General features: G+C 41.9%; 7 protein-coding genes and 2 pseudogenes across 20 annotated transcripts; 4 read left to right on the top strand and 5 right to left on the bottom strand.

The window, feature by feature from the left end:
* Window positions 1-6488: 6488 nt before the first annotated feature.
* Window positions 6489-57217, top strand: ANLN (anillin actin binding protein). 3 transcript variants are annotated; one of them, XM_046021526.1, is made up of 24 exons: window positions 6489-6694; window positions 12410-12563; window positions 15872-16186; window positions 19934-20319; window positions 21537-21765; window positions 23664-23854; window positions 24136-24243; window positions 29280-29406; window positions 32953-33063; window positions 33667-33875; window positions 35580-35725; window positions 35941-36088; window positions 36980-37115; window positions 37718-37900; window positions 39878-40004; window positions 40919-40967; window positions 41059-41115; window positions 41565-41603; window positions 41865-41886; window positions 42662-42774; window positions 48345-48431; window positions 53163-53270; window positions 54329-54501; window positions 55903-57217. In XM_046021526.1, the coding sequence occupies exons 1-24, from the start codon at window positions 6677-6679 to the stop codon at window positions 56024-56026; spliced, it is 3360 nt and encodes a 1119-aa protein (XP_045877482.1). In that variant the 5' UTR covers window positions 6489-6676; the 3' UTR covers window positions 56027-57217. The 3 variants fall into 3 exon arrangements, with proteins under 3 accessions (XP_045877482.1, XP_045877481.1, XP_045877483.1); XM_046021525.1 differs by having other exon boundaries at window positions 33667-33887; XM_046021527.1 differs by lacking the exons at window positions 48345-48431; window positions 53163-53270; window positions 54329-54501; window positions 55903-57217 and adding an exon at window positions 44010-44198 and having other exon boundaries at window positions 33667-33887.
* A 37823-nt stretch (window positions 57218-95040) lies between these two features.
* On the bottom strand, window positions 95041-261142 carry AOAH (acyloxyacyl hydrolase). 2 transcript variants are annotated; one of them, XM_046021072.1, is made up of 22 exons: window positions 260897-261142; window positions 260440-260595; window positions 241765-241860; window positions 228002-228068; window positions 220264-220363; window positions 201940-201999; window positions 196404-196474; window positions 190875-190935; window positions 189737-189807; window positions 188859-188907; window positions 187608-187656; window positions 185798-185892; window positions 165562-165653; window positions 145766-145848; window positions 128702-128738; window positions 127856-127930; window positions 119475-119647; window positions 112455-112513; window positions 112307-112366; window positions 110871-110967; window positions 104981-105057; window positions 95041-95412 (listed from the first exon to the last, which is right to left on the bottom strand). In XM_046021072.1, exons 2-22 carry the CDS (start codon window positions 260564-260566, stop codon window positions 95284-95286), a joined length of 1728 nt encoding a protein of 575 aa, XP_045877028.1. In that variant the 5' UTR covers window positions 260567-260595; window positions 260897-261142; the 3' UTR covers window positions 95041-95283. The 2 variants fall into 2 exon arrangements, with proteins under 2 accessions (XP_045877028.1, XP_045877027.1); XM_046021071.1 differs by having other exon boundaries at window positions 260939-261142.
* Window positions 261143-367850: 106708 nt separating this feature from the next.
* Window positions 367851-901356, bottom strand: ELMO1 (engulfment and cell motility 1). Of its 8 annotated transcripts, none has more exons than XM_046020712.1 (23): window positions 900925-901095; window positions 876705-876789; window positions 801953-802100; window positions 777645-777685; window positions 776383-776455; window positions 733939-733989; window positions 729809-729978; window positions 718185-718220; window positions 710836-710935; window positions 702943-703094; window positions 700744-700822; window positions 695328-695378; window positions 692230-692352; window positions 690405-690536; window positions 639230-639334; window positions 605106-605214; window positions 523920-524056; window positions 407809-407972; window positions 399903-400015; window positions 390682-390789; window positions 383812-383894; window positions 374817-374894; window positions 367851-369277 (listed from the first exon to the last, which is right to left on the bottom strand). In XM_046020712.1, the coding sequence occupies exons 3-23, from the start codon at window positions 802028-802030 to the stop codon at window positions 369077-369079; spliced, it is 2184 nt and encodes a 727-aa protein (XP_045876668.1). In that variant the 5' UTR covers window positions 802031-802100; window positions 876705-876789; window positions 900925-901095; the 3' UTR covers window positions 367851-369076. The 8 variants fall into 8 exon arrangements, with proteins under 8 accessions (XP_045876668.1, XP_045876675.1, XP_045876669.1 ...); XM_046020719.1 differs by lacking the exon at window positions 876705-876789 and adding an exon at window positions 696379-696423; XM_046020713.1 differs by lacking the exons at window positions 876705-876789; window positions 900925-901095 and adding an exon at window positions 901102-901356.
* On the bottom strand, window positions 683432-684960 carry LOC123952099 (annotated as a pseudogene).
* On the top strand, window positions 835970-836218 carry LOC123951745 (40S ribosomal protein S21-like). Its single transcript, XM_046020720.1, has one exon. It carries the CDS (start codon window positions 835970-835972, stop codon window positions 836216-836218), a length of 249 nt encoding a protein of 82 aa, XP_045876676.1.
* Window positions 901357-1042902: 141546 nt separating the features above from the next.
* Window positions 1042903-1062841, bottom strand: LOC123951509 (annotated as a pseudogene).
* On the top strand, window positions 1048078-1086622 carry GPR141 (G protein-coupled receptor 141). Of its 3 annotated transcripts, none has more exons than XM_046019988.1 (3): window positions 1048078-1048189; window positions 1054188-1054228; window positions 1082779-1086622. In XM_046019988.1, exon 3 carries the CDS (start codon window positions 1082793-1082795, stop codon window positions 1083696-1083698), a length of 906 nt encoding a protein of 301 aa, XP_045875944.1. In that variant the 5' UTR covers window positions 1048078-1048189; window positions 1054188-1054228; window positions 1082779-1082792; the 3' UTR covers window positions 1083699-1086622. The 3 variants fall into 3 exon arrangements, with proteins under 3 accessions (XP_045875944.1, XP_045875942.1, XP_045875943.1); XM_046019987.1 differs by lacking the exons at window positions 1048078-1048189; window positions 1054188-1054228 and adding exons at window positions 1077632-1077742; window positions 1078489-1078594; XM_046019986.1 differs by lacking the exon at window positions 1054188-1054228 and having other exon boundaries at window positions 1048088-1048189; window positions 1082779-1086621.
* Window positions 1086623-1110298: 23676 nt separating this feature from the next.
* Window positions 1110299-1117031, bottom strand: THAP5 (THAP domain containing 5). Its single transcript, XM_046021363.1, has 3 exons — window positions 1116834-1117031; window positions 1112807-1112999; window positions 1110299-1112318 (listed from the first exon to the last, which is right to left on the bottom strand). The coding sequence occupies exons 1-3, from the start codon at window positions 1116911-1116913 to the stop codon at window positions 1111407-1111409; spliced, it is 1185 nt and encodes a 394-aa protein (XP_045877319.1). The 5' UTR covers window positions 1116914-1117031; the 3' UTR covers window positions 1110299-1111406.
* Window positions 1117032-1117191: 160 nt separating this feature from the next.
* On the top strand, window positions 1117192-1122689 carry DNAJB9 (DnaJ heat shock protein family (Hsp40) member B9). Of its 2 annotated transcripts, none has more exons than XM_046021428.1 (3): window positions 1117192-1117298; window positions 1119981-1120207; window positions 1121180-1122689. In XM_046021428.1, the coding sequence occupies exons 2-3, from the start codon at window positions 1119991-1119993 to the stop codon at window positions 1121629-1121631; spliced, it is 669 nt and encodes a 222-aa protein (XP_045877384.1). In that variant the 5' UTR covers window positions 1117192-1117298; window positions 1119981-1119990; the 3' UTR covers window positions 1121632-1122689. The 2 variants fall into 2 exon arrangements, with proteins under 2 accessions (XP_045877384.1, XP_045877383.1); XM_046021427.1 differs by lacking the exon at window positions 1117192-1117298 and adding an exon at window positions 1117302-1117433.
* Window positions 1122690-1139203: the final 16514 nt, after the last annotated feature.

Genomic DNA, 1139203 nt, shown 5'->3' with positions numbered 1-1139203 from the left:
AGTAATAAATAAAACAGTGCTTTTCCATAACATGTATAAGACATTCTTTGATGGTTCTTATTTCTTCATTATAATAAATGTGTAAAAGAAGTGGCCTTTCAGCCAGATAACCTGAGGTAGAGAACTTGACTTTAATCCTTTTTGCCACTGCCTTGTTGTTAGACCTTGGACTTTTCTCTCCCTATAAAAATAAGAATATTGACATCATTATATTATTTTGTGAATGAAATGAGAATTAGTATGAATGTATTTTGAAAAATTAACTGTAAATATGTAACATTTGGAGTGTCTTTATTGAGTAAATGCTTTCAAATTCTTGTGTTTTTAGCCCTCCATTAATTTAATCTGTGAAAGATATGATTATTATTTCCTTTTTTGAAAAGTAAGGATCTTAGAAGCAGCAAATACTCATTTGTAAGTGTCACCTTTAATCTACATAGCCTTGATTCTATTCTTAAGTTAATGTAATAAACTGTGGTCTTTACCTAAATAACTTGAGAGGTTGTGATTTCCATTTAAAAAACAGGGAAGACAGGGGCACCTGGGTGGCTCAGTGGTTAAAGACTCTGCCTTCATGGAGCCTCGCATTGGGCTCTCTGCTTGGCAGTGGGCTTGCTTCCTCCTCTCTCTCTCTCTGCCTGCCTCTCTGTCTACTTGTGATCTCTGTCTGTCAAATAAATAAACAAAATCTTTAAAAAAAAAACAAACAGGGAAGACAATTCTGATAACATCATTTAAGTCAAAGGGCACAGTCTAACTACTAATAATCATGTGATTTCAGCATATATTTCTTTTCAACAGTTAAAAAAGAACTTTAAGAAAGCAATTCCAAGAGAAAAGCATGGTTGCCATTTTTCAGGCCTTTGGATGTAGCTCAAGGGCATATTTAGATCATTATTGTGTCTTTGGTGATCCAAATAAATAAATTGAAATGTCAAAAGTATAAACAGTCTAGGTTTGAAGTCAGGCAGATTTGATTCAAATTGTTAGGTGATGGTCTGATCACTTAGCCTCTTTGTATCTTGGTTTGTATCTAAAATAGGAATAATACTTATTTTATACTCATTCATTCAACAAACATCTACCGAACTTATGTTCCCAGAAGGTGCTGAGTTACAGCTATAAATTAGACATGTTCCTGCCATTCAATAGCTTACACTCTAGTAGGAGGGACAGATAATAAACATAAATACATAACAAAACTAATTCCACATAGGGACATCTGGGTGACTCAGTTGGTGGAGCATCTGCTTTGGGCTCAGGTCATGATCCTAAGGTCCAGGGATCAAGTCCTACATGGGACTCCTTGCTCAGTGGGGAGCCTGCTTCTCCTTCTGCCTGCCACTCACCCTGCTTGTGCTCTCCCTCCATCTCTGACAAATAAGTGAATAAAATCTTTAAAAAATAATAATAATTCCACATAAGTGGTAAATGCAATGAAAAGAATAAATCAGTATAAAAGGATAGAAACTGATGGAGAGGGGGCAGAGAGCAAGGGAGTGGCCACCCAAAGAGGGAAATCTTTGAGGAGATAGTACATTCCATCTCACACTCAATTAATGAGGAGCCAGACATGTATAGATCTAGAGGAGCATCTAGGAGGTAGAAAATTCTTGAAGAAAAAGGAATTTGGCCTTTTTTTTGCCCAGGAGAAAAGCCCATGAGGCCGGAGCCTTGTGAAAAAAAGGGAGAGTATTGTAGAGGAAAACAGAATCTGGATCATTTAGGGCCCTGTAGGTATGAAAAAGAATTTGGATATTATTCTAATTGCAATGAAAGACATGAACTAGCTCTGAATAAAGAACTGACACTGTATAATTTACATTTTAAATCCTTCTCTATAAATAAATTACTAAACTAATAAGATAGTTGAGTAAGTTTGCAATAATCATTTATGTTCCTACATACCAGTGATGATTTAAAAACAAATAAAAAGATATCATATGTAAAAGTAGCAACAAAAGAGTACAAAGGAATAAATCAGTTTAAAGATTTGTAGGGAAGCACATTATAAGCATTTTTGGAAAATATTAAAATAGGCCTAAATTAATGAAGATCTACCACATTCACAAATGGAAAGGCTCAATATCACAAAGATGTCAACTCTCCAAATGGTGTGATAAATTCAGTACAATCCCAATAAAAATTTCAAGAGGATTTTTTTTCTCTTTGTGGAGTTTGACAATCTAACCATAAATTAGAAAAACAAGGAGCCAAATGAGCCAAGTCATTTCGCCAAGCCAATTTAATTTTTAACTTGCCTACAAGATATCAACACTTAAAATTAAGACAGTTTGATATTAGGAGTAGAATAGAAAAACGAACCACTTGAACAGAATAAAGAGCTCCAAAATAGACTTACATGTACATAAAAAGTTGATATATTACAAAAGTGGCATTACAGGTTGGGGGGAAAGAATGGACAAATAAGTGCTGCTAAGACATTTGCTTTCCAAATTAAAAAAAAATCAATCCAGGTAATTTAAAGACAAAATGATGAAAACAATACTTTTTAGTAAAAATATGGGAGAACGTCTTTATAACCTCAGAGTAGGGAAGGATTTCTTGAAACATAAAAAGCACAATCCCTAAAGAAAAATATACATATATCTAATTATATTTATATTAAACATTTCGGTATATCCAAGACATCCTAAGGTGAAAAGATAAACCATAAACTAAGAAAAGATAATTACAAGCTAAAAAGTTATTTTTCCAGAAAATACTAAATAAACAACAAAAAGTCTATGAATCAATAAGAAAAAATGAAGTGCATGGAAAAATAGGCAAAGCATATAGAGTTGACATTCACAGAAAAGGAAAACTGGAAGACCAATAAACACATGAAATGATACTCAAGTTCAGGAGTAAGAGAAGTACACCCAGACAGGAATGGCAAAATCTAAAAAGTATCCAGGTGCTAGGGAGGCACTGAAGTAGCCGGCAAGCTCATGCCCTGCTGACTAAAGTAAAACTTATGACAATCATTTCAAAGAGTAAATTTATTTTTAATATCTGGTAATAACATTGAAATATATTTATCAAAATAATTCCTAGGTACATTAATGTAAATAAAATTTTGCATGTGTATAAAGGAGACATAAAAATATTTATAGCATCACCTCACGACCCAGCAATTGCACTACTGGGTATAGCCAAACTATGGAAAGAACCTAGATGTCCCTCAACAGATGAATGGATAAAGAAGAAGTGGTATATATACACAATGGAATACTATGCAGCCATCAAAAGAAATGAAATCTTGCCATTTGTGACGACATGGATGGAACTAGAGAGTATCATGCTTAGCGAAATAAGTCAATCAGAGAAAGACAACTATCATATGATCTCCCTGATATGAGGAAGTGGAGATGCAACATAGGGGGTTGAGGGGTAGGAAAAGAATAAATGAAACAAGATGGGATCGAGGGAGACAAACCATAAGAGACTCGTACTGTCACAAAACAAACTGAGGGTGACTGGGGGAAGGGGGGTAGGGAGAGGGTGGTGGGGTTATGGACCTTGGGGAGAGTATGTGATATGGTGAGTGCTGTGAAGTGTGTAAACCTGGCGATTCACAGACCTATACCCTGGGGCTAATAATACATTATGTGTTTATAAAAAAATTTTAAAAATATCTATAGCATCGTGGAATCTTTGGAATGAAATATTGTTAATGAGCTAAACATCCACGAACAGGATAATGGATACATAAATTGCAAATATATTCATATAATATAATATAGTCCTGAAAATGAATGAAATGCAACTATTAGTGCGGATGAATCTCATAAAAATAATATGGAGCAGAAAAATAAACAATTGCAGAAAAATATATACAATAAAAAAATTTTATGTAGATCACAATGTATTGTTAAGGATACATACGTAGATGTAATGAAAGTACATAAATTTCATGGGAATTATAAGCATTAAAATCAGGATAGTTTTAACCTTTGGGAGCAGAAGGTGAATGGAATTAAGAGACTCACAGTAGACTTCAAGTATAAATTAAATATCTCTTTAAGCTAGGTGGTGGGTACATGGTTATGTTTTATTCATTACTTTTTTGTAAACCAGAAATATTTTATAACACAAATTTTAAAAGGAGAAAACTTATCTCCAGCTTATAGACTGAAGAATGAAGTACCAGGGGGTAAGAATGGAAAAAAAGGAGACATGGTAGGTGACAATGGCTGAAATTCAAATTTGAGCGGCTGTAGGAGGCCGACTCTGATACTGATACTCTTTTAGAGGAAGAGTAGACTTGAGTATCTAGCACAGTTTCTGGCCGCTGGGAGGTGTTTAACATGTTGCAGCTACTGTTTTGGTGGTTGCTATCATCTTCACCGTCGTCATTATCAGTGTAAAGACTAAAGACATAAGGCGATTGTGAAGCAAGATAAACTAAATATTAGGAGTAGTTCTATTGTTCTATGTGCTTCATGTATCTCTTTTAGTCTTGATTAGAATCTGGTCATAAAGAATCTAAGGCTTGGGGTGCCTGGGTGGCTCGGTGGGTTAAGCCTCTGCTTTTGGCTCAGGTCATAATCTCAGGGTCCTGGGATCAAGCCCCACATAAGGGGCCCCACATCAAGCCCCATCTCAGCTGCTGAGCAGAGAGCCTGCTTCCCCTTCTCTCTCTCCCTCTGTGTCAAATAAATAAAATCTTAATAAAAAAAAAAAAAAAGAATCTACGGCTCACAGATGCCAAGGCAGGAAGGCACACAGACTACATAAATTTCTAATGACTTCTTTCCCAATATTGTTTAAAACACTTTTCTTCCTCCACTCGAACACATATACTTTCCTGTCTAGCAAAAATGCAAACTTCTTTTCCTCATTGGTTCATAAGTAGCATATTTTGAGTTAAGTATTAATAATTTGATACACCAAACACTTCAGTAGTGGCTAATTACAGCGTACTTCTGGTTCTGTTTCAGTTTTTCATCTGATCCTCCTAATAACTCTGAGGAATTTAGGGCAATTCGTTATTCTTGTTTTATAGATGAGTAAGCTAAAATCTAGAGAGGCTAAACCTTTAGTATGTTGCTAACTTGGTGACCATGAATTTTATGAAATTCTGTATCAAATACTTTATGATTAAATGGGCATTTTTCTAGGTAGTGTCAGCTTCAACTGTATTTTCAAAAGGTTTTAAAAATAGTGGGTTGAAACGATTTGCCTAAGGTCACATGGTCCTTAGGGAGCCAAAATCCCAAGCAATTTCTTCCTGTTCCACACTCAGAATTCTTTTTTTTTTTTTTTTAAAGATTTTATTTATTTATTTGACAGACAGAGATCACAAGTAGGCAGAGAGGCAGGCAGAGAGAGAGAGGAGGAAGCAGGCTGTCCGCAAAGCAGAGAGCCTGATGTGGGGCTCGATCCCAGAACCCCGGGATCATGACCTGAGCTGAAGGCAGAGGCTTTAACCCACTGAGCCACCCAGGCGCCCCTCAGAATTCTTTTTATTACAACTTATACCATCAAATTTTAAGTTAGAGATATTATTAGTGAAACACTTTTTGTAATGTCTACTGACTGCTAAGATGGAAAGGTTATTAAATATACCAAAACATCTTACTTGGGAGAAACAGTTTTGGTTTGTTCAGCCCTTAGGCAGTCACTCCTTCATCTACATGGTGTTACGTTTCAACTGAACAAGCCAGCAACTGTTGTCTTTACAAGCCCTAATACAGACTTGTTGAAGAAGAAATGATTCTGATACAGTAATTACATAATGTATTTTGCAATTCTGAGTAATCCGTAAAGAGCAATCATGAGACACAGCTTGATTTCGTGGTGGAGAGGGGACCATGAGCTGAGAATGGGATTTTCATTTCTTCTGGACAAGACTGACTTGTTTTAGGGTCTCCCCGCTCTCGGCTGTAAAAGCACATAGGTGAATGGCTTCCTAATCCTTCCAGCTCTAACACTGTATAAATTTGGATGGATTTAAGATAGAAAGGCAGCACAGGAGTTTTGTGTATGAACTTTTCAGTCTGTTAATATTAGCCTTACTTCCCAATGAGAAAGGGTCTCTAGCGCCCGAGGTGGGCCATTAGCCTCAAATATCCGGGAACCCACTAGATGAACCTCTCATGAGGGTCAAGCCCACAGCCCCAATTAGGGCGACTTAGAGACGAGCAAGGCCACCAGGCCAGTGGGATTTCAAACATAAGGGCTGTTAATCCTATATAAAGGAATGAGGGAAGGCGGGAAGTTCCAAAGGATCAGCTTAAACAGGGTGCCTGTGCGAACGTTGGGGTGGGGCTTCGGGTCCCGGAGGCGGCTGGAGCGCCCGCAGAGCCTCACCTCCGCCGCACCCCGGCCTCCGGAGCTGGGGTGTGACCGAGAGAAGGTCTGCTACCCCCAGGAACCCCCGCCGCCCGGCACCGCCACGTGACCAAGAGCCGGGGCGGCCAGAGGCGTGTCCCGCTCCGCCCCGCGCGCAGGCGCGCTGTACAGGCGCTGAAATTCAAATTTGAACGGCCGCAGGAGACCAACTCTGACACTGGAGGCTGAGTGGGTAGAGGAGAGGAGTTTGGGAGAGTCCTCCCCACCCCGGCCTTCTGGTTTTCTCCAAGTGACACACTGAACCGAGACTCACTTTTCTTTTTCTGAATTTGAACCACCGTTTCCGTCGTCTCGCAACCGACAGGAGAAGCCCGGGGCGATGGACCCGTTTACCGAGGTGAGAAAACTTGCGGGGGTAGCTTGCCATCGCCACTGTGGGCTCCTACCCTAACTCTTCCCACCTTCTGCGACCTCTGAGCCCACCGGGCGGAGGGCGCGTGCGCGCGCGTGCGCAGCGTGTGTGTGCAGGGGGGTCCGCCTGGGGGAGCCGTAGGGAGAAGGGGGTGGAGGGAGGACGCCGCCGCTCCGCGGCTGCTGTGGGTCAGCGGTTGACGTATTGCGGTCCTGCCGCTGAAGCCTCGGGAGGAAAGTTTTGAGCCTGTCCTAAAGGGCGGTAGCGAAAAGCCTGCTGCCAGTCCCGATTATTGAAGCCCCTAGGTCGTACTGCCCTGTCTCCTCAGAGGGGGAGGTTGGGGCCTGGCGGAACTGGTCCTGCTGGAAGTGAAAGCCGGGATAAGGTGTAGGGTGGAGTCCGGAGCTTGAATGACTCAGTGCTGTGTGCACCCGCCGCCTGCGAATGGAATGTGATTTGCGGCGTTCAGGCGGCCCGCAGAATGCCCTGCATTTAAAGGGTGCTATTAACGAAATGACAGCAAAACGTTAAAATAAGCCAGTACCTGAAACCATTGCATCTGTTCCTATAGAGTCAATAGTTTCTTCAGGTCTGATTACTCAGTTAAGTAGGGAAAAGTTTCATCCCGGGATTGACACTCGAATGGAAAGGGAACAGTGCTAGCCGAATATATACAAACAAAATTAAAAGCCGACAATTAAAAAAAAAAAGCGGAGTAAAGAAATAGGAAACCTCTTTGTGTGTGTTTATGGAGCATATCATTACAGCAATACTTGTCTTTTGTCCTTTGGAAATTGAATATGGATTAATTACGTTGTTGTGTCAATTATTTTTCTATCACTGGCCAGTCTTGTTGAGAATGTGCATGGACTTGCTTGAGTTTTGTGTTGCCAGCTGTCTACTCCCTGTTTTTCCAGAACAGTTCCTGTTTCTGTAGGTTGTTGTGCAAGTTTCAAACTGTTACTTCTTGAGTTGTTGCAAAGTGGCCCTAAAAATATATGGACACTAGATTCAAAAACTTAAATGCTATGGAGAGTAGAAATACTTTTTTTGGGAGATGTAGTTTACAATTCCATAAGTCTAAGATTGTAAAAGTTTCAGCAGTTAGAGTTTACTTGGATTCAAACATAATATTTATTTTTGTTTCAAATTCTCAATCATTTAGGGGAAAACATTAGTTAACCTTAAGGACTCTGACAGAAAATGCAGAACACATTTTATATTAGCTTTAAAAAATAGGGCTGATCATGCAACATATATTTTTCACATACTTTGAAATTAAAAAGGATATTTTATGTTACTAAGCTAGGATAGGATTCCTTAAAACATTAGCCCTATGTCATGAATATTCTTTTTATTCTCCTAAGTAATGAACAGGAACAACACATTTTGAAACTTGGCTGAAAATCGTACTTCATTTTACTTGAAAATGTCATTCCGAAGCTAGTACAAATCTCCGTTGAAAGAAACTTTTATTTGAAGAAAGCTTTCACTTTATAGTGTGCTCAGAAATATGTATGGTTTACATTATAAAAAGTTAGATCAGTTGCAGTTGGAATAAACAGCTTTGAAATCTTTTCCTTAATTGGTAATGAGTGAATAATTTGGGTTGGTTCCAATGACTAGGTGCTTAATTATAGCATTCATGACATTTTTGCACAGGCAAGTGAACTGGTACAGATCTTTGTCTTAAAAGGACTGAAAATAAGTTAAAGTAGTTTTCTCAACTAGAGTTCTTTATCAGAACCACAGAAAATGATTTGAGAAACTATTTTGTTAATTTTTCCCAAATGTGATTCATCACCATGCGATCCTGCAAGCATAGGAGAGATGTTAATTCATTACATTAATGTCAGAGCATTAGGGCTAATTCTTTTGGTGACTCTGGGTGAAAAAGCTACAGCCATCCTAGACTCTCTTTTTCTCAAACAAGGCTGTTGTGCATTGCTTCTCCACCCTGGTGTCACTGGTGCTGTCTGGCACACTTTTCTCTCCCTGCCCCTTCTGCTTGATTTAACCTCCAGCTCTCACTTTGATATCCCTTCTTTAAAGGGCAGATCACCTTTCCCAGTGCTCATCTCACTTGCATTTACCTGTTGAATATATTTCCTCCAAATGTGAGTGTCATGAATGCAGGCCTGTTCTTTCCTACTCAGAGAGGTGTTTCCCTAACATCAAGCACATCCAATAACATTCTGTTGAAAAAATTTTTAAAAAGAGCCATTCAGTGCAAATTATTTTACAAACACATAATTATATACAACAGTAATTGTTAGAACCTTTTACCCGTGTTCTTTCCTTTATTGTAGAAAATTTCAAATTCTCAACTATAATAACTCCACATGGACTCATCACCCTGCAACACATGGCCATATTATTTCACTGTATTCCCCTCAAATCAATCCTACTGGATCATTTGGAAGAAAACTGTAGAGATCATATAATTTCATACATAAATACTTCAGTATTTATCATTAAACACTAAACACTTGAAAAAAATCATAGTGGTGTTATCACACCTAAAAATTTAATAGCAATTCCTTAATATCATCAAATATTCTGTCAATGTTCACATTTCCTTAAGTGTCTCATTGTTTTGCATTTTGAATAAGACTCTAGACAAGGTTCACAGGGCAGTGTCTTTCTATATTCTTCTTGGACTAACCAGAGTTAAGGAAGCCATCTTGATTCATGGACAAACAAGCAGTGAAGGCAGATGTTTATTATTATGACCAGCTGATAACATTTAAAAAGTTACGTTGATATGAAATTGTTTTTCCTGACAATAAGTTCTTAAAAAGAACAATTGGATTTAGCAAAAAGACAGTTTGGGTGTGGAGCCTAATGCAGGGCGTGAACTCATGACCTTGAACTGAAATTGAGAGTCTTATGTTTAATGATTGAGCCATTTAAAAGACAGTTTATAGCAAAGTGATTAAGAGCCCAAACTCGAGCCTGATTTTTGAATCCAGCCTTGCCATTTCTTTTTTTTTTTAATCTTTATTTTTTTTTTAAAGATTTCATTTATTTATTAGAGAGAGAGTCCGAGACTGACACTGCCATAGGGAACCCCTATGGGTTCCCATAGGGCCAGGTGTGCCAAATCAGAGCTTTCTGTGTAGGATCCTTAAAAGAGATAAGCCACAGTTAAAATAGTCTGTAAAGCATCTTTTGTAGAAGAAATAAACATGCTGTTACTGTGTGGAATGGACTTCCTCTTATTTTTGAAAAGTAAGTGAAAATCTCTGTATTGACATGGGAAAGAATGCTGGTAGAGTATATTGAAAATAATAAGTTAATTTATATTGAGTGTACTCTGTTTAAGAAAGGGGGGGGAAGAAGGTAGGGGAATCAGTAATACCTCCTAGAAAGATTTCTGTCAGAAATGATTTCAGACGTGTGTGTGGCAGAGATTGCTAAGACTGTAAGCTTCAGTTATTTTAGATTCATCCATGTGGAATGTCTTATTTCCCAGTTACATTAGTTACTGCAGTTTTTTTATGCCTCTATTATTTAAAGAAGGAGCTGTAATGTTTAAAGGAATGTATCATAAATAAAGAACCCTTGAATTTCTGATGCATTATTATAGAGGCTTAGACTTATTGAACTGTTGAGTTTATCTTCCTTAGATATATAATTTCTTTTAAATCAATCTTTTAGTCCTTATTTTGTAGATAAGGGAACTTTGGCTTATCTCTCTCAAATTTCTTAAAGTTTTGAAATCTTTGAATCTAATGTAGACAATAGAGTACTTGTGTATGTTTGAATGGCAAAGTCACATTCTTTTGTAACCAACTTCTTGTTCATAGTAACTGAAAATATACTGACTCACAAGTATTCTAACTGACCAGAGTGGAATGTTGGCAAGTCCATGAATGAATAAAATTAAGCTAGTTTTGTATCTGGGGAGTGATATATTTTATCATGGGGAAATTATATATATATATGAATTTATGTAACAGTACCACTTTTGAGTTTGTTGAAGACTTTTATTTAAAGGGTGAAGGACTTGTGTCTTGGGCAACATTTGGTTCATGGATTAACTCTTTCAGTGACATGGCATTTAGATTTAGCCTCACTTCTTTCAGTGAGGAAATCATTCCTAAGGGAAGAGAGTTGTACCTTCCGAATTTAGCTCATATTTCTTTTGCATACTCGGAGGAATTTTAAAGAATAATTATTCTATTTTAATTAAGAAAATTAAAAAGTTCAAATGGGAGTGTAATTCCTTAGTCTTCACTAACACTGTATCTGTGTGTGGGGCAGCATATAAACTCCAGCCAATAATTTGCATGCCTCTTTTAGTTGTGTACGTTTGAAAGAAAAGGAATTGTTTTACAGGGTCTTGTGTTTGTTCTGCCATGCTGGTTCAAATAGAAGCATTAGTTGATTCAGGGTAAGAACAGAGTAATCATGAGTTTATGGAATGGTTAAGATATCAACTTAAAGTTATTTTATTATATATTGATATTGAGTTAAATAAAACATGGGATTTTTTTTAGGGTTTTTTTTTCATCTTAGGAAATGTCATGTTTTCAAAAGACTAAATATGTTAGTTATCTCTTTCTGTTTACCATTATACCAAATCTTAGTCGCTGTATAGTTTCATTGCTAAAACAAATTACCACACGCTTAGTGGTTTAAAATCATAGATATTTATTACCTTCTGAAGGTCACAAGGCTGATGGATTTTACTGGGTTAAGATCAAGGTGTTGGCAAGATTGTGTTCTTTCTGAAGGCCCTCGAGGAGAATCTGTTTCCTCATCCTTTGTAGCTTCTGGAGGCCACCTGCATTTTTTGGCATGTTGCCCCCTCCTCCATCTTCAGAGCCACAATCCCATCTCTCTAAGCTCTGCTTCTGTTGTCACATTTCTGACCTTCCTGACTCTTGTCTCATAAGGACAACTGTGATTACATATTGCCCCCCCCCATATAATCCAGAATAATTTTTCCATCTCAAGACTCTAAATCATATCAGCAAAGTCCCTTTTGCCGAATAAAGTAACAGATTCACAGATTGATGAGATTAGGAAATGAACAGCTTTGAGAGACTATTATTCTTGCCCCCGAAGTGCTTAAAACCACCAATGCATTATTTCTTATAATTCAGTGGCTCAGTAATCTGCATTGGGCTCAGCGAGGCTCTTTTTCCAGTGGTGTCCCCTGGGGTCATGCCAGAGTCTGCAGGGATCTGGCAAATGATCTGGGACTGGATGGTCACAAGTCTGGTGGCTGATGCTAGCTCTCAGCTGGGCCAAGTGTCTCCAGCAGGCTTGACCTGGGCTGCTTCACCTGGTGTTCTAAGAGAGTGAGAAGAGAAACTGCAAGACTTCTGACACCTGGGTTTGGAAGTCACGCAGTATCACTTCTGCCACATTCTGTTGGTCAAGGTGAATCATAAGGCCAGCCCAACGCAAGGGTATGGAAATAGATTCTACCTTTGGATGGAAGCAGAAAAAACTTCTGGCCATTTTAAATCTCATACAACCAACCTAACCATTTTATTCATATTACATCTGTAATAATTTTGACACCGGGGTGCTTATTTAGTGAATTTTGACCTAACTTACATAGGATTTCACATTTGGAATGTATTTAACTATTATCTTATATGGTAACTCATGATTTTAGAAGGTACCTCAAGTTTTGCGAATTTGTGACTAAACTTGTGTTTTAACGCTGCTGTATTACATATATAGAAACTGCTGGAACGAACCCGTGCCAGACGAGAGAACCTCCAGAGAAAGATGGCTGAGAGGCCCACGGCAGCCGCAAGGTCTGTGACTCAGGCTAAGAGAGCCAGAGAGCCACTTTCGGAAGCAAGTAACCAACAACCCCTACCTGGTAGTGAAGGTAAAAGACTGTGGGGGGAAAATAAAATTGGCATCTTTTAAAAGAGATAAGCTCCATTTTATTGTGCATGTAGAAAAACCCAGGTCTTTGGGAGACAAATATAATAATAGCCTCTGGGAAAAGGTCAGCCTTCTAGTTCAGGCTGATTGTATTAAGCCTAGACCTACGAGACCAGAGCAGAGTATCCAATAAATACTTCAAATTAATTGGTCAAACATAATTTTCCTCAACCCAAAGTTACCCTTAAAAGTTATCCCAAAGTTACCCCAAGGGGAGAAAAGTAAAGAAATAGAGCCCAGGTCAAATTTACCCCAAGGGGAGAAAAGTAAAGGAACAGAGCACATACACGGTGGTGGTTTGGAGTTTATCTACCCCTACAGTGCAGGAACAGCTGACTACCAAGTTTTCAGATGGTCTCTGGCACAAGCAGGTTAACAAATGGCAGACCTGCTTGTGAGGCTTGAAATTTAATGTGCCTTTTCATTCTCTGTCAGTTGAACCAACTCTCTAGAGCTAGGCTCAAGGTATAGGTGGTTAATCTAAGACCTGGTGAAGGGCACCTGGGTGGCTCAGTGGGTTAAAGCCTCTGCCTTCGGCTCAGGTCATGATCCCAGCATCCTGGGATCGAGCCCCGCATCGGGCTCTCTGCTCAATGGAGAGCCTGCTTCCCTTCCTCTATCTCTGCCTGTCTCTCTGCCAACTTGTGATCTCTGTCTGTCAAATAAATAAATAAAATCTTAAAAAAAAAAAAAAAAAGACTAAGACCTGGTGAATTAGACAAAAATAAATAAATACACAAACAAACAAAACTAAACTCACCCAGAAACTTATTTTATTCTCTCCTAAATCCTGGCATCCCCAGCCTATATCAATAAGTTAGCTGCCTTAATCTTTTCCCTGAGTATGGAATTGTCTGAAGATAATCATTTTCCTTAGCATAAATTTTAAAAATGCATATAGAAAGAGAGCATCACAGAAGGCACAAGCAGTATTACAAAAGTGATAAGGGCATGGAGCGGGCTCACGATTATTTTGTAAGCTAACCATGGAATGGGAATTTATTTTCATATAGCTATACATTTTGAAGAGAGGGAATACCATATATATCACATATATTTGGTATATATTTTACATTTATGTGGTAAATATATCAGGCGTACATGGTATGTATATTACATATGTGGGTATATATATTATATACATATGGTAGTCGGTCAGGAAGACAGAGGCCTAGCTCTAGTCCAGGATCTTTTTCTGTTTTTGTTGTGACATAGGTTTATACAATGAAATGTGGAGTACCATGTACTTTAAAACTAGTGATTGGAACTATGTTTTGATGCTTCGGTGGAAATATTTACAGTTTTTTATATAAGAATATATTGAATTCTGTATTTCAAGTGGTGATGCATGTTAAAATAGGAACACTTTCAAAAAATCATTAGATGAGTTAATAGAAAATAGATCCATAAATGAATTATAGAAGATGAGAAAGTTTCAGAATGTCTATTTGATTAGATTGATGTCTGAGGGCAATCACCGCTCCCACTTAACAGAACTTTGGGTACTGCCAGAGCGAGAACACTGGGTCAGACAGCCAGGGATACTGGCCTCATATGCAATTTACATTCCTATATTCTAAAATGTTAATTTCCCAGGAGATATATTAAAACTCATTCTTGAGTAGAAATAATATGCCTCATGTTTGGGTATTTCCTTTTTATTTTAGGCCTTTTTATTTTATAGGTGTCCATGGCAGTTTAAAATATGAAATGTTATAAAAATATGAAAACATTTGTGCCAGTAACTTTGCTTGGTATTAACCAGATAATTGAGTTGCTTTTTTGGTTCCCTGCCTTTCCCAAACCTCAAGCAGGTTCTCTTCTAACCTTGCTTAATATTGTTCACGGAAGATTGTTTTAAAAAACAGGGGTGCCTGGGTGGCTCGGTGGGTTGAAGCCTCTGCCTTCAGCTCAGGTCATGATCTCAGGGTCCTGGGATCGAGCCCCGCATCAGGCTCTCTGCTCTACAGGGAGCCTGCTTCCTCCTCTCTCTCTGCCTGCCTCTACTGCCTACTTGTGGTCTCTGTCTGTCAAATAAATAAATAAAATATTAAAATATATATATATATATATTTAAAAAACAGAAAGCCTGTTTCGACCCTTAGCTGTGTCATTTAATGGAAGATAATGTAATTGCTCTGTGCTTGGTTTTCCTTATCTAAAAATGAGGTGATTGGGCTGTATGATCTTAAAAATCACTCAAAATGTTTGTTTATTCTATGCGTATGAACTTTTTATTTCCTAGTGTCTTTTTTTTTTAAGGTTTTATTTATTTATTTATTTGTCAGAGAGAGAGAGAGAGAGGGAGAGAAGCAGGCTCCCTGCTGAGCAAGGAGCCCGATGCAAGACTTAATCCCAGGACCCTGGGATCATGACCTGAGCTGAAGGCAGCAGGCAAACCAACTGAGCCACCCAGGCGTCCCTATTTCCTAGTGTCTTAAGACTACATAAAGTATTAGTTCTATACCTTGAGAATATTATTTGAATATCTTTTCATTCAGGGGTTTTATTTTAATTAATTAATTAATTTAATTAAATTTTAAAAGATTTTATTTGTCCAAGAGAAAGAGGGAGGGAGAGAGAGCACAAGCAGGGGGCATGGCAGAGACAGAGGAAGAAGCAGGCTCCCTGCTGAGCAAGGAGCCTGGTACAGGACTCCATCCCAGGGCCCTGGGATCATGACCTCAGCTGAAGACAGATGCTCAACCGGCTGGCCCTTCCAGGCATCCCCATTCGGGTGTTTTAAACCATAAATTATATGTTTGCTTAAAAAGAAATCTCTCGAGGTGCCTGGGTGGCTCAGTGGGTTGGGACCTCTGCCTTTGGCTCGGGTCGTGATCCCAGGGTCCTGGGATTGAGTCTGCGTCAGGCTCTCTGCTCAGTGGGGAGCCTGCCTCCCTTCCTCTCTCTCTGCCTGCGTCTCTACCTGCTTGTGATCTCTGTCAAATAAATTAAAAAAAAAAGAGAGAGAGAGAGAGAGAGAGAGAGAAAGAAAGAAAAATCTCTCATACCAGATTTCTAAGTTACTGTGTTTGCTTCGGCAGCACATATACTAAAATTGGTTTCTAAGGTTTCTAAGTTACTGAAAGTAGAATTTTACATATTTCTTGTTGTAAGGAAAATCATTTAAAGAGAACAGAGAAGCATCACGTTTTAGTAATTTGTTAAGTACCTACTCATGGTTTTTCAGGCTATGAGAAATTACAGAAATTTGAATTTTGGGGGGTGGGTGTCCTTCTTTTAATCTAGAGAAATCTTGTACAAAACCATCACCATCAAAAAAACGCTGTTCTGACACCACCGAAGTAGAAGTTTCTAACTTGGAAAATGAAAAACCAGCTGAGTCCACTTCTGCAAAACCCTGTCCTCCAAGTCCTCAGGCTCCCCAGGCGCAGCTGCAAGCACCTGCTCCTGTCAGCGCTGTGGAGGTGGCCCCGTCCCCAGTGCCCAGCGTGAGGAGGGGGCTCAACTCGAGATTGGAAGCAACTGCAGGGTCCTCAGTGAAAACACGAATGCAAAAGCTGGCAGAGCAGCGGCGCCATTGGGATAATAATGATCTGACAGGTATGAATGATACGGATAACACACGAAAGAGCACCGCTTCTGTTTTATCTATCTCCTCAGTATCCATCACTTACAAGTAGTTTGTATATCAATGGGATATTTATCAGTTGATTGTGTTCTCATTGAAGGAGATGTTGCTGAGTTTCTTAGAGCAGCTCACAGAAGTTTGGTCTCATAACAGAATTATATTTGCAATAAGACACAATAGAGAACAAACTATACGCTCGTCATTATTAGTATTGCTGACCTTTAGCTCTGTATGCAAGAAATCCTATTTCGTGGATTAACTAATTAAATAAATTTGAGTGGTTAAGGTATGTAATGCTATTTAATAGAGGGGAGAGAAAACGTAAACATTTACTGAACACCTGTGACACACATGTTTGTCGGGTGCTGGGAACCCATGAAGTGACCTGATCCTTGCCTCTCTGTTCTCATACTCAGATGGAGAGTCTAAGAGCAAATCAGCAGGGTTATGTGTTCTGTGATCAATTTTGTCTCCTATCTCGTTACAAAAAAAGCCTTGAGATGACTCACAAAAAGAACTATATTACAAAACAAAAATAAGGAAATTCTTGGGTGAAGAGAAGGATAAACAAAGAAGGGGAGGGTAAAATACAGGCATTCAGGTCCTCCTCACTTGCCAGAGTTATGAACTTGCTAGCAGCCAAGGCAAGGAGGTGATACACCATCAGTTATTTCACTACTATTTATAAGATTAAAGCAGAACTGTGGCTGGAACTAAGACCCAAGAGAACTTTCCTCCCTGGGTCCTCAAAGATGACTTTGTAGAAGGTAGTTCGTGTGTGAGGTTACTCAAGGTAGGCAGATGGCCTGGCTCCAAGCTCAGTTGGTGAACACAGTTCCAAAGAGAGCCAGCATTGTACAGTGACAGCTGGGCCTTACCCAAGGAAGTGTTCCTCAAGCTTTGGCTCTCAGCCTGACTTCTGTGTAACAGAAACATTTGGACCATTGGATTGTAATCTTGGGAGCATGCTGGAGTCCTGGGGTGTGCTTATGTCTTTTTTTTTTTTTTTTTTTAAATCTCTGTGTTTTACTCTGGTGCATAGCCAGAATTGAGACCAAGTGATCTGAACAAATGGATGGACAACATAAATTTTAGGCAGTCTTTCATAAATGTCAATTCTTTGGTCTGAAATTTGGTAAGTATTGGACAGCAGAGTGTTTTAAGATTATCCTTTTTGGCAGTGATAGTAATTTCAAGAGCCAGTACTTACTGTGTAAAGTGCTAGGCATTCTAAATATTTTTTTGTTCTAATATAGTATAACATTTAATTCTTATAAAATATTAGGACATACATACCACTTTTTTGTTCATGTTATAGAAGAGGAAACTGGGTTCTGAGAGGCCAAGACTCCTTACCAGAATCAGCAGCTAAAATTCCAACCTCAGTTGTTGGATTCTAGGACTCAACCCTTGCCTGCTGTGACCCACCTGATGTATGGATCAGGGTGCAGATATCCCATGCTGTCTCTTAGACGTAGTGATTTGGGTAGTGGACAGGGCTAACCGTGCTTCTTTACGATTCCTGGGGAGGCTAATCAGTAAATGTGCCTAAATACAAGGATGTTTCCTTTCTGTTTGGCAAGAGATCTCTATGGGAAGCAGAAAGAGTGTTTAATGATAAAATGCATGGTAAGAAGAACAGCCAAGGCCATAAATATTCTAGGGCAGAAAGCATTGCCACAGTGACTTTGAACATTTTGAAAACAAATGTTAACAAATGCCTACCTCAGCCTTGAAAGTAAATCTCATTAAGGGATCATAGCCTGTCTAATTTTAAGCACTGAAACTTGAAAATAAAGTGTTTGTGATGAATGAGTTAGTGTATGCTCTCCAGGACTGTGGGTATAAACCAGTTAAATGAGGGATTATACTAAAATATAACTTAACTGAAGCTTCTTTTCTGATAGAGAATAGTTAGAAGAGCTAGAGGTCTCTTAAGCCCATTCCTAAAATATGACAGTAAAGCTGTCATCTGCTTAGAGGACAGGTCTTATTCTCAGGGACGCAACAGAGATATGCAAAAGGGTATCACAGGGACGGTGGTGGTCAGGGAAGATTTTCTAGGGAAGGCAGACGCAATTGACCCAGACACTGAGGGACTACTGGCTTCAGACCATGGAGAAGGTCTCCTAGGCAGAAGTAACAGGATGCCTAAGAAGCACAGAGGTACGTAAACAGAGCACGGACATAAAGAGTAGATGTTTTCTGGTAGAAAAGCAAGAGATAAGTTTGAAGAAAGCAGCAGGGTTTAGAGCCTGTGGAATTTAACCAGGAGGTGATGGTGAGATACTGGGAGAGTTTAAAGAGACAAATGTTGTAGAGAGATCACTCTGGCATCAGAACTGAGAAGGGATTGAATAGGCCAGAGACTCGAGCAGAGGGAGCAGGAAGATCAGTTAGAAGGTTAATGTTATAATCATGGTGTGGAATGATGAAGGCCAGTGGGAGTGAAAAGGAGAGGTGGGGTCTGTAAGACTTAGGAGGGAGGATCTCTGGGCTAGATATCTGGGTGGTGGTGGAGGAGAAGGGAGAAGGAGAAAGAGCCACGATGAGGAGCATGTTTGGGGGAGTTTCAGCATCACATTCGTTATTTGGGGTGCCTGGGCCATAGCCAAATGGAGGTGGTTGGTAGGTAGGACCCCATGGAGGATATGGCCCAAGAGCAGAACTAGTAGAGATGCTGCCACCAATGGAAACACAAGGCCTGCAATGTGTAGTGGCATCTAGTGCCAGCAGCGGAGGCAACTTCAGGGCAGCCGGGGAGGCAGAGGTCAGTTCAGGTGTCTAGTCGTGAGAGAATATTTTGTGGCGCTAGAGGGACAGTAGCTAAAAAGAGGTGTATGTTGGTGAGAGGGTGTTTACGTTTAGCTTGAAGATAAGACAGAGCTAGAGACAGATGAGCATAATTTATGTGCAGAGAAGAAAAGAAGTTTTAGAGGGGTAGAATTGAGAATTTAGGCAGAGGTATAAGGCTTGGACAGTAGGAAGGATACCTCTTCCATTGACTGAATTTGTGGTAGAAAGTGCTGTGGAATTTTGATTTCCCTATATGTGCTTTATGCCTACAGGTCTTCATAAGTTAAGTATTACTATTTGAGATCTATCTCCACATGAAGTAACTGTGGGCAACATTTTAGTCTAACCCTGTGCTATCCAATACTGTAGACACTAGCCATATATAGTTTTTAAGATTTAAATTAATTGAAATGAAATGACATTTCTTAGTTGCCCTAGCCACATTTCAAGGGCTCACGAGCCACACGTGGCTAGTGGTTACTGTCCTGGATAGCATGGATCTAGAACATGTCCATCATTGCAGGAAGTTCTATTGTACAGCACTGGTCTCATCCATTTTAAAACAAAACATGCCTGTGGAATATGTAATCTTTAATTGCGTGGTGTTGTAACATCATGAATTAATTCTAAAATTATGACCTAAGTATACAGTATCTTCGAGCATTCATAACCCGTTAAGAATTAGAAAAAAATAGGTGTAAGAAGTTCATCTGTTTTTTTTCCAATTTGGATGAAGTATCATCTGATTTGAAAAGATATTGTCAAATTTAAGCAGCTTGGTAGTTTCATACAACCAAGAGCTTTTTATTAGTTCCTAAACCTCCTAACTCTTTTTCAAAAGTTCTGAGTGGAGTGATCTTGGTATTACACATATGCATAACTCTTGAGCACGGGTTTTAAGTCTTTTTCTGAAACATTTCCAGATGATATCCCCGAGTGCTCAGTCGTCTCCCCAATGCCATCAGAGGAAAGGGCTGCCTCCCCTCCCAAACCAGCCCTCTCGGATGCCTCGGCAACTCCAGTTGGAAGAAGGGGCCGTCTGGCCAACCTTGCAGCAACTATTTGCTCGTGGGAAGATGATGTAAATTACTCAACTGCAAAGCAACACAGTGCACAAGAACAGCCTGGTACCACTTGTTTATCCAAATTTTCCTCTGCAAGTGGAGCATCTGCTAGGATCAATAGCAGCAGTGTTAAGCAGGAAGCTACATGCTGTTCCCAAAGGGATGGCGAGGCCTCTTTGAATCAAGCTCCATCCTCGAGTGCTGTGGGTGTATCTCTGAATAATGCTGCAATTTCCAGCTCGGTGGTAAGCAATGCAATATTGGTCTTTGGAAATCATTTTTTTTCCTTATGAGTGATAATGTATGTATAGTATTTTATCACATATATATAGTGTGTTTGTATCTATTTTTAGAAATTGGTGTCATCGAAAGTAAAAATCCTAAATTTGGTAGCCTAGCCTAAGATAAATTAGTAGTTGACAAGTAAATTATACTAATTTCATATAATTCCAAGGTGTATAATAATGGAATGATGGCGCCTCTTAGTCATCAGAGAGAGCACTGAACATTACTCTCCCTGTAGAACGTTTTATGTATGTGTATAAATCTAAGATACGGAATTTCTCTGAAAAGACATGTAATAAACTAGTAGCTCAAGTTGCTTTCAAAAGGCAAATTGCTGAACAGGATTTTTAAGGGTGGTTATGATAATGTTACCATATATCCTTTTGAAATGTTTGAAAGTTTTACCTTGCACATGAATTACATCATCAACTTTCAAAAATAATCTTAAAAAAAAAAGTATGTTTCTGAGCATTGTTTTTTAATGTGGAGCCAGGTTTTGGAATTAGATAGACCTGCATTCAATCCTAGCCCTGCCACATAATTAAAAGTGTGGACAATTTACTTAATCTTGCAAAACCTTATTTTCCCATCTGTAAAATCTTGCAAAACCTTATTTTCCCATCTGTAAAATGGGAAAGAAGGGCTTATTAGGAGGATTAAATGAGATAATGTGCATAAAACCTTTAGCAAAGTGCTTGGCACATACCACTTAATAATATGTTATAGTTAGCCATCAAGTACATGATATGATTGCATTGAATTAATAATATTGACTTAATTAAAATACAAAAATATGCAGTGTGGTCTCATACAGTTAAAATTTATAAAGGTGCTAGTGAGATAATCTGAAAGAAATTGTTATTTAAAATAGGGAGTGACCCTACCCCTTATATGAAATTACTCCTCAGTGTATTATACATGCTAAACTACATATTATTATAATATGTATAATAATAGCATTTTAATAATAGCATTTATTATATTATAATAATGGCATTTTCAAAGTTGACTTTTTATCAAACCTTTCAAATTGGTTTGATCTATTAAGGAGAATTTTTTTTTTTTCGTAAGTTTACATAAAGGCTACTAAGCAAATAGAATTAGACTCATTTTGTTATAAGACTACCTTTCAATATTGTCAATATTGTAGTTTACCCTAAGTGTTATCATGTTTCAGAAAGCTGCTTCTTCCCCAGTGAAATCTTCTACTACAGCCATTACTGATGCTAAAAATTGTAAGAGACAAAATCCTGAGCTACTTCAGAAAACTCCTGTAAGTCCCCTGAAAACAGAGATATTAAAACCAATTGAAAAGTCAACTGTGTCCCAGACAGTTCGGCCCAAAGAAGAATTAAATAGAGAAACTTGTCGGCAGTCTCAATCTAAAGACAAAGCAGCAACATCAGGTTATGTATCTTTTTTTAAAAATCTAGTTAGTGCTGACTCTTTTCAGGGTGTCTGTTCTCAGCATTCTAATTATCCAGTTGTGACTTGCACAGTGTTGGTCTGCATGGCAAGCACGTGAATGTATAAAATGAGACTTCTTCAAATTCAGCCTTAATTTATTGAATGAATATTCATTAGTGGGGACTTGCCTATTTACTGGTCAAAGTATATAACTTGTTAACAGTTTAAACATGGTTTTTTTCTAGAATGACCATAGTAGATACTTTCTTCTATGCTTTTTGATGGGGACACAGGATATACACCTGGAAATCACATTGTAAGGGCATAATGAAGAAACATTTTTTGTAACCAAGAGTGCAGAGCGATGCTTTGCAAACTTCAATATGAAGGCACCCCTAATGGCAAAGGAGAGTGGGTGTGTATATAAATGACTCCACTCCCAATTATATTTGTATGTGTGTATATTGTGTGTGAGCATATACATGTGAAAATTTAAAATTAACCCCTGTAGTAAAATGATGCTCCTGGAAATCTGTATTCATCTTGTGGGGATTTACACCTTCTGGCTTACCCTACCCTCACATGCTATTGGTTGAGAAACACAGGACTAAAAAATAATGTTCAAATATATGGAAATATAGTTAATTTTAAACTATATTCTTTTTTCAATAGAATTGCTTTTGAAAGGACTTTTAATTCAAAATTTTAACTTCTTAAAAATATAATCTCTCTGGATACTGTAGTTCCTCATAAAAGAGAAGTAGACAGAGAAATGAGAGTGGGTATCCATTAGTTATGGCTAGGAAACCAGCAATCAGTTTCCAGATGAGCTGAAGTGAGAAATGACCTGGAGACAATAGCAACATCCCCACATGAACTAGGACTAGTTACTCTCAATTTTTCAAAGACTTATGGGATCGATAAGAAGGATTTTTTTTTTTTTTTTAATTCTTGGCTATTGGCTCTGCCCAGTATATGTTATTGGGACCTCAGAGATATTTAATATTTATGTTTCTTTGTATTCTTAATGCATTCTAGTTTGAGATATGGTATAAAGTGACATGCAGAGTCTTTAAACTATGCCTATAGGTCAAATTGTGCCCTTTACCTTTTTTAAATAAAGTTTTATTGGAACACAGCCATGCCCATTTATTTACACGCTGTCTGTGGCTGCTTTCATGCCTCAATGAAGAACTGAGTAGTTACAACAGTGGTCACATGGTTTGCAAAGCCCAAAATATTTACTGTCTGGCCTTCTGTGGGGAAAATGCTGATTTCGGATAGAGATAAACTTCTTTCTCTATGGTCTGTATCCCATTTGTTCTACTTTAAATGTACCTCATATTATTTCAAATGAATACTATTTTAAGACTTTGTAGAATCAAGATATCTCTTGATAAAGTCAATAATCTCTAATTTTTCTTTTGAGAGAGAAAAAGGATTTAATTCCTAGATTTTCTATTGAACTTCCTAAAACCAAGATAAAATAAATTGGGCTATAGAAACAGAAGTAGTTGGGTTATCATGGCTAGGACCCTTTGGTGATAAGGGAATACTGTTAATATACATACAGTCAATTTCCAGTCATTTAGGTTCTGCTTATTTAGTTGAAGGGATTTCTAATTTCCACTGTCCTCTCACTCTACCTTTTAAAAATTCTTGCTCTTCTTTTTTTAAAGAACTAAATCTAATAAATGAATTTTAAGGCATGGAATTACATAGGATAATATGGTAAATTTCTGTTTTAAAGTTGTTTTCATACTGTTTACTTTCTGAATGAGTAGTCTAAGTAGAATCAAAGCATTTTAGAGCCATACTGGATTTTAGAACCTTTTCAATACAAATTATAATTGCTACTTATTCTAAATAACCTCCAAAATGTGTGTGCTTTCTGTAGGAGGAGCAGGAATTAAGACTTTCCTGGAACGCTTTGGAGAGCGTTGTCAAGAGCACAGCAAACAAAGTCCCGCTCGGAGTACACCCCACAGAACCCCTGTTATCACTCCAAATACAAGGGCCATCCAAGAAAGATTATTCCAGCAAAATACATCTTCATCTACTACTCATTTAGCACAACAGCTCAAGCAGGTCTGGCTTACTGCTTTTAACATTATTCATTACAGTTCTCGGTGTAGAACCTAGAAATCAAATTGTGAGTTCCGATATCAGTCTTTCTGATAGAGATAAATAGCATCTTGGTTCCCTGTATCGCTTATTTCAAGTTAGAAATATTATTGTCTTATGTTCCATGCATATTGTGATTTTTTTTAATCTCAAACCTGAAGACAAGCAAAGTTTAGTAGTATCTGAATATTATTCTTAAACATACTATTGGCTCTTGTATAAAATAGAGCTTTTGGTGGTTTTAGGAACGTGAGAAAGAACTAGCATGTCTTCGTGGCCGATTTGACAAGGGCAATTTATGGAGTGCAGAAAAAGTCGAAACTTCAAGAAGCAAACAACTAGAAACCAAACAGGTAGTGTAAACAAGAAAAATGGGGGTGAACTTGGTATGGAAGTAGTGCGGGGATCTAACTTGTGGTCCTGCATTGTCAAACAGTTCTTTATCCTGTTTCTTTTAACTGTGCCATTTTGCATTCATAAACCCCTTCAATGTTCATACCCAGTCTGCTTTTCTCTTGTGATACTCTCCCATTCGGTATTCACTGATGACCTACTTGGAATCAAAATTTTAAAACATGTTCTCATCTTCAATTGATTTCGTATTTCTTTTAGTATTCTACTTAGTTGCTAGTTCTAAAATGTTTCTCGGAATCTACTTTTTTCATTAATGATGGTATACTCTCCCCAGATGCCATACTGTTAGACTATCCATAATCCTTCCAGGTTATCAAATATGTCCTAAATTTCTCTTTGTTTCTATATCACTTACTGTCAGATTTCATTAATCAGCTTTCAACAAAGTCCCTACTTGTAAACTACTTTGTGTTTCATTTACATGCCTACTATGTACCAAATACTGTATTAGGATATACTTTTAAGCTAAAAATAATAGAATTATATTTAAAGTGCGTGCCAGTTGAAATAGAAAAATACATTTAACCAGTATTCTCTAAGAAAGACCTATTTAATTGATTTTGGTTTTTATCAGATCTCTTGCTTAACAAATCATGTTTCCCAGGGTTCTGACCTAACCCTGTTTTCTTATTTGCACTGGGACATCTCTTCCTTGTCCTCATGAAATGCTAATGTACCTGGCTGTGTTGTATTCCTCTCTCCAGAACTCCAGGCCTGGTTGGCTGGTAGAGCTCTTTGTACTTCTCACCAGTATATTTTCTGTGTAGCCTCTGTCTTCACCTAGGGCTTCTTTCTCTACCTCACCATCTAAAACAGTCTGAGAGTTCTTCCTTGCCTCCTTCCTCTTATTACTGCATCTTCCCCTAGCACGCACTTGAACACATACACATCCAGTGTGTCCTCTGCCATTTCCTTATCACTTCCAGAGCTTTGTATTGAAAACCTTCCTTCTAGTCTGGCCACTCTCCTGTCAGAGCAATTTTATTTTTTTAAAGATTTTTTTATTCATTTATTTGACAGAGAGAGAGAGTGCGCTAAAGCAGTGGAGCAGCAGGGGGAGAGGGAGAGGGAAAAGTAGGCTCACCAAGCAGGAAGTCCGGTGTGGGGCTCGATCCCCAGACCCTGGGATCACAACCCCAGCTGAAGGCAGACGCTCAATGACTGAGACACCCAGGCACCGTAAGAAATATTTTTAAAAGGCATATATCGGTGTATTCCCTGCTTAAAGTCCTTAGAAAGCTCTCCCTAGCCAGCATCAGAAAACTGTCTAAAGTGCTTGGCTTGCTATCTAGAATCATCTGGAATCTGGCTTCTCACAGCTATTCCACATGTGTGCATCAGTCCGGTCATGCAGACTGTTTGCAGTTTCTCAAATGCACCCATGTTTTCAGATCGCTTTGTCTTTGCCTTGCTATTTCTCTCTGCAAAGAGTATCTCCATGGTGAGCACCTACTTCATTAGGAGTAGGTCAAACTTCCGTCCCCTCTGGAAACCCTTACCAGGCCCTTTTCCTCAGGGCCCCCTCTTTTCTCACCCTCATCCTGTTGTTTACCTCAGCTGGAATGTTTATCTTCTTGTAACTGTTTTACCTTTGCTTTCCACCACTGTCTAAAGAGCCTTATCTGACTTTATCTGTGTTCTTAGTGCTTGGCTCACAGGATGAGCTCCATAAATTCGTCCTTGAAGGAAGGAATGAATGAGCTAATCCTTCCCATCAGCATACAGCAAGCTGTTATCTGTCATCTTAAAATAAAAACTACTCTCTGGATCCCCTATTCCCTTCCCTTTCTTTACCTCCTTTTCATTCACTCTTCCAAAAGAGTTATGTCTTTCTGCTTACATTTTTTCCTCCCTTCTCTCTGGATCTCTCCACTTAGGCTGTCACCACTACTTACTCATCAAATTCACTGGGGCTCTTCAGTAATCAATTTTTAGTCATTTAACTTGACCTATTAGCAGCATTTGGCATTGTTGATTACTGTCTTCTGTTCGAAGCACCTTCCTCACTTGGTTGCCAGTGTATCATATCATGGCTTTTCTGCTTCATCCCTGGAAATGTGGGACAACAGTTCTTAAACTGTTTTGTGCTAAATAATTCCTGCTACACTTGCCAGATTCCTCCCCGGATGGCTGCACATTTGCATGTAAAGAACATTCTGAACACAGTAACAGAGTTTAGGGGTCTGGCTCTCTCAAAACTCATCCATGGTGCCCACAGAGGGAGCAAAGAGATGGGAGGAAAAAGTGATTGAGTGTGGTGTTGCTAGAGTCAAAGAGAGGGGATTGAAGTCTGACCTACTCCTAGTGAAGTAGGCGCTCACCACGGAGATACTCTTTGCAGAAAGGACCTTTCAGAAGGAAGGGATGGTTGCTATTGTCAAGTATCTGTTGTCAAATGTGGACTGGACCAAGACCACTGGGTTTTGGAAGAAAGAGCTTGTTTCTTGGCATGAGCAGTTTTATTGAAGTGGTGAGGGGAGAATGCCGGTGGTGGTGGGTGAGGAGCGGGGCCAGAGGGTGGAGGCAGTCCTCAGTTTAATTCTAAAAGGGAAGGGAGAAAGGAGGTGATGGCTGGAAGGGCATGAGGAAGTGAAGTACAGTTTGTTTTTGTGGTTGTGGTTGTGTTTGTTTTGTTCTTTCTGAAGAGACTTAAGTCAATTTTAATGTCAGAGTAAGAGGTTTATAGGGGGCCTGGGTGGCTCAGTCAGTGAAGCATCTCACTCGATTTTAGCTCAGATTGTCATCTTAGAGTCCTGGAATCCAGCCCCATGTCGGGCTGCATGCTCAGTATGGAGTCTGCGTGGGATTCTCTCTCTCCCTCTGTCCCTCCCCACTCGCACATGTACATGCACTCTCTCTAAATAAATAAATAACATCTTTTAAAAAAAGGAGGTTTATGATAGAGGAATAAGTGATGCTGATTGATAGGATCGGGTAAATCTTTCAGGAGGTTAAGACTGGATTGGATGAACTCCAGAGCACCAGGAAGGGAAAGAATTAAGACAGGTTCTGGCTGTGGTAAGAAGGAAGAAGGAAAGCAGTGTTTTGGGGGCAAGTGATTTTAGAACTGTGATGACAGAAAACTGGTAGAATTTCTATCTGGTTACCTCTGTTTCATTCATCCTTAGGGAAGGGAAGGTGACAGGTGTGATACTCTGGAGGATGGGAGAGAGAACTGACCCAGAAAGAGAAGGACTGAGGAGTAGTGTTGAGACTCAAGTGGGGGTATGAGAGCATACAGTCCTAGTCCTCTAGATTTGTCCAAAGAACCTGGATATAAACATGGAGAAGGTGGGTTGTTCCAGGGATAGAGTTTGCTAGACATGAGGAATGGAAGTATGTTGAGGTGAGGGAGTTGAAGGTATTGGTGAGATTATGGTTGAACTAAAGGCTCTAACCAGGATGGAGGTGTAAGAAAATAGGTGGGAGAGACAGGAAGAAAAGCATCAAATGGCCAGACGTTCCCATGAGGCCAAAGAGTAGGATCTGGAGGGAATTCCTGAGTATGAGAGCTAGAGAGATTGGAGGGTTTGAGGGAAGAGGCTGACTCTAGGGCACGGCTGAATTGGAGTGGTGGTGGTAGGGGTCTTTGAAGTGGAAGCGTTTATGCAGCTGAGGGGCCAGGATACTGGCGAGAAGGTACTTGTGGCTACGCAAACCACCCAGAGGATGGCAGGTCTGGGACTGCAGAAGCGGGGATGGCGTGAGCAGGAGGAGAGAATTACTAAGAGTGTGGAATTACTGTTAGGGGGCTGGGAGGGGCTGTCCCTCATGTTGTCAGGGTGTGTATCCCAGAAGATGGTAGGGAAGTTGTGCCTTCCCGGGACAGTCAGGCCTGCAGCGCAACATTCAGTAGTTTACTCTGTGTTCGGGCATCAAAAGCTCCTTCTAACTTGAGAGCCAAAATAGTTTGGAACTCACTGTGGAATGAGAATATGTGGGTTTGTAAACTGGCCCTCCCAGTTATTGGCCAAGTGTGCAAGTCAGGGGGTATAGCTCAGAAGTAGAGCATTTGACTGCAAGTGTGCAAGTCATTTAACTCCTGTGTCTCTCTATCTTCTCTTTGGTAGAATGAAGCAATAGCACCTAACTTGCAGGGTTATTGAGAGGATTGGGGAGGCAATAATGTCAAGTGCTTAGAAAGGTGACTGGTGCATATTAGGCTCTATTAAGCCTTAGTTGCTGTTCTTCTTACTCTTGTTTGATTATTTCTTCTACTGCTTTAATCACAACGCCCATGATTCAAAAACAATGAATGTTTGTCTCCCACGGCCTTGTCAATGATTAAGAAAGACTCAGATGGGGGCGCCTGGGTGGCTCAGTGGGTTAAGCCGCTGCCTTGGGCTCAGGTCATGATCTCAGGGTCCTGGGATCGAGTCCCGCATCAGGCTCTCTGCTCAGCAGGGACCCTGCTTCCCTCTCTCTCTCTCTCTCTGCCTGCCTCTCTGCCTTGTTGTGATTTCTCTCTGTCAAATAAATAAATAAAATCTTTAAAAAAAAAAAGAGAAAGACTCAGATGAGTGATTTTTTTTTCTTTTTCTTTCCTTTTTTTCCTTCCACATTCTGTTTTTGTTCTTGTTTTCTTTGCCTTTTACCCACTGAGTAAATGTTAAGGGGAATCTTGATGTAGGAACTGTCAGTAGATTTTGTAGGTTTGGGATGAGATAAGTGGCCTAGGGGAATTGCTTTTCTCTGCATGTGGCTTGCACTTTAATTGGTTTATCTAAAACTACTCCAATACAAATTTTCCTTCTTGCCTCCTAGTCTCTTAAAGTACATCCTGGGAATTACAGAGAATACTGAGCCAGCACCAATGGTTTCTTGTGTTCCAAACATGGCTGGCACCTTTAACATACATTATTTTGTTCTGAGGAAGTTTATATAGAATTATGACTCGTGTTTATTTCACTTGATAACATGCAGAAAGAAAAAAATCTGTAGTGCTGAGAAATAACATCTTGATTTGCTTTTTTAGGAAATTCACTGTCAGAACACCCCCCTCAAAAAACATCCAGCTGTTTCAAACACCCCATCGCTTCCAGTAACAGAAAAGGTGACAGAAAATCAGACACCAGGAAAACCTTCTGACACAGAACCTACAGGTCAGCATTTTTTACTTCTGCTCCACTTACAATGTAGCTTTCCATCTACCATAGTTTTGGAAATTGCATCGGAAAGCAGAAATACTGCTTTAATGTAAAAAGATAGATTAATTCTTTTATTGCTACTCATTCTTTCATTTCTAGCTGTACAGTATGCTTCTTCCTTAGTTCTCCTTGCAGACTCAGAATTCATGCTCTTCATGGGAGGATAACTCACTGTACAACTCTTTTTTTTTTTCCCGATAAAGATTCAGTAAGATCTGTTGAATATGGAGGGTGCATGCTCTTTAATTTATTTTCTTTATGTGTTTCTATAAGGTGAATTCTTAAAACTACTGCACAAAGATGTATATGCAAAGAAATGAATGGCAGCACTCTTTGTAATAGTAATAACGTATAAATGACCTCAATGTCCATCAGCAGAAAACTGTTAAAATAAATGGTGCTAAATCCATGTCCCCACATATTATGTAGCTGCTTAAAACAATAAGTGAGCTTTGTATGGAATGACATTTAATAGATCATAGACACTTAAACATTTTTTTGTTTTTTAAATTTATGGTAAAAAAACACGTTGCTAAAATTTACCATCTTAACAATTTTTAAGTGCATGGTTCAGTAGTGTTAAGTACATTCACATCATTGTGGAACAGAGCTCCAGAACTTATTCATCATTAGAACTGAAACTATACACATCAAGCAATAATTCCCCATTTCCTCCTCTCCTCAGCCCCTGGTAACTACCATTCTGCTTTCTGTTTCTATGAATTTGACCACTTTAGAAACCTCATATAAGTATAATCATATAGTATTTATCTTTCTGTAACTAGCTTTAAAAAAAAAAAAAAGGATTTTTTTATTTTAGAGAGAGAGACCTGGAGTGCAGTGGGGAGGGATGGAGAGAGAGGGAGAGAGAAACTTTAGCAGACTCTGCGCTGAACATGGAGCCCAACACGCGGCTCTATCTCATGACCCTGAGGTCGCAACCTGAGCCGAAATCAAGAGTTGGACGCTTAACTGACTGTGCCACCTAGGCATTCCCTAACTAGCTTATTTAATTTACCATAGTGTCCTCAAGGTTTATCCATGTCCTAGGATGTGACCGGAATTCCTTCCTTTTTAAGGCTTAATAATACTCCATCATGTATATATACATTTTGTTTAGCCAATGTCTATCAGTGGACATTTTGGTTGCTTCCATCTCTTGGTTATTGTGAGTAGTGCTACTAGGGACACAGGTATGCAAATATCTCTTTGAGACCCTGCTTTTAATTCTTGGCATAGACTCAGTAGTAGGGTTGCTATATCATACAGTGGATCTATTTTAAGTATTTTGAAGGAACCATTATACTATTTTCTGTAGCACTCATACCATTTTACCGTCTCATCAACACAGCACAAGGGTTCTAGTTTTTCCACATCCTTGCCAACACTTGTTACTTTCTCTTTTTTTGATAGTAGCCATCCTTAGGGGTATGAGGTGATAGCTCATTGTGATTTTGATTTCCGTTTCCTTTACAATTAGTGGTTTTGAGCATCTTTTCATATATTTGTTGGCTGTTTCTATATCATCTTTGGAGAAATGTCTATTCAAGTCCTTTGCCCATTTTCCAATCAGGATATTTTATTTTTGTCATTGAGTTTTAGGAGTTCTTTATATTAACCAAACATTAACCTCTTATCATATACACAATTTATAATATTGTCCTCCATTCTGTAGGTTGTCTTTGCAACTCTATTGAATATATGCTTTGATGCACCAAAGTTTAAAGTTTGATATTGCCCCATTTGTCTGTTTGTACTTTTGTGGCCTGTGCTTTTGATGTCACTCCCAAGAAATTGCCAAACCCATTGTCATGAAGCTTTCCCTCCATGTTTTCTTATAGGACCTTTATAGTTTTGAATCTTCTATTTGGGTCTTTAATCCATTGTGAGTTAATTTTTGTATATGGTATCAGATAAGGGTCCCACTTCATTTTTTGCATGTGAATATCCAGTTTTCCCAGCATCATTTGTTGAAGAGATTTTCCTTCCCCACCAAATCATCTTGGCAGCCTTGTCAAAGATCATTTGACCAAATATGTGAGGTTTTGTTTCATGGCTGTCTATTCTCTCTATTCCATTGGTCTATGGATCTGTGTTTGTGCCAAATGTGTTGATTACTGTAGCCTTGTAATATGTTCTGAAATATGGAAATGTCAGTCTTCTAATTTTGTTCTTTTACAAAATTATTTTGGATGTTCAAGGTCCCTTGAAGCGCCATATGAATTTTAGGATAGACTTTTCTGTTTCTCAAAAAAATGCTATTGATAAGAATGCACTGACTCTGTAGATTGCTTTGGGTAGTATTGACATCTTGACAATGTTAAGTCTTCCAATCCATGAACATGGGATGTCTTTCCAGCTATTTGTGTCTTATTTAATGTCTTTCAACAATGTTTTGTAGCTTTTGGCATATAAATCTATCACCTCCTTGGTTAGGTTTATTCCTAAGTATTTCACTTTTTTTTTTTTTCCTAAGTATGTTATTCTATGAACAGAGGTAATTTTAATTCTTTTCAAATCTGGATGCTTTTTTTTTTATGATTTTATTTATTTATTTATTTGAAAGAGAGAGATCACAAGTAGGCAGAGAGGCAGGCAGAGTGAGAGAAGGGAAGCAGGCTCCCTGCTGAGCAGAGAGCCTGATGTGGGGCTTGATCCCAGGACCCTGGGATCATGACCTGAGCTGAAGGCAAAGGCTTTAACCCACTGAGCCACCCAGGTGCCCCAATCTGGATGCTTTTTATTTCTTCTTCTTGCCCATTGCTCTTACTAGGATTTCCAAAGCTGTGTTGAATAGAAGAGGTAAGAGTGGCCATGCTTGCCTTGTTCCTGATCTTAGAGGAAAAACTTTGAGTCTTTAACTACTGAGTATCATGTTAGCTATGGGCTTTTCCTATGTGGCCTTTATTATGTTGAGGTAGTTTTCTTATATTGCTAATCTCTGAAGTGTTCTTATTGACACTTTTTTTTAAGTGAAAAACAAAATGCAGAACAATGCATAGTATGATTACTTTCTGATAAAACAAAAGGATGTTCACATTTGCATACATAGGGGCAAAACTGGAAGAACAAACAGTAACCTTGTAATATTGACAATTGCCTTTCTCTTTGGGGAGGAAGAGAGAAATGGGAATGTGAAGAGAGGACAGTTGTTTTGGGGGATTCTGTATACATTTCTAGATTTGAAATGCATAGTTTTATAATCGGAAAAAAGAATACATAAGATTCTTTCACTGAGGGGCGCCTGGGTGGCTCGGTGGGTTGAGGCCTCTGCCTTCGGCTCAGGTCATGATCTCAGGGTCCTGGGATCGAGCCCCGTATCCAGCTCTCTGCTCAGTGGGGAGCCTGCTTCCCTTCCTCTCTCTCTGCCTGCCTCTCTGTCTACTTGTGATCTCTGTCTGTCAAGTAAATGAATAAAATCTTTAAAAAAAAAATTCTTTCACTGAAAAATTCTAGGTTCTTAACATAAACTAATATGATTTTTCCTACAATTTTTTTTAGGTTTCACTGAATGTGAAATGACGAAGTCTAGCCCTTTGAAAATCACATTGTTTTTAGAAGAGGATAAGTCTTTAAAAGTAACATCAGAGCCAAAGGTCGAGCAGCAGACTGGTTGGTTTTTATGCTTTATTTCCTATTAATATATTGGTAGAAACACATATTCAAATATATATTGTCCTGTATTTCAGAATGTCTTCTGATTTTGTAATTTTCTCTGTCTCTCTCTTTAAACTAGGAAATACTCTAGCTTGCACAGAGAGATAGCACTGTTAACAGTTATATTTAGGTCATAGACCCCTGTGAAAATCTGATTAAGGCTATCACTCACTTTCACAGGGAAAGGAAATGTGTTGTCCTTCCACACTCTTAGAGGAATAAGTGGCTCTTGAAGACTATTTGGGACCCCTGCCTTAGGTGATGTTACTATTTCCCTATTATTCACTGCCATGTGAAAGGGAACTCCCCAACAATAGAAAAAGAGTGACTTGAGAGAACATTTTTTGTGAGTCTGAAGCCTTTGGCTGTTATCTTGCCATTTGCATTCTTCCTTAATATTCTTTCTTAAACCTGAAACATTGACTCCACTTTCGACAGTTCCAATCTTTATTGCTTTACTGTATATTTAGTAAGTGCATGAATGTGAGATCTGCTCTGCTGTCCTTTTAATTCTTAAAGATCTGAGTCACAGAATCTACTTACTGAAATCTTTTTCAGAAGTGGTACGTGAAACTGAGATGAGTGTGGATGATGATGATGATATCAATAGTTCAAAAGTAATTAATGACATCTTCAGTGATGTCCTGGTGGAAGGTGAGCTAGATATGGAAAAGAGCGAAGAGGAGATGGACCATGAAGAACAGGAAGATGCACTGAATATCTCCTCGATGTCTTTACTCGCTCCATTAGCACAGACAGTTGGTGTGGTAAGTCCAGAGGTAAGGAAAGACGGAATGTTAACAGGCCTGGGATACAAACTGTTAGAATGAGATCCCCTTTTGTTTTAGTTGGTACATGGGGATTTGGCCCTCTATAGCCAGGGGAATTCTCGAACTCTGATGTCAGTTCTCTTAAAAGAGAGCTTAAAATGCTTCAGTGATTTCCTGTGACCTTAGATAAAATCCACACCATGACATGGTTTGAAAGGCCAGATGTGTGGGCTCTGCCATTGGCTGTTTCTGGCTCAGGTTATTCAACCTCTTTACCACAGTTCTCTCACCTGTTAAAGGAGGTTAAAACTAGTTCAGGCTGATATAAATATTATATCATTAGTATATTAGTATTTGGCACCAGAGAACTAACATTTATGGACAGCGAACTATTATTATTATTTTTTTAAATTTATCTATTTTTTTTTTTTAATTTCTTTCCAGCGTAACAGTATTCATTGTTTTTGCACCACACCCAGTGCTCCATGCAATACGTGCCCTCCACAATACCCACCACCTGGTTCCCCCAACCTCCCACCCCCCGCCCCTTCAGAACCCTCACGTTGTTTTTTAGAGTCCATAGTCTCTCATGGTTCATCTCCCCTTCCAATTTCCCTCAACTCCCTTCTCCTCTCCATCTCCCCATGTCCTCCATGTTATTTGTTTTATTTGCTCCACAAATAAGTGAAACCATATGATACTTGACTCTCTCTGCTTGACTTATTTCACTCAGCATAATCTCTTCCAGCCCTGTCCATGTTACTACAAAAGTTGGGTATTCATCCTTTCTGATGGAGGCATAATACTCCATCGTGTATATGGACCACATCTTCCTTATCCATTCGTCCATTGAAGGGCATCTTGGTTCTTTCCACAGTTTGGTGACCGTGGCCATTGCTGCTATAAACATTGGGGTACAGATGGCCCTTCTTTTCACTACATCTGTATCTTTGGGGTAAATACCCAGCAGTGCAATTGCAGGGTCATAGGGAAGCTCTATTTTTAATTTCTTGAGGAATCTCCACACTGTTCTCCGAAGTGACTATACCAACTTGCATTCCCACCAACAGTTTAAGAGGGTTCCCCTTTCTCCACATCCTCTCCAACACATGTTGTTTCCTGTCTTGCTAATTTTGGCCATTCTAACTGGTGTAAGGTGGTATCTCAATGTGATTTTAATTTGAATCTCCCTGATGGACAGCCAACTATTATTATTAGCTATCACCATAAATTGAATAACTGCAGCTTGGGAAGTTGATGCAATTAGAAATATTTTTTAAGAGAGTTGCAGATGTAGGTTTTAGCTATTTTTTTTTAAATATTTTATTTATTTATTTGACAGAGAGAGAGAGATCACAAGTAGGCAGAGAGGCCTGCAGAAAGAGAGTGGGGGAAACAGGCTCCCTGCTGAGCAGAGAGCCTGATTCGGGGCTCGATCCCAGAACCCTGAGATCATGACCTGAGCCGAAGGCAGAGGCTTAACCCACTGAACCACCCAGGTGCCCCGGTTTTAGCTATCTTTGAACTTTTATTCTTTTACTATTTAGGAACTTATTTTAGTTGGCTTGGTTTTATGATGAATCAGTTGGCTCATGGGATATTTATTTCCTAATAATAGAGAATTTCTTCATTTCCTCAGAATTATCATTTAGAATCCATCTCATCCATAAAACCTACTAATACCTGTGTGTTTCACTGCAGAGTTTGGTTTCCTCACCGAGATTGGAATTGAAAGACAGCAGTGTAAGTGACGAAAGTCCAAAGCCGGGAAAATTCCAGAGAACCCGTGTCCCTCGAGCTGAGTCAGGTGATAGCATTGGTTCTGAAGATCGTGATCTTCTTTACAGGTAAGAATGTTTCAGAAGGGATTCAATCACTAAGGGTCATGGTTAGATATAGCAAGTTGTATTATAATGTTATTAATAATTCACCTATAAAACTTTGGAATGACTTTTGTCAGCCTCTATTTTACCAAATGGCATTTTGCATTCCACCTGTTCAGTAAAAGAGAGTGCTCAATGTGTTGCTGGATTTCTAATAGAGTATACCTTATTTCCTAAAGCATTGATGCATACAGATCTCAAAGATTCAAAGAAACAGAACGTCCTTCAATAAAGCAGGTGATTGTTCGGAAGGAAGATGTTACTTCCAAGTTAGATGAGAAAAAGAATGGCTTTCCTGGTCAAGTTAATATCAAACAGAAAATGCAGGTATGCACTTCTGTGGAAAGGAGCTTTGGAATATTTTTCTGTACAAGACTGTATACTCCTTAAGGACAAGGGCTCAGCCTTACTCATCTGTATACCCTGAGTGACTAGGGCATTGTCTGATACACTAGAGCTCAGTAAATTGCTCTTGAGTTCAGTGTAACCTGAGAAAGGAAGGGCTTCTCTGTTGGAAATGTTGCTTGTTTGGTATTGTTTGATCTTTCTGAAATATTTAAATGTTTGTCATAAATATCCTTAAAGTCCAACTATAAGTTGGATGGTAGTGAAGTGTGAAATTTATTTTGCTCTTAGAGATTCTTGTATGCTAGGGAAGGCATTTTTATTTTATTTTATTTTTTTTTTTTTTCAAAGATTTTATTTATTTATTTGACAGAGAGAGATACAAGTAGGCAGAGAGGCAGGCAGAGAGAGTGAGAGGGAAGCAGGCTCCCTGCCGAGCAGAGAGCCCGATGCGGGACTCGATCCCAGGACCCTGAGATCATGACCTGAGCCGAAGGCAGCGGCTTAAACCACTGAGCCACCCAGGCGCCCGGGAAGGCATTTTTAAAAGTATAAATATATATAATTTAAATAAAATGAATCAGATAATTTCTAAATCTTTATACTTTGTTGAACGTACCCCCAATTATAATTTTAATAAGTATGAGTAGAAAGTCTTTTCATGAGAAAGACTGTTTATAGTGTAATTATTACAGCGTGTTGAATATTTTTGGTGCATAGTGTAGACACTTGAATGGTGAGATAATAACACTTTGACTTAACTCTGGATATTTCAGAAATTATCCAACAGGCTTAGTTAGAACTGAAGTTTCAATAAAGTGAAAATGACGATTAAAAATGTGAGTTTTTTCTTCCTTTTGTTGGTTTCCCTAGGAACTCAACAATGAAATAAATTTGCAGCAGACAGTCATCTATCAAGCTAGCCAGGCCCTTAACTGTTGTGTTGACGAAGATCACGGAAAAGGGTCACTAGAAGAAGCTGAAGCGGAAAGACTTCTCCTCATTGCAAGTACGTGTGCTACACAAGAAACAAGACTCTTTTGTCTAGGATAGTTAGAAATCTCTATTTCAAAGAAAGGGCTTTTTCTATTTCAGTTGATCTGTGTTTTTGTGTGTTTCTTATGACATTTGTGAATGCTCTGCACATAAAATGGAGTTTGCACAAAAGGTGAAAGGAATTGGAATGCATTTGAAGAAATGCAGCTGTGAAGAGTATGCCAAAAATGAATATATGAACATATTTGTGTGTGTGTGTCTGTGTGTGTGTCTGTGTGTATTTGTATACACACATTCTGTCTCAGCACCTAACTATCTTCATGGAGCTAAAAAAAGTGCGTGAGTTTAGTTACGTATGTGTGTTGAGGGATGATAGGGCATGTTAGTGCACAGAGATTATATCATACGAGAAAACTGGCAAAAAGTTCAACCATTAAGTTATAAAGACATTGTAAAGAGATGAGCAGTCAAGGTTTTACCCAACTACATACCACCTGTTTGTATAAAGAAGCACTGATCTTGTCTTTGATCTTAATTAAGTACATTTTCTTGAGTTGGTCTCATGTAGAAACAGTTGCAGTTTTCATATTTGTTATATTGCATATTTTTATATAGCTGAGAAGAGAGCACTTTTGATTGATGAGTTGAATAAATTGAAGAATGAAGGGCCTCAGAAGAAGAATAAAGCTGGTCCCATTGCCCCAAGTGAATTTGTCCCATCCAAAGGATCAGTTACTTTGTCAGAAATCCGCTTGCCTCTAAAAGCAGATTTTGTCTGTGGTACGGTTCAGAAACCAGGTATGGTGATTTTTATTTGCATCACTTCTGGGTCCTAGGTTAAATTATGAGCCTTACCTAGATAGGAATTATGCAAATGGGAGCAAGTAGAGCATACAAAAAGATGCACAGCTTGTATCTTGGGCCTTTAGTTCCTTTAATGAAGATATATTCGTAAAAATAACCAAGGGAAAATTGCATATATGGGGTTGCTGATCTACACGGTAACAGACAGTGTTCTAACTGAAAGGAGGTGAGTTACACATAGGTGTTTTTTTGTTGTTTTTGTTTTTTTTAAAGATTTTATTTATTTGATAGAGAGAGAGGACACAAGTGATGGGGGAGGGACAGAGAGAGAAGCAGACTCCTACTGAGCAGAGAGCCTGATGCAGGGTGGATCCTTGGACTCTGGGATCATGACCTCAACTCAAGGCAGACACTTAACCAACTGAGCCACACAGGTGCCCCTAAACATAGTTTTGAGCATAAAATATTTTCCTAACATGAGATGTCTTGATACAGCAGATCATTCAACTTTCATTATTTAGTTTTATTGTGGAAAGTAATGGGACATTGAAGAGAATCTACTTTATTCTGTTTAAAATTCATTTCAGGGGTGCCTGGGTGGCTCAGTGGGTTAAAGCCTCTGCCTTCAGCTCAGGTCATGATCCCAGGGTCCTGGGATCAAGCCCTGCATCGGGCTCTCTACTTAGCAGGGAGCCTGCTTCCTCCTCTCTCTCTGCCTGCCTCTCTGCCTGCTTTTGATCTCTCTCTGTCAAATAAATAAATACAATCTTTAAATAAAATAAAATTCATTCCAAAAATCTTGAATTATTAGTTGTAGAGGTGAAGATGACCACCACAGTGAAGATGGTTCTATTGAAATTATTATTGCCTTTATCACTCTAGATTGAATAAGTAAACTTTCCTAAATGTGTGTGCTACGATAAATCATAGCAAAGTGGGCAAAGGAGAATATGGCACCAGGATCTGAAAAGAGGGTAGGGTAATTATAGCACACTTAATAAAAATCAAAGTTTCATTAAATTTGGTGTAGTTCTTTTAAGATTCTTTTATGTTTTCATTTGCATGGGCCATTCTATTTGAGGAGAGGGAGGGCTAGACATAGGTGAGGAGTGAATTTAAGCTACAAGGAAAATAAAGAATGGAATGTTCTTTAGGAACAAGGTAACATAGGCTCTGATTGTCGCTGTTGTCTGATTTTGGTGTGGTCTGGAAGAAATCTATTGGTACTACAATATGTACCTTGAAACGTGGGTATTTACTAACATGGTGAAGAAACACTCTTTTTTTTTTCCATTTTATTTATTTTTTCAGCGTAACAGTATTCATTCTTTTTGCACAACACCCAGTGCTCCATGCAAAACGTGCCCTCCCCATTACCCACCACCTGTTCCCCCAACCTCCCACCCCTGACCCTTCAAAACCCTCAGGTTGTTTTTCAGAGTCCATAGTCTCTTATGGTTCGAATCCCCTTCCAAATTTTTTTTTAATAAACATATAATGTATTTTTATCCCCAGGGGTACAGGTCTGTGAATCACCAGGTTTACACACTTCACAGAAGAAACACTCTTAACATTTCTATTAGAATTTATCTCCAAGGAACTTTCACAGAAATATAATATTTTAAGGAACATATTAAGGCCTATATTGTTGAACAATATATCGTCAGCTAAAGAATTAGGAATCAATAGGTAAAACTTGAAGTCAGCAGAAACTGAGGGATATGGAGTGATGTCATTTCAGTTCATGTAAATTATAGGAAGAGACCTTGATGAGGCCTATTGATGATGATTATGACTGTCTGCTTATGTGTCTTACTTAGCTTTTTGTATCTGGAAAGTTGATTTTAGTAATTTTTAGGTAAATTACATAAATCAGTCACAGTATTACTTTTTCCTTTGGTCTCCTGGAATGCTGATTAGTCAAATCTGACTTTGCTGGTGCTTATTACGTAATGTGATTACTTTTTGCAGATGCAGCAAATTACTATTTCTTAATTATACTAAAAGCAGGACCTGAAAATATGGTAGCCACACCATTAGCATGTACTTCAAATTCTCTTAATGGTGATGCTCTGACATTCACTACTACATTTACTCTGTAAGTAAATTAGGCTTTTGATGGTTTAAACACATTTTTCTTTTAATAGAGAATACAGATGGAATGTATAATCTTTGAAATGTGGTATCTACATTCTTCTATGGACAAATGACTCCTTTCCAGTTTGTTGATTTAAATCTTTTATATGTTTCTGATATTTCTTTCCAGTGAGTAGCACATTTCTTGCATGTGACTATAGGTACTTAATGATTTGGTAAATACATAAAACATAAATATATATTACATATGTACCATGAAAATAATTAAGGTCCACATTATATATTATATAAATATATGTAAATAAATATGTATATAAAATGTAGACCTTAATTTTTATGTATATATGTTTTAGATCGTAAATGTACTTAATATTCCAGCTCACTGAAAAGATGTATTCAGTCTTACAAATTTATTATGAAAATTCAGAATCAAAATCCAATTAGAAAAAAAGTACTTATATTGAGTTGTAAAACACCAAAGAAAAGATTTCGCTTGTATTATAGGAAAAATAGACTGTTTTACCAATTTTTATGTTCTTTTTTTTTTTTTTTAAAGATTTTATTTATTTATTTGACAGAGATCACAAGTAGATAGAGAGGCAGGCAGAGAGAGAGAGAGAGAAAGAGAGAGAGAGAGAGGGAAGCAGGCTCCCTGCTGAGCAGAGAGCCCGATGTCGGACTCGATCCCAGGACCCCGAGATCATGACCTGAGCCGAAGGCAGCGGCTTAACCCACTGAGCCACCCAGGCGCCCCAATTTTTATGTTCTTTGATGGTTTGTAACAACTGCCTGTAGTTAAAAACACTGTGAATTCCTTTACTCCCAAAATATTGCAACACTATTAGGTGGCATCATTTTTAATGGCATTAAGTCAATGTTTTCCTTACTGTTTTATTTAATGATTTATTTTTTCAGGCAAGATGTGTCCAATGACTTTGAAATAAATATTGAAGTTTACAGCTTGGTAAGTAGTGAAGCTTTCCCAAATAACCAATATTATGTTCTCCTTAAAGATCTTAACTCTTTAACTAATTATGCTTTGGGTTTGTGTGTAGGTACAAAAGAAAGATCTCTCAGGCCCTGATAAGAAGAAAAAGGCATATAAATCCAAGGTGAGAATGAAAAACATGGTAGAAGTATTATTATCAGAAACAATAGATGTCTCAGTTTTAATTGCTCTGCACTTACTTGACAACCAACTTTTATAGCCTGCTGAAAAGTGTCTCAGGCCTTTCTTCTGCACTCTTGCCTGCCATGTTCTCGGTTAACCAGCACTTGGGACTGACATGCAGGCAGAAACTGTAGTGTCTGCATGTCTATTTCCAGCTTTCCCAGTCTTGGCTCTGTTGTGCTTTTCCTAAGTCATCATCTAGCAAAATTTTATTTTAGTTCTAATAAAAACAGGAATGACAATATAGGGAAAGCCTTTAATGGAGGACTCAAGAATAATGTATTCATATTTCAGGATTATTTTCTATGTGAGAGTATCTCAAGGTTGGTTAGTTTTAAGCTCTGACTCATAATGTTTAGCAGGAAAGACACTGTTAATCTTTTCTTCTAGGCGATTACTCCAAAGCGACTTCTCACATCTATAACCACAGTAAGTAAATTCTTAAAAAATTTAGCTCCATTGAGAAATCTGCATCTTACACACAGGATTCTAAATTGGTTAGCCATTTCTAAACCCTTAGCACTGTAGAAATCTTTGAAATATACTACTGGGGAGAAAATCTGATACTTAAGTAGGGGAAAAATACTGTTTTCTGAAGTGCAGCCTTTGCAGTATTAATACTCAAATCTTTGTATCGAATAAAGGAAATAACTTATACTTCTTCTTTATACCGATTTTTTTTTCTTTTAGAAAAGCAGCCTTCATTCTTCAGGTGAGTGAATCTTGAACTATTTCAAACACCGGAATAAGGAATTGAGCTAAGCAGTGGCGCACATGCTTTGTACATACGGGCATCTTGATGAGTGTTCCCTTAGTCTCCTTTGAGTAATATTTTCTGTATGGTTTTTAGTAATATATGAGATTACTGGGCAGAATGGCATGCTGTCAGCTGTCGCCCGGCCTCACGTCTTTCAGGCCCTATCTAGCAGGCAGTAGCCCTGTGATACCCAGTCACCTGGCTACAGCTGCAGCCGCTGGCTCCCTTCTTCACCCCAACTTCTGTCATTGTGTAGATTTGTTTTGTGTTTTCCACACTGTGAACTTTACTTTTAACTTTGCTCATCATGACTCACATTGTATCACGTCAGAGAAGCATCCTTCTAGTTCACTGGGAGCCTGGGTGCCAGGAAGCCAGGAAAGGCATTTTCTAGAGTGGCTTTAGGCCCGAGTTTTCCGAAGGGAATTAGAATGGAGCTGGTTTCACTCACTTCCTTTGGGCTTCTGGTCTCTTCTTGGCATAAGAAGGTAACTAAGAAGAACTTTGCAGATATAGTGTCTGCTGTTAATTATGTCATCCTAGACCAGAGCAATGAAGCCTTTTCACATCTCTTTTAGGAAAACTTTTTCTCTCACTCTTCAGAGATGGAGGAAAATGAGACAGTTTTCTCTGTGACAACCTAATTTCTTTCCGTTGAGCTGTGGTGAAGAATTGTTATTTACACTCACAAAAGTCACTCTGAACTAAACTTCCTTTCCTTTCTCTGCAGTCATGGCCAGTCCAGGAGGTCTCAATGCTGTGCGCACCAGCAACTTTGCCCTGGTTGGATCTTATACGCTGTCATTGTCTTCAGTAGGAAACACTAAATTTGCTTTGGACAAGGTACTCCAAATTTATGTATTTATTTGCTTTTAGAAAAATTAGGTCAATGGAAATGACCCAGGACTTTTAAGTATTTGAAATCTTTGGGTGAGAATGTATGTTCTTAGAATTGTAAATTTTAACTAGGCGTGGGTGTCCCTACATTTTTGATGTTGGAAGTATTTCTTTCTTGTCTCTTAATAGTTAAATCTTCAAAGCAGTGTATACTGCTTTGTATACAGTATACAGTGTATAGTGATTTATTCTAAATGTTCCTTCTGACTATAGGAGTATTACTTCTTGCATGTAGATGTTAAGCTTACCGTTTTAAACATGATAACTTGCCCATTTGAACTGATTTTGAAATGAATATTAATAGATTTAGTTTTGATAATATAGGGAAGGATAGGTTACTTTCTTAGAAAGTACTCATGAATCGAAGGGATTTCTTTCCCATACTTCCCTCCCCAAATTAAAAGCTTCAAAGTTCAGATCTGTGTTCTGTCCCTATTGAGTGCTTTTTCACCATAATGTGATTTGACTAAACTTTTTTTTTTTTTTAAGATTTTTATTTATTTATTTGACAGACAGTGATCACAAGTAGGCAGAGAGGCAGGCAGAGAGAGAGAGAGAGAGAGAGAAGAGAAGCAGGCTTCCTCCTGAGCAGAGAGCCCAATGTGGGGCTTGATCCTAGGACCCTTGGGATCATGACCTGAGCCGAAGGCAGAGGCTTTAACCCACTGAGCCACCCAGGCACCCCTGACTAAACTTTTAATAGCCAATGAAACCATTCAAAGAGTGAGAGACCTGGTAGCAAATTTTGGTCCTTGGGCTGATTCCTGTGGTATAAAACAGGAATATTGTTAAATATTTTAAGAGATTTTCCTAGTCAGAATATGGAGGTGAGGAAGTATAAAAATTTGGAGGTCTGGTTTCTAGTACTGACCCTGTTAGTAATTTCCTTTTTAACATTGAGCAAATCACTTCATTTCTCTGAGATCTTGTTTTTCCAGTAGAGAATATAAGGTTAGATTAAAACAATCTACCTTTACATTTCTATGAAACATTTTTCTTTTAGTTAATAGGAAAAAAATAGACTACCTTTATTTTTATTATTGTTAATGCATAAATGTGTTTTATCTTAACATGCTAATTTAAAAATGTATATAACTTTTTATTTAATAATTCAGCTAGTTTAACAAATTGAGTGATCCTGGGTCTTTTTTTCTTTTTGTCTTTTATTTTGTTTGTTTTAGATAAATTATGATGTAAAAGAGCAAGAACTACTGGGCTATATGTTCCAGGAAAAGGTTGCTATATTTTCTTTGCTTAAAACTAATGAGCTTAAAAAAAATCAATCCTGAAGTTTTGGCTCATATGTGTTCATTTCACTAACCACTCTTATATGTTCTTGGTAATTTTAAATAATTAAGGACATAATATATGTTATTCTTTCTTTAGATTCTTGCAGGTGGAAATCTTTTTCTTTATTCTTATAGTTCTTTTAAGCTTTTTTTGACAGTCTTCTTGTTTTCATGCATGTTTGGTACTAGGGCTTTTCTTCTATATTTTTTTCACATTACAGTCCTTTAAGATTCTGTAGTCACTTTTATTTGATTTTCTGGCTACTGAAATACCAAATTAATAACTAACATTAAAATGTATTAAATTGTCTAAAAACTAAAATTTCAGTATTCAATATTGTTGACCCCCCCATATGGAAAGACCTATGGTAATGTTTCAGATAAAACTGGTCTCAGTTGGCTAATAGGTATATTTCTATGTAGATGATGCTTTGTTTAGTGATTTTGAAATTAAAATGCATTGAACACTAAAATTATAATAAATATAATCATATGTTTTAGGTTTTTTTTTTTTTAGGATTTTTTACTAGCCTTGCAAAAATCAGTTACAAGCATTCCCTGGGTATATATAAATGTACAAAATGCCAATTTCTGCATGTAAGAGATTTTGTTAATCTTTAAAATATGAAAGAGGTTTAATCTTTAAAATGAAAGAGGTTTCAATGATGTATGTTAAATAGACTCATTTTGAAAAATTGTTTGGGTGCCATTTTAATTCAAAATATCACACTTAAAATTTAAAAAATCTGGTATTTCCATTCTCAAATTTCTTTGAAATTGTAACTTGAATAGCCAACCACATGATTCAGTACAAAATCAAATCACTCAATTTAATGGTTGTGTCTAATACTCTAAAGTCTCTTTCTGAATCAAATACAATATAATCAGATATAAAATTTATCTCAAATGTGCTTTTATGAAAGACAGGAGGAAGCAAATATTTATTCTAATAGTTTATAATTGATGTAGGAGAATATTTAAAATAGTTAAGTTAGATGTACTTTCAGTTGGAGAGAAAAATGGAAGACGGTCTATACTCACTCAATAAACCCTGCTTCGTTGACTTTGAGAGAACACACAGTCACCCATATCCTACCAGATACCAGTGATATAAGCGAGTGTTTGCTTATTTTATTGGTGCTGTGACCAACAATACAACAGTCACAAAGGTTATCTCTTGAGATCACCTTCATAATGGAATTTCTGTTGAAGTTTTACCCAGACTGTTTGCTCTATGGATTTAGGATACCACTGATAGCGATTGCCTTCCTATTTGAGGTTAAATCTGGCATCCTGCAATTTAAGTTATGAATTGCCGTGAGTCACAGGCTCTCAGATCCTTTCTTGAATAGAGACTCCAAAATAGCCATAGGTTTTATTGTACTTTCACAGATAAAGAGAGAAGAATATCTTGAAGCCCATTTTTTGACTGAAAGAACCCTCGTAGGTATTTACACCTTACTGGAAATAGAGATGCCATTTCAAATAATAATAGGGCAAACAGTTGTGAAGTAAAACAACCAATTAGCATTGTCGAATTTCAAGGTTATAGGAAGAGTGATTATGTGTTCTGCTGTGCCCAAAACTATGCTGGTGTATGCCCATTGGCTTAATAATTATTAACAGTACGCACTTCTCTTAGAAATATCCCACTCTATGAAAAATTACAGCCATGCTGGTTATAGAGTTACATTTTATAGCTCTTAGCAATAATCTTAGAAGTGTGAATATCTTTAAGACCATTTTGTTAAACAGAAAACCTAACAGGCTCATACATTTTCCCATGTTCCTACACTCAGGAGGGGGTAGTGATATTGACCATCTTGTGAATATTGTCAACTCACCCCATAAGGACAAGCTTCTGACCCAGAATACTGTCAGCATTTCATAGCTGTAGAGTTAAGAGTGAACATTTTCTTCTCGTTTTTATGAGATTCTTTTTACCAGCAGCATTCCCTGGGTTCAACGTGGAAGTCTATTAATTAACATTGAGAGCCTGAGGAACTTAAAACTGACAACATGGAAAAGAAAAGAACAAGGGAATTTATAACAAGAAGGATAATGAGGAACATAATATTTTGATTTTATATTATGATACCTTTTAAATTCAGAAAGTTAGAGGTTTGTCTCATGGAATTAGTCTCTGGAAATCTACACTTTCTGGCCAAGATTTCCCCCTTTAAATTCTCTTTATTGTGTTGGAAGACTGAATTGTTGGAAACTAGCCTTATACCTAAAAAGTTTTTTCCACTCAAAAGTAACTTCTCTTAGTCTTTTCTGGTACCTTAAGACACATTTTGCTAACAGATGCACAGAACAAATGGAGACGAGGCACAGATGCTCACAGACACAGTTCAGAGTTCTGGTGGCTTCATGCTGAGGTGCTGAGTGTGGTCCCCAGGGAAAGAGCTGGGTGCCACTCTCGCTTTTTGGGGTGCGCGCTGCGTCTAGAACAGCTAGCTGCAAACACAAATGCTAAATGCTCGTTTTGCTTTTTGCCTCTTTTCATGAAAGTGAAAATCCTCTTCAGATTTCTTTCAGTTAGCAAAGACAGGTACTAACATAAGTCTTTTGTAAAAGTCAAGTGGGCAGATTTTTGAAAATCCAGGGGTTACCTATGTGCCACGTTTTCCTTTTTTTTTTTTTTTAATAGGAAAACTGGGTATTTATTTGGTCAAAGAATATCCTTTCAGCAACCGTTGGTTGAATGCCTGGATATAAGTTGGCAGTAGGCTATGAGAACAAACATGGAAAAGACACATAATTGCTCTCAAGAATCTGCTGTGCAAAGTGCAGGCTATGACCTCGGGCACCAAAGGGAAGGGCACATTCACAGGAGAGTCTGAGAGCCGGGAAGACGAGCTTCCTACTTGGAGAAGAATAGGCTCTGCATGGCCTAGAATAGTTTTCATACTCCGAAGTGGGGAGAAAGGGTTCTGTACCATATTGTCTGTATGTGTTGAGGGACATTTAGGTTGTTTGCCCCTCTTATTGTGAAGAATTCAATGAATGCTGGAGTGCCCATTCCTGGAGGCTCTGGTTTTAATTCTTTCGGATAAATACCTAGAAGTAAGATGTTTGACTATGTAGTAGTTCTATTTTTAAGTTTCTGAGACTCCTCACTGAAAAGGTTTCAGTTTTGCTAAGGCCTGATTTATCGATTTTGTTGTTTGCGTTGCTGCTCATGCTTTGGTGTCATATCTGAGACTCTAATGCTGAATCCATGATCATGAAGATTGACTCCTGTGTTTTCTTCTAAGAGTTTTGTGGGTTTAGGTCACCAATCCCTTTCAGTTAATTTTTGTATATGATGGAAGATAGGGAACCAACCCCCCTCTTGTAATGTAGAAATCCAGTTTTCCTAGCGCTGTTTGCTTACAGGAGTGCTCTCTCCTCATTGAATGACCTTGGCACTCCTATTGACCATAGCTGTATGGGTTTATTTCTGGGCTCTCCGTTCTGTTCCTTTGGTCTACAGATCTTCTTTTTTTTTTTTTTTTTTTTAAGATTTTATTTATTTATTTGACAGAGAGAGATCACAAGTAGACAGAGAGGCAGGCAGAGAGAGAGAGGGAAGCAGGCTTCCTGCTGAGCAGAGAGCCCGATGCGGGACTCAATCCCAGGACCCTGAGACCATGACCTGAGCCGAAGGCAGCGGCTTAACCCACTGAGCCACCCAGGCGCCCCTACAGATCTTCTTTATGCCCTTACCACACTGTGTTGATGACTGTAACTTTGGATTAAGTTTTGAAGTTAGGAAGTACGATTCCTCCAATTTTGTTCTTTTTCAAGATTGTTTTGGTTCTTAATAATGGGGACATTTTGCAATTCCATATGAATTTGGGGATCAGCTTTTCCATTTCTGCAGCTCACTATTCTTTACTACTGAGTATTAATGTATTAATTTACCAGTGGATTGTGTTCTATTGATGGAGAACGGATAAGGACATGTAATCTCTTCTTAAATCTGTATTTTCTCTATCACATTAACTTGGGACTTAGGGTTATGTTTTTATCAAACTCTACCTTGAATGAATTTATTCTTCAAAAGCATTTGTTGCTAAGGAACCAGTGGCCTTTCAGGCCACCTGTTTTACATTCCAGCTTTAGAAAATACTGTGCTTTCAAGGCATAATCTTCTTTATTCGTGATTTGTACATGTTATATCAAGAAAAAAAAATCACACTTTGAAACGGTTTTGCAAATAACTTACCCCTGTCTTCACAGGTGCCCTTTTTATCTCCTTTGGAAGGTCATATTTATTTAAAAATAAAATGTCAAGTGAATTCAAGTGTTGAAGAAAGAGGTTTCCTGGTAAGTAACATCGCTTAATCTATATTTTCCTTTATCCATGTTGTGATGTATAGACTTGGTTTCGCATAGAAATGACAACTTATGTGATTACACGATTCATTGGTTCAGTAAATGTATGAATGCATGTCCGCACTGTGCCAGTCACTGTGCTGGTACTGGAATCTAGCAGGCCACAAAAAATAAACCTTCCCCTCAGAAGCTTTTAGATTAGTAGGGAGAAAGCACAGGTAAACTGGCAAGTGCGATGCTGTGCTGTAATTGGTGGGAGCATAGAGTGCCGGGGGGTAACTGGAGGGGCATTAAAGAAAGTCACTGGAAGTAGCTTGTAAACTGGTGAGTAAGTTAGCCAGGTAGAAAGAGGGGAAGAAGTGTTCCAGACGAAGGGCAGAGCCTGTAAGCCAGCCTGGAGTGCCCTTCCCTCTCTCCCCCCACCAGAGATAAGAAGGGCACAGACAGTGAGTGGCCCTTGGTTCAGCCGGCGCTTAGGGCCTGGGTGTGTGTGGAGAGGAGGGACAGCGAGGAGAGCGACTGCACAGGACAGTGTACTTAGGGGAGACAGGGCTGAGGGCTAAAGGGCCTTTGAAAGAATTTGGACTATATCTGGAAGCCAGCAAGTACACTTGAAGGACTTCACGCAGAGGAATAACATCATATTTGGGGTTTAGAAAAGTCATTCTTCCTGCCATGCGGAGAAGAGTTTGGTGACTAGCGAGGAAATAGTCATTCCCTGAGAGGTGAAGGGGACTGTCCTGGAGAGATGAGCAGGAGGGAGGGCAGGCAGGGTGATTTGACTGCAGCAAAGGGGGTGGAAAAGTAGAAGTAAGGGTGTCACCTAGATCCCTGCCTCGTACAACTTGTTGGGTGGCATGATGCCACTGAGATAAGGGATCTTGGGGAAGGAGCAAGTGTGCGTGTTTGGAGAAAAAGTTTTTTGCTCCCTGAATTTTACTGTGGAAAATTGCAGATATACAGCAATGTTTGGTAGAATTTTACATCAAACACCCACATAGCCACCATCTAGATGGTGCCTTTAACATGTTTTACTCTCCTTGCTTTATCATGTATCTGCTACCTAGCCATTCTTCTAGCTACCCCTCTGGCCATTGCTGAAAATACCATATTTGGGGGGAAGAATTTTAAAAGTATACTGGAGACATTAGCGTGTTCCTCCAAATCTCAAGTGTACATCCCTGAGTTTGGACACAAGCATACATCTTTATAACAGAAATTTCTATTAAGATCTAGAACATTGCCCCAGAAAGTTCCTTCATGCCAGTTCCTTCATCCCCCAAGGTGGGAAGTTGGGATGAGTTAAGTTTAAATGATTTGTTTTAGATGACTCTAAAAGATCTTGAGTTTGAAGCTCAAGATGGGCATTTTGGTTGAGATGAAGATTTGGAAATCTGCATCATAGAGATAGTAATTGAAGTGCAGGGAGGGCTGAGCAAAGCAGAACCAGGAGGAACACTAACATTTAAGCCACAGACCTAGAAAGAGAAGCTCTCAAAGGGGCCTGCAGGGAGGGCACTGTGTGTGGCAAGAGAGAGACTCTGAAAGAAGGAGTGGTCAACTTAGATCAAGACTACTATCGGAGACAGTGGGACTTGTTTACAAGGCAGAGAACAAAGCTAGATTACAGATGGGACAGGGTAGGAGGTGAGGAATGAGAGTGCCCGCAGCTCTTTGAAACAAAGTTTGGCTGCAAAGGAGAGAGTGTGGTACCTGCAGAGCTATGTAGGGTGAAAGAAGGATTTGGCTGACATTTTAATAAGATCAGCGAGACTTGAGAATCTTTAAATTCAAATGGGTGGCTTCTAATAGGGCAGAGAGACTGAAGATGTGCTGGGGAACCTGCACTAGGTTTAAGGAGTGATATGCGGAACGAGGTCAGGAGAGTGAGAAGACATTCACGGGATTGATCTTACTCAGAAGAGCAGTTGACCCTTGAACAACACTTATGTGGGTCCATGTATACATGGATTTGTTTCAGTAAATACATACAGTACTGTGAATGTATTTGCTCTTCCTTATGATTTTCTTAACATTTCCATTTCTCTGACTAACTTTATCATAAGAACACAGTCTATAATACATGTAACATGCAAAATATGGGTTAATTGACTGCTTCTGTTATAGACATGGCTTCTGGCCAACAATAGGCTATTAATAGTTCAGTTCTGGTGGGGGTTGGGGAGAGTCAAAAGTTTTATGTGGATTTTCGGCACCCGTGACCTCTGTGCTGTTTCAAGGGTCAGCTATATACTTTTTCGATTTTCAGATGAGAAAATATGTATAGAGTGCATAGAAGATTGTGGGTACGGTACACAAAGTAGAGGAAATCTAATCTCTCGCTTTCTTTGTGAAGCGAGAATCTGAATGATACAGAGGATGGCACAGGTTGTCCTTGCTGTCAGGGCGCAGGAAGAAGAGCTCTGTGGCCAACGGATTGTAGACCAGACTGCCTTAGTTTGCTCACATGTACATCCAGTAGATGGCACTAGATGTTTTTGAAAAAGTGTTTTTATACATTTTCTGATGTGAAAGCAGTGTTTACCTACTGACTTTATTTAATGTAAATATTTTCATATTTTACTATAGATACCTTTAGCAACTGACAGACTGTTGTGGCCATTAGTTCATTTGCATATAATGTCTGATTGACTGAATTTTTGAGCTGGGCTCTCAACAAGTTAGTGTTAGTTAGCTCTCTTCAGGTTTGCTCTGTTTCAAACCCTGTAGCCCATTCTTATCACACCACACTGAGCAGTAAGAAACTGCTCAGAACTCCCCCAAATAAATTCTATCCCCTGCCAAACAGTGTCTTTTAATTACTTGTACCCTCTATAAAATAGAGCTAGCAATCAAAACTAAAGTTGCTTGGTTAGGTTTTCCTTCTTGGTATGCCAGGGACAGCTAGAAGGAAGGTGACTACCAACCAAAGAAACTTGCTAAGTGATTCTGAAATGGTGCTAGTCTAGTTCTGTCTTCACTGATGAACGGCAAGTTAGGAAGTTCCTGATTAGCTAGAAGGTTCCAGTTCTGCTTTGTGTTGTCATTTAGTTTCCTTGGCCTGAACGTTCCTCAGCTATAAAAACGAAAATGCTGTCCTCTACTTATTCTTCTCTGATTATAGTCGGGTATAATAATAATAATGTGCTCTTCTTACCTGTCAAATTTTTCCTTGTCTATTAGCTTTATGATGTAAAGGGTGAGCATAAACATAAGAGGGAGCTGGCGAGTCACTTATGCTAATTTTGTGCTTGAGATTGAAATAGCAACATTCTTGTCTTTTTTCCTTGAATGGTTGTGAGCCAGTGCTGCTTAAAAACATGTCTTGGGGAGGAAAGAGGATAAATTGGGGAAGAAGGAAGAAAGGTGGGTTAAAAGGATATATGGTTAGAGTAAGCTAATTAATTTGGGCTAATTAACTAAGCTAATAAATTTCAGGCTTCATTCTCTCATAAAAACATTTCTTCACACAAAGTAACTTTCCTCCATGGCTAGAGCTTGCACTCTTCTAACTTAAGTCAACTTTTGGCAAATTCACACAAATTAGTGAATCGAGAAGAGTGTACGTCTGCTATCCTTGGGTTTAGTTGATCCATGCGAAGGTGGAAAAGCCGAATGCATTCTGAAATCAGACACAAAGGTGCTTTGAGATTATCTACGATAGCTAGGGTAAACCAAGTGTGGCTTGCTGCTTGTTTTTATAAAGTTTTATTGGAACATGGGCTCATTTGTTTGCACACTGTCTGTGACTGCTTTAACGTTACTGTAGCAGAATTGAGTAATTGTGACAGACCCGATGGCCCACAGAGTCTAACATCTTTACTCTCTGGTGCTGCACAGAAAAAGTTTGCCAACCTCTGATCTCTAGCCCTGTTTCATTTTACCTTGCTTTGTTCTTTCAAATAGTATTTCCTAAAGGACGTCTTTTTCCTTTTTAAGTCCAAAGGAAAGACTTCTGTGTGATTAGGGCTCATTAGACTGCAAGTGAAGAATAGTGAGGTGGCGGGGAGCAGCTCCAGCTCACACTGTTTAAGCAGAAGTACTTCCATGGAAAAAAGCCCCATGTTAGTTACCTTTCCCAGAGTCCTGACCTTGATGGACTTGACTGCTTCACCTCTCTTTAGAATGTAGCTTGTGTGTCTAAGGCATGAGCCGGCAGCTGCCTGACTGCGCGCAGATGCTACTCGGGTGTGCTTCATGGCTCAGCAGTGGACGGGGAGCTCTGACGTTTATCAAAGTAATCCGTCAAGGCACAGAATCATGAGTTGGACTCTTTTCCAATCCTGTTTTGTTCTGAAAAAAGTTAAATGCCAGTCTTTTGTATAAAATAAGTCTAACTTAATAAGCTGTCATTGGTTTTGTCAACATATAAAGTATGATATTCTCATTCTATCCTACAACACTAAAAGCACTTTTCTCTTGTTTAAGGAGCATTTGGTTTGGGATATGATGCTTTAAAAAGGTCTAAATTAGATAGAAGTATTGATTTGGGGCTAATATCTGGAAATTCTTAAATGCTATATGCTTATAAATGATTTTGAAAATCTGGGTCAATTTCTGGATATTAGCAATCAATGAGTTTCATTAATAGGGTAAAGGAGATGCAAATCACGTAAGTTGATTTTGAGCTAGAAGTGTATCAATGTATTGAAGTTTAACATATAGATTTATCATTTAATCGATGCTCAAGTTTCTAAAATTAACATTTCATTGACTTTTCAGACCATATTTGAAGATGTTAGTGGTTTTGGTGCCTGGCATCGAAGATGGTGTGTTCTTTCTGGAAATTGTATCTCTTATTGGACTTACCCAGATGATGAGAAACGAAAGGTAATATTAATAGTTCTGGTCAGTGCTGAAAGCCCTGCATTTCATATCATGTTTCCTGCAGAGGTACCCGCTGGTGTCCACACCCACCTAGATGCCCCTTTGAGGATGTTTACTAAGCCATTAAAAATGTTTTTGTTGCGGGGCGCCTGGGTGGCTTAGTGGGTTAAAGCCTCTGCCTTCGGCTGAGGTCATGATCCCAGGGTCCTGGGATTGAGCCCCACATGGGGCTCTCTGCTCAGCAGGGAGCCTGCTTTCCCTCCTCTCTCTCTGCCTGCATCTCTGCCTACTTGTAATCTCTGTCTGTCAAATAAATAAATAAAATCTTTAAAAAAAAAAAAAGTTCTTGTTGCAAGATGCATGTGTGTGTGTGTGTGTGTGTAAAACTTTCATATCTTTTCCATTCCCTGTGATTTGATCACTCCTAAAATACCTTAAGGCATATATTTGTCTTTCTTTTCTCCTGGAATGTTTCATACTATTTTTAAATAACATTTTTAGCCAGAAATATGTTGAATTCACTTTTGTTTTATTAATAGTTGACTTACCTAAATCTGGGATAAAACAGTAATGGAAAACCATCACAGGAATATAGTGATTTTGTTTTGTTTCTAATATTTGATAATAGGATTTTATGATTAATAGTATCTCATTTTCAAAGAAATTAATATTATTGCTCAAGTATGATTATTTATTGCCCCCAAACTGGGAAATAGAAATAAACAGAATTACAAAGTAATCTGGGTTTCTAATTGTTGAAGCTGGTGGATGGGTACATGGAAAGTTTATTTTACTGTTCTTTTAATTCTGCATCTGTTTTGAGTATTCCATAACAAAGAGTTTATTTTTTAAGTTGGCTAAAAGCTCTAGTTGACACTTTCGGTTTCTGTTTTCCTAACAAGGTATAATAACAGATAATAAATATGTTTCTCTAAACCTATTATAATTAAGTTTTAACTTTTAATGACTTTTAAAATTTTTAGTTTGTACCAACTTAAATACTGCTTAATGCATATTGATGTAAATGGTCTTGTTTATTGTCTTTTAATTTGTTTTTAAAGAATCCCATAGGAAGAATAAATCTGGCCAATTGCACAAGCCATCAAATAGAACCGGCCAACAGAGAATTTTGTGCAAGACGCAATACATTTGAATTAATTACTGTCCGACCTCAGAGAGAAGATGACCGAGAGACTCTTGTCAGCCAATGCAGGGACACACTCTGTGTCACCAAGTATGTATTACACTATAAACAGAAATACTTCTGTCCAGTAAGTAATTGATTGCCCACTATGTTCTAACCACTTTAAGAAATATCCGAGATGGTCCTTGTCTTTGAAGAGAGTACAGTCTTAAAGAAGAAAGAAAACCCACACAATCACTAAGGGAACAATCTAACTAAACTAATATAGTTTAAAAAAGTCTAACATTCAAGCTATATTTTGGCTAATCCTGTTTTCCAGTATACTCACAGTATAGCCATTTTCAAGGCAATTAGCTAATGTACTTTAGGTTAAGTTTGATTTTGTGTATAATTGAGAAGGCAAGTATTATTTAAAGAGACTTTAGATGCCCCTTCCTTCCCATCCCCAAAATGCCCTCAGTGAAATCAGGTAATTTACAGAAACAATCTCAGGCTACTCTGCAAATTTCTGGCTGGAGATTAAGGGAATGAACTGTTACGAGTGAGGGCCAGCAAAGGTTGAGTGACTTGCCATGGTTACATTTGGTAATAAGACACTGAGTCAGGATGTAAACATCAGTTTCCACAGAGTGATGATAGAGATTGATGAGTAAACACATTTATCACAGTCTCGAGCTCATGGAATGAGCTCAGCAAATGGCCACTATTATTGTTGTACGTCTTGTGTTATCTCCGTCCACAAGATGATCAGATCACCGTTTATCCTACTTCTAGTACCAATGCGGGGAAATTACAGATGCAGAAGGAGTACACTATAAAAACCTGACTGTTCTCTAGAAGAATGATCTGGCTTGTGAGTTAGGGAATTCTCCTCTTGCTTACTCTGACCTGCCCCTATCAACTTGTTATTCAATTCGTGGCTAAATATGGGTGCAAAGAAGTGATTCCTGATATGGATGGAGAAGTTAGGGTACACAAAGTTAAAGTGATCTTCAGATCACTAATTGTAGATAACCATGTTCTACTAACACAAAAATAATGGGAAACAGTGCAAAATAGTATTACTTGTAGAGCCAAGGGAAGGTCCACGAGCTGGTGATTCCAGCTCTCAGGGAGCCCAGATCTGAGGATTTGGGAAGCTTCCAGATAAAGACCTGGTGTGCTAGCTCTTGTTAGGAAGTGGCCCACACTCAGTGGTTGTCCTGCAGGTCAGACCACCTGTATAAGACGGTGACTGTCTTTAGTGTGGAAACTCCATCATTAACCAAACAGGATCACTGTGAATTTTGATTCCGTGAACCAACCTATGGGGATTATTTTCCTTTATTGCAGCTGAAGAACCTCACAGGCTTTTGGTTAGCATCTGTTAAAAACTGGTAAAGAGTAACTCATTTTACCTGTTTGTTTAGCCTTTACTCCCCTCGCCCAGCAAGAGAACAGGGCGTTATGGAATGGGGGAAAGGATGCTGACTTTTTTGTTTGCTCCTGTAGGAACTGGCTGTCTGCAGATACCAAGGAAGAGCGGGATCTCTGGATGCAAAAACTCAATCAAATTCTTGTTGATATTCGCCTCTGGCAACCTGATGCTTGCTACAAACCCATTGGGAAGCCTTAGACTGTGGGCAGTTTCCAGGCCATGTAAAGGTTTTTTTTGAGCTGTGTCATAAATGTATCTTAAGAGCATCAGATTTGCTGATTGCATTTTATGCTTTAAATACAAAAGGGTATGTGCCAATATTCACTACATATAATGCAGTATTTGTATCTTTTGTATGTAAGATTTCAACTGGTTTCTGCCATTCATAAATGATTGGAGGAAAATTCATTATAGCCAGTTTTGCTAAATCTTAATTTAAAGGCCTCATTTTCCTAGAAATCTAATTATTCAGTTATTCATGACAAAGTATTTTTTTAAATGTAAGGAATTTTGAGTTGTCTCTTGGAGCTGTGGGTCTTGAAGTAAAAAGCTCTTCCAGGGGTTGGAGACAGAAACCTCTGACTTGGTCATCCTTTCCCTATCCTCAGTACGTCTTTCTAAAGTTTGTGATCGTTTATTGATCATGATATGTCTTGTTAGTGGAATACTGAAAAAACTTCCAAGGGACTTCACAGAAACATTTTTAGTAATGGAGGTAAGAATTTTTAATAACCGGTGCACATTAGTGTAAAGTTTAATAACCGATGCACAGACAAGAGATGTGAGTATGGGATATTATGTAAGATTTGGGGGTTAGTTTTCTTTAGAAGAGTTAATAATCATATGGTTTACATTTACCCCGTTTCCACAGATGCTGTGTGGTGCACATTTTCATAGAGTACCGGCTTTTTAAAATATTTTTGCTATCTAGCTGAGACTCCGCTTGGCATATCAGTACTTTCTGCTCCTGTAACAAGAACAAATGTAAATTGAGGAGCCTTTGTATAAAAGTAAACTCTACCAAGCTGCTACGGACTAATACTTTGCTTGCCAAAGTTCTTGTCTTTTTTTTTTCTTGCCCATGTATGACAGTGTCTAGGAGTACGTTATGAAATCTTTTGAAAAATTTAAGTCATGCATCACCTTTGAAAGCCTAATACTTTTTTATTGCAAAGTATTATAAAGCATGGTCACAACTTTTAAATACACTTTGAGTTTCTTTTCTGAATTGTTAAAGTTATTGATGATCTCATTTATAAACACTAAATTCTGTCACTTCCTGTCATTTAATTTTGTATTCATTCAAATGTGTTTTTTGTTATGTTATTTTAAAAATATATTTTATGATCTCTTACCCAAATAAATGCTTGCAAAAGACTTAAGGAATCAGTTATTCACAAAATGCTGTGTAAATGTGTGGTGTGGCTGCTGTGTCCCTAGGCTGTGGGACTTCCTGAGGGGATTGTATGGATAGGATCCCATTCATCTTTTTATCTCCAGCCCTGTGCTCAGCTTATTATGTGTCCTTAGGGTCTTTGTTGAGGGAGTAGGTGGATGAAGGATCCATTTTGGGGGTATTTCAACAGACCATGGTACTTAGATGTGCCTTCGAGGACATGCTTAGCAGAGGCTTAGCAGCAACAGGGTGGGTAAATGACATTATTCTCCGATACAGGGAGCGGGTTCGATGGGATTGATGAAAAGGTCCCTTTTATTTATTTATAGAATTATTTTTTTTTTTTTAAAGATTTTATTTATTTATTTGACAGAGAGAGATCACAAGTAGGCAGAGAGGCAGGCAGAGAGAGAGGAGGAAGCAGGCTCCCCGCGGAGCAGAGAGCCCGATGCGGGGCTCGATCCCAGGACTCTGTTTATTTGTAATTCCAGTGTATTTAACATACGATGTTATATTAGTTTCTGTATAATACCCGATTCAGCATTTCTCTACATTACTTTGTGCTCATTAAGATAAGTGTCTTATCTTATCCTTATCTCCATCCCCTTCACCTATTTCATCTCCCCCGCGACCAGCTTGTACTGTCTTTGAAGAGGCATTACTTATCATGGCATGAAATCCAGAAGGCACAAAGAAGTTCAAGTGAAACATAGGCCTTTTTCCCTTGTCATAACCATGTTTAAGTTCTTGTGTGTCCTGTTAGACTGATTCTAAGCATAATACATAGGCATAGTAATCGTCTCTTCTTCATTAAAAATATTCCACACATACTGTTTGTTCTAAGTTAAGACAAAAAAGCACAACAGATTGTCCCTTTTCAGTCATTGCTGCTTAAGTGTAGGGACGGTACGTGAAGTCTAGTTTTAGAAGAAATTTAATTTAAGATGGCTGTGGAACATCAAGTTAGAGGTACCTGGTGACAGCAAACACCACTGCTCTGTCAGCAGCCCGCAGTGTGTTGTTGGAACCATGAGAGTAGGTAAGATGATCTGAGGAGAGTGGTCCTGAAGGAGAAGCAAGAACAAACGGAATGTGTTCTTTCAGGGGAAAGAGAAAAAGGAGAGGCCCAGGAAAGAAAACCAGAGCGATGTCTTGAATTTCTTCTTTGAATTATTAGTTAATGATGATCTCATTTATAAACACTAAATCCCATCACGTCCTGTCATTTAATTTCGTAAGAGAGACCAATGTAGAGTGAGCCCAAAGAAGAATCTTCAGATTGGCCACAAGATCATAGGACAGGTTAAAGAAAATGGGAACTGGGGCGCCTGGGTGGCTCGGTGGTGGGTTGGGCCTCTGCCTTCAGCTCAGGTCAAAATCTTGGGGTCCTGGGATCGAGCCCCGCATTGGGCTCTCTGCTCGGCGGAGAGCCTGCTTTCCTCTCTCTTTCTCTGTCTGCCCCTCTGCCTACTTGTGATCCCTCTCTCTCTGTCAAATAAAATAATAATAATAATAAAAATCTTTAAAAAAAAAGAAAATGGAACTGAAATTTGGGGCAGTCACTTCAATAATAAAGTTTATTAAAAAAGTCAAGTTATGACAAAATCCGTAGAGGAAAAGAATGACAGAATTAGTTTGATAAAAAATTTTTCGGATAAATGTCTATAAAGTTTAAACACAAGCATCAAATTAGGAGAAAATATTTATGACATTTAATAATCAAAAAAATTAATGTGTAAAATTTAACAAAGAGCTCCAATGCCTAGCTATCACTGTCTGAGCATTTACTATGTACCAGCTGATGTTTTTGGAGTTTTGTACAGATTATCTCATATAATCTTCACCTGACCTTAGGAAATTTGCATTGAATGAGGACACTAAAGCTTAGATAACTTAGGTAATGAATAAACAGAAAAATATAACTTTAAACAGGTTTAACTGCTTCATTGGCCCCCAGATTGGGGAAACTGGAGTCAGTGTTGCTGAGAAACAAACTCAGACTCTTGGTGAGGATAGAAGTGCTAGAGCCTTCTTGGATGGCCACTTGGCCACCTCCAGCGATCTCCTGTCTCACACACAGGGTCAGACTCCCACACATCCGAGATCTCATCTACACAAAACTTGGCTTGTCATTTCAACCACAGAAGCAGTTATGGCCCCGGTGAAGCAGGGAAAAGTCTGCGTCACCGTGTGCACCTTCCAGGTCTTTTATCCTGACATTGGACACTGTCTTTGGCCCAGGGTTATAGGTAGGTTGTCACGTGGGGTCTGTGGAACAGCTTACAAAGGGATATGGTAGGGAGGAAGTGCTGCCATTTTAGACCCTATACAGTTATACAGCATGTGTGCCTTTGCTTTCCAGATCCATAAATTCTCAGTTTATTCACCACAAACTATCCCTAACTAGCCACATCCTTCTAAGAGCATTCCACAGATAAGAGATCTAGCAAATACTAGTCTATTAACCAGGAGGTCCCGTTTCTAGCACGTTTACAAGAATTTAGATGTGTCATCTGCCTTCTCTCTCTGGAACCGAGAGCCAGATACTTTAACTCCTTCCTTCCCGATGAACTTGCAGGTGAGGAAAAATACCCATAAAAGGATAATCATTATGATACTGTTTTAAAGGGAGAAAAAAAAAACAAACCTAAAATAACATGAAGATCCAACAGGGATGAAAATGAGAAAGAATCTACAAGCCCAATAATAGGAAATTATGGCAACAATTTCTACAAAACACCAAGCAGTGTTCAAGAAAAGCAATATGTATGTATATATATTTGGACCGATTTTCCAGAACACCTTCTGGGGAAAAGGGATACGCTGTGCAACGTGACATAACATAATATATATGCATGTGAATACCTATAAGAAAATGTGGAAGGAACCACGCGAAATTTTATATGGGGAAGGATAGCGCTGGGAGCAGTGCTGGGTAGAGGAATGCTTTGACTTTTGACTCTTCCTAGAACATTTGATAGGTTTACAACGAGAATATTTTCATATTGTTCATTCACAGGACCTACAAACACTTCAAAAATTAAAATTGGAAGGGAGCATGGAGTGAGCGCAAGACTGAGTAGAGACTACAGGCTATCGGGCTGGGAAGGGAGGGGCACCACTGTGATGATAGTATGGTGGGGCAATGTTGAGGGACGGGTGGTCTGGATGAGGAACTGAGTATGTTAGTCCCCTGCTGGGGAAGAGCAGAGGGAAGGTGGGATCTGAGGATAGTAGTAAACAGGAGTAGAAGAGATGAGGGAGAATGCATTGGACCCAGTTGATAGGTGGAGCGGAAACCCCCTCCCAGGAGTCAGCATTTAGGAAGGGAATATGAATCAGTATTGAACTAGGGTATCCGAACTAGGGGGTCATGCAGGACTAGGTGCTGGGGATGGGGGTGGGGGGATGGTGTTGGTGGAGTTGGTGACTCACAGGTCTTTCTCCTTGTTCAGGAAATATGCTGGCTGGTGGGAACCACATGCAATAATCACACAGGGGGTTCGAATGGGGAGCCAGAGCATGGCCAATCACAGCAGACGCAGAGTGTCTGCAAAGGCATAGGGGGCAGTGATCTCTAAACTCTCTGAGAGTTCATATCCTAAAGAGCCTAAACCTGGAGAAACTATATACACTCCTCCTATTTTCAAACCTAACATTTTTCATTAGGATTTTGGAAAGTGACAGGGGTTGTAATTTCTACCACATTAGAAATATTAACATTTCAGATTAAAACGTTTACATTTTTAAAAAAGGTTATTTAAGAGACAGAGAGCATGAGCAGAGGGAGGGGCAGAGGGAGAAGCAGACTCCCCAGGGAGCAGGGAACCCAATGTGGGACGCGATCCCATGACCCTGACATCATGACCTGAGTCAAAGGCAGATGCTTAACTGACTGAGCCACTAGGCGCCACATTACATTATTTTTAAAATCAAATCCAACAGAACCTAAATGCAAGTGCAATTTTATCCACTCCTTCACTGTCAATTTAAACATTCACAAGTAGGATATTTTTGGAGATTTTATAGCATTCTTTTTATCTCAGTTCTCTCTTAGTATAATTTTATACTAATGTAATTTATAGTTTGTGCTCGAGCAAAATGGAATTTTTAAAATGTTCTGTGACTATAAGATTTTTAATGTTAAATGATTATTTTGAGCTGTATTATCATTACATTTATTATTAGTTCACAAATGATCAAAACTATACAAGACATCTGAAAAATTTTAAGCATCAAGAGTAAAACCTTATACATGCATTTCTTAATGAAATGGGTGGACTTTTTATCAACTGGCTTATGTATCTGTGGATAAATATCATTTATTTTTGGAATCAGATGTGGTTCAGCATCGATCCTTTTTTTCCTTTCCATTTTTACAGAAAACCTAACTAGATGAAAATGAAAGCTTTGCTATTGCAAAATCACTCAATTCTATGGACTTTCAAGTGATCAATCAAAAATTATTTTTAATGATAAACTCAATTATTCTTACCTGACACAGTAGGCAGGACACATACTGTGCTACCATAAAAAACGGAAAATAACAAAAGTACAGTGGATCGAACAGAAATTTCGCTTTCTTATGCGAGTCTAGTAAGGGGGTCAGTCTGGGCACAGAGGTGAACTTATCGGGCATCCAGGGACCAAGGACCCTATACCAAGTGTAGCCTAGGATGTGGCCTTGCCCTCATAGTCGAAGTTAGCTCCCTTGCATCACATCCACCTTTCAGGAAAGGAGAGAGAGTGGAGCTCCTACTGGGCATTGTCAGATGAAGACATAGAACTAGCACACATCACTTCTCATGTCCCACCTGCAAGAACTTAATCACATAGCCATACCTCGTGGCTAGGAAAGGTAGTCTTCATTGAGCATCCTTCAAACCCTGCTGAGATGCATGAGCTTTCTATTATAAACATCACCAAGTGGCATTCGGGGGGCACCAGCAAGCCCTGCCACTGCTTCTAACTCTTTTGTTGAAAGCAAACGTATGAAAGCTACCCATCTCGCAAAGGATGTTATTCTGCCTTGAGAGTCCAGGAAACTACTATTTGAATTGTCAGTTTCTACTGATATTGGGAGGTTTTTATATCCCAGGAAAGTGACTGCAGGGAGAAGCAGGAAGTGTGTTTTTCCTTTGCAAAAAGGGAGAAAGGCAATTGCTCAAGGCATTCAGTCCAGATTACATCACATTAAAAGAAAGCATAGAGAACTCACCATCGTGCTATTCCTTGGGTCTCAAGTTCTCTGGATGAGCTTTCTTTTCCTTTTCACCTCTCAGAGTCTTCTGATGTTTGTTTTCTATAATGCCCAGGGCTTTCACTGCACATAGAGGGAGAAATAGGGAGAAATACATCTACTCCTTCTGGTTGCCACTGATTGAGTTTTAACAGTCTATAATTTCTAAAGTTCTCAAGCACATCTTGTGGGGTTTAATTATGCTAATTTAAATGATCCTCTCTATTATGGAATAAATTTTTTTTCTTTAATCAATTCTATCAAGAAGTGTCCCAAAGCTGATGAGTTCTTTTTAATTACTTAGGCAATTTTGGTAGATTCTAGTGAGACTGAATATCTTTCCATCTAACTTTTTTCAAACTACATGTGTTTACTGGTCCTATTCATTTGTGAATTTTTTTAAAGATTTTATTTATTTATTTATTTATTAGAGAGAGAGAAAGAGAAAACATGAGCGGGGAGGACGGGTGTAGGGAGGGGGGAGGGAGAAGCAGATTCCCCACAGAGCAGGGAGACCCATACAAGGCTTGATCCCACGACCCTGGGATCATGACCTGAGCTGAAGGCAGACATTTAACTGACTGAGCTACCCAGGTGCCCCCCTGCTTGTGAATTTCATGTTTGTATCTTTTATTTATTTTTCAGTTGTCCTTATTAACTGATTTATAAGGTTATATGTTAAGGATATTAATGCTTGGTTCTGTGTAGCTGGATCTATAATGAGCTCCTTTATTAGCTATGCAAACTACAAATTGGAGTTTCAAGCTACAAATTGGAAATCCCAGTAGCTACCACAAAATCTGCTGGGCACATTAAATAAGACAATCAATATTAAAGCCGCAGACCAGTAAAAAGGCAAAGAGTAACTTCCTACTAAGTGACAGTGATGGTTTATTGTGGAGTTAGCTACCCAAGAAGATCTGGACAGAGGCAAATATAAATCTGGCTGGGCTAGCTGTCTTCCCAACACCACGCTTTCTACTCCATCTGAAGTTAGAGATTACTGAAGTGGCTAGAAATTCACTTGGCAAAGAATCACACTTCGTGGCATTTATCGAAGTGTTGTCACAGAGAAGATAACCGTAATACTACAACTTTAGAATTGTGTACATGCAACACAACGTTTTTGTGCATGTTTCTAAGACTTCGAGAAGTTAAAACAACTTTTGCTTGTATAGAAGGATGTGTAAAAAAGAATTTGTTTTCTTCCAAAAGTTAGTTTTTTGGGGTTAAGTAATTTTTAAAAATAGCAGGTACTTTACAAGATTGTGTGGTTTGGGTGTAGTGTGCGAGGTTTAACAAACTGTGGGGCTCCAGGGTGGAAAGAGGAAGACTAGGAGGGCATAGAAAATTTACTATTATGGGCATATGTTAGAGGCTCCGTATTTCCTACTGTTTGGCTCGTAACATTTAGAAATGTTATGTGCCCCTTGAGACTGGTCCGCAATGTCCAGTCTACTTGACTCCGCTTCCCACAGTGCATTTGAAATAAACATTATAAGGGAAAGCATTTCCCCATCTTCTGGTTTCAGACTGTAGTGGAAAGCTTTTAATGCCATCTTAAAATATGAAACCTCAAACAATATCATCTCAATCAAAGCAAATATAAAAGTCGATGAGAAAGGAGGGCAAAAAGCTATAACTGTGCCAAACAAAAACTTGTAGAAATGCAGGAAATCTTATATAAGAACTCTTCTGAGAATAAAAACCAAAGGAAAAATACACGCTAATCCTACCATTCAGCCACTTTTTGGTTATTCAGCTGAGGAAGAAATAGTGTAATGAAAGAGCCCCTGTTGGCCCAGAGCACCAAACAAGGAATGTGAAGAAAGACTTGGGTATGAGCTCCTTTTCTATGCCTTAATTCCATGCTTAACTTTTTATAAACTACTCTGTTGCTCTGAAACTCTGGCTTCCTGATTTGTAAAATGCAAAAAGAAAAAAAAAAGCTCTGAAGGTTTTGTGATGTGAAAAATCCTTTGTGTCACTTCCTGACCGGGAACACGCAGCTGGGAGCCCCTTAATGGAAAGAACGAGGTATTGCTCACTAAGTGAGAAGAGAATTGCACTCCTCATGGTGTGTGGTGCACACACTGGTGCTCAATAAATGTTCACCAAATGAAGGTGTAGTAAACCAATTACAATCTACCACTGATTTGAATGTGGTCTTGGGTAAATCCCATTCTAAAGGTTTTATATAGCTTGCTTGGGAAAATTAGCAGATAGCACCAGACCTCCAAGGATCTTTACACAGAATTCTAGTGCAGCAAGATTCAAAAATGTGTTTAGCAGTGCTCAATCATCCCCTCCTTCCTTCTTTTTTTCTTTCCCCTTTCCTTCTGTGGATTAGGTAGGAATTAAGAAAAAGGGACTGAATTGTGCATCCAGGTCAACTAGGAGAAAAGCAAACAGAATTACATCACGTACAAAGAAAGGGAAATTGAGAGAGCCCAGCAAGGACAGGAAATTGGGTCATGGCTGCCCAGAAAATGGAAACCCCTGGAAATATACAGAAATCCTGAGAGCGTTGGAGGCACCAAGGATACCTAAATGAAGCCAGATTTATCTCAGTTTTACATGGTCTTCAAAGTACTGCTGACGTGCCCCTCTTACCCATGTCAGAGTCCTGAGCTCAACCCGAGTGATTCTGAGAATGTCAACACAAATCAGGAAAGAGGGGCGGGTAGAAACTGAAGCGAAAACAATTTCCACAGGGCAAAAAAGACTCAGAAGAGAGAATTTTCTTCCACTTAATCACAAATTGGCTTTTTTATTTTATTTTATTTTTTAAAGATTTTATTTATTTGTCAGAGAGAGAGAGCGTGCACAAGCAGGCAGAGCGGCAGGCAGAGGCAGAGAGAGAAGCAGGCTCCCCGCCAAGCAAGGAGCCTAATGTGGGACTCAATCCCAGGACCCTAGGATCAGGACCCAAGCCGAAGGCAGACGCTTAACCAACTGAGACACCCAGGTGTCCCTCAAATTGGCTTTTTAAAATTAGTGTTTTTTTTCCTGCTGCCTCTCTTTTCTGCCCTCAAACTCTTGCTAGCACCATCAAATCCCACAGCCCTGGCCCATGAGGGTCAGTCTGGAAGTGAGGAGTTTGGGGGGCATATTTGTAATGTGCTGGAGCCAATTCTTACTGGAAATTGCATGCTTTCGTTCCCAAATCCAAGTTCAAGGATGTCAGACTGGTAGCTTGAAATCCAGCATGGTGGGGGTCTTCAGAGCAGAGAAATGGGAGGACATTACGAATGAAAAAACATGTCCCCAGCCCCCTGCCATAATGTACCAACACACCAGTGGACCTGCCTTTACTCTGGATGGACAGTCATTTAAGATTGCTGTGCCTTCCTTCAAAATTAATTTTGTTGTGGGGCACCTGGGTGGCTCAGTGGTTACAGCCTCTGCCTTCGGCTCAGATTATGATCCTAGAGTCCTGGGATCAAGCTCCACATTGGCCTCTCTGCTCAGCGGGGAGCCTGCTTCTCCCCCTCTCTGCCTGCCTCTCTGCCTACTTGTGATCTCTGTCAAATAAATAAAAATAAAATAATAAAATAAAAGTAATTTTGTTACCATGGGAGAAGGAACACCAGGAGCCAGGATCAGGCCAGAAGAGAGATTTTTTTTTTTTTTTTTTAGCTGGGAAGTTGCCATTCCGGAGGCAGGTAAGTGGTTTGCATGAAACACCAAGGCTGCGGCCATGGAAGACATTCAGGAAAGAACCTGTGGACCTGACGGAAATGGGGTCGAGGCCTGCCCTGCTCGGAAGTGATACTGAAGACAGACGCACTGCAGACCTATGCGGAAAACATGCTGACTCCTAGAGAGTTCCAAGATTCTTTAGTCAGTTTGACCCAGTGGTTTCTGGCGCCCCAAGTGTAGACATTATGGGGTCACTTTTCTGCCCAACTGAAACATGCCAGCCTTAAAAATAATACAGCCTATTTAATCAGCAAATTCAGTTCATTTGAGAACAACAGAGAAATCTGCAATTCGCGACAAGCAAGCTGGGGTGAACCTTAGGCAAGTCCAAAGAAACTAAGGGAAGGTGAGATTTATTAGGTTTTAGGAGGAACTGGGGTGGGCTGCTGCGAACAAAAGGTCACTGGAGAACGAGAGTTCCAGGTGGCGGTGGTTGGTGCTTTGGTGCTGAGGCAGGCAGGATCTTCCTTACTTTTCTTAAAGGCAAGAGACAAATTCCTGTGTGAAAAGTGCCCTCCCTTCTCCAAGTGGTTCTTTTTTCTATCTGTTGGTTAGGCAGGCTGCAGGGAGTGGTACATGCATGTGAGCGCCCCCTTCAGGCCTTGCTGACTCCGTTCTAAGTGAGATTTCCTTAATTTTTACAAATGTAACCTCATGTTTGGAAGTGAGGTGATCAGCAATGCCATCTTCCTCTTCCCTATGACTCTGAAATTGCAGCCCTCTCCTACATGGGGCCCTGCGCCGTTCAACAGCAAGATTTAAGGATCCTTCTGTAGATTTCCGGGGACTTCCTCCAGCGGGGACCCAAACATGATTCCTTGGGTACATGTGATGCCCTAGGCTCGTTCCTCACCATGTATGCTTTCTGCTCCAGCTGTATATACCAGTGGCAACTGTTGTTATGATCTGAACTTCATGTTCTGTTGAGGCCTGCGATGCATCTTCTCTTTGAGATTCCAAAGTCTTCCCTTGGGACTTCCCCTCAAAACGGCCATGTGGCATTGCTCAGGACCACCCACTGCCGGGAGGCCGTTTCCACAGTTCTCTTGCATTTCTGCACAACTTACACTAATTTTGGAAAGGCACTGGCTACCTTTGTTCTAGACTTTCTTTTCAAGGATGTTACATAGTGAACAGCCTTGGAAGATAAAGCATTTGCCTCTGGAGTAAAGAGCAAGTTTGCCTACAACCTTGGAAGACAGAGACAGTGTCTCTCAAGTGCAGAAGGCAGACGTACTGTTTCTTACGCAAAGATGCAGTTTTTCGCAGCAAAGGGCTCCTCTCTTGTAACACACGCCAAGCCCTCATGGGTGTCACCCAGCCCTCTTTGCTCTGCCCAGGGAACCAGCACAGACGCTAATACTTTGACTACTGTTTTTTTTTTTTAAATTATTTATTTATTTATTTGACAGAGAGAGAGATCACAATTAGGCAGAGAGGCAGGCAGAGAGAGAGGGGGAAGCAGGCTCCCCGCTGAACAGAGAGCCCAATGTGGGGCTCGATCCCAGGACCCTGGGATCATGACCTGAGCTGAAGTCAGAGGCTTTAACCCACTGAGCCACCCAGGCGCCCCAACTACTGTTTTTGCTGTGAGTAATACAGTCCTTCGTTTCTGACCCAGGAGTCTTGTAGGTTCTGTCAGCATCCATCAAACTGTGGTGGACCACCTGGGAAGCCTGACAGCAGGACGAACCTCAGCCCCTTTACCTTCCTGAATTGGTCTGATCTGTCTCTTGTTTCTAACCAACATCTGAGATGGAAGGGGGGAAAAATGCCCAGGTTGTGAGAAGCAACGTTCATCGAGGACAGACTGTAGGACACCCATTTCTAAACATTACCCTTGGAACGTGTACTCTGGGACTTGTACTAAACTGTGTTTCCATTTTTTGCCATCTGCCTATTTTGATGGACATGATAAGAAAAAGCAATGTGAAATTTACTGTTGCAAACATTGTTGGGATAGCTTCAAGGACACCGACTGCAAGATTAAGCAGTGTCCTTTTTATGAGGGCCCATGGGAGAAATTTGTCTCAGGTATCAGGAAAAGCTGCATTTCAGCTGAGCATCTGTGGTGTGTTTGTTGATGGACATGATAAATCTTATAACTGATAGGGTACTTCTATTGTCTCAGCATCTTGGAAGAATGAAGCCAAATTTGTGACCCAGCTCTTCAATTAATTGAGGCCAGACAGCATGCATCTGAGGTACCAAGTTACCCCAGGTTATTTTCTTCACTTCATTTCCTCATGTCTTTCTTTTTTTATTTTTGCAATGTATGTATTAAAAAGTTATTTTGATAAAATTTTAAGGCTCTGACAACTTCCTAAAACTTATTATAAGACCAACACTTTCCTGCCCCCTTTTCCCCTTCCCATGGCCCCCACACCCTCTCTCTTCCTCATCCTTGAAGTGAATTCCGTTTTGGTGGCTCATCTGGGAAAGACCCTGGGAAACCCATTCAGTAGAGCTAAGTTGTCGGCCAAGGGCCTTACTCTACCGTCATACTCAGCTGGATTTGGTCATTTCTAGCTTAGACATAGTTTTACATAGACTTTTGAAGACTTGGCTCCATCAGCTTCTGGGTTCCAGCTTTTCACTTGTGAAGTCCAAAGCCATTCTGATTCTAGATCCTTTGATTTGACTTGTTTGTTTTTTTCCCTCTCTCTCTGGAAGCTCTATTGGGTCTTCTCTTTGCGCTCAGTGTTCTAAAATCTCGGGAACATGAAGTGACTTTGTGGGGTCTTTTTACATCCACTGAATTGGATTTGTAATGTGGGAACTCATGTCCTTCAAATGAGTTGTTCTTTTTTTTTATAATCTCCTCTCCTGCGTTTTCTAAGTCTCCCGTTTTTTAATCATTTTATTAGGTTCTGGATCTTCTGGTTCAATCTTCTCATGGCATCTCTTGACTCCAGCTTTCCTTCTCTTTACTCTCCAACTCTGTTTCTTGAATTATGTATCAATTTTCTATGGCTGCCATAACAAATTATCACAAACTGAGGAGTTTAAGAAATTAGCCATTTATTATCTCACAGTTTCTAGGAGTCAGAAATCTGGGCAAAATGTAGCCCAGTGGGGTCTTTGCTTAAAACCCCACAAGGTGTTGACTGAAGACTTGGGGAAGAATCTACCTCGAAGCTCATTCTGGTTGGTGGCAGAATCCAGTTTTTGTGGTTGTAGGGCAAAATCCCGGTTTCCTTGCTGGCTGTCAGTCAGGGGCTGATCTCCACTCCTAGAAGCTTCCCATATTCCTTCCTGTGCTTTCTGTGAGCACCCAGAGGCCTTTCTCAGGTAGCGTGCTTGCTCCAGGCCCCTACAGTGCAGACCCTCTTACACCTCAAATCTCTCACTCAATCTTTTGCATTCTTCTGCAATTACGGGCTCATGTGATTGCACCGGAGTCCCCTTGATAATCTGGGATCACCTCCCTCTTTTAAGACCAGATGATTAGTAACCTTACTTAGTCACTTGAAGTCCCTCCGAGGCCCTAGGTTAGCGTTTGTATCACTAGGGCATGGGGATCTTATCAGGACAATTTTTAGAAGTCTGTTCTTCCCACTCCCCAGCCCTACTGCAATGCCCTTGTTTCCTGAATATTTCTTTTTTATAGTGTTCTGTTCTTGGGACTTGTGGCCAGTATCGTCTCTTCCTTTGAGAGTCTTAGTGAGTTTTTCCAAAAGTTTTCTTCCCTTTGCATTTCCTGTTTCGCCCAGGTTTCTACGTAGTTTGTTAGCATGGGGCTCCCTTTTGCAGTGTGAAAGGCTTTGCCCCAGTGTTCGATGTCAACCCGCGGCTTTGTGACCATGTGGACACAGAGGGACTCTCTGCTCCATGCAAACTCCGTCCAGGAGGCTCCACGAGGCATCCTCAGGCCAGGTGTGTCACTGGGGAACCTATGATGTCAGTACATATGAGATTTTTTTCTAGAACCAGTTGGAATCTCCAGAAAAGAAAATCCCAGTCTCTTGGTGGGGGACCCGGCCACCAATGATGGAGGGGCTGTGGGGCCGTCTCTAGATTCAATGGACCACCTCCCCGAATCCCCGTTTGCTGAGTTCACCTCAAACCTCCACTCTGCCCAGTGGCCTGGGGCAGAGTCTCTGTGGCTTACCAATTTCTGAAAATAAACCTACACCATTTTGCTGAGGTTGGGGAGGGGATCCAGGGATCTGCTGCTTCTTACTAGATGTGCAAGCCCTCCTCTTGTTTTCAATTCTGATTTGATCCTCAGTTTTCAGGCCCCCAGCGCTGCTTGTCTCTGAGACTTTGTGAAGTTCTGTGAGATCACCTAGATTGCTTCTGGGCTTCCTTTCTGCTGGTTTGGGTTGGCCAAGTCAGCTGCGGCTTTTAACTCTCCACGTGCCACTGCTGCTCTTTCTTCTCTCATTCACTTCGACTCTGTAACCACCTGTCCCTTTACTACAATTTCATTACTGTCATTTGGTGGGCCTCCAGTGGATAGCAAAGGTGTGCCGTCGTGAATCAGAAATGCCACCATCGTAGGTAGGGATCTAGGGTTCTTTATTTACTCATCCATTTACTTATTTGTTTTAAAGATTTATTGATTCTAGAGAAAAAAGAGAGCACAGGAGTGGGAGGAGGGGCAGAGGGAGAGGGAGAATCCCAAGCAGTCCCTGCCTAGTGCAGAGCCCAATGTGGGGCTTGATCTCACAACAATGAGACCACGAATGGAACCAAAATCAAGAGTTGGACACTTAACTGAGTTAACCAGGCATCCCTGATTTACTAATTTATTCAACAGAATCCACTCCCAATGTGGGGCTTGAACTCATGACTCCAGAGATCAAGAGTTGCATGCTCTATCAACTGAGCCAGTCAGGCTCCCTGGGTTTTAATTTTATTTATTTATTTTTTAAAGATTTTATGTATTTATTAGAGATAGCACGAGCAAGGGAAAGAGGAACAAGCCTCTTCCCAGTGAGAAGCCCCAGTGAGCAGGGAGCCCGATGCGGGGCTCGATCCCAGGACCCTGAGATCATGACCTGAGCCAAAGGCAGATGCTTAACTGTCTGAGCCACCCAGGCGGCCCTGGGCTTTATTTTTAAATGAAAAGCCTTAAATCCCTTTTGGAATGTGGCAAGGGAAAAAAAATCACCTCATTAAAACAATTAATTAATCTTGTGTCTAGGAAGTTACTTAGCTTCTGAAATTAATTTCATTTTCTCATTTGTAAAAATCCAGCTAGGACGGCTATAAAGATACAATGTGATGATATTTGAGAGTACCTAGGATTGCACACGACACGCAGTTGACATTCACCTGATGTTTGTTGAATGAAGGAATAAAATGCATTCACCCAGAACTAAAAGAACACCAGGAGTGTGTATTATAAGTCAGGGCTGCGTGTAGACGTGTGGTGCCCGAGGCATGTTAGGAGTGCAGCTCTCCTCCAAACCAAAGGACCTCCCATGTTTGTTCCACATTCAGTTAGCTGGCGGCTGAAGGAAAGAAACGGATTTTCTCTTAAAAAAATTATATGTCTTGGGGCGCCTGGGTGGCTCAGCGGGTTAAAGCCTCTGCCTTCAGCTCAGGTCATGATCCCAGGGTCCTGGGATCGAGCCCCGCATCGGGCTCTCTGCTTGGCTGGGAGCCTGCTTCCTCCTCTCTCTCTCTCTCTGCCTGTCTCTCTGCCTACTTGTCAAATAAATAAATCTTTAAAAAAAAAAAAATTATATGTCTCTTTCTTCCAAGTTAAGGGCTTATGATTTACTATAAATGAAATATAATACTCCAACTTTCTTAGAAAGTTCTTTTGGTTCCCAATTTTCCTACCACTCATAACTCTAGAACATTCTTCATGCTTCCTCAAGATAAAGGATCACAAATGACTATAGTTGTAAAGTTGCATTAAAATATGTTAAAAAACTTCTTTTTGACTTTCACGACTGGCAAATATCTTCAATTTTGGGGTAGATTCTGGGGTTTCTTCAGTGTTATTTTTTTCTGAATCGGACAGTGTTTGGGGAGGCATGAGGTTACAATATATATAGCAAAACAGGTGCCAGAGCTCTGCCTCACTTCATCCTCATCAGACGACTGGGAGCCTGTTCATGTTCCATCAGTAACAGAGAGGCTGAGAATGCTGCCGTGTGACTGGCTTATGGGAGGATTGCCTTTCAAATGTCCACTTCTACTTTGAGGGAATCACTGAGAGCAGGACACAGCATAGTCTTCCAATAAAGCAAGGAACTGTAGGTGAAAATCTGAGCTACCTGGCACATTCCCTCCTACTCCCAGGATATCTGGGTTCCCGTTATGAGTTGGCACCCTAAGCAGCTGCCAGACAGGCTCGCCCCTCCATCTAGTTCCGCCTTCAACTGCTGCATTTGCTACCTTCCTTCCTCAGTGCTCAGGGTCATAATAATCTCTCCCCCACACTCCATGAACTAGTGCTTGATAACAGACCTATGATTTCTTAGGGAGTTTTGGACTTTAGTAAAGATCTGTACTTGCGGCCACACACATGGCGTTTAGAGGATAGGTTTTTGGTTATCAGCCCAGAGAAGAGCATCCAGCACCGTAACTATTCCCCATAGTCTTTGAAATGAATATTGCAGACCCTGTCTTCCAAATTCCTGGTTCTATGGCCTTCCTTTAAGTGGCACCATTTGCTAGAGAAATACTTAGACCACATGAAGCCAAAGCTCCAGGGTGCACTTACCATTTACGTTATGAACCATCTTTGACCACTTCCGAACTCCATATTCTACCCTTTGGCCAACCTTCCTGTTTTCGCTGCTTGCGAATCCTGCATCTTGGCTCTCTTTGGCTTTTGTGGGTATAGTACTTGGCTTTCTTTGGCTTTTGTGGGCTGTAATTCTGACTTGTTTTACTCTGGTTACGTTGCCTCAGATGAACATCCTTCTTAGTCCCACTTGACCTCCTACTTTCACTTCCCCAGGCCTTCTGAGTGGGGTCTGGGCAGCAGGTAAAGCTAGGCCAGGAAACAAACCAGAGAGCCCAAGCCATGCAGAGCACACTGCATGCAGGTTAATGCTTAGTCGGTCTGAGGGACCATTGGCTTATCTTCCTGGCAGCTTCCATGGTGGTCTATACTGCTAGATGCCTATGAACATTTATTCTTTCTCTCTCTTTTTTTTTTTTTAACATCAGAATCACTATATAACTGGGCAAGGTGTGGGAGTCAGAAAGGCAGGACAATGTGCTTAAATTTAAGACTACATTTCCCAATGTTCCTTGTATCTAGATGTGGTCATATAACTTAGTTTGGGTCAATGACATGTAAGGAAGATGCAAAAGGGACTGACAACCAGGGAATGTTTTTGTTTTTCCAGCTCCTTGGAATAAAGTCTTGATGACTGGAGCTTCAGCAGTCATATTGGATTAAGAGGATAGACGCCATATCCTGAGCATAGTGAAGCATAAATATAGAGTAAACATAGGTCCCTGATAGTTTAATGATGCCAACACATCTTCTTAGATTATTTCTGGATTTTCTATGGGAGACAATAAATCTTTTTTTTTTTTATAAATTTTTTTTTTTTTTTTTCAGTGTAACAGTATTCATTGTTGGGAGACAATAAATCTTTATGGGTTTAGGCCATTGTTACTTTGGGTTTTCTTGTTATACGTAGCCAAACCTAACCCAAACATATACCAAAAGTGTCCATTCCCCTACTTTTATCTTGTTGCCACCTATGAAAGGGAGAGGAGCACCTGTATTGATGGTGACAACGCTAGTATTGCTGCCATCACTGCTGAAGCAAAAGTAAAGTACATGGTTTGTTAAATGTTATAATATCCATGGCCACAGACTCTAAACCCCACATACTCAACACATTGGCTTCTACCAAAAATACTTACATGCCCTCCTTGACTCTACCTTTTACTTATGGAAGTGTGTCCTGCTTGGAAAATGTGCAGACAATCTTTGCATCTAAGCAAAGATTTGAAATCATTTTATCACAGTCAATGTAGGAGAGTAAGATCTTTACTGGGAATTCTTAGTGTTTGCTGAAAATGGCCTGTTGTCCAGGTTCACTCCTTCCCCAGCCTCCAACTTTTTAATAAAAACAACAACAACAAAAAACAACAACTTCAAACATGCAGAAAAGTTCAAAACATCACAATGAATTGTACTCATATCCCTGCTCCCAAGATTCAGTAGTTGTTAACATGTTGCCTTCTTGCTTTATCTATCTATCCCTTGATTTTTAGAGCTTAAATCTGTATCTAGAACAACATATTTTGCATGGCCATTTGAAAGTGAGTTGTAGATGTCCTTTTTCCACTCTTGACCTATTCTGAAATTTCCAAGTCTTACATGGTCCAGAGACTCAGAAAACTTACAAGCTTTACATGGGCCAGAGAGTACCATGGTCAAGACCTTTCCTAAGTGTTTTTAGCCCAAGAGTGCGTGTGGCTTAGAAGGAAGCTTTAGCATTGTTGTGGGACAGCTACGGAAGGAAGAACACCAGAGAACAGTGTTATACAGTGAGTATCAAGGATATCTGGACTTGTTGACTTAATGTAGGGAAATACTGACTTTGTTCCTAAAAATGCTGTAAATTTGACTAAATTCCACCAGATCCGTTCAAAAACATCTCAGCCATAATGTTGACTCCTGTATGTTACTGGAAAGCCTAAGGCAGGCTCACTGATTTGTCCAGGTTTATCTGGTACTTTCCTTGTAGTAGCATTAAACATCTTGGGGAGCCCTTGTCTTGGGCAAAACTGGGCCGTTGGTTTTCCTACTTAAAATAATTCTCTGACTCAACCTCCCTAGGGAAAGACTTCTTCATTCATGTAACAAACTCTCAGCAAACAGCTGGTAGATGTGGGCCCTGGGCTGGCAATGTGCTATTTACTACGACATAGCCTGAGCTCTCCAAGGCCTGCACCCAATCCTCTATCTTTGCCCTGGGAAGTTAAAGACAAACGTCTGTGTCTCAGAATTGAAATTTCTTTTCTCTTCAGAGTCCCACATAGAAGAAGGAATGAGAGAATCACCTGGATGCTTAAACACGCTTCATCCAATTGTGGAGGAATTGCGCTTTCTTTACTTTGTGTCTCCAGCTATGTGGTTCCTCAACATAGAAAAGTCACCGAGGAGGAGTCACTGTGGTCGCCCAAGAACCCTCAGGCTGTTCCGTTGCTCAGTGTCTTTTGAAATAAAACCCGATGGCTTTGCACAGCCTGGGAGTCTATTAGAAAAACAAAGCTGATGACAGATTCCTGGCAGGTGGCGCTTATAGCCGAGAATCAACGTCTCTGTCCCGGATGGAGAGAAGTGTTAGCAGCCATCAGGTCTGTGTTCTAAAATTCTGAACAGTGTCTGACTAGTGGCTGGAGGCTCCGGAAGGCCAGACGCTGGGCTTCTTCACGCCTGCTTCCGGCTCCAGCTCAGCATTGGGCTGAGAGAGGTCTCACGGTAGTTTGGCTAATTAATTTGCATAAGAAAGTGAAAAAAAAATTCCTATCATCTTACTAAGTGTAAAATACAATCCGAAAAATACAAGACACAAACATTTTAGTTACAGTATGGAATGGCTGCAGGCTGGAGAAATTGTAGGGGATAATCCTAATAGTTGTAGAGAATTGTAGGGAATAATCCAACAAATCCTGTTGGATTTGTCTTCTGCTCTGACTGGACTAGGTTTCCATTCAAGTTACTTATGATGCAAAGATTATGGGGCACTTGGGTGTTTCAGTTGCTTAAGCATCTGTCTTCATGTCAGGTCATGATCTCCATGTCCTGGGATGGAGCCCCAGCTTGGGCTCCCCGCTCAGTGGGGAGTCTGCTTCTACCCGCCCGCCCCCCAAGCATGCTCTCTCTGCCTCTCTCTCAAATAAATACATAAATGATAAAAATCTCTTGTAAAAGATGCAAAGATTACCGTTCTCTTGTTTAACCCGAAAACAAGCGCGCACACAAAAACTCCTAGGCAGAAATGTGGAGTATGAAGCCGCTCATGTTTACTTCCCCGGAGCTACCAAGCGTTTTGGGCGGGACTTATTTCCAAGGGTGAAAGGTCAGTTCTCAGCTTCAGTTCTCAAACTTAAGGCCTCTGTGGAATCCTATTACCGTTCCCCCCTTACCTGAAAGCAACAGCTTTTGTTAGGAAAGCTGAAAAGCTGTCCGTAAACACTCACCTAGGGACAAGGAGATTCCCTCTCGGAGTCTGGTCCAAGCTTCTTGTGACTCCCAACAGACCTGCGCAACGGCCGCCCTATTACACTCACTTAACAGGGGAACAAGCCGAATCTCCAGGAGCTTAAGTGGTTTGCTGAAGAACACGGTAGCTACCAAGTGATAGAATCTAGATGCTTCAGTTCCCTAATCAGCGGTCATTCCACTGACTTTCTCCCACTTTCCCCATGGTGACCCATAAAGTATATTTTCTAAAGAAGTAAAACCATGACTTTCTCATGACTATAAAATGAGCACATGTCAAAGGTTTTCTGTAACCGTCTAATTAATGAGGGAACCAGTACGGTACAAAAACCAGTTTAAAGAGCACTCAGGGAATAAGGTATTTAGACCTAGTGTTTGGGTAAGGTTGCTGGGTTAGATACAAAACAGGTTAATGTCCAACAGGGCAATAAACTATACCCCTTAGGGTTATCTGTTCTACTAAACAAATTATTTACATCTCCACTCGACAAAAATCTACAAATTAACCTCTGCCCTGAAAGATTTGTGAAATGGCTCATTTGCTAGGACGTCAAGCCCAACACGGCACACCACACAGGCACCCTGTAATCTTTTCTATTTCCAAGTCTCAGATAATTTCAGATGGTTTTTGAGACATGACTTTCAGTTGAAATTGACAGACACATAAGGAGAAGGCTAACGTTTTTTTTTCCTTTAAGGAAGAAGGCATGGGGACTGATAGCATTCTCTTTATGCACTATAGTTCCTTTTCTTAGACCGTATGTGATAAATTATTATTGCTGGAATACACATGCCAGTTCAAAACCTTCAGGAAATCTGTCATCAGCTTTTTTGTGTAAAGATAAAGCTGTGAAAAGCTTTCACGTTTGGTGAGAAAAATGCCTTTTGAAACACTATGTGATTACTACTCTAAATGTCTTGTATTCTCATAGTGACTTATTGAATTTCTACTTAATTGAAATTTTAAGGACAAAAAGCACATATTTTTCTATATTAGACAAATAGTAATTACCTGAACAGTTTTTTTCTGCACACTGGAAAGAGAGAACAGAGTTGGACTCACTGTCACTCATTCGGCAACTTCATTAACCTTAGTTTCATTATCTGTAAACTGGTAATAATATGGAACTAAATGCATTCTTCAGTTTAAAAGCATTATTAAGTGTCTCCTAATCTATGTTGTTAATTAGCAAAATATTTAACCAAAGTATAACTGGACCAATATCATGCTATTTTCTGGTAAGATCTCTTGGGGAATGTAACTTGCTTTGGCCAACTAGCCACAACTGATGAAGGTCCATCCATTTTAACTGCCTCATAAAGTTAGAGGTTAACTTAAACAAAGCTGATATGGTGTGTGTCTGTGTGTGTGGGGGGGGGGGGGCTGACCTGATAGAGGACAACCCCAAATATTGTATTGTACTGTATTATTGCTCTAGAGAAAGTTATTCAGTTTTACATCCAACTAGACTTTCTCATTTCTGCATTCATTTTCCCACTATTACATCCCCATGTTTCAAGTGCTCTTCTTGTGAGATCTTTTATTTATTGGTCTCCTCCTTAAAAATTTAAGTAAAACCTTGCCTTATATTTCTATTTGTAAAAGAAGTAGGTTTTTGTCAGTCTGAGACTTAAATGTTTAACCGACTAAACAAACAAAAGAAAATAAACCAAACCTGATCCCAAAATTTTTGAACGACAGTATAGATTTTTACTAAATACTCTCGGTGATGGAATAGAGGGGATTATCACACCAAATTGATAAAATGTTCTCTAGAAATTTCTTTGTGTCTCCCAGATCCCTGCCTAAATTCCCTGTCTCTCTCCCAACTCACTGCCTCCCAGGCCCTACCGTTTCCCAGGCTCTTCTGACCCTTCTCCCCTCCTGTGGCAGACACATCCAATGGTGACCCCCAGTGAATCAGACACATGGAAAATCTCCTCCCTGGGTGAATGAGGGGAGGCATCTGGGACTTGCTTCTAACCAATAGGATATGGCAAAGTTTATAGGGTGTTACTCCTTTAATCAGGTTCTATTATATGCCAAAGGTGATGGAAGGTCATTCCCAAGATTATGCTTCGTTATCTAAGACTCTGTTGTAGCAGATTCGAGGGACAGACTTTCCTACTGGTCTCTAAGAAGCAAGCTGTTCTCACATGAACTGTCTATAGAGAGGGACACATGGCAGGAAACTGCCGAGTCCTCTGGGAGCCAAGGGCCTCAATCCTGTAACCATAAGGAAGCGAATTCTGTTAACACCCATGTGCGCTTAGAAGAGGACCCCCAAGTTCCAGGAAGGAACATAACCTGGCTGGCCCCCTGATGTATCCTGTGAGACCCTAAGCCAGCTCGGCCAGCCTGGATCCCGCATCCACTGGAACTGCGAGATAATAAATGGATGTGGTTTTGAACTGCTTGGTTTGGGTTAATTTGTTACCCAGCAAAACCCTTTAACCCTCTTGGCTTCTTTCATTTGTATTCCTTAAACCACCATTTCCCATCAAAACATAAGGATTTTTAAAAATTATTATTATGTTCAGTTAGCCAACATATAGTACATTATTAGTTTTTGACATAGTGTTCAACGATTCATTAGTTGCATGCAACACCCAGTGCTCATCACAACACGACTCCTCTCTTAGGATCCACACTTGGGAGAAACCAGGGAGTATGTGTGTGTGTCTGTGTGTGTGCATATGTCATAAATGGGCCGTAAGTCTCATTTTACCCTGGGTAAAAATCTATTGACTAACAACCATCCAGGTGCCAGTAGGCTGCTCTCCAATGTGTGTATGCAACTCTGCTTCCACAAGCAAATGGCAGAAGAGTCATCGTGGTTTTTCCCCCAAGTCTGATCTTATCAGTTGTAAATGTTATTGTAAATGATAGAGTTAAATCTTGCATACACTGAAAGTCTGAAAAGAAAATTTTTTTCTATACGAACCATGAGAAGGTCAATAAAGAAACTGCTATTATATTAAGTAGAACAGGGGCAAATAATAGAAATCTAGAAAGACATTGCTCTGAGATTACTTCACAAGTATCTTTAAATTGGAGGGGTTTTTCTTTGTTGTTGTTGTTTGGGCATAGGGCACATTGGTTGTTTATGTAAGGAAAAAGCTGTATAATTCACTCTGCAGACTTCTGCTTAAAAAAAAAAAAAAAAGGCCCTGTCCTTATAATATGTTTGATGAATGAAAATGACTATTTGAAATGTGTGTGCAATCTTTTATAATGTGCTCCCACTTTAATTGGCTTTTTCAATTAATTGATTGTGTTAGATAAAAAGATTCCTTCTGAATTTTAATTTTAACATTTTTTCCTCTGTCACAATAAGATTGCATAAATTTCTATTCTGTTTTTAAGAAAAGGAATGTTTTGTGCTCACCGGTGGAAGTATTTTAGGAAAAGCTCTAAGGCCTTGTCATAAAGCTAACTCTTGAATTCTGTTTGTCTTAGAGCAGCAGCAAGAATAGTTGAAGGGTTAAATGATAGGTTTGGCAACAAAATAGGAAAGTGATCTCCAGAGAGCTCTCGGCATGTTTTCAAATGAATAACATAACAGGGTTGGAAGATACTCTCATTACAGACCTTAACAAAGAATTACTGGCTAGTGTGAATTAATTTATAAAAGGTAAATAACAAAGGACTCCCAGGAAGGATTTCCGTCATTCCTCCTTTCCTCCTTCCCTCCCTCCTCCTTTAATCTATATAACCCACATCTGCCTTAAGGCATAATGGAATCCTGATGGCCAATACAAACACATAAAATGATCCTATCCTTGGAACTAAAAATCCAGATAACTGGCTTACCAGTGGGGACAGACTATTTGGAACTGGGACATTCGCTTCACTTTTGCTGTGGATTTATATAAAGAAGGGCTTGTGACTGTGGCTAAGAGCATTAAGAATCTGAATTTGGACACTGTGTGAAGGGGTGCCTGTAAAATTTCTATTCTGTCCCTAGGCAGGCCTTTGGAGAAGACAGATATATCTCCCAGCCAAGGGAATATCCAAAATCCTGCTCCAGAATCTGCAGATAAGGGGAGGTTAGAAAGTGGGGAAAAGAACCTTGTAAGTGATTTACTTCTTTAGGAAGACTCAAGAAAAAGGCTCCCAGACAAGAGAGCCCCTTCCTTGGTCTTCAAGCTCTTGACACTTGTCCTTTATTGCCTTGACTCACCTCCAACCACGCACCCCCTCTGCAAGGCCCAGGGGACATGCCGGCCCACCCAGAACCTGCATCTCCCCTTCTAGGCCATGCTCCTGGCAAACGTGTCCTCAGAATCCCTTGCACAAGTGACTGGAGTCTGCTTCTAGAGACTGCGCGAGGCTTTCCCCCGGGCCGTCCTCCCAAGGGTCAGCTATGATGCCTGTGCTTCCCGACCCCTGAGAGGTGGCTGTGTATGGGTGGTGTGGAAAGAGCTCGGTGGGGTGAGCTAGGGTATTACATGTGTGAGCACAAGGCCCCCCGAGTATGGTACTGAGACAGCTGCGGAGAGAGGAGGTAGCAGCCGCAGGCCAAAGACTTCTCATCCTTTAATTTAATTTATTTATTTGAGAGAGAGACAGAGTGAGAGAGCATGAAAGGGGAGGTCAGAGGGAGAAACAGACTCCCCATGGAGCTGGGAGCCCGGGATCATGATCTTAGCCGAAGGCAGTTGCTTAACCAACTGAGCCACCCAGGTGCCTCTGCTCACCACATTTTGATGTAGGACTCAGAGGAATCCATGGTTCCTAAATTGAAATTTGGACATCCAGGTCCACAGGAAGATATATTTTTCATGGCATCAGAATAGGGCACACAGACCTTATTTAGCAGCTTGTTAGCTTAATATATAAGTTTTACATATACTTTTATGTAACAAGTATATAGGTCTTCACTGTACTTTGTCCCAGCCGTTGCTTAGAGCTGCATTGCTGGTAAAAATACAAAGCAGCATAACCTCGGTGGGGCAAGCTGGCGGTATCTGTCAAAATTATAAATGTGTCTTCTTTGGCTCAGGAAGTCCATTTCTGGGAATTTATTCTACAGGGTAGAACTCTGACCCACCATCTGTAGCAGTGAGCTGTAAAAACCCACTTAGTACCTACAGAAACCAGCCCAGCAAGTTAGCTTGCTGTCTACAAGTCATACTTGGAGAAAATTGGGTCACCATCCTCGTACCTGGTCCAGAAAGCCAAACAATGACCTCGGTAACAATTGGCTTGATCAGGCTTGATTTATCACTGACAGCTTCCCTAATTCTTGTCCCCAATCCAATTTAGGACCAACCTGAGAAACCAAAATATGTACCCCCATCCGGTCACACGGGACGCTATTCTTCTTGTTGGCCTGCCTACAGCTTGCCCATACCAACAGCCTCCAACCAGGGCACACCTAAGCCCTTCCTTCCTCCCACCACAGAGCTGTCCCATTCCTCTGCCAACACAAGTGATGGTGACCCCCTTGTGTTGGCCCTTTGCCTCTTCTCATTTGAGTGGTCTTTTATGTTTCCAGAATTGCCACTGCTTTTCTGATCTCCCTAGTTCTCACAGAACTCAAAGGCAACGTTTTCTTGCTAAAAATGATTACTCAAAATATTTGTGTCTTTATTATTTACTTACTATATTAAATATTATTTAAGGTTTTCTGAGGCAGAGTGAAAGGATTACAAGTATTGACTGTTGGGAACTAGGGAGTATATGTATGTAGATTTCAATTCTTGTGTATTCTTTTTTTAAATGATTTCCTTTATTTATTGGACAGAGAGAGAGGACAAGCAGGGGGAACAGCAGAGGGAGAGGGAGAGGCAGACTCCCCACTGAGCAGGGAGCCCGACGCAGGGCTCGATCCCAGGTCTCCGGGGATCATGACCTGAGCCCAAGGCAGATGCTTAACTGAAGGAGCCACCGGATGCCCCACAAATTAGTTCCTTATGGGACTTCTTTCATGTGAGTTTTCTTCTGGCCTGAACTGGACAGATATCTCAGTCCATGGGTGTGAATTTGCAGGGCTGATTATAGAGATTCTGGAAGGAGGGCAGCATTTGAAGAAGCAACACCAGCTGGTGGATCAATAGTCTCCTTGGTCTAAGGTCTGGGTTTGGAACAGCTGAAGGTCGTTCAAGTGCACGTGCAGTTTTCAGTTTTACCAGAGGATGGTGCCAACACCTCTCCAGTAGATTTGGCCAAGCTGCCTTGGGACCCTCCCCAACAGCACTGGAGAGACATGGAAAAGACTGGGTACTTAACTCTCTTCCCCAAACTGAGGGTTTATTATTATTATTACTAATTCAACTTTATATGTAGTTAAAAGTGAGTATACACGTGTAACATCTTTCAGAACTACTTACGCCCAAGAAATCAGACAGCCTGAAATGAATGGAGAGCTACTTATTTCCTCTAAATGTACTCACACTTTATATTTAATTTATACAACTTCCCAAAACCAGTTTTTACAAGTGAGATCTTTTGAAATTTCCATTTGCGTGCCATCTGCTGCACTGTAGACCAGCCATTTAATATTAAAAGTTGTTCAGAAGCTGTGCTCTTTAACGCAGTCCCAACTCAGCAGGGGGCTTGACTCTAAGCTGGGAGGCAAAACGCAAGTCTCTTGTCTGTCTTCTCAGTCTTCATGATGGAGCTGAGCCATGGGCATGGCCACTCTTTCACTTCCCCTTCTTTGACTCCACTCATTTGTTCAATGATGTCTTCTGAACAAAAGTGGTTGTAACACGCAGCCCGTGTCCAGGAGACTTGAGCTTGGTCTGGAGGTGGCAGACGGCTCAGAAACTTTTGGAAGATGACCCCAAACTCAAAAACAGACATAAGCAACTCACAAAGACTGTTTTGAGATAAACTGAATCCATACCTACTGAGTCCATAGTTGGTGCCAACAGCCCAACTCGAGAAGCACCTTGATGCGCTGGGACGTGCATTAGAGAGCAGACCTTCCAAACAACTCAGTAGGAGGTCTTAACCTGCCATGAAGTGGGAATAGGAAATTTATAAAGTAACAATAAAATAAGGATGTCAAGTGGTTTCACTATCCCTTATCTGAAATTCTTGGGGCCAGATGTGCTTTGGAATTCGGAATGTTTTGAATTTATAAAGCTCGTGTGCTATATATACCCTATATTATGCAATGCCCCAGAAGGGTCTAAGGCAACTCCCCATAATCCAAACATTAATATTTCTTCAGAGAAACATGAATATTCACATTAAGTCGGATAAATAAAGACTAACTGGCCTCTTGTCAGGGTATAGGTCAGGTTTTGTTATTCCAAATGAATTAGAAAACAAAGCTTTGGTTTGTTTAGGAGTTTTTGGATTTGGAGAGTGCAGATAAAATATATCTTATCGGCTGTGGAGCTGTAATGAGTGCTTTCCATGTGCTATTTCGTTTGACGCTCACAGATGGCCTATGTTAAATATATGGATATAAGAATGGGGGAATGTGAGTGTCAGAGTGGTTAAGTCACTTTCCCAAGGTCACACAGCAGAGCTAACATTCAAACTTCGGCCTGGCTCTTGCTTCCTACATTTAATAAAAATACTAAATAGTCTCAAATTATAAAAATACTCCAACTTCCTTGCCAACTTTTGGCCTTTCACCCATATTCTGCACTGTCCTCTATTTCCCTAGAGGCCCATGAAGAAGAAGAATATGGCATAATGAACTCTTCCACTGTCATGGATAGAAGTAAACCTGTCTGGCGTCTGCACAGAACAGGCTCCCCTGCTCAGGGAAAGAGCAGGGCTGCAGGGCTGTAGAGCAAACCATCAGTGCTCCAAACGTGAGATTTGCCAGTGGTTACAGATTCCTGCTGTGTACTTGGTCCGCACAGCTGATCAGGCCTGACGTCATCGGCAATGTGATCCAACATCTAATTAATGTCTGTGGCCTCCTTTGGCAGATTTTGCACCAGCCTGCCCTCCCATAAAGGATTCTGCTTCTTCGAATCAGTGTATCAGAAGTCACTTGGTTTAATAAAGTTGTCAGCGGGGAGGAATCTTCGGCTTTTTTTCTGTACATTTTCTCATGATGGGAATGAATTAAGATATTCGTATTTTAAAATTGTGCCTTCAAAGTAATTCATGAGCCATGTTCCTTTTTTTGCATTGTAATTATCCTTTTCCTCTCTTCCTTTATGTCCTTCTCTCTTCCAAATTATAATCCTATTTCTACTTTAAAGTTTAGAGGCATACTGTCTTTTCTCCCTCCCCGATGTTTCTTTCTTGTAATGCTTAGCAATTGCATGGACAGAAAACTCTTTTTATATTCTTGTAAAAATATTACAAGTCACAATAAACTGTGAAGCATTTTAATGGCTTGTTCCAGTGACCTTTTATAGACTTTCAAGATCTGTTAGAAAGATGATTCATCTATATAGATGTACATATATCTGTATGTCATGCTGAAGGTGATTAAAAAAATGCTTATTTTTATAAAGGAAGATAGCAAACACAGGCAGTCATGCATTTGCACACCTTGCTTCCCATCTGTCCGTAAAATTTCCATAAAATAAAGTGTGCAAATCCAAAATGTTTCATTATGCTAAGTGCATGCATCTGTGTCATAGAAACCTTTATTAAGATAGAACTATCCTTCCTGAAATTTCTTTGACGCTCTTCCTCAGTTCTCTCACTTCAGGCAAATGCTTTTCTGATTTTTTTCATCATAGATTCATTTTGCCTGCTTTCGAATTTCATAGGTATACACATACATACCAAGGATAAGGTGTATGCTCTTTGTGTAAGGCTTCTTGAATTCAGCATAATAATTGCAAGACTCATTCTTCCTGTCTGTGTCAGTAGTTTCTTTTATACTGATGGTGGTATTTCATGTGTTTATTCCATTTTCCTACTGATGGACATCTGGACAGTTTCCAGATTTTAGCAATTATGAATAGAACTGCTATGAACATTCTCATACAAGTCTTTTTGTGGACATATGCTGGTAAATAATTAGGAATAAACTTGCTGGGTCATAGGGTAGACTTATAATTAGTTTTATAAGAAACCTTTATTTTGACATTTTATTTTAATTCCAGTATAGTTAACATACAGTGTTATATTAGTTTTAGATGTATGATATGGTGATTTAACTATTTTCTCCATTACTCAGTGCTCATCAAGATAGCTGTACTCTTAACTCCCTTTGCCTATTTCCCCCATCCCCGACCTGTCTCCCCTCTGGTAGCCATCTGTTTGCTCTCTACAGTTAAGAGTCTGTTTTTCTGGGTTGTCTTTTTTCTTTGTTCATTTATTTTGTTTCTTAGAGTCCACATAAGAGTGAAATCATATGCTATTTGTCTTTCTCTGACTCACTTTAATTACTTAGCATTAGATTCTCCAGATTCATCCATGTTGTTGGAAATGGCAAGATATCATTATCTTTTTTATGGCTGAATAATATTCCATTGCTTGTATATGAATGGATACTTGGGCTGCTTCTGTAATTTGGTTATTATAAATAGTGCTGTAATAAACATAAGGGTGCATAACTCTTTTTGAATCAGTGTTTTATAAAGAACTTATTCAGAAGCACTTCTGTATGAGAGTTCCAGTTTCTCCACATCCTTGCTAACACTTGCTGCTGTCCGATCTTTTCATTTCTTGGCTATCCTGGCGAATGTGAGGTGGTTGTTTATTGTGGTTTCGATTTGCATTTCCGTGATGGTTAAGGATGTTGAGCACTTTCTCACATACTTGGCTCTTCACATACCTTCCTTTGTGAAGCATATTTTCAAATCTTTTGTTCACCAAAAAAATGGGTTGTCTTTTTATTATTTTAGTTGAATCGTAGGCGTTCTTTAAATATTCTGGAGTCATCTGTCAGATGTATATTTCGTGAATATTTTCTCCCTGTCTGTGGCGTTTCTGGATAAGCAGGAGTTTTAAACTTTGTGTAATTTAACAGAATAATGTTAATTCTGTCTAAAGTTTATCAGTTTTTTTTTTTTTTTGTCATTGTTTCTGTGTCTTGGCTAGCAAACCCTTACTTATCCCCAAACTGTGAAGATATTTTTAAAAATATTTTCTTCTAGAAGGGTTTCAGTTTTAACTTTTTTTTTTAATATTTTATTTATTTGACAGAGAGAAATCACAACTAGGCAGAGAGGCAGGCAGAGAGAGAGGAGGAAGCAGGCTCCCTGCCGAGCAGAGAGCCCGATGCGGGGCTCGATCCCAGGACCCTGGAATCACGACCTGAGCTGAAGGCAGAGGCTTTAATCCACTGAGCCACCCAGGCGCCCCTCAGTTTTAACTTTTACATTACATTAATCCATCTGAAATTAGTTTATATATATGGTATGCTATTGGGGTGGAGGGTCGTTAAAAACATATGATGTTCCAGTACTATTTATTAAAGACTTACATTTTCCCTTGTATTTCCTTCGCAACTTTGTAAAGAAATCAAATGACCATATATATTGAGGTTTTTTTCCCTAAGTACTATATTCTGTTCCATTTAGTTATTTATGTCTTGATGACAGTGACACACTATCTTGATTATTGTAGTTTTATAGTAAGTCAGGGAGTGAAACACCTTTAATGTTTTTTACTTTTCTTTCCAAAATTATTTTGGTTAATCTAAGTTCTTTGTATCTTCCTATAAGTTTTAGAATCAGCTTCAAATTGTATCCAAAATAAATCTCTGGGATTATGTTTAGGATTATGCTGAATCTGTAGATCCATTTAAGTAGAATTTACAAGTTAGTAATATTTTTTCTTCTTCTTCTTCTTCCTTTTTTTTTTTTCTTTTCTTGTTGGGAGCCTGCATGCAAGCAAGGGTGGGGAGGGGCAGAGGGAGAGAGAATTTCTCGCCAACTCCCTGCTAAGTTCAGGGCCCGACATGGGGCTCGATTCCACAACCTTGAGATCATGATCTGAGCTGAAATCAAGATACAGATGCTTAACTGACTAAGCCACCCAGGCTTCCCAATAATATTGAGTTTTCCATATTGAATAAGGTATATATTTCCATTTATTTAGACCTCTTAGCTTTTTTTCAGCAAAATATTGTTTTTGTATATATGTCTTTTGCTAGGCCTGCACCACCTATGACTGGATGTCTTTTATGTGAGAAATAATTCTCTCTCTTTTTAAAGCACTGTCATTTCTTTACTCATAAGCAGCTGAACCTAATCCTCGAGATTCTCGAGCAGACTGTGAGTGTGTCTGTATCTTCTCATCCGTGACAACAGTGGAGTGAGCTGGGTCTTGAAGACTGAATAAGAGTGTTCCAATCAAAGAAGGGTGTGCGGGCTAAGGAGATGGCCTGTGAAAGGACATGGAGCTGTGAGGGGGCTAGGCCTGTGTTTTGGTTCACTGTTGCTGTATAAAAATCTCCTCAAAAATGAGGAGGCTTGGGGCACCTTGGTGGCTCAGTGGGTTAAGCCTCTGCCTTCTGCTCAGGTCATGATCTCAGGGTCTCGGGATCGAGCCCCACGTTGGGCTCTCTGCTCAGCAGGGAGCCTGCTTCCCTTCCTCTCTCTCTGCCTGCTTATTTGCCTACTTGTGATCTTTCTCTCTCTGTCAAATAAATAAATAAATAAATCTTTAAAAAAACGAGGAGTCTTGGAATAAGAAGTGTATGATACCTCATGATTCTGTAGGTTGGTTGGGCCCCATGTGGTCTTGGCTGAGATTGTCTATTGGGCAACATCCAACTGGTGGAGGGCTGGGCTGGAAGGCCCAAGAAAGCCTCTCTCACACCTCCGAGATGTGGCTACTCTCTTCCACATGGCATCTCATTGCCCAGGGCCTCTCTCATGGCAGCATGGCCTCGACTTCCCTTCAGGGTGGCTCTATGACCCAAGAGGTAAAGAGGCAGCTCTGCCTCCTTGTGCTAACCTGGTGTAGAAGTCTCCCTGGACCAGGCCAACTTCAAGGGGTGGGAATCGTGCCATGTCTTTCCGTGGAAGGAGCAGCATGCACATGACTGGCTAGCCGCCATCTTCGGAGACCTCCCACTGCCCATGTTTTTGAGGACAAGTTTCCTGCGGCTGGGAGGTAGGATAAAAGACAGGACAGGAGAGGAGGGAGCGTGCAGGGGCATGGGCTGTATCAGTTGATGAGTTCTGGTTTTACTCCTCAGAAAAAGCCAACACCAGCGTGTGTGGTGGCCAAACTACACCCTGGTTGTAGAGACCATGAGACCATATGTTGTTTGATGACTTAGCCATCTTCTATAAATGTTATCTTATTTAATCAGAGCAATGTCACCTAGTGGTTGGCAGTGCAGAACCTGGAGCCAGAGGGCTTGGCTTCAAATCCTTGATTCATCATTTATCAGCCATGCAAACTCCAGCAAGTTACTCAATCGTTCACTGCCTCTGTTTCCTTACCTGTGAAAGCACATAATCACGGTAGACCTGCCCCCTGTGGTTGTGTAAGTGCAAAATATATGTCACTCAGCCCTCTGTGAGCATCGGCTCTTACCATTAATGTTCGCTATGGGGCCAGGAAGCAGATACTACCGCTCCCATTTTGAAGAAAAAGTGACTGAGGCACCAGCAGCTTCAACAACATTCAAACCCAGATGAGAACCTCCAAAGCCTGTTGCTTCACAAAGTCCCTACTCGTTGTGTTTTGATATATCCCTCAGCTCGCAAAGGCAAGCAGGACAGAATTGTGTTCCTGCCACAAGAGTTGTATGTGCCCAGAATTTCCACTTCTTATCCCTCAAAAGCTCTCTGCTTCTCCAGAAGCCTCGCTCGACGTCTGTGCTCCGGCTGATGTTTGCAGAACTGCAATGGGGAGGCTGCTGTAAAAATATTAACACCTGGTTTTTTCTGAGCCTGTGCAAAGAGCGCATCTCTGAGGACAGAGTCTTTGGCGAGACTGAAAGTCCCTGGGGTCTGAAGCTGCCTTAAGCCTTGCAGGCCCCAGAAGCCCTGGGTGCGCCCCTCCTACCCATCCTTCAGCTGCTGCTTATTGACCGAGGCTCTGTGAACCCGTGAGTTACATTTGTAGCACTCCGAGGCTGAAAAGCGTTCCTCTAAATGCTCCGCGTATTTAATTATAAACAAAGCAGCCAGCCAAGAGCCCAGGGCCCAGAGCAATCCTCAGCAAGCCTCATTGTGTGCTCTTTATTTCCCCTCTGCATTTCTATCCATCCAAGAGATTCAAAAGTGTAATCCTTCTTAACGACAGATTCGTGATGATGAAGCCATTATTTTTGGATACTGTGGTTTTAAGAAGCGACCCAGAAACAGCCTTTAAAAGAAACCTCTCCCCACCCCCCTTTACCCCAAGCAAAGGACCAGATTAAAAGAGACCTAGTTCGTATGAATATTTATGCTAGAACCTCTGCCAGATCAGATTAGAGGAGTTCATCCCACCGGGCAAACACGGATTCCGTACTCAGATTTAATGAGAAACTGACGTGTTAATAGCATATTGATGCATCCATTCATCAGGAAATCCATAAAGCACAGTGAATGTGCCCTGGGTCTCAGGGCCCTGGAGAGGTGCCACTTTGGTCATCTTAAGTTTGACCACGAAAGCTGTTGTTGCTACGAGAAGGATTCCAAAGACATTCTGCCTCACAGAGAAGCCGAGGTGTGGTGATTCGAGTCTAGATATACCTGGGAAATCGCCCTCTTGCACATCAGTGAGCACATTGGACAGACGCTCATTTCTCTAGGCAGGATCTCCCAAGGCAGTTCCATAGAGCACAGTACCTACAGCGTGTTAACAGCTATCGTATGGGAAAAAGGCTTTGGGTTGAAAATGTGGGGTAAATGGTGAGTGGGACACCCTTCTTCACTATAGAACTTCCGCCCTGTGACTTTTTGGGAAGCAGAGAAATTATACCATGCTTCCAGCTTTTTTGGACTGTGGGGTTCTTTGCCAAACATCACCTCCCAAAGCATACAACCTTTTGTTCATGAATCCCTTCGGCAGGCTGGGGAAGCCTGGAGCGTCCTTTTTCAGAATAACATTTTTAAATGCAAAAAATAGAACATACGGGATTACAAAGGAAACCAAGTATCACCCTACTAAAAATACTTCGAAATATCAAAAACAGGCATACATTAATACATGTGCTTCTTTTGCTTTTACTGTTTTATGTGCTTCCTTTGTAATGAATGGGTCTAATAACTGGAGTGATTTCAAAGTATTTATGGCCATAAATGATATTTTAAGAAATGGTCAATCCTCATTATTCAGGATTCTGTATTTGTGAATTTGCCTACGTGCTAAATTTATTTGTAACCCCCAAATAAATACCCATGGCACTTTTGCGGTCATTTGAATAGGGAAAATTTCAGTCCCCTGACCTGTATGTTTCCAGCTGAGGTTGAATAAAGCAGTGTTCCGTCTTCTTGTTTCAGCTTTTACATTGTTAAGTAACTCATGTTTTGGGAAGTTTTATGCTTTCTGTTGGTGCAGGTGCAGTGCTGAAGCGTCATGTGGGCTCCTGAGTGCAAGAAGGCTGTGACGTGCATTATAGAGAAAATAGATGTGCAGATAATCTTCATTCGGATGGGAGCTAAAGTGCCGTTGGCTATGAGTTCAATGTTAATTAATCGACTATAAATGAAATAGGTGTCTTTAACAAAAACCACACATGAAACAAAGTTATGTATTGATGGGCTGAATGATAAATGTTATGACCAGAGGCTCACAGGAACATAACCCTCTATGTCCCCTAGGAGCGATGGTTCATTATTTGCTAATTCAGTGTTCAGAATGACTTAATGGAACATAACTCCTATGAATAATGAGAATTGAATTGATTGTATCTGCAGCAAATGGAATGTGATATGTAAATATCTGTAACAAAAATACAGCTACTTTGTTGCCTACATTCATAATAAAAGGAAATGCCGTTTTAGAGGGTCTCGAATACAATTTTTCCTCCACTCAAGTTCATAGGCATTCTAAATTCTGGGGGGAGTAGGGTTCCCATAGTTAAGAATCCGTTTTCTAGTGGAGTTAACGGGGTGAGAAAGTGGGATGGGAAAGCAAGCCATGTCCCTGGGGCTTAGGTCCTGCTATCATGTGCCAATACAAGTAGCATACAAAGATTTTTAGCTGATCTACTCTGGCTAGGGGCCCTGGAAATTTTTCTTTCACCAAGGCCTGAGCCCAAAAGGCTCTATCCCAAATTAAAAATGCCCAGGAGTGGTGGTGGGAAGAATAGAAGTTCTTAATAATTGTTCACATAGAAAATGGGCAGATCTATTTCAATAGGAAAGGGCTAGACAGGTATTTAATCTAAAAGTAGGAGAAACCAATGAAAATAGAGAGCTGGGTGTTTAGATGAAGATTACATGGGAGCCCAAGCCTCCCCACCAATGGTCTCTGGGAGGAAGGCATCTTCTCATTAATTGCTTTTCTTTCTTGCCCTCTCAGTTCACAAGTGTGCTCCAGTGAGGCTAATTTAAATATGTCAAAAAACAGGCTCCTTCTTTTTTGTTTTGTTTTTGAATAGCAAGAAATAATGAAGTATGACTTGGAAGGCAACTGTAATGTCTCCTTCCTTCTTCATTCATTCACTCGTCCACTCACTTATCACTCGGTACTACTTACTGAGCACCTCTTGAGGGCCAGGCTTCTCGTAAGGCTGTGGATACGGGGGGGAACATGACTGTCCAGGTTCTCATCTCCTGGAGCCTCTCTTCCAGTGCATCTCATCAGGAGGCCACTGCAGGAATGGGGGAAGGAGATGGAGAGGGATGTGAGCCCCCCAGAAATGTCCTTCACGTGCCTCTCTGAGGCTAGCACTCGCACACTATGATTCTGAAAACATGGAGGCCGAAGACAGGATCCCAAGAGGCACCAGGGCAGAAATACAAGATCAAAGTTGCGCCCTGCAGGTATCTTGTAAATTCTGAACACTCAGAAGTTATGAGAAGTACACAAAGCACCCTATAGGGACAGAACATCTCTCAGTCAGAGAGAAAGATGTGATTGAATCTCGAAGAAGGAATGTGTTTGGATTGGTGGAGTATAAAGATAGAGGCAGAAGTGGACTTGCTTCACTCATGGGTCCCCAACCCCGGGCGAGGGCCTGGCCTTGGACTTCTTGAGGAGACAGTGGTGGTATTTAGCACTTACTTTGTGTAGTATTGGTGTTTTGTTAAAAAAAAAAAAAGTGAGATGGGAGTGCCATCTGTCTCACCCTTGGATTTTGGGATGTCATGCCCCAGGAGCGAGGAGGAAGGCCTGTCTTCCTCCACACCTGAACGTGTTCAAGTGGGGGAGGGGAAATATGGTCCTGGTGAAACTGTTCCCCAGTGTGGGGGCTTCTGCCCCTAAGAGAATTTGAACAGGGAAAAGTGGCCAGGCCAGAGGTGACTTCTAGGGTAGGAAAAAGGAGGTGGGTGGTCTTAGGATGTTTCAGTCTGGGAACCTCTTCTCTGTACTTTCCAAATCTCCCTATTCATTCCACACTTTTCAACAACTCTAGTCCTTCAGGGCCTTCTGGAAAATGGCTAGGCCTAAAATGAATTCTCTATCCTCCCAGCAACAGCAAAAGCAATATGAGATTATCAGCTTCACAAGTAGCCTGGGAAGTAGAAGTTAGAAGAGCAATAAAATAACTTGAAAGCATCTTAAACAGAGTGAGGATTAAATAGAATTCTTTCTAAAGGAATACAAAATTTTAGTGCGGTGTTCTCTGTGTATGTCTTGAGACCACCTGCTTAAGATTTCGGATTAAAAAAAAAAAAAAGAACCAAGAAAACAATGCTATGACAAGTATTGTTATCTCGGTCCTTAACATAACATGAGATGTTGGAACACCAAAACCAGTGATGGACTTACCAAGACGCTGTTAGTGGACACATGCCCCAGGAGGAGACAGGTAAGATTTCCGTAGTCTTACACCTCCACACCTCATATGCTCCGATTCACTTTCCTCATTTGTATTTCCTGCTGGAAGCAAGAGGTTTCCCGCTGGCATGTTGGTCCCCTGTTGATCCATCTCCCCAGGACATGTCCTGGTCAGGTTGAAGTAAGTGTTCTGTCCAGGGGACAGAAATTAATGGGTCGACAACATTTTAAGTATTTAGGCCCCTAAAACGGAACTCGCACACCATCTGGCAAATTAATTTTGTGAGGTGAGGTGGATTGATCGCGAGTCTAAAAGAGATTAAGTTTAGGGTCCCTTCCAAAGCCTCGGAAGGGGCCCAAGAAATGCGTTTGCATGGTTACCTGCTTGTAAAATTGGCAAAAGCAGGGTATTTTAAACACAATTGCTGCTTCTCTTTATACTTTCTTTTCCATCTGGTGGCTGTGGGCTAGCCATGGGAAATTTGGGGCAGCGGAAGTGGAGATCCATTTAGGGTGGGTGTACATGGAAATATTTATGTGGTTTGCAGTCATTTCTGGGCACAGCTGGGTGACTTTCAGATTCACCAGCCTGGTTATAAGGGTGCAAGGCCGATGGGCAGATCAGAGTATGAACATATCCTACAGCTCCCAGCGTGGGAAGTGGTGGATCATGGAGGAGAAACAGGTGTAAAAGGCACAAAGCCAGACGCTGGTCCACGGCAATGGACAGTGGACTGTAAGTAGATTTGGTTTGCGTTGATGTCTAGTTGAAAGAGAAGCATCTGCTTCTCAGGAATATATTCAGTAATAACGCATACACAATTCTGCACATACCATCATTTTAACTTTGTCTCTATTGAGACAAAGACTTAGGTGCAGGTGGTTTATTTGGGAAGCATCCCAGAGAGCAGGAATGAGGGGACGAGGAGAGTGACAGAGTAGGAGGAAGCACCATCGATGGCATTGTTGCAAGCACAAAGGGGCTGATTCTGCCCCTGAGAAGCACATGGAACGCCTCCCCAAACGGACCATGAAAGGAAGTGGCTGGTACATTTATTCCCTGGCTCCTGGGATCCCTGGAGTAGAACAGCCCCACATCTCTGGGCTGTGGCAAGCAAGATCCTGAGGGCAGAATGTAGGAAGACGTGCCCATGTGAAGTCGGGTGCTGGCAGTGCGATGTGGGTCTGGGTGTACACCTACACCCACTGACCCCCCAAAATCCGCGGCTGCATCGGAGATGGGCAAGGGAGGTGAGACACCAACAGGAATGGTGTCCAATAGAATTTACCAGAATTCCTGGGCTTATATGCACACAAAACATGAACAATACTCCAAATAGGGAGCACAGCTCTAACAGCGCTCACTCAACAGAAATTTGATCGAGATGCTCCCCATTTGACAACAATCCTAGAAATGTACATGACTTTACCAATGAGATTTGCAGCTGAAGGAAACTCCTCTAAATTATCAATAAAAGCAACGCATTTTTGCTTTTCTGTCCTTTCTGTAGACCACGATATCACCAAGTCATTGTCATAGGGAAAGATGATGAGATTATGCAGCCAACGAATGTAAGAAAACCTTTTAAAGAAAAAAAAATTGTCATTTTTTCAATCATCTGGATTTTGTGGGGCTTATGCCGTTTGTCAATTTAAAAAAAATTATCATTTGTTGTGATTTCTTTTCTTGTTCTAGATAAACATTCAAGTTTGTACCAAATCTTGTGTTTGTAGTCTTGTGTTCTCTTCTGAGAGTCCTTGGCAGCCAGCCAGCAGCCTTCCCAGGAGCCACCCCAGCTTGCCTGCCATCTCAGAGAAGCAGCAACAGACCGAGGTTCAGTCCTGGGGCACCAAGACCCCGGCTAAGTTGCTGAGCATCGCTGGACTTTTAATTTGTTTTTAGAACAATTAGCTATTAGAGGGCACAGATACTCTCTCTTGCTTGGAATGGCAGCCACAACACTTTATTAAAGGTGATTTGAGGGACAAATGGAGGGAACTGCTCCCTGAAACACTCAGCATCACACTGCCATTCAGATAGTCTCCAAAATGAGAGAAAAGCACTTTGCAGAGTTGCTGCGAAAGAGGGTCCTAGGGCCGGCAAAATGGCAGCCCCATAACCATCTGTTGAATGAATTCACCCAAGTTCTTGCTTCCCTGAGCTTTCCAAGAGTGTGTCTTCTAGAGGCACTCAGTGGCCCCCTTGGTCTCCAAACACCTGTTCGATCTGAGAGTTGAACGGATTCTCCTTTCCCAGAACCTGGGGCCACTGGAGCTGCACCTTCTTCCAGAAGCGATCTGCCAACAGATGGGAAGCCACCTGCAAGAGAGAACCCAAAGGAAGAACAAAAGGAAAATTATACTAAAGACAAGACTTTAGCAGCAGGAGTTACCATATTCTTTGTTGGTGGGCAGACTCTGGGATGGTCTCCCATGATTCCTTGCTTTGTGTGTTTGCAGAATCCTTTTTTCCCTTGCTGTGCGTGGGACCTATCACTTGGTTCTGATCAATGGAGTATGGCAAAGGTAAAAGGATGCCACTTCAGTGACTGTGGAACATTATCTAAGACTCTGCTTTGCTGGCAGACTTGCCTGGGAGACTCTGTGAGGCTGATGAAGGGAAAAGGCTTGTCGGGAAGCCTGCATGGTAGGGGGCTGACATCCAGCAAGAAGCTGGGTCCTCAGTCCTACAACCACAAGGAAATGAATTCTACCAACAACCTAAGTGAAGCTGGAAGCAATTCTTCCCTGTTGAGTCTCTGGATGAGGATGGGACTGGGATGACACACCTGGATTTTCACGTGAGACCCTAAGTAGACGCCCCAAACTGTCTGTCTCACAGAAACTATGACTTCTGCATTGTTTTGAGCGCTAACATTGAGGTGATTGATTTTTTATTTCGTAACAGACAGCAAATGCATGTTTTCATTTATCTGTGGACAGCTAACATCTAGTGCAGGCCTAAGGCCTAGGTTTTGGAGATTAACAGGGTAAGTCTTTCCTTCAAGGAACTCCAGACATGCAAAATGACGCCACCAAACCCACCCGGGGTTCTGTCGACGCTGGAAGAGGAGGAGGTGCCGGCTCTGCTGGGCAGGGGGAAGCGACAGGTCCTCCCTGAAGAGGGTCATGGCTGAGCTGTTTTCAAGGGGGGAGTTCCCCCAGATGGGTGATGTGGGAAACAGTGCACCTTGTGGAGGACACAGCCTGTGCAAAGGCACAGAGGTGTGGAAGAGAATGGCATGGTGGGAAACCAAGGATGCCTGGGAGACGAGGCTGCAGGGTCAGCAGCTGAAGGAGGCTATAAGCACAAAGAGAGTGGCTGGGGTTTAGGGTGAGCCCTGTCTCTGGCTTTTCCCGCTTAACATCCACCCTCTGGTTGCTTGGTTTTACAGCAGGTTTCCCTTTACTCATAGTGTTAGCAGGATCCAGTCTTGGTTCTCTAATCCTCTGGCTTGTCACTGACATGACTTCGTTGAGGACTCTTTCTCTGCAGATAATGCCCTTATTTAGCAGATGCGGCCCGGCCAGGCCCAGATGTCCTAACTTGGCTACACTGGCAAAGGGAATGCTGACAGAGAAATGGGACTGCTGAAGGCCTTTTGGGGGTACACACTGTTCAGAGCAGGTGCTCAGGGATGTCCCCAACTTTATTCAGAAGCACATGGACAATGTCCCCAAAGGGCAGGTCCTGTTCACCATTCCAACAGATAGTGCTGCGGGGTGTCTGAAGGATGTTAGGCAGCTCCCTTCTACTCTCTGGGCTGCAATTCTCTCACTTGCAAACTGAGTGGGCTAGAGTATATGGTTTAAAGACCCTTCTGGGTCTAAACTGCATGTAAGGTTTTAGCAGCTGTTAGAAAAAACGAGAACTGGTTAAGTTGCTACATTAAATACCCCCAGTATTTTAATATGTTCCTGAGCCTTCTGAGCTGGACCCAAATTCTGTGTATCCAGCACTGTAATCCTGATCATATCCACATGGCGTCTAACAGAACACACCCCGCCACCCCTCCCACATAGAACCATACCCCCAATACCACACCCCCAACAGCTCACCCTCCAAAACCACGCACCACATACCCCAGAGCCACCCTCCCCCATCACACACACACACACACACACACACACACACACTCAGGCCTATGCCCTTTCCCACCTCCTCTGCTCCCCCTCCACCTCCCTTCCTGCTCCCTTCCCGCCCCCAGGATAACTATTAAGCCCACAGGTTTCCAGGAAGGAGCTGCTCCTGTCTCGCACACCAAGTGATCAGCATCGTCTGAAGACAGAAGGCTAGTCTTGTGGCTGTTTTTCCTGCTATTTCTCAACAAGGGAGGCTGCCACCAGGTCCGTGGAAAATTACTGGTTCTCCTGTTTTGTTTTCTGCCCTTCTGCTACGTGGTACACCGAAGCTGTCTTCCTAACAATTATGTAAAACCAAGACATTTGTGGTTATTTATTTCCCAATCTAAATTAATAAAGGAGGAGATGGGGTGAGGATAAGAAGAGGAAAGTTAAAAGGAAAGAGCTCAGCTTTGTGCACGCGGTAACTCTTCGGTTTGAAAGCAATTAGTTGACTGTCACTCTAATGGAGATGAAAATATTTATGAGTATGCACTGCTAATACACTGGGTCTAAAGCCAGAGCGGCATGGTTATTATTAAACTAGAGATTTGGGGGAAGATGACCCACTCTCATCACTCACTCATGTGACAAGCGTTTACTGAGCATCTACTGTGGGCTTCTCTTGGGACCAGCCTCCTGTTGTAACTCCCATGATACCCAGGCACGGCACGGCCACTCTTTCCCCTCATTATTCTGGGTGAGCTATTCCCTGAATGCGAATATTCTTTTGTGCTTCCCTGGTCACGGTTTAAAATAGTAAAGCAATCCCTATTCATGTGAGAAAAATCTGACAAGACAATTAAGCAAAAGGAGAAAACAGAGTAAGTGAAAGTTATCTGTAATTATAATAGAGGGAGCCCACGTGCACACACGCATGAGCACACGCACACGGGCACACAGAGAGTGGATCCTTCTGTAAATATCATCTGACGGTCTGCTCTTTCCGAGGTATAATTTACACACAGTGGAATTAACTTCTTGCAGTAAACAGCCTCGTGAGTGTTGACAAATGCATACGGTTGAGTCATCGCCCCCACAGTCTGTAATACGCTTTTGTTTGCTTCGCCCTGTATTACGAACGTGTTTCTGTGTCGCTCAAGGTAGATCTGTATCACGGTTTTTTCAGGGCGCAAATTCCATCAGAGGCGCGCGAGCTCCTTCGGCTCACCGGCGGAGACTCCGGTCACCCATCTCCCTGGCGTTCGTCCTCAGGACAGGGAGCAGAGACAGAGCACCTGAGGGGGTTCCGAGGCTGCGGGGCTCGCCTGCCTCCCACGCAGGTGCGCGGGTGACCTCCCGCCTAGCGCAGTGCTGGCGAAGACGAGGTTCTGGTTCAGGGGGACTTCCTGGTTAACGCAGTCAGGCCCGTAAGTGTCTCTCCCTTTGCAGGTGACGCGGCGTGCAAGCTCTGGCAGCCCCCGCTGCGGGGCGTGCAGATCCCACTGCCAAGTCCAACAGGTGGGGCGGCTCCCTCGGGCTACCCTCTGAGGAGCCCTGCTGCCTTTTTGCAGGCATTCCTGCAACCCCAGTGGGGGATACGGCCACCCCCACCTGTCTGCCTGCAGGCCCTGCTGCTGCTCAGAAGCTCCCGGTGCCCATTCCACGCGGGGGTCCCTGGTCCACTCTGAAGTCTCCTCTTCGAAGTTCTCCCAGAAGGGGCAACAAAGCAGGGGGGCTTACCCCGCCACTGACTTAGGTGGGTCTAGCCAAACAGATCTTTCAGGGTTGATGTGCGGCCCTGGAATCGCCCAGGATGGAGGCAGGAGTCCCCGGAGAGGGGAAGGGGAGGGTGGGAACCTGGGGCAGTTTCTGGGAAGAGCCACCATAGGCCTTCGAGACTCTCTCTCCCTTCTGATGACAGCTTTTAAACAGAGCCACGCTTCTTCTCTTAACTATATTTGGACTACGCCAAGCTCCTCTCCAGGAGAGCGTCTGGTCCTCCCCGTGAACACAAGACGTTGGGTCCGCCCGGCACGTTCCTGAGACACACCTGCACACCACAGAGGCCCAGTGGGGCTCACAGCTGGATGCCATCCAGGATCCCTTCGCATTCTTACTTGATAAACTAATTTTATGTATTTTGCTACAAAAATAGAACTCATTAGTAAGACAACTATAAAATCAAACCCTGAACAGTAACTACCTTTTTATAATATTAAAAAAAAAATAAATGCAATTCAAAGCAAGACTGCATAGGTTTCACCAAAAACTTATCATCCCTGATCCCTTTAAAGTTGAACCCTTGCTAAATTTAACTCTTGGGTTTTATGAGACCAAAGTTAAAAATACACTCTGAATTTATTTTTCCTGTAGGAAGAACATTTCTGGGCTATCTTGCTTTTAAATGCCTGCAGGGAAGCCCTTACCACAGGGAAGGCATGGCTCTGCTTCCCTGGGCTCTTAATCTGCCCAGAAATATCGTCTATTGAACCCAATTAATTTAATTTTTATTTTGAGAGAGAGAGAGGGAGGGGGAGAGGGAGAGAGAGAATCTTAAGCAGGCTCCATGCCCAGGGCAGAACCTGACATTCAGCTCCATCCCAGGACCCTGCATACGGTTGAGCTGAAATCAAGAGTCAGACGCTCAACGGACTGAGCCATCCAGGCATTCCTGTCCCAATTAATCTTAAATTTGTAAAGCAACAACATGTCAGTGGTGTAAGATGTATTTAAACATTTATCTCTATGGGAAAATGGAAATTCCCAGCTCTACCCTCTCTGTGCTGACTCAGTGTGTCATTCCAGAGCCATTGTTGCTAGCTGGCTTTATGTCTGAAGCAGACTGAACAGCTAGAGTCCCCGATGCATGGGCAGGGCCAGCCCCAAATGTTTGAGGGTTCCTGGCCAGGGGGCCCTTCTCTCCACCCTCCCCACTGCCAGCGTCATTTTCTTCTTTGAGGGACTCCACAAGTCCACTCAGGACCTTGGATTCCCAGGGGCTTACATGCTGAGATAAAGACCTGGAGGCTTTAACACTTAATAACCAATTATATACATAATAAATATTAAAGCCAAAGATATAAATACAATTAAATACCAGTCCACTGATTAGTATCTTATGTCTGCTTCCAGTGATGCACAAGGTTCAGGGTTCAAAAGAAAGGAGGGGAGTTAATGTTCTGGAAAATTTATTGCTTGCGGGAAGAGTTTTAGGAGGCTGGTTGGAGCTTCTACTGGCATCATGAGGGAGAGGAGGTGGTCTTGCAGAGAGTTCTGTGGGGCAAAGCTGCTAAGGCAGGAGGTGTTAGGGATGGTGAGCTGAGTGGTCTCTGAGTAGCCAAGGACACTGGACTTGATGTATGTCTGTGGCTCTTCCAATATTTTCTGTTTACTGTTGTCTGACTGTAGGCCCAGAGGTCTTTTAAATACCAATTCAGAGGCCTAGCTTTGCAGATATTTTAAAATATTTTTAAATAGTAGAACTGCTGTGGCTTCTACAAGCCACAGATTTAGGTCTTGGGTCTTGGCCATATTATTTCTTTCATAGGTCGAACTTTCTCTGCATTTGGTCAGCAGTTTCTCAGTCAGCTGTTCTCCCCTCTCTGCTATACCTGCTCTTACTGGAGGTGTTAAATAGTCTCCTGGGTCTCCTCTCAGGTGGGTCCTTCTGTGATGGGCCATGGTCACAAGTTGAGCCCGTGGGCCAGTCTCAATCCTACAAGTGTATCTAGTTTTCAACTAGATACTAAGGATTTCCAAACTTGTGTCTCCAGGCCAGGCCCCTGTCCTCAGATCAGAACCCATCAATTTGACCCAATGGTGATTTAGACATTTCCATCTGGATATTGTGCAAGCACCCCAAATTCAGAATGCTCAGATCTGCCCCCTTCCTCTTTGGGGTTCCTTGTCTTGGTATTTTTTACTTCTGTTCATCCAGATGCCCAGTCCTGTGAGTCATCTCCTTTCCACCCACCAAATCTCATCAACTGTCAAGTCCGGCATTATAACCTACTTTCCCCCCTCCGATTGAAGAAGATATTTCTTAAAATTCTGGTTCTACATTTGGGGAGTGAGATGAAAAGGTAACACAGGTGCCTGGTTATTTTCCATTAAAGTATAAGCAAAGGGTTTAGATGGTTGATACCATTTGGTCAAAATATTTTAATGTATCAATCATAAATTTGAACTGTTCAACACAACTCATGTTTATACTTAATTAAACTTGCCTTCCTAAGAAAATTGGAGCAATTGAATCAACACTTCTAGTACTTCTCTTGTAGGGTTTTAGAAAAAAAAATGGGCCAATAGGATAAAGTCTGCTCCCTCCTTGGTGGTTACAGGCCAGCACCAACTGTTTTTGCTGTGATGTACAGGAATTGGTGGGCGGGCATGTGAATATGGCCAGAGTCTACGCCTTTGGTTGGTATTATGTCCATGCCATTAACGTGAGGCCCTTAGACCAACCTTGCCCGTCTGGATCTTTTAAGATGGAAAAGACGTGGACTCCCATAGCTCCCTTATTTTGTGGATCGTTTGCTTGTGTGTGTGTGTGTGTGTGTGTACACACATGTGTGGCAGTTTTAAGTTATTAGTTTTTAAATAATAACCTAAGGTTCTAAAAGGAGCCATCAGTCCTGCCCCTGCTGTAAGGGGCATCATCTGGAAGGGACCTTGCGGAAAGGCCGAGAGGCTCCTCTTTAAGGCTTTAAGTCACAATGTGCTCAGGGGCTCACATCTGTAGCTTCCGCCCAGACTCCTTCCTGAGCTTGAAGCTTGTATATTCTCTGCTAAAATGACACCCCCATTTTGGATGTCCTGCAGGCTCCTTTAATCCAATGTGCACCAAACTCCTCCTCAAACCACCCTACCCTCTGTGTTCTTCACCTCGGTGAGCAACAGAATCATCTCTCCAGTTTCCCATGTTATGCTTAGCTTCTCATTCTCTTTCATGCTCATGTCCAGTAAATGGCCATGTTCTGTTGATTCAACTGTGGGAATCTACCCAATGCACACCTTTCTCTCTCTCCCCACTCCCCTGGGCCACCACCTCTCACCTGCAGAAGCACCCTCCAGACCGTCTCCCTGTCTCTAGGATGGGCCCCACCACACTATTTTCCAGTTGCTACCACAAGTCTGGTTATTTTTCTTTCTTGCGTGAAAACCTTCAGTGGCTCCTCCATTCCCACAGGAAAAAGGTCAACCCCCCTACAGACCTTATGTGATCTGGTCCCTGAGTAAGTATGCTTGATTGCTCTCTCTCAACCCCATGCCTGTGCTCTATGACCCAGCCATACTGCAGCACTTTCATTTCCTCCACCGTGCCCTGCTGGCTTTTTTGACTTATTGATTTCATTTGCGTGCAAATCTGGGCCCCTGCAGTTTGCTCCTATCAGAACTTGGTGCAGCCCCTCCCTCTTCCCCTGCACCTGACTAGCTCCTGCTCTTAGCTCTGAGTGAGCTCCTCTGAAAACTTTTCCAAACCCTGCTCTCTGCCATCCCATCCCACAGAATACTCCCATAGCCTGGTGCTCACACGACGGGAGGCGTCGACAACACTGTATTTAATTGTCTGTTCACTTGTCATTCTTCCCCTCTAGATGGCAGGGGCAGCTTCCTGTTCACTCTTGAATTCTCACTGTGTTAGGCACTCATTAAACTTTTTTGCATGGCAAGTTGCAGTCTGGACTCTTCGGCTCAATATATGATAAACAGGCAGGTTTTATGCATGGCTACCCACTGTCACTCACTTTGGATGTGGCTTCAGCATGTCATCATGGACCACCAGCACAGGAACAAATCTCTCAGGAGTAATGTGCGATTATGGCACACACTGATTTTCTGCTTTTTTTTTTAAATTAACATATTAAATAAATAAAATAAAATAAAATAAATAAAAATAAACATATTAACATTTTTTTAAATTAACATATTAAAATAAAAAATAAAAATGCAGAGATAAATAAATAAAAATAAAAAAGCAGGAAAAATTAACTAATTAATTAATTAAAAGTAGGCTCTACGCCCTACGTGGGACTTGAACTCATGACCTTGAGATCAAGAGTCGCATCTTCTATCCAACTGAGCTAGCCTGGTGCCACCCCTTCCACCTCCACCCCGGTTTCAGCTTTTGACCCTGTTCTAAATGATCGGTTATAGGCAAAGCTGTTTCAGTGCAAGATGGAGCCCTAATGTGATAGACTTTGAACCTTAATATTATTTTAAGTGTCAGGAACAGGATGGTCTTTTGATGGATCAGAGAAGTATGTCTCAAAGGATAAAAATAAAGCCATTTTTGACCCTCTCCTTTTTAGTTTGTTCCTAATTAACTCCTTCTCTGACATTTCTTCATATCCACAATTCTCTCTAGAATGAGAAAAGTAAATGCAGGAATGACAAGAATCACTGCCTAATTATTGCCAGAAAGAAGGTCTCCATATTAAAAATCACCCTAAGACAAAAGTCATCATTCTATGGGGAGCAGACTTTAATATTTAACCAGCTTCTAGCCAATAATTCTGTTGGATCAGCTCATCCACACGGTACACAGGGAAGTTAGATATCCCGAGGTACATTGCCTAGATTTATTTTTTCAGTTGTTTAAAGTGGGAAATGGGCATTTGATGCTCACTTCCAATTTACCCATTTACGGGACTCCACTGTTTCTTCATCTGCAGACAGAGTGGCACTCTCTTTTGTTTCCTCTGCACAGTTCTTAGCCCTGCCTGGGCACTCAGCGAGCCTGCAGCTTGAAGGAAGGTGGGCTGCCATTCCATTCAGGCTCCTAAGGGGATGGTCAGCTCTCCCTGAGAGGATGAAAGGATGGCCTGGCTGACCACGAAGACCAAGGCCACTGGGAGAGCACCAGGACTGCTTCTCTGGTTTAGACCCTTGTCACGGCCATGCCATCCTTACCAAAACTAGGCAAGAAAGGCTAGAGTTGCAAAGGATTGCCAGCTTTTCAAAATTTGAAGAGTGGCAGGACTACTCCCATACTTCCTTCTTTCTTCCTTCCTTCCTTTTCTTTCTTTCTTTTCTTTTCTTCCTTCCTTTTCTTTCTTTTCTTTTCTTTTCCTTTCCTTTCCCTTTCTTTCTTCCTTTCTTTCTTTCTTTCTTTCTTTCTTTCTTTCTTTCTTTCTTTCTTTCTTTCTTTCTTTCTTTCTTTCTTCTTAAATGAAGAAATATCACAAGCAGGTCCAGTATGTATGACAGATAAAAGCAGAGCTTCTCTGGTTGAAGTCGGGATAATGAGTGGGGTGAGCGTTGGAAGGGGCAGAGTCCCAGCACCAGCTCCCCTAGCTCAGTGAGGAGGCCAGATTAGAATACTTTCCAGAACTGAACCTTGGAATTTTAGTTAAGAAACAGCTCTTACTGCAGGATATTGCTATGGACACTGTTTTTCTCTCATCCAGTGTCCTTTCTGGAAAGATCCATAGAAGAAATATCTCATAGGTCTCACTTCCAGGAATCCTTGTGATTTTTTTTTTTTGAGTATTTGATTTATTATTATTTTTTTTAATGGAGGCCATGACGTATGCCCCTTTTAACATCAGCCCCTAGAAAACAGAGCCGACGTTGTAGGCTCTCGCTGGCAGTCTGTCAGGACTGCCCCGCACACATGATAGGAAATGGAGGAAGCCAGGCATCATTTTGATCTCACTTGCCTTTTATTCTGATTTTCAGTTTGTTTTAATTAAATCGTCTATCTTTGACATGTGAGTACATCTTTCTGGAATAAAAGGGCATAAAGACAAACATATGGACGCCTGACTATATTTTACAAGGAACCTAATAGCCTTCAGCAACTGCCACGTGACCTCACTTACCTCATTGGGGTGGAATCCATCGACAGGTTCAATGAGCTGCCAGGGCTGCCCGCCTTGCTTCCGCCACTCCTCTGTGACTGCAGGGCACACACAACCAGAGGGTTAGTGACCCGCTTCTCTAATGACTGTCAGTGCCAGAGAGCAAGGACCACATGGAAAATGTCAGAGCTTCCCACGGCCTGCCTGGCTGATGCTTACTCAGTCGTGGCTGCTCTGGGCTGTTATCTCAGGCCGGAGGCTTTCTCAACAGAAATGACCTTCCCATTGTATGGTCTCTCTCTCTCTCTCTTTTTAAATTTTCTAACTCAGGAAGAAAATGTGTGAGGGTGTTGGGTAAATGTGGTTTGTGCAGGGAGGAGGGCGGTGGGAAAAGGTGAGCTTTGAAATATTCAACACCAATGTAAATTCATCTCACTTCTCAGTGGGAGTGTATCGTAAGAGAAGGGGGAAAATTAAACATTTTGTTAACATCTCTTTAGGTGGGCTGCCGTTCCCAGATACTGCCTGCATATGTCAAGCCGTCATCATTAAAAATCATACAGTTTCTCAGAAATACGATTACATGAAATGATCTCAACATCACATTTAGAGTGAGTATGGCTACAGAGGAAATATTGTGAGCCCCAAAGTGTCGAAAAGCAATAAAACTGCCCTTCAAACAGGAGTAAGAGACCCAAGACTGTCAGATGCTCTAAGGCAACGGCACCAGGAACTCTCTACTGTAATATTATACGGTCAGGAAGAACTCCTCAAGGAAATTTCGAAATCCCTAGAGAGCCTCCAGAAAGAGAGATTTGAAGCTGGCTGCTCCCAGCGTCACCCCTGCCCTCACTTCTTTGGCGCTCAGAGAGGGGAGCAGGCATGGCTGCAATTTTTCTAGCTCTTCCCTCTTCACCCCACGAAGACTCAAGAGCAGGAATGTGTGCCCTCTTGGTTCCCCCCATCTCACCCCAAAGGAAGGAATGGAAATTCTACTGGAAGCTTTGAATGTGCAAGTGAAGGCTGTCCCAGAGCTGAATCAGCACCATGCTGCTTTTGTAATTAGCGCTACTATCACAACATGCTACCCCTCCTTGCTACCCAATCCCTGTTCCCTGAGGGGCTGCAAATACTGCTGCCCTTCCCAAAGCTCAGAAAAGAAAAAATCCTGCTGCTAGTCTGAAGTCCTACACACAGGATCACCAATTCCTATTGGCTTCTTCTCCTGCAAAATGGCCACCACTGACTCACTCCTCCATATTTCATGTCTGGCTGTTACTGGGAGTCAGTGATAACATATTCCTTCCTGCCAGGAAACATGTTTCTGCTGCTGCACAAGTCCCTATCCCTCCTCACTACAAAGGAGTCCAGTCTTTAGAAGAACTGGCTTATCGTAGAGAATAATCCAACAGGCATTAAAAGAAATGCCACAGGTTACCAAGGCTACAATCAGTCTATTCAGAGTGAAAAACATCATTTTCCAACATGATTATTATGTCTGTGAGGGTTACCCGTCATTGCAAATCTGCAGACATCAGTATTATAACACTTAAAGGGAGAATCAGAAACTCACAGGCAAGAGTTTAAGGTTTTATCTGTATCTGTACTGTGACCACTGCTAGACAGAGTGACCCTTTTATATTTGTTGATCTCAGGGGGAAATTTTACTTTCTTAGAATAAATGCAATACCAGTGATCTCTATTTCTTCTCTGATTGATTTTATTTAACTTTAAAAAAGATTTTATTTATTTATTTGAGAGATAAAGAGAGAGCATTGAGGGAGGAGGAGGGGCAGAGGCAGAGGGAGAAGCAGACTCCCCACTGAGCAGGGAGCCCCACATGGGACTTGATCCCAGGACCCTAGGACCATGACCTGAGCCAAAGGCAGACGCTTAACTGACTGAGCCACCCAGGCACCCTCTGACTGATTTTAGAGGAGGAGATCCAAGCAGGGGCAGCATGGTAGGTTGGTCTGTTTTCTTCCTGCCTGGGACCACAATTAAAAATAGGTAAATAGGGCACCTGGTTGCCTCAGTCGGTTAAGCAGCTGCCTTCAGCTCAGGTCATGATCCTAGGGTCCTGGGATCAAGTCCTGCACTGGGCTCCCTGCTCAGCAGAGAGCCTGCTTCTCCCTCTCTCTCTGCCTACTTATGCTCTCTATCTCTCTGTCAAATAAATGAATAAAAATCTTTAAAAAAAAATAGGTAAATGAATTCCTGTTCCTTCAGAAGACCTGAATTAAACTTCTTGAATAATCACTAATGATCTCTTAGGATTTGATGCATAATGTATTTTCTGTATCTGTAAAGTCAAGGCAGCTCTGCAAATGACCAGCTTTTCAATAGAAGCCATTGAAGAAGAGTCACAAGCACTCGGAAGCTCCTGGACGAACAGCAACTCTAGCAGATACTTAAAATAAGAAACCTGAATTCGGGTCATCACCAGGAAGTCATTGGCTGTTTTACAAACAAACACGTGGGGAGAACTAAGAACCAAGTTTACTCCAATTGAGTTGTCTTGGAAACTGAGGACAGCTGGTATATTTAAACTGTCAGTGTAAAAATGGTCTTGTCAGCCAAGTGGCATTTTCCTTCCTCTATTTGGGAGGTGTGGTACAGACAAAGAAAAAAGGATATCACCTGCTCCAGCTGGGGTTTCCTGAAGGGAGGAAAGATTGCTGCCTCTGTTTAGCTCATAACCAGTTAGAGGATGAGTCAGCAGGAGACAAAAAAGAATCTTTGGAGATCAGCGATAGCCCTTCACTGTGGGACTGACGCTGTCAGAGTGGAGAACAGATAGGCTTATGCCTACCCTCAAGGGACAGCGGCCCTCAGTGGCAGTTTGCTCGGTCACAGGGGGTGGAACAGGCCATTTGCTATGAAAAATGGGGATGATTGTAAGGCAGTCGTCAGCTCAAATACAGCACTGAAATGAGAGGGGAGATTTCCATGTGACCTGAAGACTGCAGGTTTCAGGGGCAACTGGGTGGTTCAGCCGGTTAAGCATCTGCTTTGGCTCAGCTCATGATCCTAGTGTCCTGGGATCAAGTCCTGCATGGAGCTCCTTGTTCAGTGGAGAGCCTGCTTCTCCTTCTGCCTGCCGCTCCCCCTGCTTGTGTTCTGCCTCTCTCTTTGTCTCTCTGACAAATAAATAAATAAAAATCTTAAAAAAAAAAAAAGACTGCAGGTTTCATAAGTGGCTATGCGGTTTTTATGCCTGGTAACCTAAGACCACCACGGTGCGAATGAGATACATTTCCACATGGCTTCCTCTAGGGGACTCAAAGTCATCACAGGTATGATCGGTCATGGAAGGTGGGTTGGACATTGGAAGAGAATCAACATTTATTCTTCTATGATAAGCCCTAGAAGAACGTAGTAGAGCACACGCTGATGACACAGCGGTGGTGGGAGGACGTCAGCTAACAGGTTCTCACTACACTGCAGTGTTGTTTCAATCCTCACATAGCCCTGAGGATTACCACCTGCCCCCCCCCCCCAACTGCTCCCTGGCTTAGTTATTGTTATCCTACACAAAAGAGAGCAAAGCAGAGTAATTATTTAACTAGTCAAGGTTACGTAGTCATTCTGTGTCTGAGCTGAGATAGGGGCACTTTTCTCTCTGGTGCTGAATGCTGGGCTCTTTCTACAATAGCACATTGTACCTCCATGATTTCTGGGGTCATGTGCTTCGCAGGCATGGCAGTTACCCATGGAGCTGGATCTGGGAGTGAATGAACCCTCCTCTGTATCGGCTATTCAAGGGGGGCAGATCATGGGCTGCCACCTCCTCTGCCTGTAGGCTCCCTCCCGCTGGGCCTGGATGTCCTCCCTGGAGCAGTGTCCCTAACATCATGTGGAGAAGGCAAAGAAGGCCCTCTACGAACCTGAATCTTCAGGTTTTATTTTTAATAAATGTCTCTCAGGAAAGTCCCTGAACTGCTGATGATTGTTGCCAAGTAAGGACAAATATGGAGGAGGCTCTCAGTAAGATGACCCACTGCCATTTGGTGTAGAATGTTCCATTTCACTGAACTTTTAGCTTTTATCCTGCATTTGCTATTGCTGTGAGTACAAGAAGGGGCCAAAGAGCCTTTGCTTCACGCCTGTGAGGTCATCAGTGGGAAGTGGGTAGCACTGGGTCAAGGGTAAAGCTCTTCTTCCCCTATCCTTCGTGAGGATAAGGGCTGTTTTGTTTTTCTGATGGCGATATTACCAGCACCTACACAGAACATGGTAAGACTTAGTAAAAATCAGATGACTAAATCCTTAACCTTGGAGAATTACAGAGCCCCATTTATTAAATTGTAACGTGCATACTGGTCATCTGTGGATTATGTTAAAATGCAAATTCCAATTAGGTAGGCCCTCATTAGGGGTGGAGCCTGGGGTCTGCATTTATAACACCCCCAGGTCCCCTGCATTTATAACACCCCCTGCATTTATAACACAGGCAGGTCGGGGACGCTACCTGCCCTATGCCACATGTTGAGCAGCAAGGGTGTGAGGGGACCTTACTCCTTCCCGGCATCCTCTATGACCCAGGCAGAGCATTTAGGAGAATTACATATTTTTTCCATATAGTCATCACAAAGATTTGTTATGTAGATATGGTAGCCCCATTTCCAGGTTTGGAAAGGAGCATTTAGACATGTTCAGGGAATTGCCTACATTCTCAGAGACAATAAACAACAGAGCTAGGGTTTACTTGGGAAAAGGAAAAGTCCCATGTGAATGTTCGACTTTATTATATTTTTAATAACTTTATCTATATTCAAGGTTGATGATCATCAAAGATCACTTGGTGGTGCATTTGTTTACACCAGGAATTCATTAATGAGTCTTTAGCTCTGCATTTTAATGAGAGGTTATTTATCAAAACGTCTCTCCCCAGGAGACAATTATGTATCACCTAGGCAGGAAATCTAGTTAAGGGAGATCAGTCCTGTTGAAAGGCTGTTCAGGTTTGAAATACGAGGGTATGCAGTGCACAACGCGTCAGCTAATGCAAAATTCGATAATTCATGATGGCCATCTGCTTCATTCCAGCTGCTGGGGCTGGGGATGTTGGTGGCAGGGAGAGAGAGATGATAAACTCTGGATGAGACCTCTTCCATGGTTTGCATACACTGTAAAGCTTTCCATTAGCATCATCTCAGCTGGCAGTCAATCAACAGGAGGATTTTCTCTTGTATAACAAGTGCTTAGCCATGAAAATGAGGCTGGGAGGATTAAAGTCAATAAATAACCATTTTCCAGAGTTAAGACCTAAATGATAAATCAGTAGCTCTGATAATCACACCCATTTTTGCATTGGCCACTCCTCAATGACCCCCATTTTCTTACAGAATGCTAGAAAGAAACAGTGGCGTTCTTTCCAGAAAGCTGGGAGAATGGACACACTTTGCCACCGGCCAATCCAAGATCCCTTCCTTAAAGGTTCTGATAAGTTACACCATGTGTGGGGGCTGGGAATCTACACTACCGCTGAGTCTCAAGGTCATTCTGTGTCCACGCGGGGGAGGCACTGCCTTATCCCTCATTCCGTCCACACTCATCTTTAGCCCACAGGTAAGCAGAGCATTGGTAAACTGGCAAGAATGATCTAGGTGATTCCATTGATCTGCTGGCTCCCGGCCCAGACCTATCTCCAACTGGTCATTGGCTCTGTGGCTTCAGGGATTCCAAATTGATGGTGTAATGAGGTGATGGTAAGCTTCCCTCCTCCCTGAAAGGGCCTCACACTAGATCTTTCTTCAGTACTCGGAGCTGTGAGTGTGTCCGAATGTGTGGGAATCACGCTGCCCAATCCACTGCCCGTTGGCTTATAAAGGTTTTGCTCAATCAGGCTCTAAACTGTGGTGGCTGTCCACAGTCTGTACTGTCAGTACCAACTCCAAGCAAAACTTACCTTCTTGGAAGTCAAAATCCACATAGAGAAGATCGAAGTTCGTAAATTTCTGGCTGGCTGCAATTTTTTTCATTGTATTGGAGAGTTGTTTTGCTCTCTGAATACAAAAGAAACAGGGAGAATTCCATGAAACCTAGACTTTAGTGAGACAAGTCAGGCAGAACAAAGAAATGGATAGTCCCCACCCTCTCTTGGAGCCATCAGCAGAGGGATGCTGCCTGTGAAATTCTAGTCATGCACAAACAGCTAATGAACATACAAAACTGTTAACATTCGTTAGGAATCAATCAGCAAAAATTAAAGAAATAAAATACCCCTTCTTTCCCATGGGATTGGCAAATAAAAGATGGATAATCATGATAATATAGAATATTGCCATGGGAGAGGTGACTGAGAATGTCAATTTGTTTTGCCTTTCTAGAGAGCAATTTGGAAATGGGATCAAACCCTTAAACGTGGCATGCCCTTTGACCCAATAATTTTTCTAAGAATGTGTCTAAAGAAAATAGACACAGTATAGAAAGAAATATAGATCTGTGCACACACAGGTTCATTGTAGTGTTATTTTTCATCACGAAAAACTGGAAACAACCTATCTGTCCAACACTAAGTGGTGAAATAAATCATGGTACATTCATATGCTGTATGCTTTAAAATGATTACAAAATTATGATGTGGAGGAATCACTTATGAACATTGGAAGGCATAAGACAATATGTGTACTCTGATACTGTGTAGGCAAAAATCCCCCAAATATCTATGAAAATAATATAGGAAAGACATACATATATATTGACTTGGGTGATGGGATTTGTGGTAATATTTGTTATTATTCTTTGTGTCTCAGGTTTTTTTATATTCCCTAAGTTTTTTTTTTAATTGAAATATATTCCTTCTATAAAATATATATATATATATATATATATATATATATATATATATATGTATATATATATATATCAATAGGTCTCTTACAAAGAAATTACCTGCCATTCATGAAATTAGTACATGGACCATGGATCCCCTCAGAGAAGAGAGGAAGGTTACAGAGCACCTGGTCCTCATGTACCTTGGGGGGAATGCCCGTCGTCTGTGGGCCTAACCTTGCTCACTCCTCTGTCTGTCTACAAATACGCCTAGGACCAGCTTTAAACGGGGTATATGTGTGTCCACTTATGTGTGTGTGTACAAGAGAGGAAGGCACACCACAGAGACAGTGACTGAGAGACAGCCAGAGCCACAGACCCAGAGCATGGCAGAGAGGGACAGGGCAGCCCACGTGCTCTTGGCTTTTCAAACACCCTGGCAGTTGGATGTTTTTATTCATCAGCTTGGAGGCCATTGCCCTGCCCAGATCCCCTCCCCCATGGAAATGCTGCAGTAAACACGGGAAAGAATGATCAAGGATAGTATCAGAAGAGCTGTTACAGTCCCACCTCTGAAGTGAGAGTCCGGAGCGTCTTGTTGGAGGACATCCAGCTGTGGCAGGGGCTGACCTGAGAGTAAGAAAACACCGCTTTGATTACAGAGGAACCAGGCCAGTAGCAGGGAATGCGGCCTTGGAACAAGTCATTATGGGCTCACCTGGAGACAGTTCAGGAAGGAGTAGAAATGGGCATAGGTCACATCCTTATTGAGCTGGCCTGGAAGACACAAAGAACTGGTATGTTGTACTTGTTCAGATCTAGCAGCCAACTAGGGACACTTGTGGGTGACCCTGCCTTTCCTGAGAAGGGTGGCACTTCCAGGGACCTGCCCTGAGTTTTCATTCAGCTATTCCTCTTGAAGAAGCCCTGAGTGCCCTAGAAATCAGACCGAGCTGGAGAGGGGCCCTAAGAGCTTCTGCCCCTATCTGGACCCCAGGTAGAAGGATACAAAGGCCCCATGCAGACTGAAACACCATTAACGAAGGACTTGCAGATCAGTGGTTTTGTCCTGGCAATGGTATGAGATACCAAGTTCCTACGGGGTATGAAGAGCATTCAAGGTGGTCGTTGGCCAAACCCTCCTTTGTGACTTTATGTAACACTCAGATCTGCCCAGTTATCCCATGATGAGGATCTGCTGGGACATTCTGGGTGTCTGAAGTTCTGACCATGCACTTCCCTGATGTTTGGTAGACTGAAAGCCTCCAAAAGTGCATGGGTGGCTGTTGGATGGGAGAGGACAACACGTCCTATCCCTTCACAGCCCAGTGCATATCTTATTTGGGTCCTAACTACTAGCTCTAATTTATTTTTTGGTTCAGGTTAAGGGGTACATAAGAATAAAGGTGGGGGCACCCAGCTTGCACAGCTGGAAGAGCTCGGCACTCTTGATCTCAGGGTTGTGAGTTTGAGCCCAACGTTGGGCATAGAGATGACTACAAAAATAAAATAAAACTTGAAAAAAAAAAGAATAGAAGTGTTAAGTGCCATATGTGAGTTCATCCAGAGTATTTCCAAACATCAGTTGTAGACCCACAATCTGTGGGGGTTATTTCTTCTCTCTTTTCACACACCTCCCCACTTCCCTCACCTCCCAGCCTATCTACCCCTGGGGGCGATTTGACTTTCATGGTGTGGCTGAGACACAAAACCCAGGCCCTCCCAAATCTCAGGGGTGAATTACTGATGTCTTAACCATTAACACTTCTCTCACACTTGAAAAAATGAAGGAAAATAATAGGACCTATCTCGGAGTGAAAGGAAAGATTGAAGGTGATAGAACACAGTCTCATTTTTCACTTATACCTCAGATCAGTTAGACTGAAAGATAGATTCAATTTTCTTGTCATGGAGGAAATATGTGTTCTCTCTCTGTGTGGGTGAGTGAATCCCAAGCCTGGAAAACCACAGGGTTATTATCGCCATTAAAGTCACAATGACACACCAGGCCTCCTCTGTTCTCAAAGGTGTCTGCATCTTTGTATTTTGGATGAATCCCAAGCCACTGGCTTCTGTCTTTGCTTTCATTTTATGCTCAACATGAAGCCTTGAGCTCTCATCTTTCTCCAAGATCCTGCTTTCCACCACTGGGGCTTCTTTCCCTCTATTGTGTATGTGCATGTGTGTGCATGTGTGTGTGCGCACGCGCGTGTGTGTGTGTGTGTTGTAATTTACCTTTCTTTATGTGTCCCCGTCTGTCTCAGCCTAGCCAGCTGCAGTGACTAATAACCCCTACCTGCACTCCCATCCTCCATCCTGTGTCCCAATGACTTGGCTCTTGCCTCTGTTGGCACTGCCCCAGAGCTGCTGCTTTCCCTCTGCCATCTTGTTTTGTTGTGTTTGTTTTTGTTGGGTTGCAGCCTTGTAATTAACCTTAGGTAGCTTGGCTGGAGCCCTGTTGACATGCTTGGCCCTGATGACTCCCCTCTCCCTGAGAACTGGCCTCTCTTTCCCAGTGGCTGAAGTCTTTTTAACCCGTGTGTGGTGTCACCTAAGGCCTGACTATAAGGAACACTCTCACACTCTCTCCCTCCCCACCAGCAAGGCTGGATTGCTCTGCTATCCAGAGGGACCAGAGTTTGTCCTGCTACTGGATATTGGGGATTCATTGGCAGGCTCCCATCTAGGGGCTAAGTCCAGCCATAGCCTTGTCTATCCTGGTTTACTCCTCTCTCCCTGCTGTCCCACTGCTGAGGTCCCAGCACACCTTAGGATGAGACCACAAGGTATGTCCTCCTTCTGAGCCTTCTCTCCATTCCTGTCCCTTTTCCTCCATCTTCTTGCTCTTCTGGCACTAGCTCTAATTAGACAAAGTTGTTATAGGAAAAATCCTTAGTTGAGTAGATAGGTCTGTTGAATAAGATAAGGGCATGTTAGCTGCAGTTGGGAGGGAACTGGGAAAGGTATAATGAGTTGGTTTCCCTTCTCTCTGGGAGTTGGCCATGTGGAAGGTCAGCTGGGCTTGTAGTTTAAAGAAAGGGAGGAGGGAAAATAATTCTTATGCTTTTCTCCACCTATTGGTACTGTCAGTTGGTTATTCATGCTTTCCTTTTAGGTATTACTTTTCAATGGCATTCTTGCATATCGAGGAGCCTTAGTATAAAGATTGAGCTCACCTACATGTTGTACCTATAAAGAAGCAGTGTCTGCTACATTCTGGTCAGAAAATGAATCTGGTGAAGAAAGCTGGTCAAAAATTGCCCAGAACAGGGGCAAGGGGACTGGAATTATGAAGGCTGAGGCACTATAAGTGTGTGTGTGTGTGCGCGCTCATGAGCATGCACAGGCACAAGGAGTGGGGAGCCAGCGAGCTGGCCCAGTGGCCGCCATATTTCCCCTTGAAGATTAGAGGGCATGTTCTTCCCCAACTGGCTATAGTAGCAGCTCACGTCTCAGTCTTTATTAGTTCTTTAGGGCAGAGTCTTTGGCATTTACTTAATGCTGGTGGGACTGCAACTCAGATAAAAGCTTAGTACCAACAAAGATCAGCCACACCTCCATGAAATACCATCTGAAAGTATAAAGCCTTAGTAAAACCACATGAACTCAGACAGGAGGTAAGCCGGTAATAAAATAAGGTATGCTGCAAGGTACTTTAAAATATATTAGGTTTCAAGTTTAAGAGTGATTGGGGAAAAATTAAGTGGTTGATGTTCTGTGGCAGAGGCCTTTCAAGGAAGGCCTACATGCAGACTTATTTGTGGCAGCAATCCTGGACTTTTTGACTGTAGTCTTCTGGGAACTTCAGGTAGTTCCCAGAATGCCCAGGGCTTGTGCCAATGTCAGTGGCACAAGGTGATTTCACTGATAGGATGTATACAGTATTTTCCCCAGTGGAATTATCTTTTCTCTCTTTTTTGAGGACAAGGACACCATTTTAGTATCAACTTTATCCCCAAAGCACATAATAGGTCTCTCAGACATATTTATGGGAAGACTGACTTTCTGTGCACCTGAATGTTTATAGCAGCGACGTCCGCAATAGCCAAACTATGGAAAGAGCCTATTTTTTATATATATATATATATATAAAATATATACATACATATATAATGGAATACTATGCAGCCATCAAAAAACCAAAATCTTGCCATTTGCAAGGATGTGGATGGAACTAGAGGGTATTATGCTGAGCGAATAAGTCAATAGAGAAAGACAATTATCATATGATATCTGTGATATGAGGAATGTGAAAGGCAGGGTTGGGGGTCGTGGCAGGAAGGGAGGGAAAAATGGGAAAATGGGACCGGAGAGGGAGACAAACCATAAGAGACTCTTAATCTCAGAAAACAAACTGAGAGTTGGTGGAGGGGTGGGGAGGGAGGGATAAGTGGCTGGGTAATGGACACTGGGGAGTGTATGTGCTATGGTGAGGACTGTGAATTGTGTAAGCCTGATGATTCACAGACCTGTACCCTGGAGCAAATAATACATTATATGTTAATTTAAAAAAAAGTTTGCCTTTCTCATAGACTGTGTCTGAGAGCACTTATCCGTGGTCAAGCTTGAAAAGATCTATGTAAGTAGAATCCTAATGTGTGAGGCTTACTTTCTGGTAATTCCTCAAAAACACTATACATTCTCGCTAGGAATTTTAATTACTGGTAGAGACTGTGGGGCTGCTGCAGTCCTTGGCAGCCAGACTTGGATTGGGTAGTAACTCAAACATGGCTAAGAGATGCCAGGAGGGATTTATTACCCCCTCCTCCTTGGCAGGAGGGAGCTAGGAATCTGTTCTTGCCCTGGGCCTCCACTACCTGCTGATGCGACCCTGCAGCATTTAACCTTTTTTTAGATGAGCTCCTACCTGTTCTACTGAGGCAACAGAAAATGTATCATCGACCCAGGAGTTCTGTTTGGCTCTTTCTGCTTCCTAACCTCTTCCTTAATTCTTAATGGGTGGCTAAAGTCAAGTCTAAAGTGCATGGTCACCATGTTTCTAGGCTCAAAGACAGAAATAAATGGAAAACCCTGCTTATTTGCTTACACAATCCTTTGCACAGTGCCCTGGGAATCAGACTCTGTGTTTGGCTATTGATTAAGACAAGACCTACTCTAACCTAGGCAGAGCAGCCAAACCCTGAGACTGGCCTGGCATTAACCTGTTCTACCCTGGCCTTCGTTGGATGGGAACGAAGGTCCACAGGCTGGATTTGAAGCGTCAGCGGAGCTGAGATGTAGGGCAGCAGCCCTCCTCTCAAGCCTCTCATCTTATGTGAGTTATGTGCCAGCCAAAGGAGAAATGAGAAAGCTGGGTAAATCCCACCTACTTCCCCGGGCTGTCTAGGAAGGATACCATTGCTTCTTTGAGGAATTTATAATTTATTTCCCATGGCAACCAGGCAGCAGGGATAATTTCGGATATGAATAATAACTTAAAAACATTAAACAAATTTTAGATGGTTTCAACTTTGTTCCTAATTGGATTCTTTCTACCCCCCCACGCCCCAAACCAGGGTTGTTTATATAGAACAAACTCATTCTACCTTTTCCTTCTTCCTCTTTTGTGCTGTGAAATGCTGGTGCCTGATTAGTGGCTGCTGAAAGGGCCTTTGAGGACAAGGCCAAGCCTAAAGCAGGGTTTTTCAACCTTGGCTCTACTGATAGTCTCTGTTGTGGGGGGCGGTCCTGTGCATTTCAGGATGTTTAGGAGCATGTCTGGATTCTACCCACTGGATATTAGTAGCACCCCTTCTCCAGCTGTGATAATGAGTAGGGGTGATGTGAGAACTACTGGCCTGGAGAATCCAGCAAAGTGATTGGTGAGTCTCCCCACTCGCCCTCTTTCCCTCCCTTCCAAATTGTACCGTGTCATTATTATCTACTGTGGTTGAGTCAAGTGAAATGTGTGGCGTATCCGAGAGAAAGTATGGAGTTGTCTAACCAGAGTTCATGGAAAGAAAATGGGATTTGAAGTCAGAAAACCTGAAGTCCAGTCCCCATTGATGTGACAGAGTAAACTGGAAGCCCATCTCTCCTGTCCCGTTCTTAACTTCCCTTCCCCAAGCATTTCTTAGTAAGGGAGAAATCTAGGAATCTGAAAACATTTGTTGGGGGAACTGAAATTTTCAACCTCAATGGCTCAAAGAGACATTCTTGGCTCATGTGACTGTCCTTCCTATGTTAAGGCAACCTAGAGTGGAGTCATGTTCTCTGTGTGACTGTGATACTATTTCTAAGGGTCACAGTCAAAGCTGTGGAACAGAAGGAATATGCTTTCCTCTTGGGAGGTTGGACAGTATTTGGCCGGGATGATAATGATATTTGTGGTGCACTAAGTAACTGAAGGGGAAAAATGACTTCCACCTTATTGGTGGGAAGCCTAGAATGTGGGTATTTACTGTTGTCCCCCTGGTGAAGGCACCACAGTCCTTTGAGACCGGTTAAAGGGAACCTGTTCTTTTCATATGTTAGGAAGAGTCGAACTTCCTGAGGGAGGTGGTGGGGATTGGCTGAAGCAGAGACTACGGGAGGAGGAGAAAAGGAGACTGGAAAGGTACAGAGAAGTTATTAATGCAAGGAAAAGCACGCCACCCCCGTCCCCAAAGGTGAACACTGAGGAAGGAGTTGCAGGGTTTTCCCTTTGAATAGCTTATCTGACTCATTAGAAACTGCTTGGACCTCCAGAACACTTTAGCAGGGATCAGTCTAAGGAGGAGGCTATGGCCATTCCAGGGAAGGGGCCGCCTCTTTAATGAGACTGGCACACGTGTTGTTGACATGGGGCTGAGGGGAGGGAACCCAGGTCCCTCAATGCAGATGCCTGTCAGAGAGGCCTGAGGCCAGCACTTCCTAACCCCTTTCCTGCTCAATTTATCTAGTGATACTTACCATCCTCTGGCATACTCCTACTGTAATACAAGCCTATGTTGGCAGGGATTTTTGATTATTGTGCTCACTTTTGGTTACGCAGTGCCTAGAACAGTGTCTGGCACATAATAAATATTTTTTGAAAGGACATTCTCTCCCAAACAGAGAGAGCCCTACTACACCCAGATTACACATACAATAAGTCCTGCAACATTTGGAGCCTTGGGCTTTTCACCAATAAAATGGAATTAACAAAAATACTGTTAATTGGATTAACAGGATTGTTTTAAGGATCAGCATGGCAGCCCTTCCTGATGTGAATTACTACTACTTTTACAATGTTTAGAAAGAATCTCGAATGCTAGAGATGCTACTGAAAGTTTCTGGAGATCTTCGAATCATTTCAGAGTCAAGGACTCCAAGAGAGCGTAGAAGCCGGAAGCAAGCTCATGGGAGGATGCGTTGTGTAGAATTTTAACTGCCACCAGGGTCCACAGAATTTCTTAGAATTCTGGCCACCAGGGGGCACTCACCATTGAGGTTTGGAAAAACCCTCCTCTGACTTAAGCTCTTTCCACTTATTCTAGGTTTCACTTTTCCTTAAAGGAGTTTCCTGATTTTTACCCTTACCCTTCCGTTTGTCCTAATTCTACATTAAATATTTCTGCCCTTTCTGACTTTGGATCTGGTTCTGACCATCTCTGGATACTGACCTTTAGATGCGTACCTCAGGTCTCTTGCCTTCACCAGTTCTGACCTACGCCCTGTGGTGGCACTTTCAGTGTATTCCTACACGGTTTGAACTACACGTATTTGAATGATGTATAACTGACATTGTTAAAGAGTAAAAGTATCTTCAAACTAATACCGAGAGGATAATATCTGTTGTGCAAATTATCCCAGAGAAATGTTCCATCTGGTAAGCCGTATAAAATAACATGGCTGCCATTTGGCAGGTGGGAATTTAGATACTTCAGAGTCTGCATGATACTGGAGTATAGTTTCTCAGGAGTGGTCATTTCTGGGACGGGGTCAACTTTCCTGTTGGTGAAAGAAATAGAAAAGATCTTAGTAGATAAGGATAAATGCATACACATCCATTAACCCCCCACCCCCTCCTCTGCTTGCCCCCCACACACAATGTAGTCGTTATTGGTGTTATTTGCAAAATATGTTAGCCTTCCTGATTCTCTTGTGGTTGGGTGGGCCAGGCAACTGATCTAGCCTATCAGTTGTGAGCAGAAGTGACATGTGTCACGTTTGTTGATATGAGAACCTCTAGAATGCTCTCTGTCATGAGTCTGGGCAATGTTCTATATAGAAGCTACTTCCGTAATCTGAGTCCTGGAATAGAGTCCCGTGGTGATCCCTGGGTGACAATGTAGTAGAGTAAATGTTTGTTGCTTTAGGCTACTAAGATTTGAGGTTGTTTGTTCCTGCAGCAATGACCTTACCTGTCCTGACCGATAATAGAACCAAAGGAGTCTAGTGTTACTTATTCTTTGTTTGACCCTTTGAGATCTGTAACTTCATCTTTAAACTTTTCACATATATCACAGTCAGGAAAATACAATTTTACAGAGAAATAAAACGACATATTATGTATCCATACTACATCCTTCCTTTCTACATTGAATTCGAACTTACACACTTTCAGGAATACATTAAGTTTGAGCTAAGATACTAACCTGCATTAACCTGGGAATACATTGTAGAATTCACTAAGATTTTCAGCTACTCTGTAAAATGCCTTTTGTTAACCTAAATGGAATAAGTTGTTTTCTATTTTGAGTCCTTAAAATTCCAAATTTACATAATTATCCTACAGTGGGTTGAAGAATTTCCCTCAGAATGTGACCTTATTCGGAAATAAGGTTTTTGCAAATGTAAAGATAAGGTCATACTGGATTCGAGATGGCCCTAAATCCAAAAACAAGTGTCCTTCCAAAAAGAAGAGGTGTTATGCAGACTCACACACAGGAAAGAAGGTCATGGGAAGCTGAAAGCAGAGACTGGAATTATGTTGCTATAAACCAAGGAATTCTGAGGATTGCCGGGAGCCCTCCCTACACCCCCCACTCCCAACCAGAGGCAGAAAGGACAAGAAACAATTTTTCCCCTGGACCTCTCAGAAAAAGCAGAGCCCTGCTGACACCTTGATTTTGGACTTCTAGCCTCCGGAACTGTGAGAGTTATTTGAAGTCACCTAGTGTGTGGTGTTTTGTTATGGCAGCTTTGGGGATCTTAATACAGGTTCCAAACCAGAAAAAGTCAGTCTGCTACTCACAGGCTGGACCTGAGGCATAAGAGACAATGGAAAGAAGGGACAGAAAGAAGCCCCCAGGTATGGCCACTATTATCACTTTATTTTAAATTTAATTTTTCTTTTTAAGATTTTAAGTAAACTCTATACCCAACATGGGGCTCGAACTTACAACCCTGAGTCACGTGCTCTACCCACTGAGGCTGCCAAGTGCCCCTCCACTGTTATCCCTTCAAAGGGGGCTCCTAAATGGACATTGATGCTGCAATTTTGGAGGCAATTTTTCAAAATGTATCAACATTTGGGGCACCTGGGTGGCTCAGTTGGTTAAGTGTTTGGCCCTTGATTCTGGCTCAGGTTGTGATTTCAGGGTCATGATACTGAGCCTGAAGTTGGGCTCTGAGCACAGTGGGAGTCAGCTTGAGATTTTCTCTCCCCCTCTGCCCCACCCCCTTGCTTTCTTGTCTCTCTCTCAAAAAAAAAAAAAAAAAAAAAAGTATCAACATTTGAAGTTGGCTTAACTTTTGACCTTAAAATTTATAGTAACATTTCCACAAATGTGCAAAGACCTATATACAACAATGCAACACTGCGACATTGTGTAAAATGGTGTAAAGTCAGAAAAAGCCAAAAGCCTCGTTATATAAATTATAGTACATCCAAGAGGTAGAAGGCTATGCAGCCACTAAAAAGAAAAAAGTAACTAATACGGGTGATAGTTATACAACATTCTGAGTTACTAAATGCCACTGAATTGTTCACTTTAAAATGGTTAATTTTATATTATGTAAATTTCACCTCAATAAAATAAAAAAAATTAAAAATAATGAAGTAGTCTGTATGCATTAGCATGGAAAAGACTGCTAAAAAGTACTGTTGATTGAAAAGAACAAATTACAGAGCAGTAAGCATACTATTATTTCATTTCAATGAATATTAATCAGTCTGTAAGTTAGAATTTGCATAGAGAAAATCTGGATGCAGATACATTAAACTGTCTCTACTGGGTAGCTTGGAGCAGGCTGGTAGAGGGCTGGTAGGGAGTGAATATGGGGAAACTCACTTCCTACACCCTGTATTATTTGAACGTTTCACAACAGATGTTATTTTGTAATCAGAAAAATAATAAAAATAAAACAGATTCTCATATTATTTTTATTCTTTCTCAAGCAAAGGGGAAAAAACTGAACTCCACCAAAACTTTAATGGGAGGAGCAGAAAGCATTGTCATTCTATGTTATTTGTCCCCCACCTATTTCACTTAGCCAAATAAAATCACTGAATTGCTGCTCTCCAGAGGTGACAGGCTGACCACGGATGCAAAGAACACTTTGGCTCATTTGTGATGAGCAGGATATACCCACGAAGAGGAGAAGGCACAGCCAGGCTGATGGGTTGCCAGTAAGGTCTTAGTTGTGGGTGGGGTCCACACCTACACTATCTAATGGGTTGCTTAGAACTCCCCCATCCAGCCCTGGGAGGAGGGGGGAAAGAAAGTAAAGAAAGATGTCCTATTTTACAAAACCCCAGCATATAGAACAGAATGCTAAATTCATGCTTTTTGTTACCTTGGGAAAAATTATACTACTTTATGAGTAAAAATCTCTCTAACCTGAATAAAAAGATTTCATAAGGATATGAGTTTAAGGTGCCTACCTACTAAGGGCCGAAGGCTGGGTAGTGGCTTTGGCTTAACTTGTATATGTGCAGAAGGTGCTAGAAGGACCCCAGTTTGTGAAGAGGACTCAGACTGCCTTGTGGGTTTTCTCAGCCAGGGAGAACCCACCAGAGTCACAGCCTTGATATTCACTGTGTGTGTGTATATGTGTGTGTGTGTGTGTGTGTGTGTGTGTGTGCACGCATGTGTACTGTCACAGCAGGGCTGAAATGGATACCTTATCTTCCATCATCAGTAAGGCTAGCACATACTGCTTATTAACTTTTGCCTTGGCACTTCAGCTTCTTCTTCTTCTTCTTCTTCTTCTTTTTTTTTTTTTTGTTTTCTTTTCCTGCTGATACACTAGCGCTTTGGCACAAGGCAATTATGCTGAGCTATGGCTCTCCAATCACATAAAGCCAGGATGAGTTAAGATGGAGAAAAGTCTCCCAAACTCCCTATTTAATGATGATTTTTTGGCTAGAGACACAACCGTGATGATAACAAGTATTCTGAGCTACTTTGTGCTTTTGCAAAAGCACATAGTAACTGAAGCAAGCGTAACACAAATGGCTAACTATTAAGTGAAATCAAAATGGAAGCCTTGGTGCTGCTGGCAGAACATTCTCCAGTCATCTTTGGTCCATCGTGCACAGCTACATAATTTACACATGTGTGCTGTTAGATAAAACTCTTTATTTATTTTTAAAAAAGATTTTATTTATTTGATAGACAGAGATCACAAGTAGGCAGAGAGGCAGGCAGACAGAGGAGGAAGCAGGCTTCCCACTAAGCAGAGAGCCCGATGCGGGGCTCGATCCCAGAACCCTGGGATCATGACCTGAGCTGAAGGCAGAGGCTTTAACCCTCTGAGCCACCAGGCACCCCAATAAAACCCTTTAACGTGCATAGCAAAACTCACTGTTTTTTTTTTTTTTTTTTTTTAAAGTAAGCTCTAGGCTCAAGGTGGGGCTTGAACTCATGACCCCAAGATCAAGGGTTGCATGTTCTACCAATTAAGCTAGACAAGAGGCCCCAAATTGACTGATTCTTAGTCCAGGCAAGAGGGCAAATGGGTCTAAGTGACAGGAGGTGGGTCACTCCTTCTGGATGTATCCATAGGTACCTTCTGACTCTGTCCCTGAAAGATTCTCAATGCCATTTGGATCTGCCCACTCCTTCTTATGTGGTAGTTTCTGAGGAGAGTTAGCACTAGTATCTTGGAGACCCAAGTCCCAGGGGCTTGGGAAACATCTCTTAGGCCTTCCCTGATGTCCGCCGCAGGTTGAGCAGACTGAGCTGGAAGCGTCTAACCCTCTCCAGCCCACATGTCAGGTCTGCTTTGTAAGCCCAGGCTTACCTGCGTATGCTGGTGCCTACATCCCTCCGCACATACCGGTGAGCTCACACCGGCCTCTCAGAGAGGGGAGAAGTGAGGGGGTGCTGAGCTTACACAGGGCAAGCCTGGGGCACGTGATGCTGGTGGCAGGGAAATGATGAGGGAGCATTGGCATCCCGGGCTGGGCTCTCAGGTCAGGAGCACGTGGCCGGCCACAGAGAAAGATTTTCGCCCCTTGGGTGGCTCAGAGCCTGTCCTTATTCTCATGAATTGTGTCTGAACGTGAAAATAAGCCTCGTGACTTGGGTGCAGGGCCGGCTGTGACTCTCTCGTTACCCTGGCAGCCATTCCAGCCGGATTTCACCTGGCTGCTGCCAGAGAGCTGTGCCCCTTCTTAAGGAAGAAGGCAAACAGCCTCTGTGGAAAATATTTCCCAGAACCACAGCTGAAGCCCAGACAGGCGTCACGACTGAGTGCTCAGCATTCACTCAAGCTTGCACTTGAGTTCTCTCAGCGGCCAGGGAACGCAGGGAGCCCTTTTCTTCAAGTCAGCCTGCTGTAACTGCATCGCTGACCTCCCACCGACCCACCTGGAGGAGGCATCTTGACACAGACTGGCGAGGGCTCGGGACTCAGCCGGCCCACATTACCCCATGCATGGAGATCCTAGGTCCCCGAACGTGGGGGTGACCTGGAACATGCTGGCTGCTTGGGAACCTCCTTATCCTTCCTTTGGCTGCCCCTGCCTCCACGAGGAGGCTGGGAGAAAGAACTCCTCTGTGCACTCCCTTCCCTGCTGGTTTTTCTACCACTTGATTGGATGGAATGGAGTGTTTGCTGCCAGTGCAGGCTCCTTGGGGCCAGTGACCTATCAGCATGTTGGCTGGTTTCCTCTTTTTTATTTAAAATTTTTGGAAAAAATTTAAATTCAATTAATTAACATATAATATATGAATGGTTTCAGAGGTAGAGGTCAGTGATTCATGTCTTATAAAATACCCAGTGCTTATCACATCACGTGCCATCCTTAATGTCCAGCATCTAGTTACCCCTGCTGGTTTCCTCCTAATGCAGTGCTGATCGGCTGCCCTGGGTGACACTGGAAACACTGGCATTGAAAATGCCAGAAAAGGGGCACCTGGGTGGCTCAGTGGGCTAAAGCCTCTGCCTTTGGCTCAGGTCATGATCCCGGTGTCCTGGGATCGAGCCCTGCATTGGGCTCTCTGGTCGGCAGGGAGCCTGCTTCCTCCTTTCTCTCTCTTTCTGCCTGCCTCTCTGCCTACTTGTGATCTCTCTGTCAAATAAATAAATAAAATCTTAAAAAAAAAAAAAAAGAAAGAAAGAAAATACCGGGGGCGGGGGGGAACTTGGGTGCCAGGGGAAACAGACAACCTGTGTAGGGTGGTCCTGGCTCTTTCCATTAGGTGAGGAATGTACAATTAATTATTCCTGGGTCCACTATATAAAAACAAATAAAACTAAATCATGTCAGTATACGTGGCATGTCATATTGTGGAGTAGAGGAAGGACTTATGATTTGAGGCCCTTAAACCCATTCCTTTTCCCAGGCTGCCCGGGCTACTCAAGGTTCTGCTGCTCTAGCTCACTCAAATTTGCCCTATTTCCAGGCATTTTTCTCTTTTTGTATCACAGGCATTCCATCGCTTTCGAGGGCAGTGATAGGAAAAGCCAGGGGAAGCTGGATTAGGTTTGGCCAAACAGAGTCGAGTCGCGGGGGAAAGCTGTGTTTGTCTATGTGACCTTTCTTCTTAAATTCCAGACATTAAAAAGCTATCTTCCAATCATGACCTTCATTCATTCAGCATGTACTTACTGAATAACTGCGTGAGTTTGGAGAATTGAGAAAAAGCACAGGGCTGCATTATTTCAGTAAATGCTAGCATCATCATAAAAAAAAAGGAAAGAAAAAAGTCAAGCCAATATCCCCAAACTTGTTCCAGGGCGGACTTATTATGCAACTCATTGCTGGCTTGAGCTTTTTATGCGATCGCTCTGCTCATTTTGGGTTGTCTGCTCCACCTTGATGTGCTGGCAGATGGGGAGTTACAGCTGCCATCTGTCTTTATTTTTCTAACCCCACTGCAGGACATTGCAAAGTGGGCACTGCAGGGACATCCCACGCTGCCAACCCTGTTCTTTCACCCAAATGCTCGCTGCTTCTCTGTCCAGATCCCTGGCAGGGGGTTGGGGAGAGGCTGGCACAGGTCTCTGGCTGATGTCTGTCTGCCCTTTGGCTCCTTGGAAAAGGAAAAGCAGGCCTGGGCTGGAAGGGCCTCTGAGTAAGCAGGTTCTGCTGGAAAATGTAGTTGGAGAGGTTTGGGTTCTTGGAGTCAAAGCCTTTCTCTGCAGGTGTTCTGGGCTCATTAGCCGTGGTTTGCTCTGTGTCCCTTCCGGGAGAACTTGATCCGGAGGCTGGAGGGATGCTAGCTGATGTGACACAGGTTCGTTCTGTTCTGTGATGGGGCTGGGGTTGAAGCTCAGTGCTCCTCCTTCCGTAAGCTCCTTGTGGTCAAGCACTGTGGCCTCTTTATCATGATGTCCCAGAGCCTGGTTCGGCATTTGGCACACCATAGGTGGTCAGTACATATGTTTACAAAAGTGATTGCCTAAAGGAAAGCAGTTAAGGCAGGTGTGGACTATGAAAAGATCACAGAACTTCCTCAGAGAACCTGGTCTGCCTCTCAATCTTGCTACTTGTGGCAATATAAGCACGTTCCTTAACCTTGCAGAACCTGTTTGTTCATCTACAAAACAGGGACAATCATACTTTCCCCTAAGGCTGCTAGGGGATGGTGTGACTCTTGGTTCATGGAGAGTTTGGGGGGGTGTCTGCTATTTGTCAGAGAGTTCTATGTGGCTCATCACAGAAGTTGGGACTTGAGTCTTTCTTGGGAGCTTTGGGGTTCGGGGGAGGGTGGTAAACCAACCCAGGGGGTGCCAAGGTGGAGTTTGGCACATCAGTATCTCTGCATGGCAGTATGGTATCTCCGACCTGAACTCACTCACTAATTAGGTCTACACCTCCTTCACCGTGAGAGTTCCAGGGCTTTCCTACCTCATGGAGGTGTTGGGGAGGGCAAATATATTTTAGTAATATTGAACTGGGTTTTTAGCACAGCCTTAGAGAGCTTGGTGAGTGAAAGCAAAGGATGGGCAGTCAGTAGGATGACCTACTTCTAGTATCATTTGGGTTGGAGGCCAGCTCTGCCATTAATCAATTAATCAGGCAAGTCACATAATCTCTCTTGGCTTTACTTTTCTGTTTTCTAAGATGGTGGGTGGGTGGCTACTGGGGAGTTGTTCTAGATCTGATCTCACCTCCCCCCCCCTTTTTGGCCACAATCACAGGACAGATGGCATTCACATGTGCAGCATATTCTTAGGGGTACACACAATTTTTGAGAAAACTTCCAAAATGTTGTGGGAGACTAAGGCATTCAACATTTTGAAATCACTACTGATATTAGCAGTTTAGCAAAACTGCTTTCTTACTACGGGCCATGGGCATAAATAAGAGTGGCTGTAAGCTATACAGTTTATTGGCAAATGCTCCAAGTCTTTGCTTTCTCTCTACATGAACACCGACATCAGAATGTGAGTGAGGAAGCTATTCTTATGGGGTAGCTGTGATTCAGCCTTGTTTTATTTAAAAGGCCATGATATTCAGGCTTGGATTCTTGGCTAGTAGCAGCATATATCTTGTGATACAACTGAGAACTCATATCGTGACATACCCATCTGCTGGGAATCAGAGCAGAGAATTAATGGCTCAGATATTTTTTACAGGGTCTTCCAGCTTTACGGGTTGGTTCTATCAATTTCATATGTGTCTAGGACGTGCTAAGACAGAGAAATTCAACTCAATAGTAGGGTACTGTGACACAGTGGAGTGGAGAAGAGAAGACGGGGTCGGGGGGGGGGGCACCCAGAGTCCAAGCATTTTCAAAGCTTTCTTTCTCCGTAACTCACCCATTGCAGACATCGTTTCCGATCATGGCATATATGACGATGGCTGGATGGTCCAACAGTTGGTTCCTAGACAAACTGAGAAGCCAGAGATGGACTCTGAATGGCAAAACCTCAGAAACCAAACTTAGTCTTAGCTGATGTCATAGCCTGAGCCCATGAAAGGATTTTCATCTGCCCCACCCACTCCCCCTTTGGTAACTTTTTGCTATTTTTCTTTCCTTCCATGATCACTCTTCCTCCATCGCCTTCTTCTGTACAATCTGTAAATTACTTCCCCATGAAGGGAAGACCACTTAAGTGCATAGAATTGAAAAGGGTGGACTGAAGTCTCCAGGAGGCAGAAACATCACCGTCTTCTTAGGATTTTTCACAGCTTTTGTCCTCAAGTGTTACTGGCTTCCCTCTGTCCAGATTTGTAGGATAACTGGATAGCTGAGCTACAGTATGGAAATTTTGAAATTCCAGGGCTTCCCAATGTTTCCATTCTGGGCACCCAGGGCCTTGCTTCTGAATTTTAAGCTCAAAATGAGCACATAAAGTGGGAAAATGAAGTTGGGGTTTTTTTGCTTTTTTTTTTTTTTGCCTTTTTTCCAGCTACTTCGGCTAGACTTAAGTTTGACCCTCTTTGTATGCATTTTTATGATCCTTCTTTAAGGACATATGCACATTAATCACTTTCTATGTCCACTGGTCCAAGAAGCGATAATGTCCAGTGTGTGGGAGTCACTAGCAATGTACTGGAGCTCAGTACAAGTGATTACAGGGTGACAACAGAGGGTTTTCATTCTTTCCTCACAATGAGAAACCCAATTTAAAAACAACTTCGTATATCCCTCTTTCACTTACGTCTCTAGAAATTTCTCCAGGTTTTGGGAAGATGCACCTGAATAATTAAAATTGAGAAAATAATTAAAGTTAGTGAGTTCAATTTGACCCTATCAGTATGATAATCTGACTGATTGAAAGCATGGAGAAGCATCATTGTGCAGCCAGAGGTCATCCACCCCATCACAGGGACGGGAATGACTTCATCCTGGAACGCTCCTTAATGGGTTTTCTGTTTACTTGGTGTTATGCTAACATAATTCTAAATTCTTTGGATATTCAGATCTCAAGATATTTCCTAAGCATGGATGAGTAAACCTTCTACTGGATGTGAGAAAATGATATACATCTATCTCCAAGAGGAAACTACTACAAAGATTAAGGAATTGGATGAGGGGTAAGAAGAAGTAAAAAGGATTCTTTGAGAACTACCCATCACCCTAGAAATTCCCATTTAATCACCTGCTGGTATCCCAGCTCACCCCCAAGGCTTCTTCTGGTTGGCTGGCCTGTGCAAGGTTCTATATTTCAACTCCTATCATGACATGAGTGACCAACCTTTCTCTACCCATTATCACCTGTAATGTATCTCTTCCACAAAAATTGTATTCATTTGATACTATTTTACTGTGGCCATTTTGTTAGGCACTTACATTATTATTTCATTTAGGCCTTCACACAACTCTGTGAGGTAGGTACAGTCGTATTCCCATTTTATAGATGAGGAAACTGAGGTGTACTTAAGTGAGTTGCCTAAAGCCACACAAGTCATAATATGGAGAACTGAAGTTCAAATTCAGTCCCTTCTGTCTGCACTGCTGAGCTCTGGTATTGCTCCTCCTCTAGAAAGAGCGAACCCAAAGAGGTTTACTGCTAGTTTGTCCCTTGGAGGCTGGTCTGCAGTAACAAGTGAGTAATCATGAGGTTAACTCGTGGGTGGTACAACTCATGGGACAAGGCCGAGTCTCCTGTAATTTCCAGCCTTCAAAGCTTGGGGAAAGATGCATTCTATGCCAGACTCTGAATGTTTTTATGGAGCCAGGTGGGGAAAGGGGGCCTGTATAGCTGTGGAGGCCAGGAAGGTCCACATTCCCTGGAAGCAGTGTGGCCCCCTTCTTCACATACAGTTGGCATCAAACTATACAGGCAGCCCCGATGTTCCCCGGGTTGACTCAGAAATGTCAGTACATTAAATGAAGGTTGCTTTACTTCCTTTTTTATTGCAGTAGAATATACAGCCATAAACTTTACCATTCTCCCTTTTTTTGAGCGCACAGTTAAGTGGCATTAAGTACATTCACATTATGGTGTGACCATCAGCACTATCCACCTCCAGAACTTTTCCATCATGGCACACTGAATCCTTGTACTCATTAAGGAATAATCAGGTACCTCATAAACATGGGATCATAGAATATTTGTCTTTTTGTGCCTGGCTGATTTCATTTAGTCTTCATAGTTCATCAGCTTGTAGCATGTGTCAGAATATCCATTCTTCCAAAGGCTGACTAATTTTCCATTGTATGGATATACACTTCTGGACTGTCCACTCATCCAATTATCCATGGTGGATAGGCACTTGCTTGGTTTCTACCTTTTGGCTACTGTGACTAATGCTGCTATGAATAGAGGTGTACAAGTGTCTGTTTAGGTCCCTCCTTTCAATTCCCTTAGGTATATATTTTATTGAAATTGCTGGACCATATGGTAGTGCTATGTTTAATTTTTTTTTTTTGAAGAACCACCATATTGTTTTTTATTTCCTTTATGTAGCGAGGTGGGACATATTCAGTATGCACGCAAACACAGAAATCAAGAGCAGTCAGTTCATCTCAGCACGCATGTGTTCATTCACCCTCATTCACCGAACCTGCCACATACCTGACATACTACCACGTGCCTGTATGAAATTTACAGATGGGCTGGACATCGCCTCTATACCTGAGGAGCAGCGTTCACAGGGGAAAGGTTTAATGGGAACCCTAAGCCAATGCTTAAAAAGAGGAAAGCCCAATGTGATTTCAGCCTCTTCTCTCTGCTGAGAGAATGTGTCAGATTTTTACAACCCTGAGTCCTAAATGTAGAGACTCCAAGCATTCCTGGGTGTTAGATGGCTCCCTACTGTTGTCTAGAGGGAGGAGAAGGACAGCCAATGCCTTCTGACATGCCCTATGGGGACTCAGTCATCTTGGCTGGGCCTTTCATTCAGTTCCAGCCCCACGACTCTCAACTTCTCATTTTCAGTAGGATAACAATCAAGAGGTGTTTAATTCTCACTCTTTGATTTTTCTCTTAATGAGAAATGAAAACTAATGAAAGCTCAAACCATGAGTGGGAAAAAAATTAAAGGACCAGTTCAGGCCAATAATTTTCCTCATTATCCGGAGTACAGCTGGGAATTTGAGGTGCAGAGCACCCACAGAGCTTGAGGGAAATAAAAATGAGAAACTGTAATGGCTTGCCACATAAGCAGCCCCCTCCCCTGCCCACACCACCCACATCCCTTGGCTGCTCGGGACAAGGATGGCAGGCCAGCCGCCACTGGGTGTGGTGAGTTTAGAAACGGCCATCACAAACAACCACTCAATGAGAGAGGGGACGTGCCTACTCTTCTCTATCCAAATGCTTATTTTTTTTCTTCTGGTGAATATTTATATTATAAGCACAGAATTCTCTGTGCTCTAGAGTTGTTGCACCTTCCACAATTTCCATTCCCTTTTGGGAATCTTCCTTTGATGAGATTATGTAATTAGTTTAGGCAATTCCCACACCACTTTTTCTTCTTAATCCCTTCTTGCTGTCATTCTCTATTCTTTTTTTTTTTTACATTTATTTATTTTTATTTGTTTATTTACAGCATAACAGTGTTCATTGTTTTGGCATCACACCCAGTGCTCCATGCAGTATGTGCCCTCCCTATTACCCACCACCTGGTTCCTCAACCTCCCACCCCCCCCACCCCCCTGCCGCCCCTTCATAACCCTCTGGTTGTTTTTCAGAGTCCATAGTCTCTCATGGTTCATCTCCCCTTCCAGTTTCCCTCAACTCCCTCTCCTCTCCATCTCCCCACGTCCTCCATGTTATTTGTTATGCTCCACAAATAAGTGAGACCATATGATACTTGACTCTCTCTGCTTGACTTATTTCGCTCAGCATAATTTCTTCCAGTCCCATCCATGTTGCTACAAAAGTTGGGTATTCGTCCTTTCTGATGGAGGCATAATACTCCATTGTGTATATGGACCACATCTTCCTTATCCATTCATCCGTTGAAGGGCATCTTGGTTCTTTCCACAGTTTGGCGACCGTAGCCATTGCTGCAATAAACATTGGGGTACAAATGGCCCTTCTTTCCACTACATCTGTATCTTTGGGGTAAATACCCAGCAGTGCAATTGCAGGGTCATAGGGAAGCTCTATTTTTAATTTCTTCAGGAATCTCCACACTGTTCTCCAAAGTGGCTGCACTAATTTGCATTCCCACCAACAGTATAAGAGGGTTCCCCTTTCTCCACATCCTCTCCAACACATGTTGTTTCCTGTCTTGCTAATTTTGGCCATTCTAACTGGTGTTAGGTGGTATCTCAATGTTGTTTTAATTTGAATCTCCCTGATGGCTAGTGATGATGAACATTTTTTCATGTGTCTGATAGCCATTTGTATGTCGTCGTTGGAGAAGTGTCTGTTCATATCTTCTGCCCATTTTTTGATATGATTATCTGTTTTGTGTGTGTTGAGTTTGAGAAGTTCTTTATAGATCCTGGATATCAACCTTTTGTCTGTACTGTCATTTGCAAATATCTTCTCCCATTCCGTGGGTTGCCTCTTTGTTTTGTTGACTGTTTCCTTTGCTGTGCAGAAGCTTTTGGCTTTCTTATACACCAACAATGAAAATACAGAAAGGGAAATTAGAGAATTGATTCCATTTACTATAGCACCAAGAACCATAAGATACCTGGGCATAAACCTAACCAAAGAAGTAAAGGACCTATACTCGAGGAACTACAGAACACTCATGAAAGAAACTGAAGAAGACACAAAAAGATGGAAGACTGTTCCATGCTCTTGGATTGGAAGAATAAACATTGTTAAAATGTCTATACTGCCTAGAGCAATCTATACTTTTAATGCCATTCCGATCAAAATTCCACCAATATTTTTCAAAGAGCTGGAGCAAATAATCCTAAAATTTGTATGGAGCCAGAAGAGACCCCGAATTGCTAAGGAAATGTTGAAAAACAAAAACAAAACTGGCGGCATCACGTTACCCGATTTCAAGCTTTACTACAAAGCTGTGATCACCAAGACAGCGTGGTACTGGCAAAAAAACAGACACATAGACCAGTGGAACAGAGTGGAGAGCCCAGATATGGACCCTCAACTCTATGGTCAAATAATCTTCGACAAAACAGGAAAAAATATTCAATGGAAAAAAGACAGTCTCTTCAATAAATGGTGCTGAGAAAACTGGACAGCGATATGTAGAAGAATGAAACTCGACCATTCTCTTACACCGTACAAAGATAAACTCGAAATGGATAAAAGACCTCAATGTGAGACAGGAATCTATCAGAATCCTAGAGGAGAACATAGGCAATAACCTCTTCGATATCAGCCACAGCAACTTCTTTCAAGATATGTCTCCAAAGGCCAAGGAAACAAAAGCAAAAATGAACTTTTGGGACTTCATTCTCTATTCTTTTGAAGCCCCATCAACATTTGCCGTCTCTCTCCCTCCTGAGCTCTATTGCCTTTCTGCTCCTGGGTGAAGACTTCTCAACTGTGGATTTTGCTGCTGCCATTGTAGAAAATACTGAGCAGCTGGACCTATCTGGAAGATGTGAGCAGGAGAGAAAGGCAGTTCCTAGCCTGTGGGATGCAGCAAAACGAAGGGGGCATTTGAAGAACTGCCACCACCCCTGAGAGGTCCATAGTCTGGCCTCTACAATTCTAGTTCAGAGAAGTAGAAAAGATGTGACTACAAAAGAAGGGAATTTGATTTATTCATCAAAGTGGCCCAAGGGAGAATCCACCTGTCCACAATTAAGGGAAGAAGGGGGTCTTTTTGGCCATCAAAATCAAAATTCTGGTTCATTCAGTGCCTTTTAAATGAGGAATAGTGCATTGCTAAAAGAGAAAGAAGGGTTTCATATACTCTCAGCACTGGCTCTCCTTCCCAAATAAATTTCAGCTTACACTTCCACTGCTAGATCAGTGTTGACCACAGCAGGAAGTGCTCCATATCCTGGACATGCAAATCAATTGGTAACATACTTTCAATGGTCTTCTAGATGAGCTTGCGACTTTCTGCGCCTTGCCCAGAGTAGGAGTGCTCAGTCTCAAATTCTTCATGGAAAAGATAAGGTATATTTAAGTATAACAGGTCTTCATAAACTAATGCATTACCTTGATCGTGTTTACGGAGTAACTTACTCTGGGCCAGGCATTGCAAATGGATGCCAGGAACACATCAGCAAATAGAAAAGACATGGTCCCTACTCTTGTGAAGCTTATAGTCATGAAACAGACAATGACCATAAGGTGGTAAGGTTCTGAGAAGCCCTGAATAAGTCATGTGAGGCTGTGTACTGAAAGAAAAGTAGGTGTTTCCTTTCTTGAATTTCTAAGACAAGAACCTATTAATGAATTGCCAATAAAATACCTGTGGATTCTTACATCAGAATTCCTAGCTGAATGCCATCTTGGTTATAAGTATCTGAATAGGATGGGGGTAGATCCAGGTTTCAAGTTCTGAAGCTTATATAATCTGGGGGATCCTCTTTAAGGAAAAGGGCACAAAACATGAAAATGAGGCCTGACCTAAAGGGAAGCCACAGTGGAAGGAGACAAGGGTCTTAACCAATTGTGGTTCACTATTTTAAGTTGGCAAATTTTACAAACTCAAATGGTCACCAGGATTGAGGCTGGGGTGGTCCTTCAGCTGCAGCCTCATTAGTTTCCTAACTCTGCCTCTTGGTGCTCCTTAGAGACCATCCGCATTGGGCGTGACCTCCAAGAGCAAGTGATCAGGCAGCCCACTTTACAGAGGAGGCCCAGAGGTGGAAAGAGACTTGGTCAAGGTCCTACAGCTAGTAAGCAGTGATCCATTCCAGGTGCCAGTTTAACAACAGACATTAGTAACCACTGAGATAGATCAGACGGCCTTGTGTCTAGGTTGGGAGATATCAGAGGACAACAAAATGCTAACCTCACTGTTGGTTTGGTGGTACTCCTAATTCTGGTTTTCTTCTTCAATCGACCTGCTACTATTTACTTTTCACAGCCCTCCACTACCTGTTCCATATTTTCTGACCAGGTTTCACAGCTGTATTCCGTGGGCCAGACTGGGTGGAGTGTACTTACTCTACTGTACCCAGAACCAGAAACCTAAAAAAACTAAAAAAAAAAAAACCTATACAGACAGTATAAAATCTTCATGGAAAACATGTTGTAACACACAGACCTAAAGAAAATCTAATAATGGTTTTTAACTTTCATCAGATTTTAAATAATGGACATTTGGCTATATTTTTATAATTGAGGAAGGATTTTGAAGAGTATGGACTGTATAATTCTGGTTAAAAAAAAATCAGCCATAAGAAATTTAAACTCCTTCTTTTCTCTAAAAATGTTTGCTTGCGATAAGTAGAAACATTCAGACTAATACACTGACCTTGAGCTCAAAATAGTAGGCACTTAATAATTGTTTGTTGTGACAGTTTCTGATGGTGTTTCTACTACTGAAAATGCTTTCAAATTCACAAGAGTGGTTCTGAATTTCTGTGATGAACCAGATAAATGATTCCCCAAACATGTATTTTTAAAAGAAAGTAACAGCCTTCCCAGCATGGCTCTCACCTGACTCCTAGACTCAAAACTTGACAAAACTTCACAAACATCCTTCAGCCACGCTGAACTTCTCATCTTTCCCAAAGATTATTTTGCCCTTGGAGCCTCTTTGCACTGAGTCACCATCTCCCTCTGCTTTTTGGTTTCCTAATTTTTTTTTCCTGAAGGACACTCTGCTCAAATATACCTTGTTAGCGAGGTTTCTGTCCTTCTCCAGGCAGAGGTAAATAAATGCCTGTCATCTCCAACTAATTCCTCAGACTTCAACCTACCTCTCTTTTAGTGTCATTTCACAAGAACCATAGTGGTTCCCTTTTTTGTCCCTCTCCCCTTATTTTTCCCTCTTTATATGCTCTCCTTGAAGGCAGGGACTTTTTCCTGTTCATCTTTCTATTTCTAGCAGCTATTACAATACTGGAGAGGAAACAGAAGGAGTGGTGGGAGCAAAATCAAGTGGAAAATGAGAAAAAGGAAGTGAAAGAGAAGACCAAAGGTAAAGGCACATCCCAGCAAGATTTGGAGCTGATAAAAAACCCAGCAAGTTCATGTAAGTTACCAACACAAGTAGCAGTGAGCACCCCCCAACCCCCGATGTCCCTTATCTCAAACCCTAAACAAAAGGGATCTAGAAAGGAGACCCCCAGGACTTCAGGAGCACTTGCCATTGACAATGACATAAAATAGCAGAAGATATTTGCTTCTGTATTTGCCATCGGTAAGTGTGCAGACTCAAGAGGTACAGGCTGGAAATCTTGACCTAACAGAAGAATGGAAATCTCACATTCTTCACATTATGATCATGGTCAGATGTTCTGCCTCAGTGCATGAGCTGCCTGGAAAAAGGAGAAGCCTTAGGAAGGGCTGCAGAGATAAATCCTAAGAAATTGCTCCACTCGGATCACAATGTCTCCATTGTTTAATAGTTCTTGGAGACTGAAAGCCTTGAAAATATTAAAAAAGGGAATAAATCCCCCTAATTAAAAGGAGATTTCGAAATGTGTTCCTCTATAGGAAATGTGTCAGATTGAAATGTTTTTCTTTCAAAAGTTTCTGTTATAATCAAACATTGTATCTTGGAGATGCATTTGGCCCTTAGGAGAAATGGCGAGTTTTGATACCTGCGGGCACTGAGCCTATCTGCATTTATCTTTTAGATCAAAGCCTCTCGAAAATTGGTATTAAAATCGGGCTTTGTTGCTGTGAGCACACTGGATCGTGGCTCCCAGATAGAAATGTCCTAGTTGTCTTGTTATAAATAATTTCTGTCATCTCCTCTCGACATTTTGGGTTGAGACCAAAAATATGACCCAGGAGTTGTGTTCACTACTTTCCTGAAGGCCTACTTGCACTTGGGAGGGTAACTTCTTTGCTTCTTTCCAGCACTCTGTAGCTTTTAAAAAATTGTCTGAAATTTTTCATTTTGAGATCATTTCCAGAAGGTTGCAATAATTTACAAGGATTGAAATAATTTACAAAAAGTTGCAAAAACAGGGCGCCTGGGTGGCTCAGTGGGTTAAAGCCTCTGCCTTTGGCTCAGGTCATGATCCCTTAGTCCTGGAATCGAGCCCCACATTGGGCTCTCTGCTCAGTGGGGAGCCTGCTTCCTCCTCTCTCTCTCTGCCCACCTCTCTGCCTACTTGTGATCTCTGTCAAATAAATAAATAAAATCTTTAAAAAAATGCAAAAACAGAACAAAGGATTTTCACCTTCTCTTTACCCAGATTTTCTAGGTGGGAGCATCTCTCACAATCACAGTACTGTGATCAAAATCAGGAACTTCACACTGGCACCAGCCCAACTGTCTCCTCTATACACCTATTCAGATTGTCCCACTGGTGGGTCGGCCCAACTCAGACCCAACACTTTCTGGGTCAGACCAACTCAGGATCACATACTACATTCAGTCTCATGTCAGTTTAGTCTTCTTTAATTTGGACTAATTCCTCGGTGTTTTTTGACCTTGACACTTTTGAAGGGTACTAACCAATTATTTTATAGTGTGCCCTTCGAATTTAAGTTTGTCTTATGTTGCCTCCTGATTAAATTCATGTTATGCATTTTTGTCAAGAACACAAAAGCAGATGCTCAGTTAGCCAGTTACAGGTATAATAGACAGGTATAAATTTTGTTGGAGAACAGAGATCACGAGACGGGATGTAGTGGCGATGAAAATAAGTTCTTGTGTGTATCACCGAATTCAGCAAAGTCTTGATTAATACTCATTTATAGTTTGTTTCTTCATCCTTCTTTTACCTTTTTCCTTGCCTATCCTCTCAAAGAGGACCACTTGTGATAAAGAGGGGACACAGGCACAGAATGCTGGGTCAGGGCATCTAATTGTGATCGCCTACCTCTCCAGGTGTTGGTTGTTCTAGACAGTGAGGTGAAGATAGTAGAAATGTAGTAAAGATGCTGGCTTTAGAGGCCAGACTCTGAAAGGGGGACAGCACGGTGTGGCTGGGAGCAGGGACAGACATGCTCTGACAGGGCTGGGATAATTCAGACCCAGGCTTGAGCTCTACTGTTGACAAGATGATGGACCATTAATCACCTAACTTATTAAGTCTATCCAAGCCCCAGTGTCCTCACCTGTAGAACAGGGTGGTTTGTGGATTAAATGGGGATAGAATATGTAAATACAAGCATGGTGTCTGGGTGAGAGAAGGTACCTTTAATGAACTAAATACTTGTGTGCCTCCAAAATTCATTTTGAAATCTACCCCCATTGTGAAGGTCTTTGGAAGTGGGGCCTTTGAGAGGAAATCAGGTCCAAAGGAGAGAGTTCTCATGAGTAGAACTGGTGCCCTTTCAGAAGAGGTGGAGAGCTGGTGTGCTTCCTTTTTGCCACGTCACAAGTGGAGACGACCGGAAGTCCACAGTTCACAAGCCACGAGGGGGAGCCCACCCAGGACCCAGGTCTGCTGGCGTTATCCTCTCGGACTTCCAGTCTCTGACATCGTCAGAAATGCATTTCCATTGTTTATAAGCCACTCAGTCTGTGGGTTTTTTTTTGTTAAAACTGCCTGAACTAAGTCGGCAGGCAGGACTTAATAGCTAAAACCTATAAAATTAATAATAGCACTAGCAACCTCACACAACTCTCCAAAAGCATCCACCCATCGTGCTAACGGATGGTTCTGGAGACTCGCGCGCTGGCCAATGGTCCTGGATCGTATTCCCGGCTGGAATACATGATTAGCTGCCAAGGACCTGAGAGGACATCAGTGTGTTCTTTCTGGCTCGGAGGAAGGCCTGACTCATGTGAGGTGTTTCTGTGCCCCGGGCACGCTCCTTCCACAGTTCTGCTTGTTGAGGAAGCACACGCCTTTCTGCTACATCCAGCAGCAGGATGGATGGCTCCCCTATGTCCAGCCTTGATAGAACATCTCCCAGAGACATCTTCTCTCCTCCTGCTTCTCAGCCAGGGCCTGGTCACATAGCAGGAGCTCTTCCCCACTTTGGCACCTTCTGATTTGTTGTGTGTCCAAGTCTTAGTTCTACTTTTCCTTGAGCAGCTCCTGGCCCCTTAGACTTGGGGGAGGAGGGCGGAAGGCACAAACAGCCACAGGGGCCGTGTAGCTAAACCTGTAGTCCACCGGAGGGGGAGGCCACCCCTCCGCTCCAACAGACTCTCATCAGGCAGGAGTGTGGCTGTGTTGCCAGGGCTGCTGATTCTTGGAGAGAAATAAAAATTGGACTTTTATGTAAAAGCTCTTGAGTTTGAAAGATCAGCAACAAATCCAATTCAAAATGGAACACTTAAACATGGAGTGGGCCTGAAGATGGAGGTCTGATTTAGAATTTCAGAGTCATAGAGCTGGATGAACATTGAGATTATCTGGTTGAAGCCCTTTGTTTGACACCTAAGGAAACTGAGGCCCAGAATGGGGTGCGATTCCCTGAAGCTCTGGAGCCAACCAGGGAGAGATCAGGGCTTGAAGGTTTGTCCTGCATGCATTAATGTGTAGTCTTTTTATCTTCTGTGTCCATTAGGGCAACCGGTGCTCAGAAATATTAGTAGAGACAACGAAGGCATGGAGATGAATACAGGGCTGGTTTCTCCCCTAGCTTTTCACTGGAGAGCAAAAGAAATGAGTTGTACTGTCCTGCGGTACACAAATAAGGTGATTTCTTTTGCTGGTAATCTGGCTGGGTCCATCTCAGAGCAGTGATGTGGAGAAGCAACAGTTGAACAGCCGTCAAGGGAGAGCCCAGGGCTGAACTCACAGCCATCATGGACATGCAGTTCCCTGCTCTCCTCTTCCCTCCTCTCCCCTCCCTCTGCTTCTGCTCCAGGACCTCCTTCCTCGATCTGCTGAAAAATCTCTCCATTCACCTCTTCGTGCCACCCACCCCCACCTCCCACTTAGCCTTCCCAGCCCTCGATCATGGAGATGGCCTGAGTATAAATTCCATATGCTGCCCAGAATGTTGTCCCTTGTCTCTAGTTCTCCAGTCTGCTAGAGTCTCTCCCATTCTCCAGATGGTTTAATGCAAGCTAAAAGAAGGGGACCGGCAAGAAGTTCTTGGAGTGGGGGACCATGGGAGAAGTGGGGGTTCCAACTCACATCTGGCTTGCAGCCAAGGGATTGAGGCAGGGTCGGGGAGGTGAGGCTGGAACACATGCACTTTGGCCATGTGTTAGAATCCTCCATGTTTCTTATCCATACACTGCCGGCTACTCCCCTGCTCTACTCCTGGTGAGTGAGCGAGCACCCGGGTGTGCAGAAAGGGGTGGCCCCACACCATATAGGAGATTGGGCCTGGAGAAAAAAATTCCTGTGAGCACTTCTGAATTTCTGAAAACAAAACAACTCAAAAGGGGTGTTTACACTAAGGTTTTGCTACACCTGCAAAAACAGAAAGAGGAAGGCTGCCAGTGAAAAGGACATCCCACGCTAGTGAAGTGTCCCTTGGAGGCCACTAACCGGTCGGTCAGAGTGGCCTCCTCGGCAGACCATGATCTGCTTGACTTTTAAAGCAGATGAGTCTTGTTTATTTTAGAAGTGGGTGACTCGTGAATTTTTATTTACTTAAAAATACATATTGAATACCCCTTTAACATTTGTTTTTCTTCTACCCTTTATTTTAAAAATGAAGTGTAATCCTGCCAATGGTGGTTTTTGCCCACCGTGGAGATATTCAGGTTGGCAAAGGATTACTGTGTGTGCTTTTCCTCTCTTCAAAGGCCGAACATAACTCCTGAAAGGTATTTGGGCTTAAAAGAAAGTGTGTGTCGGGTTGGCAAGTCCCTACTACGCACAGCAGAGACTGACCTCAATGCCAGGAGTACAAATGTGGGTCCCCTGGGGCTCGTGCTCACTGTCACACTGGGGAGTCAGACTTGAAGCAAGAAAGTCAGCTACAAGCCAAGTAAAGGGTGAGAGCAGAGGCCACCACAAAGGGCTAGTGTGATGAGGCAGGAGGTTGGCTCTGCTGGACGTGTGAACGAGGGGGCAGGGACGTCAGGCAGGGACATGAGGGCTGAATAAATAGCATTCATTGAGCCTTCACTGAGCATGAGGCCCTGAGGCCCACTGCCAAGACCCTCCAAAGTGGGACATGTAGCATGGGTACGGGAGGTGGTTTTGGGGTCCATGATTGCCTCACCAGACTCCCCTCATCTGCTTCTCTTCCTTGTAGCATGTTCTAGAGCTCCCAGTGCAGCCAGTCAAGGCTTGGTCTGCAGCCTCTCCTACCCACAGCTTCCATCCCTTGCCCCGGCCATCCTCAGGTCTCCTCAGCTGCCCTACCCTCAGCTCTCACTCCCCTCCACCCCCATCATGCCCTCGCCCTGCTTTCCTCCAGCCTTGCTAGGGAAGTCCTCACCAGCCACCCAGGCCTCACCCAGCTCCCATTCCCCAGGGCTCCCTTGCGGTCCACCCATTTCTCCTCTGGCTCTGGCCCCAGCTCCCCTCGGTCATCTCAGACCTGCGATTTACCAGGCTTCATCTTTCCCACTCCTATTCTTGGCCCAGCTTTTCCTTCCACAGGGAGCTCTCTTTTTCTGTCAGATTCTCCAGGTCCAGCCAGCTGCCCCTCACCCAGTCCCATTACCTCCCTGCCCACTGCTGTCTCAAGGGGCCTGGAGACCCAACCCTAGGTGATCCCTCTTTCTGTCCTTGTACTCTGGGAGTAACAGGCCTTCCCATTACGGACATGTTCATTTTAAATGTATTTTTGTTTTCAAATCTACTTAGTTTTTTAAAGAAACCCTTTACACTGAAAAAGTGACTGATTTTTAAAATTGCTGCGGAAATAACAGGACAGGTGGTAGGTGGCGTTAGCAACGATGATGGACAGAGGGAACACTGCATTTTCCCATTCCACTTTATAATAGCCCTGTAAAGTTCAGGTATGGCCTGTTATCATCCCTACTGTGCAAAGCAGGCCCCATCTGGGGTTTGTGATGAATTCCACAACGTCATGTGATGTAGTTTAAAAATTGGCTTTATTGGAGAAGGGGCAAACTTACAAGGCAGGGTTTGTTCCTGGAACCCCATAATCAGACTGACTTTGGGTGCAGCCTTTCCTCCAGCAAAATAGGGAGTAGGCGGCCCACTGGAGCTAGCTTGTCGTCTAGGCAACCCAGGATGATAGCCCGGGTCACCGCTGGCAGTTGTGTTCATCGAAACATGACCTCCGTTTTATAGATGCAGAGACAGGCCCGAGAAATTAAAACATTTGTCCTAGTCACACACCCATTCCAGCGCCTACATTCAAAACTAGTCTACTGGTTTACACGGCAAGGAGACGATTTTATGAAGTAACAAGAAGGGGAAACCTCTGTGGTCTGTTCTCTGGGCCTTGCTTTGCATCTGAGTCGTGAGGTGACTTTGTGTGTGGAGCCAGCCAACTACGAGGGTTTCTGACCCTTTTCTGCTTCACTGCGTGAGTCCCTCCACTGGGGAACCTTGGGGAAAGCTGGAAGCTATAGGAGCCACTGTTAGCAGGAAGCTTGCTGTGCCTAACCCCGGTGCTGGAGAATTGGTACCCAAATTAAAGACGACTTTGACACTTTACATTTTGAAACGCTTTATCAGGGGCACCTGGGTGGCTCAGTGGGTTAAGCCTCTGCCTTCAGCTCAGGTCATGGTCTCAGGGTCTTGCGATTGAGCCCCACATGGTGCTCTCTGCTCAGCAGGGAGCCTGCTTCCCCCTCTCTCTCTGCCTGCCTTTCTGCCTAATTGTGATCTCTCTCTCTGTTAAATAAATCAATCTTAAAAACAAACAAACCAACGTTTTATCATCCCTGGCAATCACTAGAGCAGCTGTTCACAGTAGAGGGATCTACAGACGTTTTCCAGGTCTTGTGTATAAACACCAAGAGGAAAATAAGAGCTGTTTCTTTAATTCTTACTGTACAATTTTTAAGAAAGTCTTTAATATTCTATTCAACTCTTTCTTCTCTTTCTCCTTCCTGTCTCTCTCCACCCGCCCCTCTTTCCCTGGTTCTGAAACGTCAGTGTAGCCATAAATATGCAGGGCAGAGAAGGTTGACTCTTCCTATATCCAATAAACACCTTAGGGAGTAATTGAAATAACTTGGCAGGGTACACGCTGCATAATATCGAGAGAAAAGCCACAGTGAGGAAAAGCAACAGCAAATAGGAAGAAGGGCTGCAAATAAAACCAGAATGTTAAGTAATGAGTAATTATGAGAAACTAAAATGACAGCGACAATAGCAATAAAAACCTTCTTAGAATTACAGCCTTAGAAAACGAGTCAGGAAGCATCTTCGAAGAAGTTATACTAGACGAGGTATACATTCTAATTATTTCTAAGAATTGCAAATTTAAAAAGGAGGAAGGATCTCATTCCCCCCCCATTCTCCTGCACCTACTCATTAGAAGTATGTCTGACAGACGGCACAGGTTTTTGATCCTGTTCTGACATGCATGTTTTTTTCATGATTAGGCTTCCCTCCCATCTCCTTTCCCATTTTTATCTCCATGATCTGAATGTTAAAGGAATGCTGTCAACGCGGCATACTGCAAAAGGGAGAAACGTCTACTACAAATTGTACTTTGTACTTTTTGCAGTATCTTCCTTTGTTTTTTTTTGATTTTACAAAAGATCTCTGTATGCGTTGTGGGTGGAAAGTAATGTTGAGTTGACATGTCTGGGTCTTGGGCGGGAGGGAAATGCTGGTGTCCTAGGCACAGGGAGAAAGTAAATTCGAGCCTGTGTTTCCAGCAGAATCCTCTTTCTTCTTCTCACTCTCACCCAACACCCTCAGCTATGGGATCTTGGGCAAGCCCTTTGCTATTGCTACACTGTTTCTTTCTAGGTTATTTTTTTAAAAGGTTATTTCTATGTCAAAATAAAATCTTCAGAAAACAGAAAATTAAAAAAAAAGAAGTCTTCCATATTATCATCCATAATTTAGCAAACATCATGATTCTGGTCTATTTTCTATAGATCTTATATACGTCTAGTTTCTCCTTTTATTTTAAGACATATAGAATATTTTAGAAATTAAGCTATACCATCTAACTTTATATCCTGATTTTTTTTTTGGCAGTGTTTTGTCTTTCTAAATAAATACATATATAGACTCTGAACCTTCATTTTCTAGAGTTGCATGATATTCAACTCAGGCATTTTTGTTCTTTGTTTTTTACAGTCTACGTTGACAGAGAGCTTTTCATAGCACTGGGGCTGTTGGATTATCTCGCTAAAGGAAAAGAGAAAGTACAAGGGCTATAGTTCACTTTATATCTGTGATGATCTGTAGCCAGGTGCAATTTGAACTTCTCACCACATTGTCTGATACGTTCATCTGCAGAGAGGTGAGGCCAGTCTGTTTCTGTAGATCACCGCAGATCCCAGACCAGTGACTGGAGTACCTTTGCTGGTGTCTGATTGTAGTAAGACAAGCTGGCTACAAATTCCAGCCCTGCAACTTTCTGTCTGTGATCACAGGCAAGGTTCTTGGTCTCTGTATGTCTCTGTTTTCTCAGCTGTAACAGTGTGGATATCCTGATAATCCCTCAATTCTGAGAAATACATTTTAACACATTTGATAGGAGGTTGAGTGCTGCAATCAATGTGTATGTTGTAATTCTTCCTTGCTTTTTCCTCCCTCAACACTTCCCAGAGCTATTATCATCAGTGGTATCTTAGAACTGAAGAAATATAGTAATACTTTCCTTACAGTTTATTGAAAAAAAATCAGCTGAAATATTACACATAAAGTATTTTTAGCACTTGGTAAGAGAGCAATAAATAGCAGCTATTATTTTATTAGTAAGAAAACTTATATTGTTCTTAGAATAGTAGAACATTTATTCTGTGTTGAACATTTATTATAAGACATAAATTCTTTGCAGGTCATATATTTAGTTAAAACTTGAACTGCTTGGAAAATGCCTTAGCACTCTTGTTAATTAGAGATGGCACAGGGATGGCAAATAGGTCTAACTCTCTGTGCCAAGCCTAATCTGTTGATGATGATTGTCAGAAGTGCTGTGCTGTGTGAATTGCTGAGGCAGAATCTGGGTGTAGCAGACGAGAGCGCCAAGGCTGATTAGTAACATCCTAGGGAGATGGAGTGGCAACATACGCCCTAAGTGTCTGCCATGTCTGCATTACGTGGCCCGAAACATTACTTGGCAATTCATTCCGCATGAGCCAGACATTGGTTTCTCAATCAGGAGTTTCACTGAAATCCTGTGGCAATGGACTGCCTCTGGGTCCAAGGTGGGGGCTGAGAACCACACAGGTAAGAAGCAAGCCCAGAGGACACTGATATCCTGTGAAACACGGGAAGCTGATGGAGACCTGTAAGTCTCCATGACACTCTGAAAACGCATTCCTTTCCTTAACAACATTGGGGATTCCAGCCACAGTCACTTAGCCATTTTTCTTAAAATGCCAACCCCAGTAGAAATGTGGGAGACTTTGCACAGAGGGAGAGGTAGAGCCTTTGCAATTATTTTGATTTTGCTCGGCCCTTATTCTGCTAATGCTTCCTGAAGTCTTGCCTCCTGAGCTTTGAATGCCCTGCACCTTGGCCTTTCCAGAACCTGGCTGGGGAAGGATTGACCGCATCTTGTTCTTGTTCTCCTCTGCTGTGTGTAAGATGCTCAAATCCCAGGGCCCTTCTGTAGAAAGGAGATTACTCATTTTATTATGTGGTCCTGGTCATCGAACTCTCAGCTTTTGTGACACTTATGAAGCAAAATCAATCATTAAAGGCACACTGCTAAAGGCTTAAGTGGAAAGTTACATACCATTTCTTGAAATATTCTGGTAGTCTCTGTGATTGCAGTGGTTTCTTTTCCGTAATCGAAGGTAAACAGAGTTTTCTTTAATTCTGAAACAAATATATATGTGCATAATTAATACGAGGACAGTCACATGATGAAGTTCAAAAAACAGCATTTTGTTATGATTTTTCAAAATGGGTGGTTCAAATGAACTCAGAAAAAACAAATTTCTGCAGACATGTTTTTCTCTAAACTGTCAATACATTACTGAGTTGTTATAAGAAGAAATCCTATAAAATGGGTTGTAAGATTAAACTACTTCTTTTTGTGAAGACCTCCAGAATCATCCCCATTTTTTTTTTTTTTTTAAGTTTCAGGCTTTTGTCATGTCTATAAACCTCAATAATTATTTTACTAATATAAGAAACCAAACAAACCCAAAGATGCAGAATGAACTTTTCAAAGTTGAGTTTCTAGATCATCATAGAATTCAGTTAATGGGTGGCTAAAAATGTGATTTTGTTTAAACAACCCCATATGCAGAGTCACCCCTTTCTAAACTTTTTACCAAGAGCTGCTATAAGTTTCTTGAGCAATTGGTCATCTTTATAAAACGTGTTTTTTAACTAATTTTATTAAGTTTAAAATTTTAATTTCAGTAGAGTTAATAGACAGCGTTTATTAGTTTCAGGTGTGCAATACAGTGATTCGACAATTCTATACATTGTTCAGTGATTTTGAACATGACCTTATACCCTTTCTTCTTTTGATTGCTGCAAAGCTGTGGCAGCAGCTGATCTTCAGATCCATCCCTCCCTTCATCCATTTTAACAGAAGTTTTAGTAGGGAATGATGATGCCACATGACGACTGCTTTACCCAGCTTCTCTCGCAGCCACAAGTAGCCACTTCACTCATTTCTGGACAATTCCCAATTTCTGGGAATATTTCTTTTTTTTTTAAGATTTTATTTGACAGAGATCACAAGTATGCAGAAAGGCAGACAGAGATAGAGAGGAGGAAGCACGTTCCCTGCTGAGCAGAGAGCCCGATGGATGCGGGGCTCGATCCCAGGACCCTGAGATCATGACCTGAGCCGAAGGCAGAGGCTTTAACTCACTGAGCCACCCAGGGTGGGTGGCTAGGAATATTTCTTAGGAAACAATTGGCAAGTGACCTTTGCTCCTTCTTTGTCTTCTTTCTCCATTTTGCTGCCCAGAATAGGTAAAAAGCTGTCCTCTTGGACAGCGGGGATGACTTCTACATTGGGAAGGCAGAGGGGTGAGCTGGAAGGACCCTGGACTCTTGAGGACCAGGGGAGTTGCCATCCCAGACCAGAACTGGACCACACATCTCTGAAATTTTACGTGTGAAAGAAAGAAACTCAAATATGATCTTATTTTAACCACCCATATGTGGAGTCTCTTTGCTACTTGTAGCTGAATCTAATACTAATGGACACAGAGTTTAGAGACAAATTTGTGACCAGTATCAGGTTATAATTGCACACATACTTTAAGTCATTTTCTTGGCTTCTCTTGGTCCCATCTTTGATTTTCTATCTTCTTTTGCCAAGCCTTAAATTTAATTTAAATGTAATTTAATGTTATGTTCTTTATGCTTTTATAGGCTTTTATAAAATCCTTTTTGAAATAAGACCAGGTATAGACTAATGGATAATAATTAAACTTGGAAGTATTTGATTACTCTGCAAATGTATTGCATTTTCTCTTCATTACAATGACTTCATATCTCATGACCTTACATAAATCACCATTTACTTGTGTTACATGAGTCTCACTTACTGTATTAGAGTGCCTGCCAGCTGTCTTAGTGCTTCAGAAAGGTAAGCATGTATGAGGTTTGGGCACTTGGCATGCACTGAAAGTAGTCTTTTTGAAGTCTGAGAAAAACTAATGATAATATTTTCTGATAGAAGAGCATGATGTCTGAGCAATATTTTAAGTATGGGATTTTTGCTTTGTGGTGGAGTTTTGAGGTGAATAATTTATTTTATTTTTAAAAATCAAATCTACCTATGCACATAGTTTTAAAAAGTCAAATTGGTATTACTTGAGTGATGTTTAATGAGCCCTACTATGTTCCAGGCACTTCTGTAGGCACCTGGGTCGTATTGGTAAATGAGGAAGACAAAGACCCCTGCTCCGTATTGCTGACATTCTATCAGGAAAAGAAAAACCACTAAGCATCCTCAATGAAAAAGAAGAGGGGATGATAGAAGGTGGTTAAGTGCTCTGGAAAAAAAAAAAAAAAAGCAGATAGCAGAAATAGGGTTAGAGTGGTTGGAATAAGCTTCACTGAAAAGGTGAATGCAAACCAAGACAGTTGGACTCTTTATGTCCATAAGGCTTGTAGTGATAAAGAGCAATCCCATACTACCCTCCCTTCCCCATTTCTCCATTCCCAGAGCAACTAATTTCAGCCTTAACTTATTGATTCACTGAGCATTCCCTTTCTTATCTCTAAATAACATACCTTCAAGTCCACTTTGTAGTCTTTGGCATTATTTACTTCCCACCATCAAGAGGATGATTTAGCTATTCACAATTGATCTATGAACACTTTCTCTTCCATTCCAAATTCTTTTATTTCCCTGGAGTTAACAGCAGCCTTCTGTTTCTTTGCTTAATTTCCCAAGCATTTGTCATCAATTTATTCTCAAAACTTTTACAGTTGTTTGATACCCTTTCAATATGCTCTATCAGAAAGCTTATTTATTTTTTTATCTTATGGAAATCTCTTGACCCGATTACTCTGGACTTGCTACCCTGTGGATATCCTGGGAGCCCCCATCTTCTTCATCCTGGGGATTCTCTTTACCTCTTCCTGACTTAGCAGATCTATTTTCTAGAAGACATTTTTATTTATTTATTTATTTTATTTATTTATTTTTAAAGATTTTTATTTATTTGACAGAGGGAGATCATAAGTAGGCAGAGCAGCAGGCAGAGAGGGCTTTGCCTAGCAGAGAGCCCGATGCAGGGCTCGATTCCAGGACCCTGAGATCATGACCTGAGCCGAAGGCAGAGGCTTAACCCACTGAGCCACCCAGGTGCCCTAATTCTTATTTATTTTTTTATTTTATTAAAAAATTTTTTAAAAAATTTATTTGACAGAGATCACAAGTAGGCAGAGAGGCAGGCAGAGAGAGAGAGAGAGAGGAGGAAGCAGGCTCCATGCTGAGCAGAGAGCCCAATGTGGGGCTCAATCCCAGGACCCTGGGATCATGACCTGAGCTGAAGGCAGAGGCTTTAACCCACCGAGCCACCCAGGCGCCTCTTTTATTTTATTTTTTGATGGAGAATGTTTTTAAGTAACTTTTGAAGGATGTGGGAGAAGTAACCTTTTTTTTTTTTATCATTTGTACATCTAAAAAGTTTCTATTTTTTCATTTGCTGAAGTATAAGGTAGGCCCAGAAATGCAGCTTATATCATTAATATAAACATAAATATGGTTAATAAGGCTTGTTGGGGAAAAACTTCAAATAGAGAAGTAACAGTGCTTACTTGGTCCCTGAACTCTCATTACCTAATAGAAAGGTGTTTCAGATAGGGCATAGCTAGACTAGACACATCTAGGACACCCTACATATTTTTAGGGAAAGAGGGTTTTGGTGTTTATAAGCCACTATGTAACAATAACAGATTTATGGTATAGGTGATTTTGTTAAATAGGAGGAGTCCCAAACATGATGAATCAGCTTCTTGCTAAACCATCAATAGGAAGAAGGAAATAAGCCTCCTGGACCATCAGAGTTTGTCTCTCCTTGGCTGTTGTGGTAGATTAGAGATGGCCTCATTATCTTTTACACCCTTACCCTTAAATCTTGGCTGTTAATGTGACTTTTTCACAAACAGGGTATAGTAGAAGTGATTCTAAATCACTTATGGCCTGGTTTTTAAGATAGCTGGCAACTATGGTCTACTGAAGCCCTGATCCACCATATAAGAAGCCTGACTATCCTGCTGGAGATACCATGTAAAAAAACCCTACAATGGAAGTAGCCAAAATATCCTTCAAAGGGTGAATGGGTAAACAAACAGTGGTATGTCCATACAGTGGACTATTATTCAGCTGTAAAAAGAAAAGAGCTATCAAATCATGAAAAGACATGGTAGAACCTTAAATACATATTGCTGAGTGAAAGAAGCCAATATGAAAAGGCTATATTCTGTATGATTCCAGCCACATGACACTCTGGAAAAGGAAAAACCATGGAAACTATAAAAGATTAGTGGTTTCCAAGGATTTGGGGAGAGAGAGGAGAGATTAACAAGTGGAGCACAGGGTTTTTTGGGGGGAAGGGATTCAGTGAAACTCATCTATATGGAAATGTAATGGTGGTGGACACATGCCATTATGCATTTCTCAAAACCCATGGAAGGTTCTACATAAAGAATAAATCCTTAGGTAAACTAATGGACTTAAGTTAAGAATAATATGCAAATATTAGCTCTTCATTTAAAACAAATGTACCACACTAATACAAGATGTCAATAATAAGGGAAATTGAAGAGATGAAAGAGTATATAGGAATGCTGTATTTTCTGCTCAATTTTTCTGTAAACCTAAAATTGCTCAAAAATTAAAGTCTATTTTTAAAAAAAGGCACTATCTGGAAAGAAAGAGAGATCCAGCTAAACCAAGTCTTCTTACTGTCTTTCCCCAGGCACCAGTTATGTGAGTGAAGCCATCTTTTTTTTTTTTTTTTTAATTTTATTTATTTGACATAGAGAAATCACAACTAGGCAGAGAGGCAGGCAGAGAGAGAAGAAAGGAAGCAGGCTCCCTGCGGAGCAGAGAACCCGATGTGGGGCTCGATCCCAGGACCCTGAGATCATGACCTGAGCCGAAGGCAGAGGCTTTAACCCACTGAGCCACCCAGGCGCCCCGAGTGAAGCCATCTTGGACCCTCTAATCCAGCCACTAGGTGAATACCATCGAATAACTATGGTCAACATCACATGCAGAGTTAGAATTGGCCAGCCAAAATTTTCCTGAATTCCTGATACCCTAAACTGAGAGATATAATGAAAATGGTTGTTGTTTAAGCCACAGAAGTCTGAAGTACTTTTTTACACCGCAATAAATAACCAGAACAGATGGTTATAGAATTCTAGGTTAAAATCATATTCCCTCAGAAGTTTGAAGGAGGCAGTGCATTGGCTCCTAGCCTCCTAGTGTTGTTGTCTGAAACTTTTCTGTGCCTTGATCCTTTGAAAGCCTATGGTAGCTTTCAGCCTCCTCTGTTCCAAGAGTTCTAAAATGTTGTGATGACAGGATTGGCGTGGCTCTATTTCCATTCACAGTGTTAGTCACTAATGGACATTTTCAACCTGGACTCATGTCTGTCAGTTCTCAGAGATGCTCTTGAATTATTTCATTGATGATTTCTTCCTTGCTTCTTTTGCTTTTTTTTTTTTTTTTTTTTTTTTTTTTTGTATATTGGGTCAGTTGGGTTCTGGTCTTCTGATCTTCCTAGTTTTTCAGCCCCATTTTCCATATCTTTGTCTTTTGCTCTATTTTCTGAAGGATATCCTTAAATTTATCTTTCAATCCCTTGTCACTAGCATAACTTCCAAGTGACCTTTTTTGTTCTTTGAATATTTTAGCTTTAGCATAACCTTATTACATGAATGAAACCTCTTTATGTTTTTGAAAATATTAATTCTAGTTACTTTTTGTAAATAGGATATCAATTAGAATCTAAGAAAAACATTTTCTTAGAAAATAGAGCAATAGTTTGCTTTCTTGAAATTGCCTTTTCTCTTTTTGTGTTGTCATTCACATTCAAGGTTTCCCTCAGATGTCTGATGATCCTGGAATGTTTGTTGGCTTGTATTTAAAAGTGCTGAAAATGTAAAAGCTGATTGGAAAATGGACCCCTGCGTGTGGCTTGTTGACTATGGTCCTCACCGTAGCATGGGCCGACTTTCTTAGGGAACTCCTGCTGCCCGTGTCTGGAGCCTTCCTCCCTGGGATGTGCAGATTCCCCTGGGAAGGATCTTCTGGTCGTCAGCTGGCTTGCCAGCACTCTGGGGCTGGTTCTCTGCATTCAGCATGCATGTACTTTAGTGGGCTCCTCTCCTCACTTATGTCTGGTGTCCCTCAACCCAGAAGCCTTTGGTTTTAGCATCTCCAGAGAATAAAAACCTCTAGTCTTATACCAGAGTAAGGGGAGACAGCGGCCCACCTGTGTAAAGCTGGGCAAGGGTCGAAGTATCTAACTGCTTCTTCAGCAATCTTTCAACTGACACTTGTTTTTACCCTTGCCTTTCTAGAGCTGCCATATGTGGTTGATTGCCAAGACTTTGGGGGGCTGCAGTGTAAACTGTGCTGCTTCTTGACATTCCTACCTACTGGCTTGGGATGCAGCTTTCTGAGTCAACTAGGTCAGTTACCTTCTGGCCTGCTTTCTGGCTTCCAATGTTTTGTAGTGATGACTCTTTCTGTTCTCTTTGTCCTTGTAGACCAAATCATTTACTGTCATTTTCGTGGGGTTTCTCAAGGGAGAGAAGTAAATGCTTTGTTCAATCTGCTATCTTACCCAGAAGCCTGAAATGAATACTTTATACTCTGCATCATTTACACCATCTGCCTTGACTATTTTATTAAATTTTGAAAAAGCAGATGGGAAATGGACATTAGATCTGAGTTCAGTGCTAAAATAATTTCACGGTCAATAAAGAGGGGTTACTTTCCTTTGGGAAAGTAATTGTTACCAATATTTAGCCATATATGTATTTTTGATAATTCTAAAAATGAAATTTATGTACCAAAATACTGTTTGGCTCATGACCTGCTCATGGAGAGTAAATAGCATGGATATTAATATTATAGATACAGTTAGTTGCATCTTTCTTTATAAGAATACAAAATCTTTGCCAACCGGTGACAAGTTTCATTAACATTTCTGACCAGAAATAGTACATAGAATTTTGAGATCAAGGATTTGGATAGGCACTAGAAAACATTTCACATAATCAAAGATAATGTTTTCTTTCATCCCACCTCGAATACATAATCTGTCTTGTAAATTCTAGGGTTGAATTTCTCATGGAGTGCTCAAGAATCCAGAGAAGACAGAAAAATCAATACAATATTTTGTGAAGCCTATAGCATAGTATTTTTGAGATGCTAACAAACTGAGAAGAATGCTTGATAGAAAGTCATCTGTATACAAGGTCAGTTGGATTTGAATTCATAGGAGAAACCAAGGATACTGTAGATAGTAAGGTTAACTGTGATGACCTCTCTGGTTTCAAATCCCCACTTCTTGGGCTCCCCAACCCTACTTGGACTCAGGTTTCTCAGTGTGACCTTTCATTTCTCCCCTTTCCCTCTGTTGTATATTAAAACCAAGTCCAGTGGGCTGGTAGAAGAGGTATCAGTGTAGTTTGAGGGATGCAAAGGAGAAGTACTTGAAGTACTTGAGGGTTCTCTGCCTTCCACTTTCTCCAGTGCCTAAGATGCTGGTGTCCTCAACCTCCAGGGCTGGTTTGGAAGCACGCCATGTTGAAGTCCCACTTTGACCAGATCTGTCTACTGCAGGGCGTTTCATGTGAGGACACACTGTCAGCTTTCGATTTCTTTTCTTTCTCTCTTTTAAAGATTTTATTTATTTATTTGACAGGCAGAGATTACAAGTAGGCAGAGAGGCAGGCAGAGAGAGGAAGGGAAGCAGGCTCCCCACTGAGCAGAGAGCCCGATGTGGGCTCGATCCCAGGACCCTGGGATCATGACCTGAGCCGAAGGTAGAGGCTTTAACCCGCTGACCACTCAGGCGCCCCCAGCTTTCGATTTCTAACACCAAAATTCAAAATAGGTAAATCTCACACAGAGTATCTATTGGCTGCTCTCCCCAACATGGGTTCAGGGAGCAGAGAAAAAAAACACTTTCTCTGAGAGCCTTCTAGTAACCCACCACGCCCAAACCACTTCGCTATCAAGAAATGGAGAACAACAAAACAAAGAATAAAACCAAGAATGAACCTCAAGCATGATACAGACAAATGAAAGGGGCTGATTTTAAAACTAAACAAAATCATCACCTCCTATATTGAGTCAAAGTAGAACCTTTTTGGAGAGAGGCAACAGAATGCCTTCCCAATAGGCTTAGCATGTCAGAGGGTTTGGGGATAGACCAAGCGTGATATTATGCAAGCAACAATAGTGTATCTGGTGCCAGTGAAGTTTCTGGGGGCAATTTCTGACTTTCTGCAGAGCACTGCTAGTTTGGATATAAATTCTGACACCCTAATTAAGTTGCATCATAAAGAATAAGACACACAAAAAAGACCAGGGCGTGGTAGACTAGCAGCAGGGTCTGTGAGAGAAAAGTGGTAACATCTGATGTGAACGGTTAGGTCAGGGGAGTGAAGTGGGATAAAACTGAATAATTTAGAGACTGGAACAGCTTTATGCAAGGACTGTTATTGCTACGAATTTTAAGAAAAGGGTGGATAGTTTTCTTTCTGATGTGGGTGGAAGTCAGACCAGCATGGGACCAGGGAGACAGATTAAAGAACTTTCAGAATTCCTTCTAGTCCTTTGATACTAGATCCCTGTGTAACGTCTAATTCACCACATCACGGAACAACCAAGATTTCAGCCTCAGAGAGAACTAAATGTGCAGAATTCGACTCGTTGTGTATTCAGAGAGACCGGCAATGGGCTAATTATGCAGGGGTGTGTGCAGGGGTGAGAATGGCTAGAGAGGAGGTCCTAGGAGTTCAGACATGAAAAGATTAGTCAGACAGCATGAAAGATTTTGAATCTGGGGCAGCAAATAATACAGGGAAATAGACTTCATGGGCCTTGTGTTCAATAATTCATGAGCCTCTGTACTCAGACAAGGCTTCTTACCTGTTAAGTTAACCTCCCACTAAGATTCTTCCTTCTGTCCTTCTCAGAGCTTGGAGCAGTCATAACTGTTTCCCTCCTGGCATGTTTGGTCTCAGATTTGATTCTAGGCCACTGCATCAGCATAAACATTAAACTATGATAAAACTGAGAGATAGAAGGTATGGGCGCTTATAAAGGTTAAAAAGATCACTTGTGATGCACAAAAGATTGTTTTAATAATCTAAACAGCCTTTCTCAAAAGATGCTGTGAAACACTACTTTCTTGAGATGTATCTTTCTCATAAAATATACACACATACACACAGGGAAGGAGAGAGGGAGAGAGAGAGAGAGAAATTCTACATAGTTCTGTGGTCAAGTATGTAAATGAATTTAGGAACTGTTCCATATTAAACCTTGGAGATATGCAAAGTGTTTTTGCCTTATCAAAGGCTCTTATTAGTCTTATACTGGATAAATGTATTTCTCCTTATTCAAACTGGCATTTCCAAAACTTAGTTGACCCAGGAATCTTGTGAAAAATGTTTGTGACAGCCTGTGGAACTAGACCTTCCTGGAACAGTGTTTGGAGAATACTGATGAATTACTTCTATCTGTATGTGAGCATGGAGATGGCCTAAAATCTCAGGTTCCGTTGGTTATAGGAATCCTGTTAGAGAAATTTGGAGGTTCTCCTTTGCTTTGATCAATTTAGACTGCACAATTTATCGTTCTGGACAAAACTTTACAACGAGGCTTGACTCATCTATAATTGGCCAAATTCACTTGTAGCAGATCTCTCTCTCATTTGTTTTATTCCCTCTACCTGGCTACTGAATTGGTATTCTACTTGAAGTTCACTATTTCCAACTTGTTGACTGTGTGGTTATTTTAATATTTTAATGGATTGCACTAATCTCTTGCAGAATATTTATTTTGGAACACACTCAGAAGTCCGAGGGCTTACATAACGCTGATTTATTTTTACATGATCACATCATGCAGCTGGAGATTCGATTCATGCTGTTTCTATTCCTCCTCCCTTATCCCTAGCGTTTTTTTTTCAGAAATGTTAATTCCTACAAATCTGATTTGATTTAGGCAATCTGAGAAAATGCAAGGGAAGGAGGCCTGTAGATTGGAAAGCAATCTACAAATGTAAAGTGATATCGTTATGAATGTATTCAGTAATTCTTTTATTGAGCACCTCCTATGATGTCCCGTAATGTGTGTGTGGGGGGGGTGGTGCTGGGGCTTCTTGTACTCAAGAAGCCCAGGGTTTGGTGTGGGGCAGGTGGAGGGGAAAAGCCATAAAGAAACAGTTATGACCAGTGAGGTGACATTGCTATTGAAGAAGCACAGTGGGGAGTATGGGAGAGAATCATCCAGTTAGACGGGAATTGGCATGAGGAGGATGTCTGAAGGAACCATCTCCTGAGCGGTAAGTGTCAGAGCGTGAACAAGGGCTAAGTAGATAAGACGAAGGTGAATGTAAATGCTCCTGAAAAGATGCTCCAACTCACAAGTGACCAGGAGGCTACATATGAGAACAATAATAAAATACTGTTAGACGGAAAACATTAAGTAACTGGGCGATACTCAGTATTGGCCAGGTTGTGGGGAAACAAGTATTCTCATCTACTGTTTGTGGGAATGTAAAATGGAATAGCCTTTTTGGAGGGATGATGAAAAGTTAAGAATGTATACATTCAGATTTAGCCACTGTTCCCTAAAGAAATCCTCACGTGTGTTCATAAAGAGAACTGCTGAATGTTCATTACGGCATTATTGGGTGTAATGAGGATTTGGAATCGACTGTCTGTCGGTAGGGGAACAAAACAACCTTGCTACAAAATACCATGCAGAATTACACAAGAATAGAAGGCGCTTCAAGAAGAATTGTTAAAGCAAAGCATTAATTTACAGTATGTTATGCACAGTATAATGTTATTTATGGGAAAATCCCAATGAAATATTTATGTTTTATATACCGATATGCACATGTGATCACACAGAAGAGATCTGAACAAAATCACACTAAATTGATAACAGGGTTTTCTCTTGGGAAAGGGGATGAAATTGGGGGAAAGCTTTGGCTTTTTACTTTACATACCTCGGTATTCTTTTTTTTAAGATGAAAACATATTCATGATTTGAGTAGTTAAATTAAAAAGTGAAAATTTAGAAATGAGTAGAGTCAAGGGAGAAATTGTTGCAAGTGGAGAGACTTGCCAGGGTGTGGCAGGAAGAGTCCTTGGCTAGGAGCCATAGTGTCCATAGACAGTCCTTCCTAATCAAGGGATAGTGCCTCTCTCCCGTGCACTGCACCCTTTCTTGCCTTCTCCAGGACCCGGTTCCTTCCCTCATCCACCTTTCTCTCCTTATTGGATCGTCCTCTCACTAAAAGCATGCTATAGGAGTTCTCATCTAAAAATGTCTCCTTCACCTTTTATTCCCCACAAGCTATCACCCCCTTTCTCTGTTCCCTTTAATAGTGAAAACTGTTAAATGAGTTGTTGATGTTCACTTCCTTCATCGCCTCCTGGAAACTACTCTCAGCAGTCAGGCTCCCATCTCTGTCCACTGAGACGTTTCTGGCCAGTCTCTCCTGATCACCACCCTGCACACCCAGGACTCTTTCTTCATTCCCGTCCTCCTCTGCCTCTGGCAGTATGTGGCTGAAGGGCACCTGTCCTTTGTAAACACTTCTTTGGTCCTTAGGATGCTGAACCCTTCTAGTTTTCTCTCTGCTTCGAGAACTATTCCTCTATCTGCTCTTCTCAAACCTCTGCATATTGGCATTCCCCAGCAGCCTCTGTCCACAGCCACATCTCTCTTTCACACTCACTCCCTGGCACAGAAGTTCTCAATTTGTTGCTTTCAAACCATTTTATACTCTTAAAATTACTGAGAAACCCAGAGAGCTTTTATGTGAGTTACAGCTGTCAGAATTCATATTTTAGAAATTAAAGCTTAGAAATCTGAAAGAATATTTAATTATTCATTTAAAATAATAATAAACCCATTACATGTTAACTTGAATTTTGTTCTGAAAAATATATATTTTCCAACCCCTCCTCCAATTAGTGAGAAAAACAGCATCATTTTACAATTCTGTGAATCTCTTTAGTGTCTGACTTTAACAGAAGACAGCTCAGTTCTCATCTCTGGTTCTGCATTAAATCTGTTGTGATATGTTGTTTTGATGGAATTATATGGAATTATAATGGGAATATATGTTATATATTATACATATTATATATAATTCCACATATGGGATTATATGGAATTATATAATCATATTAAACACACATGTGGTTGGAAAAGGGAGTAACATTTTAATATCTTTTTTACATAAGTATGGATAGCCTTCTTTGATTCTATACCAAAACTCAAGATGTGGTATTTTCTTTTTTTTTTTTTCCATTTTATTTATTTTTTCAGCGTAACAGTATTCATTCTTTTTGCACAACACCCAGTGCTCCATGCAAAACGTGCCCTCCCCATTACCCACCACCTGTTCCCCCAACCTCCCACCCCTGACCCTTCAAAACCCTCAGGTTGTTTTTCAGAGTCCATAGTCTCTTATGGTTCGCCTCCCGTTCCAAATTTTTTTTTTTTTAATAAACATATAATGTATTTTTATCCCCAGGGGTACAGGTCTGTGAATCGCCAGGTTTACACACTTCACAGCACTCACGATAGCACTTACCCTCCCCAATGTCCATAGCCCCCTCCCCCTCTCCCAATCCCACCTCCCCACAGCAACCCCCAGTTTGTTTTGTGAGATTAAGAGTCATTTATGGTTTGTCTCCCTCCCAATCCCATCTTGTGGTATTTTCTTATAAAGATTGATTAGTTGCAATGTAGAAACTGAAATTACATCAATGAACTTTTTGCACCACATTACATTAAAATGCATGTGTCGGTCTTGTATTTTGAATGGGCCTTTCACCCATGCATTTTTTTAAAAAAGGATTTTATTTATCTATTTGACTCAGAGACAGAGAGAGAGAGCACAAGCAGGGGGAGTGGCAGGGAGAGGGAGAAGCAGGCTCCCCACAGAGCAAGGGGATGACCTGAACCAAAGGCAATGGCCTAACAAATGAGCCACCCAGGTGCCCTACCCATGCATGGTTTTATATATCATATACTGGCCATTTAGAAAATTTTGGCTCACTGAGTTGTGTGGATATTCTAAATGCTGATACATTTTATGATACAATATTGAGAAATCATACTTGTCGGTACCACTACATATCTAGTAGAAAGGTTTTGGGTATCAGGAAGCTGTCAAGTTCCTAATAGAAAATTCAAGTTTTCAAAAATTCAAAATTTTCTCTGAAAGCTCAAATTTTAATGATTAACAATCAATACTGTCAGTTGTTTTCCTTGAAGCTCCCTCATTTCGGATGCAATATCTGCCACATATCCAATCTGAATAACTATAACTTATTTTCTGGTTCTTTTCAATAAAACTGGTGTTCCATGAAAAACTGACTGGAGTGGAAGATAGCTCTCAACTCCCTTACACTCGTGTTTTTCCTTAAGACAATCGTATTTTGTTACACGGCAAAAGTGCTTTATGTGTATCTCCCATTTCGTCAGACGAAAATGTTAAAAAATCATGTGTATACTTTAATAAAGTTAATGATTTTTCTGCTTTTAAGTGAACTTTTTAGGGGAAGATGGCCCCCTCTTTTTCAAAACCAGGACTGGGAAGAGGTGAAGACCACAGTGACTACTAATATAGTTCGGTGCCACCGCTTTGATTTGTGCTCGGATGTCAGCACCTTCACCCACTGCTGCTCTTGCACGTCAGTCTAAAGGGCTGCAGGGTGCGAGAGGCAAATGCTGTTTAAATTCTGTTGTGAAAATGGCTTTTACCTAGTAGATCCTCTGAAAATGTCTGAGAGACCCACCTCCAAGCAGTCCACGGACCACACTCGGAAAAAATCACTGATGTAGACTATATACTCCGCTCCAATCAGCCCCAGCTAACTTCAAATGACCAATTCTCTGGTTAACTATTTGTTTTGCGAAGTATAATTATAAGACGGCTAATCATTGGCACTTACATCACATGTAATTTTTGAATAATGGATTTAATAAGGTTATTAAGCCCATTAGTGTTTAGTACTTGCATGTCTTTTTTTAAAACATGAAATTAGGTTAGCAAATCTTAGCTGCAAATCCCTTCTCTCCAATTTTCTGTTTTTAACACCCCAAGTGACTTGGTTTGGAATTATACACCACTTTTCAAAATTGTTCTCTCATATAGTGTCTGCTGGGTTGGAGAGAATAGATAACCTTTAACACTCAGATTCTAGGACACCTCTCATCAAAGATGTGTGTTTAAATGTCCTTGAATAGCATTACTGTGCCACTTTTCACAATAGCTTTGTCTATTTCTTTCTAAGCATGTGCTATGTTTCTGGCCCCATATAGCAAGTCTAAGCCAGAGGCAGAGGGAGCAACATTTACTCTAGAAAATTTCAAGTAGTTTGCATCCACTTATGCTGACCCACTGCTCTCATTCGTATTCCTCCTGCTTGATATGATAACTTTGGTAATTGCTCTTGGTTCTTTAGCTTTCTTGATTTTCTATGGCTGGCTTCACCTTCTTTTTAAAGCTCTTACTGGTACCTTATTTTTCCTCCCAGTCTCCTCTGCCCTCCAGCTCTGAAGGACTTCTCTACCATTTAGCCCTGGCCTGCAGAACTCTACTGACTGGACCACCCCTGGTTCCACGTTCAGAAGGGGATTTGGACAACGATAAACACTCAGGTTATACGCAGTTGGGTTCAAGTGGTCATTTTGTTAAGGGTTTGGTGTTATCTGTTTCTCTTGCCGAAATTTGCCTGGTGGAAATAGTACCCATGAAGGGCAATTATGGAGTGCCACTTAAATTAATAGCTGGTCCAGCACCCAGTATCACACAGTGCAGGGCTTACTATGTAGGGTTTCAAACTTTATGGCACAGCCATGCTGGCCCTAGAGAAACATGGTTCCTAGAATATTTCAAGCTCTGACCCATTAAATTAGCCAGGTCTTGTCTGAGGGCACAGCTACTTAAGGGATGGAGAAAACATATTTGGTGGGGAGAAGCAGGAGCATTGTTCCCCACCAGCTTCCTCCAGTGCTTCTAAACCTAGTAGCATCATGAGGTCAGTTGTGGACTTTAATAACACATTGCCCTGTAGCCACTAAACTTGAACACTGGGGAGAACTTCAGAGATGGCTAGGTACAACTCAGCTCGAACGTATAAATGAGGTCCAGGGATGCTCTCTCTATTCCACTGAGGGCCGTACAGAACCAGAACCTTTGTATGTGTAAACACTACTCCTCCACAAGACTCACAGGGCTCTGGAATTTTAGATACTGCTTTTAAACTAGAAGTCCTTCCTTCCTAAATTTTGGTATTATTCCCTGTATTTCCATATTTGTTACTGGACCTTGGATTCTTTACCTTAAATAGGATTTTTCTCTTCCACTAATTGCTTTTGAAGGTGATCTGAGCATGAAGTACTATTTTTAATCTTTAGGAAAAAATACCTTTTTCTTCTCACTCACAGTTATAGTTCTCCTTCCCAATGTTAGTTATTGTTGGGCTCCCAGCCTCCAAGCTACCAACCTCACAAGGTGGGCTTTTGTTTTATGTTTTTGCCTTTGAATCACTCAACTGCTTTCTGGATCACATTGGGAAGACAAAACACATGGTTTTACATGAAACTGCTTTTTGAATTTTCTGGAGCCTGAGAGTTAAGAGAACAGATTTTTGTTAATGTTGACTCAACTGAAGGATGTAAGGGTTTTTTTTTGTTTTTGTTTTTTGTTTTTGTTTTTGTTTTTGAGACAGAGAGAGAGCGAGAACCTTAAGCAGTTTCCACGCTCTCTCAACACAGAGCCTGAGCAGGGCTTCATCTCATGACTTTCAGATCATGACCCAAACCAAAAACCAAGAGTTAGATGCTTAACCAACTGGGCCACCCAGGTACCCCAGAATGTAAAGATTTGTAAAAGTAAGGACTTGTGTTTGTCTTTTAATACATGCATGTAATTTCAATTAGTTACATTTATCTTATAAAAAAGATACTAAATTTTGAGGGTTGAAGGGTATATTGGAAAAAGGAAAGCAACCATTTTCTCTCCCAAACTGCATTCTTTTGCTTTCAAAGGTACAATTACAAAGAACATTGTTAATACACAAAGCATGAGGCTGATCCCAGATAACAGGAAGCATTTTCTAGAGATCCAGTTAAACAGAGAAATCAATACATTCTATCCTGTGTTGATAAGTATTTGGACTCAAAAGGACATTTGCTTAAAATGCCTGTGGAAGCTGTCTACATGGCTCACAAATGCTGCCTCTGGGTCAACATTCTTTTCATTCTCCTGATTCCACTGGAAGAGGATCTTCATCATACGCTAATCTTTAATATTTTTTACACACTTTACAAATCTTCATTCTTTTAAGAAGGAGACTGGCTCAGCATAGATTATCTGCAGGTATAATTTGCATGAGATTACAGAGCTAGTTTAACAGGACCTACTGCTGGGTTGGGGGGACACATCCTGAATGGTGACACACGGTGGGTGTCATGCTCCATGTCTGCCTAATGGGGGAATCCACGGCAATTCACATTCTAGACAGAGAAGTTCCTTTTCTATCAAAAGGAACTGAATATATTTTTTCCCATTCCAGCTGGTGGCAGAGGACACAGCCAAAGCACACAGAAACAGGTAGCAAAAAGAAACAACTAGATAGCCTGGGGCCCCAGAAACACAGAGAGAGGAAAGCTCCAGAAGGGTAGGGGACCTGACAGCCCACCAGCGGGGGTGCGCACCTCCTTAGAAACAACAGATAAGGACAGCACTCAGAGTCACACTGAGGGATCTGTACAAGAAGACTGAGTTTTTGTAAATGGCAACACAGAGTCTCACACTGTGCAAAGTCAGCACGGACTAGCTCAGGATGCCCCCGTGTTCACATAACATGCACCTAGACAGTCGCTTCCTTTGTGAGATGAAGTCAGAATGTGTCTGCACAGCCCTTAGAAGGATTATAACCTATGAGTGTCTGAAGACTGGCAACTTTCCTCTCCCTTTCTCCCCACTGCCTTTCTCCTAAGGAAGATCTGGCTGCCCGCTGGGCTCTGATGGGATGACAGGGGACCCCCCCAAAAGCCCCACCCCCAGAAAAAAAACCCTAAAACAACTGAACAGTGTGCTCAGGAGCAGGAGCTATTTTGGGGTAGAGTTTGCGGGAAATTCAATGCAGGAGATGTGGGGCACCTGTTGGCGAGTGCGCGTTTTAAGTGGAAAGAAATGAGCAAATGAGTTTTCACTTCGGCTGGGCCTGCTGAGTGAAGTCTTTCATTCTTTGCATGAGTCCAGGGAAGATTTACGGTACTTGGCAATTAATTTTAAACATCAGACTGGTATTTCTTCAATGGCAACTCTGTGAGGCTTTAGGCCAAAAAGTGGCTGAATTTTACAGGGTTCAATTTAAAGTTAAGCTTCCATTAAAATTATAATAAATGATGTCCACTTCTCTCTCATAATGAATTCCTTTTGTTATTGTCATAAAAGCCTTAATACAGAGAAACTTCTAGGTAGTATTATACATGGCTGGATGGTGGAGGCCGACTTAAATATTATTTTCTCAGTTCTAATGTTGGCAGTGGGAGATCAGTAAGAGTCTTTCTTCCAGGAAGCTGCTCCAGCCTGGCCATCTCTAGATGTAGTCCAGGTGACAAAGCAACAGAAGGTGCAGCTAAGGACAGAAGGACCAAGGCTAGGGCATAAGGGGCCCCAGACCGCTGGCAGCATGGGTGCCCTAGCAAGGGGCACCCTGAATGACCTCTGAGGCAATGCATGCCACATCTCCCGGGGAAGGGCTCCTTTAGCTTTTAGTCATTTCTCCAGCCCGTAGCCACGCCCTCAGACAAACTGACAAAGACTCCAGAGAGCCACATTCCCGCAGCTGGAATGAAAGCACACACAAAGATTGGGAGCTGGGGGCTAGGAAGACCCACACCAAATCACTCTCTGAGACAACATGATGTCAGGTTCCACAACGAGAGATTGCAACACTTCTTATTAACATGGGACCCTGGTCAAGTTTCTTAACCTGTCTACTTAACCCTTAGATTCCTCAGCTGTGAAAGATGCATAGAGATGAAATGAGAAAAACTTCTATGTAACACTCAGGACAGTGACTGTTATATATTGAATGCCTCACAAAGGTTACTTCTTACTCTCCCTATCACTCTTAGTATTATTACACTAACCTAATTTTTCATATGATTAAACTTGAAAAACTACACCTAAACTTGAAAATGCCTCTCCTCTGCTTTCCCTACCTTCACAGATGATCCCTACATAATTATAAGTAATTATGGTTACCTTTCCTAGTTTCTTCTCTACCTTTCTCATTACCCCAATCTCATAAATCCTTCAGGGTTTGGGCCCCCTTGCCTAACATCCCCCAAAGAAGTGGCCGTTGATAAATTCTATGCATTATTTCTTCAATGAATCTGTAGCTCTGTGTTGAGAGTTGTATTTTGGCACATGTCTCTTCTACTATCATCATTTGTACCTTGCCTTATCTGCCCTACTCGGTTGTAAATTGGCTGTAGAGATCGGTCAAGCCCTACTTACCTTTGAAATATCTGTAGCTTCTGTGCCTGATGAGGTGGTATTTAATGAGTACTTAGATGAATGAGAGAAGATAGTAAGATAATAATCAACTGAATTCTTCATGATACACAATGTCCTCTATTAAATTAAAAAATAGGGTGCTAACCTATGAATGGCTGTTCCCACGTTCTGAGTCGGCACCCAATCGTACACAGCAAATTGGGATTGTGTGTCACTCAGATTTGCCATACATTGTCTCCATCTTCAAATCCAAAGCATTAAAGCCAGGGTGATTCTAGGACTTTGACTTGCCTGTTAATTTTAGCCGTTACCTTTATAAATATTAATTTCTGAGAGTGAATAATCATAAACATCCTTGTCCCCTGAGTAAGAAAAATTCAGTGATGTGTTTATGTATTTTCCATTAGAGGTCAACTCTAGTGCCCCTGCAGCAGGAATACTCCTTCCTTGCTAGCAGTGATAAAATACAATTTGCAGCAAGCTGGTGCAGCCACTCTGGAAATCAGCATGCAGGTTCTTCAAAAAGCTGAAAATAGAGCTACCCTATGACCCAGCAATTGTACAACTGGGTATTTACTCCAAAGATACAAATGTGATCCAAAGGGGCACGTACATCAGAATGTTTATAGCAGCAATGTCCACAATAGCCAAACTATGGAAAGAACCTAGATGTTCATCAGCAGATGAATGGACAAAGAAGATGTGGTATATATATGCAGCCATCAAAAAATGAAACATTGCCAATGATGTGGATGGAACTAGAGGTTATTATGCTAAGCGAAATAAGTCAATCAGAGAAAGACAATTATCATATGATCTCAATAATATGAGGAATTTGAGAAACAAAACAGAGGATCATAGGGGAAGGGAGGGAAAAAGGAAACAAGAGGAAACCAGAGAGGGAGGCAAATCATGGGAGACTCTTAATCTCAGGAAATAAACTGAGGTTTGCTGGAATGGAGGGGGTGGGAGGGATAGGGTGGCTGGGTGATGGACACTGGGGAGGTATGTGCTATGGTGAGCACTGTGAATTGTGTAAGACTGATGATTCACAGACCTGTACCCCCAAAACAAATAATACATTATATGTCAATAAAAAAATACAATTTGCATTATATCCCACTGCATAGTGCACTCTATGTCAGTGGTGGGTTTCTAGTAAGTATATTACTCATGTTCTAGAAGAAATTCCCAATAATTCCCATTTCAACATCTTGGGAACAAGCCCCATTTCTTGTTCTTTCCTTACATAGATACATTGAAAGTCTTAAATGTAGTCAAACATACATACCCACTAATGGAGTCCAGAAACCCAGTAACACCAGAGAGTTGGGGCCAGTCGAGCTCGTTGGTAAGAGCTACTGGTAAATCGATGAAGGATTTCTAAAGAAAAAATAAAGTGGTGATTATAAAAACGGTCATTTGCTTTTTATAGATAGTAAGATTATTGATTGCCTAGGCATTGTTCTCTATCTCTCTTACTCTCTTTTTCTTAATCCCTTTAAGAGACTTTGACATATATGAAGCAAATGCTTCTCTATCATGAGAAGCTTCGCAAAGACCAGCATCACTCATGAACTGGCTTCCATTCAGCTTCTGTGAAAGATGTGAAACGCATGGCAGCTTCCACTCATTCCTCATTTGAAAGGGATGCTTCAATAGATGGGTAAACTTTCCACTCGTTTAAATGTGCTGAATTTTCTTCATATTTTAGTTGAGATATTCAGGAAATCAACTGCCTAAGGAGTAATAATACCCAAGCCTCCAACAAAAATGTCTTCTCTGAGTTCAAAGCTATGCCCTCTGTCAATAAGATATGGTCTCTTGACCTCCTGAGGAGTCTCAGGCACCTGTGAGAATCTAATTTTGGCTCCTTTGCTCCCAAGGATGCACATATACTCAACGTGGTCTACGATTTCAAGGGGTTCACAGACCCCCGCCTCTCTAGCACAGACTCCAGTTCAAGAACTCCTGACACAGAGTGCTGACAAAACCAGGATTCATTTGAACCATGTTTCTATGGTTTGTGCAAAATCAACAGCCAAAAAATGATGTCAGCTATGTCCCCTTATTTTTTCTTTTATAAAGGCCTTCTGGGATCAACCTCTATTCTGGTCTAATTTCTAGAAGAAGCTTATCTAGACTGATGTGTTTAGAACAGGGTTGCCAAATTTAGCAGGTAAAAATAGAGGACGCCCAGTTAAACTTGAGTTTCAATACACAAACTGTGGTGTAGGCATACAATGGAATACTACTCAGCCTTTAAGAAGAAGGAGATTCTGACCCAGGCTATAACTTGGGTGAACCTTAAGGGCATTATGTTAAGTGAAATAAGCCAGTTTCACAAAAAAGATAAAATACTGTATGATTGCATGTATATAAGGTGTTTAGAGCTGTCAAACTCATACAAACAGAAAGTAGAAAGGTGGTTCCAGGGGCGGGGAGTGGATGTGGGGGAGGTGGATGAGGGCCCCATCCTTATACCTGTCCCAAGTGTGGTTTCCAGAACAGAGGAGGCTGAAAGTGGCAGAGAGGTGACTCAGAAGGATGGCTTCTTGGGACTGACTATGTTAATTCACAACAACAATGGTGTATTATCATTAATACTTATAATAATTATGTATTAATTATATAATAATACTAATGCATTAGTATTATTATATAATTAACGTGTCTTCATCAGAGGAGTAGAGACAAGGTCATGGAAAGAAGGCTCCTGATGAGTCTTGAAGCACCATGCAGTCCAGTGACTGGCACTTTGTCACACCCCCGCCCCCCCCCCCCTTTGTAGGAGGCACCCACTACTTTCTGCTCAAAACTCCACCATTATTGTGAGTCAGATAATCTCTTTTGGTTTTTCTTTCTGTTGCCAGCATAAATCAAATGCCTTCTCTCTCTTTTTTCTAATTTTATTTTTTCCCTAGGTCTTTCTGCTTACAAAGTGTGTTTGCTGTAGGATCTGAGAATATTCAATTCTTCCAGAGAAGACAAGGAAAACAAGCAGAATGGATGAAACTCGTAAGACGTGCTAAGCAGAGGTAACAAATAAGCAAGTGGCTTGTGAGATGAAGACAGAATTCATGCGCTGTGCTAAGTAAGCCAGCAGCCTGTAGAAGACGCTGGAAGTTAAAAGAAGGACACAACACTCCTGGCAACCATTCTCTGTCCTTTTTCTCAGTCATCTGCATAATGACCACCCCAGATTTGGGGAACTGGCAGGCAGCAAACTAGGCTTCTCATTCTGGGCAGCTGGCTTCACCTTTCCTAGGGAGTGAGACAGGAGCCGTGCTGGCACAGGGAGGCGAGTCTGATGCTCTCTGTAGCCTGGAGCCAGAGCAGAGGGGATGGCAGTTTGGAACTGTGCCAGCAAAGTAGGAGAAGACTTTAATTTACTTTAGAAATCCAGGAGCTCTGACTTCTGTGGCTGGCTCTCCCAGTACGGTAAAACGCCACAATTTGGACATGACACATTGACAGTGGTTCATATCCCATCCAGCCCCATTCTCAGGCGGGGGTGGCTGGTAAAGTATTTATCTTTGCAGCTGGGGAAGAGCAAATGGGGAGGGAGGGGTAGGACAGGTGAGGAAATGGCCGGTAACCTTCTCTTGGGAAGCGGGGTCTCTCAATTCAGTTAATTGATCAGTTGCTGGATCAATCTGAGGAAATGGACCTCAAACACGTGGGAGACTCTGGGACTTCTTGCTGCTCTCAAAGTAGCCCCAACCAGTCCTGGAAGCATCCCCTCCAAGATTTAAGCCGGAACAGATGGCAACTGATGCTGAATCACAAAGGGGACCAGGATGGGTCTGCATCTGGCTCCTGGAGCCCTGGAAGGCCCAGGAAGGCCAGCTGCATAGGTTTCTCCTTGTCACTTGACTAGCTCTGACATAACACACATCTGTGTTTTCCTGGTTAAGTGTTTAGACTTCACTTAACGGTGTTATAGTGAAGTTTTACTAATTCCTAGCTGTGCAAAATCAGGGAAGATGAACTTTACTATTGTGTCAGTTTTGATATCTCCGATGGCTATCGAATATTACTTTCTCTACTTCAACAGGAATGTCGGGAGGATCTAAGGACAGTGAGGAGAGCAGGTTGACAAGTAGAAGCCCTATACTATGTAAAGGATCATGCTTGGATGGTCACCTAGTGTCCCTTGCCAAGTGGATTGTCCCAGGTTTAAGAGAAGTGAAGTTTATTGCCAGATAATAGAACAGATTTGAGCAGACAAATGGAAGCCTCGACATACTTTTTCTTCCTTAGTAAATCTGGTAGATAAAAATGAGAAGTAATGGCCATTAATAGCAAAGGTTTTATAGACCCTGGAAAAAGAGAATGTTTAAGTCATATCACATTAAACACTAAAAGCCTTATTCACGCAACATTATACCCAAGATATTTCAGGCATTTAAGGCAGGAAAGATGCAAATTAAGATCCCCCTCATCAACTCCTGCTTATTCCTCTTGAGCATTTATGTTCTCAGGAAACTTGTCTTAAATGTACCTTAAATGTACATATGTGGAAAGACTTAATATTTACCAAGAAAAATTCCCCCAATTTGTAAAGAGCATCAGATGCTCAGTGAGCACTAAGTCAACTATAGCACTGCCTCAGATATTATTCTGATTTTATCAGTGAAATAAAATGTTTTTATGTCATAATCAGCATGTATATACTATATTCGTGTAATATTTTAACATTATTCTGTGTGTGTATGTGCACTGACTAAGCCCACTGGTTCTCATTTTTTTTTTTTTTTTTATTTGACAGAGATCACAAGTAGGCAGAGAGGCAGGCAGAGAGAGAGAGGAAGGGAAGCAGGCTCCCTGCTGAGCGGAGAGCCTGACGCGGGGCTCGATCCCAGAACCCTGAGATCACGACCTGAGCCGAAGGCAGAGGCTTTAACCCACTAAGCCACCCAGGCACCCCACTGGTTCTCATTTTTAATGCATATTCAGAAAACATAATACTTTGGATTTGGGTATATCTTAAGCCCTAACCTCAATGAACAACTTATATTTGGGTTTCTTAAAACCATCTTCAGTGAGAAGAAGAGAGTAATGGTATCGATCACACATTCATCTGGTCTTGCCAATCTTCCAATGATAAAGGGACCATATTCTTGATGCCTTTATTCCACTGTTTCCGCTCGAGCCCTCCCTATCCAGCAATGCTATGTATTCCCTTTTCCAATACTGCTAACTGGGTTAGATCTAAGTTGTTTATTTTCAAATAACAGAAAGTCACTTGACAGAATCTGCAGCTAATATTCTGTTGGAAAAAGAAATGTAAAACACCATCCTCAGTTAAATTAGTATTTTAAAATTTATCTCCCAGGATCTAAACTGTCAAAGCAGACAGGTTTTGTTGTCTTACCCAAAGAAGAAGATAGCTCTTAGGTTGGTCTTTTGATAATGGTGCAAGAATTACAAGGCCTGAGAATCAGAGGCTGCTATCTCTTTAGCTTTGGGAAGGTGAGTCTACCAGCTGGTCGGCCACTACTTCATCTGTCCTGCAGTTGGCGTAGATGAGGCTACCCTTCTGCTTTCTGCCTTTCAATCCCAAAGGCCGGCTCTATGACTTCCCCATTCAGCTTGCATCTCAATCTCATCACTCCCACCTCTCCTCCTCCTATGGCCGCCACTACCTTAATTAAAGCCCTTCCTTATAGGAATACCAACTCACGGAACTTGAATGGCCCTCCTTGAACTTCACACAAACTCTCCTGCTCTGGTCCCATTCCTTTAGACTTTGACATGTGAACAGATCCTATAAGTGAACGTATATCCATTCATGATGCTTGCATGTGCTATGTTTCCCAGATAACTTTTGCGTTTTAGGCCAGAGTAGGGAAGGGAACGAGTAATGAATTTCCCTTATGTGCCAGGCACTGAGACACGGAAACTTACACACCCTGTTCAACTTCATCAAACATCTCTGTGAGACAGGGACTCGCTTTTTCCTTCCTTCCACTCTCCCTCTTACAAACGCTTTTTGAGAAACTACCTGTATCAGATGCTGGACACTACCTCTTAAAAAAGCAATGAGTACCCAGGCCTCAGACAAACAGCAGTCAATTGAATGAGCATGCCTCAACCTACTTGAACCTACAGAAAAAAAACGTTCACCATGGCCCCTCCCATCACCGGTTCTGGGCCACAGAGGAGTCTATTTTCTGGGGAGGAACTGGGCAGCACGGGACCCAGGAAAACTATGGCGGACAGAATTCAGAAGGAGTTTGGGTGACTTGCCAAGGTCACAGAGCTCGTAGTAGGGGGTAGGGATTTGAACCCAGGTTCCGTTGGGGCTAGGAAGAGAGAGGCTTGGAGCACGCCAGAGTTCTAACGGTCCTTACTTGTCCCCTAAACTGCCAAATCTCACAGAATCACACACGTGACTAAGCTGGGTCTGCCAGTTGTTGAAAATGAGGCTTCCTGGGTGTCTACTGAGTGGATGGTCTCTTGGATACTGCTTTGGCTGAAAAGTTCGGAAAGCTACAGATAACCCAGGAGTGGCCGCCATTTTTCCTCTCTGTTTCTCTTCCTTGGAAGCCCTATGTAACTTATGAGGAATACAGCATGAGTATTTTGGGGATGCATACAGAAATGATCTGTGACCCTAAGCCGACACCTACATACACACCCCACTCACATATTCCCAGGGCCTGTTCTGTCCTCGCATCTGGGGAGAGGCCATCAGGGCACACAACACACACTGCTGACCCAAAGGTTTATCTTCCTGTGTGGCCTGGCAGATGAAGCTCTGGGAGAGCGGGGAAAGAGCATTTCATCTGGTTTCTGCCTCTGCAATCTCTTACTTAACTCGGTCTGGCAGCATCATTCACATAAGCTAATGCTTTGATATAGACAACCTCAAGAACACAATTTAACTCTGAATTTGAGTCTTCAAACTTTAGAATCCCATATGCAGTTGAGTGAGCCTCCTACTAAGGTCCCTGTGGCCCAGTAATTCATTAAACATACAGAGAAAGAGAGCAGAGAGGGAGGGACAGAAACGTCAATGCCAGCCCGTGCCAGGTGCTCTGTTGACCATCGTACCGGGCAGCCACAATTTCCTCCTTTTTGGAGCTCACAGGCTGGAAAATAAAGACTTCCAGCTGGGTAACCTTGAAGACTTGCTTTCACTCTTCTGTATCTCAGTTTCCTTGTCTGTACAATGGACTCACCACAGCACCTATCTCGTCAGGTGGTTGAGAGGATTGGAATGGAAAAACCATGCATAAAGTTCAGAATTACCGGGGCGCCTGGGTGGCTCAGTGGTTTAAGTCTCTGCCTTCGGCTCAGGTCATGATCCTAGGGTCCTGAGATCGAGTCCCACATCGGGCTCTCTGCTAGGCGGGGAGCCTGCTTCCTCCTCTCTCTCTCTGCCTGCCTCTCTGCCTACTTGTGGTCTCTCTCTGTCAAATAAATAAATGAAATCTTTAAAAAAAAATTCAGAATTATCAGTGTTCAATGAGAGTTAGCTGTTAGCAGGATTGATAGGGAAGCCTAGGATGCTAGAAAGGACACCCATCCCACATGTGGGGGTCAGGGAAGGAATCTCGAAAGAACTGTTATCCCATGTGAGTCCTGTGAGGTTGCTAAGAAGGAGCCAGGCAAAGAGGGGCAAGGGAAGAGAGAGTTAAAGTGTTGGCAATATCATATGCAAAATTCCAAGGCTGAATTCATCATATTATGTACAAGGAAGATGAACAAAGTCTCCTTCAAACAAATCCAAATAGCCAGTATGCCAGTTATCCACTGCCCTATCTGTTGTTATGACCAGTAACAAGAACTGCTCAGCTCCTGCAACGATGCCTACTGAAGGCACATTTAACTTTGGCCAGCGCTAAATAAGTAATTTTCAGGGAAAAGGAGTAGCATTTCATCTTTGACCCTATGCCAGTCCAAAAACTTATGGGGCAGTGAAGAAATAGTCAAATAAAGATTGCTAGCAAAATGTGACCAGGAAATATAAAGAGGACAGAATAGCGGGCAACAATCTTTCATCATTTTCCCTGAATATAGTTCTTTTTATTTATCTATTTTTTCACCTTGTCAGCTCCTCTTATTCTCTTTCTTTCCCCTTTTCTTTTATCTATTATTTAAGCTCTAACCCCATGATTTATTTATTCAATGAGTGAGTCAAGGGATGGTTTATCTAACTGCCCCATACCAAATGAAAATGCATCACACAGTTGGATTTCTTCCACAGAATTCAATTCCCTCCAACATTACTTCCAGAGTGATTGAAGAACTGCATCCAAATTCATAAAACTGAGAAAACAAGAGTTTCAAGTGTCCCGCTGCTATGCAGAAATAATCACAACTCAATTCTTACACGGAGCCTGGGAAACAAATTCTTCCACAAACAGAAAAAATGACTCTTCTAAGGGCCAGGAACAGGCAACAAAGCATGCATATCATATTATAAGAGTCCTCTCTTCAGATAGTTTCTTTTGATTTTGTAAAGGTTTGGTCATTTCTGAAGCAGCCAGGCTGTCACTTGCTCTGGCATGGAGTAGTTCTCTACTCTCTCTACTGGGAGGTAACATCCAGCTTAGACTCTAGAAGTCCAAAGTCCATAGCCAAGCTATAGAGGTGAGAAGAGGAGAAGTCATCATGGGGATACCTCATGACCAGGGCAGAACTGCAGTGTCACTCCCCACTATCTCGCTCATAAAGAATGATCTCATTTTCTTCTTCTCCCCTCTTTCACCTTCTACCAAGAAGCTGTCACAAACCTCACTGCTTGTAGTCTTCCAACCTGCACGTAGGATGGCCCTGGGTTACCACCAGAGCCTCTGGCCATCTCACGCTCCCCCTACCATCTTCACAGTGTATTCCAGAATCTTGTGGGAAGCTTCTTGAAGATATGGATCCTGTTTGAGTAGATTTGTGGTGGAGTCTTAGAATCCTTATTTTTAATAAGTACCCAAAATGGCTGTGGCGATCGGTCAGGTTTGGTAAACGCTGCTTTTAGAGCTAGTGTAGCTATTCAATATCCTTCACCACACCGCACCACCCCCTGTCCTAACCTCTTCTCACACCCCACACAACTATCAGTGGGCCACTCAGACCTCCAGGACTGTCTCAAGCTCTTCTTCCTACTCAACCGTCTTTACTGATTGATTGCTGCTCATTAGTCAAGGGTTAGCTAAATCCTGGCTTCCTTGACTGGCCCACCTCTTCTCTGTGAGGGGCTCTCCTCCAGCTCTCGTCACACCCTGTGCATGCCCAGCTAATTACTAATATAGTAAATATTTCATCTAATATAGTAAATATTTCAGGCTTTGAGGGCCATTTCGTTTCTGTTGTGACGACTCATTTCCCCCATGTAGTGGAAAAGCATCAACTGACAATATGTAAATGAATGCATGTTAAAACTTGATTTACAAAAAAAAAAACAAAACACACACACAAAAAACAACTGAAAGGCTGCATTAGGTTCAAGGGCCATAATTTGCTGACTTCTGCTCTAGGGTGTGACAGAATCAGTTTTTATTTGGGTTCCATGTTTAACTGCATTATCTTGGATAAGTTAGTTAACCTCTCTAAGTCTTCTTTTCTTCATCTATACAATATACATAATAACAGAGTCATTTTAGTATGACAGGAGGTAATGCTAAGTACAATGCCTAGCGTTTGGTAAACACATGGCAATATCTGCTTAGTGCTATAATTGTGAGTTTACTTGTCTATCCTCCCAGTAGACTTCAAACTCTTTGAGGTTAGAGCCTGCTTTTCACATCTAAAGCCCCACCTGTCCACCCTCATCTCTTTTTCTCTGCCTTTAATCGAATTCCCACAGTGTTTGTTGGGCACGCAGCTGCCCAGCCAGGGACTGCCTGTACTCCCCAGCCTCTGCTGTCGCCTGGTGTGGCCATGCGACTGGGTTCTTCACCGTGAAGTGTCTGAGAGAGTAATGTGTGCCACCTCTAAGTCAGATTCTCCCAGGGAATGTGTGTGTTCTCACTTGGTCGTTTTTCTTTCCTACAGGTGGGAGGTGGCAAAAGCAGGAGCAGCCCCCTTAGACCCAGGGGTAGAAGCTGCATGTTGAGGGTGATCTGGTCATCTTGCCAGCCCTAGACTGCTTCTCTCTGGATTATTATATGAAAGGAAAGCACATTTCCATCTTCAGTCACTAGATTTTGGGATTCTTTGTTACAGCAGCTAAGCCTATACCCTGCTGGATTAATAACTGGTCTTAAGAAAGGCTCTGCCCTTCTCCTTGCTCTACTTGCTGGCTCACAACTATGTTACCAACAAGAGAACATGACTTTTTGCTCCTTATTGATCTATTTTCCTATGGGCTCTTTCACAATCAGTCTTTAAATTCTTGGCTTAGCGTTGCTGTCCTTCATCTATCTGAAATCTTTGGACCTTGTGTTTCAGAATGTTCCCCTTGATTTTCCTCTAGAAGTTATGGTTTTGCTCACAACTCTTACCAATCTGCCAGCCACTGCCTTGAGTAGAAAAATCCCCAGGAAATCATTCAGAAACCCCACAATGGGCAAGGGCTGGGCTGGGCTATCTCTATTCTTTTTTTTTTTTTTTTTTTTAAGGATTTTATTTATTTATTTGATAGAGAGATCACAAGCAGGCAGACAGGCAAGCAGAGAGAAAGGAGGAAGCACGCTCCCCACTGAGCAGAGAGCCCAATGCGGGGCTCTATCCCAGCATCCTGGGATCATGACCTGAGCTGAAGGCAGAGGCTTAACCCACTGAGTCACCCAGGTGCCCCCTATCTCTATTTTTATTACTCCAAGGACTGGCATGGAAGAAATTAGCTAAATGAGCTAATGAATGAATGGGGTGTAGCAATCAATTCCAACCAGCCCAAATTTCCTCTTTCCACATCCCCACTGGTTCAAGATTCTAAGTGTTTTTCCTGTGATGAGTTAGTTCCCTGAGACCCATTTCATGGTTGAGGAACTTGAGGGAGAGCAAAGCAAAGTGGTAAAGATAATTAACTAGAGGGCAAGAGATTGCCTCGAGTCTTAGCAGCACACTGGCTCGCACAGGTGTTTACGGACTCATGCTGCCTGTCTCTGACGAAATCTCCATCTCGTGTGCTGGGAGAGCAGGCATGTGGGCTGGCTAATTATAAATGCCTTTCAGAAGTATGGAGCTTAAAATAATTTCCTCTTGTAGTTTTTCATAACAACGAGCGTTTGTCTTTTTAATTCTTGCAGAAACTGGTGAGGGCTAAGATCACAGACGTTTTTGGAAGAATGAGGCCCCAAGAACACCGTACTTTGCTGGCAGGTAAGAGCCCCGGATGCTCACCTTGAGCAGGGAGAAAAGGGCATTGCATTGATCAGGCTTCAAGGCAACAGCCCGTCTGGCCTGCGCCCATGAACAGGGAATGAGAATCGGAGAACATTCTGTCTCTTGTGGCCTGAGAGCTGCTGGAGAGGATTCACCAAGATGAACACAGGTCTCTTTTTCTGACAGAATAAATGAGAAGTAACTAGGATTGAGGCTTCTCTTCTCACCAGTTAGCATTCTTAATCTGCCAGCCTGCAAGATGTCTGAGGAGCAGAAAATGTAATCTTGTCCAGTTTTACAGAACTATGGCTTCTCCTCATCTGGAAAAACAATAATCAAGTATTCTAAACCTTAAGTATTTCTGGAGTCGACATGAAGTTAGCGGGGGTAGGATTTTCATATTTTACGTGCGCCATGAAAATCAGCCTTTATGCTTCGTGGAAGCTTCATGCTCACCATTAAATCCAGCCAGCGGGAAGCAGGGCAGGTTAGGGAAGGTCAGGTGTGAGCTCTGATAATACCCAGACTGTCTGTGGGCTAATAAAGGCAGCCAAATTTGACCTGTACACTCATCTCAAAGAAAGGAACGAAGCACATGTGAGCTTGAAAGACTGGAGCCGCTATGCTCTCGGGTGAATATGCATTTTCTGCAGCCAGATTAAGGATTCATTTTGTCCTTGACACAGTACGAAATTCAATCTGCGCCTACTTACCCTACAGACAACAGCCTGCCGGGGGTCGTGCTAAGATTTTATAATAGTACAGGCAACAGCCTTCGCTAGCAAAATAAACATTTGGAAAATTGTATTTCAGAATCTCGTCTCCCTCCTCTCTCCCCTAGCCCCAGCCCGTCATGCAATTCTGGTTCAGCGAAATGCAGCATTTAATATTTTGGAAATAATTTTCGAGCAGATGGGGAAGAGGCAGGAGGGCAGCATCTACTGCTGCCCTTGATGATCTCTCTGCCTCCCTTTCTTTCTCAACAAAACATCTCAAGCAGTGATTGTTTTTCCTTTGAAAGAAAAAAAAAAGCATGAAAGTGTTTTCAAATTTGCTCGTCGTTTTGCTTTGCAGTCTTTCTAAGCTGAGATCTTTCCTGTGGCATGGGAAGCTCCTTCTGCATCTGACGACTACGGATCTTTTGCAGAGAAGTGAGGCTTGTTTAGGGAGGGAGGGGGCAAAAACCTTTCTGTCCCCCCCAACTGGAACGAGACTCCTTGTTTCTGTGGAGCCAGTAGGGTGATTCTTCACACTCTCTTTATTGAACTACAAATATCTTTCCAGATGAACACACTCTTAATCTAATTAGCTGTAAACAGGCCTCTCGGGGGCCACACTGCTTAACGAGAGGACGGCAAGAAGGGGAGAGAAGAAGAGGCTGCAGCAGGAAAGATATCCCAGGCCGTGGAGTCTGTTTCATAGGCACAGTCGGGATGGGGCGATGTATTTGCGGCAGCATTTTCTGCTTTATAGGGAGACAGAGGCCAAGAAATGTTGAGTAGTCTCATAAAGGGCAGAATGGCCTATGATGACACAACGAATCACGGATTTTCTTTAGCACTCCCGGCTCTTTCCAGACGATATGATGTATGACTTAGAGCAGCAAATGCAGAGCACCAGACACGCTGGGGCCATCCTGACCGGTCTTTGTTGACCGTACCTACTCCCACTGGCAGACCCCAAGGGAGGCCACCACAGCTTGGGGGTTACTACGGTTCCTGCATGAAACCAGAGTTCGTGGAGGGCTTGCCAGGTGGCGTCAGGGGACGGTGGGTATTCTCTGGTGTCGAAGTCAATGCTACAGAATCAAATTCAGAACCCCTGTCACCCAAAGTCCTCAGAGAAAGATCCAGAAGTTTCCCTTCCAAAGATGATTCCTGTTTGTTCACCCTCTTCTGGTCATTTTGGGAAGGCTTCCTCAAAGGTAGTTCACAAGGATGATCTGGCATTTGGTGAAGAGTAGCCTTTACAGAACTCTAGGGATGAGACAGGTCCCAGCGTAGAAGGACATAAAGGGATGAGGCTCTAATTGGCTAAAACCCTGCAGACAGCCAACCAGGCCTCCCATTCCACTGATTGCCTCTGGGCTCTAAGCCCAAGCCTCCAGTCTCTGTTCTGCAGAAGGGGCTTGGACTCTGCAAACTACTCTTCCCAGGCTCCTTTGCATCCCTCAGCCAATGGGAGGCACAGGTGGGAGAGGGGCATATAGGAGAGGAACTATTTTGTGGTTTCCAGCTGAGGTCAGCAACCTTCAGCAGCCTTCAGCCTCCAACCTCCCGCTTCCTTTGCTACTTCCGGCTCATCTCCACATCCCACAGTGGTCCCAGTAGCAGCTGGTCTGTGTGCCCCTGGCAGTCAGTACAGGCTCTGCCCAGATTCAAGAGTCAGCCACACCCCTTGCTCTAGCTTCTGATAAACCCCCATCTTCCTTTTTGTTCACTAGCCTAGCATCAGCAATGATTAATCTCTTCAGAAACTCCCTTTTAGTTCTAATACCAATGTAATCAGTTGCTTGTATTAAATCCAACATTGTGTAGCCAATCTCCTGTATTAATTCCCCTCGTTGGAATGCTTTTATTTTCCTGATTGGTCCCTGATAACTGCTGACTCTGAAACTGACTAGAAACCCAGACTAAAAGGGGTTCCACCTGCTGAATTAGCCGAAAAGTTGGAGGTTCTCTTCCTTTGTGGTGACATTACTAAAAGGCTCTCAAATAGTAGAACCCAGGGGCTGAGGGAGGACTGAGGACACACAGCCTGGAAGAGTGATCGTTCTCGTGGACACTCTCTTGGGGAACCTCACATATCCCAATGTGCTCTGGGAATCTTGGGTTGAGAGGTTGGTCCACCGTGTACATGGTTTCCCATTTTGTCCTAAAACATTCTTAGAGTACCTCTTTTCTAGCATTTCTAGATGTAAATAATTTTGGAAACTACACTGTGGTACTCCACAACCACATCCTTCTTTTGTAAATCCTCAAAGTTTAGACATGGGAGGCAGCAGGAAAACTCTGTAACAGTGGTTCTCAAAATATGGTCTGGGGGGGGTTGCCTGGGTGGCTCGGTGGGTTAAAGCCTCTGCCTTCAGCTCAGGTCATGATCCCACGGTCCTGGGATCAAGCCCCACGTCGGGTTCTCTGCTCAGCGGGGAGCCTGCTTCCTCCTTTCTCTCTGCTTGCCTCTCTGCCTGCTTGTGATCTATCAAATAAATAAATAAAATCTTTAAAAAAAAATATGGTCTGGGGAACCCTGGGAATCTTTGGGACCCTCACAGAGAGTTTATGAGATCACTATTTTCCTCATACTTCTAAGACTTGATTTGCCTTTTCCATTTGCCTTTTTATTTCACCCATGAGGGTACAATGTAGTTTTCAAGAGGCTACATACATGCATATGAAAACAGATTGAAGAAGGAAGCAGGTATGGGGATCCCGCTGTCTTTAGTCAGATATCGAAGAGATTCACGACAATGGAAAAGAAAACTACCCTTCCAGCTTGTTTTTTGTTTGTTTGTTTTGGAAAATAAAGTTATAGGTCATAAAAATGTTACTTATATTGATTGTTTCTTATTGTTATTGTCAAATGAATGAATGAATAATTCACAGCTGAGGCTTTTGACCACAGGTGGTGCCGGGTGGAGGGAGAAGAGGTATAATCAGATGTGATTCTTCTGGCTGGGCTGATGTCCAAAGCTGGCTCTCTCTAATGGGGGCTCTGAGAGGCCCTGCTGGGAACACGTGACTTGCAGGTGCAGTCAGTGCATTCTCTTCACCCCCTCTAGTCTTTCAGTATTCATGCTCCAGTCCCTGGTCATCTGGTTTCCCTTCCGTGGTGCAGTCATCTCCAGGCAATCTTCTCCAAGATTTGTAATGATCCAGGCTGGCTCTCCCTTCCTGGGGTCTGGGTCCTTGCCCCCAGGACACACATTCGTTCTTTCCTCAGTCTCCACGCTTACATTTTTCATGAGAGTGTTGGACACCAACCCTTTTGACCCCAGTCTCCGGAGACATCTATCCAGGTCCGCTAGTGGTCGCCTACTCTGAGGGGGAAGCATGTCCACCCTTTCCCTGAGGGGAGAGCTGAGCCCCACTGCTATGCTGACGCCAGCCATGCCCTGCCTCAGCTCTTAGACCTTTGAGGTGGGCTTTCTGCTACAGGTAGCAGAAGTGATTTTCACTCCCTTCTTATGCATGTCCTGCTGAAGTCCTTCTGATATTTGACTGTGGAAGGTGGGAATTGTTGGTCCACATTGTCTTGGGGCCTCAGTTGAAACTTAGGTAGAAATAAATAGTCCATTTTAAAACATCCTCTTATAAAATCATCCCAAATTTCTGATGAGATAGCTATCATTACTTATATATTTCTAGGTGAAGAAATTAAGCTCAGAGAGGATTAGTACATGGCTAAGCTAGGATTTGAACCCAGCTCTGCTTAAAAGTCCAAGACTATTTTATAGAGAGATAATTTAGGGACTGGAAACTCTCCTCTGGGCACTGCTCTTGGCTCAAGGTGTCAATTTCCTACATGGCTGTCATGCTATCGGTTGGGTGGCCATACATCCTAGTTTGTCTGGGCCAGTCTAAGTTAATGCCTCTTATCCTCATATAATTACCAGTAGTGATCCCCCTTTCCTCAGGTTTAGACAATGAACTGTAAGTTCACTATAACTATTGGGAGTTAGGGGTATGATGCAGAAGAGCCAGAGGCATCAGAAGTTTCTCAGGGGGACAGACTCTTCCAGTAGCGTCTCCAAAAGCTGGTTCGACCCTGCAGGGAAGACCCGCATGAGGGGCATGCCATCAATGAGGCAGCCTCTCCTGATGTGAGGATGCCCTCACAGCCCCAGGGGAAGCCTGTCAGGTGGGACATCTGCCTCAGGGAGGTTGATCTCTTCAGGAATTGGTTGTAAAGTCCACAGGGTGGGAAGCATATGAGAAAAATACATGTCCACTGTGCATTCTAGATAACTGTTGAGTTTGCCCATTTCTATTCTTCCTCACTGTACTCTTCCAGGCTAGGGCACTTTCACTATAAAGAACCTAGCTGGTCTACTTTCCTGTCCCCCCACCCACCCACCCACCAGTCCAATCCATCTTGCCATTGCAATCAGGGTGATATTTCTAAAATTCAAATATGACTGCTGCTATTTCTCAGTTTAAAACCCCTTGGCGGCTTCCTACTGCCTTCAGGATAAACTCTGAATTCCTTAATGTGGCCTCAAGGACCCCTGAGATCTGGCTCCTATGCACATTTCTAGACTCTTCTCATACCTTCTCCACTTCATATTCTATTATCATCAATGCAGCCACACTAGACTTCTTCCCAGAATGCTGAACCCTCTTACTTCTGTGAGCCTTTGTGTGCTATTTCTGCGGCTAGGACACTCCTTCCTGTGAGGACCAGACTGCCGGAACTCCTTCTTTCCTTGAGCTCGGGGCATGCATATGCATTGCAGCAGCTATGGAATTTGCTGGTCTTCATTTGCCCATAAGGCCTGAAGCCTTCTGAAGGCCTGGTTCTTTGCACACCCTTTACTTCTGTCATTCGCTTCTATCACAGGGCTTGGTACACAGTTGGTCCCAGGTTAGTACTTGGCAATATTTTGTTTACATGCCACAGTATTAAAGCCAAACAATCAGAATATGAGACATCAGAGCTCAACATATGCCACGGATGTCTGCCAGGCATTGTAGTCATATATATGCGGACTCCCTGGCAAATGAAGAGAGTCTATAGATGATACGTTTGAAAAATTAGTTGTTGTTTTTTTTTTTTTTTTAAGGAGTATGATCCATAGTAGCCCAGAAATGAATCAGCTTAATATCCAGTCGTGGCCAGATGGTTTAGTAGATTATGGCTTGTATACTGAAAAAGATGCTAGAGAACACTGACAAGTATAATGGATACAAAGACTAAGAAGCAATGTGGAAAAATGATTATAATTAGTGCTAATTGAAAAAAAGGAGAATGGCCAATTGCATACTTGCTACTCTTATAACTACATAATGTGTGTGTGTGTGTGTGTGTGTGTATGCACAGTGGGAGTCGAGTTCTGGGAAAGAATGGAAAAATAATGAAAAAAGTTCAAGATGGTGGGGATTTTTTTTTTAACTCTCAAAATTGGTTCTAGTACTGACTTCATATCTTCTTTTTTCCCCCAATAAGAATATTAAGAGAATATTTTAAAACTAATCTGATACTCCCAAATGTTAAAATGATTCTCTCTAGGTGGTAGGATTAAAGAGAATTTTAATGATTTCTTACTAATTTCTGTATTGCTTATTTTTCTCCATTGAATATTTAACATTTATAATTAGATAAAAACAATAATGCAAATATTTACTTTCTTCCCTCTCTCACTTTGAGCAGATATACTTGCTTCCCCACTGATCTTGAGCATGGCTGTGTGAATTGCTTTGGCCAATGTATTGACTGTGGACATGACATAGCAAATGTATTTGTGTGGGGGCCCTTGTCCTCTTGCACTTCCACCATTACCATGAAAAGAATACTTTCTGGATAGACTGCCCAACCAAGGAAAATGAGAGACACGTGGTACAGACTTAGCTCCAACCTTTAGCTTGGAACCAAGACCAACAGGGTCTAGCTGACCCTAGACAACCCACAGATGTGTGAGTGAGAAGAAATGGGGACTGTTTTAAGTTCCTGAGACTTGGGGTAGTTTGTACAGCATTATTTTGATAATAACTTGGTGATATACCTTCTTTTCAATGCTAACTTTCTAAGCAAAATATTTCTCTATTATCCTTGTCTCATCTTCCTTCTTATAAATGGCACAACACAGAAGTGGCCCAGGCTTGGAGTGGCTGGATTGATCTATAGCTTGGAGACGTATGTTAACCTGGGGACACCCTTTGAGAACACTAGAACATCAAAGGCTTGAAATAGGTGACAGAATGCCACTAAATCTGTGGTGTTGTCCCTACCGCCAACAACATTATTAATATGTTGGTAAGATTCATGAACCCAATTACCATTATGCCCAGTTTGGCTTCCACATCAACTCTATGTTATTGCCCTTCTCGTGGCCATTTCTCAAGACTACAATTTACCGCCAAAAAATGACAGGGGAGTGGAGTGGGAAACACAGGTTTCCCCGGCTATCTAAACAGGGAGAGTTCTCAAGATTTGAGTTAGGCCATTCTGCTTTTCTGAAAGACCTACGTTAGCATGGTAACGGCTTTTTTTTTTTTTAAAGTGAACATCTTTAGATTTCTTTTGGTTGGGAAGAAAAGGGGCTAATATAGGTTTCTGTAAAAACAAAGTGGCATAAAACAAACTTTCAGCAACCAGGGGACTCCTGTAACCCAACCCAAACCAAGAATGCTGAGCTGCAGTATTTCACTTAATTTGTTGCTGCAAACAGCAGATTAAAAAGTGTTACCATTCAAATCCCAATTGTCAGGACTCCAGACTGCCAGGCTAGCTTCTCCGTGGATCTTTCTCTTCCCCAGAGATTTCGCACACTATAGAGTGAGCTGCTGGCTCTGGTGAGAGTTTCTGAGATGCCATTCTCTCCAGGAGAATCCTAAAGGGAGAGGTACCCTTCTCCTCAGCCTCCGGAGGCCCAGGTGTGGGATAAGAAGGACAAGCACAAGGACACGGGCCAGCCAGGTTAGCTGCCACCACTGCACTGCATGAGCTGTGAGTCAATCTACTTTTTGTCTAGTTTGAATCCAACATAGAGTCCAAAGCATTTTCACAGTCCTTAGATCATGAAACACATAGCCTTGCCCGAGATTGTTCCTACCAGTATTTACAGAGTTTCTGGGTAGGTGGCTTATTCAAGATGACAATGAAAGGAAGTGAATCTTCCACCCATTAGCTGCGTGACCTTACACAGTCTACCTAACCTCAATGAGTATCTGTGTGTACAGTGAAGCTATGTTGTAAAACACCTACCTTGGAGGGCTTTTACAAATATTAAGAAAAATAGCGCTTTGGTGTTTTTTAAGCTATTTGCTCAAAACGAAACAAAACAATGCCCCAGATCTTGGATTGCAATATTTGGTACCTACACAGTAGAAATTCACTGAAGAAAAATGAAGAAAATTTTACCCAGTGTTCTACAATCCAGACATACCAGTGTTCATGTACTGATCCATAACTTTCCAATTGTTTTCTTTGCTTGCACACACAGATGCATTTACATATTCACAAAACTGGTTTATATGTTATTACTTCATAACCTATTTTTGCCCCCTAACAAGTTATTATTTATATATTTCGTGCTAAGAAATATGTCTATGACATGTGTATTAGTGGTTGCATAACATTTCATTTTATGGATATATTTTTGCATGTCTAATCCCTGTTTTTTATTTTTAATTTCTTTTTTAATTTTTGCTCTTACAAGTAACTCTTTGATGAATACTCATGTACATAGATTCTTGAGCAAATGAATAATCAGTTTTAGAGGTAAACTTCCAGATGAAGAATTAATGATTAAAATCACCAACATTTTCATATCACTTTATATATTTTGTCAAATTGCCTTTCAGAGAAGTTCTACCAACTTAAACACTCTTGGTGGTGAAAGAACATGTCCATTTCACCATATCTTTGCTGAAAATATGTCTTTATCACTTCTTAAGCTTTATCTGTTTGACAGATGATAAATGATATTCCATTATTTTGTGTTTCTTTGATTATAATTAAAGATGAAACTATGTTTATATTTATTAGTTATGTTATTAAAACATTTAAAAATTTTATTTTTGACATGCAGGAACTGTTTGCTACTAGGGGATTTAAATATTGCCTTATATGTAATAAATCTTGTTCTCACTTTTATTTGTCTTTTAACTTTATGGATTTTTTTTGACATTGTTTACATTTGACAATGTTATATACTGAAATCTAGTAATATTTGGAATAGTTGGAATAGTAATCTGGAATACTTCTTAAAATAATCTTTCTCAGGAGGGCATGTGTCTGTTATGTTTTCTGAATCTCTGAAAATGGAGAATAAGTTTCTGGAAGAACAAACAATATCTTGGCAGCCTGAACAATTCTGACATACAACCCTCAAAATCCTGTCCAGGTTATTCTACTATTTTCTAAAAGTTAGCATTGAGAGGTGAGTCTGACGCTAAAATGGTTTTTGCCCCGTAGTTAAGTATCCTGGTGGCTTTGTTGTTGTTGTTGTTGTTGTTGGGCAAAATGACTGCAAGATTTTTCTTTATATTTGGAATAAAAAAAAAAAAAAAGGAAGACATGGTAAATAGAGTCTATTTTACACTTGGGCCTGTGCTCACTGCGGGTTTAGGATTGAAGCCAAGGATTCCCTCAACTCAATAACTGAGTTATCTTTTATTGCTTATTTGGTCAGCACTTCCTCTCTGCCTGATATGTTCTCTTTTCTGGTTTTCCTATTCAGTTTCCCAAACTCATCCTGCATGCCGGTTCTCTGAGTTCCAGAATTTTCCCAGCAGGAGGACTGGTTGGTTAATCTTGTTTTTTGCATCATCAACTTGCTTGTCAGTGTTGTCACTGGATTTTTACATCAGGTGATTATTGTTCTTTCTCCCCAAAGTAGTCTTTCCTGATGTCTGACTGCTCCTTTTTCATGGGTACAATCTCCTGTTGACCATTATTGAGGACCTGAATTTAATATTGTACAAAATGCCACTCTGTCTCCTACAGCAAGCTTTTGGCTTTTTTTTTTTTTTTTAAGAGCATTCCTCTTCTGAGATCATGAGCATTTTTTGTATGTCTAGATGTTTCCCTGCTTGCTCCTCTTTACAAAGGGAAGTCTATGTCTGTTCAGTTTTGGGACTTGGCACAGGTTCAGTTGAAATGTTTAGGTGTATGTTCAATTTCTCTGGTTTGAGAAGAAGGGGTCAAGGAAGAATTTATAATTCCTGTAGTTGGATTTCTCCAGATCAGAGTTTCAGGGTTCTTGGAGAGGGAGAAGGGAACCACGCCCGAGGTGGCCATCTGACCAGGGCTTCCCCATTGTGCCCAAGTCTCCTTTCCACCTGGCAGGGGCACTGTCCCCCTTCTCTAATGGATAGGACAGTTGCTGTGATAGGCTGGCTGTGACAATGCCCTCACATTTCTTATCACTTTGTTTGAAATGAACCAAGCTGGAATGGCTGCGCCTTTTTACAACAGATTTTGCTGAGGAGGGAGATTTGCACCTGTTTGGAGTTGGCATCGCATTTAGAGGGAGTAAGGGGGGACCAAACACAAAGGGCGGTACATCCGGGATGATTACTGCCAAAATTACTTACCAAAGACATCTGTGAAGCTGTGATCCATTTGGGAGGGATGTGAAAATGAGCCCCAGCTGAGTCTCCCAGCAGAATGATTCCCCTGGGCTGTGAACCTGGGAGGCACAATTTATTTGCATTATTTATGCACTCCAGTAGTTTGGAGCTTCTGGATTTGGTGGTCAGAAGAGGAGATACCCTGGTGTGTAACCCGCACACAGCCTCATAACAGTGATGCACTGCCGCTTTTCAAGCGTTGGGGAGAGAGGATCGCATTTGGGCGTTGACTGAGATTTCTAGGCCACTGAAACTGCTAGCTAAGCTGTACAGATGCAGGTGTGTTTCCTAGCTCAGCATAAAACAAAACTGCCGTGCAACCTCATGAGTGAATGATGGATGAATCAAGGAATCCAGACTTTATCTGAACTCAGAAATACACCCAGGGTTTTGGTATTGGAAATGACTCTTTTGAATTCTGTTGTAATTCACTATAAGCATTAGTGATCTCATGGAGCAATTTGGACTTTTCAAAGATGTTATGGTCTTTTAAAGCCCTTAATCCATATACAGAAAAGCACTGGGTGGACAATTCTGGCTGATAAAAGGGAGATGAACATAAAGGTCTCTGCAAAGCCCTATCTGGAGGTTAGGAATCTCTTAATCTGCCTCTGAGGCCCATCCACATGATTCGTCTACCCATGCGTGATGGATGTACTCTGTTTTTCTTTTAAAGATTTCATTTATTTATTTGACAGAGATCACACGTAGGCAGAGAGGCTGAGAGAGAGAGGAGGAAGCAGGCTCACTGCTGAGCACAGAGCCTGATGCAGGGCTTGATCCCAGGACCCTGGGATCATGACCTGAGCCGAGGCAGAGGCTTTAACCCATTGAGCCAGCCAGGTACCCCTGGATGTACTCTTCTAAATCCCTTAAGATCCTGAAAGAATCAACGGATCCCTCCCAGAGTCAGACAGAGGGGCGCCTCTTTCCCCTAGACAATCAGACTAAGTTGATTCAGGGGAAGGACTGTGTGGCATCTGCCCAGGACAACTCAGAACCAAGCATAGCCCTTGGTGCATAATAGGGATAGACATTCAGGAAATACCCGTCAAGTGGAGGAATGAATGAATGAATGACTGGAATGCTTTTCAGTGTTAGGGAAAAGCACTGCCCATATGTAAAAAGTACGGCTACCAGAGGGTCTTGTCTGAGACCCTTTGGGTATTACCAGGCACAAATTTTCAGTAGTATGTGGGTGATCATAGATTTTTCCTAACAATACTGGCAGCTCAGATGTCTGTGGCATTTGGGCATTTAGAACACAGAGCTTTTGCTCAGATTTTTGGGAACTCCCCAATGGCTATAACTTGGAGGTCTCCCTCAAGTCACCCAGATACAAATCTTTAGCCTAGTTGCCTGCCACAGGGATTCTGTCAGCACAAACCCAGATGTCTGACCTTGTCATGTATTGAGAAGGACATGGAAATGCCAGCACCTCTATTTGTTTTCTTATTTGGTAGAAGCGCTAGGTTTCTGTTACCTTGTGCTCTCTCCTGTTGCCTTTTCTGGCATCATCATTCAAGTTTCCAATCGTTTCCAGTCTCCACATAAAGGGGGCAGTTAGAAAAATTCAGTTGTGCTTTTTCTAGGTTCTGCCTCCATTTTCTACAAGTTTTTCATAGCTTTTTCTCATGAAAATAAATGGACATCGATCAACTTTAAGCTCTAGCACCAGGCACTTCCTCCCTTGGGTGGTCTGTGGCTTCAGTGTGACTCAGACTAGAAAAGAGTGTCCCTGTTGTGATAAGCACATTAACTCTACAATACATACCTTCACAGAACTTCTTCTCATATGGAATTCCATCTTTTGGATCAACACCCTTTAAAAGAGAAATGATGGGATTAGCAGTTTGTTTTTTAAATGTTTGAGAAACATACACTGAGGCGTTCCCTAATGGCTTTAAAAGTACAAAGGCAAGTCAGTGGATAAAACCCATTAAAGTCTCCTGAGCCCTTAATTCAACACAGTGACACTCTGTGTGAGCTGGGCTTTAGGGTTGGGGACAGGAATAAGGAGAGATCCAGACGGCCAACCATCTGGTCCAGAGGATGTCCCTCTGGCAGCGTCTGGAGGACGGGCAATGTCACCGCGAGAGAGCGCTCTGGGCCCACTAAGTGACCGAGACACAAGGTCAGTGTGTGTCCCTAGGTCTCTGAGCTGGAGCTCTCAGTGTGCTGACGTCTCCACTCCCTAAAAACGGATGCTTCCAGAGCAGTGATTCTCAGCGGGGCTGGCTTCCCCCCACCTCTGCCCCGAGGGACATTTGGCAAAGTCTAGTGACAACAGGGGGAGGGGGAGCGCCTGGCATCTAGTGGGTGGAGGCCAGGGATGCCGCTGCACATCCTACAATTTCCATGGGACTTGGATTTCCAAGACGCCAGGATTTTGTTGGGATTTCTTCTATTGTTCTAATTAACTATTTGCTCTCGTATTTGTAATTTGGTGTTCTTTTTGTTCAGGAGGATCCTCAGTCATGTATTAGCTCAAGACCCCACAAAATGGGGGTCTGCTGCCATTGTTGTCCTCAGAGAAGCATTTGGTTGGCTTCTTCCTTTCTTCCCTCTCTCTTCCTAAAAGCTTCAAATCTGCTATTCATGGAGAGCTGGAACACCAGCATTAAATGCCTCGAAAGGTGGATAGTGGGTAACTATGGGGTAATTTCCACCCTGACTGACTAGCTTTGTGGAATAGAAAGAAAATGGCTGCCTTGAAGAGTGGCAGTAAGAGCTTTTCTCCAACAGCTATTTGGGTCGCTGTAAAACTCTGCTAACAGAATTCGTCATTTAATTTCACCTGACTCAAGGTAGAAAAAAGGGGTTGGATGTGGGTGACTTCAAGGGGCTGTGACTGACAGACCCTCAACTCTCATTACATCCCTGCCATCCATCATGTGAGATCCGACTCTACACCCCTCTTCCAGTTTGCAGAGAAGGGTTGCTTTCATCTGTCATCTTCTTCCATAGAACTGACTAAAGCAAATGGGCTTTTAAGGTGGGACTAGGTTTGAATTTGGTTGCTTACCCAAATGCCATTACAGTTTGAATCCTCATGTATGTCCCAGTTGTCTGGCCTAAGAAGAAAACAGCAACATTGGCCTTCAGCATATACTTCTTGCCCCGTGAATGTCAGCTGAATGAATGAGTGAACGAGTGCTTTATGAAGGTCAGGGATGGACAACAGGCTTGTCAAGGAGGCGTGCCACGCAGGACTGTCAGTGGCACACAGAAACCTCCACTTGGCCTCTGCCAGCATCTCGGTTTGGGATATTTTCTGAGCACCGTGAACCAACTCCAGCGGCCTCTATTCCTGGACTGTGTTGTGGGACGGTGCTGATGGCAGAGTGAATGAGTCGGCAGCCCACGTTATTTAGATAGGTGAGGCATCACATGACGCTCTAGACTCCCAAACATCTGGTAAACGGAACACTGTGGCCCCATAGTCAAGAGGAAGATCACGTATCCACTTTCTGAAGTTCGAGATGTGGCCGGCTGAACATCAGCCCGGGACCGAAAGGCGACACGTGGTCCACTCACGGGAGCTCCAGCCTCACTCCTCAGTCCCACATGTGGACCTCGAGCAGGAGGCTGGACACAGACCCCCCTGTACCCTGAGGACTCGCATGTTCCTCCTACTAGACCAGAAGCTCCACAAAGGGAGGCCCTACCTCATTTCGTTAACCGCCTGACACGAGGCGGAGTGCTGGGCAACGAGCAGGTGCTCCAGGAGGGTTTCCTGACAAATGGTGGATGAATGCTATTCTTTCTTCACTGAGCTTTACTTTGCTGGGGACACGGAGGTCCCTTCTCTAAGTACAAATTCCCTAGGCTGGGGCTGGAATGACGCCTCCTGCCTCCTTTTTAGAAGGTAATTTCCCGAGTCAGTGACCAGTGGAGATGTACCTTCTGCCCGGGTATGCCATCCTGTTGCTGTCATTGCAGTCTCTCCCTCGCCAGTGGTAGCCCCTCAGCGTCTGGAATTGAAGAGCACACACAGGAGGGGTTCATTTCCGCCCCTTGTTATCCACGAGGAAGGGCAGTCAAAGCTGTCCCAGGGGTACCAACATGTGCAATTCTTAATTCCAGTACAATCTAGGAACACTAGAGGTTACTAAGAAAATTAAGATTAATATGCTGAGACATGCTGTGTGAGGGAAATGTAACAGAGTCCCAGCGCCAATGCCAGTTGGTAGCGTGTGTGCACGTGAGAGTGTGTGTGTGTGTGTGTGTGTGTGCTGTTGGGTGTGTGCCTGTCTGTGGGTGCACGACAGTGTATGCACACGGGCACATGTGCTTGCACAGGTGTGGTTATGTGCACGCCTGCTGTACGTACATGTGCACGTGTTCATCTGTGTATGTGTGTGTGTGTGTATACACTTCCATGGACAGCAGGACATCCAATTCTCTGAACTTCATTAGTTATCAATCTTCTTAGCCTCCAAAACAGTTGGTTTATTTGGTCAAATGAGTAATCGTTGTACTGGGTAATTTAAAAATCTCTAGCCAAGTTGGTTAACTTTGTGGATTTATTATATGATTGACCTGTCTTGTTCCTTGATTTGAAAGACTTAAGAGTCACAATAATATCAAACAACATCTTCATTTCCCCCATTCCCAGGTAGACTATCTGAGATTCCACCAACTTAGCGGAGTTACACATGCCTCCTGCTTGTTCACATTTGCAGAGAACATCCTGACATCCATACTGCTCTAAATCAAACACGTGGATACACATAAACACAACACACACACACTCTAAAAATGGGTTTAAGAATTTCCAAAATAATTCTCAGCACCTTTCAAGATAAATGAAACACCCAGCTGGGAATGCATCAAGAAAAAACAGTCCCGGCCTAAAGACCCACTCTGAGGGTTTGTGTGCTATTAAGATGCCAAAAAGTCCATAAAAATCAGGGGATGGTATATTATCAAATTTTTAACACATTCCAATGGAATTCAGTCTTGTCTTATTAAAGGTAGGATATTTGTAGAAAGCGATACAGTATTTAATGAACACCTGGTTACTCTTAACAATACTTACTGGGAAAACGCTGTGTTTGTCTGAATCTACATCTTTGAATGGCACAGAATTTTGTATCGTTCTAGAAAAAAAGAAAACAAAACAGCTGGTGAGCTAAGAAAAAAAGAAACTGTTTATGGAAACAAACAGGGACATTTCAGACTCGGCTGTGTTGAGTGTATGTGATAGAAGTCCATTCTAAAAATAAAATGAAGTGTCTCCATGGTATGGAAGAGTGCCAGCCCCACTTTGCCAATCTCTGCTCTCCACCTAATTAGAACTATTTTCTCTCTGATATTAATGTGGCCCATATGGGGAAGTGAAAGAATTACATCAACATTTTAGAGAAGACAGGATATTGATGTTGAGATGCCCAGAGAGGAAGGAACTGCATTTTTGGTCCAATGAGCTCAGGACTATAGATTGAATTTGTGCCATTTTACACATTCTGTGATGGAAGTTTTTTCTTAAAATCTACTCTTTTAAACCACTAACTCAAAGAATCTTGAGACATTGAGCTGGCATCGTTCACTCCCATTCATGAGCCTGGAAAACCAAAGACTCAGATGATTGATGACCAAGGAAATTCATGCTAAAGCCACAGACCCCTCAACCGAGGGAGGCTCTCCCTCTGTGTCCTCACTGCCAAACTTCTCCCAGCTCCTGCATGGCACGCACTGCTTTCCCTCTAGGAAAATTTCTTATGGGGTAGAAGGCTAGTGCCATCATATGGCAGGGTGAGGCTATTGGCAGAGCCTAGAATATAGAGAGTAACATGAGCCTTTACAGAATTTATTAAATGGTCCTTTGAATCAAGAGCATTCCAGCAGTTGTCAGAGCCTCACGGCAAATGGATTCAGCAAGAGCCAGCATGGAGCTTAACTGGTGTCTTGGAGTCTGTCTTACTAACTCGGGGATGGTGGACACACACACACACACACACACACACACACACACACAGATGGTGCAGACCCAAACAGTTATATTTTGTTAGCCTGGGAAAGATGCTAGGTGAAAGGTCCCGCTTAGTACTCCGAAGTTCTCCCCCACCCTTGCCATCCTGAGGATGGGAGTTTGAAGGAACAATGAGCTGTCTCTAGAACTGTGAGGTCATTAAATTAAAGAGCAAATGAAGCAGATGAATTAATGAACAGATGAAGCAAATTAATAAGCAGAAAGGCTCAAAGTAACTAACATAAACCATACATTCTAGACATAGTACGGAAGACTGCTCATCCAAAGTAGCATGAACTGCAATTTCCATAAACTCCACAATCCCTTATTCATAATCTCCAATCCAAAGAGTTCTGAAAACTGAGGTGTTTTGTTTTTTTTTTTAACTTTGCAGAAAATTCATTTGGTGGTAAAACTGGATCTGAACTGTACAAGGCAATTCATTAGCTTTATCCTACTTAGTGTGAATATTTATACGTTTCACTACTGGAATATAAATGTGTTTGATCAGAAGGTACTGAGAATGTTAGGTAACCTAGGGTCACCATATACTGATTTTCTTAAAATCTGGGAAATTCTGAATTCCAGATCACAGCTGGCTCCAAGGTTGTAGATAAGACACTGTTGTAGTTTACTAACATAACTTCTTAAAAACTGTATCTAGGGGTGCCTAGGTGGCTCAGTGGGTTAAGCCTCTGCCTTCGGCTCAGGTCATGATCTCAGGGTCCTGGGATTGAGCCCCACATCGGGCTCTCTGCTTGGCGGGGAGCCTGCTTCCCCTCGCTTTCTCTGCCTGCCTCTCTGCCTACTTGTGATTTTTGTCTGTCAAATAAATAAATAAAATCTTTAAAAAACAAAAAACTGTATCTAAATCTGATACTCATGTACCCTTATAGATGCCTGGTTGTAGGCTGAAACATACATTCATTCATTCCATAGATATTTTTAGAATCCCTGCTGTGTGCCAGACACCACGTTAGATATTAGGGATGAGTACAAGATATATTTCCAATGCTAGAGGAGCTTCATGGGGGCAAACAACTCATCAGTAGGCAACTACAATGCTATGGAAAAAATGTTAAAAAGGGTTGGGAACCAAGAGCAAAAACACTTCTAATGTGATACAGGGAAGAAGGTAATCTTAAGTTTAAATTTAAAGGACAACAAAGCATTTTCAAGGCATGTAATTGGGTGAAGAATGTTCTAGTAGGAACAAAGAGTCATGGGAAGTCTCTTAACATAGCTCTGGGTTCTGAAATTAGACTCTCAGGGTTTGAATCCCAGGTCTCCTATCTACTTGCTATGTAACCTTAGGCAGATTATTTAATCTTTTGTGCTTCTGTTTCCTCATTTGTAAAACAGGGGCCAATATTAGTACCTGCTTTCTAGGGCTGTTGTCAAGAGTGAGTGAGTTGCTCCATGGGAAGCATAAAGACCTGTGCCAAGTATGTGGAAAACACTCACAAAACATTGGCTTTTTATTATTTTGTGCAATGGTTACACTTATTCCAAGGATGATTTCTAGGGCTGGGCAAACAGGAGGCAGGGATCTGCTCCTATGGCATTGTAGTTTCTGGAGCCATCCCAAATCCAGCCCATGTACCCTCTTCAGATTTTCAGATTTCGAGGCACACGGTGTTCTACCCAGTTACCTTGTGGGCTGGGACCTTCTCAGGGATGAATATAAAATCTATTTCCAAGAGAGCCACTGCTCTATGACTGCCAGTTGTCGAGCTAGCGGGCTTGATCCAGTGAGCAATTGTAATGCAGGTGAATGTTATTCATTACGTAATAGAATAGCTATTCAAGTTCAAACTCCCTAAAATTATTTCATGAAACTGGGACACTACAACAAAAGAAAACTAGGGAGAATAAAGTTTCCATGTGTAGCTGTCTCACATTCGAGTCCCAGGCAGCACTCCAGGGCTGGGAATGGGTCTGTTCAATATGCATGCGATGTGTCAGATGCATCTCTGTAAGATGAAACGAGAGCCGAGAAAACCAGGAAAGAACACACCTGGGTTCACCTTGTGGCAGAGACAGGGACCTATGTGGTTGGGAGGAGTGGGCCATAGGGAAGAAGGAACCAGTAAAAAAAGAAAAGAAAAGGATGATGAACAAAGGTAATTAACATGGGCTAGGGTAGTCTGTACGCCTTTATGTGAAATGATCCATATGCAGGTTTGTGCATAGGGAAATTAAATAACAAGAAAAGATTATTAAGAGGGATCCTCTTGACTTACCACTGTTACAATAAAAAGTAGACAGTGCATAGGCACTGTGAATTCTGACCAGCACAAAACAAAACAAAAAAGAACAAAAAAACTTGACTGCCCCATGGTAGTAGCTTGGTATCCTACACATTGTTGTTCTAGTAAAATAGTGCCTTTTCTTTATTTACCCCTTGTTTCTTCAGTGAGTCCCTACTAATTGGAAGTAAAGTATCTAAGTACAAGAATAAAACGTTTACTAAGAGAGGGTGTCCCCGCCCTCTAAGAGCTGTGGTGGTATGGGAGCCTGCTGCGGAGAGGCCTAGAAGAATGGGGTGTATGAGCAGGCACTGGTGAGCTTGGGGTATGGAGGGCTAGCCAAATGCTGGGGAGCAGGGAGCTAGGAAACTGCCCACAGTGGGACACCGTCACTGTATTTTGAAGGCATTAGACCAAACAGGATGAGGCAGAGGAGGCACAGAACAGGAAAGGCAATATTCCTGGAAGGGATTTTACTGAAGGATTATGTAATAAAAGACAAGTAGGTCTTATCTCTACCATCTGCTGATTGTGCGTCAGGGTCAGATAACCAACACGGTAGAACCTACGTGCTCATCCAAAAGTGAGGTGAAAAGTGAAGGGACAGACAACTGCGTGGCTCTGAGTCTGGCCTTTGCAACCAGGCTGCTGGGTTCCAATGTCAGATTTATTGATTCCTAGCATCACAGCCTTGGGCAAAGGACTTTACCTCTTTAGAAAGGGGACAATGATGCCATCTGCCTTGTAGGGCTGCACTGACAAGAGTTCCTAGTGCATAGACCTTATCAGACAACCTTTAGTCATTGTTATTATTACTAAACCACAGGTTGCTTTGAAGAATAAATGAGGCTGCATTTAAATGTGCTTTGTAAATCATAAAGCACTGAATCAATTGTAATCTGGTGCAAGTTATATTAGAAGCACAATTATTTTTTAGAAAGAAGGAAAAAAACACACTGCTTTTGCTTTTTCATAAAAGAAAAATTTCCCTTTTAAATAGCGCCAGGAAAATCCCTAGTCACAGATGCTCTTGAATTCAATTTTTCGAAGTTGGTTCAATTGAAGAGTTGTCACTTTGGGTTCTGCTGGCCTATGTTTGACGTAGAAAATGCAATGACGCTTCAGGAAGGAAGGGACAGGGTGTCTCAATTTAGTAAGAGCTAGGCATGATGAAATGACTGGGGGCCTAGGGAGCTGCCTGCGTCTCAGCCTTCCAGCATCTTCTTTCCTGTCTATTTCTCCTCTGCTCCCCGTGTCATGGTAGTCTCTGCATCCAGCCCTCGTCATGAAAAGTGGGGCTGATCCTGTTTCCGGGTCCCAGGTCAGCACTTTGCACAGCTGGCCTATGGGAACTCATGTGGGCAGATGAGATGAACTAGGAAAAGTTTTTAAACTCTTGGATCGCTTTGAATGTAGGTCAGAAGATAGTCTCCTCCTCTCCTGAGAAGGTTTCACAGCAGACAGGAGATGTTTAGTGGATTGAAACTCATGAAACTCATGAGATAAAGGACAGAGGAATGTAGAAAAAGAGGAATGTAGAAAAATTCGTATGGGTTGAATTGTGTTCACAAGAAGCCATGTTGAAGTTCTAACCCCCAGGCCCTATGAATGTGACCTTTTTTGGAAACAGGGTCTTTGCTGCTGTTACAAAGTCAAGGAAAGTGGCCAAGCGCAAGGTAGAGCCTGTGCTATTTTGCCTCTTGGTCCAATGTCCCTCTCGGCACACCATTGCATCTTTTCATGCTGTGGACAGTGATTATGATGACACCCAGCATAACCCGACTCAGGTGAGAGCTGGGGTATGGGATTTAAATAGAGACAGGAGGTCCTAGGAATTGGGACCGTGTATCTGCATTGGCAACACTGTATATACATTTCTGAGCCAGAGCGTTTAGGTAATGGGTTGGGTTCTGTGAAATAAATTAGTCCCTTTCCAGCCTTGTGAGTGCCTTGGACTAAAGATGCTCAGAGTTCCTTTCATGATGAGGCGCCAACCTTGACCTTGTCTGTGTCTTACACAGCAAGAAGGGGCTGTCCCCATGTGTGGCAAGGATGTGCACCAAGCTGCCCAGAAGTTTCACCAGCAGGCTGCCTGCCAGCCCAGGGGATAAGTCAGATTTTTGGTTCAAAGATACTGTTATGCAGTGGATTTCCAAGATGATTTGTGCAGACCTCATTTGTCTTTTAGTTTCTGTACAAGTCATGGTATGAGACACGACCAACGCACACTTTCACCTTCAGGAAGGTGACTTTTGCATCTGACAATTATTTTAGTCATTGGAAAACAGGGACAACTAACAGTGCCATCTCATGCCAATACTCAGGGAGGTAGGAATAGTATACGTACGATTTAATCCTTTGACAGATCTTGGCCAAAAATGGGAGGGAACAAATATCAGAACTACTTCTGGAATGTTTCTGGAGAGGAAAACAAAAATAACAAAAAGAGTTGCTTAGTTCACGGAATAGCCCTGCAACTTATAAAGCTCCTTCTTCTCCTGCTGGCTCCATAGTCTGGATTTCGGGAGCCTCTTTCCTTTAGAACCTGGGCCATCTTGTTTAACTGAACTGACCTCTTGTTTCTGTCTCCACACTCCATCCTCACTCTGTCTCCATGCCTTTGATCTTGCTGGGGTCTCAGCCTTCAGCTCCCCCTTCCTCCTGCCACCTGCGACCCCCACCTTCACCTATGCTCCACTTCTTCTCCAAAAGGTCTGGCCCACCATGATCTGTTCCACTTGCGCAACAACATTCCTCTCCCTCCTTGTACCCAAGGACTTTGAGAAAAGGTTTGAAAAAAGAACATGTTCCAATAGAATAATCCCAGCCTATTATGAGAGAAAGACAAGACTAATTGGAGAGACATGCCAGGGCTTGGGAAGAAGGAAGGAGGAAGTCCCCCTTCCTAGGGGGTGCCGTGGGGGCAGGTGAGGTGGATGGATAAAGCTCCTGAAGCGTCACGAGCAAGGGATTTCAGAAAGCAGTTTCTGTAAGACTCTAGCTGTGTGACCGATGGAAAGCCCTGGCTTTTGACTAAGAGATACATTTACAATGATCGTGGTTTCCATGATATTTTCCTCAGATGAAAGAAAAAGATAACAGGGTTGAAAAAGTTAGAAACTAGCATTTATCGGTGAGTGGGGAGAGACGGGTGATTTTCACCAGCCAGAAGAGTCCTTCGGATGGCCATGAGTTGGGTCAGTAGCATTGGTGATACATTGACCCTGACAGAGGAGAACAAAGCAAACTCATTTTCATGCTATGAATCAAAGTTGAGCAAAACTTTGTGATGTTTGCTCAACTTTCTAGAATGAGAGGAGCAATCCTTATTGGTGCCCCATCCACGTGCAAGATACAGAGACAGAAGAGGCTGTCCTTGTCCTCATCAAGCTTACTGCTTAGGGGAGTGTAGGGGTGAGCATCTCAGCTCTTGGCATGCTTTGGGATGTCCGCAGTGGTCCTGGCATTGACACAGCTGCCTAGAAACCCAGGGGAGGAAGCGGGAGATGAGCGAGAAGTCCGTAGGAAGGATGCTGGCAGGAAGGGACAGATATTTTAGGCTTTGTGACCCCAAGTGTGGTCCAGACTTGCTACAGGTACAATTTGTGCACCCTCCCTGATCTACTGACTTGGAAAGCTTGGGATGGGTCCCGGGAATCAGTGTTTTCTGAGTCTTTAGGTCATTCTGATGGTTGCTAAAGTTTGAGAACCACTGATGAAAATGTGATCACAAACCCAGAAAATGTGCCTGGAAACTTCCAGAAATGCAGAGTTTTGGGCCCTACAGCAGACCTGTTGAATCAGTCTGTGTTTTATCAAGGTTCCAGGTTATTGAGGTGATTGCTGAAGTGGGGGAAGCCTGGGGCTTTGCAGAGGGAGCGCCCTGTGAGGGACGGTGGAAGTGTGAGTTGTGGCATCTCAGGGGACCACCGAATGTCTTGCCCTGGCTGGGGGATATCGAAGCACAAGGACGTGGTGAACCCCAGAGGCAAGGAGGCGCTGTGACCAGTCTGGGATGCCGCACTGTGTGCTCTCCCCCATGGAGTGATTACTGAAGGTGTTAGCCGGGGGATCCCATTTGTATTTCAGGAAGGTATCCTGGGGGTGAGAGGGTGACCCGGAGGAGGTGAGCTGGGGCAGAGACACCTGATCCTGGGGTTGCTAATCTCAGCAGGAGTGCTATTTTGGGCTGAATAAGTCTTTGTTGTGGGGCTGTGCGGTGCCTGGTGGGATGTTTAGCAGTGTATCTGGCACCTAGCCATTCAGACGCAAGCAGCCCCAAAATGTCACTAGACATTGCCAAATGTCCTCAGGGGAGAGGAGGGGAGGATCAAGTTGCTACTGACTGGGAACCACTGCTGTGAGGCGGGAGGAGGGAGATGGTCAGGCAAAGGAGGGGTGTTCAGAAGGTTGAGTCCAGAGACCTGGTAACTGAGAGAGACGAGCACTGCGGACACATCGTAAAGCAAACACCAGCATGAAATTATATGGCAACAAGGGTGGCAGTTTGGAAATACAGACACATTCTGAGACTCAGAGCTCAAAGTCGGGTTGCATTTGAATGTCTGAGCTCTGTCTTTGAATATTTACTTGAACCTAAAGGCCTCGGTCTAATTAACCTAACGACAAGGTAGATTTTAACACTGATGTAACCAATACATCAGAAAAATTTACATGGACAGCCTTATCATTACTGCACAAGACGTACAAAAGAATTAAATGTTATATCTGCACAGCTGTTCACTGTCAGAATTCAACTGAAGGCTGCCGCTGTCTCTGACATTCATTGTGCAGAAATGGGGTATAAGGTGTGTATAACAGATGATGAAGATTGCCCAGGGACCACCTTCCCCCCACCCTGAACTCCTCCTGTCCAGACAGAGGTTTTAATTACACGGTCTTTTCATCACATGGCATGGGAAGGACTAACCTCTCATCCTTTCCTTGCAAAGAGAAATGAGACAGACACAGAGTAATGTTGCAGAGCTCCTCCCTTGCATTTTGCCAGCCCTTTCCTTTCAATTTGAACTTTGCTAGACAGAGGCAAAATGAGGGCTGTTATTGATTCAGCAATGGTTTTAAAATATTGCACCTGGCGGCATGTAATCCCATTTAAATGAAAGTCTCAGTCTGGGCTGTCCCTGGGCACAGGAGCCATGCAGCATCTTCATTTAGCAATCTATTTGAACCAGTTTCTGCTTGTATCCTGAGCTTTCCCATGCACCAGGATGTTAAATGAAAACAGAACAATACACAGGGGTTGAATAAAGAAAAAAAAAATGTGGTGACTGGGGTAAACAGAAGGTCAAAGGGGAGAGAACAACTACTCTTCTATACACAGCCAAAATGAAGTTGGATTTCTGCATGGTGAAGTGCTTTTCAACCCCTGCTACATATTATTTTACCTGGTTTTAATTGCACTGGGGAAGATGATTCTATTAAGTAGGTAGGTTTTTGATGAGGGATGTCAAGTACAGTTGTACAGGTCATGCACTGCATAATTTTAACCTACATGGCCTGTGATGTGAAGTGAATGGTGCTTCTTGAAAGTTAGTGCTGAGGAGGTTGAGAGTTATTGGCATAGTGGAGAAGGTAGGAACTTGGAAGTAGCTAGATCTGGATTTAAATGATGGGTTTCTCCCTTACTAGCTATGAGGAATGAGTGTATTACTTAACATACCTGATCCTTAGTTCTCTCATCTATAAAACAGGGTTGATAACAAAAATATACTATTTTCTATGAGTTTTTGTGAGAATTCAACAAAATGATTCCACAACTCAGGTACTCTAAAACTTAGATGCTCAGTTTTCTGCTAGATCTATGAGGAGCCTCTCAGGGCCTCACTGAGAGACAGATATTTTCTGGAACATTCCCTTCCACAATACTTCACTTCTCCCCAGTCTGATAGGCTGTGCTGAAATGATATGCAACCTACTGTATGTGTCTTTCTACATCCCGGCCAGGTCTGCTGTTAGACCAGCTATCACAACGTAACTAATTGCAGCTGTTATCATCTGAGCAGTAACTCAAGAGACACTTATTGGCATTTTCTGATTATTTTTTCCTTGATAGCTTTGATCGAGAGCGTACATAAATTGGAGGAGGTTTTTGAGGAGTTTTGTATTATTGCTTGGTAGTTTGTTTGTTTTTTTTGTTCTTTTGATTTTGGCTTCTCACTAGGAATTATTGGAATCTGGCCCTATGAATTATGCTTGCCATTCTGATGACAGAAATGAAAAATCATAAAATCCTAATTAGCTTCTGAGCTAATGCCAAGACAGTTTGTACTGGTGGAGTTAACAATGCTCCTAGAAGAAGTTTTTAGATGCATGTGGAGAAGAAGGAAAGAAGGATCATATTGTTCTCCAGTTCTGTTTAGCTCTGAAGGTGGTCAAGGGTTTCCCATGATGTTTCAATTCCCTTTCTATGGCTTCAGCTGATTAGCTAACTCACTACTGTTGGTCTTTAATTATTCACAGAATTAAATAATGGTTGGCAACATTGTGATTGATTAACTGATTGCATAGAAATGCCTGAATAATGCCATTCCCTGCATCCCAGACTTGTACATCAAAACCCGTATGCCCCCCAAGAGTGGGGATGTCAGAAAAAATATGGCAATGAACATACTTACACTAAAAATTTATTCATTGTTTATCTGAAATTCAAATTTAACTGGTCTCCTCTATTTTTATTTGCTAAGCCTGGCAAGCTGAGCCATGAGGGCTTTTCCTCCTCCTTATTTCTGTGCTGCCAAATCAAGATTACCTTAAATGTACTGCATCAGGAGGAATGACGAGCAGGGTGATGAGGGAGAGGGCAGGGTGATGAGGGAGAGACCGAGGACGAAGGACATGCCCTCTCATCTCTGAGGAATGCTTCCTTATTGCCGGGATCTTTAGCATGGAGGGAGACTTGGTTCTTTGAAGGTTTACTTTTCTGCTTCCTATCCATTTGGGGCTCATTTGCATCCAGGGCCTAAGTCAAATACTTGACTCCATGATAATCGATTTGAACTAAACATGGTATTGATTGAGTGCTAGAGAAGCTCCAGGCATGACAGCAACACTTGACACACATCCGTTCTCTTAGTCCTCACAACCGTGCTTTGACAAAGGAGCACTACCACTGTCTCTATCTTGCTGATAGGGAAACTGAGGCTCAGCTTGAAGTCACATATTTAGAAAGTGGAGGGTCAGGGGCGCCTGGGTGGCTCAGTGGGTTAAAGCCTCTGCCTTTGGCTCAGGTCATGATCCCAGGGTCTTGGGATGGAGGCCCACATTGGGCTCTCTGCTCAGCGGGGAGCCTGCTTCCCCCCCCACCCCCGCCTGCCTCTTCACCTACTTGTGATCTCTGTCAAATAAATAAATAAAATCTTAAAAAAAAAAAAAAGAAAGAAAGAAAGTGGAAGGTCAGAAGGATAGATCCTCCTCCAAAATGGTCTACTGGAGAGTACGCATACAGCAGTACACATACGGCAGTAGTTGAGCAGTCCTCGACTACGCATACCAGAGGACATTTGGCAAAATCAGGAGCCATTCTTGGTTGTCACGACTGGGGAAGGGAGATGTGGCTGCGGGCATCTAGTGGGTAGAGGACAGGGATGTTGCTATACACCCTACAGTGGGCAGGACAATGCCCGCAACCAGGGAATAACTAGCCCCTAATGTCAGTACTGCCCAGTTTGAGAAACACTGGTGTTGGGAGAGAGGGAGGAGAAAAAAAAGGGTGGGGGGGGGCTCAGTTTCTTACTTCACTGCAGCTAAGGTGTGTTGTGGGCATTTATCTGGAGTAGCCCATGGCCTTAGGGGTGTAAGAGCAGGGGGAGGGGAAGATGAAGGCACCCAGCAGAACGCTGGTATTCTTCTCATCCACTGCTTACCAGAGTGGGGGATTTCTTCACAATCTGTCTCGCCTTCTCTAATGTAAATTTCCATGGCTCCTATAAAAAAAAAGTTAGACAACATTACAGCTTGCGCCTCATCTCTTCTTTGTAGGTCTTCTCTGAAGTTAGGGATTTTAAAGTCTGTAAGTTTGCAGTAAAGAAATGATTCCATAAAACTGTGAAAAAAAATTCGCAAGAAGGCGATTTCATGCTAATAACTCTTTATTAAGGGATTTACTCTGTGCCAGATGCCAGGCTAAGTACTTTGCAAACAGGATCTTATTTAATTTTCACAACAGCTCTGAGAGATACGACCTTTTTATAGATGAGGAAATTGAGATGCAGAAAAGCTAAGAAACTGGGTGAAGATCGCAGAGCCAGGGTCTGGCAGAGACCCAGTCTGAATTTCTACCTTCTCACCTGCTCTGCTATGTGAAGGCCTCTAGATACCTCCTCCTTGTGTCTGAAAGCCCCGTGGCACGAGGCGGCCAAAAGCTCACCTGAGTGGTGACTGCTCCCACACAAGGTAATACCCCATCTCCCATGCACAGACTCTTCTGGTTCCACACCCCTGTTCTTTCAGCCATGTCTACAGCAACCAGGTGTATCTTCTTAGTTCACATTCCACGTGTAAAGACGTAGGTGATTACAACCAATGACTATTGCTACATAATCCCGTATTTGTATACTTGTGGGCAGTTTGGGAGAAAAGTAACCCTGGGGGAAGGGGATGGGAGAATTTGCTCCCAGCAATGCTTCCCAAACCTTTTGTCCTCCCCACCTGTCTGGACCTAGGCACATTCATCCTCGTGCTGCTCTTTGTAAGACCTAGGAGAGCCTGGGTGATGGTTTGCACACGGGGGGTTCAAACCCTAGGTCTGCTGAGTATTAGCTGTGTGCCCTTCAGCAAGTTAAACACTGAGGCCTTCAGTATCTACAGATTTACTTCCTTAACATGTAAGAAAGCCCTATTTTTGTCATCTGTAGTATGGGGGTGATGTCTACCTCATAGGGGTGCCAGGAGGATGACAGGACATCATACATGTAAAGCCCTAGGCCAAGGCCTACCCCCATAATCCCAAGCTCAGTAATTGATGGGTTGGTTGGAAAATTTCTGTTTCAGCTCCGGATTTCCCCTCAAGCACATCAGTAGGGAAGCTGGGATTATGGGAGAGTGCCATAGTTCTCACTCCAGGAAACTGAGAACATTGCCCTTGCATTTTAGTAGAAAGAACAGGGACTGGAATGGGATTCTGGAGCTGGCTGACAGCAGGAGAGGCCTCCTGGGACATGTGGTCACTGCTGCTAATGGACGTTCAGGACTTGTGTCCCTGCTTGACTCCTTTGTGTTTTCTTCACCCCTGGGGAGATGCCTCCCTCCACTATGGAGCACCGTGCTATTCCAAAGACCTCAGCCATGCAGAGCGAACATGGGTGGAGGAGTGACCGCTGGTGTGAGCTTGGGTTGGAGCCAACTTTCCAGCAGGTGCTTTAGGAAGGAGGAGAACAAAGGTAGCCACAAGAGCTAGCCTGCCCTCCACGGGCTGGCTCTGAAACCCTCTCCCAGGCTTCTGCCCAACGTCACACTCCTCCAGCTCAAATTCAAAGGAGGGCAAACCAAGCCTCTTGTGTCAGAGGCAGCAGGCCCACTGGCATCTAAGAATGCATGTTAGCAACTTGAGAAGAGAAGCTGCTCTCCAGGTCAGTCTGGTCACCAGGACGCCCCTGTACAGTGTATGTTTCACAAAATACTGAGCCACGAATGTGCCAGTTGATGAACACCCACGTCTCTGAGCCCCTGAGTGTCCCCATCATGGATCTGGCCATACAGCCTCTACCTAGGACCCCCAGACTTCCTTATGATCCATCCACAAAGAGGCCAATGTCATGGTATAGCCTCAGGGGCCCCTGTAGACTGAGCTCCAACACCACACCCAGTGTCCGGTCTGATTGGCCGACAACAGCCCCAAAACAATTCATTATAATCCTCCCTTTAAAAACCTAGATGCGTGAATGCAATTTTGGTTTCTTCTGGAAATTCTCACAAATCCTGGAAGCTCTCGGGTAAGTAAACCTCTTGGGTAGGGTCATTATAAGAAACTAGATCTGGGCGCAAATTTCTGTCACAGTGCCCTTTTTGGCTGCTCTCATTAGCCTAAAACTCATTCTCTGTAATACCATAACGTGATGTTGGTGTCTCTCCACCTTAATTACGTGTCCCCTGCTTCTCTGCTTGGAAATACCCCTTTCATTCTAAAGCCCAGCTCAAGCACCCAAAGGGCCTAAAACTGTCCGTGTTACACACTAGATGCTCAACTGATATGTAAATAAAAAGAGAGAAAACCTGTAGGATATTATGTTAATCAAGAAAAAGAGGCTCCCAGATATTACACACAGAGAAAAGAAATCCTGCAGAGAAATATGCCATAATAATTGCAGGTGACACCTTTTTCCTTTTTGGTTCTTTCTTGCATTTTCTAAATTTTCGATAATGAGCACAAATTCAGCAATGCATGCTTTTGAAAAAGAACTCAATATATATTGCCCTGTTCCTTCCTGAAGAAACAAAAACATGATCACAGCATAGGGACGCAGTGAGAACCCTGGAGATCTGGTGGGAAGAGACATTCCTGCCCTCCCAGGATTTCCGGGTAGCAGAGAAGACAGATGAGGAAGGAGCACAGCAAGCAGAAGCAAGAGGGGCAGAAAGAGGCCTCAGCAGGGTCCTTGTAGGACAGGCCACTTGGGTCCCCCTGAGGGGGCTAATTTGTGTTTCATCCAGCTCGGTTCTCTGAGGGGACCGATGTGTAGTGAGGGATAAAGACAAGCAAGCAAAACAAACAAACCAAAAGCCCAGTGACAAGGGCTGCACCAAATACCTGCAGACCCCCATAGTGCCATGTGTGATGATGCTTCTGTCGACCTCCCTGGAAGGCCGAGGGCAGGATTGTCAGGACCTGGCTTGACTAGAGCGTCACTTGCTCCCACAGTTCAAGTGCACAAATGTCAATATAAAAAAAGAGAATATAGATACCAGGCCTGATCTCTGTCCCCCAAAAGAAAATGGATGTAAGGATTCAAAGATACTTGGAGGGGCAATTGGGTGGCTCAGTCAGTTAAGCATCTGCCTTGGGCTCAGGTCATGATCTCCCAGTCCTGGGATTGAGCCCCGGGTGGGGCTCCTTGCTCAGCGGGGAGCCTGCTTCTCCCTCTCCTGCTGCCTCTCTGTGTGCTCATACTCTCTGTATCTGTCTCAAATAAATAAAATTGTTTTAAAAATTTAAAAGAAAGATACTTGGAAAAGCTATTTTTTTTTGCTTGTTGTGATGACAAGCAAAAGGGCAAATTGTTAGCCATGAGCAAATGAAGATAATTACTATCTCTCCTGGGTCACATTTCACTGTTGGCAATCTGGTGCTTACAGCGCCGCTTCCAAAGTATGGGGACCGCTCTTGCATCCTCCAAAAAATTAAGACTTCAGAATGGAGGGGGCAACTGTAATCAGGGGTTGCAGAGAACATTTGGGGCTAGATGGTAAGCTGGATATGAACCCTTTCTGGTCGGAAGCTATACTGAGGCTTATGACTCAGAGCAATCATCTGAGGCATAAGCAGATTCTCCATCAACAACGAGGGGCTTGGTTCTGGAGTGTTCATTTGATCCTGCAACTCACTATGGTCGACCCTTTCCAGTTTCTCATTACTTTCTGCCTCTAGTTAGAGTGGCTCCTATTCCAGGCTCAAATCCTCTTCAGGGTCTCTTTAACATTCTCACGAGCGGCTTGCCAAGGAGGGCCCCACACAGGCTTACAGAGAAATAAGCTCTCAGCGTGGGAGCTCAAGAGTCCCAAGAACCATGGATACGTAGAGTGCATTTTTTACTCAAGAATTTGGAAAATTCCAAGGACAATATGGCACCGTGTCCCAGCAGGCTACAAGATGGGGAGAGGTAGACCTTTCGCTTGATCATCAGAGCATATAGTAACACATAGCCATGGTTGTTCACGGAAGACATCTGCCTAGAATGATTTAAGTGCTCATGCAGACCAGAGCCAGCCCAAAGTCTTTGGACAAGAGGAGAGGTTCGGTGACTCCCAATCTTCCATGGAAGGTACTTAAATGTTGTACCTATCACCAGGTCACGGTCTCCATCAACATCTTCTATTTAAAGTGAGTTTGGACTCCAGAGCACTTGCGGGTTTAAATCCTAGCTTTGCCATTCACTAACTGTGGGACCTTGGGCAAGTTACTTAAGCACTCCCAGACTCACTGTCCTCCACTGCAAAATGGGGATAATACTCTGTGTGTGTGTGTGTGTGTGTGTGTGTGTGTGTGTGTGTGTGTGTGTAATGAACAAGAAAGCCCTTGGCACAGTGCCTTGCATGTGGTAAACACAACATTAGTGTAATAACAACTGATGGTTTTGAATCGTTACGTCACTAATGCATAGCTGGAAAAATTACTGTAATTACAGCATCAGCCTACAAAAATGGATGCTGTATTTCAATGATTTTCAAAACCACCCTGAGTGGAAAGCGGTGAGGTTATATAATGTAAGCAGGGCCACTCAGCAAACTGAGCGGATAGTACTCAAGTCTCTAGACTCCTACACCTTTTCCACCACGACCACACTGTTTCCCGAGAATAAAGTAAGCCTGAAATTTTAACCAAGTGAGAAAATATGACTCCCAAGGTTTCACCAGGGCTTAAGGGAATTCAAGGGGAATTCATGTGTGGGGGGGCGGTTTCATGCAAAGGCTCACAGGGTCAGGGGAGAGAGATGTGGCTCTGTAAGCCAACAACCCATGTACCTGTGTGTGGAAATGCAAGTATAAACATGGTAGCCAGCATAGGACTGATCATGAGAGAGAAAGAGAGTCATTCAGTCAGTCATTTTGTTGGGCTGTCATTCACTCTATTCATTCATCCACAAACGCTTACTGATTATGCTGTGTGGCAAATTATGTATTAGGGATGTAATAGTGAATGAGACATGATCCTTCTCATCAAGGGTTTTATAACCTGGGAGAGATGATTGGCAATAAAATGTAATTAGAATACAATGTAGCAGTGTTAAGTAATGAGTACCATTATTCCTATTTTACAGATGAGGTAGACTGAGTCTTAGAGTGGCTAAAATCCAAAGTCACAGAGCCAGTGAGGGACACAGTCCAGATTCAGTTCATACCCCTGGGCACAAAACCTGTGCTTTTAACCTTCCTCTGGGATTAGGTTAATAGGTGTGCTAGAAAAGAAAACTGTTGTTTTAAGTTGAAGAAGTTGGGGAAATCTGCAAACTAAATGCTCCTCTGAGAGAGCCCTAACACACATTAGCATATTCAAGGCTTTCAGCCACTTTGTGTTAAGAAGCACTAGTTAGGAAAGCATTTCCAAACATTCAAATCTTTCAGCTAAAGCGTAGTGTACTGTATTGTCTACAATGGGGAAACACATAAAGAACACAGTGTAGGGGGAATGCTCCAGAACTCTATATCATTTCTCCCGACATTTTAGGAGTATTGGTGAATTGGACAAGACACATTCATTAACTGGGCCTTCTCAGGTTTTGTGATGTTAAATAATTAAATCCTGGTACACTCAGGAGTGAAGGAAGTAAAGAGAAATAGTATTTTTAGGCACAAGTTTCTACGGTGAACAATTTTTAACAATTGCATTCTCTACTATCAATTATAGCAGCAGGTAGATTTAAAAATTACAGAAAGTGCCTTTTGTTCACTTCACACTCCTGACAACAGTGACAGGTACCCACAAAGGAGAAAGCCCCTTGGGAAGTGAAATGATGATTTTAGATGTGAGATTTTTATTGTCGAAGAGCAGGCACGTACACGGGAGGGTTTGAGGGTGGGGGGATTCACTGATCTACTTGGATCTTTTCTAGAAGTTTATTAGGACAGGTTTTTTTCCCCCACACCCCCATACTTAATGGTATAAGTTGATTCACAAACGGAGCAAGACTTGAGAGACGCTATCTCCAGGGACTTGACCACTGGAGGCAGTAAGCACAGGATATCTCTAATGTAAGGCAGATTAGAAGAGCCAAGAGAAAGGAGGAAAAGCCCTTTGAGGCGACTTCTATTAAGTAGAAAGACAGAGTCGGGAAGTGCCTCTACTTGTAAGATTTTATGAAATCCTGGCATGTCGGGCCTTTGGGCGGGATCTGCTCATCTATTATTGTATCTATATTCCACTGTATCCTACAGTGGTGATTTTCCAATACGTAGGATGAGGTCTACCAAAGCCCAGTTTGATTTCCATGTTCAAACAAGGCCCAGCTCTAAAGGGCATTTAGGACTCTTAGCTGTGTAGAAAAAATGAAGTCAGTTCATGCCATCTTCTTCTTCCAGAGACACGAAGGAAGGGAGGGAGGGAGGAAGTGGGGGGACAGAAATATGAAAGAAAAAAGCCATTATCTTCAAATGGATTCCCTTTTATCACTGAATAGCTCTTCTTCATAGGTATTTTACCATTAGCTACATTTTCTTCTTTCCTTCTCCTGGGCTACTTCTGCATTGTAGAGCTATTAGTATCATTAATATATTTAATCGTACTATCCTTATCCTTTGCCCCAGACAGCATCTTTTTAAAAAGCATTGTTTTAAACAGCACTACTCCCATTCTGCTCTTCTGACATTGTCATCCACCAAGTTTCCCACCGTCACTGCACACATCTAGGGTTCTTTGATGCTTCCAGGTCTGTACCAGGCATTGTATATGCTGTAGCACTTCACGTTATACTGACAGCAGAGGGGTGGGGGGGATTAACAGTTCTTAATCCTGCTTTAGAGATGAGAAGTCCAAGAGCCAGTGCTGGAATTCTCCAAGGCTTCACAACCAACATTCTTCAATTATATTCTGACTGTTTCTTCCCTAGAGTCTGTGCGTGCACAGAAGTTCTCTAGTGCTAGACTCTATGGGCTGTTCTTATTACAGGTTATTGTCCTACTTTTTAAACACATGATTTCTGGCAAATGAGTGGGTTAGTTAGATGGTAAGTGTGGTTTGGTCATTGGGTTGTTTAGACCAACTGTTTTGCAGCATAATGTTCTATTTTTGTCACTGTTGTTATGATCTATTATTCCATTTGCATTCAGGTTGCTATATCAGTCTTGTCCAACGTTTCACAATTAACCTGTGTTAGTTTCCAATTGTGGCTGTAACAGATTACCACAAACATAGTGGCTTCAAACAACACCAATTTGTTATGTCACAGTTCCGGAGGAGGTCGGAAGTCTAAAATGAGTCTTAGGGGGCGCCTGGGTGGTTCAGTGGATTAAGCCGCTGCCTTCAGCTCAGGTCATGATCTCAGGGTCCTGGGATCGAGCCCCGCATCGGGCTCTCTGCTCAGCGGGGAGCCTGCTTCCTCCTCTCTCTCTGCCTGCCTCTCTGCCTACTTGTGATCTCTCTCTCTCTGTCAAATAAATAAATAAAATCTTAAAAATAAAATAAAATAAAATAAAATGAGTCTTAGGAGGCTAAAACCAGGTGTCAGCTGGGCTAACAGTTGTAGTCCCAGGGGGAATCCATTTCTTGCCTCTTTAGTGTCTCATGGCTGTACCCACTCCTTGGTCCATCTCTGTTGCCATATCGTCTTCTCACATTCTGATCCTCTTGCCTCTCCCTTATAAGGACCCTTTGGATTACGTGGGGCTCATCCAGATGATCCAGGAGAGTCTCCCCATCTACAGATTCCCTGCAAAGTCCCTTTTCCATATAAGGTAACATTCACAGGTTCTGGAGATTAGATGTGGACCTCTTTGGGTCCACTGTTCATTCAACAAATATTTATTGAGGGATTAATAAGTGCAGTGAATTGTGCTGGGCTCTGGGGAGATCACATATAACAGCATGTGCCTGGGGGATACAACAGCTGGGTTATCTGTTGCCATGGAATTTATACCTTAACAGAAGGAGCAGATGTTAAATAATAATTGTATAATTATTTAGCTTATTGTGCAATTGTTAATTATAATTGTAATACGTTCTGGAAGGAAGGGGTCTGATGAAAGGCAAGGAAGTTTGGGCTCCAGGAAAAGCTTCTTTGAGGAAATGACTTCAGAACTGAGTTCTGATGTGGGTGACTATTTAGGTGAAGGCAAGGGCCAAGAGTGGATATTGGGAGACCATTGATTAAAACTTTAGGGAAGCCTGGCTGGCTCAGATGATTAAGCGTCTGCCTTAGGCTCAGGTAATGATTCCAGGGTCCTGGGATTGAGTCCCATATTAGGCTCCTTGCTCGGTGAGGAGCCAGCTTCTCCCTCTCCCACTACCCCCGCTTGTGTTCCCTCTCTTGCTGTGTCTCTCTGTGTCAAATAAATAAATGAAAAAAAAATTATTTTAAGTCAGAATTTGAAGTATCTTTTTGAACTGCTCAAATTCACTAGAGTCATTAGCTTTTCCTGAGCTAAGGAAAGAAAAGAGCATATTATCAAGAAAAAAATAGTTATTTTTTAAAAACTTTTCTAAAGTAGGCAAGAAACATTTTTAAATCTTGAATACCATATAAGTACCTTTCTTGGAATCATTTGATTTCTTCTACTTAGCAGAAAGGGTAACTTAAATTTGCATCATTACTGCTGTATTTTGAAGCTTTTAAAGATCTTATGAGTTTAATGACCTCCAAATTTGTCTTTAAACAAGTCTAAATAGATAAATTCTCTAAGATTCCAAATACGGGCTTACACCAAAATAGAGGATGGTATTTCTGTCAAGATACTTCAAAATGCCCAGAGAAAAGACTGAACAGTAGTCTGTATATCTGAGTACGGGGCTTAATGCTTTCCTCAGTTCTGTTTGCGTTTTAAGCCTTCAAGTCTTCACGGAGCAATTTAATGTAGTAGTCTCTGATATTTACAACCTTCCTGTTTCTTCAATAATTTCTTGTCTAATGACCTTCAAAGAGTTTTGCGGAGGCAAAATACATAAGAGATAGTTGGCCTCTCATTTAATTTTCAATCTTTTTGTTATGAGAAGAAGATTGGTATTTCCCCCTTACATTTTTGGTCCTTTGATCTTCTTTCTCTGTTAACTAATTGTTTGTGACCTTTGCTCATTTTTCCTTTCTTTTTGATTTTATAAAAGCTCTTTGAATTGTGGAAAAATAATTCTTTGTGTGGCATATTACAAAAATATTCTCCCCATTTACTATTTTTTTGACTTTGTGTACAGCAGGTTTTTTATCAGTCAGATGTATTCGTATCTCCCTTTACGGCTTCTGTATCACAAATTACAATGAAAATTGCTCAGATTTTTCTTCTTTTAAGGTATCATTTTTAATGATTCAACCTTTAACTTATTTGGGATTTATTTTGCCATAAGAAATAGATAAACGTTTAGCTTAAATTTTATTTCCAAATGGCTAGTCTTTAGTCCCATCCATTTATTGAATAAGCCAGTGTTGTACCACTGATTTGAAATGCTGTTTTTATCAAAAACAAGAGTCTCCAATGCACCTGGGTTTATTTTTAGGCAGTATATTCTGTTTCCTTTTCAACTGACTTTGCACATCTAGAAGGCTATATCGCCCTGTCATTTATCTCATTGTTCAAAACTTCCTGAGATGTTTAAATAGGAACTTTACAAACATTATCAAATAAACAACTCTACAACCAGCAACTTGTTTGGATTTTGATTTCCCACCTGTAAAATTAGGATAACAGAATAAGCTTGCAATTGTGTGGAAGGACTTTAAATGCTGTATGATAAGTACATAGGCCAGCTTTTGGTACAGGTATAACAACTCAAATTGTGTTTACCATTGCCTTTTATCATTCCCCCCTAATGTGTGCCTGTCACACAAAAGCGGCCTAGAAAAGGTCTATTGTGAGAGTAAAGAATGACTGTCTCTGCCTTAAAAGCCTATCAATTTCACCCAAGACAATGTTATTCTAGTGCCATTTCTGGTCCCGGTTAAAAAAGATATGGTTACCTTCTAGGGACAAACATGGGTTTATAAAGTGGGAAACTTTATTAACTCTTCCAGAGTATTTTTTTCCAGAGTATTTTTTTTTAATTTATTTTCAGCGTAACAGTATTCATTGTTTTTGCACCATACCCAGTGCTCCATGCAATACATGCCCTCCCTATTACCCACCACCTGCTTCCCCAACCTCCCACCCCCCGCCCCTTCAAAACCCTCAGGTTGTTTTTCAGAGTCCATAGTCTCTCATGGTTCACCTCCCCTTCCAATTTCCCACAACTCCCTTCTCCTCTCCATCTCCCCATGTCTTCTATGCTTTTTGTTATGCTCCACAAATAAGTGAAACCATATGATACTTGACTCTCTCTGCTTGACTTATTTTGTTCAGCATAATCTCTTCCAGTCCTGTCCACGTTGCTACAAAAGTTGGGTATCATCCTTTCTGATGGAGGCATAATACTCCATCGTGTATATGGACCACATCTTCCTTATCCATTCGTCCGTTGAAGGGCATCTTGGTTCTTTCCACAGTTTGGCGACCGTGGCCATTGCTGCAATAAACATTGGGGTACAGATGGCCCTTCTTTTCACTACATCTGTATCTTTGGGGTAAATACCCAGCAGTGCAATTGCAGGGTCATAGGGAAGCTCTATTTTTAATTTCTTGAGGAATCTCCACACTGTTCTCCAAAGTGGCTGCACCAACTTGCATTCCCACCAACAGTGTAAGAGGGTTCCCCTTTCTCCACAACCTCTCCAACACACGTTGTTTCCTGTCTTGCTAATTTTGGCCATTCTAACTGGTGAAAGGTGATATCTCAATGTGGTTTTAATTTGAATCTCTCTGATGGCTAGTGATGATGAACATTTTTTCATGTCTCTCCAGCAACACATTAAAAAGATTATCCACCATGACCAGGTGGGATTCATCCTGGGTTACAAGGATGGTTCAACATTCGCAAATCAATCAGTGTGATAGAACAAATCACTAAGAGAAGAGAGAAGAGCCACATGGTCCTCTCAATTGATGCAGAAATAGCATTTGACAAAATCCAGCATCCGTTCCTGATGAAAACGCTTCAAGGTATAGGGATAGAGGGAACATTCCTGAACTTCATAAAATCTATCTATGAAAGACCCACAGCAAATATCATCCTCAATGGGAAAAAGCTTGCAGCCTTCCCGTTGAGATCAGGAACACGACAAGGATGCCCACTCTCACCACTCTTATTCAACATAGTATTAGAAGTCCTAGCAACGGCAATCAGACAACAAAGAGAAATAAAAGGTATCCAAATTGGCAAGGAAGAAGTCAAACTCTCTCTCTTTGCAGATGACATGATTCTTTATATGGAAAACCCCAAAGACTCCACCCCCAAACTTCTAGAACTCATACAGCAATTCAGTAACGTGGCAGGATACAAAGTCAATGTACAGAAATCAGTGGCTTTCTTATACACTAACAATGAAAATACAGAAAGGGAAATTAGAGAATCGATTCCATTTACTATAGCAACAAGAACCATAAGATACCTGGGAATAAACCTAACCAAAGAGGTAAAGGATCTGAACTCTTCCAGAATATTAAGGTAGTACACCAAAAAATGGTCCAAAATTGTAGGTTATTTTTCCTGGAATGTATGTTCCCTTCACAAGTAATACCTGATTTTTTAATAGTTTGCCAAGTCACAGTTGAAGATCAGCCATCATTCAAGAAGGAAATTTCCTTAACCTGAAACTCTGATGATCACAAAAATGGGTATTATGTAATGATTCGTTTCGCCCTAAACTTGAATGTGGGAGAAAACACTCACATACTGTACAGAGTTAGGGTGGAGAACAGGGGAAGAGCAAACACGAGCTGGAGAGGTTGACCAGATGACTAAATGGGAAGAGTGGTTTCTATTTAGTTTAGGTTTGAGCTACTACTTTGCTAGAATTGTCCATGACAGTAGCCACGGAGGCTCCAGTGTAGTGATGATGACAGAGGAAGTAATTTTTTTCTTCCATGTTTGAATAGAAATTCTGTTTAATGGAGAGCCCTGAATTCATTTTTATTTTCTCATAAAAAAGACAAGTCATCATTACAATGTTGAGAGGACAAAGGCAGACTTTAGAGACTTGGGTCTTATTAAACAGAGATGGAGCAGATAAATTTACTCCCATACACACACAAACACACACCATATTGGACAAAACAGTACTCAATGAAAAACCTTGGGGGAAGATTAGCTTTCACATCTGAAAGCATTGTGCACAGAGCTCAGCTCATCCTTTGGAACAGAAGGGCCCAGCTGACAGTCCAGAACAAAATGTAGTGATTCATGCATTTTAGAAAATGTTCAATTTCCTGTCCACTTGTAATTTTTCCTGAACTTTACTACCTGAGATATTCGAAGAGATGCTAGATATTTTATTTTACCCTTAATGTTTAAAAAACGAAAGTAAGTTCCTGAGATCAGCTTATTTATCTCTCAGCTGAACAGCAAGAATTTGTTGCGTGACATTTTCTCACAAAAAGAGTACAAACTTACTCCTTCCCAAGCCTTTTTATGTCAGCTTTGTGGTAATTTGGGACCCAAGAAAGCATGAGTTCCCCGTGTATGCATACACTCCACACACACAGCCTTGGAGAGCTTCGGGTTCCTGCAGCAATCAGACTCACTTGGGAAAAGCCACTTCAAAGTCTGGTATGCTTTCCTCAGGCAACGGGTCCCCTCACAGCAGTTTACTATTTTTCTGAATTACTTTTCAAAATTGGTATTAATAGGGTACCTGCATTAGAATCACCATTTATGTAAGATGAGATAAGAAGATGAAGACAAATGAGAAATAACTGGGAAGTTCTTCATAGCTCAAGGATGACCTCAATGCTAGACTAAGATGACTTAAAAGAAGATCATCATTTCATTTCATATTTAACCCCCATTATACTTTATTTTATGTAGTGCTTCTTTGAAGTAATTTTTATTTTATTTTTTTAAAGATTTTATTTATTTGACAGACAGAAATCACAGAGGCAGAGAGGCAGGCAGAGAGAGAAGGGGAGGCAGGCTCCCCACTGAGCAGAGAGCCTGATGCGGGGCTCAATCCCAGGACGCTGAGATCATGACCTGAGCTGAAGGCAGAGGCTTTAACCCACTGAGCCACCCACGTGCCCCAATTTTTATTTTTATATTAGAATGAATTTAAGGTATATTTCAGTATATTTGCATTTTACTTCTGTTTTATGAATTTTTGTATTTGAAATGTATTAAATAGTCTGTATGCTGAATTTTCACTCCAGTATTTGAATGACTCTTTAGTTTAGCACTGGAAGCCTTTCCAATCTGCCCCTTGTCTCCATTTCCAGGCTCCCTTGCATTCAGCCTCACCCAGTGATAAATATGTCTGTGTTTCCTTTCCCATATAGAATTCACATCTGGCTACTCTCTTCCTTTGCTTAAGGCCCCTTCTCCTACCGGTGATGTTTACACTGAATAAGCACAACTGGAAGAATAGGCTCTTAGAGCAAATTCATTCTCCACTCCCCCCTCCCTCTGCCTCCCAGCCCTTTAAATGGGTTGGAGGCCCCAGGGAAATGAGGAGAAACTATCTGCAGTAGAGCACATGCTCTGAATATAATTCTCTTTTAATGTGGATCAAAGTGGTGTCAAGTAGGTCTTGACTATGCCTTTGAGATGTCTGTGAATGTAGCATGTCCCTGCAGCTCGGGGGTGGTTAGGAAGGGCATCTGTTCCAAGTTATAGGGTGTGCCCAGAGGGAGACGCATAAAGCTGGGGAGGCTCCGCTCCTGGCCCGATGGGTGCTCTCTAGCACTGATCTAGTAAAGACACAGTACACGTGGAAGAACCACGTTCAATTTTCAGGGTCGGAGCGCTGCTCAGGCACACACGTGCACATTTGCAAGAGTGCGCGAGTGCATGCATTCACGCAGCAGGTGCTGCCTGGTTTTGTATGCAAATGAGATCAGAGCAGGGGTATAAACAATATCCTCAAAGTCGGTAACAAAAAACCACCTGGGTGGTCTTTACAATGCAGTCTGCAATTTTCTTCTTTCTGTTCCTTTCCTATTCTGTCTGGTCCTCCTTCCCCACCCCCGCAACCCCCGGCTGGTGCCAACTGAACACTGTAGACTGTTTCTCCCTTCAGTTAATCATGGATGACGCTCTGTCATTCTGAGCACACGGTAGGTAAGGATATGAGCTGCAGCTAAAAGATGGGCAAAAAGTTGGCTTGGAATGTCAACTGCTCCACAGGCAGTTTACTCAGGTCCCTAAATGTGCTTCCACTTTTACTTCTGTTCCTACTGCCGTCAGACCCCATTGCTCTGCACTGCTGGGTTCTGCCCACCAGAGCCCTGGAGCAGAAGGACCCCCTTCTTCTCTCCACCCTACAGCATGCATTTCACAGGGGCAATGGCTCGTGTCATATTATTCGTATTTTACCAGAATCGGAAACACATGCAAAGCAGGACACTGAGGGTGTAGAGTCCCATTTGTGAGGAATTACTGCCCCAGGATCGGTGGTTCAATTATAGAAGTAACCATAATGCAGGAGTAGCAAGTGAGGCCTAGAGCACAGTGGGGTAGAACTTGGGCTTTAAAGACAAATAGACTTGGGGCTGAATCCTCTTGTTGCCACTTACTAGCTTTGTAATCTCTTAACTTCTCCTAGTCTCAATTTCTTCCCCCATAAAATAACCCCCGCCTCCTAGGAGCACCGTTACATGAGATCAAACATGTCAAGGGCAGTGCTGGTGTATTATCTAGACACCAAACACATGCCTGGCACAATGGAGGCAACAAAGATGGCAAGACACAGACCTGTCACCTTGATAAACTTATATCTTAATAAGAAAATCTATGTAAACTTAATATTTTAATATCCCTGTGCTATACTTTCCTCACCTACAACATGTGGACAACAATAATACCTATTCATAAGATTAAATGATTCACGTACATAAAGCATTTAGAACAACACTGGCACATAATAGCACTTCAAAAGGTATTTAAGATGTTGGTGGAGAACAGAGTTAACATTTTGCGGAGAGGATTAGGAATTATTCTACAGAGAAAATGACAGAGATGTGAGCTCAAAGGGTGGGCCGGGTAATGACAGGGCACCCTGGGTGGAAGGAATGATTGAGAACAAGGGCACAGAGGTGGGAAGGTTAAGGTGAACTCAAGGAAGAGCCAATCACTCCATTTTGGCTGCAGCAGGGGGTACCCAAGTAGAACCATGGAAGTCCAGGAAGGCTTTCTGAGAATCCTAAAATGCTAAGTGAAAATGTATACCTAAATGGGTAGGGCATATAGAGATCATAAGCTGGGCACAGAGACAGGCACTGGGAAAACTAATGTGTCCATGAAATAAGGGGAATCAGAATTTCCATCAGTGATGCAAAGGATAAGCTAGAGGCACTTTATTCATTCAACAAATATGTCTTTGTTATGTGTGAGGCAACCTAGGCATTGTGTGTACAGTGGTGACCAAGGCCAAGTCCTCCTGGAGGTGACAGCATAGTGGGAGAGATGGACAGACAGACAATCGCCCGGGTCTATCATTTCAAACAAGGCAGGTTCCGTGGAGGGACCTACAAGAGCTTTGACAAGACGGGTTTATAGGACAAGTCAGGGATGCATTCCCTGAAGAAGCAACATGTGAGCTGAGATATGAAGGATGGGAAGCCCACCCAGCTGAAGGATGAGGGAGAAACTGATTTCCACATCAAGGCACTGAGGTGTAGTTCAAGATCAAATTCACCTTACAGAAAGGCCTTTCTGGCATCAGTGTGGAGAATTTTTTGGAAAGCAGGCAGGAGCAGAATTTGGTTGGACTAACTAGGAAGGTAGAGCAGGAGTGACAACAAAGGATGCTTGTGGGAATCCTTCATGTGGTGATAACGTCACACACACAAAACACAATGACCCTCACAGGCAAAAGAAGCCAGACATGGAGAAGACCACATTGTATGATTCCTTCTACGTGACATTCAAGAACAGAACTTTATATGCATGAACTAATCTGTGGTGATAGACTTGAGAACAGTGGCTACACTGAGGGGTAGGGGTAGGGAGAGTCGTAAGGGAGGCTTCTGGCAGACTGGAAATTATTTACATCTTTAGTAGGTAGGTAACTCTACCCACTAATTCACATCTGCTTTGCAGGTGTAATTTGTGTGCCACAGAAATGAAAAGAAGGTCTGATATATGCCATTAAAAAAATATATGATCAAGGTGTAATGTTAAGGGGGCAGAGTTGGGTAAAAAATTACATACACATTATTATCATAACTCAAAAAATCAATATAATAATAATTAATTTAAAAATTAAAAGGAAAACATCCAAGATTTTGACATTGGTTATTTGTGGTGGTGGGAATACAGCAGACTAATGCAAAGAAACATCCTGGGGAGGATTTTCAGAAACACTGACAACGGATAAGAGATTAACCAACTGCTCTCAGCAGGCTAGGGATACGAATCCCAGTTCTGTTCTCTCCTAAGGGAGTGACCTTCAGCAAGTTACATAACCCCTTTACCCCAGTTTCTGTGACATTAAAAAAGGGTTCATAATGAACAATGGTGCCTCCATCCTGGAGTTATCTGGGGGACTAAATAAGGTGACGGGTAAGCACAACACCATATGGGACAGTGAGTCCTCAGTAAGTATCAGTTGTTGCTATTAAAGAAATCTTGGAGGCAGGAGAGAGGGAAGCTGTCCATGTTTGCAGCTACTGCCCCTCCTGTCTGGGGCACTTGTAGGGAGGGAGGCTGATGATGGGGATTTGAGGAGGTGAGTGAAGGTCCAGAACAGCAACTGGGGGAACGTCAAGCTGAGCAGGGAGCATGGCCTGAACATTTCTAGGGTGAAATTTTCCCACCCGCTCCGAGTCCAGCTAGGACGGCTGGAGCCATTCTGAGTAGGGAACTGCAAAGGGTGTCATAATGGGAAAACAAGGAAATGGTATTCTGAGTATAAACTCCATAGGGTACGAAAATAAAGAAATGTCATTTTATGTGGGATAGTTTAAAGTTGAACTTTTTGTGACTATATATAACTGTGAGTGTGTTGTGTATATAACGTGATGTTATTTAAGGAAATGACAAAAAACCCCTATCACCGGCCGTTGTACATAGAGACACGTTTCCTCTGTGCGTTATCAAATAATGAATTATTATGATTACCATATTCACATGCTATTTGAACATATGAAAAAGAAATTTTTTAACTTAAAAATGCCTATCCCTTCTAGAAACTAGTAGATTCCAAAGCTTCTCAGGTAGATTTCGGGGACATGTAATTGGCACGTGGTCAGTCACTTAGGAAGCATGACATGTGTTCATACTCTTGGTATTTGCACCTTTTTCTTCCTTCTCTGGGGGACAGGCTGATGATGTTTAATGCTGTCAGTCGGCAGCATCATGTTCATTGGTTAAGCCACAAAGTGTTAAACTGAATTTATTTCAATGAGAGTAAAAAGGAAATTACATGTGAAACAGAAACCTATTGGGTCATACACAGAAAAACTACAATTCTGGAATAGGAGGCATAGAATATTCTTTTCTTTTATATTTTCTTTTATTTTTATAGGAAGCTTCCAAAAATTCAGTATTTTGAAGCCTAATTAGATCTAATATTATACTCTCACCCAGAATGTGAGCTGAGAATTTTGTCAACATTTGCAGTCTTGTCTGCTGCATTCCAATTGAAAATTGTCCAACGTGATACAATGCACACAAGGTGTTCTGAAGAGCTATCTCTGAATAATAATGATACTGATAATAATGATACTGACTACCGCTTTTATTCATACTTCTTTATGTAGCAGGTATTGTGCTGAGCATTTTGGGTGCATTAGCTCACTTACTTCCTACAGCAAACCTATGAAGGAGGTATTTTAGGCATTTTATTATACCCATTTTATTGGTGAGAACAGTAAAGGTCAGGCCAGAGTGACCAACAGCTCAGGTTTTCCCAGGATGTGGGACTTTCAGAACTTATCCCAAGAAAGTCCTGAGCAAACTGGATGAGTTTATCTTGCTATAAAAGTGACCTGCTTGATTTTTAAATGTCAGAGAGAAATTTAACCTCTTCTCTTCTTGGCTGATTAGATTTCCCACTTAATGCAAGCCCAGTTCTAGATGATAGTCTATGAGAGTTAAATAGAAAAGACATTCTTTGGCAGCATGGTGAAGAGGGGGGAAGGGTCCGGGTTAAAACGGGGCAATATTATTTGACACAATGTAATTGAAAATGTCATCTTGCCTCTCTCTGTTCCCAAACCACTGGGCCCGCGAAGCTGAACCTCCCTTTACGACATTTTCAAAGGGCTTGCATGTCATCATAATCTGACATTCAAAGTGAAAACCCACTCACCTTGGGAAGCGGGTAGAGATGACACAATGGTTGGCCGGGGTCCTGCTTACAAAACTCCAGGGTATGACACACCACATCAGCATTCGTATCTGCGCTAAGCCTGGAGGGAAATGGGACAAAACAAAGGCTATTTAAGATCTCTTGGGCATTAGGAAATAGAACCTATTTCAAAGGAAGGTAAACCCCAGAATGGATTCTAGCATGGTGTTTGAGTCCAGCCCCATGTAGCTGCCAGATCACAACCATCTCCTGCCGTGTTGTTCTCTCCTCTATGTAGAAGAAGGTCCTGGGGGTGGGAAGGGGGCACGGACAGCACTGAGCTGTGGTCAGCCTCTCACATGGGCACTGTGTTTCTTTTCAGGAGAAGCCACAAATAAAACTGGGAAAGGAAAAATGAACAGGGGTTATAATTTGGTGGAAATAATATTTTAAAGTTTGCTAGGACTTATAGCAAAAAATCATGTGTGATAAAGCCTTAAACACCTAAGATTATTTTTAGGCATAATCCAAATTTCTTTCCATTTAAAATAAATGTATTTCTTTTAGAATAAAATACAATATAGTTGACTTCCCCCCACCCAAGGTTAGTGTAAGGAAAGTGTTCTTCAAACATTTTGGATTATATCTAGTTTGAAGGGGCTAAAACAAACCTTCTATATCCATTTCCTACCTGACACTCCCAAACTCTTCTTACCAAGAATGAGAACAATGTGCTGTTTCAAACAAAGGAACAAATGGAGTATCATTTTCCAAGTAAATCACGGATTCGAGCCCAACCCAGCCCAAACCAAAACAATGAAAAGCATCCATAAATATAGGTTGCTCATACCTAGATACTAATCTCAGAGAAACAGATCTAGATTTTCTTCTCAGCTCACATGATCATTTAACTGTCCCCCTTCACCTTATAGGGGCAGGTTCCTGGCAACTGTGTTTTTACTCCCTATCTCTTGGCCAGTTGATTGAACTTCATTGGATGACATTGGACAAGCAGGATCAGTCAGATTCTCTCTCATGGAAATTTAGAATTAGTACTAAAGATTTCAACTTCATTCTGGGCTGTTCCCAGAATAACAGGAGCCATCGTGACTTGGGACTCTAATGTCATCTTCTGGCATGTGGAATGGCAGTTGGAAAGCTAATCTCTAGGATGGGGTTCAGGGGTCAGCACCCAGGAAATGCAGTGAGGAAACCTGGGAAGAATATTCCCCTGGTGTTCCTGGTGGCTTCCAAGTCCTGATGCCATCTCTGTCTGAGGCCTGGCAAGATGGTGTCTTAATTTTTTTGAGCAACTGAGTTAAGAGGGAAAAGGAGAGTCATCTGCTTGGTCCCAGGGCTCCTTCGTGAGAGGTGGAGGGAAAGGTAACTTAAAGTAGAAAAGGAGGCCATATCTTCCAAATTGTGGGGCAAGCTGTATATGGAAGATAAAGTCTATTAGCAAACTAATGTCTACTAAGTGTCAGTAAATCAGGAGAGGGTAGCTGTTTTCACACATCTGTTCTCAACTTAATGGTTCATTTATTTAACTGATGACTGCTGTCTTTATGGGGGTATAATATTTAGTGGGCTCAGGAGGGTGATAAATAGTGCTCTACTTAACCTTTTTTTTTTTTTTAACCTACAGCCCCTATCCCATCTGTGGTAATCCAGGACCACTAACTAATCATATGATATCCAAGACCTATTCATTTTCTCTGCAAGTAGAGCACAATTTCAAGTAAGTAAACTTGATCACTGGACTGGTAATGGGGTCCCCACAGTCAGAGAGTGAGGCTGATGGTCTCTATGCTGAGGAATAGGAGTAGAGAACTAGGTATGTGGTATTCTTCCCAGAGTCCTCTAAAGTCAGAGCTTCATCATCAAAAGACTGAAAGTGAGAAACAGTCCTTCAGACAAGAATAGAAAATGCTGAGCCTCATAAATCCAGAGAAGCGTAGGACCACTAGAATGTACAAGATGCAAAGAAGTGCCAATGTGTGGCAAAGAAGTAGCATGTGTGCTCTTCACCAGCATTGGGATAGAAAGCTCAAGTAACTCAGACAATGTGAAATCCTTAGGAAATCTCCAAATTCTTTTTTTTTTAAGATTTTATTTATTTATTTGACAGACAGAGATCACAAGTAGGCAGAGAGGCAGGCAGAGAGAGAGAGGAGGAAGCAGGCTCCCCGCTGAGGGGAGAGCCCGATGTAGGGCTCCATCCCAGGACCCTGGGATCATGACCTGAGCTGAAGGCAGAGGCTTTAACCCACTGAGACACCCAGGCGCCCCATTTAGGAAATCTCCAAATTCTTAATAACCATTCCCACCCAATATTGTTTTCCTATAGCAGCAAAAAGACCAAAATAGTCACATTTTAGTTCACTTCCTTTTACTACCCTTACTGGTACAGAGGTCTGCAGGAATGAGGCATGTGGTGGGGGAGCAGGGGTGGTGGGGAAGGAGGCGTTAACACATTTGGCAGAGCTAATTAACAAGTTTGATTAGGATCATAGTAGAATGAAGTCAATGAGGATGATCATCACCATAAATCAAAAGAAGGGAGCAAGGTCAGGGTTAACAGACAGTGAGAATAACAGCTTATGGCAGGGAGTAAGGACAGGACCTTCCACACATGAAAGCTCTCAAATTTAGACCTTGACAACACTTTCAAAGAAAGCTTAAATAGTAACTATAGTCACAGAGATATACTCACAGCACTGAAAGATGTTCCTCATGCAACTTAATACTTTTATCCCATTTCTGGACCACACCCATAGCATGTTATTAATTTATTAATTTCCCTAAATCTTGTATAGTAGTCTTCCTCTTATCTGTGATTTTGCTTTCCATACTTTCAGTGACCAGTGGTCAACTGTGGTCTGGAAGCTGATGGTTCTCTTTCTAACATATTCTCTGAAGGTCAAGAATAGTACAAGCACCCCAATATTTGTTTGCAGCAATGTCCACAATAGCCAAACTGTGGAAGGAACTGAGATACCCTTCAACAGACTAATGGATAATGAAGATATGGTACATATATACAATGGAATATTACTCAGCCATCAGGATTAATTAAAGGATTAATAACCACCATTTGCATTGACATGGATAGAACTGGAGGGGATTATGCTGAGTGAAATAAGTCAAACAGAGAAAGAAAATTATCATATGGTTTCACTCATATGTGGAACATAAGGAATAGCATGAAGGACCACAGGGGAAGGAAGGAAAAACCGAATGGGAAGAAATCAGAGAGGGAGACAAACCATAAGAGACTCTGGATTCCAGAAAACAAACTGAGGGTTGCAGAAGGGAAGGAGTGGGAGGGGGAGGGGTGACTGGGTGATAGATTTTTTTTTCCCAATGATTTTATTTATTTCTTTGTCAGAGAGACAGCATAAGCAGGGGGAGTGGCAGGCAGAGAGAGAAGCAGGCTCCTTGCTTATGGGATCATGACCTGAGCTGAAGGCAGATGCTTAACTGACTGAGCCACCCAGGCATCCCTGGGTGATGGGTATTAAGGAGGGCCTGTGTTGGGATGAGCACTGGGTGTTATATGCCACTAATGAATTGTTGAACACTACAACAAAAACGTGGTGTACTATATGCCGGATAACTGGACATAATGAAATAAAAAAGGAACTTAACTCTACATCACAGTGCCTTGTCATCCAGCTCCCTTCATTTCAACATTAGGCATTTCCTCTCACATCATCACAAGGGTGAGTACAGTGCAATAAATATTTTCAGAGAGAAAGAGACCACATTTATATAACTTATATTACAGTGTATTATTATAATTGCTCTATTTTTGTTAATTATTTCCTATGCCTAATTTATAAATTAAACTTTATCACAAGGATGTATGTATAGAAAACAATAGTATATATAGTTCAGTACTGTCTGGTTTCAGGCATCCACTGGGGGTCCTTGGAATGTACCCCTCTCTGGATAAGGGGGTACTGCTGTAATTATCTTGTGAATGGCACAGATATTGCTTTGTATTTTGGGTGTCCAAAAAATACATTAATTACATTTAAGGTGTATTATATTATAAACCCTGTTACACATTTTCTTCTAAAAAATGTTAGTAGTTTAGGCCTCTCCTGATCTCTGAGAGTTCCTAGGTTTGGAATACAAGGGCTTAAGATTTAGAGGCAAGCATAAATAAATCCCAGGAAGCAAGGTGAGATGTACAGAAGACAAGCATCAGCCTTGCTATGGCAACAAATGGCATGATGGAAGTCAAAACTGAGTAGAGGAGGACCTGGCACTGGCTAAGATTGGCTGCTGCTGGAAGTAGTCCCTCCCGGCACAACCCAGGTTCTTGGAGGAGTGCCTGAGTGCTCAGGTGTCCCGTTTCCCAAAAACATCCTGTGGCTTGCCAATGGGCAGGAAATGTAATTGCTGAATAATTAGTTCATGAATCATTGAGAATTGGCTGGTATGAAATAATGAGGAGGGCTGCCCTCTGGGTTAGGAAACACATTTAATACTGGAAGTCTGAAATTCAGGTAGAACTAAATCATAAGGTTGTCATTTTCAGCACCTATAACAACCCAAAACTATGTGTGATTGATTAAAACAAGTTGTAAGAAGGGCACACTCTAAGAGAAGAAATGTCTACCAGCAAACAACTAATATGAGTACTGGAAAATTACTCACAAATCAAGCTAATGGTGGACAGAACCACGAAGAGCGATGATTTACATTTGTCTTTCTTCAGATGGCCCAGCCCATACTAATGAGAATTTGTTGTCTTAGTACTTTGAGTCATCTCAAAGTAAAAAATGTCCTCCTCACCCCGACACCTACTCAGGGTGTGGTCCTCTTTTGGTGGTTTGCACGCACCATTCTTCTCTAACACCTTGTGTTCATTTGTTGTCATTTGAGGTGGGGACTGTCCCTTGTACAGTTCACATCTGCAGTACCTAGTATAGTGTCTGTTTGTCCTCTCTGATCCTTGTGCTTAAATGTCTCCTGCACTTGCCACTCTCCAGGCAGCTACAGAAGAGCAATGGGTTTCTCAACCAACCCAGGCCACAGCCCTTTTGCTCCCAGCACACGTGGCAACTAATCTCTGGCTCCCCCTTTTGGGTATCCGCATGCCCTGCCCTCTTTAGCTTCTGTGATTTTTTCCCACCTACTTTTCTGGTTCCCTGATCTAAGCCCAGCAGAACCTCTCTGGTCAAGCTGACATTTCCCCCAGAGCACTTGGCTTATACTAGGTATACAAGCAGATTCAATGAATAGGCTAAAAAGTTTTTCTTTTTCTCATTTAATATGTTCAATCTATTTCTTTGGAGCAGTCTAGCCATAGCTCATAGCTCATCTGTGGTGATACTTTTGTTCTTTTAAAATAATTAAGTAAACAAGCATTTATGGAAGGCCTTCAATATATTGAAGACTCAAATATAGCACCAAGCCCTGAAGATTCAAAGCCCTCTCTTTCTTCCCCTCCTTCCCTTCTTCCTTTCCTCCCTCCCTTCCTGTTTCCCTCCTTCCCTCCCTCCCTTTTCTTCCTTCTTTCCCTTCCTTCTACATATTCAGCATTTTGCTCTCAGAAGGCTTTCAATCTAGTTAGCGACTCAGAAAAGTCCACACTTTTACACAAAGGTGGGGTAAGTGCTGTGCCAGGGGTTTGCACGGGGTCCTAGGAGTGAGTGAGTGAGAGTGTGTGTATGTGTGTGTGTGTATGTGTGGTGGTGGTGGCAGCAGTTGACATGTCTGTCTTACTCTGCAGAGGGTCAGGAAAGCTTCCAGAGGAAGTGACCCTGGAGCTGAGGTCTAAAGAAATAGAATTTGTCTGGGGTAGAGGTTTCGTATACATCAAACAGGGCGAACATCTTATGCAAATGTCCTGAGGCCAAAACATTTGGTGTGTGTGTGGAGAATTACAAGTGGTTTGGAGTATGGAAGGATAAATCTGAAAATGTCCTCAGGGACTGATTTATAAATAGCCCTGTGTATGTCACTAAGGAATCCTGCAAAAGGCATGAAGACTGAAGAATTTCATGTTTGTGCTATATTAGTTTGGCATTTAAAAGATATTGGCCAGCTAGAATGTGGACTGTCAGCTTGCAGGCCAATGAGCAGACCTAGAAGCCTAGAATCCAGTTAGGAGGCAGGGACAGTAATAGAAGTAGGAGTTAAAAAGAAAGCGTTCCTGCCTTCCAAATACTCACAGATCTGGGGCCATTAGAAATCATTTACCATAACAGAGTGAGGTACATATTGATAGAGGCAGGTGCAGAGCATGACCAAGCACTCGTGACCACTGTGGACTGTATGATTTTAAGTTCCTCTTGTCCTTAAAATTCTGCCACTCTAGGCTACCTAGCTGTGGGGAATGATGCTTCCAAGACTCTCTGCTTTGAGGCTAATGACATATAAAAGAGGAATCACATAAGAATATTCATCATATCATTCACAAGAGAGAAAACCAGTAAACAACCCAAAAACCCATCAATGGAAGAGTGAAGGAACAGACTCTTGTAGAGGCACAATATTCTATATAGTCAGAGGGAATGAGCTACAGCAACAACACTAGGTTATGTTATGGTTGAAACTTAGACATATAAATCTAAGTGGTATGTCCCAGAAGATTATATACATTGTGATACCCCCTTCATAAATTAAAGAAATAACTAAAATATGGTTTAAAGCAATATATATATAATAAATGTAGTAAAATCTAATTATTTTATGTAATTATATTATCATTAATTATAATGATTAATCATTAAGATATCAATCCAATAATATTTGATTAAGATTAATTTTCTATATTTTATTGACATATTTCTTATATACTAATTATTGATATTGCATATATTTGTATATTACATATATTTATTATATTTATTGTTATTTATATATAAATATATATTACATATATTTATTGGCATAAATATATATAAATTTAACATAATATATATTAACATAAGTATATATACACATATACGAAAACTACAAGAAAGAAAGCAAGAGAAAGATGAACATGGAGATTATTACTTGGAAGGAGAAAAGCATGAGAATGACAGGGGAACTGGATTGTTAGAGTAAATTATAACTAAGGTCCTAGACTTAGTTTTTTGGGTGGTGGATTTGGAAGCTAATTACATTATTCAAAGTAACTAAGTAACTAAATAATAAATATAAGAAAGCCATGTATAGATCCTTGATGAGAAAATGCCATGAATAGGAAGGAATATCATTTATCTGATTCAGTGCCCCTGAGCTCAAAATAGAAAGAAACATAAGAGACAGAAGGAAACAGACTGATGATAATGACACGCATGCGGGAACCTGAGAAGCATGGGCTGGGGCTAGGGAAATGGAGAGGGCCAGGAAACCCACGAGGAAGGAGAGAGGAGAAGAGCCTAGGAAGAACACAGCCTGGGACTGGAGCTGGAAGAGAAGGGAAAGGCTGGGGCTCCTTGGGGAGCTCAGGAGAAAGGGTTAAATGCTTAGGTCCAGACAGTAGGATCTGGTTACTTGTTGGTAAAATTCCTTCTGAGATGCTCTTGAAGAGAAATCGAGCTAGGTGCCACACTGTAATTCAAGGGGGAGCCTTTGCCTCCAGTGACAACAGATGTGAGTCAGGTCTGAATGCTCCACTACTAACAAGAACAGGAACATAGCTCAAGCCCTTGTTCAGTGAGTACATCCTGCTGGAAGTGGAAGCAGCTGCCTGGCAGCTTTCCTGTTGCCCCCACGTCCCAACAACGGACCCAGGTTACTGTGCCGGCATACTCACAGTTTTATGAGGTCCGGTCCAAATATTCTTATCACTAAATAGCAGGTCGTCTTCAAGAACAGCTTGTCTAAGAAGAAATAAAGAAGGGGAAATAGATTATTTTTTATTCTGATGAATTTAACACATGAGTTAAAAATAATCATCTTTACTAGGAACTGATGCTGAATGATTAATTTAGCATTAATTCAAGTGATTAATTATAAGGGTTTAGGAAAAATGTTACAGTTAATGTATTCATTAAAACCTCATTTTAGGATTATGTGAATGCCACTTTATTTACCGTACATGATAAAGATCACCAGTTTATTATAAAAATACAGTTACATTTTTGGGTTTTATTTTACTTTTGTACAGCAAGGAACATCTGAATGTTGATGAAGTTCTCCTTTGTTGAAATAAAAGAAACAGAACTCACATTAAAGTAAGTAAGCTGAAATATAGCTTTGTTAAAAATACTCTTTTGTGTTCACTCAGGGAAAAAAAGATTGCATTTGGGCTATTTGGTTTTGGGTGTTGGTATTCCAGAGACAGGAGACTGTCAAGATCCCTGCACTGCTATCTACCCCAGAGAACACACAGACCCCCGACCCCCACCAACACACACACACATTAACAAGGCAATCTCTTTCGTCTCCACTGTGACAGTACAGGGATGCCTTGTGGGTTGATCTGCACAATAAGGCCTATGAACTCTTTGGACCTGTTTTTCCAGTTTGTGAGTCCGGTGTGAAACCCTGGGAATTAGAACCTTAGCACAATTAGGACAGACGGGCTTTCCTGGGAAAAGACGGGAATCTCTCCCGGATGAGAATTTATCGTGTCATGCTTATCTCAAACGGGGGGGGGGGCTACACACACCTTGCCTGGAGGGCAGGTTGTGAAAGAACAGCATAAATATGGGGAACTGTCGCTAGTGGTTCATTTTTACTCAGTAGTAAATAATGTAAATAGTACTTTTGTATTCCGATAGATCTATTGATAGGACTCTTTTTTTTCCTACAATAAAGCATGAACTTCAAACACACTGTGCTTTTAGAGTAGGAACTTAAAACCATATCCCCACACTGACCTTCCAGAAATGAAAAGAACCATCGGGGAATACTATGACATGTGATGACAGCAAATTAGGTAACTAGAGGAGATGAACAAATTTCTAGGAAGACAGGATGTCAAAACTGACTCAAGAATAAATAGACAATCTGGATAGATGTATAATAAGAGATTGAATTAGTAATCAAACGCTTCCCCCAAAGAAGAGCCCAGAACCAGGTGGCTTCACTGGAGAAAGGTACCAAACACTTAGGGAAAGATTTTCTGAATAGATTTTCTCCAAAAAGATATATGAATGGCCAATAAGCACATGCTCAACCTCTTTAGATATTCAGGAAATGCAAATCAAAACCACAGAAAGATACCACTTCACACCCACTATGATATGCTATAATAAACACAACAGATAATAGCAGGTACTGATGTGGAGAAATTAGAATCTTCATACACTGCAGGTGGGAACAGAATACGGTGCAACCCACCTTGGTTAATGGCCTTACAGTTCCTCACATAGTTCAACATATAATTACCATAAGATCCAACAAGTCCACTTATAGGTATATACCCAGAAGAATAAAAAATATACATCCACACAAAAATGTGTACATGAATGTTCATAGTGGCATTCTTTAAAATAGCTGAGAAGTGGAAACAACTCAACCCTAATGTCCATTCACAAATTAATGAATGAACTAAGTGGGTTATATCCATACAATAGAATGTTATTCACTTACGAAGAGTAATGAAACTCTGCTCCATGCCACAACATGGACAGTAAAACCATTATGCTAAGTGAAAAAGACATAATTGTATTTATATGAAATATACAGAAGAAACAAATGCGTGGAGGCAGAAAATAGATTCGTGGTTGCTTACATCTCTGAAGTATAGATATTTGGGGTGGTGAAGCTTAGAGGTGCGAGGATCCTTTTCGATATAATGAAAATGTTCTAAAATTTGTGGTGATGAAAAAGGAGAATTTCAGACCAATATCCCTGATATCCCTGATGAATATGGATGCTAAGATTCTCAACAAGATCCTAGCAAATAGGATCCAATAGCACATTAAAAAGATTATCTACCATGACCAGGTGGGATTCATCCCTGGGTTGCAGGGTGGTTCAATATTCGCAAATCAATCAATGTCACAGAACAAATCAATAAGAGAAGAGAGAAGTACCACATTGTCCTCTCAATTGATGCAGAAAAAGCATTTGACAAAATCCAGCATCCATTCTTGATTAAAATGCTTCAAAGTGTAGGGATAGAGGGAACATTCCTCAACTTCATAAAGTCTATCTATGAAAAACCTACAGCAAATATCATCCTCAATGGGAAAAAGCTCACAGCCTTCCCGTTGAGATCAGGAATACGACAAGGATGCCCACTCTCACCACTCTTGTTCAACATAGTATCAGAAGTCCTAGCAACAGCAATCAGACACCAAAGAGAAATAAAAAGTATTCAAATTTTAGAAGAATGAAACTCGACCATTCTCTTACACCACACACAAAGATAAACTCAAAATGGATAAAAGACCTCAACGCGAGGCAGGAATCCATTAGAATCATAGAGGAGAAGATAGGCAGTAAGCTCTTCAATATCAGCTACAGCAACTTCTTTCAAGATATGTCTCCAAAGACAACAGAAACAAAAGCGAAAATGAATTTTTGGGACTTCATCAAGATCAAAAGCTTCTGCACAGCAAAGGAAACAGTCAACAAAGCAAAGAGGCAACCCGCAGAATGGGAGAAGATATTTGCAAATTACAGAACAGACAAAAGGCTGATATCCAGGATCTATAAAGAACTCCTCAAACTCAACACACACAAAACATGTGAAAAAAATGGGCATAAGGCATGAGCAGACACTTCTCCAATGAAGACATACAAATGGCTAACAGACACATGAAAAAATGTTCATCATCACTAGCCATCAGGGAGATTCTAATCAAAACCACATTGAGATACGACCTTACACCAGTTAGAACGGCCAAAATTAACAAGAGAGTAAATAATGTGTGTTGGAGAGGATGTAGAGAAAGGGGAACCCTCTTACACTGTTGGTGGGAATGCAAGTTGGTACATACAGTAGCCACTTCGGAAAACAGTGTGGAGATTCCTTAAGAAATTAAAAATGGAGCTTCCCGGGGCGCCTGGGTGGCTCAGTGGGTTAAAGTCTCTGCCTTCGGCTCAGGTCATAATCTCAGGGTCCTGGGATCGAGCCCCGCCTCGGGCTCTCTGCTCCGCAGGGAGCCTGCTTCCCCCTCTCTCTGCCTGCTTCTCTGCCTACTTGTGATCTCTTTCAAATAAATAAATAAAATCTTAAAAAAAAAAAAAAGAGTAAAAATGGAGCTTCCCTATGACCCTGCAATTGCACTACTGGGTATTTACCCCAAAGATACAGATGTAGTGAAAAGAAGGACCATCTGTACCCCAGTGTTCACAGCAGCAATGGCCATGGTCACCAAACTGTGGATAGAACCAAGATGCCCTTCAACAGACGAATGGATAAGGAAGATGTGGCCCGTATATACTATGGAGTATTATGCCTCCATCAGAAAGGATGAATACCCAACTTTTGTATCAACATGGACAGGACTGGAAGAGATTATGCTGAGTGAAATAAGTCAAGCAGAGAGAGTCAATTATCATACGGTTTCACTTATTTGTGGAGCATAAGAAATAATACAGAGGACATGGGGAGATGGAGAGGAGAAGGGAGTTGGGGGAAATTGGAGGGGGAGATGAACCATGAGAGACTGTGGACTCTGAAAAACAATCTGAGGGTTTTGAAGGGGCAGAGGGTGAGAGGTTGGATGAGCCTGGTGGTGGGTATTACGGAGGGCATGTATTGCATGGAACACTGGGTATGGTACATAAACAATGAATTCTGGTACACTGAAATTTAAAAAATAAAAATAAAAAATAAATAAAATTTGTGGTGATAGATGCACATCTCTGGGAATACACTAAAAATCACTGAGTTATACATTTTAAATAGGTGAATTGCCTGGTATATGATTATACCTCAGTACACCTGTCTTAAAATAAAAACATCTCCCTTTTCCCCTTGGGAGCTCCTTGTTGGGGCACTGCAGTGCAGAGTGTCGAGAACCTCAGACGTCCTAGGACTCAGAGATCAGATTTCAGCACCTGTCCACCTGCCTCTGACCTTCGACTGCTTACCCTTCCTGGATTTTTTTTTTTTTAAAGATTTTATTTATTTATTTGACAGAGAGAGATCACAAGTAGGCAGAGAAGAAGGCAGAGAGAGTGAGAGGGAAGCAGGATCCCTGCCAAGCAGAGAGCCCAATGCGGGACTCGATCCCAGGACCCTGAGATCATGACCTGAGCCAAAGGCAGAGGCTTTAACCCACTGAGCCACCCAGGCGCCCCATGGATTTTTTTTTTTAAAGATTTTATTTATTTATTTGACAGAGATCACAAATAGGCAGAGAGGCAGGCAGAGAGAAAGAGAGGAGGAAGCAGGCTCCCTGTTGAGCAAAGAGCCCGATGCAGGGCTCGATCCCAGGACACTGGGACCATGACCTGAGCCGAAGGCAGAGGCTTTAACCCACTGAGCCACCCAGGCGCCCCCCCTTCCTGGATTTCAATTCCCTCATCTGAAAAAGGTGGGACAGGGATTCAGTCTTCTTCACTAGACCATCTAGGAACTTGGGAGAATCAGGTAACAGACATTCAGAATTACATGAATCAGCAAAGCACTCTGCCAACAAGTTTCAAGTACCCTGACACAGAAGTAGTTGAGCTGAGAGTTGGGCAATAGTTTGCTCTTGCAGTACGTCTCAGAAGAGAAAATCTGCTTTCTTTCTGGTAAAATAAAAGACGTTGGTGTGTGTGTGTGTGTGTGTGTGTGTTTTAGAACCTCGTTTTGCTCAACTTGAAATGAGTGGCTGCAAGTTTCCCCTCTCTCTCTGAGTCGGACCATCTGAATGACCTAGTTCTTGAACGGATTCTGTGATCATTTCTCAGATGGATTCTGAGATGCTTAAGAGTGAGGGGCTCCTGGAGCAATGGCTGGTCTGAAGCATGAGATAGCACCTTGACAGCTCAATTCTAGATCAGCACAGAAGGGTATAGAGTGGAGACATGAAAAGTCCCCAGAGCAAGCCAGATAGAGCCTAGTCAACCATGATCAGTTGTAACCTCACCATTAGTGATGGAAAACAAAGTTGCTCACATATTTCTAGTCACCTATCTGACTTAAAATGTATACAGTTAAACTCTCTGTGACCAGGAAGGTACAAGAGCATTTAATTTCTACAGAGTCAGACTTGGAACAGCATAGGAGAAAAAAAAAAAAATGTGGCCATTCCCAAGGGCAAAGAGGGTTAAAAAGGAGCCAGTGAGCAGTCATCGTACTTAGATATAAACATGTGTATGTAAATAACACCAAGCACATTCTAGGTTGTCATTCACCTTCACATTTACCGTGAAGAAGTTTCTCATAAGAATCTTTTGAGGGACTATTTATTCTTACCCTTGTTGGATAGGGAGGAACGTCCAGGTTTAAAGAGCTTAAGGCCCCAAGTCACAGATCGGCCACTGGTTCGGTAAGAGATTGTATTTTTTACTCCAAAAGCCCATGTTATTTGCAGCATGACTGTCAGGTGTACTTAGGACATTTTATTTGATGCTTCGTCAACTCCAAGTATGACAGGGTCTGTGACAGATGAAGTACTGGTGAGAAATTTGAAGCACAGGGAGATTAAGTGACCACACAGCTAGTTTTGAGGCTACGTGTTTTCTAGCTTGTTCATAGAATTTTCAGAATCTCCAGAACATGAGGAGAGTTGCCTTCCTCATTTTCAATCTACACGAGTTTTTAGCTCTCATATTCCATGACGATAAGATTTTGGCAGAGGTGACCCCAGAAGAGTAAATTTCTAGCAAGGAAGGGTCTCAGGGCATAGGAGTCTGCTCACCCCTAGAGAGAATGATTGCATTAATCATTTTTTCATTAACAATTCTGAGATTCTTCCAAGGTGTTTACTAATGAGAGCCAGAGGCAAAAGCAGCAGGTGAAACCGAAGGTCAGTAATGCTTTGCAAAATTCAAAAAAAAAAAAAAAAAAAAAAAAGGCTTCTCAGGCAAGGAAAGGCCAACATGATTTACTGAGTGATTATTCTCAAAATGTTGTTTACATGCTTTTGGTCTGAAAAAGTTATGTTTTCTGAGCTTGTGTTGCTTTGGAGGTAAAAGCAATAATATTTTAAAATAATTTTTAAAATAGTACCTGTATGTTGAAATCCATAATTTCACTTCCTCTGACCCCCCCTCTCTCAGCTCACCAGACAGGAGGCAATACTCTAGTTCAGGTAGGCACTCTGGTTCAGGCCTATTTTGATTGCAAGAAGGAAAAGTCCTGAGATAGGAGACAAACTGCCTTTGTCACCCTCTACCATCTACATGGCCATCCTGCGCCCTGGTTTCCACATCCGTAAAATGGAAACAGTAATGCCCGCCCTGACTTTATGTATGTCAAATGAAAGAGCCTTTACTGAACTGAGCACCTTATTTTTTTTTAATATTTTATTTATTTATTTGACAGAGAGAGAGAGATCACAAGCAGGCAGAGAGGCAGGCAGAGGGAGAGGAAGAAACAGGCTCCCCGCCGAGCAAAGAGCCCGACTTGGGGCTCTATCCCAGGACCCTGAGATCATGACCCAAGCCGAAGGCAGAGGCTCAACCCACTGAGCCACTCAAGGCACCCCTGAGCAGCTTATTTTTATCCAGAGGTAAAACATTAATTAATAAAATGAAAATAACCCCAAGCAACATTCTTAATGCTTTGAAATTCTTTCAATTGAAAGCTAACCCACCCCAGAAACTAAAATACCTACTTTGCTTCTTTTGGTAAAGTATCTTATTTTACCAGAATTTCATTTTACCAGAATCTGACTTTCTGCCTCTCATTTACCTCAGCAGACACTGAAACGTCCTGCGTTGAGTCAGAAGGAGCCCAGACCATACCCTGAAGACCAGCAATCTTGGTCCCTGTTGTGTTACATTTCGCTAGTACATTAGGACAGGGTCATCTAGGAAGGAGGATTTTTACTGAGCCTTTCATCTTTGAACAACACAACCTTGCCTAAAAAGAGAAAATCAAACGCCAGGTACAAATGGTGATTATGCATCAGTGTGGTCTATTACACGGAAATGACAAGCAATCAAAACAAATCTTAATGATAATTATGACTGTTTTTCATTTTTTTTTCCTGTTTTGTGAAATGGTAATAGTGTTTTCCTCTTCTTTCTCTAATTCAGGGATGTGAAAATGCAAAGTAAGGTTTATGATACACTGTAAACGTCCAGTCATAGGGAGATAGGTCAGGAAAATATGGGACATTTATATGGTGAAGAACTGTAGAGTAATTAAGGGGCCTGACCTAAGTCTCTACGTCTTAACATAGATCTACAGATCTCAAAAACATACTGTTGAGTGAAAAACAGAAGTTGCAGAGCTATACGTACAGTAGACATTACTATGAATGTAAAATCCCACATGGGGAGGATTCTGGAAAGGTAATGTTGAAGGCAAAGGAATTTTGGAATTTCTTTGAATTTCTACCTAAGAGGGGGAAAAAGAGCTCCTGGATAGAAAAACCCCAAATCCATGGACAATTGTTATAAGTAGGTATCCCCATGAGCCCAAAACACATTTAGGCAAGGATAAACCACTCACAGCCACAAGACCCATGGGTTATCAACATCCATGTGGCAGAAAGTAAAGGGAAGCAATGGAATGCCAGAGAAATCTGAGAGTAGGGGAATCCCCAGATAGCCCATAGGTATTGCTTAGAAAGTATGGTGGGCCAATTAAAGAACAGCACCTGAGACTGGGAGGGGTTTGGCTCACTGGGACAGATGAGTACAAGGGGCTCAAGGCAGAAGGACTAAGATGGCTGACTTGTCCAGGCATCTATACATTGCAGAAACTGACCTGCCAGAGCTCCCTAACAGAACAGTGTGCATACTGAGGAGAAACTGCTGGGTTTGGAAACAACACTGAGCTGGACAGAAGCAAAGGAAAGAGAAAATCCAGATAAAAGTGGGCAGGAAACAGTCAGAAACTCTCTCAGCAAGCAAGCTGCTGTGGTTTGTGTGTCTCTGTGTGTGTTTTAACACTACATAGGAATAACAGAAAAAGTTTTGTGCATTTAGAAAAGTACCCTGAACCACTTCTCTTTAAGAGTTTTAGGAAACTAATTTCACATAAAAATGAGCAACAGAAATGTATCTAGGTCAACTCCCATACAAAGTTATTATAAGAAAAAAAGAATGAGGAACAGAATCACATCCTTATAGACAGCAAAAGCATGCCAGAAAGTCAAGCCCAAAAAAGGATTAAAAAAATAACATAGTATTTCGTAATGAGCTAAGAAGCATTAATAAAATGTTATAAGTCGTGAAAGAACAACAGAAATCAGAATTAGAATAACTCAGACATGGAATAAAAGAACTCAGGGAAAAATACAAGATTATAAGAGAAATGAAGTCTGAACTAGAGTTCATTTCTTGTGAACACAATAGCTAATGTCTTAAGTAAAATACAAGGTGAAAAGGAGTAAAACTTTCAAGAGAAAAAAATAAAGGGATAGAAACTATTCAATAGCTAGGCAACATATTGAGGTTAGGCAAAGAAGATTTAAAATATGGATATTAGAAATCCCTGCAAAAGAAAACCAAATCAATGAAACTGAACAAGTAAACAACTTTTCTGAAATTATAAAAAAGTGTACTTGAGAACATTCTCCGTGCCTGACATCAACATACAACAACTAACACTAAGACACATTCTACTTAGATTACTGAATTTTGGAGAAGAAAGGAAAAAGCAATCTTTGAATTTCTAGGCAAAAACAGCAAGTGACTTACAAGAAAAAGGGAATTAGATTACCAGCAGGCTTTTTAAAGACACATTTAAGATACTTAGGGGAAAAAACTGTGTGCCAAGGATTTACATATCCAGAAAAACAACTGATTTTCAAGTGTAAAGGGCACAGAGAGCTAGCTATTGACATGCAAGAATTCAGGGAATATTGTTCCCATGAGTCCCTCCTGAGGAATGAACTTTAGGCAACAGCTCAGCTAGAGAGGCATCTTCATAAGGGCTGGTGGTGAACATCGACCAAATAGTTGCTGATGGGACTGAGACAAATTGAGGGTGGGCAGGGAATGGGTATCATCCATAATAGCTGTATGCTCAGGGCATATAGTACAATGACTACAAAGGGTGGAGAAACAGGAAAAGTATATGCAAAAGACAATGTTAACTGCTCTCAGTGATTACAAAGTATATTAATGGTAGCGGGACAAGGATTGACATTCTGAGACGTTATATATGTAATGAGGGATAGGAGAATGAGTAATTATGGGATATTTTATCCCTATGCCCTTGAGAATTAGGACTTCAAGTATGGAAAGAAGAGATACAGATATGATTCAGAAGAGATTAAGAAGAAAATCCTATTAAGAAAAGAATCCTGTAGTACTGAATTTGAAGTGTTAGTATGAACTCACTAGACATTTTGCCTTAAAACTATATGTAACATAGGTAAATGTATGTATATGTATATGTAAATATATGTGTTTTTTTCTAGCAATGTCTACTGAAGAGACCCAGAAAGAATGACCAACTCAGTAGCAATGAACGCCCAAATTGTGGTCTTAAAATACTATTTCCCACTAATGGAAACCAGAGCTTTTGAGAGAAATGATTGATTTCAAACCTGAGGCTGGAAATGCACAAGACAGGGCTGGAACATCTTGTCAATTAGTGAGGAAGCTATCAAAGGTTACTTAGGCTCGTGTCAAAGGGACTCAGGAACCAACCTGAAGTTCCCACTGGTCAAACATGAGACAGTTTGAGTTACAAAAGGATGGTAATTGAAAACAAAAGAAAACAAAACTCATGAAATACATATAAATTCAAGAGTTCATAATGATATTTTAAAGAAAAGTGATTGACTACTGTAGGATGATCATAGAAAGGCAATGAATTATTTCAAAACTGGCAAGCAGAGCAAAGGAATCAGGAATGTATCTGGACTTTCCTACTATAAACATTATCATAAGTGACTGTGGGGAACATGTCTTTAAAATATGATGAGGATGAGGGAAATGTCTCTAATGCATTTCCACCACTAAATATAATATGAATGCTATATTAGAATAGCACCATTTTGCAACTCCCAATGAACTAATAGATCGGGTTACTGAGCATCAACAACTTCTAATATCACAAAAAGGAAAAACCACATTTAATGGCCTCTCAATGAAAGAAAATATCACCACTTATAGTCTTGTCAAAGAAATCAAACTGGAGTCTAGACGATCAAGCTTCTGGATCTAGCTGCAAATTTTCACGAAATACAGAACACACAGCAACATATTCAACCATACCACAGGGAAGCAATCAGCAAAATCCAGACTGAAGGAAACTACAGAGCAAATTCCACTGTTAAATTACATGGCAAAGAAAGGGAAGAAAAGAAAACTTGTAGATTAAATAGACTTAAAACACATATCAAACATTTTAAATACATTTTGTTTTACCAGAAACAGATTAAAAAATTGTTCACTGAACAATACCATACATTGTTTATGAATTCATACAAGGGAATGTGAAAGTATAAAGCTCGACAAGAACACTACTCATCAAGTTCATATGAGTGGTTCCCTCTAAGGAGATTGGAGGAGAATGGAACTGGGGGCGAGGGGAAGCCAAAGGGTGTATCAAGTTTATCTGCCATATTCTAATTCCATAAAAGAAAGATGATATAAATATGTCAAAACCTTAGCAATGGTTAATCTGGGACATTGTAAACACATCTGTTTTATTCGCTCTTGATCTTTAGTTTAAATTCCAAGAAATTTAGCTTGTGAATGCACATTGTAACTGAATGCAGTAAATCTTCCAAAAATGCTTCTGTGCTGTTCGCACAACATGTTGTATAAACTCAAGACAGAGCCGCCATTAGTCTAGTTTCCTTACTTTGAGAAAATTCATCCTTGATGAATTTGTTTCTTAACGTTAAATCAATGACAATTTGACTCTCAAAGAAGTTTACCCATTGTGACTGTTCACTTAATAGTATTCTATAAAGGAAACAGAATCAGCATTTTCTCGATTTTGTTGAGATTGAAAGAGAAATACCAACTTGTGTATTTTTGTACCTAATCATTTTTATTCATTCTAGAAGATGGAGATAATGTTAAATTATGATTGAATCATCAAACATAATACCTATTCCACCCAAATCTGTAAATTCACTAATTATGCTTTCTATTTCTATTTCTTTTTATTTTTATTTAAAATTTAGATAGTTAACATATAATGCATATTGATTTCTGGAGTAGAACTCAGTGGTTCATCACTTACATACAACACCCAGTGCTCATCCTAACAAGCGCCCTCCTTAATACCCATCACCCATCTATCCCATCCCTCATTCACCTCCCTCCATTGACCTCCATCACCTCCCCCAGTTTGGTTTCTTATCAACAGTATCTTATGGCTTGTTTCCCTCTCTTTTTTTTCCTTTTCCCCCTTCCCATATGTTCATCTCTTTTCTTTCTTAAATTCCAGAGAGTGAATGAGATCATATATTTGTTTTTTTCTGACTTATTTCACTTAGCATAATACTCTAACTTTATCCATGTTGTTCCAAATGGCAAGATTTCATTCTTTTTGATGGCTGAGGAGTATTCCACTGTATATATACCACATCTTTATTCATTCATCTGTTGACGGACATTTGGGCTCTCTCCATAGTTGGGCTATTGTTGATAATGCTGCTATGAACATTGGGGTACATGTATCCCTTCGAATCTGTACCTGTGTATCCTTTGGGTAAATACCTAGTAGCATGATTGTTGGATCACAGGGCAATTATACTTTTAACATTTTGAAGAACCTCCATACTATTCTCCAGAGCGGCTGTACCAGTTTGCATTCCCACTAACAGTCCAAGAGGTTTCTCCTTTCTCCTCATCCTCACCAATATCTCGTTTCTTGTGTTATTAAATGAAAAAATAAGAAGAATAAAAGAAATATCGAATACAAGTAAAAAGGAAGCTCAATCCTATTTCCCCTAGAGCTGAAGCTTTGCAGCACTCTACGATAATAAACTTGGTGGGAGCTAGTTGTTTATGCTGGTCTGCTGCGAGAGCGTCCGCTGCACTGATTCTCAGGCTGACCTGTCTCTTGGAAACACCTCTCCAGGGCCCAGTGGGGTGAGGCTTGGTGGCCAGGGCTCCGGGCTCCACTAGGTGGCGCTGTTTTTGCTCCCTGAACTCTTATCAATGCGGATGTGCGGGATGAATATGGCGGCGCCCTGCTCTCCAGCCTCGGAGCTGAAAGTTCACACCCCCTACTCTTCTGTGAGCCCTCAAAGAAAAGCAAACAGCCACCCTAATTGTGTCCCCCGTGTATGCTAGAACCCTGCATTCACTCTGCCTGTGTACAAGCCTTTTTATTTCCGGCATGTGACTGAATTTCAAAACCAAATTTCGGGGTCGCCCACCCCTCAAACCACACTGGTCCTCTGGGAGAGATTCTCCCCACGCTTGCCTGCCCCTCCCAGAAAAGGGGTCCCCAGACCGACGGGGGGTCCACACTTTATAGCGGAAAGCCTGCACGAAGTCCTGCTGCTCTCTCGGGCCTCTGGCGTCTATGTCTGGGAATCCAGGCGCCCCTTGGTGCCAGACATTCTTCCTGAAACCCTGGGGATCGTCAGACTACCTTGTCACTCCTGGGATTCTGTCCCTCTTCGCCACCTACGCACCTTTAGTCCAGGCTCATCTGCCACCATAAGGAACTTAAACGTTCAGATTTTGCGTTCAGAGGCTCCCAAGCAGGCTCCCTCTCAGCCCCGTTTCCACAGCTCAGTCTCCCGCCAGTGAATTTCCGCACTTCCTACCTCCCAAAAGGTGGTCGCTTTTCTACTTGGAGACTTGCAGTTCTGTTCTTTCAGACCCCCGATGGACTTCTTGGGTGTTCAGAATAACTTGGTAACTATCTAGCTGTGTTTGGGGGGCAAGAGGACCTCGGGGTCCTCCTACTCCTCCGCCATCTTAACTCCTCCCCCACAACTTGTTTAAATCATCAATCAGCTCTTCTTTTTTTTTTTTGGAGGATGGGTAAATGATTTAATTGAGATCCTGTTCAAATCCATGGGCTGTTCCCAGATTATTTTCCCAGTTGGGGTTTTAGGATCAGCTGTCTTCTCAGCCTAAACAAAGCTCTGTGTTGGTAGGGCTCTGGGTGCCTCCGGGAATGTGCATGCGGTTAAACTAACAAAAATTACTGAAAATTATCCATTTTTTTCATTATTTTGACCTTCTTGGTACTTAAGGCAGTGAACCCCAGTTGGTGGGCAAATCCTTATAAATGTAACACATGAAACAAAAATTAGCCATTCTATGTTTTATTCCTTAAATGTCCACAGCAATCTTATCCTGCCATGATGGAAAATGAACATTGGGGAATACAACTGTACTAGAGTGGTTTTTGTGTGTGTATGTGTTTGTTTTAATTTCTATTAGTCTCATAAAAATATCAACTCATATAAACACCTCAATTACTTTCTCCTCCATAAGCAGGTGTGGGGTATAAACTCACTCATGATGACTCAAGAATCAAACGAAGCAGCAGACCCACAGCTGCATGACCCTTTCTGTACTTACCAGGCAGGTAGCTGCAGAGTCTCTCCATCGAGGCCTCCACCGTGGAGTTGTGAACTTGAGCAAGCTGTTCAATCACGGAAACTACTACCACGCAGGCTGCAAGGGGGGAGGGGGCAGAAGAAAACGTCAGCAGTGTGGTAAAGAAAACAGTGTTGGAGGGCCCGAGGAAAGGAAGGGATACGTGTGTGTCCTTAGGAACACCAACCTCCCCACAACACAGAATGTTTGTTTGTTAAGCCTTTTAAAATCTGCCATGTGCATAAAGGCACTGTGAGTTGTAATGAGGTGTGAAGTGTGCTAAGATGGTGCGTTTGAGGACCAGAAAGACTGGGTGTCAGTTCAGTTTTGCTACTTGGAAGCTATGTGACTTTGGGGAGCTAACGGAACCTTTGTTTATTTCTATTTTGATCACATGGGAGAAAGACATGGTATTTAAAGGAGATAGTGCAGAAATAAACCAACCAGCACAGAGTAGAAGCTTAGTAGACATTGGCTTCTTTCCCCTCTCCTTTTCTTCCTTTTTGTAGTAGATGGCTCCATTGTGACTAGGATCATTCCCACCCCATACATGCTCAACTGTGATCCAGGGTCAGTTTTTTAATTTTAGAAAAGTGGTGAAAATTGCTCAGCATTTGGAGTCAGAAGATCTGGTATTGAGTCTTGCCCTTGAATCTTGGACTCAGCATCCTGGCTTTCTAAGACTTGGTCTCCTCACTGCAAAGTAGGTAATAAGTTATCTACAGGGCTGCTGTAATGATTAAGGGAGATAACAGTGCAACCAAATGTGGCTTTGAAATCATAGCACTATTGTAAAATATCATTTTACCTCCCAGCTGTAAAGCACTCTGCTTGAAAGCATGTACCAATATAATAAGTGTCTAGAAGGAACCTCAGATTAAATTAAAAATATATTCCTTCAGCTACCTTGATATATAAGTGTGTAGGCCCAGAAGTACTAGGCTGGCACCCCTTAGAAGGTTCTATTACCAGCCTTGATCTCCTGAATGCCTGTGGAAGCCCAATCCTCCTTTTTCCAAAGGGAGGGGACTCTTTCTTCTATACACAAAGTATTGGTTGGCCAAAGATCAGTAAGTCTGTGCGAGGAAATTGGTAGGCCTTCTTGAGATAACAGGAGTGGCATTTATTAGCAGAGGTTGGTTTCTAAGGAGGCAAAAGAAGGCTTATACCCAAATGAAGAAGTTCCAGGGTGCCTGGTCCAGTAGTAAGCTTGCTATTGTCCATATGCTCAAGGAGCTGGGAACCCAAATTCACATGCAGTGTCATTAAAACCAGATTTCTACAAGGACCCCTTGAAGGAAGGTGGCTGATAACAGATGTGATAGTACAACCAAACATTTCTAGACAGATAAAACTGGACAAAGCTGGAGTCCCCTTATCTGAGAGAGCATGATCTTAAAAACCAGTCTTACTGTTCTGAGAGCACTGGCATGTTTATCAACGTCAACTATCAAGGTTGATTAGATGTGCTTTTAACCTAATCCATGCATTGAGAGTCTTATTACACCCAGTGAATTCAGTAGCTAATACTTATTAGCACTTTATAGTCTAAAAAGCATTTCCATATATTTTTTATTTTAAAAACATTTCAAAAATACAGATGCAATGCAATTTCAGTTTAGCAAACAAAAAATACAGAATACTGTAAATAAGATAAACATCCTTAAATCGCCCAGAGATAGACCAATTTCATTTTTATTTTAAATATATAAATATATTTAACATATGTGAATATATTCAGCATTTATAATATGCTTTTATACCTTAATATATGTCTCCGCCAATCACCTCTTAAGTTAGGTGAAGCCAAATAAATTTTAATAGCTGCAATTGAAAAAAATTATAAATAATTATATTGCAGTGTGGAAAGAAGATACAGTGGGGTATAGTTGAAAAGGGAGAGGCTTTGAATTAAAGAATAAACTTGGGTTCCAATACTGGATCAGTCCATTATAAATAGTGAAACTTGGCACAAGTTATCTACTCTTCTGGAACTTCTTTTCTAAGAGTTTAGAGTTGGACCTTATGTTCCTTGAGGGTGGGAGTGGGGTCTTAACTCTGACTTTGAGTGCCTGATTCAGGGTCTGGTTTGGAGTCAGGGGACAGCAAGGTTTTCTGACTTCAAGCAAGCTGATTGAGAAGCACTGAAGGGACATTTCAGTTGTCAGTTGCCAGGGGTCTCCACGAGAAAAGCTGAATGGGTGCACTCGAAGCTGTGTTCTGACTCGGTCATGATCCCCAACAACATTGCTTATAACTTTGTTTTGTCTTGTTGGAGGGCATAGGGCATGACGGTACTTCTCATTCTGGTGTGAAACAACCAAAGCCATCAGCTGAGTCAAACAGCAGATTCTATAGCAAATAGTCATGACGTGCAGCTCAGGATCAAAGAAGGCAGAGTAGGGCACCTGGGTGGCTCAGTTGAGTGTCTGACTCTTGGCTTTGGCTCAGGTCATGATCTCAAGGTCATGAGCTCAAGCTCCGAGTCAGGCTCCACGCTCAGTAGGGAGTCTGCTTGGGAGTCTCTTTCTCCCTCTCCCCTTCCCCTCACTTGTACGTACATGCATGCACTCTCTCTCTCAAATAAATAAATAAATCTTTAAAAACAAACAAAGAAGGTGGTGGAGATTGTGTTGAAAACTTGCATCACAGTCACTTCATCTGGCATTTCATCAATGAGCGGCTTCACCCAAAGTGGACTTGAAATACAAGTATGCCTTTGTTTTAATCCAGGGCTTGGAAGGATCAGTGCAAAGCGAATTGCGAATTGTGCTGCTCAAAACTATCCTGCTTCTTTGTACTTATAGATATGGGTTTTTCTTTTACGCAGAGGAATCCCATCAAGGACTCTCACGACTCTGGAGTCTCCTTAGCATGGCTTGCTAAAATTGGAAATCATTAGAAAAAAAGGAGCAAAAAAAAAAAAAAAAGTCAGCTGCCTCTGAAGATCGGGTGGATCTTGCCATTACCCTCACTCTGCCTGGTGAAGAGTTACAATCAAAAGAGCTCTGCAGGAAAGGGGGTAATAGGTTTGAAATATGTAAACGCCCAGGTTGGGCTCTGCTTTGATTTGAGTCCTGCCCACTTGAACATCCCTGCCCATTTCCAGGGGTGCTTGACTCCCCTTCCAGCTGTATTGTTAATTTAGGGTCTGCAGTGAGGTGTGTTCTGAATCCTTCAGTTGGCAAGAATAGAGAAATTGACTTTGCTGTAGTTTCTAATAAGAGGTTCCCCAGGCTTGACAAGCTAAAGAATGTTTTCCTTGGGAGAGATGCATGAGCAGAGTAATTTCTCCCATTACAGACCATTCTCTGGCTGCTAATAAAAGGCCTGGCTCCGCTCAAGTGAGTTTTTCCAAGCTACTGTTCATTTAGGAAGTGACGAGAGTCAGTGAGAGCTGTGCATTTAGCTCAGTGGTCACCATTTGAAACCTCACATATGGCAAATCTCTTCTCACATGGCATCTGAGACTAAGGAGTGTAATCGAAACAGACACTCCTGATATTGTAGGAGAAGATGAGAACGGGCCCAAATGAGAACACCTGCCAAAGGGATCTGCTTCTGGACACATACTGGAGATAGGTTGCGTACAATACCCAGAATCCTTTTGAAATGAAACAGGAGTCTTGCAACTCTCATTATAATCATATCCACGCTGGCTGGAAATGCATGCACTGTGGAGAGCAGACTAAAAGATTTCCCATTTGTCTGAAGTCCACACTTCATGGAAAAGCCTGGAAAGCACTTGGCACTTGTCTGAGCCAGGGTCAGCATGACTCTACTACCTTTTTGACCCTAAGTGGGGGCATAAATAATTCGTCACGTGGCTAGTGTGTGTCCTACAGGTGTATTTTTTTCAAGATTTTATTTATTTATCTGAGAGAGTGAGAGAGAGAAAGAAAGAGAGCGAGCATGAGTAGGGCGAGAGGCAAAGAGAGAAGCAGACTCTCCGTGGAGCAGGGAACTGACATCCCTGGACTGCAGATCATGAACTGAGTTGAAGGCAGACGCTTAACCAACTGAGCCACCCAGGTGTCCCTGCTCTACAGTTTTTGAAGTGTTTTGCATACATTATCATTTCATTCAAACTTTACAACAACTCCTAGATGTAGGAATTATTGCTCTCATTTTACAGACTAGTGGACAGAGGCTTGGAGAGGTTAGCATACCTTGCCAAGTAACCAGCTGGGACTGGAACATTGAGTTCAGTGAGTATGCAACAATGCATCAATGAGTATGCATCAATGAGTACGCATTGAGTTCCTTCTAGATGGAGGCACTGTGTTGGGCTCCTAGTACAGGCTGGAAACAAACTGACGGAGTTCCTGCCCTCTTAGAGATTATACTCTTTTAGACAACAGTGATTGTAAACAAGTAAACAAACACGGAATTATAAATAATTTTAGGTGCTAAAAAGAAAAAGAACAGGGTGAATTAGCAGAGGGTAATGAGGATGTGGGTGTTATAAACCTTAGCTAGAGCCAAGAGAGAAGGCTTCTTTGTAGAATACACACACACACACACACACAATGACTAATATAATGAAAGGATCATGAGGAGCTGGGACAAGTTTTGTAAGAGATGGGGGCTGCTGACGGCCATTTCATGGCATGAAACTAGGAAAGCCAGAACCCAGTGGTGAAAGATGAGGTTCAGGGAAAGGAAGGGGCCAGGTTCAAGGGATTTGTAGATTGCAAAAGAACCAGGGATTTTTCCAGAGAGTGATGGGGAGCCATGGCTGGGTTTTGTTTGAAGGGGCTGTTGCTATCTGATCTATGTCTTTAAATTACCATGCTGACTGTCATGGGGAGGAAGGACTTTATGGGACAAATGTGGGAGCAGAGAGATGAAGTAGGAGGCCATTTTGGTCCTGGAGAGAGATGACGGTGGATCACAGAGAGTAACAGGTGGCAGGGGAGACAGAGGAAAACAGAAAGATCTGGGAATCTACTGTGGAGGTTCACCTGATACAATTTATTAATGAAGTGATGTATGATGGAAAAAAGTGGGAGGAAAAGTGAGAATCAAAACTGACTCCTTTGTTCCTGGTTTGGGCCCAGGGAGGGGCCTGAATTCCTGTTGGACCCATGTGACCTTGTACATCCCACCTGCCCCCACAGTGCCCCTCAATTCTATTCTCCTCAGATTTCCCTGCTTGTGTGGGAGCAAAGGACATGGCCTTACATGTTTACATTATTTCTCATACTGGTCAAAAGAAAGGGAAATAAGAAAGAAGGGCATGAAAATGATCACTTACAATTATCCTACTCTCAGTCTAGTTTCCTTCAGCTATTAGTTACTAAGCCAGAGATGGTGGCACACCGCCCAGGGAGAGAGAGGCGGGCAGGGAAGAAAAGAGAATGGAAGAGAGGGAAGAGAAGGGAGAAGCTATGTACCAGGAGAGAGTAGAAGAACGTGGGGGGTCAGACAGACCTGGGCTCACATCCTGCTTTGACGACTTATGAACTGGTGTATTTGGTAGGACGGTTAATCTTTCTGAACCCAGATTTTGGCACCCACCAAATGGGATAATAACACCCATTTGTGCAGTACACGAAACATGGCTGCCACTGTTTTGCACTTCTTCCCATGAAGAGAGGTGACCTACTTCCCAGTCTTCCGAATGAACCTGGCCTTGTAACCTGCTTTGATCAGTGGACCATGGAGGAAATGACAGCATGTCAGGTCTGAATCCAGACCTTCAAAAGCCTTGCAGCTTCCACTTTTGCCCTCTTGGAACTGTCTAGCTGTGAGATGGAGCCAGCCTGCTGGAGAGGCCACAGGAAGGGAAATCAAGGTGCCCCAGCCAACAGCCAGCCAACTACTAGATTTGTGAATGAGGCCATTCTAGAACACGCAGCTCCCGTCATTTCCCCGTCTACCATCTGAATACAGCAGCAGGAGTGAGTTGAGGGGATACAAGTGGGAGGACCCCCCAGCTGTGCCCACCCCAAATTGCCAGCCCACAGAACTGTAAGCTAATGAACGACTGTTGTAGAAGTGTGGAGTGGTTTGCAAACTCAGCACAGGCTATCCGACACACCGGGCAAAAGTGTTGTGAGGTTTAAGCAAGCCAGCACATAAAAATGCACAGTTTCTATTCCAGCTGCTGAGACCATAGGGCAAAGACACATTCTCCGTGACTCTTTTTAAAATAGAAACTCAAAGGGGCGCCTGGGTGGCTTAGTGGGCTAAAGCCTCTGCCTTCAGCTTAGGTGATGATCCCAGGGTCCTGGGATCGAGCCCCGAATTGGGCTCTCTGTTCATTGGGGAGCCTGCTTCCCCGCCGCCCCTCTGTCTGCCTGCCTCTCTGCCTACTTGTGATCTCTGTCTGTCAAATAAAATAAAAAATCTTTAAAATAGAAACTCAGAAAAGTTCTTTTAAGAACATATTGCAGTATCAATAGCGTTTTTACTTTTCTATGGCCGAATTTTGCTTTTATTGCCGATAGCTAGTATTTTCACTCCATGTGCGCAGATCAGGCTCTGTGGCCTAACCTGACCATCACCTAGAACACCATCTTTATGAGAAAGTGATCAGTGAGTTCCAAACTTCTAACATTCACAAGAACATTGGCAATGAGAGAGGGCCATTTCCTGGTGAGAGGCTGAGCACACTCAAAGCTGAGCAGAGTGTAAGCAATGGTGAAGAGAAGAAACAAGCAAACAGCACTGAGAGATGCAGGACGGTGGGCTTGGCTACTGTAGAAATACATAAAAAGCTAATAATCAAGAAATGAGAGTACAGACACAGGAGCCATCCCATCTTGTTATTAACTCAATGAGTACTTAAGAGCACCTGCTATGTGCTCAGAGGCTTAGGATACAAACGTGAATAAGACAAATCATGGAGCAGGAGAGCAGCCCGATGACTAGAAAGACAGTCTAGTCCTGGCAGCCTGTAAGCACTACAGTTCATGGACCTGTTACTGCTTTGGAAGCACAGAGGAAGCACTCTGCCTTGAGGAACCGGGGACAGTTTCCTGGAGAAGTTGAGTGTTGGAAAATAGGGGGACTTCATTCAACAGAAAAAGGCAGGAAAGGGCTTCAAGGAGAGAGCTGTAGCCTTTATAAAGCCTTGGATGTGAGAAAGAGAAGAGTTGGGCGTTCCCAGGGTCCGTGGGAAAGACAGAGGAGAGAGACAGGAAGAGATCCCATCTTGAAGTGTTTTGAAGGGCACACTGCAGTGCATGGGCTCTGAATGCACTAGAATCTAGATGATACACCAATGGTGTCAAATGTTTTGCTTTGTAACCCCCCCCAAGGAAATTTGAAAAACTATGTACCCCTTCCACATTTTAATGGATGTTAAAATATTATTAATGGATATTAATTTACATAGTTGTAAAGAGTATAATTCTAGGCAGACTATAAATATTATAATAGAAATCATACATTAATCTCTATGTATCCAAAGGAATCTAAATACTATAGTGATTTATACCTACTCACAACCACTGGGAAAAAAAATAAGCTCAAACTCTTCTTTCACAGTGAGAAATTTATGTTGATAATCCCTCTCCTTGAATTCATATTTCAATAAAAAGTCTACTTCCTTGAATTTTTCTTCCACTATAGAATTTTATCCCAATGTAATATATTTTATGGTTGAAAGTATTTTATTGATCACACTGTTATACCTCTTAACACTAAAAATATGAATAAAATTTAAATGAAAAATTTAGTTTCCTGTGAATATAACTCTAAGTATTAAAAAAAAATCTTCTGGATAGAGTTTTCATTATTAGTAAAATTAGCTTTTCTAAGCAATATGTATTGCCAATTTGATAAACAATTCCTAAATAACAAAAGTAAAATTTTACTGGAATTGTACTTCTTAATGAGATGATTGGTCTTTTTGATTAGTACTTATATCTGTTGAAGAATGGCAAGACTCCGTATCATGTCTATGCCTATTTTTCATTAGTAAAGAGCTAGGTGCTGAGAAAACATGTTTACTTAAGTAAATGGAAATGGAAGGACTTTTGATAGAGTGATGTCCCTCAATTCTGTTACTTCTTCTGAGTTAAATGTCAAAAATCTTAAAGTGATCTATCATTGGAAATTATTCCAAATGATCGATCACCTAACAACTCCATTAACTACCCCTTCAATTGTGCTGAAAGCAAAGAACTAGAAACCACCTGACTTGCAAAAACAGTTGTTATCTGATCAATGGAGTCTTTCTTTTCTCAATTTCTGGAAAGTATATTAAAATAAGAAAATAGTTTTAGTAAGACTCTTCTTTTAATTATACCCATTACAATTCACCTAGAGAGAACTTGTTAGAACTGAATATACTCAGAAAGAATTGGGAAGTTGAAATATTATTCATTTCAATATACTTTTGCCTACATAATATTTTAAGTATAATCTTTTATCTTAATGCATACTTCATATACATCTTTGTTGAAGTTGGAGCTGTAGATTTAGTTCATCATGTTATGAGACATGTCCTCTGTGTAATCCAAAATGGCAAAGTCAGATCTTATCATTAATGCCAGGAACTAATCAGATTATCTTTCAGAAAACATATGGCTTCATTTTTCCTTTCACTTTTGTGTTTGAATTCTAAAATAGATACTTAGAGATAGAAGATAGATGAATAGAAAAATAGAGGGATGAAAGGGTGTGTGGGTGGGTAGGTGAATAGACGAATGGATGAGTGGAAAGAAGGACAGACTGATAATGGATGGAGGGATAGATAGGAAGATAGATGATGTTTGGATAGATAGAAATAATAGATCATCTTTGACCATGCCCAACAGTTTTTATTTACAAACCTACTTTTTAACTTGAAAAATTTCCACCTGCTAACAAAGACAACTACAAAAGTTCTTACAAATGTTTTGTTGAAAAAAAAAAAGTGTTTGATTTTAGATTGTCTTCTTAGCCATCCAGATTTAGAAATCGAACAATAAAATAAGATCCAAACCCCATAAATACATACCTAGATGATTTTGAAAGGAAATATAACAAAATATCAATTGTGTTCATATGGATTTTTGGCTTACAGTTGATTTTATTCTTTTTTTAAAGTGATTTTATTTATTCATTTGAGAGAGAGAGAGCATGAGAAGGGGAAGGGAGAGAGAGACAAGTAGGCTCTCTACTGAGTACAGAGCCGGACACAGGGCTCGACGCAGGGCTGGATCCCAGGACACTAAGATCATGACCTGCACTGAAGTCAGATGTTGAACCAACTGAGCCATCCATGCACCCCACAGATGATTTTATTATTTAAAAAACTTCTTCAGTATTTTCTAAAATATCTATAAAAGCCACATACTCCTCTACAATTAGAAAAAACAATAAATTGTATTTTATCAAATAATTTCTCATTGAATAAGCTTTTTAATAGTTGCCTTTTACCCTGCTAAGCTCTAGGAAAACATGAAATGACATTTTCTAGAATACCTTCAGCTCTCTGCTGGGTGTTTTTGCACACTGTATCTGTGTCTCAGTTAATCCTCTTCCTCATGAGATTGTTACTTTTTATGGATTGTTACATTTTATCTATGAGAACTATGAGGCTCAGAGAAGTTAAAGGACATATCTAAGGCCTTTTACACAAGCAGGAATTGTACTGTTAACTGGCTAAGTCATTCTAATCCAGACCAGTTGAACCCTGAAATCTATAGGCTTCTAAGTGTCACAGTGAATATATTAAAATATGGGATATTGAAAGTGAACATTGTTAATAACATTTATTAAAATAATCATTGCTATATTGTAGTCTATATTGTTTGTTCATTTTTCCCCACAGTATTCCTTTCACTTTCAAATGACATTTCCTGGAGAGCAAAAATGTTTAAATTTAATAAATTTGTAAATTTATTATTTTATTATGTATAGCTTATATATATTTATATATAACTTATATATGTTTATATATAACTTATGTATTTATTATAAGTTGAATTTTTATATAGCCCTTTTGATGTCATATTTAAGAATCTTTAAATCCAAAGTCACAAAGATTTTCTTTTACATTTTCTAGAAGTTTCATAGTCTTAACCCTTATCTTGAGACCTAAGATCTATTTTGAGTTATAATTGTGTGTGATTTTGAAATTAGATTTATCACTTCTCAGGAAATCAGATATATCACTTCTCCAACAGTGGTTTTCTAAATTTTTTGCTATTCTGGTTTCTTTGTGTTTTCATTAAATTTTAGGATTAGTTTGCCAATCTTTACCAAAAAAAGATGTTGGATTTTGATTGGAAGCGTGTTTAGTGTATAGGTCAGTTTGGGGAGTACTGCTATCTTAACACCACTGTCTTCCAATCCATTACATGATGCTGCTCTCCACTTCTGTAAAGCACACTTTCATTTCTCTCAGCAATGGTTTTTAGTTTTCAGTGTTGCATTCCTTTTGTTAAATTTATTCCTACATACTTTTTAGAATATCGTGAATGGAATTTTTTCCTTAGTTTCAATTCCTGAAAATTTGTTCTTAATATAAACAAATATAATTGGTTTTTATATTACTCTTAAATCCTGCGATCTTATTAAACTTTCCTACTCAATATAGTCATTTTATTTAGATACCTTAGGATTTTCTCTTCAGGATCATGCTGTCTGAAAATAAAGACAGTCTTACCCATTCCTTTCCAATTTGCAGACTTCTATTATTTTTATTTCTCTATTAAACTGATTAGAATTTTCAATAAAAATTGAAAGTGGTGAGAGTGGACATCCTTCCTACGTTCCTGATCTTAGGACGAGAGCATTCAGTCTTTTATCATTAAGTATGAAGCTGGCAGTAGGGTTCTCAAAGATGCCCTTTTTCAGGTTAAGAAAGTTCCTTTTTATAATTTATTGAGTGTTTCTGACATGGATAGGTGATAGATTTTGTCAAATCATGTTTCTCTTTCTTTTTGGGATGCTAATGTAGTTACAGCCTCTACTAATTCAGTATATTCCATTAATAGATTTTCAAATGTTAATACAATCATACATATCTAGGATAAATCCCAGTTGGTCACAGTGTATAATTCTTTTTATATGTTGCTGGATTCCGTCAGTCAACATTTTGTCAAATATTTTTGTCAATTTTGGATTTTTCTTGTAGCAGAAGTATTTAAAGTTTTAAATTTTCCTCTAAGCACCAGTATAGCTACATTCCATAAAATTTGGTATATTGTATTTTCTTTTAAGCCAAGCTATTTTCTAATTTCTCTGATTTCCTCTTTTACCTGTTTTTAAAAATTTGTGCACATTGTTTTTTCCCCAGATTTCTTCTTATTGTTGATTCTTAATTTAACTGCATAAATGTTTGTATGATTTCAGATTTTAAAAATGGATTGATACTTGTCTTATTGTCTAGTATATGGTCCATAGAGGACAATGTGCCATGTTTGGTTAAAAAATAATGTATACTTTTCTGTAGTTGAATGGAATGTTCTATAGATGTTAGTTGAGTCAAGTTAGTTGTTAAGTGTTGTTCAGGTCTTCTATATCCTTACTGACTTTTTGTCCCCTTGTTCTATCAGTTACAGAGGGAGGAGCATTGACATTTTCAACTGTATTGTTGAACTATCTGCTTTTCTTTTGAATTTTTTAATTAAATTTTTAAATTTTGGGGTTTTGGGGCTCTGTTATTAAATGTATGCACATTTACAATTGTTACTTCTTTCTTGATGTATTGACCTGTTTATCACTATGGAAGATACCTCTCTCTTTGTCTTAGGATTATTCCCTTTTTCTTTTCTTTTCTTTCTTTCTTTCTTTCTTTCTTTTTTTTTTTTTTTTTGAGAGAGAGAGAGAGACCATGAGCAGGGGAGGGACAGAGGGGGGAGGGAGAGAAAGAATCCCAGGCAGGTTCCACTTAGTACAGAGCCTGATGTAGGGCTTGATCCCATGACCCTGAGATCATGACCTGAGCCGAAATCAAGAATTGGATACCCCATTGACTGAGCCACCCAGGCACCCCAGGATTGTTTCATATCTTAAAGTATATTTTGTCTGATAATGTTTTATTTACTCCAACTATCTTACTTTCAACCTATTTGTCTTTGAATCTTAAAGTGCGTCTCCAGGAGACAGAATATAGTTGGGTCTTGTCTTGTTTATCTATTTGATCATCTTGTGTTTGGATTGGCAAGGGCAGGTCACCCACATACGTGGAAGCTAATAAACAGCTGTGCAGACTGACGGACACAGCATAACTTTACAGGGATTTTACTCCACTTAATGCTTTGTAACATTCTTTTCTTTCCTCTTTCCCGTAGTACATTTGATCTATGATCTAGTTTCATCCTCCTCCCCAAAATTTGTTCATAGTCCTCCTGAAGAAAAGCATACTGTTAACTTGAGTTCTTTCAGTTTTGCTCACTTGGTGACCTTTCCCCAAAGTTGCGGCTCTCTCTCTCTCTAGACTGTCTTTGTGGTCTTCTTCTTCAGAGTTGTGAGCCCAGAACAATCCAGGAAAAAAAATATAGACGGAGTGAAAGTTGAGATAATCAGAAACCTACCATTTGTGCTAAGGTTGGCGTTAAATTCTAGAATTTGAAAATAAAAATAGGGGAATTAAAGAGAGGAGAAGGTGTGAAAAGTGGGGGACAAAGTACGGGGGCTTCAGCAGGGATCCAGGGGGTGACCTGTTAGAGCAGCTCGGTCTGCAGGACCTGGGAAGGGGGATGTGAGCTGCGGGCCCTCCAAGAGTGACTTGACTGTGTTGCTTAGATAAGCCCTGGAGCTAAGCCAGCTGGGAGACCCCACAAGGGAGCTGTGGAACTGGGGACAGAGGCATGCCTTCAGAGGCTGAGAACTTAAATGACAGAGGGGTACATAAACCTGCCCTCAGAACTGAGACCAACCCTCAGAGAGGAAAGAAGAGAACCCTGGTGGGGGAAGGGAAGGGCGACTAAATGTAAACACAGAAAGCTAACATGAAGAGTTTTCTGTTAGCAGCAGTGGTGGTGGCTTAGCAACAAGTGTTCAGTTACAGAGAAAAAGGGAAAATGAAATTTCTGGATATAAGATTGTGATCATAAATTTTCAAACCTTTTGCCAGCTCTGTCTAAATCTTCCCTATTTTTGTCAGTGACCCCGTCATCTTACCACTCACCACTTTCTCTTCATCATTCAAACTAAAAAGTCATCTCTGACCACTCTGTGTGGAACGCCAGGGGTAGGGGGTGGAGAAACAGGGGTTAATGGACTCTGAAGATGTTCTGTATATTTAACCAAACATGGATGAGGGGGAAGAAAGGTGGTGTCTTTTTTGTTTTGTTTTTGTTCTTGTTTTTAACCTTTTAGAAGGTTTCCTGAGCACCACGTGGTGCTTTATAAAATAAAAATTTTAAAAAAACCCAAAACTCAATGAATTAATTTAAAATGTCAATGATTTAGAAACATAAAGATTATTTTGCCCCTAAATCACCCATGTAGAGAAATGATGTTTTGCAGAAATGAACATGGCTTATTATTGATTCCATAACATTTGGAAAGTGGCAGGAAGGAGCACTGCTTATTCAAGCGTGTTAGAAACAGCGTTTGCTTGGTGATCAAATGAGAGGTACAGTTCCGTGCCAACAAATCATGGTAAATTGGGAGGGGGCCACTGGGGCTTTGCACAGCTTGATTCCGCAATATGTTTAAGCCTATGCCCTCCACTTCTGCCCGTGGTCTCTACTGCAAAGGCTACTTCTGGGACTGATGATGAAGGTTTTTGTTTACATAGGGATATTGGCTTAATCTCTCAGTCACATCTGTGGTGGTTTCTTTTAGAGTTATCTCTCCAGTCACAGCACTCCCCACTTCCGTGAGAGCAGTCTTCTCACCCCACGGCTCTGACAAACACATCTGTGTAGTAGGCTCTCCTCATTGCCACCTGCCCCATACTCAGTGGCCTAAAACTTGGCCCAGATTCTTGGTTTAACAGCAAGAAGAAGAGTCCATCTCTGTGTGTGCTGAGAGATGGCAGGCAAACACTGGACTGTGGGAGCCCATAATCGGCCAAAGGGCCTAGAGCAATAAAACCAGCTGGTCTGTGGGGTCAGAGATGGAAGCAGTACCAAAAGGCCAAGGAAAACTCCCTGGGACCCTGGCAGCCACCATTTTTGGGATCCTGGCTCATTGTTTTTAGAAAAATGGAGTGAGCTCTGTTTTTCTGACTTTTGGTTCCAAAATTCATGCTTGGGATTCTCATAAGAAAACTCCTTCCTTTTTCTTTTTGCTTACCCTAGCTTAACTCAAGTTAATTCCTGCTACTTACAACCCCAGGAGTGATGATTGGGATTGCCAAAACCCAATGTCTAGGAAAGAAGATAAGGGGATGGGCACATGACAATAGGAAAACAATAGTTAAAACAATATTTTTTTAAAATATGGGATTAGATAGGACACAAAAAGCACAACAAGCAAAAGAAAAAAATAAACTATTTTTTATCTATCATCAAAATGTAATGTACTTCATCAAAATGTAAAACTTTTGCACTTCCAAGGATACCATCAAGAAAGTGAAGAAAACCCTACAAAATGGGGGGAAATATTTACAAATCATATATTTGATAAGGGATATATATCTAGATGATATAAATAACTTTTACAATTCAACAACAAAAAGTAACCCAATTTAAAAATGGGCAGATGAGGGGCGCCTGGGTGGTTCATTCAGTTAAGCATCTGACTTTGAATTTCAGCTCGGAGTATGATCTCAGTGTGTTGGGATTGAGCCCTGCGTCAGGCTCCAGCTCTGTGCGCAGTATCGAGTCTGCTAGAGATTCGCTCTCCCTCTCCCTCTGCCCTTCCCCTTAATCATGCTCTCTAAATAAATAAATAAAATCTTTAAAATAGAAGGGTAAATGGCTTGAATAGACATTTTGTTGAAGGAGATATGCAAATGGTCAATAAGCACGTGGAAAGATGTTCAACATTGTCATTATTTTGGGAAATTCACATCAAAACTAGAAGGAGGTATCCCTCCATATCTATCTCTAGGATGACTATAATAAGAGAGACGGTTAATAACAAGGGATTGGGGAGGTTATGGGGAATTCATACCCTCTTGTTCATGAGTGTAGAGATGTAAAGCAGTGCCGCAGCTCTAGAAAACAGTCTGGCAGATCCTCAAAACGTTAAACATTGAGTTACCATATGACCCGGAAATTCCACTTCTGGGTATATACCCAAAAGAAAACAAATGTCCACACAAAACCCTTGTATATGGATATCTGTAGCAGAATTATTCAGAATAGCTAAGAACTGGAAACGACCCATATGTCCATCAACAATGACTAGATAAACAATGTGGGGCATATGCAATATTATTCATTCATAAGAAGAAAGGAAGTTGGTGCATGCTACAGCACGGATGAACCTTGAAAACCTTATGCTAAGTCAAAGAAGCTGATGACGAAAGGCCGTGCATCCTTCCGTTCCATTTATAGGAAGTGTTCATTAGAGACATAAGGGAGACTAGTGATTTTCAAGGGCTAAAGGGACAAGGAGATGGGGAGTGACTGCTAATAAATACTGGGTTTCTCCTTAGCTTGATAAAAGTGCTTGAATTAAATATTGATGATCAAGGCACAGTTTATGAATATTCTAAATAAACATTATACTTTAAAAAGGTAAACTATCATATGTGAATTATATCTCGACAAAGCTAGAAAATAAAATTTTATTTAAAAAAATGTGGGGAAGAAATACTGTGTCCCAACCTAATCACTTAAAAACAAACAACAAGGGGCACCTGGGTGGCTCAGTGGGTTAAAGCCTCTGCCTTCAGCTCAGGTCATGATCTCAGGGTTCTAGGATCGAGCCCCGCATCAGGCCCTCTGCTCAGCAGGGAGCCTGCTTCCTCCTCTCTCTCTGCCTGCCTCTCTGCCTACTTGTGATCTCTCTTTCTGTCAAATAAATAAATGAAAAAAAAATTTAAAAAAAAACAACAAACAACAAACAAACATAATCACACTTGCAGTGACATCTAAGGCAAGTTTTTAACTGGCTGTGTAAACTTGGCCAAGTTGCTTGTTTCTCTGAGTCTCAATTGTTTCTCTTGCCCAGTGGAAATAATGATGATTTATAAACCATAAGGTCATTCTAATGATTAAATGAGATAGTTCATATAAATCTCTTAGAAGAATGTTAATTACACAATATGTGCCCAATAAATGTTGGCAGTATCACAGTTATTAATTTACAAATATAATTGCTATGGCTGAAGAGCCCTTCCTTTCCCCACGCACCACTCCAATTAGCCCAGATGCAACTCAGAGAAAAGATAGAGGGCAGCATTGAGAAATGCCAGGAAGCAGCAAGAATGGCTGCAGACCAGCAGCAAAAAAATTTCATGAGTAAGAAGCAATTACGGTCACCAAAAGTGCGTCTTCATCAAAATGGATGGAACCCAATTAATTCAATTGAACTGCATGAAAAATGGGAAAGCAGAACTACTTCCATGTGTTGAGAAGAGGACTCTAAATATTTTTATTTTATTAGGAGCTTATAAATCAAGGCCTGTGTATACTTTTATGAACAAGCATAAATTTATTTTGGAATGGTGATTAGGATATCACCAGCAGCTAACAAAGATGATTCCCTACCACTCAGTTGGATGATCAGAAATCCTTCTGGCTGCCCAACTTTTCTCAAGGTTTCCCAGCACCTTTAAACAGAGGTAATGACAAGGGAATCTCTGGGCCCCTGCGGCTTCCGTCTTTGGCAACACTTAGGTGGAAACACTTCTAGAATTCTAACACTTTGCCCTACTCCTCTTCCTTTTCACCCAGCTTATATTTTCACCTTCCTCTGGCGACTTTATGAATATGATGAGGTTCTTTTGGTCGGCAGTTATCTGCTTTGAAGTAGCTTGCCTTCGCTCTGTGCTTCTGGGCTTTCTGCTGGCCCTCCCAAGAACGCTGTGGTTTATAGGGTTCCTGGGAAGGCAGGTATCACCATGTGCACTAAGTGCCCAGTTTGTCTTTCATCTTAAAAACTGTAATCTTTATAGTCCAGATTCTCATTTTTTTTTTCTAAACTGGGTAGTAAATTCCTGAGGACAGAGACATTTTAAAAATTATTGGTATTCACCTTTGTGTCTCTCAGAGCACAGGGCCTGGCATGTGGTGGCCACTCAATGACCATGTGGGGGGTGGACACGAGGAAGGTGCCTTTGTGCTAGTGGACTTGAAGTCATATTGTCTTGCTTTTCATCAGAAAGGAGTGGAAGACTAGCCAGTATCCCTTCTCTTCTCCTGCCTCCTCCACGATGCTCCTCCTCTTACCACCAGCTTCCCTCACTGCTTCCTAAGACATGTCCCGCATTGGCCCTGTAAACCAGACCACCCCCAGATTCCCTTTAAGAAGATCCGCCCTCCCCTTGTTGCTGGGACTGTTGGTGTTAAGGGCTCACATCAAGTGCCTCTGAAGGCATTGCCTCCACCCAAGGGAGCTTCCCATGGGGTTGGTTCCTATCCAGTGACTGCTCAGTGTGGCAGTTCCAGAGTCTAGACCCATCTTAGACCACTCTGAAGAGCCATTTTGGCTCCAGAGTTCTCTGTGGGATTGACAGAGGGTGTGAGTGTGTGTGTGTGTGTGTGTGTGTGTGTGTGTGTCTACAGCACAGCCCATATTTTCCTCCTAACTACTCCTGCTGCTTCACCCTTCCTCGTGGTGATTGCCCCAAGAACACACCTCGATGGGACACCTGGGTGGCTCAGTGGGTTAAGTCTCTGCCTTCAGTTCAGGTCATGATCTCAGGGTCCTGGGATTGAGGCCCACATCGGGCTCTCTGCTCGGTGGGGAGCCTGCTTCTTCCTCTCTCTCTGCCTGCCTTTCTGCCTACTTGTGATCTCTGTGTGTCAAATAAATAAATAAATAAAATCTTTAAAAAAAAAAAGAAATAAAAGAACACACCTCGATAAACTCCCCTGTGTACAATTGTCTGAGCCTGTTTCTCCAAGGAGCCATCCAGACAGTGAGACCCCCAGCTGGGATGGCCGGCAGGCCCTGGCTCAGCAGAGTCAATAACGGGTCAATGTTGATAGCATGACCGACTCCTCTCGCCCTCGCCTTTCTTCTTACCATGAGGACAGGTGAACAACTCCAGGCAGAGTTAGCCAGAAGTTGTGAACTGGGAAAAAGGGGTGTTAAACCATCATCAAACCTAACCGGCAACAAACTCCCTGAGCTCTGGGGGCCATATTTGCATAGGAAACCAAATGAACCCCCATGGCTAAAAAGGAGGGCCACAAATTCCTCAACACTCCCCATGGAAAGGAGGGAACTTCGTCCTCTACCCTTGAGTCTGAGGGGAGGGATCAGGACCACCTTCAGCAATAGAAGATGATGCTGAGGTCACAGGACATTTTCCTTCTACTGGGCAATGCTGCCCACTATCCTTCTGACAGAGGTAAGAATTTCAGGCTCTTCTAAGGGTTGCCCACCCAAGAGAAAAGGAAGTGCCAATCACCAGCGAGGTGGACGACTTTCACAACTAATTCAAACTAGCAACTGGGTAGGGCACTTATGTGCAGCCGTGTGAAAGCTCAGTCTCAGGCTCAAAGGTTTTCTCTGTTGGTAAGGCTGCTGGCTCCCGACCTGGAACTCACAGCTATTGACGTCATTAGATAGGTGATTTACTACCCAAGTGGAGTATTTGACCCCATCGTTACATCCACTTGAAAAATAGAAAAAACCCTTACTTACCTACACAAGTGTGGGCCTTGGAGTGTCCAGTGCTGGGCTGGTCATCAGAGGCTGGAGAGGCCAATGTATGAAGGGTCAGGAGTAAGTACAGAGTTGTCGCCAAAAGGATATTCCAGAGGGACTTCATCTCAGGGCCGTGCACCGGGAGAGATCAGCCTGCGTAGAGAGGCCGCCCTCTGAGGGACGCTGAAGCTGGGGCCACAGAAGCTCTTTCTCAAGCTCCCCGTCTCTCGTGTCCTCTCTTGGAAACACTCCCCACCACACACTCCCCACACTCTCACATAGACACACTTTTCATAAGTGTGAAGGGAATAGAAAAACATACAAATGCTCACAGACCCCCTCGTTCCTCTTGCGGAACCCCTAGTGAGAACCAGAGGCCTGTGCCCGGTAAGAGCTGTGAAGGGCCTCTGGGAGGCAGGGTTTCTGAGTTAAAATCTGCAGCCAAAGGACCCACCCAGGTGGCCGTAGCAGCAACAATAGGCCCTTCTGTGCTCACCAGCTGAAGTCAGTCAGAAGCACGAGGAACCTCAAGGCTTGCCGAAATCATCCTGTGGGGTGGTTAGAAGGCCCTTCCCCTTTCGCTTGTGCAAAATGAAACAAAACTAAAACTGAAGGTTTGAAAAAAAAACCCACAAACAGGGGCGCCTGGGTGGCTCAGTGGGTTAAAGCCTCTGCCTTCAGCTCAGGTCATGATCTCAGGGTCCTGGGATAGGCCCGCATCAGGCTCTTTGCTCTATAGGGAGCCTGCTTCCTCCTCTCTCTCTGCCTGCCTCTCTGCCTACTTGTGGTCTCTGTCTGTCAAATAAATAGATAAAATCTTTAAAAAAAAAACAAAACCACAAACACACACCCTTTAGCAATGTGACCAGCAGTGTCTACACATTCTGGAGATTATAATTTGCTCTATTCAGAAGTTAATCTAGTTTCGCTCTAAATAATTTTGTATGGTGAGATTGAGCTCCTCATTCTGTTGCTGAAGAATATTCTGGTGAAGTCGTTCTTTTCCTCAAGCTTTCTCAGGGCCTTCAGTCCAGTACGCAGGGAAAAAGCAATATGGACAGGAATGAGCACTCAGCATGGCTGGATTTTAAATCTAATGAGAGAAAGGACGTGCTGGAATTAACCTCTTCATATTTACTTGACTGTGTGTGATGCATCTCTTTTCTCCAGAATTTCAAAGCATGTTTATATTCCCCACCTGTAGATGATTTGTTCACTTTTAAGAGACCAATTTTCTGTTTTGAAGATGAGAACCAAATACTGTTTTTCTGGGTTGTGGGGGAATGGAACCAGATCATAGATAGAGAAGAGACATATAATCTAAGTGCTTTGCTTTGAAATAGGATGCTGCAAAGTTATTGCCATTCTCAGGCAAGGTAAGGGGATTGGGCCCAAGTCCCACCATCTAGATAAGCCTGGGAAATCCTGCAGTTTTTATTCCCCTTTGTTTAGGCTCTGAGGAAAGCTTATTATAAAATGCGTGAAATATTATGAAAGCTATCAGACTTGGTAGAGAGCTTTCCTTCTCCTCTTCCTGCTTTTACTTAAGAAATAGCAATTAAGGGGCGCCTGGGTGGTTCAGAGGGTTAAAGTCTCTGCCTTTGGCTCAGGTCATGATCCCAGGGTCCTGGGATCGAGTCCCGCATCAGGCTCTCTTCTCAGCGGGGAGTCTGCTTCCTCCTCTCTCTCTCTCGGCCTGCCTCTCTGCCTACCTGAGATCTCAGTCTGTCAAATAAATAAAATCTTTCAAAAAAAAAAAAAAAAAGAATTAGCAATTAAAATAGTAGGCAGAATTTTAGAGTTGTATTCTTTCCAGGATGTAGGAAATACTAATTTTTATGGTTTCAAGATTTCTTTGTAAGCATTAGTTTAATAAATGCCAATTGGTCAAATCTCTGAATCTGCAGCAGAGACATCATACACCAGAATGTTCTCCTGTTTATGTCCCAGGACAGGTTGGACCAACAGATGCCATGGATGACCTTGGTCACCATGGAACTGTGATTTCCTTTGAGGCTTGTCCTCAAGGTCCCTGACCCTGTGACCAAGGAAAGCTCTGGAGGTCACCAGGCCATAGGTCACCACAGAGGGCAGGGCCTAGAGAAGTTCTAGAGACTTCCTGGAGAGGCCACATAATGGAATGATTAAGAGCTTATACTGCAAAGACAAAAAGACCTATGTCCAAATATAACCTTTAAATGCTTCAGTTTCCTCATTTATATTGGAATAGTAATAATATTTGTCCTACAGGGTTGCTGGAAGGACTAACATAGATGATGTAACCCAACTATAAAGCAGTGTACCTGGCAAGAAGACAGTGCTTAGTAAATCAAAGCTTTGGTTATGATTCCAGCAGGAGTGTGATGAAATCTGCACCCCAGGCCAGCCTTGGAGAGAGGGATAAGACACATGCACAAGGTGCAGGCCAAGGTGTGGGGAAACGGCATGGGTTGGAGAAGGCAGCATCTATTGAATGCCTTCTGTGTACTGGGCAGAACTCCAGGAATGCACAGTTTCATCTGCTAACCCATAGGTAGGTGAGGACTCTTCCGGCAGCTTCCAGAAGAGAACTTGGCATTGACTCTGGGCCTCCTGAGGTTCTTCTGGTCTAGATTTATAGCTGTGAGCAGGCTGTAAGCAGCCCTCTCGGGGTGAGAGGAATTTCTCAGCGTAATGCCGTATGCAAGTTTTCAGCCTTGGTCAATGTGTGTGTAATGCCTGCAGTTCTGCCTACAACCACCTCCCACCCCCCCCAGGCAGGAACAGTGAGCCCTGAGGCAACCTGGGGTGCTTGGGCTTCTGGGCTGGCCAAACTGGGAATTCCTGGCTTAGATGTACAGCACTGACCAAGTCCTTGACCGTTTCCAGGGGTGAGATTTCTCAGCTGTGCTGGTATGTCATAGTTATACTTGACACATAGTAGGTTTTCCACAGAGTGATTTTCATGCTTAAAGGTCAAATTCTTACTGGGCAGGGTCAAAAGAGGAACATAGAAACCAGGAAGTGATTTCTGCTAACTAATGTTAAAGCAAAAGTATGTGCCTGCTTTCCCCCAAACACAACCTTTCTGTCACCAAGTGGGAGGTTCCTCGAGGTGTCCCCCAGACTGGCTGCTCTCGTATCACCCCACGGGGCTGCCTTTGTTCATTGATCATTGAGTGCTCAAGACCTAGGATCTCTGCAAACTTGCTGAAAGGCCCTGGATCTGCCCGCGGCTTATAATAACTAGCTGGACCCTGGACAGTGTCCCTAGTGGACCCCCGCTGTCAGATGCTCCAATTCCGATTTTCTCAATATCTGCTTTGAGGAATGAGATTTCTTCCTTCCAACATTTTGTTATTTTACTCAGGGAGTTTCAAACCACAGTCCCTGTAGCAGAAGGCTGAGTGTTTCTGATTCCCAAATGCTGCACCTGTGGTTCTGGTTTGTTCTGTCTGAATATGCTTCCTGATTATTTTTTGACCTGCCTTGGCCTCAGCCATCTCATTCATAGCAAGTCCCTTAATCGGGGGGGAGGGGGGGGAAGACCTAGATGGCAGGAGATACTGTAGAAGCTGATGTTGTCACAAAAGCATATCTTCCCTTTGACTTTCTCCCCTTCCTGACACCAAGGGTCCTTCTCTTTGCTTCTGGCTTCCCAGGATTCTCTGCGATGGTGCTTGGTTCAGACCCACCAACCCCAGACGCTTTGCTGACACTCTCCTTCCCAATCAGAGCTTATTTATTCTAGCTTTAGCCAATCCTCTTTCTGTTCTGTGCTAGGGAAATAGTAAATTAATCCACAACAAGGCTGCACATCTGTTAATTAAAAGAGATAGGAATTTAGGAGGGAGGGCCTACATTTTCACAAGACCAGGAATGTCTCTCCCAAGGGTATGCTGGTAGCTTCCAGCAGGAAGAGCCATGCACCAAGAGATAAGCCAATGATCCTCTAGTGATGGGTGGCCAAGCAGCGGTGCAAAGTAACCTAGACACAAAACAGGCTGTGTGCTCCAACACTCTTCACAAACCCCACACCCTCATTCACACACTTCTAGGTTCTGAGATTTTTAGAGCTATGTATCTGGCAGGGATATGCAATATATAAACACAGCCTTCTAAGGAGGGTGCATTCTATTAGATACCACTGCTTTTGTCTGCTGGGCACCTGATCAAAGTTTGGAAAAAGGAGCTGTGTTGAGTGAACCACGTTTCATAAGCAAGGCAGAAGAATTTGGATATAATCTAGAAGGAATAATGTATGAGCAGAGAAATAAGAGTGAAGGGAGAAGCAGGACAGATGAGACACTAGGATCTCTCTGGCTAGAAATCAAGAGAGAAGTGTGGGGAAGTGGGGTGGCAAAAGACCGCGCTAATAGAAAAGTCTGATGTAGATTTGCAAGTTGTTTGCTATGCCATGTGTGAAATGGTCCTTGGCCCAGATCCTGAATGGATTTTTGTGGAAATCAATGAGAACCACTTTCCTGTTTGGATCAGAGCAAGAAGAGGCAGAGGCAGAAGGAAGTGCAGGGGCAGAAGGACCAAGAGAATACAAGCTCAGGAATTCACAGGTGTCTTGGGAAGGGCTTTGGGCTCTCATGTGCTATAGATTGGGGAGGGGGTAGTCTTCAATCACTTCGAGCAACATCTCCGAAGTGTAAAGTTTGAATGCACAGAGAAAAAAATCAAATAAACATCGTCAAAATAAACTTGAAGCTCATCCATTCATTTTTTTCATTCATTTTTAGATAAAAGAAGTCCAAGGTTAGGCCGTTCAGGGGGAGTCTGGCAGTCCCCTGATGTTTTCAGGGACATAAGCTCCTCATTTCCTTTTTTTAAAAATTTATTTTTAAGATTTTTATTTAGTTATTTAACAGAGAGAGAGAGAGCACAAGCAGGGGAATGAGAGAGGGAGAAGCAGGTTCCCCACTGACCAGAAAGCCTGATGTAGGGCTCCATCCCAAGACCCTGGGGTCATGACCCGAGCTGAAGGCAGACGCTCAACCAACTGAGACACCCAGGCGAACCTCCTCATTTTCTGTCCCACTATCCTAGAACTGATTTTCATCTTCAAGATCAGCAAAAGTCTAAAACGGCTGCTAGTGATCCAGCTCTTGTGTCTACATTCCAAGCCAACAGTAGAAGAAAGCAGAAGGCTAGTGGAACCCAAACCTACTCCTATAAAGGTATTTCTTCCCAAACCTCCCTCAACACCTTTGATTCCATCTCAGGTAAGCAAAATCCAGAGCTGGCTGCAAGGGATGCTGGGAAATAGGTTCATATTCCAAGTTGTAAGGGAAGCTGGAGCAGGTGGTCTTTATTCTGGTGGCAACGTGTCCAGCTTAAAACCAGGGTTCCGAAAAGAAAGGAGGAATTGAATTGGAGGCACTTGCCTACCATGTATATTACACATAAATGTATATTAACATTTTTCTTTCTGAATTGAATATGTTTGATTAGGTCATGTGAGTTTTTGGAAGATAAAATGAGCAGGTATACTGACCTGTCCTATTCTTCTTAGTGGGGTTTTCTTTGAATGCTGGGCAGACTGATGCTCCCCAAAGGCACTATCCCCTCCAACTCTTGTCATAGAGACTATGGGAAAATGAGCTGGCGAAAATCCTCATGAAAATCACAGCTGAGACCAAGACGAGTTGGGCCAACCTGCGATTGGGGGACCATCATGAGTAAGACAGGTCCCCGCTTTACTGGGGAGTTGGCCACTACGTAGAAAAGCAAAAACAAAAACATGTACTAAATCTCTTCTACAAATACTTTCTTGAAGGAACCCCAAGGAAAATGCAGTAAGGTACAAAAGTAATGTAAACAAAATGCTGAAAGCAGCTTCAAGTTTCACGGCACAGCACATATAGGATGCTGCAGTTGCAGAGGGCCCTAAGATTACGGGGTCGACCAGATGACCAGAGACAGCTCATGGTCAATGTTCTGGGTGATCAAGCTGCTACAGAAATGACAACCCTGTGAACTTGCCTCAACCGGAGGGAACTCTGTTCCGTGGCATGGGCCCCAGCTGCACACAGCAAGCTCAGACCACTCTGTCTCTTCAGGCTTCTCCAGAGCTCCTGCATCAAGACTGAAAGTCTCTCGCTGATTCGCTGAGTTATTGCATCAGGAGTCAGTGAAAGACAGTGAGGGGGGATTGCTTTGCTAGTGCCTGGCACAGAGCAGTGCGTCAAGCGTCGTCCCCAAACTCCTGCCAGTGTTTTCTTTGGGAGGATGGAGGGAGGAAGATGGGGTGGGTTTGAACATAGAGTTGGGGGGAAAATAAGCAGAATCAATATATCCCTGAATGACCTTATGTTAAGATTATATGGGCCTTCAGGAAAAAGAGAAAGATAATGGGGAGCTCAAATATAAAATCAGTGTTAAAGAAAAGTAGTAATTGGGCGCCTGGGTGGCTCAGCGGGTTAAGGCCTCTGCCTTCAGCTCAGGTCATGATCCCAGCATCCTGGGATCGAGCCCTGCATCTGGCTCCCTGCTCAGCAGGGAGCCTGCTTCCTCCTCTCTCTCTGCCTGCCTCTCTGCCTACTTGTGATCTCTGTCTGTCAAATAAATAAATAAAATCTTTAAAAAAAAAGTAGTAATCTTAGTCAAAACACAATAGATCATGTTATCCTGTTGCTTACAACTGCTCCAAACTTCTCAGGGCCACCAAATGAAAGGGTGAATTCCTGAGAAGATTCATAGGGATCTTCATCATCTGGAGATTGTTATCTCCCCAGCCAAGTTTCTAGACACTTTGCTATGTGCTCTGTGTTCTGGTGACACCAGATTACCAGTGATGTCCCCAGACATTCCCAGCTGTTCATGCCTCAGTGCCTTTGCATGAGCTTTCACTCTGCCTAGAGTGTTCTCCTTAGCTTTCAGGACAACTCCTCCTTTTCCATCAAGGCCACCTCACTGAAGACTACCTCGTCCTCTGCCAAGTACAAGTTGGCTCTGTCCACAGGGCTCCCAGGACAGTATAGGCAAGCCTCCCTAGCCCTCGCTTCTGCGGCATGGCCACGAGAGTAGGCATCTGACTCTCCCACCAGCGGGCGGTTCCTAGAGGGCAGCTTATTTAGTGCTGTCCCCACAGAACATGCACTGACTCATGGCAGGTACTCAGTCAATGTTCATGGGGGAAAAGAGGAGTGAGCCAGAAGAGAAAATATGTTAGCTATTACAGCAGAGAAGTGGAGCCCATGAGGATATTTTTCAAAAATGTCCTCAGGAGCATTATGTGAAAGGAAGAAACATTAAAGGCAGGCAGTATATTTGGGGTTCAGAACTCAACCCTAGTGCAAATACTTCTGAGTCAGATCAGGGAAGGGCTGAGCATCCAAGTCGGATTTGAGAGGCGGTCCCCGGGTACAGAGAAAACAAGAAGTGAGAGAGTCAGGGGGGGTAAAATCTAGAGTCATGCAATTTCCTCCTGGCTTTTCACAGTTTTTGTAATAAGGTGGTAAAGCTGATTTCCTGGGTGACTGTGGATCTGAGCCAACCAAGGGAAGTGGAGAAGGGAAGCACGGGGAGGGAAGGGTGTCATCTTGCCGAGGGCTGGAATGAGCTGCTCTGAGGAGCTGTGAGGAGGGTGACCTCACTGGCCACACTGACCCCCCCAGAGAAGGAGGACAGAAGGGTCTTTGTCTCTGCACCTGCAGCAGCAGATTCTCTTTGCCTCTTGGAGATGCCCAAACCATCTTTGCAAGTTACTTCTAGTGGTGATTTGGGGTGGGAGGAGGATGGCCAACTTAAACGGAGATCACAGAGGAGCAAAGTGAAGCGAGAGTGGTGGGCCTGGGTGCTCTGTCGCAGGGACCGACACCTAGAGTCGGTCTGAATTGACCTGCAGTTTTCTCCTCATCCCACATCCTAAATAATGCTTTTAAAATCACTCTCTCATAATTTTTTTTTTAATTTTGCAGAGTTTTAGTGTGTGTGCATGTGTCCATGTGTGCATATGTCTGTTGGAATGAGGATGGTCCCAAATTCTTTGACACTCTCACTATTGAGAGATGGGTCCGTTGGCCCTTCTTCTGAATCTGGGATGATGCATGACTGCTGACCAAGGCCGTCTGGAAGGAATGTTTCTGGGCTAGTGCCAGGCACAGACTTTCGGAGGACTGGCAGCCTCTGCTTTGGTTTCTTGGAGCTCTGAGCTTCCAGGTAAGAAGTCTGATGGTTCTGTTACGGAGATCACATGCAGACCCTAAGACAGTGTGGAGAGGGAGAAGTCCCCTTCTGACTCAGCCTTCCCGCTGTCACTCCAAACGCACCAGCCATGAGAGTGAGACCAACTTTGACCTTCCAAACAAGAGTGAAGCCATCCTGGACCCTCCAGACCAGCCCAACTTCCAGCTCAATGCCAACAAAGCTCTTCCCCCACCTCCAGTTGATATTCCTTGAAGCAAAAAAACCCATCAGTGGAACCCTGCCGGGAAAAGAGGTAATAAAACAGTTGTTGTTTTAAGCCCTTACATTAGGGGTCATTCGTTATGTAACAGTGGATAATCAGAACAGTGTGTGAGATTGGAGACTGAGGTATGGTTGGCCAGTCTGCATCAGCCAGGTGTTAAGGGTTTGGGCATATCTGCCCCATTTCTTTGGTGCTGTGCTTTTCAGAACACTAAGGTCCTTCATTTGAGATCAAACCAGCCCAAAAGCCCTGGACTTTTTAGTGATCAGAGGAGGTTGCTGCACGTCCCAAAGGGACAGTAACCCAGACTCAGAAGATGAAAGGACCATGTAAGACTTTCAAGGGCATGTATCTTCACCTTGAGAGCAAAAAGTCACATTTTCTGGCTCACACTTTTTAAGTCGCCCAAGAATACTTAACGTTGCTTGTTTGGGTATATCGGTTTTTATTGCAGGGAAGGTAAGGAGAAGAGGGTGAGGTGAAGGAAGAGAGGTTATCTGCCTGGAGCTTGTTAATATGTTGCAACTGGAATAAGGGCTTGGGCTGTAGAATCCTTTGTTAACATTTGCTACCTTTGCACTAGGTTGAGATAACACATGACCTGTTCTCAAGCACCACAAGGTTGATACAAATCTCAGAACCAGCAAACAAGGAGGAACTTTGCCTTGATTCTATTCTCCCCAGAGTTCAAGGGAGGCCGTGTCTCCTGAATCAAGTTAAGAGCAGGTAACACATGCAGAACGTTACACAAACTGAGCCCCAGAGAGGTCAAGATGACTTTTCTGGAATCAAAGCCCAGAATGGAAACCCCAAATACGATTTTGAATCCAGAATCCTTTCTGCTTCTTCCTTCCATATCCTTTCAAAGACTTGTTTCTTCTATTCTACTTTCAGGGGCCATCATTTTTATTTTATTTTATTTTAATTTATAATTTTATTCTATTTATGTATTTATTTGAGAGAGAGAGAGAGAGAGAACACACACAGGGGGGTGGGGCAGAGGGAGAGAGAGTCTTAAGCAGACTCCATGCTAAGCACAGAGCCTGATGTGGGGCTCCATCTCATGACCTGAGATCACGACTTGAGCTGAAACTAAGAGTTGGACTCTTAGTCCAACTGCACCACCCAGGTGCCCCTATTTTATTCTATTTTATTTTAGTAAATGTTTTACAGATGATGTAAAAGTTTAATGTATATGTATTTAATATATATTTAAATATTAAATATTTAATATATACTTAAATATACACACATATATATGCATAAAATTGTTAAATAGGAACCAAATGTCCTAATATAACCAGGATACAATAAATTTATTCTAGTATAACTACATACTTTTTTTTAATTCAACATTAAAAGAAATAATTGATGCAGAACGTTTTGCTTAAACGTTATCTCCTCTCTTTTACTCCATGTGTTTAGGCAGCAAGTCCCAAACAAAGACATTGCCATTGGGCAAAGTTTCAGGTGCAGGTGTAGTTTGCTTCAGCTCCTTGTGCCTTCCCTTAGACAGTCCGGATCTGTCTGAGACCTTGAGGGACACACAGACCCAAGTGAATTGCTCCAGGTTGATGGGGATGTGCGTTCCCTCCAAGTGTGTCAAATTTGCTTTCCCCGGCTTCTCCCTGAAAGGACAGTCCTCCCAGATCCTCACTAACTTATCCTAGAGCAGGAAGACAGCTAGTCGCAGCTGGAGAGGTCTGAAATTAAGACTAATATATGTCAAAGCTTTGTGTTTTGAGGTGAGCCCTTGTGCCACTGGTTCTCCAGGCTGCCTGCTATCTCAGTGTCTGAACTCGACATTGCTTCCATTCCCACTAAGCTCTCTAGGTGCCAAGCTGACCTGCATTTCGGTGAGGCTCCTGACACCAGTTGAGCTCTTGCCCCTCCTAATGGGGCTAGAAGGCCTCGTTTTCCCACCTTACAGATAGTTGCTGGAGTCTCACTGCGTTTGGCCTGACCTCTCAAACCACATCCCCTTTGCTCACATGACTATCTGTGTTATCTGTTGCCTGCATTTCCGTTTTCCATTGCCTCCTGGACTGTACCTCTTCTGGGTTCTTGGTGTCTGCCTAAAATAAGCTCACACTTTCTTTAAGCATTAGACCCTGAACTCTGGCCCCAATATCCACCTTGATAAGAGCCAGCTTCTTCAGTAGCGGGGGGCCACCTTCAGTTTGTCTGTCTTGGTCTTGCAAGTTTTTCCATTCTCACTGGTCTTCGAGGCTAAAGTCTAGTTGGTTTTGCACCCAAGGCCATCTGAGATACCTGAGTCTCAGTCTTGAAGCCACTCCAGGGTAGAACCAGAATTTTGAACCATTCCAAACCTCCTTCCCCACCCTTCCCCTGAAAAGTTGCCAATGTTCATGATGGTGGTCAGCCAACATCTCAGATATGACTCATTGCCCCTACACAGAGTGCATTTGCCAGTTTGCCCTGACCAACCCAGAGAGACCTTCAGACCCTCATCCCTCAATCTCCTGGGACTGGACTCTTGACAGCCATTCGTTAGACCAGCCACTCTCCCTGGAATTCACTGCTTTGCTGGAATATGTTTCAGGAGTGAGTTAGTGCCTCCAAAGCTACTCTGTCCTCACTGCTCTGTGGCACCAACATCTCTACTTTCCCAGAATTTAAGCCAAAAGAGAACGGGACCATCTAACCAAGTATTATTTGTAATCGGGCTCATTTGCAGTCATGTCCCTGCAAACTGACAAGTTCAGGGAAAACACCCAGCCAGCACCTTGCTTCAAAAGCTCTGGTGAGACTTTTGTCCTTGGATGGTCCGAACACGTCTTGGCTGCAAGCCACAATATAAGAAATCTACATAATTTCTGATTCAGAAACTTTCCTTACACTCTTTGATATGAGAAAGTGATCAGATTTCAACACAGACCTGAGGGTTTAGAAGGCTGCTGTTTGGTGGGTCTGACATAAGATACCCATGTGGAAGTGATCCATGCCTGGCTCATACCAACTCTGCCAAAGACAATCCAGCTAGCACAGGACAGCACGAATAATGCCCTTGAGTTCCACCATGCAGGGAAAGAGTTTATTTTCAATCAACAAAACCAGAAACCTTTCATCCTGTCACTGTTAGCTCTGAAACTTTGATCTTTTATCTCCATAGGGTCAGAAGTCCTAAATTATATGATTCCAAATGGAAAGCATCAGTTAGTGGTCTTGCCTCCCCCATTTTCTTTCATATGTGACTTTTTAATATAAATATAAGAAAATACTGCATTGATGAAAATCAAAATGTTTCAGGGAACAACTTTCAGACTTTCAGCATGAAAAAAATCATAAATAAAGTATTAAAATTTTCTATTCAAGGCCAATGTGCGGCTTTTAAATAAAATCAAATAAATTTCTTATTAGTGGTAGAGTACATTAAAAAGCCAGCCTAATTTAATCGGACCCACAGTCTTTGTAGGTTTTTAGAAACTGTTCGTTGATGGATTCATTCAGGGCGTGTTATTGATCACCTTCTAGTCAGACATTGTTGGAGGCATGAGAGTGAGAACTTACAAGACTTCTGCTCTCATTGAGTTCACATTGTTTGGACTCACAGTTGACTTGCTGTGCCCTCTGGCAAATAAATGTATTTAAGTATGTTTCAATTGCTTTTGCTTTTTATCATTATTCATCCACATGATCAGAGCATAAATGCTCCTTGAGACACTCAAAATCCCACAGTTTCTCCAGAGCAGAAAAACAGCTTTCTTCATTTGACTTTGGACTTTGAGTGGGTGCTGAGAATGGACTTTAGGGACACCATGTAGATTGGTCCCCATGTTCACTGTGAGCACATTTCACAGATAAAAGGAAACAACTTCTTATACCAGGAAACTAATGACACCAGCACTTTTTATCTTTTTCTATCGATCATATTATAGAAATACCTTATATTTTATAGAATCACAGACCCCTTTGATAATCTGATGAATGCTATGGATCCTCTTTCCAGGAAAACATACTCAATTTTATACCTGAACTTAGAATACTATGGACCCCCTGAAATCCAATTTTTTCTAGGGGTTCCTGGATCTGAAGTCAAGAACCTTTGTCTGGAAAGTCTTACTTTTCTCGCTGCCTTACTCTGTTTCCCATATACATGAAATTTCCACAAACTGGAGTTTTCCTCTTTAAATTTAGCCACTTGGGTTGAGAAATCGTACAAAGTTTGGGCAAACCTATTTCTAGATTAGCACTGTCATGTAAACTCTTCCTATTGAGCAAGGCACCAGAGCAGACACTCCCTGTCCTCTGGGATGGGAGCTGTTTTCATGAAGCAAAGTGTGGGGAACTCCAGCCCAAGGCCTGGTCTCCTTTCCCCAAGCCAGACACCATACAACAGCTTTCATTTCTTCTTTCCAGTTTATGGCAAAAAAAAAAACAAAACAAAACCCAAAATATACAAAGTTCCTTTGTATATTTACTTCACATATTTGAACAAGCTCTTTTATTTCAGTTTGTATTCCCCTTTTTGCATTTTGAAAAATCTGCTGAGCACCCTACTTTAGGCAATCAGAGAATGAACAGGCGGACACCCGCCAGCGCGGGCTGTCTCCTTTTCTGCTGCCATGAGAGAATGCTTTCAGAGGATAGAATGCTGACATGAATCTCGAATTGGTTATGAAATTCATTTGCCAGTGTGGAAGCTTGGTCAGTGGCCCTCCAAAGATGTTCATGTCTTAATCCTGGAATCTGTGAAAAAGGTTTTTCAGAAATGCTTAGAGATCTTGAATGAGAGAAATTACCCTCGACTATCTAGGTGGATCCAACATAATCATGAAGGGTCATAAAAGAGAGGCAAAAGAGGGGTGCCTGGGTGGCTCAGTTAGCTAAGCATCTGACTCATGATTCTGCTTCAGGTCCTGATCTCAGGGTGGGGAGATCAAGCCCCAGAGCTTGAGGAAGATTCTCTCTCCCCTTCTCCCTCTTCCCCTAACCTCTGTCCCTGCTCATATGCCCTCTCGCTTTCTCTCTCTCTCTCTAAGAAAGAGAGAAAGGCAAAAATATCAAAAAATAACAAAATATCAGACATAGGAGCTGGAGATATGACAATTGAAGGAGAGGTTGGAATATAAAGAAGGGGCCATGAGTCAAGAAAAGCAGGGAGCCTCTAGAAGCTGGGAAATCAAGGAAATGGATTTTTCCTTAGAGTACCCAGAAGGAATGCAGCTTTGCCAACTCTTTGAGTTAATCTGTAAGATCCAGTTTGGGTTTCTGACCTCCAGGATTGTACGATGATAGTTTGTGTGGTTTAAGCTACTAAGTTTGTTTGCAATTTATTATAGCACCAATAGGGAACTGATACAGTTATTAACTATTTTATTAAAAACAAACAAAGGGTCAAAGTAGAGGCAAGAAGCTACCTTCCTTAGGAGCCTACTTGTGTTCTGTCCCCTAGAACATCTGTAACATAAGATGTTCTAGAGTTCATTCAGGTGTTTGTGGTTGATTCTCCTCATTGACTCTAGATGCCTTCACACATCAGAATGGTTCAAATCAAAAGGACAAAGGAATAACAAGTGTTGGTGAAGATGTGGAGAAAAAGGAACCCTCGTGCGCTGTTGGTGGGAATGTAAATTGGTCCAGCCACTGTGGAAGAGAGTGTGGAGGTTCTGCAAAAGAATGAAAAGCAGAAATACCATATGTTCCAGTAATTCCACTACTTGAAAATGAAAGCATTAATTCAAGAAGGAAGATACATGTAGCACTGTTTATATGTTTATTGTAGTTATTTATAATAACCAAGGTATAGGAGCAACTTAAGTGCCCATCAATAGAAGAACAGATAAGGAAGATGTGTGTTATGTCTTTATCTATTTATATATCTATCTATCTAGACATATATTTTATATATACATAATGGAATATTACACAGTCATAAAAAGATGAGATTGTGTCATTTGTGACAACATGAAGGAACCTAAAGGGTCTTACGCTAAGTAAAAGAAGTCAGACTAAGACAAATACCAGATGATTTCATTTGTAAGTGGAATCTAAAAACAAATAAATGAAACTATTAGACCTATAAATACAGAGAGCAAACGGGTGATTGTCAGGGGGGAGGGCAGTGGGGGTAGCCAAGATGGGTGAAGGGGAGTGGGAGATACAGGCTTCCAGTTTGGGAATGACTAAGTCACAGGAATAAAAGGCACAGTGTAGGGCACATAATCAATAATATTGTACTAGCCATATACGGGGACAGGAGCCACACTTGTAAACGTAGAAACTTGCCAAATCACTCCATGATACACCTGAAACTATGTAATATTGTGTGTCAGCTATACTAAAAAATAGATGCAAACATTAAAAAAAATTAAGGCTAAGCTTTATGTGCATTATTCACAGGATGAAAGGATGATTCCATCATTAGCAGAAAAGAAGGAAGCTGTGTCTTCTTCACATGAACTAGCAGTGTGCACAGTTTTGGACCCCAGTTGACATGACAATGACAATGAGGAAGGAGGGGTCTGTAACGGGTGACCCAGCCCTTGCCCCTGAATAAGATGTCTTAGTACAGGCTTATGAGTGGCCACAGAATGAAGAGCTCAAGGCCACGACAGAATCATGTCCAGAGACTTGAGGATCACGGAGCCAAGAGTGGCTAACTCAGCTTAAGAGGCTGAAAGACCTCACGAAGGGCACTGGTACAGTCACTGGGCAGGGGAGGGGGATGAATGTATTCCCTTCTTCCAAAAGAGGCTCCCTCACACCAGGAAACTGACACCTTCCTCAGGCTCTTTTGATTGTAAGTTATAGGAACCCATGGGAATCAGCTTGAACAAAACCTTAATTTCAATAGAAGGATACTGCATAAGCTCCTGGATACCAAGAAAAGGAAAGCCATGGGTGGGGGTGCCTGGGTGGTTTAGCTGTTAAGCATCCGTCTTTGGCTCAGGCAGGTCATGATCCCAGGATCCTGGAATTGAGGCTCCTTGCTAACCAGGGAGGCTGCTTCTTCCTCTGCCTCTGCCTGCCACTCCCCCTGCTTGTGCTCTCTCTCACTATCTCTCTCTCTGTGTCAAATAAATACATAAAAATCTTTAAAAAATATTTCTAAAAAAGGAAGAAAGAAAAGCCATGAGGACTCAGGAGGCACAGGACCCTGCAATTCATTAGGAATCTGAATGGGTATCTTCTCTCTTTTTCTCTGAGCCTCCACCTCATTCCCTCCTTTGGTTTTGGGTTCTCTTCCCCTGTTTCCAGCCCGGAATGGCCACCAATACCTCCGGAGTCTGCAGGTAGCAAGGCCAAGCTTCTCTCTCTCAGGTGAAACTCTTCATTTGCCTCCTTCATATCCATCTACTCTGGCTAGGAGCGAGGGAGTGCAGGTATGAAAAACTGCTCCCAAAGCCACATTGTGTATGGGAAGGGAGGAACCAGGTATGAATAAGGGGTCTAGGCTCCTCCCTCCAGGCCACCAGGGAGGGTCTGGTCCTCTCTCCACCGAGTTAAGCAAATTCTTGAGGGAGAGGATTGGCAGCGGACAGAGGAGGAGAGCCCCTTCCAACTTCCTCCGGGCTTGGGAAAGCAGAGTCAGCTCTCTCCTGGCCAGAAACTGGGAAGCAATGGTGTAAGGGGGGTGGGCATAGGACCACTGACACATTTTATTTCACTTTTTCATGATGTCCCCTTAAAGAAATTAAATGAAACCTTCAGTAAAGGGAAAGAAAATTAATGGTGAGGAAGGTATCCGAGAAAATCTGTTAAACATTATACCGGAACTTCACAAGAGATTGATGTACTGATTTTCTCATGGCTCCTTAACGGGTCTTAGGGAAAAATCATGATATAACTTTAATGTGATTTCGATTGCTTTATTCTTAAGTCAACCTGATAAGTTTCTCATGATGCTAAATTATTCATTTTTATAAGAAGCTTGCATAAATAAAAGTATAAGGGCTGGGGTGTCCAGGAGTTTGGAGAAAGAGGTGGAGATAAGTATGGGAAGAAAGTGAGAGGTAGCCAGAAAGATCGGTTTTGCTCTTTTCCAGAATCATGACATCACAGAGAACTGGCTTTAGGCATTGTCTACAGCCTTTAAGAATTGCCCTGCAGCCCAAGACCACTGGAGTACACAGGTAGTGAACAAAATTAGGCTTATTAATTCTGCAGCAAGGGAGAATACATATCCTGGGGAGCTTAGGAGCCTCTCTAAAGGGAGGACTGGAAGGGAGGAAGGGGCACTTAACAAGGTGTTAGGGGCTGAAGTTAGTCATAGGAAGGTCTTGTCAGGATTGGATGGCATTTTGTAAACTCGGGAGTTCCTAGAGAAGCCAGCGAATGGTCCTCTCTTTGAGACACATGAGTCTATGGAGTTACTGTTAGATCAGTCTCTCTGTGGACTTGGTGCACACAGGTCTGAAGGAGACGGTGTTTCAAGAATTTGAGCTCAGATGGTCTGTGCTGCACACACGAGACAGTCTGGCATGACTGATCTATTTTATGAGGGAGGTTTATGTTTCACACGTGTCATTTCTGTTTCCCTTCTCGGGCCTCCCCCCTCCACTCTAGTCTGGGTGTTGGCTGGGTCTGGTTTCATTTCCGCCCTACTGTTCTGTGCCAGAGCCACAATTGTCCCCCCGCCCATACACATATGAGAGGAAAAGAGCTCTCCAGCTGCAGAACCTCCTGCCAGATGTCTCCTGTCATCTGCACCGGAGAAACAGCAACAGTGCTCAGCTCCCGGATCGAATACTCAGCGAATCATCTTGTTTGATTACTTCTTCCCCCTCCCCACAGGTCTACACCTTCACTGTGCATGACAGACATAGTATGTAGAGTTGACAAACAATTCAGCTCAACAAATTTCCATATTGGGAACTATTCTAGGAAGTGTCCTCTCTACCTCTCTGTTCAGACTCTTCCTTAGGAGGCCTGGCTGGGATGCTAGCACGGTAGGCCATTTCCTGGGGCTGGATCTTACGGTGGGTGTGCGGGTTAAGAAGTCCAGCAGAACCACAATGAAATACCACCTCACACCCACTAGGATCATTATTATCAAAAAAAAAAAAAAAGAGAGAGAAAGAAAGAAAGAAAAAAAAAACAAGTGTTGGCAAGAATGTGGAGAAACTGGAACACTCATACACTGTTGGTGGGAATGAAAAATGGTGCAGCTCCTGTGGAAAACAGCATGGCAGCACCTCAAAAAGTTAAAAATACAATTTTTATTATACATATGATCCAACAATTTGACTTCTCAGTATATACTACCTAAAGGGATTTCAAGCAGGGTCTCAAAGAGTTATTTATATACCTATGTTCATAACGGCATGATCTATGGCAGCCAAAAGGTAGAAACAACCCCAAATATCCATTGACAGAAGAATGGATAAACAAAATAGGATATACACATACTGGAATATTAGCTTTAAAAAGGAAGGAAATTCTGATACGTGCTACAGTGTGGATGAACCTCAAAGACATTATTCTAAGAGGTCAGTCACAAAAGGACAAATACTGTATGACTCCACTTATAGAGGTACCTAGTGTAGTCAGATTCATAAAACGAGGAGTTATTCAATGAATACAGAGTTTGGGCCAGAAGGGAGGCTTCTGGAATGCAAATGTTCTTAATCTGGGTGGTAAATACATGAATGCATTCACATTTTAAAAATTCAGGTCAAGACTTATGGACTTCATGATATACATATTACACATTAAGCTTTCAAAAAAAAAAAAAGGTGAAATAAACACAGACTTTTCTAGGGACCATCCACTGCCCACACTCAAAGCCATACACCAACACTGTCTATACTTGGCTTATCTGTGGTTTTCAGATGCACTAGGCCCCTCTTGATCATGAGTGAGATAAATGTGAGTGAGATGTTGGGCATTTGTCTCTGCCCTCTGTTTACCCACCTGTCATTGAGGTCATTGTCCCAAGTTCAGAGTCAGTCTAGGTTTCAGCTCAAGCATTGGTATTTTGATGCTTATCCTAACCCTTCTGAGGGAAGCATATGGTATATACCCGAAATGGGAATGACCAATATTATTAATAAAATTCTCTACTAGCAACAGCTGTGGGCCAGTTTTTTAAGCCAGGCGTATGCTTGGAACATATCCACCATACCCACATACACAGGTACTATATTAGGAAGTAGAACTTCCTGGATGCAAAGACTACCCAGTCTGATCTTTAGGAGGCGACACATGTATCTCAAAGGACACACATTTGCTAGCCATGCGAACAAAATAAGACTCAACAATGGAATGCATTCAATTTGTCTTTATTTGGGCGGTAAAGAAACAGCTTTTCACTTTTCTTCCTATGCGGTGTATACTCAGATGAGGTATGGATGTTCAGATAAGGATCACAAGCTGACTTACTCCTTTCAGTGACCAATACTCTCAGTATGGGCTGAGTGCAAATCAGACCTTTAGGAACATCAGCTCCTGAAAGGGTTTCACATACTTGCCTCACATGGGCCCAGGTTCCTGAGGTATTAATGGCTCATCGATTTTCTCTTGGATTGGCTGGGGTGACCGTGGCCTGGACTCTGAATGCCTAAGGGCTCTGGGTTGGATACACACGTTGAGCTGACTCACAGCTTTTAAAAATTGATAATAGTGTCCTTCCCCTAGGAAGCATCGTCAGATGCTCCTGAGCTAATGTCACAGCTGGCAATGTTTAATTGCTCAGAAAGGACCCGACATCATCAGACTGGTGTCTAAGCCATATTATAAATTACTGGTTGTAAATGGACTTCTAGCCTGTCTGTCCTGTGCCTTGGTCCTGGATTTGTGTCCATAACTCTCTGCTTCTCTAGATCCTCTGGGAATAAGGTCTACAATCATGTCATCTGTGAATAAGTGACACTTTTACATCTTTTTTCCAAGTCTTCCTGTTTCTAACCTTTCCTTTTCCCTTTTTTTGCATCAGCTAGGCCTTCTAGTTCAATGATAAAAATAAGTGGTGAAAGCAGATATATTCTTTTCTTACTCCCAGTCTCAGGGGAGAGTTTTCAGTATTTCCCTGGCAGATGTTATGTTTGCTCTGTGTTTGTTTTTTTGTTTGTTTGTTTTATTTTCTGGATCCCATCATTTCTGTTTAAAAATAGACTTAAGACTTTTTGTAGGCAATGTATCTTTTTTCTCTGACAGCTTTGAGGATGTTTGCCTTGTCTTTGGTTTTCAGCAACTTAATTATCTGTGCCTACGTGTGGTTTCCTTTGTATATCCAACGTAGGGCTCACTGAGTTTCTTGAACCTAGCTGCTGCCACTTTTTTTTTTTTAAATAAGTTTTGGAAATTTCTTTGCCGGTGTCTTCAAATATTATGTCTTACTTATTCTTTTCTTTTTTAAAGATTTTATTTATTTATTTGAGAGACAGTGAGAGAGCGAGCGAGCATAAGTGGGGGGTCAGGGGAGCAGCAGAGGGAGAAGCAGACTCCCTGCTGAGCAGGGAGCCTGATGCAGGTTTCCATCCCAGATCCTGGGATCATGACCTGAGCCAAAGGCAGATGTTTAAGTGACTGAGCCACCCAGGTGCCCTATTCTCATTCTTTTTTCCCCCATTTCTGAACATCAGTTATATACTCCCCGAGTCTCTTTTGCTCTTTTCTGTATTCTTATTTTCCATCTTTTTTTTTTTCCCCTCTCAATTGTTTCCTGTTTGTGGGTCAATCCAGATATATTTTGTTGGCCAACTTTCTGTTAAACTAGTTCATTGTTCTTTGATATCTAACATGCTGCTAAACCCATCTGTTGAATACTTAGTATCATTTACTACATTTTCCAGTTCTAGGATTTCCATTTGACTTTTTTCATAGATTCCAATTATCTGGTGAAATTCTTCATTTTCCATTAGTTTTCTTTTTGTAGGTATTGTAATTATCTTAAAGTTAGTATTTGATAACTCACATGTCTACAGGATTCTGGGTGTCATTCAATTTTCTGGGATTTTTGTCTTTTATTTTTCAATGATTTCTTTCTATTTCTTGTTATGCCTATCAATTTTTTATTGAACACCAAAATGTATGAAAAAGAAGAGAAGCTCCAGATGATATTATTTTCTTCCAGAAGATGTTGTTTACTTCTAGAAGGCAGACAGAGTGTTGGCATATCATCTGGGTCCAGTGGAGTCAAGTCTACTTCTGGTTTTCTCTACTTATAAGTTGGGTCCTTCAAGAGTTTCAACAAAAGCTTAGAGGTTTATCAGGGCTCCATCTTCTTTGTGTGTTCTCAACATTTCTCTCTCTCTTTCTCTCTCTCTCTCTCTAGTATTTGCAGAAATCAAAATATCTGCTTAGTTTTTCCCACTCCAAAGTTTCTTTCTTCTTTGTTTCTCAGTATCTAGCCCCAGGCAAACACAGCACAGGGGACAGAAAGTGCCTCAAGACGTGTTTGTGCACAGAATGCCTGGCTCCTGTTAATGCATTCCCTTCTCTATAGGATTTTCAGCTTGTGAGAACTGTGCTTTGTTAAGGAAATGTGGCTGCCTTAGTTCTTCCCTGAAGCCTTCAAATGGTTGTTGTTGTTGTATCCAGCTTCTGTAGTTGCTTTCAGTGGGAAGTTTGTCTGACACCAATGACTCCATCAGTCAGAAGAGGAAGTCCTCTTTGTTCAGCTTCTAATTGATTCAATATTAGAGACCCATTAAAAGCTCAAGACAAAAAAGGTGAAATATTTTATGTCATTTTTATGAATGTCTTTATTCTTCCGCCTTCATGTTTTAGAGGAATGCTTGCATACAGCAAAATGTGCCAATCTTAAATGCATGGGTCCATTGGTCTTGACATGTGTAGACTCGAGTAACTGTGTCATTTAAGTTTTAAAAGCATTTTCTTTATAGCACCTGACTTTGTCAACACTGAAAAAGCTTTGGCATGATTGTCAAAATTCATAAATCAAACAAATTTTTATAATTTGGAATTTAACAAGGTTTATTTAAGCAGCTGTGTGAATTACCATTTTAATGCAGTGCTCCCCACACCAGCATACAGCCATGCTGGCCTTTTAGATCAGTAAATGTCTTCTGCATTGAAGTAAATTGCTCACTTTATTTTAAAAAATAAGTTGCTCCAGTCTTTGCCTTCAACAATAAATAACTCTAAGTTTGGCAATTTTGTTTGAGTTATTTTTAAACAACTTCTTATTATAAAGATAAATCATTTTTACTCTTCAAAGATGGAAAAATGTAGAACAGTTTCCCCAAAATTTCCTCACCAGCAAGTTTATTCTAGATATAACCAGTATTTATAGTTTGGTATATACTCTCCCTGGCATTTTATTATTTTTTTTTAATTTTTAATTTATTTGAGAGAGAGAGAGCATGATAGAGAGATCTCCTGACATTCTATGCATGTACAGTTTTTAAATAAAAAACCCTGTCATATTTTTATAAACTCCTTTCTCTTAAAAATTTACCAATAAACATCTGTCTCTTGTTAACAGTTATGCTTCCATACTTCCCTTTTAAATAGATGCATACAGTGTATTGCATGAAATTTACTTAAAAAATACCCAATTGTTGGAACTTTGGATAATTTCCATATATTCTCCATTAAAAACCACACTGTTACACATTCCCAAAGTGAGAAAAATTCTCAATCTACTAAGTATTTCCTTAGGATAAATTTGTACCGGTGGAATTGCTTTGTCACTGTTACACACATTTTTTTAAAGACTTTTTTTTCACACAGCAAAGTTTCCCCACGAGAAATTTGCCAATTTGTACTTCTTCAGCTGCCTAGGAAGGATCTTCGTTCTCTCCTTCTTTCACCTACAAAGGCAGAAAATATGTCATTGTTTTAATTCATATTTCTTCTGTTACTATTGAGGTTGGGCTTTTCTCCCTTATGTTTTATTCTCCCTACACATATTATATTTTTCTTCTTTAGAATGCCTGTTTATATATATTTTTTTCTTTTTTTTTTTAAAAGATTTTATTTATTTATTTGACAGACAGGGATCACAAGTAGGCAAAGAGGCAGGCAGAGAGAGAGGAAGAAGCAGGCTCCCTGCTGAGCAGAGAGCCTGATGTGGGGCTTGATCCCAGGATCCTGGGATCATGACCTGAGCTGAAGGCAGAGGCTTTAACCCACTGAGCCACCCAGGCACCCCTATATATATTTTTTTTTCTTTTTGGACAGCTCATGCTCTGCTTCCTGACCTGTGATAGCTGTTTACATATATCACATGCATGAGAATTGTTGCATTTTCATATGTTACAGGTACTGTCCCGTTTGCCACTTGCCTGTGCTTACATTCCCTGCTGCAGTTCTGCTAGAGCCCCGCAGGCCAGCTGGCAGGGTCCCGAACATAAGTCAGACGGGGGTGTGAGAAGGCTGAGGCCAGAGAGCTAGGCACAGGCCAGGTTGCCCAGGGCTAGCTAGTCACACAACGGAACTGGAAGTTTCCACCGATGAAGGAAGGATTTAAGAATATCTAGGGAGTGAAGTCTTGAGGTTTTGAGGGAAGTGAGAGGGACAGAGGTGACAGTGACAAGACTCTAACTTCTGGGCTGGGCAATGAGAGGGAAAGCAGTGCCTTCAAGTGGCTGAGGGTCAGCAGGTGCAAGAGTGCCTGGAAGGAAGGAGATGAGCATTGGAGTTACTGCCCTGAGGTGTCTGCAACACTCAGATATTAGTGGCCTTCTGAGCCCCATAGCTAAGTACAGTCCCTGCACATGGTGGTTGCCCACTGGGTCAAGTTTATTTATTTATTTTTTAGATTTTATTTATTTGAGAGAGAGAGAGAGAGCAGGCATGAGTGAAGGGGGAGGGGACAGAGGAAGAAGCAAATTCCCCACTGAGCAAAGAGCCTGACATGGGGCTTGAGCCCAGGACCCTGGAATCATCATCTGATCCAAAGGCAGACGCTTAACTGACTGAGCCACTCAGGTGCCCCTCGGTCAAGTTTAATTAAGAGGAATTCATTGTCAGCCTCCATCAAGTATGATCCCCTCCTCTTTGGAGCCTCTTGAACTCTGTGCCTGGTGCCAGCAAACTCACAACTAAATTTAATAATCTCAGTTCTGCTTCTTTGAAACCCACAGATCCCAAAGAGAATAAAGCCCACAGGTGACTTTCCCTTTACATTCCAGCACTTTTCTAGAGGCCTTATTTATTTTCCTTCTCTACTCTGGAGTTTATGTGGTTAAGGTAAATGTTTCTAGAGTTCTGCATGGATTTCCTGGTGGAAGTCAACACATGATTCGCCCATTTCCCATCCTCAGCAAGCTTGGATGCTGGGCTGCTCCCATGGGCTCTCATTCAGCCTCTGGCGGCTCCATCCCTAGAGGAGGCACGGCCCCGAGCAACAGTGGCATGAAATGCTCTTGCCACAAGACAAGTCTGGGGAGCTGCAGGTCATCCCAGTGGGCTGGGGATGAGAGAAGTAGAGTCCTCGTACTAGGGCAAAGCAAAGGCAGTCATTAAATGCCTGGTGCGGAGTGGAAGGAGGGTGTGGAAGAGAGTGGGATCTGAACAGAAAAGATCGCAGGAGACGCAGAAGAAAACCTCACAGTTCAACAGTTCTCAATATTCACAGCTATTATAACGCTCGTATTTGGGCTCATTCTATAAGTCACTAATCATCTGCGACCAGGAGTACTAGGCCCGTGGTCATGTTAGAGTTCTAGGGGCATTTAAAACTTCTCCCTTGCATGCGGAATGGCCCAACAGTAAATCTGAGGAGGGTTAGTCTGCGCAGAAGAGGCAGCTGCATCAGCTCTGGGCCCAAGATAACTTGGAATGCACGGGTAGAGTGGACCTCTGTTCCACAAGCAGAGCCGAAGATTTTGCAGCCTGCTGGGCAGCTTTGTCCTGGGGGCTAGAGAGGGACTGGAGGCGGGGAGAGAAAGGAACATGGAGTATCCTGTAAGAAAATTGTGCTTCCCTCTGGTATTTCATCCTACCTCTTCTTTGTCTTTTATACTTAAAACACTCTCAGCCCCTACTTTGAGCCACACCATATTGGGGATGGAAAATTCAGAGAGAAATAAAACACAGCCTTTGTCCTGGAGAAGCCAATGGGCAGGGGGAGGCAATAGACATATGAAATTTAGAATTTGGGGTCACTCTTTCTGCACAACTGCACGAACAGAGTCCCAGGGGGCCATGAAAATTAATGCAAGTAGCTCCCTGGGTTTGGGATTCAGAAATGTTCATGCAACATGGACTTTGACAGGTAAGAGGGATTTTGGCACGAGGAATGCGTGGAGGGAGAAGCTGGGAAGCAGAGGGAGCAACAGTGTATGCAGAGGCATGAGGACTCCTGGACGGTGGCCAGAGTAGAGGCTGGCGAAGGGGGGCAGAGTCGAGAGTGTAAATGTGGGAAGGCTACGGCTGGCTGGGGAAGAGGCTGGAAACGTGGGTGTGCCTGTTCTGCTGATGAAGGGAGACCTGCCCTTTGGGTCATCCTAGATGGTGTGTACAGAAGGCTCTGGAAGACCGTGCAGAAGTGGACATGGCATTGAGGGCTACTCCCAGTCCTTTAACAGACAGTGGTAGTAGAAACTGGAGAGCTTGTCCTATTAGCTTTTCATTTCATTTCATTATCAACATCAAATATTTATGCAGCCTCTGTAGGGAAATGAGTCCCACAGACAGTGAAGGGTAGAAGATCTAGAGGTTAATCAAAGGATGCAGTCCTTGGGTCCTTATGTTTGCAATTTAAAATGGATACCCTGGGGTGGAAATGCCTGAGAAGAATTAATCGTGGGATAGATACAACATTTTTGCTAATCAAATGTTAGCTAGAAGACTTTGCTATGTTCCTTGATTTTGTTAGCATCTCAGCACAGTGGCTTGCAAACAGTTTTAACCATGGCCCAAGGGAAGAAATACATTTTATGTTGTGACCCAGGAACCCATACAAAAATCTCACCAAGTACTATTGCAATGTGCTCTGAAACTTTATACCCTATTTTACCATTTGATTTTACTATTTATTAAATGCTGGTCACTGACCCTCGAAATCAATTTCATGACACATTGCTGGATTATAACTTGCAGCTTAAAAATTGCTATCTTCCCATTTCGTGAGGAGGATATGTGTGTGAAGGGAAGAGAATGAGATCAGACTGGAGAGGGGTGGGTGGAAGAGGGAGCACGTCCCTGGTGAGGGAAGGGGTGACATGCACAATCGCTCCAGTAAATTCATGTGTCCCAAGAGGGGGACATGATCAGGGGCACTGCAACAGGAAGGGGGACTTACTTACTCCTAATAGATTGAAGGGAATTAATTGCTTGATACCCGATAAAGATGTGGAGTAGCACTGATGAACCTGTGTTGTGAGAAACACTAGGAAATAAACATAGTATTCCTTAAAAGGAATTACTGAGTGGTGGAACGAGTTTGGGAAGTGCTAAAATTTATCTCCCCAGTCTGGAAGGTCACAAATCATATTTAAAGATCAGAGAACATTTCCAGGAGCAAAATCATTTTATCCTTAAAAAAAAAAAAAACAAAAACCAACAAGTCAGGAAATGACAGATGCTGGCGAGGATGTGGAGAAAGGGGAACCCTCCTCCACTGTTGGTGGGAATGCAAGCTGGTGCAGCCACTCTGGAAAACAGCATGGAGGTTCCTCAAAATGTTGAAAATAGAATTACCCTATGACCCAGCAATTGCACTACTGGGTATTTACCCTAAAGATACAAACATAGTGATCCAAAGGGGTATGTGCACCCAAATGTTTATAGCAGCAATGTCTACAATAGCCAAACTATGGAAAGAACCTAGATGTCCATTAACAGATGAATGGATAAAGATGTGGTATATATACACAATGGAATACTATGCAGCCATCAAAAGAAATGAAATCTTGCCATTTGTGACGATGTGGATGGAACTAGAGGGTATGATGCTTAGTGAAATAAGTCAATCGGAGAAAGACAACTATCATATGATCTCCCTGATATGAGGACGTGGAGATGCAACATGGGGGTTTGGGGGGTAGGAGAAGAATAAATGAAACAAGATAGGATTGGGAGGGAAACAAACCATAAGTGACTCTTAATCTCACAAAACAAACAGGGTTGCTGGGGGGAGGTTGAGAGAGGGGGAGTGGGGTTATGGCCATTGGGGAGGGTATGTGCTATGGTGAGTGCTGTGAAGTGTGTAAACCTGGCGATTCACAGACCTGTACCCCTGGGGATAAAAATACATTATATGTTTATAAAAAAATAAAAATTAAAAAAACAAAAACCACATTTGATTTCTTACAGAACCTTTTCTGTTCCATGCAACACCTATCACTATCTCACAGAGCAGTTTGGGACACATACGTGTCCCAGGCATCATAGCAGAAGACAAAGCAAAGGGAGCACAGTCACATGGGGCAGGGTTAGTGTCCACTGGAGCCGCCCCGCTTGTGAAGGTTCTAAGCCAGGAAATTATTTTCTGTAGAGGGCCAGAAAGATTTTAGGCTTTGCTGGCCCCTGTTCTTTGTTGTAACTTCTCAGCTCTGCCCTTGTACCATGAAAGCAGCCACACACAATACATAGGAGAGTGCCTAGGCTGTGTTTCAACTCAACTGTATTTATAACCATTGAAATCTGAATTTCATATGATTTTCCTGTGTCAAGACATTTTAGTCTTTTTTTCTGTTTTCCCCCAACCATTTAAAAATGTAAATACCACTGCATACCTCCCAGTGGATTTGGTCTGCCAGCCACTGGTCTAAATCTTTGGTACTTGCCTCTCTGCAACGACAAGGGAGAGTCCAAGGTGGGTAGACTGTTCCCTTTCTCTCTGCTGAAGTAGCCCTACCCCCAGGAGAAGAAAGTTCCCACATGCCTAACTTGTTTGTGACCTAAAGGTTTCCACTGTCAGTTGTCAACTTGTTTCTCTCTCTCACACAGGTAAGAAACTGTGCATGTTAGCCTAGGGAGATTTTGGAAGCTTCTTTTCTTTCTTTCTTTCTTTCTTTCTTTCTTTCTTTCTTCCTTCCTTCCTTCCTTCCTTCCTTCCTTCCTTCCTTCCTTCCTTCCTTTATTTTTAAGATTTTATGTATTTCTTTGACAAAGAGAAAGATCCAAGTAGGCAGAGAGATAGAGGGAAGCAGTCTCCCTGCTGAGCAGAGAGCCAGATGCGGGACTCGATCCCAAGACCCTGAGATCATGACTTGAGCCGAAGGCAGAGGCTTAACCCACTGAGCCACCCAGGTGCCCCTGGAAGCTTCTTTGGTCCTAGAGCTGTTCGAAGGCCCTTCTTCTGTCCCCCATCCACCATGGGCATGTGTCTCTGGCTCCTCATGCCCCACACCTCCCTCTGGGATGGCTGCTCTGATCAACAGTGACTCAGGACTACTCCTTCTTGAAAATTTCCACCAGAGCAGGAGGAAAAATGATGTGCAGTCTCAAATCTTGAGAAAAATAAAGTTTAATTTTGCATTCTACTCCATGACTCTTCCTCTAATCTAAAAAATAATGTGTTTCCCTCCCAGGAAAGTATTCTAGTAAAACCAATGCTCCATGAAGGGCCTTGCTTACCTGGTTTGAATATCAACTCCTGGTACAGCACCCCTTACTCCATGGTTGGAAGCATAGGTTAGGTGGTAGATTTCAAAATCCTGGCACTTAACACCCAACAAAATCTGGTCCCAGCCTATCTTTGGGGACTCTCTTCCCACAAAATTTCTCCTGCCTACAGATGCCAGCCCAGGTGCACCCCTTTAGAAAATGTTCATGATCTCGTAAGCTGGTGTGATTGCTGTGGCCTAGAGATCATAATATTCCTATTTGTATTACTACGTATTTACTCATCTTGTTTGCTCAATTCAATGGAACGCTGCTTAAAGCCAGAAACTATAATTTATTATCTTTATATTATAAGCTCCTCTAGAAATAGATTCCAATGTTTTCTCCCATAATCCTTGACTCCTGATGTAAACCGTTTCGTGTGATCCCTTCCTTCAAGTGTAGACTCAAGCTGTGACTTGCTTCCAATCAACAGAGTATAGTAAATGTGATGGGATATTATAACCCCATGATAATTATCATCATCTTCATCATCATCATCGTCATCGCCACCACCACCACCTAAGATGTTGTCATGCTAGTAGACTCACCCTAGAGATGTTCCTTCTGGCTTGTTGAAGTATTGTGTGTGTGGGGTGGTGGGTCTACGTGGCAAAGACTGTAAGTGGCCTCCAACTGGCACCTGGGAGAAAGCCAGTGCCCCCAATCCTACATCTACAAGGTAATGACCTCTGCCAACAATCAAGTGAACTTGGAGAAGGATTTCCCCCAGAGCCTCTAGAAAGGATTGCAATCCACTGATACTTTGATGGTAGCCCCGGGACACCACAAGCCAGAGGACCTGGCTAAGGTGTGCTCAGATTCTACTCAGAAACTGTGAAATGAAGCATGTATGTCATTTTAAGCAGTTAAATCTGTGGCAGTTTGTTGTATAGCAATAGAAATGTAAGATACTTCCCTCCCCCACTGGACTCCCTGACAGTGGTGACTTGCACGGCGTGCATGCTCACTGAAGACCCACACCATGAATTCTTCACATATTAGCCTCTAGCACGCCACACGCATAGCAGGTACAATCAAGGTAATGTTTGAGGCAGAAACCTCAGCTCGTGCCAGCTATTTGTTCTTTTTCTGCCTCCCCTTCCTCGTCCTCATAGACACAACAATATAGTTATAGAAATAAGTGTAGGAAATGAAATTGCTAGAGAAAAAAAGGAACACCAGGGCTAGTACAGTTATTATGATCAACCATCTCCCTTCAACCTGAGAGTCCTGGGGCACCAGGGCGGCTCAATCAGTTAAGTGTGGGACTCTGGATTTCAGCTCAGGTTACGATCTCAGGGCTGTGGGATGGAACCCCACATCAGGCGCGGAGCTCAGTGCAGCATCTGCTTGAGTATCTCTCTCCTCTGCCCCCCCCCCCGATGTGCGTGTGCTCGCTCGCTCTCCCTTTCACTCAAATAAATAAATCTTAAAAAACAAAACAACAACAACAAAAACAACAACCACCAAGAAAAAAACTACCAGAGGGTCCTGGCAGCTCGGTGAAGAGGGAGGAACATGATTAATTACATGGCTCAGAGCTGGGGGATAGGTGGGCCATAGCAGCTCTTTCAAGGAGACAATGTTTTGTACCGGATCTGCATTTTACCCCTATTGTCCTTTGGGGTTAGAGCACGGCCTGTAAAATTGGACTTCCTCTAGGCAGAGTTGCCTCATGCCTGAGGTATGAGCCTATTTGGGAGTTCATGGAAAAAAAATAATGCATATGTGTTGGGTGTATACACATATGTGTAAACGTGCACATACATGTGCACTATGTGCATGAGTGCACATGCTCATGTGTGTGCACATGCACCCACACCATGCATATGTGTACATGGATGTGTATACACGCACACACATATGCATATGTGCACATTCGTGTACGTGTATACGCATGCACGCAGTGCACATGCGCACAAGTGTGTACATGTATGCATGTGTCTGTACGTGCATGTGTGTATGTGTGCACACAGGTGTGTGTGCATGTGTATGTGTGCATTTGTGTATATGCATGTGTGTGCATGTATGTGTATGCGTGTATATGTGTGTGCATGTGTGTGTATGTGTGCATGTATGAGTATTTGTGAAGAGCTGCCAAACTCCTCTGACACATCACGACTCCATCCAAAGCTCTTCCTTCACTAAGAGAAGGCCAAACTCCCACAAAGCTCCTAACAACGTTAAGGTCATGTCCCTAGGATGACCCCAGTTCTCCCTTCAATAATTTTTTGAGAAAGTTCAGTGCTGCTAATGCATTCAAGCACTGCTTGAACAATGCTTTATTCATGTGGAAAGAGGAGAGACAGAGATGGACTGGCTCCAAGAATGTGTGTTGGACCCCATGACTAGCAGCGGTGGCTGGCAGTCTAGGCAAGGCCGTTGGCCTGTGCTCACCCCTCTGGTGCCGCAGCAGAAGGACCTCTGCTCTCTCCCTGGGAGTCAGAAATACTAAAAGCTGAAGGTGTGTCATCGGACGACTGACACCCTTGCTTAAGTGGAACAAAGGAGCACAGCAGGCCCTGAACAGGGGAGGACATTCCCACACAAGGTGATAAGCCCAGTGCAGACTGAATGGGCTCCTTAGCTCCTGGTAAGGAATGTTCCAGACCCAGGACCCTTTCTTATGTAACTGAGAAGACTGTGCACAGGGGATGCCTTCCTCAGCAATTTACTACGAAGTTCTTACAGTTGAAAATACGCATCTCCGACAACTCAGAGGCATCTTTCTTAAGGACCTGAAGGCCATTCCTATGAAATGCAATCATCAGGAAGGATAGGGTCTCTGTCCCTCAGTTTTGACGTGAGGACAGAATCCTCATTTGGGCAATAACCAGCCAGCAGACACAGCTGACTTGGTTGCAAGGAACTGACCAACCCTTCATAATTTTTCACTTCCCTGACTACCGAGTCCCTGCTCACCCCTCTCCCTACTCCCTCGTTCCCCTTTTAAATTTCGGTCACCTCTGCACAAATTGGAAGGGAGCTCAGCTTTCCCCCAGCTTTCAATAGTTACTGAATAAAATCTGTCTTAACATTTTAATGCCTGGCTTTGTTGATGTTTGTCTCTGTGTGTGTAGTAAGTAATATAAATTTATATGCATGTGTAAACGTGAGATATGCACAGATTTTATAGGCAACCAAACGAAGACCTTCCGCACCCATCCAGGGAGGCAGGGGGCACTTCTGAGGATTTTAAAACCATGTCAAGAAGGACTGTTACTTGGGGCACCTGGGTGGCTCAGTGGGTTAAAAGCCTCTACCTTCGGCTCAGGTCATGATCCCAGGGTCCTGGGATGGAGCCCAGCTGTCAGGCTCTCTGCTCAAGTAGGGAGTCTGCTTCCTCCTCTCTCTGCCTGCCTCTCTGCCTACTTGTGATCTCTGTCTGTCAAATAAATAAATAAAATCTTAAAAAAAAAGAAGGTCTGTTACTAGAGTATCTAGAAGAAAAATAATTATGTAAACACTGGCAGCCAAATCCTTAAAGGAAATAAGCCATGTTTTTGCTTATTGTTTTGTTTTTGTTGTCTTAGACAATTAACTTGGTAGGATAATTTGGCCTATCAGTCAGGATCAATCAGAAGTGGAAATCGTTGCTTTGCAAATAAAGTAGAAAACTTCTGTATTTTTTTAAAAATTTTATATTTATTTGACAGAGAGAGAGAGAGATCACAAGTAGGCAGAGAGGCAGGCAGAGAGAGAGGAGGAAGCAGGCTCCCTGCTGAGCAGAGCCCGATTTGGAGCTGCATCCCAGGACCCCAGGATTACAACCTGAGCCGAAGGCAGAGGCTTTAACCCACTGAGCCACCCAGGCACCCCAAAAACTTTTGCGTTTTCAAAGTCAATGGTGGGGTTGGGCGTGGAGAGAAAAGTAGGGAGTGAGAGGACCCCGAGGACCCAGAGGACCACAAGGTGGGATTTGGAAGACTCCATGACAGAGAAAAACTCCCAGGAGAAGGTCAGGCAAAGGATGTTACAGAACAGGGATCAAATATTCAATTAAAGTTGTCTGTCATGGCTCATCCCCAGGCCCCAACTGCAGATGTAGCCTATGTCCAATGCCCAACTTTTTGGCTAGACCTTTATTCCACGAGAGGTCTGAACCCTGACGCAGCACTCAATTACATTCCGAAGAGGAAAAACCACTTCCCAAATATCATCACCGATGGTTTTGGGAGAAGAGTCAGAAGAGGGTTTTATATCATGCAGTCTGCCGCAGGTCCCCTCTGATCTGTCCCTTCTTCCCCAGACCTCACTCACCTGATCTGCCGGCCAGTGAGAGGAAGGACAGAAGAGGTGCCCTGCTCCAGGGCTAGATTCATAAGTCCATGCCCTGTGCCCAAGAGCCCATACGAGATATAATGCTCTGCTTTCATCCCTTTAAAATAGTTAATATTTTATCTGTGAACCTCTGTTTTGTAGTAGTTACACAGGACAACAGAGCCTGTGTCTAAGCCCAGGAGGGAGGTGTAAGGCATACCTTCACCTCCTCCCCATTCACAATCAGTATCCACAGTACCCCCTCAACACAGAATTTTGGAGGACCCTGGTGCGTGGGACTTCAGCAGGACTCAAAGAGAGAATAAGCCAATAATTCTCACGCCTTCCACTCAAACCAGAACACTCTTGGAACCCAGAAGGAAGACAATGGTCCTCTAAGAAACATGAAAGACCAAAGAACCTCATCATGTCCTTTTTTTTTTTAATTTTTTCATTAACATAGAATGTATTATTATCCCCAGGGGTACAGGTCTGTGAATCGCCAGGTTTATACTTCACAGCACTCACCATAGCACATACCTACCCCAATGTCCATAACCTCACCACCCTCTCCCTCCCCACTTCCCCCCCAGGCAACCCTCAGTTTGTTTTGTGAGATTGAGAGTCTCTTATGGTTTGTCTCCCTCCCAATCCCATCTTGTTCATTTATTCCTTTGCACGATGTGGATGGAACTAGAGGGTATTATGCTTAGCGAAATAAGTCAATCAGAGAAAGACAATTATCATATGATCTCCCTGATATGAGGAAGTTGAGAGGCAACATTGGGGGGTTCGGGGGTAGGAAAGGAATAAATGAAACATCATGTCCTTTCTTACTCGTGTGATATCAGAGCAAAATGTGATCAGGAGAAAGTAAGTCTTCCGGGAAACCCAGGAGATGTTGGTAGGGATGGAGGTGGGAGGAGGAGAGCCATGTCCCCCCACCTCCCCGATGAAGGAAATTCAGCCTTTAAATATCAAAGACTAGGGAGTTCCCAGCCAGCTGGAGGAAGTCTGAGCAGTTAACATCTGAGCTAGGAGTGTGGCTAAATCCCCAGGAAGAGGAAGACTATTATTGGAAGTCAGTTGTTATTGGTTATGGTAACCTCAGCTGCTGAAACAACCCTAAATATAATAAAAGCTCATTTCTCCTTTTCCAAAATAGGTATTCCCATTGATCAGGAGGTCGGATCCTCCGAGGGCTGTCCTCTAAGTGGAGATTACGGGACAGATCCTTTCTTTCTTCTGGCCCCACTACTTTTATCACACAGGTCTCCTGGAGCTGTGGTCCCTTCATTAGTCTGTATGGAGGAAAGAGGTCCTTTCGATCAGGCCTGCAAGTGACACAGATAATGTGCGCTCTCATTCGATTGGCTAGAATCCAGTCTCATGGCTATAGTTAATAGCAAAAGAGGCTGGGAAATGCAGTCTTCTCAATGTGTGAAGAAGAGGAAATAGATGGACACTGGTCAATGAAGATGGAGGAAAGGCATTCTGGTAAGTAAAGGCACAGAGGGCGGAATGCTATGGTGAGACAGGGAACTCTGAGCCACGGTGGTTGTCAGAATGCCTGTAGTGTAGCTCAGCCCTTCCCCACGCCACCCCTACTTGCCAAGGACTAGAGATGGCTGGAGTTTTAATGTGAAGAACATAAGTATTTGTAGAGGATGGCTGGGAGGCTCTCTTTTCTCTTCTCTTCCCTGCCTTCCAAGTAGTACAATCAGTAATAACGGAGCCTGCTAAGGTCCCACGATCACGTGCATCTTGAAAACCCACCATCCTACAGAGACTGGAAGTCAATGCTACAAGTATAAAGAACCCATGTTTGGTTGGTGTGTTCTTTGTCTTCTCTCCCCCATAAGCCTCAGATGCCTCAGTAGACGACAGGACATGGGATCTGGGGGCAGGGTCAGATTTCCACGGAGCTACTGGCCAGCACAGCACTAAACTATGGGTTCTCCCAGGCAGACCCACTTTATGCCAATGCTTCTCTCAGGCTTGAGCTGTGTTGTGCACAGCGCACCTCCTCCTCCAAATGCTGAGAGGAAGAGCACAGAGCCTTCCCGGGAGACTGTGACATCCTCCTGGAATATTACCCATGGCCAGGTTGAGGTATATTAAAGGGTGAAGGAGGCAGCCATCTGCATTAACTAAGTCCAGCCAAGAAAATTGTTTCGTCTGCAGGGGCTTGACAAATCAATTGATCTATCATGCTGCTCGCTGCGTTTCCTGAGTGCAAGGGCTTAGCTTTGCTGCACAAATACGTCCCGGTATTGAGCTCAAGTAATAGACAGAAGGTTATCAGTGATCATATGAGAAAAGAGCCTTTCTCTAACATCACTTCTCAGCACTAAATTGCAGAGAAATCTGTGCAGTTTAAAGGGATGAACCTGCCTCTTTACACTAAGCATGTCTCCTTAGTGATGTTGTCCCTGTCATTCCTGGAAAGTTGTACAAGGGGCAGTGCTACATGAAGATAGCTGATGCCACCACCTCCTTTCCAAACCCCTTTCTCCCTGCGTCCTCTCAGTGATGTTTGTGCAGCTTCTTGGCCTCACTGCTGCCTCCATCAGGTTACAACCAAAATGTCCTAAAGCCACTTGAATTGATGGCCTATGCAATCACAGGCAAGGCTGGCTACACAATTTGCAGGGCCCAGTACAAAATGAAAATGTGGGACCTCTTGTTCAAAAAGCAGGTAAAACATAGCATTAAAGGTCCAAAAATACAGACCTTGTTTTTTCTTCCACAGTTTCTTTCTTACCTTGTCATGGTGTTTTTAATTTTTTTGTTTAGTATTAGTAGAAGTGAAGAAAAATTAAATTTTACATTATTAGTTTGAATTTACCATTTGTATTCATATTGTGCAATACCAAGGTTAAATGCAAATATAAAAGCATTTAACTCTTATGTGAAATCACCAAAATTACACAATTCTTATTGCATATCTCATACATGCATATATATTTCATTTTTACGAAATACTGGAAATGTTGCAGAAGAAACCCTTCACTATTTTATGTCATTTCATATGTGTGATTCTACCAACACTCTCTACCTTTGGCTTCCTGATTTGGGAGAAAGGAGTGAAAGGAAAGGAACTATAGTGTGCCATCTCTTTTCCTTTTGTTCTATATGATCATTTTCAGTACATGGTTGGCTGCTTCAGGGAAGGAAGAAGGGTAAAAAAGAATATGACAGGATTCCTTGATCATTATTGTTTTTTTAGAATGCTACTGCCTTCTTTTTGTGTTCAAAGCAACTTCTGGCATGAACAGAGAGCCTGGGCTCTCAGGGCTGTCAGTACCTCCACTCACTGCATCATGGACACAACAGGCTTCCTCAGATTTGCTCTGAGTCTTGCTGAACTCCACGCATTATGGATCCTCTGGGATTTTCTGCTCATGGGCATCTCAAAGGCTAAATGTAAATGAGCCAGCAGCAGCCAGAAGCCCTGCATAGAGCACCTGTCACCTCTGCACATTGCTGGGGCCCAGCGGACTTTACTTATAAAATGCAAGTCAAAGATAAAATTATTAAGAATTTCAGAATGGGGGTGTCTGGGTGGCTCAGTTAGTTAAGGGTCTGACTCTTGATTTTGGCTCAGGTCATGATCTCGGCGTCGTGAGATCAAACCCCAGTGGGGCTCCATGCTCAGCACTGAGTCTGCTTAAGATTCTCTCTCTCCCTCTGCCCCTCCCCCTATTTTCTCTCAATCTATCTTTTTTTAAAAAAAAGAATTTCAAAATGACTACAGCAGAACATTAAACCAGGCTTGGGTTCTTCTGAACTTGACCCTGTGTTGCTGCATAGGTCACCCCTCTGTACAACCAGCCCTCATGAAAAAGCACAGCCCAACAAAGCCAAGCTGCAGTCTAATGGTCAGTCCTGCTTAATTTCCCTACCAGAACACTGACAACAATAGTCAAGGAAGGCATGGATATTTACATCTTACTTTACATGTGTAGATATCAAAAATTCTTGGATCTTGTAGAGACAATAAAATGTGAGAATTAAAAATCCTACAGAGTTATAATAGTGTTAACTCAGATGTCTTTACAATCAATAATCCCTAACGAACATTAGTGGGGTTCTCATATTAATTTCACCAAAAGAGTGGTAAAAAGCCTTGGCCTGGTATCTGGTCTGTCTCAGACTATAGTTTGGTGTTTAAAGACTTACTGCATTCTTGTTCCACAGCAATCCTTGCTGTAATGTCCAGAGAGCTTGATCCCCAGATTCTTCTTATAAACATGTGCAATGTCCTTATTTAATTGGTCTTGTTATCCCAGGATGAACATATTTTTGTTTTTTTTTTTCAGCTATAAAAATAAAACATATTTGTGGTTAAAAATTAAAATGACACAGAAGGTATAGAGAAGAAGTTAGAAATTTCCCATCTAGCAATCTGCAAACATAACCACCATTAACATTTTTGTTAGGTTCTTTCCTTATTTTTTCTATTTACACATACATGCACTCCTATAATTCTGGAACACACACACACATACACACACACACACACACACATTTTTGTTTGTTGTTTTTCCAAAATGGTAGCATTCTCGACGTACCATCCGCTGCTTCTGCTTTTCATTTCGATATTGTGATCATTTTCCTATAGATCTACAGATCTTCCCATTAATGCATAATTGTAATGCTGTTTCTTTATCCAACTATACTGCTAGATATTTAGGTTATTTAAAGTTTGTTGTTGTTTTGTTTTTATGTCTGCAAAATGAAATAAACATGTTCAGGGGTATAAAAAGAAGGAATGAAGGTCATCTGGGTGGCTTAGTCCACTAATCGTCTGCCTTAAACTCAGGTCATAATCCCAGGGTCCTCAGATCAAGACGTGTGTCAGGCTCCCTACTCAGTGGGGAGCCTGCTTTTCCCTCTCCTCCCTGCTCATGCTCTCTTTATCTCTCTCACTATCTCTCTCAAGTGAAATCTTTAAAAAAGAAGAAGAAGGAGGAGGAGGAGGAGGAATGAACTATCTCCTTGTTTGTCTTAGTATAGATGGACCATAATGTCTTAATTACCCTTCCAGTCACCACATGACCTGATGGCAAACACTTCAGTCACTCACTGGTGCACACTTGGAGCCCCTCCCTGGCCTTGCCCTACCTGGGTGCCTTCTCCTACTTGGACCCTGCAGCAAACTCCAGTCTGGTCCCTGCTCCAGTCTACCTCTCCTTCACCTGTAGCCAGAGTAATCCTTCTAAAAATAGTTCTGCTTGTCTCACCTCTATTTAAAAATCTTTGCACAAGCACAAGCTGGAGGGGGCCATGCTCGGAAGCTTCTGGTGTCTTTCCTTCAACAGAGTCTAGTCCAACCTCTTTCTGCTCACTCTATTGTTGATGTGAGTAGACTTGACTTATAACCTTCATGTCTTATTTTATAAATCATTGGGAGATGAAGTTCAGATCATTTTGTTTCCCTTGTCTTTTCTTTTGGCATATTGGCTCATCGTCCGGGATCCATCGCTTGAAACATACCCTATCTACAGAAATTGAGTTTGAATGGCAACATGAAGTGGAATTAATTCTTGGCCAGAAGTTAGATTTTGGGAGAAATATTTTCCATTTTTTGGCCACTTGAGAATTACATTGTAAATTATTGTTGGTATTAGAAATGGCTCTGGTGAATTTAAGCAAAAGAAAAAGAAAGAAAGGATCAGAGCAGGAGACAGGTTGCTCAATGAATTAAAAGAAGGCTGAACACCCTGAGTTTGGAAAGTAGGAGAACTCAAGCATTGTCGGTTTTGGACAGTGCCATTGCACAGTCTGCTACACAATCTCTCTTTCTAGAATTAAGATTTCCTGGAGAGAGAGAGAACTGGTCTACTTGGGATAGGGAGCCTGTTGGCTTTGGAGATCATGGCTTGGGAGTGGTATGTATTGATTTTGTCATGCCACGAAAAAGGGGGAAGAGCAGTCCCTTATTTTTAGTCTGCTAGGATGGCTATAAAAATACATCAGAGACTGGGAGGCTTAAAAAAGGAAATTTATCTTCTCACAGTTCTAGAGGCTGTAAGTCTAACATCAAGGTGCTGGCAAGTTTGTTTGCTCCTAATCATCTCTCTTTGACTTGTAGAGAACCACCTTCTCACTGTGTTCCTACATGGCCTATTCTCTGTGTGTGCCTCTCTAGTGTCTTTTCCTCTTCTTTGAAGGATACTCATCCTATAGGATTGGGGTCCCACCCTTACAACTTTATTTAATCTTAATTTCCTCTTTAAAGGCCCTGTCTCCAAACACAGTCACATTGTAAGACACTGGGCAATAGGGCTTCCCCCCAGGCATTCTTGGAGGTCAGAGTTTAGTCTGTAATACTGCTCAAGATAAAAGTGACACTGTCACCAAATGAAAGGAGAAGTGCTGCTGGGCAAGCAAGAACAGCAGATGGCCTCAGCCTTGCTCCTCTGGACCCTCATCATACAAACAAGCTTGTCTGATCTATATATATATTTTTTAACTGGTGCAATTCCGTTTTTTAATGGTATAAATATATTGACGTTCAAGGGAGGAGATTTAGGAGCCTAGAAGAGTGAAGGTTCTCAGTTAACCACAACTCCTTTTATCCCCTCCATTGCTATAATACTGCAGGCTGAGAGAAGGAAGGGAGACGCTGAGTAAGGTGGGGGAACAAAGGAATCTTGGGGGGAGCTCAGGATAATTAACTGGACTAGGTGGGCCCATTTCAAATGCTGATCACTTTCTCTTAAAAATCCTCAAGGTAAATAGTATATTGCACTTCTATGAGATGAACTAGAAATAACAATCAAACACATTCCTCCCAGGCTTTCTCTCCTTTTCTAACATAAATTAAATCTCTCCTGCTGTCTCCCTCTTTCTCTTTTCTTTCTATACCTTATCTTTTTTCCATCTCCTCTCTTTAAGATATCTGGAAGATTAGAGGTTCATCACTGGTATATCCGCTCTTAGGTTTGCCTTGTTCTCTGCCTAGCTCCTTCTTGTTATTCACAATCCGTTGTTTTTATTCATCTCTCTCTATATAGGTGAGTAAAAGAATATACAGAGAGATGAATATATATGTACCTACTATATATGTACCATTGTTCTGGGTAATTTGGAAGCATTAGGAAACAAAACAGATAAAGATGCCTGGGCCAGGAGGGCTTACTTTCCACTAGAGAGATAAAGTGCCATAAATACAATAAATAGGTAAATTACATATGGCAGATGATAATGGCACCAGGGAAAAAGAAAAAGCAGGGGCATGGCAAGGAAGATTCCAGGACCTGGGGACATACTGATACATTAGAGAGCTCAGGGTGGGTTTCTTGGTGGAGATATTATGCTGAGAGTCCCTCTTAGCCCCTCCAGGTCTACTCTTTGCCCTTTCTCCAGCTCTCTGCTGTGGTGGATGACCTATATGGGCTGCACCAATAGGCTCTCTTGTTGGTTGGCTTCACTTTGGGTTAGGCCTATCAGTGACACTGACAGGACACTGAGGGAAGTAGCACACTGAGGTCAGAGTATTAATTCTTCTGGCTCCCTCCTTGCTAAGCCAGAGTTTGGTAGTGGCTGCAATCTTTATTGGAGGTTACGGTTCTTTTTGGGTCTCCATAACTATTCTTTTTGAGTTCCAATTGTTACTCCCTGATGTTGTTAACCCCTTGGTACTTCTCTGTCCCTTATTGGTTTCTATTAAATCTACCCATACCTTTGTAAAATGTCCCTTTATTACACTCTTTAATGACCCTAATTTGGATGTACTACTTATTTCCTGCCAGAATCTTGAGTTACAGAATAATCAGTACTGGAAGAAGTGGGTCCAAGACATGGTCTCTCAAAACAAAACAAAACAAAACAAAAAAACCAAACCAAGATTCTATGATTAGATTGTTAGATAACCTCCTTTATGGGAGGAGAGAGAAAGGGATAAGATACTAGTAATCCTTGGCAAGCAGAAGTGTCTTCTCTGGTTATTTCCTCACTTCCAAAAAGTATAGTGAGAACTGATATACTCAACTGTCAGGATACTCACATTAGTTTTCTACTATGTGGAATGAAGATTGTATTGATAGGAAAAGCTAAGTGGAAACCCCAAAATAATAAGCTCAAGGCAATGTGGCATTCCTTGGAGGAACTGCAAAGATTAATGGCACCATCAGAGACTTGGGAGACACAGGGGTGATTATTCCTACCTAACTAGTCTTATTTGGCAGGTGCAGAAGCCAGATGGATCTTAGAGAATAATGGTAGATTTTTCCAGCCTTAATAAGGTGGTTATGGCAATCACAGTTGAGGTTTTGGATATGGTACCTTTATTAGAAAAAAAATCAATAACTACTCCTGGCACCTGGTTTCCAGCTATTGGCATCCAAATGCTCTCAAGAAACATGTGTGAAAAGTGGCTGTCAGTCACTCTCCTTCCTTGGCCACATTGGTGTTTATTCAATGAGCCTACGTAGAAAGTGGCAACAGAGGCAAAGATGGAGGCTTACAATGGATTTCTCATCCCCACTGCTAATTTGACCAGAGCCACTGATGATTGCCCAACTTTTCAGTAGCCATAATCAACTCTTGAGTCCCTAATAAAGCATAGAGAGAGCAAATAATTGTCTTCACAGGAATATATATATATATATATGATATATATAATATATATCAGATACACAGTTGCCTTCCTTTATTAGAATTTTTCTACTGGCATTCCTATTTGTGGACCTACAAATGCCTTACCCATTGACATGCTATCTCACAGAATGTCACAACTATTTGGTGACAGAGAGGTAAGGCAATCGGCTCCTTGATATTTACTATCTTCCTGTAACTTAGAAGCAGATGGCTTGATATATTATTGGAATGGCCTGGTGAAGAAAATCCTTTAAAAGCAGGTGCCTTAAACCAGTGGCCAATATCTTGTTGCCATCTTCTCTATAGGCAGAATGCATGGGCCTATGAACCAAGAAAGATGAGAGTAGCTGGAGTAATGTTTGATGTTATCTGCAGAATCTTAAGATCTGTACTCTAAGGAGGAATGTTTTAACAGAAAACAGTGTCATAGTTCAACTTAATTGGGAGCTGAGATTATTCCAAAGTCATTTTTGGGCTCATCATGTTACTGAACTAACAAAGAAGGTGGGGAGTGGTCACCATAGTGACTAGGGTAATTGATAAAGTGAACTTATCAAACTAACTTCTGAAAATACAGGAATAAATTCACAACCCACTGAAATAAATGTTTAAACAAACTGTACCACCAAAGGAAGTACATAAATGTAAAATATTCATCAAGGACTTCTTTCAAGAAGTAGAAAATAATGTCCCACAAGTCAGTAGTAATTACCCTATTCCCTCTCTTCCAAGGGAAGTATCTGCCAAGATGTTCTGCCGTTCTGGCACTTACGCCTTTGGATTCTGCAAGGCTTCCATGGCCATCTTTGTAATTTGTTCTTCATATTCTACATAATTTTTATTCATAGCCACATCAGGATTTGAAGATTGGCCCATAAAATAAATACCAAGCCAAAAATGTACAGGCTTTAGCCAAGACTAAAATAATTGCCGAAAATTCTTGTTTGGGAAGAAGGCAAGTTTTTTCTTATTGGCATCAATGTTTTACTGCTCTCTATTGCAAGAAGCTTTAAGAACAATGATTCTGCAAAAACCCTGCACTAATTTGACATCAGAGGGAATGATCACTATCACCCCCCAGATTCCTGGCCTTTTGGGTCTTGGTCTGCCAGACAGTTTGATTGAGAGTCAGTGGTATCAAGGTCATGGATCAGGAGTGGTAAAGCAGTATCGGTGAGACAATAGTATGGTCTGACATCTGGGTTGTTGTCCATCATTGGGGTTAAACAGCTTGGAAAAGGAAAGATCTGGCTGTCCTTTGTCTGAGGGTATACAATAGCATTCAGGGAATCTGCACAGCTGCATTAGGAACCATGGGCAACCAACACTTCTGATTATACCGGCTAGATGAGAGTCATGGCTATAATGGTTTCAGTAGTTACCTGGGGGTTACCGCCAAGTTTTAAGATGAAACTACCTGCTCAGCTCTGCCTTGCTTAATCAGATCCTACAAATTTAAATGGCCTTTGATTATGACCTCAATGTCCATGTCTTCTATCAATATCTTATTGCCAGTTGTTTGGAACTTGGGTTAAGGGTTTAAATTCTGACCTTAACGTCTACTGGTGTGGGCCCCAAGGCTAGTTACATAACATTTCCCAAATTCTCAGGTTTCTCATAAGAAAAATGGGAATCATATTTCACAGAACCAAAAAAATAATACCAAAATGTGTAAGAAAAAAAAGGGCATCATAATATTGACTTCATAAGGATGTTGTAAGGATTAGATGAAATCATGTTTGTAAAGCATCTTCAGTAATATCTCGTGCATATCAAGGCCCAATAAATGGTAAAGGTGTTTATCAGCATTATCATCACCATGAAGGCAGTTTCTCCAGAGTCCAGAGGGCAAGGAGATTCAAGCAGCCTTGGAACTGGTCTTCTTTTTGATGCATCTTTCATGAACTGTGCTGGGCAAGAGTTACACTAATAAAGCTTCTGAGAAGGTAAGAATGAGAGGAATGTATCTGAGTCATTGGTACTAAGTATAGTCAAGACCAAGAGGACTGAAGTCCACCTATATAAGAGAAGGAAGAGGTATAATATATGTCAAGAACACTCTTAGGAAAATGATCAAAGTTAAAGGAACAAGAGGAACCAGAACAGGAGAGAGAGAGATGGACTGGGAAGATAGCCTCAATGATAATTCTAAAACCAAAGGAGAAGCAATGTAAAGCGGAGATGTTGCTGAAGGCATCATGCAAAATGAGAACTAAGAATGTGTTTGAATTTGGCAGGAAGGAGGTCTGTCTCATCAAATGAGCAGTTTCCATGAAGTGGCACATGAATCAGTCAGGGTTCAATTAGGCAAAAGCTGTAGGATACATATATTGAATATAAATATTATGAATTATAATAATACTTATTATCAATCATATAAATTATAAATATTAATATAGATATTAATTATTGGTTAATAATATATATTAATGATAAATATAATACACTCATTCTTATTAATATATGATGGTATTTATCACAAGAAGTTGAGTGACATGATTACGGAGACTGGCTTAGCTACCCTAAAGTCCATAGTGCAGGCAGATGGGGGGAAAAGACCACGTACAGGCTAGAACCCCATAGACCCAAGCTGAAACTTACTGTCCACAGGCAGGCAGGCAGGCAGGCAGGAAGATCCAGAGCAAACGGAGAACCAAAAGCTAGCTGCTGTCTGTGGTCTCTAGCTCAGAAAAGGCCTAAGCTCTCTTTTAAAAGGTTTCCAATTAATTAAATAAGGCCATCCAGGGTAATGTACTTGGATGAACTTAAAGTCAACTGATTAGGCAATTTACAGTTTATAGTTTACATCTGTAAAATCCCTTCACTGTACCATCTACAACGGTATTTGTTTAGCTAGGAGAACATTAGAAAATAGTTGCTTCTGCCCTTCTGTCTTTCAACTCACACAAAGGAGTATTCCTTGAAGCCTGACCTAACTAGAAGTACTAGAAAGATAATTCTCTGGTAACTCAGCCTAGCCAAATTGACATATCACAAAGGCATCACACAGGAGCTATATGGTGGAGGCGCAAAGACAGTGTTTCTTTTTTTTTTTTTTTAAGATTTTATTTATCTTTTTGAGAGAGAGAGAGAGCACCAGCCGGAGGACGGGCAGAGGAGGAAGAAGTAGACTCTGTGCTGAGCAGGGAGCCAGATGTGAGGGCTCAATCCCAGGACCCTGAGATCATGACCTGAGCTGAAGGCAGACACTTAACTGAGTGAGCCACCTATGTGCCCAAGACAGTGTTTCTAAGAACTTCAGGAATTAAGTGGGAGACATCTGCAATAAGAAAGAGAAGGAGCTAGAAGAGATATAGGCAAGGGATGATTCCAAAAGAGAGCAAAGGAATGAAATTGCAGTTGGAAAGAATAATTAGGAACAAGACTTTATTTTTGCTTAGAGAAGGACTCAGTTCTGGAAGGGGCAATTCACCATGGGCCTTTAGCCTTCCTATACATTCTTGCTGGGTATGCCCAAAATGCAAGGCACAGTCTGCTACTTACCTAGGCCATTTCTCAGAGCTGTGTTTGCAAGTAGGCAATCTTGAGGGATGAGGTAACATCTTCCCCAGACATTGAATATGCTTGCCATCCCTTGCTATAAAAGCAATAAATCTCCAATTTTAGTGTTCCTCTCCTGTAATGCAACCCATACCATGTGTGGGCACTCACCACAGGCTCTCTTTGTCACCCTCATTGGCCTTAGTGGTTCATGAGGATTGGGAACAGACCAACATAAACCAACATAAAGCTCTGGCTATTACTTTTGTTGAGAATAATAAACCCCTTTGTCTCTGACCAAGAGTCTTATGCCTTCTGCCGGCATCTACAAAATAGTAACAGGCTAGTTAATTCATGTCTAAGTAGGGTAAAATCCCAGGCCCTTCACAATTATTGACATGCAGATGAGGAGACACAAATTTCTAGTAACTTCTGAAAGCACTAGACTTAAAATCTAACAAAAACCACTCACAACCAAAATTTAAATAAATTCTGGACTTCTTTAAAATACTGGTTGATTGGTCCTTGTAATCAGGAAAGAAAACTAAGCCTATTCTCATCAAAGTCCCAAAGTCTGGCTTCAAATGAATTTTCTGGGCAGTGGAATAGTCTAGTGATCCAGTTGTAGAATCTTAAGACCTGGGCTTTGAGCCTCATTTTCCTCAAATATAAACTGGGGACACTAATGGCTGACACTTGCAGTATTGCTTCATGGGTTACACCAGAGCCCGTGTGGTCGACAGCGAGATACTGTGGATACCTCACAAATGCTGGTTCTACTTTCTTCTCTTGCTTCTCGCTCCTATCCCATGCACGGCCTTAGAACTGTTTTCTAACAGTTCTTTTCTGTAGATTTTGCATATGATTTTACTCAGGCCAGTGACATTCGGTATTGTGTGTCCTTTAGATGCCTTATAAAAGATCCAATCATTAACTAGTTGGTCTCCCTATTCCTCTCTCAAGAGTTCAGCTACTCAGAGCCCAACTTTTCCTTTTTGGTCTCTGTTTCAGTCCAAAGTCTTCTTTTACTGTGCTTTCTATGTAATAAGTGCCATTTTAAAGCACTTAACATTTACAAAGAGTGCTCCTGTGTATCATCTCACGTGAGTGTCTCCCAGCACACCATGTTATACTGGCAGTGATATGATAGTCATCCACCCTGTAGACCATTAAGTGGAAATGTTATGCTGTTACCCATGGTTGCACCTTACCAAGGTCATTGGTAAATGGCAGAGCTGGATTATAAACCTTAGTGTTCTGACTCTAAGTCTTGTGCTCTTCTCTGTCTTATTGGCTGCTATAACCAGTCTTTTTTCTTCCTGTCCCTGTCTCGCCCACCCCTGGGTTGGTTTTTTCTGAGGTCTTGACGGTGTTTTTGCAATGATCCTGTGTATTATCCAGGGCTCTTTCAATTTCAAGTCCTAGAAATCCCACTTAAAAAAGATTTATTGGTTCATGTCCAGAGAAGGATGGGGAGTAAGTGGTGTCAGGCAATGCTGGGTCTGAGGGCTCAGAAATGTCATTAGGGTTTTTTTCTTCTCTCCATTTCTCAGCCCTGCCTCTTTCTGGTTTTTGGCCTCATTCACTTCCTGCTGATGTGTTCCCTTTCTGTGGTAGCAAATAAGACAGGCAATAGCTCTGACATACACCTCCACCGCTTGTGCTCCAGTGGAAAGAAAATCATGTTCTTCATCTCTCTGTATGAAATTGGATTCGTTTGGATCATGTACCTATTCATGTGACCAATCAATGGCCAGGTAAAGGGCTGCTGTAATTGGCTGGGCCAGTGGCACGTGTCTATTCCATCACCCGGAAGTTGGGGTTCTTGGTCTGGCAGTTCACCAGGGTCACCTGGTCAGAAGGGAGGCAGCAGGACTCAGAGGGAAAGAGTAGAGGAAGGGGACATCTGAGAGCAGAGGAAAACAAAACAAAACAAAACAGAAACAAAACCGTCCCGATGGCTACCAAACCATACGTTCCAGATTATCATGAATAATTTAAATTTCAAATATTATAAAAACCGGTCTATGTTTTCCCTGAAGTTTTGCTTGAGATTCGATTCTTCACAGTAAAGATTATCCACTAAATTTCATGTGATTTAATTTAATACCTGTGAAAACCTTTTCATAATGCTAAATTAAAACTCAGGAGCAAACGTGCTTGTCAGACCACACATCCTGATTTGGAGCTCATAGAACGTGGTTCTGCTAAGTAAGGACAGCAGAGTTTATGGGTGGCGGGGGTGAGGTTTTGGTGTCTGTCTTTCCTCCACCTACCCACCTACGGGACTCCATTTCTTGGCAGGGAAGCCAGCCTGCTTTAGCACTCATTGAATATATATTTAATGGTGCGACATTTACATGATGCCAAGGAGACTTTGAAATGACTAGATTTAAAATAGATTTTAATACCTAAAGCAAGAGAGAGAAAGCAGAAGGAAATGAAGCACATTCTGTGAGTTAAGAAGACACATTAGAAAAGAGCTAAAACCAAATATGCCTGGAGATTTCCAAAATAGACTTTTATTGTGTTATTTCCCATCTTTTTTCTCTGTCTCTTCCTTCTCCTCCACCCCAGATGTATTAGGCCAATTAGTGAACAACAACAATGATGATATTAAATTACTACTATTTATGGAGCACTTACTCTGTGCCAAGCACTTTACCAAGATTTTTAGATATAATATCTCATTTAATCCTCACAAGCACACAGTGAGTATGATTCCTATTAACAAGATGTGACAGGAGGCTTGGGAAGATTAAATGTCTTGTCCAAGTCCATTCAGTCGATAATACTTCTATTAGTTTCCTATTTCTATTGCAACAAATTACCACAAATTCAGTGTCTTAAAACAACATGTGTTTATTATCTTATAGTTCTGGAGGTCAGAAATGTGTCTCACTGGGCTAAAATCATGGTGTTAGCAAACTTGTCTTCTTTTCTGGAGGCTCTAGGGCAGAACCCACATTCTTGCCTTTTCTAGTGTCTAGAGGTTGCCCTCATTCTTTGGCTCATGGCCTCTCTTCACCACCCAAGCCAACAAGATTAGACTGAGTCCTTCTTACACAGCTGTCTCTCTGCTTCTCCATCTTTTGCCCCAATCTACCACTTTAAAGGTGATTACATTGGTCCCACTAGAATAATCCAGGATAATCTTATTTTAAGATCAATTGATTAGCAACCTAATGCCATCTGAATCACGAGTTCCCCTTTTCCATGTAGCCAAACATATTCACAGGTTCAGGGATTTGGGACATGGAATCTCTAAGGGCCATTATCCACCTATCTACAATACTGTCCTAGTTACACCACTCCTGATCTCCCTTGCTTCTGAGCCTTGGACTTGGCATTTGAACCCTAGCCTCGCTTGCTCCTTCGATGGTCTCTAAAGATGCTGGCTATACTCCCAGCCTCTGGCTGTTAGGCTCCTGGTACTTCAGTTAAGATGGCTCAGTCCCAGAAACATGTATATATAGTCACAGATACACACAGACTTCCTCTAGGGAAACTTTGAGCATATGGAGCTTCTCTGAATCCTCAGTTAGTACACATTTGCTGAGCCCCGACTATACGCCAGAGATACAAGACAGTCCCTGCCAGCAAGATGCTTACAATCAGAGAGAAGACACACAGGTAAACTAGGGACCACAAGACCTTGTGGTAGAATGGGTGGAGTGTTGTGGGGGCAGAGGAGGGATGTGGGGAGCATATTAGGGAAAGATTCAAATGGGAGCTGACATTTGACCGAAGTCCTAAGTCATGAACAGGAATACTCAGGCAGAGAAATAAAGGGGCAGACTCTAGACAGTGGGATCTGCATGGGCATAAACCTGGAGAATAAGTGAAATGGACCAACTAGCCTGGTTTAAATGGAACATAAGAGCCAATTCAAGATAAGGACCACAACGGCATGAGAAGGCCATTTAACGAGTTCAGGTAAAGACTAGGATAGAGTAATAAAGAACCCCAAAGAACAATACCCTAAATAAAATAGATTTTAATTTCCCTCTCACAGAACTATCTCGCTGGTGAATAGCTTTGCTAGATGAGTATGTTCCAGAGCCACATTTTTCCTCTACTTCTGTACAATCAAGGACATGTCGCTGCAGTGTCTGGTTCCAGCTTCAGGGAGTAGGAAGTGAAGACGTCTGGGCCAAGCAATTTCCTCTTAAGCAAATAAGGCAGAGCTGGTTAGGAGGATGTTATCAACCATGTGACAACATTTCAACTTTATCCTGAAAACAACAGGACATGGTTAAGGGCTGAAAGGTTTCATTACAAAAATGCAAATTCTAGCACTAAGGAAGGATAGTAGAGTAGACCAAGGCACGTCTAAGAAGTAGGAAGTCCATTTAAGATGCATTTAGCAGGAACCCAGGGGAGAAGGGATAAGAAAAGAGTAGATGGAATGGAGTTTGCAGAAGCAGATTCAGGTGAGTTTTAAAAGTGAGAATGTGGGGGCGCCTGGGTGGCTCAGTGGTTTAAGCCGCTGCCTTCGGCTCGGGTCATGATCTCAGGGTCCTGGGATCGAGTCCCACATCGGGCTCTCTGCTTGGCAGGGAGCCTGCTTCCCTCTCCCTCTCTCTGCCTGCCTCTCTGCCTACTTGTGATCTCTCTCTGTCAAATAAATAAATAAAATCTAAAAAAAAAAAAAGTGAGAATGTGGAGCACCTGGTTGGCTCAGTGGGTTAAGCCTCTGCCTTCAGCTTAGGTCATAATCTCAGGTCTTGGGATTATAGGGCTCTCTGCTCAGCAGGGATCCTGCTTCCCCTTGTCTCTCTCTCTCTGTCTGCCTCTGTGCCTGTCAACTAAATAAATAAAATCTTAAAAAAATAAAAGCGAGAATGTATTCAATTGTTATATGCTACAAAGATGTCAAGCAAAATAAGGACTGGGTTTGGCATTAGGGGGTCATTGGTCAGGATGCTGAGAGGACTTCCAGTGTAGCAGTGACACAGAAGGGGGTGGAGAATTGGAAATAAGGAATAGAGAAAATTGTCCAAGAATTTTGGCGATGACCGCATATATGAGGCAGCATTTTTTTTTTTTTTTAATAAAGAAGAGCCTGGAGATGGAAGCATTGAAGATAAATGTGAGCACAAGGTAATTAATGAACAGATATAGTTAGAAGGAGGGAAAGAACAGGATCCAGGGCCCCAGGGAGGAAATAAATTCAGGGATAGAAGATAGACCCAGAGCCATAAAAAAGCCCATTTTCCCCTTCTACTGAGACATTTAGAGAAAATGCCAGAGAGGCTGCCAACCATCAGCATAAAGATGGAAGACAGTGAGCCAAGGGCAGTAAGGTCCATCTGTGGTCTAAGGGTTTACCTCTGCTTCAGAAAGTTCGGACTAGATGCAGGACAATTTTCAGTGATTAGTAAATTTGACCACAAGGCAAAGATTACAGTAGGAGTTGAGTGTAAGTATTACTGTGAGATGTAATGAAGTCCCTGCAGCTACAACCAGAATTATCTTAACAGTCACAAAGAGATGCATTGGAGTGTCAATTCTCTTCCTCCCACTCCTCTTCTTCTCCCCATATCCCCAAGTGTTTCCCTCCGTACATAGATTCTGCACTAACTCATCTTAATGATGGGCCCTCCTTAACTTGGTTTGTTCTCCTGCCTGTGGCATCCATTTCTGCCTTCCTAACTCAACAAATTCCACTTTGTTATCTCAGCATTTCCCTGAGGATCTTTTAGGCATAGACATCCTAGTTTCATTTTAGTATCTTCACTGTGTCTTTTGCATTACATCCACAGTCTGTTAGTTTCAGACTTTGCCTTCTGGTACCAAGTCGATTAATATGCGATTTTGATCATGTAAATATGCATACATACAGCAAAGTGCACTGGACTCGAGAGAACAAAGAAGCAGTCAGTGTTGGCCTACAGGCTGCAAAACTGTGCAGCATAATGAGCCCTGAACCTATAAAGAGAAATTGGACTTGGTTTCTGCCCACCCAGATGATGTACGTGAATTTCCCAGTGGGGCTCACTGCAGGTACTCAACACTGATTTTCCTTCTCCTTTCACTCTCTCGCAGAGTACACTTTCAAAGGGAGGAGGCACAACTATGGCATAAGTACATATTTATAAAAGGAGGGGAAGGTAGGGGTGCCTGGTGGCTTGGTGGGTGGATAGAGCATCAGACGTGACTCAATTTCTGTTCCGGTCATCATCCCAGGGTCATGAAATGAAACCTGCATCAGGTTCCATTGAGTTTGGAGCCTGCTTGGGATTCTCTCTCCCCCTCTCCTTCTGCCACTCCCAGACCACTTGTGTGTGTGTGTGTGTGTGTGTGTGTGTGTGTGTGTGCGCGCGCGCATTCACTCTCTCTCTTTCTTAAAAAAAAAAAAAAAGGAAAAGGGAGGGGGTAAGGAACTATAGAGAGCTAAGAGTCCATACATGAAGGAACAAAGTCATGAAAAAGCACATATCACACAAAGAAAAATAAGTAGAAACAAGTCCACCTGCAATATTCTCCAAGACCTTGTTAACAACCATATTTAGATTTTGATAAATCACTTTTACTAAAATTTTTTTTGGGTCGGAGGAGGTACCTGGATTAAAGTTATTTTGGTTCATGAGATCACCAAATCTAGGTTATTAAATTACACAGAAAATGCCAATTTTCTTTTGTTTATTTATTGATGTAGACAGTCTGGATTTCATTTTGCAGTGTTTCTGGTGGCAAACCTGTTGTAGCATTTGAGAAACATGCTTTGGGATATGATAGTCATTACCCACTAGCCTTGTGAATCTGGTAAGTTATGAAATCTTTCTCCCTTAATAACCTCATTCTCATAAAGTTGTTAGGATTAAATAAGATAACCACAGAAAGTCCCTTGGCACATAGTAAGTGCTCAATAAGTTGTCACCACATTAGAGGAGGTAGTCAAGAGGATGTGACTGCCCCCTTGACTCGAGAGTTGGACCCAGGTAATCAGAGGCTCCTTCCTCCCAATCCTGTCCTTGGATTGTGCACTCTGCCTACCATTCCTACAGTAGGAGCTCTTCCAAGGACATAGCCTTGAGAGAGTAAGATGTGTTCATGACTGAACCCAGCAAAGACCTTTATACTAATTTGACGATAACTCCACAAAAGACAGCACCCCTGTCAGTAGGTTTTAGACAAGCCACTCTGTGAGCTTCCGGCGAGCTGTGTAATGGAAACTTTGCACCACCTAGAATACATCTGTGATTTGCTGGGTTGTAAGCAGAATAGTGGGATAAGTGGTCCAAAATGAATGATGCCCAAGAATTTCTTGCACAGAAATAGCGATGACAGCAGGAGCCATCAGTAGAAATACTCCACCATACACAGACCCACCCTCACACAAATTTGTGAAATGCATTATATTTAGTGTGCAGATGTGGGTATGTGAAAGCATGAGAGAAGAACGTGTGTTTCCTTCCATTTTGCTCCCTTATATTCTATAGAAAAAAAGAAATATTCAATAAAATGTTAAGTAATTCCCCAAGATTACCAGTGTGTGAGGGGAAAGGGCTATTGGTAGCAGAGAGCACTTGCAACAATGGCAACAACAGGTTGAAGATCTCTTTAAAACCAAGCTGATTCTCTGATTATTGTATTTTTCTGTAATCACAGCCATACTCCAGAAGTAAGACAGTAAGCAAAGCCCTTTGCTGTTACTCTAAAATGTGCAGAAAATAACAATAACCCTGCTATTGAAATAGCAAACAATCATAAGGATTATCTTTTATAGCATGGTTAAAAGTGGGGAACATAGGAACGAATTTAAATTTCCAACAGTTGGGTAAAGGAGTGGTGACAAATTCATACAAGAGAATATTTTTCAGCTGTAAAATGATGCTCTAGAAGGATAAGTAATAACTGGGAAAGATATTAAAATGCATTGTTAAGTGAAAACAAGTTCTAAAACATGTACCTTAGATTATTTTTTGCTAAGAAATACAGCCTATCATTTATTCACCTAGCTTGCCATCAATCACCCACCTACTGAAGTCTATGCAGCAAACTGCGAACACCAGTTATCTCAGTATAGAAAGATTACTGGTCATTTTATGTTTTATTTTCCTTTTTCTTATCTTTATTTCTATGGCATTTTTTTTCTATGTTGACTGTTTCATGCTTTTTAGAATAAGCAAAATAAATGCTATGTACTATAAGGAGAGAGTCAGAGCACAAGGGAGAAGCAGGGTGTGCTAGGGAGTGTGTCTATGGGAGAAGAAAGAGAACATGCATTCAGAGACAGACTGGTGTTTCCAGGCCCTAAACTCTAAATCTGGCTTTCAACCTGCCTTCTACATAAAGTAATTCAAGCCCGATTTTCTGATGGATAACTAGTCCTTTTGACTCTGAGATGCCTCCCTATGGCTCATACCTATAACCTGAAACTAACTCAAGTCTACATTTAAACCCCAGAGGATCCTGCCTCCTTAAATCTATGTACGTAGTTACAGTGTAAGAAGATTTTGCTCTAACTCAGGAGCTGGACCATAGATTACATACCAGGCTGTGTCAATTTTATGTTTGGTGGGGACTATCTGTAACACATACACAAACATAGATGAAGTAAACTTCCAGTCTACAGCGGAGGTAAACTAATTGCCAACTGTCATTTACTAAAGTTCTTAGCACTTCTTTTCTTGACACCCAGATCAATTTTCTCAATTATATTACCTACCCCTGTTCCCTGGCATATATTATATAAGCATGAGTGTAAGTTTTGTAGATTAAAACTTATTTTAGGTGAAATTTCAATACGTATTGGGAAGTGAATTTAATATTTATAGCTTTATTCCTTAATGTTAAAAATCATACATTCAAAATTACTTTAAAGCTGATTTTCCAAATCTTTTCATTTATCTATTTCATTTATTCACCATAATAGGGTAATGAAGTACAAAATGTAACTCATCTGGTTCGACTGAAGAGTTTAATGAAGGGATGGTGCTATGGGCTGAATGGGTCCCCTCAAATTCATATGTCGAAACCCTGACCCTCAGGACAGAGGTACCAGGAGGCAGGCTTTTGGAGGTGATTAGATCATGGAGGCAAAGCCCTCCTGAATGGGTTCAGTGAGTTTACCGCTAAGAGAGAGCTCTCATCCCTTCCATCAGATAAGTTGAGAGAAATACCCCAGCTGCCTTGTAAGTGGGTTCGCACCACAGAATCAGCCTATGCCTTCACCTTAGGTGTCTCAGTCTCCAGAACTGTGAGAAACAAATTTCTGTTTTTAAACCACCCAATTGATAGTATTTTGTTAGAGCAGCCCGAGTTTACTAAGACAAATGGTTTGCTGAGATGTGGGCAGGGTTGAAGGAACCAACAAGGGTATGGAGACGTCCAGGAACCAGCAGTGTAGGTGTTATCGGCCTCAGACCTAAAGGGGCAAGAGGAGAAAGGAGTGTTTCTGGAGCCCAGGAAGGGTTGGCACCATGGAGGAGAGGCCACCCCATGGGATGTGTGCTTGTGGACACAGCCATCCCAGAAGCAGAGTGCAGGAGAGGGGCAAGGGAAGAGGTACTTGCTGGGTCTCTCTTTCTACCTTCTACCCTCTTGTTTCCTGTAGCCAGCGGACAGTCACCTGGCAAGAATGCCTGGGTGATATTGTCTACAAGAGTCAGGACAGGAACCAGGAGAAGAGGGTGGAGAACAGAGAATGAATGGCAAAAGGGGAAAGCAAAACAGTATATTCATGCAACAACTTTTTTTTTTTTTTTAACTGATGGCTAATGTTCCAGACACTGGGCTAAGTGTATTCGATTCCCTAAACTTAATTTGGGATTTGTAAGTTGATTAGTTGGGTAAAATTTTGAAGGAAATCTCTGCTTTCTTGAATATTTTTTCTATTTACAGCATTTCAAGAGGGACAGCACATCATGGATTAGACTTCCAATGAGCTTCGCTACCTTTTGCTTCTGCTTGCTGTTCTACATAATGGTGCCATTTGAAAAGCCGTTAAGTATAGAACAGGCACGACTTCTCATAATTAAGCTCAGGAATAAAATACACAATTCAATTTTGGAATTTTACATAAGGGATGTTTCCAGGCTCTTTGTTGGCTTTTAAGAAAAAGGACAAATAAGGACATGGAACACAGGAGATAGGAGGCAGGAACAAAAGCAAATAACTTAATGAGCTATTCAAAGGGGAATTCACAAACTGTGCTTCCTGAGCCTTAATGAGAAATATGGAGGCATTTGGGTGAGGAGCTCATGTTATTATTACTGGAAACGTGTTGATTAGAGAAAGGTAATGGATTCTCAAAAAAAAAAAAAAAAAGCTTCTAATGAAAGTCAAAAATTATAGAACATGCTTCTTCATTCAGAGCTATAGAATCGTGGCTGTGGAGTACTGAATGAGCTTTCATTTCTCTCTTCTACCCTCTGGCAAGTTCAGAGTCCCAGTTCATTGCTTTTTAAGCACTACCCCTTCCTCTCCTTTCATAGAGGCCAAGCAGAAGAATTTGGATAGTACAAGTATATCTTATTTCACACAGTAGATTAGTTTCTTTGCTACTTTATATAGGTTAGTATTTCTGGTATAGGTTTTGAAATTCAGACTATCCACCTTCTGATTCAGGTTCTGTCACTGTGTAAACTTGGACAAGTCACTTGATTTTGCAGGGTCTCAATTTCCTCATCTGCAGAGATCATTTTGAAATTCAGACTATCCACCTTCTGATTCAGGTTCTGTCACTGTGTAAACTCGGACAAGTCACTTGATTTTGCAGGGTCTCAATTTCCTCATCTGCAGAGATCAACTGGAAGACAGAGGGTTTACCTGTGCTGTAGGAAGTTATTAAATGCATGCGTTGTAAGGACAGTTGTATCTGTACGTATCTGTGTGTGCATGTTCCCATTGGAGAATGGGGGATCAGTACCATTCACCAGATTCTCCAAGAACTTTGTGTTCCCTAAAAACAATTACACAAATCTAAACCAACAGTATTAGGCACGCCCTATTTTAAACTAAGAAATTCTACAACTTCAAAAAAATCTTTGGGTTAGATGGCAATTTCCTAGCTGTCAGGTCATTTTCTTGAGATTCAGTTGATAGCGGCTCTGCTAATTTAAGTTTCTACTCTCCTCCCAGTTTTAATGATCTGTAACTAAATAAATCAGACTTTAAACAAGGAGATAAGCCATCAAATATATTAGAAACATTCACATTTAAAAGATCATTTCTACAATATAAATAAATATGCCCTATTTTATCTGTTTTTAAAATCATCATTTTAATATTTGGTTTCTCATAACACTCAAGGAACTGGAGCTTGAGATATTTAATAGAATTTCACAGTAAAAGATCTTGCAGCAGTGCTATCCAAAAGAACTTTCTGAGAAAATGGAATGTTCTATAAATGTGTACTGTCTGATACACTGGCTACTAGTCATGTCTGGCCATTGAGCACTTGAAATGTGGTTAATGTGAATGAAGAATTACACTTTTAATTTTTTTAAATTTCTTTTTTTAAAAAATTAACATATAATGTATTGTTTCAGGGGTACAGGCCTGTGAATCATCAGTCTTACATAATTCACAGCACTCACCATAGCACATACCCTCCCCAGTGTCCATGACCCAGCCACCCTATCCTTCCCCTACCCCCAGCAACCCTCAGTTTGTTTCCCGAGATTAAGAGTCTCTTATGGTTTTTCTCCCTCCCCGGTCTCATCTTGTTTCATTTTTAATTTAATTTTAAAAGTCACACACAGTGAGTGACTACCATATTGGATAACACAATCTTGGAGAATGCTCCATGTAACCTGTACCAAGAGCTAAAAATCTCACAGCACCTCTTATCAAGCAGGATTACTCAACAGTAGCACTATCTGTCGAGGCAGGCCAGATAATTCTTTGAAGGGAGCTTGTCCTGTGCTCTGGAGGGTATTCAGCAACATCCCTGGCCTCTCCCCACTTGATGCCATTAGTACTTGATCTCCAGGTGTAACAGTGTCTTCAGACATTGCCAGTTGTCACCTGGAGGTTATAGTCATCCCAGGTTGAAAAGTAAGTGGTCCTTGAGCTTTTCTTCAAAAGTACCCAGGAAACAAGCACCTTACCAGATGGACTAATTCTGTATCAGATTCTTGAAATTATTAAGAGGTTATTCTGTATATAGGATGTCCCAAATTCTCTTCTCTAGTCTTTGTACTTCTTGGCAACTCTGGAAAACTATTTGTTGAGGAGGAAGGCAGAACTAAACAAACTAGTTGAAATGTATATTCACAGGAAGCTCAATACACCGTGATTAAGAGTGTGAGCTCTAGGGGCACCTGGGTGGCTCAGTGGGTTAAGCCGCTGCCTTTGGCTCAGGTCATGATCTCGGGGTCCTGGGATCGAGTCCCGCATCGGGCTCTCTGCTCAGCAGGGAGCCTGCTTCTCTCTCTCTCTCTCTCTGCCTGCCTCTCTATCTACTTGTGATCTCTCTCTGTCAAATAAATAAATAAAATCTTAAAAAAAAAAGTGTGAGCTCTAGGACTAGAGACAGACTCAGTTTCTGGTTTTGTCATGAACTAGTTGTGGGTCATTTGCAAGTTAATCGATTCTCTGTTCCTTAGTTTTTTTACTTATAAAATAGGGATGATAATAGTAACCAGAGTTGTTTTAGAATTAAATGAAATAATGCCAATAATATGCTTGGCTATTATTATTTTAAGTAATAATGACAGTAATATTCTATTATCTTGTTATTGGTACTTGTTATTGGTACTTGTTATTAAGTATTTTATCACATGACCTTCTGAATGATTTTATAGGTATTGGTATTCCCATTTGAAAAACATGGCAGCTTCCATAATTTAAGCACATGCTTGGTGAGTCCAGAAAGCTGGATTCAATTCCAGTTCATCCAGTTCCAATGTTGGCGTTCTTTCTGCCGTACACCAAGAATTCTGCCTGATCTCACCATCTTACATTCTGTGTCTGTGAGGGATCAGTCTATGTATACCAGGTATGGAGAATTTTATAGTCATCAGGAATGTGTGTAAACATTTGAAGGGCCCAGGTGTGAAAGTCAGAGAAGCCTGAAACACTAAACCAGAGAGGTTCTCAGGAACCGGTGGAAAGCTGCTGTGAACCTCCCCATGCATCTAGATACAATCACCTCTGCAGGATAAACTCCTCTGCTTGTCCTCTGCCTTCCAGATAGCTTACTGATACTCTCACCTGGAGCCTGCAGGGAATGGAATTCTGGGAAATGTAGTTCCTGCTCTGCTTCTGCAATGCAGTAGAGACCTAGAAGGGGATGGTAGTGATTCTAAGCCAACAACCAAGAATCCAGCACATAGCCAAGGGATTCATTCAGTCACCAGCAGATTATACAAGGCAGGGTGATATGTGGAAAGGACCATGGGTTCAAATTTTCCCTTTGGCAGCAATAGTTATCAGTGAATAATTCATTTCACCGCTCAGCCTCTTTGCCTGTCAGGATTAAGGAAAATAATGTCCTGAATGATTCTCACAGTCTGGAATACACTGAATGCTCAGTTAGTGTTGGTTCTTGCCTCTCCCAGCTTTATACAGACACGTGTATGCTGAAGCCTATTTGTCTTAAGTACTCTTACATAGTTGAAGGCAAATGTTCTTTGAGAAGAGATTATTGGTTGCCCCAATAGCCACTCTTCCTTTCTTCCATAGGGGTAGAAACCCATGATTGCCTGGATGAAGATCCTATTCCTGGCCTCACATGGGCAGCTGTGAGGGGGAGGTGCTGGTGGAACTTCCAGGTCTGGCCTCTGAAGGGAACTGGATCTACACTGTCTTCCTACCCCTCTTTCTGCAGGCTAGGATGCCACCATGTTGATGAGAACCAACAGTGGGCTGGCAGCCATGGAACAAAGGCAGCAGAGCAATAACCCAGAAGGAACTGGGCTCCTTGTCCCTCTGGGACTGCATGTCAGCAAAACAGCTTGGGCTCAGACTCCTATGTGAGTGAGAAATAAACTTCTGTCTTGTTGCCACCACTGAGCCTTCCCTGATGTAGCAGCTTGGCCTGTCTTCTAACTATACACCACTGAATGCAGACACTCCTACATAATTCTTCAATTATTACATGAAGGCAGCTTTCTGTAAGGGTGTGAATGCTCACTTGAGACAGATTTCAAGCCAGAATTGTCAATATCTCACTTAGCCAGCTAACTTTATTTGAAAGACAGATCTTGAAAGTGGTGGGTGAACAACAGAAATGCAAAACTGGGGAGAGGCAGAGAAGCATCTGGAACCAACACCAAGGGAGTTCAGATACCAAGCAGGGGAAGCAGGTAGCCCTTTCATACCACAAGGTGTCCTGTCCAAGATGACAGGAGGGATATAAAAAAATGCTCTCAATGCAGAAGTCAGTGACATTTCTTGGCTTTCAAGAATAGTGCTAGTATTAAAAACAAACAAACTTGACAAATAGAGCAATGCTTCCCTCAGCTGAATGACGGGGTGATCATCTGTGTTTAGCAGAGCAGCACGCATGCATCCAATAATCATAACTTAAAGATTCCATGTGATAAAAGCATCACATTGAAATATCTGGTGTCTTCATGCTGGCCTGGCTACACAGACACAAAGAACTGGAAAGTACTGCTAAGTCACTGGGATCGCAACTGGCACATTTATTGGGGCATTCACTACACTGTAACCTCATCAGTTGCATAGATGTCCTTTCTCTAGACTGCGAGCCCTCTATGAATTATTTGCCTTTGTACCATCTACTCCTAGGATGGTCAATAAATATTTAAGTGGATGAAACTGTTCAACCTCTTTACTTTGCAGTGACTCGTTCAAAGTCAAAATTAATAATAGAAAAAATCTGATTGCTTTTTTCGTTCTATGGGAATAGTTCCATTTTTTCCAGGGCATGAATGGCTAATACAAACCTCTTATTATGCATTCTATAACCCAGATGCACATATACACACAGACACGCAAAAAACCACACATGCGTGTACACACACAAACACAAAGATACGTAAGCGAACATAAAACACAAATAAACACAGAGACCCACACAACACACATGCAAATATACACACAAACACATGGGTTTTACATTTGAATTTCAGGCAAAGAATGAGTACTATTTTAGGATAAATAAGTTTTAAATATTGTATATGCAAACACAGGCATGGGACATATTTATCTTAGGAGAATTATTTGCCCATTTACTTGAAATTCAAATTTAACTATGTGCCCTGTATTTTTATTTGCTAAATATGGCAATTCCACCACAAACACACACACATAGGTATATGTGCAGAAACACATACAAAACCACGTAAGTACACACACAGACACATACACCCCAAGATTCTGTTCCTCCTAATATCCTGCCACTGCCAAATTGCTCACTAGATGACCTGTCCTAGTTTTCCTTAGAGAGCTGGGGAGATAACAAAGTGTCTTGGGAGGGAGGCAGAAGGCTGACAATTCTCCACTCATAGTGATCCTGTGTGGAGGAGGGGAAGGGGAGCCTTATTCTTCTGTGATATGAACAACTGCTTTAGAAAGGGCACACGTCCCTCCAAAGATTCTCTCTCTCTCCCTCTCTCTCTCTCTCTCACACATACACGCCCTCAGCATCTCCAATCACCACAGTCACCACTAGCAACTCCTTTTACATGATTTTATAAATAAATTCAAGCTCCAGATAGAAACTTCTATTCCCCAGAAATCTGATGTTGAGTTTACAAATAAGCTTGGCAATGAATGATAGGATGAGTTTGTACGGAATTCTACCTCTGTTTACGGTGCTCCAAGTATGCTTAATTTAGAGATCCTAAGTTAAGTTAAGGGGTAATTCTTGACACTCCTTCCCTTATTGCTCCCCTGACCCATAACCCTTCACCATTACACACCTACTAATGTCTATCTCAGAAGGGTCTTGGATATGCTTTTTGCCCTCCATTCCCACGGCCATTGGTCATTCTTTGCCTCTTGCCATCTCTCACCTGGATGTTGACCTCACCTCCTACTGCATCTCCCCAGCTTGTCAACTAATTCATCTTCTAAGAGGATATCAGAGTAGAGCTCCCAGTGTGCAAGTTTGATCATGATCCTCCCTTCCTTGAAATCCTTTGATGGAGCTCCGTTTTCTTCACCATGAATCCTGACCTCTCACATGGCCTGAAATGTCCTTCTCTGTCAGAAGCCATTCCAATCTCAGTTTCTACTTTCACCTCAGATATTCAGCCTGATTTTCCCAAAATCCAAATGATTTTGGGAAATCAAAATGAATGATTTTCCCTACAGTGACTCCCATTGCTCAGCCTCTATCCCATCATTCTCTGTGCATGAAGAGCTCTTCACCTCTTTCTCTGCCTACTGAATTAATTATCTGTCAGATTGCATTACATATCCTCTCCAACCCCATCTCACACTGCCTTCTACTCCTGTAGAATCCTGTGTAGCCACGATCTTCTACATATACTTCCATTTACCATTATAGTTATTTATTAACATTTGCAATCCATTCTTCCCACCACCCCCAAGCTTGTGAGGTGAACTTATTCATGTATGGACCATCAATATCTGGGATCATGCCTTCCACAGAAGAGGGTCTTAGGAAATTACATTCTTGGTAGAATGCTACTGGAAAGCAGTGTGGATTAGGCTTACTAGCAGAAGCTTTGGAATATAGAGACTAAGATTTGAATCAAGAAAATACCTCCATGGCCTGTAGAAAGTTATGTAATATTTCTGTGCAGGCAGAATAATGGCCCCTCCAAAGAGGTCCATATTGTCATCCTGAGAACCTGTAGATATGTTGCCTGCAGGACAGAGAGAAATTAAGATCACTAATCAGATGATCTTAAGACAGGGAGAGTATCCTGGATTATCTGGGTGGACCCAATGTTATCACAAGCATCCTTAAAAGTGAGAAAGCAGAAGAGTGACCAGAGTGATGTAATGAGAGAAGGGCTCAACTCACTATTGCTGGCTTTGAAAATGGAAGTGGGGTAGGAACCAAAAAACATGGGCACCCTCTAGAACCCTGGAAAGATAAAGAAGCATAGTCTCCCCTGGAACCTCCAGGGGGCATGCAGCTCTTCTAAGACCTTGGTTATAGCCCAGTGTGTTCCATTTCAGACTTCTGACCTTCAGAACTATAAGGTAATGATGTTGTGCTGTTTTAAGTCACTAAGTGTGAGATAATTGTTATAGCAACACTAGGAAACTCATTCAAGCACTAAGCCTGTTCCTTTTTTGGAAAATGAGTACAATAATAATCCCAATCACACTGGGTGATAGAGAGAACCAAAAAGCTAACTATGTGATGCATTGGCACGGTGCTTTGCACGGAATGGGTGCTAAAGAAAGGCAGTAGCCAAAGCAATAGCTACAGTACCAGTACTCCCACTAATATAATCCTGTTGTCATTTAAAGCGGGGTGGGGGTGGGGTGGTAAGTTGGGAGTTAAAAGAGATGCCCAGGGAGCAGCAGTCTCATCCAGCTGTTCATAACAGGGTAATGAGAAGAGGCTGAACCTGCTGCTGGGGAGATCCCCCAGGACCCTCTGTAATGACAACAAATGGGAACTGCCACCATCCCCCTTCCCATCTGAAATTCTACAATAATTACGACTGTGCATTTGTAGGATGTCATTAGCTACACAACTCTTCATACCAGCCTGTAGCCCATCAGGTAGAAAGTCACTCTTTATTTCTCAATGATTTTTCTTGCATAATCATTTTTATCAGAAAATTTCTCACCTTTTTCTTTTGAGAAATTTCAGAATCTTACACATGATATGTTTCAGGGCTGTCGTAAAGGTAGAAGAGCCAAAGTCTGCATTCATTTGAGGATGAAATACTGTGGAAGTTGAATAGTAATGAACTACATTACTACTACTGCTACTGCTACTGCTACTGCTACTACTACTACTATTCAGTAGGGAAAGAAATGTCTATACAGAGAAATAATCCAGATTCCAATAGCCAGATCATCCATTATGTATTTGATATGAACTTAGTGTGAATTGTTTCTAATTTGACTTTCAAGATTAGAGGTCTGTGTCAAAGTCAATGCCAGAGGACAACAAAGACTAAACACAACTCTTTAAGGATCTCTTCTCATTAGAGTTGGAACAAACACTTAGGGAACTTTTATTTTTGTTTTAATCCTGGCTCTATTGCCATCCTAACTTGTAAATCAGTAAATGCATGATGAGTCAACCCTCAAGCAAAACTTCACTGATGGTCAGAGATGTTTCTATTCTGGATAAACCTTGGCAGACTAGTTAGCTCCCAATCTCACCAGTACTTTAGTCTTTTTAACCATAGAAAGCTTTGTTAATGTGGATTTCCTGCCTCTTCCCATCATGGTTCCCAATCTCATTTGAAGGGGCTACTAAACAGCAGAGTGGCCACAGGAAGCAAGGAAATGAGGCAGTGGGGGAAGGGGTGGGGTAAAGGAAGGGGGTAATCATTGAGCCCCCACTCTATATCCAGCTCATATTTGGCAGACGTTAAACCCCTTGAAACTTTCTACGGTCCTGAAAGGTGGCCCCCTTCTCACACACACACAACCCTGCTGGACTGTAAGCTTCATGACTGTATCATTGCTGTATCTCCAGGGATTAGAATGTGCATTAATGCCTATTGGGGGGACTTAAATGAATTACAAGAGGTTGTACAGCTAGAGGCGTACAGCCAGATTTTGATCCCAGGCCTGTCTGCCCACACAACAGCTCACACTGACCACATTCTGGAATTCTGGACACTTTTGAGCTTCCCAGCCAAAACTTTACACAAAGCAGTCATGGGCACCTTTCTTGCAGTGTGAAGAGTTATGGCACGAGATGCTCCTTCTGACTTGCAACATCTTCACTCACAGTCTGTGTGTGTCTGTGTGTTTGTATGTAGGGAGGCTGACTGATCCTGGGAAAGAATGAAGATATATGGGAAGTGGAATCATGAGCCACACTCCTACGTAGCTGCCTCCTTCACCTGGGCACACATCTGTTCTTCAGTGTGTAGTTCTGTCACTCTAAGAGCATGTGACATTTCAGAACAATATTACCCAAATTGCTTTAATCCCTCTGCAAAGCAGGAAAAAGAACCAGCTTTTCCTATTTCCATTGAAGTCCCAAACTCCCATGTTAGTCTATTTCCCTTTTGTAAAAGGGGGACACAAGGAGTTTACCTTGACATTAGAGTCAATGTTGATGGGCTCTATGGGGTGGCTGGTTCTAAGAGGCTGGAGTTATTTCCCCTTTGATTATTTCTTCTGGGGTGGAATCAGAGGGCCTAAGGGTGACATCAAATCTTAATGCTATTAGATTTCAAATGTTAAGGGACAACCTTTGTTTTTCTTTTTCTCTAATAGAAGCATTAAACAACAAGTGAGTATCATTTCTAGACTTAGAGGGAGCAAGGGCTCAAAGGAATTCTGCAAACATCACACAGTCTCTCTGGGAAGGAATATGGAGCTTGGAAAAACTGCCACAGTTTATTAATTCCATTTGTTTTCAAAGAAAAGGATGGTTTTTCACATGGCAATGCTAGAGAGTCCTAGCCCATAAAAAGATTTTCCAAAGGTTTTCCTATACACATCTGATTGTTTTTCATGTCTTTTATCTATTTCTGGGCTGTGTTGTTTGACATGGAAAGTGCATACCTGCTGTATTGCCATTGACAACTGTATTCTTATCCATTACAAATAAGCTTCTTTCTTCTATTTAATCCCTTGCTGTAGGTTCTACATTGTCAGATAATATTACCACCTCAAATTTTTGTGTTTGTATGTACTTGGTAGATCTCTGTCTCTCTCTTTTATTTAAAATTTTCTGATTATTTGCTTTTGTTGCATTTCTTTCTCTCTTTTTTTGGTATTTAATTCTTGTACAGTGTGAAAATCTTTGTCTTATAGTAAGGGAAGCAATCTATTTATATTCACTATTTGATCTCTTTCCTGTCATCTCAAAGAATTTAATGTTTTTCTGTTTCTATAGTAATATATGCTTTTCCACACTTAATGTTGTAGATTGTTCTCTCTCCTCTATTTCTTTGCTGGCCTGCTCAGAGTAAAATCTACTTTATCAATTCCACCTCAAATTTATGAATTTCAGTTTATATGTTTATTATTCTTTTTCTGGGGTCAGTATTTGGTAACAGCGTAAGTCATGTATTTTTTTAAGAGAGAAAGCGTGCACACACATGCATTCATGTCCATGAATGGGGGTGGAAGCAGAGGGAGAAGAAAAGAGAATCTTAAGCAGATGCAAACCCAGTGCAGAGCCCACCTCTGGGCTCCTTCTCATGATGCTGAGATTATGACCTGAGCCAAAATCAAGAGTCAGATGCTCAATCCACTAAGCCACCCAGGAGCCTCCTTATTCTTTGTGAACGGTCTTTGAGATAGCTTTGCTCATACCCCTTTAAAATGAATTAACTCTAGTCATTAGAATCACTTTCTAAATCATCCCTAAAGGCAATTTTGAATTCTTCTTTGACTCCAGTAGAATTTTTTAAAAAGATTTTATTTATTTATTTGAGAGAGAGAGAGAGAGAGAGAGAACAGAAGCAAAGGGAGAAGCAGAAGGAGAAGCCAGCTCTCCACTGAGCAAGGAGTCTTATTCCGGGCTGGATCCCAGGATCCTGGGATCATGACCTGAGCCGAAGGCAGACACTTAACTGACTGAGCCACCCAGATGCTCCTCCAAGTAGAATTTTTAAAAAATATTTGCCATTAACTTTCTGTTTTATTGTACTGTACTGGAAAATCAGCTAGTATAATGTCTTTTTTGGAATTACTGAGATTTTCTTTGTGACTCAAGATACCAATTTTTATAAATGTACAATGAATAATTATAAGAGTAATTTATGATAGATAAAAATAGACATACAGGGGCACCTGGGTGTCTCAGTGGGTTAAGCCTCTGCCTTTGGCTCAGGTCATGGTCTCAGGGTCCTGGGATCGAGCCCCACATTGGGCTCTCTGCTCAGCGGGAAGCCTGCTCCCCCCTCTCTCTGCCTGCTGCTCTGCCTACTTCTGATCTCTCTCTGTCAAATAAATAAGATCTTTTTAAAAAAATCTTTAAAAAAATAGAGATACAAACATTGATTTTATCAGTTTTGTAAATCCTTAATAATTTTCTCTATTGCTCTCCAGATTCAGGGACAGGGACACTGAAATTTCCTATTGGATATATTTTTTGCCAATTTCTCCTTCTAATATATATATATATATATATATTTTAATTTATTTATTTGAGAGGGAGACAGTGAGAGAGAGCATGAGAAGGGAGAAGGTCAGAGGGAGAAGCAGACTCCCCATGGAGCTGGGAGCCCAATGTGGGTCTCGATCCCAGGACTCCGGGATCATGACCTGAGCCGAAGGCAGTTGTTTAACCAAATGAGCCACCCCGGTGCCCCTAATATATATTTTTTAACATTTTAATATTATGTGATTCAATGACTAGGTTTAGTCATCATTCATAACCATTAGTTTTTTATTGCAGTTATTATTCAAAAACATAAAACTATCTGCTTTGTCCCATTCAGCAATGGTTTCTTTATCTCAGCCTTACTTGATATTAATTATTGCCATCCCTACATTCTTTTTTGTCCACTAAGTCTTTATCCACCTTATTATTTTTAACATTAATTAGCTGCAATCAAGTTTCTGGAAAATCCTATGTAACTGAATTTAAAAAAAAAAGATTCTATTTGTTTATTTGAGGAAGAATGAGAGAGAGCACAAAGGGAATGGGGAGAGGGAGAAGCAGACTCCAGGCTGAGCAGAGAGCCTGATGCGGGACTCAATCCCAGGACCCTGTGATCATGACCGGAGGGGAAGGCAGACAACCAATTAAGCCACCCAGGCACCCCTATAATTGAATTTTTAAACTAAGTTTAAAGGTTTTCTTGTTTTTAATACTTCTACTTAATATATTTATATTCATTTTAATGATTAATTTCTGACTTTATCATCTTATTTTGTACTTTTAAAAAAAGATTTTATTTATTTATTTGATACACAGAGAGAGCAGAGGCAGGGGGAGTGGCAGGCAGAGGTTAGAAGCAGCTCCCCGTTGAGCAGAGAGCCAGATGTGGGCCTCGATCCCAGGACCCTGTGATCATGACCTGAGCCAAAGGCAGATGCTTAACCAACTTAGCTATCAAGACACCCCTTATTTTGTACTTTTAAACATATTTTCCTTATCTATTGCTTTTTTCTTTTCCTATTTTTTTTCTTCATAAGCCAAATGTTCCTAATTTTTTTCCATTTCTTTAGGAATCAGAAGTTATAATTTTGGTCTGCTAGTGTTAGTCTTTAAACTGAAAAAACATGTATTTCTCAATTAGCACCAAGGATAAAAATAATGTCTTTTCAAAATCTATATAAACATGGGAGATTTACTGCTATCATCCTCTCTTTCCTTTCTCCCTTCTTGCCTAGCATCTCTCCTTAGGTTTTGTTAATAAACAGCGGACTTTCCATTCAGATTAGTAATAATAGTAATGATTTTTTATGTTATGAACATTAAATAATTACTCTAGACATGTGCATTTTCTATTTTTTAGAATTTAGATTATTTCAAACTTCCACTTATTTTATTGCTCTTTAATTTCCTATCCAACTTCCAGATTCAAGTTCTTGGTTTGGAGCATTTGTGCATAAGTACTTCTTCAAGTAGTTTTTATTCAGGAAAATATGTGGATGCTATGCTTCCTAGTTCTTACATGTATGAGACGGTCTTCTGATGTGCGTACACATGTAAATATCACTTTACTAGATGCAAAACCCTTAGGTCACAATATTTCCATCCCAAATGCTGTGGTTATTCTCTGTTGACTTTCAGCATTTGGTATTTTTAAGAAGTCTGGTGCCAATTGAACTAATTTTATATTTGGAAGACGACTTGTTTTTAATCCCTGAATTCCCGTAAGATGTTTCTCTTTGTCATTTGAGTTTAAAAATTCTACCACATAGATGTGCATTCCTTTTCAGATATTTTGCCTGGAAACCATTTTGTAGGTCTTTTCAGATATTTGTAGAGACCCTTTTGCTCTGAAGCCTCCAGTCTTTTGAAATCAATGTATTTTTCTTCTATTTGTTTAATGATTACTTCTGCTCCTTGCTTCTGGAATCTCTCTTTTGGATGAAACACACGTACACACACTCACATAATCCTCTGGGTCTACTTTTCATCTCTTTTATAATTTTTCACATTGCACATTAGCTTTCCTTTCCTTTTTTTTTTTTTTTTTTTTTGGCCTGGATTTTTGGGAGCCTTAATCTCATCTTCTTATCCACTCACATGTGTCTATAGCTTCCCATCTGCTGAAGGGTGCTTCTATTTCGTGTTTAAAAAGAACCAATTGTTGACTTACTTTTTAGTAACGCAAGTAGCAGATTAATTCATCTTCTTGATAAAGGTTAAAGCAATTCAAGTGAAATGAAAAACTGCCCTTAACACCTTCCCAACTCGCTTCCTTTCTCCGAATTAGAAAGATGTATAGTAGGTAGATGTGAATTTGCCCACGGTTTTTCGTGTATCTACATCCATATAGATATGTATGCTTTTGAATTTTTTTTTTTATTACTTGCAAAGAAACTTTCTATTCATACTGTTTTGCAGTTTGTGTCTCTCATTCACTAACACATAGTCGAGGTCACTCCACGCTGGCTGAGGTCAGGTTTCCTGGGCAACGGAAGATGAGGGGGCGAGGTACATGTAGGGGGTTGATTGGCTACTGCTCTTAGGAATAACACCTGTGGTAGAGGAGAGGGATGGCATTGAACAGAAGAAGTTAAACTGCACTGCAGCCACAACAAAGCTCTCAGCCATCTCATGGAGAGCGTTAGAGCTTTCCAGACTTGTCTCAAATTGGAATAAGGGGCCCAGATGCGCTAGAAATTAGATGTGACCTGCCCTCGAAAGAGGCCATGACCTGGCGTGAGGCAGATCCCTTTGACAGCTCCTAGGGAGGGATTCGGCTTTCAGACATCGTCAGGGAGCCCTCTGTGCAGCTGAGGAAACAGTCTCTCTATCCTGAAGGTGGACATAGATGCGGCATCACAAGGCCCACCAGACACACCAATACCTACACATCTTAGAAAATTCATGTGTGGTGACTTTTGGAGGAAACAAGTCATTCAAAAACATCCTCTGTTCCAGAGGTTGCTCGTTTTGAATAATGGACCAAATGATGGACCAAATGATTGTCCATTTGGACTAAAATGTCACTGATATAAAAAAAACAAAAAACTTAACACGAACACTTTCAAACACACCAAAATGTATTGAGAACAACATAACAAACCCTCATATTAGCAGCAACCAGAGTCAACCATTATCAAGATATTGCAATATTTTCTTCTTTTTTTGAAAGGATGTAAAAGAGAATCCTATCTAATATACAGCATGGTGATTTTAATAAATACTTTATTATCTTCTTGATAATTGTTAAGGGAGCAGATTTTAAAAGCTATCACCATAAAAATGATAATTATGTGAGGGCATGAACAGGTTAATTAACCTTATTTTGGTCATCATTTCACCATATATTCATGTGTCAGATCGGTATGTTCCAGACCATTTCTTTTCTTTTTCTTTTTTTTAAAAGATTTTATTTATTTATTTGACAGCGAGATCACAAGTAGGCAGAGAGGCAGGGAGAGAGAGAGGTGGGGGGATGCAGGCTCCTCGCCAAGCAGAGAGCCGGATGCGGCGGGGCTCAATCTCAGGACCCTGAGATCTTGACCTGAGCTGAAAGCAGAGGCTTAACCCACTGAGCCACCAAGGTGCCCCATGTTATGGACCATTTCTTAATCTGGTTTATCTTTATCATGGAAATTGGGGAAGGAAGGGAGTTAAATATGGGATCTCCCATAGACCTCGTCAAACCTACCAATCCAAATAAGAAAACATTTATTTATACAAAGTCAACAGATTGGTGAGCTCTAACTTTTGCTTAAAAGCCATACAATGCTCCAGTTAGAATATGTGTCAAAAGAGTATAAATACGTTCTGTGTACTCTAAGTTTCGTTGCTCACTTAGCTGTTGAAGCTTTTCTTTTAAAATATTTGCTTATTCATCTTTCTCCTACGTGTGAGCTTCCCAGGGCTATTTCACAGCTTTTTGTCTCCTATAGCAAAATGAACTCTTACTGTGAAATAGACATGTTCATTATCTCCTTTACGCATTGTTTATTCTTCATATTGTTCATATTCTTCATATTGTTCCAAAGTCATCAAATGTTCTTCCTTTTTTCCCCTAAGAAACAAGAGCACCGCCTGAAGCTAGAAGGCTTATCTCTCTGGAGACTTTCTGGTCTTTTCCTCCATTGCCTTTAAACACCCTTTAATATGGTAATGCACAATGCATAATGTCTATCTCCACCTGCTCCTGATTTGGGTTCTTCCTCTAAGTAATTGATATAATCTCTCAATACAAAAGTCAGACCAATTATCTATGTATCTATCTATTTATCTAAGTACCCGGCACTGTCTATCTTAATATTTTGAAAATATTTGCAGAAATAAAACACAGATGTCACCCATTAATTTGGTATCCTAACTCATAGCCAATCATCACTGTGCCCGTGACTCCGAAATACTCCGTTCTGGGTCATGCTCTCTAGAGGATTAACCTAAACCGTTCAACTTCAACCCACTGACATCTTTACCTTTTCATAAGGTCCCACCATAATATTACCGCATGATGTAAATACGACCGTTGGCGCCATAAATCAGGGAGTCATGTGCTCACACACTCTGTTTTCATATGAGGGCCAAGATTACACGAACCCCCTAAGAGGGAGACATCTCCAAGAGAAACTTCTAAAAAAAATCATTCTAGAAGGGGAGCACAAGAAGTGGAAATAACATGGTATTAGGAGTTTGACTTCTTCCTCAAATTTCAGCATTGTTGGTCTCCGATTCCTCTTCCACAGAGTAGGAGTAACAGTATTGCCCGGGACAGGTCAGAGAAGAGCCTCGACTATACATCTGTCCAAACCCCCCACCCCTTGGCGGTTCTTAAATCATTTCCCGTGCAAATAGTTTATTGGAATCTGCCTTACCAATTTCCATTGTGAAATGAACAATTTTTTTTTTAAAAACAACCTATTTTTGTGAGCACCGAATATAAGCCAGGTTCTGCTTTAAGCCCTTGACTTGGGTTGCTCACATTTATCCTCATGGCCATCCTACAGAACCGGTGCTGTCGTTATCCCAGTGGAAATAAACAAAGCCCACCCAAATGAGAACAACCAGAAGCTGGTCATGATTTGCTACGAGAGGGGAGTCAGCACCAGCACTTGCCTTTGGTCAACTCAGAGGCCGTCAGGGCAGTGGGGAAGCTTGCCGTCTTCAGGTGTGCTCTCAAGGCTGTGGCCATGCAGAAGCAGGACGTGGGCTACCTTGCAGTGGGGCATCTGATGTGATTTGTTTGGAGAGAATATATTTGGCTTTCTCTGCTAGTGCTGACTTGGAAGGAAGGGCAACAAAACTAGAGAAGCTGGCAGTCATTGGTCACATCCTAACCATTCTGGACTGACGGCTGCAGACGATGGTGGCTTGGTTCCCTGGGCTGGTTGTTGCACAGGGAGAAGGTCGGGGTTTGTTTGACCTTCACACACAGTCTGGCCATTATCCATTTGAATGCTCAGTCTCTCATTCCCACCTTACAGTTGAGGACACCAAGGCACAGAGAGCACACTCGCTCAAAGCGTCGCCACCAGTAAGGGCCGAGCTGGGATTTGGACCCAACCAGGGGGCTGCAGAGCCAGAGGCTGAGCTCAGCTCAGCCCTGTTCACCTCCCCCAGCTTCTGCCCGTCCGCCCAGGGCCTCCCCCAGCTCAGCCCTTGCCCGGGTGTGACCCCAAGCAGCTTGCTTCTTCGCTCTTTTGACTGCTCTTTCCTCATCTGGAAGCTACTCAGAAAACTATAAAAGCCAACACTTTCACAGGGTTTGCATGAGAATTCACGGAGATATCTGCCTTCAAGTCATGGCCTAAGGTAGATGCTCGCAATGTGTGTCTTACTTTTGAAGAGTGAGCATGCCCTTGGTAAACATAGGCTAGTTTCTAAGTCCAATTGATAACTATCTATATCGTCAAGCTTTTTGTTTGTTTGTTTCTGATGAGGGGGTTGGGGAACTTTATTTGAAAAGTATTTCAGGCAGCTTTCTGCTAGAAAGAATAAGGTATTTTAGCTACACAGGCCCACTACTACTTTTAAGAAAATAAAATATTTAACAGCTTCCCCATCATTTCTTCAAATCCTTTTCACTGAAGCTTTCCCAGCCTGCAGCCATTTCTGGTTTTTTTCCTCCTCTGGTGACCCCCACAGCATCATCTGCTTTCTGTTTACAGAGCTGAACCCACAGGCCAGAGCCCCGAGCCGTGAGCCCCGCGCCGGTGTGATTAATTAGAAATTACCGCAGCGGGACACATGCCCATCCTGCCCTCCCCAAACACAGCGGTGCATCTTTTTTAATTCTCTCAAAAACAAGCTCATATCCCCCACCTTAAAGCAACTGGCCTTCACAGGTGTCTTGTTTCAGTCCCCATCAGAGGCCAGGGATTGGCCTGACCATATTCCTGGTGACCAGAGAGGCTGCCTGAGCTACGCTGGGGGAACAGATGGCTCCAACCAGACTTCTGAGAAGCTCAGGCAAGTGGGAGAACTGATAGACAGGAGGAACCTCTGTCTTCTCAAGGTGGTAGTACTCAGCTCATCGGGCCAGCAAGTGCAGGGCAATAAAGGTTGAATGAGACCCAGAGAGTTATTTAGAACCTCCTGTTCTGTGTACCTACTCCGTGTAATCTGTGCATGGATAATGACCTTGTAGAGAACAGCACTCCCCCTCCAGGGTCTCCATGAGGTTGACATGGACTAAGAGACACAAGAGAGAAATTCCACCCAGCCCAGGACCGGCATGGTATTTTTCCAAGTAAGCCATCTTCCCAAATGGTAAATGATTCTGCAGTTATAATTCACCAGTGCAGACTGATGTGCTTTGGAGCGGTGGGGTTCGGAGCCAACGGCCAAGAAAGAGTTCAGTGCCAAAAAGGTGGTTTTATTCAAACACCAGGACCGGACCCTTGGGCAGAAAGCAGCCCCAGGATTGTGAGGAGCAACTGATTATATCCTAAGGAGTTGTGGAGGAGGTCCGGCTGGAGAAGTTTCCAAAAGGATTATCGTATGCTAAGGAAGACCCAGAGGATACTGGAGGCCTTGCTATCCTCAAGCTAAGATTGCTTTTCCCTCTAGCAAGGCATTAACATTAAGATAGTGGGGAGTTTCCTGGAGGAACATTCTACTCTGTCTGCCTCAAGCATTTGTCAACCGGGTTGCAGGTTAGAAGGAAATTTAATTTTATCTACCTTGCCTTCTGCCTTTATCCCCCCACATCACAGACCACAGCCAGAGGCAGAGATTTGGCTAACGTTATAGTCAAAAGACTCTTTGATTTTCTAGAAAAGAAAAACGAGCATCTGGTTCTTTAACCTGGATCATTTAATGCTCAACCCCTTTCCACCGTGTACTCCACCTCCCCGGTGGATGGAGACCAGAAGCGAGAGAAGAGGAAGGGACTCGGAGTTTGTGTCTGACTCTGGGCCTGACACTATACAATTTCTGACACTGTCTCACTTAACACAATCACCCAAGCGTTTTAAAACCTATGCATTGCAGAAGAAAAAACTGACGTTCATAGTGGTTGAGTGAATTGCTTACGTTTACACAGGAAATAAATTTCAACTTGAACTTGTAACAAATTCCTCAAGCCCCTGAGCTAGGACAAGCTGATTCAGATAAGATTAGCAACCTGTTGTGTATGTGTGTGTGTTAATTTTCTCCTGTTCCTAGTCTATTCCAAGTACCTTTTCTCTGATCCTCAGCACGACCCTACAGGAAAAGTGCTTTCAATTAAGAACTGTTGCCAAGAGGGATTGACTTTCCCAGTGTTACACAATTAAATGGGAGAGACGGGATTTGACACCAGTTCTGTCTGCTTCCAAAGGAACTGCATCTTTTCACTACTTCACATGAAACAAGAAAGACTGAAAAGTGATACTCACTCTGCTCTAAGCCAAAGAATATCCTTTGAAGGCATTTCTCAGTGCTTGAACTCTTGGCCACAGCAGCTCCAGGTCAGGCAGAGAGGGGGTGGAGGGGTGGGTCGATTTTCTTGTCTGTAAGCTCTCATTTGGCCCTTCAGCGTACTGCCTTGTTCCCCTTCTGCTCTGCCATTCTCTCCTGCTATCTGCTTTGCACATATCCTTGTCCTTATGAGCCTGTGAGCTCATGAGCCCCAGAGTTTCCTTTTACTTCTCTGAGAATTTTAAATTCATGGTCAAGTACACAAAAATGCAAAGAGGGGGACGCTTGGGTGGCTCAGTTGGTTAAGCGGCTGCCTTTGGCTCAGGTCATGATCCTAGTGTCCTGGGATCGAGTCCCATATCGGGCTCCTTGCTCAGCAGGGAGCCTGCTTCTCCCTCTGCCTCTGCCTACTTGTGATCTTTCTCTCTCTGACAAATAAATAAATAAAATCTTTAAAAAAAAAAATGCAAAGAGGGCTGCCCCCAGAGGCAGGCCTGCAGACTGTCCCCTAAAAGGGCTCCGGGGGATGGGGGAGATGCTGGGAAGGAGGGGATTTAGGCCAGTCCTCAGCACTGGTGGTGGCTCGGAAACCTGCCCTAGCCAACACAGAGTGAGTGCGGCTTCATCCCTCGGAAGCTGAGTCACATTCATAACACGCAGAAGCTAATGCATTGGTATCTAACTACCAGTTTATTGACTTAATGAGAACTCACTGTTGCATTTCAAAAACACGTGATGCTTATTAAGGTTTTCTGTCCCCTGGATTGATCCAACATCTACTAGAGCTGTCCCTTGCTGTGGTTCCTTGCCAATTCATTTCCACCCTTGGATCTATGAATATGCTTTGCCAAGTAATTTCCAAGTCTTGCTGACCAGGATGCTATGTTTTTCTTTATAACTTGAAAGTTATTCTGTATATCTCCCATAGATCAATTAGGTGTTGATTTTATGGTTTATTTATTTTTTTATTTGGGAGAGAGAGACGGAGAGAGGAAGGGAATCTTAAGGTCAGAGCCTGACATGGGGCTCAATCTCAGGAGCCTGAGGTCATGACCTGAGCCCAAATCAAGAGTCAGGCTTAACCGACTGAGCCACCCAGGTGCCCCTAATTTTGTAGTTTAAATCTAAAAGTAACATTCCTTTCATTTATAAATTACTGGGGGAAAGGGCATCAAACCGCAATTTTTAGCTACTGACAACACTGAGCACTTGTTGCATGAATAAATGAATCAGATTCTAAATAGGTGTTCATTCCCCACATTCCAATGAAGCTATTCTTGGCAATATACCCAGTGACCGCCACACTGCTAAAATGTTGGTTAATTCTCAATCCTAAACTTAGCAGCTGCTCTCTCTTGTTCTTGATTTGATTTCTTCACTCAGTTTGTATCAATGGTTATCCCTCCGTAGCCTCTTTTACTGCTCCCTTCTCTTTTTCCCACTCTACATGGAATGCCCCAGAACTGTCTTCGGTTCTGGGTTCCTTTTTGTATAAGGGAATCTCATAATCTTATGGCTTTAAATATCATCTATATGCTGGTACGCCCGCATTTGTATCTCCAGCCTAGACTTCTCTCCTGAACACAAGGTTCATATATCCGTCTAATTATTTGACATTTCTATTTGGATACTTAATGAACACCTCCAACATACATATCCAAAACTAAATTTCTTATCTTGTGGCTATGTAACTAAGTTTTGGCCTCTGGAATGTGAGTAGAAGTATGCAATTTTCTGGGTCTAGGCCATAAAAATCTTTCGTGTAATCCTCTGTTCATTTCCTCTCTCTGTCTTTTGGCTGGAAGTTGATTCCATGGGCAATCTCAAATGAAAATGGATCCATACCAATGCACATCATAATAAAATGTCAGACCACTGAGTATAAATGGAAATTTTTCCTGAGAGGAGAAAAATAGATGGACTTTCTGTGAAATCCGTAGTTAGTTAAAATCTATAGATAGTTAAAGAATTAACACAAATTATTTGAAATGTCTTCCAGAAAATAGAATAATGGACACTTTTTAGTTTATTCTAAGAGGCCAGCATTTGATACCAAAGCCAAAGACATCACAAGAAAAAGTAAAACTATAAGCAATGTCCTTAAAAACATGGACACAAAATTCTTAACCAAATGCTAGCGAATCAGCAGCATATTGCAAAGATTACACACCATGATCTAGGGGAATTCTCCCAGGAACACAAAAGTAATTAAACATACAAAAATCAACTAATATCATATACCACACTGATAGAAGAAGAAAAGAAAAAAAGACCTATATGATTATCATAATATACACAGAAAAAAGCATTTGACAAAATCCAATCACCTTTCATAATAAAAACACTCAACAAAGTAGAAATAGAGAACTTCCCCACCCAATAAAGGGAATTTATGAAAAACCCACAGTTAGCATCATTTTTAAGGGTGAAAGACTGAGAGTGTCCCATCAGAAATAAGATAAGGATGTCTATTTTCCCACTTCAGCTCAACAATGTGCTAGAAGTTCGTACCTGTGCAATTAGCAAGATATAGAAATAAAAGGCATATAGTTTGGAAAAGAAGAATTAAAACTGTTTCCCCATGGAATACCCCATAGAGGGTATGTTCTTATACATAGGAAGCCCTTAAAAATTCCATTAAAAATGATTCAAATTAAGGGAGGGGTTCCTCAAGGTTATAAGAATAGAAGATCAATATACAAAAATCAGTTTTATTTCTAAGTATCAGCAATGAACACTTTGAAATGAAATTAACAATCTGATGCACAATAGTATCAAAAAGATTAAAACACCTGTGCATAAATCTAACCAAGGAACTGTATGACTTGTACACTAAAACGGTAAAATATTGTTGAAGGAAATTAAAGAAGCCCAAAATAAATTGAAAGACATCATGTGTTCATGGATCAGAAGACTTAATATTGTTAAAATGCAATATTCTCGGAAGCAATCTAGACATTCAGTGTGTTCCCTGTCAAATGGGCCTCTCCAAGGGCCTTTTTAGAGAAATGGAAAAGCTCATCCTAAAATTCATATGCAACCGTAAACAACCCTGAATAGTCAAAACCATCTCAAAAAAGAACAAAGGAGGACTCACACTTCCTGATTTTGAAACATGCTCTAAAGACTTGTTTTCAAAGCTAACACACACAGTATGTTGCCGACCTGAAGATAGACAAATAGATGAATGGGATTCAATTGGGAGTCCAGAAACAAACCTATGCATATATGGTTAATTGATTTTTTTTTTAAGATTTCATTGATTTATTTGACAGACAGAGATCACAAGTAGGCAGGAGGCAGACAGAGAGACAGGGGGAAGCAGGCTCCCTGCTAAGCAGAGAGGCTTGATCCCAGGACCCCGAGATCATGACCTGAGCCAAAGGCAGAGTCTTAACCCACTGAGCCACCCAGGCGCCCTGGTTAATTGATTTTTAACAAGCAGGCCAAGACCTTTCAGAGAAGAAGGAATAGTCATTTCAACAAATGGTGCACAAGCAACTGAATATTCATGTGCAAAAGAATGAATCTGAACCTCTACCTCATACTCTACACAAACATTAACCTGAATAGAAGACCTAAATGTCAGAGCAAAAACTATAAAACTCTTTGAAGGATCTGTAGGTGTAAATCTTTGCAACCTCAGATTAGGCAACAGTTTCTTAAAAATGACATCACAAGGACTAACAATAAAAGACAAAAATAAAATAATACAATGGGTTTCATCAAAATGTGTAAAAATTTTGCATCAGAGGATATTATTATGAAATGAAAAAACCCACAGAATGGGAGAAAATATTTGTAAATCATATATCTGATAAGGGTCTGGTAGCAGAAACATACGAAGAACACAAACTCAACAACACAAAGACAAACAACTTATTTTAAACCTGGGCAAATAACTCGAGTAGACATTTCTTCAAAGAAGATACAAATGTGCACCATAATTGCCTGATAGAGAAATGCAGCTCAGAATCATTTCACGTCCATTAGAATAATAATAACGGCAGTAATAGTAAAGTGGAAAATGAGAGGTGTGGCCAAGGACATAGAGAAATCCTACACCTTGTCTATTGCTGATGAGATTGCAGCTTCTGCGGAAAGTAGCTCCATAGTTCTTCGAAAGGGTAAACAGAGTTGTCTTATGAGGAGTACTTCCTCACCTGGGCACACACCCAAGAAACTAAAGACACCTGTTCACACAAACACTTGCACATGAATATCGACAGCAGCATTACTTACAATGACCCAAAGTAGAAACAACTCAAATCTCCCCCAACTGATCAATAGCTAAAGGAATGCGATGTGTTCTTACAAGGGACTAGCATTCATCCATGAAAAGAATAAAGTACTGTTGTGAGCAGCAGCACGGAAGAACACGGAAAACACTGTGCTAAGTGAACGAAGCCAGCAACAAAAAGCTACCTATTATATGATTCCAAGTCCATAAAATGTCCAGAAAAGGCAAATCCATACACATGGAAGGAAGATGAGTGGTTGGCAGGACTGGGAGTAGGGCAGAATGCCGAGTGATCGCTTAAATGGTAAGGAGGTATTTTGGTGGGGGAAGGGAGGAAAATATTCTAGAATTAAACAATGATGAAGGTGGCTCGACATTATAAATACACTTAGCAATGCCAAACTTCACACTTTAATATGGTTAAAATGATAAATGCTATTTGAACTTTATCTCAATAAAAAACAATTCCAAAATGAGGGTGTAAACCAAGAAAGCAGAAGACTTGGGGGTCGAGGAATCCGAAGATGCCCCTATAGAGAACCCAGAGAGTTCTCTGGATGACCGGGAAGGGAGATCCCAGATGACCACATTGCATGGAGACAGAGAGCAGGCTTTGAGAGAGTATCCACGAGAAGATGAAATTAGCATCATTCTGGATGTGTTCTAAAGCACTGGGGAGGTTTACAGGATTGAGTCTGGGCAAATACGGAGAACACTAAATTAAAAAACAAGTCTGCCATTAATTTCAGAGAAAACAAATAGTTGTACCTATTCGAGGCAGCTTAACTGAGAATAGTGTTTGCATAGTTATAATGTCAATATTAAACACTGAATTAATAAAATTTTTGGTGTAAGTGGGATCTGAGGGATAGGAATGTGTGTGTGTGTGTGTGTGTGTGAGAGAGAGAGAGAGAGAGAGAGAATGCATGTGGGAGAGAGGTGAGAGGAAGAGTAAAGAAGAGATAGGAGGAAGGCAATTTATGCTGCCTAACACAGAAAGGACAAACAGCACTAAAAGCAGGATGTAATTTATTGATGTGTAGGCGAAAAACCAGACAGTTTCAACTGTTGCAAAAGGTGGCCTCTTAGAAACAGAAACTTGAGACGGTGGGTGGGGAACAGGAGATTGTTTTGGCTTAGTTTGGTTTGATTTTGGTGATAATCCTGGTAGAACTATTTACTCTATATGTATACATGAATAACTTTGATAAAAATAAAAGCTAAATTATAAAAATTAGGATATTTGATCTGGAGAAGATCAATAACACTATCTCCCCCCGCTCCTTGTAATTTATTGTTCTGTATGAACTCCAAGGCTGAGTAAGGGAGACAAATTCTTTCTGCATGTGATCACACAGGTATGGGGTGTGTGTGCGTGTGTCTGCACACACATGTGTGTATGTGCCCATGCCCACGCATGTGTGTGTTCACCAGTATGCTGAGGTATGTGTGTTCACTTACACGTGCTGAAGTGAAGGGAGGCATATCCATCCATATTAATGTAGACTTGCTGGTAAGCAGCAAGGGAGTAAATAATGTGATGATTATAAGAAAAGACAAGAAACAAGTTAAAATAATGGAATTCATTAAAGGAATCACAAGCAGATATTAAGTTTTTAAAAACTAACTAAATAGTTCTTCTTTAGAACGTAACAGCATTGTGTGGATGAAATAATTGAGATATGGAAATGACTATTATTTTGTTTTGCATTCATTTTCTATAAATAGGGCCATCTGATAATTATCATTGTTAAAATAATCCATCATTCATTAGAAGACTTATAAAGATAATTAACAGTAAGTTCTTGCCAGTTTCTGAAAAAAAAAATCAACAAAAGAAGCAGTGAATGAAATAAATATTTAAATGCCATCTGATATTTTTTAAAAAGAAAATTTGTATTCAAAATATATAAATTTGGTTGATTAAAAATTAATGACTGTTTTACAAACTGTTTTATTTGCATCATAGCATGGTATTGGAGACTGCTGTATACTCTCAGAAAGAAGCAATCTTTGTCAAGGTAGAATTCTGGAAGGGAAAGTGTGCATTTGATGTGAACCCTGGAATTTTGACTCTCACTGTGTGACTAGGAACCACCTAGTCCTAAGATTTTTTAGCTCAGACTGACTAGAGATGACCAAAGATTAACCCACCCCGTTAGTGAAAACCACATGTGACCAGCATACACGTATTCATACGTGCAATAAATTAACAAAAATAGACAATGAAGTCTGATGTTAATCTCTGGCTTCCTGTCTTGTGGAGAGTAATACAGCCGTCCCTTTGCCTATTCTTCTTCTGGGTGTTAGACATTGCTCTTGACTCACAAAGGAGATGACTGACTCTTGTTTTTTGTTGCAGAACTCTATTAAGAAGTCTTGGTTTTTGGGGGCGCCTGGGTGGCTCAGTGGTTTGGGCCTCTGCCTTCAGCTCAGGTCATGGTCTCAGGGTCCTGGGATCGAGCCCCACATCGGGCTCTCTGCTCCGTGGGGAGCCTGCTTCCTCCTCTCTCTCTGCCTGCCTCTCTGCCTAGTTGTGACCTCTCTCTCTGTCGAATAAATAAATAAAATATTAAAAAAAAAAGAAGTCTTGGTTTTTGGTTGTGTTTTCTGCAAATACCATGTTTACATTCTGAGCCTCCTCACTGACTTCTAGCATGCGCATCACTTGCCTCCAGTGCACTTGACTGGTGCTAGCTGTGGATGTAGATTCTGTGTTTCTCTGTACTGGTCATTACACCCGGGGCTCTCAGCTCTGATGACCACGTGCTTGGAATACTGTAACAAGCTGAAGGATGTTTTAAACTCCTTTTGGAGGGGAAAGTCATTTCTGGCTTGAGCTGGAGCTGAAATCATCTCTTGTAAAAAACAACAACAACAACAAAAACCCCCAAAAAACCCACAAGCACCAAGATATGTTCTATGCAGCTCCATGATATCCTCCCAGGAACAGGGATTCAGCATGACATCATTTAAACATTTGCAAAGTTGGTTATCATCCAACTTGAAGAAGTGGTGGAACCTGTTGTCTTTTCCTCCTTCCAAGCTGGATTACACTACTAAAAGCCACACACTGAACAGATGCTTGTAAAATGTCAGCAGCTTCTCTACGGTGTGCATCTTCATGGGCTTATCCTGTACTCCTTTTCCCCATCTTCTGGTAACACACCTCGTTTACAGGGGAGAACCCATGCCATGAGATTTGAGAGGGTCTGATTTCCTATTTCAGGGTCTGATGTTCGTTTTCACCTATCCCAGCTGACTCGAAACTTGCTTGGTCACCAGACTTACCTGAAGATGTTTAAAGAAGAGGAAGATTAAAAAAATGAACCCCCAAATTTGGAAATGGGATGTCGGAAATGGGTATTTTACAGAAGCTGTCTACAAGGTTCTTAATAGGAGCCAACTTTGGAATTCATGGGCCTGCTTAAGCTGTGGTAGCCATTAATTAAGCCATTAGTTAGATGACCAAATTTCTGATGCTGCGGAAAGGCACACATTTGCCAGAGTCACATGACGTTTCACAGTATCTGCGTGTTTGCCGTTGTAGGGCCTGCCCTCAGCTCAGACAAAAGGAAGAAGAAAAACCTCTACTTCCCACCTACAGAGCAGGCTGAACTTAGGGAAGACCTCTGAGTTACAGAATAGAGCGCCTCCAACCACAGAGCAGAGAGGCCATACCCTACAACAGAACTCACTTGAGGATAAAAGTAATTAGTGGCCAGTGTTTTGTCTGCTGCATTGGAGGGAAGTAAAATCTCTTTATCACTGAAAATGGAAATAATTAAAATGAAAAGTGAACTAGTTTATAAATTGAGGATGAGGAACCTTGCTTCAAAGCACGACATCCCAAGACAGATAACATGGAGCAAGAGTACCACACGGCCTACCACAGATGGGCAGCAGCTCTTAGAGTATCCAGAGAGGAGAAGGAGTCAGATGGACACAGAAGGAAGAGCACTCTCTTTGCCACACGGGGTGCCCAGCCTTCAAGATGGCCCCCAGTGACCCCTGCCTCCTGGCATTCACACCCTGGTAGAGTCCCCTCCCACACTGTACCCATTTGGTCTGTGTGACCAAGAGCATATGGCATAAGTGATGATATGTCATTTATGAGATTAGGTTGTGAAAGGCTACAGCTTCTATCTTGGGCACTGTCTCCTTTGCCTGTGTGCCCTCTCTCTCTCCGTTCACTTGCTCCAGTGTGAGCCATGTTGGAAGTAGTCCTATGGAGGAATCCACACAGGGAGAAACTGATGCCTTCTGCCAGGAGCCATGTGAGTAGGCTTGGAAATGGATGGTTAAGCCTCGGTCAATTCTTAAGAGACTATAGCCCCAACTTATAACCTCATGTGAGACCTTGAGCAGGAGCCACCTAGCTGAGCCACTCCTAGATTCCTGACCTCCCAAATGAATACAATACAAATGCTTGTTGTTTTCACCTGCTAAGTTCAAGGGCTTTTTCCTATGAAGAAAAGATAATACACCATGACAGCTCACAGTGAGGAGGTCTATATATTTAATATCAGAAGCTACTCTCTGTCTTTACAACTTGTAATATGTTGATGCTTCTGCCAACTTAAAGCATATTATTTATATTCCAGAATATTTGCCAGTAATTCTCAACTAATCCTTTTGTCACTCTGATTCATTAGTTCAACAAATATTTAATCACCTATAATACCAGATGCTGTTTCCGGCCCCATGAATAAAACATGAACAAAAGTGACAAAGTCCCTATCCTTGTGCAGGGTTCATTTTACTGGTGACAGACCTTAAATAGTAAGTGAAGAACTGAAAAGGTCACTTCATATAGTGATAGTTTTCACAAAGAAAGAAATAGTGAGCTGAAAAAGAGTAACCAGCTATAGGGCTGCGGTAAAGCAACTTCTCTTGATAGACTGGGCAGGGGCGTGACATTCAAGCTGATATGGGGGGGTGAAAAAGAAGGTAAGCCTGGAAAGAGAAGCCTGTTGGATCAAACCATCCTCCGGAGTTCCCAGGAGTAATCTGAAACCAGTTCCCTTTGCGAAGGGCAAGGTGAGACCCAAGAAAGAGGCAGGCCACTTTAGATTGGTAGGTGGTAGGTTTACTCAGCAAGGGAAATTCCTGGCATGGCTTGCTTGTCTTGGGTAGCTGTAAGACAAGTAGATCTCTGCACCCACCTGCCAGAATCTTCAAAGTTATATGGAGGTCTTAACTGGGTTCAGTCCTGCATACCATCCAGATGGTATCAGCACCACATAACTCTTCTGGGAGCAGGGAAGGCAAGCAGAATGCAGATTCCAAGGAAAGGTTAGGGATGAGGAGCCCTGGTCCTCAATTGCCCAGGTCCAGCTCACAGGTCAACTGAGGGTCATGTCCTGCCGATGACCACCCCCAACAGGCCATTAAGTTGTGAAGTAGACCAGAAAGCAATCCTCCCTTACAGAGTCCCAACCTGAACTCAGGGGTTCCTACCTGACAAAGGCTCCCAGGTGTTGATACCTAAGGGAGCAACATTCCCTTCAGCGTCTTGCTAATCCACAGCATAGCATCCATGTGTTTAACTTTGGCAGATTGCTAATTAGAATTTCCTTCTCCTTCAACATCCCTGGCACTTTTTGGAGAACAGTAAGAAATACTCTTATAGATTATTTTATTATTATTATTATTATTTATTATTATTTTATTGCTAGAAAAGATATCTTACTATCCACTTTACTAAGTAGTATTTGAGAAATTCCTGGCTCACCAACATGGCAGTTTTTAATAAGCATTTTTTATACTCTTAGTTTCTTACCTGTTGCTCCAGAGCTTTGAGGAAATCATGAGTTTTGGAGACAAGATCAAGTATACTTTGTCACATCTTCTTGGCCATTCACTTGCCCAGCATCTGGGGAAGCAATCCCATGGCTCTCAGTCTGTGTGTGTGTGTGTGTGTGTGTGTGTGTGTGTGTGTGTGTGTGTGTATGTTAGTCATCATTAGTTTTTGATGTAGTGTTCTGTGGTTCCTTTTTTGTGTATAACACCCGGTGCTCCATGCAATCCATGCCCTCCTTAACACCCATCACAGGGCTCACCCATCCCCCAACCCCCTGCCCTGCTAAAACCCTCAGTTTGTTTCCCAGAGTCCATAGTCCATAGTCTCTCATAGTTCGTCTCCCCCTCCAATTTCTCTCCCTTCATTTTGCCCTTCCTTCTCCTAATACCCTCCATGCTATTCCTTATGTTCCACGAGTAAGTGAAGCCATATGATAATTGACTCTCTCTGCTTGACTTATTTCACTCAGCATAATCTCTTCCAGTCCCGTCCCTGTTGATACAAAAGTTGGGTATTTATCCTTTCTGATGGAGGCATAATACTCCATTGTATATATGGACCACATCTTCCTTATCCATTCGTCTGTTGAAGGGCATCTTGGCTCTTTCCACATATTGGCTAATTTGGCCCTCAGTCTTAGCATGCCACACCTGCTGTGTCACCTGAAGAGTGCCACTGGAATGGAGACATGTCATCTTGACCTTGTGTTTCATTACCTTGCTGCCACTAATTCTCCCATTGTCCCATTTTGTCAGTCTTGCCTTTCAGCTTTATGCTTGGAAAGCTTCAAATAGTTTGTCTTCCCTGCGAGATGCAGCTGCTGTGCTCTGTGAGGGCACGAGATCCTGCAGTACATCGGCCAGCTGCTCGGGACACCCAGTGAACCCCTCCTTCTTCAGCAATCTGGTGGTGCCACTCCATCCCAACGTATTATTTAGCAGCAGTTCATTTGGAGGAAGGGTGTGTTTCACATTTGCTATGTGATGCAGTCTATGATCAGTGTTAGTTTGATGCAAATACTGTGTGTAGCAGGGTGAGCCTGGGAAGGCACCATGACCCTTGAAAAGAAGCTGGCCTGTGCACAATTTTTCTGTTTCATGTGACAGTGCAATGCCATTGAAAATCTGGCTAATTTCTCTTTCTTGCCCCCTAGACTCCCTGTGACATAAATTATAGTGATGCTCAACGTGTCACCAGATTGGTAATTGAAAGAACACTTGGCATCCTCAAGAAGGGTTCAGTGGGAGAGATAAATCTATTGGAACATGGCTGAGCTGTGCTTTCCACAAATTTCCTTTCTCCTGCTTGGATGGCTAGAAACTGACTAATGGAGTCATGAATATGGTTTATTTTTAGATAAAAAGACAAAGATTCATGAATCAAAGTTAATTGTTGCTACAAATGATGATGATGTATAAGCTGGAAAGGAATTAGAGATACAATAGGAAACAGTAAGTTGAAAGAAACCCTGGATCCTTTTCCTTTAAAGGTTAACAGAGAGAGGTATGTTGTCTCTGCTGGGTGTTGGCCAATTGCATGCTATGATTTGTTCCTTTGTTCTTCTTTTCTTTCAGAGATAACAAGTAGGCAGAGAAGCAGGCACAGAGAGACAGGGGGAAGCAAGCTTCCCGCTGAGCAGAGAGCCCAATGAGGGGCTCGATCCCAGCACCCTGGGATCATGACCTGAGTCGAAGGCAGAGGCTTTAACCCACTGAGCCACCCAGGTGCCCCTATTCTTATTTTCATTCAGAACATCTCTCACACATACCTCTACCTTACCTGCACCCCCCCGCCAAACCCACAAGACAGGGTAATCCCAACCCCTCTGGGACTCACTAATTCTTTATCTGGTCTTGTTTCCCAAGGTCTATGGGAAACAACAGTGTGTGTTTGTGCCACTAAATGGGTTCTCAATAAATAATTGTTGAATTAAAAAAAAAAGGACATCTCTAATACATTGTGTGCCCTCCTGATGGAGCCATAACAGAGCTATATTCACAATTTAGTATGAAGTTGATAATTTATAAACATTTCAATAGGAAGCACATCAGTATCAAACAAATTGAAACACAGTCTCATGCTCTTGGGGTAGGCAATTTTTTTTAAACAATATATAAAAATATTACTGACCCTAAAAATAATTTGCAATTGGGACTACATTAAAATTTAAATTGTTTGTCAAAGGCACCATTAAGAGAGTGAAAAAGCAAATCACAGAGTAGATGTTTTTGGTAATACCTATATCCAACAGAAGATCCAAATCCAGAAAATAAAGAATTCCTACAAATTCATTAGAAAAAAAGTAGACAAACCAATAGAAACATGGGGAAAAGCACTGAATAGACACTTCAAAAAAAAGAGGGCTTTAAATAAAAGAGGGCCAATAACTATATGAAACAGTTTTGAACTTCATTAATCCATAGGGAAATAGTTTTAAACTACAATGTGATGCCAACATACCTCCACCAGAATGGCTAAAAGGAAAAAGATATACCCTGCTTTGACAAGGATCTGAAGCATATCTGTATGCACAACATCCATACACTGAAGGTGAGGTGGTACCTTGGTGTAATTGTTTTGGAGAACTATTGTGTAGTATCTAAAAAAGCGAATATATGTATACCCTATGAACCAGCAACTCTTTGTTGCATTCTTTAGTTTATTGATTAGCCAACACCATGTGCCTGACTCATTTGAACTACAGATTCTACATCAGTTTGAATATCTGGACCAGGAATCCTAAACTTTTCTTTTACACAGATGGTGGCCCTGCCCTTAAAAGCTTTGTGCGCCACCAAAAAACATGAAATAGTTAAAGCCAAACCAGTAGATTGTGGGAAGTGAAGTGTTATGTACATTGAAGAGCCTTAAGGGTTTGCCCTTTCTAATAATTTGTAACTCCTGTGCCCATAAACACATGCCTGTTACAGAACATTTTGTCTACCGTAGGTCAACACTTGCCTATGAACAGGCATGAGTCGATGCTCTCAAAGTTGCTCACACTCTCTGACCTAGTAATCCTACTTCTAGAAATCTATTCTAACAAGATCATTAGAGATGTTTACTCAGATTAACTGCCCAAACACTAAAGGAAGAACAAAGAGGGATGGAGCCAAGGCCTTTCAACACAGAATAGTGCTTGTGGACTCTATTGAGTTTGAGGGAGTCAGCCTGCCCACCCTATCCCATTCCTCCCACACACACTTACTGGAGAATAGAGAAATGCTGACAATGGGATGTCATACATACCAAGCCAGATATGTCCAAGGTCCTAGTTCAGGTGGTCCTTCCTCTTCCCTTCTCTTCTCCAGTCTTGTTATACTTACTCCAGTTGTTCAGGTTCTGACATTCCCTAAAATCCCCAGAAAGAACAAAGATAAGCTTTTGGCTTCGACCAGTTAAAATCATCTGGGGAGCTTTGATCTGAAAATATCTCTAGGAGCCTGTGTAAATAAAGGCTTGGAAATAGGACAGTGAAATCAGCTGAAGTGTTAAAACAAGGACATTCTCATTCACTCGCACCAATGCATTCTCTGCCAAAATGTGTGATCTCTATTCTGTGGACACATAGAAGCTAAGTGAGAAGAGTGGAAAGGAAGAGAAACTGGGCCACCTTGTCCCTCTTAGCTTGGCTTCCAATTCTTTGAAGAGGAACATAGCAGGGCCAGAGCAAGTGAATTCCCTTTAGTGGTACTCCATGGAATTCGAACTTCTGTCTTAATAGCAGGAGACAATCTCAGTATTCAGATGTTATGTTCTTTTAACTTGGTCTACTTTTTTTTTTTTTTTTTTTTGAGAGAGAGAGAGAGACAGCACATGAGTGGGGTGGGCAGAGGGAGTGGGAAAGAGAGAATTTCAAGCAGGCTCCATGCCCAGTGCTCAGTGAGACTTGGGACTTGATCTCATGACTCTGAGATCATGACCTGAGCTAAAACTAAGAGTCGGAGGCTTAAATGACTGAGCCACCTGGGTGTCCTAATTAAATAAGTTTTAAAACATTATTTGACACCCCTCTGAATGTTGTCTTACACTGTCTGATCTCTTTTGACTTAAATATAGAATGTAGAGGGGTACCTGGGTGTGCACATATTGTCTTTCTAAACAAGATAAAGAAAAAAAAAAGGAGAGGAGGAGGAGGAGAAGGGGAGGAAGAAGAAGAAAGGGGAAAAAAGAAAACAAACCACTTCATATCATTTAATTTATTATTGGCAAGTATTGAACATCTGCTATTAAAGGAATTCTTAGCTTCTTTGACTTCTACTGAAAAATAAGGATATAATCTGCTTACTAATTTATATACCTTGTAGAGGGAGAGCCCACATCTTTATTCGTTCACCATTGACTTCTTAGTTCTTACATAGTGTCTGGCACACAAAAAAGTCCCAAAATATATTTGTTGATTCACTGATTCCTAGTGTATAAAGAATGTTCCAGTAGAGATAACCTACCTCAGCTCCCACCCAAGCCTGTGGCCACATTAGTAAATCAAATGCCGATAACAAAGCCTAGGTCTGATATTTTAAAAATAGCAAGTTTGGTTCCTCCTCTTACCAGCTGAAAGTGTAGGAATTTATTTTTTTTTTAAAGATTTTATTTATTTGAGACAGAAAGAGAGAGAGAGGACGAGCACACCAGCAGGGTGACAGGCAGAGGGACAAACAGACTCCCTGCTGACCAGGGTGCTGATGCAGGGCTCAGTCCCAGGACCCTAAGATCCTGACTTCAGGTGGAGTCAGACATCCAACCGAACCAGCCACCCAGGCACTCCATAAAAGCATAGGAGTTTCTCTCTCTCTGCCTGCCTCTCTGCCTACTTGTGGTCTCTGTCTGTCAAATAAATAAAATCTTTAAAAAAGAAAAAGTATAGGAGTTTAATTCATCTCTCTGAACTTCAATCTCTTCATCCTAAAACAGGGGTAATAATATTTACCTAGTGAAGGAATAGCAAGAGTTGGAGATAATGAAAGCAAATCATATAGCAAAATGGTTGCTAATAAATAGTGAATTATTTATGTAGATGTGCTTGGTCTTATCACTGACATAAAACACACACACACACACACACACACACACACACACAACCTCCTGGGGGTCTTGAGATCTATGTCTAACTTCAGCCAGAGAACTATAGTATTGTTTACTATAAAGCAGGAAAGATCACTTTCTTAAGAGTTAATGTTTAGTAACGGTACCATTTGAAAGCAAAATAATTTACATGGGTAAAAACTTCAGTGTCCATAATGTTGACTACTCACCTGTCACCAAACATCACCTGTGGCATAAAATATATGATGCCAAATTTGCAACTGTTTCTAGTTATCTAGTTGTCTGTAACGAATGACCACAAAACTTAGTGGCTTAAAATCACCCACATTTTTCATTTCTCACAGTTCCGTGGGTTAGGTGTCCAGGGGCGCCGAGCTGGCAGATTCTGGTGAGGATCTCTCCTGAGGCCTCAGATTAGATGTTGGCTTGGGGCTATGTTCACCGAAGGCATGACTGGAGCTGGAGGACCTCCTTCCCAGGTGGCTCACTCAGATGACTGGTGAGTTGGTGTTGGCTGTTGGGAGACCTCAGTTCCCTCCCCCAAGGACCTCTTCATAATGCTGCTTGACTGTCCTCAGGGCACAGCAGTTGCTTCCTCCAAAGTGAGTGGTGCAAGCATCCCAGGTGGGCTCCAACAACTCGAGCTAAGGAAGGCACACTTGACTTTGTCTGCCATGTTCTACTGGTCACAGAAGTTAGCCCTGTTCAATATGGGAGGGGAATCGCAGAGCCCATAAACCAGGAGTTGTAAATGATGGGAGGCCATCATGGAGGCTGGTGGGCAGAACTCCTGCATCAAAATCACCCAGGTTGTAAACAACCTGGGCCCCATCTTCATTTTAAATAAGCTTCCCAGATGATTGTATCATTACATCAAAATTTGAGAATAATTGCTGTATTGTACTAAAACATGTCTATCTATATCTATATAGATCTATCCAAAAACATTGAGGTTATTATGAATAATTGTTACTTCTGGGAGTGAGACAGGATGGCTGAAGCAAATATTATTTTTTAATAGTAAATATGTGCTGATTTATAATAATAGTTTTAATTAAATATTTTGATTTTTAAAAATTTAATTAATTTATTTTTGAGAGAGAGCACAAGTGGGTGTGGGGGATGAGGGACAAAGGGAGAGGGAGAGAGGCTCTTAAGCAGGGTCCACATCCAGTGTGGAGCCCAACTGGGGGCTTAATCTCATGATCCTGACAGCATAACCTGAGCCAAAATTAAGAGTCCAGCCCTAGGGCACCTGGGTGGCTCAGTCAGTTAACTGGCTTCCTTAGGCTCAGGTCATGATCTCAGGGTCCTGGGTTCGAGCCCCTCATCAGGCTCTGCTCAGCAGGGAGCCTGCTTCCCCCTCTCTCTGCCTGCCTCTCTGCCTACTTGTGATTTCTCTCTCTGTCAAATAAATAAAATTAAAAAAAAAAAAAAAGAGTCCAGCCCTTAATCAACTGAGTCACCTAGGCACCCCTGAAGTGTTTTTTAATAGCATCTGTGGTACTCAGAACACATCTAGTCCAACCATCTTGTTTATAAAAGAGCCTGAGGTTGAGAGAGGGCACACAACTAATGAAAGGGAAGTTGAACCCACATGTGCTTGTGAGACTGAGTGCAGAGCTTCTCCCGCCGAGATCCAGCAGCCCCAAGATCTGTGGGTCATGACATAAAGCCCCCTCAGCCATCTCCCTTGTGAGGACACTGGAGGCTGGCTGGCATCTCACCTCCAGCAGCTTCTGCACAGTGGTTCTCAGACTTGTTGCAGCTTTGCCTCAACTGAGAAGCTTTTAAAACCCAGGTTGCACCCAAACCAGTTCAGCGAGAATATCTCGGGGTGGGGCTAGGTGGCAGGATGGGTCAAAGCAGTCCCGGTCATTCTATGGTACAGCTGGGTTGAAGAGCCGTGGGCTCAGACTTTGGTGCGAGAGTGTTGCAGGATCTTATAGGTTGTTTGTGCTGCTTTGCTCATCACCTTGTAAGAGTTGGCTGGCGCCTCTCCAAAACATAAGTTCTTCCCAGAACCTCAAAATGGGGCCTTCTTTGGATATTGGGTTACTGCAGATGTCATTAGTGAATCTGATGAGGTCATACAGGAGCGCTGTGGGCTCTTAATTCGATGTGACTGGTGTCCTGAGAAGAAGAGGAGAAGAGACACAGAGACAGACAACACAGGGAGGAGAATGTCGTGCAAACACACAGACACAGGGTAGAAATTCCCGTGATGACAGACAGAGATTGGAGTTACGTGGCTGAAGCCAAGAAAATCCGAGCGTTGCTGGTAATCCCCAGAAGCCTGCTGACACCTTGATCTCAGCTTCTAGCTTCTGTGAGAGGATACATTTCTGTTTTCTGAGGTCACTCAGTTTATGGGAATTTGTTATGACAGTCCGAGGAAACCCCACACACCTCCAGACCACTCTAGGCTTGTCGTCACAGCCGCTCCCATTGGCCCAGTACAGTCCCCACAGACCTCAAGTGCTTCCTCAGTCCCACTCTCGCTGCCCTTCCCCCACTTGTGTGGCTTCTGTCGGGTCTGCTGTCCACGCGTTGGTCCTCTTCCTTCCATTCACCTCTAGATCATCCCAGCTGCTGAAGCACCTAGTGGACCTCCTCTGTCCCTGACTTATAAGACCCTTTGGGGTCCCAAAATGCTCTGATTTTGGGTCTGGAGAACATTTCCTATATTCTACTTTTTGCTCCGCCATCTTTTGCTCTTTCGTCTTTACCGAGGGAAGGGGAGAGGATGGTCTTCGGGACATAGATGCTAGAACTAGAGCTAGAACTCTGGCTAGAAAAATGCTTTGACCTCTGTGAGCTTCAGTTTTATAGTCTTTAAAATGGTGGTCATACCTTCCATGCAAGGTTGTTATTATCAAGATGGAAGGGGGCAATGTTTACAAAGCAGACTGGGTAGTGTCCTCAGCACCCAGGAGGGGCTCTAGAATGTCTCTGTCTCAAACTGCTCTTCCCAGTCAACCGTGGCTTAGCATTCCAACGACCTCTCCTAACTGGTTCCATTTCCTATTCCATGGCTCCCTTGATATGTATTCTTCCTAGACAAGACAGTAGCCCCTTGAAATCCTTTCTTCTGTTGTTCTGTGAGTTCTCTGGAACCAGAGATTGTAAACCCCACAGCTCCTTAGAATGTGATGAAGTGATACATCATCACGCCAGCTCTTCAGACGGGTGATCTGCAGAGGCAGCATGAATGACTTGAAGGAATTTCATTTTATAAGGTAAGAGGGGTGTGTGTGTGTGCCCACTTTATTTTAGAATCGTCTTTTTTTTTTTCTTTTAGAATTATCTTTTCTAAAAATCTATCCAGAAAAATTTACTGGGGCCAGAGAGAAAGAAGTGGGTATACTGTCAGAAAGGAAAAGATACCCAATCTCTCTTTAGCATGGGAAGTGGGGGAATTATTTCCAGAACCTTTATGGAACAACAACAACAAACAGAGGGAGCAAAAATACACTTAAAGTTAAGAATAAACAAACAAAGAAATTAAAAGGAGAAAACCCAGTAAGAAAATGACTGGGAGAGACAGGCTAAAAATTGAGGGGTAGAGATTTTGAAAATGAATAAAAGAACAACGAAAAAGAATTTTTACATGAATCAGTAAATGAATTAAAGTAAAAATTTCAACAGATACCAAGGGAAGGTTTAGAGATAAAAATTTAAACAACTGAAAAAACAAACAAACAAACAAACCCAGAGCTGAAAATCTAAAATGAGAATCAAAACAAATTCAAATGCATTTAAGGTAAGGTAGTATGTTAATGAAAATATGAAAAACTAATAAAAGAAATTGGCTCTAAAACTCAGAAGGTTAAAGATTAAATGGGAAAGCAGGTGAATAAGATGAGAAACTTTAGAAAGGAGGATAAAACACTAAAATGAAAATAAATAAAACCAATAATGAAAAGCATAAGCAGGTCATTTCCATCTGCCGGCGACTGTTGACTCTTCAAGGCCCAGGGCTGGGACTTTTAGGACTGAGACCAAGGTCCTCACGACCAGGCCTGTGGCCCAAGTATTATTCCAGAGCCTGAAGGCCAAGTCCCTTAGACAATGTCCATTTTTGGTTGGTCTGCAAACACGAGGACGAGACCAGATGCCTTCTTCTCCCTCCATTTCCCCCACCATGAAAAATCTTACACTAAGACCCTGACTCGCCATTTCCCTTTAGGTCACCTTCCCACTTATAAGAAGTGTTCCAGCCAGTGGAGCTGGGACTGCACCTGCTGCAGTAATGGGGGAAGGTGAGTGAGGTCAGCCTTCGTGGCAGAGGGAGCTGCTCTTCTGCCATGGCAACAGTCCCTGGAGTGGCCCTCAGTGTTTCGACCCCCATGACCTAAACTCAACCACCCATCTTCCTGCAGATATGTTCCTCCCACGCCACGCCCTGAGTTCATTCTGCTGTTTAATACGTACACCATTGCCCTAATCAATGGAGCCAGCAAATTCGGAGTCACTCCAGATGCTGCCTCGTGTCTACTCCCACATCCAACAGGCCACCAGGCACTGCCTCATCTTCTTCACCTCGCACTTGTCAAGCCCTGTTTTGTTTTTTTTTCCCCTTAAGATTTTTAATGAATTTATTTATTGTAGAGAGCGTGTGAGGGTGGGGAGGGGCAGAGGGTGAGGGTGAGGAAGAGGAAAGAATTTCAAGTAGACCCCGCCCTGAGCACAGAGCCGGACTTAGGGCTGGATCTCATGATCCTGAGCCGAAACCAGGAGTCGGTGGTTTGACCAACTGAGCCACCAAGGCTACCCGTCAAGCCCTCATTGTAAGTGAGAGAAGTCAGAAGAGATAAGCAAGGGCCTGGACAAAAGGACTTTAGGTTCCCTGTATTGGTGCCAGGAACTTGAGAAGACAATAGTTTACAGGGATGTGTATTATCTCCGAGGCAGAGGATAGGAAGGAGCTGGGAAAATGAAGAGTCAGAAAAAGGATGATTAGCCCTGGACACAGGTCGATGTATGGAATCCAGAACTGATTCCATAGCACTGAGTGTGCTTGGCGCTGACCCACTTGACACACTTGAACAGACCTGAGGTCATCTTAAGCATTGGAAGTAGGATGTCAGCTTCTCTGTTGGTTGAGGAGGGTCTGGAGAGAGAGTCTTCGGAGTTCCTGTCTTGTTTAACATGTGTTTTATTCAAAGAAAGACCAGAAGATCTGAGAGACAGTGGAAGGCTCTGGGGCCAGGAGGCTTTTTAACTATCCGATCAGTCCATCTCTGTCTTTATCCCTCCACACCAGAGCAGAGGGCTGCACAAGTCCCCTCTGACTGTTACTAATACAGGAGGATCCAAGGCAAGAGAATTCGGGACACAGCCTAGAGCCTTCTGCCTCACGTCTGATTAGGCACACAGTCTCCCGCTGCGATCTGATTCAGGCCAACACTTAGACACCAGGGCATTTCTGGGCTCTGGAGAGGAGCCCTGGCTGGCGCTTTCCTCTCATGGAAGGACTCTGAGCTGAACATGCTGTGTACTGGCCTCATCTGGAGCGGGCTTCCAGGGTGGGAGAGGAAGCCACGGCTGCAGAGACTTCTGGCAACAAACTCTGACACTCGCATCCCCAGGCAAATCGCTGCCGCTGGTTTGAAAAACAGCTTCACGTAGATGTCGTGCTGCCAGTAATCAGATTTAAAATTAGCCTTAACGTGCCTTCATCAAGGGAGGCTTAATTGCGGGGCCCAATCAGTAGACAAAATACTACAACCACAGTTTTGCTGACAGAATAAATCTAAACAAACCAGAGGATTTTGAAGGGGTAGGAGCTTCTCTGAGGGATCACTCGGGTTTTGGTGTTGCTAAAAGCCGCCCCTGTTCAGACCCATCTCCTTATGGCGCAGGTCTTCTGTTTGAGTATAAACTCAGAATTTATAAGGTCTCCATTGTCCAAACTGTAGGAATTCTTACTTTTTGGCTGGGTACAACTCTGAAGGGCGGAAAACCCACTGTTCGGTAGCTCTGTGAGCCCTGGCAAGGTACTTATCCCCTCTGAACCTCCGTTTTCTCACTTGCAAAAGGAGGGAAATAAAGTGAACCTTGAAGGACTGTTGAGAGGTTTTAAATAAATAAGATGTGAATCAGTTTTTTTTTTTTTTTTTCTTCATCCTTCCCAAACCCAAATGGCCAGGGGTGCTTTCAGTACTTAGGGACATTGCTGCTGACATTTTTCCATGATTAGCAAATAGGATCATTCTGTCTGTTATCAGCAGGCACCTGGAGTATCTCCCTGTCCCCATCCTCTATATCTAGTTTGGTGGTTTAAATGGGGGGCAAAATTGGGGGATATTTGGTAAGATCTGGGGACATTTTTGGTTGTTACAACTCACTCGGTGATGGGGGGTGCTGGTACTATTGGAATCTAGTGGGGAAGTTCCAGGGAGGCCACGAAACACTCTACAAAGCACAGAATAGCCAACCCCGCCCCCAACAAAGGATTATCTGACCTTAAATTGTCATTAGTGCCAAGGTGGAGAACCTGGTCCTAGAGGATGGTATATATTCTTATCCTTGAGCTCCTGGAAGGTTAGGAATGTGCCTTCCACAACATCCTTTCTCATGACGAAGGTTTGAAACAGTAGTGGGGAAAGTACTCAAATGGAATTACTCTAATTATTGAGTGTAAGTGTGGGTGGAGATCACAATTCAGTCGACTTGGCTTGTATTTCTTTCCTCTTTGGTCTTCAAGTTGTGCTTTGTTAATATTTCTCTAATATCCTGATTCAGCTCATTTTCTTTGACTTTTCCCCATTGATGTATGGGATTGACTTGTTATCCTCATCTGTTAGTAACAGACATGGAGAGATATCCTGATGTGTGACGTTGAGGATGCTCAGACTGGCCAGGGGACTTTTCCAGAAGTCGTGGGGGGGGGGGGGGAGTGGTCACATGAAAGAGATGCCAAACACTGGAAAAGGATGAAGAGAATCTCTGGAAAGAGAAACCTGGCTAACCTGAGGGCAGAGTGATAGGAACAGACTCATTTTCCCTGGTTTCTTCTATTCAGTTGATGATACAAATACATATAAATATATAGCATATTCTCAGTAATACTCTATTATCTGTTTTTTTTTAAGTTTTTTTTTTTAAAGTTTTTATCTATTTATTTGACAGAGAGAGATCACAAGTAGGCAGAGAGGCAGGCAGAGAGAGAGGAAGGAAGGAGGCTCCCTGCTGAGCAGAGAGCCCATGCGGGGCTCGATCCCAGGACCCTGGGATCATGACCTGAGCCGAAGGCAGAAGCTTTAACCCACTGAGCCACCCAGGCGCCCCTATTATCTGTTTTTTCTGTCCGTGAATATACATACAAATCCCTGGAAGGGAAATATATTAAATATTAATTATGGTTGTCTTGATTAGGTCATTTTCTCCCTATGTACATGCTTCTGAATTTTCCAAATTTTCCAAAAGTTACTTTATACATTGAAAAACAGTAGAGATTATTTTTAAAAGAATTGGAAGAGCCATTTTCAACACATCTGCCTGAACCTTATATTCTGAAGATTTCTCCTTCTCTATAAATTGCATGTTAGATGTTGGCAAGCTGCTGCTAAGAGATAAATTGCTCTCCCACCGCCCCAGCTAGGAGCCATGTCTGGGTAACAGCTGCTTCGATAATGACTTTATTTGGTGATAGATGAATTCGTGGTTGCTTTACAGATGCTAAAATGACTTGGGTCAGACAAAATTGCACGTATGGCTCTTTATTGAGCCTCACTTTGCTCATAGTAGGTGCAGAAAAGAGACAGCTCCATGGTGGGCAGAAGGAATGACATGACACGGCTTTCCTCTTCGCAGAGGGAGGGTCAGCCCTGGCTCTTGCTCTTGGAGGGCTACATGCACCTGCCAAACGTGCCCACATGGGAATACAGCCCTGCAGCAGGCTCTATTAGGGCCCAGAGCTCTGCTGCCAGTCTGGTTCTTACTCTCTTCTGCTTTGCAATCTGCGGCGAGAGCACATCAATCTTTTCCAAATGTAAACAGGAAAATGCAGAATCCGGTCTTGAAAAGGAATGGTCTCCTTTCTCAAAGAGCCACTAGCCTGTAATGGGGGAAGTGCTGGAAAGCTGATTATAGGAAAAGCCGTGGATGTTCCTTGTCACAAGGGAATAACCCAATGGCACCCACTAATAGGGCAAGGGTTTCTTTTTTTGTTTGTTTGAAAACTGTGTGTGTTTGTGTGTGTGTATTTGAAGCATCTCCTCACAAGTTCTGGGCATATATTTTGGAACCTGATCTTCATAAAAAGCTATCCTGGTGACCCTCAAGGACCATGATGACTTCAAAGAAAATGGGAAGGTTGCTAAAGAAGTTATCTAAGAGCAGATATGAAAGAGAGAGATGGGCCAACGGGAGAAAAGCTGATGGAATCCAGGAAAAATAAATCAAGGTTTGTGGGGGAATTTTGAGGGTTGTGTTTTGAGGGTTATGTTACAACTAATGACCAGGATAAGGCAGTATAGATGCCCGGTGAATGATCTAGAACTGATGCAGCTGCGGAGACTTGCTCAGATGTGAGGGTGAACAGGTGAGGCATGCTTTGAAGGATCAGGGGCTGCAGGGTGCCAGGCAGGGTAGGGGACAGCACACAGTTCATGGCGCTTCTAGAGAAGCCTAGTGTTTTGGAGGTAAAGGAGTCCATTAGCAAAAGGCAACGGCCCTGCTCCACCTCCCCCCCCCCAGAAGAGAGAACTGAAAGTTAAAACTTAGGATTAAAAAAAAAAAAAGGGCAGGAGTATCAAGGGACGAAGGTCCACCACAACTGTCCTTTGGAGTGAGTAGAACCCATGGAATCAGAGAAGCCTGACTCAGCTCCAGATTCACCTCCTTCCTTACTCTGTGACCTTGGAGAGTGACCAACATTCTCAGAGCTTTGGACGTTTCATCTGGGAAACAAGTAACACTACCAGCCTCCTGGAGAGGGAGATGAGGTAATGAAAGGAAGGAGATGAGGTAGTGAAGGGAAAGCCTTTAGCACAACGCCTGCCATCGGGTGGTCAGCAAATGGCAGCCGGAGCCACACAGGCACCCCATTTCTCTTGTCCAAAAAAGGCAAAGAACAGAGCTTACCCCATTATTCCTGGCACCTCTTGGAATACCCCTTAGATCCTTACCTTGCTTCCACTGCCTGCCCGTTCTGCTCGATTCCTGCATGTTGACTAAGTTTCCACTTCCAGCTCTCTTCCTGCTGGTTGGACCACTGATCCTGGGTCTGGCCCACGCATTCAGCCTCCGCCACCACCACGAGGAAGGTGGGGGTAAGATTTAATTAGCGAAAATGAGGCTTAATATTAATTCATGGGGAAAAGTGTGAAAGTTATAGTGAATGATGAGATCCGTGTGGTCAGCAGCTAGCCTGGGAGGAGGAGTCGAGTGTGACCTGATTCTCAGACTCCAAGGGCCCTGGTGTAGGTGTATTTGACTGTGGGTATCTGAAATGTCTCCTACGGGTATTTATTATTTACTATTTTTGAGTATTTTCTAGTGTCTAGATACTTTCTTATGAAATTTATAAATATGATTTAAAATAATTCTTCACCAGTTGTTATAAAAGGACTTTATGGAGAAAGGTTTACAAACCAGGAAATCACTTACCTTAAGTCACGCAATCAGCCTGCCTTAGAACTGGAATTGGTACACAGGATTTCCAAGCTTATCTTTTCTTAACTACTATACAACCATGACATTGCACAAGAGCTGGGCTTTTCCTCAACACACAGGTCCATTCTCAGTCTCTCTCTCCAACACACATACAATTAGCTAGAAAAGCACTCAGGAGTTACTATTTTCTGACATCTATGTTGCGCATTTATTTTTAAAAAGTGTATTTCATACCGTCAGATCTTGCTAAGTCTCTTAGGATCTTTGGTCAATAGTATCATGGATTCTAAAAATCAAATGAGGGTAGCTGGTTGGCTTAGTCAGTTAAGTGTTTGCCTTTGGCTCAGGTCATGATCCTAGGGTCCTGGGATTGAGCCCCACATCTTCTCCCTATGCTCCCCATTTATTCTCTCTCACTATCTCTGCCTCTCTCTTTCTCAAGTAAACAAAATCTTAAAAAATTCAGATGAAATTAAAATAAAGTCAAATAAGTTGTGTTCTTAAGTTTTAATCATGAAAAAATATTCTGTGAGTCAAGTAAGGTCTTTTGTTTTTTGGACAATGTCAGACCACATTTAGAAAACTGATTGGTTTCAAGTGACATATTTTAAGTGGAACGCCATCAAACTAGAGTTTCTTTATTGATGGTGAGCTATAATCCATGTGTCTTACTCCTTTCTGGCTGTTCCAACTAAATACCACATACTGGGTGGTTTATAACAACAGAAATTTATTTCTGGCAGTTCTGGAAACTGGAAGTTCAAGATCAAGATGGCAGCATGGTTGAGTTCTGGGGAAATCACTCTTCTGGGTTGCAGACTGCCAGCTTCTCACTTATCCTCACGGGATGGAAAGGGGTGAGATTTCTCCCTGGGGCCTCTGTTAGAAGGACACTGACCCCTTCAGGACCTAATCACTGCCCAGAGACCTTGTTAATTGGAGAATTAACGGAATTAACATCACCTTGTTAATTGGAGAATTAACAGAAGAATTTTAGGGTACAAACACATTCAGTCCATAGCACTATGTCACATAGGAAGGGTCAAAAGAAATAGGAAAAGACTGAAAGGACCATAATAGCTGCTTTCAAGTACTGAAAGGTTGTCATGAAGAAGATGATTGAATGTATGCATAGGGCTTTAAGCGGTGCACACACGACTGGTAGATGAAAATCAGTAGAGGTAATGAATGTTCTTTTATTCTTATATGTACAGTAGTCTTATCCTCATCTGTGGTTTCGGTTTCTGGGGTTCAGTTACCCCCACTCCACTGTGGTCCTGGAGCAGACGACCCTCAGAAGGTCAGTGGAAGCCTCATGCTGCTGCCTGTGTCATTCCCTTCCCTGCGTCCCATCACGGAGACACTGTGTCATCTCAGGTCATCACAGGAAGAAGGGTGAGTATGGTACATAAGCTATCTTGAGAGAGAGAGAGGCTGCATCCACATAACTTTTATTATAGTATATTGTTATAATTGTTCTGTTTTCGTAGTCATTATTGCTGTTCATCTTACTGTGCCTAATGGATAAGTTCAGCTTTCTCACAGGTATGTCTCTATAGGAAAACACATACTGTATAAAGGTTTCAGTCTTATCTGCACTTTCAGACCTTCCACTGGGGGTCTTGGAATGTACCCCCCTCAGATAAGGGGAACACTGTTGTGTTCAGATTTTTCTGCATGAGGAGGGGGTATTCTGGTGACTGGCTGGGTTCTAGGCACTCTAGTTTTCCAGCACAGGCTTGCTTAAGGATGGGCCTCCTACACTTGACTGGGAGGTAGGATTAAAGTCTATTAAGGTGATTTGACCCATTAAGTCTCATCATCCAAAGAGGCAGACATCCTCATAGCTGGTGACAGCTTTTGTAAGAAATCTGGAACAAGCAGACTAGAGGGGGTGACAGGAGTGCCGCTGCCCCATAGATCACAGGAGGGGCTGGTCGGAGGAGGAGATGAGCCCAGAGAAGATAGAGCTGAGGTTGGAGACAAGGGCTGCTAACTGAAGGTCAATTGCAGGCAACAGACAAAGGCATGGAGGACTGGAGGAGGCAGCAGAAAGCAGGAAATGAGAATGTATGGGCAACAAGGCAACATAAGGATCGGAGTGGATAAAATTAGTTCACATCATTAATCTACTGGCTTTGGGTTTAGAAAAGCAAAGTAAGTTGTTCTCATTTCAAAGGCAGGGCATATGTAAGACAAAAATTCTGAAACATAGACTTAGCAATAAACAGGCAAGTAAACAAATTCTCAGAATTTCATCCAAATAGAGAAAACCATTAAAAACATCTTGGCATATATTCTTCTGAACCCTTATCTATGCATATTTAATACGCACATTTACACTTAAAAATAAAATACACATACTCCTACTATAATCTATTTTTTCAGGTAATAATTTATTAACATTTTTCCTTTTAAGGAAACATTTCATATAATTTTGAGAGCCCGTTGTGGGTCATTGTGGAAATGGATTTAATCCTGAGGTTTTAAAGTTTTATTTTTAAACACCGGAATCTCTTTTTAACAAAATCATACAGAGGAGCTTAGTGTGTTAAACAGATAAACAAAAGAAACAGAGTCATTCTGTTTGATGAGAAGTACAAGGTCAGAGTCAGTCGTATCTTGAAAACTTTGGATATATATTGCCAAATTTTTCTCCAGGAAAATTGTGAGAGCTTGTTTCATTATCCTTTTACCATCCATCATTGAAAGCATAAAAATTTTTTAGACAAAATTCTGTCTTAAGGTATTAACAATATGCCTTTTAAAATTATTTGTGACCATGAACACTTTTTTTGCTCATTGATATTCATGATTCTTTAAGGATTTACTTACTCTTCTCGTTAACCCACATTTCTTTTGGATTATTCTGCATTAGGTTACTCTGTTTTTCTTATTGATTCATTTACATAGTAAGAGAAATAACCTGTAAATCATATAGCCGTTTGCCAATGTGGTAAGCCAAGTAGGCGGCTCATTCTGATACGCGTTTCTTCAGTTTGTGTGGTGGTGAATATTTTCTCATTTCTCTACTGATCATTCACCTTATATTTTGTTAATTGCCTTTTTAATTTCCTTTTCACAGTTTTCAGCTGGAGCACTCATATTGTGGGTACCCCTTCTTTTATTTATTACTGAATTGCCTTTTTATTATCTTTTCCCTTCTATTGATAGGGAAGTCACACATTTTTGTTTCTAGTATTTGTAGTAGTTCCCCCCCAACTTTTAATATGCAGAATTGATTTAAAGTCTAAAGATGGTTAGTATTTCTAAAATGCTAAAGGTTAAAAGACTAAAATGTTTCAAGTTACATTTTGCCTTTCCTTGTGGGTTATATCCTTGTCCTGCTTCTTAATCCCACATTGTTTTAATACACCTTGAATTAGTTACTACTATTGTTGTCTTGTACACAGCCCTTTGTTAAAGATTTGCTCCCCATACTCTGCATTTTCTTCCCACACTTACAGATCATCTGTCTGTGACAAACTTCCTCAAACCCTGTTGGAAAACGACTTTATTTTCTTTTTTACTCGATTGGCATTTTAAGTGGGAATAGAGTTCTAGTTTATAATCTTCCACTTACTCACTACAGATGATTTCTCAGAGTTGTTTTACTCTTTTAAGGTAAACACAACTTTTTAATGCCTTCCCTGTGGAACTCCCTCATAGAGGGTCACTCCCAGAGTAGTTTTTCTTTTCCTTCTGCCAAGAGTCCAGTTCTGTCCTGGCCAGGACCAGGTATTATGTTAGTCTTTCAAGTGAACATATGGGAGCAGTATAGATGTGAGCCCTGAAATCATATGAGTCATAGGCTGATGGTCTCGAGAATTCATTTATCGTCCTGTACCAATGGATAGATTCTTTTTCCCCTTCTAATCTGCATCTGAGCCTTCTCAGGACCCCGGCTTTTATGGGAAGAGCCCAGTTCCACCTCCCACCTGGCTTGCACATGACACCTGGCATCCATCCACACCTGGGCATGAGGGCCCACACCTGTCAAGGTGCCCACACCTTCAGCCCCGGCTCGGTGCTTCCAGTTGACTTCTCTCTTCATCATGGCACCTGTGGGCTTCACTTTCTTGATGACAAGCTCAGGTAAAATCATTTAAAATCATTTTCACTGTATTTAAATGTTTTGTTGGCTTTAAAGTAATTTTGGCAAGGGAATGTTTTTTGTATTGTCACGGAGCCAGAAATTCTTTATACTTACTTTTTATCTTGTGGTACAAGGATTTTTTTGCAGACAACTACACAATTGATTCTGAACCTATTCCAAAGATCTTTGAATAACGTATCTTTATTGCAGATTATACGTACTGAAATATCTATTGAATCCAGTTAATCGTGTTAGTTAAAGCCTAATGCCATTATTTAAGGTCTCTACATAAAGTGTGGTGTTCATCAATTCTTTTGTATTTATAATGGTCTTAGTTTATGTTTTTCAGGGCCATTTTATTTGGCATTAGACATTCTCGTCAGTGATGTCAGTGTGGTGCATTGTACCAATGTCGATGAGAATTACAAACTAACTTTTCTTTTCCACAGCCTTTTACCTTCTATTTTACTTGCTTGACGTTTATTTGCTCCTTCCCTGCCACCTCCCTCCCGGAGTGCACCACCATGACTCAGTATTTGCCGGCAGATCTTACCCATCTCTGTATTTGCAGTGCTCCCTATCTTTCTTGTAACCAGCATTTGTCCAGAGTTTGCTTTCACAGGCAGTCTGAGGGAGATCAGGGCTTATCTCTAATTTTGTATTTATACACAAGGCTTCAAAAAATAGATTCTTCCGCCTTTTCCTCGTCCTTGCAGTGACGGTCAAGTTTCACCTCTTTGACAGCACCTGTGTGTAATCAATCTCTGTTGGACGCAACGTGATCCCAGTCATTTGATGATTGGCACGTTGAGCCTTCTTACAAGCGAAGCGCCTTTCACAGGGGTTCAGCCTGATCTCCCTGCCTCCAGACCCTTCTTCTCCAAACTGTCTTTTGTGCTGCTGCCAAGGAGCAAGTGGTGATATTAAACTGAAAATCTGGTCATGCTGGCCACCTCTGTGCATGTCGGTGGCCCCAGGTGACGGAAAGAATACACTTCCAGCTGCCATTCATGGCTCTTCACTCCGGCCCAAGCTTGTCTCCTCCTCTTCTCTCTCCAAGCTCATCTCCGTCCCAGCCATGACATATTTCCTCTTTCTAAGGCCTGGCACTGTGCTAAAGGTAGTGCATGGGCGTGGTGAGAACCATCAGCCTGGTTCCTCCTCCCATGGGGCCAGAGGCCACTGCGGAAGACAGCGAAAGCCTCAGTAACAACAGGGTAAGTAGAGGTGGCTGTGGGAGCGCAGAGGAGTCTTCAGCCTTGACTTTGATATCTAGGGGATGCTTTCCAGGGAAAGTGACAATCAAAGAGAGTCCCAAAGGACACGCAGGGATCCAACTTGGCCTTCTTTCCCTTATTACCTGGTGGCTTCTGGTCCCCCCCCCAACCAACTCTGTCAGACCTCACTTCTTCCAGGCAGGAGCGGTCACCTGCGCTGAGTGCTAGCTCAGTAGATGGGACGCTATGGTCTTCTTAGCCATGGACTGTATTTATTTGCTTCTCTGTCCTGTCTTAGACAATGAGCCTCTTGAAGACAGAGTCCACTTCTTATTTTTATATCCCTGTGCAACATGCTTGGTGCATAGCAAGTGCCTGGTTACATTTCAGTGGAACTGGGTTCCCAGACCCTGCTCTTCTCCTTCGCAACAGCTCTTCTGGCCCTGGACTTGCTCCATGCTTTCTGAACCACTTTCTCTGGCCAACCCTTCTTCCGTTGCTCTATTCCCAGGATCCTCTTCCAATTCTTCAATCACACGCTCCCTATACCCACACAAGCACTTAGATGGCCTGTGTGCTTTCATCTACAAGGCTATAAGGGCAACCCTCTTTCATTCTGCAAAACAGAATGACAGACAAGTAGCACCTGCTAAGAGGTGTCTATTGAAGGTGGTAAGTGCTTTGAATAGCACATCTCCTCCAAAATGTGGTGCCTGGGAAAGGTGGTTTTCTTATGGTAGAATAAAATTTTTACTAAGAAATGAGAGCTTTACATCCCAGTTGGCTTTCTTATTTACACAGGCTTCCAGGAGGAAATTTGGATTTAATGTTCAAGTTGGCAATTCTCTTTACATGATGTTTCTGGTATAATTATTCCCTTCCTTCACCTGGATGCGTTCTAATTATTTTTCTGAATTAAAAAAGCCCACTTAACTTGAAGTGTTCATTAAATGTCAGAAAACATGTAATTACATTAGGAGAAAAATTTAGTGTATAACTCTATTTTCATATGGGATTATACCATACCTCCTTTCCCCCCAAATTTATTTTAAATTATGGTTCTATTGCAAGTTATCAAAATCCTTATTTTAATAAGTATGTTAACATCTTCAGTTTCTCCTTTGTTCCTCTCCATTGCTTATTTTTCTTTCTCAGAAAGAATGTTGCATTGGTTGAAACATGCCATTTAGTTTGAGTTGTACTAGAGATGGTTCATTCAAACCAAAGGAAAGGAAGGGGTGGGAGGATAGGGGTAGCCGCGGTTGGGGGAGGGAGGGGACTTACTTACCGAACACGGATGGTTCTAGCCACCCCATCCATAGTACTCTCAAGGAATGAGATTTCCATTTCATTAATGAGGTAAGATGCTCACAGTGGTTAAATGACTTTTCCAAGATTTTATTTCTTTGTTTGGAAAAGTCAACAAATTCACAGTTTATGATTTCATCTCATTGTCATTTCCTGAAATCTCCTGTTCCTCCTCGCTTCCTGATTTTAGAGAAAAACAGCTCTGTTGTCTGCTTACTCATTCCAGAAACTCAGGAGTCATTTGCATTCTCTCTGTCCCTTGAGAGGCAGCTGGTTCTGCTTCTTCAATACCTTTGCTCTCTTCTTTCCCCATTGCTTGTGCCAGAGTCTGGGCTCCATGGTTCTAGCTTGGGACTATTTCCATCACCTTCTTGTTAATATCTCTGCTTGCAATTTCTCCCACTCCAGTCTTTCCCCCATGGGGGTGTTTTGTTGTTGACATTTCCGAGTGGCAAATCCGGCACCATCCCTCGTCTGAGCGCATTCTCTTGCCCTCAAGTCCAAGTCCCTTGCCAGCCATGTCAGGATTTTTAGGCTCTGTGCCTTGCCTGCCCTGCAATAGTACCCTCTCCCGTAGGCATCCTACAGACTGGCCACACCGAGTGACATAGGTTTGTGAACAGTCAGTTATGGATTTTCATGCCTCCACACCCTTGACACTTTTCTCTGCCTGGAGCATTCATCTCTTGCATGGTGAATGTCTGCCGTCTTTTGAGACTGAACTCAAAGTTCTACTCCTTTCTTGTTTTCCTTTATCTCGTTATCAAATGTGTTGAGCATGACTTCTTTCTAGTTCTCTACCCTGTACATATTTATATACTGTTTACCACACTGTGCTGCAATTATTGCTTTTATGTTTCACTAACTTCTTTGATGATAACTTTCCTGATTTCATAGATTTTATTCTTTTTTGCAAACTTTAGATTTACATGTTTTATTCTTGTTGCATGCCCAGTGCTTAGTGGTGAGCACATTTTTGGTTATGGTGTGGGTATTTTATTTCCTTTAAGTTAAAGGTTTATGTTAACTGTAAAATATTGCATAACTACAACAAAATAGAGTAAAGGCATATATGGCATCGGGACACCTGCTGAGTTCATTGTAAGAGCAGGTGGTAGGACAGGCTTTATTAGAGAATTGGAAACCAGCTAATTGGTTTAGGATGGATGTGCAAATAGACTCAAGAAACATTTGGCCTGGCATTTTTTCCTTTGTAATGACTGTTAGGTTTTCTTATCCTTGTAAGTAGTTGAGTTTGAGGGGGCCAATTTATTACCCTTCCTTGTACAGGTTCTGAATAAAAAATCAGACAGGAATTAAAATATCAGCAGATTCAAATGCAATGCTCAGTTTTATTTCAGGTAAAGCTGAACTGAAGGAAGCAGCGTGGATCTGGTTACAAGCTTGACTTCCTATGTCACTATGCCCCTGGCTTTCCCGATTGGTCCAGGCTCGGAAACCCGAGGCAGCAGGAGATGAGCTGGAGGGGGAAGTCTCACCGTCTGGGAAGCCTTGGCAGCTGAGCCCCATGAGATGAGCTGTCCAAATACAGACAGCAACCCGCACCATTGTGCTGCAAAATGAGGGAATGATGTCACTCTCCAGATCTCACCTGTCCGTAGAGGGAGGGTCTAAGGAGAGGTAGGAGAATGCTCTCTTCTTCATCTGGAAGGGTTAGTTTCTATTTAATGCACCAAAGCACAAATGCCAAAAGGGAGAGAGGCTGGTTTTTCCCAGCAAAGGTCAGAGGATGGACCCCGTCTCTTAAACCCAGAGTCCCAGGCCCTCAGATACTTTGATCCAAAGAATTTCCCTTCCAAGGACAGATCTGGAACTCCGAAGTACACAAAAGTATGATTCTGTCTACTTTCTTTTCGCTAACATTTGTCATTTTATCATGACGATGGGTAATAAGCGTTCCCGACAAGAAGGACATACCGGTTGACATCATTAAAGCTTAATGATAAAGGACACATCGACTCGACAGTCAGGTGTGAGTGCTCTGATGGGAAGCATAGTTGCCTATGAATTACTATGGATTAGAAAGGATTTTTTCCCCTGCAATTTATGGAGGGCCCTGGACCATGTCATCTCAACTCAACTGGATCTGTAATTGCACATCTTGATGAGGGTCCAGAGCAGAGAACTGAAGGCATGGAACACGCCGGTGGTGAGTCCGGAGCAGCCTGTGCTGCCTTTGCACGCCTGGACGTCTCTGACAGCCCTCGCAGCCCTCGCAGCCCTCAGACTTTATGATCCAGATACGCGTCCGGTGGAACTGACCTCAGGAAAATCCTTTACGGGGTTCTGACCCATATCTTATTAATTCATGGTTAGATTTATTTCATTTTTGACTGAATTTATTTCTGCTCCATGGGGCTGCAGTCTTTTCCATGGTTAAATGCACTCGCTCAAAGTGTGGTGTGTTTAATTTGGTCAGTTCTGGACATCCTATAATGGTGAGGGGGAGGAAAAGAGGAACGTCCCCGTCAGGAGGCAACAGTGCAAAATAAATACTTGTATTTTCACGTAGCGGGTCTGACTTACGCTGTGAGTTGAGATGGTCTTCTTAGAAGAAACGTGCTTTACTGACACTCAGTGTTTTGGGTGACCTAGCCATGGCTGAGTGCCCTAAGCCAGAGCTTCTCAAAAGTTGCTGTGTGCACCAGTCACCTGACTCTGCGGGTCTGGGGTGGGGCCAGCGACATTGCTGGCAAGCTCTAGAGCGATGCTAAAGACCAAACGGCAAGCAGTGAGTCACCAAATCAAAACACCAGCTCCCCAACTCATCACAATTCATTTTATTCCACAGCATGTGTAAGGGAATGTTATTCTCAGGAAGATGTTTAGGATTAAAATAATTAAAAAAAAACCTTGAAAGTACACACATTTATGTATCTCTTCTTTTCATTAAATATATATCTGTTTGGCAAAAAAATGTTAGACTCTTTTGTACAAAAACAAAGCAAAAAAAAAACAACAACAAAAAAACAACCAACCAACCCCCAACCCTTGCAAATTGTCAATACCTGTAATAATTACAATGATGTAAACTTGGATGTCTGACAGCTTGACCATCCTGAGGGGACTGTATTGTAGCAGAACCCCCAGGAGAAGGTTAACACCAAACACACCAAACCCGTCGACGGGGGCCGCCTGCCACAGAGGCATTTCGGTTTAGTATATTAGAGATGGGGATGACGACTGATTTCACCATTTGTGCTTTCAGCTAAGGGGCTGGAAGGGTGTGAGGCCCGAAGAGGGCAGGCGTGGGCTGGGGCAGAGAGAGGACACGCAGGACTAGCCGGCGAGGAAGGAAGGTTGGTCACGGTCACAGTGCAGACGTGAAGTGGGCACGGGACCGGAGACTGGGTCTGGGAGACCCGGTGCGGCCACGGCTCTGACGAGGCTGCTGCTGCTGCTCCTGGAACCAGAGAGGGAGAGCACAAGGCAAAGGCCTGTGCAGAGGAGGGAAGGGATGTGAAAGCAGATTTCAAATCACAGGGAGCTGAGGGTGTGAGCAGACTCCAGAGAGAAGGGGAGCGAGGAGGAGGTGTTTGGTCTTCTCTGGCAGCTGGGCTGTTTCTTCCAGACACAAGCACTGGGGCATTCCCTTCGGTCTGACGGGCAGGCTTTGGGGCAGTCTGGTGCTGCCAGCTTGTCCCCTCCAGGGAGGAAGGATGTGCCTGCTGGGCGTTGGGGTAGGGAGTCCGGATGGAAGGGCCCTTTGGCTCTCTTATTGGTGACGGGTTTTGCTCTGCTCCCACCAGGAGACTGCAGCAGTGGGAAGTGACCTAAAGCAATGGAGTCTAGAAACAGAATCAGGGCAGTGAGCAAGACGCCAGGTAGGGGCAGAAGACTGCTGGGGCTAGAGGCGAGGCCAAAGACAGTGTTGACCCACAGCTTCTCTTGACCGTGAGAGGGTTCCAAGGCGTGGGTGTGTTTTCATTCTTGTCTCCCATTAGCTTGATTTTCCAGTTTTGGAGGGGGGCGCTTCTGGGCCCGGCCACTTCAGTTACAGTCATAGACGAAGTCATAGTTGCTGGGCTCCTTGGGAATAGGGGGAGGCGCGTCAGGGATCTGAATGTTTTCCAGGTCGAGGAGGCGGAGCTTGATTTCCATGCTGAGCAGGGTGTCCAGGTCATTCCGCGTCAGCTCGCTCATCATGTCTTTCCCCAGCAACGCATTCAGCCCGTCCGTCCAGATACAGTACTGGTGGAAAAGGAGGTGACAAGGGTAACTGACTACTGATGACAATGACAAGAGTAGTGACAGTGGTTAGAAATGACCACTCAGCATGTGCTGGGCTCTGTACTAAGTGCTCTGCCTCCATCACCCCTTGATATAGTTGACATCTCTGGTTTGCAGGTGAGAGGACCGAGGCACCGAGAGGCTGAGGAACGTGGTAGCGGTAGCAGGTGGAGTGGGCGGGACTGGAACTCAGGCGATCTAACTCTAGTGCACCTGCACTCTTCAGTGCAAATGATGCTTCTTCTGAAACAGCCGGAGGATCTGAGTTCTGCGTCACCTCACAACGTCACTCCTCCAACATCCTACCAGTGAGTCTGCTTTTAAGCTATTGGTCGAATACATCCTAGCACACCCGGACTCAGCATTAAATCAAGCCTGCTTCTTTCCTGACTCCAAGCACACATAGTTCCTAGTCTAGTGGCTAATCTCTGCCTCTCCTTTCTGATTCTTAACACTCACGATGACAGCGGGCTCTCACCCTGAAGCCAACGGTAGTCCCACCCTGGCATTTTTCTGCAAAGGGCTGGGCAGTAACATTCTGCTGCCCACTGTCTGGGGGACAAAATGGCTAAAATTATTGGCTGATCTTCATGGGAGGTGGACTGGCTGCCTGTCTCTTCTCCCTGACTCTCTGGTTTCCAGATTTCTTCTCCTCTGGGTCTGGGAAGCCTGGTTCCTGGGTACAGTGCTGATCTTGGAAAGCCCTCCAGAGCACCCAACTAAGAATTGGTTCTTCCTTTCTCATTAAAACGGACCATGCCTTTTGTTTCTCCAGTAGACTGTAGACTCCTTGAAGAAAGAAACTCTGCTTCCTTTATCTGAGGACCTGCTTTGCTCTTTTCCTTCTCCCTCCTAGAGCCCTTGGCCTTGGCATTAGAGCCGAGATACATGGTGGCCAAACTGGCTTCTGCTGCCAGCATCTGACAGAATAGCCTGCATTCTGGATGCTGTGCTCCTCTCACCTTTTAGGATCTCCGAGTCCTCTGTAGGACCTCTGTGATAGCATTCTTACCGTCAGACTAGACTTCCTTCTAGAATGGGCTCTAGATTGCCACCCCCTCTTCTGCCCTCACTGGGTCAAGTTACAGTTCCAGACCCTACACGTAGCCTGTCCTTTACACTGTGGTTACCTGGAGCATAACAGCCGATCTCAAAGCAAAATGTACTATAGGACTGCAAGCCCTTTACAAACCCTGAGCCACAGCGATCTGGAATCTTCCCATGAGGCACACCAGTGGCAGCACTTTTTAAGCCAAGGAGATGCACCGTGGGTATATTCCAAGGATGTGTGTCTGGGTAGTGCAGCCCTGAAGTGTAGAACTTCACCTTGGCTCTGTGATCTCTGCCAAAGCATTGAACCCTTCTAAACACCAGCTGAGCGCTAAGAGACATCTGCAAGTACTCATGTCCACACGAATACCTTAGACAGATTCTGAACTCCTCTAAACGTTACTTTCCACATAAATAACCTTCCTGAGAATAGATACTGAGGTTCTACCCTGGAGATCCTGATTTGTAGATCTGTGGTGAGTAAATTTTACTTAGAAAAGCTTCCAGCTAATTCTGATATGCTTCCAGATGTGGGGGCCACTGAACTCCATGCGCTCTGAGGCCCCTTCCGGCTCTAACGCTGTTTGACCGTAAATCCCTAAGTCCTGGGATTACTGCTTTTTGTACAGACATCCCAGTTCTGGCCAGCTTCCCAGTACAGATTAACCCACAGCAACACTTCTGTGGTGCCTTTCTTTTGAGAAGCAGCAGGCCCAGAAAATTTTATTAAAGAGTACATCAACCAATAAATAAAAACTCAGTAGGACTGAATCTGAGTTCAAAGTATCAAAATGAACTTAAAATGTATTTTATCTTTGAAGAAATAATGTAACTCCTAGCTCTTCCCCTAAAAAGGCCTAAAAATAATGACCAACCAAGTAATAGTATGCACAGCTAATGGCCAGATTCTGGTTGCTAAATAACATTTTCTACCAGAAGGGACCATGGCTCCACAGAGAAAAGGCAGAGAAGCCTGGCATATTTTGTCATAGCAGCATGACTAAAAGTTGTCCAAGGCATCTGGGGTCATGTCAGTAGGACTTGGAAGCCAACCAGAAGATGCTCCTACTTTCTCTAGATAGGATTATTTGGACACCGATCATGACAATCACTGCAACCCATTAAAACACAAATATGTTTAAATCCATTACTTCGTAACGATACTCAATCACCAAAACCATCTCACCGTCCTCATTTGGAAGACATGAGTTATTCTGAAGACTGAAAAGGACAGTCAAGTGTTTATCCTCCCTATTCCATATAAACTGTATAACCTCAAATATGAGGCCAGTTTTCCACTAATAAAGAAGGAATGACCAAATTGAGGTATCAACCTTTCCAGTGTTTAACAGGTCCAAGGATCTAGGCCAAAATCACCAATGACTGCTAACATCCCCCAAAGAGAGACAACCAGACACCACAGAAGAATACGACATCACTGTTGCTCAAAGTTGAGCCTCAACTAGATGAATCCTCTAACTACCACTCAATTAGAAACATGGGAAACGGATAACCTGTGAAATAACAGCGCAGTTTGCAGTAGGCAGAAGAATACCCTCCTTTTAAGGGAGATCATGTCTTGGAGCCTGTGAGTCTGTTAGGGTGCACGGCAAAGGGAATTAAAATTGCTAAGCAGCCAACTTGCAAATAGGAAAGTCTTCTGGGATTGTCCAACTGGGGCTAATGTAATCACCAGGGTCCCTAAAAGTGGAAGAGGGAAACAGGATAGGACTGAGCAAGAGAAGGGAGAGAGAGGGGGAGTTTTGACTATGGAGGAGGAGGAGGTCAGAATGAGGTGCTGTGGAGACTCAACCGCCACGGTTGTGGGTGAATGGAGGCCATGGTCACGGAATGCTGGTGGCCTCTAGATGTGCAAGTGTCAAGGAATTAGATTTTCCCCCTAGAACCTCCAAAAAGGAATTCATCCCTGCCAGTACCTTAATTTTAGCCCCCAAAAGACCTACATCAGACTTCTGACCTCCAGAGTTGTAAGGTAATACATTTATGTTGTTTTAAGCTGCTAAATTTGCAGTAATTTGTGACAGTGTCCACAGTGAACTAACACACCTAATTATAATCAGCAAAATCGAGACTCTCAGCAAGGTTACAAGACAGCTGACCTGGTTTTTTCAATGAATGGTTTGCAAGGAAGAAGAGCACAAGCAGATGCTCCGGAGAGAGAGAGAGAGAGAGAGGGAGAGAGAGAGAAAGGGAGGAACCTATAGATTCAAGGAAATCGAAGAAACACGTTGACCAATTGCTATGCATGGATCTTATTTGGATGCTGATCTGAATAAAGTGTAGAAGAAATGAAACACACAAAGGAGACAAGGGGAGAAGTCTGAAAACCAGCTAGGGATGGTGGTATCAAAATGTTAACAAATCAGCTGTGAGAACGGTACTGTAGTTGGTTTCAAAATGGACGCTGTTATTTAGAGAGGCACACTGGAATATTTACAAATAAATGATTTTTCTGGATTTGCTTTGCTAAGAATCTGGAGGGGGGCAACTGGGTGTCGGCGTTACAGATGACACCACTTTGGCCCTGAGGTGATTAACTGCCCACACTGGGTGACGGGCATAGGCCGGAAGCGGGGAGGTCTGGTCCAGCTTCCTGCCTCCCTAGCTACACAGTACAGAGACAAAGGCGACAGGGACCCTGGAGCAAGGCTCCGTGGTTTCAATTCCAGCTCTATAACTTATTACTAGTTTGACCTTGGACAGGCTTCTTAGCCTCTTTGTGACTCATTTCCCTCCTTTATCAAATGGGCATAATAGTTTGTTTCTCTCAGAGGTATAATGAAGATTAAGTGAGGCGAAGTCCACAAGACACGGGATGGTGCCTGGCACAGAGAAATCTGGGCTAGTCGCAATTACTATTATCCTTACTAACGTTGAGGTATTTGATTTGGAGAGGCCTCTCTCCTTATATGATAAATGAAGATATCTGTAATAGGACTTCCTGTTTTATTGAGTGATTATGCAAATGAAAGGAGGTAATACATATGAAAGAGAGCTGAAGACATGAAAAGTGTTCACAAGCGTATGGCATTTTTCACCTCCCCATATCAATAAAAGGTGGCAGTTGCAAATAAAAATTTGGCAGTCGGAGAACATTTGTCCTTATCTGGAATTAATGCACACAGGAGAAAACAGCCTTGCCTAGATTTAAATAACATCCAGAGTTCTCCTTCTTAATACGGTGGCCTGCCTGTATATAACCACAATTTTATTTAAAAAGAGAAGCAGTAGGCCTCAGTATCTATTTTCAGAAAGATGAAGACAAAGTCATACCCTTTTGCAAACTAAATGTCAAGTAACACAGAATTACACTTAAGCACCATTCTAAATGCAGGATTTGCATCTAATCTTTCCTCTCTCTTTGGGATGTACGATTTTATTCAAAAGCTTTAAACCAGTGAAAAGCAGATACTGAATAACTTCTAAATGAGCAGAGTCTCCCAGGGGAAATGGGAAACAAAAGTCAGATTCTATTAAAATGTTCCATTCCTTTCTAAAAGCTGTTTATGCAACCACATGTAAAACAAAAATTTGAATGGTATCATCTAAAAATAAAGAGTTTGGAGCATAATGCTGGGCTCTCGTTTACAAGAGAACGAGTTACATTAACCATAGCTTTATTTCACCTTACAAATACATTTTCCTAGATCTATGCTAAATATTTTAAATATAGCTGACAGACGTGCTTCAAGAAGAAAAACAAATTATACATATAACAAGATGTCAAAAAGGAATAAAATCATCTTAAAAATAAAATTCCAACAGCAGAGACAGCCCTGAATCTCTTAAAATAACCTAAGGAAACATGGTAGAAAACCTAATTCATCCAATGTTTTAAAGAATAGAGACAAGTTTATCTTGGGAAGATCCTGACTCAAAATCAAATACTCAGTGGAAACCAAAGCTTCCTCAAGGCTGATTCTTCCTCAGGGTTGACAATTATGCCCTTGCTGAAGCATTTGTACATTCTCTTTCTTTACCATGAACTCTTGGTCAAGCTAGTAAGAGGCTGAATCTGTGATAACTGGCGGTTTTTAAAGAAGGTTCCATTCGGAGTGCCTATGTGGCTCAGTGAGTTAAGCCTCCGTCTTCGGCTCAGGTCATCAACCCAGGACTCTGGGATCGAGCCCACATCGGGCTCCCTGCTCAGCGGAGAGCCTGTTTCTCCCTCTCCCTCTCCCTGCCACTCTGCCTACTTGTGATCTTTATCTCTCTGTCAAATAAATAAATAAAATCTTTAAAAAAAAAAAGAATTTCCCTTCTATTCCAAATCAACGAGATGTTTCTTTGTTCCTGATTTTTCTTAGGCAGGCTTTTTTTTTTTTTTTTTTAAAGTGAAATTTCTTTACAATATTTCTCTCTTGCTTGTTTTTCTAGCGAGAGGAAAAAGTGACATTCTCTCACAAATTAACCCCACTGAGACCCTTACCTCATGCTTGTCAGGAGCTATGAAGTTCAGTTGGCAGTTTGAGTCATACAAGATGGAGAAAGCAAGTTCGAGCACCTCCTACAAGGAATCAGAAAAAAACACCACATTGAGAAAAAGGGCCACATTGGTTCTGCAGGTACAAGTGGCTACGGATCGAACACAGAGAGTCCAGACATGAGAGGCAGCAGTGAGGCTGACAGGAGGAAGGAGCGTTTTTTTTTTGTTTTTGTTTTTATCAAGGTTCACAGCACATGTCCTCCTATTTAGGGGAGGTCTGCATGAACCAACTCATTTAATTCTCGAGATAGTCCTTGTAGCAAGTGTGATCTTTCCTCTTTTAGGGGAAGGAGCTTGGAGAAGTTATATCATTGTCCAAAGCCATAACCCCAAGGCCATGATAGTCTTCCTCCATCAGCTTCTCCCTTCTAGGTCTACAGAGTAAACTCTCTCCCAACCAGCAGGTTAAGGGCTGCTCTCTATCTTTGATCACCCCCAGACAGACAGATGTCCATAGAGGTATGAACTTAGGTATGAACATAGAGGTATGTGGAAGTTACATGGGAGCCAGTGAGGCTTGTGGGTGAATTCATTATCTTTAGGTCCTTTGCTCTTTGAAGTACTATGGAGCAAAGCCTCCATAAAACTTAGATGTTATCCAGAGGCTGCAGAGTATAAAGGTCAAGCAAGGGCCCAATGTTAGAATACGTGGGTTCATTCATTGGTGAGCATCTGCTATCTGCAGGTTATGAGCCAGACCCAAAGAGCCAAGGAATAAGTGACTGTCATTTCACTGTAGCTGTATGACCTTGGCTGAAACACTCAATGTCATGTCTAGTATGTATGTTAAAATATATTTCTCAAATTATATGTACTGTACCTTATTGGGGACAATGATTATTCTATCAGTTTGAGCAGCTAGCGGGACACAACCTTCGGAAGACAGTCATGGAACATCTCAACACCCTAAAAGCCCCTAATCTGGAGGGAAAGGCCAAGTGTATCCATGCTTTGCATTGTTACAACACAAACACACTGCATAATTTCTTAGGAGGGCAGATCTTTCCACATGCTTCTCTGCCTAACATCTGTCAGAGGATTTGCCTTTGGCCAGTAACTCACAGCAAGAATGCTCCAGGAAGAAGATGGAAGGCAGACAGATAAGGTCAATGCCTCGAGATTTCGGACTTTCAAATGGGTTAAACAATTCTTGCCAGGTGAACTCTGAAGGCCTAGCATTACCTGGAAGCCTCTCCTGAAACAGTCAACCATCCGGCTATTTGGGCTCTCGTGGGGTTCGTCTGTGTCTGACTCACCTCCAGCTGCCCCTCATTAAGAGGGAGCAGCTCTTGTTCTGAGCCCAGAACTACCGGTATCTCAAACTCTTACAGCCTCCTTACCCTGCCAGAAACAGGAGCAAGTGAAGGAAAGAATGACAAGTCAGGAATGGGAGCTATTCGGCAAACGAACTCTCTCCCCATTTTTGTTACTTCTTCCTTGGGCCTCTATTCATGCCTGCCCAGTGAAGATCAATGATATTAAAAAAAAAAACAGTTCACCAAAACAAACCAAAACATTTTTTTCCATTAAGTTTGGCATCTCTCTTGGGACTTTGAGTTTGTCATGGGCCCTATTAGTGACATCATAATTTGGTGTCATCTTTAAAAAAAAAAAAAGTCAGGCAATCCGTATCAAGAACCAGAATCCCATTTCTGGGATTAGTCCTAAAAAATGAAAAAGCAAGCCAACACTACACACATTATTACCTGTAAGAATGTATCATAGGAACCAAATAAATGTCTTCCCTAATTTGGGTAAACCATTAAAGAAATCACAAATTAACAGAGAAATATATTCAGCCAGTCATTTAGTATAATAGTTACGAAAATCTGATCTTAAGTGACAAAAATCAGGAGAAATGAACATTATTTACATACTAATGATCACAGTTAGGAACAATGTCTACCTGTGGACACAGACTGGAGGCAAATAATGTGAATGAAAATAATTATGTTAAGGGGCTGGGATCATAGGTGATTATTATTTTTTTAAGACGTAAAAGATTTTTTTTTCAATAAAATATTAAGTTCTGATCTTGAAAATTCATAGATAGTTTTTAGATTAGGAACACTGACATAAATGATGATTTCATACTAATCTCAATATCATTCATTAGGAAAACTCTCTGACTCCTGCTTGAGAGCTGGGGAAAAAGGAAAGGATGGGCTTTGCTGTGAATGACCCGTCAGTATATGGTGATGGCCCTAGGTGACCTTCAGAGGTGAAATTCACGAATGGATTTCTGGGCTGAGGCTGGACAACTGGCGCTCTGCTTTGGCAGTCACATGAATCAGCCCCTTGCTAATGACAGCCAGGGTAAACACCATCAGAGCTCAGACGCAGCCTCTTGACTAGGTGTTGATGTCATCTGAGACCAGACTGTCCATGTGACTGTCCTTGGGACACCTTCTCTCCTGCAGAGGCTCATAGAAGGGAGAGAAAGGAGGGGGCCTGCCAATGTTGGGTTTTGCCCTCCTAAGGCGCAAACCAATGAGGACGTGAAGGAGCAGAGTTGTCATGACCTAGATTCCTGATAAACACAGGCAGAAAAGGGGAAATTCGTGAGAATGTCAATCCCCACTTTCATTTTACCAAAGCTGCCTGGGAGGGGTGGGAGGAATTAATTCTCTGATCCACACGCCTGCATTAAAGGCTGCTATCGCCTATAATGAGTTTTATCGACGTTCCTGGCTTGTCATTGAGTCACTGATAGAGGTCAGCTCTTTAGCACTTCGAGCGTAGAGGCTACAGAGCTGGAGCGATGGCACCTCTTGGACTAACACTCTAGAAGCTGCCACCTGTCCAAACCGTCTGTGAGGGACAGAGGTGCCAGGAGGTGGTAGCGGAGTGGTCATGGATCGGGGGCAGTGTCCCCCTCAGGGGCTTCATCACACTCCACAGCATTCAGACATCTGATGCTCTGGGGCTTTGCTACTCACAACCTAAGGTCTTTTATTCCCTCTGGATTTAATTCCATGAAAAATTGTGTTCAGGATCTCCTTATTTTCATCTTCTATTCCATTAATTCCCATCTCTCACAATCATGCCCTGGGGTCTCTGACCCCATCTTCAACTCTGGGGCCTGCGAGCAATGACAAGGCATGCTGGGTCAGGGGAGGCTCAGAGAAATTCTGGGCATGGACAGTACCTTGTTTTGGAGACTGCCATTTTCCAGGGGTTAAATGAGAGACTGAATACAAGAGTCCTATGCAACATATTTTTAGTATAGGTGCTGGCTGCCATTCCTTATATTGTTTTGGGGTGAAAGGTCCCATTTGGCCATTTTCCCCAGCATTCCCTTGAGCTATGTCAGTTCTCTACCATCTCCTCAGGTCATTTTGAGGGCAAAAACACAGGATATAACTTGGCATGTGAGTGTGCTAAATATGGCTATAGGCATAGCAGTAGATTTCATACCTATAATACACGGCTGCTCATCTATAGATCTATGAGTTTGAGTTTCTACTTTAGAAGACAAAAATTACTCACTCATGTAGTACATAAAATAATAGAGGCTACTGCCTTCTTTGGGCAGCTATAACTTTCTGGCTCAATCTATATTAGCATTATCAGCCAGTAGTTCTCCAACCCATTTTCTTCTCTCGGTCCTCTCTCTCTGTCTTCTGTCTCTCAATCCTATACTCTGAATTCAATGTTTCTCAATCAGAGGATGTTCCATCCTATGTTGGAAGCACCCTGTGCCTTTTCACATACTCTCTCCTCTTCCTAGAAAGTCTTCCTCTTGCTTTCCCTTCCTTAGCAATTCCTTTCCAACCCACCTCAGACACCATTTCCTCCAGGAGCCTTTCTCAAGTCTCCCAGGCTGTCTCTGCATTTAGATGTCCCAGAAGTGGACAACACTGGATCATCACTGCAGGTTGGCACATAAGTCTTACATCTACTAGACACCCAGGGCTAGGGGCTACGTTGTATTTATCTTTGAATTCCTAGTTCCTGGCACAGACCTGATAGAAAGAAGATACTCAATCTCATATGAGTATGAAATGAAGCAAATCTCAATCAAAGGCCTTTGCGTTAAGATCAGGGTTTTCAAGCTGATGCTAGAACATTAGCTTCTAGTATAATCTGTTTCTTATGGCAGGTTCATGAATCACACAAGAAAAATAAAAGCTGGATTCCAGAACATGGTGAGATGGAAGCTTCTGCTACGTGAAATATATTCCTATTTGTTATCAGTGAGACCTGGTCAGACTGGTTCCTTTCCTTTTCTATTCCTAGGACCTTGGACAGTACCCAGCATATCAGATGCAGAAGGAGTGAGAAGTCTGATCATTTCCCAATGTATTGCTATGAACGAGGTGTCTCCCTTATGGATGCTAATATTAAAGTCTGCCTTGCTCAGCAATTGAACTAACCAAAGTCCCATAGCACAAAATGTCAGAACCTACCCTCTAGTTGGAAAAACTGTCTGAAGAGCCAGCAACACACATTGGTTACTCCCACTACCATGTACTGACAGATCTCCTGTGGACACATTTTGTCAGCTCTCTTTTTAAGCTGTAGACATCCCCTTTTCTATCAGATGTCCCAGAGGTAGGGAGCAGCAGGCCTGTGGAGTACTAGAAGAAGGGGTGTGGTATGGGGGATTGAGGCAGGAAAGTCTTAGAACCATGGGTTTCCTTTCTGCCTTTTGTTGTTTTGCCTGATGAACCAGGTGTATGAACGCTGGAAACTTTGCAAGACAATCAGTTTTCATGTACAGGCAATGAAAGAGTCAGGCTGGGGGAGATACTGCCTGTCTCAGCCCTCAAGGTAGCCCGGAAGAGCAGGGGGTGACTGGAACATCTTGACCAGCGAATACCAGGGAAGAGCCTCCACTTGCTAATATATCTCTATGTTTATAGCAGTGTGCCCCATTCATCCACCCGTCCATCCACTTTTCCATGAAGGTCATGACAAAAAAATAAATTGGAAAACGTCATTTACTCTGTTCTTTTGGTCTCCTCTACAGGGAGAGGAGTCTGACACAGGAAGGCCACATCCATCCACCCACATGTGTCATATGCGTCAATGAGATCATCATCTCCACACCTGTTTCAATACTGGTGACTTCTCCTCTCAATCTCTCTCTTCTTTTTTTTTTTTTTTTTTTGGTTAGTCAGGCTGGAAGTTTATCAGTTTTATTAATACCTTCCAAAAACCAAGTTTTGCTTTTGTTGATTTTCCCTGTTTTCACTGATTTCAACTCTAATATTAATTATTTCTTTTCTTCTCTTTGTTTTAGGCTTAAATTGCTCTTCTCCCACTTTATAAGGTGGAAACTTTATTGATTTTATATATTTCTTCTTTTCTAATAGATAAGTGTTTAATATTATAAGTTTCCCTCTAGCCCTGCTTTTGCCCCATCCTGCACATCTTGATGTTACATTTTAGCTCCATGTAGTTTATTTTGTAATTTCTCTTGAGACTCCTTTGAACTATGTAGAAGTGTATTTTAAAGTTTCTAAGTATTTGGGGAGATTTTTCCAGCTATCTTTCTATTACTGATTTCTAGCTTAACTCCACTCTGGCCTGAGAACATGCTTTGTATGACTGCTATTCTTTTAAATTTGTTAGGATATATTTTATGGCCCAGAATGTGGTCTGTCTTGGTGAATAACTCTTGTGAGCTTCACAAGAATGTGTATTCTGCATTGTCAGGTGCATTTTCTATTACTGGTAATTAGATCAAGTTGACTGATGGTGCTGTTCGAAGTCATCAATACCTTTACTGATTTTCTTTCTGCTTCATCTATCAATTACTGACAGAGAGGTATCGAAATCCCCGTGTAATAATGGATTTGGGAATTTATCCTGTTAGTTCTTTGCCTTTGGTTTTCTGCATTTGGAATATGACATGCCTAAATGTTATGGGTGGGGTTTTTGTTGATGTTTTTGCATATTTATCTTGCTTAATGTTCTCTAAATTTCCTGAATTTGTGGTGTTATATCTGTCATTAATTTTGGACTGTGCTTAGCCATTCTTGATTTAATATTTCTTTCGCACCATTCTTTTTTTCTTCTGGTACTCTAATTATACATAGGTTATACCTTCTGCAATTGTCTCTCAGTTCTTTGGGGTTTTCATTTTTTCCCCTCTTTGTTTCAGTTTAGAAGTTTCTGTTGACTCATCTTTAAGGCACTAATCCTTTCCTTGGCCACATTGAGTCTACTGATAAACCCAGGAGAAGCATTCTTCACTTCTGTGACAGTACTTTTATTTATAGCCTTTCCTTTTGACTCATTTCTAGAGTTTCTGCCTCTTTGCTTACATTACCTATCTGTTTTTTCAGGTTGTTTCCTTTTCCCATTAGAGCCTAAGACATTTATAATCTAGTTATTTTAAATTCTCTGTCTGATAATTCTAGCATCTTTGTCATAATGGAGTCTGGTTCTGATGATTGCTTTGTTTCTTCAGGCTATTTTTTTCTTGCTTTTTGGCATGCCTAAAATTTTTATTGAGATCCAGGCATGTTATGTTAGGCAACAGGAAGTGGGAGATATAGACCCTTATGGAGATGATGTATGTTAATCTGGTAAGGAATTGGGATATGTTTAATATTTGCTGTAGCTATAAATTCCAGAGGCTTCAAATTCCTCTAGTGTTCCCATTTTTCATCTCCTCTATTGACTTTGGGATTCCCTAAGTACTCTTCCTCAGAGACAGTTGATGTCTTACAGATCTTTCTGCCCTAATCCAATGTTTTATAATCTTGGAGTCTTATTAGTGTATTGGTAAGGTATGGGTCATGAATAGCATTCTATAATTTCCCAATGAAGTCTTCATCTTTTAGAGGCTCTGTATCTTCTGGCTTTCACCTTCTCAAATGGTATAGACTTCCCTTCCTATCCTCTCCCCTTTTGCCTGGCTGCAGAGTTTCCTATCAATTTCCTTGGGCTCTGACTTGACTATGTCTCCCCCACCCCCAACACCACCGTTGAGACAGAAAGGTTAAAATGAGATAAATTGGGAAAAGTGTTCTTGCCCTAGATAGGAAAAAAAGGTCTGGAGGATAGAACTTTGTTATGGAGAAGGCTCTGGCATATTTCATGTTTACTCTTTCTTTTTCCGTGCCAGAGACATGAGGGGTGGTCCTTTTCAGTTCTTCACTGTGAGACTCCGCTAGGCTTACAGTAGATAAAGCCCATGAAAGTATGCTCCCCAGAAGACTACAACCCCAAGTTTCTCAACCTCACACTAACCCACACTGAGCCTACAGCAATTTATCAGAATGGTCATTTAAGGGATCCTATGATTTCTAGCTCCAGTGGATTCTGCACCAAGTGAGTAGATTGGGCTATGGCTTTTAGGATGCCCTTGACTCTCCAGATTCCAGGGGGGTGGTTTGCCCTGCAACCTCAGTTCTCAGGTAAGTCCAAGAAAATTGTTGACTTTCACTTTATTCAGTTTCTTCTTACTATAAGGATAGGAGTGAAAATTCCCAAGCATCTTACATGTTGGAACTGAAAGCAGTCTCTCCACATGTACTTTACCTAATGCTCTCCATCCCTACTCAAAGCACATGAGTCCTGGCAGTCTGTTTTGCTGCCAGCTACACCCTTCCTGGCCTTCTCTGGGTTATAAACGCTTGTTGCTGCCAATTTCCTCACATTGTTTCCTGCTCAGCTCCAAGTGTTCTAGAACCACGGGGCTGAGCTGAGCCAATGCTCCCCAAGACTGTGCTCTGCATGTCAGGTGGCTGAGGAGGCAAACCACGAAGACTGGGACCTTGCTGGTGTAGTTAAGGATGCTCCTCTGAAGTCTGATGAGTGGTACAACCTCTATTTCTCCACATCACGAACAAGAGAGAAATGTTGTGTAACAGGTGACCCACAGACTCTGAGGCACACCATTGTATCAGTGTGCTTGTCAGTTAATTGCGTTATATGACGGTGCTGTGACAGGCTTGACAAAGAAGGAATTCACATTGAGTTGAGGTGAGTTATACTTACATGACTTAAGAACTAATGGTCTTGCTGTCGGTTTACTCAGCAGTATCTTTACAGTATCTTTATCTCCTAAGTAGTACTTTTACAGTATAACTGATCTGTGGGGTATTTTCTACCAAGGTGACTGGAGCACCCAGATCTATCTAGATAATTTTGTTCATGGATGGGTACTATGTATCACAAGATGTGAGAGGTAGAAACAAAGAAGTGGCTCCCTGGTGGCCCTTCCAAGGGCAAATACCTCCAAAATGGGGGCAAAGGAAATTCTTCCATCTTTTCAGATAGTGCCTCCTCCCACACTCTCTAGTATGGAACCTGGGTTGTTATGATCAACACCTGGTTGGTAACTAGGAGGGGAGGGTGAAAAATATTGTGATATGAAGAGGATTTAAGCAATGTTCACCTCTGGGGGAAAATTTACCCTTTAATATGGGTTTGAGTTATTTCACATACTTTCCATGATGCTGAAGGCCACCATGCCCTTAAATTTTCTAAAATGTTTTGAATCCTCTTTCCCAGGCTTCACAGAGACTCCAGAGTCTACCAAGAAGGTAAGGACAGCAGGAGAAAATGGAAGAGATTGGAGTGGAAGTCAGGGAAGGGAGAGCATGAACATAAGTGGGAAGTGAGGAGAAGCCCAAAGAATGGGTGGGGATGAGGGGAGCGGGCTTGAGGGTGGCTTGGGTGACAACAGTGGGGAGGCAATTTCTAGGGTTGTCAGGAGACAGGAAGGGAGAGAATGGAAGAGGCAGGGGAGAGGGATTTGAAAGGGATCAGTGAAAGCATAAGGCTAAGGGATATAAAAGCAGTCAGGAAAGGAAAAAGGAGAGCTGAGTAAGTGACATGCTCCAGCAAAAGCACACGCATGCACGCACGCACATGCACGCATGCACATTGCTCCTAACGTGGGGCGGCTCCCCCCCCCCTCCCCCGCCGTCTCTGTCTGCTCTGTAAGATAGCGCTGTTCGCAACAATTTGGAAATCATACCTTGTTTTGTTTAAGGGCACCTTTCTCTTTCATATGAGGGCAGTCCTTCCCCGTCACCACCGCTTTGATATCTGCCACCGGCACTGCAATTCAAAAGAGAAAATGAAAGTCACTACACCGTGGGAGAGCAGAGATGACAGGAAAGAAGCAGGGCTGAGCCTGGATTCTGCGAACACCGTTGTCATTCCTGAAACTATTGCAACACAAGGAAAGAAAAGAGGTAAAAAAGAGAAAGAGAAGTGAGGCAAAATTCCAGGATCAGAAACTAAAATGGATTCTTATAGTCTGCTAAAAAGCATCCCTGGGGAAGAAAAATCTATGTTCACAAGCAGAATTTGGTTCACGAAAACAAATCCCTAGAAAAACCCATCATCGTTGTGTAAAGGTGATGGTATCAGAATCAGCAGTAATAATACTACCACCAGTGGTACTAGTACTGGTATTAGTTCCTGCTGCTAGGAACAATGCCAGGTGATTCACACACGTTGCTATCTCTTGCTACAGCAGTTGCATCGATTTGATTCTGAGTTTTGGGTAACGAGGAGAAGCAACCTTACAAAAAAAAATTTTTTTGATCTGGATCTGAACACTCATTCTCCAAATTCTCACTCTCTACCATCACATTAATTTTCACAGCAACCCTGTAAGGCAGATATATATATATTCCCTATTTTTACAGACAACGAAAGTAAACTCAATTAAAGAAAGGGAACATTATTTTCTGATAGGGAAATGGTAGCAGGTATTTATCTTGGAGATCCTGAGAATAATGCAGTTAGATAAAATGATGTTATCTCATTCTTCCTCAGGACTTGGAGGAAGATAAAAGATGTGGACAGGTTTGTACATTTAAAACTTGTCAAGATTATCGAGGAGAGAGAAGGCAGTAAGATGGTTTGGAACCACATTTTTTAAAACTGTGAAGTCACCTGTCCCTCTCCAATCTCTAATCTTTTAGTCCCACAAGGGACTGTGAATCCTGGGGCGCACTTAGAATTTGCAGAAACTTCTAATAATCAATGCCTCAGACTCCCTTAATGATGAAGATGATGAGAGATTTCATAATTAAGTTTCATATACTTTTACTGAGGAATTGCGTTGTGGGGGAGAGATTTGGATGAAGATGAAATTATGAAACATATAGAATATCAAAATGATACAACAGGGAGGCCCTTTAAAAGCTCACATTTCCCAGGTCCCCTAAAATTGCTAAGACTTTGCTCAAATCTATTGACAGCCCTAGAGCTTTCTCTGGAGAAAAGTGGGGTTGAAATTAACTCTCCCAGGAATCTCTGCACATACTCCCTGCCGTCTGTCCCACCACACCAGCTCCTTCATCTTGCAGTCCTGATTCTAGATCACTCTGGCAGGCATCATGTGTGCAGAACAATATGTGGCTTTCCTCCTTTTTCTGGGCATATGGAAGACTACACTTCCCGGCAACCTTTGCAGTTAGGTGGGCCATGTGATTAGGTCTGGCCAGTGAAACGTGAGAGGTGATGGCATGCATGTCTCTTCTTGAAGGAAGCAGTAAAAAGTCCACGTCCACCAGTCTCCCTTCAGAAACCCAACAGGCCTCACGCTCCACATCCAGATGGCACAGCTGTGGGATGGCACGGGAGCCACTGGTCTGAGGGGCTTATGGAACAGTCCTTCCACGGCCCAGGCCAGTTATGTAACATGGGTGAGAAATAAACTCTTGCCGTAAGCCACTGAGATCTGGGAGCTATTTGTTCCTGCAGCATAACGCAGCAATGCGGCCTATCTGGAGTGGCATAATCATTTACCCTCGATGCCTTTCCTGCCTCTAAGCCTAACCCTAACCCTAAGCCTAACACTGTAATTCCTGGATCACCATGTGACCACAACCACTCACTGACTTCAGCTCTTCTGAAATCCATTTTTATAACCAATAATCAGCCCTATTCCCCTCAGTGGTCAATCTGGTTGCCTATTCACAACCCCAGGAGGGGACATTTGGGCACTTTGGGAAACTGGGGTTGACTGTGTTTACTTTTCAAATTGGACCTCCACCACCGAAGTGAATTTGTGGAAGAGATAACCTACCCATTCAAAAGCCTTCTCGAGCTTCAGATGGAGTTCGAGTCACAAGTACCTTGCAGAAAAAGTCTTTTGTTGTATCATACATAACACAGTCAACAAACTAGAAAGAGTTTCCACAGTCTATAAATACTAAGTTACCCTTTGGCTTTGAAAACCCATCATATGGAACCGGACAAGAGGAACACAAAAGTCGATGGTGGGAGTAGTCTTCAGAATCTCTAATGAGACGGCTTCAGGGGAGAAAAGGCACTTTTCCACTGTGCTCGTGGCAGTACACATTCTGTTTTTTTATATGTATTGTCCCCTGTCAAGGAGACAAGTTGCTGTATTACTCCCAGGACTGTGGCTAAGAGGAAACACAAAATTCTAAAAATACAGTCTGGCTTTTAAAGGTTGCTCTTTGCATAGTTTGTCTGCAGATGCACTGGAAGATTAGGTGTCAGAAGGGCTAGAATGCCGTCCTTTCTATTCCCATGAGCAGAATCAGACTCATGTCTCTTGAATCTACAATCCAAGGAGGCAAGAGAGGACTACTGACTCATTCAAAGTCAGGCGAGGGTTTCCAACAGGCTTTTTTAAAAATGTGGGAGCAGTATAAAGAAGTGGTGCCCAGAGAAAGGAGAAATAAAAGGGGCCCTGCCGGTGCCCTCTACCCCACTCTAAATGCTTGGGGCATGGCCTCATTTCTTCCAATCCTTTCTCAGTTTGAGCCAGACTGAGACAATCTCATTCAATACCACTGTTTTACAGATGGGAAGACTGAGGCCCAAAGAGAGGAAGTAAACTATGCAATGCCACATAGTTAGTGGGGGCCAGAGCTGGGACTGTTTTATCTTCTACTCTATGCTCTCTAGCTTGGTCATGGCTTCTTCCTATGTGTGGAAGGTGTCAGTACCCCAAATCATGCTGCACACAGCCCCGGACGTGGTGATCACTTCAGATACTCCAGGAAACTCTTCGGTGGCTAATATCTGTGGAAAGCACAGGAATTGTGATTTAAAACAAAAACACAATGGAAAAAGGAAGGGTGACCACCAAAATAGTGTTAGCTTTCACTGCTGGGAGCCAAACTGAGGCAGAAACCACTCCAGGAAGTAGCTAGTGAGCCATGAGCACTTGCTGTATACACAGCTCCATAGAGGCTCCTGTGAGTGGCCACACAGAGGGGGGCTGGGCGGAGCCTATCCCTCCACAGTCAGTGAAGAATTGGATCTCTAATTTGGCAGCGCAGAGCAGTGGGAGGGGTGTGCCGCCCGTGTCATGGGCTGGCTTTGAATTCTAGATCCACCACTGGATCTGTTCCACTTCAGGCTGAAGTGCTGGGAGCCTAACTTTCCTCGTCTGCAACGGGGAACTCCAGCATCAGCTGTGTCAGAGTTGCTCCGAGAATGACGTCCCAAGGCCAGAGCAGGATCATGGCTGACTTTTCATCTAGGCCGCGCAGGGTTGTGGGTAAAAGCTGCAGCTACAGAGCTGGATGGTCGCAGAGATCTCTGCTCTACTGTTTACTAGCCATGGGACCCTGAACAGGTTGTTTAAAATTTTCTGTACCTCAGTTTCCTTATCTGTAAAAGAAGGGCAATGATGTCTACCTCTCTAGATTGGTGAGAGGGTAATTTATGTAGAGCTCTTAGAACAGCGCCTGGCATACAGTAAGCACTCAATAAATGTTGATCACAAATTATTCTCATTATCAATAATCAGTTAATTGTCTCTTTGGATTGAAGGACCTGAATTATTCAGCGTGCTTCCATGACCCAAATTGCCCACTTTGCTTTGCTGTCTCAGCTATTCCTCCCATCCTCTGTAATAGACTTAATCGCCTTGTGAGGGGGTGAGCCTTCTCCTCCCTGTCCCCTTTGATGTGGGAGAGAGGAGCTCTGGCCTAGATTCTTTCAAAGGGCAGCGCTGAGGGGTCTGGGGCACGGCTGGAAAGTTGCGGAGTCTAGTGTCTAGTGCAGGTGATGAGAGCCCGTAAACATGGAGACGGGGATGTGGGGTGGTATCTCCTGCCAAACAGGAGTAATACGAGAAGAGATTTCCTAAACCTTTAGGGGTGATGACAGCTAAGGAGAGGCCCTCAATCTCCACTCATCCTCTCTGCATTAAGAAGATTCAATTACACCCTTTGATTCATCAATATCTCAATATTCAGCACTGATTAACTCAAGGGGCGGAAGACAATTTTCCCCGTGGTCTCAGGAGAGGGCAACTGTACATGGCAAGAGTGATGGCACTTGATATTAATTAAAGGAACATTTCATTTTTCTAGTGGAACGAGGTTTATGACTTCTAAGGGCTCTAAGAAGATGGGCAGAATGCAGAATTGGAATTAAATGCAAACCAAGGGCAGGTCTGAAGCAGCCAACTTGAGTTTCCTAAGCAGGGACCTGCTCATCCCAGGCACATATCAAGTCCATTTTACTTCTTTACGTGAATACACGCCCTCCCTGGCTCCCACGTGCATAAAGATACAATCTCACCAATACACACACACACACACACACACACACACACCCTTCCACGTGCATACAGCTGTACAGGTACGCAGTCCTGGTTTATCCTGCAATGGGTAAGCTGTTGATGGAGCAGTTCTTTTGAACTCTGAAGTACTGAGTTTCAAAGGCTACAGAGGAAGGGGCAGGCTAGAGTTTTTGGAGCCATCGTCAGAAGGGACCATTGTAACCCTTTCCCAGAACCAGCATCACTCCGTGGTCACCACCAAAATCTGTTCGGAGATTTGCAGCTCTGACCTTGCACTTCCGCGACCACCCTGGCGAGCTGGTTCTCCCTGGCTTCGGCACTCCGGGTTTATAGCTAGTTACTTTCACCCTGCCGGCAAGCCCAGGAGCTGCCCCTACAAGGCTCAGGGACCGTCTGCGCCTTGACCTTTTTCCAGGAGCAGGGCTACCAATCTCCTAAGCAACAGATCTAGCTAGAAGGGGAGTGCTGCTTATAAAACCTGCAAATGATGCCAATCAAATGTCTATCGGCAGACTGAGAAGAGGATTATATCCCTAAAAATATGGAGATAAATAATATGTCCAGTGAGTGGGAGAGCCAATTCACTGGCCCACATGGGGAAAAAAAAATTAATCAAGCTCTGTGTGTGTATGTGAGAGAGAGAGAGAGTGTGTGTGTGTGTGTGTGTGTGTGTGTGTGTGTGTGTGTCTTCTCCCCATACCACTTTCCCTATCTCCTGGTCAGGTTAAGAACGAGACTATGGAAGACTTTCTATAGAACTTCTGGTTGCCTTGAGCAACAGCAACATTTAACTCTTCCTTTTAACCCTGAGGAGCAGTGATTCCAAACTGCTGGCCTCTGGACAATTCCATGTTCACGAGCGAGGTTTCACCAGTGAGTTTTCACCAGTTAATAGCAAACAGAGGAAAATGAAGACACAGCTGTGTTTTTAATAAAGCTAATTTAATTTAGTAGATGGGACTATCCCATATTCCAAGATTAGGTCTTTCAGGTCTTTCTTATTGTTTTTCATGATCAAGAGCCCCTTTTTTTAATGAAAGGAATATGATATTAAATTTTAGTTAGATCTCATTTTTTAATACACTTTTTTTTTTTTTGGTCAAAATTAAAAGTTGTCAAGCTGTCATCAAATCACTTTTCTTGGTTCTTCTAAAATATTTACTCACTGGTGAAGCCAACTTTCGGAAATCATCCTGAAAAGAAGAGTAGCAGTCAGTGTCTAGCTCAGGGGTTCTCATTTTGAGTAAGTATCAGAATTGCTTAGAGAGTCTGTGAAGACAGAGCTTGCTGGCCCCTTTCCCAGTTTCTGATTCAGGAGGACTAGAAATGAGGCTGGAGAATCCGCATTTCTAGTAAGTTTTCAGGAGATGCTGCTCATGGTCCGAGGACCACCCTCAGAACCACTGGTCCAGCTTGTCCATGGTGGAATGGGGAAGGCTTTCTGAGACCTGAAGGGAGGGTCCTCACTATAGGCAGATGCTGGGAACGCTGCCACAGTAGGGATACACAGACACTGCCCCAGACTCTGCACCTGTGCCTTTCAGATTTCCTGCTCCTCCCACTAACGGGGCCAATAATGTGGGCTGGGGAGGCAGTGCTCCTGTGACAGCAAACAAGAGTGCTTTCTGAACTAAATGACTCTACGAAAACCAGACTGTTCCATTTTGAAGCTGGAGGAAGATAGAATGTTCCAGGCTGTCCACCTAATATGTCAGTGCAGAGTCTGAATGCATCAGGAATTTCTCACCTGTGATGACTTGCTGCCTTTGGTGGCCGTGCGCTTCAAGGAAGTCAATCCAGAGCTGACTTCTGTGGGCCTTGGGGTGATGAGCAGGAAGGCACTGAGGCTTGGGGGGTAAGGATTCCATCTGGGACACATGAGTCATATCTCATGCAGGGTCAATGTGACTTTTGAAGGTTCTCTGAAAGTGTTTTTATTTGTTTTCTCACTCTTTGGTTTCTCTACCTGGGATATCCTCTGAGGTTATGTTCATTTTACCTCATTTCTCTTCCAAATTAATTCATCACCCTGGTGTATTTTAATGTTTCTATAATACCTGGTTTAATTTGTACACTTATTCCTGTCTAAAAACCTGGAACCTGGTTTGATGTTGGGCTAAAATAATTAGCAAATCACTGGCTTTTCAAAACATACAGGTTAAAACATCACACAGAAACAGCAAATAAATACAAATAATAATAAGTATTTCAGGCAATAGTTAGCTGACAATAGAATGTAATGGAGCATAGATATTTCTAAGCGTTTCAGGAAGCAAAACCAACTACCCAAATTCAATCTTCCTATACAAGAGAGCCACTTACGTTTGTCCTGCAAGGAATCGTGGGGGACTTCTCCCTGAGGACTCTCTTCCAAGTCTCCATAGTGTAGGACCTTGTGGTTGGGTGAAAGTCGACAGTACCAAAATTTGTCTGAGGGGGAAAAACACACACACACACACACACAATTTGTAAGGTAAGTGATTCTGATTTCCAAAAATATCGACATCTTTATTTCCTAAGAGTCTTGCCTGAAACAACAAGCAATGTATTTGATTTTAGGTCTTCAGGAAGGAATGAATTCTAGAGCCCTGGGCAGTAAGTCCCCTTTTGATTTTGATCTTTAGTTAGCACTGTCCTGCTAATCACTGGGGAGCTTATTAAACCCTTCAGGAATAATGGCACCAGCTTTCATGCAGGAGTGGTTTCCAGAGGGTTATTTCATCAGTATCTGTAATGACTATGGGAATCATTCCTTGTCCACATAGGCCTGGCAAAAGTGGGGAGGGAGATGCAGAAAAACCAGCTTTCTTGGTTTTCTTCTGCTTCCACATTCTTCTCTGAGGTTAAGACAGTTGACATGGTTGTGTGCCATATCTCAGTTGGTGTACCCGATCCCCACCCCTAAGGCCAATACACACAAATTAATCCAGGAATGAATTGTTAGGATTCTAGTGCTAGACACAAGGGGTGGACTTCATGAGGAAATCATCCAAATAACTCAGGGATTTATCCAAAGGACGAGGATATTCATGACCGTCTCCTCTCTGATTCCTAGAGTTTAGTTCTCTAAATAGACATGACTAGAAGGGGATTAAGAGGTACAATCTTCTAGTTATAAAATGAATAAGACACGGGAATGTAATGCATAGCATAGGGAATATAATCAGTAACCTGGTAACAATTTTGTATGGTGACGGATGGTAGATACATTTATTGTGGTGACATTTTGTAATATATTTAAGTATCGAATCACTATGGTGGTCACCTGAAACTAAAAAAAAAATTTAAAAATTTAAAAATTATGACAAAAACAAAGAAATAGGCATGACTAGGACCTTAAGAGTCATTCTTTTCTTTTAATTTTTTAAATTATGTTATGTTAGTCACCATACAGTACATCATGAGTCATTCTTATAAATAACTCCCTCAACTTAACCTGCTCTGCATTCCAGTGTAATAAGAAATATCTGAATAAGCCTGTGAGGAAGGAAGAAGGAGGCAAAAAGCACTTTTTATAGATAAGGAGCTTAAATTGTAAAAGCAATCTTTGTGAAGTTCTCAAGTAAGGTGGTGCTTAGATGTCTCCTCCTCCAGGAAGCCCTCTTTGGTTACTACTGCTGTCAGGGCTGTCCCCATCCTATTAGCTGCCCTAGCATCTTCCTTGATTATGGGTGCTCCCATGTGAAGCATCTTGGTACTTCTTCATTATTTGTCATAAACTCCAGGTAAGCAATTTGCCCTAGCAGGTGTACTCTGAACAATTACTGATGGAAGAGGACTCAGGATACTCATGAGCTTGGACAGTGTAGAGAAGTCAGGGCTCTCTAATGACAGCCCCTATCTTCATAATGGCACTGTCCCAATCCCTTGGCACAGTGCCTGGCACATAGGAGTAATACAATTGGTGTTGGCTAAATTGATAAACGAGGACCCAAGGAGACTTGGCCAAAATGCTTAAGACCCAGAGCATGTATGACCTTGAAAGCATCTATCTATGTATGACCTGTAAGGCCGTCTGTGCAGTTATGTAGTTGGGGAACATGGTGGCCTTGGTCAAGTCGCCTCATTACTGTGTCTACAAATGTATTGTTTTGAAACTACTCTGATTAGAAGGTGCTCCATAACACCGTAAGGAAAGTAGTTTCCTATCTAAAATTGCCTTCACTGCAAAACTTATGTCTTAACTAGGACTCTTTTAATAGAAAAGAAAGTGTTAAAAATGGAAGTAAAAGCCACACAATGAACAAAGAAAACGCCGACACTTGATCCACAAAAGCAAAATGCCTCTATGATTCCCATCTTCCTCATCTATAAATAGGGCTTGGGAATTCTTGAATGTAGTCAGAATATGGCAATCCATGTAACTTAAAAAGAATCTGAAGTCTGCTGGAAAAACTGGAGAGGAAAGGAAAAGTTATTTGGTGGCTAGGGAAACATCTGGCATTGCTCAATTTAAAAAATTATGTTATATCTATACATACAACACATGTCACTTTCCTGGGAGACTATTTCAAAGGGAGAAAATAAAGTTACTCCCTGAATACCCGACAAGCATTTCAATTAGGCAAACATGTGATCACCGTTCTCCAGGAGGCGAACACATTTGGGAATCAGACTCGTGATTCACAATAGGAGCTGTGAAGTCCAAAGGAGCAGGCAGTACTTTGGCCGTGAGCACCCACAGTGCTCTTGGGGGGCCTGCATGACCGCCTGTGCCACTTCCTCCTCCCTAAAGGGAGCTTTCACCTTGTCTAGATGGACTGCAGAGACTGCACAAAGCCCCCTGGAGAGCTTTACTATGTAGCTTCCTTCCCCTGATACCTCGGCACTGGGATTATTAGCTAAGCGAAGCGTCGCAGAAAACCAGCAAGGAAGTCCTTCCTTGTACTGGGACACGCTGGTCTTATTCTGAGTAAGGGCCCAAGCTATTCTTTACAGGGATCCCTCACTACTTAAGGTGGTATAAGCTCTATGGGTAATGGTAGTAACCTAAAGCCCAAGGGCCAATATGAGGCCATCAAAGGTCATCCATTCTCAGGATACAAACAGATTTAAGCGGTACAAACAGATACGCTGTGAAGTAAAATGCACAATTTATATTCTTTTGTAAGACTTCAAAAATTTCCACTGTGTATGCTTTCAAGGGACATTTCCTTATGCAGTGAGTATCTGCAGAGTGCCTACACGGCACACGGCACTCTACCGGGTACAGGTGACAGGCAGACATGAGAGACAGAGCCAAGAAGTTCAAGGATGAGGAGCTCCCTTGGTTTTTGGTGGCAACTGAGAGAAACATGGTAGAAACCCTTGTTTCCCAGGCTTGGGAAATAGGCCCAGGGACTCAACAGTTCTGACTATACTGCAGGGAAAAGTAGGAACAGGGAGGGTCCCTTGGGCGGTGCATTCTCCCAGTCAGAGACTACGAGAGGACCGTGGCTATTTATCAGGGTTCCTGGAGGCAAAGCAACCGTCATCTTCACAATGTTGCGGTAGATGTTCTTTGAAAAGAGACACAAAAGGTCTCCCAGAACCCTGCCATGACGATATCTAGCGCCTGGCTGACAGAATTTCCTCCTCCCTGTCTGACTCCTCTCCTGTCCTCTAGGAGTTTCTCTTTCTCAGGCTACTGCTACAGTGGGGGAGAGCAAAAAGATCCAGACGTCATTAATGGAAGTGATGGCTCCGTTCCTTCCACCCCATCAAACAGGAAGTCGTGGATGGACTGAAGACAGGGCTGGGAGGTCTCAGGGAGGCTGTTTTGACTCCTAAGCAGATGGGTGGATACCATGACAGTATCTTCTTGGGAATAAAGGCTGGAGCCATTAGCTCTGGGAGGGTTTAAGAGCATCGTAACTTGTGCATGTCTGTCTCAAACAGGGAGCTGCGGTAGAGGACAGCTAGCTCCCAGCAACAAAAGGCGCCGGCTCGTTGCATGAGACAATTTCCGTGTCAGCCAGCAGCAGCAGTTTGATTTGCAGTTTCTTTTAGGGTAAGAAAAATGTGTATTTCTTTTCGAAACCCAGCATGATGTTACTAGTTCCTCAATCCCTCTGGGCAATGAATGAGTGGATTGTGTCACTAAAAGCAATTAGCAGGAAGCAGGGAGAACATTATCAAAGATTGTTTACTAGCACTTAAAGAATAAACAGGAGTTAATATAAGGGTCTTTCAGTCAATTACGAGTGTTAGCACGTTAATAGCCATTTCTTCATTCTCCAAATTCAAAAAGTGACAAGAGGGAGACAGTTTTGTGCTTCACTGTCTCGGTCTGTCTCTGTAGGAGTGCATGTGGGTGGGTGGGTATGCACGTGTGTGTGTGTGTGCAGGATCAGAGAGAAAAGCTGGTTGCAGAGCTCACAAGCCTGGTAAGAAGGTCTCCAGGGCTGATTAAAGCTATTCCCAATGTCACATAGATCATTACGGAGCTAATAACTGCTGACAATTGTAATTCTTATAGCTCTGTTTGATAGAACTTTCTGCAATGACAGAAATACTCCACAGATACTTATCCAATAATAAGAAATGAAGTTTTAAATTTTATTTAATTTCAAATAAATAAACCATAGGTAGCTATCTCCAACAGTATGACTGACCGTTAGTCCTCAGCCTCAAGTCTGGAGACACATTTGGGGCTGGCCAGCAGGACTCCAGGGGGCCGAGCAAGCTGGATACCAGCTACCATTGTTGAGTGGGAAATGTTGGGTGAGTCAGTGAGGCACAGGGCACAGCAAGAATGGGGTGCTGATCGGCTCTGCTGGGGACTAAGGGGGACATCTTTGTCTTGGGTGCAAAACCCCCCGTTAGCAGGTAGCTGTTGGCCCAGGGGACCCTTAGAGTCTCGGGTTTGGGAAGCAAGGGGCCTTTACTAAAGTAAAATCTTAGGGCCCTTGCATTCGGATTTTGAAGCTTTCCTAGGTTAACCTAAAATGTGCAATATCTTTAGTGTGTTCAGGTCTTTTTCCTGCCTAGGCTTAAAGCTTTCCAAGTCATAAAACAAGAGGGACCCCAGCAATGTTTTTAAGGGGAAATGTCTTCTCTGAGATGATGAGATACCAGATTGCTCTGTTGGTCCAGTAAAGGAAGACGAGGAGTATAGATAGAGACAGAGGCCATTCTGCCTTCCAAATTTTCCTCATTTCACTGGATAATCTTTAGAACGAGAGATGGTGTTCTGATTCTGAATTCTGGCTCCCTGCAATCTGCTGCTTCCTTTCACAACAGAAGATGAGTCTAGAGCCCCAAATCCTTTTAAAGATGGTTTAGCCTAACTACTGCTTTGGAATCATACAGACCTGGGCTCCCCACCAGGCCCTCACACATGAGCTAAGGGCCCTCGGCCAAGCTGTAAGAACCTTAGGGATCCCTATTCTTCTTTTGTTAAGTAACGTTAATTATTATCTGAGTAAAATGTACATAGAATATCTTATTTTGAGGTACTGGAAAGTGCTCTGTCCCTGAAAATCAACTGGATTTTCTTCCTCTGAAAATATGTGTGGATTTAAAAAATTAAATATATTTAATTTTTAATTAATTTATTTAAAAAAATTTCTTCTCAGTGTTCCAGAATTCATTGTTTATGCACCACACCCAGTGCTCCATGCAACACGTGCCTTCCAAAATGAGCTATGATAAGGTTTAATTAAATATTAAATGAAAATTTCAATCAAGGATAGAGGAAGAAACAGCCTGTTCCTAACAAGGGTCCATTTGGTTACTTTGCCTAAATATACCCTTGGCTCTAGGTTTTCTGAGTGCACGGAGAAACCAAGGTAAGGTAGATCACCTCTGGCAGCAGGAAGGAAGCAAGCCAGTGGCTTGGGGCACAGGCTTTGCTCACATCTGAGTTCCAAATTAAGTTTGTCGTGTTAGTGCTTAGAGAAGGGACGGTGGCCAAGCAAATGGGCAATGTTTTCAATGAGAAGCAAAAGTTTCATGCTATCATTTCTTGTAACGACTCTCCAGTGTGTTACCCTGGGCTCTTATCAAGACTGTTCAACACGAAGCATTCTGAAAGTCTGTAATCTCTGAGATATAAGGAAAATAGGGAGCAGTTCCTGATCCCGTAGATTCTCATGATGGAAATAATGGTCCTACCATAGTCCACTTCTGGAATTTCATCTGAATTCGGTCCCACGGAAGCCCAGGGGACCCAGAAGCAAGGCACTCTATGTCACTGTGAAGGAGTCTGGGCAGAAGCCTTAGGTACTCTGTGGTGGGAACAGAATGGAGTGAGGTTGGTACATAACCTCCTTTGCCACTCTCCCACCTGCATTTGAAAACCTATATTCTGAGGATCTACAAGCTAAAATTCATGCTAAATATTACTAAGGTATGTTCAACAATGTGCAAAAGCACTCTACTGAGTGCCATAAATGGAGGATTTTGTTTAACCCTTACTGACAATGGACATCATTTGACAGATGAGGAAATAGGAAGGTAGAGAGATCTAGTAGGTGGCCCATGGCCAGACAGCTAGTGAGCAGGGAAGCGGGGGCTTGAATGCCGTTGACGGTGTCTCACGTGACTTACTGTCTCCAAGTTCTAATGTGGCCAGAATTCTTAGAAACCCAGATTTGCGAATATCCACATCAGTCTAACCAAGTAGCAGAGCTGCGCAGGAGGCGGGCAGAATGATGGGTCGGTATGAACTCAGGTCTTCTAGCCAAATGTGGTGTGGCAGAAAACTCTGTCTGCTCCCTGCTTTCTGGTTCTGGGGCATGGAAATCTCTTTCCGCTTATCCCCCATACAGCTAATACTTAAATCGGCTCTTCTGTACGTGACTCACTGTTGAACAAGTTTAAATGGAGGATGGCCGCCATTCCTTCACGGTGTACTTGCTCTCTACCCTGGGAGGGCATGTGGCTGTTCCCTTCTGAAAGCTCCTATGGAAGTGTCCCTCTTTTGAAGGGATTAAAATGATTTTACGGGGGCGTCTGGGCGGCTCAGTCAGTTTAGTGTCTGCCTTCGGCTCAGGTCATGATCTCAGGGTCCTGGGATGGAACCCTGTGTCGGGCTCCCTGCTCAGCGGGGGAGCCTGCTTCTCCCTCTGCCCTTTCCCCTGCTCATGCTCTCATTCACTGTCTCTCTCAAATAAATAAATAAAATCTTTTTTAAAAATGATTTTACATCATGTCCTCATTAATCTGTGTAAATCTAAGTGGAATGTTTCGATGGGGTGATAGGAAACCAGTTTCATCACAGTCGGCTTTGAATCCCTACTTTTATGCACACAGATCTAGTCACCAGATTTTAAATCCACTTATACAACACCAAAAGGCTTTCCTTTCTGCACTCCAAGGATGATTTTGTATTAAACACAGATGGCCAGGCTCCCTAGGGAGCTTAACTAATAAATTTATAATCTAGGTGCTAATAGTTTTTTGTTCATTACGTAATTCATTTTTAAAAAATGGGAAAAATTTGCAAATTATGGGCTAATACTTCTTTAGCCAAAAGACTGTCATTATTATATCTGGCAACAGAATTATTCTAGTAGAATCTTATCCATGTCAGACTAGAAAGGCGAGACTTGTGGTAAAATAGACTGGAATGTTGAGTTCTTTGAATTACGTTCTGGAAGATTCTAGCTGGACATCAGTGGAGATGTTGGATGGTAGGTATCCATGTGCCATCGCCCCCCTCCTCCTCCCACTTCCATGTCCTTTGCCCAATGCCAAGTAAATAAAAACTTGATAAATCATCTTACGGGAGCAGTATGTCCTGACTATTGATTTTTCCAAAGGCGATGAAGAGATCAAGCATAGAATCGACTATCTGGCTAACTGAGCTAAGAGATCATCTAGTCCAATGCTCTAGAGGTCATGTGTCTGCCTAAAGGCATTCAGTTGGTCACTTAAGAGTTGTGAAGCCTAGAGCCAAGTCCATTTACTCCGAGCTCATTGCTCTTTTCCTACACAATCTCCTAGAAGAGTAGCCGCTACCCTTTGTTGGGGCTTTCTGAGAGCTACATTCATGATCAGCTTCCCTCCTTACACTGACTTTAGGTCACAGGTATTGTTATCCCATTTCTGATGGGGAGACTGCCCACAGTTACACAACTGGTCAGGGGGAGAGGCAGGAGTGCACCCATTTCATGTGACCCCAGGGCTCTTGTCCTTACCACCATGCCACACTACCTTCTGGAAAAGCATTTGTCCTGATCATGATGTCCCATGCAAGGAATGAGGTGAGAAAGGAAGAAACTCCTCCTTCCACTGCTCTCCCACCACCAGCCTTTCTCAGTCCCAGCTGGAACTCAGCTCTTATTATTATTCTGCCCATTGTCCTCTCCCCTGAGGCCCCTTTTGAAGAGCAGTGCCATAGATTGCCATCCTCTGGGAACCTACACTTTCATTTCTCAAGGAAGTTCTGCCTTTGGAAGTTCCTTAATATGATTTTTAACCGTAATACTTGAAATCATTTGAAGTTACTCAATATTCAGCACAAAGCTATTAAAGTAAATGGTCAGGGGGATGGGCTCGGCATAAATACGAAATTATGTTTGTCATTAGTGGCTGAGCTCTGCGTCTGAGGACAGTGTCCACTGGTTTTCAAAAATATGTGCTGGAGTTTCTCCTGGGCCATATGTTGTTCTTGGTAGACTTGCTACCTCTTATGCTTGTTCCTGGTTATCCCTCAATCTCGTCACCTCTCCGCAGACCCTATTTTTTGGTTTTATTTTCTGTTTGTTTATAGGACAGTATGAATCCTGCGACTTTGCAATCAGCCTGTCAACAGAAGAAGAAAGCAATTGAAGGACTTTACTTCCCTGACTGAGAAACAGCTGGGAGTGTCTCCTACCTACTGGAACTAGTCTATTGGCTCCCATTTTCACATGATATTTTGGGACTAAAATTCCCTGAGACAATTCAGAAGTTCTTCTCGCAAGATTTTGAAAACCGATTCTATCCCACCTGGGTTCAATATTATTTATATCTCCAGAAAAAGTGATTTTCACCTAGAAGGGAATCAGTATGGGGATTTGAACATTAGGACCATCCATTCTAGACATTCTAAGATCAAATCCAAGTGTGGAAGTAAGGACCGTAGAAAAAAATTTTAAATAAAGTAAAAATAAAATGAAAGTCAGGGCCATAGAGTTGCTGGCGTATGAGTCCTTGCTCTTCTACAACTTACTTGGGCAAATTAGTTAACTCCTCAGGGTGTCAGTTTCCTTATCTGTGAAGTGGGTACAATCACGGGGTTACCAGGAGGAGGAAATGTATTAAAATAAGTAAAATGAGAGTCTAGTACACGGTAAGCTCTTGATACATGCTGGCTGTTCTTGAACACCTACCAGCAGATTTGTGGCACTGAATATCTCAGGTGGCTTTTCAGTTCCATAGGTCTTCTGGTAATTCTTTGATTTTCCCTGGGTACGCATGGGGAGTCAGAACTTACCGGCAGTCAGAACTTACTTATTCCCGTTCTGAGTCCAGTGCCGCAAGGCCTACCCTTAAACCAGCACCCATGGCCTGTGGTTCCCCAGGGAGCACGCCACTGGTCCCCCTAGCCGGGGGAAGAGTGGTCCCAGACACACTACCTTGCCTCCGCCGGCAGTTGAGTTTCCTGAAGCAGGTCCCTTCCACGAGGCGGTTCAGGCGTTGCTGTTTGATCAGCTCCAAGATCTCTGGTTGAATCTTCTCCTTTAGTTCCCTGGGAAGGACAAACATGCATTACACAGCATGCCTTGAGAACAGCACCTGGCGAAAAGAGCCTCGTGAGCAGTTGGGGCAGAGAAGCGCAAGCTGCATCTTTCCCCAACCATCCCAATACCTCTCAAGGTGGTGTTTTAGAGAATTATTTATCAAGCCTTAGTGGATGGGGTTATCTGTTAAAACAACACTATAGATTCTCTGACATTTACAGAACATCCACCAAAGCACCAGCTGCTTCAGTGATGTTTTTCCACACCGAAGTCTCCCAAGAAATTTCTTCCCTTGTTTCACAAAGCCACAGATAGGAACTCACGCGGAAGTGCACTTGGCTTTGCTAAGACAGTAAATCTTTGGTCACACTTCCCCACTGCAGCAGGTAAACTCCCAGACTACATTTGTGATCTGACCAAATAGCACTACTGGACAGCTGTGTACTTACTAATTCCACAGCAAACCACAGGACCACATTTGGGTTTCCACTGTATCACTTACAAATGGGAACAACATATCATCCCTGATTTTAGCCCACCGGGGCTGGGATGATGATGGAATAGATTAGGGATTATTTGCATCCTGAGTCAGGCTAATACAATATAATTTTGTTTTAGATGCATTAAGCCTTAAAGATATCAGGACAGAGCACAATGTTTTTTAAATCTCTTTTTTTCTAAGAAGATTTTATTTATTTATTTATTTGAGAGAGAGAAAGAGAGTGAGCAAGTAAGCAGGGAGAGGAGCAGAGAGAGGGACAAGCCAGCTCCTGGCTGAGCACAAGCCCAAAGCGGGGCTCCATCTCACAACCCTGAGATCATGACCTGAGGTGCAATCAAGAGTCAGATGCACCTACTGAGACACACAGGTCAAGAGCACAGTCGTTGTTATCATGTGAAATTTTATGTAGTGTCCTAGCCTTTGGGTCTAGGAAAGCTAGAGTTGTTCTAGGTGATGCTGGACAGGGAGAACCCTCAGTACTGTTATTGATGAAAGCATAGATCTAGAACTTGGAAGCCTAGGGTTTCAATCTAGACTCTGCCCACGACATGCATTTCATGTAGCTCGTCTAAGTTTCCCCACCTGTACAATGGGGATAAGAATCTTTTCCGGGAAACTGCTGTGATTCCCAGAGGAGACGGTGTGAGTGCAAGAGCTCTGTGAGCCCTGGGCAGGAAAGAAAGGTTATTACTGATTTTGCTTGGATAGTATTCTCTCCTTCCCTCAGGCCAACTCCATATACCCACACTTCACTGTGGTCAAGTCTCGCATGTCTGTCAGCTTCCACGTCAACTCTGAACCTGCTCCGTACCGCAGACAGCCTGTCTTCACAGGGTGGTTGGCTCCTGGGTGGGGAAGGCACTCACGCTGGGGAAGTGCTTGCTTTGTTGGGTAGAGGCACTATTTGATTTGAGCTCAGTTAACATCCCCTTCTTGCTCCCCGTCAAAACCCCCAAGTTTTGGGAAGACATATTTGTGTCATTAATAAATGGATATTGCTATTTCTATTTTACAGGTGGGGAAGCAGCTCATAGGGGTTATGCGTAGAACCTGATCTTCTGCATATAAACTGCTTCTATTTACATGTGAGATAAAGAGAATTAAAAAGTCGCATCAAAGGATCCGGTTATCTAACAGGGTGTGCTAGTATTCTGCTAAGACATATTTTAAACTTGAACGGTTTCAAACCTGTCATTTGCCACTGTTGCAACTGAACACTTAAAAAGCATAATATGGAGATTGATCCCAAATAATGCAGCTTAGTACGTTTGTACAGCTCTCCTGTGCAGACCTCCAGGGTCTCATCTCGGGCTTCCAGATCACTAAAACTATTTATTATCGGTGTTCAGCTTCGGCACAATGGACTTAATATAGTACAGCTTTGATGAACTCTGCTCTGAATAGGAGGAGAAGGTGGGGCAGATGCCAGGGCAGCCACACGTGACAATAAATCACTGCTTCTGACTTCCAAGCCGGGGCCATGGGGCAAAGAGAATTAGATGGCACTAAGGAATAGAGAAATCACTGCAGAAAGGGTTTGGGAATTTCACTGAGTCTTAGGTTGTGATGTGTCTATAAATAATCATTTTAGTAGGCTAGAGTTGAATTATTAAAATGGAGATAAAGATGCAGGGAAGAGGACCAAAAGGAGGAAATAATTGAAAGTATTTCCGAGTCATTTTAGTCAATGATTTATGACATCTTAGTGTAAGACCCAGATGTGCCCATCATGACACACTCCGTTATGGAAACATCTCCTGGGGACACACTACCAGAGTGAGTGAATCTGCTGCTATAGGAGTTCCCTGTTGTGAAACCCGAAGGCCTCCAAGACATGATCGGGCAATGAGAAAAAGAGGACAACCTTTCTTTCTTCTCAGTGATTTCCTCTTCTTTCCATGCAAATGGACCCACTTGCTAGAAAATTCACTCATCTTAGGAAAACATATATAACACCTACATGGTGTGTCTGTGGTTGAGGTTGGACCTCAGCATCATGCACGTGGGCTGAAGCTGGGAAAAGAGATTCTCAGCTTGGGGTCAATGAGGCCAAGGTCACGGGTTCACTGCTTTGCTTTGACAGATACTCTTCTAATTCTGTCTAAAGGCTTTGTAAATATATAAAAGAAGGAAGATTAAAGAGGGTAGGGTAAATGAGTGTGTGAAGAGCAATTCCAGATCCAGCATTGTTTCTGGGAGACAATCCCAGGTCCAAGGCCAGCGAGGCCAGTGCCATACACAGAAGACAGAAGGCACCACTAGACTGGTGAGCTGCCTCCCTGGACCCATGGTCTGCCCCTCTGAGTGGCTACTCGGTGTCAGCCAAGAACAGACTTTGGCACACATTTCCTGTAAAGGCCAGACAGTAACGATTTCGGGTTCTGGGGGCCATAGCTCTCTTTGGCAAGTACTCAGATCTGCCATAGTAGAGTGAAAGCAGTTGACTTACGTAAACACACTAGTGTGGCTGTGTTCCAATAAAAGTCCAACTACAGAAACAGGTAGTGAGCTGGCTTGCCCCAAGAGCTACCTATACTTTGCCGACCCCTGATCTAGAGGTTCTGTGAAGACTTGGGGGGGCTGAGAGGCAGTGTCGTTTCATGGAAATTGATCAGTCTTGACACGGAGAGCCTCCAAATTCAGTCCTTGTATTTCTTCTGTTCTGTATATTATAGACTCATGACATTGAATATCAACTTTATACTGACAGCTTCCCCAAATTTATATTTCTAACCTGGACCTTTCAGTTGAACTCCAAATTCATTAAACCAACTGTGAGACATGCCAGATGTAGGTGCCTCACAGACACCTCAAACTTTACAGGTCCAAAGCTGAACTCCTGACCCCCTGTCCCAACCTGTTCTCCTCCTTCTCACCTTTGGTTGTTCAGCTCCAACAAAATCGTGAACTCCTCCTTGACTCCTTTCTTTCTTTTATCTAATCAATCAGGAAATACCATTGTTTCTTATTTTCAAAATACATCTATAGTAGGGACTTCAATCACTTCAAATCATCTCTTGCTTGAGGTATTGAAATAACTTCCTTACTGATCTCCCTGCTTCCAAACTTGCCTCCCTGGAGAATATTCCCAGTATAGTAGCAAGAGGGATCATTTAGAAACCTAAGTCAGAGCACGTCAACCCTCTGCTCAAAACCCTCCATTGGCTCCCCATCAAGGCCCTCCATCATTGACTCCAAGCCACTTTTCTGGACTCGCTTCCGATTGCTCTCCTCCTTGCTTAGTCTTCTCTCACCACATTGAGCACCTGGACCTTCTCCTACCTCAGGGCCTTTGCACTGGCGTTTCTCTCTGCTGGAATACTCTTCTCTTAAATATACAAATAGCCTGTTCCCTTAGTCCCTTAAACATCTTAACTCAAATGTTACCATCCCAACTAGAGGGATCTACTCTGACTGCATTACTTAGGGCTGCCAGCTCTCCATCTCTGTTATCCTGCTTTATATTTCCATTGTCATTATCCTCTTTTAACATGATATAATCTTATTTACTATGTTTATTGTCTGTGTCCCCCCCCTAAAATACAATCACTGCAGGGTGAGAATCGCGTCTGTCCTCTTCACTGCTGCATCACCAACACACAAAACAGTACCTGGTATGTGGAAGGTATTCGATATGTATTTGTCAAGTGCACCAAACAATGAAAACTAACTGACCAGACCATCCTGCTGGCACTTGCTAAGAGAAGGCCCTATGCAAAGCTTAGGCCAATCTTTAGTGAGGAGGAGGATAAACAGGGTAGGTATTAGCCTGATTTCTGGCCCCGTTTTCACTTTGTCTTTCTCACTATACTTCTACTATACCTTCTGAGATAAGGCGAGGCATATATAAAAATACATTTATAGGGTGAGTTTTACCATTGACATATCAACAGTGTGGCAACATGTCCCATTCTGGTTATCAGCTAATGATAAGAAGGACCATTGCCCTGAGTGGGTATTATGTGCCAGTATATACGCTGAGTGCTTTTCAGGCACTACATCACTGAATCTTCCTAACTGCACAATGATACGGACACTTCAATCACCTTCTTTTTTAGACCTTAGAAAAACAAGCTTTGAATGGGTTATGTAACTTGTCTAAAGAGCCGCATTTCCAAGGAGTGGCCTTGGAGTCGGATCCCAGATGGGTTAGCTCCCTGGGTGTGGATTTTCTACCTTTTGCTACTACGCTTCCTTGGTGTTTACCCTTGCATCTCTCCTCTCCCTCCACAGTGTAGTGTTAAATGACCTGTTTTTGGACTATTCAAGCTTCTTATATCCATTAACTCGGATTAATTGTGTGGCAGGACTTATCTCCCCTGCAAAGTCATGCTAAGTGGCAAGTAACAAATTTCTCCTCTTGGAAGTACTCAGTCAAGAGCTAAAAAAATACAACACAGCTTCTTCAACCCACTGAAGGGTCTCCCCAAATATTTGCTCACACAGAGTGTGCATTTTTCTCCTCAGGAAACATAAATAGTTTATAATAATGAGCCACGTGTCTCAAAGGATCTCTGGGGCACTTAGCGGTGTGCGGCAGACACGGAGCCAGGCCATGGAGAGAGCGCTACGGGGGTCAAGAGGCAGGTGAGGGCATGGCCAGCAGGGTTCTGCACTAGCAGGCAAGCCCCAGCTGAGTCATTGTCCCAGTCTGCTAACTTGAACTAGATATTTGAACTAGATTACCTTAATTTCGAATATACTAACTCCCGAGCCTGGGAAAGAAGTGTGTCCCGTGTGCTCTCATGACAACACCCACCTGTGTCTTCTCCACCCTAGCACAGTCTGGGCTAACTCTCCCCCTCCCCCATTTTACAACCTGGAACAGTTGGGGGGTGGGGCAGTCAAGTGTCCCTGGATGTCTGTCTGTCGGCAGCACAGGGCCTGGGAGGCAGGAGTCGCTCAAGACGTATTGGTTAAATAATGAGTGAATGAATGCAAACCGTCATACGTGGGCTGTCCCTTTCTCTCTGCTGACGTGGGTTTGTCCTGTGAGCTGTGTCGGCAGCCTTTAGGCTTCATCCAATCCCACCAAGAGTTTCTCTCTAGCAGGTCACTCTGACAGACAAAACATCACTGGACAAGCAGCTGGAGGCTGACTCCCACCTGCCCATTTCGGAGGCTGGGATAATGATCAGGTTGGCTCATGGCCTCCCCTTTAAATGCTATAGTTTCTGACAAGCTTTTATTGCAACTACGGCAAGGCCTCCAGTGAGTCATGCTGCTTTTCGGGCCCGTGGCCGAGTAACAACGCAGGGATATACAGAAGATCTCCTTTATATTTGCACTGCTTCTCTTCCCATCCTAAATGCAAACGTAAGAGCTTCTTATAATCAAGGGAGAACGTCGGAACGTCATGGGAAGAGCCTTAGGAAATAAAGATACGAAGCCAAAACAGAAGCAGAGAGTGCTCACACTTCACATGCAGTTAACATTCTTCCTTAGAATGAAGTCATGGTCAAACATTAATTTGGGATCCGTCGGCCTTGACTGAAGTGGTTCTTCCAGTCCCCCTTTAGGTTTTAAGAACTGCTGTCAAAAGCATAATAAAGTCTCCGTGTGTTTGCCCATCTGCTGAAACAAGCCTCTGGAAAGCCAGCATCTCGGGGCTATATGCCCCGTGATGGGACGAGGCACCGCTGTCCCTCTCTGCAGGAAAGAAACTGCATCTCTGAGGAGTCAAGCATCTATCGGAAGGGCTTTCTGTTTGGTATTCCTAGCTGTACCTTCCAGCTGAGGACCAAGGTCCGGCAGTGCCTGCTGTAGAGCTGGCTGGCCCTCAGTGCAAGTCCGACTCAGGTCTCACCGCGCCCAGGGAGCCTGTCTGCCCCCGCTGCCCAGCTTCACCCCACTCAAGTCCGTGCTTCCACTCCGTTGCCTCTGACGACGCTTGCCAGGGCCCAGGAGCAAGCATGCAGCAGGGAGCTGCAGACCTGTGAACTTCTTTAAACGTCAGCTTACTGTTGCACTTCACAGAGGAGCTCTGCTGGGCTGGACAAAGCGTGAGCTGAGGGATCTGTGGGCTGGAGTTCACATCCCAGCGCCTCCCCTCTCTGGACTTTTCCTGCTCCTTGAATGGGAATAGGACCTACCTCCTTCACACGCATGGGAGGGCACGGAACAGCAGGAGGGGCTGCTTTGCAAACTGCCAACCATTCCAAATGTCAGATAGATAAGAGTAAAGGACAGAAGGAGGGGCAGAAAGAAAAAGAATCTGAGAGAGAGAGGGAGTTTGTGTCGTGAGGACACCTGTGTTGTACGTCGGCTTTGTACGGAGGTTCACAGCCATGTGCAGTCTTCTGAGGGAGGAGCGAGAATGCCTATCACATGCTTTCTTTACCTCCACCTCTTCACCTGTTTCCTTCCCAATCAGTGATGAGGGTACCAGAACTGACCTAGCCCTTAGAAAAGGACAAGGGAGGGGCGCCTGGGTGGCTCAGTGGGTTAAAGCTTCTGCCTTCAGCTCAGGTCATGATCTCAGGGTCCTGGGATCGAGCCCAGCATCAGGCTCTCTGCTCAGCGGGGAGCCTGCTTCCCCCTCTCTCTCTGCCTGCCTCTCTGCCTACTTGTGATCTCTGTCAAATAAACAAAAAATATTAAAAAAAAAAAAGAAAAGAAAAAGACAAGGGAAGATAAATAGGACAGTTCTAAGAAAAGACGGAGCAAACCATACAGTCTTTGTTGTGGAGGTTCAGAACATCCTAAAGATGGAGACACATGAAATGATGACTGTCACAAGTGATATCTCCTGCAAAGTCCTATAAGGGGACCTAGTGCTCTCAACTTCGGGCCTGCAGGCTGATAGTGACGGGGGCGATGCGAGGTGCCCTGGGGTGAGGCAAAGCCAATAGATGGGGCAGGGACAAGTGAATCTCTCTCTTCCTTCCACTCACTACTTGAATGTGTCTGAATGACCAGTGGGCCTTGCTCTGGCTGGGCAGAACATCTTGCCACTCAAAGGCAGGCACCAAGAAATAGCTTTCTGGGCAAAAAATTGATCCCAAATGTTAGGAAAGGTCCCCCCACTTTTCAGCTACAAATTCTCTTCCAAAACCAGGCCACTTCCTGGTTTAGGTCCTGCTGCAGGGACCTGTCCCCACTGTCCCCTTAGCTGCCCCTATGCCGACTTTCTCAGGGAGCTGAGACTTCATAAACTGAACTGAGGTCTTCCGGAGTGTCTTTTGTTGGCCTTCTGTAAATGAGCTCACAACACAGCCCACTGCACTGTGTGTGATCTGCCTTCAGACCAGAGATGGTGGGTCAGAGCCTCTGAGGAGATAGAGCTCGGGGGTTACTTACAAAATCGGGCGAGACTGGAAATCTTCCTGGTTCATCCTCTCAGACTGGCGGATTTTCAGGATCTCAGTGTAGCTCAGGTTCTGCAGTTTGCACTTGAACTGGTCCAGGGAGCTAGGCTTGGTTGTAAGAGCTCTCATAACCTGCTCCTTCACCACCTGCATTACCTGTAGATGAAAGGAAGACCATAACTTTCCTGGGGGGTTGTCCTTGCCCATTTGGAAAGATCTAGAGTGAACGGCTCCCTGCCTCTCTGTTCCTTACCCCCTATTCCCTTCCCCTGCGCTCTCTGGCCGAGCCTTGAGAGTGCTTTTCCAAAGAGTAAACAACCACAATGTGCACCTTCACTCTCTCTTGTGCTCCTGGAACCACAAGGAAGGAGATGGACTGATGAACTTGGAATTGGGGTCGGGTGGCAGGCCTGGCTGGGGGAGTGCTCCATTGGCTCAACATATTATGGGACTACTGCCAAAACTGACGCTGCGAATAATGCAAACTTCAAAAGCGAAAGAAGTCCAAGCAACAGCTAGGAGTCTGCATCACTGCCATTTTTTCCCGAAGAAGATCACTGAGACACAATTAACTGTGGAAGTGGAGCACTGGCTCAAACAAACGTGAAATGATCCCCACCCTCACGCCTCTGAGAACGCGCTCCCCGTGTAGTGAAGGCCGGAGTGTTCACATACACGAGGGATCAGAAACTGTGCACATACTGTTGCCTTCTTGAGTCAGGCACTAAAAAGGAGGCCTTTTAAATAGAACAGACATATCCCATTGGAAGCTTCAAGAAAAAAAAGAATATGGTAATGTGCTGCCTAAGGACAGGTCCAGCCCACAAGGAGGCAATTAACATTGCCTCTATTAATGTGGATTCATCTTCATCAGAATTTATAAAGCAGGAAAAGACCAGAAAACACACAGAGGCATCCAAGGGACGTGTAGTAATCTTCCTGCTTCTTTTTTTAATCTTCCACTGCAGAGGAGAATAATAATTGTTACCACTGATAGAGATATGTACTGTGGGCTTGATACTATGGTGGAAGCTTTATGTCTGTTCCCTCTCTTAATCCACTCAAATCTAGGAATTAGATGTGGTCATCATTCTTTTTACATATGAAGAAACAGAGGCCTTGAAATGTCAAGTAACTAGTTCAGAATGTTACGGCTGGTTGGTAGGTGAATGAGCTGGGATTCGAACATCGCTCCACAGTCAATCATGCCACCGTGATACCATGGTTAATCATGACCCCATGCCACTTGGGGTCACTTTTAGAGATAAAGAGCCTGAGATTTAAGATTGAGGACTGACCCAAGGTCACACATCTCTAGCTGAGTTCCATGATACTGAGTACCCCCCATGATAGATCTACTTTAACCAAGGATGTGTGTGCCCTGCTTGCCCTGTGCAGGGGTGGTTGCTGTGTGAAGACAGAAAGGCAACTGTCCTCTTGTCCTCTGATTCATGGGAGTTTCGAAGACCTGGGTCCTTCAGTCTAACTGCGTTGGTTACCAGCTTGCCATAAACCAGATAGTACTGATAGAAGCAATTAATAAAAAGTTGCTTGAGGAACATTAGCTGTGAAGTCAATACAACAAACATCACTGAGTACTTACAATGTGTCTATACTGGGTGAAGCTCTGGGAATTCAAGGGTGAATAAGGTATGGCCCTTGTCTTCTGTAAACTAGTGGTCTAGTAAGAGAGCCAGACATGGGACATAAGCAATGATCATGACAACAGAAGAGCAGACGTGATACAGAAGATGGACTGGTGGCCTTTGGTGGCAGGTGGGGAGGCATTTCAGGGAAGACATTGTAAGGGTTTTGCAAGGAGAATGAGTATTCAGTGCTGTGGGAAGAGATGACTATCCTGCACATGAGCCCTCATTAACCCCTTTGAGCCTGGGCCGCCTCTTAATTGGGACCAGTTACATAAGCATTTTTTCCTTCCCCCAGCATAATGGCATCAGGGAAAATTTCCAGTTGACCTTCCACATGATCTGCTTCCTTTTTTCACACAAGTAAAATGCTAAATTTGGGATGCTTAACAAATTTTGAAATTGTGACCATCTTATATCATGTGGTATAAATGGTGGTTAAATTTAGTCAAGGCTGAACTATATAACACTTGGCTGTTTCATGAGGAGGCATCACAGGAGCTACCCCCTCCCCATTTAGAGAAACTCAGAGTTGGGTCAAGGAGGTAATTATCATCTCCCAGTGCTACTTGACCTTCATGTGGGAGGTAGGACATGTAAGAAAGACGAAGAGAGGGATTAGAATACCAAAAATGAAGAAGCAATTTCAAAATAGAATCAGGTTATAGCTGGGAAAGTTTCAGAGACATCTCCAATTTCCTCATTTAATAGATAAGGAAAGAGGGCCAGGGGATGCTCCCACTTTACGGGGAGAAACACTTAAGTGTTTCTTAAGTGGCTGTCACAGGGATGACAGTTACCAGAACACAGAGGATTAGACACAATTATTACACTAGTAAGTGCGCATGTGACCTGAGCTGACCAATCAGCATCCTTCTCCAGACTTCTGACTTGACTTGAAGCAGAGCTGAAGCATGCTCTTTCCCCTAAAATTGACAACTATAATACTGTCTCGTAACATGTGGGAGAGTGGAAGATGATGAGACTGGTTCCATTCAAATTAGAACGAAGAAAGATGTGTGTGTGTGTGTGTGTGTGTGTGTGTGTGAGAGAGAGAGAGAGAGAGAGAGAGAGAGTTAATAACAGTTAAATTATACTCAACCATAATGTCAATTCAATCTTGACGTTTGGTGGTTTGTTACATGAACCTTTCTTTCCCCAATTGAATGGAATTCCTGTCACTTGCAACTTAAGATCTCAACGAATACATATAATGAAGTCAAAGAGGAATATCAGCTTATGGGGTGGAGGTTGCCCAGACTGGGGAAAAGTAAGAAAAGGAAGCTGGATAGAAACAATGAAGTGACTTCCATAAGAAAAAACTTTAAAACAGCATCTTCATTTAATGCTCATGGTTGCACCTTTGCATGGAAATGATGATAATCCCTTATGGTGATATGGGAATTTCTTCAGCTCCTACTTATATTTCATGCTTAAAATCCACTGTTAAAGGTTTCAATTCTTCTCGCTTAAGACTTTCATCTTTTGCTAGATGTAAGAATCCATAAGTGGGACAATCTTTTAAATTTCCAACAACCACTTATGCTTCGGTTTAGAAGTGAATATAGACCATTTTGTAAGAGTAAGTTGATAGGATAAAAAAGAAGAGGCCAAGGGGGCACTTGGCCCCAGGGTAAGGGATGCAAGTGGTTGAGATACAGTCCAGAATGGAGGTCGGTGGAGGGAAAGACTGGCTTTGCCTGATTTACTTCACAATTTTGTTGGGGCCCTGAGAAGTTCTATGGTAACTCCATGTGCCAAGGAAAATGAGCCCAGTGAAAAATGTCACTGATTTTTTTTTTTTTCAGAGACAAAAAGGTTATAAATCAAATATTTCTCTATTTCTTAGCAAAGTAGCTTCCAAAAAGGGTAGAATTAATAGTGTAAAGTATCTATTAATGCTCTATGTGCATGATTTAAATCGAGACATTCACAACCACCATGCTTACTCTGTCTTCTTTGGAAAATATCAAACCTATTCTCATGGCTTGGAAAGCCCATAGACGGTGTTGCAGAAGCATCAGCAAATCAATGGACTTAAAACTTCCTATTTACAGAATATGAATATGCTTTGTCATGGACACCAGACAAAACACGTTCTCAGAACCCACATTCACTTACTGGTATTGACTGATTATTTCGTCAAGGTCAAAACTGTGCCTGTGGTGTGTTTCTGGAATTTTTCCAGCACATGTTCTCTGTAACAATGTTACATGTTACAAAAGAAGTGGGAGTCCCATAATACACATGTACCTCAAATGGAGAAAAACTTTTAGATCCTCAGAAGACTGGGTTAAAGGTGTAAATTCTGGGGACCCCGACAAGAATCAAGCTGGCTGGTAGTCTAAGTGTGCTCCTGGTTTCCCTGTTGCTCAGTGAGATGGGCTCCTGTGTTTTATTCCAAGATCTCCTGAGCCTCCTGGTACTTCTAGTCTAATCACTAATCTGACCCCACCTTCGCACCCACAGTCTTTACGCAGCATTATTCATCTGTTCTCATCAACTGTTTTTCAAGCACCTACAATGTGCAAGGCACTGTAAGTGAGATATTTGAAGCCTTGCGTCCTAGTCTGGGAAAGTGGATAAGACATTACATACTTGCCTCCTCCAAGGGGAGGGGGGTGATGTCACAGCAGAGCAAGGTCGAGACATTTATTCCCTAAATACTTAGCTCCGCTCAAGTGCTGACAGGCTCATGGCACAGCCCCAGACTTTGACTGGGCTTTGAGGAGAGGCCAGATGTGGACACACTGAGAGGAAGAGAAGGAGCCATTCTTGGAAGAAACAGCAAGAGCCAAGGCTTGGAGAGAGGAGAGCCCAGCCCTGGGTGGGGAGGAGTGTATGATGGTTTCATTTAGCTGGAAAATCGAGGTGGTGTTTCGAGGTAAGGCTGAAAGTCAGGCTGGGCCAGAGAGTGGGTGGTTCAGCTGGTTAAGATGAAAAAAATTGGATTTTTTTTTTGCAATTAGTGATAAGTCATCAGGGGATTTTGGGGTGTGTGATGGAATCCGGTATAATACACTACGTTGGGACACATACAAAAATTGGAGAGGTTGTGCTCACAGAGGGGTCTGGGGAAAGGAAGACATTACAAAGGAGCCATTACCCCTGCTCAACTGGGGTAAGGAGGGATGTCAGAGAAGTCTGAAAGGCCGAGACCAAAGTGCTGGGACCTGGAGGACAGCTAGGAGTTAACTGAGGTGAAGAAGTGAAGGGAGTCCAGGTGGAGGGACCAGAAACAGCAAAAACAAAGGCTTGAGGGAGAGAGTACTTGACTCAGGCATTTGACAAAATAAGCTTTTAGAGCCCATGTTAGCAGCTTTCGGCCAATGGATGCTATTGGTTGGAGGATGGTGGCTCAGCCTTTGGGGCCCAACACAAGTGTAGAGCCAGGCTGTGACCTTCTTCAAGATATTCAGTCCCCCCAAGACTCAGTTTTAGCATCTATAAAGCAGAAGGACTAATCATTTAGAATTCATCAAGGTGTTGCTCATTAGATAAATCCTTATACCCTTTATGGTATCCTGTGTATATATAGCAAACATGAGTCTCTGTTCCCAAGCCTTAGTTTGGTCGCTATAAATTAGAAGTAATAGTTCAGAGTTCATAGAATTGTTGTGAAATCCAAACAAAATTATTACTTGTAAAGTACCAATACACTGAATGGAACATACTAGAAACACAACAACTGTGATGTCACGCTCCCTTGCCGTCTGAGGATGAAATGACTTATGTCTGAGGTTAATCCGATAAAAAAAATATCCCTGACAGTGTTCCCAGACCACATCTGTATCACCGGAGAACTTGCTAGAAATGCAACTTTCGGATTCACCCAAGACCTACTGAATCAGAAACCTACGATCAGTGTTTCGACAGCCCCTCTGGGTGATTTCAGCACTCACGCAAACGTGAGAAGCACTAGTCTCGGCAAACGTCCAGCACCACTTCTGGGTCTTCAGTACGGTATCTGTAGTGACTCTTGTCATAGCACAGTAAAGCAGTTAAGCCAATTACTGGTGCATCTTTCCCCATCCAGACCGTAAATGCTTTGAGCGCCGGTACTGTTTCTTATTTGTATTGTGGTCCTTAGTACTTAACACAGTACCCTCCAGACTGTAATAATGATAGATACACTCAATGCCGAAGATTCTTAGGCTCCCACCTCTCATCTGTAGAATTAAATGAATACATCCTTAACAAAATTAGAAGATTATTAACATGGGGCACCTGGGTGGCTCAGTGGGTTAAAGCCTCTGCCTTCAGCTCAGGTCATGATCCCAGGGTCCTGAGATCGAGCCCCGTCAGGGCTCTGCTCAGCGGGAAGCCTGTTTCCCCCTCTCTCTTTGCCTGCCTCTCTGCCTACTTGTGATCTCTGTCTGTCAAATAAATAAATAAAATCATAAAAAAAAGAAGACTATTAACATGGTTTTCAAAGCCTTTTACAAAGCCTAAAAAATAAAGTCTGTGGCTTTGAAATGCTGTCTTTGGGTTTGAGAGGTCATTTTGGGCTTCCTTTCCCAGGCTGAGCTGGAAAAGGCTGGTCTTTGGCTGAGTGAAAGTTTTCTGGAGAAATGGCTACTGGGCATTGCCACTAAGTGGGGGTGGTGGCGGTCAGCACTTACAAAAATGTACAATCTACCCTATCAGTAACAATCCTTTAAATGGATATATCTTCATAATGAAGAGAAAAGGTTGTCACGGAGAAGACAGATGTCAACACGGTCTAGCTTAAAAATGAGTCGTGTGGGAGAATTTTCATTGCTGGGCTTTAGCACTGGACAATTTTTCTTCCTAAGAATGTTCCTTACACAAGACAAAGTGACTGAAGACTCATAAGGGCCAAAAAATGGGAAGGATTCTGCCTGGAGAGGGGTCTAGGTGCTCATCTACAGACAGGATAACTTCCGGAGGCCAGGGGTCACTCTGAAGGACTACTGTCTGAGCTCAGGATGTGGGGAGAAGTGGCCTTGCCCGGAGAGAGTACTAGAAGTTCACAGCGACACGTATTGACCTAGATGCAGACTGTTGATTGCCCCAGCCCTCTCGAGGTCTTCAAAAATTAGGACACCTTCTGGAAACTAAAAATGTTTTTCCTTTGTACTTCTGCCACAGCTGGGGAGAGGGCTGCCTAGGTTAGTCCATGAGAATGAGAGTTTTTGCTGAACGGTGTCAAGTGTATTAAATGATGGGGAAAGGAAGAAATAAAAATGCTTTCTGGCCCCGAGTAGCAGCATTTAAGTTTCCTGTATTTATTCTGGGGCAGTGTGGGCATAGAGCAGAGGTTGGCAAGTTTCTGTTAAGGGCCGGATCATGTCTGTGGCAACTACTTAGCTCTGCCCAGGCGTCATGAGAGTGACTGCAGACCAGAAGCAAATGAACAAGTGTGGTTCTATTCCAATAAGACATGATTACAAAAAACAGGTGGGATGCCTGGGTGGCTCAGTGGGTTAAAGCCTCTGCCTTCGGCTCAGGTCATGATCCCAGGGTCTTGGGATCGAGCCCCAAATCGGGCTTTCCGCTCAGCGGGGAGCCTGCTTCCTCATCCTCTCTCTCTCTCTCTGTCTGCTGCTCTGCCTACTTGTGATCTGTCTGTCAAATAAATAATAATAATAATAAAAAACAGGTGGTGAGCTAGATTTGGCTGGTGGGCAGGAATTTGGCATACCCTTGTATAAAGGAAAACCACCTGGCTTTAGAGTTAGGCAGTGCTCATTTCAAAGTCTGGCTCCCTGACCTGCTGAGCTAGGTGAATCACTCAGTTTCTCTGAACATGTTTCCATATCTATAAAGTGGAGGTGATCATCTTCAGTCAGGATTAGGACAAGTACAAACATGATACCCATCAGTATAAGGTTTCCTGTGAATCCCAGTCCTAAAGACAGCTTATCCAAAGGAAAAATTCCTCCTTGCCGCACGCAAACTGCCTCATGATGACACAGCGGGTTTCTAACATGTGTAGGGCAGTTCAAGATTATACTGAAGTTGCACTGAACAGAACGGATTCTGATATTGTAAAGTTTTTGTTCTTTTAAAAACAGTGTTCTTGACTGTCCCCCTTGAATGGTTTCAGGGCCTTGAAGATATTTTGGCCTGTCCTTGCTTTTCCTTCTGCCACATCTCCTGCCGGGGTTTGGCCAGTGCAGTCCCTTGGTGAGGGGCCCCGTGGGGTCAGGGTTAATGGAAGTGGACAGAAATTATTCTAAATCACAGAGGATCTGCCCAGCTGGTGGGCAACCCCAGCCCCTTGAGATTTCATCATGTGTCCTCCATTATACCAGAAGAATTTGAAACGTTTTGTTCATTAATAAATGCAGAAAAGCTCCTTTGCATTTCACAATAGACACAACCTGATCTTGGCAGGCGATCATAATAAGAATCAGCAAATCATTTAACTTCTCCCCCCTTGCCTCTGTTTCCCCAGGGGTCCCTAACAGCTCTCCGAGCTCTGAACTCCTACAGTATCTGTCTGAGGGGGTGATGATGACCAAATTCAGAGCCGAAAGCCAGTGCTGTGTGTGATGTGGGCAGCGAGGTCACTGTAATTTTTCTTCTCTAAGGTGGTATTTCTGAACCCAGCACAAGCAAGGCTTGCTGTGTATCCCATCAAAGGCCAGAATATGTCCCCGAGTGCTGAGAAAAAGAATAGCTCACTGCAGACCCAAACTTTCTGCTGGTTTGACTCCTCTTCAGATAGGGCCTGGAATGCAGACTGCTGACGGTCGAGGCCTGTTCTTTGAAGGGCCATATATCTGTACTTGTGAGCAAAATGTAATTCTGAATTGTGTTATGTCTTTGGTGAGTATGGAAAACTATGTAGCAATGATCAAAATAATGGAACCACTTGGGCTTGGAAGTTGGGAATTTTGCTCTGAGGATTATACTGTTCCGGAACATTGTGATATTGACTCCCTTTTTGAATAGCTGTTCCTTTTGTCTACTTTGCGTCATTCTCACTGGCCCCTCCCTGGGCCTCTGGCCCATCCTTACCTATCCTGCTTTACCTACAAGCCTCTGACTTTAACTCTAGTGCCTGCTCACAGAAGCTGGATTGTTTCCAAAATGCAAGTCTGATCACATCATTTACCTGCTTGAAACCTCTGACGGTTCGGCACCGACCGTGTGTGGATGAAGACCAGTGCCCTACATGGGCACCTGTGGTTGTCTTCCAACTCCTGCTCCAACAGACACCTTCCCCTTGGCTTCATCCCACACACCCCATGATCTAGCCACACTGAGAGCCTTTAGGTGCCTTGGACTTCACCCCTGAGCCTTTATTTGTGCTCTTCCTTCCACCTGTGACTTAAAGCCTCCTCATACCTGCTCATTCCTCAAGTGAACATAATCCTTCCCTAACCTGCTGCCTTCCCCCCAAAGTCAGTGTTGGTCCCCCAGTCTCCCATGATGGGATTGTACCATAACATCACAAACTGTGTGTCCTTTGTTGACTATCACATATCCACAGTCTTTACAATCCAATCACATAGTAGTTACTAAGAAAATACCCATTTAGGGACACCTGAGTGGCTTAGTCAGTTAAGCCTCTGTCTTCAGCTCAGGTCAGGATCCTGGGGTCCTGGGATCAAGCCGCACCTTGAGGTCCCTGTTCAGTGGGAACGTGCTTCTTCCTCTCCCTCTGCCTGCTACTCTCCCTGCTTGTCGTCTCTCCGTGTCTCTGTGTGTGTGTCAATTAAATAAATAAAATCTTTTTAAAAAAGAAGAAAATATCTATATAACTTATGACTGATAGACTCATCAAGTGATTAAAAGAAACAAATAGCTTTAAAAAATCAGTATTTCTCAACCCTCAGATTACAGTAAAATGGAAAGCATCCCTTGGCCTGGCCTCACCCCCCCCTCAGAGATTCTGATTCATTCGGTCTGGAATGAGCTCCGGACACTAGGCAGGTTTCACAACGCCCCACTGGGATGCTAATGTGCAGGAGGGTTTGAGGTCTACTGGTCTAAATGAGAAGGCATAAAATAGAAAGAATCAATGACCGCTGGCCTTCCAGGGAAAAGAGAGAAGGGATAGCCTCCCTTCCGTCATTAAACTGCCCAGTGCGACTTACGGAGGAAGAACCAAGAGCTCAGCTTGTTGTTGCCTGTGTTTCCTCCAAGGCTTGGTCTTCAGATATTAGCTATGGTGTGGGCAGGATGAGTGTTTTCACCTGGGACAGTCAGAGAGAGGGTCAGGGGACTATGCTGGCTCTGGGCATGCTCTGAGAAGCCACCTTTACTCGGGAAGCCAGACCACTCTGCTTATCACAGAGGCAGCCAAAGCCACTGTGGTATGGGTCTCTGCCTGCCAGGCTCAGGCCCTGCTTAGGGACCCCCTTTAGCAAGGGCAGCCCCCATCTTCCCAATGTGCACACAGTTCCCTGGGCAGCAATTAGCATCTGTGTTCCCCAACACAGGGCAGCAGCCTGTGTGCCAACCCGAGTAGGCAACCTTCGGCCAGCAGTGTCTGTATGGGCCTGGAGAACCTGAGGGAGCACTAGCATTAGCCAGTATGAGAGGTGACTTTTCAAACGTACCCTGAGAGCACAGCGGATGGCCCTGGAGCTGTCAGAAAGGGAGCTACCTGCTCAGCACTGCTCCCTTGCCTGAGAACTTCCTCCGGTTTTAGCTGCTAATAAAACAGAAATTGGGCGGCAGGAGACAGAGAGATGCTCAGGCAGCTCCAAGCTTCCTGAGAATCTGCTCATCATCCAAACTGACAGCTTTGAAGGCCTTGGTGTTCGTCCCCCAAATAGCTCTTTAGATAATGCCTGATCCCACCATCCTGGGCAGGTGTTAACCGGGTGAGTTCACATTCCAAAGACTGAGACGCAAGGCACTAACAGCTGTCCTATTCCTCACAGAAGGCATCTGACTGAAGACTGAAGGCATCTCTATGGCCAGGAAAAAAATAAAACTTTCAACCAGCAATTCATCTTAAAATCAATTAGTGCAGAGTCTCTTGAAGAGCAACGGACATGGAAGCAACACACTTCTCATTCTCTTCAGCGGTCGCAGTAAGTCAGCTCAAAAGAGAGAAACCAAGGTAAAGTTTGGGATCACGACCTTCTCTTTGCAGCCTGCCCTTGAAGGGACCACAGTTAAGAGGCAAACAGCAGTGTGACCAAACTTCCTTCTTCCACTGCAAATAGGGAGCCAAATTAATACAGTCAACAGGGCAGATCGGCTGGTCAGCTAATTGAGGACCCTGGTTGACAACAGGAAGCTATTTTCACCAGTGTCTGATGGAGTCGGCCTCAGGCAAGCAAAGTCTGAGCAAATCACATTAGGGAGTGACATTTAATCCACAGCTTTGAATAAACAACATGTCAAGTCAGTCAGTCAAAACATGTGACTACGTGTGAAGAAAGAGGCAGAAACCAATGGGGCTGGTCTGCTCACAAAAGTTGAGAAACACTTTTCCCAGAGGGTTGGGAGAAATGGCCAAGATTTTTTTTTTTTAATGAGATTTTATTTATTTATTTACTTACTTATATTATAGCTAAGATTTTTTAAAATAACTATGCTACTGTTGTTTTTTGGATGCTCGTTCACCAAAGTCAGCCATGCTTTGTCCAGCATGGATGCTGAAAGCAAAGTCTTTTGGAAGTCTTCTGAAAGTTACCAAGAATGACCTTCCCAATGGGAAAGTCTCCCAAACCATGGTCACTCCTGAGGCTTGGTTCTCTTGCAGCTGTGGCTGCCGTGAGTAAGAGTGGTGGTGGACTGACTCTCCTGGGAGGTCCCCAAAAGTAGAGGAGGAATTTCTCTGGAGAACTGAGCCTTGGAGGACTTTCTTTTTTTAAGTTACATAATCATGAGACCAAAATACACACTGCTAAATGATGAGCTATTCCAGATCATCCTTGTTCCTGGATACATGGTGACCACAGATATCCCTTCAAACATTATGGGTTGTTTACCAACAAATCTGGGACGATTCACTGCCCCTTCTTTGCTTATTCCTGGTACGGTGTGATGGAAAGGAGTGAATGGTAATTATGTCTGCTCTTGTATTGATCGACCCTCATATGTCTCAACCTCCACGGATGGTCAGATTACCTAATTACACATCTCTGTGCCCAGGATCAGTTTCATAAATATTTGTGGAGTGACGGAAGAGGCTAAAGGAAGACGGAGATTAGGAGTATCAGTAGGCCCTGATAAATTAGCTTCAAACTACTCTGAAATTAGTTGCTATTAAGAAATAAATGAAATGTCTACTGTCTCACGTGGAGGTGAAACCAGACGCTCTGTGCACTGAGATCTCCCGGCATGTTTTGCATAACCTGTTAAATAGTGACAAATGAAATGGGACAATCTGCCCCGCTGGAAGGGAGATTTAATAAACTTTTCATAAGCAGACTGCTCAGGCAAGACCACAGGGGATCCAGGGCGGGAAAAACGTGGTCTGGCTCCCACAAACTAGCTCAGCCATCGGGCAAGGCTGCTGAACCCCAGGGAGATCAGAATCATCGCTTCAGTGAGTCGCTCTGGAAGGACAGTGCCACCAAAGTGGAAGGGCTGGGGGAGGCTCCTCAGCAGACAGATGTGGCAGGGGAGAGAGCCACGCAGTGGGACTTCAAATTCCGCAGTGCCCATGGGTCTCTACTCTGTTAGATATACGGGGAAGGACTGGTCTTTTTACCCTTCTGCAAATATTTTCCTCTTTTCACTACTCATCCAACTAACAGTGTGACATTATAAGTGGACCATTCTCTGCTGAGAAATTTAAAACTGTGGTATGTGTTTTAATTTCCAAATAAATTCATCGGAATCATCAACGGAATACCTTAAGAGTAAATATATTTTTATTTTCTAGGTTTGGCCTAATAAATCATCATTTCCTGGGTATTACAAGCTTTCGAAGTACACCTTCAGTCCTGTACTTGCTCAGCTAACATTTATTAGGCACTTAATATGGGTTGATCACTGGGTGAGGTGCTGGGAATACAAAGAACCAGACCCAGTGCCCACCTTGCAAAATCTGCCCTTAGGGGGAGGCAGATGTGTAAACAAATAATAACGTTGGATTTTAGTAAGTCCTATTATAGGTATGGGCTAACAATATAATTTGGGGGCAAGGAAAACAAAGTGATTATTAAGCACCTAACAGTTTTTTGCACATCCAAATGTATTTCTATTGTATTTCTACCCTATTGTTTCAACAAGGCACTTCTCAGAGTGCACTGAAATTAGATATTCACTACTAGTCTCCTGGTAGGACCTTGAGCCCGCAGAAAGAAGACACTATACCTCATTTATCTTTTTATCACTAGTGGGTTTTTAAATCCCTCATACCTGGAAAATCTCCCACTCAGTCCAGTAAAGCGAAGGTCAACCAGACTGTATTTCTGAATTACATGTTTAAAAAAAAATGATTTCTGGTGCATCTTTGTGAAGGCCACAGCTGAATCCCTGTGATAGTTTCAAGCAGTAGGAAAGAGAGGATTTCTAACAGTAGCAATGATAGAATGATAGATTAACTCTGGTTAACACACCTGCTATACGAACGTCCTGCTGTATTTTTCCCAGATAGTTATAAATTGGGACACCTCATAAATCCCCAGGCCTTTTCTTTTCCATGGCTGGTTATTACAGTGTCCCAGGGCAGAAGAGCACTTTCTAAACTAAAGTAATTGTGAGCCATTTATTATCTTTAAAGGAGAACCTGTCAACCACCACAGCACAAATTTCAGACAATTAAAACAGCCCAGACTGCTCTGATTCTGCAAAATCCCAACAGTCACTTGGCAATTTAGAGCCAATGAGCCCAAAAAAGGTTTGAAATGGCTCCTGTGTTTCTCTACGCAATACCTCTTCCTTTTTTTTTTTTTTGCTCATTTGCTATACCTCTCACAGCAGCAACATAGCTGTTCCCACAGTTCCCAGAAATTCACTGCATCTACTGCACTTCACCTAAATGTGGTCCCTTACCTACCGATGAGTCCTTTGGAGGAAACCCCACAGAAGGTAATTGCGTGGTATATGTCAGTGTCTCCTATGTCAATGGTGGGCATCACTAATCTATCAGGGCACCTTTTAAAAAACTGTTCTCCCTGCTGAACAAGGACTCTGCCCATAGGCAACCACCCCCAACCTGTTGAATTTGGCATTCAAGATGGCACCCATCCTCCATCTCTGAAGAAATCAATGTAGATGACCAATAGTTAATCTTACCTAACACATCCAACTGTTCAATAACTTCGGACTAGAGTTTCTTAAAAGTCCCAAGGTCCAATATCTCTGAGGATTAGCTCAAGTCCTTTAAGGGCCTGGATCTGTGTTCAATTTTATGTACTTGAGTAAGCTGTTCAATGACTACACAGTCTTTCTATCTGACTCACTATCTTGGTGATCAAAACCAATACTAATGCCTCTGGAAATGGAGTACTCTCTGCCGCAAGGATGTGATCACTTGTCCTAGAACAGAGCCAGATACTCAGGGCTCACCCATGCGTGCTGACATGATGAAATAGTGGGCAGACATGTGTCTCCTAGGTCAAATTATAAACTGAACACAATCACCTTTTTCCTTCCTTTCAAATTTCCATGATTTTTATAACTCCGGACAAAATTTCTGACTATACCCAATATATGAGGAACTTTCCTAGAATTATAACTTAGGTGAAATTAACTGAGGATTTTGGGGAAGTAATATCTGCTTCTATAACACAAATCCTCTTGCTACTTATTTATTAAAAACAAATGAAATTATTTCCAAGTGGATATAATTTATACTATAGTTCAGATATATTGAAGAGTCATGTTCTGTTGAGTTTTATTTTTTTAAAGAAAGTATGATAGGCAGGGAAAAAAGGCTTGAGTCATGTAAGATGGTACAAGCAAAACAAGCTTCAGAAAACAAAAACAAAAACACATTAAACTATATGAGAGTTCTCAATTTCTCATTTAAGAAATCTATGCATGTTATGTTGGATCTCACCACTCATCCCACCATGCATTCTTAAATTAGAAAATATATTTTTAAACTGAAAACAAATTTGATATCCACCCTCTCCCTCACCTAATCAGGTATAGTCATAAGAGTCAAATGGGATGGGTACCCAAAAAACACCTTTTCTCTATCAGAGGGAACAGCATGGTGACTCTTAGTGCTTACTGGTGGTATACTAAGTGGAGTGGCATCCTTTAAACTTGGTATCATTAATCTCATTGTTTCTTCACAACAATCCTACCACAGAGTGACCCTTCATTTCTTTGCCTTCCGGAAACCACTGGTAAATGATGGGAGAGACTGAATCCAAGTTCTGAATGTAGAAAACCTATGCTTTGGACCTGCCTGGGTGGCTCAGTCAGTTATGTGTTCAACTCTTGATTTCAGCTCAGGTCATGATCTCAGGGTCATCGTGAGATGGAGCCCCGAACCATGCTGGGTGTTGACCTGGCTTAAGATTCTCTCTCTCTCCCTCTCCCTCTCTGGTCCTGTCCCTACCAATCACTCTCTCTCTCTCTGTCAAGAAAAATGTTAGAAAAAGAAAGCCTATGTTTTAAATTATTAAAATGGAAATACGAAGGTACAGTTCATTTCAGAATATGAGAGTTGAATGAAAAGATGTTTACAGCTTTAACCTACAGTTAACAAATGCTACTGCGCTAAGTTGATGAAAAGATTCACAAGTCATACACAGCTCCTGCTAACTAGTAAGTACTCAAGTAGTCAGCAAACTCGCTGAGCTTTCATAAATAAAATCCAGGTGAGAATTTTACTTTTATTATTATTGTTACAAGGGTGTTTGGGAATTAGCATGAACATCTGACAAATAAAAATTGGGTCCGAGGAATTTGCTGAGGCTGTGAGGGGAGGAAGATGACAACTATTCTGCAAAATGGTGTCTGCTGATGGCATAAGCAGAACTGCCATCTGCTAAAATGAATGTCTGAGGACTTGCGGGAGCCCAAGGGGACAAGTGTTACTAAAGGTGGCATTGTAGATGATAGTGCTTGGAAATCAAACCTGGAATCTGGGGACTTCAACTAACTGATAACCACAACCCTCCCCCCTCTTTTTGGCAGGTTGGTCACTACAGGCTGGTATGTATAGGTGCATAAGGATGGGTAAGATGCTGAAAAAACCCAGACACTGAAAATGTTAAAAAAGTGCTTACTGGCATTTGCCCAAACTCCTTTGTTCTGAGATCTCATCTTGTCAAAGTGACTCTTTTTTCTGTTTCATCTGCTTGAGGTATAAAAAAATGAAAAGTCTTTGACCTCAAGGACTTCATTCCAAACCAATAGTTCTACTGTCTGTCTACAGGGGGAGGTGAGACCTCTAGAAGATCTTGGTGCTTCCAAGATCAAATTCTGGAATTACTGAAATTCAATGTTTAGTAAATACATGAATGAATGACTAAGTGAATGAAAAGATGTATGAGACTCAACATATACAAGAAATTATATATATAATACAACTTCAGAATCTTAGCATTTTTACCTGGATGGGACTTTAGGGGTCAGACTGCAGCATATGCTAAGATAAAATTAAGTGATTTAATCAAAATCACACAGCAGATACTGGCAGAGCAGGGATTTGACCCCAAATCTCCTGACTTCAACCTGCTTCATGCTATTTGCTCTGAGGCAATGATGTTAAATGGTGATTCCCATGTTCTCTGTGGTTCAAGGGAGAGGAGACCACTTCCAGTTGGGGGATTAGAAAATACTGTAGGCTAAAAGCAGGCTCTGGGAGGGGTCCTGCAGGTTGGGTATGATTCAGATCTGAAAGGAGGAGTGAGGGGGTTAGGGCTTCCCAAGTCAACATAAAGGCAATTGTTCAAGATCACTTTGAATTCACGGAAAGGCCAAAGGAAATCAGTAAACACCAGAGTCAGGCAGAACTGCGTTTGATTCTTAGTGCTCTCACTATTACCATCTATGTCTTCTGGGGCAAATTTCTGAACCTCTCTAAGGCTAAGCTCCCCCAACAAACTGGAAATTACAGTACAGACTTCACAATGTGATATAAGGGTTAAAAAAATCTTTTCCAAGCAGCTTTTACAGGACAAGACAAAAATGATAGCTATTTTTCAGGCTTATTTACTTAGGGAGAGGGGTAGGATGTAGTAGAAGATGCATCGAGATCAAACTATGGAAGCCTGCAATTGCCAAGTAGAAGAATTTGAGGGACACCCGGGGGGCTAGGTCGACTAAGCTCCAGCCTATGGCTCAGGTCATGATCTCAGGGTCCTGGGATCAAGTCCTGCATTGGGCTCCCTGCTCAGTGGGGAGTCTGCATCTCTCTCTGCCTCTCCTCCAACTCATGTGCTTTCTCTCTCTCTCTCTCTCAAATAAATAAATCATTTTTTTTTTAAAAAGAATTCATTCAAACTGTATCTTGCAGGTAAAAATTTAAGACCTCGAGAAGAACTAAGTGATAAAGTCAAAGATTAATAATTAAGCTAGATTCTTACTGGGCTTTTCATTTTTCTTCGTGTGCTGTCTTCTGTGTAACCCTAGGCACATCTTCCCACCTCTCTGTTTTTTCTCCCCATCCCAATGGATATGGGCATCCTTGTAACTTTTGGATTGAGCATTCTGGATGGGTTAATGAAAAAAGAAAGCCCTCTAAACCAGGTGTTATTTATCCTTATGAAATAGATAATTCATAAAGTCTCTAGCTGGGAGTTGCCAAGGGAAATTTAGATATGTTTTCCATAAGATCCCTGTCAGTAATAGGGAGAAAGAGTCCATTCTGGAAAGGACTACAAAAACATTTTTGGTATGACACTAAAAGGATAGCACCCCAAATAGAGCTGAGACATTTTCTCTACAACTTCAAGATCAACATACCCCTCTTTATTGCCCCACCCAAAGAACAGAAAGAGGCAAAGAGGAGAAAATTTGAGTGAAGAATGGATGCCAAACCAACATGGTGCAAAAGGTGAATGGAGTGAGAAGGAAAAACAAGAGGTAAGATGTATATAAGTCAAGATAAATACTACACTTAAAGCTTTTTTTTTTTTTAAGTATAAGAGTCACTTGGTACAAAAAAAGTAAAGCTATAAATGCTTGTTCTTTTAGCACAAGATGTTCAAAAAGGACATCTCAAAATACTTTACTGATACAAGGACATTTTGTTTGAAGGGGACTTGGAAGCAGGTAGGCTCTGGTAAGCAAGTTTATAAATGGCGAGAACCAAGGCACAGAGAAAGGATGTGGCTGGATAAACACAGTGACCCGCCTTATACCCCATCCCAGTGTGCATATTGAGAAACCAGACCCAAAACATCGTCTACTACAGAACCTATCCCTCCCCTAGTTAGGATAACCAAAAGTCACACTGGTGTTTCGAAACAACTCCCCTTTCTCAAGAGCCCACCTCCCATGCTCCCATCAGCCAACTTTCAGCTATTTGTCTTTGGCTAACTGGGTTTCTAAGGTAGCTCTGCAAACTGCTCACTCCCCACACATCATTAATCAGTGCCAAACTAAACAGGCTCCAGGCCCAGCTGAGAATACAGTGACTTGGCTCATCACCCCAAGACCTAATGAACACACATGAATGATGACTATTGGGTAAATACCACACAGAGAAAGCGAGCAAGCTAAGTGACTATTGCTTCAGATGTTATAGCTAGGAAGGTTGTGTGACAAATATTGATATCCAAATTGTTTCAGACGTACAGTAATTTTCCAATGCGCTAAAGCTTGCTGGCATTGCTGGCATTTATTTAAAGTGTTAAATTGAAAGGGGAATAAAATTTGGGTCATTTAGGGAGTATACTCAGCAATTTCTATGATATCGGATAAATGTGGCTGAGCTATAGTAATTCCCCTCCATGATAAAGGAAACCATATTAGTGGGTTTGTTAGCAGTTTTGTTAAAAAGGGCATAAGAGGTTTTGGGGAACCTGGGTGGCTTAGTCGGTTGACCATATGACTTGATTTTGGCCCAGGTCATGATCTTAAGGGTATGGGATTGAGCCCCATCTCCGTGCTCAGTGCAGAGTCTGCTTAAGATTCTCTCCTTCTGCCCCTACCCCACTCTCTCTTTCTCTCTAAAATAAATAATAAAAGGTGTTCATGCTTTATTAAAAAAAAAAAAAAGATGGCATGCCCATGGACAAGTATCCTGTAAAGGCAGCACACTTAATTATCTCTAATATTAATGCTGTCAGGAATTGGGTAAATCATTGGAGGAAAATAGGAGACAGTTTTTGAGCCACATCCAAAGGGATCTTTTTAAAATTACCAGGATATTAATAATAGTTAGAGCTGGTAAGGGACAAACCCTAAGGATGTTCCAAGGGTATATACTTAACCATTATGGGCAGGGGGAAAGAGTTAGATGACGTTAAGAGAAAACTGGAGCACTAGGTAATAACTAAGTGGGTCATATTCTTTCTCACTTTATTATTTTGATATGTTTCCTAAGGTTCTCTAGCTATATAGAGTGAAAGTACATGAATGTTAGAAACAAGGAGATCTATGGTAATTTGCTTATCATCTCTGAGCCTTAACTTCCTCCTCTGTAAAAATGGGGATGGGATTGGGAGGGAGACAAACCATAAATGACTCTTAATCTCACAAAACAAACTGGGGGTTGCTGGGGGGAGGTGGGATTGGGAGAGGGGGAGCGGGCTATGGACATTGGGGAGGGGAGGCGAACCATAAGAGACTATGGACTCTGAAAAACAACCTGAGGGTTTTGAAGGGTCAGGGGTGGGAGGTTGGGGGAACAGGTGGTGGGTAATGGGGAGGGCACGTTTTGCATGGAGCACTGGGTGTTGTGCAAAAAGAATGAATACTGTTACGCTGAAAAAATAAATAAAATGGAAAAAAAAATGGGGATAATACTTCAAAACATAATTTGGAATATTTAATTAGAAAATGTAAATGAAAGTACCTAAAGTATTTCTTGACACATACTAGGTATTCAATGAGTGTTTCTACTTTGCTTTCCTTCACATTTATGGCATGTATCACAACTAGGTCCCACTGTAGCTTATTTTGTCTTTGTTAAGCTGTGACATTTCTCAAGTTCAAGATTTGTTTGAGTATCTACCTCCACAGCACCTTGACGCTTTCTCAGGAGGTGTACAAGAAATGCTCACAGGAAAACCACTGAATGCCTCAACTCGTCAGACAAGGGATAGGATAGCCTGCACAATATGACCTGCCAGGTCCCACACCTCTACAAACACAGTGGCCACACTGTGTATAATTTATAAATCCACAATCACTTCATTCATTGGATTGGATTCTTCAATGGAGACCTCCTACCTAGCAAGTACTTGATAAATACTAAATGAGAGGATATTTTAATACCCCTTTGTATTTGCTTGGGGTACTCTGTTGATGTGAAAGACTACTACATAGAGGAGAGGAATTTCAGCAAGGTTCACTGGGAGAACAAAATGTGGGAAAAAGTTTATTTCAGAGGAATGTGTACAGGGCTTCTAGAAAAAAACAGTCAAAATATAAAGGTGAAAACTACAGAATGTTTATCTTCTTATAAAAATGAAAGTGACCCCCTGGAGATAAAAATACATTATATGTTTATAAAAAAAATAAGAAATAAATAAAAATTTAAAAAAAAAGTGACTTGAGTTCTAGGGACAGAGTCTGACCAACTTGAACAGAGGATACAGTGGAGGACAGAGCTGGTTGTCTTCACATCAGGATCCTCACTGTATGACAATGACAAGTAGTAACAAGAAAGATCACAAGCCCCTCAATAAATAGTAACAGAATCTGAATGTGTGTTCTACCAGCTCTGCCTTGGAGGAGAATCTGGGGAGGAGTTTATGACACAGGCAAAGAATGGGGTCATAATAAAAAGCTATTGGGTCATTAAAATGAGCCTGTGTGCTATAGTTTCTGGGTACTGCCATTGTTGGCTGATCCTCTGTTGATTTGTGTTGATAATAAACCATGCGGCTGTAACTGAACTCCTCCAATCACACAATAGCAGTAGAGGACCCTTGACAGTCTCTCAACATAGGACTTGGAAGCTCAGAGATTTGTATGGAGTTTTAAAGTTCCATGACCTATTTAAGGTAAAGATTATGAACCCAGAGTTCTTTGAACTACCTGAAATTGTGTGTCACGTCTTATGGACATGCACAGATGTACCCTTTCACTCCCAGGGAATCTGTTGTTTTCCTCATTCTCAAAGCTGGTCATGATGGAGTCCATAAGAAATATTGATTTAAAGAGGTAGCATAAGAAAAAGAATTATGAAAACCAGAACAGAAGCTGCATTTCTAGTTTTGGACTACAAATGGCTTTCTGTGTCTATGGAACATTTTCTTCTAGAAGTGTTCCATGAGCACCTCTCACACAGCATTCTAAAACTCAACTTCTATCTCTTTTTCAAGTGTTCTTCCTGGAACATTCCCTATAAGGGTTTATAGTATCCTCCTTTGGACCAAAAATAATGAAGTCATCTTGGACACATTTTCCTTTCTCATGCTCTGTGTCTAATCATCAAGTTATGACTGAACCTTCTCAGTGTTTCTCTGTTTTGCCTTTTTCCTTCCACTCCTCCTCCTTCTGCTTACTGAGGCTCAACTTCCCTTATCTGGACTCTTCAGAAGCCTCGTAGCTTATCTCACTCCCTCCACGTTCAACCCCTCCCATCCTTTCTCCAGAGGCAGCCTGATGTGCAAAACACAAATCTGACCCCGTGGATCCAGGTGCTCAGCAGCACAAAAGTCAAATTTTCAACAATGAAAACAGTGTCCTCCATCCCTGGGCCCCTGCCTGTGTCTTCCTGTCTCACTGCCTCCCATCTCCCATCTCTCAGTCCAGATGCCACCTTCTAGAAACCCTGGGGTACTAGTAATTTCCTTGTTCTTTTATGCTGATTTCACTTTTGGAAAGCCCCCTCTGACAGGCTCACTGCTCATCCTTCACTGAGGCAGGCCTGTCACCCCATCCCAATCTGATCCCGCTATATTAAAAAGACTTAATTTAAGCGCAACCCCTCCATCCTCCACCATACTGTTATATTCTTCGGGTAAAGACAACTCCTATGAATCATGTTATCCCCAATACCTAAAATATTGCCTAGTCTGCTGAGAATCTATTCATTTTCTTCTGGTTGGGTCACCCTGAAAACATCATGGCTACTCTGGAGTCTTGGCCAGCAGCAGGTAGCAGCAGGGAGCTATCCTGAAAGGAAAAGGTAAGGAGCAAAACAGTTCACAAGTAAAGGTCCTGACTTTTTACATGGGGGAATATAAAATCCCGCATCCTTCCTTGATTCCTGCGGCACTGAAACTCCGACCTGAGATTCGGCCAGCTGCATGACCTTTCAACCTTATTCAATTTTTTATTTGGATCAGTTCTCCCCCGACCAACAATATTTCTTCATCAGCGCAGCACTTTTGGTGGCAAAAGAAGCTAATGACTCACACGTGTTAGGTCTGGGGGACTGCTCAATCTCCGTGTACCTACAGCTGTTTTTCAAAATGAATGCTTTATTATAAAGTTTAAGGCTTTTTCATCGGAACTTGCTGATGTGCAACAGGAATGATAAATGTTTTACCTTAATGCTCCATGGAATCATTAGGGTAAAACACGCAACATATATGAAAACCCTTCATCAACTGTAAGGTCTTATACAAAGAAATGTACTTTCTTCCTCTCCATTGTTTTAGAATGATCAGACACATTCGAATAAACGGCCTCCTAGTGTCAAATGCAAGATTCCAGAAGTTCAAGTTGTGAAATCTGGAGAGCTTTAATTTAGCAGAGCACAGTTCCTTAAACTATTTGCCCTAATAATAAAAGACCTAGATTAAAAATACCCATTTGAAGTGAAACTACTCAACAGTATTATTCAAAAAATGTTTGTTCTTCTCTTTAAGAAACAGGAGGGGAAAGGATGATTTCTTAGTTGGGGGATTCTCACTGGAAGAATGGCAACCAAGGTGACCAAAGCTGCTATCGCATTTGGCCCCTCTGTGTGCCCCAGATGTACACCTTCTGGGAAGAGAAAAATCTTTCAACCATGCAAACCTCCTCAGCTTGCAGCACAGAAAGAATTCATGAATGAAGAGAGAAAGCCAAATCGAATCAACAACTTGGAGAGCCAGAAGGCCGGACTGCTGTTTTCCCAATCTTCCCATCCGAGGCAAAACCCAAAATAGCACGAGCTGGTGTTGGAAACCCAGGCAATCAAAGCAAGGGAAGATGCTAACAGCTGAGTCATGCCAAGTGACCTCCCCAGTAAGGAGGCTGAGTGCAGCTATAGATGACAGATGATGTGGATTGATCCAAAGCAGGAGGTAAGGACCTGAGGGAGGGAGGGAAAGGACCAGGCCATGGATATGATGCCCGGCATAAGAACTTCCTTCCAAAAATAATACGTGCTTGCATAAAGTTCAGGGAGGCTAATGTTTAAAAAAGATACAATACTTCTCTGGAGGGCATTCTGATGCACTGGACAGAGCCCCGGTTTGGGAGCTGGAGAACTCTGGGCTTTAAGATTTTCCATTTAACCTAATAACGGCTCAGTTTCATCACCTTCGAAATGGTTACAATAACTCCTCCCTCCCGGAGTGGCCATAAGGATTAAATGGAAGGAGGCTCCCAGCCCTGGAAGAAGACCAGAACAGGAGGTCAATCAATGGTCTTACCCCCAAGAGACAGGAAACTTTAGTGCAGGTAATTCTTTTGATGGTAATGTCTTCTCTAATCACCTCCAGTGATAATATCTCTGCACAAACAGAGAGATTAGACATCATCTAGCTCTACTTTCTAGCCAAGCTGGTGATGATCTCTACCATCTCTTGACATATGGCCCTTCAGCCTGCCTGCGAGAACGGGTACCGCAATACAGAGCTTCAGTTGTGGGAAAATTTTGCGGCAGCTGTTAAAATATGCCTACCTTACAAGGTTTTATAAATTCAAATCATGTTAAAGTGTTTTTCAAAATGTAAAGCACCATATAAATGTAACACAAGCTGAGAGATGAAAATGTATCAGTTTATATTAAGTAGTCTAGTTCTCCAAGGCAGTGCTTCTCCACCGCCCCCCACCCCCGCCGCCCCTTTTAGCAGTAGAATCCTTTCTCAAGTAGGTCTTACATATTACCCAATACACCCAACAAACAAAGGCAAAGCCTGTCTTGGTTCATTTGGAGGCTGGAGGAGGGGGTCTGTGCTCAGCCTCCCTACGTCCTGACTTCCTCCTGCCATTCTTCCCACACAGCCCATGAAGACCCTTGAGCTGCCCCTCGGGACTCCTTGGAGAAAGACAGCTTGAAATCCCCTGCTCTGCGGAGACAGGACTCTGATCTCAGCCCCTGTACTTTCCTAGAAAAGGCACAGAAAGCACAGAGAAAGGACTGGCTTACGGTATTTATTTGAGTGAAATGGCTCAATATGAGTACAAGTAGTCATTAGCTTAATGAAGGCCAAAGCTGTAATTACGACCAGCCTGGTTGTGATGCAATTTGAGACACTTTGCAAGAATTTCAGAGCAGAAAGGGAAACTCAGTGAAATCTGACAGAGAGGCTGTAGGTTGCAATTTTTGAGAGACTGCTTGTTTTTAGTGTAAACAATACTTGATCCGCTTTAAAAGCGCTGTGAGTACCATGATTTAATTTATTAGCAGTTAATTTATTAATTGTTTTCAATCATGCTGCCAATAGTGTGACCGCAAGCAACAATACTGGGATCCCGTTTCCTTATCTACATAAATGGAAATCATAATCCTTACCCTAGGTGGGAAAGTACCTTATTAAAAAAAGATCCAAAAATCACATCCCATAAGATGAAAAATGGTTCCAATTGCCCCTTTTACGTAGTAAGGATTTTTGTTCCAATATAGAAATTATTAGTAAGTTATCAAATACCTAACTGGGAGTTAATTATTGCAGAAGCTAAAGCTGACAGAGGACTCATGTCTAGAATATAGAAAGAAATGGAAAAATGGATAAAGAACACAAAAAAGGCAAGCCTTAAAAGGGAAGGTCCAAATATGTAAAAAACCACGTGAAAAGATGCTCGAATTCACTAGTAATCCAAGGCACAAAAATGAAAACAGCAAGGACTCTCAGCTATCAGAGTGACCGACGTTTAAAAGATGGTTCCTGGCCAGTGTTGGTGGGGATGCAGAGAGATGAGAAACCTTGTGTACTGTTTCCATGTAGGCAACCCATCTGAAATTAAATATGTGTGTATCCAGTGACTCTGAGCTCCAACTCCTGGGCACACGTCCCAGAAATCCTTCTCACACAGGTCCTTGAAGATCACAAATGAGGATGTTAGTTGCAGAATTTTTTGTGACAGTGGGGATCTGGGGGTAGCAAGGGTGTCTATCAACTGGGAAGGACATAAGTCAAATGGAATGAATGCAGACAATGGAGTACTATGCAAATGTTGGAAGTCTACACAGCAATGGGGATATATCTGAAAACATAATGTGGAGTGACCAAGTAACAAAAATTCTTACTTTTTTATAGTCTGTTTATATTAGAGATGTATCATTTATGTCAATGACCGACATACACATACAAAAATAATAAGATATATTTTACAGGGACACAGGCACATTTTAGTCCCAGCATATTTAGGTAGGTCTCTACTGGGGAAGGGGAGTGGGTTTGGGGAGCAGGGGTAGAGAGGAACAATGACAAAATAAGGGGAAAGTCTTGCAGGGACTTATGACAATAACAAGCTATGAGCTGAAGAATCTGCCTAACTCAACTCTCCATCTGAGGGCCAAGTGCGTCTTGAAATTTTGTTACGTTCTGTGAAGATTAAATGGAATGCATAAGCCAAATTTCCTGACTAAAAAGGTGCTCAATACCTATTTGCTTCCTTCCCCCATGCCTCTCAGAAGATATAGAAAGAATGGCATTCTCTTTCCTTTGTTTCTCTAATAATTTAATAGATGAAAATAAGTAAGGGTCTCAAGAAAATGAGGTATAAGATTAGCACTCAAACATGGGTATAGAAATCACACATCAGAATCACCCAGAGGATTAAAAAAAATACAGATAAGCAAGCTCCACCCCCCACCCTCCAGAACAAAGTGGATTATTACCTCCAGGGGTGGCAGGCAGTGGGGACCAGGCTGAGATCTGCAGAGCAGAATCTGAAAAGCACTGGCATTGTGCCTGAGGGTCTGTCCATTGTGATCTCAGCCACTCATGTCTTCTGCATCATTGCTTTTAAAACCTTCAACGGCTTTTGCTAAATAAAGCAGAACCAAACTGCTCAAAAAGAAATGTATTTCAAAATATATGACTAGTGTATACAGTATGGTACTCCATCTGCTCTTCCAAAATACTTGAGTTTTAGAAAATAATGTGTAGATAGGTCTATAAATTGCTACCTCCCACAAAACAAAGTAGACTCGCTTTAGGGGGTATGGGAAAATATTTTTTCCTTTGGTTTATCCATAGCGAGAAAGCTAATCTATAAGAGCAAGCAAACGTGCCTTCACTCATTCATTCATTTAGTCATTCAGCCAACACCTGGGCTAAAATAAAGTGCTAAGGATGTACCAAGGATGGTGGATGTCACTAGGTGCTTCATGGAATTCAGCATTTGGATAACATGGAGTGGGACAATCATTCATTTCTATTTTATTTCCCACAATATTTAGCCCCAAGGATTCTCTGACTTCTCCACCGCTGCTCAGAAGCAGGCTGGAAACATGGACCCTTAAGGTTATCCCCAATAAATTCTTGAATCAATCTCCCTTACCAATGGAGGAGGCTACAACTAGCTCGAGAGAAGAGCATTTAGTAAAACAGGAAAAATGTGGTCATTGGAGTCCCTTAACGCTGGGTTTGAAACCTGACTCTGTCACCTGCTGGCTGAGTCTGTCTCTATCTGTGAAGTGGGATAATGACATCAATCTTGCTAGGTTGCTGTGAACAGCAGATAAAGAATGGACAGTGCCTGCAACAGTGTGGGTCTGGAAAATATGGAGGTGAAGCTGCTTGCAGCTCTAGGGGTGTTGCTATAAACCCAGTATCTAGTCTTGCTGTGAAAGCTCTGTACCCCCATTGCTCACAGATCTCCGGGTCATATGTCTGTGCTCTGTGATACATGCTAGGCTCATGTAGAAGAGTTTCTATAATCCAAAGCTTTCATTAGAATGGAACCCTCTCTGAGCCCACTCGATTGCCAGTGTGGCTGTAACTGGAACAACTCATCTAACTCTTTTTAGCTACCTTTCTTTGGAGTCCTAGTTCCTAATATCACTAAATCTCCAGATGATGTCTGAAATTGATATCTTAGATTCTGTAGACCATTCATAACTAAAACACTGGAAACCCTCCATGGTGTCAAGCATCTTGGTTTGATATGCTCAAGTGATATGCTCAAGTGATACACTCAAGATGCTTGGTTCTTCTTTTTGGGCATACTAGCTCTGACTAATGTCTAATAGCTTCTATCCCAAGCCCAAGACCTCATCTTTTAGCCTGGACTGCAAGATCCAGACCCTACTCCTTCTGCTCTGGGTAATATGTCCCTTGGCCAAGCCATTCAAGAGCCAACATATAGGGTTCTGAACCAAGTCAAAAAATAATTGTTGACTACGAGTCAGTGAGTCCATGAAAATAAAGTGATGGAGTGAATGAAATGTGTCACTCTTCATTTCTGAATGAATTTTGGATTGACTGGGTGGTTGGACTGTTGCCCAATGCAGGCAACCATTACCTGGCATTGCCTCTGGAGAGAGACACTGACCTCGTATAGCTCTGAAGGGCTCATGTTTTCCCATTCTGCTATGTGTGGAGAGTCAAACAACTGCCACAATGTCCAAAACAATATGGCTCTTTAAAATTTAATCATAACGTGGTGCTTGGTTTCTATCCTGAAACATAATCTCTCACCTAGCACATTAATTCACATATCCATAATGAAATCCATGCATATATATGCACATCTTTTAATGACTATCAATGGACTACTACGGTTTTATGCATAAAAGTTTTTTTTTTAAATCTGGCATAAAACATATCCATATTAAATCCCTCTCCAAAATGGTAACCTAAGAACAAAATTTTCCAAGTTGTTTTCTGCCATTTAACCTTTGCTTTAAGATTGACCAACTTGCCCCTTTTGAAATGTCATCTCATTTGACTCCCCAACTAGTCACTCTAGTCTCTATATACCCAAAGCTCTCTCTATGGGCCTTTATGAGCACATTTAGATGATGGATTTCAACGTCTATTCTCTTGAGAAGCAATACAGCCACACTGTGATTAAGAGCTGGCCCACTGGATCTGACCTTCTGCCTTTAGAACTTAGGTCTGCCATGTACTAGCTATGTGGCCTTGTCAGGTTACTCAACATTTCTTGGCCTCAGTTCGTTCAACTATAAATGGAAAAAAGTACCCTACCTTGTATTAATAATAATTATTATAATTATTGTAATTATTATTATCGCTACTAGTACTCCCTTCCTGTCTAGTCTGTGACCTCCTCGGCAGCTAGATGAGGGTCCCTTTTTTGCACCTGGCTCAAGGGCTCAGGAGTCTTCAAGTACAATCAGCAATTGTACTTGAATGCCTATACTGCAGGCATTCAATAGCTATCAACTGACTTCTCCAGAACCCCTTATTTTCAATAAAGAAAACTTCCTAAAATGTTTTTCAATGAAAAAGGGTCCAGATAGTAGCCTGTCTTAGTCTGTTTGAGCTGCTGTAACAAAATATCACGGGCTGGGTAGCATGCAAACACCAACAGAAATTTATTTCTCCCAGTTCTGGACACTGAAAGTCCAAGATCAGGGTGTTAGCATGTTTGGGTGAAGGCCCTCTTTCTGGTTCATAGCTGGCATGAACTATGTCCTATGTTCTCAGGTGATAGATAGAAAGGGTTAGAGATCTCTGCTGGTTTCCTTTTATAAGAACACTAATCCCATTCATGAAGGCAAAGCACCCCAAGTTCCATCTCTTAAGAGCATCAACTGTGGGGGATGGGGATAGGGCTTCAACAAATTATTTGGGGAGGGGGCAGAAGAATTCAGACCATAGCAGATTCACTGCAAACACCCCCCCCCATATTTATGGCAGTCATTTATCTTTTGGGGTTGTGTATCTCCCGAGAAAATCCTCTAAAGAAGGACCACATCTGCCTCTAAGGCATTTTTTTGGGCTTTGGCCTACTTGACACTGTCCAGATCTCCTTCCCTATCTTGTGGAACTTTCCCCATTCTCCAACAAGCAGAATTCTACAGATTTGCTCCTTGATAATTTTTTTCTGTTCCCTTATAGGAATGAGACAAATTTCAGGGAAACTAAGTACGATATCTATTTACAGTAAAACAGGTAATTCCAATAACAGGTCGTTCCAATAATAATAGGTAGGTGGTCAGGTGTCCAATTATACAACTGAAGCAAATTAACTTTTATAAAAGAGGGGAGGCTAAGCTGAGTGATGCTCTTCTTGAAAGCAAATCTATAGATTCATTCGCTGTTTTATTATGAGTACATTTTTTCTCAACCTGGAAATTCACAGAAGCTCATGAACTTCTATTTGTTATTTTACTTTATATGCTTACATTTTTTTTTTTTTTACTATTTTTCCCCTTTAAAGTCAGATATCACAGACTGAAGAAAAAACAACAGATAATTGAGATTCTTTTATCAGCCTCCTCCACTAAGCACTTCAAGAGACATTTTATTTATTCCTGGCTTTTGGGAAAATTTCAGCCCACAGATTATTTGTCATTTTTCTCATTTTGGTTAATTTGTCATTATAGTTAGTTTTATTCTTAGATTCTGGGATTTTTAAAATTGAAGTAAAATTGACATATAATATCCTATCAGTTTCAGGTGTACCTCATAGTGATTCTATATTTTTATACATGATGAATGATCCCCACAATGTCTCTCTCTTTTTTTTTTAATTGCGGTAAATGGTATATCTTGGATCTCTTCTCTCTGAAATCAAGAAATCTTCACAAACATGATTTGGCAGAGAAAGGAAAGTGAAGGGAAACAAAGAAGACAAAGAAAAATATGAAAACCTCCATCTTATAAATGAATATGATTTAATAATTAACTCTCTTCTGTTGGGAGGTATCACAGGAAAATAGTGGCTGAGTTCCAGGCAATAGTACGAGCTTCCCGTTGTGGAGGTTGCACTTGGCTGCCAGCAGGACTCAAGGTCTAAGGAGCTCCATTTCACATTCGACTTTCATAATAGTTTTAAAATGGCAAGCGTCGCTTAAAACCTCATCCTAATGACATATTTCCTGTTAAAATGTACTTGCAGAGCCTCTCGTAGCTGCTATCTTTCTAAAGGGTGACAATGAGTACAAATAACCATAATTAAAGTAGTCCAGGAGGATGGACGAAAAGAACGGAGATTGAAATGGTCACACCACAGGCATCCAAGGACCTTCAGAACTCATAGCCCAATCCCTCCTCTAGTGGGCTTTCCCAGCTCATGATGATGGGAACATGTCTTCTGGGCAGTGAAGATATTAAAGGAAGTAGTTATCTCACTGGACTGTGGATCCTTGTGGTGGAACTCTTTAATGAACGAATGAGGACAAAGAGAGATTGGTCAAACACATAGGACAGAATGCAACTTATAGAACTTATGGGTTCATCAACATAACAAGTGAAATTCCTTCTGAAATTGGGCTCACATCTTGCAGAAAAACCCTGTATGTCAATATTATATCGTCAGGTAGGAAAGTAAAGGTAGAAAGCTAACTCAATTTCAGTTTAGGGAAAACAGTTCCAAGGATGCCATGACAACTGAAAACCATAAAAGGAGGGGAACCATGATTAAACACCCTTGTGTTGGCTGGATACAGAGCAGCAGAGGGCCTGGCCTATGGGCTTAGCATTGGCTGGGATTTCCAAACAAGAGGTTGGGTGGGGACCTTGGAATTTTCAAGGCACCTGCTGGAATTTAGAACTGAAGTTCTAGAATGAATGCATTTCCAAAAAGAAAAGAAAAAGAGAGAAACCTTTCCTAAGAATAGCAAATCTTAAATGACTTCTACGGGACTGGGGTCATGAATTAATTCATTTGGTTACATTCAGGTAGTGTGTACTCTCTAACACATTTTGGAAATTAGAAAAAAATCATAAATAATTCTAATATATCATGAGAAGAACCATAAATATTCCACAGTTTATTAGGCAGAGAGGTAGCACCCAAGATAAGATGTTGGGGGTGAGTCAAGAATGATGAGTAGCAATTTCCCAGGTAGAGGGAAATTCCAGGCATGGTATGGAATCGCCAGGCACATGGGGAAACTGAGAACAGTTGTGCTTAGCTGGAACACAGACAGTGAGGGAACTGGCCAGAAGGGAATCTGGAACTGAGGTTTATGTGGGCAAATCACAGAAACCTTATGTTCCAGGTCAAGGAGGTTGAATTCCTCCTGCACGAACCACGAAAGGGCTCTCTCTACACAAGGAGGGACATGGCCCCCAAAGTTGTATGTTAGAACAATCACCCTCCTAAATATTACCTATTCCAACCAGACTCTACTTCAAATCCTAAATCTGGATCTTATTAAACATTTAGATCTTAGACTGCTGCCCAACAGCCCTGGCCTTGACCTCTTTCCTAGGACAAATGTCTCTCTTTACTCCTTGGGTGGCTGTTGAACCTGGGAGCAGGAGACTTGCATGTTGCATGAGCTAGAGGCTTTGCCCACTCAGTACACAACAGCACCATCTCATAGATAGGTGTTCTGAAACTGGGGTCCTCCCACGGGCAGAGCCTGTCTCCCTGCTCGCATTCTGGGGCCCTTGATAACAGAGGATGTAAATGAAACCGTAACACTGTACAAAAGCAGAACCACAGAGATCTCAGGAGGAATATGTCCTCTTGGCACTGCCTTAAAAAACACACGTAAACAAAACCAAATGGAAACACTGAGTGGAAATGTGTTTTCTCCTGCTGCAGCGGCCCATTTGGCGAAATCTTCTACTGAAAGGACAGAGTTGGTAAATACAATGCAAACATTTCATGACAAGAACAGGGTGCATGAAACTCACTACGTGTTGCAGGAGATAGGAGTGGAAGGCTCTTTAGCTGACAGGGGCAATCAGAGAACGGAGAGGGAAGGGTGCCTCCACAGGGGTGACGATGGCAGGGATGGCGGGGGACAACCAGAAGGGAGAAAAATGGAAGGCAGGTGCATGGGAAAGACCACTTTCTGGGCAGTAGTCTCAATTCTGAACAATTTTGCTGCCCCCCACTCCCGACTACCCAGAGAACATTAGGCAATGTTTGGTCATTGCAACTGGAGGTGGGGGGGTTTGCTACTGGCATTCAGGGATGCTGCTGAACATCTTAGCATGGCCAGGACAGCCCCCACAATAAGGAATGACCCAGCCCAAGTAGCAGTCGTGCTGAGGCTTCAGAAAACCTGATACCTTACAAAGTTTTTCCCATGCCCACCCCCCGGCCTTGGCAGCACTACTCTACTTTCCATGGCTGCATCTGAAGACAACTGCCAGTAGATTTAGAGGGGAAAAAAAAACACACCGTAATGTCTAAAAATAAAACCATTTTTATACTTCAAGGAACAAACAGAGTGATCTTTTTTGTCTTTTTCTTTTTTTTTTTTTTTTCGTGACTCTCAGTGCTTGAACATTTCCAAAGGCTGGGAAGAGCAGCCCTGCAATCTATACATAGCTCCCGGCCCCTCAGATCCTGCCTGCGCCACGCCGCGCCCGGCCTCTCTTGCGCTGGCTGCTGCAGCAAAAGATAAGACCCTTAATTTATGAAAGGATGCTATTCCTGGCAGGTAATAACCAGAAACTTACAGGAAAGGCAGCCTTCCTAATGCCCAGCATTCCTTCCATCCTATCATTCAATCCCTGTCATCTGGTCCCTAGACTGTCCCTCCTCATTTCAATTTTCCTGGGCCCTAAATTCAGTCCTGAAACCCCAGCAAAGTGTCTATGCCACTTTGTCCCAACCCCTCTGACTCTGATTGCAAAGATAAGCCAGAAAATGAATTTCCTAACAAGCAATTTTTTCTCAAAGGCAGAAGGTCCTTGTGCCATTAAGAATCCAGAGCCCAGGCTGGCCATTACCTCAGACCAATCACCTCCTCATAATTTTCTTTCAACAAATGTCTGTGAGGGCTGCCGGGCTACAGCAGAAATTTGTTTAATGACAGTCTCTGGAAAATTAAACACTCTGGACAATGGTGATGGATGCATCTCCCCTCCAGCCCACCCCCCATGGCCTCTTTCCCAACCACAGACCCAGAAGCCACACAGAGGACTGGGTACAGATGAATGCCCCGGGCCAGAGGAATCAATCTCCATTTTACGCGTGCTCTGTTCCTTCCCATTTCCCTCCGAGTCCCCTTCATCTTCATTCTCTGTCCCCAGAACCCCGAGCGGTACTGGTTTGGCTACAACGTTGGGGTAATATTTTTACCTTCCTGCCCTCCTTTTCCTGACCGTGTTATGTAAGGAAGATCCCAGCTGCCCAAGGCAAGGCGGTGGAGGGAGGGAAGAATGCTGAATTCGTGACCAAGACTCCGTCCTCATTTCTCCCCTGCTGTGTAGTCTCAGCAGGATTCACTGTCCTCAGGACAATGGCAGACTGTCCCACAGGAGGGCAGGGCTAAAATCTAGGCCTGCACCCTCATTTTGTAGGTGAAGAACTGGGTTTGGGCCTGGAGTGACTTGTTCAAGGTCATGCATTTAGTTAGTGACTCTGGTAGGGCCCGACTCTTCACCGGAACTCAGGCTCTCTGAGGGGTCCGGCCATGAATTTTTAAGCTCAAGTGGGCAATTTTTCCTTTTGTCTTATGTGTGGTAAGTTTAGAGGCTCTTTGAATGGTCACCCGAACCTGGGCAAAGGGACCCACTCAAAGTGAGGTTGGGATCTCAGGTCTTTGCCTCTTTTAGCTTTGGCCTTTACTGGGGATTGCACTTAAACCTCACAAGAGTAAAGCCTTCCCTCTCCCGCCTCTCCCCTTACCATGGGCAAGGAGAGGATGGGGAGGAAGCCTGGCTCTCAGTGCTAGTACCCCTCCCCGGAGGCGGCATTTGGGCATGCTCCCAGTCCATCAAGGGGAGAACAGGAGAAATACGTGTACTCTGCCTGCTTGCCAGTCATATATATATCTGGGGTGGCTGTTGCTGTGGCTTATTTTTTTGCAAATCGATTTTCATTTTTAATCCGTAAGGGTGAAAGCAACTAGCAAGACCGACTCAAACAATTAAAATCACCTGTTGTATCTCCTGACAGAGGGCTGAAATTTGGGAGTCTTAGAGTAATTTCTGAGCTCAAGAGGGAAGCAGCAGAGTGTGTGGGGGCATGGAAGCTGGTGGCAGGCAAAGCTAGAGCCAAATCCTAAACTGACCTTTTTCGTTGTGCAACTTTCAGCAAGCGGAGTCCACACCTTCCTATACGTATCATCAAGGTACAAATTTGCACATTTCTTTTTGGGTGTGGCTTGCGTAAAGAATAGGTGTTTTCTCTTGCTCCCAGTCCCAGAACACCTGAATGCAGCCCCAGACACAGGGCAAGAAATATTTTGTGAATGAATGAAGTTTGTGCTTAGAAGCACCCCATCATTCCCCAGTGTGGCAAGGTGATCAGCTTCTCTCCTTTATCTGCGGTCTGCTACATGTCATGTCACTACGGACCAGGACAACACAAAGCCTGAGGCTGGCATGGTGGCCCAGGCATATAATGTGCCCCAGAATTGAGGACTGCCCACTGTGGTACCTCGTCCAGCCTTACTTTTGGGAGACAAAACCAAACTGCCTTGTTTGTTGTAAAACACGTGGCCCTTCCTCCCATACTGTTAGTAAGACTCCGGAAATCAAACCTGAAGGAACTAGATCACAGTAGAGGATGAATCCTTGACAGAGCCCCAGGGGCAATTTACATATTTAAAGAAATTGGCTACTTTCAAAGACTGTCATTTCAACAACTGTGACAGGCTCATGGGAGAGAGGTTTGGGGGCTCCAATTGCAGGAAGTAGGTGACTGGTCTCTCAACTCTACTGGGAAGCCGGACTTGAACTTAACCTAAATATGGCATGCCAGTCAACCTTGGATTGTTATGAAACCCAAGCTTCATCTCTTCGTGCTCTATCATTTTCCTTGGCTGTTGGTAAACCTCTGAAGAGCTCAAAAGGCAAATCAGGAAAAAGAAGATTCTGAAGTTCATTTTTTTTGGCCACTTGTTAAACAAGAAGATAAGCTCCTTTAGGTTCAGGTGAAGCTTCAAGATTACATCCAGGATTCATAAATGTGTCTTCCCTCCGCCCCAGAAAACAGAAAGCTGGCTGTCTCTCGTCACCTGCACTTTCGATCCAAGAATAGCATGATTTTAAGACTTTCTGAATCTCCTTCTAGCTGCCTTCCTGCAGCATCCAGGCCTTTGACAGTAATGCATACTCTTCCCCATCCAATTCAATAGGACTTTAAGCAAATCACTTAGTGTAACCAGTCAAAAAGAACCATCTGTAAATCAGGTGCAGAAGGCAATGAAAAACGTGTCAGCAGTGCATGAACAGTGTTCTATGTTTGAGAATTTGTCTCTGATAAGAATGGTATACTTTGCCATCTTCTTCTCACCCCCATCCAGGAAGCACTGACAAGAAAAACAGCCAGAGCGGCAACACCTTGCAACAAAAAAGATAATGTTGACATCTATTTCAGGCCCTGGTTGGATCCCACTGCCTAGTTAATAACACTCGCCTCAAAAGAGTTGGCCAGCCATCCTCCGATGCCCACTCCCAGTCCTGACTGTAAATATTAACTATGGTCTATAAAGCAGTCAGTCATCCCCCCTCCCACAGGGCTGTTTGGAGAGGCCCCAGGAATGAGACAACCCCTGCAGAGCAAGTAGGAGCCTTTCTCTACTAGACCGAATGTGAAAGAGCTTTTCTGAATGGCAAGAATGTACCCGGGTGTACATTCTGAACATCTGATACAAACAGAACTGCAGAGTGAGTGCATGAGCTTTTGCACCTGCAAGGTCACGGACAATGGGCTAGAAGGACAACAGTGACTGAGAGCAAGGCAGCCTAGCCACGTTCCTGGAAGATTTTGTCTGGCCAGCCCCGGAGCTAAGTGCCGTACCTGTCCTAGTCGTAGAGATGCTATTGTCTCCACATTACCGAGAAAGGGCACTTCAGAGATGGTAAGAGCTTTGCTCAAGGTCACACAGCTATTAAGTATCAGACTGGGAACCGAGCAGAAGCTCCAGGGGACAGCAAAGCACATACTCCTTACTGCTGTCTTTGAGGCGTTCCCTCATTCTGAGTTGTACAGGCTGGGATATGGACTCCTGCAGGGCTTACTTCCTGATATCCAGAGGCAGGCCATACTGTTGAGCCCTGCCTTCCCTCCCAGGCAGATGCATCAGTAGGTGTCACGTGCTCTTAATTTCCTTACTTCCCCTCTTCTGTTGGGTCTCCTGCCTCTCACAACTGGTTTTCTGAAGGAAGGTGAATTCATAGCAAGGTACTAGTTAGAAAATTTATCACTCTAGGTTAGAATTAAAACTGTCATATAATTCTTTCTTTAAAAAAAAAAAAGATTTTATTTATTTATTTGACAAAGAGAGATCACAAGTAGGCAGAGAGGCAGGCAGAGAGAGAGAGAGGAAGCAGACTCCCCGCGGAGCAGAGAGCCCGATGCAGGGCTTGATCCCAGGACCCTGAGACCATGACCTGAGCCGAAGGCAGAGGCTTAACCCACTGAGCCACCCAAGTGCCCCCATATAATTATTTCTTAAAGGGCAAATATACTCTGACCCTCAGGATCACCTTCCAACCCTTTATTGAAGTCCTCCAGCTCGACATTCAGTGCGGCCCAGCTCTGAATGGTTGGCACTAGTAAATACTTGTTGAATGAATGAACAGTGAATGGGTCAGTCAGCTGACAGATTGAAAAGTGGGAGGTCTTAAAATCACTGTAGCAGAACAATATAAAAGAAGCTGGCAGGGTGTACTAAAATATTAACTATTAACATCTACGATAGCCAGATCCATTGTATTGGCTTCCAAATGCACTTGGAAAGCACTGCTTCCCAGTTGAGTCCCCTGGATGTAGGCCAAAGCTTGTCCGGTCAATGAGTTACTCCCAAAGTGTAAGGAAGGAGGTTCATCAGCTTCGCACACCCCTTTGGGAGCAATTGAGAAAATGAATGGTCTGCTGCTCCAGAGATCCAAGTGGCCTAACGAAATAATGTGACTCCACAAGGGCCTAAATTATGTTTGGGGATTATGTTGCTCATTAGGTAGCATCCCTGCTGTGAGGAGAACTGGTCAACCCAATGCAAAGAGAGGTGGGAAACACAATTAGTCAGTGAGTGGCCATGAGCTGTCTCACTGTATTAAAACTGAACGGACCATCCTATTGCATATGATCCCCCAGCCCTCAGGCCAGCTGTCACTGACCAGGGAGTGGCCACGGCCCTGGATGTGTCTAAAAACGCTATGTGGGCTATTTTGGGCCTGAGGAAGTCTTGTTAATAATATCAATAGCAGGCCAATGTTAGGAAAATTCAAAAGCTGCATTTTTCTTCCAAATTACAGATTCAACAAATTTTATTCCACGGGTATATACTATAATATTTTAGAAGGTGCTTTTTTAAGATAAAAAGAGTTGAAAGCCTTACCTGTGTGCAATTCCCCCAAATTAAAGCTAAAATTTCCTAACCTTTGAAGGTTCATTTCTCTTATGCCGTCATTAAAATTACTTATGCCTTTAATTTGCTGACTTGCATTTAGTGAGAAATTTCCCAAGCCACACACTGTGCTCCATTACTCACTCTCCTGTTTTGGGGCATTGCTCCTCATAAGAGTTACACCATAATTGAAATACCCCTAAAACAGGATAAAATCATCTTCTACAGGATATACTCAGGAATATAATTTAAGTAAAATGGCTCCGTTCTCTGCTCTCAGTGAGAAAGTCTATCATTCCAACCATGTCATATTTGCAATCTCAGCTGTTTCCCAATCAGGCAAGTGCAGGGGGAATAAAGAAAGGAAGAAAGAAAGAAAGAAAGAAAGAGTGAGCCAGAGCATGTTCTCTAGTGGTAAAGGTTTGCTTCCTCTACTGTACAATGAGGGCATGTAGACGAATTCAGTGACTTTTCAGACAGACTTCTTACTGGTGAGGTGAGATTATGGGTACTTTTAGTTTCTTTCTCTCCATCTCCATCTTTATCATGTTATTAGTCATTGGAAAAGGTCAGAATGGAAATGAGTTTCTGGCTTTCCTATTGCCCTTGATCCATTAGCTTCAATTTTATCGTTGAGACATTGAGTCTTCATGCAAAATCTGAATAAGATGGAAACGTTGGTCATGATCATCACACTATTGAGTGTCAACGTATAGTAAAGGAAGGTAGGTGCAAGTTTGGAAAGAGAAGTGTCTCCTTTAGAACATGGAAGGTGGCTTTTTGGGATTCATTTAAGAGGGTCAACCTCCTAGGACCAGGACTGGCTGCCTGAGTTGTAATGCATGCTCTTGGGAAAGGGGCCTATCATGGATGGATTTGTGTCCTTAAGTAAAACTCATTTATCTTCTCAGTTTCGTAATCTCCCAATCACAGCACTACTATAGACTCTACAGAATTGTAGCATTACATTACAAACACATGGACAGACTCAATACATAGGTCCTCGGCACATGTAACTGAAACACAAATCGAACACATGAGCTGTGTGACCTTGGGCACATACGGAATTACCTCCATGAAAAGGAGAATGGCATTACATATCTCACAAAATTCTTTTAAGGACCATCTGTAGGTATCAAATAGTAACTGAGCAAATTTTGTGTGCCAGGGACTTTTGTGTCTACGCGTCTCTCCTTAAGGATATGAGCGGCTATCAGAAAGCTCTAATACAAGTTATTGTTTCAGGAAACTAGATATTATACAGAAGAATTTGCATAGGCTCAGGTGACAAATATGTGCCGAGTTCTAAGACAACCTGCTCTTTAGAAGGTAAATCTCATTCATTGATTTGTTAAACATTTATCGTGCATGTGTGTATTAGGAGGCAGGTGAGGCACTATTAGTCACAGTTGAATAAAACATGGCCCCTGTCGATGCATGAGAGAGAATTTCCACACAGTTAGCCATTCAGTATCTTTAACTAGAAGCATTCGTTTCCTTCTTTTCCTCCCTCCAGGAGATCTCTGATTAACTGGGAGACAAGTGAAAATCAATTCAGGGGTTGGGGGGTAAGAGCTAACAGAGAGCAATGTGCCTGATGCCCTCCCGTCATTTCCAGATTCATGGACCCAGGTTAAAACAGCGTGCTGGGACTGAGAAGTCTATCTACTTTCTAACGGAATCTTGAAATGCAGGATAAAAAATGCTATTAATTTAGACTCCATGAATTGAAAAACTATGTAATTTGGAGTAGGGTGGTCTCTGCTTACTCTTGTTGGGGCACGGGGTGGAAGGCTAGAGCACTGAGGAAATACTAAGGGAGACACAGCTGGAAGGTTCTACGGGCATGTGTTTTTATTGACCAGGGAGAAAGAACGAGCAGAAAGGATCCGGAGAGCAGAGACAGAGCACAAGGACAAGAGCCAATTTTGTTCTTTTCTCAAGGTCTCAAACACCCAACAAGCTCTTGGATGTTTCCAAGATAAAGGTTCCCTGTAACTGTTCAGCCTGCTGAGTAACTCAGCAACACTCTCCTGTATGCTCCATTCACCTGGGAGTGCCCCACATCAAGCTTGGTGGCCAGCACAGAAAAGGCTCTGTAAACATCTGTTGACTTGGCAGATGAATGGGAAATGCCTGAGTGACGCCTCAGGGTTCCTCCTGCAGGTGACAGAGACAGTGGATAGAGGAAAAGCCTGCCCAGAGCTGGTGCTCCAGCCAGGGCTCGGGAATTTTGTTTGGATTGGCCTTGAAAGGACAAGAAGAATCAGTCTTGCTCTTCATAGCAACCCAGAGAGGCTCACTGAGGTAGCCCCTGTCTCAAAGCAGCTCAGAGCAAGGGGCTGGCATGGACCTTTTATGCCACTCACAGGCTGAAGGCCGGGAGCGACTATACTCCAGGCGTGCTTGGAAGGGACTATTCAGAGTGTCACAGATTTTGTGTAGATAAAACTTTACAGGAACGGGAAGCAACTGTGGCATTTTCAAGGACACCAATCTGTTTGGTCCAGGGCACCCCAGATAGGAATGATTAGTCTCTTTTTTCTAGAAGACCAGGCAGTTTCTAGCTGAAGAACTCTACGCTCTTCTCTTAGAACATGGGACTGGAAGAGATTATGCTGAGTGAAATAAGTCAAGCAGAGAGAGTCAATTATCATATGGTTTCACTTATTTGTGGAGCATAACAAATAACATGGAGGACATAAGGAGATGGAGAGGAGAAGGAAGTTGAGGGAAACTGGAGGGGGAGATGAACCATGAGAGACTATATACTCTGAAAAACAACCTGAGGGTTTGGAAGGGGCGGGTGGTGGAAGGTTGGGGGAGCCATGTGGTGGGTATTATGGAGGGCACGTATTGCATGGAGCACTGGGTGTGGTGCATCATAAACAATGAATTCTGTTACGCTGAAAAGAAATTAATAAAAAAAATCATTCTAAAAACAAAACAAAACAAAAAAACATGGGTTTTCACCAACCCTCCGAGAAGAGAAATTAGTGGGGAAATCATAATCGTATGAGCTACAGGGACCCAAACTTGTCTATCCACACACACCTTAAAAAGCTTCCTGTGAAATGTGTCCTCAGCTTGGGTGAGCTACTGTGAGAGGCGTGTGACCAGCCCAAGTCCTTAGGAGGAGAGAGATCCAGAAGCAGGGCCAACAGGATAAGGGCAAAGCACTTCTGCATGCAAGGGCTGGACCTCTGTGGGGAGAAAGGCAATTCAATGACACTCTTCCAGGCACGTGAACTTGGGGAGGTTGGGGGTCTCCCAACTTGCTAGGCAGAGAGGGCAGGGAGCTGGGGAGCAGAATGCAGGGAGGAGAATGCAGGGGCAGCTGAGGGTCCCAGCTAGACAAGCAGTGATCTTGTGCTTTCAGGTCTGTGATTTCTACACGGTGTTCAAAAGACGCAAGGGAATCCCCCTCAGAAGACCAAAGGTCAAGAGTTCAAGTTGTCCCCTCCCACTGGAGAGGGAAAGAAGGGTTTGGCTGTGGAAATGCTTGAAATATGCTGATCTAGTTCTTCTGGCTGGATCCTAGGGGCTTTGGGTGGGTAGGGGGCTGGAGAGAGCCCTGTGGTACGGTACCCAAAGGGGGCTGGGTTGAGGGGGGGGTGCTCTCACTCCTAGAGGAAATCTGTAGTATCAGGTAGTGGGAGTACGGTCTTAAAAGAGATTGGGCCCGTCCAGCGAGGGACAAACAATGGGGAGAACTGGGGACAACTCAGACGGCAAGTCACGTTTCTGGAATTCTGCAAATCAGGTTTGTTATGTGCAAATTTAATTCAGTCCTTCCCTCAAACCACACAGTAGGACCGAGGCTTCTGAAGTACATTTCCAACTAGCTCAGGAGCCAGAATGGTCTAAGGAGAGGACATCTTCCTATTAGAAATAGCAGGCAGGGAAGGGCACAGGCTTAAGAGCATTCACACCATACCCATCCCTCTCATTGCACACACCTGGGGAACCAAACCTGGAGGGGGAAGAGAACTTTTGGGCATGGCTAGAGAAGGCTGAGAGCAGTTTCCTTTTGGCCAGCACACAAATTAATAACATTGGGGTTGTTTCTGCTTTGGTTACAACTAGTTGAAATGACTGAAATGGAAATGAACATGTGCTTTTGATGATTAGGAGATAAGAAAGAAACAATTAGCATGAAGGTTAATAATGGGCAAAATAATTTTTTTTCCTCCCTGACAACACAGATACTCATGAGAGGAAATGTCCTTGAAAAACTTCTCGATTTTGCAGTCCTCCACTGGAGACACTAGAAAAAACTTCAAATAGTCAAGAGCCAGATAAATTCTAAAGAAAACTCACAGAAGTAGTTCAAGGAAGGGTTCGAGCCCCAAACCCAGGTGGTCCCTAAGGTCTGAGCGTGAGAAAACTCTTCCCCCCTTTCTTGTCACTGGAGTGAGATGCCGGGCATTCAAGAACGTTTCCGTTCTTCCATCTTGGAGTTTCCTGTCCCTGCTCAACCACAGTGAAAACCACCACTGCAAGCTTCTCCTGAGATGTTACTGAGGTTTTGCCTTGTCTCTTCTAAAAAAAAGGTACCCAACTCACTTAACTGCAAAGTTGTGGGGAGCCCATTCTCTCTCTCTGATAGCCCTACTCAGTGAGCCACCCTGCCTGTTATCTTGATCACAGGGCATGAAAGCACCAGGTGTGGCTCACAATTCAGTGGACCTACAGAGGCCGCCTATGGAGTGGGAGTCCATGCCCCCAGCACGGGCACTCCCAGAATCCTCTCTTGACACTCAACATCTCAACGGCATTTTTCACTCACAGAAACATGCCATGTTATGAGGCTCTTGGTGGTCTAATTAGAAAGTACACAGTCAAGGGTGTGGAACGAAGTTTCTAAGAAGTAGAGCCTACTCTAAAAAACATAAGAAGGACTTTGTGAGAGCATGCTAAATGAGAAAGTCAGAGACATTTGGTGCTGAATGGTAGCCTGACACTCATGAGCTGTGTGATAATGGAAAAAAGGGATTAACTTCCCTAAATCTGAGAGATTTAGTCTGTACACAGGGCCTGGAGAGGTGGGCGGGTGTTGCCCAATGGTTGCCTTCCTTCTTCTTCCTACTTTTGTTCATGGGTCTGTCTATCCTCCCAGCAGTCCTTGAGCCTCAGTAAATCCTAATCCCACTTCCAGACTCATATCTGACTGGCCTCAGTATAACCCGTCCTTTTTTGGTATAGTATGCGGTTGAGAACCGGGTATGTACTCAACTTCAAACCAAGGAGATAAGCAGAGGGTTGACTGGATTCTTCTAGGGATCTTCTTGCTTCCTTTGGAGTCACGTCCTAATGTGCCCCCTCTCTCCTTCACTGGCTGTGATGGTGTGCCATGTACATGACTAAAACTGCCACACAGAGGAGGGTAGAGCCCCAGGAATTGCAGAAAAATGAAGCCCCTGGATTAAGCCTTCCCTAAAGTCCACATTATTTGTACCTTCTTGTTATATGAGCCAATTTTCTTCTTGTGAAAGACGATTAAAAATTGCAAGTTTTCCATTACTTGCAAATTAACGTATGTAAAATAATAGAAGTAGCTAGTAGAATTTGGGGGGAGATGAATAAAAAATAAGAGATGTGTTGCATTGAGCATAGAACTCAGTAGAGAATAAGCACTCAAAACATGATAGCTTCTTTCACTGGAATATCTTTTCTGGCAACAATGCCTCATCTCAATTAAAGGATTCTCCCAGAGGATCTATTTCAGTTTTATTCAAGCATGGTGACATCTCTGGCATTACAAATGTTGAGAGGCTTTGTTTTACTCATTGGTAGTTTCTAGAAATTGAGCGTGCTAGGGGCAGAGAGAACTATGTCCAGAGGACTCTTAGTGCCAGGAATTGAATTGTGTCCCCCTCCAAAAATATGTCAGTACCTCCGAATGTGATCCAACTTGGAAATGGGGTTGTTGCCAATGGAATGAGTTAAGATGAGGTCCTACTGCAGTAGGGTCAGCCCCGACCCCAAAATAACTGGTTTGCTTAGGAGGAGATGGCAGTGTGAAGACAGACACACAAGGAGAAAGAAGGTCATGTGATGACAAAGGCAGAGACTGGAGTTACCCAGCGGCAAGTGAGGAACAGCAAGGACTACCAACAAACCAGCAAGAGGAAAGGAAGGATCTCCCCACAGGTTTTAGAACAAGCACGGCCCTGCTGACACCTTGTTTGGACTTCTCAGCCTCAGAACTGTTGAGATAATAAATTCTGCTGTCTTAAGCTGCCGGGTTTGTGGTATTTTGTTATGGCATTTCTAGGAAACAAAGACAGTGTCTATTCAGAAATACTAAGAAATCACATGGAAACCAGATCTTGTAAATCACCTTTTTAAAAGACCTACGCATTACAGGTATCCTTTACGTATGATCGTTTATGCTAAGTAGCTGAAAGTTTAGCATTTTCTCTCTAAAAGCATCCCAACATCCCTTTATTTAAAGGTATGTCCATTCTCCAAATCTTTTTTTTTTTTAAACAAAATTTAATGACGTCACCAGATGTATAAAATAGATAAAAGTACAGCTCCTACAGTTGAAGGAAGCTGGAGAGATCCAGACCGGCTGCCAATTCTCTCTTATGACCCCAAATCACCCTGAGGAACAGTGATCCACAGCACTCGGGCTGAGAAACACTATTCTAGGGAATGCAAATTATGGGTGCTTACCACCGCATTCGAAACTACAGTAGGAGTTCTCCTGAAGGACGGCCATACCGCTGACTCACCAAATTAAGAAATGTTCTCCATCCTTTCTGTACAATATTGCGACCGATCCCCAATCAGACTCAATGAGCAGTGCCCCTGGTGCTTTTGCTTCTGTCACTTGAGATGGGAGATTCTGGAGTCTGTTTTCAAACCTGTTTCTGCCAGTTTGTCTTGTTAGTGTAATTACGTAATTTGGTTGCAGATTATATACACTGATGAAATGTAAGTGTGAAAAGAAAATGCTCTAAGTTGCATGCTTTGGAACACTGGATTTAAAAAAAAAAGTTGCTAAAACAAAACAAAACTGCTGGCAAATCAGGTGTGGGTGGGTCAGCCACAAAAGACGGGAAGATTCTGGGTGCCTGGGTGGCTCAGTGGGTTAAAGCCTCTGTCTTCGGCTCGGGTCATAATCCCAGAGTCCTGGGATCGAGCCTGGCATTGGGCTCTCTGCTTGGCAGGGAGCCTGCTTCCTTGTCTCTCTCTGCCTGCCCCTCTGCCTACTTGTGGTCTCTCTCTCTGTCAAATAAATAAATAAAATCTTTAAAAAAAAAAAAAGACGGGAAGATTCTGTACGTAGATGGTTTCCTAAGGGCCTTCCAGATCTCATTCCATCTTAAGTAAACTGGAACTTTAAACTACAGATGGTGATTTTTAGGTATGGTTCAATAAACCATATAAAACTCCATTAAAAGCAAATCTAAAAGCTATTAAAAACTCCAATCAGCAAATCTAAGGAATGCTTTGGTCTGACATGAAAAAAATTGGGGAGTGAACATGCATTTATATGCTTTAAGTTAAAATAAAATATTAGAAGTACATATATATCATGTTATGATTAACCATAATCATTTTCATGTTTTTTAATTAACTAATCAGCGGCCAGGCCCACCTGCATGGGGTGAGAGGGCCTTTATTGCAGTTGTTTCATTTTCAATGCTCCATTTTAGATGGGAAATGCTTTAGATGGGCAAATGCATTTTTATCTCAGTTATCAATGGCTGCCTAGAATGTAAGCTCCACGAGGGAGGGAATGCTTGTTCAGTAACACTCATTTTTATAACAACAACAAAAAAATTCCATTGGTTCAAAACATAATAGATAATGTCAATTTTTAAAAAAGGAACATGTGTTTACCTGTATAATTTTTTTAAAAGACTTATTTATCCACTTTAGTGAGTGAGAGAGAAAGATGGCATGAGCAGGAGGGACAGAGAGAGAGGGAAAATAATTCCATACAGACTCCGAAGACAGAGCCAGACGCGAGCTTCAATCCTACAATCCTGAAATCATGACCTGAGCTGATCAAGAGTTGTAGGCCCAACCGAATGCACCACCCAGGTGCTCCTAACTGTATATATTTTTAAAGCTACTTTTAAAAAAATGGAAATTGACCTATAAATTACCTCTTTGTGGGTATAACTGCGCAATGGGCATGAGTCTCAGAAAGGGCTTTGTTGACTTCCTAGCCATACCATATCTAGGTCAAAGACTCAGTCACTTAACAGAGACAGAGAATGGATACCAGTGGGGGGTGGGGGGGAACAGGGGAAGCACCCTTAGAATGCCTCCACTTGCTATCCCTGAATGCTTCACCTTCTTCAAGTAAAAGTCTACAGAGCATAAATCCCACTCCTACCGAGATTTCTGTTTTGATTTCACCAACTTAAAAAGAATTGTGTTTTCCAAACCTTCTCAGGTATGAAGTAGTAAATAAATCAGTGGTTCTGTGATCGTTCTAGACTGTTCCTTATACCGACAAGTGTCCCCTTCCCCATTCAGATTCCAGATAAACCATTTCCCTGGGGAGCTTCATCTGCTCTGAGAAAGCCAGGCCAAGAAGGAGAGAATACGAAGTAGGACAGCCCAGACTGCTTTTAGCTGAGGAGACTGGGAGCCAGAGGGGCCAAGTGGCTTGGCCATGGCAGACATGGAGTGGCATCTGATGTAGAGGGAGAATTCCAGTCTTCTGTCTTATTCCCCATACTGTATGGCTCTAGCAACAGCAAACAGGAGCAGGAATCAAAATGAGTGTGAAGGCATTCACAGTGCCATCCTACCCTACCATGGGCCATGTGCCCAGTAGATAGTGGTTAGTTTGACGTCCTGACTCCATAGGTGGCAATAGGCTGGGAGTCACTGGATGTAAATATTATCAAGACTTTGTAAATGAGAAGAATCTGGAGTGGCATATGCTGTTGGCATCTTCTTAACCCCACTAGCAGCTGGGCAAGTGGAGAGCAAATAGACAACCATTTCCCAGTTCTGAGGCCATTCTCTCTGGAGGGATTTTCGAAAGGGAACACTGCCTAAATTGGCAATTAACCCAAACTTAACAAGGGCTTACAGTCACAGCAGGGCAAATCTGTTGAAAGCAACCTCAGACAGAACAGGCCAGGGGGAACCTTCCACACTCAAACTGTAAGAGAAAAAGCAGTTGGCTGGTGGCCACAAATTTTCCATTTCTGGATGTGATTATGTCTACTTTGGAGCTTACAGATAATGGGGAACCACAAAGGTATCTCTGAGGCTGCTTTTTTGGATTGTGAGTATTTGTCTATTCTTTAGTCCCAAAGAGGGTGATGTTTAATAACCTACAGCACAGGTTTGGGCAAGAGACACCCATGGTTTGGAGTACTGGTGCTGATACGGGGCGAGTTATTTATAACTTCTTAACGCTTCAGTTTTTCATTTATAAACTGAGGGAAAAGGGTATCTACCTCAGAGTTTTATTGTAAATATTAAATGAAATCATCAGTGCACATAGTAGATGTTCAATAAATATTTGCTGATAACAATACTAAAAGTAAATAAATAATCTTAGGGAAATACAAGAAACTCTCTCATCAAGTCAATCATCTGAGTGTCTAGCACAGGTCAACTCTCTGCTAGACATTGAGAGGCTCTAAGAAGCATGCCACAAGAGCAGTTTCTTCATCAGCTTGGGAGAGGAGCCATGTGCCTGATTAGCTCTTGCATGAGATGGCAGATTATGAATGCATAGGAGAGGCCATGGCATAGTGTGGTTAAGAGGCTGAGAAGAAGAAAGGACAACTGCTAGCCGGGGAATCTGGAGAAGCTTCATGAAGGAGGTGGCATGGGCCCTCAGCTATGTGTTTTATGAAGTATCCCTAACCAATGTAAACTAAATTCCAAGCTGGCTTCCAATTACACAGCACATTCTTGGGATAAATTCCATTACTCTTACCCATATCAGCCCTAGAAAAAAATAAAGTGATTTCTGAAATATCAGCTAAACAGAGACCAGGTAGGAAAAAAAAAAGCCTACTGTTCCAATGACCTTCACTTCTTCTATGGTATATTTGGAAGTCGTGTGTTTGTACTTTACACAGTGTTTGGTATTTGGCATTACCTGTGACACCATGCCTTTCTACTACCACAGGTGTAAAGAACTGAGGGTAGTCACTTTAGAATTCCTTGGATCTGCATTTTTCATTCAAAGCATGCTCTGGGTAACACTAGTTCCATGACATGCTGGGTGGGGGAGGGGAAATAAAGGAAATATGAGGAGGAGGAAAGAATTCTGTGATGTAAAGTTTTAAGAAACTTCATTTCTTCTATCTCCCTCCTGAAGGTTCACTATACATACTAGCATATATATGTTAAATCTATCTAACTTATTAAACCTGGGATACCACAAACCCATTTGAGCATGTAAGACTTTGTATCCTCTAGCACAATACCTACTAATTTCCAGTTCAACTTGGAAATTGAGGAATTGGTATAGCATTTCCAAAATGTCATTACAATATCATGCCAAATCCAAACCCATCCAGGCAATTTGGAAACCTAGGAAAAAAGGTCTGTGGCTTCCAGTCTTGAGATCACTCCTGAAGGATGATTAAACATGGACTTCCAAAGGATTTAACTCATCTTCTCCATTTGGGAGGCACTGCCACTCAATCTATAAAACACCCTGACCTGGACTTTCACAACATCCTGTGAGGTGGGCTGTATTCCTCTCCTTTTCACAGATGAGCAAATTGAAGCTCAGGGAGATTAACCAATATCCCTAAGAGGGCACTACCAAGAGGTGGCAGGACTTCAACTCTGTTTCCTAAGCCTCCCGGTTCATTCCACCCCATTTGCCTTAGCTTCACAACAGTGCTAGGAAGCTAGCATCACCTTAGTCTAGCGCTGGGTAATTCCAGGGAACAAATGTTCTGGGGGCAGAGGTAAACAGTAATCTGTAATTCACATAAAGCAATGGATTTTACAGTCATCATCTCATCAATACATATTTAGAGAGAGATTTTTTTAGGATAAGATAGCTCCAAGCACTCCCCATTAGGTCAGATCTCCAAGCACTGGTTCACAACCTGGGGGACACCGAACAAAGACGAGCAGAGGTCACTGAGCTGTACCCAACTCTCGCTAAGCAGCCCCCTCCTCTGCTGCATCTAGAATATCTTTCCTCTTCTACCAGGAAGTGCAGCTGCACGTTGCTTGAAGACCCCTCAGCTATATATCTGGAAGAAACAAAATGATTTTGCCCAAGCATCAGTCAACAACCCTTGAAATAGAAACATGAAGTGATTACAAGTGACAGTCCTCAAATTGTGCTCACACTCAAAAGTGGTGCTTCCTTCATCTCAGGAGACAGGTTGGGGCCACCTCCATCTAAGGAAGCTTAGGTTGTGTGATGGGAGAGATATGGAGAGGTATGGAGAGATATGGAGAGGGCATTTTCTTTGCTGCAGACAATGGATTGTCTTAGTTACATGAAAACCACAGATTTATGCCATGAAGGAGTAAATCTGGCTAAATGGCATGACTTATTCTTCTTAAAGGCAGTGCTTACTTTGATGGTGGGTTCCCTGTGTTTTAGCCTGAAGGAACTATAACATGAAGGCATACATGGCATTGCATGCTAATTAGGAGGTTCACTGCCCCTGCCAGGGGATTTTTTAGGCTCTGTGAAAAATTCTACACACATGACAATTACATGCTGCAAAAAGGAACACACAGTCCAGGAAGCCCAAGAGTTATACTAACTGATAAGATGCTTCCAGGAAGGTGGGGAGAAGATGTAAAAGGGTGGTCACTCCAGCCTGCCACTGGAAAGCCCAGGGAGCTCTTGCAGCGATAAATCACCATGACCAACCACCTTCAGGTCAGAGTTGCAGTAAGCTGGCATCATGGGACAGTGTGCTGGGGACTGCAGCCACACGTGGAGCCGAGATTCCCATCCCAGAGATGCTCCCTATGAGTGCTCTCCCCTAACTTTCTTTGAGTTCCAATTTCTTCATTTGTACAGTGAGGATACCACTGACCACCTGGTTTGAGGATGACGAATTGGCAAACGGGAATGAAACACAGTCATCAAGTCCTCCCACCATGCCCATTCTTGGTCACTAATGTTTTCTTTAATTCTTAAAATTTTAAAGTAACATTGGTGTTTGTATTAATTCAATCTTACCTTTCTTACATTCTCTGTTCTGCTCTGTTCCAGCTAAGGTACTGCACTGGGCCTAACACAAGGCTAACTGCCTTTGTTTGTAATCTTCCTGTCGGTATCCTGGATCATCATTCATGAACAGATCTTGCCCAATTTCTTGTGCTATCAAATTTCATTAGTTGACATTGCCAATTTCATTGGAATTTGTGGGGGAGCAAAGACAGTCCTGTTCCTATTTCTATCCCCAGCACCTGGCACAAGACCCACTGTAACTAGAGTGGATTATGCTAAGTGAAATAAATCAGTCAGAGAAAGACAAATACCATATGATCTCACTCATATGTGGAATTTAAGACACAAAACTGATGAACACAGGGGAAGGGGAGGAAAAAGTAAGATAAAAGCAGAGAGGAAGGCAAACCTTCAGAGACCCTTAACTATAGGGAACAAATTGAGGGTTGTCAGAGGGGAGGTGGGTGGGGGATGGGGTCATTAAGGAGGGTGATGGGCATTAAGGAGGACAGTTGATGTAATTGGCACTGAGCATTATATGTAACTGATGAACTGTTAAGTTCTACCCCTGAAACGAATAATATACAGTATGTTAACTAAATTCAATATTAATAAAATCTTAGGACAGTGAAAAAAAAATAGGAAGTCTGAACAAATGAATGGAGTATATATCACCATCCTCAGTAAGTGAAATATACCATACGCCTCCAGAGGGTTCTCCCACCCCTTACTAGATAAACATGTGTATTACTTTGGTTTCTGGAACATGTGGACTTCACCTCTCAACTAAAGAACATATTTTCATAAGGACAAAAAAGGAACAAAAAGGTCTCCTGGGACCCAAGGGGCTGCCTTCCTGGATTGATGGGGAAGCCAACCCAGTCCCCTTTTAGAGCAGCCATGGGTACTAGATGAGGGCTATGCAACCCTTTAGGAAGATGACAATAATGTGGCTGTTTTCCCAATGAACAGAACGATCTGGAAATCATTTAGAAAAGCAGGAGAGTGAGAGCAAGATGGAGCAAGAGAGGATCCGAAGCAGGATGTCCCCTCTCCATACCTCCTGATAGTGTCACAAGCACACAGCAAACACTTACATGACCTGCTATTCGAAGCACTCTACATCTATTAATTATTTATTCTGTACAGCAACATTCCCCGTTTTTTTAATACAGACACTTGGGTACAAAGTGGAGGGATCTGCTACAGGTCACTCAGCTGGTAAGTGGCAGAGCAGGGACGTGAAGCTGGCGATGTGCCCCCCGCCCCCCGAGTTCCTGCTTGCAATGGTGATATTTCGTGCCTCTTGGGAGTCACAGTTCCAAGAATTCGATTGTTATCGTTTATTTATTTATTTTTTTAAACACAGAAAGCTGAGATTCAAAGAGATTCCACAACTTGGCCAGAGCCCACCAGTCCACATGAAGGAGTGCATAATTCAAAATTTAGTCTGTCTGATTACCAAGCTACTGGGGCCTTTTAGATTATATGTTTCCTCCTTCCACAGATTTAGTGGAGGATGACTCATTTTCTCTGCTCAGCGTTTTGCTCAACTATACTACTGAATATCAAGCAGTAATTTTAGCCATGAAAAATTTTTCTGGTCTCTTCCCCAATATGGAAATCAGATTCCCCTGATAACCAGAGCTGACTGTGTCTACTCCGCCCCACAAACATTGATCTGTGGCCTGTTGGCCCGCCAGGCACATGGTGAAGCGCTTGAGAAGCAGAAGGCATGGACAGAGCAGAGCTCAGAAGGTTCACAGCCATTAATGAAAACATACAAGTCCCGCATGGAGACAAGGTAGGAGAAAAAGTCTGAAGCCCCAAACTCTAAAACACAAGAACTCCTTCAGATTGCGGAACGATAACTAGAAGGTAATGTCACTAGAAAAGCAAAGGGCACTGTGCTAATGGTGATCAGTTGCCCGAGAGCAGAAATAAAAAGTCTGAAACTCACTCTGTGAACACAGAGCATGGCGAACACATCCTATCCTCTTTATAACAACTATAACTCCTGTCAGCTTTGCTCTCCTCTTTGGGGCTAAGGCTAAAGAAAACACCAGAGAAAACTCTGCTTTGGGTGTGACACCTCATTACTTCCTTACGCATGTCTCTCCACAACATTTTTCCTCCTAATTTTCTATCACAAATTATCTAATTGCAGTATCTATTATTATCATTTGTTTTTCCCCAAGCCTTCGTAGATGGGGAAAATAGTAATTTTTTGGTTACTACTGCTATCTTAGACACCTTCTCAAATCATTTGACTCACCTTCTCTGATTTCTACCTGGCCTACTTCCAGAAGAGTTCAAAGGTTTACAACAAATCAGTGAGCCCAAACACATAAGCGGCAGCAGAAAAATAAGCATTAGGGAGGAAGGGAGTGACAGGCATACCCCAAACTAGGGTACGGCCATGATAACAGAGCATTCAGTTTAGCACTACACTTTCTGGGCATCCCTAGAATGCCATCACTTTGGTCAGAATTATTCCACCGATGGGCCTTTAGCCCAACATTTGAGAAATGAGAATGCTTCTGTATTTTTCCAATGGTGGCTTTACAACATTCCTGTTGGCTCCCTTGATGGGGTGAGACGGTCACCGGGGAAACCTCCCCAGCAAGATGACTTGTGGTGTGAATGGCTCCCCGTGGCACACATTCTCCTTCGGGTCAGTGTCCACAGCAGAGCCCCAGACTGTAGCCCAACGACTGCCCAGAGCCTTTGACAGTACTATTTTTAGCAACACAGTCCCATAGCACTCTGTGTCTCGCTTTACCAGGTCCTCTTTTCAGGAGGACCAGCTCACATGACAAGGGCCAAGAAATCCCCGTATCAGACCCACCCCCACGTCTGAGTGCCACACTGAAGAAGTGACAGTTTTTTAAGAAACCCCTTTGCCATCCTGGCACACAAGGTGCCGAGGGCGGGGTACAGATGTGACTGATCTCTGCCTGTCCCTGCCTCTGCCTGCCACAGGAAGACGGGATGGGGCCAGGAAGCGGCGGACCGAGCCGGCGACGAGGGAGAACGGCAAAGCCGACAGCTGTGCTCTTGGGCATGGAGCGCCCCGAGAAAATCAGCGCTCGGGCAGCCCTGCTGCCATCTGCGGAGTTTCTACAGCAGACACGTTATTTATAGAAACTTGTTTGTGCAAAGCCAATATTTACCTGTCGGGGCTGTCAAAATTTACAATCCATCCGTGCCATTAGCCTGCTGTTTCCCCGTCAATAATGGAAATTTCCATCACCAGGAAGAGAGGCTTGGGGGGAAGCTACGAGGGTTCCGCTCCCTCTGGGTAGGTGGGAGAATGGAGGGCGTGAATGGTTACCGGGAAATCCTGTGTGGCGTCCCGGTGGCCATGGCAGCCGCCTGCTATGCTGTGAGGATAAAGGGTTGTCAGGACAGAACAGTGGAATTCTCCCATCACTTCTTTGTGGCTGAAGCTTCCGAGAAACCCCTGGTCAAAACCAGAATGGCATTTTCTGCAACAACCTCTCACTTAGAGTGTGTTGGGTTGTGTATTCTTGTGCTGCTTCCTGCCTTCCAAGGGAAGACTGCTATCTAGAATAAGAAATGGGTGGGGTGGCTTTCCATAAAAACCCACACCTTACTTCTGAAACTGTCAGGACCCTCTGTTTCTCCCTGCAAACAGCCATCTCCTCTCCTTCTCTGATCCTCCTCTTCAGGGTCTTTTGTGGGTTCGCCTTCCTCTGCAGGCTCTTTAGGTGCAGGCACACAGTTCTATGCCCTCTTTCTTCTCTCTCTTTACTTTCTCCCTTGGTGACCTCATCTGCTCAAATGCCTTACAAATTTAGCTCAGGCTTGTGACACCAATTTTGTATCTCCAGCCCCTCTTACTTGCTTTTACTCATTAGATGCTTTAGCTTTCAGCGAAACATTATTTCCATTTGGATGTAACCGAAGCACTTCCCAGCGAGCTCAGAAACTGAACTCCTCTCTTCCCCATTGCCTGATTTGCTCTTACTCCCTCCCGTATTTTTTATCTGGGTTTGGAGGTTCCAATATCCACCAGGAAATCATCCTCCATTTCTCATTCTCCAACTCACTCTCAATTACATCCAATGAATCACCCAAATCTCATGTTGATTCCAAATCCTAAACATCTGTTGACCCAGTTCCCATGTTTGGCCACCACCTTGATTCAGGCCCTTTGCCGTCTCCTCCTTGGATTAGGCAGCTGCCTCCTAAACTGGTCTGTCCTCCAGTAATCTTGGACTTTTCAAGTCTCAAGACGTATCCTTCTAAAGCACAAATCTGATCATGTCTCTCCTTGTCTTAAAATATTTTTGTGATTGGGACGCCTGAGTGGCTCAGTTGGTTAAGTGGCTGCCTTCGGCTCAGGTCATGATCCCAGCGTCCTGGGATCGAGTCCCACGTCCAGCTCCTTGCTCAGTGGGGGGCCTGCTTTTCCCTCTGCCTCTGTCTGCCTCTCTGTCTGCCTGTGCTCACTCTCTCTGATAAATAAATAAATAAAGTCTTAAAAAAATTTTTTTTTGTGATCATCAGTAACCATGGGACAAACCCCGAACTGCACAGCAGTTTACAGAAGGCCCTTTCCAAGCTGACCTGGCTCACTTCAGGAGCTGCATTTCTTGCCCCTGAACCACTCACACTCTGGCAGTGACCTAGAAGGACATGAGGAGGCCACCCGCTCTGCCTGGAATGTCCCACAAGTGTCCCCTTGCCCCCCCCCACCCAGATTCTTCTGGATAACTGCCATCCTTCAGGACATAGAACAGGTATAACAGGTAAATAATATGACAAAATTCATGAAGGTAGGGTTCAAATGACAGAAGATGAGCAAACGCTTGTTTGTGATAAACACAGTCAAGTGGGAGCTTATACGTTCTTTGACTTAATTTCCCCAGCTTCTAGGACAGTTCCTCATAGGCAGTATATGCTCAACTAATGCAGACTGAATAAGTAAGTAGTAAAAATGATGAAAAGCATAACTAGAATGAATAGGATCTTGATTTAACAGGGAAACTTATCTTAGAGCAGCTTAGGAACACTCTAGAGGAGACTCTCCTTAAAATTTGTGAGAGAGACAGAGAAGGGGGAGGGGGATTTGCTTCTGTGCACCGAAGGGGAGGCTGGGGGAAACTAAGGCCACACATGGGATCCAAATTCACATAACTGTGGGCAGAAGAAGCTGGACTCCTTGAGCTAAACTAAAGCAAGGAGAAGATTTAGGAACTGGTTAGCATGTCAGACAGGTATGGGGACTTTATGTATATTACCATTTCACCCCTACAAAGGTTCTATGATGTAGAGGAGAAACACAGAATTTCCATGATGGCCTACTAGACTCTCCTTAAGGGGCTGGGCTTATCACTTCTGACTTTTCTCTTTGGCACAGCTCCCAGCACTCCCACATCTCCTCACCAGGTGCCTTGCACACAGATGGAGGGCAGCAAAGCTTTGTTGACCACCAGGGAGACTTAGACAAGAGCTGAAATCATAGCTGGGATTTCACTGAATTTCCTCCTCTTGTTTCTCTAATGGCAGACCAGCTGACACCCTTCCCTATGTGGATGGCCATATCCTCTTTGGGTGACAGCCATCAGACCACACTTTCTTGTTCTGTTCTCCTCACATGGCCTGGCCCAGCATTTCTCAACCTCGGCACTGTTGACTATTGTTCCAGATGATTCTACATTGTGGAGGCTGTCCCGTGCACTGTGGGGTGTTCTGCACCATCCTTTGCCTCCACCAGCTGGATGCCAGGAGCACCCACACCCACCCACCCACCCAACTGTGACAAAATTGTCTCTACACATTGCTAAATGCCCCTGGGGTAAATTCTTCCCCTAATTTGAGAGCCATGGGTCTTCAATGCTGATTGCACAGACAAGGCAAGCATAGTTCTAAGGCAAATTCCCAAAGCTGATTCTGCTGGACCCCAACCTCCCACCTTCTTAGGTCATGGCTCTTTGGGCCAGAGTTACCAAGCCCTCCATTCTCCCCATGCTCCTTTGTGTCTTCTTTACATCCACCCCATCCCCATCCCCATCCCCTGTATCTCACCATCTTTTCAAGGTTTAAAGCGAGAAGATGCAGCCACCTGCATCTTGAACTCCAAACAGGTTGAGTGAGGGACAAGGTACTATGCTCGGCGCATAAACAGTGAGGTGCAGGGACTACTGGAGGTTTGATTCCTGACTGGCTGGAGTGACTGACATGCTCATTATTCACAGGTGTAAGAGAGGAGGTGACGTTTCCTTTACCCTCACGAGCAAGGCTCAGGAACTGAGCAGCCCACAAGCAGCTTTTTATGTAACCAACCCACCTTCTCTGCAAGAGATGCAGAGCTTAAAAATCTGTTTTCCTTCCTATTCCATCCTGTAGTTCCTCTTCATGGTAGGTGACTGAGCAAAGGGTCACTCACTACTGAACCACCGATTTCTCTAATTTCTGCCTTAGCCCCTGGCTGCTCCTATCTTTGGCTTCTTTTGGTTCAACCCCCATTGGATTCTGGACATTCTCTGCTTCATGACTCCAGGAAATTTATCTCTCTTCTCTCTAATTGTTTCCTTCTTCCTAAGGCGACGATGATGAGTATGTACCTCTCAACAAGACTAGGGAGTCTTGTTGGGAGTGACTCAGTCCTTTTCCAACAGGACACTGCTTGATGTGCAGACACAGTATTTGGGTATTCCTCAAACCCTCATGCACACAAGACATGGTGCTAAAGGGATAGAGACCTTGTGGGGATCAGTCCAATGGCTCCTGTCTTGGGGGTCTGACCACACTGAGGAGGCAGCCTATGAGCCAAGCTGAGGAGAGGCTCCCCGATGCTGTGGACAGTGGGATGCCTGCCCCAGCATGTTAGGGAGAGTCTGAGATAAAGGCCAAGAATGCATGCCTGCCTATTGTGTCTTCCGAGCAGCAAGCAACACCTCTATCTAGCCAGATACGCAAGACAGAAATGGGAGAGTTGTGATCCTCCTGCATTCCGGAGCCACTCTTCACCTGTACTCAGACCATCAAGCGAGACTTCTTGAACTTCTCCCTGAAACATACCTTGGAAATACTTTTAACCTCTAGCCCCATGGCTACCCCCTTAGCCAAGGGCACCATCACCTACTGTCTGCACAGGTATGGCAGCCTCCTAACTGGTCTCCCCACTCCTACTCTGAAGCTACTCCAGTCTTCTCTGGGCCCAGCAATGCAGATGGACTTAAAAGTGATTTAGATCAGTGCATGTTAGTGTTTAAAATGTTGTACTGTTTTCTCCATTTAACTAAGTCTAAACCCCTCCTCCTTGTCTATCAGAACCTGCATGATTTGACCCTGATCACATCACTAACACCATCTCCTGCCATTTTCCCCCTCACTTGGCTCCAGCCAAAGCAGTCTTGGTTTCACTTCCTCGAATAAGCAAACCCCTTTCTTGTCTTGGGTCTTCTGCTCCCTCTGCCAGGAATCCACTCCTCCACACTTTCATATGGCTACCTCCTTCCCATTGTGTAGATGCAACCAGAATTGGTCATTCTCCAACATGAGTGGTCCAACATGAGTGGAGCTCAGAATCACCTGGAGGGCTTGCTAAACACAGACTGTCGGGCACATCCCCCGAGACTCTGATTCAGGGGTACGGGGTACAGTCTGAGAACCTGCATTTCTGACAGGCTCGCAGGTGACAGTGAAGGTTCTGGTCCAGGGAGCACAGCTTTCCCCAAGCACACTATTCAAACGAAGGCTTGCCAGCCCTAGCAGGTTCTGTCTCTGCCCTTTCTTTGTTTACGTCATGGCACGTCTTATCCTTGAGACCATTTTGCCTCATTTACACCTTCGTTTTGCTTTTGCTCATCTGCCCTGCTAAAATGTAAACTCCATGGGGGCAGAACCATGTCTGGTTCAGCCTGGTGCCCACAGAGACTGGTACAGGGCCTGGCACACAGAAGCTGCTCAATAAGCATTTGTTGGAAGAACGACTGTGTAAAGGAGGGATTTAAAGGCTGGAGCAAGGGACTCTGAATTCAAAGACCCCTACATAGAAGCTAGAAAGTGGACTGAAGAGGAAGTGGTTAGGAACCAGGGAGGAGGATCCGGGCACCAGCAGGGTATCCCCACACGTCACAGGGGTAGTGACGGGTGAACAGGTGTGTCTCCCTGGCAAATGCTCAGATGCTCAGGCCAAGGACCATCTTCACTCCTGGGGGCTCCTGTCTGGCTCAATGTAGAACATGGATCCTGAGAAGAAGCTCCCAGAGGATCCAGGCCGATTTGAAAGGAAATCAGTCAAAGAGGCCATCAGAGGCCATCAGAGGCCCTTTAATTAAATGTTCTGCTTGGTAACCTCTTAGTGATCTTTCCCCGTCCCCAGGGGGTCAGACACAGCACCTGGCCACAGGAGGTAAGAGAGAGAGAGATGGAGCCAGCCACCAAAGCATCGGTGGAATTCTAATGAATGTCACAGACAGTGAGCAGAATGGGTAGACAAGAGCAGTGAAAGATGACACTAATGAATCTTATCCAGCTGTGCAGGTTTATATGATTAATGCCCAGTGCCGTGCAAACGTTTGATTAATAAGACAGCACCTCCATATCATCGCTCTCACCTTCGAGGCCCTAGGTCACAGAGGCTCTTGTAAAGGAGCTGAGACACTTTCAAGCAAGGTTCAAAGAAAAAGCAATCACTCCAGACTCCGTTATGAAAATGAATGGAAGGAAAGTGGGGATTGTAATGGCTGTTCTTAAAAAAGAGAAAAAAGGCAACACATTCTTTTCTATCACGGAGAGCCTCAAGAGAGGTCCACTTACATAAGAAAAATTCTTCTGGTATGTGAATAGATGGGGAAGAAAATAATACAGACAGAATGAGAGGACTAAAGTTGCCTCTGTTCTTGGGGGAGATAAATTTCCTTGTTACCCCAAATGCTCTGGGGACCCTCAGGAAGATGATAAGACTCTCATGACATTTCTGTGTAATGAGGTCACTGTGCCAAATAATGGGAGATACTGCTCTCTTCACATAAAGAAAGGCATGATACAAAGGCCTTGAGTTAGCTGCACAGTTATTTTTCAGGTCTGAAGTTAAAGTCTGAAGGCCCCAACTGTTACAATCAGTTAGATATACATTTGTTTATTGCATGAGGGTGTTATATTCAATATAATGAAGTTTAGAAAGAATAGATAAGCACTATTTTTAAAAATGATCTCAAATTGGACAAAAAATGTAAAAAATTTTGATGCATATCTTTCTAGAAATTTTTATTAGTTTTAGTACAATATTGTATATATTATTATATATTATATTATATTATATATATTATATATAATATTATACAATATTGTATATATGTTAAAAGCTTTTACATATATCAGTTAAATACCTTTTCCATATAAATAACTATGCTAATGCACCACCATCTTCAGGGAAAGCATGGTTTTCTATTGATTTAACTTTGCTCCTATTGCTGAACATGTAGATTATCTGCAATGTCAGCCTGTATAACATGGGTGCGCTGAGAGTCTGGCACCACATGGGTATATATGTCTCATGTTGCTAAACAAATGACTCGGTTGCCCTATTTCTTGCTCTAGGACTGGTACGGTGTATATGTGTGTGTGTGCACGTGTGCACGTGTGCCTGTGCACACCTGTTTTACTATTTTGGAGGGAATTTTGGAAAAAGGAGAATAAAATGTTTCCATCCAAAATTATCAACTTTATGGATAACAGATGAATGAAAAGATGTTCAGCGCCACCAATCATCAGGGAAATGCAAATCAAAACCACAATGAGATAACCCTTCACACCAGTCAGTATGGGTAGCATTAAAAAAACAAGAACTAGGGGCGCCTGGGTGGCTCAGTGGGTTAAAGCCTCTGCCTTCGGCTCAGGTCATGATCCCGGGGTCCTGGGATCGAGCCCCGCATCGGGCTCTCTGCTCAGCAGGGAGCCTGCTTCCCTCTCTCTCTCTGCCTGCCTCTCTGCCTGCTTGTGAACTCTGTCTGTCAAATAAATAAATAAATAAATCTTTAAAAACAAAAAACAAAAAAACAAGAAATAACAAGTGTTGGCAAAGATAGGGAGAAAAAGAAACCCGTGTGTACTGTTAGTGGAAATGCAAACTGGTGCAGCCACTATGGGACACCATATGGAGGTCCCCCCAAAATAAAAAATATAAATATTACATGATCCACTGTTTCCACTACTAGGTATTTACACCCCAAAAATAAAGATACTAATTTGGAAAGAAATATGCACCCCTATGTTTATCATAGCATTATTCACAACAGTCAAAATATGGAGGGAACCCAAGATTCCATCAATAGAAGAATGGATAAAGAAGTTGTCATGCGCACATGCGTGCATACAGGAATATTATGCAGCCATAAAAAGGGACTCTTGCCACTTGTGATGACGTGGATGAACCTAGAGGCTATCATGCTAAGTGAAGTAAGTTAGACAAAGGAAGACAAATACCATATGGTTTGACTTATATGTGGAATTTAAAAACAAACAAACAAAAAGCACACTCAGACCTATAAATACAGAGAACAAACTGATGGTTTCCAGAGGGGTGCCACAGAAATAAAAGGCACGATGTAGGGAATCTAGTCAATAGTATTGTAATTGGATTGTATGGTGACAAAGCTAGCTACACTTGTGAGGAGAGCATAATGTATAGCATCATCTGATTGCTATGCCACACATCTGAAACTACTGTAACACTGTGTGTCAGCTCTACTCAGATAACGGCACCCCAAATCACCATCTTTATTCAGAAGCTAATAGGCTTGTAGTGAAAATTGTACAGCTGTTTACTGCTCTTCACTCCATGCCTAACACTCAGAATCTTGCTGACTCCTAGGCACCCCTTCCACACTGTTGTTGCTCAGAAGAGCATAAACACACAAGCTGCTATGAGGCATGAGTCCATCCTGTTCTGGATGGAGGAGCTCATGCAACAGGTTCATACAGAGCACTGAGCATATCCCATTTCACTTCCTTATTGGTGCTGTGAGCTAGGTTATGTCATCCTCGTTTATGGTTGAGAAAGGGATACTGGTAAACATAAGGGAATTGTTGGAGGTCACAGAAATGCTGAGTATCAGAATGAGGGTTTGGACCAAACACTTAGAGCACCTTCCTGATGACAGATGCCCTTGGGGCAGGGAGGCACCTCCAGAAGGCCCAGTGATCCTTAGCAGGAGACACTGCTGCCACAGGAAGGATCAGCATTTTGGGAAGGAGCCCCAGGAGCCCAAGGGCCACAGCCTGTGCTCTTCAATCCTCACCCCAAACACAATCACAGTGCTTCAAAAAGGAAAAAAGGTCAGCACTTCCTTGATTTGGCTCAAGGTGGTCAGGCAAACTTCAGCCATGACACCTGTCAGGGAGGATCCACAGCAGCACAACAAGGAGTATGTGTGCTGCATCTTGGAATGTAAGGACCCAAGGCTTTATTCATAGGCAGGACGCTTTCTGGCCTAATTGTGCTGGAGCCGTATAACTTTTAATATCTTTTGGGATGGTTGCTCTAAAAATGGTCTCCTTGGACCACCTTCTTTGGAATCCCATGGGGTGTTTTCTTAAAAAGCAGATTCCTAAACCATATCCCCATCCAGTCCTACTGAACTGGAAACTCTGGAGGAGGTACCTAAGAGTTGACATTTTTTATAAATAGACCAAGCCGAGAAATATTTTGGGGACATTCCCAAAGTTGGAGAACTGTTCCCTAAGTTCATCCTATGCTTTATGACCCTGGGGCCTTAATAAAGCAAAGCTCATTACTGAGGGATTAGTATGACCAGCAACTCTCATGTCTATTGTGCTAGAGGGCTTTCATGTTACCCCATACACACTGGCGTATGTCTCAGAACAACTCACCAGTTGCCCCTCCACAGAGGAAGGAATGAACTCCAGGAGGTCAGGTGACTTTGGGGCCACATAGCTCCTAACTGCTCACACTAGGAAATAAACACCCTTCCTGGCTCATACGCTTTTACTTCTCTACCATCTTATCTCTCTTAATTCTCATCACTAAGCCCCATGGCTTCCATTCACCAAAAGATGGAGAAGTCATTTTTGAGAGCAAATTCCTAAGTAAAACAGCACACTGACCAGGTGTAAAGTCTTCCTCTATGAAAATGCCCATCAGGTGAATTGTTTAGACTCATCATAGAAAAATGATCCCACTCCGTATTACTTCAGTTCAATAATTAGATTTCTGAAAGTCTCTGAGTATCAAATGAAAACATGTGTTTTCCATAATGTTTTAGAAACACATACACATCTTTTTATTCTCCCTAAATCTGTCAAAGGTAGGGTTCCAAGAAGCTCAATCAGAGGCCCCGTGCTGCCTCCACAGGGTCCCAAAGGCTATCTTCTTCATGCCTCCACCCTTTGCTCAGGCTGTTGGTTCCTCTTTGAATTCCCTCTCAGGTGGCCTATGCTACTCCACGGCTATCCAAAATGTTTGGCAAATTCTTAATTATCTTCCAAAGCCCAATTCAAATACCTTCTGTTCTTGGTAGGTTCCCAGTTCCCCACCCTCCGTCTCCTACCTCTTTCCTCCCACCAGAGGACCCACACCCTCCCCTTAAGTCTAATGGAACTCAATAGTTACTGGTTTATGTGTCTGTCTCCACGGCTAGACCATTCTATGCTTGAGATGAGATCCCTTTTTCATTTTTATATCTCCCTCTTAGTCAGTACTTGACACATTAAGAGGTACCTGATTCAAATTTATCTATCCCAATACCTTTTCCCTTTCTAAAAACCTTTTTTTGTCTAGAGTGTCCCTAAGGCTACAAACATTTTGATTCAGGAACAGGTCAAAGCAAAAATCTATAATTCTCTTCAAATTCTTGCATTTGCCTTCTCTTTTTTGCAAGAAAATAATTAAGTCAGACACTTTTAAAACAAGGTCGTGTTCTTTTCTATATCCAAGAAGTAATTTTAGACCCAAATGCCATCAGATCAATCAATGTATTATATGTTTGTAAAGGACAATTCTGAAATCAGCTAGATTGCGTGTAGGAAAAAAGGTCACTTTATCCAACGAGTTTCATTTTACAGCTCAGAAATGCACCCAGGCGTACAAGAAAACTAATTAGACTTTAAGACTACTGAGTGAGGCCATCTTGTGATAGCCTATAGTGACAAAGCTTTTGAGCAGTTTTTGGAAAGACTATCACCAAAAATATGTTTTGCCTATATAAAAATCATCAGCTGGGCAATTTTTCAATGACTACTTTGAAAACCAAGAAAGCGGAGCTTATGATGGATAAATAGTAAGTGGCCTACAGATTTGATTATAATGCAGGAAAAAAATGGCAAGAAATCATTAGTTGAAGCAAGTCTCCATTACCCTTACACATTAATTACTTCTTGGGTAACCCAAATTTCCTAAGACCAAAATGTCTAATGGTGAGCAAAGAAAAGCATCATTTCCAAGTTATGTTCCATTGTAATGCTGTCGATTTCCCACCGACTATGATCTCCCCCAAGAGATAGCCAAAGCTATTTAGGTGGTGTCAGCCTTGTTTCTGTGGAGAAGAATAGCACCAGCTCTTTTACAATGTAAATTTGAAGTTCTCACCATGAAAACAGTATTTGTTGAAGCACTCAACCAATCTAGTAGCTCTGAAATATATTCAGACAAAGCCCTCAATCACTAAGTGACAATTTTCCAATCTAGAAAAAGTAATGGACAGTGGAAGGAGTATGGTTTCTGGAAGCCTTGAGGTTGTCCTTGACAGGATTGAGGCAAAATCCCTAGAGTTCTGTAGCCCCTGACAAGACTACTTCCCTTGGCATCTAAGGAGTCCTCAAGCAAGAACTCGCTGGCCTTCTGGTGCAATTTCCACTCTCCCTCCTCTAGTTCTTCCACCACACCTGATCAGTTGCAACAAGTAACTACTTTTAGTACAGAGTGTCCCACTCTCCCTAAGACTCCACCAGAATCAGCCTATCACGCCTCTTATTCCTGTATACCTCAGGCATGAACACACTCCCAGGAAGCCAGCTCATTCTCCATCACCCAGACTCTCACAGATCTACATTCCCAAAGGCTTTGCTTATTCCTTAATATGCCTGAAGCTCTGGCCACACCTGTCCCCATCTCCAAATCTTTCTATTGTGTCCTCTGGAACCCATGGTCTGTCATCAGTCAATTCTCCTGTATCTTCTCCAAGCATTCGTTTCTTTCTTGCCCTGATGGAAATTTGGCTGACTTTCTGGAAGACTGTTTCTCTTGCAGTCTTTTCAGGTTTTGCATCCCACACTTTGGTACTACTGATTTTGGAGACTGAAGAGGCTGTCCTTCCTGCTCCTCCTGCTGCTTCCAGGCCACCACGTTTCCTCTGCCTAAGCCGTTCCCAGTTAGTTCGTTTGAGCTGCCTGCCATCAGACTGTGGTACCCAGTCTCTCTCCTTATGTTATTTGCTCTTCTCTTGGTCCTGCCCACAATGTAGTGAACATTTTCTTCCCTTTCTTCCTCCTTGCCACCATTCTGTTTTCATTCTCCGCAGTTTCAATATTCTCCCAGATGATCCACCCAGCCTCCAGCCTCTCAGTTTCATGGTCCCTTCAATCCAATGATCTCAACCATTACACTCCCCTGAGCCATCCTTTGCTGTGATTTTATCACTCCCTTTCATTCATTTGCAAATCTCCAGAATCTCTTCCCTGCATTCTATTTGCCTAGCAAAACACTCATCTTCCTGAAATCCTCTTCTCTGCCTCCACCCACCTGAACAGAGCTGGAGAAAAGCACACAGTGGTGCTCATCTTAAACCCACCACCTTAACTAACAAGTGAGTTCTTAGTTCTGTTTGCACTCTTACTGCATATTCCCATATATCCACTCTTCACAGATTCTCCTCCATTAGCAAACCTCTGGGGCCCCACCCTCACCGCCTCAGTTTTCATCAGTTAACTTCCACTCTCATTTCGCTAAGAAACAGAAGCCAATCACAACAGAACTTCTTTAATCAGGCAGGCAGTGAATGAACGCTGAAACTGCTCTAATCCTGGGCATCCGTGACTGACCTCCATTAGGTCCAATTTGATAGATAATTTACAGTCTTCATTTTACAATAGCTTTGAAGCAGATGATCACTGCCTCTTTTTAAGAGAGTCTTTCTTCTTTTGGTATTCACAATACCACCTTTTGTTGTTGCATACTTCCTACCCCCCCGCCCCCCCAGCATTTCCTTCTTAGTCTCCTTTGCTGAGTTTTTCTCCTCCTCCCTATCTCTAGTTGTTGAAGTGCCCTGGGTCTGGCCTTTGGACCTCTTTTCTATCTCCACACACTCCCTCAATGATCTGATCTAGTACTTTCTACGTGTGGACAACTCCCAAATTCTTCCTCTTCCTTGGACTCAGATGCATGTTATTATAGTGCTCTCTCCACATCTGTACTTTTAAGTCTGTCAGGCATCTCACATCCAATAGGTCCAAACTCAACTCTTTCTTCTTCCCTTGTCACAGTCCCTTCCTCTCAAGTGTTCCTAATCTCTGTAAATGGTGCCATCAAACCCAGAATCATCCTCGACTACTCATTCTCTCCCATTTCGCACCCAGTGTACCATATCCAGTCAGCATATCCTATTGAATCTGCCTTTATTTTTTTTAAAAGATTTTAATTTATTTATTTGACAGAGTTAAAGATCACAAGTAGGCACAGAGGCAGGCAGAGAGAAAAGGGGAAGCAGACTCCCCACTGAGCAGAGAGCCCGATTCGGGGCTCGATCCCAGGACCCTGAGATCATGATCTGAGCTGAAGGCAGAGGCTTAACCCACTGAGCCACCCAGGTGCCCCTTGACTCTGCCCTTAAAACAAGTTCGGGGCCAGGTGGTCCCACCATCTACCCCAAGGACGCACAACCCGACTGGTCCATGCTCTGATGAATCTGCCCAGCTTTGGCAAAAGCCGGAAGAAAGTGGTTCACCAGCTCCGGCTGGGAGTGGGCTCAAGCATGGAAGTTTCCCAGGCAGCTGCAGACCTGAAACAATTCTGTCTATAGAATGCTCAGGGAGATCCCCTGTTGACTGGAGTAGCCCCCCAAGGACGAATCCCCTCAGACCCTAGAAAGTCTATTCCTTTTGTAGTAAAATGAACCTTTGGATGGTTTTCTAAACCCCTTTTCATGAACCAGTGAATATTCAAAGGAGAACTAAATTTGAAATCTGTACAAAAGCTCATCCCTATAACATGTGCCGTACTATATAAGTTCCTGCTTTGTCAGTCCTTAACACCCACCTCTCTGAATTTTCATTAATTTCTATTTCCCCAGGGCAATTATTTTATATACAATGACAGCAGCATTCAATCAAATACTTAACGAAAAGAAAAAAAAAAAAAAAACCCACCCAACTTCAGAACATGATTGCTCTTTACCGTGTCCAACACTTCCACCTTCGTCCCAGCCATCAGTCACCCCTAATACGACCTGCAGTAAGCAGCAGCCATCTCATCTGCTTCATTTCACCCTTACTCTCCAGCAGGCACAGTGAGCCTTTGAAGCCTGTCATATCAAGTTGCTCCTGTGCTCACAACCCTCCAACGGTTCCCTGTCCCACTCAAAAGTCAAGGTGCTAACCATGGCCCACTGAGGTTGACACCTGGGTGCCTGTGGGACACCATCCGCTCCCACACCCCTCCTTATCACTACCCTCTAGGCATGCTGCCAGGCTGATTTAAAACACACGAAACTGTTCCTCAAGCCCTTTGAGCTCACTCTTCTCTTCCTGGAATGCTCTTCCCCAGCTATCATTCCGTAACCTTCTCTTCATACCTCCAGGGTCCTCCCCCACAACCATCCATGAGCACTCTGACCAAAACAGCAGCCCTCATCCTTCTTTAAGCTTTTCCCCTTGTTTAATTATTTCTCCATGACATTGTTACTACATGACACCATGATCTGTCTAAATAATTAACTGTTTGATTTCTATTAATTATTATGATATAATTAATTATTGAAGAAAGAACCATTTAACAGAATGAAAATGATGCCTTTAAAAGGCAGTTTGGAGATTCTTCAAAGTAGGCAAGATGCTGATGGAGAGCAGTGCTATTCAAAGTGTGGTTAGAGAGTAGTACAATTCAACCATTTTAGACCAGTCCAGAGCAAGATACGCAGCTTATATGAGAATGTGATTCAACACCCTGCTTCCTTCACTGAGAAAGTCTCATCAGGAAAAGGATATGAACTGGACTAAACAATATGCGTAATGATATCACTGATTGGCATTTGAGCACAAGCTCTTCATCCTGTTGCAAATCAGTTACAAAGAGCTCACTGACCAGCATGTTGAATAACACTAGTATAGATCATTGAGTTTGATGCCTCCTGCAATTTCTTCCCTAGGGTTTTGAAAACCATTTCTAATCTCTTGACATACCTAGAGACCAGGAGATGGGATATGAGGCGATTGCCCCTACCACATACATATACAAATAACATACACATCAATGACAACTTAATAATGTGCCACAAGGGTGATATGGTAGGATAGATATGAAAGAAGTCAAGTGCATTTCATATTCAGAACCACGCTGCAATGTACACAGCATGACAAGAGTTTGGCAAATCAGATGGATTTGAAGAAAAAATATTTTCTACTATTATGAGCTTCCATCAGGTCAAGAATCAAATTTCTCTCTCTTCTTGTGTCTCTTCAGAGGAGGACCCTACACAAATCTTCATTCCATGGCATGCAGTCATAACTCAGCAGATGCCTACCATGAACCAGAAGCTGGGGACACAATGTGAACCAGACAATGACTGTGGCTTTGTAAAAATTACATCTGGAGACAGAAAAGTAACCAAAATTGTTTTAAATCCCAACTCTCTAACTTTCAGGAGTAATAGTAATGATATTAATGACTATATAATAATGGGTGTTCACACCACCTGCTATGGAAATTAGGGATTTCAGTCCACCAGACTCCTTAAGGATCAGTAAGAGATGAGATCAAACAAACTGCTATTATTGTAGTACTATCATGAGTTTCACAAATGTAGTTTCTCTTTAACAACTTCACCATTAATCCCAAGGAAACATAGGCCTTCTCAAAAATTGCTTTTTCTTTTCTTTTTTAACAATTTGATGGTATGAATACCCTTTCCTATAAGACATAGAAAGAATCGAATAGCTTTTAAGTATTTTTTCTAAGGAACCTAAAATTTGAATGTCTTAATTGAAAAGAAAAACTTTAACACAGTGTTTTAGTAAGATTTTTAACAAGATACCCTGTTGCCCCTTTGTCCCACAGAACAATACTTGATGCTCAGAACTTGACGCAGCCAAGCACATAGTAGTCTCTGGGGCCAGTCTGTACTTTCAACTACCTGCTTTGCATTAGCTTAGAGTAGAAAATCCTGACTCAGCAGAAAATGCTTTCATAGCTTCAAAATTGTCACGTAACTAAATTAGGATTCCTAAATGGAAATTATTTTATAATCTATACTTGCAAACATGATGCTCTCGGGTGGAATGCTTTTGAAATTTTTCCTAAAATAATCACAGTGTGCTGGATCATTTTAAACTGTGGCTGAGAGCAACTTCTAGTGGTAACTGGCCTCTGCTCTAGAATGGGTTCCAAGCACACCAGTGCTTCCTAAGCGCCCACCTGCGGACCCGTGAAGGGCCAGGCTGCTTGCAGTGAAATCACAGGGGAAATTTAAGACACATAGATTCTTAGGATTCCGCCCAGGTGACTTGATCCAGAAGTAGAGGCCTGTAGAGTTTGAATTTTATCTAGAAGGCAGCGCATTGGCATCATCAGATTTACATTAAAATGAAGTATGAAAGACGGATTAAAGGGTGAGCCAAACCCAAGAACAGAAGAGTATGTAGGAAATTCTATGGGGATCCAGGGTCAGTGGTCATGGCCTAAGCTGGAGGAGGGTGGCATACAGATTCAGGACCCTTTTTCAGAGACAGAACTTAAGGAATTTGGTGGCTAACAGGATGCTGTCCGTGCTCTGGGTTAGGTTACTAATTTAGAGTGATTAGTGAGGTTCGAGGCGGAAGAAAGGAGAAACAAATGAGGATCTAAAATTCAGGGACCTGTTCGGTGCTTTGAAGGCCCCTTTCCTTCCATGAAAAGGACAGCTTAGCCTTGTCCATAGTTGAGCATAGTCTAAAGCAGAAGCTTTGGGTATTTGTGTAGCTCAGTTAGAACTAGGACAGGTACCAAAAACCACTGTTCTCTCACCTTTGGAATGAAAAGTATTCCAGAAAATTGGAAATGTGTGGGAAAACGTATTTTAAAAGAATGTTCCTTCCAACATTGATTGTAGTGGCGAAAAGCTGGGGACAATTTGTGTCTTAACTCTAGGAAACTGGTTAAGTAAATTAGGATACAATTATACACCAGAGTGCCATGTGGCGATTAGCAATGATATCACTGACTGCCTGTCTTAAGGTTTAAGGAGGTAAGAAAAGGGGGTCCCAGAATCGTTTAGATGGTATGATTCTCTCCCCATCCACATTCACAGAGAAATATCTGAGAGGACTCGGACCAAAATATCAACAAAGGATTTCTCTGGATAGATGGATTATAGGCATTTTGTTTTCTTTTGCTCACAGTCTCTAACAACTCCATTTTCATGACAAAGCCAATTTGTCACCTAAGCAGACGCTATCCAAAGTACGGATGTCTCTAAATTAGCAAAGCAGAACGCCTGCCTCCCAAGCTCCTGACAAAGGGCCCTCTGTGCACTGAATGAGCACTGGCTCCTGCGCGTGCTCACGAGAGGGCCGGAGAAGACAGCCTAGGACACCAGTCCAGCTGGCGGCCCCTGGGCCCTGTGCGGGAGATCCTTGAACTATGGCAAAGCCATAAACCTGACTGGCCACTTTGAGTCTCTCCCCTAACCCTGAGTGATTCCAGAGTCATGCTTTACTGGGATACCTGTTATGCCCCTTTCTAGGGACTCTGGAAACGAATATTTATATCTCCTGCCTTGTGGTATAGTAATTTGCGTACATTTATATAGACCGTATTAAACTGCAAGCTCCTGGAAGGCAGAATTTATGTCTGATTAAGGTTTATATTCCCCAGTGTCAACAGTTTGCATGTATTAGGTATTCAATATTCATAAAGAGAATTATTGATGCTTCTTGTATAAGGCCCAACAGAACACATTATGTTTAGAATTTATTTTAGAAGCTTCTTCCCTTAAGAATGGACACCCTCGGGCGCCTGGGTGGCTCAGTGGTTTAAGCTGCTGCCTTCGGCTCAGGTCATGATCTCAGGGTCCTGGGATCGAGTCCCACATCGGGCTCTCTGCTCGGCAGGGAGCCTGCTTCCCTCTCACTTTCTCTGCCTGCCTCTCTGCCTACTTATGATCTCTCTCTGTCAAATAAATACATAAAATCTTAAAAAAAAAAAAGAATGGACACCCTCCCTGGCTCAGTGGATTAAGCCGCTACCTTCGGCTCAGGTCATGATCTCAGGGTCCTGGGATCGAGTCCCACATCGGGCTCTCTGCTCGGCAGGGAGCCTGCCTCCCTCTCACTCTCTCTGCCTGCCTCTCTGCCTACTTATGATCTCTCTCTGTCAAATAAATACATAAAATCTTAAAAAAAAAAATGGACACCCTCCCTGGCTCAGTGGATTAAGCCACTACCTTCGGCTCAGGTCATGATCTCAGGGTCCTGGGATCGAGCCCTGCATCGGGCTCTCTGCTCCGCAGGGAGCCTGCTTCCTCCTCTCTCTCTGCCTGCCTCTCTGCCTACTTGTGATCTCTCTCTGTCAAATAAATAAATAAAATCTTTAAAAAAAAAAAAAGAATGGACACCCTCCCTTTTTAACTAATCAGAATTACAGAAGCCATCATTTTTTTCCTTCTCCCCCTTTTTTTAAATACTGGCTCTGATGGAACGCAGAACTACATTTTTCATTCTTAATCTCACTATCTATTGCTTCATTCCCCCTCCACTTGGTTTTGAGCTTTTATTGGAAGGAACCGGTGTTTAGGCATCGGGTATATGAATTCCCTCAGAGGCCTCTTGGAAGTCAGTAGAATAAAAATATAAAGAGTTAAGGGGCACCTGGGTGGCTCAGTCAGTTGAGCAAACAACTCGATTTTGGCTCAGGTCAAGATCTCGGGGTTGTGAGATGGAGCCCCGGGTCAGGCTCTGTGCTCAGCACAGAGTTTGCTCAAGATTCTTTTTCTCCTTCTCCCTCTGCCCCTCCCCCCATGCTCACTTGCTCTCTCTTTCTCTTTCTAAAAAGAAATAAATTAATTTTTTAAAAATATGAAGATCTAATTATAAGTACTTTAATAATAAATAATCAAACCATGATTGACAATAAATTTAAAATAAAAAGTAAAATGGGGACTCTCCATCATGGCCTACTAGACCTAACTTCATAAAGGAGCTTGCCTATCTCTGACCTCTGCCACAGCCACCAACACTCCCCTATCCCAGCGGTGACATCCAGTGTGACTGGAATACCCCTGCCTCAGGGATTTCGGAAGGTTTCTTCGCCTGAAATACCCCCAAGCTCTGGCTATGGCCGTTCTTTCTCAACTGGTTTCCTGGACAGACTGTACCCCTCTCCCGGTTAGCTTCGTCCCTGGAGCCCCTTTCTCCCTATGCCTCCTTCTTTATTTTCCTCATAGCACCCAACATGTCCTGGCTGCCCGGGGTCGCCCTCGCTGCCTCCAGGAGAGCCGCTGTTGGTCGTCCCCATCACTGCTCCATCTCCAGTGCATAGAAGAGGGCATGGCTTGGGGGTGGGAGGGCTGGGCACTGAGTAAATATTTGTCCTATCAAAGAATGAATGAATAATTAAAGGCATTCCCCACCCCCTCCAGGTTATAGGGAAGAAATCATGTTCTTTCTCCCAGAAGACTACTTTCAAGCTCTACCACAGGGAGACAGGGGGGTGGCCCTGGAGGAAAAGGTTGGGGGGAGGGGGCTGGGAGTTGAGGGGGTGGAACTTCCGAGATGCGCAACCTGGTTTCCAGCACAAGTTTGTACTTTCGTGTGCTTTACAGGTAAGGGTCCACTCTGTGGAAAATGAGGTTCTGCAGCTAAACTAAAAATTTAAAAAGCAATGATCAACATCAATGATATACCTGCAGAAGAATCTGGCCTCTGGTTAGCACTGAAAATGGCCATCGAGTTGCTAGAAGAAACCTAATCCCAGTCGCTGTATGTACAGGGTACAGATGAGAGTGGAAAGGCTCAAATGCTGCTGAAGCCCATTCAAAACAGCATTTCCTCTGCATTACCTAGTAGATCATTACCACCTCTTTGAAGCACTACATTTGCCTGCATATCTCCCCACATAAGGAGTCCTAAGCTATTAAATAGATACTGCTGGAAAGAATGTTTACATTTCCTTGTCTCCATCCCCTCCTATATTGCCTGTGTTGGTTTGTCTTTTTTTTTTTTCCTTATGGAATGCCTTCAAAGCAAAGCTCTGAAGGAAAAATGAATACAGCTCATTTATTTTTAAACTCCGCCAAATCATCTCAGTCAGGCAATAGAAAGAAAAAGAGGAAAGTGCTTGGTGTAATAGAGTCACATTTTTTTTTCTGCAGTTCCTCCATTAATTCTCAGGACCTCTGGCTGCCTTCCTTTCAGAATGCAACCCCATTCAAATCTTACATTATCTTGCCTACTTTCAGACATTCGTTATTGCAGAAGTCATGCCATCATGGCATTCTGCCAACATGATTTTTAATGTCACTTTTATACAATTCCACTGTATACTTTGGGAACCGTTTGTGAAGTGGGAATCAGACCTAAATTATGGGTCAGCTCAAAGGTTATTTATATTTGGAATCCTTTGTGTAGCACTGAATATTAAGACCACAGGTGTTTCAAGAAGGACTCCAGAGAAGTCGGTGCATGTAAATTGCTCCCCAAATAATGCTGTTTCCTAGGACAAAAACACTTCTTCTCAAAGCAGAAGCAGCGATAGGAACCACTGGGCTGAGGTTCCACAAGAAGACTCTTTCCTCTCTCGATTGATAATGACGAGAAACCTATTCTCTAAAACCTCATATGTAAATGATAAATTATTTGGGTAGCATGTTGATACTAATATGAACACTCTCCTCTTCCCCAATGTATGATTAACATGAGTGAATTCAATTCATGTGCCATTTGACAGTTTTGAACAAAGAAGTGGCAAAAAGGGATCACCAAAGACTACAGAGAAATACTGAAAAGAAACTTTGGCCATGAAACAAATTATTCTACAAAAGGGACCAGAATAGAAACACCAGTTAGAATTAGGGCCAGTTTTATTTAAGAGACCCATTAACCATCTGGAAACCATGATAAGCAGCATGTTGATTAAATCGGCGAGTTGTTCCAAATGGGCTGGCTGTCTAGAACCTGGAAAGAAAATCTAAGGTATGGAGGATGTTGAGAAATAGGAACAGAGAATCCTAAAGCAATAATGACCAGGTATAACTCACTTGTTTCTAATTTACACTCCCATATATTTGTAGATAGTCTAAGAAATAAAAAATAGCAACTAGTGTTCTCACAAGTGTTCACTAGAGGAAACTAATACAGACACCCCTGGGCTCCCTTCTTTTTTGGAAGTTAATAGTAAGTTAGATCACAAGAATGACTTATCACATTGCCTCTCTTTTTTACAACATTCAGCAATGTATGATCTAGGTCAATAGATTCCACAATTGAATATTTTAATCGCCTGGATGCCTGTTAAAAAAGGAATACATATTTCTGAGCCACACCCTTAAGGTGTCCAGCAACATGTATGTCTCATTACAAGTGCCTCAATTATAGTGTTAGCTGGTTGGTATGTGTTTTCAGCCCCTGGCTCTTGGGTAAGGAATTTTAGGAGATTTGTTAAATTGCCACTAGGGGGAGTGTTGATCAAACTTTACATTTCTGGTAAGGGAGGATGCTGCCCTGCACCCTCAGAATCATTGGTACCACCCAAGACCTCAGGTTTGGGGAAGAACATGTCCTCGCTAGTATCTTCTCCCTCCACCTCTCAGCTGTAGGCCCTTCAAGGGAATGGAGAGTATACAAACTGCTGAGTGGACATTAGAAGGTTTCGTGGTACTCTCAGTCTTGATAGGCTTACATACACGTCACGCTTTTGTTATGTCCTTCTCCGTTTAAATGTTTTTCTATAATTTTATATTAAAATTTCTCCTTTTGGGGCACCTGGGTGGCTCAGTAGGTTAAAGCCTCTGCCTTCGGCTCAGGTCATGATCTCAGGGTCCTGGGATCAAGCCCCACATCAGGCTCTCTGCTCAGCAGGGAGCCTGCTTCCTCCTCTCTCTCTGCCTGCCTCTCTGCCTACTTGTGATTTCTGTCTCTCAAATAAATAAATAAAATCTTTAAAAAAATAAAATAAAATTTCTCATTTTACTTTAGTAATTTTTATGGTCTAGTTACAAAGGATTGCAATCTCATTGAGGGATGTTTGGAAGATGCCCAAAAATACATAGAAGAAGATAAAGATCACTTGTAATCCCTACACTCAAAAAAAAAAGGAGTGTTAACACTGTGGCGCAGTCCAGAATCATTTCAGTTTGTAATGACATGTTTTTTTTTTCCTAGATGAAATCACTCTATTTATGTATTTTCCCACACAAAGAGTAATCATGGGCACACTCCCACGATATCAGTCTTCTTAAACTCTGTCTCCTATCAAAGAATATTTTCCCACATTTCTGATTTCCTTATGATAAATGACTTAATTTCAAGTAAGGGGGTCAAGGATCAAATGAATTTTTCAGTTCTTGATATACACTGCCATTTTCAGAAAGATCACACAAATATATGTCTCAACCAACAAGTCACAGAATTTGCTCTGCTAGCAATTTGTATATTTTGCCCCAAATAGATGCATACCTAGTGGCCTATAATTATTTTGCACGTGTGTGTGTGTGTGTGTGTGTGTGTGTGCTAACTGAGCTTTACCTATTGGCATATTGCCATCCACAGTACTCATTAACAATATTTTAGTCATCTCCGTGCCTGTTCCAATATCATTTTCAATTATAAACTTGTTAATTTGCATTTCCTTGTATTTTCTTTGACAAAATAGTCACTAGCTATAAGTTATTTAATAGAAGCAGTTCTTGGATTTAAGATTCTGTTATTTCTCTCTTTTCTAGTTTATTATCTTTCTTATATCTTTCCTCTTGCCTTTTTTGCTCTTTTATTTTCTAACATGAGTTAAAATCTTGGTTCATTTACTTTCATTATTTCCATAAAAATAATAATTTTAAAAGAATAATTTTTAGGGTTCTCCTAAGGACAACTTTGGCTGTCTTGTGTAAGTTTTGTCACAGCATGTTTTCATGGTCACCATTTTCTAAACAGCCTCCTACAGTAGCTTTGATTTCCGTTTTGATTCAGTAGTTACTGAGAAGCCTATTGCTTTAGGAATGTACTAAGGACTTTCGGCCATGTAAGTGACATATTTTTAAAGAGTTCCATGGATCCTTAGAAAAGAAGGCATACACTTCCAGTGGAAGATACCAACTCAATAAGTACCTATTGACTTATTAATTATATTATTAAAATGTTTTATATGTGCTATTTGAAATATAACAATAATACAATGATGCTTTCTCAAAGCTGTATTTTTGTCCATTTCTTGTATTTCTGGTTTTTTTCTTTTCATTTTGATGATACTGCTGTGTTGTGAACATGTGAACACAGATTCATTAGAAAGAATGAAAGGGTGGTTTAATGTCAGTTTGGCTGTTATCTCTATGAAATGATTCTTCTTCCCATGTTAAGCTTTTTGGCTTAACTTCTTCTCTGATGTCCATATTGTCATTCTTATTTTTTTCCCCATTTTTGTGCTGAATTTTTGCTTTTCAGTCTTTTTTCTATCATTTGCCTGGGGGGGTTGTTTTGTGAGAACATGATTTATATCGTTTCTCAATCCAATTTAACATCTTTATCTCTCCACACGTGTAACCTAGTATGTTCATGGTCACAATGGATAGTTTTTGTCATGTTCCATTTCCTCTCTAGTCCTGTGCCTTCACCTGGGGCCCACTGGAACCACCCAAGGAAGCTGGTGGTGATAGGATGGGTGGTGGTGTTTTTAAAAACTTAAATAAGCCTCACTTGAAATTCTGGTCTATAAAGTTGGTGTTATTGGCTGGGTTTTTCAATTTTAAAAGAATCAACCGGTAAGAATCACCAAAGGATGAGAATCACTGCTCTAAGCAGTTCCAAAACAAACTCTAAATTTATATCTCCAGTAATTAAAGTCAAGAATACACATTCTGATATTAATAATACTGTATGGCATTTTAATTTTTATTATTATTTTATCAAGATCTCTATTTTTTAAAGAATCCATTTTTGATGATTAAATTAAAAATAAATACAAATTTAAAATTTATAGTAAAAATATATACAGAATATCATATTAAAAATGAAAATCTTCGGGACGCCTGGGTGGCTCAGTTGGTTAAGCGGCTGCCTTCGGCTCAGGTCATGATTCCAGCATCCTGGGATCGAGTCCCACATTGCACTCCTTGCTCAGCAGGGAGCCTGCTTCTCCCTCTGCCTCTGCTGCCACTCTGCCTGCCTATGTTCGCTCTCTTTCTCTCTCTGGCAAATAAATAAATAAAATCTTTAAAAAAAATTTAAAATAAAATGAAAATCTTCTTCTGCGTTCCCCAGCTTTGTTCTCCAGAGTTATTCATTGTCCTTTTCATTTCTTATTCATTTTCCTATATATATGCAAACCACATAAATCTATTCATACACCCAAAACATAAACACACACACACCATGGATCACATGCTGTATATTATCCTACTAACTTCCTTTGTTCACTGAGAAATAATTTCTTGGTCATTTTTCCTCGTCAAATACATGTACAGTTCATTCTGTATAATAAACTTGTATTATCATAATTCGTTTAGACAGATGCCACTTGGTATCAGACACGATATCTTGGTTTGGGAAAGCCCACGCAAGTGTAACATATGGTTCTCTTCACCATGGGATATTTTTTTCAGATCAACTAGTTACAGAATAGTGGCCCAGGACTGACTTCCCTTGAAGCTTACAATTCTCTCATTAACTAGATAATGCTGTTTAGTATGATTTACTGTCTTGCAAGCTTTTCACTGTTTTTGAAGATCCCTGAGAGCAAAGTCTAGATTATTCTGTCTTTGGATTCCTCCTATTTACCAAGGCATGGGGGTAGGCACTTATTATTCCCTTGACAAATGCTCTTTGTCAATGAATGCTGGTGCCAATGCAAAGCAACCACACCTCCGCTCTTCTGAAATAAGGCTCAGTGGGTTAAAGCCTCTGCCTTCCATTCAGGTCATGGTCTCAGGGTCCTGGGATCAAGCCATGGATCAGGGGGGTCTCTGCTCAGCGGGGAGCCTGCTTCCTCCTCTCTCCCTGCCTGCCTCTCTGCCTACTTGTGCTCTCTGCCTATCAAATAAATAAATAAAATCTTTAAACCATTTGCTGTTTTCTGTTTTCTTGAATGCATGAACAAAAACCAAACCCAAATGAGTAGGTATGTGGTTGTGCAATGTCAGAGCTGTCCTTCAATCTGGAATTCCTCTTTCTCCAGAACTCTTCCCTGTGGGGTCAGAAAGAAGCAGTGGCCACTCAGATCATGGATACCCATGCAAGGGGGCATCAGAGGACGGTCCAGGAGCCTGCCCAATAGAATGGACACCAGGATGGGCACGCCATCCCAGCTGCCCTTACCAAGGGGCTGGCTGGCCCCAGGGAGAGACTACCCCTTGCAACTCCCTGCAACTCACTGGTGAGGTTGTACCTATTATAATGTGAGAATAATTTAAACTAAGAGGAACTTGGAAAAGTCTACTTGGAGAGTTCTTCTTTAGCACAGAATGAAAGGTCTAAATATACTGAATTTCACCAAACATTGTCTAAGAGGATGTGATAATTATCTACAAGTACTTAACAGGCCTTAGCGCCAAGGTGAGGCATGAACTGTTTTAAGGTGCTTTACGGAGGTGTGAGAAAGTCTTGGCAGGTAGTGGTAATTAAATTAAATTGAGTAAAATTACATTTCAGCTGGGGATTTAGGAAGGTCCCCCTTGTCTCTCAAACAAGGGTCCCCAAGGATATGTTCAGTCATTTAAAGTCAAACTGGGCCAGTTATTAGAGAACATCAGAGAAAGAATCATCTTAAATGGGGTTGGCAGAAACTGAAGTAGGGAGGAGCTAGCTGGTTTAATTAGTCACATTGCCCCTTTTGCTTCAAAGAGTTGTAAACACCTCACTACAGACTCTAGCTGGGAAGGAAAGATCATCACGATTCCAGTGACTCAGAAAAGCAGTATTACCGAGAGATCTGAGCTTGGCATTATTTACCTACCAAATTTGCTCTTTGAAATGTGTTTGGTCAGCTGTGCTTGGCTTCTGTGACTAGCTGTATTTGTCCAAAGGCTAATTAGCTCGAAGGGTAAAAAGATCAGTGAGTTAATCCATAATCTCAAGTGACTGATGAAATCTCACTGCCAAGTGGTGCTGGAGCAGATACTTTTTCAAGGGTTAATAAGGCATGCTAGCTATTCTCAAATATTAGGCTTTGCAAGAATGAGACAGGATAAAACAAGAGAAAAGACAATCCTAGATTTTGGGGGGGAAAAGCCCTTCTAACATTAATATGGCAATTTCATGAACAAATCTTTGAGAATTTAAGGGGACACGTGGGTAGTACTTGCTGGGTGATTCATGGGTTCTGGAGTGGTCGTAGGCAGAGGTTGTCCTTTTTGGTCCCTCAATAATACAATGAACATTTGGCTGTTGAACACTTACTATGTGCCAAGAACTGAGTTTTACGTGTTATGAACCCAGCGGATCCTCGCGATAACCTAACAAGGCAGGTGCTGTTATTCCTCAGTTTAACAAGTGACGCCATTCATGCCCCAAAGTCACATGGCTACTAAAATTTAAACCCAAGGGCTCTGGCTCCACAAGTTTTGCTCTTAACTGCTCTTCTGAACTGCTCTAAGGGGAAGGAGGGTGACTAGGGGTCTGGGTCAAAGTCTCTCTGGTTCTCTGGTTCTCTCTGTCATTAGATGCATTCTGGTAAGACCTTGTGCTCTGATGGACGATGTCATGTAGTAATTTCAAAACACAGCTAAACATAAAAATCACTGGGCTTTGGGAAGTCCATTAAAAGAACCTGTGCTTTCCAGGCCACCATATTTTTTGTGAGGGCTGCTGTCAGAAGTACCAAGTACCACAGACTGGGTGGCTTAAACAACAGAAACTTACTGGCTCCTGGTGCTGGAGGTCAGAAACTCGGGTCTGAACCCAAGGTACAAGGGGCTGGTTCCTCCTTTAGAGGGATTTGTCCCAGTTCTCTCTTGGCTGGTAGGTGGCCATCTTCTCCCATATCTCAATGCATGTCTATTCCTGTGTCCAAAGTTCTCCTTTTTAAAGGGACACAAGCAGATTAGGGCCTCTTCTAAAGATTTCATTTTAACTTGATAAGCTTCATAAAGACCCTGTCTCCAAACAAGGTCATATTCCAAGTAGTGATGATTAAGAACAGCCTCTTGTTTTTGCAAGAAGACAGAATTCAACCCAAAACATGAATCAAGCTTACTAGGCAGGTGTAAACTCCACCTGTGTGGTACAATCCACCATCCATGCAGCCTGAGGACAGCACAGGCTCCCCTCAGTTCTGCAGGGACATCCTAAAAAGCCCAGCCTTCTACCTCCTGGAAGGACACAGCTGTTCTTTCTTTCCCCTAGCCGACCAACACAAGGGCCAATGTAGGGGCTTGTGAAGGATTTTTCTGATCTCTAAGACTGAGCCCAGCCATTTACGAGATCACTCTTTGACCCTGTCCTACTAGAGTCCAACATTTCCATCAGCTACCCATCAAGGTTGTGGGAGAACAGCTTGATTGAGGGTTGAGGTATTCACATGGAGCTCAATTTTCTCCATGAAAAAGAGACAATCTCCTTAAACTTAAGCTATGGAAAGTCACATGCCTGTTCCTGTCTTCAAGGGCAGTGGTCTTCCTATTTTGAAAAAAAATCTATGTATACCCTCTATGTACACATTTTTCAAATTGATGGTTGAAATTTTTCATCACAGTTGAAATAGTTACAAAGAACATAATTTTCAGTGTATTATAATATTGGTAGAAAAAACTGTTATATCACTCTTTTAAATGTATACATACAATAGGGATTTTATACCCTTAATTACTCATTTAAAAATATATGAATAACCTCTTTTTTAATAGTTGGAAATTTTACATCATTTTTCTCCTTTAATAACAGGTCTGCAAACTTTCCATGTAAAAGGCCAAATACTATTTTAGGCTTTCCAAGCAGTCTCTGTCATAGCTACTCAACGATGTCACTATAGCATGAAAGCAGTCTTAAACAGCACATAGATGAATAGGCATGGCTAGGTTCCAGCACATTTTATGTACAAGAATAAGCAGTGGGCTGGATTTGGCCCATGGGTCCCTGCATGCCACCCTGTCTTAGAACTCAAATTCTCCATTCCACTTCCCATTGTTCCCATTCTACCTCAATTCTTCTCATACAGAATTTTAGCATGACAGAATTTTATGCTTAAAAGTCAACCGTGAATCATACTATTACACTTCTCTGAAACAAAAACATATATATACCAAAATCTAATTTGAAATACATTTTCTGTGAACAGGAGGCTATGATAAAAATAGCCTTCCTCATTCAGTTTAACGGTGTCATCGTTAATGTAAAGTAATTGGAACAAATATATTACAAATGTTGATGATTATTAATCCCAAGAGAAATATTTTATTGGGACTCCATCTCTTATTAAGATGGGAATGCAATTATGGATCTTTATTTGAAGGACCTGTCACATGCCCCTGTGTGGTTCTTAGAGAAGGCTTCCACGGTTTGGGCCACACAGTATTGTGAGACCTGATTCGGGTGAGAGAAGGCCTTTCCTTTGTCAAGAGGGAGCAGGCTGCTGGGAGGGTCACTGGTACCTTCTCAAGATGGGTTTTAAGGCACAGGTGGAAATTGAGAATGTGGAAATGGATCACCTTAAAACTATACATGCCTGCTTTTCCTTTGAGAAGTCTTCACACGCTTCAGGGCATGAGCACCCCAGACTGAAGACTACTCTTCTAATGCATTAGTTATAAATCAATGTACAGGGAGCGAAGCTGAAATGAAAGCATTAAACATCGGGAAAAGGAACCCAGGCTTGGGAATCAGACCTGGATTTCAATCCCACTCTGCCACTTACGGGAAGGATAATGAGCTAATTCTCTACATCTGTTTCTTTATCTGTGAAAAAGGGATCTAATGCCTTTTAACATTGCTCTTGAAGCTGCAATGAAATATATTAGCATAAAGGATGGGGACCGAGAATTGGTGCTAAAGCCTCCCCTGAGTCCCACTCTCTGTCCTATGAGTATAGGGGGATACACTCTTTGATAAAAACCTGTATCCTAAGAGGTATGGTACATAGAAGCAATGAATATTATTGAGCCATACAAAAGGGGAGGAAATTCTACCATTTGTGATAACATGGATGGACCTTGGAGGTGTGGTGCTAAGTGAGAGAAGTCAGATAAAGACAAATAGTGTATGATCTCCCTTATATGTGGCATCTAAATAAACAAGCCACCAACAGCTCAATACCAAACTCATAAAAAAAGAGATCAGATTAGTGGTTACCAGAGGCGGGAGGTAGGGGGAAGGGGAACTGGAAGAGTGTGGACAAAATGTACAAACTTCTGGTTATAAGATAAATCCGTACTAGGGATGTGATGTACAACATGGTGACCACAGTTAGCCCTGCTGTGTGGTATACAGGAAAGTTAAGAAAGTAGATCCTAAGTGTTCTCATCCAAGGAAAATTTTTTTTCTTTTTGTTGTATCTATATGAGAAGATGGATGTTAGCTGAACCTATTGTGGTCATCACTGCACATGTGTAAATCACACGATCATGTTGTATGCCTTGAACTTGCAGTGGTATGTCCATTAGTTCGCAATAAAAGCAGGAAAAAAAACCCACAACACTGTATCTTGACAGACCGCTGCATGTAGTAATTTTAAAATAACAGCTATATTAAGAACAATAATTAAAAAAAAAACCAGCTTGGGAAATTCCATTAAAAGGACCTATACTTATGTAAAGTGCCTAGCACCTACAGGGCACAATTCTTATAACCACCAGGCAAGCATTTCTGACATTGCTCTGGCCTTGAAGCCAGTGACAGAGTGAGCCTCTATTAACTACACCAGGGACGGGAGAAAGAGACTAGCACCACGCACCTTTGGTGCGATTACTACAGTGCCAGAGGACTAAGAGATTTTCCCCATCCCCTTGCTACTCATACCTCTCCCCAGGGGACATGGAATTGTAACAGTTCTCTATCACCATCATTGCAAATTCTTTCTCCCTTAACAATTCTAAGAGTTTAGAAGCCTTTGGTAAAGTGAGTATTTTTGGTTCATCTATGTTACATTTCCAGGCTGCTTTGCAAAAAGCAGGGTAGTGGACAGCTGGGTTCAGTTTTTCTTCATTGTTCATTTTCACCTCTGTGCCAGCAAGGCCAGATTAAGTAGCAGACCAAGGGGAACAAAGGCAAAAATCAAGGGCAGTTATTGGCCAGTTTGTTTTTGTCTATTACTTTCAAGTTGTTTTGAAAGAACTCTTACAAAAGCCCAACTTTTAAAAAGTGGATCTTTATTCTTTATGTAAATGGGCGGGAAAATGAATATGTAAGTGAATATATAAATGAATTTGAATACAGCTGACCCCTGAACAGTGTGGGGGTTAGACGTACTAATAGAGTTGAAGAGCTGCATGTAATTTTGACTCCCCCAATACTTAACTACCAATAGCCTACTTGTTGTCTTACCGATAACATAGCCAATCAATACATGGTTCGTGTGTTATATGCATTATATACCGTATTCTTAAAATAAGTAACCTGGAGAAAAGAGATTGTCATTAAGAAAATCATAAGGAAGGGAAAATACATTTATAGTACTGTACTGTAAAAAATCCACCTATAAGTGCATTCAAACCTGTGTTCTTCAAAGGTCAACTTATATAAATAATTGGTTGGTTGGGACTTTTTTTACCATTGTCTCTCAATTCTGGACAACTTTGAGGCTAATGATTGCACGAAAAACAAACTTCCACGCAGGTTGATCCATAGATGTTCACAGATTATTTTCGTTCCTAGATATACCCAGTCCTAGAACCGATACGGAGCAGGCATTCAGCAAATAGTGGTTGTTGACTGAATTGAGACAGCAAGGAAATGTAAACATTGTCCCCTGTCAAGAGACATATTAACAAGTCCATTAATTTCTCTGAGGCTCACTTTCTTCACCGGTAATAAGGTAACTGCACATTGCAACCCTTCCCTCCCCACCCAAGGGCCCACCGGGCCCAGAAGTAGGCCCTAAGCAGCCTCCACCAGAGCACCCAAGTTGTCACCAGATAGAATCTATTTGCCATCTCAGGACTCAGGATTCTTTAATATCTGGGATGTGATAGGTTTATAGTAAATAAATACCCAGATTAACAAACGAAGACATCACCCATTCTCCTTTCTTGACAGAATACGTAATTCAGGGGCATAAAATGCATGCTTAGGGGGATGGAGGAGAGAAGAAAGCTACCAAGAAGTACCTGGGAAACTACATATGGAAGAACCAAAAATACATATATTTTCCAAAGGTTTATATGTCTTCATGAAGAAGAGAGAGAGAGTCGGGGCAGGGTGGCTAAAACTTGGCAATCCAGACAGATTGATGGGCCATATGCAGAGACCAAGAACATCTTTGACTTAACCAATATAAAAGCCACCAGTTATTTATGACAGGTCACAGCCTTCCTGAATGCTCCAAGGCATCTGCCAAGAAGCACAATATCGTTTGATCTTAACTGTCTTCCAAAATCAGGAAAGCATACATTACTATCCTGGAGCTTCTGACTCTTGCTCCAAAAACATGTTTCCAGTGATTCCTTCTCTGTAAACAAGGCTGAATTGTTAAGAGATACTAGATTTGAAGTAATAACAGTAATACCTTATATATTACCTTATGTGCAATCCACAGAGCACTTGGGATATGTTAATTTGTTCTCTGAACATTTCTATGTATCTGATAGGTTAGATATTATCTATATTTTGTACATGAGGAAAAAAAGATACTAAAGATTGGAGAGGCAATATGGCAAGACCTAAATTTTACCAGTGGCTAATCTGGGGTTTCACCCCAGGCTCTTTGTTCTAAGGGTAGTGTCTTTTCCCTCTGGGTGGCCTCTGGTGCTAGCAGGGCTGGGATGATCTCTGAGGGTTTAGGAGAGTGATCTGACAGCAGACAGCATGTGCCCGCCTAGCACTCTAGCTGTCCAGTTAGAGAACCTTCCATAGCTAAAGACTTGAGCTAGACATTCTTTGAGATAACAAAAAATAAATGGCTTCTACTCACGGAATAAATGGCTTCTTCTACTCATGGAATATAATCGTACTATTGTCTCCTTGCACAGAGCATTATGGTGCACTCATCACTTACACAGACTCCATAATTTAATTTCCATTCACCAACAGCCTTGTGAGAAATGCACCTTTACTTCCATTTTTACAGATGAGAGAACTAAGGTTCAGAGGGTTTAAGTAGTCATCTACCTAGTCCTCAAGAAATTTTAAGGAGGACAGAAGGGTCTTCTATCCAGTGATCTTTGCAAATCTTCTTAGGTCTACTTTGCAGAGAAGTTTGAACCTGGCTTATGGAATCCAGAGTGGGAGCTTCTGTCCACTGACACCCTCTGTTCTCTAAAACTGGAAGGGTGTGGGTACTAGGAAGAGTGCTAATGGATCGTACCAACACAGCATCCCAGAGCCCAAGGCTTGGATTGAACCCTTAACATTAAGTAGTCTGGACTGACGCTCAGTACCTGTGTGGGGGGATTTCAGACCAGTTCCTACTTTGATACCATTCTTTGTATATGATAGAACCTGTATAATGCATATTTCACATCACTGGGCCATCAGACATGAGTGAGCTGAATCACAGGTGCTAGGACCCGTGGCCTGGCTGGCTACAATTAGAAATATTTGCCCAAAGGTCAAGTCTGTCAGTGTGGGCTGCCAGTATGAAGGCCTGAGTTCCATTAGCTGATGGGTGCTTCCTTCCAACCAGGCAAATGGATGTTAGAACTGCCCCAGATGCTATCTCAAATGTTCAGCTATAAAAATTCCAACCAAGTCAGAATGAAACTTTATTTCATTATGCTTCCAGGTCTGGGAATGATGCCAGTGAACTGCTCTCCTTGACAGGTCTCTCATCACTTATAGCTCAAAGAAAAGGAAAAGTGAGCTCCCAAAGTGCCAGGCTGCAGCCCTCCTTGTCAGATGGCAACACCTCCCTGGAACAGCTGAGCAAGAAGATGAGTAAAGAACTGACATTCCCGAAACCCTGCATACTGAGGATAATTCCCTGTGTATTTCCTTTTCAAAGTCTTGCACAATTCCCAGAGCTGAGAAAAAGACATAGGAGAGGGATGAAAAATCAGTTTCATCTGTAAGCCAGTTCTGATTGGTTGGTAGTGGCTGACTTAGTGCTGTGTTAAGAGGGATTCTGAGGCTCCATCTAAGAACAGTGGGAAAGATTGCTATGGTTGATGCAACATGGGCCCTAGAGAACAGATGGTTTGGAATCCTGACCTTGGAAATCATCAAGTCTAAACTTCTCTCTATACCTGTGTGTAGGTGCTGTGGAGCAGAAGGTTTAAATGGTTTACAAAATTCAGTTGCGAAACTATAGACAGGAAGTCAAGGCCTTAGGTTCTAGATTACTGCTCTGTCATCTAGATGAGTACTTTTCTAGTCCTGGATTTCTAGAATGTCACAGATTATTTGAAACTTGTTAGCCTATCAGTGGACTTCAAAATCCTGTGGCAATTCAAAGATAATTATTGTGATGCTAATTTCACTTATGTAATAGGCAGCTATTTCCCGGTGTCTCTGTGCTCACTGAAATCCCACAGCACTTCCTTCCACTCATGATAGTTTTTGGTGTGGCCAAGCAGCAGATTCACAAAGCAAGTCATCTCACTCTTATCTTCACCCCTGCCTCTGGTTTAATTTACTTGGTCTGCCAGTGTTCTCAGTAAAGATGATAAAATCCTGCCATGAAAAGAAAGAAGTTGCCAAGAGGCCACATAACTCAATCCAGCAAACGTTTCTGAGCGCTTAAGTGCACAAGGCCTAATCCTTGGGAATTCTGTCCAACGTGCAGGAAATGGGTATAGTTGGACCGGAAGGCATCCCTGGTATTAGGGATGGTATTGAACTGTAGGGATTTTTTCCTCCCTTTCTCAGTGTTTTGTGAGATTTCTAATAGATCTCTTTATTAACCAAAGATTTAAGCAGACCAAACGCAGAGCGAGCTATATCCTTCTACTTGCAGATCTGGCTGCGATTGTCAATGTCAGGACATCTCCAGGAGGCTGGGACCGGATGCCTGTAAGAAGGCTTTGCAGCATGATTTGGATCTAGCTTCCTGAAAAGGTTGATTACATTTTCATAATTGGTTTTACATTAAAAAGAAAAAAACCTTGGGGGAGTGAATAAATAGAATAACATATGATGTTGAAGGTAAGGATTTTAAGACCAAATTAACTCTAAGAACTACTTAGTCAATATTTTCCAGCTAAACAAAATTTGCAGAATTGAGTAAGATGACAGCAATTAAATCATCCCTTAGCCTCAATTTATACTTGTCTTCATAAAGAATTATCTGTTTGCAGCAGACTTACCCTCTCAATCAAGGTTTGCTTAGCCTCTTATTAAAACTAAATCCATGTGTCCAGAACATACTGTGTTGAAGGTGGCGGCCCAACGTGTGGTGAGTGGTGGGGCCACCATATCTGTGGACAGAAACATGCCACAGATGGTGAATGTTGACTTTCTGCAATAGGAAATGGTACACCTTTACATTCCTCCATGCCAAACAGACTAATGGAAAAACCAAGATTTCACTACATGTTGAGTGTTGCATGTACAAAGGTTAAGGGCAAAAGTAAACAAGTTTGTGAATACTAATGTTCTGTTAATCTCTCTGTTGCCAGGGCAAGTCTTCTAGGTACTTCATGGAGGAAGAAGAGAGGAAGGAGCTATAGCTTGATGATGAGATAGAAGTCACTGGCCTAGCAGAGCAGGAGAGCTCTTTAGAGCCCAGCACTGCCCCGTCTAGTAGATTAACCACACGTGGCTATGGAAACCTTGAAATACGTGACTAGTATGACTACGCAAGTGAGTTACAAATTTTATATAACTTTAGCTAATCTATATTTAAAAATTGATACTTCAGTTATTGAAAAACTTTTGTGTATGTTTGGAACAAGTTGGGTACGTGAATCTACCTTTTTAACTATAAACTTTATGAAATCTAAAAACAGATTTCCTGTGAAAATTCAGTATCCAAATTGAGTTGTGTTGTCAGTGTAAATTACATGTTGGATTTCAAAGACTTAACATAAAAAATTGAATATAAATATTTTTGTTAATAATTTTGTAGTTGCATGCTAAAATATTTGGGGCATACTGGGTTAAATATATATATTATTAAAATTTATAGGCTTTTTTCTTTTTTTTACTTTTTAAATGTGATTACTAAAAAAAAGGAAATTACACACAGAACTTGCATTGTATTTCCACTAGACAGTTTTGTTCTAGAAAGAGATCAGCCATATTATCCCTGTAGGACATTATTCTTTGAATAGCTATTGAAATTGTCTTTTACACATTCACATACCTAGTGTAATAGTAGAAAGTGCATAATATTAGGCGTGCATAGCAAATAACCCACATTTTTAAAACCTGCTACTGAGACCCCTACAGATTCTTCTTCTGTTGAATGCAATCTGGCTTGTACGCTCTGGTCTGCTATTTCTTTATATGTCAGGCTGGAAATTTCAAGGACATCAATAGTTTTTCTTTCTCCGTCTAGTGGCCTAACTCCTTCCCCTCCATTTGTCATTAGTTAAGTCTTCGCTGGGAATGCCAGTTTATAAAACAGATAGAAATGGGAGTGGAGGACTCACTCATGCCCGCCCCGGCTCCACATCTCCCCAGTCCCCTCAACGCCCCCAACTCTGACTGACGTGGTTTGAAAAACTGTGTCACATTCAATGATTTTCAGGTCTAAACTTCTGAGTCTTCAGCTGCTTCATCCCTGCATGTCCTCTACCACTACCTGGAATTTCTCTCTGAGCTGGGCCTATTCACAGGGTCTTCAGAAAGCATGGCAGCCTTGGTGACTCCCACAACCACCGCGGGTCACGCACACCCCCAGACTGAAGGCACTGTTGTTCCTGGTCTTTCACGCCCCTCACTGTTGCTACAGCAACTGTGAATCGAGCAAAGGGCAGCCATGGACCTAATGACCTTCTACCTCCCGTAGATGGCCCAGGAGGAGCTGGTCTCATACGGAAACTGACGTAGATCCCATCAGCCAAAGAAACACTCCTCGGAACGAGGTGGCATATCATACAGTAACACAAGGGGATAAACAAATGGGACATTTTGGTAACAACATTTTACTTAACTCCAACATCTTTTCCTAAATGACACTGTAAACTATTCACCCAACCACCCGAAAAGACCTTTCTAATTTGACTTTAATTATCACAATGATGGTTGAATTCAATTCCCCATGGTCTGGTTCAACCAGGTGGACTGAAAGGTGAGGAGACCTCCTTCCCCTGTCCATTCGCTCTCCTTCCATCCATGGATGCAGCAAAGAAGTAAATCAACACGTGTGAAAACACAAACCACTTGCCACGTCCTGGCTTGGTAGACATGGGCAAGTTCCTCAACGTTTTGGTGATTCGATCTCTTCATTTAGAAAACAGGTATGAAAGTCATCCTGTTGGGGCTGTTTTAAAGCTTCAGTGAGTTATTACATCTCCATACATATTGGATAGTGCTTGCCAAACTGCAAATGCTCAGGGCAGGTTAGCTTTTCCCATTGTGACTGATTTCAATCCAATTGCTAGGAGACATGGATTCTATCACTCCAATTCTCAGTGCTGAACTTCAGGGATTGAATTTAAAATATTCATATTCACTGTGACCTCTCAGGCAACTCTGACAGTCACGTGAATATCTGAGGGAATTCGTTTTTCTTTACCTTTCCATGGAAGCCTCTAATTTGTCCCACACCCCACAAACACCATGCAGAGGCAGAAGGAAGAAGCCTCCTCCTTCAGGACTGAACAGGAAGCTGTTCTGGTAGCTGAAGGAGCATGTTCAAGTCCTGTGATCCTAGTTTCACCAACACCACAAGCTGAGAAGTGAAAAACCACCATGTTCTAGAACTGTTCCCAAGACTTTTTCATTCCAGCCCTCAATGAGAACATGCAGGACCTCATTCAGGGACTGAAGCCACCACCTGGGTCAGAAGTTGACTGGCACAGGGCTGGGCAGTATTTAGCGAGCCCTTTGCAAAAAGGAGATAAGAAACTTGAGGGTATAATAAATTCTTAGCTTTTTACCTGGGACAGAGATCCTATGTGACCCTGAAACGGGGGCTGTCATCAGAGTATAATGTGATCATGCGTTCATGGATTTTCTTAGGGCCAAGGGAGAGTTTCACAGCTTGCAAATTCTGAGACTTTCATGATCCAAAAATAGGTTAGTAACTACCCTTAATTTTTTAAAAACATTTTTAGTGCTTCCATAAAAGGCTGTTTCTTCTCTCATTCTTGCCAACAGGTGCCAGTGCCTCACTCATGGCAGTGATGCTAATGGGGGAGAGAAGAGACCGAAAGAGGAGGGAGGGTCATTCTAATGAAATGACGTCATTTAATGCACATCCGCTTAAAAACCAGACTTCGTCAAAACTGGGTGTGGGTCAAGGTGTGCCTAGGAGTGAGATGTAATCGGTAGAGTTCCCTGCACACACTTGCCTCCGATGAGGTGGAATTTTCAATTTGGCACACCATCTTGAGCCTCTTGGAATCAGAAGACAGCCTCTATTTCTAGAGGGGTCTTCAGCTAACATGACAGGTCACTGACCTGGCCAAGTGACCGGGTTCCCCATGCTGTATACTGCCACCCACGGTGAGGAAACGTGGCTATCTCTTCCCGTGGCATCAGGTCAAAAGAGCATGTCAGGTCTCTTCCAACTCCCCTAGCCCTGCTTTCGGGTCTTCTCCAGGAGAAACCTTCCTAGCTTTTTTATTTCTTTACCCGCTCACCACAGATACAGCAAATCCCCTTCTACAGCCACGTGAAGACCTATAACACTCTCTTCTGTCAAAAGGACATTGTTATAAAGGACTAGCCGGGAAGATTTCCCATGTTCAACTATTTCATGTGCATGTATTTCTGAACCAGATGATAAGGTTTTCCTCTCTCTTTCCCTCTGTTGTTTGCACCCAAGTGAACTGTAAATAGAAGACATGCAGTATGCTGTCAGTGTTCCTGGCACATGAGATAGGGAATTACATTTAAAAAAAAAGTAACAGTGATGAAGCCTCAAAACCCACAGAGATGCTGGGGAGAGGTTCTTATGCAGAGATGGAAGCCCCAAGTTCAGCCCCCGCTCCCTGCACCCACGCCGAAAGCAATGCTTCTCCTCCCCATGTTCAGAAAGATTATAGTTCCCCTGGAATCCTACCCCGTGCTTGAGTTCTGTCTTGCCATATATATTTTTAAGTTTGCAGCTAGAAGGGTCTCTAAAGGCAGAGAGTTTTTCCTTCCCCATGTTGCCTCTCCATTGCCTGTTTACAGCACTGCTTTCTTCTTTTTTCCTGCTTCTACCCAAAGAAATCGAGAATTTCATCACCAGTGTCAGAAAATTAAACCCCAGGGAGGAAAGCAATAGCTCAGAGCAGCCCTTCCCTGGCAAAGAGCCAATCCTTGAATATAACTTTGCAAACCCTGTCTGGTTTTCAGGGGCTGAAAAGGATGCAAAACAGAGTCATTTGGAAGCGTGATTTTTGGCAGCTAAAATCTCTCTGACTGCTCTTCAGCTCATCTTTGCAATTAATTTTTAAAAAGAGAGAGAACATATTTTGGTTTAGAGACCGGATTCATGACAGAAGTCAGGGGCATGACCTAGCTCAGTTGCACACTTCCCAAACCGAGAGCAGCAGTGCATGCCAAACAGATGCCCCCTTCTGCGCTTGGGGGTCTGAAGAAGTGTTTGACAGACCATCGTAATAACATCTCTCTGCACAATGCACACACCGGCAACACAGTCAAGCTGCTTACCGTTCGGCTCCGTGCCTGCACCTTTCTCCCTCTTCCCAGAAATCCACAGGGTTGACTCTCATTAATTTAGTTTTAAAAGCATGTTCTTCGGAAATGGATCTATACCCAGGCAGATAAAGCACAACTCCACTCCTCCTCGTAATCCTAACTAGACAAGCCAGTGTTCCGGTATAATCCAACTACAAATCCGATCCTACCCAAGCAACGCATGAAGCCTTTGGAATACAGAAGCTCACACATCACAGGAACCCCAGAATGCCCGCTCTTCCATGTGCTCGTTGCAATTCATAGTTTTCTCGGCAGACAATAGGACAAAGCTGCATTTTAGCGCTGGTTGCAGATACCGGCGGACAGATGTGTAAGACTAAGGTTTACTCACCAAGCTCCCGTAAGTCCATCCTTCCCAACTACAAAGACTGCTGCTAAGCTGCTGCCGCCACCAGATGACTTAGAGCCGTCCCCCAGAAGAACAATGTGTTGGAATACCGGATGGTTCCCGAGTAAGCTTGTTCACAAAACAGGTTTCCAGTCGAGCCATGTGAATGGAGACCTGCCACACACCTTTGAATGGCACACACTTCGAGTCCAGAAGAATAAGCATGTAGCTTTGCTTATGTTTATGGAGCTCGAGCCCAGGGGTGCTCCGATTGGCAGGAATCGCAGAAAGATCAGCCAATCAAAAGGAGCCTCCATTTCAGGGAAACTCCTGCTCATTTATTTAGCATCTTCAGAGATCATCGGCTTTTCTAGGAAGAGCTTTTCTCTTATAGTATCACAAGAGAAAAATAATCACTGCATTTCAATGTTGTGCTCTATGCTCTTTCATCAATAAACACAGAGCTCCTCTTCTCGGCGTTCCTCAATACCTCCACTTTTCTTATAAAGAACTTTAAAAGGAGAGAGGGGGGGGGGAAGAAGGAGAAAAAGAAAGAGCTGGTGATGGGCTGGAGATAGTTCATATTCATCAGCCTCCACCTTGTTGGGAGGAAGGAGGTGGGGGAGCGCCTGGGCTCAATAATTACTGATTCTGTTGCCATGGAAACAGACTGGCTGCAGCGAGTTGGATTCGTGTAGAACATCTGCTGCCAGACCCATAATCAACGGCAATCTCCTCTCTCCCCCTCTCCTTACTTTTATGTGATTGTGAGTTTGCTTTCTCTCTTCTTCTCTTCCCATGCAGTTTTTTGCCCAGAAATGGCATGTAACTGCCTTACTTCGTACACGCAGTACACGCGCTCCCAGAGATGCGTGCACACAGGAGGGCGACCCAGCGGGACGCCTACGGAAGGATCCATACTCGGATTCCTGTCCAGAATGTAAACAAGGCATCACACTGCACCTCCACCCCTAATGAAAATGTACTGTAAATCAACCTCAAGAGTGAGGGGGGTATCTTTTAAGATATCTGTCACCTGAGAGTCCTGAAAGCCCCCAAAGAAAAGTTTGCACTGGCATTTCTCAGAGGGCACTGTGATGGTTCCTAGCAAACCTCTGTAGTGAAGCGATCGAACGGAGAAGCTTGTAGAAGATTTTTAAGTCCCAAACCTTTAGGCTCAGCTTCTTCTTTTGCGCTAGCAGCTCACATGGCACGCTGAACACGGGGTGGGAGAGGGATCTCCCTGGGGATGTCGCGAGTCCATTTACCTGGCCCCTGACTCCTCTCCTGTTTGCTCCGAATTCGCCTAATTACAGGTACCAGAGTTAATGACAGACTCTGGATGTGCTATCTTTCTCCTTAACAGCAGGGGCCGCCACTGAGCAATAAATGGCTACATGGCCAGGTCAAACACAAGAGGAGACTAATCTTAACCTGTGTGCCCAGGGAAGGCTTCAACTCTACAAAGACTGACTGAAGATGGCAAATGCCAAAGAGGGTTATGACTCTGGCTTACATAAGAAGGAAAGGAATTATTCTCCGTCCCATCATCATGAATTTCAAGAACTTCTCTTTCCTGAAGGCCTCTCTGCAAATCTAGTGCCCTCAGACCATCAATGACACACAGCCAGCTTCAGAGGGGGCTTTGCACATCTCTGGCTCTTGAAGCCAAGTGAACTATCCATATGTCACATACCCACAGTCTCATAAGCAACAGTAACTCTGGGCCTCCTTTATTCTGAAAGGACTCCCAGTCCAAACCCCATTCTCCTCTATCACCAAGTGCTCCATTCTGGCACAGTGGTCTTGATATTGGATTTGCCCCTCCAGGAATCTGATTCCTGATTTTCCATTTTATCTCTTTTTGCCCCTGTGAGCTCAGATAGGAATTCTCACCTATATTCATCCTGTCTTGCACCCAAACCCAACTCTGGCCATCTATCTCAGCTCTGTCCACATGACCTCTACCACCCAGGATGGTGGCTATCTCAGGTTTTTTGACTGCCACTCTGGAACATATCGACCCTCTTCTGCCTACTCTCTTCTGCCATGAGGACACTTACCCCCGTCCTCTCAACCTCCTGAGACCCTCCTGAGATCCCCCACATACCACTGTTTTTATGTAGCAACATGGCATTCCAACCTGGTCTTCCCTCAAGCAAAATTTAATCATTTATTCCACAAATACTGAGTGTTTATATGCCAAGCACTGTGACCAAACAAACTGGCATGGTTTTTACCTTATGGCACAATAACTTGAGTGGAGGAGGAAAAAATATGAAAGTATAACTTTCATACGGGGTATGAAGGAGAGCTATGTGCCATGAGCACAAATGAAAAGATTTAACTTAGTAAGTCAGGAAAAGCATCTCAGAGGAAGTGATACTTGAGCTAAGACTCCAAAGGCAGAGTAAAAATTAATAAACTAAAAGTGAGGGGAACAGTGTCTCAGACATAAGGAATAGCATATGTGAAGGGCCTGTCTAGATGAACACTGCCTAGAAGGAAGTGTGGCATCTTTGGAAACTCGAAATATGCCAGCTGCAGCTGATTACAGTCAGAGTGGCTGGAAGGATGGTGTGAGATGAGCTCGGACAGTAGGCAAAGGCTAGATATGTAGGGTCCTAGAGACCACATTAAGGATGTTGGCTCTCATCCTATTAGCAATGATAAACTATTGAAGTACTCCATACAATGATTCCCAGCCCCCCAAACACCTACATAACTCAACATATGAAATAATCTATTTCAAGGCATCTATAACTTGTTGGACTGGTCTAGCTAACATTTACTGGCCAATTAACAGTCCAGATAGCATTCCAAGTACTTTAAATGAACTGATTTAATTCTCACAAAAATGCTGTGAGGTATTACCATTATCCCTATCGTACAGAATGATGAAATTGAGGCATACGGAGGCAAAGTTTCTTGAGCAAGTTGACCAAGACATAATGTGGCAGAGCTGGGATTTGAACCAAGGGATTCTAGTTCCAGCTTCTACAAGTGTGATCGACAGGGACCACCTGGGTCCTGTCATTGGGAGTTCTCCTCAAAATGAAGATTCCTGGGATCCTACCTTATTCTTCCTGAACCAGAATCCCAAGGAATGGAATCTAGGGACATTTCCTCAAGCTCTCCAGGGTACTCCTACATACACCAGAACTTGAGAATCACTGCTAAGAGATGTTTGTATAAAGAAAATGAATCCATTTTCAATGTACAAAATGGAGAAGAGTCTTTTGTTTTTGTTCGTTTGTTTGTTTGTTTTTGAGAATCAGCCATCCCAATCTACATCAGACCAAGGTCACCTTTCTTTCATTTACTACAAATTCTCGAGTTGAGGGCAGGTACCATTGCAGCGTATGAGGCTCGGTAGCTGCTAAGGGCAGGCATGTGAAGAATGGACACAGGATTTCTCAAAAAACAAATTCACCAGGGGGGTAGAGATGCTATCAGACCCACCAAAAATAACACAGGTAGATCATATAGATCTACGTGGACACTATGAAATGTCATAAATTTTCTTCAAATTGTTTTTCCTGGAAAATTCATTTTTAAGACCAAATTGCCAGGTAGAGAATATTTTTGGGCTTTCCATCTGTTCTACCCTCCTCATCTATTCAAAAGCGAGCAAGCAGAGCCCTTGGTTCACCAAGCTAGGCAAGGTGTTAGTTCTGAAAAGTAAGCTGCTTCACTTTACATTTTCACAGGGGTCACTTTATACCAAATCGCTATACGGTCTTTGGAGAAGCTTCCAAAGAATTTTTCCATAGAATCTTGTCTAGTAGTTTTGTGAACTGAGATCATAGGCTGTTCACTAATTTGGCCATTGCTGGGTATTCTTTCCTTTCTAGATTTGCAGCAAAAGGGTCTATACAAGCCTCAGAGCCGCTGTTGAACCTCAAAAAGGGGAACCTGCATTTTATTGGTCTGATATCTGAACAAGCCCCCAAGAACTGGTACGAAGTACAATGGCCCTGCACGAGAGAGGCTCAAAATGTATTATCAGTGGCATGCCATCAAGCTTCTGGACACATTCAGAGTTATTATGAGCCATCTGTAGATAGAAGGGAACCACAACATCAACCTGGAAGATATGGGGGGGGGGGGGCAGGGCGGGGAATCACTCCTGGGCATCTGATTAAAAATCAGAAGAAATCTCTTTCCACTTCACCCCCACATGACAGCCTGGATTCTCTGCTTCGTGCTGGGTAGCTATTGCTGGTACCATTTACCCTGCACTTTCTTGGGGGCAGATTCAAGCTAATTGAATTCTGTTTCTTTCCACAAACATGATTTAGTGAATAGATTATTACCAAATTTGATGTGTAATTCATATACCTTTGTAATACTTTTTAAACAAATTCATGAATCAAAAAAAGAATTGTTAGGGGATATGTATTTTGGGGACAAAAAATAACAGTGACTATTGTAGAATGATTTCTAAACTAGCTGGCTAAATTTCCCTTAGTTTTCCTATTGGTCTTAACTAAAAGGAACACCATTTATAGTGAGCATTTAAAAAGGAGCTGGAGAGGATTCCACATACTGGGCTATAGATAGGAGGCACCAATAGTAAATCCTGCCATTTTCCTGCTGCTGGTCCCGAACAGATTACTTCCATAATCATATGTAAATCATATTTATGAGACATTAATGTGATTAGGCTTATTTCCCCTGGACTTTGCCATTTTTGTATTTCCCTTAAAAAATGCCTAAAATATAAGCAAAACCTACAAACACCAAAATAAAACCAGATCTATAGAATGCAAACGTGTCTATAAATAAATCTTTTATTCTTTCCTCTTCCAGAGCTCGACTTCTGATAGGCGACTATGATTTGCATTCATGGGGTTGGAGAGTCAAGGTGTGGAAGTCCTTGAGGTGTGATAAACTTGACCAAATGGAACAGGCTGACCTGAGAATGACATGGGGGCCAGAAGAGCAGGGCCCAATAAGATGCATCTGTTACAATTCTGGAGTGCCTTCAAAGTAATAGTTGGGTGAAATTCTCAAAGCATATCATCTTGCCAGCTTGAATCTTCCAAATATACCATGGAAATGCATTCCAGAAATGCAGGCTGATGAAAAGTCATGCCAAAAGGAAAAATGAAAATGCCAAAATCCTTAACTCAGCCTTGCCAAGCATGTCCACTGGCAATATGGTGGCAAAAATCTACTGGGCCAAAGGTAGGATATTCTCTGGGCGACACAAAACGAGAAACGGCTTCTTCGCCATCATGAAAAGGGAAGCTTTGGGGCTGTTATCACATTCTTCTTGGTTTTCAGCTCTCATGCATGAGTAAACCTCGTTCAATTTTGAGACACATATCAATTTCACACACAAGTGATTTCACCTTTTGAGAAAAAAAAATTTAGTTTCTGATATTCTCAATAAGAGAACCAATTTCACAGTGGTTAGTAGAGATTAAATCTGTGTTTTATCAAATAGTTAACATTTGATGCCTTTAATTTCTCTGCTCTTTCTGCTTACAGATGCACAGATAATCTGTGGTCCTGGTCTCTTGTTACAATGGGGATCACACTGCAACAGAACAGGGTAAGTCAGAGAGGAAGGGGAGCTATGAAGGGTTTGCTGTTAGCCAGAGGGAAACCCAGATCAAGAAGGTGAGTAGATGCAGTTCACCCAGGTAAGGAGGGAGGGAGAGGAGGTTCTAGACACATAAGCAGTCAGTTCCCGGGGATCATGTTCTGAGATGTGAAAGGGGATGGGCAGAGCAGAAGGAGTTTGAGGGCTTGAACAGGGGTCCAGTAGGTCTGGACAGAGCCAGATACCTCCAGGACCAGGAGGATCACAATGCAGAATTCTAGGGCGAGTCCTGTTTAAACCCAGTTATTTTTATTTTGTTCCATGATAAAGAAGTTGACATTGTCAGAAGCCAGTCACATCACAACAATGTGCCCAGAGTTTCCATGTATATCAGCAACAACCCAGTAGCTCTCTAGGAAAACTCACTTGGAGCGTGCGTGCTCCTGGCAAACCACATTGCCACAACGAGGACAGACCTGTTCTTCAACTCAGTTCTTCAAAACCATCAGGTGGTAAGAGCCAGATCACTTCAAATCGCTCTCTATTGTACTTCCAATTAAAGGAAACTTTGAAATGTGAATCATAACCCTCTAGGCAAATGATACTGACAGGTTATTCCCAACTCTCACGAAGAATGAGTCCTGAAACCTAATTTGTGCAGCAATTAAATTCATGCAAAAATATAATTTTATTTTAGTGCTCAGTACTTGCCTGTATCTTTAAGCTAGCAACTACAGGAAGGAGTTAATTTGATAATATAAATAAAAATTGGCCCCAAAGGGCAATAACCAATCCATTTACATGCAAAAACGCTCCTCTTCCAAGTCATCCTACGGCAAATATGAAACATGATTTCCAAAATGCGTCGCCTACAATTCTCTCGACACAGTGACAGGCATGAGGATTACAGAGGAAATATTTCAAATAACCACACACGTTCAACCATGAGTAAATGCTCTTACTTATATTTGGGGGGAATCCATTGTGTGTGAGACATCTCAGCTGCTCTGTGCATACACAGAAAAAATATATTTTACCAGAAAGTCCAGTTTGGAAGTAAGAAATTGGCCTCCATCCATTCAGCCAATGTTTGGGAAGTGTTATGATGTGGGGCCCCTGGGTAGCTCAGTTAAGCGTCTGACTCTAGATTTCGGCTCAGGCCATGATCTCAGGCCTTCGTCAGGACTCCATGCTCAGTGGGGAGTCTGCTTGAGATTCTCTCTCCCTCTGTCCCTTGTGTGTACCAACCCTTCCACAAGTACATGCACACTCTCTCTCAAATAAACACATTTTTAAAATAAAATTTTAAAAAGGGTGTGCTATAACAATTGTTCACATATTGCCACATTTCCTTCAAGTCTTGGGAACCCAAAAATATAGCCATAGCATCTTGAAAGTAATAAAGCACCACTTACTAAGTCTTCTCTTCATGCATTTCTTACATTTCATGTTTTTTTTTTCCCAGTCATCTCTGTTCTGCTCACCTGGTAAGCTTCTATCCATACGTTGAAGCCTTCCCAAGGAAGGTCCTCCCTCTATGGCATTCCCTCCTTCAAGTTACTTCTATACAACACATGAGGCTGCACTCTCCCATGTGCTATTTATTCCACAATTACTCTTTCCAGAGCTTTCCCCACTGCTGTGAACTCCTGAGAGGCAGATTTAGTAACATAACACCAGGAACACCATCCCTAGATGGCTCTGATACCTTACTTGGCCCCAAATACAAAATCTTACTGCAAACCTTTATACTTACAGAAGTTACGAAAGCTTTCTTCTGAGCGCTCCTCTGTCATTCTACCCAACGTCATGGTAAAGTTAGGAGAAGAGGATATCTCTGAAAACCTCTCAGTGACTCATTTCATGTGTCTCCCATTCCTCCCTCCTCCCACCCCTGCAATCCCCAGCCTGAGAGGGAAGAGGAGGCGCTAGGAAGCACTCCTGAAACCCATGTTTTCGGCAGTCTAGGTGCTGGGCCCAGCTCTGTCTGCTGTCTGGCTCCTTTTTTCGAGGATGTCACATCTGTTCAGAACTCCCTTTCAGTTAATGAGTCTTCCTACAATGGAGCCTCAGAGGGCTTTTGATCTTTGTACCAATCAACTTCAGGATAAAGATGCCGGGACTGACTAAGCCAGGGCAGCTGGCTTAAACCCATGCTTTATTTCAAGGAAGAATAAACAAAACTTTGCTTGAATTTATAACATGAGATACTGAGATAAAAAAAAATTCCCTCTAGATGAGAACCACTAATAGTACCAGATTCGGAGCCTGGTGACAGTCCTGCATCCCCATGTTTTAAAATTGGTTTTAAAACTGTGACTCTAAGAACATATATGTTCATTAGAGAAAATGTACAAAATTAAAAACATAACAAAAGAGAAAAAATTTTAATTAATTACACCATGCAGAAGAAACCATTGTTGAAGCGATTTAAACCTTCCTAGTTTTTATTTTTACTTAAAGTGTAATTTTGCATTCTGCTCCCCCACATTTAGTATAATATAAAAAAAGTCTTCTTATATTTAGACACCATTCACAAACATCATTTTGAATGACTGAAAAATTTAACATATCCATTAATGTGCACGTAAGTTAATTTATCATATCCTCTTTGCTGAATTATTTCCCATTTTTCCTGCTGCTATAAATAACAATGAAATGAACATCTATATGCATACCTTTCTTTTTCTTCCCAGAATGTCTATGATTCTGAAGCATCACACTGCACTACATGACTTCATAAATGAAGTCATCAACTATTGGTGAATTTCCCAACAGCCCTTTGTCCCAACAGCTTTCTTAAAATTCTACTGAAATGTCAAATTTCTACCAGCAAATGGGTAGCGATGGGCCCTTTGATGTCACTGTGGATGGCAAGTCTTCCTTTCTTTTTTATAGAAGGAGCTCCAGGGTCTTCCATCCCACATAAACAAGGGAGGGGCAGATAGGGGGTAACTAACTTCATAAACAACTAGAAGCTGGGGTCTCCCAGACTCGGCCAGAGCCTGATTTGAGATGTGAATGTGTTTGCAAGCTTCTTGGCCACTGGTCTCTGTGCAGAAGGCACATGCCAGCAGGAAAAAATCAGTTGGCTTTTGTCAGGCAGTAAATACCACCAAAATAAACTCTAAAAGTGTTTTTAAGCCACACAAATGAAATTCTACCTCCCTTTTTTTTCCTCTTCTGGAAATGGCTCCATTTTTTTCCTAGTCCTAAAAGATATCATCACTCCAAAGACTCACTTCTCCTATCTTACCTTAGCCACATAGCGCCCTTCACTTATGGACTGAATTTGTTCTGTAGCTTGTTTGCAAAGTTTGTTATAGAATGTACTTTTTCCTTTTAAAACATTATCAGCTTTTTTTTTTTTTTTTTTTTTTTTTAAGAAGCATTGTTAGCCCCTTTCCACTTTCCATTCATGGATGGATAAAAGATTTAATCCAGGTCACATATGTTGAGCGCCTATACAATGTTTTTGTTAGGTGCCCTGGGGTAGAAGGGTGAGGAGGAATTAGTCCTTATTCTGAGGAGTAAGGAGGAGAAAGTGTAGATAACTCAATATGGTCTATGACCGTGGTTTTCAATAAGTTCATCTAGGATTCTGCAGTATGGCCTCAAATCAGCCACAGGGTGGGAAAAGGGGTGGCCAGGGGCCAGTTTAAAGCAAACTAATTTGCCAAAAAGAGGTTTCAAACTCAATGTATGGCTGAGTATGGTAAGTGCTACAAAGCATGGGAAAAAGAAAGCATGCCTAAGAGCAATCAATTAATTCTACTCCCATGGAAGGGCTCCACAGGGCCCGTGTGCTGGGCATTGAGGGATAGGCAGAATGTCAACAAAAGGGTGAAGGATCTTCTTTGTTGAGGGAACATTGGTAAGGACAAAGACTTGGAAGCACAAGGCATGCTTAGGTAGCCATCAAGAGGATAATTAATGGTCAGTAGGGGTGTGCTGAAGAGTGCAATAGACATTCTGTTTGGAAAAGTGGTTTGCAATGGAATGTAGAGCTTTTATTATCACTCTGTAAGAAGAGGGAGGCTAAGTTTTTTTTAGTGTAGATGTATCATGAGATGAATTATGTTCTATAAAGGTGTTTCTGGGGCACCTGGATGGCTCAGTCAGTCAAGCATCTGACTCTTGACTGGAGCTCAGGTTATGGTCTCAGGGTCCTGGGATCGAGCCCTGAACTGGACTGGTTCCTCTCTCTCTCTCTCTCAAATTAATATATAAATCTTAAAAAGGAAGAAAGGAAGGAGGGAGGGAGGGAGTTTCTGTTAGGGGAAAGATAACTTCCAGGTGGGCTGAGTCCAGATTCAGAGAGAACAATTAAAGGACAGACATAGTCTATGTAAAAGATGATGGTAGGGAAGCGGGGCATAGCAGGACAAGCCAGATGGCCCCTTCTTATGCACTGGAGGATCCACAGGACGTGGGAATCCAGAAGAATGAGGAAGTCTGGGATCACCCCAAGGTTCCAAGTCAAAGGGATGAGGTAGAATGCCATGCCACTCCTTGAATGGAAGGATGGCTGAAAATGGGATACTGAGAGTGGAGAGGATGTAGGAGAGAATCAAGAAGAAGGGTTTGTGGAATGCATAAAGGTCAGGGTCAGTGAAAGGTGGTGGCAGTTAGGGAATGGCCAGGATCCCAGGAAGCACAGGTGGGGACATGAGCCAATGCTTCAGGGTGCTGGAGCAGGAGGAGCACTGGGAAGAGACCTGACACTCGGGAGGTAACCGCTGACCTAAATAAAGCGATTTCAGTGGGTGGACGTGGGTGAACATCAGACCACAGGGAGTAGAGGAGGTAGGCAAGCGGGGATGGCATTCTCTCTTGGAAAATTTGGCAGTGCAGGGAAGAAAAGAGATTGGATAAGAACTTGAAAGAGGAACGGGGGTGAAAAACATTTTTTTTTTTTCATGGATAGGAGAGATTTGGGTAGCTTTTTAGGTTGAAGAGACGAAATCGAGGGGGAGGAAGGGAGGATGCCAATAAGCATAAAAATGTAAGGGATAAAAGATTTATTTTTACAAATTTTTTGATGTCTATCTTTTTCATCAGAGCAGGGAGTCATAACAATGTGACTTCTTTCCAGTCTTAAATTAGAACAACTCAACAGTTCCTCTTATTCTCTACTTGCCTCTTAGAAATCGTGTCTCTTGTGGCTAAAGAGGTTTTTGAGTATTCAAGACACCTATTACTGCATTTTAGAGGTATTTTTCTTTTCTTGAGCTATATAGTTTAGTTACCTTTTAACTTTTTTCTAAAAATATCACTAGCAACTGGAACAATGATAATTATTTTTTCCTTTCATATATATCATATGTCACGTATCTATTTTGTGGGAGTGTTCATTTCCAAAGCCACGGGAAGATCCTGTTTAAGAAGGAGAGAACCAAGGGCTGCAAAGAAGGAAAACAAGATAGAGATTTTGAAATGTCCATCAGAGGTCATTCTTGACTTCATCAAAACCAATGGTTTTTGTGGCTAAAGAGGTTTTCAAGTATTACAGCATAATTTAGTGTTTATAGAGTCCTTTGCCTCTTCTGCTCAGTTGCATTTTTAGTAAGGGCAAAAGACAGGTTGCAGTGGATTAACAAATTATTGAGTAATGAAAAGAAAAGGTGGCAAACAGGCAACTAGGTAAGGAAATCTGACTGGGGGTGAGGGCTGGATGGAAGATCAAGAAGGAGTTATTTATTTGTTTTTTCAAACACAAGGTATTTGAGTACATTTATATGCTGGTAAGATGATAGCCTCCAAGAGGACAAGATTGATGACATAAGGACCAGACGGGACGACCTGATCAAGCGGTATCCAGAGTGGATGAGAAGAGAGAGAATTCAAAGCACAGAAGGGAGAACCCACCTCTGGGGCCACCAGGGACACCTTCATCTAGAAAGGTCACAGGTGGTGAGGGCAGATATTGAAGAACAGCCCAGTGTTGTGTCATCAGCTTGAGGGAGAGCTGGACTAGAATCCAAGCCTCACCATACCTAGTCTGGAGCATTGTATCATTCTTCTAACCTCCCCTCATGGAAATGGCCCACGTGCTTTACATATACTAGGATAAACCGTAAAGAATAATTTTCTTATTCAGAAATGGGTCAAGTATTGGCCATTCCATATAATCACCCTAATAGCCTAATATTGGCTCATTTAACCTTGACAACAAATATATGTTCATATATGTGTGTGTGTGTGTGTGTGTGTGTGTGTGTGTGTGTGTATTCCCATATTTCACAGATGAAAAGGCTGAAAAACAGGGTAAGGACATTAATGTGCCCAAAGTCACACAGCAAGGAAATAATGGAGCTAGGGTTTGAAGCCCACTCTTGAGTTCAAGGTCAATGCTCTCGACTTAACTACATCTATTGACTCAATGTACTGAATTTGTTGATTGAACTTATTCTCTTTGGTAAATGCCAAACCCTCTTCTTGATTCCTTAGGCCAGGGAGGCAGCTGGGGAGCAGGGAGGGGTGCAGAGTGGCAGGTGGAGATGGGCAGTTGAGGCTGAGGCTTTGTCTGTGGCAGCTTCAGTTCTCCATTATCACCCAACTCTGTCCTAAAGCATTTTATAACTTGAAAATTCAATGAATACAAAATGCTGGTAAACTGCATCCAAAAACCATCGATATCTTTTGCTCACAGCCTTATTTTTCTGGTATGTGCACAAGCGAATTCTTATCTACGTGAAAAAATTCAACACCAGCTCTACATCCTTGATGGACCAGGGTCTGCTGAGTTGAGGCTTGGGAGCAAAAATCCAGAGTTGCCTGGTGAGCTGACCACAATAAAACAAGCCAAAGCAGCTTTTTTCAACATACTCGGGGGCAAGAGCATCTCCATTTTATATGCACTTTTATCATGACAGACACATTTTAATACGAACAGCATCTCTGAGGCATGGGTATTACCCTTTTCTGCTTCTGCTAGAAGGACTCCTAGTGGCCTGGGAGCTTTTGGACAGAATCTCATGCTCTGTGATTCACAAAATGGAAATCTGGCATTATATGCCAGTGACATTCACTTCTATGGCAGCTCAAGCAGCAAAAAGCCATATGCCATACACCTCAGATCCAGCCAAGCCACGCAAATGGAAATGTGAAAGAGAAATAAGGAAATTAGGACCTGAAAAGTTCTTGGGATTGATCGCCTCCAGCACCTAAAACACACAATCACTGTGGCACGAATCAAATCTCCCTACTCTTATGACACTCTTGGAAAATGCAATTTTTTTTCTAATTTAAGAGCACTTTGGGAGGTAAAGGTAAAATATAAAAGACAATTTTTGTGAATGACATGGTGTGCTCACATTTACTATTTAATGTGGCTGCTACACAGGCAGGTGGGTGTGCTCAGGGAGACAGCAGTCACCTAAATGGGTGGACTGCCAGCAAGCACATTTGTTCTCTGCACTGAAGGTCTCTCAGTAGCCATCCTGTGAAAGGATAAACACCATTATTGACATTATCTGCCCCACTGGCCTGGAAAGAAGAATGCTGGAAAACAGACTACTCCCCAAATGGCCAGCATATGTGGGTCAAGACGAAGGGGGAAAAATGAAACAGGGGGATTTCTTTTTTAATGAGGGGATCCAACCACTCTCCTCAGAAAAGAGAAACTCAGTTTATTTTGTGACTGTTCTATGTCTTTGAGGCTTTCATTCACCTTATATAAAGTTATGTAGGTGGAAAGATAATTACTACTGCCATTTTTGTTAAGAAAGGAATGGCAAAATCATTTTGTAATTCCCTCCAAGTACTGACATCTGAAGAAGAGATTCTAACTGAAAGGTCTAGAAGGATTTTTCATTAAGAGCTACTGGCATTTTGGGCAAGAGAATTCTTCATTCTGTAGAACTAGAGAATACCTATGGTCTCCAGGAATTACAAGAATGACCATCCCATATTAAAACAGTATAAATTAATTCAGCTTACTGGCTATGTGGACTGTTTTAAATAATGTGTGAATTACACATTTCTGGCCATTTATTCATTTGATATCCAACCCAAAGTAATTGGGCAGATCCTATTTCAACAACATCTGGAGAATATTAAGAGTTAAAGCTATAGTTCTTTGCTCCCAATGCTATAGTGATTTAATTGAGAAAGACAAGCTTGTAAATGAATGACTACTACAATATGCTAGAAGATATTTTCCAAAAGAAGTTCAGACTTCCATGTCATGGGGGCAAGTGTACAGAATTTCATTCTAAATGAAAAATGGAGATGATAATCATCCAAGGTGGTAACGATGAGGTGGCCATGTGTAAAATCTTAAAACAGAATTTCAGTGAGCAGATGGAGGAAGGAGGGTGAACCCGTATCTGTGATATGAAAGTACTATCGCTTACACAAGGAATTGTGGGCACTTCATAATGTGTAGAGCTTAGAGCAGGCACAGGGTGAAGAAAAGAGGATGAGGCAAGAAAGCTACATTAGGCTAATTAAAGAGAAACCTAAACATCTTGCTAAGGCTGTGAAACTTTATGAGGCAGGCAAGGGACAGGCACAGATGGATTAAAAGCAACAGTGAAATGGTCAGATGTGTGTTGGAGGAGGTTTGGAAATTGGGAAGGTTTCAGAGTTGGGAGATAAGTTACTGCAACAGCTAGTGTCTCAGTCAGTGACTGCTACATGAATGCTGTGTAACAAATAATCCCAACGGCCAACAAGTTCTTCTCACACTCACAGGTCTGTCGGTCAGCTGAGGTGGCAGTTTTGAGTTGTAATTCTGGGGGCTGACTGGGGAAACTCGACTCCATATGCCTCATTCTGAGACCTACACTTAGGGGCAGTGGCCACCCAGGGTACATCCCTCATCTCATGATGAAGGCAGAAGTGCAAGAACCCAAACCAACCACACAAGCAATATTCAGGCCTCTGCTCATTGCACATTTGTGATCATCTGACCAGCCCACGTCAAAAGTTAAAGGGCAGGGGAAACAGGCTTCACTCCCTCAGATTCTGGCAAGGACTCCTGTGGAGCAGTAAGGAACTGCAACCAGCCATTCCACCTACCAGATATGGAGTGAGGAAAGAGGAAGATCTGAGAGAAGGCAATAATGAGAAAGCAGAGGATCTTACGGTGATTATAGTGACTTTGGCTGCTGATTGGTTTCACAAAGAGGAACCAGCCTGTAAACTTCCAAACAGAAACTCACTGGACTACCAGCTCCATGAAGGCAGAACCCACCTGTATTCCCAGTGTCTAGCACCATGCTTTCTGTGTCATGGACACAAAATAATATTTGTTGAAAGAATGGACAGCATTAGAAGTGTAGTTTAAACAGTGACACGATTCACCAAGATATGGAACACTGACGTGGCCGTGCTGTGTGGAGGGTGGTCGTGGGATATTAACACTGAGTACTGTCTCCCTCCCAGGCACTGAGTAGATCCTGAGAATACAGAAAAAAGCCAGGCTCTGCTCTCAATGAGTCAGAGGATTAAACTGCAGTTCATTGTGGTAAGTTCCAGGGTCACGGTATTATTCATAGGGCCAGAGCAAGGGGATCCTTTGAGGGACATCTGAGGACGTTGTTGCCATAAGTGACAATGGCCGGCTTGAGAACTTTCCCAGGGAAGATATAGGGCCTGTGAAGGAATGATATCTGAATTATCCACCTGCCTAAATGACTTCCTCCCACACAGTTTCACTGAGCACCTACTATTGTTTTTCATTTCAACAGAACTGCATGGGAAACACATGGAAACAACAAAAGGAGGGGCAAGAGGAGGAGAGGAGAAGAAACTATAAGTTTGGAATTCTCAACTCTCAAATTCAAGCTTCCCTGTGTCTTTTTCTCTCCATAACAAATTCAGCCTAGCTTTGGTAACATCCTCTTGCCTCCCCATCTTTGCTCCTGCTTTTGACCTCCTTGGCCTAATGGCTCAGCTCTGTGCTAGAGATGGAGAGAGCAACTAGCCTCTGGTGTGGACCGGCAGGTGGGGGTTTTGGCTCCTATCCGGTTAGTCCAGGGGGACTGCTCATGCACAGCTGCCCAGCTATAAAGCACACTTTTGAAAAACCCGCACAGCCACAGAAGGAACTTAGATTACATACACATTTAAGTAACAAAATGTATTTTTAAACTTTTGACCTCCTAGGTCTGGTATTTTTGCAGGCGGTATTTAGAAATTTCACTTGAGATCTTCTCGGTTCTCCCAGCTCTTATATTGGAGTCCTAACAAATGGCTTCTGACACTACACTCTCATTCTGATTCCCCGTCTCGTCTCATCTGGGGCACCCCTCCCCTTTGCCTTCCATCCCTTGCCTCTTCCTACCATCTGGCACCCCGAGCTGGCAATAAAGAGCACCCACATGATAGCCCCTTTACATTCTCCCACCCTCCCTTGGAAACATACCCTTCCTACAGCTCTGTTCTCAACCCCCATAGCACGTCATTTTCTCCGCAATTTCAAGATAAATATTTTCTTTTAAATCAAGGAGGGCTCGTATTTCGCGAGCGATCCCCATCTAATGATGCTCTTCTTAGCAATCCAACTTTGATTCGTATGTGCCCTTTAATTTAAAATGTCTAGATCTCATTATGCCTTACTTAAAACGTAGGCAATTTCCTTTTAATTGGACATAGACTAATAAAATGATTTCTGTGCCATTATGAAATCCCTAACACAATCCACAATGGAATATGGAATTCAGGTCAGAAGCAGCTCACAACTCATGTGGCACCCCAAAGTGTAGTTAACAAAAGGGGAAGAAGTTTCATAAGTCATTGAACAGAGTGAGGCACGGCAGCTAACTTAGAGGCGTCATTATTTCCACGAGCGGGGATGGTCCGCAGCTGGACCAAGGGACTGATGTAGCTTACTGCCGCCCAGCAGAAGAACCTATCGATTCTTTTTGTCTTATAATTGGCAAGTGTCAGCTTAGCACATGTTACACATACAAAGAAAGATACACTGACTCTAGGAAGACTTCGGAAATAAGGATCTTGCATGCGGAGAAACCTCCGAGACGTATATTTCCTATCGTCACGGCTTCTCCGAAATTACTCATCAGACTCAATCACGGTAATTATCCTTTCTAAACACGCTCCAGTTATGGCAAATGTCAAGAAAGCAAAACACGCTAGCAGTGTTTGCAGCCAACTAAACCTAACAGTTAATCTTTAAACAAATTTTAAACAGTTTTACCATTTCTTAGAGAAATTACATAAACAGAGCCAACAAAACCTAAGTCTTTCTGTGTGATTCCGGATACAATCCCTTCATAAAGAGATACAGCTGGGCTATCAAACGCATGACCCAGAGCAGTCCCTGGAAATGGACCACTTTATGATGACCCCTCCCTTACCCTGTTTCTCACGAGTGTCGCACAGATCCTGTGTGGGTGGCACCACGAAGACAGCGTGCTGGGATGTGTGTTCTGCTCTGTGCTAGAGATGGAGAGAGCAACTAGCCTCTGGTGTGGACCAGCAGGTGGGGGTTTTGGCTCCTATCCGGAGTTTAACACTAAATCCACAGGAGAAGCTTGTCTTTTTCTGAAAACATTCACCATCAACATTGCCATGACTGGCCTCATTCCTTTTCAGAGGCATTTAGAAGCCGCAGTTAGAAGCTGGTGTCACTTAGGGTTTGCTCCAGGCTGGACTGAGCTGAGTAGTTTATCTGCCGGACATGGTCCAGGGCTCAGAGCCCACCTAGGGACAGTCATTCCCATCCTACCTCACAGATGAGCAATCCAGGGCTCACAGGGCTGAATTCCTTACACAAGAGGTTTTGCAGCCGAAGTTATGCGGCTCCTGAAGGCCCAGTGTGCTGTGCCTCTGAGATTCCGGTAAGCCCCTCAGTCACAGGGGACATCCCTTGCCAGCAGGAACGCACACAGAGAACTTCCTCCTCATTTAGGGAACTGTCCCTGCTGTAGTCAGTCTCCCTTTGCAGCCAAACCAAAGTTCAATGGGTTTCCACACAGAGGAATGGGAAAATCTCTATTTCTAGGTATTTGCACAAACTATCTTAGAAAATCAAAGCAGCTCAATTATACTACATGACCAAGTGCAAACGACTGTCAATTTAGGTTCTGTCTGTTGACACTAGCACCTTACATTTGTATGGGGCAATTTACAAAGCCAACCTTTAAGGGCCTAATCCTCACAGTGATTTGGGGAAATACCACTGTTACTATTATCATTGTTGTTTTTGTTGTTAGTTTTGCTGCTACCAGTTTACAGGTGAGAGGGGCTCTGGAGGCGGAAGGACATGCCCTAGGACACACCGCTGGTGAGGAGCCCCTGAGCCAGGACTGTCCCCAGACTCTCCTGCTATGCTCAGACTCAGCCTCTTCCTTCTCTCTTCTCCACCTGGCTTTCTCAGTGGGGCAGGGGATTGTGCCCCCAGGGGGAGAAATTTGGTTCTTGGAGGAGCAAAAAAAAAAAAAAAAAAAAAAAAAAAATCTTACTTTCTTAATGTATGAAGCACAGATAAACAGACAATATATAAACAGATAACAATGTATTTGCATAATTAAAATCTCAGGGGGAGGGTGATTAGGGAGGGTGATCTAAAAAAAGATCCTTGGGGGGTTGATAATGCAAAAGAGTCTGGAAAATAACACCTCATGCCACCTGTCTTGGTCAGGCCCATGTTACCTGCAATTAATACACTTCTTTTTTGAAAGTACACCCACTGGGGTCTTTTTAAAAAGATACCTCTTGAAAAAAAAGGTCATAAAGCTGATCTCTTTTTCAGTCTTTCTGCTGTCTCTAGATAGCAAAATTGATATTGATGGGGGCGTCTGGGTGGCTCAGTGGGTTAGGCCTCTGCCTCCGGCTCAGGTCATGATCCCAGGGTCCTGGGATCGAGCCCCACATCTGGCTCTCTGCCTAGCAGAGAGCCTGCTTCCCCCTCTCTCTCTCTGCCTGCTACTCTGCCTACTTGTGATCTCTCTCTCTCTGTTAAATGGATAAATGAAATCTTTAAAAAAAAAATTGATATTGATGAGGACAGTACTAGATAGCACAAATGATATTGATGAGGACGGTATTAGACATTCCTGGATTCCTATCCCAGTGGAAGTGGCTAACTCCATTAAAAAAAGGGTAACAATACCTTGAGCGAACAGCTTAAAAGCACTCATTTAAACACACGTGTGTGCGCGGTGCACACACGAAACCATTTTCTACTATCTAACAGGAAACATCAAAGGGGAAAAAAAATAAATCTATTGGTATAATGCATTTGCTTCTACAGGAAGTGTGATTTCCTTTGTGTCAAACCTTAAAGACCTTTGTGAAACATGAGAAGCTTTTTGAATAAATACTTGTAAACAGCCCAGACAGCTGAAAAATGGATAACCTCCTTGTACGACATCGGGGCCCTTTAAAAGACTTCTCCTCTACTTAAATATTCATGTTTCAATTAAAACATACACCTACTTTATTAGCTACCCCAGGCCCGGTCCAGATCAATACCAGCAGCCCTAGATGGAATTCTAATGAAGATAAACAACACTGAGTCCTCCCCAGCTTCCCCTGGGCACAGATGCACAAAGCCGCCTTTCACAACTTGCTCCAAGATATTTTACAGTCACCTGCCTCATGCAAATGAAGAGATTCATGTTTATTCATGGCGAGAGTTACAGACCACCTTTCATTCCCTAGGCCAGCTCAGCTAACCAGAGAGCGCCTTCTGCACCACTGTGAAGTTGAGCTGGCCTAGGAAGGGGACTCCGGAATATATAATTGCCCCCTGAAAAGCATGCACAGAAAGTCAGTAAGCTGGAAACAGTTCGGGGAGTGAACATATTTCTCTTTCTCATTCATGCAATCACTGCCTTCAAGCTCTCAAACGATCCCTTTTCGATGCCACCCCATAATCCATTAGATGTGACTAGTTAGTGGTTATTTTCCATGGATAATCTTCCAGGGGACTTCCTAGGATGTTTCCTCTGTTCTGCTCTCCAATTCTTCCTAATTGAGATTTTCTCCCACTGACTCAGATGGAGCCCGTAGCTTAGCCAGAGGCAGCTGCGGCTTTGTCTGATGGGCCTGGGTTCTCCCTGCGCACAGGCTCTCCTCTTTTAAGGGGATGGCTTCTCATCTGCAAGCCTGAGATCCTAACCTCTGTCAAGTGTGCTTTGCATATTACGCTGCTGGGTCAAGTTTCAAAATAGTGCTTCTGCTCTAGAGTGACAACATTTTTCAAACCATTAGTTTCTTTCATTTTGGCAATTTGAAAGCATGGCAAAGTTATTTGATCTTGTTTTTAATGGCGATTTTGATCACATCGAAAGTAACACCGATGCCATGAACAAGTATTTTGAAGGTATCTAGACGGTTCAGACATCCCCAGAGAGTCTGTGTGCAGCGAGGTAATAGCTACAGAGCCTTAACTCTCTCCAGCCATTAAGTACCTGAGCTTTTGTGAAACCTGACTTTTAGGCTGCTGCCCATGGCTTGTCACATGGAAAACTAAGGTACCTAATAAAGTTATTTCTTCCCAAATGCATGACGTTTTCCATTGAACCCCAATTTCTGCCAAAGTTAAATAAGTTCATACAGTTCAGAACTCAATCTGTGGTACAAAAGCTGCTTCCCTTTTCTTTCCTTCCTTCCTTCCACACCTCTGTTCCTTTTTTCTTTGTTTTTTAATGTAATGGCCAAAAAAATTTTTTTTCTTTTGAAAAGGGCAACTTACTCATTTTTCATACATAGGATTTATCTTATAATGTACAAAAAGAATACAACTGCATATGACATTTTACTTCCTCAAAGAATTTTTACATTTATTACTTAAATTGAGTATCACTAAATTAAATTTAGTATTACTTAAATTTAGTAGGCAACGGGACACTAGTATCCACTTTTTATTCTTTTAATTAATTTTCAGGCATATAGAGTTCCTGAGTAGCAGAAACAGGGTTAGAACCTGGGCCTTACAAACCAATGGGTGGACTACTTCACCGATGCACACAATTCGTACTAGTTGGTGGTTGGTGTTATGGGTATCAACTGATGCTCTTTCTGTGGATGTGATTCACCCTTAGTGATCCAATCTGCCTTCATGAAAAATCTTCCTGAGAGCTTTGCCCCCACCCCGAGGTAGTAACTGCTATGCTGTGCAAGTGTGCACTGGAATGACAGAGGTTTCCAAAGCCCCCCAGGTGATTCTAAGGTTTGGGCAAGGTTGACAAGGTTGAGAAACACTGTTCCACACAAATATCGATTTTGATGTGTATAGCCTTGCTAGAATTTCTAAAGTGGCACAGTCTGCAACAAAAGCTTTAAGTGAGATTCCCATACCTGAAATACCCAAATCTCTTGTGTCTTCTTTCCTACCCTGCTTAAAAAATGAGGGCTTCAATGAAACGTTTACGGGGCCACTTGTGTGCTGAGGTATCCGGCTGCAGTTTAAGCTCTTCTCTAATGCCCATAAAAATGAATAATGCATGCTCTAAAATATTGGTAATAAAAGGCAAAAACAGAATACAAACTCAATGGCCTGAATCAATGGATTATTCTGCAGAGACTGCTATATTGGGAAACTGGAAAAAAGCATTTTCCAAAGCATAAATATTTTAATCACTCTCTAATTCTACTTCTTTCACATAAATTAAAAAAAAAAAAAATCCCATCTTCTGCTTCCCCAGGCTGGAGGAACCAGAAGGCAGCTGCATCTCCAAACCTTCCCTTCCAGCAGAAGCATTAACTACCAAGCACTAGATATCTACAAACTAGTGCCCCAAGCAAGGGGCGCTGTAGAAGAAATTCCTGCAACTGCTGGAATCTAGTTATTATTTGTAAAATCAGAATTTTGGATTGAGGAATACAGCTTCTCCAGTAATGAACGGAAGAAGGCAGATAGCTAAGCCCCTTCTTAGAGAGCCCGGGCCGTAGGTCGACAAGCAAATCCGCCATCCATGCTACTGTTCAAAGTGGTGACAGTCTGAGACGGTGTCCAAGAAAGTTCAAAAGAAAGTGTGTCTCATGTTGGGCTCTTTTAAGATATTCTGAAATCGAATTTGGACAATCTTCAGAAACAAGAAAAACATTCAATCTAACAATAACACCGAATCCACATTTGTTCCTAAATTCAATAGCTTCTGCTACCAAGTTAATAACAAGAAAAAAAATGAACTAATGAAAATTTCAATTCTTCTTCTCTCCTTTCCAATTTATTATCTGGCAAAGCAGGGCAGTGGCTGATAGACAAGCAGCAGGAAAAAAATCAGGGAGAACTGGCCTAGAGGCCTTCACACAGGGTCCATCTTTTTTCAAAAGCCTGCTAGAGGCAGAACAGGGACATAAAAGAAAAAGGACATAGTTAAATCCGTATTTGAGCAACCACTAGCAGAACTCTGACTGGGATACTGGTCTACCAGCAAATAAGACAACAAAAAGCTCATCTGTCCACATTTCAATACTTTAAATGGATACACACAGATAGACATACAATGCAATACACCTACAAACTCAATATACGTTATGTTAGGTAGAAAAATGCACCCCCCCCCCAGATGTCCACATTCCAATCCCCAGAATCTGTGAATATGTTACACTATATGGCAAAGGGGAATTCAGGTTGCAGACAAAACTGAGGTTCTTAATTGGTTGACCTTAAAATAGGGAAGATTGCCCTGGATTATCCAGGTGGTCCAAGGTAATCGCAGGGTCCAAAAGAGTGAAAGATCCAAGCCAAAGCAGGATCAGAGTGATGAGGTGTGACGTGGGAAGGACAGGACTTGCTGTTGGCTGGTTTTTAAGATAAAAAGGGCCACAAGCCAAGGAATACAGCCTGCTTCTAGGACCCGGAAAGGCAAAGAGATGGCTTCCCCTCTAGAGTGGCAAAAAAGGACCAGAGCTCTGCTAACACGTTGACTTTAACCCATGAATCCCATTTCTGGTTTCTGAGCTCCCGAGCTGTGGGAGAGTACACTTGCACTATTTCAACTACAAAATCTGTAGTAATTTGTGAAAGCAACCCTAGAAAATTAGTATATGCATGATAAAATAGTTTGTAACGGATAGATTTTTCTGTTATAGAAGTAAGGCATGCGTAATTTTAAAAAGAAAAAAGCAAACAAAACAAAAATACCTCATGTAGAAAATTGAAAGCCCTTGTCATTCTCATCCCTAACCCTCTTCTGGTATTCATTCTTGACCAAGGGATATGTGTACATAGGGTGGGACCCTCTGCCTCTCAGGCTTCCAACTGCCTGTTCACAGCCATAATCACCATCACTACATGGCAGCACGTATAGGACACTAGGCTCACTCTATGATTGGTAGGCAATTCACAAAGATGGCACAAGGGCCACAATAAGAAACAATCCCCCAATCCTGGCCCTTAGGTCTTACCAAAGGCAGTTTTTACAGCCACATAAGTTCATTATGAAAAAAGTTTCAGAGCCGCCTGGGTGGCTCAGCAGGTTAAAGCCTCTGCCTTCAGCTCAGGTCATGATCCCAGGGTCCTGGGATCAAGCCCCATGTTGGGATCTCTGCTCAGCAGGGAGCCTGCTTCCTCCTTTCTCTCTCTGCCTGCCTCTCTGCCTACTTCTGATTCTGTCTGTCAAATAAATAAATAAAATCTTAAAAAAAAAAAAAAGAAAGAAAGAAAAAAGTTTCAGAGTGACACTTTGGGGACCTCACCTGGACAAAAGGCTATCATTACCACCGACCCAAAGACCTGGCCGTGATGAACCCACACAGACCCAACAGCCACGCTCACTTCCTCTGGACCAACGGCTCTGGTTCCCTTTGCTAACAATGTATTCTCAGGGCTTCATTAAAAAAACCGTATGTTCTGCCAGATTTAAGCGTCTAAGCGCTAACCCTCTTGAGCCATTCCTCTGCAGGAATTTGGAAATATTTTCCATATACCTTATCTGTGCATAAATCACCAACAATAATATTTGCATTATTACCATTTACAAAAATGCTGATTTCCGTAATTCAGAAGAAGCAGGGTGAATGAAATCCTCTCAGAAAGCAGTCAGATACCTGATGCCACTGCACATGACAGCCAGTGAGGTCCCCTTCTCCTGAAAGAACAGTCCCACACACATAAGAGCTGGGGACTGGATGGCTTTCAGAAACACTGAAATACGTAGATGAAGTGTTAATCTGATCCGGGGCAAAGCGACCTTTGTCATTTCAGAGACTACTTAACTCTCCACTTTTTTTGGCTTGATTGTACAAAGATCTCCCTGCTCCTTTATTCCTCTTTCCCAGGGATGATTTGGGGAAGTCCCTCATAATCAAGTGAAGTAAACTTAGGAGGCTGCAGTGTTACTGGATTTCTTTCCCTCACTTCCCTTCTTCAGTCATGCCTGTTCTTGGGCATAGCTGCTTAGACCCTCGCAGCTTCAGACTCGGCAGATCAGGGCTCTCCACAGAGGGGCGCCACTGGGGCCTGTTTCAATGAACTACATAGATGGTCCAAGGTGACTAAGACAGAATGGGTTTGCTTCACTCCATCATCATGTTGATGGAGATGATCGGGTTAGAACCCAGCTGAGGTTTGGCGAAGAGTAGTATTTCCCTTCCCTCATTTCCTTTCCTTTCAACCAGTATCAGTTCAAGAGGCCATGAATCAGAAATATGGTGGAAAAGAAGGATGGAATGTAAGTTCAGAGGAAAGGTGACAGGGAAGCAAAGACCAATGAGAATATCAAGTGCAGTTGGAATTCTGATGTTCTGTTCACCAGCTGTGAATGCCCCACAGGACGACCATGTGATCTGATCTCTGGACTCTTAGCAACAGGTATGTCCCCAGAAGCAGGTCAGCAGTCATGGGTGACGGAGCCAATCAAACCGAGATCCAGAAACAGTAGCAAAGGAAAGCTACTAAAGACCTCTCCCAATATGCCTGTCCCAACCACCAGTTACTACTGGCCATGGGTTATGGTCAACAAGGCCTTTATCTAAGTATAAAGATTTTGTTTCTCTTGAAAAGTTCACACGATACTTCTGCTTCTACTAAGTTGGCCAACAGTCTTCTCGTCACCCAACATTCACTCACAAAGAGAAGCACAAAATTCATACTTTCACAGAAAACTAAAGAAGACATCCATTCAAAGAATCAAATGATTTCTATAAACCAAAAAAAAAAGAAAGAAAGAAAAAGAAGTGTCATATAAACTTAACTCAACTCCTTGAAAGAGATTTTGCTTTTGAATAAAACCTCTTTTTGACACAGCAAAGGGCAGATTATCTCAACACATCCATAATCTGCAAAGAAACCACATCACCTAGACAGAGCAGACTTCCTGATCTCATTTTTTCTCTAACAGCCGTCCACACAGGTGGAGGGAGAGGCCTTTTCCCCAGTGGATGCTGCCATAACACGGAACCCTGGACTAATGCCGTTAAACAAAAAAAATTAATCTAGACAGTATTTTTTCAAGAAAAGATCTCCACTTGTGGCTCCAGTTTAGTTAGCCAAAAGGGAACAAGGCTGCTCTAGGCTTATCCTTGCAGAGATGAGAGCACCACCAACACACAGCTCATGTCCATACAGGTATGGGAGCTAAAGAACGACGCAGAGGTGGGGCTCCGTTGGGGATGCAGGAAACTGCTGCCTCTGCCTCAGATTCACCTTACCTTGTTGAAGTCTTCAGAAGTTGCCCTCATTTCCTTCCATGTCTTGTTCAGGAGCTGGATACAGATGCAGAAAAACTCCTCGAAGGATCTGTCGTGGGTGAAGAACATTGGGTGGAAATCGTTGCAGGTCTCACTGGCTGGAAGAAAGAGAAGGGAAGTAAGAAAGTTTGCAGAGTGAAATGAGAGTCCACAGCCACATGGAGGGCTCCCAAAGAGAGGATAGGAGGCAGGTTTGGCCAAAGCCACCGTGGACGTAAGACATTTTGAAAAAGCAACCTAAGGACAGTCCCCATGCAACTATGAAGTCCAAGGTCAGACAGTCAGACCTATCCCTGGGCGCATATTTTGCCTGAAGGAGGTTAGCTCCCCACCTACCCCACAACAGGACTCTTACATTTTTTGTTCTCTGGGTCTGTGTCTTTGACCTTATAAAGGACGATTCAAACTGGCCTCTCAGTCACAGTTCCATCACCCTTAATTTCCCCTTTCTCGACAGAATGACTAGCAGAGGATGAGCTTTCCCGAGCACACAATTAATTGCAACTTTGAAAATCACATCCTTGATGATTTCTCCAGGGGGCTCTTTTCCCTCTTATGGCAGTAAGCGGGGGGGACATTTGAGATCATATACCATCTGATGCCATTAACCATTTGTTTTACATTCCCAGACACAGATGGCTGGAGGTCAAAGAAACCCAAATGGCTCTGGAGGTCACACACGGTCCAGTCCTGAACCTAACAATGACAGCAGCCGGACTGCCTTCATGCCTCCCCACGAGGAGCTTCTCGGGGTCAGAGCCAGCGCCCCGAGCTCTATAGCTGTACCTACTTCTCTCCTCCTTCCCAGACCAGGACCCCAGCCACCCTCCTCTTCCCTGATATGGGGGCCGCTTACACTTTCACAGTCCTCGTACCTCCATCTCATAGGCTCTTTACAATGCCTTTCATGGTTCCTTCCTCATGGATAAGGACACTGGAAGGAGCCAGGTTTTGTGATCAACCCCTACCCAAAAGAGTACTCAAATTTTGTTTTGTTTTTAATATAACCTGTTAATGTATAGTGAAAGAATTCCTATTTGAATTGGAATCTCTCTAAAGGACAATTAGTCTTCAAGTTTCCAAAGAGCATAATTTCAAGGCCAGGAGTGGAGGATGGGGCAGGGCTGGAGCAGGGTTTATAGCAAAGACCTTCTGTATGTGCAGAAAGCCCTGTGCCTGCCATGTGGTTGCTTCCACTTGGAAAGAATCTTCTGGTACAGACCCCTGCACGTGAGCCCTAAGCAAACCTAAGGGAACATGCTCTGCTCTGGCTGGGCCGTAAGCTACAATGCACCAGCCTCTTCTATCTTGGTGGATTCCAGACTTCTAGATGGGTAGATACGAAGATACATAAATGCTGTTTTCTTCTAGACGAGGTAAGGACGCAGGCTAGTAGCAACGTGCAGTTACACAGGAAAGGTTTGGTTCTGAGAATAGGAGATTTGGGTTCAATTCCAGCCTGTGACAATCAGCAGCAAGTCCCTTTACATTTCTGAGCCTTCATTTTTTTTTTTTTTAACTAAAAAATGTTAATGACATCTCCTTGTCCATCTCCATAGGTTTTGGAGAGGATCAAATGACATGACTCACAGGAAAGTGCTTTAAAAGGACAGATGTTGTTGGAAACATGAAACAAGGTGATGGTAACGAACGAAGGGTTGGTGTGTCATTTCTAAGAACACAGGCTGTTCTTTGATTCCCCGCCTCCCCCACCCAACCCAGTTCCTAGTCAAGCCCGTTCCCATCTCAGAAATGAGCTGCAAGAACATATGTCACCCCAACCCCCAGCCTGTGTCACTGGCAGAAAAATGGAGACAGTGAAGTTCTGACCTGGGACACAAAGCTATTTAAAGAACTTGGAACGTAAACACAGGCCGATTGTGTGTTTGCTCCCCGGGGCAATGAGCTGTCAGTCTCTCTTTCCTAAGCACTGAAGCCAGTGGAATTTACAAGTCCACGGCAGCGCTCTAAAACACGACTGCCATCCAAGAACTCGTTATTAATCACATTATCACAATATCTTTTGGGGCCCAGTGTGATTATACGTGGACTTTATGATCTAGTTAAAGTTTTTATGGGATTACTGAAGCCGAGATAACCAGACAAAACTGAGACCAACGAGCCCTACTCTTACTTAGGTGAAGAGGGAAGAAACATCATGAATAATAGAGAATATTTATTGGGTACCTATCATGTGCCCAGGGGCTCTACTGGTGTTATCCTCACAACAACCGGGGAGGTAGTCGCTATGCTTATCTTCATTTTATATATAAGGAAGGTAAAAGGTGGAGAAATTAAACCTCCCTTCATGAGCTTTCTTTAGCAGGACCCAAATGAGCATTTGAAACCTGCAGTTTAGTTGACCCAGTAGGTTTCCTGCCTTAGTTGATAAGAGCTCAGGACATTTCCTTGTGACTGCTGCTTTGGGAATTACCTTCCCCACCCACTCTCCCAGATTCTCTCGCACTGCTCCCTCCAGAGAAACTGGGATCTTGACCTACTCCTCTACCCCCTCCCGAGGGGCTCACAGCAAGTACACAGCCAGCCCCTGCTGCTGGACAACACACTGTGCGGTGTGACAGTACCAACAGCAGGAACATCACCGCAACCCCCTTGGGTCAGGCACTGGGCTCTAAGTCGTTAGTTGTTAAAGAAGCAAGTGAGGAAGAGTGCGTCTATTTCTTTTCTTTTCTTTTTTTTTAAACAAGAAATAGGAGACGTAGAAATGTTAGGTGACTTCCCAAAGGTCCCAGGTCACAAGGCTTGTAAGTGGTACAGCTGGGATTCCGACTCCCATCATCAAAGCCCGTCACTGTCTGGTTATATTTATTTCCTGATTGTTCCCCAATTAACGCTGCTTCTACTGCACCTCACCCAGCCAACACAAATATGAAAGAGTTGCTTTTACATCCACAGAAGATATTTATGAAGTAAAATCTTACAAGTGGCATGACCTTAACTATTAACACTTAGGGTATATTTAGAATCTAAGATTCCTCTGCTTTCCCCCTACTAGTCCCAGTCCAAGTGGTGTAAGATTCAAATCACCAGGTTACACTCCTCTTACGCACCTTACTTCCCCTTTCCTTGGGTTGGGTCAAGCTGTTTTCCTGACAACGCTCTTGAATACTTAAGACACAGTCTACCTGGTTAAAGTTTCTATTGAACTAACCCTTTCATCTTCTCAAGATATTCTCAGCCTTGGAATACTCCTAGTTTCCCCTAGAGAGTCACTGGGGAAGAGTGACACTTGATGAATTTATTTAAACTTACTTCAAGAAATTAGCGGGTTGGGTTCCATGTTAATAAGCCCCAATTTTGTTCACTGCAATAATGCACCCACCCAAAAAAAAGTACATTTCTCAGTCTCTCTTATAACTAAGAGTGATCATTGTGACCCACCCCGAACCAGTGATAGATACAAGGAGAGTGCTGGGCAGAGTTTCCAGGAAAGACCTTTGAAAGAGGAGAGATACTTGACTGTCTTGTTCCTTTTGCTTCTGCATTCACACCTCAACTTCTTCAAGTTCAGAACACAACTTCATGTCCAGTAATGACTGGAGCTCCTGCAGCCATTCTGTCACCATGAAAGTGAGGGCTGTCCCCTAGATAGAGACTTAGGAGGAGTTCCAGAGGACACTGTGAAATCACCACACCGACCACGAACCGACCTCCTAAGGAATTCTTTGTTTACGATTTAAATCACTGTTTTCAGGTTTTCCATTACTCTTAGACATACAGAATTACTGATATGGAAACTTAAACTCATGAAAGCACACAGACATTAGCAGAAGAGAGCACACGCTCAGGATTATGGGAGGCCATGGAGTAAGCAGGAATGAGGAAGCAGGACTGTATAATAGTTACTAGCATACTACGTAAGCTTAGACAACGAAACTCCCCAAATCTATAAAATATATGAACTTAAAAATTTATAATCATATAAAGATCAGAGCAGAAATCAATGAAATAGAAACCAAAAAAACAATAGAAAAAATCAATGAAACTAGGAGCTGGTTCTTTGAAAGAATCAATAGGATTGATAAACCCCTGGCCAGACTCATCAAAAAGAAAAGAGAAAGGACCCAAATCAATAAAATCATGAATGAAAGAGGAGAGATCACAACTAACACCAAAGAAATACAGACAATTATAAGAACATACTATGAGCAACTCTACGCCAACAAATTGGCCAATCTGGAAGAAATGGATGCATTCCTAGAGACATATAAACTACCACAACTGAACCAGGAAGAAATAGAAAACCTGAACAGGCCCATAACCAGTAAGGAGATTGAAACAGTCATCAAAAACCTCCAAACAAACAAAAGCCCAGGGCCAGACGGCTTCCCAGGGGAATTCTACCAAACATTTAAAGAAGAACTCATTCCTATTCTCCTGAAACTGTTCCAAAAAATAGAAATGGAAGGAAAACTTCCAAACTCATTCTATGAGGCCAGCATCACCTTGATCCCAAAACCAGACAAGGATCCCACCAAAAAAGAGAACTACAGACCAATATCCTTGATGAACACAGACGCAAAAATTCTCGCCAAAATACTAGCCAATAGGATTCAACAGTACATTAAAAGGATTATTCACCACGATCAAGTGGGATTTATTCCAGGGCTGCAGGGTTGGTTCAACATCCGCAAATCAATCAATGTGATAGAACACATTAATAAAAGAAAGAACAAGAACCATATGATACTCTCAATAGATGCTGAAAAAGCATTTGACAAAGTACAGCATCCCTTCCTGATCAAAACTCTTCAAAGTGTAGGGATAGAGGGCACATACCTCAATATTATCAAAGCCATCTATGAAAAACCCACTGCAAATATCATTCTCAATGGAGAAAAACTGAAAGCTTTTCCATTAAGGTCAGGAACACGGCAGGGATGTCCATTATCACCACTGCTATTCAACATAGTATTAGAAGTCCTAGCCTCAGCAATCAGACAACAAAAAGAAATTAAAGGCATCCAAATTGGTAAAGAAGAAGTCAAACTATCACTCTTCGCAGATGATATGATACTATATGTGGAAAACCCAAAAGACTCCACTCCAAAACTGCTAGAACTTGTCCAGGAATTCAGTAAAGTGTCAGGATATAAAATCAATGCACAGAAATCAGTTGCATTTCTGTACACCAACAACAAGACTGAAGAAAGAGAAATTAAGGAGTCAATCCCATTCACAATTGTACCCAAAACTATAAGATACCTAGGAATAAACCTAACCAAAGAGACTAAGAATCTATACACAGAAAATTATAAAGTACTCATGAAAGAAATTGAGGAAGACACAAAAAAATGGAAAAATGTTCCATGCTCCTGGATTGGAAGAATAAATATTGTGAAAATGTCTATGCTACCTAAAGCAATCTACACATTTAATGCAATCCCTATCAAAATACCATCCATTTTTTTCAAAGAAATGGAACAAATAATCCTCAAATTTATATGGAACCAGAAAAGACCTCGAATAGCCAAAGGAATATTGAAGAACAAAGCCAAAGTTGGTGGCATCACAATTCCGGACTTCAAGCTCTATTACAAAGCTGTCATCATCAAGACAGCATGGTACTGGCACAAAAACAGACACATAGACCAGTGGAACAGAATAGAGAGCCCAGAAATCGACCCTCAACTCTATGGTCAACTAATCTTCGACAAAGCAGGAAAGAATGTCCAATGGAAAAAAGACAGCCTCTTCAATAAATGGTGCTGGGAAAATTGGACAGCCACATGCAGAAAAATGAAATTGGACCACTTCCTTACACCACACACGAAAATAGACTCCAAATGGATGAAGGACCTCAATGTGAGAAAGGAATCCATCAAAATCCTTGAGGAGAACGCAGGCAGCAACCTCTTCGACCTCAGCCGCAGCAACATCTTCCTAGGAACAACGGCAAAGGCAAGGGAAGCAAGGGCAAAAATGAACTATTGGGATTTCATCAAGATCAAAAGCTTTTGCACAGCAAAGGAAACAGTTAACAAAACCAAAAGACAGCTGACAGAATGGGAGAAGATATTTGCAAACGACATATCAGATAAAGGGCTAGTATCCAAAATCTATAAGGAACTTAGCAAACTCAACATCCAAAGAACAAACAATCCAATCAAGAAATGGGCAGAGGACATGAACAGACATTTCTGCAAAGAAGACATCCAGATGGCCAACAGACACATGAAAAAGTGCTCCACGTCACTCGGCATCAGGGAAATACAAATCAAAACCACAATGAGATATCACCTCACACCAGTCAGAATGGCTAAAATTAACAAGTCAGGAAATGACAGATGCTGGAGAGGATGTGGAGAAAGGGGAACCCTCCTCCACTGTTGGTGGGAATGCAAGCTGGTCCAACCACTCTGGAAAACAGCATGGAGGTTCCTCAAAATGTTGAAAATAGAACTACCCTATGACCCAGCAATTGCACTACTGGGTATTTACCCTAAAGATACTAACATAGTGATCCGAAGGGGCACGTGTACCCGAATGTTTATAGCAGCAATGTCTACAATAGCCAGACTATGGAAAGAACCTAGATGTCCATCAACAGATGAATGGATCAAGAAGATGTGGTATATATACACAATGGAATACTATGCAGCCATCAAAAGAAATGAAATCTTGCCATTTGCGACGACGTGGATGGAACTAGAGCGTATCATGCTTAGTGAAATAAGTCAATCGGAGAAAGACAACTATCATATGATCTCCCTGATATGAGGACATGGAGAAGCAACATGGGGGGGGAGGGGGATAGGAGAAGAATAAATGAAACAAGATGGGATTGGGAGGGAGACAAACCATAAATGACTCTTAATCTCACAAAACAAACTGGGGGTTGCTGGGGGGAGGTGGGATTGGGAGAGGGGGAGCGGGCTATGGACATTGGGGAGGGGAGGCGAACCATAAGAGACTATGGACTCTGAAAAACAACCTGAGGGTTTTGAAGGGTCAGGGGTGGGAGGTTGGGGGAACAGGTGGTGGGTGATGGGGAGGGCACGTTTTGCATGGAGCACTGGGTGTTGTGCAAAAAGAATGAATACTGTTACGCTGAAAAAATTAATAAAAGGGGGAAAAAAAAAAAAAAAAAAAAAAAAAAAAAAAAAAAAAAAAAAAAAAATTTATAATCATCAAATTAGCTTATGTATATAAAGTATGTGATAAGATACCGAGCACACAGATGGATTTAGTAAACAGTGGCTATTAAATATTATTTTTATCATCATTATCAGTGTACTATGTGGCTTCTTAAAGACTTGAACATTTCTAGGAGATAAGGAAAGGAAGAGGAAAAAATCTGGTGAATGGTCTCTGGGGTCCTATTGATGGGCAGGGGGTAGCATCAGCTAATCGTTCTCATAGATTATGTCAAAATCCTCTGGGGTATTCAGACCCTAAAGCTGAAATTTTGCATGCTGAGTATACATGTACCCATCATCCCTGGCAGATCAACACTGTCTTCAGAGAAAAATAGCACCTGGCTCCTTCCCACTGTGTCACATAATGAAAAGAACATACGTTTCAGAGTCAGGTGAGTTTCGATTCAGGTTCTCACTGGGTCGGGGATGCGAGCATCTCTCTCCCCAGCTTCCTCAGCCATAAGAAGAATGCACTACTAGTTACCTCCTGGGGCTGGAGAGGGCAGAGTGTCTGGCAGATGCTGGGCCTTAGACCCCTTAAATCTAAGTTTCCATCCACTCCTTCAAACCTCCAAATAATATCCAAATCTCACAGGCTCTTTTCAAGCGGTCATGAGAGAAATGCTGCTAATGGTTCATTAAAAAGTAAACAGTGGGACAGCCCCTCGACAGAAGGCCAGACCCCAGAAGTCAGTGTACGAGGGGAGGACACAGTTCCTTCCCCCTTCTGGCGAGGGAGGAAGGGGCAAGCGCTGGAGGCTGGGAGAACGGGAGTCACACAGGAAGGATACAGGAGGAAGTACCCGACTTCCCTTTGCCTTTTGTGTTTTGAAACCAGAGGCCTCAGGGACTGAAGAACAGTGGGACGAGGGCCGTGGCTAACAGCAGGATGGAGTCAGCATCAGGATGCGTGCACGTCTGGAGCGACCCCTGAGACTGACAAGCAGTCCTGTGTTCCTAGTGAGAAGTGGCAGCACTGGGAAATACAGTTTGATTGGAGGTTTCATGAGAATAAAGGTGACCAGAGGAGCTGAGCTATCAGAACAGTACTAGCCAGCAGTTACCAGAAGCTGGATGCTGGCCACTGTTGTAAGAACTTCGCCTGTCCCAACTCTGAATCCTTAGTAATAGCAAAGTTCCTGTTACCATCCGTATTTCACAGAGGAGGACACTGAGAATAGTGAAATTAAGTCACTTGCTGTGACAGGGCATGTAAGCAAACCCAGCATTACCTCACCAGAGACAAGTCTATACCCTCCACATGAAGGGACTTCCATGACATTATCCTCACATTCTTTATTTTTTTTAAAGACTTTATTGATTTATTTGAGAGAGAGTGAGAGAGAGAGCACAAGGCAGGGAGCAGCAGGCAGAAGGAGAGGGAGAAGCAGGCTCTCCGTCCAGCAGGGAGCCTGAAGCAGGGCTTGATCCCAGGACCCCGGGATCATGACTTGAGCCGAAGGCAGACACATCAATGACTGAGCCACCCTGGAGCCCTATCCTAAACTTCTTCAAAAGACTCATCCTTTGCAGTGAGGAATAGGCAAACGTCTCTCAGTTGTAAAATAAATAAGACATGGGGATGCAACGTACAACACAGGGAATAAAGTTAATAATATGTCACAACTTTGTATGGTGACAGATGGTAGCTAGATTTATCATGGTGATCACTTTGTAATGTATATAAATGTTGACTCACTATGTTGTACATCTGAAATTAATACAATATTGTATGTCAACTGCACTTCAGTAAGAATAAATCAAAAACAATTTGTTCCTTGACATGTTACAGGGAAAACAATGAAAAGATTCTGATGTACTTTGGGATTCACGACTCCTTGTTTTAAGGATATTCCAGTATTAGAGGCAAGGAAAAAGCATTAAATACGAATATATTTTTTTCTCTACAATGTTCAGATTGTAGATATTCAAGATTGAGAATTATCAAGCAGAACCCATCCAGACTGTCTGATCTGCTTTCCTCTCTTTGTAGTTAAGAGCCGTGAGGAAGGCAAAACGGATTGCCCAAGGGTTCATGATGGCAGAAAGGAGGTGAAGACACTGGGAGCCAGACGGCTGGGTTCAAATCCTGGTTCTTCCACTACTGCTGAGCCACCTGGGTGAGTCATTTCACCAGTCAATACCTCATTCCTTTCATCTGTAAACTGGGGACAACAAGAGTAGATTCACTGGAAACGGTGACGGTAAGAAGCAAGCCCAATACAGGGGCGAGGCTACAGAATGGTGATGTTTCCCGGGGATCAGGTGGACCCCAGGCCAGTCTATCTCGTCTCAAGAATGAGGTCCTTAATTCAGAGGCTTAAACAAACAAGCAAAAACACAGAGGGTGAGGGCTATTACTGTTTTTTTAAAAATAAAACACTAACGAAAAAGAATGTTGAATTACTAGGCAATGATTTTATAAATGAAATTTACAGAGAGACTTTCAATGGGACAAAAATAGTAAGACTTTTCAAAAACCAAATTGTTTTTAAGCACACTATTTTTAACACAATGAGATTCTACTTTGTAAAACAGATTCAACTTAATGGTGTTTCAAGTCTGGAATACGAAGGTATTTTCAGGGCTGAGGGTAAAATGGGTTCTTATTAATTTGCTGACACTGAATTCATTTATAAATAGGCCAGCTTTGAAAGCAGCTATAATCCATGCACATATGTTAAAAATAAAAATAAGAATGCCATACACTTTTGTCACACTTTGCCTTTCAAAGTAGATTTGTTCCTATTTTCCATCAGATAATGCGAAATGAAGCAGGGATTGTCACTGGAGTCTCAGAGAACAAGGACTACCACGGTATAGCGAGGAAACAATGAAAGAGGAGTACAGAGAATGGGTTTTAGTGCAGCTCATAACCTTCAGAAGGTCATCTCAGCTCCCTGGGATCCAGATTTCTTACCTATAAATGAGACGGGCTGGTAAAGTTCCCGCCAAGTCAAAAATTCTCAGACTACACACACACACACATCCATGCACAACCAGATAATATATTTTCGACTCCCTAATGCCCAACAACAATTCTACAACCTGGAGTTTGCACCTGCAATGAACTTAGAATTATTTCCTTAATTATTATTTCTTTGAATGACAGGATGGCTACACATTTCGTTTAGAGTGTTAAGGCACCAAAATGGCATTTGCTTAACTAAAAGGAATTTAAATAAAAACTTGAAACTACAAAGAAATGGCATTTGCTAGGCTTGGAAAATATTTGATGACTAGTACTTATTCTGTCTTTCATAAGAAAATTGTTAGATAGTTTTATACCCTTTCAACCTATTAATATCACCTAATGCAGACCATTACATAAAAAAATTACCTGACTATAGCAAGAATGACAAGATGACCCAGGCAAATGCACAAAATTTCTGCTATTTTACAGGAATTTTATAAGATATATAGAATTTGTGAGATTCTGGAAAGCTCTGTTCCATGCTATCTATGACCCTTGTCATGTTCGGAGAGACCGTGAACCCATTTGCAGGTGACCGGAGGGACACAGATTTGGGAAGCATTAGGTAAATTCTGATTATTTTTACCAAAAAGAAATAAGCACTGGTTTAAAGGTATTTCTTTTAAAATTATGAGCTGCAGGAAGAAGGGAATAAATCATATACACACAAAAGCATTTAATACATGAAAACTGCCAGAGCGGCTATAAAATCTTACTAGTTATCCCCAGCATGGAAATTCAAATCAGAATTATTTGTGGCTCTAGGGTCAGTCTAGATAATATATTTATGAATTCTCAGATGCAAATGTATACTTATACCTTTCTACCTTTGCATAAAATCTTAACCCCTGTAGCCTTTGAATTTTCTATTTTTAGACCTGATATTCTTTCATGGCTTGGTTTTGGGGGCTTGGTACTGTGTGGGAAGATGCCGAAAGTTCAGAACCTTTTGTAGGTGGGAGAGGTGAAAAGAGGAGAGTGAGGGCAAAGAATTTGAAGTTCCCCAGCCGCTGCCGAGTTTCACCAATAGAAAGGCTACCACCCAGACTATTTCAGGACAGGGGATCAGAGGCTTGAAACCTGCTCAGTTCTTTCCAGCTCCCAAAGCCTGGTTTAACAGAACTCTAGATATTCTTTTCTATCCTCTATCATGCCTAAAAATAGTATGAAATCCACATTGAAAAGACGCACAGTAGCTAATCCAGTGCTTCATTGTTCACCTTCCCTATGGGCCTTTTTTAAGGACATGGAGAGAGGGGGAAAAAAAAATACCAGCTATAGTGTTAGGATTGAAAATCACACTCTAGCACCAAAGGACAGCCAATTCAGCAAGAGGGAGCTGAGGCCTATCCCAGGCAACACAATGTGTGTTAATAAACGAGCAGAATCTCAGGAGCAAGGCTGGCCCAGCTGCAAAACTTGGTCTCACTACTTAATAGCAATGTGACCTTGATCAAATTATACCTCCCCCGGACCCCATTTTCCTCATTAAAAAAAAAAAAAAGACAATGCTTCCTATCTCATCAGATTGCTGTTAGGATTAAAGGTATAGCAATACATGATTCATTTATTAATTGAAATTAAATAAGCACTTAATGAATGCCCGTTGTTACCAGATGTAATAGCAAAATAATTATTCCTGTATGTAGCTAAAATAACAGATTTGAAGAAATTATACTTTCAGATGCAAAGACATTATGAAACTACAGTAATTAAAAACAGTAATTGCTATGACACAGTCATTCTATCCTTGATATTAGTCTACAGATGGAAAAACAGAAAAATGGAATGGAATATAAACCAGATACAGACCTGTAATATACAGTTACTAGGCATATGACAAAGGTTACACTGCAATGGATTTTCAAAACCCTGTGCTGGGCCAACTGTATACGCATCTGGAAAAAATAAATCATGACTCCCTACCTCACACCATCTACATATCAACTCTAAGTGGATTACAGTTCTGAATGTGAGAGGAAAAACAATGAAGCTTCCAGATAATATAGGAGAATATAATCATGATCTTGAGGTGAGCAAAGTTTACTTAAATAAGACCAAAAAAAAAAACAAAACAAAAAAAAAAAACCATTCATGTGAATGAAAAGGTTTGCTTGGATTATATTAAAATCAAGAACTTCTATTTATCAAAAGATATAATAGGATGGCAACCGCAGAGTAGGAGGAAAAGTTGCAACATTAACAGACAAAGAACTATTACCCATCATATATAAATACCCCTTAAAGTCAATTAAGAAAAAGAGAGACAACCCAATAAAAAAAAGGGCAAAATGTATATTATGTACTCCATACAACAGAATATCTAAGTGGCCAATAAGCACATGAAAAAATACTCAGCTTTTTTAGTCACCAAGAAAATGTAAGTCTAAACAATGAGATACTTTCAGAGATACACCAGAATGGCCGCAATGAAAAGATAGAAAATCCTAAGCGTGGATAAAAATGTGGGACAAATGGAATTTGTAACACATTGCTGATGCAAGTGTAAACTGGCTCAACCACTTTGAAAACCATGTTAGTATTTAGTTAGACCACAACAGTCATACTGTGTGACATGGTTATTTTACCCAAACATGTAAACCCTACAGGAATGCATACATATGCACTCCAAAGGAGATGTATTAGAAAGTTCAGAGCAGCACTATTTGTTATAGTTCCAAACTTGAAAAACCAAATGTCCATCTAAGAGTTTAGATAAATTATAGCTTATTCCTATAGCAGCATATTTACTATAAAGAAATTTTTTTTAAAAATATGCTATACAGTAACATGCATGAATTGAAAACATAATGTTGAACAAAAAGAGCCCTAGACAAAAGAGATTGTACTATATGGTCCTATTTATCTAAAGTCCAAAACAGGTGAAATTCATCTATCATAGTGGAAACAGGTTTTCATTCTTCTGAAGATGGGAAAAAAATTATAGGAAGGGTGACCCAGAAGGGTGTCTGATGGCTGTATAATACGCTCTGTCTTGATCTAGATGGAAGGTAACTAAGTGGATAGTTAGGTGGTGGTTGGAAAATTCATTGAGCTTTGTTGCACTTTTAGGATTTGAACACTTGTATGCATTTAAGTTACACTTACATAAAAAGTTAACTTTAAAAAGTGGAATATGAGCTTTCTGGGTGATCAAAAAGGGACAGTAATGTTTTAGAGTAAAACTATAGCAGATGACTTAGATGGGCTTGTCAAAAGTAGTGCTGTTTGCTCTACCCATCACCTCTGGAAACAGGAATTTGGCATTTTACTTAGCCAGGTTGACTAGCTGGGTAAAGAAGCATGTAACCTGTTTAGGCATCTTAGTCCAATTACCTAAGGTAGCAGTTCTAAAATTGGTTAGGTGCACCTCTCCATACCTGGACTGTAGTATAATTTCATCTGTTGGCTGGATAAGTATATGCTTGCATTTTCTTCTGCAAATGAGGATCCTGACCTCACTGAAGAGTATTGCAGATGCTGATGGAAAAGCTTTAATAGATTTGGCTGGTTGTGTCTGAACTCTAAGAAGAGTCACAGCTTTCTTTTAAATGAGTTTCCTTCCTTCCTCCCTCCCTTCTTTCACCCATTCATTCATTCATTCACCTTCCTTCCTTCTTTCCTTCCCTCCTTCCATCCATCCATCCCTCCTTCCATCCATCCATCCATCCATCCATCCATGTGCATGTCCACCTGTCCATCCACCCAGCTAGCAAAGTGTGAAGACAGCACAGCCCTGGAGCCAATCTGTCTAAGCCTGGATCCCAGCTCTGCCACTCATTATCCAAATGACCTGGAGCTCATGAGCAAAGGTAGATGAGTAAAAGACGGGGCTGCAAGAGTAGGTAGGAATCAGATTACCCAACTCTTTGGAGACAAGACTGAAAGTTAAGGCTTTATTCTTCCTACAGTGAGAAGCCATTAAAGCAGTTTAAATAGGAGCATGATAAAACAACACTTTCCCTTCTCCTTTCTTACTCTATTTTTTCTCTTTTTAATGGAATTAACGTTCAGGTAATTTGAAAATTCCTCGTGTTCTGGAATCCATTTACTTGATATTTTAGTACATTAAGGATGAGTGGTAAACCAGATAAAAATGTTAGAGCTAAGTGGCTAGGAGTGTCAATTCTGGTGTAAGGGCTGGGGCTAGAATCCTCCCTCTGCACCTTAACTGTGTATCCCAGTCAAGCTCTTTAATGTCTCAAAGTCCCTTATTATGAGGATAATAACAGTAACTCATAGCTTGTACAACTGAGTGAAGATTGCATCAGGATTCCCATAAAACACTCAGCACAGTGCCTGGCATATAATAAGCACTCAATAAATATTAACCATAAGACCTTGTGCAGAATACAAATACAGTGTATGGTTTTCCCTTCCAAATGTTGAATTGAATACAAGGTTTAGCTTGTGGTGAGATCTTACTTACCTGACGCTCCCTTCATGAAGGTACTCAGTTCCTCTGGAAAGCTATAGAGCAACCATATCATCATCTTGTGAGACATTTAACAAAAAGACAAAATGTGCAGAAATTCTATTAAATTAAGATTTCTGATAAGAGCAAGCTAAGTGGCCCCTGGAATTTTGCTTATAATTATAAAATGGACTTACTGATACGCTCTGCATCTGCGCTTTTCCTTTGTCCCCTGGCTGAAACAACTAAGCCATGCAGGAAAATGGAACTTGGATCCTTGACACCTTATCACCTGATCTGTTGGCAAACTAATGGTTTCTGGATCTACTGACAGGTCTATGAAAGAGCTCTTTCTTGGCCCAAAAAGAAAAAAAAAAAAAAGAGCAGGAAAAAAAAGAAAAGGAGTTCTATGCAAAGGAGTATCAAGTTTGCAGTGTGAGTTAGCAGTGCAAAAAACCAAGGGTGTAGCACATTTACCTTGCTAACTATATTTTACCTACTTTCTGAGGGTGGTGTGGCTGGAGCACTGGGAGGGTACCATGGAAGATCGGGACAGAAGAAAATTCTAGTTGGGTGGTAAATAATCCAAGGCAGGGCAAAGAAGAGCATGGCAAGAAGCAAATTTCTGCATGCCTTTGTTAAAACTTCCTTTATAAGAAAATTATTCTGAGAAGTGGCACATTAAGAGCCTGTCACACAGCAAATTTAGCATGGATATAAATAATTGCCTGTCCACCCATGTGAGATGGGCACTCAAAGGTTATGCTGGGATATAGGCAGACTCAGGAGCAGCTGGGATTTGCCTCATTGAAAACCTAGCAAAACTGTGTATGTCATCACATGACCATGGATTCATTACACCTTGACCTGAGGCTCAGAGTCTTAGCCAGAGCCAGGGAGCTGGCAAAAGGGGCTAAAAATAAGTAATCCTGAATCCAACAGATGCAAAATTAAGGGAAGAGGACATGCCAAGGTTTTTTCATCACATCATTCTATCTTGTCTTGTTGCTCAGTAAATGACTCCCATTAAAATCTCAGTGATTACCTATAGCTATTAGGATAAAATGCAATTGGGTTAGCAAATCATTCAGCACTCCCCAGTCTGACCCTACTCCACTCCTTCTAACTTCTCTCTGACCTCCAGTGGAACCCTAAAATCAACCACAGTTTCCATCTCTTTATCGAATAAACCACCCCAGCTTGTATTTCTACAGGTTAAGCTCTTCGGTTTCCCTCTTCCTGGGGCCACTGAGTTGTCCTCCAAACCCAACTCTTTGCTAAAGGCATTTCACTCAAGACTGGCCCACCCGCCTCTCCCCGTGTGCTTCCTCAGACCTTTAATTTTCTCCTCCACCTGTCTGGATTGCCCCTCCCGCTCATAAGCCTGCAGAACTAGAAGGCTTTTGGAACTTCCCGCTTTCTTTATGCTTCTCACAAGGCCAGCTGCCTGCTAACACATGCCTGCGCATCCTTCCTTGATGACCCTCCTTGGGCCTCCGGGGACATGCTTTTCTTCCCCATGGCCGCCATCATGCCCCACTCCAGGCACTGCTTAAAGAACAAGAGCAGGGATGCCCCCACGTTTGTACAACACACGCCTCAGAACTTCTGCTGTGATAAAGGCACTCAAAAGCCTTCACATGTGCTTCACCCCTGCTTTAAAACAGTCCAACCTGCCTAATGATCCAGTCCTCCTCCTCCTGTCCCCCAGTTTTCTGAACCCCAAGGACAGGTGTTCTCTTAGGAGAATACTGAGGAACATTAGGAAGGAAGTGAATTAATCCCACAAAATGAACAGAAAAAAAAAACAACAACAAATCTGATGATCTTCCTAAAATATAGAGTCATCACCCTCCTCTGGAGATCAACTGCCAACACCCAGGCCCCGGTAGGGGGTTTGCTTCCCCACCCCTCCCCCACCCTCCTTCACCATGCACCCACTCAGAGCCGGAACACCGGGCCCAGTGCTCATCTTGGGCCCTTCTTGGACAGGTCACCAGGAACATATGGCCTTAAGGTTTGCATGACAATGTGAACAATGCATTCACACTGGGTGCTGGAATGAAGGGAGAAAAGGGGGGGTGGTTTAAGGGAAAAATCCACTGACAATCATGCTTTTGCCAGTGTGGGATTTGAGAGGCTGGAGATTTACATCAGTGAACAAAAACAGAGTTCAGTCCCTAATATTTCTGCCTATTATCGTTCCATTCAGTCCTCTTAAACAAGACAGGGGGATAAGAAGCACACCTTTCTCCTGGCCAGGATTATGTGAGCAGGTCTGTGTGGAGGGATGGAGAGGCCCTCAGTATATACCAACAGAACACCAGGCCCCGAGCATATTCTCAAGCATCGCCATAATAATTTAGGGAAAGGTGAAGCTTCACACAGGCGCTTGGCTGAGATATACCAAAAACGAGGAAATTAGAGGATACCGCACTACATATCAAACCAGAAACAGCTGGCTGGAAGACTTGCAGAGGACATAACTGAATAAGAAGATGCAGCCTAGAGAAAGGGTGTGACTTACTGACACGATCCCAACAAGCATGTACCAAGAACTCTTCTAAGCTCCTTACAAGCTTTTTCTGATTTAATCATCAAAACAATTCCAGGAGGCAGGTGCAGCTCTTACCGGCCCCCTGTGCAGATGAAGAAACTGAGGCACAGAGGAGCAGTGCGGCGTGGCTCACAGAGCTAACAGGAGGCAGAGCCAGGGTCTGCAGTGGTTTGGGTCCAAAGTCCTTGTTCTCCTGTTGCTCACTGGGCGGCGATTTCCCTCCACGGATTATCTTCAAAGCAGAAAGCGACTACTTTCTAGAACACCTATTTACTGTGCTTTAACAACAAATTTAATTCCATTCCTCCCTTCTCAGACCCACCATTTTTTTTTTAAGATTTTATTTATTTATTTGACAGACAGGGATCACAAGTAGGCAGAGAAGCAGGCAGAGAGAGAGAGGAAGGGAAGCAGGCTCCCTGCGGAGCAGAGAGCCCGATGTGGGGCTCCATTCCAGGACCCTGAGATCATGACCTGAGCCGAAGGCAGAGGCTTTAACCCACTGAGCAACCCAGGTGCCCTGCAGACCCACCATTTTAATGAGGACTTGGTCCTGCTAATGAAGATAATTTTTGGATATGTGATTCTTAGAATTGGTAAGAGTACTGCTTTTGCCAATTTATCTAAGAAAGATGTGCATTCCCATCGAAACACCACGATTTTAATGCTGGGGGAAAATCAACAACTTGTAGACTCTTAATTTCAGGGACATTTATTTGCTCATTGGCTTAATAGATCCTCATCCTAATAAAGAAGATATAAAATTTATCTCTTTTAATGCAGGCTAATATCCTGAAAGATTAAGAAATCAGACTAGTGAGACCAATCTTTTTCTTCATCAAACAATTATATAGTGCTTAATATATACGAGGCACTGTCGTCAGTGCTTTAAAATTATTAAATGATTTCATTATATGAGAATTAAACATAAGCCCACGTCTGACTTTCATCTGTCACAGGTGAGGAAACCAAGGCACAGAGAGGCTAAGAGATTTGTCCAAGGTCACACAGCTAGAATGTACTTGTAGGAGGCCATCGGCCTGCAGAGACTGTGCTCTGAATCAATATGTGGATAACCAGTGCACTCATTTGTAGGTCTCCTTGCCCCGCTAGCTTTTTTTTTTTTTTTTTAAGATCTTATTTATTTATTTATCAGAGAGAGAGAGAGAGAGAGAGAGGGAACACAAGCAGGCAGAGCGGCAGGCAGAGGCAGAGAGAGAAGCAGGCTCCCCGCCGAGCAAAGAGCCCGATGTGGGTCTCGATCTCAGGACTGGGGATCATGACCTGAGCCAAAGGCAGTGGCTCAACCAACTGAGCCACCCAGGTGTCCCCGGTAGCTTTTTAACTACAGACTTGTACCACTGCTGTACTAACCATTACATAGTTAGGTAAGAATTTGCCCAGAGTTCACATACTGAGACCACTAGGCCCCTCTGACCCTGATCAATCACACACATATCCATGATTACCCCCAGTGTCTGATTTTAGAATCTCTCTCATCAATAAAAAGCCAAATTACAGCACTTCCGCTCAACCAAAAAAATGCCACGCACTCTGATTTCTTTTTCAAAAAAGATTATGTTAGGACCGAATCTTTTTATTTCATGGAAACAGGCTCAAAAACAAACAAACAAAAAAACCAGCTGTCAGGGTTTTGGTGATATCTTGCAACATGAATTTGAGGGAACGTGGCATATATTCCCTAGGATGTGCTCACAGAGCATATCGCCTTGTCTTGAGCATAACATCCTGGAAGTGACTCTGGTTCTATAGTTGGTAAAAATGATTTTCCCTATTAAAAAGCATTAGTAAAATTAGGTTTAAGCTCTTGTTATTGTTTTAATAAGATTATTATTTTTTTCATTCTACACAGCACTGTGGACTAATTAGGATTCCTGTGAATTGAACATTGGTTTCTTATCCCTGGACCATTGGAATGGATGCGTGAATAGATTCTGTCTTAGAAGCATGTGTTTCTGAAGAATTCAGTCTTAAATTGACAGATGAAGATATATTTTAACCCTTCATTAGTTATCTAAATTCTTCTTATACTGAATATCTGCTACTCCCCCTCCCCCACCCAGTCTGGCTGACATATAATGGTAATTAACCCCTGCAGTTTCTCTAATATCCCTGTATTTTGGGGTGGTTGCTCTCCAATTGTAGACTTTGCCTCCAGCTGAATTAGCCTTAAACCAAATTCAGTGAGAGTTCTTTTGGCCTCCAGCTTCTTGGCCATCATCTTTTTCTCTCTTTCTTTCTTTTTAAACCCTCACCAAAAAGAGGTCATTTTAGATAAGGATGTATCTTAATGAAAACCCAAGTGAGGGTAAGACTAAAAATAAGGTGCGTTAGTTTCAGTAGGAAGATTTTGTTGGAAATTCCCAGGCCTTCCTCCTATATGAAATCAAAGTTAATGCTCTCAGACACTCTAATTCTCATTCTTTGTAGACAGTTATTTTTTTGGTCATTCAATTTTGTTCTTGATATTTTTGAAAGAGTTCTTTCCCTCTCCCCTGACAAATGCATTCAGGAACTTCCATTTTATAAAAGTTTCCCAACTTTCTAAAAACAGAGACCATTTCTATTATTACTGTTATTCTCTTACACATACAAGTGACCAGAACATCTCCTATGGTCACTAGAATGTCCCATAAGATACCCAATATGGCACCATGTTTCCTGCTAAGAAAGACATTGTATCTAGCATGCGATATATGCAGGTGGCTTCATGAATGCCTTCAAACTTATCCAACAGCCATTAGGATCTTCAAGGGAAAAACATAACAACCGCCCACTAACACTAGGTAACTGCTCTTCTTCCCAATCCCACTGATCTCCCTCATCTCCTTCACAGACTTGTTCTTGGTTTTCAGGTTTCCTTTCTACCCAAACTTCTGTTCTCATTCTTGTCCTAACAAAACTCATCTAGTCCTGCAAATTCCATGCTCACAGCTACCAAATCTCCACTTCAAGCCCACGTATTTCCCCTGAGCTCCAGACAACCAGATCCTTACTGGACAAGTCCACCTGGCTCTCCCTTGGTCACCTCAAAATCAAAGGGACCCAAATTGAACTCATTATCCAAATTTACTGGGTTTTCCACCTCAGCTACTCATCTACTTGGCTGTCCAGGTCAGCGTTGACTTTCTCTCTCAGTCACCTTCATACCCTAAACATATTTCCTCCTGTCTTGGCTCAAGTGCTTATCTCCCAGATTATCACAGAAGACTTCAAAATGGTCTCCCTCCCTTAAGACGCATCTGTTCTCCTCACTGGCCTGCACATAGAGTTTGTTAAAGTTTAACCACAGCCACAGCAAGACACAGATACGGCAAGGACTAGACTTTAATTTTATTACTGCTTTTTCATAGTGAACATAATTAAGCCATTCTGCTTAAAATACCTCAGATAAAGTCCAAAATCCTTAATAAATGTGGACCATGCCTCACCCTGAAGAAGCCAATTTCAGGGCAAGTTTTTAAAAGTAAAACTTCCAGAATGCATTTACCAGGGGAGAGGGAGAAAAGTACTTAATCATAGTGAGAACAAAATAAAATGACCAAAAGGACAAAATACACCGTCTGCAAGACCTCCAGACGCCAACATATGACTTCCATACCCTTCCTCATCCCACACCCCTGCTCGGTGATAATTCCCACGGGTCTTTAAGATCCAGTGCTGGTGTCAGCACCTTTATGGAATGCTTCCCTTCCTATCTTCTAGAGGCTGACACTTCTAAGCATCTCCCTCTCACTCTCTGCCAGTTTCCCAATTCTGTCTGCTTTTGTGTCTCTCCAGAGGAATTCTAAGATCCTCGGAACTCGGGACCATGCCTCCTTCCCTGTCTTTGAATCCTTAGTACTTAGGTCTTTAAAAAACATTTGGGGAGTGCACGGTTCATTGGGAAGCGGTTCTTTTCTGATGGCCCAAAGTGACTGAAGCCACAACATTCAAAAATCCTTTATCTCCTTACACTGAGGTTTTGCACTGCAACATATTCTTGCCTGTGCCTGCTAACCACCAAACACCCCTCCCCACCGACAAAACAAAACATGACCAGGGGAGAAGGCTCTGCAGAGACCATGCCCACACATTTCAGTGCCTGGGCTAAAATAAGCATGTGAGTGTGTAGGACTCATCATCATGTTGTACCAGGAAGCGCGCCCTCCCATATTTAAAAATATACTTGTTTGGCTTGATTCAGGCTGCTCCTCATTCCAGGCCTGCCTGAGTCACTGGAGAAACATCCTATTAGGGTGCACCCCACTGATTGGCTTCCTTTGTATGTTCGCGACGAGTTAGGAGACATGACTCACAGTTCACTGTTATGACAAAAAGAACGTGCTCTCCCTTCCTTTTCATTACTGACGGTTTGCGGGCTTCATGGGCACCTCTTAGAAACATCTAAGGGAGCCAGGGGCAGCTCGAGAATTGGCATTATTTATTTTTAACAAGCAACTCTGCTTTAAGGGCCTTTCATCAGCAGATAGTCTGCTGGCCCAGCCCGGCTGAGGCTCACACCGTTCCTGGGAGGCCGGTAGCTGGCCAGTCTCGCTCTGCCCTGTCGTCAGTGGGGAGCAGGAGCAGTCTAAGAGGTGAAGGCATTGCCCCAAGTGCTTCTGCAGGGCTGGCTCCTAAAGCCGGTCTCCCAGAGCTGCTGTTGGGCTGGATATTTGCTCTTGGTTAGGTTACTAAGATATATACAAATGCTTGACCAAGGAGAGAGACATCCAGCATCATCCGTGGCCAAGCAGTGAATGTGAAGCAAAGCGAGAGGACAGTCAAATGACTGCCATCTTCTATATCTCATCTAGGGCACTCTGGAGCTGCCAGTGAAAGAAGTTGAAGGTTCCACCATGTTTGTGAACAACAGAGGTTAATTCCTTTTGTTCCATTCCAGGAAATACTTGGAGGGGCTATTTGCTTTGGTGAATCAGGCACGGGTTGTGCACCGAAGGGCAGAAGAGTGAAAGACAGTGAGTTACATACCACAAAGGAAGAACATGCGAAGGGTTATGAGAAATCCAGGGGAAGATGGGTTTATTTTCTTAGAGAAATTGGCATTTGAGTTGGACTTAAGGGTGGGTAGAATCTAATTCATAGTTCTGAATGTGTTTTTCTTTCAGAACAATTTCCCAGTAGGCCTCATTTCAAATTCCGCTTACATTCAGACTCCAAATTCCATAACCAACGTCTCTTGGAAGCCATTTAAATGCATGCATGTAAGTCTGCCTGCAAAGATGCTTCTGTGCACAGTTCTATCAGGTTTATGGTGGCCAATAAATGAAACAGAGCAGAGACTCACTGGGTCCAGATCGCTCTGCTTTCCAGGGGATCCTGGTGCAGTGAATTCTGCTTCTGCTTTAATAGAAAGCGATAAAAATACTACCACCCACTTACCTCGGAGGCACACTGCAAGGATGGATAATGTTCAAAGCACTTAGGATTTTTTAGGAGAAAAGTGCTCTATGAAAACAGAGCTTTGTTATCACGAATGTTGGGTGAAAATGAGCAAAAACAATGTCTAGAACATGTGTTTGGGAGGGGAAAACCAGACACTAGATTATAACTTTTGAGCAAGTTAGCATTCTACAGCTAAGGCCTGAATGCTCGTTTCCGAGGGTCAGGGCATTGTTGTCCGGGGTTGTTGCATGTACAAGGAAATGAGGCAAAGGCAGTGCCTTTGATGCCGATGCCAGGGGTTCCTATCAGAATTCAGAATCTGTACAAGGAACTGTGAAGTCATTTGTCTCACCACCAGGTAGGAATACCTGCATCCAAGATAATCAGCCTCGATCCTCCAAAAGCCAAGAGGACACCCAGGGGACACAGAGAAAAACTTTCAGGGCCCAAGGCAGGAAGGGGTGGGTGATCCCAAACATTCATGGGTGCAAAATAAAGACAACAGAAGATAAAGAAAGGGTGTAAACAGTTAGTGAGTAACTCCCTGAATTACACTGCAGCCTGGTGTAAAAGAAAGCAAGCCGACTGTTCACAGGCTAAAGTAATGGTCCACTCTCCAATACAGAACAGACATATGTTTTCTGGGTGAATTACTTAATTTCTCACAGCCTCACATAGCTGAGAAAATCAAAGGAGAAAATGTATAAAAAGTATCTTCAAAGATGTTCTGGTATCATGCATGGTAATTGAGCTGAGTTCCAGGGAATTATTAAAAATCAGAAGAAAGTCCACAAAGGAGAGCCATGCATTTTGGCTGTGGAGGGCTCTTTTTCTCCCCCTCTTTTTCAAAGCAGATGCAAGAATGGGGCTGGAAGGAAGCTTCTGGAAAGGACCCAGTCACGCAGAAGTGATATAATCAGGGTTTGAACTTCCATAATAGAGAAATATTCAAAACTGATTTTTGACAAATTACATGTGGAAGAGAAGATGAAAGAAACAAAGACCACTTTGTGAGCCAGAGTTTGCACAAATCAGAAGAGAATAAAATGGCTGGTATAAATGGGAAGCTGGGTAGAGGAAGGAGGTGGTCAAATGGGGATGAGTGAGGACTTGGCTGGTGCAAAACACCAACGAGGTCACTACAGAACAAAAGTAAGCTTCCAACAAAACAACAAAACGAGGAGCTGAAAGTTTATTGGTGGAATTTTTTGCATCCACTCGTCATTCTCACAGCAGACAAAATGGCGATTCTCTTCTGTCAAAGCCTGCACATTCCCTTTAATATCTTAACAGAAGAAAATCTGCAATGAAGAGGTTTCTCATGGAAATAGGCCGGACACCAACAGCTCCTCTACATAGGGTGGGAGAGTCACACACGTTTTTCTGTTATTTCCATTAACCTTAAAAGCTTTTGTTTTTACTCTAGGCTGGTATTTATGTTTGCAGTTCCTTCTCCAATTTGGCCAAAAAAACTGATCGGCCATTCTTTCCTTGGGTTCTGGCCAATTCTGTCCACGAACCCCTACAGCCGAGGAGACTGGAATATAATTGAGCTGCTACCTGGGAAGACACAACTGCCTCCCGCCGCAGTGAGGACTCAGCAAGCGGTGCCAGGAATTGGGCCATCAGAAGGCCGGAGGAGCCTGGACACGGGCCTGGAGCCCCTGGCAAAGGAATGTGACAAAGACAAGCAAGGCCAAGTCTGTTCTGGAGAAAATTCAGACAGAGGGAGAAGGAGGGAGGGGAAATGAGCTGAGGCAAATAACAATCCGTGACAGAACCCAAGGAAATCCGTTATTAGCCCGGCTCCCTCATCAACCCTGAACCAAGTTCCAGGAGTCAGAAGTCAAGGTCAGGCTGCTTTCTAAGTGCGTGAACACAGAGGACAATGGGTCCATGCAGGTAACATTTAAAATCTGTATCTATAAATACTTCTCCTCTCTTTCTCTCTCTCTCTCTCACTCTCTCCATCTCTGTTATACTTTGAACTTCTTTCTGAATATCCTTCTTAAAGAACACAGAAACCTTACTAACAAGACAGGTCACTTTCAAAGGATTTTTTTTTATTGTTTTTGCTTCAAGACATTCTCTCATTCTGACTAAATGAATGTTATTAAAACAGTCACACAGATACACTCATCTATGGCTTCAGGATATGGTTAATTGGGCAGCTGACACCCCTAGAAGTATTAAGGTGGAATAAAAGAAATTATGTAGAAATTATGGAAAAGTGAGCCTACTTGAAAGACACTGATGACTCAATCAAGAATATAATAAATGGGGTGTCTGGGGGGCTCAGCCGGTTAAGCATCTGGACTTTGGCTTGGGTCATGACTTAGGGTCCTGGGATGGAGTCCTGCGTTGGGCTCCCTGCTCAGCAGGAAGTCTTCTTGTTCATCTCCCTCTCCCTCTGCCCCTCTCCTTGCTCATGCACACACACACTCTCTCTCTCTCAAATAAATAAAATCTTTTTTTTTTTTGCTTCCAATTTAACAGACATAATGCTTGAGTGGACCCATCTGCTCAGCCCACAATCCACCACACCCCCAAAAGATATATCCCTTAACTGTCCTGCCCCATGCTTTTTAATAAGGGAACCACAGATATCATTTCAATGGAAGCCAAAGAAAACAAGTGTGAGGCTATGAGCTTCTTGGCAACAAGCGCCAGGGATCATCCAGCTTTATACACACACTTGCATTTCCTGTTCCCTCAGTTTTTAACATCGCTCTTGCTTCTAGCATTCTTGTCCTTTCTTCTGCCTCATTGGCTCTAATCTCATAGGATACAGGGTGCACTTAGTCCCAGGTACATCCTGCCCATGGATGCTTTAGTTCTCCGACCTGCCTGTGCAGATTTATGTCCCTAGACTCCACCCAGGTATGCCCTGGTTTCACAGGACAATTTCTCTTATTTTAATAGAATCTTAAACAATGGAAACAATGAATTAAAGTCCATGACAGTGACCCAAAGGATGCTCATAATATTTTGGGATAGACTTTCTGGTCTCTCTTAATTCTTACTATTAAAGTTGTTGCTTTTTCTAAATATTCTAAGCATCACCTACACCTTGAATTCTTAGCAACAGAGACTGGAAAGAAAAGATATGACAAGTTTCTTCCCTGCTTACATCTTTTTGTTCTAATATTACTTTTCCAATCTCAGAAAAACTCTAAGATTTTTTTTTTTCTTCAAAGGGTTAGAAAAAGTTCTGTGTAAGACTTAAGGAAATGAATAACTGCTGCTATAAGTAAATGTGACTTTGTTTGCAAGAACACTCTAATGGGTGCACACAGGCTCACACAACAGGTAGCCCTTTACGTCACATATGTAGCGAAGGGTACATATCATGACATGCCATGGTCTGAGGTAAAATGGTTTTATCTCTCTCTATAAATGAGCAACATAATGATGATTCAAGATAAAATGTAGGCTCCAATCCAGGATAATTAAAAATGCGACAACATGCAATTTTCATTTTACTCAGGAAAAATGTTACATTATAATGTTGTGTAGCAGAACTTCCTGTGGTGATGGAAATCCCTGTGTGTGGTGGGCAGAGCTATTAAGCACTTGGAAGGTAGCTAGTAGGACTGAGGAACTGAATTTTAATTTTATTTTTATTTATTTATTTATTTTAAAGATTTTATTTATTTATTTGAGAGAAAGACAGAGAGTACATGAGCAGGAGGAGGGGCAGAGGAAGATGGAGAGGGAAAAGCTGACTCCCTGCTGAGCAGTGAGTCCAAAATGGGGCTCAATTCCAAAACCCTGAAATCATGACCTGAGCTGAAGTCAGATGCTTAACTGACTGAACCATCTAGGCACCCCAGGAACTGAATTTTTAAATTTTATTTATTTCTGCTTAATTCAAATTTAAATAGCTACACGTGGCTAAGGGCTAACATACTGGGCAGTGCAGTTCCAGAAAGACAGATGTTCAACTTAGACACTTAATATCAGACAAAACGCTCTCGAAGCACAAAGTTAAAACTGAATAGAAATAGTTTAAGATCATTTTACTCATCAGTACTCTCTTTAGCACAGATTAAACTGGTGATTTGTCCAAGAAAAAGTTGCTGAGCTAGTGTACTAAGAGTTCTCACATAGTAGGTCTTCCAGTCCATGACCAAGAGAAGTGAATCCACCTGGAAAGGATTTAGGAGTATCATGCCAATAACATGCACTAACACAGAAATAGCAGAAATGCAAACATGAGAGCTCCTGGCTGCTATTAGAGTATGCCTACAATACCCTAAGAGTGGACAATACTCTAAGAGTGGCAAATGCCTTCTTCTCCCCTGGATAGGACTCCATTCACCCTGGGCCCTGCAACAAGAGAAACCAGTGACATGCTTCAAGTGCATGCCTCTCACGTCATGTTACCCCCAGTGAGTGGATTTCTCTACCAGAGAAGGAGGAATGGGACATTCTACAGCCCACGTCATCAGCCACAATATGCTGGTGTAAGAAATGGTTGTTGTGCATCCCTTACAGGTGTATCATTAAGATTCTATGTAAGTTGGGGAAAGGAAGTTGGGGAGAACAAAGAAAAGTATAGCATAATATAATAGGTAATGTTAACATTCCTTATAGGAAAGGAAATAAAGAGAAACAATACTCAGGTTACATCACTACACCACCTGGGCTGTCCCTATAATACCCTTAAGAAAAAGGAACAATGCAAAGATTGTTACCATTTGTCATCTTATAGCCACAAGCCTGAACATATGAAACCTTATTCATCAGGGCTGAGCTAGAGGCCCCTGAAATACACAAGGTGTATTTCAGATAGGAAGGTCTTTGCCCACCTTGCTGATCTACTGTGGGCTCTTGAGTTATCACTAGAACAGTAGTGATATATATATCTATATATAGATCTATCTATATAGATAGATAAATATAAAATATGTATATAATATATAATATATACATACTGCTCAATTTCTCCCAGAAATTCTCAGCCAGAGTGTGGGAACTGGGAGTAGGCTGGAGGCATTATTTGAAAAGTACTACCAAGGAGACAAAAAGGATGAGTTTTTGTTGTTGTTATTATTATTGTTTTCAAGAAGGATGAGTCTTTGACATAAGTTTAATAGGAACACAGTAAACAAAAATGAAGTCACAGCGCCTGACATACTGGTCAAAGAAAGGGAAGTAAAACTATGAGTATCAAGATCTGCATACTGGAGATCTCGCCCACAAGAACACACCAGTTAATAGGGAGCAGCCGCTCTGCACATACACAGCCTGAACTGAGCCGCTGTCTGTCCAGTTACCCCAAAAGTGGTCTTAGGTGTTCTTCATGTCGTTTGCTATCCTGATGAAATACTTGCAGCTAATTATACTTTTGAAAATAAAGACGTTCATGATTTATGTTTCACAACATAAGTAATTGCTTTCGTGTATTTTCTTTTTTTATTTTTTAAGACTTCATTTATTTGAGAGAGAGAGAGAGAGAGAGAGAACACAAGCAGGGGGAGCACCAGAGGCAAAGGGAGAAGCAGGCTCCCCATGCAGCAAGGAGCCCAATGCAGGACTCGAGCCCAGGACCTGAGCTGAATGTATTTTCTTTTTTTTTTTTTTCCTGAAAAAAAATTTTTTTCTGAATGTGTTTTCAACTGCCGTTTTGCTCAAGAGAGTTACATGTTCACAGGGACTTTTAGTTTCAGTTTTGTTTTGCATTTCACTGTAAAGGCATAGAGTCAGGTCTTTCTGCAAAACCTGGTTTGTTTAAGGCGATATTGTAGTAATTAATCAACATTTCCTTGTTCACCCCATTTCTCCCACTCTGTACTGATTCCTCTCAGTCACAGCCTGATTTCTTTCTTTCCTGAGTTACTCTGCGGGAGGAAAAACTGCTCAAGCCCAGTTGCCACTTTGGTGACATCAGGATTAGATTATGGCTCAATGTCTTTGGGCCCAGTAAGCCCTAATAGAGATGCGGGTTATGTGGGGAGAAGCCGGTGGAAATCTACCCCAAGGGATCACAAGTTCAACTGCATGGTCTGCAACAGCCTTGCTTCATGCTCTTCCCCTGGCGCTCCGTACCCAAGCCATCGCAAGCCTCAAGGGGTTGCATCTCACACATCCCTAACAGTGACATTGGGCCACTGCTCTCCGTCCCTGACATAAGGAAGCCACTGTCACCTCCCCTCCCCTCACCAGCCTCTTAACAAGACTTCATCATGCCACTCCTGCCCACTCCCTGCTGTAATCCATTCTCCACACGGTACCCAAAGATGATGCTTTACAACACATCAGAATGTGTTGTTTCCTGCGTCCAATCACATGCCTATCACACCTAGAATGAAATCTACTTAGCTGTCATTCTACCAAGCCCTAGGAGCTCTGCCTTCTGTCCGCCTCTCCTGCCTCATCCCCGCAGCCCCTCCCTTGCTCCTACATCCAGTCACTCTTGACTTCCTGCCGTCCTAACTCCCACAAATCTCATTTCCAACCGTAAGGCCTTTGTATTGCCTGTTTCCTTGGCCTGGAATGTTCCTTAGCTCTGCATTGGCGGCTTTGCTTGTGACATTCAGGTCTCAGATTAACAGTGGGACCTCTGCACAGTCAGAGCCGGTCACCCCCTCTATCATTATCACCCAGTTCAGTCCATGTGGAGCATTCTGTACAACATGTCACGTTTATTCATTGCCTCTCTTTCCCCACTCGCAGTAAGCCCCACGCAGGCAGGGCCCTTGTCTACGCGGCCTCTCACTGTGTCCACAGTGCTGAGAACAGCGCAGCAGCTAGAAAACACTGTGAATGCATCTGGGGACCTTAAGCAGGCACTAAGGCAGATACCGGAGGTCTGCCTCCCCAGGCAGAGTCTAAACACCTCCCCCCAATACCCTGGTTAACTTGTCTCTTCAAACCACGACTAAAATAGACATACGACCCCGGCAAACCCGAAGCAACAGTCACAGAGGAAGCAGAGACGGGAGACAAACTGATGGATTCCCTGAACGTATTGACATGGCACCACAGCTTTCTTCCCCTGAGTCCTGAATTTATTAAATAATTTATCATTATTACTAAATAATTTACTAAGTAATTTATTATGATTTATTAAAAGCCGCCCAGCAGCTCTACTGATCATGGTTCTCAACCCTGGCTGCACGTGACAATCACCCACTTTAAAAAAATCTTGAGGGGCGCCTGGGTGGCTCAGTGGGTTAAGCCTCTGCCTTCGGCTCAGGTCATGATCTCAGGGTCCTGGGATCGAGCCCCACATCAGGTTCTCTGCTCAGCAGGGAGCCTGCTTCCTCCTCTCTCTCTGCCTGCCTCTCTGCTTACTTGTGATCTCTCTCTGTCAAATAAATAAATAAATAAATCTTTAAAAAAAAAAAAAATCTTGAGGCCACAGAAAACAGACGAGTGGTCTCCAGGACGGGTGAGGTGGGGTGCGAGGCTGGCTGGGAGGTCACCCCAGGGTGCCGGGGGCAGTGAGACAAATCGTCTGCATTTTGACTGTGGCGTTGGCTGTATGACCACTTGTGGGTATCAAAACTCAAGGCACTGTACACACATGAAAAGGGTCGACTCTAAGGTGTGTACCTTATATTTCAATAAACCTAATGAGGGAAGACTGCTGAGGTCGGAGAGTACCCCAGATGATCTAGATGAAACAAGCCGAGCCTGAGCCAGAGCAGGATCTAAAATCTCCCCTGTTATTCGAACACACAGCCGGAAGCCTGACCCGGGTCCAGCCCCCGTGGCCACAGGGCAGTCACACACAGGAGGGTAAGCTGACAGAGAAGGGGCTAGGCCAAAGGCCAGCCGTGCTGTCCCCTCTAGGGAAAGAAGTCAGGTTTCTGGCATAGGAGGCTTGTGAGATACGTGCTTCTGTCACCGAATGACAGTGACGCTCCCCCCGCTGCCCAACAAGAAGCCGGGATAATGAGTAGTCTTTTTTATATGAATCGGACAGAGTCAGGGCCAGGGGGAGAAGCATGCGATGTTGGTTTATAAGGAAAAAATGCTGTAACTTGCTCAGGTTTTTTTTCAAACAAAGAATTACAATAAACAGACGCTTGTTTTTATGTTCTGCGATACAGTAAATAGACTATCTGGGGGCAGATGTGAAAATCCTCAGTAAGGCATGGGTAGGGAAGAGCTCTGTCCCATTGTCCTTACTTCCATCTCCCCTGGATGAGGGTGAGTGTCCTAATTAACAAGGACAGTGATTGTAATGGCCATTCCTCTCTCTCAGGTCACTGGGCAGGGTGGGGGGGATGGAGCAACCCAGGTGATACCACTCCTCTCAGGTAAAATAGTAAGCCCCAATTATTTTTTTAAAGACTTTATTTATTTATTTGAAAGAGAGAGAGAGAATGAGTCGGGGCAGAAGCAGAGGGAGAGGGAGAAGCAGGCTTCCCATTGAGCAGAGAGCCCATGTGGAGCTTGACCCCAGGATCCTGGGATCATGATCTGAACCAAAGGCAGAGACCTAATGACTGAGCCACCCAGATCCCCCATAAGTCCCAACTATTGAGTTTTTTTATTCCTCCCAGCTTTAAAAAGATGATTTATAGTTCATCTACATACTCCACAGAACATTCTAGAAAAGTTCCTGTGACATAAGCAGAGCCTAGATTTAGACATTGAGCTTCACTAAATGCATCCTTGAACACTTAGTACATTCTGACTATCATGATCCTAGGCATCTTTACTTATCATTATGCTGAATTCAAAAGCTGCTAAAATCACTGAAAGAATAACATTTTCCACCACACTAAACGTCTGGGTCTTCTGACAGAGATTTATTCTAGGATCTTAAGTACCCTTCAGCTGTTTATGGGTAGGGGGCTCATTATGAAAGTTCCAAAATACTCTATGGTATGAAAGGGGTTAGTAATGTGTATAAAAAAATAGTAAATAAATGAATTAGAGAATTAGAGAAGTAATCCTAGAGGTGATGTACATGAATGTGGTTGACTCTCTGTCATTTACTGAGGCTGTTTCCAGGCTATTTTTAAATTTCCATGCTAGGTTTTGCCTACGTGTTGCTCAAAGTGGTTACACAGCTGGGCTCTGTAACAGAGGCGAAGGTACTCTCCCTGTATGAGGCTCTAAAGGCTTTACAAGGATGATCAGTACAGACCCAGAGAAAGGGGAGCTAGTTTAACACAGAGACACACACACAGACCCACCACAACCTAGGACGACACTCTGGACTTTCTAGAGTAGAAGTCAATGACTAAACATGAAGTGGTGTCTAGGGTAGGTTCATGGAACAGAAAAAGAACATTAGGTAAAAAACAAGGAAATCTGAAAAGAGTATGAACTTTAGTTGATATCACTATTATTAATGGTAATGAATGTAAGGTACTATGATAAGAACAAAATCTGGGTGCAGGGTATACGGGAACTCTTTATACTATCTTTGCATTTTTCTGTAAATCTAACACTGTACTAAAAAATCACAGTTTGTTTAAAAAATAGTGATACAAGAAGCAAAGATTTTGCATTGTGTACTTACTGTCTCAAACTTAAGACATGTCATTGTTATAAAAAAACTGCTCTATTTTGATAAAATGGTATATATATATTTTTCAAATCACAATAGTTCAAAAGCTTTTTTAAAAAAATGCTTTTTTCCCCATCACTGACTGCTTTTGCTGTAACAATTTCCCTGTCCTTTATTCTCTATTAAATCTTAAAAATGCCACATATTTGAACTTGGTGGTGGGGGAGGAAGAGTTATTTATATATTTATGCATTGCCTCGTTCCACAGAGGAATTAAGAGAAAAGGAAAACAGTTCAATAAAGTCTTGTTTTCCTTAATTCCCAAATAGTCTCAAACTACAAAACAGTCTCTATTTCCATGGTAAAGAGTATACTTTAGGCAACACTTCAGAATTAACAAAGCATTTCCCCATACACTATCTCATATCAGGTAACTACTGTGGTTTAGCATTATTCGTATTTTGGGGCACCTGGGTGGCTCAGTCAGTTAAGCATTGAACTCTTGATTTCAGCTCAGGCCAGGATCTCAGACTCCTGAGATCGAGCCCAGCAATGGGCTCCACAGCTGTGCCAAGTCTGCTTGCCCCTCTCTGTCCCTCTCCTTGTTCTCACACACTCCCTCATTCCCTCCCTCAAATAAACAAATATATAAATAAATAAAATCGTAAAAAGAATTATCCTTATCCTTCTTTTGAGATGAGGCAACAGGCTCTGAGAGGCAAAATAAAACCTTCAAGACATGCAGTCTGTCAGCTTCCTGTTGGCCTCGTGACCTCTCCTCCACCGCGCCCGCCCCGAGGCCCCCTCAGTCAGCCTGGAAGCAGCCTTCTGTGCATAAAGCCCATGGAAACATCTTGCCAGGTTCTAAATCAATCCTCAGTTTATAATCACGGTGTCCACCTTTGCCTACACACCACTTCCCTGGTTCCTGAACATAAATAAATTTCACTGTCGCCGAAGACATATATTTTACCTGTCTCCTTTTTAAATTATAGAGTATGTATGACTGCCCAGCAATTATACACAATTTCAACAGACAAGCTCAAGGTCAGCCTCTGAAAGGGAGAAAACTGGTTTCTACACATACACAGTAACATTTGTTAGAAGTCAGAACCATCTCAGACGATTCATCAAGCCTTTTCTATATCCTTCCTGCAAAGAATCCCAAGACGTTAGCACTAACAAATGTGAGAAGAAAAGAGGCCCGGGCCTCCGGCCAGCCACCTTCTTATTGGAGGATGACAGCACTGCAAGCATCCCACTTGGAGGCGCCCTCCAGGCTTTAGATCAGCTGAGGAAAGAACCCCAGTGTGTCTGCTCTCATTAAAGTGGGAGTTTAGGTTTGATGTTTTGATATTTGATAATCATTGATGAATCAAATGGGAGAATAAGAATGATGAAAACAGGACAAAACAAAAAAATCAAAGCATGAGACAAATCAAAGACTGAGGCAAATGTCTGCGGTTAACCCTAACAGTCTGAAACTCATGGAGAGATCAAGGGGAACACAACAATATGTACCTTGCATGAGATTTTGATAGATTGAGAAGGGAGATCTTTGAGAGATCAAGGGAGCTTCTGGAGCAAAATAACAGCTGATATAAATTCGCTTTCTGATTTTTTTTTTAAAGGGAACCTGGGAACTCTCTAAGCAATTGCAGTACAAAGCACAAAGGGGTTTTCAAGATCCTTTCAGTTTATGGAAGAGATTGGAAAATGCTAGGGACAACTCACTATAGGCTTAGAAAGAAACAGAAATCCTCCTTCTGTGTTTACAAGTCACAGATTCCCATATAAAGAAATTATGGCTTAGGAGCAATCAAACATGACCCTTAAAAAAAAATTGTCTGCACCATTTGTCACCAGCAGTTGACACGGGTGCTTCTTTAACTTGCAGAAGAGAAAAAGAAAGCGTTGAACCATATAAGTGAAAGCCTAGACGGGCAGGGCTGGGGCTGGCTCCCCTTTCTGCTCCCAGCTCTAGCACTTCGTCTGCAAAACATGTTTGTTGAATATAAATGACCTGGCGTTGCATTTTATAGGCCAACAGAATGAAATAGCTTGTTAAATACAGAAATAGCTCATTAATCAGGGTGCCTGCCTGTCACAGAATTTCTTCTCTATACATAGCTGACTTGCTTTGAAACACACAACCCGTGAGAGCAGGCTTATCACCAAAGTGGGTCCAGGTGAAATAATGAACAGGAACACCAGCCTGGACCCAGTTAGGCAGGGTCCATTTTGGTCTATGAGCACTTGAGGGTTACAAAGGTTGCAGAGAACAAAGGGATGCAGCCACCCCAGCATCATTGCACCCTATGGGCTCCATGCATCAGCATTTAAGGATCTTCCTTGAATGTTGATGACTCTACACCACAGCCGCAGACTCAATCCGACTAGGTCACGGGGTCCCTTCTAGTTAAGGGCCATATGCACAGTGCTATGTGCATAACCACACCTGCCACCATAAACACATCTGAATTCTGCCTAACCTACAAATAAATATACCCTGTGCCTGAGTTTGAGGGACTTTCCCAGGTAAAGCACATGAACTTTTTTAAGGCTTGAATTCGAAGTTCCCTGTTTGTCACCAAGAGATCGTTCTGCATTCAGTTGAAGCTATTGGGGTAAGTGTCCCCAGAAAGGAATTCAGATCATAGTATTCTCTTGCCCTATCCTCTTTACTAGGAGAAATGGTGATTTTTTTTTTAAGCCATCTTAAGAGAAACTTGCTTTCTTTGATCAAAATACAAGTCACCATGTTAAATATTTACTATGGCAGTTTATCTGAAAAATCGTTATACGTTATCATAAATCATTGCTTTCCCCTTGTACAACTAAACCTTCACCTCTTGAAATTTATGATAAAGAGTTTTACTGATTAAGGCAAGCAAGGGTTTCTCAACCTCGGTACTACTGACATTTGGGGATACGTAAGTTTTGGTTGAGAGGGGGCTGTCCTGTGCATTGAAAGATTTTTAGCAATTTCTGCTCATGTGATGCCAGCAGTAATCCCTATCAGTTGTGACAACCAAAAATGTTTCTTGACATTACCAAATGTGCCCTGGGGTGCAAAACTAACTCTCCTTGAGAACCACTGATTAAGTCATTAAAATCTAGTGGAAAACCTACTTTATTATGTATTCTATGCTTAGAAAATACAGTTCCTTAAATTATAAATCTTAAATTCCTTAAATTATAATTTCTTTATATTGTTGAAATTGATTTTGATTATTTCATAAGCAAATATATAAAAAGCATTTTTCCTGGGTATTTGCATAATAACTATGACTATTCTGTTATCTGCAATGCTGAAAAAGATTCTAGTCTCTGTGGTATTAAAGAGTAGAAACCTTTGTCTTGGGATCAGCTCCCCATCCTGCTCCAAAGCATAGAAATAAAAGTACTTATATTTGAAAGTTGTTGTGGAAGGACTTAGCCTGAAAACATGTTTTTAAAAAATTCCATGAGATAAGCATTAGAGTGATTCCTACCTAAGTTTTTAAAAACCTTTTCAAGGTGCTTTCCACACATTGTCTCTCCTTGGACTCATGAAGTCACTCTCTTCTGTAAGATTTTTATATACAGAGCTAAGTAGTAACCTATTTGGGTAATTAAAGTTCAGTGGACTCAGAATATCATGCATTCACTGGAAGGGCTTCAGTTACATTTCTTGATTAGGCACTTTTCTTCTTTTCTCCTTCATAGGTGTGAAAATGGATGGAAAGGGTTAGTCTAGTGATGTGATATGGTCAGACAGACCCACTGAAAAAGCACACTCTTGCTTGCTACTCTCTTTTTAGCCCTCTGATTTATTCGTAATCTGGTACAATCTGCAGTTATTTAATTTCTCTTTACTTGTTTTTTTGGTCTTCCCACCAGAATGTCAGCTTTGAAGGCCACCACCTTTTGTCTTGTTCGGGTATAAATACTAAGCACTTACTGTACCACCTCGGACACAGCTGACATTTAATACATGTATATTGAATGGACTGGGGAAATAAATACAGGATCTAAGCTGGGGGACAGGGAGGACTTCCTGCAGCCTGAGTACTGCCAGTATTGCTCTGGGACTCCCAGGGTTCTGTCTCCAGGAATTTCCTGGTTCAGCTTTCCAGCAAGGACTCTCTTCTGGCGGCATAACCTTCCCAGGAAAAGATCATTCTGCTGCAGAAAGGATTCAGCTGGTGGCCCTTTTTTACTACTTAAGATGGGGGCGTGTTCGACACTATTTCTCTTTGTCCAACTCAGCCTTCCCCTTGTAAAGGAAACCAGGCTGGGGGTGGGGGGAGTGGGTATGAGAGTGACGTTAAAGGTACAGACCTGCCCTTCTTTCCTTGAAGAGCTTAAAACTTCCTCTGATTTCTACGTAAGTGAATGAGCTGATTCCGCCTCTAGGTCAGCCCAGGGAGAGGGGCTTATTGATGGAATACAATGAACTCAATTTTCCTTAATCCAGTTTTGGGGAAAGAAATATATCCTAAAATGGGATGGTCAAATTTTCTCTCATGAGGGCTTCTTACAGCTCTAACCTTTCATACTGAAGACCTACTTCTATTTACACTATCAGTGCTACCAAATTCCCCATTCCCAACAATTAGTGCCGCTGAGGACTTTCTCTCAAGTAAGCATCCTGGTAAATGTCTTACATATATTGTCCCAATTATCCTTATGACCACTCCATTAGACATATGGAAACTGAAGGGCAGGGCCTTTCAATAACTGGCCCAGGGCCACTCAACTATGAAATATCAACTTATAGGGATCTGAACCCAAGCTTTGTCCTCAGTGTCCATGCATTGGAGAATAACACTTTTTTACCCCTCACAAAAAATTAACAGCTTTACTGAGATATCATTTCCATATCATAAAAATTCACCCGTTTAAGTGTGAAATTCGATGTTTCTTAGTGTACTTAGAGAGTCATGCAAACATCATCACAATATAATTTTAGAACACTTTCATCACTACCAAATGAAACCCCATACCTGTTAGCAGTTAACTCTGCATTATCCTTTTGTTTTTAAATCTTACTTTTCCACCTCCTATCATTCTGACCCCTGAAAAATCTCTTGTTTTCCTTAAAGAATTTTGAATTTAGAATTACATCAATCAGCCAACTCTCCATGTGTGGCTTTTTTTTCTTTCTTTTTTTTTTCTAAAGATTTTATTTATTTGGCAGAGATCACAAGTAGGCAGAGAGGCAGGCAGAGAGAGAGCGCACAGGGAAGCAGGCTCCCTGCTGAGCAGAGAGCCCAATGCAGGCCTCAATCCCAGGACCCTGGGATCATGACCTGAGCTGAAGGCAGAGGCTTTAACCCACTGAGCCACCCAAGCGCCCCCATGCGTGGCTTTCTATTAGGAGTATGTTTTTTATGGTTTTCTCTAGGACAACTGGATACACCAAGAGCTTAGGTCAGTAGGACCTCTTTGTCACATTCAATCCTAGTATTCAAAGTTGTTGGAGGGGACAGGAGTGGGGGGATGGTGTGGCTGGGTGATGGACATGGGGGAGGGTACGTGTTGTGGTGAGCACTGGTATTATATAAAACTCATGAATCACAGACCTGTACCCCTGAAACAAATAATACATTATATGTTAATTTAAAAAAAATAAATTATACCTTTTCACATTTTAAATCACAAGGAACTCTGAATATTCAAAGTTAAATTTTTAAAAAGTCAATTAAAAAAAAAAAAGGTAGCCACCCTGTGGAGCCTCCTCTCAGAAGAAGATGGATCTGTCACAGATTTCAATGAGTACGAACATGTAAGACCTTCAGCAACAAATGATACTTAGGTGTTCAGCAAGAATAAAAACTTACTTGGTAATTTTCTTTTTTTTAATAGTGCTTAACATAGCCTAGAAAAATGAAGTGGAGAAAAACAAAAACAAAAAAACTCAAGTCATTGTGCCCCTACAAGGACCCAAATGTCTTAGAGCAACTCTATGAGGTAGTTGATATGACCTCCATTTCATAAACACAGAAGCCGGGTTCAGAGGCTGACTAACTTTAAGTGTTTTTAGAAGAGGCTCATCTGTGCTTCGGTGGAAGACAGTCACACATTAGTTGCTGATATTTAGTGTGCTCCAACTGAGGTTAGCTAGGGAGACAATTTAACCATGGAGGACAGCTCAGATGCAGTGCCTAGTTAACTCTAAGGGTTTCAGCCAGGGTGCCCTGTCATAAATGTGGACTTTCCCATAGGAATTCTTTCTTCGACATGTTTAGTTTCCTTCCTCCTCTGGCTATTACATAATGCTTTATTACATAATGCTTTATCAAATATTGTTTTCTTTCAGAGTGGATATTAGTAGCTCCAAAATGTTTGAAACAGTAGCAGAGTTAAAAAAAAAAGGGGGGGGGGTGGAGGAGATGATGAGAAATGGCCTGTCTACTTGGTTTTTATCACATTGAGTATAATATAGGAGAATAAGAGCTTTTCAAATGGACACTGGGACCCCTTAGCTCTGGAGAATATTTTATTCAGAATAAAAAAAACCTTTCAAAGAGAATTATTCAATAAATGGGCTGCCTCTTCAGTGACTCTTCCCAATTTGTATAATTTTTCTAAAACTAATAAATCTGACCTTGAGTTTGACCAGCTGTTAAAAGACTGGTCTAAATTATGAAAGAGTATAGATTCTTTCACTCTCAAAGTTCTTTATATAAAATATTACTTAATCACACAACTTCACCAGATGAATTTGGAGGATTAACGATTTCGTTTGTTTTATTTCCTGAAATCATATTTCTATTTTTCCCCTTAATTTAAAGGGGATTTTTTTTCTTCCTATCAAAATCACATGTATCACGGAAAGCATTTACTAACAGCATAACTGGGTACAGCAATGTTTTATAAATTATAACTAGTGAACTTAGAATGAATTCTTAAGGAATTTTACCACCAAAATTTGGCTATATAATTTATGAACCTTAAGTGGTTTGGCTTCTGAGTTTTTATACAAGTTTATTTTCATTAAGTATAAGAGATTTTCAAGCTTTTTTTTTTCTTTTCCACTAGTAGTTCCTTTTCTTCCTTTTAATTTTAGGTTTCCAAGATTCTCTTGTTTGAGCTCAATCTTATCTCCCTGGGTCCACAGGGAACAACATTCCCATCAATTTCTCTACATCTGGTAAGACTCCACAGAAGGACAGAAGTACCTGTTCCTGTTAGTCCAGCAGTGTCCTTCTCTCTTCTGTGGAACATGACTGTCTGTTCTGTAAAGCCTGAGTTTATCAGATCTCCGCTTCTGTTGTCAAGATGTCCTGTCAATGTGTTTCTTCTAGTTGTCATGTGGTGACCTTTACTAAAAGCTTTTCATTTCCATGCAAAACCATGTTAGTGTAAAGAATTGAACAGCATTTTATATGTATGAGAGAAACCAAATTGTAGGTTAAAAACTTCAATTTTTATATCTAGTTCATCACTGGCCTCATTAAACCCTTAAAAACCTCTTCCTCAGCCAGAAACTATCTTATCTAATATTTGACTTCATGTCTATATCTAAGAATCAATAAATCTATACCATAAGACAAGTTTTCAAGTGATAGGAAATATAATTGCTTAATAGTTCAAGAGAGATCTCTGAATGTCATGCTTGACCTCCTGCAGCTCCCTACCGGAATCTCAAATCTCTTCCATAACTCATCTTTCCTGAGAGGTCAGTGGACTGGGGTCAAAGCAGTCTGGTTGCCAGTCACATTTAAGAAAGGCAGGCAGAATGAAATAAGTCAAGCAGAGAGAGTCAATTATCACATGGTTTCACTTATTTGTGGAGCATAACAAATAACACGGAGGACATGGGGAGATGGAGAGGAGAAGGGAGTTGGGGGAAATTGAAGGGGGAGATGAACCACGTGAGACTATGGACTCTGAAAAATAATCTGAGGGTTTTGAAGGGGAGGAGGGTGGGAATTTGGGTGAGCCTGGTGGGGCGTATCATGGAGGGCACGTATTGCATGGAGCACTGGGTGTGGTGCATAAACAATGAATTCTGGTACACTGAAAAGAAATTTAAAAAATAAAAAATTATTAAAAAAAAAAGAAAGGCAGGCAGAATTATCAAAAATCTTGATGTAAGGATGTAATCTAAAGGGTATAGAGCCATAATATGAAGGCAGATCAACAGAACCTGAATGTGGCAGGGCAGAGATAATGTAACAATGCAAACCTTAGCCTGGGAAGAGGCCCAAAAGTCCCTGCCTACATTCAGCACCAAGGACAGTAACAGCCATGCTGTGGTGCCCCCGCACCCCGTATCAAGATTCCCAAAGGATGGCAATCTAGTCTCCTCCAAAGAGAAAGCTTGGAACCAGTGTGTTGTCTAAGGATTGTTCAACAGATGTCTTGGAGTGGGGTGAGCATCAGGTAGAAACCATACAGTTCTGATTTTCTACCTTTGGGGGTATTTTTGTTAGACTAGTCTAAGAATTTGCATTTCTAGACATGGAAAAAACCCATTTTTAAAAATTCCTTAACTACAATACTCATGAAAGACTGTCATGTAATTTGGTTGGACCAGGAGCCCCGCTTCACAACTTTGCAGGACACTTTCATGTCTTTAAAACAAACAAAAAACAACTGTTGGCTAGTTTCCCAACACTTCCACACATGCTGGTCCTAGTTTATCCCCTAAACTTGTACGCAGTAAATCAAATACCTTTCCACTTGACAATCTTTTAAATTCTTGAAGAAAGTTAATGCGTCTCTTCTTAGCTTTCTCGACTCAAGGCTAATCATACACCATTTCTTCAATTGTTGCTTAAAGACATCATTACTTACTTCTCTATATATGCTCCTGGCTTGCTAAAAACCTTCTTAAAATATGTGTCCTAGAATGATTCCTAGTATTCCAGACACGGTCTGAGGCAAGTATATTCATCACAAGACTATTAACTCCCTCCTTGGATCTGGGAACTCTATTTCTGTGAGTGCAAGTCTGAGACTGTACTGGTTTTACTTAACAATTTACCATGGGATTAGACTGACAGTGTCAGCAACTAAAATGCTCAGGTCCTTTATCCAGAGTTATTGATCCAAGTCTCCTCAGTTTTAAACTTGTGCAACTGGTTTCTTAAAATTCAAGTGAAGAATTTTATCAAAGTTTGATTAATCTTGATACTTGTCCCAAGTTTTCGGCCCATTAGGACATTTAAAAATCTGTAATTATGAAAAGCTTCTCTTAATGTGGGTATACTAAAAAGCCTGATAAGTATAATTTGCATGCCTTCATTCAGATTATAGATTCAAATCCTTAAAAAGATAGAGCCAAGGACAGATACATGTTCCCTCCAAGAAAATGATTCTAAGAAATTCTTAAAACATGGTCTCATGCTAGAAACTAGATACACTATATTTACAGCATTTCTAATTTATCATGATAACATTTATGACAGAAAGGAAAGTGACTTTTGATAGAAATTAAATCTAGGGAACCCAGAATGTCTATAAGTATCTGGGACTTTCTCTTATAAAAACCAAACACTAGTCCTTTCAATAATCTATTGAAAAATTTTATCAGTGATTATAGTTCTCAGAATCTACTTCCAAAGACTATGAAAATGGTACCATTCAGCCTCAGTCCCTCAGCATATACTGATTACCTGCCTGCCACAAAGATGCACAGGAATTGGCCTCTATTTTCAAATATCTGGGAAGAAGGTGGAATTGGTTATGGGCACAAAATCGCACTGTTAGGAGAACAGTGATATGTACTATAATACAGTAATATATAAAGTTACAAGGGCCACTTTTACATTGGGGTTAGTTATAATAGGCAAAATGTATTAATATTTTATTAGATACTTTAAGGAAATCTTAAGAGATACTGTGAAAAGAATTATGATTTTAGCATTCTGCATAATCTGAATTCAAATTAAATTTAAGAATGTCTGTTTACTCAGATTATGTTTAATATGTCTGGGGGATTTGTATAACCTCTATTACATAATATCTCACAGAATGAAAAGATTTCAAGATTCACAATCATTTTACCCAAGCCCTTGCAAATAGTATGCATGCCTATAGTAATCCAGAGGAAGGCACCACTATGGAGCAATCTCCAGTTTCTGGCACCTCTCCCATCTTCACTGAAAACCTGTTAAAAAAATTTCAATTTCCATTGCCTGTAAATGTGAAACAGACAAGCTTCTTTGGTTCAAACATCTTTCCAACTATTCATGCACATATTAGCATATGTATTGCATTTCTTGTCCTAGCAATAATGCTACTGCTTACAAACAATAGAGCTGAGCATATTCCATCACCCAGGAAACAGATTTCTAAGAAGCTTATCATTTAGCTTCCCAACGATACCATGTCTCCCTGTCAGCCATGTCAAAATGCAGTTGCAACTCATCCCTCAACATAAATGCTGAACATCAAAATGAATATGAGAAAATGGCTTCTGTGTCCAGTGGACAAATACACAGAGATGATAATAAGAAACAAAGAGCTGGGGTGTCTAGGGAAAAAAAAAACTTGTTCAAACTAGAAGCAACAGAGTATACTGCAAAGAACACAGGCTTTAAAGATTTCAGTGAACTCCATCTCTACAGCTTCGTAGATACAGGAATTTGGGCAAAAGGGGTTCCCTCTCTGAACCTCAATTTCTTCAACTTTTCACAACTGTTACTATAGCAGGAGCCAAAGACTCCTGGACCCATTATAACAGAGATTTCAGAATTTCAGGTTATGCGTTTAAGCCTAGAATCAAGCTGTCTAGATACCTAACCTCCCCCTACAGACTCACTGACCAGACACTCTCCCAAGAACCACAAAAGCATGGTCACTAACTATCCATTTGCAGGACCTTCCCCAACCAGCTTCTGTGTCATGTTCAGCTGGGTGTTAACTGCAGCCCTCCAGCAGATGGAATCTCCCATTGGTTCTGTCTCCTCAGATTCTGAGTGTGAGAAGCTGTCTGGGAAATGCACCTGCTCACCACATCTGTGTGAAGTCTTACAAGTCATGGGTCCTGCTGTGCCCACAACTGCACTACTGTATATGGTTGAACAGTGCCCAGTTCTAGGGGACACCATAATCACCAGAAGCTATGTGAGGGGTGCAACTACAGATGGGCAATACCCAACCACACATAGTGGGGGGGTCACAGAAGAGGGGGCCCTGGATTTTCATGTTTCATTCCATGTAATCCATTAAGACTTAGCATTCACCTAAATTAGGAACCAACTAATTATGAAGTATTTAGTCAACATTGGTGTTTTGAAAGGAACGAGGGACATGTAAAACCACAATCCTGCCCCAAAAGAATTTATGATTTACAATCATCTTGCCTCCCTCAATAATATTTCAGGAAGTATTCTAATTTCAGTAAAATTTGTGTAGTTCTTTCATCTTGGAGGAAAGGTGATTTATAAACACAAACTATTTTTATTGACTAAAGCTGGTTTTTTATGAGGTCAGTGTACCCAAGAGGAAAGACATGCAGAGATTAAAAAGCGACAAGAGTTGCAGTTTCTTCTAAGTGACTTTCTTGACAAAAGCACCAGATGGGGCCTGCTTTACATGCATCCATTCATGAGATAACTAATTCTGAGAGGGCTGCACCTTCAGAACTCCTACTGTGACTACCATGATCAGACCAACCACAGCTCCTATGAAAAAGTTTAAACCCAACCATAGTCCAATGGATGGTGTGTCAATGCCTGATAGAAAATAAAACAGGATACCTCTATCATGAGTTGGGTCTATTTAATCTGGCAATGTTTAAATATGAGAGGGATGACATGGAAAATGAGAGAAATATGCCCTTGCCTCTGGTTCTTTCTAAACAAGTAGGTACAATTACACAGCTTGCTTAGGTTGTAACGCATCAAAGGTGGGCCCCCACTGGACATGTAGAGGAAAGGTATTCTAGAACTAGCAGACGGAATTGTTTACCATCAAAGCAGCCTCTTTTGACTTGGTGTGGGTGTGTATGTGGTGGTGGGAAGGTAGGAAAAGAAATGCAATGGTATACTCAAGACCACGATGATGGAACCCAATACGAATGGCGAAGGCTTAGAGCCAGAGTCCTGACTTTCACTTGTTGCCCGGACCCTCTTAGCTGGTCTTGTGCTGGTCCATGGACCTGTGAACAGGTTCTCTCATCAGTAAACCTGTGAACAGGTTCTCTCATCAGTAAACCTGTGAACAGGTTCTCTCGTCAGTAAAATGGAGATTAAGGTAGTACTCGTTCCATAGGACAGCTAAGTATTAAATGAGACAATAGGCTTAAAAATTCTTAGCAAATGGTGAGTGCTGTGAATTGTGTAAGTCTGATGATTCACAGACCTGTACCCCTGAAACAAATAATACATTGTATATTAATTTAAAAAATTCTTAGCAAAATAACATATGGTAAGTACTCAAAAATATTAGTTATCACAGGGTCGCCTGGGTGGCTCAGTCGGTTGAGCATCCCACTCTTGGTTTCGGCTCAGGTCATGATCTCAGGGTTGTGGGAAAGAGACCCACGTCATGCTCCATGCTCAGTGTGAAATCTTCTGGAGATTTTCTTCCCTGCCTTTCCCTCTGTTCCTCCTCCTGCTTGTGTGCTCTCTCTCTCTCTCAAATAAATAAATAAATCTTTTTAAAAAAAATTACTGTCAAAAAATGTTACAGAGAAGAAAATAAGTATGGTGATTAATAAATAATTGTTAATTGGACTGAGGCAAACATATAACAAAACAGACATCAATTATGATTATTTTGAGGGAAATTTTATTACTAATGGCAGTTTTTACATTATTTTACTCCTTTTATGCATTTTTTAGTGGGCTTTGCATCCTGGCTCTGATTTAAGGTGAAACATCAATGATATCCTAGGGCAGATTTGTCATGCTTTGAAAAAAAAAATTAAATTTCAACAATCATTTGTACAAATGCCTAAATTTATAAGATTAAAGAAAATAAAGGGTTAGAGACTGACTCTTAGTGACTTCTACCAGGCTTGCTCTTCGTACAAAAGATGTCCTGCCATCTGTTACTCCAGACAGAAAATGGCAAAGCCATTTGGAAATAGAAGTCAAGTTCTCCAAACGCCATGAGGCTCTCATGAAACTGTCTGTAAGAGAGATTCTTTCGTGATGTTTATTTCTTACAAAGCCTTCATCATTCTTTCAGGTGTCTTCTAAATACAGAGGCTCCCCCAACTCAGTAACAACCCCTCAGCCAAGAATATTTAGAGCATTATCAGAAGAGGAGAAGCGATCTAGGCTTCGGATGTACCTGAGTACATGTGTGTACCCACATACATGCACATGTGTGTCTGTAAGAAAGAACACATCTCTTCATATTTCTGAGCTTCATCTAAAGAGTTGAGTTTGGTGGATAATGGGAATTGCCAATCTGCTAGGTAATGATCTTTATGTTGGGCCTTTAACAACTTTTTTTTTTGAAGATTTTATGTATGTATTTGACAGAGCGAGAGAGGCCAAGCAGGGGGAACTATAGAAGGAGACGGAGAAGCAGACTCCCCACCGAGCCAGGAGCCTGATGCGGGGCTCTATCTTAGGACCCTGGGATCACGACCTGAGGAGAAGGCAGATGCTTAACCATCTGAGCCACCCAGGCGGCTCTATTTTGGGCCTTTTCAGAGTAGCAAACTTTTCTTGTAAATTTGGGAACTGGCATAATGTTATTAACTTCTCATTGTGTCAAGTAAAACCACTTAAAAAGTCCTCTACTGTTACTACCAACATTTAATAGAGAGCAAGTCATTTTTAACTGTAAAGAAGTTGTCAGGGCAGAAATACATAAAAAGATGAGTCTTTCGGTGCTCTAAGACAGATGGCAACTTCATAGGAACACACACACACTTGCATGCACAAACACACATTATATGTCAGATTATACATCACTGGCTGTTGAACAGGGAAAATTCTGTCCACGGTCCTCAATCCAGAGTTCTTTGGGCTCCTTTATGCTAAGATCCTACTTGCTCTCACTTTCTTTGATTCTGTGGAGTGGTTTCATACAAATTTAAATTCTCCGGGATATATCACTCAAGTCAAAGGAACAGAGTTGTAAAAAAAAAATTTTTTTAAATCTGCCACCCTTGTGGGAGAGACTTAGCTGGTTCATCACATTTTCATTGTAGGTTTTAAAATTCACTTTAAAAACCTGAAAGGTGAGGAGCCATGTAGCAGTTGCTCTCTCTTGCCTTCCAGGTCACTCCTCCACTGCCCCTGCCCTCGCCTGCCACACTGGGGAGAGTGCGCAGGCCATTAGGTACTGGGAAAGAAAGTGAGGAAGAGGAATTCTGCTCAACTTCCGTCAGACTAACCAGAGGAGGTGATGGGAAATGATTCTGTGTTGCCATAGGTGTCAACAGACAACTCCCGCAGGTTCAGCAAAGTCTGAACACCTCTCATGGGGGCGTGCTGTGACCTCTCTTTCAGAGAATCTCAGTACAAGGACCCCTAGGGTGGCTCCTCAGAACGAGGACAGACTCTAGGTATTGAGTAGAGTATAAAGATTCTTCCAGAAAACCAAGAGGCCCTAGATTCCACCTGGGCAGTATCCCCTTCCAAGAATACTTCATGGCAGGATTCCTCAAAGACAGTGAACTATTTGGAAAGTCTAGAGCTGGTGGTCTACCCAAGAAGGATTTCTGGAACCTATGGTAGGATCCTTCCTTTCTGGGGGCCTATGAGGCGGAGCCAATGCCCTTCAAGGGTCGTACTGCTACCCATGAGGCATCCTGTTGGCTTGAGATTTCCCACCAGGGCCACCTGAGGCACCTGAGGTCTCCCTGTGGTGAGAGCCTCAGATGAGGGCTGGATGCTAGAATCTTTTCCAATGTCTAGAAAACCACCTTGAGACAGCTCCCTTACCTTCACTCCTCTGTGTCCACATTGATGAAGTCTCTTAATGAACCCAAGGGGGCTCATTCTGATTTGCCCAGGACAATTAGCGCATGAGTTAGGGGACTTTTACATACAGAGGCTCTGTAAATCAGGGAGTCCAATGGGCCACAATCCTTTACAGCACCTGTCACGAGTGTCAGGGTAAAATGATTTCAAGGCAGGAATGCAAGCCTAGGGCCAGTGTATAAAGCTCTTTGCATTTGGAACACCATAAAAACTGGGTAACTTATCCTTGTTGAAAACTAACAGCATGTTTGTCAAAACTTTTAGTACATAGTAGTAGAGAATGTTCTATAGCCTATTAATTAGCTGTTCTATTTTCTTCTTTCATTCCATGGCAGAGGCGATTTCTGTGTTTCCCTGCTTTTTAGTGTTGCCATCAATTGTATCTCACAAAGCTACAAAATGATTCACTATTATGTTAATCATTAGGAATTATTTCTAACTGGCAAGGAGATTAAACCTTTAACACCCACATAAGGAAATGTGGCTTTGAAGTCTTGTGAGGGAGGCTCTAGATAGCACAGCTTAATACTGGCCAGCATTCTCCCCCACCCCCCTTATTATCCTTCTCCTCTCTCAAATTTTCCCACATGAGACCTCATGGCACCAGAGCAATAATGATAACAATGCCCTTCATTTTCTCATTAGTTCCCAATGGCTCCAAATTACCAATTTGAGCTGGAAATGGAAAAAAAAAAAAAAAGCAAACTGATGATGAATTTAGGACTTGCTCAAGGGCAGGTGTAGACTTGCACCTCACTGCCTGTTGGCATTTTAGTTTGGGCAATAATCACTTTTACAGGTTTCTGTGATACCATCACCGGAAGAGTAAGGAAATAAGAAAAGACAAACACAAGAAAAAACACATACTGAGCCCCATTATGGATTCGGCCCTCTGGTAGGGGCTCATTTTTGTGATCTCCTTCGGGCTTCGCAACAAGTCCTGTGAGTTACAACCATTTCCCACACTGGGAAAGGCCAGGGCAGCTGGGCCTGTGTTGGTATTTGCCCAAGGTCCCAGAATCAGCAAGAGGTGAAGGGGGACATTCAACCATCTACCCCAAACTCTGGTGCTAAAAAAGCAACAGAAATACCCCCTAACGAGGCAGAACTCCTTTCTCTGTAGCTGGTTAGAAACAGGTCTACAAAATTCTAGAACAACTGACCAAAATATGATAACTTCGGTTAACAATTCTTTTGAGTTTAACTGCCTACAGAATATGAGATTGTTAGCTTTGTTTTATTTACAGTGAAACTACACTGCGTAAATAATGTGTCCAAAATTGGGGGTTAAAGACACAAGTCACCTGATTCCAGCCCAATTTGGTCATGGGCTGGGGACAAGGGAAGCACTGAAGAGGAGTTGCAGAGAATTCAGACACAGAAGAGTTTTGATCTCAGAGACTCCTCGTGCAAAAATTCAGATTTGCAAGGATATCTCTGGTCCATAAGGGGTTTTAGGTTTTGATCTTCGAAATGTGTTCACTCTTTGCGTTTTGTTTTTGGAAGGTGAATATCTGCCATAATATCGGGTTTCTTTTAGGATAAAATGTTTCACCTTCAGTTTTCTCAAACAGAAGAGAGAACTCCAAGAACCAGAAATAGAATAATGGGGGTGGGAGGTCATTGTGCATGGAAACCAAGTAGGATTGGGAGTTCTAGGAATAAGGGATTAGAAAGAAACAGACTTGGGCGTTTGGGTGGCCCAGCTGGTTGAGCATCCAACTCTTGGTTTTAGCTCAGGTCATGATCTCTGGGTCCTAGGACTGAGTCCCGAGCTGGGCTCAACACGGAGTCAGCTTGTCCCTCTCCTCCCACTCTGCCCCTTTCTCTGCGAGTTCTCCATCTCTCTCTAAAATAAATAAATAAAATATTCTTTTCAAAAGGAACACACTTAAATGGTGATAAAGGCCAGTTGGTCTGCTACTTACAGTTTACGACAGGAGATATTTACAGAAAGGTAACCACTCTTTTTGAAGCACTAGATACAGACAAAATTCACTAATCTCCTTTATGGAAAGTGGCATGTTCTTGAGAGTAACCTTATTTCTTTCCTACTACAACAATTCTAACAAATGGTAGAAGAGATGGCTGGGGCTGCCCAGAACTCAGCCCCACGATGACAGCACTTATTGGCCCAACTTTCTTCCTCCTGCTATTCCCCTTCTCTCCTTTCCTCCCTGTGTTCATCCCTGCCTCCTTCCTCCCATTCCTTTCTTCCATTATGCTCTCTTTTCTGCATATACAGAACGGGCACCAAGTTAGTCACGTGGAGAACAGAGCGTTAAGTCAGACAGTCGTCCTCAAGGAGGGCACATGCAAGCAGTCAATAGATGAATGAAGTCATTTAGCAGTGGGGCAACTGGAGAAGGCTGCATTGTCTCTTGCATTTTACTCTGAGCATGTATAAGAAAGAAAGAAAAAGAAAGTACATTAGAGTAAGTACAATGAAAGGCATAAATACTCACAAGACTTTCTCTGTGACTCAAATATTTAAGATTAATTACCAACCTTAAAAGTTTCCACAGTCTAATGTATTTCAGTCAGGATTTTATGCTTTTAATCTATAATATTCTGCGACTCATATCACCCCAAGTGTTAGATTCATCATCTAACAAAAGGAAAAATCACACTGAAAGATAACCCATGACTCCAGACGGAAATAAACCCTAGCCAGGTTATATGTCTCATTCTATGGTAAGTGTTCAGCATTCATCCGGCAGCGTCCTGGTTGACACAGCACATCCTGTAATTACCCCTAAAGGCCATTTGATTTGATAATATATTCACCACCATGTATCATTTACATAATGTTTTACAATTATCCATTAATATGCAAATGTTAGGCTAAAGATTATGTGGCCTAGAAATGCAATGCAAGTCCTTCTCCACAATCACACTTGATGTGCTTATAGATATCTAACCCAAAAGGCCTTTCAATTTTAGCGAAGAAATGACACATGGCGGTCAAGATGAAATGTGAATGAACACAACTTACCATAGTACACAAAGCCGCGTTAAGTTCAATAAGCAATTACTCAGTTTGGGCACTAGGCTGGGCACCCGGGGTATGAGAATGAACCATATTTTTCTCTCTCTGTCTGCAAGAGTCTCCATGATGTTAGAATGCCTGTTAGAACTAGCACAAACTCAAGGTGGGAAATTAAAGCGTAGGCACATACCACGAAAACCACTGGCCAGATGACTATCAGGACACACTGGTCAGCTAAACTAGCTGTGAAATTAACTCCTCCTTCTCCCTTCCTCAACAGTAATCTGTCTAAACAGGTAAAGGAAATCCAAGTGGGCCAGGGAAGAGGTACGTATGCTCCCACAGCACCACTGTTGATGTGTTAAGTGTACTAAAGGAAGGAAATTCAGTTACTTGTTCCCATAGCAACTGCAGCTCGCCTCCTGGACCTAGCAAATTAAGTTATGAAAATTAAGCCACACTTGGAGCACAAGGAAATGCTGTCCCTAAGCAAGGAAATCACAGGTAGGTCAAAGTTTGCATTAACAAAGAAGCACTCTCTCCTCGAGGTGAGGTCCAGGGCAAATAACCCTCACATTAGTAACTCACTGCAGGAAGAGAACTGTTCCCTTCCACTGGTACCACCTGGTACCACAGGTGATGGGGCAGTGCGTGTGAGCCCAGGAATTCCAGAAGGATCGAAGAGAATAAACACAGGCACCTTTGCCCTACACACCAAGGCACATGATGTGACTTTATTGTATCCAGCCAATAATAAAAGGAGACATAATAAGCACATTATAATTTACTATTACTTAAGAATGCCAATTCTCTTTAGGTTTCAATGAAAGCTCAAATAAGGAAATGAAACTCGTATGAAAGTGAAGGTTTCAAGTCTTATGTGATTGTCAATCCAACTGATGTTGTTCACACTTGTACACAAACTAATTGTATCCCTCTCTGATAAACACAACAAATTATTATCGCCAACTGACCCTTAAAACTATCAACCGATATCAGCAATATCTAAAGGTCATTCATTAAAAGATATTAAATGACATGTTATTTAATAATAAATATTCTAGAATCAGGGTCATGGTCTTTCTTGGCATCACCACTTCTGCCTTCATCCTGGACTACTTTTAAGTCCACACATAGGGCCCTTGGCCTCATCTTCAGTGACCCTCACTCCCATTCCACATTGGCGATCCCTTCCACAATCACACCTGAACTGAGAATATTAAGGAAGCCTCCCTTCTTACTTCCCTAACTTCTTACTTCCCTAACTAACTTACTTCCCTAAATTACTTCCCTAACTATAACTAACCGCTATAGTTCTTCAACTTCATCAAAGCGTCAAGTCCACCACCCCCCTCCCATCTCCACATTCTCGTTCTGCCATGCAGAGTCCATGGTGCATTACTACAACTGTGGTCTATCTTCCCAAGTCCCTCAACTCCTTGGTCCTTCCAATATTCTATCTCATCATCATCCTAACTATGGAAGAGCCCTATAGGCCACCTTCTCTGTGCCTACCCAGAACAGCTGAAGTGACTGAAGGTATATGATCCCAATGGACAGCCCCCCTCCATAGCTAGCCTTCTGCGGTCAGCCTGCTCGCCCAAGGGCTACATCATTTTACACATTTTCTACTTTCCTTAAATGTCTCTGGTTAGCTCCCCTCACTCTGAAGGGACGTGGATGTCACTGCATTCTTCAGAGAGAAAACAAAAGCCAAGAACTTGTGTCAACTTCCTGCTACAGAATCTACACATTCTCTGGGACGGACTCTCGAGTACAGAGGCCACGTACGATGGCTGCAGTGTCAGACCACTGGGTTCGAATCCTGGCTCCTTGATATAACCACTGATAGGCTTGGCAAACTACTCTACCTCTCTGGGCCTCAGAGGCCTGATCTGTGAAAACTGTGCCTCAGTGTGTGGCCACTACAGGAAATAATCCAGACAAAGCTCATGGCGAAGTGCTTGGCTCACAAGAGGCAGTCAGAAATGGTAGCTTTGATAATTACCGCTGTTTTTGTAAGTCATGGTTCTCTCTTCTCTCATCCTCTTTTCTTGGCATCCCATTAAAATAGAGGTCATGTCCTCCCTGCTTTTAAAAGGCAATTTCTCCATAGTTAGTTGGACTCCATTTGCTTTTCCATCCTCAGAGACCAGGCCCCATCAGCACCTCCAATCTCTCCTCCTCTAGCAGATCCTATCTGTCTATACTTAGGTATGCCCAGGAGCATGCTGGTCAATGTGTAACCACTAGCTCCTGGTGTTCGGGGGGTGAGGGGGTGCTTATTTGCCTTTGCCACTTCCTGTGATGTGCATACCTCCACCATGCCCAATTTTAAACCACCAACTGTTTAACAACTGGTCACCAAGCTTGCTGAAAATTTAATAATTTGCCCTAGCACATCACAGAAGTATGCCATAATTTCTCTCATCTTTAAACAAACAAAAAAACCCAAAGAGCATCACAAACAAAACCAAAACAGAACAACCTCCCCGGATTCACTCCCCACCCAACCTGCTCCTCCTGGCTGGCTAGGCACCTGGAAGGAGCTGTTTCCCTCAGGGCTTCTCCACATCCAAATCTCTCCTCCACTCCGCGCACACCCCACTCTGCCTTCCATCTCCGTTCCTCTGTGGAAACTGCTCTGGCGAAGACCTCCCACGTCCCCCAGACACATTTTAGTCCTCTTCTGACCTAATTCTTAGCAGCCTCTCTGGTGCCTCTGTGTCTTCTGCTTGTACCCTTCCCCCTCCAACCTCTCCTTCACAGGGTCCTCCTCTTCCTCTATGAGGCTCCTTGGTGAAGGTTTTCCATGGTGCTCCATCCTGGTCTCCTGCTCGTCTCACTCGAAGTTCTCTTAAGACAATCTCAACCAAAGCTGTGACTTTTACACCAACTCACATGGCAATGACTCACAATTTATTATCTCTATCTCAGGTTTTTCTTCTGTGTTCTCTCATCTGATCATGTACCTATTTTGACAGTGAAAACACAATAATCCTAGAAGACAGGAGGAACAAATCAAGAATAAGAATGCTGCCTGCCTCCACCGGGATTCAGGCTAGATGGGAAGAAGGGACAGTCAATCTTGCAAGTCACTGAAGGAAGAGCAAGAGCCAAGCCTGTAGGGTACTGAGCTTTGCAGTTACCACTGGGTATGGCATATCCATTAAGACAAACCTTTATGCCTGGGTGTGGAGCTCAGCTCCTTTAAAACTATGCAACAATTTGAGGTAATGGCAAGAACTAGACAATATGAAATCTTCCTTGGTACAAAGTGACTCTCCAGGAACAAATGCAGGTCCCCTGGCTGCAGACACCAGCTTGTCCCTTGGTATCCAGCCCCCAGGTCTTCTGGCGTGATTCTCTGAAAAGGCATGTGGCTGCAGGTCAGTGGGCCACCGTGCCTCAAAGAGCTACTGATGCTGAGAAAACTGGACTCCAGGACTCATAACAATTTTAGGGGAGAATACAATTAATTTTAAAAATAAAGACACTGGAGGACAACATATTTGTGACTTGCTATTTGGAAACCCACTTGCATTACCCGGTTAGTAAAAACTAGTCAGTGGCAATACCCTGTAAGATTTTCAATTGACTGAACAGAGAAGCCAATAAAGAGGACTTGGGAATAAATTCTTTATCTGAGCAATCTTAGGGGTAAAAACAATTTTGCACACATATTTATGAGGCCAACCTTGCCAGAATTTAATGAGGACCCCATAAAAATGGGGATCCATGTATCCTATGGAAACTCATCCATTCATTTTTAGATAATGGTCTTAAATTTATGGATGTCACCAATTACTGAGGGGCAGCAGGCAGCCCACACACTGATCTGCAGATATGATGCTTCAGAAGTAAACGTTTTGATCAAATGGTGCTAAGGTGCCCCATCAGTTGAAAAAAATATATGAATAATCAACATAAGAAAGATCACCCAGCCCACACATATGTGCTAAACATTGTAACAACTTTGAGAAAGTCTGTCAGATGCTGGGATACAGTAATGAACAAAATTTCTAAACACACCCACTAAAGGGGCACTTGGGTGGCTCAGTCAGTTAAACGTCTGACTTCAGCTCAGGTCCTGAGATCTCAGGGTCCTGGGATCTAACCCCACATCAGGCTCTGCACTCAGCAGGGAGTATGCTTATCCCTCTTTTTCTCCCTCTGTCCCTGCCCCCATTCATGCTCTCTCTCTCTCTCTTTCAATAAATAAAATATTTTTTAAAAATTAAAACACACGCACTGAAGACTAGCAGAAATGCAAAGTATATTAGCAATGGCTATTGGAGTGATATTTCCTATTTCATTTCTAATTTTTATTAAATTTTCTAATTTTTCTTTTATTTATAGAAGCCTGTTTCACCACCAGAAAAGAAAGTTCTGTTTAAGAAAAAAATGTCAAAAAGCACATAATTTCATAGTGATCCAAAGGGGTACATGCACCCCAATGTTTATAGCAGCAATGTCCATAATGGCCAAACTATGGAAAGAGCCTAGATGTCCATCAACAGATGAATGGATAAAGAAGATGTGAGATACACACACACACACACACACACACACACACACACACACACGCACACACACACTGGAATACTATGCAGCCATCAAAAAAATTGAAATCTTGCCATTTACAATGATGTGGATGGAACTAGAGGGCATTATGCCAAGCGAAATAAGCCAATCAGAGAAAGACAATTATCATATGATCTCACTGATTTGAGGAATTTGAGGAACAAGACAGAGAACCATAGGGGAAGGAGGGAAAAATGAAACAAGACAAAACCAGAGAGAGAGACAAACCATAATCTCAGGAAACAAACTGAGGGTTGCAGGAGGGGAGAGGGGTGAGAGGGAAGGGGTGGCTGGGTGATGGACACTGGGGAGGGTATGTGCTATGGTAAGCACTATGGATTGTGTAAGACTGGTAAATCACAGACCTGCACCCCTGAAACAAACAATACATTATGTATTAATTTAAAAAGGAGATAATCTCAGAAACGGCTTTAGATTGCTAAAATATTAAAATAGCTATACTTCTAGGTTCTCTCTATTAACCTATGAATCAGAAAATTAACCAACCAGAAATAGAAACTGCAAGTCTAGACCATCTTGAAAACTCACATAAAATTTAAAAAGAAGGCAGAATTTTCTTCTGTTGCTTACAGTGTGAAGGTTAAAAAGTTTCCTGGAAATGAAGGTTACATGGCTGATAGATGTGTTCTGGTAGACTCTCCCTGTACTGGATTCCTTCACAAATCTCCAAAGGATGAGTTTGAAATATGGACTCTAGGCAGCTTACTCTCACTCATAAATAAAATAGTTCAACCTCTGCCTGATGTCATGAGACAACCAAATTCAGTATTATGGATGCACCCAACACATTTGCATATTCGAAACAAAATATTAAGAGAAGAGACCAAGAGGTAATCCCAGGCCATGGATGGCATCGGAACCCACTACCGTACCAAAGAGGAGCTGAATGTGGGTCAGCCATTCCTCTCTGACACATAAGAATGTTCACATGCCTCATCCCCTTCTCCACATGCGCCCTAGAGTAAAGCCGTGGAGACACAAGATGGGCCGTGTAGTTACGTAATTCCCAGCCACTGAGGTGAAACTCTATCCCATTCCCTCTCAAGCGTATAAAAGCTTGCTTTATCCCTACCTTGCAAGTCTGTTCCTAAGGCTGATCTATTAAAAAGAAAAAAAATGTCTCTAGATCCAAACCACTGGAATAGAAAGTTAAACCTCAATCAGACTGATAAGGAAAAACCAAATTCCATTCCATCACTTCCCAGCCCCTTCACCTAAAAGATAGGACAAAAATCCAGAACCAGTGTTAGTTAACTAAGAGCAGAAAGGTCTGGGAGCTGCAGGCATGAAATGAAGAAATTCCCTAGAAAAGAAATGCTCACATTGTGCCTTGGTGGCCTGAAGTAATGTGAACTACTGATAGGTACTAACATTTCTAATGTTTCACTTCTCATAATGTTTCCCAAATTTATTTCATAACAAGCATTTTTAGGTCACTCTTGGAAATTATCTCAAATGGAACCCATTCCAATTTTATACCAAGAGTTAATGAGAAAATGGGTCTCAGACTTTGTTATCAAGTTTGCTAGAGTGTTGCTACTCATTCTGTTAAAAATTATGAATTGAAAGAATTTTGGAGTCTAATTATGGGTTTTATTCTATTTTGCTCCATTTTTACCAGCATTAAGTTGAAAATTTCTTATGTGAAGTTAGTCCGATTTCACCCTTTTTAACTTCCAGAACATGAGTTAATTTGCGTGCTCACTCTGCATATTTATATCTAAATCCGAGATTTGCTTGGAAATGTGAATTTTATCAGTTGTCAGAGGCAACTCAACATGGGCTGGTGCGATGGGGAAAAAAATCAAATTACATTCACACGAAACTTAAGCTGGCTCCCATCTGGCTAAACTTTAAGCTTAAAATAAATGCAATTTTCTTTTCTTCACCTCATCGGATTAGACACGGAAGATATTCCACCAGGGGGTGAGAAGATCGCAATCGGAGGAGGTAAAAGAGAGGAAAAGTGCAACTGCATCTTTTTCTACCCTACCTTCGTGGCACTGTCTGGCGGTAGAAGGGGCCATGCCGCTGAAGTCACTCGTTCTTCAGTGCTTCCAGAGCCTTCCATATCTTGTGGGAGTGTGATAAACAGGCTTAAAGAGGATGTGGTAGGCTGAGAAAAACTGTTTAAAGATGCAATCTTCTTTTATTCTTTTTTTTTCTTTTTCATTTGTAGAGGGCTGAGACCTAGCAAAGGACCTATTTACCATCACCTTGGTTATTTCACTGAAAACCACACCCCTTGGTAACTTCTACAGACATCTGTGAACTTTGTGGGCCCGTGTGCAGGTGTGCGCATGTGTGTCTGATATTTAGAACCTGTGTTTATCAAATCTGGATCCTGTCAGTCGGGTACAGTGATTAGCAAATGAGGTGGGTTTACCCTTCATTTGTCACCTATGACCCCTTGTTTTCCTGAGCAAGTCTTTCTTCTTTGGCCATGACTGACTTCCAGTTAAAGAGGATGTGGTGAATTTCAGAACGGTTTTGCTTTGCTGTCAGGGAGGGGTTCTGGCCCATCCTATGGAATTACCATACCTGATTAAGCCAGTATGGTAATCCTGTGGAAAGGAAAATACGCCATCTATTTTCTCTACTGTGATAGTCCTTTCTGTATGATTCACAAGGGGGTGGAGGGACACTTTCATCAAGGAATAGTAGTGTAAGTCTAAGAAATGAATACATAAGCTTACTGGAGGTTAATGTCAGTCACGTTAGATTTAACTTCACTACTTCCTCCCCCACGATTCTCTAGTAGCTGAGAACTACTGATCAAAGACTAAGCAAATTGTCAAGAGGAAAGTTTTTGGGGAAATGGAAATAGTCTATATCCTGATCGTGGTGGTGGTTACATGACTATGTTTCTCAAAACTAAAGAACTATACTCCTAAAGAGAGTGAACTTTACTGTGTAATTCTTTCTCAATAAAACTGACTCAAATAAAGAAGGGAAAAAGCAAAACAAAATAAAGCTTACCTGGTTCACAAAGCTTAAAACACACCTCATATTCCTCAACTCACTCCCAAATCTAGGAAAAATGTCTCCCTCAAAAGCTGACCTCACGCTCTCAGGAAGAAACTAGCAAGGGATTTCACAGTTGCATGTAAGGTTTCTGAGTGGGACTGTTGTTCAGCAACAGAAATCAGGTCTGGATGTTTTGATTCCACTCCCTTAGACAGATTTCTAGAGATAGCCCCTTGATAGTGCACTTTTAGTTCATTACTCCACTCCCCCAAATTTAATTAGGCTCCCTAAGTTAAACAAATCTATCAAGTAAAGAGCGTAATTAAGTTTGGTATCATCTTCCTTTACTTGGCATAACTTTAAAAAAAAGAAAAAAAACCTATCCTACCATATCTTCTCTATGAACATTAGCCAAAAAGATCATCTCCTGGGTCCTTCAATTTCTCCAACAGATTAAATAAACGAAATTCCCTATAGATAAACCTAATTCTATCTGCACTCACATTTCAGGAATTATCTTAGATCAGATATTGTTCTAGAATATTATCTAGACATTAAAAATAATGAGTTCTATAATATTACACACATACACACACACACACACACACACACACACACTGGTACATGCAACTGAAAAGCACTAGGAGAGCCCATCAAATCAAAGTCACCGCCAAAAGCAAGGACAAAAAGAAACAAGTTGAAGATGGAGAGCGGTATTCTCTTTATTTTAAATATCCTACCTAAAATACATTACACTAATATGTGCGACTCTTTTAATAAATATTAAATAAAGAAGAATCTAAAACCTTAAAAAAAATCAAATACTACCCCCAACTACCCCATAGATTTTTGGATACTCAATAAAGAGAAGAGTGCCCCCCGCAAAGTGATGAAATGCCTAGAAAGGGGGCTTTTCTAAAAGGGTCCCCTCTGAATAGGGATTGGCTGCTCACAACTTGGTCTGTTACTACTGCGGAATGCAAGTCAATGTATAGCTCCTCTATTTTAATATTTTTAAAACAGCCTGAATTAGCTAAGTAAAATCGTGACCCTATACATTTTCCAGATGAGAATCACCCAGCGTCATTATCTCAAGGAATATGACCAGCTCCAGTATCAAAAACACGTGCCACCTGATGGTGTTTTCATTTTTCCTATTTATCCACATAAGACAATTGTGATTCTCATAGAATTAGAAGAGAACCACTCATTCTGATACACTAAATATAAACAGCCAGTGGATACATCAAAAACGGTTTAACATTTCTCATAAAACAGCCATGAATAAGGCAACATTTTGAGATCACAGGTTAACGATTTCTTGGATTTATGGTTCTTTTTATGATAGTACTTAGTGTGGTAAATAGGTACTCGCTCCCATTCTGTTGATGGGACACACACACTGAGATGACCTTTTCAGAGAAGAGTCTAGCAAAAGGTACCCAGAACTTAAGGGTGGACTTGAGCGATTTAACTTCTAAAAATTTATTCTAAGTAAAAGATTAAAGATGAATGCAATGTTTATCTACAAAGATAATTTATATTTGTTTATAATAGTAAAAATTGGGAAAAACTCCCAACATATAAAAATAAACATTTATTCCAAAAATGATAATATATAACACAATGGAATGATATCGGGTCAACAATGAGTATGTTATTGAGGGATATATAAAGGTATAGAAGGATGTTATAGATATGATCATTGTGAGTGAAGAGGAAAACAGGATTCTGAACTATAGAGGCAGCATGATCTCACATTTTTTCAATATACATGTATATGCAACATACATATAATACAGATGATGTGAGGGTACAAATACAGACACAGCAGAGGGTGGAAGGAAACATACCACTGTGCCTACAGCTGTCACTTCAGGGTGCAGAACAGTGAGGGGCTTTAGTTTTCTTCCTGAAACATCTTTCCCATTTTGTAAAATTTCAACAATGGGTGTGCACTGTTTCTTAAAAAGATTATTTTTAATGTATTCATTTTATAATCTTAAATATATATATATACACATATATGTGATATCAGGCTGGTTTCATGTGATTTTTTTTTTTTTTTTTGGTAGAGAAATGGTAGAAAAAAGTCAAGGGCAATTATCGTGTGATCATTTTTTTAAAATTTTTTAAAAGATTTTACTTATTTATTTTTTGATAGAGACAGAGATCACAAGTAGGCAGAGAGGCAGGCAGAGAGAGAAGGAAGCAGGCTCCCTGCTGAGCAGAGAGCACGATGCGGGGCTCGATCCCAGGACCCTGGGACCATGACCTGAGCCGAAGGCAGAGGCTTTAACCCACTGAGCCACCCAGGCACCCCTGATCATTTATTTTTAAAAAAAATTAAAATACTGGCCCTCTCTGAAAGTTATAAATTTCAAAATAAAATATACGCTATAAAATATCACTTGTCTAAACAACAATAGAAATCAAAGGATTACCACAGAGAAAATAGCCTTATTAGCCTTTATTTTGTTTCTAGAATATAATTTAATGAGGAGCATAAAGATAATGCCACAGCTGACTTTTAGATTTTCTTCAACAGATCAGTAAAGTCTCAGTGCCTGGGACAAGATGTGGGACCCACAGACGCTCAGTGGATGTTCATCTTAATAATTCTGAGAGTTGGGGTCTCCGCAGGGAGAAAGGATGAAGACAAGAATCACGTCTTCTTTGTTGTCACATTTGAGTACTGTTCTTAGAATACAGTAGGTGATCAAAAGAAGCATAGTGAATTCAAATGAGTAGAGAAGGTCCCCAAAGGTTTTGGGGCCCTAAGCTGGGCCACAGAAGCTGGGTGGACATTAGACCACAAGCAGCTGCAGGAAAAAGTGCCAAGGATCCGAGGCACAGTGGAGGAGGGCTGACTGATTTAGGGAGCTGCAAATGGGTTCTATCCCAACAGAATGCAAGCTGGTTGAGGGAGCTGGTTTAGGGGTATGAGGTCAGAAGAGCAGACAGAGGCCAGATTTTTTTTTTTTTTGGAGAGGGATCACAAGTAGTCAGAGAGGCAGGCAGAGTGGGGCAGGGAGGGGGGGGAGCAGGCTCCCTGCTGAGCAGAGAGCCCTATGCGGGGCTCTATATCAGGACCCTGGGATCATGACCTGAGCCCAAGACAGAGGCTTTAACCCACTGAGCCACCCAGGCACCCCCAGAGGCCAGATTTTTTAAAGGCCCCAAGCAATAGCAGGTTTTCCACAGTCCTGGGTTTGCACAGGAGAGAATGACCATTCCGTTTTCTTGTTAGTCAGGACCTGGAAATTGCCTTCTCACGCCCCACTTATTCTCATTCACGTTCCCTCAACTGTGAGTGAAGGGGGCCCAGGAGGAATGAAGGGCGTTTATCACTGAACAAGACATTGCTGCTTGGGTTTCAGATTCAGGCTTTTATATAAATGGTGGCTGATGGCTTTCCATTTGGAATTATTTGAAACAGAATATCCCCCTTCCGACACAACACTAGAAAAACACCGAAATAAATCAGCAGCACCAAAGGTGTTTTAAGGCACCAGTCATTTTTGGCACAAAGGACTGACACTGTCCTTTCATTTAAAGATGTGTCTTGTGGCTCCCCCTTATGCATACGTAGGAAATGTCAGCATACACGATTCTCATTTTCTAATCTATAAAGAAGTTCTTCTCAGAGGAACAAGCCTGAGAATTCAGGGATATCACTAAGAGCCAGAAGGAGTACCAAGAGAAAAGATGTAAGCAGGAACCATGCAGGAGATGTCTACGGATGATAATTACCCTCACTTGGATCACGATGTGGCAGGCAACTCATCCCTTAAGATAAACTCTGACAGCAGAACATGTTTGAGTCAAAAAATGTGTGATGCAGACATTAATGCAAAAACAGAGAATGCTGTATTGAGTAAGGACTTTCACAGTGAATTGACTTATGACAGGGCAGGGGATAGGCGCTTTTACATTTTCTCAGCTGTGACCTACAGCACAAGACCCGTCTTGTGCCGCACCCCAGTATGCAAGCAGAAGAATGTAAAACTGATCTAATGAAACACTTATCTTTGCTACTTGTGAAGCACTCTAAAAATTATTTTATTCCATTTTTTAAAACACTATTCAAAATTCACTAAAGAGATTTCATTACCCCTGATGAGTCACTATTTGCAATTACTTCAAGAGAGTAATCCATTTGCCTGCCTCCTTCCAGATATATATTTTCTTCTTATTTCTTGAGATAAAATACCTACAACCACATCTCATGAACTATTCGACGTTAGAAATCAAATGACTCAAGGTCATGACTCACAAGGAATATTCAAAAACAATACAAATTATATGATTGTCTTAAGCATAAAGGCAGCCAACCACATGGCACAGGAACTGGTACAGTAAGGGAAAAAGAAAGAGAAAAAGGACCTAGGTTCTCTTCGTACCCTCTACCAGCCACAATGACCAACGGTCTAAGAGAGAAGCAAAATGGGTCAACAGCCAGGGAATTAGATATACTTTGGTTTTGTCTAGTTTTTCCTTGTCTTATTTTTGTTTTCTCATCATTTGTTTTCTAAAAATCCACCAAAATAGTTCAGTAAGTGTCAAGGGCTGTGACTCTGATTTTTCCTCAAGGCCAAGAGCAGCAAAGAAACGTGGGCCCCACGGTCATACAAAGAGAACAAAGAGCTTAATCCTGCTGGTGACAACCTAGGAACCAGAGGACTCACCTGCTGGCTTCTGACCTCCATCTGACTGACGCCACCATCAAACAGACAGCCTCCAGAGAGGAGAGGGCAAATCCTGGTGGGCCAGATTCCCAGTGCCACCTCCACCAGGATGATGGTGACAGACAGTACCTGCTGAGCTCTTCCTGTGTGTTGGACGCTGAGGCTATGACCCATCCCACTGCTGGCTGTCATCCCACATGACTTGGCTGGTCCTGACTGAGAGGTTTTATTGACTACTAACTATCCAAATTATAACCCCAGAGACAATCGGTTCAATGTTATAACAAAACTGTCTGGTGTCCAGTTCAATAATGGCACCATTGGCTGCCACCCATGCAACCGCTTGAAGCTTCTTATCCGTGCTGATTGAAGGACAGCCTCACACAAGAATCTGGAGGGAACTGACACTAATTATGAAGCAGATGGAGCTGGAGGGAGAAAAATGTGCAAAGACAGACAAGTGATTTCCATGTAGTGTGAGATGTGCCCCGATGGGGAAAGTTCAGGGTTCAAGTGCAGCCCTGTGGAAGGGTGCTGTCAGGGAGGGGGAGCTGAAGAGTGAGTCTGAGGTGGGAGCACAAATGAATGGAGGGTGGGTGTTCTAGGGTGGGGAGCCAGTGTGTGTAAAGGTCCAGAGTGAAGAGGAAGCACATCATGGTGCGATTTCTGGAGCATGGGGGTGGTGAAAAGAAGTTTAGACTTTGAGAGAAAACAGGAGCCCACAAGAGCCATCTCATTTTAATAAATAAGAGTAAACAGACCTGATTTGTGTCTTAGATAAAGCCCCGGCTGCAAGAAGGAGCAGGGATGGATGAGAGGGGCAGGTGAGGAGGCAGGACCGCGGTGGTCGGAATTGGGTAATGGAGGAGACAGGTATCTTCAGCGGTCAAAAGGTACAGACTTTCTGGGGATGTAGGGCTCAGCACAGTGACTACAGTCAACCATATTGTATTGCATATTTGAAAGGAGCTAAGAGAATAGATCATGAAAGCTCTCACCACAACACACAAACTTGGAACTTTGTGAAGTGCTGGACGCTGACTCAACTTAATTCTGGTGATCATATCACAACAGGGACATACATCAGCTTCCCTTCCTGAATCATCACATTTGCACGGCTAAGACCAATATGAGGTAAGATGTCAATTACATCTCAATTACAAAAAAAGAAAAGCAAAGAAAAACCTCCAGGCACTGACTGGACAGGACTTGGGTTCCTGACTGGCTGTGGATGTGAGGCTGTGAGTGAGGATGACATCAGTTCCAGGGCAAACAATTAGGTAAATGGTGACACCAGGGATCAGGAGTAGCAGCAAGTTGAGGGAAGCGAGTTAGGTTTTAGTTTTTCCTTACAGCAGGACCCAGGCCTTCCCTTACAGCCCCCTGCTAGAGAGGAAGTAGGATGGGATATGAGGGAAAAGAGGAAAACACCTCCTCCCTTTGTAGGGGGAAAAAAAAAACCTAAAGAAATCTACAAGGGACCATGAGCATTTATAAATGTATTCTGATTTTTTTTCTTTTTGGTCCTAAGTAACATCTGTTCATCATTAGGAATATTAAAAGCACAGAGAAGCATTATCAGGGCTGACCTATGTATCGGGCTGGGCAGGCGCAGCTCTGAGGGCGTGTGATACTTCGGAAGTCCATGTAATGTTTCCAGCTTACTCGCTTTTAATATCAGAAGAGAAGCATAAATAGGATAATAATGAATAGTCAATAATGAATCCAGCCTGGATGAAATTCATCTTTATAATAATGAAGTCGAAACTATAAGTTTTAATACAGTTTTAAAGAGGAAGGGGTCCATGAAGGTAAAAGTACCCAGATTTCGTGAAAGTCATAATGAGGCTGCATATAAATAAATACTGATTGCATCTAACGCTATAAATCTCTGTCGTGTCTGTGTCTATTAGGTCTGTGTTGACCTGCCTGATGGTCTCCCTATACACCATCACCCCAAATCTCACCATCTCGGGTTTCTTCCTCCACCCCCCAGTTTTTCAGTAGTTCAAAAAGCTGTGTTAAACCTTGTCCTGAAATCCACGGCCTGCTCAGTGGATACAGATGCCTCAGTCTTTCTAGGGGTAAACTGTAAAGGAATAAAAAGCCCTAAAATTTCAGACCACTTGACATGAAACTTGAACTTCCAAGAATTAACGCTGAGGAAACAATCGGATGGAATTACAAAGATGTTCATCACAGAGCTAGTTCCGCTAAAAATGGAAACATCCCTGAATATCCTGTAATAAGAGTCTGGTCAAAATCATTATGGTTGATCCACACAATGAAATATTAAAGAGGCATTAAATAATGATGTAATATATATTTATTGCTATAGGAAGACAGTCATAATATATTAAATGGAAAGAATAGAACATTTAAAATAACATAATTTAATCTCATTTTTATGGGGGGAAAAACACCAACTTATCTTGGTGGTAGGAGAATGGGACGATTTATTAGTTTTCCTTCTCCATATTTAAAACTATTCCAAGAATGCACATATATTACATTGGATTACAAAAACATGAAAGGCATGTACTCTTTGATTCAGGATCCATTGGCAGGCATTTCATTAAGGAAGTTATTTGAAGATTCGAACAAAGACATAGCCATAGAGATAGAGGTCTCCTTCATCATCACTTTTCCCCTCTCTACTGAATCATTCCTGTGAGTACATAATAAACAAGCTATAACTTCTACCATCATTAAAAAAAAAAAAAACTCACTTGACTGTAACTTCCCCTCCAGCTTCCACCTGATTTTTCTACTCTGCTCTAAAGCAAAACCCCTTTCAACAATGGTCTATACCCCTCACATGATGAGGGGAAGGACCGGTTTGTTTCTCACTTCAAATCTGTTGTCTGGAAACATACTCTTGAAAAATACAATAAAACTTAATACTAGAATAATGTTCATGCTAGAATGCCATGGCCGTGTCAAATAGCTAGAAAGATTTTTGAGGGCTGACTCTGCGTCCCCTCCCTCGCAGCCCGTCTCACGCCATGCTGAGTGTCATTCCTCTGTGTTCACCATCCTAATTCCTGTATCTTCACTTGCTGTCAACCTGTCTAGTCAGGATCTCTCCCCACCACCCCCACTGAAACTGCTCTTGCTCAGGTCACCCCTGCCCTCCACTGATGGTTGCTAAAATCACTGATCAATTCTCAAATCCTCATGTACTTCCACGGTCTGCAGCAATTCCTACAGGGAATCTCTCCTTGACCTGTACTTGAACTTTCTCCTGATTTGCTTCTTACATCCCTACAATTCCTCTCTCAGTTCCTCCTCTTCTCTCCAACAAGCAACTTTTGGGGGATTTCATGGCTGAACCCTGGAGCCTCTTGGAGGCTGTCATCCAATCTCAGCTATAAACACTGTCTCCATGCTGATGATGCCCAAAGTTAAATCTCTGGCTCAGAATCATCCCCGGAACTCTAGACATATACATATCCAACTACAAAATCAACATCTCCACTCCATGTCTAAAAGGCATCTTGAAATTAACATAACCCAAACAAAACTGCTGGTCTCTTATGTTCTCCATCCATCTCAGTGACAAGTCCATGCTTCCGGCTGCCCATCCTCAATGCTTCTTTTTATTTCCCATCCAAATTCAATCTGTCAAGGAAATCCTTTTGGTTCTACCTTTAAAATATATCTGGTCTCACTGACATGAGGAATTTGAGACAAAAGACAGAAGATCACAGGGGAAGGGAGGGAAAAATGAAACAAGATGAAACCAGAAAGGGAGACAAACCATAAGAGACTCTTAATCTCAGGAAACAAACTGAAGGTTGCTAGAGTGGAGGGGGTTGGGAGGGATGGGGTGGCTGGGTGATGGACATTGGGGAGGTATGTGCTATGGTGAGTGCTGTGAATTGTGTAAGACTGATGATTCACAGACCTGTACCCCTGAAACAGGTAACACATTATGTTAATTTTAAAAAATAAATAAATAATTAAAAATAAATAAATAAAATATACCTGGAATCCAACTGCTTTTCAGTATCTCTACTGCTGACACCCTGGTTCCTATCACTGTCACCTCTCGACTTGCATACTGTCACGGAGCGTACCATATTCCAATGTCCACAGATCACCCAAACAATTCTTTAAAATGGTAAGTTATATAATGTCACAGGTATGCTCAAACCATCATGTGGCTTTTCTTTTCACAAAGAGTAAAAGCTAAATTTGTTACAGTGGCAGAATGTCTCCACTCCACAAGCCCACTTTATCTCCTGCTACTCCCCACCTACTTCTCTCTGCTCCTGCTCCTGTCACTGGCCTCCTAGCTCTTCACTCCCAGGGCTGGACACTCCTGCCTCAGGGCCCTTTATACTGCTATACTTTATATATATATAAAGTATATATATACACTTTAAAAGTATATCTTTTATATCTATATATAGATATATAGATATAGATATATACACATACACTTTATACTTTGGGGAAAACTCTCGTCCCAATACTATCTCGGTTCCTATATTTGTGATAAACACAGTCTTTTCAGGGAGACAATGCCGTGCATCTTCTTGTTCTGACTTTTCTGCATTGCACTTTTCACCATGCGGCATACTTCTTTCTTTATTGTCTGTTTTTTCTCCACGTGAAATAAATATATGCAGCCTAAGGAAAGAGAAGGCATTCTGTTTTATTTCACTGCTATGGCTCAAGTACTAAGGGGTTAACTAGGCGCATTAACTAGGCGCATTTACTGGGCAAATGTTCATCCAGGTGCTCTTTGTAAAAACACAAATTCGTAAACAATGTAACTATCTGTTGATGAAAGACCCATACTTTCATAAGATGGGGTACTATTTATATCTGTATCCACAATATGGCAATACGCATATAAAATGAAACACTATTAAACTATCGAAAGTTTGAATAAACTGCAAATTAGTAAATTTACTAGAAAGAAAGAGGTAACACATTTAATGCATTAAGTGAAAAGAATCAGGTGACAAAGGGCCAAGGATGGTATTATCTCATTTTTAGAATAAAATGGAACAGGAAAAATTGTTACAGTATATGCATTAAGGTAAACTCCTAACCCAAAGCAGAAATGCGTTAACTGATCAGAACAGTCAACCCATGAGGCTTTAAATGTGAGGTTTTCCTCTGATAACATTAACGACACAGAGAAGAAGCAGGATTAGTTCTGACTTGGACAGGCAGAGATGGGACATAAAGTGTGTGCTCTTTGGTCGGCTTCGTCTGGGCTCTGGTACAAAGCAATTCCCCAAACTATTACTTAGCCAATAAAAGCCAAAGAAACCATTAGAGCTGTGTTTCTCAGGATGCGAATAGGTATGACTTGCAGAAATGTTAAACAGCCTTTGGATTTAGGCTTGTTTCTTCTTCCAAGTTTCAGGATTATTTAAACTCTCCTGTTTCCAAGTAAAAATGGGAGAGGCAGCTGCTTCAGCCAACAGCCGCGCCACACGATGGAGAGGCAAGAGCCACCAAACCCAGCGGAGAGAATCAAGGTGGGAAACGACAGTGTGAAATCAGCTAGGCGGGGAAAATAAAGCCAAAGGAATGTTTTTTTTGCCATTTCCTTGATCTGTTCTGGCAAAATTAAGGTCTAATTCTTCTCAAAGAACTCTTTGCTGGCAATAAAGTTGATATTTCAAAGGAGGAAAAAATTCAGAGTGGGAAAAGCACATTAGACTAAATTCTACGCTCAGAAGGTGAGAGCAGTCATCTCTGTATGGCAGAAAACAAGTTCTCTTGGTCCATGCTGCCAGGTTGTCTCATCACCAGGAACCCGGCCTAACAAGGTCTTTGGGCATTTCTTTCACGCTCTGGCACAGAATCCAATTCCAACCTAGGTTATACACATCACTCAAGAACTGAGGATGGCCAAGTTTTAGTCAACTTATTTAGTGGTTAGAGTCCCTATACTGGGTACATAAGAAGGACTTAACACAGCAGCATTGGAGCTGGTGGCTACCTGGGCAGTAATGGTTTTATACCAGAGGAGACTAAGGGACAACACAGGAGACTAGGCTGATCTACAGCTGGTCCGAATGAAGCCGGATCTACAACCTGTGACCTCTAATGCCCGATCTAGTGCTTTCAGCACCCATTAAGATAGCCATTTAACCATGATCCACATTACCATGAAGAAAGTTCAACAGAGATTCCCAAATGTAGGAGAGAAGAGCCAGCTGCCTAGGAATGAACTGGCCAGTTTATTAAGTGTACTGATTTCTGGGTTCCACGGCAGGAATTTCTATTTCCCAGAAGCTCCCCCAAGCAAATCTGATGCACAGCCACATTCAGAAAACACCAGCCCAGGTTATACAAGATAGATGAGCAAAGAATCAAGCAGATATCTATTTAAAAAAAAAAAATGCAAGTCATTCTCCTGATTCTATGAAAAAACAAACAAACAAAAAAAAAACCACACACAAAAAACCCGCAACATGAAATATGCAATTATAAGGCTCAAAATAACTTCTTTAGGAAAAAAAAAAATGATTCACACTTCTAAAGATGCTCAGGCCACAGCTGCAATCTGTTCTTGTGGCCAAACCCTTGGAGAGCCAAATTAAGGGAAGCCACGTTGGGCTCGATTGCTGGGATCCAAAGATATGTCCTGCTCCTCAGAGGCAGGGGGATGACCACCCTCCTGGGCAGCACACAGGCAGCTGGGGCCGACCTAAAAGAGGTGACAGCTGCCTTTCGAGCCCGCGGCAGCCAGCCTGGGAAACCCGGCTCCCTTCAGGTCCGAGCTGCGGTGCGCCCCTGCTTGGGCAGGAGGCGTCCCTGGAGGAGCAGTTCTCTGGCTCCTTTGCACTCACACTCTGGACTGGTTAAAGTCTGCCCCATCTCCCAGATCCAGGGGGTGGGTAAGAGACAAGAAGCAAGCCGAGAGCTGTCTGGAATACAATAAATTAGGAAGTCACACAGCTGTGTGTTCTGAAACACAAGATTGAAAATAGATCATTTTTTCCTCTTTGGGGAACATACTGTAGTGTTGATATTTTCTGATTCAAATTTGGACTCAGTAGGCCTTCTCACTAAATTATCCTGAGGAGGAAGAGAAGGGGTAGGACTGAGGAGGCACCCTTTTGTAGAACTCATTCTCACTTTATTAAGGGAAAAAATGCTGCTTGAGAGGTTTTGAGGTAACACAGAAAGTTCATAAAAAATTTAGTGTCATCTGAAAAATATTTTTGGAACCGACCCTTAAGCAAATATAAAGCTACTGTATTCATGCAATAAATACTTATTAAGTGCACACTGTACGTAAGGCACTGGGCTACAGGTTAGGATGAAGATGAATTCCCTCTCAGTCTCCTGCTCAAGGAGCTTACAGTCTGTGAGGAAGACTAGACATTTTAAAAAATGAAAGCAATGGTTTACAGCGTTTCGCAAGAGTGCAGAGTAAAGAGCACAAGCAAATCCCACAACAGCTAACTATATCTAACTGCCTGTGTGACCTTGGTCTGTTTAACCTCTCTGAAGGCCCCAGGCCCCTTGTCTGTAAATGGAGATGCTGAAAGAGTTAAGAGAGTATTGCCTCAGAGAATCGCCTGCCGTGTAGAAAGCATTTAATAACTGACAATGTTCATTGTCATTTTAAAAAATAAATTTTTGGGGAGCGGGCTATGGACATTGGGGAGGGGAGGCGAACCATAAGAGACTATGGACTCTGAAAAACAACCTGAGGGTTTTGAAGGGTCAGGGGTGGGAGGTTGGGGGAACAGGTGGTGGGTAATGGGGAGGGCACGTTTTGCATGGAGCAATGGGTGTTGTGCAAAAAGAATGAATACTGTTACGCTGAAAAAATAAATAAAATGGAAAAAAAAATAAAATAAATTTTTTTCTGCTTATCTTTAAATCAGCAAGTGTTTTGGTTGTAGTTTTTTTTTTTTTTTTATGAGAGAGTGCATGCCCAGGAGTGGGGGAGGGGCAGAAGGAGAGGGAGAGAGAGAATCTCAAGCAGGCTCCAGGCTCAGTGCCAATGGCAAGGCTTGATCTCACCATCCTGAGAGCATGACCTGAGCTGAAATCAAGAGTCGGATGCTTAACCGGCTGAGCGACCCAGGTGCCCCATAAATCAGCAAGTGGTGTCTGATTGAAATTAAAGTGCTCAGGGCCAGGAGACGCCGCTAGCATCTACCACCTAATCTACTCCAACCACCAGGAAAATCTCTCCATCCAAAGGCCCGGGGTGAAGGATGAAAGGCTGTACATGGCATCCTAGAGTGTTCTATCCTCCTTGCTCTCCCAACCACTGGGGACTTCCCTAGGGGCAGGGGTTGGGGGGGGGTACATCTGTGGGAAGTAAGTTAAAGACCAAAGCTGCAAACATGTTTCCGGGTTTTGTGCTTGTTAGTGTTTTTGTTTTACTCATGTAAGTTTTGATTTTCAAAACCTAACAGGATGCATTTTACCACTATTTCAGTGCAGTCCGGCATCCAGACTGTGGTCCTTTTCATTCCTCTCTCTCCGTGGTCTACTTTACTTTACCCTCAATTTTTTTTTAATATTTTATTTGACAGAGAGAAGTCACAGCTAGGCAGAGAGAGAGGAGGAAGCAGGCTCCCCGCAGAGCAGAGAGCCCGACGTGGGGCTCAATCCCAGGACCCTGGGATCATGACCTGAGCCAAAGGCAGAGGCTTTAACCCACTGAGCCACCCAGGCGCCCCTTTACCCTCGATTTGAATCTTTCGGCATTCCACTACTACTTTCTAATTTAATGCTCCCTTTCCAAATTAATGTTCTACCACTACAGCATCCTAGGACCTTGAAGCTCATGGTGTGGCACATCACAATGCTACAATAAATGCTGGGGAGGCTGAGTAAAGTACCACTTTGGAAAAAGAGGCTCTGGGTCCAAACTCAGGGTTCAGAACTAGGGAAAGATGGTTTTACATTTTACACTTTTTGGAGTGAGACTACTCACTTAAATACTAGAATGATGTAGCAGACGAGAAGTGAAAGTACCATTCATGCAAATGGCCTCTTTCATCTACTGGGATCCTGTTCATTTTATGTCTTTTTTTATAACGTTTTAACTTCTTTAAGAAGCTGAATGTCCTGAAATCCATAGTTCCTCATGCGTATAACCATGGATTTTAGGTCAGCCACACCCACAATGCTATAGAAGAACAGAAGGCAAGGTGGGCACAAATTTCACCAGCACAAACCCCCCGACCTGCGCGGGGTGCTGTCAGGTGGCAGCAAGCCCCTCTCAGACTTCCGGTGGTGAGTATTCTAAGCCAGGTTCCCAGCACTGCTCCGTGATGGTGCCTCACCTTGTAGCACCCGAAACCTTCCGCCCCACAGCTCTCTTGGGAAGCCTCTTGCTAGGCAGGGCTCTCAGCACCTTTTCCTCCAACAGATCACAGGCCAGAGCTGGATCCAATTTAAAATCATTTTATTTCCTTATTTTTCTTCAGATGATACCTAATTTTTTCCTGTCATAAAAAGTTTTCATATTTCCATAATACATGGGAATGTGCATCTGTGTGTGCATGGGTGTGTCTGGGTGTAGAAAGAGAGAATGATAAAGCAAATACGGAAAATATTAACACGATAGGTAAACCTGGGTGAAAGGTACATATGAATGTGTGCTTTGGACTTTCTTGCAAAAAAATGTTTTTAAAAAAGGGAATATATTCTTAGGTCCATTCACTTTTCACTGTTCTCCTTACCAGTCCTTCCTTACCAACTGCCCCTCCTTATTCTTCCAAATGAACCCCACAATCACTCTGTGGAGTTTCCATCCCAGTTTCTGTTGGTAGTTTGGGATGATACATGGGCCAGCGTACTGATTTGGAGAACTCACATCTTTATTCCAACATTAATGTTTTCCTTCCAGGAATACAACATTCACTCTTTATTTAAAACTTGTGTATCTTCATGAAGCCTTGCAGATTTCTTCACATCGAAATCTGAGATGTTTTCCATTAGGATTCATCAGAAGCTGTACATTTGTCTGGACACTAAAAAGAATCTCTTCTTCCATTTTATAATTAACTAAATACTGCTGACAAGCAGAATGGCTAACAATTTTCTGTTACCCACTATGTAGCTACTCTTCTGAACTATATGAATTCTAACAGCTTTTCTTTCGTTCCTTCAGGAATTTCTAGAGAGATAGTTTTATTGTCTATAATCTAAAATATTTTGTTTCTATCAGTGAACTATACCTCTATTTGTCTGTCTCTTCCAGATCAAGGAGAAATAATATTAGTGAATATTAGCATTCGACAGTATCAGACTTTTAGTTCCAGGATTTAATGGGAAAACTGTTTTGCTATCACTGTTTTAAATATAGTATTGGCAGATTTACAGAAGCTTTAAAAAAATAATGTTAAGAACATGTCTATTCCATCATCGTTAACAAATATTAAGTGCTATCAAATACTATTTTAGCCTTAACCGAAACTAGCATTTGGATTTACACGTCGAGCTTCCTCATGTGAGATGTGCGCTCATCTGTTTTCCATTACTGAGCCCTTCTTGCTTCCCTGGGACAAAATCTTTGAGCCAAATTCAAGCCTACCACTAGTAACTATGAAGGCCTTTAAAACATGCACTTTGGGGGCACCTGGGTGGCTCAGAGGGTTAAAGCCTCTGCCTTCGGCTTAGGTCATGATCCCAGGGTCCTGGGATTGAGCTCAGCATCCAGCTCTCTGCTCAGCAGGGAATCTGCTCCCCCACCCCTGCATGCCTTTCTGCCTACTTGTGATCCCTGTCTGTCAAATCAATCAATCAATAAAATGCACTTTGCATTTTAGTTATAATTTTTATTTGCCTTTGTTTTTACCACTTATTTGTTTTAAAATTATCTCTATACTTTACAATAAACCACCTCAACTTCTAGGGAAATGGGACCAGGAATTAAAGAAAAAAAAAGTATTCTACAACAGGAGGAAGTATAATAAAAGAGGCAGAGATAAAGTGCTACAGGAATTCCGAGAAGGATGTCCTCCTCAGCAGGAATGCAAAGGAGGAATCAGAATGGTCATGTGATGTTTGAGATGAACCTGGTAGAAAAGTATTTCTACACGGTGGGAGGGACGACAAGTGGGCATCTGTGTTTTTTCAACAGGTCTGTGTCTGTCTCTTCATGAGGTTCGGCAAACCTATCAGGCTCACCTCTCAATCTACAACATCAGAGACAAGCTCATCTGTCAATCTGGAACCTCAAAGACAAAAGAAATGGATGCTGGTTGCTCCCAGCTACATGTCTTCTCAGAAACGAGGTAACAAGGAGCAGGTGCTAAAAACTGCCTGTGATAAATATGAATTATTTTCATCCACTTGTAATGGAGATATGCTTGAGATTCTTTTAAACGGCTAAGTTTAATTTCTCTCAGCAATCACTTCCTATGGTGATAAGGATTACCTCGTGATTTTGGAAGGATCGACAAGTACTATCTTCTGAAACACCAGCAATCACCACAGAACTTCAAATTCTTAAGTCACGGAGCTGACTTTGCTACAGGAATAGATGCATCTCGGGGTCTCTAAATCTGTGCGAATTTTGGTTGTTATCTCCTTCACCAATTGGGCATTTTACAGTTAACAAAACACTTTCACCTATATTTCTTCATCTAACTCTGAGATGAGAATGATCATGATGGTGGTGGTGGTGATGGGGAGGATGATGATGATAGCCCCAGGTTACCAATGGAAGACTAAGGAGCAAGATGGTGAACCGTCTTGACAAAAGCCCTTACTTGTATCAGCTGTGCCAATTACCAAGTGCTTCTGATTCTGAATGCAAGAACCATACATTAGGTCCTCCTGCCTTGTGATACTATTACAAATCCTGATAACAGTTCTATAATTATCATAAACACTACACTCAGTGGACTTTTATACTCTCTTCTTTGACATTTTTCATTTGGGGCCAAAGTGGATACAACTTTCTCAATATAGGCTCAGACCACAAACGTTTTTAAAATTAATTAATTAATAAATAAATAATTAATTTTGTGTGTGTTTTTTTAAAGATTTTATTTATTTATTTGACAGAGAGAGATCACAAGTAGGCAGAGAGGCAAGCAGAGAGAGTGAGAGGGAAGCAGGCTCCCTGCCGAGCAGAGAGCCTGACGCGGGACTCGATCCCAGGACCCTGAGATCATGACCCGAGCCGAAGGTAGTGGCCTAAACCACTGAGCCACCCAGGTAAACTTAAAGGTGAAGTATAATATGAAAACAGACATCAAAAACGAAGATTCAAGACTGAGACGAGATCTGGCAGGCTTCAACTTTCCATGGAGCATGGGTATAAGTTGTTATTAAAGAGGGGGTGGGGAGGGCCCTAAAGAGGCTTAATTGTTCAATCTACTTTTCTTGAGTTTTCTGTAACCAGAATGTTCTAAGAGTGAAAGTGATGGATGGTACTTCTCCAAGTACGAAAACACCAATGTCCCAGAGTTAAGTGTCTATTCTAATTGCTACTCTACTCCAAAGAGTTCTTTCAGATTGCTCATCTGTGTTATTTTTACTTGCTAAAACAGAGGTGTCTGGGTGATGAATTATACAAGGTGCTTCACTCAGCACCACTGGTGTGTTGTAATAAATATCGCCACTGAAAGACCAAGTAAGGAAATGCTGAGTATTTTCATAGCGTGTGATGTAGATTTTATTCTTGTTTTTTCAAAACAAGGAAGTAGCTCAAGTTTTAATCTAATTATATATGGTCAAATAGGTGAAGATGGCAAAGTTGTTTCAGGGAAATATGAAAACTTTAATCACAAATGTATGTCCATTCTGCCCTTCAAAATACCCTTGAGAATAACCCACATACAAAAGCATAATTGAGGAAGTGAAAAACAGACATCGGCTAAAAGGGAAGTAAGGTAGTGGAGCCCTAGCATCTTAGTGATGAGAAATGAAATACATTATAATCAAAACTCAATTACCATTTTTCTGCAACCTCTGATATTGCTACATTTAAAAAAAAAATACTAATGCAGTCCCCAATTCCCAGTAAAGGCAAATGACAGAGGGCTGTAATCGGACTTCAATTTGCTATAGTTTTCTGCTGCAGTAGGGAAACGCAGAAGAAATTTTCCAAGTAGAGGGAAAGAATTAAGGGCTGCAAGTAGCTATTTTCCCCATCTGAATAGTACCTCAATTTTCTTTAGCTACCTATCATCTTGTGGTTGTATACTCAAGGAAGGCTGGTTCAGGACACCTGGGTGGCTCAGTTGGTGAAGGCTCTGCTTTCAGCTCAGGTCATGATCTTGGGGTCCCAGGTTGGAGCCCTGCATTGGGCTCCCTTCTCAGGGGAAGTCTGCTTCTCCCTCTCACTCTGCTCCTCCCCCTGCTCATGTTCTCTCGCTTGCTTGCTCTCTCTAATAAACAAATAATGTCAAAAAAAAAATGGAATTTGATTCCATGCCCAGTCTAAGGAATAGCTAATGTTGGTCTTATTTCCCTTACCAAAGACTCAGTTAGGCATAGGCACAAGCCATGGTGTTTGCCAATGAGACATTAGAGAAAGTTTGCTGAAGGACTTTTGGAAACACTTCTAGACATCTAAAAGAGACTTACTAGAATATACAGCTTCTTGCTCCTCTGGACCATGTGATGATGGCCGCCATATTGCTATCTGCCTGAGGACAAATTTTGTACATCGAGGATAGCAGAACCAAAAGGTAGAAAGAACTTGGGTCCTTGATGATATTCCTGAACAGTTAAATTAATCAACTCTAGGACTTACTCAACTCTGCAGTTATGATATTCAATAAAGCTTCTTCCTACATAGGCCATTTTGAGTTGGGATTTCTATTACTTGCAGCTGAAAGCTTCCTAACTGCTATCCTGGCTGGGTTGGGGCTAGCATGAGGTCAGCTTGTCCCTGGTCCTGGCCCCATACATTATTATACTCACAAGTTCTTGTCATAACCAGAAGACATAATCTAATTCTAGAATTTTATGCCCAGGACTAGGGCATTTCTTATTAAAATCCGCCTACTGATTCCCATTGCTTATAAAGTCCGAACTCCTCCGCGTGGCAAATCTTTATGATTTAACTCTTGCTTTTTCTGTCAGCATCTTTTCCATTTGTTTGCTCCCTTGAGCCATCTGCTTTAGCCACATGGAACCAGAATTCTCTGAACCTACAAGTCTTTTCATTTAGACCTCACTGCCTGGAATTTTTAACAGCGGCTGCCCACCATACACATATCTGTGCTTACATGGTTATTCTTTCCATCTCTTGAGTATCTCCTTTTCTGTGTCACACCTCCCAAGACTCCTTTCTTTAGTCCGTCCAGCTTCCCATGAGCAGAAAGAACCAACCACTGCCTTCTAGTGACGCTAATGTAACTTAAACATAATGTTCCAAATGACAATGCATTTTCTCATTATTTATGTGAAGGACTCTCCTGTCAGCATGTAGGCTGCTTGAGGACAGAGTGTGTGTTCTAAGTCCACATCACCAGAGATTAGATCCTGACTCATAGAGAACAGCCCTGTAGATACTGAATGAATGGGAGACAAAAAGAATACCCTAGCTCCACTTGATATTGGAAGATAACTGCCTAAGGGGCTACACAACCAAAAGATAAGTAATTAACCTATTATGTCAGAAAAAAAGTTTTCCTTTTATCCTTCAACAACTTATTATGGATTTAGGGACAGGGCTGTAATAACACAAATAATAGTCACCACTTTTTAGCCCTAGTTAAGAGCCAGGGATCGGCCTAAGGACTTCACACTATAGGGAGTATCTTTGCATTTGTCTGTGACACGCCTCCCTTCTTCTGCCACTGCACCACGTCCCACCTCCCGACACCCTGACCCACCACACACACCCCCCAATACACCTCTTCTTCTGAAGTCTTGCTCTTCACTCCTCTTCAATTCTGTTCTTCTAACTGGGGTTTCCAATTGCACTACCCACGCCACGGGGATCTGTGACCACACCCAGGTCCCTAAGGATTCTTCTCTGTGATCTTTAAAATTGGAACTGAGGGAAAACAAGCGCCTTGCTCTCAAAAGTGCCTTATGGACAAAGCAGGTTACAAGGAATAATTCTAGTCAGAATGGAAAGAGTGAAGAGACGAGTGTCATTGCTCCAGATCCTGGTTGCAGCTGTTACTTAAGTCAGAACGTTCTCCTGCCATCACTTAAGCTGCAGTCCACTTGTGGAAAGCAAAATGCTATCTTGCAAAGAAACCATCTATCCTGCAACAGAAGCAGTGCCCATTATCTCACTGAATCCTCCCGACAACTATGTGCAGCAGGGATTATCTTTACTTTAGAGATAAGGAACCAGAAGCTCAGAACAGACCGGAAACATGCCCAAGGCATCCAATTAGGTAGTTGGTCTGTGATTCAAAGATGGGTCATTCCGGTGCCAACATGCAACCACCCCCCTTTTCTGCTTCTTTCTACACTATTCTTTGGGCTTCCTGAACACTGATTCGAGCTCAGTGACCCCCAGACAACATCCCGTAAGTGTAAGTCTTCTCTTCATTAATAAACATAGATGTTATTTATCTTGATTAACTCCCAGGGGTGTAACAGGTCTCAATTAAATAACCTTGATAAAGCGCTCTAAGCATATAAATTATCTGATGCTGTTTTTTATGCCACACTATGAAACATTCGCCTCTTGCAGCAGTGTTAATAATTGGGAAGCAGAAATTGAGTTCTTTTAAAGAAGTAGTCTTAAAAACACGGTGCATAAATATTTGGTATCACTAATTTAATTGAATGTTAATATGCTTGCTTTGGACACCAAAAGATAACCGGTATTTCAGAAGTAGGTTTCCTCAAAAGACTTTAAGTTAAAGCAAAAGACAAAGCATTTGTAGAAAATTGAATCTTTCTACTTTTGCATATGTCCTTTTCCCAGTTAGAGTTTTCATTGGTATTTCTTTGATCTCCACACTTGCTTATAGATCTAGCACAACCGTGATCTCAGGGGTCAATTATTGACACAAATCTGAGAAGAACCATGAACTTAGAAGCAGAAAAACAGACACAGTTAAACCAAAGGAAGATGGATTTGTATGTGAAACCAATTTTCCTCAGAAGAAAAACAGATACTTCCCTCAACATCAGGGTGCACTCAGATTTGTTTTCCATATTAGTAACTTATTTAATATGGCAGTGGGCAAAAGGCAATCCATTAAAAAGCAATTTTCCTCTTACCACAGGGTGTTTTATTATTCAATGCCTAGCACTCAATCAGAATGTAGCAATCCTTTAATATTTTATGAGCAGAGAAGAACTCATTTGGGCATGTAGACTCTAGAAACTTGGAGTCCTCTGCAATCCTTGCAAAATGTCCAGAATGACCTTTGCAGTGCAAGCAATAGGCCAACCTGAAAACTCAAACTATCAAAACACTGGAAAAATTATGCCTTAGCATAGATAATGGGCATTTAAAATAAATATGCAATCACTTATAACTAATAGTAGAAGATATTAGTCCCAAATCATTCTTACACTTTCTCAAGTGCAAGCTTTTTGGGGACAGGGACCATATCTCATTGACCTTTGTATCTGCCATGCCCATCATAATCTCTGGCACACTGTAAGTAATCAATAGATTTTTACTAAACAGATAAATACATACAACTGTCATCTTGGACAAAGGGAACTTGCCATGAGTATGTCAGGCCCTAGGTGACCAAGGCCAACCTTACTGCAGAGATGGGCCTGACCAGGTACTAAATGATCTGTAACAGAAGGCTGGAACCTTCTCTGCAGCAGGTGAGATATGGAATAATATACAGTGCAAGCACAGCATATGGAGAACCCCAAAGTATTCCCACTCTTCACCTCAGCCCCTAGGAATGAGGTTCTGTCCTGTTCTCGGTTTCATACCAGGTTCTCAACAGTCTGGAAGGGTTGCTCTGTACCTGCCAGGGTTCAGTCAGTCCCTATTCTGCACCCACCCCTGCTCCTGCAAAGCACAGAGCTGCCATTCACCTGAGCAGCACTGTCTGCTCAGACACCTGTCACCAGAGTCCCCCCATACCCCTGCCCACCAAATAGGGTCCCCTGACATGGATGAGAGTCTGAATCAGATCCACATTTGTCCTGCCCACACACAGCCTAGATCTTGGCCCTCTTTTCTGAGTTAGTCTCCCTAGGCTGAATATCATCTGTTCCCTGGGTCCTAACCTGTGACCAAGCCTAAATGAACACAGGTCCTCAAATCATCACCCCCAATACTACCAATCTACCGCTAGGGGAAATGTGGAGGTGTAGGGGCACAGCGAATTCTGTGAGTACATTACCCAAGGACACGAAGGTCCTACATGGCGGAGACAGAACCCAGCTGCCCTTTAGTCCCAGCATCCTCCCTCGGCTCCTCCATCTCGTTCTGTGTTAACCTGTAGCATGCTAGATACATGTTGGCTGGGCAAAGGAAAAGAGCAGAGGCTGGGTATAGTGGCGAAGCAGGAAAGAATCCACCTCCTGCTGCCATCACGATGAGAACTGAGAGCCCAAAGCAGGCCACAGGGAAGGGGGCAACATGGGGCAAAAAACAAAACAAAACAAAACAAAAACCCACAAAGACATGACAAGCCCCAGCCAGGTAGAGCATGACCGCTGTCCAGCTTCTGAAAACCTTAGATGCTCTTATAACGCTTCTCAGCAAGTAACTTCCTATAGCTCCCCCCATAAAATCAACCCAAACACCAAACGGTTCCAGTAATCAGACTGAGGAATTCGGTAGGATCTGCCTGATTCAGGACTTTAATCCTTCAACCGAATAAACAGTAAGCTCGGCGGCAGGCATAAATCTCGACAAGTTAGTCTGATGGAGAGCAGGAGGGGAGCGGGGTCAAGGATCCAGCTAAACGGAGACGTTAATCTCAGTGATCCCTGAACCAGAGCGGACTGACACAGACCTCTCTCCGATCAGGTTGCTACTCTTTCCATGCCAAGATGTCCTAATCTCGGCTCCCAAGGAATGAACTTCCGTGGCAGTTCCATGCTGGCTTATCTTCTTTTCCCCATCCACCCACCCTGGAGGAGGATAACAGTTGGCAGAGCTTGGACAAACAGACTCAAATTCTTAGCATTTCCTTACTGTGTTCTCCATTTCCTTGTTTACCTGAGCAGCACCTGGAGTCAGTTCTTACGATGTAGGTGAAGCATGACCCCCTTTCCAATAATCATCGGATTCCTTTCCGTTCATCATTTCAGACCATTATTTTAAGCTCTCGAGCAGGTAACTGAATATCTATGCTTTCACCACATTACCATACACCCAATATCTCTCTGCTATAAACAGTCTTTCTCTGGCGCCCAAGTGATTAAGCCTACAAGGGAAGATGTATACATGCGTCAGCTCTGGAGATGTTGGAGGGGAGGGAATGAGGCAATTCCCTCATTGGGGCTGACAACGACTGCAGGCCAGGTTAAATCCGATGCATCCTAATAGGTTCAACCCAAATTATACCAATGAACAAAAGGCTGGAATATCATTATGCCCTCTTTTTTCTGGGGGTCCCCTCCTAAATGTTGTAATGAAAGTAAGAAACAGAGCAATAAGCTTATCTCTGACCACATTTGTCATGATCAGCTACCCATTTTCTTCTGTAATTCCTTCTTGCTTAGGGAAAGCGTTCTATACAAGTGAGATCCTGGGAGCAAGAGGATCTTATTAAGGTATTCAATTTCTCTTTATAGAGAAAAATGGTTTCAAAAGAACGAAAAGAAAATGATCGACTGATAGGTTAAAAAACTGGAATTTTTAAAAAGCAGCCATAGATCTCTTTCCTTAACAGATTACTAAGCACAGGGCTGTTTTAACATATTCTCATGTCTATAATATTGGAAATTTAGTCATATTACCTGCCAATTTCCCCATTCTTGTAGATTTTAAGGACATTTATTCCCAGAACAGATATGCAGAAATACACACATGGAAACCTGAGCCAAAGAATGCTGGGTCCACAGGGATGCCCAGGCATAGTTCGCCAGCCCCTCGGGAATTCTTTGTGTAGGTCCAGGCGCAGCCCTGGAAGTGGGGTGCCTGCCAAGCATCAGACCCATGCTGGAACCAGGTGTTACTTACGCAGCTCGCCCACTTTCAGGATCTCGCACAGCATCTTGGTCAGCTCTATACTACTGCGGCCAAACGGACACTCATGCTTGTCTTCCCGGCTACTGTTTTCAAGCACGATCTGCAAGAGGAAATGGAATGAACAGGTCGGAAAGGGAAATCAGTTTGTGGAACATGTCAAAAATGTTGGCTCCATGGTAACAGAGAAAAGGAGCCACTTCAGATTACCAGACTAAGGCTTGGGGCCAAAACAAAATTGTACTCCACTCATATTCTCAGTATACAGCGCCTACAACTCTCATGTTTTCCAAATCTCCTAAAACTTTCCACCCTCTGAGAGGATATTTTGCTCGTTGGTTTACACTTACACAGAAGTGCCTATGGATGGAGAGTTTTTCAAAACAGGACAATAAAGACCATTTACTGAAGTGGGAAGTCTGCTCTCTTTCCCCCAGTCACAACTTCCCTTTCCTGGGGGGTAGCAGCACTTCTGTGCCCTCAACTCCCACATTTTTTGTCACGTGTCTCCCACAGAGTTTCTATGTTCTTACAAGATCTCACCCCTGGCATTAGTTTGAAACTTTTGTTTGTCTGAAAAAGAGAGAGAAAGAGAAAGACAGAACGAGTGAGTGGGGGTATGAGGGGCAGAGGGAAGAAGGATCTTAAGCAGGCTCCACGCCCCGCTCAGAGCCGAACTCAGGGCTCACTATCACCACCCCGAGATCATGATCTGAGCCAAAATCAAGAGTTGGACACTTAAGTGACTGAGCCACCCAGGGGCCCCAACGCCTCATGTTAACTAACTGGAGCATGCCTAAGGGACATGTGACACAAAGAGAACCAATCAGAATTCCTCCCTGAGACTTATCCTACAAAAAGGGAAAATAAAATGGCCCAACTGTGTTGACAGTACCCAAGAGGTATGAGTGTAGGAGATATCTGAATGCGAGCTTGCAATAAAATCAAAACAAACAAAAAAATTTAAAGAAAATCAAGCCCACATGCAAAGGAAAGCAGAGAGGAGAGGCAGCAGGAGCCCTGGCAGCATTTGAGTGGCTGGTCCCACTTGTTCCTGAGCAAAGCTCCTTCCCTGTCCTTAGAGCTTATTTACTCAACCCTTCCTCCAAAAACTGTTTGGTTGGTCCAGTAACTTCTCCTCTACCCTTAAGATAGTTTAAGATTTTCCCACCACAATTAAGGGAGTCATTGTACACATGGTTTAAACAAAAGTAAAACAATAAAACTCTGTTTTAAAGACACTGAACTTCAAAATCAGATGGCGACAAAAGGAAAAACCAGTTTCCACTGAGGAAGACAGATGAAACCATAGATAATTACAGTTTATCAAAAGTCCTATGAAAAAGAAATTTAACTCTTTGAGGTGCTAAACGGCAAGGGGGAAGGCCTGGGGAGGAGAGTTTTGATACCCAAGTGACTGCTGGAAATCGGGGATGCAAAAGAGAGTGCCATGTCAAGGTCCAGGAGGAAGAAGGTTCCAGGTGTAGGAATCAAGGACGGTGCCCCTGAGCTGAGTAGGACGTGTGAGGGACAGGCCAGCACACTGCCCAGTCTATAATGCAAAGGAGCCTGGGGTGGTGCAGGACAGCACTTGGGGTTCCAAGAGCCTGAAGGGGAGAGCAGTGGTGAGCCAGAGCCCCTGCCCCAGGACTGTGTGGGTTATCAATCTAAGACCTTGAGACACTAACCATGAGGTTTAGGCATGCAGGTGACACGAGTGACACAGCCTGATTTGTTTTGAAAAGATCTATGAGTACAGAGAGCAGAGAGCAGGGAGGAAGAAAGAAAGGAGAGCCCGGGCAGCATCCCTGGCAAAGATGAGGGCGGCTCAGAGTGGGCCTGCCTGGGGCACCTAGTGTGTGGTCACAGAAAGATAAGACATAGAGGCAGACAACGAATGATGAGGACAAGGAGGGGAAGGCTTTTAGAAAAGTGAGAGAAAAGAAATACTTGGAAGGAGAGAAGAAAAGGGGGAAGAAGGAAAACTACACGAAAGTGCCATCTTACTGATATGGACAGGGTTCCCAACAGCATGGTGGTGTGAGGTAGCTGAATGTCATCTGCATTGTTTAAAACCAAAGGAGGAGGATTCTAACAAAAATGTGCTCCAACCATTTTCCGCACAAACAGCATAATGCACTCACAGTACCCCAGGAACACATCAACTGTTTGGGGCTATTTCTGCCAGCACTGCGTTAACACCGAGGCACAATCACAACATAGTTTGCTCATTCAATCTCCTCTTCCACTTCCGCCATGAGCAGTTTTCACAGCCGTCCCCGTTACCACTTTACCCCCGCCCAATCATGGTCCAAGAAGTTGATGAACCATCCCGTTTTGTAAGACTTTTTAACCCTGTGGAACATATGCTCACAAAAATAATTATGTCTTGAATATCATCAGGAACACAACCTTATTGTCCTTGGGATTTACGGTAAGAAAATTCTTCCTTGTGGTCTTTTTACGGAACATGTGTTATGAGTGGATTGTTTTTTCTCTGAGAAAGCTGAATGTAAACTCCAACTAAATCCCTTCTCCAGCCGAGCAAAGAAGGACCAGTGCTAGAGGCTTTGAAAGGCTTGTTTCCTCTTCACTGTCTCTTCTGGGCAAGCTGCCTGAGCACGAAGACTCATGAGGTTGAGCCTGAATCATCCTTTCCCTTCTAGGGGATTTCTTCCTAGTTCTAACCAGGAATTCCAGTTCAGGAAAGCAGGAGGGGAGAACAACTCCATTTCCATCAATCAGGGAATCTTTCTCTTTTAAAAACGTTGTATCTGGAACATCTACCCATATATCAAGGTGCAAATCCAAATCTCCTGATGGCGGGGGAATGAATGGAAACAACGGAGCAAGAAGAAGACTGAACATAAAGAGAAGACAGAAGACAGGTAGCTTTCAGCCTGCTCCCAGCTTCCACTGAGGACATTCCCCTGCATTTCACATTAACATTCTATTAACATTTCATGAGCACATCAATATTTAATGAGGATGTGATCTGCATACACCGTAGATAGAATTACTGCAGCCAATAAACATTCCGGAAACATTTCCAAGGCACTGTTTATTAGCAGGCACTAAATTAAGGAGTAATTTAAGTAATCAATATGTAAATCAGCTCTGAGAAGCCCTTCTCTTTACTCTTTAACGTATCATCCATCTTACCATATTTACCCTCCTAAAGAAAAACAAACCCTCTTTCTTGAGCGGTGTCTTTAAACAAGGCGGACACAAGTCTTTAAAGTTACCTGTGTGGATTTTAAGGTCTACATTCCTGCAAAAAAGACTATGATTATGACCCTTACTAATAAGGTATTACTAGAGTGAGAGAGAATTCTTAAACGAGATGGTAGCTTTTTTGCTTTAAAATTAACACGCTGATCTATCTATAGTCAATTTCAACATTCTGGTATTAACCATGTTCACGGGCGGCATTTTGAAAAGTTCCATGTGAAAATATCAAGGCATATTTTCCCATCTTCATTTTTTCCTCACTCTTTAGTTTTAAGAGCAAATATACTTGAACAGAAACCACTGATGGATGAAGCACAAAAACCTGCTATTATCACTCATCTTAGAATACGGCATACCCCAGAAGAAATTGTAACCGGCTACATGTCTTATGAAATAAAACACTGGATACTAGTGCCATATTAAGTACAAAATGTGTTTTAAATACTTTCTGGTTTGCAGGGTGTATTTATATAACTTCTATCAACTGATCCCCAACAAAGTCCAAATGACTGATAAGTCAGGCATTACTATTATTCTCTTTAAAATGTGGGCACAAGAGGAAAAGTAGACTTACCTGTATCATACATAGACCTAGCCTAGGTCAGTCATGGAATTTCGTTGTTATGTCTTCAATTTCCAAATCTCTTCCTGTGAAGATGCCCTTCCCGTACCATATTGTCATAAAATTCAATGGATTTCATGACTAAAGAAGCTAAGGAACTTTGATCAATTTCTTCTATCTCACTGAAGTGGGTCTATAAATCCCAGCTCCTCCTAGGCAAAAGTACAAGGTTCTCTCTTATCTCTTTCATCCCGTGAAGATCAGTAACAATTGCTCAAGGTGAGTGACCCAATGCGGCATGGAGTAGCCCACAGGGTGTCCCTCCCTAAATTCTGAGTACCCCTCTGAGTCCTCTGCATTTCTTTTTCTCCACTGGTTCAGATGACAAACCTATCTGGCTCGGATGTTGACGGGCTAACTACAAGGCCAGCTACACGCTGGCACTCAACCCTTCTCTGATTCCTGGGGCCACCCTCGGCCTCAGCCTCAGCATCACATGGCTGACTTCTTCAGCTGCTTGTCCCCGACACGTGTCCCTCCGCATTCTGTTGAGCTCTCTTCCAGGGCGAGCCCAATGCAATCTGTCTTCCCCACGCCCAACCCTGGGCTGAGAGCCTCGAGAGCCTCTTCCACTGCCTCTCACCCAGGAAGCCTTGCTTCACATGCTGCTTTGACTCTCAGAGTCAGATCAAGACTACAGGTCTCCTCACAGGCCACTGCAGACAGTGTGTGAACTTCTCCTGTGTTCTCTCCAAAGAGAAGGAACTGTCCGTCTTGCTCCACTTCTGAGCATAGCTCAGCATAGCTGCTAGGAGAAGCATCAAACTGGGAGCGCCTGGGCAAAACTAGGTTCACGTGCACAAAGCACCGCAGAAGTTTCAGAGAGCTCACTTCCTAGGGCCGTGGTGCAAATTCTATCAGAAAAAAAAAAAAAAAAGGCAAAGCACCTAAACCAGACTTGACCTACTTGGAGTTTATGATCTCTTCACTGCCCTCCCTCTTCCTATTCCTGTGTGACCCCATGGCCAACATCCACACAAGGCTTTCACCAGCAACTAAACCCAAATCATGACTGCAGTGACACTGGCCCTCTGGGGACCATTGGTAAGTAAGCCAGAGGCTCTCACGTTGTTTCAGCAGGAGAACCACATAAAGAAAGAAGTGTTCTTACTTGCCTATACCAAAACTGCAGATAGGAAACCCCTGTGATCGTGTTCAAGTGGGAGTCTTCCCGGGAATACACATTGGTCCAAGTGCAGGAATGAGCAAGGAGCCTGAAAACCAGTCACGGTCCGCCAATGTGAGCAACAAGTCCCAATATAAAACCATTACGGCCACCACAGGACACTTGTCCTCAGAGTCCTGTCAACCTCACAGGTCTATTAAAACCCGTTTCCTGACCCACCAGAGGAAACGCCAATCTTCTCCTATAGTAAACCAACCAACCAACCAAACAAACAAACAAACAAAACCTTCCATGAGGTTCCCTCTGCAACACAGAAATAACTTGTGTTAGTACCAGGATCCCAAACACCCCCAAAAGGAAGTGTTAGCCCTTCGATCACATCGCCAAGACCAAGACCTCTCCTGAGGTCAGAGTGTAAGCCTAGCTTGGGGTCCTCTCCCAGCAACTTGGGGGCCATGAGGGAACACTTCTCCTCTGTTCCCCCTTGGTGCTGATGGTGATTGGTCCCAGAAAGCCAGGGAGAAGCACTAGAAAGTACACTGAGTGGCCTCAAGGGACTTGTGCAAGAGCTTAATTGTGATCATGAATTTTGAGCAAGTCCATAAAATCAAACAAACACGCCAAAGCCTAATAAGATGATTTCAAATGGGCAGAGAACAAGGAACATTACAACCCTAGGAACTATGCCCAGCAGGAAAACGAACCAGAGCAATCAGAATCCCGGCTGCTCAGCCACCTGATCCACCGCCACCATTCTACAGCTAAGGGAAGCGAGGCCCCAGAGTGAGGGAACCTAAAGGAGACAGCTTTAAAGGTGCAGACGAGAGGGCAGAGAAACACAAACAGCAGCTGACATTCACCAAGAGCACTGACTTCCCAGGCCTCGTTCCAAGCACTTTCACGGATTGTCTCATTTAAGGGACATGTCCTACTGCATGACAGAAATACTGTACCATCCCACTTGACAGATGGACAAGCTGAGGCAAATTTGACCAAGGTCACACAGCATGGAAAGAAACCCCACAGAGGAACTTCGGTGACCTGACACGAGAGCACGCAGTCCTGCTTACCAATTCCCATGGCGACACACTCTACCTGTTCCTACTGAGAAGGGGGATGGTGAAATAGTAGCAAAGTTTTGATCAGGGGAGTCCTCACCATGGTAACAGAGGCACAGACAGCACTTCTCCAGACAGAAATGATTTTCCTGGATCACCTTCTAACAGAGGTAGTGACTTGATGTATATTCCTTAACCTTTATCTCAGTTTTCTCCTATAAAATGGGGACAGGAACACCTAGCCACGAGGGGTGTACAGATGAATGAAAACAGAGTGAAGGTAAAGACCTCTCAGTGCCTGAGACTTCTACAGTGATGGAGATGATCGATCCCCTATTGCTGTAAATAATTACATGAGCTTGTGCCAGGGTATTATTCTTTGCTTTACTGAAACATTCTTATAATTCTAGGGCAAAGCTGTTGAAGAAAAAAAACACAACAGAAAACAAAACAAAACTATTACAGAGATTGTTAATCTTGCTTTTTGGCAAAAGGAGTCCAGTGGAATTAATATTATTTCTGACTTAGATGCATTTCCTAAGGTTCTTTCAGCCTCTCTTTGGAACAGTGGTTCTCAAACTTGAGTAGGCACCTGAATCTCGGGAAGGCTTGCCAAACACAGGCCAGGGGGCTGCTCCCTCGGAGCTGGATTCGGCAGGTCTGAGGTGGAACTGAACAAAATATGCAGGCAAGTATACCAAACCATAGATTCCTCTGAAACACTGGAGGGACTGAGGGAAGGTGTGTTACAAAGCATTACAAAGAACATTTCTAAAATTATTTTTAGCAGCATACTCTTAAAAAAAGAAAAGGCCTCCATCTACGCATCTTCCAATTCCACATATAGAAGTTGGGGAAAGAAGAAATAACTCTGATAATAAAGCAATCCATGGTATGTCCAGGGTTGAAGGGCAGGCCTCAAGGCTGTTGGACAAGGCCAATGACACCAAGCAGCTGCAGTGGAATGACTGAGTCAAGAGTGCGACTAGGATACAGAACCCCAGGGAAGAATGTGCAAAAACTTCAAGAGCTCTTGCCAAGGGCAAAAGAACAATGCATCCCAGGAAAAGGAGAAAAAGAATGTATAAGAGGTCAGATTAGCGAAGAGAACAAAGTAGAAAGCACACACCGGGAACCGAGATAAATAACAATCTGGACAAATGAGAAGAATGGTATAAAACCCAGCTAATGAGGTGAAATCCTTCCAGAATAAAATTAGGCAATTGCACATACAGAGGCATAATAAAAGCCATAAATATAAAATGGCAAGGAATTGACTGGGTAATGGTGTAGTAATTAAAGCCTGGAGGTTCATAATAGATCTCAAATTGAACATTAATCAACCAAAAAGAAGCGCTGCCTGCACTTTGATAAAGTGAAACCGACCCAGGACGTGTGAGACACACCAAGCACTCAGAGCCACGCTTGGCCAGGGGAGTCCTCCCGCCGAGTATAGAGCTGGGCGGCACCAGGAGGGAAAGAGTCAGCAAGAGCAGGGATGACATAAGTTTATGCCCGCATAGGGACCCCGGCGTCACTGAAGGAAGCCAAGACATCAGCTCTGCGGACTCTTCCAAAGGCCAGCAGATTGCCGGAACAATGCCCCTGAAGGTGCCTGCATCACAGAAACCGAGCTGGAAGACCTCCTCTCAGGCCAGGACACATGATCCTGGGCCAGGGATGGCGCATGCGTGGCAGGCACCTGCAGGCATCGCTGCTTGATTGCAGAGGGAACATCTTGCTTATTGAAAGCAGTGGTTCTCTAACTTGAGCTTATGCTAGAATCATCTGGAAGCTTATTAAAACCATAGATTGCTGGGCCCCAGCCCCAGAGTTATGATTCAGTTTTTCTGGGGTAGATCCAAGAATGTGCATTTCTAACAAGTTCCCAGATACCATGGATGCTGTTAGTCAGGGACTACAATTTACAAACTACTGATTTAAAGTTATGTCACGTCTATGTTCTCATTTTCCATCAACAGCAAACCTCCTGTTTTTAAAGACGTGAAAAGCAAGAAGAGTAGGTAAAGGAGAAATAAATCTGATTGTTCTGATTTTTTTTTTCTGTGACAAATGAAAAATGTCATTAATGAGTTAAAATCCATACAGGATGCAGATTGGTTGTTGCCTGGGGCTGGTGAGGGTCGGGGGAGAAATGGGGAGTGATTGCCTAATGGATACGGGGTTTCCTTTTGGGATGATGCTGATTAATGTCTCACAACCACACAGAGGTAGTGTTTGCACACAACATGCAAAAGTACTAAACGTCCCTGAATAATTCACTTTGAATGGTTTATTTGGTGTGACGTGAATATCACCTCAATTGAATAAAGAGTGAATACAGATGGACTGAGGATCAAGAACAAACTCTCAACTGTCTAACTCACTGGGGGTCCCCACAAGCCATCAAGCAGGAACACTTGCTCCAGATGGGGAAATCATGCCTTGGAGCTTAAGTCACGTGTCTGCTGTCTAACAACCACACGTGATGCGCCGGCATCCTGAGTCTACAGGCAAGACTCACAGCTTCTACGCTGAGGTTTGAACTGCTTCTTGGGTAGCACCAGTGGCTTCTATTTCCAAGCTGGGGCTTAGGACTGACCAGACAGAGGCATCAGAGGTTCAGGAGTGGCCTAGAGTAACAGTCCTGTAGGGCACCCAAGTACGGCCAGCCACATGGGGCCCATGAGGGGAGAAAAGTATAAAGTCCTGATGAAGCCCTCAGTATCCACCGATGGGGAACAAGCAGCTCCCTGCACACTGCTTACCTTCAAATCACATACACTTCCGGGCATTTATGTGTGAAAACTCACACTTATTTTGTAGACATGCACTGCTCAGGTCTGCTCAAACTTCAAAGTACTGCTTGGATCGCCTGAAGATCTTGTTAAAATACAGATTCTGATTCAACAGACTGAGGTCAGCCTGAGATCCTGCATTTCTAACCAGCTCCCAAGGGATGCTGATGCTGCAGGACCAAGAGCCACATTTTGAAAAGCAAGGCACTAGACTTCCCAAATCTGGCATATGAATTCTAGTCCCCACTGTTTGTTTGTTTTTTTTTAAGATTTTATTTATTTGACAGAGAGAAATCACAAGTAGACAGAGAGGCAGGCAGAGAGAGAGAGAGAGGGAAGCAGGCTCCCTGCTGAGCAGAGAGCCCGATGCGGGGCTCGATCCCAGGACCCTGAGATCATGACCTGAGCCAAAGGCAGCGGCTTAACCCACTGAGCCATCCAGGCGCCCCCCCACTGTTTGTTTGATTCATTTATTTATGCATTCACTCATTCATTCATCCAACCATTATTTCTTCTTTTTTCAACAAGTGTATCTTCAAGTATTCATTATTGCTAAGGAACTTGCTAGCTGCTAAAAATACACCTATGAACAATATAACATTTTTCAGGGCTCATAATCTATTTGGGAGGCATAAGGGGATGGGATTTGGAGGGTGGACAGGCTTTCATTTGCTATGTTCCTCTAGCATCTACTTCTAGATTGTCTGCATTTTTTACAAGGAAGTATTACTTTCTGGGATAAAGTTGCACACGGCACACGATGGGCAAGCACAGTGAACTTCACAGAGAGGGTGAGCCTTGGAGGGGAAGAAACGGGATTCCAGTCTCTCTCCTGAGGCATCTTTTTAAGATTCCAGACCAGAGGTGAACTATGGAATGTAATAAAGATTAATTGCAACTGGGAACTGGATGCTGAGCAAAGGCAGAGGAGCCCCTCTGCATGTTGGGCAGTATTAGCAATAAATCACAAGATCACGGGGCAGAATTTTGACTCACTCAACATTACATTACTGAATACAAATGCCTTCCATCTCCTTCAATGGCATGCGAAGACACTGAGACGCTGGCATTGTCTGACAGTTGCTGCTGGATGAAAAATTAGGCTTGACATTTCTCAAGCCTGATTTCTTACTGAGAAATTGTCACTACTGCCTTAACAGTTATTGCAGTCTTAAAGCGAAGTTACGCTCCACATGCATTGTCTGAAACATATTTGGACATAACCCGCTTTACTAAACAAACACATTCCAGGAGAGCTAGTGATAAAACGAATCCCTGCAAGTCAGATCACACCTCATTTTCTCACTTAGCTCACAGATTTATAAATTCACTCTGGTTGGGAGACTGGACTTGAGGGGATGGAAAGGCAAGGAGAACTATTTATGTCCTATCACCTTCTTCTGGACAATAATTAATCGGCCTTTTCTGCTTGAAAATGTGGATTTTCCGAGGACACACATACTAAATTAGCTACAATGGGAAAATTATTTTTCGAAACCCAATTCCGGAATTAGGCCATCTGTTGTTTTACTTGAATTCATAAGAAAAGGAAACCTTTCTTCTATTAAATCTAGCTTTTTAAATGGAATTCATCTCGTTCCAGCTCATTCTATATAAGCATCTCAAATCTTGGCTACTTCTGTGAAAGGAGAGATCTCTTCTGCGGGGAGGCCCTCCTACAGGAGTGGGTCCCAGTGTGGTTTCCTTCTATGCAGACTGCTTTCCCTGATATCTCTCCACCGCAACCCCCCCGCTTTTCCCTCCAGCATTTGTCTAAATTTCCCTTCTCCTTCGGACTCAACTCAATGTCACTTTCTTCATAAAACCTTATATAACTCCTTCCTCTAAAACCCCACAGTCCTTTATCTTTCTCTTTCTTACAGCAGTTCTCACTTTCTGCCCCAAACTGTGGCAAGTATATGTGTCTTCTTTTCCCTAGTGTGTAGAACCACATCTCAATCACCTGTCAAGCCCTCAGGGTATAGCAAAGTCAAACATAAGCTAGGACTTACTAAGGAGACAGTTATTACGCAAGTCAATGGACACCACAGGATACAACTCTGGCCTCTAACTGGGCTGTCAGTACTCACCACGGATCCAGTGGACATCTCTGTCCTTTATGGCAAGGATTAATTTGCCTGGTTTTAACAGGAGAATTTCCCCAATTTTTTTTTCCCGTACATCCTCATATATCTTCACAGAGTTACAATCACCTTGTTAGCCCTGCCATCCATACTCCCCATTCTATTTCCCTGTGGACTTTATCAGCAGCAATGATTTCTGTGATGCTCCCAGCAACCTCCAACTTCACCCTTTCCTTCCTCGTGGGGGGTGGCCAGGATCCAGAAGCTTCTCCACAGCTGGAGCACAGGAATCCAAACTGTAGAGGAAAACTCCTCTTGAAATGGAGTCTTCTGCAAGTGCCCAGAGCGCCCCAGGGAGACTTGTCCTCCAAAAAGGACAACTCAGATGCAAATTCTCACCGGGCCAAAGCCCACACTTCAAAGGCCTGCTTAGGGAAACTACACTCACCTTCTTTGTGCATTGTGAAAACAAACATTTACAGAGCTGTTGGAATGTGTGAAAAATGTCCTTAGTTGTGTTTATGGAAAACACTTGGCAAGTATTTGCTATAAATGCTTCCTGTAAATACTGTGAGTGAGAACCAGCAGGAAAAAATGTATTATGAGATGACAGGGAGCCAGCTTCCATCTCAAAAGAAGTCTCTTTGCACGGGTGTGCTGGCTCAGCTCCTTATCCTCCGGTTACAAGGGAATCCTGCATGGGTGTTTGGGACAGAAGAGGGACACCTGCAAAGGGAGCTTCAGGGCTGGCATCCCACACTGAAGTATGGAAAGAGAAACCCACTCATGTTTCCTAGGTGATAATGCCCCCCGGTAGGCCTTCCTTTTTTGCACATTCTGGGAACCAGTTTTGATTCCAAGTCCCCTGTTCCACCTGGAAACAGGCCCTCAGTGTGAGCCCCATTTTCCTTGCCTGATGACTGGCCTCTCCATTAATTCTATGTGTTCAGGTAGAACATGAGAAATGGAAAACAAGACATTCAAAGGTATTCCTTTATAGCAAGATTAATGAGATTTCTCCTAATTACTTTATAATTGACATAAATCTCAGAAGATATGGAGAGGGAAAGAGAGTAATGCAAGCCAAAATGATGCTTGAGGTTTTCCCAGGAAGCAACCTTGACCAGCCCCATAGTGCCTTCTGGAATGAACCAGGCCTATCTTATGCCACATGACGCATACCCTGGCCACAACAGAGAGGCTGGCTATACTTGTGCCCAAGCAGCCAACATGATAAAGAGTATAAGTGTTTAAATATCAGAGAGATCAGTTATCACAGTTGTTATATCTAAAAAAGACTTTACTTTTTCCTATTTTCTTAAAAAAAAAAAAAAGACGCAAATCTTAATGCACATTATGACAGCCAAAGAAAAGAGTCATGGCGGCTTTGCATTTGCATGGTGCCAAGCTCTGTCCCCCCTCACTCACATTCCAGTGTCCAAACCCTTCCCTTTACCCCAAAGTGCTCTCCTCTGCACATTACCCAAGCCTAATGATTAACATCCTTGTGGAACATTATTTTTTATGTTTATTTACAAAATTATTTCCTTTAAATACATTTCTAGAAATGGAAGTGTTCCATCAAAAGATCTCAGTATTTTTGCCACTTAAAATATATCAACAAATCATCATCCAAGAAGCTTGGGTCATTTCACACTCCATTTAAATGGGACAGAGTTCCCTTAAAATCATTTCATCACCCAAATCTGCAACTGACCACACCAAATGCTGATGAGAATGTGGAGAAACAGGAACTCTCATTCTTTGCTGATAGGAATGCAAAAATGGTATGGTCACTTTGGAAGACTCTTGGGTGGTTGCTTACAAAACTAACATACTCTTATCATACTAATCCAGTGATAGCACTTCTTAGTATTTACCCGAAGGAGTGGATAACTTATGTGGAAACATCAAGCTGCACATAGATGTTTAATGCAGCTTTATTCATAACTGCCAAAACTTGGAAGCAAATGAGATGTCTTTCAGTAGGTAAATAGATAAATAAACTTGTACAATTCAGATGGCGGAATATTATTTGGCACTAAAAAGAAATGAGCTATTTAGCTATGAAAGGACATGGAAGAAACTTAAATACATATCACTAAGTGAAAGAAACCCAATCTGAAAAGGCTGCATTCCATATAATTCCAATCACATGACCCTCTAGAAAAGAAAAACTTTGATGACAGTAAAAAATACCTTAGGCATGGTGATGAGGGATGAATAGGCAGAGCACAGGGAATTTTCAGGGCAGTGAAAATACTCTATAAAATACCGTAATGATAGACACAGGTCACTATACATTTGCCCACACCCACAGAATGTGCCACGCTGAGAGTGAACTGTAATGTAACCTATGGACTTTGAGTGATTACGATGGGTCAATGCAGGTTCACTGATTTGTAACAAATGCCCCACCCTATGGGTGATGCTTATTGTGAAGAGGTCATGCATGTGGAGCGGGAGGAATGTCAAGAGTGCCCCTCATTCAACTCCATCACTTATTGGCAATGGGAACTGGACATGCCATCCACCCACTGAAAGGATCAGGACACTGAGGTTACCCCACTAGTTCCATATAGTTCATGATATTGTGAGAAAAGCAAATGGGATAATGGATGTAAAAGGGAAAGCCCTGGAGGGACTGAACTCCAGCTAACCAGCAACTGTTTCACTTTAAAAAATTACAAAAAAATGGGGCCACCTGCGTGGCTTAGTTGGTTAAGCGTGTGCCTTTGGCTCAAGTCATAATCCCAGGGTCCCGGGATCAAGTCCTACGTCAGGTTCTCTGCTCAGCAGGGAGCCTGCTTCTCCCTCTCCCTCTCCCTCTGTGCTTGCTCTCTCTCTCTTTCTTTCAAATAAATAAATAAAATCTTTAAAAAACTTAATTAAAAATGTATAAGCCATAAACCATTGGTAGGTTGAAATTAGCCACAGTGAGAGTATTTATAACACAGAAATTGACAAATCAGTTCAGTTTTGGTTTTTTTTTTTGAAAACTTATTTACTAGCACATCACTGAATAAAATGTGAAGTACTAAAACGTTATCCCCAGAATGGTCTGGTCCAAATTCCAAGTCTGCATTTTACTACTTATAACAATGAACAAGTTACTTAACAGCTCTGAGCCTTAGTCTCTTCATCTGCAAAATGGGACAACAGCAGTGTCTAACCTTTAGAGTCCTAAGAAGTCAATGAGATAATATATGTAAAATATTTGTAGAAGCCCCTGGTAGACAGTCATTACTCAATACATTTTACCTTTTATTTGTTCCTACCATATACAGAATAGAGCCCCCAAGCACCAGGCTATCAGCAGAATTGACCCCACTGCCAAAATAATTAACTAAACTTTGATCTTCTTAGTCATGTTCTCATACAGAACTCAAGTCTACTCATGCAGCATACACATATTCTCATGGCTTTTATAACCAACACTTTACATAAGGCTCAATGACATGTAGCTCATCAGTCCTAAGAACCTATGGCCATTTAGATAATCCCACAGGCTCACTGAAAGGCAGATTTCTTCCAAATCTGTTTTCACTTTTGATCTTCTGATACATATCACTATGACCATGAAGGACTTCAGAGGGGAAAAGAGGGAAATAACACTGGCCAGGGATTCAATATATAAAGTCTTTAATTATTCATTTAACAAATAATTTAAATGGTCCAGTGCTAGGGAATGAGGACAAAGGACAAAAATGATAATGATCAAACAATAAAACATATGATGATATAATTCCAAATTGAGTAAGTGCTATACAGGAAATAGCAAGGAAACATAATAATAAAAAAAAAAAAAAAGGAGGCTTAAGGATGAAGTCTTAAAGAATGAAAGCCCAGTTAAAGGGTAGGGCTAGAGAAAAGAGGGGCTGAGTCAGTAGGAACAACAAGTGCAAATGTCCTGTGGTACAGGAGCATCACCATTCAAAAACTGAAAAGTCAGCCAAGCTAGCCTCCTTGATCTTGGTAATTGTGACTGTATAAGTAGGTATGAATGACATACACTGGGGTCTTGGATTAAGGACACTTACACAGAGTAAAATTTAATAAACCAGCCAGTGAGAAGTTAGTTGCCAGGGTTGTTATATATGTTACTAATAGTGTTTTAATTGCTTTATAAAGTGCAAGAAAAATATTGTCTATTATTCATGATTTTTTACTTAATCTTGGAATGTTGGGTTTTACCAATGCAGAGAAAAAGTTGATAAAATTAAGGTCAATGTAAAAATAAAATTACCTGACATGTCAAACACTCCTGGGTCTACCAGGTGTATTGCACAGTTCCTAAGGAAAAAAGTTATTTTTATCATATACAATGGGACATTTGGGAACATCACCACCTAAATTTTATTACACTAATACAAAATGCCTTCTGATTTAGTAGGCAGGTTGCTAATACTAGCTGGACTCTGTTCACATGAATATAACTTAAAAACAAAAGTCAGCAGTGACTCATCCAAGTATAAGCATCAGCATATCTGGGCCAAGGCCATTTTGGGGCATACTGGTAGAGCTGCTAATTTGGTTTCCATTCCAGGATGGACAAAGGACAAAGTCTATAGCCAGGAAGGCTATAGCATGTTCCAGATGCGAGCCTATTTCCATGGCTTCCTACCTTGGAGTGTCTGGCAATCTCAGCCAGAAGGCAAAACACCAGAGCACAAATGATTTAGGCACTCATTTAACAGATATGTGCTAAGGGCCTTCTGTATGCCTACTGCTGTTCTAGACACTGGGGAATAGCAGAGGCACAACACACAGTGTCTGCCCTCATGGAGTTTATATATCAGCAGAGATAAACAGGGAATAATACAAAAATAAATTTGGAGTATAATAAGCAAGTATTACATTTGGAGGAGAACAAAGGGGGGGGCGGAGATAGGGAGCAAAAGGACGAAATCACTACTTAATATCTGGTGGTGAAGAAAGGGCACTCTGAGCCTAAAGTAAATGAGGGAAGAAGTGACAGGACTAACTGGGGAGCAGGTTCTCAGGAGAGAAAACACCAAGTACAATGCCTAGATGCTGGCGTAGAACTTGGATATTCAAAGTCAGCAGGATGCTGTGGAATGAACTGTGTCCTCCCCAGAATTCATTTGTTGAGGGTCTAAACCTTAGCATCTTAGAACGTGACTGTACTGGGTGATAAAAGACTTTAGAGGCAACTAAGTTAAAATGAGGTCCTTAGGGAGGGGCTCTAATTCAATACAACTAGTGTCCTTGTAAGAGAAGCAGAGACATGAGGGATGGAAGGACATAGCAGGGTGGCCACGTGAAGACACAGCCTGGAGGAAGGTGTCTGCAAGCTGAGAGAGGCCAAAAAGAGAAATCAACCCTGATCTCACACTTCCAGCCTCCAGAACTCTGGGAAATAAATTTCTATTGTTTAAGCCCGTCTGTCTGTGGTATTTTGCTATGGCAGTTCTAGGAGACTAATACAAAGGAGGTGCCTGTGGCTAGAATGAGCAAGTAACAGATGCACATAAAGATAGAGAGGCAGATTATCATGGAGACTTAGGGGTCATGGCAGTGACTCTGGATTTTATACAGAGTGAGATGGGAGCCACTGGAGGATTTTGAGCAGAGAAGTGACAAGATGTGAAAAAAGTTTAGAAAGATAGAAAGATTGCTTATGTTTCCTAATATTCTGACTACTGTGTTGAGAACAGACAAGAGGAACAAGGGTGGGAGCAGGAAGAACCAATTAAGAGACTACCACAATCTTACAAGAGAAATATTTAATGAATTACTTTATTTTTTAAAAAGATTTATTTATTTGAGAGACAGAAAGAGAGAGAGAGCACGTGCATGGAGTGGGGAGAAGAGAGAGAGAGAGAGGCAGAAAAGCAGACTCCCCGTTGAGCATGGAGCCCAACATGGGGCTCAATCTCACCATCCTAAGATCACAACCTAAGCTGAAACTAAGAATCAGATGCTTAACCGGTTAAGCAACCCACATGACCCAATGGATTAGATTATTATAAGGATAGCAGAGGTGGGAAAAGAGGTGGGATTGTATGTATATTTTGTAGACAAAATCAAAAGCATTTGTTGATAGAAGTTAATGGCAACTGAGTCTTAATGAAATGAAGAGTAATTCTCTAAGCCAGGGATTTTAGAGTCCCTGGAAGGGTCTATTGTGGCAACCTATACTCAGTGCCATAAAACTTTTAAACATTAATGTTCTAAGTTGATTTAGCCAAGTTTAACCCCCAAAGAAAGTAGATCTTAGGATATTTGTAGTAAAAGAATGACTGCGTACAGGAATTTCCAGCAATGGAACAACATTGCCAGCTATTTTTCAATTCAAATGTTTTGTTTTGTTTTTTTCCTACTAAAAAAACTGAAGGGATTTCTGGTTCCCTGTCTGATACGTAAAAAGCTTGGAAGTTATCACTCCCACACTCACAACAAGAAAAAGTGAACAAACTGAAAATCAACACCTCTTCTTAGTTCCGTCAGAAAACTGAGGCCACTGGGCAAACTGTCACCCTCAAAACTGGAAAAACAGACAAATACGGAGGATTGCAACGACTGGGAGCAGAAGTCAACGCTGGAGCCTGCTGAGAACGCGCAAAAGGTAACTGACATTGCTAGAGACAGGATGTGCCTTAAGGGCGAAAATCTCCTGAGGGTCCAGCCTTATGAGAGTCTTGCACACTTTCATGAGTTATACCTCTAGGAGCACTGCCATGTTCTCAAGATGAAGTTCAGAGAAAAATCCTCTCTTACTTCAATCAGGGGGAGGGTGTAAGTAATCATTTTGGACTAAGCCCAGAGCATTCCATTCTCTTTATCAGTGGCCTCCACTCAAGTGAAACTATTTTACCAGAGCCTAAACTACCTAGATGTCACTAGAACCTAACCAACATGGTTACAGCCATGTTTAGCCTTCTTGTCTCATCTGAAAGAGGAGAAGGGAACTGAGAAGGACTTGTGAAGACCACAGCACAAGGGCACAGACTCATTGAAAAGACAAAGAGATCTAATCACAAGACTATAGGACACTCTCCTTCTCCTTACACTTTACCATCACATCAACAGGGCTCCTCTATAATAACAGGAAATCACAGGTAAAAAAAACTACAAGCCTCAGACCCTATTTTTTTTTAAAGATTTTATTTATTCATTTGACAGAGAGAGAGAGATCACAAGTAGGCAGAGAGGCAGGCAGAGAGAGAGAGGTGGAAGCAGGCTCCCTGCTGAGCAGAGAGCCCGATGCGGGGCTCGATCCCATGACCCTGGGATCATGACCTGAGCCGAATGCAGAGGCCTTAACCCACTGAGCCACCCAGGTGCCCCCCCACCCTATTTTTGAAGGAGTCTCTAGGGAAACACACAGACAACAGGAGAAAGAAAAACAAGCATACCAGCCTCTAACACCACAAATTTCAGCCTCTGATACCACAGCTACAACAAACCCTGAATTCAGGATGATTCCTACCTAGATAAACATAAAATCTCACACTAAAGGCTTATTTACCTCGGTTCATGTTATTGAATACACTATGTCCAGCTGTCAACAAAAAAATTACAAGAAATGCTAAAAGGCAAAAACACACTCTGAAGAAACAAAGAAAACATTTGAGTCAGAATCAGATATGGTGGAGATTTGGGGCTTCTCAGATCAGGAATTAAAAATAACCATGATTAATATGCTAATGGCTCTAACAGAAAAAGTAGACAACAGGCAAGAACAGATGGGCAAGGTAAGCAGAGATATGGAAACACTGAGAAATAATCAAAAGAAAATGCTAGAAATGAAAAACGCTGTAAAAGAAATAAAGAATGTCTTTGTTGGGCTCATTATTATACTGGTCAGGGATGAGGAAAGAATCAGTGAGTTAAACATAAGACAATACAAACTCCCAAGCTGGAAAGAAAAAGGAATTTTGTATCCCAAACCCATTCCGGCTATATTCTTCTACATCAATCTCTTCATCTCTCATTTGGACCACTGCAATGACTTGTTTCTAGTTACAGATACCACCAATTCATTCTCCACACTATTGGTTTGATCTTTCTTAAAGGCAAATCAGACCACATCACTCTCTAGCTCAAAATTCCTGCCATTGCCATTGTCTATAGCAGTTTTAGAAGTACACCTTGTATCTAAAGGAAATACTCACATAGAAGGGCAATATGTAAAGTATATAAATGCAGAAAGCTCTATTTAGCGTTTATTGCTCTATTCTGCATTTACAAATGCAGAAATGCTCTATTTAGCAAAGCATGCAACATCTTTCACAATCTGTCTTCTGCCTACCTCTTCAGCAAAAACTCTTAATCAGCATGGTTCAGTGGCTTTAAAACAACAACAAAAAAAGAATTGAAAAAATATAACAGAATATCCAAGAATTGTGAACAATTACAGAAGTTGTAACACACATGTGATGAGATCCAAGAAGGAGAAGAAGCAGAGAAAGTAACAGAAGAAATATTTGATGTAAACATGGCTAAAGGTTCTACAAGATTACTAAAGACACCAAAGCACAGATCCAGGAAACTCAGAGAACAACAAGCAGTATAGATACCAAAAAATCCACACCTAGGCATATTATATGCAAACTGCAGGAAATCAAAGACAAAGAAAACCTTGAAAGAAACAAGAGGTACAGAGAAAACACCTTACCAAAAGAGGAACAAGGATAAGAATTAGATCAGACTTTTCTTCATAAGTCATACGAATAGGAAGAGAATGAGTGAAATATTTAAAAATTTTGAATGAAAAAAAAAGCATAGAATTCTGGGTCCAAAAAAATTTTCCTTGAAAGATAAAAGAGAAATAAAGACTTTGTCAGACAAACAAAAACACAGAGATCTTGTCACCAATAGACCTGTCTTACAAGAAATATTAAAAGAAAATTTTCAGAGAGAAAGAAAATGATATAGGTCAGAAACGTGGATCTTCAAATGGAAAGAAAGGGTATTAGAGAAGAAATAAAGGAAGGCAAAAAGATTCTTAAATTTTTAATTGATCTAACAGATAACAGTTTGTTCAAAATAATAATACCAATAATGTATTGAGTGATTATTCTCTCTAGATAATTGAGTTGAATAAAGGGAATGAGGGAGGAATTGGGAATAATCTCCTATAAAGCTTGTGCACTACCTGTGAAGTGGTATAACATTATTTTGAGGTGAACTTAGATTAGTTGTAAATGTATATTGCAAACTCTAGGGCAGCAACTAAAAATTGTTAATAGAAGTATGAATGCTATACCAAGGAAAGAGAGAAATGGAATCAGAAAATGCTCAATTAAAACCAGACAGGGTAGAAATAAGAGTGAAAAACAAAAGAAAAGAAATACATATACACAAAGAAAAAGGACAACAAATAGATAACAGAAACAAATATGGTAGATATTGATCCAATTATGTCAACAATTGCTTTAAATGTGAATGGCCTAAATATATCAATTAAAAAATAGAGACTGTAAGAAAATCAAGGCCCAATTACATACTGTCCACAGAAAATCCACTCTACATATAAAGATACACAGATTATAAAAGTAGATGGAGATGGAGAGAAATATATCTTGGGGTAGAGGCCACTTTTAGGCAATAAGCTTGAGCAATGGAAACCTGGGTAAGGTAAAAGGTCCCAGAGCAACCACCAAGCTGAATACAAAAAGACAGTGCAAACAGACTTATTAAGTGATCCTCCTCAAAATAGTCACAATTCCTAACTGCCAACTAAAACCAGGCACAGTTCCTAAGATTACCAAAAAAGGGAAAATTTCATACTTTTCCTGTATCTCCTCACTCTGCCCTTTAACTGTGGTCCCTCACCACTGCCTTGTCACAGACAATTTTTCCTTTGCTGTCCTGCCTGCTGCTCCTTTGTGGTATGTTCAAAAAACTCTGTTGTTCTGCCTTGGGTGAATTCTTTCACCAACTAACCTGCTTGCCCCCACCCAGCTGGGACACCCCCAATCTGGTGACCACCATCTGATTAGAGCACCCCCCACTTCATAACATGAATCAAAACAAAATGACTAGCTATATTAATTTCAGACTTTCTGAGCAAATTTCAGAGCAAGGAAAATTGTCAGGGAGAAAAGAGACACATTAAATAATGACAAAGAGTTCAATTGTTCAAGAGGACAATAATTTTTAAATACATGCACCTAACCATGGAACACTGAATTATGGTGGGCAAAAACTGATAAAAATGTGAGGAAATAGAGGCAAATCTGCTTTATGCTTAGAGACTTGAATATCTATATTTTGGTAATTTATAGATCCAGCAGGCAGATAATCATTAAGTACAAGTTGAAATGAACAGTACCCTGAATCAACTCGATCTAATTGATGTACATAGGATATATCATCCAACAACAGTCAAATACACGTTCTTTTTAGACGCACATGGAACAGTTACAAGATAAACCATATTCCAGGCTATAAGACATATCTTAACAGAAAAAACAGAAATCACAGACAGTATGCTCTTGGGCAATGGAATTAAACTAGAAATCATTACCCCAAAGGTAGTTGGGAAATCCCAAAATATTTGGAGTTTGAACACATCTAAATAACACAAGCCTTAAAGAAAAAGCCTAAATATTTTTTGAAAATATTTTGAACTAAATGAAAATTAAAAAAGAGTTTTTAGAAATGTGTGGGACACAGCAAAGGCAATGTTTACAGGGAAAATTACAGCATTTGATGCATATATTATAAAAGAAGAAAGATGTAAAATCCATAATCTAAGCTTCCACTTTAGGAAACCAGAAAAGAACAAATTAAATCTGCAGTAAGACAGTAGTAATAAGAACAAGTGCCGAAATCAATGTAACAGAAAACTGAAAATCCAACACAAAAAAATCAATGAAGCCAAAAGATCAATTAAATAATAAGATCAATTAAAGTGATAAAGATCAATTAAAATGATAAAATTCTGGGGCGCCTGGGTGGCTCAGTGGGTTGAGCCTTTGCCTTCAGCTCAGGTCATGATCCCAGGGTCCTGGGATCGAGCTCCATTTCCGGCTCTCTGCTCAGCAGGGAGCCTGCTTCTCCCTCTCTATCTGCCTGCCTCTCTGCCTACTTCTGCCTACTTGGGATTTCTCTGTCAAATAAATTTTTAAAAAATCTTTAAAAAAGTGATAAAATTCTAGCAAGGCTAACCAGAAAAAATGGGAGAAGATAAATTACCAACATTGAAAAGGAAAGAGGAGCCATCACTACAGACCCAATGATAATAAAATGTAATAAGGTAATATTATAACAACTCTATGCGCACAAATCTGATAACTTAGATGAAGAAGCCTAATTCCTCAAAATACAGGAGATATAGATCATCTGGATAGGCCTATATCAATTAAAGGTATTGAATCAATAACTAGTAACCATTTAAAATGGAAAGCACCAAGCATTGGTGAATTCTACCAAACATTTAAAGAAGAAATGATGTCAATTCTGTACAATCTGTTCCAAAAAACAGAGGCAGAGGAACACTTCCTAATTTGTTCTATGAGGTCAACATTACTCTAAGCCAAAATCAAAGACATTACAAGAAAGGAAAACTACACACAAACAGCTCTCATGAACACAGATGCAAAATGCTCAACAAAATATTATCAAATCGAACCCAAGAATTACATACTATAATCAAATGGGATTTATTTCAGATATGCAGGGCTGGTTCAACATTCAAAAATCAATTAGTATAATTCATCAGAGTAAAGGAAGAAAAATCGTACAATAATATTAATGCACATAGAAAAAGCATTTAACAAAATCCAATGTCCGGTCATGATAAAAACTCTCAGCAAATTAGGAATAGATGGTGTTATGGGCTCAATTGTGCTAATGAATTGGGCTAAATTCATTGACTGAAGTCCTAATTCCTAGTGCCTCAGAATGTGACTTTATTTGGAGACAGGTTAATTATAGAGGTAATTAAGTCAAAATGAGGTCATTACAGTAGGTCCTATCCAATATGACTTGTGTCCTTCTACAGGACACAGACACAGACAGAAAGAAGACCACAGGAGAACACAGGGAGAAGACAAACATCTACAAACCAAAGAGAGAGAGATCTTGGAAGAAATCAGTCCTGCTGACACCTTGATATCAGACTTATGGCCTCCAGAAATGTGAAGGGATATATTTCTGTTGTTTGAGCCACCCAGCCCATTTTCCTTTGTTACAGCAGTCCTAGCAAAATAATACTGATAGGGAACTTCATGAATTTAATAAAAACATCTATAAAACAATCTACAGGTAACTAACATCATACTTAATGCTGGGAAACTTAAGTCTTTCCCCCTAAGATCAGGATCAAGGCAAGATGTTCCTTCTTACCACTCCTCAATATGTTACTGAAAGTCCTAGGTAATGCAATAAGATAAAGGCTTGAAAAGTATACAGACTGGAAAGGAAGAAATAAAACTGTACAGAGATGACATGATTATCTATCCAGAAAATTCCAAAGACTCAACAAATAACTCCTAGGAGTAATGAGCAATATAGCAAGGTTGCAGGATATTGGCTTAAGTGTACACGACTCATGCAAGGGGTTCATGATAGGGAAAACTGCGTGTGGCAGCATGGCAGGGGGATGTATGGGAACCCTCCATATCTTTGCTCAATCTTTCTGTATACTTAAAACTTCTCTAAAAAATAAAGTCTATTATTTAAAAATAACTGGAAAGCCAATGAGGCCTATAACACCTTCCAACTCTAGGCACACAAAAGAGAGAGGATTCCCAGAAAACTTTCCTCCTTAAAAAACATGCAGAAGCGATCTGCAGCTCCTGGAACTTCCGCACTGTGATGTGGTACAGCAATGAGAGCAAAAAGGGAAGAGACAACAGCAAATCTCTAGCATGGCAGCTACTGAGCTCTGCCCCATGAAGGTAGAAAATGTATAATCAAAGAAGAGGATCAAATTATTGATCAATGCAGCAGAAAGGAGGCAGCTGATCACAGAGCAAGTATTCAATAAATATTTATTTGTTCAGCATAGTGAGATATTAAAATGGACAATGTGGACTGAGAGAGGCCCAGTTTGGAGAAAGAATGGGAAGGTATTACAGAGTCTAAGAACCTCAGGACAGTGACTATCAGTTCAGGGCTTCACCGGTCCTCTAAGGAGAGCATCTGTAGTTTCTACCCTTATAATTCACACGGGCTTAAATTTACAGTGTATCCACTACACAGAGTTCATTATGTAGCTTGGTTTTATGTAGCTTCATTTTTTTCTCAAGCAATCCATCCTTGTGTTTTAAAGTCCTACTGCATTTTCAAATAAACAAACAAACAATAAACAAAACCCTTCAAATATATGAGCCAGCAATTGCACTACTGGATATTTACCCGAAAGATACAGATGTAGTAAAAAGAAGGGCCACATGTACTCCAATGTTCATAGCAACAATGGCCACAATAGCTAAACTATGGAAAGAGCTGAGATGTCCTTCAACAGAAGAATGAATAAAGAAGATGTGGTCCATATATAGAATGGAATATTACTCAGTCATCAGAAAGGATGAATACACAACTTTTGCATCAACATGGATGGGACTGGAGGAGATTATGCAGAGTGAAATAAGTCAAGCAGAGAAAGTCAATTATCATATGGTTTCACTTACTTGTGGAACATAAGGAATAACATGGAGGACATTAGGAGAAGGAAAGGAAAAGTGAAGGGGAGGAAATCAGAAGGGGAGGTGAACCATGAGAAACTGTGGACTCTGAGAAATAAACTGAGCATTTTAGAGGAGGGGGGTTTGGGGGATAGGTGAGTCTCATGATGGGTATTAAGGAGAGCATAGATGGCATGGAGCACTGGGTACTATATGTAAACAATGAATCTTGGAACACTGTATCAAAAACTAATGATGTACTGTATGGTGACTAACATAACACAATGGAAAAAAATATTATGAACCTAATACCCAGCCTGGGCTGGTAGCAAAGGAGAAGGAAACAGGTAGTTATCATGCTTTAGTCCTGCTTCAGATTCCAGAAACTAAATCAAGTACCAAAAGAACTCAGGTGGTGTGAACACAGAGCGTGTACACTGTTATGTCCAGCAGGTCATGTATGTAGAACTTGCTTGCCTTTGCTCAGATAATGGGTCTTCAAAGACAAAAGCAAGCCCATATTGAAGAATGATCTCATCCCAAGGCCTGAAGCATCCCATTCAAATCACTGACTTTGGAAGTCAGAAATTATGCCTTCCAGTGCAATTAGTAAATCTAATCACATATATTCACACTCTCAGGGGGCCCTGACTGGCAGTAACAGCTTGGTTATTCACAATCAATGAAATTAATGCCGCTATTTTTGTAACATGAAAAAGCTACATAAAAACAAGCCTCTGGGCTGTGGACCTTGGTCAAAGAAAGAATAAAAATAAAAGCAAAGAACAAAGAATGTAAATGAATTAATAGAAAAAGAGTCATTTTAAAGGCTATGCCTTGGGGTCCTTGTTATTCCAAATTGATTCTGTGCTCCAGATCACCTAGAAGGAAAACGTCATTCAAATAAAAAAGGTTCCTTTACACGAAACTGTGTGTTTAACTGGCAACATATAATTTCATTTAAAAAAAAAATTAAGAGCTATTGCCGCTAAAGCCATTTCAGGGACAAGGGGAGGGGAGGATCTGTCAGCACTGTGAGAACAAAAAATGATGTGCCACCAAGCTTTATTCCAATCATTTGCTTCATAGTTAAGTTTAATTACACATTACACACTGTCCTGTAATTATGCCGCTTGGGAAACTGCCAATTTCCCCCTCGAAATGTTAAAAGTTCCTTAATTTATTTTAAAGACTCAGCACTGCCTCCATCAGCACCCTGCCTTAGTGCATGTAGGATCCTTCGTTCCTGCTTCCTTGAAATGCCAGCTAGTGGGCAGCAAGGGACCCACTGCATGGTCTGACATAGAGTGTGGAAGGCTGACCATGCTTGGAACCCTAAGAACACCGGTCCAGTGTACTTATAATAAGATCTGATGACATTTCTTCCTTAAAGTTTACAACCAGAGAATTTGAGAAGCATGCCTATTCCTTTTACCTACCCTCAGGAGGCTGAAATTTAGATGCTTTATTCTTAGTGAGAGAGAGATGAGGCATTAGTCAAGCACAACTTTATGGACTAGGAAAGGGAAAAGGCAAAGAAAATGGATTGAGGGCGCCTGGGTGGCTCAGTGGTTTAAGCCGCTGCCTTCGGCTCAGGTCATGATCTCAGGGTCCTGGGATCGAGTCCCACATCGGGCTCTCTGCTCGGCAGGGAGCCTGCTTCCCTCTCACTCTCTCTGCCTGCCTCTCTGCCTACTTATATCTCTCTCTGTCAAATAAATAAATAAAATCTTTTAAAAAAAAAAAAAAGAAAATGGATTGAGCACCTACTGCCTGCTGATAATGTATCCAGAACTTTACAAAGGTCGCTGCAGACCACTGGCATCAGTGATTGCTAACTCAAGTCCCTCAGATACAAGGCAGATAACAAGAATGCATGAAGCAGCCAGACAGACTATAATAGAGAGTTCTGGGGCTCATGGTAATTTGAAGAGGGAATGCATCCCCTGCCTACAGGCAATTCAAATTCTCTTGCCTTTAAAAATACTAAACAAACCCAACCACGGACTCATTTGAACTGCAGCTGCGACAACCCCACCCCCACCCCCGTCCCATATGAATTTACAAACCCCTAAAAGCCACTGGAAGCAGAATACTTGGCTTTAAATTCAGCTCTGGCACTTCCTCAGCTGTGTGACCCTGGGCAAGCCACCTAACGTCTCAGTTTCCTCATCTGTAAAATAGAAATAACAACACTGCTGATGTCATAGGGGTGTTGTGAAAGATTAATGTATGTGCTTAGCATAGTGGTTATCTCATGGCAAGCTCTGTGTTTGCTATGACAAGTATGTTTATGCCCTCGGACACAGGAGAGAGAAATCAAAAAGAGTTTCCCCAAAACAGCTTTGAACTTGAGGCAGGCCTCAACAAACAGAGATCTGTGTACCTGAAGAAGAGGGTACAAGGGTCATCTTCTCTTCCCATCTCTGGGAGCACTGCATGGAAGATCACAAATAATGTGTGTTAAGCAGTCAAAACGAGCCAAAGGCTTAAAACATGGTAGCTTTTCTCATCCTAGGTCATCTCAGAGCATTTTCTTTTCGGTGCTGCCTCCAGACCTAGGCCTCCACATCTCGGTGGTGAGTTAGGTTCTAAGCCAGTATTTCTCCCAACTATTTTTTAGAAGTATTGTTTACTATGTATGTATCATGAGAAGGAAGAATCCACTTAAAGTTCTGAAATAGTGTAAACACACTTTAAATTTTTCATCTGTTGAAAAAAAAGTGAAATGGATAAAAATAGTGGAAGAAGCTTGAGAAAACAATTCTTAGGGACAAATATCCATCTTTTCCCGTAATCGAATTTACTTCATGTATTATAAATATTTCTGCTCTGATTTGGTATAACATTTGAAACATACATGTGCCCTGGCTCACAGCTGCATGAAACCATTATAATTCATCTTATTTTTAAAGGGATTTCTATTTTTCCCCACTTGGGAAATCCATTATCGTCTAGAATCATCACCCAGGGTGCAAAAATATTCCAATTAGATGAAATGTTCATCATAAATTAGGAGGCAAAAATTGTAGGCTGCATGAAAAACAAGTAGTTTCCAGTGTTTACTCTTAATTTTACTAGAAACCTCAAGATTTCAGAAATCCTGTATAAGCTGCATAACAGCTTCATTAAGAAAACATTTTATTTATGATAAATATTACACCAAAGAAAACATACAAAAGGGGTCAGGTTTATTCTAGTCCCCATTGACCTAACACCAGAATATTTCTCTAACAAGTAGTGCCATTCCTTAAAATTAAGTCACTGGTTAAGAAAGCGAGTCCTACGTAATTCGACAGAGTTAAACAGTATGGTAATTTATAAAATGGTGAAACATTTACCTGCTCAATATATTGTGGGAAACGGCAAAGAACTATCGAGTAAAGGTTCTGTGACTTGGTAGATTTGCCCAGGATAGGTCACATCTAAAAATCCAGAAGGAAACGAAAAACCCCAAAGTGGAGAAAAACAAAACAACAAGCAAGCAAGCAAGCAAGCAAACAAACAAACAAAACCACGAGAAAACAAGCTCTACTCTCTTCTTTTGCCTGCTGTTCTAATTTCTGCTATTTACCAACTAGACCCCGCTCTTCTTGTTGACCACCATACCCACTGTGCGTGGCACCAGCCTGGCAGATGCGAGGTGTTTGATAATATTTCCTGAATGAGTCAGTGAATGAATAAACGTGCATGTTAAAGGAATTTCCTTTCCTTTAGTTAGATGCTTTCCGCATCTAAGAAGATGGGCTGTTTTCCTTTTCTGTGTGAATTTTTTTTTCCACAGAAAAAGATGTAAGCAATAACAGAAATATCTCATTTGCATGCACTTGGCTTTTACTGTTGCACATTTAAATAGCTTATCTGACGTCTTTAGGACCTGGGATTAATGCACAGCACGCTTCTGTCTGGCTGCAATGCCAAGGGGGAGACAGATGACTGACAATAGGTTCTGAAGCTCCCCTCATCTTCCAAATGTCACTTCTCATGTCACTAGTCTGAAACTTACAACCACATCGGAAATCTGGAAAGCTCTGCAATGATACCTTTGCCAGGCTCATTTATTCCTTTAAATAACATCATTTGAGTCTCAGGCACATATCCGGTAATATGGTAACGTAGAGGAAAAAGGCAGCCTAGGTTTTCAGAGGATTTACAATTTAACAAAGACAATGAGACACAGTTTACAAAGTCTGTCGTTCAATGGAAAGAGAAGGGACCATCTCTCTTACTTTTAGGAATGACTTCCTGATTATGCTAGATTTAGGAAGACGTAAGTAAATACCAACACTTCCTTGATGGCATCATCAACTCTCCGTGTCTTCTAATCATGTGTCTTGGACTCCGTCCTCTTTCCCTCCATTTCAAGAACAGCACTATTATGTTCATCACACTCCAAGCCCAGAGCCAGGAAGCTGGAGACTGACTGGAAGGAGGCTGAGATTGGAAGGCCAAAGACCTAAGTTCAGGTTCTGCTTGTCTACTGGCTATTTGACCTAATGGAACTCTCCACACCCCTCTAGATCCCAGTTACTGAGTCTACAAAATGGTGATGACAGTGCTTCTCTCAAGGATTTTCTTCAAGTCTGAGCTAACTTATGCAACATGTCTCATATGCTACCCAAACCCCTCTAGGTACACATTTTCTCGGATCAAACATGGGATGACAAATGGGACCATAAAGACTGAACTGCATCCTGAAACCACTCTTTCTTTTAGTTGGAGCATGTCTTAAGTATTTTTTATGATCTTACTTCTTCCTCAGACCTGGCTACCGTGCATTTTGGAGACCAGAGATTTCCACGTTATTACTTCCTGCTTTGTGGCTCAATCTTGACTCCCACAACAGCCAGCATGACTCTTGAACCAAATGTAAAACCAAGTCATTTCGGGTTTTTCAGCAGCTCCCAATGAATAATTAAATACAACAAGAATACACGTTATTAGTCCAAAGGTTTTATTTCCAGTGGAGTCGCTAATCTTCTTTTTTCCAACGTATTAAAGAACTGCCACTCCAGGGAGGGAAAAAGAGCAAAACAAAAAAAGCAAACAAAAACAAAACATGTAACACACTCAGTTCTGTACCATTATCCTGCCTGTGAAATAATGACAGCAGGCTCAAGGGAACGAGCCAAGTGCCACCCTCCACCTCTCACAGAGAGCGCTTTGGTGGGGAGAGCTGGGGAGTGAAGCATTTCCAGAAAAAATGAAACCAATTATGCCCAGAGTAAATAAGACCCAGAAGTCTGAAATCATGCTATGCCTCCAGATTTTACTCCAGGCATAGTGGGATGCTCAGATTTGCAATTCTTCCTCGTGTTCTGGGCCTGTCCATGTGTAGGGAAATTCAATTACATCCAGTGCTTTCATTACTACCCAGTTACAGAGTACATTTAAATAACACATAAGAAAAGTTAATAACTGCTGGTTATTAACTCATGTTGCAAAAAATATATACCTTTATGTAGTTGTTAAAAGGAAAAATGATAGGAATTAATCCTTGGCAAGAGGCCATTTAGATAAAAACTAAAGAAAGTCTCTAATCAATTAACAAGAAATTATTAAAATCTACGATATACCAGGTACCACAAGAGGGAGGCTTATGGGCCAGGGGTAGTTCCCAAAGGGTTCTGAACTCTGTTTAGAAAGATCATTCTAGAAGCTGGCATGGAAGGTGAGTATGAAGATACAAGACTTCAGCAGGGAGCCAGTAAGACAAAACGGCAATAATCTACTTGAACAGATTAAAGGTAATGATCAAGGTTAAGGACATGTCATTAATGACATGACCATCCTTGTATTCACTCAAGCCAGTCATCTCTCTCTTCCTCAGAGAGAGCCCAGTTTATTTCAGTTCCAAGATAATTCATTCAAACTGCTTCTCCCCAGTGCCCTAAACACTACCTTAGTTCCATTTCTCCTTAAGTTCCCCAATTTTTATTTTTGTCTCATCTTGATTTTTTCACATTTGTTTTCTGGCAGGAAAATGATTTTTCTAAAATTAACTCCCATCATCTTTACTTAAAACACTTCCAAAATTCTTCAATGCCTTGAGGTTAAAGTCCAAACAGCTTCACAGGGCCGCTAGGGTCCCTAATGAACCAGCCCATATCTGCCTCAAGCCAAGATCATATTCAGCACTCCCCCGTTTTAGCCACACTATACTATTTTTGGTTCCCTAAAAAAGGCACACACCTTTATACACTTGTTTGCATGTCTCCCTCCACCTGGATTACTCTCCCACGTCCCCTTCCCTTCACTTGATTATCTAGCAATATCCAGTAGATCTTAGTGTAGATGCCACTTCCTCCAGGAAATTTTCCAGACCTGATTCCCACATATGTGTTGGTGACTCTCCCTTGTGTCCCCAGTATCCTCCCTGCGCCACCACCACCCGATCAAAATACATTCCAAGTGGCTTGGAAAGTGCCTGGTATTTATCTCTTCACCCCTCTTTTCCATCTCTAGACAGTAAACTCCTCAAGGACAGGACTCACGAGTGACTTGATTCTTGGGGAATCGCCATCACCTAGCTCCCTGCTGGGCATCTGATAGTGACTCAGAAAACACGTGCAGCCTGAGGCACTGAGAAGAGACAAGGTCTACAGTGGAGTTCTTGGGATGGCAGAGCGAGAGAAAGCCTCCAGGGAGACTAAGAGAAATGGACAAAAAGAGAACCACGACAGGACTGGCTTCAGGCAAAACAAAACAAAACAAACTGGTCAATGGCAAACAGTGTTCAGTGTCAGAGGAAAGGCAGATGAGACAAACGTGGGGGGGGGGGAGTGGGGGCGGGGTGCTGTTCTCCATTTGGCGGGAGAACAGCTCCTGGAAAGTGATGAGTGGAAGCCTTGGTATGCGGTTATTGAAAAGTGAGTGGCAGATTAATGAACATAGGGCAAGAAGACAATTCGGAAAAGTACAAATACACGGTGTTTGAAGGAAGAGGATAGCTGGAGGGGGGTGTCGGGGCAAAGAGGAAATATCTGTGTGTGCTTGTGTGCAGGTGTGTATGTGTGTGTTACAATTCCTTTTAAAGATCTCAACTACTGTGACTGGCAAAGTGGCGGGTGAGACCATATTCAGGTACAGAATAAGCGTTTATTGAATGAAAGATCTAAGTAACAAATGAATAACTGCATTCAGGCAGGAAATTTATCTGGTAAAAACAAAGCAAATTTCATCAATATAAAGTTATTCTAAAAAGGAACCCAACTTTACGTTTCAGAAGAGACCACTCAGCTCATAGTTCAAAATTTAATTAGCTGTCTGAGATGACGGTTTCCACCGTCTGTACCGTTTCACTATTACTGGGATAACTGTTTCCAGAGTCATCTCAAAACTTCCTTGCAGAAGGCCTCAGACTTTGTATGTGGTCCTCTAACCCCAACTGTTCATGTAAATAGCTTTGGCTTTCCATCCAGGAGTTAATGTCCCAAAGTCAGATGGGACACAGAATACATCAGGACACTGACACTTTTGAGAAAATAACAGACATTTCAGTTATAGATGCAGAGATATAGATAGGATCACATATAGATACTATCTAATCAGCAAAGAAAAGGGCATGTGAAAAAAATAATAAAAAAGAAAAGGGCAGGTGGACAAAAAGGGCCACATTTTTCTTTACAAATAGTTTTTTTTTAAGATTTTATTTGTTTATTTATTTCTCAGAGAGAGAGAGAGAGCACAAGCAGGCAGAGTCAGAGAGAGAAGCAGGCTCCCCACTGAACAAGGAGCCCGATGCGGGACTCGATCCCAGGACCCTGGGATCATGACCTGAGCGGAAGGCAGCAGCTTAATCGACTGAGCCACCCAGGCGTCCCTACAAGTAGTTTTTTTTTCAAGTTTCTATCAGATGTCAAGCTCTTTCAGGTGGCCATGTATTTACTTATGACAGTTTAGAGAATGCATTGAGGAAAATGGGTTCCAAATGTTAAATTACTTTTCATGAGACATATGCTTCTTATACAATTAACAATATATTCAGCATCAATAAGCTCTAATTTTGGAAACCTTCATCCACAAACATTAATCAGTTAGTGCTAAATTCAATTTCTATTTGGCTTCTTCTTTTCACACTCAACCCTCCAAGGCTATATATGATAAGGTATCTCAACAATATTAATTTACTTACTGTGAGAGCAGATTATATTCCTAGAAAAAAAATCTGTGCAATAAATATACATGCATATAAGCCAAATTAAACTTTCATGAAAAAATAATTTTCTTATGAAAGACTGCATTTCTGACCAAGCACCTGATCTTCTACTGTCCGCAGGAATGCACAAAATCCTTTACATAATCAAATTACAAATAATATTTCAGTATAAATCAAAGCTTGTCATACTGCATATATAGAAAAACACATGAAGTTAAAATATAGTGCCTACAGGGAACTGAGAAATCTGGCATGACTTTTTTCAAGGGGGCCACTGCTGGGTAGAACAATCTTTCATGTGTAGAGTGTCCCATAATTCTAGGCTTTGGCTGTCAGTACCCCACTGGCATGGTGACAACAAAACCTACCCACACATTATCCAAATGCCTCCTAGGGAAGTACTGCTTCCTTTTTTGGAGAAGAAACTTTAGCCTAGACAAAAGGAATTGCTCACATTTACATCACTAGACCATGATGGTGCCCGGTCTTGAACCCTGGTCTCCAGAAAGCCAGTGCAGCCAAGGGGATCTAACAGAGAATATCAGTGTAATAGACTCATCTTCTAGTCTGAGCCTTACTCTTGCTGCATTAGGCAATTCATTCATCAAGTATTCTCTAAGCTGAGGGCTAGTCATCACTTCAACCACTCACAATTCCCTTGTCCATTTATTCATACCCTCCTCCATCTCAATCTTGGATGATATACCTCAACCCTACTGAATACGGGCCCCTCTCCTTGAAGACAAGGTAGGAGTCAGCACAAATCCAGGGCCTCCAGTGGAGCAGCCCTATGTCACCATCCCTAGGCTCCTGGAGTTCACACTTGGTCCTTTCCACACCTGTCTTGCCCACTCAACAGGGGGCGTCTTCCTTCTGGTTTCCTTCTGCCCCACCCACAAAGGAGTCTGTCTCTCTCCATCGTGGGAGTTTCACTACTTCGCTACAAATTATGAGAAAGGCATTTCTCTTTCCTCCCCATCTCTCCCATTCTTCTCTTTCTTTGTGTTTATCTTATCACATCTCTGGCATTGGACTGAACAGCAGGAGAACCAGAGAGAACCCTCGGTCTCTTTTCCACCAAGTGGAATAAGCCTCAGGGGTCTCCACTAATGCTGGGATTGTGCAGGTTTGGGGTGGATAGTTCATCCTCCTTCCTTGCTACTTAAGTCTGAGAGTTTTTGTCATAATCCATTATTCAACTATAGATAAGACATTTTCTGGTATCTGTTGTGTTTTTTTAATATCATCACATGAGAAAATTTAAGTCAAAAATCTTGATTTCAAGTGTCCCTCTTGATTTAATTTTGACATTTATTTTACAGAATGGGGAAAGTCACAACTCTGGAGCCACTCATCTCAGAGTAATCCCTCCATATCTGTAAGTTAGAAATTCAAATTCAATAGGAAACCTACACCAGCTTCGAGACACTTCATGCTTACCCGGATGTAGGCATCCTGGTGGTGCTTGGCGAAGTAGAGCATGTTGTCCAGGGCTAACATCCCAGGAGGCGTCTGGGTGAAGTCCATGGCGGGATTGACATGATTCTGTGACGAAAACAAAATGTTTGATCAGGTTAATTCTCTTTCCAGCTCCAAATAATCAAGGAGCATGATTTTCTCTCTCCATGTGAACCTTCTGGGGTGCTGGTGGGGGCTTCTTTCTATAGGTGCAGATTTCCAATCTGGGGTTAGGAAACTCAACTGAAGAGTGAAATATAGGATTATTCCTAGACATAGGGCCCTGTGGGGAAAAGAAAAAAGATGTAAAAACTGCCCTTCAGGGAGCTGTGTGGTTAGTGGAACCAACAGCACTCGGGGCGGAAGATCTGGGATGAGGCCACATCTCTGGCATTCATCCTTCTGCACTTTAACTTCCTCATCCTCATGAGTCAGGGATAAGGACGGCCAGACCCGCCCATGGACTTCATGACCTATCCAGGCTTACACCATCTGCCGACCTCCGAGGACAGACACTTGATACAATTCAGGAGTGTACACGGTCCTGACATCAGCCTACTGCCAGGCAGTGTTCTGGCTTTGGGGTCACTACACACAGGGCTGAGAGCCACAGAGACAAAATAATAGCTACAAACAAGCCCAGCAAATTCTCCATATTCAAGATCATTCATTAAAACCACAAGATGGCTGCTCAGAGCTGCGAACCGCTCTCCACCATTAATCATTAAAAATGATCACCAAGGGGCACCTGGGTGGCTCAGTGGGTTAAGCCTCTGCCTTCGGCTCAGGTCATGATCTCAGGTCCTAGGATCGAGCCCTGCATCGGGCTCTCTGCTCAACAGGGAGCCTGCTTCCTCCTCTCTCTCTGCTTGCCTCTCTGCCTACTTGTGATCTCTCTGTCAAATAAATAAATAAAATCTTTAAAAAAAAAAAAAAGATCACCAAGATCTGTCCCGAAAATTCAAATCTAAATGGTAAATGATTTAAGTCTTTTTTTTTTTTTTTGCTGAAAAAGAAACGTTAAAGAGATAATAAAGAAAACTGCTTTTGCCTCATAGCCCAGGTGATTTGTATGCAGCTACATTATTTTTGTTTTGTTCCTGAATATGTCTTAATAAAAACGCTGAATCTCTGATTTACCAGGGAAATTTGGGTTCACTGCGATTTTTTCTAATTCAAGTACAGGGAGGCCTTCTTGTTCACTTGTTCAAGGTTCAAACAACTGACACTTTTCTACATTATTGAAGCATACTTAAACTGTCTTTTCCATTCTGCTTTGAAAAAGAAATTATGAGATAATAAAGGACATCTACAATTATACGACTACTGGCCCATTTCAGTTTCAAGAGCTTCTCTGTCCATATCTCTGTATCAAGTTGGGTCAGTGCAGTGACTTCAATATTTTATTTTAGCATTTTATTCTGATTAATTTAAGATGTTGGAAAGATTTGGGGCACCTGGGTGGCTCAGTCAGTTAAGTGTCTGCCTTTGGCTCCAGTCATGACCCTGGGGTCCTGGGATCAGGCCCTATATCGGGCTCCCTGCTCTGCAGGGGAGCCTGCTGCTCCCTCTGCCTGCTGCTCCCCCTGCTTGTGCTCTCTCTTTCTCTCTCAAATAAATAAATAAGATCTTTAAAAAAAAGATGTTGGAAAGATCTTTTTCCTAACCCAAGTTAGGATAAGAAAGGTATATCTCTTAAATCGAATTATAACAAAAATGAAAATCACTGGGCAGATCAAATGTAGTGGGGTTCAGCCTTCATCTGATACTCACTGGAGTAAGAGGGTCAGGCTTGAATTCAAGAACAAGGGGATCAAAAGGCTGGAAATAAATGACCAGAGATTCTGTCTAAAAAGTTAACTTGTAAAGAAAGGTTTCAGGACAGCTTTCGCTCTTTAGAAGAGAAGAGTGGAATTCCTCCATTATACCTAAGTTGATTCTTTTGTCTTTGATATGCTAGATTTTAACATTTTAAAGTCACATTTTACAAGTTGGTATTTGCTAAGTACTTCCTGAGGGCCGGCACACGCCGCTGCTTTACACGCATTCTCTAATAATAACGAGGCGCTGGACATTATTGCTATTGTCCCCGGTTTTATGGATGGGAAACTGCCACTAGGATGAGACAAGAAGCTCGCCCGGGGCCTCCCAGCGTGGATTTGGCAGAGCAGGCAATGGCTTGTTTGGACAATATGTCTCAGCATGCTTTTGTTCCTACATTGTTCCCTACCCCCGGCTTATAAGTCGAATGCATTTATTTTGGTACTGCTAGTGCGCAGACTTCACATAGCCTGAGAAAAGTGTATTTGAGAAAAATCCAGGCTAATCAATATTAGCTGCTACGAACACAGCCCAGCCAACAATGGAGAGTGTGCCAGATGTAAGCGAGAAAAACATGACATTTACTTCAGACCTATTTCTAGCATTGGCCTGAGTCCATTCCCAAAATAGACACACCAAAAGGAAATCAAATGACAAAAAATTAGTTCCTCCGAATCCAGTTCGAATAACCCCGCAGAGTTCTGTCAGGGAAGCTGACCAGGCAGCAGGTCCCCACAGCTCAAGAGTCATCTGTCTTGTGCCCACTGGGCTCCCAGGATCCACGCGGAGCCTCCTATCAGACATCCCCCTCCTTGGGCACACATGGAGGGTATCATATAGGGTCTTGCTGCTCTCAGGAGGTCTCACGGTTAAGAAATCACGTGATTTATTTTCAGGATTCTTTTAAAGAGACCGACAGCTCTTTGGCAAATAGTCCTGATACAGTAAGTCCTGCTCCTCGTCAGGCATTTTATAAAGTGCCTTGCATAAGCCAACGCTTAATTCTCATAAAACTCCCACTACGTAGGAGTTATCATCTTGCTCCAAAAGACAAGGAACCGGGCTGGGTAGCTGGGGAGCTTGCCTAAAGTTGCAGAGTCCAGGATGAGGCAGAGCCCGAATCTGAACTCAGAGCTCGGGCTTTTAACCAGGACTTTAGTGCTGAGTCATTGGTCTCCTGGACACTGCTGGGAATTTCCCAAAGATGACCAAGGCAGGCCCTCATCAGCTGTGGTTCTGCTCAACCAACGTCATCTGCTCTGGCAACATGGGTCTGCAATCCATCCCTTTTAATAAAAGCTGTAATTTCTCCATCTCCCAGACATAACAGACCCAAGGCGCTCTCGTGTTCAATAAACCATGCCCTATTGTCTCCAACAAGCAGGCTCTTACTGAACAGAAGCCAATTAGAAAATTGTCTTTGATTTCCTATGACTTGTCTTAAATTATAAAGCATCACTGCATTTTAGATGAAAAAAAATTATTTTGTATTTGTGGGGGAACTATGCACAGTCTCCCTCTTCCTCTCTTTTAACTTCAGGTTTCATTTTCCCAGTCTGGCTCTCCTTGAAATGCTTGTTCCCTCTTTCTGTTTTGATTTTAATAGTCAGTGAAATGATTTTACAACCGCAGATTTTGATAATGAAAAAAAAAAGTATACAAATTACATGCCGAAACATTTGAAAGCTTTCTATGCTGTGACAAAAATACTCTGAGAATCCAGCAAGGCCAACAGCTTCCCTACTCCTTATTTATGAGATGCTCTGGATACAGATTTATTTTCTTTTCTTGTTCCATGTGATTTTTTTCCACCTGTCTTGAAATGGAAGCTGCAAGAGCTTTGATGAATAGCTTGAAATTTTCCCTTGTTTTACTGCAAAGCCTGTGTACCCCTGCACATCCTTCTGAGATGCCATTGGTTAGTGCCCATAGAAGCGCCACTCCGTGAATCACATCAGACAGCTCTGGGCCCCCAGAGAAGGGGATAGAGTCTGCCTCCCTTTCCAAAGCACCGGGCTTTATCACTTTGGGAAAAATGGTACCAAGCCATTGAAGAATGTACAGTTTATTTTATAGTGAACATTTGGGGGGGGGGGTGTTTGGGTATACAGTTCCCAGAGATCTGCTTCTCTTCTGTTGCCCACATGCTAGCTTTTTAGCTGAGTTACTTCAATCACACATCCAAGGAAAGATTCAAGGCCCGAGACGGAGAAGCTTACAACCTGTTCGAGGCCATACACCAAGGCCACTGGTCAGCTGGGATGGCCTTCAGATATTAGCTAGGCTGGCAGCCTTACTTTATAGATGAGAAAACAGTACACCGGTAGAGAGCAATGATGCTCGAACTGGAGCAGCCATTTAAATCTCCCAGAGCGCTTGTTAAAACACCATGTCCTGGTCTCACCCCATAGTCTCTGATTCAGAAGGGTTGTAATGGCTCTGAGACTCTGAATCTCCAACTAATTCCCAAGTGATGTGGATGCTGCTGGATGGGGACCATCCTTGGAGCCCCACTGGTGGCTGAAAGGCTCATTTCAAATAACACAAGCAATAGCAGAATTAAGATCTAGAATCCAGACCCACTGCTTCCTCAAATCCCATGCCGCTTCTGCTAAAGCACACTGTGAATCCACTGGTTCCAACACACAAATGCATTTTAAATATATTCACTGTTTGTCTGCTTTGGGCTTTGGGCTTCTCATTGAGAAAACAGACTCCTTGATACAGAAAAAAAAAAAGTAATTTTAATTTAGAACCCTCTCACTTCTTCTATTGCTCAAATTTCCGACGAAAATAAGATGTATTAGTACCTCTACTACACTCCTCAGGGAAGGTAGGAAACTGTCATCAGTCAATATTTTCTACTCCTGAATGCTTCCTGGTTAGGAAAGCAGGGCCAGCACTAGCCTGAATGATTTTTAAATGATCTGTGTTTTTCAATTACCAATGCCATGCTAGTCCTTCATTAGTGTGGTTAATAAAGAGATGATTACAATAATGCTTGCCAGATGGCATATTGTGGGGAAAGCCTTTGAGAATTTAGGAGTTAATATTTGTGCTATACGAGTGTCTACATTTGCTGCACAAATATAGCATTAAAAGCAACCTTTAAAACAAATCACAATGAGTGAATATTCAGTCCACGGAAAGCCCTCTCAAGATATTTCATGAGGCTGGTAGTTTAAGGTCAGGTTCTCCAAGGGGAGGCAGTGTTCCGTTGGTACAGTAGACCACTTGGGAGCTCTGTCATACTACATATACCTCCCACTCCTCACCTCCCACCCAGGAGAAAGGACTACGTGGGCATTTCAACAGGCTCCTTTGAGGTGCAGTTATCAACCTTGGATGTACCTGAAAATCCCCTGGGGAGCTTTGAAAAAATCCTGAAGTCCAGGCTGTACCCCAAATATGTTCAATGAGAAACTGTGGGTAGGAAGCAAGCAACTGGACTTTTAAAGCTCCCCAGATGATCCGATGTCTAGCCACAGTTGAGAACATGTTCCTAAATCAGTGGGTCTCGAATCTCGAGAGCGAACAGAATCTCCTAGGGGCTCTGTTCCAACAGATCATTGCCCCTTCCCCACTCTGGTTCGGATTCAGTAGATCTGGAGGCCTGAGAATGTGCATTCATACAAATTCCCAGGTGCTGCTGAAGGTTGCTGGGCCATACTTTGAGAACCACTGCTCTAATGCACAGTAATCCAATGTGAGAGTGTGTTAGGGACTTACATCACCAGCCAAGGGAGTTGGAACCTTGATTCCCTGTACAAGGGTTTGGTTATGCAGTAACTCTTAATTAAAATGCCTGCTCTATTGGATATCCATCAACAGATGAATGGATAAAGAAGATTAGGTGTACACACACAATGGAATATTACTCAGCCATCCAAGAAATGAAATCTTATCACATGCAACGATGTGGATGGAACTAGAAGATACTACGTTAAGTGAAGTAAGTCAGTCAGAGAAAGACAATTATCATAGGATTTCACTCGTATGCAGAATTTAAGAAACAAAACAGAGGATCATAGGGGAAGGGAGGAAAAAATAAAACAAGATGAAATCGGAAAGGGAGACAAACCATTAGAAACTCTTAACTATAGGAAACAAACTGAGGGTTGCTGGAGGAAGGGGGTAATTGGGTGACCGGCATTAAGGAAAGCATCTGATGTTATGAGCACTGGGTATTATACACAAATGCTGAATCACTGAGCTCTATCTCTGAAACTAATAATACACCAAAAATTAATTACCTGAATTTAAATAAAATAAAATAAAATAAAATAAAATAAAAAAGAACTGTTTGAATTAGGCTCAGATTTCCACAGGGTCTAGGTTAGGACTTGAAATGAAAAAGAAAAGAATTGTGTCAAAAAGAAATGTCAAAATCTCATGCAGCTGATGTTTAACTAAATACGTACAAAACATAAAACCACGGTGATAATCATCTGTTACTCAAGAAGAAAGAAAGAAAGCAGCAGCAGCAGCAGCCTGCTCTAGGTGGGCTATGCAGCCTCAGCACTCTGTCACTGGCTACTTTGCACATTTATATAAGGAGGCTCTCGATAGCATTCGACTTTGTGATCCCCAACACAGACCAACGTTCCAAAGAGTCCCAGAAGCAGCTTCCAGAAATCTTTGGATTCTGGCCCTGATCTCTCTCCATTAAATTCAATAAAAATCAACAGTTTGGATGAATCCAGAGAAGGCACCCTATCAAATCTTCCCTACAAATGGGCAAGATGGCGAATATGCTGAGAAGCAGGAAAAAAAAAAGTCTGTGACCAGCTGGGACTGGTCCTGGTGGGCATCATGCCAGGCACTCCAAATGTGGGATTTCATTTAATCTTCCTGACTACCCAGCGAAGCGAGTGCTATGAATGAGATCAATGTTATTCATCTCTTCCTACAGACGAGGGTCGGAACCCCTCACTCATGCACGATCATGGCTAGTAAGTGGCAGAGTCACCACTTCCATTCTAGAGCTCTTTTTTTTCCTACTTAGGTTCAAAAGGTCTTTGGAGAATAGGAAGATGGGCCCCATTAGCAAGAAGTTTAATCAGAAAAATGTAAAGTCCTGTAAAAATTTTTTTAAAAATTCAGGCACACGTCTAGAGAATGAGGGAAATCTGGCTTATGAATAATTCATCAGAGCCCAGCTCCTCATCATTAAAATTTGATTCTTTTAGGTAAAAACACAAAAGATCTGCATGAAAGAAACACCCAGTAAGATGCTAATGGTAAAAGACAGTAGATTCTCAACCACCTCGGTTGCCCACCGTAGCTCCCTTTCAGGGACACCTGCTCTCTTCCTTGCCTGGCCTCTCTAATAAATTTGCTGGTCTTTGTCATTCTCTTCCCCCAACTGCTGCCTCCTGCCCTTCAACCTGGCTGCCTCCCCTGGTTTGGCAAGTCCACACTCATCATTTGGATAACGCCTCTGGCTTAACTGAGCTCTACGACCATCTGCAACCACCTACTGGCACTGAAGGGACCCCCACCCTGGAACTGTTTCGAAACCCAGGACAATTCCAGACCATGGACAGTATCAAGAACTAGGAGTCGGAGTTGAGAGCAAGTCCAAGAAGAATCCTGTTCACGTGGCAGTCAGAAGCCTCTGACATGCTGGGTTTCATTAAGAGGAGCACAGCAAGAAGAACAAAGGAGGTTCCACTGACTGGTCCCAAGTCAGGCCCCATCTGGACACAGTGCACAGTTCCAGCACGCACGGCGAGCCAGCTCCTGACACACAGGAAATCATGCACACAAAGGTGGCCAGAAAGAGGCATAAATGTCTGAACAGAAGGCGTAACGGAAAAGTTGGGGGGAGGGAAAAAACTAATTTGGTTATTTGGCCCAGGGAGAAAAGAAAGGGTTGTGTGGTTTGGTTTTGGAGCTGGGATGGGCGTTGTGTGTTGAACTACTCCTACTGTCTTGAGGCATCTGAAGGATGAATATTATTCTGTGCAGCTAAAAGAAAATAGGATTAGCTGAGAAGTTCCTGTCCTTAGTAATCCTGAGACGGGGGCGGGCGCCTAGGTGGCTTAGTCAGTTAGCATTTGCCTTGGGCTCTGGTCCTGGGATAGAACCCCACATTGCCTCAGGCTCCCTGCTCAGCAGGAAGTCTGGGGAGTCTGTTTCTCCCTCTCCCTCTGCAGCTCCCCACCCCCACCAGCTCGTGCTCACCTGCTCTCTCTCTCAAGTAAATAAATAAAATCTTAAAAAAAGGGGGGAAAAAAAAGAAAGAAAAAAGGACTGAGACAAGGATTGGCTATGCAGTAGGACCATGGAAATAATGAAAGGGCAGAGGATTGGAGCCATGACCTCTCCATGCCTCACAGCCCCTGGTTCATTCTTTTTTTTTTTTTTTTTAAAGATTTTATTTATTTATTTGACAGATAGAGATCACAAGTAGAGAGGCAGGCAGAGAGAGAGAGAGGAGGAAGCAGTCTCCCCGCCAAGGAGCCCGATGCAGGGCTCGATCCCGGACCCTGGGATCATGACCTGAGCGAAAGGCAGAGGCTTTAACCCACTGAGCCACCCAGGCGCCCCTACCCCTGGTTCATTCTTCCTCTCATCAAATAAGGTTGGCTCTCTACTCCTGCACAAGGCACATGGGGCCTGACATAATCAGTTTCACCAGGATGAATTTAACACAAAACGGTATTTGAATTACTATATCATACACCTGAAACTAATATAACACTGTATGTTCACTATACTAGAATTTAAAAAATAAATAATTTTAAGAGGCATTTTTAAAGGAATAAATAAATAAATAGTAATGGCTTTCAAAAAACTTCAGTCTCAAGAGTTATCGGAAGTCTTCACAATAATGCTTTGAAACACACATTACACGAACACACACACACACGCACACACACATTCATAAATAACTCCATGTGCGCACACAGTGGACAATCACATCAAAAATTCTGGATTTAAGGCAAATTTCCTTAGTTAAAAAATAACGTCCTTTTTAAAAATTACTCTTAAGAGGTCCAAAAAGGGCATGCAATTGCCATGTACACAATTCAGAAAAATCTGGGTTTCTTCTCACTTCATTAACCTGAGCAGGCAGAGTTGAGCCTTCCTGAATAAAAGGATAAACGTTGAGTAGTTTATTTGGAATGTTGATTCAACAGTCAACACAAAGAATTACCATAAAAACTCAATTAAAAAAAATGCCTTGAGAATAAATTTCCTTTAAAATGAAGCTGGTTATGGTTTAAAAAATAAAAGCCTCCATGAATAATGAAATAATGCTGTCAAGGTTTATAAAGATATCTGCAATTTTTCTATGGCGCTGAGCACACACGGGATTCTGCACAATCCAAGCACCACGGCTCGTGCTTGTGACTCGCCGCTGGTTCTTCCCACCTTGTTCAGGAGCCACTTATCTCCCCTCCCGTTACTTGGAACAGGACATGAACTAGCCGCAGCCATGCACGGCAGGTATCTCCGTCTCTCTTCATCACCCATGCCCAGCAAGAGCACAGGGTGAAGGTTGGCCAAAGGACATACAGCACGGGCCCCCTTGGCTCCAGAGCACGCCTAGCTCATGGGTCAGGAGGCCCAGACCTCAGACTCAGCACAGCTCTGCAAGTTCCTTTGGAAGGGAGCGCTTTGCCATGATGAATCCAAGAGCTGAAGAAGCTGCAGCTGCTACAGACAGATTCCCAGGAGGTCAAAGGGAGGCAGGGGCCCCTGTGTGGCCACCCTAGCCTCCTCCCGACCTGGTGCTGCATGGCCCTACGGCAGAGATGGGAACGGTGGGAACGGCACGGATGGTGGGAGCCAGCACAGCCCGCACTTAAAGGGTGCCGAGGGCTATTCTGAGCCTCAGGTTCCCACAGCCCAGAGGCCAGACTGAGTCCACCACTTACTTTCACACAGTTGTGTGTTGAAAGGAAAGTTTTTTTTTTTTAATCAAAAGAGGAATAATAATCTGTGACATGTGAAAATTACATGAAATTCACACTTCAATGCATAAAGCAAGCTTTATTGGAACACAGCCATGCTCATTTATTTACACATTTTGTGGCTGCTTCGGCATATGGTCTGCAAAGCCTGAAATATTTACTACCTGGCCCTTTGCAAAAAGAGCTTTGCCTTCCCCGATTCTATGCATTCTGTCCTCATGGTGACGCTTTGAGTTAAAAAAAAAAAAATCAGTCCCTCCTTCATATAAGTTAAAAAGCTCAACTAATGAATAAATGCTAATATTTTGTTCCCTGGACAACACCATAACCCCTTTGTAAATGCTCATAAATATTGTGATTATTTTAAAGATTCCCAAGGACAAATTCTGTTATGTTGAACAGAATGTTTTCAGGAGCTTTAGCTCCCGACTCCATGCCCCACCCTAGCGACTTTGGGCCCCTTCTCCCTTCCCTACTAAAGACAAACCTTGTGGAAGGCATTTAATACATTCGGGTGTAGAAGCCTGCTTGTAGTTTGGTATGTTAGGAACCTGCACTGTGGCTGGTAAGTGTTCTCCTTCCTTCCTTCAATGCAGCTCTTGTAAATGGCAAAGTCTGGCTTTTAAACTTGGAGACCATGAAAAATAAATAAATAAATAAAATGATAAAACAATTAATTAATTTGGAGACTATGGTCTCTTCTCCCCAACAGAGTAAACAGAATTGTTATATCTCTTTTAAAGATGATGAAACAGAAGTATAGTGAGCGTAAGTATCTTGCCATGTTCATACAAACATTTTGCTGGGATTTGAACCCAATAGTCCTGATCTCATGTTCTTAAGCAGTATTCTAAAAAGAGAAATGGGTAACCCACAATGGGGGAAAAAAAAAATCATCTGATAGAATATTACACAGCCTTTAAAAATCATGTTCATAGAGTACTTAGGTACCATAAGTGAAAAACACAGGAATTTAAAATGTATGTTATAGTCTGTGTAGAATTTCTATAGTAGCATGTGTTCCTTGGCAATGTGTATTTTATCTAAAGTATGCTATATATTTTTATCGCATATAGTATATATGTGTTAGCAATATCAAGATACAGACAGCATGTAAATGCTTTTAAAAACTGGAAAGAAATCTACCCAAGTATTAATAGCAATTATTTATAGCGGTGGGAAGGTGGGAGACTTTTTTTTTAACTGTCCACATATCTTTCTAATTTTCTCTAAAGAAAATGCATTGATTTTTACTTATATTTGATTAGAGGTGTGCCCATTGTTCTCTAGCAAAAGAAAACAGAAGTCATTTTGCAGAAGAACATGAGAAACAGTTTGAATTCTTATCCAGGACGCTGTTCTGAACACTTTGCTGAAGCCTTCCCTCTAAGTAGGAATCCCGCTATGCCAGAGGGACACATGGGCAGAAAGGCTCATCTCCACCTGCCCAGGTGAGTCCTGTGTAGGCAGGTGTGTGGCTGGATCCTACAGACAGCATTTCAGACACTGTGGGATGGGAAGGGTTTCATTCAGATGGAAGAAGCCCAGAACAGGTCCTTTCTGATCCAAATTCTCAGGCCCTAGGGCAAACTCAGGTCATGAGGCCTCATGAACTTGGGCCATTTCAGGGTGTTCGATCTGCCTGGCAGACCAGGGTACAGTCCTTTGGGCTTAAAGGGACCCCCCCCACACACACTCCACTCCTTTATTCTAACCTTTTAAACCAGTACCTCTTAGAGCCTGACAGTTCGCACCACACCTCACAGTCTGTGGGGGGACAACTGGGCAATCCTGGGCCAGTGTCAGGTGATGGCTTGTAAATGGTGTCAGTTGGACAACTATATAATCTTTTTTTTAAAAGATTTTATTTATTTATTTGACAGATCACAAGTAGGCAGAGAGGCAGGCGGTGGGGGGGCAGGAAGGAGACTCCCCGCTGAGCAGAGAGCCTGATGCGGGGCTCGATCCCAGGACCCTGGGATCATGACCTGAGCTGAAGGCAGAGGCTTTAACCCACTGAGCCACCCAGGCGCCCCCAAATATATGATCTTGATGGGACCTATCACCAGCTCGAAAGTTCTCTGTACTGTAAATGCTCAGGGTTTCCCAAACCTATTGTGTTGAACCACTGAAACAGCTGACACCCAACCATTTATGACCTACAAAAATGGAATTTCACATGGTTCAACCTAAGAACAATTGAGCTTAAATAGATGTACTCACCCCCCAGTGATGTTGAAAGTTATTGAAAGGAGATGCTTTCTAGAGAATAAATTGGAAGCAACTCCAAAGGGAATGAGCTAGAGCTGAGGATAAAAAGACCAGGGGATGTGTCACAGATCTGGTTTGAAAATCAGTACTGAAATTACTTTTTTAAATAAACTTTCAAAAGTACATCTTGTGACACACGGCCCTCTGCGATGAAATCAGCCAGTACCAAGGAGAAATCAGCTTCCCTCCTGGGTGCCACTCATCACAGCCAGTAGAACTGTGGGCAATCCTTTGGTTTGGTTTCACCCATATAAATCTGCCCATCTGGAGACAGAGTGACCGTGACTCTCTCATTCCTGAGAATGAGAATCTGAAAAATCAGAATTTGAGACCACTACCAACCAGAGAGGCAATAAACTCTGAAAGAGGATGAGAACTATTGGAAATGTTAGGTAAATAGCATGTGAATACCAAGTTGCCCCTAACCTTAGCAAACAGATTAGATGGAATTAAAAACTACTATGTTGGAAAAAAAAAAAAAAACCCTCTTGTTTGTCCTTGTCCTTGTGAACCTCCTGTGCGCTAGGAACCTTGGCCAGAAGCCCCCCTCCACACACACATGGGAGGTTCTAAAAGGTTCTCAGAGGGTTGAGGGCAAGAGAAACTGGAAAGGACTCCTGAAAGTCTAACTTATTTTTTGGTAGTTATTTTATAAACATTGACCTCCCATAATAACTGGGTGCTTTGGTAATTATGCTGCCCAGAGAAATAAGTTTAAAAACATATGTACAGCTTTAAACTGATCATGTTATCACAAAATGTATTTGTGAAGAAAATTTTACTTGAAATGTCCACAACCAGTTTCTTGAAGTACAAAAAAATACACAGGGAAACAACAACATCTGTACCATGACAGAACCAAGGAGAGGGGACAGACCGGGAACAGGGCTGGATGTCAAATGAACCTGTGATGTCTGGTTTTCTTACTAGACCCCTTTCCAAAATAAAGATGCTTGAAGAAAATAGAACCAAAGGTTAGTCGCTGTTAAATCTGTGTGCGTTTGTACACGAATGCCTTTCAGATTGTTATTTTTCTCTAATGAAAATATTCCATAATTAAAATTTAAATGCAGAAAGTCTACATTTTATTAATCTTATTTGACCTCAGCAAACTAAAGTAGGTTAATAACTTCAGGACTTTGCCCCTTAAATATTATAGAATAATACGACGTAAGATCAAAAGTAGTTATTGCCAGAAATGCAAATGGGTATTTCCTCTGCTACTACTTTCATACTGATTATGCTATCTTTCTCCTCGGCTGTAGGCTGACATGTAAAGGACAGAAATATATTTTCAACAACAAAGGAGGAAGGAAAATATTAAAGACGACCCTCAGAGATCAGGTTTCATATTACCTTTTCGTGAAATTCAGTAGTCTCCTCTGTTTCTCTTAGATAAGGAATATTAATAAGAACATTTCAATCCTCCACAAATGAACCTTTCTTGAACAGACTCAGTGTGTATAGGGGCAGTTTCTGTAAAACCATTCTGAACGTATTCCTATAAAATCCTCTCTTGGCTCCAAAAGAGCATGATTTCCTCTCCTATTTCCCATTTTCTAGTCAAGGATCATTTTCTTTTTCCTTCAGCACCCTGACGTGAAGGAGTTGTGCCGACTTCTCACGTGTCGAACAACACACAGAGGGGGCAAGCTGGGTCTGCCCATTCACAAAGTGCTCGTTTTTCATCTGGAAAGCTCACAGAGGTAGTACACCACCCTCAGCAGCCTTCTGTGTATGGGGTGGGAAGGGGAAAAAAAATCAAGGAAGAGCTCAAAGGAAGTACAGATGTCCCTGGCCCCAAAAGATCCCAGAAAAGCCCACCCCAGGAGTCCGGTGCTGGGAAAAAGACTACTTGGGTCTTGTGCCCACCCTACTCATGGGGCCTATAAATGGCCTCTGAATGCTCCACCTCACCTGGCTCCTCACATGTGGGAAAGACTCTAGTCCTTCAAGCCTGACAGGACTTCATCAGGAAAGATCCTGACTAACCAACCGCACAGGGCAAGACAAGCCCATGCCAGGGGCAGCAAGGCATGGGGATAAGCAGCCCAGGCTTGGAGAGTTAACCCCGGTTCCCATGCAATCTTCCATGTTAGCTGGTGTTCTTAAAAAAAAAAGGTCACCTTCCTAAAATCCACTTCTTCACCCATGACTGTATAGGTATCGCCTCTCTCATTGGCCTGCTGAGAAGCTCCAATGACATAACATATAGAAAGCACCTTGAACAGAGCAGAGCCTAGCAGCAAGTAAGCCCTGTCTGAGGGGTTCTGTCAGAGCTCTAAGTTAAGAAATCCTAGTCTGTATTCTAGGCCTGGTTGCCCTCAGGACATCAACTGACCTTGAGTTTTAGGCTTCAGCCATCGCTGATGTGAAGTCTGGCTCCCTCCCTGGTCACATGGTTCTGATTCCCTGGGCTCCTCTCAGCCCACACTTACTCGTGGATCTCCCCAGCACCGTGCTCACGAGGCCTCCTTCCCGACGCTGCAGAACCGTCTCCCCACCCCAGGATCGGACATCAACTAACTAAAGAATAAACAGTCCCCCAGGGATCCTGGAGGATATTCGACCTTCTCTGTCTTCCTGCATTCAAGCACGGAAATGTTCAGTCTCCCACTGGATGGTGACTTGTTCTATTTATAACGACTTCTGGCAAGGAATATTCAATAGCTTTTCTCATTTTTCACTCATTTGTACGTTCAGCAACATTTTACCTGACTTCCAGGTGCTAAGTTACATAAGGTAATGCAGCATTGTACTTGGGGTTTGCTGCCACTTCCAAACGGCTTGGGGCTACCAAATAAGGGATCCATGCACTGCTACAAGACATAGGAATTTTCTCTTCACTGATTTGTGCGTGTTTCACTGATCGACATTCACTGTGAAGGCTGCTGCTAAGGCATTCTGGAAAGCCCTGAAGTAGTCAAATAAATAGATATCCGGTTAAACATGATGTCATCACCCGCACCGTCCCCATACAGGGAACATCTGCTAATGGATAAGGAGGCAGACAGAGGAAAGGGAGAGAGGGTGAAAAATGGGACTGATGGAGGAAGGAGAGAGATAATCAAAGAATAATTGTGGGGGGAGCATCTGAACTAAGTGAATTTAACGTCTGATACTCCCTGAAGGACAAGGGTGTTAACTCCAGGGAAACTACACGCATGGATGAAAGTCTAGAAAGGCCCCTCCAAGCGGCGCCTGGGTGGCTCAGAGGGCTAAAGCTTCTGCCTTCAGCTCAGGTCATGATCCCAGGGTCCTGGGATCGAGCCCGCGTCGGGTTCTCTGCTCAGTGGGGAGCCTGCTTCCCCCTCTCTCTGTCCCTGCCTGCCTCTCTGCCTACTTGTGATCTCTGTCTGTCAAATAAACAAAATCTTAAAAAAAAAAAAAAAATAGAAAGCCCCCTCCTGGTGCTAAAGGAGTGAACACCAGCATCTGTCTCTGTGGACACCCTTGGACCCCAAGACTCCTCTCCTAGAAAAGCGCTCACGATTCTCTCTACAATTCCGGCCCTGGCTAGAATCCCACAATTCCTTACACAAGCCCAGTTCCAGCACCCGAAACTTTTTCATCCACACAAATGGAATCATTTTACTCACATCGTGAGAAACTCACGTCGGAACCACCAGATGAAGGCTAACTCATGCACAGCCTCGACAACCTACTTTTGTACCTGGTGAACATGCATCACCATGCTCTCGGGTTCCTGTGGCCCACTCATGGAGCACACTTGTCCATCTACAAATACACATCACGGTCACCGGCAATACCTCTGTTTCACCTGCGAGATTTAAACTTGACAAAGTAAAATTTTCAGAAAATTAAAAAGAGGACTCATAAAGATAGACTAACCAGGTGTCAAGATTTCCTCTGCTCAATAATAATTTCAGAAAATTAAAAAGAGGACTCATAAAGATAGACTAACCAGGTGTCAAGATTTCCTCTGCTCAATAATGAAAGCGGTAGGATGGTAAAGCTGGTTCAAAGAGCGTTGAGGGGGAAGGTTTGCAGGAAACTACAAAACTGTGCTACAGAGCAATTCAGCATTTGGGGTAAGCTTTCCTATTGGACAGTTCTACCAGCTAAACGCCTACACATCAGTGTAGCACAGCCCGGTGTCTGGGCTCTAACCATGTAAATAACAAGTCAAATATAAGGATGTTCGCCTAGAAGATTAAGTAGTCCTGAGCCGGGCCTATGATTATTATTACTATTTTGACTGCTCCAATATCACATTGAAAGGTTATGCTGTTCTACATTTTTGTCTAATTGCCAAGTTTTGAATAACTTTTCTCAGTAGTCTATACACTGTAACACTACACATTTCAAAGAAAGGAAAAAACAGCTATGACTTGCAATGAGCTGGATTGTAAACAGAGATTTTTGTTGTTGTTCCCTTTTTAATTGAAAGATCATCCTTAAATCTGACTTACGGGTTTGTAGATTTTTTAACCTACCACTTAAATATTTACACTTTTTCAAAATACCTGCCTCACCTCAGGTATTTTGAAAACAGACCGTGTCATCATTATTGTGAGCATACTAAGGAAGGGCAGGTTCACACTTTAGAATCTAAGTTATTTCAAAATCTTGAAGCTTAGCGCTTATGACTTGGGATTTTCCTTTATAAGCACTGTGAAAGTCCACAAGTTAGAGATACTTTTCATGTGATAGATTAATTCTCTTTTTAACTAATAGAGTTAAAATTAATATTACCATCTTCCATTAATTCTAAGATGCACTTTTTTTTTTCATATGGTAACAGTTCTAAATTTGGGTAGAATTTCACCATTAATGGCATCTTTGAATTGCTCTCGAGCAGACCTCAGTCACTAAGGAATTTTCTTTGCATGGGCATGGGTGAATACTAAAAACACCAGCATCACCAGAGCACAATTGGTCTCTGGTTCTGGAATACACCTTGAGACAAAGCTAGAATGGTCTTTAACCCCAAGCACCAAATGGCTGTGGGGAGTCCAGGAAGCTGGGGCGAACCAGGCCTCCTTCAATACATTTCCAGCCCAGTGAACATCAGAAGTGTGTTAACTCTGTCAAATTGCAGAAGGAAGGTGTCCTAAGAGCTCAGCATCAATAGCTTTTAATTCTTTTTTCAGATTCTTCTTAAACTGAATCACCTGGGTATCATTTAGTCTGGTAGGGCTCTTTCAATAAATAGAGTATTTTCTAAAATTCTAAAATAATGGAAATATTGAGTAACAGCTACTTAGGTCTTTTTTTTTTTAAGTTGTCCATAAAATGTGTGTCTACTAACCAATGGCATCTTGGACAGTGAAATACAAGCACAAAAATGTAGCTAGAACAGCAAGAAGATTTACCTATGAGATTTCTAGGTGACCTTATGTGAGTAGTTAAATATGGTCCATTAGTTTATTACCAGTACCAGGTAATAAACTACATTACAAACTCTCTCCAACTACACTGAAATTGATGGGAACCCATAAAGCACATCTAGCATAAAGAGCTACTTATACCCCATTAGGTCCTAGACACAACTGTCGCCAAACCAAAGACTAAAACATCCACAAAGAAAGTTGCCTCTGGAGAAGGGAAAAGGGAGGATGAAGGAAAGAGATGGAAGGAACGGTTTTTACCATTTTTTTTTACCTTCTGTAACTTTTTAATGTTGTACTACTGTCTATTCAATACATACGTAAAGTTAGAAAAGATTTTCTTAAAATAAAAACTTGTCATTTAGAAGAGCATATTTTCCCCACTTAGAACATACAGATTGTGCACGATGAGAGAAGCGGGAGTTAACAGAGCCTCCGATGACCATCTTGTAAGAAAATTCTCAAAGATGGAACGGAGTCTCTAGGACTCAGAGTGAGTACAATATCTAGAGGAAAAGAAAAAGCAATTCCATATGGAGAGTTTTAATTTTAGATGGCTTCTCTTGTCAGCTTCATTTCTATTTCTCCTCTCCTTTGAAATTCTGCGAAGGGTAGAAGGTGGAGAGAAAATTGTCTGTGCTTTCATTATTAAAAAAAAAAAAAGACGTCATTTCATACTGAAATCCTCTTCTGAGCCACTCAGGATATTTCCGAAAAGAAATTTACTCTCAATATCTAGGAAATGTTTTCTTAGTATTTCTTTTTACATAAGAAAGGCTTCATGAACCATTTCAATGCATGGCTCATTTTGTTTCCTCCCCACACCCCTATCCAAAATACCACATAGAAACCAGCCTATCATTCCCCCTATCCTTTCAGAGACTTATCAGCTAAGCTAAGAAAAGGTAAGATTTGGTGTGACATTTATGTAAATGGAGGAGCTAGTCTGCTATCAGGAGGTACTAACAGCCTTGACTGGGATTTTAGAGTCTACAGCAGCCAAAAAAAAACTCATCTCAGATGGAGGGCACATCACCAACAACACCAGAAATAGAATTCAAGTCAACTACTCAATTACCATCAGATCAGTGCCTGTACATGCTATGCCAAGAAAGAAAAAGGACATCTTAGGTACAATGCTGGAGCTAAATAAATAGGTTCTCTGTATGCATTTAGGTACCACATGCTTGATATAGCAGACAGAGGTTTTCACTGACTGTCTTCATTGCGCCCAAATTTCCCACAACTGGCAGAGGGCCCTTACTCATCTCCACAAGCTCCCAGCAGATTGGATTCTCCACCGCACAGCAAGAACACAGATCCTGCAACAATGAGAAAACTGAGCAAAACAGATCCACAACAGCCTTCTGTCATAGTAAACAACTTGCACAAGACTTGATTTTCATTCCAAGGAAATGTGAGATAGCATTTCCTGTATCTTAACTTCATCTCCTTAATAAAATGTCTCAAAGGAGTACATCATCTGCGACCATTCAGAATTTAAGGCAAAATCCTTTAACTGTAGAGATACACTTTTTGAAGTTCCATCTAGTGACTACAGTAATATCCCCCTATTCTCAGACCTGGCAGATACAGGTGCATGGGACAGTATCCCTTTCCTTCCCGTGCCCTACCTGTGGACCCCCTGTCACCATCTGTGGGTCCACGGAAAGAGATCACTAAGGGATTACAGGCCAATTCATGACAGTTCTCTTTGATGGAAGGAAGCAATGGAATGGAATACTGAAAAAATTGCCTTTAGAATTCATTTCAAAGTAAACAGCAGTATTATTTACAATAGCCAAGATACAGAAGCAGCCTATCAACAGAGGAAAGATTAAAAAACTTGTGACGTATATATTATTATATAATATACATATATTACACTCACACATGCAGGAATATTACTCAGTCATAAAAAAGAATGAGAGCTTGTCATTTGCATCAGTATGGCTGGACCTAGAGGGTACTACACTAAGTGAATTAAGTCAGACTTAGAAAGACAAATGCCCTATGATTTCACTCCTATGTAGAATCTAAAAAAACAAAACAAAGGAGCAAACAAAACAAAACAGAAACAGACCCATAGATACAGAAACAAAACACTGGTTACCAGAGTAGGGAGCGGTCAGGCAACATAAGTAAACAGGATTAAGAAGTACAAACTTCCAGTTACAAAATAAAGATGTCATTGGGATATAAGGTAGCGCACAGGGAATACAGTCAGTAATACTGTCACAACTTGATAGGGCGACAGATGGTAAGTAGACTTATTGTTGGGGATCCTTTTGCAATGTACAGAAATATCAGATCACTGTGATGGACACCTGGAATGAATAGGATACTGCAGGTCAATTACACTTAAATAAAAATTTCCAGAAGTAACCAGTGAAGCTAAATTGTAAAAGCTCGAATACTTCCCCTCCCGTGCTGCTGTTTCTGAGTGGATGACTGAATGAATGAATGCGCAGGGAGTGCAGGACAGCCCCGGTCACCTATCCTCTCCCATCAGCACTTCGTCTCCCTCCCTGCAGTGCCATCTTTCTACAGGTAGGCACGAAGCATGAACCCAAGGTCAATGTCTTCTTTTATGCCAGTTTGTTAAACTCAGAATGTATTTACAGAACAGATGTGTTTCCCTTTTAAAGTTCCCCTCTTTCTCCTTTGGGCTCCTCTCAGGACCACCAGCCCAAACCCCAGTGTGCAGTCCAGATGGCACCTGCTCTGTTGGCCTTCATGAGGCTGGACAAAGATAAACCACAATCATGGCGCCTCCCTCAGATTCCGGGAATTCCTCTGATTACTAATTGACCACTTGGCCATATGTGCCCAACTTCTTTTTTTTTTTAATATTTTATTTATTTATTTGACAGAGAGAGATCACAAGTAGATAGAGAGGCAGGCAGAGAGAGAGAGAGGGAAGCTGCCTGCTGAGCAGAGAGCCCGATGCGGGACTCGATCCCAGGACCCGGAGATCATGACCTGAGCCGAAGGCAGTGGCTTAACCCACTGAGCCACCCAGGTGCCCCTGTGCCCAACTTCTGATGAAACTTAAGTCAACTGGCTTGGGTTCTGAATAATATCTTAGTTATTGCTGGAAGACTATTTACACATTTAGCCTGAATATGTCTGAACTACCTTGCCAAATTCCTCAATTAGTAAATGAAACCATGATTGGCATGGGCGTGTGCGTGTGTGTGTGTCTGTGTATGAGAGAGAGAGACTCTTCTGCCCTATACCCTTCCCATTCTATCTCAATCTGTTTTATGCATCTCAAGTAAATGAACTATCCAATGATACAACAGATATGATGATAAAAATATCTGACGATAATTATCTGATTAATAACCCCCCACTTCTTTTCTTCTATGAATATGTCTGGCAGTCAGCTCATTTTCTGTTAATCAATATACAACACAACAGCCATGAAAAGGACTGAATTCACTGCAACACTCATCAAGGGAGGCCAACCCACCTTACTACATGAATCTCTGTTCAAGGTGTCCAAGATTAGGGAAAATCTATTTAAGAGTCTAGTTTAATCATCAAAATTTCACCCCCCACAAGCTTTGGCTGGAAAACAAATTAAAATGTCTTCTGATTATTTCCAAACAGCCAACACAGATGCTGTGCCTAAAGAGAAAAGGGTCAGTTTATCCCTGGGCTTCTGGACACGACAGCCTGCAACTTCAGAGCTCATCAGCCATTTGCGCTGAGCAGCTGTCTGGGGATGCATGTCAGAGCTCTCATCACCCAGCACCAGGCAATTCAGTTTAAATGTCACTCCTGGCTCGACATCCAGGCCTACCCCATGTCCATGGCGTCCCGTGGGTAAGACAGACTCCAGGCACCAGTACATGACATTATTCACTGAACTGCACTCACTTTATGATCTGTGGCTGGCCCACTGTTAATTACGTGGCAAGGAGAGGTCACAATCAGGCTGAAATGGAATCCAGCTGTCCCACAACCTAATCAAGTCCACCTGAGACACTGAGCCATCACTCTTAAATCACCCCTACAAGCCCCAGCTCCTGCAGCCTCCCTTTATCAATAAGCCACAAATGCAGTCCCTGAATCCTGCAATTTTTCACTATGAAACGACACTCCCTTAGCACACTCAAAAGTTAAAGCCTATTTTCCCAAAGGAACAAGAAAGGAATTAAGAATGGCAGAAACCAATAAAGAAAGGAGTTCTAAAGATGAAACAGCAGGGCAGGGAGGGTGCAGAAGTTAAGAGGGTTGGAAAGGGGGAAAAAAATGGAAAGAGGGGAGAAAACCCAGCATTTGAAACATCAAAAAAGAAACAAAGAGGGAGAAAAATAAGAAGGACAGAGAGGAAAGTAAAACAGAAATAAAGGTCAAGTAGGTATTGAGAATGGACATATTAATAAAATGGTTATCACTTCCAAATGCTGAGTATGGCCTTCAGAGGAACCTGTCATTTATGATCATCATCTCACCCAATACAAATTAGTGACTGCCTACAGCTCTCTAAATTTGTTCAGCAAAGGGGCACCTGGGCAGCTCAGTCATTTGAGCATTTGACTTGATTTTGGCTCAGGTCATGATCTCAGCATCGTGAGATCGAGCCCCTTGTGGGGCTCCTCTCTCAGTGGGAAGTCTGCTTGAGATTCCCTCTCTCCCTCCCTCTCCCTCTGCCTCTCCCCTTGCTTGCTCTCTCTCTCTTTGAAATAAATAAATTTTTAAAAAATTTTTCTCCAGCAGATCTTCAGAGTGCCTGATTGGAATGGGATAACATGGTCACCTGCCACATCACCAGGACACACAATAAGTCCTTCCCTTAGGATGAGTGAAATTGAAAGGATGTTGAGACAGAGGACCCCACCCTGAAGGGGTATCCAGGAGCACCTTCAAACACATCTCTTCCTACAGGGATGCTCTGCGTTCCCTCTCCTCCACGCCCAACTCAAAACCCTACAAAGGACTTTAGGATTTGCCTCTATTCTCCATGCAGAAGAATGTGGCTACATTTAACTGCAAGCCAGACGGTAATTCTGGAAAATGATTTGCCACAGCAGATTGAGATTTGGGCAAGACATAAAAGAAAACTTTCAAATGATATTTTGAATGATATACAGGAGACCAAAGCAGGTTTTTAAAATAGTTTTTGACTATTGTTAAGACTATATCGTTTTAGTCACCAGGAATAATTTCAGTATACATTACAGTGGTCTAGACAAAGGAGTTTCAGAATGGCCTCTCACAAGCCAATGATTTGACAAGCTCCCCAAGACTCAGTGGCTGCTTTGCTTTCACTATTTCACTCAAAGATATCTTTCAGAATCCCAACGACAGTATCACAGGAGAAGGCTGCTTCCAAAATAGTTTTCCTTAACATCACTTCCTCCCAAGACATTGACAAAGTGCCTTCTGATAAATGACATTGTGCTAAAAACAAACACAAGCAAAAAGCAGCATTGACAGAGCCTAAGAGCCACGAAAATCTTCAAGCACTTTGGTTAGTGACCAGCACAGTGAAGTAATTCGAAAGCAAACGCTTTGAGAACAAAGATACACAACAGAATACTATTCATAAATAGAAAAACACTGCAACGTTCATGTCCGGCAACTGAGAATATCTAAATACATGGCAACGTATCAACTCAATGAAATAAACAGTCATTAGGATGATGGAGAGACAAGAATATGAAAAAACCTTTATGATATAATGCTTCAAGTAAAATATAAAAAATCTGTGCTTTGGGGCTACAATGAAGTTAGCATTTACATGTGGATCAAAAACTAGGGGGGGCGCCTGGGTGGCTCAGTGGGTTAAAGCCTCTGCCTTTCGCTCAGGTCATGATCCCAGGGTCTGGGATCGAGCCCCGCATCGGGCTCTCTGCCTGGCAGGGAGCCTGCTTCCTCCTCTCTCTCTCTGCCTGCCTCTCTCCCTACTTGTGATCTCTATCTGTCAAATAAATAAATAAAATCTTAAAAAAAAAAAAACTAGGAAGAGGCAGGGGTGCCTGGGTGGCTCAGTGGTTAAAGCCTCTACCTTCCGCACAGGTCATGATCTCAGGGTCCTGGGATGGAGTCGGGTCCTGGGATCGAGCCCCGCATCAGGCTCTCTGCTCAGCAGGGAGCCCGCTTCCCCACCTCCTCTCTGCCTGCCTCTGTCTGCTTGTGATCCTTGTTTGTCAAATAAATAAAATCTTAAAAAAAAAAAAAACTAGAAAGAGGCAGAGAACAGAAATAACCAGTCCATTGCAATGAGCACACAGAACTTACTCTTCTTGTGTGTGTGTGTGTGTGTGTGTGTGTGTGTGTGTGTGTGTGTGTGTGTGTTTTATTACTGTTGGGCTAGTGTTCATGCAATAAACAAAAACTGAAAGGAAAATTTAGGGAGGAAAGAGACAAAAACAGTCACAGCTATTAGAAAAATATACAATCTACGTCACACAATACTGTCATTGACCCACGTGGAGTACACAACTTAATGAGAAAGTTAGGAGAAAGTTAGGAAATGGCACAGCCATTAAAATGATAAGGAAGGGCACCTGGGTGGCTCAGTGGGTGAAAGCCTCTGCCTTCGGCTCAGGTCATGATCTCAGGGTCCTGGGATGGAGCCCAGCATTGGGCTCTCTGCTCAGCAGGAAGCCTGCTTCCCCCCCCCCATCCCCCGGCTTCTCTCTGCCTGCCTCTCTGGCTACTTGTGATTTCTGTCTGCCAAATAAATAAATAAAATCTTTTTTTTTTTTAAATGATAAGGAAGAAGTACAGACGTACATTCCAGTGGGGAAAGACAGCCACTCGTGCAAACAGACACCGCATGTTAAAAACTAGACAGAACATGGAAGGAAGAGTTCTCAGTGGAACTGAAATTAAGAGCTTCAAAGAATTTTGAAAGATCCCCTTTCCAATCAGAAACTTCAATAATCAGTCTTCTAAACACGGCATGTTCTAGTGGGACACAGCAGGCTGCAGGAGATCTGAGATGTTCTTACCTCTGCCCGGTCAGAAAACCTGAACATATGTGACTTATGAAAGCTCACGGATCTCAGCTCCATGGTGATGGCCGCCAAACACATTCACGCATCACACGAGAAATATTAGCAAATATATGCATCGTCTGTGACAGAAAGTGCAGCGATGTGGCTTGGAAATAGTGCTTGTTTCCAGAGTTCCCAAACTTCAGAGCTAATTAAATTTCTTTTCTTTTCTTTTTTTTTTTTTTGTTTCCCAATTGGAAACACAGGTAATTAGTGATAGTCAAGCTTCTCCATACTAATTCAGAATGTGTTCTGGGAGCCATAGTTAGAATTAAATCTTAGGAAGTAAACAAGGACGGCCTTCCTTCTGAAGATTAACTTCATTTTTAAAAAGTATCTATTTGTTTCCTTTTGTTATGTGTATCTTATTTCTGTCACTCTATGTTCCAGAGGACATCACGATAAAAGATTTTTAACGTGTACCACTAACTGGAGCTTGAGAGTGACAAATTTCACTTCACGGCGGTCATGCGTTGACAACGTTTGCAGAGCGAGGCCCTTTCTCACTCAGACTTCCTGCTTAATATTCACTATAAACTAGGACCCAGAAAGTTCATGAGTGAAGGGACATGAGATAAAGCCACATATATGTGATTTTTTTATATTTGAAGGGGAGGTTTATATTAGGATTCAAATCACCTTTCTGAAAAAAGAAACAAACAAACAAACAAAAAAAAACGCAGATTCTTCCAACCAAATAAACACCCTCTATCAAAGTCCGAGTCTAAGTCTGGCCTCTCCGGGGCATTCGGAGCTGCGCTGCCCACTCATTGCATCGCTCCTATCCCTCCTGCATGACTTATTCCCATGTATGAATTCCAGTTCACTAAAAATCACCTTTAAAAAAATCTCAAGATCTGGTATGTTTTGTCCACGACTCAACATAAACACGTCACAAGGCCGTATATCCATGCTTTTCAGGTGGAGTTGAAAGGTTGAAAGTATTTGAGAAAAAGGGAGAGACGCTGATGTGATTTTCTTTCTTGGAGATTGCCCATGTGATACAGGAAACATAAAGGGCTCTAGGGATTTTGCATGAACAACCCAGTAACTGATCCACAATATTCCATTTTTTAAAAATAATTTTGGTACCATAAGGAGATATTTGATACTGCAAAACAGAGGAAGAGAATAAGAACATTTCAAAGGCCGACAAAGATAACATGCACATCCCACATGATGTGAGGAGAATGGCACTTCACCTCTGTCGTATTCTTTCCAGAAAGCTGTAAGCCCAAGCTAATCATCAAAAATGAGAAAAATCTCAAACTCAAATCGAGAAAAAATTCTACAAAATATCTGACTAGATCTTGGGAAAAAGTGTCAAGGCCATTATAAACAAGGAAGTTTATTATATATGTAAACTGGGAAGCTACCATAGGATGAGGAGACCAGAAGACATAACATCTAAATGTATCGTGGGATCCTGGGAAAGAAAAAGGACATTGGTGGGAAAACTGGTGAAATCCTAATAAACTCTGTAGTTCAGTTAATATCTAATATACCAACATTGATTTTTAGTTTTGATATGTATGTTATGATTATATAAAACATTAATGTTGGGGGAAGTTCTGTGAAGGGTTAAGTAACTCCCTATACTAGAGTTGCCAGAGTTCTGCTCATCTAAAATTATTTTATTTTATTTTTTTTAAAGATTTTATTCATTTATTTGACAGATAGAGATCACAAGTAGGGAGAGAGGCAGGCAGAGAGAGACAGAGGAGGAAGCAGGCTCCCTGCCAAGCAGAGAGCCCGATGCGGGGCTTGATCCCAGGACCCTGGGATCATGACCTGAGCGAAAGGCAGAGGCTTTAACCCACTGAGCCACCCAGGTGCCCCTAAAATTATTTTAAAAGTAAAAGCTTAAAAGCTAAAGGCAACAATATGGAAATTTTCCTCTGTGGCAACAGAACAGGGGAATTTTGTCCATATAACTTGGAAATAATCCAAATTTATTTTTTTAAAGATTCATTTATTTGTCAGAAAGAGAGAGCAAGCACAAGCCGAGGGTGGGGGCCCAGAGGGAGAAGCAGGTTCCTCGCTGAGCAGAGAGCCCAACGCAGGACTCGATCCCAGGACCCCAGGATCATGACCTGAGCCCAAGGCAGACATTTAACTGACTGAGCCACCCAGGTGCCCCCAAAATAATCTAAATTTAATCTGCATTAGTTTTTTTCATTTCCACCTTTAAAACAAAAGCCAACATCCTTTCGAGAAAAGCCGAGTTATCAAATACATCAGGATAAGAAAAGAAAAAGTTTTGGGAGAGGTTGGATAAAAGGCAGAGAAAAGAACAAAAAGTAGAATCACTTCCTGGGTCTGCTTCTAATAGTAGTTGTACAAACAATAATAGTCATAAGAAATTAGCCATGTATCAAAATCGACATGGCTGATTTGCTTCTTATTCCTGGGCTAGCACCATGTTTTTGCCACGCAGAGGGAAATCATACTGCCAGGGAAATGAACTGCTCCATCCTCCCCAGACAGGGGTGCAGGAACCCAACAGGCAGCCTCAAGTATTCTTCGCCATGCCCTGGAAGACTGACTTAATTATCTTAACAATTTACATTGCAAATTGTCATTTTCTCATTCAACATCTGACAAGTGAATGAACATCCAGTAAACTCCATTTGGCTCCGTGATATCAAAGAACAATGATTTTAACACAGAGGGCTCACAACGTGATTCTCAGTCACTGCCTTCCAGTCTTGAAGCCATAAACCTCCAGCTTAATGACTTCAGAATCCACATGGCAACAGATTTCCAGGGGTCCCAGGGAAGGTAAATCTAATTCTAACACCGCAGCCCACAGGGTTAGGGCATCTTCACCATGGAAGGCTACAAAAAATGCCAACTAAACACAACAACAGGTTTTTTGAAAGAGTCATATGATAAATGATGTTCATAAGTCTAGCATTTGGAAGTCAGACCTCATTTTTCCATAGGGGATGGTACAAAATATATTAAGAACTTGAATCTAATCACAAAAAGTATTAGCCAAATTCAAATTGAAAGACAATATACAAAATGACTGGCCAGTACTCTTCAAAAAATATCAAGGTCAAGGAACAGAAAGAAAAGCAGAATTGCTCCAGATTAAAGGAGCGTAAAGAGGACAGCAACTAAATGCTGTTTATGACCATGAGTTGGGTCTGGATCAGAAAAAAATGAAGGTATGAAAGCTATTCGATGAAATTCAAGTATTAACCATTGTTAAATCTTCAGATTTTAGTAATTGTATTATGTACCCTTATTAGTATGCAAACATACATACCAAAGTATTTAGTGAGAAAGAAATGTCTCCAACATGCTCTCAGATGGCTCAAGGGGGAAAATGTACATATATATAAGTTTTGTGTGTGTGTGTATCTACACACACATATACACAAACATATAATACAGGTGTGTATCCTGTATTTAATAGAGATACATATCATTCCTATAATACATATATTTTATATACATAGATAAGTACACTGTAAATGTATGTGTGTGCATCTAGAGAGAATAAGAAAGAGAGAATAAGACTGCATAGCAATGAGAAAATGTGGGAAAAGGTAAACATTATCACTGAATCTGGTTGAAGGTTATGCAGCAGTTCCTTGTACCATTCTTATAACTTTTTCCTAAATTCAGAATTCTATCAAAATAAAGGGTTAAAAACTGAATGATTTTTTGCAACCAAATAGAAGGGCCGACTGTCCATTGTATAATGTACTAAATGATTTACGTATTTTAAGGTGCTTAGTTTTGTTACATGAAGTTCACCTCAATAAAAATAAAAATAATAATGAGAGTCCCAGGAGAGACCCCAGGATCCATAATTCAGGTGCCCAAGTTGCTCAAATTCAATGTGGAAACAAGTAGCAGACCTCAACTGTTAGCGGGCACACTGTAAACACGCCCAGTGTCCACAGAAAGCCCACCTCAAACAGGGGCCAATTCCTTGCCTTAAGCACTCCATCTCAGAGCCTAGTCTTAGCTAGGCTGAGCTGCTGAGAAAAGGATACCCACCGCCCACCCTGGCCGGGACTATTCCATAAGGTGGCACCTGGCAGGTCATTCTTATTTCACTCTCTGGCTTAAATAATTTGACATTACCCAAGATCACTTGATTTTATACTCCCAGATTTTATTACCTTTGAATCTCCCTGCCTCAGCCAGAGCTTCTGACAGAAACACAAACGTATTTACAGAAAGAAGAGGCCAATTTCTATGAAATTGAACTGGGAGGTATATATAAAGACCGTTATACACAGAGCGTAATACCATGTTTGCTTAAAAACAAACAAACAAACAACAACAACAAAAACTCCCCTTTGAATGAAGGAGAACAGGAATGTATTACAGCCCTCCCTGTCCCACAGCTAACAAGTGGCTACAATGGGGTTTGAACGCGGGTTGGCTGGCTCTAAAATCAGCACTTTGGACAGTGCGCTTTGCTGGAAGTGCTAGGTACAGTGTCTTCCAACGCTGCTGTGTTTCCTTAGGAAAATAAGGTTTAACTGGTGGTTGAGACATACATCGACCACAGCAGCTGTAAAGAGAACAGGTACTCTCCTTAGAGGAAAGAACCCTACATACACAGAACACATCCATTCTTAAAAAGTACAAAATACTTGCTTGTGTGTGCTAACATACAAGGAGTATTTCCTCCTTTCTTCAAACAACAACAACAAAACATTGAAAACTAGCTTGCATTCACTCTGTCTAACTAAGGTTGGGTGGTCAGGTTGGAGAATAAGAGGTGGAGAGCTACCGGGTTTGGGGTGAGCCTGATGACAGTACTGCCCTGTCTCCTACATGCCCAGTAAATAGGAAACTATGTGAGGATGCTGCCCCCTGCTGGCAGCATGAGGAGAGCAGCCTAAAACAAAGACCAGGGTTTCCCACCCTTTCCCCTGTTTTGTAACATTGGCCACGCACCTTAACACCTATGTGTTTCCCACACTGGCAAATACCATGAGCAGATTCATGAGAACCATATGGAGCTTTTCACGTCCACTCTCATGTGTCCCTGAGAGTGAATTAGAGAAGCCGCATAACAGCTCTCAAACTGGAAGGAGGGGTAAGTAAGTATGAGATCCATCGCGTACTTTCACAGCAGGAAAAGGTTAAAAACTATGACACAGGAAACTAAATCAACCACTCTTGCTTACAACTATTTTCTCATCCACATTTCTGAGTTCTCTTAACCTTTCATTTCAGAGACATACCACATGGTGTTTAGTCCCAAACACCGAAGGCTTGGGTCTGAGTCAGAATTGTCCCGGAAGCCTAGGGTCACTTCTTACTGTCTAGGAGACTCTGGGCAGGTTATTTCAGATAGAAAATAAGGGACCAGGGGTGCCTGGGTGGCTCAGTGGATTAAGCCGCTGCCTTCGGCTCAGGTCATGATCTCAGGGTCCTGGGATCGAGCCCCGCATCGGGCTCTCTGCTCCGCGGGGAGCCTGCTTCCTCCTCTCTCTCTCCCTGCCTCTCTGCCTACTTGTGATCTCTCTCTCTGTCAAATAAATAAATAAAAATCTTCATAAAAAAAAAAAAAGAAAGAAAATAAGGGGCCAAACCATCTACTTCACCAGGTCGTTGTGAAGATTGAACAAAGAAAGTGTGTCAAACACCAGGAGAGGATCTGGCATGAGATAACAGGTAACAAATTTTTAGTCCCTCCCCCTCCCCGCCCCCTCGCCTAGGGCTGGTGATTCACAAAGAGAGCTCAAACATCTGCTACTCTCTCTCTTCCTTCAAAGTCCTACAAAAGATGTCAAAAAGGGCCAACACACAGAAGCTAGATGCAAAATGTGATGACCAAGACGCATGTGGTAAAGGCAATTAGTGTGCAGACTCGCTTTTATGGGACCACCTTAATGGGGAATATTTTAGAACTGGACCCCGTAAAAGCTGCCCAGGAGGACTGATGAGGGAACTGAAGCTGCCAACACCATGGAAGATAATATGAGTGGAGGAGGGACGGGTCCATTTCCAGTGATTGACACCTTCTTTTTCACCGTACAAGAATAAAACCTGATTATAAAGAAAAATGGCACACGTTCTGCCATTGCACTCTGTAAATATTTTCTCAGGAACCAATGTTATTTCTTGTAAATTACCCAAAGCATTTGCAATAAAGATATGACAGTTACGAGAAAAAGGCAGCGGGGTAACAATAGTAGCTGAGTGACCCAAAAGCTTTGTTCATTCATTCAGTACCCACGCATTCAACTCCTGTTAGAGAAAAAGATAAGAAAGTCCTGGAAGCTGACCTCCTATTATTCAGGGCCCATCCAAGAAGAGAGATGAACTAGGAGAGGAGCTGGAATTTGCTCTCTGAAAAGCGGCAGAGGTGGGCACACCGTAGAGGGGTCAAAGACTATGCCAGTTCCCCCCAATCCTCAGTTTCCTCACTGTCCTACTTACACTCCAAAATATTTTTATTTCCTCAAGGCAAACTCTTTAAAAAAGGAAGAGATGGCTAGAAATGCCCTATCTCAAACAATGAAACCCTGGGAAGAAACAGGTATATATCTTTGGGATGATTTCTTTTATGACACCAAACACACTCCCAATAAAAGAAAAAACAGACATCATTAAAATTAAAAACCTAAATGCTTCAAAAGACTCAATCCAGAAAGTGAAAAGCCATTTCACAGAAAGGGAGAAAAAATGTGTAAGTCAGTCATATCCGTGATAAGGGACTTAATCCAGGATACATACAGGACAAAAAGAGAAACAACCCAACTAAAACTTGGCCAAGGTTACAAATATTTCTCCAACGAAGATATACAAATGACCAATAAGCCAGGATGATACTCGGTATCATTACCCACCAAGGAAATGCAAATCAAAACCATAAGGCCCACTTCAAACCCACTCAAATGACTATCTATCAGAAAGACAAATGTGGAAAAATTAGAAACCTCAGAGTTTGGGTGAGAATAAAATTTAATGTGAACATTGAAAAAGCTTGACATTTTCTCAGTGTTTAACGTGGAGTTACCACGTGATCCAATAATTCCACTCCTAGGTATATAGCCAAGAGAAATTAAAACACGTCCACACGAAGACTTTATACAAACGTTCATACTCAGCATCATTCCTAATAACCAAAAGCAGGAAGGCACTGAAATGCTCATCAACTGACACATAATAAATTAAATGTGATTGGGGTGCCTAGATGGCGCCGTGGGTTGGGCATCTGACTCTTGGTTTTGGCTCAGGTCGTGATCTCAGGGTCGAGAGATCCAGCCCCACGTCGGGTTCTGCACTCGGCGTGTCATCTGCTTGAGATTCTCTCTCCCTCTGACCCTCCTGTGCATGCTCTATCTCTCTCAAATAAATAAATAAATCTTTGAAAATGCTTAATTCATTAAATGTGGTATTTTATATATGTGCTGGGCAGTTTTCTCACTTTCATGGTTCCTAGTACCTGTGACAAGAGCTCTATTCACGACGTTTTTAAAAATAAAGCCATCAGGGGCACCTGGATGGCTCAGTGGGTTAAGCCGCTGCCTTCGGCTCAGGTCATGATCTCAGGGTCCTGGGATCGAGTCCCGCATCGGGCTCTCTGCTCAGCGCGGAGCCTGCTTCCCTCTCTCTCTCTGCCTGCTTCTCTGTCTACTTGTGATCTCTCTCTGTCAAATAACTAAATAAAAAAAAAATTTAAAAAAAAAATAAATAAATAAATAAAAAATAAAGCCATTCCAATGGCAATTGTTGCTATCATTTGCACAATGCTTCAGAAATTACAAACCACACGTACGTACACTGTTGCCCCTGATGTGTAACACCTTTGTTAAGGGGGGGAGGGGCATGTAAAATCATCACCACTTTGCATGGTAAAAATAAAGACACCAATCATTCCGCAAGAGATACCAGTCACTTACCCCCAAAAAAGACAATTACCTGAACTGCAAACCTTTGAGAAAAATGAGTCTACCTAACACCTGCTGTAGCTCAAGAAAGGCAGTCAGGGCTCATGAGACCTGAGGACAGAGATAATGAACATTCAGACCTTAGGGACCTGAAGCTCAGAGGCCATGAGGAGAGCAGCCGCTCTCCTGGAGGTACAAGGGTGTGTGATTTTGGTCATTCCAAGAACTGATCTTCATTACCTTAATGGAATCTGATCCCTATTAGCCTAAGGAAGGAACTCCCGAAGGAATGAAAAGACACTTTTCCAGGGGAAAATTCTTAATAAATTACTACTGAAACTTGAAAAAGAAAATAAATGGCGGTAGACTTTGGTGAAATAAAGCCAAGTACATCTTCATCCTGGGATTTGATCATTGATAAAGCATATGGAAGTCACCACCACCATACTGGGTAAAATAAGTATGTGATGTCACCTTACTCACTCTACATTTTTATCTAAAAGAAAACCTGTTATCAGTTGGATTGTATGGATAACCTGGAATATAAGATCCATAGGAAAGCTGGAGGGATTTATGTCACTAGACAGCCTTGGAATCTGAATCTTTCTACAGCCATATCCAATCATCAGATATCTAGACATTTACTTTATTGTTCTGTCCTTCACCTACAAAAAAAATATTTTATCAGAAACTTTACCAGCAAAGGAAAGAGCACAAAGATCAATAGGCTAATATTTATAAACTACAATCCAGGTGATTAAGAAATCTCCAAATGCATAAAATAAACCTTATGCTAAGGACAGACTATTGATCATAAAAAAGTTACTTTACTCCAAGGTGACCCCTTTCATTTGTTCTGTAGGCAGCATGTTGATTAGTCTCAGGTAGATATTAAGAGTGAGCAATAATTATCATTTAAGAACCACACAACTAATGTGGGGAGCAGAAGTCTCAATATGCTTTCTATAGGAATTATTTTTATTTTCAACATTTTGTACCTGAGATAGGAAAGGAAGAAAATCTCTCATAACACTCTGCCAGATAAAGCTAAGAAGATAGTAAAATGGCATAATAAACACTCCCCTTCCAGCATTTCACTAGATACCTTATAAATAAAACCCATTTTGAAGATTTAAAAAACAACCTCTATGATCACAACTTTATAAAAGCATATTTATCTATATAAGTATAGAAAAATATTATCTGGAAAGATACCAAAATTGTAACAATATTTATATATGAAGGAATACAGCTGATTTTTATTTTTTATTTATTTTTTAAAAGATTTTATTTATTTACTTGACAGAAAGAGATCACAAGTAGGCAGAGAGGCAGGCAGAGAGATGCGGGACTCGATCCCAGGACCTTGAGATCATGACCTGAGCCGAAGGCAGCGGCTTAACCCACTGAGCCACCCAGGCGCCCCTACAGCTGATTTTTAGCTAAATCATTTTGGTTGTCTATATTTCTGATTCTCTGCAACAGCCTTGTCCTGCTTTTAGAATTAGGTTAGTTAAAAAAAAAAATTCAAATAAATTCATAGAAATTATACGAATAAAATCTGCTTCATGGAAAGCAGGAAGAAGAATTTTAAAACAGGAAATACAAATACACAAAGTTATAAATGAAGGTTTCAAAAAGGTCCTTACATTTTGGCCCAAAAGTCTAATAACCCCTCTTAGGGAAATAATTCTAAATGTGGACCAATAGTGATACACGGTACATTTACTGAATCAATATTTTTAATATATTTTTTAAAATCCTTAATTATACAGGAGAAGGCCGAAATAAATTCAGGTTCAGTTATGTAATGAAATGGTATTCAGCCACTGCACACGATTTCCATCAAGGATTACTGATGACATATGGAAGTGAAAGGAAATTGAACACCGTTTCTTCTCAACTGTGTCAGGAGCAGAGTTCACAGAATTAGCAGGGTTTAGAAGGAGCAGGGTTTGCCTGTGGAGGCTGGGAATACAGGTGATTTCTCGCAGTCTCCTGTGTGTTTTCTTGGCTTCTTTGCCTCTGCTCTCTTCAGGTTTCCATAATAGGCCCAACACCAGATGGAGCAACAAACGGAAATCTTGTTAAAAAGTGGAAAGAGAGGGTGCCTGGTGGCTCAGTGAGTTAAAGCCTCTGCCTTCGGCTGGTCTCTCGGGCTCTCTACTCAGTGGGGAGCCTGCTTCCCCTTCTCTCTCTGCCTGCTTCTCTGTCTACTTGTGATCTGTCTGTCAAATAAATAAATAAAATCTTTAAAAAAAAAAAAAAAAGGTGGAAAGAGAACGTTCCTAAGGTGGAAGGACCGAAAGCAGAACCAAACATTGCAGATGCGTGTTCAGATCTGGAAAGGGAAATTTAGGGAGAGATTTAAAGAATTCACCCTGATAAGTGTTATTCTGTGGTTTATTACACATTTACACTACCATGTCAATGCTGCCAAGGACTTTGTGAGCACTTCTGACCACCTTCCCCTTAGTTTCTGGATGAGGAAGGCGAAGAAGGCAAGTGAGAACTATGGCCCCAGGAGGCCAAGCGCAGGCGAAGCCCCTGAACCAGACTGGGGTTTACAAGGCAAGACCCAGAAAGATGGTGCTTATCAACCAAGGCCCTTGGCTGCTCCTGCTTGGCCAGGCTGGTATTTTCACCGCAATCTCTTTCTGATATGTAAAATGGGTGAAAACAAAAGACTGTTAGATAAGCAGTAGTGGAGGGCAAAGGGGACAGAGCCATCAACCACCCAGCATAGGGACAAGCTCTGCAAGGCTCAGGGACATCAGGGAATGAAGCAGGGCCACACAGGCCATTATTCAGGGGGACTCCCTAGGGGACTGAGAGCTTAAATGTGCAACACTCTTCGGTAACCAACAGCCTTACTCAATTTATTCATGCCCAGCCCTAAAAATAGGGTAGTACTATATATACAGTGTTGCATCACCAGGAAACACTAAAATAGGGCTATGCAAATGGTCTTTTATAGGAAGAGTATTAATTATGTTTCCTAACTCTTACAAATAAATTGGAGAGTTCGGGCTACCTGATTTTCTCTGGGCATTACTTTGGCTCCTGCTGGTGGACGGATACACAGAGGAACATGTGTGCATACACTTAATGCATGTGCATCCAGGTAAGTCTGGTACGATGTGCTGCTCAGAAGAACCTGCCTTGGGTACTCAATGCAGTTCTAGTCCAAAACACCCATGAGAAGGCCTAGAGCGTCCTCACGGGCACACAGAGCGAGAAGACGAAGAGGATATGCACAAAAGGCCGTCTGTATACTTCCGAAGGGAAACCCTCCGCTCTCACCCACCAACCCCTAATTTAAAAATTATCCAGTTTCACCCAAACACCACAGCACACACTCTTTCATGGCCTGTCGTCAAAGGAGCACTTTCTTCACATTTGTCAGCCTCTCCCTGCTTGTCACCCGTGCTCCGCCTCCTCTGTCACAGAGCAGTCGCAGTCACGCTGGTCCCTCTGTTCTTCCTCCAATGCCTGCATGCCTAGCACTGCTTGCCCTTTAACCCTAACCCCAATGTCCCCTACGTAGAAGGTCATGGATTCCTCAAATTCTGCTTATTCCTTTTTGGACTTTCAAGGGCACCTTCTACTCTGTACTTTTCCCATGTAATACATCAACTTCCACCTGGTATCTCTCTCTCTCTCTCTCTCTCTCTCACACACACACACACACACATATGCATCTCCCTTCTTGAATGACAGAATCGCTCACTGATTGACTCATTCATTCATTGAACACACACTTGCCGTATGCCTACCTGATGATCTAATCTTAGGGATTGGGCTGGGTATAAGGGATGCCATGGTGAGCCAGACAGGAATGGGTTTATCCCTCCAGGGGGACATCAGACAGGTAAACAGGTGACAACAATGGGAGTAGTAGATGCTGAAACGGGAGAAGGTCCTGGACCTCCCGTCCGACTCACATTTTCTAGTCTAAGAATGTAATACATCCCATCGGAATCATACATGGACTGAAGACTGGAGAGGAGAGAAGGAGAAGAGAGTTCAAGCAGTGGGACTACCGTGCATGGAGAGGTCCAGAGGGACGGAGAATTCACTAAGGACTAAGTTCCGTGAGGTTGGGCTTCTGACTGGTTCACCTTTGTGTACCAGTCAGAGGTGTATTGGCACGGTCCCTTAAATATAATAAATGCTCGTAAATATTGGTTGCATAAAAAAATGAGCCAATTCCTGAGTTCCTTTTTACTCTATATGCCCTATTCCATTGCCTGGCCCATTACTATCAAGGAGCTCTACAGGTGCCCCACAGGGTGCCATCTTTCAGTGACCCACTCTGACTAGTCCACTGATATCCAGGGCCATGCCTCTTCCCTTGCCTTGGAGAGCTAGTGTGGGTGCTTAGCCAAGCCCAGCCAGCTGGAGCCTGGGCTCCCTTCAATGCACAGAAACTGCAGAGCTTTGCAGTGCTTTCCCCAAGTAGGGGAGGAACGTGCTTCCTAATGGCAGCTTTCCCATCTGCAAGCGCTGGCGTGGCTCTTCCCCTAATAGACTGGGTCCCAAGTATGCTATTTGTGGTGGATCCTGCCCCCAGAACAAGAGCTAAACTGCAGGGATCTCCCTCTTCCTGTTCTCCACTCTCCAGCCTGTCCTTTTTGTCCCACTGCTCACGAGTGACAAGGAATGGCTGCAGCATGGGAGAGCCCTTCCAGGGAGCCAAGAACGAACGTCTAGGATATCTCAAAGAGTCATAGAAAGGGCTGGACAGTCAAGAGAAGCAAAATCACAATTGCTACTATCAGGTTCCGTGAGCAACAGGAGGCAGAGAATTCAAGCCAATTTCTGGATTTCCATAAAGTTAGGTAAATGAGCAATCAGGACGTTGGTCATCAAAGCACTTGTGTCCCATCATTACTCTGTCTTAGTTTGGATCAAGGTGAACATCAGTGCGGGGAAGAGAAAGCATCTCTGAGCAGAAGAGGCTCTAAATCTGGAGGAAGAAAGGGAAGGACAAAGAAAACCCGGAAGCAAAACTGATGAAATTTAAATGACTGAAGAAACACCGAGCAAGCAGGCAGCCATGAAACAAAGAGGGGATGGAAACAAGGCGTCTCTGTTTAACCTGAACTGAATCCAGAGAGTGAGACCTTTCATCTGGCATTTTCCTTTCTCCTTAAATAGAGAGACAGCACAACCTAGAGGCTGAGGAGGAGACTGGCCTCAGTCAAGCCTGGACACCCACCACTGCCAACGCTCTCTGGCCCTGAGTGTTCCAAGCAACTCTGTTTTCAAGAAGCAAGCCCAGCTCTACTTCCTACCTGCGGACAAGGACGTGGACTTGCTCTTGCTGGGTTTGATTTCAGAACCAGCAAAGTCAATGGTCTGTACGCATTCCCTTAAAGAGAAGCAAGCAGAGGGACGCGGGGCTGGGGGGCGGGGGGCCTCCGTCAGTTAAGCATCTGCCTTCAGCCCACGTCATGACCCCAGGGTCCTAAGATCAAGCCCCATGGTGGGGCTCCCGGCTCAGGGAGAAGGAGGAAGAAGAAACTCTGCTTCTCCCTCTCCCTCTGCTGCTGTCCTCACTGGTGCTCGCTCTCTCACTCCGTCTCCCACTCGCTCTCAAATAAATAAAAATCTTTTTAAAAAGAGAGAGAAGCAAGCAGCCAGTTGGTGTGCAGTCTTCATTCATGGTGATGTTCTGAGAATGAAAGGATCACAGTGAGACAAGTATTTGGTGGGTTTCTCGGCCCTGGGAGGACGGGACAGGAGTAGAGAAAGTCTCAGCTTTGTACACCCACTCAGCACTCCCAGAGGCCAGAGAGAGAGCCGTGCGGACATACGCCACAGTTGCCCATTTTGCCGCTTGCTTGCACTGCAGCCTGTTCCTTTAGCTAAACAATGTAAGGAGTCACAGTAAGTTTGCAAGTTTCCTTTTCCTGCCAAAACAATGGAGTCCCCTTGGGGCACCTGGGTGGCTCAGTGGGTTAAACCTCTGCCTTCGGCTCGGGTCATGATCCCAGGGTCCTGGGATCGAGCCCCACATCGGGCTCTCTGCTCCTCGGGGAGCCTGCTTCCTCCTCTCTCTCTGCCTGCCTCTCTGCCTAGTTGTAATTTCTCTCTGTCAAATAAATAAAATATTTAAAAAAAATGCAGTCCCCTTGGCAGGTTTTTAACCTCCCAGAGCTAAAAAGCCTCCTTTTCTTCGTTTCCAAAATAGGAAAATGAGTCGCTATGCCCTGTGCCTTGCAGAGATGCAATGAAATAGTACATGGAGCCATCTGACCCATGTCCCAGGACATGCCCCAAAATGCTGCTGCCGGTGGGGAGTGGGTGGCTGCCGTGGCTGTTCTGTTACTGATGGAAAACCAGTGGAAACCCCATGGACCACCTAAAAACCATATATTCTCAGCAGGCTGATCAGTTTGGTAAACATTTAAAGAGGAGGAGCAAGAATGACAAGAAAGCCAGAAGTCCATAAACTCCTGTCACCCTTTTAGCTATGTGACCTCCAGAGCCACTTGAGGAGTGTGAGTCATTTCTCGCTGGAGAGTCTGGATTCTGCAGGAGTCCACCAGAGAACTCCTTCTGCCCCCCTTCTCTCTCCTTCAGAATGAACAAGTACAGGAAGCATGCCAAGATGCCTGCACCAGGACAATTTTTATATAAGCACATTATTCTCAAATTGGTTCTTGTCCCTTCCCATTGGAAAGGTTTTGACAGCCTTCCTACACATACAAAATGCCATCCCCAGAATTAGAATCCCACGCCACGAAGCCAGTTCCTAGTGTATAAATTACTTCCTCCCAGACATGAAACAGGTCTGGATGGTGTGCTCACACCTCCTCTCCCAAGGTCACATCACACTGAATTCAGAGCCATGAGACACATGGACAATTGGTGACCATTTGGGGAAATAAGGAAAAGAAAAAAATAAAGTTTCCAGGAAAAGAAAAAATAAAAACAGAAGGCACCCTAACGCCATGGGGAGCTGTTCCATGGCTGTCAAAGCAAGGTCAACAGCAAGCAGGCAACTGTACCAGGGGTCTCTGGGCTGACTACCTCTTCATCCTCTTGCCTGCACCCCAGAAGAGCCAGGACTGTTCTCAAGGGTGCTCTGAGAGGATCCCACCAGGGCCAAAACCACCAAGTCAGGCAATGACAGCAAAGCATCAGGGGAAGAAGTGCTGAATGTTTGCAACAACCCATCCCAGATGCCAGAACCCAGTAACCGCTCATTTTATTCTAGACTCTGATCTAACACTTTGGTTCTAGAACTGTCCAGCCTAAGCTCAAGGCACTCAAAATGTTTCTCCGGGATGGAGTCAGCCAATTGAACTGTGCTTTCTGTTCTGAACAACAATTTTTTTTTAATATTTATGTTGTGGTTCTGAGCTCTCCTTGCCTTTGAAAATTCTCCCAGAAGCAGACTACTGTGACAGACTGGATCCATGAGGACATACTTGGCCATGGATCTGTGTGCTAGCTCCTGAGTAGCCAAAAGGCAGAAGAAAAAGAACGGCCTCTTCATTAAAGAGGCTCTTCAAAGGGTATAAAACTCCTGCCTCTTAGGAAAATCTTCTAGAATTCATGGCCTTTGGGACATGTCACTCCTTAGGATTAGCTCCACTCTTGAAGCGACATATTTCTACTCTCTGACCCAGCCAGTTATGGTCAAATGGAGAATTGCCCCAGTCATCCAAGAGCAGAAATGCAGACCCTGGACTCATGACAGCCATCAGATCAAAATGGTGATATCAACAATCAGAATTTATTCACATTTTCTCGGGGCCAGGCAGGTTGCTAAGAACTCAACAACTATTAACTCATTAATCTCCCTAGCAAGCCTAGGTAGGAACCATTACTCTGCCCATCTTACTAATGAAGATATGAGGTAGAGAAAATCAGATCAATTGTCCAAGATCAGACAGCTGATGAGGAATGGAACTGGGCTGCAAAAACAGGTAGCCTGGCCCAGAGGCGGGGCTCACAACTGCTTTGCTACATAGTTTCAAATAAGTGATTTTTTTATAGGGCACTAAGCTTGCATCTCCCACATATCATCCTCCCACTAGGTGGTGCCCTTTGGCTCCAAAGTTCCCTATAAAGAAAGGTGATCAAATAGGTGTGTACAATACTCTAGGAAGTTAACGCTAACACTGTTCAGTAAGTTGCCTCCTTCTGCCACAGTCATGTGTCAAAGAGGACAAAGTTCTTGCAAGTTTTAAGCTAAAAGTGGAAGGCGAAAGATTTTGGCTGGAGCAGGGTTCTTCAGAACCTTTTGAAAATTACCCCACTAGGGATGCGTAGGTGGCTCAGTCAGTTAAGCTCTGACTCTTGATTTCATCTCAGGTCATGATCTCAGGGTGGTGAGATGGAGCCCCACACTGGGCTATGCTCCAGGCATGGAGCCTGCTTAAGATTCTCTCTCCAGGCACCTGGGTTGCTCAGTTGGTTAAGCAACTGCCTTGGACTCAGGTCATGATCCTGGAGTCCTAGGATCAAGTCCCACATCGGGCCCCCTGCTCAGTGGGGAGTCGGCTTCTCCCTTCTGCCCATCGCCCTCTCATGCTCTCTCTCTCAAATAAATCAAATCTTTAAAATCTTTAAAAAAGATTAAAAAAAAACAAAAAACAAAAAAACCAACTCTCTCTCCCTCTCCTTCTGCCCCTCGCCTCCCTGTGTCTCTCTCTCTAAAAATAAAGTACGATAAAATAACCCCACCAAATACTACACCTTCTCCAGCACATCTGAATTGCTCCTTATAAAGTTGCTCCTTCCTTCAGCCTGGATGGCAGCTAATACACATCCCTTTGTTAGGAGCGCCCCCTAGTGACAGAAAACAGATTGCGCTCCAACAGGAGATCTAAGTGGACCCCTTGAGTACAATGGGTGCTGAACAGGAAAGGAGCTGGGAAAAGAGGGAGCAGGGGAAACCCATCTCCTCACTCCGTTTTCAGTAATCATCCCTATAAAATTTTTCTTAGAGTTAAAATAAGTTACAGTAAGAAATACAAGAGAAGATGAAGCTCAAAAATTGTCTTGACAAAGAACCATACTTCATTTTCTTTTAAAATATTTCCTTTAAAAATATCAAAACCTATCACGAGTACAATTATTCATGTATCCCTTGTCAGGGAGTAAGAATGGATGTGCTTTTCACCACCTGCAAGGGGTACCCACAACAGGTAAGGCAAATGTTGGATGTCTGGGGGATGATTCCGAGATGGGATTATATCCCTAGCTCCACTGCCCCTGAGCTCCCACCCCTGCTCGGGTGGGGACGAGGGCAAGAGCATGGCACAGATGTAAATCACTGACCTGATGGAAATGGGAGGGACAACACATGCCCTCTGGCAAGAGAAGGGCAGAGGAAAAAAGGGGGTCCCCCTCCACCTCCCACTGTGCAAGCTCACACCTGGGCTGCCATTGGAAGTCACCCTGAGCCAGTTTTCACTGTCCTTCCCCAAGGAAGCCAGAGAGCAAAGCAAGATCAGGGAAGAAAATAATCCAAGTATTCTGCATGGGACTTCTTGTCTTCTCTCTCGAGCACTAGGAAGCGCGATGAGGTTAACCCGAGAGAGAGGTGGCCCCATGACGCTGTACCAATCTGAAGAGCCCACCTTGCAGGAGCTCTGTCCAAGTGATCTGCTCTGCTGGGGTCCCTGATGGGAAATACAAACCAGTACCTGATCTTCCAGGCCTCTGCCAGAGAGAACTTTCCAGAGCTAACTTTTCCTCTTCTACACAGTGACAACAAATCTGTGGTCTTTGCACTTAAAGCCAAAGGTGAAGACAGCATGTGCCATGCATGCTCTGTAGCATTTAATCAAAAACATCCATCAAAGACATGGCAGAGCCCACCCTCACCGTGTAAGGAGAGGACACTGGTGATCTTCTCTTCACCTGTAAGGAAGGAGTCCCTTGAAAGACATGACTCCTGCTTGCCCGTCCAGGAAGTGAGCAGCAACACAAGTGCCTGCAAATTTTTGCCTGAACTACTGGGAGCCTCAGAGAATGCCCTCAGTTGGCTGGTTCCTTTCCGAATCCCTCTTGCTGTTTGTTGGTGTGAGGAAGGCAAATGCAGAGATAAAAGCAAAAAATGGTCCATGAGGCTCCACAAGGCTCACGTACTTTCTGTCATCAAGTCAGAAGTCTCAATGACATCTCCCCTCATCTCGCTAGCTAGTGTGCTCTTTCTCGCTCTCAAATGAATAAATGTTTAAAAAGGAAAGAAAAGGAAAAAAAGGGGGAAGGGAAGGGAAAGGAAAGGGAAGGAAAGGAAAAGAAAGGAAAGGAAAGGAAAGGAAAAAGAAATCATCTCAGACTTCCCCAGACAACTTTGTACCCCACCCCAGCAATGCTGGTTTACTGCAACTCCACTGACCACTCCTACCCCCTCCATATTAATGCAACAAACATTTTAATTATGTGTATTTTTAACTCAGAATACATTACTATTGTTTCTACAGTCAATATCCATTTAGCTTTTCCACTTCCAGTGCATTCTTTCCTGCATGTCTGTGTCAAGACAGAAGATAATACTAGATGTACAGACTACTGTACCTCATATAAAAGACCTCATGACAGCATAAGGAAAAAGAACTGAGAATGAAAGTCAGATATAAAAAAAACCCAAACAAACAAGAAAGCCAGATATATAGGTGCTTGGTAAAAGCTCACCTGCCACAAACAACAGACAAATCCCCATTAATACGGAGGCCAGCTGTGCATCTTAGAGTATTCTTAGCCCCTGAAAGGCCCCCATGAAGGCTAGTGACCCCCACCCGACCCTGAGGAGATCCTAAGTCCCCTGTATTGGTCCTACAGCTTCTGCTCTGCAGGCCCATAAGCAGAGCTGCGATGTCACTGGGTGTCCCGGTGGCTGTCTGTCCAAGTTTGGGGCGGGGGAAGGTGCGTGGTTCTGGTTAGGAGTCAACGGCTGTCTTTTAGCGCCATCTGGTGGCTGATTCTGCTCCAGCTTCCAGTTACTAAACTGGACTCCCCCAGCTCTTTACACCCTGATGGAGCAAGAGTTGAAATGATTAGGACTGGGGCTTTGTGGAATTTCAGGTGGGGACAGGGGGTGTGTGATCAGAATGGACCAGGTTGCAGTGTCTGTGAGCAGCCCATGGAAGACCAGGCTCCAAGGAACAGGCACACACAGTATCTGCCTGTGATTTCACCACCATGCGTGGGTCTCAGTCACCGGCAATGCCTCACCAACAGCCCCCAGGGGTCTCTCGGGTGGAAGGGACTGTCTAGGGCTTGACAGACTGTCAAGGATTGGCCAGTGCTTCCCAGGAGAGCACCCCAGCCCACACAGGGACCTCCTGAATTCTGTGTGACTGCAACTTGGAGAATTTCAATAAACAACGGTTTTTTAAAAAAAATTTGTTGTGCTTTTGCTTTTTTGAACTATCGTTCATGGGTCACATATTTATTTGAAAGCAAAGTGCTTGGTTAGGAATACTATCCTAATTATTAAATCACTCACATGGGAAAATGTGCCTAACTTTACAAAAAACTGCTTTATCTTGTGGTTCCCAGAGGTGGTTTGTTGCCAAGAGGGGGAGGTTTGAGGAGCTTCACAAAATCACGTAAGTGGCCAAATTCACTTTCTACAGTTCCCACTCATGTACTCTGGATTCTTACTAACACCATCCTTGGACCCCAAGGGATTGAAGCACATTCTCAAAAACAAAACTTTATGAGAAAGTCCTGTCAGGAATGATGCAGAAACACAAGCCAAGCCCACTGGAGGCAGGGCCTCCTCTATGATGGATACAATGAATGTGGACTGAAAATTCCCCTGATCTCAAGGGCATGGCATTTTCTGGGCACCAGCAATTTCGAGGCAGCTTCTGACTTCAAACAAATGAATGAAATCTCAGTAGGTTGTCCTGCTCCCCTGTGACTGTCCTGAGCAGTGTGCCAAGGGACACTTTTTTTTTTTGCACATTTTTTTAAATTACGTTTATTTAGCGTATGTACACATAAAAGAGAAATCGCCCTCTGATCCCACCCAGCAGAAAACATGCAAAAACCCCAACTATACATGGAGGGAAGGGGCCCTAGCCCCAAGTTAGTGGTTGGGATGGTGCAATCCTGGGAGTCCCACGCCCTAGTCAGGAGAGGGCTGGGCCGAGGGGGCGCACAGCCTCCCCATCGCCAGGCCTAAAACAAGCGCGCGCCGTAGCCGAAGGTCTGTTTGATGCCCTCGAAGTAGTACCACTGCCAGCCCTGCCGCGTCCTCTCCTCCTCGGGGACCGGCATGCCTCTGCCTTCCATGCACAGCTCAGTCTCTCCGCTCTTGTCCAGGAAGGCCAAGGTGATGGTGGCAAAGTGCCCTTCTGGCCAAGATTTAAACCTCCAATTCATCACAATCAGTTTCTCAGGGACCAGATCAGTGAACTCCCCCAGCGACGCTGCCATCTACCAGGTGAAACTTCCCACCTTTGTCTGCTTCCAACATTGCGGGAGCATGGGTAAAGGCCTGAACGAGCTCTTGGGTGGTAAAGACTCTATAGAGCTCCTCTGGTGAGGTCAGGAAGGTGCCCTATTAGGCCTCCCATGCTGTCAGCTCATCAACAGTGGGATTTCTCTTCCCCACTTAGCACGTACAGGCCACGGGGCTAGGAGGAAATGAGCCTAGGACCACCTGGGATTCTCCTCTCCAGGGCCCACCCCTGACTGAGGGCTCCCCAAGCCCTCAAAGTCCAGTCCATTCTGCTTCTCTTCCCCCCGCCCCCCTCCCCAGCTATGTTCTATGAAGTCACTGCAAATCCCAAGATAACGAATACCAAGCCACTACTTCTGAGGGGAAGTAAGAGCCAGATGACTTCCTGCTTCTGGTGTCAAGACTTTGTCAATCAGTCAGTACATAACCTTGCTTTATGCACTTTTAAAAGACAACTTACTTAATATACATTGTTGGTTCATTAACATGGAACTCACAGCAACGACACTGTAATGCACGCCTGACCTGAGTTTACCTAACCCGCATTTCCCCCATAAGGCGCATTTCAGCTCCGTGCACTTACGAACGTCAAGCAGCACTTCAGAAATGTGCTTGGGGACCCCTTTAAACAGCAACGCCTCCAACACACAGATTTTAAAAATCAAGGCCCTGGCTTGACTATGAAGAGGACTCCCATTTAGCGGAGGAGGGCTGGACCAAGAAGGCGGGCATCCCCCTTGTTCGGACCTCACGTGGGCGAATGATGATGAAAGCACCGGGAGTACTGCTTTGGGGATTACAAATAAATCTTAGCGGATAGCTGAATTTGCAAACGCGGACTCCATTAACCGTGAGGGCTGAGGATTGACTGAGTATTTCAGTCAATGAGGATTGACTGAGTATTTCAGTCAATCCCCTTTGAATTGAAAATTCTCTATCATCTTCCTCACTTGTGAAAGCCAACTCGACTTCTCTCCCCGTAAACCCGAATGTCCACCGGTGACACGTTTGCTGTGTCCCAAGCACATGGTTCTTTCACCAGTAACTCGTATTTTCAGCCACACATTTTCTCACTACCCTCCTGGCACGATGTACAACTCTCGCACCCCCCCATCACTGCCTGTCACAGGGTCATGGGACACCATGTGATGCTACAATCTCAGTATCAATAGTAAGTATAACATCGGCATAAATGCATCTAATCCCCAGTCCGCTTGCTCTCTGCCAGGCACTCTGCTGTAGGATTTACAAGTATCTACTAATTTAATTCACAGAGCAAATTCACCAACAGAGACAATGCTTAGATCCCCAGATTAAAGATAAGGAAACCAAGACAGGAAAATGTCAAATAATCTGCCCAGGCCACTGAGCGTGTGAGTGGGAGAGTCAGCAGTCAACTGTGGGCAGCCCGCGTTCAGAGCCCAAGCGTCGTCCCCAGGTCACGCTCACAGTTACGGCTGAATTCTAGCAGCGTTTAGACCAGGAGGCTTCCTCCTGTGATAGGGATGGGGATGGAGATGGAGGAAGACATGAGTAAACATGCATCTCACTTCATTCCCTGCCATCTGTATTTGAGAAAAAATATATTAAAATGACACCAAGCACTGCATATGCAATTACGTATAATTATACTTCTGTAAAGAAGCATAATTCTCTTCTATCATCTGGGAAAGTAGAAAATCCTCTGAAAATTTTAACATGAATCTGTATTAGTCATTTTTTTTTAATTTTTGGTATTCTCTGATCCTCTGATCCCTTGGGTCCTTGCTAAGATTGGAGGAACTGCCCTTCCCAGGGTTAGCTAATTCCTAGCCATAGGAAGCATGCATTTCATGTGCAGACTCTCCAATCCAGATCCCAAGCCCCAACATCTCCTTTATTAGGGTTTTGCACTTTGGCCCATTGTCCCCCTGCCCTCATCACCACAAGATAGACAGCTAGGGGCAGCCCCTATGCTCCAAAGTCCAATGAGATTATTCAAACTGACCAATCTTAAACCTGCCTACCTTATCTTGCCTTGCTTTTTTCATGGAAACCACAACAGAGGCTCTAGTCCACGTTTCCCCCTCACTCCCTCTGTCTCTTGACGCCCCTCAGTGCTTGTCCCTGTGCCCCATGTGGTGCAGCACGCTCCCTCTCTTGAGAACTGTGAGTAAATACATTACGTCTTCTCCAGGTGTGGCCTTCCTATAAGAAAACACAATCAAACCTACACTTGAAAAGAGAATCTTAATTCTGAAGTCATCTTTTTCTCATGACCTTTTTTCACTTTCACATTGTAGTAACTTTCCTCTTTTAAGACAATCCGAAAATGTTAAGGGAAATATTTATCAAAACTTCTCATATTAGAACATATTATACTGTTCAGAAACAGTTTATTTTAAAAAATGAGTTTATTGGGGTACCTGGGTGTCTCGGTGGGTTAAGTGTCCAACTCTTGATCTCAGCTCAGGTCTCGAGCTCAGGGTCATGAGTTCAAGCCCTGCATTGGGCTCCACGCCCAGTGTGGAGCCTACTAAATTCATCTAAAATGAGTTTGTCTGGGGCCCAATCAAGCTAAAGGAATGGGAAAGAAAAGGCATTTAGGAAAAAAACAAGAACAACAGCCTTGTCCAACTTCAACATCTGCCTTGGTTCAAGGGCAATCACAAAAATGAACTACAAATATGTCCTTTGTAATGACTGTCCAACAGACCGAACGGAGGTAAAATTCACAAATAGAGAAGCTACTAATCTGACATCAAGACAAACTCTGAAGGATCTCTGGCCAGGAATGCAAGTCTTCAGAGTATGAAAACCATTTTGCACAGTTCTTGGTTATTATAATCCGCAAGGTACAGTTTGTATTCAGGCATTTCCCCGGTTTTCAAAATAAAATCATTCTAAATAAGGGAATCTGCCTTCCATCACCTTGAGAACTACCTGCGTCCTCACCCTCTTATTTCTAATAAGAACAGCATCATCCCAGATAACCAGGACCCCTCCTCCCGCCTGGGCACCTGCAAGTCCCTTCTGCAACTAGAGAATCATTAACTGAGAGATCTTAGAAGATTAAGCAGCTTTGTTTTAGAAGCAGGTGCTTTTCTGTATTATGACAAACCGTAATACACCATTTAACCGCTTTAAATTGAGATTTCAGAATTATTTCATCAGAAGAATCTGCTCTGTCAGGAGGCTGTGCTGGGAAGGAGTGTAAGGCCATCTGCCTTCTCAAAGGTGCTGTGCTTAATTATCCTTTAACAACTGCCCTGCTTGCCTTGTTGGAGCAACTGCCCCTTCTCCTTTGGAAAACTGAAAAGGTTGCCTGTGATTTCCATGATATGTTTTCTGCAAAAAGCAAAGAAGGGAAGCACTATCAGATGATCTTTGATGACATTCCAACGACCCTGAAATACACAAACAGCTGCACAACTGAGGAGCCTGCTGCCCAAACAGGTTCAACAACTGGCCGGATGGTCCAACGGCTGGTAACCAGGAAAGACAGAATTAAAATCTAGGCCTACTCGACTCCAAAAACCTGTCATTTAACATCTCTTGGGCACTGCCTACTTGGAAGACGGGAAATGAGAAAGAACAATCTTCGTCTTATGAATTGAATTTCTTTTCAACGAGATCCAAAAGATTATCCAAACCTCAATTGCTCCTAAAGGAGGCAACAGGAAGGAGTTCATTAAGGGAATAGGCAAGATTATTCCTCTTTCAGAAGCACAAAGAGAATTCTGCATCTGGGCAGCTTACAACATCTAGAGATTTTACGGCCCACTTCCAGCATTTTTGCACGATGGCCTCTAGGTGGCGTAACGAGCACGTGATTCCATTCGCCAAGGCTTGTCTGTTCCGGCTGACTGGGCATTCAAAACTGAGTATCTCTGCTCCTCAAGGCTGTTGGAAATTTTCCACCATTAGAAATCATTACTAACTAGTCTTTCCAATTTCTCAACTCTTCTGATGCAAGCTCGTGGCTTGGAAGAAATTTTAGGGGAAGGACTAAAACAGAAAACTAAAAAAAAGAACCATGGAAAAATAAAGGAAACCAATGCTCTCTTTTTGGTTATTCTAGGTTCCAGGTCTTTGCTTTTGCTAAAATGACTTTTCAAGTCCTTTGAAAGGAGGCCACATAAGAACAAAAGCCTTAAAACCACATCAAATTAGCTTTCAGTTAAAAAATACATTGTTCCCAAACTACTTGAAGCAGAACGCTCAGCGGACACTGAAAACTAAGACGGAGATACACTCTATTAGTCAGCTGTGGAAGGAATGAACACCACGTTAACACAGACGGAGCTACCCTGAGAAAAGTCACTCCGACTTTGGCCCATGAGATATTCTGATGACTTCACCTAAAACATGAAAATAAAAAGGGCGACGTTTCATACCTCCCACCCCCATTACATATACCATTCCTAGAGATCGGGAATAATCCCAGGAACCTGTAAGAATCCGAATCCCAGCAGGTGTTCTTCCCCCAATGTCCCCTCTCCCCTCCATCCTTCAGGCACACAGCCAGAAGGAGACATGACACTGTGCATTTGGGGATCCAATCGTCCCCAACTAGGACGTGGGGCAAAGAGACACAGTGAGTCCTGGGGGCACTCTGGATCAAGAACCAGATTTCTGTGTTTTCTACACAGTTCAAATGCACTGGAAATCCAGGTGGTAGCGGAGGAAGACAAGGAAATGGGAGTAACTCGAGCATAGCCTACACCCAGGCTCTCCACTGGGACAGGGTATCAGAATCAATCAGGCGCATTTTGAAATACACATGACTTGATCTCTTCCCAGGTCATTTTGATATGACTGGACGGCAAGAGAGATTGGGTGATTTTGCAAAGCTTCCCACGTGATTTGTACAGGCCTTATTCAAGACACAAAAGTAAAACCTGGAAAAAAACTGGGTGGGGAGGTAGGATGTGAGCCGCATGCACACTCCTCAGCTATATCCCCGATAAACGGGCTCTGCTAACACACAGGTGGGTAACCACAGAGCTGGGGACCACCGGTTAGCCTTGACCACCAATACACGTCAAGTACAAGGAGCTCTCACCTGGCCCCGTGACCATGACACTTTGTGCTGAAATTTTTCAAAAAATAGATTCTACTAAAAAATGTAAATGGAATGTCAAAATATGAGATATGATGATATAAGAATGATATCACAGTACCTCTATAAAGTAAGTTGCAAAGCAGAATACATTTGACAAGTATTCTTATTAGAAAAGATATATTAAGACTATCACCATGAAAACAATAAATAATCAGATTTTTTTTAACTTTAGGAAACATTGGATAGATTAAAAAATATAGCCACTCTGATCCACTGGGTTAAAGTGGAAATGACTCAGTATGGAAAACAAGTTGGTAAATATCAACCACCTTAAAAATAAATGCCACAAATTTAATGATAATAATAGCATGATCATGGATACACATAAATACTGGGCGGCAAAGATGTCAATTTCAGACTTATGGTAACTTCCAGACACTGAATTACTCAGGAAGAGGGTTTGGTTACATACACTGTAGTCCAATCACAAAATGAAAAACTTCTCAGTAATGGGAAACAATACATGTTAATATGGAAACATTTCCAAAGACGATCCCCATGAAAGACAGGGCTTCCCAAATAATATACAAAGCATGATACGGATATATATAAAGATTAATATATGTGTGTGTGTGTGTGTGTGTGTGTGTGTGTGTGTGTGTGTACTAAAGAAGAGTGCATTTGCAATGACAAAGTAATGCCTAATGATTTCTAATCACTGAAGCCAAAATCTCATTTCTGGCCACTTAAGATGCCAGCCAAAATGGAAACCTAATTTTACACCCTTAGATGTTGACATTCATTAGCTCAAAGTCACGGGAGAAATGTCACGGTGATAAAGGCCGGAACGGAACCCAAGTAGAAACAGAACAACAGATTATGTTCAGGACAAGCAGTGTTCTGATTTGCAAACTGGAAAAAAGGAAATCGAGGAGCTGTCCTACTAAGGTCCGTAACAAGACAAAACTTTCAGGAAAGGACAAATTGCATAAATCTCATCGTGACTACGTTTCAGGAGACCCTCAATTTGATTTTGATAGGAAATCCATGTATGTCAGTGATCCAAACACTAACCCCATAACAACATCTATCCCGCAGTTGCCATCGCCCATGTACTTCGAATAGAACCTGAAGCATCTTGTGATGCGGAGTTAATGAAATCTACATGCATTCCGGGCTCACTACACTTAATCAGAACTGAATAAACAAACTCCGTATTAGTCACACTTAGGCAAGCTATCCCGCTGCACTGCAGCCAGAAGAGATTTTCACGGGATCCTGTTGAAACCAGCTAAACATCTGGAAAATGTGGAAACTATTCCGCGAGGCGCTCGAGGACCACACGCTCGGAGGAGAAATGGGTTTCTGCGACTGAGGTCAGACCCCTGATGCTGGAAGGACAGCGCTTACTGGCGATAGCTTACTTACAATGAAGCCAAGTTTTTTATAATCCCGGGTGTACATGGACTTGCGTTTCTCCATGCTGCCGCTGCTGTTATTAGGTTCAGACTCTGCATCAAAAGCGATTCTTCGAAGTTCAAATATGATGTCCCTCTGAGCCTGAGGGCATTCGGGAGAAAAAAGAGAGGAGGGAAGAGCTGCTTTCATTGTGTGACATTACAGGTACTCCCTCTTTCCCCAGGATCTAAACGAATCACTGCTTTCAGGCTGAAGAAAAACAGATGAAAGACAACGGATGTCCCAACATAGGGCTCCACATCATTCCCCTGCCACTCTCCCTGCTGGTCAGCCCTGGCTTCATCCCACGATTATCCTCATGGCCAAGTCGTTTGGAATACTTCGGTCAATTACCTAGATGTTCGAAATGACATCCCAAATTGGATGGAAGTCTTGGTTCTGGAGATTTCCACACTGGCCGAGCCAAAGTGAGAGGCACGTGCAGGTTTACAAACAGCGTTCAAGTGACAAGAGATCTCTACCACCACTAAGAAGTGACTACATGGAAACAAACCCTTAAAAAATGGCTGCAACGGTAATTATTTGGTCACATCTATTTTACCACAATAAGAAAAAATATATATATGTATATATGTTTTCAATAAATAGAAGGAAGCTTTTCCAAATGGGGAGGGCCGTTCCACATTAAGATGCAAGGCCTTCCATCACTAGAAGTGGTAAGCTGACAGTCTCCTCTCTCTGGGATGATTACACTTGGCCTTGCCAAAAGTCCGGGGCACGTTGGACAGCCTCTCCAAGCCTCTCCATCATTCTTAATCGCGTGGCCTCGTGCCATGGACGAAGGGCTGCGGCAGTTACACACTCCCCATGTGGGGCTCACATCTGCGATAGATCAGGCCCTCACGTGCCAGTAATGAGTGTTTTCCTTTCCAAAGCTGCAGCACTGCTTAAGTTGAAAATGGGTTATGGCAGGGCCCCCAGCTGTTTCCTCTCAGTCTGTCCTCACACAGTAAAGTTCCCCCAAAGCCTTTTGGATGGAGGCATAACCTTTCACACACAACCACCAGAGGCCTACAGAGAATTAAAACAAATAGCCAACTGACACAAATGCAAGCCCAGAAATCAGGTGTAACCTAGGAACTGCCCGCCTCCCCCCAACTTCTCGGCACTGAGCACTGGAGAATGGAAACTAATTCCTCAAGCTGTATCAGGATCACACAGGGCAACCAAATGGCCCAAGTTGTCTGGGAACTTGACTCCAAAGCCATTACCATTACAGGTATGGGGACTAAGGGCCAAGATTCATGGCCATGTGACATTAGGCTTTCTTAACCAACAAAGGAAAAACATGCATGTATTTGATGTAAAATGAAATAATCCCATCTGCTTTGTTCTCTGAGTCCAAGTTCACCTAAATTTTAAATACATCCACCCCCACCAAGTTCTGGGGTGTGTCCGTTAAGGGTCTGACTTCAGCTCAGGTCATGATCTCAGGATCCAGGAATCGGGCTTTGAATGAAGCTCCCTAATCAGTGGAGAGTCTGCGTCTCCCTCTGCCCCTTCCCCTGTTCGTGTGCTCTCTTTCTCAAATAAACTTTTTTTTAAATCTTAAAAAAAAAAATATATATATATACATACACACACACACACACACACACACACACACACACACACACACACATATGTATGTATATGTATTCTCCCGAGTTTTAAGATGACAATAAAACAACATCATCATCTACAAATTCCTGGTTTGGTAGTAGTCCAATAAAAGATCTTTAATAACCACTTTCTCTCCCATATGTGCTTTTGCTGCTGTCTCGTTGGCACTCACCTGGTCCTGGGGGTCCATCTTGGTCATCATCCTGTCTTCCAGAAGGTTAAACGTAAGCACCTGAAGCACGTACAGCTGGTGTGCCATTTCGTTGTTGATGGCTCTCTGAGCTCGGATGACATGCTGGGGAGATGGTTCAGAAATAATGGTTTTGTTTTTTTTTTTTTTAAGGAAGAAAAAGCCAGCAACAATTAACCCCTGTCATTATGCCAAGAAGAACCCCAGAAGTCTTCACTTGGAGGCCCGGGAAATATAGGTCTGTGGGACCACCCTTCAGAAGAAAGGTGAGGATGTGGGTGATTTTAGAGCTTTTCTTTACATTCCAGGGCCCAATAAAGTTCCTGATGGTTAGGCCAGAATCCAGGTAAAGACCAGCTCTCTGCAACAGGGAGCAGAAGAAAGGCACTGGAAATGCACGGGTGACTGCAGCTCTACAAACCGAAAACGTGTGCCTGACATGAGAGCATCCTGAAGAGAGCTGTGGATTTCTACAACAGAAACCCTCCTTGCACGCAGCAGAGGAACAAATTATGCATACGTGTTGTAAGCAATTTTGCCATCCTCTTACCCTACAACTGTCTCCAACAGGTGATCCAGCTTCTAGGTGGAGAAATGTTTTAGAAGCAACACAAAAGAAAGCAAAGTATGAATCAGGCCTGCAGTTCATTCGCCGTGGCAACTATCCAGAGAACACCACCACCACAGGCAATGAGCTAATTCATGTGCAGAACTTTGCTCTCCTGCTAACAATTAAATGAAAAACAAAATGACCCTTCCCCTCAGAAACAGAACCAAAATGGAACAAATGGAAAAGAAATGGCAGGAGACTAGACATGGGGGCAATTGCCCCCACCGGAGTGGGGTCAGAAAGGAGATTGAACACCTCTAGCAGAGACCAAGGTTGTGCCTTAAAAACGCCAAAGGACGGGATCAATATGATAGTTTGAATGTGCTACACCCAACCATGTCCTGCCATTTGAAAGAATTTTCTTGAGATGTCCCAAAGCCAGCATGTACTTGGACTCCACACCCTGGCTGCGAATACCATGTCAAAAGAGCCAGTTAAAGAAGAATGGGGCGGAGGGGCACCTGGGTGGCTCAGTGGGTTAAAGCCTCTGCCTTCGGCTCAGGTCATGATCCCACAGTCCTGGGATAGAGCCCCGTATCAGGCTCTCTGCTTAGCAAGGAGCCTACTTCCCTTCCTCTCTCTCTGCCTGCCTCTCTGTCTACTTGTGATCTCTGTCTGACAGATAAATAAATAAATAAACCTTTTAAAAAAAAAAAAAGAGGAGGAGGAGGGGTAGGGAGAAGAATGAGAAATGGAAAAAAGTCACTGAACCAAGGTAACGGGGCTGATGGGGGTGGGAAGCTCAGCAGTGAAATGGGGAGTGGCATGAAACACCATATCCTCCCAATTTCAGAACAGAATGTCAATTCAGAGTATATGTTTCATATCCGAGGTGTATAGGCCATCTATTTTATTAGCAACTCAAAGGTATCTTCACTCCAAGTTTCTGCCTGAGAATAGCCCCCTGGAACTTCCAGCCATCAAAGTCTCACAGTAGAAATCCCATAGAAGCCAACTGATCTTCCAGGCACGGGGGCTATAGCCATTCTATCCGGCCCATCGCCCGGCATTCCAACTCTGACTGCCACACCCAGGTAAGAACAGCAGGCTGGACCTTAATGTAACATCTCTCACCCTACGTCTCCCCACCCTCCTCCTGTCCCACAGATACCTTCACTGTACCACACTCTAACATTACGCTTTCTGCTCGCACTAAGAACCACGGTAAAGATTAACCGTGTTATGAATCCTTCTGCAACTTCTACCAAACCATTCTTGGACCAAGAATCTATCCGAATGCTCTACCAACACCCACTTCATAGCCCAGGTCCAGGGGGAGAAGTATGTCATCCCCGAAGAACCGGGGTACCTCTTTTATCAAGCAACGAAAATTACACTCATATGTTTCTTTTTATCCTTGTCAGCCAGGAAGTTCAAAATCAAACTCGATGACAAATTGTAGTCATTGCTATGGGCTTTGGATTCTAGAATATTTATTATGTTTGCCCTTATAAGGTTTTAAGTTTTCAACAGCCTCACTGTATTGGAGTGTGTGTGTGTGTGTGTGTGTGTGTGCCCGCGCGCACGCTTGTGTGTGTGATTGTAAGCTAGTGGAACTCCTCTTTGAAATCACAGAAACAGAAATTGCCTCTTTGGTAAGCTGGGAATCAATCACATGTGCTTCCTTCAGTCTTTGGTTAAAGTCAAATAGCGGGTAAGGCCTCAGGAAATCACGCCATTTGATTTATTTCTAAACATTCACCGCATAAAATGCTGGACTTCTTTTCCACTGACATTTCAGGTCACTTGCACATTGCAGTTAACCAGTGGATTCCACGTATGTCTTTTCTGTCTGTCTCATGCAAAGGGGCCCAGGGAAGTGATGGTCAGAGTTTCAGAGCCTCTGTCAGAGTCTGACAGGCCTCCAGTTAGCTTCCTCATTAAAAGCGGTGTAAGCTCACACCAGTGGATTTTTTTAAAGTCATAGAGCCCCTGATTTCCTAAATGCAAAGCCAAGGTGATGGTGAGGGGGGCTGGGTGGCTTAGTCCGTTAAGCATCTGCCTTCGGCTCAGGTCATGACCCCAGGGTCCTGGGACTGAGTCCCACATCCAGCTCCCTGCTCAGCAGGGAATCTGCTTCTCCCCTGCCTGTGCTCTCTCTCTCTTCTTCATGTTCTCTCTCTCAAATAAATAAATAAATAAATAAAATATTTTAAAAATTAAAAAAAAAATAAAGTGACAGTGAGTGTATAAACCTGGCCCACTGGGAGAGATTTCTACTCCTTCCTGCCAGAACGTCTTCCCAGGGCCGTTCCGGACACCCCTCCTTCCAATCCTATGAGACCGTTCCTGTGGGAAAGCCTCGTTCATCCCAATTCCAAAAGCACACTTCTTCCTCCTTGCTAGTTACTATTGCTCGTCACAGAAGCAAGTCACAGAACAAACCACAAACTGAAGCCGCAAGGGGAGATAAATGAATGCCCCGAGCCATTCCTGCCCAACAAGGTGGTCACCCCGCACGGGTACTCACTGTTAAAATGATGGAACGCAGCTGCTTCTGAGCCAAAATATTCGCCATCTCCTGTTGATGAAAAACACACCCACACAAAACCTTAGGTTAGAAAAACACATTTCCACATGGCCTCAAATGACTTTCTCCTGAGGGTGCTACCTAACTGGATATCAGCAGTATTTCTTTCGGAAGAACAGACTCCAGCAGGCAGAAGTATTCAAATTGCTCTTTGAATATTCTGCTTAGACAACAGAGCTTTGTCCAAAAGCAAAGGAAGGAAATCTGGTACCCGCAAACTTCTCGTTTTTTTAGGAATTTCCTCCTTCCAGAAAAAAGTGAGCGTTGAATAAAAAGCAAATACTCTGGATAAAGGCAGTGGTTCTCCATTCAAAAGGCTCATCAGCTTTTCTTAGACTATAAGAAGACTTAGACTTAGACTGTGCAGAGAGGTTTACTAGGAAATGTGCCTGCACCCCAGTGTTGGAGCACCATCACTGTAAGTCTCCAAGTCTTCCAAGAGCCACATCATCTTAATTTGTGCAAAACCAAAGAATGAGTGGTACATACCCCAGGGTTTGAGAATAGTCTATACAAGTCAACTGTGGGGTGCTTTAGGAAGGGACAAATATGGAAGGAGGGACTCCAAGAGTCCACACTCCACATTGCTAGGACTCATTTCTGTAAGTTGTATTTGGGGCTTTGGCCTGCCTAGCACAGAGCGTTTGCAGGTGACTTTAGTAAAAGAAATGATTCACAGATACTCTTTCTATATATCGAGCCATAGATATGAAGCTGAAATTATAAAGTTGGGTACAGCCTTGGTGCAAACATTGTAAGCTAGTGGAAAAAATACTGCTCATATTCAGGAAGGCACTTGAGTGTTCTTTTGGCGGGGAGGGGCTCTTCCTGAGTAGAGAAGAAACTAGGCTACGATTCGAAACCACAACCATGAATTCAATCATGGCGAAAATAAACTCGCAGGAAGCAAGGAGAGCCCAGACACGCGGGCGGGAAGTGCGAGGGGGGACACGCAGGCAGGTCGGGGCGGGAGCAGAAGGTGGGGACTTACAGTCAGAGGACAATCAAGGATGTCAACACTGCTCTCTACACCAACCTAAGGGTGCCATCGCCACCACAGAAAGGAAAGCAAGCAGGAGAGAAGAAGGGATGGAAATTCAGAGCACTCTGTTAGCAGTTACAACTTGATGTTAACACCCCTGCTCACCCACTGCCTGGGAGAAAAGTGCACAAATACCGTGAGGTGTTCCGAGACACCTTCCACTCTGCTGACAACAGGAAAGCAAGGACAAGGACGCATTCAGAAACAAGGGAAATGGCAATCTGGAAGGAACCTGTCTTTCCATGGTCCCCAGAAAGTGGGGCTTGCTTCTGAAAGCAAATGGAAAGGTCCACTTTTTCCCCCGGACCCGATGAAAAACAAAGGGACCAAAGGATCCTATGGATCTTTTCATTTATTTTCTTTTATAAAAATGAAATTACTGCCTGGCACGTAAACAAAAAGAAAAATATTCTCCGTGCCTGTTTTAGCCTATTGAGTTTTGGAATTTTAAAATAAGTTATAAAGGACAATATAGTTCCAATATGTACGGCAATTGTTGTAATTATCTTTGACATTGTTTCTCTTCTTCGTAAGACCACGGTCGCCTTAGGGGCACAGAGACTGTCCTTTTCATCTTTGTGTTCCTGTTCCCAGAGCACTATGTCTAACATAGAGCAGACAGTAAATGTTTGGTGGAAAATCAAAGAGTAATTTCTACTATCCTCCTAAGGAACAGAGAAGCTTGGTTAGAGAGAAAATAGAAAAATCCTTGTGTACATCATGTATTTGTTAGTGTTCAATATTAGAAAACATTCTGAGTAAACTTGAGGCTCCATGGAGAATATTTTATACTATCACGATGATATAAAAGTATAGATAGATATAAATATGGATATAGGGAGATTGACATGGAAAGATGTTCACAAAATCCTGTTTAATTTTAAAAGCAGTAAAAAATAGCTAAACAGTGTGAGTAGTATGATTCCACCCAGTGAAGAAAGTTATGCAGGAATAAGAGTCTTTGGCCAGAACAAACCAGAGCCACACAATGTGACTAACTGCGAGGGTTCTATGCTTGGGGCATGCACTTAGAGGAGTCTTTCAAAATTCCTCCTCTGAATCTGTATTTTCTGATTTTGCCACCAAATCTTTTAACTTGTAAAAAGGTTTTTTAATAATGCTTATGAAAATCATAAATATATGTAGAGAAATTTGGAAGGGACCTCACCAACATGTTTGCCATGAGAACAGTAATATAATGGCAAGGAGTTGTGAGGGAAAGGATCCATTTGCCCCATCTCTGCAAAACAAACACTCCTTCCCTTCATTTGTGCAGAAAAAGGGAGAATGTCCCACATCCAGGAGGTGGGGAAGCAGGACATTCCATTCCACCCCCTTACCGGAAAGCCCCCAGTGGGCCTTGGCAAAGCAGGAAGTTCTACCCCAGCCCTCAACACACCTGTCCCTCTACAAACCCCATGCTCTCTCAGTAAGGCCCACTGAGTGAATGCAAAACAGAATTATCACTCCGGTCTGCCTGCCAAGTAAAAATATCTGACCATGGTGGCATTTTTCTTCAGGAAAAGCAGAAATAGGTGTTTCAAATCCATCCATCCAAATTCATTTCATACATTTTGAAAAATAAAGAAAAACCCAGATAAATGGAGTCCTACCAATGGTGCCTGGCCCAAAGTCGGGAAGAGAAGTTGAAACAAATGAAATTTTTTTCACTGAAGTGGAATTTATCCAATGTCCTAAGGCTTTAAAAAAAAATAAATAAAGCTGTTCCTGTAAATCCAATAAATAAATGTTTAGATTATATTTTAATCTAATTGGAGTGAGAAAATGGGCTTGGTGTCTTTCAGGTTCCAGGGAGTTTTTCACTCAGCAAATACCAGAGAATTCTCTGGGTGGCGACTCCCGGACCATGGGGTGCTCTACAGAGTAGAGCCTAGGTGGGACTCTGAGCGGCTCCTTCCCTTCCTTACTCCCTCGGACTCTCAATTTCCACTTTTGAAAAGAGGCAAAATGACGCTTTCTAGTGATAGAAGAATAAAGTGAAATAAGGCACAAAACACTGAACACTGAGCTTGGCACAAGGCAAACTCTCCGAGTATCATCGCGGATGGCAGGCTTTGCTAAATTTTCCTCTTTACCCCCAAAATTCAGAACGTTTAATTTTCCACAAGAAAAGCTGGTAACAACACAGAATATAACCCACATGACAAACCCAACTAACACGGTCTTCTGTTTTGCAGGTTCCACTAACCTTCAGAAAATAACATCAAACTTTTCTTCAGATGAACTTGAAATCAGTTTTTTAGAGCCAACTCTCGCTTAACTCACTGAAAACTATTTTTTAAATTAAAAATCAAAATACTCCTTGTCTTGACAAACAATAGGCAGTGATTCATCTTTAATTCAACACAATTTAAAAAGTTCAAGTTAATTTTCTGTGTTGTTACTATTTTTATTTCAAAGGCTAAATTAGAGTCTAGATATGCTTCTGTATGATTACAGACACTCCATCTTTCTTAGTTGGATTGTTTTCTTAAATTATCCAATGTTATCAGACTATCCTTTGTGATTTATTATCTTTACAGCGGTAGATTGCCAATTGGTGTCGTCTCAGTCAGATATTTTCTAATTTTCAAAAAATAAATTTTGATTCACAGAATCCAAACCTAATGTTACACTGATATGCCATTATGTTTCACGGTGATCGTTACTCTGGAGTCAGCACAGATTGGCATCTGGTTCGCGATTTCTCTGTGGTTGTGCAAATCTAATTCAGTAGATTAACAGTAGTTCTTGGTGTAAGAGGCAGAGGCAAAGTGTACACATCTTACTGATGTCTAGATCCAGGGATCCAAATAATTGCAGTTGGGGTGGGCATGAGTTTTTGCTTCCTCTAATCCAAGCTCTTCCTCCATAGGGGAAAGAAAAAGCCCATGAGGTCAGACCAGATGGCAGCTACTGCTTCAGCCGGGTGTCCTTGGTCCGGCCAGCAGAAGAAGGATCAAGCTTCTCCAGGGCTATGTCAGGAGTACAAGCATATGAGCATGCTGTCAGGCAGTTTGCTGGGCTGCTGGAAGTTATCATGAGGCCAGCATTTAGATTTAGATATAAAAAGAACAGAGCCGGGGCGCCTAGGTGGCTCAGTGGGTTAAGCCTCTGCCTTCAACTCAGGTCATGATCTCAGGGTCCTGGGATCAAGCCCCACATCGGGCTCTCTGCTCAGCAGGAGCCTGCTTCCCCCTCTCCCTCTCTGCCTGCCTCTCTGCCTACTTGTGATCTCTGTCTGTCAAATAAATAAATAAAAATCTTAAAAAAAAAAAAACAAAACAACAACAACAACAAAAAAACAGACCCACCTAGGATTTGACCTGCAAAACCATACTTAAAAATCCAGCCTGAAGCATAAGGCTTAGGGAGGGCCCGCACCTCCTGGCTCCCGCAGAGACACAACCCAATACACAGGAAACAATAAAGTCACTCCATTCGTGCAGACATAGCCCCAGGAATGAGCAAACAATCTGAATGGAAAACAAACCAGAAACCCTCACGTTTAGTCACTGAGGTTTAAAATCCTTGGCGATGATATAATAAAACGAAAAAACCATGAACGGACTTTGAAGGGCAAGCTATATTCCAAGACACAAAATTCCACTTCCTCTACACCCTCTCTACAAGGATCCTTTACCTCATTGCAGAAGAGCCACAGAGCCACAGACAAAGGAGAGTATCGAAGGATGGGTTTCACATGGGTACATTTAACGGGTTCCCTTCTCTTGTCTGCACAGAGAAAGGCAAATGGGTTGCTCACCCCCCCTGCCCACATACAGACACGGACAACAGAAATATCATGGAACAAAGAGCCTCCCTGACTTAGGAACAGTTATCTCAACCAAGGGCAGCGAACTGTGTGGTCCTCCTCCTGTCCTTTCCATCTAAACTTCCGTGGGCGAAACGGGACACCTCTCGGGGTCTCAGTATCTTCATCAGGAAAATAGGGACAATACCTCCCTTGCCCTAGGGAGCATTCAATGGCATGACCGAAGATCTCGGGACTTCTACCTCTGCTGCCCCCCAAGCAGCAAGGTTTTCATTTTTTATGTTTCGAGCTCCTGTGTTGGGTTTCCTTCGATGCAAGGGCTCTGCCTCTGGAACATTCCTAGCATTCTTCCTAGGACAAGGGCTTGCGCATCTCCACCTACTTCCCACTGGATCTGTGAATGACTCCAGGCTGGCCAGCCAAGCTGCCGGGCAGCAGGGAGGCCCAAGGAGTCCCCAGGATGGGAAGGAGAGGGCACTCTCTGCCCCCAAATTTGCCAGCCCTGAGTACAGTCTTAGGACCAAAGAAATGCAACTTACCTGCCTTCTTTCATCAGGGGCCTTCAGGAATAGTGCATTAATCACTGCAATGGTATAGGTTTGGATTTCTTGATCTGTCCTGTAAAGACCCGGAACAATACAGAAAGTCAGAACAGGCTACCTCTGAGTCAGACCATGATAAGGGTCATGATCTCCCCCACAAAAAAAGATGAGAGAGAAAGGTATGGCCCAGAAAATGCAGTTGGCAACTGAGTGAGAACATATTTCAACCATCATAAGGAAAGACACACCGTTGGCAGGGCGGGGGCGGGGGGGGGGCGCCTGTCATTCCTATTTCTAGCTTGACCATACACAGCTCAGCGGAGATCACGCAGGAAGTCCAGGTGGTTAGCCAGCTCGCCCCTTCTTCTCTAATAGGCTTAAATACATGACCCCAGGGGCTGTACGTGTGGTTGGGGGAGGGGGGACTGTGATTTTCTGTCTGATGCATGAAGCATATCTGGGACTGGACTTGGGTGTCCTTAAACCCCTGGACTTATTATAAAGGAAACTGCTTTGTCTCCATGGCAATGCTAGTACATAGTCTAAAAATCTACTTCCAAATAGAAACGTTTTAATAACAAAAAGAACAAGTTTTTATTTGTGAAATTTGCAAAACTGCTTTTCATGGAAATGAAATCAGAAATTCCAAAGGAAGCAAAACTCTCATAGAAACCACGTGGCAAATGGTAAATAAGAAGGACCCGAGGCAGAAACAAGGAGCAGCCGGTGAGCTACATTCAGAGATCATTTCGGGAGAGACCGAGTGTAGAACACAGCCTTTGGCAGGATGGAATCCAAACCCCAGTGCCCCACAGACTGGTGTGTGGATTTGCACGAGGTTGGAGGGAGGTGTCCCCAAAACAGTTTCCTCATCTGGAACACTGGGGAAGAACACACTTATTTTAAAGCACTGCTTTTAGGGTAAAATTAGTTAATGTATATAAAACCCTCAGCAAGGCACTTGCCAGATTACAAACCCCGCACTCTAGCAGAGCATGCTGTGAACGCACAAGTATGCCCTCGAGACTGAGAGAAAAGACACGGGCTATAGAACTAATACATTTCACATTCAGGGAAATGTGAAACTGGTATTATTTCGAGAGCGGTTTCACACAAAAGCATCATTTTAGAGCATGGGCTCCTTTTCCCTGAGGCCACAATCCACAGCTTTGTGTGACTTAAAATTCTACAGTCTGGTCACCCACCCCACCCCCCAAATGAAGGCAACATCTAATGTACTTCAGTAGGTTTGCCTTATAAACACAACAGCTAACATTTCTGGTACATGGAGACTACTGACTGTTCCCCCACATCCCCAGCCTGCATCCCCAACCCAAGCCAGGCCAATCAGATTTCCTCCTGAGAACGTGTAAATGCAACATGAGAGACCAGGGATGGCAGTTCCTGGGAGCCAAGTCACACCCGTGCACTAGAGGAAAGGCCTGTTGTGGCCGCTCCAAGGAGGAGCTTGGCTACTTAAGTCATTCCTGGGGTCTATAAAGTCCCCCTGGATCCTTTCGATGAATTCCCTGTTTGTGTAAGTCACTTCATGGGGCTTGTTGCCCACGTGCAACTCCACATCCTTTAATTTATGAGAAGCACCGTACAGTGACGTCCTTCTCAGGGACAACCTCACTGATTGCCTGAGTGGAGAGAAGGGAAAGAGTGCGAAGCCTGCAGCCTGCTAAGTGTTTTGTCTTCCAGCTTAAGCCTCTAGAGACAAAACACATGCATTAGAAAAGACAAAAGAAGGTCACTGTAATCACCTTGAACCTAAGAAAGAAGACTACCTTGAAAAATTCATAATTATCTATGAAAATACTCATTATAGCAGAGAAAACACTATTTTTAATGGCAAAGGAAAGACGCTGCTGAGAACTTAAGACAGCAAATTGTCCTATGATGTTAAAAGTAAAATTCTACTGATATCAAAACTGATTGCCTACGAAAAGCCAGGCACTGGGGACAGAAGGGTACCAAGAACAGGCCTGGGATCCCACCCCCTCAGCGGCGGGCCACTCACTATGCCATTAGTATGGTGGGGGATGGGTATGGTACATGGTGTGGTTAGATGCCAAATGAAGGTTCCTTTTCTACATATTTGATCAAACCAACTGAAAACCCTTCCCAAGGCTTTACGGCAGCTGTCTACCAGAATCACTTCCCCTCCCACACAGGAGGCAACTGCATGCTTACCCTTGAAGATGTGGAATAAGTTGGCCGATAGTGATCTCCTGAGCCACCTTCTGGTAGAGGTCATGGCTGTTGAGCACCATTGACTCCAAAATGGCCAAGGACCGCTGCAGGATTGAGATGTCCATGCCTGACTTGTTGACAAAACTCGCTATCTGAAAAGCCAAGGAGGACACAATTGACCACGAGCAGTAAACAGAGCACAGAAGTACAGAAGGGAGTAAGTTGAGGAAATCGGGAGCTCACTTCAAAAACACCGGACACAGGATGACAAGCATCTGGAATTACAGCAGAATTGTCAGAAACACATCAAGTCAGGGACAACTGCTTATATTACTACAAAGCACCCTTTATATCTTATTTCTATAATTCAATAATGAGCAATTCAAAAAAGAAGATGCTTCAAGGAATTATTGTTTGGTTTTTCTGGGATTTTTCTGCCAGGTTTTAGCTTTCAGGGGCAGATGATTTCAACACATACAGTGTAAGGACTCCTGTTTTCTTTGAGGCAGTAATTTCAATATATACTAATAGCCATTCCCTTCCATTCCCAGGCTACTCCTTCACCCACACGATGCATGATTTTTATGTTCAGATTATGACCCTGTTACATTCTTAAGGGACTCCCACAAATCACACTTGTCAACACAACGCAACTGGCAACTTCTCAGTCACTGGCTACTCTCATTGTTATTCCACAATGAAACACTCTCTCCCCCAGTTCTTCCAATTTCTTATGGTTAAAATAAATTCCTCTCATCTCAAATTTAGCAAATAGGAACACACTTAAATTAGCAGTGCTAAAAGTTAAAATAATAGCTTAAGCACTAAAATACATTCCCTAAGGAATTAATCACGGAGGCTTCAAACATAATAAATCACAAAGTAAGAGGGAAGTAAAATAAGGGTTAGAATAATGGATCGCAGTAACCCAAACACATGGGTATCATAAAGGTTTTATTTTGGAGGCCTCATTAAAAGTTATTACTGTCTGTTGACAACTCACACTAAAGGGCTGTTATTACATCAACATAATGACTGCTTTCTTAAAAGCTAAATAATTTGGCTCCGTAACAAATTGACATTTGCTCACTTCCCCCCTCCCCACTCCGGGTGACTCTGATTTCTTCCTTCCTGCTGTCCCCTCGGGCCCCTTCTCCTCATCCTCCTCCCCACCCCCCATCTTTGGACAAGATAAAATGCAAAGGTGCCCATGGCAATTGCAGTTACCATCTCCACTCGTTTCTAGCTAACGACTCCCTGGCGGAAGTAGGGGTAGCTGACACAGACACCAACAGCCTCTCTGCCCCCAGGTACATCTGGATCTCAGGGGTAGGAAATACAGGACAGAAAGGAGTATAGGATAGCACAGCAATATGATTATATTCCAAAACGCTATTATTTCATAACATAAAGTACAGGAAGAGTATGAGAATTTTAAGATTCTCAAAAGGCTGCTCGAGCTCCTTTCATGGCTAATAAACTTCTCCAATGTGTTTACTGTCCCCGGCAAGCCTTTGCCTTAATCCTCCCGATCTGCTCCCCTCTGTCCAATCTACCAAGCTAAGGCCATCTTTTTCTGACAAAAATCCAATTACCCTCGTCCTGAGCTCACGGTTTAACACTTTCTTTAGACCTCTGCTAAACAGAATGTTTAGCTCAACTAAGTTAGTTCCTCAACTTCCTCACCAACACCTCCTCCGCCATTTTCCATGATCCCAGCACAGTTCTGGCACTTCTTAAAAAACAGAACTCACACAGAAGTTTGTTGACAATACTTCTGATGTTCTCAGCACTAATGTCGTCTTCCATGCTCCTTTTCTTGCCCCCATTCAGTCAAAGTGAATGTACTTTCAAGGGTCCGTAGAGAATCTTCTACCTGTCAGTCAACTATCAAACTCCCTCCCTCACCCTGCAGTCTTCACACCCTCTTCTCACTCATCCATATAATATGTACTGATTGGCTGCCACAAACAGGCTTACACTGTCCTAGGATCTGGAAATAGAGACATGAGCAAAGCCCACAGGATGTTGAACTTCAAGGACCTGACAGTCTAGCAAAGACAGATAAAAAGGCATTTACTGTGAAGTACATTAATTGCTTATTCTTGGCATCCAAAAGTATAATTCCATTCAGATATTCCAACAAAGCCAAAAATTAAATGGTGTGAAAATCAATCTCACTGTCTTCTTAATCCTCCTTTCTCAATAATCACCTTTTTCCACATTTGCCATAATCATTAGTGATTCATAGTCCCAGTCCCCAGTGTTCTGTTCCTGTGAACACATTTGGGATGTCTTCCCCTTTGGTATGCATTCAGGTGTACAAGCACAACACTGGCCCAGGGTCCAGCTCATTCCTGGACCCCTAAGATAGCATCTTCTTCACCTTCTTCTCTGTTCAAGATTCCCCTCTAATACAATTTTATCCTCTACTTCCACAAATATCCTTTTGATACTATTTCCTTTCTCAAAATATATAACCAGAACTCTCAATGTTTTCTGATACAAAGTACACCTTCTGCTAATGGGTTTTAAAGTTCTCTACAAATTCTTGGCAGTCATGTTCTCAAGGGGCTTGCTCGATGTTGGTAAAATAGTTCGTGGTCTTTGCTTTATTTCAGACGTATGTGAATTCCACATACATATTCCATTTCCATTTGTCGTTTCTATATATTTCTCTTCCATACAACTAATCCCTTACCTTCATCAAAATATTCTTTAAAAATAATCTTTCCTATTAGTTCACCTCTTTTGTGATATATAGAACCTATCATTTCAACAATCCTAATGCAGGTTACAGAAGGAGCATTTTGTTGAACACAGCTGAGTACTGCCAGGCATGCAAATTATTAGAGACCTAAGTACAATTCTGGGGCCAATACTAGCCGCAGAATTTTTTTCTAAAGACTTATTTATTTGTCAGAATGAGAAAGCACAACTGGGGGGTCGGGGGGGGACCTGCAGCCCGAAGGAGAAGCAGGCTCCCCACTGAGCAAGGAGCCCCATGTGGGACTCGATCCCAGAACTCTAGGATCATAAGCTGAGTGGAAGACACACGCTTAACTGACTGAGCCAACCAGGCGCCCCATCAGTGGCATTTTTAAACTAACTTCTATCTCTTGTCTTTACGTGTCAGTTGTTTTAGCCAGACGTTTAAATGACCCAATATTGTCATCTAATGAATACTAATAACTAAGGCATCCGTGCTGACAGAGTGAACATAACAACGACTGTGGACGGGCTTCTTATTAGTGCACATACAAATCTGCCAAAAAACAAATGTTATTTTCTATATCTATTTTGAAAACCATGGATGTTAGTATAGTTATAGACCATTAAAGATTTTTGGGTTAAATTTCAATTTCTCTTGTCCCTCCACATCACCCCCCAAAAAATCAATACTGACTTTCTTTGACTTTCTATTATTCCTGGCTCCATGACGCACTTTTGGCTGATGCAGGTGACCCAGGCTAAGAGGAGCACATGCATGAAAGCAAGTCTGTACCACAAGAAAGAAGAGGGAAGAAGAGCTAGCAATAATGATATATACTACCTCTGCATGTTTCCAGACATTTAAAAATGTTACCTAAATAAGCTAGAAGAGTATTTGCATGACTTCTACGAAGTCCAGGGGCATCACAGTGTATGAATCAATGATACAAACTATTAAAAGCACATAAACACTTCTTAGAATAACTTAGAATGAAATCTTAAAATTCTTCCATGCTATCCAAAGTAGAAAGACCACAGAGAACATGCAGTTCCATTGCCCTATTTTAAAATTATCTGGGCAGCGGCCCATAAATCTTACAAGTACTGGTTTTATTTTGTTTTGTTTAGATTCTATTTATTTATTTGACAGCGAGAGATCACAAGTAGGCAGAGAGGCAGGCAGAGAAAGAGAGGGAAGCAGGCTCCCCGCTGAGCAGAGAGCCTGATGTGGGGCTCGATCCCAGGACCCCGAGATCACAACCTGAGCCGAAGGCAGAGGCTTAACCCGCTGAGCCACCCAGGTGCCCCAATCTCTCGAGTTTTTAAGAGGTAAAAATTACTGGGTCTCTACACTGAACCGGATGGTTATTTGTCCAGGCACGGAGAACACTGTGGGTCAACTAAGCCTTCCCACAGGACTAAGGTTGCAAGAGTATTTGTAGGAAACCCTCCTTCCAAGAAAAGGCCCTGGGGTTATACTTGGTTAGGGAAAACCAAATCGTAATACAGAAAGTTCCAGGTTTTTGGTGTTACTTTATTTTGTTTTGTTTTCTTTCTTTCTTTCTTTTTTTCTTTTTTTTTTTTTTTATCTTTCTTCTCCATATCTTCCCACCCTCTCCTGAAACAGCAAGCCTTTAAAACGCAACATTAGATCCTGGCATCAAGGGATTCCATGTTTCAAAATGTTTATGAAACAATGTCATTTATTGTAGACAAAGTTCGTAAACTAGAACCTAGATCTGACAGAAGAAAACAGACAGTAAGGAAGAAGACAGGGGCTGGCAGGGAAAAAATATTTCTTCAAAGTGGTATGAATTTGGCATTAACAGGAAGCCAAGTTTGGACCACAGAGATAAGCAGCTCTTGTCAGTGCATTTCCTAGTTGAGTTTTGTCGAGATAAAGCTCCATTTAAAAGACAGTTGCCTGCATACAATTCCTGGGTTGTCTAAGTGCTGAATTTGAACCAGCTAATGAATAAAAAAAAAGTTCAGCTTACAAAAACTATCAATTACAGGGTCATTATCTGATGACTACTTTTCAGATTCACATAAGGGACTGAGATCTAAGTAGCAATGCAAAGGAAAAAGAATGACCAGGAATGAGAACATGAGATTCACTAAATGTACTGCCTTTCAAGAAAATATTTAATTTCTTATTTAAACCACCAAGACTGCTAGTCTTTGCCTCCTTGGATTTTTTTTTTTTTATTTAATTTCAGTGAGTGAAAACCATTTTCTTAAGTAGTCAGATATTAAATTATTGTCATTCTTCTTAATCCCTTCTCACGTCATTTAACAAAAGACAGTTTTGTAATTTCTTTCCACACACGACTGAAATTTGACTTGAAATATATTTAAATACAATGTCACTATATTCCTTCTCTTCTTCAAGTGTTAGGGTTTTAAAAAAATGCTTCCAAAACAAATTTCATTCACTCATTTCACAGAAATGTATTAACATTTTACTCTGTGCCAGGCCCCAAGGATAAAGTCATGCAGAAAGCTGTGGTTCCAGCCTCCTGGGACTCATGGTCTAGTGGGAGCCAGTAAAAAGAACAAAGAATCCACAGAATGTGTTAAGTGTTAGCACAGGGGCACACAAGATCCAAGGAGAATGGAGAGCAGAAGAAACCACTTAACTCCATACCAGTGAGGTCGGGGAGGGCTAAACAGAGGCGATGCTTGTTCAACAAGTCTTCAGGAGCTACTTTTCCCACCACTTGAAAACACAGGTGCATGACATGGGGAAGGAGCCCTTAACCATGGGATCAATGACACTCCACTCCCTATGCCATCACTTAACCTCCCCAAGCCACTGACTACAACCTCGCCTCCTGGCCAGGAGTAGCAAGCCAGTCTGTTCTGTTCTGGAAAGGACTGCTGTGAGATCAAAAGATATTGTGGATGGGGGCGCGTGGGTGGCTCAGTCTGTGAAGCCTCTGCCTTCAGCTCAGGTCATGATTCCAGGGTCCTGGCATCGAGTCCTACATCGGGCTCCCTGCTCAGCAGAGAGCCTGCTTCTCCCTCTCCCACTCCCCCCTGCTGTGCTCTCTCATCTCTTTCTATGTCAAATAAATAAATAAAATCTTTTAAAAGAGAGGGCTATACTATGGATGAAAGCACAACACATTAAGGAATTCTCATTCAAGACAGCATTGTTTTCAGAGCAAAAGAGGCTCGAACAACAGAAAAGCGAGGCAATTTGGATATAGGAAAGAAAGGCCTGCCATAAATCCAGAATGAATTAAAATTTTTGTGAAGTATAAAAAATCCACAAAGCCCAGCATCCTCAGATTTGAACTTACTTTTCTAGATCTTTTTGCCTAGATTTGTTATTTGTGTTTATACTGCACAGCTTCCATTTCCTTGGCTTTCTCATCTAGAGTTGTTTCTTTTCTCTTCAGCAATTCGTACCACTGACTAATACAGGCAAAAAGAGGCCTTCTTTTCTAGTGTTTCCCACTAATCATCTCCTTTGGCTTGATGCCCTTACAGAAGGAAAGAGAATGCAGAGGTCTATTGAGAAGGCCCTGGGTTCCCATCAGCTCTCGTCTGAAATGCACATGCAACACATGCAAGCATCCGATCTGTGGGGCTTCCGTTCCCAACACCTCACTCAGCTGACTAGGGCTCTCCTGTCCCCTTCAGTTCAAGGCAGTATGTCTTTCATGATATGGATTAATTTCAAAAGGATAAGGAGTAACTTCACGACGAGGGGACCCAGGAGATACCACCTCAACCACATAATCAAGGTCAACGTTGCCATTACTAATGCCTATCGACATCACGTACCCCAGTACAATATGCTGACAAGGACATAATATCACTTCTCCGGTATTCTTGCCAAAAAAACACCACCTTAATTTAACCATCGGATATCAAACAAATCCAAATTGAAGGACATTCTACAAAATAACTGACTGGTACTCTTCAAAAGTGTCGAAGTCATAAAAGACCAGGAAAAAATGGAGGAACTGTCAAATTGGAAGACACTAAGGAGAAATGACAACTAAACGCAATGTGGGATCCTGGATCGGGTGCTTAACCAGACAGGACATTATTAGAAAAAAATGGCAAAGCCAAAATAAAAATGGTAATGGTATCGCACCACTGTTCACTGTACCATCACTATGCAAAACATTAACCTAGGGGAAGCTGGATGAAGGGCATATGGGAACATTCTGTATTATTTTCTACAACTTTTCTCTAAGTCTACATGATTTCAACATAAAAGGTTTAAAAAAATCAAGTGGCTCTTCTGGATTTCACTTTGACTTTCCAGCTTTTGCACAGATTCTCTGAAAGTCTTTATTTTAAAAAACTCTTCCAAGAAATCTATACTTATAAAATAATAAATATATAAATAAAAAAATAATGAATTCCAAACATCTTTTAACTGCCAATACAATAGGAAGAAAAATGCCAATACTCTTATAAATCATTTCACAATTACAGAGAGAAGAAAAATTAAGTTAATAAATAATAATGATCCATGATCCAATGTCGTATTTAGGAGTTATCAAGGCAGAACTATTTACTTGTTGTTCAAAGACTGTAAACAGAATTGTAAGTTTGCAAATATATCTTAACACAATGCAACCGCAGGGAATGGTGGGAGCTGTTCCTACACCAAGCCCACTTTTCCAGACCTTTATTAGCTTCCTCCTAAAGAAGGAGGCTCCGATCCCAGAGACTTTATTTCACTGTGATTATTAGTGAGCTCAACCTAAGAAGATGAACCCAAGCACACCCCCTTCTCTTACAACTCTGCTTTAAACTCATAGAGGTAAGAGATCAATATACTCTGCCTCTTTCCCGCTCCCTGAATACCTCATTGAGGGCAGAAGGTTTAAGAAGAACAGAAGGAACTCTGCTTAGGTCTTAAAAACAACCAAGTCCTGGACAGGGAATCCACAGGGACTGCGTCTGTGGTGTTAACAACATGACACCCTGATTTCCCTTGACTGTGGGTTCTCACGTCCCAGCCCTTATGATCCCAGTGGGGGGACAATGTCATCTCCACATAGGAGTTAGGTGTCCAGACCCCCCATATTCATTATACTCTCAACAACCACACCTACCTTTAACAGAAAGAAGCCAAAGGACACAATGACACAATATTCTCCAAAGCAGAGCAACATGAAACTAATTGAAGCCTTAGAGAAGCACAGTCTACATTACCTTCTTAATAAATGCCACTGAAAACGTATCCCAGGACACTATTCCATGGTCCATCAGCTCAACAAAGGCCGTCAGGGTGAAGGACAGCATGTCTCCAAAGCTGGAAAACACAAAGAGGGTTAATGGAGACAGGCCAAGAGCTGAGCCCAAGGACAGGCACAGAAGTGAGAAAGCTTTAGAAAAGTGAATACAACAGAATTGTGAAAGATCACTGAGATAAACAGCTGGGCTATAGGAAACGTCATCAAAAATGTGAGTCAAGGGGCGCCTGGGTGGCTTAGTGGGTTAAGCCTCTGCCTTCGGCTCAGGTCATGATCTCAGGGTCCTGGGATCGAGCACGGCATCGTGCTCTCTGCTCAGCAGGGAGTCTGCTTCCCCCTCCCTCTCTGCCTGCCTCTCTGCCGACTTGTGATCTCTGTCTGTCAAATAAATAAATAAAATCTTTAAAAAAAAAAAGTGATTTAAAGGGAATGAGGCTGGTGGGCTTTACAAAGAAAGCCAGGGCCTCAGTGGCACAGAACTGAACTCCTACTGACTCTCACTCTGAAAGCTATGTCTCACTGGGCTATTCCCTAATCTCTCTGAGCCTCTGTATTCCCAGTTGAAAAACTGAAGACTGACAACTGTTTAACACAGGACTGTTTGTACTGTACTTAATAACACGTGTAACATGTAAGTATTCAGTGAAAGATAGCTTAAAGCTTCTCAGCCAAGAGAGGGCAATGTGCTTCTTTTATTATTCATGGGTAGCTAATAATCAGAAATAATTCTAGTAAGAGTATTAGCACTTTGCAGAGGACTTGAGCAGTCTATATATACACGTGCATGTGTGTGTGTTTGGATGAGTGCTTACACACACACAAACACATAGATACAAATATATATGCAAGTAAACATATTCATTTCTATATTATACTGGCCAGCATTTTATCTTTATTTTAAATATTTTATTTATTTATCTAACAGAAAGTGAGATCACAAGTAGGGGAAGCAGCAGGGAGAGGGAGAAGCAGGCTCTCCACTGAGCAGGGAGCCTGATGCAGGGACTCAATCCCAGGACCCTGAGATCATGGCCTGACCCAAAAGCAGCCACCAAACTGACTGAGCTACCCAGGCGTACTGCATTTTATCTTTATTATAGACTATCTGTGAAAATAATCATTATTTGCTGGACATAGACTTGTGATTTGGAAGGCTGTCTGGAGGGTCTAATGTGTGGGTTAGAAATCAAAACAGAGATCAGACACACTCAGGCAAAAGCACTATCCTTTTAAAACAGCTCCACTCCTGTCCCTGATCAGACAATACCCTGGTCTCTAATGTTATTAAAACAACACTTAACAGACACTCAGAATCTTTTACAGAAACTCACCTCTACTGTAAATCATCATCACCATCAATGTTAAGTCTCAAGGCCAGTACTCTCTCCAAGTATCCTGCATGAGGCCCACCAGGATGTCTGCACTGCACGCAACCTCACAGATTCACGCGCTTGATTTAAAACAATAAATAAATGAAGCTGGTTGCTCAGATTTTGAATCTCTAGACTCCGACATGCCACAACTGCTATACTACAAAGGCTCATGGAATGTTTAGACTGAACCTCCCCATCTATTTTGTGCTAACAGAACAGAAAACGGACTCCCATTTCTTTGAAAACAGCTTTGTCACTTTCCTGAGAGGGTGGCTCATGACCTCAGGCATGACCTTGGGAATTCTGCCTCACTTCAGAGGCTGCGAGGCTGTCAGGAGAAGACCGTGATCCAAAGCTACCAGAGATCAGAGAGGATGGGACGGAACGGATAGACACCATTACGTGGAGTCAGACAGCAGTCTCCTCTCCATCACTCGATGGGCAAATTACTGACTCAGGCTATGCTTCTGTTGCCTTACTGACAGTGGTGGTGGTGATACTTGATTTCTGGGGGAACAGAACAAGCCACAATGCTTCAAGCCCTTCCCGCAGTGTGTAGCAACACGCGTTAGCTGTGATCCCTTACACAAAAGTGATCTTGTAGGAAGGTAAACAAAGTCCAGGATCTTCAAATGTTTGTCTTCATGTGTCAAGGATTCTCTGTCCTTGGAGCCAGGGGGCGGTGGGTGGGGGAGGGTGTTGGGTGGGTGGGAGCAGAAAGCAAGGAAAGCCAAACCATTCAGGCAAGAACTACTTTAAAAAGGCTTCTCTGAGTCACAGACTGGCAATACCAATCTCACAGGGGATCCCCAGGTGGCACGCCCCCCCCAAAATAAATTCCAAACCAAAAAACCCAAACGTACTTGAAGCAGAATATATAACCAGTAGAAAGACGAAAAAGGGGTTAAAAAGAGTAGCAAGAAAGGTTAAAAAAAAAAATCCAGAAATGACTCTACAGTGAATCACAAGAAAATCCAGATGTCAGATTGTGAGGGAAAAATAAAACCAAAAAAAGGAAACTGCCTCAGGAAAATAAGAGAGTCAGGTATAAAAGCAATTAGTAAGACTTATTAATAAAGTGTGCTGGCATTAGTATTGCTGTGAAAACGTTATTACATGATAATGTACAGTACTCACAGTAAACAGTATTAGCTTATGTATTACTTTATTATAATATTAGTCATCACCATTATCAGCTAATTTCTTTTTTGCTTAAAAAGGGGGAAAACAAGCATATGGTAACTAATTGTTGCTATTTGCTTACACCTGGCAAGCTCAAAGATCTCAAATCTACAAGACTCCCATGTAAATGACATTGGAGAATGGCACCTGTGGCCTCCGTACTGTGGAAACATGGCCTCATCTTGAGAGAGAGTGACAAAGGAAAGCACACGTTACTGCAATCAAACCCTTCTTTATACCCCCCTGGAGCTAATTGAGGCTGAGAACGGAGAGCGTGTTCATCTTCCTTAGCTGCTTTAGAAACAAAATATAAGTAATATTTATGCTCTCTAATTAACTGAAGGTAAAATGACCCTGGTCCCCACTGGAAGGACCCATAATCTGAGTGACCTTAGTAAGCCCTAGGGATTGTTCTGCTTCCTCCAATGCTCTGGAACTCTGCCTGTAGACTCCTCAAACAGGCTGCAAGGACTTGGGAGGAAAGATGGAGAGAAAGAGAAAAGGTATCACTTGGTTTCCAAATCTGCAAGCCTTGCTTTTGGGCCCAGGATTTCAATCTCCATGGTTGTGAAGGAGATGGAGTGCCATTTCTGCAACTGTCGATAGGCCTTTCTGGGCTTTGCTGTCTTCCGTTAAGTGTGACTGATTGGTAAGTGGGAGAAGCTCCTTCCACATCACACACTAAGATGCCCAGAGTAGGGATAGCTCCCTTGGTCCATCTAATAACATTGTATATAAGTGTTGTGTTATTTGTATTCATATTTTATAAAAATATTATGTAATATCTTACACACATATTTTAAAATATATTGTATATGTTATCAGACCATACAATTCCATTTTATATAATATATCATATAAAGATATTATTAAATATATGTTATATTATTTATTACATTATAAAATATATACACACATATATAATACTCTCACATATAGAGAGAGTGCATATATAACATAAATATAATTCTCTGTGACTGGTTGCTAGATGGCATACTAACTAGGTTTCCACAAGAGAGAATTTTTTTTTTTAATTCAACCTCAAATCCTCAATTGCAAAGAGAAATGGCCATGTTAAAATTTTATTACATTCCAAATCAATCATCTAATTTCAAATGATACAGCTATAAAAGCCCTTATTGAACTCTCCCTTATTGACTCTCACCCCTAGAGGAGAGACTGAGGCCCCAAAGGCAAAGGCAGGAGAAAGGCTCTCTTTCGGAAGTCCATGCCACGTGCACAAGATCAAGGCTAAAAGGGTTATGAGTAAAACCCAACCATATGGCACATGCAGGCGCACTTTTATTTGTTTGCTTTATTTGTTTTTTTATAAAGTGCTAAGCTAAAGATTTTGCAGTACCGACTGCCACAAATTAAGCCGACTGCAAACTTACATTCTGGTGAGAGACATGTCACAGCCAACACACCATGTGTGTTGGAACGATTCAAATAAATGTTTCTCATCAACTCAGTAGAGACCATCTTCATTCCAACTAAATACAGCCAATCTTGAAGCATTTCCAATTTAAGCAGCTAAATTTATAAAAGAATAGTGCCTCCAAATGTTTTGACTGGGTGCCATTCCCAGGACAGAGGTGGAGAGAAGATGGAAGTAAAGACTACTTTTAAAGTTATCAATAAGTCATACTCACTATATCCTTAATTCCCAAAGTTAATGACTATAGTTCTGTCTTGCCCTTTGAATTTTTCCAAATGTTTTCTCTTGTATGTGGTAAAAATTATATACATAAAGGGTTAAAAATTGCTAAAAATCACCCTTGGCCTTCATTTTCATAGCATGACTTGTGTGCAAACCTTCTTTTGGCTCCTTTGTTAAAAATTTAACTGCAAATCAGTTCTGGACTCTATTCTGTCCCTTTGATCTGTCTACCCCTTATAGCAAATTCCTAGTGTGTTAGTAACTTTATAGGAAGTCTTGAAGTCAGTTAATGAAATCCTCCAACTTGGTTCATCTTTGTTGCTTTTTCCAAGACTGTTTTGCCTATTCTAGGTCCTATACATTTCCTTCAAGTTTTAGGATTGGTTTGCAATTTCCTTTTAAAAAATCCTATTGCGCTGGGGGCACCTGCATGGCTCAGTCTATTAAGTGTCCAACTCTTGGTTTTGGCTCAGATCATGATCTCAGGGTTGTGGGATGGAGTCCAGGGTCCGGCTCCATGCTCAAGAGCATCTGCTTGGGATTCTCGCTCTCCTGCCCTTCTCCTCCCCACCCACCCCCCACCTCATGCTCAATCTAAATAAACAAATAAATTCCTTAAATTTCAAAAGTCTGACTATAATGTTTCCAGATAACAGTTTCCTATTTACCCCACTTAGGATCACTGAGCTTCTTAGCTCTATAAATTTATGTTTTCCAACAAATTTTGGAAACTGTCATTATTTCCTCAAATATTTTTCTGCTTCCTTCTCTTCTCTCTTTCTGAGACCCCCATTAAATGTGGTTTAAATTAATTGTTACAATATCACAGATCAATTACTCTCTATTCATTTTATCTATTCTTCGGACTGAACAATTTGTACTGACACGTCTTCAAGGTTACTATCTCTTCTACCATCTTCAACTCCCATACAGTGAATTTGTCATTTTAAGTATTACACGTTCCAGTTTTATAATCTCCAGTTGGTTATTTTTTTATGGTTTCCATTTCTCTGCTAAGACTTCTCATCTGTGCACACATCACAGTAATACTTTCTTCTTTTAATATAGTTACAAATGTTGCTTTAGAATCTTCATTTGCTAATTCCAACACCTGGGTCATCTCAGGCTCAGATTCTGGTACTTGCTTTATTTTGTTTTTCTTAAGAATGAGTCATCTTTTCTTCTTCTTCACGTATCTAGTTTTTTTTTATTATATTCTGAACATTGGGAATAAAAGACCACCAAGTCTCAAAATTTCAATTTTATTCTTCCGAAGAATGTTTTGTTAGAGCAGGAACAAACCTAGCTAGAATCAAACTCCCAAATTCTGTAGTGAGTGGCAGTTTAAATCTCTTCTCAATTCTTTTCATTTCCAGTTGCTGTTTTTACCAGGCCCCCCAGGTTTCTCACACATATCTACACTCACACACATGTACATTCACATTACTGACTTGGGCCAATTTTACAGGTGGATGTATGTAGATATAGGGTTTCATATCCTCTGAACTTCCTTCCTTTCATGGATTTCCCCTCATAAAGTAGCTGCTCCATCAGCCCCAAACTATATCTTCTTAGTGTCCCACCAAGACTCAGGCTTTCAGCCACCCCATGCTAACCGCAGGAGTGGGGATCTTCAGGAAAAAGCTACAAACACATAAATCTCATCTGAGACTCATTTGTTCTTCCAAAGATTGACCTCAGTTCTTTCTGTCTACTTTGGGTTGCTATCCAGTTCCTTCAAGCAGTTGTTTTTAGGTGTTTTTGTTTACACTACTTTGTCCAGATTTTATCATTTCTATCCGTATTAGTCTAATTAAGATATTCTGCCATCACCAGAATGAAGGCCCTGAACACTGATTTATTCTATGCTTGATAAATGAAAATCATGGTTCACATGTAGTCACACTTCCGGCATCCCTACATACCAAAAGATTAAAATTATTAGCAGATAAATTTTAAGAAATTACTCTGGCTTCAGAGCTCCCAAATTCCTCGACACTAGCAAGTCGTTGCTAGAGAAAAACCTCAGTTTGAGTCCCATCTCCACCACCCGATTTTAACTTCTGCGTCAGTGAAATAATTCTCATTATACTGATCTTGTGCGGTGGACAGTGTGGATTAAAAGTAATGAGTGTAAACACTGAGACAGTGCCCAGAACAAACTCTCATAAAAGAGGGCTTCTGCTGCCATTACCATTAAGTGTGCCTACTATATTAAATACATATATCAAAAGAATATTTAAAAATTTTTACCCTAAAAACTCAGTAGTGCTTTCTACTTTATTAGGATTTAGTAACTAAGGAGTATATACTTTTTTTTTTCTATGTGGAAGGGTAGGGGAAGGTGAATGACTGAGACCAGTTTTATGCACTTGAAGGCGATTGGAATTTTCTCTGAGGACTGAAAAAACAAGACACGCATTTTCAGATGTTGCTCAGTCTTGCTTCTCAAATTGAAATTATCTGCTGAACAACTTGGCAAAGTGGAAATTTGTTCCGCCCACTGGAGAGAGTTTGTTAGACCCTGTTTGGACTCACCTTGTTCAGTGGACAAGAAAGGCACCAAGGAGGAAAAGCGCTAAGAAAGAAGTTCTGAGATCTCCAGACACAATTATCATGCAATTCACTTGATAGGGGACTGAACACTTTCTGAGAATGCGAATAAATAATTTTCATACCATACTTCAATCCTGAACTTTTTTTAATAGGGATCTTTTTCATACTGAGCCACTGAAGAAAATCAAAGACTTTTAACTTTGAACATCAGATAGGCCACAAAAAAGGAAGTTTTTGTTTAAAGTAATACATAAAATTATGCCTAGCCTTGCTCCCGGAGAAGGATAGCAATTCTGTTTTAATCATTGTGTGGCGACAAACATAAAATATCCTCTGACCACCAACCGAAAGAAAAGGGGGAAGGGATAAATTTTTGAAGAACGTGTTAGTAAGAATATCAAACAAGCAAAAAAAAAAAAAATCACTTACTCAAAATATCTAGATGCATAGTTATAAGGTCAGTCAGAGGACAGGGTTTAATTATGCAGAGAAGAAGAAGTGTTACATCGTCTATATTAATTGATCATAAATTCTTACCAAGGCTTCATGATCTTCTGCAATTTCTGGTATCGTCTGCAAAATTTGAAAAAAAAAACATATGAGGAGCATGTTTGAAAGCAATCATTTTTACACAAAGAACATATCTTGAAGAAAGGTCAGGATTACATATAGGGGAGATGTAACTGCCATGATGTAAATGACTTTATTCATTTCAAAACATTATTCAAAGTAATAAATTGGTGTTCCCCCAATGATAAGAAACAATCAAAAGATAGGAATTAAACTACTGTAACCAACCCATTGCATTAATTTAAGAGTAAAGGCAACCAGAACACTCCATTTAGATCAGGGTGAGTATGTGTTCAGTGGGGGAAAAAAATCCCTAGATGTAAGACCAGGCATATTTTTAATGAAAAAAAAAAAAAGTGGAGCCAAAGGATACTAGACCAATTCTTAAGTATAAGCTCAACACTGAATAAATAATTGATTATCTTTCTTTGGGAAAATGCCCACTAATTCCACTTTGACTTTTCTTGAGAAAAGATTGCCTCTTTGCAGGGAAGGTATCACAAGATACTGCACTAGTCTTAGACAATAGATGCAACTCTGTGATGGTGCCCTGCAAAAAATGCAAGAAAGGACAACTATGCTTCTGAAAAAACTGGGGTCAAGAAGATGAGGAAATAAGTGATGTTCATCCTATCAAACTACTTCCCATCCCTCCAGTCTGCCATATTTCTCTGGTCTTAAGTATGTTCTTCCCTCTATTTTGAATACCCTTCCCATCTAACCAGCTTGTCCAACAAGTTAAGTTCTATTCCAAACTCCCCAGACTCTAGGCTCCTCTGGGAACCCTTCCTGACCTCTGATTCCCCTTCCTTGACCAGACTGAGGGCGGCACGCATACCCCCACGTGCTGAGAGAAACATCCGCTGTAGCATGACTTAGGTAGGACATCTCACTGCTCTTCCAGCTCCCTAAAGGCAGAGGCCTTCACCGTGTCTGAGTACTATGTCGGGCCTGTGCAGAGTAGATAATAAGCAGCTGATGAATGATTTGGCTCTTCAGATGAAGTGAAGTTTCATTTTCATCCACATAAAATGTAACCACTTCAGAAACCTAACTGACCACAGGAGATCAGATCTTGTGTTTGGTAAATCAGGGGCAGGGGAGGAGGTATAAAAAATGCATATAGCCATCTTCTTCCTCCTCCTATCCCCGACGTTGATCTGTCTTTGGAAAAAAAAAAAAAAAAAAAGTATTAGCTTCCTTCCTTCCGTCCCTCAAAAAGCCGCTGGACAGGGTAGAAGTAGTAGTTGACCAGCCCACCACAGGGAGGCACACTTGAGCAGAGGTTGGGCCCCCTCCCAAGGGCTGAGCACTACCGTCCACTAAAAGGAACTGGGCTCCTTGTAGAAATTACTCCTGCCAGGACTGAAGTAAGGAAAGTTCTAGATAAGCCTGGAACAGCTCCCTGAGGCAGAAAGGAATGAAATGCCCAGAGAATAATGGGAGACAGGTCAGAAGGGCATAGAATGCTGCTTGAAGCTTCCATAGCTAAATCTGGGACAGACTGTGCACCAAAATAAATAATAACAGTGGCAGATCACAGCTTACTGAACTAAACAGGACCGAATGAGTCCACTGTTTCAAAGAGTGGCGTGCTGATACTGTTGCAGAGCCAGATCTCCGGCGGAAAACATTCAAATCTGATTGGTACTCTTTTCTATCCTCCACCCCGCAACCATTCCAAAATTATTTATTAATTAATTACAAGGTGAGGTAAGCGTGTTAGAGACTCCCAGAAAGTGCTCTCTTAAGTGGTCGAAGTGAACACCAGTGATAAGACATCGAGTCCATCCACAGGCTGTAATGGAGAAACCACGAGCATCGGTGATATTGCAGCTACAGATGTACAATACGGGTTTATAACAACAAACCAACACAGGATAAACCTGAAGATAAAGACACCTGTGTTCCAAAGGGAAACTGTGCGTACTCTTCCCAGTTCTCAGACGCCAGCCCGGTTGTCTCCAAGTGTAGGCGGCTGGTGAATTCGTACATGTAGCCCCGTCTCGCAGTGATTTTACGGACTTCCTCCTTGCAGGTGAAAATGCAGTTTGCCTCTACTTACAACTGATTTCAACATCCCTTTGCTCCACATGAATTGGTGCCCTTTTGACTTCTCCTTCGAAACCATTGAAACATCTGCCTCGTTCCCTCACCTCACAGGAGTAAAATTGTTTGAACACGTGTCCAGTTTTATGTCTGTGTGAGAGCCAGGCTTTTATTGTTTCTTAAAAATCACCTGTAATGAATTCCCTTTAAACAAACCCAAACTGCAGGATATTCTAAGAGCAACTGACCTATCATCTTAAAATGTGCCAAAATCAGGAGAGAAAAGGAAACCCTTAAGGAATCATTTTGTATGGAAGAGATCAGGAAAAGACGGAACACCTGGTGCAAAGGTGATATGTGGACACAACAGAGACAAGTGTGAGACTTGATCTTGCCACTCTTCCAGTCAGTAGGGAACTGTTCAGTTAATTAAACAAGGAGGCCATTAACTGGGGTGGCCCTGAGGCTGGAGGCCTACATAAGCAAACCAAAATCTAAGCCTGTAAATGCCACAAGGTTGAAAAACAAAACAAAACAAAACAAAACAAAACAAAAAACGCTATCTATGGACAACCAATCACAAACATCCAGCCGGACTCTAAGTTGCAGCCAATCAAATAATTGCTTTGTTTTGCTTCCTCCTCTTCTATATAAAAGTATTTCCCCTGGGGGCACCTGGGTGGCTCAGTCCTTAAGCACAGGCCTTTGGCTCAGGTCGTAATCCCAGGGTCCTGGTATAGAGCCCTGCATCAGGTTCCCAGCTCAGCGGCAGCCTGCTTCTCCCTCTCCCACTCCCCCTGCTTGTGTTCTCTGTCTGTCTGTCTCTCAATAGACTCATTTTTAAAAGAAATATGACCAGGAACAAATGAGTCTAGAAAGGCTGATATTTCAGGGTAGCCAGAAGCCTCTCACCTGAGCCAAGGTACGGCATTCTGTTGCCTGGCAGAAGATAATCTCCTTTCTAAACAGGCTGTGAGACCTTCTCTCGTTTCCATTTTTGTTTCCAGGGTGTTGCTGAATAGCTAGCTTGGGCAAGCTCACCCTGAACATCCCTGTTAATCACTGTCTTGAGAACACACCAATCCCACCTCCCTCTATATTCCCATCAAGCAGAATGTGGAGAAGAATGTGTTGTCCAGCCTTCAGGGTCAGGGGCTCCTGGAGATGCCCAGCCCAGAGCGTCTCCTTTGCACTGAAGGGTGTCCAGATGGCAGGCCTTGATCTCCTTGGAACGCTGGCCATGCAAGAAGGGAGAGGCCGAAGAGAGCTGCCAGGCTAAGCTGCTGTGCTGTCAAAGCTGGCTGCAAAGAGATCCCAGCAGCGGACACTTTCTTCACTGCTTCGGTACTCCTTGTTTACAAGTTTCCCCAATCAACCTGTCTCGACTGCTGTCTCTGGGTCTCTTCCTTGGCCTCACTGGACTATCACGCACCCTTGACTTGGAGTCTGCTGGTGTATGGCTGCACAGATAGACAAAGACCCAGGGACAAAGCAAAGAGCGCTGGGAAGGGGGAAGATCCAGTGTAAGGAATTTTCTGCTGCACAACCACTGACAAAGCCCAAGAGGACTGACCTCTTCCGGGTTTATGATGCAAATTTCTGGCTGGGCCCCAGACGGGCTGTTCCAGTTGGAACTCCCTGCACTCTGCGGAGTGCGGAATCCAAGAAATCAGGCAGATGGATCTGGGGAGACGCAGCAGTCTTCACAGCTGGGGCCCAAAGACCACACGGAGCAGCTTCTTTCTGTCCAGAGAGCTGCTGGCTCCTCCCTGTGGCCTCTGTCCAAGGTGAAGTGCAGGACACGCACTGTGTGACCTGTACTTAGCTGCTCGACAGCAAGTCGCTCATCAGCTTGGCCTGGCTTGGGCCTTCCAGAACAGCCAAGGTTTACGCAAAATACCAAATTCTTAGAATTAAGAGCATGAAGTTAGAGCTAAGAATCCATGTCCGCAGAGGTTAACAAAGTTACTTCCAAAAAAACAAACGAAGTCATCTTTGGTGTGAAGATGAAGTTCAAAAAAGGTCACACGTAGTCCCAAACTGTCATATCCATCTTTGTATTTTCCCCCACACACCTCTCCGGTATGTCTCACCCCACGTCAGAAACACTCAGCACTCAAGTAATACACACTTAACTAAATGAATAAAATCCACAAATCCATTGTTAACTGTGGGTGCTAGGCAACATCAATGCCAAGACATCACTCAGGTGCTTAATTCAAGTCATACATCAATTTTCACATCTCCTAAGGAATGGCTGTAGCTCTGATTCGGGCCTGGAGAAATGAGTCGCATAATGAAAGTTTCATATGAAACTGTCTGTGTGTTAATGAATGCTGACAACAATTTTTATAAACACAAACACACAGAGCTATACATATGCACCATCAAAGGTCCTCATCTGTGTCCATATGTAGAACAGAATGGGGAGGGGACTCATAATTTATACAATTAACATTGTTTTTTTAAGACAGTAACTTGAGAGCTTTTGACATATCTCTCAAATAAACTCTGGAACTCTCTCCACTGTTTCTAATACCGCCAAATTTTGGAGAAATGACTTCAACCAAAAAAAAAAAAAAAAAAGCACTTGTAAATTCCCCAGATTAGTGAGAACCCCTCACTATCTTACTGCTATTTTTCTTAGGAAAGCTAGAATCCCTGAGGGACCACCAGTCCAGTACTGGCCAGGGTGTTAAAAATGGACAGATTCCCCCACAAGTAGTAAAGTATAAATAAGGATATTTCAACGAGCTGCAGGGCTGTTCTTATTTGTAAAACAGCTTTAAAATGTGTATATCCTAGGGCGCTTGGGTGGCTCAGTTGGTTAAGTTACTGCCTTCAGCTCAGGTCATGATCCCGGAGTCTCAGGATCGAGTCCTGCATTGGGATCCCTGCTCAGCAAGGAGTCTGCTTCTCCCTCTGATCCTCCCTCCCCCACCGTGCTCTCTCTGTCTCTCTTGCTCTCTCTCTCTCTCTCAAATAAATATAATTTTTTTTTTTAAAAAATGTCAATGTGTAAAATCTTTTTAAAAAATCCTGAGTCAGGAATCATATTCCAACAAAATAATTTAAATATTCACAAAGATTTTTCTAGAAGAAAAACTGATGAGAGAATGTGAAAAAGACCCCAAGATAAAGGGAAATGTCCAACAACAGTGGGATGGTTAACCATACTGTGCACGTCCTTCATATTGTCACGCTGTACCTCAACAAAGTTCTAAAAATGCAATAATATCCAAACAACACAAATGATGATGGAAATAATATTAATTACATGGAAATATTATTAGGTACAAAAAGCCAACTACAAAGTGTGTGAACATTGTAATTCTTCTTTTGAAAAGCCTGTGCATGTGTGCGTATACATAAAAGAAATACAAAAAAGGAGGCACCTAGATGGCTCAGTCAGTTTAGCATCTGCCTTCGGGTGATGTCATGATCCCAGGGTCCTGGAATCGAGCCCAGCATTGGGCTCTCCACTCAGTCGACGGCAAGTCTGCTTCTCCTTCTCCCGTTGTGATCTCTCTCGCTTTCCCTCTCAAATAAATAAAATCTTAAAAAATATATACATATATAAAAGAAATGCAAAAAGGATATATACCATAATATTAAAAATGTCTCTGGGAAGGCAGATTACAAATGATTCTTATTTTCCTCCTCTGTTTACTTATATTTATTTTTTTTAAAGATTTTATTTATTTGACAGAGATCACAAGTAGGCAGAGAGGCAGGCAGGGGTGGGGGGGAGCAGGCTCTCCACTGAGCAGAGACCCTGATGCGGGACTCGATGCCAGGACTCTGGGATCATGACCTGAGCCGAAGGCAGAGGCTTTAACACTGAGCCACCCAGGCACTGCTACTTATATTTATTTCTTAAATAATAGCATTTTTTTATTAAGGAGAGAAAGCTAATTCAAAAGACTGTCTTGTGTTTTTTATAAGTACATGAATTCAACTTTTTTTCTCTCTTGACTTCTCTGCCCAGGGTGGTGCTACAGCTTACTCATATTCCAACAGCGTAATTTTCCTGTCACATAGCCAAGTGGGAAAGAAACTGTAAGAATCCTGCCCTTTCGTTCTTGGAAATGTTCCCCCTGTTCTTCTGTTTAGCCCTGGAAGGACATGAGATAAACTATCCTCTTGACCATGTGTGTAGAGGCACAAAGAACATGGTGTTTTATTGAAAGCCCAAGAAAGGCAGTGTTAGTCACTACATTGGGCTCAGGGTGGCAGGTATGATTCTTTTCTTTCAATTAAAATAAAATATTTCATTTTATTTTTCATGTACTGAGCTGTAACTGGCATACAATATCATGTTAGTTTCAGGTATACAACAGAGCAAATCTACATTTGAATACATTGTGAAAGGATCACAACAGTGTCTACTTACCATCTGTCACCATACAAAGTCAATACAATGTTACTGCCTGTATGCCCCATGCGATACGTTACATCACGGTGACTTGTTTATTTTGTACTTGAATGTTTGTGTTTCTTGATCTCCTCCACCCATCCTGCCTACCCTCCAAGCTTTTTCCTCTCTAGCAACCACCAATCTGTTCCCTATAACGATAAGTCTGGGCTTAGTTTGGTTTTGTTTTTCAGATTCCATGTGTAAGTGAAATCATGTGGTGTTTGCCCTTCTTTGACTGACTTGTATTACTCAGTTTAATACCCTCTAGGTCCATCCATGTTGTCACAAATGGCTGAATACTACTCCATCATACCTATATGTCTCATCTTTATCCATTCATCCATCAGTGATCAGTGGACATCTCGGTTGTAATGCTGCAATAAGCAAGGGGATGTGTGTATCTTTTCAAATTTATGTTTCCATTGTCTTCAGATAGATACCTAGTTGTCAAACTGCTGGATCAAACGGTAGTTTTAATTGTAACGTTTTGAGGAACATCCACATTGTTTTCCAGAGGGGCTGTACCAATTTACGGTCCCACCAACCATGTACAAGCGTTCACTTTTCTCTACATGCTCTCCAACTCTTGTTATTTCTTGTTTCAACAGCAGTGATTCTGACAGGTGTAAGCTAAATTCTCACTGTGGTTTGGGTTTGCTTGCCCCTGATGACGAGCGCTGTGGAGCCTCTTTCAAGTACCTGTTGGCCATCTGTATGTATTCTCGGGATGAATGTCTATTCAGATCCTCTGCCCATTTTTTTTTAATAATTTTTATTTTTTTAAAGACTTTATTTTTTTATTTGACAGACAGAGATCACAAATAAACAGAGAGGCAGGCAGAGAGAGAGAGAGGAGGAAGCAGGCTCCCTGCTGATTAGAGAGCCCAGTGTGGGGCTCGATCCCAAGACCCTGAGATCATGACCTGAGCCAAAGGCAGAGGCTTAACCCACTGAGCCACCCAGGTACTCCCCTCTGCCCATTTTTTAACCGGGCTGTTTTTGTTATTGGGTTATATGAGCTCTTTAGAGATTTTGGATATTAACCCCTTGAGAAGTGTCTGAGTACCCACTTTTAAAAAAAACACTGTCCACTCTTTGACTTTCCTTGCCTTGCGCAGGCTGAGCCAACACGTTTCCCCACAGCTTCACTTGGTTCCACACATATGTTTCAAGCTTAAACTAGGAAGGGAATTTCTAAATTCCACAAGGATGGAAAAATTCAGTTCAGGTTTTAGACACTGTGCCCTGCCAAAGTGACACTCCCCTTGCTCCTCTGTTGCTCATTTTGCCCCATGGCCCCTTCTGGGACCAACTGGAGAAAGAGACCTTTAAAAACTCAGCCCTGAGTAATGACAAGCAGGTGAGTAATCTTTGAATCTCATTATGGCTCCAAGTAATGGGGAAAATTCCAGCTACATTTCTTCAGTGTTTCCTAAAAATTTCCACAGGTCCTACTTAGGCAACCTCTGCCTTCCCCCGCTGGAAATTTGCCCAGGAGTCACAGCAAAATATATTCCAAATTGCAAGATCTATTTAATTTGTACAGTTTCTGTTCCCAAAGTTGCCTATTAATTAATTAAAGTCTTGCTATAAGCTTAATTGAGAAGCCAGGCTTCCTTATAAGAAAAAAATGTCTTTCTCTCATCTTTTTAATCTGAGCCGAAGAGCTGAATAATGGCCGGGCATCGAATAAGCAGCTTCTTAAAATGAGCTGTGGGATCCAGCAGAACGAGGCAGAAAGCCGTGTGGCTCCAGCACCTCCTTCCTCCAGCCCCGAAAGGAGCCTCACTTTCAAATGACACGAGTTGGTGAGGAGGACACCAAACGCGAGTCAGAGAGACACCATTCCTCTCAGAAACAGAGGGTGACGGGAACGCACAAGAGATAAATGCCAACCAGAGTTGCCCAATCTGGCCTCGGGTCGTTTGTCTGTCTGAAACCCAGCTGCATGGAAAAAAAATTAACACAGCTTGCAGATCACAAATTGTTAAAATACTGATAACTATAATAACGCTTTTCAGGGGCGCCTGGGTGGCTCAGTGGGTTAAAGCCTCTGCCTTCGGCTCAGGTCATGATCCCAGGGTCCTGGGATCTGAGTCCCGCATCGGGCTCTCTGCTCAGCAGGGAGCCTGCTTCCTCCTCTCTCTCTACCTGCCTCTCTGCCTGCTTGAGATCTCTGCCTGTCAAATAAATAAATAAAATCTTTAAAAAAATAAATAAATAAATAACACTTTTCAAAAAAAAGGAATTCAATGACAACGGTTCCCATAAAGCACGGTGTCAACATTCTCCCCGGTTATCTGTGTGCAACACGGAGACAGAACTCAGACGGGCCTCCCCAGTCCTCAGTCCGAGGAGGAATGGCTCTTTGGGGGCCCCTCTACAGGTCGAGATGAATTACAGGGCAAGGCAATGACACAGATACTAAGCAATAATGTTGACAAGACAAATACATAGCATCAGTGTTCACTCTTTTTCTTCTCAAACAGAAAGGGCAGAGTCCCTGTGAGGGGTGTTGGAGCCTAAACTGTGTCCCCTTAGAATTTATATGTTGAATCCCTGTCCCCCAGTCCCTCACAATGGGACAGCAGTTAGAGACGGAGCCTTTAAAGAGGGGATGAAGTTAAAATAAGGCCATGAGGGTGTGTCCTAATCCAATCTGACTGGTGTCTTTATAAGAAAAGGAAATGTGGACCTTCAGAGAGAACAGGAATGAGTGGACCCAGAGGAAAGGCCAGTTGAGGGCAGAGCCGGAAGGCTGCCATCAGGAAACCGAGGAGACGACAGGAGAAACCAGTGCTGCCAACACCTTGATCTTGGACTTCCAGCCCCCACAACTATGAGACAATACATCTCTGTGGTGTAAGCTACAGCCTGTGGTATTTTGTTATGGCTGCCTAGCAAACAAATATAATGGTGATTTAAAAAAACAAAAAACAACAACAACAACAGAAAAAACTCTGGAGCTCCTAATGTGCATTTTTCCTCGTTGCCAAAATACATATAAATGCCAGCCTTGGCAGTCCCAGAGCTCGGCCCCAGCCTTCTATTCAGGGTATAAATCACATGGACCTCTGCTTTCAGTATATTTCACACTATAATTGCAATTATGATTGCAATTCTGCTAAATTTAGAAGCATTAACACTATCATTCTGAACACTCAAGAGCTTCAGCCCTTGGATACTTAGGTATCCATGATAAAAACACCTGGTGTTAGCAGGTTACACTACGACTGGCTCTAGCACCCTGCTTGCAATACATCAGTGACTGGGACTCATAATAAATGTGGGGGCATTTTTCATATTCATTTAACACACTGTAAATGTGACTGAGGCTGCACCCCCCTCAGGGCTCACTGTCCCCCCCCAAGCAGTGATTCTGCAGGACCTTCCATATGTGGCACCCACATGAAGTCGTCCACAGTGACTGGGGAAGGTGTTTATAATAGCTCTTACCAAAGAATGAGGGATCCAACCCATTCTGTACCACACCTCAGCCTGGGGCATCCAATACAGATAAAATGTTTTCTCCTTTTCCTTAGTCAAGTCCCTTAGATCCAAAAACTTACTCAAATTCTCCTGAGCCATTTCAAACTCCAGCTCCAATTTATAGCAGGCACCCCGAGATTCCTGTAAACCCCAGAATTTGAGTTTCCCTGCTCTGCTCCAACTTGATGTTCACCAAAAATTTAATGAGCTGAGTTTCAGCCCTCATTAAAAAAATAAATAAACAGGGGCACCTGGATGGCTCAGTGAGTTAAGCCTCTGCCTTTGGCTCAGGACATGATCTCAGGGTCCTGGGATCGAGCCCTACATCAGGCTCTCTGCTCAGCCGGGAGCCCTCTGCCTGCCTCTCTGCCTGCCTCTCGGCCTACTTGTGATCTCTCTCTCTGTCAAATAAATAAATAAAATCTTTTTTAAAAAATTAAAAAACTAAACAAAACCTGTCTATAATCAACCCTTTCCAAATCACCTAAGCCTGCTTGCCAATTAAAAAAAAAGAGAGAGAGAGAGAATCTGTCACAAGTGCTACCTGCAGAGGCCACGTGTAGGAGATGGAAGGAAGGAACGAAGGAACAAAAGAATGAAGGAAGGGAGAGGATCGTGATGGGTCTGCAACACGCACGGTCAACAGCTCGTTCTTTGCATCACCAGGTACTGAAGAGACATGTAAATGGCCCAGGCTTAAACCCCAATTCTCAGGGACATTTAACTCTTTCCTCATAAATATCTATACCAGCTTTGCACATCACTGATATAGCATATTAATATCTAATTAACTTGCATGACATCTTCACATAGTCTAACGTACATATTCTAATAGTGAATGCTAGTCGCACCTGACCACATGGGAATGAGCAGATACCTGGGAACCCTACCCTGGTGTCCAGTGGTCAGGGGAGCTATCTGTCCGCATATGCAAGAGTCAGCCCCATCTGGCTCCTTACACTCCCCAATCACACCACTGAATCAAAGCCTTCCCTGAGAACGTGAGCTCCCCAAGGAGAAATGCCCATCCCTTTCCTGACTGTGATGGAACTCGAACTCCTTCGGGCCCCACTCACTGACGTCCCCTCCATCAGTTTCTGTGAGCTGTAACTGGTCCCACCTCTGGACTCCCTGCCCTCAGAAGGAATTATACCTCACTTGAATTCTGCCGCCATGTATTTTTTAATGGCAAGTCTCACATCTTCTTAAATTCTACCAACTTCCACTCTTTGCACGCAGTATTTAATAAATACTCATTGCATTTAATTTTAAATAATTAAGGATATATACTTCATCATTTAAATGATAGGTTTTTTTAAGGAAGCTCCATGCCCAGCACAGAGCCCAGCATGGGGCTTGAAACCATGACCCTGAGACCAAGACCTGAGCTAAGATTAGGAGTCAGGTGCTTAACCGACTGAGCCACCCAGGTGCCCCTCAAATGATAATTTTTTTAAAAAAATCACTTCAGGGATGCTATTTTGACCTGGTCTAAGACTCCAGAACATAAGGATTTGGGGGAGTGGAGCAGTCCAATTTCTGGTCTTTAAAACTAGAAACTGCAAGTGCAAGGAAAGTAACTAATACCCAGAATACTGGAGAGAATAGACTCGAAGTCTGAATAAAAGATGCTTACTCCGTGCCGCTTTCAACCATCTGTGTGAGGAGAGAGATGCCATCGAGATTGATGAACTCCTGGGCAAACGTGACATCCCGGGAGAGGCTGGCTAAGTCCTTCAAGGCCTCCAGCTTGGCGTCCATACTCGATGACTGTATTCGTTCGTGGAGCTGCTGGGCGTTTTGAGCCTCATTGAGGACAAAAACAAAGGGAAGAGTGTTCACAGAGGAAACCCCAACTGACAAAAAATTACCGTCTCGTTGAAAAACGAAGACACAGAGGCCAAAGCAGGAGACCATATGCATACTCTGTACCAAGGACAGGTTTCCAACCATAATGACTCCGCCTTCAGGCAACGGCTGTTAACTTCATGATGGGAACCAACACTTTCCTGACAGAGCCCATATTTCCATCTCTTGGAAAAGCAAGAGCACAAAAACAATAAAGCCCCAGAAATGGAACTGGAGTGGCAGTGAGGAGGGGACAATGGGGAAAACATTTACCTTTTATGTAAAATTATTATCTACAAATGACAAAAAGCTATTTGCTTAGTTAAACAATTACACAAATTTATGCAACATGTTCACCTGTTCAGTCAATACTCTGCATAAAAACTGCCTACACACTGTGTTCAAAAGCTTCATTAGACACCCAAGTGATCTTTCCCAGTTACTGAAAATTTTCCAGCACAACACAATGGTGCTTATAAATTTCACTTTTCAATACCATGTGTTTCACAGGCATCGGTTAATTACTGCATAAATATAAAATAAAATAATTTGGAAACCAAATTAGCCGCTTTGCCTAAAATTAGACTTCTTTTTACGGCATCTGCCCTTGGCTACTATACACAGGGCAGGGAGGAATGGAAATATATTGGAGGAGCTGACCTTCTGGATAATAACTTACAGTTTAGATTTCAGTAATGGTTTTCATATCTACTTTTCAGCTGGGGCAGACAGGAAGAAAAATAAAATATTAAATTTTTGTGCCTGTATTTCTGCTTAATGGAAATAACTCAACATCTGTTGTACTTATTATTTAATTCAAAATTGCAATGTGCCATTGCCATTTTCATATTCTCCTTCTTGGGTACTTGCTTTCTTCTCTGAAACGTGTTATATTTCAGAGGAAGGGGAAGAGGAGATAGTTGTCCCCAACAGTGAGGTATCTTCCGAACAGAAACTCGTGAGAATGATCCAAGGGCCAACCCCCCACTCTGTGAGCTCTAAGAGGGTTAAGATTGCAGACGGAAGGAAGGGAATCTACCCAGGTACGGACAGCAAAGATTCTCCACCCCATTGGGCTTCACAGCCAGGGTCCCCTCTCTCCCTGCCCAGGGGGACCTTCACTTCACCTGGAAGTAGCCCCCAGGACAGAAGGGGACCCAGCAGAGAAACTAATGCCAAATCTCCAGGGACTAAAACAGGAATGAACCCCACACCCTCCCCAACTTGGTCAGAGACACACGGTGGTCTCCCATCATAACCACCAACTGACACCTTGTATCAGAAACAAAAAGGGAGAGAAGGAAGGAGAAGAACAAGAACTCTCTACTCACTCACAGATCCCTAGATATCTGATATCTACCTAAATCCTATGTTTTTAAGGGGGTTAATGGAGAGTTGAGCAAGAATCATTTCATCTTTTAAAGTCACTCAAAGATACACTATTCTTACAATTTCCAAATGGACATACAGCATTAACATAGATTAAAACCAAGTGGATGACTTTGAATTCCTTGAAAAATACATTTTTCTCCAAGCATGATGTCAGCATTTACCATACAAATGATGATAATTAAGGAATACTCAAAGATTATCTCGCTGTCAGTATTAATTCTGACTAACAGTGTTTGAGGCTGTTAATACTAGTAATAAAATCAGCAAAGTTACTTGGGGCTTTTTATGAGCCATGGTTCTAAATACCCCCAAGAAGGAATTCATTTATTCTACACAGTAATCCTATCAGGTAGGTGTCCTTACCATCTTTACTGTACACAGGAAACTGAAGGGCCAGAGAAGTTATGCAACTTAGCCAAGGTCACAGAGGCAGAAGTCGGCACAGGTGCACATTACTTAAAGCAAGAGTGTGTGTACGTATGTGCACACACATGCATACACATGTAGGTGTGTGTGCATTCTGTCTGGCTCTAGGGAGAGTTCAGCCAAGGTAGAGGAAAGAACTGAACATTTTTATGGTATAACACCATTTGTTCATTTCTTTATGGTACACTAACACTCCCCAGCAAATTTGATGGAGACAGTTATGTTATTTTTTAACATTTTTTGTGTGTATATAAAAAGTGAAAGAGTTAGCATATGCTGACCCATATTTCTCAGTTAAACATAAAATAATAAAAAAAAATCTACCAACAACAACTGACATTTACAGAGCCAAAATATCTTGCTTATAGAATAATGCCTAGTTTTAGACCCTAGGGTTAACAGCCAAATTATAAAATGTGTGCTTAAAAAGTAGATTCCTGGACTTCCTTTCTAGATATCGTAATTTGGTTTCTCTGTAGAGACCCGAACAGCGGCATTTTTAGAGTTCCCCCAGTGATTCGGCTTGGGGACCCCTGCTCTTTAGAACACGTAAACCAGGATCCTCTAGGTAGACCCCATCTTATGATACCGCCCTGTGCACTGGCTTCCACATCCTACCACTCACCTGAGCTGGGACTGTGTGGGTCATGATCTGAAGAGGACAGACTTTTGGGGCACTGTAAAACCTCACCCTGCCAAACACCTAACCTTCTTCCAAGGAGTGGCTCACATTGTGGAAATGTTGCTCATAAACCCATGGCAATAAAAAAAAGAAAGAACATCTTCTTCGGCTTAGAGCAGATCTCGGTGTAAAAACCAAGCCTCTCTAATTCTAAGACCCAACAAAAGGCAAGGTGTACTCTTTCTGCTGGCCAGCAGATGAGCAATTGTAACAGGATAAACAGCAACGACAAAAACCAGCTGAAACCATGCTCTAGAAATGTCAAATTAGCATTAATTCCTGCTGACTAAAGTAAGGTCAATGCTAAGTCAGACAAAAATGTCTCAGCTCATCATGTGGCCATTGAAAAATGAGTATGAATGATGATTCCAGTAAGTGGAGAAGGAGGCATCAGAAGACAGTCTGGCCAACTCCAGCCATGCATTCTGTGGAGCCTGTCGCTGTGTTTAGGTTCAAGATGTTATTGGGTAAAATGTTTAGGAGTTTTTAAGCCCCTCTAATGTAATTTTCAACAAGAAGAATGTGTGGTAGTTACAGTACCCACAGTTTAACTTCAGCCAGATGCTTTTCCCAGTTTTTAAATTTATTTTTAGCCTACCACATGGCTTCAGTGGAAACTGAAAATAAGAGTTAGACACAGTTTTTGTCACATATGCAGAGTGAAAATAGTAACACTTGGTGTATTTTGCGCAGATTATTTTTTAGGAAAGCAATAAAATGCACTGTGAAATAATCTAGTTTAAATATGCTAATGTTACTATCCAAAGAATCTACAAGCAAGGAAGAAAGATGAAGATAAGCAACACAGTCAGCTACAGTAGCCTAAATATTCTACAGCATTCTGGCGAGCAGCTCTTATTGGGGAGACCTTAAAGTGTCTTATCTAGATCAGCTGGCACTGAAACAGATTAAGTGGCAAGCATTTCACAAACTACATTATTATCAATCTTCATCACCACTGGCCAGAACTGGAAAATGCTTCAACACTCTCACTTTTCCACACAGGCACACCCCGACTTTAAAGAGAGGTAATGGGCTGTCTTTGGATTTGTTTCCTTTGTTTGTTGACTGAATTGGCTTAGACGGCATTAGGTGGATGTGTTGGGCAGGTGGGTAAAACCCATCAAGGCAGTGGCGTTATCATACCTGTAATATAAAAGTTACTGAAATGACCACCAAACGCAAACCTTAAAGTCCGTTTCCTTGCTCTTAACGGGAAATAAAAGCTTCCTCTTCTGTAATGGGAAATATAAGGAAGGACGACCTTCCTGCCAACCCAGAATCCGCATGTCAGGACATGCCAGAGACCTTCTGTTTTCCACTCACGTCACCCTCAAAAGTTAACATCACTTAATCACATATAGCAGGACTGGAAAGCAAAGTATTTACTGGAAAGCTATACACTCAAGTCAACTTACTGGAGATGTGGTTAACCGAAGAATAGTGCCATTTTTTATTTCATTGCGATTCTGGAAAAGAAAAATAAAATCTTTGTAAATCTTCAAAGTTGAGAAGCCTGGTAAAAAGAGAGCAAAGGCAAAAATGATCTAGTAATAACACTATATAATAAAAATTCTTACAACTCAGTTTATTATCACTTTATTTTCAAAATTATTGAGTGGTTTTTAATTATTTCAACAAAGAACTTTAAACTGGGTCTCAGATGTATTAACTTTCTATCAAGTCATAGGGAACATTGAGCACAGAAGTGAATATGAATTCAAAGAATAGGAATATGGGGCCCAAGAATAGCACAAAAAAAGCAAGTTTGAAAGGTTATTTAGGAAATATGACCTAGCAAGTCTGCTAGAGTTAAGGCATATATTTACACAAAAACTTGTACATGAATGTTCCCAAAAACATTATTCATAATAGCCCAAAGTTGTAAACAACCCAAATGTCCATCAACTGATGAATGGGTAAACAAAATGTGGTCTCCCCTTCAACAAAGTATTATTGGGCAATAAAAAGAAGTATTAATACATGTGACAGCGTGAATGGACCTTGAAAACATTACACTAAGTCAAAGAATCCTGATACAAAGCCCACGTTTGTTATGATTCCATTTATATGAAATGTCCAGAATAGGCAAATCCACTGGGACAGAGAGGAGATTAGCTGTTTCCAGGGGCTGGTGGGCAGGGGTGGTGAGAATGAATGTTAATGGTTATAGGGTTTCTTTTCCAGGGGATGCAAATGTTCTGAAGTTGATTGTGGTGAAGATTTCACAAATCTACGAATACATTAAAAACCACTGAATTGAACACTTTAAACAGTGGATTTGGGGGAATGTGACTTCTATCTCAGTAAAGCTATTTTTTGTAAAGTTTCTATTAAGGAGTTTGCTTTCTTAACCTTTGCTGGCTCTAACTGCATGTTGCGGTTTTTGTTTTGGTTTTTTTTTTTTTAAGATTTTATTTATTTTAGTAGGAGGAGTGACAGAAGGAAAGGGAGAAGCAGGCTCCCTGCTGAGCAGGAAGCCTGATGCAGGGGCTCAATCCCAGGACCCTGGGATCATGATCTGAGCCAAAGGCAGATGCTTCACTGACTGAGTCACCCAGGTGCCCCCGCACCTCCTGCATGTTGCCTCAATGTTAAGAACAAACAGCATATATAAGCAGATCCCAAATCAGTCCTCCTCCACTTAGAGGGTGTATTTGAGGTGAGTGTTCTCAAGCTGTCTCTTAGCATCTCTGGCACTGGAAGGAGAATTTCCCCGGTAGTTTTATTTCCTGCCACCAGAGTACGCACCACACTCAGCTTTCAGGAGGTGACCTGCTGGGAGTCACACGTGCACATGCCCAGCTCTAGAGCATAGAGGCCAGAAGTTAATAAAAGTGCCATGAGGCTCGGTGTCCTGTGTCATTCAAGACAAGCCACAAGCTAGAATTGCCTCAGCAAGTGGACTGAAGTGGTGGGAAATTTCTCAGGATAAGATGCCAAAAGCACATAGAACACTCGCACTCTCCCTGCTCCAATTCTGACCACTTACTGGAAAATGAATTTTCTAAAATAACTACCTAAAAGGGAGCAGGCTTCAGACCCGTACTGTCTCCCAAAGAAAACCTAATCTGAACATTTTATACAGAGTGCAAGATGGCCTGAAAGCCCCACTGTGCAAGCTCCAACCCCCTCTTGGGTGATTCCGGCCCAATCTAGAGCATCCCTGACCCCCACCCAGATACCCTGCACTTCCTCTTAAGAAAGCAAGCTCCTCGTTCCTGGAAGTTTCCAGCAAGGGCTGAAAGACCACCGGCGGGAGGGGCGGGGGGGGGGAGGCAGGAATAGTGAAATTAATTTCAGTCATTTAAAAAATCTTTGAACCCTAAAATCCTGGGACTCTATGAGAATGGGAGAGGAAGATAGCAAACACTCATGAGAGAATATTAAGGAAGCTGAATCCAGGTTCTAAATGAACTGAGAGAGAAGAGAGTCAGAAGATGAAAAACCTAAAATATCCCCCTTATTAGTTTTTATGGAGAACAGGGCTAAAGTGAGAACCAGCAGACTGCTAGAAGACCTAACGGAACTTCCTTCCCAGAGGAAAGATGGGCCAAGTTTATTCTTCCTGAAGAGCTAGTCAAGGGGAAAATGAGGCCCTGCAGATACAAAGTGGCCAGGAGGATTCAGGATATCTCCTCGTGGAATTTGGGGTGGGGGTAAGGGATTCCTAATAATAGCAAAAAACATTTATTGGAAGGCACCAAGCTGAAGTATTGTTGGGTTCTGTTGTCATGCTTACTTAACCATCGTAATGACTCTATGCCTAGATTTTAAAGATTTTTTTTAAAGGAATCTCTATACCCAACGTGGGACTCAAACTCACAAGCCTAAGATCAAGAGTCGCACGCTCTACCGACTGAGCCAGTCAGGCGCCCCCAACTCCATGCCCATTTTCAAGATAAGAAACCAAAGTTGCTGAGAAGGTAAATCACTTGCCCAACATCACAGAGAGGGAAGGGAAGAAGCAAACCCATCCTGGAGGGAGGGGGAGATCTGACCCCAGAAACTGTGCTCGATCCCTCTGGAAGAACAAGATCTTGCCTTTATCCTCAGAGGGTCCTTATCCCCATCAATTGTCAAGGTCCGTGAGAGCAAGGAAGTTAAGCATGGTGTTGACAATGCCCTGCAGATCCTCAGGCACAGACGCAAGACATGGGGTGGGGTATGACAGCAGTAAAATCAAGCCGCTGGCCCCACGCTGATTCCTGCAACGCTGACTCCTGACTTTCTGGAGTCTAAGTATGAGTTCTGTGATGAAAGGGTCTTGAGGGTGGTTTGTTGAAAACCAAAGCAGTGCTGTAACCACTGACAGCCAGAGCTGGGTTCAAATTCTTCATGCACCAGCTGTGTGCTCCGTGCAAGCTACTTAACCACTCAGATGCATGTCTTCTCTTCCCTAAGTGGGGACAGCAAGTCATTACTTAGAGAACAGGAAGAACCACAGGTGCCACAGGCCAGAACCGGCTCAGACTGACCGGCTCAGACCTAGAGTGACTGCCACGGTCAGACGGAAAGCAGCTTGCATCCCTCTGCCTGCGTCTCCTCGCACAAAAGTTCATTCGCCTCCACTCTTTTCCTTCCCTCCGAAAGACTTGTTCTCAAAAACCGTGTTTGGCATTTTGGAATAAAAGCAGATATGCAGAACAGCTGTGAAATATGCATGAAAAACATTAAGGTCCCAGCAGAAAAGTGGATGAGACCCAAAGGGAAAGCCAGGAGAATCAGCCACAACGCACTCTTCTCCCCGCGGCTGATGCCGCCTTCCAGTCGTCGAGAGATGTTAACTTGGGCAGCAAAGGAAAGGGCTTGTGCTTGTCCTGATGCTATAAATTCCATCCCAGCCACATGCAGCCTCAGTTCAGAGCAGGGTCTCCAGGCAGGACAGTCTGGATGTGCCCTGCATTTCACTTCTTACCCAGGGAAGCCGGTACAAGTGACACAGCTGTCCTTTGCGCTAGCTCCTTCAGCTTCACCATGGGGACAGTACCTGTCTCCTAAGGTTGTGCTGAGGATTAACTGAAATCATCCATTTACGGTACTCGGAACAGTGCCTGGCACGCAGCAAACACTCCAGAAAATAAACTTGGCTCTTTATTATTAGGCACAAAAACACCACCCAAAAAGTACACTGCTACACATCTTTGTTTTTAGCTAGTCCCTCTACATAACCTGATCAATAAAAATAATAGTATCATCTAAGTTATCCTCAGCCTAAGACCCTAAATTCAATAGCATGGGCCCAGCAGAAATAACAAATATTCGCAAACATATTTGTGTTCTATCAACAGACCAACATGGCTGATGAGTCATGCCTCACAGTGCATTTCACCTTAAAGGCTGGGAAGGTGGGACTCACTGTGTTATCATTCTTGGGCCCCCACCTCTGTTTTGGAGTGGCATTCCTTGATGTAGTCCTCCAAGCATTCAGTAAGCATTGTGTGTGTGTGTGTGTGTGTGTGTGTGTGTGTGCACGTGTGTGAGAGAGAGCGAGCATGCACACACATGTCTACCGGTAGTGCCCCTCCACCCTCAGAATGTCACCCCCCAGCCCAGAGTCGACACCGTGTTACTACTGTAACACCCTTTCTAAAACAGCGGATACCTATGACCTGGCATATGGGCAGCACTCCATAAATATGGGTTGAATAAAATTCTGAGCCTCCTGTGTGCCTGGCCAAAGATGAGACACTATACAAAATTAAATAAGATTTAACTCCTGTCTTCTGGAAATTCAATAAAGCGGAAGACTGAGGTGTAGTGTCTGCACCATGAAACAACGGTGGCCTCTACAGTGGGGGACCAGCACCGGTACCAGCACATCCATGTGATAAGAGGGAGAGAGGAAGAGGATACTCGACAAAACCTTCCCTTTTCAAAATCCAGGCAAGGGTTTCCCTGCACAACGCAAAGGACAAGACATCCTCACAGATCAGAGAACAGCCCTGTGGGGTCACTTATGAGCCAAGGATGCATAAAGACTGGAAAGACACGACATTCATGAAGTGTACCAGCCCTTCACCACTTAAAGAGGGAGGGGCAGGTACACACAGCGTGAAATTCCGGCTCTGACTTGTGGTCTGTGAACGTGTCCTCTCTCTGAGGCAGCCACCTGGATGTTGCGGCAGCCATATTTGTGCTTAACGCTTCTATGCCATAAGTAAAGAAGAGAATCACAAGGCTCGTGCTTTGGAAACAAAAGCAGTATGTCTTCCTTCACTAGAAAGGAGTGCAGGAATTTCCTTATAAGAACTTCCTAAAGGTCTCATAAATATTTCAGTGCAAAATATCAACTTTTCATCCAAAGATTCTTTGAATCCCTCAACTGAAAATTCTCGGCTGTTGATACCAACCTTGGACTGGGATACCATGATCCATACATGCTTTGAAAGACCAGGTGAAATCAAACTTCCAATTCTCAATAAATTCTGATGTGACTCTCTATGATGGTCTTTTGATACACCAACTTGACTAGGCTGCCGTCCCCAATTATTCAATCAAACATTCTTCTAGGTGTTACTGTATAGGTATTTGCAGGCGTGATTAAAGTTGACAATCAGTTAGCTTTAAGTAAGGGAGATAATCCCCAGATATGTTGGGTGGGCCTGATTCCATAGATTGAAAGGCCTTAAATTCTACCAGGGGACAGTAGATTTAACCTTTACCCGGGAGTTCCAACCTACTCTACCTAAAGGTGTGTCCTATGGATTTCAGATTTGCTCTGCCCCCTCCAGTCGAGCAAGTCAATTCCTTGCAGTCAACCTCTTAGCATGTATCTCCTACCGGTTTTGCATCTCTCGTTGAACCCTGACCAATACCTGACCTGCACCTGCCCAGACAGTGCCAAAGTTTGCATGGCAGTCATTTCCTTTACCACAGTGAGCAATACACTGACCAGCTTTGTCTCCTCAGGTTGTACCAGTGACCCCTGGGAAGCAGCTTTGAACTGGGCCAATCCAGCAGGATTCGACCAGCTCGGGCTCACTTTCCCGGGCTGGGCAAGGAACACCACCACTAAAGGACATATAAGAGCATGCGGGGAAGAAAAGAAAATAACAGGCCAACTCTTTCCCCCAGTGGAGAGGGGTGTTCTGCAAAAGTGAAGAATGCATTCAGGTCCCAGGCCAAGAAACTGCTCCCTGCTCCTCTTTGGGAAATCAGTCTTCAATCTTCCATTTTTCACACAATCTTCGGTTCCTCTCGTCTAGGGTCACCACAGGTGCACATTAAAATGCTGGTTGCTGGGGCTCTCACCCCCATCCAGCGCCACTGACTCAGGGGCCTGGAATGCTGCATTTTCGCTAGGATTCCCAATAACTCGGATGTACAATACAGTGTGGAATCATCCCGGTCTCGTTCAGAAGACTCCCCGGCACATTTCAAATCATGTTCTGAATTTCAAGGAAATAAAGTCTGAGGCAAACAAGACTAATGCCAGCTCCGCAAAAATGAAGAGGAGAAAACCAGCAGCAAGAGCATTTCTGCAAGGAAATACCCCAAGTGTACACAGCGTATGAGGAGAAGTGACCAAGGAAAAGCCCCCTGAAGTCCCGCTGTCCTGTTTACTCATGCTCAGCAGTTCCAGGCAGGACTAGCCCCTGACATTCACAGTCGTCTCGATGGGATGTCTTTGTGTCTCTTCACAGAGCTAGCTCAGCGACTCGGCCTCTGTGTGGGCTGGATAATAAGATCCTGCTGAAAAATGTCACTGTTCTCCTACTTTTCCCTCTGAGATTTGTTTTTCCTCGGTATGCCAACTTTCTCTCGAGCCAGACAAATTATGAATTATTCCCTGGTCAAAAATACAAGTGGTACCCCTGTTTCTGTTATTTAGCAAGGCAAAGAGAAGGTCAGAGGGGGGAGGGCACTTACAGCCCCGCAAATCCAGACTCCTGGACGACAGGCAGCTCCAGGGTCTTCTCGCTGGTTCTGTCTCTCCTCCTCTGTCTGTCTTTGTCTCCCTCTCTCTCTCTCCAGATGTGACACGGTCTTCACCTTGGATATATTGTTACTGAACAACGCTGTTCTTCACATCCACTACTCAATCATCTCAAATACTGATTTTGCATGTAAACCTGACCCCTTTTGTCCTTTGTGTGTCCATTTGAGTGATGTTCAAATCTTCAGGCTGAAGGAAGTAACAGAGGACAGTACATGATATCCTGGTTGCTAGGTTACAGAGCAATGCCTAAAGGCAGAGGACTACTGGTCTAACATTTGAGGAGGGATGTCAGAAATACCCTAAAATAAAATACAAAGCTCTGAAACGAGGAACAAGGGACTGAGAGGCGGGGCGTGAGGAAGTGGGATAAGAAAGAAAGGGTGCCCACCTCTTTTATATGCACATTTCCTGTCATTAACATTCTGGCCTTTCCCATGTTCACTTACCATCAGGGACCTGTCTCCACTGCCCGAGACAGCTTGAGCAGGTCCTCTCCACCCATTAATTGAAAGATTTGGATTTGACTTCTTGCTCTATTTTCCTGCCCCTAACTAGATTCTATTCTCAATTGCTTTTCTTCCGTCACTTTCCTTTTCTCAGCATCCGGACATCTTCTACACAATTCCCAAAATGGAGAGAAGGAAGAACGAGGCATGTGTTAAGAAAGGTATCTACTAGCTCCCTTTTTGTGGTGTGTAAACACAGACCATGGAGGTGGACAGCCTGTCACACAGGAACTGGATTGCTCTCTTTCCATTGGTAATGAGACCTGGGTAAAAGGAGTGGAAAGCAGTGGTTGTCACCGTGCAGGCCCAGGGAGTCAACCAGGACGTAGTGAGCCCCATGGGAAGAACGTGGGGAGAACACCTGTCCCCCTTAGCATTTTAATCAAGCACTTGTAGAAGAGAGAGATGAAAAACCATGTGTTTTTCTAAAGAACATGCTGTCTTACTTATCTTAAAGGAACACGCATTAATAGATGTTCACCATTCCTGAAAACCAGGCAGCCTTTCAGTAAGAAGGGAAGCTGCTTGCTTCCTCGGTCACGTTCACGTAGCAAGGATGAGCACACACCTCTCAACACCTGGTGTCCAGGCCCAGGGACCAAAAGCTTGAGGTTGAATACAATCCATATCCAAGTCCCTCTGACACCCTAAGATAGGAACTGATTGAGTCCAATTTGTGAAGAAGTAATGGAAGGACATTATTTAGAGGTGAGTCGCAGTTTCAGAATTGAAGTGAAAAGAGACAGTTCCCTTGAGCACAGAACCTGAGGGGGACAGTTTTAGCAATCCAGACAGGGGCATCAGCACCAGCAAGGGCACAGTGTGAGCATCAGGGGGGATGAGGATGTATTAATAAAATCTCTCTCACTACACTGTTGCCCTGGGAGAACAGGAGGGTGTGAGCATCACGGACTGACAGGGGTCTGGGAGCCTGGAGAGTGCAGTGGACCACAAGGAAGGAAGCCCAGGCGGGGCCTGAGCCAGTGAACTTCCCATGTGACCCTGGGCAAGTCAACTGGCTTCAATTTCCTCATCAACAGAATGGAGGCAAGGGGCCCAGCACCAAAGGTCAAGTCTCTTCTCTTCTCTTTCATTCTCAGTACAACACACAAAGAGGAAACATTTCAGGCCTTTGAGCAAAATGTCTGATCACGATGAAGGGGATGTCTCGGAGAAATCAATCTGTCAGCAGCAGTGAATCGGAGGAAGGTGGCTGAGATGAGGCCTCCTGTCACCAAGTCAGCCTGCGGTCTCTAGCCCAGGACCACTGGCCTCAGGCATCTTCAGTCTCCAAGGTAACGAGCTCCTACAAAACCCAAGATCTGAGGGGCACCTGGGTGGCTCAGTGGGTTAAAGCCTCTGCCTTTGGCTCAGGTCATGATCCCAGGGTCCGGGGATCGAGTCCCACATTGGGCTGTCTGCTCAGCAGGGAACCTGCTTCCTCCTCTCTCTCTGCCTGCCTCTCCACCTACTTGTGATCTCTGTCTGTCAAATAAATAAAATCTAAAAAAAGAAAAAAGAAAAAAAAAACCCAAGATCTGAGACGCTAGTAAGTCTTAAGGGCTATGACAAAAATATACGCCTTTCCTTGCACACATAACTTGAAGGAGAGGAAACATGGCCACATTTTTGGTGGGTGATTCTGTTATGCTTAACAAAAGCCTTAAAAATGTTCAAAATCAAATTCTACGGATTTGTCCTACAGAAACGTCGGAGATGCAGACATCTTACAAAGGATGTCTACTGCAGTAGTGGTTATAATGGAGAAAAACACTAAGAGCAAACCCAAGTATCTCAATTAATTATTGTTTCTTGTCTCAAAATCCAGCTTTCCTGGCCCCACTCTGGGCTACCAGATCTGGATCCTAGCATTTCCCCTTCACCATTTGGGAGAATGTTAAGCTTCTCCAGTAGAGGGCACTGAAATGATCCTGCCTGGTCAGAGAAAGGAAGTTCTCTTTCCATCCACCATTATTATTTAATATGGAAGCCCTCAGGCCTCTTGCCCTACTTCCCCCTAGAGCCGCCACTTCTAAGTAGCTCTGCCTACTCAACCCGCCTGCAACAGACTTGCTTCTACCATCCAGCCACTGGCCTGCCTCCTTTCACCATGGTGATCAGGTCCCTGTGGCAGCGGGGCTCTCTTTGAAGAGCCTTGGGGAGGGGTGCAGTTCCCTCTCTTTCTCGGACTCTCCCTTCCTCAGACTAGAGGCCACAGCTGATTTGCTGCAACTGCTTCTTCTGGACTCACCAGAGTCCTTTTTACCCTCCCAAGCAACTAACCAGCTCCTACGAGTTACCAATTTTTTTAAAAATAAAATTCCACTGGGTGGCTCAGTGGATTAAGCCTCTGCCTTCAGCTCAGGTCATGGTCTCAGAGTCCTGGGATCAAGCCTGGCACTGGGCTCTCTGCTCAGCAGGGAGCCTGCTTCCCCCTCTCTCTCTGCCCACCTCTCTGCCTACTTGTGATCTCTCTATCAAATAAATAAATAAAATCTTAAAAAATAAATAAATAAAATAAAATACCCATTTTCAAATAGTGATATGGTTTCTACATCTTGACTGGACCCTGACAGATACAACATCTCCCAAAGGTTCTGTAACATGAAGGAAAATTTAAGTAAATATGGTTGGGCAGGCCAATGATATATAATACAGCCATAGAAGGGCTGGTATAAAAGAATGTTTAATAATACACAAACATGTCACATTTTATTGTGCGGTGAAAAATGTAGGTTGCAAAATACTATTGTAGCCTGAGTGCAAATCGATGGACAATAACGTCTGTGTATACACCAAAAAAATACCAGTGCCCATATAGATAACTCCATGAACAATGCTCTTCACTTGCAACAGGTACAAAAAAGAAAGAAAGCAAGAAAAATACCAGTTCTTGTGGGTGTTTGCCCAACCCCACTAATGAAGATTATCTGTGCTTCTGGGGGAGAGAGAGCAACCTCCCCGGTTTTGACAGAAGGAACCAGCGCAAGCTGGAGGGAACACATGCCACAGTCCTTCCCCTGCAGTCCTGTTTTGTCACCCATTTAAGAGAGACTTGATCCCCAGCTCCTCTCCTCGGCCATCAGTGTTAAGCCACCCTCCAGTCAAAAGTCACGTGCGGATGTTTAAACCTAGCTTACAGTGTCGTTGGCAAGCCCAAAGCCTGTGGCCTCAGAAACCCACAACGTGCTAGAGAAGAGAAGTGTTTCTTTCTTTCCACTTACAGGAAAGAAGCTCATGCTTGCAAACCACACATTTTTAAAGGGCTGTTCTGAGGACAGCGGCGGGAAGCGCCAAGGATGCTGCGACAGCTGGGAAAATGTTGACTCCATGGCGGGTTCTAGGCAAAGCTGGCACAAACAACAGACTAGAGAGTGAGAACAAGACACATACCTCTGCGTCACGGAACTGTGGAACAAAGGGGGATGGAGACACCAGGAAGGGGCAAGCCAACAAGCTTGCCGGCTGGCTTCAAGCAGACAGTGCAGTGTCACACAGAACCCAAGCATAACCTGATCTGGTGTGACCCATCTACACACCGGCCTCAGAAGAACCTGATTTGAAGCATGGCTTTGCCATGAACAGCTTTGTCACCCAGGCACCTGGCACTGAACCTGGCACATAGCAGGTGCTCAGGGAAAGTCACTCAATGAAAGTCCGCACAGGAAAACATCTCTGGCCACCCTCCCTGTCACATAAAGACAGTCACCTCGATTAAATGGTACTGGTATGGAGATTAAATGAGATAGTGCTAATAAAGCCTCTGTCTTGCACACAGTATAGACACAACACATCATTCATACGGAAGGCGCAGCTTGAGGACTGGGCACCGAAAATGTGCAAAATTCGCACGACAAAGGAGGAGGAAGAGAATCCGAAGCAAAGGAAACCCAGATCAGGCCACTGTGTTCACGTCCCATTGGGACAACACAGCGCAGGGATTCCTTCTCTTTTCTGTTTTTCCCCAGGATCATGGAGGTTTTGGCAGTCTGGTGAAGCCTATGGGATTTCTTCTCTGAATAATGTCTTTAACTGCATAAATACAATGCATAACCTTGCAAAAAAAAAATAGTTATGCACATACTTTTAAAATTGTATCATAATAACATACATGCTGCTTTATCAATGCAGTTATCAGCAGCTCTCCTCAGAAAAAGCCAGAGAGTACATACTGTAAGCATTGTGGACCCGAAGGTCTGCAAGAATGATACGTAAATAAATGGGCATGGCTGTGTTCCAATAAATTTTGTTTACAGAATCAGGGGGCAGCCTGGATTCAGCCCACAGGCTAATTTGTTGACCCCTGTATTAATGCATGAAATAACAAGACAAACGATAAGGTCTAATAACTACCATAATTTCTAATTAAGTGTAATGCTGATAAATGACATGTTGAGGTAGCCGTAATAACAGTAATAAATGGAAATATCTATGATTTCTTCTGGTAACATTGGCACAGATACTGCTTATACAGCTTTTTGCCTACACTCATGACTGAAGGAACGCAGTATTTCACATTCTCACAGAGCTGTAACTTTCCTCCTAAATAAGTTCATGGGCCCCAGGTGAACATGGTGGTTTTCCACTGCACTTAGAGGAAAATCCAAAGACCTACTATGCTTTAAAAGACTCAGCTTGCTGTGGCCCCAGCCAGCCTTCCCGACCATAACCAACCCACTTGCCAACCCTCAGCTCACTATCCTGTTCCCTTTTGTTCCCTAGCACACATCATGCTTCTGGGCTTTCATCCTGGCTGTTCCTTTTCCTGAAATGCTGTCCTCCGTCTCGTTATCATCAAGTTTTGGCTCAAATGTCTCCTCATTAGAGAGATATTCCTGATGCCTTCCGACAATCTTGGCCAGGACTCACAGATGGACATCTGGGGTCTTGCAGAGACATCCGGATTGCCCTGGAGCAGGCACAGCCCCATGATGAAGACCCAGAAGCCAAACAATAACCTTGGGGAGCACAAATCCTTACAGGAGAATTACTGCTTAGAGAGGAGGTATAAGTTTTCTTCTTGGGGCTCACGATGTCAGAAAAATAAGGGCCTTCAGCTCCCACCGCTGGAAACCAAGTCCACACATTCGTAGCTTTCTTTCATTTTTATGTGGTTACTTGCTAACTTGAACCAAGCCACGTCATGCCTCTGACCCATTCTTGAGCCTGTATCCTAGGACTGGCCTAGCAGGCTGACCTTCAACAGCAACACTTACTGTACTCTACCCCCAGAGCTTTGTCACAGGACGTCACTTACTTCCTTCATACCACTTACCCCAATCTGAAAATAAATGCCTTGCTCAGTTTTTAAAAATTTCCTGTCTGTGTCTACAACACACACGAGAACATATGCAAGAGAAGAGAGGGTATCTTCATATTTTGTCATCTTCGGGGCCTAAAACAATGCCTGGTGGGTGAAATGTGTTCAAGAAGTATTTTTTAAATGAATAGAATTTTAATCATAATAAGGGAGTAAATAAATGAATAGATTTTAATCATAATAAGGGAGTAAGAGCCAGAGTATATCCGTAAACTAAAGCTTACTGGCCCCTTATGTCTTTAAAGACAGAAATACATTCCCGTTCTTCCTCCCACAATGCAAATAAATCTTAAACCATCTTTCCTTCCCTTCTCTATTCTACAACCTTCTGTCAACAAGTAGATATTTATTTCATACCTACTATGAGTTAAAAGATTTATTTATTTATATGAGAGAGAGAGCATGCAGGGGAGAGGAGCAGAGGCACATGGAGACAAAAACTCACGGAGACACCATGATGAGCGCGAAGCCTGACACGGGGCTCAATCTCAGGACCCTGAGATCATGACCTGAGCTGAAAATAAGAGCAGGACACTTAACTGTGCCACCCACGTGCCCCTCACTTAGCATTTTTTAAAAAAGAGAGAATCGAGGGGTGCCTAGATGGCTCAGTTGGTTAAGGGTCCGACTCTTGGTTTCGGCTCAGATCATGATCTCAGGGTTGTGAAATGGAGCCCCACAGAGGGGAACATGCTCTCTCTCTCGCTCTCTCACTCTCTAATAAACAATCTTAATTTTTAAAAAAGGAGAGAACTAACATATAGGCGCTCCTGTGCCAATACCACTCCACACGTCCACAATGGTGCTGAGTGGAAATGAGCTCTATCCCACCCCACCTTTCACCTGAGCTGCAGCCTCAGGCCGCCCTGGCCCAGGAGCAAGTCACAAACAGCCCCTGGGGCTCTGCAACAACTGAGGCCTGCAGCTTGTAAGACTGTCCAGAACCACTCCCCGAAGTTCACCTGCCCCTGCCCTAAGGGAAAGCGCCCTGTCACGAGAAGAGGTGCAAGGGGTGCCCTAGGCAAGCTGGCTGCAGACTCAGCATGGGAAGGGACATACCCTGCAGGGCACACCGGAGAAAGAGTGGGCTTCGGTCCGAATCCACGTCAGCTGCCTTCACGCCCTCCTCTCCTCTCCCACATTAGTTGCCTTCACGCCCTCCTCTCCTCTCCCTTCTTGCACCAGGAGTGAGATCGGAATTTAAACAGAGTCTTCTCGAGGAGTTAGTGGGAATAACGGATATAAGAGGAGGTAAGTAAATAGTCAAACCTTTAAATAGTATTAACAACTCATCTGCATTTTAGCGTTTCTCTGCCTTTTCCACTGGAGCACCCACACCTCACTCAGACACCAGGCCTTGTCTCCGGAAGCTGTCTTGTCAGGGTGGGTGGGGGGACTCATGCTACCTTCATCAAAAGCACGGATGGCATCATCAGCAATAACAAGAATGTGCCAATTCAGTTAGGAAGGGGGTTTTCCTTAAGAGTTGATCCAAAAATAACTGCGAGAGAAAGCATTTCTTTTACAGACTTATTCTCTGCCATAAATGTCTCTAACCCAGACGAATTAACTAATTGCTATGAAGGGAAAACTACTTGGTGAGTTAAATGCCTTTTTCACATAGAAACTCCATAATGAGGTTTTGGATTTTTCACTATAAAAGGATTCTGTGAAACAAGGTGACATACATCAGAGGAAAAGAGGCTGATTTAAAAACCCATTTGAAGCATGGCTTTTAGCAAAAGGTAAAGATTTAAATAAAACTGAGTCAAAATCCAGGCCATACAATTAGTCATATACAATGTTCATATTCATATGAATCATACTCAATGTTACTTAACCTTTCTCTAATACTTAATTTTACTAATCTTTAAAAAAGAAAACAGGAAATACACTGGTAAAATACATCTCAGTAGTTTTGAAGTAATTTTTTTGTAGAATTAATTAAGCTCAACAGAATGACTTATAAACAGCAAATGATCAATAAAAATATAAATGGCTATAAACAATGGAAGTGCTTAAAAACATATAATTTACGATGGATACAAAATTATGAGGTGCCTAGGCATACATTTTGCAAAATGTCCACTAAAATATTTACTAAATGCAATTAAAGGAAAAAATTATAAGGCTTTAATTGAAGAATGTGAAAGAACATTCTAATCAAGATATATTATATTCATGGATGACATAGAAAAATGTCTTAAAGAAAGCAATTTTCCCCCAAAATGAATCCATAAACTGTTCAATGTTAATTAAAATCCTCATAGGATTTGACAAGCTGATGCTAAGATACATATAAATGGCATAGTATGGATTAGGCAGGATGATTTTGATAAAGAAAAAGAAGACAGGTTCATCCTACAAGGTATCCAGATTTGTTACCAACTTGTAAATGACCAAAGCTGTAAGATAAGGAACAAAACAAAGAGTCACACAGACGACTATGTTTGAGAAAACTTGTCTCCCAGCAGAGCTGGGAAGATGGGCAATGAATAGTCGATAAATGGTGCGAAGACAAAAAAGACAAAATTAGATTCCTACCTAATAGACACACGCACACACACACACATTCTCAAACTGGATTAGTGACCTATATAAAAATCAAGACTTTCTGGCTTTCGAAAGAAAACACACAAGAGACTACATTTATGACAGATGGCTAGAGAAAATGCATTTAAACAACACATGGGAAGCCCAAGCAATAAAGGGAAAAAACGATCAATGTGATCATATTGAAATGATTTTTTAACTTCTTTTTGACAAGAGACAACATTGAAAAGTTAACGAACAGCTATGGAGTGAATGCAGATATATAAATAAGAACTCGTGTCCAGATCCTAGAAGAACTCCTCCCCATCAATGAGAGTACAACACTCCCCTCCCATGCTGGACTTAGATCCGACAAGCAGTTTGTAAAAGGTAGAAGTCTGAAGAGATAGTAACATGGGAAATAGGTTGAGCTTTTGGCAGTTAGGGAAACATTAATTAAAACCACAAAAAGCCACGTGGCACCCCCATCCATATGCCCAACGTTAGGCAAGACTGTGATAGCAGGCACCGGGGAGGACAAAGAGAATAGGAACTCTACATTGGGAGCGGCAGTAGGAGGGTGGAAAGCGGTTGGGCAATTCCTGAGAAGGTCGAGGATGGGCATAGCCTCTAGCCCAAGCGCTTTCTACCTTCTCTTCTGGGAAACTTTGAAATGAGGTCACGTGCATCCGTGTACAAGGCTATTCATCGCAGTGCTGTGATCCCTACATTGGGGAAACAACTGCTTACCAATTGGGTTTTATTCACGCCATGGGATATTACAGATAATTCTTCTCAAAATATAACTTTCGTTGAAAATCTTAAATTGGAAAATGTTACCTACAGGAGGAGAGCAATAACTCAAATTTTAAAATGCTAAACAAGTCTCTTTATTCTTCATGAAAACATAAATATGTAGAAAACCTATAAAACATGCATGAGAATAACGTATATCCATTTCAGGTGATTATTTACCTCTAGGGAAGGAGGAATAGAAAAAGAGACAGGAAAAACAACAGAGTTGGGCTTGGACCAGACCACCACATTTTTTTTCTTTTCTTTTTTTTTTTTTAAGATAATCTGAAGCAATAGGCAAGCTATTAATATCTATTAACATCTAGATGGCTGGGTGTATGGGTGTCAGTAACATCATTTCCTGGGCTTTTTTGGTGTGTTTGAAATACTGCATGATTACAAAGTTTTAAATTACCATTTAAATGAATTCTGCTAAACAACAGTATCACTAGAGCACAACTCGTCTGTCTGAGTCCAAAGCAGGGGCTGCATTTCTCACATCTATGCATTGCTTTGTAATGAGGGAACAATTAAGGATAAACATGTATTTAAAAACAATGTGCGACTGTAAATGAGCCTCGCACAATCGGGCTCTTCTTTTCCCTGCCAACAGTTACATTCTTAAAACAACCGAAATGCAGTCTTTTTAAAAAGTGCCTATTAGTCAAGCCAGTGGTTTTCAAATAATGAAATCCTTTTGTTCTAGAAGGAGGGAAAAAAATCCCTCAGATGATGCCTCAGAAGCTAAAATAGACAAAGAGATACTGTATTCATATTACCATGTTTTATGAGCTTAGGTTTGTAAATGTATATTTCATTCAGGTAATCGATAGGAATAAGGAGGCTTTTTTTATTAACATAAAAATTCAATATCTGATCTTGTGAATGATTATTACAAGAATGTAACAAGTTCCCACACTCAATTTACTTTGTGTTTTGTTATCGTATTCAATATGGAGAAAATCTGGATATATATGCACATTGTACTAGCTTTGACTGCTGCGTAACAAATTACTACAACTCGAGGAGCTTAAAACCACACAAATGTATGATGTCACAGTTTTGATGGGTCAGGTATAGGGCACGTGTTAGCTGGGTCCTTTACATGGGGTCTTCCTGGGCTGAACTCAAGGTGTTGGTTGGCTAACTCCTAATCTGCAATCGGAGACCTCTTCCAAGTTCATTCCAGGTGTTGGCGAATTCGTTTCCTTGTAGTGGTATGACTAAGGTCCCTTTTCCCCCCATATTTTAGCTAATGGTTGACCAGGCACCGTGCTCACAATTAGAGTCTGCTCTCAGACCCTTAACCTGGAGCTGCCTCCACAACCTGACAACCCGCTCCTTCTCAAGGCCAACAGGAGCGCATCTTTAAAATGCTTTAGCTTCTTTTAAAGGGCCCTTTTGATTAGGTCAGGCCCACGGAGATAATCGCCCTTTTGATTAAGCCAAAGTCAAATGATTAAGTACTTAATTGGATCTGCAAAGCCCCTGGAACCTACAGCGTAACAGAATCGCAGAAGTGACATCCCATCCTAGTCCCAGGTCCAGACTGCACTCAGAAGAGACAGAATTATACTGGGCATGCAACACGAGGTGGTGGGTGTCTTGGGTGCCTCCTCAGATCCTGCCAACCACACACACATATGTACCTGTCCATGGGAACTGTTGTTGAGAGCTTACCTTGAAATCTCAGGAGTCTCTCCAGGCTCTTGGAAAAGGTACAATGGGACATTTTTTCCTTCAAATCTATAGACCTAACACTATCTCCACTCTCATTCATTTCTCATAAATACTCAAAGTCAGACAAAAATATTCAAAACTCACAGAAAGGCATGGAATGAAATTGGATTTTCACCTGTAATAGGCCCCCCGGCCATGCTCCTAAGTCAATCTATCTGGCCTACCGGCATCTTCTGTGAGCCCTCACCCAGGTTCAGCAGCCCTACACTTGCTTGATGATTTTGCTTGAATGGATGGATTCATGCCTGATTTAAAGTAAAACAGTACAATCTCCCCCATCAAAGACACCTTTATAAGAAGTATAAATAGATGCACGGGGATGGAGGAAAGGAGATGCTTCCTACTGAGGTCTGTTGAAAGTCAACTCAACCTGGCACCTTAAGTTAATAGTGATTAAGCTATTACTACAGTTTATGTTGATTCTTTCACTCATGCTTAAAGAGCTCAAAATAATATTTTAAAAGGCTGTATCAACGAAATACATCTGCAAGTCCTGAACCACCTCTGAAAACTCCCGAAATGGAACTTTCTTCATGATAATATAGGAGATCTTGGTTTCAGTTCCAAACTGATACTCAGAAGCTGAGTAACCTGAAGCCTCAACACCCCCAAACACCTCTGTGAGCCCTGAGTATGTCAGCGAAATCACCCATTACAGTGGCTGGCACCTGGAGGGTCCTTAACAAATGAACAGCATAAGCAGGATGACCCAATGTCTTTGACTGATTGTTAAACTTTTATTTTGTAAGGAAACAGTGAAATAATTACAAGAAGACTCGGTTTGAAGAACGGACACCTGGGCATTGTTTTAAAAAATAAAAAAGAAGGGAAAGAAAGAGAGAAAAAGGCAAATAAAAAGTCCAAATAGAAAGAACTGATTTTAAAATAGAGTTGAATACTTCCAGCCATGAAGGAAGTTTGACAAATAAATAGGAAATATGACTCACTGAGGGATGACCATGGGCTAGGCACCTTGTACACTGTCTTGCCGGCCTGAAGCATTTTCATTGTCATTACATAATGAAAAGGACAGAGTATATTCACTAACAACATGTTAAGATGTCCACTATGTATTATGTTAAAATGCAAGTTATAAGAGAATATGTAAGTGATGATCTCACTTAACACATACCCAAACTCAAATTACGTTCTAAGTATGTATACTAAAATGTCAGTTTGCACTGTGTAACAAGATTATGATCATTTAAACAATTTTTTCTCTTCTTCTTTTCTTCTACTATGTCTCAAAAGTGCTTACTCCATGTAAATTTTTTAAATGAACTCTGATACTTCATATCAGTTTGCTGAGAAGCAGCAAATAATGGAACAAGGACTATTTATATAAGCCGTATTCAATTAGTAAAGTGGCACCTTGCTATTTTTTAATATCTAAAAATCTAAACCTAACTACAGGGCATGTGAGTCTGAAGCTGCAAGAGAGAGGGCATCTGAACACAGAAGAAGAGAAAGAAAAGTAGATGAACAGAGGCCAGGAAGAGACTTCTTTTTTTTAAAGATGGCTAATAGGAGCACCTTGTTGGCTTAGTCAGTTAAGCGTTTGCCTTCAGCTCAGGTCATGACCCTAGGGTCCTGGGACTGAGTCTGGCATCAGGCTCCCTGCTCATCTGAGAGTCTGCTTCTCCCTTCCCCTCTGTTCCTTCCCCACCACGTGCTCTCTCTCTTTCACTTGCTTTCTCTCAAGTAACTAAATAAAATCTTTTCAAAAAAAAATTAAATAAGGGGCACCTGGGTGGCTCAGTGGGTTAAAGCCTCTGCCTTAGGCTCGGGTCATGATCCCAGAGTCCGGGGATCGAGCCCCGCATCAGGCTCTCTGCTCAGCAGGGAGCCTGCTTCCCCCTCTCTCTCTGCCTGGCTCTCTGCCTACTTGTGATCTCTGTCAAATAAATAAATAAAATCTTTAAAAAAAATAAAATAAAAGATGGCTAATAACCTTAAAGATATTACTATGGATATTACTATGGAAAGATGGAACGAAGTCACAGATAGAAAGACAGAAGGGGAAAAATCAGTGGGAAGAAATGTGTCACAGGAGAAAAAAAATCAACATTAGGGAGCAGAGAAAGAATGGCAAAAGAGAAGAAATGAATTTTAAACAAGAGGACGCTCTCCCTTCCTATTCATCTCTTAACGAAATGGAAAATTTAAATAAGATCACAAAATGAATCATTTTTAAAGTATTTTTGTGCTTGATAGCCAAAGTTATCTTGACCTATACCAGTCTGAGAGACCTGATAGGACTGCAACAGTCTGCCATCTGAAAGAGATCTTTCAGATCTCTCTTTAGCTACAGCACCAAGTTCAAGACTGTCTTTGAAAGATGAAGAGTAGTTACTCACCAACTTGCAAGTGTAGCTGATATAACAAAGCACTCTCTTTTATTTTTTAATTTGAAAGTACACATAGGGTAAAGGACGTGAACCAATATCCCCCAAATTGTACTCAAATGAAGAACATGTAAATATCAAAGTGCCTACGGATTCCCTCTAAATTCCTGTGAAAACTTCCTCCATTTACACAATCACTGCCCCCCTCCACCAGCAAGAAAGAAAAGCAATAGATCTTTCCTCCGCCTGTATCCTTTATCAATGTGGAAAATAATCTCATTGCTGCTCTCTGTTTTACTAATGCAGAATTTCTTCTACTTGTCTTACTTTATATTTTCTTCTTCCTCTTAGCTTAAGCAGTTGAAATCTAGCAAAAGTGAAAAGGCAGAGTTTGATCTTTGAGTAAGTTCTGGAAAGTAGTAAACCCATCTGACGGCTCCTGAAAGAGCAAGGTGAAAAGATGTTGCATGCGGTGGCTTAATTAAAAAGCCCCAAAGTTCTTTGCCACTCCTTCCACAGAGAGGAAGTTCCCCTGCCCTTTCCCATTGAATCTGGGCAGGCCATATGACAGCTTCAAGCAACTGAGTATAACAGAAGATTCCAGAGAAGTTCTAAGGCTTGATCACAAAGAGCCATGCAGCTTCTGCCTGGCTCTCTTGAAACACTGGCTCTTAGAAAGTGCCTTCTCAGGGAGCTTCCCAGAACCCTGTCACATACTCTGAGGAAGCCCAACCCACAGGCAAAGGCCACATGTAGGCACTCCCGTTTACAGTCCCAGCTGAGCTGAGCCTTTGAGTCATCCCAGTCCAGCAGCCAGACATGCCAGTGATGAAGCTTCCAAATGATTCCATCCCCCAGGTATTTGTGTCTTTCCAAATGAGATTCCAGACATCAAGCAATGACAAGGCATCATCCTTGCTTTGCCGCATCCAAATCCATGACCCAGAGCATCAGTGAGTAGAACTAATCCTTTCCACTGATAATGGGTTTTTATTTTAGGTTTCTAGGTTTGAGGTGCTTGGGGATTCGACAACAGATAAATGGAGCAATGGAGATTAAAAAGAAATGACCATACAATGATCAGTACCATAAATTAGCTGAGATCACAGTGGAAAGAGTGGGCAACCTAGAACCCCATGTCATACACTGTCACTGCCTGAAAACAACTGCAAGCAGGTGGAGGTTAAAATCTCTTTCCTCTGCTCTCTCCCTGGTCTGTCTACTTGACTTTCTTTCTTTTTTTCTTTCTCTTTTTTCTTTGGATCTTTGTTCATACCTATCCCTTAAGTCTGCCCTTGGGTCACTGATTTACTGCTGGGGGGGGGTATTCATTTTTCATGAAAAAAGTATTTATGGAGCATTGTTCTAGACATTAGGATAACAAGGTGAGGGAATCTAACTTTGTCCTTGACCTTGTAATAGAATGTTTTTCAAACTATGGTTCACAACGATTAATAATTACAAAACCATCCTGATGGGTCCTAGCAAACATTTTAAAAATAAAAATAAAGCAGAAAATAACACACTAAAACTAACAACAAAAAAGGATTTCCAAGTAGTATAGTGAGTATTGTTTCACGAATCCTTTATCCTTGGACACAAGCACACGATGTCTACATTGTGTTTCCATCCTAAAACTTTGACAAACATAGTCTAAGAGCTAGACAAAAATAAACCTCATTTCTGATGTATAAAAAATATGAATGAGATTGTGTTTAGGAAATTTGCAATTAAGTTGCTGGCTCTGGAACACACTGTAACAATCACAGAGCCATTCTCCTTTACAGATAACCGGTTTTGTTTTTTACTGTTGTTAGCTTTGTTTAGAAGGAGTGTTCCAGTGTTTCTAGGGCCATTTTTGGTAAACAAGTGCCTGTCTTCAGCATGTGTCACTCATTGTGTATCTGAGCATTACACAGTTAAACGTTTGAGTACTTGAGTCAATCTATTCATTGGTTTAATAGCTGAACTAGAGAACATGGAATTATCATGACCTCTGGCATTTATCCTTGCCTGCAATTCTAGAAGCAGTCATATCTTACCAAACCCAAGCTAGGGAGCCTAAGGAAAAAAAAAAAAAAAGTTAGCTGCCTGTATAATCAGCATGATAGCCTCCATCCACAGTCAGTGGTAAACATTAAATAACATGTCATAAAACCACTGACATCTGAGTAATACTGATGGCAGTCAGTACCTCCTCTCTCCTGCACCCTCTCATTTATGTGACTCAACTTAGACCGGCTTTTTTCCCCCCTTCATCCTGAAATAAGTATATATTCTTCCAAGTCTTCCCTAGAGGAAAAGCACCAAATGATTTAAAATGATAGCTCTCATCCAATTCCCGAACTCTAATTAGGAAATTCTAAAACCACCCAAAAAAATGTTTTTACAGAAAACTTCAGAAAATCTACTGCCAATTTAGTTTGAGTCACTGAGAGCAAAACAGCGGGATAGAGGTGAGATGACATTCCCAGAGAAGGCAATGGCTGGTGGAAGCCCAGTGCCAGGGCTAGAGAGCTCATGAGCAAAAAGGACGATCTGAGGCATGTATGCACGTGTGTCGGGGTGTGTGTGAGGGGGTGTGTTTCAATTTTCATAGGTTGTACTTGATGGACTGAGAAAGGGCTGAGGGAAGCAAAAGCTGTACCACCTCTCATTCCTATCCCAAACAACATCACAGCAATCAAATACCCAAGTGTGCCATATGGCCATCATGCTGTCCATAGCTCAACGCCAGCCTTTTGTCTTCGTTTACTTAATTGGGAAAAATCTAATAGGTCTAATAAAAACTAAATTGTTAATAATATTAGTAATCTTTTGGCTCCTGACTTGAAGAAACTCAAAATGAAAGGTCTGGGGATGAATATAAACCACTCTTGGTGCGCACGTGGCCAGATGTTACAGACTGAACGTTTGTATCTCCCCAAAATTTGTTTGTTAAATCCTAACGCCCAGAATGATGGTTTTAGAAAGTGGGGCCTTTTTGGGAAGGTGGGCCTTTACCTTTATGAATGGGATTAATGTCCTTATAAAAGAGCCCTAGGGAGCTTTCTCTCTCCTGCCATGTGAGGGCACAGTAACAAGATGGCAGTCTCTGAACCAAGAAGCGAGGCCCTTACTAGACATCAAATCCGCCAAGACAAAGGTGCTTCCAGAACTGTGAGAAATAAAATGTGGTTATGTGTAAGCCAGTCTATGGTATTTTATTGTAGCAGCCTGAAAGGACTAAGACACAAGCAAATACAGGATGACCTATTTCAAAGCATTCTTTGTGTTGGTGAAAATTCTGGCTCCAACCTTTACTCTTGGTAACTTGTTTCCACCAGATGTACGTGTAATGCCAACTGCAAACAGTTGCATTCAGTGGTTTACTGGTTATTGGAAAATGGGTCACCACAGTGGAGTGTGACTATCACAAGCTTCTCCTTCATTTAATGAAAAAGACTGTGGGGGGTAGAGAGTACCAACAAGGTTCCTAAGTCATGGGCCATATTTTCCTTTACGGAAACGCTTAAGTATTTATTTACGCCTAGCATTCTCTCTGCTCTCCTGTGACCACTGCTTCCTCAGAGCCAATCATCTGAAATAAAGAACTTGAGATGGGTGAGCCACATGAATATTAATGGATCCCCACGGTGAGATAAAGTAAAACGCACTTTCTCGGAATTGAACTATCACATAATTAAGGGTAAATTATCATTCATAACTACAGTTCGATTCTTAGAGTTTGTTATTTGCTACAGTAAAAATAAGAATGATAATATTGACTTGGAAAGTGGATTACTAGCTGATTATCTGTACAATAAAGATTTATTTGTATAACATACAAATATTATAGTACAGTGGGGTGGGGGGCGCTCTTATTTCTCCCTCCCCACGACTATTGCTGTGAACTGGAGATAAATTCCCAAAGTTGATCCCTTTCTCTCTTTGGCTCATGTATTCCAAACAGGGAGTAGAACTTTAATCCATGAAACTGGTTTAATTATTATATGAAACTTCATGAATCTTCCAAAAATTTTAATTGATATCCAACTAAATATAGATGGTGGGGGCGGGGGGTAGAAAGACAGAGAGAGAGAATGTATATACTGTACTTTTTTTTGGAAAAGATAATTAATAAGCTGTGGGGGACCAAAAGCCAACCAAAACTTTTTAATACTGATTTAAGACTCTAAGAGAAGCATTAAGATTCATTTACTCACCCTACAATTCCTCCACCGTGAATAATCTGAAAGTGTATGTGCATATTCTGGTAATTGCATTAACCAACGTCATACATAATTTATCAAGAGACTAATTGTACTTTCTATCTTGCAAAGAAAACTGCATCACATTAAATCAACAAACAGTCCTCAAACACCTACTTATTTTGTTCAAGGACTCAGGTGAGACACTGTGGCGGGGATCTAGAGGTGGATTTTGGATTGTGAGGCATTTCTAAGCCCACGGAAAAGAAAATACAAATTAGCACACGCATAGTTCAACATCAGTCCAAGGCAACAGCAAAGAGATGCAGGTTCTGATTAGCTAACAAATGAACTTAAGAGACAGTAACCGAAAGCAGCAATGATTCTGGATAGCAGTAGAGAAGAATGGAACAAATTTACAAAAACTTCCAAAATTGGGGTTAAGATTATCTCAGGCAAGGGGCACCTGGATGGCTCAGTCGGTTAAGCATCTACCTTGGGCTCAACAAGGTCCTGGGATCAGGTCCCCCTGTGGGCTCCCTGCTCAGCAGGGAGTCTGCTTCTCCCTGTGCCCCTCCCCACTGCTTGTGCTGGTGCCCTTTCTTCCAGCTCAAAGAATTTAGGATTGGTAAGGAGAGGTCAGCTGGCCTGCAGTGATGGTTATTTTAATAACACCGTTTCCAGTCTGTGTTTGTTGCTAAGAGTCACCTCCCCAGAAGCAAGGAGTATGTCATTTCCTGTCTTTATCCCTATCACCTCTCCTGTACTTGAAACACAATGGGAGGGAGGGGCGGGAGAAGGAGTAGGATTAAATTCCAAGAGTAAGCTTTATTTGGAGAACACTAAGGCAGTTTGTCTAAAGTGAGGGAACAAGAGAAACACAGCAACACTGAACATGTTGCCTGGGGTTAGACTGTGATGCACACTGATGGCCAAGTGAAAGAAGGAAGGAAGTCGGACCTCCTTCTCAGCAATAGTGGAAACCAACCAGAATGAGGCCCCCAATTCAGGGAGCATCCAGACCTACGAGCCAATTCAAATTCATAATGTGGGTTTTCATCATAGGCAGGAATCAGAGGAAAGATTCAGAGGCTCCTCCCACTTCGAGTGGTAGCGTCCCAGTATGGCACGGGGATCACCCAGACTTGTTAAAAATGCTCAAACCCCAGTCTTGAGCTACTGAATCCAAATCTCTAGATTTGACACGTGATCTACATTTAAATATGAGAGCTGCTATTCTGGAAAATGAACATATCCCGGGGGGGGGGGGGGAACAACACACAGATTTACTATCTAGAGAGTAAAGCACTACATATTATACCTTAAATACACTAAAACCATTGCAATGTATACCTTATCGGACAGATTTTACGGTGTATGAGTCAGATGTTTAAAAAATAAAGCAGAAGAGTTCAGATCCTACTTAAAAGATTTTTTTTAAATGTGTACTGAATCATATAGGTCCAAAAATGCAGGGCCAAGGTGATGATTCATCAAGTATGATTCAAAAATCAAATTCCCAATAATCTATCCAAACTTGACCCCATCAGTGAACCACTGGTGTCAATCTAATCTACCACCAGATGGAAAATTCTACGAAATCAGGCACTTCATTATCTTTCTCACCTCAGGATGTTTAACCGTCAAATCTGAGCAAATAAATTTCACCCTCTTGTACTCCTATGCCCCGATCTATTACAGATTTTTTCCTACTTATTTTCCAATGAATATCAGTTAGAAAATTTTTACATTCTAAATTAGGAGTACCCAAAAGGGAAGTTAAATTGGATATGTTAGTCGGGTAACTATAAGTTAATGTTTTATCTGGCTGGGCAAATCAACAAATTCATCAAGAATTTATCACTGAGAAAATAAATAAAAAGAGCAATTTTATTTAACAGCAATGTGTTATTATTAACCTTAGCCAGGATAGCAAGGAGGTTAATAGATAGCAAGCATTTCAAGAAGATCCTTATCTGGTCCCATTTTCTCCTTGGAATCAAGAGTGCCACCTGGCATTTGATGTCAGTCTCTAGATATATTTCCAAATACCCTTGCATTTCTTTCTTCTCCATAGTAACAGGTTTTCTGATCATTCCTAACATAGGCTGACCACTCTTCCCATACGGTGCATTCAGACTAATCACTGGGGAGTCTATAATCCAATCATTTATAATTTAGCTTAAAACCCTCTAAAGGCTCCCCGGTGCTCTCAGAATACAATTTAAAATCCCAGGGGCACCTGGTGGCTCAGCTGGTTAAGCATCCAACTCTATCTCTGCTCAGGTCTTGGTCTCAAGGTTGTGAGTTCAAGCCCCATGTTGAGCTCCACGCTGGATGTGAAGCCTACTTTTTACAAAGTTTAAAATCCTTATTATGGCCTGATAAGGTCTTGAGAATTGAGGCTTATGCAAAACTCCCTAGATATGACTTGCGCATTTTATTTTTTTTTATTTTTATTTTTTTTTTAAGATTTTATTTATTCATTTGACAGAGAGAGAGATCACAAGTAGGCAGAGAGGCAGGCAGAGAGAGAGAGGGAAGCAGGCCCCCTGTTGAGCAGAGAGCCCGATGCGGGACTCGATCCCAGGACCCTGAGATCATGACCTGAGCCGAAGGCAGCGGCTTAACCCACTGAGCCACCCAGGTGCCCCAACTTGCGCATTTTAAAGGCCTCCCCTGCCACCTTTGTCTTAGATCTCTGCTTAAATGTAGCCTGCTTCAGGCTAAATTAGGTCTGGATGCTTTCATCTGTCCCTCGTGACACTTACAATTACAACTGGTTAATTTGGGGTAAATACGTATTTGTCTGTCTTCCCTTCCGGATTTTGAGAATCATGAAAGTTGGAACTATCTTGAGGTCAGCGCAGTGCCTGGCACAAAGGGGAAGTCAACACGAGTTTTTTTTACTCGAATACATGCACACATAGTTGATGCTGTTTTTCCTCCCCCACATGGCTGTTTCTGTTTGACAGGTGTGGATTATGAGCTGGCAGATCCAGTACCATGGCCTGTCTAGTAGAGTCCACTGCTTTCCGAAAGCTGGTGACAGGCGTTCCAGCAGCCATTAGGGCAAGGAGCATCCGTAACAGAAGTCAGGTCCAATCACTAGTCACAAAAGGAAGAACTCAGCAGCGAGACACATGTGAACGTGGAGTCTTTAACAAGTCCACAGCAGGCAGCGGGTTGTGAAAGAAGACAAGGGAGAGAGCAAAGGGGCAGCACGAGAGAAATGCTTGGAGTCAGGAGCCCCAGGAGAGCTGGAGGCACAGGGCAAGGTGAAAAGCAGGAGCATTTTTCTTAGTGTTCCTGCCTGCTGAGAGCCAGGCCCCGGGCACTGGCCCAGGCCTGCAGGTGGTGGCCCGTGCTGGTCACAGCTGGCTGAGGCATAGGCTTGCAAAGGCAGCAACAGTGGCTTCCGATGAACAAATCCAGAATCTTGTACCACAGGCAGCAGAAAAGGCAATGTAATGTGGCTGGGTCAGGAAATTTACAACATTCCTGGGCTCTGGTTTGCTCAAATTAAGATGCCAATCCCAGTGAAAGTTCTTTGATCAATTTAAGTAAAGGGGCAGGACTGAAAAGTGCCAGCGGGTCCTCTCACAGGGGTGCAAAGACGGAACACAGAAAGCAGAGAGGGAAATCAGGATGGGGAGCTTCTCCCTCCCCACCTCCTCTGACTCCCTCAGGGCCCTTCATCTCGGAGTACCCTCAATCCTTCCTGCAGGATGGTTTTACTCTGTGCCTTTATGGCTCAGTCCACCAAGCCCCATATTTATAGCTTGAAGGAAGATGTATCTGCCATCGAATGTGATTCCACAGGACTTTCCTGTTCCAGTGAACGCCATCATCCAACTCACCTCACAATTTCAGATTCTCGGAAGAGAATGCATGGGGGCCCAGCTAGGGTAAGGTGTCAGCTCCTGGTGCCATTAGCTGCGGGGCAATAGGAAAAGGACACGTGGCACCAGGTCACAGAGCTGCTCCTCCCAGAAACCAGGAGTAGGACAGCTCCCCAGGAAAAGACATGCCTCAGTCCGCTCTATATTCTTTATGGTGGTGGTGCTGGTGGTGTTGGTCTGTGTATGTGTGCTACTTTCTTCAAGGAAGAGCACATTCCAAACATGAGGCTTCCTTAAACTATTACACTTAAATACAGCCTTTGGATTTATTCTCCCTGGTTAACCCTGCCTTGTAATGATTTTCAATGACTTTCAAATATTTCTGACCCCCACCCAAGGGAAAAACTAAGACTATCTACATGTTATCTGTGAATGTATGAGAAGCAAATATTTCACAAAACGACACATATAACAGACTGTTACTTTTGTACTCTCTTATACACCATTCTTAAAGCTCTTCTGACTAAAATGATTTCCTTCCCACTAGTGAGTAATGATCTACAGTTTGAAAATGCTACTATTAATTCTATTGTTCTATAATTTTATTAAAGTTTTACATGTTCACATTATACTTAAAATAGAAGAAAGTTCCCCAATCTTTTCTCAGAAATACCCCCAACCCCACAAAATTTTAGCCACTTTTAAAAGATGAACCAAGTTGGCGTGAGATGTCTAGTGCTTAAGGACACCAACATGAAACAGGAAGATGAGGTTAACACGAATGTCCTTACTCTCTCCTTCTATTAGATAGCCTGTGTCCATCACACAAAAAGGAGCATGTTTGAAATAAAAATTCCCCAAGGCATATGTCCAAATTTGAATTGTTTTCATCATGGCATTCTTGAGCGAGGCACACGACAGCCATGTTCTGTTCTGTGTAGCAACCAAGAGTGACATGTAGCCCTGTGTTAGCTGAGCCCGTTCAGACGTGCCATCCACCGCCTCTGTAGAAAGCTGACTATCCCACACAGAGATGGAACCGGTTCCCTTGGGCTTACTAGCATTACTAGCCTTGTCCAAATGGAAAAGCAGCTCTACTGGCGAGGTATCTACTGGTGAGGAATCTCTCAGACAAATACTTGGTTCAGCAATGCTGATCAAATTGGGTTACTGGGTCGAAGGTGTATGTAAATTCAAAGGCTTTCTGGAGGACCAAGAGCTGGTAGAATGAGGACGTTCAGCAGAGGAAACTGGGGAGGTAAAATGAGAGGACGGAAAGATCTACTTTCATCTCCGGCGCCAAGAGCTGACGTGCCTCCCAGTCATGGTTTGGCATGACGAGAACTGCCGAAATGCCTGCCTGGGTCACAGAACAGCCTAAGAGCGTGGAATCCTGGCTCTGGAATTGGTCTTTCTGGGTCCAGTCTCAGTTCACTTACTTACACTGCTGAGCCTCAGTTGTTCCCTCTATAAAATGGAACGTGTAACAGTAAAACCTGGTTCTCAGGCTTCTTCTGAAAATTCAGTAAGACAAGCAGTCCACGTGAGGCTCTTGGTGGAGACAGTTTGCCACACAGTAAGCATCTGACAAATATTCATTGCAGTTGCTCCCTCCAGCCAAGTAAGTCCTCAGCTGGCTTGCCAGGGTGCTAAGACTCACAAAGGGAGTTCGGTCTTTGAAGGAATGTATTTCCCAAATTCAGGTCAGACATAGTTATCCTGCTCTAGGATCATTTTGTTCCATCTTTCCTTCTATAATTACTTGGTTCTCTCATCCCCTTCCTCAAAACCTGTGGCCATTTCAAGACTCTCTCCTCTACTAGACCTTGAGATCAAGAGAATGGAACATATTCTTCTCACTAAGGTCTTTGTAGAGGCCAGGTCTCAGTGCAGGATAACTGAAATGAATTCCACAGCATAATTAAGTGTCTCCTGACTGGGCAGGACATACAAATCCCAGGGACACACTCCCTATCTGTCCAGCTTCTGGGAGGCTCCAGGCATCTGAGAACTGAGAGCACATAGGAAGTGAGAATGATACAAAAATGACCTCATTTCCTTCCCAAAGGTTGCCAATGCCAGCTTTGCCCAGAAAGCCCAAATGAGGCATGTTAATCTCTCTTACTACACAGTAAGAATACATCTAAACAAGATACTGCCAAGGTATATTATGATACTTCATACATTTGGCAACAGGTGGTTAAAGGTAGAGTATATAGTATACTAATGGTGGCCTTCACCATGCCCCATGGTCTCTGCATGCTTAGGGGTAAGGATGATCTGGCAGCTTTCCTAAGAAGAATGGCATTACTGCAATACTACTACCTTAGACAATCATACAATCCATACCAAAGGCAAATGAAAATGTACTATTTTTTTTTCATTTTATTTATTTTTTCAGTGTAACAGTATTCATTCTTTTTGCACAACACCCAGTGCTCCATGCAAAACGTGCCCTCCCCATTACCCACCACCTGTTCCCCCAACCTCCCACCCCTGACCCTTCAAAACCCTCAGGTTGCCCCAACCTCCCACCCCTGACCCTTCAAAACCCTCAGGTTGTTTTTCTTTTTTTTTTTTTTTTTTTTAATTTTATTTATTTATTTGACAGATAGAGATCACAAGTAGGGAGAGAAGCAGGCAGAGAGAGAGAGGAGGAAGCAGGCTCCCCGCCAAGCAGAGAGCCCGATGCGGGACTCGATCCCAGGACCCCGAGATCATGACCTGAGCTGAAGGCAGCAGCTTAAACCACTGAGCCACCCAGGCGCCCCCCTCAGGTTGTTTTTCAGAGTCCATAGTCTCTTATGGTTCGCCTCCCCTCCCCAATGTCCATAGCCCGCTCCCCCTCTCCCAATCCCACCTCCCCCCAGCAACCCCCAGTTTGTTTTGTGAGATTAAGAGTCATTTATGGTTTGTCTCCCTCCCAATCCCATCTTGTTTCATTTACTCTTCTCCTATCCCCCTACCCCCCCATGTTGCTTCTCCATGTCCTCATATCAGGGAGATCATATGATAGTTGTCTTTCTCCGATTGACTTATTTCACTAAGCATGATACGCTCTAGTTCCATCCACGTCGTCGCAAATGGCATGATTTCATTTCTTTTGATGGCTGCACAGTACTCCATTGTGTATATATACCACATCTTCTTTATCCATTCATCTGTTGATGGACATCTAGGTTCCTTCCATAGTCTGGCTATTGTAGACATTGCTGCTATAAACATTCGGGTGCACGTGCCCCTTCGGATCACTATGTTTGTATCTTTAGGGTAAATACGCAGTAGTGCAATTGCTGGGTCATAGAGTAGTTCTATTTTCAACATTTTGAGGAACCTCCATGCTGTTTTCCAGAGTGGTTGCACCAGCTTGCATTCCCACCAACAGTGGAGGAGGGTTCCCCTTTCTCCACATCCTCGCCAGCATCTGTCATTTCCTGACTTGTTAATTTTAGCCATTCTGACTGGTGTGAGGTGATATCTCATTGTGGTTTTGATTTGTATTTCCCTGATGCCGAGTGACATGGAGCACTTTTTCATGTGTCTGTTGGCCATCTGGATGTCTTCTTTGCAGAAATGTCTGTTCATGTCCTCTGCCCATTTCTTGATTGGATTGTTTGTTCTTTGGGTGTTGAGTTTGCTAAGTTCCTTATAGATTTTGGATACTAGCCCTTTATCTGATATGTCATTTGCAAATATCTTCTCCCATTCTGTCAGTTGTCTTTTGGTTTTGTTAACTGTTTCCTTTGCTGTGCAAAAGCTTTTGATCTTGATGAAATCCCAATAGTTCATTTTTGCCCTTGCTTCCCTTGCCTTTGCCATTGTTCCTAGGAAGATGTTGCTACGGCTGAGGTCGAAGAGGTTGCTGCCTGCATTCTCCTCAAGGATTTTGATGGATTCCTTTCTCACATTGAGGTCCTTCATCCATTTGGAGTCTATTTTCGTGTGTGGTGTAAGGAAGTGGTCCAATTTCATTTTTCTGCATGTGGCTGTCCAATTTTCCCAGCACCATTTATTGAAGAGGCTGTCTTTTTTCCATTGGACATTCTTTCCTGCTTTGTCGAAGATTAGTTGACCATAGAGTTGAGGGTCTATTTCTGGGCTCTCTATTCTGTTCCACTGATCTATGTGTCTGTTTTTGTGCCAGTACCATGCTGTCTTGATGATGACAGCTTTGTAATAGAGCTTGAAGTCCGGAATTGTGATGCCACCAACTTTGGCTTTGTTCTTCAATATTCCTTTGGCTATTCGAGGTCTTTTCTGGTTCCATATAAATTTTAGGATTATTTGTTCCATTTCTTTGAAAAAAATGGATGGTATTTTGATAGGGATTGCATTAAATGTGTAGATTGCTTTAGGTAGCATAGACATTTTCACAATATTTATTCTTCCAATCCAGGAGCATGGAACATTTTTCCATTTTTTTGTGTCTTCCTCAATTTCTTTCATGAGTACTTTATAATTTTCTGTGTATAGATTCTTAGTCTCTTTGGTTAGGTTTATTCCTAGGTATCTTATAGTTTTGGGTACAATTGTAAATGGGATTGACTCCTTAATTTCTCTTTCTTCAGTCTTGTTGTTGGTGTACAGAAATGCAACTGATTTCTGTGCATTGATTTTATATCCTGACACTTTACTGAATTCCTGTACAAGTTCTAGCAGTTTTGGAGTGGAGTCTTTTGGGTTTTCCACATATAGTATCATATCATCTGCGAAGAGTGATAGTTTGACTTCTTCTTTACCAATTTGGATGCCTTTAATTTCTTTTTGTTGTCTGATTGCTGAGGCTAGGACTTCTAGTACTATGTTGAATAGCAGTGGTGATAATGGACATCCCTGCCGTGTTCCTGACCTTAACGGAAAAGCTTTCAGTTTTTCTCCATTGAGAATGATATTTGCGGTGGGTTTTTCATAGATGGCTTTGATAATATTGAGGTATGTGCCCTCTATCCCCACACTTTGAAGAGTTTTGATCAGGAAGGGATGCTGTACTTTGTCAAATGCTTTTTCAGCATCTATTGAGAGTATCATATGGTTCTTGTTCTTTCTTTTATTAATGTGTTCTATCACATTGATTGATTTGCGGATGTTGAACCAACCCTGCAGCCCTGGAATAAATCCCACTTGATCGTGGTGAATAATCCTTTTAATGTACTGTTGAATCCTATTGGCTAGTATTTTGGCGAGAATTTTTGCATCTGTGTTCATCAAGGATATTGGTCTGTAGTTCTCTTTTTTGGTGGGATCCTTGTCTGGTTTTGGGATCAAGGTGATGCTGGCCTCATAAAATGAGTTTGGAAGTTTTCCTTCCGTTTCTATTTTTTGGAACAGTTTCAAGAGAATAGGAATTAGTTCTTCTTTAAATTTTGGTAGAATTCCCCTGGGAAGCCGTCTGGCCCTGGGCTTTTGTTTGTTTGGAGATTTTTGATGACTGTTTCAATCTCCTTACTGGTTATGGGCCTGTTCAGGTTTTCTATTTCTTCCTGGTTCAGTTGTGGTAGTTTATATGTCTCTAGGAATGCATCCATTTCTTCCAGATTGTCCAATTTGTTGGCGTAGAGTTGCTCATAGTATGTTCTTATAATTGTCTGTATTTCTTTGGTGTTAGTTGTGATTTCTCCTCTTTCATTCATGATTTTATTGATTTGGGTCCTTTCTCTTTTCTTTTTGATGAGTCTGGCCAGGGGTTTATCAATCTTATTGATTCTTTCAAAGAACCAGCTCCTAGTTTCATTGATTTTTTTCTATTGTTTTTTTGGTTTCTATTTCATTGATTTCTGCTCTGATCTTTATGATTTCTCTTCTCCTGCTGGGTTTAGGGTTTCTTTCTTGTTCTTTCTCCAGCTCCTTTACGTGTAGGGTTAGGTTGTGTACTTGAGACCTTTCTTGTTTCTTGAGAAAGGCTTGTACTGCTATATATTTTCCTCTCAGGACTGCCTTTGCTGTGTCCCACAGATTTTGAACTGTTGTGTTTTCATTATCATTTGTTTCCATGAATTTTTTCAATTCTTCTTTAATTTCCTGGTTAACCCATTCATTCTTTAGAAGGATGCTCTTTAGTCTCCATGTATTTGGGTTCTTTCCAGCTTTCCTCTTGTGATTGAGTTCTAGCTTCAGAGCATTGTGGTCTGAAAATATGCAGGGAATAATCCTAATCTTTTGATACCGGTTGAGACCTGATTTGTGACCCAGGATGTGATCTATTCTGGAGAAGGTTCCATGTGCACTAGAGAAGAATGTGTATTCTGTTGCTTTGGGATGAAATGTTCTGAATATATCTGTGATGTCCATCTGGTCCAGTGTGTCATTTAAGGCCTTTATTTCCTTGTTGATCTTTTGCTTGGATGATCTGTCCATTTCAGTGAGGGGAGTGTTAAAGTCCCCTACTATTGTTGTATTATTATTGATGTGTTTCTTTGATTTTGTTATTAATTGGTTGATATAGTTGGCTGCTCCCACGTTAGGGGCATAGATATTTAAAATTGTTAGATCTTCTTGTTGGACAGACCCTTTGAGTAGGATATAGTGTCCTTCCTCATCTCTTATTATAGTCTTTGGCTTAAAATCTAATTGATCTGATATAAGGATTGCCACCCCAGCTTTCTTCTGATGCCCATTAGCATGGTAAATTGTTTTCCACCCCCTCACTTTAAATCTGGAGGTGTCTTCGCATCTAAAATGAGTTTCTTGTAGGCAACATACTGATGGGTTTTGTTTTTTTATCCATTCTGATACCCTGTGTCTTTTGATTGGGGCATTTAGCCCATTAACATTCAGGGTAACTATTGAGAGATATGAATTTAGTGCCATTATTAGCCTGTAAGGTGACTGTTACTGTATATTGTCTCTGTACCTTTCTGATCTACTACTTTTAGGCTCTCTCTTTGCTTAGAGGACCCCTTTCAATATTTCCTGTAGAGCTGGTTTGGTGTTTGCAAATTCTTTCAGTTTTTGTTTGTCCTGGAAGCTTTTTATCTCTCCTTCTATTTTCAATGATAGCCTAGCTGGATAGAGTATTCTTGGCTGCATGTTTTTCTCGTTGAGTGCTCTGAATATATCATGCCAGCTCTTTCTGGCCTGCCAGGTCTCTGTGGATAAGTCTGCCGCCAATCTAATATTTTTACCACTGTATGTTACAGACTTCTTTTCTCGGGCTGCTTTCAGGATTTTCTCTTTGTCACTAAGACTTGTAAATTTTACTATTAGGTGACGGGGTGTGGACCTATTCTTGTTGACTTTGAGGGGGGTTCTCTGCATCTCCTGGATTTTGATGCTTGTTCCCTTTGCCATATTAGGGAAATTCTCTCCAATGATTCTCTCCAATAGACCTTCTGCTCCCCTCTCTGTTTCTTCTTCTTCTGGAATCCCAATTATTCTAATGTTGTTTCGTCTTATGGTGTCACTTATCTCTCGAATTCTCCCCTCATGGTCCAGTAGCTGTTTGTCCCTCTTTTGCTCGGCTTCCTTATTCTCTGTCATTTGGTCTTCTATATCACTAATTCTTTCTTCTGCCTCATTTATCCTAGCAGTGAGAGCCTCCATTTTTTATTGCACCTCATTAATAGCTTTTTGATTTCAACTTGGTTAGATTTTAGTTCTTTAATTTCTCCAGAAAGGGCTTTAATATCTCCAGAGAGGGTTTCTCTAATATCTTCCATGCCTTTTTCGAGCCCGGCTAGAATGTTCAGAATCGTCATTCTGAACTCTTGATCTAACATATTACCCATGTCTGTGTTGATTAGGTCTCTAGCCTTCGGTACTGTCTCTTGTTCTTTTGTTTGTGGTGATTTTTTCCGCCTTGTCATTTTGTCCAGATAAGAGAATATGAAGGAGCAAATAAACTACTAAAAGGGTGGCAAAGACCCCGGAAAAATGCGCTGTAACCAAATCAGAAGAGACCCCAAATTGTGGGGGGAGAAAGGGGATAAAAACAGCTTCTGAAAAAAAAAGAAAAAAAAAAAAGAAAGAAAAAAATTTAAAAAATAAAACAAATAAAAAATATAAAAAAGAAAGAAAAAATATATATATTTAGATGAACTAGTCAAAAAATGTTAAAAAAGAAAAGGGTAAAAGTTTAAAAAAAAATTTAGCAGAAGAAGAAAAAAGAAAAAAGAAAAAAAAATTGAAAAAAGAAAAAAAAATTGAAGTAGCCGCAAGACTAAAGAATCATGGGGAGAAAGCCATGAGTTCCGTGCTTTGCTTTCTCCTCCTCTGGAATTGCTCTGCTGTCTTAGGAATTGAATCTGCTTTCTCCTTGATAGATGAACTTCGTCCTGGCTGGATATTTTGTTGATCTTCTGGGGGAGGGGCCTGTTGTAGTGACTCTCAAGTGTCTTTGCCCGAGGCGGGATTGCACCGCCCTTACCGGCGGCCGGACTAAGTAATCGGCTCGGGTTCGCTTTTGGGAGCTTCTGTTCCCTGAACGCTTTCCGTAGAGTTCCGGAGGACGGGAATGAAAATGGCGGCCTCCCAGTCTCCAGCCCGGAGGAGCCGAGAGCCTGGGGCCCCACTCCTCAGTGCGCCCCCAGAGGACAGCACCCAGTCACTCCCGTATCCCCAGCCTCTAGCCACACTCCGAGCTCACCCAGCCCGCGACCAGTTCAAGGTAACCCCGAGCTGAGAGTTCAGTCCCCGGCTCTGTCTCTGAAGCCGGCTTCTCCGTTCTAATACCTGCAAGCTCTCCGACACTCCGACACCCCCGATCCTTCTGTGACCCTGCGGGGCCTGGGGCCACGCTGGCCCCGCGTGGGCTTCACCCCGGTTTAGCCCCTGGAGCAATGTCCCTCAGTGGAACAGACTTTTAAAAGTCCTGATTTTGTGCTCCGTTCCTCCGCCGCTTGCCGGGAGCCGGCCCCTCCCCCCGCGGTCTATCTTCCCGTCGTTTTAGATTCACTTCTCCGCCAGTCCTACCTTTCAGAAAGTGGTTGATTTTCTGTTTCTAGAGTTGCTGTTCTTCTTCTCTTCGCTCTCCCGTTGGATTTGTAGGTGTTTGCAATGTTTAGATAAGCTATCGAGCTGATCTCCTGCTACCTGATGTAGTCTCAGGCTGCTACTTCTCCGCCATCTTTCTGAAAATGTACTATTGACCAGTGATAGCACAAGAGTCAGGAACCCCAATTCCCAACTCAATCAAAAATCCACATATAATTTTTGACTCCCCCAAAACCGAGCTACTAATAGCCTGCTGTTGACTGGAAGCATTACCAGTAACGTTAAGGAGCCAATGAACACATATTTTGTATGTTATATGTATTATATACTGTGTTCTTACAATAAAGCTAAAGAAAAGAAAGTGTTATTAAGAAAATGATAAGTTAGAGATAATACATTTACAGTAACTGTACTGTATTTACATTTAAAAAAATCTATGTATAAGAGGACCCATGTAGGTAAAACCCATGTTGTTCAAGGGTCAACTGTACTTTGCTAATCCCTTGGGAGTGGAAGACTACCTACTACAACTTCCTCCAAGTTATCCTCTTAGGGAGTAAAGAAGCCACAGACTGAAGCTATGATCACAGGCTGTAGCCTCCTGTATTTATTTTCTTGAGCTGGTTACCATCAGGATCACTGGCCTGGAGTCCATAGAGAAAAGGCATCATGAACAAATTAGGCCCAGGCAACAAGGATTGAGGGTTTCCAGAAAGTGATCTAGAAAGTTTTGCAGAAAGACCCACCTGGGTCCAAGCCTCAGCCTGACCACTACCCAAGTGCGTGACCCCAACAACCTGTTGCTTGACCTCTCTCACTGTAAAATGGACACAACAACACACGCATCACAATGTGCTGAAATGTTTAGCACTTGCTCTATATAAAACTCTTTTGGGGAAGACAAGTTCCACTGGAATACTTAAAGTAAACATACACTTCACAAAAATAAGTAAGTGGGATATGTCAAACTGAAGAGCCTACTTCATAGTAAAGGAAACCATCAACAAGATGAAAAGGCAACTCATGGAAACATATATCTGATAAGGGGTTAATATCCAAAATATACAAAGAACTCATACAACTCAATGGCCAAAAAACCAAACAATCCTCTTAAAAAATGGGCAGAGAAACTGAATGGGCGTTTTCCCAAAGCCATACAGATGGCCAACAAATACATGAAAGGTGCTCAACCTCACTCATTTTCAGGGAACTGCAAATCAAAACTATCAAAAATGAGGTATCACCTCACACCTGTGAGAAAAGCCATCATCAAATGTATAAATAAGTGTTGGCAAGGATGTGGAGAAAAGGGAACCTTCAGACACCACTGGTGGGAATGTAAATTGGTGCAGCCAATAGAGAAAATAATATGGAGGTTCCTCAAAATTTCAAAAATGAAACTACCATATGAACCAGCAGCCCCACTTTTGAATATTTATCCAAGAAAATGAAAAGAGGCCATCGAAGAGACACGTGCACTCCCATGCTCACTGCAGCATTACTCATGACAGCCATGACATCCTTAGTGTCTGTCAACACACGGATAAAAAATAAAATACGATGGAATATTACTCAACCATGAGAAAGAAGGAAAGCTTGCCATTAGCAGCAACATGGATGGACCCTGTAGGCATTACTCTAAGTGAGGTAAGTGGGACAGAGGAAGACAAATACTACATGGTATCCCTTAAGTCAAACTCACAAAAACCAGGAGTAGAAGAGTGGTTGGGGCGCTTGGGTGGCTTGGTCGGTGGAGTGTCTGACTCTGGGTTCTGGCTTGGGTCATGATCTCATGGGTTGTGACATGGGGCCCTATGCCAGGCTCTGCACTCAGCGGGGAGTCCACTTGGAGATTTCTCTCCCTCTGCCCCTCCCCCCACCCAAGCTCCCTCCTGCGCATGCGTGAGAGCGCATACGCGACTCTCTCTCTCTCTCTCTCTCTCTACTAAATAAATAAATCCTGAAGGAAAGAAAAGTGGTTGCCAGGAGCTGGAGTGGAGGGGGCGTGGATAGGGAGACACTGGTAAAAGAGCAGAAACTTTCAGCTACAAGACAAACAAGGTCTGACTCTAAGGTAAACTGTGATGACTACAGTTGATAATGCTACATTATGTAACTGAAATTTGCTGAGAGAGTAGAACTTAAATGAAAATAAATAAATAGGAGAGGTGATAGATGTCTTAATTATATGGGGGGATCCTTTCACAGTGTATACATATGGTCAAATCCCCATGACGTACACTGAAATACCTACAATCTTATTTCTCAATATACTTCCATAAAGCTGAAAAAAGATAGACAATTCATTTTTTATTTTTTATTCCCACATCCCCCGCCCCCCACCCCGGACATCACCCTGAAATATAAAAGTTTCTGGGGCAGGATCTGAATTTGTGAGTAGCTGACTCGTAACATTCTATAAGGCATTTGTATGCGATGCTATTACTGAGCCCTGCGCAACAACACGACAATCTCGCCCACTGCACTGAAAAACCAAAGTTAATGACCCAATAAGAAAATGAAGACTATTTTGGAAAATATGCTTGGGTAACATGAGAAACGTAGGGGAGGTGCCTTCCTGGGGCTCTTAGAATGAGAGTCCCAAGCACCCATCTATCAGTCACAAAATGTGTTAGCTTGTCGAGCCTGGAGAATTTTTCCTCTTTTTTAAAATTACAGGTGATATTTTATCTCTGACAGAGGGAGGGAGACCACCTCATAGCCAAGAGAAAATCAGTAACTAAGAAGAACATGCATAAGTTTCAAAAATTAGTCACTGGTTACCATGGTGATGCAAATATTACCTAACAACTCACTGGGCTATAAGTAACCAAGATGATACTAAATACATTACTTCAAGATGGAAAATGGGCTCTATTTATAGGAGCACTTGCAAGGAACTAGACGGACCTAACACAGGCTGGAGGAAGCCCTGATTTGTCCCTGTGTCCTGGGATCCGAGGTCCCTCTCCTGCCCCATGTCAAGTGGAGCTCTGTGTCCCATGCACACACAGCTGTGCCCAGGAACAGCTGCGGGAGGAAAAGTAATGACATTTTATTTACAAACAAAGGGCAATGAGTGGGAGGATGAGTCTTCTCACTCCCTAAATGCTTCACAGAAGAAGAATCTCGGCTAGTGCCCACTGAAGATGACCAGACTGGGTGCCAGACTTAGGTGGCCATCCCTTTCAAACTCACCATTAACAGTTTCCTCAGGCAATGCAACATTTTCTAAAAAAGAAATGACTGGGATGCCTGATAAAATAACAATTTTCCCACAGTTCTAAGGAATTTTAATTTTCTGAGTATACATTAATTTTAATTAGAACAGAAGCATAAATATTATTTGAATTTTTACATTATTCTAAGAATTTGCTGCACACAAATACACTCCTAAGCCAAACTTAGTACATAACTTGTGTTGATGATGCCCTCTGTGTGGTACTCAGGGTACTGGTACAAAAAAGCAGCCTGAGATCTGTATTCCTCCCCATGGCCCTGGGGTTTCCACATTAGAATTCCAGGGAGGCTCTAAAAAAATGCAAAATCCTAGGCCATATCCAAGGTCGATTCAGTCTGAGTCTCTGGGGGTGGGATCTGAAAACGTACATTTCTGACAGGTTCTCCCTTCAAGCTCATCGTAGTAATCTCCAGTAAACTAAGGTCTCCTGACAATGAGGACAGAAGATAGGACAAGCCCAGGGCACACAGCCAATACAGATGAATCAAAGGCAGGGATATTTTTAATGCCGTGACTTTGGGTTGTGGCTTCACCACAACCCAGGGGGATAACCCGGCACAACATACATGTATTGTGTGTGTGTATACAATACAAGGATTCAAAAACAACATAGGTGTTGTGCTGTGATCTATCCTATTCAATATATTCTCATTTTTAATGCTATTGCAGCCAACAAAATTGATATCACCACCCACTATCTAGTGATATTCGAAAAACCTTATTCTAACTTCTATTGCCCTATAACTGCATCTCTTAATAATTTTTACACTTTCTCATATTATGCTCCAAATAGCAAGCTTTTCCAAAAATACCCCAAAAAAGTTGCAATATTTGAGTTATCTCTAAAAGGCGAACCAAGTTGAAACGAGGCAGAATTCTGCTTAAAGATAGCCACAGCAATACATTTAGCAGCAAACAGTTAACTTATTTATTTATATCCTCTTTATCTCACAAAGCATAGCGCACAGAGCACATAAATGCAGGATAGAATAAATGGAAAATATTGAGAAAATGAAGCTGAGGGAAAATAAAGACAGGAAACTAACTGTTTGTGGAATGAATCAAAGGAACAAGCAAAATTAAACATAACACAGGCCGGGAAATCTAGTCTACTTGTTTACTCTGAGCTTTCTGTCAATTAGTATGAAGAGGAAAACCTGATCAGTTATGAAAATTCCGGGATCCATCTGGGAAGAACAAAGCAATTTCTAAGAAGGATTTCCAGACCTCTGGCTATACTCCATCTGGGCTGAACTGAAGAACACCCCTCAGACCCCACCCCCCAACACACACACACAAACACTCCTCTGGGGAGAACAAGTCCTATTCCAGAGGAATGGAAACCTTGTCATTGCCTCCTCCTTGCACCACCACTTACTTCACAGATAAATTCACAGTCACTCTAGGGACTGCTCATTGGGAGGAACAAAGCCTGGAGCCTGAGGTCACCCAATGTCCCCTCCTCCAGGAACACTTTGTGCTCACTTCTGTCCCAGCACTGGCCACCTTGTTGTAAAGAAAACTGTTCACAGGGTTGACCCTTCTCTCCCCACCATGCCCCACAAGGCTATACAGTTCCACGAGGACAGGACTGGCTCTGTGTATTTCGGTGAATTCTCTGTAACACTGAGCTAAATGCTAAGCTCTTCAAGAAATTCCCAAAAGGCACAGTGACAGAAGCACCAAGTCTGGACTTCCTTTTTTGATTCTATCATTTACTACCCCTGGGATACTGGCCAAGCCATCGGACTTCTATGATTTCAGTTTCTTACCTGTTAACCAAAGCCAGTATTGTGTATAACACAGGTTAGTCTTGAGGAAGAAACCCACAAACAATGGGACTGGCCCAATTCCTGGCACACAATAGGTGCTGAATTAATACTAGCTTTCTCTTCTCCTATCGAGGATCTCCCTAAGACCTAGTTTTTATTGCTGCCAGAACCACTGTAGTCTTCACCCACTCCCTCCCTCTCCTTCAAGCTTCTTAAAGAATAAAGGAAAAAAAAATCACCCAAGAAGAAACCAAGTTCCCAGGAGCCATAGAATACTCCATCCATGTCTACACAACGCCACCTTTGAAATGGTTTCTTGTCACTGTTTCAACTACTGTAAATAGGACTTAGAGACCGTACTTCAGAAAAAAAAAAAAAAAAGTCCGAGAAAGGAGTCATTAAACCATCAAATAAATGATTTCTCCAGAGAATAAGAAGAAAAATTTTAAAATAATAATAATTTTTTAAAAAAGAAAAGAAAAATAATTAGTAAATTCACTGTCCGATGGCAAGGGCAGTGGCTAATGGAATGTTGCCTTGTTGATACTAAAGCAGCATTGTTTGCTCTGTACACTCTATTTTCATGGACCACAGAGATTTAAAATTTAGAACACCATGTTTCATCTAGTCCTGAACAGAGGAAATATCAGTCATGCTTTCATTTTTTTTAGGTACGAGTGTCCCCGATCAAACAATGTGGTTGACCTACCTTTTCGGTGATGTAGAAGTTTGAACTATCGGCGTGCTGCAGGGCAAAGTACTCATGGTTGGCAAGGGACCACCTTAAAAACAGAAACACGAACTGATGAGAAAAACAAACGATGGTCATTTTCATTTCTACAGCATGACACAGTTAGATGAATGAAGCATCCTGCCCTTGAAATTGGGCCCACACCCAATACACCCCACAATGTGGTGCCTGAAGCAAGAGGACACCTGCCTGACCAACCATTTCCTATGTGGATGATCTTGGTCTTCTTGGTCATGTTCCATGCCTAGTTCTGGAATATTTCATCTTTAGGGCTTTGAGCAGGGGCATTTAAACACAAAGTTACATTCCTCTCCATTTTGAAGGCATGGAGCAGAAACAGGGAAAACAACAGAAATGAAAACGATTAAATTTTTGGTAACTGTTTCATTCCCACTGCTTCTGTGTTCACCATCCCCCAGTCAGTATGCTTGCTGCAGGTGGAAACATTCCGATTAAGTACCCCGGGGTCTTAAATAAACTCCAAGTAAGTAAAGACTCGCTTCATAATTCTGCTCTGAAAGCAGAAAAACCTCATGAAACTTCTCTACATGCTTCTCCTTTGGATTGTTAGGGCAGCCAAAGACAAGGAGGAAAGCCCTAATACTGGGAAGATCCTATGGCCGCCAAACCACACACGGGCTTGTCTTTTAAAATTCTTTTATCTTCTATGGGAACCTAAATGGTCCTCTAGATTTCTATCAGATGAGGTGTGTATTTAACCTCAGGAACTTCAGACTGCTCCCTGCTGGGTAGGATGAATGAACCACAACTTTTCAAAATAAATAAAAGCCATCTCAGCGTGCATACCCCAGCCATTTCACACTTTCTGCTCTTTGAGGAACAAAAGTAATTTTTTGGTAAAAGAGGGCATGTAGGGGCATCTGGGTGGCTCAGTGGGTTAAGCCTCTGCCTCTGGCTCAGGTCATGATCTCAGGGTCCTGGGATCGAGCCCCACATGGGACTCTCTGCTCAGCGGAGAGCCTGTTTCCCCCTCTCTCTCTGCCTGCCTCTCTGCCTACTTGTGATCTGTCAAATAAATAAATAAAATCTCAAAAAAAAAAAAAAAAGAGGGCATGTAAATCTTACATAGCAATTCATAATGTCTTTGGGCAGGTCAGGGAGTGGCTTAGAAATAATATTTTATAATTGCTCAGGAATCTTTTATTAGCTTCTCAATTTGTGGACTGAAGCAACTCCGATGAATCCTAAGTCATACTTACCCATCACAGACTTCCTTTATTATTGCAGACAGTGGTTTTTTCTGCAAAATAGCAAAAAAGGGAAATGCTGTTAGTTTCATTTCACCATTTTAAATAAAAAGAAGAAGAAGCCTAATAAAAAGATATCTAAGTAAGGAGAATTTACATTTGCTATTCTTGGCTGTTGTCAATAAGTCAGTTATTTTTCTCAAAGTATAATCTACTGCCATCACCACCAAATACATTAATGATTTACTGCCCTCGCGGCCCTCTTTTCAATTCTTAACGTTATTAGTTGAACAAAATATGCATCATATTCAACTTAGCTGCTTTAAAATCAAGATGAAAACACAGGCGCTAGGGAAGCCCCAAGGTCAAATGATAATGGCAATTTCTTGGGATTAGTACATGAAGCTGGCAACAGGCAGTTCAGCTTTATGCAAATGCGCTTCAATTCATGGCAGTTTTACGAGAACGTGTGGCAAATGGAATATGAGGCATTGCGAAACTGTTCCTGTAAAGTGCACAGAATTCTTCTCCTAACCATGGCCCGGACCAGTGCCAAACCGTGCAGCAGCTTGAGCTGGACACACTTGAGTAATGAGATGGTGACACCATGTGCTGCGTATCAACTGGCCGGCTGACCACAGCTGTGCTCTAGGCCCCAGAGCCACAGCTGTGCTCCGCCTGCCTCCGGAGGGAAGGAATGCGGCAGACACACACACACACACACCACACACACACACACACACACACACACACACACACACACACACACACCCCTCACCCAGGGAATGTTGAAACTTCTCTACTTTGGATGCAAACAGACCCAGTCTGTCCCCTGGGGTGGGTGGCAGTGTGTCGACGGAAAGAACAAATCACAGACAAGAAACAAAGGGGGAAGAAAAATCAAAGAAATACAACACATGGTCTTAGATTTTCCGATACAAACATACAAGCTGTCTACGTATAAGCATGTTCTGCTTCTGTCCCTCTTGAAGGGTAATGTGGTATGGGGAAAGGAATTCTCAATCAAGCAGCACGGTTTCAAATCCTAGCCCTGCTCAATTGTCTGCCATGTAACCTACAATTTCCTTAATTTGCTGAACCTCAACCAATTTATCTGTAAAAAGGGCATAGGACCTATTCACTTCTCTGGGCTGCTGTGAGAATTAAATTACATGGGAATTAATACAAAGAGCAAAAAGTTCGAAAAAAGACAAGTTCTGGTTTCTTACCCTCTCATATCACAGGATAAGTTCCATCTTCTCCTTATATCCTTGCCCTTGGACACAATGCTACTCTATTTGTCCTGTTGGTGAATTATGAACACTATTCACCGTCCTTTCAAAGGCCGCCCAGCCCCAACTAAAAGCTCCAGCTCAGTCCATGGTATTCCTCCAGTGAACTCCCTCCCACCACAGTCCTGGTCTCTGTGACTGAGTCCATCCCCATGTGATGAAAAGAATGGCTGACTAAACTAAAAACCCAGTGGGGAGAAGGGGCCCCTAGAATCACTGAGGGGGAAAGGTACTGGGGGATCCTGAGATCCTGAGCTGGTCTCCTTTAAAATAAGATGAGAAACAGAGATTGGGGTCTACAAATAAACTTACACGTTGTGTAAGCCAAGGGCTTCTCGAGAACTTGCCCGCTGTTGACGGCTTTAACAGTGCGCTGAGGGGCAAAGGTGTTCTCACAACCAAACAGCAGAGGAATTTGAGGAACAAAATTCTGCCCAGAAGACTAGGACTTAGTGTCTCCAACTTCCAGAGCCTTCTCCAGGCTAGTTGTGTTTCGGGACGACCCGCCAGTCCCAGCCCCCTCCTCTTACTTTTTGACTCACAACTGAAACCTTGTATCACAGGGCAGGATGTCAGCCTTAAGTTATACTGTGGTAACAGATCAGACCAAGAGAACACCTTTGCTGAAGTAGAAGGTGCCTCCTTGCTGAGGTGTCAGAGAGGAATTTCTTAGATTTTTCTTTCAGGTCTGATTCACATATTTGGAACCAAATCTGAGAAGGCAGCAGTCTATGGGCTACTATTATATTTAGAATAGTCTTCACTTGGCTGTATGAAAAGAGTACAGACCATGGAGGATCTCAGATTCATCAAAGATTCCAGAAAAGCTCTAAACCACCGATGAAAAAGGGAATCACAGTTAACTGAACATAACGTACCCATCACGCACATTCACCGCTTAAAATGCATGTTATGTGAGGGCAGGGGCTCGCTGTACGCCCCACTTCCCACACCTGCCCCCTCCATTCTTCTTGCGGTTCCAAGGAAGCCTTAGCCCTCACCACCCAAAGCTAGTTCCAAGGGCCTTTCAGTCCTCAGCTCCCTCAGTGCAGCCACCTTATCCGACACTATGACTACTACCTTCTTTTAAAACCCTCTTTCCAGAGCTCCGATGGGATTTCCTTTACTTTCGTATGGTTTTAACCAGTAAACCTTCAATAAAATCCAAGAGAGCCTTCATTGTTTCTCTTTTGCCTCTGGGTAACTCCAAATTTCTGGGTTTTTCTCTTCCGCTTTTACCTAACCAGTCAGTTCCTCATTCACTTCAACCGCCCGAGCGTATATATAGTTCTGGTCCCAAACACTGTCTTGCAGATCTCTGCCGGCTTGCTGGATACAGCACTGAACTCTCCTGCAACCATCTTACTGATGACACAAACAAAAACCATCGCTCTCGCCCATCAATCTGCCCCAACACCAGCCTGACCCCAAAGGTCCTCCACCCCCACTGATGTCTTGCCCTCAGGGCACCATTCTGCTGGGGAGCAGGGAGCCTCCTCAGTCCTCATTCCTTCACCGGACAGGAGGGCCTGGTTCCAAGGCTCTGAGGCATTTTCACATCATGACTTCTCACCTCCTAACTACTCTTCTAAAACACAGACACTCCTCATCCCAACTCCTTCCCCCAGGCGCATCAGCTCTAGCTCTGCCTCCCAAGGCCCAGCGCCATTCTGGAGTACCAGCCCTTCTTTACTAACCACTCACCACAAATTTTCAGTCAAATGCTTTGCCAGCGCATCAAACTCATTCCCATCTTCCATGACTTCCGACACTCGACTTGCCTGCTTTGGGCAGTTTTTTCACATACGTGTCCAGAGAAATTCGTCTTTGCCTGCCCCTTTTCTTTACCCTGTTTTGTGACACACACCTTTACACTGAGTCTCATCATTAATTCGTCCACAACTTCTCTCCCCTTTATTCTTTCCAGACCTCACTACCACCTTTGTTAAGAGTTCTCAGGATGCCATCACCAGATCCTTGCAAATAAGTCCCCACCTCCCCAGTTTCTTTGTTTTTTGTTTTTTGTTTTTCTCTCCAGCCCCTACAAGGACCATTATCAGACAAAATTGGAATTTTCCTACAAACTTTGCTCGGGTCACTCTTCTCGCTCCAATTTCCTCTACAGAAACCAGTGACCATCACCATTAAATCCCTTAATTAACTTGTCATCTGAGGCCTCCCACAATCTGGGCTCAAGCAGTCAAACCTTCTACAAAATGTTGTACATGTTGCCCATGCTTCCAGATTCAGATTCACCAAAAATATCCCACTTCCATACTTTCTTTTACTTTACACCATTTGTTGAAATGTCCCTCTCCTTTCTGTTTCAGCTCTAACAATGAATCCTTAGGATCATTAATATCCATGTCAAAGCCACCTCCTCCAAGCAGACGTCCATGATCTCCCCAACCCCACAGAGATCACTCCCTCTGTGTACTTAGCACATTAACTCACTCCTAAAAACTTTATATCTGTCCAATCTTCTTGTTCCTTGAGAACAAGACATCTTAATTCATCTATGTTAATCTCCAGCCTTCAGTACTAGTTACCACATATACAGGCGCTAAGAAAATCTAGTAAGAGACTCGGTATATTTCTAATCAATGAAAAATCTACAGATACACTTTCTGTTAAAACAAAAACAACAACAACAAAAAAGTGTTGCATATAAAGCAAATTATTCTGAAGAATAGCCTGGATTAATTAGCACACAGCCCCCTTCCTAACATGTAAACTACCCTGGGTGGCTCTAAGCAGCTGCAGGCTGTAAGTGCTTGACACGGGAAGGCTGTCACTACTCCCCGCACAGATAACTCTAGAAGGAGTTATGTGATTCGTGGCTCGGAAGAGCATTGCGCAAGCTGGCTGATGACGAGTAAAACTCAACAGGTGATAAAACAGATACCGGTCAAATGACAGTCGTCATCTCGTTAGCAAAGTCACGCAGGTGAGCAGCACGACCATAAAGAGGACTTAATGAGACACCCCAATACACGCTAGCCTGGTGTCACAGCTTTTCTCACTTCCTGTATACAGCCTTCAGTCTGACACGAGCTCTTTGACTGACTTCAATTCCAGGCCAAACACCGGCTCTGTCCATGTTTTAGTTAACGTCTGCTCAGGCGATGAAAGAGGTTTCTGCCTATATGCCCAGATGCCTAAGACTAGAGAATAGGGTGACATCTTGATAGCTTTCAGTAGACCCAAGGAACAATTTGTCTTTCACCTCATGGAGAGAAAAGGCTCCGGAGAAAAGAAAATGTGATCGAAAAGGCTGAAAATGGGTTCTTTTCTCTGTGATTTCAAAGAGCCTAAAGGAACTAGAAATCACATTCTACACTCTGGATATACCTGGATTTAGAATATTGAGACAAAATTCTTTTAACTACCTGAGGATGTTTTCATAACTTAAGAAAATCAAAACTGGGGCACCTGACTCGATCCATTGGTAAAGCAAGGGTCTGAGGGTCTTAAGTTCATGAGTCTGAGTCCCATGTTGGGTATGGAGCCCACTTAAATAAAAAAAAAAAAAAAAAGTAACTAAATGTATTAAGCTTTTTGTTTTGAAGGTCAAAACTATCTTCTTGAACTCAGCAGTGAGCTGAGATGGGAAGAGCAGGAAGGTATTTAAAGATAACCTGGACGGTCAGACAATTCTCAGAATTCAGCATGGCCGGGATCACGGAAGGCCTCAGACCACCACGCTCTTATTCTCCTTCCCCTTAGAAATGGTGAGGTCATCCTGCAGCCTACAAAAGTATTTCTCCACTTTGTATTATTCTGCGAAAATCTTAATGTTGGCAGAAACATTTTTATTTGTCAAAGTATACATTAGCATATGAATCTGATTGACAAAGTAAAATGTGCCAACAGTTATAGTCAAGGGGTAGCTTTTTTGTTTTTTTAAGATTTATTCCTCCGTTTTAATTTTAACTCTTATTCTCCAAAAGAATTCCTTTATTGAACGTCATTTGCCCAAGACAGTAAGTCCAGAAAGCAAATTTCCTATACAAAAAGATTTGTTTATCTACTTTTCATAAAATCAGCTAGATTTTTGAGAATAGCCAAATTCCCTAGCAATTCATTTTTAATCTTCGTCTCTGGCAACACTCTCTTCTCTCTGGTCCTTAAAGTGGGTGTTGGTCTTTTGCTTTCCTTTTTATTGTCTCTCCCTTGCCTTTAATGAAATGCCAGTATCATAAATTCCTGAATCCATGCCTCTCACTCTGACCCCGCTTCTAAGGTCTGGCGCAGCATTTCCAACAACCCCTCGTATGGATCCACGTGGATCCCGTCATTCCTTCAGGCTTAACACTTCATCTTCTTCCTTCCTAAACCAGATCTTCCTCTTGGCTCCCTTTTATCTCTAAAAAAAAGCTATTCTCCCACCCAAGCCACATGGCTCCTTGATGGCGTCATCAGGAATCCCTGCTTGTTTATTTCGGAGGGGGCAGAGTCCAGCCTGCCTCGAATCTCATTCCCTGGAGACAGCCCCGTGGCTCTGCCGCTTCCATGTCCCCTGATGGGGACAGCTTCTATTTACCACCTGTCCCTGTCCTTTGGCCGAGGACCCTGGCCTGGAGGCTTACATGGCCCAAGTGCTCCCCTTGGTTCTCTCAAGTCCATGGTGCCCACGCTGCTGCCTTGATGGCGGCCCGGGGAGGCTGGCAGCACCCCAGCCCACATGACCCCATGCCTGTGAGCACCTCTGACATTTGCTTCTCAGGAACACCTTGTCCTAAAATGGACAACCCCGCAAACGAAGCCTGGCTTCACTGAAGCCGCATTCATTTCACATGTTTTAATGACCCAAGGTCGGGGCGGGGGAGCAGGAATCTTTCTGGGATGACATTAAGTTGACAGACCTCAGAAAAGCATTTAGAATGACGAATTTTTATCCTCTCCCCACTTTCGGAGATCTTGCCTCAACTCGGAGTTCTCAACAACTTTAGAAAATGACTTCCTGGGCTTGAGCCCCCCACTTCTGCAGTTCCGGGTTTTGTAACCTGAGGCTTATGACTTCCCTTGGTGTTTCCGTCTTCTTTTCTCAAAATAAAAACTGTCCCTGGCACACTGTAGTGCCATGAGCCTGACTTGAGACAGCCCAGGTGGAAGCTCTGCGACGGCACTTGGGACAGAGTACGGCTCTGCACCGTGTACGATGAACAGGCTCTTTGAATTCTCTTATCCCCTTCGGAGGCTTTGCAGGTAACTTTGCTGTTACATAAGGACATGGACGAATACCTAATTCCTCTTTTTCCCTTGAGAGACTCCGGCCCCGTTGTTGCCTTTGGCTCTCATCTTCTCCTGTTCTTCCTTCTTGGCTCATTTTCATTTTGTCGGCCCACTTGATTCTACTTGCTCTGGAGGCAGAGACCGCCTCCAAGACATTTTGGTCACCTCCCAGGAGAGTGGCTGCCAGACGCCTGCATGGCATGCAATTAACGCATACCGTTTGATTAAGAACACATCTTCTTTTTTCAGACATTTAGCTTCTTTCCCTTTTTTCTGGTCCCTTTCCGAGTGCCGCTGAAGCTCAGGCAGGAGCTAAAGATGGAACGTCGCAAGAGGGAAGCAGAAGCAATCCCCGACCCCAGCCCCGCATCGGCCCTTCCATATGGCCATCGCCTTACAGTCCTTTAATTGCAAAACTGTTTTCCCCAAAGACTTTAAAGTTTTTTGGTCCTAGACTCTTAAAACGCCTTTCTCCAATACTTTAAAGAATGTGACAGATGCTTTATTCTGACACTTTGAGGCGATACAGCACAGCACTTGGGATTCTACTTTGCTTTATAAATGGAAATTCATTGAACATATTCTGCACGGCAGTGATGAGTAATGTTGGCCCAGAAAGAAAAGAAACCCAGCTCTCAAACGTCAGGACATCTCTGAGAAGGGAAACGCATGTTAACTACGACTAGCCTACAATAGGATTTAGAGAAACTTGAATACACTATAACCAGCCTCGTTCTAGAGGCGCTTCCTGACATTGTGTCAATGACCCCAGTCATCTTAGAACAGCTCTATCTTCCCCCTCACGAGCCCTATAATGACTCTCCATGCTTCGGAGCCGTACACCTTTAGCGTGGAGGAATCTAATGCTCTCTGAGGGGTGTGTGCTTCCTCTATTTACCTAATAGCAGCCTAAATAATCTGAAGAAGAATGACAAACACACACACACACACACACACACTTTTCTGGGGCAAATTTAGCTGTTTCTTGGAAAGCAAGTATTTTGACAACAGTTCCAATGTGAGTCATTGACACAAGATTGCAGGAATTGTCAGAAGTGACAAAGGGGCTCACAACGACAGCTCCAATGTAGTAAAACCCTGTGTATCATGTCAATTTTAAAGACTGAAAGATGACAGGCTATGCCTCCTTTTTCTTGACAAATGAGGATTCGTTTCAAAAATGGTTTCCTTATAATGACTTGTTCCAAGCTTCATGAAACTAATTAAATATTATATTTTGGCCATATAAAGTACAATCTTTGTGTCATAAAAATCACTGGACTGTGTCGATGAGCAAAGACATAAATAATTAGCACTCTTGTGTGTTAGTGGGTTAAAGACAAGTGATAAAACCCTTCTCTTCTAGGTACTCTAATACACTTCCCAGCAGACACTGTATTTCTCTTCAATTGTAAGGGAAACTGCAATTTTTGAAAGTGACAAAAACATAAAAATGAATAATGTAAAATTGAAGCACCACTCATATCCATTATCTACTGTGATTCTCCTTCCTAGTCCTTGACTAGTTTATATTGTCTTAATATCTATGTTGCTAGAGATACAAGAAACAAATTTTTTCCCCAAATTTCAATATCTCAAACGGCAACAACAATCAGTTCCTCCATTCCTATACACCCTTCAACCTTTCTTAATATCAGTCCTCTCCAAGAATTATGCCCAGGCGACTCTCTGCTGGCTGGCACACCATTTTATTCTACCACACACTTGCAACCGAGTGTCCTCCTCTATGTGAGAAGGAGGGATTCACACTGCAAACCAAGTTGGGTCTGATGGTCTGCCTACCCTCACTCATGGGAAACAGGCTACTTCCTCTGTCAAGTTCATATGTGAAAGGTGATTAGTATTTATGTGCATGGTTTAAAATCTAAAAGGCAGGGCCACCTGGGTGGCTCAGTCAATTCAGTGTCTGCCTTTTGCTCAGGCCATGATCCCGGGGTCCTGGGATCCAAGCCCACATCAGGCTCTGCAGGGAGCCTGCTGCTCGCCCGCTGCTTGTGCTCATTTGCATGCTCTCTCTTCCTATCAAATAAACAAATAAAATCTTTAATAAATAAATAAAACTTAAAAGGCAGACAGGCTCAGTAGGATAAACGGAAATGACTGTCAACCCCTGTGGATAGGGTATTATCAGACCAGGTGGGGAGATACCAGAAAGTCAGATAAAGCTCTGAAGGCAAAGTAAGGTTCAGGTTCAATTTAAACACAGGATTATGAATGTCTACCAACGGCAAAGCAATCGTGCTCGCTTCGGCAGCACATATACCAACGGCAAAGCAACCGAGATTGGACATAGGACAGTAGTCAAAAGCACACTGACAGGAACCGGTGGTAAAGGGAGTTTTAAGAAGTGAGTTTAGTTTTTCAGTTTTTCCCCCCTTTCACTTCTTGACTCTGTTTGCCATGTGGTGGGCTTCTTCTTGGTGAGTGGATGCACTAAGTCCAACTCCTCCTTCTTTCTTGAATGGAAATGGATGTGCTAAGACATCTGCCAGCAAGCAGTAGAAGGACATGGGCTTCCAGTTCTCAAATATATGTCCCAAGAACAGGACAATGACAATCGAAGGCTGAACCACAGCCTTGAAGAATAATAAAGCAGGCTCTTCTGCAACTGTCTGGAATATGCTAACAAGGGCTACGACCTCACACACTTTCTAAAACTCCCCTAACCTTTGACATATCACCAACCCAGACTTCTCTTATCTATCATCACTTGGCCAGCCTTACTGACCCTGATGATAATAGTAGGAGCAACGGGTTGCTGGGGGGAGGGGGATAGGGAGAAGGTGGTTGGATTTTGGACATTGGGGAGAGTATGTGCTATGGTGAGTGCTGTGAAGTGTGTAAATCTGGCGATTCACAGACCTGTAGCCCTGGAGCTAATAATACATTATATGTTAATAAAAATTTTAAAAAATTTTTTTAAATTTTTTAAAAATAGTAGTAGCGACTTACTGAGTGACTCCCGTATTTCCCCTACAAGATGGTATTACCGAGTCTATTTTATAAAAGAGAAAACTGTATGGGGATCTTGAGATGTTAAGTAGCTGCTCAAAACTTCAAAGCATATGAAGAAAAGCCAGAACTTGAACCAGACCTATATAATTCCAGAAGCCTTATTCTTTAACTCCAGTTCATATCTGGAGTCCCGGCAACTGTGAACAAGCCCAAGTGCCCAGAGCTAACCCCCAAAGGGAACGGTGCTGGAATTATGGACAGCCTGGCATATAGTGAGTTCATAATAGATATGAGTTAAGGGGGCACCTGGGTGGCTCAGTGGGTTAAGCCTCTGCCTTCGGCTCAGGTCATGATCTCAGGGTCCTGGGATCGAGCCCCACATCGGGCTCTCTGCTCAGTGGGGAACCTGCTTCCTCCTCTCTCTCTGCCTGCCTCTCTGCCTACTTGTGATCTCTCTCTGTCAAATAAATAAAATCTTCTAAAAAAAAATAGATATGAGTTAAGGCACGATGTGTTAGCACTACCGTGAGAACAGTAGATGACCCTTCATCATGCATTACTCACATATGCCATGATGAAATCCTAAGTTAACACTGAACTTTTCTTTTAGTTTTTTATTTATTTATTTGAGAGAGAGAGAGAGGCATGAGCAGGGTGGAGGGGCAGAGGGAGAGGGAGAAGATTCCCCACTGAGCAGGGAGCCCAATGCAGGGCTTGATCCCAAGGACCCTAAGATCATGACTGAGCCAAAGGCAGACGCTTAACTGACTGAGCCACCCAGGCACCCCAACACTGAGCCTATTTTTTTAAGGTGTATTTATTTGTTTGAGAGAGGGAGAGCATGAGTGCATGTGTGCATGATTGAGGAAAGGGGCAGAGGGATAGAATCTCAAGCAGATGATCTCTACTGAGTACAGAGCCTGATGTAGGGCTCAATCTCATAACCCAGGAGATCACAACCTGATCTGAAACCAATAGTCAGACACACAACCCACTGAGCCCCATCACTAAGACTTTTTGATATCCAGTAGAATTCTCTGTGCTCACATCCCCTTCTTCTTGTAGGCTCAAATCCACACCCCCAGCGTTCACTTCACTGTAGTCCCCTTCTGCCTCAGGCCATTTTCACTTGAGTGTGTCAAACTCAAACCCTTCCCCAAAACTCTCTTTCTCAATTTCCAACTTTTACTCATCTTCTAGTTTGCCAGAAAGCAAGTTTTCAGTCAACATTACAGCTTTCCTGCCCTTCCTATTATTTGTCAGCCTTACCCAGTCAATCTCATGGGTGACTCTCTAAACTTTCTTCTTTATTCTGCCCAAGGGTACAGAGAAGCAATTAAAAGTAGATGCTCGGGGCACTTCTGGTTGAAGGTATAGTAAATGCAAAGGCATGGCTTAATGGATGTTAGTGTGGCATATGGAGGAGCTGACAATGTCATCATATGCTCGAATGGGAGAGAGGGAACCAAGAAGCAAGTCAGAGGCAAAAGATGCCTAAGCAATTTGGACCTATCATGAGTTTTTAAGCAGGAAAGTGACATAATCAAACATGCATTTTCTAATGATAGGTGACTGCCCTAGTGGCCAAGAGAACAGATCGGTGTACAAATTGGCCTGTACTGAAACCCAAAGAAAATATGAAAAGACTTACAACCATACAGAAACCTGCCTTATTCTCCTGAATCCATTTGTCAAGTTCTGGACTGTGAGTCCACTTAAATATCTCTCCGCTACTATTTTCTATCATGATAGCTGTCACCACCATTTGCCCAGCTATTCCTACAAGAAATCTTGAAATCATCAGCATATCCCCTCTCCCTTACCCCCGCATCACATATAATCAATCATCAGTTTCCTGTTAATTTAATCTTCTTATACATCTTGATGAGACATGTGTCTCACTTCTGTCTCCCATCACTACCGTAAGCTACGGCATACCACTTCTTGCCTGGTATATTGTAAGGACTGCCTAATTAATGTCTCTTATTTCATTTTCTCTCTCACAAAACATAAAGAGAAAGACAGCCAACATATTTCTCCCCTCAGCTGAGATTTCAGTGTAACTGGGCAAAAATGAACTCTAGTATTTTGCTTTTCCTTCTGAAAATGAATTGCAGATTGTAGACTGTCTTCTAGATAGATTTCAGCAGAGAAATCTTCTAAAAGTACAAATCATACTGTGTCGATCCCCTGCTGATAAACCTTTCCTTCCCCTGTGGCTCCTGGACAAAGTATGAAGTCCATTCAGCTACTCATAGCAGAGCCTCTACTCATCTAACCAGCCAAATCCAGAGCCCCTGTTCTCTCCCACTGTGGAATTTCACTTCAGTTCCAGAGAGGTAGGATATTAGCCAAGGTCTGCTCAAGTATTGCCTCTCCACCATTCCATTCATTATTAGTAGGACTGCCCCTTAGACACAGGCCTAAATCCCATAATGTACCCTTTTAACACAACTTCGTGTTCATATTTTTCATTCTTTCATCTTTTGGGTTATGTCCTGGCTGAAGTGCTCATTTTCATCCTCCAAATTATTAATTCTCTCTTTAGCCCAATCTACTCTAGGGCTACTTTGTCAATGCATTTTACTGTTTTTATTTATCTTTTTTAGTTTTTTTTTTTTTATATTTCACTTACCATATGTGTATTTTCCATTCTAAGATTTCTAGTTAGTTCTTCCCCACATCCATATAGTCCTCAATATACATCTACCTACTGTGTACTCATAATCTCCTGCTTATGTAGACACTGCCCTCTCTCTTTTAGAGTTCTGCCTTTGGGGCATAGCTGCCACACTAATGCGTAAGTCCTCCCTTGTTGGTCTCTCTCTGCCTCCACACGGCCCAGAGAGAACAGGGTCGGCCAGAGCTGTAGCAGAAGATGCAAGGAAGAGGGACTAGAGGCGGCAAGTTCTCAGAGGTAACTGATTGGACAGAAAAGCTAAGGGAGAGAGTAGGGCTCAGGAGGACACACAGGAAGAGGAAAACATGAAGTTTCGGAAGCAAAACTACACAGGTTTTGGAGGAGAAGGAACAATAAGGACAGTTCTGAATATACTGAGTTTGTGGAGCAAGGGACATATAGATGGGCAAGGCAAATGGGCTGATAGTCACTTGTTTATATGGGTCAGGAGGTCAAGAAGGAAGTGAGTTGGAAATGATCAGCATCTTATGGTGATGAGACCTATGAACCCAAACAAATCACCACAAACTTGTCCCAGAGTAATGACCCATCCACAACAACTCCGGTTTGGGGGGTGTTTTGTTTGTTTGTTTGTTTGTTTGTTTTAGAGGGGAGAGGAGCAAATGGAAAGAGAGAGAGAAACTCAACTAGGCTCCATGCCCAGCTCGGCCTGTGGTGGGTCCTAGGCAGGCCTCAATCTGGTGACCCTGAGATCATTACTGAACCCCAATCAAGAGCCGGACACTTGGGACGCCTTGGTGGCTCAGTCAGTTAAGCAACTGCCTACAGTTCAGTTAGTGATCCTGGGGTCCTGGGATCGAGCCCCACTTAGGGGAGGGTCCCTGCTCAGCAGGGAGTCTACTTCCCCTCTGTCCCCCACTCCTTGTGCACTCTCTCTCTCTGCCTTTCTCTCAAATAAATACATAAAATTTCTTAAAAAAAAAAAAGTCAAGGGGTGCCTGGGTGGCTCAGTGGGTTAAGCCTCTGCCTTCGGCTCAGGTCATGATCCCAGCATCATGGGATCAAGCCCCGCATTGGGCTCTCTGCTCAGTGGGGAGCCTACTTCCCCTACCCCCCTGCCTGCCTCTCTGCCTACTTGTGATCTCTCTGTCAAATAAATAACTAAAATCTTTAAAAAAAAAGAGTCAGACGCTTAAGGGCTGGAGCCATCCAGATGCTCCCACAACCATTTTGAAAATGGATACATCTTATCTCAAAGCCATCTGGTTGTGTTTTGACTATGGGTGGCTTTGATGAAAGGACAAAAATAAATCTTTATAAAGTCAATTAATAAAATGTAATAATATATTTAGAATGCACAGTGGGAACAAGGAAAGGTATGTTTCCTCTCACCACAGCCACCCCGTCGCAGAAAGATTTCCCTGTGGAAATCCACCTAGAAACCAAACTAAAATCCGCAATTCATTCTCAGAAAGAAAAGTGGAATGCTAGAGTTCATTCTTGCTCGATTAAACTGAGCTCTTGGTTGACGGGAGAAATATGTTTGCCGTCTTTCCTCTTCCAAAGCATGGCAAACTCTATTTTATAAGGTTAGATAGACTCCGTCACGCAGAGAGAAAGAGCTAAAACCAGAAAGGGAAGTAGCCTGGTCACTCCATTTTAAAGGAAGTTTAAGAAATAACTGCTATAATGCCAAAGCCAACAGGTTCAAAAATCAGATGAGGGATGACCATTCCCATCACAATGTCATCCTACCTTAGGATGACGTCACAGAAAGCACTAGCACACCATCACCTGGAATTTGGTGCATCTTTGTCATGTGGAATGGAAGGAGCTCTAGCAGGTGCTGTTTGGACTCTGAGAGCGAGGAGAGGTGAAGAATTAGTAGGACCATTCTACAGTTCAAGGTGTGAGGCACCCGCTGAAGGCTACTGTGGGAACCAGACGTGTCGCCAGCACAGAGCGTCAGAAATCCAGAAGGCCAGGGACACCTGGGTGGCTCAGTCAGTTAGGCCTCTGTCTTTGGCTCAGGTCGTGATTCTGGGGTCGTCGGGCTCCTTGCCTGCTTCTCTCTCGGCCCCTGCCTGCTGCTCTGCCTATTTGTGCACACTCTCTTCTCTCTCTGACAAATAAATAAATAAATAAAATCTTTAAGAAAGAAAAAGAGAGGAAGAAAGAAAGAAATCCAGAAGGTCTCACAACAGTGACTTCCAAATCTGGGTCCCAGAGCACCAGCATCGCCGGGGAGCTGGATAAGAACAGGAACCCCTGGACCTCCAACTGTACCTACAAGCAATCCTCTCTGTATGTCCAGTATGTTTCACATGCGATTCCAGTGCAGAACCAAGCTTGGGAACCACTGATTCAGTCCATTCGCAAGAGAGAAATTTGTTGCCCTGGGGATATTTGGCAATGTCTAGAGACATTTTTGGCTGCTCCAAGTGGGGGAGGGAATGCTACTGGCACCTGCTGGGTAAAGGCCAGGATACTGCTTAAAGCCCTCTTAAAGGCAGGATACTGCTTAAAGGGCTGCATGGGACAGCCCTCACAACTGAGAATCATCTGGTCCAAAATGTCAGTGGTGCTGTGGCTGGAAATCCTCTAGGATTTCCGTCTAGGAAAATCACAGGACTTTTAATTTTTGCCATGCAAGGTTGGAACCTCCCATTCCAGAAATTCAGTCTCATTTTCCTGATTCTACAGAATTGTAAAATTGTTTATTGGTAAACTACACATAACATAGAATTTTTAACCATTTTTAAACGTACGGTTCAGTGGTATTAAGTACGTTCCTCTTGTGCATTCTGTGTGATATGCGATCTTAAAGTTCCGAATTCAAAACTTCTTATTTAGAGCTCAGCTGTCATTTTAGTGCACCAGGCTGTCCATATTTAAATGTCATGGGAATTATGGGTTTTCAGGCTACAGACCTAGCTTTAATGTACTCAAGGGGACATTTGTATTATTGTTTCCAATCTTGCGTGAAACGCATAAAGCTTGCAATCGCCTATGTACCACTCAGAAAAATTCATAATTGACTCTTAATGGTTACCATTATTAGGGAGAGTGCTGAGTGATTATCTCACTGAATCCCCACAATGCCAGGAAGGATGTACGAATATTGCCAATTCTTCCTTACAAAGCAGGAGACCTGTCCCCAGTCACACAGCTCTTAAGCGACAGCCCAGACTTTGAGTCCATATGAGTCCATCCCCAGTCCATGCTTGTAAGCAGTGTCTGGCCTCAAAAGGACGTCTTGCGGAAGGAGGTGGGCTCCTTCTGTAGTGACCCAGACCACTTGCCACATTTTCCCTAATTTTTTAAAAAAATACCACCTTTGCTTTTAGAACAGAATGCGTCCCTGGAGAGCCCACCCTTAGCGGACAGAAAAAGCAAACTGGCAATGGTGCACGTGTCTGCTCGAATCAGGCTGCTGTTGGTGGGGCCAGCTGGGGCGGGGGCAGAAGAGATGGAGAATCTGAAAACAAACGACTAGGCAAGTGAAAGAAGTCAGACGAAGACAAATGCTACACACGGTGTCACTTATAGGCGGAATTATTAAAAAATCACACTTACAGAAACAGAGAATAGAAAAGTGGTTGTCAGGGGCTGGGTGAGGGGCGTGTGTGGAGAAAATAGGGAGAGGCTGGTCAAAAAGTACAAACGATCATCTCTAAGATGAATAAGGCCTAACGTGTCATGTGGTGAGTACCGTTGATGACACTGTGTTGTATAACTGAAATTTGCTAAGAGTAGAACTAGAACGTTCTCTCTCTCTCACACACACACACACATAATAAATATGTGAAGTGATGGATGTGTTAATTAACTCGCTGGGGGAGAAGACTCCCACAGTATATTTGTACATCAGATCACTGTGATAAACACTCTAAATATCTTGTCATTGTATATGTCAATATGCCTTGATAAAGCTGGAATGAAATTAAGAAAAAAAAAAAGAAGAAGAAGAAGAAGAGCTACCAGACAAAGTCATGGTTTAGTAGAAATTTCCTGGGTTTTAGCATTAGGTGGTGTTGGATTCAAATCAGGAGCTTCCCAGCTGTGTGACCTGAGGCAGACTGATGAACCTGTGAAAAAAATTACAAACAGGGAGTCTACAGCCTGCCTTAGTGGGCTGCAGTAAGGGCAGGAAAGAGTCTGTGCAAGGCACACAGTATGTGCTGATCTCATGGCCCATGTGATCATCACTACCGCTACTGTCATTGTTACAGACAGAATGCGTAGAATTCCAGCGTCAAGCGCAACAGTGTAAATGTGCTTTCTGCAATTAACGAGCTTTAGGAAGGTCTTGGGCAAATCAAATTTATCCATATTAGATTACATCTTAAACAAACTACAGAAATAGGACAGTTGAGGGGGAAAATGCAGGCGGTCATTCTGTACATGCTTGCTTAAAAGCATGTCATCTAGGTTTTCTTTTATGGAAATAAAATCCCCAACCACATATGGGTAGGGGGGTGCTACTATAATTCTTGTTTGGAGGATGGAGAATAGCAATGTTTTATTTACTCTCATCCTTACTGCTCATAGTTCAAACCTAAAACAGACACATGCAGAAACAGAAATCCGTGTGAGGGATCACAGCTTACAAATGTACCTAAGACACAGGCTGACCAGGAGCATACAATCTACTTCAAAAGACATGCGTACATTTAAAAAAAAATGTAAGGAACATTCTGTGCAGAATATATTAACTGAATAACAGCTACGGGCAAAGGAAATGGTGTAAGCAATTAGAAGGATGGAGAAAGAACTGCATGATATCACACAAAAGAAGGTTTGAGCAGGAGGAGGCTCTGGGCAGTGCTTCGCAAAGCCAGGATTTAAAGGAAGGAAGAGCTGAACATAAGGGCAGGAGGAATCCAAGCAGGGTGGGACTAGAGAGACTGTTAGAAAGAAATCGCAGGGGATGAACCCGTACATAAGCGCACAGGAACACACTTCTGAAGGGGCAGCTTCTCTAAAGCAAGAGGGTACTTGAAAATTTCACACAGCACCTGCACATACCTTGAACCCTGGATGATATGAAGAGAAATCATGGAGCACACATAGAGTCAAGTTAAACAATCTGACTCAAGTCTCCGGACCACTCAAGAATCACCTCCATGATTTTTCTTTCAATTGTGATACTCTCTTCAAACAGAATCTCTCCCCAAAGCATCTAAAACCGACACAGGTCAATACAAGCTGCTGTTGCAGGAGTGAACGTGGAGGGCATGGAAGCACACTGCATACACCCCTCACCCCCGAAGCATCTGAGAAGGATCTTCGAGAAGGATCCAGCTGAGGTTGAAGATCATGCTTCTTTCCCCATCATCATTTCGGAGCCCGAACCTGGGGTCTCACAGTCTTCCAAAGCATATGTCTGGTGAACAGATAATAGAGATGATCCAGCCCCTTGCCCACCAGGATGGCATGGGCTAGCTTTTCCTCAGTAGAAGAGGGCTCTATTCCACCGTACGGACAAGACAGAGGAGACACTATAAGCAACACATCTGATCCATCCATCTTCTCCATGAAGTAACTACCAAAAGTCGGTAACACCTATGAGACCACCTTTCTGCAGGTTTATGTCTGGGCAGTTTCACCAACCACCTGCTTGTGTTCTGTTGGACAGATGAGGGTTTAACAGAGAATAATGTATCCATCAAACAGAGAAGGACTGATGGCCTACAAGCCGGGCAGGCTGGTGACAGAGCTGGCATTACTTAGCTGGAAGTTATACTTAGAGCCCAGAGAGCACACGGAATCTAGACCAAGAGGATCAGTTTCAGTGTCAGAGGGCTAGGCACTGAGGCTGAGACAGATTCGGGCAAAAGGAGAGACATGGAATCATGAAGGAAACTCACAACACCTAATCAGACAAGGGGGAGAATCTCAGCTTAATGAAGGGAAGGGGGTGTTTCAAGAAGATGAGAAGGAGCAGCTTTGCCAAGTGTAACCAGGAGAGCGAGGCCAGCCAAGGCAGAGCAAAGACCACTTGATTTAATGAAGCAGAAGGCACTGCGGCCATCAGAGGGCAGCTCCGGGGAGAGGCAAGTTGTTACTCATCCTAAGATCAAGTAGACACGGATGCCACACAGGGGGTGGCATATATTGACAACATTTAAATCAACTTGGAATGGAAAGACAAGAAATAAATCACACACTAGCAAGAGAATTACCAGGTCGAGAGAAGGGTCTTCCAAAGTAAGAACAGAAAAGCTTATTGGTGAACAGCCGAAGAGACGGGGTTGGGGCAGACTGAATGCCCTGGGAAGAAAGCAGGACCGCACTATTTCCCTGTTCTGCTGGCAGTGAGGGGAAAGAGGACGGCAGGAGACGAAGGCGTCACGGGCTCCGTGGAGGCAAACGCATCAGCAGAGGAGCTGCGAGGCACAGATAGGAGGGGAGGCTTTGCAACCTCGGTGTACAACTTGGGAAGAAAGCCATGTGGGGGCAGGGCAGGGGCAGGAGAAACAGGAGGCCTGAGGAGCATGTGCAGGAGCAGAATAGCTGCTGCCTAGAGTGCTGGTGAGATAGGGAAGCAGCTATCACCGAGAAGTGCTAGGGAGCCAGAGAGGACTCCACAGCACAAACTGGCTGCGTGTCCCGTTAGCAGTTAGCATTCCCCCTTACTGCCAGGCGACGCCTCCCACTTGCGCTTTAGTTGTGTCTCCTTCCCAAACACTAACAACATTAGGCAAAGAAAGAAGGAGAAATTATGCTGAGTGAAATAAGTCAAGCAGAGAGAGTCAAGTATCATATGGTCTCACTTATTTGTGGAGCATAATAAATAACATGGAGGACATGGGGAGATGGAGAGGAGAGGGAGTTGAGGGAAACTGGAAGGGGAGATGAACCATGAGAGACTATGGACTCTGAAAAACAACCAGAGGGTTATGAAGGGGCGGCGGGGGGGGTGGGGGGTGGGATGGGAGGTTGAGGAACCAGGTGGTGGGTAACAGGGAGGGCACGTACTGCATGGAGCACTGGGTGTGATGCCAAAACAATGAACACTGTTATGATGTAAATAAACAAATAAAAATAAATAAATAAAAGAAGGAGAAAGGGAACTGTTCATGATGAAGGCAGGTAAAAAGGAAAACCAGCATGTCTCTTTTCCTTTCTTTTTTTTTTTTTTTAAAGATTTTATTTATTTATTCGAGAGAGAGCACGAGAGAGAACATGAGCAGGGGTGCTGCAGAGGGAGAGAGAGACGCAGACTCCCCGCTGAGCAGGGCTCTATCTCAGGACCCCAAGACCACGACCTGAGCCAGAGTCAGACCCTTAACCTACTGAGCTACCCAGGCGCCCCACGTCTCAGTTTCTAACTGAATGAGAACGTGCTTACCCTAGCAGCAATGCGGGCTGCCTTTACGGAGTGATGACCCTGAGCCAGGCAATGTCCTGCATCCTTGTCACACATTTCCTTTACTCTTCACAACAATCATGAAAGTGAAAAATGATGACGTCAGCTTTACAAAATGAAGAGACTGGCTCCGAGAGGGTGAGTGAGGCTCTCACAGAAACAGGGCCACCCGAGTTTCAGGGTCCTGGAGCCTGGAGGGCATCGGTTAGGCCATCCTGGCTCTCGGCAGACGCCTCTCTTTGGAGCAGTGAGGGGCTCCATGCTCTTGATTGAGAACTATGCTGGGCAGAAAGAAGTGAGATAACCAGATGAGTGGGTGGGCGCCCTTCAGGCTCAGTGTGCCCCCACACCCAGCCACAGCAGCCTCAAGTGGGTCCTGAGGGTGAAAGCCTAGCAACAGGCAGCGAAAAAGCAGAAGCCGCCAGCAAGAAGGCCGAGGCCTGCTTTGACAGCCTCATATGATAGCACAAGCACCACTCGGAAAAAACCCTCAGGGCCTTTTCCCGCTGAGTGGAAACACAGAAACGTCTCCTCACAATTTACAAAGAAGACAAACCAGTCTACTGTGAGCAGACATGCCCTTGAACCAAATGGGCATGGTTAGAGCAAGGCTGAGCAGATATGATCCCCACTCACCAGGAAGGTCCCTCTCCCAGTTATCCATTAATTAAATATCCACTTATTAAGGACGGACTGTTCTCTGGGCACCAGAGAAACAGCACTCAGAGAAGGAGCCATTTTCAGGCTCCTGACTTTCTCATGAGCCCCTGGACCATGACATGTGGGAGCCATCCACACCCCCGCCCCGCCCACCCCATCAAACTCACTCAGGGCTCATCACCAAGCAAATAAAGAGCCCCCACCCCTGGCCAATGGCACCAACATCTCTGCATCTAGGTTGGGGCTGGGCTGTTTTCACAAGCTCCCTGGGTGATTTTTGGGCACACTCCAGGTCGAGTCAGACCACTGGTTTAAGTTAACACTCAGTGACAACTCAGGTGACAAGTGGAAGGACACTCGAGGCTCTAGAACACGAGGCAGCGATCCCTAACCCAACTCCCAGAAATAAACTTTTAGTGAAGCCGTAGCCACCCGGGGTAAAAAGGAACAGAGAGCTCTCTGAACAAAGGTAACGTGCCATGGGGAAGAGGCAGGGTATGCAACGCCCACTGAACATGGGAGATTAGAAGAAAACCTAAGTGACAATCATTGCTTAAGTCCTCACTACATGTGTAAATATGTTTCTAATTCTTGTGCCAAGTTCTGATGTGATCAAGAAACCACCTGAGGGGCACCTGGGTGGTTCAGTGGGTTGGGGCCTCTGCCTTCGGCCCAGGTCTTGATCCCGGGGTCCTGGGATCGAGACCCGCATCGGGCTCTCTGCTCATCGGGGAGCCTGCTTCCCTTCCTCTCTCTCTGCCTACTTGTGATCTGTCAAATAAATAAATCTTTTTTTTAAGATTTTATTTATTTATTTGACAGAGAGAGAGAGAGAGAGATCACAAGTAGGCAGAGAGACAGGTGGTGGGGGGATATGGGGCAGGGAGCAAGCTCCCTCCTGAGCAGAGAGCCTGATGCGGGGCTCAATCCCAGGATCCCAGGATCATGACCTGAGCAGAAGGCAGAGGATTAACCCAGTGAGCCACCCCGGTGCCCCAAATAAATAAAATCTTTAAAAAAAAAAAAAAGAAAGAAAGAAAGAAACACCACATGATAACCAACACTGCCACTAGGCTCTTCGTCCAACTCCAGCAGCTGCAGGGGCCATCAAGGGCTGGGATTCTAACTCTTTGTATGAGGCAATGCCAGGAGGCCCACAATTTAGCCAACTGTTTAGAAGTTCAGTCTTGAGAGTAAGGGAGGCCAGGGTTTGTGTCCTGGTCTCATGGACTAGCAAATCACTGAACTTCCAAGAATCTCAGTATCTGCATTTGTAAAACCAGAATCATCACCATGAATGACACAAGGAATCATCCTGTACCTTCTGATACAAGACCCCTGAGAAGGACACTTGTCATCTCTCTGAAAATTCACCCCAAAATGCAAAACCTGGGGGGGGGGGAAGCACCAGAGAAATAGAAACTGAAGGACATCCCACAAAGCTGGCATGTACTCTACAAAATTATCAAGGTCACAAAAGGTAAAGAAAGACTAAGGAAACATTCCAAATCAATGGGAACCAGAGGGAAACGACAATAAACACAATACATGATCCGGGAGGGAAAACACCTATAGGGAAATCACCTATAAAAGACATTACCGGGACAAGCGATGAATCCTGAATATGGACTACGGACTCAGAGTTAGATGATAGTTTTGAACAAAGGTTCAATTTCCTCGCTTTTATAAAGAGAAGATGGTTATATAAAAGAGAATGATTTTCTTCTTAGGAAAGACACACCGAGTATTTAGGGGTGAAGGGGGGTGATGTCTCCAAATCACCCTTGGATGGTTCAGAAAAAAGATACATATTAAAAAGAGAGAAAACCATAAAGCATATGAAGCAAAACATTAATAATTAAAGAATCTGGATAAAAGGCAGTCAGAGGCTCTTTGCCGTTTCTCCATTTGAAATTGTACCGAAATAAAGTTACTCCTCAAAACTATCAGGCCATGAAATAACAGGGAAAGACTGAGAAGCTCTCAAGGGCTGGAGGAGACCGAGGAACCATGACGACTATATTACAATGCGGCTGGCATTCCTGGATTAGATCCTGGAACAGAAAAAGACATTAGCGGAAAAACTGCTGACATCCAAATAAAGTTGGAAGTTTAGTTACCAGGCACGTGCCATTGTTAATTTCTTCGTTTGGGGAAAGGAATCCTGAATGAATGATAATATATATCTTAATATATTAAGATGTTAACATTAGGGAAAACTGACTGAAGGGTATATGGAAACGCTCCATATAACCTTTGCAATTTTTCTGTAAATCTAAAATTGTTCTAAAATATAAAAAATAGTTTAAAAAAAAAAGTATCAAGACAGAACAAAGAACACAGGCCATCGCCAAAGGCAAGAACAGGACACAGACTCCACAAACCCCGAAGAATGTCTATCAGGAGCTGCTGTCTTACAGCGGTGGTTCCCAAACACCAGGGGCCGGGGCAGAATGAAAAGGAAGTAATTTACTAAACCGCTGACTGAGCATCTCTTGGCAGAGGGTCCCCCAGAACATTTACACAAGTGCCCCACGTGATTCTGAGGAGCCTCCGACTCGAGCACCAGGTATCCAGCTCAGCACTTCCCAAAACTTAACTACACACAGGATTTCCCGGGGATCTAGCTAACATGCAAATTCTGGGTCAGGAGGTACAGGGTGGGGTTTGAGGCTCGGCATTTCCAGGGAGCTCCCAGGTAAAGCCCAAGCAACTGTCCTCAACCACGCAGATGGAGAAAGCAAAGCAACAAGACAGAAGGGGTCTGGGTCCATGACACTGGGACATCATGGCAGCCCAGAACTGCCTATGTGGGTAGGAGGGGCCAACTCCTCTTTGAAATTGTTGGCTCTCTCGTTTGTAGCCAAACTCATTCTAACTATATCAAGTCTGCACCAAGGAGTCCCAGACATATTTTAAAATTCAGCTCACAGCCTCTCTCGAGCAGCACATGAAAAAGGACAAACATCTGTTAGCTGCACAAATGTGGATAAAACTACTGGGTGGGCTTCTCTATCTGCGTGGGTTACTTCTAGAGCCTCACAAAAACTACCTCAGAGAGCAGTTAAAATGGCCATGATGAGCTGGACTGATGACACCTTTTTTGACGACAATTCTAAAATTTTACCCTTTCTCACATTCACACTCAAACTCAACTAATTCTGATGTGACCTTTATCATTTATTTTAATGAGTCTTTTGGACCCGCACAATGCCATACAACTCTTGCCGTATTCTTCAGCCAGATAATAAAATCCAACTGGGGGCAAAAAAGTATAGATCATAATCATAAAATAGTGCTGAGAGCATAAATAAGAAGTAGAGTTGCCATGGTACCCTAATTTTGAAAATGTCAAAAGCCATCTAGAATCCTACATTATTTGCTTTATGAAACCCAAAGTGTACATTAAGTCTCCACCTTTTATTTTTCTCCCCCTTAAATGATCTGCTCTGGAATGACATAAATAACCTTCCTGAGATAACCTGTAATCAAATCCAATCAAAGACTGTCAAAATCCAAGCTAAAGGATGCCTTTAAAGGTAAGGCCATTTAAAACATCTTCTGGATATTTCTTCATTCAGTCAATATTTGGAACATTCATTATATGCCAGACAATACACTAGACACAGTGCACTTTATACTGACAAAATTATAATTGGCTGGGATGCGAGACTGAGTCCTTCTAGACTGAAATAATCACCTCATTAGTAGGCTGTTACTATAATGCACTTGTTGGCTTCTGCAAAGATCGAAGGGGAAAGTGAGTCAAAAAATTAAGTTCTGTATTGCCTATAACAAAACAATCTGCCCATATTCATAAGCCCCTGCCAGGCAGGGCTGGGACGACCTCCACTGTGTCCACTGCCCAGAGCCCCAGCCACAGGCCCTGCCGCCCCTCTCACAGCCTCAGACACAAACCCTGTATTGACACAATCTGAGTGCACGTTGGCGAGTATAAAAACCCCATCCATCGCCGCTGTATGTGGTACAGAAATCAAACTACACTGCAACTATTATTGCACAGATTTTTCACCACAGCCAGACAGAGAAAGAGCGGGGGGAAAGAGCAATCCAAAGTCTGTGAAAATGCCAAAACAGAGAGAAGACCGAGAATCACCCCCACACTGCGGCCGGCATTACTGACCTGGTCAATTTCCATGAGTTTGGGGTAGGCGCCCGGCCATTCTATGGCCACCTTGACGATGTCCGCGGGCGGCGGCATGGTAAACCCCAAGGGTCCAAAGCCGGGAGAAGCGGGATCCTATAGTGCAGATGGCCACACGTGTCTACACCTGATGAGGAATGACAAAAAGAAAGAAAAGTTGCTCGGTGCCGATGCAGGGTGAATTCTGCTTCATCACTTCCTGTTTTCACTGGCGGTTTAGGTATGAGAAACGGCTCAGGGTGCAGAACTCACAGGGCACCAACTGCACTGCCAGCGGCCACTGAGGAGAGAAGACAAGGGAGGGGAAGGTGCCGACGGCCCGGAGCCCCAGGCGTCCCCGAGACGCGCACCCGGCGAGGGACAACGTGTCCCTTACCCCGGGGCTGGGCTCCACACAGTGCCTAGGGTCTGAATGAGCTGGGCTCACTCTGTCCAGAAACACACGGAAACTTCTCGCGCTCAGCAGTCTCCGGAAGAACAGATTGCCCAGGAAGTCATGGTCAGGAAGCAGCGTTTCTTTAAAGTGTTTTCTGTGTGTCACAAATAGAGCTCCGCACTATAGCAACCAGGATATGGTGAGGAAGGAGAAATGCCCCGAGGTTCGCACACAGGCGCACACACGCTCCCTCCCCAAGGCCAGTGCACTGGGGCGCCTTGAGGGGGGGAAGAAAACTGACTGATGAGGTTGATGCCTCGTTCAGGAGGGACCTTGAATTCTGGCTGGAATTAACAGTGTTGCTTTCACAAAGGAAGGTAATCCACCGCCGCCTCTCGCAGATAAACCCGGGTCTCTAGGATGACTTTTTTAACTTCGTATTTTTGAACAGGGGAGACTTTTCATGTGATGCAAAACTTAAAGGTGTTTGTGAAAAACAGAGCATAGAATCTCCCCTTGTAAAGTTACACACCCACCCCATGTCCACTGTCGCCCGTTTCTCCAGCTACCCAGTTCTTGCGCGACCCTCCAGAATGGCTCCACGTATATAAAACAAATGCAAAAATATATTACAGTTCCCCCTCTCTTTATAAAAAAGAGCCAGCATTCCATACCTTTTTTTTTCATTTTGTGTATTTGTGTATTAATACAAATAAGGCATCCGGGCTCCTTTTACAGCGGCAGAGCAGTTCTCTTTATGGAAGTATCCTACAGGATAAGCCAGTTCTCTATCACCTGGACCGTGAGGTGATTTCCTACTTTTGGCTATTAAGAGGCTGTGGTGAAGAGCCTTATGCACTCAGCGTTTTGCTCATAAGCGGGTATGACAGATGCACAGACATGAAATTGGGGGGGTCAAAGAGCATATGCAGTTTTATTTTATGTTTTTTTTTTTAATATATATTTATTTATTTAACAGAGAGACAGAGCGAGCACAAATAGGCAGAGAGGCAGGCAGAGAGAGAGGAAGAGAAAGCAGGCTCCAGCAGAGAGCCCGATGTGGGACTCGATCCCAGGACCCTGAGATCATGCCCTGAGCCGAAGGCAGAGGTTTAACCCACTGAGCCACCCAGGTGCCCCTTATTTTATGTTTTTAAAGACTGCTTTATTGGGGCACCTGGGTGGCTCAGTCGTTAAGCGTCTACCTTCAGCTCAGGTCATGATCCCAGGGTCCTGGGATCAAGCCCTGCATTGAGCCCTGCATTGAGTTCGGCACTGGACTCCCTGCTCTACAGGAAGCCTGCTTCTCCCTCTCCCACTCCCTGTGCTTGTTTTCCCTCTCTCGTGGTCTCTGTCTCTCTCTCTGTCAAATAAATAAACAAAATCTTTTTAAAAAATGAAGACAGGCTTATTTATTTGAGGGGAGGGGCAGAGGGAGAGAGAATCTTAAGCCAACTCTGGGCTCAATCTCACAACCCATGAGAGACCTGAGCCAAAACCAAGACTCTACTGCTTAATTGACAGAGCCAAACAGGTGCCCCAAGCACATGCAACTGTGAATTTTGATAGCCCCTTTCCAGACACCCCTCCACAGGCCCTGCACCAGTCTACGCTCCCTCCAGCAACAGATGAAGCTGCCTATTTACCCATAGCCATACCACTAAACGGGAACATTTGTACACCTAACAGATTGAAAAATACATCACATGCACTTTTTTTTAAATTTTATTTATTTATTTGACAGACAGAGATCACGAGAGGAAGGGAAACAGGCTTCCTGCTGAGCAGAGAGCCTGATGTGGGGCTCAATCCCAGGATTCTGGGATCATGGCTTGAGCTGAAAGCAGAGGCTTTAACCCACTGAGCCACCCAGGTGCCCCCATCACATGTACTTTTTTTTTTTTTTTTTTTTTAAGATTTTATTTATTTATTTGATAGAGAGAGATCACAAGTAGGCAGAGAGGCAGGCAGAGAAAGAGAGAGGAGGAAGCAGGCTCCCTGCCAAGCAGAGAGCCCGATGCGGGACTCGATCCCAGGACCCTGAGATCATGACCTGAGCCGAAGGCAGAGGCTTAACCCACTGAGCCACCCAGGCGCCCCTCACATGTACTTTTAATGTGTTTTTCTCTTATTCTCTTGAATGAGGTTGAACATAAAGAGGCAGAGTCTTGTGTCCACGTTTCTGTGAACTGCCCAAATCTTTCATCCCTTTTCTATTGGGATTCTGGTCCCTTCCTTTCAGAAATTGATCTGTATATAAAGATTCTGATCAAACACGTGCCTTTGGCTCTGTATCAGACCAGAGTAAGCCTGGTCAGTTATTATCCCTATCTCAGTGGCAGCTGGACATCACCGAGATGATGGAGATATCAGACTTACTAATGGCCACCTTACAACACCGGCAGTTATAGAAATAACTGACTCCACCGAGCTGACAAGTACCAGAAATGAACCCAAACAAAACTGCTGCTCCTTTGGCCAAGGATGATGAGGGAAGCCTGCTGTGAGGCTAATCAGTGCTAACCGGCAAAAGCAGATCTACAGAGCAGTGGTTCAGTCATTCATCCAACAAACAATTACTGAGCCCTACCTATTCTGTGCCAAGAGCTGGGGGTACAACAGCAAATCCAGTTGTTTATCGGCTCAAGGGACAGGGAGCAAAATGCAATAGGGAAGGAGCATCTGAAGCATGGGAATATATCTGTGTGAGAGGGGAAGAAGTACACTGGGAAACAGGGAAATCTGGGAAAGCTCCACAGAGAAGGCAGCATTCGCAAAGAGGCTTGTGAGAGGTGAGGATGTGAGCCAGGAGGACATCTGGAGAAATTATGTCAAGGCCAAGGAAACAGCAAGTGCAAAGGGCCTGGTATATTCCTAAAACTGGCAAGTGGTTGAAACTAAATAAGGACAAAAGTAGTTCCAATATAAATTGGGCCATAATTTGGGAGGTTCATACTCTCGATTCCCTAGACAATCTTGGTTTATGACTCCTAAAGGAGAAAGTTCATGTCCATGTCCATCTATTCAGAATATAAATTGGTACAGCTTTCCAGAGGTACTTTTTGCAAACTGTACCAAAAGCCTTATAACTTTCTATTCTCTAAGTTATTTTACTTTTCTAGAATATTTCCTCAGGAAATAATTATTCAGTTAACTATAACAATGACAATTCTATTTTGGGTATGATTCCCAAAACTTAGTAACAACTAAATATTCTACAACCTGTTAAATAATTATGAAGTCTCATATATGGAAGGACAAGTAGATGATCGGTACTGGAGTCTTCCTCTTCATAGCCTGTACACTCTTTTACTCACTTGCGAATCCTACAGACAATGTACTATGTCTATACCACATCACTTTAATTCAGGATCCAGATTAATTATATGCCCCAGAATAAGAATTAAGAAAATAGGTTCTAATGTGAAAACAGACTGTGTAAAGATCAGGTAACACTATTAAAAACAAAGAACACAAAATCTTGAGGGTCAAGAGAATGGATAATGAAAATTAAAATGCATTATGAGCACCTCCTTCCCCCTTCTACACAAAACAGTCTAGAATTACAGTAAGAGAGGTCATGTAACCACCCAGGAATCACCAACCAAAGGTGCTTTTCTTCCCCTTTAGCTGGTATTTATTTCTCAAAGACTATTGAGACCAAGCCTGTTGAACAGGTGAGAATACAATGATGTGGCTCTCCCTGAGTCCCCGAGGAGAACAAGATAGCAGAGGTGTACAAAGGAGTCATTGAGAACGCCAAGAGGCTAGGGGAGTCCCCTGGGAATTCACTTGACAAGTCCAATTAGAACTCATCAGTGTTGCCCACACTAACAAACAGCACAGATGGGGCACCTGAGGCGTAGAGTCAGGTGCACCATTGCAGAATGAATAATCCAGTCCACACAGTTATCCTCGGAAGTCCACATTTTATCCTCTTGAATTTATATTTGCATGAGGAACAGTTAAATCTAGCTCATCAGAGCCACCAGCAATAAAACTGAGCCTAATGCTGTCGAAATTGCCCAGTAAATAGAAGGCTCATAAATTTATGTAAACAGCCTGATATAATCATTCTTATGCAAACTAAAATTTAAGACCCTCTAGAGGGAAGTCTCTGCAGCTGGCTAGACTAGACACTCCAACCCTTCTGTCTTGTAACTCTCAAGTCCCTGGAGGCAATTGGGAAATGGGTGGAGAATTCTACAATGTCCCTGCTTGCCTTGTGACTGACTGATTTTATTCCCATTTTAACAGGAAGATTCTACAACCTTAATATGCATGTCAAATGGCTTGTTTATAGTTGAGTGAACTTAATGAGAGTTGGAGGAATCACTTTTTCTTTGGGAGTTAGTTACCAAAGTCTGCGTGTCAGTTAGATGTGACTTCATAACCCTAGAGCGAGTAGAAATTTTCTTTATCATTCTGCTGAATGTCTCCTTCTTAGCTTTGGGCCACGTTTCCAAGACAAGGGAGAGAAACCGTTCTTGATTCCATCTAGAAATCTGTCTGTCTCTACACATTGTTCTTTGCCCAAAGTTCTATAAGCCTCTGAGTTTGAAAGCTCAAACTCTTTGAGTCTCTTAAAGATCTGTTACATCTCTACATGTTTTCCCATCTAGTTGATTAGGTTTTGGGACGCATAATGTTCCCAAATACCTGATCTTTCCCCCCTCCTCAATTTCCCATATTGTTTTCGCTTTCGGTCCCTGTAATGGCTTTGAACCCTTTTATCCTATTTCTAGACTTTCTGTTACACCAGCAAACTCTATTAAGAGGCGAGAGAGAGGGCGCCTGGGTGGCTGGGTGGGTTGGGCCGCTGCCTTCGGCTCGGGTCATGATCCCGGGGTCCTGGGATCGAGTCCCGCATCGGGCTCTCTGCTTGGCGGGGAGCCTGCTTCCTCCTCTCTCTCTCTCTGCTTGCCTCTCTGCCTACTTGTGATCTCTGTCAAATAAATAAATAAAATCTTTAAAAAAAAAAAAAAAGAGGCGAGAGAGAAAAGCAGCCTGAGAGGACATTCCTATAGGAGCTGTGTAATGGAAAAAGGAACATACTTGCCCTCGTGAACTGTGTGTCCCCACAATTACACTGACAGAGCCCGACAGATGGGCCAGGAGAAGCCAAAAGGCAGATCAATGGGAAAGGAACACCAAACAGCTGGATAAATGATTTGCTTCAACTCCTCCCTCCCTTCCTTCCTCCCCAGGAAAACTGTCCTCTGCCTCACTGGCCATCATTATCCACTGGTGACAAATAATAGGTTTGATTAATGATTATGGGAACTTCCCCCCAAATATTAACATATTCCCCGAGGTGATGGAGGCCCCTCTCTCAAGATGGTGGGCTACTGTGTTCCCCTAAAAATGTTGAGGTCCCAACCCCCAGTACCTAAGAATATGACTATATTTGGAGATAAGGTCTTTAAAGAGGTAATTAAGTTAAAATGAGGTCATTAGCAAGGGCTGGATTCCTGACTGTCCTTATAAGAGGAAATTTGGACAAGACAGGTACAGAGGGACAACTATCTGAGGACACAGTGAGAAGACAACTGTCTACAAGCAAAGGAGAGAGGCTTTAGAGGAACCAACCCTGCCAACACGTTGATCTCAGACTTCCAGACACGAGAACTGGGAGACAATATGTTTCTCTCGTTGAACTCATCCCGGCCATGGTGCTTTGTTATGGCAGCCCTAGCAAGCCCGTGTTAACACTGAAGACAGAAAGCAAAGGAGAGGCGGATGATTTGATACAAAGACGCTTAAAACTTTGCCATTCTAGAAAGCACCATAAAAAATTTAAAACAAACAATAAACAATCAAGAAAATATTTGCAATAGCTACAGCAACCTGGTATAAATATCCTTAATAATGATATCTTATTTAAAAAAAAATTGCAGAACCTAAAAAAAAAAGTAGTTCACACAAGAGGAAATGTATGATCAATAAATACCCAAAAGATCACCTTTAATTGTAGTAAGAGAAATGCAAAGTAAAAGAGCAAATCATACCTTTTTTGTCTATCACACTGGTAAGAAATAAACATTTATTGATTGGTGAGAATGTGGGCAAAATAACACTCTCATATACTGATACAATCAAGAAAAAAAGCAAAAGTCCTTTAAAAGTAAATAAAATTACTTTATTTTTAATCCATAAGATGAAGAGTAATAAATCTGGCTATTAGAAGGCCTGTTCTCCTGAAACCACTAAAGCAGGGTTTTCTTAACTGCAGCACTATTGACATTTGAGATCAGATCATTCTATGCTGTGGGGCTCATCCTGGGCACTGCAGGAAGTTTAGCAGGGATCCCTGGCCTCGAGCCAGTATTAAATGCCAGTTACACAATCAAATGATCGCTTATAAATTGGAGACAATCAAAACGTCTGCAGACATTGCCAGACGTCCCTTGAGAGACAAAAATCGTTCCTGGTTGAAAAGCAGGGCACTGAGGTGATGGATTCTAATCCTGATTTTATAAAAACATATTATATGGACCAACTTTACAAAGTGGGCAGTGACAGTCATGAATATACTATTTTAACTGCAAAATAAAAGAGGAGGGGAGATGAGATGTGGAACAAGAATCACTTCACAGATAAAAAAAATTTTTAAGTGGCTTAAATCAATAGGAAAGGGAATTTATATAAAAACATGAAAACCTTGCTACCACTTGGGGTCATTTTTAACCTTTTACTCTAGGCGCATTTTCTCTCACATGCAGCTCTAGCATGGCCCGTCTACTGAGCCTTCCCATCTCTTCTCTGCAGGTGGCGGGTCCCATCCCACAACCAAGAGTGGGCATGTGTGGGGCCAATGACAATGCCCATCTCCCTGGCAACAGCGACTGATTGGGCCGAGGCACAGACACGTGACCCAAGCAAATCCAATGCTGGGGATCGTTCCATGAGGCCTGGAAGGAAAGAGTTCTGTCTTCCTGTGGGGGGTTGTTTGGCAACCTTCTTCCCTCCATGTGGGGATGGGCCATCTGCGATAGGAAGGAATGGGGCAAGGAGAAGCAAAGACAAGCAGCAAAGAGAGAGAGGAGAGAGGAAGAGAGGACAAGAGTCCTAATACATTGAGTTCCAGACTCCTTAACACTTTTCTTCCATTCTCTGAGCTCTCCTAATACTCTTCCTAGATATATGAGCCCATAAATTCCCTGTTATGCTAAGTGAGTTTGAGTAAGGTTTCCATTACTGGTAATTGAAAACCCCTAACTAATACATCAACCTCATCATATCTGTTTACTGCCCCGAGTTATAATCTCGCCAGTCCCTTGAGAGACAACTGGCACACAGAACACCCACTGAAGTTACACAGTCTGACCTTGGAGCTAAACAGGAATGATATTTTATTCACTGGTTCTAGAACTCAGATACTTGCATGCCCACATTTCTGATGAAGTCTTCATTGCCTAGAAGCTGCTCTTCCTCCTTGGCCTGCAACCAGGAGTCATGCAGGCATTTCAGGAATAAGCCTTAGCCCAGCAGTTCCCACACAACACTGCTTCCTTCAACATTAAGTCAAGTAATATAAAAAAAGAAGAAGAAGAAAAGGAAAGGAAAAGAAGGAAAGAAAAAGTTAAACCTCTTGTAAAACACTGAATGAAATAATAGCTAATTATGGAACCAACTGGTTCATGTACCATATACTTTTTGTAACAATCTTACGAAATCGGTACCATTACTAAACCATTTTACAGACTGGGAAACTAAGATGCACAGACATTAAGTACCTTGCCCAAGATCTCATATCCGAATATGGAGTTCAGCCAGAACTTAATCCACTTCTGTCTGATTCCAGGGCCATGTTTTTAATCACTATACCACATTTTTAAAAAGGCTCCTTTAGTAGAGGGCTTCTTGGGTCTTTAATGTAATATACATGTACTGTGAAATTTTCATATGCAATACATAATATTTCCCAAATGGATCTTTCTAGAAATTTTTTTTTTTCATGGAGCATCTATGGCACCAGTTTCACATGGGATACACGTTGGGAACTGATGCTTTGAGACCACTTGCCTCCTCAGGGGAAAAAAGAAGTGCTGAATAGTCTTGGCCAGATATACAGTGGAAAGTGGCAGAGAAAACTCTTTCCTTTAGTCCCATATTGAATTATCATCACCTGAGTCTATGGGATTATCTCCAGGAAAGCAGCCCAATTCTTTTGAGTAACTCTTTCCAATTCACATTGGACAGTAAAAATTCAATTAACTACAGCTTCTACTGTGCAAACAAGCAGACGATAAACAGCAGAAGAAACGGAATATTCTATTTCTGAGAGTCTGAATCTCAACATCTCTGCTCCTGCTTCAAAACTTTGGATGGGGGCGCCTGGGTGTCTCAGTGGGTTAAGCCTCTGCCTTTGGCTCAGGTCATGATCTCAGGGTCCTGGGATCGAGTCCCGCATCAGAGAGCCTGCTTCCCTTCCTCTCTCTCTGCCTGCCTCTCTTGTGATTTCTCTCTGTCAAATAAATAAATAAAATCTTTAAAAAAAAAAAAAACTTTGGATGGTGGGGCACCTGGGTGGCTCCATGGTTAAGCATCTGCTTCCCTCTCAGGTCATGGTCCCCAAGTCCAGGGATCCAGCCCAAAGTTGGCTCCCTGCTCAGCAGGGAGTCTGCTTCTCTCTCTCCTCCTGCCCCTCCCCCTGCTCCTGCTCCTTCTCTCTTCTCTCTCTCCCTCTCTCTCTCACTCTCTCTCTTAAATAAATTAGTAAAATCTTAAAAAAAAAATGTGGATGGTCATTCGGGACCTCCATCACATAAACTTCCCAAAGCCTGCTCCCGCCTGCCCCTGAGCACCACCAGTGCATCCTACCCTCCAACTGCACCCCTGCGCGCACCCCGCAAATCCGCACAGGACAACTCTGTCAGTCTGACAAACAGGCTTTTCTTTAAGATCATCGACAGTCCTTCTGCAGGGGCTGTGGGGAGCTCTGCATACGGAAGGCAAGCCCCAGACCGGCCAGGTCAGGATTACTGTGGACCTAGGTGGGACACGCTCCACTGAGCGGAAAGGAAAAGCACCAAGACAGGTAGTGGCTTTCTTTCCCCCCTGAAACTGCAGGCCATTTCCTGGCTGTGGCAAATTCTTATGCCTCCTGCCTTCGTTCATAACGTTCCCTCTCCTTGGAATGTCCTTCCTGCCACCCTTGGGTTGACTTCAAACATTCCCGCCTAGACTTCGCAGCAACCTCCTGTGCCAGCTCCTGCGAGATAGTTCCCTGACTCCACAGCTGCCCACGCTAAAGAGCAACTGCCCCGCGTGTCTTCTCAGGTGCTTGCGAGACACCTGCCAGAGCGCCCTTCCACAGCTGATGCTATTAGTTGATGGTCCCCCCAGAGTCGGAATCATAGATCTTATTCATCTCTGCACCTCCAGGCCTGACTCGACGGTGTGGCAAATACCAGCTCAATAAATAGTTTGCAGACGAGGGAATGAATAAATGAAATGAATCACTCGTTCCTTAAAAGCAAAGTCAGAGATTAAAAAAAAAAAACAAAACTGTGAAGGATTACTCAATCCAATGATGCATTTTTAAAATCCAGAATTCCTTTCTCAGAAAACCTTTAGGCACTTCTTCAAGCAGCAGCTGTTCATTTGTCCCATCGGACGGGAATAGAAATAGAGGCGCTCAGAGGTGAGAATAGGGCCTACTCCAGATTTGCTTTCCTCCTGGAGGAAGTCTGCCAAACACAAGAGGAAGACAGGAGCTGAGCTGCTGGTTCTTCGCCCTCTGCCCTGTACCAGGAGTTCTCCTGCACTTTGGGAATCAGCATTTCAGCTGGAAAGTTCATTATTTTGTAAACTAATGCACACCCTTCCCCCTCTATTCTGATTTTTGGATATTTGTTTGAAAGATTCCTTTTCAGTGGTTGTGATGCCACTGACTGCTCCCCTCCTGCCGTCCCCCCCAGCCCACCCCCGCTCCCTTGCTCCCAGCAGGCAAGCCTTGTCGCTTGTGATGTGTGCTGACATTCCCCAGTGGAGGAGGCAAGGCTCAGGCCCAGCTCTCTATCTCAGAACCCAGACTCGAGGCCACAGGAAATGCTGGAGCGTTTCCACCATCCTGTGAGCCAAACACTCAAAGTTTCCAAACCTGCTGATCAAAAAACAATATGTGAAACTTCTTTCTCCTTCTCTCTCCAGCAACAGCCAAGCTTTTCTAAAGGCCACCCTAGGAAATTCGATTGTATCAGATGAGCAGCAAGGGCCTTCTGTGGGAGGCGGAGTGCTGGGCTGTGCCAACGAGGGCTGCCACCTGACAGCTCAGACAGAATTAGTCATTCGGAACAGCAACGCACATATAACCCAGGGCCACGCTCACAGGATGCCACGAGCTTCTGCCTTTCTCGCCCTCCTCAGTCCCTCAGGTTTAGTTCTCCAGAAGAGCACAAGCTGGCAAGTGAATGTGAGGTCGGATGTCCCCCTGGGTGTCAGGCCAGGTCCCGCCATGCCCATGGCTCTGGGACTTGGGACAGTTACCTAACACGCCCCAACCTCGCTGTCCTCTGTGACACAGAACAACAGTGGAACCAGCTCATAGGATGTTGTGAAGACTAAACACAGAAAGCAATGAGCTCAGGGCCAGCTAGGGTAGTATTAGTGGGTAATGATTTAGCAGGCATGGGGGACCTGGGTTCAGCCCCCTGTAGCCTCTCTAGTGAAACACACAGAGGTCCGGCCGCATGCTAGTTCTTTCTCCCTTTGGCATCTGAACAGAACTAAACAAACTCTTCTGACACTGGAGAGGAATGGTAAGCTGACTTCAAGTCCCGGGAGGTTTTATAGGTATGATCACTTTTTCTTTTTTCTGAGTTTCAAAAGATGAGCCTGGGTTTCCAGGTGAGAGACTAGGTCGGAAGGAATTGTAAGGGGAAGGTTAGTGTTAAGATTCTGGAAGGATTCTCCGGCCTTTCAAAGGCAGATAACCCGATGGAACAAGAGACCCATTTTCCCTCACCACCCCTGTCTCATAGGAAAGCTGTCTAAGTACAGGGCAACTTCTCCATGCTTTCTCTCCAAGGACAAGTGGGTGTGGTCTTCTGTTATGAGATAGTTAAGAGTCCCTCAAGATGGATGGCAGGGGTGCTGTCTACACAGAGAGGGACCTGCCCCATTAACCCTGTACAGCTTCCCAGCCACATGTCACTCCAGCTTTAAGGCGTGACTTCCCACCTGGCTGTATGAGGAGCAGCCATCCAGCTGCCCACTCACTGACTTCGCTATCCTGTTTTCCAGGTGAGTAGCCCTAAGGCAGTAATGTTCCACCCAGCAAGCTGACGGAGGGGACGCCTGACCCACCTGGGGCCTGATGAGCTTGCTGGCCCAAACTGGGCCCCACTGCTCCCCAGAAAAGCTGGGGTTTTACTGGGAACAAAGGCACCATGGCCAATGGTGACACAGACCTGCTACTAGGGTATCACATCCTGGCTCTACACAGAAACGTTTCTCAGCAAAGTTTCCATTCGAAAACATGAATTTCCTCCATTTTCAGGGCTTTAGACAGCTTATCCCTCTGGTATTGAGACAGGAGCCCACACCGCCAGCAAGACAAACAAAAAACAAAACCTGACTTTTCTCTCTTATCTCCTTCACCTTGGGAGGCTCTGTCAAGACTCTCAGGATTGTAGGATAGAAATCTCCTCTTCTGGTTTTTATCTGGGTTCTCTCACAAGTTGGCTGCAATTTGCCTTAAGACAAAATGCTGTCAGGGCACATGCTATCCCGTGGACAGAGGGCCACACCTTGAAGAGCTTTGCACACAAACACCAAGCTCACAGTGGATCCAGTGGGCCAGCATTTGCTGCTGGTGAACAAAGGGACTGCTCCTCCACAGGCATGTGCGTGAATCTGGGAATTCCTTACCCTGTTCATTTAAAAATAAAACATAAACATAAAACTTGTCCAAACTGGGGGAAAGATGGCCTACAGTTCCATCCTGAAAACCAGTATTACTGATTACAGCCTGGACTTGCCAGTCTGCTTCCTGCCAACCCCAGGATCACGGTCAGGATGGATCTTTTTTTTTTTAGTCCCAAGCTCATTTCCTCTTCACTTTCCCCCAGGGAGACCTTCCCTACACTCGGTTTACGGTTTACGTGCCCTGGGAAGAGGGGAGATTAAAAGCTGACAAGGGGAAAACAGAGGGACTTCTAATCTAACTCAGTGTGGCCATTTGCTGAGTACTTTTTAAAATTTACTTCGGTAAATAAACAGGATGCTGATGATTTAAAAGTCTTTTTTAGGGACACCTGTGTGGCTCAGTTGGTTAAGTGTCTGCCATCAGCTCAGGTCATGATCCCAGGGTCCTGGGATAGAGTTCCTGCTCAGCAGGGAGCCTGCTTCTCCTTCTCCCTCAGCCACTGCCTCCACCAGCCCCCCACTGTGCTCACTCCCCCAACCTTCTCATGTGCACACACACATGCACACAGGAACTCTCTCCTCTTTCTCAAATAAATAAATAAATAAAATCTTTAAAAAAAAAAAAAGTCTTTTTTACCTGCACTCAGTTATCACAAACTTAGGATTCAACCTGTTAATATCTGCTTTGATAAAGACTCAGGCAAAAACCAAACCAATAATAATAATAACAACCACATAACTAACACACACACACCCCAAAAACCCAGCTAGATTAGTGAACCAGATTGTGGAAAAAAATTAGAAAAGGCTGTCATGCATCTTATCATTTTCCTATTACGATATACTCTGCCTTGCCCAGAAAAGAGGTCAGATATTATAAATCTTTGTGGAACATTTGAGATATGCTGACAGGTCTAGTAATGGGGTCAGATTCTAGGACCTAATTATCTGAGGCATGAATTTAATGAATGAGGTCAAAGAAAACCTGATTTTACTTGACACCTAAGAATCTTACTTTTTTCACTTCTCCAAATCAAAGCTAACTGCTCCGAACTTTATAAAGGCAAGATGGCATGAGAAAGAAGACAGGTTCTAGAATCAGACAGATGTGGGTTTGAATGTGAAAATGGGTAAAGTTTTAGGCCAGGGCACAAGATTATAAGATTTGCATTTTTGCCTTAGGCTATGGGAAGAGCACAGGGGAATGCTGCAAGAGTAGTCAGACTGCTGGAGTTGGGTAAGAAGGGGATTGAGGACCTTGGCTTGGGCTGATATAGTGCCTTGGCAATGGAGAAGGTGAAATATTTATGAGGCATTTAAAAAATAAAAATCGGGGTGCCTGGGTGGCTCAGTGGGTTAAAGCCTCTGCCTTCGGCTCAGGTCATGATCCCAGGGTCCTGGGATGGAGCCCTGAATGGGGCTCTCTGCTCAGCAGGGAGTCTGCTTCCCTTCCTCTCTCTGACTACTTGTGATCTCTTTCTGTCAAATAAATAAATAAAATCTTTAAAATAAATAAAAACCAACAGGAATTAATGATACCAGATACAGTAACAAGGGAAAGGCTGGAGTTAAGGGTGACCCAGGATTCTACCTCACTTAACAGAAGAGATGGCAATACCATTTCCTGAAGTCGGACTACTCCAAAGAGAAGATACGCTCTGGGCCAGTCTGTTGGCCACTATCAAGTCAACGGATGTATACTCAGTCAGAGGAACCAGTGGTCAAGTCCGAGCCACCAGTATAAGAGACCCTCCTCTTACTCATCTCTTCCTTATGGGCCTCTTTCCTTCACTGCAGATTACACCTAAAATTCATGGCCATTTCCTTCTTATTAAGTCGAGAGGCATCAAAACAGAACGTTTACAACCACAGATTGGACTCAGATTGCATGTATTCTAATCCTACTTCACTGCCTCTTAGCCTTGTGGCCTTGGGATAATTGCTCTCTGTGCCTCAGTTTACCCAACTGTAAAATGGGAAAAACCACAGTACCTATCCCTCAGCTTTCTTGAGATGAGTAATAAGATGAGGATGATAACAGCTAGTGTTTATATGACTTACTACACACTAGGCACCCTCCTGAACTGTACAGGTATATGAACTCATTCAGCCTCCCAACGCCCTAGGACTTAAGTGCTGTCATAATCCCCAAGCTAAAAATGAAGAAACGCAGTCACTGAGGAAACCAGCCACTCACTTGGCTAGTTAGCAATCTAGCCAGCCCAAAAGTCCGCTCAGAACAGGGCCTGCCCCACAGAGAGAACCAGTCAATATCAGCTCTTTTAATCTGCAAATCCAGGATTCTACAACAGCATGGTTCATGGGGAAGGAGGAGGCTTTAGGCATTTTTCCATTATGGATCTCTACTGTACCTTCCCACTTGGCATTAACATAATATTGACTGTGACATAGTGAACTTGCTTCTGAGTTTGACTCCACGGAAGGAAACCCATGGCCAAGCTTTTCAGGCTCAACACAGACTTACTTCTTAACTCTGTGACAGAACCTGCAATTTGACCCTACCTCTGAGAGCTCTGCAGGAAAAACACCCAGTGGCTCAAGCATACCTTCTGGTCAGGTGAAACCGGGATCTCTTGACGGCCTCTATCTTTTTACCTTTCCACTTAACAAATGGATAAACTTTTGCGTGGGTTGAATATACTCTCCTACAACCCTAGATAAAGAACAGAGGGGCTCTTTTATAAACCGATAACATGATTTTATCCCCACTAACAAGAAATAATCTTAATTGACATCTAGCTCTGTCCGAGTATATAGCCTCAGAACAAGTACTCAAAACTGAAATAATGACTTTTTGGTATCAGGCCCCTGCATTTAATGAGCTTATTATGACAAAAAACTAAATAGCAAATCGATTCAGTCAGGTATAAGACAGCTCGCTGGAAAGTTACACAGCTTAAAGTAGAAGACCACAAAACTTGACTGAGACTTAAAAAAACAAAACAAAAAAAATCTGAGGTAGGTAGACAGACATTTCAAACATTAACTTAAAGACTGTTCAGGCAAAAATTCATTCAGCCACATGTTAAGGGAAAAATTATGGGGGGACCAAGAGACACAAAATACCCTTCTAAGAAAAATCCAGGATCTGCCTGAGGGTACTCCTTGACATACCCATGAAGAGGTATGCTGCCTCTCCAAAGAGGTGGCTGCCTACTCGAAAGTGCGATTAAAGTAGGCTTATCAAAGTTCCGTAGAATTTCAACCCAATCCCCAGATCAACCCATGAGGAAAGGCACATGGTGTAGCAACTAGCTACCAAGAAGAGTAGAGAGTAATTGCACTCTGTACCTTTACCAGTAAGTGCAGTATTGAACATGTTGCCCTCTACACAGATGGTGACTGCTCTGTTTTCAACAGGAAATTTTTATAAAGTCTTAAGATTTAATAACAGGAAATCCACTTAATAATTTATGGTAAAGCCAGAAGAAGTAGTCATTAAAAACATCACATCTAAAAAAATCTATGACACTAGATAATATTCTCAATATATTTCCATTGATTCTTTTATATCCATTAACATTTAAATAGTAACAAATATTTATTCCAGTAGACACTACAAGGCCAAGAACTCAGAACAATTAGAATTCACATACATTATTGGTTAAATAGTAGGTCTCCGGGGTGCCTGGGTGGCTCAATCAGTTAAGTGTCTGCCTTCGGCTCAGGTCATGATCCCAGGGTCCCGGGACTGGTGCAGAACCGGGCTTCCTACTCAGTGGGGAGTCTGCTTCTCTCTCTCCTTCTCCCTCTGTTCAGTCTGTCACACTCGCTCGCTCTCTCTCAAACAAATATATTTTTTTTAATCTTTAAATTGTTGATTTCCTTTAAGAAACAGTTTGGGCAGCTTCTTATAATATTAAATGTACCTTTTCCATATGACCTGGAAATTCCATTCCTAGATATCTACCTAAGAGAAATGGAGGCGTATGTTTAAACAGTGACTTGTAAGTGAATGTTCATAGCAACTTTCTTCATAAAAGCTAAAAACTAGAAACAATGATGAATGGGCCAACAAATTGTGGGACATCATCCATACAATGGAAGACTACTTGGCAAAAAAAAAAAAGAAGACAAAAAAAAAACAATGAATTATTACACACAACAATGGAAATGACTCTGAAGAGCATTGTGCTAAATCAAGGGTCAGCACACTTCAGCCTACAGGCCAAATCTGGCCCTCAGCCTGTTTCTGTCATCAAAGTTCCACAGGAACGCACTGCCTACCTTCAGTTTATATATTTTCCAAGGCTGCTTTCATGCCATAACCAGAAGAGTTGAGTACTTCCAACAAAGACCCTCTTGTCTACAAGAACACTTACTATCTGAATCTTAACAGAAAAAAATGTACCAATCCTTATGGTAAATAAAAGCAGCCAGATACAAGAGAACACATACTATACGATTCCATTTATATGAAACTCTCAAATAGGCAAACTATATTGACAGAAAATACATCAGAGCTTACCAAGGTGTGGGAAGACAGGTTTGACTCTCACAGGGCACACAGAGGAACTCAGAGTGATGAAATGGTGTGTATCTTGATTGTGGTGATGGTTCTAGACTGTACACATCGGTTAATGTACACTCACTGAATGAAAAGTGGTTTTTTTTCTATCTCCACAAAGCTGACCAGAAAGGACATAGACATGTAATATAATACAATGTATCAATGACTACCTCCTACTAGGTGTTACCAGGTACGACCTCTTTCAAGGTATCCTTCCCAGTGCTGGGAAGGTGACATTGAATTTCTATTCAGACCAAGTTTCTACCCAGACAGTGCAGTGTAAAATGGAAGCTTCTAACACACCCCATAGTGGACCCACAGTATAGCTTAACTAATAAAGGGCTCGTTTCTTCATCCTAGTCTTTCTCTAAAAACTGTCTCTTTGCAATCCCATTCGATCCCATAGATACATAAATATACAAAACCTGAATTTTCCTCCTTCCCCTTCCTTTCCTCTCTGCCTTTCTTCCTTTCCTTCATTCTTTCCTTCCTTCCTCCTCAAATAGCCAACTGCCTACTTGATACAGATACTTAGTTATCTCACAACCATCTCAAGTAGCATATCTGAAACAAAACTCTTTGGAGTTCTCCGAATCAGAAAATGGGATTGTGGTAGACCTTTCCACCAGGTTTTCTGTTTCTCCTCTTCTTCTGAGCACAAGAGAGGCTTACACTTCCAGCTCCTTGAAATAAAAGGGTGCATCCATATACACAACCTACTCTGGCCAACAAGATGTGAGCAGAAGTGACTGAAGAGTCCATGTGTGAATCTTCATGTCCTCTTTTCCCTTTCACAGCAAATTTGGTGGACCCAAATTTGTTAAAGTAGTGGGCAGTCCAATCATTGAGTTTAAAGGACAGCTGCCCAGGAAGGTCACTTGGATGCATAGCCCACTTTGCATGACTAAAGACTTTGTGCTATTGGCCCGAGATTCTTTCTTTCCTTTTTTTTTTTTTTAAGATTTTATTTATTTATTTGACAGACAGAGATCACAAGTAGGCAGAGAGGCAGGCAGAGAGAGAGAGGGAAGCAGGCTCCGCACTGAGCAGAGAGCCCGATGTGGGGCTCTATCCCAGGACCCTGAGATCATGACCTGAGCTGAAGGCAGAGGCCCAACCCACTGAGCCACCCAGGCGCCCTGGCCTGAGATTCTGAGGCTGTTGTTACCACCCCAGGTCCTAGTCTTGCCTAACATAAGGACTTCAGGTACTTATGTGAAAACCCAGGTGTCCTTAACACTCCTCGTCCCTCATCTGCCACTTCTCATCCACCAGCAATCCAACTGAACTCTCTCAAATCTACCTCATTTTCTCCATTTTCTCCATCTCCATCACAGACATGCCCTAGGCCAAACCAACATCTCTCAACTGGATTTTTCTAACAGGCCTTCAGTCTCTTCTCCACACAGCCACCAAGGAGGAAACCATAAAAATTTTCTAACGGCTTTTCTGTTTAAGTGCCTTCAATGGCTCCCCGCTGAATTCAGGCTTAAATCCAAAGTCTTTAAGAGGTCCACAAAGGCCTATATAATCCAACCAGTGCCCACCTGTCCAGACCTCATTCATATTCACTCTCATTCTCCCCTTCTCTCTCTCTCCCCACAGTACCTCCACATCCCAATCTCCAACCCTCTTTTGGCTGCTCTAGCACACCAAATTCCTACCATGAACTTAGTCTCCCCTCCTCTCCATTTTTCCTTTCTGCCCCAGCTACTTGAAGTTACTCTAAAACACATTTACTACGCCTTTTACTTATTACCTTTCATTTCTTACTAGAAGGGGAAAAAATAACTCTTGAAAAATCTCAAGAAATGATAAGATTAAGTTCTCAGGATTCGTACTACGGTAAGATCTAAACACTGGCAAAAGTATAAAGAGAAAGAAGTTATCTCCAGTGCTTGGGGACTGGGGAAAGGAATTAAACAGAGCGAGTAGGAAACCAAAGAGGCCAGGGCAGGGTTCCCTGAAAAACTGTACCCTGGGAGGACTCTGATGACTTCATGACCATCACCACCCACTCCCATCAGTGCTTCTGTATTTAATCCCAATCCCTCAAGAATCCCTCACTTAATTCAGCTCTAAAACCATGCCCTAAGCCATAAATCTCTCAGATATAAAAGAGTCTCTTCCCCACAGATGGCCAGAGAATGCCCTCATACATCTCCATCTCAGGGCCACTATGGTGTCAAAGGATGCCGAACTAGAAAGCTCAATACATTTTTCCCTTGGGATCAAATTCTCCAAACAGTCTTTATCTGTATCTTTATTAATACAAAACAAGAACTTAGAGATACTCAGGGGACCTTCATATGGCTGTGTCTAACACTGATACTGCCAAATATAGTACTGAACCCATGACTAAAAGTGTTCCAAGTTTCAGACAAAAATCTAGAATGTTGAAACATACTTACGCTTAAATTAGGAATCTCCTGAAGAGGTCTACTCACACTTAACCATTTGAGCTTTCAACTAAATGTTAGCCCAATTGGAGAAAGAGGCTCTCTTTTCATGTTTGTCCTAAAAAGCTTTAGTGTACAGGAAAGATAACTCAGGAGTTCTATAAGACATATTTTAGTGCTTTAATTCTGGTCTTTATTTCTGCTATGGTATTTTTTTTTCCCCGAATTCTTAATTCTAGTAATGAAGATAAGGAAAAATTCGAGTCCAGCCAAATTTGTTCTTCTTGTCGTTTCACCATCTTAAAATTCTCTAAGTGTTGTTTGAGGAAGGGGAGCAAAGTAGAGTGCCTTTGTAGACACATCCTGTCCTTCAGCTGCAAGACGGCTCAGGATACTCCCTTTCTTATCACCATGGATTTAAAAAAAAAAAAAAAATTCAAAAAGTGAATCCTACTGAAGATCCGTCAGAAGTACCTTCCTGAGAAAGCTCGGAAAGTTCCTACAAACTCTCATATGTCTAGCACTGCAACTTATTAGAGATTATTTCTGGATGGTATCCAAAACATCTTTATCATTGACAGCTGTGAAAGACTGTCATAACTTGAAAAGTGAGAAATATGGGTACGCTTTTAGCTTTTACCGCATAAAAAAAGCTCTTTGCCTGCACAGGTTTACATCTGAGCCTGCATGGAATGGGAAAGCAATAGTAGTTTTCCTGTCTCCTCCCATGGATTGGAAAAACACATCCACTTTGACTGAAATAACTTCTAATATCAGGCCACATTTTCACTTTGTGTTTTAAATTCTCTGATGTGGTCCTAAAGTCCTACGGTAATCAAAGGCTGTGAAACTTCACAGAGTGAAGAGTCCTTCAAATGAGCACCTGGAAATGAAAGAAGTTGTTTCGGTGAATCAATTCCCAAGCTTGCAGCAGGGGATCATGTAGAATGTGGCGAGGAGGAGTGAAGCCAGGAGCTTCAGAGCTCAACAGGAAAGAGATGGTATCCAGGCTCCTGCTAGTTAGCGCTGGCCAGCACCAAAGCAGCCGCAGGACATAAAGGGCAGCGGGAGATCTGCTCAGTACTGGTCCCTGAAGAAGCTCTCCTCATTAGAAGAAGCAGAAGAGGAAACTATCACCTACTGCAGAACCACCAAAGCGCCAATTCTCAAACACAAACTACTCATCTCAGTCATTATTTCTTATGACCAAAAGTTTGATCTCAGTGATTACAAAAGTTCAAACCCAGTGTGAAGACACAGGAGAAAATGTGGCTTCTGAGGTAAAGTGGAGAGCTGAAGAGCCAACCAACTAGTTAATCAATGCAGACAGTCTGAAAATTCTTTTCCTCAATAGTAGACTTTTGTCTCAGTTGCTTATAATTATTTCACCTCATCAATTACCTTTTTCTAGGCATACAGAGACACAGAAAGTATCACCATGAACACTACTCTCTTTCCCATGTTGTCACCATACCAAATACGTGCAATGACTTTAAGTTTCATAAGTACAAAAGTGTAAAGAGTTAATATTCATTATATAACCTACTAAAGATTACAACCACTACATTGATAAGAAAACATCTGATAAATGAATCACTGAACTAAGATTTCACTTCTGTTCAGCACTGACAAGTTCCTCTCTACCAATGAGGTTTCCAAAGAATTAAAGTGACCCAGAAATTGTTTCTGAATTCTCAGTAGAAAACGTCATCATAATTGAAGGGAGTAGAAGATTAGAAGGAAAATTTAGGAAGTTTCCTTGTTTTTACTCCTCAATTCTCATACCTGTGCCATTCTTCTATAAGACAAAGAAAGAAATTATAGTCACATCCTTTAGGAATGGAAAAGCCAGTTTATTTTTTTCTTTCAAAGTTAAATTATGTTGCATGTGACAATAAGAAACATTATTAGTAATCATGATTGTCTACCAGACTTTAGCATTAACTACTTATTACGTATTAAAATAAACAAACTAAATTTCCAACATCCCTCTCATTTCATCACACACAGAATCTCTGAGGTAGGTCAGCAAATCCTGCCACATAATCTCATCTTACAGATAGGTTACTGAGGCACAGAAGTTAAGCCCCAGCTCACAGTTAGACTCATTCCAATAACCTAAGACCTAAGGCTCAAAATGGTAGCTGAAGTTACGGGACAAAGTTATGGGATTGTGTACAAATCAACTGCACTTATCTAAGTTGTATGTTCCTAGCTGAAGAAAGGAAGTCAGACTGAGAATTTCCTACCTCACACTGAAGAGTTTCATCCATAGAGCAACTCAAGGCTAGAAAGTCATGCAGCTTATTCATGCTCTTTCCAAGGTTCATTCCTTTAGAGTCTGTAGAATAACAACATCTCCCAAGCTGATGCAAAGCACCAGCCCTAATGAAGTAACAGCATTCTCCAAACTCCTCCAAGGGGAAAGAGAGATTCTTTGCTCATTTCACAAATATTAACAATATTGGTATTAATATTAATAATATTATTAATTATATCATTTACATATAATATGTAATACATATACCTCTAGTCTATATATAAAATATAGAACATAATATGTAAAATTATTATATTATTAATATTAATATTAAGGTCTCCCTTCCCACAGTCGTGGAGCTGGAGATCCTGACACACAAGAGTGAAGGAAACCCAGTTTGCTGCTCACAAGGCCTTTCCATTCTAATCTAAGCAACCAGACAACAGGCTAAAGAAATCATTGAAAGAATAAAAGAACAAAAAGATACCAGATGCTACTAAAATACTCACAACTATATAGTTTCATTACATTAATAAGAATATGAAAGCAAAATCTCTCTGATAAGCAGTTTTGGGAAGTCGAACACTTTCTGGCCTAGGCCTCTCTCTGTCCCCATCTCCTACTCCGCTCTTCTTGGCTCGTGTGCTTCTGGCCACATGGGACTTCTTGAAGAGCCGCAGAAATACCATGCTTTTCACCCCTGTTCCCACAACTTCCCACAGCTGCTTGCTCTCCTTATTCAGGACTCGCCTAAATGCCAGCTCCCCACAGAAACCTTCTCTACATAACCTAATGCCAGTAAAATTTCCACACACGCCAGCACACATATATTCCCAATCACCATCTTCCTCCCTTTGTCACTCACCCTCCTTTACTCCCCACTTCTCACTACCTTGCACCATATTACACACTCACCTATTTGTTTCTTTTCTTTTTTTCAAAGATTTTATTTATTTATTTGACAGACAGAAATCACAAGTAGGCAGAGAGGTAGGCAGAGACAGGGGGAAGCAGGCTTCCTGCTGAGCAGAGAGGCTGATGCGGGGCTCGATCCCAGGACCCCAGGATCATGACCTGAGCCGAAGACAGAGGCTTTAGCCCACTGAGCCACCCAGGCATCCTCACCTATTTGTTTCTTGTCCTAGTTTCACTCTAGCGTGTAAACTATGAGGCAGGGATGCTGTCCTCCTCACCATTATACCTCTAGTCACATAGGAGGCTCTCAATAAGTATCTGGGGAATGAGTAACCAATAGATAAATAAATTGATTATATTTGGGGCAAGCAATTTATGTCTTGGATACTTTAAAGAAATTCCTCAGAAAGACAGTGAAAAATAACAGGTAACAGGTTCAACTCAGTAAGTGTGTGACCTGGAGAACCCGGGGAAGACTGCAGAGGAAAGAACTGGTTACTTAAGCATGGTGCAAATTAAGTATCACCAGACTGTAATAGAAAAATTGGTGCACACTGGACTCAAGTTCCAGTCATAGTCATGGAATCAGAACACACTAAACAAAAACAAAAACAAAATGCTAGAAATAATAGTCAAAATGCAGTAATTTGCAAGAAATTATTTTATAGCATATAAAACAAGCAGAAATAAAGTACAGCAGCCATATACCATTTCTCACTATCTTCTCCTCTACACTAACCTCCACTGCAGGCATCATCATCAATCACTGATAATAAATCTAACTCCCTTCTGTCAGAGCTAAACAGAACATCAGAATCACTAAAATACAATTTCTTAAAGCCTTTTAGAAAAGTAGAAAAATTGGGAATAGAGGGAAACTTCCTTCCTAAAGGATGTCCAAAAAGCCTATAACAATCATCATTCTCAATTATGAACCACTGAACATACCTTTTAAAGTTGAAAACAAAGCAAGGAAGTCAAATACACAACCTCTCTATTAAATATTGTGCTGGAGGTCCCAGCCTACACAATAAGACAAGAAAAACAAACATAAGAATTGAGGAGGGATGGGGCGTCTGGGGGGCTCAGTCAGCTGAGCGTCTGCCTGTGGCTCAGGTCATGATACCAGGGTCCTGGGATCAAGCCCCACATTAGGCTTTCTGCTCAGTGAGGAGCCTGCTTCTCCTTCTTCCCTCTGCTCCTGCTCTCTCTCTCTCTGTCAAATAAATAAATAAATCTTAAAAAAAAAAAATAAGGATTGAGGAGGGAAAGCAAATTTGTCATTATTCAAAGGATATAATTATCTACCAGAAACTTTATTAGTATTAAGGTAGTTTGTCAAAGTTTAACAGAAGATCAATACATAGAAGTTATTTTCATTTCCATACACCAGCAATAAAGAATTAGAAAGAGCAAACTTTTAAACATACAATTTATAATAATAATAATAATAATAGTAATAATAGGTAGGAATATGTCCCACAAAATTTTATAAGAGCTTTCCATATAAAATAATAAAATTTATTGGAATATTTTAAACCCAAAATAGATGGAGAGACATAAAAGTTTGAGCAAGAGGAATCAATTTGGTAATGACATGAACAAGTATATGTAACATAGAGGCTGGAGAAGGGCCTACACACAGATAACTGTTTAATAACTGCTAAAGCAGACACTGTGGACCAGTGTCGCAGGAAATGAACCATTTAATAAACAGCACCGGAATGATGCATGGAATTATTAAACTCTACCCCCAGATCACAATCTACATTAAATGAAACAATTCCAGAAATTAAGTATAAATAAACAGAAAGGAAAATCTTGGAAAATACGTATATACAAGAATATCTTAATTTTATCATTAGGTAAGAAGGATTTCGTAAGAAAGATACAAATAGCCCAAAACATAAAGAAAGAAGCTGATTCACTCATATACAAAGTAATTAAGAATGATGCATCAAAAGGTACCCTAAAATAAAATATAATAACAACTATAAACCACTGACAAAAAGAAAACCACAGGCCTGAGATGGAATCACTTAGGGTCAGTCAAGCCCCCAAATTGGGACTTAATACCCAACCTAACTACAGATTCATCCTTCCCCAAAATGTAATCAAAGTGGTCAGTCAGGAATTTTCTAGTCAACACCAATGAGGCAATCTATCATTTGGACCCAGTACAAGATTAGGTAATCTACAGGACACGCCCCCTTGCCTGAAACAGTTCTTTCCCTTCTTTTGCTGATAACTTTCTTGCCCCACCCTCCTTCCTATAAAAACTCTGCATTTTGTGCAACTCTTTGGAGTATCTCTCTGCTTAATAGATGAGATGCTGCCTGCTTCATGAATCATTTAATAAAGCCAATCAGATCTAAAAATCCGCTTGGTTTTTTTTAACATCACTTATTGAAAAGATATTTGTAACATTTCTAAGGAACAAAGACTTTTTACACAGCATATAGAAAGAGCTCCGATGAATCAATATAAAAAGGATAAGCAACCAAAAGGCACATTGGCATTTCATGAAAGAGAAAACATGAAGTTCAATGAACCTATGAAAAGATGGTCAGCCTCACAGGTAATTAGGAAACTGCAGAGAAACCCCAATGTGACACCATTTGATAAACCTTGAGACTAGAAAATTTATACAACCTGATAATACCAAGTGTTGAAAGTATGTGGAGCAACGAGAATTTCATGCGCTCCCGGGGAGAATTTAATTTGGCACAACTCCTTTGGGGACACGGTAACATTGCCTAGGAGAGGGGTAGGTGTGTAAACGCTCTACATCACAGCTGTTCCTCTCCTGGGTACACATCCTAGAGAAACTCTCACTCCTCTGCACTAGGAGAGGTGTATAAAAATATTCAGAGCATCATCCTCACAGCAAGAAACTAGAAACAACTCAAATGTCTGAGAAAAACTGTGGCATATTCATAAAATGGAAAACACTACAAAGAGTGAAAAGGAACTATGGCTACATGTATCCATACGGGTCCATCTCAGAAAGAGAATGTTAACCAACGTTGAGCAAGTCACAGCAAAGTGCATCCAGATCATTCCGTTTTTAGAAAGTTCCAAAATACACTGTCTATATTTATATAACCCTAAAAACAAAAATTTAAAAAATCATGAATGAAATATTCAGGACAAAGCTTACAAAGATGAAGGAGGAGCAATGGATCAGGGCCTCAAAGTTCCTGGTAACATTGTGTTTCTCAAGCTGGGCGGTGGGTGTGTATTAACGTTTTACTATTCTTCACTAAACAACACGTATCTGTTAGAGATCCCCATTTGCCCAGATGGCATACTTAACAAAAATGCAAAATTCTATCAGACTTTATTAAAATAAAACTGTTGAGTGTCGATATTTATTTACCTAGAAAGTCCTCTTACGTGAAACACCAGTTGCAAAAGAAGGAGACATTCCTCTACTAATAAATAACGTAAGTACCTCTAAATTTTCTTGTATATATTTGAAGAACGTCTCAACAAACTGCATGACGCAGAAGAACCTATGGTCTGCTGGAGAAGCAATCTTTTCTCTTCCAAAGAAGGAAGGAGCCTGTTTTCTAACGAGGTAGAGTTAAATAACCTTCACATTTGAAAAGCACAGAATAAATGCAGTCTCTTCCTAGATCTCTTCATCACTGGCGTGTTTCTTATTCCTCCCCTGAATTTTCCCTCCCCTGAAATTCCCTTCTCTCAGCCACCCCTCTGCGTTTACTCATCACTCCCTGGGTAAGCGGATGGCTTGTCACATGATTTGTTAGCCCAGAGGATGACGGGCTTGGTGGGGCGGAGGTTGATACAGATTGAAATGAGAACGCCACGGAGATGGAGGTTCAGAAATACCTGCTTGCCATGGCCCCCTTACTAAAACTAATAAAAATAATTGTCAGAACGAAAACCCTGAAATGACTTCATTTCTAGTAATTACCACTTAGTCATTATCTTGACCTTTTGCAGTGAATATAGGATGAACACTGGCTCTGCTCGGTTTTGGGTTGTTTTTTTTTTTTCTTTAAAGCAATGAACTTCTAGTTCTAAAACTCACTGATTTATTATAAATGATTTAGTCCTGTCCCTGCATTTTAAAAATAAGGAAGCTAACAGGAACAGTGACTGAGACAACAAACAGGGCATCGTGTGATTAAGGCTGTAATATCTGAGATCACGATCACTAACCAACTCTGTCACTAAGCAGCAGGGTGTCTCTGGGCAAATCCCCTAATCTTCAGTGTCTCCTCTGTTAAATGTGGGTGGTGCTGCTCCCTCACAGGTTGGCTGTGATGATTACATGACGCCTAATGCTTCCATGAGACACGGGCACATAATAAATGTTCAATATGCCATCACCACTATGTCCCCAAATCACAAAGCCAGGAAGGTCCAAAATAGAATCTTCCAAAGATAACCTCTTTTTATCCACCCTTAACCTACTCGTCTCATTTTTGAAATTATAGCCACTAAATAACACTTTTTATAACTTTCAGTCAAACTAATAAACATTTCTGTCCTCCCCAGGGCTAACTGAAACATATGTAAGTAAATTCGAAACTAATCAAAATGCAGTAATTCAATAAATAATGGCCACTCTCCTTTCTGCCAATCCCTTCAGTCTAGTTTACATATTTAATGGGTGTTTTCAGCTGTGTTTCTAGATAAATCCCTCACTGTCAAGGGATCTGGCAGTTGGCACCTCTCCCCAGAGCTCCTTTTTCGTAATTATCTTCCTTTTTCCAACCTGGCATTGAGCAGAAGAGAGCGATAATCACGAGACCTCATCTCCCAGTCAGACAGGTTCTTGGTGATGGCAAATGTAGCCACAGCCAGCCCTGGGGGCTGAGGCCTGTAAGAGAAACAGCCCCCTCTTCCCTTCGGATCTCACCCTGGGTGCTGAGTAGTCACCGTGCGTCGTGACATCTAAGGGAAAGACGGCCTGAAAGACCCTCACCCAGAATCCCACCACACCGTGGGGTTGCAAGTCAGCGCCTCACATCACAGCAACAGAATCAGCTATAAAATGAAGATGACGGTGGGGCGGGGGAGGGGGTCTGTCCTGGGAAGGGCACACTTACTTACCGCAAAGCCAAAAGCAAACAATCCAACTAAACCAATATGCAAAAGTGGTCGTTTAATAAATTTAGACTTTTGTGGTAAATCCCTCTATGGAGTATTATGCTTCATCTTTCCATTACAAGAAGTCTAAGGCTTATTTGTTCGTGGTGCTATTTTAATTTAAGCAGTGCTTTTCTTTTAAACAACTCCACACGTTATCATAAACGCTTAATGGCTATGCAAACAATTTTCACTTGCTTTAAGCCAACACAACTACTGATAGAAGCTCAAAATGTAAACAGAATCAATTCATGATTCCCAGTCCTCTCCTTGCCTTGCTGCTTTAGGAGACCCACTCCCGAGTTCAACCAAGCCTCATGTTTAAGGCACTAACAAAACAAGAGCATCCAATCCAGGAGAAAATAAAACACTGTTACTTAATAGTTCTAAAAAACACAGGGTCATCATCAGGAGAAAATGTGCACTGCGTTGGATTTCCTGACACTTACTTTATGATTTTCATTTTAATTATATATGGGGTGTGAGCACTATGGGTGAAGTTCCCGAGGAGATAATCTGGCCCTAGTCCAGTTTTGCCCAGCTTTTCCCAAGAGCTCTAGTTTATTATACCCTGAGATCACATTTAAAATATTTTAACACCACCACTGGGTCCACAATGACCAAGTATAAGGGACGCTGGCCATGACCAGTACACCAGTGAGTCCTGGCTAAAGGCCAGCATGTTGGACACCCAAGAAGCCCAGGAAGGCAAGAGGAGGTGGGGGCAGAAAATGGGATGTTATGCAACCATTTGTGTCTGAGTGTATTTGTGTCTGAGTGAGAGTATCAGCAGCCAGCTCCCATTTCTTCATTTTGTCCAAGAACTTATTAATACATTTTTGGAAGTCTTGCAAAAAGCTGAGTATACTATATCTGAGGCATCCTTACCACTTGGCAGATAAAGGGAACATTAATCACTTTTTTAAAAAAATCTAGAACTTCTACTAAGTAAGTTTTGCTTCTTTGTTCCTGTCTCCCTTATTATCTCCTCTCCTTGGAAGCAAAGCAGTACACAAAAGCACACAGGATCACATCTTAACAGGTTACTCCTTTCTCTGCTAAAAAACAAAACAAAACAAAACAAAACAAAACACTCATTAACTGAAAAAGAGAAGCCTTCCTGTGTTTAGGAACCCATAAACAGATATCAAATGCTTCCTAGCCAAAGAGCTGATTCACGCAGCTCAAGAGGGAAGGGCTGAACCTGTTAGCAAAGGTTTAGGATTATACCTCTGATCAAAGCCCTGACCTCTTGTTCACTGTTTTTTTAAGCATTTTTCATTTATCCAAGATCAAAAAGTTGCAAGAAATCTGTGAACTTGTAATTCACAGCATCTCTTACTTACCCATTAGTTTAAAAATCTCTGTATCCACAGGATGTGGCGGGTCTTACAAGTCTCAAAAAAGGGAAACTGCCAGACCAAGCCTCTGGCCTTTGGTGGACAAAGATAAAGCACTAGAAGCGGATCTGGGTCCAGGGGTGAGTCAACACAGGGGCCTCTCACAGTCATGCAAATGAAGGGTGAACCAGTGCCGCAGAGGAGGAGTGACCTTTCCTGACCTGAGCAGGGTTTCCCCTTCCAACACTCCTTGATAGGCTGAGTGGATCAATGAGGAGAAGGTGGACACATTTGCATAAGGATGGAGGACCTCTCCTCTACCCACCGGAAAAAAGGGATCCAGAATCCCTCTCTTAGGACATTCGATTTAATTAGACCCTGACGGGCTAGGTTTGTCCTGACAGAAAAGGAAACTTGCAGTGTGAAGGGATTAATTCACAGTCCACCAAAGTGGTATTAAAATTACTTTAAACTGAAAACATCAGAACAATCAGCAGCCACAAAAAGAAAATTATCTAAACTTAAGCAGACACTCCAGTAAATCCATCCTCCACTGACACGGACTCGCCCCCACACACCCGCCTCTTCTCTGACTTGAGGGAGAAGACTGACCCTTAGCACCAGGAAGTGTGAATTCAGCTGTTCATTAGCATCAAAAAGCCCAACAGAACTTTCCATACTTTCCCACTGAAGCTCTAAACATCTTTTTTATTAAGTTGGTACCTAAACCTTTACCTTTGACTATTCAACAAGTTAGCCAATATTGAGTACTTCTGTGAGCACAGGTAAATAAATACCTTCCCTTTTGCCTGTTAATCTATTGTCAGTCAAATGGGAGGACCCAGACCTTTTGAAGCTAAGTGGGGAGAGGAACGTTTTCCTCCCAACAGATCCCAAAGACAGGAGAAGTCAGAAGTCTAATCCAAGTTCAAAGCGAGGATCTGGAGAAAGCTCCCACAAAACCGGTCATGCTGACCGAGGCATCCTGCACTGGAGGGCACTTAAGAGGCACATCCTTGGAAGGGCAATGTCAGAGTGCCCCGGGTGGCCTGTGTAGGCACCTGGACCAGATACCAGGTGCGCCCCCAGTTCTGTCTCTCCTGGGCAACCTGAAGCAGATCTAAAACCTGGACCAGGAAAACTGTTCCTTTGTGGATAGTGGCAGAACCGAAGAGATGAGGCATTAACTGGCTTCCAATTAATGTTGTGCAAAAGAATGTTATGGAAAATGAAAGAATAGTAACCAGATTTGAATGCCGATATGCACAAATCCACAGAGAAAAACACAGGGGGAGAAAAAAAAATCATTTTAAAAATTGCTGTTGCCAGTTATAAAAGGGGGGGACTAAAGTTTACAAATGTCTTTTATGTAAATACACTTACACCTAACTTGATAAATTCTTCACTCTGCTCATCATGAAGTTTCTCCTTCAACATTGTTCCTTTTCAGAAAAGGGACCTCTATTTACTCACGCAATCTGAGAATCACTCCCCATTGCTCTTTTTCTCTCATTCCATACATTCATATTCATCACTGAGACCAACAGATCTGACCTCCTAAATAGGTCAGATAGTCTCTCTCAGTCTTCTTCTGCCTCCACTTTCACCATCACTTCTGCTGGGACTGCTGCAGTAGCCTCCTGACAGGTCACTTGCATTCACTTGCTCCTCCCTCTCCACTCCCAATTTCATTCACTTCCTTCCTTAGGGTCTCTCGATAGACTTCCATTGCTCCTAAAATCCTGAACAGGACCTTATCTTACCTCATTTTCTCCTTGCCCATTACTTTAAAGCCACTAAGGTCTTCCTACAAAGGGTCAGGCTCTATCCTACCTCATGTTCTACCTGCAAAAGTAGGAGATCATCCATAAATATTTGCTGAATACTACTGAAATTAGCTATTATAAGCTCCATACTACCTACAATAGGATGACTATATGACCCAGTTTGTTTGACAGTCCTTGCTTAGACCCAATGAATAAGCACACTCTTTGATAAATTCTCACTTTCATTCCGGGCTACGTGAGGAGTCGGATACACGGTCATCCTACCTATAAGAAGCTGGAATTCAGAGAGATCACATAAAGAGTCCATTCTCTCTGGCTGCAGTAGTTATGCTCTCTAAAGTCAATGGGAACACTTAGCAAATGCTGATTTTTTGCTCCTAGGGGAAATACAAGGTTAGGTTCCTATGAGCCACTGGCCACATTTTTGTCAGCCAATCAATACATGATTTTGTTTTATGTGTGTTTCTGTTAAAGACATCTTATTTAATATATATTGCTGATTCACTGACATTGAACTCATGACAGGAACACTGCAACATCTGCCTGACAAGCTTACCTAACACACACATTTTCTCTTAAGCAGAGCACAACCTTTTGCACTTAGGAGACCTAAGTGGGCAACGTGCTCACTGGACAGCTCAAAATTTTCAGTTTGCTGTGCATCTGTGAATGACTGCAGAAGCACTGTAAGCACTGGTGGAAAGTTATAAATAAATACAAGTACGTGAATTCAAATAGTAAGGGCTGGTGGAAGCTTATTTAAGGTTATACAGCTGCTGTAGAATAAGGAAGGATCCCAGAGAACATCCAATTTCACAGTCTTTGTCCATTCATTAGATCAGTACTAACAAGAAAAGAAGTGCTCTTTCAAAAACAGTACCATTACTCTAGGTAGATTAGGTATAATGATTAAAACCCTTGGATTTCCATTTTATCAAAGTTCAATAGATAATGCAGATGGAAAGAGGCAAAACTCTTCTCCATGAAGTGGACAAACATCTGTACAAAAGTACTCAGTAATCCACAACTCTGTACCACTGAAAATTTAAATGGCAGGAACTAGCTACAACTTCTTAATGACAATTCACAAGGGAGCCCCAAGTTATTTATAGTAATAGCAGGTGATTTCTTAATGCCACGTAGGCTCTGAGATTAACAAAAATAAGAATTTATATGATTACAAACATTTTTAAGAGTCAAAGCTTGAACCATCTACAGACCAATGCCCAGGTGAATTTATACATAGAACATGAGAAAACAAGTAGTCTTGCCTCTTTCTAGACTACAGAGGTGGACAAAATCTTTGACAAGTTTCCAGTACTTGACCACTCTCACTATTCAGGAAGTCCCCTCTACAATGAATTTATTACTTCTTAGTAAATTTTTATGTCCTCTTTTAAAACACATTCAAAACAAGGAGACCAATTTGTGGGTTTATGAGCAGTATGAGTAAAATATTTTAAATTACACGTTAGTTTTCCATTCAATAATTTAAGATTATTTAAGGCTATTTAAGAATCAAGCATAAGAAAAATACTTCCCACCGGTCCACTTTATTCTAACTGGCTCTCTTGGCATGTCAAGACTCACATTGCTCTGTTGATACAAGATGATGTTTGAAATGTTTTTAGCTAGTTGATAAAATATTAAAGGCAATCTCAGAAGCACTTGCCTTACATCTTAAAAAAAAAAAAAACAACACAAGTCTTCTTCCTACCATTTAGAAAACACTAGTTTGGCGGGGGTGGGGGGTGAAATTTGGCAGAAAATAAACTAAACTCAACTTAGAGTTCATAATTGGAAATAAATTAAGATTTACTAAAAAAATTCCAATAGGAATATGAAATATACCCTTTGCCCAGATTCCCCTGATGCTAACATTTTACTCCAGTAGATTTCTCTCTTTTTCTTGTAATATTTTTGAACAGTGAAGGAGTTCAGAGTATGCCACCCCCAAAATGTGCTGCTCTAGCATAAGGATTATTGTGAGTTGAAGGCAATTTTTAAAAGAGCAGACACAGGATGAACTTCTGTCCTCTGCCAATCTGCCTGAAAAAAGAACAAAAATTCCCCCATAAAAGTGTCCCCTGCTTCCCAAACCAGGAAGAGGACAATCTTATCACGTAAGGTAGGGTGGCATGGAAATGCACCTGCACAAACAAGCCTCACTAAATTAACACTCATCTCCCTGTAGTTGCCCCATATATTCACATTCCCATAGGTGCTACCCTTGAAAGCCTAAAACCCTTTTTCTTTGTCTTTATCACTTCTCTGAAACTTATTGTTTGGTTAAGAAGCTATATAAGCCCAAGTTCTAACCACCCCTTTGAGTTACACATCACTGAGTTTCTCCCATGTATATGCACGCTGCACTTATAAATAGACTTCTGTTTTTCTCTCATTATTCCACCTTTTGTCAGTCTAATGTGCAGGGCCCAAGCTGGAGAACCTGGAGGAATAGAGGAAATAAGCTTTTCCTCCTCCTGTACTATCTATGAGAAAGTTGCAAATGTGATGCTCTTTTATCCTTAAATACTTCAATGTGTATTTCTGGAAATCAAGAACATTCACTTACATAATCACAGCACAATTATCAAAATCAGTAAGTTAAAATTGATATGATACTATTATATAATCTACAGGATTTATTCAAATTTCACTAATTGTCACAATGATTTATTTATCATAAAAGAACAGAGTTTATTTCTCTGGTCCAGCAGCTAATCGAGGATCACTTATAGAATGAGTGTAGGAATCTCTTTGGTCTCTTTCAATATATAAGAGTTCTTCAGTCCTTTTTGTGTGTGTGTGTGCGTGACCTTGACATTTTTGAAAAGTAAGGTTAAATCTACAAAAGTTATTTTGTAGAATATCCCTCTACTTGGGCCTGTCTAATGTCTCTTTGCAGCAAGATGCTGGTAATGGATTTTTGGCAGAAATGTAATAGGAGTGGTATCATACCTCATATCAAGAGGTAATGCAGTTGGTTTGTCCCATTGATGAGGGTATCAACTTTGAGTACTTGGTTACAATTCTATCTGCCCAGTGAGTTCATGAATTTTTACTTGTCATTTATGTTACAGGGCATCTGACACAAAAATTCTGAAATACTTCACAAATGAGTCTACTTACATAGTTTCAATGGCTTGTATTTTTTGTTATATTTTCAGAGTTTTTACTTGAGGGTTGATCTTTATTTTCTTCCTATTTATTCCTTTTATTAACAAGTATAATGTTTCTACTGCCTTCCATTTTTATCTTACAATGTGTTACAAGAAAAGTGTCTAATCAAAGATTATTTTAGGCAACATTAAAAATTATGTTGGTTTTGGCTGCCCAGGGAATGCAACACTTCCTTTCTGTGCTTCCGGCAGTGGGAGCAGGTATGCCCTGGACATGCAGAAGGATGCTGGCAAATTCGTGGACCTCCACATACCACAAAAATACTCTGCCAGCAACCACATTATCATTGCCAAGGACCACGTGTCCATCCAGATGAACATGGATGAGGCTGACAAGGGGACAGGCAGGTTCAACAGCCAATGTAAAACCTGTATCTGTGGGGCCATTAGCAGAATGGGTGAGTCAGAGGACTCCATCCTCCAACTGGCCAAGGCCGATGAAATGGTTTCGAAGAACTTCTGAGAGGATCACAGGTGTGGAATATTTGTCGTAAATAATAATTCTCCAAATAAATAAATAAAAATGATGTCAGTTTTTGGTAAATTTTCAAATATATAGGTGGGGTGGGTTTTCAGGGGGTTCTTCTATATTTTACTTATGGTTTGTGTAGAATATGTTGCTTAGATAATCCATGGAATGTCTATACCTATTTTGGTCACACAAACTGAAAACAAATGCACACAAATCACATGCCAATGTACACATTGTCTCAGTACATTTGGGCTGTTGTAACAAAGAACCACGGACTGGGTGGCTTATATAAGCAACAGAAATTTATTTCTCACAGTCTGGAAACTGGAAGTCCAAGGTCATGCTGCCAGCATGGTTGGATTTCTGGTGAGACCCTCTTCCTGGTTGCAGACTGTCTACTTCTCCTTTTCATCAACACATGGCAGAAAGAAAAAAGTGAGCTAGCTCTCTGGACTCTTCTTCTAAGAGCACATACCCTATTCAAGAGGGCAGAGTCCTCCCACATAACCACCTACCAAATGCCCCACACCTCATAATGCCATCATACTGGGGATTAACTTTCAATAGATGAATTTTGGAGGGTCATGACCATTTAGTCCATAACACACATTTAATTACTTATGTTCAAAAAGATTAATGAAATGATACAGATGCAAATAAAAAGCACCAGTCATTAGAAAAGATACAATATTTATAAACAAGAGTGATGAAAATAATTGGATTGCAGGAAAACGAAATTCATTTGTCAGAAAAACACTAAATTCTAGATCTACTCAAAAGCCTGCCTCAGAAATTTGACCCCGACAAACTACTTCTTTTACTGTAATCTGTAATAAAACTATCAAGGATTACATACGCATAAAAAGACAGGAACACAAATGAACACAAATTTGTTTGAACTTGTGGTCTTGTTGAAATAACACTGCACATATCATACTGAAAAATATACAGAATTATTTGAAGTGTAAAAAGTACATATTCTATACTTTGTTTTGAAGTTCTAAATATAGCCAACACTGCCGAGGAAATGGTTTAATATTTTTCCAGCAGCAAATGCATAAACTTCCTTGGACAGTGCCTGAAAATCTACCTCGTACCTGGCCTCACTGGGACTCAGGCATCCTTGGCCCACCACAGTCAATTCTCCAGAATAATCCATTTACGATAGATCACATCATGCCACTCCCGCGCCCAAAACCTTGCACTGTGTTAAAAATGCTAAAAAACATTCCAAGCTGTATTTATAGCCTGTCGGCCTCTATGGTCTAGCTTCCACCCATCTTTGCACTTCTTTTCCTGCCCCTCTCCAGTCCAGCTATACTGGCCCTCTGTTTTCCAGCACACCAAGCACAGGGCTGCTCCTGCCTGGAACCTTCTGCCCCCCCCCCCACCACCACCACCATCAAATTCCCCTGTGGCTTGTTCCCTGTCTTACTCGGGTTCTAATGTTGCCTCCTTGGGGAAGCCTGCCTTGATTCCTAAGCACAACAGTGCCCTGTCCTTCCCCACTTGCCTCCCATATGTTATTTTCTTACTGGTGCTCCTCAAAATCTGACATTATTTCAGATATTTGTTTGTTTTTGTTCTGGATTCTTCAATAGAAAAGAAGCTTCAGGTGAGCATGAGTGTTTGGTTCACCGCCATACTGCGTCTAGAAGACAGCTCGGCACACATTGACACCTACTAAACAGGTGTCGAATGAAGCACTGAAGGAGGGCTTAGATTTTCACATGACAAAATGCACGCACACATACACACATATGTAGAGAATATGGAGGGTGGCAATACTGTCCTTGCATCAGAATGGCCTGGAGAGCTTGAAACTGCACACACCAGGTCCAACCCCTGGAGATCTGGACTTGGCAGGCATGCCAGGCTAAAGTCTGATTCAGAGCCAGGAGCCAGAAGTCTCTTACAAGAGGCTGAGCTACCTATTAACTGAAGATCGAGGCTCCTCTTCTTCTGGAGGGTTCCACGGCAGTATTTCAGATGCGGTGTTTTAGCTGCCCACTCTTGGCTACGAATGACCACCTAGAAAAGCCGTGCCTGCAGCCCACGGTGGGATGAGCCACAGTGAACTCATCCTCGGCCTGGAGCCCACTTCCTTAAGGAATAAACATACTCTCTTAACCAATGTTTTTTATTTGTGACAAGAGGGCATCCGCACGGAGAACACAGGTTTCCGTTGTTTTGGAAGCCAACTGAGTGTGCAGGCGGTTGGGGAGGGAGGGAGGAAGTAGAAAGAGTAATCAAGGGATGGGTTTGGATGAAGGGCGACAGGGACAGACTGTTCTTGCCCTGGGAGACTCACTGAGAAGAGGATCACAGGGGTCCTGATTGGTTTACCGACAGTCTTTAATGCTTATCTCCCAGACCCTGGACTCAGTGCATCTCACTGAACCCTCTCATTTATTTATAGACTAAATGTCCATGTTTCCCAGAATCCCTATGTTGAAACCTAATCCCCAGTGTGATGGTATTTGGAGATAGGGGTCTTTGGGGGGTGATCAGGTCATGAGGGTGGAGCCCACAGGAATGGGACTAGTGCCCTTATAAAAGAGACCCCAGACAACTCCCTTGGCCTCTCCACCACATGAGGAGACAGCAAGAAGAAGAACCAGGAAATGGGCTCTCACCAGACACCAAATGTGCAGATGCCTTGATCTTAAGACTTGCCAGGCTCCAGACTATGAGAAATAAGTCTGTGTTGTTTAAAAGCCATCCAATCTATCGTATTCTGTTATAGCAGCCTGAGCTAAGATGCCTCACAGCAGCTCTGTGAGGTGCTACCTACATAGCCTGTGTAGCAACCTACACAGACTACTGGGTAGTCATTATAATCCCTACTGTATAAATGAGTAAGCCAGAGTACAGAGCCCCGAGGTAAGGGGAAGAGCCAGGGTTCAAACCCAGCTCTTTGGCTTCAACGAGGGATCCACCACCTCCTGCTGAATTGTGGCTGGTGCCTCTGTCTCCCATCCCCCTCCCCCAACATACACTCAGCGTAGCCCTTGCTTCCTTTAACAATTCCTGACCCTGCATGTGCATTAGAATCACCTAGAGAACTTTCAGAGGGAATACTTGAGTCCTACTCCCAGAGATTCTAATTAATTAGGTAATGCCTAGGCATTCGTACTTTTTAAGCTTCCTAGATAATTCCTTTGTACAACTAGAGTTAGAAACCACTGTTCCAGGTCAATGAGAAGAAAGGCCAGGCCTCAGTGGAAGTACCACAAACAGCATATACAACAAAGGAACCCCCAATTCTGAAGAAATCAGTGAGTAGCTTGGTTAAGAAGCTTCTAGAACTAGGGATGTGGTTCTAGCCCATCCTGAAAAGAAGCCTGAGGTATTGAGCTCAAGTCTAGAATGGCAAAGACTATTAGGGCTACCACAACAAAGCATCACAAACGGAGTGACTTAACCAAAAAAATTTGTTGTCTCACAGTTCTGGGGCTAGAAGTCTGAGATTAAGGTGTGGGTAAGCCATGCTCCCTCTGAAGGTGCTCAGGAAAGACCTACCCCAGGGGTACCTCCAAGCTTCCAGTAGTTCCTTGAGTTGTGACAGCATAACTCCAGCTTCCCATGGCACTGTCCTACAGTGTGCATGTGTCTGTGTCCGAATCCTCCCTTCGTTAAAGGCCCCAGTCATAATGGATTAGGGCTTAACCTCCTAGTATGACCTCATCTTAACTAATCACATCTATAAGGACCTTATTGCAATATAATGTCACATTATGAGGTACTGGGGGCAAGGGGAAGACTCCAGCCTATATCTTCTGGGAGGGACACAATTAAACCCGTAACAGGCAGGTAGAGCCAAACGTTGAGGCAGCGTGCCCCAAGGACACACTGAAGAACTACTCCTGAGCCAGATGCCCACTTCACTCACCGTCCTGACAATTTACAACATGCGTGTATACACGTTCAAGGCCCAGAAAAGTCCTTCAGTAAAGCAATCTGTCAGCTCTGTTTATCCAAATCTATTTGACCAGAAAACCGTTTCCACCTCGCATCTATTAACCACCTGTTTAGGAAACCCCACAACCGTGTACGCGTAGAGGAACCACGATGAATTCAAGCCTCATATGGGTGTGAGAGTGCCCAGCACCCAGGAGCAGACCATCTGAAATGGAGGCCACGGGCTTTCCTTGAGAAAACACCCCCAGAAACTAGAAACAAAAGGTGAATGATCATGAACTGCATTTTTTAACAGTACAGTAATAAGCAATCCTAAGTCTTATGCCACCTTCTCCTTGAGTTTTTATAATACGCTAATTCATCTCACAGAGCTCCATTTCAGCCCTCTGGGGAGTTGAGCTTGGAGTACAGGAATATTGTAATTTGGGGTAGGACATGTTTTAGCCAGAGGAACCAAATGTCATCCTGGGTCCCCATCAATATTGAGCAGCTGCCTGGAACTACATGAAAGCTGGAGAAAGTAACTCGGGCCTTCTTTACATCTCCCATCAGGAATCCACTCCGAACATGCACGGTACCTCCGTTACACAAGAGACCACAGAAAATACAGCTGCCACCTGCTCAACACAAAATACATCCCAGATTGGGACAAAAACTTTGGGAAAAGCTGACTTGAAGGGGCACACACAAGATAATCTAACACACAGTGTGGCTTCTAAAAATGAAACCATGTAATTTACATATTTTTGAGGCAAGATTTTGCTCAAATATTTCCTTGAACATAGGGAACCATAGGCCATTTCAAAACTGAAAGGCTTACGTTTTTCAGGTTTTCACTTTTGAGCAAACTAGACTTTCTAAACTTTTTTTTTTTTATAAAGATTTTTTTTTTATTTTTATTTATTTATTTGACAGCGAGAGACAGGAGATCACAAGTAGGCAGAGAGGCAGGCAGAGAGAGAGAGAGGGAAGCAGGCTCCCCGCCGAGCAGAGAGCCCGATGCGGGACTCGATCCCAGGACCCCGAGACCATGACCCGAGCCGAAGGCAGCGGCCCAACCCACTGAGCCACCCAATGCACACCAAAGCAGTACTTTCCCCAGCAGCAAATTAGAGAGGGCTAATTTGTGGGCACAGCCATGCCCTGTTATCTGTACCTTGTCACTTTAATTTAGCATACCCAAAACCTCGTCATTCCTTTCATTTTTTTACTTCTCCACATAGAATTTTAGCCTTCACTCTGGGTTTCAAAGAGTCCAAAATAAAACCAACCCACATTAAGCAAAACAGCCACATAAGGCCTTTCCTTTATATGTGGAGAAAAAGACTTTCAAAGTTCAGAAGAAGGATTTTTTTTTTTTAAAGCGCTAAGTAGTCTTGGTAATGTTTTTAAAGATCTATTTTAAAACATTGAGTTTTTTTCCTCCATTGTGCTGACTTGCATGTGGACAGACATGTGGATTTCCTCTAACAGAAGCAACAAAGTTGTTACTTGAAACCTGTACATTTCAATCCCTTTTTTTCAATCCCTTGCTAAAACATCTCCCCTGTATAAGAGTCTGGAAGAGTCACAGGCTGTCAAAGTAGGAGACACACTTTCCATCCTCCTGCCCTGTGGAGCTTTAACAGGCAAGGATGACAGCATGAGCTCAGGGGACATGCTGGTCTCCAGATCCTCAATATCCTGCTCTTAACAATAGCGAATCCAGCCATCCTTCGAGCACAGGAAACAGACGGTCAAGAGTTGCAGAACCGAATGCTACCGCGTTCACCTATGGGCGGGCATTAACCATGAAATACATGTGTCCCCCAAAATCCTTTATTAACGCTCTGGCACCTGCTACCCTCATCAAGGAGAGCCATTCTCTGAAACAAAAAATAATTATTGTAAACAGAAATACATGTCTTCCACAACCTCATAGGTGTCACTCGGCTTCTGCAATCTCCTGGCCGCCCCCATCCCTCCTGACTCTCCACCCTTTAGAAATGCACAGCAGATTCCCCAGCACTCTCTCCTCTCAAGGAGCAGAAAGCGTTAAGTATGCATCACCTGTGCTCTCATTCTGTAAATCATTTGGTTAGAAATACTAGTCACTGGGGATGGCTGTGTATCGGCCATCACAGTGGCAAGTTGTAAAAATGCACCACAGACAGGGAAATGCAGACTCTTTGGAAACTCAATTGGTAATTGGAATTCAGAGCTAGGGCCCTGCCATAAATCTGTACTTTGCAGCTGTCACTGGTAGTAGAAGTCTGCCTCTTGATGGAGCAGAGACCCGAAGCCCATTCCAGGGAGCGCTTCCTTACACAGCTGTCAGCCTCACCACTTGCAAAAGGAGGGATTAGTTTCACACCCAGCCCAAGCCCCCCTCGATGAGGGGAAGGCCCGGCAGAGCTGGGAAGGGCAGAACTCTTTCCAGCACAGAGGAAATCTGACTGACAGAGGCACAGCTTAGGAGGGTACCCCAAGGATCACATTTCTTGATACAGCCTACCTTTATTTTATTATTATTCTCTGACTCCCAGATGCAAGGAGGCCCAGGGACAGAATGAAAGTGAAAGTTATAGGTCCCTCAACCGACCTCAGGGCCTACCTGCTTCGAATAGCATGTTTCAGGCGATTCTATTTCTAATCCTTTCTCTGGCCCACAGAGTTTGATACTCATCGCAGCCCCTGACCCGGTTTAAAAAAAAAAAAAAATCAGGGGCGCCTGGGTGGCTCAGTGGGTTAAGCCGCTGCCTTCGGCTCAGGTCATGATCTCAGGTCCTGGGATCGAGTCCCGCATCAGGCTTTCTGCTCGGCAGGGAGCCTGCTTCCCTCTCTCTCTCTCTGCCTGCCTCTCTATCTACCTGTGATCTCTCTCTGTCAAATAAATAAATAAAAAAAAAAAATCAAACAGATGGCAAAAACTAGTGCCAGAATTCATGCGGGGCTTTCAGTTTTGCTTTGTCTGCAAATGGAAACCAAGTCTGCTCCTAGAGACTTGCAGACACTCACCACCTTGCCCCCCAGTCTCTTGTGTCCGCCCACCAGGTGCTCTGCGCACCTGGTGACTGGTGGTCATGTGAGAAGACACTGTGTTTGCAGACATCCCCCACGAATTACAGATGGTCATGCCAGTGCTCAGCAGCCGACCTGGTGACCGTATAGATGCTGCTTCCCCACCCCCAACTGAACCTGGGGTTCAATTTCCCATGGTATGGAAATGCCAAAGCAGGCATGTTCTGGTTATCATTTCTTTCTTTCTTTTTAAAATATTTTATTTATTTATTTGACAGACAGAGAGAGATCACAAGTAGGCAGAGAGGCAGACAGAGAGAGAGGAGGAAGCAGGCTTCCCTGCTAAGCAGAGAGCCCGATACGGGGCTCGATCCCAGGACCCTGAGATCATGACCTGAGCCGAAGGCAGAGGCTTAACCCACTGACCCACCCAGGCACCCCTGGTTATCATTTCTAAAGGCATTTGTATGAAGGCCTTATCATGGCATGGGAAGAGGAGAAAACAAAATATAAAATTACACTACATTGGAGACCCTTACCTTAGATGAGTGTAAGCCAATCCATATATGTATATGCTCTTTCTCAGCAAAAATCACAACTGCCTTCTAACCGTCCTTTGAAGAAGAATCCGGGATGCACGCCTGAAAGCACCTAGCCCTTTATCACTCACAGAAGGACCCAGACCCTTTTTGGCTGGTCCCTCCCTGATGAGCTGTACAGAACCACTGCTTCTTTCTGTGGGCTCACGTGCATTCCAGATTTCGGGCAGCTCTTCGAAAACCAGCTCTGGCACTCAAAAGCCTCAATCAAGGCTGGGCAACCTCAGGCGACACCCACCCAGAGACAAGTGGCTTTTACATACGGAGCAATTTGGAACCTTAAGTTCCAGAGCTAAGTACCCAGGGGTCTTATAGTGCCCTGGCAGAGATGTGAGCACCTGTGCGAGAAGGAACTGCAAACACTCCAGGGAAGGGGGGATAAGAGGCAGGGGCATCTCACGCCTCAGAGAACACTCCTCAGCTGCAGAAAGAGAGCTCTGGTCACCACACACACACACAAGTCAGCCCCACATGGACTGTGCTTTGAAATCTGAATACCTTTGGTTCACAGTGGAAGGGCACAGTGCTCCCAAAAGGGAAAAGTATCTATTTTGACCAAATCTCTGAAAGAAAGTCTGCAACCTAGGAAGTTAAAGAACTCTAAAGATAACAAGATATTCCAAGAAGGTAAGCCTTTCTTTTTTTTTTTTTTTTTAAGTCTTTCCTTCCTTTTACATGGCTCCAGACTTTTAAAAAAACAAATAGCAAAAGGGAAGTTGCTATTCTAGAGTACAGCCTCTCTTCAGCCCAAGTTCCCACGTGGCTAGTCGTGGCAAGGGGGAGACCTCTAAGGCACTTGAATAAAGCAGCCTATGCCTCTGAGAGTGAATATACGGAATCAACCCAGGAGTCAACACAGAATCCTAGAAAGGCAATGGCATTTGAAAGTCCACAACCCAGCTGAGGCTATTACCATATCTAAAGCGAGAACCCATCAGTCAGAGGCAGAGAGGTGGCCCACCATGAAAGCAGACAAAAATGGGAGTCTGGGAAGCCACCCAGCTCTACCCTAGGGAGTACAAGCCCCGCCACAGATTCGCGCCTCCACGTCCCATTGCCAAGTGTGAGGCTCCGGTGCAGGATGGAGGAATCAGGCTCCCCTCGCAGGATGCCTCCAGACCCTGATTGCACTGGCCAGCTCTTCTCATTGCGATTCCTTGCTCATCACCCACTGTGCGGGTTACCACCAGGCTTCCCTTGAAGTCCGCTATACAAAGGAAATCTGCCCGTCCAAGAGGGCCAGTGGCCTCAGTTGCATTTCTCACAGTAAGTCACCATCAAACTGGCATCTTGCTCCCCAGTTGCTAGAAACCTGCCAATGGCGCTTACCCCTGAAGGCAGCTCTGCTCTCCTGGAGGTGATAGTCTGTCTTTTGAGCCTGTTCTCAGGTAAGGTGACCTGCTGAGGGCTGGCTGGGGGGGGGGGGGGCGGCGGGGAGGATGACACAGGATGCACGCTGGCTCTCGGCCATGCCCCTCAACTTCATCACCGCTTCACTTCCAGTTCAGTCCAAGGAAAACCAAGCCCTTCTTCTGCACAGTTCCATCACCATAAATATACCAAGAGTCCAATCTCACAAGTCCAAGTTTGTCTATTGACTTTTTTTTCTTTAAAAAATGTCTTATTGGGGGACGCCTGGGTGGCTCACTCAGTTGAGCGTCCAACTCTTGATTTCGGCTCAGGTTATGATCTCAAGGTGGTGCGATCCAGCCCGGCCTCAGGCTCCTTGTTCAGCAGCAAGTCTGAGTCTCCCTCTGCCCCTCCCCCTCCACACCTGTGTGTGCCCGCTCTCTCAAATAAATAACTTTTTTTAAAAGATTTTATTTATTTATTTGACAGACAGAGATCACAAATAGGCACAGAGAGAGGAAAGGAAAGAGGCTCCCACTGAGCAGAGAGCCCGGATGTGGGGCTCGATCCCAGACCCTGGGATCATGACCTGATCATGAGGCTTTAACCCACTGAGCCACCCAGGTGCCCCTCAAATAAATAACTTTTTAAAAATTTATTTTGAAGTGATCTCAAATTTACAAGAAAGAAAAAAAATTGCAACTATAGTGCAAAGATCCTTCTTTCTCTCTTTAGCATTTGAAAGTAACTCGCCAACCCCAAGCTCACCACTCCCTGATGCTACCCTGATGCTTTGGTGTGTATTTCCTACAGCTATAACCCTTCTCCACAGCCACAACACAAACATCAACATCAGGAAATTAACATGTAATACATGTTACATTTGCTCCTTCGACACAAGGATGTACCCAAAATGTACTTCATAGCAAAAGGATCAGGTTCAGAATCACCAGGTACTTTTAAGTTGTTACGTCCCTTTGGTCTCCTTCACCCTAAAACATCTCCCTAGGTCTTCCCTTGATTTTTCTGACCTTGGCAGTTTCTGAAATTACAGGCTGTTTATTTTGTATCAAGTCCTTCAGTTTGGCTTTGTCTGATGCTTCCTGTGATTAGAGTCAGGTTATGAGTTTTTGGCAGGAAAATCACGGAAAAGTGAAGCTGCATCCTTTTCCTTGCATGTTACCAGGTGGTGCCGGATTTTGATTTGTCCCATTGCTGGTGACGTTTATTTTTTTCCCCCAACTTGGGTTTGTTTTTTTTTTTTGGTTTTTGTTTTTTGTTTTTTTGGTGGGTTTTGTTGTTATTGTTTATTTTTTGTTTGTTTGTGGGGTTTTTTTTGGTGGTTGTGGTCAAATCCCCACATGTCCATGAAGACTGCCTGCCCACCCCAAAGTCAGGCTGACCTAGGGAGGGCTTAACCCTCTCTGCTTCAGTGTACCTGTCTCGTCCTTGGAAGGCACTGTAGTGACAGTAATGACAGCTGATTTATACAGATACATTTATATAAAGAGATGGGATAAAGAAAAAAAGGGGGGGATGACGTGGCTTTTGTGGCCAAACAACAGAATATCTTAGATCGTTCTCACGCAAATTCTCCCGAGCTAAATGGAGGTTAGTTGCATTAAGTTTTTTCATGCAAGAAAGGCTTTCACCTACTTATTCATTCAAGCTACAGACATTTCTGGGGAGCCTCTCCTTGCTAAGCACAGGGATACCAATGCTTGCGGGATGCTGCCCTGCCCCTAGGGGACAGCATGGTCTCTTACAGCAATGTTACAAAGAAACAGCTACAGCACAGTGTTGAGAAGGAGATGCTTGACCCAGACCAGGCTGAGAGGGAAGCTGTCCAACACAGGAATAGCTGGCTCAGCAAGGTCTGCACGTTCTGCCTGAAAGCCAGGATAAACAGACGGCAGATCAGACTGGTACAAAGGTGAACTCCAGGAGAGGGGAGACTGGAGAACGAGGGGGACGGGGGCTGGGTCAGAAAGGTTTTGGATGCTCAGCAAATCCATGAGCCCTGGGAAACCACTGAAGGGTTTCAAGCCAACTGGCAAGATCATATGGGTATTTTTACAACATTGAGAGGAACCCATTTACGGAGGGGAAGAAGCAGGGAACAGAGGGAAGGACATATGTTAGGAGACCACTGAAGTCATCTTCAGACCAGAGGCCAAGGAGGGTTCATTCCGGGTAGGAATGGTGCAGAGGAAACAAGGGCAGATTCTTTAGAAGCACAGAATGCAATATCCACAGGATTTTGCAGGCATGTGAAAAGTAGAGGAGAGAAAAGAATCAGGAGTGCCCTGAGGGCTTCTGGATTAAATGGTTGGGAGTGGGGATACTTGTAATCAAGATCCAGAATGTAACAACAGTAGGTGTTGCTGATTCAGCGTTTCCAAGCACAAAACCAATTTCCCAACCTCTAATCTGGAATGCCAGGAAAGTTACACTCAAGCCAGTCGGTAGAGTATTTCAAGGACAGAGTTTGCTGCTAAAGATGGATAGCAGGCATGCGGAGTTACAGCCCTAGCACGTTAATTATATTTGAGCTCCTAATGTTACCTGTTGCAGTGACTTCTGTGGGCATAGCTGGGAGTGGTTTCACAGGAAGAAAGAGAGAGAGTTTTAATACTTGTTCATCCCTGCCTCTCTCGCTACCACATACCACTTACGTCTCCCTAATCCCTCCCAGTGATTTTGGACTTGAAGCAGCATATTGTTGACTTAATTTCATAGCACGCCCTTCATGTACTTATTTTTAAGTAAAGTGAATTATAACCAATTTTGTTTTGAGAACTTTAAGAGATCCTTGAGAAAAAGTGAAAACACCCCATGGTGTTAAAAAGCTAAGCTTTGGAATGGTACGCTTCCATAGTGAAAGATGAAAACCCAATGTCTGCCCAGGGCCTAGAAGCAATCATAGTTCTCCTCTCCCAACATTTTGGTTTTTGTTGTTGTTGTTGTTGTTAGTATAAAGAAAGCTACTTATTGTTTGCAACCCCTTCTCTCTGTATATCCAAGAAGTAAATATTCAAGTCTGAGGTAGGACATAGGGACTTTCCAAGTACACTCTATCCAATTCTACAATTGCACAGACATTCTGCACATTTTCTTTTTCACCCGCGGAGGAAAAAACATACAGTCTCATAGTTGTTCTATAAGTGATCTCAAACTTTTTCCTTCACTTATTTCTCCCTTTTATTTATCCATATTCTTTTGTGCACTGTATCAGGTCACACTTTCGTCATTGCTCTTCTCACTGAGAAGCCCGTGACTCCTCAGAGTAACATGGGGAAGTTGATCTTGATTCACACAGACCTGGGCTCACTTGGTGTCTCCACATTATCCTCACCTGAATGCTCTTGAGCCTGTTTCTTCCTAAGTACAGTTAGAGACAATGATAAGCTCACCTAAGATTTATATGAAGATTAAATTAAGCTCCATTATGCATATGACAAGGATTTTCTCCTTGAGCAGATTTTAGTCAGGCTCCTGAGTCCTCTGCTCAACTAAGCCCAACCATGACCTTCCACCTCTGTTCCTGCGGAGTCCAATTTTAGCAAGAGTCCTGCTAAATCAGCTTAAGAGATGCTTAAGTATCTGATGAATCAGTTTAAGTATCTGATGAAATTCTTCATCTTCCCTTATCCTCCAGGTGATAGGTGATCACCCTGGTCTGCTTTCAGCAAGAATCCTGTTGAGTTGGTTTCACAAGAATTCCCTGTTCTTGATGTTTCCTCTTAGTAATTTTCCATCCACTGACCCCCTTCCTGATGCATGGCTATAAATCTCCGCTTTCCTTTGTTGCATTCGGAATTGAGCCCAGTCCTCTTCTTCCCCTATTGCAATAGTTCCTGTAACATCAGGTTTACTGTTTTAACTAATGCCCAGCCCTCAGTCTTTTTGACAGAGGTGAAAGCCTCATTGTTCCTAGTGTAAAGCAATTTTCGAAACATTAAAAACATGACCTTCATGCAAATATAAGGTGAATACATATTAAAGATGTATTTAATTCAATGAGAAAACCAATGGGATAGAAAAGTTGTCTCAGAGGATTATAGGAGAAAAGACATTTATATCTAGTCATTGAAAGGACAGCTGAAATAAAATTGTTGAAGTAGATACAAAACTGGGTCATGCCTTGCAGGGTAGCAAAATTATATCTCAGGGGATTATTCTTCTAAAGGACAAGAATCATTTGCACTTCACCATTTCCTATAGGTATTCATCTACCCTTACCTACTTGTAAAATACCTTAACCAACAGTAGAAAGTAAGGGTGCCTGAGTGGTCAGTCAGTTAAGCATCTGACTTCTGCTCATATCATGATCTCATGATTTCAGGTTCCTGTGATCAAGCCCCATGTGGGGCTCTGCATTCAGTGGGGAGTCTACTACTCTCTCCCTCTGCCTTTCTCCCTGCTCCTGCTCTATCTCTTTCTCAAATAAATAAAATCTTAAAAAGAAAAAAAAACAGTAAAGAGTAAATCAAAGAAAAGCAAAGAAAGACAATACATCTAGAGAATTAGATATTCCTTGGGTGGTCTCAATAATCCGGGATGATTTTGAAGGGACACACAGTCATCCTTTTGTCTATTTGCCTATTTTCAAGTTTTAAGTAGATTTATTTTTTTCTTTATACTAGAATATCATTGGTGCCCAACAAATATTGGCCAGAATTATTTGATAATGCTATATACAAAACCTTATAAGACTCAGGCAAAAAAGTAGTAAGAGGAAAATTCATAGCATCAAATGCTTTCACTGAACAAGAAAGAGGAAGAAATATAAAAAGGACTGCATCATGTTATGAAGATTTGTTAACCCAAATCTGAGAGCTGAACCCTAAGAAAGACAGAATAGTACAGACCAAAGAAAGGAATTTTCATTAGAAAGAAACTGGCTGGATATATAAAAATTCGGCATAGTCTTAACTTCTAATGACTAAGATAGAATAGCTGTAAAACATATAATAAGTTGAATTTTAGTTTACTTACATAGTAGGACAAGAAATAAAGTAAGACCCAACAGAAGTTCAAAATACATTTTTATCGCCTCTCACAGTATAAACTTTAATTTCATTTCTTAACTTTTTTATCCCTTTGAATAGCAATGCTTAAAATACGTCATACTCAAGACAGGAAGGGTTAGGTATCAAAGGTTGAGAAAACTGAAAAAAAGTGTAAGGTCACCTTTGAATCAATGTCACGAACATGTAGGGTAAAAATAACAGCTATCAAAGGCATCTGTACACCAGTCCCATTCGGTAGCATACACACACCAGCAGGGTTAAGGACAGCATGTTTGTGAAGACAGGGTTGGAATCCCTCGGGTGGATTTACCAGTTATTTCTCTTTAGGCAGCCCACATAACCTCTCCGAGCCTCAACTTTCTCATCAAGGTGGCCAGTAACACACGTTTCACTGGGACTTTTGTGAGCATTAAATGAGCACACACCCATACAGAGTTTATCACAGTCCCTGAGGCACAACAGATACTAGTAAATATGTCCTACTTTTTTCTGCCCCCAGGATCACCTTTCTAAAAGATGTGTAAATACATGAAAAGCAAGAAAGGGCTTTTGAACTGTATTCTCAGTCATCTAGAAAGGAAGGAGGTCAGTATCTGTTTCATTTTTCTTTTCCCTTCCTACTTCCAGTACTTTAAAATTTCTTTCACAGGAAAACCCAATCACATATTCATTTAAATGTAAGTATTTAAATAATCATCAAATGTTCTTTCTTCTGAAGCTCTTTTATGTTTAATTTAAAAAAAAAAAAAAAACAGTATAAGGAAACTCAGGTAGGGGATCCAAAAGGGACTGACTTCACCAACATTGTTTATCTTCCTTTGTTTCCACTATTTTATTTCCCTCCTAACATAGGATTCCTGGACACTTGAAACAAACAAACAAGAAAAACTTTTCTAAGCAAGGAAACCAAAGGGCAAAATTTTCCTCCCCCAGGGAATGACAAAGAAAGGCAAGGGACAAGAAGACAGGGCAGACTCTTGTGTACTGTTGCTGCTATCGCCCGCCTTCCTCCATAAATCCCACTCAGAAACCAGAAATAAAAGATGACCTTCACTTTGGCACTGTGGTACTATTTCTCCTACACTCAGTCCCCTGGTAGACTTATTAAACAGTTCTGTGCCCACTGTGTAAGTCCCTCCCTCACTACTCCCCAGGGCCCCCATCCCCAATCCCAGAGGCACAGAAAACCTGCCTCTTCCCAGCTCCTTTCTGGGAACCACCACTCTCGGCTTAAGACTGACCTCCCAAAAGGATCATCCCCACCTTGCTGGCATGTTCCAACCCAGAACTGACTTTCCATTTCAGATGTACTGAACTACCAGACAAAACCAGTCTGGACCCAGCTTCATTCGTGCTAAAGTTTCACGGGGCAAGGAGCAGACTCCTCAGAGGTGCCCTCACCGACCTCACAAGGCAACCATCCAACATCTGCCCTTGACAGTCTCCAGTCTAGATACAATATTGTGCCACTTGATGGGACAAAGATCCTCAGTCTCCAATGGTTTCTGCCCTCCCATCTGGAGCCCACCTCAATCCAAAGGGCACATACATCCATTCCAGGTTCTGGTTCCTCCTTGATCTGTCTTGCTGGATGTCATTAGCCTACCTAGGCCCTGCAAGGACAGGACTATGAGGGCTGGAATCAAGCCCTTTATTCAACTCATTCAATAAACTTCTTGGGGGAAAGGAGTGCAGGAAGGGAATGATTCTCTCCCAGGGCTTGGGGAAGGGGGAGTATCAAGCAATTTTGTTGCATGTCAACCTCAATTTTAATGTAAAGACTTTCAGTCAGTGAGTCCTCACTGGAGGGACCACTGATTTGTTCTGAACCCAGTCCCAGAAGGCCCTGTGAGGAGTTAGGCCACACTCGTACACCATGCCCTCCACGTCAGCCCCAATGCCAGCCCTGTGCAGGCGAAGAGGGGAACCCCAAGTACTGTAACGATGCACCACTGTGAAAGTGTGTGGGAAAGGAGGAAAGGGTGTTTTTAATCTTCTTCTTCCAGTAAACAAACATTCACCACATGTTTGGACCACATGACTGTGCCATCAGTCATAGGAATAAGCTGAGTGATCGCTTTGGGGCAATTCTAGAAATCCACAGAAGCCTGAAGCCATATTATCTGGAGTATCCTTTCATCAACATCCTTAGGAGATCTTCACATGTCCTTGAAGGACACGTCTCCTCTACAATTCTCAACCCTCCATCTGCTGTGACATAAAATGGGGATAATACTGTAACCCTCATACCACAGGCCAGCATAAACTCTCTTTTCCCTTGGACTGTTCTGAGGAGCAAACACTGTAAAATATGCAAATTATCTGGCACACACACAAAGTGTTCCAAAATTAATAATTCTCTTTCCCTTGCATTTACGTGAGAAAGGCCAATTATTCTGGAAGGGCAGGGCAATGGATTTCGTGGCAACTGTTCAGGCTTCTGGGGAGATGTCTAGTTCTGCCACTTCTTGGCTGTTTAACAATATGGCACGAGTCTGGTATTTCACTGTGTTCCACTGCAGAAGGAGATCGCACTTACTTTGGAGGGAGTTATGTGTTGTAAATGAGATGACACATGTCGACATGAAACATCAGAAAGCATATGCTCACTTAGAACTGAGGCCCTTTGTCTTGCACACAGTGGGGTTTCTTTATTCAAAAACTGTACCAGTAACACCAGAATGGCCCAGGCGCCCAGGCTAGAATCAGCATCAGCATGCTGTCCATATATCACAGTGTGCTGTGTGAACCACGGAGCCACTGGAGTTATTTCCCAAAAAAAAAAAAAAAAAAAAAAAAAAAGGAAAGGAGAAAGAAAGGAAGGAAGCAGGCAAAACCAAAACAAAACACGTCTGCTTTGCTCAGCAGCAGATTCAACCCTTCATCCTCAGCGAGCATACATCTAGTTCTATTTTGTTTTGTTAATGTATTTTATATTCCATAAGGTTTCATAAACTCACTCCAGGAAATAAAGGCTGATTACAAAGCATTTTAACTGAATGTATTTTAACAGCCCACAACATTTTCCAGCACACACATACAAAATAACATCAAATATATAAAATACCCATCAGAAAAGCCACACATTTCATGTAAAACATGGGCAAAAGTTAGAAAAGGAGAGAGGAGAACACAAATCATCCTTTTCCGCAGTGACTGAAGGATATTTGATTTGCTATGTTTGAAAAGACGAATAAAGATCAATTTTTTTTACTTTTTAGAGGTAACGCTCTGGCTGCTGACCATCTTATCTTCCAGCTCCAGACTATTTCCTTGTCAAGGAAGAAGAAAGATTTAAACCACTTTCCAAATGGCAAAGTCCTCCTCCTTTAGGACAGAGGACAAAACCAATTTTCTTTTAACAGGTGCTCAACATGTGCATCTGGCAAAGCTTTCAAGACAAAAATTCCAGGGATTTTACGAAGCACTTAGGAGATGAATAGCCTTGCTTCACCTTGGTCCAGAAATCTGACTCTTCCAACTGATAGAAACATTGACTGTCATCTAGTTCAGGGTGCTTTCACTCTTAATACCAGCTGCCATGTCTTATCCAAAAGAAACCCTCCAGGAGCCCTAACCTACGAGGAAGTTGGAAGTATGCTTGTCCAGAAGAAGTGGGAGGCCAGAACCTAGCTTGCTCTATCCCCATTCCCTTTCCCAGCAGGGACCCCGAAGCTCATCATCAGTAACTCAGGGCTCAAGGAAACACAGTTTGAAAGTGAGTTAATACCCCAACCCTCCTATCACAGATAATGACAACTGAAGTCAAAAAAAGTGCCTGGTGGATAAATGGGTGTCCACTGGATAAATGGGTGAGGCCTAGCCAAACATTGGAGGGTTTCAGAACAGCGACTTTCCGGCCTCAATGCAGCCAGAGTGACTATATGACCCACCTGAGGCCAATAAAATGTCAGAGGAAATCTGCTAACGGTCAATTTTCTGACAGCAGAGCCAAAGTAAGAGGAGAGCTATTGGTGTTTCCTTTTCCTCTTTATTCCTATTGAGCATATGAGGGCGTGATGCCTGGTGTTCCAGCACCAACTTGAAACTAAGAAGAGCAAGCAAAAGACCAAAGGCCAACATACTTCGTGTGGGTGAGCAGAAGAGGAGAAGAGAGCTTGGGTCCTTGATGACGTCCTTGAGCTATATAATGAATCTGAAGCCACTTGCTGCTGACTTCTGGTTAAGTAAACAATCAATGTCCTTATAGTAAAAAGCGCTGTTGCTCAAGTCTTCTGCTACTGTATCCGATGTAAAAGAAAACAGGTACTTTAAAGTCAGTGTGCTACATCGTAAGTGGCACCTGCATTTCTCCATCAATTATCTCTGACTTCAGTTTTCAAACTGAAGTCAGATGGAAAGTTAAAAAGCAAGGAGGAATGGTTCAGCCACCTAGGAAGACAGTTTAGCACTTTCTTACAAAGTCAGACATTTAGTCTTTACCATACAATCCAGCCATTGTGCTGGGGTTATAGACGCGGGGCTCCATCCCAGGACCCTGGGATGATGACCTGAGCCAAAGTCAGATGCTTAACCAACTGAGCCACCCATGTGCCCCTGGGTGAGTTTTTTTTTGTTTTTTGGTTTTTTTTTTAAGATTTTATTTATTTATTTGACAGATCATAAGTAGGCAGAGAGGCAGGCAGAGAGAGAGGAGGAAGTAGGCTCCCTGTTGAGCAGAGAGCCTGATGCGGGGCTTGATCCCAGGACCTGAGATCATGACCTGAGCCGAAGGCAGAGGCTTAACCCACTGAGCCACCCAGGTGCCCCCGCTGGGTGAGTCTTAAATGAGTGTTTCTAAGTGAAGGATGTCAGTCTGAAAAGCCTATAGACTGTTTGATTTCAACTTTGTGACATTCTGGATAAGATAAAACTATGGAAACAATAAAAAGATCAGATCAGCGGTTGCCAGGGGTTTGGAGGCTGGGGGTGCAGGCGTGGGGAGGGGAGGGGATGTGTGCATGAGGAACAGGCAGAGCACAGGGGATTTGGGGGCAGTGAAACCATTTTGTATGATACTATATTGGAGGATACATGACATTATGCACTTGTCAAAACCATAGAGGGTGCCTGGATGGCTCAGTCAGTTAGGCGTCTGCCTTTGGCTCAGGTCATGATCTCAGGATCTTGGAATCAAGTCCCACATTGGGCTCCCTGCTCATTCTCTTTCTCTTAAATTAATAAATAAAATCTTTTTTAAAGATAAAAACATAAAACTACACAACAGAAAGAGTGAATCTTAAGGTAAACTATGAATGTTAATGATAATAATGTATCAGTATTGATTCGTTAATTTTTTTATGGAACCACACTAATACAACATGTTGGTAACAGGAAAAACAGTGTGCAGAAAGGGAAGTGTATCTTGGAACTCTGTCTTATCTGCTCAGTTTTTCTATAAATCTAAAACCATTCTAAAAAATAAAGTGTAGGGGCACCTGGGTGGTTCAGTTGGTTAAGCAGCTGCCTGCAGCTCAGGTCATGATCTCAGGGTCCTGGAATCAAGCCCCACATCCATCTTCTTGTCAGCAGGGAGCCTGCTTCTCTCTCTCCCTCTGTCCCTCCCCCCTGCTTGTTCTCTCTCTCTCAAATAAATAAAATCTTAAAAATAAAAAAATAATAAAAATAAAAAATATAGTCAAGGAAGGAAGGGGAAAGATGAAGGAGGGGAAGGAAAGAAGCCCTGAAATTATAAGTTTTCTTCTCAAATCAGTCTGGAAACTCACTCAATTTCAACATGGAATGGAAAGGTCTGAACCAGCACCTTCCATCCTCACTGTTCCACAAACCACCTCCCCTATCCCCACCAAGACCTCTCAGACCTTGACCTTAAGCGGCTACCATCCTCCATCTCCCCTTCACTGTAGTGTTGCAGGGCGCTCCTGCACACATCCACACTCTCCAGCAGGGCACGCCATTATTTGCATTGTGCCCCTGCGCTCTGCCCATCAGGGTCCTTCTTCCCCCTGCACCAGTCATGCCCTCAGCTTTCCAAGGCATCCCTAGGGCTCCCATGTTATTTTTACCTCTGATAATGACATCTCTGGGGGAAAAAAGTAGTCTCCTTCAGATGCTTCTCTGCATGAATGGAAGTAATAATCTAGTCGATAATAAATCTCCCAGGTCCTGCAAGTGGTTTCCATAGGGATTCTCTTCTACCCAAGCCATGTTCACCTGCTCCCCAGCCCCATGTCCCAGAACTCCAACCACCGTGGAGATCTAGCTTCTCTGTGGAAATGGAGCAGTTTCTGAATTCAATACATATTTATGAAAGGAGGTCTGACAAGACAGTCCCAAATGTTTCTTGGATCTTTTCTTCCATAGTGTTCTCTGCAGTCTGGATGTGGACTTCAAATTTTAGTTCTAAACAGACTGAGGTTGTAGTTGGGTAACTGATTTGATGGGGGAAAAAAAATCTGTAGTTAAAAAAAAAAATCAGCGATTACTTGGCTCAACTCTCTTCCCCTCTTTTTTTTTCCCCCTTTCTCATCTCTTTTGAATAAAATGCAAGTGGGCACAACATCAGGATCCTCACTGAAAGTGTGGCCTCTATGAAATTGGCCGGAAGAAGGCATTTGTTGAGCAAACATTCCCTGGAGAGAAGTCACTGTGGCCAGATCAATGAAGCATTGGTAATGGGGGCCCCCAGCTGGGGACTAAAATGCTTGTGTTAGATAGCATGATTTGGGGTGATAATGGGATTTCATCTGAATGAATTATTCCCACAAGTAGGGCATGGGTGTCTTTCATACATTCAGACCAAACAAGAATGAATAATAACAAACAGTTCTCCCCACAATGTCAGGCCTTCTCACAACTCCCAGCCTTTGCACATCCTCTTCCCTCTGCCTGGAATACCCGCCCCCAGCCTCATCCCTATTCCTGGCCCTTCTTTATCACATCCACGTTCATTATCCAGGATACAGTGTGAAACTTGCAACTTTCCCAAAGTGGGTATTGGGTTCCTCCTCTCTGTCCCGTATCACCTGCTACCTATCACCTTTCATAGGGACTATCTCTTCACATGTCCTTATCTCCATTAAACCAAAAGCTGGAAAGACAGGGCCTCCCTCTTATTTGTCTTTCCAGCTCCTGCAACAGGGACAGCATGCTACCCATAATAGGCGGTCCACAGATGCCTACTCAAAACAAGGATCACAAAAGAAATAAACACAAATGGACTTTGTAGCACCCTCCATGTGGTAGATTTAAAAAGCCTTCTAAACAATCTCTTTAAGCAAGAAATATTTTTCAGTTTGACAAAATATTACCATGCATTATGTGCACCATTTAGCACAAAAATAAGCCCACAAAGTTTAACTCTAGGGAAAGCTTAACTATGTGTGTTATTCTTCCAAAACACCAAGTAAAACAAATACATTTCCATGTTGCTTTGATGGACACGAGTATCTGTGATGAGATGAATTACACAACTACACACACAAATGCATTCCTTGCAGGCAATCCTGTTCCTTCATCTCGCATCTTATACAACCACAAAGCAATTAAACTTGCGTATGCATGGGGCACTGAAATCATTTTTGGCACACTTACTGGGACCTGGGATGCTGGGCTTATTAATGGCAATGAGATTGTCTGGAAGATAAGCTTACTAGTGTTGTGGTAGTTTGCAGTGCAGACCGGCTGGACCTCTTCCAGTCATTCTCCAGAGGCCTTCCAGAGGAAACTGCATGTGCCTCGGGGGACAGCGCTCTACCCCAGGGGGTCAACTCTGCAGGGCCTATCAGCTGGCCTCTGGGAGGACGGGCCCCCAGTAGATGGGTCAAAATTCACTGGAAAACCCATCCTAATAAGGAAAATGTCGACACTTCCTCCCCTTATCAGTAATTCTGACCTCCACTGCGGGGTACAGACAGAATTAGGAAAGCAAACTTGAGCTCCAAGATATGAGAAAACCCATTTTAAGGGTATTTTTAAACTGCTCCTAGGACTTTGATTTAAGCTCATTACATCTCAGGGTTCATTCCATTATTCATGCAAATACTTGAGTGCCCTCCCTGGACTAGGCCCTGTGCCAAAACACAATCAGTTTGGTAAACAGCCATCATCTTGGGGTGGCTGGTCAACTTGTACTATCAAAATTTTTTCTTTTTTTTTCACGTATACATTTCCCACCTTGGCTGTCAATGTGAAAGGTTTCCATTTGATTTGATGCTGAATTTGGCACAAGAAAATAAGGAACATAAAACAATGAGACAGAAAAATATTCTTAGCAAATAAAAGTAATATAAAAGAAGTAAAAAATACATTCTTAGTATTGTTTTTTCATCTTAAAATGTAGTTGACTAAAAAAAAAATTGTAGTTGACTAGAAGTTCCCAAAGGACCCTCTACTTTAAAACTTGACTCACTACTCTTCAGGAAAATGTAAATTAAAATAACAGTAAGATATCAGGTAAGATATTCCGAGCAAAGAATAAGAATTCTACAGTATCAAGTGTCAGTAGGAATATGGAGTAAATAAGATGATGTCCACTGATGATTGGGAGTATAAATAAATGAATAAACCCTGTTTAGAGAACAACTTGGTAATTTATAACAAAGCTGAAGAAATAAGCTTTTCTTTAATATTCAAAATAAATAAACAAACAGACAATATTCTAAATAAATAAATAAGCTGTTCTTCAATATTTCTGATAATCACATATATGCTCAGGGTGGCACGGACAAAAATATTTGTTGAAGAATAATTTTTTTTTTTTTTAAAGTAGGCTCCGTGCCCAGCATAGAGCCCAACACAGGGCTTGAACTCAGAACTGTGAGATCAAGACCTGAGCTGAGATCAAGATTTGGACACTCAACTGACTGAGCCATCCAGGCACCCCCAGGAATAGTTTTTATATGGCAAAATTGGAAACAACTTACATGTCCATCAACAGACAAATAAAATGTCATGCGAATACAGTCTAAAGGCCACCAAATATATAGCACTTGAAGGGATAAACTGTATTTACATTCATGGTTGAAACATAATAACATAACAATAAATAGACCAAACAAGATGCAGAATACATAACTACCACACCATTTATGTAAATTAGAAAATAATACCATATATTTTTCAAGGATATATGCATGTGAGAATATACAAATAAAATTGGTGGTTCTCAAATAGGGGTGAACCGCCTTTTGCTGCTTCCTGGGGGACATGTGACACTTTTCTTTGACATCACTTGGGGAGGGGTTGTTACTGGACTCTACTGGGTATTGGCCAGACATGCTGCTACCATCCTACAATGTAAAGAACAACATCCCACCAATAAAAAATTACCTAGCCTAAAAGGTCAGTAGCACTAAGGTTGAGAAACTGCTCTAGAATACAGTTGTTTATAGATTTTAATTATTTAATTAATAATCTCTTGGCACAAATGTAACTTTCCTGGCATGTATAACCCTTCGAAGCAGCCAGTGGCTGGAGTCTGGATGTTACCAAGTCCAAGACACAACATACCATGCTACATTTTCCCAAAAGAAAAAGGAGGGGGTGGGGGCAGAAGGACAAGGAAGAGAAACTCTGAGGTAGGCTTCTAAAGTATGCTTTCCTCCCCTTTGAAACTTGAGAGATTAAAATGTCCCCAACATGCTAAATAAATGTCTTTTGTGGGCTCTAGCACTATTGTCAAATGTCACCAAGCCTGAAATGGCCTCACACTCACACCGACTCCCTCCTTCCTTCCATCTCGACCTCTGTCTCCCATGATTCTTCTGTCAAATAGTGGTATCATTTGCTAGTTAGTAACTACCAATTGGAATTTCTTGTGAAAAATTATTTGTAAATTATGTTTCGGGAAATTTATTTTATTTTTTTAGAGAGAGAACATGTAAGCAGGTGGGGGAGGGGTGCAGAGGGAGACGAAGAGAGAAAGTCTTAAGCAGGCTCCAACTCAGCGCAGAGTGTTCCCCCCCCCCCCCCCCCCCCGGCCCCAGCCGCCCAGGGTGCTTGATCTCACAACCCGGAGATCAGAACCTGAGTATGCTGAAATCAAGAGTTGAGTGCTTAACTGACTGAGCCACCCAGGCACCCATTTGGGTAAATTTAAATCATGTTTAAATGAACCAAGGTACATATTTACTTAAAGAAACTTGCTACTGAAACTTTTGTGAAGTTCTTACCGTATAATAATCCCAACTTAATTCATCTGCTGCACTAACGATGAATGACTTTACATTAGAAACTGTAGCAAGACACACGTGTATTAAAGTCAAACCTGTTCCAAGTTCCTGCAGTGTTCTCATTTTACTAAATTGCCCCTTTTTCTGTTACCCCTTCAAAATTTTGCAACACAGCCTACAAAATTTCTTTATACCTGAATTCTAGGAGGAAAACATTCCTGTTCCAAAAGGTACATGAGGATACATGTGCTCACTCTAACCTGAAACTAAACCTGTAAATATCAAAAGTCAAAAGGAAGATCAATCCATCAATAACCTTCATATTATACTGATGCAGACACAAAATGAGATCAGTAATTCCAGGGATATTTTTTAAAAACCTATGTCTGAACAGTGGATGCCAGATTAGGGCAGGGCAGGGTTCGGGGAATCCGCAACTATGAAGGCAGAGTTCTAGGGCGTGTCTGTGTGGCGAAGGAACAGTTCTGTATCTTGACTGTGGTTGTGATTACATGAATCCACATAAGCAAAAGAACTTTACAGAACTATAAACACATGCAAAAATAGAATCAGTGCACAAAACACTGAGGAAATCCCAGCAAAGTCTGTAGTCTAATTCACTGTATCGTGCAATGTCAATTTCCCGGTTTTGATAATGTTCTAATTAAATAAGATGTTACCACTGGGAGAAGCTGGATTAAGGGATGGCTCTATACGTGTTTGTTGTTATTTTTTTTTCTAATTTCTAGTGACTCTATAATGAGTTCAATATGAAATTTTTAAAAAATTAAAATTAAAACCATGTTGCATATGAAAAAATGATCAACATTATATGTCACTGGGGAGTTGCTAGTTAAAACAACAATGAGATAACACTACACATCTATTGGAATAGCTGAAAATCCAAAGCACTGACAACACCGAATGCTGGTGAGGATGTAGACCGAAAGGATGTCTCATTCGTTGCTGGTGGGAATGCACAATGATGCAGCCATTTTGGAAGGCAATTTGGCAGTTCCTTACAAAATTAAACGTACTTCCACCGTATGATCTAACAGTTGCATTCCTTGGTATTTACCCAAATAAGTAGAAAACTTTCGTCCATACAAAAATCTACACCCAAATGTTTGTAGCAACCTTATTAATAATCGCCAAAACTCAGAAGCAACCAAGACATCCTCCAATAGTTGAGCACATAACGAGCAGTCCGCCCACACAATGGAATAGTATTCAGCCACTAGGTATCAAGCCATACACACACTAAAGGATGAGTCTCAGATGCATATGTCTAAGTGAAGGAAGTCGGTCTGAAAAGCCTCACGCAGTCTGATTCCAATGACACATCTTCCTGGGAAAGGCAAAACTACAGAGACAGTAGAAAGACCAATAGTTGCCAGGGGCTCTGGGTGGGGGTGGGCAGAAATGTGGGATGAAGAGGTAGAGCACAGGAGATTTTTTAGGGCAGTAAAACTATTCTGTGTGATACTCTAACAATGGATCCCCACACTATACATTTATTAAAATGTACAGAACTGTACAAAACAAAGGGTGAACTCTGATGTAATCTATGGTGTTCAGTTAATAATAATGCATCATCCACTGCTTCAACTGCCACCCATGTACCACACTAGTGCAGGATGTTAGTAAGAGGGGAAACTGTGCGGGGAGAAGGGGCATATGTGAATTCTCTGTATTTACTGATTTCTCTATAAACCTGAAACTTCTCTTAAAACAATAACATCTATTAATTTAAAAAATAAAGGAAGAAACTACGTCAGCCTATTCGTAAATGAAGTCCATTTTGGTAGAGAACATGAATACTACTTTACCCACAGCTGCACCGAGTTTACATCCATAATTGTATCCTCATGTTCCCCATATTAAAGAAACAGTCCTCATTCAGCAAGGGTTAAATAAAATCATGCTTGTGAAACTTCTCTGAAAGCTTGGAGGAACCCTGCAAACAGGAGTGTAACTCAAATCTTGCTCAGGTCACACAACAGATAGGCATGCCGATGAAGCCCCCAGGAGGAGTCCAGGCAGCTTGTCTACCTAAATGATGCGCAACTCTCCAAGATCTACTGGGAAAAATTAGCAGAGAACACAAATAAGCCCCTACCTCTCTCAAATGCATCTCAGTGAGATCCCAGTGTTGGGGAAGGTGGGAAAAAGAGCAGCAGGGCAGTATTTGCACCTCTGTGCTCATTGTACCCTGAATCCCAATAGCCAAGAAGCAGAAGCAACCCAAGTTCCCCTGGCAGATGAAGGGGTAAATAAAACGTGTCCTAGACGTACAATGGGATACTATTCAGTCTTCAAAAGAAGCAATTCTGCAAAATGTCTTTTGTATCATTTTATAATGATATTTTGTACATCTTGTAAAAATGTACCCGAAGAACATGGCACGACATGGATGAATCTCGTGGGCTTTATGCTAAGTGAAAAAAGCCAGTCACAAAAGGACAAATACTGCTTGACTCCTCTCACGTGAGGTCATCAAACTCTTAGAAACCGAGAGTGGACTGGTGGTTGCCAGGGGCTGGGAGCACAGAGAATGGAGAATGAGGAGTTACTGTTTAATGGGTATGGAGTTTCACTTCGCAAGATGAGAAAGTTCTAGAGATCTGTTGCACAGCAATATTCAGTTCCACTGAACTGTACACCTACAAATAGTTAAGATGATAAAATTTACATTTCTCACCACAATTTTAAAAAAATGTTTTTTAATAACATCAGGATCATGACATTCACAGAATATCCTGGAAGTTTAAACATTCATTACAATTCCGGCCATGACCCTGAAAGTTTGAGTGGAACTCTGACTCAAAGGAGGACACAGTGTAGCAGAGTCACTATCATAAACCCAAGAGAAAAGAACTCCGGGGAGCTAACACACAACAATTTTTGCAAATGACAAAAAATGAACAAAATAAGTTCCCTAAAACCTACCAGATACCAGAAGTTCATGGGGGGGAACTTCAGATCCTGACCTCACTTTGAACTAATGCTGATTTCCATTATCTTCTCAGCCAGTAACAATAGTGAAAAGAGCTGTCATTAGTGAAGCATTCGTTTTGTGCTGGTTTATATGCATCATTTCACTGACTCCCCTTAGCAACTTTACATGGCAGATGTCCTGGTTATTTATTGCTGTGTAACAAACCATCCCAATAATTAGTGGCATCAAACAGCAACTATCATGTATTTTGCTCATGACCGTACGACTTGGCAGGGTTGAGCAGGCATGGCTGGTCTACGCTCCATGTGGAGTTAGCCAGGGCAACTCACCTGGGGCTTGCTGCACGATCCACTCAGCATGGCTCTCTTATACGGCTGGCAAGCTGTGCTAGCTGTCAGCGGGAGCTCAGCCAGGCCTGTGGGCCAGCATCCTCATTTCCTCCCATTTGGGCCTCTCCATGAATGGCTTGATCTTCCTCACAGCATGGTGGCTGGCTTCCAAGAGTTGGAACACCAGAGAGCAAGATGGAGGTGCATAGCGTTTTTATGATCTTGCCTTGCAAGTCATATAGCATGACTTCTACTACACTCTGTCAGTCAAGATGCTCACACCCTTCCCCTCAAGATCAAAGAGAAGAGACAGAAACCCTATTACTAAATGAGATGACAGTCATTGTACAGATGAGTGACATTGGTAAGAATATGTAGAATGAGAGATGTTGGTTTGGCCATCTTTGAAAAATACAATCTACCACAGTATTATCAGTATTATCCCCATTTTGTAGATGGGGAAACTGAGCTTTAAAAAGGTAATTAACTGTCCCCCCACCCAAAGTCACAAAACTATTAAGTAATGGAGCCAAGATCCAAATTCAGATATATCTGACTCCCAGAGTCCAGAGCCCTTAACTACTCAACTATTCTTTTTTTTTTTTTAAGATTTTATTTATTCATTTGATAGTGACACAGCAAGAAAGGGAACACAAGCAGAGGGAGGGGGAGAGGGAGAAGCAGGCTCCCCACAGAGCAGGGAGCCCGACGCGGGGCTCCATCCCAGGACCCTGGGATCGTGACCCGAGCAGAGGGCAGACGCTCAATGACTGAGCCACCCAGGAGCCCCACTACTCAATTATTCTTAACCACTGTTTCCCATTTCCTCTTTCGGTCCCACTCTAAATACTCCAGCTCCAAAGATAATTACTTTCTTTGCATACTAAGAGCCTATTTTATGTAAATAACATGTAAATAAACTTGAACTTCCCAACTACAGCAGTTTAGTGACTGACACATAGAAAACTCTCTAAATTGTTGCTAAATGAGATATGTGTCTTCTTTTCTGTACTAAACTGTGAAGTCCCTTGAAGGAAAGGATCAAGTTCAGCATAACCTGGTATTTATATGAAATCCAAGCATGATCTTGCACACAGCAGGAGATGGATAAATGCGTATTCAAAATGTACTTACTTACTCACATGTCTGTCTCTCCTCCTCTCCAACAGACTATGAGCTACTGAAAGGCAGGGACAAAGGGCTGGCTGTCTAGGTTGCCACAGTCTCCATGACCATGTCCCACCCCAGCACACATACAACCTTACACGGTGGGCCCTCCATAAAGCCTATGCTGAACAAAGAAATGAATGCATACATGACCTATAGGAGTGAAAACTGAATGAACAATGATCCAAATTTCTAATAATTTTCTTCATTCAAACAAGAGAAAGCTAGTACAATTAAAGAAATGAGATCCCATTATTGGGCCTGTGGGTCCAGCCCTAAAAGAAGGCAACCTGACTTATATTTTGGTAAAGAAATAAAAAACAGTGGGTTGCATGTTGGGGAGAAAGAGGTACAGCTGCAAAGAGAAGATGTAAGTGGGAAGATTTTTAGCTGAGTGAAGAACAGGATGCTGTCCACAAGCTGTCCGTCTACCCTAGCTCTTTCTGACAGCTCCCTACTAAGATGCTGGGGTCAGTGCAGAAGGCATCAGGGTAAGGGAAGGAAGAAAGGAATTCACGTTTACCAACACTGTTCCATGCCAGACCCTCTGCTAAGTAAGAGCCTGGTCTTTCATTCCCATGCAGACATTTTCATAATAAAACCTGGAGCGGCTGCAAGAGAAAGGAGGAAGGAGAAGTAGCAGAGCATTTTACTGGTTCTTAGAAAACCATTTTAAGAAATAATTATGGAGCTAGAGCAACTAATTCTCCCTCACCGATATTCTGAATGGGAAATCCCGCAGGTATGAATAGTGATTGTTAATGGATGAATTCAAAGAACAGTAATCTCCTTCCATACACGCACCTTGGTTAAAAAAAAAGAAAGAAAGAAAAGAAAACAAATGCAGTCGTCTTTCTTGCATTTACCATCAGCTCCCATGTCTTCTAGGTTTTCTACATTTACTACCACCCCTCTTTATTTTTTTTAAAGATTTTATTTATTTTTTTTTAATATTTTATTTATTTGACAGAGAGAAATCACAACTAGGCAGAGAGGCAGGCAGAGAGAGGAGGAAGCAGGCTCCCCGCTGAGCAGAGAGCCTGATTTGGGGCTGGATCCCAGGACCCTGGGATCATGACCTGAGCTGAAGGCAGAGGCTTTAACCCACTGAGCCACCCATGCGCCCCTCCCCCCTTTATTTTAAAAAGAAACCTCCGCAGCAAGCTCCATGTTCTCTCTTTTCCAGAAACAAGTGGGAAAACTTCATTGCTGGCAGCAATGAAAGGAGAAAATGATAGTTGAGAAAAAGTAGTATCTTCATGATTTCATCCTCAAGTTTCTTCGCATAAAATTTAATTTTGCTGGCTATTGCCCTTTTAAATGTGTTAAATTAAAAAGAGGTAATATAATCTGCTTTTCCAATTTCTCTATTAGAGGGTCTCTTTTCTTGCACACAATGTACAAAAATGGCTTTTTTAGGGAGAGGGACTTTAGCCGTATTTTGTTATGTTGAGAAAACTAATATTCATATGACTAATGAGCACAATTTTCTTTATCTGGTTCATAAAAATTTCCTGTCACCTCTGGTAATTATGAAAAACACTGAGTTGAAAGTACGCAGAGTCTCCGTTTTCAGAACTTCACCTCCCACTCCAGCAGTAATATTGTGACCGTTTGAGGTGACGTCATCACAGATGGCTTTAGTTTTGCTGTCACAGGGAATGGTGGCTCATATCTCTCATCGCTATCACCACCCCTTTGTTTCAGTCCCAAGGCTGTACTTAGCTAATGTGTGCTCCCCAGAGGGGAAAATTCTGTTTAAAGTCCTCTTCCTCACTTTCGACCACCTCCCACTTCTACCCACAAAACATACGTTTGGAATGAAACAACACTGGGGCGCCTGGGTGGCTCAGTGGTTAAGCCTCTGCCTTCAGCTCAGGTCATGATCCTGGGGTCCTGGGATCAAGCCCAGGATCAGGCTCCCTGCTCAGTGGGAGGCCTGCTTCTTCCGCTCCCACTCCCCCTGCTTCTGTTCCCTCTTTCACTGTGTCTCTCTCTGTCAAATAAATAAATAAAATCTTAAAAAAAAAAAAAAAAAAGACGAGAAGGTGATTAACCAATCACATTAGTCATTAAAATAAAAATTAAATGAAAAAAAAAAAAAGAAACAATACTAATGTTCACTCCGTGCCATGGCCCAACCACCTGTTTAAAGTACTGGTAATAATTCTCAGGATTAGAATGCACTTTACAAGCCATTCTAAAACACTGAATAGGAAAGAGCTCTTCCGAAGAACAAACTGAATTCTTAAGGAAAAACAAAAAAGAAGTGGAAGGACCCATGGCATGGCTTTCAAACAGAGCTCTGTTCTCAGGGGTCAAAGTGTTTGTGGGGCCCTCAGGGGAGGCTGTGCTTACCACCTCAGCCTCAGCCACTTCTGCTTTATCTACGACCTTCTGTGGTAAGTTTCGGCTACAAGATACCTCTTGAATCAATCACCAACTTTTATGTTAAATAACTAGTAGATGAAACTAATACTTTTTTTAAAAGATTTTATTTATTTATTTATTTATTTGACAGAGACAGACACAGCAGGAGAGGGAACAAAAGCACGGGGAGTGGAAGAGGGAGACACTTAATGACTGAGCCACCCAGGCACCCCTAGATGAAAATGTTCTCAAGATTATTTATACCACAGTTGACCAAGCAAAATAGTCTAGCATGCCAGCTAATATGAGGAAAGACTACACTGAAACAACTACAGAAAGACCATGGCAAATACAACTGTCATTTCTGCTTCTGTCTTTTTTTTTTTTTTCCCCAAGAACAGTATAGCTTTTAAAATATCTGTGCACATTCTTTGAAATTCTTCTCTTTATTTATTTTTGACACTCCTCCCTATAAATGGTGACTCTTAGTTCCCCCTTCCCTTAGACTGGCCTTTTCTAACACAGAGAATGTTTCGGAAATAATGCTGTGTGATTTCCAAGGCTACCTCCCAAAACGGATACAGCTGCCACTTGACTGACTCTATGTCAAACTTCGGTTCTAGGGAAGGCCAGCCATTCCCATCAAGAAGACCAGCACTACCTAACCAGCATGTGAATGAGCGACCTTAGAGCAAATGTTCCAGCCCAGTTTGACATCTGAGAACCACCTCAGGACAGAACCTCAGCCACAACTGCCCAGCCAAGCTATTCCTGGACCCATGACCCATGGAAACAAAGAGAGGTCATAGAAGACTCTTGTTGAGTTAGCCACTAAGTTTTGGGATAACTGTTAAACAATAAGTCACTAGTACAAGAAGTAACTCAACTAGTTTTGTTTGTTTGTTTGTTTTTTTCTTTTTCTTTTTTACTCACAACATCTAGGCTCTAGCCAAACTAGAATACTTATCCTTTGGCTAACACTTGCCCTGTCTAAAGTCCCTATTCTTGTCCCTTCCCCCACTCAGGCATGACTTCTCAGCTCACTGGGAATCTTTCCCTCCTCCCAGCCCCTTGGAACTTCTGAGCCTCGCTTGAGTTATCTGTGTGCTTGTCTCTTCCTGACCAGACTGCAACATCGAGAAGGCTGTGTTTCTTTTTTTTTTTTTTTTTTTTAAGATTTTATTTATTTATTCGACAGACAGAGATCACAAGTAGGCAGAGAGAGAGGAGGAAGCAGGCTCCCCGCCGAGCAGAGAGCCCGACTCGGGGCTCGATCCCAGGACGCTGAGATCATGACCTGAGCTGAAGGCAGAGGCTTTAACCCACTGAGCCACCCAGGCACCCTGAGAAGGCTGTGTTCCTAAAGGAAGTCTTCATCACCTGGAATCCACACAGAATACCTTGTTGCATGTCACAGGTATCCAGTCGATCAACTGAGAAATAGAAGGAAACACCTCTTGGTGCAATGTGGCGAATAAACAGGGCAAGCAGCAAATGAACCGAGTCATCTGAAGCCATTTCTCACTTCTCAGAAAAAATCCCCATGGCCAAAACACAAGTGTCCATGTGACGTGCAAACTTACAGCCCACAGTTCCCCTTTTCTCGCTGCCCCTCACCTGTCATTCAGGAAAACACTCTTCAGCACTTTTCTGAGAACTGAGAGAAAACACAAAAGCTGTAAATTGAAAGGGTAAATGAAGAGAAGTCAACCTACATTCACCAGGATACGACCACATCAAAATAATATTAAGTGTAAATGGGAGTCACATAACAATGAATGGGTCCAATGTCGTTACAGGACTCATTTTGCTAAGAAAACTTAGAAACTTTCGTGGATGTTTGCAGCCAACACGAATGTTGTACCGAATCTATGGGACTGACACATGGGAAATTGAAATACTCAGACTCACACCTCTGAGTATCCTGTTAGAAGCCTTTTCTGTGTTTAGAGGTAACTACAGAAATATTCACTGAAAATATTAGCTGGGGGGAAGGGGACCCTATACGTCACATTAGAATATCAATACATACAAGGCAAAGAAAAACTGGAATTAATATCTTCATTAAACTAAATTCGGGGGGCACCTGGGTGGCTCAGTGGGTTAAAGCCTCTGCCTTCAGCTCAGGTCATGATCCCAGGGTACTTGGATCGAGCCCCACATCAGGCTCCATGCTCGGCAGGGAGCCTGCTTCCCCCTCTCTCTCTGCCTGCCTCTTTGCCTGGTCGTCATCTCTGTCTGTCAAATAAATAAATTAAAAAAAAAAAACTGTCTTCCCCTGCCACATCCACTTTATAAAAACAAAACAAACAAAAAAAAAAACAAAAAAACTAAATTCGGCAGGGCGCCTGGGTGGCTCAGTGGTTTAAGCCGCTGCCTTTCGGCTCAGGTCATGATCTCAGGGTTCTGGGATCGAGTCCCACATCGGGCTCTCTGCTCGGCAGGGAGCCTGCTTCCCTCTCACTCTCTCTGCCTGCCTCTCTGCCTACTTGTATCTCTCTCTGTCAAATAAATAAATAAAATCTAAAAAAAAAAAAAAAAACTAAATTAGGCATATCCAAGTCACGTGGACCATGTCCATGTGCCGGTTCACTCTTCCTAAAAGAGATCTGGTTTTTTCTTCAGGCCTTCTTTGGTCACCACCCTGTTCATTTGCTAGGGGAAGCTGCCCCAGGTCGAAATCCAAAGTTCAACAGTGGCAGAAACGGGAAAAAAAAGAAACCAAGTCCTAAATGACCTAAATCCTAAATGACCTAGAAAGTGGCAGACTTAGATGAATTCTATGCCTCACTATACCTCTAACCTTCGCACATACATAGCCACATGGCACTGGGTCTTCTGTTACTTACAATCAAAGTCGTCTTAACAGCTACACTGTAAAAATCTAAAACAACACCTCCTAAGTGCATGATGAGAAACCTTACCTGCCAGAATAAAGTAGGAACAAATAAATAAGCAAACATTTGTCAGGTTCATTCCCAAAAACACTTAATGGTTATTTCTTCTCTTGCAATGCACATAGCATATATTCAAAGCCTTGAGACCTTCCTGAAGTAAAAACAAAAGATAACAAAACCTATTCAACTTTGAAAACAGTTATCTAAGTTGATTTGACTTGGTATTATTAATTACACAAAAGCAAGTAACATTCTGTTTGGAAACACATACTCAGTAACAAGTGAGTCAGTTCTCAAGGTTATCTATGTATGAAACCTGTGAATTTCTTAATTCCATGCTAATTCCTCCTGCAACCCAGAGACTTCCTTGGATCTCCCCTGCTGCTTTCAGTGACTGCCTGTGCAAATGAGCATAACGTCAACCTCACCAAAACAAATTAAGCAAAGTGAATCGATCCACTGGCCCAAAATTCACGTTACAGGAAAAGGCAGGGGCCTTCTGAATCACTGAAAAATTCTGGATTGCATCTGCAGTTCCTTGAAAACAAAGATTTGAGAAGCATGGGACCTCAAGTCAGAGTATCAGGGTTCAAACTCTGGTTCCACCACTTACAGTGTTGGCAAGTTTGTCTGCTCAGGCCTCAAACCCTCATTATAAAATGTAAATTCTAACTGACACTCCTTAAAAATCTAGTACTGATATAAAATTAAATAATAAGGATAATCTATCTAGAGCCGTGACCACAGTGACTGGCATATGGTAAGTGTGTGATCACATTCATGGCTATGGTTGTAGTAAGTAATACTGAAAGGAAAAACAATTAATATATTTTAAAAAGTACACAAAAAGATTTATCTTCCAAAAGACATCAGGGCTCCAAGGAAAAAGGAACGTAAGTAATAATAGCTCTCAATATAAAGTAAGTGAATCTCACTTAAACATTAATTCTTGATTATTTGCTTTGGGAAGAAGAAAGAACAGAGTATATTAAAAATAAACAGCACCTCAACAATTCATAAACCAAATAGCTACAGCACATCTTCAACAAATCTTGGTACAAAATTCCCAGAACATCAATAGACCCACATAAAATTACGTTTGAAGTATAGTCCATGATGAAATCTACAATCTTTCTTAATAATCGGCATTTCAGATGCTCACCTCACGAAATGAGCATGCAAACTCTCGCCTCTATTTCCGGTTCTGCAACTGACTTACACCAGAAATAAGGGAATGAACTACAGATCATTCCTTTACTGGACTTCAATCTAAAGCTAAGACGTACTTAGGCCTTCAACATGTAAGTTCCAAGTCAGATATGCTGCCAATTATAAAACTGATGTCACAAACTCCACAAAGACAACATGGGCAAGAAAACAGCAGGCTGACTTGAGAACAACTCTTAGGTTTATGTTGGTGGATAACATAATATATCTACCTTTTCTGCAAAGCTGTGGGCTATGGTTTAGAATCTCGGGAATCCCATTTCCATCAGAGAGTTAAGCTAGCAGAATATGTTTTAAGTTCACCCTATGACTGTGTAACCTGCCAACCCCACATAACCATGGAAAGAACCTGCAGCCACCTCACACGATGGCCCAGGCCGTGTCCCCTGGAATGCCAGCAGCAGTGCCACTCACCCAGGCCACCACATGCATCGCACCACATCAGGGTCTTACGGGAAGACCCTGAAAGGATACACACACTTGCTCATTCCAGCTCAAGGCCTAGATTCTCTAGAACTTGCCCAAGAGTTACTTTGCATTCACTTAAAAGAGCAGCATGGTCCATCAACAGATGAATGGATAAAGAAGATGTGGTATATATACACAATGGAATACTATGCAGCCATCAAAAGAAATGAAATCTTGCCATTTGCGACGACGTGGATGGAACGAGAGGGTATCATGCTTAGTGAAATAAGTCAATCGGAGAAAGACAACTGTCATAGGATCTCCCTGATATGAGGACGTGGAGATGCAACATGGGGGGTTAGGGGGATAGGAGAAGAATAAATGAAACAAGATGGGATTGGGAGGGAGACAAACCATAAGGGACTCTTAATCTCACAAAACAAACTGAGGGTTGCTGGGGGGAGGGGGGGTTGGGAGTGGGGGTGTGGGGTTATGGACGTTGGGGAGAGTATGTGCTATGGTGAGTGCTGTGAAGTGTGTAAACCTGGCGATTCACAGACCTGTACCCCTGGGGATAAAAATACATTATATGTTTATAAAAAAGTAAGAAATAAATAAAAATTTTTTTTTAAAAAAAAGAGCAGCATGGGAGATTTCCATGAAGCAAACACTTTGGCAAACTCAGTCCTGACAACAACCCTGGAAGCAAAATTTGTGCACAGATAAGTCCCATGGGTCACAGCATCAAAAGAATTAACTTCTGCTTTACCATAGTGTTGCTTGAGTGTGACTCATTCACTTCCTCAATTTCTTCATGAACTAGCTTATGAAATCAAAGGACGGGAAGTAACTGGCCATAAAAGCTAACACCTACCGAGCACACTCTCTAAGCCAGATCCGATCCCAAGTATTACCTCATTTAATGCTCTCAACAATCCTATTAGAGGGCACTATTATTATCTCCACTTAAAGCCAAGGAGACAAAGACCCTAAGCAGTCTGGCAGGTGGCCACACCACTAGAGTAAGTACAGCAGGACTGGATCTGAGGCAACTGTTACAGGTTGAATTGTGACTCCCAAAGTTACACTGCAGCCCTAACTGGAGTATCTATGAACGAACGTAATGTAGCCTTACCTGGAAACAGGGTCTTTACAGGTGGAATCAAGCTAAGATGAGACCATTGGGGTGAGCTTTAATCCAATATGACTGGTGTCCTTTTAAGAGGAAAACACCATGCAAAGACAGAGACACCCAAAAAGAAAACAGCCACATGAAGTTGGGGGTAGAGACAGGAGTCATGCACAAATCAAGAGACGCCCGGAACTACCAGAAGCTGGAAGAGCTGAAGAAGGATCCTCCCCTAGAAACCCCCCAGGGAGCAAGGCCCTGGCAATACCTTGATTTTGTACTCTTAGCATCCAGAACTGTGAAAGAACAAATTTCTGTTTCCAGCCACCCAATTTGTTAAGGCAGCCCTAGGAATCTAACAGAGCCACCCAGGCTCCCTGAATACTCTCTCTTCCCTGCCCACACTTTCCACTTAACCTGACCTGTCTGTTAAAGACAAGACAGGAAAACTTCTATTCCAGGATATTTTAATAGACTTGAAACTGTTACAGGTAGAAAATGCAACATATTTTGAACTGCCCTGAAAGATACTTTCAACTACAGCTGAAGTAAGAGGATTCTACCCTTAGATATAGATCAGCACCCTGCTTACCCAATTTCCAGCACCCCCAGCAGCCTGCAACTCTGCTGTCCTTCAAGCCCTTAACAACTTCAAAACAAATTGTGTTTTCAAAGTGCAGTATCTGGTGGCCCGGGCCAGTGAATTGCAATGAGGGAAGTAAGACCCATGGGAGCGTCCAGAACCTGGACTTGGATCTGCCCAGGTCCCTGGCGTGAGCAAGGCCAAAAGCAAGGAGAGAGGCCACTTCCACAGCTGGGAGGGAGTGCGCTCTGCAGTAGCAGAATTGTCTACTGCTGGATACCGATGCCAAGGATGCATCTGAGTTAGCTCAAGTCAGCATCCACGGGCCAGACTTGAAGTCAGCAGCATTGGGCAGGGCTAAATGTGGAGAAGGCAAAACTAGGACCATGATAATCTCAGGTGCAGGCAGGCAGTCAGATTCAGGGAAGTCTTCATGTAGGTCTTAGAAGAAGACATGAGTCACCAGGCTTAGGTGGGAAGCAAAGGTCAGCTTGTGCAGTAAAGAACCTTAAGGCCAGGAGGAAGGGTCTGGTCTGAGCCAAGGGACCAGCTCTCAATGGGTTATCATGGCAAGGATTCCACGCGTGGAACAAAACAGAAGCCAGTACAGAACACCAGTCAGTCAGGATGGAAGAGCATCCAGGCTGAGCTGACGAGGAGGTGATGGTCCCTACGGACATAGAGAGTGTTCCAACAGCCCCACTCCACAGCCCCCAAGGGCTGGAGCCGCAGGGGAGGCGGGGGACAGGGAGCACAGGCAGCTGCTCAGGAAGTAGGCAGGCTCCGACCCAAAGTGTATATTTCTCAACTCCTTGGCTGAAATGCAGAGAGCATTTTCTGATCGAACAAGGCAACGGTTCCAAGTTCTAGAATAGAAATGAAAAAAGAATCCAAACCAATACTTGTAAAAGATCTGTCATTAAAAATCTAAATAGAAAACCATATAAATTGAGAAGAGAGTAGTAATTTACCTTTGTTACAGGGCTTGGTGGGCAGCAGAATTAATCAGGGAACATGAGGAAGGAGACAAATTTCAAGGAAGGTGACTATGTAACTATGCTATCTGGAAATTTCAATAAATTCAGTTTGCAGTGGCTGGATGGGTTTCTTTGTTTTATCTGTTTTCCATTAAAAATGTAAGTGTTTTTCTTCGTGGTTCTCTTGGGGTTGTTGTGAAGATTAAATGAGATGTGACGGCACTTTAGAAACAGTAAATATTAGGCAAATTTAAAGCTGCAACATTGCTATTTATAAGGGAAGATCAGTAATATCACTATTTAAATAATTACATACAATTTGTGACATGCAGAAAACTATAAAGATGAGAATAAAGTTTGGTCATATGTCTATCACCCAGAAATGACCAATCCTAACATTTTCAAAATTTTAGTGTTTTTTAATTTACTCATCATTTTCCTAAGTGGGCCACACTGCTTCATATCATTCTATTTTCATCTATTACATGCATTTTTTTCCTTGCATAAAATGTTTTATCTTCTGTAATTACTGTAACAGTCTACACTGTATGATGACATAATTCAAGCCTCTACCTCTCACCAGACAGGGTGTTTTCATTTTTTTTACATATGACTAATGCAGATTGAACATCTTCAAACACAGATCTTCGTTTGCCTGGTGTGAATGGTAATAAAAAATACACCACGTATATTAACCTCTAGGTTCCAGGCACTACACTAAGCACTTTAAGGCATAATCCCAACTAATCTTGCTATCAACACATGGCTCTATTCCTGCCGATTTTATCAGTGCAGGGAATGCTCAGTCTGGCGAAGTTAAGGATCAGGGAGCAAAGCATGGTTGGGTTAAGATCCCTCCAGATCTGCCTCCACGGACCCACACACCCAGCTCCCTTGCAGGCACACAGAGAAGGCGAGGGAAGACCACTGAATCAAAGCACATTCAGGGTCCTGGGCTCTCCGTGCAAAAAGCCAAATGGCTCCCCAGAAAGGCTGCAGCAATTCTCACTCCGAAGGCGGTGTGAGGTCGCTGGCCTGCTGTGCCCAGTCTAGCACAAGTGCTTCTGGTTCCCAGGGTGGGGGGTGGGGGGGTAGATCGAGCAAGGACAGTTTGGTTACATTGTAAGCAGGGGAAAAATCACTTCATGTTTGAACATCTGGGAACAGTGTTACATTTATGGTGGCATTAAGAAAACCTTTATCTGCATGGCCTCTCTGTTGAGGAAGACCTTCCCTTCTCACTCTAAATGAATATTCACTTTTGTACCTAATTTGCATTCTTTTCTGGTGAGCCCCAAACTTGCGTAAGCTTCAGACCCCACAAAACCTGGATCCACAACTGTTTAGGAAGAACATTTAGGGCTGCGGCAGACACGGTGCTATGTATTTAAGAAATCCACTGCATTTCCCCCAAGCACATCATGAAACCACCTTTTCCAACCCCCTCTATCTTTGGCCACCGTGACTGAGTTCTGGAGGAAGGAAGATGGGTAGGAGACAGGGACCATGCTGGCCAGGTGTGGATGTCCAGGGGGACGCCACTGACCAGCACTGGACATGAAGCGACCCATCACTACACTCTGAATCTGTCTCCAGTAACAGCAGTGGCTAAATTAAAGCAAGCCTCCCAGGAATGAGCCACACCTCTTGCAGGCTCTGCTGGCAGGCCTGGGTCACAATTACCTTGCTGACTCGGCATCTTTTCAGTCTTATTTCCCCACTAAGCCAGCAAAACTGATTCGCCTCAAGTCTGCACACTTGAATCTGTGGGCCTTGGATTTCATGGCTGGAAACTCTTCCATCGTGTGCTATGCAAAAGTAAAGCCCAGAGCCATAAGCCAAGTCCTGCTTTAAAAAGCACACTCTGAGCAGTAGAGGCTTGACTCCTTAACGAAGAGACTGAGTGAGTGGCAGTTAGAGGGCTCCCACCTAACACTTTAGAACCCTGAGTTTCCTGCAAAGCAGCACAGATGTTCCCATCTCAGACAACAGCCAGAAGCATCTTGCCAACACATCAGCCCATTTCAAGAGAAAAACAGACACAAATACCAAATAGATGCCAAGTTCTCTCTCAGATGGCTTCTTTTCCCTATTTCCTTATGTGAGCCAACTCGACCCTTTCTATATTGCCTGCCACGTATTTCCTCATCTCCTAGTGCACACGCATTTCGTAACGATCCCCCAGAAGGGCTCAAGGTTGCCTGCACCCATCAGAAACCCACTCTGCTCTACATCCAGCCGCCGCCCCAAGCACCTTATCAAAATATCACACTTCACTCCGGAGGCGGTGTTCTCTCCCCAGGGGCCATAAATCTCTCCCTGTGAGGAGAGTATAATCCTCCAGGTTTCGAAGCCAAGCAGACTCAAGGCTGGCAAGTCTCTAATGTAATCACACCTCTTAAACTCCAGACCGCTCTGAAACCATCACCTCAGTTCAACCCGGGCTTCTTCAGAGTTGAATATGCAGCAAGCGGATGAAGCTGCCAAGGGAAGGGATGGCAAATTAAAGGCTTTATCAAAATCGGTAGTTGCAATGGATTTTTCTGCATGCTCTTCCAGCAGACGGGGATGAAAGAGCCCTACCACATAAACAGCAGCAGGATAGATCCAGGCAGCAGGGTCAACCACCTTCGCTGGCCAAAACGGTCCCCTGTGTTTGGCGCAAACCAATGCACTGTGATTTAACCACAAGCAGCCAGGGCCAAATGCCATGGGCGGCAGAGTTTCTGACCTGAGGGAAAGCAGCGAGCCGACCTGTGCTCCCAACATGCAGACAGGAGGTGCATCTGTCCCATACAAATGGTGACCTTTAAAGAATGCAGTCCACAAGCCAGTTACGTTGTGCAATTGAGATTTTTGTGGCCCAATCTGACTGATTAGCTATAATGGTTAGAACATCTGGCTAATAAGATTAAAGCCAATCCCAGCATAAGAAAATTAGCTTTCCTCTCTTTCGACACCACAGACTCATCCTTACCCCAATGTGAAACCATTACACAAGGCAAGCAAACAATACTTATCGATTCCCAATTACATATACAGCATCCAGAGAAATAAATTCAATAAGGCAGTGAGTTTGCATTACTTATCCAAGTCTTTGCAGACCTGAGAGAGTCTTATTTCTGCTGTGTTTAGACAAAGAATTTACATCTCTCTGGCCAAGAGATTGAAAGTTATTGGCTTAATTCATCTGAGACCCCTCTCCCAAATCTGTGTGTCTCTCTCTTTTTTTTTTTTTCTGTGTCTCTTTCTAGCCCGAGGGACCTGATACAAGTCTCAACACATCGACAGCATTAATAAAGAAGCTCATGTGGTTTTCCTGCCTCTTTTAGACCATTCAGCTGTTGGCAGGAACACACAACACTTTTAGGGAATTGTGTTTCGTCATGAAGCAAGTGGCTTTCATGATTTTAAATGTTTTGCTGAATTTCAAAATGTGGAAACAGGTGTACACATAGTCAGAGGCTGCAGGCAACACCTGTCTTCCTATTTAGGAAAAGGGTTTTGGAATGGACTGTGCAAACTCCAAAATGTCCCATTTCTTATAGTGTAATAATTCAATGTAAGATTCCTTGGGAAATTAAAAAAAAAAAATCAGACAAGCATGACACCATAGTGAATCAAGTCACAAGGTCTGAAAGCACCTCCAAAGGGCATTTCAGAGCTCCTCTCCAGGTGTGGTGGACACTATTTAGGTATTTTTCTGTTTATAGTTCCTAATAAAAGCTACCATTTATTGGGCATTTTTCATGTGCCAAGCCTGTTAAGCACCACATAACATCCTCTAGGAGTCTGTAGTACAAGCCTCATTTTACAGATGAGGAATTGTGAATCAAAGCCATCATATAACTTGCTTAAATTCTCACATCAAAAATGGAGGAGGTGGGATTCAGGTCTGGCTCTTTCCAGCTCTAGGTACCACGTTCTTTGCCACAAACCAATGCATTCTATATTACAGATTATTTACCTAAAATATGGAAGGGTACAATATCCACCATTTCTCCTCAATAACATATGCCATCACTTCACCATTTTTTGTTAGTCAGACATTTCTCTTCCAGCTTACAGGAAACTCCTACAGATACAATTAAGCCTGTGTCTCTTGACCTAACTTCCAAAAACTCTGCTTTCACTTCTGAGGCTAAATAAAACTTGCAGCTTTCCATTTTATTTTACTTCTCAAATACTTACCCCAATCCCTCTTTGCCTCTTCTTCCCAAAAATAGATGTCTGATTTTGCTGTGATGCACAGAGCCATGCAGAATGAAATAATCCCTTCTCAGGGAAACACCCTCTTGGGGAAACCTAGATTTCCATGAGAAACCTAGAAATGAATTTGACAGATGGTGTCAGATTCGTTTCCCTTTCTCTTCTTTTAAATTATAAGTGCCCTCCACCAGAAAGGCTGCATTTCTAACCACTAAAATGCCCTTCTCTGAAATTAAGGCTGCATTTCTAACCACGAAAATGCCTTTCTTTGAAATGCCCGCCTAAACTAAATGATCTGTTTGAGATGACGTGTTGGGTGAGTGCTTCCTGAGGCCTCTGCAGTTGGACCTCATGGGACCTCCAGGGGGGTCCCTTGGAAGCAAGGAGCCCCCTGTGGAATGCTGAGCAAGGTCCATCTCAGCACTTCCCTCCTTCCCGGGATAGCAAGGCAAACTGGAAAGAGCCATGACGATGCTGGTGTCAGACCATCATTTCCTCCATAGCAGAATGCCTTTCCACAGTCACAAATTCCTTAGAGGAGGAATTATGCAAGTGGAAAAGCCATTTGCTTTACTGACCTTCTTGACAAGATCTTTCCTACTAGGGCTGACCACCTGGCCAGCTCAGAATGTCTAGCCCAACGGACTCCTAGAACCTTCATACTGTACTAACATCAGCCATTTTTCATATGCTTGGGTATATAAAGCATCCTTCCATTAGCCCGTCCCAGCACTCACGGGCAGAGATTGAGAAGGCACAGCATGCTACAGAGTTCAGAAAAATCACCAGACAGATTGCCCAGTACCCACAGGTACTCCCTAATTCAAGCCATAAAGGACCGGCCATGTAATAAGATTCTCTGTCCCACCTCTCTTATATCTGAACAAGCTATACTCTCAAGAATCTTTTGATATTAGCAATTTGGGTAGAACCTTAGAGATCCTGACACTTTAGCAACATGGCCAAAAGCCCAGGAATCAAAAAGCAGATGTGGTCTGAAAATTCTAGGCCATGAGACAATTTAGCAATGCTGAGAAACCTATAGAGATGATTTACAAACATGACTTCTGTCATACAGTACCTGTCCTCTAATGACTGTCTGAAGTCGATGCTGTTCAGAACTGGGCTTCTTAGCAGGGGTGACCAAGAAACCTCTTTCCGTCCGCGGACCTCCCAAAACATTTTGTTTTTAACTTCCCAAAGAGTAACATACGCCACAACCAACAGCAATTGGCATTTTCTTAATTGCCCATTTTGCTACATAATAGGAAAAACCCAAATCATCAACAGCTCATTTATTTATTCAACAGTTACTGAAAATGCATTCCTTCCCTGTGCTAGAAACAGGGAAAACAAAGACGAAAAAGGGGTGCCTTCTGTCTCGAAAAGAAAGCCGAAAAAGTAAGAATTTCCAATTTTCATAGATTTACTGTTACCTAAAATTACCAATTCATTTTCATAGATCTTTCTCTTGTCCATCTGTTCACTGCTAAGCCCCAGTTCCTAGAAGGCTTGGCCCCAGGCAGGCCCTGGTTGAAAGAGCAGAGGAATGACACAAACTCTGCCAACTACTAGTTTTGACTTTGGCCAAGTCATCATGGACCTCAGATTTCTCATGTGTAAAATGAGCTTTAAAGGATTAGGTTAGGTCCCAAGTGCTTGCGCCACAGAATATTGGTTCTGCAAAATGTAGTAGGTTTTATTGAAGAAAAAGGGAACCTGTGGTTAAACTGCGTTTGAAAACCAATATTATAAAGAAAACAGGTTTCTAACTGCAGGCTTCTCAACACTTACCAAGCTAATATATGAAGAGAATCTCCCCAAGAAAGTCCTACGGGAGTCCCCCACTCAGTGAGGCTACCAAACCCTTCATTCTCAAGAGTCTTGGGGCAGCTCTCTGGGCTCCTGGCACCTGGCGGCTCAGCACACATGTTAAGCTCACGGTAAATATTTGCTCCACAGGCCTTTGGTCTCCTAACAAAAAGATCTCTTCTCCAGGGTCTTCTTTGATGTTAACTCTTCTCTTTGACCTAAGATCAGCCGATGTGCAGGCCATCTTTCCGGTGGGCTCTGCCCCTTGCTGGCCCTCTGACCTTGGGCAAGGGATGCACCCTCTCTAAGCACTGAATTTTCTTATCTATACGACGAGAATATTAATAGAAGTTAACACAAAGGACTGCAGTGAGAATAAAATCCCATAATGTACATGAATCCCCCTGCGTCATGCGCAGTAAACACTCAATAAATGTTAGCTGTTCTTGTTACTCTTCACGAACGTCACATACTTGGGATTCCAGTCTCAGTCTTGCCACTAAACAGACTTTGGCAAGTGGATCCCTGCCGAGCTTCATCACAGGCAAAATGCAGCCTTTGGATTACATCAGCGTTTCCCAAAATCTTGCTCTCCAGGGACCGTTTTCCAGCCCTATTACATTTAATATCAATATCATTGCATCCTAGGGATGCTGGGTGGCTCAGTTGGTTAAGCATCCAACTCCTGGTTTCAGCTCAGGTCATGATCTCAAGGTCCTAGGGTTGAGCCTCCCATGTGGGGCTCCATGCTCAGCACAGTCTGCATGTCCCTCTCCCTCTCCTCCTCTTGCCCTCGGATAAATAGATAATCTTTAAAAAAAAGATTATTGCATCTTAGTCTCATCCTATGGGAGAAAATCTGAAGCCATAGGTTTGATACATTTATACTTTTAAAATACATATTAAAATGAATAAACAATTATTTAAATATATTTTAAAATCCAGTATTAGTACCCAACCCCTCTTCGATATCATAGCGAGGGTAACATTACTTAGAATCTCCAAGATCCTGGGGCACCTGGGTGTCTCAGTCAGTTGAGTGGCTAACTCTTGGTTTCTCAGGTCAGGCTGTAATCATAGGGTCATGAGATCAAGTTCCATGACCATCTCCATGCTTGGTGCAAATTCTCTCTTTCCCTCCCTCTGCCCCTCCTACTTGTACACGGGCTCTCTAAAATAAATAAATAAATCTTAACCACAAAAAAAAAAAGACAGAGAGAGAATCTCCAAGATCCTTTCAATGAAATATTCTAAATCTTCTCTCCTGAAAAAAATCACAAACTAAACTTTCCAAAGCTAACCTGATCCCCCTAAGGAAGAAGCGTGGTTCAGACCATCAAAGGGGTCCTTTTTAGAAACTAGATTCAAATCATTTAACAGCTGGAAATCAAAGAGGACCGAGGAAACGGAGCTGATTCTGTGACTTTCTGAGTTCAGATAGTTCAACTCTTTTTCTCTGTCAAGCAAATTAATGTGTATACTTATTTGGAACAAAATGTTTTGCAAAAATGGACAACCACTGCAGTTCGATTTACAGAATAAAAGGCCATCTCCAGAATGTGCTACATTAGCTGGGCAGTAGGGAGGCATTTTTTAAGATACATTTTGGGCAAAGACTTCTTCAAATTCTAAAGCTAAAAATCACAAAAAGCACGTTAACAGGATGATGGCACCCAGCCAAGAACGAGAGCACCTGCTCCGCCCCCTCCCCTTAGGAAAAGCCCATGGTGAAGAACTCTGACACCTCAGGCGAAATAACCCCCAGTCACCTCACCCCGCTGGCAACGACCGAGGCTGAAAATGTGTCACACTCACTCCAAAACAATACCGCCCTCCTTCAGATGTCAGCAAAACCAGAGCCACTATGAGATTGGGGGAAAACAAAACAAAACAAAACATAAAGAGCACTGTAGACTAGTCATAAATAAAATGACCAAGGATTCTGTTCTGTAACCGTCTGATGGCCCACAAACTTTCAGCCCTTTCATGAGTAGGAACAAGTCTAAGTGGTAGTCTAAAATGTCTTTTCGTTAATATCTTTACTTTTAAGTGCAATTATTCTAAAGCCCTTTTAATAGCTGTCACTTATTCTTTTCTAGGCTGTAGCAAATTACAGTGGGGGAGATGGCTGCTGACAGCTCGCATCTGCGAATGGCATGTTCTCGAATTTCTGCAAGGCCTGTGGTCCCTCCTTCCCGGCACAGCTACCAGGAGTACCAAAGTCCTGCAGACTATTGTCTTCACTGCCCAGGTCTGCCAGTTAGGAGCCCTTGGTTACGTCAGCTGTGTCTCACAAGACCTCTGTCTACTCTTTCTCCTGCTGAAAAAGGGAGGAAAATCAGTTTTCCCGTACACGCGCCAAACACATTTTATCAATATGAAGGATGCATGTTTGGGAAGAGATGTGTGGAATGTGAGTCTGTGTGCAGGAGTGTGTGTGTGTGTGTGTGTGTGTGTGTGTGTGTGTTGGAGGAGGATGCGGACACTGATTTCACTTGAAAGGAATTAATATTCCAGGTATTGTTAACATCATAAAGCTCATCCTCTTACGACACACATCCCAGGGAAAAGAGAACTGGGTCAAAGACACAAAGCAGTACATAAAAAATAAAATATTTTTGAAGCTAAAATAGTACCTAATAAAAAAATCTGAGTGATCACTTTTGGCACCTGGAAAGTGGTACAGCCTGTCCCCAAAAATTAAAATTGTATGATACAAAAATAACTCTTCAGAGGAGCTTTCCTAACTCGGGCTAATGAATCCAGCTATGTTGCTTCCTAGCTATGTTCATGGTTAAGTGAACATTGGACTCTGGACAGGCACTGGGCCGGACTGGTGAACAAGAGCCCTGACACATCTGTGTCACCCAAATGACAATCAGACACCAGAACCGTGCGATGGCATTTCTTGTTATAACAGCGGTTCATTTCCAAATCAACATGTAGCCTAGCGATCAAAACAATCGAATGGGAAGGCGTGCTCGAAAGACCCCTAGGAGATATTTTTTTCAAGCCTTTATGTGTTCAAAAATTCAAAGACTCAACAGATGAAAGCAGAGCAAACACAAATTAATTGCTGCTCAGAAGATGAGCTTTTTATTTTTTAATTAACGTTCTGTCCTTAATCCAAAAGCAGAAGTAAAACATACGAAGTACAGCGCTTACGCACCACTTCTGGTGAAGTGTTACCTTTTCCCCTCAGGCTTTCTTTATCCCCATCCAAATGTCTGAATTTAAGATGCAGCCTTGGCAGTGTGTGTAGCTCAATGATGCAAGTAGTGTGGGATGGCACCACCCAGAACTCCATGCGTGGGAGGGCAACCAGGAAATCAACTTCCCTTTTCTCGGTGTGACTCCATTCTGTCCGCAGGAGGACTGGGGCCCACGGATTGTTGCTTGTCTTTTTCGATCGGAGAAGGGAGGAGGTAAAGAGAGGCGAATGCCAAATAATATTTTGGGAGTACTTATATTTGCAAAACACCTGAGTTTAAACTGTCAGTTTCCAACTCGTCGTCTCGTCCTCCCTTCTCTCAGGCATCCCACATCCGGCCTGAGGTCTTGAGGCCATAGGAGGAATGCAGGGGTCTTTGGAACAGGCGGATATCTGGGAACGAGAGCTGGCACAGATTAAGAAAGGCAATGGGCAATCCCAAATATGCTGGAGTGATTCATTTGAAACATCCCTGAAGGCTCTTCTAGGAGTGCTGACAGGCAGCGAAAGAGGGACTGCCCTCCAGTTTACTGCTCTCCTATCTCGCTGTCTGAAAACCCCCCTTGGGGGTTTTTTCGCGAGCGGGGCAAAGAGGACGCGGTGATGAATGCACTGCCGTCAGTACACTCAGGAGCTCCCGAGCCGTCGGGGGAGATGGAAACGATACAAGAGCACATTGACCAGTTTTGTTTGTGTTTTTTTGGACAGAGGCATGAACAAATTCCCTATCAGGGGACAATCAGTCAGAGGTCAAGACAGCTTTCTGAAGGAGACATTGAGGAGTGTGTTAGGTTTTAAAGGGTGGAGAATGGAGCTGTAGGAAAGACCAGAAGTCATCCAGGGCCTTCCAAAAGAAGCTTTGTGCGTCAGTTAGCCAGGGCAGGGAGTCTTTGTGTCAATACAAATTCCAGAACCTGTCCAGACTCAGAATTTCTGATGTCGAGGGCCCAGATTCTAATTGTTTTAACAGCTGAGATGATCCTGAAGCAGCTGCTCCGTGGTTTTTCGCTTGGGATCTCTCCATCATGTTGAGCAGCCTCCTTCCGCATTATAGAGGTAAGAGAAGCGAGGCAACCAAGGAAGGACATGGGTTAGACTCAGTATCATCCTGTGACTAAGACCCAGGCCTCTTGATCCTGAATTCCATGGCTGGACCACCAGAGCCTGCAGAGTTCACCATGTACCTCTTCCATAAAGCACGTCTTTGGCTAATACAGTGGTTGGTGCCTACACTGGGGGTGTTAGTCCCACTGTATTCTGGGTGTGCTCACTGCGCCAGCCTCCTCCCCTGGAGGGAGCAGAGTCTCTCCCTGTGTAGCACCATCTCCCTGACATTGAACATTTGAAGAATGAGTTCATGAATGAAGCCCACAAACGGGGCCCACAAATAGGACTCCCCACAGCATCAGGTAAGTACTAAGAAGGTCACCTGTCCCCAACATGCTTTATTTCTCTAAAGAGAGAAAAATAAGACCCAGCAACCAAACTCTGATACTGGAAAACACAGTGAACTTGAAATCTAAATCCTAATGCAGAGAACAGGTAATGCAAACTTTTTTGGTAGACATAGCCTATGCTAATAAAATGCCATTTTTTCCCCTACAACAGTTAAAATCGAGCACTACTTCAGAGTTTTGAGCAGACCTGAAGGGTGTTGGAAGCTAGCCACAAACGATGCATCTTGGGAGTCTGTTGTGACTCCTAATTTCATCCCTTCCAACCAACCGATGGGCTTGAAAACACAATTCTGGAGAAGTTCAGAAAGCATATACCCTTTCATGTCTACTACACACCCCCTGGAGCCAAAGAATTCCATTCCCTGGTGACATTTTTCATTTTATTGCGACAACACGTGGGCACCATTTCCATTCATCCAGTAGGAAACAGGAGTCATGAGAACATAAAGAATTTGCTGCCAGCAAGTACATGATGAGTAATTTCAACCTCAGTCTGTATGGCTACAAAGCACCTCCTGCTTCTTGTTTCCCCAAAGCCGTTCTGCAAAGTGTCCAAGGGAGGGCAGGTGGGTTAGGGAGTGGGGGGAGATCAGCCCTCCAGCTAGGCAGGGGCTCCAAGCACTTTCTAGCATGGTGTGGTTACCACATGGACAGCAGAACCAAGGACCAATCAGAATATTGGTCTTGGCTTGTTAGTCATAGAGTATCTTGAAGGGAGGACGGGAAGCCCATGAAATTCTTACTTAATCTGGTGGAAGCAGAAAAGCTGTAAGTCAGATGGACAAAAGTCTGACCTGAATCATAAAAACAGTCATGGCTCTCCATCCAATCCCAGGCTTGAAGCTTAGAGTTCAAGAAGCTTAAGTTTAGAGGCCCAGGACCCATTAAATGAAGGGGAGACTGCATCCCCTTGAGGATGGACCCTAGAGTGCCAAAAATTTATACTGTTACTTGTTCTCCTAGCTTTCCTCCGAAGGGGCCTCCAGGCTTTCTTGGGGGGGGGGGGGGGCGGATGTACCTTGGGGAAAAGGAAATAATCAGACCTTTTGGGGATTACTGGACACTGGTTCTGAACTGACACTAATGCCAGGAGACTCAAAATGTCACTGGTGACCCACCAGCCAGTGACGGTGCTTCTGGAATTGAGGTGATCAGAGGTTTTTAGCTCAGCTTTTTCTCATACCCATTCTAGTAGGTCCCGGAGCCCATCGGGTAGTCACTCTCCAGCTCCAGAATGTATAATCGAACTAGACATACTCAGCAACTGGCAGAATCCCCATGCTGGGGGAGCAAGTCACTGTTTGTTTCTTTAATTAAGGGAGAAAGGAGCTGGGGAAGATCCGGGAATGTGGTTCCAAGGGCCTGAATATGCTCTGCTTTTGGAGTGAACTCGGAACACTGAAGTTTGGGGTTTACTGTGTGTGTGCTATTTGGCTTCAAAGAAATGGGCTTGGCTCAGCACTGGAACATCAGGATTAATCATTCCAGCCATGAAGAGCCATGACACCTATCAAGTTTCAATTGCTAGCTGAAACCCTTGATAGCTGCTAGAAAAATAATGCGCAACTATAGCCTAGAAACATAAATTATCAAGGCCACGGTGCTCTCAGATTGTAATAAATGAAGTGTGGGTAACCACATATGTGGTAGGGATCCCAGCCCCCCAGTGTGTCACGAATGCCTGGTCGCCCACAGGCACTGGAGAGGAAGGAAGAGAGAATCATTCTCTCCAGATTCAACAGTGGCTCAACTGTGGATGAAGGCACAAAAGGAGAGCAGTTTCAGGGTTTAAGCCAAGAAATGTTTTCAGCATTCATACAAGTCATGGTCTCCGATATCTATGCCCACAGGGCTTCGGGTGAGTAGGGGAGAATGACAGGTAGCTACATGAGGTATAAATACTTCTGCAGACAGGAATGCAAATGACAAAACAGTGGTTTCCTCCTCTGGAAAGTTCATTACATCGAGGGTAGACTGGAGGCTGTGGAAGGACAGGAAGGCAGTGACCGTTGCCACCAGGGACTAGACATTGCGAAGCCACAGCCGGTGGCCTTCCCACCTCGGATGTCTGGTCTGGCCCTCAGTCACAGTGAGCTCAAGCAGGACTGGTCTTTAGCAAAACTGTGTACAATGAGAGTTACATCCCTGAACCACGTGTCCTTGGGCTCCTCACTCAGGGACAAAGAAGCCATTTTTAAGTGCTCTTCCCCAAGGGACAGTAGGACACAGTGCTCACGTGCACGGGTAATAGTGCTTCATTCTGGAAAACATTCACTGAGCGCCTGTTATGGGCTCAGCACTGGGAACTTGCACCTTTGGGATCACCCATCTACTCAACACAGAGAAGGACTCAATGTGTCCTAGGAGAGGATACCAGGACATCCAGGAAGGTTCCTGGAGAAGATGACCACGGAGTCATGCCATGGAGACCAGAGGGAGACGTGGGTCCAGGGCACTTTACTCTCGGCTCACCCACTGAATTGGTGGATGCCTTTTCTGTGACTTCTTTTGTGCTCTAAAGTCTGCCCTTGACATCCATTTCAACCCGACTGCACCTGAGCAGGAATTCTGGGCTCCTACCCTCTCTGGAGAACAGCCGCAAACAGTTCTCTAGGACGGGAACCATGGACTGGTCTCACTCGGGCAGAACTCCAGAACACACCAAGCCTCCCGCTCCAGAGGGCAGAGTAGGCAAATCCGCAGAGGGGCTTCTCATCCCCCTGCCTCGGCTGGCCGGCCTTCCCCACCACCTCCGTGCCCCATAACCTCATTTGGGACTTACATAAAAAGATTCTTATTAAAATGGCTACAAAATGTAAAGTGAAATATCAGAGACATAGAGGGAATAAGCCACAGATCTGAGAAAACAGCTGCATTTGAAAGGATTAGGAAATAAATTAGAAGAAACTCAAAGGATTTAGAATCCATTTCAGGTGCACTAGAAGAAAATCCCTCCAGGACTGAGAGAACAGGTCCAAGTTAAAACCTAGACAGGAACAGAGGCACCCTCCTCTACTGGCCGTCTCGCAGTGTTTTACCTCAGGGTTTATATTCTTTTTTCACTCCTTAGCACTTCTGGGGATGATGCTTTTCAAAGTGGAGTCGGGACCACTGGCATCCCTGAGTCCTGAGGGACCCGCTAGAACACAGCTTCTGGGTCCCCCGCAATGCTTGGGCAGCTGGAAGTTGGAGAACCATGGAATCAGCTACTGTATCATTCTTAAGTAGTGGTGATATCCATGCTAAATCTTGGTTAAGCTGCTTTTTAAATCTGAAGGAGACACTAGTGACTAAATTGGTTGTTTTAGAAACTGTTAGATTCTAAAAGTGGTAAGAGTGCGGTCACGTTGTGACCAATTTTAAATAATGTAAGATTTACACAATGAAGCCAGAAAAACCTTTGCAATGCATATACATCTGAACACATCGCTCCCTCAGGTGAAACACTCCAGTGGCTTCTCACTGCTCCTTTTTTTTTTTTTTTAAAGATTTCATTTATTTATTTGACAGACAGAGATCACAAGTAGGCAGAGAGGCAGGCAGAGAGAGAGGGGGAAGCAGGCTCCCTGCTGAGCAGAGAGCCTGATGTGGGGCTCGGTCCCAGGACCCGGAGATCATGACCTGAGCCGAAGGCAGAGGCTTTAACCCACTGAGCCACCCAGGTGCCCCTCACTGCTCTTCTGATAAAGACTCAGACCCCTGATCCCCAGGAGCCTTCCTCTCCACTACTCCAGGCCTGGCGAGCTTCCAGCCCCGGGCATTCTGCTCTTGGGTTCCTTCAACCCCCGCATCTACTCGTCACATTCACTAGGCATCTGCAGGCACTCCTCTTTCCCCACGGAAGCCCACTCTCTTCCCAGCCCTCTCTGACTACCTTAATCCCTTGCCATAGGCTCTTCCAGCATCAGCACCTTTCTTCCCCAGCCCTGGGCCCAGCTTAAATGTCACATTGCTTTGTAGGATCCTTTGATCATTGTACATTTCCTCCACAAGAGCAGCCCAAGAAAGCAGCAACATGTCTGCTATTTTTCATAGGAAGGGGACTCACCACCGTTTATGTGTCCCTCAGTCCCTGCCCCCCGCCATAGTACCTAGTAGGTGCTCAATAAATATTTGTGGATGAACAAATGAATTAAAAAGTATTTTAAAAGGAAATGCTGGAGGCAAAATCAGACCCACAGTAACCATCAAGCACACCCCGACCCTCTCTTGCAAGTTAAGGGCTCCAGTGTGTCTGGGACCCTAAAGACTGAAGTCTTGTGGTAGCTCCCCTTCCCATGTATAGGACACTTGGTACCTTCTTTGGCACTTTTCACTTCAAATGGATGGCCCCAACTCTTCTTAATGCAATTCCCAGAGTCTGAAAGAAGAGTGAAACTCAATTTTACAACTGCCATTGTGCCATTTCTCTGGGCCTCGCACTGATCTGGTTACAATTATGCTAAAGCCTGTTCATTGTCTGAAAGATGTAGTTTGAAATCAAAACAAACCTGGAGCTTTGGCTTCTTATACTCTTGTACCTCTTTCGGTGCCTTAATATCCTCAGCTCCCGGGGTCGGTTCTCAGACTGTTTCATGGCAATTTCACATGCCAGAATCGTTAGTAGCATATTTAAAGATTGAAAATGACCCTAAACCAGTCTGCAATCATTGCAACACAATTCTTAGGACAGTGCAACAGTGTCTCCTGCGAACAAAAGTGAATCCACCACAACTGCCCTCTTCCCCCTGCCATCTTGATGGCAGTCATCCCTGGCTGAGGTAATGACCCCGACGGTGTGCTCTCACTGGCTCCTGAAGCAAAGCTCTCATGGCAATTCTCCACCAAGCAGTACGGCCACTCAATACGAAGTCCCAACACAACAGGTTCAATGGAGGCAAAAACAAATTTGACAAATTGAGGGGGACTCGGCTGCAGGAGAGTTGGCATTAGGTGTGCTACAGAAAACAGCATTCAGTTTGGATCTGCATGATGTTGGGCAGTCAGCCTCTCTGACAGATAGATTTCCTCATCTGTAAATTGGGTACAGGGTAAGTCAATGGGTCTGAATCACTGTGAAACTCTTACATACCTTGGTCTGAATATAATTCTCCAGTGATTTACTGTAAATCTGTATTTCACGGTAGAAATCTTGTTATGAGTCTTCAGACACTTCCCGTCAGATCCCATATAAAGCTACACACCAATCCTAATACATAGAGTAGAGGTACCGCTCTATAGCCGACAATCTAGCAGCTAAACATTCTCTAGTTATCGCCCTGCTTGGGAGAAGAGAGAGTGAATGGAAATTTATTTTACACTGAAAAAAGTGTGCAATTTGTCATGTGCCGAACAAGATCGGCATATAGTGATTAGATGAGGGACTTTTCACAACTCTAGTAGACGGGGGTGAGGGGGAAGATACACGTTTTCAAAACACAAGTTTAGAGTCGTTTCCATTTGTACAGTTCTATTCCACACCCATACTTCACAGCAGTTTAACATCTGTACGGAGGTTGATTTTTTTTTTCCATACACTCATGAAAGCCATTACCAAGTGACAGGTACATGAGCTACTGCTTAGTGAGCTGGTGAGTCTGTGAGCGAGGGGCTGCCTTCCTGAAGGCACATAAAGCAGAAAAGTCACCCAAACAAACTGGTAATAGCCAGAAAGAATAAACAGAAATGGAAACAGGTATCTTCTACTTAGGTGGCCATAAAATGAATTGTCCAACCTGAGACACTTTGTAAAGGGAAAGTTGGGTAAGTGACATCATGCTGGGCCAGCACAGCTATCCTGGGTCTAACACTCAGAACTGTAGTCATCCAACCTTAATTTTTCTGTTTTATCCCCACAGTATTTGCTAATTAGGTTGATAGGCTCAGATCAAACAAGAAAGATTACTAACACTTTACTACCACCCACCTGCCAATGAAGATTAATAGTCTCCCAGTTCCCGGAATGCTTCAAATGATTCAGAAGGGGACATTTACCAAGTCTTATGGAAACGACTGTATTTCCTTAGTAGGCAACAGAATCACAGGAAACCCAGTTCAACTGAATTAAAGTCCCGTCAATGGCTCTTCCCCTGGTACTCCGCTAACTGGGGGTTTCTCACTGGCCTTCCTTCCACACTGGGCCAGGGCAAATAGCCCCGCCAAAAAGCTGGATTCAAGGAAAGGGAAAGAGCCTCATTTCGCAACTTCCATTCTTTCTACACAAGGCAAAATAATAATAAAATAAAACAACAAAACCCTAGGTTAGTTCCAAGTGAATGGGAGATAGAGACCTATTTATAAGAGCTTTTCTTTAGGACCTCAGGTTGCTAACAGGATTCATTATGTCAGTTCTTTTAATTCACAATCGATTGTAATTTTCCCTGACCTGTATTTCAGCAGTCTACCTCTGAGAAAAAGGCCTCAGAAAAACTAACAGTCTAGCAAAAATCTTAGGAGGAATTTCCTAGGCTACTTACAACTCATAAAGAAGATGAAATAATAAATGCATGTCTTTAAAGGATTTTAGCAAGATATGTGAATAAAAGACCTGAATAGGAACTATTGAATTAGTAATAATAACCTCAGCAAATCCAATGCACTGCTATTGGGGTATCCTCCTTTAGGATCATCATTCCATTTAATGCCCTCAGCTTCTCTAAGAAGCAGGGACTTAGATTATCTCCATTTGAATGATAAGAAAACTAAGGGGCACCTGGGTGGCTCAGATGGTTAAGCTTCTGCCTTCGGCTCAGGTCATGATCTCCAGGTCCTGGGATCGAGCGCTACGTTGGGCTCCTTGGTCAACTGGGAGTCTGTTTCTCCCTCTGCCTCTGCCTCTGCCTCTCCACCTGCTTATACTCTCTCTCTCTCTCTCTCTCACGAATAAATAAAATCTTTAAAAAAATTGAATGATAAGAAAACTGAGGCCGAGAATAATAATTAACTTACACCAAGTCCATCAGCAGGCAGAGTCCAAAAGATACCCGAACCCTCAACCTACAATCATGTATATGTTTAGCTTTAAACCTCAAAGACTCCTGCTTTTCCCTTCTTCCCAAATCCAATCAGTCACCAAATCTTTCTTCTTTCATCGATGTCAACATCCTTTCTCTCTGACTTGCAATGATCCAGGGGGTCTCCAGAAGCTGTCTCCTTAAAGGAAAAGGAAGGTCCACTACTCAGACTAGAAGGTGGGGGCAGAGAGAGTTGCATTTACACAGCAAGCCCCCTGCTTTATTTACTTCTTCATTTGACGAAGATTGAGTGTTTCTTAGAGTAGGCGCAGAAGAAAGGAGCTGACAGCTTCCATCTCTCCTTGGCACCTCCTTCCTGCCTCACCCTCTAATCTACCTTCCCTGTTGCCCTGGGAGCTGGATTTCTCACTGACTTCCAATTGCGTCTTGTCCTTCCCTAAAATCCTTCGTTTTTCCTTTCCACTCAGTGGATGCCCCAAGGAACTGACACTAGGCCTCTTCCAGACTTTGTCCCGACTGCTGTATTCCTTGGACATATCATGTTGTTCTTCCTTTTAATACTCAGCTTTCCAGATCTTTCTCAAAGTCCCTTCATTGTGAACTCTTTCCTCTGCGATCTGCAAACAGTCTACATTCGCATACATTTCCCACCCTCCACTATGAGTGTCTGTTAATGGGTGTCTCCCATACAGCCCCCTCCCCATACTGCTCTTACAAAGGGGATCTTACAATGTGCAGGGAGTGCCCTAACTACAGAACGTAAAATGCAGTCAAAATGGTTGAATGAATAAATGAATGAATCATGTAAATAATGTATTGTGATGGGTGCTGTCAGCCTAGCAATATTTCGGTTTGAACACACAGATGCATTTTAAGTGTAAGTTGCACATTTATTTGAATATACTACAATTAATAAATAAATCTTTATTGTGCTTCTCTTGTATAAACCCAGGCAAATGTTTCCCCAAACTCTCAATTGAAGAAGAACGGACGATAATCGAGAAAACAGTCCTAATGAGTTGAAGTCACTTTCTGGCAGTAGAGTAAGTCTAAAGATGATGGAAACATATTCATTTCTTGCTAAAGGTTTTGATTTAATGAGATTTGTAGTGACTTGCTATAAATGTGACAAGCACTGGAGAAAATGGGATTTAGGAGCTGATATAGTAAGTTTCTTTGCATTTAAAGACTTTTCATTATTAGGAGAACTGCATGGAGATGTGTGTGTGTGTGTGTGTGTGCGTGCGCATCTTTCTCTCTCGCACATACAGACACACATACTTACTAGTAAGTGTGTGAAAGAATCAGTCTCCTTCCCCCAAATCTGAATTTTTGAGCACTCCATCACTTCCCACAGAGTGGCCCAGTATTAGACTAACTAGGGCACGAGTCCACTATAAAAATGCTATGAAAATGGTGAGGTGGGGCAAAGGCGGGATGGTGGTCAGGAGTCAAGGAAAAAAACAGCCTTACTGAGTACTCTTGGAATTCACTCTTCACTCAGCCAAAAATACGCAATCTAACCAAAGTCCTTCCACTAGCTCTACCTCCCAAGCCACATGTCTTTTCAGGGCTATGGGCAAAGCCAGCTGCGGCTCTACGTTTGGATTAAAGAGCCCGAAAACAGAAAAAAAAAATTATTTTGAAATGCATTACGCTTCAAAATTAAGGGTAATTGTGTGTAGCAGCCTGGAAAATATAGCTCATCCAGCACCGCTCAACCACAGAGGCCCACAGCACCAAATGCTGGCTCTCTAAATGCAATTTCAAACTTAAAAAAAAAAAAAAAAAAAAAGGCACAAAGGGCGGAAGGAAGGGTGGAGGGTTGCTATAGGGCTGTGACTTATAAGAAGGCTGCTGCCTTGGGGAGTCATAGCCGGTACCCGAGTGGCAGTATTTCTAGGTTGCTTAAGCCACTAGATGCTGCTCTGCACAATTACTGCAGCCAAACATCGAAGGTAAATAAAAGGTCGACAGATAATTACATAAGAAAATAAATGTGGCAAGATTAGCCCAGAAATCTAATGGACAGAGGAGGAAAGGACTTCATGGAGAGACACACCTGAAAGCCTTTCCCCTGACCGGTTCAATGTCCAGGTCACACTAATGGAATAGCAGTATCTGTTACTATCCAACTAGCCCAGGGACATTGTACATGCAAGGGAGGCGGCATTTCACCCTCTTAACTCATTCCCACACAGACACTTCTTAATCTGGTAACAAAGGTCTCTGAATGAGCCAAACTGAGCCTCGTGAACTACCTCCCTCCTTTCCTTTATCACATTCCCATTCTGTAGAGGGTATGGTTACTGCAGCAACCAGTAGCCAGGATTCTAGACCTTGTGTGGAAACTGAAACAGAAAATCAGTCGCTATAGGTCTCTCCAGCCATAGCATACCAGGAAGAAACACATGTGAAATTCGGCAAAACTGAGCTGGGTTAGGAAGACAATGGAAACACGGGAAGAAGGAAACTCCAGATGAAATGTGAAGAGCTGGAGGAAGTTAAAGATCATACAGGGGTGAGACCACCCATAGGAGAACAGATCACATTAGGGTCTGAGGAGTAAGCCATAGAGAGAAAGCTGGGGCATTTATAGTTGCTGTCAAGTCTAGCCTATCTGATAGCACACCTGTTAGTCTTAACGTATGCAAGAAAACAAATCAATGGCTCTCAATTCCGGGGTGAGGATGGCCCTGGAGGGGACCACTGGCAATGTCTTGAGGCATTTTTGGTTATCACAACTGGGTGTTGCTACTGGCATCTAGTAGGTAGAAGCCAAAAAAGCTGGTATTTCCTACAATGCACTGGCCAGCACCCTCAACAAAGAACATCCAGCCGCAAACATCAAAAGCACTGAGGTTGAGACTGCCTGAAATAAAGGGTCAACATAGAAGGGGCAACAGCCTGCAAGTAGAAAATGAACAGAATCAATAGCCTCGGCCTCAACCCACTGGGAACCGCCCCGGTTAAAGACTCCAGTCTCTGACTGCCTTTGTTGGTATAAATCTATGGGGCCGGAGAAATAGCACATTAAGACTCCGTTATATGTATTCCCTACTCTACTTGGTCCCTTCCCACCACCAACGGGTTCCAAGCTTTTGCTTTCACCATGACTCATCCACAGAGTGGGGAAAAAGTGTTTGCTAAAGAATAACTGTCTATTCTCTTTGGCAAACAGTGTTCTCATTTTTGATTGATGAATTCCATTCTGGCTTATATGCTTCAATATCATGAGCTTAGGTGATGGGCATGCTGTCCCCACGAGAAAGATCCTCTAACCCTCTCAAGGCTAAGAAGTTTGGCTGTGGGGGAGATATCCAAAGGGAGGCACCAACTCAGCCAAATTCAGCCTCAGTGGCAAAAGACACCTCCCTGGGAGCCATGGCAACCCAGGGCATTTCTACCAGCAGACAGGAGGGAAGGGCTTCCTGGATGCCCAGCAGCATAGCACAACACAGAGGACCTGGCCTCAGAACAGGCTAGAGAACCAACAAGGGCAGAAAATAACCAGTAACAGCATCACGGTGCCTGGGAAAGGAACGACAAGGAAAAAGAGACAGAAAAGCTGGGTGTAGGCTCAGATATACTCTCCAACAATCCCTGTGACATTGCAGTCCTCTAAGCCACATCTATGAAATGGGATAATAACACTCTACTGTTCTCCACCCTTTGCAAAGCCACATTCCTGGAAGAAGGGTGTCAGCTGTCGAGGCAAGAAGGGAAATATCGCTTGGATCCTGTGACTCCCAGATCTCTAGGGCAATGCCGGGTCAGGGCTTACTGGAACATGGTGCCCTCCAACTGCTGTCCACCACCCACCAGACACACTGCAGTCCTGGAGTCCAGCAAGTAGTAAACATTTTCTAACTGAGGAAAGTTCCGTTCCTGAATTAACGTGAGAACTAAAATAGCCCAAACTACAGCCTCAATTCCTAAAATTGAGGTTCCAATAATAATCTTGCTCAGATTCTGGAAACCAGTGTTTGTGGGGGCCTAGAACACTGACTTGAGAATCGTCATCTCCTTCTATTTATACATGTGACTAATCTCTCCACTCAGCGCTACGCCAGGTTGTTGCTGTGGTTAATTCCATTTGGTGAGCCAGCATTCCTTCTCCCACACGGATTCCTACTGGATACTTCACGGTTACTCCACCTTAGGCCGGTGACAGAACTCGACTCAAACTGTACCTGCACTTATCCTGGGAAGGTGTGGAAAACACAGCTAACTTATTCCTGGACCCTGCTCAGGCTTCAGCGCGGGCTCTTATAAATAAGTTCTAACTGTTAACACTCGGACAACCTAAATCACTCAGGGGGGTGGGGAGGATAGCAAACTGCAATGCATGTGTGTAGGAGGCACTCAGGGGTGGCTTTTCCTGCACCTGATTGCCTAGTGCTAGGCCTCATGGGAGCCACACTCTGCCCCCCGGATGGCTGGTCTTCAATAGCCTTGTTCCAGCCAGAACAGAAAGTTCTCGTCCTTTCTCTTCTTTGGTTGGCCGGTCGCAAGCCCAAGTCACCTAAAATGTTTTATCTAATTATGTATCATGGCAGTGTGGTGGCCACTAGGAAATGTGACTACTATCTTTGCAAAGGTCTGAAAGTAATTAAAATACCCACATGGGAATACTGGGTGTCAACAATGAAAAGTTGAGCAGAGCCAAGTTCCTAAGACCTGAAAAGCTTAAAGACCTCCAAAGCTCAAAACTAAAACTTGGCCAGAAAAGAGTACATTCAGTCATTTTATTCTTAGTAAGAGTAAAGAGTAATTTCGAATGAATCCGCTGCCTCTCTGTGCATTGCTAAGTGACAAACACACCAGCTGGATTTCCAGTTGTGACAATGGGGCGGAATCATGACCATCACGTCCTATCAGCAGCAGCATTTTAACAGTTAAGTCCACGGCTGACACCTTTACTGTATCTGCTTGAACATTTGAAAACTGCAGCTCTTGGAGGAGATTAAACCAAAAGCATTTTGTAAGGGGGTGGGAGCAGCTAAGCATTTCTTAATGTATGGCCTTGTGAACCACTGTCATCAGAATCCTTGGAAAACTGGTTGAAAATGTAGATTCCTAAGGCCTCCAGAATTATTAAAACAGACTTTTTTTTTATACCACATTAAGCAATATACTTGACATTAAGACTTAATGTCTGTTAAAAAAAAAAAAAGATTTAGTGTCTGGTTTGTAAAACGCCCCAGTTATCCATTGTACTTTCTTCCACTTCGTGTTTTAAACTGCTGGTTTGGACCTGATCAATTGATACTCTGATCTATACCAGGGTTGCAAGCCTAAACTTCAAAAACCCTGGACTAGTTGACAAGAAGGAAGCCAAACTGGAGTTGTGTAATTAGCTGCAAACACTTGAGGCTTTGTGATGCACAGAGCATTTTAGTAATTCCCCACCTTTTCCCAATTCAACAGAATGAAAGTCAGAAATACCAAACTACCCACTTGGATGGTTTCAGGCATTAAAGGGGTGGCAGGCTTCAGATACAAACCTTCAGGGTAAGAGCTGTCTTAGATCAGGACAGGAAATGTCCTCCATAGGAATGATTAGCTCTAAGCTGAACCTTCAGTGTTAAGAAAGATGATAAGGTAAGCAAAGTGTGCATTCAGTAGAGCCCCTTGGCATGGCCCCAGCCACATCCTCTCTGCAAAGACTTCAAAGCACTCCCTTCCTCCACCTCTCCCCACCCATTCACACCAAACACCCAAAGGGGATAAATTACTTTAAAACAATTAAGTATTGTCCTATCTTAATACTGTAATTTCATAGATGCTTAGGATTTAGAAGCACTATAGAAGCTCCTCATCTGTTACCTCTCTTGTTTTTCTAGTCCTAGATATTTCTCATTTGTCTTCTCCCCTGCATCTGCCACCAAGTTTCTTTCTGCCTCCCTGTCCTTCCTCCCTTTACCCTTCTCTCCCTCTGCCTCCACCTCCATTTTCTGGGAGGCAGAGCGGGATACAGTAGCTATCTCTGACTTCACTCCATGCACAGTAACGCCCTTCCTCCTAGAGGAGTATTTCTTTGGCTAAAGCAACACATGCTTTGAAAACACCAGATCTGAAATGGTTATGTGTTATGAGTTATCAATAAGTCGTACTGATTTTCCACTCTCCCAAGGAATTGCCTCTCTTCCTTCAGGCTGAAGTTCTGAGTCAGCTCAAGCACAGGGGGTCTGCAAAAGGAGCAGCTGGGTATGCTGGGAAGGGCAAAGAAAAAAACAAAAGCCTGTTACCCGGGTCCCCTTGCCACTGATGCTGCAATACTTCCCTGGTATATTTCGCATAACGGGCATCTTTTATTCAGTCCATCAGCAATTATTTACTGAGCACCTAGTCTGCTGGGAATCAGTCTAGGTGGACCTCTACACAAGACAAGGTCCCTGCCCTCATGGAACTTACATCCTAATGGGGGAAACAGACATAATCAAATAAACAAATGAATATATAATACCAGGGGGTAATAAGTGCTAAGAGGGAAAACTGAGTTACTTAAGAGGACCAGAGAGAGGTTGGTTGCTATTTTACATGAGATAATCAGGAAAAAATCAGCCTGTAAGCTGACAACTGGGCAAAGACCTGAAGTGAGCAAGGCAGTGAGCCATCTGTACATGTGGGGAAAACTTCCTTGTGCAAAAGGAGTAGCGTGTGCAAAGGTCCTGGGGAGAGAAGTTGGAATAAAGGAAAAATGTTGGTTGTCGGAATGGCTGCAATTAAAAGCAAGAGGGGCACCTGGGTAACTTAGTTGGTTAAGCATCTGACTGGTTTCTGCTGAGGTCCTGATCTCATGATTGTGGCATAGAGCCCCACACACCTCACCCCCAGCTCAGTGGGGAGTCTATTTGAGATTCTCTCTCTCCCTCCCTCCTGCACTCCCTCTGTCTAAAATAAATAAATAAATCTTTAAAAAATTAAAAGGCTGAAACATAAGACATGGGAACAGAGATTGGCGTGGAGATATGACCATTAATAACACCACCCCCCCTTTAATTTAGCCCAATGCCTGCTCCTGGATTCCACAAGAACCAGGCCTCCAGGGCCTACTTCACAACCTCCCCTTCCCTGATAACCTACCAAGCTTCCTCCTCAGTTCCCTTCCCTCCTGACCCCATTCCACTTCAGAGTTCCGACACTCCAGGTCATTCCCTCAATTTCCCAATTAGACAACCAGTCCGTCTAATTAAAAAAAAAAAAATCTGAGTAATAAATGTAGTAGGAAAAAAGGCAATATTTAACCACAGCCCTCAAGAGAGAGGAGATGTACCATAGTAAAGAGCAGAGGTTCAGAAGGGGAACCGTTAAAAAAAAGTCTGCCACATGACAGCAGGGGATCTGGGCTTCTGAGGTTCTGCAAACTGGGGGAGGAAAATCCTTGAAATAACCTTGGGAAGTAGGTATGGAGGCGAGGGATGAAAAACCATGACCAAGAGAGGCCCTTAATAATAGTTCCTGCCAGGCTTTTTAATCTAAAAGTGAACCTGAGTGGGGTTATGTCCCTCTCATTCCCAATGTTAACCCTCAAAGAGCTAATGCATAAATACAGATCATTAATTACTTTTATAAACAAACACCTCCTCAATTCTTCCATTGCCCCCACCTCCTCCACCCACTCCCAAGCAAGGGCAGCGCTAAACCAGGAGCCTGCAGCCTCTGGCCCCTGAGGCAGAAACCCTTGTCTTGGCTTCTCTGAAATCTTGAATACAGGGGATTAAGTCCGCCTCATTCTTGGCCAGGGATGTTAGCAGGCCCAGGGTGCGAGGCACAGGGTATCACAAAATATGCTCAGTGAGTCCCAGGAGCTGTCCAGAGGCCCCTGGGGCCAGGTCACGGGGGGAGGCCAAGCCCTGCAGCTTTAGGTCAACGCAGGTCTGACGGCCAACAACCTCTGCCCGGAGCTGCCAACGAACTTCAAAGGGCCCCCAAGCGGGAGAGGGTCATTTGGCGGGAAGTCCCCAGCCCTGGAGCCCCTCGCGGTCGCTCGCTCGCGCGCTCTCTCTCTCTCTCTCTCTCTCACACACACACACACACACACACACTCTCTCTCTCTCTCACACGCTCGCCGCCCTCGCGCGCGCCCGCGACACAACACCGACTTCCCAACCCCAAACACACGCGCGCACCCCCCGGCCGGCTGACTTCTGTATTTCCTCTTCCTCAAAGCTACTCTGGCGATCTCCGCTTTCGCTCACAGCTCGGATTCCAGGACCCCCAGCGCTCCGCTGTCCCCTACTCAGAAGGCGCGCCTGGTGTCCCCCCACCTTCCATGCCGGGATCTCCCACAGAAGCCCCCCTCCTCCGCCGTCGTTCCCGGTCCCAGCGGGGGACCCCGGCTTGTCCCCAGGAGGCAGGCATTTACTGCCTCCCCCGCGAGTCCCAGCCACCCCAACCGCCCCCTCGGGCCTTCCATCCCTCTAGCCCCTCGCTGTCCCCTCCCCAGAGTGCGCCGGCCGAGGAATTCCCTCCTTTCTGCCAGTGCCGGAGAAAAGCCAGAGTCCGAGCCGCCAGTCCCTTTTCCAGCGCAGCCTCTCGGTTCTTCAACCCCCAAATCCCACGCTCTCCGGTCCCCAGTCCCCGGCGCCAACAGCACTGTCCTCCGGCAGCCCCCACCAGCCGGCCCCAGCCAAATCCTCCCCGCGGGTTCCGGGGCCAGGGCCCTGCGCTCCTTCCCCCGTGCCCGCTCCCTCCGCTCCCGCTCCCACACTAGCCGCCCGGCTCTGCCCAGACTTCCCCAACTGCGGAGCGCCCGGGAGCGCCCGCAGCCCTCGCCCCGCCGAGCGCCGCGGCCACCCCCGCTGCAGCCGCGGCGCCCCCGGGGAGGAAACAAAAGTGTCTCCGCGGCGCTCGGAGTCCCCCCCCAAAGCAGGGCGCCTCCTCCCGTGCCCCAGCCCCAGCTCCCTCCCTCGCCACGCTGAGGTCAGCGAGTCGGGGCGCGGCGCCAGCCCAGGAAACTTTACGAACCTGCCCGGGGTCGCAGGACAGCGGCGGTGGCGGCGAGGGTTCCCAGTGACCAGAGCTCTGGCGACCCGTGACCACTGAAGGGGGGCCAGAGGCTCTGTCCCCCAGCTCAGGGCCGCGGCGGTGTGGGTGGCTCTGCCTCTATCCCGTGCCCATCCTCGCCCGCGCACACGCACTTACACTGGGGATCCGCCGGCTGCTGCGCCGCCGGCTGCCTCTGCTCTCACTTCCTCTTCCTTCCTCCTGCTGGCCAGAGACACATTTTGCATCTGCAAGGCATCCCGAGATCTACCGCGAACTCTCCTCCCAAGCGGACGCTGCGGAGTGGCCGCCGCCGCCGCCCCCCGGCACCTGCGCCGGGACACGCGTGGTTGGCGCTTTCACCTCCCGCCAGCACCCTGGAGCCTGCCTACCGCACTTTGCCTGCGGTGGGTGGGGGAGGGTGCCCACGACTTTTTGAAGTCCCCCTACTTAAAAAGAAGGAAAATGTCAAACACCGTGCACGCCTCAGATCCGCTATAAATAATATGTGTGCGGAGCATGACTTCTCGGATGAGCTCACACGCGGCGCTTTGCAGGCACTAATTAACTCCGTCACCGTCATAGCGCCACCTCCGGGAGGCCGAGAGCGCGTGGCATCTTTTTATATGCTTTCATTTTTGGCAACTGGTTTGGAATTTGAGGGGAAACTTCGGTGGGTTGTTTTAAAGCTACTTTAAAGGGCTGCTGTGTTTGTTCTGACGCTTTGCCTCTACCCTTGAGCGAGAATAACAGAACCTTTGTTCCCTCTTACAGTTACCTATGCATTTACATAATTTATTTCTAACCAGTTAAACCAGGGACTCCCTAACTTGGCATAACTTTGCATAAAGCAAGACTTTCTACTCCCAGTTTGGTATCTGGGGTACACTATTCAATGCAACCTACTTCCGTGATCTTCAAAGCAAAAATAAAAAACTAACTCCCAGCTTAGCTGCCAGGAGGGAAATAACAGTCATTGGGAGGTTGCAGGAGAAACACCTGTCCTCTCCCTAATCAGAAATATCTACATTGGCTCTTCTGGGAAAGACAAAGGCGGCTACTAATGCACTCCCCTCAAACTGGCAAAGGAGATAAATCTGGAGCTGGAAGGCGCTGGAATCTAGGGTAGAAGGCAAAACTCCTCTTTAAACTGCAGTCTCACCCCCTCCCCCAAGGGGATTTAAATTTTAACCCTGTGCTGGCTGTTCATTAGCAGCCAAGAGCCACAAGCAACTATTGAACACTTTAAATGTGCCTAGTCCTGAGATGCTGTCCAAGTGTAAAATGGACACAGGAAAAACAGAATGTAAAAATAGCTTGTTAATAATTTTTATGTTGATTAAATCATTTCATCAAATGATAATAGGTAATAAATGTGATAAGTCAGTTGAGTTATTGTATTGGGTTAAAATATAAATATATATAATTTAAAATATTTTCACTAGTTTATACATTTTTTTTTTAATTTTAAGATTTTATTTCTTTAAGTAAGCTCTACACCCAGCATGGGGCTCAAACTCACAACCAGGAGATCAAGAGTCCCATGCTCGACCAAATGAGCCAACCAGGTTTTTTACATTTTTAATGTGGCTAATAGAAAAAGTAAGATTACATATATGGCTCACATTAGTGGCTTATATTTCTAATGAACAGCCCTGATCTGACCTCTTATTATATGCATAACCTCTAGAGGCAGTATTACTAGCAGGAAGACTTGGGTCCAGACCATTATAAGCCAATAACTTAAAACAGAATGATTCCAAAAAAACTAATTTACCTTCTGTATTTCCTCATCTGTAAAAAGATAATGATACAATAACAGTAAACAGGGTAACTACCAAAATGAAGTAATTTAATAGGCAGTCAGTAAATGGAGCCTTTACTAAATGATGCTGTGAGGCACTTGGAATAACTAAGAATTTGATCCACAGCTTTTTAGCTAAGGCATATAAAGATTTTAACTATGGTGCAGACATCATGAGCATTTGGTAAATGTTAGCTGTCATAATTGTTCCGAGAGTAAATAGGGAACTCTGTCTCCCCTTGCAAAGCAATTAGACAAATCCACCTCCTTGTAACCTTTGGTCCCAGCTCTGCCCTCTGCAGTTGACATGGAGTAAGTCACATCCTTCCTCCAAGAGATAACCTTACATAGATCTTTGAAGGCAGACATTGAATTCTATCCAAACATTATCTGCTGAGGATGAAATGTTTTGGGTTACTGTAACTCCTTTCCATATCCTATGGTTTCAAATCTCTCTCATCTTGACCATCTCTCCCTTGGAGGATGCCAGTCTCGGCTTTTATTTTATTTTATTTTTTTAAAGATTTTATCTATTTATTTGACAGACAGAGATCACAAGTAGGCAGAGAGGCAGGCAGAGAGAAAGAGGGGGAAGCAGGCTCCCCGCGGAGCAGAGAGCCTGATGTGGGGCTCGATCCCAGGACCTTGGGATCATGACCTGAGCCGAAGGCAGAGGCTTTAACCCACTGAGCCACCAAGGTGCCCCCAGTCTTGGCTTTAAAAAAAAAAAAAAAAATTGGTTGTCATATAAATTAACCACTAAAAACAATTAATACAGCCTGAGGTCTTGTCAGTTCTTTCTCAAATGCCTCTACCTCACCGCTGATCCAAGGACAAAGCAAAGACTGGAAATTCTTTGCTATGTTATTGTTAGGCCATGTCTGTGCTTAGGGGGTTGATATCTGGGACCAAAGCCCCTGGTCAACCTTCTGTATGTCTTTTCAAATTTGATTCAGGCACCCAGAGTCTCCCCACATCCACACATCAGATAAGAATACTAGGGTTCCAGATGATGCCCCACTAAGGGGCTCCCTCTGCCATGATGACAATCAGATTCTTTGGGTTCACTAGTTCCTCTTATATTTTTCCTTTTCCTTCCCCCCCCTTACTTATATTCCATTATACAGTGAGACCCTGTTCTTAACCTCCAGTTTTTTTTTCCTGTTAAGCATTGGGTCTAAGGGTCTATCTGAGATTTCTTCTTTAGTTGTTCAGATTCTAACTTGTCCATTAACCTAATCTATGGCCTGTAATATTAGGAGATAAAATGCCCCCTTCCTTCTATCTAGAACCTGTATTTCTAATCACTCTTTTTTTTTTTTTAATTTATTTGACAGAGAGAGATCACAAGTAGATAGAGAGGCAGGCAGAGAGAGAGGGAAGCAGGCTCCCTGCTGAGCAGAGAGCCCCATGCGGGACTCGATCCCAGGACCCTGAGATCATGACCTGAGCCGAAGGCAGCGGCTTAACCCACTGAGCCACCCAGGCGCCCCTAGAACCTGTATTTCTAATCACTCTTATTAATAAGGGGTAGAGTCCCAGCAAACACTCTTAGAGTTTCTTATGGTGTCATTTCATGTCCGCCTTTATCCTTTGTACTTTTTCTGCAGGACTTGGGTTTTCACTTAATTACTTTTAGCAGAGTGATGTGGGCACTTGACACCGCATCACATACACTCTCTGTCTGTGCCTCTCTCGGTGGTACTAACTTCAACCACTTGCAAAGTGTCACTCCAGCTAGGTCACTCCAGGGAAAAAATGCATTTTCCCTTTACAATGAATAAGAAATCTGCCCTGGGGTAGGGGAGGGGGGCGGTGCCTGGGGGTTGCAGTCAGCTGGGCTTCTGACTCTTGGTTTCGGATCAGATGGTGATCTCAGGGTCATGGGATCAAGCCCCCCATTGGGCTCCATGCTCAGCATGGAGGCTGCTTGAGATTCTCTTTCCCTTCCCCTCTGACCCTGCCGCTTAGGCATGCTCTCTCTCTCAAATAAATAAATAAATCTTTTTTTTCCTGCTCTTTGGTTTCATTTATTGTCATAAATTAGTAAATTAGCATTCTGATTTACATATATTTTATTAACATATAATGTATTATTTGCCCCAGGGTACGGTTCTGTGAATCATCAAGCTTCTACACTTCACAGCACTCACCATAGCACATACGGTCTCCCCAATGTCCATCACCCAGCCACCCTACCCCTACCCACGCCAGCAACCCTCAGTTTGTTTCCTGAGATTAGGAGTCTCTTATAGTTTGTCTCCCTCCCGATCCCATCTTGTTTCATTTTTTCCCTCCCTATTCCCTACGACACTCCCACCCTGCCTCTGAAATAAATCTTTTAAAAACAGAAATGTGTTGTAGGATCTCTTGCACTACATGAATATCCTATTCCACAACGATCTTTTACTCAGTGGTTTTAGCATCTCCCGGTAATTCTTGCCACTTACAGTTTGATTCCAGCTTGCTTCCTATTTACTTTCGTTTTTTTCCCCAGTTCTGAGTTCCAGTAAGCATATCTTACTTCTCTCCTACCTCCAGGCCGCCTGGAATTGACACCCTCCCCACTACTCTCAACTGACTTTGGATCTCTGTTTTTATGTTCTTTTTTAGACTGAACTCCTATCTCCAATCCTATTGTCTTTCATTGTTTTTGTACCAGTCTTTCTCCCTGCAACCAGGAAAGTACTGTCTCCTTCAAGGGTGGGAGGATTTGGGGATGTATAGTGGGCTAAAAGATCTTCTTTTCATATGGGCATGCCCTTTGCTGTCACAGTACTTCATACTCTTTTTGGAAGATTGGAAAGGGCTCCTAGCAGCGCATTAGTAGGAAAGATCACAGTGTATTTTGTCATGAAAGAATTCCAAGAAAAACAAACAAATTGTTCTTTGTTTGCTTTCTGCTATTGGAAGTAATTTCAACTTCATGTCTTAGCAATTAGTGAAATCAAGATAATTTTGCTGACGACTTTCCTGTAGAATTTACACACCTGCAGGTCCACGCTCTTTCCTTCTGCATTTACAGGGCTGCAGTTTATTTGGGGACCCAGAGAAGAGCAGGGCACCCATCTGTGTAAAGATCACAAACCAAGTAGGGGGGATCTGCATATTACAAACGATGTCAGGTAGGTGAGATTCACATCCTTGGTGTTACAATGCTCCAATTAGCTTTCTGGAGTTTGAAGCTTTGATAAGTTTCTTTCAAGTTTCCTTTATTTTCACCTTTGGGATTCATTATTCTTCTACACCTTGGTTCTTTGCGCTTCTATAATCCCTGTTTTACTCTTTTTACTATCCCTCATAAACAAATTTATTTTCAGCACTTCCTTGTTTTCTTCTATTCTGAGAAACAGAGTCTCCCCAGCTTAAGGTTTAAAATGTTCTCTTAAACCATGAGAAGTTTTCTTGTGCCCCTTTGCAATCAGTCCTTCCCCTCCATTCATGCAGCCCCAGGCAATCTCTGATCTGCTCTGTGACACTAAAAAAGCTTTACCTTTTCTAGAAATACACATACATGGAATCACAGAGCATGTATTCTTTTAGGTCTCGCCCTTTTCCTATGTGTGATATTTACATCAGTAATTCATTTCTTTCTTTCTTTCTTTTTTTTTTTTTGGCTGAGGGTATCGTGCTCTAAAGATTATTTGTTTATTTATTCATCTGCGGTTGACCATTTGGATTGCTTCTGGTTTTTAGCTGGTATGAATGAAACTGCTACAAATGTTCATGTAGTCCGTATGTGAACATATATTTTCATTTCTCTCGCTCCATTTATGATTATGGTAGTGATTCCACTGGTGTATCAATTTGTCAAAACTCATCAAAAACATAAACTTAAAATTAGTACATTTTGTCCTTCACAGGGTAAGCAAACTGGGGTCATCTACTTCATGGAATACTACTCAGCAATAAAAAGGAACGAACTATTGGTATTTATGGCAACTTGGATGAATTAACAGGGAATTGTGCTGAGTGAAAAAAATCCTATCCTAAAAGGTTACACACCACCTGACTCCATTTAAATGCCATTCTTGAAATGATAAAACTGTTGAAATGGAGAACGGATTTGTGGTTGCCAGAGGTCAGAGATGGTGGAGTGGGAAATTGGGGGCAGCCAGGGCTTGTGGCTGTATAAGGGCTACATTCTTGTGGTGATAGAACTACTCTCTATCTTGACTTTGTCAATGTCGATATTCTGGCTGTGACATTGCTCAGTACAGTAGTACAGTATAGTATACACTACCTTTCACAATAATACTAGAATACAATATCACCATCAGGGTTTTGACATCGATATAGTCAAGAATAGTTGCACAATAGTACAATATTGTGATGTTTTATTTTAGTTTCACCATTGCAGGAAACTGGATAAACGGTTCAAAGAAATGTTTCTGTATTATTTCTTACAACTATGTGGGATGTACAACTATCTCAAAATAAAAATCTTTAATTTAAAAAAGGTGAATTTTATTGTATATAAATCATGTCTCATTAAAATGGATTGTTAAAAAGCTCTCCTTTTGGTCTATAGAACACCCAGCTGTACCCTCCAGACACCACTCAGAATTCTCCTGAAACACTGTTCCCTCTTTGTTCAGGCACATGACACACTAATTAGACACCCTGAGCCACTTTGTTCTTCCACCATTTTCCTTACATCACTCTAAGAATCATAATTGCATCTTCCAACTTCCCCTCCTGGGTCACCGCATACACGTCAGAGGGTCAACACACCTTAGTTTATCCACCAGCTTGGTATCTCCAAAGGCATATATATCTAGACAAACTTGGCTCATCTGTAGTTTTATATACATTGATTTTTTTTTTTTGGATTTCGGACCCAGATTGATTGAAGGTTACTTTCAACTCTCAAAGATCCACCATGCCATCAATTTTATTTCAAGACAATGTCCCAGTTTTTGCCATTCTTTGTCAACACCCTATATTGTTTGCCCCCAAATATGACCTTATCTCTTCTTTTTTTCTTCTTCTTTCATTTCAAAGGAAAAAAGGGGCAGAGGGATTAAATGTGAAAAGATCATTTAAAGACAGAGTAGTAATTTTACTATTATCAATTTTAAGGTTTTGAACTTGATATGGGTCTTAAGATTTACATAAAAAAAGAAAAAATGTTTTGCTAAATATTCAGGTGAAATTTGGAGGTAGGACAATATTAGAGCTCGTGTTAATACAATACCATTTATGACAAGAAAAATAATTACTCATTTCCAAGCATTTCAATTTGCTCCCTTAATGAGCCTAGTATTAGGGGCATGAATGGGAAAAGTAAAAGGCAAGTAGGATTCCCTATATTCTTGCCTGATGGGAAAAGTCTTCAATAGCATTTCGTTTCCATAAGCAAAATGTTTTAGAAGAATCTAAAGAAGGTAGGCCTTCTTTTCTGGAAAATAGACTATGAATTTGATTATAAATCTGAGGTAAGTTACAAGAATAACATAATTATTTATCTTAAATACTCATAATTAAGGTGAGATCCTCTTCAGTTTGCACGTACACTTAGAAAAATAGGGAAGTTTTATGATATTTGAGGAAAATAATCTATGGTTTATTCCAAAAAGACTAATTATAAAGGAAACATATTTCAGCATTTTAGACAGTGTGTTGAGGGTATGTTACTTTTTTTATTTTTAGATTTTATTTATTTATTCACTTGAGAGAGAGAGAGAGAGAGCTTGAGCAGGGGAAGAGGCAGTGGGAAAGGGAGAGGGGAAGAGAAAGGGAGAGAATCCCAAGCAGTCTCTGTGCTGACCATGGAGCCCAAGGCAAGGCTCCAACCCACAACCCCAAGATCATGACCTGACCAAAACCAAGAACAGGACGTTCAAATGACTGAAGAACCCCGGTGCCCCTGGGTGTGTTACTTTTAATTTAATTAAGATAAAAAAGTAAAACAGTCTAGTATTTATGTTCTTTGCCTGAAATTCCCAATGTAGAGAGACAAGAATTAAGTCCAGGAAGGGCTTTTATTTGTGTCCAATTCACATCAACTAAAGGGAAGCTATTTTATTATCCTCATTTTGAGGATGAAACACAGACTCAAAGAGGCTAAATGACCTGCCAAGTTCACTATGAAGTGGCAGATGAGGACTGAAAGCAGATTTCTCAATCCGGAACCATGATCATCCATGCCACACTTCTACAGCTGACTTAACAGTGACTGATGAAGACTTGGGTTTGAAGGCTATCAGATGATAATTTGTATTTGGGGAAAATTACCTCTGCAGTTATTAAACAGAATTTGTAAATGACTATATATTACAAACCGACAGAACATGGAACAGGCTTTAATTTAACATTAGGCACAGACATACTGGATGCCATTTTGGGCCAGAGACTGTATATAAACAAACCCTGGCCCCTAGCCCGCTTCACTTCCTTCCTTATAAGAAGGAAGGAGAGGAAGCTGACTATTTTAGTTGGTGAAATTTACTCTAAATAAGGTTTGCTTTAGAAACTACCACTGAGATGACAATTCTACAATCATTAGCAGGATGAGATGATATATATGATTTAAGTGAAGGTGGAGGCATTCTAAATATCCTGTTTTTCATTCCTCTGCTCTCATTTAAATATATTTTTAAACCATTTCAAGGTCAATAAATACGGATTTGTGTCATGACAATCACTTCATAGTATCTCATCTTATGGGTTACTGTTGGATACTTGGTTTCAAAATTTTTTCTCTTATAAATGACAGTTCAGTTAGCATTTTTGCATATACAACTTTAAACACTTTTTCCTTTATTTCTTTAATAAATTCCCAGGAGTGAAATTTTTGGGTCAAAAGATGGATGTATTATATTTGTTGCTACTTATCACCAAATTGCCCTCCAGAAATGTTGTATCAAAGCAATACACTTGTAACTGAGCGTCCTGCTTCTAGTTCCTCTTTTTTCAGTCCATAGGACACATTCCCAGGTTAATGTTCCCAATGAGCTACTTTATGACTAAAACATAAAGGCTACCTATCGCCTACAAATAATTCTAAACTCTAACACTCAATGCCTTCTGCTCTCAGGGCTTGCCTATCTCTTAGGATTTTCTCTCTCCTCCTTTTCTACCTAATTTCTAGGATTTAGTCAAATATGTTCACCAAACAAGCACATTTTGGGAAGGAAAGTCCTGTGTTTCTTTAATGTCAGCCTCACAAATACTTCTAATTTATTGATATCTTCACTCATCTTTACCTATCTTCTTTCTCTGAGAAATAAATTTCCATCCCATACTCCATTCCTTATTTTAGCTTAAATGTAAATATCCAAATTTAATCATAAAGAGAAAGTCATGTAAGTTAACCCTAGGAGATCACTAAGGAGACTCTGTCAATAGACTAGGAACAGACTGGGAAAGTCCTTTTCCCTTCCAACTCATCTTTTTCCCTACTGCTAGATCTCCATTTCTAAGAGATGGGTTTCATTATATTACTTCCTTTTTTTCTTTTTCTTTTAAGCCTCCAATAGTTCATCACTGTAACCTAGCAATAATCCAAACTCTGAACCATACAGAGCTCTTAACAGCCACTTTTCAGACTCATCTGCCAGGACAAAGGCACACATGTGTCCAGAAACTTCACACCTACCTGACCCTCCTCTTCCCCAAGGCATCAGATGTTTTAATGCATCTCTGCCTCTGTTTTTGTCCATCCCGCTGATAGAAAGCAAAGACAATTGAAAGGCAAACCATTAGTGAGGAAGATATTTGGAAATATTTGTTATAAATATGATAACGGCTTATGATTCTTGATACACAATGAACTCAAACACATCATTAGAATGCTAGCACTGCAAAAAGCAAATGAGCAAGGGATATTAAAAGATTATTCATGAAAGGGAAAATGCATGTGACAATGGAATACTAAAGGAATTTAAGTAAAGAACTCAAGGAATTCAAATAACTATGAATAACTGTTTTATTCATCAAACTAGTAAATATATATATTTTAAAAACAATGACTATGGTAGTGAGACAGACACACCTATATATTCCTTGAAGAAGTCTTTTTGGAAAGTCATTTACAAGAGCCTTAAAAACTGTCCCTGTCTTTTGATCCAGAAGTGTCACTCACTCTGGTGATGTTTTTGGTTTTTTTCTTTTGAAGCAGGCTCCAAGCCCTGCATGGAATCCGAAGTGCGGTTTGAACTCACAACACTCAGATCAAGACCTGATCTAAGATCAAGAGTCGGATGCTTTCCGACTGAGCCACCCAGATGCTCCCGCTCTGATATTGGATACTTAAAATAATCAGAGAAAAAAAACAAGCACGGTTGGCACTAAATTGTTTATCCCAAGTCATCTTATAAGCTACAACAATCAAAAATTGCACTGAACTCAAAAGGTCAAAAAAGGACAATGCTTCCATTGCAGTTTATCCATATAATGGAATATTAAATACTAATCAAAATGCCCTGTATGTATGAAGAATTTTTATTGATGTTGAAAATAATATAATGTGACAGGAAACATGACGTATCACTGAATGAAAAAAGAGACTTATATGTGTACATTATATTTGTACATATATGTACAGCATCAATTGTATAAATCCATACCTCAAAATATCAGTGCTCCCTGAGAATGAATTATCTGTTTGTTGTACTTCTTTTCTTTGCAAATGAAACAGTGGGCAATGTATTTCCCTTAAAATTTGCAAAAATTAAACAGAAACAACCTATATTACACCCTCAACTTGCAGTCTTTCGCACTATTCACCACTCTTTTTCTGTTCTCACAACCACCTTGCTTTGGTGTCTAGGACTCCTGTGGCACTTGGCAAGTAAGCCACGGAACTCATCTTCTTCCTGATGATCAAAAGTTTCTCAAAAGTCTGAACTGCCTCTTTTGCAATGCTACCTGCGCCGAAAAACTCAAAACCAATTGTGAGATGACTAAGTGCATGGATAACTGAATGACTTTGTGCCTTAAACATTTCTTCGAGGTGAGTTGTGTCTCTCTGCTCTCTGAATGCACAGAGCAGCTCTTGCGTTGGAGAGCCAAGTGGGTTCTGTGTTAAGGGGGCATTCAGCCCGCACAGGCTCACTCTCCACCTGTCTTTACTTTACATGTACACAGCTGGTGATCTCTTTAGGCAACGTGTGAGATTCAACTTTTCTACCTGGATGTTGCCTTAAACACTGATGGGATGTTGGTACTGGGAGTCAAATGTTTGGGGAACCTACTTTTAAGAAAAATATATACCTAGAAGCTATTGCTATAAGCACATTTTCATAAATCCCATAAATAAAGGACATACTACTTCTACTCAGACACTTCCTATATGAATGTTTGGGGCATATAGTTAGAGACCCTTAGAATATTAAGTCTTAAATATTCCAGATTAAGTGGGACGTTGATGGCATTTCCTAAATCTCTTTCCTGCTTGCATTAAAAAGATGTGTGAGGAGGTAGAGGGATCACATCAAAAGCCTCCATTCATTTATTCTCAGCTACCAGCAGAATTACCTAAATTACTGCTGAGGATTATTTAACAAAGGGATTTCTCTTGTTACCAAAATTACGAGTGAACTGAGAAAGACCATTTTTCTGTAAATGAGGATGGCTTAGATTCTAGTTTCTATCCTATGTCATTAATACCTTCTCTCTTATCTACAACCCTTGTTTTGCAAAGTTTAGGAATGCACGCTCCCCCGAAGTCAAAACTTGGGTTCCAATCCAGCCTGAATTACTTACTAGGTCTCTGGTCTGATGCAATCTTAACTCTCCAAGACTTGGACTCCTCATCTATGAGATGGAATAGTCAGAACCCCTACCTCATAGGGTTGTTATGAGTGCTGAATAAAATCATATATTTTATTTGGCAAATTTCAATTGTTCCTAAGATGTCGGCTATTATTTATTTAGCTGTGCAAGATAGAACAGAAAGACACACAAAGCAAGTACTACGATTAACAGAAGACTTCTCTCAACTCACACTATTTCTTATAAATATTACTATTTGGTCAGTTGATTCTTCTTATATTTTGAGTAGTCTTGGAAAAGAAGTATTGTAGTGCATTCAAAAACCTATGTCTTGGGGCGCCTGGGTGGCTCAGTGGGTTAAGCCGCTGCCTTCGGCTCAGGTCATGATCTCAGGGTCCTGGGATTGAGTCCCGCATCGGGTTCTCTGCTCAGCAGGGAGCCTGCTTCCCTCTCTCTCTCTCTCTGCCTGCCTCTCTGTCTACTTGTGATCTCTCTCTGTCAAATAAATAAAATTTAAAAAAAAATCTTTAAAAAAAACCTATGTCTTGTATGTGTTGTGGAGATAGGCAGAAGTAATTTCTCTGCTCTCCTTCACAGCAAAATTTCTCTCAAAGCTACTCCCCCATCATCTTTCCTTCCTCACCTCCACTCCCTCTACAATCCATTCCAACCTAACTTCTGTTCCTGACACCCCATCGAAACTGCTTTGGACAAGGCCGCCAACCAGCTGGGGTGTATCAGCTCAGAAGGAAATCTGTCCTTATTTACTCCACTCCCAGCAGCATTCCACACACTAGGCTGTTTGCTCCTTCTCAAGTAATTTCCTTTCGTTTTCCTTCAAATCACACTCCCCAACATTACTGACCCCTCCTTCTTGAACTCCTGTGGTAGCTTTCCCTCTTCCGTCTGACCTCCGAATGTTTGGTTGCCTCAGGACTTGGCCTGAGTCCTATTCCGGGTCCTTCCATCGTAATCCATCCCTATTCTGTAGCCTTAAACACCATGTATATGAGATTATCTTCCAAACCATATCTCTGAGCCAGACATTTCTCATGAACCGCAAGCTCATAAATCCACCCACCTACTTGGTTCTTCCACTTTCAAATATACCGTGTCTATAACCCAATCGCTCCAACACCCCTGCCCCACCTTCTTCCCAACTTCAGTAAATGGCACTACTAGCCCCCCAAAATATGTCTCCTGCCAATTTACTTCCCCAGTAAAGAATTTTCACTTCTTTTAAAAGTAAAGATGAGGTAATGTCACTTCTCTGTTTAAAACTCTTGAATGTTAACTCATGACTAATGGAATTAAATCTAAATTTCCCACTGACTGCAGGGCCCCCACGACCTGGGTCGCTCTGCCTAAGTGACAGCTTGTGCCACTCTTCTCCCTTATGGGTGATTTTCACCCTCTGCTTGAGACATACTAAACTTTTTCTTTTTCTTGAATAAAGAGAAATTGTGTCTTCCTCAGGACCTTTGCATTTGCTCTTTTCTCTGCCTGGAAGGCAGTTGCCTGGTTTCTACATGTCTAGCTCCTTCTTGTACTTCGGACTGTGGCCTTAGTTTGCCCTCCAATAGGTCTGCCTTGACTTCCTATGTAAAGTAGACCCCTCCACACACATATTGTATAAATATCATTCCGTCTATTTTGATCATGGCTCGGTCAAAACCAATCACTATCTTATTAGATAAGCTTCGGAGCTCCATGAAGACAGTACCATGTCATAGCTCATTACTTGTTCAATGTTATACCCTGGGAGCTTGTGAGAGGGCCTCACACACAACTCTCCATACATTGGGTTTATGAAGGAGATACAGGTCCTGCATCATTTGATAAACATTCTAATGACCGTACAATGTGCAGTGAAAACCCATAGATGGAGGAGAAGCTTCCTCAAGGGGGTGATATCTGAATTCAGATGAGTATAAATATGCTGGGGGAAAAGGATACTTGGGCCAAGTAAACAGCATGAGCAAAGGCCTGGGGGTATGAAAAAGCATGCCACGTTTAAACTGTTAGCTCAAACAAGTTTTCTGAAGAAAATAAAATTAATGCAGTTCCATAGAGCTTGGGGGGGGAAGAAAAGTCAGGAACTAAATAACATCAGATGATGGAAAAAGAGTTTTAAATTTAAGCAGAAAATGCAATTTCACAACGATGGCTCATTTAAGCTACTGGTAATTAAAAGCATATATAGAAACAAACACCACCTGGGTTTTGCAGGTGTGAGTAAACTTAAAAAAAAATGGGGGAAGGAATCATTTGGAATGGCTCAAGATGCAACTGAAGAAATCTGAGGCTGTGCATTTTGTGGCTTTTGATCCTTAAGGAGAATGAACATGGTCACGGCAACAATCATCCTGCAGAACAATTTCATTTCACTTAAATGTGACAAACATATAACCAGGCCCGAGGCTGGGTAGTGAGAATGAGAAAAGAAAGAATCTTGGGCTTGAAAGAGATCACTATCTAATGAAAGTACATGGGGAGTTGCCATTCTAGGATTTAAAGAAAAGAAGAACTCTCTGTACAAATTCAGTGCAAATGTTGTGCAAACGATGCCTGATGTGCAAATTGTTTAAAGTGATGCAGGTAATTTTTTTCCAAAAATACCAGTGGAAGTGTGCACTAAACCCATTTTCTCATGGAATGTTTAATTGATTCTGCACATAAGGACGGTTCTGATGGTGACTTGCACAAAGCAAACAAATACTGCAAGTGGAAACTGGTTGGAAAATGCCAACGCATCTCTTTTCACTTATGCATGCGACACATCTCTTTAAAAAACAACAATTTCAATGTTTAAAATCAATATATGTCTATTTTATAAAACTGTGAAAATTGAAAAAAAAATATCCTACCATGTTACATGGATTTTCATAGACATTTTTTTTTTAAGATTTTAGTTATTTGACAGAGAGAAATCACAACTGGGCAGAGAGGCAGGCAGAGAGAGAGAGGGGGGAAGCAGGCTCCCTGCTGAGCAGAGAGCCCCACGCGGGACTCGATCCCAGGACCCCAAGATCATGACCTGAGCCGAAGGCAGCGGCCTAACCCACTGAGCCACCCAGGCGCCCTTTCATAGACATTTTTGAAACTAAATCTAGGATTGCATCATGACATGTCTGCACGTTTCTTCATTGACCTGAATGTTATATAGTGTGCATTTTGTGTTGCTGTTGGTTATCTTTAAGGTTTTTTAAATGAACTGTAAAATGAAAAAACTGTAATCTTCTTACATCAAAATCAAGAATGAAAAGCAATCCTCTGAGTCTTCCTTATATGAAATGAGGAATTTAAAAACCTCTTTTTCTAGCAAAATCACCCTAATTCCTAGATTTTGTAACAATGTGAAGTTTGATTAATATTTTGAGATTTAAATTATTCTTTTGTCACAGAAATCTTCTTTTTCAAAAATTATTTGAGAATTGTATTTAGTACTATAACTAAATTTTCAACTGTTATTTGACATAAGTGGTGCCTATCATTATTGGCTGACTTTAAATTCACGATCTTGAGTTCCTCGTTTTAGTTTCTCTTCAGAAATAAAAAGGGCAAAGGGCTAATAATATTTTTTCGGAATGCTTACAACTCTGGAAATGTCTTTATACTGACCTCACACTATGAAAAAACAAACTTGCAAATGATAAAATTCTTATATTTCAATTTTCTGCCTCAAGACTCTGCCAATATTTTGTCTTTAGCATTTAGTGTCACAGAAGAAAAGGCTAAGGACAACCTGATTTTTATCTTTGGCATGTAACCCATTTTCCAATTTATAGGCTTATTTTTTATTTTCTTGTCATTTTTTGTAAAGCAAATATTTTTTTAGTATGTATCTAAGTTTCTAGAAATGTGGTAAACCCAGTTGAGTTGAATTCCCCAGTATTTTCTGGTTTTTAAAAGTATTCAACATTTATGTCTGATTCTTGCTCTTGTCCTGTCCTTTTTTTTTTTCAGTTATACCAAATAATTATTCTGTTGACTCTATTTTCTGTCTTAGATACTTATCATCTCCTTTCTTGTCATTTAAAAAAAATTCTTAATTCTCTTTCTCTGTTCTCCTGAAGAGTTTCTTAATCTTGCTGTCTCTGTCACTGATTTGATTTTCTGAATTTGCAGTTTTTTCCCAGTAATTATGGTTCTGGGTTCTGCTTTTACTATATTTTTAATTTTCTTGAATATCTTCCTTATCTTATCCATTTCCCTTTGCATCTCAGCCTCTTCTATTTTTTTTTCTACTTCTTTTTCGTGAAAGATATGTCATCTTTAATCCTGCTGAGGTTGACAGTTTTTAACAATTTCTTTCAGTTTCTGAAATAAAGTCATTTCAGGAGCTTATTTTTCCTTTGGAGTTCTCAACATCTTGTTTTGGCATTCTTTATCCCTTGGTAATACTTTTTTTTCCCCCCATGGGCTTATTTTGTTTCGTTTTTTTGTTTTGCTTGCCTATTCATCCTGGAGGAAGACAAATCCATACAGCCCCCTTTTGGATTTTAATAGCCAGGGCATAAACTGTCCAAGGTGAAGGTAAGCACTTTCCCACCTTAAGCAAACTGGCATTCACTGAATGAGCCACTGATTGTATTTTTCTATCCAATTCCATCAGCTTTAGTGCTAGAGAACATTCTTTCCAAATTCCAGTAATAGGCTGGTAGAAAAGTCTTGGTTTTAAATGTGGTTGAATGTCTCCCTTCTCCTGACATCTTCATCTGTATTTTATTTTTGGAGCTTAGGATGAGCCATTTGGGACCAATAACCTGATGTCATTTTTTTTTTTCTCCTCCATGAAAGCAATTTCCTGCAGGCCCATTTCTCCAAGGCTCTGAACTTCTATTGACTGATAAGAGCTTCTGCTATTGATGCACTAGGTTGGATTTCCAGCTTATGCTAGAGAGAAAATCTTCTCGCTCTTATCAGCAGTCCTAAACCATCCTTTTCCTTCAGGGTGTGACAAGTTAATGGTCAATAATAAAGTGTAGCTTGTCCTCCTGCAGTACTTTTCTTAGTCCTCAGATAGGGCAAATCAAGGATGAGGATGGTTCCCTGGCAATGGAAGCAGTTCATTCATATCCAGTTTGAAACTGTTTTCTATGGGTTTGAATTTATAGGTGGCCCGACATTCCAGTCCTGGAGTTCCACACTGTAATGCAAGCCACCAAGTGAGAAATGCTTGGTTTACTGCTCAGGTAAATGGACTCTATGCAAGTGCTTTTTGTAGCGACCCTGTCTTTTATTTTCAGTATTCTGGTGCTTTGACATCCTGGTGCTGACCCTGGAGAGACTATCAGGATCCCAGGGTTAGCCAACTCCTAGAGAGAGCAAACGACACGCCCCTGAGCATGTCTTTCAAATGCAAACCAACCAATCTAGAGCCCTTATCTCTACTGCCACCCTCCCTTTTCCTCTGGCTTTCACCCTTTGGGCCTCTATCCATGTGCCCTAATCACCCCAGGACAGAACCTATACCCCAGAGCCCACTCAACTTATCCAAACCAGCCAATCCTAAACCTGCTTATCATGCCAGGCCCATGCCTTCCTATGGAAATCACAATAAAGGCTCAGCTCACATTTTCCCCTCTCCCTCTGCCTCCTCACCAACCCTGGTGCTTCCCCATGTAGTCCTCCGTGGCGTGGCGAGGCATAACCCTCCTCTTGGGATCTACAGGTGTAACAAACTATCTTTCCAGGGGGAGTTGCCTTCTGATCCCGTGGCCTTCCCATACTTAAATAATAGTAATAATAAAACCTATATTTTGAAGCACCTTTATTTTTTTAAAAGATTTTATTTATTTGACAGAAAGAGATCACAAGTAGGCAGAGAAGCGGGCAGAGAGAGAGGAAGGGAAGCAGGCTCTCTGCTGAGCAGAGAGCCCGATGCAGGACTCGATCCCAGGACGCTGGGATCATAACCTGAGCCGAAGGCAGAGGCTTTAACCCACTGAGCCACCCAGGTGCCCCTTGAAGCACCTTTAAATGGCAGAATCGAAAACATTTTAATCTAGCATTTCACTAGAAATTTCACTAGCTGAAGAGGTAAAGGAAGAAAGTAATTGAGATACAGAAATCACAGGAGCTTGGTGCAGGGTTGGAAAGAGAAGGATGAAGAAGGCCTTGGATCTACCTTTCACTTCATTGACACTTACACCTCCAATTGGCACTCATGCTATGGAAGTCCTTCCTAAAGCAAGCAGGCTGCCAGGAGGTTAGTGCACATTCTGCACCTTGTCTAAACAGAGGGAAGCCAGTGGTAGTAGTGTGCAGAGGGTAACGTCCCCATTCATAGGCGGAGAGATACATGCCAACCACACTACCGTGTGGGCTTGGTCTCTCCATCGGTTTCAGCTCAACTGTTTCCACACACTTCATTCTGTTCACGGAGTTTCCTTCTCTAACCTTTCTATTCTGACACAAAACACAGTATTTCTTTTGCTCCCATTTAATTCTTTATTTTTCACAAATTGAATTTTCCCAAGTGCTTAAATTAATGCGTGGCTTTAAGAAAGAATTACTTCTTTTTCCTTCCAGAGTCAGCTGTGTTGACAGGGAACCCAGCTCTGCTCCAGCAAATGAGGAGGCTTGTTAACACTTGCTTTGGTTCGGCGGGGAGAGGACACAGGGCTGATTCCTTGAAGGTCACTGATAAACAAAGGCTATTTTAGTTCCCTTGCTGTTAAATGTTTATTCCTTCTGCCAGCCAGCTCCCGTATTTTTTTTAATATTTTATTTATTTGACAGAGAGAAATCACAACTAGGCAGTGAGGCAGGCAGAGAGAGAGGAGGAAGCAGGCTCCCCGCTGAGCAGAGAGCATGATGCGGGGCTCGATCCCAGGACCCTGGGACCATGACCTGAGCCGAAGGCAGAGGCTTTAACCCACTGAGCCACCCAGGCGCCCCCAGCTCCAGTATTTTTCTAAGCTCTTGGTGAATTTCATGATACAATTCTTTATAAAATTCTTTAGCCATTATTAAAGAATTTTGTACCTAAGTGCTCTTTAAAAAATAAAGTACGGGTGTGACTGGAAGCTAATTGTGGTCATATTAACTTTTCAAAATGAATTACATACAAACATTTGAACAGATTTTAATTGAGTGTCTATCTTTCTTTCCAGGGAGGGCACTGTTCTAGGTACTAGACATGCATCAGTGAACAAAACTGAATTCCTTGTGTCACAATTTAATTTTAAGATAATTTCACCATAGTGTTGGCCAAACGCATATAGAAGCAATATTGCCAAAAATATAAATATAGAGACAAAAATCAAACTACCTAATCTCCTCTCACTAGTTTGATCTGAGAATGTTGGTTCTGAGTAGGAGAGACTCAGGTCCCTGAGTCATGGTGGGAGGGATAAGGCTTTGTCAATCACAAACTATTTTGTTGGTTCCACCAAATGTGGCTTCAACTCTTCAAATATTAACTCCACTAATGAGTTAGTGCAGGTGCCACACGTGTTCTAGTAATAGGTGAGCTGTCTGTCTGAGGGTTCATTGTTCTCTGAGTTTCCATGGGTGTTTCAGTGGGAAACTGGATGAGGCCAAGTCAGAAACTGCTAGTTAGATGCCACATGAACCCAGCAATGGCTCATTTTAAGCTAGTTTCAAAAGCTCTTTTATTCTACAAGCAATAAAATTCCATTAGTCTTTGAAATTCCATAGTCTAAAGCTACATGATGAAAAATCTAGCTTTATCTCTGACCCAAGGCAGTATAGATTTAAAAAAAAAAAAACCATTAAATTATATACTTTATTTTTTTAAGTAACCCCTCTACCCAATGGGGGGCTCAAACTCACAACCCCTAGAGCAAGAGTCATGTGTTCTTCCCCTGAGTCAGCCAGGTGCCCCTTAGACTTTTTTTTTTAAACAGCCAGAACATCTTGTGACGTGTGTGTGTTGAAGGGATTAGGGAGGATCATGTTTCCTCCAGGTGTTACAGCTTCTGGTCGAAAATGATTGGAAAGATGGTTTCTCCCTCATCACTGAAAGTAGTAGTCTTACCTGACCAAAAGAACAAAGGTCAAGGGTGAGGGCGGGGCAGAGAAATCCTCTATTCTGGGCACAAAACTGATGCTTGTTGAATGAAGACACAGTGACTTGTTCTTGAGCATGTGCAAAATACTTCCAGGAGACCCTCAGAAATATCTGGGCTGGGAGGTCCTTTATAGGAAGCAGGGCTTCTGTGAACTGGCAGGATATCCTCTGTGAGTGAAGTTGGAACCTTAATCCGACTCAGGTTTTGCCAAAAACCTTGTGAAGCTGGGAAAGCTCTGGATGCTCCTGTGGATTAAAATGGAATGTTTCGGGGCACCTGGGTGGCTCAGTGGGTTAAAGCTTCTGCCTTCAGCCCAGGTCATGATCTCAGGGTCCTGGGATCGAGCCCCGCATCGAGCTCTCTGCTCAGCGGGGGCCTGCTTCCTCCTCTCTGTCTCTGCCTGCCTCTCTGCCTACTTGGGATCTCTGTCTGTCAAATAAATAAATAAAATCTTAAAATAAAATAAAATGGAATGTTTCAACACTTGTTTGCGTCCCCACAGTATCTCTTCCTTAAGCAGAAACTCGGTGTTCAGAACAGGTAAAAGAGGATCTCCTCTGGTTGGAGAACCTGGAGCAGACCCTCCTGACTAGCTTCCTCCCACAGAAGGCTGCACAGAGCAGAGTCTGAAAACACAGGGCTACACATCAGTTCTGGGCTCATTAACTACTGTGAACAGGCAGAAGTGTACTTAATTTTTGCCCTTACTATACCTGATACCAAAGTTAAAACTTTCATCTCATTCTTAAGATCCACTGATTCCCTAATCAAATTCTAGATGATTATTCAATCTTCTTTTGGCATCATGTAGAAAAGAAAAATACTATTAAGTTTAAACTCTGGAAATTGAACACTGTGACAAATGCTACCTTATAGTCTGCCATTTGACATCAACTTTCCTCTGAGCTTTCCAGTTTTCAGGGCAAAGGTATGAGGGACCCAGGTTCTACTTGAGGGGGGGGAAATCTCACTTATATAAGATCCCATCATTAAAAAGGCACATCATGGTACATAAGTCTTGAGAATGCATTTGAGGTTGAAATCGGATTCATTTGATCGTTTTCTTTTTATGTTGTTTATATCATTCAATTTGTTGGTAATTTCATGGAAAGAGATTCACTTGATAAAATGTCCGGGCTTTTTAACAGCCCAAGATCATGGTGAATGCTTCTTTATTCCTTTTACTTCTCTCTTTGTTTCTTTTTTTTCTTTTGCAACAGTTTTACTGAAATAATAATTCACATACCATATGATCTGACGTGTGCAATTCAATAGTTTTTAGTATAATCATTGTGCAAGCATTATCACAGTCAATTTTAGAACAATTTCTGTAACTTTAAAAGGAAACCCCAGGGTGCCTAGGTGGCTCAGCTGGGTAGGTGTTTGACTCTTGATTTCAGCTCAGATCACAGGGATCTCAGGGTTGTGAGACTGAGGCTCATGTTGGGCTCCTCACTCAGGAGGACTGTGCTTAAGATTCTCTCTCTCCCTCTCCTTCTGCCCCTCCTCCCACCACTCTCACTCTCCCTCTTAAATAAATGAATAAATCTCTAAAAAATAAGAATACAAAATAAAAATAAAAGGAAGCCATATGTCCTTGTAACTCTTACCTTTTACACCCTCCACCACCTTCAGTAGCCACTAATCTACTCTTCATCTTTAGAGGTTTGCCTATTCTGGACATTTCATATAAATGGAATCCCATGATATGTGGTCTTTTGTGACTGGCTTCTTCTACTTAGCACATTTTCAAGGCTCATCCACGAGATAGCATGTAGTCATTACTTGGTTTCCTTTTCATGGCTGAATAATATTCCATTATATGGATAACTGCATTTTGTTTATCCATTCATTAGTTGATGGATTTCTGGATTGTTTCTACATTTTTTGGCTATTATAAATAATGCTGCTATTAATATTTGCATACAAGTTTTTGCATAGACACATACTTTCATTTCTCTTTGGTATACACGTAGGAGTGAAATTGCTGGGTCAAATGCTATTCTATGTTCAACCATTTGAGGAATTGTTACCAGAAGTCTATGAGGGTTGCAATTTCTCCAACTCCTCACCAACACTTGTTATCTGACTTTTTGATGATTACCATTCTAATAATGTGATGTAGTATCTCGTGGTTTTGATTTACTATTCCCTGATGATGAATGATACTAAGTACCTTTTCACGTACTTATTAGTCACTTGTGTATCTTCTTTGGAGAAATGTCTATTTAGGTACTTTGCCCATCTTTATTTGGGCTGTTGACTTTTTATTACTGAGTTACAAGGGTCTTTATATACACTAGATGCAAAGATGTTATCATATATATGATTTGCAAACATTTTCTCCCATTCTATGGGTCACCTTTTCATTATTTTGATAGTGTCTTCTGGAAGCACAGAATCTTTTCATTTATCTATTTTTTTCTTAACTTGATTATGTTTTTAATGTCATATGTAAGAATCCATTGCCTAATTCAAGGTCACAAGTATTTATTCCTGTTTTCTTGTATGAGTTTTGTAGACTTGGCTCTTACATTTAATCCTTTGATCCATTTGAAGCTAATTTTTATATATGATTCTTGTTTAGATGTGTCCTGAGAAGAATCAAATTTAAGACACCTGACTGAATAACATGTAGAAATATTAATAAACTGGTTATTAAGGTGTCAAAGAAGGGAAATATTGAGGTAATGGGATTAGCTGGTTTTGTGTTTGTATGTTATATTATGTGCTATATGCATCTAAAGCTTCCTGGATAAAATTGTGGTCAAACAATATTCAGAATTTCATCTCTACTTCCTCCTTGCAAATGAACACTTCTTCCATTTTACTTATGAATATTCATACCTTGTTTCCATTCTTGCTATACAAGCTGTTTGGAACAGTGCTGCTTACATAACCCAGCTTTTGTTCCTCATTAAAAAAAAAATCTGCTTTCTCCACAGGCATACACACACACACACACACACACACACACACACACACAGCACTACCTCTTCCTAATATGCTCATGTGTTTGGTGGGACAGAGGTCCCTGAAATTCACCTCTTCTCCTCTCTCACCTTTTAAGTCATATATACATCTGAATTTTCTCAGTTATTTTTACAGGCACATTTCAGCATGGGGGCAATCTAGATGATGAGAAAAAAACCACGATGGTTAGGAAGGGCAAGACAACACACTAGAGTATTTAGTCATTCCTTTGTGTTTTAGTATAGAGATGTAAGATTCAGCCATGGAGGAAGCATAATGCATAATTATCACATTGGGATGCTAAACACAGACACTGCATTCACTCTGTGCATAGAGTGAGATCTGGTTCATGGAAAATGCAGGTTTTGCATTTTTCCAACAAAATAAGTGAGTGGGGGTGGAAGGAGACTAGCATTCTGATCATTATTTCAGAATACTAATGCCTAGGAGAAGCCGTGGCAATGCTGGCTGGTCTCCACTGCTTAGTGTCAACAGAAAATTGATTGTTCCCCCTTCCTCTTTCGATGTCTTTTATGGCAACAGCCCAACAGGTACTTTTGATCAACCAACAAGTAATTCTTCTGCACCTCTATGAAGAAAACATTGTCCAAGTGCTCAAGGAAAACTAGCACAGGAAAGCAAAAGCAATACTCATGAAAAAACTGGAGGACCGTTAAGTATCAGATTATGTGGTCCTGAACATAAGGGCCAAAGGGCGTTAGTGAGCTTGGGGGTGGGAGTGGTCGAAGTGTCAAGATGCTTTCATGGACTGTGTAGGTTGGGATCGGGCTGTGTAGAATGAAAGCAATTTTTAACATTAAAGGAGGTGGGGAAGAAAGGCTACACCACGTGCGAGGGAGGGGGACAGAAGCGCAGCCTGTTGATGGACCAGGCGCCAGACAAGGCCTCGTTACATCTCCCTTAGAATGTTTGACCATTCTGAAAGCAGGTGTAATAAGTTTCCCTTCAAGGAGTTTAATTACTTGCTCCTGGTCACACGGCTTCTAAGCAGTAGCATAGTGTTGGGACCAAAAGTTCTGCATCTTCCTGAGCAACACACCTTATAGCTGCTGTTTTCTAGCTCCGGTTTCTCCTTACTGCTCCTTCCCTGACCTACCAGGAAACACAGAGACTGAGAGCCCCTGTTTCCGATCAGTGGGTTCCCAACTTGCTGATTCTTAGAATCATCTCAGGAGCTTACAAACAAACAAATACACAAAGTTGTTTCTAGACCCCACTTCAGACCTAACAAAAGCAACTATCATCCAGAGATAAGATGCTTAGGGCATTTCTGATTGTCCTCCAGCTCTTCATATATTGCTGTGGAAAAGTAGGTCAAATGACGAATGTCTAAGACGACTGTCAAATGATAAAAGTCTGTTAAATGAATAATGAATTAATACATTAGATAAAATCATTGTTTTATCCACTGATTTGATGACTGAGTTTCCTGTTGCCTTGGCTTGTGTCTTCAGTATTATACCATGGTCATTCTTTTGGAGAAATATCTGTTTCTGTGTGATGAACATGAGGACCAACGGGCTTTTCCCAGCCTGGAGTCCATCCATTTGGAGTGAACCCAAAGTACATTTGACCAAGCACTTCAAAAAGGCAGACACAGGGGCGCTTGGGTGGCTTAGTGGATTAAGCTGCTGCCTTCGGCTCACGTCATGATCTCAGGGTCCTGGGATCGAGCCCCGCATCGGGCTCTCTGCTCGGCAGGGAGACTGCTTCCCCCTCTCCCTGCCTCTCTGTCTACTTATGATTTCTCTCTGTCAAATAAATAAATAAATAAAATCTTAAAAAAAAAAAAAAGGCAGACACACATCTCCTGGCCTGGGGGAGGATCCACACACCAACATTCCTAGCTTTCTCTTCATCCTAATCTAAACCAAACTGTGTTAAAACCAGCCTTGACTATTTCTCTTTCCCCAGACTAAACCTCAGTGCTCTGTACCCTCTTTACCACTGTCCTGTGGACTAGGAAGGCAGTTGATAGACCTTTGATGATTCTCATAAACTGCCCTAAGTCAACTCTGGTCACTGAGCATTGTTGGAGGGTGGACGACAGGACATTGGCAAGGAAGCTTACTTGGTCTTTATTAATTCTATCGGTAATCTAATTTAAAGTCAACTCGTAGCTGTGTTTTGGGTTGGATTGTGTTCATCAGGTTGATTTAAACATTGCTTGATTTGGTTGCAAATTGAAGTGCCTGATGAAGTGGTTCTGTGATTTTTCCATCACTTTCTTTCTCTTCCATCCATTTTAGCATGTTACCAAGGCTTCTACACTGACTTGTCCAGAGCTCATACAGACAAGTGACTGGTGATATGGGAGAACGTGATGAGAAATATTGGAGTTCTCCAAGTTGAAGTGTGCTTCGGTCATAGAGATAATTATTAGTGTAATAAAAACAGGAAAAGTCTAAATGAGATTCACCTCCCTTTAGTATCTAATGGATCTCAGATGATATTTCAGCTTCGGTTCATTTTCTTTTCTGCATTTATTATTCCATTATTATAAAATGTCACTTTGCCTATAAAATATTTTGCCTTGCTGTCAAGTTTTATTTGGTTCAGCTTTTACGTCAGGAGCATTTGTGGCTGAAGGCTCTTGTCTGTGCCAAAGGAATTTTCCTAGCTACGATGTTTATTAGTTTTGTAAATATACACGTTGTTTATAAGGTAGTCTGCGAACAACACTGGCTTTAAAAAACTACATACTAAAGCAAAAGACACACATTCACAATGTGACTCAGGTCTGATGGGAACATTCTTTATTGTATTAACTAACCTTAAAAAATTGCTTTTAGAATTGATTTAGGTGGAAGAAAAAAAGGCAAATAATCTATGTCATTCATGGGACAGTAGTCACTACAGAGAATAGCAAACTGTTTGAGGCAAAAAGAAAAGAATTCCTTAAAAGTTTCAACACACATGAGATGATTCAGGTTTGCCACATTATCCTGATCTGCTCCTCTTTGCCACCCACCATTTCAATTTCAGTGACCTCCTCCTTATCACCGGGCTTTCAAAACTGTCATCCAAATTTCCAGCTCCTTCTCCAGCATGTAAAACATTCAGCCTGGTAGAAGTTCCAACTGTTGCCCTTTTCTCCTACTGCTTCTTCCCAAATAGGAACTCTTGATTCAATTAATTCTCTCCATCTAGTTTGACGGGCAGCAGCCTGTTAGGAGGGACATATCCTTTCCCTTAGTCTTTGAAAGGGGAACAAATCAAAGTACTGACTGTATTGAGATGAGAAACAATTTTTTAAAAAGATTTTATATATTTCAGAGAGAGAGCACATTCTGGGGAAGGGGCAAAGGGAGAGGCAGAGGGAGAAGAAGGCTCCCTGCTGAGCAGGGAGTCCAAGGTGGGGCTCGATCTCAGACCCAGGGATCATGATCAGAGCCGAGGGCAGACACTTAACTGACTGAGCCACCCAGACATCCCAGAGATACAGTTTTTGGGAAAAATAAAAGATACGATAGGAACTCTGGTTAATTGATGCGTTCAGTATGTTTTAGTTCATGCTCATAAGATTTGTGTGACCAGACGAATACAGTATTCTATCTACAATCTACCAGATTGCTATCACCATGAAATAAGCCTTCTTTATTGCTGATGTTTTAGTGCATCTCTTTTAGGCATAAGAAGAGAGATGAATTATTATTATTATTTTTTAAAGATTTTACTTTATTTATTTGACAGAGAGGGAGAGAGGGCGAGAGAGGGAACACAAACAGGGGGAGTGGGAGCAGAAGAAGCAGGCCTCCCACTGAGCAGGGAGCCCGATGCCGGGCTTGATCCTAGGACCCTGGGATCATGACCTGAGCCAAAGTCAGATGCTTAACGACTGAGCCACCCGGGCACCCCATGAATTATTTTTTAAGAAAACAACGATTCTCATATAAATCTGGTTTTCAAGTGTTTTGTCAATTAACAAAATAGCTGATAATCACCTGCAGGGACACCAGGACTTCTGATAAGAGAGTAACAAGTTAATAGATTTTACTTACTTTCAGGGAAGGGGCTTTACTTTGATAAGGTTTTGTCTTTGCTAAATATATCATGGGTAGAGTTCCTACCTTTATCAAGCTCTAAACTCACTGCTTAGACCATCCTTTAGAATGTACGACGGCCACTGTCAGCTTTCAGTAAAGACAACAGATGAGCAGCAATGATTTATGGCGAGTGCCACACTGATCTGTATGCACTTGTGGATTATCTCCAACTCAGCCTCCCTTGCTGTCAATTGGCTTGCGTTAGGGATTGTCCATTATGACTGCATAACCATATTTTAAGTCACAGGCAACATTACTGTATGAATAAAAGCTAATGTAAAGGCAAGAACCAATGGAGGAAAATCCCAAATTAAGTATACTAAAAAGACCCTACATTTTTGTGAACTTGCAATAAGATTGAGACCTTCTCACACAGCATCGGTCAACTTCTCACTGAGAAGTGAGGATGTGGGTTTGGAAATCATCTGACTCGGTCATAACCAATGCCCAAGAGTGAGAATAGACAGATATCAGAAGGAAAATGGGAAGAAGTGTGGTTGCAGCTGTAGGAAGGGAAAGACGCTGAGAAGACTCTAACATCCTACAAAAACTAATCAATCACATGCAAAATAATGGGTCTATTGTGATTGCTCTGTGAGCTCGCTCTTGCACTTACATCATCCCTCAATACATGAGACCCCTAGACCAAGAAGGGAAGGTGAAGGAGAGGGGAAAGCAAATCCTTCAGGTGCTCCCAGCCAGGAGAAAATGCAACTCTGCAATTGAGTTCAAAAGCCAAGAGGCAGCAGACATCCCTGATTCAGCCACATAGACAGTCCTTTCACGGCGATTTCCAAAGGTGGGTTTTTGTACTAGGTCCAATTGTCTTGATAAATAGCGCAGCTGATAAAAACCTCCTGGCAAGGAACTTGCCTTAATTGAATAGATCTCTCGTTGGCTGCCATCCGGGAATATCGTCCCAGACACCCGCTTGGCAAGGCCCCTGGGTTGCTCACACTGGTCAGGAGTACCTCCCCGCTCTCAGAGCTACAGGCTGCATTCTCACTTTAAAGGGGTCTCATTTCCCCCATTTTACAAGAACAATGGTTTTCAGCCTTCAGTGTGCCTGGGAATCCACGGAGCTTGGCTCACTTCAATTCTCCCGTGCACAGAATAGACTGTGATTTAATGTGGATTTTCATGTCTGCCTCAACAGAATGGATTTCCTGCATGAATCACCTTTATTGTGGTTTTATCCTGGGCCACTTAGCCAAGTTATAAATGATCTTTAGAGGCATAAGATAAATCTTCTGCCCCTTTGATTCACCAATTCTGTGAACCAAAAAAGTGCAGGCTTATTTAGCAATCTATTTCCAGGGACGCCAGCAGGGCTTTTGGTAGGTTGAAGGCAGAAGACGAATGGGCAGTTTCGGGGCAGTCTATGAAATTGCTCGTGCGAGAGTTCCTTGTATTCCCTGCCCCGTCATTTGTCTTCCCAAATCCTGTTAGCAGATCTTCCTTCCACCTCAAATTCATGCTGTGTGCAGGGCTCTATCTTTTCAAAGTTGCAACCTTATTCTGGATACCACCTTGAACGGTGCCTCTGAATATGGACTGAGACGAACCTCCTTTTTTGGGCAGTGTTTCTGGGTAGGATGGGCCAAAGTGATTTCCAGAAACTTCCAGGATCAGCCTCATTAACTAGGTAAAGCTACCAGTTCTTTCCCCGCCTCCTTTCTTTCTACACAAAACAAAAAGCAGGGACCAGCATTTCAGGCAAGGGCCTTCAAAACAAATCTTTACTTTGTTTCTTTTACCCTCCACCAGTCTTTCAAATCAATATCTTATTTGGGGAACTGTTCCTAGTTGCTCAAGGCAGCTTATGAAGAATAGATTTCCTGGGTGACCATGTGAGCAGTCCTCCCGATGACAGGGCCCCGTAAGTTCTTGGAGCTCTGCTCAGGACCGGCCTTGCTCACCTGCAAAGATTCCTCTGCTTTTCTCTCTCCTGCACGTTCCCTTCCAGAGCCCAGCATTCCTGCGATCTCTCCTAGACAGGATCTGGCACTGATATGTATAAGTAAAAATCCAGAGGCCACAGCCAGGCAAAGGAGCAAAGTCCTCCCAACTCACTGAAGACCTGGGTCTGGGATGAGTCCTGTCACCCCGTGGGTTTGTGTTTTTGCAGGGGAATTAGTGCCACAAGAGGCAGTTGAGAGTCTTCCTCCATAGGTTGACTTTCATTTCTAAAGAGCCTTTTCAGAAAACAGCCCGGCCCTCCTCTAGATAACCAGGAGAAGGGCATGTGGCTGAGCCTCTGGTGCGGGCTTATGGATGTGCTCGGCTGGTCCTTGTATGATAACACATTGTGCCCATTTCACACATCAGTGCTTCTTCAAATCGATGACCGAGACCCCAGGAGGAACTTTAATGGGATGCTAGTTACAAGTTGCAAAACCCAGAAGTTCATTTCCCTAGCAGGATGGAAATTTGGCAATATTTAAAAACTTTTTTTTTATGTTGAAAGTATAGACACATGAGGCGCTGCAAAAATAGTACAGAGAAGTCCCAAGTTCCCACTACTCAGCTTTCGCCAATGATACCATCTTACATAATAGAGCACATTAACACAATCAGGAAATTGGCAGTATTTTCATGGTCAGGGAGAATAAGCATCAAAAAGCCTCAACTGGGCGCTTAGTATTTAGAGTTTGGGTCCAAATTTACTTATTTACTTAAAGAATGACTATAAATTGTTCACACAGTGACACTGCATGTGTCCCCAGAAAGAAGGATCTTATGAAAAGCCATTCCAGGCTGTTTTGATCTCTATTCCCACAAAGAAAAGATTCTGTGCAAAAGGCAGTGCAGTAGAAAGAGGGGCTTTCAAAAATAAGGGATCTTCAAACAATCTTAGTTACCTTTGAAAATCAGTGTTCTTGGCTAATTGGGTCACTTCTGGCATCTTTTTACAGAATCCAATTCCCCAGATATCTTGACCACTATGTTGGCTGAATGAAGCTTAGGAAGAATGGAAAAGCCAGCTTTTTTAATACTCATGTACATAGGATGGGTTGGCAAAATGTGGTTGACATTTATTCATTACATATGAGATAAGAGCTCAGCTCCTGAACTCAGGTCAGGTTTACATTCCAGCCTTGCCCTTTATCAGAAGGTTGACTTTGAACAAGTCACTTGACTGTTATAAGCCTCAGTTTTCTTAAGCATAAAATGAGGATGACGTAGTACCTGAGAAATCCATGTCAGTTGATTGGAAACTCTCAGGCACATAGTAGGTGATCAATAAATTTCAACTGTTGTTCGGAATAATCATTTCTGATTAGGGGATTCTGGGAAATAATTTTTATTGCATTCAGTTTCTTTAAAGCTGGTCCAGATAATTTGTGAAATATCTTCTAGTCTTATGGCATGAAAAAGAGCTGGAGGAGATTTACCGCTCCTTATATTTGGAAAACCATTTGAATTTCCAGTGCAGTTTTTACTTTCAAGTAGTAACTGCTCAATATCCCATCAGGCATTATAAATCATGGTGTAACTTCCAGATTATTAACTGTTGTTGATAAAGTATATGCATAATAAAACAGTCTAAAATTGGATCAAAACACAGTCATCAGGTTTTCAAGTCTAAACTTAATATAACCTACGTCCATGTAACCAACTTAAAGTTAATGCATCTAGATCCACGGTTATGTGGACATTAATTTCTCCAAATATGTAACATATCATGGATGTGCTTGTAACAATTAGTCAAACATTAAGGAACATTAATTGTTTTTGAAAAATTTTTATTTGTTGTGGAAAGTAGATCTCTTACCATGGTTGCCTATGTCTTTATAATTAGAGGTTTTCTTTTCCTGGCAGTTAAAGTGGTTGAGGAACCAGTAGCATATCTACCCTTTCGACATCAGTGCTTCTTTAGTTGATAGAATTAATTAATAAATCATTGAAAATTGCATGTAAATAATTTTAGGCTTCAGATTTTATACTGTATCCTGAAAATATGTTTATGCTACTTTTTAAACAGAATATTATACTCCCATTTATGTTGGCATAAATTAGTAGAATGAAAAAAATGTTGAAGTTCTTAGGGAAGAACTATGCGCAAATAGTGGGAAAATGAAAGGGATCTTAATTGTGTTATTATGAGGTTTTGTTGCCAGATAATGTGATGCTCTGTAAACAAACACTGCTCCACAGTGATTTAGTCCAAAAGGCAGCTATCTGTGATTGGAAATATGTCCTTTTAGGGTTTATGCTCAGAAATCGGCACGTCATGAGTAACTTCCGTCTTCTGGCTCCTTACACTGAGAGCCAGTCCAGGGGAATTACAGCACCAGAAAAGAGAAGTTGGGTCGGTGACACCAAAGGAGAATGTCCAAGACCAAAGCCCAATCCTCTGTATTAAATCATTTCCACTGGCAATGTGTATCTAAGCCTTCTTGGTTTTTCTCTTCTGGGAAGAGGGAGCAGACAAAGTTGTTGCTTCCAAATTTCTGTGACTTGTGTTTTCATAGTACCAGAAATATTAGAAAATACTAGTTTCCCCTTCTATTCTAACAGTGCAGTCTCAGACAAATAGAAGAAACCTGTGGCCACCAGCAAGACTTTCTAGGTTAACAGATGGGTTGAGGGGGAGGAGTCAAGATGGGGGAGAAGTAGCAGGCTGAAACTACATCCGGTAGCAGGAGATCAGTTAGATAGCTTATCTAAACATTGCAAACACCTACAAATCCAACAGGAGATCAAAGAGAAGAAGAACAGCAATTCTAGAAACAGAAAATCAACCACTTTCTGAAAGGTAGGACTGGCGGAGAAGTGAATCCAAAACGAGGGGAAGATAGACCGTGGGGGGAGGGGCCGGCTCCCGGCAAGCGGCGGAGCAATGGAGCACAAAATCAGGACTTTTAAAAGTCTGTTCCACTGAGGGACATTGCTCCAGAGGTTAAACCGGGGTGAAGCCCATGCGGGGTCAGCGTGACCCCAGGTCCCGCAGGGTCACAGAAGGATCGGGGGTGTCGGAGTGCCGCAGAGCTCGCAGGTATTAGAACAGGGAAGCCGGCTACAGAGATGGAGCCGAGGACTGAGCTCTCAGGTCGGGGTTACCTTGAACCAATCGCAGGCTGGGTGAGCTCGGAGCACGGCTGGAGGACGGGGATACGGGAGTGATTGGGAGGAGGAGTGGGGCCCCGGGCTCTCGGCTCCGCCGGGCTGGAGACTGGGAGGCCGCCATTTTCATTCCCGTCCTCCGGAACTCTACGGAAAGTGTTCAGGGAACAAAAGCTCCCGAAAGCGAAACCCAGCGGATTACTTAGGCCACTGGTAAGGGCGGTGCAATTCCGCCTCAGGCAAAGACACTTGAGAGTCACTATAACAGGTCCCTCCCCCAGAAGATCAACAAAAAAATCCAGGCAGGACAAAGTTCATCTACCAAGGAAAGCAGGTTCAATACCAAGGACAGCAGCAGAATTCCAGAGGAAGAGAAAGCAAAGCATGGAACTCATGGCTTTCTCCCCATGATTCTTTAGTCTTGCGGTTAATTTAATTTTTTTTTCAATTTTTTTTCTTTCTTTTTTCTTCTTCTGCTAAATTTTTAAAAACTTTTATCCTTTTCTTTTTTTAATGTTTTTTAACTAGTTTATCTAATATATATATATTTTTCTTTCTTTTTTATATTTTTCCTTTGTTTTCTTTTTTTAATTTTTTTTTTCCTGATCCTCTTTTTATCCCCTTTCTCCCCCCCATGATTTGGGGTCTCTTCTGATTTGGTTAAAGTGCATTTTTCTGGGGTCTTTGCCACCCTTTTAGTATTTTATTTGCTCCTTCATATACTCTTATCTGGACAAAATGACAAGGCGGAAAAATTCACCACAAAAAAAAGAACAAGAAGCAGTACTGAAGGTTAGGGACCTAATCAACACAGACATTAGTAATATGTTAGATCTAGGGTTCAGAATGACAATTCTGAAGGTTCTAGTCAGGCTCGAAAAAGGCATGGAAGATATTAGAGAAACCTTCTCTGGAGATATAAAAGCCCTTTCTGGAGAAATAAAAGAACTAAAATCTAACCAAGTTGAAATAAAAAAAGCTATTAATGAGGTGCAATAAAAAATGGAGGCTCTTACTGCTAGGATAAATGAGGCAGAAGAAAGAATTAGTGATATAGAAGACCAAATGACAGAGAATAAAGAAGCTGAGCAAAAGAGGGACAAACAGCTACTGGACCACGAGGGGAGAATTCGAGAGATAAGTGACACCATAAGATGAAACAACATTAGAATAATTGGGATTCCAGAAGAAGAAGAAAGAGACAGGAGAGCAGAAGGTATATTGGAGAGAATTATTGCAGAGAATTTCCCTAATATGGCAAAGGGAACAAGCATCCAAATCCAGGAGGTGCAGAGAACCCCCATCAAAATCAATAAGAATAGGCCCACACCCTGTCACCTAATAGTAAAATTTACAAGTCTTAGTGACAAAGAGAAAATCCTGAAAGCAACCCAGGAAAAGAAGTCTGTAACATACAAGGGTAAAAATATTAGATTGGCAGCAGACTTATCCATAGAGACCTGGCAGGCCAGAAAGAGCTGGCATGATATATTCAGAGCGCTAAACGAGAAAAACATGCAGCCAAGAATACTCTATCCAGCTAGGCTATCATTGAAAATAGAAGGAGAGATAAAAAGCTTCCAGGACAAACAAAAACTGAAAGAATTTGCAAATGCCAAACCAGCTCTACAGGAAATATTGAAAGGGGTCCTCTAAGCAAAGAGAGAGCCTAAAAGTAGTAGATCAGAAAGGTACAAAGACAGTATACAGTAACAGTCACCTTACAGGCAATATAATGGCACTAAATTCATATCTCTCAATAGTTACCCTGAATGTTAATGGACTAAATGCCCCAATCAAAAGACACAGGGTATCAAAATGGATAAAAAAACAAAAACCCATCTATATGTTGCCTACAAGAAAATCATTTTAGACCCGAAGACACCTCCAGATTTAAAGTGAGAGGGTGGAAAACAATTTACCATGCTAATGGGCATCAGAAGAAAGCTGGGGTGGCAATCCTTATATCAGATCAATTAGATTTTAAGCCAAAGACTATAATAAGAGATGAGGAAGGATACTATATCATACTCAAAGGGTCTGTCCAACAAGAAGATCTAAAAATTTTAAATATCTATGCCCCTAACATGGGAGCAGCCAACTATATAAACCAGTTAATAACAAAATCAAAGAAACACATCAACAATAATGCAATAATAGTAGGGGACTTTAACACTCCCCTCACTGAAATGGACAGAACATCCAAGCAAAAGATCAACAAGGAAATACAGGCCTTAAATGACACACTGGACCAGATGGACATCACAGATATATTCAGAACATTTCATCTCAAAGCAACAGAATACACATTCTTCACTAGTGCACATGGAACATTCTCGAGAATAGATCATATCCTGGGTCCTAAGTCAGGTCTCAACCGGTATCAAAAGATTGGGATCATTCCCTGCATATTTTCAGACCAAAATGCTCTGAAGCTAGAACTCAATCACAAGAGGAAATTTGGAAAGAACCCAAATACATGGGAGACTAAACAGCATCCTTCTAAAGAATGAATGGGTCAACCAGGAAATTAAAGAAGAATTGAAAAAATTCATGGAAACAAATGATAATGAAAACACAATGGTTCAAAATCTGTGGGACGCAACAAAGGCAGTCCTGAGAGGAAAATATGTACCAGTACAAGCCTTTCTCAAGAAACAAGAAAGGTCTCAAGTACACAACCTAACCGTACACCTAAAGGAGCTGGAGAAAGAACAAGAAAGAAACCCTAAACCCAGCAGGAGAAGAGAAATCATAAAGATCAGAGCAGAAATCATTGAAATAGAAACCAAAAAAACAATAGAACAAATCAACGAAAATAGGAGCTGGTTCTTTGGAAGAATTAATAAGATTGATAACCCCCTGGCCAGACTTATCAAAAAAAAAAAAAAAAGAGAGAGAGAGAGAGAGAGAGAGAGAGAGAAAGGACCCAAATAAATAAAATCATGAATGAAAGAGGAGAGATCACAACTAACACCAAAGAAATACAGATAATTATAAGAACATACTATGAGCAACTCCACGCCAACAAATTTGACAATCTGGAAGAAATGGATGCATTCCTAGAGACATATAAACTACCCCAACTGAACCAGGAAGAAATAGAAAACCTGAACAGGCCCATAACCAGTAAGGAGATTGAAACAGTCATCAAAAATCTCCAAACAAAAGCCCAGGGCCAGACGGCTTCCCAGGGGAATTCTACCAAACATTTAAAGAAGAACTAATTCCTATTTTCCTGAAACTGTTCCAAAAAATAGAAATGGAAGCAAAACTTCCAAGCTCATTTTATGAGGCCAGCATCACCTTGATCCCAAAACCAGACAAGGATCCCATCAAAAAAGAGAACTACAGACCAATATCCTTAATGAACACAGATGCAAAAATTCTCACCAAAATACTAGCCAATAGGATTCAACAGTACATTAAAAGGATTATTCACCACGACCAAGTGGATTTATTCCAGGGCTGCAAGGTTGGTTCAACATCCACAAATCAATCAATGTGATACAACACATTAATAAAAGAAAGAAAAAGAACCATATGATACTCTCAATAGATGCTGAAAAAGCATTTGACAAAGTACAGCATCCCTTCTTGATCAAAACTCTTCAAAGTGTAGGGATAGAGGGCACATACCTCAATATTATCAAAGCCATCTATGAAAAACCCACCGCAAATATCATTCTCAATGGAGAGAAACTGAAAGCTTTTCCGTTAAGGTCAGGAACACGGCAGGGATGTCCATTATCACCACTGCTATTCAACATAGTACTAGAAGTCCTAGCCTCAGCAATCAGACAACAAAAAGAAATTAAAGGCATCCAAATCAGCAAAGAAGAAGTCAAACTATCACTCTTCGCAGATGATATGATACTATATGTGGAAAACCCAAAAGACTCCACTCCAAAACTGCTAGAACTTGTACAGGAATTCAGTAAAGTGTCAGGATATAAAATCAATGCACAGAAATCAGTTGCATTTCTCTACACCAACAACAAGACAGAAGAAACAGAAATTAAGGAGTCAATCCCATTTACAATTGCACACAAAACTATAAGATACCTAGGAGTAAACCTAACCAAAGAGGCTAAGAATCTATATGCAGAAAACTATAAAGTACTCATGAAAGAAATTGAGGAAGACACAAAGAAATGGAAAAATGTTCCATGCTCCTGGATTGGAAGAAAAAATATTGTGAAAATGTCTATGCTACCTAAAGCAATCTACACATTTAATGCAATCCCCATCAAAATACCATCCACTTTTTTCAAAGAAATGGAACAAATAATCCTAAGATTTATATGGAACCAGAAAAGACCTCGAATAACCAAAGGAATATTGAAAAAGAAAGCCAGCGTTGGTGGCATCACAATTCCGGACTTCAAGCTCTATTACAAAGCTGTCATCATCAAGACAGCATGGTACTGGCACAAAAACAGACACATAGATCAGTGGAACAGAATAGAGAGCCCAGAAATCGACCCTCAACTCTATGGTCAACTAATCTTCGACAAAGCAGGAAAGAATGTCCAATGGAAAAAAGACAGCTTCTTCAATAAATGGTGCTGGGAAAATTGGACAACCACATGCAGAAAAATGAAATGGACCACTTCCTTACACCACACACGAAAATAGACTCAAAATGGATGAAGGACCTCAATGTGAGAAAGGAATCCATCCAAATCCTTGAGGAGAACGCAGGCAGCAACCTCTTCAACCTCAGCCGTAGCAACATCTTCCTAGGAACATCACCAAAGGCAAGGGAAGCAAGGTCAAAAATGAACTATTGGGATTTCACCAAGATCAAAAGCTTTTGTACAGCAAAGGAAACAGTTAACAAAACCAAAAGACAACTGACAGAATGGGAGAAGATATTTGCAAATGACATATCAGATAAAGGGCTAGTCTCCAAAATCTATAAGGAACTTAGCAAACTCAACACCCAAAGAACAAACAATCCAATCAAGAAATGGGCAGAGGACATGAACAGACATTTCTGCAAAGAAGACATCCAGATGGCCAACAGACACATGAAAAAGTGCTCCACGTCACTCGGCATCAGGGAAATACAAATCAAAACCACAATGAGATATCACCTCACACCAGTCAGAATGGCTAAAATTAACAAGTCAGGAAATGAGAGATCCTGGTGAGGATGCGGAGAAAGGGGAACCCTCCTACACTGTTGGTGGGAATGCAAGCTGGTGCATCCACTTTGGAAAACAGCATGGAGGTTCCTCAAAATGTTGAAAATAGAATTACCCTATGACCCAGCAATTGCACTACTGCGTATTTACCCTAAAGATAAAAACGTAGTGATCCAAAGGGGCACGTGCACCCGAATGTTTATAGCAGCAATGTCTACAATAGCCAAACTATGGAAAGAACCTAGACGTCCATCAACAGATGACTGTATAAAGAAGAATTGGTATATATACACAATGGAATACTATGCAGCCATCAAAAGAAATGAAATCTTGCCATTTGCGACAACGTGGATGGAACTAGAGGGTATCACGCTTAGTGAAATAAGTCAATCGGAGAAAGACAACTGTCATAGGATCTCCCTGATATGAGGACGTGGAGATGCAACATGGAGGGTTAGGGGGATAGGAGAAGAATAAATGAAACGAGATGGGATTGGGAGCGAGACAAACCATAAGTGACTCTTAATCTCACAAAACAAACTGAGGGTTACTGGGGGGAGGGGGGTTAGGAGAGGGGGAGGGGGTTTATGGACATTGGGGAGGGTATGTGCTATGGTGAGTGCTGTGAAGTGTATAAACCTCGTGATTCACAGACCTGTACCCATGGGGATAAAAATGAATTATATGTTTATAAAAAAATAAGAAATAAAAAATTTTAAAAATACAGACTGGTTGATCCACACAGGGAAAGAATAGCGTTTTTTATGAAAATTTAAGTTAATATCTGATATCTGGATATGGAACTACTGTGTGAGCATAAAATTAGCAATGGAAGGAATCACAACAAGAAATGATATATATGACTTCTTAAAAACAAAGGACTTCACAGACCTGTACCCCTGGGGCTAATAATACATCATGTGTTAATTAAAAAAAAATTTCGAGGGGCTTCTCCACTAAAGAAAAAAAAAAAAGGACTTTCACAAGTTCAAATATCATAAATACAATTATACACCAAACAAGAGCAATATTTAGGCACCAAGAGGCATAGAAAAATCAGAATATTTTTAATATTAAACAAGTTTATATTTAAAGAAGGGAGGAAAGTCACTAAGTAGCAAATGATAGAGACAATTCACACTGGAAGAAATATAACTAGCTAGTAACTATAATGAGAAAACACATAAAATTGCTAATATTAAAATAAACTTGGAAACAACAACAGGATACTGTCTTTTCTGTCATGAAATTAGCAAAGAATTAAAATCTTGGATATACAGCATTACCTTTCAATGTTGGTAAAGACTCCCTCTATATAGTGAGGGCCAGGGTGCTAAGAGGATCATCAGAATTCCAAATCTAGTTGTATTGGAAAAGTTGACATTGTAAAAGTTATGTAATGTCTTGGTACCTCAGTCTCTCATCTGTAAACGGGTATAAAATAATACCTACTTCATATTGCCATGGTTACAGTTAAATGAGATAGCACACATAAAACATTTAGCACAGTGTCTAGCACACAAGGCAAAGAAAAAAAAAGAGGTAGTTCCTATGAACTATTCTTACAGTACTATTCACTGCTGGTAGAAGGTTAATCCAGAAATTATAATAAAACCAGAAAGCAATATAAGCAATATGGCAATACTTGACCACAAGCCTTAAAAATAGTCAGGTCTATTTTTATGAAATCGTTCCAAGAAAGTAATCTCTTGTGCGCAAACATTATGTGCACATGGTATACACAAACACTATCGGGCGATGGTCATAAAGATAAAATATTCCAAATGATCTAAATGTTCAGCAATAGAGAAATGAATCTAACTTGATTACACAGCATTTCTCTATGGTAGAACACAACATGACTATTAAAATTATACTTTTTAAAGAGGTTTTAATGACTGGCATATGCTTATGAAAGAACATGAAAGAATCAGAAATGAAATCGTATCTACATCACCTCAATTATGTGAACACAGACATAAATTAAAGGCATAACTACAGAGAAATATGAAGGAAACAATAACTATGTTGGTGGCTCTTGTTCCTGGGCAGTGAGACTATGGGTATTTTCAAAAATATACTTTTCCGTCTTTACTTTTTCTACAATTCAGATAAAACCTGAATTCTGAAAAGAAGATTTGAGATGGCATAGTGGGACATGTCATTTGCTCCTCATAAAATTTAAATGTTTTCAAAACTCTATGAGGAGAAACAACAGGAAATAAATCTGTAAGAGACAAAAACATAATACATTAATGTTTTGATCTGATTTATCCTTGTTTGGGCTAAACTTAATCTCCTCCCACAGGCAAGTTTCTTTCTACCTACCGTCCATCAGTCGATCAACAATGTTGTGGGCCTACTGTATGCCAGGCCCTGGGCCACTCAGGGAAAACTGTGTTGAGCAAAGCAGAAACTGTCTGTACCTTCACTGAGCTCACTGTAAGGGGAGTATTTAGCAATTCCAGATCAAAGTCTCAACAAAAATCTCAGGCCCTCATGTATTTAGAGATTTGTAAATTTGCTGGAGTTACTCTTCAATTAAAAGAAAATAAAGTGCTGGGGTGCCTGGGTGGCTCAGTGGGTTAAGCCTCTGCCTTCAGCTCAGGTCATGATCTCAGGGTCCTGGGATCGAGCCCCACATCGGGCTCTCTGCTCAGCGGGGAGCCTGCTTCCTCCTCTCTCTCTGCCTGCCTCTCTGCTTACTCGTGATCTCTCTCTGTCAAATAAATAAATAATAAAATAAATTTTTTTAAAAAGTGCTATTTTTTTATGTCCATTATAAGGAATGTTTATTAAAACCAAAAAGAAAAAGCAGGATGTCCCAAGTGTCTGAGATGCTGGCCTGGGAGAAGAGGCTGCAGGAAGAGTTAGCTGGTCTTCGGGAGGGAGCTGCTGTTTGAGGACACAGTGTTGCCAGCTGTGCTCCAGGTCACAGAGAATGCCATTGTTTGTTCTTAGAAACTGTTGCTTTTGTTCAATACAACTGTTGTTCAATACAACTCCCCCACCCTGCCCCAGAGAGAGCGGACAAACAGTCACAGTCCCGGCTTGCTGTTCCTTTGTAAAGCACCCTTATTCCTTCGCCTGTTAGCATTTCTACCATTTAGTGACCTTGATAAAGATAATTCAGCAAGCAATGAAAATGACTCAAAAGAAAGCAGATTCCTATGAAATGGTTTCCCAGTGTCGAAGAATGAGCTTCTTTTTCTGCCCTGCATTAAATAGACATTCATGAATCTGCATTTATATTCGTGTATATGCACATACACATATATATGCACATAGACTTAGGCGGATTAGAAATGAAAACTCTGAAGTACGTTTGTGTTAAGAAAGAAAATACACTATGCTATCAGTACACGAAAAATAAAACAAGATTTATATAACTTGAGGGGGCCACAAAGCTTTGCTATAAATGTTATGATTACAACCACAAGTAAAAATAGACTAGAAAGACTTGTTTGAAATAATAGTTCGACTACCCACGATTCAACCACCTGCAGCTTCACCTTTTGGGACAACAATCAGGAATGAGAAAATAACTTAATACCCAGAGCAGACCCTGCTAAGTATCTGCCCCTTTACCATCGCAGCCTCCCCTCACCCCACCAGGCCCCTACTCTTCCTGTGGCTCTCAGCCCTCCAAGACCTCTGCAGATGAGACATAGGAGTCCTCCCGGGATCCGGGGTGGTGGCACAGTTAAGTGTCCAAGTCTTGATTTCCATCCAGATCATGATCTCAGGGTCATGAGACTGAGTCCCGCACTGGGCTTGGCATTCAGCACAGAGTGCTTGAGATTCTCTCTCTCTCCCCCCACCCCTCCTCTCCCTCCCTCGTTTAAATAAATAAATAAATAAATAAATAAATAAATGAGTCCTTCCTACTGCTTTAGTGTGTTGATGGCAACACAAAATCACAACTGAAAGTAAGGGGTTGGGGGAAATAACAAAACCACAAAATGTTGGTGCAGAAATTCAAGAAACAAAGTTGCCTGGTTTCACGTACTGTGGGGGAACAGTCATCAGTGAAGAAACGGCTACTTACAAACACTTTTACACACAGATTGCGTTAAGTGATTTTTTTTTTCTCATTTGTTTAAGTAAACTCTATGCCCAACATGGGGTTCAAACTCTAGATCCCAAGATCAAGACTTGCCTGCTCTACCAACGGAACCAGATGAACACCCCAGGGATTGTGCTAAGTCTTAAAGGAATGGTTAAACTTTATTTGGTGTACTCAGTTGAAGTTAAAGTGACAGGAAATTCTTCTTAGTCTATTGTCTATTTACAAATACCTTTTTAAAAATTTTACTTATTTATTTGAGAGAGAGAGCAGAAGCAGGCTTCCTGCTGAACAGGGAGCTGGAAGGGGGGCTCGATCCCAGGATCCTGAGACCATGACCTGAGGTGAAGGCAGAGGCTTAACCAACTGAGCCACCCAGGCACCCCCATTTACAAATATTTTAAAACAAGTGAGTTTGAAGGAATAAGATTTTGACTCTACAAAAAAAAAATCATTAAAAAAACTCAGAAAATTCACTTCAGGAGGTTCTGGAGAGCACACACACACACACACACACACACCCATATGTACATACTCCTAGACAATAATTAGCTGCACTTCAGGAAAATCCTTTCCTTTGTGACTAAAACTAGAGGAAAAAAACTGCTTTGGTTTAAGAAAAAGGTTTTTGAAAATATCCACAGGGAATAAGCAATAAATTTCTTTAAACTCCAGATATCAATGTAATTACTTCAAAAGGCAGATCAATGTGGTTCGACTTTTGAATATCTAATGTAACTACCATGCATTCCTCCCAGAAGAGATTCATTTTCACTGCATTCCATAAAATACATTCTCCCCATTCTGCAAAGCTCAAACTGCTTTCCAAATCTTCTATTACACACAGGGTTGAATCTGCCACTCTGATTTTTTTTTTTTTCCCCAGGGATGGTAACCTAGCAAAAATTCACCTGGGGATTTTATAGTGAAATCTATAACCCCTGATCTTCAAGATACAGCTACAGGAAGCTGGGGGGAAAAAAGTTTCCAAACATCAAAAACTTGTCCACTGGGGTTTCTTACTACTAGACAGATTTGGAACAACCTAAAACCAGTTCCCAGAGTTTTGTATAAAATCGACTCCAGGGTCTGTTAGGAAAACAGACTCGGGTCCCCACTTCATCCTCACCATTCTAATGCAGTAATTCCGGAGTATGGAGGTGTGTCCTGGGAATGTGCATTTTAACTGCCACCCCAGGTGTTGGGTGACTTACTCTTCTAGAAGTCCTGTCATCCCCAGAGCTATTTGAACAGGCTTTCCCACTCCTCACTTACTGTTTCTCAGTCTTTTTTTTTTTTTTTTTCCATTAAATGCACTGGAATTCTAATATAAGATACCTGTTTCCAAATTTAAAATTGTCCCCTCCTTTAGTTTTGACCTTGTTAAATCAAATGTATTCATTCATTTGATAGCTTTTTTGGGGTCTTGACTGCACCACCTAGTGTGAAGAGAGTTAATTGCAGGTTCTTTTAAAAAATGATTTGAATGCTTCTGTGACTCTAGATAGAGATTCAGCAATCACTTTTCCATCTAACATGTCAATGCGATATGGACTCCCTATAATTTCTCTAAGCCATCATTAAATCTTAAGCATTTAGCAACTACATATGATATCAAATATTTAAAATTACTTATTGTTGCTGGAACAAATATTTTGTTCAGAGTTGAAATGTCTTAAATATTTAGACTAGCATCTCATTATTTTGTATATGATACATGTATATTTTATGGTACATTGGGCACCTTTGTATAGTGTGTACTTTCAACACATGTACAGTTTTGTGTATAATGTAGTTATGCTTATTTAGAATTTAGGCCAGAGTGTTAGTTAACCTTCTGAATTATTACCAAAGTTGATGTTTGAATCTTTACATTTGAGATAAGACATTGGTCAAGAAAATTATTTGCTTCGCACTTGGTCAGCATTATAATTGCCAGCTCTCATGTTGTTCCTTCTCCTTAGTGACAATTTGTTGAGTAACATGGCGCATTTCGGTTTTGAAAACAGGCTGCCTTTATAAGGGACACAGGAAAATGACTGCTTTAAAAAGCTTACTTGACAAATGACACCAGGAAGAAAACTTAGTTTTGTGCTGAATACGAAGCCACAAACATAAATGGATAGTATAGCATTTCCTGTGCTAAGATTTCATGAATAAAATAGAAGCTAAGCTCTGTCCTTGTTCCACACAAAATTTTAAATTAGGAGTACATTTTGGAACATACTCCCCCAAACTATCTCTTAATTTAAAAAAATATCTAAATGGGAAAATATGATACTATAAACAAATATATATCATACACATGATATTAGAAGTAAATATGATATTTAAAAAAAAATAAGAACCCCCCTTTCTTCCCTCCTATTTGTAGGGTATAATTATCTCTCAAGTTTTCTCAATTAACTGCTGCCCAGAGCCTGACTCTTGTCACAGATTGATGGTTTTTAAAACAGTTGGAAATCCATTTACACGTGCCCCCAAAGGGGAAAACATTATTCACTGAATTAAAAGGACTGCCTGTGAAAGCAGAGTGGAATACTTCTAAGTGAAAAGGGTGAGGTTAGCCGTCACCCAATGGAATATACTTGGAATGTGTCTGTTGCTCCTGGCTGTGCTATAGTAAGAGTATAGCCCACTCCAACAAAATTTGTCTCTCTGGGGCTCCTGGGTGGCTCAGTGGGTTAAGCCTCTGCCTCAGGTCACGATCTCGGAGTCCTGGGATCGAGCCCCGCATCCGACTCTCTGCTCAGCGGGGAGCCTGCTTCCTCCTCTCTCTCTGCCTGCCTCTCTGCCTACTTGTGCTCTCTCTGTGTCAAAGAAATAAATTTAAAAAAAAAATTTGTCTCTCTGTGCCATGATATCTGGGTCTGTCCTGACTGCCGCCTTAGCAGAAGGACAGGTTGGAATAAGTCATTCAGCATTTTTCAGAATGGGTGTCCACGGAGCTGTACTTACTCTGAAGGTTTATAAGTGTACTTGACAAAATGGCATCTCAGTCAAATAACTCTTAGAATCATCGTATTCAGCAACGTCAGCATTAGTATAGTATCCTACTTTAGGGCAGGATATTTCAGAATATTTGAATTCATTGATCCTTTTTTCACTGAGTAGCTCATGCAACAAGTGTTTCTAGGAATTTACTTTAGGGAATTGCTTTAACTCGGAAGTACTTTACACATCTACACATGTGTGTCGTGCATGCATATATTAAACACAAGTTTGGAAAAACTGGGCCGTTGTTCTTTGTGCTCTGTAATTTACTACATAGTTACGGTTAATGTGGGAACAGTGTTTTAAAAGCATATTTTAAACTAGCTACTGTAAAACAGAAATCATCATTTCGTGGTGAAATCCAGGGTTGAGAAGTGCTATGCAGACTATGGGCTCTGTCCTCAAGACCTCAGATGGGCGAGAGCAGAAGCAGACATGGAAGGGATAGCTTCAGTATAATGCAGAGAAGATGTGCTTGAGCTGCTGCTATAGATTGCTCTGGGAGACCATGGAAATGGAAAGTGTTCATTTGTTGGACATATTTCATTTGATGGACAATAGGTTTTGCAGGAGACAATGCTTGAGTGGAATATTGAAGCATAAATAGGGGCGCCTGGGTGGCTCAGTGGTTTAGGCCACTGCCTTCGGCTCAGGTCATGATCTCAGGGTCCTGGGATCGAGTCCCGCATCAGGCTCTCTGCTCGGCGGGGAGCCTGTTTCCCTCTCACTCTCTCTGCTTGCCTATCTGCCTACTTGTGATCTCTCTCTGTCAAATAAATAAATAAAATCTTTAAAAAAATAGGGATAAGTAATTCAAAGAATTGGAAGGAGGTGGGGCATGGGGCAAAGGACAGTTCCAGGAATAGAAGAGCCTGTCCTATAACAGGTGGGAGGTTCTGTTTTATTAGGAAGGAAAATGGGAAGATGAACCTGCAGGTGGGAAGGGGCCAGGTCGTGGAAGGAGTTCGGACACAGTGGTTCTCAAACATCTCGGCACATCAGAACCAATCAGAAATTGTCACCCAGTAGGGCCAGGTTAGATGTATTTCTGATAAGCTCTTCAGATGACTTAATATGGCCAGTCAGGATGAAGGCCTTGGGGACCCATTTCTATAGGATCATTGAAGGGTGTGTGTGTGTGTGTGTGTGTCTTTACCTTTTTTTAAATTCTTTTTTTTAATTAATTTTTTTAATAAACATATAGTGTATTTTTATCCCCAGGGTACAGGTCTGTGAATCGCCAGGTTTACACACTTCACAGCACTCACCATAGCACACACCCTCCCCAATGTCCATAACCCCACCACCTTCTCCCTCATTGAAGGGTTTTAAGTGAGTGACTGAGTAGGTCACAGTGCAAACTTAAACAGAAAACCTCTTTAGTTAAAAAATATGTGAAGACTAGTACATGCTCATTACAGAAAGAAAATACACAAACAAAATAAAAGAAGATGTGATCCTACCATTTATCCTTCAAATCTACTTCTGACAGGAAACCAGTCATACTTGTTTGATGCAAACAATTATGTATGTAGTCTTACACACACACAAATGGGATCAGGTCAAAATAATAACAGGTAACAACATGTGCCTATAGCACTGTTCTAATTAGACGACATATATAAATTCCGTAAACTTTCCCAACTCAAGGGAATAGGGATTATTATTACGTCAATTGACAGATGAGGAAATGGGGCCATAGAGAGGTATGTTTCCTAAAGTGACAAAACTAGCAAATGGTGGATCCAGGATTCAAACTCCAATAGTCTGGCTCCATTATTCACTGCTTTCATATTATGATGCAATTGATTTCTTCACTTAAAAAGGCTTTGGCTCGAACCATAAGAGACTATGGACTCTGAAAAACAACCTGAGGGTTTTGAAGGGTCAGGGGTGGGAGGTTGGGGGAACAGGTGGTGGGTAATAGGGAGGGCACGTTTTGCATGGAGCACTGGGTGTTGTGCAAAAACAATGAATACTGTTATGCTGAAAAAAATAAATAAAATGGGGAAAAAAAAAGGCTTTGGCTCTTCAAAAAGTTAAACATAGAATATCATATGACCTAGCGATCCCCCTTCTGTATATATCCCCAAAGTACTGAGGACATGGACTCCAACAAACACATGTACATACATGTTCATAGCAGTTCTAGTCACAAGAGCCAAAAGGTGGAAATGATCCAAATGCCCATCAAAGGATGAATGAATAAACAAAATATGGTTTGTTCATATGGTAGAACATTATTCAGCCATACAAAGGAATAAAGTATTGAATGAACCTTGAAAAAGATGGTATTAAATGAAGATGCCACATATTGTATGACTCTACTTATGCGAAATCTCCAGAATAAGCAGATAGGGACAGAAGGCAGATTAGTGACTGCTAGGCCCTGGAAGAAAGGGGAGTGAGGGATGATTGCTTAAAGGGTACGAGTTTTCCCTTGGGGCCAACGAGAATGTTTTGGACCTCGATAGTGGGGATGATTGCACACCAGAGTGAATGTGCTTAATGTCACTGAATTATGCTCTTCAGAAACTGTTAAAGCAATGAATTTTATGTTACGTGTGTTTCACCATTATTACCATTTTAAAGTGTGGAATTCAGTGACATTCAGTGCATTCACACCGTTGTGTAATCAAGACCTGGAACACAGTAGGTGCGTAATAAATACATATTTTCTATGGTTTTGTGAATTTTAAAAGAAGTACATGCTCATTAAAAAGATTCAAGTAATACAGAAAAAAATAGTTATAATAACAATGTAAGGACAACAGCTAACACATTCACTGTCTACTGGGTTGCAGACACTGAAGTAAGAATATCAGGACATTTTATAATTATAAATTATAAATATAAAATATAAATTATAAATTACTGATTTCTTTGTGTGTTCAAGATACTCCCTTTCTCTTATCTGCATGATTATTTCATAAGCTACCTCCATCCAATTTGTACTTATTCATCCCAGAATCATGGCTCATGGGTTAGTGGTTATTAACACAGTGGATGTGGATGCCCCCATGGCCCTGTTCTGCCTCTATGTAGTTCTTCACCATGTCTAATGTAGATTTAAGGCAGACTTCTTGGGTTTTAGTGAGCTTTCAATTAGCGCACCTCTACAGGCTTGAGATGCCCTGATACTCTGAGTGAATGAAGAAAGTTAAAAAACCTACAGTCCCTAGCCAGTCCTATTACCAATGCGGGGCCTCTGTCCTTGATTCTCCAGTGCATAGTAAATGGAAAGGCCCAGAATGCAACACACTCGAGTCATTCTGGGGGGGTGCAGTTTCTGACTCTGTGCTCTGGGGAATGGCTGACCGGTCTTTTCCGGTGGTCTTATGAATGTCTACCCAAGAATTAGAATAGTGACAGCGTGGCAGAGTCTGAATCAGGAGGATGAATTTGGGAAAGGATGAGGGATAGCTGCCCATATTTCAGAATGAAAGCCTCCACTTTTTTCAGAGGTAAAGCATCACCGAGTTACTTGCCATTGTCTATCGTTTGACTTTGGAGTTAGAGAAATTTCTCCCAGATTCTGGCAGTAGTCCCTTTTTTTTTTTTTTTAATTGTATTATGACTGTCATTAAAAGGAAAAAAAAAACCCTTTGTACTTTATTTTTGTGGAAAATAGGAGAGGCTGTGTCAGGCTGCTAGCCAGATATGAGTTTTAACCAATTCTTTTGAAAATTTGTAATGAATAATGAAATCTTGGAGCTATGTAACTCTGTAGAAATGAGCACAGCTATTTATTTGATAATTTCCACATGAAAAGCTTAATTTTAGAAGCATATTATAAAAGAATCATGGTGCATAGCATACTTTATTCCAAAGTTTATATTCATTTGGACCTTGTTAGGACAATTCTGAAGATGATGTTAATAGTTACACTGATGGATGGCTCAACTGTTTCCTCCAGGTAAAGCTGTAAGGTTTGGGGAAAATTCTTTATAATAATAGTCTGGGAGGGTGCTATATCAGGAAATATTCATTAAATTAGCAGATAAATTCCATGTCTAACTGATGATTGCCCAAGCAAAAATGAACCACAGTCAGCTAATTTCTACTCATAAATACGTCAGAGACTCCAGCAGATTAAGAGGATGGCATTTCTGATTTGAGCTATGAAAATAACAAGGCCAAAGTATCCAGCACAATGTTCTCTAATAGCAGTCTCATTTTGCAAGGTCATGGTGCTCAAGGTCATTCTTAAGTAGCTACTGTTTTATTTCAGTAAGGTCTCCAGCCCTTACTTAACTCCAGTTTTAAAAAACCACATTTGTCTTTAAAACGCCAGCACTGACATAAGCTAGAGCCACAGAATGCCTAAGGGTGAATGCCAGCTTGCCATTCCCTAAAGGTGAAGACATATATATACTTTAAGTTTCAGGTTTAATCACCACCCCTCTTCTCTTTTCATTAAATGAATAAAGTGTCACTTTATTTATAAGATCGTATGTATTAAAGCATTATAATCTAATACAAATGATTCTTTATTCATGTAATGACCTTTCAAACTGCACAGATCTTATCAAGTTCTTTTTAAGAAATCTGCAAATGAGACATTATTATTATTATTATTATCCTTACTTTCTAGGTGAGAAAACTGAGGACCAGCATGTTCTAGTCCACTGGATGGTGGAACATGGGAGGTGAACCCTGTTCTATGATATGACCAGAGGTCCTTGGGCTACTACTCTGGGGGGTTTTCTACCATTACAATGGTCTCTGAATATAGACTGTTCTTTTTTCTCCTGTGTTGGAAAGGTTCCTTTGTCACAGATCACACAGTAAAAGCCTAGAAAATATTATTTATTTTAAAACTTAATAAAATCTGCCTAACAATATTACAGCAAGTTTATTTAATATATAAGGAGGGAAAGTGTTTTAATGCCAATGTGCAGGCTCACCACTTAGGTCCCCCAGAATTAATATAAAGATTATTTTAAAGCAAAGACATTGAGAATTGATAGATGCAGCAAAAAGCTTCCTTTACAGAAATTTGTGGGAGTAGGGCTGCCAAGAATCCCCTCTCCAGGAGATTTTTATGGCTGTGAAGTAAAAAGCTAAGACCAGTCTGACTTGCATAAACACTATCATAAACTTTTCTTATTTGTTCTCCTAGAAATCCATTTGTTCCCCCCATAGAAGCCTTTTCTTTTCTTCTTCCTCTCTCATATTAAGTTAGTCATACAGAAACTCCCATCTTTGCTGTTCAGAAAGCCGCTTCTTTTGTGTATTCCCATGTACATATAAATAAGTTTTGGTTGTTCCTTTGTTAACCTGGATATAAATATAAACCTGTAAATTTATATTTAATTTTCAGGTCTCCAAGACTAAACCTAAGAGGGTAGAATAAAAATGTTTCCTTTCCTATATCATTATCCCAAATCAGATACTTCTAATTTTTCATTGTAATAAAAAGCGTGTAACATAAATTAGATTATCTTCTTACATATTTGAATCCAGTCTCTCTCTCTTTTTTTTTAAAAAAAATTATTTATTTATTTGACAGAGAGAGAGGGAACACAACCAGTGGGAGTGGGAGAAGGAGAAGCAGGCTTCCTGCCAAGCAGGGAGCCTGATGTGGGGCTCTATCCCAGGACTCTGGGATCATGACCTGAGCCGAAGGCAGACGCTGAGCCACCCAGGGGCCCCAAATCCAGTCTCTTTTACTGACCTATTTTGAAGTAATTGTAACAAATCTACACTTTTTAAATAGATAATCATTCTATTAGATACAATTTATTGAGTACTATCCGGTATCAGTAAGCAGGATAAGTTATTTTATGTTCTAGCCCAGTGAATTTTCTCATATCTTTAAGGTAGATTTCAGTATTTTGTATGTTGCAAATGAAAAGTTTGAAAATCAGAATGATTAACCAGCTTGGCAAATTTAACACAATTAATTAGCAAAGTGAGGATGGGAGCCTTGCTTTTCTTTCAAATTATCAATTTAATGACAATACATGATTTAGTCAAGGGGTCCTTCTATTGTAATCTAACATTTGTTGGACCATTAGGTTACTTCCAGACTTCAATAAATAACAGAATTAGGAAGTGTTTTGAATGTTGTTTTTCCCATTATTTGGGTTACTTCTTTAGGATAGATTTTCAGAAATGTAGTTCTTAGAGTCAAACATTATGGATAATTTTGTGGTTCCTGTTACATATCATCAATTGCTTTGGAAAGCATTTTTTTTTTTTTTTCAGTTTGTATAGTAGCACTGTTGAATCTAAGTTATCCTTTGTTTTTGTCCCACTTTTCTCTGGAAGCCTTTTTTGAGTGTTATAGCTATTAAACAAATGATAAGTATCCATGGAGGGGTTTTAAAAAACACTTTACAGATGGCTCCCCTAATGGCAGGGGACTAGTGAAATATGGGATACCCTGTTGGCCCTCAAGAAGGTAATCATGAAAAAAAAAAAAGAAGGTAATAATGAACCAGTGGTATATTTAAAACAGAGAGGATGCCCAAGTGCATATGATAAGATAGTGTAATTCTCCCATTTCATCCCTCTCTTGTTAGATTCATGTTTAGGCTTTACAAAAGGGTAAAAATCTAAAAATGATTATGTTAAGGAATCAGAAAGTGAAGCTTCTGAATCAAGGTCCGCAGAGGTGCAATGATTCAGCTGGATGAATTCCCGCAGTCTTCAGGTGGCATGAGAAAAACCAGCTTCTCCAGGTGCAGGATGCAGAAAAACGGGCACGAGTTTTGAATAAGAGCAACCTGGGTTTGAGACTCAGCTCTTTTACCTACTTGCTGTGTGACTATGGGCAAATACTGATCTCCTTGCATCTCAGTTTCCTCATCTGTAACATGGGGATAATATCCTTTTCAAAGAGTTGCTGGAAGGACTGAATGAGAAAATGCAGTAATATAATCCTCACAAGGAAGAAACTCACCAAATGCAGTTTCTCGAACCCAGGGAGGGAGGGAGGAGAATGGGACTCAGGAGAGCCAAGGGAGCATCCATTTCAACCAGAATATTTTGCATCTTTTGTACAACAGCCCAAAGATCTAAAGCAAGTAGAAGAAAAATATTGACATTTGTTAATCTGGAGACAGTGCTTGTTAAATGATTTTCTGTATTATTCTGTTTTTCTCTTTAAGTGTTTAATTAAACTCTTCTAGTGCCTGGCTTACAGGGAACGCTCATTATGGATTCAGATGCTTTCTCACATCCCTTGTCAGAAGCTGGCATCCCTACTTGGGGACACAAGGAAACAACTTCTGGCTTGTAAACCTGAGCCGGAGTGGAAATGTGCCTCTGGGGAACTGCGCACCCACCTTTTATAATGAACTTCAGCACATCAAACTCACCCTTCACCCTGCAGACTAGATAAATACCGGGGTCCCTGTACTGCCTTCTTTAGTTTTCCGACACAGTGCAGAGATACGGTGTTTCGTGTGATCTATAGTCTACAGCTGGCTTCCATTTTCCATATGGGATTTTCTATCAAGGAAAGCTGTTTACATTTTAATTTACTGTAGCCTGCAACTCCTGCCAATGCATGTGTCACCATGATTTCCACATTGGAGCCCTCCCTTCCCCGCAACGATGTTTATTTAGTCTATATCGCTTGTTTAGCATGTCCTCATGGAAATTCTGGATTTAGGGATATGAAAATAACTCTTCCAGAGCTCATGAATGTGGTGTGGGCTCCTCTTGAAACCTGGCCTTCCTGAAGCTTATAATCAACCAGCTGATCACCACGGACAGCAGGGTGAGCTTAGAGATGACCTCAAGCGATCTTTACGTTGCAACAAATATTCACATAACACACAACACATGGTTCATCAACGCAGAGGGTTTTCGGCCTCCTAAACAATACTGGGCTCCTGAGTCATTTTGTTGTTCTTTTTAAATCTCCCAGCTTCCTAGCTTTGTTCCCTCCCTTTCTTCCCTCACCTTGATTCTGAGAAAGGAAAAAGGAGCGTTCTGGAAATAGAAATTAAATTAATTAAGCCCAACCTACTGTGCATTGTGATAGACTCCTCCGTTATTTCTAGTCCATGGAAAAAGACCCATTGTTCACCCATGCTGGGCTCATTGAGAACAGTATTCTTCCACCACCCGAGAAAGAGAAAAATAGTTCCTTCCTTTCCCCTTCCCCTTCTTCCCTTTCCTCTTCCTCTTCCTTCTTTCTTTCCTTCCTTCCTTTTTTTGGGCAGAATTGATGCAGGGAACACGTGAGTGAGTAGTCAGCTCATTCAGGGGTATGCACAGAGAAATCTCAGAATGTTTTAGATGTTACAAAATTGCAAGTTAATAGCTGACAGAGGTAGTTACAGAAATTAGACAGTCTTTCAAATCATTTATCAGAGTGCTTACAATTCCCATTTCAAGGCAGGTGAAATAATAATGGATATTTCAAACTTGAATCCTAGTCGATGCTTGCAAGAGAAAGACTCTGCATCCAAATTCTTTGAATAAATGGAAGAGCCAAGACTGCCTGGGCAGATCCTGCTGCCCCCACTGTTTTAACATGATGCCTAGCAGCAGCCAAGGGACAACAAGGCGAAGAGAGCAGATGCTCCTTGCCATTAAATAAAACCTTCTTCGTGAATCCATGTCATCCATGCTGCTCCCAGACTGTTTGAAACCAGAAGTCCGAAAACAATCTGCAGCCTTAAATGTGACAGTGAAGGGTCTGGCTTCCTTCAAGAGAGAAGAGAAAACCCTTGTCATGAAAATGCTGCTCTCTCGCTTGAAAATGATTCCCTTGGCGTTCTCAAATAATAAAGCGGCAACAGGCTTTTAAGCCAAAAAGCAAACTCCTCCAGTAATTATAGTACATAAAGGGTAACTGGAAAATATACTGTGGGAAATCAAGAGAAGGAAAGATATTTTCCATTTTGATATTTGCCAATGTAGTACTTTTATGATGTTTGGTTATGATAGTGTAGCTCAGCTGGGTGGAGGGAAAACACCTAAAAACCCAAAGCCTTATCAGTTTTACAACGGTGTTTCAATAGGGTTTCTGCTGAGATTTAATGCAGTCCTAAGCACCCTTTCGTGGGAACATCAATACAAGTATTCATAGAGTACTTTGCCAAAATGATGTCGGTAAATGATATATAACCAAAATAAAACAAACAAAAAAAAGACTAGTCAAGTTGAAACCCTGTTACCACCAGAAAACCCAGTACAGAGCAAGTATTTCATGTGATAATTTAAATGATGTCATAATTTAACCAAGATACGCAGTGGGAGAGTTGTTTATTCTCTGTCCTCTAATGTGACCATCTTAGGAAGACATTCACTTTTAAAGATGGCGTTTAATTAATAGAGCAAAATAGAGAAGATGCAAGAATGATCATAAAACCGAATTCAGGGGGAAATGCCACCTTGACTCTCTTCTGCCCTCTGCTGGTTATTGCATATAGCCGACTTGTCGGGGGGGGGGGGGGGCCGAGGCGGGGCGGCAGGTGCGGGTGTCTCCCTGTCAATTCCTCCTAGAGAAAGGGGGTCTGGATGTGACAAATATTTGCATTCTGATGAATCTTATAGGTAATTATCATGGATAGAGTTAGGTATTTATTTCTTTTCTTTTACAAGTTATAAAATGATGACAAAACATACATCACATAAAATTGACACTTTTAACCTTATTAAAGTGTACAGTTCGGTGGCATTAAGTACATTCATATTGCTTTGCAACCACCACCCATCACCAGAACATTTTTCATCTTGCAAAACTGAAATCCTATACCCATTATACACGAACTGCCCCATTCCCCCTTCCCCTGGCAACCACCACTTTGCTTTCTGTCTCTATGAATTTGACTACTCTAGGTACCTTGTATAGTATTCATCCTTTAGTGATCCCATATTTATTTTTAAAGCTCATAATGAAATAGGAAAAGCACATCTAGGTAGTAATGAGGAGAGATGAAACTGAAAGAATGTATCATAGTATTTGGCAAGCATATGAAGGAGGCAGGGAGTTAACATCAACAAAGTGCGAGTGGATAAGAAAGCAGTGTGGCAAAGCTTGGCAAGTGGCTCCTCGCTGTTCCAACCAGCTCAGAAGCACCCCCCCCCCACAAGTAAATTGCACAAGGAACACTGCTGCTATGAGGCAGAGCTTGGTTTGAGTCTAGGTTTTTCTGACTCTAAAGTTTCACTGCATTGATATTTTTATTTTATTAGCCAATTTCCTCTAGTGCAGTTACTCATTTTTTTACAACATCACAATTCCCCAGGGCTAAAGAATATGTCCCTTTCTTACTGTTTTCTCACACGTATGTTGGTGACCTACCTATTAACTTTAATATGTTTGACTTCTGAGACCTTGAACCCCAAGTATCTTCTGTTATCTTACCCTTGGTCTGAAACACTGTAACTTAAAAGTGGCTGTTTACCTAGAGCTAGGACCCCTTGAGTTCCCAGGGTCTTGACAGTCATTGTCACTTGGCTTTACCCTGGTTCAGGTTTCTTTTAAGGGGCCTGATGGGAGGCAAAGATCATCAAAGTTCATTTCTACACTAGTAGTGAGGATCGAGGAGGAGATGCTAAACTGCATATTTATAGAATCATCAAAAGCATTAATTGGGACAAACTATACTATTTGTCTGATGGTTCTTTAACAAGCACAGATATAGACAACCAGCAAGCAGCAAAAGGAAAACTGAATTTTGGTGTGCTTCCCAGGGTGAACACCTGGTTGTTAGCATGTTGCAACAGTGGGCATGGCTCACGGATTTTGCTGCTGCTGCCCCTCGCTCAGCTCTCATGCCCTCGACATGGGGCTCCTGGCATCTAGAGTCTGTGTGTTGGGTCCTGTCCTTGCAAGGGCTTCAAGTCTCACTGAAAGTCAGGGTCTTTATTATCTGCTGCATTTCTAACGCTCTAGATTTTGGTGTTCTTGTTTGCTTGACAAGTCTGCATTTGCTGGAGAAGCAATGTTCTCATCTTGTAAATATAACTGTTTAAAAGCAACAAGCAGATAGACTTTCCTTCTCATTGCTAGTGCTGGTAGTGTTGGCGGTGGGGCGGGGGGCGGGGGGCGGATTTTTCTGGTTCTGCTGGACTGAGTAAGATCCTGCCCAGTGCTCTCCCTGTATAGGCACAAGTAAGGACCCAGGAAGCCACAGCCATGGTTGGCACTCAGCCCTGGGGCACCCTGGGGAGCTCCCATGCAGGAAAAGGGAGCGAGGACAACATTTATGCCTATCTTCTCTTAATAAATGTCATCACAGAATCTGTTGACATTGGCTAGGCATCACATCAGCTGATTCAGCTTATGTCCTAGGCTTTCACTGGTGTCCCCCTGACACTCCCACTCCCCATGAGTCAAGAACCCATCCAGCACCCTCAGCTTTGCCCCCAAGTGAGTTTCCATTACAGTTTAGAAAAATAAAGAGAAATCGGAGTGTCTTCATTTTTTTTCAGATCATCCTTAAGTCGACTCTCAGGCAAGAATTTAGGCGCAGGGGGATTCCTGGGTGGTCGTCCCAGAAAGTGGAAGCAGAGAGTGAGGTGAGAGAGAGAAGCCAACAAAGGGGATGCAGATGAAGGGGGGTACAGGACACAATGGGAATTCAGTCCTTTTGGGGACTCTCCTAGTAACTGTGGAGCATGCATCAGGACACAAGCATGGCCAGGCTGGGCACTTTCCCAGGTTCTCCCCAGGGTTCTACTCTCCCACCCCCCTGATCGCGTGCAACCTGTATTGTTGAGCAGTCTCCAGGCAGAGTGTCACACTTTTTGACAGAAAGGAGTGAAAGTGAAGAAAGCTCAAGGCCACAAATCCCATGTCTTTGAACATAAATCTGAGCCAGAGTCCAGCAGCTGGGAGCTTACTCTTACTTAGGATAAGAAAATGACCAAAGCTTTACTCCTGATATTAAAATATGACACACTCAACCCCTCTAGGACCTTCAAATTATTTGGTCCCACAGTTTGGTGTGACAGTAATCTGGGTTCTCATAATCCTTTGTCTATGGTGGTAGTAGTGGCAATGGAAATAAAAATTCACAAGGGGTGCCTGGGTGGGTCAGCCGGTTAAGCATCCGACCCCTGGTTTTGACTCAGGTCATGATCTCAGGGTTGTGAGATTGAGCCCTGCGTCAGGCTCCATACACAGCAGGGAGTCTGCTTGAAGTTTCTCTCTCTCCCTCTCCCTCTACCCCTCCTCCCCACCCTCTCTCTCTAATAAATAAATACATCTTTTTTAAAAAAGTCATGGCAACACCAGCTGAAGCCAGGCTCCCCCAAAACATGACAAGCTGCCTAATTTTGAGGTGGCTTCCAATAAATATATTTTCTGGTGGCCACAGAGGGAGGCACAGGTATGAAGATCTAGAGTAAACAAGTGGGCATGGCTTCTAAGGAGGTTTTCCCAGCAGGACTGAAGACGCCAAGCCAAAGAGGATGGCACTTTGTTGACTCATGGAAAAGGATTCTAAAGTGACCAGTACGTTCATTCAGTTGCTTAGAGGTGATGAAAATCCACAGTTCCCTGGAATTCCCTAGCTCCCCTAAAATTCAGACTGGATTAATAGAACTGAGTTTTGTTTGTTTTTTGTTTTTGTTTTTGTTTTGGCCAATGAAACTTATTTTGTTGATATAGTTGCGATGATGATGCAAGTGTTTCTGGGTCCTGAGCATCCTGAGAGGACCAAGAAGGGCCTGTGAATCCTTTGATTAAGATGACACATAGGCTGGGGCGCCTGGGTGACTCAGTGGGTTAAAGCCTCTGCCTTCGGCTCAGGTCATGATCCCACGGTCCTGGGATAGAGCCCCACATCAGGCTCTCTGCTCAGTGGGGAGCCTGCTGCCTCTCTGCCTACTTGTGATCTCTCTGTCAAATAAATAAATAAATAAAATCTTTAAGAAAAAATGTGACACATAGGTGTTCTCCTCCATCAGACTTGGGCAGGTTTGGCATTTTATATCTCATGAATGGTTTCTTGGCTAGTTTTTCCAGAGCTCTGTGCTATGCTGCTAAGGTTGCCATGATCCTTGAACCTGAAAAAGCAAGTGACAAACCCACTAAGGTAGGGTGCTAGTCATGCTGAAAACTACCTGTGAAGGGGGGTCTTATTTCATCATTTAAGATTCATTCAACAATGCTTTGACCAAAATGCCATGTCACAGGTTAGCAGAGGATCAAATGGGAAAAGACGGGCAGGGAACTTGCTCTTGCTGTACCACCCTGTGTTTGGGGACATGGGAATGGGGACGTCCTCAGGGCACTAACTGTGTGCCTGTCTTGGAAGCTCAGGGGGAAGGTTTGTAAAATGCTGAGAATCTGGTGGCTCTGGGTAAGGCCCATGATGAAAACTAGTCCTGGAGGGAAGGCAAAGGTCACCAAAGGTCATTCCAACATCCTAGACCTGAGGAGGGAGGAGAGAGCATGAACAAGTTTGTTCTTTTTGGCGTTTGGGTTTAGGGAATCTTTTCGAAGATTAAGTTTTGGCTGTTGTGTGCTCAGAGATACTAAAGTCCTTTATAGTTAACTTTTATTTTAGCAGGGACTTGGGTCCATTCTGGAAGTGAAGGGTGAGGGTAGGCAAGAACAAAGTGTTGGAACATGATACACATGAACGTTGCTGCAAATATTCTGTGGCCATCCTCTAGGGCCTGGGCCTACGGTCCCTGAGAGGGGACTTCAGAGGAACTACACCCCCTGGAATGCTGACGAGAAGCTGCTCTACTCCCATTCTAGCAGCAAAAGCAATTCCAGAAGTAGACAGTTTGGAATTGGAGGTGGCAGCCACGTGAGGCACTTTTGTCTTCATCTCCATGATGTCTTGTCTCACAGTCTGGATTGCTCTTTCAGAGTACTGCACCGATGGGAGGTCCTGCAACTCCACAGACAGGACGGGCTGGTGGTGATCCCCATCAGAGACGAGCACACGGACTTAAGAGTCGTTTCAGTTATTTGCTTTGGGTGGAAAATTTGCTAGCGCTGCAACAGAACCAGGTCTCAGACTGCAGGGTTTTGTGGTTTCTCCCCAGCATTCATGACTTTCTGTCTCCTGTGTGTTTCAGCTGTGCCTTCTGTTTCTCTACACCCATCTCTCTTTCTTGTTCTTTCTTTTTTTTCCCCTACCTACTTACCTACCTATTTCTATCCATGCAGGAAAGGGCCTACCATGCAAGTTAATCTCTCTTTTTTTTTTAAAAGCTTAGTCTATTTTATTTTTATTTATTTATTTATTTTTTGAGAGAGAGAGAGAGAAAGAGTAAGTATGAACAGTGACAGGGTTGGGAGCAGAGGGAGAGAGAGACTCCACACCGAGCACAGAACCCAACATGGGACTCGATCCCACAACCTGGAGATCATGACCTGAGCCAAAATCAAGAGTCAGACGCTTAACCAACTGAGCCACGCCAGTGTCTCATGCAAGTTAGTCTTTTAAACAGGGGATAAAATTGACTGTGGGAAAATAGCCAAATTGCCTTTGCTAGTAAAACATTTCTTTAATTTGAGCTAAATTCAGAATTGTCATTAATTTCCTTAAAATATGAAATGGGTTATATGCCAAGATGGAAGAAATTAGTGACAATTCAATGAAAGGGAACAGTTTTAATTTATTTAAAAAATCATTTAAGGGCACCTGGGTGGCTCAGTTGGTTAAGCCTCTGCCTTCAGCTCAGGTCGTGATCTCAGGGTCCTGGGATTGAGTCCTGAATCGGGCTTTCTGCTCAGCAGGGAGCCTGGTTCCCCCTTTCTCTCTGCCTGACTCTGTCTACTTGTGATTTCTCTCCCTGTGTGTCAAATAAATAAATAAAATCTTTAAAAAATCATTTAAGAACTTTAGGCATTAACAAACCCATGCAGTTAATGTTTGCTGCTATATATAAGCAATTAATGCACTAAGTACTCTGTCCATTAAAGGCAGTTTAGCAGGGTCTCCTTTTGGAAACACTTTGTAGGTTATTTGTTTGAGTACCTCTGTGTACTAGAGTATGATGTTATTCAGTGAAAATGAACTTGAGAAGACAGGCTATTGTTAGAAATTGTTATTCTATCATGGAATTGAACCAGACTCCAGACTTTATTATCAGAAAGGAGAAGAGAAGGCCAGGAAATAACACCATTTGGCCTCCAGGGAAGACATGAAGCTCTTCTGCATTAAGTCACCCCATCCCCTGTCAGAGGAATTCTAAAGTGAATGGATCTGAGTACAAGAGGATTTAATAACTCCCAGAACTTAGATGTAGAGAATTTTGAGAAACAAGGAAAAAGGTTTTGATTTTGGGTCAGGATGGAAAGTTCTGTTTTTCTTTTCCCTCTCTGCAAATGTGCTCTCCTTTCTCTTGGCACTATTTCTGAAAAAAGGGTGAGGGGCTGCTTCCTTCTTCTACCTCCAGGAACCTATTGATCAGATTCGGATTCCACCTCCCACTTCCTTGCTTTTCTTTGGCATGATATCCCTTGGAATGGCTTTACCTGGCCGTTTGCATGGCCATAATTCAAGGGTCAGAATATGAATATGGGCCTAAGGGAAATGCATGGAGGGAGTGTCTTTGTCAGCTTTGCCCCTTACTTTCAGAGCTGCCACATTTAAGAAGTGAGGCACTGAGCTTCCATGAAAGGTTTGATATCAGGTTTGGGCCCACAGTCCCACCTAGTCACAAGGTGACATTTTGCCCTGGTATATGCTGTGTGTGTTGATCTATGCTGCATTAATTATCTATTGCTACATAAAAAATTATTCTAAAATGTAGTGGCTTAAAATATTAAACGTTTATTGTGTTACATGAGTTTTGTGTGCAGAACCTAAGCAGCTTAGCTGGGGGTTTCTAGTTTGGATATCTCATGAGGTCATGGTTATAATGTTGGCTAGGGCTGCAATCATCTGAAGGCTGGACTGGGGCTAGAAGATGAATTCCAAGATGGCCCTCTCACATGGCTGTTAAGACAAAGTTTGTCTCAGTTGTTGCCAGCTATTGGCAGGAGTCCTAAATCCATATCACCTCAATCTCTCTACAGGGCTTGAGTGCCTTCCTGACATGGCAGCTAGCATTCATTCAAAGTAAACGATTCAAGAAAGAAGAGAGAATGAGTGAGGAGAAAACTGCAATGCCTTGGGGTGCAAGGGTGGCTCAGCTGGTTACGTGTCTGCCTTCAGCTTGGGTCATACTCCTGGAGTCCTGAGATTCAGCCCCATATTGGGCTCTCTGCTCAGGGGCGGGGGTGGGGAGAGTATGCTTCTCCCTCTTCCTGCTCTTCTTCCTGCTCCTGCTTTCTCTCTCTCTCTCTCTCAAATAAATAAAATCTTAAAACAAAGCAAAACAAAACAAAACAAAGATGTCTACCCAGCTCCTAAGTTAAAAAAAAAGAAAAGAAAAAAAAAGAAAGCTGCAATGCCTCTTAGAACCTAGCTTCAGAAGTCACACACCATTGCATCTCTTTGTTAGAACCTAAGCCCACACTCTAGGGTAGGGAAATTAGGCTCTGTCTTTTGAAGGGAGGAGTACCAGGGTAATTGGTGGATGTACTTTGGAAACTACCACACGATCCAAAGACTGCTACTGCTCACCAATCTCTGTGTGTCTCCTTCTGTGTTGGGCACACAGCTTTCTTTTAAATCCTTACTCCTTTTTGTCACCTTTGATTTTGGAGTCAGACCCTTACCACCTTTGAGTCCATGTACGTCATGGACTCCATGTACGTCAGCAGAAGTGATGCACATTTCTCCCAGTCCTGTCTTCTCAGAAGCCCATCCACAGTGGCCTTCGAGGCAGGTCGAAGGAGTCTGAACTCCTAGCATCATAAGCTGAAATGAGTCTTGGTGTGACAAGTGAAACAGCTCTGTTGTCTGCAGTAGTCTGTGATCTGAGGACATAAAACATTTTAATCATTTTAGATGCAGATTTCTGGGTTTATCTCTTATAGCAACTAGATTTATTTACTCTGATAGGATATCTTCAAGAGGGACTTAAGGAAATGATGTAGGATATGAGCATGAATGTAGGATAACTATGTAACTTTTTATATATTATCATGGAAAAATTTTGGGAAAATGTAAAATATAACATTAGTGGTAATTTGGGGATAGTCTTTACTTCTTCTTAGTACTTGCTTTTGTGATATTTTCCAAACATTCTTGTGTTTGTCTTAAAAATATAACTTAGTATCTTTATTAAAAATTTGTATTGAAGTATAATTGACATATAACATATTAGTTTTGGGTATACCACATAATAATTCAATATTTGTATATATTACAAAATAATTATAGGAATAAGTTTAGTTAATATCCATCTTCATTCATAGTTACAGTTTTTTTCTCTTGTGATGGGGAGTTTTAAGGTCCACTTTCTTAACAACTTTCAAATTTGCAATACAGTATTATATAATCACCATGCTGTACATTTCATCCCCATAAATTATTTTATAACTGGAAGTTTTTACCATTTAACCCCCTTCACCCATTTAACCCATTCCCCACCCTGCCTCCAGCATCCCCCAATCTGTTTTGTGTATCTAGGAGCTCATTTTTTTATTTGTTTGTCTGTTTTTAGATTCCACATATGTGTGAGATCATATGATATTTGTCTTTTCTTGTCTATTTCACTTAGCATAATGCCCTCAAAGTCCTTCCATGTTATTGCAAATGTAATTATTTTTTATGGCTGAATAGCATTCTGTTGTATACGTATATAGACATACCTGCATACATACCTACATACCACACATCTTTACCCATGCATCCATTGATGGACACTTGCGGGGTTTCCCTATCTTGGCTATTATAAATAGTACTACAATAAACATGGGAGTAAAAATAACTTTTTGAGTTAGTGTTTTTGTTTTCTTCAGATACATACTGAGAAGTAGAATTGCTGGATCATATGGTAGTTCAATTTTAATTTTTTGAGGAACTTCCATACTGTTTTCTGTAGTGGCTGTACCAATTTGGATTCCCACTAACAGTCCACATGGATTCCCTTTTCTCCATATCCTTGCCAACACTTGTCTCTTCTTGTCTTTTTGATAATAGTCATTCTAATAGGTATGAGGTGATACCTAACTGTGGTTTTGATTTGCAATTCTCTGACCCCTAGTGATATAACCATCTTTTCATATATCTGTTGGCCATCTGTAGGTCTGCTTTGGAAACTGTCTGTGCAAATCCTCTGTCCATTTTTTAAATCAGATTGTTTGGAGCTTTTTCTATTGAGTTATAGGAGTTCTTTATAATTTTGGATATTGACCATTTACCAATAACCCTGACAATTATCAGGTATATGATTTGCAAATATTTTCTTCCATTTGGTAGGTAGATTTCTCTTTCTCTTTATGATTTCCATTGTTGTGCAGAAAGAAGCTTCTTTGTTTGATGTAGTCCCACTTATTTTTGCCTTTGCAGATTTTGCTTTTGGAGTCAGATCCATGACTTCTTAGCTCTAAAAAAGCAAAATATTACTTTTATAAAGATAATGAATCTTTATCTCTATTCTTATTTTTTGTACTATTTTTGGTTTTTTTCTCTCTCACTTTGATGACTCATTTTCTTTAACTTTTTGACATCCAGTGATGAAGATAAAGCTGGTTACCTACTCAAGAAGGCTAGTTACATGCTCCTCTTGTCACCCCTACCTCAGCTGAGACTCCACAGACAGTAGAGATTTATAACAGGAGAGGGCTAAGTCAGAAGATCTGCTGGTACTTCTGTAGCATAGACAAGGCAGGAGGAAGAAGCCAGTATCTGACATACTAGATGGGCATAGGTGAATTATTAGAAATAGCTATTTATGGTTCTAACTCAGTCTTGGTTTTGCTTTTACATTTTGTAATTCCTTGGTTTTCTGTATTTTTTTTTCTTTCAGTTCCACAAGTTCCTCTCATATCTATTCTTTCATCTCACTCTTCTGTCCTTGTAGTACCCTGTTCCTATTTTCTGGATGTCATGCCCTCCATTTCCTTTTAAAGATGCCAAAACAATGTCTTCTAAAATTTTCCTTTCTCCTCCTTCCTTCTTTCTTCCTTTTCTCCTTGATTGTTGAAATATATATATATATATACATACACACATACATACATACATGCTGTTCTAAGGTTTCAGGAAACATTACCTTTTCCATATGCTTAAGGATATTTTATGAATCACCTTGTGTTTTTAATTTGTTTGTTTCTGCATATTTTAATAGGAAAATATCTTTCCAGGCAAACAGAATATGCTCAGCCTAGAGGGTGTCAAAGAAATTCAAAGAGGAATAAGAAAGGGACCTGCCTCCTGGGCCTACCGTCCCAACATTTATCAATACATCCTAACTAATAGTCATAGTGCCAAATATTAACCTTACACCAGAGGGAAGAATAGAGCATTCCAAGGCTATAGAGGGGGGCAAGTTACCCTCCCTAGAGACACCAGAGAAGCTTTGAAAAGAAGGGTAAATTTGAATCCCATTTTGATGAATGAGTCATAACTCACTCAGCAGAGTACAGGATAATAGAGCACATGCAAAGTGGAGATGAAGAGAGCAAGTAGTTTGGGATAGTGATAGTACAGGGATGTCCAGGGCCAGGAGACGACAGCAGGAGGATAGGCAGAAGGCCATTATGAAGAAACTCGTGACCCTTACTGATGATTTTAGATTGTACTTGCAGGTCAAGAAAAGACCAGCTGTTGGGTTTTAAGTAAGGAGATGATGTAAAGGGTTCTGCATGTGAAAAGCTCATGGGAGCATGGTGGCAGTATGAAGGAAGGCTCCAAAAGGCTGCCATTGCAGATGGGGTGCTTTCCCATACTCTCTGGGAGACTCCTGGAGACACAAGGGTCCCTAGGCAAGATGCTACCAATTATCGTGAAAATGTGTTTTAATGGTACTTCTTTCAAAAGAATCCAATTAACCATTTTTCTTCCTTCTATTTAAATATAAATATTTATGTTATATGAAGTATGTAAAATAGCCCTGGAGTGCTCTTTCCCATTAAAAACACGTTTTATGTGCTCCAGGAAGATGGCGGAACAGTAGCGGACTGAAATGAAATCAGGTCACAGGAGTTCAGCTAGATAGTTCTCAAACCATCTGAACACCTACAAACCCAACAGGAGATAGAGAAGAAGAGCAGAAATTCTAGGAACAGAAAATCCACCACTTTCTGAAAGGTAGGACGTGCGGAGAAGTGAATCTGAAGTGACAGGAAGATAGACCACGGTAGGAGGGGCCAGCTCCCGGGAAATGGCAGAGCAGCAGAGCACAAAATCAGAACTTTTAGAAGTCTGCTCCACTGAGGGACATCACTCCAGAGGCTAAGTGGGGGTGGAGTCCTCACGGTGACAGTGTGGTCTCAGGTCCCATGGGGTCACTGAAGATCGAGGTGTCTGCTTGTCACAGAGCTCACAGGTATCAGAGAGGGGCAGCTGACTACAGAGACAGAGCTGAAGAGTGAGCTTTCAGCTCGGGGTTACCCTAAACTGTGATCCGTAGCACAGTCAGGGCACTGCTCTTCGACCAGTGTCCCCACAAGTGGCAGATCCAGGGAGACTCACCTTCCTCCTCTGGAGGCAGGAATCTGCTGGATTTGGAGACTCCAAATGGGACCGTGTGCAAGAGATAGAAACACTCGGTCACAGGCTGGCTGAGCTCGAAGCAAAGCTGGAGACCAGGGAAACGGGAGTGACTGAGCACTTTTCTCTGAGGGCGCACTGAGGAGTGGGGCCCTGAGGTCTCAGCTCCTCTGGGCCGGAGACTGGGAGGCCGCCATTTTCATTCCCGTCCTCCAGAGCTCTACGGAAAGTGTTCAGGGAACAAAAGTTCCCGAGAGCAGATTACTTAGCCCGGTCCCTGGCAAGGGCGGTGCAATTCCACCTCAGGCAAAGACATTTGAGAATCACTACAACAGGCCCCTCCCACAGATCAGCAAGAACATCCAGCCAAGACAAAGCTCACTGATCAAGGAGAACAGCAGAACTCCAGAGGGGAAAGCAAAACATGGAATTCATGACTTTCTCCCCATGATTCTTTAGTCCTGCAAAGTGAAATTAAATTTTTTTAATTGTATTTTTTTCTTATTCTAATTTTTTTAACTTTTCCTCTTTTAATGTTTTTTAACTAGTTTATCTTAACAATAGCTTTCTTAAAAAATCTTTTTAAACCTTCATTATTATAGTTATATTTTATCCTTCATTGTATTTAACCTTATTTTTTATATACACATAGGGTTGTTTTATTTCTAAAAAATTTTGGTATACAATTTCTTCTAATAGATCAAAATATACCCTAAATCTAGCACAGGACTTTGTTCTAGTCTCCAGCCTGAAGACATTCTCTCCTCCCCACCCCCTCTTTTTTTTCCTTCTTTCTTTTCCCAACCAACTTCTCTTATCAATTCCTTTTTTAGAATTTCTTTTAATTTTCATCTTAACAGTAATATTCTATCCCTTCATTGTGTTTACCCTTATTTTTGTATATATATAAGTTTTTCTTTCTTTAAAATTTTGGGATGTAGTTTCCTCTAAGAGACCAAAATACACCCCAAATCAAGTGGGTGGCTCTGTTCTATTCACCAGTTTAATATATATACATTTATATATATAAATATATTTATATATTTTTAAAAATATATTCTAAATTAAATAAATTTATTTTCCCCCCCTTCTTCTCCCCCCGGTTTAGGGTCTCTTGTGAATTGGTCAGCATACATTTTTCTGGGGTCTTTGCCACCCTTTTAGTATTTTATTCTCTCATTCCTATATTCTTCTCTGGATAAAATGACAAGGGAGAAAAACCACACAGAAAAAAAAAAGAATAAAAGACAGTACCAATGTCTAGGGACCTAATCAATACAGACATTGGTAATATGTCAGATCTAGAGTTCAGAATGACGATTCTCAGGGGCTAGCTGGGCTTGAAGAAGCATGGAGGATATTAGAGAAACTCTGTCTGGAGAAATAAAATCCCTTTCTGGAGAAATAAAAGAACTAAAATCTAACCAAGCTGAAATCAAAAAAGCTATTAATGAGGTACAATAAAAAATGGAGGCTCTTACTGCTAGGATAATAAAGCAGAAGAGAGAATTAGTGATATAGAAGATCAAATCATGGGGAAAAAAGCAGCCGAGCAAAAGAGAGACAAACAACAACTGGATCACGAGGGTAGAATTCAAGATAAGTGATACCATAAGATGAAACAATATTAGAATAATTGAGATCCTAGAAGAAGAAGAAAGAGAAAGAGGAGCAGAATGTCTATTGGAGCAGATTATAATAGAGAATTTCCATAATATGGCAAAGGGAACAAGTATCAAAATCCAGGAGGCTCAGAGAACCCCCCTCAAAATCAATAAAAATAGGTCCATACCCCATCATCAAACAGTAAAACTTACTATTCTATGTGACAAAGAGAAAATCCTGAAAAAGGCTCAGGACAAGAAGTCTGTAACATACAATGGTAGAAATATTAGACTGGCAGCGGACGTATCCACAGAAACCTGGCAGGCCAGAAAGAACTGTCATGATATATTCAGAGCATTAAATGAGTAAAATATGCAGCCAAGAATACTATATCCAGCTAGGCTATCATTGAAAATAGTAGGAGAGATAAAAAGCTTCCAGGACAAACAAGAATTAAAAGAATTTGCAAACACCAAAACAGATATACAGAAAATATTAAATGGGGTCCTCTAAGCAAAGAGAGAGCCCAAAAGTAACACACCAGAAAGGAACAGAGACAACACAAGTAACAGTCACCTTACAGGAAATACAATGGCACTAAATTCATATCTTTCAATAGTTACCCTGAATGTAAATGGGCTAAATGCCCCAATCAAAAGACACAGGTATCAGAATGGATAAAAATCCCAAACCCATCAATATGCTGCCTGCATATTTTAGACCCAAAGACACCTCCAGATTTAAAGTGAGGGTGTGGAAAAAAATGTACCATGCTAATGGACATTAAAGAAAGCTGGGGTTGGAGAAGTCAAGATGGTGGAGAAGTAGCAGGCTGAGATGACATCAGGTAGCAGAAGATCAGTTAGATAGCTTATCAAACCATTGCGAACACCTACAAATCCAACGGGAGATTGAAGAGAAGAGCAGCAATTCTAGAAACAGGAAATTGACCACTTTCTGAAAGGTAGGTCCGGTGGAGAAGTGAATCCAAAGCGACAGGAAAGTAGACCACGGCGGGGAGGGGCCGGCACTTGGCAAGTGTGGGGACAATGGAGCACAAAATCAGAACTTTTAAAAGTCTGCTCCACTGAGGGACATTGCTCCAGAGGCTAAGCCAGGATGAAGCCCATGCGCGGACAGCATGGCCTCAGGTCCCGCGGGCTCACAGAAGGATCAGGGGTGTCTGAGTGTTGCAGAGCTCACAGGTATTAGAGCAGGGAAGCCGGCTACAGAGACAGAGCCGAGAAGTGAGCTCTCAACTCAGGGTTACCTTAAATTGTGATCCATGGCACAGGCCACTGCTCTGTGAGCAGAGAACCCACAAGATCCTGGGAGACGCCCCTGGAAGAGCACAGGGATCTGTGGGGTTTGGAGACTTTGGGCGGGACTGTGTGCCAGAGATAGAGACGCTTGGTCACAGGCTGGGTGAGCTCGGAGTGCAGTCAGAGGCTAGGGAGTGATTGAGCGCTTTTCCCCGAGGGTGCACTGAGGAGTGGCCCTGAGGTCTCGGCTCCTCTGGGCAGAGATTGGGAGGCTACTATTTTCCTTCCTATTCTCCGGAACTCTATGGAAAACGTTCAAGAGACCAAAAAGCTTCCGAAAATGAACTTGGGCAGATTACTTAGCCTGGCCCTTGGTAAGGGCGATGTAATTCCACCTTGGGCAAAGACACTTGAGAATCACTACAACAGGCCCCTCCACCAGAAGATCAGCAAGAAATCCAGCCAAGACCAAGTTCACTTACCAAGGGGAACAGCAGAATTCCAGAGGAGGAGAAAGCAAAGCATGGAATTCATGGCTTTCTCCCTATGATTCTTTAGTTTTGCAAAGTTGATTAATTTTTTTTTAATTTTATTTTTTTCTTCTGCAAAAAAATTTTTCTTAACCTTTACCCTTTTCTCTTTTAACATTTTTAAACCAGTTTATCTTAACAATACCTTTCATTTAAAAAAATCTTTTTTGAACCTTCATTATTATAGTCATACTTTATCCTTCATTGTATCTAACTTTATTTTTTGTATACACACAGGGCTTTTTCTTCTAAATAAAATTTGGGATACAACTTCTTCTAATAGAGCAAAATATACCCTAAATCTACCACAGGGCTTTGTTCTAGTCTCCAGCCTGAGCAAATTCTCTCCACTTTCTTTTTCTTTATTCTCCCAACCAACTTATCTTATCAACTCCTTTTTTAGAAATTTCTTTTTAAAGAAGTTTCATCTTTATACTCATATTCCATCCCTTTATTGTTTTTCCCTTATATATGTTTTTCATTCTTTAAAATTTTGGGAGGTAGTTTCTTCTAAGAGACCAAAATACCCCCAGAATTAAGTGGGTGACCCTGTTCTATTCACCAGTCTAATATGTATATATATATTTTTTCTTTTTTATATTTTTTCTTTATTTTTTTCTTAAAAATTTTTTTTCTGAACTTCTTTTTGTCCCCTTTCTTCCCCCCACGATTTGGGGTCTCTTCTGATTTGGTTAAAGCACATTTTCCTGGGGTCTTTGCCACCCTTTTAGTATTGTATTTGTTCCTTCATATATTCTTATCTGGATAAAATGACAAGGCAGAAAAACTCACCACAAAAAAAAGCAAGAGGCAGTACCAAAGGCTAGGGACCTAATCAGTACGGACATTGGTAATATGTCGGATCTAGAGTTCAGAATGACGATTCTCCAGGTGTTATCTGGGCTCAAAAAAAGCATGGAAGATATTAGAGAAAACCTGTCTGGAGAAATAAAAGCCCTTTCTGGAGAAATAAAAGAACCAAAATCTAAAGAAAGCTGGGGTTGCGATTCTTATAGAAGATAAATTAGATTTAAAGAAGAATTAATACCTATTCTCCTGAAACTGTTCCAAAAAAAAAAAAAAAAAAGAAATGGAAGGAAAACTTCCAAATTCATTTTATGAGGCCAGCATTACCTTGATCCCCAAACCAGACAAAGACCCTATCAAAAAAGAGAAATACAGACCAATATCCTTGATGAACACAGATGTGAAAATTCTCACCAAAATACTAGCCAATAGGATTCAACAGTACATTAAAGGATTATTCACCATGACTAAGTGGGATTTATTCCTGGGCTGCAAGGTTGGTTCAACATCGGCAAATCAATGTGATACATTAATAAAAGAACACGAACCATATGATACTCTCAATAGATGCTGCAAAAGCATCTGACAAAGTACAGCATCCTTTCTTGATCAAAACTCTTCAAAGTGTAGGGATAGAAGATACATTCCTCAATATCATCAAAGCCATCCACAAAAAACCCACAGTGAATATCATTCTCAATGGGGAAAAACTGAGAGTTTTTCTGCTAAGATCAGGAACATGGCAGGGATGTCCACTATCACCACTGCTATTGAATATAGTACTAGAAGTCTTAGCCTCAGCAATCAGACAACAAAAAGAAATTAAAGATATCTGAATCAGCAAAGAAGAAGACAAAATCTCACTCTTTGCAGATGATATAATACTTTATGTGGAAAACCCAAAAGACTCTACTTCAAAACTGCTAGAACTTGTACAGGAATTCAGTGAAATGTCAGGATATAAAAATCAATGCACAGAAATCAGTTGCATTTCTATACACCAAAAACAAGAGAGAAGAAAGAGAAATTAGGAGTTGATCCCATTTACAATTGTACCCAAAATAATAAGATTCCTAGGAATAAACCTAATCAAAGAGGCAAAGAATCCATACTCAGAAAACTATAAAGTACTCATGAAAGAAATTGAGGAAGACACAAAAATGGAAAAACGTTCCATGCTCATGGATTGGAAGAACAGATATTGTAAAAATGTCTATGCTATCTAAAGCAATCTACACATTTAATGCAATCCCTATCAAAATACCTTCCATTTTTTCAAGGAAATGGAACAAATAATCCTAAAATTTATATGGAACCAGAAAAGACCCCGAATAGCCAGAGGAATGTTGAAAAAGAAAGCCAAAGTTGGCAGCATCACAATTCCAGACTTCAAGCTCTATTACAAAGCTGTAATCATCAAGACAGCATGGTACTGGCACAAAAACAGACACATAGATCAATGGAACAGAATAGAGAGCCCAGAAATAGACCCTCAACTCTATGATCAACTAATCTTCAACAAAGCAGGAAAGAACGTCCAATGCAAAAAAGACAGTTTCTTCAACAAATGGTGTTGGGAAAATAGGACATCCACATGCAGAAGAATGAAACTGGACCATTTCCTTACACCACACACAAAAATAGACTCAAAATGGATGAAGGACCGCAATGTGAGACAGGAATCCATCAAAATCCTTGAGGAGAACACAGGCAGCAACCTCTTCGACCTCAGCTTCCTAGAAACATCATCAAAGGCATGGGAAGCAAGGGCTTCCTATTGGGACTTCATCAAGATCAAAAGCTTTTGCACAGCAAAGGAAACAGTCAACAAAACCAAAAGACAACTGACAGAATGGGAGAAAATATTCACAAATGACATATCAGATAAAAGGCTAGGATCCAAAATATATAAAGAACTTACCAAACTCAACACCCAAAGAACAAATAATCCAATCAAGAAATGAGCAGAGGACACGAACAGACATTTCTGCAAATGAAGACATCCAGATGGCCAATAGACACATGAAAAAATGCTCAACTCGGCATCAGGGAAATACAAATCAAAACCACAATGAGATATCACCTCACACCAGTCAGAATGGCTAAAATTAACAAGTCAGGAAACGACAGATGCTGGAGAGGATGTGGAGAAAGGGGAACCCTCCTACACTGTTGGTGGGAATGCAAGCTGGTGCAACCACTCTGGAAAACAGCATGGAGGTTCCTTAAAAAGTTGAAAATAGAGCTATCCTATGATCCGGCAATTGCACTACTGGGTATTTACCCTAAAGATACAAATGTAGTGATCTGAAGGGGCGCATGCACCTGAATGTATATAGCAGCAATGTCCACAATAGCCAAACTATGGAAAGAACTTAGATGTCCATCAACAGATAAATGGATAAAGAAGATTTGGTATGTATATGTATGTATGTGTATACACACACACACACACACACACACACACACACACAATGGACTACTATGCAGCCATCAAAAGAAATGAGATCTTGCCATTTACAATGATGTGGATGGAACTAGAAGGTATTATGCTGAGCAAAATACATCAATCAATTAAAGACAATTATTCTATTATCTCTCTGATATGAGGAATTTGAGAGGTAGGGAGGGGGTTTGGGGGGGTTAGGAAGGAAAACACAAAACAAGATGGGATGGGGGGATAGAGACTCTTAATCTCGCAAAACAAACTGAGGGTTGTGGGTGGGGGGAGAGGGGTAGGGACAGGGTGGTTGAGTTATGGATATTGGGTAGGGTATGGACTATGGTGAGTGCTGTGAAGTGTGTAAGCCTGACGATTCATAGACCTGTACCCCTGGGGCAAATAACACATTATATGTTAATAAATGTAATTAATTAAAAAAACTTTTATGTGCTTGTACCTTGTTTATGGGCTGCCTTTGGCTTTGAATAATCTGACCGTCTCCTCAGTGGTTAAGATGCTGAGAAGTGTGTTGTTTCGCTTTAAAACACTTCCAAATCAATTTCTGCTCCTGTGTCTCCCATGTTCTATCCTCTAGACTTTGGAGAGATTAACATGCAGGTCAGCTTGTGTCTGTTGCCTTCTCTATATCTCCTGGGACCTAAGGAGGTGTGTAAGCCTGCCAGTCCCCTTTCCAGGACCTTGGATTCTTGGACCCATCGTGACATCTGCCAGGCTGTTTGTTCACTGGGACTTTTGGCAGCTCCAGTTGCTTGTGAAAATGAGATGATTTATGTAAGACAAAGAAATGCTGCCAAAATGTCAGGATTTGTGTTGTGTCAGGTATCTGCAGGTGTTCTGCACCAAGCAGTAGTCGTCGGGAAGTCATTAGCAATTACTTCACGGCAATATTCTTGGGGGCGGGGGGGTAAAATCTTTTCTCTAGCAACCCCTGTTTGCATAGGAGCACAGATGCCAAGAGAATGCCTGTGTTCCTTGTCCCTGAGGGACTCTTTCTATGGTGGAGATTATGTGATGTCTCTCCTGTGAGGATCCTTGTTCTACAGGCTGCTCAAAGGCTGCAGAATATTTCTTGGAATTATAGAAGCTAGTGAGTAAGGAATAATCAGTGGGGAAAAGGAGTCCCAGGAATGTATTTCTTTGAAGAATGATATGGGGACTTTCACTGCGTGGATATTTCTCTTAATTGTTGAAGAGACCTGTTTGGATCTTTATGCCTATACTAGTCTGCTAGCACTGCCATAACAACATGTCACAGACTGGGTGGCTTAAACCATGAAAATCTATTTTCTTGCAGTTGTGGAGGCTGGATGTCCAAGCTCAAGGTACTACTGGGGTTGATTTGTGGTAAGGCCTTCTTCCCAGCTTGCAGGTGGTGGCTTGTTGTTGTGTCTTCCCATGGCCTTTCCTCTGTGCACATACAGAGTGAGAGGGAGCTTTCTGGTACCTGTCTCTTCCTCCTATTTTTTTTTTAAAGTTTTATTTATTAGAGAGAGAGAGAGGGAGGGAGGGGAGGGGCAGAGGGACAGAGTGTCTTAAGCAGACTTCATGCCCAGCGTGGAGCCCAACATGGGGCATCTCACAACCCCAAGATCACGACCTGAGTGGAAACTGAGTCAGATACCCAACCGACTGTGCCACTTAGGCACCCTTGTCTCTCCTCTTTTTATAAGAACACTTGTCCTATTGGATTAGGTCCCTGTCCTTATGACTTAGTTTAACCTTAATAACTTTCATAAAGGTCCTATCTCCAAATGTAGTCACAGTGGGACTAGGGCTTCAACATATAATTTGCGGGAGAGGGGAAAAAAAATTCAGTCCATGACATGGCCTGACTAGGAAAATGAACACAGAGTCTGGAAACCAAGAAGGCCAGGGATTAAGAATTTGATGTTAGACCTCAGAATTAATTGGATTCCTGTGCATTCTTCGGTAGCAAACCCAAGGGCAGACTCTACCACCTCTTCAAAAGGTTTTGCCTAGGAAAGGATTCCTGGTATGCCTTTGGCCTTGGCAGGGCCAAAAGGAAGGGCTGCTTAGGTTAGAGGTGTGTCTTAGAAGACTTGGGTAAAAAGGCTAGACTAGAGAAATTAGGGAATTTTTTTTTTTTTAAAGAGGCCACCTTGGATAAAATTCATCATTTTCTCAGCTCATGGCACTCTTCAAAACCCTTTCTTTCCTGGTCTCTAATGTTCTCAATGAACTCCAAGTGACTTTCTGACAATCCCAGGACTTACTCATTCTTGTCCCCATCTTCCCTTGCCTTGTGAGGTAGAGAGATTTTATTTTATTACACAATGACATTCTCAAGGAAAATGCTGAAACACCCCCAAGCAAGAGACCATTCTCATCCCTTGTTTCAAGGGTCTATATCTGCCTTTGGGAGATCAAGCAGAGGGTGGAAGCAAACACATTTCTACAGAAACACACACACACTGAATCAAAGGCAGTATTTCCCGAAGGGCATTTTGTGGAATTGGGCCCCCCAAAGTATTCTGGGAGGAAGGATTTATGTGGACTAGTACTTGAGAAAATAGAGAATATTATTTTCTTCCCATAGAGATTCATATCCCCAAGATTAAAAACAAGAAACACTGCAAAACAAACAAAAAACAACCTGTTTAACTTTTCCTAACCAGAATTTTCTTCAGTTAAGTGACCAGATAAGTTACTCTTCTACGTAGAGCACAAACTTCTTTGGAAAATATTCCGGGTTTCTTCGGGTCATGTTGGGAATGGGATGCCCCAAAATCACAAGATAAGGTCCTGTGGTCTTGCAATTTATCCCCTCCCAGAGAGTCCTTCAACAATCCCAAAGAAATGGAAATCTATGCTCATTTTAACCATTGTCTGCAACTTCCCTTCCTAATGCCACCCATTGTATTCATCATCACCTTCTTCTGTACATTGATTCTAAGTCTGCAGGAAAAGTGTTTCTTTTCATTTTTTCCTAAACTTAGAAAAGGGACATCTGGTCCCCATCAAGCTACTAAGTAACAGACTTTAGTGCAATTGAAATTGAAAAACATGATTGCATGGTGACCCAGGTATCTCCACCTATGCTAAACAAGGCCATCCTGGCCTTTCTTCAGGGCTATGCTATTTGCTGTATTTCCTTAATATCTGTCTATGAAGCCTCACCTACATTTTGGGGCAGTTACTAACATCAGTCTTGCCTATTGCCAAGGTTGGTGACAATGATTAATAAGGTGAAGTTCAAAGAGGCACTGTTTATTTGGAAAGGAACTGTAAAACAAAACAAAACAAAAGGTGGTGTTATTACCCTAAGATACTTACAGGGAAAAGCAGAGTCTAGAGAGGCTTCAAAGTCAAATGCAAACCCTGAGTCTTGTTCTGGAAGCAAAGGGAGGACAGTGAGTGCTGGAGAAGGTAGAGCTCTAGAGAACAAAAGTGGAGAGTGCCTACTGGGGACTGGTCAGTTGCCCTGTTGACTGTCTCATCAAAAAGACTTGGTCTTGCTAAAATCTTGGGGACACTTAGATAATTTAAAACTACATTGGAGTTTAGAGTCCTCAGGGAAATAATAAAGGAGACAGATACTCTCTTGCTTTATACTCGTCAGAGTATATATATATATATATATATATATATATATATATATATATAACATGGTTTTGGTAAATTGGGGGAAATACGGTGCTGTCCTACGAGTGACAGCAGAAAGAACATTAGCAAGTCTCATCCAAGGTGTCCAGAACAGAGCTGAAGAGAAGGTCCATATCATGTGTTAGTAACCATCATGTCCTTTATGTCCATGACATTTCAAAGGATTTCCGAAGGGGGCCTGGCTGACTCAGTTGATGGAGTGTGTGACTCTTGATCTCAAGGTTGTGAGTTGGAGCCCCACATTAAAATCTTAAAAAAAAAAAAAAAAAAAAAAAGGATTCCGTGAAATAAACAGATTCTGGGGAAGCTTGAGAGTGAGTACATTCCTACATTAGTGAGTAGGAAAAAGTGCTAATGAAAGAATAATCATTACTATTAATTTGATCCCACTCTGAACTTTAGCCTTTACTCCTGCAGCACGTTGGCACCTTTTTTCCAGAATACGACCGACACACCTGCTAAAAGAACCCAACATCCCTGCTATCTGCATGGTGTTTAAGAGCATTTGCTTTAAAGCTATGCAGCCCTATTCAAATCCTGATGCTTCTACTTTACTACCTGTGTGAGTTTGGGCAATTCTCTGTAAAATGGGTAAATAGCAAAGCAAAGACAAAAATTCAGTGGTGTTCTGAGGGTGCACAGAAAAGGGGCAACTGATTGAGATGGGCATCTGGAAAATGCTCTTGAACTGATCAGTCCTCAGGAGGTAGTGAGGAGGTAGAGAAAGAAGCCTGGGAGGAGAGGTTGGGGCCAGATCAGAGGGGACTTAGGACACTATCTGAAAGGGTTTACATAAACTCTGAACAACCCTAAGACATACATACTCTTCAGCTATAGAGTTGAAGCTACCTAAACTCTAAGAACGTGTTTCTATTTCTGTCTATAGATACACCTGGATGAAAAGAGTTTCTTATTCATAACGTAACAGGGGCCTGCACTCTTCGCCTGGAATGTGTAGCTCCAGTCACCCAACATAACCGTGAAATGACAGGAGCTAAACAGGCCTCTACATCTTTCCAAGTCAGGAGGACTAAGGAACTTCCTCAGGCTTTCATCTGACCACACAGCTTCCCATCCACCAACCAATTTATCCACCTCTCCATGCCACAAACACTGTCTGCTCTGGGTGAGGCCCTGTCTGGGGTACTGGAGCGATAGATATGAATAAAATATGCTGCCTGCCCTCAAGCAGTACGTAGCCAGGTTTAGGGGAGGTACATACCAGCAGACATGCCTCGACCCAGTGGGCTAAATGCTTTGGGAGAGGTTGGAATAGAGAGTGATGGGTTCCCTGAGGGAAGCTGGGGAGGCTTCACTGAAGGGGGTATTTGAGATGGGTCCTGAAGGGTGAGTAGTGTTTCCTGGGACTGGCATCTTGAATGTGAATTGCATGTAAAATAAGATAATATTTAGTTGTGTTGACTATTTGTTTTCATGGCAAAGGAGAGAAATGAGCTAAAATTTGCTCAGAGCCCACGTGTGTCAAATACTCTACAAGGTGCTTCTTTAAAAATCTTCTCATTTTACTCTTAATCTGCTGTGAGGTAAGCACAAGCTTATCTTCTTTTACTAAAGAGGAAACTGAGGTTCAGAGATAAATAAGTTGACTCAAGTTCTCACAGCTAGAAAATGGCTCAAAGAGGAAAGAAAAGTGGCTTAAGGCTTTCGATGTGGGTTTAGAAATAACAATAACAACCATTTGTTGAGCACATTCTATGTCTCAGCAATGGTTCTAAGCACTTCACATGTACCAGTTCGTATAATTCTTACACTCACCCTGAGAGGCACTGCAGTTATGATCATCTCCGTACTGTAAATGAGCACACTGAGGCAGAGGTTGAAATAACTGGTACTGGGGAGCCTGGGTGGGTCAGTTGGTTAAGTGTCTGACGCTTGGTTTCAGCTCAGGTCATGATCTCAGGATCCAGCCCTGAGTTGGGCTCTGCGCTCAGCGGGGAGTCTGCTTCTCTCCCTCTCCCTCTGGGCCCCTCCACCCACCCCCCAACTGCTTGTGCATGGTCTCTCCAAAATAAATAATCTTTAAAAAAGAAAGAAGGAGAGGGAGAGAGAGAGAGAGAGAGAGAGAACGAAGGAACTGGTACAGCACCATTCAGTGATCAGGCAGTCAGGACCTGAACCCAGGCAGTCTAGCTCTGGAATACATTCTCCTGACCTACAGTTACAGACCAGACAGGGGTCAGAAGAGCCCAGGTGATCTCACCCTATCCGCCTCTCCCCACTCCAGCCCACGCTTGTCTTCCTAGCCCAGGGAACATGGCAATTCAGATCAAAGCGATTCATGGTAGATACCAAGGGATGTTTCATGGATAAACATAAGTCACAAAAGTACAATCTGGGGGATGAGCAGGAAAAAGTGTACGTGTGTTCGTAAACATAACTGCAGTGATTTACTATTGTAAGAAATCTGATGGGGTTTACGTACAAAAAATGTCTGAGGCTGCTTTTTTTCCATCACATTCTTTTTCCTATTAGTGCCCCACCACCAGTCCAGACTCTAGGTGAGGGACAAATGTCCTAGCTCATCCTACACTAGGAGCTGTTTTGTTCCTAGGAATGTAAGCCCAGTGTTGATCCACAGTCATCTATCACAATTACATGCAACGGCTTGGTAGGGGGTTAACTCTGGCCTGAGCCTGGACTGAACTGACATGTCTTGGGAGTGAGGCCAGAACTTAGTCTTCTTTGGGAAACACTGAATTTGGAGTGGTGCTTCTTCGACTTCAATATGGCCATGAATCATCTTGGGGTCTTGATCAGATGCAGACTCTAATTCAGTTGCTCTGGGGAGAGGTCCAAGATTCTGCATTTCTGAGAGCTCCTAGGTGATGCTGATGCCAGGGTCCATGCTAGCAGCCTTGAGAAAAGCTGATATAGGAAGGAGGTGAAAGAAAGAATAAGAGATGAACTATGATATAGTTGTTCCACAATATAGTGGAAGTCAAGCCATCCTGCCCATTTCCCTAACCCATGACAGTTCCCGAAGCTATTGGATAGCATGCGGTAATAATTAATATTCTTGATAAGACAGCTTTCTTTTGAAAATCAGGCCATTATCTTCTGGATTATGCACTGAATAAATTTGTAAGGTATGAAATATGTGGTACAAATATTTCCATCAAGAATTGTTAAAAACAACAAAAAAATGGGAGTTGCAGGTAGTGAACATCTGTTAGAGAGAGAGAAAAAATACTCCTGCAGATTTCCCAAAGGAATACATAAATAAAGCATTACCTAAATTTATAAAGCTGTTTCCTAAGCTCTTGTGGTGCCACAAGAGTTCTGCTGTGGTGAGATAAAACTCCAAGGAAACAACAGATGTTCCTCTTTTCCTCACTTTGCTTGTTGCCCCCAGCTCTCCACCCACTGAGTCATCCGCTGCTCTGGGAGAGGATGGGTTCAGAATCAGTCGAGTTTCTGAAGACAGCCAACTACTTTGAAAGCCTCTGGTAATAGAGACAGAGCCAAGATTTTTGAGAGAAAAAGTTCTTGAGTTTTTAGAGAATAGGGAAGGATTTGGGATGATGGAAGATCTTGTTTTTGTCGTGGGGGATTTGAGACCAAGTTTGATTTGCTCGGAAGAGGAGGATGCTGAAGGCACACACCACGGAGACTCCCCTCGAGTCTGGGGGCACCTCAGAGCGTCCTCCTTCGGCGGGAAGTCTGAAAAGGCGGCAGGGCCACAGATCAATGTGGGGGAGGTGTGGTCGACATGAGATGGTGTGACAGAAAAACCTTTGTATCCCTTTGCCCTGGATCTGTTGCCATTCTAGGGAGGTACAGGAAGTTATCAAAAAGTTGCCTCTGCCCCTCAGAGGGCTCACAGGTGGTGGAGCTGCCATGCAGTTAGAACAAAAATAATCAGCGCTGTGGGTGGCTCCTGAGAGCAGAGAGCAGAGGAGGAGTTCAACTATTTCATCAGTGGGTACAGTGGAGAGGGATGTCTGTGAACAAAGATCTAACAGGACAAGTAACACTGTCATGATGTCAGCACGCAGCAGGCTGTATGGAGGACGAGGAGGTGGGGCCCTCTCAGGGCTGTGTAAGCGCCCTCGTCCCAGGAACTAACTCACTTCCAAGGAGAGGGGAGAAACAAGGGCCAGGTGGCGAGTGGGTAAAATATTATATTGGCCATGTACTCAAAGGAGAGCCTGAGGAAAAGTCCAGCAGGGAAAGATTTACCTTGGAATGGAAAGTTTTCGATTTTTCTCACCCAGGGAAAATTGGGGTTTGAGAACAAAATAAAACACAATTATGGCAAAACAAAGTTTCATCTTTACACACCCGAGTTGGGGACTCTAAATTTTGCACCTAGGAGACAGTAAGTGCTAAATAAATGCTCATTTGGATCCCATAGGCTTTCCCTGAACTCCTAGGATGTGTCAGCCCTAGTTCTGGGTGCTGGAGAGACAGAAGTGAACAAATAAGTTCCTGCTCGCTTGGGGGCTGGGGTGAGACAGAAAGGAAACATCTGTATGCCACGTGTTGAATTCTATGAAGAAAAGTCAAATACGGCAGGGGAGAGATGTGTGTGTACTTGTGTGTGGCATGTGCATGCGTACATTGCTGGATGTGTGTGTGTTGCATGTTCTCTTGCAGGATTTTACATCAGTTGGTCTGGGAAGACCTCACACAGATAAAGCACTGTTTGAACAGAGACCTAATTGCAGGGAAAGACAAAAGCACTCTGGGGAAAGAGGATTCAGGAGGAAAAAACAACAAACATCAGGTCCCTGAGGTCTGAGCGGACTTGAACGAATGAATGGCTCTGTTTTCCCTTCAAAATATCATGAATCCTCTCTCCCCCAATTGTATTGTTTGGTGTTACCTATTTTTGAACTTTGTATTTCTTCTGTGACTTGCTTTTTTTCCTTGTGTAATATGCAGGTTTTGAGATTCATGCACGTTGACATGCTGCTGAAATTCATTGATTTCCCCTGCTGCAACCTATTCCAGTGAATGAGCACAGCCTCATTTATCTATTCTATTGCTGATGGGCTTTTGGGTGGCTTCCTGTTCGTTCACTATAAACATTCTTGCATGTGTCTCATGCAGAAGTTTCTCTTTAAGGCCAGGCTTCCTGAACCATCGCGGCACACAGAGAAAACAATGATATTTGCTCAGCACACTGGGAGAAGCTGAAGGGAATTTGGGGGTACCTCCATGATTATTGGTGAAAAAAATAAATTTTTCTATATTACATAATTATGCTAGGAAAATGAATTTGCATAAAACTTCCATGTACGCTCTAAAAAACCAGGTTTTATGTGTGCAGTTTCTGGCCAAGATTTTCAATGATGATCTTTAAAAATTCTTGACAAAAACAACACTGTTCACAAGGTTGGGAATAAAAATTTCAAAACCATGTAACAATAATTAAAAAATATCTCTTCCTTTTCTTTCATTGACAAACGTTGGGTTGAAAATGCCCTGATAATGAAAGCGGATTTCAAATTCAGTCGAAATTGTTTATATCAGTGATTATGAAATAACGACGAGGCTCTAACTTGCTGAGGAGGCATGGTTACAGCTATATGGAAGTAATAGAAGGAACATTCCACCGCAAACTGCAGGAAGCACCCAATTTAGAGACCTGTGACTAAAGCTACACCTCATGCCAGTCCTGCCAGACCCCCTGGCCCTCGACCCCGCAGCCCAGAAACAGCACTCCGCAGCTGGTAATCTGCAAGCAGAGCCACCCCGCCTAGTGCGTGGGAAGGTCATGGCTGTGCCTTCGGCCAGTGGCGCTGTTGGAGGACTTTGTTTTTATGTGGCTCGCACACGAGGTAGACATCCAGGGCAGAGAGGACCCCTTCCCTGCATGCAGTGCCCGTGGAAACTAAGCTTGTGTGGGATTTCGCTCCCAACCTCTCAGCCTGCCCGGTGTTGCATCAGATCCGGGCCTCTTCTGCTTCAGCATCCTCTGAGGAGCGGCCAAAGGCCACAGGCAGGGGGTACTGCTGGCTGCAGAGCTTGGCTGCACATGAGAATCATCTCGACGTTTTGAAAAATACTGATGCCTGAGTTTAGACCTTCAAAACAGTCTTGTGCAGAAGTTTTTTTCTCCTTCCATTTTTACCGGTGGAGGAATAGGCTTAGAGAGGACAAGTCACTCATCCAAGGTCACAGAGCCATGGTTCAAATGTAGGCTGGCCCCAGAGCTTTGGCCTTAACCATGTACTGCGCTGCTTCTCTAAGTGACCACACATTCTGAATCTTTATGGTTCCCCACTACTAATTATTAATCACTAATGTCTCTGCTGTATTGATAAACTCCACAGAGGTTTGAATACACAGATTAGGAATCATAAGATAGCTGGATGGTTCCTAAATGATGCCCTTTTAAAAAACACTCTATTTTTTAAAGTATTCAAAAAAAAAAAATCAAGAAATCCACAGAGGCCTTCAATTCTTAGAGCCTCCTAATGAGTGTAAACAACCTGTCACTCAAGTTGGCAGGTCACAGAGTCTACAGTTGCACTTCAGCTGGCCAAGTTCACCTTGAGAGTTAGTGCGGCAAGTTCTCAGTTATTTTCCGAACCAGAAAAATATAATTTCTCTGTTTAAAAACAAAAACACCCCAAAAACACGTCTTAGAAGAGACCTTGTCCTGGTTCCACCAATTGAGCCCAGAGAGGCTTGGGGTCTGGGACCAGATGCCAGAAGGGAGGAAGCACTTTGGTTCAGAGGCACCCACTGGGCTTAAGTCAGGTCTATGCTGCTGGAGGGGTCAGTGGGAAGCCCACTGAAGTCAGAGTGTGGGAAACATCTGCTTCTTCCTCTTTTCTGAAATCTGTCACGGCAGTAAACAGATCTGAGACAAGAAGGCTTTGTGAGAATTGGTTTCTCCTGCAAACAAGTTGGCATGCAATGTCAGCTGTTGGCAATTTTAAAGACCTTTTGGTTGAGCACAGAAAAATTGTCAAATGGCCCTAAAATAACTGAGGTCAGAACACCACCTCAGCAGCCCTCTTCTGAGCACTGCTTCCGGAAGAAAATAGGTAGGATGATGCTTATGCCTGTGAGGCCTTTTTATTTCCTTAAGAAGTCATTTGCGGGGCGCCTGGGTGGCTCAGTGGGTTAAAGCCTCTGCCTTCGGCTCAGGTCATGATCCCAGAGTCCTGGGATCGAGCCCCACATCGGGCTCTCTGCTGGGCAGGGAGCCTGCTTCCTCCTCTCTCTGCCTGCCTCTCTGCCTACTGGTGATTCTGTCTGTCAAATAAATAAATAAAATCTTAAAAAAAAAAAAAAAAGGAAGAAGAAGTCATTTGCCCTCACTGCACCTTGCAAAGGCAAGGCACTGTCTCCCTGACTTCAACCCCTCCCTCCCGCCTCCAACTCTTAGATCAGCTCTATAGGAAACCTGGCTCACAGATGTTGGAACCCCAGGTCATTTTCATTTACTGACCCCTGTTGCTGCCAATGCTGGTGGGGCAGGCGGGAGCTGAGTATTGAATGTCTTTCTTTCTCCACTCCCACCCTCATAAGATGACGAACAACCAAACATCAACAAACCCATCCAGATGTTAAGGATGAAGCCAAAAGGTACAATTCCAAAACTTTCTGGGAATCACCATTGTTGAAGATGGGTTGAAAATAATAAGGATTTGCTCTACAAACAGAACATGTTTTTACATTGAAATTCCTAAAAACTGGGAGAAGATGTATTCTTCCTTCTGCTTATTTTCCAGGAGGTTGGGAATTAATTTCTTCCTTTATGTAGAGAGGAAATAAGTTTGGAAAGGAGAAATGGGGCTTGGCTATAGAATTAGCAACAGAGAGTAGTTAGGTAGTGGGAGAGGATTCCAATTCCTCGCCAATAAGGGGAAAGTGTGTGGCTAAGTGTCTCATTCTCTTTCCTTGGGTAGATGAATCTAATGTAATTTTGTTCCTTTTTGATTAAGGTAATTAATTAGAGGCTAAATTAAATATTTGATTTTCATATATTTCAGATTATTTTACTTCAAAAATTCCTATGTCTACATGAAACAAATCGTGAGTTTTTGGTTCAGAAAATATGGACACTGTGTCTACCTAGGGCCTTCCTATTCAGGACCTGAAGGGTGAGCCTGTTCAAGAACTGCCAGGAAATCAGTCAGGCTCAGCCCAATGTCCTAAAAACAAAGGCTTTCTTCCCTACCAGGCCTGAGTGAAGGTATAGATGTAAGCAGGGCTAGAATGGGGCAGGTGAGGTCATTCATAATGAGAAAACTGGCAAAACCAGTGAGAGCAGCCCAAGGGGTTTTTCCCAGGGCACACAAGACCTCGGTTACACCTGAGGACCTGGGAGGATCACGGATTTTGTAGGGAAAAGGGAGGACTCAGGATCTGAGATCCCTTCACACAACCCAGGCTGCTTTTCTCTGTCAGAAAATAGTTGTGGATCTTGTGTACTGCCTTTGGCTTTTCATCTCTTTAACAAAAGACGTACAAAACCATTCACTACAGAGAAATGGAAGCCCGGAGAAATTAAACAAATCATTCCGGGAAGCATAACATGTTGGTGGCAGGGCCAAGACTGAAAGCCATGTCACAGGACTCCTGACCTGTGGCCTCCCATAGCACAGCACCGCTGAGTACTTAACTGCCTCATGTCACCTTTGTGTCATTCTGCTTTAGGAGCTTAACATTTATAGCAAGGCCTATTTTGGTGGCTGGAGGCAGGAGAGGACGAAAAAAAAATCATATAATAAAGGTAGTTTTTCTTTTGTTAGTAGACTTCAGAACCAGGCAGGGAGGATGAAGGAATAAATAATTTAAAGACCAAGGGCCAGAGACAGGGCTAAAATCCATTTATTCCTAATCGGCACAAGGCTGGCCTCTGTAACTAGACATGTAGCTTCCCTCTGCCTTTCTTCCTCTGGGTAGTTTTGCTCTGTGATTCTTTTCAGTGAAGGAAGGGTGCTTATTACACAGTCCAGTGGCATCTTATGCAAATTTGAACTATGTGAATTTGAGATAGTGTGACCTGAAAATATTAACATGGTCTCAACTGGTTACCTAAACTGAAAAAAAAAAAAAATTCCTCAAATTTATTTCTTTAAAAAAATCACGCAGTTTCGGGGCGCCTGGGTGGCTCAGTAAGTTAAGCTGCTGCCTTCAGCTTGGGTCATGATCCCAGGGTCCTGGGATTGAGCCCCACGTCAGACTCTGCTCAGCGGGGAGCCTGCTTCCCTTCCTCTCTCTCTCTCTGCCTGCCTCTCTGCCTACTTGTAATCTCTGTCAAATAAATAAAATCTTTAAAAAAAAAAATCACGCAGTTTCAAAGCAGGGGGCCAAAGGAGCGATATGCTGTTTTCACATGTGACAATGTCACTTCACCTGCTTGATGGGAAAACCCTGCCTCCTTTGTCAGTGGGCTGTGGGTCATCCTCGTGTTCACATGCACCAGAATTTCTGCAAAAGATTTTGGTCACTTTTCCGGTGTTATTTTAATATTCATTGCTACTTAAGCATTTAAAACTTTCCAAATCACAGAACAATATCCTCCAAGATGTCATTAAGTCATATGGCTTGTGTGAGAGCTGAAAACCGGGTCTTGAAATCAGTGACTTTGTAGTGCAAGTTACATAAAATGCCATTACAGAAGCTAGACAACTGCTGAGACAGGCCAAGCAGTAAATTTAGTGAACTCTCAAAGGGAAACATTGGAGAAAATACTGAGAGAAGAAAAAAGAAATACTGAAAGGCAAACATTTTACATGTTTGTGAATAGATACATTTTGAGATCATAGTCCTTCCACCATGCCCTCAACTATTGATTTTCCTTTAGAGAAACTGATTATGAGAGCTTAAAATTACATGAGGTTTTCCTGAATGCATCCTTGACATAGATAAAGATATGCTGTACTTAAGTGTTATGGGTTGAATTGTGTCCCCACAAAAGATGGTAGGGTCTTACCCAAAAACCTGTGAGTGTGATCTTATTTGGAAATAGGGTCTTTGCAGATGATCAAAATAAGATCATCAAGGTGGTTCCTAACCCAGGATGACCAGTGTCCTTATAAAATGGGAGGATTTGGATACATGGACAGGTATGATCAGAAGGAAGATGACGTGAAGACAGAGAGTATGCCGTCTACAAGCGGGGGATTGCCTGAGACCACCAGAAGCTAGAAGAAGCATGGAAAGGATTCCGTCCCTCACAGCCCCAAGAAGGCAGCAAGCATGCCAACACCTTGATTTCTGACTTCCAGCCTCCAGCAAGGCAAGACAATAAATTTCTGTTGTTCAAGCCACTCTATTTGTGATACTTCATTAGGTCATCCCTAGCAAACTAATACACTCATTGACTGACCTTTGTTGAAATAACTCATTTTTGAGGAGGTACGAATGTTCCCAATGTTTTGGTCAATGGAGTCCCATGAGGACTGCCTCTTGGGGGAGGAAATGCCTGCCCCTGTTAGGTTGCCTGTCCCAAGGGTAGTGCCTTTGTTTTCTCATCTATCATTTATGGGGTCGTGTGATGAGTTCATAGGACGCACTTCCACGAGACTGGTTGACTTCATGGTGGAAAGTTAGTTTTTGACGAGGGTAATGTGATGAGGTTGCTGGAGAAACTGTGGGCACCGCCTGGACGGCCAGGCATACTTCCCAGGGTCTTGCTCCCACTTAGCATAGAACTGGGTAAGTTGGTGGGAACAATCTGTGGTTGAGGTTGGCCGAAGGAAGTCAGAGACAATATTAATGATCTGCATTTTTGTCAAGAGCCAGGTGTGTAGAGTTAGAGGAGAGCATGGCTGAATGGAGAGGTGAGGGCAGAGGTGGATGGGCTGAGGGGCGGAATCAGACTGAGGTGGTGGAGGGGATACAGTGAGAGGTACCATGGTTTAAAGTGCTGCACTGAGCCAGCATGCCAAGGATGAGGCTGGGGCTTTCAGTGGACAAACATCAGGCTGGTGGGAAGAGAAGCAGAAGCCTTTCCCTCTGTCCTTGGCCAGAGGACACCAGTGGTGACATCAGTTAGAAGGGAGGGATCGAGGTTATCCACAATGGGTGATTCTGGAGTCACATGTCTCATCATTCACAAAACAAAAGGGTTTCTTGGGGTGATGTCTATTTCATATGCCGGTTGGTGGTTTTGGAGACAAAGTTCAGTGCCAGTTGGGTTGCTGTGATTCCAGAAGTAAAAGCATCTAACAAGGACTCTGTGGACAGAATATGAAACAGATAATCAAAGAGCTTGAGATTCAAATGCATCTCTTAGTCCTTGAATGGCTCAGACCTTTTTTGATCCAGCAGGCATCTAGTTTTTGCTTACATTTCGCCTCCTGTCTTCATCCTTCCCTTAGTCATTATATGAGCACACATGGAAGCAAGTAGAAATGGTGGAGGGGGAAGTAAGGGATTATGTATCTTTGGGGGAGGGTGGCAATGACAACGATCAAAATAATAGCAATGGGAGTCATGGTAGCTAATATTTCTTGAGGACTTTAGAAGTGCCAAGCCCTGAACTAGATACATTGATTGTCATTTTTTTTCAAGATATTATTTAATTACTTGAGAGAGGGAGAGGACATAAGAGGGGGGAGGGTAAGAGGGAGAAACAGCTCCCCCCACCACCACCATCAAGCAAGGAGCCCACCATGGGTCTCGATCCCAGGACTCCAGGATCATGACCGGAGGCAAAGGCAGATGCTCATATGACTGAGCTACCCAGGCACCCCTGTTGATTCTCATTGTAATCATGTAAGGAAGTTCTTGTTACTCCTTCCTCATAGATGAGAGCTCTGTGTCTCCTAGATTTTAAGTAAATGTTCCACATCACCCAGATGGTAAGTAGTAGACTATAGTAATGTGTGATATCATACAGTAACATCCAGTAACTAGAATCTGCGGCCTGGGCTTTGCTTGCCACAACTCTCACAAAGTAAGAGATTCAAACTGGATTAGTCCCTTGCCATGAGAGCAGTGGGGAGGCAGAGCTCATGGGACGGTCTGTCCTGGAGAAGTCCGAGTATAAACAAGGGGCTGGGCATGAAACGAGAAGTGGGAGTTAGACTGTGCAAGTTCCTGGGTTGGAGGAGGGGGCTGTTATATGGTGAAATCCAGATTTTCTCAGCACGTTCAAGCAATACACAACATTGAAAAGGGTAGGGCAAGGACAATGGCATCAAAAGAAATTCATGGTTTGACCCACTTGTTTCTACTGTGAATTTCTGTTCCTATAGATCGCAGTTCTGAGACCATATGGATGAGATTTCAGAAATGACCCTTTTGCCCATTATTTAGTGCAAATTGGAGAAGAAAGTTTCCTTATCAAACACTATAAAACGGCGCTCGCTTGCTTTCGAGTTCCTTTTTTGCTCCATCCCTTAGCCGCCAGATACTGGCAGATTCTTGGCAATAATTTTGCCTATAGATGTAAGCTCTCACTTAGGTAATAAAGGGGAGGGCATCTAGCTTGAGAGTATGTTTTCCAACATGGCCAGGAGCATTCTGTACAAAGAGAATTATGATTGATGATTAAGCTGGTAGCTGAGTTTGACTATAAAACTTGGCCAAGGTCAAGGCTGTCATGACGGGTAACCTGGGTGAGGCCATTTGAGGGCCAAGGTGGTGCAGATGAGTGGAAAGCCCCAAAAGAATCCAAGCAGGAACAACTTACATGGGGGGATATGCAGAGATCTTGCATAAAGGAGGGCATGGGAGGCAGGAAAGAATGAGCAGAATCTGGGCTGATGTTCTCTCCACAAAGCCACTGCCTTGCCTCTTCCTCTGGTCAGCTTAAGCCACTCTAAGGCCACTATTAGTACTTCCTGTAGACTGCTATATTAATTTCCCGTGGCTGCTGTAAAACTGACCTCAAACTTGGTGCCTTACAACAGAAACTAATTCTTTCACAGTTCTGGAGGCCAGAGGAGAATCCTTCCTTGCCTCTTCCAGCTGCTGGTGGCTCTTTGTACTCTGGCCTCCTTGACTATGTCACTGTAATCTCTGCTCCATGGTCACAGTGCCTCCTCCTCTTCATGTGTCCTCTCTCTTGTCTCTTATAAGGACACTTGTCATTGGATTTAGGGCCCATTTGAGTAATCCAGGATGATCACAACTCAAGATCTTTAACTTAACTTCTTCTGCAAAGACCCTTTTTCAAAATAAGGTAACATTCACAGGCTCTCAGCATTAGGAAATGGAAAAATCTTTTTGGGGGGACCACTATTCAACTCAGTACTGGTGTCAAGAGCCAGGGAACCATGAGGACCTATATCTTCATTGTTTAAAAAAATGTTTTTTGGTTTCTGAGTTACACCTATTTCCTAGGCTTGAATTTGTGAGTGGTGTTTAGAGACAAGGCAAGTCAAATTTCAAGATGTCTTTCAGCCAAAGCTATGCTCCTGAGTGATCTCTAGGTGACTCCTTTCTCTTGGACCTCCCAGTCTAGTCTTCCTCCTCTGCTCGTGCCCCTCAGCCTGTGGTGGGTGAATTAGACCCAACAACTATGAAGAATGCAAGGGACTTCTGAGACCATCTAATTCCCATGGGCTGCAAGTGATTCGCACAACTTTGGCCAACTCTACTCCAGACTCATGACAGATATTAATTACCTGTTGTGATGCCAGTCTGGCTAGAGCCTCAGACTTCTTAGGCCAGACCCCATAGCAGCCCCTGCCACGGGTTAGAGTTAGCACATGAGGTGAAATCTCTTCACCATCTCTGTCTGAAAAGATGACTCATTTTCTGGGTTAGGAAACTGAGACCCCAAGAGGATGAGAGCATTGATAAAGGTGGTGCTCTATTCCAGGGTATCTCAACACTTCATTTCTCATCTCAATGAATGAATGAATGAATGAATGAATGAATGAATATCAGATTAACAAACCCTAGTTTTCCAAATTAGGATTTTTTTTTTCACCTTCAAAATACCTAAGTGGTGATCGGATTTTCTTTCTGTTTGTTTTAACAGCTCCCTACCCCACACAGACACATGGAGCCTGTCACCCTACAGACAAGACTTACCGCATACCATATAGTCATTCTGCTCTGCAGCTTCTGACCCCATCTGCTAGCTCATATAAAACAAAATTTATATTAAATGGGATTTTAGAAAAATCATCATGGCCTAAATTGAACATCATTTGTTGGGAAACAAACCATATGTTGGCAATTTTGCTTCTCATTCTTGGCTTGGGGCCAGCTGAGTTCCAGGGAGGAGAAGGGGAGCCCCTCTTTGGGCCTCACTGAGCCCCAGTCAGTGTTATGCATTTCTTGGGAGTGGTTCCCACCCTGAGGCTGAGTAGTGGAGATGCTGACCTCCTTACACATGTGAATTTGCCCTGCTTGGATCTATTGTTAGAAGAGAACAGCCCTACAACTTCGCATTCAACTCAGCTTCTCCACCAGTTCTTTGGGCTGCTACAATCTGGGGGGAAACTGGCAGCATCAGGTTGGGCAAGGGTTAAGAGGACAGGAGTGAACATTTCAAGTTCAGAGGAAAAATGAAGAAACCAGGCCAGAACCAATCTTTAGCTGATTGCTCCCAAGGGACTTGTCCATGTGTTGCATGGGGTAAAGTGATCTTGATGGGGGATTTTGAGGAAGACGGGCCTGCGTCTGTAGTGATCTAGGGGCCATATATAATCCTTCATTTAAGTCACACCTCGGCCCTCTGAGACAGCTGCTGTCACAGAACAGGAAACCAAGGGTGAGAAAATTAGTAATTTGCTCAAGGTCAACTAGCAACTGGCAAGTGAAGTAATTGAGTTCCAGTGTTGCCTTCTAAGTAAGGTACAATAAGAGGGAGCCATAATAATTGCTGGGGCAGTTTTTTTTTTCTTGAATATGACATTTCTCTAGGGGAAAACTCTACAGGTAAATCCAACAGGGACAATTATTGAAGAAAGGACATCATTCCAGGCCAAGAGTTGAGATAGAACACAAGATCTGACAGGAAAATTGTGTGATCAACTGTATTCCCTTCATCCCCATACTGGAGCTCTTCCTAAAGTCCTTCTTGAGTTCTTCTACTAATCTGAATTTAGCAAACTTCACTGGTTGTGTCAGTTACATTTTGATTATATTTTGAGTGGCTATTGGGGTTACCATACTAGGTGCTTGGCAATATCTAAGATGGAACATCTCATTTAACCCTCATGACAACACCAGGTGGATAATAGGTATTGTCATACCCGTTCCACAAATTAGGGAGCTAATGCAGAAGGTTACATAATTAACCCCCAGTCCTAATCCTAGGGCATAGTGGGATTTTAGCTCCAAGACTGTGACTCTCCATTGTATTCTAGGTAACGACCTCTGGTTTGAAACTTCTCTGAGGGCAGAAAGAGTGGCTTTGTTTTCATTTGTTTGTTAGTTTCCCTTTCGCTGGGGAAGATTATGTCATTAATGAGTCCCTTTCTCTGTTCCCTGTTGCCTTTGTCCCTTTAGTACCCACAGTCCTAACTCATTCCATTTTGGTTTGGATTTCAACCATTTGAAACCTAATCCCTGATACTGTTAGCTGAGAGAGCATCAAATGTTAATCCTCCAGGGAAAGTGTTTTAAAAAGGAGACTCTGGAAGGGCAAAAGGTCTTTGAGACTCAGATGATTCTCTAATGATAGAAATTGAAGCAGGTAGATGGGGAAGATTTTTCTTTTTAAGATTTTATTTTTTAGGGGCACCTGGGTGGCTCAGTGGGTTAAGCCTCTGCCTTCAGCTCAGGTCATGATCTCAGGGTCCTGGGATCGAGCCCCACATCGGGCTCTCTGCTCAGTGGGGAGCCTGCTTCCTCCTCTCTCTCTGCCTGCCTCTCTGCTTACTCGTGATCTCTCTCTGTCAAATAAATAAATCTTTAAAAAAAAGATTTTATTTTTTATTTGACAGAGAGAAAGACAGGGAGAGAGAGTGAACACAGCAGGGGGAATAGGCGAGGGAAAAGCAGACTCCCCACTGAGCAGGGAGCCCCATGCAGGCCTCGATCCCAAGACTCTGAGATCAGGACCTGAGCCCAAGGTAGCTGCTTAACGACTGAGCCACCCAGGTGCCCTGGGAAGATGGTTTTGAGAAGAGAGCTCACCTCAGACCTTCAGAACAGGTAGAGAAAAATGTATGGTTCATGGACCTGTGGCATCATCACCCCCAGGAATGTGGCAGAAGGACAGAATGTGGGGTGTGCATTTTCCTAAGGTCCCCGGGTGACTTGGGGGGTATAGTATAGTGTGGGAAGCACTGGTCTAACCAATACTCTGAATTTCTGAACTCAGGCTGGAATGGAAAGGTGAATTCAAACTATCTTGTCCAGGGGCTCAGGTAAGAGGGGACTTTATCCAGGCAAGAGCAGCCGAAGATCAGATCTCGGCCTCCCAAGACAGAGCTAGCAGTCTGCTGGGGAACACAGCTGACTGACTCAAAACTGAATAAATGGGCCAGCCTCAACGTGTGGTGGCTGAGTTAGCAAAAACCTACCAGGTTAGATCCAATTCAAAAATCTTTTCATTTTAGGTGAGCGATATCTAGTCTCTCCCCTATGAGGGCAAATGTAAAATAGCCTAAAATGTGTATTAGCAGTTAGAAAGTTGGTCAGATCCCTTTTCCTCTGGGAACCAGTGCATTCATTTCTCTCACAGTTTGGCTCATGAATTAACTATTTCCCCTGGAAGTGAAATTGGAAGAGCTTCCCTGAGCAAAAAGCAATTTCATTCCCCTCTGATTTTTTTCTCAGTGCAGGTTAGCTTGAAGCTCAGCACTACCTTGTTCTGTAAAAATGCTCCAAGTGGACCTGTTGTTCTCCACAATGTCATCTTGCAGGTAAATTAGAGCCAAAGAATTGGAGGAAAACGCAGCCTCAGAATTTGGTATTTTCTTAGCTTACTGTACTGTATTTTTGGCAAGTCTTTCAAACTTTAAGTGTTAAAAATTTTCCCATCTCCTTTAGGGATGCCAAGCAAAGGTTAATAGGAGGTGCAGTGAGTTCGATCTCCTGGGGAGAAAAGGAAGCCTATAAATAAATATATCAAACACTATGACTAGGTATAGATGAGATTTTTAAAGGAAAGATAAATCATGAACACAATCATCAATCCACATTAACCTTGCAGCTAGGGTGCTGCCCTATTTATAGGCGTGGCCATCGGAGTCATTCTGATAAGGAGGGCTTACCAGCAGGGCGGTCTCTAACGCAGCCCAGTGCTTTTGTTCTCCCGCAGAACTCTTTGTAATGAGCCCCTGTTGCCTTCAGAATTACATCTCAAAACTTCAGTTCTTGTGTTTTGATCTTTGCTCATCTCATCAAGCTCAATTTTTATCACTTCCTATGTCTCCTAGGCTGTCATTTCTGTTCTCCAATATCTCTCTTCATGCATTTTCTTGTGACATTTACTGTTCTTTTTGCTCAGAATGCTCTTCTTCTCCCATTTTCCAAACATCATCCACCATCTGGTTGGTCCTGATCCCCTGGGTCTCAGCTGCTTCCTCCCGGAAGCCTCTCAGGGTCTTCTAAGCCTGAGTGGAGAGGGCCTCACCCGGTTCCATTGCATCATGGGCTTAAACCCTTTCTAATAATCCCTTGTTTCTTTATCTTTCTCTCCTAGACCAGCGGTTCTCAGCCTTGGTTGGACACTTTAAATGTGGGGACATTTAAAAACTCCAACTATCCAGATCATACCCCACATTAGTGAAATCACAATTTCGGGGGTGGGGGGTGGGACTCAAGTATCAGTATTTTTTAAAGCTCTCCCAGGGATTCCAGGGTATAAGTCAATTTGCGAAGGATTGTAATAGGCTGTAAACTCATAAGAGTGCAGACAGTCACAACTACCAGAATGTTTGGTACATAAGGGGACCCAACAGAGCTAAATAAATGGGTGAGTGAATGAGATGTTGGTGTTGCAACTTTGCAGATCCTAAACTTTGGTCCCAAGTCACTGTTGGAGGATCACGTTGGTAGGTACCTGAGCCCTTGAGATTTGTCTTCAACAGAAAGGGATGAATTCTGTTTTCAGGAAACGTAACCAAGCTAATCAGACACTTTTATCGCTGTTCCTTTTCTGTTTTCAGCGGTTAGTTCATTCTGTTCCCAGTAAGGAAGCCTACTTTGCAAAATTAAGATTAGATAATACAAGGCAAGGAAGTGGAAAGTCTTACAGGATGTTTCCATTAGTCTGTGATGCCTGATAAACATCAACTTTCTACTATACAGATTCCATGGGCTGGATGTTCTTGACATTTGAGATAATTTATCTGAAAGGGCTCTGAAATCCATGACATGGCCTTGCTGTTATTATGGCTGCATTTCACTTATTCCCATAACAAATATTCAGAAGGTCTCTGTGACTGCACTAAAAAATAGGGATATAAAGGGGCCAAGAGGCAGCTGCCTCTTCTGTGGGGTGAGTGTGATGGAGCCTCCTGAGAATGGGTCATTGGCACTTGGGTGGGAACTCCAGGAACTGAGGGAAAGGAATGCTATACAGCTATGTTACTGCACCGGTACCCACCTCCAGGCTGTGAGCACAGTGAGGGAGAGGCCATCCTACTTCTTTGCATTTGCTCAAGGCCTGACAAAATCCTTGGCATATATATCAATTATATCAATTGTCAAGATAAGATTAATCAATTATGGGCCATTTGTCAGGTCAGATTCTTTGAGGTCCAGGTATTAGAAGACCAGCTTAGATTCACCTAAGCATAAAAATATTTATTGGAGGGGCTAGGATAGTTGAGAATGTCAAAACCAACATCAGAAAAGAAAAACACAACTTATAATCAGAACCTTGGGAAGGCCATACCCAAGGATGGAATCCCTTCTCAGGAATTCTGACCCTAGAAACTTGGGCCCCTTGGTACCATTCACTTCTGCTTTTCTTGTTCGAATTGGGTTCCTTCTCTCTTTCTAGAGGGTGGCTTGGGACATGTGATTGGCACAGGGGCAGGCTATGGCTCTGGACTCAACCTTTTCCAAACCTTCTCTCTGGAGAGGGAAGGACTATTTCTCCTGAGCTTCAGTCCATGGGAAGGACTCTGATTGCCCTGAATGAAGAGGTGGCCAACCCTGACCAGTCACTGGGGGAGAGTACAGGCATATACCTATAAAAAGATGGGGGTGGGGTTCTCAAGAAAGGCAGATGTTCTCAGAATGTTACCACTTGCTGGCACGTGGGTGTTAGGAGACTCCTGACCCTGTCAGTTATGGGAAAGAGGATTAACAGGTTGTGGCTATTAATTGCAGATTTGTAGGAAAAGTTCAAGAAGGTCTAAATGCCCTCTGCAGGGCAACAGCAATGACAATGAATGAGAACATGTAACTTTTCCAAACCCTAAGTTAAAAGCCTGTTTGTCTGGAAATCATGTTTTTATGTTCTTACTGAAATTAGAATAACATTTATCCCATAGTGTCCCAAATCTGGTCAGGTAAGACTATGATCATAACTTTTGGCCTGAATGGAAATAGCAGGAGGTTGGAGGTGGCCATCCTGCCCTGAAAAATGTCGTGCTGGTTACTTACAGAGTGTGGCTACTGCGAGGACCATCACCCACTGAGTGGGGCTCCATGCAGGTCTGGGGCCTGAAAGATCAGCATCTGAAGAAGTTCTCCTTTATCCAGACTGCAGGTGCTCTTTAAATATCCCCTGGTCCTTCGTTTAATAGGGGATGGGAGAGTGAGACCTTTGAACAAGTTTCTACTTCTTATTGTCCTGAAGCTTCCATTTTATGGGAAGGAAAAGACTCCAAGGTGGTTTTGTCCAGAAGGAGGAGGTCTTTGGTTCGTCATAGACCAGCAATGGTTCCACAGTTCTTTCTGATGACATGAAGTTCCAGAAGCAAGGCAGAGGGTATATGAGTTCACTGGCTTCCTTCAAAATGGAGAGTTGAAATAAGCCTCTCTGTTAAGAAATGTCTTGTGGGAGTTGGGATAGCAGAGGAAGAAATGACAGGGCAGGGCTGATGGTCCTCAAGGCTTTCATGTTGCCTGTGAAATCTGGGTCTGGCAAAATGATACGTGAGATGGAAGTCACTGAGTCCTGCTCACATGAAGCCAAACAACTTGGACCATGAGGAGACAATGCAGGTAAAGCAGATTTTCCAGGAAGAGATGAGATCCAGGACAGGCCCAGAACCCTGGCATAAAAAGAACAAAGTAAGTCCCCAGAGAAGAGCAGACAGAAGAGGGCTGTTGGCTGGAGTGTTGAGTTAAATCCCAATGAGAGTTGGGCAGATTACCAGGCAGGGAAAATGGGGAGGAGGTAGACTTCTTTACTTTGCTTCAATAGTCCTCTCCCAGAGTAGTGACCCAGGAAAACACAATGACAGTAGCATTCTTATAGCTTATTTTAAACAGGACAATTTTTCTGCAGCTAGCTTTGCAGGCAAAGTTCCCATACAAATTGCTATTGAGTGTTTGCCACATTTTAAATAGGGTTCTTTGGTGAAGTCACAGTTCAGGGTAGCAAGAATTTTTTAAATTGCTCTTTAAAATAAACAGTTCATGGATGTTTCTGCCCTATGCTAGCATAATTGCTCTCAGGGGGCAAATGATCTTTCGCTTAACCAAATGAATTAATAGATCTGTGGTTCTACAGAATGCAGCCCCCCCCCCCCCCCCGCTTCTGCCACCCAGACAGACCTAGGGTTTTGAAGCTGGGGACAGACTATAGAGAGAAGTGGTTCTGCATGAAAAATTGAGTTGACTTTAGAGTTTGTGTGGACAGAGAGAGGGAGGGAATGGAGGAAGAAAGAGAATCTGCTGGCTGGAAGGAGGCTGATTCTTGAGGAGCCTGGGTGGTGAGAAGAGATGACCAGCAGAAAAGTGAAACTTGCTTTCCTGGTGGAAGGACTGGCACAGGAAATCAGAGCAGGTGAGCGCTGAGGAAATGTAGGGAGTGCACTCATTTCCTCTCCCCTGAGCAAGGCCTTCTACTTACTCATTTCTTCCTTTTTATTATTATTTTTTTAAAATTCCAACCTCTTATAAATGAAAAGTTTAAATGTCTTGAAATGTTGAATGAATATCACTCTGACTTCTTGTATGCTTACCACAGAGTCAAGAATTGTTAACATTTGGCCACATTTGCTTTATTTATGTATGATTTTAATTTTTACTGTCTATGTTACTACTTTTATGTGGAGCCCTTGGCATATAAGTTGCAGGACATCATGACACTTGAAATCTATAAACTTAAGCATGTATTCCCTAAATAGAAGCCATATCACTTGACTACTGGAAGGAAGGTTCAGCCCTAAATGCTGGGGAACTCAGAGGTCACCAGATGGCTGGCACCTGACTTATAAAGCAGGGAGACAGAAAAGGCCCCCACTCTCACCTTCCCAAAGCCAGTTGAGACAGGAAGATAACCCTTGCTCCCCCTGCCCACACCCACTCCCTGCAGGCATACTTTGTAATATGAAAATTCTTGCTACACATCACCCATCTTCTGTCCCTTCCTTTTTTCTCTCCATAGCGGTTTTCTTGTATTCTTCTTCCTTGACTCTCTTTTTTACTCTATTACTCAGTGAAGCATCTCCTTGTCAAGGCCAACCCCAGGCTGGGTCACAGTTAGGGACACAGGAGTCTTAGGCTGGTGTGTTTGGGGGGAGGGAATGAAGGGGTGGGTGGCAAGAACAGAGGGAGTGCTGCTTGTGTGGGGGAAAAAAGTCTTGGGCATGATTTAGCCCCTGGCACTGGCTAGTGGGGAGGGTATCTTAGATCAGCCATAGTGGTCTGTCTGTCAGTCTGTCTGCTCTGCCACGTTCTGTGTTTCCATCTGTGCATCCACCACACTGTCTCTGTTTATGCCTCTGACACTACTTCTTTCCCTCCTTGTTTCTGTCTCTTTCTCTGTCTTTCTCTCTGGCTGCCTCTGACTTTTACCCCGTCTGTCTCTCTAGCTCCTCCCTCCCATTACCATTTTTTCTACCTCAAGTTCAAATGATGCTAAACTTAGAGAAGAAGCCTGTTGAAGCAGGGATAAGATATGTCACTCAAAAGTATCCGCTCTTTTTTAGAACCCTTAGTGCCCAGACATCTGAGAAGCACACTGGGGCCTTTGGAAAGGAAAACAAGTATGGTTGTAAAAGAATAATGTTGGCAATAACAAATAAGGACATAAACCACTTTGTGATTTTGTTTGTTTCCATTTCGGTATAAGTGCTCATGGGATAAACAGTTACCATTTCAATGGTCAGGATGCTTTATTTATTTACCACACTGCTGTCTGCCTCCCTGTGGCCTTTTTGGGAGGATGAAATCTCCTCTGTGCCAATTAAGATGTTAAGGAGAGACAGGCACTGCATTTCTAGATTCCTGCAGAACAGGTCTGCTAGCTATGAGCCTGAGGGCAGCGCAGACAGCCCCTCCTGGAATCTGCTGGAGTTGTGGTTCCAGCTAATGTGAAGACATTTGCCAAAAAATGGAAATTCCAGTGGCATCTAAGCAGGTGCATCTCCCAGAGCAACCACTGGGCCCCTGCACTGTGCCCACTTGAGCTCAGGGCACACCTCAGAAAGCCTCAAGCCTCGGTTATTGTTGCACTGGATCTGGCTGGCACACAGACCCAGTTGATAGGCTGAGGTACTTGAAACAGAATCAGTAGGACTTCTTCTCTCCAGCATCATTTCATCCTCCTAATTGTCTCTAGTGTAAACATATAATCTGGTCGGGCAGGCAACTTCTAAATCAAGCACCAAGAGTCACAGGCGCCAATTACAAGACAACTATGCTGGGTTTGCTGCATTCGAATTCTGCATTACACCATTGAAATCTGATTTTCCTATTGTTTAGGAGAAACCTCTGGGGGCTATTGAAGTTAGCTGCAAAAAAAGTTAGAGACCCATCATCTTTAAATTCAATGTAGACATTATTTATTGGGAACCTGCTACAGACTCTGTACTGTGCTGGATCTATTGGGGGGTGGGGGGGATGCACAGATGGCTAAAGTCAACCTCAGACCTGAGACAGGCAACAGAAGTGTGGGAGAGTGAGCAGAGTCAAGAAGGGAATTGGGAAGTCCTCTCGAAGGGGGTGGGATGTTGGGAGCAGGGAAGCAAAGAACACGAAGGACTCGGGTGGGTGGAAAAGAGAAGCAAAGGGGAAGTCCAGAAGGAGACAAGCAACAGCATGAAATGCTGCAGACTACAGCTGTTCCTGGAAGTGGAAAGCAAGACTAGGCAGTAGACTGGAGCAATTTGGGGGGAGACTGGGAAAGGTTCTCTGACACTTTGGGTGTTTTCCGTGTCATGGGAACCATTACAGTTTGCTCTGCTTCTTGCCATCACCAGCAGGGACTGAGTTTGCATGGTGGGCTGACTTTTACAACTATGGATTAGAGTGTATGCTTGCACTTTAGTAGACCATGCAGGGCTTGGAGATCAGAGGGACTTGGGTTCAAATGCCGAATTCTACCCATCCAGAAAGAAATTAAACAATTCTGAGGCTGGGGCTGCTCTCCCAACATTTTCTTTCCTTCTTTCTTTCTGTTTTTCTTCTGTGTCTTGCCCCTTTTCCTCCTGTGAGACATCAGAATCTCGACTCTGAGTGATGGCAGAGATGGCCTCCACAGGCAAGGTCTCACCTGGGCCAGCTGTGCCATCTCCCCCGCCTCTCGCTTCTGTCTGCACCCTGCACCCGCCCAGATGCTCAGTACCTGGCCAATTCTCCGCTAAAAGCCACGGATGGAAAAGCATTGGGGAATGATGTAGACTTTGCTGAAGAGTCCTTGGGGGGCAGAGGAGGGTGTTTACATCAGACATTCCACAGCAAATCATTTTAAAACCTCCCTTTAGAGATGTCTGTTCTTTAAAGTTACCTCCTTGCGGTATGGTCTCCGGACACCAGTCTCTTCTTCTTCTCCTCCGACAGCATCCACTGGCTTTCTTCTTCCTTCCTCTTCTCATCTCATTAAAATAATTTCTTCCCCGATTAGGCAGAGCAATTCCACCTTGCCTCAATGCTTAACAGCCATTGGTACCCAGTCATCATGGTGAATAAACCAAGGTTCTGTTCTCAGTGGCCATCTAGTGGCATCTGGTGCTATTTCAGCACCCCTGTGGGGTAAAAAAAACAAAACAAAACAAAACACCTGTATGAGGTGCTTTAATTTAGGCCCTTATGAGATGATAATCAAATTTGTAGAGATAGTTAGCTCTTACTCTGTGATGAGAATCATGTACACGTTGATGGAATAACTATGGTTCTATTTGATATGTTCTGAAGGATATGCAAGAGGTTTTAATACCAATGTCCAGACACCACTCACTGTGTAACTGGTAATAACTCTTAACCAACAAGCCTAATGGCCTGGTGCTGGGGGAATCTGATCCATTTCTTTCCGTGCTTCATTATGGAGGAATAACCCCTTCTGTAGTCCTTAGCTATTGCCCGTTGACATTGTTGTTCTTGTCGTCGTTGTCGTCTAGCTATTGTTTTCTAGCTGAGGATTGGCTGGCGATGCTGGAGCTCCCTCCCCCGTACCCCTCCACCCCACCCCAGCCCCTGCTGCTGCTGCTGTGTGTGGTGGCACGGTCAGCTGTGTCCTCTTGCAGGATTACTGATCTGCATGCTCTGGTGACAGGAGTGGGAAGATAAACTTCAAACCTAAAATTGAGCCCCAGATTGTGTATATTATGGCACTGTTACCATCATTAAATACCACCCTCTCCTTATCGTGGCAGATTTAGATGTTACAGTGCAATTACTGCATGCCAAATAGTATATGGGAACATGAGCTGTATGACCTTGATTTTGAGTCTTTGTTTATCCTTATGTAAAATGGTCATAACAATATTGACTTAGGTTGCTGTAATAAGGATTAAATGCTCTCTATATTATGTAAACTGCTTGGAAACCAGCAAGTATGTACACATTTCTTTCCTACAAGTTCCTAAAATTTCCCTTTCCATAAATGCTAAGTTGCTATCACACTATTGATCACACTATGCACTTAGGAATAGAAGAATCAAGATAATAAAAGAATATTTGTCAAACATGTAATTCACACTATTACAGAAAACAGGATAAAAACTAGAAAAGACTGTGGACTCTGAGAAACAAACTGAGGGCTTTAGAGGGGTGGGGGTGGAGGGATGGGTGAGCCTGGTGATGGGTATTAAGGAGGGCACTGGGTGTTATATGTAAACAATGAATCTTGGAAAACTATATCAAAAACTAATGATGTACTGTATGGTAACTAACATGCCACATCAAAAATTAAAAAGAAACTAGAAAAGAGATGAGAGAGTGAAGGAGTAAATCATAAGGATATCTTTGAGAAAAAAATCATCACTCATCCAACTGGATTCTGGACCAGAGATTATCAACTGGAGAACTGGGTGAGGTAAAATATTATACAGGCCTTGTTTTTTTATTTTATTTTAAAAAGACCTTATTGTTTCTTTCAGAGCAGTTTTAGGTTCACAGAAAAATGGAGAAGGAGGAACAGATGCCCCACCTTCCCTACGGTCAACATCTCCCACTGTACTGATTCATTTGTTACAACCAATGAACCTACAATGATACATCTTAATCGCCCAAAGTCCAGAGATAATTTAGGGTTCCCACTTGGTGTTGTATATTCTACAAGTTTGGGCAAATGTGTGGTGACATATATCCAACACTGTAGCATCATTCGGAATAGTAACACTGCCCTAAAAATCCTCTGTGCTCTGCCTATTCATCTCTCCCTCCCCCCAAACACTGATCTTTTTACTGTCTCCATAGTTTTGCCTTTTCCAGAATGTCATACAGTTGGAACCATATAATATAAAGCCTTCAGATTGGTTTCTTTCACTTGATAATATGCATTTAAGATTTCTCTATGTCTTTTCATGGCTTAATAGCTCCTTTCTTTTTAGTGCTGAATAATATTCCTTTGTCTGGATGTACCAGTTTATGTACCTGTTCATCTAGCAAAGTAAATCTCGGTTGATTCCAAGTTTTGGCAGTTATGGGTAAAGCTGCTATGAACATCTGTGTGTAGGTTTTCGTGCGGACCCAAGTGTTCAGCTCCTTTGGGTAAATACCAAGGAGTGCAATTGCTGGATTGTATAGTAAGAGTATATGTAGTTTTATAAATAACCACCAAACTGTCTTCCAAAATGGCCATACCATTTTGCATTCCCATCAGCAAGGAATGAGAGTCTCTGTTGCTCCACACTCTCACTAGCATTTGGTTTTGGCTGTGTTCTGGATTTTGGCCATTCTGATAGTTGTAAAATAAGTAACTCATTGTTATTTTAGTTTACATTTCCCTGATGGTATATGATGTAGAACATCTTTTCATACACTTACTTGTCATCTTTGTGTTTTCCCTGGTGATGTGTCTGTTAAACTCTTTGACCCATTTTTAACTGAGTTGTTTTCTTATTGTTACATTTTAAGAATTTTATGTATACTTTGGATAAAAGTCCTTTATTAGACGTGTCTTTTGCAAATATTTTTTCCCAGTCTGTGACTTGTTCTCTCTTTTTCTTGACAATGTCTTTCATAGAGCAGAAGTTTTTAATTTTAATGAAGTCCAGGTTATCAATTATTTCTTTCATGGGCCATGCCTTCAGTTTTGCAAGGGCCTTGTTTTTTGCCCTAGAAATAACTGGTTCTGTCTAAAGAAGGATGGCTTGTCCTTTATGTGGTGACCTATTATGCTGGCAACCAGGACATAAGACCTTTCATTCCTCACCCAGGATCCTTTCTATAAGCCTTTCCAGCAATCACAAGATGAACTCTGGATTTTTCATCATGTTTTTAATTTCAACATCGTTTCCTAAAATGATGATGGGAAAAGAACTCTGAACAAGCAAGTTTAAATTTAGTCTGCCACTTAGAAGTGCAGTGACCTTGGATAAGTGACTTAACTTTCTGAGTTGTATTTTTTTGCAATTTGGTAAGATGATACTTGTCCCATGTGAAGTCATCAAATACCTGACATGAACTCACTAAACCTTAAACCCAATCAATCATTCCCAAATACAATGTCTACCTTGACCATGAATATTTGCCAAAAAGCCAATTTTTCATTTTACTCCTTCAGTTCATTCCTTGGGTTTAAGTTTTCCTAAGGGACTCAAGCACCTTGCTTTATCACTTTTTTCCTAATGTTTCTTTCTTTTTTTTTTTTTATTTGACAGAGAGAAATCACAACTAGGCAAAGAGGCAGGCAGAGAGAGAGGAGGAAGCAGATTCCCCGCGGAGGAGAGAGCCCGATGTGGGGCTCAATCCCAGGACCCTGGGATCATGACCTGAGCCGAAGGCAGAGGCTTTAACCCACTGAGCCACCCAGGTGCCCCCATTTCCTAATGTTTCTAATTAAGTGTATGCATTTGATGTGAAGGTGTGTGTGCGAGCGTGCGTGTGTGTGTGTGTGTGTGTGCACGCAAAAGGAGCTTCTTTGTGAGCAATGGTGAAACAGGACAGAGTTGTCTGGGGAATGCCGTGCATTGCTGCCAAGGCCCCTGTACACTACTATGTTGCCTCGCTATTGCCACACACTTGAAGATTTTTCTCTAGTGCTTGTTCCTCACCCCCATTTGCTGTGGATACTCAAACACTTGGGACCACATGTTCTAAATGAAGCCTTGGCAGGCGGGCAGCCACCTCCAAGATGAAACTTCTTATTTTAGACCTGAAAATATAATGTGTTGCCGTGTTAACAGTAGAAGCAGAAGATTTTCAACTGAATTTTGAAATTCAGGCCAGGTCAAGTCTAGCGAGTTTTTCATCTCAAGTGTTTAGCAGGGAAAATGTTTCAGTGTGATCACAGGCAGCCCAGGTAGGCTACAGACTTGCCAGAGACCACAGTTGAAAAGTCTGGCAAGTATGTCTGGAGAAATTCCTCCGACCATATCCTTTTCTTTAGGGAACTCATCTTGATTTATAATTGTACATTCATTAGTGTGACTTTATCTGCCTTCCTTCTAGGCTTTAATCTCCAAGAGAATAGAGACTGTGTCTAGCACAATGCCTGGCATATGAGACTCTGTGTTGTAGAAAGGAAGAAAATGGACATTCAGTATGTATTTATGTTTGTGCCAACTGAATGCTAAATAGATAACAAATAAATTATTGAATGGTAATGAGAAGGAACAAAAGGGAAGAACATTAATATTTGCATAATTTAGATTTGTAAATTTTATATCAAGCCCTAATTAACCACTCTCCCTTTATCGATTAGATTTTGAGTTTGTTTGTCCTTGTGCCCCAAAAACAATGTTGAATGCATGTGGGATTTGTATATAAAATAGGAGAACAGAGCTGTGGATTTTAATATATTTCAAGATGTTAAGTAGAGGCTGTCTTTTAAAATAAAAATACTTAATTATTTTGAAACATCTATTTTTCAACTGTAGCACAATTAAAGAGTGCTATTTTTATATAGAAGGAAATGAAATGAAATATGGAGGTAAGCGTGAACTGACCAGGAACTACTCAGAAATCAAAGGAAACTCAATGTAGGGAACTGAGGGTATGATTTGGGGAAGAAAAATCTCTTGAATCCATTGAATCCATGCTGAACTAGAAATCGAATAATGACATGAATAAAACCTCGTTGACAAAACATGAGAGCTATTGAAATAGATGGAAAAGGCAGGGTATGAAATCAAATACAATTCACTTGTGCTGAGAACAACCTTTAGTGGCAATGTTTCATACCACAGTTAATATAAAATAAGTCATTATTTGAAAAGAAAAAAGAAAGCTCACCTTATTACATCACATCAATAATGCATTTTCTAGAAGCTCATCATGGTTCTTCCTATAAAGGCCAAATAATTCAGAGAAATCATCTTTCATGTCTGTTTCTGCCTTTCTGCCCAGGAGGTTTCATTTCATTATTCTGTTTTGGTTCAACCTATAAAAATTCTCAAGGGGTTTTAATGCAGATGAATCCAGACACTCATGTAGCCATCTAAAATAATTCAACACAAAAAGGAAAAAGTAAAGTAAACAACCTATTCCCATTTCTACTCTCAATCTCATATCCTCATAACAAGGTGCTTTTTGCTTTAGTTCTCCAGATAATAAGCTCAATTCTTCACTTAGTTTTGCCTTTAGAGAAAGTACTATACACTATGTGTGTTCTTTTATTCTCTAATTATTAGCATTTACTATGTGCTGGGGGTTGCTCAGGGTGATCCAAATTCCTAAATTCTTTGGACCTTTATCTCCTTCCCTGGAAAGGGGCAAAATAATACCTGCTTCATATAATCTTGGTTAGGATTCAATGAGATAAAATAAATGAGATGTTCATGGCAGCGTCTGATACATGGAGGCTGGTTCCATTCATTCTCTTATTTCATGACCTCTTTTACAGCAATAGTTGATCACTCATTAAAGTACTTCCTCATAGGAGCTTAGAACCTGGGGAGCGAGAAAGACATGAAAACGGAAAATGATATGCGATCAGTGAAATGATGTAGGTATACATGAAGCTCCCGACCAAGCAGCAAAAAATGCTATTTTTTCAGATTGTGGAAGTTATACTGTCCGTTAAAGGGAAATACAGGAACGCTTATAAATGAAAATATAAATGAAAAGCCTCCTCAGTCCTTTTGTCTTATTGTTAATATTTTGGTGTAGTATTATTCACAATTGAGATTATACCTTTTATTCCTTATTGCTGTTGTTACAAACATTGCATGTTGGTTGTAAAAAAATTATGGATAATTAAAAACACAAATAAAACACACCCCAAACCCCTTCACATAGCTACATTTAACAGCTTAGTGTATATCCATGTGAGTCGTCTTCTCTGTGATTCTATCCTGTTCTTAGTCCCTGTTTGTCAATCTCTGTTTAACATTTCTTTCTTTCTTTTTTCTTTTTTTAGATTTTACTTATTTGTCAGAGCAAGAAGGCGAGAGAGCACAAGCAGGGGGAGGGCGGGCAGAGAGAGAAGCCAGCTCCCTGCTGACAGGGAGCCCAGGCCAATGTGGGACTTGTGGGACTCAATCCCAGGACCCCGGAATCATGACCTGAGCCGAAGGCAGATGGTCAACCAACTGAGCCACCTAGGTGTCCCTGTTTAATGTTTCTTAATCTGTATGTTCTTTTTAATATATCAGGTGAGTATTTCCATATCACAAAATATCATTTGCAGCATAATTAATGATAATAGAATAAATGATCTTTGTACAATTTATTTATTTAAACAATTTCCCATTGTGAACATTTATGCTTCTCCAAATTTTCACTCAAATGACAATACTGCAGTAAACTTTCATAGCAAAACCTTTCACTAAAAGGCTTAGATTTTAGATCTCTGAAAATTCCCATGGCATAAAACATTTGCCGTGGCATTTAAGGTATTTAAAGATGTTGGTATATATGTTGTTAACTTGCCCATAAACAAAGTTCCAGTCTTTCTCCTGTCCTACATCACCTCGAACACTGGGTAGCAATCAGGTTTTCCAATCAACAGTTTCGTAGGTAAAGCCTGGTAACTCATTGTCGGTTGTGTTCCTCTGCTTAATAATGAAGTAAAGCCTACTTTCATGTATCAGTTGGTTAGTTTTCCCTTCTCTCCAAATTGTGTATTAAAAACCTTTGTCCTATTATTCATTCTTTTCTTATCAGATCTTATATTAAGGTTATTTATGCTTTGTAGTATATTTTGAAAATATTTTTGTTTGTTGGTAAATTATGTTCATGGGTATTTTGTTGCATAGAAGCTATAGGAAAAAGGTTTTCTGGGACATCTGGGTGGCTCAGTTGGTTAAGCTTCCAACTCTTGCTTTTAGCTCAGGTTATGATCTCAGGGTCCTGAGATCAAATCCAGTGTTGGGCTCTGTGCTCAGAGGGGAGTCTGCTTGAGATTCTTTCCCTCTGCCCCTCCCCCACCTCCACTCGTGTGTTTTCTTTTTCTCTCTCTAAAACAAATAAATAAATCTTTTTTTTTTTTAAGTTTTCCAACATTTTACAACTGAATCTATCAGTATTTCCCTTTATGGGTTCTGCTTCTGGCATTGGGCTTAGAAAGGCATTCCCTACTATATAGATTATGGTAATCACATTTTTAATCCACATGGTATTTATATTTATGGAATACGTGAAGTGGAGCACTAATTTTTTCTTTCCCCCCCAAACACATAGCCAGATGTCTCAACTCTACTTGCTTTTCTTATATTGCATTTCTTTAGATAACTTGATATTCTTTTTGTCAGAGTCATGTTGTCTCTCTAACTATCCAAGTCTTCATTTATGTCATTTATTGGAGTTGAATCATTTGTTTATGTAAGTCTATGATAATTATTCCTTTCCTATTTAATTTTCCATATTTTGTGGTTATTGAAAATGTGATTTTTTCTCACCTATTTCCTAATAGTTTATTTCTTATTAATACACTTTTTATTTTCTGCTGACTGATTACCTTATTGGACGGTTTTATGATTTTAACATTTACTGATTGACTTTCTTGAGTTATTTTCCTGAAAACAAGTCATTATAAAGTCATACTATATATTCTTTTCCTTTTCGCATTTGCTTCTGTTGTTTCTTTCCTTGCACCAGTACTCCAAGCATTCTTTTTTTATTATTTTTTTTTATTTTTAAAGATTTTATTTATTTATTTGACCGAGAGAGATCACAGGTAGGCAGAGAGGCAGGCAGAGAGAGTGAGAGGGAAGCAGGCTCCCTGCCGAGCAGAGAGCCGGATGCGGGACTTGATCCCAGGACCCTGAGATCATGACCTGAGCCAAAGGCAGCGGCTTAAACCACTGAGCCACCCAGGCGCCCCTCCAAGCATTCTTAAATATGTAAATATGTTTATTCTTCTTTTTCTTTTTTGTCATTTGCCTTTTTAACATCTATCAAAATGATCACCTTGCTATCCCCCTTTCACGTATTGCCATTTTCAACATTTCTCCTAACTGAGACGTAAAGTGCATTATTTCTAGCATTAAGGAATTGTTTTATGGTGGGAGGTGCACCTGGGTGGCTCAGTGGTTTAAGCCTCTGCCTTCGGCTCAGGTCATGATCTCAGGGTCCTGGGATCAAGCCTGGCACTGGGCTCTCTGCTCAGCAGGGAGCCTGCTTCCCCCTCTCTCTCTGCCTTCCTCTCTGCCTGCTTGTGATCTCTCTCTCTCTCTCTCTCTCACTCTGCCAAATAAATAAATAAATCCTTTAAAAAAAAAGTTTTATGGGGGAACCCAGCTGGCTCAGTCAGTGGATGGAGCAAGCAACTCTTGATCTCAGGGTTGTGAGTTCAAGCCCCACACTGGGTGTAGATATTACTTTAAAAAACCGAAAATCTAAAAAAAAAAAAAAGATTAATTAAGTTTGAAAAGAGTGAAGACAATTTTTCCTTGTATTTGAACAAATTAAGGTTGTGAGGAGACTTGCAGCCAGGAAATTTCTTCAACTTTGTGTAATTCGCTTTCTCCCATTTTCTTTTTCATCAGACATTTGAGATATGTTCAATTAATTACTGAAATTACGAGAAATCCTAATATTAATCATTGAGTTTCTGAAATTTATATTTCAGAATTAAATTTTCTATTGGGATTTGTGAATTAACATTTATAAATGAGTATACAATGTGTTTTGGTTTTTTTCCCTCTGTGTTACTTCTACTAGAATTAGGTATCAGGATTATGCTAGATATCTAATATTAATAAGGAAGCTTTATATCTGTTTATAAGAGCAAAAGAAATTTAAATAGCAAAGAAATAATCTTTTCTTTATGATCTGAACAAGCATGCCTGAGAAGTGGCTCCCTTGGGCCAGCAGCTTTTATGTTTTGACAACTTCATCTTTTTCTTCCATGGTTATTGTTCAGCTCAGAATTTTTTCCACATCTTGCTTTAATTTGGTTCCTTACTTTTCCTAAAAGGTCATCAATATTAATGAAAATTTCAGTTCCTCTGCAAAATACGTACTTCTTGAGTTCAGAGATATAATCAATTACAAACATCACCAACTTTATATCAGCTTCTTAGGAAAAAAAATCCCATTAAATTAACTAAAAAACTAATTTACTAATTAACAATGGCATACATTTAAATATACAATTGTGAACCACTTTCTTCAGCATCTCAAAGTTTAAGTCTGTGATTCTTTTTTCCCATTAATAGTCAAAAGGTTTTGAAACATTGTGCCCACGAGCAACTGATTATTTAATATACCATGAAGATAAAATGTTTTTCACAGTGCTTGAACTTAAATAATTTCTCACATTTAGGTTTAATGGTAAAATTTAAGTAACATCAAATAATAGTAATGTTTCTGTATGTATTTCTTGTTTATTAAAGGGTTTGTTTTGCTTTTTTCCCTTAATTGAATAGTATCCAGCAGTTAATTAAACAGCTTCTATTGAAAGTCAATCTGTAACTTTTGACAAACAGAAGTTCATTTCCTAAGTGATTAGCCTCTGTGCATGAACAGGTCACTCAAACACATTTGAGTATTGAAATGTGTCTAATATATTTGGAGATACAGATACACAATGACCAAAATGAAGATAAAAGCACAAATTATTACTAAATAATATCATAAGCCCAAAACTTAGTTTTTGAAAGGATATAAATATTGACAAACCTTTGTCAAGACTGATAAAGACAATAGGGGCACCTGAGTGGCTTAGTTGGTTAACCATCTGCCTTCAGCTCAGGTCCTGATCCCAGGGTCCTGCGTTCGAGCCCCACATTGGGGTCCCTGCTCATTGGGGAGTCTAATTTTCCCCCTTCTTCTCTTCCTCCCCCCCACTTATACTCTCTCTTACTCTCTCAAATATATAATAAGATCTTAAAAAAAAAAAGACTGATAAAGACAATAAGAGAATGCACACATTCCGAATGTTTAGAAGGACAAAAGAACATCATTATAAGACCTAAAGGTACTGACAAGGTGATAATAAAAAATAATGAACAACTTTATGCTAATAAATTTGACCCCTTAGATGAAGTGGGAAAATTTCCTGGAAAAAAAACACATGATTTATCTAAAATAACATAAAATTAAATAGAAGAGGTGAATAGTTCCATCTCTTTTAGAAATCGAATCTATAATTAAAAGTTTTTTTCAGAGAAATCTCCAGGCCCTAATGACTTTAGTGATAAACATTTTAAAAAGAAATGAAACTAATATTACCCAAGTGTTTTTGGAAAACATAGGATGAAAGAACATACCAAAACCTGTTTCATGAAGCCAATGTAACCCTGACAAAAAAACAGCAGATTAAAAGAAAGGAAAATTATACACCAATATCTATCAGGTACATAGGTAGGAAAATTCCTAACAAAATATTAGGAAATCAAATCAAGAACTATATAAAAAGAGTAACACATTATGACCAAGTGAGCTTTATCCCAAGAATGCAAATTTCAGCATTTAGATATCAATCAAAGTAATTCATCATCTTAATAGAATGAAGAGAAACCATATGATCATCCTAATACATACAGAAAAAGCATTAAATATTCATTCATGACAATACCTCTCAACAAATTAGAAATAGGAGGAAGATTTTTAATCTGATGAGGAGTATCAACAAAAAAACCTTACCCTTAACATAGTTAGGAGAGACAGAATGCTTTTTCCCTAAGTCCAGAAATAAGTCAAAGTTGCCCACTCTCACTTCTATTTAATATTGTGTCCTAGCTAGTGCAATAAGGCATGACAATGAAACAAAAGGTATACACAGGAAAGGAATAATTAAAATTATTTTTGTTCATAGATGATATGATTATATATGTAGGAAATTCTAAATGAATCTGTAAGGACTGCTGGTACTAACAAGGAAATATAGCACACAGGATACAAATCAATGTACAAAATTAATTGTATTTCTTTTTTTTAAAGATTTATTTATTTATTTAAGAGAAAGGGAGAGAGCAGGGGCCGGGGGTGAAGAGGAGGAGAAGGAGCAGAGGGAAAGAGCCAGTTTCAAACAGATTCTGCTCTGAGTGCAGAGCTGGTGGCCAGGCTTGATGCCAGGACCCTGAGGCCATGACCTGAAGAAAAACCAGAGTGGACACTCAACTGATTGCACCACCCAGGTGCCCCCAAATTAATTATATTTCTATGTATTAGCAACAAACAATTGAAAAATCAAATTTAAAAACCAATACCATTTGCAATAGAATAAAAAACCTAATATGCTTATAAACAACATGTAAGATCTCTATATTGAAAACAGCAAACTATTACAAAGAGAAATTAAAGATAACCTCTACCATAGATATATTTCTATCCCTAATAAAAATGCTTTATTAGTTATTATAATTTTATAAGATTTAAAATTATATAGTTAAAGATTTCTTTTTTTTTTTTTTTTAAGATTTTACTTATGTATTTGAGAGAGAGCATGCACACATGGGAGATGAGGGGCAGATGGAGAGGGAGAAGCAGACTCCCCGCTGAATCGGGGGCTTGAGGGCGGAGGTCCTTCCCAGGACCCTGGGATCGATCTGAGCCAGAGGCAGATGCCTAATGAACTAAGCCAGTCAGGCACCCCCTAGTTAAAGATTCCCAACTTTTTTCTTCTTCTAATGTCCTTTTCCAGATTGTTTTGGCTTTTATGGGTCCTTTGTATTTTCTTATATATATTCAAATCAATTTGTTAATTCTTACCAAAGTGCTGGAATTTTGAATGGGATGATATTGAATCTACTAGTCACTCTGGGAAGGATTCACATTTAAACAATAATGAGATTTGCAATACACTAATGTATATTTTTGCAATTGTTTAGGTATTCTTTAATTTCTCTCTGCATTGTTCTGTAGTTTTCAGTGAAAGCTGACGATTTTAGTTTTCTTTCATTCTATATTAAAGACTCCCTTCTCCAATAATGAGATAAGCAGCTCTTGAAATCCTTCCCATGTTTACCTGTTTGATCAATTCCTCTGGATATAATCCATTCCCCATCACTGCTATCACACTCTTCCCCGTCAGAGATGACTTCATCATGCTACTTGGGTGCTGACGATCTCTGCTGGGTTTTTCTCACACAGACATCCTCCTTTCCCTGCTTGCGCTTCGACCCCATGTCTGGCCAACCTCATGTATATATGCCCTCCTCACTCTCCTTGGGCCCTGACATTCCACACCTTGATTACCACACATGTAGATGTCTACCTCCGGTTGTTGAGTTCTGATTCCTAACACTGGGTCATCATTACCCAACACACACACACACACACACACACACACACACACAAACACATGCTCCTCAGACCCTATCTGGACTCTGATATCCTGTGTAAGTCCTTTAACCTTTGAGCCTTCTCACCCTACTCAGCCTCAGCCCATGCCACTCTGTTTTACATGGGGACACTCCACTAAATGGCTTTAATGGGTAATTGTTTTGGAAATGGAGGAAAAGGAAGAGAAGAGAAGAGCAAGATGGATTTCTTAATAAATCTCTCTATCTATTGGGGTAATTAGATAACCATTGGAGAAGGACAACATTGATCTAGCCCTCAACTGTGTACTAGCATAAATTCCAAATTAATTAGAAACTTAAATTTGAAAAGTGAAATTACATACATTCTAGAAGAAAATATGGATGAATTCCTTCATAGAGAGCAGAATACTTTCCTACTTAGGACACAAAACCCAGAAGCAGTGTTCACATATATAAAGTTAAAAGACAGAAGGCCAACTGGGACAAAATACTGCTTCCTATATTACCTCATGTATAAAGAGCTTCTAGAAATAGAGATGAAAACTACCAATAAAACTGTGGAGAAATGGCTGATTCCAGATCTGTGGCAGCAAATGTACAACATAAACCAGACACCTCAATCTTGAAAGGAAGGAAGTTATTGAAAATCATTGGGTCATATCAGAAGGACTCTAGAGCTGACTTTAATTGGCTTCCACTTGTCTCAAAAATGGGAGAATGGAACCATCAGTAAGGAATAATAACTGCAATGAGTTGAATCATATCAAACATGTTTAAATCCATGAGTTCATAATGATATTTTGAAAAGAAAATGAAACTTGTGGTCCCCCTTAGAAGACGCAACTGAACCCACTCAACCTGAAAATTGGTAAACAAAGAAAAGGTATTTATCCTGCATTTTGTGTACAAACTGTGATGAATATATACATAGACACACATATTCATATTCCTTTGGTGAGAGAATGTACTTTATAAAAGATTTCTAGGTGATAAATGCAGAAAGAATGATAGAATTAGGAGTATCAACATTTCAGAACCCCTAATGAAAATGGGATCTGGGCAAAATATTCTTGCTAAAACATTGAACCTGAACGTATAAAGCCTGTAAGTACAACTGTACAGCACACACATGGGATAGAAAGGCATATTAAACAATTCCCCATTGACACAGTAATGAGATACGATGTGAGGAAGACGTTATAGGACAAATGACCCACTTTCTTCAAAAATAAATTGCAAATAAAAATACAAAGGAGGAGGGGCGCCTGGGTAGCTCAGTGGGTTAAAGCCTCTGCCTTCAGCTCAGGGTCCTGGGATCGAGCCCTGCATTGGGCTCTCTGCTCAGCAGGGAGCCTGCTTCCTCCTCTCTCTCTGCCTGCCTCTCTGCCTACCTGTGATCTCTGTCTGTCAAATAAATACATAAAAGAAAAAAAGAAAATACAAAGCAGGAGGAAACTATGGATTACAAGAGACACAGGGGATTTATCAACCAGTGCATAATGGGGATCCTGTTTGGATGTGATTCCAACAAGACAGCTCTGGGAATAAACAAAACAAAAAACAATCAATAAAAGCATTTCTGTGACATACTGAGAGATCTCACTGATTGAGTAAGACACCTACCTGTGATCTCTGTCTGTCAAATAAATACATAAAAGAAAAAAAGAAAATACAAAGCAGGAGGAAACTATGGATTACAAGAGACACAGGGGATTTATCAACCAGTGCATAATGGGGATCCTGTTTGGATGTGATTCCAACAAGACAGCTCTGGGAATAAACAAAACAAAAAACAATCAATAAAAGCATTTCTGTGACATACTGAGAGATCTCACTGATTGAGTAAGACACTAAGGAATTTTTTTTAAGGTATAATAATGGCATTGTGGTTATATTAAAAGAAAAAGTCCTTACCTTTAAGGATTGACACATCCATGGATGAAGTGTTTTAATACCAGTGATTTGTTTTAAAGTAATATGATATTTGGGGGAGAAATGGTGGAGGCAGAGATGAAAGATTTTCCGGGTGTTCAAAGTGATTGAAGACTGAGCCAGAAAAATCTTTAGCGCTTGCCTAGGTTGAGGCCAAACAGACACCTTCGGGGATGTCTTTGGATTGAGGTGCCATATAATCAGCTCCCCTTATCCACACCTATTAAAGTGTGGCTGTCTTCGTTTTTCACAGTTAGCTAAGAATTTATCTCCATGATTAGCACCCATCCTTAATTGCCTTTACTTCAACACTTTCTCTTATAGCATGGAGCAAACACATTTTTTTTTTTAAATTTTCAGAATTCATTCCTGCTATGGTTCTCTTTTCTAACTGACAGAAGTATAAAATACATCCTCATACAACACCATTGTTTTTGTTTGTCCACAGTTGCTCACATGTCATAGGGTCTCTGTTTTCATAAATGAAATTTCTTTGACAAGCATTGATGAAGGATTAATGCAAAGCTTGCTGTGTGTCCAAGACTCACAAAGGTGTCTTCGGGAACGTGAATAAGCAGAATTTCAGACCTTCCCTTCAAGGAAATGGTGAAGGCCAAGTGCTGGGTACCTCATAGGAGAGCTATGAAGGTTGATGCCCTTCTCTTTCCGTGTGCTTGTTGTTGTTCAGAAGGGCAGGTGACACAGTCGTGGAACAGAGAGACCAGCTCATATTTCCTGGGTGTTGTATACAAGCTGTCACCATACGTAGTATGTCAACTAGGTTTTATTTTTTATTTTTATTTTTTTTTAATTTTATTTATGTGACAGAGAGAAATCACAACTAGGCAGAGAGGCAGGCAGAGAGAGAGGAGGAAGCAGGCTACCTGCGGAGCAGAGAGCCCGATGTGGGGCTCGATCCCAGGACCCTGGGATCATGACCTGACCCAAAGGCAGAGGCTTTAACCCACTGAGCCACCCAGGTGCCCCTCAACTAGGTTTTAAACAGAAGGATTGACCATGGTGGCTGTGAAAAGCATCCTTGATTTTTCCCAAGACTCTGACTGCTCTATTCAGTGTTCCAGTGAATACCCCTTCTAGGGGACTTTCAGTTCATCCTACGTGGAGCTGAGGCTTTGGAATATTTATAGGGATGAGTCTTCCTACTGGGTCATTACAAATACTGTATTCATTCAACAAACACACATGTGCCTACCATGTGCCCAGCATTGCACTCAGTACAGTGATGTAATAGAGGAGAACACAGACACAAACTCCACTGTTCTGTAGCTTGTGGTGCCATGCAGAAGACAGATGTTTGTCGAAAAACCACATGCACACATGTGTGTAATTGCAACCTGTGGCAAGTGCTTTGAAAAAATGTGTTGTTTTTTAAAGATTTTCTTTTTTTTTCAGTGTTCCCAAATTCATTGTTTATGCACCAAAGCCAGCACTCAATGCAATACGTGCCCTCCTTAATACCACCACCAGGCTGTAGTTTTGTTTTTGTTGTTTTGTTTTGGTTTTAGAATGTATAATAAGAGGATCCAATTTACCTAAGCAGCTGGCTAGGATGTCAAGGCTTCACAGGACTTAGAACTAAGGGGTGGGAGAGCACAGGGCTGAGGGCTGCCTGAGGCTTGCTGGCAGTGTTGCAGGGCTGATATTGAAGAGCCTGAGACAGAAGGGACAGTCTGTGTAAAGACACGGAGGCAGAGAACAAGGAGGAAATTGCCTGGAGATGCTATTTCAGGCATTCTAACTGGGAAACATACTCTGACCCTAACATAAAGGATAACCAACTCAGCTCAGCTACTGACTATCCACGGGAATGAGGGAATGTTCTGGGTTGTTGAGCAGATGAGGTTGCGGGAGGAAAAGATCGAGTTTTAAGAGAGCAGCACACGTTCAGGGGATTGCGTTTTCTCTTATCTCTTTTTTCGCCTTTTGTGTCTGTGACTCAGAAGGCAAGATAACCAACCTCTGAAAACCCTCCAATTTCAGTTGTTCACTGTCCTGAGGAGAAGTCAGTTGCTTAGAGTCGACAGAAACATCTAAGTCCTAATTCTTACAGTAGAAGAGAAGAGATGACATTTTCTTTAAACCACCAAAATGAGTTTTAAATTCAAATGAAAATAGAGGAAGGGATTTCAGAGCCATCCCAAGCATTTGGACAAAAAGCAGGTTGAGGTAGGGGAAGGAAGCAGAACAAAAAGAACCTAGAAGCCAGCACTTACCGTGCATTTGAGTGGATGAACGGATCGGTGCGTGAACACTATGCTGTGTTATGTATATACTACATAACACATATTCATATGTCTGTTACATTACATACACATACGCCACACACACCCAACACAAACCCACAGTTTCTTTAAAAATTCTCAACAATCTTCCTTGTAAGCTCATCACTGTAGTTGTTATTATTTTTATCATCATTTCACTGACCAGGAAAGGTAACTAGTTCAGGTTACCTGTGCCATTTTCACTAAACCTCATGGGAACAAGGATGGTGTGAGCTTCCTCAGCGGTTTTGTCTTTCTTGCCAACACCGGCCATTTGGCTCAGTACAAGGGGCCGGCCCCGCCTTGCCCCCATTACAGCTAACAGTCCATGTTACCCAGTGTCATGGTGATACGGAGTGTTCTCTGCCAGGGCCACTTGGGAAGCAGGTCTTTGCATTCTCAAAGTATACACACTTCTCCTGTATGTGGAAGAGAATGCATTTTCTGTAGATCTTGCTTTGCAAATCATTTTGGTTCTCCCCTTGGGAAATGTATTGCAGGACAGGTTCTGCTTAGGAGTCCTTTATCATGGATTGTTATCAGGTTTACACATCTTTGGAGAGTATTTCGATTACAAGCAGAAAAACTGATTTTTTTAAGCTGAAGTTAAGCCAACATATTATCCTCCCCAAAGTGTCTTTTATTAAAAACAACACACACACACACACACACACACTCATATGCACACACACTCTATTGATGGGGAAGAAACCCCCCACTGCTGAGAAATCCATCATGGTCTTGCTGTATATTAGAAGACAGGCACTGTTTCTGCCAGGCAGTGTTCTCCTGGTCTCCTTGGAGACCACCAAGAGGAGACAAGCCATGTGAAAGTCAGGAAGCTTGGTGGGCAGTGGAATAACAAAAGCTGATTATAGCCTCTTCAGGTGAGGAACATTCCAGAGAAACAACATGATTCAGATCCAGGAGCTATAATTTTGACTTTATCACTGACTGGCTAAGGAGAATTTGCAAGTCCCTGAATTCTTTGTTGTTCAATTGTCATCTAAAAGGAAGAAAAAGAGGGACACCCAGGTGGCTCAGTCAGTGTGAGGGACTGGCTTTAGCTCAGGTCATGATCCCAGGGTCCTGGGATTCAGCCCCCACATCAGGCTGAGCAGGGGAGTCTGCCTCTCCCCTTCACCCTGCTCATGCTTTCTCTCTCTCTCTCTTTCAAATAAATAAATAAAATCTTAAAACAAAAAAACGGAGGAAAATATACTGCCCCTTACTTCCTATGCATTGATTATTAAAATTCCTAGGAGTAAAGACATCATATTTTCCAAGTGATTGAATTTGGAAGATTAACACAGAAGTCACAGAAGGACTTGGTGGTCATAAAACTAATATTTGGTCTTTCTGAGCCTCCTAGTAAAATAATACCTAGCTCGGATGAGATCATGTATTTGAAACACATAACATATAATTAAAGAGTAAACACACGAGCACCCAGCAAACATCTCCTATGCAATTGTTAATATAATAAGACAGAGCACAATGTAATGATTTTTATTTATTTTTTTAAGATTTTATTTATTTATTTGACAGAGACAGAGACAGTGAATGAGGGAATATAAATAGGGGAAGTGGGAGAGGGAGAAGCAGGCTCCCCGCTGAGCAGGGATCTGGGTGCGAGGCTCAATCCCAGGACCCCAGGATCATGACCTGAGCCCAAGGCAGACGCTTAACCGTTTAACCAATGAAGCCACCCAGGTGTCCCTATAATGATTTTTAAAATAAGCACATGATTTGGAAACAGACAAGCCTGGATTGGATCCCTAGTCAGTCTCCATTTGACATTGGTACAATAATAAACTTTGCTGTTTGCACACTTTTTACATGGGGAAAATAGTTCTGTTTTGAGGAGTAATTACATGAACCATTTGGTACTGTATCTAATGCATAGGAAGTATTCAAGAAGCAGAGACTTCTGTCTGTCTAGATAGCCATGCACCCACCCACTATGTGTCTGTATCTTACAGGGTAGCTTATCATGCTCTGAAACACCTGCTTCTCTGAGACCAAATCACATTAGAAATATTGACCCGCTGAATTCAAAGGGCTGCATCCAAAGTCTAACCCTTTTCCAAAGAGGACAAGTAAGATGAGAACATGCAACAAAAACACCTCCTTTCTCCTTGAAATACTACCAAATTCGAAAAGTGAGTGTCCTGTGCATACACTGTGCTATGGAGTGCACCAAGAGAAATATTTGCAATATTTGTGAGTAATTATTAACCCTTATCATAACTGCTTCTTGACACTACTATCTCAGTTTTGTTTTGTTTGGTTTTTGTTTTTTTTTTTTGCTATAATTCTGTATGCATTATTTTTTATTTGTGGCAACAATTTGGCCTGGTATCTTTGGAGTTAGCTGTGCTATTACTAATTATAGACCGTATCACTGAGAAAATAAAAATTGGAGTTTTTGGTGTCCTAAATGTCTGAAATCAATTTATGAAGCTGGGACCAAGCCCCCTGATCAGCACATAGTAACTGCTAATGTTCTCCTTCCCCTCTAACTTAATTTGGTTGTCAAGGAGAGATATGTAGTGTGATTTAAGCCAAAGGATGATTATCCAAATAGATGGAGCCTCATAGCAGCCAGTATAACTGTCTGTCACACTTGCTTGGTTGTATCTGGAGCCTGTATAAATGGCTATATATTGCTACACACACACACACACACACACACACACAATTTATATATCATATCTTTAAAATGTTCTTGATTTAAAAACATTTCCCAGAGTGTTTCCTTTAAGGATCTACACTTTTATTTCCTTAACTTTATTAATCAAAACTTTTCCTGATTTTCACTTTCCTAGAATTAATTAAACTAAATTAACTCTTGGAACAAAGACGTTATCTGTCATAAAAGATACCTGATTTTCAGATCCTGAAATTTCTATAACCATGTCATGTTAAAAATGTTTACATTTTAATACTGTTACAGCAAAAAGGTTAAATATAAAATACATTAGTTTTGATACTAGTATTGAATTCAGCAGAACTATTTGGCAGAACTATTTGTACAAAATAATGTAGTTCCTTCTGATAAAACACAAAAACACGAGCTTTGGTTTCAGTGAATATAAAATCCTAGAATATAATCATAGTCAACTAAAAATTCTAGTAATCCATGTCAACTGTATCTGGTGGTATAGAATATCTTAAAGAGTGTTTTTATTATTGGCTCAGCAAAGCATTTTTCCTCTAGGCTATCTAATTCTGAAAGCACACACAAAATCAGGTGTTAAAATAATATTTGATAAAACGAGCTTCAAATGAGATCATCACAAGTACAGAAATAGGGCTAAATAAATTGTACCAAAAAATCAATAGTTAGAATGAAAGTCACAAATTAAAAGGATAGATTTTGCTGATGGAAAAAGCTCACACCTGAAGTATAGAAGACAAGGCTTAAATATGCCATTACTCAGTTAAATGATTAAATCGACAGCAGTAGGTTTAATCTGTTTGATTTAGCAACCTGAGAATGAACTCGTATTCACAAGAAAACCACTACCTAACCTACTTGTTTTTCTTGCTATCTGTGATAGGATCTTAAAGACGGGAGACAGAAAAAATTGTTTAAAAGTTCAGATGATAGTTGGTAACACTGCATTCTGTAATTGAAATTTGCTAAGGGAGCAGAAGTTAAATGTTTTTACCTTCACCCCAATAAGATAAATACGTGAAGTGATAGATATCCTAGTTAACTACATGGGCAGAATCCTTTCACATGAAAACCTATATCAAATCACTATGACGCACACTTTAAATAGCTTACAATTTGGGGCTCCTTGGTGGCTCAATTGGATGAAGGTCCAACTCTTTTTTTTTTTTTAAGTTTTTATTTATTTATTTGACAGACAGAGATCACAAGTAGCCAGAGAGGCAGGCAGAGAGAGAGGAGGAAGCAGGCTCACCGCTGAACAGAGAGCCCGATGCGGGACTCGATCCCAGGACCCTGGGACCATGACCTGAGGTGAAGGCAGAGGCTTTAACCCACTGAGCCACCCAGGCGCCCGAAGGTCCAACTCTTGAACTCAGCTCAGCCCTTGATCTCAGAGTAGTGAGTTCAAGCCCCCTTTGGGATCCATGATGGGCATGGAGTCTACTCCAAAAAAAAGCTTACAATTGTACATGTCAATTGTAACTCAATAAAACTGAAATCAGAGGGGTGCCTGGGTGGTTCAGTGGGTCAAGGCTCTGCTTTCAGCTCAGATCATGATCTCAGGGTCCTGGGATCAAGCCCCACATCGGGCTCTCTGCTCAGTGGGGAGCCTGCGTCCCCTTCTCTCTCAGCCTGCTGCTCTGCCTACTTGTGCTTTCTTTCTCTCTCTGTCAAATAAATAAATAAGTAAAATCTTAAAAAAAAAAATCTGAAATCAGAAACAAATTTCAGACCCCCACTTATTGACTCCTTTAAGTCTTTAAGTCAATAACATAATAGCTTTAAATATTCATTCTGAGTAAATGACTTTCTATTTTTTATTAGGAATTCTGAGCACATGCACTGTGTTATCCCCCATTCTCTGCTAAAGACTTTACTTTGGGAAGAAGTTTTTGGAAGAGACAGCAAGACTTACTGCTCCACAATAAAACAATGATATGAGAACTTCTGAGAAGTTGCCAAGAACAATTAAGAAAGATGTTGCTTTTTATGCAGAACACTCACTGAAGAATAGCGTTACATCTTAGTCAATGAGCATATTCTCATTATTTATTTAGATTCATCTGGCAGTTATTCTCTGAAGAGCTCATTAGAGTAAATTATTCCAATATTATGTTCATTTACAGACTCACGTTATTTACCCATAGGTTCATCTTCACATTTTTGCAGATCTTACCCACTACACATGTCTTGAATCTAGTCACATCTCTCCATCCCCACCACCACAAGCCTTGCCCAGACTATCACTCTTCACTTAGATAAATAGAATTGCCTGGAGAGAGGGCTTTCCACCTCTGCTTTCACCTCCTCCTCCTGTTCTCTACTCCACAGTCCCCACGATGTTGTTTCTGCAAAGAAGCCCACTGAGATTTTGAGGAAGATTACATTGAATCAGTATATCAATTTGAGGAGTATGGTTACCTTAAGAAATATTAAGTCTTTGGTCCATGCATGTGAATATCTTTGCATTTATTTAGGTCTTTTCTAATTTCTTTCAAAATATTTCAGTTTTAATACAACCAGCTTTGCAGTTCATTTATTAATTTTACTTCTAGGTATGTTATTCCTTTTGATGTTATTGCAGATGGTTTGTTGCTGATATATAGAAATAGAATCAATTTTTTGGGTTGATCATCCTGCAACCTTGCTTAACTCATTCAGTAGTGGATTCCTTAGGATTGTTCATAGAAAAGATATTCCTTAGGGTTTTCTATGTAAAGGATACTGTCATTTGAAACTAGAGATAGTTTTATTCTCTCCTTGAATCCGGATGTCTCTCATTTCTTTTTCTTTTTTTTTTAAATATTTTATTTATTTGACAGAGAGAAATCACAACTAGGCAGAGAGGTAGGCAGAGAGAGAGAGGAGGAAGCAGGCTCCCCGCGGATCATGACCTGAGCTGAAGGCAGAGGCCTTAACCCACCGAGCCACCCAGGCGCCCCTCTCATTTCTTTTTCTTATCTAATTACTCTTCTACGACCTCCAGTGCAATGTTGAATAGAGATGGTGAGAGTAGTCATCCTTGTCTTCTTCTTTATCTTAAGGGGTAAAGTCTTCAGCTTTTTGCCATTAAGTTATGATATTCAATGTGAAAATTTTATAGAAGGCTTTGATTAGATAGAGGAAATTCCCTTTTATTTCTAGTTTGTTGAATTTTTTTTTCATGAAAGGGTATTGGACATTGTCAAATGCTTTTTCTGTGTCTGTTAAGATTGACTTGTGGTTCTTGTCCTTTTCCCTCTCCATTCTTCAGATGATATCATCTCTATTGATCTATTTTAGGCTTATGCACAGTTTCTCTGGCCTCCTTCCCCAGGGAAAGTACAGTTTTAGCCAGTTCTCTTTGATTGAGCCCTGTGTTAAGCTTTAGGCTTGTTATCACACCTAGCTGTTAGTCCCCACTGATTAATAGCTGATTTCTCTATTGTTTTTGACAACACCTTCCGTGGTACATTGCCCCCCAGTCTGATCCAGTTTAAAGCTGGGCTCTTTTGCAGAGGTAGTCTTTGAGGCTTGAATTATCTCAGGAGAGCTCTTCTAGCTGTCTTGTTGTTTGGTTTTCTCTGTCATACTTCTAGCTGCTCAACAATTTGTCTTGTTGTTATTAAGAAGACTCCTAATTGCTCACCTCTGAGAACTCTACTGCTTTCATTAATGCCCTTGGGCTTGAATTTCCCTATGCTCTGTTATGAATAAATGGGTGCTTTTCCTGATTTCTTTATTTAAGCTAATATCACCTGTCACTTGTCCTTCATTTACCTGGCTTTATATTTCTTCATAGCTCTTACATTGACCTGGCATTACATTTTATATGGGTTAATTGTATTGTCTGTCTCCACCATTAGAATGTAAGCTCCTTGAGGGTAGACTAATGTTGTATACCTAGTTCTTAGAAGAATCCTTAGCATATAGTAGACACATTATATAATAGGTAAATAAGTGATGCAGTGAATAGTGAAGGAATAAATATCAATAAATATCACTATTAAACAGAAAAGGGAAACTTCAGAGTGAAAGTCTAGCATTTGCATACAGATTACTATTAAGAAAAACCTTGAGGGACGCCTGGGTGGCTCAGTTGGTTGGGCACCTGCCTTCAGCTCAGGTCATGATCCCAGCATCCTGGGATCCACTCCCGCATTGGGCTCCTTGCTCAGCAGGGAGCCTGCTTCTCCCTCTGCCTCTGCCTGCCACTCTGTCTGCTTGTGCTCACCCTCTCCTCTCTCTCTCTCTGACAAATAAATAAATAAAATCTTTAAAAAAAAACCCTTTGATGTTTATGATAACACAAAAGTGTTGAGAAAATGAAAAGTAGAGTGGGATGAGCAGGTCTAATGTTCCAAATGAGGATGAACTCAAAAATAATAATGATGATAATACTAATGACGGTAACAATACAGCTAACACAAACTAATGCTTAGAGTGGACCAAGCCCTATGCCGTGCTTGGGCCCTTTATTTTATTTAATATTCACAATGATGCTTTGAGGGGAGTACTGTTTTGTAGATGTGTATTGTGAACACAGAAATGTTAAGGAGTAAATGCAGGGCACAATTGGCAAATGGCAACATTTTGTGCCCAGAAGGGACAGTTAGACTTCAGAACCTATTTTATTAAGTAAGCTATACTACTGTGCCTAAACAGACATAACTTTTATGAATGGAGAAAATGGCTCCCTACACAAGTTCTGAGGGGTCCCCCATGAGGTATGTCATTTGTCTACACTCAAGTGTGATCTAGGGCCTGCTGCTTTTCTGCACAGGTACCCACTGGGTTTGCATCACCTCCTGGTGAACATCCTGGTCTTCGTGGTGTCCTGTGGCTACTCCTGACTCCATCACCAATGCACTAATTCACAGGGCCAGAACCACAATGGTTAAGGAGTCTGGAGCAAAAATGAAGACCATGCTCATGGTACTCACTCTGTGTTGCATTTTATCTACAGTCTGGGAAGACACACAATGCTACTTGTGCCCAAGTGTTCCTTGCAGAGATTTTTACTCTCCATAGGATTTAGAACAAGACCCATGGATTCAATCTTGGGAAGATATTTGAAGGGCATCCCATCAGCCCATTTTCAGCCTTTTTATATCCATCTAAGCCTGCATGTACCCTCCTTTTTCCTCTTAAACCTAAGGAAGAGCACTAGTGTACGTGGATATATGGGAACAGATGTTCTGTAAGTGCTGTTCGCTAGTCATGATCAGGGCTGAGTTTCAGCACTGGTGCAGCCTCAGCTTAAACTGGTTGCCTCTATTGCCCCCAAAGCTGTTTCTCCTAACACGATTCTATTTTTACATCTCATTAATATTTCCAACTTGTATATTAACTCTGTGGCATGCAGGGACCAACTAAAAAAGCAAACGGGACACATGTTGCTTGTCCTCTCTAGAGTTCAAGTCCCTAACACTTGGGGCTAGAGCCTCCTGTCCAGAATAGTTTCTGACTATGTGAATGACCACTTGGGAAAATGCCTCAGGCTAGAGGAAGGGTTTGCATGAGAATGCAGTAAGGAAACCGCATTGGGAGACAGTGGTGGTTTGTTTTTTTTTTTTTTTCAATTTTTTTTTTATTTTTTATTTTTTATTTTTTATTTTTATTTTTATTTGTTTATTTACAGCATAACAGTGTTCATTGTTTTGGCATCACACCCAGTGCTCCATGCAGTACGTGCCCTCCTCATTGCCCACCACCTGGTCCCTCAACCTCCCAACCCCCCCAACTGGAAGGGGAGACAGTGGTGTTTTAACTCTGAAGCATTAAAGAAATTGTTAGCTCTGGGGATAGAGTGAGGTAAAAACAATGTAAGCCCTGAAATCAGAGATACTAGGTTTAGAATCCTGGTTTTTTTTTTTTTCACTTCAGTTGAATTCAGCAAACACGCATTGAGTGCCCATTGTACATATAAGCCACTGCTAGGCACCAGTGACAGAGGTGAATAAACCATTATCCCAAAATGATAGAGTTCAAAGTCTCGTTGGGACAAAAAACTTTAAAATAGGTAAAAAAAAATAGACAAAAGGATGTACTAGGTCTAGTACAAAGTTTCCTACTTATTTGAAATTAGATCAAGTTAATTGAAAGTTCTTCAGGCTTCATTGAATTTCTTCATCCATAAAATTGATGACCCTAATACTTTAAAAGATTATTTTAAGATTTGGAAAAGTATATGCATATATATGTGTGTATACATACGCATGCATATACTCACAGAAACAGAGAGAGAGAAAAAGGGGGAGAAAGAGAGAGAGAGAAAAAAATGGTAAGCAAATCCATGTATTTTTACCAAGATTCTCCTTTTGTTCACAAGGTTAAAAAACCTCTTGGAACTTGTGCTTTAAGTTGAAGCCTGCAGCATTTTCATCTATTCTCTTCTGTTCCAACTACACTGAAAAATGTAGTTTAAAAGAAATAATTCCGAACAGGGATGGAAAAACATGAAAGTCTGCTATCAGTGAAGCTAAGTCATAAGGCGTTGCAATGATGAAGGACTCAGAGCTAAAAGAACACAACCCAAAATACAAGTTGGAGACAAGTATCTCAGATGGGAGCCCTTCCTCCCCAAAGAGAAATTTTATTTTATTTTTAAAAAGAATTTATTTATGTATTTGGGAGAGAGAGAGAGAGAGAGAGAGAAGAGAGCACAAGCCGGGGAAGAGGCAGAAGCAGAGGGAAGAGAAGCAGGCTCCCTACGGAGCAGGGAGGCCAGCACATGGACTCCACCCCCGGATCCTGGGATCATGACCTGAGCAGAAGGCAGTCACTTAAACAACTGAGCCACCCCTCCAAAGAGAAATTTTAAAGTCCGATTCAACAAATGCAGACAAGAATCAGGGTAACTATTAAAGGTCTTCCTTCAAAATAGCGAGGTTAGCTGGGCCTGCTGCCTGTCTGCTCACACTGCCCACCAGGAAGAGCCCTGGGGAGACTCTGAGATGGACCCAAAGGCAGAGCAAAGGCAGCGATAAGGCTGTACCTTTCGGGACAGCCAGAAATTAAAGATGGCTAAGGAACAAACAATAGACACCAGACTTTACCCCTAGATTAAAGCCAAGGCATGAGATCCTGCAGAGACATTTCTGAGGGAGGCTCCCAGAGAAGCATCTGGGTAATAGGAGAAATGGGGAACACTCTTCTAATCACTTGGGCTTCTGCACTCTGTCCAGCCTCATCCCAAACTGCCCTCTCAAAAAAACAAAACAAAACAAAAAACAAAAAAACCACAGTCCATAGCCAGGACTTCTAGTCACAGCAGGGAAATAAGAATTTTTCTTTGGGGATGAAAATACAGACCTGTGATCAAAAGAGCATTACGTTTAAAGCCTCAACTCAAAAGAATGACATAGAGTTTTAAATTTTCAAATGTTTCAAGAAAACTAATAACACGAAACAGAGGCACCGACATCATGAAAACACAAGAAATACATAAGGGTGCAGAGTTAATCGGGGGAAACAACAAAAAAACATTAACAAAAAAGGATTTGTAGCTCTTGTAAATCAAGACAAGCATTCTTGGAAATTAAAAAGAAAATAGTAGATTGCAAAGTAGACATGAGAAAACACAAATTAGCGGTCTAAGAGATTGAAAGAGGAGTCTCCCAGAATTGATTGCAGAGAAGAGAGCAGGCTGACATAGTTGGCAGAGGTTGGCTCTGTCCGCATGCAGAAACATTGTTATCTGGGCACTGCTACTACCAGCAAAGCCAGTATTCACTTTGCATTTGAGAAGCTGGAGGCCAAGTAGGAGTTTGAGACTCCAGTCAGGTTTTAGTATTAATAGTTTGGCTTTGAATTTCACAGAAATTCATTTTATTTAATGTTATTTCTTTCTCTATGCTACATTTTTGTTTTTTTTTTTTTAAATATTTTATTTATTTATTTGACAGGCAGAGATCACAGGTAGGCAGAGAGACAGGCAGACAGAGAGGAAGGGAAGCAGGCTCCCTGCTGAGCAGAGAGCCCGATGCAGGGCTTGAACCCAGGACCCTGGGATCATGACCTGAGCAAATGGCAGAGGCTTTCACCCACTGAGCCACCCAGGCGCCCCCTATGTTATGTTTTTATGTCTAAGATAGTAAGTGTATGAATCTGTTTGCCCATGTAAAAGGACCACCAGCCTCTACCATCCATTGTTCACAATTCTTTTCTAAGGCCAGTGAAGCAATGTGTGAGATGAGTGTGAAAGGCCTCCTGACATGGGTTGTTTCTAAATATCTTCCGGTGGATGGCTGTATGTATAATCGATATAATATGGAACTTAAAATAGCTTTCCTGTACCTGGTACCTATTGAAGAAGGGAAAGCAAACTCAAAGTCTTGGCTGGGGTTGATAACTCATGGTGGATATAAAATGCAGATGATGTGTTTTATTAGGGAAACTGTTAATTTTATGATAGCAACTCTGGGACTGTTTATACCATGAAAAACTCATAGAGAAGCTTGCCATAATTTCATACCTTACTGATGCCTCTGCAGATGTTATGGGGGTGTTATGTAAGATCATTAGAGCAGAGCTGGTTGGAGTGTGTGTCCCCAGTGAGCTACCTGTCAAGTTAGAGACTTGTCTGAACCTATGTCCCCAAGATAGGTCTTATCTGAAAGAATGTTCTCTGATGTGATAAATATGTGCTGTCTCCCTGACTTTCCTTATGTGAATAAAGGTGATTTCTTTTTCTTCTGGCAAAGTTCTCTAAAATGACTATGGCACAGACAGTTTGAAAATAGATTTATTATTCTTGGGAGCTGTGGATATCCAAAATAGGGGTCAATTTATTCTGGGACATCTTGAGCAAAGGGATGGGAAATTGCTTAGGGGATAGGTTTTGAAATCTCTAGAAGTGTAAGTTTTTAAAACTTAATGAGATCGTTTTGTTTATAATGATTTTGTTTATAATGATTCAGTTACAGTAAGAATTGTTGACTGGCTTAATGACACCCTAAAATTTAAAATGAGTGAGGATACAACTTACAATTCATTTCAGAACAGTGTCCTTCAAGATTATAACTGGCTACAGGCACTCATACTTGCAAGCAATCTGTAGTCACTCAGGCAAATTCCTGAGGTGCCTGGGAGATTTTATGCTCTGTGGCTGCCGAGAGAACAATCACGAAGCCCACTATGTACCAGTTGAAGAGATGAGCTTTTAAGTTAAAAAGAAATTTGAAAAATATTAAGGTCAGCATTCAGATGAGCTGTTTATTCTGGAAAACATTTTAAACTAGAGGTTCTATCCAGTTTATATACTCAAAGACAATCCAGAGAAAAACTTTTTTTTTTTTTTGTTTTCAACCAGGTGAATTTCAAAATATCTATACCTGTTCTCGCACAATCTTCCTGGGCAAGAAGAAAGAATGGCAGTGCTTTACTGAAATGTCTGAGGTGGCCCAAAGAGTTTAACAATGGATGAGTGCCTCGGTGGCTAGGTGCCTGCCTTCAGCTTGGGTCATGATCTCAGGGCCCTGGAATCAAGCCCCGCATCATCTCCCTGCTGAGTGGGGAGTCTGCTTCTCTGGCTGCCCTTCCCCACCCCCACTTGTGTGCTCACCTCTTGCACAAAAATAAATAAAATCTTTTTTTAAAAAAGTTTAACTGGATCAAGATTCCAGTGATTTGAAATCTTCCCCAGTCTGAAGATGGAGAAAACTTGGTCTTATATAACACTCTCTAGAATTGCTTCAACATTTGTTTGTTCTAGAACAATGTGGCTAATTACAATTGTTTCTGTTAATAACAGAAGTTCACAAAGTACCGGTCACAGGGCAAACCTGGCCTGCTGCCCGTTTTTATAAAAAAAAAAAAGTATTATTGGAAGACAGCCATTTGTGTATTGTCTCTGCTTTTGACTTAAAACAGCTGATTTGAGTAGCTATGGCAGAGCTCATAGGGCTCTCAAAACCTAAATATGTACTATATGGCCATTTAAAGCAAAAGGTTTTTAATCCTACCTAGAGCATCCCATAACATGACACAAGCTTCCTGAAGATGCTCATCTAAATGAAGGCACAAGGAGGGTGAGCATTTTGTGCTACAAAATATGAATGAACGTATCAGTGTGGATAAAACTCAAACCAAAGTAAACTTTGGTGTGAGCCCAGCCAAGGAAAGATCCTGAAGCCTGCCGGGGTCACTTTTGTCTAACCATCAGAGACACTGACCATGTTATGGGGTGTGCCACAGATATCCCAGTCCATCAGCCGCACAGCTGTGGGAGGTTTAATCCTCTATCCATCTACATGGTTGTAAAGCAGCATCAGCCGAGACCAGTTCACACCACTGAGGAGGTGTGGGCTGAGGCAGGAACCCCAACATCATGAGTGTGATTTTTCTCAAGTCCCACCCAAGCTGGTGAGCACCATCACCATCAGGATAAATGCTGACCAGGACTTAGAGATATCATTTAGATTTGTATTTTCAAAGAAGGTGGAATATTTAATAAATAGAAAAGCAATGTGACTTAGCTCAGAATAGAGGGGTAGACTGATAGGGAGCTCCAGCTTTGTGTGGAGCTGGTATCAGATCTTGGAGGCTTGTTTTGAAGGGACATGCAGGGTGACTCAACATTCCCGCTCCCTGAGCACTGAGGAGTTTTCTGGAACGTGGGATTTCCATGCTAGAGCTAGGCAAGTTCTGGGCAAACCAAGAAAAATTAATTACCCTGGGGCCATCGCTCTTCAAAGGAAAGTTGTGGAGGAGAGTGAGGTCAGCATCAGGGCGGTGTGACCTGTTCCTTTTCCCCCCTCCCTTTTTATTTACAACTAACTGGGCATCTGAACCGAACAAAAGCGCCTCCGCACAGAACACCAGGACACCTGGGAAATCCACCCACGTGCGCATCCGAAAGTGGGTCGGGAAGACCTCAGAGGGCGCTGTGTACCCGATGAAGTCTGAGGACGGCCCACCCCCCACTTGCTGCTGTCAGAAAGAGGGACTCTAGAGAGAACGCAGCGGGGCGCTCACGGAAAATAGAGTATTTGGGGAGGACCAGCCCACCTGCTGGGAAAAACTGACAAGCCTTTAGAGCAAGACACAGACAATTCTGGAGTCAGAGGAAAGGGAGGAACTGCTGAGGCAGCCCCACCCTCGAGAGCCAACGTGGCACCATGCTGGGATCGTGCGGGTGGCAGCGCAGCCGCCACGACAGTGGCTACTGGTCAGGCGGAGGAGGCGGCAAGTCAAAGTGTGGAGCCTGGACAGCGCGGTAAGAGAAACCCGAAACTTGTGCTACAGCACCACCTTCTGGACACGAAGAGAAAAGCTTCTGATTGCCCGCCTGTTGAACTGTTAGAATCCAAGGAAGTGCAGCCTTTCCATAGAAATAAGAAAGAAGTTTGCTACTTTAAATGTGACAGCAGAGGCACATTTCATGAAACACTATGAAAAGTCATAGTAATGTGGTGTCACAAAAAGAAGATGACAATTCTTCAGCTACTGAATTCAAGGACATCAAATACTGCAAGATAATCGATAAAGAATTCAAAATTGTTATGGAGAAGAAACTGGTGGTTGCCAGAGGAAAGGGAAGTGGGGATGGGCAAAACAGGTGAAGGGGAGTACAAGATACAGGCTTCCAGTTATGGAATGGATAGGTCATGGGAATAAAAGGCACAGCATAGGGAATAGAGGCAATGGTATCGTAATAGCGTTGTATGGTAACGATGGTGGCTAGACTTTTGAACACAGCATAACTCACAGAGATGTTGAAACACTGTGTTGTACGTTCGGCACTAATGTGACATTGTGTGTCAACTAAATACTCAAATAAAAAATTTTAAAACAAAAAAGTCTTCAAGTAGCTGTTATGAACAAATTCAATAAACTACAGCAAATGCAGAAAGGCAATTAATTCAATAAGCCCAAGAATAAAATTAATGAACAGAAGGACTACTGTACCAAAGAGATTGAAGTTATTTAAAAAAAAAACAAACCATGAAACAGAAATTCTGAAACTGAAGGAGTCAATAGATAAGATGAAGAATGCATTAGAAAGCTTTGGTAATAAGGCAGAGCAGGTGAAAAAAGAGAATAAACAACCTGGAGGATAGGAATTTAGAAATTATTCCGGTGGAAAAGGAGAGAGAATTACAATTTTTAAAAAATGAAGAAATCCTACGAGAACCATTAGACTCTTTTAAGAGAGTCAATCTAAGAGTAAAGGGTAACTAGTTAATAATACTCAATTGCATGTTTGAAAGTTGCTTAAAGAGTAAATCTTCAAAGTCCTCATCATAAGAAAAAAAAACTTTTGTAACTATGTATGAGGTAGAATGTTAACTAGACTTTTTGCGGTGATCATTTCACAATATGTATAAATATCAAATCATTATGTTGTATACCTGAAACTAATAGAATGTTATATGTCAATTATAACTTGATAACAAATTTAAAAATAAAAAAATAAGTAAAATCAGGAATGATGGTATTAGATAAACCCAATTCATATTTAAGTTTTCTTATAAAAGCACCCGATTTAGCTAGCTATTTAACTGCTTGAGATGACATGTAAGAGAAAACAAATATATATAATTATATGTTTACAGTTATATATTTAATATCATTATAGCATGTTAAAACCTTGCAGTCCTTCGGGCCCCTGGGTGGCTCAGTCGTTCAGCGTCTGCCTTCGGCTCAGGTCATGATTCCAGGGTCCCGGGATCAAGCCCTTGCTGAGCAGGAAGCCTACTTCTCCCTCTCCCACTCCCCCTGTTTATGTTCCCTCAATCTCTGTCTCTCTCTGTCAAATAAATAAATAAAATCTTAAAAAAACAAACAAACAAAAAACCTTGGGGTGCCTGGGTGGCTCAGTGGGTTTAGCCTCTGCCTTCGGCTCAGGTCATGATCTCAGGGTCCTGGGATCAAGCCCGCATCAGGCTCTCTGCTCAGTAGGGAGCCTGCTTCCTCCTCTCTCCCCCTGCCTCTCTGTCTACTTGTGATCTCTCTCTCTCTCTCTGTCAAATAAATAAAAATAAATAAAATCTTCAAAAAAAATTTAAAAACCTTGCAGTCCTATCCTAATCCATATCATTAGTGGGAGATAAGTTAAAATTAATTTAGTGATTACATTTAGTTTAGCAATCTGGATGACTATGTTTCTAGTAATGGGGAACTGGAGGAGCAACTGTAGGTATTTACTGATTTTACTTACATTTCCAGGAAAGAAGAAGCAGAGGTTCTTTATATGCTCTACTTTCTGTATTGGCCATGGAGAAGTGTGAGTAAGTGAAAATATGGCGTTTCACACCTCTCAATCAAATTGTCATGCACAGATAGGACACTTTTGGATGTGACATTAAAGACTACATCTAATGGACATAATGATGGCCCTATCTTACAGGGCTGCCTGAGGACTATATAAGATAGTGTGAGGAAAATACTTATTGGAGGCATAAGTATTCAACAGATGCTAGCTAATAGGGTTATTAATCATAATCATTAAAGCACCTCTAACATAATACCAAGTTATCACAGTATTTGTTAACAACAGTCTTGGGAAAGTTACCACAATATTTCTGAGTTTTCTTTCCCATCTATAAAATCAGACTAATGACTTCTCTCAAGAATTGCTAAGGGAATAATATTTTTTAAAATTATGAAATTCTTATTTATTTATTTATTTATTTAAGATACAGCTGACATGAAACCTTATGTTAGTTTCAGGTGTATAATATAATGATGTAGCATTTGCATATATAGTGAAATTATCAGCACAATAATTCTAGTTAACATCCATCAAACACAGTTACAAGTTTTTTTCCTTGTGATAACTCTGAAGATTTACTCTTCTAGCAACTTTCAAATATATAATACAGTATTAACTGATTTCACTATCTGTACATCACATCTCCAGGGCTTATTTATTTTATACGAAATTCTTAATATCAGCCTGGCACATAGTAAGCACCTATCCATCTACTGATCCAACAATCCAAACATCCATCTATCTACCCACTAAGCAAACATTTATTGAGTATGGGGCGCCTGGGTGGCTCAGTGGATTAGGCCGCTGCCTTTGGCTCGGGTCATGATCTCAGGATCCTGGGATCGAGCCCCGCATCGGGCTCTCTGCTCCGCGGGGAGCCTGCTTCCTCCTCTCTCTCTGCCTGCCTCTCTGCCTACTTGTGATCTCTTTCTCTGTCAAATAAATAAATAAAATCTTTAAAAAAAAAAAACATTTATTGAGCACATGCAAAGTGTTTTTGTGCTATTACGCTAAGTGTTGGTCAGTCATTGTAGATAAATCATAGTTCCTAATTTCATAGACTTCATTTCCTGTGGATTTTGACTTAAACGTGTGACTTTATTATGGTAGCTAAATCAAGGTTTTTATTTACAAGTTGGGAATGATAACAAATGAGAGATCATGTGTGAATGGGAAGAGTTGGGTACCACGGCAAAGGAACTCAAAAATAAAGAGATATCATCTAGCAGAGTACTGATCAGTATATTAATAAACTCATCCTCTAAGGGCTGCCTGGATGGTTCAGTAGGTTAAGCATCTGACTCTTGATTTTGGCTCAGGTCATGATCTCAGGGTAGTGGGATCAAACTCCATGTCAGGCTCCATGCCCATCAGGGAGTCGGCTGGACATTCTCTCTCTCTCTCTCTCTTCCCCTCCACCCGCTGGCATGCACGCACATTCTCTCTCACATAAAAAAATAACAACAACAACAACAACAACAACAACAAAAACCTTTAAATAAATAAATAAATTCATCATCCAAGAAAAAATGCACTGTAGAGGTGCAGTGACCAAAATGAGGACTGAGACTTAAGTGTTGAGTAAAGAGGAAAATATGGGATGATTTTTTTTTTTTCTTTTAATGAAAATGAAACTTTAGCGGCAGCTAAAGTAAAGACCCACTATGTCTCATAAGTTTCTCTGGCAAGAGCTGACCATTCTCAGGAGAATTGTGAACTTCTCACTTGAGAAGTAAGAGTTAAGGAACCCAGGAAACCGTCAGGGATGATGAGTTCCAGGCCAGGGCTCAATCAGGTTGGGAGGGTACCTGGAACAAAAGAAGTCAAATCCACCCTTCACTACAAAAAGCAAACACAGAGTCCTCACCAAGAGACAAAGCAAAAACAGTCAAGGGCAGGTGGATTTAGGAATGGAAGGTAAGCAAAGATATTAAGGTTAAGGTCAAGAGAAAAATGTCTAAGGCTCTTTCTGTAAACAGGATCAGGATGCTTGAAGCTTATAATTAGGTGCTGGCTTGACTTAACCTGGAATACAGGTTTTTCCCTGGCGATTCAGTTACTAGATCAATGTGTGTGTAAATTACCCACAAATAAATACATGGGAGATGGGAATTCTTCCCCTGTGCGCTAACTTCACAGCTACAGTGTCATCAGATTTCTTCTCTATAGGGTGTGGTCTCCCAAAGTGCCGGGCCTCCTGCTCTGCTTCTGGAAAAACAATTCACTGCTTTAAAAATAGAAAACTTGAGTCCTGAGAATTACACAGGCCTTGAATCTAGTCCTTTGCTGAGAGGAAGTATAGATCTGAGGTGCACTCATGCTCCTCCATACAATTCATTTGTCAACCCTGCGTACTCTGGAGAGGCCAAGTGAGTGCCGTCACTTATTCTGGCAACACTCCAGGGTGGAGCCCCAGTTAATACATCAGGACATCATCATCATCACCGTCATCGCTGTTGTTGTCATCGTCATCTCCATCCCTTGTAATGATATTTCTCTACAGGTGACAATTTTTTTAAAATAACTAAATATAGTGTGTGGAGGCATTCAATGGTGCAAACCTTGGGCCGGTGGACTGATGAGGATGTTTGATGGTCTCTGTTTCAGAACATTCTTTATGGGGGAGTTTGAAATTCTTGGAATGCCCTAATGATCGCACAAATCATAAAAGAAGCAAATTTTTAAAAATTCTGCCATAGAGGCACAAGCATTATCCCACTGTCTTAACTGGTAAAATGAGGCTCAGTGAGTCTCTGTGGTCTAAGGACACCTAGTTGACTAGGTCAAAGAGAGGAACTTGAATGCAGCTGAATTTCCGAATCTTTGCATTCTACTGTGAATGCACAGTCCACATGTTAATTCATGTGGCTGGAAAGTTAAGTTGTGACAGGAATATCTTGCCCAGGTGACCCGAATGAAGGTGAGCAATATCCATTGACATAGATATGTGGTTTTTATCTAGGCATTTGGCAAGGTCGCTGTTGGCAATACCAACATTCTGGAAACACAGGCTGAATTATATTTGGAGAATAACTGTGCTGTAGGACATTCATGAACAGACTGGTGCTCAAATGAAAACTTTTGGGGGCAGAAACCTTGACCTTCTGTTCTGTTGGACAACTTGAATAAAGGTACAGTGGTCATTTTTAGGATCTAAAAAGTTCTGAAAAACCCTGGAGCAAAATAAAATTTAGTAAAGATCAATGCACAGGTCTTCTCCTGGTTCCAAAAGCACAGATGGGAGGAGATATGGAGGCAATTCTTTTTAAAAAATCACCACATAAAGAGATATCATTTCATAGGTCTTAGCACACCGAAGGCATATGCTGCAGTTCTGGATGAACCCCTAAGAAGAAAGAATTTAATAAACTGAAGGATATTGAAAGCAGAAAGGCCAGCAGAGTGGAGGAACTCAGAGCCACACCACACAAGAACATTCTTTTAACAGATCAGAGCCCCAGGCTTGGAGAAGAGAAGACTCCAACTGGACAAGGCAAATGTCACCAGGTACTTGGAGGGCTACTGTGTAGGAAAGGGATGAAACGTTTTCTCTGTGGCTATAAGGGTGGGAATTCAAGATGTGGGTAGATCGTAGGGTAAGACATTTCAGCTTGCAAGCTGTGAATCATTTTAAATGTCAGTACTGTCACAAGAGGAGCAGGCAGACTTGATGATTACTTGGAAGGGGTATCTTCCAACACTGCGATTCCGAGCTTCACAGATCCTTCTCCTGCTCTTTAAATATTTGACATGATGTCATCCCCAGCCTCATTTTTACACAGGGTCCCAATATCAGAAATCATTCCTTTTATGTACCTGCAGCAGAGTTCAAGTAGAGTTTTCTTTGCATATTGATACAATTGGTAAGAGCAGGAGGCTTACAAATGCCACACGCAAGTTTGTTCCAACCAAGCTCCCAAAACGGATATGAAGCTAATTGTTTGGGCAATTATTTCACCGGGGGATGAAGCCCTGGCCAAGCATATTTCAAAGTAAGGAAGAGGATGTGTTAGTATCAAACCTAGGAAAAGGAGCAGTAGCAGGCAAGTAATTTGGAAAAGAGAACATTCCATTTAAAGCCTCAAGGGAGAAAGAAGAATGTTGGCTGAAGTTTTACTTGGAAACAATAGAACTGTGAAAATAATTAGTGTTAAATAACTTGTAGCGCTGCATTTCCAGCACAGGTCCTTTTTAAAAATAAACTTTTCTTGTTTTTAGTATAAGCTATAGACAGAAAAGTGCAAAAATTATAAGGGTAAAACCAGATGAATTACCACAAAGCTGACACATTTGAGTAACCGCCGCCCAGATCGGAGAGATAGCACAGAAGTCCTCCTCCTTTCAGTCACCGCTCCTCCTTGTGACTTCTTATACCAGTTTTGTCAGTATTTAAATTTTATATAAAATGTAACCACTCGTTGACTTCTTTGTGTCTGGCTTCTTTATATTAATACAGTGTTGTGCTCGCTTTGGCAGCACATATACTAAACTTGGAATGATATATTAATACAATTTTTGCAAAATTCATCCTTTTTTTTAAGATTTTATTTATTTATTTGACAGAGAGAGATCACAAGTGGACAGAGAGGCAGGCAGAGAGAGAGAGAGAGACAGAGAGAGAGAGAGGGAAGCAGGCTCTCTGCTGAGCAGAGAGCCCGATGCAGGACTCGATACCAGGACCCTTAGATCATGACCTGAGCCGAAGGCAGCGGCTTAACTCACTGAGCCACCCAGGTGCCCTCATCCATGTTTTTGCATGCAGCATTACTTCATTCATTTTCACGGCAAGAGCAATCCTATACATTCCACATTTTTGTTTTTGTAATGTGTTTATTTTTGATTGACCTCTGGGATGGTCCCTATTTGGACTGTTCTACATACTGCCGTTATGAACTTTCCTGTGACTATCCGGTACACACACACATACGCATTTTCTGTTGGGTATGTACCTAGGAATGCAACTGCTGGTTCATGAGATGTTTTGTATTTTCAGCTGTAAAAATACAGCTCTAGTGTGCTGCTTTTACACTCCCTCTAGCAGTGTATGAAGATTCTATTTACTCCACATCCTCTGCAACACTATCATATTCGGAGTCATTAAACTGTATTTAAATTTTAAATTTTAATTGTGAGGTATTAACTTCTATTTAAATTCCAGCTATCTGGTGTGTAGTTAGTGGCATTCCACTGCAGTTTTTATTTGCAGTTCCCAAATCACTAATATGTGTTTATTGGGAAATCTTTTGCAAACTGCCTATTTGTGTATTTTGTATATACAACTTCATTGCATTATCTTTTTCTTGCTGATCCATATTTGATATAGTTTAGGAACTATAAAAATCTGTTCCCACCCCATGATTTGTCTTTTTACTCTCTTGATGATGTCTTTGCTGGGCATAAAAATCTTATTTCAATGAAGTTCAGGTTATCAGTATCTTTTTAGTGATTAGTGGCTTTTGTATTCTAAGAAAAAAAAATTTCTTTCTCTATCCCAAGGTCATAAATATACTCCTCTTCATTATCTTCAGAAGTCTTATTATCTTACCTTTCACATAGATCAACTTTCTTTTTTTTTAAGATTTTATTTTATTTTTTTTAAAGATTTTATTTCTTTATTTGACAGACAAGTAGGCAGAGAGGCAGGCAGAGAGAGAGAGGAGGAAGCAGGCTCCCCACTGAGCAGAGAACAGGATCCGGGGTTCGATCCCAGGACCCTCGGATCATGACCTGAGCCGAAGGCAGAGGCTTTAACCCACTGAGCCATGCAGGTGCCCCTAGATCAGCTTTCTATCTGGAACTGATTTTTATGTATAGTGCGAGGTAAGGAGTCAAGACTTTTTCTTTCATTTGAATGTCCAATTGACCCAGCCTCATTTATTGAAAAGATCATTATTTCCTCTGTTCTGTATTGCCACCCTTTTTTTTTTTTTTGTAAATTAAGTGTTCATATATGTGTGGATTATTTTGTGGACTCAATCCTATTCATTGGTCTATTTGTGTATTATTGTGCTAATACCATATTGACCGAATTATTTTCTTTTATAAGGTGTCTTCAAAAAAACACAGGCTTTTTTTTATTGTTATGTTAGTTACCATATTAGTTTTTGATGCAGTGTTCCAAGATTCATTGTTTGCATATAGCACCCAGGGCTCCATGCAATCCGTGCCCTCCTTAATATCCATCATAGGGCTCACCTATCACCCCCACCCCCTCCCCTTTAAAACCCTCACTTTGTTTCTCAGAGTCTACAGTCTCTCATGGTTCATCTCCCTCTCCGATTCTCCCCCTTTGTTTTTCCCTTCCTTCTCCTAAATGTTCTCCATGCTACCCGTATGTTCCACAAATAAGTGAAACCATATGACAATTGACTTTCCCTGCTTGACTTAGCATAATCTCCTCTAGTCCCATCCATGTTGATGCAAAAGCTTGGGTATTCATCCTTTCTGATGGCTGAATAATACTCCATTGTATATATGGACCACATCTTCATTATCCATTCATCTATGAAAGGGCATTTCTGTTCTTTCCACGGTTTGGCTGTTGTGGACATTGTTGTTATAACACTGGGGTGGATATGGCCCTTCTTTTCACTACATCTCTATTTTTGGGGTAAATACCAGTAGTGTAATTGCTTGGTCATAGGCTAGCTCTATTTTTAATTTTTTGAGGAACCTCCACACTGTTTTCCCAAGTGTCTGCACCAACTTGCACTCCCACCAACAGTGTAAGAGGGTCCCCTTTTCTCCACAGCCTCTCCAACATTTGTCGTTTCTTGCCTTGTCAACTTTTGCCATTCTAACAGGTGTAAGGTAGTATCTCAATGTGGTTTTGATTTGAATTTCCCTGATGGTTAATGATGATGAACATTTTTTCATGTGTCTGTTAGTCATTTGTATGTCTTCATTGGAAAAGTGTCTCTGTTCATGTCTTCTGCCCACTTTTTTACTTGTTTTTTGGGTGTTGAGTTTGAGAGGTTCTATATAGATCTTGGATATCAGCCCTTGGTCTGGTGTCCTTTGCAAATATCTTCTCCCGTTCTCTGGGTTGCTTCTTTGTTTTGTTGACTGTTTCCTTTGTTGTGCAGAAGCTTTTTATCTTGATGAAGCCCCCAAAGATCATTTTTGCTTTTGTTTCCCTTGCCTTCGGAGTGGTGTCTTAAAAGAAGTTGCTGTGGCCCATGTCGAAGAGGTTACTGCTTATGTTCTTCTCTAGGATTTTGATGGATTCCTGTCCAAATTATTTTAGATTTAAAATAAATCTTGATACCTGTTGGGGTGCATGGGTGGCTCAGTTGGTTAAGCAATTGCCTTTGGCTCAGGTCATGATCCTGGAGTCCCAGGATCAAGTGCCACATCAGGCTTCCTGCTCAGGAGGGAGTCTGCTTCTCCTCTGACCCTCTCCCCCTCTCATGCACTCTCTCTCTCAAATAAAAAAAAAAAAAAAAAAAAAAACTCTTGATACCTGGTATTTTATTTTTTTAATTAATTCTATTTATTTTTCTAAAGATTTTATTTTTAAGTAGTATCTATAACCAATGTAGGGCTTGAACTTGCAACCCCGAAATCAGGAGTTGCATGCTCTTCCAAATGAGCCAGCCAGGCAACCCAATACCAAGTATTTTAAATCTTTCAATTATGTCGCTTTTTTCATTGTTTTTGACATTTTAGACCCTTTACATTATCATACAAGCATCCAAATCAGCTTGTCAGCTTCCACAGAAATGCTTGTTTAAGTTTTGATTAGAAGTACATTGAATAGGGGTGCCTTGGTGGCTCAATCGTTGGGCATCTGCCTTCAGCTCAGGTCCTGGGTCAAGCCCTGCATTGGGCTCCCTGCTCAGCAAGAAGCCTGCTTCTCCCTCTCCCCTGCTTGTGTTCCCTCTCTCACTCTCTGTCAAATAAATAAATAAAATCTTAAAAAAAAAAGTAGTAGTACATTGAACAGAGACAGAGCAAAAACATACTCTTCTCTGTAGAGAACAGATGGTTACCAGAGGAGAGGTGGGTGGGGGGATGGGTGAAATTGGTGAAGGGGTTTAAGAGGACACTTACTTTGATGAGCACTGAGTAATATATGGAACTATTGAATCACTCAGTTGTACACCTGAAACTAATATAACACTGTATGTTAACTACACTGGAATTAAATTTTAAAAAAAGAGAGACTCATTGAATACAGGTAGTTTGGGGGAGAAATGACATCCTCACAATACTGAATCTTTTTATTTGAATGTAATATGTAGTCTTCCATTCATTGAGGTCTTTTTAAATTTATCTCAATATTATACAGTGCCCCACATAAAAGATTTACCGATCTTCTGAAAGATCATTTTAATGTTCTTTGATGCTAATTTAAATGGACTTTAAAAATTATATTCTCTGCTTGTGTGTTGCAAGTGTGATATGCAAGTGATTTTTGCAAATTAACAGGTAACGATTTGGTTTGTTAAATTAATAAATTTATTCTATTAGTTGCCTGTACTCTTTGGAATTTTTATGTATAAAATCATGTCACTTGCAAATAGAGACAGTTTCCTTCCTTCCTTCCTAATACTTATACCTTTTTGAGGATTTTGTTTTTGTAAGTAGTCTCTACACCCAGTGTGGGATTTGAACTTACAGCAAGATCAAGAATCACATGCTCTACCTACCCACTGAGCCAACCAGCTGCCGCTCCAGTATTTATATCTTTTATTGATTCTCTGGCCTCATCACACTGGGTTATGATAGATGCTAGATTAGAATACCATATTGAATTGAAGTAGTGACAGAAGACATCCTTTACTTAAACCTGGTATCAAGAGGACAGCCTTCAACATTTCCAAATGAAACATGCATGATGTTTGGGGTAGAATTTTGTAAATATCCTTCTATTCTTAGTTTGTTGGCTTTCTTTTTTAAACTCGTGGATGGGGGTGCTTGGGTGACTTAGTTGGTTAAACATCCAACTCTAGATTTTGGCTCAGGTCATGATCTCATTGTCGTTAGATGGAGCCTCTCACGGGGCTGGGTGTGGAGTCTGCTTAAGATTCTCCCTCCCCATCAACAGATGAATGGATAAAGAAGATGTGGTATATATACACAATGGAATACTATGCAGCCATCAAAAGAAATGAAATCTTGCCATTTGCGACGACGTGGATGGAACTAGAGGGTATCATGCTTAGTGAAATAAGTCAATCAGAGAAAGACAACTATCATATGATCTCCCTGATATGAGGAAGTAGAGATGCAACATGGGGGGTTAGAGGGGTAGGAGAAGAATAAATGAAACAAGATGGGATCGGGAGGGAGACAAACCATAAGTGACTCTTAATCTCACAAAACAAACTGGGGGTTGCTGGGGGGAGGGGGGTTGGTAGAGGGGGGTGGGGTTATGGATATTGGGGAGGGTATGTGCTATGGTGAGTGCTATGAAGTGTGTAAACCTGGCGATTCACAGACCTGTACCCCTGGGGATAAAAATACGTTGTATGTTTGTAAAAAAATAATAAATAAATAAATAATTAAAAAAAAAAGGTTCTCCCTCCCTCAGTCCCTCCCCCACCTGCTCAAGTGTGTGCACTTTCTCTCTTTAAAAAAATATGAATAAATAAATAAAAGTATGGATTGATGTTGAATTTTTTTTAATATGTATTTATTTATTTGACAGAGGTCACAAGGCGGCAGAGAAGCAGGCAGAGAGAGAGGGGGAAGCAGGCTCCCCACTGAGCAGAGAGCTGATGTGGGGCTCGATCCCAGGACTCTGGGATCATGACCTGAGCCGAAGGCAGAGGCTTTAACCCACTGAGCCACCCAGGCACCCCAATGTTGAATTTCATTGAGGAATTTTTTTTGTGTCTATTTGAGATGATCATATGATTGTTCTCCTTTATTCTGTTTATGTTTGTTAATTGCATTCAATTTTCACATGTTACACTATCTTGCTTTCCTGGAATAATTGTCACCTGGCCATAATAGATTATCATTTTAAAAAAGATTTTATCTATTTATTTGAGAGAGACAGAAAGAGAGAACACACATGAATGGGGGGAGGGGTAGACAGGGAGAGAGAGAATGTCAAGTGGACTCCCCGCTGAACACGGTGTCTGAGGCAGGGCTCCATCTCACCACCCTGAGATCATGACCTGAGCTGAAATCAAGAGTCAGATGGTTAACTGACTGAGCCATCCAGGCAGCTCTATTATGATTTTTTTTAAATCACTGCATTTTCTTTGTTAATATTTTGTGTAGAAGTTTTGTGTCTATATAAATGAGAGCTGGCCTCTCTTAGGTCCTTTATTAAGCCATTATTTGCTATCAAAGTTATGATGACCTCAAAAAATAACTTGGAAAATTTTTCCTTGTTTTCTTAGCTCTAGAATATATTAAACATAAGGTTGATTTTATTTCTAAATGTTTGGAGGAATTGAGTAATAAAACTGACAGGCATGGGAATTTCTCTTAAAGGGTTTTACAGATTCAGTTTATTTGCTAGATATTGATTAAACTATTTGCATTTTGTATTTCTCCTTGTGCTATTTTGGCAATTTTGGTAAATTATGGCTTTTTAAATCATTTCAACATTTTATTGAAATTACAACCCCCAAAACTGTTATGATATCCTTTTGTTTCCATTTTCTTTCTTTTTTTTTTTAAGATTATTTATTTATTATTTGTCAGAGAGAGAGAAAGAGCAAATGAGCACAAGCAGGGAGAGCAGCAGGCAGAGGGAGAAGCTGGCTCGCTGCTGAGCTGGGAGCCTGTTGTGGGACTCAATCCCAGGACCCTGGGATCATGACCTGAGCCAAAGGCAGCTGCTTGACCAACTGAGCCATCCAGGTGTCCCTGTTTTCATTTTCTTAACTATGGGAACTACAGTTAAGCCCCTTCTTTATAAAAATCATTCTTGATATTGGTATTTTATGCATTTTCTTTTTTATTGATCTCTCTTCCCAGGGATTTACGAAATTTATTAGTCTTTTAAAATCCATTTTTAGATTTATTTTCTCTAGCACACATTTGTTTTATGTTTTATTGAGATCTGCTTTTATTTTTATTATTTGTTTCTTTTTGCTATCCCTCAGCTTAATTTTTTTAACTAGTGGAAATGGATACTTGGATGATTTATTTTCAGCTTTTTTTTGGGGGGGTATGAATACAGAGGGGGCAATGCTGGGGTTTTCATGAATGCAGAGCCTGCCATTTGTCCATGGAGCCACAATTCCGGATGTATTTGACCCCACAGCCATTTGGGATAAGACGCTTTTTAGCCACCATGTCTTCAAATTCATCTGCACTAAACTTAGTAAAGCCCCAGTTCTTGGAAATGTGAATCTTCTGTTAGCTGGGGAACTTGAACTTGACCCTGCATAGAGCTCCTTGTCACATGCTCCTTGTTTTGCACCTTGGTACAGATGGACATGATGACTTGGCCAATGTGGATCCTAGTCACTGTGCCCTGGGGCTTTCCAAAGGCCTTTACACACTTTTTAGAGCCTGTGAGCTCCAGCGCAGGACAACATCTTGTGGGTAATGATGCTGTGGAAAGGGTGGAACTGCAACTCTGATGGGAAAACCATCTTTGCAGCAGTTTTTCACCACGGACATTTGGCACAAATACATGCAGCCTCCAGGGCTTCAGAGAGCGGCTCACATTCATCCGACACCACAGAGCCATATAGTGAGAGCTCATCGACTTTTGCCTTCTTCTGCCCCAGGTCAAAATGCAGATCTTGATGTCAGAGACATTTCTGAAGAAGCGAGGCTTCTAGAAGAATTACATGTTTTACAGCACCAGTAACATCCAGCGAGGTGTTAACCCATGGTGAAACCAGGATCTTCAGTGGTGAAGTGAAGGAGAAGAGGTTACTTTCAGCTTTTTACTCCTAAAAAAAGCATTCAAGTACGGCTTCAGCTGTGTTCTGAAAGTTTCGTTAAGTTGAATTTTCATTATAATTCAAAGAAAAATATTTCCTGATTTCCATTTGTATTCATTTTTTAAATGTTTGAATTATTATTAAGATTGTATTTATTTATTTGAGAGCAAGAGAGCACAAGCCAGGGGTGGGGGACAGGGGGAGGGAGAAGCAGACTTTCCCTACTTGGGGCTCGATCCCAGAACCCTGAGGTCATGACCTGAGCTGAAGTCAGATGCTTAACTGACTGAGTCACCCAGGCATCCCTAGTGTTTGAATTATTTAGAAGTATATTAAGAGTTTTTCAAATATAAAGTTTTTTTATTATTATCTTGTTTCATTATTGATTTCTAGCCTAACTGTACTGTTGGCAGAAATGTACATTGTATAATTTCACTTTCTTGATGTTTTTTAAGATTTCTTTTAGAGTCATCATTTGGTTAATTGACTTAGCATTTGATGTGCATTTTGCATTTTCTGAGTATAAATTATGTAAATCAGGTAAAGTTTATTGATTCCATTGTTCAAATCTACTATAACCAGGTTGAATTTTTGTCTGCCTCGTATATTAGATACTAAGAGACATCTGTTAAAATTTTACAATGATAATGGATTTGTCCATTTTCCTTTTAGTTGCATCATTATTTTGCTTTATATAGTTGGAAACTCATTATTAACTGCAACAAATTTACAACTCTAATGTTTTGGAAAGATTAACTCTTTTATCATAATAAAATGTCCTTTGTTCATTGCCAACAAAGTGTCTTGCCTTACAGTCTATTTTATCTGATAAATATATAAAATACAGCTAAACTGGCCTCAAATTCTTTTTTCATTCATTTATTTCAGGGTTTTTGTGTTGTTGTATTTTAGGTGTGTCTCTTAATCAACATTGAGTCACATGTATTTTTTTTTTCATCTAGTATAAAAAACTTTGTTTTTGACTACTCACACATTCATATATTATTATATTGGGGGGATGCTATAATTCTTTTATTTCCTCTTTAAATACTGCTTCTCGAAATAAGTCAATCAGTGAAACACAATTATCATATGACCTCACTCACACGTGGAATTTAAGAAACAAAACAGAAGATCATAGAGGATGGAAGGGAAAAATAAAACAAGATGAAATCAGAGATGGAGACAAACTACAAGAGACTCTTAATTGTGGGAAACAAATTGAAGGTTGCTGGAGGGGACTGGGGTGGAAGAATGAGGTAATTGGATGACAGACATTAAGGAGGGCACGTGATGTGACACCAATGGGTGTTACATAAGACTGATGAATCAATGACCTCCAACTCTGAAAGCAATAATACATTAGATGTTAATTAATTGAATTTAGATTTAAAAAAAAAAAAGAACAAACTGATGGTTACCAGAAGGGAAGTGGGTGAAAGTATAGGGATTAAAGAGTACACTTACAATGATGAACACTGAGTGATGTATAGAAAAATAACTAAGTAAGTAAGTAAATAAATAAATATTGTTTCTGCCTAGTTCTTTCTCTTCTCTCTTTCTAGGACATCAATTCTGAACATGTTAGAACTTTTCCCTGTGTCTTCCTTGTGATTTCATGGAACTTTTATCCTTTCTTCTCTCCTTTATTCTTCAATCTAATATTTTTTTCTGACTTATTCTAGTTCCATCTTCTGTGTCTCATTGTCTGTTAGCCCCTATCAATAATTTAATTTCATTATTTTATTTTTGTTTCAGAACTTCCATTTGCATTTTTAAAATATAGATTCCAGAATAAAATAAAAAATTCTCTATATTTCACCTTATTTCTTCAAACTATTAATCACAGTTACTTTAAAGTCCCTCAATTTGGATCTCCTTATACATTTGTTGCTATTCTATATTTATTTTCATGATCTTGGTTATTAGGTCTTATCTTTTTTTTTTTTTAAGATTTTATGTATTTATTTGTCAGAGAGAGTGAGAGAACAAGCACAAGCAGGGAGAGCAGCAGGCAGAGGGAGAAGCTCAGCAGGGAGCCTGATGAAGGACTCAATCCCAGGACCCTGGGTCATAACCTAAGCTGAAGGCAAACACTTAACAGACTGAGCCACCCAGGTGCCCCTAGGTCTTATCTTCTGACATGCCTATAAATAGTAACTGAAACTTCAGAAACTCCCTTCCATTTGTTATAAATAGTAACTGAAACTTGAGGAACTCCCTTCCATTTGTTAGGTGGGATACTGCCTGATTTGTGGGTCTCTTAAATCCAACTATACCTTCAAAATAAAAATATATATATTTACTGGAACTTGAACATTATGTATAAAATTTTTCAGGGCCAATTTACTGATCTAGATAGTTTTATCATTCTCCACAGATTACTTTTGCTTGGGGTACGAGGGAGACTGTTACGATGATGGTGATTCTCCTAATCTATTCAGTGATTATCTTTTTACCCAAGTAATTTAGTTGCTTAGAAACTGGGCTTTAACCTTGTCATGGCACAGCATTTCTAGTTCATGTCTTCTCCAAAGGTGTAGTCCTACAAATGTTCCTGTCAAAAGCCTAACTATAAGGGCACCACTTTCTCGGTGGTCCCTGAACTTTAATTTTGTCCAGAAACCAGTTCACTGCTGCACCTGGGTGGCTCAGTCAGTTAAGCGTCTGTCTTTGGCTCAGGCTATGACCTCATGATCCTGGGATCGAGCCCCGAGTTGGGCTCCCTGCTCAGCAGGAAGTCTGCTTCTCCCTTTCCCCCAGACTCTCTCTCTCTCTCACTGTCTCTCAAGCAAATAGATAAAATCTTAAAAAAAAAAAAAAAGAGAAAAAAAAAGAATCAGGTTCATCATTTGTACTTCCCTTCCCCTGGGGATTTTGTTTTCTTTCAGGTTCTCACAGCCTAGCCAGCTTTCTATAGCCTTCAAACCAACAGATTTTATATTCTATCCAATTTTCTTCATTGTTCTCAGGCGGGTTTGTCTGGAAGTCTTCTCTACCATTACTAAAAACTAAAATTCCTCCAGCATGAGTTATTTTGAAACATGTAACATTTTTACTCCTATAACACAAGGAATGCACACCTGCTGAAACTGAAGACTTTCCAGACAAAGAGGCCTTCCCTTGAAACTAAGAAACAAAAGTCAGGTGCACTAATAACATTATGCTCAAAATGAGAAATGTGAACACTAGGAAACAGGAATTGCAGAATGTTTGCCTAGAATATTCTTCAGCATCAGAGACCAGAAATCATCACAAATTACCACAATTCTCATTCTAACTCTCTAACTTTTAAAGTAGAGAGAACCAGGGACGATGTGTTTGATGTCTGCGTATTTTTTTTTAAATGCAGAAATGTCAAATTAGAGCTAAAAATTGGAGTACATTTAAAATGTTGATTTTTAAAATTAGCATTTTAAACCCACAGATTTCTATACATTACCATATGATTGACAAAGTAATTATAATACTTATAGAATACTATAGTGTTATATAATATGATAGATAAATTACAGAAGTTTGAGGAACTTTTTCTTTTGTTCTTTTTAAGATTTATTTATATGTTTTAAAGAGAGTGAGCAAGTGGGGGGAGGGGCCCAAGGAGAGAGAATCTCAAGCCAACTCCTTGCTGAACCCAGAGCCTGACACAGGGCTTGATCTTATGACCCTGAGATCCTGACCTGAGCCAAAATCAAGAGTCAACTCAGGGCCATCCAGGGGCCCCAAGGAACTTATTTTTTTCTTTCAATACTTCCCATTTATCTCTGTGACTGTGTGCATAACTTCTTCTGGAGATAATGTTAAGAGTCTAAAAAGTGAGGCTGCAGATAGCCATACTAATCTCACAGTCAATATTATATATCAATGACGGAGCTAATCACCAAAATTTATTATCAGAATAGTAGTTCTAGGTCCCTAAGGGGCTATAGAACAACTCCATAAATGTTCTAAAGGAAATATTATATATGTATAATCTTTCATCCCAAACACAACACACAGTTTATCTCTCCTTTTCTGTTGTGTTTTTATTTATCTGACAGAGAGGGAACACAAGCAGGGGAGTGGGAGAGGGAAAAGCAGGCTTTCTGCCCAGCAGGGAGCCTGATGTGGGGCTGGATCCCAGAACCCTGGCTGGGATCATGACCTGAGCCAAAGGCAGAAGCTTAACGACTGACCACCCAGGCACCCCTCTCCTCTTCATTTTTGATAATATCACTTTTTCCCCTATTATCTACAAAATTCAGTTTGAATGAATATTTTTAAAAATGCATTCTTACAGTAGTCATAAAACCCTTGTATTTCTTAACAATTGGCCTTGCTGTCATTTTGCAACCTAGACTTTTTATTTTAAGAGGTTGGCTTTTCAGTGCTAGTGTGTTTGACATAGTTTTGAGGTTTTGTGGTTGCTGTTGACACTCTGCGGAACTTAGAACACTTTGGTTTCCTTTCGCTTTAGCGAACTGGTCAGGCCTTTTAAGTGCATGCAGATCTTGGGAGTGCCCAAGCAGGCTTACTGTTAGAAAAAAAATCCTATATGGAATTCAGACAGGTGGCCCATCTCTGCACCTCCCTGAGACATCTAGCTTTTCCAGGTAAGTGCAGAAGACCTGGGGTGGGGGGCTCAGGAATGAAGGTTACACATAAAGAGAGTATGCAACTTGAGAAAAAAAAGAGAGAGAGAGAGCATGCAAAACTTGCCAATGAAGCTCTAATTCAGAATTTTTCAGTTTTGCTGTAAAAATCAAGTTTATTTACTCTGACCACAATTCCTCCTTTATAGGAAAAACTGTCTAGTTCTTTCTGTGTAGTATGTACTGTTCTGAAGTTGACACCTAGTTTTTCTAAGTGGTTAAATATGAACAGAAGTGGTTTCAGAATCTGACAAAAGAAAAAGGGAGTCTGGCTTAAACCACCATAGAGGTCTTCAGGGCGTCTCATATTGCATTAACACATTATTGAAATGTTTCGTGTTCTTTTTTTTTTTTTTCATTATGAAAATCTTTAAACTCTATTATTGTAATATTCTCACATATGATTTAAAACTCTTCTGGCAGCCCTAATCCATAGAAGGAAACAATCAATAGTAATCAGGTACTTTGAAATTTCTAAAAGAAGTACATTCAAAATAACATGTAATAATGGTTATTGCTATTCTTTTTATTCTATTTATGTAGTAGTACATGACAGGAGAAATATGAAAATAACTTCAAAATCACACAATTAAAAGAATAACATCTGTTCAAATAATTTTACATTAAGCTCTGTTTATACCTTTATTCCTTTTTACAAGAAGTATTACACTTCAAATATGTGAAATAGAATATAAGCTTAAAACAGTAAGTAATGTACAGCTTGAGTTTGAGAGCTTAATATTGCTTCTTTAATAAATTTATAATATAATTTTGGATGGGTCACTTAGTTCCTGGATTTTAACTGCCTGCATAAATGGATAATTATTTATCTAAGGAATTTTATTAAGGACCAAAATTACAACTCCTTGTTTTCAATTTAATCAGGCTTAAATCAATCAATTAGTCAATATTTTAGCTGATCAAAAGGGGTAATGAGAAGACCAATAGCTGAGGAATCAGATAGTATGAATCCTAGTCTTTATTTTCTAGTGATTTGATGAGTGATTTAGAAAACGCTTTTTAACCATTCTAGGCCAGGGGTTGGCAAATTTTTTTCTATAAAGGACTTGGTAGTAAATAGTTAGGGTCACACAGGCCAAAAGCAAAATTGAAGATAATATGAAGGTAATATGAAATCATTTAAAAATGTAAAAGCCATTCTTAGCTCACAGGCAGAACAAAAATGAGAGATGAGTTATATTTGGCCTCAGGGTCATAATTTTCCAGCCCCTGTTCTAGGCAATGATCTTCATCAATTATAAAATGGAAGATGTAGGAATTCATGGATGATACACAGGGTGATTCACCAATCCCCTAAAATTGTATACAAAAATGTGAATGTATGTAAATATGTTATTTCTTTTTTTTTAAAATATGTTATTTCTTAATGGGAAAAAAGGTCCACATATTTCATCAGATTTTAAAAGGGCCCAAAACCCATTTAAGGTCAAGGAGTATAGGGCTAGCTGATTCCTAAAGATGTTTCCCAAATCTAAAATTTAATGAAATTTTTATTGGGTGTCTACTCTGTCTAAGCCACTGTGCTAACACAAAGGTAGATGTTAACACATTATGACCAAAGTAATATGCCAAAAATATATTAGATTGTAATATGTAGAAATTGGTGATACCTTTCAAAGTAATAACTTTGAGAAAAATTCTATAATTAGTCAGAAATTTCTGAGATATTACTTAGCAAAATGGCTTCAAATCTAGTACGAAATATGTCAAAATATTAATCAAATATTCATACTGTCTCATCTTGTTTTTGATGACAGTGGTATCAGTCATGACAATCATAATCAAATGTAACCCAAGCAGAATCTCTTTCCTAAAAATATGATTTCCTTAAGAGCAGGAGCTATGCTTTCTCATCTTCGTATTTGGATACAATGTTTGTCACATACTAAGTATGTGACTTAGTATGTGACTAAGTAAGTGTTCAACATCTCTGGAATGGATATATGAATGAATGAATGAGTGAGTGAATGAATGAATGAAAAGATGAAGACACCATCATGCAGAGTATGTGCCATATATACTGAAGGCTTAGAACTCAAAATGCTCTAAGAATAGTTGCCAAGGCCAAAAATTGCTTCTCTTTTCAACTTTGGACATAACTGTGATTTCAAAATGCTTGGTCAACTAAAGATTGCAGTTCCTGGGGATTAAGCCATCTTTTTAAAAAAGATTGTTGAATATAATGCACATGTTACAGATGTTCTAGTAACCTAGTCTATGGGATGGGGTGATAGGAGAATGATGTTTTGCTTAAGGAACAGCAGCATGCTCAGCATCTGAGCCCTTTCTGCTGAGACCAGGTAAGAGGTTGTACCAGCTGGAGAATTACACATAAATGGTAGGCTCCCTTGGGCAATCCAAAAGTCAAATCTAATAGAATTTAGGGTATCATGATGCTCCCTAATAAAGAAGTTCAGCCTGATTCCCATTGCCTGGCCAGTTGATGGTGGCAAATTCTGAGCACCACTCACTGATGATTCCCCACAGCTACATGGGGTAGAGAATGACCTGTGATCCAAATGTACCTCTCTTCTCTACCCAGGAATAATTTCATTTTCTGAAAGAGAAATTCAGGCTACAATAGCTGGTTTGTAATTCATTCACTTCTTTAGGGAAATTTAAATCTTAAGACTTAAAAAATTTAAGAAGTGTTAAGGAAAAGCCTGCACAATCCTGTATGTTTCTAGAGTTATGCCTGAAATGTCCTTATTCAAAAAAGTGCAACCCACCTCCATCCCTGCCTTTACTCCCCCCCTGCCCAAAAGCTGTTAGGACTAGAATAAACATCTTAGGCTTCAGAGGCCATACAATTTCTGTCACAACTACTCAGCTCCACAGGTGTCATGCCAAAGCAGCCACAGATAGTACATAAACAAATATCTGTGATTAGTTAAAAATGTTATTTACAAAAACAAGTGCCTGGCCCACAGGCTGTAGGGCTGGCCTGTGAACTATATTGAAGGCTTTATGACCACTGAAAAAATTAGTGTTTTAGAGGTAAGTGAGAGCCTCAAAATTTGCTAGAGGATCTCACAGAACTCAAAGAAATACTTCCTTAAGGTTTACCAGTTTATGAAAGGGTATGATAAAGGAGCAAATGAACAGCCAGATGAAGAGATACATAAGGCAAGTTCTGAGTGGGGGCCCAGAGCACAGGAGCTCTTGTCCCTGTTGAGTTAGAGTACATGTCCTCTCCTCTGCCAGAAGGGATATGTTCACCAACCTGAAAGCTATCCAAAGCCCCTGCTCCCCTACTCTTGGAGTATTATGGAGACTTCCTCATCTGGCATGATCAGTTATTAACTCCATTTCCAGCCCCTCCCCCTTCTCTGGAGGATGGGGGATGGGACTGAAAATTCCAAGTTTCTAACTGGAATTTGGTCTTTTTGGTGACCAGCCCCCATCCAGAAGCTATCTTGGGAGCCCACCCAGAATCACCACCATGAAACAAAAGATGCTCCTAGTGCTCTTATCACTTAGAGATTTGCAAGGGGTTAAAAGTCTGGTGTTAGGGACTGGGGTGGGGGGGGGCGGGCAGAGACAATATATGGATTTCTTATGATTTCACACCTGTACAACAGCATTCGTGTAATTTATTACACACTGTCTAAGATTATTTTAATGCAGGTCTTATCTTTCCCCTAGGTTGTAATCTCCATGTAAAGAGTGACCTATATCTAGCACAGACTTTATCTATGCAGGTGCCTAATTTAGAGAAGTTTAGATGGGATTTGGACAGGATATATAAGAATTAAAATAATTTGGCAGTTTCTCTCTTCATATACCATTTTACATACAATATATCCTAAAAACATCTCTACCTAGAGCAAAATTATTAAATTAGCTTGTTTCAGATCTCTTCTCATGAGACAAATACCATGTAAAACTTTTTAGGTTCGGACACCTGGATGACTCAGTTGGTTAAGTGTCTGCCTTTGGCTCAGGTCATGATTCCAGGGTCTGGGGATCAAGTCCCATGTTGGGCTCCCTGCTCCACAGGGAGTCTGCTTCTCCCTCTGCCTCTTACCCCCTTCATTTTCTCAATCTCTCTTGCTCTTGTGCTCTCTCTCAAATAAATAAAATCTCAAAAAAAATTTTTTTTAGGTTCTCTTAATTGTTTTCAGGAAAAAAAAATTTAATTTTAAGTAGGTATTGTTATACCTACTTCATTCTTTATTATATTATAGGTAGAGAGACATGTAGAAATACTCAAAAGATGTTTATGACCTCTTCTGTCTAGGAGACATTAATAATTTATCCATGTAAAACAAATGCAAAGTTCATGTCATTATGAGACTCTATATTTGTCCAACTTTTTAATGGCTTATAAGCAGAAGTAGGTATAATAATCTTTATTTTACTATTAATTTTTTTCAGAAAATTTAATTAAAAGAATTTGAAAGTTTAGTGCCAAATTATCTTCACAGAAAAAGATCTGAAACAGGCCAATACTAAGATGTTGCTCTTGGCAGAAATTTACAGAAAAAAAATGGTTAGATAATTTTTATTAGATTGAATAAAAGAAAAAGAATGTCGAATAAAAAATCATTAGCCAAATGAAGTATAGGTAGCTAGTTTTCTGTACCAGGTCTTAATACCATTAAGACTTATTAGAAAAAAGTCTTTTATCAAGAATACTAATCGCCTCCCAGAAGAGCAGACTGAGTGGATTACACAAAAAGCTCCATTCCAGGCTAGGATTAGATCATTCCTCCTTTACACTGCTAATGACAGAATCAAAGATTAAGGTCACCTGGATAGTGCTGTTGGTCAGGAAAGTGAATTTTGTCTTCAGGTTCCAAGTTTTCCCTAGCAGCCTCCATACTCGGGCATGCATTGAATCCTGTGGACTCTGAGTGCTGGGGTAATTTAATGAGTAAGGTCAGTGAAGACGGAGAGGTCAGGAGGTTGGGACTCTCAACTGAGACTTGGTGTTGTGAAATTTGGAGGACTAATAAGGATTGTGATAGTCAGTTACATTAAGGCAGTGATTCTCAAAGAGGGTCTGTAACAGAATTACCTGATCAACTTGTTAAGACCACCAATTTCAACGTCTCCCCATAAATTCTGATCCATTAGTCTGAGAGGGTGCAGCAGTGTTTGAATGAGTTCCCTTAGTGGTTAGGTGCTGTTTTTTTCTCATCCCATGTTTCTAACTTTCTATTTTTTAAAAAGATTTATTTATTTATGTGAGAGAGAGAGCGCATGCATGCGCACAAGTTGGGGGAGGGGCAGAAGGAGAGAATGTCAAGCAGACTCCCTGCTGAGCATGGAGCCCAGCAGGTCTCGATCTCACAGCCCATGAGATTATGACCTGAGCCAATATCATGAGTGAGACACTTAACCCATGGAAACATCCAGGCGCCCCCTAACCTTCTATTTCAAGTGTGAATAGCATGGGCACAACTAACAGCTGCTCCAAGAGCTTGTGCCTCCAAGGAGGAGGAATAGAGAAATTTCTAAAATATTCAGAGAGACAATCTCTGCATCCTGGCCCAGGTGCCCGGCACTCTTAGATACATACAAGAGAGGCTATTGCAGGGGGAGTCATAGCTTTATTCCTTTTAGCTAGGCTTTCCATAAGAAGTCATGAGCCTCTCAGCCTTTCTATGCTTCTGCATGACAAACATATCTGCCATGCCCCACTCCTTGGTCTACTCCAAGTAGTCTCATCTCATCTTTTGAGTCGGTAAAAGAGATCACATCTAACTCAAATGAAAATCGTAAGGATCAGAAGTATTAACAAATGAAAAATATCCAGGACACAGTATTACTCAATAATTATCACCCTTCTTCCCTCTTCCTGCCACTGTAGCATTTATAGTTCTTATCATAAAACAAACTATTCCCATCTCACTGTCCCATCTGTCAATGACATCCAGTCAAAGACCACCGGAACACCTGTAGCTGAATGACTCTGGTTTATTACTCATTGCAGGGAAGGAGAACACACACCATGGGGATCCATGGGGTAACTCGGTAAGATGGTATTAGAAACAATCAATTAATAGGTTTTGGATTTTGGTAGAGTGATTTGGTGGTGGTCGGAGGGGCGGTGTCTAGGAAAGTAGAGGTTTGTTCCATACTGGATGTTGTCAGAAAGCAGAGGCAATTTCATATTTTAGTGAAGAAATAGCAGTCATTAATTTTAACTGAGAAAAAGGGATGTTTGGTACTTCATGTGTGGCCCAGTGACCTTGTTTTTGTCTGTCCTTAGACAAAATCACAAAGGGGCCTTTTATTGTCTCGATTTATCAGGGTGACCATACCTGACTGCCCCCCTTTACTCTTTCTCACTTCTGAAATGAAAGAGTATGGGGGAAAAACCAATACTTATTTTAGTATTTGTTTAGATAAAGAGATTGAACAACTATAGCACTTACTATGTCCAACATCACGCTAAGCTTTAACCCTCTCAGTCTCACAGTATGTTATATAGATAAATATGTATATCATATAATATCTACATAAGGTGGGGCTAGAAGCCAGATCTAACTGACTTCTAACACAAAAGCTTCCAGTCTGGTATGCTGTTGCCATGTTGACACCACTGGAACCTATGAATGAATTTTTACCCATCACTCTAAATAAAATTGCTTTTGGGGTGCCTGGCTGGGTCAGTGGGTGGAGTGTGTGACTCTTGATCCTGGGGTTGTGGGTTTGAGCCCCATCCTGGGTGGAGATATTGCTTAAAAAAATTAAATATAAATAAATAAATAAATAAACAGACAGGTAAATTGCTTTCAACTCTACTTACAACAGAAAAAAATCCTTTGATCTATAATCAGAGACTGGCAAAAAAAATTTTTGTAAAAATACCAAAAACCGAATATTTTTGGTTTTCAGGTTATATAGTCCCTTCCATGATCACGCGGCTGTCCTTGTCGTGGGAAAGAAGCCTTAGATCACGTATGAACAAATGCACGTAGCCATGTTCTAATAAAACTTTACTTACAAAATCAGCTGGGAGGTAGGATTTGGCTGTTCATCTGTAGCTTGTAAACCCTTGATCTAGGTTATAAGCAGCCAGAAATCCCAAATCAACTTGGATTTTTAAAAAATATATTTTATGGCTTAACTAATTAAGGATGTATAAATTGTAGGGGGTGCCTGAGTGGCTCACTTGGTTAAGTAACCCATTTGAGATTTGGGCTCAGGTCATGGTCTCATGAGTCATGGGATGGAGCCACACTGTGGGGCTCTGCACTCGGTGGGGCGTCTGCTTGAGATTCTCTCCCTTTCCCTATGTCCCTTTCCCTACTCGTGCATGTGTGCAGGTTTCTCTCTCTCTCTGTGTCACATAAATCTTTAAAAATACATGTAAATTGTTAATTAAAAAACTATAAATACATATAATAGTTAAATATACATAAATACAAATTTGTGGGGTTTTTTAAATAAAACTGCCAAACATAGTCTATTTTATTTTATTTCATTTTTTTAAATGAACAACATAAATTTATTTCTCACAGTTCTGGAGCCTAGAAAAACTGCCAAAAATACTTTAAATAAACTACCAACTTCTGAGCATGACAGAATCAGGGTAGTGCCTCAGGTCATTTGCTTCTGTGATCCTTTATAGTGGGAACTAGATCTCAAGAGGCCAAGGCGCCTACCTCACAATTATTCTGGGCTTCTATTCCTTGTTCCTTACTGGAAAACTCTTGTTAGCTAAACTGAAGCTGAGAGGTTGAGTACTTATCCTCGGTTATCCAGACTATGGTAGAGCTGGTGTTAAGCTTTACATTTGTTTCATTATACCCTATGCCTCAATTGTTTTTTTCTTTTGCCAGGAGGGGCCCTATGTCTCAGTTTTAATAAACTATTGAATTGGTGGCCTGAGAGCATAAAAAAAAACTTTGGGTTACCCTCTGAATCTTCAAAGAAAGAGCATATGATCAGAATAAACTTAGGTCAAGGGGCTTTTTGTTACAGTTTGACTTTTTGAAAAGTGAGGGCTTGGGAGTAAATGTGGAAACTGGAATTCAGTACCAAATCACCGGAAGAGCATTGTGTTATCCAGCCTCAGCACCCAATTCCCTTTTATAGTTTCCTCTTTTAGCAATGTGTAACATCATGTGCCAGCTGCAAGCAAAGCTCACCTATCACCACGGAATCAGACTGTGGCCATCTGTGACTGAGGTTCGAAGGATGGCCTGGGCATATTGCAGGAGATGTTCTACTCTGAACCTCTCCAACTACGGGCTATGCCGCTGCTCTTGGTTAAAAGGAATTTTCAACTAGAATCTCCCATTCCCCAAATGCGCAGAAATAATACGAGTGTGTATGGGTAACTGGCACATGAGTATTTGCATGATTTTGTATTTAAAACTGAATATCACACAATGATATATTTCATGCAAATTAATACATGATATGTATATATTAAGTTATACCCATTTCCTACATATTTCTATGGATATAGCCCACCAGGTTAATAGTCTTTCATTTAGAAGAATCCAGGCTATGTTCTTCCTCACCCACAAGCTCAGTTTAAAACTCCCCTTAAATAACAATTAAGAAAATAGTAGTCCATAAATATTTTTTCATACATTTAAGTGGGTTGTCACAGGAGGCCAGAAGAGGAGTCTTGTTTCGTGACACAAGGGGGACTTTGTTAAGCACTATTATATCTCAGCACACCTCTGTCCCTTCCTTTCATTTCACCTCTGCCTAGAGTTGCCAGATTTAGAAAACAAAAACAGAGGGCTTCCAATTAAACTTGAATTTTGGACAAGTGGTAAATACTTTTTTTAAGTATAAGTATGTCCCAAATATTGCATGGGATACTTGTACAAAAATAATTATTTGTTGTTTATCAGGATTTCAAATCAACTGGGTATCTTCCCATTTTATCTGTCAACTCTACACATGAATATTTTATGGCTCAGTTTTCACATGGTGACTTTTCTGGTTTGATAGAATTGAATTCAATTTCCTAGTCACACACGATGAGCCCTGCTAGGCGACCTACTTGACCTGGAGGTAATAATTCTTACTGTAGAGAGCTGTCAAAGGACTACAAGGAGGGAATGCAAATAAATCCCCTGGATTACGGCAAGGAACAGGCAGCTGCTCAACAAACATTGGCCAAATGTTTTTTTTTTTCCTTTTCTTCATTTAAATTCTCTCCCTCCCTCTCCATTTCTTCTCAAAGAAATAAATAAAATCTTTTTTTTTAAGATTTTATTTATTTATTTGACAGACAGAGATCACAGGTAGACAGAGAGGCAGGCAGAGAGATAGGAGGAAGCAGGCTCCCCAGGGAGCAGAGAGCCCGATGCAGGGCTCCATCCCAGGATCCCGGGATTATGACCTGAGCCGAAGGCAGAGGCTTTAACCCCCTGAGCCACCCAGGAGCCCCAAGAAATAAATAAAATCTTAAAAAAAGAAAAAGAAAAGAAAAGGGAGGCCCCTGGGTGTCTCAGTCAGTTAAGCAGCTGCCTTCAGCCCAGGTCATGATCTTAGGGTTCTGGGATGGAGTCCCATGTCAGGTCCCCCGCTCTGCAAGAAGTCTGCCTGTCCCTCTCTCCATGACTCATGTTATTCTCTCTCTCTTCTCTCAAATAAATCAGTAAGAACTTTAAAAAAATTCTTTCAATTCTTCCCCTAACTTCCCTGAGAAGAGTTAGATGCTGCTCCCTTTTCTCTCACAACAGACTATACCTATTTCTCTTCTTGTTGTTCCTTTTTTTTTAAAAAGTAGGCTCCACACCTAGTGAGGCTTGAACTTACCACCCCAAGATCAAGACCTGACCTGAAATCAAGAGTCAGACACTTAACTGACTGAGCCACCCAGGCACCCCTAAACTGTACCTATTTCTACTATAACATTCATTATATAGAACTTCAGGCCTATTTTGTAATCATGACAGTATAGACTTATCAATTCCTTACTTTCTTTTCTCTTCCACCCCCCCCGCCCCCCCCCCCCCCCCCCCCGCCATTGGTGCTTGCTTGGTGTAGCTTTTGACTACTTCTTTTCTTTCAAACTTTCTAGGTTGTTTTATTTAAGGTGTGTCTTAAATAATGGGATTCTAATGGATTTTTAGACAGAAAGTCTGATAATCTTTTTTAACTATAGAGTTTGGTCCACTTAAATAATTACTGAAATGGGCATATGTTCCTAACCTTCCATTTGTTGCTATTTGTGTAACTTTTGTAGGTTTCATTTTCTCTTTGGAAGGGAAAATTCCCTTGTTCTCTTTTTGTTTTATTCAATTGACCTTGCCTTTTCTTCAATTAATTTTCCTCTTTCCTAGTTTAGAAGAGATATATATATATATATAAAATTATTTATATATAAATGTATATAATTAATTAATTATATATATTTAATTATATATATATTTAATTTTATTTATTTATTTGATAGAGAGTGAGAGCAAGTACAAGTAGGCAGAGCAGTAGGCAGAGGGAGAGGAGAAGCAGGCTCCCGGCTGAGCAGGGAGCCTGATGGCTGGATCCCAGGACTCTGGGATTATAACCTGAGCCAAAAACAGACGCTTAACTGACTAAGCCATCCAGGCACCACTCTCATTCTCTCTCTCTCTATTTTTTAAGATTTTATTTATTTATTTTATAGAGAGTGAGGGAAGATATACATTCTACTTTTATTGTGTTAGTGCTTTCAAAGAAATATGAACTTCCATATTAGTTCAAGAGCCCTAAAGTTAAAGAGTGTCTTACTTTCCTCTCAAACAACATACAGATCCTAGAACAAATTGACAAAAAAATCCCCTCCCAAGTTATATGATATTTTGCCCAGTATTTTAGTTTTGTCTTGTATTTTAACTCAACAAATTTGATATTATTATTGTTGTTTTATACAAACGAGGTTTAGATTTATTCATATATTTACAGTTCCTTTGATTAGCATTTGTTTTCCTTTGTAACTTAGACTGTCCTTGTATAACTTTCCTTCTTCCTTAAATGTGTCTTCTATATGTTCTTTTAGTAAAGATAAGTTGGTGTTACACATTTCAATTTTTATTTGTATAAAAGTCTTCATTTTGCCCACATTCTTGCAAGATAATTTTGCTGGGGGGCGCCTGGGTGGCTCAGTGGGTTAAAGCCTCTGCCTTCGGCTCAGGTCATGATCCAGGGTCCTGGGATCGAGCCCAACATCGGGCTCTCTGTTCCTCAGAGAGCCTGCTTCTTCCTCTCTCTCTGCATGCCTCTCTGTCTACTTGTGATCTCTCTCTGTCAAATAAATAAATAAAATCTTAAAAAAAAAAAAGAGATAATTTTGCTGGGTAAACTTTGCACATCCATAGTTATCTTTACTCAGTGTTTTTAAGATAATGTCTTACTGTATTCCGGCCTCCACTACTGTTGATAAGGAGCCAGTGGTTTGTGTAAAGTATTTTCTTTTTAGGTGATCTGTCTTCTCAAATGGGCTGCCTTTAACACTAGCAGCTCTTTTTCTTTAATATTCTGCTGTTTCACTTTATTGTATCTAAGTATGGGTTTCTTTTTCTTCATCCTGCTTAAGGTCTTTTGAACTTACCAAACCTGATGATTTTCATCAGTTCTGGAAAATTTTCAGCCATTATCTCTCAAAAACTGCTTTTACTTTGCTCTATCTTCTGTTCTAGAACAAATTTAGACTCCACGTCACTTCTTTTTTGTGATTTCAATGTTCTTGATAAGAACATAACAGAGTTGCTGAGTAACAAAACTGAAGCCTGGCTCTCTGGCTTGAATACAATGGCTCTCTTATTAGGTATGTAAATTTGTGCAAGTTACTTAACCTTCCTATGCCTCAATTTCCTCATCTCTAAAACAGAGAAGTAATAGTATCTGCTTTACTATAAGGATTATAAGAGAAATGATATGTAAAGTCTAATAAAGGTATACAGTGTGTTCACTCCTAGTATTTTTCTTTCTGTGTTACACTCTGAGGAGTTTTTTCATATCTATTATACAGCTCACCAATTTTTATTCTCTTTGTCTAATAGGTCCTTTGAGATGCTGGTTCTATGGGGATTTTTTTCATTTTCAAAAGCACAATCTCAGTTATTTTTCAATTGCCTGGTCGTCTTTTATTCATTTACTTTTTAAAATTTCTTTATATTTTTATATTTGCATTGACCGTTGCTTCTGGCAGTTACCTTCTGTAAGACGCCAAGAAACCCTAGGCCACTTTGAAAATTGCTTATACTGGCTTCTCGTTAATGTGTTGGGAAAACATGTTGAGGGAAGGGATAGAGCGAGTTCTCTGACTTGATAAAGTTGACTTGAAATGACTAAGAAATGAGGGTCTGACAGAAAAGAAACCAAAGCCCGAGGTTGGGAATTCAACTTGAGAATGAGACAGTGGTTTTCAATCTTTGGATGCCCATTGGAGATATTTGGAGAGCATTTTAAAAACACGGATGCCGAGGCCCCTCTCCAGAGTGGGATCCATACATCAATGTTTTTCAAAAGCTTTCCAGGCAATTCAATTATGTAGCTGGCATCAGTAAGAGCATCGTGAAACAAAACCTGAAAACCTGAAACCGCTCCAGGTGTTCCAAACAGAGAAGGACTGGAGGCAGAGAATCAGATGCTGCAACACCATTGGGAGGGCGAGAGAAGGAAGATTAGGGGCAGCTGCTGTATTTTTCCCCCCTCAGAATCTTCAGGAAATATAGCATAGGAACAGGCATCTCAGAAAACTGCCATTAAAAAATACAACTGCTTATGCTCCAAGGAAGGTGACTCAGTGGAAGCCTGAGACCCTCCTCCAGAATGGCTTATCTGCTCTCTCCAGAAGCCCCTGGGCCTGCATGCTTTTTACAAAGGAAAGGTCATGGCTTCTCTTTAGTCTCACCTTCCAAAATGTCACAGGGACACCCCTTATTACTAGGAGCAACTAACTCTAAACTCTGGCCAGGAAGTCTAGAGGATATAGAGAAGGGGGGGGGGGGGAATGGTGCAAATTTCTCAACAGATTGAGAATCACTGGACTAGGAAAGGTAAACTTCCAAAACTCAGAGTACAGGGGGACTCAGACCTATCAGTGACTCTGAACATCTAAATGCTTCTTAAAGCATTTGTTCAGATTGAAGAAGGCTCGAGGTTTGACTCTCCCAGTAGAGACAATTTTTCTTGATCCTCCAGATTCCTGTAGGTACCAAGAGAAAGTGGGAATATCTTCATCCTCCTATAGTTAGCCCTAACTTTTCTGGCAGGGCTAAAGAGTTCAAAAATGAAGGACAAAAGAAGAATATAAGTCAATGTATTAAGGGCAACACTTCAAATCTGATATTCAAATGGAAGGTTTAATGATGAGTACCATGAAAATGGTATTATTTTTTAAAAAAAGGAAAATGCTTCTGATACAGAAGCTCATGTTCTTTATTTATTTATTTTTTTAAATTTTTTAAAGATTTTGTTTATTTATTTGACAGAGAGAGCTCACAAGTAGACAGAGAGGCAGGCAGAGAGAGAGAGGAGGGAAGCAGGCTCCCTGCTGAGCAGAGAGCCTGATGTGGGGCTCAATTCCAGGAACCTGGGATCATGACCTGAGCCAAAAGCAGAGGCTTTAACCCACTGAGCCACCCAGGCGCCCCTCTTTATTTTTTTTTTAAAAGATTTTATTTATTTATTTATTTGACAGAGATCGCAAGCAGGCAGAGAGGCAGGCAGAGAGAGAGGGAAGCAGGCTCCTTGCTGAGCAGAGAGCCCGACACAGGGCTCGATCCCAGGACCCCGAGATCATGACCTGAGGCTTTAACCCACTGAGCCACCCAGGTGCCCCTTATTCTTATTTTTTAATAGCAAGTGATGGTTTGGATTGTGTAGGGGTTCTTTTTAAACTTTTCACATGAATCATAGTGATTGACCATAAACTCTTGCAAAGAAACGGGGCATGGATGAAGGAAAATAAGAGATGCTTCTTCTTGTGTTAGTGGCTCTTCTGTTCCTTCTTTCTGAGAGCAACCACCCACCTGGTGTGTTCCTTACTTCTCTCTAACTCCCACGGTCTCTCCCTCTTCCTCTTTCTCCCCATGCTTCCCCAAGCTTCTTCTCTTTTTCTTCCCTTTATCTCCTTCCTGTTAAAGTATCTGGCAGTGGAGCTGGGCAGAACTGTGGTTAGATATGTGTGGGTTTCTCAGGGGTGGGGTAACCTCGGACTCTGTGCCCAGGGCAAAAATACCACCCTAGGGGCAGACAGTGACTCTCTGAACCTCCCAGATCTTCTCCTGTCATATCGAATGTTTACTGCGTGCCAAGATGATCATACTGTGTTTAAAAATAGTCCTTAGAACCATGATTTGCACATATTTAGTAACTTAGTAAACTGTCATTCCTAAATTTTCACAAAAAACTTGCAAAGCAGATAATCTTATCATTCCTATATTACAGATGAGGAAATAAAAGAGAATAAAGTAACTTGCTCAGTTTCAAATAGCTAATATCCAGATCAAGTGGTACGTGTCCCACCAATTCTGAGTTTTCCTGACTATACAAGCTTCCTCCTCCAGTTGTGGCATTATAACTTAAGAAGGACATAACCAGAGTGTCCCAATAGTCTGGCCATATGAGGAAGTAAACCATACCGTCTTTGTTCACCCTCATTCCTGATGAACGTTTAGAGACTGCCATCTCTATACCAAGTCCTTTGATGGGCTTTATATAGATTATCTGCATGCAAGTAAAACAGTACTGCATTATGAAATATGGAACATTATAATAATCCAATTTACAGATGAAGAAAATGCAGTATGGAGATATTAATTAAATAACTTGCCCAAGATGGTCCAGCTAGTAAATGATAAAGGCGGGACTCCAGTACCAAAGCTTATAATTCTACACTGTGCTTGTGACCTTACTCACTTGTCTGAAGTAAGTACAGAAGGGTACAGACAGAAGTTGACAGAAAAGAGCAAAGACAGGAATATCGAGGTAATGAAAAAATATCATTAAGAAAGGGGAAAAAATTGACATTGTAAAGCTCCCAAGAACAGACCTATAACTATGGTGGGTTGTTATAGGGAAGTAAACTTCTGTATAATATAATAAAGAACTTTCCAGCAATTATTTTTATGTAACAGTGTTACAGACTGCCTTGCAAGATAAGAGTATGAACTCTACGGTGATGGAAGTGTCTGGATATGAAAGAAATTTCCTAAAGTGAAAAGAACATTGGAGTGTGTATGACCTCTTAGGTAATATGCAACCTCTAAGAGGTTTTGGATCTGGGAGTTAGCTTATTTAAACCCTCACAGCAGCCCAGCAGGTTCACGGATATAATTTTAGAAGTGGCCATAGTAAAGCATGATGAGGAAAAATGGTTGAATCTGAATCTAGTCTCCGATCCTTTCATAACTTAGAGGCTTATAAAGATTCTTTTTATAGCATATCTCATTTATCATCCAAATGACCTTGAGATAGAGTTCTTCTTAAACAATATTTTTAACTGAGCCAAGGAAAACTACATTAGCTACACAGGCGGTAACACCAATCCGGAGTGTATCTATGGCTGCTGTTTTGTTTCTATCATCAGTCATTAACATCAGGCAATGAAGAAGCACAGGGCAATTTTGCATGGTGAAGAAATATTAACACTAGTGTTTAACAATATTTATGATTATGAAAATAGTATTATTATTACAAAATTTTTTACAAAAACCACTGAAAAACTATACAGAAAGAAATTAAAATCATTTGTAATTCAACCACCCAAACTACTCTTAAATATTTGATATAGTCATTCTCAGTAAATACATATATTCAGATTATGTGGAGAAGAGTATATAAACAGGCTTATCTTCTTTATCACATTTTTAAAATTTTACTTAAGCATCATTTCAGAGGCTTAATACATCATATGCGTGTAGCATAATTAAGCAATTAAACTGTAAGCATAACTTACAGTTAACAGTCTCTGTGCGTCTAGTCTGGCATTTTGCTGATATTGCTGTTAATTCCTAGAAGACGAATTACTGCCTCAAAGAGCATAACTACTATTTGTGACCTAGTCTTCGATTGCCAAATTGACTTCTGGAAATGTGGGGCTGATTTCAACTCTAACGAACAGTGGCACCTCATCTTTGCCATCCTGACTGATGATGGTCACGATATTTTACTCCACTAATTTTATAGACGCAAAAGATCTTTCCATTTTAATTTTCACTTATTTGAAAACCATTGATGGCAGGTCACTTTACCTTGTCAACACAGTTCATTAATGGCACAGATAAAAGAAGCATCTGTAAAGGACAGTCTTAAACTAGGTGTTTCTGCCAATGCCAAGGTAAAGATCAGAAGGCTACAAGTAACTCCCAGTGGGCGTGGTAGATGGCTCAGGGCTAAAGGAGAGGGAGGCCCAGGAATTGAATGTGGGAGAAGGGAGCAGAGCAGCAGGGACTCAAATGTGTCTGTTATTTGTCAACTGGCCTCTCTTTCTTCTACTTGAGATATTTGTTACCGAGTGAACATGTTGAGAGCCTGTTGTGTGCATGAACATTCGCTCAGCACTTGTTGCACAGCAGGGATTCTCTGTTCACAAAGCCCTCTCTGCAGAGGGGAAAACAAGGATGGGTTCCCAGTACAGAAAGTGAGAGCACTTGGTGATCTGGAGGGACCCCCACTGGCAATGTTTTCTTTGGAGGCATTGAATTTAACCACATTCACTCTTTATAATAGAAAATGGAAGTATATCTATCCTTCATTGTTTACCTGGGAGGAGGGATGTTTTCTGCCCTTATTCTTTTCTTTTCAGATTACCGATTAAAAATGCCATTATAGAAAAATTGAAATACAAAGCACAACAGGGAGCAATGAAACCCCATGTACCCATTATCCAGCTATACTCAGCTACCAACTTTACTCACAGCTGCTCTGGTTTGATTTCTTCCTCTCCCCAACCCAACAACTGTATCATTTTGAAGAAAACCCCAGATGTAATATCCATAAATACTTTGCTATGTATCTCTAAAAGGTAAGGACTCCTTTCTTAAAGAATAATAATAATACTATTATCTTGCCCCAGATAATTCCTCAGTATTGTTAAAGTTATTGTTCAAATTTTCTTGATCACCTCATACTGTTTTCAGTTTCAGTTGGTTTCTTTCTTTCTTTTTTTTTTTTTTAAGATTTTACTTATTTATTTGAGAGAAAGAGAGATAAGAGAGCATGAGAGGAGGGAGGGCCAGAGGGAGAAGCAGACTCCCTACTGAGCAGGGAGCCCAATGCAGGACTCGATCCCAGGATTGTAGAATCATGACCCGAGCAGAAGGCAGTTGCTTAACCAACTGAGCCACTCAGGCGCCCCTTCAGCTGGTTTCTTGAGTTGTGTTCCAAACAGGGCCTCTACATTCACTTTGTTGCTCTGTTTATTACATCTTTTAAAACCTAGAAATCTTTCCTCTCCCTCATTTTTCTCCAGCAGGCAGCTCTGGCTCCTCCTAAGAGGAAATTATATTTAAAGTCCACAATCTGGATGCCAGGGATGCTTACTGTCATTGTGATGGTCATTATTTCTGGACAGAGCTAGGATGTAACAAGAAGGTATTTTTGTTTTGCTTACACATTTTAATTGCTGTTTACTAGGTATATAACTGGATAATTTTTTTTTTCTCCTCCTCAGTTTCAGAATTCCATATCTGCTTAATCAAATATTCCATGTGTTTATTGTAACTACTGGTGTCTTAGTTTCTTTAGGGGGAGAGTGGGGATAGCTTACCATATGATCTGGCTCTCAAAAATCTTCTTTTATACTGGGTCAGTCATGAATCAAAATGGGGAAAAAAATGAAGAACGGGGAGAGAATAATCCTGACAGAGCTCCAAAGGCTCTAGTGACATCATCCAAGTTGACCTCTTCATTTTGTGAATAGATACCTTAAGGACAGAGAGGTGACTTGCTCAAGGTGAATTAAGCCAGTGGTTCTCAAATATTAATATGGTCAAGGCTTCTCTGGAGGACTTGTTTAAAAATTGATCACTGAGCCTCAGTCCAGAGATTCTGATTTAGTCGGTCTGGATGGGTCCCTGGTGAAGTCAATGCTGCCAGTGAATGGACTAACCTTGAGGGGCAACAATCTAGAGCTTTCCGGATAAATGGCCAAAGTGAGCATCTTCTTGGCTACAGATCTGTTTAGAGCACAGAAGAACTCACTGTGAGCTCTCTGGAAAAGCACTGTGAACACGTGCTGCAAAAATCAAGTCATGGGATGCAGAGCAGGTAAATTGTGAGTTGGCTCAGTAGTTTTCCTCCCCCAGTCTACTTGGTGTCTTCAAATTTTCATGACAGATTAATTCCTCTTTGTTAACACCTCCTTTTAAAAATGAGATTCTTGGGACTCCTGGGTGGCTCAGTTGGTTAGGCCGCTGCCTTCGGCTCAGGTCGTGATCCTGGGGTCCTGGGATCGAGTCCCCTGTCGGGCTCCTTGCGTGGCAGGGGGCCTGCTTCTTCCTCTCTCTCTGCCTGTCTCTCTGCTTGCTTGTGTGTACTCTCTCTCTGACAAATAAATTCTTAAAAAAAAAAGTTATTAAAAAAATAAATAAATAATAAAAATCAGATTCTTTTTAAAAAAAAAATTCTACCTCTGCTGGCAAGTTAAGCCACTGATTTCAATTTAAGCCTGTTTTAAACACCACCAGAAATTTTATGTGAGTCTCTTATTGTAGGAAACATCCGAAATCTCACAGCTTCTGCCTGTATCCCTTATTTTGCCCTAAATACTTTCTGCAGGATATGTTTAGACATTCTTGAACAAGGAGTGATCTAGAAAACTAGGTGTCCTATAGATGCAAATTCCCAACTCCAGATAAATGATATAGGATTTACCTAAATAATAGGCTCAACGTTTGATTAAATGCACCCAGAAGTGTCAGCGGTTTGGAAATCTTGGCCCTCTGTGTGTGGTAAAAATGGATGACAGATAGCCCAAAAGGCAGGATAAATACTTTCACTTCATAACAACTCAGTGATTTCAGAATAACTGCCTTGTGTTATAATAAGTTCCCCTTATTCAAGTTTCCAGAAGTTTTGTGTCACAAGGGTCTAGAAGCTTTGGGACGTAAGAGAGGAATAACTGAGTTCCTGCTTATAGAGTCAAGATGGCGGGGAAGTAGGAGGAGGCACCGTTTCAACCTGTACCCTAAAGTGAGCTGATTACCTATCTGCTTATAGTCCCATTGATACCAGTGACTTATCTACCCCCACATTCACTAGGCTTGTGGTAATAGGTGCATATGCTGTTGTATGGAGGAGAAGGACCTAAGGGTTAGAACTGGTAATTTCAAGTCTCAGATTACTCACATGTTTTTACCTTGGGGAGTGGGTAAGATAGGTACTAAAAAGCATGGGAAAAACAAAAATGAAAAGGGTAATAGAGCGATCAATTTTGCACACTTGATACTATCTTTGTTGGACCATAAAAACTATACGCCATTCACTCTTCATACCACCTTTCTCTGCTTCTCTAGATAATGTATCAAGTCATAAATCAAAGGATTTAAAAAAAAACATATTTGATACCTGAAAGATGGCAAACCACTGTTTGCCATCCCTTCTGATGGCAATGAGTAAGCAGTTAGGGACACTGCCTTAAAAAACAAGATATCGCTGGGGCGCCTGGGTGGCTTAGTAGGTTGAGCTTCTGCCTTCGGCTCAGGTCATGATCCCAGGGTCTCGGGATTGAGCCCCGCATCGGGCTCTCTGCTCAGCAGGGAGCCTGCTTCCTCCTCTCTCTCTGCCTACTTGTGATCTCTGTCTGTCAAATGGGTGAATAAAATCTTAAAAAAAAAAACAAAAATACCCACAAGATACCTCTTAAGAATAGTGGATTCAGTTAGCTACGGCCAGCAGAATGCTGTGGAATAAGTCATTCCCAAGACTCAATAATATAAAAAAGCAATTGTTTATCTTGATGGACCTATGTGTTGGCTGAGAGTCAGCCAGTTGGTCTAGGCTTAGTGGGGTGGCTCTGCAGACCTCAGTTCAGCTTGCTCTTTCATCTGGTGTCTGTCGACTGAAGCTGGGCTCTGTTGGTTGGTTTAGTTCCACTCTATGTATCTTTCGTCCTCCTCCTGGGATGAGGGGCTAGCCCAGCACTCTTTTCACGATAATGGCAAAGGCACAGGGAATAGGCATAAATACTGCCTCTTCAGGTCTAAGGTCAAAACATAACCTACCTACCTACCCAAACATAAAGTCAGGGGGCCTGGAAATACAGGCTGTTCCTGCAGTGGGAAGGACTGCAAAGTCACATGTTGAGGGGTGTGCACATGGGATGGGAGAGTGAAGAATTGGGCAAATAATGCCCCTGCCACAAATACACACCCCCCCACACACACACACCCACACACACACATATATATATAGTGGGTGTGTTATCAGTTAGATATTACATATAAGAAAATTCAGATAAAATACCATTAGATTCTGATCCTAATCTATAATACTTTCCTATGGGTAAGCTGTTAAAAAATACTTCAGCTAATGTATCCAAGGAGTTCTTGTTTAGGTATCTCTCCTTTTTTGCTGTTAAATTCTCTAAATTTTTTCTGCTTTCCACATGTGCCAATGTTACACTTGTCTGTGTAGAGTCTTATTAGTCAATAAAAGTTCCCAGCACTATAGCCTCAAATGCTCCATCACTCTAAGTATATGCCATCTTTAAGACATGCTCTCTTGCTGCTAAATAACCTCCAATTCATGGCTCAAAGTATATATTTACATGACTGAAACTTTCAGTGTAAAGTAAACTTGCTGTGTAATTTCAGCAACCATTTATTAACAATTTCCTAATGCAAGACTCTGCAGGACCCTTTATATCTCTTTGTTGTCTCATTTAACAATTCTGTAATATTGACAGTGTAATTTCTATTATACAAATCAGGGAACTGAGCTTAGGGAGATTAAAAAAATAGCTTAAAGATGAAATTGGTAATAGTATCAGAATTCAAATATGGCTGTATTCAGCTCCAAACCCAATAGTTTTCCTATTATTTTCTGCATGGCTCTTGTTTCATTCCCCATCTCCACCCCCCACCCCACCACCTACCCCAGACATGGATTTCTAGATTTTCCTCTGAGATACAGTGAGGAATAGGTTTTATGCCAGTTGTTCTGGTGGCAAATGTTGGTGAGGACACTTTCTATTCTCTTGAGAGCCCACGAGTGTGGCAGGACATGTATTATTATCCTCTTTAATACTGAGAGGGCTAATACTTTGAACTAAAGAGATTTATACAGTTAATAAGCGGCAGAGCTGGGACTGAGGCTCAGGCTATTTTTCTCTTACATCACTTAAATGACTACACTTAATCACAGTAATTGAAAGAATGACAATGTGCATTTTTGGTAATAAAACTAGCCAGTTAACTTGACTCCAAAGGACTGTATTTTCCATAAGGCTCTAGGAGAATCTAAACAAGAGAATAGTAGTCCTTGAATTACAATAAAATAATCGAAAATATCTTGTTAGAAGAGAGTTACTATGCAGTCTTACAGTCAACTAAGTTCTAGAGTGTTAGATTTATAATAGAATTCTTCAATAACTTGGGATTCCTGGTAACTAATTGCTGATTACATAACTTCTTAAATATTCAAGTTATAGAATAATCCAAAAAGAAGCCAAGCAAATTTGAATTTACCCAAATAATCTTAAAGAAATCAATTTCCAATGAACATTTTTTAATGTACAGATCTGCTCCAAGGAATCAAGAATTTACTTTTGTGTTTTGATCTGCCAATTTTTAAAAAAGATTTATTTATTCGACAGACAGAGAACACAACTAGGCAGAGAGCCAGGCAGAGAGAGGAGGGTGGAAGTAGGCTCCCTGCTGAGCAGAGAGCCCAACGCAGGGCTTGATCCCAGGACCCTGAGACCATGACCTGAACGGAAGGCAGAGGCTTAACCCACTGAGCCACACAGGCACACTTTGATCTGCCATTTTTGTAGCAAGCACTGTTGCACCATGGTTGGTTCCTCTGATGTGTAGAAACAGGATGTAAGTTGTTACCTTATTTGCAGTGGCTTGCTATTTATCTCTGTCTCAAGCATTAGGAGTTTCGCAAAACTCAGTGAGTCCTGATTTGGGTTAGTTTTACCCTCATGAACGCTGAAAGATGAAGTTTCTTTCCTGAGCATTATTTATCTTACCCCAAGTTCTTCAAAACATGTTATTATAAGAATTTTTCATTATTGATGTATTTCAGTTTTTTTAATTTTTTTTTTTTTAAAGACTTCTAGATGTGGAGGAAAAGAATGAGAGATTGAGATTTATGGGGCAGCTGCACAGTGTCTAGCCCCATGCTGGGAGCTTTACATAATTTGTCTCTTTATTGTTCCCATATTACAGATGAGAAAATAATGGCATTTTTATTAATGCAAACTGAAGAGGACTCTAACTTTTGTGTTGTTGTTATCAGACACTGATAGGTTCAGAATTTGGGATATTTCCTCTGGTACTTTTCTATTAGAACATATTTCCTACATTAGATACTTAAACGTGTCTGTTGCCAAGCAGTATCAACATATACGTTGACTGCAGAACAACTAAGTTTCAAATATACACACTCCACTCTCTAAAACAAGAGAATTTGCTTTTGTCCAGCATTCCCAGAAAGAGTCCAGAAGTTCTTGGGTTGCCTATGTGGCTCAGGTGGTTAAGCAACCAACTCTTAATTTCGGCTCAGGTCATGATTTCAGGGCCTTGTCGGCCCTGTGCTCAGGTAGGAGACTGCTTCTCTTCCTCTCCCTTTGCCCCTCCACACGTTCTCTCTCTCTCAAATAAATAAATCTTTAAAAAAAACTAAATTATGTAAAAAATTTTAAATCTTTAAACAAATAAAAAAGTAAATAAAAAAAAGAGAAAGAGTCCTGAAATTCTTTCCAACTGGACTATCTTGGGTCATATATCCGTCTTGAACCAATAATTGTGATTAGGTTGAGTTAGGGAATGAAATGTTCTGCTTAGTTTACCTTAACCTAGGATTACAGAGTCCCATCTTTGGAGTTGGACATGGATTCAGCTTCTTCAGAATGACATAGATCCTGAAATGGAAAGGATAGGTTTTGAGGAAGGCAGAACTGGAGTCTCAGGAGGCAGGCAAATGCAACCATCCACATTATTCATTCTTTCAAAGAATCATGTAGACAACAAACTGTCTTCCTAAGGACTATGGGGAAAACTACAAAAAAAAAAAAAAATTAAACGTAATTCCCTCCCGAGGTATCTATATATTTATTATGGAGAGGGAAGAGCTAAATTAATAACTATAATAAAACTTGAAAGATAAGAAAAAAAAGCAGTACAACTATCAAGGTATAAAAGATAATTACTTTTCTGGAGGAATAATAGAAAATTCTTGAAAGAGTTGGAAGATGACTTAGAACATAAAGGACTAGTTTTCTTGGCCATGTGTGATATGTTGCTGGGATAAATCAGGACACAGGAAAAAATAAGCTTTTTTTAGGGAATGGATGGACAGAAAGATTAGAATAAATAATAGCCAGGGCTTTGGTAGAAATGTAGCACCCTGAAGAAAAAATATTACCCTATTTCACTGTTCTATTTGGGATTAGTTTCTTAATAAAGATGGTCAAAAAAATAAGCATGTGGATGAAAGTATAATTTCTTGTTGGCTAAAAAGTAATAAATTCTGTATTCCTTAGTGAATTAGTTCTGTTGCTCAGGAAGCCAATGTACTGAAAATTATATTTCTTTGTTTAAATGGTTCCCTTCTTAAGAATTTCTCTCCCCGCCCCGCCCCCCCCCCCCCCAACTAAGGAGAAAGCAAGCAAGTGAGCATGAGCAGTGGGTGGAGAGGGTCAGAGGGAGGAGAGAGAGAATCTTAAGTAGATTCCATGTCTAGTGCAGAGGCCAAAGCAAGGCTTGATCTCACAACCCTAATATCATGACCTGAGCCAAAATCAAGAGCTGGATGCTTGACTGACTGAACCACTCAGATGCCCCAAGAATTTCTATTTCTGAATGAAATCTCAATTTTACTTATTTGCTTGTATCTCATATGTTATAAAAGAGGATGTAAAGTTGTTGAACTCAAGCCATGTATCCAAACATTAAAGTGAAGGCCTTCCCTTATAGACTGGATGATAAAGTGTTCCCATAGGGCTCACAGTGTTATAAACATTTACTAGAGCCTAGCTCTATATAAGCTGCCCAGGAAGATTTGGGGAAGGCTCCCTAGCCAGTGAGCCTCCATTTTCCATGATGGATGTGATTCAAAGTGAATAAGGACATGTCCAAACCATGGGGGTGTCTGATTCTAGAGGGACCTTCCTAATTATGTGTCTGACTATGGTTAACATCTATGTCATTTCTTAAACACAGAATAACCCTGAGCAGGGAATGTGACCAGAAAATATAGATTGAGGCCTCATGAGAATGAGAAGCTGCTTTCAAATCTATGAAAGGGAAAAGCTATGTTTCTTTCCTCTAGTCTAGAGCATATGTTCTAAAATAGAACCAATAAAAAGAGAAATACAAATATATCTGTCACCTTCCTTCTCCCTTAATTAAGTAGACTGAGGACATCTCTGAACAACCAGGCCTAGATTATTAAAGCCTACATAGTTTGTACATTTGCTGATCGATGTGTTCAGGCTGTAATGAAGACGACAGTGCTGTTCATTAAAGAAATCTTTCCAACTTTGTTGTCTGTCTTTCGTGGCTCATATGAGTCCATCTCTGGACATTTCCTATTTTCTCCTTTTCTCCCTTACTCTGTCTACCAAATCTTTTCTATCCTTTAATTCCATTTCAACAGCAGCCTCTCCTATGAAGGCTTCCTGGATTTCTCCTTCTCCCAGTTTGGCTTATTCCCTCACTACTCTGCTCTCAAGACACTCTCTCACTCTACCTTCATGTACATCTACTACATATGTCTGCCTCCTTTATAGATGATAAGCTGCTTGAGGGCAGGATGATGTTCTATTTGTGCTGCTCATTCATTACTATATAATCTTTACACACCTCTTGGGAAAACATATACACCTCAAATAAAGTTGTTTAAAGGTAATACACCAGGAAATAGGTCTTTGCTCTCATAGCTTTGCAATGTATTGCTTCTCCTCTTTGAGATGAAATCGATCAATTACATTGAAAGTTGCCGTTAAAAAAAAAGTTGCCATCATTAAAAGGTTATGCCTAGTAAGGGAAATGAGAAGCCTTAAATTCAACAAATATTCAACAAAATATTTCATGTTTACTACAAACCTAGCGTCATTCTAGTAATAGACTAATAGTCATGATCACTGCCCTCATGGGAGATTCTTGTCCAGTGAGGGGAAAGATCAATCAATATACAAAATAACAGGCACATTTACAGTTAGACATTGTATTAAATGTTATGAAGAAAGGGAATGGTGATTCACGATAAAATAAAAGCTTTGGAGAAAATGAGGGTTAGAAATTCATTTCTGCTGATGAGCCTTGATGCGAAGTAAATGGAATGACAACATGCATTCATGGAACTTGACAAAGCCTCTCTTAGCAAAGGAAACATGACATTTGTCCTAAACAGGAATGAGAGAGGAATTGACACTGGAACCTCATCCACATAAGTGTGGATTCTTCTGAGATAATAAGGGTGACAGAGAATATGAAAATACTTCAAGGATTTTAAGTTTCAAATGCCCACCAAAAGCATGGAATTTGGAGATACAGTACCTCCACTCTTCTATTTTAGGTTTTCCTGATAGGTTTTGTGGGAGACATTACAGGGACATGAAGAATAAGCTTTACTATTTGTAAATAGAGACTCCTACTACTTCTCTCCCTCTGTCTTCACAAAGACTTTTCCTCTTCTCCAGCTTCTCCACTATATGTATTTTTTAAGGACAATAGTCATTGGATTTAGGGCCCACATGGATAATCCAGGATAATCTCATCTTGAGATCCCCAATTACATCTACAAAGATTCTTTTACCAAATAAAATTAAACTCTGGGCCCTTGGGTGACTCAGTCAGTTAAGTGTCTGCCTTTGGCTCAGGTCATAATTCCTGAGTCCCGGGATTGAGCCCCACATTGGGCTCCCTGCTTGGCAGGGAGTCTGCTTCTCCTCCTGCCCTTCACCCTACTTGTGCTCACTCGCTCTTTCTTGCTCTCTCTCTCTCATTCTTTCTCAAATAAATAAATAAAGTCTTTTTTTTAAAAGATTTTATTTATTTATTTGACAGAGATCACAAGTAGGGAGAGAGGCAGGCATAGAGAGAGAGAGAGAGAGAGGAGGAAGCAGGCTCCCTGCCAAGCAGAGAGCCCGATGCGGGGCTCTACCCAGGACCCTGGGATCATGACCTGAGCGAAAGGCAGAGGCTTTAACCCACTGAGCCACCCAGGTACCACAAATAAATAAAGTCTTAAAAAAACTGTTAAAAAACACACTCATAGGTTTGGAAGATTAAGATTTAGATATCTATCTTTGGGGGTTAGCCACCATTCAATTCCACTACACCATCCCACTCAGAAAATATGGGAAAGACAAGGCATTTCTGCTCTCATTGTACACAGCAGTTGTAGCTATAAATAAATAAATATGGAACATTAATAGCAATACTGGCATGTCATCTGAGATGAAAAAACATCATCCAGGGGAAGATATTTAAGCCAAGTCAATGACACCAGTTTGAGATCTCTAGTGAATGCCACCCTTCCCTCTCAGACAGTCTTGGAACTTTAATGTCTAAGTCCTTTTTGAATATTCTATTTTAAGGCCCTTCAAGACTGAAGTTAATTCTGTGGGTAGAATCCAGAGAAGCTGCTGATTTGGTATTGGGTAGCTTTAAGAAGATGAAATGTGAATCAGAAAGCCCAAAAGAAATGCCTTTGGCTGCTTGGCAACCAGGACTATTGTAGGTAATTCTGTTGTTTGAGCCTAAAGTGGAAGTGTGCAGGAGCAAAGAGACAGAGTAAGAGACGACAGCAAAACCCATGTCTTTGGTAAATCACAGAATCTCAAGATTGGTCATCTTAATTTGACCATCAGATTTAGTGATGAGTTTTCTGGACAACAGTCTGCCAAGAAGTTTTCCGATCCATATTTGGGTATCTGGTGCCTCTTCCTTCATCCAGCATTGTTAATAGTTTCTTCTTTAACATGGATTTTACCCTCTGTTTAATAGACAAACTGGTTCTCATCTTCCTCTGAAAAGGACCAAAATGCTTCTAATGGCTTAGTTCTTCTCTTCAAAAATATTGAAACTTACCCTTTGCCACATATATCAGAGAGTCATGAGTCACTGTTGTAAGAAGGGCATAAGCCATCTACTCTTTGAGCTTACCTTGGCCATGGTTAGAACGTGCAGTTCAGGGGCTGCTGGATAGCAAACCAAGAACAAAGTGGCTGAGGATTAGATGGGAAACTGAGGAAATTAGTGGCATTTCCTACTCTGGGGATTTCAGTAGGGTACTATTTCAGCCCCTGTAGAACAGGGCAGGGAATACACTTTGAAATAAACTTTGAATAAGGCAAATCCCTCCAGGGATTCCATTAGAAATAAGTCAAGGATGAAAAGAAGTAGGAACACCCCTTAGAAACAGGGACCAGCAGGAATAATTGAGGAAGTAGACCCTAGAGAACTTGAGAGTCAGGCTGGAACCAGTATCTGAGAGGCTGACTGGTCCTGGGAGGATCAATGATCAGAAAGCTACAACAAAATAAATAGAGGGCATTGAGTGAAAGAAAGGGGTGCCAAAATGAGAAGTAGATGGGGTACAGGGAGGCTCAAGATCTAGGGAGGCTGGGAGGTGAACCAGGAACTAGGCAAAAGAGCAGTCAGAGGCAAGATTGGCATGACTCGAGCCTCGCACTCCTAGTAGAGGGCTGTGCCCCAGCTGTTCAGCTCTTTATCCAGAGATTCCTGGGTAAAGGGCAGTAGACACTTGCAGATACCAGCCCCTTGTGCCTATCAATAGCTACAGGTGGTCTTTCCTGGGACAGATCTGTCTGGGGTTGAGCAGCTGGCCAAGTCCTACCATAACAATCTCTCAGTATGATTTTTCAATCTCAAAAAAGGTGGGGGGAGGTTGAGAACTTAATAGTTCAAAAAGTGAAAAGGAATTAAGAAAGGGGTTCAAGAATCTAACTTTAGGACAAATTAAATTTTGGTAGTTAAATTTTAATGCAATTTTTTTTCTATTATATTACAATCTGGTGAAATGATTCTCAATCATTTATTGACTTTAGAGAATATGGAGTGGACCTATTTTAATTACTTCTCTAAGTCTGCTGCTAGTATTCAATTAATTGTCTTTAAATATTCTGGTCACGAGACATACACAAGTGCACTGGAGAAACAAAGCAGAGACGGAACGTCCACTTTTTTGTCCAGGAGGACTTCTGTACTACTGCAACCCAGTGAAGTGACACTCCACATCTGGGTGTCCATGCTGCCACATGTTAGCTGAGTGACCTTAGGAAAGTTACTTAACTCTCCTGAGTCTCAATTTCTTTTATTTTCTTCCTTCCTTCCTTTCTTTTTTTCCTTTCCCTTTCTTTCTTTCTTTTTTCCTTTCCTTTCCTTTTCCTTCCATCCTTCCTTTATTTCCTTCCTTTCTTTCTTCCTTCCTTCCTCTTCTTTCTTTCTCTTCTCTCTTTCTTTCTTCCTAGATTTATTTGGGAGTGAGAGAAAGTGCATGCACAGGGGGAAGGGCAGGGGGAAAGGGAGAGAATGCTCAACTCGACTCCCTCCTGAGTGCAGAGCCCTGGGTAGGGCTTGATCCCAGGACCCTGAGATCATGACTTGAGCCAGAATCCAGAATCGGCTGCTTAGCCAACTGAGTCACCCCCTGAGGCTCAATTTCTTCATCTGATATTTGGGATAAAAAGTAGCCATGCCCGGGGCGCCTGGGTGGCTCAGTGGGTTAAAGCCTCTACCTTCGGCTCAGGTCATGATCCCAGGGTTCCGGGATCGAGCCCTGCATCGGGCTCTCTGCTCTGCGGATAGCCTGCTTCCTCGTGTCTCTCTCTCTGCCTGCCTCTCTGCCTACTTGTGATCTCTGTCTGTCAAATAAATAAATAAAATCTTTAAAGAAAAAAAAAAGTAGCCATGCCCTCGACTTCTTGGGAGGATTACAAGTAATGTATGTGAAATTTCCTTCATAGTGCCAAGAATGGAGGCAGGGCAGCTATCATTACCAACAAACTGTGTTGAACAGACATGTTCACTGTTGATAAGAAAGCATAAATTCAGAGGTACCTGGGACTAAAGAAGGGAGAAGGGTGAGCTATTTAGCTAATTTCTGGCTTCATTTCGGGGGGAAAGGATGCATATGAAACATAAGGAAAAACTGAGACAAGAGTGGTAAGTGCTATGAAGAAAATGACTGGGGTAGTGCTTGTTCTCTCACACTGAATGAATCTGCCCACAGTCTCATCTGTTCAGAGTGCAGCAGGAGGAGTGAATCAAGGAATGGAGTGGGAAGCAAAGAAGAATGACGTGTAAGGTCAAAGGGACCAGGCCTTTTATCATGCGCCTGGCCGGGTCCTCCACTGGCACTGCGGCCACTGAGCTATCTAACCAGGGACCTGTGAGTGACACTTCTTTCCTCTGCTCCCAACTGGAAAGCAGTCCATTGCTTAGCACCACTGACTCTTTCTTCATTCTTTGTTTTGTCAGTAATGATTCTCAGTTGATAATGAGGCTCAGTTCAGATAGTTTCTTTTTCTAATTAATGACTTTATTGAGATATGATCCCTAAACCACAAAATTCTCTATTTTAAATTGTACAATTCAGTTGATTTTAGTATATTCACAGAGATGCATGCAATTCCTCTTTTAAGTAATCTGAGAAAGGAACACTATAATATATATTGATTATGATTTTAGATATGTTGGACTTGTTTCCTTTTTAAACTTATCTATTTACCATGTTTCTTAGTTTGCTTTATTTTTTCCTTCCTTCTTTTGCTTAGATTTATTGGCTTTACTGAATTTCATTTTCCCTTCTTATAATTTATAACCCATATCAACTTCTACTCACTAAGTGACCATTTTTAATTTTCATCAACAGTTTAAATTCACATTTTTTGGTTTCTCCAAGTCCAGAGTCTTCAATTTTGTTTACTTTGGGGGCAAATTCCCTGAAGTGGTACCAACTTGCACCAATCTTTATGATATTTAAACTTAATCAGCACAATAGCCTGCTAATGGCATCACTCTTTTTACCTTGCCCTCCTCTAATCTTTTCTCCAGTAAAACCAAAAAACAGCTTTTGGAATTGAAATACTAAATGGCATTTTATATTTTAAAATTTGCATCTCTTATAATTTTCAGGATAAAATAAGAAATCCTCAGAATGGCAATGTGCTTTGTATTTGGCACGTTTCATCTACATCTACAGACATTCACCTGTGTTCTACTCATTTACCCAATGTTCAAGGTATATAAAACTATAGGTAATTCTCTTAATATGCATCCATGCTTTTTCTCAGACTCTTGTCTATACATGGAGTACTCTATCTCTCCTTCTCTGCATCTGGAACTTCAAAGCATCCTTTAAGTTCCAGCACCAGTTATGTGCCCAAGAATTACTCTAACGCCACTACATTCTGATGTGTTCACTCTCCACTGTCTGTTAATTATTCCCCTTTCTGAATTACTTTGGCATTTTTTATGTACCTATAGATGTTGTAAATAATTTATTTACCTCTTCCTCCCTTACCAGACAAAAAGAGATCTAAATGCAGGGATGTGTTTTGTTCATCTCAGAATCTTCACTATGTGCTATGCAAAAGACACAATGACATGACTTGTTTAATAACAAAATGAAAAATCCCAAGTTGATTGTAGATGCTTTTCCATTTAGAAATAAGGGACCTAAGGTATTATGAACTCATGAGGACATGGACTGCTTACTGCCATTTGGTAGGACTCTACAAATTTCTTAGGACTCTCACTTTGTAGACTGGTCTCTGATGTTGGCTCTACCATGGATTCCTTATAAACAACTACAAAAGCCACTTCCATGTCTCACATCTGATATTGAGGTAGTCCTAGGACCGGGAGTAATGACCACTGAGGCCCAAGCAAGTTTATGGGCAGAGCATTGGGAAGGGAACTGCCAAGACACAGAGAAAAAGTCCCCAGCCAAACCACAGGCTAAGCTGAGGAGCTCTGCAGTACATAGGCTGAGGTCAGAACAGAATAAAGAAATCATTCAGGCAGGATGGGGGAGTCTTGGTGGTCTGGTGGCAGAGAGGCTAGATAGAGAATTACAAAAGCCAGTAGGAAGGATCTAGCATGGCACACTAAGAAGTTTACACATCTCCAAGAGACATAAAATCATTTATCATAGAATTTGGACTTCAGCCTCAGTGTCTAGCTGTACATTTGGTGTCTACAGAGAGAAGAAACCCAGAGGTTTGAAAAATAATATTGTAGGAAAAGCATGAAGGTCTATAAATCCAGGGCAAAGGATGAGGGTGAGGAAATGGAGGTGGTGGTGGGCATTAACAGGAGGGATACCTTGAAACATAAGTTGGGGTCAGATTGCAAAGGGCTTATAAGACATGGTGGGTGCCAAAGGAACTAAAGAAGGATTTTAAGCAGGGCAATCAAAGAGGGCAGAGGGAAATTGAATTTGCATCCAGTTTGCGGAGCTTCAGGGGTTAGTCACAGACAAAGAAGAGAACCCTGCCAAGGCAAGGTGGTTCATGGAGAAACAGGAAGACAGTTCCGCTCCCTTAGGAGAGTTTGCTCTGGGTCTATAGTTTATTTCTGGGATCTTGACATCAGTTACTGGATTAGATCCAGATGGGGCTCTATCAAGAATAAGTTTAATAAAGTCAAGGTGGTTTTTCACCATTATTTCACCCTTTCCATTATTAAAAAATAATTGGGGCACCTGGTTGGCTCAGTTGGTTAAGCAACTATCTGACTCTTGATTTCAGCTCAGGTCATGATCTCAAGGCCATGATCTCGAGCCCCACATTGGCTCCATGCTGAGTGTGGAACCAGCTTAAGATTCTCTCTCTCCCTCTTCCCCAACTCTACATGTACACATGTACTCCCCCAAAACTCCCCCCCCAAAAACAACAAAAACCACCATGTTACTTCTGAACAGGTTGTTAATTGCAGGTTGTCTGCTTTAGCTGGTTTATGCGGAAGGTGTCTATATTCTGTAATACCTTACAAAGTATCTTGGAATGTCTGGAACCAGGCTTGGTTGTCACAGAGAGATCACGGCACTTTATAAGAAAGAAAGAGGATTTGAGACAGATGATATGCAACTGATTATACCTTTTTCTTTCAAAAGTCAGTCCAGATTCTAGTTCAATAGCTGGAGAAAATGATGGACAGAACTTATGATGGCACATTCACCCCTAATTCAGATACAAACACAATATAACTACATGTTTACTTAGAGGAACTACTTTTCAAAGGGGAAAATAATAGACAAATACAGAGATTACACATCACATAGAATAGATATAACATGAAGCAATCTTTTAAGTGGGTCATATGGAAATTCTATTCCATGCCCACAAAAGCAGGGCTTCCCCGGGGTCAGGTTATTATTTTTTTAAATTAGTTTTATTAAGAAGTAAGTTATATACAAGAAAATTCAACAATTTTAAGTGTGCAATTTGATAAGCTTTGACAAATAAGTAGAATTTATAGTCCATCTCTCTATAAATTCTCCCATATCCCTTTGAAGTCAATCCCGTCCCCTGCAATGTAGGCCCTGGGCTAGACTGATCTTCTGTCTCAGTAATTTTGATTTTCTAGAAAAATGAATTATACAATATGTAGTGTTTTGTGGCTAGCATCTTTTATTTAGCACAATGTTTCTTAACTTTTAAAATTATCTCCCTCATAAAGACTTTTTAAGCCATTTGTTCCCTGTTTTACCTCTCCTTATGAAATTTTAATACCACAGATATACTCTATGTCTGTTTATGTACTTATGTATATGTTTTATACATACAAAGTTAGGTGTTTTTTTTCACACCTCAAGAACACACTTTTGAGAATACGTGATTTACATGTCTGCAAGTATAATGCTTTTGTGATTCATCAGTGATTCATTTTTGTTGCTCGGTAATTTTGATTGTATGAAGAGACATTCATGAAGTCAGTAAAAATAATTGCAAATGTGTTACAAAGGTACTAAGAATATAATTCAACTACTGTTTGTCCTCAAAGTAGATCCTCAGTCTCCCTGTTGTCAGTAAGCAGATTTTTGATCACACAATTGTTGAAGTTAGAAATCTAGGAGTGACTGAGATACCTTCTTTTTCCCTTCATTTCCCCATATACACTCCATTGAATTCTGTCAATTTCACCTCTAGATGCTCTCTCTCTCTTTTTTTAAAGATTTTATTTATTAGAGAGAGGGAGGATGAGTTGGGGGAGGCAACTCCCCCACACTGAGCATGGAACCTGATTCTGGGCTCAATGTGGGGCTAGATGTGTTGTTTGATTCCCAGATGCTAAGACCATGATCCAGTCAAACAAAGTGAGATGCTCAACTGACTGAGCCACCCCGGTGCCCCACCTTTACAGTATTTCTTGAATCTGGTCTCAAGGGATCAGATTTTGTTATGATCCAGAACATTCTAGACATGGAAGGATTTTTTAATCATAAAAGAAATGGGAAGTCACTGAAGGGATTTAAATAAGAAAATGAAAGGACTTGATCAGTGTAATTAAAAGATTACTAAATCTTTCACTTAATAAATAATAAATTCGACTGTGGATAATAAGTTAGAAGGGACCAAGACTACTTAGGGAAAGGATATTTCCAGAGGAAAAATGATAGTGGTTCTTTTACGAATTTGAGGGTGTGGGAATAGAATTGGGAGATATGCTGCATTTTCAGTGGGACCCATGAAAACTTAGCCAAGGTCTCACTGCTAGATGAAAACAAAACTATGACAAGAAATTCAAATATACACTCCTATTGATTATAGTTGCTTTGACTTAGCTAATTTTCTTTGGCCAAAGTAATCAGTATTCTAAATGAGTTATGTATATTCTTAAATCATTTGCTGATGAGTTTAAAGGAATTAGAGAATTAGAATCATACTTAAAAATGTGTGTGTACTTAACACACACATCCAACTTTCCTTCTGTGTTGTAATCCACCCCCCACCCACTGGCTGTTGCAGTACTAGTATCCATGTATCAGCTTCATATGGTCTGCAATCGAGTTTCATGCAAACTGTTTTTTAAAAAGATTTTATTTATTTATTTGAGAGAGAGAGAGCACCCTGGGACCATGACCTGAACTGAGGGCAGTCCCACTGAGCCACCCAGGCATCCCTATGCAAACTATTTTGACTATGTATGTACAAACACACACACACACACACACACACATACACACGTGTCTCTGGGGGCTTCTCGATGAGGTCTTTAACTTATTAATGCTTCAGAATCAATAACTTACTATGTTTTCAGTCTTGATTACAGATATGCAGATGACATAGTCTTTATTCTTAAGATACATAAAGTTTACATCATGTAAATAGATTAAATGACAAAATCACATTGCTAGTGCTAAGGAGATAAGAACAAAGCTCTGGAAATTTGTCAGTTACACTGGTGTTTCGTCTCTTCTAGGTGACTTCTGAAGTATGGCTCACCACAACATTTCATCCTGCAGTCCTATACTGACACCCCATTTAACCAGGCTCTACTTCCTCGTTCTCATTGGAGGGCTGGCGGGCATCATCTCCATTCTGTTCCTGCTGGTGAATATGAACACCCGATCTGTAACTACCACAGCAGTTGTTAACCTGGTGGTGGTCCACAGCGTTTTTCTGCTGACAGTGCCTTTTCGCTTGACATATCTCATCAAGCAAACTTGGATATTTGGGTTGCCCTTCTGCAAATTTGTGAGTGCCATGCTACACATCCATATGTACCTCACATTCCTGTTCTACGTGGTGATCTTGGTCATTCGGTACCTCATCTTCTTCAAGCACAAGGACAAAGTAGAATTCTACAGAAAGCTGCATGCTGTGGCTGCCAGTACCGGGATGTGGCTGCTGGTGATTGTCATCGTGGTACCTGTGTTTGCGTCTCAGTATGGCACTCACCAGGTGTATGATGAGCAACACTGTTTTAAATTCCACAAAGAGCTTGATCGTGTATATGTGCGAGTCATCAACTATATGATAGTTACTGCTGTCATAGCCACTGCAGTGGTTCTCCTAGTCTTCCAGATCTTCATCATCATATCAATGGTGCGGAAGCTACGCCACTCCTTACTATCCCACCAGGAGTTCTGGGCCCAGCTGAAAAACCTATTTTTTATAGGAGTCATCTTTGTTTGCTTCCTTCCCTACCACTTCTTTAGGATCTATTATTTGTACACGGTGGCACACTCACGTGACTGTAACGACACTGCTGCATTTTATAATGAAATCTTCTTGAGTGTAACAGCAATTAGCTGCTTTGATTTGTTGCTCTTTGTTCTTGGAGGAAGCCACTGTAAGCAAAAGATAATTGACCTATGGAATTGCCTCTTGTGCCGTTAGCCACAAACTTCAGTATTCAGAACTCTTTTATATTGGGAGTAGAAATGGGCATAGAGAAGTAGGAAGGGTTATTTCATTATTGATTAAAGCCATGCCATAATGCGGCCGATCAAAAGGACTATAAAATGTCAGAGCATTCATTCCAGTCCTTATTTAATCCTACCACCTCTAAATGATGCATATAGAAAATCTAGTGATGTTCAGTCCACCTGGAGTTGCAATACTGCATTATTTTCCTATATAAAAAGTCTACCTGGCCCACCTGGGCACATGGGTCTAACGGTTTCTGAGCTTCACCAGCTTAGTTTAGTTTCATCAGTTTGAAACATACCTTATTTGGGCTTTGGATTGGATTCAGCCCTCTAGTTCTTTTCATTCCACTTAACCTGAGGTGAATGAACCCTGGCAACAAATCAGCCCCAAAGATACAAACTCCAGTTTGCTGATGAGATAAGATATCCATTCAACTCCCATCCTGACAAACCAGAGATAAAGCGGGAGAACAGGAAGAAACTTTTCTAGATTATCATAATTTTGGTGGGAAGTCACTTATCTAAAAATCAAGAGAAACACGTCCTTATGACCTTCTGCTATAACAAGGTTATCCAGATTAGTTCTTTGAGAGGTCAAGTTTAAGGACATGGGCTCAACATCCTCAGTAACTCTAAAAATCATTTAAATTTTACTAAACTAAACAATGTAACTAAAATGTAACTAAATCATCTGCAATGTAACTAAATTAACAATGTAACTAAATTAATAACAATGTAACTAAGACCATTTCAATCTTACTAAATAAGGGTGAAAGGGATAAGTTAAAGAATGTTCCTGACCAATATGCTGCCAGGCATGAACATGAGTTCCTGAGGGAAATGATTACATTTTTCCCTTTCTGCTTCTTGAAAAATCTGTACATGTCTTGGGCCAGTTAATTTTAGATTTACCTTGGAAACAGAATGTTACACTCTTTACAGTTTCCTCTCCCCTTAAGGTTATGAGTATTTAAATAAATGAAAACAACATTCTTAAAAAAAGAACTTGAGAAATATATAGAACAATTAATTTAGACTATGAGATTAATTAGTCCACTAAGTTGATACATAGGCTTGTGGGCTTTTTCCCTTCCTGACCGTATTTCTACAATTTCCCTCAAAGTTTCACAATTTTGAAACTTCACAAGGAACCGATCCAGTTTTATATCTAATGCTTCAGAACTAAAGCAATTTATGATAAGAATAGAACAGAATGAATTAGGGTAAAAAAAAAATTTCCCAGAAAAATGAAGGATCAGAATTTAAAGACTTTTTTTTTTTTAATTTGTTATAATCTATGGATCCATAAATTTACCAGATGGATAACAAATATCCCTGAGTTTCTCTAATCACTAAAATTGTTGAGTCATAGAAATTAATTTAGAGGAAGAAAGCAACAATATGCTGCACAGACTTGTTCCCAAAATTTTCCTGTTTTAAAATCTATGTCCTTTTTTCTTTTTTAAGTTATATTTCCCTAATTTCTTATTTGTCTTCTTTTCCCATTGTTTTAGTTTTTTTCTTCTCATTTTGACTTATAACATTTGTAAGAAAATTTCTAAGGCCTATAAAAATTTTAAGAAATTTGTAATACCCATAAATAAGAAAATAGTAAAATATAATAAAAGTAGTATAGAATGATGTAAATAGTAAAATATTAAAATTCTTAAACAATTATTTTTGGAAATTACATCAAATTTCTCTTCTTATATATGTGTCTTACTATCTGTTAGCTTGTAAGTTATATTATAATCTCTTCCAGATTCTAAATATGTTGAGCTCAGGCGATTATGCTTTCCCCTATATTATTATATATTATAATCAAGGGCTTATTTCTTCAGATCTATAAGAAATATTACCCAAAATACAGAGATACAGTATTCGAGTGTACTACTGGCATTTTGTTGCTGGGGCCAGAGACTAGGCATCTTGCCTTGCACACAGCTCTCTGCATAGTAAATAATTACCAGGTGTTGTTGTGTATTTGAATGTTCTTCCAAACATTTATGAAAGGAAACATATGTTCGTAATAATTAGTCAGGTTTTATTTCATTTTCATAAACACATAGTATTTTTGGTATGTTTTTAATTTTATGAATTTTCTGAAAATGTAGCTACTAGGGATATGGAGGAAAGTTTTTATTCTGTTTTCCTCAGAACTTTACCAAGAGTTGTTCATTCCTTTGGAAAAGCATATCATCAATGTCAATACCATCTGTGGCATTAAAATATACAACATACCTATAGGGGTGCCTGGGTGGCTCAGTGGATTAAGCCGCTGCCTTCGGCTCGGGTCATGATCTCAGGGTCCTGGGATCGAGCCCCGCGTCGGGCTCTCTGCTCTGCAGGGAGCCTGTTTCCTCCTCTCTCTCTGCCTGCCTCTCTGCCTACTTGTGATCTCTCTGTCAAATAAATAAAATAAAATCTTTAAAAAAACAAACAAACAAAAAAATATACAACATACCTGTAAACAATATTTGTAGCTGTGGTAATCAGGTAGATACTAGATATAGGTGCTAACATCAGCCTGCCTAATTTGTCTCCTTTTGTGAACATCTCTGAGCATTTATACATTAAAATATATATTACTTTATTATAAACAACTTTCTCCTTCATTATTCATTTATGTTACAGTTAGAACACTATATAATATTGTAGGAGGATTATATTATCTGTAAACTTTGTTTTAGAATAGTACAAGTGTTACCAAATATTTGGGATAAAAAGTAAGGTTTTGGGTCTCCAAGCATTGAGACCAACTGAGCTAGCACAGTCACTTTAAAAGAAAGATTTACCAATTATGACATTATGAATAGAAAAAAAATTCCTATACTTTGGGAGTACTTTTTTTTTTTTTTTTTTAGAGAGAGAGAGAGTGCATGCACACATGTGCAAGTATGCAAGCTGGTGGGGGAAGGAGGAGAGGGAGAAAGAGAATCTCATGCAGGCTCCACACTACACTTGATCTTAGTCAAAAGGCCAAGAAGTGATTAAACAGGCTCCACGCTAAGCATGGAGTCCCACACAGGGCTCAATGTCATGATCCTGAGATCACAGCCTCAGCCGAAAGCTTAACTGACTGCTACCCAGGCACCCCTATTTTGGGAATACTTACCCTTGACTCCATTCAATTCTAGATTATTCCTTTTGTTTCTGTAGTGATTAAAAGAGCAAATGCAACCTTTAAGAAAATTCATGTGGGTATTTTTGCTTTTGTTTTTGATAAGACAAAGGCATTTCCCTAAGCCTCACAACTCTCATATTGGCTCATGGTCAATATTTACCAGATTTTAATCCCAGGGATAATGACAATTTTTGAGGCACAAAAAGAAAGATTACTTCTGGCACCCATTAAAAAGCTTTCTAATCAGCCTTTGTTTGTTACTTAATTTTCCTCTGAAAGGTTCTTTGAGTTCCCTTCCTCCTTAACCTGACATAAATTAGGGGAAAAGAAACTATTTTACCTGTAGGTGAAATGAGCTTCATGTAGAATGATTCAAGAAGTGGTGAAAATCCCCAAATCCTCCTCTAATCCTTGTCAATGGGGCTGCCATTAAAACTGCATTCCTAGGTTAACAAAGCAGTTGTAAAGGAAGACACTGAGCTGAGATGTTCTTGGTCATGGATTCCTGAGTGGGAAATCAGTGAGGTGAAAGTGTGAATGCCATTTCTAAGATTATGTAGATTTTGCCCACTTAATCTCTAATAAGAGGAGGCATAGACCAAGGACTCTCACATTTACTGGGAGTGGGAAGAACAAGGAAACTCTCTTTGTGATGGGGCTAATTACAGCAAATCGGAAATAGTTGGTAACAAAACCCTATAGTAAAGGGACACAGGGACGGTGGATTTGCTTGGATAAGGCTGAGAAGGCTCAGGATATAAAAAGGCATCCACAGATATCCAAAACTAGGCATCAGCTGGACCCTGAGAAGAGCTTTGGCCATTGCATGGCTGAGCCTATTTCTGTGACAGATTGGGCAGGCCAGATATTTGAGAAGACAGAACTCAGAAAAATGAGCAAGTTCTATTACCTGAAGGAGTAAATGTATTGTCTGAAACTTCCAGAGATTAGGAGCTGGGCCCTAATATCAAAATGTACCAGATGGAGGCTTCAACCTGGGACACATTGTAAAAGCCCAGTGGTCAACACCAGGTACCACATTTTGGGTAGGATTAGCAGTGGTGGTCAGGATAGAAAAGGTGGGGACAGATGCTGAAACTGCTAAAAGCCTTATGCTTTTAGGCTCAGTCTCAGCCTTCAGATGGAAAGGAATCTGGACAACCTGCCTGCAGAAGCTATCAGGAACAGAAGACTGCATTGGATGATAAGTAGCTGAAAGCAAGAGGGGCGGAAGTAAGCCTTGGCTAGGAGTTCTGAGCAAGCAAGGGACAGCAGGAAGATGTTGAGCTCTTGGAAAACAGACAGAGCAACAAAGGTAGCCCTTAAGAAAGATAGTTTTGCATAGCTGATGAGAAGATCCTGGATACCATTGTTTTATTTGAATTTTGTCATAGTATTTTATGGTAGTATTTGTATTTTGTCATAGTATTCATCAACAATGAATGGTTTCTTGAAAAGCTGAAAGCTTTTCTTATAAGATCAAGAATAAGACAATGATGTCCACTCTTAGGACTTTTATTCAACATAGTATTAGAAGTCCTAGCCAGAAAAATTAGGTAAGACAAAAAAAAAAAAAAAGATGAAAGAAGTAAAATTGTCTCTATTTGCAGATGACATATTATATACAGGAAACCTTAAAGACCACCAAAATACTATTATAATAAAGGAATTTAATAAAGTTGTAAGATACAAAATCAATATTCTAAGAACAGTTTTCTATCTACTATCTAGATATCTGTCTACTATATACTTTCTAGGCATTTCTATCTACTAACAACAAGGTATCAGAAAAAAATTAAGAAAACAATCCCATTTACAATTGAAGAATAAAATACTTCAGAATGTATTTAACTAAGAGGTAAAAGAGCTGTACAATGATAATTCTAAGACCTTGATGAAAGAAATTGGAAAAGACGCATGGAAAGATATTCCAGGGGTGCCTGTGTGGCTCAGTTATTGGGCGTCTGCTTCGGCTCAGGTCATGGTCCCAGGGTCCTGGGATTGAGCCCTGCATCGGGCTCCCTGCTCAGTTGGGGGAAGCCTGCTTCTCCCTCTTCCTCTCTGCTCCCCTATTTGTGTTCCCTCTCCCACTGTGCCTCTCTCTGTCAAATAAATAAGTAAAATCTTAAAAAAAGAATAAAAGAAGGTATTTTATGCTCATGGATTGAAGAATTATCATTAAAATGTCCATACCACTAAAACCAATCTACTGATACAATGCAAAACCAAAATTCCAATGGCATTTTTCACAGAAATAGGAAAAAAACACCCCCCCCCCAATTTGTATAGAACTATAAGATATTCCGAACAGCCAAAGCAATCTTGAGAAAGAAGAACCAAGCTGGGAGCATCACACTTCCTGATTTCAAACTATCTTACAAAGCTATAGTAATTAAAACAGTATAATACAGGTGTAAAAACAGATCCATAGATCAATGGAAAGAATAAAGAGCCCAGAAATATACCAATGTATATAGAGTCAATTACTTTATGACAAAGGAGCCAAGAATATACAATAGGGAAAGGAGAGTCTCCTTAATAAAAGGTTAGGAAAAATGGACCGCCGTATGCAAAAGAAAGAAATGTGGCCCTTATCTTATGCCATGAGCAAAAATCAGCTTAAAATGGATTAAAGACCTAAATTTAAGATCCAAAACCATAAAACTCCTAGAAGAAAAACATAGGGAGTAAGCTCCTAACACTGTTCTTGGCAATGATTTTTTTTTTTTATTTGAAACTCAAAATAAAGGTAACAAACACAATAAAAACGTGGGATTATGGGGTGCCTGGGTAGCTCAGTGGGTTAAGCCTCTGCCTTTGGCTCAGATCATGATCTCGGGGTCCTGGGATCGAGCCCCACATTGGGCTCTCTGCTTGGAAGGGGGCCTGCTTCCCCCCCTCTCTCTGCCTGTCTCTCTGCCTACTTGTGATCTCTCTGTCAAATAAATAAATAAAATCTTAAAAAAAAAGTGGGATTACATCACTTTAAAAGGCATTTGCATAGTGAGGGAAACCATCAACAAAATGAAATGACAACCTACCAAATGAAAGACAGTATTTGCAATCATATAGCTGATAGGGGTTAATATCCAAAATATATAAAGAATATACTACTCAGTAGCAAAAAAACCCCAAGCAATCTAATTAAAAATGGGCAAAGGAACTGAGTAGACATTTTGCCAATTAGGACTTACAAATGGCCAAACAGTACATGAAAAGATGCTCAAAGTCACTAATCTTCAGAGAAATTTAAACCAAAACCATAAAATGAGGTATTACTTCACACTGTTAGAATGATTATTACCAAAAAGATAAGAGGTAACAAATGTTGATAATGATGTGGAAAAAAGAGAACCCATGTGCATGTTTGGTGGAATATAAATTAGTACAGCCACTATGGAAAACAGTACACAGGTTCCTCAAATAATTAAAAATAGAGCTATTATATGCTTCAGCAATACAATTTCTGGGTATATATCCAAAGAAATTGAAGACAAGATCTCGAAGAGATATTTGTACCACCATTTCCATTGCAGCATTATTCACAATAGACAAGATATGGAAACAACCTAAGTGTCCATCAATGGATAAATGGATAAAGAAGATATATACAGTTGACCCTTGAACAACACAGGTTTGGGTTGGGTAGGTTCACTTATACATGGATTTTTTCAATAAATACAGTACATTCTGTAAATGTATTTTTTCTTCCTTAGGATTTTCTTAACATTTTTTCCTCTAGCTTACTTTTTGTAAGCATACATATATAAAACACACAACATACAAAATATGTGTTAATTGACTTTTTATGTTATTGGTAAGGCTTCCAGGTCAATAATAGGATATTAGTATTAAGTTGGGGGGAATCCAAAGTTATACCTGCATTTTTTACTATGTGACGGGTTAGTACCCCAATCCCTGCATTGTTCGAGGGTCATGTGTGTGTGTGTGCATGTGTATTTATGTGTATATGTATGACACCATATATAGTATGTAGAATCTGACAAAAAAAAAAAGTCAGGGGCGCCTGGGTGGCTCGGTGGATTAAGCCGCTGCCTTCGGCTCAGGTCATGATCTCAGGGTCCTGAGATCGAGCCCCGCGTCGGGCTCTCTGCTCCGCGGGGAGCCTGCTTCCTCCTCTCTCTCTGCCTGCCTCTCTGCCTACTTGTGATCTCTCTCTCTGTCAAATAAATAAAATAAAATAAAATCTTAAAAAAAAAAAAGTCAAAGTTATAGAAGCAGAGAGTAGAATGGAGTTAGATGCTGAGATGGTAGGGAAATAGGGAGATGTTGGGTTAAAAGGTTCAACTGTGCAGCTTTGTAGGATGAATGTCTGGAAATCTAATGAACAGGCATGATGACTATATTTAATTTTTGGACACTGGAAATATGCTAAAAGAGTAGATTTCAAGTGCATTTCTCACAAATACGGTAACTACGTGACGAGATATGTTAATTAGCTCTACCGTAGTAATCATTCCACTATGAATGACATATGTATATGTATATGATCAAATCAACACTTTATATACTTTAAATGTATTTAATTTTTATTTTAAAAAATCTCTTAATGAGGGGCACCTGGGTGGCTCAGTGGGTTAAAGCCTCTGCCTTCAGCTCAGGTCAGGATCCCAGGGTCCTGGGATCAAGCCCACATCGGGGTCTGGGAGCCTGCTTCCCCCCACTTCTCTGCCTGCCTCTCTGCCTACTTGTGATCTCTGTCTGTCAAATAAATAAATAAAATCTTTAAAAAAAAAATCTCTTAATGAGAGAGTGGAACATGCCACTCTTGATCTTGGTGTTGTGGGTTGGGTGTAGTAACCACTTAAAAATAAAATCTTTGGGACACCTGGGTGGCTTAGTTAAGTGGCCAACTTCTGGTTTTAGCTCAGGTCATGATCTCAGTCAGGACTGTGACATTGAGCCCTGAGCTGGACTCTCCTGCTCAATGAGGAGTCTGCTTCATGATTCTCTCTCTTCCTCTGCCCCTCTCCCAGCTCTCTCTAAAATAAATAAATAAATCTTTTAAAAAAATCTTTACAAAATTTAAAATAAAAAATCTTTTGGGGCACCTGGGTGACTCAGTGGGTTAAAGCCTCTGCTTTTGGCTCAGGTCATGATCTCAGGGTCCTGGGATCGAGCCCTGCGTCGGGCTCTCTGCTCAGCGGGGAGCCTGCATCCTCCTCTCTCTCTGCCTACTTGTGATCTCCGTCTGTCAAATAAATTTCAAAAAAATTTAAAAAAAAAAGAGTCTCTTATGGTGTCACCCTCTCTGATTTCATTTTGTTTTATTTTTTTCCTCCCTTCTCCTATGATCCTGTTTTATTTCTTAAATTCCACATAAGAATGAGATCTATGATAATTGTCTTTCTCTGATTGACTTTTATTTCATTTAACATAATGCCTTCTAGTTTCATCCACATCGTTGCAAATGGCAAGATTTCATTTTTTGATGGCGGAGTAATATTCCATTTCGTATATATCTACCACATTTTCTTCACCCATTCATCTGTCAATGGACATCTATGCTCTCTCCATAGTTTGGATGATTTTAAGACAGGGTTTCAGGAAAGTTCCCTATATTTGAAATCTTAAAAAGGCTGGTGTTTATGAGGAACAAGCCTATACCTTATGTAAGTCTTTCCTTCCAATGACAGCCTCTGACTAGCTCTCAGAAACCTTTATCCTTCTGGCTTGTACATAGTGTGATGAGATATTTCTCTAACCACTAGGATGTCATTTATGACTGCTGAAACCTATATTAGCAGCAAAAAAAATCAATCACTCAATCCAGGGAAGAGTAAGCAAGTTAAGATTTATCCTTTCTGCCACAAGAATAAACATATGGTGCTCACTGGGTGCCAAGTAGAGAAGTATTCATGAGGAACATGTACTGTGATTTTTATTTTTTTTTAAATAGATTTTATTTATTTATTTCACAGACAGACATCACAAGTAGGCAGAGAGGCAGGCAGAGAGAGGAGGAAGCAGGTTCCTTGCTGAGCATAGAGCCCGATATGGGGCTCGATTCCAGGACCCTGAGATCATGACCTGAGCCAAAGGCAGAGGCTTTAACCCACTGAGCCACCCAGGCGCCCCTGTACTGTAATTTCTAATGTGAAAAAGTTGGTTGTTGTTGTTGTCGTTGATTGTTGTTGTTGTCGTTGGTTGTTGTTGTTGGGATTTTTCTGAAATCTCAAGCTTTCAGAAAAATTACAAATAGAATATAAATAACTTCTTTTTCTGAACCATTTCAGGATAAGTTGCTGACCTGTTGCCCCATCAATTCCTAATATTTTAATGAAATTTTCCCAGAAACAGGGACTGTTTCTCCTACAACCATTATACAAACTTAAAAATCAGGAAGTTAATATTGATTCATGACTACCATCTAATTCACTGATCTCATTTAACTGTCATGTTTCTTTTGTCTCCTTCACTCTGGAATAGTTCTTTGGTCATTTCTTATTCTCTATGACCTTGATACAAACTCTATGACCTTAAACTACAAACTTGTAGTTTATCTCTTAGTTTGGGTTTGCCTCATGATTAGATTCATATTATGTATCTTTGGTAGTAAGACCACAGAAATGACAATGTTTTCTTAATATATCTCATTACCACTAGGTGGTGCACAATTTTGATTTGTCCCATTACATTCACTTTGGTCACTTGATTTTTTCTTAGGATTTTATTTATTTATTTGAGAGAGGGAGGGCATGAAAGCATCCAAGCAGGAGGAGGGGCACAGGGAAGGGGGAGAGACCGGGGAGAGAAGCGGACTGAGCACAGAGCCCAACATAGTGCTCAATCTCTCAACACTGAGATCGTGACCTGAGCCGATTCTAGAGTCAAGTGCTTAACCAACTAAGCTATCCAGGTACCCTGGTCACTTGATTAAGGTAATGTTTGCCAGAGTTCACCACTGTGAAGGTCTTTATTTCTCTTTCTAATTCAGTATTCTGTGGGAGCTATTTTGAATATGTGTAATCATATTCCTCATCAAACACTGGCCAACTATCATGGAGAGATGTTCAATATCACTAGCATTCAAAGAAAAGCAAATGAGATAATGAAACATTTTTATCATAAGATCTTTTAAAGCTTGATAATACCTCTTGATTGTGAGAGTAAAAGTCGCTGTTGTTCAAAAGTATATTAGTACTGCTTTTTGGAGAGCAATTTAGAAATATCTATAGGAGTTTTAAAGGTACTATCTATCTCTTAGTATAGCAATTTACTTTCATATACCTGTCCTTAAGAAATCCACGCATGCACAAATATACAGGATGTGCACTGCAAAGGTATTTGCACTGGGGACACACTACAGCATTATTTATATTAGCAAAAAGTCATAAAGGAACTAAATGTCTTTAAGTAGGGTGATAACTTAATAAGTTATGGTGTATCCATGTTTTGCAATTTTATGAATTAAATGAGAATAGAGGTATATATTTCGACTTGGAAGAAAACCTCCCTATTGTTAAGGGAAAAAGCAAGTTGTATCCCTTCTCTATATCTCATGTTATATGCACACAACCAGTCTTTAAGCAGATCCTGTCAAAATATATCCCAAATCCAACCACTTCTTATCATCATTATCACTTTCTGCCACCAAGGCCCACAAAACAGGTGGCTCATTAAAGCTTGGTAATTTGAGAGTATATTGAAGGGACTATATAAAGGTGTAAGTAGAGTTAGGAAACTCACAAGAGATAGAGCCCTCAATAGCAAAGGTCTGGTGGGAAGAATGATAGATGTCATAGAACCTGGAAAGAATAAACATCTGAAGAAGGCTGCCTGGGAGGAACTAAGGATAGAGGAACAAACCAATTCCTGTGACTCTGCAGGAAGTGAGCCAGGACAAGAGACACTCTCCTTACTCTCTACCTGCCCTCCAATTTCTGCCAGCATCCCCCACTGGCTGAATCAAACCACCTCCTGGGGCACAAAACACCATGAAGAAAGATGGAAAGTTCATCTGGAGAAGCAAACAGAAAAAGCTAGGACATATGCTAATCCAGGGTCCTATCTTTTCTTGCCATAGCCTCCTAAATGCTCTTAATTGCTCTTAGGGCTTCTTATTTCCATGGTTTTCTCCTCCATTTTATTTACATTTTGTCTAAAGTGCCCATCCTGGGGTGCCTGGATGGCTCAGTTGGTAGAGCACAAGAGTCCTGATGTTGGGGTTGTGAGTTCAAACTTTTGTTTAAGTAAGCAGAAATCTTACTTAAAAAAAAAAAAATCTAAAAAAAAAATGAACAAAAGTATCATGTCTCCAGAAAGACCTTCACCAATCATCCCACCAAAAATGTACTCCTATTACACTGCATTCCATACCTTGCTTTACTTTTCTTCATACTACTTCCTACTCTCAGGCATTATATAATACATTTATTTAAAATTTTAAAACCATTTTCCCTCTTCAAAATGAATGTAAGCCTCAAGAAAACAGGGATGTTTTTTTCTGGTTTGTTTATTGTTGCAAACTCAGGATAAAGAACAGGTTTTAGCAATGTAGGCTCATAAAATGTTGATAAAGGAATGAATTAAAGAATCTTTCAGGATGTGGGAGGGAGCAATAACTTCCATAATGCATAGGAATAATCCATTGTGTATCTTTAAAAAAAAAGATTTTATTTACTTATTCATGACAGATAGAGAGAGAGAGGCAGAGGGAGAAGCAGACTCCCCGCTGAGCAGGGAGACAAGTGTGGGACTCTATCCCACGACCCTGGGATCACGACCTGTGCTGAAACAACTGAGCCACGAAGGTGCCCTTAATTCATAATGTATCTTTTGATATATACATAAATAACCAGAAATAAAAGTTTTATTATGGCTTTTATGGCATTACAATATAATCATAAGCCATGAAACAATTTGGTCTGTTCAGTGAGTCAAATATCTCTATAATTTATTAGTCTGAAGTGATAAGACAGCTTCTCTACTCATTTGCTCATAATGGTTATCAAATACAAGCCACTCTGCTACTGATATAGGCCTTTGTGTATCCTGAGAAATGAACACTTCCTAAAATGGTGATTATTATGAACTTATGTAACCGCTGAGCTTTAGGAAAGGTATGATTTACTGTTTATAAGCCATTTTCTTTAAAAAGTCTGGCCTGTATTTACTTTTGTTAAGGCAACAGAAAAATACTTTAACAATTGCCCTTTCGAGCTAAAAACAAGGCTGGAAGTTTGTCATTCAACTGTTCCCTTCCAGTGGGCATGTGAGACAGTTCACCTTCTCTTATTTTCCTCAGTGAGCTGAACAATTTTGATAGTTATCACTTTCAAGCTAAATACAAAGAGCTAACTTTATAGAAACATGACATTCATTGAAGGCTTATAATGATTTTTAATATGTCCCAAGGAGATTATTCTTAAATGATAACTATTTCTCTACATTTTTTTTTGTTTAATGAGAATGATTCTTATGTGAGAAGAAATCAATGACTTTATAATACTGACTGCGTTTTCTGTTGCTATACAATTATTCTTCATTAAAGAATAAAAAGGAAGATTAAAAACTCACAACAGACATATTCAGTTACTTTATATACACTTTCCAATTAAGTTCTCACCAAGCCAAATTAGGTTTTAGGCTTTTACTAAAAGTAGTTTATGATCCCGGGTGTTGTTTAAAAAGTGTTAGAGATTTGAAGGCGCCTGGGTGGCTCAGTGGGTTAAGTCTCTGCCTTGGGCTCAGGTGATATCTCAGGGTCCTGGGATCAAGCCCCACATCGGCCTCTCTGCTCAGAGGGGAGCCTGCTTCCCCCTCTCTCTCTGCCTACTTGCGATCTCACTCTCTCTCTCTGTCAAATGAATAAAATCTTTAAAAAAAAAAGTATTAGAGATTTGGTTAAATTTAACAGTCCTTTTATTTTCCATACATCCACCTTTGTTATATTGTTTATGATCTTATTGGCTAACACAGCTGCAAGGCAAAGACTAAACTTAAGTTGCATAAGGCTCTATGGGCTTCCAACAGAAAGCTTTTTAACACTCCAGTAAGAGATAATTCTCTCAGGAAGCAAATCCTCTATTACAGTTTCATTCAATCAGAGATTTGTTTTAAAGCATCCTGAAATCTGAGCTAGCCCAGTATATTTACCGGCCAAAGCCTCAAAGCTCAGCTCTTGCATTACAACTCAAATATTTCATTATACATAAAGATGTTTTTATTTTCTCTTCAAGATGACAACCAGTATTCAGAAAGTCCTATTCATTATAGTATCTTAAACATAAAATCAAGTCTTCACTGGCTGAAGACCAGAAATAGTTAATAACATTAAATTGAAATAACTGTGTTAGCAAGAATTTTTATATATTTTAGAAACTGAATTTTCCCACCTTAGCACTGTGGAAGAGAACAAAGTTGCTTGGGATATACCACTTAGCATGGCAGATTTAATGGTGGCATTTTTCCAGGTTCTTTTTCAACTAATCAGGAATATCACATTATATCTTTATAAAGCTAGGTGGCAGGGATATAGGCCACCATTTACATAATAGTCATTGTTCTGGTTATCTTCTGTGTAACAATTCTAACACTTAGTGGTTTAAAACAATAAACATTTTATTATATTTCAAAACTTCACTGGTCAGGCATTTGGGCATGTCTTCTGTTCCACATGACATTTACTAAAGTCACTTAGTGGCATTCAGCTGGCAGACTGGCTGGTCTGGAGTGTTCAAGATGGCTTTACTTAAATGCCTGGCACTTTGGTGGATATGGCTAGAATGCTACTATTGACTGAAACACCATCATATGGCTTCTAGAACACGGTGAGCTTCCTATATTATAACTGGTTTCCCAAAGATAGAGTAAAAGGCCCATGCAGAAGTTGCAAGGCTTTTTATGATCTAGCTTTGTTACTCCCAGAACATCACTTTTGTCACACTTTATTCTTTTTTTTAATTAATTAATTTATTTTTTTTCAGCATAACAGTATTCATTGTTTTTGCACAACACCCAGTGCTCCATGCAATACGTGCCCTCCGTATTACCCACCACCTGGTTCCCCCAACCTCCCACCCTGTCACACTTTATTCTTTAAGCAAGTCACTAAGGCCAGCCCAGATTCAAGGTGAGGAGTAGGTTCTCTCTGCTACCTATTGATGGGATTATAGCAGGCTTGAACAAGGAGGAGAAAAAATTGATCATAGCCGTCTACCATCATAATAGTACTAGAATCATGATGACTAGGGACCAATGCTAAGCAGTGCATCAGCAAATGATTACTTTCTAAAAGAAAAGTTGTCTTTAGGGGTGCCTGGGTAGCTCAGTGGGTTAAAACCCCTGCCTTCAGCTCAGGTCATGATTCCAGAGTCCTGGGATCAAGCCCCACATCTGGCTCTCTGCTCAGCAGGGAGCCTGCTTTCTCCTCTCTCTCTCTCTGCCTACCTCTTTGCCTGCTTGTGATCTCTATCTGCTAAATAAATAAATAAAATTAAAAAAAAAAAGTTGTCTTTAAAAATGCTGCAATTTGTAGCAACTGTGATCTTTAATTTTTCAATTATAGGTCTGAAATATTTCCAATTATTTTTAATACCTATATTGAATTATTCCAGCCAAGGGTATCTAAGACCTACATGATCTGAATCTTCCTTCATATTATTTTTCATCCTGTTTCCATAGTGTAGTGGTTATCACGTTCGCCTGACATATTATTTTTCATCCCCGTTATTGTTTTGACTGCTTGCTGAATAAAATTTTGTGAGATGTTTCAGGTAAATACACACACGGAAAAACACAGTGCACAGCAAATCAGAGGTTAGTAGCAAATCATGCCATCTTGAGCCAGCAAGTTATACAAGTTACCACTGGTGCCTTAATTTCCCACATGTGAAGGAAGTTAAAGATGATACTTAACTCAGGGGTCAGTCAATAATAGGAATAAAAGAAGGAACAGACATCATTACAGGTCCCACAAACATCAAAAAAAAAAAAAAATGAAAGGGTATCACGAATAGCTATGTGTCAAAAATTTGATAACTTAGATGCAACAAAGAAAGTCTTTGAAAAACACAACTTCAAGATCACAAGATCAAACACAAGATCAAAAAGGTGGCTCAGTGGGTTGAGCCACTGCCTTCGGCTCGGGTCATGATCTCAGGGTCCTGGGATCGAGTCCCGCGTCGGGCTCTCTGCTCGGCGGGGAGCCTGCTTCCCTCTCTCTCTCTCTCTGCCTGCCTCTCTGTCTGCTTGTGATCTCTCTCTGTCAAATAAATAAAATATTTAAAAAAAAACGTTTAAAAAAAAAAAAAAAAAAGAAAATCTGAATAGCCTTGTTTCTATTTGAAAAATTGAATTTGTTCTCAGAAACCTCTTTACACACACACACACAAAACCTCCAGGCTCAGTTGATTTTGCTACTAAGAATTTAAGGAAGAAAATGAGATAAATCATGGTCAAAACTTTCAATCTTCTAAATAAAAAAGGACATTGACAAAGGCTAAAAAAAAAAAAAAAAAAGACAAAAACAAGAGACCAAAAAAAACGGGGAGGGGGTTGTAAAAATGAGTGTGAAACAAACTTTCTACAGGTTCTCTTTAAATCCCACATAGGAAATGCAGTAAAACAAGGTTAGGAGGAAGAAATAATCAAATTTGCTAGACACATGTCCCAGGAAAGATAATTCCAAATTATATTTTGTTTCATTTTGTCTTAGTCAGAGAAATGTAACTTGCCATAGTTTATGTGGAATTTGATGTCATATTTTAAAAAATAGACACATTTCTAAGAAGACAAAACAGTTGAATTGCTTTATAAAATGAACTGATACAAGGTTCAAGAAGATCAGTAAATGAAGCATAGCATTATTCACATTAAGATGTAACATTCAGGGGGCGCCTGGGTGGCTCAGTGGATTAAGCCGCTGCCTTCGGCTCAGGTCATGATCTCAGGGTTCTGGGATCAAGTCCCGCATCGGGCTCTCTGCTCTTCAGGGAGCCTGCTTCCTCCTCTCTCTCTGCCTGCCTCTCTGCCTACTTGTGATCTCTCTCTCTGTCAAATAAATAAATAAAATCTTAAAAAAAAAAAAAAGATGTAACATTCAGAAAATCTGAACTGTGTTCAAGTGCAGGAAAGTGACTTTCCAAGTCTAAATAGTTAAGTGTAATTCCCAGAACAATAATTAAACAGTAAATATGTGTCACTTTAAGGGAGTTAGCAGGAAACATTCCATGGCAATAAGGCCAAGTGGCAGGTTCTCTATAAAGTTCAAGTATACTTAGATGCTCTCAGTTCAACTGTGAAACTCATAACTGACTGAATCAAAGACTTCTAGAAATAATATGTCTTTGAAGTTCTTTGAGTTTAAACTTCATAAAATAAAATCCAAATTAAGAGATAAATTCCTCAAGATGAAGATAACTATCTGGTATAGAATTAAAGGCTTGAGTTAAATTTCAGTTTAGAATTCAGGTAAATCCAACATAAGGAAGACAGTAATGGCCAATAAGTTACTTTTAGCACTACTGGATTTTTAGATTTTTTTTTTTTAAGATTTTATTTATTTGACACACAGAGAGAGATCACAAGTAGGCAGAGAAGCAGGCAGAGAGAGAGAGGGGAGGAAGCAGGCTTCCTGCTGAGCAGAGAGCCCAATGCGGGGCTCGATCCCAGGACCCCGAGATCATGACCTGAGCCGAAGGCAGCGGCTTAACCCACTGAGCCACCCAGGCGCCCCGGATTTTTAGATTTTTGAGTTTTATTTATTTTTAAATCATTCTACACATTGCATTTGAAAAGAGAAACTTTGGATTAAATATTTTGTGACGGGGTGCCTGGGTGGCTCAGTGGGTTAAGCCGCTGCCTTCAGCTCAGGTCATGATTTCAAGGTCCTGGGATCGAGTCCCGCATCGGGCTCTCTGCTCAGCAGGGGGCCTGCTTCCCTCTCTCTCTGCCTGCCTCTCTGCCTACTTGTGATCTCTTTCTGTCAAGTAAATAAATAAAATCTTAAAAAATAAATAAATAAATAAATATTTTGTGACTTTCTGGGTGGGGCCTCAAATTGAAAACAGTGATATCCATATTTTTGACTATCTTAAGCTTCTTCTATTTGCTGTTAACAGTTAAATGTGAGATGTTACACATTAGGGCAAAAAGCCAGCACAAAATTAGAACAGGCTTTGAGACTGAACAATTTAAAATTCTTTTTAAGTTAGTTCTATAGCATTTAAAAGTAACTATATCTAAGCATAAGCCAATATAATTTATCCACCATCCATCATTCAAATATAGCCATAAGAGTTAGCATATTATTATCACATTTTTCCAAAACTATCTGAGGACCTACTAGGTTCAAAAGGGTTCATGCTAAAACATACCACTTTGACATAAGGACTGTTTTCAGATGAAGACAACTGAGAAGAAGCAGACAAAAAACTTCCATGCCCTCTCTTACACTAGGAAGAGCAGGATAATTCCAAATCATCAGAGACAACTCTAGTCTCTTATCAGCATGATAGTAAGCTACATACAAAATCTTACTAAAACAACTCTTATCTTCCCCCATATTTTTACCTTCTTACAGCTTTCCATCCCTAGGGACCTCAACTCCTTTTCCTTTGTCTTATCACTTTTCTTTGTTAAGATGCTATATAAGCAGGGCACCCGGGTAACTCAGTTGGTTGAGATCCGAGTGTTGATTTTGGCTGTGATCAAAATCTCAAGGTTGTAAGATTGAGCCCTGTATCGGGCTCTGCACTCAGCACGGAGTCTGCTTAGGATTCTCTCCCTCTCCCCCTCTGCTGACCCTACCCCACCCCGACCCTGCCCCTGCCCTGCTCACATGGGTAAATACGCTCTCTCCCTCTCTCTTAAAAAAGATGCTATATAAGCCCCAGGTTCTGACCAGCCCCCTTTGAATTCACCACTGAGTTATCCCAAGTATATGTACCATGCATGTGTTAATGTGCTAATAAATGTTTTTCTCTGGTTAATCTAGCTTTTATCAAGTTTGTTTTGCAGGCCCAGACACTGAATCTAAAAGGCAGAGAACTTTTTTCCTTCTCTATAGTGCCAAAGATGAGTAAGTGTTGATCTCCACCTCTCAGTAACTTGCAATGTAATCAGAGACTGATTAAGTAAGGCAGAATTATGACAAATAATGATCTAGGTATAATGACACAGAGTTTGTGAAGACAGAGGAGTGAACAACTAACTGGTGTGTGTGACCACATAGAAAAGGTGACATCTGGGGCGCCTGGGTGGCTCAGTGGGTTAAAGCCTTCAGCTCAGGTCATGATCTCGGGGTCCTGGGACCGAGCCCCACATCAGGCTCTCTGCTGGGGGGGGGGCTGCTTTCTCCTCTCTCTCTGCCTGCCTCTCTGCCTACTTGTGATCTCTGTCAAATAAATAAATAAATAAAATCTTAAAAAAAAAAAAGTGACATCTCACTGGTTCTTCAGTGATTCATAGAAGCCACCCCTTCCCCCGACACCCCCCATCTGCCGCCATCAAGTTCTTATTTCAGTTTTGCCCAGATTAGCAAAAGAAGACAGAAAGGAGAGATTTGTGGGACCACTTTATCTAGGCTTGGAGTAATTTCTCCCTTACCAAACATTACTTGTTAAAACTAGGTGCTTCACTCTCTATTCTGAATAGAGGTGTCTCTTCATCCTCAGTATTTCACTATTGCTAAGGAAGGAGCAGCTTACCTCAGTGTGACTCAGACTGGTTTGGCTGTCTTTTTTTCTCGTTAAAAGGCTTTGATTACAGTACTTTTCTTCAGAAATGCTTTTCTGTGATGATACCCAGTAATGTGCTTCTGCCTACTGACAAAGGAGACTAGATTATATTACAGCGGCAAGACAGATTTTTCAGTCGTGAGTCTCAGCTCTACGTCCCTGCCATATGCTACACATATTTTCCCTTCACATTTTCTCATTTCCCAAGTTAATAAAACTAAAGTTGCAGGTGGACTGCAAGTTGATATGCCAAAAAATGTTTTCAGACCTCCAAAACACCAAATTTAACAAAGCAAACCAAATCTCTCTTTAACATACCATTTAATATTCCAAAGAGTAAGAGATGAATGCTTTCCTATTTAGTGACTGGGGATTGTTTGGAAAATCTGAATGAGGGACTTTGCTCCTCCACCTCATTCCGTCAAAAACTCCTTCTCATATTTTAATATTCTATCATTGAACAGATTGACTTCTTTTTCATTCATAGTTCAGATATGTTCTAGTCTCATGTCAGTAAATTCATTTTCACCTAGACTAAGCAAGTTAGCAAGTTCAATAAAATTAACCTCATTTCACACTTACGATATGCTAGCCTGTTGTGCATATTAAAGCACTACACATTTTTATTAATGAAAATCTGAACCATGCGCTGAAAGAAAGATTAGGCTTCCTCTGAAATTGGCTCCTGCTCCATTGCTTCTCATTTGAATTATATTTCAGTAACCAAGATACAAGTGAACTGAGCTTAAATAGTATTTTCCAATAATCAAAATAGTACTTACATAATCTTTGGATTTATTTTTCTGACAGTCTATATAGTAATTTAAACATTAAAATTTATTTTTCAGAAAATATGAAATAACACTAGTCTGAAACTCTTAAGAATTCTGTGCAGAATTTACCCAGCCCAATTTTGGATATGGGCTGATTTTCCTTTTAATCCCAGTTCTACTCCACATAGCTAAATTGGTGCTTTTTTTGTGTGTATTCAAATCTAGAACAGAAGCTTCCCCATTTTTTTTTTCAGAGTGCTTAGGGAATCAAGTATGTAAAAAGCTTCTGATTTAGGGCACCTGGGTGGCTCAGTGGTTTAAGCCGCTGCCTTCGGCTCAGGTCATGATCTCAGGGTCCTGGGATCGAGTCCCGCATCAGGCTCTCTGCTTGGCAGGGAGCCTGCTTCCCTCTCACTCTCTCTGCCTGCCTCTCTGCCTACTTGTGATCTCTCTCTGTCAAATAAATAAATAAAATCTTAAAAAAAAAGCTTCTGATTTATGATTTATGGCACAATGTAAAATATACGGTATAATTGCATTGCTTAAATTTTTTGGAGTCATTTATCCCTTTCCTAAAATGATAGAAATTATGGTTTCTCTTTCCAGAAAAATGTCTATACATGTAATATTTTGCATTAAATTTTAGGGGATCTAGTGACCCTTCTGGAGACTTCCTGTAGTTCAGACTCCAAGTTACAAAACTCAAGTCTGGAAGGAATGCTACTTCACCCTGACTAAGTACTATTTACAGCATGCCAATCAAAGATTTAAAGTAGCATTACCACATGTCAAAGCTTAGTTCTCAAGTTTTGTGAAATTGATAGAAAATGTCTGTATAGATTACAAACTGCAGGCACTAGATGTTGTAACATCTCCAAACATAAAAAAAATTAAAAAATAAAAGTAGCATTATTTACATTATAATGAATTTAACAGTGCCTGCCAGAATAATGGGGCCATAATGAATCATGGAGCTGCAAATTGGTTATCTGGTGACTATCTCAATGTGGAGACAGAATTAGATCCAACAAAATAGTTCCTGAAGTATGGTTTAGTACGTGACAAGTTGTTCACATGACAAATATTTATGGAGCTCCCATTCTGTATTAGAAATTGTACTAGGAGCACCCAGGTGGCTCAGCCGATTAAGCATCTGCCTACAGCTCAGGTCATGATCCCTGAGTCCTGGAACTGAGCCTTGCAAAAGGCTCCCTGCTCAGTGGAGAGTCTGTTTCTCCCTGTCCCTCTGCCTCTCCATGCTCATGCTGTCCCCAACAAATAAAATCTTAAAAAAAAAATTGTGCTACACAATGCAGCTTAAAAGCTTATAAAAAGCTTACAACTTGAAGGCATGAAAATTTATACTGGGGGTATAAAAACAAGTAAAGAAGCAATAATGATACTGGAAGATAGGTATTATGACAAGGGTAAGTAAAGGTAGCTAATAGACTGAATACAAAGGGCATTTGGAAAGGCAAATGAAGACTTTCTAGATAAAATAATGAATAGGTCAGTCCTAAAGGATGAATAGAAAAAAAACCATTAGTCTTAAAAATATGCTTAAAAAGTCAGCATCCTTTAAGTCTTGTTACAAAAAACTGCAGTCCTCCATTTCTTCAGTCAAATCTTTCCAAAGATATATCTGGATTATTTTTTTTAAGATTTTATTTATTTATTTGACAGAGATAACAAGTAGGCAGAGAGGCAGGCAGAGAGAGAGAGCAGAGGAAGCAGACTCCCCGCTGAGCAGAGAGCCCGACGCGGGGCTCGATCCCAGGACCGGGAGATCATGACCCCAGCTGAAGGCAGAGGCTTTAAACCACTAAGTCACCCAGGAGCCCTGACTTATCTGGATTCTTTATGTATTTACCTATTTATCTCAACATGTTTAATTTGCTATCTTTAAAGTTTTTGCCTTTAGGCATTATCTTTTGATATTCCATCACGGTTGTTGAGAACTTGGCTTTCTTTAATTACATCATCCTACTCCTTGCTCCTGGCCCCAGCACAAACATGAAGGCACACACACACCCTTTCTTCCTAATGTATTGGTGTTTGTATTTCATTTGCATTATTTCCACTATGTAAATACAGTTTGTACTAAGATATGATGGCTTGACCTTTCTACATATTTTGTATTAACATTTGTTCTGATTTGTTTGTATAGATTTCTTTGTAATTATTATTAATTCAACCCTCGATTCTACCCCAGATATGTGAGAGTCCTCTGAAGGTGTTAGCACATTACTTATTCCATCAGTATTCATCTTCTTGAAGAACTCTGTCTTTGAGCCTTTTGACCTCAAGTTCGACTGAGTCTGACTGCAGTTTGGACTGGTGGCTCTGTAGGCCTGTAATCAGGCTGTTATGTTGGGACCTCCCCTAACCAGGAACTTGTAATTCCCTCTGCTTCTTTCTTGATATGGATTTCCTTTTTCTTATTTCTAATCTCTAGAGCAATTGAATGATAAATTACCATCTAGGAAATAACTTTAGAAGCCATTCTCTTGATTTTCTTTAATGGCCTTACTTCTGTAGGATGCATTTTCCAAAAGCTGCTTTAGAGGATACAGAGGCGGCAATATTTTGAGACTTTGGATATAGAATTCTACCTTGGCAATCTTTTTTCCTCAGAATTTTCAGATCATTGATCTCCTGTCTTCTTGCTTCCAGTGTAGCCATTCAGAAATTTGTAGCTGGTCTATTCTTGACCCTTTATGGTTTTTTCCCTTGCTGAAAGTCTGTAAGATCCTCCTTTTGTGTCTGAAGTTCTGATTTTTTAAAAATAATGTGCCTCGGGGCACCTGCATGTCTCAAAGGGTTAAGCCTCTGCCTTCAGCTCAGGTCATCATCTCAGGGTCCTGGAATCAAGCCCCACATCAGGCTCCCTGCTCAGTGGGAAGCCTGCTTCTCCCTCTCTGCCTGCTTCTCTGTCTACTTGTGATCTGTCAGATAAAGAAATAAAATCTTAAAAAAACAAAAACAAAAAAAAAAACAAAACAAAAAAAACTGCCTCAGCGTCCCTAATACCACATTTTAAATTACTAGAGCTCTTTTTATTTTCATTAATATTCGTCTTTTAAAAAAAAAGTACTGCTTTTGTTTTCTAGCATGCAACATACTTCTCAGTAAATGTTTGCTATAGTTGGATTCTTTCCCCTAACGTTTCTTCTACTTAGTGTTTTATCTAAATTGCAGCTTTATTTTATTTGCTATCTTTTTTTAAAAATTTAATTTCTTTTCAGTGTAACAGAATTCATTGTTTATGCACCACACCCAGTGCTCCATGCAATACCTGCCCTTCATAATACCCACCACCAGGTTAGCCCAACCTCCTACCCCCTGCCCCTTCAAAACCCTCAGATTGTTTTTCAGAGTCCATAGTCTCTCATGGTTCATCTCCCCTCCAATTTCCCTCAACTCCCTTCTCCTCTCCATCTCCCAATGTCCTCCATATTTGTTATGCTCCACAAGTAAGTGAAACCATATGAGAATTGACTCTCTTTGCTTGACTTATTTCACTCAGCATAATCTCTTCCAGTCCCATTCATGTTGATACAAAAGTTGGGTATTCATCTTTTCTGATGTAGGCATAATACTCCATAGTGTATATAGACCACATCTTCCTTATCCATTCGTCCATTGAAGGGCATCTTGGTTCTTTCCACAGTTTGGCAACCATGGCCACTGCTGCTATGAACATTGGGGTACTGATGGCCCTTCTTTTCACTACATCTGTATCTTTGGGGTAAATACCCAGTAGTGCAATTGCAGGGTCATAGGGAAGATCAATTTTTAATTTCTCAAGGAATCTCCACACTGTTCTCCGAATTGGCTGCACAACTTGCATTCCCACCAACAGTGTAAGAGGGTTCCCCTTTCTCCACATCCTTTCCAACACACATTGTTTCCTGTCTTGCTAATTTTGGCCATTCTAACTGGTGTAAGGTGATATCTCAATGTGGTTTGAATTTGAATCTCCCTGATGGCTAGTGATGATGAACATTTTTTCATGTGTCTGATGCTATCTTTACTATTAACTTTCAGTTGACTATTGACTGTCAGTTTGCAGGACAATGATGAAAATCTCTGTACTCAGGGATAAATCATTTCCATAAGCTTTACTATAAAGCAATGATTCTCACCTTTTGCTGTATACGAGAAAGATCAGAGAGAAATTTTTAAATCACAGGTACTCAGGTTTTATACCAGAATGATTTAGCTAGTTTGGGTAAGGAAAAAAATTTAAAACTTCTTAAGTGATTTTGCTGCAATAAAGGTGAATTATCATTGCTGCAGTGGCTTAGCTGGACTCAGAATCTCCGATGTGAAATCTGGTTCTTTTCTCATGTGTGTGTCAAATTCCCAAGAGAAAACTAGAGGGTGTAAGTTTGGTTGCCATAGTTCTGGAAACCAAGTACGTGAAAGAGGCTGGGTTGGAGCTCATAATTCAGCTTACAAACTGACATTTAATACCTGTTTTCAGTATGGCATCTCTGCCCATTATCTTTTCTGAAGAACTTCTGTTTCATCCTCTCTAGAGAATAAAATCTTTTTTGACAGTTTAGAAAAGGCCAAGCTCTGTGGGATGACTTGTTAATATTAATTGCATTTTTTTTAACATGTCTTCACACCCTCTCCTCAAATTCCAGGATTTGTTGACTTCAATTACTGTCTTTCACGATTCTGTAATAGAAACTGAGTTGCTTCTTGGCTTCTTCACTAATGTGTCTGATGTATCATTTTCTAGAGCCTCTCCATGTGGCTTTGGCTTTTCCAGCATGGTCTCAGGGTTATCACACATTTTGTAGGGCACGTGGCATTCCAAGATACTGTTCCAAAGAGGAAGTGAAAGCTGCCAGGCCAGTTAAGGTCTAAGATTGGCTGGCTGTATCACTTTCACTGTATTTTATTGGTCAAAGGATTCACATAGCCCACCAGATTAAAATAGGTAGAGAAATAAATTCCACCTCTTGTTAAGGGAATAGAATACACAAGAGAATGTAGAATAAGACACATTCTATAGCCATATTTGGACTTACTTCCTTTTTAATTATATAGGATAGAAAGCAGAAAATATTTTGGAGTGGCAATAGCCTTCCACAAGAAAATCAATTCATAGATGGCATAGCAGATACTTGGTAAATTATACTGTCCACTGAAGACATGGAATTTTCAAAGATTATGTGAAGATCTATGTCCTTCCCTAAACATTCTAAAGGTATCAAGGACCCATCTTGTAAAAAGGTTCTTGATTTTAAGTGACAAGAAACAAGTAGGCAAATTCAAAATATTCATCCAAACATTTATTGAGTAAATTATATTGTCAAAGAAACTAGTGATTAATGAAAACCCTGCTTTAAAAAGCTTACAATCTAGTAGAACAGGCATAGATATCTGATACAAGAAAGTGTAAAGGCAAACACTGTTACAATGTTATAAAACAAAGCCCTGGAGGAGCAGAAAGAAAACAATTTTGACTGGAAAAAAAAGAAACAAAAAAAAATTTTTTTTAAATATTTTATTTATTTGACAGAGAGAAATCACAACTAGGCAGAGAGGCAGGCAGAGAGAGAGGAGGAAGCAGGTTCCCTGGGGGGCTCGATCCCAGGACCCTGGGATCATGACCTGAGCCGAAGGCAGAGGCTTTAACTCACTGAGCCACCCAGGCGCCCCAGAAAAAGAAACAAAATTTAACCAAAGCTGCAATTTTGACTGGCTGAATTTAGGGAATAAAATAAGCATGAAGAAAGTCACCTGCATGGCATGTTTGGAAAATGCTACATAAAATGCTAAGTAGTCCACTGTGGCTAGTACACAGGATGAAGCACATCACAGAGGACCATATATGGTAACAAGTTTGGTTTTATTCTGTAGGTATTCAAGGGTAATTTCAGATTTCTGAGTTGGGAAAGTTAAGTAATGAGTGGATGATATAGTTAGATCTACAGCTGAAGTAAAAAGCTGACAGCAGAATACAGAATGATATGGAAGGGACTGAAAATATTGGCAAGATTAGTTAAGAGACCCTATAATAATCCAACTAAGAAAAAAAGTTGGGCAGAACCCCCAAATATATTTAGAAATTAACAGGTTGGAAACATCCTGAACTGAATATAGGCAAGCCAAGTAAATATCTTAAATATTTATAATTTATTAAGATTAAAGAAACACAACTAGTTTAAATTATTCCTGAGTAAACTACAATCTTAAAGAGAAAACACAATCTACACAATTAAAAACAGAATTGGAACATATTTTATAGTGACTTATTCAGGTTATTTTCATCTGTACTATTTATTTTAAAGAAGTACTGTAAAATACAACATGGGAATACTTAAAAACATCTTATTAACTCTACCAATTATCTGCACATAATTTATGCAAAAATTTAAGGGTCTGTTTTCCTCCCATGGTCACATAACAAAAGATATCTTTAAATCAACATTTGTATTTAGCACTTATTTAAATAATAACAATTAATTTTATTAGCTTGAAAAAACTAAAGTGTGGCTAAAAATAATCACCATAAATTTACAAAATAATCAGTATACTATTTGCTACACAGTCAACTTATATTTATTGAGCACCTCCTATTTTCCAGAACCAAAAACATGTTACTCACAGAATTCTCAAAAACCTCCGAGACAGTTAGTAGTATTTTTTATAAAACAATATGATAAAAGTATGAATCAGGCTGATAGGAACTTGCTCAATAATATAACCAGTAACATTTAATTGTATTAACTGCCAATTTTAAAGATTTTTTTTTTTTTATTTATTTATTTGACAGCGAGAGACAGGAGATCACAAGTAGGCAGAGAGGCAGGCAGAGAGAGAGAGAGGGAAGCAGGCTCCCCGCCGAGCAGAGAGCCCGATGTGGGACTCGATCCCAGGACCCTGAGATCATGACCTGAGCCGAAGGCAGCGGCTTAACCCACTGAGCCACCCAGGCGCCCTAACTGCCAATTTTAGAAGATCATTATTTTTCACATTTCTGTTGTTCCCACTAAGTCTGCTTTCACATTTAAAAAAATTCATACGGAGAGAGCAGTATTTTTATTTATATCACCATCATTCCTTTCTACGTGTCTAAGAACATTACCACTTATCTATAGTTTCTTGCTTATAAATTTTAATAAAATATACATAAGTGGGCATGTATAATATCAAGTACTACTCTATCATTCTGTAATTTTAAAAATAAAGCACACATTTTAAAAAGCTACACATTAAATAGATAAAAGCTGATTTCTGAAATACAGTAATATATAGATTTTTAAAAAATTAACTTCATTAAAACTTTTGGTTTATAAATTATACCCTTAAATACAGAATGTTAAGATTAAGTGACTATGTATTATGATGGTCGGCTACATATAAAGTACTGAAATAACATACTGTTTTAAGCTTTAAGTACCTCTCCTACGAACTGGGCTAATGGATGGTTATTTTAGTTAAACTGGAATAAATAATAAAAGGAGTACTTTCCTTTATTATTACAAATAACTATAGTCAACAATCAAACATCACGGAATTCAATTTTGAGGATAATCCAACAGTAAATAACATCAAATACTAGCCAACATATAGTATTATGTATGTATATATTACCTTATAAAAAAGTTGTTCTATTAAGAAAGTTATCTTAATAGAAAGAAAAGAAACTAAACAGACTAGATTAATAAGTACCCTTATTTTACAGATTACAGACTGAGGCTCAATAGTAATTTGCCCATGTGATATGCCAATGGTAGAACCAGGACGGCTACCTGGGCCTAATTTCTTTTCTGGGCTCCCTTCAACATATTCATGTTCTCTCATTTTATGAATCATATTATTTATTCACTCTACTTCAATTTGGAAGATTACCAAGTACAGAAATTTGTTCTCTACAGCCCAATAACTCTCTAGTTTTTCTTAAAAATGAACATTACAAGAACAGGATGCAGTTTTTAACATTAGAACACTTTCTTAGCTTAAGATGAGAACTTACACAGGAAAAAGTTCACTTTACATGTAATTTGGTTTGGCTGCAAAAGCTCATATAAGTCATAGCGTTAAAACTTCTTTACACTCTATATCATAGTAACCTCATATGTTGTGAAATGGTTTTCTGTAATCTTGACATTTTCTTCAGATAGCCAGTTTTCCTGTTTTAACTGCCGTATAAGAGCTTCCAAAGACTTCAATCTTCCAAGAGTTTGTTGTTCCTGTAGCTCAAGAAGAGTTATTTTTGAGTGTAGCTTAGAGACTTTCCGCCAGAGATGTTCCTTATTGATATCTTGTCTGCAGTAAGAATGTTCAATTTGTAAGACTTCTGTCTCATAGTCTACATCCTTATATAAGTAGCCTTCAAGGTCTAGATCTCCCATTTCCACGGTTTCTTTTTCAGTAGATACAAAAGAATTAATTGGTTTGGAATTTTCTGTGGGTACAAAAATGGCAATAACAGATTCTTTATTTGCATTTAATTCTTCAACTGTGTTAGTAATTGTGCTGAATAAGAGTGGACTTTCCTGTGCTGACTTAATTTCCATGGAATTATTTGTAAAGTTTTGGGTAGCAAGATGATTTGTAGTTATTTCAAACACTTCTTGGGTTTCCAAAGATGGCTGAATATCTTCTGAATTTGAAGTTGTCAAAGTGATAGTTGTAGAATTTAGATTCTCAAAAGATGTGTGAAAACCACCTATATCTATGTCTTGGGTAACTGATGTTTCCAAGGTAGATACTGGTTTTTTAATATCTTGTTTAACCAGATTAAGAGTTAATATGTTATTTTGTATACCTTCTGGTTTTGGAGCTGGTAGCTTCACCCAGGTAGATGAATTAAGTAATTCTGTGTGTTCAGGGAGAATATCTGTATTAACTGTATTTTCCTTTAGCTCATTTGGTGCAAATGATTCTTGTGACTTGGGTTTTAGGCACACTTCTTTCTCATCATCTAATTTTTTCTTCTGAGATTTTTTTTTGGAAGAGTCTTTTTCCTAGAAAATAACATTTTCAAATTCTAAAGATGTCCTCACTAACCTCATTCTCTTATTAGTCAGTTCTGAATATTTAATTATAACTTTGAGCAGTATATTGGTCAATTTACACAGTTAAAAAATGTTCTAAGCATATAACAAACCATACATACTTTAAAGTGTTTTTTAAAAAGTATTAAGCATATTTAATACATGATGGAAATATTTCAGATCACTCAAAGACTGGTAACAAAATCTTAGATCATTAACTTATGTTAATAACTTAAATGATTTATGTATGTTATCTTTTGTTCTTCAGTTTAAATTTTTTTAATGGTTTAAAATTTTTAAAATTACCATACTTTTAGTGAAAGTGTAAATTTATTTTCCTTATGTTTTCCCAGCAGTCACCTTTCCCGCTCCCTCCCTTAAACTCATTACCTGCCACCCTGCAACCTATCACCCTGCTCAGCATTATCCCCCACTCCCCTATGTACTTCCTCCAATACCTGATTGTCTTCAGGCAAAGAAAATATTGTTGGAATTGCAGTTTGTTTCAAATATCGAATACCCCATCTGACGTCAAGAGAGTCAGGAGTAAAATGGTCACTACACAGGAACTGGTATTTACTGGGTACCCATGAATCTCGTTTCATATTCTTTAACCATTTTTCAAGTCTTTCTTTGTCATGTAGAGGAAACCTGAAATTAAAAAAGGAAAACTTTGCTGTATTTTTTGCAAATTCCAGGACTGCATATATAGGTAATCTATGCATTGAGTGCTGCAAAAAAGCAGGGCAACCATCCACACCAGGTAAAAGCATCTTCATGGCATCACTACATCATCTCTACAGTAAAGATGACTAAGCTCTAAGACAAAGCTTTTCAGAAGAATGGCTGGTAAGGGCACCTGGGTGGCTCAGTCAGTCGAGCATCTGACTCTTGATTTCTGTATAGGTCATGATCTTGGGGTTATGGATCAAGCCCCACATTAGGCTCTGCACTGAGCCTGGAGCCTGCTTGAGATTCTCTTTCTCTCCCTCTATCCCTCCCCCTGCTCCTGCACACTTCATGCACATGTGTGCTCTCTCCTTCTAAATAAACATCTTAAAAAAAAAAAAAAAAGGCTGGTAAAACATAACGAGTCCCTTTGAGTAAAATATGTGTTCCAACAAAGGATAAAATCTACTCATATTTTCTGTGGATTATATTTTATTTTTATTTTGTTGTGTATTTTGCCTGGAACTATATAAATTACAAAGTCCCATTCAAATGTAATCTATACTGACACAATAAATGAAATGGTGTCCTGTCTATAATTCAAGGAAGTACTGAACTTTAGGCTCTTACTAACATTTAAAAAATAAGAAGTTAGTTCAAACAAGTGATTTAATTGACAATCACTACTACATCTTATAAAACCACTAATATTCTATTCCCTTTACTACAGTCAGCCTCAATTCTACCCCCATGTAATTTAGTCTAGTATTTCTAAACTGAGAACCCTAAAATTCACGTTTTGAAAGAAAACTGACACAAGAACTAAACATGTTATAAAGAACACTCAGATATTCTATAACATGAAATAAATGAAGGAGAAAATAGAGAGAAAGGTAAGACAGTTCTTTATATGTGTTGTTCCTGTGCCGACAATAACCTTTATTTAGAGTTGGTGCTAACACACTGAAATGTATTTTATAGGCAACACTGGGCTAATGAAAAAAATCTGAGAGAAAACTTTTTCCTACCAGTCTAAAGAGGTTTCAGTTAAAACTGTATTAAACAGTTAACACTATTTGTTTCTTTCAATGATTTTATGAGACAGTCTAATACACTATTTAAAAAAAAATGGTAACTTAAGGTTTCTCATACAAAAAGCAGCAATTACACATTCCCTTCAATCCCGGCCATTTAGTTTATGGTTTATAATAGCATGTCTTCCCCCATCCCAGCAAATATTGATAACTTTGTAAGATGCTAAGGAAAAGGGAGTATGGGTTCTTTATAGGAAATAATTTTTAACCCCGATACCCTTATATGGAAAAATCAATGATCTATCTTTGAAGTTCTCACCACAGATACAACATTCATACATGTTTGAAAATTCCTTAACCTTGCACACATCAAGAATTCAGGTTATAAGAGACATAACCAGAAAAGGCATTTAAAGACAAAGAGTTTTTTCAGAGGACCTGAACTCTGTTAGCCATAGAAAAGTACATACTTTTACTGCTATATCTAAACTGAGAATATGCCCTTTACAATATTTTTACATGTAATCTCAAGTACAAGGATGCTGTCTGTAAATTATTTCTATTGTTCCTGTATACTATATTACCAAACAATTTTTAAAAATCACTCTATGAGGGGCGCCTGGGTGGCTCAGCGGGTTAAAGCCTCTGCATTCGGCTCAGGTCCTGATCCCAGGGTCCTGGGATCAAGCCCCGCATCGGGCTCTCTGCTTGGCTGGGAGCCTGCTTCCTCCTCTCTCTCTCTCTCTGCCTGCCTCTCTGCCTACTTGTAATCTCTATCTGTCAAAAAAATAAATCTTTAAAAAAAAAAATCACTCTATGAATATCCTTGTTTGTAACTGGAATGCAATGCTTTCTCAGCACGTAAACCTCTAAGCAATCTTCTGGAATAGGTTTCCTAAACAACTTAGTATCTTTGCAGTAGTTCGTTTTGTTCAGTAATTTTGTTTCACCAGCTTATTAATTCCCCCAAAGGCACAAAATAATCACAGTATAAACTCAACACTATATGCACACATAAGCTGAATTCTCAAATTTATATACAGTACAGCTTGCTACAGTGTTAGCATTAACAAATTCAATTCTTCAAGTCTGGTGCTATTAGGGGACTAAAACTGATACAACTTTTACTTTGCAGATTACACATGGAAATAAAAAAATTCATAAAAAATCCACTTTCAGTAAATTTACATTTTGAGGGAAAAAAATCTTTATAATTGACTTCCTCTGACATTATTATTTTTCCCTCCTTAAAAACGGTAACTATGGAAAGATTTAAAGAAGCTGAGAGTCAGGGTTTGGTCATCCCCCCACCCCCGCCCCAAATGAAGGCTGAATAAATCTGGGAAATGGGGTTAAATCAAGTTCCACATGATTTTTTTGTTACAAACCTTTAGGAGCCATAGCTTTCGAGATACTAGCATTTCTCCCAAAACCCCTCTCTGCATCTTGTGGGCTTCAACTGGGAAACAATCCTGGAAATACTGCCACATGTGAATTATCTCAGGTTATCAGCTTTTTCCCCACTAGTTAAGATAATGAGAAGCAGGGGCGCCTGGGTGGCTCAGTGGGTTAAAGCCTCTGCCTTAAACTCAGGTCATGGTCTCAGGGTCCTGGGATCGAGCCCCGCATTGGGCTCTCTGCTCAGCAGGGAGTCGGCTTCCCTTCCTCTCTCTGCCTGCCTCTATGCCTACTTGTGATCTCCGTCAAATAAATAAATAAAATCTTAAAAAAAAAAAAAGATAATGGAAAGCAACCATGTCCATCAACAGAGAGCTTCTGGTCTAAAGATAAACGGGCTTCACAAAATAGCTGGAAAAAATCTGAGAGAGTAAAAGACGACCAGGTAAATGAATTATTACTAAATGAATTATTTTCACAAACAAGAAAAAAAGGAAATAGAGTGTTGTAAATATGTTGATTCTCATGTATATTAAGCACGTACTGAATGTCAAGTGCTCCTTTACCTATTTACACATTAAATGAAGTAGGTACGATTAACATCTCCACTTTACAGGTGAAAGATCTTAGGCATAGAGAGTTCAAATAATTTGCAGAAAGACAGTCAGCTACAGACTAATGGAGCCAGGTTTTGAACCTACTGAGTCTGGCTCTGGAGCCTGGACTCTAAATTCCTACACAATACTGTTTCCCTGTTCTTCTAAATAAAAATGAGTACTTCTGTGGTTTCACGGAACTATTTCCTGGCAGTAGGAATTTGGCACAACAGTTACCCTGTTCTCTGTACGAATGAAGGGTATATAGAGAGCCCTGAGCAGGAGATAGATTGTAATTCTGGCTCTCTCACAAAACTTTCGATAACCTTTCTGAAAGCCCTTAGTTTCCTCGGAAGAAAAATGTAATTAAGAAACATCTATGTAACCTCACAGAAGGAGCAGGTTAGCTGTTTGGATGCACCTTGCCGCTTGGCAGGTTTGAGGTGTACCTTAGGTGGTGGTTAACGCCCTTTATGACATAGGACATCAGCTGAGGTGGCGGAAACACTCCGAAAACCACGGAGCACCGCCCAAACTGCACATTTTTAAGGGCTTCTTTAATACCCTCAAAAGGCTCCTACACCTCGCCAACAGCCCCGTGACCTTGCTCGGTTAGGACCCATTTCTAGGTAAACTAAATTCGAGCCTTCACGTCCTCCTCCGGCGCAGTGAAGGACCACGCTGGGAGAACAGAGAACGAATTCCAGACACCTCAAACCCTAGCCCCAGACGCCACAGAACCGTGGTCCAAAGGTAAGGCTGAGGCTTCTGCTCCAAGGACAACTTACGGATAAAAACTCAGCTTCCGGTCTTTACTGTTTCGTCCCCGACGGTTCTTACAGCAAATCGCTGCGCAATACCTAGGCATCGCTCGGGTGGAGCCCCCAAAATCAGGGCCTACGACAGGGCCCAGGAACCCCCTCGCCAAGATGCATGGGCAAATCCAGGCCTCACGAAGCACTGCGCCTGCGCTAGAATCTGCCGAGCGGAAAGGCGTCGCAATCGTTGACTCACTTCCGCTTCTGCTGGCTTCAGCACCACCCTTTCTGGAGGTTGGGGCCGGAAGTGATGCACAGGCTGAGCGGCAACAACAGTTTTCCACGTGCGCGTAGGGCGCCAGGGTCAGGTGGGGTAGCAGGAGCCAATCGGGAAGCGTTTCGTGTAGGTCTTCTCGGGAGGTGGCGGCAGCGGCGGCCGCCGGCCAGTGGGAAGCGGGTTGAGAGGGGACGCGGCAGCGACTGGAGGAGTGCTAGGTCTGTGTACGAGCGGGATTGGGGCGCGCGCCGGCTGCGGGAGGCCTCGGAGACCGGGGCGAGGGGCCGGGCCGTGTGGAGCCGCTCGTCAGTCTCCTGGCGCCTCTTCTGCGGAGGATCAGCAGCAGCCGGAGGGTGCGGATGAGGGATGAGGCCGGGGTCGCGCGGAGGGTGTTTAGAGCGTCCTGGAGGCCTGGGCAGGTCTTTGCGGCCTGACTTGGCCCCGGCGTCCGCCACGGTCGTCGCAAGGGCTTCAGGCTGCCTGGTGTTGTTGAGGGTTTAGGAAAAAGGAGAGGACCAAACCACAGAAAAGGGCGTTTTGTGTTTTGGGTTGGCAGCCGGCTTTTTCGGGCGTCGGACAGCTCCCCCTAGGGCTGGCCTCCGGGCGGAGAATAGCGGTGAGGGCGGTGCCTGGACGGAAGGGACGAGTATCGGTTGTCTTGGGGTGAAGGCTGGGCGGCGCAACCCAGCCGGCGGTCGGCTCTGGGAGTAAGGCCCAGGCCGCCGTCCCGTGGGTCCCTCTTGGGGAGAAGTCAGTATAATACAAAAGTGGGCCTACTAAAAAATTGTCAGATAATAAACTTGAGCAGTTGAGTAAGCTTTATTAAAACCAGCAGTGTGCCTCTCTGTCAGTGTTAGACTCGTCCTTTGACTACAGAAGTACCTGCAGTCTTGGTGGCGGCCACAGTACTCCCTCGGTTTGCGTTCTTTAAACGAGGAGGTTGTACTTGATCTTTAGTACCCGTGAGTATGAGTTACTCTTTGGAAAGGAGGAATCCATCTGCTAATTACGCTCAGAAGAGGCCACAGGAGAGGGAGGCAGGCAGTTTCCACAAACCATAGTGTCTTTCGTCAGCCTTGTTATGTCATCATAGGTTGTTAACTCCTCGTACAGAGTTCAAAAAACAGGATCACATTCGTTTTGCATCCTAAGTCATTAAATCTATACTATCCAGAATTCTAAGTTGAATTCTTAGGTAAAACTTATTTAAGGTTAGGGAAATATTTAAATGACTTCGGGGAAGTTTGAACATAAGTATTTAACTTATCTAAAGTACAGACTATGAAAGTTTATTTTTCTGGTAGCCGTAGCAGAAATAATTCCATTGCGAGTTTTTGGGGTTTTTGTCTTTGTTTGTTTGTTTGTTTTTAAGATTTTATTTATGTATTTGACAAGAGGAGCGAGATCACAAGTAGACAGAGGCAGGGCGGGTGGGGGGAGGCAGGCTCCCTGCGAGCAGAGAGCCCTATGTGGAGTTGGATCCTAGGATCCTGACATCACGACCTGAGCTGAAGGCAGAGGCTTTAACCCACTGAGCGACCCAGGCACCGCGCCATTACGAGTTTTTAACAAAACCCATTAATACATGTTTTTGGTTAAATATTTGGGATCTTACAATGAAAAAATCATTACATTCTGTCATATTGTCAATATTAACATGATACTGAGATTCTCTGTTTGCAATCCTTGCTGACCTTGCTGAAATGAAAGCTGAAGTTGGTGCTTTCTTAGGGAGGGAGGATTACCAATTCACACATACTGGGCTGTTTATCTTGGTAATGTAATTTTTTTTCCCCCTGAAGTTAAATACTTTTATTTTTAACTCTTTTAGAATATGGATTCTTGAAAGGAAAATTGACATCCTTCTTAAAATTATTCGGATTTTCCACCCTTTTTACATTGTTTACAAATGATGAGTCTTCACAGTGTCTATTGGTAAAAAACAGTCATTGAATATTTTTGTTACTGTTCTGTGTATGACCACAGAGTATTAGTGAAAAGGTAAAGTGAAGAAAGATTTTTTTCTCAATTTGGTTGAATTAACATTTGCATTTAAGAAGGTTACAACCAGGGGCGCCTGGGTGGCTCAGTCTTAAGCTTCTGCCATCTGCTCAGGTCATGATCCCAGAGTCCGGGGAGTCCTGGGATGGAGCACCACCTCCGGCTCCCTGCTTGGTGGGAAGCCTGCTTCTCCCTCTCCCTCTCTTGCTCCCCTGCTTGTGTTCTCTCTCTTGCTGTTTCTGTGTCAAAAAAAAAAAAAAAAAGTTACAACCAACATACAGATAATAAAACCTGTGAAATGAAATAACATGGGAACAAGCACAGGATATTTATTATATGCTTAACATGTTAATACTGCATTAAGTATACCTTGTATCCTAAACGTTTACTGGGTTTCTTTTTTTTTTTTTTTAAGAGTTTATTTATTTATTTGATAGAAAGAGACACAGTGAGAGAGAACACAAGCAGGGGGAATGGGAGAGGGAGAAGCAGGCTTTCCGCTGAGCAGGCAGCCAGATGCTGCTGGGTTCAACCCAGGACCCTGGGATCATGACCTGAGCTGAAGGCAGATGCTTAAGGACTGAGCCATCCAGGCGCCCCACTGGGTTTCTTTCTTTCTTTCTTTTTTTTTTTTAAGATTTTTATTTATTTGTCAGAGAGAGAGAGAGAGAGAGTGAGTGAGCACAAGCGCACAAGCAGGCAGAGGCAGAGAGAGAAGCAGGGTTCCCGCCAAGCCAGGAGTCTGATGCAGGACTCGATCCCAGGACCCTGGGATCATGACCTGAGCCGAAGGCAGTGGCTTAACCGACTGAGCCACTCAGGCGTCCCCCCACTGGGTTTCTTTTAAAAGAAAAAGTCTTAAGATTAGCTTCATGGATAATTTTTTTTTTCTTTTTTAGGATTTTAGAAATGGCTACTCCCCAGTCAGTTTTCGTCTTTGCAATCTGCATTTTAATGATAACGGAATTAATTTTGGCGTCAAAAAGTTACTATGATATCTTAGGTGTGCCAAAATCAGCATCAGAGCGCCAAATCAAGAAAGCTTTTCACAAGTTGGCCATGAAGTACCATCCCGACAAAAATAAGAGCCCTGATGCTGAAGCAAAATTCAGAGAGATTGCAGAAGGTAAGTAAATGGCTATCTCTGAGGTCTCACAGATACTAACTAGTAAGGGAGAATGATAGCTAAGAAGTGTATATATTTGGAGATACTGCGATGATGGGTGGCAGAACAGGGTCTGCATTTAAATAAAGTGAGATTCTTGAGACTATCTTCCTACCACAATTACTTTGATTCCAGGATGGATGGCTGAGTGGTAGAATAAATTTTTATTGTCATATAGATCTTAAATTGTTAAAAATGTATCACTTTATTCTTCTGTTGTGTATGAAATTGCTTATTGTTTCCAAGTTAAAAGGAATTTTAGATACCCAAAACTTAGAAGCTAATTTATGGAATAGTTTTTACCAAGTATGGAGATTAAATACAAAAACACTAAGGTAAAAAACTTAAATAGACTTTGAAATGTTTTGGTTTTTTTCTTCACTTGATCTATATTTAAAAGCTACATTTATCTTTGAAGGAAAAATATGAAACAAATTTTGATTTAAGACTAGTTTTAAAACAAACTGGACCACCTGAGAATTCAGTAACTAATGGTGGTGGAGGTAATTGAGTAGAGAGTTGGAGATAAACTTTAACACTTCAACTAGTAAGGAAGTGAAAAATCTGAATTCTTGATTGGTTATATTGGACCATTATTTAATACAAGTAATGTTTTTACCCAAATAATATGAGAAATAACTGCATAATTGCTGTCCACATGCTTATTTGTAAGTGATGGTAGCATTCATTTAACAAATATTTACTAGGATATTTACTAGGGGCAGGCATTATTCTGACAGTTGATACTATACAGTAAATAGGACAAAAGCCCTGCCTTATGTAACTTTCATTTTAACTTTTTTTCCTATGTTTGTAATGTCTTGGTTTTATCGGTGGTATGAAATCCTTCCCTAAAATAGAGAGTTGAATTCACTTATTTTGAAGAGGTTTGGGTATATGCATAAGTTACTAAAGTATTTTTATTTTCTTCAGCATATGAAACACTCTCAGATGCTAATAGGCGAAAAGAGTATGATACACTTGGACACAGTGCTTTTACTAATGGTAAAGGACAAAGAGGTAACGGAAGTCCTTTTGAGCAATCATTTAACTTCAATTTTGATGACTTATTTAAAGACTTTGGGTTTTTTGGTCAAAACCAAAACACTCGGTCCAAGAAGCATTTTGAGAATCATTTCCAGACACGCCAGGATGGTTCCAGTAGACAAAGACATCATTTCCAGGAGTTTTCTTTTGGAGGTGGACTGTTTGATGACATGTTTGAAGATATGGAGAAAATGTTTTCTTTTAGTGGTTTTGACACCACCAGTCGGCATACGGTACAGACTGAAAATAGATTCCACGGATCTAGCAAGCACTGCAGGACTGTCACTCAACGAAGAGGAAATATGGTTACTACATACACTGACTGTTCAGGACAGTAGTTCACTATTTTTCTGTTCTCACTAAAGCCAACTAGTTGACTTTTCTTCAATATCCTTTGATGCAAAACAATTTTCTGTGAACTATTTTGACAAGTGCATGATTTCACTTAACTTGATATAGATATTAAATGTATTTAAATGTTTTTGACAAATTCAGCAACACTCAGTTAGTAGAAAATAGCTAATTATTAATTTCCCTGATTAGGAAAGATTCTTTAGAAAAAGATACTATAATTCTGCCTGGTCTTTTTTCTCTACCTGCCCTTGGGCTTACTTGCGAGGCCAGTTTTATTACCAAGAAAAGATTTGAGTTTGCCTGATATATATTTAAAGGTTAAACTTTGAAACTTATTGTAGATTTAAATTGTGTGAACTTGAATGGTTTTTGCAGTGAAACCTTTGCTAATTTAAAATTGCATGCTCTGCAGCATCTCTGATTTGGGTTGCTAAATGTACACAAAACTGTAATTGAGTCATTCAGCAAAGGATAGCAGTATCTTTCCACTGAAAACTTTAGAAAGGCATGATTTAATATTTACCACGGAACCATACCTTTCTGCAGTAAAATTGGAGTAAATGAAATGATCGTATTGCTCATAGCCATTTGGCTGAAAGAAAGTTGAAAACTTTTGAAATATTACCAAGAGATTGTTACATGCTTGGTCCCTGGCTAATGATTTTGTAGTGTTGAAATCATAGCTAATTTATATATCATTTCACATTTCTTTCTTTGTTGTTGGCGCTCCAAGTCTTACATGGATTTATGTATTTTTTATGTGTGTGTGATTCCTCCTCTTTGCACTCATCTTTATCTAGAGATTGACTAATACCTCATTCTGTTTGTAAAAACAGCCAGTAATTTCTGTGCAACCTTATTATGTGCAATATTTTTAAATCCTAAGAAATGTGTGCTTTTGTTTTCATATAGACTTCTTTAGTTTGGCACTTTTTGCATTATACTCCATACGAGTATTAATCCTATGGATACATATTAAAACTAGTAAATGTCTCATACAACATTGTGTGTGAGTGAGAGAAATATAATATTTACAATATGATGTTCTTGGTTCTTATTTTATTCTTAAAAGTTTATTCTGTAATTCTAGAGCTATGGAGGATGTATAAACAATGGGACTGCTTATGCTGACCATAGACCATATTCCAGAAGTTACTTTTGAATAACCTGAAAACCCTGAATTAGGCTTGTTTGGTTGATATTTGGTAATTTCTGTTACTTTCTTATCATCCTCCTTCCCTCACAAATTTTTTGGTAGCTTAAAGATTTTGTTAATTATAATTTTGTTGTATTTGCTTGCTAGGAGCAAGTATTCTTTCCTCTTTTAGGCCTCATTGGGGAAAAGGTGATACATTGCATAAAGCTATATTTGTTGATTATAATCTTCAATTTGAAAACTCTGAAGATGAAATTATTCTATTAAATCTATGTATCTTAATTATTTTCTGGAAGGTATACTTACTGCTTTTGTTTGATAATCAGAAAATAGCCATACCTTGAATTTTGGTCTAAGGATCGTTTATATCCTATCAATAGAACACATGAGGCAAGAAAAAATATTTTTCAAGTCAGGATTAACTTTATATTATTAGCATCTGTCCCTTTTTTCTTTAGGGCCTGATTATTCCTTGTTTTCCCCATTCTGAACATGTATTTGAATCCCCTCTTTCTCTTCCTCTTTCTCTTTCTCTTTCTCTTTTTCTCTCTCTTTTTAAAAAAATCTCCCTTTTGAGTCTTTGGCATAATTTTTGCAAGGAAAAAATGGACCCTGAGTCATTACGCATTTAAGGTACAAACTAAATATCAAAAAGATACGTAATCTAAGGGTGTATGTGGTGTGTGTGCTTGTGTGGCTTGATAGATAAGGTATTGGAAATTAGACCAGTAATCAACATAGAAGTTTCCTCCATAACTTATACTTCTGTACTTAAAAAATGACCAATGCAATAGCTTAATCTATACTCCCTACACAAATCAACATATGAAATCTGTCTCTTTTTTTGCTTCTAGGCAAAACAATATATATATATAAATATATATATTTATATATATTAAGCATGACTTTTAGTCTTTATCTTGAACACATTTCTGTAATTCAAGTTTTTTAGATTGAATATATCTTGAATTGGGTGCTATAGGGCATATAGTAAGTAGACATGAGATTTTTTTTGGTCCTCTAGAATGGTATAATTAACTCCTGATCTGATGGTTGATCTTAGGCAATTTTTGTGCTGTGAATTTCAGTTTCAATTCTGAGATTAGTTCTGTGAAAATTCAGGTTGCCCAAGGACAACTAAAAATTTATATATTCCTGGAGTTGTTAACTTTAGTTTTCTGAAATGGCAATTTGTTTAGCAATTAAAAGAACACACTGGGGGAAAAAGACCATTGCCAAACAGAATAAAGAAGATACTGGTACCACTAGTAGGTTTCTAAAGTTTTATATATTCATGTTAATGCTGGTCCCTTCAATTCCAGATGATAGGTTGAATATAATCAGCCAGCCATGATTGTTTCCCCTCTCTCTTGGTTCCAATGGCAGATGATATAAGAGTGAAGTCATAAAAATGCTTGGAAAACAAAAGGAGTTTTGAGATACTCCAGGAAGGTATAAAGCAGAAGGAATTGGATTGAGAGAAAAATCAAATAATCACAGCCAAGGTATCCTGGAGAAGTTTTAAGGCTCAGATTTGGGTGGGTGGGGATGGGAGGAGATAAAGAGAAGGAATGGGCCAATCCTCAATCAAGCTAATTCATTAAGAATTGCATTGGGTCAAACCCCGCCCCCCCTTCTTTCTTCCTGCTAAACTGTTACTGAGATAGCTTTTAGGCTTTACCCTTAGGACTTACCTTTACCTAAGGGTAAAGCCTAAAAGAATAACTCTTCAAAGATACAAATTATCTTATTCCTAGGGTGGCTCCCTAGGGAGGATATTGAGGTGCCATAGGAAGAATGAAGGTAAAGTGAATTTTTACTTGGGGAGGGTGAGTAATGGCAGCATTCCAATCCTAGAGTAAGCCTCCTTACTTGAGCATGTGTAGGAAACAATGACTTCTGCATGCCTCCCGCATACTCAACTTGTAGGTGCCTGCTGGTTGAAATGTCCTAACAACTTACACAGAACCATACCTTCTGTTCAAAATGGATGTCTAATGCAGGCATAGGTAATTGCTGTGGAAATTTGCTTTTCACAGCATCTCGATTTTGATGTAGTCCTTCATAAAAGATGTCCAAGGAATATCAGATATTTAAAGAAAACTAATAGCAGAGAAGAGGAACCCCAACATCCAATCCTGATGAAGAAATATAATTCAGGAGACAATTGCAATACTAGGAGGTAATTTAAAATTTTATCATTACCAGATTTTTGATGAAATATTGCATCAGTGAATCAGGCATAGGTCCTTGTTTTACCTAATCTGCTTCTCCAAGATTTCTTTCCATCTGACGATGGTGTCAGAAAGGGTGGATGAAGCAATTTACGTGTACATCAACTACAACCAAAGTCACTGGAAGATAACAGTAGATACGGGGTACATAAGTTTCCTGCCCTGTGGCCTCTGACCCTTCTACAAAATTCAGATTCTTCTCTTATCTCAACTTTGCAACTCAAACTCCTCCCCAACTTTTCTCCAGACCTTGATCTATGGTGGAACTATCTAGTGAAGAGCAGAATTTGCCACCTCAAAACATGCCTTTTAGGCATAAGAATTATCTTAGGTGGGTGCCTGTGTGGCTCAGTTGCTTAAGCAACTGCTTTCAGCTCAGGTCATGATCCTGGAGTCCCAGGGTTGAGTCCAGCATCGGGCTCCCTGCTCAGCAGGGAGTCTGCTTCTCCCTCTGACCCTCTCCCCTCTTGTGCTCTCTCTCTCTCTCTCTCTCTCTCAAGTAAATTTAAAAAATCTTAAAAAAAAAAAAGAATTAGAATTATCTTAGGCTGATTAATGTTCTAAAAAAAAAAAACTGGACTAGGGAGAAGCTCTGAAAACCAAGGTTGCCTTTTGTAGGAGACATTTACATTTGTAAGGAAAATCTCCATTTGTAAGAGTGTCTGCCTCTGCACTAGGAGGGGGAGGATGACTAAATCTCTAGAAACTGACCAATGGAGAAGTCATGGACTTGAACCAACCCTGTTACAACCTTTACTGTGTGTTACCCAAAAACCTTTCATAACTGGCTCCCTCAACCCCAACATCTTTTGTTTTTCTCTGGAGATGGTATTTGAGGTGATAGCTTGAGCTATTTTGGAGAATTACTTGTGTTTTCCTGAGTATCTCCAATGTATACAGGAGGTATACATGTTATTAAACATCTGTTTGTTTTTCTCCTGTTAACCTGTCTTTTTTTACAGGATGGCCGGGTGGAGGAGGAGGTATCTCAGTCAACAACCTGGAAGGGAAGAGGGAAAATTATTTTTACTTCTTTACAGTAGATAATTTGTCGTGTTGTCCTATTTATTGTTATTCATTATAATGTCACAGGGTGCCAGTGCTTACATTCCAGTAGAAGGGGACAGGCAATAAACATAATAAGTAAATTACTATGTTGGATGATAAACTCTACAGAAAAAAATGTAGCACAAAGGAGGATCATAATACTGGGAGGGCAGGAAGGCCAAGCACATGTTGCAATTATCAACAGGATGGTCAGTGTAGGCCTCACTGAGAAGGTGAATTTGTATAGGTTTGAATTGTTTGCATGGAAGATGGAAGCATGTATGACAAGTTCTAAGAACAGCAAAAAAGCCAGTGTAGCTAGAGGCCTGTGAACAAGGAAGAGTAGTTGGGAGTGAGTTCATAAAGGTAGTAAGGGTAGGGGGCAGGACAGATTATGTAGGGCTTTTTGGCTTTTGTATAGAATTTGGCCTTGCAATGTGATGTGATAGCTGAATTATGAGCAAATCAATGACTTCACCTTCTGTACATTTAAAAAAGATCATTGTAGCAGCTGTGTTGATAATGGACCGTGGAGAGACCACAGGAGAATAGGAACGCCAGTTAGGCTATTTCAGTATTCCAGAATGAGAAATTGTGGCAGCTCACACAGTACACCAGGATGATAGCAGTGGAGGTGGTGGAAAGTGTTTGGATGCCACACATAATCTGCAAGTAGAGACAGGAAGATTTGCTTATGGTTTGGATGTATATGCCTTGGACTCAGGTCATGATGATCCCAGAGTCCTTGGGATCAAGTCCCACACTGGGCTCCTTGCCCCGCAGGGAGCTTGCTTCTCCCTCTGCCTGCCACTTACCCCTACTTGTGTGCTTGAGGGTGTTCTCTTTCTCACTCTCGGTGACAAATAAAAATTACACACGTGCGCACACACACACACACACACACGCACACACAAGTAATGTGCTGGGCTTGCATTTGGCGTCTGAAGTGGGGGCAGACTAGTAGGACTGAGCCCTTAATCCATGGGATCTGATGATGTCTCCAGGTAGCTAGTGTCAGGGTGTCCAGAGCATGGCTTTGTGGTGTGGGGAGAAAACATGCCCCCATGCATTGGAAATTTTGTGTCCCAGAACATACCCTGTTAGTGGCTTCTCAGAGCTTTCAATATGCTAGTTGGTATCATGAATTTCTAGCAGATTTACCAATTATTTACCAATTATTGTGTGCCATATTTACTAGACCATGGGACCATTTAACTATATCCAAGAGCGAGTACCTTTAATTATATCCATGTATGCCACCAACAAATTTTGGTAAATACTGACCTACCAAAACTGAGTAAAAAATCATAATGAATCTTTTGGACATGTGCATGAACACATATTAAATAGTAATACTCTAAGTAAAGCAAAAATGATACGCTTGTGTTCCCATTCTTTCTCATCTATTTGAATTTTATGACTGAAAAAGATCCTGGCAGACCCATTATGATTTTATTTAGTCTCACCTACATTTCATCACCGTGCTTTTCTTTTGATCACTGCTATAGCTATTTAAATTTAAATAATGTTGGTTGTTTTGTGGGGACTATACACCTATAAAAGTCATCACTAAACAAAATAGGCCAGTACGATTTAATTAAATGAAAGACTCCTTTATTATTCTCCCAAGAAAATGAAAACTAGTCATTGTTTCTAAATTATATTTTTAAAATAGGATAGTATTTGAGAACAGAAGAATGAAAATGTGACTATTAGGATAAAGAGCAAATGATTCTTACAGTGTCATCCTTTACTAATTGGACCAGTATTAGCAGCTAGTGTATCAAACAGGTTCTGACAGTGGAGTAGTGAATTATTCCTCACTAATCAGTGAGAAATAGAATAATCACACCCACTCCTATAGGTATACATACATTTTCTTGGTGAAATAGCCTTTGGTTGTGTCTGCAAAATAATGGGGTAAATGGAAACAGATCAAAATGCTAATATAGTAAATAATTTATCAGTCTTTTGAGAATTAGTTCCTTTTTCTCTGTATATATGCATGAGTAAAAAATTACTGACCTTATTCCTAGTGCCAGCTTTCATAATAGTTTCAAGCAAATGCTGGCAAAATGGTCTCATCTTGTAAGAGAATATAAGAGTGAGTTTCTCTCTCAACCCCAACCACACCAAAGAAATTATTACAAAATGGTGAGAGAGAGAGAGGATGTAAGACACCAAGTCTAGAAAATCAGTGTACAGAATGTTGGGAAGAGCTGCTGAGACATTGGTTGGCTAAGTGGGGTTAAAAAGTTTCCCTACAGGGGCGCCTGGGTGGCTCCGTGGGTTAAGCCGCAGCCTTCGGCTCAGGTCATGTTCTCAGGGTCCTGGGATCGAGTCCTACATCGGGCTCTCTGCTCAGCAAGGAGTCTGCTTCCCTTCCTCTCTCTCTGCATGCCTCTCTTGTGATTTCTCTCTGTCAAATAAATAAATAAAATCTTTAGGAAAAAAAAAAAAGTTTCCCTACAGAGTAGCAAGAACTAGTTTAACAGACATCTGAAAAATAATACCAGGTGATTAAGTGGAATGGAGCAATGTCTTCAAAGATCTTAGGGAAAAAATGCTTTTGAACTTAGAACTTGGTAACCAGATAAATTATTAACAGCAGATGAGACTAAAACAAAGCCATTTTAAAAATGAAAGAACTCAAAAGATTATTACCCACATATCCTTTATGGAGAAATACTAATTTTTACTTTAAATTACAATGTGCAAGAAAGGGTACAGTATGGGAAATAAGGCAGCGACAGCTGAGTGTTTATCTTCATGAAGAAATAAAGCTAGAAAGAAATCAAGAACATACATTAGAATTTGACAGTTGGGAATTTCTCACTTGGAAAAGAATTTTGCTTCTTTCATGGACCTAAGTACTCAATTTACAATTACGTTGTTTATATAATTATAAATGTTTTCATTCTATAAATAATACACAGAATATTTAATTATTTTTGTAGGATTTATGTAAAATGTATCTCACATAATTGGAAAATGGAAAAAGGAGAGAAGGCAAGGTGGAAGAAAAGATTAGAGTATTAATTCTATCTTTCATGGTAGGTAATCATTTGATTCTGTTGAAAGTTGATAAAGACCAGTGATTTAAGCATATATCACTTGCAGTTTTAATGACCAACATGAGAAGAGCTGCTAACATCATTTCTGAGGCATAGCACTGAGAGGCCAGGGAAAACTTACTTGCATTTTACATGAATCTGTGATGTTTGAATTTCTGGTTGTGAATATATTTTTTTCCCTACATTCTTATATACTTAGAAAAAAAGAGAAAAAAAACCTGGTCTATCTGTTGGGATGCCTACAGCTAATAGAAAACTCCTATATTTACCCAAGCAATAAAATGCTTTTTCTCTTGTCTAACAGAGTCTGGAGGTCAGGCAGCTTGCTCTAGGAGTTTGCCAGAAATCTGGCTTTGCTTCTTTGTAGCTAGCTGTCTTCCTCTGATGTCTGTGTTGGCTTCATTCTGATGGCTAGTTATGAGCAATGAAACCTTCTTTTGGAAGGCCTTAAAAGAACTTTCCCTCCCATGTTATTGTCCAGAAAGGTTTCATGTGGTTACATGTCCACAGATAGACCAGTCACTAACAAGAGGAATGTGACAACCATGATTGGTTTTGGCCAGTTAAGACCAAATGCCCTGGGGCTCTCCTCCCCCACAACTTAAGGTCTCCTGGCAAAGTATTCACATCCAGAGAAAAAAGTAGTGCTCTATTAGAGAAGAATTGGAAGGATGGAGGGGAAGGATATTTTACTTTAGTATTTTCTATATTGCCTATTTCATAATTAAAACCAGAATGAACCAGTGTTTGCTAATGCACATTATTTGTTATTTGTATTCATTCTTGTCATTTAGGTAATACTGATTCTCATCCTCTGACACATAGATCAGGAATATAGGCCTAGATAGATATGGGATATAAGGTAGAGAGAAATACATTTTTCTTTGCTTTTCAGGGAAAGTTATGATCCATTCGTCTCTGTTTCTTTTCCTGTATAGGTAGAGGTGTATGTTAGTTGTCTTGGGCTAGTCTATGCTGCTGTAATGTATTAGTCACATTCACGTTCTTAAATATTAGCAAAATAAGTGTAGTGATTTTAATAGGAATACAATATATCCGTAAAAGGTACTAAAAAGTACTAGTTTTTTTGCAAAGTGCATTATTTGTGTGTTTAACAAAAGTAAGAATTCTATAGTCAAGTATGGAAAACACTGGATCATGAAAGTTTCCTGATTATCCTAAGACTTCTCAAAGTCATTAATATGCTAATTTATGTTGGATATCTCCAAGGAGCAGATGCAGTTTGAGGCATTTCTAAAATCTATGACCAAAAAACCCCCCCTTTTCAAGGAGTAGCTTTCTGGACCCATCAAGGAAAAGAATTCTGTGTGATACTCTTTGGAAACTGTGGACTAGATATATCTTTAGGTCTAATTAAAGAACAAATATTTATAGAAAAGTCAAACTTCTAAAAACTTTAAAAGCTTTCCATGAACAAGTACTAGGATTTATGTCCCCAGAGAGCTACTGCAGGAAGTAGAGGAAATTTATTAGAAGAGTGATTTCAGGAGATTTATATTAAAAGTGCAAAGTACAGGGGTGCCTGGGTGGCTCAGTCCTTAAGCGTCTGCCTTCTGCTCAGGGTCCTAGGATCAAGCCCTGCATCTGGCATCCTGCTCTGCGGGAAGCCTGATTCTCCCTTTCCCACTCCCCCTGCTTGTGTTCCCTTTCTCACTGTGTCTCTCTCTGTCAAATAAATAAATAAAATCTTTTAAAAAAATGCAAAGTACACATGTAATGTTACCTTGCTTTTTTGTTGTTGTAAATATTAGGAAGCTCCAGATTAAAGTTGGATGTCAGTCATAAAGGTAGAATACCTGTGATTATGGTGATACATCTCAAAAGGAGTAAGAACCCCAAAGTCGTCCTTTTCTTATTCCCAGAGTGCTCTTTGACTTCTCTGTGTTTGTTTGCCATCTGGAAAAGGACATAAAAATTATGACTATAGAAAGCCAGTATTGGGGAAATTAGGAACTTCACCTCAATGGGAAAAAATGTAAAGGCAAACACATCCATATCCATTCATTGCTGGCAATCTTCATTCTTCACTGAGAAAACTAAAGCAATCCAAAAAGAACTTCCCAAGTCTCCCACCATCCTAAAGCACAAAGTTGACTTTCTGAGCCTTTGCATGAGCCCATTACCATCAAGAAACTCTTCATGTTTCCACTGAAAGCCAACCCTTACACTGTGCCTTGGATCATGTCACTCAGGGCATTCAATACATTGCTCTAGAAATTCTTCCCTTCTTATCAAGATTTGCTTTCCATTCAGTTATTCCCACACACAAACTTATTGCTATTTCTCCCACATTAGAAACAAATTCTTCTCTCGACTCCGCTTTGTGAACCAATTGCTGTCTCATATGTCTACTTCTTACGGAGTTCTGCTACACCACTCCACCCACACATTCTTGTCCGTGTTCTCTTGTCGATGAGCTCCACTTTGCAAAACTGATGTGAAAAATAAATTGATCAGGGACACCTGGGTGGCTCAGTCGGTTAAGCCACTGCCTTTGGCTCAGGTCATGATCCCAGGGTCCTGGGATCAAGTCCCACATGGGGCTCCTTGCTCAGCAGAGAAGAAGAAGCAGGCTCCTTCTCTCTCTGCCACTCTGCCAGCTTGTGCTCTCTCTCTCTCTCTGACAAATAAATAAATAAAATCTTAAAAATAAATTGATGATTTCTCAGGCCTTGCCCAACACACACAAGTTCAACACTCTCCTCGATATTCTTTCCTCACTTAGCTCTCAGAACACAAACTTTCGGTCTTTCTTGTACACCATTGGTTGCTCCTTTGCAGTCTGTCTGGTTGATTTTTCTTGTCCTTTGCATCTTCTTAGTTCTGATTCTTCTTTCCACTTCTTTCTTTTTCTCTTCTCTTTCCTCTTCGTCCTTTTCCTTCCCATTTCTTTTCTTCTATTATTATACTTCTTACTTATGTGTCCTCTTTTCATGGTTTCAAGACTGTCAATATACCTACCATTTCCAAATTTCTGCCTCCAACCCAGGTCTATCCTAAACTCTATATATTCAACGATCTAAAGTACAGCTCCTGTCAACACATCCAAAATACAGTTTGACATATTCCAGGTGAAATCTGTTCCATCTCAGCTGATTGCAAATCCATCCTTCCAGCTGCTTACATTGAAACCTCGGAGTGACTTGATTCTTTTTATGCTCTTGCATTCACACCCCATAGTCAGTCCTACTGGCTGTACCTTCAAACTAGTTCCAGAATCTCACAACTTCCTATCACCCCCAATGCCGATATCATTATCATCTCATATGGATCATTGAGTAAAGGTAAATCCCATCCTTTACCCCTTACAGTCTGTTATCAAACCAGCAATTAGTATTATTCTCATAAGGTAAATCAGAGATTATTATTTCTCTACCAAAGCTTTTTATTTACCCCCTTCTCATTCACAATAAAAGCTAAGTCCTTGATAAAAGTCTACAAAGTCCTATATAATTACCCCACCCCTCCCCCTTAACTCACAAATTTTATCCCCTTGTTTACTCTGTTCCTGCCAGAATGGACTCCTCACTTCTCCAGGAACATGCCAACCATGCTGCTTCTTTAGGGCTTTTGCACTACTCGTTTCCTCTCTTTCGGGCCCTCTTCTACCCTAGGGCCAACCCTTTCACCTTCTTCCAGTCTTAGTTCAAATGTTATTTTTTCAATGGAATTCCTGGACATCCTATTTAATACCACACCGTGTCCATCCTATACACTCCTTACCTCTTTCAACTCCATTTTTTTCCCCACAGCACTTATTTACTTACTTAGTATGTTATTATCTGTTTCCTCTTGACAGAATAGAAGTTCCATTAGGATAAGAATCTCTGCTTTGTTCACTGGGTGTCTTAAGTGCCTATATCTATGACTGCCATAGAGTGAATACTCAATAAAGAGTCAATGAAAGAATGAATTTGACATCCTACCCAATTCACATATCTCAGCAATTTGATTTTCTGAAGCATTACAGAATCCTTCATCTCATAAAAGATTAATCTGAATAGAGTTATTCTGACTATACTAAATAAGAGTGACATCTGTTGATAAAGATACTGAGAATCTGACAGTCATCCAACAATTTTTTAATCCCAAGTAACATCTCTTTTGTTATTTTTTTCTCATTATTTTTTTGTCAGACATTTTAGTGTTAGAAAATAATTTCCTGTTCATATGCCATATCCAAACTGTCAGAGATACTGTCTCATGAGAAATTTTTCTTGAAAGGAGAGAAAAATCAGTTTATATATGGATACTGGTGGCTCTTTAGATACTCAGAAAACTAGGATACTGCCCCTCCATTATAAGAAGACCAAAAGAGAACTTTGGAAAAACTACTGAGTTAAGAAGTTAAAGTCAAGTGCTAACTCTTTTTAGATAGACATTCTTTCCTGAGTGGGGTTGTGAGGTCTAACCTTTTAAAAACCTTTGAAGAATCCTCCTTCTCCCAAACCCTTTGAGCTCTGTGTCTTGGCATAGGCACCTTAACATATAATTTAAATTTCATTTTAAAGCCATAGTAAGTGGTATACTGATAATTTCCTCTATTTGATAATTATAAACAAAAGAATATTGTCTTTCCCAATACTTCTAGAATATTTTCAAATTGAGCATGAAGTAGGCCAAAAGAAATCTCAATGAATTCATGTTTAGATTATAAAGTGTTTTTTCTTCTTGGATAGCTAATGGAAAGACTGACATGAACCTGATTCTGCCAAGAGCTCCTTCATGGAAGCTGAAAAAGAGTTTCCACAGAGGATTTCAGGACCTTTTAGCTCTGGATCCAGGTATGCCTGAAGCTAGCACTCCTCTTGGTATCTTCAGTTGTAGAAGTCCAAATATGACTTCTTTTTGCTTAAGACAATCTGAGTTGAATTCCAGCACTCGTCCCTCAAATAAACCCTTCATCAGGTGTCAGGAGCAGCAAGGAATCACACTGAGTGTCCCATGGAAGAAAAGGGGAAGATAGGACACAGGGAAGGTAATGCTTAGATAGAAGACAAATATATGCTGGCCTGGTGGAGAATGATTCCCTGAGAATGGGAGGAAGTAGAGGTGGCAAGTTAAATGGCAGAGCTTCCCCTCTCAGCTTCCCTGGAAGATTCTATGGAGACAGAACATAAGGTGTATGAGTGCCTCAGCCTTACCAGCAGGAGTGTGAGACCCTATGGTCAATCCTGTGGTTAGGGTAGACTGCAAGGGTACCCCAAAATTGTGCTGGGGCATGACAGGGTTATCCAGTTCCTTAAAATAGCCTCAATATGCTACAAAATATTTTCATTTCCACTGTGTTCCCTGATATAAAAAGAGATGGGGAAGCACGAGAAGAGGATCGCCACGTGGTGCTTCTATCATAGTGTCCGTAGTAGGTGGGATAACGGCCCTCCCAAGTTGTCCATGTTCATCCCAGAATCTGTGCATATGTTCAGGTCCAGGGCAAGGGGGAATTAAATTTGCAAATGGAATTAAGATTGCTAATCAACTGACTTAAACATAACACGATTGTCCTGGGCTTTCCAGATCAGCCAGATGTACTCACAAGGGTCTTTAAATGGGAAAGAGAATATGGAAGAGTTGGATCTGAGAAATGGTATCTGGAGGAAGACTTGAGTTACTTTTGCTGGCTTTGAAGATGGCAGGGGGAGCCATTGACCAAGGAATGATGGCAGCCTCTAGGAGCCAGATGGGGCAAGAAAACAGGTTTTCCCTTAGAGCTTCCACAAAGGAATACAGGTCTGCCAGACTGTGATTTTAGCTGAGTGAGACTCATTTCAGACTTCGACCTTTAAAACTATAATAAATTTGTGTTGTTTTTAAGCTACTGAGTTTATGGTAATTTGTTACAGCTGCAATAGGAAATGAACACAGAGGATGATGACAGATGTGTACTAAAGGCCAGGCCTGCCCCAGGGTGCTGTCACTTGTTAGCCCAGGATTCCTGTGCATTTCTCAGAGGGTAGCAGAATACATTGATAATGACGACATTGACCATCCCACCAGCAGGTAGGTATGAGATCCAAACCAGATTTAATTTTATCTAGAAAATTAGGTGCTTGCCTTAGAGTATCATGAAACAAATTTGTACCCTAAAATATTCCTTACCAATTACATAACATCAATTTTGAATTTTGTTCACTTATATTCTTTTGAAGTCACTTTTTCAAGTCTTCACAACCGTGTCCATAAAACCACTCACTGTCCTTTTCCTGGAGGATTTCTATTGTTTGAAGTTTATGCCGGTCTCCCTTTTGACACTATTCTCACCAGCAATAGCACAACACCCTCTTTGTTGACAGTCACCACTAAGCTTTCCTAATGTCTTTTTCACTTTGCATCTACTTTCAGCAATATCCAGCTAACTGTAGTCTCATGTCTTCTGTCCTTAACCATGTCTCCTACCTCAGTGAGTCCTTAGGCCCTTCTCACTCCTTCTGTTCTCATTTCTGAAGACAGCTGTTGTCCTGTTATCTTGAAGGCACTGATTATCATGAATGAGCATGAACTTATCCTCTCTTGGGGTTCTTACTAGTTTTGGGTTTTTTTTTCCCATAAACTCTGCTGGTTGCAGTTTGTTGAAAGCATTCTTTTAATTCCATTATCTGATTTTTCTTCTGACTGCCAATCCCCTGAATTCTAAACCCATTTTTAAAAATTATCATTTGTCTGTCAGCCGCCCAAAGCTTTTAATTAGAAGTTGAGTTGTAATGGTTACCGCAGGTTCTGCTATAATAAAAACATGGAAAAACTCAATTCAGTTTCATTTCGTATGGAAGCATACCACTAATTGGACTAATAAGTCCTTTTTTTTTTTTTTAAAGATTTTATTTATTTATTTGACAGAGAGAGATCACAAGTAGATAGAGAGGCATGCAGAGAGAGAGAGAGGGAAGCAGGCTCCCTGCTGAGCAGAGAGCGCTATGTGGGACTCGATCCCAGGACCCCGAGATCATGACCTGAGCCGAAGGCAGCGGCTTAACCCACTGAGCCACCCAGGCGTCCCAGGACTAATAAGTTCTTACATTGGTGGTACTTGGTCACATTTTTGCCACTTTTTTCCCCCCTAACTACTCTGAGTAGTGATAGGAAGGTATAGACTATACTCTCAGACCTTTAATTTTACTTGTTGACTGTGTCTTGCATAGTCAGATGCTAATTTTCAGATATATTGAAGAATTTTCCACATTAAACTACAACATACAGAGTGACTTTGCCATTATTTCTTATAAAAATCACTTGGTATATATTGGTTGAATTGTGATTTCAGATGTATTGTTTGTTTTAATTAGATTAAAAGACATATTACCCTAAGGTGAAAAGACTTTTTTCAAAATGGCCAGATTGTTCACTTTTTCCATTATTACTGGTAAAGAAGAAAAAATTAACCTTTATTCTATTTAGCCTACTCCCTGAGGGACAGGTTTTTTTTCACTGAGTTTCACTGATGCATTAGCATCTGTGACACAGCAGAAGCTGGAACATTACAAATGTCTGTAATTGTTTGCATTGCTGTAGGGAATATAATGTTAATATCTATTACTGGACTAAATGAATGAATTAAGTAGCCAGAAACAAATACGATTGTCAAGCATGATTTAGTTGGCATATAGCTTTAGAACAGCTGCCAAATTTAATATGGAGGGTGGAGGAGGGTTTCGTAAATTTGCCGCTAACATTTGCAACAGTTGGATACCCTGCTTCCCCACTAGATGGAGGCCTTGCTTTGCTTTAAAGCTGAGGACAGCATGGGCCCTGCAGAGAGCTGTAAAATGAATAGCTTTCTACAGAGTTTTTCCTTTTCTTTCTGTGTTCCATTGCTCTTTCTATTGTTAGCCATCAATTGTGCATTGTGCATGCTTTTGTCCTCTGGAGAGGGCCATAAAGAAAGAAAGGATCAAGTCAGAAGCAGGGACAGTAGGAAAATCAGAGGGCAGAACTGCCACTAGCACAAGCTCCACTGTGAGGAAGGCTGGGGTTTTCCTTCAGTCTCTCCATTTTCCCCATCACGTCACCACCCCCAGCTGCCCCCTGCTCCTGGACACAAAGGGTACTTGCATGGCATTCTTGATCTATATCAAGACATACCTTTTCAGGGGCGTCTGGGTGGCTCAGAGGGTTAAAAGCCTCTGCCTTCCGCTCAGGTCATGATCCCAGGGTCCTGGGATTGAGCCCAGCATCAGGTTCTCTGCTCAGCAGGGAGCCTGTTTCCCCTCTCTCTCTGCGGACCTCTCTGCCTACTTGTGATCTCTGTCAAATAAATAAATAAAAATCTTAAAAAAAAAAAAAAAGACATACCTTTTCAGTGTCCCGTTTTCTCATTTGGATCCATAGGCATAGTTGGTTCATCTAATACTCTGCTCGTTGAACAGCTTTTATGCTTTGGGCTTCCCCACTGCAAGTTTTCTGGCCTCAAGGGCGGGTCCTGCAGATGGAGAAAGGGACGGGGGTAAAACTGGTTAAAGACTAAAGTTTTGATATTTAATTTGGTCAGATATTCTATGGCCCAAAATACTTAGAGGACTTAAATTTTTATGATAAAATATATGTAATAGAAAGTTTTCCATTTTATCCATTCTTTGGTGTATAGTTCAGTGGCATTAAGTATATCCACATTGTCATGCAACCATCACCATGTCCATTTCCAGAATTTTTCTTCATCTAGAATTTTTCTTCATCTAAACTAAAACTCTGTACCCAACAGACAATAACTCCCCATTCTCTCCTCCATCTTCAATGCCTTTTGTAACCACTATTCTACTTACTGTCTCTGTGAATTTGACTAATCTAGGTACACTTCATATAAGTGGAATCATACAAAATTTTCCTTTTGCAATTGACTTATTTCACTTAGCATCGTGTATTCAAGGATCATCCATGTTGTAGCATGTGCAGGAATTTTCTTCCCTTTTTCAGGCTAAATAATATTCCATTGCATGTCTGTACCATCTTTTGTGTTTTTGTTTGTTTGTTTGTTCTAAGATATTTATTTATTTGACAGACAGAGATCACAAGCAGGCAGAAAGGCAGGCAGAGGGAGAGGAGGAAGCAGGCTCCCTGCCGAGCAGAGAACCTGATGTGGGGCTCAATCCCAGGACCCTGGGATCATGACCTGAGTGGAAGGCAGAGGCTTTAACCCTCTGAGCCACCCAGGCGCCCCATGTACCACCTTTTGTTTATCCCTTTAAATGCTGATGGACACGTGGGTTGCTTTTGCCTTTTGGCTGTTGTGAATAATGCTATGAACATTGGCCTACAAGTATTTGAGTTCCTATTTTTTAACTCTTTTGGATATACACCTAGGAGTGGAATTGCTGGTTATATTGATTCTGTTTGGTGTAACTGTCAAACTGTTTTTTGTAGCAGCTGCACCATTTTGCATTCCCACCAGCAAAGCAGAAGGGTTCCACTTTTTCCACATCCTCACCAACACTCTGGAGGACTTCCTATTACCTGTACGGATCTGAATTACCTACAGACATGTCCAGGATTTCCTTCAAGGGCACAGAAGAGCCAGCTGTGAGAGCCAGTGTGGAGAGTTGAGGGGAGAACCGACAGCCATTCTCTGCATGCACTCCATGCCCTGTGGGGTTTCCTTTGTCCAACAAACTGGAAGCAGTCAGACGGTCAGATGGCAATGACTGTTAGGAAGTGGCTGAGGCCGGTCCCATTTCCTCGGCCAACCAGATCCTAAAGTAGCAGGTTTTCCTTCTTAAGAATGAAGTTTGGTGGCCCAAGAGCTCTGGGTCTTACTCTACCTCTTTTATCTTCCATGCCTACAGGTAAACAAAGTGAGTAGAGCCAAGGCCTGCAAATATGTTCTTTATTTTGTAAAGATTTGTCTTTTAAAAAAAACCTTTTAAAAAATTTGAGGTTAAAAGGTTCTAAACTATAGAGATAGACTCTGGCAAATCAGAATTTCTCAACCCTCTTTTTCAATTACAGCGCTTATCTCCACCCCCACTCCCCACCACAACGCCCTTTCATCACATGGCTTGTTTTCAGGTCAGAACGAAGACCACTAAAATCGACA

The sequence above is a fragment of the Meles meles genome, chromosome 10, assembly GCF_922984935.1.
Source record: "Meles meles chromosome 10, mMelMel3.1 paternal haplotype, whole genome shotgun sequence".
Lineage (NCBI taxonomy): Eukaryota > Metazoa > Chordata > Mammalia > Carnivora > Mustelidae > Meles > Meles meles.
The sequence above is the reverse complement of the archived record's forward strand: the minus strand, read 5'-3'. Positions and strand labels throughout refer to the sequence as shown.

Excerpts from the sequence above, each read along its gene's own strand:
- ANLN (XM_046021525.1), top strand. Across the intron at positions 33,888-35,579 it reads TTGGTGTGGTAAGTCCAGAG|AGTTTGGTTTCCTCACCGAG; the intron begins GTAAGGAAAGAC and ends GTTTCACTGCAG. Across the intron at positions 40,005-40,918 it reads TTCACTACTACATTTACTCT|GCAAGATGTGTCCAATGACT; the intron begins GTAAGTAAATTA and ends TTATTTTTTCAG.
- AOAH (XM_046021072.1), bottom strand. The coding sequence starts at position 260,566 with ATGAAGTCCCTCTGGAATATCCTTTTGGCGACAACTCTGTACTTACTC. Across the intron at positions 189,808-190,874 it reads ACAAACACAGCGTTTTCCCA|ACGCTGAGGGGCTACCACTG; the intron begins GTAAGTATTGTT and ends CTTCAATTCCAG. Across the intron at positions 127,931-128,701 it reads CTGGAGAAATTTCTAGAGAC|TTTGTCTAGGAACCAACTGT; the intron begins GTAAGTGAAAGA and ends CTGGCTTCTCAG.
- ELMO1 (XM_046020719.1), bottom strand. The coding sequence starts at position 802,030 with ATGCCGCCGCCCGCGGACATCGTCAAGGTGGCCATAGAATGGCCGGGC. Across the intron at positions 733,990-776,382 it reads ACTTCTACATCACCGAAAAG|AATCGCAATGAAATAAAAAA; the intron begins GTAGGTCAACCA and ends TTTCTTTTCCAG. Across the intron at positions 696,424-700,743 it reads CCCCTGATGAAAGAAGGCAG|GTTGGTGTAGAGAGCAGTGT; the intron begins GTAAGTTGCATT and ends TGGCACCCTTAG.
- LOC123951745 (XM_046020720.1), top strand. The coding sequence starts at position 835,970 with ATGCAGAAGGATGCTGGCAAATTCGTGGACCTCCACATACCACAAAAA.
- GPR141 (XM_046019988.1), top strand. The coding sequence starts at position 1,082,793 with ATGGCTCACCACAACATTTCATCCTGCAGTCCTATACTGACACCCCAT.
- THAP5 (XM_046021363.1), bottom strand. The coding sequence starts at position 1,116,913 with ATGCCTAGGTATTGCGCAGCGATTTGCTGTAAGAACCGTCGGGGACGA. Across the intron at positions 1,113,000-1,116,833 it reads CGGAAGCTGAGTTTTTATCC|GTTTCCTCTACATGACAAAG; the intron begins GTAAGTTGTCCT and ends TTTTAATTTCAG. Across the intron at positions 1,112,319-1,112,806 it reads CTTTGCCTGAAGACAATCAG|GAAAAAGACTCTTCCAAAAA; the intron begins GTATTGGAGGAA and ends GTTATTTTCTAG.
- DNAJB9 (XM_046021428.1), top strand. The coding sequence starts at position 1,119,991 with ATGGCTACTCCCCAGTCAGTTTTCGTCTTTGCAATCTGCATTTTAATG. Across the intron at positions 1,120,208-1,121,179 it reads ATTCAGAGAGATTGCAGAAG|CATATGAAACACTCTCAGAT; the intron begins GTAAGTAAATGG and ends TATTTTCTTCAG.